The sequence below is a fragment of the Giraffa tippelskirchi genome, chromosome 1, assembly GCF_054371585.1.
Source record: "Giraffa tippelskirchi isolate mGirTip1 chromosome 1, T2T-mGirTip1v1.2.pri, whole genome shotgun sequence".
In the NCBI taxonomy this organism is placed as follows: domain Eukaryota; kingdom Metazoa; phylum Chordata; class Mammalia; order Artiodactyla; family Giraffidae; genus Giraffa; species Giraffa tippelskirchi.
In genome coordinates this window covers 74135918-75232696 of record NC_137275.1, presented here as the reverse complement: position 1 = coordinate 75232696, position 1096779 = coordinate 74135918, and the positions used below count along the sequence as shown (strand labels likewise).

Here is a 1096779-nt window from a genome sequence, read left to right as displayed (position 1 = left end):
CCCCAAAGACTCTCAGGATAAAACCTTGTTTTGAAAACGCTCCTTCACTTGGATCTATGACACACACACATTCAGGACATCATTTGTGATTCCTTAGGTTCACTCAACAAATGAAGTTGCAAAACAATTTTCATGGCAGACTCTTTGAACTTGCTCTTCTATTTGTTACCTGCATGACACACACAGTGTTGAAAGCTGTTTTTGTCCTTAATTTCTTTTAGTTATCTTTTGGTCCTTTTAAATGTATTTTAGTTATTAAAATAAATGGAGGAAATACTTTATTAAGTAAATCAGTATAAGATATTTTTTAAACCAGCAGCAAAAAAGAGATGACTTAGGCCATCCAAATGTTTAACATGTGAAGATGTGTACCCAGTGAAAATTTTTAATTTAAATACAAATTTTTCTATTTTATGACTACAAGAAAAATGTGACCACTTCAACTGTCATGTATCTATTTATCGTCAGTGTTTTTCTAATTATGTCTTTCTGGATTATTACCCTTGATGCCACAGACCAACTACTTTACATACACTGAAATCCTAATTAAGCTTTGTGTTTTGGATCAGTGGCACGCGTTAAGTGTTTTGTTAGGTCACAGTGGACCAGAAACCTGTTTTGTTTGCATCCAAAATGAAATATTTATAAAAAATATTACTGTGTTTTCCTACCTTGACAAGTCAGCTATATTGAATATAATTTGATTTTTGATGATCTTTAATCTTTAGAATGGTCTAATATTTATTATTTTGGACACCAGTGTTCTCCATGTTATAGGTTAAATATCATAACTGAAATAAATTGGACTGAATATGCATGTGTACCATATACCCTAGAGGTTGAATTTTGGAACCAAATTCTTAATAAGAGCTTGTCATCTTAAAGAAGAAAGCAGAAGAGGAAAACTGCTTTGGGTTGCATCTAAGAGTATTAAGGTTTTTATTGTTCTAGCTTATTCTGATAGTCTTCCTCTCATCTCTGGGAGTTTCTATCATTTGGGAAATATCTGTATATACCACATGAAGACTAGAATATGATGTGACTTTAAGATTTGTTTACAGAGGACCTATATGAGTAGGCTGTTAATGTAAATTGTTTGGCCTCTGTTGTATCCTCTTTGTTACTGTTTTGCTTCCAAAATGTGAGAAACTGTCTTTTCTTCCTCCTATATATTGTGCAAGTGTTTAACAATTTGTCCATTTCTAGTACCACATACTTGACCACAGCCCTTGTCTACTTTTTAAGAATCAGTATAAAGGAAAACCATACATTAGGATAAGGTTTGCATATATATGTGTGTGTGTTTTTACTGAATATCACAAATATCACTCATAGCCTTGTGTAGGCCTCTACGTGTCTGATTTACTAATCATCTACAATGCTGCCATGGAGATGACGCTGTTTACTTTCTCCAGCTTTGTCCTAAGCGGTATTTGAGAAATGGAGCCTGTGAACTTCCCTTTGTGATAATAATGCAGTGAACTCAGCAGTATCTTGGATAAATAAACTGACCATCTTGTCTCTATCCCCGTTCTGTCTACACAATGAACAAGAAGTCTTGCCCTCCTCTGCCTCAGTGCTTGCTATTTTATATTCCTATCTGAGCATTTTGTTTTCTGTTAGCAATGTTCTTGGTTCCATGTGTGGCCTTTTGGGTTGAATCTCCAAAGGTGGGTCAGCTGCTGCCACCTGGCAAATAACAGGTGACGTGCCAAATCTCCTGTCCAACTTTGTAACTTTATCTTTCTTAATGAAATTCTGCAGCCAGCTGAGTAATTATAAATGTCGTTGTGCAGACACATGGGCTGAAGGATATCTACAAAATTTTAGACATTTTTTTTGCAAAAGGGGAAAAAATTAGTCTTGTAAAGACTGAAACAGATTTCCATGAACTTCACCCTACTCTTGGAAAAAATGAATTCTCCTTGGCTACAGAAATAAAATAAACTTGATTTGCAATGACCAAGGACATAAATGAAGATGGATTGCAGTGGAAAAATTCTGTCTCACAAATCAGTGACATCTACCAGAGTTCATTACAGCTACTTTTAACTGTGAACATTCACCAGCTAACCTACTCACTTTGCCACAACCAAATAACCTCTCTCAAAGTAAATCCAGTACATTGGTATATATGTGTAGATAGAAACAAACAAAACAAAAAATCCCTGAAAAATTACTGTTGGCTCGTAGGTAAATCAAGGTGATAATCAAAAGAACATTTAAATAATGGCAAGCCTTGGTGCAATGACTGTGAAGGCCAGAATGGTGCAACAAGGTGTTATTCCCAAGTCTGGTGTGTTTTTCTAAGACCCAGATATCTCAGCTACTCATCCTGAGAATAAAGACTGTTGATAATGAAATTAAAGTCAAGCAATAATGTGCCAAAAAGAGGCAGTTATACCACCAAGTGCATCTATTATGGGCACACCATTACATAATTATGGTTTGCTCCATGAAGACTGACCATAACCCACGGGATAAAATAAGCAAAGGCATAATTTCTGCTTTCTTGCTGGAAAAACTTATGTAGGAGCTCCATGAAGAGGTACAGCACTAGTGAACATTAGATCTTATGGTTAACAGCTCTGTTTTAACATTAGTCAAGACCAAAGGAATCACCAAGAGTCTTGTTAGCTTAAAATTCAAGACAGCTTCAACCAGAAACATGGTTGAAATGGAAGATTAAATGTATAGTAATTACTCTCCCTAGACACTAGCCTATAGGAAAGCAATTCAGTTAACTCTGCCTGGAGGATTACCAGATTTAGCTATGAAGAAAATGTGTTCTCAAATGAGGAATAGCTAAAACGTGAATACTCATATCAAAAATGGCCTGAAATAATGCCTTACAGAAAATGGTGTTGTAGATAGGTGTTTCTAAATATTAATTCTTCACCAAGTATTCTTTTGGGTTCAAGCTTGAAATCAACTGGCTGGAATAAAGGTCACATATTTTACACTTTAGAAAAGGGTACTGATGATCAAACAGCATGGTGATAGTTGTGATGACAAATACCCTCACGTTTTAAGTGTGTTAAAGAGAATTGAGTGGGGGAGAAACACTAACTTCTTTCTCGATCTTTTAAGATATGAGAGGCCATCTGCTTATTTTAGAGTGAAAAGGATAGCTTGCTTTTTGATCCTGCTGCTAGCATTACTCTTTGTTCCTTTAAAAATTAAATTATTTTTAAGCAAAACTTTTGAGAAGTTAAACATTTTTTTATGGTTCATATTGTTTTTGTGTTATGTATAGAGCAAACTATGAAATGAGCAGAAGGGGCTTACCCATTTAGACATCTTACCATTTATTTAACCACGTCTTTGAGTAAATTATTTTGTAAAATGTTTTCCATCATTTCTGATGTTGGTAACTTGGGAGATTACAGTATTATTCTCACACTCCCCATTCCCTAGAGGGTTGGAGAGACTAAGTCTTGTTTTTAAGCGCATCTGGAAATACCTTTCCCAGGTATTTGAGAAAGGTCATCAGGGCCTGAAAACCCAAGAAGGAAATATACTAACAATTACTACACTTCTAAATGTATTTATCTCTGCTGTACTAACATGTAAACACTATGTTGTGCATTACCCTGTAGCTGGTTGTGGTACATCAGTACATTTTGTAAGTATGTACAGTCTGTGAGCAGTTGGTTTTCTATTTTTATGTGTAGAAAAAAAAAAAAAATAACACACTGCATCCCATTTTAAGGCCAAGTTCTGTCATTAGGTAGGCACGTGGCCCAAAGTGAATAAAACCAACAAAAGTGTGCATGTGTGTTAAGAGACAGAATTTGTCCTCTCGCTTTTGAAGGTCAGAAAGGGCTGTTGTTTTCTTCTTTTAATCATCTCCCAGAGTAGATAACATAATTGTCACAAACGCTGAATGCAGTCATCAGTACATTGGCCTGTTACCAAATATGCCGGGGCTAATTCCCCACGCCATTAGTCACAGGTAAGGTCAGTTCTTTGACCACTGGGTTGATTTACATTCCTCACACATCTTCTCTGTGTTGTGTGATTAGGATGTACATACTATGGGTGTGATTGTGTACATACCTTGTATGAATTATCTAAATTCTCAAAACAGTGGAAAGCAGGAAGAAGAAACAGTTGTTCAAAAGCCTCAAAAGGGCTAATCAATGTGTATTTTCATTTTCTACACATAAAAATGTATACATAACATAACTGTAAATAGCTTACCCACATTTATATGCACACATAAATGCATTTTATTCATACGGGTACATTTAGATCAATCACAAATTAAAACAACTAATTGAAAACTACATCTTTTCATGACTATTTGGTTTCACGTGGATTAATATCAGATTAGATGCTCCCCATTTAATGGTGTCGGAGAAGGCAATGGCACCCCACTCCAGTACTCTTGCCTGGAAAATCCCATGGATGGAGGAGCCTGGTAGGCTGCAGTCCATGGGGTTGCTAAGAGTCAGACATGACTGAGCGACTTCACTTTCACTTTTCCCTTTCATGCACTGGAAAAGGAAATGGCAACCCACTCCAGTGTTCTTGCCTGGAGAATCCCAGGGACGGCGGAGCCTGGTGGGCTGCCGTCTATGGGGTCGCACAGAGTCGGACACGACTGAAGTAACTTAGCAGTAGCAGCATTCAATGGTGTTACTCCCTCGTAGCACATTTGATGCTTAGCAGAGCCCAGCCCCACTGAGTCACGAAAATCTAGGTGATATTTTACTGAGACACAGACAGGTACTTGAGCAGCCTCAAAAATTTAGTGCTGTTCTTTAAGTACCTAATTTTATATCTGGAAATGACAAACACTGGGGAAAACCAATTATGCTTCATAGACTCGATTTGTGCGTTTAGTGGCATGTTTATTTGCACAGGCTCATAAAAGCTCTCCGTTGTAGAGCTGTATCCCTAGATTTCAAAAGAGTATATAATCACTCGAGGTGAAACATGATTGCAGGCATTCTTCTCTTGAGATTGGCAAAACAATGTTTAGCAACACCAAAGAAAAGTCAAAGAGTAAAGATTTTATTTTTAAAAGTTACAAATGATACTGGTAGAATAACAGGATGTTAGCAATTGGGATTTCCTTAAAATGGACTCAAATAAATGACTGTTATTGACGATAGGTGACACTGTGTGGACTAGATAACAAGATTAGAGTCATTAGCCAGCAAATGTCCATACTGGACAACAGTAGTCAATTTATCACAACTCCAGTCAGTGAATCAATGTTGTTTTAGTTTCCCTCATTTCTTCGAAAAGGAAGTACTCTATTAGACATCGAAAAGTCTGATCTGGTCCTTAAAACCTAGTATGATTTGGTCCTAATATTTTGACACTAATCATTATGTTGGCTGGATATTAGGTTGAAGTTATGAAAAGAAATACCAGAATTGCCATCAACAGAAAATTCTGTGTGGCAACGTACAAATATAACCACTTCTCAACAGAAAGTCAATAATACCATTTAACTGGTACTCATATTTTAAAGACTGAATGTGCCATCTTTATATCTTAGATTAAAAAAGGTTAAACACCATAAAAACACTACAATTACAACTATACCTAGCTGTGTTTTTTAACTACTAACAATGGATGTTATAAAAGCATACATGAAGTCTTGATGTCAATATTTACTGTTGCTTAAAAATACATTTAAATTTATGTAAGTATTTTGGAAGTCGTGTATTAAGTGCCAACCAGAAAAATTATAGTTATCAATATAAGAATCATTTATGTGTGTACTCAATGGAGAAAGACCAAAAGTGTAGTATGATGTTAAATCACTGAAGAAACAGTAATAAAGTGAAATTCCATTTATGAATCTAAAGTTATGTCTTTTCATGATGCCTATAGACAAAGGTCATTAAATTGCTTATTTAAGAAAGTCCTCATCCTCTGTAAATTGACCTATCAATAAAATTTCATTACCTAGGAATAAAGATGTAATGTTATGATTTACATGAGGATAGATCAAGATTTTGAAATTACCTACACATCCACCCTCATTTTGGATTTGAGTTTTGAATGGATGAATGAATGAAATTCAACTGATGACTTAGTTTTATCCTAAAAAAATGTCAAATATGATTTTGTTGCTTTTTTTCACTTTCCATAATAAACGTAATATAGATTAAGAGACACAGCCTTTATTTTTTGTTATTATTGCTTCTGCCATTGCTGACAAAGTTGTTCCTTAGCCCTAGGATGTTTAGAATCAATTGATTTTCAGTGTGACATACTTCTTCAGTGAAGCTGAAAGTATTTACACTGTAAGTATCAATTCCTTTAATTAAAATAGAATTCCCATGCCTGCAGCTCATTCAAGACAGTGGTTTTTCCTGCTCTGCATGGCACAGTGGTATGTGTATATGTGCCCGTGTGGCTGTCCATGTATGAACTTTTGCTCAGTGAGAGGTGATGAGAGGTTGATGTTCATGGAAATATAGGAGGTGCGGTGCAGGGTACATCTACTTTTATGGAAGCATAGAAACCTATATTCAAGCTTATATTGTCTCATGCCTCTGCCCATGGCCACCCAGGTGTGTTGCTGTGGGGTTTCAGCTTTTCTGCCCGCTCCTTGTTAAATAAATCAGCATCCTGCAGTTTACGTTCCCAGAAGGAGACAGAAAACCCAGCCATGGCCTTAAATCCAGTTTAACCATTAGTAAAACTAACACTATAGTTAGGTCCCTTTTTGCCTCCTTGAATCTGTGTTCAATTCATTGAAGAACTGGTGAGTTGGCTAGATATAACATTTATGAGCTCCAAGGCTCAGATGGGAAAGAACCTGCCTGCAATGTGGGAGACCCAGGTTTGATCCCTGGGTTAGGAAGATCCCCTGGAGAAGGGAGTGGCAACCACTCCAGTATTCTTGCCTGGAGAATCCCATGGACAGAGGAGCCTGGCGGGCCACAGTCCACGGAGTCACAAAGTGTCGGACACGACTAGCACTTTCACTTTCTTTCAATCTTAAAAAATGATTTAGTGAACTTTCCATGAACCTTAAACAGTGATTGTTTCAAAACTTCCAAGGGCCTTGCTCTCTGTGCAATGACTATATGTATAAATACACACTATTCCAGCCTAAAATGATGTCCTGGGCTTCCATTATCTAACTCTTGAACACTGAGACATTCATTTTGGCAAATTAAACTTCATACACTTCCAAAGATATAAATGCTATTTTTGGAGAAGTTAGATGATGCAAGGATCCTCAGGAGGGCTGAGATGTTTTATCTTATGCCTGTAGCTGTTTATGTGCCACCAGCAGGCATTCCTATCATTAGGTGCCATTTACAGCCAACTGTTCTCACACACCCACATCTTTAATGTTAAGTAGTAAATACAAAACAGCCTTACATAATCTGGCTTCACTAGACTGACTGTGAATTCAAAATACTTATTTCTTGTAAAGAGTATACCTTTTGTAAACCATACAGGAACTCTTTAAGTCTAACATATATTCTTAATGAACTCATGAATACCAATATTGTTTAATTTCCCTCAACACCATACTAGACTATCAGTAAGCTAAGTTACAGAGTTCTAAATTCTTTAGACTCTTTGAGTCATCTTAATGTCCTATAGGCAGTTTTTCTAAAAATATCATACAGGACTAACATATTAGAAATTCATATTATCAGGATGGAAGCCGCAAGTGCTCAAAGAAATTTCTGGTGGGAGTACTGGCTTCCCAGGGATGATATTTTCCTACGCCTTTTTTTTTTTATTCCCACTTGACACCTCTCAATCAAACTACAGAAGAACCTTGGCCTGTCATTCAAAAAAAAAAAAAAACCTAAGCAGAATGTCACTGTCAAAGATATTTTAAGTGTTTAGAAGCAAGATAAGACTTCTTAAAAGGCTGAAAGTATTTGCTTATTATCTGTGTTCTTTTTTACCTAAAGTCAATACAAAGAGTAATGATCAAGGGCTAAATATTCTGCTGGGCACTTCTACATATATCTCCACCTTGGGAAGTATTCTATAAAATTGCACATTTTTTCAAGGTCGGATACTTGAAATGGATGTTCAAAAAATGGATGTTCAAAAAGATATCATGGTAATTACCCAGGCTTAGAACCAAAGAATCCTGGGTTCAAATTTCAGCTTTAAAACTAAATTTCTTGGCCCAGTCACTTAATCATTTTGAGCTTCAGTGAGTTCACCTGTGAAATGGAGATAACAATACTTACTTTGCAAAATTATGAGGGTTAAATGACACAGGGAGGACAAATGTTAGTTCCTTTTGTTACTCCTTTGAGTTTTGTATTCTTTGCTTGAACTTTACCATTAGATTATAAAAAGGCTGGCATTTTGCCACTTTCTTCTATTTAGTAAACTTTTTAATAAATCTAGAAAAGCACTAAGACTTGTTTAAATATGACTATGACATACCTAAATTGTCACTTTAAACATATTTCCCTTTTTGTTCAAAACATAAGGGTAACACTATTCCAATGTTTAGAGTTATCAGATCCTTAAGAACTAGTAAAAGATTTTGATTAGTTTAACTTTGTCACATCAAATATGATTTTTAAAATATAAAGTCAAATGCTAATTAAAATATTACCAATTCAAAAAAGGAGCAAAAGGGGGAAACAATTGGTAACTTTACATGAATATTTGAAACTTAGATATGATAAAAAAGATTCCATATGCAAATTAAGAGAGGTGATATAACTGACAAAATATTGGAATCTAGAAAAATAGGAAGAACACCTACAAACCAGTTACGGAAAGATGAATACAACAGAGAGATTCGTCAAACTGCACAAGCAAGCATCACGAACGTATGAAAATATGCTCGACTCCACTAACATATCTCTACCCCTCACAGCTGAATGCTGTTGGAGGAGACCTTCCAGATTTACAAGGTCTGAGTTAGGAGCTTTACATGCAAGAATAGGAAGAGAGTACTTCACCTGTATTAAAAAAAAAAAAAAAGATCTGCAAGTTGGAGAACCCTGGAGATGTGTGCATGAGAGGGAGGGAGAGAGAATCAGTGTGTGTGTGTGCATGCACCCAGAAACAGCACGTGTTTGCATGTAAGGGATGCGGGGGCACAGGGAGAACTCTTAAAAGAATCCGCAGAATGCCCACAAGCGTAGGTTCAAATAAGCCCTTGCCAGAGAGTGCAATACTCAGCAAAGTATGAACCTTCCAGATCCCCTCCGTTCCCACCTCTCCCTGGTCTTCATCCAGATTATCTGGCAGAAATAGAATCTTTAAGGGGTATAGAAACAAAAAGCCAAATCACAACCCCCTTCTTCGTGTGGGCCTGTGAGGCTAAGGAGGGAACTTCCTGTTGTAAACAGAGTAATGATTATTCCATGAGACTGGGCATTTAAAATTTGCGTTGAGACTGCATTTGCAGTTTGAACTGTGCCTGCTGAATCAGGGAGGGTCCCCAAAGCTGAAACGGATGATGTCACTAATGATGACCTTGCCACCTGATGGAAAGCTTTGTGTGGACAGAAAATACTGGAAGTTCATGTGACTGAGCTCTGCTACCTGCTTGGTCCCTGAAAACAACTGCATTTGCAACTGCCACTAGTCCAGAGGCTCCAAAGCTACCCCAGATTTTAGGAATCAGCGACATCGGACTTTGCATGGGCCATGGAGGCAGCGTCCCAGGTGATTCCTCTTCCATTTATCCAGACCCACTGAGATAGGCAGAATTCTAAGAGGGCCCTGGAGATTCCCTGCCTCTGATAAGCACATACCTTCCCTCAGTTATTCAGTCAAGCACAGCTGTGAGGGTTATTTTGTAATTAAGGCCCCAGATCAGCTGACCTTAAAATAGATTATCTGCATGGGCCAGACCTAATCACCTGAGCCCTTTAAAAGATAGCGTTTTTTCCATCTGGTACCAGAAGTCAAGGAGACACATTCTGTCTCGCCTGGGGGAAAGCAAGCATCCCATTTGGCTGGCAGAGAGGAGGCCAAGTGGCAAGGAACTGAGGCACCTTCGAGGGGCTGGGAGTCTCCTCACCAGCTGCCTAGGAGAAGTAAAAACAGCAACTCAGCCCTACAGCCACAAAGAAATGAATTCTGCCAACAGCCAGTGAGCTTGGCAGAGGACTCCTAAACTCAGGTGAGAATTGCAGCCCGGACCAACACCTTGATTTCAGGCAGGACCTGAAAGAGAGTCCAGACATGCTGGACCTGTACTTCTGATGGTGGCACAGTGGTAAAGAATCCACCTGCCAATGTAAGAGAGGCAAGATATGCTGGTTTGATCCCTGGGTCAGGAAGATCCCCTGGAGGAAGAAATGGCACCCCACTCAAGAATTCTTGCCTGAAAAATTCCATGGGTGGAAGAGCCTGGTGGGCTACAGTCCTGTAGGGTTGCAAAGAATCAGACAGGAATGAGCGACCAAGCACTGCACAACAGCAGAAATTAAGATAACAAGTGTATACTGTTTTAAGTTGCTGAGTCTCTGGTAACTTGTTACATAGCAATGGAAGACTGATACAACCCTCAATTAAGGATTTGAAATTGCCAAAGACCGGTTGGGAAGTCAAGAACTTGTTTCTATCTTTGCCACCCAAATCAAGACACAGAAAGCCTTCCATTCTGGAGTATCCATTTCCCTGAAACATCTGATGGGAGCTTTAATGGGTAAGTTACCTGAGTCACTTTAACAATGAAGCCATCCTGGATGTCTTTAGTTGTGCTGGTTATCTCCCCTGTGCTCTTCACCCTGACTTATCCTGCTCTGTGCACTTGAAGGCTGACTGGACAGACGGGTACCCCAGCCCCTGTGCCATGCTGCTACCCACTGCTGTCAGCCTGTCCACGTGCTGGCTGCAGATGGGTGGCAGGGAGAAGAGAGAGCAAGGCTGGGACATTTATTTCCCAGGTCGGCCCCATGCGTTGTGTCTGTCATGCTTGACCAAGCCAGAAGCCCTGCCTACAGACCTCTCCATTGGGTGACTCCTGGTTACTTCTCCTGCCCTTCACTTCTCAGGCCTAGGACTCATGTGCTGGGGACCCCCACCCGGTCACTAGACCCCTGGTCCTCCACTACTATTCTGTGACTGCCCTAAAACCTACCTATATTTGCATAAATCTCTTCATAGAGTTCTCCTCAGCTATGCTATTTTAAAATGCCAACTGTTTCTTAACAGAATTTGACTGTTAGAGTAGTCAAAATGTTCATTTTTAAATGATAAAATGTGGGACTTAAGATACATTTCTGTATCTTTTGGCTGGCTGTGTCCAGCTGTGCCCCTTGACCTTCAAGTATTATTAACTTATTATTCTCAGCTCCGTGTTAGAAAGAATACCGCATAAAATTGGAAAACCATTTGTTGGTGTAAATAATGTAGATCATGTGCATACAAGATTTTCTTTATGATGTGTGTGCTTTGTCACTCAGTTGTGTCCGACTCTTTGTGACCCTGGCCTGTAGCCCCCCAGGCTCCTGTGTCCTTGGGGATTCTCCAGGCAAGAAGACTGGAGTGGGTTGCCATGCCCTCCTCCAAGGGCTCTTCCCAACCCAGGTCTTCCATATTGCAGGTGGATTCTTTATAGTCTGAGCCACCAGGGAATGTCATTTTCAGTAAAGGAGAACCCTCCTGGTGTGAAATGGGTACCAGGGTGTTACAAGATGCCTCAGAAACCAGTGCTTGGCAGGGCTCTTAAGATAAACGCTTAATGAAATGATGTGCCTCATCATCCCCATTTGCAAAACGGGACAATTTGTCCCCTCCTCACAATTAAATTTCATATATAAATGATTATACTTTAGTAATTTTTTTCATATTGTTGCTATTAATAATAATAACTAAGGTGTATTGATGGTTGACTACATACTTAATTCTAAGTTTCTTAGATACATTTCCTGTTCAGTCAGTTCAGTCGCTCAGTCGTGTCCGACTCTTTGCGACCCCATGGACTGCAGCACGCCAGGCCTCCCTGTCCATCACCAACTCCCGGAGTCTACCAAACCTATGTCCATTGAATCAGTGATGCTATCCAACCACCTCATCCACTGTCGTCCGCTTCTCCTCCTGCCTTCAATCTTTCCCAGCACTAGGGTCTTTTCAAATGAGTCAGCTCTTCGTATCAGGTGGTCAAAGTATTGAAGTTTCAGCTTCAGCATCAGTGCTTCCAATGAATATTCAGGACTGATTTCCTTTAGGATGGACTGGTTGGATCTCCTTGCAGTCCAAGGGACTCTCAAGAGTCTTCTCCAACACAACAGTTCAAAAGCATCAATTCTTCGGTGCTCAGCTTTCTTTATAGTCCAACTCTCACATCCATACTTAACTACTGGAAAACCCATAGCTTTGACTAGACTGACCTTTGTTGGCAAAGTAATGTCTCTGCTTTTTAATATGCTGTCTAGGTTGGTCATAACTTTTCTTCCAAGGAGCAAGCATCTTTTAATTTCATGGCTGCAATCACCATCTGCAGTGATTTTGGAGCCCAATAAAATAAAGTCTGCCACTGTTTCCACTGTTTCCCCACCCATTTGCCATGAAGTGATGGGACCAGATGCCATGATCTTAGTTTTCTGAATGTTGAGTTTTAAGCCAACTTTTTCACTCTCCTGCTTCCCTTTCATCAAGAGGCTCTTTAGTTCTTCTTTGCTTTCTGCCATAAGGGTGGTGTCATCTGCATATCTGAGGTTATTGATATTTCTCTCGGCAATCTTGATTCCAGCTTGTGCTTCATCCAGCCTAGCATTTCTCATGATGTACTCTGCATATAAGTTAGCAGGGTGACAATATACAGGCGTGACATACTCCTTTCCTTATTTGGAATCATTCTGTTCCATGTCCAGTTCTAACTGTTGCTTCCTGACCAGCATACAGATTTCTCAAGAGGCAGGTCAGGTGGTCTGGTATTCCTATCTCTTGAAGAATTTTCCAGAGTTTGCTGTGGTCCACACAATCAAAGGCTTTGGCATAGTCAATAAAGCAGAAGTAGACATTTCCTATTACTCTTCACAATAACTCTGATGGAAATATTATTATAGTCCTGCCCATTGTACATATGAATGATAAAATGCAATTTGTAGATGAAATGCAAAGAGATTCAGTGCATATAGCTAGTGGATGGTGACACCAAGATTCAAACCTACTCAAGCCTGGTGTTATTGACTTACATCTCACGAGTTCACTAAGGCTGCTTAACTGTACACAAAATGCTGATGACCAAAAAAAAATAGGGGACATTATCAACAAAATCTAAGGGTTTTCTCATGACCTATTGGACCTTACATAGTTGTATTAACTCAGGCTTCTAAAGTGTTATGTGATGCCTCAATCAAAGGAACAAATCTTCTCTAACCAGGGGAGGAGTATTAAGAAAAGGGAACAATTACTTCTAGGAGAAAATGAAGTTCTCAAATATATTTCCTCTAAATAGTGTGGAAATGGGAGGGAATTAAAATAAAAACATGTTTAGGTATCAAAATATCCATTCATACTCTATGCGAATCTCATATTCACAATCACAACAAGTAACTTTATGCTAAGACTGCAAAAACACAGGAGAATGCTTACTGAAACTGTATAAAATTACATGCCCTTTTCTGGGAAAAGAAAAAAAATAGATCCAGGTGTATGAGGGCATTATTTTATGTGCAATCTGAAGTACAGTTAACACAAATTGATTGCAAGTTATTTCTTGTCTGATAGCAAATAAGATTGCTTTCTACCCTCAGAAGTGTTTTAATAATTAATTATTAAGTTAAATTTTTATGAACTTTAGAAATGTAACTCAAAATATATGAACAAGCCTTGAGCATATTTTAAAATAGTTAATACAGTTATTGCAGGTATAAATTTTTAATTATAGCCGCCTTTGTGAAGGAACCAAGGCCCAGTACAATCTCATTTTTCCCTTGAAGGTGAAATGCTCATTTAAAGATACCAATTCTAATAACATTGGCCAAATGTACGGACTGAGACATTTAAAGTAATTATGAATTTGTAAGTGATGTAATAATTTCATTTTGAGAAGATTTTTGACTTAATCTCCTAAGGCCTGTGAACTTCCCTGGTGGCTTAGCCAGTAAAGCGTCTGCCTACAATACAGGAGACCCAGGTTCGATCCCTGGGTCGGGAAGATCCTCTGGAGAAGGAAATGGCAACCCACTCCAGTACTCTTGCCTGGAAAATCCCATGGGTGGAGGAACCTGGTAGGCTACAGCCCATGGGGTCACAAAGAGTCGGACATGACTGAGCAACTTCACTTTCTTTTTTTCCAAGGCATTGGATGACTTGGAAGAAATATTCTCAATTTTAAAAAGGTGAAAACAGATCATTTCTCCTTCTGAGAACTTTCCAGGTCGTTATAACCAGTTTTGCCTTTAACTGGGGGAATTTTTCTACACTAGGTCAAATGTCAACCAGAATCTTAATCCAAGAACCTGTTATAGACTTAAACAAAATAACATCAAAAGAGCCATTCTTTTATTCAGTAAACATAAATTAGACACCTCCACCAAGCATGTATGTGACATTGACAAAGAGGTGTGTTGAAAATGTGAATTACCCACACTCTAACCTTTAATAGCTTCCCAGATATGTAAACCACAAAGCACAGCAATATCAAAAAGGCCACAGTGGAACTATTATCAGTTACTATAGGAGCCCAGTTCATCAGGCACTCTGTCTATCGGATCTAGTCCCTTAAATCTATTTGTCACTTCCACTGTATAACCATAAGGGATTTGATTTCGGTCTTACCCGAATGGCCTAGTGATTTTCCCTACTTTCTTCAATTTAAGTCTGAATTTGGCAATAAGGAGATCATGATCTGAGCCACAGTCTGCTCCCAGTCTTGTTTTTGCTGACTGTATAGAGAGTCTCCATATTTGGCTGCAAAGAATATAATCAATCTGATTTTGGTATTGACCATCTGGTGATGTCCATGTGTAGAGTCTTGTCTTGTGTTGTTGGAAGAGGGTGTTTGCTATGACTAGTGCATTCTCTTGGCAAAACTCTGTTAAGCTTTGCCCTGTTTCATTCTGTACTCCAAGGCCAAATTTGCCTGTTATGCCAGGTGTTTCCTGACTTTTACAAATAGCTGGGAAAAGAAGAGAAGTGAAAAGCAAAGGAGAAAAGGAAAGATATTCCCATCTGAATGCAGAGTTCCAAAGAATAGCAAGGAGAGATAAGAAAGCCTTCCTCGGTGACCAATGCAAAGAAATAAAGGAAAACAACATATTGGGAAATTCTAGAGATCTCTTCAAGAAAATTAGGGATACCAAGGGAACATTTCAGGCAAAGATGGGCTCGATAAAGGACAGAAATGGTATGGACCTAACAGAAGCAGAAGATATTAAGAAGAGGTGGCAAGAATACACAGAAGAACTGTACAAAAAAGATCTTCACGACCCAGATCATCACGATGGTGTGATCACTCACCTAGAGCCAGATATCCTGGAATGTGAAGTCAAGTGGGCCTTAGAAAGCATCACTACGAACAAAGCTAGTGGAGGTGATGGAATTCCAGTTGAGCTATTTCAAATCCTGAAAGATGATGCTGTGAAAGTGCTGCACTCGATATGCCAGCAAATCTGGAAAACTCAGCAATGGCCACAGGACTGGAAAAGGTCAGTTTTCATCCCAATCCCAAAGAAAGGCAATGCCAAAGAATGTTCAAACTACTGCACAACTGCACTCATCTCACATGCTAGTAAAGTAATGCTCAAAATTCTCCAAGCCAGGCTTCAGCAATATGTGAACCGTGAACTTCAAGATGTTCAAGCTGGTTTTAGAAAAGGCAGAGGAACCAGAGATCAAATTGCCAACATCTGCTGGATCATTGAAAAAGCAAGAGAGTTCCAGAAAAACATCAATTTCTGCTTTATTGAGTATGCCAAAGCCTTTGACTGTGTGGATCACAATAAACTGTGGAGAATTCTGAAAGAGATGGGAATACCAGACCATCTGACCTGTCTCTTGAGAAACCTGTATGCAGGTCAGGAAGCAACAGTTAGAACTGGACATGGAACAACAGACTGGTTCCAAATAGGAAAAGGAGTACGTCAAGGCTGTATGTTGTCACCCTGCTTATTTAACTTATATGCAGAGAACATCATGAGAAATGCTGGGCTGGAAGAAGCACAAGCTGGAATCAAGATTGCTGGGAGAAATATCAATAACCTCAGATATGCAGATGACACCACACTTAAGGCAGAAAGTGAAGAAGAACTAAAGAGCCTCTTGATGAAGGTGAAGGAGGAGAGTGAAAAAGTTGGCTTAAAGCTCAACGTTCAGAAAACTAAGATCATGGCATCTTGTCCCATCATTTCCTGGGAAATAGATGGGGAAACAGTGGAAACAGTGTCAGACTTTATTTTTTTGGGCTCCAAAGTCACCGTTGATGGTGATTGCAGCCATGAAATTAAAAGATGCTTACTCCTTGGAAGGAAGGTTATGACCAACCTCGATAGCATATTTTAAAACAGAGACATTACTTTGCCAACAAAGGTCCGTCTAGTCAAGGCTATGGTTTTTCCAGTGGTCATGTATGGATGTGAGAGTTGGAAGGTGAAGAAGGTTGAGTGCCAAAGAATTGATGCTTTTGAACTGTGGTGTTGGAGAAGACTCTTGAGAGTCCCTTGGACTGCAAAGAGATCCAACCAGTCCATCCTAAAGGAGATCAGTCCTGGGTGTTCATTGGAAGGACTAATGTTGAAGCTTAAACTCCAATACTTTGGCCACCTCATGTGAAGAGCTGACTCATTGGAAAAGACCTTAATGCTGGGAAAGATTGGGGGCAGGAGGAGAAGGGGACGACAGAGGATGAGATGGTTGGATGGCATCACTGACTCAATGGACATGGGTTTGGGTAAACTCCAAGGGTTGGTGATGGACAGGGAGGCCTGGCGTGCGGCGATTCACGGGGTCGCAAAGAGTCAGACACGACTGAGCGACTGAACTGAACTGATAGGAGCCCAGAAGATGAAGCTCTGACTCTCTCTCGAGAATTCAAGCTAGAAGTTAGAGGATGGAAACAGGAGAACACAGTACATTGAATGTCACACTGTACATTTGCACTCCTGTGTAGTTATAATAACTTGTATTGAAAGTGAAAGTGAAGTCGCTCAGTTGTGTCTGACTCTTTGTGATCCCATGTGCATGGGATTCTCCAGGCAAGAATACTGGAGTGAGTTGCCATTTCCTTCTCCAGAGGATCTTCCCAACACAGGGATTGAACACAGGTCTCCCACACTTCAGGCAGGCTCTTTACTCTCTGAGCCACCATCAGCTTCCCTTGTGGTTCAGCTGGTGTAGAATCCACCTGCAATGCGGGAGACCTGGGTTCAATCCCTGGGTTGGGAAGATCCCGCAGAGAAGGGAAAGGCTACTCATTCCAGTATTCTGGCCTGGAGAAATCCATGGACTGTATAGTCCATGGGGATGCAAAGAGTCAGACATGACTGAACTTGTATTATAATGTCACAAATTGTTTGTCAGTGGACATATTATATCATAATATTGGTAAGATTGAATGTACGTTCTCACACATTCACACATTTATCGGTGAGCTGTGATCATTTTAAGTGGGTAGTACCATGAAAAATAATTGAGTGAATGAACACTTAAAAATAGTATATTTACTATATAAAACATATATTAGTAAGATATGAGGTGATATATGGTGAGGTATGATATGTAGAAATGAGCCCTCTTTATCCAAAACCCCTAAATCATGTTTGGAACCAGCAGTTGAGGGCAGTCCATCACGACCTAATATAATGTTTTAGAGAATACTTTCTTATAGAAAAAAAATGTGAGGCCATTGTTTCCTTTCACTTTGACACTATTGAGGTCCTGATCTCTGAAACATGAGCATGACAAAGAATGTCATATGTCAGGGTAAGATTAAAAAGGTCTACTGGTGTTCAGTGTTTATTAACACAAAACAGTAAGTCACATGACATTCTTGAGTGGAAATGACATGTGGGTCAAAACAGGTGTGAAACTGGAATGTCAGTTGCTCATTGTATTCACCTTGGGCCTCTGATAAAGTCCACCCTGAGGTGCTCAGACTGCCCCCTAGGACTTACAGTGTTGGGGGGGTGTGCCTCACACAGCCATCAGGGTTCGGTGTGTAAGGGTTTGAGGTGGAAGCGGTGTAATGGCTGTGCACCTGTGGTAAGACGGCACTGGTGCCTCATAGAAGTTGGTTCAGACCACAGGTCTCCTCACTGTCCACATCTTGCCTATTGTGATGAACCTCAAAATGAAATTCCAAGAAGCAACAGAAGTAAATCAGAAATTATGCCATTAATCAAAAACTCTCTATCATGTCCTTCCGTGTTAAAAGAAACAGTTATTTTCCAGTCTGGAACTAAAGGGTTAGAGGTTGCCAAGTTCTACCGCATGATGCTTATCTCATGTGTGAAGCATGTCTTCACCACAGAGAAAGGCAGGTTAGGGTGGCCTGGGTTTTCTTTCTGTCTCTACTTCCACTCTAGGGATATTGCAGAGTCTTCAAAATGAAAATTCTCTCAGTTTAATGTAAAAGGGTCAGAGAGAAGCAAACCTCCTCTTTTCACTACTGACTATTCAGTCTACAGATTTCAGTTTCTGCTCCCGTAGTATGAATAGGATTCAAATCTGAGTCCTCTGAGCCCACATCATTGCCTTTAGTAGAAGATGGCATCTCAAAAATGTTAGTTTGTAGCTATTAGCCCTACTCCTTCCTCAATGCCCCTCCATCTGGACACACAATCCTATATTCCTTCAGGATGAGAGGGAGAGGCAGAAACTCCATCCTTTTTATGATTTAGCATTGGATATCTCATACCATTGCTTCTGAGATAATCATTAGTCAAGGCCCAGATTCTAGGGAGAGAGGGAGCAAGAGAACATAAATCTCACCAAGAGGAGTGTCAATCACCTTGTAACAAAAGCATGTGAGACTGAATAAACATACTGATGCAATCATCTTTAGAGCATATAATCTTCAATCTGTCACACCCTGTCTCCAAGTAAGAAGGGCCCAGTCCTTAGATAATGGCTGTTCTCTTCTTCTTCTCAGGGTTGGGAAAATAATTTTATTTATTCTCTTATAAGAATGGGTAAAATGTTTCCTCTTAAATGAAAATTGCATTGAATATATTCATATCCAATTGGAAGTATATAAACTTGCTTCTGCCAAATGAATCCATCAGTGGAAATCATTAAACCAAGGTTTGTATAAGAATTGGCAGATTTAGGAGGGAGCCTATGGACTCAAATTTCTGATTAGGTTGCTGTAGTCTGTAAGAAGTAAATATTTTATCTTCATCCTGTTTCTGGCACAGAGCTAACACTGTTGGAATTTCCTAAGTGATGAGAGCTTTAAAGGTGTCTTTTGTTCTGTTATTTAGGTGGGTTTTGGACCAAAACCTAAGGATGGGGGCTGGTTGCCAGGGGAACTAAACATGTGATTAGAGGTTCACTCAGAGAAGAATTCTTGCCTGGAGAATCCCATGGACAGAGAAGACTGCCAGGCTACAGTCCATGGGGTAGCCAAGAGTCATACATGACTGAAGTGACGACTTAGCATGCACATACAGAGAAGGAAAGGCTTCCCATGAGAGTCCCTTGGACAGCAAGGAAATCAAACCAGTCAATCCTAAAGGAAATCAACCCTGAATATTCATTGGAAGGACTGCTGCTGAAGCTGAAGCTCCAATACTTTGACCACCTGATGCGAATAGCCAACTCGTTGGAAAAGACCCTGATGCTGGGAAAGATTGAGGGCAGGAGGAGAAGGGGGTGACAGAGGATAAAGATGGTTGGATAGCAAAACCAACTCGATGGATATGAGTTTAAGCAAAGAGATAGTGAAGCCTAGCATGCTGCAGTCCATGGGGTTGCAAAGAGTCAGACATGACTTAGCAAATGAACAACAGAGCAGGAAGAGGGACTGGAAGCTGGTTCAATCACCAGTGGCCAGTGGTTTAATCATGTCTATGTAATGAAGCCTCCAGAAAAACCCGAAAAGATGGGAACCAGAGAGCTTCCAGGTTGGTAACATATGAAGTTTCAAGGAGATTGGTGAACTTGGAATGCACATGGGAGCTTTGTGCCCTTCCCCATTACCTTGCCTTATGCGTCTCTTCCATTTGGCTATTCCTGAATTGTATCTTTTTATGATAAGCCAGTAATCTAGTAAGTAAAATGTTTCTCTGAGTTCTGTGAGCTGCTCTAGCAAATTAATCAAACTCAAGGAGGAGGTCATTGGACCTCTGACCTATAGCTGGTTGGTCAGAAAGACAGGTGGCAGCCTGGACTTGGACTGTATCCAGGTAGAGAGTGTCAGAACTGAGTTGAATTGTAGGTCACCAGAATTGTTTGGTAATTTGAGGAAACATTACCCCACCCCCGATACACACACACACACACAGACACACACACACAGACACACACACACACACACACACACACACACACACACACACACACACACACACACACACACACACACACACACACACACTAGAATTGGATGATGAATCTTTGAGAACAATTTAGAACCAAAGAGTACTTTACTTGTTATAATATCAGTAACTAGTAACTTTATATCCATAATGAAAATATGTCCGAAAAGTACACAATAAAGAATGCTGTAGGTAACACAACATTGTAAATCAACTATACTTAAATTTACAAAAAGAATGTAGTAGGTAAAACTTTATTAGAAAAAATACTCAGCAGTTTATTGGGAGGTTAAGTCTCTTGAAACAACTTCCCTGTAGGGACAGGAAAATAGTGTGGATAATTTGGCAAAACACCCTTTGAATCCCAAACTCAAAGAGAAAGAAACAGCAATTAATTTAAAACATTTATACCACATAATGATCTAAGACTTGGTTATTAGTAAGAATGGAATAGTATTTCATTTTCCTATTATTAAATACAGAGTATAGAGTAAATTAACAAAAGAGTTGTAGACTATGGACTTGAGTAAATTTTTCTAAGGGAGGAAAAAGAATTTTTCCACTATCTGTCTTAGTTCTTAGCTGAGACCTCTTTAGTAAAACATAGATTAACAAGAAAAAAGCAAGCAGGTTATTAGCGTGTATACTTCATGAATACATGGGAGAAACCCAGGAAAAAAAAGTGCATCTCTCTGAGGTAGGTTAGAATTTGAGCTTACATATCATCATAGGGAAAAGGGAAAGGGAACATGGACCTTTCAGGGCAGGGTGAATGATTTTTAGGAAAAGTGAATGGTCCCTTAGAAGAACAGATTGAAGGTATGACAGTTAGTGACAAAGTTTGTTTGGGTGTCTCCTGTAATGAAACTCCTCAAAAGAGGATTTATGACAATTTAGTTTCTTTTGGAGGATCTGTCTTTAGGCTTATAAGAGTAGTTCAGAGATAGCGTGTCTGTACAGTTACTGTTTCCCAAGTATCTACAGCTCAAAATAATCAGTATACTAAAGGGCACATTCTGAGGTGGTGTATTCTGCTACCCTTTATTATCAAGAATTTCTGGTAAAATAATTGATACAAGTACCTGCCTTCTAGGTGTTTGAAGTCCCTTAAGTAGGTGGTTTTTTTTCCTTATACATTTCTGAAATCTGTTAAATACTTTAGGTTTTCTACATTTAATCATCTATATTTCCTCTCTCTTGCAGGAAATTTTCAGTTAAGCAATAATTTCAGTCAAACCTTTGTCTAACATACTGCATTTTGAACAGACATGGTCTAAAGAGGGAACTGGTCAAACTTGAGAGCAGGGAAGCAAAAAGAAAACCTTTGTGGATGGATCCCCAGTTCTATGCCCTGAGAGAGAAGATGTAGCTAGGTTTCCAAGGTCCTCTCTGGAATTTGAGACCTTGATAAAAAGCCTTTTCCCTCTCTATGGATTGGGGGAGACTCCTCCTGCAGGGGAGAGAGAGCTGCCCTACCCCGTGCTTGAGACCCCAGAGTTAGCTCAGACCAAGGTGTGAAAGCTTGGAGTGCCTGAGGAAAACCAAGCTGTGACTGCCCTCTGCTGGACAGGCCTAGATGACCAACCTCTCTGAGACTCCATAGGACCAGAGGCCAGTTCCCCTTCACTCTCCCTCCTGCCTGCTAAGCTTATCAATACTCTCGCTAGACTACTTGCTACAGCCTCTATGCCACCATGCTGGCTCTTTCTTCTCCTGAGATGTGTACTGTGGCTTCTTAGGTAGTGCTAAGTAGGCATTGTATTTTTACTTTCCCCAATTTTTAAGCAAGGTGACATTCTGCCGCAAGTCTGAGATACCATTCTCTCCTCAGTTCCACCCAAAACTCCAATGTACTTTATCTCTAGGATGTAATGGACTACCAGCAAATGTGACTACTTTGCAAATCACTAATTGCTCTTTACATTTGCTGAGTTCCCTTCTATGTAACAGATGGCTATGGGCTAGTGATCTTAAAATTGACTGAGAGGAACAGAGAATAAGAGTAGAAAACCACTGAGCTAGAAAAAGAGAGCTGAGTTCCAATACTAGCTTTATCACTCCAGGACTCATTTATCCCTGTCTGCATGGAAAAAGATGAACTGTATCACTATTCCCAATTTAAGGTCCGTAGGCCCCTAGAGAGTTTAAAATGTAATCACAAAGATCTGGGAAATATAAACGGCCTATGTATATGTTAGCCAAAATATCACATTTCTAAAGATATAATTATATAATTATTAGTAAAAATATATAATTTAATAATTATTACTTTCAGTTCAGTCCCTCAGTCATGTCCGACTCTGCAACCCCACGGACTACAGCATGCCAAGCTTCCCTGTCCATCACCAACTCCCGGAGCTTGCTCAAACTCATGTCCATCAAGTCAGTGATGCCATCCAACCATCTCATCCTCTGTTGTTCCCTTCTCCTGCCTTCAATCTTTCCCAGCATCAGGGTCTTTTTCAAATGAGTCAGTTGTTCGCATCAGGTGGCCAAAGTATTGGTTTCAGCTTCAGCATCAGTCTTTCCAATGAATATTCAGGACTGATTTCCTTAGGATTGACTGGTTTGATCTCCTTGCAGTCCAAAGGACCCTCAAGACTCTTCTCCAACACCACAGTTCAAAAGCATCAATTCTTCTGCACTCAGCTTTCTTAATAGTCCAACTCTCACATCCATACATGGCTACTGGAAAAACCATAGCTTTGACTAGATGGACCTTTGTCAGCAAAGTAATGTCTCTGCTTTTTAATGTGCTGTCTAGGTTGGTCATAGCTTTTCTTCCAAGGAGCAAGCATCTTTTAATTTCATGGCTGCAGTCACCATCTACAGAGATCTTGGAGCCCTGAAAAATAAAGTCTGTCGCTGTTTCCATTGTTTCCCCATCTATTTCCCATGAAGTGATGGGACCAGATTCCATGATCTTAGTTTTCTGAATGTTGAGTTTTAAGCCAACTTTTTTACTCTCCTGTTTCCCTTTCATCAAGAGGCTCTGTAGTTCTTCAACAGAACCAGTCGTTCTTCCATGTCCAGTTCTAACTGTTGCTTATTGACCTGCATACAGATTTCTTAGGAGGCAGGTAAGGTGGTCTGGTGTTTTTATTATTATTTTTACTTTGGCCCTAGACTTATTATTACTTTGGCTCTAGACTAATACATTTGGTTATTTTTGCTTTAATTTGTAACTTCTCTACATAATACAAAAATCTTGGGACCACATCCTTCTGTGGATTTAAATGACTTTATCATTTAATCCAAAATTTATCTGACACATCATCCTCATCTGTATAACTATCAGGTACCTCCTTAATCATTTCGCCCATAGTTACTTCTGAGAATACTTGGAGAGTTATACAAATACCCACAAAACAGTGAACTCCTGTTTGCCCTCCTATCAACTAGATGTTAACTCCCCTCTGCAAATCCGAGATCGTAAGCCCTACCACCTTGGTTGCAGACACTGTCTAGGGAGGTCCGCCAGGCCCATGAGGTTGTCTGCTTGACTTTCAGTGCTACAGGACCCTTGAGTTGCTGATAAGCTTGTATACCCTGTAGTTTTTGTTACACTTAGGTGAAGCCAGATTCAGCACAGAATGAAGGAGAATGGCTTCTCCCCATAAAGCCCAGATAAAGCCATGACCCTAGCCAAGTTGAAAGCTAGAGAACACATGCTGTCGACCACTGTCTTACAATCTCTGAAGCCCCACCCAACCCTTCTTCATTCTCCTGGACAGGAAAAAGAGGGGAAAGCATTCTCCTCTCTAGACTCTGTTCCCCCACACATGAGTTAATTCACTGGGACATCAGAGCTGTTGGTGAAACACATTAATTTAAGGGAGTCAGTGGAGGAAAAAGTAGTAAGAGAAAATCTTAGTGGTGATAAAATTTGAGAACTCTGAGCTGGATGACGCCTAAGCCCCCATTCAGTACTCTCTCAATGGTATAGCCCTTCTGGCATCACCTTGTCTCACCAGGAATGTGGGAGTTTTGTTTATTGGCTTTCTTGGACTACTTCATCCCTGTTGTTGTTGTTGTTCAGTCAGTAGGTCGTGTCCAACTCTGTGACCCCATGGACTGCAGCATGCCAGGCTTCCCTGGCCGTCACTATCTCTTCGAGTTTGCTCAGACTTATGTCCATTGAGTCAGTGATGCCATTTCTACTGCTCTGACCTGCCACCAGTTCCACACTTGTTCTTCATTCTCTTTTGTCCTAACATGCATTACATATCTCGATTAAGCAGTACAATTTCTATTGCTTGTAATGATTTTATTTTTCCTACTTAGATGTCACCAGAGAATAATTTGATATTAATGAGCTTCTTTATATATTATAAAAAAGACAATATCCACAAATTTGAGTGCTTAGAGATAGATGCTTTAGAGATATCACCTTATTTTGTGATATCATGTAATATATGTGATAGATCATTCTAACGCCATTTAGAGAACAAAGAATATGGACTATTTTATTTGTTGCCAATAAAATGGCAAAACAAAGATTTAAAACCAGTTCAGTCTTCAAATCCATTTTCTTAAATCTCTGCTCAGAAAAGCTAAGAAAAAAGGAAGCAAAAAAGGCCTTTGCAATCAAAATAAATTTCACATAATCCATGCACTAAAGCTTATTAACTCATATCTAAGGGAACCTCTCAGACTCTGAATCAGAGCCTAAAATATTCACTCTAATCCCAATCCCATTTCTAAATTATCTGTTTCTATTTCTAAATTATCTGTTTTCTAAATCTACGTCAGATAGAAAACAGCCTGTTGACAGCTGTGAAAGGAATAAATGAGGTTTATCAGATTCAGAGAAAAGAAGAGACAGGAAAGTTATAAAAATTAGTCTCACAAACTAAAAAATTCCCAGAAGGGTAGGACTGCTTAGAGGCACATATCGGTACATTCTAATATCAGATGAATGCAATAGTTGGTGTTCATAAATTCTGAGGGCATTTTGTCACCCTCATATCCTACTTACAATAACTCCATTAAATTTTCCAAAAAACATGAATCAGCAGCTGCAAGTTCTCGTTTATACACTTTTTTTTAAAGATAACTTTCTGTGTTGAGTATTCTAGCACTACTGTTGGAAAACAATTGATTTTATCCAACAAGAAAGTTGAATTTTTAAGAGTATATTAATCCGTTTTTGTAAAGCTCAAGAAGAAGCAAAGTAAAACACTGTCTTGTTTAGAAATATGTGATAAAATAATTTTTTAAGCCATACATTATAAAAACAAAACTTTTATACACAAAGGAATAATGGTCCTAAAATTTGAAATAGTGCTTTCCTCCAGGAGAAGACAGGGAGATGAAATAAGCAAGTAATCCAATTCAAAAATGGACAAAGGATTTGAATACACATTTATCCAAAGAAACTATCAATAAACTAATAAGGACATGAACAGATTCTCAACATCATTCTGTACTCATTAGGAAAATGTGTATGAAAACCACGAGACACCATTTCTCACCCACTATGGTGGGTATATAAAAAAGACAAACAGTAGCAAATGTTGCCAAAGATGTGCAGAAACTGGCACTCACACGTGGCTGGTGAGAATGTAAAATGACAATTATATTGGAAAACGGATTAGCATTTCCTAAAAAATGTTAAACAAACTTACCATGCGACCTTGCAATTCCAGTCTTTCATATCTACCTAAAAGAAATGGGTAAATTCTATGATACATAAAATATCTCAATAAAACTTTTTTTAAAAAGCACAACAGATTTCAACTTTTTCCTCTAACATTTTAGTAGACTACTCACATTATTCAAAGCCCCTGTGAAATTGTTCTTAATTGAAGCAACACATGACTGTGCTGTTCATCTCTTTCTAGTTTGCGTAACTGACAGGTGGAAAGGAGAGGCTTAATTACCCGCAAATTACTCTCATTATCATTCCTTCCAATTTAAACAGCCAAAGTGCAGTTGTGAGTAATGTCACTAAAAATGTGCCAGTTTGCAGTCCTAACAACAACAGGAAAAATACTGATGACTGGTGACCTTTGAGTCATTGGCCACGGTAACATGGGTACAGTCAGCTTGTAGATTTGCCTCTGCCTTGGATCAGCCAGAATGTGTCACATGTTTTACCTTAAAGTCAAAAGGAGTTGATAGTAACTCTTTTATTTAAAAGAAAATGATCAACTTTTCTTGATTCACCTTTAAAATTATGTATGTAGATGATTATCTACAGGGCAAAATAGAAAAGTAGATGAACATGAACATGGCTGAAATGCATCAAATCCAAAAAGAAGAAAGAAGATTCACTTGGAGACATATCTGCTGTTCCTCTGAGAAAGTATTCTTTTGGTTCTTCACATAGAACTTGACAAAGTTCAACATGTCCTCTCATTTGTATTTCCCTGGAGACTCAGGTGAATGTTTGTGTGAGGGTTGTTTTGAATGGAGACATACTCTTTAAATTTATGGCTAGTATATTATTGCTCTGTGGAGTTTATGGTGGTGGTTTTTTCAATATGACTGTTCTGAAAGCCTTTTAGAAGAAGCCCTAGGATGAACTTGATGGCTTTGTTTATGCTGTTTTGGAGAGCAGGTTCTTTCCGCCCTGCAAAATGAAAAAAGTTATTTGGGGAAACACAACATAGACTGGCATATTTTTTCTCAGATCTGTGGTAATGTTACCATGAGGCTAGAGCTGTCAGACCAAGACAGGAACGCCATTGAGAGTGCCATTAGCACTGAAATGCACACAGCCTAATTTTCTATTACTGGTGATGCAAAAGGAAAATACAGCAGAGCAACAAGAGAATAGCATGAAGTATTTCCCTTTTTATTTATCACTTTATACTCAACCAGACAGAAAGGTAAAGAGCAATAGAGAGTTCTCCATTTGCTAACAAAGCAATTTAGATTCATTAAACATCATTGGTTACCTTAGAAGAAGTATCCTGGACTTAGACATTGTTCAAGGACTTCCCTTTTTTATGGAATATCTTCCTCTTTAATCTTCTCCTGATAAAATTCATTACTTGAGTTTGGAACGGAGAAAGGACATTAGTGGGAAAAATGGGGAAAATCTGAGTAAAATCTGTCATTTAGTGAATAGTATTGTATCAGTGTTAATTTACTAATTTTGCTTATTGTGCCAACAGTATGTAAGATGTTCACCTGAAGAACAGCTGGGTAAAGGATACAAAGGAATACTCCTTTGCAACTGTTCTGTAAACCCAAATATATTTCATAACAAAACCACTAGAGAATACAACCTAAAGAGAGTTACTAACCGTAGAACAACAAAATTCTACTCTTCCTGTAAGAACTGGATCAGATACCTTCCCCATGATGTCTGTTTTTATCAGCTACCACTGAGAAGTGAAACTATGTTACATACTCTGATGGCCTTTTGTTTGTTTACAGCATATATCACATTCTAACATTTACAATTGGTGTCCATGTTTAATCTCCCCTGTTAAGAAAGCAGAAAGGGTTAGGACCAAAAAAAATGTGAGTTTAAATCCTAGTTTTATCAACCTTGGTTGAATGACTTAGCCTCCCTAAGTCTCAGTTTCTTCAAAAAAGTGAGATTAACCAGTTAACTATAGATTAGATGATCTTACATGCATAAAGGTCTTTGGGAAAAGCCTGGCACCTCATAGAAGCTCAAAATATGTATTTATGTATTGATCCCATTACCCTTATTATTAGACTATGTTTCTTGGTATCAGGGACATTTTCATCACAGTTCACAGTGACTTGAAATATGGATGCTCAGAAATGGGTTAGTGAATCGAAGTGATTCCAGAATATGTTTTTTCAGGTTGATGTGTATGTCAAACATTCTCATTTAACTCTCTATTCCAGTAATTTATTTCTCTAAATTACTATTTCACTTTTTACAGTATTCTCAATTTTCAAAAGGAGAAGACAATGGCACCCCACCCCAGTCCTCTTGCCTGGAAAATCCCATGGACGGAGGAGTCTGGTGAGCTACACTCCATGGGGTCGCGGAGAATTGGACACGACTGAGTGACTTCACTTTCACTTTTCACTTCCTTGCATTGGAGAAGGAAATGGCAACCCACTCCAGTGTTCTTGCCTGGAGAATCCCAGGGACAGCGGAGCCTGGTGAGCTGCCGTCTATGGGGTCGCACGGAGTCGGACACGACGGAAGCGACTTAGCAGCAGCAGCAGCAATTCTCAAAAGTACACATGTATACTCAATTATATCTAGCCCAAACCATTGAAATTTCTCATGAAACTACAATAGGAGAAAAGGGGTTTTTTTCATATAAAGTTATTGAGTAAACCTTATATGTTCCCCTTTTCTATTTCTCTCTCTGAAGCAAGAATTAACCTCTCACTACAACTCAGTAACCTGTGTCACATTCTTGGGCTTGTCAGTGCCTATTTCAGGGGACCCTGCTCAAAATCTGCAGTGCTTGCTCTGGTTTGTTAATATCTTCATTTCCAGTCACAAAGCAGAATCTAGGTATTCTAACCCTGCTCATACCTGTATGTTTTGGGACTTATCAAAACTGAAGAGAGCTGGAGTAAAATAGGATGACATTTTCACTTACATTTTGTATGAATATTCTGAAAACATTTATTAGCATAAGTCTAATTGTTTTCTCATTCATTCATCCATTCTCTTTGACAAAGGGTGATTGATTGTTTAGTACCTACCAGCCACTAAGCAAAATACTGAAAATATGAAAAAAACCAGTTCCTACCCTAAATTAAGTTCGTGTCCTCTAGACAGACAAACTTGTAAACAGCTCATTAAAATGCAATGTGGACTGTGCAATAAAAGGATGTTATGGAACATTATGGGATCATAAAAGAGCATTTCAGTCTGGGGAGAAGAAGCACATCAGGACTCCAAAGCATAGTTCTCAGCCGGAACTGCCATGGAAATTATCTGGGCAGCTTTATTTTTTTTTTTTTTTATTTTTTTTTTTTTATAAATTTATTTATTTTAGTTGGGGGCTAATTACTTTACAATATTGTAATAGTTTTTGCCATACATTGACATGAATCAGCCATGGGTTTACATGTGTTCCCCTTCCCGGACCCCCCACCCACCTCCCTCCCCATCCCATCCTTCTGGATCATCCCGTTGCCCTGGCCCTGAGCCCTTGTCACATGCATCGAACATGGAATGGTGCTCTGTTTCACATATGACAATACACATGTCTCAATGCCATTCTCTCAGAACGTCCCACCCTCACCTTCTCCCTCAGAGTCCATAAAATTGTTCCATGCATCTGTGTCTCTTATTCTGTCTCGCATATAGGGTTATCGTTACCATCTTTCAAATTCCATATATATGCATTAGTATACTGTATTGTTGTTTTTCTTTCTGGCTTACTTCACTCTGTATAATGGGCTCCAGTTTCATCCATCTCAGTAGACCGATTCAAATGTATTTTTTTTAATGGCTGAGTAATATTCCATTGTGTATATGTACCACAGCTTCCTTATCCATTCGTCTGCTGATGGACATCTAGGTTGCTTCCATGTCCTGGCTATTGTAAACAGTGCTGCGATGAACATTGGGGTACACGCGTCTCTTTCAATTCTGGTTTCCTCGGTGTATATGCCCAGCAGTGGGATTGCTGGGTCATATGGCAGTTCTATTCCCAGTTTTTTAAGGCATCTCCACACTGTTCTCCATAGTGGCTGTACTAGTTTGCATTCCCACCAACAGTGTAAGAGGGTTCCCTTTTCTCCACACCCTCTCCAGCATTTATTGCTTGTAGACTTTTGGATAGCAGCCATTCTGACTGGTGTGAAATGATACCTCATTGTGGTTTTGATTTGCATTTCTCTAATAATGAGTGATGTTGAGCATCTTTTCATGTGTTTGTTAGCCATCTGTATGTCTTCTTTGGAGAAATGTCTGTTTAGTTCTTTGGCCCATTTTTTGATCGGGTCGATTATTTTTCGGGAATACAGCTGCAGGAGTTGCTTGTATATTTTTGAGATTAATTGTTTGTCTGTTGCTTCATTTGCTATTATTTTCTCCCATTCTGAAGGCTGTCTTTTCACCTTGTTTATAGTTTCCTTTGTTGTGCAAAAGCTTTTAATTTTAATTAGGTCCCATTTGTTTATTTTTGCTTTTATTTCCAATATTCTGGGAGGTGGGTCATGGAGGATCCTGCTGTGATTTATGTCGGAGAGTGTTTTGCCTATGTTTTCCTCTAGGAGTTTTATTGTTTCTGGTCTTACGTTTAGATCTTTAATCCATTTTGAGTTTATTTTTGTGTACGGTGTTAGGAAGTGTTCTAGTTTCATTCTTTTACAAGTGGTTGACCAGTTTTCCCAGCACCACTTGTTAAAGAGATTGTCTTTTCTCCATTGTATATTCTTGCCTCCTTTGTCGAAGATAATGTGTCCATATGTGCGTGGGTTTATCTCTGGGCTTTCTATTTTGTTCCATTGATCTATATTTCTATCTTTGTGCCAATACCATACTGTCTTGATGACTGTGGCTTTGTAGTAGAGCCTGAAGTCAGGCAGGTTGATTCCTCCAGTTCCATTCTTCTTCCTCAAGATTGCTTTGGCTATTCGAGGTTTCTTATATTTCCATACAAATTGTGAGATGATTTGTTCTAGTTCTGTGAAAAATACCATTGGTAGCTTGATAGGGATTGCATTGAATCTGTAGATTGCTTTGGGTAGAATACTCATTTTCACTATATTAATTCTTCCAATCCATGAACACGGTATATTTCTCCATCTGTTTGTGTCCTCTTTGATTTCTTTCATCAGTGTTTTATAGTTTTCTATATATAAGTCTTTTGTTTCTTTAGGTAGATATATTCCTAAGTATTTTATTCTTTTTGATGCAGTGGTGAATGGTATTGTTTCCTTAATTTCTCTTTCTGTTTTCTCAATATTGGAGTATAGGAATGCAAGGGATTTCTGTGTGTTAATTTTATATCCTGCAACTTTACTATATTCATTGATCAACTCTAGTAATTTTCTAGTAGAGTCTTTAGGGTTTTCTATGTAGAGGATCATGTCATCTGCAAACAGTGAGAGTTTTACTTCTTCTTTTCCTATCTGTATTCCTTTTATTTCTTTTTCAGCTCTGATTGCTGTGGCCAAAACTTCCAAAACTATGTTGAATAGTAGTGGTGAAAGTGGGCATCCTTGCCTTGTTCCTGACTTTAGGGGAAATGCTTTCAATTTTTCACCATTGAGGATAATGTTTGCTGTGGGTTTGTCATATATAGCTTTTATTATGTTGAGATATGTTCCTTCTATTCCTGCTTTCTGGAGGGTTTTAATCATAAATGGATGCTGAATTTTGTCAAAGGCTTTTTCTGCATCTATTGAGATAACCATATGGTTTTTTTCTTTCAATTTGTTAATGTGGTGTATTACATTGATTGATTTGCGGATGTTAAAAAAACCTTGCATTCCTGGGATAAAGCCCACTTGGTCATGATGTATGATCTTTTTAATATGATGTTGGATTCTGTTTGCTAGAATTTTATTAAGGATTTTTGCATCTATGTTCATCAGTGATATTGGCCTGTAGTTTTCCTTTTTTGTGACATCTTTGTCTGGTTTTGGAATTAGGGTGATGGTGGCCTCATAGAATGAGTTTGGAAGTTTACCATCTTCTGCAATTTTCTGGAAGAGTTTGAGTAGGATAGGTGTTAGTTCTTCTCTAAATTTTTGGTAGAATTCCGCTGTGAAGCCGTCTGGTCCTGGGCTTTTGTTTGCTGGAAGATTTCTGATTAGTTTCGATTTCCGTGCTTGTGATGGGTCTGTTAAGATCTTCTATTTCTTCCTGGTTCAGTTTTGGAAAGTTATACTTTTCTAAGAATTTGTCCATTTCTTCCAAGTTGTCCATTTTATTGGCATATAGCTGTTGGTAGTAGTCTCTTATGATCCTTTGTATTTCTGTGGAGTCTGTTGTGATCTCTCCATTTTCATTTCTAATTTTGTTAATCTGATTCTTCTCCCTTTGTTTCTTGATGAGTCTGGCTAATGGCTTATCAATTTTGTTTATCTTCTCGAAAAACCAGCTTTTAGTTTTGTTGATTTTTGCTATGGTCTCTTTTGTTTCTTTTGCATTTATTTCTGCCCTAATTTTTAAGATTTCTTTCCTTCTACTGACCCTGGGGTTTTTCATTTCTTCCTTCTCTAGTTGCTTTAGGTGTAGAGTTAGTTGATTTATTTGATTTTTTTCTTGTTTCTTGAGGTACGCCTGTATTGCTATGAACCTTCCCCTTAGTATTGCTTTTACAGTGTCCCATAGGTTTTGGGTTGTTGTGCTTTCATTTTCATTCGTTTCTATGCATAATTTTATTTCTTTTTTGATTTCTTCTGTGATTTGTTCGTTATTCAGAAGCGTGTTGTTTAGCCTCCATATGTTGGAACTTTTAATAGTTTTTTTCCTGTAATTGAGGTCTAATCTTACTGCATTGTGGTCAGAGAAGATGGCTGGGATGATTTCAATTTTTTTGAATTTACCAAGGCTAGATTTATGGCCCAGGATGTGATCTATCCTGGAGAAAGTTCCATGTGCACTTGAGAAAAAGGTAAAATTGATTGTTTTGGGGTGGAAACTCCTGTAAATATCAATTAAATCTAATTTGTCTATTGTATCATTTAAAGTTTGTGTTTCCTTGTTAATTTTCTGTTTAGTTGATCTATCCATATGCGTGAGTGGAGTATTAAAGTCTCCCACTATTATTGTGTTATTGTTAATTTCCCCTTTCATACTTGTTAGTATTTGCCTTATATATTGTGGTGCTCCTATGTTGGGTGCATATATATTTATGATTGTTACGTCTTCTTCTTGAATTGATCCTTTGATCTTTATGTAGTGTCCTTCTTTGTCCCTTTTCACATCCTTTATTTTAAAGTCTATTTTATCTGAAATGAGTATTGCGACTCCTGCTTTCTTTTGGTCTCCGTTTGCATGGAATATGTTTTTCCATCCTTTCACTTTCAGCCTGTGTGTGTCCCTAGTTTTGAGGTGGGTCTCTTGTAGACAGCATATATAGGGGTCTTGTTTTTGTATCCATTCAGCAACCCTTTGTCTTTTGGTTGGGGCATTCAACCCATTTACATTTAAGGTAATTATTGATAAGTATGATCCCGTTGCCATTTACTTTGTTGTTTTGAGTTCGTGTTGAAACATCCTTTCTGTGTTTCCTGTTTAGAGAAGATCCTTTAGCATTTGCTGGAGAGCTGGTTTGGTGGTGCTGAATTCCCTCAGCTCTTGCTTGTCTGTAAAGCTTTTGAATTCTCCTTCATATCTGAATGAGATCCTTGCTGGGTACAGTAATCTGGGTTGTAGATTATTCTCTTTCATTACTTTAAGTATGTCCTGCCATTCCCTTCTAGCCTGAAGGGTTTCTATTGAAAGATCAGCTGTTATCCTTATGGGGATCCCCTTGTGTGTTATTTGTTGTTTTTCCCTTGCTGCTTTTAATATTTGTTCTTTGTGTTTGATCTTTGTTAATTTGATTAATATGTGTCTTGGGGTGTTTCGCCTTGGGTTTATCCTGTTTGGAACTCTCTGGGTTTCTTGGACTTCTGTGACTATTTCTTTCCTCAATTTAGGGAAATTCTCAACTATTATCTCCTCGAGTATTTTTTCATGGCCTTTCCTTTTATCTTCTTCTTCTGGGACTCCTATGATTCGAATGTTGGGGCGTTTCATATTGTCCCAGAGGTCCCGGAGGTTTTCCTCATTTCTTTTGATTCTTTTTTCTTTTTTCCTCTCTGCTTCGTTTATTTCCATCATTCTATCTTCTACCTCACTTATCCTATCTTCTGCCTCCGTTATTCTACTGTTGGTTCCCTCCAGAGTGTCTTTTATCTCCTTTATTTCATTATTCATTCTATATTGATTCCTTTTTATTTCTTCTAAGTCCTTGATAAACATTTCTTGCATCTTCTCAATCTTTGTCTCCAGGCTATTTATCTGTAACTCCATTTTGCTTTCAAGATTTTGGATCATTTTTATTATCCTTATTCTAAATTCTTTTTCAGATAGATTCCCTATCTCCTCCTCTTTTGTTTGGCTTTGTGGGCATTGCTCATTTTCCTTTACTTGCTGAGTATTTCTCTGCCTTTTCATCTTGTTTAGATTGCTGTTAGGCGTGGCCCTTCTGTATTCTGGTAGTATGAAGTTCCTCTTTGTTGTGGAGGTTCCTCACTGCGGTTGGGGTTGGACAGGTGGCTTGTCAAGGTTTCCTGGTTGGAGGAGCTTGTGTCGGTGTTCTGGTGGGTGGAGCTGGATTTCTGCTCTCTAGAGTGTAATGGAGTGACCAGTATTAATTTTTGAGATGTCTATGGATTTGGTGTGCCTCTGGGCAGCCTGTATATTGATGCTCAGGTCTATGTTCCTGCGTTGCTGGAGAATTTGTGTGGTATGTCTTGCTCTGGAACTTATTGTCTCTTGGGTGGAGCTTGGTTTCAGTGAATTTATGGAAGCTATTGGATGGTCTCTTATTAATTAATGTTTCCCCTGGCTTTCAGTCTTATTCTTGCAGTAGCCTCAAGACTTCTCCTTCCATACAGCCTCAATAATAAAACTTTTAGGTTAATGGTGAAAAGATTCTCCGCAGTGAGGGATACCCAGAAAGGTTCACTGAGTTACATGGAGAGATGAGGTGGGGGGGGTGGGTTGAGGTGACCAGGAGGGGAAGAGGGGAATTCAAATGTGGAGAGAGCAATCTAGCCAGTAAGCACTTCCCTCTGTGCTTTCCACAGTTTGGAACCCTCAGAGTGATTCACAGAGATACATAGAGAGGGGGGAGGAAGGTAATAGAGGTGAGCATGAGTAGAAAGGGAGGAATTAAGAGGGGAGAGAGAGATCTGGGCAGTATCCTGTTCCTGAAGTGTTCTCCGGTACCCAGAACACCCTCAGAGATTCACAGAATTGGGTTGAGAAGAGAAGGAGGAGGGTGGGAGATAGAGGTTCCCTGGGGGAAAAGAAAGAGCATCAATAGGGGGAGAGAGTGATCAGGCCAGTGATCACACTCCTGAGTAAAAATGGGTCCTAAAGATTGGGTTCTTAAATGTACAAAGTTGATATCAAATATGTAAAACAAAGATTAAAAATCTAGAGTAGAGGTTAGACTCTTATAAAACTTACAATCTAAAAAAAAAGAAAAAAGGAAACAGTGTAAAAAGAAAAAAAACAGTAAAACAGTAAAAAAAGAAACAGTAAAAAAATGTAGAACAGGAAAAAAAACATTAAAAAAAAGAAAACACAAAAGGTATAAGATATATGTATGTAGTTTGCTTCAAAAATAGGGTTTTTTTTTTTTGCAAGTTAATAGTGGGTTATGAAAATGAAAGTTAAAGGTGTAATAGAGGACTTGAAGAAAAAGGAAAGAAGAGAAAAAAAATTTTTTTTAATTAAAAAAAAAATTAAAAAAAAAAAAAATAATAAAAAAAAATAATAATAATAGTAAAAAATATATATATCCCGGACTTTCTCTGAAGCTGTTGTGAGCAGTGTGGGATCTGCTCAGTTTTAGATAGATCCTTATTCCTGCTTATACTTTTCAAGATCTATAGGTCCTTTTTAATGCAGTCGGTATTAACTACAGGGATCTTAATCTGTTGGCCTGTCCCTTCCAAAGCGCTTCCCTCTGTTTATTTGGCTTCTGTTTGGAGATCTCTTCAGTATCTAATTTCCGCCCTGCAACAAAGCGGTGGAGGTGATCTCTTTAGGTTCGCTTGTTCAATCGTGCTGTGGGGAGGAAGGAACACTGCAATTCTGGCGTGTGTGTGGTAAGCTCGCAGTGTCTCGGCCGCACTGGGTTCGCCCCCGCTCACGGCGTGTGTGCTTTCCCCGTCTACCCTGCTCAGGCTTCAGGTTACTCGGCCGGGGAGCGGGCCCTGAGCTGCGTGCACTTCCCAGGTCTAAGCCGCTCAGGTTCAGGCTCCCGGTTACTCCACAAAGGCGCAGACTCGGTTTCGCCCGCGGCTTGTGCCGTTCCCGGTCGGAGCTGCCCAGGCGGCCAGAAGTTTGGCGAGGGCGCTGTCCCCTGTTGGGGCGGTGCGGCTTATCACCACCCTGGTCCCCGCCTCGGTTTACGGGCGCGCCCGGCTCCGGTGTGCTTTGTGTCGGTTCTGGGGAGCTGGTCTCTGGCTGCGACCCTCCCGGCGGCTGTCGACCCTCCGGGATCTCAGGCAGTCTTTGCTTAGAAACTGGGAGCCTGTTTGCAGTTTGGTAGGGGGTGCCCTCTCTGGAGCCGAGTTTGCCCCTTTCCGGCTCTGGCGGGCCCTGCCTGCCCGCTGTGTCCGGAGGGGGATGGGGCGGTCCGCAGCCGGCTAGCTCTCCTCTGGTATCGCTCAGTCCTTTGTTCTGTGAGCGGGCCGGCAGTGCCTTAGAGTTGGGCTTTTCGCGGGATAGTTCTCTCTCTCTCTCGCTGTCCCACAGTTTAGGTTACTATCTCACGTTAGCTCCCTCAGATCGCCCTCGGGGCACTCGGGCCCGGTCCTTACCCTAGGCAATGCCGCCCGCTCCTCTCCGTTCAGCCCCCACTTGCTGGTGGCGGATGATGCGAGCGTCTGGGGTTCTTTGCTGGGAGTTGCTTTAGGCACGTAATCTGTGGATTTTATTTATTTTTTCCTCCCAGTTACGTTGCCCTCCGAGATAAAAAATCCTCCCCCACACCCGCCGGTGAGAGGGTTTCCTGGTGCTTGGAAATTCCTCCTCTTTTACGACTCCCTCCCCGGACGGGTCTCCGTCCCTAACTCTTTTGTCTCTGTTTTTATCTTTTATAATTTCTCCTACCTCTTTTGAAGATAATGCGCAGTTTTTGTGAAAGCCTGACGTCCTCAGCCAGCCTTCAGAAGTAGTTTTGTGAAGTTTGGTCAGCGTTCAGATGTTCTTTCGATAAATTTGTAGAGGAGAGAGTGGTCTCTCCGTCCTATTCCTCCGCCATCTTAGCCCCGCCCTGGGCAGCTTTAAAAAATACAAATTCCTGGGAGCCACTTACATACATTCGATTATGATTGGCCTGGGGTGTTTTTTTAGGGAATAGGATCTTTTCACACTCTACTGTCCTAAAGAATGAGAAGAAACTAGCCAGGCTGAGGACTGGGAAAGTGAGGAAGGGCATGGAGAAAGGGTATTTCAAACAGACAGCAGCTGAGCAAAGCCATCGAGGCAAGGAAGAGGAAATGGGCAAGCATTCCAGTTTTGTGAAAGGGCAGTGTTATAAGTAGGCTTTCGATGTTCTGAGAGCAGAGGTGGGAAGTGAGACGAGAGGTGAGCAAGGAAGTGAGACGAGAGGTGAGCAAGGAAGCCACGTGCTGCTTCAGGATAACAGATTTGGGGCAAAGAAATGCCATGGTCAGATTTACATTGTAGATAGCTTCCTCTGCTAGCCAAGTAGAGGGGGGGATTTTATTGGGTTGGCCAAAATATTCACTCAGGTTTTTCTGTACGATGTTACGGAAAAACTGAAACAAACTTCTTGGCCAGCCCAATAGATAGCCATGACTGGAGGCAGGGAGAATGAATCAGGATGTCCAAGTGAGACACGAAGGCCAGAGTCTTGCAACGGCATTAGGCAGAGATTCCTAAAAACTGTTTGGAAAGTCATATTAGCTGGCCTTAGATATTGTTGGGGTGTGGTGAAAGAGGTGAAAGGAGAAATCTGGTGAACGGGTGAATAGACATTACTTCCTACTGAGAAAAGATGGTGATGGCAGTAGGTTTAAGAGGAAATGTGATCTGCTCAGCTTGGAACACAGTGCATTTGAGACGCCTGTGGAGGTTTGAGATGGAGATATTGTACTAGGCCACCTGGTCCAGGTTTCAGAATGAATGAGAACATGGATTTGGACTCATTCAAGGTTACTTTTGCTTTGCCTGGATCCTGAAGCAGCAAATAAGCAATGCAAAGATAGGGATGTGACAGGCTGACATAGTTCCTCAATGTCTCTCTTTTATCTTAAGGAGACACATTGCATATGCAGTGTCTTGGCTGTGTATGTGAACAATTTTTCCACTGAGACAAAAGAATTACAGATCTATGGGCTTTCCTGACTTTTATACCCTCAGCCATGTCAGCACCCAGCAACTTATGGTAACATTTGAAGCTCCAATTCTGCTGTTCCACAGACCACATTACACAAGCCTACTATCTGGGTTCTGAGGCTTAAAGTTCTTGCTTTGTTAGTACCAGAAAAGATGCCTTATCTACCCAAGTCAGTCTGGTCACATATATCTCATAGGTTCTTTTAGTTATATCTCAATAGGCAATGATATTTGGAGGAGTATGGATAAGGGCTAAGCCTCCCCATGACTTCAATACCAGGTTATAAAGAAAGCAAGTTGCAGGCCAAATCCTGCCATAAACACAGATATTTTTTAGTGTTCTGCTCTCCATTCTCATAACAAACCACCCTAAAACTTAATAGACTATGTCAATAAAAAATTGATCAGTCCATCTAAGAAAGAAATGGAAAATTTTCCTCAGGCCAAATTTGAGGATTATAACTCAGGATGAGTACCTCAGGGAGCTCTGAGAACTCTTCTACCCTTTAGAAGTCAAGGCACAGTTATATAACTTTTTTGAGACAGAGAGCTGTACATTAGGTGACGTATGATTGACAGTTTACATAATCCAGATCTAGGTGCCACGTGACCCCTTATGAGATGAAGAAGGAATGGCATCTTTAAGGAATTGCCTTGTTGATGCTAGATGAATGTTGCTCCTTATGGTTGAGCAGGTATTTCTGCTGTTGGGGAAGGATACACAATGCAGAGTGTGGGGAGAGGGAAGGCCAAAGGGCAGAGAAAATTTTTGTTTTAATTTTTTTTGTGTTGCCATAAAACAAAAATTTTGTTTCAAAGCTGAAATAACAATCTTACTATTAATATCTCACAGTTCTGAGGTATAACTGATCTCAGCTGGGTGATTTTTTTTCCCTTGTGATCTCTCGGTTATGTCTGCTAGGATTCTGGAGCACAGACAGATTGAACATCCATGATGGCTACTCACATGGCTGGTTTGAAAGCTGGCTTTGGTTGGGAGCTCAGTTGGGGCCACAACACCTGTGCATGTCCTCTTTTTTGTGGCCTGGCTTCTTCCCACCACCCGACATCTGAAAGCAGGGCAGTTAAGGGCTGTACCCAGAAATGGCGGAGTCATTTCTGCTGTACTCTATCACCAGGCATTCCAGCAGCCACACGGATAGTCCATATTCAATGGAATGAAGAAGCAAGCGCCTATAGCTTGATAGGACAGTGACAAGGTCACATCGCAGAAGATCAGTCTGTGAAAAGAGCAAACTGGCACAATGCAGTTGTGCAACCCATTCTTTAAGAAAGATGAAGCTTCAGCTTTTCATCCTTTTTGTTGCTCCAAAAATATTTTTCATAAAAAGCTTCACCTGAGGCAAGTGTAATACCATTCCAGAAATAGGGTTTGGCTGACTGGGTTTTGTGGTGGTGGTGGTGGTGGTGGTGGTGGTGGTGGTATATATATGGCATCAAAGAATATGGACTCCTTGAGGCACCTCAGGGATTAAGCTCAGGCCACTGTCCCAAAGTTAACAGGAATTATTAAACTTATGTACTCTGTGTATTCAAGCTTGGTGAATGTCTAAAATATTCAGCACATGTATTCCCAGGTGGGTCAGTGGTAAAGAAGCCACCTGCCAGTGCAGGAGATGCAGGAGACATGGGCTCAATCCTTGGGTCAGGAAGATCCCCTAGAGCAGGAACTGCCAACCCATTCCCATATTCTTGCCTGGAAAATTCCATGGACAGAAGAGCCTGGCAGGCTACAGTCCATGGGGTTGCAAAGAGTCAGACACAATTGAATGACCTTGCACACATATACTTCCACACTATCAGTGAGATTGTGAGATCAATGAGTATTTTTAGGTAATATGTGGAATCATCATCAGGCACTGGGGATCTGCTGCATTTGTCTACACAGGAGTTTCTGGGAATAGGTTTTTTCCTCACCCAGCACAGATGCCCAGAGACCATTGGATATGAAAGTCTGAGCCTTTGCAGAGACCTCAGGGTTGGAGATTTTAATTTAGAAAGCATCAGATATAAAATTTTAAGCCATTTTTAAACTATTAAAAAAAATGAGGCTGGATGAAATCCCCCAGGAAGGGTGAGTACAATGAGGAAAGCAGTGATTCTTGGTCAGTCTCTGTGTCTTCTTAAATTTCTTTCATCAATGTCTTATAGTTTTCAGTGTAGAAGACTTTCATCTCCTTGGTTAAATTTATTACTGTTTTATTCTTTTTGTTGCAATTGTAAACGGGATTGTTTCCTTAATTTTCTTCCTGATGCTCTGTTATTAGTGTATCAAATCACAACAGGTTTTTGTGTATTGGTTCTACAATTCACTGAATTTGTTTATTCTAACATCTTGAGTGGGACTTTTTTAGATTTTCAATACATACTTTCATGTCCTCTCTAAATAGTAACACTTCTTCCTTTCAAATTTGGATGCCTTTTTTTCTTTTTTTCCTAATTGCTCCAACTAGGACTTCTATACTCTGTTGAATAAAAGTACAAGAGTAGGCATCCTTGTTTTGTCCCTAATCTCAAAGGGAATGGTTTCAGCTTTTCACCATTGAGTACGAAGTTAGCTGTGGACTTGTCTTCTATGGTCTTTATTATGTTAAGATATGTTCCCTATTTACCACTTTGTTGAGAGTTTCATCATAATTGAATGTTGAATCTTGTAAAATGATTCTTCTGCATCTATTAATATGATTCAATGATTTCTGTCCTTCATTTTGTTAATGTGATGTGTCATCATTATTGATTTGCATATGCTAAATCATCTTTGCATTCCTGAAATAAATTCCATTTGAACATGGTATGTAATTGTTTTAATGTATTTTTGAATTTGGTTTGCTAATATTTTGTTGAGGATTTTTGCATTTATGTTCATCAGGGATATTGGCCTGTAGTTTTCTGTTCTTGGGGTGTCCTTGTCTGGTGTTGGTATCAGGGTAATATTGGCCTCATAAATGAGTTTGGAGGTGTTTCTTCCTCTTCTTCTTTTGGAAGCATTTGAGAAGGATTGCTACTAAATCTTTTTTAAATGTTTAGTCAAATTCAATGATGAAGTCATCTGGTCCTAGACTTCAGTTTGTTGGGAAGTTTTTTGATTACTGATTCAAGCTCCTTATTAGTACTCAATCTATTCAGATTTTCTGTTTCCTCATGATTCAATCTTGGTTGATTGTATGTTGTTGGAAATTTTTGCACTTCTTATGGATTGTTTTGAGGATAGACAGCCCTCAAGTTTTTATGTTTAAGAGCTGAAAGTCACTGAGGGAGTTGTGCTCAGTCATCCCTTTGGGGAGTGGGATGAGACTTGAATAACTTTAAGAGAAGAAACCAAAAGAGTCATAGAAGAAAGGACATGGAAATCTTCAAGTAGGAAGGCATAGCCCTGGAGGAGGGCATGGCAAGCCACTCCAGTATTCTTGCCTGGGGAATCCCCATGGACAGAGGGGCCTGGTGGGCTACAGTCCATGGGGTCACAAAGAGTCGGACACGACTGAGCGACCAAGCACAGCACAGCACAGGAAGGCACAGAAATTTCAACATGTCCTGGGAGAAGCAGAGAGTAGTGTCACCTGTCTCTGAAATCATCTTAAGACATAGCCAAACTCAAAGAGGAATTAGATATGGGCCATACAGGAATGGTGGATACCAGGCAGAGTGGCACCCCACCTCAGAGAGAACTAGCAGAAAATAGGCACAAAATAGTAGAGCTGCCAGGCTTTGGGTGGGCCCACAGGTTTGGACACTGAAATATCAACATTATATAAGAGTAGACAGTCTCATGGTCAGGGCTCTGGGGGAGTGGCATTGTAATGCTGGTATCCATTTGGAAAACAGACACGATGGAGCCAAATGAAATTAACCATGCTTTAGCCAGTTATCTTCTGAGATAAGGCCTATACCTGTTTAAAAATTACACATTATTATTATAGCACTCTTTTTCTCTCATTGCCTTGACTAGAGTTTGGTTCTCCACAAGTTCTGCAGGAACTTGTTCTCCCAGCTCTCATGTATTGAAGGGTCACATGTAGGGCTGTCATGGCATTCTCTGGCAGTTCATTGCTTCCAGACCTTGGGAATCCTACCTTTGTAAAGCTTAGGTATCTAGCTAGAGCCTTCAAAATGCCTTTTCTGTCAATGACCTGATCTTCTCACCTCTTTCCCTTGTTTATTCAATGTCTTGGGTGCTCACTGACCCATCCACCCTGCACTCATACCACTGTCAGTTTCAAGGAATATGTAGACTGTTGTATAACCAGCTTGTGGACATGTGGCCTATGCTTTCACACAGAGCTGCACACTGGAAAGGGCTCAGCACTTAAATGTTCTACTTCTGCCATCTTAAAGTTCTCAGAATTTTTTTCTTTTTGTCCATGCCAAACCACTCTCGTCCAAAAGACCTGTCGTTAATTTTTCTTAATGAAAAGGGACTTCATCTTAATTTCAAGGTTGTATTGAAGATGGCAGGTTTTTCAGTGTAGGGGAGATTTTGAAGATAAGTGTTCTATCAGCTCCTGCTGATATGCTTGTGCCTGTCTCATTTGTTGTTTACTCCTTAAGAAATGTACAGTATATTGAAACTGCAGCTTCCAAGGACTGCTGTTAAGCTAATTATGAAAACTGTATAATACTAGAGTGTTGCCTCTCTGTGTATCTTTCATTTAAATTACAGAGTTGGTAATTTCTTGAATACCTTTGTGTGGCCTGGACCACCAGTGTCTTGTGAGGAAGATTAGGTGAGCAGTAAGCATGATTTTCCATCATTTTGGAGATGAAACAAGATGAACAGCAACTAAATGACTTGTCCAAGGACAATAATGATGAAAACTGCTGCAGTGTTCAGAATCTCAAATTTATAATTCTTTAAACCAGTGGTCACAGTGTCTGCTTGGCAAGCTTTTCCATTTCTTCTCTGCCAGAGGGGAGGGCAAACAATTGACCTTATTTTTTCCACAAGTAAAGATCTGTTTGCTAAATATGCTATCTAAAATTCATGCAGTTTTTCCATTTGATGATATGGACAACATTCATAAAATTTGTACACAGCAGCATATGAGTGCCTATAGAATGAGCCCTTGCTAAGCCTGGGGTTAATTTAATTTTTACATTTGGGACAAACTGACATATCTGCCCTTCAGAGGATGCTCTAAGGTTGCAATGTCAGTTAGGTAATATTTCTGTAAAAATGATTGCAATGGACTGAATGTGACCCCAAAAATTCATATGTTGAAATCCTAACCTCAATGTGATGGTATTTGGAGGTGGGACCTTTGAGTGGTGATTAGCTCATGAACAGGGCTCCCCAGCCTCCGGGATCTAATGCCTGATGATCTGAGGTAGAACTGATGTAATAATAATAGAGGTAAGGTGCAAAATAAATGTAATGTGCTTGAATCATCTTGAAACCATCCCCCTACCCCAATCTGTGGAAAAATTGTCATCCACAAAAACTGTCCATGGTGCAAAAAGATTGGGGACCACTGGTGATGAGGACTGAGTCCTCACAAATGGAAACAGGCCCTGAGAGGTCCCTTGTCCCTGTCCATTCTGCCTCGTGAGAACACAGCAAGAGAACAGTTATGAGGTCCTCATCAGAGTCAAATCTGCTGGCATCTTATTCTTGGGCTTGCAGCCTCCAGAACTATGAGAAATAAATCTTTCACTTAGAAGCCACCCAGTCTGTAGTATTTTGTTATAGCTGCCCTTATCCAATGGCATTATGCAACCTTAAAAATGAAAGAAATTCTGTCACATGTAACAACATGCATACCCCTCAAAGACTTTATGCTAAGCATAACAATCCAATCACAAGGGACAAATACTGTATAATTCCATTCATCATGTATTTAAGAAGTCAAAATCATGGAATGAAAGTCGAAAGGTACTGAGGATAGAGTTTTTTTTGTAAGAAGATAAAGTTCTAGACAGCTTGTCTGCTTCTTTCTGTGTCTGTTGTTACAACAATAACAATATACTTTACACTGCTGAATTGTGTACTTAAAAATGGTTACAATGGTAACCAAAAACCATGAGAGAGACACAAAAAAATAAGAATATCAGAGGGTAATAAGTGCTACAGAGGAAAATAACGCAAGTAGAAAGAGCCAGGAAGCACCTTTTGGGAGGTGGAGAGAAGTCCATGGTCCAGAGGATGGGTGCTGAGGAAAAGACTTGCTAGATTCAAGGCATCAGGGAAGTCCTTGCTGACATTTGAGGACATGTCACCCATGTGGATAAAGGAGGGAAGAGTGGTGCAAACAGGGAACTGCAAATGGAAGGCCCTGAGGTACATGATGTCTGATATGTTCTAGAAACATCAAGAAAGTCACTGTGGCTGGAACAAAACAAAGGCTAGGGTGGGGGTTAGTGATGAGATAGAAGAGGGCTGAAGTGAGAGAAAGCCACAGATAATATAAGACCTGGAAGCCATTTTGAGAAGTTGACTTTATCAGAGTGACACGGGAAACCATGAGTAAAGGCAGACACAGGCAGAACAATCCAGAGCTATTAAAATAATCCAGGAGGGAAGATGGATTTAAGATGTATTTTGAAAGAAGGACCACAGAATCATCCTGACAGATTAAATATAAAGGGAAAGTGGGGAATGAAGGATGATGCCATGATCTACCCTCACATGGTTATTCCTGTCTGGTCTCAAGTGGCCTGTGCTCCATTCACTATCTCATTTTGGGGGTGATTTGCTCAGATCTGTCCTCAAAAATTTACTACATCTCATCTTATTTATTACCCTACTTGAAAAATAAAACCCCTTCAACATAAGTCATAACTACAACCCCAAGCCTTAGTCACAAGTATAATCCAAAAGCAACAGTGATAAAATCTAAGGAGTCATATCAGTCAGCTCACCAGATAAGTGTATTTGGGTGAGCTGCCACTGCTAGAAGGAGCAGGCCCAGACCCCTGGAAATGACTCATTCACATAAAACACATGAAAGGAAATAGGAAGTTTATTCTGAGATCAAACTCCGAGATGTATACAGTAGAATTCAAAAATCTTCTTTCTTCTCCAACTTTTATATCATTTCTTCAGAAAACATGTCTTATTCCTGGTAGGAAAAAAGATTAAGTTGCTCCAAAGCCATTTATTTGAAATGTCTAACTAATAAATAATTCTCAGATGATGACTGTTTTGGCACATTTGAAGGACTTCCTGGATCATTTAAAAGAATACGTCTTAGTCTGAGCAATTACTGGGTAAGTCAAAATAGACTAATTTCTATGACTAACGTAGCTCCAAAATCTCAGTGGCGTAACACAAGGAGAGGTATTTCTTACATGCACACAGGGTCCTGAGGTAGATGCTCCTGGTTATCTTGCTTTTCCAGGAGGATCCATTCCACATGGTGACTCAGAGAGTCAGAGCCACACGGGCAGTGAGGGAATCACCTTCAATATTCTTTTTTGTTTTTCTTCCGCCATCTCATAGGCCTTCATTTCCAGAAAAATGGACAGGGAAAGACAGAGTAGAGGATGAGACAAGCATTTGATATCAGGTGTACAAGTGGCAACTTGCATTTACTTTGCTGTATCCAGAACTCAGTCACATGCTCTCAAGTTGTACCAGGAAAGGTGTAGCTGGAGCCTTCCTGTGTGCACAAAAAGCAGACAAAATGATGGATGGTGAACAAATAGTGTCGTCTCTGCAATAATTTCCTATTTGTATCTTTATTAAAAAAATTTTTTTTAATTATTTGTTTTTTAATTGAAAGACAATTGTTTTACAGAATTTTTTTATTTTCTGTCAAACATTTTTATTTAACTTCTCACCTAACCCCAAAGCACATGACTTAACAATTCTGGCCTTATTTTTAAGGATCATGAAGACAAGCAGCTCAACATAAAATCTCTAACTTTCTGTTTTGGGAATTTGACAGGAAATCAGAAAGACATGTATATATGTATCATGTATTTGATCCCTTCAAATCAATATTCTGTTTTTTTCAAATCCACTTATGTTGAAATGTGTCACAAACCAAAAATCATAGAGAGTAATGTAATGTCGGCTGTGTGTTCTAAGATGATTGGACTTTTAACATTTTGATGATGTGATGACTGTGGAACAATTTCTCTATGGTTTTAGTTGGCATTTCTCTGATGACTAGTGAAGTGGAGCATCTTTTCATGTTTATGTGCTATTTGGGTTCCCTGTGATCTGCCAGTTCACTATCCTTTCTCCATAATTCTATCGTTTGTATATGGCAGTGGTGATTTCATCCCTAAATTGTGCTCAACTTTTGCAACCCCATCTATCCATGGGATTCTCCAGGTAAGAATACTGGAGTGGGTTGCCATTTCCTTCTCCAAGGGATCTTCCCAACTCAGGGGTCAAACTCACATCTCCTGCATTGCAGACAGATTCTTTACGCTGAGCCACAAGGGAAGCCCTGTATTGTATATATATTTTTTCATATTGATATGATATGAATTGATTGATTCATATCAATATGATATGATTGATATGATAGTCATAGTGAAGTGGTACTAAATGCTACATAAGAGCAGATGGTGATACACTACTGCTGCAGTCTGACCTTCTCTTATTACCTGTAGCTATTCCATTTGGCCCCAGACTAACATACCCGACTCAGCACAAAATAAAATCCTGCATGCCACCAGTACCACCCTTCTGAAAGACAGCCTGGGAACTACAACTATGCGTTACTCCTGAAGAGTTGCAATAGTAGAGTCCCAGGAAGAATTCTGATCCATATCATGAAAATCATTCTCTCAATTTCATTGTATTTCTGAGGAGATTCTATTACATCAGGGGTATTTCAGTGCCCATTATAAGCAGGCATCTAGTCAGAACCTTAATCCCAATTTGAATTAAAAAGTCAAAATTTATATGAGGAAGCACAAAAAAGGACAAGAAACAAGAAAATGAGTGAACAAAGAAAGGATGCCATCAGCTGCAATTTTCTGGTGATCTTGCTGAGCTACGTGGAAAGTTTGTTGCATGTGAGGATCTACTGTTTGCAAAAGTGTCAGCAAAACCTAAATGGAAATATCTCCTTGCTCCAAATGTGCTTAAAGCAAATATGCATAAGTACCTATATTTCATTATAAGCAAACATGCGTCAGGAACTTATATTTTACTAACACCACTGGAAGCTATAATAACCTAGATTTCTGCATCTGAAAATGCAAAACAGGTAGGAGGCACAGAATGCTTGATAAAGCAGTTGCCTTGTCAGAGGCCCCATTTATTCTCTTTTCTTATGCACTGACACCCATTTTATATTTGCTTTTCAGCATGAGCAGATAATACTGTAACATATTTGCCTTCCGGCCAAATAACTTGTTTAATGAGACCAACATCTACTGGCAGATCACTGAAGGTCACACCAGCTTAACTATATTGTAAGACTCCTGTTTTTACAAAGACAAGCTTCACTCTTAATAGAAAAAGATTTAAACAAATGCATAGCAGGGTCAGAAGAAAATACATTTTTCCTATGGGTACTGCTCTGACTTAGTTACCTAAAAACTAAAACACACCCTCTCTTCCTAAGTCCATCTGCCTTTGATGGTGTCTTTGGAAAGAAGGGAGGAACTCTTACTGGTCATTTCTATGCAGCAGTGTTTCTTGGTAAGGGTAGGATTTGAGGAAGCTGTCTCTCTTGGAGGAGTTTCAAGTCCAAAAAGCTTTACCAAGGTATAAGGAAGGAACATTTTCCTTGACCCTCCTTAGGGTCTCTGGCTGCATCTGAAAATTAAAAGGACAAAAACAGATTAACAGGAGAAAAGTATACACATTTATTTATTATAAGTTTTAAGTGATTTGGGAGCCTTCATGAGGAAATGAAGACTCAAAGAAATAGTTCGACCTGAGTATTTGATGCTAGCTTTGATGAAGGGTGAATAGTCATGGAGCAGTATGATCGGTTAAGGATTATGGGTAAGTATAGCAAACTGGGAACACTTACAAGTCCTTTCCATTCAGATTCTTTTTGGCATCCTTTGTATTCAAAGGTAAAGATGCTTCTTTCCTCCAGATATAGGGAAGACACCTCTCACTTGAGGGATTTATGATCTGTTTTAGGAAAGAGGGTGGGGACAAAATTAGAGTGATCTTCTTGCTTCTGCTGTTTTCTCCAACTCCCTCAGCTTAAAATATTTAATATGTCAAGGTATCGTATTTTAGAGTAGCCTGTCTTGAATCCCACCAAAGGGAACCCTGCAGTATAAACTGACATGGGCAAGACACCAAGCCGCTGATCTTCCTCTAGTCTCATACAGATCTTCATAAGATTGAGTTTCCTTCTACAAAGTACCACATCCTCAGCATCCTCATTCTGCTGAGAGAAGACTGCCTCAGCACACTGAGGTGGAGCCCTGGAAACCCTGACCTGGAGCCACAGTCACGGCCTCATCAGGGCTCATGTTGACTCTTTCATGGTGATGTAATTGGCCCCTCCCTCCCCATGACACCATTCGGTGCTAGACCAACTCCAGCTTTACAACAGCAGTCAACAAGAAAATGAAATTTCATTGGGGGGAAAGGAATATGGAGTCAAATGTGGTTTCATATCACTTCTTTTTTAGAGTCTTACGTTTTCTCACTTTTATCTCAGATAGGTATACACGTGCTTCTTTAGTTTGCTTGGGTGATCATAACAAAGTACTTCAAACTGGGTGGCTTAAACAGCAGAAATTTATTTTCTCATAGTCCAGAAGTCTGGAAGTCCAAGGTCAATGTGTTGACTAGGTTGGTTTCTTCTGAGGTCTCTCTGAACTTGTCTTGTAGTTGGCCATCTTCTGTCTGTATCTTCACATATCTTCCCTCTTTGTGTGTCTATATTCATGTCCCCTCTTCTTAGAAGGACACTAGTAATATTGGATTAGGGCCTAATTGAACGGCTTCATTTTATCTTAATTACCTCTTTAAAAGCCCTGTCTCCAGATACATTTCTGATACTAGATACGAATCCAGATACCATTCTGAGGTCCTGGGCCTTCAACATGAATTTATGAGGACTAGTTTCAGCCCATAACAATTTTCAACACATGATTTCCAAAATACTTTCTTACATTTTAAAGGAATGAGTTTAGATGTCCTTTTTGTTATTATACTCCCCCTCTTCTATTTGCTTTCCTCTTCAAAATTTTTTTGCTTATTCCATCAACTAAAGTTGAACTGATACTGTTACACCAAGAGATCATAATATCACCATCCCATCATACTAAGGGGCTTCCCAGGTGGCTCAGTGGTAAAGAATCCGATTTCCAATGCAGGAGATGCAAGAGACATAAGTTCGACCCCTGAGTTGGAAAGATACCCTGGAGGAGGAAATGGCAACCCACTCCAATATACTTGCCTGGAAAATTTCATGAACAGAAGAGCCCAGCAGGCTATAGTCCTTGAGGTCACAAAGAGATGGACATGACTGAGCAGAGTACAGCATAGCACATCATTCTAAGAGGAAACCATATACACTTCCTTATGTTTCTAACTGAAATGAATCCTGTTTAAATGATGACTGTGAGTCTTTTAGCACCAACTTTAGTAAATGCATATCCATCAATCACAATACCATAAAAGGTCTGTTCTTTGGCATGAAGACACTGGCTTATCAAAGTTTTCAGTAAACTAACTGAAGTTGACTCTTCCAGATTATTTTTTAAATTTGTTTTTCTCCCAGAGTTTATGAGTAAATAAAAGGACAGCTATTAATCAAAAATTCAGAAACATATCCATGTGTCTGGAAATTTTCAACTTTTTGAGAAGTTGAGCTCTAAGTATTCCTTAACTTAATCTGCTCTTCACCCTCTCATTCCTTCTTCCCCCAAGGGAAAGTAAACAACAGTCATCTGGCCATTTCCTGTAACTGAATTCAATGGCCTGAATGTTTATGTTCCCCCAGATTTGCATGTTGAAATGTGAACCCCCAAAGTGATTGTATTAGAAGGTGAAGCTTTTGGAGATGACTAGGAGATTGGGATTAGTGTCCTTATAAAAGAGGTCCCATGGATTCCCCCAGCCCCTTCCACCATGTTACACCACAAGGGACGGATGGCCACCTGTGAGCCCAGAGGAGGGCTCTCACCAGAAGCAAAACCTGCCATGTAGACACCCTCATCTTGAACTTCCAACCTCCAGAACTGTGACAAATAAATTTCTGTTGTTTATAGGCCACCTAGGCTGTGGTACTTTGCTATGACAGCCTGAATGTATTAAAATATTTAATAATCTGACAGCTGTAATGCAACTGGTCTAACTAACTCAGATTACTAAACAAAGCTTAGAATTAGAATGGACCATCAGAAAAATGGAAAATGTAGAAAACTCTTAAAGAGATGGAAATACCAGGCCATCTTACCTGTCTCCTGAGAAACCTGTATGCAGGTCAAGAAGTGACATTTAGAACACTGTACAGAACAACTGATTGGCTCAAGATTGAGAAAGGAGTATGACAGGGCTGTCTGCTGTCACCCTGTTTGTTTAATCTATAGGCTGAGCAAATCATGAGAAATGCTGGGGTGGATGAGTTACAAGCTGGAATCAAGATAGGTGTGAGAAAGATCAGCAACCTCAGATATGCAGATAATACTACTCTAATGGCAGAAAGTGAAGAGGAACTAAAGAGGCTTTTGATGAGAGTGAAGGAGGAGTGTGTAAGAGCTTGCTTAAAACTAAATATTAAAAAAGCTAGGATCACAGCATCCAACCCCATTACTTCCTGGCAAATAGAAGGGGGAAATGTGGAAGTAGTGACAGATTTCCTTTTCTTGGGCTCTAAAAGCACTGTGGTTGGTAACTGCAGCCATGAAATCAAAAGATGAAGGCTATGACAAACCTAGATAGTACATTGAAAAGCAGAGACATTACTCTGCTGACAAAGTCCGTATTGTCTAGGCTGTAGTCTTCCCAGTGGTCACATATGGTTGTGAGAGCTGGACCATAAGGAAGACGGAGCATCGAAGAATTGATGCCTTTGAACTGTGGTGCTGGAGAAGATTCCTGAAAGTCCCTTGGACAGCAAGATCAAACCAGTCAATTTTAAGGGAAATCAACCCTGAATACTCGTTAGAAGGACAGATGCTGAAGCTCCAGTATTTTGGTCATTTGATGCAAACAGCTGACTCACTGGGAAAGTCCCTGATGCTGGGAAAGATGGAAGGCAGAAGAAGAAGAGAACATCAGAGGATGAGATGACTGGATGGCATCACCAAAGCAATGGACGTGAACTTGGGCAAACTCCAGGAGATGGTGAGGGATAGGGTGACCTGCCATGTTGCAGTCCATGGGGTTGCAAAGAGACAGACATGACTGGATGACTGACCAACAACAAAATCAGAAAAATACAACAACAGGAGGTGGCTTGGAAAGTGCTGGCTAGCTTAGCCTTTATTATGCCAAGGTAACAGACCATTTACCTGATAGAATGACCAATTTCAGCATAAAGCAACAATTAAGAGGGTTAGAAGATGTCCATGAAATTTTTATGTCTCCAAGCCAATACTATACTTTGTTTCCATTTTCTTGGTAAAACATGATTCTTTTTGGAATAAAGCAGTTTTCACTATGTTTGTTGTTCTGTAAGTTAAAGATTTAATAAACTCAACTATTTAAAATTTCTGGGTGTTTGGTTTTAAAGGCTTATCCAAGTGCTTACCTCAGGAAATTGGCCCCCAAATAGTTATATTCATAACTAGTCAGTACACAGAAGATGTATGTAGCTCAAAGTTTGTAAACCAGATTTCCTTTTTCACTTACAACTTTAGAATTCTTTTCTTTCCTTTTACTTCTGATTGATCAAAAATTGACCCAAAATATACAGTCAGTCATTTAAATCACTTTATCTAAAGCCATTTGGTTAAGAGGTTTATGATTTGTTACATGTTAAAATGACCTACAGGAAATTTCTTACTTTAAAATAAAATTCTTAAGTCACATGGTATATTAAAAGACTAATATATCATATCAATGTTGGGTTCATTCCAGTAAAGTGATGATAATTAAAGACTATAAAATATGTTAATATTACTTACTAAACCTTTCAAAATACATAAAGATTCAGCAGATGAACAACTGTGGTAAAAAGCTGAAAAGTGATTTTTAACCACAGCCTCCAGACTGCTAGAGTCCCTAGGATGGGAGTGGGGTTGGAAGGGAACATGATATTGTTTGAAAAAATATATATACAGTCTATTGTTTTCATATTTTTTTTAAAAAACACCAATGATAAAGGAAGGGAAAAAAAGAAAGGAAGGAAATTACAAAGGCAATTAATAAGTATTTTTATAACCTAAAAGAGTAGTTAAATATGTGTCCAAAGACTGGTAGATATTAACTTTAAAAATTTTTTAAGTAACAAAAAACATATTTTTAACCTTCAAAATATATAACCAATGTAAAAGATAAAGAAAAAACTGAAGGAAGTGTTCAAAACAAGTATATATCAAAGGTTTAACATTCTAAGAACTTTACATAATTTCTGAAGGTATAACAATGGGCAAAGGACACCAATAAGAAACTTAGAAAAGTGGGACACAAGTAACAGTCAAACAGGTGCATAAGACAGTGGTTGAGTACACAGCTCTGGAGACAGAACTTGCCTCTACTAAACCAGATAACTTTAAGCAAGTTACTTACCTTTCTGTGCATCTATTTTCCTACCTGTTTGTTCAGTTCAGATTTTTTCATGCTAGGTTTTTTAAGTTAAGGAGCAGTTCCATGGAAGAAAAAAGAGATTTTACTTTAACATGAAGCTTTTTCAGTGTTCATCTCAAAACACTTGCTAATTTTGAAACATTTGGTAAAATGACATTTCTTGGTATACTTTAATCAGGTCCAATAAAGAGATTAAAAGATATTCAAAAAGAGTAACTTGAACGGTAATGGGGATAGAGGTCTTAACATTTTTCTCTTTGAGAATTTGGATGTTTGAACTATTAGTGATTCTATGTTAGCAGGGATTTCTCTTCTGTGATTCTCTGTTTCTTAAATCCCTGGGTGAGGGTGATAGAGGAGTGCTGACAGTTCAATTCTCAGAAATTGTCAGAAGCTAATGTTAACCGAGGTCAGGTCTGGCTGCTCAAAATTCCGTACGAGAGACAAGTGTTGGTAGAAATGGAAAAAGTTGTTTTAATCAGAAGGCCAGCAATCGTGAGAGAGGGTGGACTTGTGTCACAAATGTGTAGGCTTGTTGACCCTTGTCATCTTTCTTTGGATGCTGTCTTGTTCATAGTTCATGAGAGTACTAAAGGGGAAGCTGAGGAAAAGATGTGCTCATCTTTTAATTACTTATTTTTCATTTCTGTTTCTTTGATCTAAGGAAAGAACCAACAGGTTAGGCAAAGTGCTGTGTGATCAAAAGATTTGAAAGGTGTGCTTAGGCTGGCGGTTAGTTAAAATATAGCTTTGCCAAAGTGATAAGACAAAAGAGGCCTCCTGCAGAGAGCTCCTTCCTGCAAAGAGCTCTTTTCCTGCAAAAAGCTACTTACACTAATGCAAAAATGTGCAAGGTAAGTGAGGTTTCCTGCAGCTAGGTTAGACTTGAACTTGGTTAGAACCTTTGTGGGTTTATTCCATTCCCTCCATATAATGACTTCTGTTCCAGCATCGAGCCTCCAAGCTCAACTGTATGGCCGGAGAGATTGAAGAAACACATTTCATAACTGCTTTGCCCTGAAATTTTCAGATGGACTCTATCTCACTCATATCAGCACATGAACAGAGATCTTAGCTGACAAAGAGGTGATGGCTCCAGATATTTGACAATTCCCAATCCATATCTTAATATACATTCCTGCTGTGCTGCAGTCTGGATATTAAATCCATTCTACAATACATCAAAGCACATGAACTACTCAGATACTGGTGGTTAATGTAGCACGCAAAACCTAGCAGTCTTTCCAAACAGCTAATACTTTACAAGGACTAAAGAAACAAGAATGTTTTCTATAGTGGTTAAAAATGCCATGATAGTAGGTATCACTAATTACATGCTTACTATTTGCCAGACACTGTGTTGAACCTGATTTTAAAAAGTTGTATATCTTTATAGTCTTTAAATCAAATTAAATTATATACCAAACCCAATCCTGCCAAACTCACTAGAAAATCTGTTTTATTCTTTGCTGGGATCACCCAAAAGCATGTGAGTTCTATGTGCTTTCCAGAAAATGGGGAACAGCCTCTGTGTTCTTTGGTCCCCTTTTATGCAGCTATTATAAACTTCATAAAAATGGCCAGGCAGGCAGTCTTAGCATTTCTGTGCCAAGCCTGGTTGTGGGGATGTTTCAAGGCTGGGAGTCTGGGTGCTTGGGTCCCAACTATGAGGAGTACTACGGAAGTGCCTATCAAGGCTATGCCACCTCCAGCCAGGGCAGTAGATGTGGGCTCAGGCTCCCGCTCCTCTTAGGATCCACGGATCTCTGGATTCATCCCAGCCTGGAAAAAGTCTCTCTCCTCCTCCTTGCTACCTCTGCTTTCCTTTCCTCTGGTATATTTCCAGCAATGAGCTTAAGTTTACACACATACAAAAAAAACAAAAATTTTTTTTCCCAACCCTTTTAGGGTCTCTCTTGCTTCCCTGATAGCTCAGTTGGTAAAGAATCCAGCTGCAATGCAGGAGACCCCAGTTTGATTCCTCAGTCGGGAAGATCCACTGGCAAAGGAATAGGCAACGCTTACTCCTTGAAAGGAAAGTTATAACCAACCTAGACAGCATATTAAAAAGCAGAGACATTACTTTGCCAACAAAGGTCGGTCTAGTCAAGGCTATGGTTTTTCCAGTAGTCATGTATGGATGTGAGAGTTGGACTATAAAGAAATCTGAGCGCCAAAGAATCGATGCTTTTGAACTGTGGTGTTGGAGAAGACTCTTGAGAGTCCCTTGGACTGCAAGGAGATCCAACCAGTCCATCCTAAAGGAGATCAGTCCTGGGTGTTCATTGAAGCTGAAACTCCAATACTTTGGCCACCTGATGCGAAGAGCTGACTCATTGGAAAAGACCCTGATGCTGGGAAAGATTGAGGGCAGGAGGAGAAGGGGACGACAGAGGATGAGATGGTTGGATGGCATCATCGACTCGATGGACATGGGTTTGGGTGGACTCAGGGAGTTGGTGATGGACAGGGAGGCCTAACGTGCTGCAGTTCATGGGGTCACAAAGAGTCGGACACTACCGAACGATTGAACTGAACTGAACTGAACTCACTCCAATATTCTTGGGCTTCCCTTGTGGCTCAGCTGGTAAAGAATCTGCCTGCAATGCAGGAGACCTGGGTCCAATCCCTGGGTTGGGAAGATCCCCTGGAGGAGAACAGGGCAACCCACTCCAGTATTCTGGCCTGGAGAATTCTATAGACTGTATGGGGTCACAAAGAGTCGGACATGACTGAGCGACTTTCACTTTCAGGGTCTGTCTTATGCTGGGTCTGAAAATTAAACTGATGAAGACAGATTAATAAGAGAATAGCTTACAGTTTTATTTAATATTAGAAGTTTTACCTGACACAGGAGACTTCATAAGGAAATGAAGATCCAAACAAGGAGTTAGACCTGAGTATTGCATGCCAGGTTTGAGGAAGGGTAGATAGTCCTGGAGGAGTGGGCTAAGTTGAGGAGGTCATTGTAGTAACTGAGGGAAACTCAGCATGGCCTAGTGTTCAGAGTCTTCCTTGGCATCCCTCTGTCTTCAGAGACAAGGATGTGCCTTTTCTCCAGGTACAGGAAAGGCACCTCTCACATGAGGGTTTTCTGAACTGTCAGAGAGGGGTTGGGGAGAGTTCAGACTGACCTGCCATTTTCTCTAACACCTTCCACTTAAAATATTTACTCTGCCAAAATGTAAATGGAGCATGGATGAGAGCATGGCAGCCCACTCCAGTATTCTTGCCAGAAAAATTCCATGGACAGAGGAGCCTGATGTGCTGCGGTCCATGGAGTCACAAAGAGTTGGACACAACTGAAGCGACTGAGCATACAAGCATGCACATCAAGATGGGAATGGGGTAGTTTGTTCTGTAAAAGAAAAGGAAATTGGAAAAAGGAAGGAAAAGGAAAAGGAAATCTCCGTAAAAGGAAATTGTCCTTATGCTGCATCCCACCCTTGCCACAGAAATAGAGGGATTCAGGCTACCTCAGAGATGAAGAGGAAAGGGGAAGGGGAGGGTGATGGAGGGGCAAAAAGGGAGAAAGGAAGGAAATAAAACAGTAATAGTTCATTCCTGCTGATTTCTATACCATAAGGAAAATAGCTATAAATTAGTATGTTTATGCCATGTATCTCATTTAAGATTCACAAAAACCCTATGAGACCAGTGCAGTTATAATGTTCACTCTACAAATGAGCCAGCTGAGGCTTACACAGTCTGTGTCCCGCTCTAGGTTGTACAATTAGTAAAGGATGAAGCCTGAATTACAAACCAGATCCACCTGATTCTAGATAATATTCTATTAACCACAAGAATTACACCTCTTTAGCACAAACATCATATCATTCTGTGAATACAGCAGTGTATCTAACAACACGTCCAGCTCCTAGAAGGGACACAGTAAGCATTTACCAACTGAGTAACACGTAGGCTGTAGTTTCTTAACACAATTTCATTTTCCTAAAATGTATTTGCCCTCAATATGATTTACAAAAAGAGCTTACCCAAAGTAATATTTTGTCAGAGAACACACCTTTTCCTAAAATTTGAGTACTTTTATAACTATAAACTAAGGGTCAAAAGATTGTCCTGTATACTCTTTTTATCTGCTAAAAGGGGCACCAAAAAAGTAGTCATTTGCCAGAGGTCACTGCAAAGTTGGCCAGAATGAAAGCAGAATTGAGTTCAAAGCCATATTTACCTGTGCACTATGCAATGAAGTGAGGATTTTGTTTATTCAAAAAGAGAGAATGGTTCCTCTCTGTGAGAGCTGTGATACAGTTTCATAGCTATGGATATGGAATGGTTCCAGGCTTATGGTAGCTAATTCCTTTATTCCTTGTTTAATAGGGCTAAAAGGAAACTTGATAATTTTATGTATTACAAAAGGTAAGGACTGAAAGGAAAAGCAGACCCTTGCTGTTTGAATTTTCTGTTAATTTGTATTATCTTGGGAGAAAGTAAGTAACATAAATTTATGCTGTTCATTGGTTGTTACTCCTCTCTATGAATTGAGTGCCTGTCCAAGCAGGAAAATTCCTTCTCCCTTGGCTCTACTGAGACCACTAAAGTCCAGGTGGCACTGGGGACAGTCGGTCATCATTTCAGCGGCCACTCCTAATGTGTGAGCAAAGACTGAAATTGTTAAATGTAGGTAATTTACTAGGCATAGCCTACAAATTTCTCAGAAATTCTCAGTACATATTCGAAGAGTTGCTGTGTCAAACACATTCAGAGGATCACATCTGGTCCTGCCAATACTGTGCAGCACTTAAACCAAAGTGCCTAGCACCTTCTGTAGCACTTTTTAAATTTCAGTCTTGCTTTTAGCAAGAGATGGAAACCAAGTACAAAATGTTAATAAGAGCTCACTAGTTTCAAGACAACTCTTGGGCTTAAGCCTAAATTTATGCAAGAAGGGAATTAGCAATAATCTACCCCTTGAGAAAAGAGTTTAGGGATTTTGTTGTGTTGGATATCTCGATTGAGAGAATTCACTCCAATTTTTTAAAATTAATACTTAAATAATTAACACACCAACAGTAATACAGATTATAGTGCTGCCATATTCAGTTAGCTCCAGCCAGAGCTAAAATTTATCCTTAATTAACCTGATATTCTTTAACTTAATTTACTATTAAAAAATTAGGGTGACTGTTAGTTAAGAATTACTGAATTGACCATGATCTTTATGCAATTTATTATTACATTAATTTTGAATATGTTTTAGGGTATATACTATAAAGCACTAAGAAAGCAGTGTAATTCTGGTATTAATTTCCAATCTTGTGTCATAAGGATGGTGGAGAAATCCTTTGAGACCAAGTTTAGGAGATTTATGTCTATATCTGATTCATGTATTCATCCATGTAGTCATGGCTGCTGATATAGATCCAGATCCAGATATAGAGACATAGTTGTTGGTGATGTTTTTTGTTTTACTGTCCTATGGTATTTTACTGATCTTCTCGTGACTCTTGTTCATAGAACCTGATGACTATTTTGGGGTTATTATTTCTTTTCATCTCTCTGATTGCAGTTTCTCAACGTTCACTTTATCAAACTTACCTCCAAAAGTGCTTGATTTCCTTTTCTGATATAGTCTGGTTACTACTGTTACCCAGGAATTCTCACTCTATCTCAGCTGTGATGAAGTTATAAGTGGCCTATATGGGAAAATAGAGTAATTGTCCACTCAAGAATTATGCCTACTACTCAAAATCAATTGAGTCTAACTTACACTATTAAAAAGTTAGATTGGTTGAAGATCCTGGGTTTTTAATTGCTTAACTGTTTCATATTACTTTTGTAGGTTGTATGTGTTAACATATATTAATCGTTGTTATTTAAGATAAAAAAACAAAATTAAGAATTACTCTATTTCCTTCTATGCATACTAGGACTCCACTATTGACAATTTTTCTTCTAGTTCTGTGAAAATTGTAAAATTGGGGATTCATGGAATATGGTTTATATACAGTTTTAAAGAAACAAGGAAAAGAAATATGACAGTGGTTTGTTTTCACTCCAGTGATGAAAATCCCATTGCCAGAATTCTCAGAGCTCTTTCTAAACATATCTTACTAAGCAATTCAATTTCAATTCTCCAAATATTGTACCAAGCACAGTACCAGGGGCTTGGAAAAGAAAAATGAATAAGACTCAGTTCTTCTCTTCAAGGAGATGAGAATCTAACAAAAGAGAAAACACATAAATAATAAAAGATCATTTGTCTCAGAAAAATTAATGTGTAAGGGAGTATTTCTAGCAAGAGTTGTATTTTACTATGTATGATCATATTTATAAAATAAAAATGACTTATTTTCAATTTCTTCAAAGCTTTGCTCACATGAGGCCTACATTGGTCCATCTATTTAAGAATAGCATCTACCTCACGCTTGATGCTGCCCTAATTTTTCTGCTGTCCAATAGCACTTGTTACCTTCTGCCATATGATGTAATTTGGTCCTTTATTTTGCTTGTTTATCATCTCCATTTACTAAAATACAAGCTCCATTAGACAAGGTTTTTTATTTGTTCATTGATGCATCCCAAGAACCTAGATACTACCTGTGTTTTATAGTGTTCAATAAGTGTTTATTGAATGATTGAATAAGCTTGTGATTTGGATTACACAACGTATTTATAGTAGAGAAGGAAATGGCAACCCACTCCAGTATTCTTGCCTGGAGAATCCCATGGACAGAGGAGCCTAGAGGGCTACAGTCCATGGGGTCGCAAAGAGTCGGACACAACTGAAGCGACTTAACATGAATGCATGCATGTATTTATATAAATGACTAGTGTATATATGAGTATATATGACTAGTTTATGATTTGGATTATATAATTCATCTGTTATATATTAATTGCCTAGCATTCATCATAAATTCTTATATGATTTTATATTATAAAACTAGTTTGTTTCCTGGTTCAGATTTTCTCAGGAATTAAAAAACTGAGGAAAGTTCTATCAGAAGGACAAAAATGAAATGGATGTATTTTCAGGCAACTAAAGACTCAATTTTTCATGTATTAAATAGAATCATGATATTATGTTCAAATTATTGCTACTTTGAATTAGGTAACAAAATTAATTTTAATGTGAATAGAGCTAGGTATCCATTGCTGCTGATAGTAGTAATAATCTTATGAAGTAATTAATCATTTGTTAGTTGTGACTCTTCAGGAAGAGTTTAAGATTTCCACTAAAATATTGTATCTTTAAGTTTCTTTTTTTAATAAGAAATTTGGATTATTGAATTTTAGAGTTACTGCATAACCTGGATTATTTATAATTTGGCTAAATTGTTCAGAAGTCAAGTGTCTAAATTTTATATCACATTACTCTTTATATATATCACCAATCTGAAGAAGCTTTATGTTTTCCTGAATCATCCTGTTTTTGTTTTATTTTGTTTTTATTAGAATGAGACAAGGAAATGTATTTTTAGGAACTTTTGGAACATGTTAGTAGATGCAGCCTATATAAATAAATAGTTTAACAAATTTGGCAATTGAAAGAAATATAAAAAGCATATTGGTCTATGTGAGATATCATATATGGTGTAAGAAAAAAACTAGAAAATAATGAAAATCTTCCACCTTTAAAGATAGTGTAATAAGCAAAGACTTTAAAAATAGCTATTCATACTGAGAAAATAATTTTTGAGATAATATAAAAGTGTTCTAAGTGCATGAAGATAGGATGTTAAATTGAAAATTTAACATTTGAACTGTTCCTTTTTATATAGTGTTTTGATATGTCTATACATTGCAAAATGATCACCATGGTAAATCTGGTTACCATCTGTCACCATACAAAGATTTTACAATATAATTGGCTGTACATTTCATCCTCATGACTCATTTATTTTGTAACTAGAGGTTTGTACGTCTTCATCTCCCTTGCCCATTTCACACATCTCCTCTCCCCACCCCTCCCCCACTCCCCCTGCCAGCAACCACCTATTTGTTCTCTGTAGTTATGTTTGTCCATTTGTTTTGTTTTTTTAGATTACACATATAAGTGAAATTCTATGGTATTTATCTTTGGCTTTGTCATCTTTGAATTAAGATTCTATGTAGAAGATAGTAGGTTGTTTGGTTTTGATCAAGGTGGGGTGTTGTGGGTTTGTTTTTTAACTTTGGTCAACTTGTTTTCCTTTTTTAAAAAGAAAATTATTTTAAAATAACTCTTGATACGAGAGTTAGAATGACCAAATATAGAATTACTATGAGGATTGTCAAATGTTAATGTGCCTAAGAATCTGCTATGGAGCTTGTTTCAAATGCAGACCCTAAGCAGGCATTGCTAAGGATGTATGAAATGAGGCCTAACAGGTTCCCCAAATGAGTCAGAGGATATGCTGAGAAATATGCGTTCAGGTAAAAAATAATCATAAGCCTGAGACCAATGACATGAACTTATATCGATTTTGTCTAGTTTAAGTGATATAACCCAAATTCTCAATATTTAGTATACATACTAAATATATATATAATTTATCACTAAATAGGCCTATATTTATGTTGATTGGCATATTTCATTTATTAAATGGTTATTTAATTATTTTTATATCTGAAGTAGTAGATAGAGCATAGGAGTCTGAGAGAGCTTGGTTCAAATCCTGGTTTCGTTGCTTAATTAAGTAAATAATTTTGGGAAAATTACTTAATCTCTCTGATCCTTTTCTATTTTGTATGATAATAGTGCCTAAATCCTTGATGAGAATAAAAGAATAAGTGGATGGAAAGTAATTAACTTAGTATCCGAAGCAGTAAAATCCTGGAAGACATTCAACTGGGCTATGATAATCCTGCTTTATGAAGTGTTTTATTGAATACCCCTACTCCAGCTGAGTAATTAAGCCTTTTTTTTTTTTCATTTTTGAGAGCTATTTTGTATTTTTTTAGCTTTATTGAGATATAATTGACAAATATATAGTAAGATTTTTAAAGTACACACTGTGAGCAATTTGATATACATATATATTTTTAAAAGATCCCCCCATCTAGTTAATTAAGACAGCCTTCACCTCACATATTTATCTATTTTTGTGTGTGTGAGAACATTTAAGTTCCACATTCTTAGAAAATTTCAACTTTATAATGTTATCAGCTATTGTCACCATGTTTTACCTTAGGTCCTCAGATCTTATTTATCTTACAGCTGGCAGTTCGTATTATTTACCAGCCTCTCCCTGGTGGCTCAGATGGTAAAGAATTCGCCTGCAATGCAGGAGACCTGGATTGGATCCCTGGGTTGGGAAGATCCCCTGGAGAAGGGAACGGCTACCCATTTCAGTATTCTTGCCTGGAAAAATCCCATGGACAGAGGAGCCTGGCAGGCTACAGTCCATGGGGTCACAAAGAGTCATACATGTCTGAGCAACTCACTGTCACTTTCCTTATTTCCCCACTGTACCATAGGATCCAGCAATCCCACTTCTGGATGTTTATCACCAAAGGGAATGGAAACAGGATATCAAAGAGATATCTGTACTCCCACATTCATTGCAAAGTTATTCACAGTAGCCAAGATATAGAAAGAAATAAGTATTCTGATAATGGATAAATGGATAAAGAAGATATGGTGTATTTTTCAGCCATGGAAAAGAAGGAAATCTTGCCATTTGCAACAAATGAATGGGCTTTGAAGGCATTATGTTAAGTGAAATAAGCCAGATAGATAAAGACAAAAAAAAAACTGCAAGATATCACTTGTATATGGAATCTGGAAGAAAGAAAAAGTTTCATATTCATAGAAACAGAATATATTATGTGTTTCAGCTGAGAAACTGCTTTGTGCCATGACTTTGCCAGTCATATCTATTTGCTCTCAGATCTGTTTGTCTTCCCTCCCAAGCTCTGTTCTGCACAAAGGGAATTAACCCTCGCAAACTGTTTCCCAGAACCCCCTGCCACCTGGCTTCTTCAGACTGAGAGAGACACTAAGGGCAGATTGAAAGATGAGAGAGGGGAGAAAGGGAGGTGACAATTCTTGCAGGATCTCCTCTGGGTGCCAGCTACTGAGACTGCTGGTCTGGGTTCTGGTAGAACACCTCTTCCCAGTCTCCTAACCCCTGGGTTAATAACAGCTTCCTACAGGCTGCCTCACCTTTCCCTGTGTACTCTTTCCACTTTAACAGACTTTAGTGTTTCTAGTATAAATTATTCTGGTTTGGGGACTCAGAAGTACATTTTAATTTTTAAAGTAACTTTTTAATAGTAATTAAGTTTTCAACATATAATGTTTTGTCCTATTAACAATTTCAAAAACAAATCACTCTTTAGGGCAAAGAAAGTCTATATAGAGACTAAGAATTGAGGAAATTTTAGTTTCTTCTTTTCCTCTAAAAGAAAAAAAAAAAAATTGGCACAGTCACTCCAATCCCTAAAATCAAACTTTGGTTTTCCATCACATGAGATGGTATATTCTTTGTTTTAATGTAGAAATAAAATACTAGATAAAGAATTTTCTAACTTCATATACTATAATGTTTTAAGCATATGTTGGGGGAAGTTTGAAAAGATACAAATTTGAATAGATACATCTTGTGTGCTCACTCACTCAGTTGTTTGACTCTTTGCATTCCCATGAACTGTGGCCCACCAGGCTTCTCCATCCCTGGGATTTTTCAGGCAAGAATACTAGAGTGGATTGCCAATTCCTACCTCAGGGGATCTTCCTGACTCAGGGATCAAATCCATGTCTCTTATGTCTCCTACAATGGCAGGTGGATTCTTTACCACCGAGCTACCTGGGAAGCCCAGATAGATATATCATCATAATGTTAATTATATTATGCTGATTTTTCAAACGTGTACACTCTGTACAATCTTGGAAGCTTTATATCACTTTCTGGCTGCCAGACTTAGCTTATGGATTGTGTATTGAACTGCAGCCAAGACTGTTATCTACTGAGTTGTCTTACATTGTGGCATCCAGACATTCACAGTTTGATCTTTGCATTGTTGTTGTTTAGTCACTATATCGTGTCTGACTCTTTGCCACCCCATGGACTGCAACATACCAGCCTTCCTTGTCCTTCACTAACTCCTGGAGTTTGCTCAAACTCATGTCCGTTGAGTCAGTGATGCCATCCAAACATCTTATCCTCTGCTGTCCCCTTCTCCTGTCCTCAATATTTCCCAGCATCAGAGTCTTTTCCAGTGAGTTGGCTCTTTGTATGAGGTGGCCAAAGTATTGGAGCTTTAGCTTTAGCATCAGTCCTTCCAATGACTATTCAGGATTGACTTGCTTTAGGATTGACTGGTTTGATCTCCTTGCTGTCCAAGGGACTCTCAAGAGTATTCTCCAGCACCACAGTTTGAAAGCATCAATTCTTCAGCACTCAGCCATTGTGGTCCAATTTGCATTAGCCCAGTTTTAACTGAAATTGCTACTATCCAGATTTGAGATGAAATTTCCAATATTTTAGAACATTTGAAAAGTAACCCAACACATTCAAGAAGGAAAGTAAACATACTTCCCATAAACTTGTCTTACAAAAAGCAATATAGTTTCCAAACCAAGACTTCTGATGAATTTTTCATAAATTTTCATAATTTTGTAGTTAACTAATATTAAGACAAAAATAAAATAAGCATTTATACTACCCCAAGAATTTGAAAACCTATGAACTTCTATAATTTCATAAAGTAGGTATTCTTATTCATATTTTTAAATGAAGAAATAGTTTAGAGAATTTAATCAACTTGGTTGTCACACTATTTGTAAAAGGAGTAAAGATATAAACTCAGATCTCTGAAGGAATTCTTGCTTTTTATCACTATATGGTTTCTAGGTATAGTAAATTCCCTTAAGAAAATACTTGAGCATTGCCTAAGTCAAGATCATCCACCGAGGTCCTGGTGTCACCAGGGTTTTCACTGAAGGCTCTAATAGGTTAGGTTTTCTCTGAGTTCAGACCTCTTGTCACTGCTTCCACTTTTTCCCCTTCTATTTGCTGTGAAGTGATAGGACCGGATACCATGATCTTAGTTTTTTTAATATTGAGTTTCAAGCCAGCTTTTTCACTCTCCTCTTTCACCCTTATCAAGAGCCTCTTTAGTTCCTCACAACTTTCTGCCATCCGCATATCTGAGAATGTTGATATTTCTCCCAGTAATCTTGATTCCTTCTTGTGATTTATCCAGCATGGCATTACACATGATGTACTTTGCATATAAGTTAAATAAGCAAGGTGACAATATACAGCTTTGTCGTACTCCTTTCTCAATTTTGAACCAGTCTGTGTTCCATGTCAGATTCTAACTGTTGCTTCTTGACCCACATACAGGTTTCTCAGCGTATAGGTAAGGGAGTCCGGTACTCTTATATCTTTAAGACTTTTCCACAGTCTGTTGTGAGCCAGAGTCAAACGTTTTAGCGTAGTCAATAAAACAGAAGTAGATGTTTTTCTGGAATTCTCTTGCTTTTTCTATGATCAAAATGATGATGGCAATTTAATCTCTGGTTCCTCTGCCTCTTTGAAACACAGCTGATACATCTGAAAGTTCTTGGTTCACATACTGCTGAGGCCTAGCCTGAAGGATTTCCCACATAACCATGCTAACATGTGAAATGAGTGCAAACGTACAGTAGTTTGATTGTTCTTTGGCATTGCCCTTTTTGGGGATTGGAATGAAAACTGACCTTTTCCAGTCCTGGGGCCACTGCTGAGTTTTCCAAATTTGCTGGTATATTGAGTGCAGCACTTTAACAGCATCATCTTTTAGGATTTGAAATAGCTCAGCTAGAATTCAATCACCTCCACTAGCTTTGTTCATAGTAATGTTTCCTAAGGCCCACTTGACTTCACACTCCAGGATGTCTGGCTTTAGGTGAGTGAACACACACCATCATGGTTATCTGGGTCATTAAGACCTTTTTTGTACAGTTCTTCTGTGTATTCTTGCCACCTCTTCTTAATCTCTTGTGCTTTCTGTTAGGTCTTTGTCGTTTCTATCCTTTATCGTGCCCATCCTTACATGAAATGTTCCCTTGCTGTCTCCAGTTTTCTTGAAGAGATGTCTAGTCTTTCCCATTCTATTGTTTTCTTGTATTTCTTTGCATTGTTCATTTAATAAAGTGTTCTTTTCCTCCTTGCTATTCTCTGGAACTCTACATTCAGTTGAGTATATATTTCCCTTTCTCCCTTGCCTTTTGCTTCTCTTCTTTCCTCAGCTATTTGTAAAGCCTCTTCAGACAACCACTTTGCTTCCTTGCATTTCTTTTTCTTTGGGATGGTTTTGGTCACTGCCTCCTATACAATGTTGTGAACCTCCATTCATAGTTCTTCAGGCACCCTGTCTACCAGATCTAATCCCATGAATCTGTTCATCACCTTCACTGTATAATCGTGAGGGATTTGATTTAGGTCATACCTTAATGGCCTAGTGGTTTTCCCTCCTTTCTTCAATTTAAGCCTGAAATTTGCAATAAGGAGCTCATGATCTGAACCACAACTAGCTCCAGGTCTTGTTTTTACTGACTATATAGAACTTCTCCATCTTTAGCTGCAAAGAACATGATGAATCTGAATTTGGTATTGACCATCTGGTGATGTCCATGTGTAGAACCATCTCTTGGGTTGTTGGAAAAGGGTATTTGCTATGACCAGCATGTTCTCTTTATAAAACTCTGTTAGCCTTTGCCCTGCTTCATTTTGTACTCTAAGGCTAAACTTGCCTGTTATTCCAGGTATCTCTTGACCTCCTACTTTTGCATTCCAGTCTTCTATGATGACAAGGACATCTTTTTTTCAGTGTTAGTTCTAGAAGGTGTTATAGAACAACACTTGAGAGAGCAACAGTAATTCAAAACTAACTACATCAAATGCCAGCAAGACTGTAGAGCAACAGGAACTCTCCATTCATTGCCGGAATAAATGTAAAATGGTACAGCCACTTTGGAAGACAATATGTCAGATTCTTACAAAACTAATATTTAACTTTACAAAACTAACATATAATCCAGGAATCCCACTCCTTGATATTTACCCAATGAATTAAATTTTTACCTCCACAAAAAAACTTGTGCATGGGTGTTTATAGCAGTTTTGTTCATAACTGTCAAAACTTGGAAGCAACCAAGACACCCTTAAATGCATATCAATAAGTGAAAGAGGCAAATCTGAAAAGACTACATACTATATGATTGCAGCTATATGGCATTCTGATGGCAAAACTGTGGAGACAGTAAAAAGGTCATTGGTTGCTAGAGGAAGTTGGGGAAAGTATAAATAGGTGAAGCACAAAGGATTTTTAGGGCAGCAGAATTACTCTGTATGATATTATAATTGTGACTTCCTGTGAAAACCTAGAAAACGGACAACTCCAAGAGTAAACCTTGGTGTAAAATATAGATTCTGGATGATAATGACATGTCAATTTAGGTTCATTGATTAAAACAAATGCACCACTCTGGTGCGATATCGATAGTGGGAGAGATGTGCCTGTATGGCAACAGTGGGTATATGGAGACTCGATACTTTCTGCTCAGTTTTGCTGTGAACCTCAAACTACTCTAAAAACTAAATTTGGTTGAGATACATATATTTTTTTTATATATATATATATATAATATATATATGTATGTATAACTGTGCTGTGCTAAGTCACTTCAGTCATGCCCGACTCTTTGTGACCCCATGGACTGTAGCCCACCAGTCTCCTCTGTCCATGGGATTCTCCAGGCAAGAATACTGGAGTGGGTTGCCATTTCCTTCTCCAGGGGATATTCCCAACCCAGGGATAGAACCCGTGTCTCTTATATCTGCTGCATTGGCAGACAGGTTCTTTACCACTAGTGCCACCTGGGAAGATATATGTGTGTGTATATATATACACACACACACACAAACATGCTAGAGAGGCCAAATCAAATGAAAGGAAATATTTGAAGCTCTTATTTTGAAATAGGAAAACAGACCAAATTTATGTTGCATAAGAAGAGAAGGAAATTAACCCTTAGGAAAATCTGCTTACATAATAAGTCTCTGTACTATTTTTACAACCTTTCTGTACATATAATATTCAGTTCAGTTGCTCAGTCATGTCCAACTCTTTGCAATCCCATGGACTGCAGCATGCCAGGCTTCCCTGTCCACCACCAACTCCCAAAACTCGCTCAAACTCATGTCCATTGATTCGGTGATGCCATCCAACTATCTCATCCTGTTTCGTCCCCTTCTCCTCCTGCCTTCAATCTTTCCCAGCATCAGGGTCTTCTCACATGAGTCAGTTCTTCGCATCAGGTGCCCAAAGTATTGAAGTTTCAGCTTCAGCATCAGTCCTTTCAATGAATATTCAGGACTGATTTCCTTTAGGATGGACTGGTTGGATCTCCTTGCAGGCCATGGGACTCTCAAGAGTCTTCTCCAACACTGCAGTTCAAAAGCATCAATTCTTTGGCACTCAGCTTTCTTTATAGCCTGACTCTCGCATCCATACATGACTACTGGAAAAACCATAGCTTTGACTAGATGGACCTTTGTTGGCAAAGTAATGTCTATGCTGTCTAGATTGGTCATAGCTTTTCTTCCAAGGAGCAAGCGTCTTTTAATTTCATGGCTGTGGTTACCATCTGCAGTGATTTTGGAGCCCAAGAAATAAAGTCTGTCACTGTGTCCATTGTTTTCCCATCTATTTGCCATGAAGTGATGAGACTGGATGCCATGATCTTTGTTTTTCAATGTTGAATTTTAAGCCAGCTTTTTCACTTTCTTCTTTCACTTTCATCAAGATACTCTTTAGTTCCTCTTCGCTTTCTGCAATAAGGATGGTGTCATCTGCATATCTGAGGTTACTGATATTTCTCCCAGTAGTCTTGATTCCAGTCTAATATTAGTTCAAAATAAAAAGTTTTCAAAAATCTGCATGCTAGGTAATGCATGTAATAAGTCTATGGTATAAATATTTTTCCCATTTACAAAGAGAGTCATGGAGGCCCAGCTGGTTGCTTAACACACCTGAGGTCTGTTGGAAAATGGCTGGGCCAGAACTGTAGTTATGATGTCTGCTGCTGAAGCCCCTGTTCTCTCCCCTAGACTACACCGTGTTCTTAGAGCAGCATCATAGACACCACACTGAAAACTGTGGGAGCCTGGGAAAGAGGTATTGGAGTTTCTATTTTCATATTTACCTCTCTTTTTTTTTTCCCATTCAGTTAGCTGATCAATAGAAAATGTTCTCAAAGTGTTCACAGAACTTCATGCTCTGTTGAGCAGACATCTTGAAAATATGGGCCCAGTACCTTGAATCCCAGAAAGCTGCATATCATGGGCATTTTATGTGAGTGGGAATCAAGTTTTTCTCTAAAGATAAAACTTCCCTGGTGGCTCAATCGGTAAAAAAACTGCCTGCAATGCAGGAGTCTTGGGTTTAATCCCTGGGTCAGGAAGATCCCCTGGAGAAGGGAATGGCAACACAATCCAGTATTCTTGCCTGGAGAATTCCATGGACAGGGGAGCCTGGCGGGCTACAGTCCATACTGTCATAAAACATCAGACACGACTGAGCAACTAACACTTTCACTTTCTAAAGATAAAACAGATTTATGTATCTTTTCAGAAACATTGAGCCCAAAGATATATATGTAAAAGATATGAATATGAAAATCTTCCATTTATTTTATCTGTAAAGCAAAAATATCTACTTTCATCTTCAACATTTCTTAGCCTACTTATGCAGAATTAGAGTATACATTAATCACATCCTCTTTATTAATATGTGTCCAATTTGAAGTGTCTTTTATGACAACCATTAACTGTGAATACTCCTTTCGTATCTCAAATGTTACCTTTGACTTAATCCAGTAACTTTTTCCCTATTATCCCTAAACTAAATCTGTCAAACTTTAACAAATTCATTCAAATACTATTCTGTGAACCTTACTGAGGGCCAAGTAACCACCAAGCTACTTCCTGTATCTAACAGTTTGAATGATACCAAGCCCTCTCCAAATTTTTAGATGGTTGATAATAAAGTAGATACAAGAAAAGGATTCAACAGAATAGGCTCTTCCAAGATGGTAGTTGAGTATTTCAAGACATCTTCATTTCGGTAGAAAATCCGTAGTTGAAGAATTATGTATCTCTGAAGGCACAATGAGTTACCCGAAGAATGCTCCAGTGATTGAAGAGTATGCTTGCTTGTGTGGAGGAAGGTCCCTGGGGAAATTCTGGAGCCTATTTCAACATTTGGTATAAAAGCCAACAGTGCCTTCCATGATGTGGGTGTTCAATAATCAGAGTCAGAATCTTACAGATAAAAAGGACCTTTGAGATCAAAGTAACTAATTATGATTGACATTATTCCCTCCTGAAAACACCCTGAGAGCATATATTAGCAAACTGAGTTTTCACACATTTTTACTATCAGAGTAAAATCTGTTTTGGGGCACAGAGCAGTGGTTTTCAGGATATTCTTGTAATTCAAAAAAATAAAGCCTCATCATTTCATGGTCCATTAACTGGAATCTATTTTGCACAAGTCTAGCATTACTTTCTACAACTTTAGGTAATGCATACAGATAAGTTATATCACAGAAGATACTTGACTTTTTAATCTGTACTACTAATCTCCATCTCTCTGAAATCACTGTTAAAATCTTTTATTTCACTAATCAGAGATAATTGAAATTAATGTTCTTCACCAAAAGACTTATATTGTACCGAAATAGACCTAACATATTGTTCTAACTCAACCATAAAACAAGATCAGATAATGAAGTATAGATCTCTGCTGGCTTCTGTGAGTCACATATTTTCCAGTAAATGGAAAATCAAGAGCATTTCTGAAGAGATGCAGACGGGAAAGGGCAGAACTTCATTATAAAAGCCCTGAGCTCAAAGACTATATGTGAAATGTCACAAAATTCATTTGCTATAATATTTCAGTTATTATTTTAGTAGCACAAAGGCAGCTAATTTCATCTCACAGTTTCATGTCATGCTGGAAAGAATGCATACTAATCAGAGATAAAATTCACCAGCCAGGAGTTTAGAGCCAGTTATCACTGACTCCTTAGAGGATGTAGTGTCTAAGGAGACACCATTGCCCCCACCCACAAATGGATGACATCTGAGTGCCTGTAAACAACAAATACTTGTGTGAACGAGTTTAAACAGAAGGTGTTTAAAGTAATTACACTTTAGGCTGCTAATTTAAAAAAAAATTTTTTTTGCTTAAATATGTTCTGGGCTCCAGCTTCCAATTAGCAGTTGATCTGAATATTTTATTTAGCATCTCCTTCGAACTGGATATTGTTTTAAGTGTTTTTAATGTTAACTCATTTACACCTCCCTAGGATCCCCCTAAGAATGGCTAAGAAATGACAGAGAAGAATTTGAACCCAAGAAGTCTTGCTCTGGAGTTCATGCACTTACCCGTTATGTTATGCCAACTCTTTCAAACACTTTGCCTGTTGTAGATGCAACTATAGAATGCCTTGGAGAAGGAAATGGCAACCCACTCCAGTATTCTTGCCTGGAGAATCCCACGTACAGAGGAGCCTGGCGGGATACAGTCCATGGGGTCACAAGAGTCAGATACGACTTAGTGACTAAACCGCCACCACCTTAAGTGGGCTTCCCTGGTGGCTCAGACTGCAAAGAATCTGCCTGCAATGTGGGAGACCCAGGTTCAATCCCTGGGTCAGGAAGATCCGCTGGAGAAGGGAATGGCAATACAATCCAGTATTCTTGCCTGGATAATCCCCATGGACAGAGGAACCTGGTGGGCTACAGTCCATGGGGTTGCAAAGAATCAGACACAACTGAGTGACTAACACACATAAAATGCCTATTAATCAGAGATAAAATTCACCAGCCAGGAGTTTAGACCCAGTTACCACTGAGTTAAGGAGCTCCACTGACTCATTAGTGGATGAACTGTCTAAGTGACATCCCAGTGCCTGTAGAAGACAAATGTTTGTGTGAAAGGGTTGATATAGTTTATAAAGTTTATAATAATTTATACGGTTTATAACGTATCACTTCTGTACTCACTGAGTGTCAGGTGCTGTGCTGAGCTCTTTATGTGATGAATAACTTTTTATTCCCCTATCAACCCTATGGGATAAGACTACATTTAACTGATGAGGAAGTGAGCCCAGAGAGGCATGGTCCTTTGTTGATCATCACACTGCCAGGGAGTGACAGAAATGAGACCAACCCCAGGTCTGGCTGTGGGCAAAGTCCACAGTGTAACTAACAAGTTCTGCTGATCACCTTTAAGAAAGGGGCCAAGGAATCCCGTGAGGAAATATGGATAGGAAAAATGCCAAAATTTTAGGCTAATTGTGCTTTTACAATACTTTCTGTATAAATCTTGACAATGAAGTAATTCTAGAGCAGGAAGGACTTTGACAACATCTAAGCCCCAGCCCCCTCCTTTTATTGATGAGGGCCTGAGACTCAAGAACTCCCACAAAGTCACAGAGATACAAAGCCAGAACCACTGTCAACTTAAGTTTTGTTCCAGAACTCCATGACACCTTTTGGTAGCAGTGCATCCCAAGTCATATAGCAATTTGGATTATAAGTGGAAACATTGATATCTAATTCCAAACTATTACTTCTGTTATCTGTGTGGAGCTCAATAAACCTTCCTTTGCTGAAATTATTCTTTGGGGCTGTATTACGATAGCTTAAAGGTCACTTATTCATGCTTGCTGAAACATTTTCAATGACTGGACGAAAATATTTATGTTTACACTGTTTTCTGATTTTTAATGTATCCTTTGGATTTAAAAAAATTCACTTCTCATCCTGTTTGTCTTTAAAGATACTGTTTTACTGAAGAGGAAAAAAAAGATGTACTTCTTAAAAGCCTATAAATCTTCCATGCTTTTAGTTGTGATTATTACTGTAACCAAAGAAAGACAAGAGCTTTTAACCTGGGACAATTACCGTTTTTTCATTGTATGACCCAAGTCCATTTCTGTGCCAATTCCCTGCATACCTCTGAAGTCTTTACTTCCTGCTTATATCCTTTGTGAGTCTGAGGTTGTTGCCTCCTTGTTCCCAGTCATTTCTGGGCCATCTGCCATGTTCTTCCTTACCTTGACCCGGTGTTCTTGCCTAGGTGGAGAGAGTGGATATGGGGAGCAGCCTGCTCCTTTTCTCAGCATGGAGATTTCTCAAGCCCTTCAGCAGTAAACAAAGATAGAGACAGCAATGATGGAAGTGCTATGGCTGCTGTAAAAAGAGACAGAATTCTCCCAGGTCAACTGCCTGACCACTTAGCTGATTTTCTTAAGATTTAAGAATATAGACCAGTGCTCCCTTCGTGGAAATTTGGTTTATTATGAGTGAAACAATGGAGTTTATGTTTCTAGATTGAAGAAGTTATAGTCTGAGCCCAGATGGTATATCACCATTTAAACCCCCCAGATGTCAAAATGACACATAACTGGAGGTGGGTGGGACGGTGAGGTTGGGAAAAGGGGTCAGTGGATAAACAGGAACAATTTCCTCAGGGCAAAGGACTCAGTTATTAAGACCTCCAGAAGTTTTCTAGACAGATAGTGGTAGATAGAAAAGAGAGAAAAGGAAGGCGACATTGCTCAAGAGGAAGGAGGTGGGGTGAGGGTAGAGGGCACATCACTTTGCTTGGTCACTTAGTCATGTCCTACTCTTTGTGACCCCATGGACTATAACCCACCAGGCTCCTCTGTCCATGGAATTTTCCAGGCTAGAATACTGGAGTGGGTTGCCATCTCCTCCTCCAGGGAATTCTTCTGTCCCAGGGTTCGAACCTGCATCTCTTGCATCTCCTGCATTGACAGGTGGGTTCTTTACCACTGCACCACCTAGGAAGCCTCTTGAGCATCACTACTCAAGGCTAATGTGGTCTTATCTGCTTCTGTGCTTGGAGTGTACCTGGGGAGCTCACTGGTCCCCCTCAGTGTCTCCCATCAGTGGCCAGTCTCAGTGAGAGGGTGCTTCTTTTCTGGGCTCCTTACAGCACCAGTGAAAAAGGAGTTGGAGGGCATGGGAGGTTCTGTTCCCTTTGTTATTTCATAAGTGAACATGGATTTGGATGACACTGTCTTCAGTACATCTCTGACTGCCTAAAGTGGGATAGGCGGGGCAATCAGTCAGATGGCATTTGTCATTGTCACCAGTTACCAGCACAGTGCCTCAGAAGAGGAGCCTCCTGTTCCCTCTGGAGAGGTGTCCCCGTTTAGGAAATGTGAACTGAAGTAACCTTGCATGATAAAGTTCTCACATAAAACAGATATTTGACCCTTTTTTCCTTTTGAAAACTTCAGGGAATCTTTTTTTTCTCCTTCTTCACATCTTCTTATCTATTACTAAGTAAATGAGACTTTTGAAATGTCATTGTCAACATTTTCAGGCTATGATTTTCCTGTCTGATTAACAAAGGCCTCTTGTACTTTCTCTCCCTGCTTTCAGAAAGGTGAGTGCACTTGATTTATTCTTGATGTTCACATGGAGCTTGCAATCTCAGCCTCCTACTGCTGACTTTCTGAACTTGACCTTGGGATGGTCCAGAAATTACATGTATCTGTTTAGATAATGTAGTGATAAGTACCTTTATGTTGTGTTGGTCTTATTGAGCACATTCATATACAAGCTGGATAATTTCTCCTACATTCTTAATTTTATTTTATTTTAAAAGCAACTCTCCTTCACCCTTCAGAATTGACGTATATTGACATTCACCAAATGGTTTTCTTGCTTTAGTTTGGAGCTAAAACACTGGCAAGGAATAGCCAGCAACTAAAAATTTCAACTAGAGCTAATGTATGAAATACTTATGGAAAAGGAAATGGCAACCTTCTCCAGTATTCTTGCCTGGAGAATTCCATGGAAGAGGAGCCTGGCAGGCTTCAGTCCATGCGGTCACATAGAGTCAGACACGACTGAGTGACTAACACACACATAGAATACTTTACAATAATAACAACTCACTCCCTTGAGTACTTACTATTCAAAGTCAATGAAATAACATTTTACGTATATTATCCCAGTTAATCCTCACAACACCATGAGGTGGGTAGCCCATTTTACAGGTGAAACACTGAAGCTTTGGGGCTATTTTTGGTTCATCATAGTCTCACAAGTAATATGTGAAGGAATAAGATTCAAATTTAAAACTGATCCCAAAGCTTTTTACTGTCAAACACTTAATTCTACCTCAAGTAGAATGTAGTTAAATAATATTTTTGGATTATAAAAAGGCAATTCAGTAGTTAAATGTGTCCTTTCTTCACACAGCAGTACTTCCTTTCAGAGGAGAAAAATTAAAATGCAAATTGGCAACATTTCCCGATTTGTTGAATATGAGTCTCCGATTAGAGAACTATATAAAATCATGTTGAAAGTTCAGTCTCTTCTTGGTATTATGTAGATATTCCAGAGCAGCATCAAGAGCCACGGGAACTAAAGACTTTTCCATCAACAAAATACTTCCTCTTTCTGTCCAGCTTGATTTAGCCTGTGTAGAAAATGCCAAAGCTGAAGGAAAGGCACTTGCCCCTGTTAGACCCACTTTTTTCTTTGCTTTTTTCCCCCTTGACTTCTAAGAAACACCTATGTGTGTGTCTCGTGAGAGTGAGTGTGGGTGTACCACTGGAATGGGATGAGAGAGGGCAAGCAGGGTTCATCAGCATCTACCTTGTACTGAGCACTGTGTTTCTCATGCGTGCATGCTAAGTTGTTTCAGTTGTGTTTGACTCTTTGTGACCTAATGGACTGTAGCCCACGAGGCTCCTCTGTCACTGGGATTCTCCAGGCAAGTATAGTGGAGTAGGTTACCATGCCCTCCTCCAGGGGATCTTCGCAGCCCAGGGATCAAACCTCCATTTCTTATGTGTCCGGCGCTGGCAGGCAGTTTCTTTACCACTAGTGCCACCTGGAAAGCCCTACATTTTCTCAGTTAAACTCTGCATCAACCCCATGAGCTAAGTGATATTGTTCCTATTTTATAGCTGAAGAAACCCAGGCTCAGAGAAGCCTAATAGCTTCTAAGTGTCAGCACTGGAAATCTAAACCTAGGGTTAATCTGATGCTGATCAAATAAATAAGTAAATACAAAATGTGGTTTATGACATATAATTTTAGATCAGTAATTACACAAGATTTTCAGAATGCAGGATCTATAATATCAGGCAAGATGTCATAGACTTTTATTATCTGACATAAGGAGGCCATAATTATTTTTTTTTACAATTCATTACCTGGTTTTCTAATATAATGCTTTACTATTAAGGCTCTGGAGACCCTTGTTTAAGCTTTAATTAAGCCGTTTACTTGAAATACGAGTATAAGACTTTAAGCTTGGCACAGAATATTACAAATTGAAATACCACTCAGTATGTCATTATAAATCAGGCTGTTTGTTTTGGGGTGATGTTAATATTTAAACCACTTGCTGATAAAAAGAAACACTGTTTTATGTGACAACATTGAAATATGTGCAATTGAGATTTCTACTCTTACTGTCTATTTCCAGTAAACGAAAGGCTCTGTTCATTCATACAGGGCTTGATAGTTGTGGAAAAAATCATTCCCATCCAAGTCTCAAGCACACAGCGACAGAATAATTGCCAGTTTCAAGAACAAAAGAGCAGTTTGAAACCATCTGTTTGAGAGTGGACTTGCTATATCAAATATTTCCTACTGGACAAATTTCTAAACAAGACAAAGCCTCCAGAAGGAGATAGAAAGTATATATTTAGTGTTACTGCATCACTCCAAAATTTGTCATTTAGGCCTTTAAAAGTAACAAAAGCTGATTTTTCTATCGCTGTTTTTTTGTCATATCTGTCTGTTATAATAGGAAGCAATTTTGCTATTTCTGGGGTTATTTCTTTTGAGTTCTCCTTAGCTATGTTATACACAAATATGAAAATAAATGTTGCAAGACAGAAAGGCTCAGGCCTGAAGGTACAAAGACAGTTATAATCCTAGATTTTTGTGAAATTTCAGATGTAAGACATTCTGTTTCCTTAGGTATCAACTCAAACTTCCTCCTTCCCCAGAGTTTCAAGTAAAGAAGAAACCAAAAAAAGTGTTTTCATAGATAGAAAGAAAAGTTAGGTATTATTTACTCTTTTTTTTTCAAACATATTAAATGATCTGTCTGTAGTCCTAGAGTTATGAAAGAGTTAAAGAAAAAATTTACCTGATTTCAATATCCTTACATTTTTCTCCATTAAATTATCCTCCCTCTCTTAAGATTTTAGTATATGAGAGGTTTAAATCATGCCTCTTTTTAGCCATGGACTAGATTTGTTGTAAATGATAGAAATTTTAGAGCTGGGATAATTTGTGTTGTAAATTTGAGCTGGAAAGAAACCAGTGAAGCTGGGTTAGATCTTGGATACTCATTTCTACATCAAGGACAGAACTGAAAAAACATTAACACTGAAACTTTGCTTCTTCAATAATTGGGCAAAGGTACTTGTGGTATATCCACATTTGTTTTTCCAACCTAATTTGAGTTTCTTCCATTCTGTAACTAGAAAGTTTGGCTGGTTAGTTTGACTACTCACTGCAAAGCAAAGAAATGGTCTTTGGGAATTACACAAGACTAGGCCCAAGACTAGGTGTGATAGGAGCAACCACCCTAATCTGTTTGAGAGATGTTAATACCTACTTCATAGTTGTTGAGAGAGATTAATACTTACTTCATATTTGTTACATTCAGTGATGTAATACTTGTCAAAAATCTAGCATAGGGTTCTGGCACATTCTAGGCACATCTGTTACTAACTCCCTTCCTTTTTTCTCCTGAGTATGAAACAGATCTAGCATTTAATCTGTTTGCATTTGTTTACCTCTGTCTTTGTTCTTGAGGCTTCTCTTACATGTGAGTGTTTTATATCTCAGCTCACTGGGAGCTCCCAGTCTTTAAGGGCAGGAACCATGACTCTCTCATTGAGCTATAAGGTCTCTGGATATGAGGGTTGTTTTTTCCTGAAAGAAAGGGTGGGGCTTGTAGTAATATCAGGTGGTAACTATCTGAATGTTCCTGTTTTGTCCTGCGAAAAACTCTTTTTTGATAGTACCTGCTATAAGGGCTGTATTAAGAAGTATTCTGAAGTCATCGGAAAGACTCTCTGGTCCACTGTTGCCATTGGCACAAAGGGTAAAGGCAAAGATGGCGCTCTTGTCATGAATGAGTCATCCTTGTTATGAACCCATGGGGGAAGGCAGTTGGGCTAAGTTAGTCTTTGAAGTCCTGTCCCTGCACCAATAGCTAATGGAGGCCTTCATATCCAGTAGATCTTCAATCTGTATTTCTTCAATTCATGTGTAAATAAGGTACAAAGCAAACAGTATATGCCTGAAAGTGATGAATCAATAAGAAAAATCTAGACAAAAGTGAATATAGATGCTTTAAAGCCATTATCTGTCAAGTGGATCAGCAAAATTCAAGGGTTTAAAGAGAAAGGAATATCTGTGAGATTTTCTTTAAAATGTGTTGGACTGGGAACTCCCTCTTCTAGTAACACAGGAACACAATGTTAAATCATGCATTGCATAAAATGCCCTTTATGTGTGGCATTAATTCCTCCCACTATGATGCAGATCACTTCCATTTACTGTGTCCAAGTTGAAATATTAACTCTGAGCATACTTTCTCTATAGTAATCCTTCCAGGATACTCCCAACTACATCTCCTGGTACTGCTTTAGTGATGGGATAATGTGTGGGGATGTAATAGGACCACGTAAAATTTAATAACTCTCTAGAAGTGTTCTCCTAAATGAGCTATTCAGATCAGCCAATTAAGGAAAATTGGGTGGATATTTGTTATTGAAAAGACCCTGTACGTAAATAGGGAGAAAGGAAATTGGGGGAGGTATCAGAAAAATTTCTTTGTTTTGTTCTTGAATAGAATTTTGGTGTGTCACAATATGGATTTTCTGCAACCTGAGATTAATGCAGTGTAAAGGGTCTTTTTTTTTAAGTTGTCTCAGTGGGTGGCATATATGAGTAGATTAGAATCCATGTGGAAAATCTTCACATGATGTTCTCTGCCTTTTCACTTTGGCACAGCCAAGAACAATGGTATGCTGTTTGTGTGCCTGGGGACTTAACTCTCTGATATAACTGTTTTTGGCCAGAGTTTCAAAACTGAGCTTCTATACATATATTGAGTAACACAAAAGTGCCACCTATAGATTGATAATAAATTACATGAATACCTGTGATTCTTATTCTTTCAGGATCACACATTTAAGGAATCTATAGTCCAATTAATATCAGCAAGGAAAACTTGGTTATTGCAATCACTTATCAGAGGTAGTTAGTGGCAAAGAAGGACTGGAATCCACATATCCTAACACCTGACAAAACTCAATTTAGACCGTCTCTCTGCCTATTATTCTGTGTGAACTTACTCAAAGCTTTTCTGAACCTGTTTCTTTATATGTGTCATTATGAATGATAAAAACATTGATCTAATATTTCAAGATGCTACATAATTAAGAAATGTTATGTTAAGTACTTATTTTTGTGCCTAGCACAAATTAGGCACTCAACAAATAATGGTAGCCATTGTGATTTTATCATTATTATTATTCTTTCTCAGTCTAGTAGGAACAAAATGTTAATAGTTGTATAGGATTTTTCTTTCAGGTTTGTATTTTGAAGCAATAATTCATACTTTTCAAAGTTAGGTAAGAGTCATTTAAAAATGTTATGGTAGCCAGCCTCCAGAATGGTCCCCAATGATCCCAACCTGCTGATATTCACATGCATAAGTAATCTCTCCTCCTGCATTGTACCAGGGTTAGTCTGTGTGGCCACTATAATATAGCAAAAGTGATGGTATGTATGGTAGGCAGACTGCTGGCTCCTGAAATATATCTACACCCTAATTACCACATCCCAAACCTATGACCATATTGAATAAATTACCTTACATGGAAAAAGGGACTTTGCAGAGGTGATTAATTCAAAGAAATTTGAGATGAGATTATCCTGGATTATCTGGGTGGGTCCAATATAATGAAAAAGATTCTTATAAGATAAAAGAGAGAGTCAGAGATTTGAGGATGCTATGCTGAGGACTTTGAAGACAGAGAAAGGGCTGTGAGCTAAGGAATGCAGATGGCCTCTAGAAGCTGCAACAAGGCAAGGCCAAGAAGTGGATTCTCCTCTGAAAGGAACACAGACCTTGTCAACACCTTGATTTTCACTTGAAGAAACTCATTTTGGGCTTCTGGTCTACAGAACTGTAACATCATAAATTTTCATGTTGTTTAAGCCACTGAGTTTGCGATAATTTGTCACAGCCACAATAGGAAACTAATACAGTATGTCACTTCCAAGATTAGGTCATAAGAGACCGTGGCTTTTGTCTTGGGTTCCATCTGTCTGTCTTTTGCATGGCTCACTTTGGGGGAAACCAGTACAGTGTCATAAGGACACCTAGGTAGCCTCAGGAGAGGCCCACATGCAAGGAACTGAAACCTACCCATGAACAAGGGAGCTCAGAAGCAGATTATTCAGTCGAACCTCAGATGACTGCAGCCCCAGCAGACAGCTTCATGAGAGACTCTGAGTCAGAACCACCCAGTTCAACCACTCCTATATTCCTAATCTGTAGAAACTATGAATAATAAATGCTTACTGCTTTAAACTGACAATTTTCAGGGTAATTTTTAGTACTGCAACAGATAATTAATATAATATCCTATGTAGTTGCCTCCCACACACAATCAGATTGCCTTGTGTGACCAGTAGACTACTGCAGAAGTGATGGTGTGAGACTTCTGAAGAAAAGCTTCTAAAAACTAGTGCAACTTCTTTAAACCTATGGAGAGTCGACTCTGGGAAAAGACAGATGCTATGTCATGAGGATACTCATGCCGCCCATGGAGGAACCAGCTCTCCCATACCACCTTGCCACCATGTGAGAGCCAACTTGAAAGTATATCCTCCAGCTTTCAAAGATTCCAGCCCTTCTGCCTTTAAGTCTTTGATCTGAGGCCTCAGACATTGCTGAGCAGAGATCAGACATACCAGCTGTGCCCTTACTGAATTCTGGACCACAGAAACTATGAGATAGGGAATGTTGTTTTAACCCACTTAGTTTGGAGTGCTTTGATATGTAGCAATGGATACCTAGTACACTTGTATTAAATATTTAATATTTCCCACTGCATTTTGGGCTTCCCTTGTGGCTCAGCTGGTAAAGAATCCACCTGCAATGTGGGAGACCTGGGTTCAATCCCTGGGTTGGGAAGATCCTCTGGAGAAGGGAAAGGCTACCTACTCCAGTGTTCTGGCCTGGAGAATTTCATGGACTGTATAGTCCATGGGGTCTCAAAGAGTCAGACATGACTGAGCAACTTTTACCTCACCTCACTGCATTTTGGGATTCCCTCGCGGCTCAGACGGTAAAGAATCTGCCTGCAATGCTGAAGACCCGAGTTCAATTCCTGGGTCAGGAAGATCCCTTGGGGAAAGAAATGGCTACCCACTCCAGTACTGTTGTCTGGAGCCTGGACAGAGGAGCTACATGGACAGAGAAGCCTGGTGGGCTACATTCATGGGGTTACAAACAGTCAGACATGACTGAGCAACTAACACTTTCACTTTTTCACTGCATTTTAGAAAAATACTTTATCACTGCATTTTAGAAAAATACTTTTTCATGTCTGTAATGAAATGGCAAATTAGATGTGCAGACTATTCTCACACTCCTTTTCCTATGATCAGAATCTCTATTGATATTGTGTAAGGTGGATATCAGAACTGATAACATGTAGCAGACTCGATTCTTGCTGTATGTTTTGGACATATAACAGCTTTATTTTTATAGCCACAATTCATGAAGGCAGAAATCTTCATAGCTGAGTTCACTTTGCTCACATATTCCTTATTTCAAGTAGTTTGGATGTGTGGAAGGGATGCAAGATATGAGGCGTATTGACAGTAGCTAATTAAAAACAATGTTTAAGCGTAAGTCCTGCTCTCTTAGGAATTCAGTTGATCTTTTTAAACAACAAACTTCATTTCTGGACAGCAGCCCTCTTACATGTTTTCCCTTTCTCTCATTCTCCCAAGAAGAGGGGCTGGATGGACCCTTTCCCTCAATCTCCCAAGTAAGGGGAAGAAGCTTACTTAATGTCTTAAAATGGGGCTGAGGAGACCCTTCTGATCTGTGCATTGGCCTCTTGTCTTTACTCATCTTCTCTAAGCTACAGTTCGTCCAGCCTCACCTTGGGATGTTCTCTGTTCTCATTTCACTGGCTGCTGAAGCTTCTGAGGCTAATGTAACTAGAAGAATCTGTTCTCTTCCACAGGCAGTTCATGGTCTTCCCACTTTGCACGTTGTCCCCACCTTGCTCTTGCCCTTGACTTACATTAGTGCTGCTGATCCACTGAAACTTTGCCATATTATCAAGTCACCTTGGAACCTCACAAACAGCATCCACTCTCTCCCCAGAATAGAGACCCTCAAGCAGGCACAGTGGCTCTCAATTCTCAGAACCTCCTCACGCATCACAGTGAGTATGGGAATTGACTTACTTCCCTTCTATATGCTCTGGGACTGAGGGGCCCTGGGGGGATGGGGACTAATTTTCTCAGTGAGCCTAGCTTCTCCAGCTGGTCTGTCAGAGTGCTACAGAATTTTATAATACCTTCTTACTTACATGAAGATGGGAACAACTCTTTATCTATCTGGCCGAGAGGCAGCCTGGGAAATTGTTTTGTTTTGTTTTGTTTTGATATTTTACATGCTCTATGTAACCAATTAAGTATGGGAGACCTAATCATCAACAAGTTAATCTTCTAACTTTTAGGTAGAATTAACAAGAGTGATTTGTAAATTCATTGTATATGTATTCAACACGGAGCAATGCTAGATAAATGCATTTAAAGACCTTCTTATTCATGCCTACATGTGTGCATAGAATTTTGCTTTATTATAGTAGACATGTCTATTCATACCTTCAACAAAACAGCATGCTGTATGTGGCAGCATGTCATGTACCAGACCACACAGCATTTATCATCAAGTCTAGCAAGACTGACATGATCCTGTTTCAACCCAAGGGCAGCTTTTAGGGTTAGGGGCCAAGGAGTCCTAAAAAAATTTAGCCATTTAGTCTATGAAAACAATGGAAGAAGAGAATAGAGACCATAATTAAAAGTCCTGTGTGGATCTCTGTAAACAAGGTCTCACACTGGGCTGGGCCTCCATGGACACCCAGCCTTGAGGTGTATCTCTCAGGGGTAAACTCTCAGTCAGGAAAAGCCTGGGAGACAAGAGTTTCTGACCTCTAGCACTGAGCTCATCCTATAAACCACTTTCTCTTTCCTCTTTCTTTCCGTGCCTTCACTTGCCACAGCTTATGCCTTCTTAGTTGTATAAAGAATGATAACGATTAAGAGCACAGCTTCTAGAGACAGACATCTTGATTCCAGTTCCAGCTTGACTGCTTATTAGCTGTGAGAACTGGTCGTGTTACTTAGCTTTTCTTTGTGTTACTTTTCTGATCTGTGAATAAAATGAGGATGCTAGTATCCACCCAATTGGGCTGTTGTGGGAGACTAAATAAAATCTATATGTTAAGTCCTTATGCTGGGAAACAATAATTATTACTTACCACTATTTTCCCTCTATTTTGCCTTCGCACTCTCTATTAGTTAGCCCAGCTACCATAACAAAATACCACACACTTGGTGGCTTAAACAGTAGACATTTACTTCTCACAGTTCTGGAGGCTGGAAGTCTAAGATCATGGTGTCAGCAGGGTAGGTTTCATTCTGAAGCATTTTCTCTTGTCTTGTCAGCAGCTGGTCTTGTGTGTTTTCCCATGACCTCTTCATTGTGTGCACACTGGGTCAAGAGAGAAAGTGATTGATCCCTGATATTTCTCCTTACAAAGACGGTCCTATGAGAGCACCACCCTTATGACCGCATTTAACCTTAATTGGTTCCTGAGAGGCCTTATCTCCAAGTACAGACACACTGGGGTTAGGGTGTCAACATATGGATTTGAGGGGCACACAAACATTCATATATAGCAATTTCACACTCAATTTCACACACTCAATTTCTTCGTTTACCCCCACTTCCTATACCTAAAGTCAAAACTAATTTACTAAATGGCTAGAAACTCTTGGAAAAAGTCACACAGGCCAAAATGTCTGACGCAATAGAATGCTAGGTATTTCACAGTTTCTACCTTTTGTTAAAAGATGTCCTCTGGGTTGGTCATGAGCTTGTGTCTAGTTAGTAATGAAGAATAGTTTGCAAGGCTTACCTATTTTGCAGACAATGCTGCCTAAAACACTATCCCAAAACTCAATGGCTACAAATAATTAGTGTGTCTTGTTCATACAACTGGAATCAGGTACAGCTCAGAGACTTAGTCTATGTGATTTTCCTGGCCTCAACTGGCCTCTCTTGTCTGCCTGGGAGTAGATTGCCTCTTGGCTGGGGTGTCTTTCCGGGCTTCATCTGATTGGAGCAACTCATCTCTCCAGGTCTCATTTTCCATGTCTCTCACATCCTTCGAGCTGGTTTCCCCAGACGTGTTCTTCCCTGAGGTGCAGCAGTAAGCACATCTGCAGTCCTGGAAACAGACAACAGAAGGAAACACTTGAGGTGTCATGGGAAGAATGAGGCATTATAGCCATTTTGCAACCTACCCCACCAAAGAGCGTTTTACTACCTCTACCTCTCTGCTTCTTTTTTTCACTTTAAAAATTCATAAGTGCTTTTACATTAGAGAGGGTATGTGATTACACATCATGTGTGTTGGTGGAAAAAGTTTTATGTAATTCACCAATTACCTTTTGAGCACATAGACCATATTTTTGTAAATGAGACCATGGTGCCAATAAGAAAAAAAGTCTTTCTTCATAAGGGTAGTGTGTATTTTGGTTCTTTGAGTTTGGGTTGGTTTTTTTGTTAGGAAACATATTTAGAGAAAGCTCTGAGAATAATTTAACTTCATTTTTTACTGTTTCTCAAACTGAGAAACTTTTTTTCTGTGTGCTATATATTTCACAGAAAAGAGTATACGAATATACATTATATGGCTGAAAAGTATCAAAAGCTCTTTTTAATATATTATTAATACGTTCTAATTATCTTCTAGTTTAACTCAGTATCCTGTTGTGGCTGAGAGTGAGGGAATTTGATTTGGGGAAATTAAACTGTGATGTGCTGCCACCTTGTGTACTGTGCCTGTAAGCATCATTACTTTCCATCCTCATCTCTAGAATACTAACCGGAAAAAAAAAAACAAAACTGCAATGGAGACATATTGTCCTTTTAAAAGGAGGGGTTTCTTAATCTTTTTTGTGCTCATGGGACTCTTCAGGAATCTATGGACCTCTTTTTAGATTAATGTTTTTAAATTATGAAATAAAATAATAGTTAGAAACTCTAAATTTAGTAACCAGAAGATTAAAATGAAAAATGTGTAATAAACTAGCATGTATACTTCGTCATTAATGGGGCTCCCCGGTGGCTCAGACAGTAAAGAATCTGCCAGCAATGCTGGAGACCAGGGTTTGATCCCTGGGTCAGGAAGATCATAGTTACCAAAAGATTTAAAATGACAAATGTACCATAAACCAGCACGTACACTTTTTCATTAATATATTAAGTAAATCTAGTGCCCAGTCTACTAACTACTGTGATCTCAAATAAGTAAATAGTGTAAACATATTTGAGATATTGACAACATGTAATGTGATTTGAAAATGTGTGTTACAGGCTAATGCTATTACGGTTTGTTGCTTGTATTCATACTTGAAGGAAATGCTAAAGTACAGTTAAAAATTACTAGAAAAATATTGTTATTTTTTCCTAAGTTGACAGACCACTTGAGTTCAAGCCATGGGCCATTTGGGATATAGAGACCCCAAATTAATCATTCCTAACTCTTAATATAGTTAATATTTGATCACTAGGGAAATATTAGACATCAAAACTTCCAAAAACAAATTTTCATTAAGAACCTACAAGTCTATAGAAGTCTTCTTTGAATAAGGTATTTTTACAGAACACAGCATTATTTTTCTCTCATAAATATTATTTTTCTACATCATACTATAATAAACATTTATATGATATAGGATATTTCTAATACTTTTATGCATGCATGAGTGCGTACACAGTTGTGTCTGATTCTTTGCGGCCCTCTGGACTGTAACCTGCCAGGTTCCCCTGTCCATGGGATTTTTCAGGCAGGAATACTAGAGTCGGATGCCATTTCCTCCTCCAGGGGATCTTCCCGACACAGGAATCGAACCTGCGTCTCCTGCTTCTCCTGAATTACAGGTGGATTCTTTACCTATAGGTCTACAAAAGAGATGATAGGTTTTATTTGATTTCTTAAGAAACTGACTACCTGGATTCTGATCTAAGACTTGTCTTTAATTGATTCAATGACCTTGTACATTTCTCTCCTTTGCCTCCCTCTTTCCTTCCTCCATTCCTCTCTTTCTTGTTCTGTGCTACCTTCCTTCCTTCCTTTTTTATTCCCTCTTTACTTTTCCCTGCTTCTTTGCTTCTCTCTTCCTCCTCCCTCTTCCTCTTTCTTTCTCTCTCCTCTTTATTTTGCCTTCAACAAACTTTTAATAAGAGACAAACAGGTGATGAGAACTGTGCTAAGCAGTGTGTGATGATCTAAGGGACTTCACAGTTAATCATAAGAAAGCATGATCCAGAGGCACATTGACCACACACCTTAAGCAGCTTAAGCTTCTGTGTACAGCCACTCTCCTCTATATCTGCAAGGTCTGCGTCTGTAGATTTAACTCAGAGCAGATTGAAAATATTCAGGAGAAAAATTTTTTCAGAAAGTTCCAAAAAGCACAACTTGAATTTGCCATACTCTGCCAACTAATTATATAGTATTTGCATTCTATTTACAAGTATTTACATGGTATTTATGTTTCATTAGGTATTATAAGTAATACGGAGATGATTTAAAGTATACCAGAGGATGTCTGCAGATTGCAAATGCTACACCATTTTATATAAGGAACTTGACTGTCTGTGGATTTTGGCATCTGTCAGGGGTTCTATAATTTGTCCCCCTCAGACACAGAACAATGGCCGTCCTTACTTTCATGGTTCCAAGGAGACTTGGCAGTGATTTTACATGTTTCTATAGTTTTATAAAATTTATAAAATGAGAAATTTAAACCATGATCAGTTAAAACCACTGTCTCTTTGAATTTCTACTTCTGCTCACGTTCATTGCTTTTAGAGTGCCTAGGCATTTTGAGATCCTGTTAAGCAGAAGCTGAGCAAGGGATACACTTAGATTGAGTTTAGTGAGACACACTTATGTGGTTCATATTCATTTTTATGTACAGGGAAGATTCCCAAGGGTACTGTCAGTAAATACCTAAGAATTTTATCTAGTCAGTTTCTTCTGTTTAGTTAGTTTTTGCATACTTATGCGAAGTCTACATATAATTTGTCATTTTAACCCTCAAGAAGGAGGTAGCCAAGTCTGTGTGGCTATGAAGGTTAACATTACAAAGGCCTTTCCTCACCAAGATGAAGAGACACTTGATCTGTTTTTGCCCACTTGAAACACTAGGCTCAAGTAGAATAGTTAGAATCTATTCCATTTAGTGTCTCTCTATAAATACCTAAGACAGTTTTTGGTTGTTTTAACACATGGTTCCATGAAGTTAACCAACGATTGTTGCCTATGACCAAAACACCATTTCCTAAGGAGACTGCTGCTTTTGCAATGTGCCAGCTTGGCTGGGCTGAACTCTGTTTCCTAGAACTCTCTTTCCTCTGTTTCTCTGGTTCAGCCCTCAGGAGATTCTTATGTGAGATTTGAAGGATGGAGGTGAAGCCACAGCCATTTTTATAACTCACACACATTGTCATTTATCTGCTTCCTTACCTCGTTGGTGGAAAGCAGCTGCTCCATCTTTCCCAGGACCCTCTTCACTACTTCCAGCTCCTAGGCCTGGAGTGTTTTTATAATAGCTGCACGATGAAGGCTCCTAGCTTCTGCAAGACTCCCATCCCCTCAATGTCAGACATGAAACACAGGTTTCAGTCTCTCCTCCTGAACTCCAGCTCTTGCTCGTGGGTCCAGCTTGTTCTTTTGTTCCCCCACCTATCATTCATCTTCTCCTGACCACCTGCCCCATGGACTTGAAACTCCATCAACAAGAATGATAGCTTTACAGAGACTGTTTTACCAGCTCCCACAATTGCATAAAATCCAATCCCTATCATAAATGACTGATTGTCACAGATGTATTTCCTAATGGTTCTGCTTCTCTGAATGAACCTTGACTGATACAAAGACATACACATATTTACATAAATATACTGTGGTGGCTAATTAGCTCCCAGTCTTTCTCATTGAAGGAGCTGATGACTGTGCTTAACCAGCATAGCTCAAGGATAGTCTCTGTTCTGATTCTGTCTGGACCTCTCAGTCCACTCCAGGATTCCCATGTTCCCTACTGCTCCAATCCTACAGTGTCCATGCTGGAAGGCCATCAGAGACAGTGATGCTCAGTGCTCTCAGCCTTAGGCCACCACTCTTTTATTCTCCTGGTCCACATTCTCTGGGGTGTTATCCACATTCTCTCAAGCAGTAATGTTGGGAGGGTCACTTAAAAGCCTAGAAGAGTCACACTGAGAATGGAGCCACCCACTCTGCAGCCTTGGACCCTCTCTGTATGTGTTATACCATTCATCACGGCCTGGCAGCAGGAGCTTGGAAATGTGTAGGCTTTACTATTTAATCACTTCATGTCCATCATCCCGTGAGTTATAGTAGTGCTAGTTGTTAGCTTAGCATTTCCTCCAAAAAACCATACATTAGGCCAACTTGGGCTTCCTTGGCAGCGCAGTGTTAAAGAATCCACCTACAATGTAGCAGATGTGGGTTCGATTCTTGCATTGGAAAGATCCACTGGAGAAGGAAATAGCAACCTGCTCCAGTATTTTTGCCTGGGAAATACTGTGGATACAGGAGCATGGTGGGCTACAGTCCATGGTGTGGCAAAGAGCCGGACACAACTGAGCAACTAAACAACAACAACACAGACAGGTTACATCCCTAAAATTCAGTGTATGGCTCTAGAATAGTATTCAGTGGACATAGCTTCTCAAGGGGGTGGCTATCGAGTGTTGGGTTGCCTCAGAGTCATTCCCAAATTTACTTATACAGACATCAAAAGAGATTAAGCCTTTTAGTTCATATTTTGCACATCCTTTAAAAATAACTTTTTAATGTAATAGCTCAACTATCAACTTTTATTTGAGGTCTTCCTCAATTCCTCTCAGTTCGGTTGCTCGGTCGTGTCCGACTCTTTGCGACCCCATGAATCGCAGCATGCCAGGCCTCCCTGTCCATCACCAACTCCCGGAGTTTACCCAAACCCATGTCCATCGAGTCGGTGATGCCATCCAACCATCTCATCCTCTGTCGTCCCCTTCTCCTCCTGCCCCCAATCCTACCCAGCATTAGGGTCTTTTCCAATGAGTCAACTCTTCGTATGAGGTGGCCAAAGTATTGGAGTTTCAGCTTCAACATCAGTCCTTCCAATGAACACCCAGGACTGATCTCCTTTAGGATGGACTGGTTGGATCTCCTTGCAGTCCAAGGGACTCTCAAGAGTCTCCTCCAACACCACAGTTCAAAAGCATCAATTCTTCTGCGCTCAGCTTTCTTCACCGTCCAACTCTCACATCCATACATGACCACTGGAAAAACCATAGCCTTGACTAGACGGACCTTTGTTGGCAAAGTAATATCTCTGCTTTTAAATATGCTATCTAGGTTGGTCATAACCTTCCTTCCAAGGAGTAAGCGTCTTTTAATTTCATGGCTGCAATCATCAATTCCTCTAGACAGAGCTAATATCTTCTTTGTATGATTATAGCAAAACTCACATTGTATAGTGATTGGATACTTGTCCAACTTATCCACAAGACCACAGTCATTTAAGGTTAAAAAAAAATCACACTTTTTTCACCTTTGCCTAACTAGTGCCTAGCATATTAATGAATTTTATTAAAATTTTGATAAATGAATATTTAAGTTTTTGTCATCTCTAAATTTAGTCTTCTCTATATTAGGAAAAATAACTCTTAATTACTTTTATATTTTACCAAATATTTGGATGTATCAATATATTAATAAGCTATCTAAAAATTAAAATATTACTACTATTTACGACCCTCTGCAGCAGTGTTATCCAGTAGAACTTTCTGCAATGGTGGCAGAAATTTCCTTCTGCAATTATGAACTTGAAATGTGGCCAGCACAGCTCTGGATATTTGACAATATGTAGGCATTTCTACAAAGATGACCTATATTATAACTTTGAGTCTTTTAAAAATGCTACAGACAAAGTTTTATTGGTTTCCTCCCTCTGAGAGTCAATTTTTTGAACTTGAAATCACTGTAGATATAAAGGGGAAATATATCATGTGAGAACAAATATTGATAAGATAATCTTTTTCTCCCAAAATGGTCTTTCAGTTGAGTAACATCTTTGATTTTTAGCTGTTATTAATAACTTTCAAAATGTTTCCCATTCACTCATTATATTTTCTGTTCAATTTTTTAAAGATTTTTTTTTTTAATTCTTAAAGAATCTAACAGGATAAAAGGTAAGCCTGTCAGACCAATGTCATCTATGTCATGAGCTCATAGTAGTTTTTCAAGAAAATTTATGACTATGAGTAGTGAGCCATTTGGGGCTTCTCTCATACCTTAGTAGTAAAGCATCTGCCTGCCAGTATAGGAGACATGGATTGGGTCGAGACAACTCCGTGGAGAAGGAAATGACAAGCTACTCCAATATTCTTGCCTGGAAAATCCCATAGACAGAGGAGCCTGGTGGGCTACAGTCTGTGGTGTAACAAAGAGTGGGACACGACTTAACAACCAAACAGCTGAGACTCATTTTATGCAGTATATATTTTTACTGTAAAATGAATATACTATTGTTGGCCAATAATCTTCACTTTAATCTCTGATTAAAAAAACTTTTTCCTGAGATTATAGAACCATTCTCTCAAAATAACTATGCATAGTTTACTAAACATTTTTATATAGAGCTGTCTATTAAACATAAGTATTGAGTTCAGAAGTTTTGATTTGGGGTTGGAGAGGGGCATTTTTGCTCTTTACTTCAAAAAGAGACAACAGAAAAAAACAAATCTACAGAAATTATTAATTCGTTCAGTATTCTTGGGTTAAATACATACAAAAAACACTCAACAGCAGTAAATAGTTTTCAACTGGTAAAGTTTATAAGAGAGGACTGTAAAATTGATGATATATGTGAAGTTTTATCATATATATGTAATGTATTTGTATTTATCAAGGAATCCAAAAAATAAATGGCATGTGTACATTTTTTTTAAATGGCTTATATTCAGAGTTTGTATTAATTTAAACCAAGGATCTCAAAAGAATTAGCTAACCAACTAGACTCACAATGGCTAAATTAAAAAAATTCACATTTACAAAGCATTTCATCTATTATTTAACTGTAGAATTTTTTAAAGTAAAATGAGATCCACTTTTCAAAAGCACCAAGTGATGCTGCAAGTGTGAAAGCCATTTAAGATTCAAAGGAATTGCAGGATAAGAAATACAGAAAATGAAATCTGTTCTTTATATAATATTCAAGATTTGTATTTACATACTACATTTTTGAGAATCTATGCATTTGTTTATACAGACCTGGGTTTAGATATAGGCTCATCACTTAGTATTCTTGAACAGATTCTGTGCTTCAGTTTCTCCATCAGGAAACTGTAGATAATCATCATCATGACTTTATATAAGAAGCATTTAGAACATTAAGTATTAATGTTCTAATCAATAAATATTAGTCTCAAAAAAGGCAAAGTTGGCTAATAGGAGTGCTTTTTCTGAAATTCCACATATTCAGGTCTCTCATCTTTAGTTTATTTCTTAAAATGTAAATTTTCATAATATAATTTTCAATAATGCTTTTTATTATCTTTCAAGTATAAGATAAATCAGGGCAGTTGTAAGCCTGCAGAAAGAGCAAAGGTTAAGAATTTGCAGTTGAGTCAACCTAAAATTCTACTTACTGCCTTTTTAGTGTCTAAGACCATATGCAAAAATAATTATGAATAGTAAATTTAACAGCAGCAGCAAAAGTAACCTTTTGCAAGTGAATCACAGAAGCAGTTGTTAATATCATTACAACTTGAAGTTGCTAGTGGCATTCTCATGAAAAATTTGAATCTTTTTGAAAAAATCAGAAGCAACAGAGAGAAAAATAAACAATCTTTATTCTATTCCAGAATTCTAGTACGAGATGAATCACAAGAGGGTGAATCAGTAATGACAGCTGGGAAAAAAAGAAAAGTAAGCAGATCAAATCCCTAGGGCCTGAAAGAAGAAAGGATTATACTGCAAATTGACCTCAGATGAAGAGATGACCCAGTGCTTAACCAGCAGGAAGGCCCATATGCTACCTAACAGCAGGGAGAAGGGAAAGATGCCCAGTCAGGGATTCTATCAAGCCTCTGATTAGATAATGAATGGAAATGTCATTGGAGTTAGATCTAAGTCTAAATCTTGGCTCAGTTGTTTGCTAGCGATGTACCGTTAGGCAAGTTGTTTAAACTCTCTAAGCTTCATTTTCATTCCTTGTTTGCTAGCGATGTACCGTTAGGCAAGTTGTTTAAACTCTCTAAGCTTCATTTTCATTCCTGTAAGATAAGGATAATATTTGTAGTTTCTTACAGTTTTGTTGCATTAAAAAACACAACATCTGTGAAGTAATTAGCATGATTTCTGGCAGAAAGTAACTTTGATAATATTATTTGAAGATGAAGCAAGATCCCTAAGTAACTGTAGATTACTAGATACTAAGCTATTAACCACCAGCTTGAGTCTTTGAGCTATGAATTGACTGATCGCTCTAAACTAAGTTTTTTATTAAAGATGTTACGTCTTTTTTCTTTTTTTGATTTTGGGAGTTTTTCTTAGGTTCTCTTATGTTTTGGTTTGTTGATCTTTCTCATGACCTCCTAACCCAGTGCTTCCAAAGTCAGCTATAATGGGATATGAGGTCAGACCAAAAATATCTCTATGCTTCTGAAAGTCAGGACCAGTCTTGATATATCATTTAGAAATATTCCTACTGAATTAACCACCCTAAGGAAGGCTTCTGCGCTTAGAAAACAGTGTAGACTTCACGTGCACTGGCTTCAAGATGTTACACCTATCACAAAGACAGGGAAGGCGTATATAAGCAGGCTTTATACAACTGTTGGTGTGTTGAGTTAGTTATTTTGAAATATAAAAAATATCGTTGAGGTAAAACAATTCTATTAGCTGGAATTTAACTTTTATCTCAGATGTAAGTTTATTCAGATGTTTATTTCAGATGTAACAGCAATGTTAAAATCAACAAGTTTAATCTTAACTGCACCAAATAAACAGCTACTTAAGTTATTTTTAAAATTATTCCCTCTAAAAAGCTTTTCTTTCCACCCAACATACCACAGTTTCCCAATAGTTCTATTTTTGAAGGACTTTCAATTGATGAGTAAACTGCTTTGGGGATATTTTAAAACCTCTTTCCTCAAGTGAACAGCAATCTGGACAAATTATATATTGCATAGATTTCCATGCAGATTCTTTTCTTTAGAACCTAAATGTAATTACCATACAATATAATTTTTACCTATTTGCCCTACAGAAAATAAACTGAATGCCCTAAAATATATGATGGATATATCCTGTGATCTTCCAGCTACCAGAATTGTTGACAATGAAGTCACAAAGTTTTCTGGACATCAAGGTAAGAATTTTTCTCAAAATATATCTGGATTCAGAATCACACTAATTTAATAGTGCTATTTCCTAGACTGAAACTTAAAGGAGTTATTAGAACTACTTTTTAAGTGTCCAGTTTTATCTCAACTTTATAATGCCTTAGATTTATCCATACTAATGAAAACCATTTTGCACACTGGCAATCTACTCTAAAACTACTTATCTAAAAATGTTAGGGACTTCCCTGACAGTCCATTGGTTAAGACTTCACCTTCCAGTGCAGGGGTTGCGGGTTCAATCCCTTGTCAGGTAGCTAAGATTCCACGTGTCTTGGGGCCAAAAACCTAAAGCATAAAACAGAAGTCATACTGTAACAAATTCAATAAACACTTGAAAAAATGGTCCACATCAAAAAAAATCTTAAAAATGCTAAATCTGCCAATGATGATCATAGTATTACTAATTTTCTCACTTAATAATAGCCTTTCCTCCCTTCTTCCATATCTGGTCCAACATTACTTTAAGATTTATGTTTTCAGACTATATTTGCTATCAGATATAGAAAAATGAAAGACCCCAAGCCTCAAGTGATATTCAGACCAGCTGTCATGTGTAATGAACACATTTTTATAAGCTGGCCTTTATATATATTTCTGGCTGACAGAAAACTGTTTTATGAACAAAAATATCAATAATTTAAAAATAGCTTAATCTACATGAAGGCTTGCATAATAATCCTATAATGTGATTACCTCACACTGTTAACATTAATGAAACAGGATGATTTTTCCTGAAATAAAATAGCACTTTTTTGGGAATCAAGTAATAAAGGTATTTTACTCAGGAAATCACTAACTGGCTTAACTGGGTATGTATTAATATACAATGACCAGTTTCATTACGTAATACTTTTTTGACACATCTACATGTTTTAATAAGTCAGAAATATAATAATAAGTTAATGATAATGAGCTATTGAAAAAATCTGCAGAGTGCACTGTGAAGTATATCCTTCAGAGTATAATTCAGAAAGCACTTGTGGACTTAAAATATTGCCTCTCTAAAAGTATTTCTCATCATGCACATTCAGTTAGAAAAAAATATTATGACTGGTTTGGCGATTTTGACACTTTACAGTTCCTAAAAGTGGTATCTGCCAGTAATATCCTGGTGCCTTCAAGGACAAGGGCCATCGAAGATTTCTCTCTTCACCTACAGCATCGCTGTTGCATGTAAAATTTAACTATCATCCACTTGTGGATATTACTTTTTACACATGAATTATCATTGCTTATAAAACATATATAGAAAAAATTCCATTAAAGTGAGAAGTTATATACCACTTACCGTAGAATAAACAATGAAATTAAAAGATTAGTACAATTAAATTTAATCTAAGTAGGTCTTAAAATACAGCAGTTTGCAAAGCAGTGTGGTAATTCATTGCCTTTGGAACTCTCAGTTCTAGACTCAGATACAACCTTTAAACATATGGGCTAAAAATTGACCCTAACATCATAAGTCCTAAAGCTTTCTATATCTTAACATGTTTTTGTTCAGTTTTAAAATAAGGGCCCAACTGTAAACAAACAAGCTCAACAGAGTTGTGACCAAAATTTTAAGATTTGATAACTATTTAAAGTATTGACATTAAAATGACACATCCATTTTTTTAAAGGCCACTTAAAAGAAACATTTAAATCAACAAATAGTGATGTTTATCTGTAGTTGTGCCTATATGCTAAAAGTATATAAATATTTTAAAATAATTAAAAACTTTTTATTGAGAGGATATTGGTCTATAACATTATATATATTTCATGTGTACAACACTGTATATTTTAACTTTGGTATACACCACAGTATATGCCACATTTCACCACTAAAAGTTTAGTTTTCATCTGTGACCGTACAGTTACCTATTTGGTCTTCTCATTCCCTTCCTTCCCCTCTGGTAATTACTACTCTTTTCTCTGCAACTATGTGTTTGGTTTGGTTTGTTCACATCTTATTTACTTATTTTCCATATATGAGTGAAATCAGATGGTATTTGTCTTTCTCCACGTTGTCTTTATTCATTCATCTGTAGATGGACATTTAGCAAGGACAATAGCCAGGATATCCATATCCTGGCTATTGTAAATAATACTGAGGTGAACATAAGGGTACATATAATTTTTTTAAATTTAATGTTTTTAAATAACTACCTGGAAGTGGAATAGCTGGATCACATGGCAGTTCTATTCCGAACTTTTTGAGGCATCTGTATACTGTTCTTGTCATGTATGTTTGTGAGAGTTGAACTATAAAGAAAGCTGAGTGCCAAAGAATTGATGCTTCTGAACTGTGGTGTTAGAGAAGATTCTTGAGAGTCCCTTGGACTGCAAGGAGATCCAACCAGTCCATCCTAAAGGAGATCAGTCTTGAATATTCATTGGAAGGACTGATGGCTGAAGTTGAAACTCCAATACTTTGACCACCTGATGCAAAGAACTGACTCACTGGAACAGACCCTGATGCTGGGAATGATTGAAGGCAGGAGGAGAAGAGGACAACAGAGGATGAGATGGTTGGATGGCATCACCAATTCAAGGTACATGAGTTTGAGTGGGCTCTGGGAGCTGGTAATGGAGAGGGAAGCTGGGAGGGCTGCAGTCCATGGAGTTGCAAAGAGTCAGACATGACTCAGTGACTGAACTGAACTGAACTGAGTGACTTAGTAGCTTCACAGCAAGGTACTTGGGCCTAAATTTTTCTTCATTTTATACTGATATACTTTCCAATGGATATCTTTGTTAATAAGTATTTTTAAAATATTACCACTGCTATCTTCTAAATTGATCTACTTTTATATTCTGGAGACACATGTAGCTATTAAATAAACTGTCTTTAGCTCTTCAAGCGCCCATCACAGTCAGAATCACAATGTGGTTGATTTAGCAGGGAATTAGATCAGGTAGTTGAACTGCTTTATCTCTCAGAGGTGGAAACTGACGTCAAGTGTGGTTAAGTAAATCAGACTTCTGATGCACAGTCTAAAGGTTGTATTACAACCTTTTCTTCTGCTTCACATCACTACTCAATTTAAATCACATTTAAAAGGTCAGATTTTTCTGGATCAGTTTATATCCTCTTCATAACCTATAGCATTCATGGCCTACTAAGGAGGAAGTTGTTGTTGTTCAGTCATTAAGTCATGTCCAACTCTTTGAGATCCCATGGACTGCACCATGCCAGGCTTCCCTGTCCTTCACTATCTTCTGGAGTTTGCTCAAATTCATCCTCATTGAGTTGGTGATGGTATCTCACCATATCATCCTCTGCCACCCTCTTTTCCTTTTTGCCTTCAATCTTTCCCAGCATCAGAGTCTTTTCCAATGAGTCAGCTGTTCACATCAGGTGGCCAAAGTACTGGAGCTTCAGCTTCAGCATCAGCCCTTCCAATGAATATTCAGGGTTGATTTCCTTTAGGATTGACTGGTTTGTTCTTGCCATCCAAGGGACTCTCAACAGTCTTCTCCAGCACCACAATTCAAAAGTATCAACTCTTTGGCACTCAGACTTCTTTATGGTTCAACTCTCACATCCATACAAGTGCTGTTTATTAGGGCAAATGCTTATTTGCCAATTATCTTGAATCTGTAAACAAACTTGCTATTTTTTTTTTTAACCAGAACATCACATGTAACAGCAGACTTTTTTTCTCCCCTAAATCTGTAAAGTCTCGTCCTATAATGCCCTTGAATATAAATTTTGTCTTAATAACCTTGTAAAATTTTGTAATCCCTCTAGGACTCAACTCTAGCCTTTTACCTCTGCAGTACAGCTAGACTTCAGCATAGTCTTTATAAATCACATGAAGGGAGAGGAAATAGGAAATGGCATTTAGGATGGCTTCTGTGTTGGCAAGAATTGGACTCAGCTACTTTGAGCTGCAAAGTGGGAGCAAAGTATTTCAGCTTCAACACAAAATACAACACCAAGAGGATCCAGGAATAAAATGAAGTTGAGTTGAAGCCTGTCAGAAATAGGCTAGAGTACTCATTTTTAATTTGTTTACCTCAGAGGAATTCTTGAAATAATTTTCAAGTCTCAAGGAATTCCCACATAAATACTCTTATACCTACAAATCACAGAATGTTAATGTGATCACAAAATTATAGAATTTGTTGTTTAGTTGCTAAGTCATGTCTGGACTCTTTTGTGACCCCATGGACTGTAGCCCACCAGGCTCTTCTGTTCATGGGTTTCCCAGGCAAGATTACTGATGTCAGTTGCCATTTCCTTCTCCAGGGTATCTTCCCAACCCAGGGATCGAACCCACATCTCCTGTATTGGCAGGCGGATTCTTTACCACTGAGCCACACCAGGGAAGTCCTAATTTTTAGATATGGTCATCCAAAAATGATTGTCAATCATTTGACTACTGGGGATATTTATCAGCTAAAGTGTGTTTCTCTCTCCCCACAAAAGACACCAACTCTAATGTAAGTTGGTAGTGTAGGCAGAGAAAATTTAGCTTCCTTTTTATTTTTATTTCATTCCTGATTTTTAAACCATATCCAGTGTATTAGTGCAAGTTCTCCAAGACACCAAGACAGGATTAAATATGCAAGGATTTTATGAGAGAAATACCTTTGAGAGAAAGAGCCTGAGAAGACTAGGAGAGCCATCAGGCCATGAAAGAACACATGAGCTAGCGTGAAGGAGAGAGGAAGGAAGATTAGGTGGAAATGGTCTCAGTGGCTGTGAAGTCCAAGGAAGGGTCTGTAATGCTCTCAGCGAGTCTATGAAGCAGAGTCAGCCATCAGAACAGTCTGATGCTATCAAGGTATAGGCCTGCCTCTGTGCTCCTGTCTGGGAACAGTTCGGAGCAAGTGTGACCTTAGCACCAACACAGCCATGGAGCTCAGATCCCAGCTGCTGGGGTCTTGGTCAATTAGGTTCCCTGTAGCTGGAGGTCTGCAAAGCACATTCTCATGGCCATCACACCTAAGATGGTCAAAATCTTTATCATAAATGTCCACTCTACAAGTAGCTAATGAGATTTAGACTATGTGATTTCCTCCTCTATTTAAAACTAAAATGACTTCTTACCCAAACTTTCTTGAAAAAGAAGTTACAGTTAGCTTACTTTTCCTGAAATTAACACCTTTCTTTCCTTTTCATGATTTTTTATAGTAGGTCCTTGTTGGTTACCTATTTTAAATATAGCAGTATATGCATGTCAAGAAGCCATATAAAACAAACATAAGAAATTTCTGTTAAATAGTCGGCTTATATAAAAAAGTGTGATTTACTTCTCTTAAGATAGACTTAGTTAATTTAAATTTATATATTAATTTAGCCAATGTTATTTACAACTTGAAAATTATTGACAGTACAATCAGTATATCTAATAAACCATAAGACAAGCGAATATGAATAAAAGTATCTCTTAAGATACTTTTTTATCCAAAACTTTGAAACAATTATTTTTTTCCTGAGTAACACTTCTCAGGCACCTAGGCCTCAGTTCAGTAGCTCAGTCGTGTCCGACTCTTTGGGAACCCAGAATCGCAGCATGCCAGGCCTCCCTGTCCATCACCAACTCCCAGAGTTTACCCAAACTCATGTCCATTGAGTCGGTGATGCCATCCAGCCATCTCATCCTCTGTTGTCCCCTTCTCCTCCTGCCCCCAATCCTTCCCAGCATCAGGGTCTTTTCCAGTGAGTCAACTCTTTGCATGAGGTGGCCAAAGTATTGGAGTTTCAGCTTCAACATCAGTCCTTCCAATGAACACCCAGGACTGATCTCCTTTAGGATGGACTGGTTGGATCTCCTTGCAGTCCAAGGGACTCTCAAGAGTCTTCTCAACACCACAGTTCAAAAGCATCAATTCTTTGGTGTTCAGCTTTCTTTATAGTCCAACACTCACATCCATACGTGACTACTGGAAAAACCATAGCAGTGACTAGACAGGCCTTTGTTGGCAAAGTAATGTCTCTGCTTTTTAATATGCTATCTAGGTTGGTCATAACTTTCCTTCCAAGGAGTAAGCATCTTTTAATTTCATGGCTGCAATCACCATCTGCAGTGATTTTGGAGCCCAAAAAGATAAAGTCTGCCACTGTTTCCACTGTTTCCCCATCTATTTCCCATGAAGTGATGGGACCGGATGCCATGATCTTAGTTTTCTGAACGTTGAGCTTTAAGCCAACTTTTTCACTCTCCTCTTTCACTTTCATCAAGAGGCTTTTTAGTTCCTCTTCACTTTCTGCCATAAGGGTGGTGTCATCTGCATATTTGGGTTATTGATATTTCTCCCAGCAATCTTGATTCCAGCTTGTGCTTCTTCCAGCCCAGCGTTTCTCATGATGTACTCTGCATATAAGTTAAATAAGCAGGGTGACAATATACGGCCTTGACGTACTCCTCTTCCTATTCGGAACCAGTCTGTTGTTCCATGTCCAGTTCTAACTGTTGCCTCCTGACCTGCATACAGGTTTCTCAGGAGGCAGGTCAGGTGGTCTGGTATTCCCATTTCTTTCAGAATTTTCCACCATTTATTGTGATCCACACAGTCAAAGGCTTTGGCATAGTCAATAAAGCAGAAATAGATGTTTTTCTGGAACTCTCTTGCTTTTGCGATGATCCAGCAGATATTGGCAATTTGATCTCTGGTTCCTCTGCCTTTTCTAAAACCAGCTTGAACATCTGGATGTTCATGGTTCACATATTGCTGAAGCCTGGCTTGGAGAATTTTGACCATTACCTACTAGCGTGTGAGATGAGTGCAACTGTGTGGTAGTTTGAGCATTCTTTGGCATTGCCTTTCTTAGGGATTGGAATGAAAACTGACCTTTTCCAGTCCTGTGGCCACTGCTGAGTTTTCCAAATTTGCTGCCATATTGAGTGCAGCACTTTCACAGCATCATCTTTTAGGATTTGAAATAGCTCAACTGGAATTCCATCACCTCCACTAGCTTTGTTTGTAGTGATGCTTTCTAAGGCACACTTGACTTCACATTTCAGGATGTCTGGCTCTAAGTGAGTGATCACACCATTGTGATTATCTGGGTCATGAAGGTCTTTTATGTAAAGTTCTTCTGTGTATTCTTGCCACTTCTTAATATCTTCTGCTTCTGCTAGGTCCATACCATTTTTGTCCTTTATTGTGCCCATCTTTGCATGAAATGTTCCCTTGGTATCTCTAATTTTCTTGAAGAGATCTCTAGTCTTTCTCATTCTGTTGTTTTCCTCTATTTCTTTGTATTGATCACAGAGGAAGGCTTTCTTATCTCTCCTTGCTATTCTTTGGAACCCTGCATTCAAATGGGAATATATTTCCTTTTCTCCTTTGCTTTTCACTTCTCTTCTTTTCACAGCTATTTGTAAGGCCTCCTCAGACAGCCATTTTGCTTTTTTGCATTTCTTTTCCATGGGGATTGTCTTGATCCCTGTCTCCTGTACAATGTCACGAACCTCTGTCCATAGTTCATCAGGCACTCTATCAGATCTAGTCCCTTAAATCTATTTCTCACTTCCACTGTATAACCATAAGGGATTTGATTTAGGTCATACCTGGATGGTCTAGTGGTTTTCCCTACTTTCTTTAATTTAAGTGTGAATTTGGCAATAAGGAGTTCATGATATGAGTCACAGTCTGCTCCAGTCTTGTTTTTGCTGACTATATAGAGCTTCTCCATCTTTGGCTGCAAAGAATATAATCAATTTCATTTTGGTGTTGACCATCTGGTGATGTCCATGTGTAGAATTTTATGTTGTGCTGTTGGAAGGGGGTGTTTGCCATGACCAGTGTGTTCTCTTGGCAAAACTCTATTAGCCTTTGCCCTGCTTCATTCTGTACTCCAAGGCCAAATTTGCCTGTTACTCCAGGTGTTTCTTGACTTCCTACTTTTGCATTCCAGTCCCCTATAATGAAAAGGACATCTTTTTTGGGTGTTAGTTCTAAAAGGTCTTGTAGGTCTAGCAGTTATGAAATTATTATACATACTTGTTAGCTTTTAAAAATCTTTTATATACCTACTTATGCATAAAATTGTCATTTTTGAAACTAGGAATATACAATAAAATATGAGAAACTTCTACTTGTTTTTCTAATGCACAATTACTCACTTCTGGAGTTAACGAGGAAAACACATGTGCATTTAATTTTCAACTAAAATGAGATGATTTTAATCCCTGGTCATAATGATTGTTACACAATTCAAAGCTTGCTCACATGTAATGAGTAGAAAACTGCAACAAAATGTTCTCTGCCTTCCTATGAATGACAGAATACTCTTCTTTCCCAGAAATTCAGAACTTGTCTAGGGGAAGATCAGTAGGCCTCATCTTGACAGCAAGATCAGACCACAGCTCACCAAGCTCTTAGACTTCTCTCAAAGTCAAGTTCTCAAGCTGAGCAAAAGACTCAAAGAAAGAGTCTCTCAACCCTGTTGGAAGAAAGAGATAATACTGTCCCATTTTGTTCTGTGGTTCTTCCGTGCTAAGTCGCTTCAGTTATGTCCACCTCTGTGTGACCCAAAGGACTTGGCCCACCAGGCTCCTCTGTCCATGGGATTCTCCAGGCAGGAATACTGGAGTGGGTAGCCATTTCCTTCTCCAGGGGATCTTCCTGACCCAGGGATCTAACCCATATCTCTTATGTCACTTTCATTGGCAAGCGGATTCTTTATAACTAGCGTCACTTGGGAAGCCCCATGGATCTTTGGGTTATTTCAGTGGCTCATACGGTAAAGAGTCTGCCTTGCAGTGCAGGAGACCCAGGTTCAACCCCTGGGTCGGGAAGATCCCCTGGAGAAGGAAATGGCAACTCACCCCAGTATCCTTGCCTGGAAAATCCCATGGACGGAGGAGCCTAGCAGGCTACAGTCCATGGGGTTGCAAATAGTCAGACACAACTGAGTGACTTCACTTTCACTTAAAGTCTGGCTAATAATCTCTACTCTCAAACCCCAGCAGCAGTGAGAGAATTTCAAAATTTCCTATTGCACTATAATTTTTCCAGAGATTCAGATTGTTAAAAATCAAAGAATCTTGTTACTTGAAATAAAAATTTCTTTAGGGCCTTGTGGATACTTTTGTTCAGCAGGTTCATGTGACGAAAAATGCCTGCTAAGTAGCTAGTTGCTGTAACCTTCCTTCATCAAAACACCCCACAAAATCTGGCCTACTGTTTCTTGAAAATCCTTCTATAATTCACATTTTAGCTAAAACACACATTGCAAACTCTTCCTCTGCTTAGTCACATATTTTTATATATAATAGGAGGTTTATGTGATCCTCTTAGAAATGATAACACAATTTTAAGACATTCTGGAATGAGCTGATGTTTAATAAAATTAATCATTTTGTACCATCATTTAGAAACTTTTTCATTTCATATATAAGAGTTTTTTGACATTAGTACCTCTCTCTGAAGAAAGCCCTGTGTTGTAATAACTTCAGATCCAAGAAACTCAGCAAACCCAAGCATAAGAACTAAGAAGAAAATTATGTCAAGGTACATCAGACTTCTCCAAATTGGTGGTAAAGAAAAGATCCTAGCAACTAGAGAAAAGCCTTGTTAGATACAGAGAAACAAAGGTAAAGATGACATTAGATTTCTCATCAGAAACTGTACAAGTGAGAAGTGAGTAGAGTAAAATCTTTAAAGTAGTGAAAGAAAAAGCTGTCAGAATACTATAGCTCCCAAAATATCTTTTAAAAATGAAGACAAAACACTTTTCAGATGTACAAAAACCAACCAATTTCATCAGCAACGGGACCACATTACAAGAAATGGTAAAGGAAGTTCTTTGGTCAGAAGGAAAATGATACCAGACAGACATATGAATCTATACAAAGAAATAGAGTATTAGAAAAGGTAACTCCATGGTTAAACATATAAGAATTTTTTCTTTTAATTTAATGTTCTTATTGTTAAAATCTGTATTTAAAACTAGTTAGAGTAACATGTGGTTTATAACATTTGTGAAAGTAAAGTATATTACAACAATAAGTGCAAAGGTAGAGAAGGGAGAAATGGAAGTAAACTATTGAAATGTTCTTAAATACTACACATGAGGTGGTATAATATCATTTGAAGATATACTGTGATAAATTAAAAATATGTATGTACACCCTAAAGCAACAACTAAACTAAGATAAGAGTTATAGCTTAAAAGCAACCAATGAAATAAAATAAAATCAGAAAATGTCTAATCTAAGAAAAGTCAGGAAAAGCAGAAAAGGTAAAAAAAAAAAAAGGTTCTTGTTGGAAAACAAATAGCAAAATTATATATTTAAACTTAACCATGTTAATAAACACATTAAATGAAAATGATCTCAATACCCCAATTAAAAAACAGAGACATATTGATTTTGAAAATACTATCCAATTATATGCTACTTGCAAGAAGTCTACTTCAAATATAAAGACACAAACAGGTTAAAGGTAAAAGTAAAGAAAAAGATATACTGTGCTAACACTAATCAAAAGAAAGTTAGTATCAGAAAACAAATTTAGCGGCAGAGAATAATACTAGAGATAAAAAGGTCACTTCCTATGGATAATGGGGTCAATTCATCAAGATCACATAGCAATCATAACTGTTTTTGTATATAATAACAGAACTTTAATTACATGGAGCAAAGCTTGACAGAATTGAACAGATAAATCAACAAATCCAGAGTTATTATGAAAGATTTCAGTATGTCTTTTTGAATTATTGATAGACCAAGTAGATAGAAAATCAGTAAAGATATAGAAAATGTGAACAACTTGACATTTATAAAACACTCTATCCAACAGCAAAATATTATTTTCAAGTGCACACAGAACATCTACCAAGACAGACCATATTCTGGGCTAGAAAACAAATTTCAGTAAGGTTTATTATTTAGTCACAAAGTCATGTCCAACTCTTTTGTGACCCCCATGGACTACAGGCCGCCACGCTCCTCTGTCCATGGGCAAGAATACTGGAGTGAGTTGCCATTTCCTTCTCTAGGGTATCTCCCTGACCCAAGGATTGAAACCACATCTCCTGCATTGGCAGGCCAGTTCTTTACCACTGAGCCATAGGATGAATCAATTCATACAAAGAAAATTTTTTGAACAAAATAGAATTAAATTAGAAATCAATGGCAGACAAATCTCTGCAAAATCACCAAGTATTTGGAAATTAAGTAATATACTCCAAGATAACTCATGGATCAAGGATAAAAATTCAGAATAAAGTTAGAAAGTAGTTTAAATGAAATGAAAATTGAAAACATCAAAATTTCTGGGATGCCACCAAAGTGGTGCCTAGGGGAAACACTTACAGTGCTAAATGCTTATATTAGAAAAGGAGCTCTCAAATCAATAACCTCAGCTTCCACATTAAGAAAACAGAAAAAGAAAAGCAAATGAAGCCCCAAGTAAGTAGAAGAAAGGGAATAATAAAGATCAAGGTGGAAGTCAATGAAGTAGAAAAACAATAGAAAAAAAAATCCATAAGACTAAAAGCTAGTTTTTTGAGAAGATCAATAAAGTTGATAAACCTCTAATCAGACTGATAAGAACAGAAAGTAACCACAAACCGGCAGTTACAGGAATGAGAGGAGTGACATTATTAGGGATTTTACAGATATTTAAAGGAAAATGAGAGAATATTATTGACAACTTTATGCCAGTAAGTTTAACACATTAGAAAAAACACCTTGCAAGACATTAGTTACAAGGCTCAGTCAAAAAGTAATAGATTAGGTGAAAGGCCATATATCTACTTTTTAAATTAAATTTCTAGTTAAAAACCTTCCCACAAAGAAAATCCCAGGCCCAGATGGCTTCTGGAATGAATTCTACCAAATGTTTAGGGAAGAAATAATATCAAGTCTACACATATTCTTCCAGAAATTGAAAAATAGGGACTATTTCCCAACTCATTCTATGAAGCCAGCATTGATCTGAGATAAAAACTAGACAAAGACATTAGGAGAAAACAAAACTATGGCCTAATGGTCCTCTTGAACATAGGTCCAGAAATTCTAAACAAACTTTAAGTAAACCAAATACAAAATATATAAAGGATAATACGTAATGACCAAATGGAGTTTATCTCATTCTCTAGGATGCTTTTTCCACCTGAGACTATATTCTCAACGTCACATGCAGGTGATCTGGTTGACAGACCATCTGAGCACGTAGCCAAAGGGCAACATTAACTGTCAGCCAAGGGAGTGAACTATTTTAGACTCTAGCCCAAATGAGCCACATTATAACCACAATTCCAACTGATATCTAACTGCAAATACATGAGATACCCCATTTGGAAACTACCCAACTGAGCTTATCCTGAATTCTTGACTACAAAAGTGCTAAACAAAATTATCATTTTAACCCACAAAACTTTAGGGTAACTTATTATGAAGCAACAGGAACAGAAATAGGGAGCTTTCAGTGAAACAGCTTTTTGCCCAAAGAATTCTATGGACAGAGGACCCTGGTGGGCTACAGTCCATGGAATCACAAAGAGCTGGATATGACTGAGTGACTAACTTTCACTTTCACTACCCTAAACAAGTAAAGTTCTCCTAGGGATAAACCTACTCATTTAGATAATGCTTCCTCAGAGATTTTTAGGATTTCACTCTTAAATATAAATGGCTAGCCAAAGATAATAAAACAATAAAATGAGGAAAACAAAGCAGAAAAGAGAACCCCCTATATTCAGAGACAATGTGCAGAAAAATAGGTAAGTTAATTTATATTAAAAAAAATCTTCAGAGATGAGAGGATACTTGACACATTATTAAAAAAAAAAAAAGTTCTATGAAAAAAAAAAATAACAGGATGTATTAGTTTCCTATTGCTGCTATGACAAATTATCACACTCTTAGTGGTTTAAAACAATGCAAATATATGAGCTCATAGTTCTGGAAGTCAGAAGTCCAAAATCAGTCTGACTGGGCTGAAGTCAAGGTGTCAGAAGGGCTGGATCTTCCAGGAGGCTCTGTGGAGAGAATCCATTTCCTTGCCTTTTTCACCATGTAAAACACACTACATTCTTTGGCTCACGACCCCTTCCTTGCATCACTCCAACCTCTTGCTTCTGTCATTGTATTTCCTACTACTGACTCTGATCCCCCTACCTACCTTTTATAAGGCCCCTTTTGATTATATCACTAGACCCATTCAGGTAACACAGGACAATCTTCCCATCTGAGGAACCTAACCTTAGAATCTAGAAGTCCCTTTTACCATGTAAGGTCACATGTTCACAAGTTGCAGGAATCAGGTTGTGGATATCTTTGAATGTGGAGACAATATTTGAAACCACATAAAAAATGTTAAAAATAATTATTGGGTCTGGGGATAGAGACCTAGGGATAGGAAAGGGATTTGCTGTTACTAATCTTATAGTATTCTTTGACTTTAAAACTATGCCCATTTTTTCTTTGCATCAGTATATATTAATTTAATTCATTTCATGAGTAAAAATTTTTAAGTATTAAATATATATATACCAAAATGTTAACTATGGTTTTCTTTACATACTTTTAATTTTACCTTCATTATTATCCAATGTTTTATAATAAGCACACAATCATTTTATAATGGGAAAAGTCAACCATTTAAAATTTATATAATTTTTAACTTTTCAAAGTAAATTAAGTTCATGATATAAATGAATAGCCACATGTTCATATCTGCCATATAAAAGGTACTTTAAAAGCTGAGGTAGCTATGACTACTAGACTATGTTTTTCTTTTTTAATTTTTTCTTTTTTTTGACCTTGCTACAAAGCGTGTGGGATCTGAGGTCCTCTGAGTGGAAGCATGGTATATTTTTTATATTTCTTGAGAGAAGATTAAAAAAAAATTTTTAGTCTTTCCAGTGAAGGATATGACTGATGGTATCAATCGTTAGAAATAACTATTGATCAAGACATAAGCAATTATTAGAAGTTAGAGTTTTATAAGATTTGTGAAGAGACACTTTATTCCAATAAAAAGTAATTTATTTTCCTACAAAGTAAGCAAAACAAATGAATAACCCTTTCATGAATTCTTTTCTCTCTCTTATGGAAAGTGCATGCTTAATAGTACCATGGAGTAAAAAGATCACTGGATGATGAAGAAATGATTTTAGTTATTTTGATTAATTTGCCACAAACACTTTGTTGTTGTAGTAGGTCCAATCAGGAACTCAGAAATTTAGAGAATTTTTAAAAAAATTTATTTTGGGTCAGAATTAGCCAATTGTCCTTCAGGAATGGCTTATTTTTTTGCAATGTGGGAGACCTATGTTCGATCCCTGGGTTGGGAAGATCCCCTGGAGGAGGTGATGGCAACTCATTCCAGTATTCTTGCCTGGAGAATCCCATGGACAGAGGATCCTGACAGGCTACACTCCATGCGGTCTCAAAGAGTCAGACACACCTGACCGACCAAGCACTGCATGGCACAGCAATGGCTTTTATAGGGTTTATTCTGGGTCACAAAATGAAACCGCAAAGCTAGGACAGATTAGTAAATCTGTTAGAATGGATTGAGTGTCTGTGCGCAGAGCACTTATGGCACCTCTCAACTAAAAGTGGGTAAAATATTTTCTCAAGGAACTGGTCTCAGAAGAGTTTACCAAGCCCATTTTCACACAGAAGCTTGCATAATGACAACCAATTTCTTTTAAGAGGAAAAATATTATGTGGAAACCTTTTCATCCTTTGTTATTGTTCAGTTTCTCAGTCAATACTGACTCTTTGCGACCCCATGGACTGCAGCACGCCAGGCTTCTCTGTCTTTCACCATCTCCTGGAGCTTGCTCAAACTCCTGGCCATTGAGTCACTGATGCCATCCAACCATCTCATCCTCTGTCATCGCCTTCTCCTTCTGCCTTCAATCTTTGCCAGCATCAGGGTCTTTTCCAATGAGTCAGTTCTTCGCATCAGGTGGCCAAAGTATTGGAGTTTCAGCTTCAGCATCAGTCCTCCCAGTGAATATTCAGGACTGATTTCCTTTGGGATTGACTGGTTTGATCTCCTTGCAGTCCAAGGGACTTTTAAGAGTCTTCTCCAGCACCACCAGAGTAGGCAATGGCACCCCACTCCAGTACTCTTGCCTGGAGAATCCCATGGACAGAGGAGCCTGGTGGGCTGCAGTCCATGGGGTCACCAAGAGTCGGACACGACTGAGCGACTTCACTTTCACTTTCCAACACCACAGCTCAAAAACATCAATTCTTCAGCGGTCAGCCTTCTTTATGGTCCAACTTTCACATCCATACTTGACTACTGGAAAAAACCATAGCTTTGACTAGACAGACCTTTGTCAGCATAGAAATGTCTCTGCTTTTTAATATGCTATCTAGGTTGGTCATAGCTTTTCTTCCAAGGAGCAAGCATCTTTTAATTGTGTGGCTGCATTCACCATTTGCAGTGATTTGGAGCCCAAGAAAATAAAGTCTGTCATTGTTTCCCTGTCTGTTTGCCATGAAGTGGTGGGACTGGATGCCATGATCTTAGTTTGTTTTTTTTTAAATTTTTTTTTATGATCTTAGTTTTTTGAATGTTGAGCTTTAAGCCAGCTTTTTCACTCTTCTATTTCACCTTCATCAAGAGGCTCTTTAGTTCCTCTTTGCTTTCTGCCATAAGGGTGGTATCATCTGCCTATCTGAGGTTATTGATATTTCTCCTGGAAATCTTGATTCTAGCTTGGGCTTCATCAAGCCAAGCATTTCGCATGATATACTCTGCATGTAAGTTAAATAAGCAGGGTGACAATATACAGCTTTGACATACTCCTTTCCCAATTTGGAACCAGTCCGTTGTTCCATGTGTGGTTCTAACTGTTGCTTCTTCACCTGCATACAGGTTTCTCAGGAGGCAGATAAGGTGACCTAGTATTCCCATTTCTTGAAGAATTTTCCACAGTTTGTTGTGAGCCACACTGTCAAAGGTTTTAGCATAGTCAATGAAGCAGAAATAAATGTTTTTCTGGAATTCTCTTGCTTTTTCTATGATCCAACAGATGTTGGCAATTTGATTTCTGGTTCCTCTGCCTTTTCTTAATCAAGATTGAACATCTGGAAATTCTTAGATCATATACTGTTGAAGCCTAGCTTGGAGAATTTTGAGTATTACTTTGCTAGCATGTGAGGGTGAAGGTGAAGTCGCTCAGTCGTGTCCGACTCTTTGCGACCCCATGGTCTGTAGCCTACCAGGCTCCTCAGTCCATGGAATTGCTAGCATGTGAGATAAGTGCAACTGTGCAGTAATTTGAATGTTGTTTGGCATTGCCCTTCTTTGGGACTGGAATGAAAACTGACCTTTTCCAGTCCTGTGGCCAATGCTGAGTATTTCATATTTGCTGGCATACTGAGTGCAGCACTTTCATAGCATCATCTTTTAGGATCTGAAATAGCTCAGCTGGAATTCCAGCACATCCACTAGCTTTGTTTGTAGTGATGCTTCCTAAGGCCCACTTGACTTTGCACTCCAAGAAGTATGGCTCTAGGTGAGTGATCACACCATCACGGTTATCTGGGTGATTAAGATTTTTTTGTATGTTTCTTCTGTGTATTCCTGCCACCTCTTCTTAATATCTTCTTCTTCGGTTAGGTCCATACCATTTGTGTCCTTTATTGTGCCCATCTTTGCATGAAATGTTCCCTTGGTATCTCTAATTTTCTGGAAGAGATCTCTAGTCTTTCCCATTCTATTGTTTTCTTCTATTTCTTTGGATTGTTTACTTAGGAAGGCTTTCTTATCTCTCCTTGCTATTCTTTGGAACTCTGCAGATGGGTATATCTTTCCTTTTCTCCTTTGCTTTTCACTTCTCTTCTTTTTTCAGCTATTTGTAAGGCCTCCTCAGACAGCCTTTTTGCATTTCTTCTTCTTGAGGATGGTCTTGATCACTGCTTCCTGTACAATGTTATGAACCTCTGTCCATAGTTCTTCAGGCACTCTATCAGATCTCATCCCTTCAATCTGTCACTTCCACTGTATAATCATAAGGGATTTGATTTAGGTCATACCTGAATGGTCTAGTGGTTTTCCCTACTTTCTTCCAATCTGATTTCGGTATTAACCATCTGGTAATTTTGTCCACGTGTAGAGTTGTGTGTCCATGTGTAGAGTTGTCCACATGTATCATACCTTGGGTTGTTGGAAGAGGGTGTTTGCTATGACCAGTGTGTCCTCTTGGCAAAGCTCTGTTAGCCTTTGCCCTTCTTCATTTTGTATTCTAAGGCCAAACTTGCCTGTTAACTCCAAGTATCTTTTGACTTCCTACTTTTGCATGCCAGTCTCCTATGATGAAAACGACATGTTTTTTGGTGTCCTTTCATCCTTGGGCTTTAGCAAAGCAAAAGCAGAGTATATTGTATTAGATTTCTTTCTTATTACCTAACATCAATTTTTAATAAATGTTCACTTTATACAGAATTAGAATTAACCTGGTTACACAATAAAATATGTAGTTATGTAATAAGAACTTTGAGTGGTCACAATGTAAATGTATTTAAAGGATATGCTCTACATCAGGTAACCCTTTATTAGAAGTTTCAGATTTAACATAATAACTTTGGGTGAGTTATAGTTATTATTATGTTGAAGATACAAAATTAAAATTGATCAACTCTAAATATGTTCAGAATTTGGTGATAACTTTTCTTTATAAAGGAGATCATTATCTTTGCTTGTTAAAAAGCCCTTTCTTATCATGTGCATTATTTATTTATGAAAAGGAGAAATATAATATTAATTAAAACTATTTTTGGAATCAGCTTTCTGTTTTGGTCTTGCATAGGAACATATTGAAATATAATACAAGATCTGTCAAATTAGAGAATAGTTATATTTTTGCATTAAATATTGAATTAAAATTTGTTAAACTTTTTTACTCCAGTGAAAATTAAATATTTTTGTTAAAGACTTCTTGGAATATTTAAAGGCCAATATTTGCATACAGTGTAGCTTCAGATGAATTGACATCATGTCACCCTGTTACTGGGAGAGGATATTATTAAAATGTAAAGTTATTGCTAAACAAGAAGACAAAGTAATCATCTTTAGATTTTAAAGAAATAGTGGTGACTTCCATTATTATACTTACAAGAGGATGAAATTCAGAGTGATTCCAGGACTTCCACAAGGTCATGTACCTAGTTGTGGGTTAAAGCAGGTCTATGATGTATGTCTCCTATTTACAGGCCAGACTTGTTTCTCTTACAGCATTCTTTGTGAGCATGAATGCAGGAAGATCAGGTACTACTGGCATTTTGAGCATTTCAGTTTGTAATCTGCAGGACCCTCTCACACTTTGCAATATATCTAGCATTCCAATGCCAAGCCCATTAAATGCTAGTAGCACCTCCACGTTCCCCTCAGCTTTACAGAGATGTAATTGATAGATAACACTATGTCAAGTTTATAGTACCTGTGCTGTGCTAAGTCACTTCAGTCATATCTCTTTGAGACCCCATGGACAGTAGCCTGCCAGGCTCCTCTGTCCTCTGTCCATGGGATTCTCCAGGCAAGAATACTGGAGTGGGTTGCCATTTCCTACTGCATTATTTCCAACTCCATTATAGTATTGCACATTCTTAAGTGCTTCTCCTAAAACAGTCCTGCCCTGGTTAAGAAATACTGCATATATCAAAAGCTCGTGTATTAGGAGGAAATGATGAATAATAAGACTCCCAGATGTCTCATGAAATTCTTTTACTTTCACTCTGTAATTCCCTAAGTGTGCAATGGCTCTTCTTGAAGCCTAGTGGAAGAGCTTCTGATCTTTATACTTCCATTGCCAATGTGTGTTCAGAAATGAACAATGAACACCACTAGGAAGCTGTAACTAGAAGTGAGACCTTTTTACACCTCTTTGGTTTTTACTTGTGGATTTTTATACCCCTTGTGGATTTTTATACCCATTGTCGATTTGTTGAGAAACGCACACAAAGATGACATTATTTATACCTATTAAATATATACGGACATGAATTTCACCAAACTCTAGGAGACAGTGGAGGACAGAGGAGCCTGGTGTGCTGCAGTCCATAAGGTTGCAAAAAGTGGGACACAACTTAGCGACTGAACAACAATGACCATTAAATGGTTCTGATAAGAGATCTTAAGTGGAAGAGTTGGAAAATTCATTTGTATGTTAGATATCCAGACTTATCTTTTAACAGTCCTTGGTGAATAAGCTAAGTCAAGTAAGAAAATGTTTCTTTATAGTTATATAAGGGTATTGTAAAGTCATAATCCCAGTTTGCTTACACAAAATGTGAGAAATTACTATATATGTGAGTGTGTTTGTTTAACCAAATATGTACCACCTTCTATGTGCCAGGCATTGTTCTAAGCACTTTACACATATTTATTCAGTTAATCCTCACAGCATCCTAAGGTAGATCTAGTCCCCAAATAAGGGAGAGTAAATCACACAGCCAGCATACAGCAGAGTAAGAATTCCCACCCAGGCAGGCAGGACTCATAGTCATTTTCTTTACCACCTCACTATTCTGCTTCTCTACAATACAGAGATTACATGGAAACAGAACATTGTGAAAACCAAGTTTAGGATTTTGGCCAACCAGAAGAAAACCCAAAGTTGCCACTTGCAAATCAGATATTGTTCTGCTGCGTCTGAAACAACAAGGCTTCTAGACATCTTTTTGTAGGAATTTCATGAAAATCTCATTTTCCCAGGCCCTGGTTTTATAACCTCAAATATCCAAGAGAAAAAAATATATTAGTCAAAAGAGCTATATATTTGCCTTCTTGTTTTTATTAATATAAGATGGTCTCAGATATGTGAATTTTAATTTTTAACAGTTAAGCTTAAACAATAAGTAATAGCAAAGTTAGAATGTTTTTTCTTTAAACAAACCTGTTCCACATTTTAGGAAAACTCTGTTTAGATGCTCCATATCCTTTTATCAACTAGTGGTTTGAGCAGCTCCACTAGGAATAAAGAATGGTGATGGAGAAGACTTTGAACACCATTCTAGTCCCAAACAGAAAAATTTTCCTTTCAGATTGAGATTTTATGTGTCTAAATAAAATTAGTTCCTTCTTCTGGAAGCCAGAATATTACCCTTGCTATACTGGAAATGATAACAATTTTATTTTCATACATATGATTCCTCTTTCCTTATAATCCATCAAAACAAAATTACTTTTATTGTGGGTATATGACTGGGATTCCACTATGAGTGATATAATAAAGCATTTAATCTTGTATTCCCATCTCCTAAAAGAGTACCTGGAATATATGAAGTACTTGATTTATGTGCTGAATAAATAAATTATAGGAAAATGGCAAAACAAAAGGAAAATATGTCTTGATCAAAATATACAAGTAAAATATGCTTGGATACTTATTATATTTATCATTTAAACTGGTTTATATAAAAATAAAATTCTTGTTGGTGACATTAGATTTCAAATGTCTATTTTCTATTTGGGGGGATAGGAATGAGCATGAAAAGATCATCCAAATTTATAACTGATAAATAATTAAATAATAATAATTTGTTCTCTAACACTTTATATTGAGTAACATTTTACTTAAGTCAGAATTATTCTATATAGACTTTACATTTAAGAAATACTTTCCTCTTCTAAAATTTCAGGATCAATACAAACTGGTATGTCAGAGTGAGAACCCACTCCTTGGTGTTTATTTTTTATTGACTGACTATATATTCGCCACTGTAGGTTGATGCCAAATATATATGAACAGTGAGCCTTGCTTTAGAAAGCAAGGGTCTTGCTATGCAAGAGTAAAGTAATAATTGAACATGGAGGGGAAGGGTGTGAATGTGGACGATCTCAAAATGAGAGAAAATATCAAATTTTACTTTTTAAGTATTTTTTTCAGAGCAAACTTTAGCATCCATTCCTCCTCCTAAAATATCAAGTAATTGTCATCCCAGTTTTATTTGAAAACCACCTCTCTCCCACACTTAGCAATGCTGTTTAGAAGGGACAGTCCCTGCCCTAAGCTTGAGAGATGTGGGCACTGATTGGGTTAAGCCAGACAGTGGGACCCTTCTGCTGGCCACAGTTCAGGCTTAAGCACACACATAAGCTATCAGAGATAATTAGGGATGAGGAGACATTTGCTGGAGGTGGATTTGATGCTATGAGAGCATGGGTCTTGGAGCTCAACAATAGGTTTCTGTGATGAGAGAAGCTATCACAGAAATGGGGGTGAAGCTGATTTATAGGATGCTGATCACAAAGACAGACACTATGAACATGGGTAGAGTCCTTAATCAAGCCACATCTAAAGCCAAGCTCCCCCCTGGACTTTCAAATATAGTACCTAATAACCTATTGCACCCCTCCTTTTAAACCAGTATGGGTTGAATCATGACACCTGCATTATGAAGAGTCATAATGAATATAACAACACAAATCAGGCTACTTTTCAGGCAGAAGCACAATATGGAGAAAATGTGATGGTCATTCTAAAGTACTTTGTAAAATAAACTGGGAGAATGATCATCCAAATTGAGAAATATTGCTTCTAATTATAGTTATATTGTTATTTTTTTATTTGAAAAATGCTTTGACTCACTGTTTTGTAAAGAACTGAAATGGACATATCTGTTTGATTTGACTAAAAATTGTTGTGCTTTTTCAATATGTTGTTTAGTTGTTAAGTCATGTCCAATCCTTTGCGACACCATGGATTGTAGCCTGCCAGGCTCTTCTGTCCATGGGATTTTCCAAGCAAGAATACTGGAGTGGGTTGCCATTTCCCTCTCCAGGGGATCTTCCTGACCCAGGGATCAAATTTGTGTCTTCTGCTTAGTAGGCAGATTCTTTACCACTGAGCCACCAGGGAAGCCCTGTATCAATATTACCTGACTTTAAACTACATTCAAAGTAGTTGGAGAGAATAAATGTTTAATCCTTTGCCCTACAAAATCAAGAAGATGAATTGTTTCTATAGATCTATGAACTCTTAACAGTGGGCTTCCTCTCTTTCCCCTCACCCTAGGCCCGCCTCTGAGAGGCACAAATTGTGGTGTTTTAAAACAAAAAAAAAAAAGGAAAAGTAATTTATGTTGACAACTGAATGTCCTACTTTACGCTTTTTAAGAGGTAGGGATGTTTCAAGGTTTGCAGAGTGGAGCTTGTCGGTTTCAGTTAGGTTCAAATCCAGCATAGTAGGCTGAAAGGAAATTTAGATTAGCATTAATATTTTTAAGAGAAATTTATGATTTACAGTGGAAAAAATTGTCTTAATGTTAATTTTCAAGGAAGTTGCTTTAGAATGTGCTTCACATGTTCCTCATTTCTCTTCCACAACTCTGGAGACACTGGAGACATTGTCACGAAGTTCAGCACAGGGCCAAGGAGCTCACTCAGTGTGGCCACATGGGTCTCCCCTCCCTGCATATACCCCCTCAATTCCCCTTTGTTTTCATTCCTACTCTTTTTCCTCTTTCCCTCATCTTTTTGCTCTTCCTCCCTTTTGACCAACTCCCATTTTCCTTTAGTTAAAGAGAAGCAAATAGACTTGGTATCTGGGAGTAATGAGATATACTGATGGAGGAAGAGAGTCCCCTCCTCATCACCATCACTGTTCTGCCACCACTGAAAAATACTAGAATTAGTTTGTATTTACCATTCTAATTTTTCTCCTCTCATTATCATGTTTAATATTTTTAAATTGTAAAATATCACACACACACATAGAAAATCACGTGTGTGTATGTTTGCTCAGTCATTTCCAACTGTTTGCCACTCCATAGACGGTAGCCCACCAGGCTCCTCTGTCCATGGGATTCTCCAGGCAAGAATACTGCAGTGGGTTGCCATTTTCATCACTAGTGTATCTTCCTGACCCAGGGATTGAACTCTCTTCTCCTCCACCTCCTGCATTGATTGGCAGGTGGATTCTTTACCACTGAGCTACTTGGAAGCCCCACATAACACATTTACTGTCATTACCTCTTCAATTGATTGTTCCTGGATTCTGCCTCCATCCCTCAATGACCCTGCTCTGCTAAGGGTCATTGTGACTTACCTGTAAATATTATATTGATAACTGTATTTTAGTTTTCAAAGTTCTCTTTAGTTCCTTTTCAAATCTGCTTGATCTTTAAGTCTCCTATTTCTTGCTCATAGTTTAAAGCCTCTTTGTATAAGCTAAAGTTTGCTTGTTTGGATTCTATGGCAATTGCCGTAAGTAGAGTCTCAGTGAGTCTACTGCTGCCCTTGGTTGTTTTTGCTGGCTCTTACTTAAAGTGCCTTGTGAGATCTTGTTCTTTGGAACTTTATCCGTGGAAATATTTTGAGGATGGTGTTAAAGTTGTATCCCTTCAGAGAGGATTTACGTTCATTCCTAACAACATTCTGCAACCCATACTTCCTAAATTAAATTGTCAGCTGGATGGTCTGGGGATAGACAGAGTAAATTCATATTGGAAACCTCTACAAAGTCAGGCTCATGTTTACAGATTCTCAGGAAAGATATTTCTGTTCCTCTCACTCAGTAACAGGGTCAATACAGGAGAGTCTTCTTGTTGCTCCTCCTGTGCCACAAAGTGAAAAGTGAAAGTGAAAGTCACTCAGTCGTGTCCAACTCTTTTGCGACCCCCACGGACTATACAATCCATGAAATTCCCCAGGCCAGAATACTGGGTAGCCTTTCCCTTCTCCAGGGGATCTTCCCAACCTAGGGATTGAACCTGGCTCCCACATTGCAGGTAGATTCTTTACCAGCTGAGCCACAATGGAAGCCCACTGTGCCACAAGTTTATTTCTAATTTATTTTCACTGAAGATGTAAGTCTTTTGTGGTCCCAACTTAATGGGACCTTTTCTCCTCTCTCTCTGGCTTTTATTAAATAATTCTTTACTGTAGTTATTTGAGTGGATGATACTGCCCCATGCCTTTATTGTGAAATGCTGGATAACAGAACTTTTATCTTAATCATAAATATAGTGCTCTGTATGGTACTGATTCATTCTTTCAGCCAATTGTTATTGAACACTTTCGTGCCAGGACTATTTTGTATTCTGGATAGACAAAAATTATCAAGGCTTTCAAAGTCCTTGCTGTCCTGGAGCTTAAAGTTGTTAGGTTTCATTGGAGGTGTTACAAAGAAAGCACTAGTGAAACAAATTATCCAGCGATGAATAGTAAGAGGAAAGAAGATATAACTGTCAGCCACAAAAGAGGGTAAGGTTACACTTACAGAAACAGCAGCAAAAAGGACCAAGAGAGTTAAAATCAGCTACCTAAGGAGGCATTCTAGAACCAAATCTGGATTCAGAGTGTCAGATGGGGCTCAAAAGGAGAATAAACTGGCTTAACTGGAACAGAAAAGTCTAGAAGTAGAAAGCTAAGCAATAGCCCAACAACACTTGTAGTGTTCTTGAATATCTTGCTTTTTACACAGGTCTGCCATGTGTACATCATTTCAGAGCACTTGCAAATAAGATGATGACAACGGCTCTGCGGGGCACTTCCTTCCTTCTCCAAGCTTCTCCCTCAACAGATGGGGACATGCTCATCTCTGCCTGCACTTCAGTCCCCTATTTTTAGTCTTACTCCTTCAAACACTTACACTTGCTTCTCTACTTCTGTGTGTCTTCTCATTCTCTATTTTTCCTCTATTCTTTTAAATTTCCTGAGTAACAAGAGTGGTAATTATTCTAAAGAGATGACTCTTCGGGGGCCCCTAGATAGTTTCAGGGGTGGGGGTTGCTTTTATTAGAAGCTTGGGATTTTCAGACCCATCTCCCAACCCTGGGGTAAAGGAAGGCACTGGAGATTAAGTTAATCATCAGTGGCCATTGATTTAACCAGCCATGCCTGCTTACAGGATTAAACCTCCGTTAAAAGCCCCTAAGCAACTGGGTTCAGGAAGCTTTCAACCCGGGAAACACATCCATGTACCAGGAGGGTGGCCCACCCACCTCCACAGGGACAGAGGCTTCTATTCTTAGGACGCTTCTGGACCGTACCCTACATGTCACTACATCTGACTGTTCATTTGTATCCTTTATAATAAAGTGTAATAGAACTTGGGGGGTTGTGGGAACCCCCAGCTTTGTAGTCAAGTCAGACAGAAGTGAGAGTAACCTGGGGTCTTGATACTTGCCACTAACATCATAAGTGAGGGCAGTCTTGTGGAGCTGAGCCCTTAAACCTGTGGGTCTGGCTCCAACTAGTTAAGTGTCAGAACTGCAGGACATCTAGTTAGTGGCAGTTGGAGAAGTTGTGTTGGAGAAAACACTGTGTATTTTGGTGTCAGGAGGGGAAAATACCCTCCAGGCCCCTACCACACTTGATACCAATACTGTAATCACACCTTTAATAAACGTCATGTTGGAATCATATTCGTTTGTTACTAGGAGGTAATCTGCATTCCGCTTATTTATTCCCCCGATCCCACTGAAGACTCAACTAACTGCTTCAATGGCAAGAAGCCTTCCCAATCCTCAACAAAATTTATCTTTCTCTCATATTTTATTTCTCTATAATGTATCTTTAATCAGACACTTTCACCATCTGCTTTGTGTTAGAATAGGCAAGGAAAGCACAAAGAACAACAAATTATGGTATAGATAGAGGGTATAGGGACAGCGTACAACATACCTGATCACTACTCCTCAAAACTGTCAATGTCATCAAAACAAGTACATTCTGAGAAACTGTTATAGCCGAGAGGAGCCTAGAGAGATATGAAAACTAAATGTAATGTGATGAGATCCAGGAATAGAAAACAATATTATGTTAAAACTAAGGAAATATGAATCAGTTACAGAAAAACAGAAACCTATTATGTTAAGTTACATGGATAGAACATGTAAACAAACAAAATGTGTCATTCTTAAATAATGTATAAATTTAACAATTAATTCACATATAAATTAATTTTTAAAATGATTTTTTACATAATTTCTTTTTTATATAATAAATGTTAATAATTTAATTTTTTAATGATTAATTCACATATAAATCATTAGAAGTTTGACCAGCAAAAATCACTATTTGGCTACACTTTGATAGCTCTACAATTTACTTAAATGAAATAAATGAAATAAAGTAGTATGCATTTAAAAAACATGCAACAGTTAAAAGGATTACCCTATCTTTACTCCTAAATTAGTAAAACACAAGTCTATGCAAGAGAAATAAATAGCATTATGAAAAAACATTTCTGAAGTTAGATTACCTTTTAAATATCTAACTTTTGTATGTTCATATAATTATGCTTTTATAAAAACCTATCTATTAAATGCAGTTTTTATGTACACCATTACCTCTAGTTCTAGTTTCAAGAAAAAGGCAAGTTTTACAAAAAATTTATATTTCATACAGCCTAAAAGATATAATTATTTTACATACCACTAAGACAGACAAATGCTGTCAACTAACTGTAAGACATGATTGATTGTAAGAAGTATCCCAGTTTTGCAGGTATTAAAATGTTCATCTTTAGAATCAGTGAAATACAGTAATTTTTCTCATGGTGGAAACATTTTTATTACACATTGTGCCAATTTAATTGTTGAGTATAGTTTATGGTACTGAATATTTGTGTAGTGCAGGAGAAAACCCTTCATTCTCTAGTTTTTATGTTAAAGTAATTTAGGTATTTCATATGGTAAGGTAAAATATCTTACTAATGCAATGAGGGGAGACACAAACTCGCCTAAACACTAAAATAAATTAGCAAATGCCCCCCAAAATCTGATTTTTTTGGGAAACAAAAATAAAAAAATGGAAATACTGTTCCCTATAAATTGCCCAACAATAACAATAATTTTAAAAAATACAACCAAACTTTGTGAGTCAGCTTTGTGTTACGATTGTTATGTTGAAATAGCTTACAATATGTTAGTTTGGATTAGATCCCATAGATTATCAAGACTCCTATTGAATTCATCTTTTAAGTTACATTTTTAAAGCCAAAAAAGTAATTTTAAAAATCTGGGTTCTCTGTCAAAATAAATTAACACAGCAAGTTTATGTGCATTTCTCATTTAGAAAAAAATAGTTATATTTAATATTTTATTCTGTTATATGACTTAAAAAGAAAACCAATTGCTTCAATGGATTGAAAAAAAGAACTGTTTTCCTTAGGCTTTCTTTTCTTAGGTTCAAAGGTAATTGTGTTTTCTTGGTAAGTAAGTTCCAGATGATCAACATCTTCTGAAATGTAGGAAAGAATTGGTTATCTGTTGGTCTTAGAAGAAATTACACATGATTTGGTTTTAAGTTCCGCTATTAAGGTTTCTCTTGAGAATAAAAGCACTCTTTATAGTTACTTCACACATTAATGAGGCTGAGTCTTACAGGCAATTTTTTCTCTTCTAACTTAAGAAAAAAGTTAAATGTTCCAAAATCTCACTGATTTCTTTAATATGGAATCAATAAAGTCTAATATATCATATACCCCAGTGATTTAATTAGCTACAGTGATATTAGCCATTCATTACAGAGTCACTATGGACATACAAAAACCCAAAGGTCTATGTTTGAAGTTCTAGGGATATTCATAAATTACACCTAAAATTCCATAAAGGAACTATACTAAGTATGTTCATATCCACCTTTAGGTTAACCAAAAAATGTGGAAGACAGCATGCCTTACACATTTCATTATGCATTTATAGCACCTTTTGTTTCTGACTTTCTAAATATACTAAACAAGTACTCTCTCGACATGGGTACACAAGCCAGACAAGTTTGGGGCAACCTAGACCACGAGGAAGAGTGGAGTCAGAAACAAGGATGGGCTCCAGTGGCCCCCCACCCCCAGTGATTTCCATGTAGAAAGGATGTTGGCCACCCTGGTAACCAGAGGAGGGAGGCATGGTTGGATCTACTTCTTCCCCCAGATCTGATCTTTTGATCAGAAGAAAATTTAAAAGATGCCCTCATGATGACTGTACCTCTCAGTAGCATGGAGCTACATTAAAGGATTTTTCTGAGCCTGATTGATTTACAGTGATATGCAGCTGCCTGGGGAATGATGCTGGTGGATGCATTCTCTGGAATGACACACACTCAGCTAAAGGTGGTTTTAAGGCAGACCTTGGCAGAGAGCCTCATAGATTCCTGCAGCCTGGATGTCCAAGGGGGTGGGGGTGGGGTGTAAAGAGGACCTCCGCTTCCTGCAAGTGCTGTGATCTCTGTCCTTGTCTCAGATAGCAGTGTTTGGTTGGGTCTCTGCCAGCTTCCTTTGGGAACTCCCTCTGAAAGGGATATTATACATCCCCAAATTGGTATTGAGGATTACACATGCCTGGTACATAGCAGACATTCAGGACATGAACTGGGAACACTCCTTGTCCTCCAGGAGACAGAATCTCAGTAAGGGTCCTCCCACCTGTATGAAGCAAGCAGGTGCTGGGCTGGACTCCAGCATGGAGTGGGATTGGGATTGCAATCCAGCCCTTGGAGGTGCAGTCTGGAGGAAGCCCCTACTCTTGGCCCCTAGGCCACACTGTCGGAGCTGAGAGAAGCAGCTTCTACTTCCTACTTGGCCGCCTAGTGGCTGTGTGACCTGGGGCAGATGAAAACCCCTTCTCAGGGTCTTGGTAGGGAAACTATCTAATTTCTCTTCTAAGCTGGGACATTTGAGAGTAAAAAGGGCATTGTAACACACCAGACAACCACATAAACCAGGGATGCTGCTGAGCAAACCAGGCCCAGTGAACCTGGACTCATCATTACATGGGGGACTGTGCTGATAGTGCTGCTTCCTGACTGGGTGCCAGTCTGCTCCTCCAGTTTCCCCTGTTTACACAAGCAGTTTGCATTTCTGCCTTTAGCATACAAGCTCATCATCTCACAAGGATGCCTTCAGCTGCTTGGAAGAACCCATTTCTCTGTGAGCCCTGTTACCCCAGACCACTGCTAAAGCAGTGACTTCCCCCCACCCCCACCCCCATGTTTTGACTGCTGGATGAGACCTTATGGTGACTGATGGCACACACTGGATTTTTAAGGGTCTGAGGAATTCAGCACTGCCCTCTCACTTGTGCAGGCACCCCAGCGAACATTCCCAGTGATAAGGCAGTGCCCTAGACCTCAACAAGGATGCTCAGGCCTCCTTGAGGTCTGCACAGAGCCACCATGAGAGAAGGGCTGTAACTCATTCTCCAGGCCAAGCCTAGAGACCAGGGGTTGTCAATGAACAGCCATAGGTGCCTAATAGTGGTGTTTATGAATGCTTGGAGTGTGCCCATTTAGCCTGCAACCCTTTTACATATGAGGAAACTTGGGGTTCAGAGAGGTCTGGAAAGTTGTCAAGGTTATCTAAGGAGAAGACAGAGAAGCTGGTATTTGGACAGAGGACCCTGGTGGGCTACACAGTCCATGGGGTCACAAAGTGTCAGACACAACTTAGCTACTGTATAACAAAAATCACCCTCATTCTGCTTGGCCAGAGTTTCACAAAGTGTTGTTTCTCAGTCGCTAAGTCATATCTAACTCTTTGCAACCCATGGACTGTAGCCCGCCAGGATTCTCTGTCCATAGGATTTCCCAGGCAAGAATACTGGAGTAGGTTGCCATTTCCTTCTCCAGGGGATCTTCCTGGATCAGGGATGGAACCTGCATCTCCTTCAGTGGCAGGAAGATTCGTTACCACTGAGCCACCAGGGAAGCTCTTCACAAAGTGTGCCAATGATATATATAAGATAATTTTGGGTTACAGATGGTTATTTTTTTTAAAAGTTTATATTTATCTGAACTAGAAAGAAACTGCAACTGGCACATAAGACCTATGATTTTGCTTAGGATAGAGCTAAAGCATATGTTTAAATGAGAAAAGGTCAACTTTGAAAGTATTAGTAAGTAGACTAGTACTCCTGAAGGAAGGCTAAATTTGGAATGCAGGTCCTAGCTTTGATTTGTAGTATGTTGTGTGGCTCTGGCCACAGCACTGGAGGCAGAGGGTCTCTGAGATCGTGACCTAAATAGCTGTGACCTGCTTCATGTCCGCTGTGCCACTTAATCCATGATCTTACCTAAGTCGGGAAAATGCATAATGAAGTGACCAGAGAGCTCAGTCCGAAGCTAAATTGAAAACAAAAAAGAATCCCAGAACAAGAGTGCCATTATAATCCTATAATTCTGCTTGAATTGACTGTGGCATGGATCTGGGCCTTGCCAACTCTATTATATTTACCGAGCACTCAAAGGTTTCCAGTCAACTCCTGTATTATTCTCTGAAATCGAATTATGAAATAGTAAATATTCCCACTACACAGTTTTTTTTAAAGTATACTCATAGTTGCCAAACACTTCCCATTTGGTCTGAGTTCTGTTAGTCTTACAAATCCTCTAAAAAAAAAAGCACTTTTATAAATGGAAAATTTATCAACTTCCATTTATAAATTTATTTAAAAATAAATTTGTGGATACTTTTCTTTACAGTGCACAAAGTCAAATGAGAGCACATTGTTTCTGGGCTTCTTAAACTAGGATACATATTAGAAGCATGGGGTTAATCAAGATAACACAATGTGTTGTCCTAGAGAATATAATAGCAATATCCGCTAAAGGAAAAACTTTTTTGCATTACAATTAATTATGGAATTAGAATGCACCATTTATATCATTGTTATGATAAAACAGAATTAAACCATTTCAACGTCATGACTGAACGAAGTTTGAGAAGTTTTTGTTAGCAAAAAAGCTCTGTGTGTGAAAAATGCAAAGCAGTACTCAAACATGTCATTTCCAGGTTTCAGAATCCCTTTGCCTCCACGAAGCCAAACAGCTTCAGGGCTTATCTGCATAAAGTTTCATTTCTTCAGGCCTTTTTAGAAGACGAAATATGTACTAATAATAATGTATGAATTCTCTCAAAGAAAATATATTCTTAGAGGTTGTCTGAAAAGGCCTCTCTCGAACTTAAAATTTCTGCTTTGTCAAAAAGCAGAATTCTGAGCTCTAACAGTCCTCATGAAGGACTGTCAGAGCTTCTAAAATCTCAAATCAATCACAACAAACCTCCCTATATATGGCTGAACCTAATTACTATAAAGTCTCCTGTGACATTTCTTTTGCTCTGATTTTCTACTGATCTGTGTTAGTTTAGTTTGATATTTCAAGTCTTCTGCTAACTGGTATTTTATCTGCTTTAGAGATATTTTATTACTTCAGTGAATGAGGCCAATATTAGTAACAGATTCTATGAACAAAGCCACTATGTATGTTATTTTATTAGCAGGCCTGGAGCAAAGAAACTACAAATTCCACTCCCATGTCCTTTTATAATTCAAACTAAGATGTCTTAAATATGCCTGCATACCCCGTTGTGCCTAGCAGTAGATGGTCAGGAAATGACTTCTAAATTGGATTAACCTTCCAGTTTTCACTGAAATACATTATGATTGTATTTCAGCTGAATCTAGTCACTTGCATCTCTTTTAACTCACCTCCCTTTAAAATGTAGCTACATGAAGGATCTGCTGAGCACACTTCTGAAACTCATTATTCCTGCAACTCAGTAACAGTAGCTAACACTCAGAGAACTTATTCTGAGCCAGGTCCTTTTCTAAGTCTCTATGACTTTAAAATCTATTTAACTCATGTACTCCTCACAAAAACTCCTACAGGCAGGTATTATTCCTATTTTACAGATGGGTTAAGCAACTTGCCCATGGTCCCTCAGCAGTGTAGGCTGTTTCTCAGGTTTGATTTAATGTCAATCCATTGTTCATGTGATGGTCCCACAAATGCGATGTTTGCTTATATTCCCAGTATTAGTTCTTACAGAAAAATCTGCTATATGAAAGCAAATGAAGTACTGGGAAGCTTTAAAGTGTTATATCAAATAGCTTATTAAAAACTACTGACATATCTCTACTAATAAAGGATAAAAATGACAGATAATACAATTTAACCCTCACCCTCTTCTAACAGCAATGATTTGGAAAATGAAATCTATTTTTCTGGAAGAGTCATGGCATTCTTTCCACAACTATGAAGGAACTCTCCCTACTGTCACATGAAATAAAAGTGAAGCGCAAGCCCTTTCCTTGAGGACATTTTAACCTGATTTTCTTCTTCCCTCATTACACTCAGAGACAGCTAATCTGAACTGCTGGTTGTCCAAATACTGTCAGTATAGAATGCCATATTTCAGGCTTTAAACTATTTTCCTTAAGTTCTCTGCTTTCACAGTGAAATACATGTACTTCAAGTATAATCTTTGCTGAGTTCTACAATTTTCAGCAGGTAGAAAAAATCATAGAAATGGAAACTTACCCACCCCCCCCCAAAGTATTTCAGTTTGGAAACTGAAGTTCAGAGAAAGTCATAAAAATTCAATTTAAGAAAGATTTATTGATTGCCTATAGGGTGCGTGGTCCTCTATTAGACAATGACATTCAGGCACAAAACAGACACAGGCGCCCTGGCCTCAGGTACCTTATGATCTAAATTAGTACAATACAGATTAGGAACAGTAGACAGACAAGGTACATGTCAACTTCCTAGAATCAACATTCAAGTGCAGTAATTTACGTAATCCAAAATGGCATCTAATTCTAAAGTCATTTATAAAATGCATTTAGCTTTGAAATCCACAGCACTTCAAATAAGAAATTAAGTTCCACTGCAGATAAAGTCACAAAGATGCAAACACAATGAAACTCGTTAGAGCATTATTAATGACTTTTGTTATTCTGGATCTTCTGTTTTCTTCTTATTATCGTTCGAAGTCTTCGTAATACCAGTTTATCAGACAGAAGCATGTCATCTTGTTGTTCTAGATAATCCAATAAATTTTCGGTCCATTCAAGTGCAGCTCTATGGCTAATATGCTTCTCTGGATTCAGTTCTGTTTTTCTAGTCTTACTGGAAGGCTTGTTCTCAGCAGGCCTGGCCTGGTCCTCCACACCTTCACTGTCAGTTAGGACCTGACAGCTTGAATCATTACTCCGAGAGTCAAACCACTGATCAATATTCTCAAGGTCAACATGTTCACAGTCTTCTGTGTTCTGTAAAACTGTTGCTAAGTTAGCTGCTAAAATGGCTCCTTCATCAATGTTCATGCCTGAATTCTCTTCAGTGCCAGGGAAAAGTTTTTTCCATGCTTTGGTTATGGTACTTGACTTTACCATGCTCCAAGCTCTTGACACTTCATAAATTGCATCTAACACTGTCAAGTTCTTCCAGAACATTCTAGGGTCAATTCCTTCATCCATGTATTTCTGGAGAAGTCCTGCTCGGTAGTATCTTTTTACTGTGGCTAGAACTCCTTGGCTCATAGGTTGAATGAGACTTGTGACATTTGGTGGTAAATATTTCACAATTATTCTGCCGTCATCTGAACTCAACAATTCTTCATTTGGATGTGCTGGAGGAAAGTCCAAAAGGAGTACTGCTTTTTCTAGAAGCCCCTTGGATTTCAAATGCTTCTGTACCTGTGGCACAAAGTATTTTTCAAACCACTGTCTGAAAACAGAATGTTCTATCCATGCACTTTTTTGACTGAAATAAGTTACAGGAAGGTTTGAAAGGTCAGCTCCTTTGAATGCACGAGGTTTTTTTGCTTTTCCCACAACACAAAGATTAAGTTTGTGTAAACCAGTGGCATTTGCACAACACATAATAATGATTCTCTCTCTGCTTGACCTATAACCAGAAGAACTCTGCTCAGTTTCAAGAGCTAATGTCCTTGATGGTAGGCATTTCCAGAACAATCCAGTTTGATCAGCACCATAAATTTGTTCTGGTTGTAGATTCTCTCTCTCAACGAATTCCTGAAAGTTACCACAAAACTCACTGGCAGCAGTTTCATCTCCTTTTAATTTTGTTCCTTTACCAGCAGCCTTTGGAATACCGTGGCGCTGCTTGAATCGAGTCAGCCAGCCAGAGGATGCATTAAAATCACCTTCCATCCCCAGAGCATCAAAAAAGAACTTGGCTTGTTTTGCACAAATCGTTCCCGACACTGGAATTCCATCTGTTTTCTGTTGGTTAAACCACTCTATCATAACTCTGTCAAGTTCTTCATATGTGGACGACTTCATAGATTTACGTTTGGATACCCCACTTGTAGGATCTGAACTGTTAGCATAGTTTATTATCCTTTCTTTGTTCTTTTTAATATCACGAACTGTGGATTCACCAATTCCATATACCACAGAAAGTTTTTTGAAAGAGATGCCCTCCTCCAGTTTCTTAATAATGTCAAGCTTGTCCTTAATTGTCAACACCACACGCTTTCGTTTCCCCAACATTGTATCTAATATTTTAGAGGATTACTACAACAAGATCTTTAACAAGTTAGATTTGGACACAATGAGATTTAAAAAAATGGTGATTTAAGATCCCTTTCCTGCCCCACTAGGACCTAGATGGACAGTGTGTTGGCCAATTTCCAGGCCAAGCCTATGTGACTGTCTTTACTTTGCTCTTTTAAAATTTACAAACTTAAAACAACAAAGACTAGCTCCAATTAATCCTATCTTCTATCTTGCTTCTCTTAAGTTTAACATCTTTTCATGAACTGTGAGCTCAATGGTGATGACAACCCATACTGTATTAGCAAGGTCTCTAAAACAGTCCTTATTGTGTACTTAATTGATTTTGCCATCCTCTGGGTGAGGCTCTATGTTAAAGGAACTAAGACACTGGTGGACGTATTTGGAGAAATGTGCTAGGGAACAAAGCTTTTAAGACAGGACTTGCAAACTTAATAGGAAATTATAATGGGAAAACTCACCCCCTGACTGCTGTCCTTGTCAGGCAGTGCACTGTATGGAATGCTGCCTCCCCAGGGAAGGACTGCTACAGGTTACGCAAGAGAGTGATTATGGAAATCATAGGCAAGCAGGAGAAGGCAAGCTGAACAGAAGTGAGCAGTGCAAACAAGGGTGAGAGTGGACAAGCAAGAAACTTTGTACTTTAACACGACACAAACTTCTACCTAATGTGTTTGGCAACTGAAAAGGAAAAAGGCTGACCAGAAGTGGTGTCACATGATTAAAGAAAGCATCAAAAAAAAAAAAAAAAACTTCACTGGCAGAAATCAGGACTCATGGTAGAGAGTATGGGGTGGAAGGCTCAGTGAAGATGTTACGATAATCCTGGTGAAAGATGATCCTCGATGGGCCAACAGAAGCAGTTCCTGTCGGGGGCTGTATAGGCACTCCAAGCCTCCGAAAACCTAAGGAAAATACCAAAAACATGTTTTGTTCAATATCAGGGTCTGTGGCATTACCCACACCTATCCTGCAACTGTGTTGAGAAAATTAACGCTTCCTATGAATGTGATGGCGAAATACAACAAACACTGCTTTGGGGCATTACATACACAGTGTCAAGGAACGGGACCTGAATGGCCTACCTCCTGAAATTAAGAGGTCAGAGAGCAGCCGTATTAGCGAGGGCCTTTCCCCGCAGAAACGCGGGACGTCTTTGCTCACGGAGAAGGAGCCCGGATTCCTCCGTGGACGCCAGCAACCAGGATGTCACTACCGAAGCCAGCCAGCGAGGGAGCGGGCGCTTGGCCCGGGGGACACCAGTCCGCGGGCCGGGGGCATCGCTCTCCGCCTGACTTCGCGGCGACCAGACCAATCTGAGAGCAAATGGAGTCTCCCGAGGGAGGCTGACACCGGCGGCGCGGCGGCGGCAAGCAGCGAGCGTCGCCGCCGGAGCCGGAAGGCGGGGGATTAGGGGGCACGCGCGCGCCCCCGCAGGAACGTTGTGTCGGCGAGGGGGCGGGGCCTGCGCGGGCGAGCGCGCGCGGCCCGGGGGCGGGGTCTCGGGCGAGCGGGCAGGAGGAGGCGGGCCCGGCTTCCTTGGAGTCTCTGGGCGCCGCGTGGGTTCTGCTAAGGCCCCGGCTGCTCCAACTTGCAGACTGCTTCGCTCGCCAGCAGGGAGCGGTGCAAGCTCACCTTGTCTTAACCCTTTCTCCAGTGTCCCGGCTCTGTGGGCGAGGCTTCCCCCCACTCTCACGGGGAATAAAAATCGCACCCTCGGAGGGCTTGCAGGAAAGCTGCGCCGCCTCGGGTGCCTTGAGCGGGATGCGAATGGGGCAGGGAGAGCGCACGTGGAGCGTGTTTACAAATAGCGGCCCGGGCGTCCGCGCCTCGCAGCGCAGACTCCCGGGAGTCCCCAGCCCGCCTGCCAGGACCGGACGAGCCGGAGCAAGAATCCCCAGTCAAGGTATGAGCGGGCGGACGCGGCTGCTGGCCGAAGGCAAGGAGGCTGGCTCCCCGTGGAGAAAGGGGTCAGGCGAGGACGTAGGGCTGAGCTCTGCAACATTCATCCGAGCGAGCCCCGGAGAGGTGGGGGCGCCGCCGAGGGCGGTAAAACTGAGTATCGGGTCTCCTTCCTGCTGGGTTGCTCGTGGGTGAAGTCTCAGTCTCTGTAGAAGCGACCCTGTGCGAAGCTGACGGAACCCGGGAGACGCGAGAGACTGTGGGAAGCTCCCTTGTGAATTTCATGCCGCTCCCTTCACTCTCTCTGCTTCTAGGTAGTAGTAAGGGAGTTGCAATTTAACAAAGACTCCTTTGGTTAGTTTGGATCCGAGATACAGTACGTTTCTATTTGGGCGTTTTGAATGGAGCAATTGCCGGCACCTGTGCCCTTATAACAGCTGCGAGGGACCGTGCCTTGCCGGCGTTGCCCGACTCGCTTCCCCGCAGGGCCTGAAGCCTTCCCTAGAGAAGCGAGCAGCTACGCCGTCCTGCGGCACCTGTTTACCCGGGCACGCCTGTAGTCTGTCCTTTATTACTCTTTTTTTGTACAATTTGAAAAAAAATGCAGGAGTCTTTTAGTTAAGCCTCTAGAATTTCTGAACATGAATGTCTAACCCTTTTCGTTAACATAAAGTAGCATAGTAATTTGTCATTTATTTGCAAAGGGCACTTTGCTGCTGCTACTGCTGCTAAGTCGCTTCAGTCGTGTCCGACTCTGTGCGACCCCATAGACGGCAGCCCACCAGGCTCCGCCGTCCCTGGGATTCTCCAGGCAAGAATACTGGAGTGGGTTGCCATTTCCTTCTCCAGTGCATGAAAGGGAAAAGTGAAAGGGAAGTCGCTCAGTAGTGTCCGACTCTTAGCGACCCCATGGACTGTAGCCTACCAGGCTCCTCCATCCATGGGATTTTCCAGGCAAGAGTACTGGAGTGGGGTGCCATTGCTGCTAGAATGTTTCAAAAGGGAACTGACCTGAGCAGTCTTACTGCGGAGATAATTTTAAGGCTTCTAACTGTCTGACTTCCTCGCCCAAACTGCTCATTTTCCTTCCTCAAAATCACAGCTTTGCCCCATCTGACGTGTTGGAGAATCTTTGATCTCCTAGTTACATTGAAGTTGTAAGTGGTTTTTGACAAATGTCTGCTTTTCCTCCCCCTCCCCACTTCAACCAGTCAGTCTTGGTCCACTACATTGGATAAAGTGAAACTTCGTGCTAATTTTGTATCATTTTTACAAGTATGCCTCTTTTCTGTGATAGTTGTGGTAGTGGTGTTTTAGTCGCTAAGTTGTGTCCAATTCTTGCAACCCCATGGACTAGACTGTAGCCTGCCAGGCTTCTCTGTCCATGGGATTCTCCAGGGAAGAATACTGGAGTGGGTTGCCATTTCCTTCTCCAGTGATAGTTATAAAAAGCGTGAAAACAGGTGTATCTGAGGTATGAAACGTTATTCGTTCCTCAGAAGGGAAGGGAGCTGACGTTACATGTAGCCAGAAGTTAGCCTAGTTTTCCCCCCTCACAGCCTACTGGTCCCATAATATTTAAATAAAATGAACTTTGTGTCTTACCTCTATCCCCCTCTGTTTCTGGGGTTTCATGTCCTTCCAGACACCGCTTCGATCTTCTCTGTTTCTGCTGAATTCTCCAGCTTGCTGGTGTTTTATATCTTATAGCTGTTCCCTTTTCATCAAATTTGGAACATAGCACACATTTCTTGTTTTCCTCAAAACACTGCTTCGTAGGAGACCGTTGTCTGCCCAAGACAGCTTTAGACAAGATTTTTTTCATCTAACAGACTTGTTCCTTTTTGTTGAGGGGAGGAGGGTCACTAATTGCAGCAGATACATCAGTACATTAGAGTACAAGATTAGGGAGACCTTAAAATAGAATGCATGTTAGCCTTGTTTTATTGAGACACTGGCTGGCCACAGGGAACTTCTTACTGACGGTTCTTTCCGTTGGGTGTCACAGCCTTCCTCTGTCTTGCTGTGTCGTCCTTCCCTTTTCTCTCCAGCGTCTTTCTGTCTCAGGGTCCCTTCTGTCCTTCTCTCTCAGCCACCTGTGAAATCTCACAATTCTTCTTCCTTTATTACACAGAGCAATTTTATATTCTGTATCTGTTTTCCAGTTGTCCCTTGCCCTAATCAAAAGACACTTCACTCTTTGTGGAATTTTGCCACCAGTATTTCTTTCCTTCTGCATATATGCAGTCTCTCTTAAATCCTTCTAATAGTAAAGCTTGTGTTACCTCTGTTTTATGTACAAGGATGCAAAGCCTAAAGAAGTGTACGACTGTATCAATTTTAAGTTGTTGAATAGAGATTAATCTGACTTTGAAGCGTGTTCTGCCCACACTATCACAATTGAAGTATTAACTCAAACACATGAAAAGAGGAAAGTATACTTGTGGGGTTTTTTTTTTGAAAAATTAAAGTCTCAGTTTATTAAAATGAAACTTTTGACAATAACCTACCAAAAAGGCATTCTTGCTTGCGAGTACTTCTAAGTCTGCAACTGAGTTCATCAGACACAGTATTTGGTTTATGGAATGTGGGTTTTCTTAAAACTACTCCAAATCACCTGAAAGTGGCTTATGTTTCTGACCATTTACAAGCCCTAAATTTATTCTTTATGCATAATAGTATTGCAGTAGAATAGGAAACCTCTAGAGTAAATTCTTGATTTTATAGGAACTGCATTTTAGGTTTCCATTTAGTTCATCACTAACCTTATATGCTTGGAAGTTTTTGTTTGATACCTGAAATTAACTACTCCAGTAAGCTTAGGACGAGGACATGTTAACATCATTCCATATGTACTAAACTTATTTAATATCAAGTAGTATTTCTCTGTTAATTGAAAATTTTACTGCCAATGGGAAATGTATCACTTTCCAAAAAAATGTACTGTTACCTATTTTAAGGGACATAAAACATTAAGGGGAATTTTCAGCTAAAAATTAATTTGGGGCTGTGTTTTAGTGCTAAGTTGCTGTGAAACAAGCTCAAGCTGGGAGTCAGGTGGAACTTATTATAGGATTTGGGTAAGGTGATTTTTAGAGAGGTTTAAAGAAAGTGAAGGGTTTGTTCTTGTTTGGGTGCTGTTAGAAAGCAGAGGCAATTGGGCTATTAGGCATCTTCATTTTTACCCTAGAAGCCAGAGGAACAGGCTAGAGTCCTCACTGGAGAAGGAACAGTCATCAATAAAATGAAACTTTGTACTTTGAAGTCTCTTTTAGCTGTAAAGTTATTTTACTGTATATTGTAGACAAAAGCTTATTCATTTTTATTATAAAAGTTTTATTTTAAATAGTTAAAGGTGGGAACACTTTCCCACTTAAATTTCTTGACACAAGTGTGAGGTCAGATTGCTCATTGGAAAGTCCTTTTCCTTAAAAAAAAGAAAAGGTTATGATATTGAAAGGTGACTTATACTCTTGTGTTATATAGATGCTCAGTAGGCTTTTGGGGCTTCCCTTGTGACTCAGCTGGTAAAGAATCCGCCTGCAATGTGGGACACCTGAGTTCGATCCCTGGGTTGGCAAGATCTCTTGGAGAAAGGAAAGGCTACCCACTCCAGTATTCTGGCCTAGAGAATTCCATAGACTGTATAGGCCATGGGGTCACAAAGAGTTGGACATGACTGAGCGGCTTTCACTTTCAAGGGGCTTTTAACTTAATTTTGTTTTCCATGTTTCTTTGTTGGCTGGCAGTAGATTTTTCAGCTGATTGGCAGTATAGGCACAGATAAGAAAATGAGTTCCTGGGAGGGTAGAAAAGATTTAATAGGGTCAGAAGAGGGAAAATTGCTGGTGGAAATGTTAAAAGTTAGGAAAATGTGTGGATATAAATTGAAGAACCAGTGAATTGCTGATTGATGTCAACAATGTGGGTGGGGAATTTGAGTGAAATTACATACTGCCCACCTTCTGTTCCAAACTTGCCCAGTGTCCAGCTGTTCTCTAAAGGAGCCCACAGTTCTGTCAGGTGGATCAAATCAGGTTTATTGAGAGCCTCCGGTGCCTCCCTGTCCCTCTCCATGGCAAACAAAGCTTCATGGTTTCAGGCTCCTCATTCTTCTTCTTTAGCCTCCAAAGTCTTCTCCTTCTTCTGTTAATCTGTACATCTTTCAAGTTCTAGTTTGTCCCCAAAGCTGAGTTTTTCAAGGTTCCTCAGACCTTATGGATGAGAGTCACCTGGAGTGTGGCTTATAGATTCTGGCGCCCACTCCGAGGATGAAGCTCAGGAATCCTTATTTTCAGTGAGCATCACAAGTGATTGTAATAGGCTAAAGATTGAAAGCCTTATTATGCATTGACAACCATTGTGAATGAGATTCCTCTCTTAAAACATATTCTTTTGGGAGAGTTTTTCTTTTCTCTTCCCGTCCTGCCTTCTTAAATTATATGCAATATTTGAAGGAAAATATAAAATACAGGAAAACAAAAAGGGAAACGGTCATACCAATATTCAGAAATAACTACACTTAATATTTTGGTGTGTATCCATCCTCTTTCATCAATGTAATTATTATACATGTAATGTGTGTATGTATATGCACATTTCAGTAAGAATTTGAAGTTATAACGTACATAAAATTGTATACATGTGTTTATTAACACATTATAAGTATTTGAGATATTGTTGGTTCTAATCAACCAGATACCATCAGAAACACATCTTTGTGCAGTTGGGCTTACTACTGCTCAGAGAGTCTCAGAAAAGAGGGAGTCAGTTAGAGCTTATTATAGGATTTGGGTAAGGTGATTTTTAGAGAGGTTTAAAGGAAGTGCAGTGTCTGTTCTTGGAAGGATGCTGTTAGAAAGCAGAGACAATTTGGCTATTAGGCATCTTAATTTTTACTCCAGAACCCAGAGGAACTGGCTAGAGTCCTTGGAGAAGAAGCAATAGTCACTCTTGCTAACCTGGGGAGGAGGGTATTTGGTCATTTTTGTGGTAACATTGCTTTCCTCTTCTTTCCTGGTTAGATTTCCTGTTCAGGCAGGATTAAAGAGTGATCTTGTTTTTGTCTTGTTTGACTGCAGTCATGGAGAATTCTTCTCTAATGTCTATGAAATTAATTACATTCCTCAGGGTAACACCATACTTACCTTGTTCAAAGCTTTCAACACATACTGAAAGGCTCCAAGATTCAAAAAAGTTTAAATAATAATTATTAATTTGTTCAACCGTGAAGCTATCCGCGAAGCAACTGGGTAGTCATTGTAGTTCAACCTTATGAGACTCCCTTATGCTTGAAGATGATAGTTATTAATGCCTCGTGATGGTGTTCATGAAACTCAGTTTTGATCAATTCTAGAAGTTTTTATCACCCAAAAAGAATACCCCCTTTCCCTCCATCCCTCTGTCCTCTTCCTCAGCCCTTGGCAACCACTCGTCTTTATGGATTTGCCTATTCTAGGTATTTCATATAAATGGAATCATACAGTATGTGTCCTTTGTGACTGGCTTCTTTTCATTTAACCAAATGTTTGCAAGTTTAATCCTGTTGTAGCATGCATCACTACATCAATTTATTACTAAATAATTGTTATACGGATATACTATGTTTCATCTATCTATCAGTTGATGGGCATTTCGGTTGTTTCCACTGTTTGACTATTATGAATAATGCTGTTGTGAACATCCAAGTACAAGTTTTTGTGTGCACATATGTATTCATTCCTCTGAGGTGTACCACAGATTGGAGTTGCTAGTTCATGTGGTAACTTTATGTATAACCCTTTGAGGAGCTATTTTCTAAAGCAATTCACCATCTTATAGTATGTGAGGACTCAATCTTATTCAGACTGCTATAACAAAATACCACAGATCAGGTAGCTTATACACAACAGAAAGTTATTTCTCACAGTTCTGGAGGCTGAGAGGTCTCGAACCATGGTGCCAGCAGATTTGGCCTGATGGCTGGTTAGGACCGACTTTCTGGTTGATAGATCCCTTCTTGTCATGTCACCACTTGGTGGAAGGGGTGGGGGATCTCTGTGGGTCTCTTCTATTAGAACCTCTTAATGAAGGCTCCACCCTCACAACCTAAGCACACCCCAAAGGTCTTGCCACCTCAGGCTGTCATATTGGGCATTAGGATTTCAGTGTAGGAATTTTGAAGGGACGTGGACAGTCAGACCACAGCAGGCTCTGGTGTCTCCACGTTTCACCAACACTTGTTACTGTCTTTTCTGTTCACAGCATTCCAGCAGGTGTAAAGTGGTATCTGGTTGTGGTTTTGCCTTGTATTTCCCTGATGGCTCATTGGAGCATCACTTGATGGGCTTATTTACCAGTTGCGTATCTTTTTTTGCAGCGCCGTCTATTCAGATCCTTAGTTCAGGTTTTAGTTAAATCATAATAGAGTTACAATAATAAGTTTAAAGTATTACAATTTACTGTTCTTCCACTGGCTTTCCTGGCTTTTCTTAGTCCCTCAGTAATGTCTGACTCTTTGTGAGTCCATGGACTATAGCCCACCATGCTCCTCTGTCAATGGGATCCTCCAGGCAAGAATACTGGAGTGGGTTGCCATGCCCTTCTCTGGGGGATCTTCCCAACCCAGGAATCAAACCCAGGTCTCCAGCATTGCAGGTGGATTCTTTACCATCTGAGCCCCCAGGGAAGCCCATGAATACTGGAGTGGGTAGCCTATCCCTTCTCCAGGGGATCTTCCTGACCTAAGAATCAAACCTTAATCTCCTGCATTGCAGGTGGATTCTTTACTAGCTGAGCTACCAAGGAAGCCTGGCTTTCCTAGAGGGGAGACATAGAGAACTTGCTGAGGAACGTCTCTGTATTTAGCCCAACTGATGTGGACAATACTTCTCATGATATGCAGTCACTTAAGGATTCTTGTGATAAATTCTGGCCATCTAGTCAGAAGAAAAAATTGTGACTTCTGGATGAAATCAGGATTCCTTTTATCTGACACAAGAACTAGATAGGTCCATTTCAGCATTGACTTGAACAAATCTCTGAGCTTTGGTTTGTGCTAAATTGCTATAGCTAACTCCTTTTGAATTTCTGGTATTTTTCTTTCTCTTATTCATTCGTTGTGTTCTTTTTAGTTTTAATGTTTTAGTGGTAACTCTTTTTCTATATTACAGTTATCTCAAACATTGTTTTCAGTTCAGTTCAGTCGCTCAGTCGTGTCCAACTCTTTGCAACCCCGTGAATTGCAGCACGCCAGGCCTCCCTGTCCATCACCAACTCTCGGAGTTTACCCAAACCCACGTCCATCAAGACAGTGATGGCATCCAACCATCTCATCCTTTGTCGTCCCCTTCTCCTCCTGCCCCCAATCCTACCCAGCATTAGGGTCTTTTCCAGTGAGTCAACTCTTCGCATGAGGTGGCCAAAGTATTGGAGTTTCAGCTTCAACATCAGTCCTTCCAATGAACACCCAGGATTGATCATCTCCTTTAGGATGGATTGATTGGATCTCCTTGTAGTCCAAGGGACTCTCAAGAGTCTTCTCCAACACCACAGTTCAAAAGCATCAATTATGCGGTGCTCAGCTTTCTTCACCATCCAACTCTCACATCCATACATGACCACTGGAAAAACCATAGCTTTGACTAGACGGACTTTTGTCGGCAAAGTAATGTCTCTGCTTTTAAATATGCTATCTAGGTTGGCCGTAACCTTCCTTCCAAGGAGTAAGCGTCTTTTAATTTCATGGCTGCAATCACCATCAGCAGTGATTTTGGAGCCCCCAAAAATAAAGTCTGACACTATTTCCACTGTTTCCCCATCTATTTCCCATGAAGTGATGGGACCAGATGCCATGATCTTAGTTTTCTGAACGTTGAGCTTTAAGCCAACTTTTTCACTCTCCTCTTTCGCTTTCATCAAGAGGCTCTTTAGTTCTTCTACACTTTGTTTTAGAAGCATGTAAACAATAAAGTTAAGAGATCAGAAAGACAGTACATCTTAGTGGTAAACCTTATGTGTTCTGGAAACAGTTTCTGGTCTGCCACCTACCAGTCCTGGAATCTCCAGCTGCTGCTGCTGCTAAGTCGCTTCAGTAGTGTCTGACTCTGTGCGACCCCATAGACAGCAGCCCACCAGGCTCCCCTGTCCCTGGGACTCTCCAGGCAAGAACACTGGAGTGGGTTGCCATTTCCTTCTCCAATGCATGAAAGTGAAAAGTGAAAGTGAAGTCGCTCAGTCATGTCCGACCCTTAGCGACTCCATGGCTTGCAGCCTACCAGGCTCTTCCATCCATGGGATTTTCCAGGCAAGAGTACTGGAGTGGGGTGCCATTGCCTTCTCTGATATGTTCTTTCACATATGGAAAATAAGACTAAAAATCATACTGACTTTGGTTTTGTTGTAAGGATGAACTGAAATAGAAATTGCAAAGTATCATTCTCTGCACTAAAGCACTAAGTATAAATACTAGCTGTGATTTTATTATTTCTTAAATCATTTGACTAGAAGGTAATACTTGCACTCTCTCAACTTCTTAAGAAAAGAGACTTTGAAAGAAACTAAAAGACAGCAACAGTGCAAAAGGCCAAATTAATTCATACACATATAATGATATTGTAAAATATCTGCAAGAGTGGATTGTATATCTATGGTTGTCATTATAAGGGGATTCGCAATACTACTATTCATGAAAATTCTCATTTCATGAATCTAAACAGTTGCACATTTCCTTTCTTTGATTTAATCCTATTGAATAAATCAGAGCATATACTATGTTTTGGGCAGATTTTTAGCCTGATATCTGAAGGGTATGGTAAACATATATTAATAAGATGTGGGTATGGTGCAATTGACAGTCTTCAAAGAGTCATCCTTTTGGAAATATGTTTGAAATATACTTTATTATTATCTTTTTCTCCTTTGTAAAATAGTGGTGGAGTCTAACTGTGCCCTTCCTGTTTGTATTTATTTTATCTCTCAACTTAAACCCTGACACTAAAATTCTGAAAGGTGGTGGTAGGTGATAAATATCTCTTTTCCTTGGCTTTTCACATTTTTCCTTTTTTGCTTTGTTTCATAGGGGTGTGTATTCACATATATCAATTTATATATATATGTGTGTCTATATATATGTATATATTTTTCCCTACCCTTTTCTCTTTATAATGATGCTTGTAGATCTCACAAATTTCTCTTTCCCCCTTTTTCTTTATCTTCTACATTGTGTTCTTTGCCTTTGGGGATGTAATAGTGGAACTAGCTAACAATCTGGAAAGCCCCTGTCAACAGTGTGCTGAATTGATGTGCAATTACATGATTGCTTCTTTTAGAAAAAAATTATGGATTTATTAAATCTATCATCATAATGCTGACTGGACTTTTAAAGTTTCTCACTTCAGTTGGGAGTTTGTTTCCAGTCATGTTAAAAAGAAACTGGCTGATAAATTTAACAATAATCTCTGTTACCATAACACAGGCATTATTTTGCACTGACCTTGTTCTGAAGTTGTTGGAATTTTTTTTTTTTTTTGTAACCAGTAGATGACTGTAATTTATTATTGCTACAGTCCCTAAAGAGCAAGTTTTTAGGTAGTTTTTTCTGACGTAACTTTCATATGCAGGATTGAGACTTCAACTAACCAACTTTCTTTCCAGCCTCCCTCCCTTCCTTCCTTACACTTTTTATCTTTTTACTTTTGAGTTGAAGGATTCTTTCCCTTTTGCATATTTTGAGAGTCTTTGCACATGACTATGAAATTGATTTTTCTCAGTTCAGTTCAGTTGCTCAGTCATGTCCAACTCTTTGCAACCCCATGGACTGCAGCACGCCAGGCTCCCCTGTCCATCACCAACTCCCAGAGCTTACTCAAACTCATGTCCATCTAGGTGGTGATGCCATCCAACCATCTCATCCTCTGTCATTCCCTTCTTGTCCTGCCTTCAATCTTTCCCAGCATCAGGGTCTTTTCCAATGAGTCAGCTCTTCGCATCAGGTGGCCAAAGTATTGGAGTTTCATCTTCAACATCAGTCCTTCCAATGAATATTCAGGACTCATCTCCCTTAGGATGGACTGGTTTGATCTCCTTGCAGTCCAAGAGACTCTCAAGTCTTCTCCAACACCACAGTTTAAAAGCATCAATTCTTTGGCACGCAGCTTTCTTTATAGTCCAACTCTCACATCCATACATGACTACTGGAAAAACCATAGCTTTGACTAGATGGACCTTTGTTGGAAGTAATGTCTCTGCTTTTTAATATGCTGTCTAGGTTGGTCATAACTTTCCTTCCAGGGAGCAAGCATCTTTTAATTTCATGGCTGCAGTCACCATCTGCAGTGATTTATCTCAGGCTACAGCAGTTAATTGCTTGACCACTAGGCATTTTGTGCTCAGTCACTAAATTGTGTCCAACTCTTTGTGACCCCATGGACTATAGCCCGCCAGGCTCTTTTGTCCATGGGATTCTCCAGGCAAGAATACTGGAGTGAGTTGCCATTTCCTCCTCCAGGGGATCTTCCCAACCCAGGGATTTACCCACATCTCTTAAGTCTTCTGCATTGGCAGGTGTTTTTTTTTTTTTTTTTTTTATCACTAGTGCCACCTGGGAAGTCCACTGGGCATTTTACCATATTCCAGTGAACGGGAACACACACTGTTATATATAAAGTGGTGATTTAATAGCAGTTTGTATCTGTAAATAGTGATTAAATTCTTTGTTGTGGTTATTTTAGTCACTAAGTTGTGTCTCACTATTCTGCGTCGACTGTAACCCGCCGGGCTCCTCTGTCCATGGGATTTCCCAGGCAAAAATACCAGAGTGGGTTGCCATTTCCTTCTCCAAAGGATCTTCTCAACCCAGGGATCGAACCAGCATCTCCTGCATTGGCAGATAGATTCTTTACCTCTAAACCACCCAGGAAGCCAAAACAAACAAATAGAGCTATAGTAATGTGAGATATTCCTACTGAACAGTTAGCTGCCACATGAATGTGCAATAATCTTATAGTAATGCTCTTTCCATCTTTCCTAACAGTCCATAATAGTCTAGCATATTCATGCATTTTAATGCTTTACAATTATAAATTATATCCATAAAAAGTCCACTGTTTGCAATGATGTTTTCTTAGTAATTACTTTATTGTTAAATAAATAAGTGACATTTTGAGTTTCGATTCTGTTTGTACATCTTTCCAGCAGTGGTTGGGCAAGTAATTTGATTTCTGAGTTTCAAATATTTTTTAATTATAAAATAGGAATGATGGCATTTGCATCCTATGCTTTTTTTTATGTTGATTGAATGAGATAATACAGGTAAATGTGCTTAGTAATTTCTTTTAAATCTCTTTTGCTTTAGTATTTCTCAGTTGGAATATTGGTTTACTGTTTATTCCTTGAAATTAGCAATGATGTTCATAATACACCTTTACTCTCAGTCTTGTCACAGCTGGAAATCAGATGTGTTCTAAAAAGGGATTTACTGATTGTAATTTATTGCATTTGTGAGAACACTAATCTCAGAGAAGTCTGGTTTTGAAACGTAGCTTTGTCCATTGTTGGCTGTGTAAGTCTGAACCTTTGTTGATCTTCAGTCTCTCATTTGATAAACATGAATATTACCTGTATTTTGGAATTGTTGCAGTAACTAAATGAGAGCATATGTGAAAGACTTTGGCAATAAACAAACATTAGTGATTGTTTCCTATACCCCCTCACAAGTTAAAACAACTTTTAATTCTAGTTCTGGGAATTATTATTCAGTTAATATTTTCTTATTAGCTCATGATTTATTTTTTTGCTTTTCTGGATTTTTAAAAATATTTGTTTAAACCATATTATTTATTACAGTCTCACAATGAATTAGGTACTGGGCTGGCTACAGGTCATATATTTTAAAACATTTTTAATAAAAAATGTCGGAGAAGGCAATGGCACCCCACTCTGGTACTCTTGCCTGGAAAATCCCAGGGATGGGGGAGCCTAGTGGGCTGTCGTCTGTGGGGTCGCACAGAGTTGAACACGACTGAAGTGACTTAGTGGTAGTAGTGGGTAACTAAATTCTTATTTTTAAAAAATCAGAAGCAACTGCTTTAAGGATTTTAACTTGAGGGTTAAGAGTTGAAAAATTCAGTGGAATCTTCTTGATCAAGATTGAAGATGAGGAACTCAGTTATTAAAGGCCACAAACATATTTTCCATAAGCACTGTACTCCTTGTTTCTTCTGTTGGAGATTTTATATGCTTGCAGATATAATTATAGAATATAATTTTATGTTCTAATTTCTTATAAAAATATAAGTACTATTTTTCCAGTGGTCTTGAAATATAAATGATGTAAACATTGTGTAAGTTTAAAGCACACAGCTTGATGACTTGATATAGGGGTATATTGTCAAATGATCACCACAGTAAGTTGAGTTACATCATTACCTCACATAGTTGCATTTTTTTTTTCTTGTGATGAGGACTTTTAAGATCTACTCTCTAGAAGCTTTCAAATATACAACAATATTATTAACTAAAGTTGTCATGCTATATATTACATCCCTAGGACTTACTTATCTCACAACTGGAAGTTTGTACCTTTTAACTACCTGTTTACTTCATCACATATTTATTATTCTTGACTCTTTTTTCCTCCTTCTGATCTCTGAACTTTTTTCTCTGAAATCCCTTAGAAGCTGTATTCATGTTCACACTTTTTAGTTCTTTGTCTGATGACTCTCATGTAATCCCTATTTCTTTTAACTTTTAAATGATACCAGAGCACTTGCAGGGGCAACCCAAGATTTCACTACATTTTAATACATTAATTGTGCAAATAAATATTTGTGTTATGAAACTTACCAGGAAATTGAATAAGATAATGCCCTATCCCTCAAGGAGTTCTCAATCTAGAAAAATAGGTTTGCAAACAAGAGCAATGCCATGTGTAAATATTATACTAGTGGTTTAAATCAGACATAGATCCACCAAAGGGATAACTTTCATCAGGAATGCTGATGACACTGGTGCCAGACACTGAAGTGTGTTTCTTCCCCAAGTGGAAAGAAGAGACAAGGACATTCTGCTGAATACAGGATCTGGTGAACAAAGGTTCTGAAGTAGGAAAATATAAGCCTTACTTAATTCCTGGGCAACAGTGTATTTGCTTCCTATTGCTGCTATGACAAATTACCACTAGTTTAGTGACTTAACAATTTTATTTACTGTTCAAAAGGTCAGAGGTCTGCAGTCAGTTTCACACGGTTAAAATCAAGGTCACTCCTGTCCCTCTAGAGGCCACCTTCCTTCATTGGCTATGGCCTCTTCCTCTCTCTATAAGCCAGTACCTTCAAGTCTGAGTACAGTTCCTCCAGCTCTGACCCTCCTGTCGTCTTATAATGACTCATGTTATTAGAGGTGTCACAGTAGTAAAGAATCTGCCCATAGTGTGGGAGACTCAGGTACAATCCCTGGGTGGGGATCCTCTGGAGAAGGGCATGGCAACCCACTCCACTATTCTGGCCTGGAGAATTCCACAGACAGAGGAGCCTGGTGGGCTACAGTCCATGGGGTTGCAAAGAGTTGGACACGACTGAGTGACTAACACTACTACTACTACCTTGAGATTAGGTGATGCAGGATAATCTTCCCCATCTCAAGATCCTTAATTTAATTACATCTGCAAAATCCTTTTGCCATGCAAGTTTACATATTCACAATGGGTATTAGGATGTGAACATGTTTGGGTGGTTATTATCCAGCCTACCATGATCAGTAGTCTAGAGTTTAAGGTATATAATAGCAATAGCGAGTTAAAAAAGAAAAATGGCAATTGAAAAAAAAGGAAATGGCAATCCACTCCAGTATTCTTGCCTGGAGAATTCCATGGACAGAGGAGACTGGCAAGGCTATAGTCCATGGGGTCACAAAGAGTTGGAAATGACTGAGAATTTAATTTTGAAAAACCTTGAAGTTGTGTTAAGGAGTTTGGAATTTCATCTGTGGGCCTGCATTTTTTATTCTTATAAAAGTTAAAAATATTGGATGCTCACTTCGCTGTGCACACACTCAGAATCCAAATACAATTAGATGGATGGGCACAGAACCCTTGAACCCCATCTGTGGAGTGCTTAGGCCTAAAAAGAAGAACCAGGAAAGGAACACAGTCAAACCTGTTTCAGAAATATAGGGATGTAGTTGTACCAGAGAGATACTGATGAGATCCACATTTAAAATATTTAAATTTTTAAAATGATCATGGGAACAGAGAGGAAATTGATTTGAAAAACTTTTAAGAGGTAGAATAAATAGGCTGTGGAGATTTTCTTTGGAGGGATTAAAAGAAGCCAGAGGAGGCTGAAGCAACCTTTGACATGTTTATGAAAATGATCCTACTGTACATTTCCTACTGAAATTTTTTCCTGCTTCGTGCTGACTTCTGGAGTATATCTGAAATCAAATGCAACTTTCTGTTCAAACATGTTGTTTGCCAGCTAATTAATATCTCCTCTTAGTAGGGTCACTGTATGACAAATAGTCCCAACTAGGCCAATGATTTTTAGGACCATTTTTAAAATATTAAGTCAAATTTACTTTAAAACACCAAGCTAAAATTTTTATTTCTTTAAATCTTCTGAGGCCAAAGGTATAATCGCTTCACTAATACAGTTACTTAAACCAAAGGTGAGAAAGAATTCAAAATTACTTTTGAAGAGAGACAGAAAGCCTCAAGTTTCTTGTGGTTCTGGATTTATACTGCCAATTTGAAGATTGAATCAACACTGGCAGTGACTCACATTATTTTCAGTGCATGGGGATGATGAAAGAAAATTCAGCACATGAGAGGAAGAAAAGAAAACCCCCTTCATGGACAGACAGTTTTTTCTTATTGCTACTTAAGACTGTAGTAGTCCAGAAAGTCCCCCGGTAGATAGAGTGTGCTGGGGTGGTCAACAAAGCCCTCTTTAATTCCCATTTCATGAACTGGCCCATAGGACCTTGCCCTGGTGTTAGTGCAGAGGGGAGTGAAAAGATCTTTTCCAGTGCAAGACAGACTTTGGTGAGTCTGGGTTCTTAGGACCCTCCGGGAGAGGATCCTTCTGGTACCCTGGCGGTAGCCTTTGCTGGTACCTCCGTTAGCCTCAGCTTTCCCAGAGCACTTTTAAGAGTAAAAGGGGACCCTATTAATAATTACATTAAGTCAACAAACGTAAATTGAAACTCTCCCAGGCAAACTGGAGTACCCACGTTATTGGGCACTGCTCCAGTGTCCTGGAAAACAAAACTTTAAAATCATTTTTCATGCCTCTCTTGACTAGGATGATATCTTTTTTGCCTCTTAAGTCAATTATCCATCTTAAGAATTCTTTCTACAAAATTCACGTGACTTATCCTTTACTACATGAATTCAAGACCTGTTCATCTCAGCTGGATTATTATTATTAAAAGTCCATTTATCTGTAAGGAGTCTCCTTCCTATCCTAGCACCTTCTCATCAGATTTGCAGGTGAGTACGACACTAGTTGGGCTTCCCTGGTGGCTCTGATGGTAAAGAATCCACCTGCAGGAGATCTGGGTTCGATCCCTGGATTGGGAAGATCCCCTGAAGGAGGACATGGCAACCCACTCCGGTATTCTTGCCTGGAGAATCCCCATGGACAGAGGAGCCTGGTGGGCTACAGTCCGTGGGGTCACAGAGAGTCTGACATGACTGAGCAGCTAAGCACAGCACCACAGCATGGCACCAGTTTACTCAAGCTGTTCATTCTACTTAAGAACTCAGAGTAGTTTCTCATTGTTTGAGGTCAAGCCAATGTTTCTTTGCTATTTAAGACCCCTTGCTTTTCCGGTTAGTGTCAGTTTCCCCGCTCGTCACACAGACCCACGTTAGATGCCCTCTCTTTCCCCTTCCGTCCTAGTCGGTGACCTCTGTATAAGTCAGCTCAGCACCTGCCTTCTTGATGGTCTAGCTCCAGTCACTTTCGTCCATCCCGTCTTTTTCTGTCTTCCGATTTTAGACTTTTCTCAAAGACTAAGTGCTCACATTTCAAATTTGATTATACAATTTAGTGTATTATATTTGGTAATTGAAGGATTAAGACTCAAGTGCCTTCAGGGCCCGTGAGATAGTTGTAAACTGAAGCTGGCAGAATGACAAACAGTAGGTATTGAGTGCCTGGATAATCCTATGGGTGGAGCAGCCTGGCGAACTACAGTCCGTGGGGTCGCAGAGAGTTGGACACAACTGAGCAACTGAGCGCTCACACACATGGTGATTGCTAGTAATAGTAGTGCTCACCCATGTACAGGTCCATGGCCTTTCAAATCGCTATGGAAGTGATACAAAATGGTCAAGCAGAATACCTTCACAAACTGTGCAATTGACGCCCTAAATACTTTTACATATACTTCATAGTTCAAGTAATACACCATTTCCTGTACATCTTCTTAGCCATAATTCCTAGACTATTAATAAGGTACACATCGTGCATTGTATATAAGTGCTTGTGAAATTGAAAAGTTATGGCTTTAACAAATTTATTGGGAAAGTAAAACTTTTCCAAAAAGTTGAGTATTAAATAAGCTATGAGGATATATTGTACAACGCAGGAAATATAGCTGATATTTCATAGTAACTATAAATGGAGTATAACCTTTAGAGTTGTGAATCATTTTGTTGTACACTTGAAACATATAATGTTGTAAATCATCTATTCCTCAATTAAAATAAATAAATAAAATGTGACTATTCTCTTGCTTCCCAGGCCTGAGGCTTGGAGGATTACCATAGATATCTAGTGCTTCCTGTTCCCAAATCAGCCCTCTTGTCAACTTCATAGTGGGCTGGGCCCTGATTTTCTCCTGCTGTGGAGATTGGTGTGGTGGATCTGCTTTGGCTTCCAGGCAAGAAGGAAATGATGTCAAGCTGTCTAGCCTCAGCCAAGAGGCATGCTGAGAGTTGAAACAGAGCTATAAATAGGACTAGAAGAAGGGGCAGTAGGAAGCTATAGAGGAAGTACTAGAAATGCAGATCATACAATGCAGCTGAAAGAATGACCCACAAACAAATGGGACCTAATTAAAATTAAAAGCTTCTGCACAACAAAGGGAACTATAAGCAAGGTGAAAAGACAGCTTTCAGAATGGGAGAAAATCATAGCAAACGAAGCAACGGACAAAGAATTAATCTCAAAAATATACAAGCAACTCCTGCAGCTCAATTCCAGAAAAATAAATGACCCAATCAAAAAGTGGGCCAAAGAACTAAACAGACACTTCTCCAAAGAAGACATACAGATGGCTAACAAACACATGAAAAGATGCTCAACTTCACTCATTATCAGAGAAATGCAAATCAAAACCACAATGAGGTACCGTTTCACGCCCGTCAGAATGGCTGCTATCCAAAAGTCTACAAGCAATAAATGCTGGAGAGGGTGTGGAGAAAAGGAAACCCTCTTACACTGTTGGTGGGAACGCAAACTAGTACAGCCACTATGGAGAACAGTGTGGAGATTCCTCAAAAAACTGGGAATAGAACTGCCATATGACCCAGCAATCCCACTGCTGGGCATACACACCGAGGAAACCAGAATTGAAAGAGACATGTGTACCCCAGTGTTCATCGCAGCACTGTTTATAATAGCCAGGACATGGAAGCAACCTAGATGTCCATCAGCAGATGAATGGATAAGGAAGCTGTGGTACATATACACAATGGAATATTACTCAGCCATTAAAAAGAATACATTCAAATCAGTTCTAATGAGGTGAATGAAACTGGAGCCTATTATACAGAGTGAAGTAAGCCAGAAAGAAAAACACCAATACAGTATACTAACACATATATATGGTATTTAGTTAATCGGTAAAGATAACCCTGTATGTGAGATTTTCCAGGCAAGAGTACTGGAGTGGGGTGCCATTGCCTTTTCCAGACATCAAAAGAGACACAGATCAATAGAACAGTATTATGGACTCTATGGGAGAGGGCGAGGGCAGGATGATATGGGAGAATGGCATTGAAGCATGTAAATTATCATATGTGAAACGAATTGCCAGTCCAGGTTCGATGCATGATACAGGGTACTCGGGGCTGGTGCACCGGGATGACCCGGAGGGACGGGATGGGGAGGGAGGTGGGAGGGGGGTTCTGGAAGGGGAAAACATGTACACCCATGGTGGATTCATGTCAGTGTATGGCAAAACAAATACAATATTTTAAAGTTAAAAAATAGATAAACTAATTTAAAATTAAAAAAAAATAAAGAAGTGTGGAAATAGAATTGGTGCAGTTTTGCGGTGTGTTGGCATCATCTGAAGGAGAGTGGTTATTCCAATAAGGTGTTTATTGATTGGTTGGCCCTCAGAGGCATGTTTATTAGAACTTTCTTTGTTGGCCAGAAGTGATGGATTGGCTTAAAGAACCAGTCAGTTTACTGAAGCAGGTTACCAGTTGAACAGATTTAGATTAGTTATTTTGGTTATTGGTTTCCCTGGCTACAAAGTGATCAATCTTGTCCTTGGACCATGGTAATTTTTTTTCTCCTGAAGTGGAATGGGAATGCATCCAAATTTAGAACAGAGAGAAGATCATCAGCTTTAAACTGGTCCTTTTTCAGGGAAACCTTTCAGAAAATACATAGGAGAAGGTTCAATTGGTCTGATCCCACATAATGTAGCTGTTGTCACAAAGCAGATTAACACACTCAATAAAGACTTCATTCCTACTGTTTCTAAGGAACCAGAGTCCATAGACTAGTCTTTCAATAGGTATATGAGTACTCTAATGCCCAGTAATGAGCAAGGGTCAGTGAACTTTATAAAGGGTCATATGTAAATATTTTAGATTTTGGGTCATGTGTTCTGTCTGTGTTGCAGCTACTCAGTTCTGCTATGGTACTGCTACTGCCAGAGTATCCATATGCATATGTAAACAGATGCATGTGACCAGATTTGGTCTACAGTAGCTGCATTTGGCAGGGTTTCCCTGGTGGCTCAGTGGTAAAGAATCCACCTCCAGTGCAGCAGACTCAGGAGACACAGGTTCAATCACCTGAAGAAGGAAATGGCAACCCACTCCAGTATTCTTGCCTGGGAAATCCCATGGATAGGAGCTGGGCAGGGGTCACAAGAGAGTTGGACACAATTTAGCAACTAAACAACAACAACAACGCAACTGTATTTGGCACCGAGGCTAGTTTGCTGACCCTGATATAGAACAAGTACATCCACTGTGAGGGATCCAAACACCAAAATATCTGAGCCCTTCTGTCTGACAGAGAGTATATAAATACTAAATAGCTGCTGACTGGCTGACTTCTGATATCCTGTCTAGCTGAATGTCATTGATTCTCGGCCAGGTTGGGCATCTCATTGAGAAATAGTTGGGATAGGGCAGGGGCTGGAGTAAAGACTCCAGCTTGGAGTCTTTTTGGGCCCCAAAAGCCTCCACTGTCCCATTTCTAATGGGCCACCGGTGCTTCATGCTACAGTTGCCACCTACCACCACACGCTGCCCTGATATTTGCTGGTCCCTGCTACACAGCTAATGGTGCTGTGTCTACAGGCTACTGCTCTTCTTCTGGCATCTGTTATATCTACTCCCGGTAAAGAGATTGTGCCCTTTGATATCTGTTAGCTCTGCCATCTGACGTTACAGCGATTGGCTTCAAATCATTTTTTTAGGTTTTTTGGAGGCTGGAGGATGACCTTGTCCTTTTAACTTCCTCCATGAATCTTCCCAGGTCAAAGGGTGACTTAAATGACAGTGTCCATGGGGCCTGACCATCCATTGTGAAATAACCTTGACATCTTTCTCCAGGGTACCCAGAGATCTTCTTGAAAATAGGACATCTTTTGTCCTGGCCATGCCTTTTCAGCATTTTTGGAAGTAGTCATGGAGTTAGCCAACCAGAGCAGACTCTTCAGTAAAGCACTTTAAAAAATCCCTCTATCCTTTTCTAGGGAGAATCAGTAATTCATATAAGCAAATCTCTTGACTGTGGCTTGTGTATCTTAAGTTCTTTATAAATCAACAATCAGGAATATACATATATGACAGCTCACAGAGCTTTCTGGAATTAATTGAACTCTACTATTGCTTTCATTCATTTGAGGGTCAGGAAAATAGTAATATTTCAGGCTATAATAACAGATATAGTCCACGAAGAAACAAACTTTGTAGTCAAGAGAGTCTTCTGGTGCTTTTTGTTAAATGGCCTATTCAGGGTTTCTTTTAACAAATGATATCTAGTCAGCGCAGAAAAATAAGGATAAAAATTTGTTATCACAGTACTAATTTAACTTTATAATCGTAATTAAGAAGTTATGGAAATTAGGACTAAATTTTTTTCCCTCCTTACATCATCCTTCTATAGTATTATCCAAAAATAGAAAAAAGATAAACATATACTTATTAGAAACAATAACAGAAAGTATAATTTTTGATTCTCGAATTTGATCTGATATTACAGAATGCTTTTGAAATTCATCATTAAAAGTTGGAAGAAGAGCAGTAATTGTGAAAGAGATGGAGAATGAAAAAATGTTATTTTTGTTTGATATTTAAATCAATTATAAAGTTAAATTATTCAAATATTATAAAAGTGATATAGAACTAGGATAAAAAAACTAGATATACTAGCCTGAAAAATATACCCTAGTATGTGCATGTATATGTGTGTGTATATTTATGAATTTAATATACAGTATACATAGTATCACAAGCGAGAAATGAAAAATTTGCCCAATAAATGGGGCTGAGTACTTTTGTTGAGTATATGAGTTAGGCTAAAGACAAACTTGTTTTATATACGTACATGTATAGTCTATGGGGTCACACAGAGTCGGACACGACTGAAGTGACTTAGCAGCAGCAGCATAGTCACATATAGGAACTTCAAATATAGTATCTTACCGGGAGTCTTATTTCATCCCCATATAAATTTTATTTGGTCTAGTCTTATAAGAACGTTGTACTCCTCAATGTCATTCAGAGGTCTAGGGTTTGTTTCATCAAGTTACTCTGTCATATTCTGGGACATTGTCCGTCTTCTCAATGGTTGAAGCTAGGTTTCTGGTGCATCTTCATCCCAGCTTGTGATGAAGGGGAGGGGATTTGTGATGAAGGGGAGGGTATTTGTGATGAATGGGAGGGAGAGTAAATGTGAGGCAAGGGATATCCTATTAAGCACAGGACACAGAAGGTGCACATAATCTATTCGTACACGTTCTGTTAATGCAGATCTGATCACTTGGCCCTGTCTACTTGTGTGAATGGTTAGGAAATGTAGTCTCCAGCTGGGTAACTGTGGGCTCAGCCACAACTCAGGGGGAGAAAGAGCTCCAATATTATCAGAAAGAGAGATTATATACTGGAGAGAGTTAACAGTCTGGGCCATAGTAGTTATATGAAAATAAAACATCAATCTAGATCCTCATCTTTTACCATGCCGCTGCTGCTGCCAAGTCGCTTCAGTCGTGTCTGACTCTGTGCGACCCCATAGATGGCAGCCTACCAGGCTCCCCTGTCCCTGGGATTCTCCAGGCAAGAACACTGGAGTGGGTTGCCATTTCCTTTTCCAATGCATGAAAGTGAAAAGTGAAAGTGAAGTCGCTCAGTCGTGTCCGACTCTTCGCGACCCCATGGACTGCAGCCTACCAGGCTCCTCAATCCATGGGATTTTCCAGGCAAGAGGACTAGAGTGGGGTGCCATTGCGTACTCCACATCTTTTACCATACTTTGAAATAATTCCAAGTCGATATATATAGTCAAACCATATGATAAGCGTCCAAAATTGTTAGCATAGCATAGCACCTGGCAAATTTGGTAAACAAAATAGATCAAAGACAGTTCACAGAATAAAAAGTACAAATGACTAATAAGGATTTCTCATATCTTTAATGTTATGATAAAAAAGAAATGTAAGTTTGAAAGTGAGAAATCATTTTCACTAAATTAGGAAATACTTTATAAAATATTCAGACCTTGGCTAGGGTAAGTTGAAGAATATAAACTGCCAGAGCCAGTGTGCGTCAGGAGCCTTGATACATGTTCATATTCTCTGTGATCCAGAAATTTCATTTTCAGGAGCCTTTCTAGAAAGAAAAATCAGATTGAGAACAAAGCATTATTTAAAATCATACACACATAAAATTGGAAACCATATAAATGTCTAAAAACATTTTGGGGAAAGTGACTAAATGGTTATATATACAGAATGTAGTATTATGCATGATTAAAATAGTTTATAGTGTTAACAATATGGGATCTGATGAGATGTTAAGTAAAAATATTAGGATTTAAAATGATCAGGAATTGAATTTAAATAACATTTTTAAAAAAGCATAGGAAAGATCCTGGAAGTAAATATGTTAAATGTTTCTGGGTGTCCTCTGTTATTCTTTTGCTACATCTTGGCTTCTTTATTAGCATCTCTACATTTATTAATCAAAAAGTTTCTTTACTTACTCCTCCCTCCTCCCATTGGATGATCTAGGAGAAAAGGTACATACCTGTCGGTAAGGTATATAGCGCCTGGCCCAGTGTAGGTAATGCATATTGATTGGGTAACATTGGATGATGGGCCTTGAGATGACCTAATTTTATTTTTCACCATGGACCAGCAATATTTATATAATCAGAAAAAGAAGACAAATTTTGTGTTAGAAAAAGTTTATGTTAGCGATTTTCTTTAGTAATCAGCCTAGTTTTCTAATGGTTGAATGGGAAGCAGAGTGATTAAAATCTAGATTAATGTAGAAGTGAAAAAAAATGTATTCTTTGTAATAGAGAGGATTCTGTCCATTTTCCCACTGCCATTCCCTTGTATGGCCTTGTGATTGTGTTTTTCTACCTTGTGAAAGTAGAATCTGTGCAGTGTTACATGTGCACCTATGGAAATAAAACATATTCGGTCAAGTCGTGCGGATTGCTTAATACGATTTGCTATCTTGGCTCCTCTGCAGGTACTCTTGGTTGGCTGCAGTTAAACAAAGAATACTATATTTGGAGAAAAGTATTGTAATGGGACCTGATTTCATTTTTCCCTTTTCCTCCCACCTCCTCCCCTTAAGATTAAATATTAATATGTATTGTAGTTGGGGGCAATTTAAGTCTTTTAAAGTTGGGTCAGCTGAAACTTCCCATGTAATATTTGTTACCATTCTCTTAAATGTGCCAGTTAAAAAGATTTGACAGAAAAGCAGTAACTCAAAAAAAAGTACCGTTTCCTTTTGGCTTGTGTGAAATGGATATTTTACCTATCTGCTCAAATATTTGGAAATTGTCAAATGAGGTTTTCTAATGACGTGGCATATGGGGTAGAAAATTCTGGAAAAGTCAGCTAGAGGCTAATTTTCCAGACCGTAAATCATATATGTTGAATTGTGGATGTCTAGAAACACATTGTCTCTGTTTATCACCAGTGTATGTAAGATAATCTGAAACTAGAAGCAGTATGTAACATAAATAAAGTAGAGCGTTTTCATTTGGAACAATGCTGACAGAATAAAGGTGGAAGGAAGAAAATTTTGATAAAATTTAACTGATTCTGCCTTAGAAAAGTGAGGAATATGCCTTCAGATTTAAACCTGAGTGTAAATAGGTGCATTTTTCTTAGAGATGAGTATCGATGGAAGCAAATGTACCTTTGCTTTCTGCACTTAGTTAAGTCCGTTAATAAATGAACACCACCTGTTAAGGTAATTGGTGTTTTCTGAACTGAAGAAGCCTGTGTGTGGCATCTAACAAGTCAGGTTTAAGAAAAAGATGTCAGCGACTTAAGACCTAGGTCACGTGACTTCGTCAGTTCACCAGTCCTAGAAGCTGCGGATCAGATTTCAACTCCAGGCAGTCCTCTCAGCCATGTGGATTTAGCCAAATCAGAAGCAAACCCACACTTCAGAAAATGTTAGGAGCTGCCCTCGGCTCTCCGTGGGACCTCTGGATCTGGAGCTGTGTTTTACATCAGAGCATATCGACCAAATGGAATTTTAGTGTTTTGTTGTTGTTTTGATCGTTTCATCCAGACTTCGTCAGATTTGCCAGGCGAGATGGGGGCTGGAGCTCTCGCCATCTGTGTGAGTACAGGCCGCCTCTGTCTCGGTGGACGCTGCCAGGGCCCAGGAGAGGCCTCTGCCCTCCTGGTTTGGAGGAGATGTCTGTGTGACTTTGTTTTTCCTTGTTAGGAGGTGTGGGGAGATTTGTTAAGTTAAATTCCTAACTATTCACGTGGACATTCAGGAGTATTTGGGGGTGGTATCTGTATTTTTGTCCACTTTCCTTATCCACATGAAGGAAGATGTGTGCTGAGTTTACTCAGTTAAGTAAACTTACATACTGTATGTAGATCACTCTTCAGTGTTTTAGACTTTTTTGTTCTGAGTTAAGTATGAGTTAAATTGTAGTTATTGGAAATATCTTGTGCCTAGATTGAGAGCAAATTAAAAGAATTAAAATAACCGTCAATTTCTTTGCTTCCAAGACTGTATGTAACATTTTTCTATTTCACATTTTTGTTTTCATTTAGTAATTCTAGAATTTTTGTTTTAGCATGGTTGCTAAAAGTGATGGTAAAAGATCTAAGTTGATAAACGTATGTAAATCCTTAACCAACCATATAAACTTCTGGTTATAATACAGTAGCAGTAATAAGTAACACTGATATAAAATCCGTGGAGAAAGGTGTGTATTTCTAGGGCTGAAATTCATGAATTTTCAAAAAAAGCAGTTCTCTCGGTGCTTACGTGTAACCTTTTGCAATAACCCAATATATCTACAATTACATAAATCACAGAATGCTGTAATTAAATCTTTTTAATTAATACACAGAAAATACATCAATCTCAAATTGGTACTGTATTCCAAGGGGCATTTTATTTGTCCTGGAGGTTTACTAAATGAGAAATATCTTACTCTGTATTGTCATCTTTAACTGCTCTGTAGTGTTCCATCACATTTCGATCAGCTCCTGTGAAGTGTCAGAATGAACTGTATTTTTGTTGTAGTTCTGGTGGCATCCTAAAATACCTAGAAACATCTGGGAAATTTTTGACACGTAGGCCCAGAATGGCCACCAGATGGTGCACTAGCCCCACGGATTGAATTTGCTTAGTAAAACTGTAGGATAACTTCCTGGTTTTCAGCTCAGAACTTCTCAGCATCCTGTGTTCCTGTCTTCCTAACTCTTTTCCTTTCAGCCCCAATGCTTGGATGCCTGTAGCATCTAGGTGTGCAGCTGGTAATCTTTTTATCACTCCAAAGAGTTTCCTTCAAGATCGTATTTTTCTTTGTGGAAAATACTGAGCTTATATTTGACTACAGACACAGGTCTGCATTTTTCCACCTTATGAAAGAAAGACTTTAAAGCTGGAAATGGGTAGAGTGAAGCAGCAGGTTGACCTATTAGTCCTGACATTTGCAGACATCTGATTGTTTGATTGGATCTTTGCTACTTGCTCCTAGTCTGCATATATTGGTCTCTACCTTGACTGAAATGCAGACTAACCCATGTATGAAATTTCATATTTTTCCTTAATTTATATCCAAAACATATACAAAATTTCATTTAAGGTTAATATAGAAGTCATACAATTTAAGAGATTATTCGCTCCCAGGAGAAATAATTGTTAATCATTCCTACTTTTTAACTTTAGCTTGGTCTTTGTGCTGTGTCCCAATTTTACTATAGGAGGAAGCACATTTTTAGGAATGGAAGCATAATATTTATGGAAAAAAGGCTATTGAAGATCAAAACACTTATTTATGTTTGTGACAGAAAAGTGAGAACTTTAAGTAAACATAAATGAATGCATGTGGGCTCATAAACTTAATAGTTTGGAACTTTGCTACTTAGACATATGTGTAGTAACTGCTCAGTATCCTGTTACTGAAGACAGTTGTTCTTCAGACAAAATAATTGAGTACCAAATGTTTGTAAAGTGTGTGTATGGGTGTGTGTGCATGAATTCTTGAAGTAGGAAGACAGGTTTAAAGATTTTAAATTCCTAGTTCTATTGACTTTCTCGTCCTCATTTCCTTTGATTTTTTTCTGTTTCCCAAATTGCTAGTGCTGTTAGTAAAACTGTAATGGACTCACAAACTTACTTAAATTACATAGACGAGGTTGATTCTTTACTTTAACGTACTTACTTACTTTTCCTCAATAATCACTCCCAGGCAGAACAGGTAACGTACTTGCCAACTGGTGTTATCTTCAGTTCAGTTCAGTCGCTCAGTCGTGTCCAACTCTTTGCGACCCCATGAACCGCTGCATGCCAGGCCTCCCTATCCATCACCGACTCCCTGAGTCCACCCAAACCCATGTCCATCGAGTCGGTGATACCATCCAACCATCTCATCCTCTGTTGTCCCCTTCTCCTCCTGCCCTCAATCTTTTCCAGCATCAGGGTCTTTTCAAATGAGTCAGCTCTTGGCATCAGATGGCCAAGGTATTGGAGTTTCAGCTTCAGCATCAGTCCTTCCAATGAATATCCAGGACTGATTTCCTTTAGGATGGACTGGCTGGATCTCCTTGCAGTCCAAGGGACTCTCAAGAGTCTTCTCTAACACCACAGTTCAAAAGCATCAGTGCTCAGTGCTCAGCTTTCTTTATAGTCCAACTCTCACATCCATCCATAACCACTGGAAAAACCATAGGCTTGACTAGACGGACCTTTGTTGACAAAGTAATGTCTCCGCTTTTCAATATGCTGTCTCGGTTGGTCATAACTTTCCTTCCAAGGAGTAAGCGTCTTTTAATTTCATGGCTGCAGTCACCATCTGCAGTGATTTTGGAGCCCAAAAAAATAAAGTTTGACACTGTTTCCACAGTTTCCCTATCTATTTGCCATGAGCTGATGGGACCGGATGCTATGATCTTAGTTTCCTGAATGTTGAGCTTTAAGCCAACGTTTTCGCTCTCCTCTTTCACTTTCATCAAGAGGCTCTTTAGTTCCTCTTCACTTTCTGCCATAAGGGTGGTGTCATCTGCATATCTGAGGTTATTGATATTTCTCCCAGCAATCTTGATTCCAGCTTGTGCTTCTTCCAGCCCAGTGTTTCTCATGATGTACTCTGCATATAAGTTAAATAAGCAGGGTGACAATATACAGCCTTGGCGTATTCCTTTTCCTATTTGGAACCAGTCTGTTGTTCCATGTCCAGTTCTGACTATTGCTTCCTGACCTGCATACAGATTTCTCAAGAGGCAGGTTAGGTGGTCTGGTATTCCCATCTCTTTCAGAATTTTCCACAGTTTATTGTGATCCACACAGTCAAAGGCTTTGGCATAGTCAATAAAGCAAAAGTAGATGTTTTTCTGGAACTCTCTTGCTTTTTCGATGATCCAGCAGATGTTGGCAATTTGATCTCTGGTTCCTCTGCCTTTTCTAAAACCAGCTTGAACATCTGGAAGTTCACGGTTCACGTATTGCTGAAGCCTGGCTTGGAGAATTTTGAGCATTGCTTTACTAGCGTGTGAGATGACTGCAATTGTGCGGTAGTTTGAGCATTCTTTGGCACTGCCTTTCTTTGGGATTGGAATGAAAACTGACCTTTTCCAGTCCTATGGCCACTGCTGAGTTTTCCAAATTTGCTGCATATTGAGTGCAGCACTTTCACATCTTTCAGGATTTGAAATAGTGTGTTATCTTAGTTTCTTCTAGTTTTTAATACACTTTTGGATGACTCAAGCCTTCTCAGGTGAATCCTGAGTCTTTCAGATTTCCTGCCCTTCCAGTTGTTCTGTCCAAGGTGCCATGTGGTCATTTTGAGGATAGGTGGGCTGAGACTGGGGAGTGGATGTTCTAGTGGATGAATAAAGGAGGGGGCTTGAGTGCCTATGTGTAGGTTCTTATACTCTTGACTATTCTGCTATGTGAGTGAGTTTAGGGACCAAGTCAGTGACTGGTGAATTTGGGTCTCAGTTCTCTTAGTATTGTCAGGCCCCAGCTATCATTCTGTCCTGACTTTGCCCCAACTCTTGGTGGTGCTGGCTACAATTTGAGAGGTATCCCAGGCTTTATAGCCTTTGGCCGTAATGTGGGCACATCCACTCCTGTAGCTTCACCATCTGGTGCTATCAGCTACCTTATTAGACACATAACGCAGACAGACCACAGTACAAAAAGGCTCATGGACCAAATCAGGATACTCTTGTTGTAGATTTTTTGCACCAACCTAAGACACAGCACAAAGCAAGGGGGAAATGATGAGGTAGGTTTACCTACTTGTAATGGGTTTATATGGGACCAAAAGACCACACTCCCCAAATCCTGTGTTACATAATGTTCATCTTTCCTATCTTTCTTGCCTTCTTGGCCATATCAACCTTCTTTGACCGTGGTACATTTTTGAAGACCAGTATTGAGTGTGAGCCGGCTCAGCAGATGGAGTGTATCTGGAGCCAGCACAACTTTCTCTGTCATCAGGGCAGGTGTGCCTGGGTATAATTGTAACTTGCTAAGACACCACTGCTCAGCTATGAATTTTTATGTGCATATCTCAGGCAGAAAGCACATGAGGCCAGAATGGGTAAAATCAATGGGCAACTTAGTAAAGACATAAATATTTGGTGTCTCATAAATGTCAGGTGCTTAACTTGATTCTTTCGTCTCTTCTTAATCATCTTCATCTTTTATCTATGTAGAATATATCTACCAAGCTATCCTATATCCTTATGTACTGTCAACACTTAGTTCTATATGTTCTCCTTACTGTTTCTCTTGTTCTCAATTTAGCTGAACCAAATCTTCCTAAATAATTCAGCAAATAAGTATTATATAAGAGCAGTGTTTCAAGACCATCAGAGATATCCTCTTGGTAGTTTCTAGTTTGATTATGTGGTACCAGTTTCCTCCCATGTGGACTACATTTAGGTTTCTTAAATGCCATAATGAATTTCTTAATTTTTTTAAGCTTTATTTGAGATTTTTGAAAAGCATGGGCTTTGTTTGGAGCCTGGCATACCTGAGTTGAAATATTGGTTATGTTACTCTATTCTGATCTCAGACATTATTGAGCAGTATGCTACCTTGATAGTAGATTTTGGGGACTATTTGACCATCTGTTTAACTTCTTAGCATAATTTCTGTCATCTAGTAGGCAATCCTGGTGGCTCAGATGGTAAAGAATCCACCTGCAATGCTGGAGACCTGGGTTTGATCCCTGGGTTGGGAAAATCACCTGGAGGAGGGCATAGCAACCCATTCCAGTATTCTTACCTGGAGAATCTTCACAAACAGAGGAACCTGGCGGGCTACAGTCCGTGGGGTCTCAAAGAGTTGGACACAACTGAGCAACTAAGCACAGCACAACAGCACAGTAGGCAACAGTTTGGACAGAAGCGATCATGTCTTATTTGCATTACTTGCTTTTTGCTCAGGACTGGGCAGTAGTAGTTGTTCAACAAACATTTGCACAGGACAGATAAGTCATGGCCTAGGTTTTGCAGTTTCTTGGATATATTTTATTTTTGAAGACCTTTAAGAATTTGAGAGTGTATCTGCAAAGGTGTCTGTCTTCTTGGTGGTATTTTTTTGTGTGTAAATGCAGTTTTCTATTAATAAGAATTAGCAAGACAATTATAAATGTTTTGTACTTTTAACTGTTTGAGTCTCCAATTGAATATTTTAGGAATTCTTACTGTGAAGTTACGTGTAGTCAGAAGATCCCACACATCCATTCCATCTCAGATGATGTTCTGTCTGGTGAGTGCATAGCTTTCCCTCAGGTGGGCATGTAATCTGCTTCGATCAAGGTAATTAGCACTGCATGTTCCAGTAGATAAACCTTGAAATCTCAGTAGCTTGGGGCATGAAAATTAATTTGTAGATTACTCAGAGTCTCATGCAAGTTATCAGAATCTCTCTCCCATCTGGTGTCTCTGGTATATAGGCTTCCTCCATTCTGTGATCTGTTTATTATCTTAGCATATTAGCATGTGTCCCCTAAGTTATATTAGGGAAAGAAATGGAGGAGGCACACATGCTTTTTATCTGCCTTACTCTGGAAGTGACTCATTATTCTTCTCATGATTCATTGCTTTGAACTAGTCACATGTTCCCACCTAAATGCAAAGATAGTTGGGACATGTGTAAACAAACAGTCTCCCTGGCTGTAACCTAAATTGCTCAAACCAAACAAAGAGAAGGACATATGTTCCATGATTAGGGTAGCAGTCTTTCTCCCACTTCCTACTGAATGTGATCAATGAATTAAGTACACCAAGTACTGCTGGCAGATATGAAGAGAGAAAGCAGCCTAAAGATCTGCTTTTAGTTAATTGATCAATAAATGGCAAGTAGTGGTGACATTCACGAACCATTGCATCTACCAAGTTAGGCTTCCATTCCTTTCAACTCCTTAGTGGTATTTTAATGTGTTAGTAAATGTCATTATTATTTTAGCTAGTTCAAGCTGGAATTTCAGTTGCTTGCATCAGAAGCAACTAATACACCTCGTCATTTGGTGGCTTACTGTTCTGTGGTTTGGGGCAGCTCATCATGCATTGGAATGAGGCAGGATTTGAAAGGCGGGAGACATGGCTTTGACTCTTGGCTCAGCCACTTCCTGGCTTGCCCAACATGACCCTGAGCAAGATGTTTAACCTCTCACTTTCCATCTGTCACAAGGGGGTACTAGTAGTTGAACTGGATTGTTGTGAGAAACCAAACAAACACTAATGTGAAAATACATTGTGAACAGTACAGCATCATAAAATATTATCTTTGTTACATGGCTATCTGCTTGCCTTAAGGTAGTTTCCTTAATAGTATCATTATCTGTTTTAAATAATATAAAAGGAACTCTATAATCTGAAGGGATTATTTGTATTATTGGATTTAGATCAAATTTCAAACAGGATTAAACATTTAACTGTTTTTTTAAGCAATAAGCCAAATACTGAAGAAGACTAGATTTATAATCAAACAAAGATGTGTCTGTCTTCACATTTGAATTGTGTTGCAAGGAGAATTTTCATCTTTGCCCTTCAGAATCAGAAGTCAAACAAAATAGGTCAATAACAGAGTGATAGATAAATGTATCTACTCAGTGTGGATAAAGTCAGTAGTATCTAGGTTATTTCAGGGTTTGTTTTTTTGAAGAATGGTTGGCTGTGTGGATGGGTTTAATTTGTTAATACCTGTGCAGAAGATTTGGGGGAAATTTTAGTTTCAGTGGTGGAAAGTGCAAACTAGCATGAAAGAATTAGGCCTTATTAAGTAGGGAAGACTATTCTATAATGCTAACTTTGATTAATTCTGTTTCATATCTTAAAGCTGACTTAGGGAAACTAAATTTCAGAGAAGAAGCTCGTGTCCAGTAGTTTCTGAAATAGAGATCATAAGAAAGCATATTTGAGTTGTTCTCTGTAACGATGAATTGACAATAGTTGATGAACAGGTAGTACAGCAAGTCATAGCATGATTGTTTGTGTGTCATATAATTAAATATAAGTTTATATAGGTAACAGGCAGTTTGGAGATTTTTGTTTAAATTTATCATTCAAAATGAATGTTTTATGGAAAGATATTCTATATTATTTTATTTTATGACAGTTCTGAATTGTTACAGTTACTCCTTTAAGACTAAGTTGGGAGAGTTTAGCATATCAGATATTAAAATAACAAGTGTCAGGATACATTTAACAGGAGGCTTCCTGTGTGCTGTTTTCAGTCTTGCATGAATTCTGTGTTCCTTAACAGCACCTGAATACAGGTGCCAGAGAGCTGGCAAGCCGGCTTTCGGGGATAATAGAAATTCATGTATCTCATTCGTATGGAAATTCCATACGGTGAACAGCAGCCATTTACAAGTCTCCTCCTTTCTGATATGTAAATTTACTTTTACAACCCCCTTCTCGAGAATAATTCTAGCCTCGGCTTTCTAGATGACTTGTTAGATCTTTGATCCCTATCTCTGCTAAAAAGGGCTATCTGGTAAGAGAGTATATATATGCCCACAATATGTTGAATAAATGCCTTGGTTCCACCAGAGCACTGATCACCGTGTCTTTCCTCATTTTCTCTCACTCTCTCCCTCTCTCCGTTTCAGGCTGCTTCTACGGAGCACAGGTGTCCACCGTGTCTACTTACTTGCCCGGGCTTTCAAGACCTCTTCGAGAGGGCGCCCTGAGCCTACGTAGACGGTGCTAGCTCTTTGTCCTAGAGTTATATTGGCATACTGTGTAAACCAGGGAATATCAGCCTCTTTTCTTCCTTTTCTTATCGGTCGACTCTGTACCCCCAAGTTCTGGTCCATTAAAGGACCACAACAAACAAGAATTAAAACAGTTTAATAATGACTAGCTACTTGAAGAAAGATAATTGCTGTATTTCTTCCTCTTTCAACTAGAGATGGATCAAAGATATAAATATCGAAGTAAAATCATAAAAATACTAGAATAACACATGTGTGAATTTAAAGGTTAATTTTGGATCAAGGAATGTGTTTCAAAGGAAACCCAAGCTATAAGCCCTGAAGAAAAAGATGGGTAAAGTTTTCTGCCAAATAACCAAAATGTCTGTGAACACAAATATCATAAGTTAAATCCCAGAAGGAAACAGAACAGATATTTACAACACACGTGACTAAAACAAGATTAATTATTTTAATATACAAAAAAATTCCTACAAATCAGTAGGAAAAAGAAAACTACCCAATTAAAACTAGGCAGAGCTTATGACTAGGAGGTTCACAAACAAGAAACATAAATGCAAATTCACAAAGAAAATTGCTCAATCTCACTCATAGTTAATTCATGAAATGTTTTAATACTCATGGTTGTTAAAATGGGAAGCAGGCACTCATATGCTATGAATCAAGCTGTAAACCATGAAAGCATTTTTGTAGGGCAATGTGGCAATACTTATTAAAATTTATGATTTATACAGTAATTTAAGTTAAAGGGAAATTTATTTTGCTTTCATATAATCTAGTAGCAAAAAGCTCCTCTTTTAACTTTTGGAGGTACTATAAAAAAATTACAGCTTTATAAGTCTGTCCATCTAGCAATTGTGCCTCTAAAGAATTTATCTTATAGGTATTTGTACAGTTATGTAGAAATATTTGCATGATTGCTTATTGCTGAAATATTTGTAATATCAAGAACTGTAAACAACCTAAACATCAGTAAATAAGATTGGTTAAGTCAGTTATAGTGTCTTTATAGTGTAATATTAGCAAATATATGTGCTAGTCTGGAAAGACCTCCAAAATTAGAAGCAAAAGCAAAGTAAATATACAAATAGTATAGTTACATTTGCCTTTATATATGTGTGTGTGTACACACACCTCACGTTTTGTTTATTCATCTTTTGATAAGCTTTTGAATTGTAATCTCTACTTTTTGACTGTTGTGAATAATGCTACTATGAACATTAGTCTACAGGTACCTATTTTAGTTCCTGATTTTAGGTTATATACTTGAAGTGTAACTGATAGATCATACAGTAATTCTATATTTAACTTTTTGAGGAACCTCTATTTGCCATAGTGCTATATCATTTTACGTCATCACCAGCAATGCATAAGGGTTCCAATTTTTCTACATCCTACCCAGCTCTTTATTTTCTGATTTTTTTGATAGTAACTATCTTAATGAGGGGACAGCCTGGTGGCTCAGGCAGTAAAGGATCTGTCCACAATGCAGGAGACCCAGGTTTAATCCCAGGTTCAGGAGGGTCCCCTGGAGAAGAGAATGAATGGAGTTGCAAAGACTGGACTGAGTGACTAACACTTTCACTTCCACTTTTCATCTTGATGGATGTGAAGTATATCTAATTGTGGTTCTGATTTGCATACGGTTAATGAGTAGTGAAATCGAGCATTTTTTTGTGCTTATTAGCCACTTGTCTATCACTTTTGGAGAAGTGTTTATTCATTTTTGAAATGGGTTTTGTGTTGAGCTGTATATGTTCTTGGATATTAAACTTGTATCAGATATATGATTTGCTAAGACTTTTTCCTATTCTGTGGATTGTCTTTTCACTCAGCTGATAGTATCTTTAATGCACAAAAGTTTATCATTTTAATGAAATACAGTTTCTTTGTTGCATGTGCTTTTTGGTATCCTTATTAACTTTGGTTTTTTTGTTAGGTTACAGTTATCATTTGTTTCTTGGCAATATTTTTCTAATGAGTTATTTAAAAAAATTGTGATGTTCCTTTATTCTTTTAAAAATACTGTCTGTTTAGTTGCTGACTATGTTCCTTTTTCCTTACACGCATTTCAATGAGATGGATTTTTGTAATTCAGTATCAAGAGGGTCCTGTGGGGTATAGCGATAAGAGGCCAAGGTAGCTTTTCACGTTTTCAACCCTGAGACTCCCTCCTGTATTACTACCAAAGGACTGTTTTCTTGAATGTGACCCTTCTGTTTGCCCATTGCTCTGCCTTCTCTCAGAAGCTCACCTGGTCAGGAGAGCTTTACTGCCTTTTCTTCATAAACCTGCTCTCCAAAGTCATGAACTAATCAGCAGTGAATTTTCCTGGTGCTTCCTGATAACTGCCTCTTGGGGTCCCTGTAGATATTTTCTGTACCTTTTTCCTCTACTCAGTGGAGCCCTGTTCAGCTCCCAGAGTGTGTTCTCTCTTTAAAGTAATACATATTTGTAGGAGATTTTAAAGAAAGTCCACTGCTGGGCTCTTATTGGTCCTCCCCAGACTCCTTCTAGAGCTGGTGTGATGTCTCCGATAAGTTTCCTGCCCCCATCTTTGCGTTTAACAGCAATAATACACAAATTGGACTTTATAGCTTTTCTGTCTTCTGTTGATTTACTTTTCTGCTTAATCTGCTTTGTATGTCTCTGAAAATATAGCTGTTTTGTTTCATAGTATTTTTTTAAAAAACAGTATTTATCTTTTTAAAAGTATTACCCTAAATTAGATTATCAATTAAAAATGATAAATCAAGTATTCCTTTATTGCTTTGATTATATATAAGCTTGCTCTGTAGTAGGGGTCTATATTGAGTAAACAGCTTAATTTGCAATCAGTTCAAAATGTGTGAGGTTAATTACATGTCTCATCCTTGAAAATATTGAGCCGTAATGCCAAGATTGCCTGTTTACACTATCTGTTAATAGATGCAACATACTGACTGTACTTGAGTAAAAGATAGAATAAAGAACAGGACTGTTGGCAGAAAGAATATTAATTTAGGTTTTAAACATATAGACAGGATTTCTGAGAAAACTTTGAATTTCTAATAAAAATTTTTAATAAATTTTGATACTGATGTGCAAAATGATTGTATCTTTCAAAAGTCATACCTGTATATTTTAAGAAATTGAGATAATTGGAGAATAATTAGATCATTAGACTATCTGCCAACCACAGGCCTTGACCATGGTGCCTTTTTCAACCACAGTCTTTAGTTCACACAAACATTTGAGTACAGAAGTGGTTAAGGATCCCTGAATTGTTTTCAGAAGAAATCAGAGTAATTTCCTGGAAGAAGGATGATAATGATGATAATTGTAACAATTGGTACTTACTAAGTGTGCCAGATACTCTTCTCATTCTTACATGTGTATGACCTCCTTCTAACCTCATTTATTCCTATATTCCGGAAACTCCTGGTATCCCCATTTCGTAAATGGGGAAACTGAGTGTGACTTGTCCAGGTTTGCGCGGCTAATGATATTGGAATGGGATTCAAAACAGAGTCTGGTTCCACAGTCCATGCTCTAAACCAGTATGCTATGTTGTGTCTGTATGAAAATGATAAAATTTGTATGATCTGACCTCATTGTCAGCTGCTACATTTAAGACTGCTTTCAAAGTTTCATTATTACAGGTTACTTTTTGGTTGCTTATTCACCAGCTAGACCTGGTTGACTGAATTTTTCCATATGTTCTTTTGAAAGATACTTACAGGTTTTTAAACTCACATCAAAATAGTAGTGGTTACAGATTTGACTTAATAACTTCCTTGGTAACAGAAGTGACAGTTCTTGCCCATACTACTCTGTAGTAGCTAACACTATGCCTTATTTAGAATATTACTAGATACTAAATCTATGCTACAACTTTATTGTTGTTGTTCAGTCGCTCAGTCGTGTTCGACTTTTTGTGACCCCATGAACGGCAGCATGCCAGGCTTCCCAGTCCTTCGCTATCTCCTGGAGTTCTCCTGGAGTTCGCTCAAACTCATATATAACTTTATACATTTGCTGAATTTTACTAGGGAAATCTGGCTTTCAAATATGACCTCTTAAAAGATGTCCATGAAAGTTGGTGTGATTCTATAGATTGTATGGTTCAAAATCACATTGAAACTACAGAAATCCTACTAAAAATCACAATTGTAGAATTTTCTTTGTGTAGCTGTCATGTGTCACGTAGTAGTTATCATAGTTTGTTACTATAATTATATACAGACTACTTTAACGTTAATATAAATTTAAATTAAGGAGAGGAACATGGAGTATGGTGAAACTCTTACCAGCTCCATGACATTTACCAAATTACTTCTTAACTCTTTGATCTTTGTTTCCTCATCTCTATGATGGAGATAGTGTTTCTCTTTTTAGATTGTAAGATCTACATGAACCTGCATTTACAATATTGACATTTCGGTTAGTTTCATTCATTCTCAAAAGGGTATATTTCCCCTAATCTGCTTCCTCTGTCCTCAAATAAATTTTTTAGCTTTTTGCCATCTTTTTAGTGTTTAGAGTTACAGATCCATACATTTACATAGGACACATGCTTTATTAAAAAAAACCTCTCACTTAATTATGTTAAACCATATTAAAATTTATCTTTTAAATTACTTCCTGGGGGATAATTTTTTTTATTAAAAGGAAGAAACAAACCTCTATGATGTTTTCACTGTGATAACTTGAATGAACTGTAAATTGCATTTTTATTTATAACATGTACAGTCTTGTTGAAATTGCTTAAGTTGTGATTACCTGAAACTTTGTTATTTCAGAGATTATAGCATTTTGAATGTCAAAGAGAATTGAGTTGATTTTATGTGCCAATATATCAGCGAGATATTCAGATATAATCAAATCAGAGATATAAGTGTTCTTCTACATATTTATATATTCTAGTCCTTCAAATTAAAGCTACCTTAAGATGACAACTAGATAAATTTTCATTTTCAGTAACATCTTACTGTTACAGGATCTGCATGGGATTTCAGTGTTCTGACAAATGTTTATATTTTCCTGTTAACCAGGTACTCATGAGTCACACCCCCGGTTACTGTAGTAATCTATCTTAGATACTGCAGTGTATTGCTCCCTCTCTTAGTTACGGTTAAGTTGTGGCTTTAGGTTTCTCATTATCTTTCACTTCTTTTAATCATTATATCCATGTACGCCATTCCTAACACTGAGCAGCATGTGAGAGTTGTTAGGGATTTGGTTTGAGTTGTCATAAAAATAAGTGAAGACAGCCTCCAAGACTTACTCTTTAACTCAGGTGATTGTGTAGTAACCATGCAGCCTCCTGTGGTAAATATAACTGACTGCTCTTTTTTCTCACGCTATTTTAAGCAAAGTAAAACAGCGGTTCGGCTGAAAGAAGACATGAAAAAGATAGTGGCAGTGCCACTACACGAGCAGAGGAATCCCACCTATACCAAGTTGTTTGGAGTCAGTCTCCAGGACCTTCACCAGCAGGGGCTGACCGAGAACGGTGTTCCAGCTATCGTGGGGAGCATTGTGGAGTACTTGACCATGCACGGTAAGTCCAGTCGTGTTGTGTAACTCTGCTGTTTTTACCAAAGAATGTTTCAGTGTGAATTCATTATGCATTATTAGAATATTCCCTAAAACACCTAAATCAGAATATTGAATTATGGCATAATATACCCAGCCCTTATAAAAGGATGTTAAGAGCATTATGACTGTTTAACATTATTTGGAAAATACTTAATTCAGCTTACCATGGAGAAGTCACTTTAGTTATTGAAGTTTCTAGTTTGGAATGATTCCTAGTGTTAAGTACTAAAAGACACTGTTTTAATATTAATGCTGAGTTCTCTTGACTCATTCCCTCTGAGAGTCAATACTGTTTAATGTAACAGAATACTTTGAGTATCTCTTTTGGTTTGAGGTCAGTCATGAACTTATGGAATATGTTGATTGCTTTCAAAACTCAGCAGAAATACCTAAAGAAAGTATTATGTATAACCTACTATGGTGTTGGGAAGGGGCATTAACTTTTGGAATGATAAAATTGGGTAAAATAATTGCAGACTGCCATAGAACATTGCATGATAAAAAGAAAATCATATCTTCTCTTTGCTAGTGAGAGCTAGAATGTTTTACAGCTTTTTAAATTATTTTATTTAAGATAGGACTTAAAAACCTGGATGACTTGAGAGAATGTTGTTCAGTCGCTCAGTCCTATCCAAATTTTTGTGACCCCTTGGACTGTAGCGGAGAAGGTGATGGCACCCCACTCCACTACTCTTGCCTGGAAAATCCCATGGACGGAGGAGCCTGTTGGGCTGCCGTCCATGGGGTCGTGAAGAGTCGGACATGACTGAGCGACTGCACTTCCACTTTTCCCTTTCATGCACTGGAGAAGGAGATGGCAACCCACTCCAGTGTTCTTGCCTGGAGAATCCCAGGGACGGTGGAGCCTGGTGGGCTGCCGTCTATGGGGTCGCACAGAGTCGGACACGACTGAAGCTACTTAGCAGCAGCAGCATGGACTGTAGCACACCAGGGTTCCCTTCCTGCCTGTTTCCCAGAGCTTGCTCAAACTCGTGTCCATTAAGTCAGTGACGCCATCCAACCATCTCATCCTCTGTCGTCCCCTTCTTCTCCTGCCTTCAATCTTTCCTAGCATCAGGATCTTTTCCAGGGAGTCAGCTGTTCACATCAGGTGGCCAGAATACTGGAGCTTCAGCTTCAGCATCAGTCCTTCCAGTGAATATTCAGGGTTGATTTCCTTTAGGATTGACTGGTTTGACCTCCTTGCTCTGCAAGGGACCCTCAAGAGTTTGAGAGAATGATGCTTATCAAATGAGGGCAGGGTGATGGGAGAACTCCAAACTGTATAATAAATATCAATAAACTTTAAGAGATTTGGAAAGAAGCTGTTCTGAGAGAAGAGCTTCTAATCTTCATTTTCTGTGCTGAAACAAACATTTGTATACTAAAACAAGACTCTTTGCAGAGTAGAATATAAAACTTGTGGGTATTTTTAAAGGTAAAACTTGAGATTTGGAAGAAATTCTGTACTTTGTGCATTTTGCTTCCCCTGACTCTTGGCGTGATTCCAAGTCACTTGCCCCTGCTGAGGAGGAGGCTGCAGGGTAATGTTCCACCTTTCCTCTGTAGGAATGTGTATGTGCTGTGACAGGGACTGAATGGCAGACAGTTCAGGCCTCAGAAGGCTGTCAGGTGTTTTGTGTAAACTGAGAAACAGCCATTTGCTCAGGTTATTTGGTATGTAGATGAGAAAATATTATAGTATTTTACTTTGAAACCTGAAGAGCCAGGGACTCATTGCCTTCTTACCTCCTAGGTGTTAGTGTTTTGGGAGGAAGATAGCTGCAGGAGGGTGAGATTCTTAGAGAACAGTTCTGGGTTTGTTCAAACACTTTAAGCAGGTTAAACACAAAGGTGTTATATGCAGTATGGCAGGAAGATGGCCCCTTGGCCTACACAATTTTGAAGCCAGGTGTTACAGAGCTGGAGCTTTGACAGGACTTAGTTACACACTCACTATTGAGTAAAACTGTAACCTCTGACTTAGATACAAGATGATCACTAGATAATTCATTTAATATCTTAAATAGGGCTGTTTGGTATTACTCATTTGGATGCCAAACTGTGACCACTTAAGATAATATTTTCATTATGGCATCACCAGTATTCTGACCTTGTACCCAACAATGATTAAATAATAGCCTTTTGAGGGTACTCTTATGTAAAATTGGGCTTCCCTGGTGGCTCAGACCGTAAAGAATCTGCCTGCAATGAGGGAGACCTGGGTTTGATCCCTGGGTCAGGAAGATCCCCTGGAGAAGGGAATGTCATCTCACAACAGTATTCTTGCCTGGAGAATTCTATGAACAGAGAAGCCTGACTGGCTACAGTCCATGGGGTCACAAAGAGTTGGACACAACTGAGCGATTAACACTTTATGTGAAATCATTTTTATTTTTAATCTTTTAAAACAATATTGATTAACTAATGAATTTATGTGGTTTGAAATTCAGAAAGGTATACAGTGAAAAGTCGCTCCCTCCAAACCCTGTCCCCTGACCATTCATCTCCCCCTCCCCAAAACAATACTACTATACTATTTTTTGCTATGTTCTTGCAAAGATGTTTGAATATCTAAGAAAATTTGTGTATTTTCTTTTTCCCTTTTAACATTGGCACATCATGCACACTGTTTATGAATCTTCTTTAAAAATAAATCACTCAATGGTATATTTTGGAGACTGTTCCATTTTGCATAAAGCGCTTTCTTCATTTAATTCTTTATTCCTCTGTAGACAACCAGAAGCTGCTTTCTGTATTTGAAACTATTACGTTAGTAAACCATAGGGCCCATGTAAGTTTGAAGTGTGGTATGGAGTTTGAGGAGCTTCCCTGGTGGCTCGTGGTAAAGAATTCCATCTGCCAATGCAGGAGACTGAGGTTCAATCCCTGGGTCAAGAAGATCTTCTGGAGAAGCAAATGGCAACCCAGTCCAGTATTCTTGCCTGGGAAATCCCACTGATAGAGGAGCCTGGTGGGCTACAGTCCATGGGGTCACAAAAGCATTGAACAGGACTTAGTGACTAAACAACAAAAACAAAATGGAGTTTGAGGGCAAGATATTTCAGTTAGTTTTGTTTAGCTGTGTTATAGCTTAAGTCAACAAGTATTTCTTATGCACCTGTGAGACAGTAGGCACTCTGTCAGATATGAGATTAGGGATGATTAGTTGTATAATTAAACATATTTAGATATTGTGGTCATACTTTGTTGTTTAATGTAAATGTAAATATCTAACAGCTTGCCGTGAGGGAAACCTTTTACTATTGTAAAGGAATTTTAGAACAGAAAATGTTTATCAAGCACTCTATTCAGTTCAGTTCAGTCGCTCAGTCATGTCCGACTCTTTGCGACCACATGAATCACAGCACGCCAGGCCTCCCTGTCCATCACCAACTCCCAGAGTTTACCCAAACCCATGTCCATCGAGACAGTGATGGCATCCAACCATCTCATCCTCTGTCGTCCCCTTCTCCTCCTGCCCCCAATCCTACCCAGCATTAGGGTCTTTTCCAATGAGTCAACTCTTTGCATCAGGTGGCCAAAGTATTGGAGTTTCAGCTTCAGCATCAGTCCTTCCAGTGAACACCCAGGATTGATCATCTCCTTTAGGATGGATTGACTGGATCTCCTTGCAGTCCAAGGGACTCTCAAGAGTCTTCTCCAACACCACAGTTCAAAAACATCAATTCTGCGGTGCTCAGCTTTCTTCACCGTCCAACTCTCACATCCATACATGACCACTGGAAAAACCATAGCCGTGACTAGACGGACCTTTGCTGGCAAAGTAATGTCTCTGCTTTTAAATATGCTATCTAGGTTGGTCATAACCTTCCTTCCAAGGAGTAAGCGTCTTTTAATTTCATGGCTGCAATCACCATCAGCAGTGATTTTGGAGCCCCCAAAAATAAAGTCTGACACTGTTTCCCCATCTATTTGCCATGAAGTGATGGGACCAGATGCCATGATCTTAGTTTTCTGAATGTTGAGCTTTAAGCCAACTTTTTCACTCTCCTCTTTCACTTTCATCAAGAGGCTCTTTAGTGCTTCACTTTCTGCCATAAGGGTGGTGTCATCTGCATATCTGAGGTTATTGATATTTCTCCCAGCAATCTTGATTCCAGTTTGTGTTTCTTCCAGCCCAGCATTTCTCATGATGTACTCTGCATAGAAGTTAAATAAGCAGGGTGACAATATACAGCCTTGATGTATTCCTTTTCCTATTTGGAACCAGTCTGTTGTTCCATGTCCAGTTCTGACTATTGCTACCTGACCTGCCTCCTCTTTCAGAATTTTCCACAGTTTATTGTGATCCACACAGTCAAAGGCTTTGGCATAGTCAATAAAGCAGAAATAGATGTTTTTCTGGAACTCTCTTGCTTTTTTGATGATCTAGCAGACGTTGGCAATTTGATCTGTGGTTCCTCTGCCTTTTCTAAAACCAGCTTGAACATCTACAAGTTCACAGTTCATATATTGCTGAAGCCTGGCTTGGAGAATGTTGACCATTACTTTACTAGCATGTGAGATGAGTGCAATTGTGCGGTAGTTTGAGCATTCTTTGGCATTGCCTTTCTTTGGGATTGAAACGAAAACTGACCTTTTCCAGTCCTGTGGACACTGCTAAGTTTTCCAGATTTGCTGGCATATTGAGTGCAGGACTTTCACAGGATCATCTTTGAGGATTTGAAGTAGCTCAACTGGAATTCCATCACCTCCACTAGCTTTGTTTGTAGTGATGCTTTCTAAGGCCCACTTGACTTCACATTCCAGGATGTCTGGCTCTAGGTGAGTGATCACACCATCGTGATTATCTGGGTCGTGAAGATCTTTTTTGTACAGTTCTTCTGTGTATCCTTGCCACCTCTTCTTAATATCTTCTGCTTCTGTTAGGTCCATACCATTTCTGTCCTTTATCGAGCCCATCTTTGCATGAAATGTTCCCTTGGTATCTCTAATTTTCTTGAAGAGATCTCTAGTCTTTCCCAATCTGTTGTTTTCCTCTATTTCTTTGCATTGATCGCTGAGGAAGGCTTTCTTATCAAGCACTCTATCAAGATCTTTTAAATAGACTTTTTTTTGGCAACGGATTGGAAAAGACCCTGATGCTGGGAAAGATTGAGGGCAAGAGAAGGGGGCAACAGAGGATGAGATAGTTGGATGGCATCAGCGACTCAATGGATATGAGTTTGAGCAAACTTCTGAAGACAGTGAAGGACAGGGAAGCCTGGCGTGCTGCAGTCTCTGGGGTCGCAGAGTCAGACACAACTGAGCAGCTGAACAACAAAAATAGACTTTGGGTTTAAAAAAAAAAAAAATACAAAATGTACATGTATTTTTCCATTCAAAGGAAAATCTTGTAAGTTATGAGTCATATCATGTTTATGCTGATTAGTTATTTTAAAATAACTAATCTTGTTGACTGTGTTACTGGATTGCTTCTACTTTAACATGAAGATGCTGTGGGATATTTAAATAGTGTAGGGTTCTCTACTTACCACCAGATGTCAGAATATGCATACATATTGTCATATGACTGTCTGGGCCAGTGTGCTAATAAGATAAATTCTGACTTCTGGCATGTTAAGTTTCTGTTGATGCAGTCATAGGTTCATACATGTATTCATTAGATTTTTAAATAAATACTTCAATTGTAGCTGTCAGTGCTGTATATGTTATTTTTTGACATTGCTAATCCATTAAATTGATGTTTCATTATGATTAATCTACATCTCATGAAATCAAATGTGACAGAATCTCAAGTGTATGAAAGTAACTCCATAAAGCTTTCTACACATCTCCTCCCTCTGAACGTTTCTGTTGTAATCATTTCCTAAAAATTTATAACAGGAAACATTAGAGACTGTATAGTCTGGTAAGCTTCATATGGGTATTGTATATATTATAAATCCATAAGGGACTTTAAAAAACTATATGGATTCTTTTTGCCAGAGTGTAAAATAGCCATGTCCTGATTGAAAAGTCACTAAGTATCCTTCGATTGTTTGGGTGAGAGAAGTTCCTGAGGGAATAGAGTTCTGCAAATAAGTGAAATCAGGGCAGAAAAAATGGTTGAGAAGCATTGACTTTGATGACTTCTATTTGTAGCTTCTCTTTCCTTTATTAAGGTCCACAGGGATCAGGAACGTTTAAGACTAAAGCCAGTTCTTGGAGCTGGCTAGTTATTTTTGAATAACTGAAAGTACATTTATTTGAGGGAAGGGTCAGAAAACCTTGTTGGAAGAGGGAACCTCAGGTCAAAGCTAGAAAATTACTATGAAATCAGATCCAGGTGCATTTGCTGGGCCAAAAGCAGGCTCTGGAGCTGGGTAGATAGAGGACTATGTTGTCAAATTATGTATCTTCAGAATTTGGGCCTTGACCAGGAATGGGATTCTCTTTTATTGGGTGCTATCTGCTTGATGCCAGAATATGTTTCTGAAGTTATGAATGAAGCTTTGTAGAGGAAACAGACCTTGAAAGCTTTAAAAATGACTAAGCTGAAGTCTCCCAGTAGTAACTGATACTCTGCAGTATTAAAGCAAATGGCATATCACATGAGTTATCTGTTGGTGCAAAACAGATGACCCCAAGGCATAGTAGATTAAAACTGTTTTTTATCCCACAGTTCCTATGGGTTAGGAATTTGGGCACAGCTTAGTTATGTCTTCTGTTTTAGGGTCTCTTTTAAGGCTGCAATCATGGTGTTGGCTGAGGCTATCATTCATATCAGGACTTGACTGGACAAAGGTTCACTTCCCAGCTCATTCGCGTGGTTGTTCGCAGGATCCAGTTCCTTGTGGCCTGTTGACCTAAGGGTCTGGGTTACTCACTGACTGTTGTCCAGAAACTGCCTTCAGTTCCTTGCCACGTGGACCTTTTTGTAAGGGAGCTCACAGAACAACAGCTGATTCATCATAGTGAGCAAACAAGAACAGTCAGAGAGAGAACGCAAGCAAGCAATGTAGACATCACAGTCTTATCACCTAATCTCAGAAGTGAGATTGGAACCTCATCACATTCTCTTGTTTAGAAGCAAGTCACTAGGTCTAGACCACACTCGAGGAGGAGGGGGGATTCCACATGGCATGAAGATCAGTCACTAGGGCGTCAAGAAGCTGCCTAGCTCACAAACTGCCTGCTCTCTCCTCTGTTACATGGTGGTCTAGCCATACCAATTGTGAAATATTTTTAATATCATCTCTGGTTTCACAAATTTTTGTCAAAATTGAGCTAAAATTCATACCAATTTTTGATACTTATATTCTTCATAACCCAATAATATGTGTATATGTAGAAGTACAAAAACATCTTACCAGATGACAAATTCTGTAAGGATCCTGGTGATGTTTGAAGTTTTTTTCTCATAGTTGATGTTTTTGTTTTAGTAACATGCTGCAGGGTACTGTGCTGAATTAAAGGATTCATAAATGTCTTATTGAATTACAAAGTAAAATGAAATTAACTTTCTTTTTCTTTAGAAAGAGAAATACAGTTAGAGGAAAGAGAGAGAAACCAAGGCTGATAGGAACAAACACCTGCCATCTAAATAATTCAGATAGGCTTCAATGCTTAGGTTGTTGGCTGAAATTCACCACTGGACTCTCAAAAAGAGAGTGGCGAGTTGAGTCCATGGGTTACTCTTTTCTTAGATTGTTTCTCACACCTTCAACATTCCTCCACCATCTGACTCACTTGGCTTCATGGTACTTTGTCTCCTTGAACCCAGCACACTGAGCTGGAAATCATTGTCCTCTACCTCAAACCAGCTGCCACCCTTCCACCCCCCCCCCACCTCATTCTTTACAGTACATTTTCCTGAATTCCTAGTTTTCAAATATTAAAGTTACTTTTCAGTCTTCCCCACTTCTCTGTTTTCTTTGTATGTACCAAGTTCCCAAATCATCTTTATTCTTTCCTTTTCACTCCCTTCCCACCATAGTCTCTGTCTTACTGCCTAACATAGACTGTAGTCACCCTAAGGCAAGCTCTCTGCCCTCTGCATTCTCTACTGAGCTAGCTAGGTCTTCTTTCAGCCTTGTTTATGTTGTCTCCCACAGTCAAACACATTTTATGCTCCATTGATAAATTATGATAAAGTCTCTGCCCTTTGTCTTGACATGCATTACCCTATACTTACCATTTCTTCCATTTTATTAACCCATGACTCTTTGACTTAAACATTCCATATTTTCACCTGCCTACCTTTCTCTCTGTTCTCCTCTCTCACTTCTCAATTCATATATTGGTTTCCCTTTGTCAGGGATCAGTCAAGTTTTTTTGGATTGTGATGCTTAATCCTTTTGTGGCCCTCTTTAAGAGAAAGAATACAGAATTAAGAGTACAGAAACAGGGATAGAGCACTGGAGAGGGCCCCAGTAAATGAGCGGCTTCTCCAGGAACCCTTCTCTGCAGACCCCAACTAACACTGATAATCACAGATCAATAGGCTAAAGGCCAAGATCTTTTCTTAACTACTTTACAGTCTCTTAAGTCTTACAGTTTCTATTTATTGATTCCTAAAGAAGTAATAGTTCTTTATCAAATAATTGCAAAGTTAATCACATATAGTTAAGTTTCTTACATACATGTTATTCTTTTTTAAATAGTTGTTCTCAAAATGATAAGTTGTTTTTGGAGCCCAGAGTGAATTTCTGTTGTATACTGTAGAAGATTATATGAATGACATTTCTTTGTAGAGTAGTGTGTGTTCTGTGTTTGTTGTGTCCTGACCTTATTTTTAGAGGTCAGCTTTCACAACAATCATATATGATGTTTTGGGTTGATATATAGTAAATGGGAAAGCTTATTATTCTAAGAAAACATTTTTATAAAATGTGAAAATCTTCCAGTGCTTGATAATTATTCAGGAAATTTTAGACTGAGGTTTATTTGTTACTGTTCTTTAGAGTTTGTATCTGTGAGAGACCTCTGTTTATCTTCTGTGTGTCATCTTGGCTGTTTCAGGACTCACCCAGGAAGGCCTTTTCCGGGTGAATGGCAACGTCAAGGTGGTGGAACAGCTTCGATGGAAGTTTGAGAGCGGGGTGCCCGTGGAGCTAGGGCGAGACGGGGACGTGTGTGCGGCGGCCAGCCTGTTAAAGCTCTTCCTGAGGGAGCTGCCCGAGAGTGTGATCACCTCCACGCTGCAGCCTCGCTTCCTTCAGCTCTTTCAGGGTCAGTATACCGAATCCTTCTAGGAATTAAAGCAATTTTATTTTTCTCCTAACAGATTTTTAAATATTTACAATTTCTCCATTACTGTCGCCTTGCTATCTTGTTCTAGATCCTTACCTTCTACCCTAAAATAATACTAAACTGATTATGAAATGCTACTACTAAATATAATTTCTAAGACTATTGGTATATGAATATATAAATAACATAATATTTAAAAGCCCTGATGCTTTTGGGCCAAAGAAATTCTTTTCTGACTAGTTAGTGACTGCCATTGAAGTACTCAGACGGAGGCATGAAATTCTGTGTAGAAAATATTAATTAAATTGTGTTTGCTTAGTGTCCTTTGAGACTGAAAAGTCACTAGTGTGCTTTATCATAAGCAATATTGAGTCCTAAAATTATATTTGTTTTATATAGTTGAAGTTAAAATTGATTGTTTAGAGGTTCTTAAGCATCTGTTTTTCTTTGAGATAGAGTTCATTTGCAATATTATATTAGTTTCAGGTGTACAACATAGTGATTCAAAATGTTTATATGTTATACTTCATTTAAAGTTATTATAAAATACTGGCTATATCCCCTGTGCTGTCCAATATATCCTTGTGCCTTATTTATTTTATATGTAATAGTTTGTGCCTCTTAATCCCCTACCCCTACCTGTCTTGCCCCTTCTCTCTTCCTTCTTCTCACTGGTAGCTACTGGGATGTCCTCTATTTCTCCAAGTCTGTTTCTGTTCTGTTCTGTGTATTCATTTGCTTTATGTTTTTGATTACACATTTAAGTGGTAAGACAATATTTGTCTTTCTCTGACTTATTTCACTAAGCATAATATAATGCAGGTTCATCCACATTGTTGCAAATGTCAAAATTTCATTTTTATTTTATGGCTGAGGTATGTGTGTGTATATATATACACACACACATATATATATGTATCTACATATTTATCTATTGAAGGACACTTAGTTGGCTTATATATTTTGGCTACAGTAAATAGTGCCACTGTGAACTTTGGGCTACATGTGTCTTTTCAAATTAGTGTTTACATTTTTTTGGATGTATATATATCTAGAAGTGAAATTGCTGGATCATAATGGTAATTCTATTTGTAGTTTTTTGAGAAAACTCTGTGCTTGTTTTCATAGTGGCTGCACCAGCTCCCACCAACATGGCACAAGGCTCCCCTTTTCTCCACATCCTCAGCAACGTTTGTTGTTTGTGTCCTTTTTCATGATAGCCGTTCTAACAAGCACAGGGTGGTAGCATATTGTGATTTTGATTTGCACTTCTCTAATGATGAGTGATGTTGAACATCTTTTCATATTCCTGTTAGCCATGTGTATGTCTTGGGAAAAATGTCTATTCAGGTCTTTTTGCCCTTTTGTTAACTGCTTTGGTTTTTATTGGTATTGAATTGTGTAGCTATTTATATATTTTGGATATTAACCCCTTACAGGTCATATCTTTTACAGATATTTTAACCCGTTTAATAGGTTGTCTTTTCATTTTTTCAATGGCTTCCTTTGCTATGCTGACGCTTTTAAGTTTAATTAGATCCCATTTGTTTATTTTTGCTTTTGTTTCCTTTGCTTTAGGAGATAGATCCAAAACAGTACTGCTGCAGTTTGTGTCTTGCCTATGTTTTCTCCTAGGAGTTTTATGGTTTTGGTCTTAGATTTAGGTCTTTAATCAGTTTGAGTTTATTTTTTATATGGTATGAGAAAATGATCTGATTTTATTTTTCTAGATATAACTGTCTAGATTTCCCAGCACCAGTTATTGAAGCAACTGTTTTTTCCCATTACATAGTCTTGTGTCTTTTGTCATAGATTAGTTGATAAGTGTGTGAGTTTATTTCTGGGCTCTCTGTTCTGTTACATTGATCTATGTGTTTGTTTTTGTGCTGATACCATACTGTTTTAATGACTGTAGCTTTGTTATAAAGTCAGGGAGCCTGATTTCTCCAGCTCCATTTTTGTTTTTCAAGATTGCTGTGGCTATTGGGGCCTTTTGTTTATCCATACAGGTTTTAAGACTTTTTTGTTCTAGTTCTGTGAAAAATGCCATAGAAATTTGATAAGATTGCATTGAATCTGAAGAGGGTCTTGGAGCCTCACCTTTATGACCTTGTGTAACCTTAATTACCCCTGTAAAGGTTCTGCTTCCATATATTGGAGTTTAGGTCACACTGGAGTTTAGCGCTTTAACTTGTGACTTTGTAAGGACAAAATTCAGTCCATAGCACTGCTTTAAAAAAAAAAATTTATCACAATTTGGTGTATGTATTATTAAAAATTAATTAGCAAAATGCCTACAGAGGATGCTAATTAGATACTGTCTAGAATAGAAATCATTAATTACTACAGAACTGATTTTTTTTCTTAGAAATCTTTAATGACTAGCAGAGATAGGAATAAGGAATGAGTTTAAAATTAATGATAAGCTGTCTAAAAAATACTACTGGGCATTGTTTTTTGTATAATTTTCTGTAAATTGTCTGTATTTTAATATTGATTCTCTGTAAAAATTTATTCCTTCTAGTGATAATAGGTGCTAGTTAGTGACTACTCACTGCGTAATACCTAGAAGATACTTTATTTATATAATCTCTTTTGATTCCGGCATCAACTCTAATGAGATACAGAGAAAATAAGATTCATTTTGAAGGAGGAAATTACAGCCTGTGGTTTAGAGAATAGGCTCTGGGTCCATTCTGACTAGTTTGCCTGCTGCCAGCTGCATTAGTATGGACAGTTCCTTAACCTTTCAGGACTGCAGTTATCTGAAGGCTTGACTGGAGCTGGGAGATCTCCTTCCAGGGTGGTTTGTTCACATGGCTGACAGTGTAGTGCTGGCTCTTGGTGAGACGCCTCAGTTCCTTTCTCTGTGAGCATCTCCTGATGGCTACTTGAGTGTTCTCATAACATGTAGCTGGCTTCCCCCAGAGTGTGAGCACATCAGGAGAGATGGAAGCTATCCTTTCAGTGACCTGGCCCCAGAAATCAAATAGCATCATTTGTACCACATTATATTCATTAGGAGCATATTCAAGAGGAGAGGAATTAGGCACCATCTTTTGAAGGAAGAAGTGTCAGACTTTGTGGACACTGTAAAACCACCACACATAGTTTTACTACTGCAGAGTGCATAGGCGTGTGCACTTCCTGAGCTTGTTGTAGATACTGGGTTTATCCATTGAAGCAGTTAGAACAGTGTTGGTCGTGTACTATATTTTAATAAATGTTAAGTTGTGCTTCTCAATTGTGGCAGCCCATAAGAATTGTCTGGGAAGCTTTGAAAAATCCCAGAGATCACTACATCCTAGCCAAATTAAATCATCATCTCTAGAGATGAGACACAGGCATCCATAGTTTTAATGCAACCTTCCATCCCCATGCTTATATACCAGATTATCCTCAGCCCTTGCTCCCACCCTTTGGTTTCTTGGTTATATGAAGATGAACCATTTAGTGTGATTTCCTTCAAGTTTTTAACTTTTAACCTTAAAATTAGTCCCTTTATCCTAATGTCCCTGTTTCCCAAATAAAAAATTACAAAAGTTACGGAAGAATGAATGCACCTACCTGCCTAATGATTAAGGAGGAGGAAGGAAAGGGGGAAAAGTGAGTTCCAGTTTGGAGTTGAATGAAGACTTCAAAATTCTTGCCCAAATTAATTGAAACTGCTTGAACTTTTGGTTGTCGTTTCCCCTGGTAAATCACACAAAATAGACCAAATATTCCAAAAATTCATCGGGAATATTTTTGGAATGGCTATCAATTATCAATTTTTATATTTTGAAATGTTTTATATAATTTAATGAAAGTGTGAGCCTGCAAATGTTGCATATTACATATAGTACAGGACTCTTTTATATGAAATCAGTGATTAAAATTTTTTTAATTATAAATTGAGGTAAAGGCATTGTTGTTTCCCAGTTGGCTCAGTGGTAAAGAATCTGCCTGCTAATGCAGGAGCTGCAGGAGACATGGGTTTGATCCCTGGATCAGGAAGATTCCCTGGAGGAGGAAATGGCAACCCACTCTACTACTCTTGCCTGGAAAATCTCATGAACAAGAGGAGCCTGGCAGGCTACAGTCCATGGGGTCTCAAAGAGTCGAACATGACTGAGCGACTGAGCATACACACACGCAAAGGCATTGTTTGGTATTTTATTGCTCACATAGGAAAGTAGGATACTGTCTTGCGAACAGTGAGCTTACAGGTTTATTAGGGGAATAGAACAGGTACACAGAAAGCCAGGATATACAAAACAAAGTGAGTTTGAGGAGAGGAATCCTTACTAAATCATATGATAAGAAGGGTTTATGAAAGAAGGAAGTGATACTTGAACCGGGACTTTTGGTGAACTGTAGAATTACCACAGGTGGTGTGTGCTTTGGGAAGAAAGGATTACAAAAACAAAGGTGTTTGGAAAACAGAGGTACATGATTGCAACAGTGAGCATAGTGTGTATTAAGGAAAGGGGTGGGGAATGAGTGGTTAATACAATGGGTGTGGTGGTTTGTCAGTAACATTTTTAATCAAATACTGAAGTGACACGTTCTTAAGTAATTTTATTACTTGATAAAATTCATCATCTTATTGCTTTTAACATTTTCCTTTATTTAAAGAAATATTTTTGTCAAACTAATACATGCATATGGTTTTATTAAGAAATTATATAAAGTGGAAAGATTTACATAGTAAACCCCTAAACATGCTTTGGCCGCCCTTAATTTTCTTTCCCAGAGGAAGTCAGTTTTCACTTGTCTAGCTGTTCTTTTGATATTTCTTTCCATTTGATAATATAATGTTTTATCTTGATTGCTTACTTCCAGATATTATCTCATTGTTTCTGCTTAAGAAATGTGCAGAATTAGCTCTGTTACACTATTACTTACTCTAGTATCATTCTACCACAATTTTAGCTGATAATTTTTGTATATTTAATTAAGGTATGCCTTGTTAGGACTATGTAAGTGTGTGTACTTGTGTGAAGTGTATTGCCTGATGTTAATATCCCTTACATTGATAGGGAATTATGTGAATGAAAATAATCTGCATTTTTTAGATTGCTCCGACGCATCCACCATTGCCTGTTTTTTTCAAAATGTCAAATAATTTGTCAATTCTTTTTTTCTGGGGAGATTGCTCTTGGACGCTTTTTCTTCTTCTCTCATCTGAACCCAGGTAGTAGGTGTCACCCTGAGCCTCCTTCCCCAATCTTCTCAGACCTGCCCTTCGTGGCAGTCTTTTCTCTCTATTGTGTTGGACACTCAACAGATCCCTTCAGCCTGGAAAATATTGTCTTTTGGTGTTGGAAAGGTACCTGTATTATCTTTTATTGTTCCTTTAGAGGTTTGATTATCATCTTTAAATTGTTTTCTGTGAAATTTAATCAATTTTATTTTCTAACCTTATTTTAAAATTTTAGCCTTTGGCTTTAATATCAAACATATTCATGCTCTATTTCTTTTTCAAATTATTTTGTTTTATTGCACTCTGTTCTTTCTGAGATACAAATAAGGCTTTGGGGGATGTTTGTTTATGTGGTTTTGGTTTGGTTTTCTTCCCCCCTGTATTTCTGTTTGTGGAATTTCTTTTTCTCTCTGTACTCAAACATGAGGATCTTTGGCTGTCGTGATTTACGAATAGCATTTTGTACATGGACCAGTGGGCTTGTCTGCTGGAGTTCTTTACTTCAGGAGGATTAGATGGTGGGGATAGAGGAAAATCTAGCTGTTTCATTGGGGCACCACAAATGTCAATATGTGGGCATGTTTTTCTCTTCAGCTATTGAGTTCCTTGAGCAGGAGTGGGAGGGAGATGGGAAGTATGCTAGTAGGCCTGTTATTTATTAGCACATTTTCACTCATGTTCACGTTTTCAGCTGTTTCCTCACTGTAGACCTTAGCTATTTCAGATGTCCAAGAATCCACTGATGTTATGCAGAGCCTTAGCCTCAGCACTCTTGCCTGCTGGCTCACTTGCCTGGGTGCTGGGGTGGTGGAGGCTGCCTGAAGTTTGACAGGCTTTCATGCAGTCTGTCTGTTTTCAGTCACTTGCATTCACTTCCAAATGGCTTTGAAATCTTTTCTCCTTCTGTCTTCTCTGCTGTTCTTTTTTTGCCTATGGGTGCTTACACTTTTTAAGCATCATTTTACTGTCATTTAAGTAGGGTTTTGGGAAGAATATGTGATCAGTTTGTCTCTTTAAATGGACATTCTCCTTTACCTTTCACCCATCCCATGCTTGATTTTAAATGGGGAGAATTTTATAATAGCAGCTGTGTAAACAATGTGTGAGAGTTAAGTGCCTCTGAATTTTAGCTTATGAGCTTTGGTAATTTAGATTGCATCTGTTTTTCATGAGAAAACCACCCTAGTAACACTGTCTTAATCAACACAATGCTTGATTGTAAAGAAAGCTTATTTCATTTGCTGACTTGGTGCTTGAGCCTTGCACTATTTTTTTTTTTTTTTCATCACGTGAGGAATTCACTAGGTAAGTTTGAGTTAAGGCTGACTTTTGTCTATTCTATATCATAGTGTCACTGGCATTGTTTGATGTGAGCTGAATGGTTTTGGCTTTGCAGATTATAAGGTACTAGTTAGTAAGTCAATACCCCTTGGGTAGTAAGAGCACCATAGGAAAAATGAAATATTTCCTTCCCTAGGTTCATTCCTTCTTACTGAGAAGTTCCTTTCCTTTCAAAATTATTAAACTCTCACACATTTATTTCTATGAAAAACAATCATTATATTAAACTCCAAGTCTAAGCCCTTTCCATTTTCAGTGTGTGCCTTTTAGGTTTTCTATAAGCAATGCTAAATATATAAATTATGCATTTTGTTCTGGGTAAAGACCTAAACACAGAGCAGAATTAAAGCATTGCCATCTGCCCAAGCTGCCAGTCACTCAGATGTGTGAAACCTCGACTGGAATAAATTGAAAATGTGGTGCCAGAAAACGCAGGTTTCCACACTTGACTTTATACATTTTTATGATATTCCAATTAGTTCTGCTTCCATCCAGATCCACGTGACAGAAAAAAAAAGCCTTATTTATAATTCCCTATGATCTCTAAGGTTGTAGATCCTAATAACTAGATGATCTTTGGTTTTCTGAGTACATATAAATATTTTCCTCTTAATGGCCTTTGACACTGTGAGATAGTGTTAAGTAGTGTGTGGGATTATGCAAATTTGGAAAGGTCAGGACTGAGCAAAATTATTCTGCATTAGAACAACTGGTCTTGAGGTATGTATGTGTTGTGAATGTGCGTGTATATAAATTTGCTGAAATCCTTTATTTACTCTTGTCTTTTCAGCTGTGTTCTCTTTATCCTTGATGACTTATACCTTAAAAAGTTCCTGTCATCTTAGTAAGATATGAAGAGGAAAAGTAGATAAACTCATCTTAAATGCGAAGTTCTCTTCTTCTGACTTTTTCCTACACTGGATTTTAAAGCCAACAAAATTGCCTTATTCTTTCTTGAGATACAATGTACATACCATAAAACTGACCTTTTTAAAGTGTACAATTTAAAGTGGTATTTAATGTATTCAGAGAGGGCAATCATTACTACTCTCTGGTTTTAAAATACTTTTATCATTCCCAAAAGAAACTCCAAGCCTATTAGCATATACTCCCCATTCCTTCCCAACTTCCCCCCTCCTCTCCTACTAGTCGCAGGCAAACACTAATCTACTTTTCATCTATATAGATTTGTCTATTATGGCCATTTCTTCTAGGTGGAATCACACAATATATTATCTTTTGTGACTGTCCTCTTTCACTTAGCATAAATTTCGAAATTCATCCATCTTGGTACATAAATCAGTGTGTTGTTCTTTTATGGCTAGGGAGTATTCTATTGAATGACTATACTACACTGTATTTATTCATTCATCAATTGATGGGCATTTGGATTGTTTTCTCCTGTTGGCTCATAGGAATAATGCTGCTGTGAAAATTTATGTACTAGTTCTTATATGGACATATGTGTTAATTTCTCTTGACTGTCTACCTAGGAGTGAAACTACTGAGCCAAATGGTGACTTTAACATTTTAAGAAACAATTTTCCAGAGTAGCTGTACTATTTTGCATTCTTATCAGCAATTAATGGAAGTTTCAATTTCTTTACATCATCAATAATGCCTGTTATTGTCTGTGTTTTTCATTTTCGTTATCCTCATAGTACAGGCAGTAGAGTTTTGTAATAACATGAAAATTATAGTCTTGAAGGGAAAAAAGATCCAGAAGCTCCAGGGCCATTAAAATAATGTCTGTTGGGGATTTTTGGAATGAACTATTACAAACTGAGTGAAGTCTTCAGTAAATTCTGCACTCTTCATGAATGCTTTCATGAAGAAGTCTTATTTAGATTGAGCTGGAAGAGGAAAAGAGAAAACAGCCAACAAGTGACTTATTAAAAAAAAAAGTAAAATAACCTATATCAATAGAATCAATTCATAAAATACTGGAAATTTGTTTAAATGGTATCAGTTTGAAGGGTTGCCAAGTGACCAGCTTGCTAGCCACCTGCAGCTCTACCTGAATCATATTAAGTTCTGTCCTGAACCCCTGCTTTGCTGAGCCCATGAGCATAGTCAACTTTTACACTGAGTCCATAAACAACTTGAAGACTTCAGGGGAAGAAGGGGACATCCAAAACAACTTTAAATAACTCTGGGCGATGGTTTAAGTCACAGGACATCAAATCAGTCCAATCCACTTACAGCTGAGCAATAGTGTCAGCTGGGTCAGTAGTCAGGGTTGGGTAGAATAGTAGTAATACGATTTGCACTGAAACTACATACTTACTGTACTTTGCCCACTTACTATAGCACTAGCTTTATGGAGAAAGCCAAGTTTTATTGGCAGCAATATTGCCAGTAGTTTTGAAGATTAGCGTCATTGTGGGAGGCTGCCCCTCCTATATTGGAATGATAGCTTTTCCCATTCTCTAGTGTACAGACGTTCCTACATTATAAACAAAATCTTCAGCTGTTACACCCTTGTGTCTCACGTTTAGCCTAGATGTGAGCTCCCAGTTTTGTTATATGGATAGATTATTTAAATGCTTGCTTTGTTTTTAATCGATGTCTTCGTTCCCACTGACAGGCATTCAGTGAATGTCTGCAGCACAGATTTGCTGATGTACTATTTGGTGTCACTGAGCGTGAGTTTTTGGTTATAGGACTGAAATGTAAAGCATCATCTAGTTCTTTGTTCTTCCTGCACCCTTTGCCTTTGCTTTCACATGCAGGTCCATTCTGGGAGTGGCAGTGGCAGTCTAGGTACAGGCTAATTTGGCAGTAAACATAACTCTACATCTTGCAAGAGCTAATCAGAATGATAAGATTTGTAGTTTTATTAATAACGTCTAAAATAGGTTGTCATTTATTAGTTTTTATTAGTTACTTTATCATTCTGCCCTTTGAGAAATTTGTGTGAGGCTTTGAGAACTTTGTCATGGGCAAGGGTTGCAAGAGAGCTGTAAAAATATAACCTCTCCTTTCACATGGAAAAATACCAATTCCATTAATCATAAGATAGAATTATGTATATAAACTTCTCATCACTCTAAAAAGACATGGTTCCACTCACGAGAAATGAAATGCAGAAGTAAAACCCAGTCTAATCCAGGATAGCTGGCATTTTACGATTATTTTTCCCATTCTTCTGCATGTTTAGAAGGAAACAGAATTTGTGTTTTGTTTATTCTTAGTTGTTATATGAAGCATTTTGTGCCCCGAAATTCTTAAGAGTCTTTTATTAAAATGCTGTTCCCCACATATACCCCAGGATCTAAGATGTTATATTTGATTGTAAATGAATGGAAATTCCTACTCCCAGTAGTAGTTTCCTACTACTCCTCACCAGTTCTGCTTATTTATTTGTTGATTCAAGAAACATTTCATAAATATTGACATGTTTGAGACAGTGTGCTAGATGCTGTGTGATGATAGTGATACTCATAAGTGAGCTTTGTAGGCATGAACTGGTCAGAGCATGTGCTCTGAGGTCACACTGCCAGGATTTGAGTTGCAGCTTGGCTACTTGGTAGTTGAGTGAACATGGAAAAGTTAATGAATGTCTGTCTCTGTTTCAGTCTAGTCATCTCTAGCTGGGGATGTGTGAGATTGCTACTGTTGCTGTGATACATTACCAGAAATATAGTGGCTTAAAACATCACAAACTTGCTATCTCATTGTTCTATGAGAACTGTGTAGGCTTAGCTGGTTTCTCTTCTCCAGGTCTCACAAGGTCAAAACCAAGGTGTCAGCCCACGTTCTTGCTTCCAGGCTCATTTGGGTTTTGGGGAGCTTTCAGTTCTAAGTGACTGTGATGCTGCAGTCCCTGTTTTCTTGCTGGCTTCTCTTTCTGGAGGCGGTCCACATTCTTGAGCTAGTGACCTTTCTCCAGCTTAAGAGTCAGCAGCAACTCACTCTTCTAATAGATTAGCAAATTTTCATAAACGCTTGTGTGAGAATTAACGAGGAAATAAAAAGCTACTTCAATAATCTGGCGCCATGAAGCTAAATATTTTGGTTCTTTTAATAGCTGACCTTCCCATGGCCCTGAGATGTATTGTAGTAGAGATTAGCATTTTGCCAATTGTTTTTTTTTTTTTCCTACTTGAGGCTAAGATTGTATGTACAGTATAACTTCCTGGCCATCAAAAAGGCAAAGCACGTGACATGCACTAGGATGAATGTCCAGATTAGAGTAGGGTGCCATCCCGTGATTAGGTCCATTATTGCTGATTATGATCGTAATCTCTTTTTAATGAGACCAAATACTTGTCACATGCTTCAGTGTTTGCTACCTAATCTGGAACAGAAGTTCTGGTTGTACAATTTTCTTCAACTGCTGAATCGTTTACCTCTATACCACACATACTGTGTGCTAGCTTTTTGTTCATGGTTTAGCTTAAGAAAAAAAACGGGTCACATTCAGCCAGCAATGAAAATCTTGTAAGAAACATGAATAATTTGAAATGGCACCTTTCACTAATAGAAAAAGTTAGTTCTTCTCCTAGGGAAAGATTGATATTAAGGAAAATGATGACTGTTTCAATTATTAACCATTATTCCATGTACAAAGTTTTCTTAAGCTCTTTGGATTCATAAATTATACACATCCTAATTTGTATTCCAATTTAGTTCTAGAAGTAACCACACTTTTCTAAAACAGTTAAAATATTTTAATATATCTGTGTTGTGCTGTGCTTAGTCTCTCAGTTGTGTCCCTGTTTCCTCAAATAGAATATGCTTAATGAGAGCATGATGTTTATTTTGTTTAGTGCTGTATCGCTGGTGTTAGAGACAGTCAGACACACAGAAAGCATGTGATCAACATCACACATAGTGTGAATAAGTATACATTAGGAATAAGTGTGCCCGAGATAGAAGCACTGCTTATTCTTATTTATGATGTGAGAGCTTGAGACATTGTCATAACCAATATAAATGTAAGAACATGAATGAATACAGTACTCTTTATTATATTTAGGTATCAGTGAATCAAAAAATAATGCAAACAATAATAAAGTAATTATTATGAACTTTGTTTCTAGAAAGCATCAGAAGGCATCTTCTTAGGCACATTTGCCCCATACTTGTCTACTCAGTGCTAGGCTGGACATTTTAAATGTGTGGAGCAGTTATTAATCTTATGTGGAGGAAGTCTCCACATAAGATAGCTGCAGGTGGGCAGTAAAGGTGATATTTACCCCAGATCTCTGGAAAAGCAGTATAAATTGCAGATTCTCAGTATTATTGTGGGTGCTAAGTTGCTTGAGTCATATCTGACTGTAACTTGCCAGGCTCCTCTGTCCATGGCATTCTCTAGGCAAGAATGTTAGAGTGGGCTGCCATGCCCTCCTCCAGGGGATCTTCCCAACCCAGGGATCTAACTCACGTCTCATGTAATTATTTGGTATGAAAAGAGATGAAAAGAAATGTCATGCTAATAAAGTAAAGTCTTTACTTCACTGCCGATATGTTTGAACAAAGATTCAGGAGGTAAATTATGAATATTAAGGTCCAAGTGTGGTGAATCTGTGAATCTGTCTTCCATCAGAGGAAGCGGGAATGCTTGTGGGTAGGAAGAGAGAGATATATTTTCCCCCTCATACTTATTTTTGCTTTTGGAGAGCATATTTAGTGATTTTTTTTCATTCATGCCATGAAGGATTTCATGGTATTTTGTTAAATTGGAGATACTCTGAATAGATGTCTCCCTTGCCATTTTTTTGTCAGTTTTATTTCGTGGGAAATTACTCATTGTATTTCAAAATAGTGGAAGTAAATCATCAAAGTACTGCTGCTTTTCAAAGATGTCATAAATTCCTAACTATTTTAAATATTTTTTTTTGATCTAGTGTCTTCACACATTGCCTGCCGTAGGGTTTGAAGTTTCATTTCAGAGCCAGAAAGAAGGCCAGATGTCCATTGTCAACACTGTTGGAAAGCTGTTGCTTATACCCTGAAATGCTGGGAATTAATCCACATTTTAGAAAGAGAGCACACACCCATGAAAACATCCAGACTCACTTTGCCTTAGTCACCATAAGGAAAAAAAGGCAAATAGGAGTACATTGTCTCTTAGTTCCTTTTCTTTTATTTTACGTATTTATTTTGACTGCACTGCATCTTCCTTGCTATGTGGGCTTTTCATTAGCTGCAACTAGCGGGGTCTACTCTCTAATTGTAGTGCACAGGCTTCTTAATGTGTTGGCTTCTTTGTGGAGCACAGGCTTTAGGGCGTGTGCGCTTCTGTAGTTGTGGCTCTCAAGCTCTAAGCCCAGGCTCAATAGTTGTGGTGCATGGGTTTGGTTGCTCCGTAGCATGTGGGATCTTTCCAGACCAGGAATCAAACCTGTGTCTCCTGCATTGGCAGGTGGATTCTTTACCCTAAGCCACCAGGGAAGCCCCTCTTAGTTCATATTTATCTTTATAATATAAAGGTATGAGAAATGGGTAGTTATCAATTTATTTTTAATCACTCCAAACTTAATTATTTCCATTTCTTACATATTCCTGCTAGGCAAGATCATAGTACAGTGGAAAATAACATGGTAATATGCAACATGCCACATCTTTATGGATTAGCAAAATATTTGGATATGATTTTAAAAAAAAAAAGTAGGATTTTCCCAGTGGTTCAGTATAAAGAATCTGCCTGCCAATGCAGGAGACACAGGTTCGATCCCTGGTCCGGGAAGATCCCACATGCCATTGAGCAACTAAGCCCCATGTGCCACAGCTATTGAGCCTATGCTCTGGAACCTGGGAGCCACAGCTGCTGAGCCCATGTGGAACAGCTATGGAAGCCCTCATGCCCTAGAGCCTGTGCTCTGCAACAAGAGAAGCCACTGCAGTGAGAAGCCTGCACATCCCAACTAGAAAGTAGCCTCTGCTCACTGCAACTAGAGAAAAAAACAGCCCACTCAGCCAAAAAAAAAAAAAATAATATGAATAACTTCTAGTATCAAGAGATCTATTTGCCCTGAAATTATAGTTTACTGGATCACATTGTTTGTGGTCAATAAGAAATGAAGTTATTCCAGTCATAAACAAAATGTTCTCCAATATGATTCTACCAAAGATTGGACATCTGTACATTTTCAGCATTGCTATTTTTGACAGCACCACTTATTCTAACATTCAAAAGGGTGAAATGGGTTCCTGTTGAAAGACATTTCACTGAAACCTCACTGCATTCATAAAACCAAGGTAATGAAGGTAAAGCAAAACATTACTTTGCTTATTTAACAAATACTTAACATAGCACTTAGTATGTGTCACCTACTTTGTTTTAAATACTCTGCAACTGTCAACTCATTAAATCCCCATCATAACCCTGTTAGATAGTTTATATTACCCTTAAAAATAAGGAAACAGTTCAGTGAAGAGTCGGAGGTCACAAAAGTAGTAGGTAGCTAAACCTGCTTCCTAGCCTGCATTCTTATCCTGTGCTCTTCAGCCACTGGCAGTGGCAATCTGTGACTTTCTGTGTTTTCACTTCCTGCCATTGTACATTACCTATGTATCTGTAACACTGACACTCTTCTTCCTTTGCATCTTACTTGCCTCACTTTTCTGTTTCTTACATTATTGACTGGCTAGAGCAGCTGGCCTATCTAAATTAAAGAATCCAATGTGTATTAAATATAATTGGCTCAAATTTTTATTCTCTTAGACATCTGTCTAAAGGATCAGTTCAGTTCAGTCGCTCAGTCGTGTCCTATTCTTTGTCACCCCATGGACTGCAGCACGCCAGGCGTCCGTGTCCATCACCAACTCCCAGAGTTTACTCAAACTCATGTCCATTGAGTTGGTAATACCATCCAACCATCTCATCCTCTGTCATCCCCTTCTCCTGCCTTCAATCTTTCCCAGCATCAGAGTCTTTCCCAATGAGTCAGTTCTTCACATCAGGTGGCCAGAGTATTGGAATTTCAGCTTTAGCATCAGGTCTTCCAATGAATATTCAGTACTGATTTCCTTTAGGATGGACTAGTTGGATCTCCTTGCTGTCCAACGGACTCTCAAGAGTCTTCTCCAACGCCACAGTTCAAAACCATCAATTCTTTGGCACTCAGCTTTCTTTATAGTCCAACTCTCATATCCATAAATGACTACTGGAAAAACCATAGCCTTTACTAGGCGGACCTTTGTCAGCAAAATAATGTTTCTGCTTTTTAATATGCTGTCTAGGTTGCTCATAACTTTTCTTCCAAGGAGTAAGCGTCTTTTAATTTCATGGCTGCAGTCACCATCTGCACTGATTTTGGAGCCCCCCAAAATAAAATCTCTCACTGTTTCCGTTGTTTCCCCATCTATTTGCCATGAAGTGATGGGACTGGATGCCATGATCTTAGTTTTCTGAATGTTGAGCTTTAAGCCAACTTTTTCACTGTCCTCTTTCACTTTGATCAAGAGGCTCTTTAGTTCTTCTTTGCTTTCTGCCATAAGGTTGGTGTCATTTGCGTTTCTGAGGTTATTGATATTTATCCCAGCAATCTTGATTCCAGCTTGTGCTTCTTCCAGCCCAGCGTTTCTCATGATGTATTCTGCATATAAGTTAAATAAGCAGGGTGGCAATATACAGCCTTGATGTACTCCTTTCCCTATTTGGAACCAGTCTGTTGTTCCATGTCCAGTTCTAACTGTTGCTTCCTAACCTGCATACAGATTTCTCAGAAGGCAGGTCAGATGGTATGGTATTCCCATCTCTTTCAAAATTTTCCACAGTTTATTGTGATCCACACAGTCAAAGGCTTTGGCGTAGTCAATAAAGCAGAAACTCTCTTGCTTTTTCGATGATCCAACAGATGTTGGCAATTTGATGTCTGATAGATTGTCATTATTCCTTGAAAGTATTTTCTGTAAAAGATTTATGTGTCCCTCTGATAGAAAGAGGTATACACGATTACTTAAGATAGAAACTTTGCTATTTAAATATCGACAAAACAAATCTCTGAGAATTGAGGGAAACTTTTCACATGTCTGCCTGTGAATTTTGGCACATTGTTGGATGTTTTTGGTTTCATACAAGGTTATTGGGGTTCCTCAGTGGCTCAGTGGGTAAAGAATCTGCCTGCAATGCAGGAGACACAGAAGACTAGGGTTTAATCACTGGGTTGGGAAGATGATCTGGAGGAGGAAATGGCAACCCACTCCAGTATTCTTGCCTAGAAAATCCTATAGATAGAGGATCCTGGCAGGCTACTGTCTGAAGGGTCGAAAAGAGTCAGATATGCTCAATCCAACTGAGCGACTAGGCACACACAAGGTTATTAGACTTTTGTATGAAGCACATATCAAATTCTAAACTCTGTGACATGTGGGTGATTAAAAAGCTGCTTAAAAATTTAAAGATTCTTTCCATTTTTCTCTATGCACAGACCCCTGATAATTGAGTTTGGTGTCACTCATGGTGATCTGGGTAGGTCTCTTACATCAAGTTTTTTTAACCAAGAGATTGTTGTTTTTAACAGACTTAAAGACAAAAATGAAATGAAAGATATGCTGTGGATAAAAGTCCAGCCGTTATCTTAATTTGTGGCAAGAAAACACAGAATTGAAATACCAACCTATTTTATTCACTGAATAAAAAGCTTGTGGTTTTCAGGATGTCTTGAATAAGTCAGTTATTCTTGAAAATTAAAATCAAATGCTTGAGGATCAAAGAAAAAGCAAAAATGCCTCTTTATAATGGCACATCTCAGTCCCTGGGAATGATTTTCTGAATTAAATGTTGGGATGTATTGTACTTGTGTATCATTTTTACTACTGTAAAATATACCTGAGAACAATTTTTGTTCTGTTTTTTTTTCCAGATGACAGAAATGATGCTCAGGAGAGTAACTTAAGAGCCTTAATAGAAGAGCTGCCAGATACCCACTACTGCCTCCTCAAGTACCTTTGCCAGTTTTTGACAAAAGTAGCCAAGCACCATGTGCAGAACCGCATGAATGTTCACAATCTTGCCACTGTATTTGGGCCAAATTGCTTTCAGTAAGTTGGTGAACTTTTGCTGTTAATTTCATCACATATCCCCTTTTCCTTTACAACTGCCTAAAATTACTGTGATGTAGAAGCATAATTAGGACTAAGAAGTCAACCAGTTTATATTGGAGAAATTCCGTCTTGGTATTGGGCATTTTAGCCTTTTTTTAATCCCAATTTTTGAGAAGGAAGCTATGCCTTTTTATGAAACCATAATTTGTAATGTTTCAAACAACTTCTTTAAAATTCTGGTAATTAGGATTACTTTCACTAAAAACAACATTGAAAAATCAGTTTAAAAAATTGATTAGAAAAAGAGGGAATGAGTTTGATATAGTATGTAATTTTTTATAAATCATTGCTAATGGGTGGAAAGTAACAAGTGGAATATGTCAGTGACAGAAAAATGTAACTCAGCTACATTTATTTTCTAGGAGTAGATTAGAAATAAACTAATCTCCTTGGTAGGTGCTATATCACTAGGCACAAGAACTTTTCATAAAGCTTTATATTTTCCCTGTTATTCCTTAAAGGTGTTTAATCGTTAATACATGAAATATGATCAATGGCACCCCACTCCAGTACTCTTACCTGGAGAATCCCATGGACGGAGGAGCCTGGTAGGCTGCAGTCCATGGGGTCGCTAAGAGTCAGACACGACTGAGCGACTTCTTTCACTTTTCACTTTCATGCATTGGAGAAGGAAATGGCAACCCATTCCAGTGTCTTGCCTGGAGAATCCCAGGGACGGGGGAGCCTGGTGGGTTGCCATCTATGGGGTCGCACAGAGTTGGGCACGACTGAAGCGACTTAGCATTAGCATATCTTGCAAACCAGAGACTTTGCTTTTAGCTTTCCTATTAATATCTCTGATATCAAATATGTTCCTTCCGCTTATAAGGAAAGAGAAAGAAAGAACATTCATAGTTTAAAGCTCTGAGAAATTCTCAAGTTTTTTTTTTAATAGTATATCTGCTTATCCACTCCATTAATTTACAGACTCATTCAACTGCCTGGAACTAGTAATAGTACAGTCTTCAGAATGACTCAAAATATAAACTCTAGCTTAGATCATGGTGACTATAGGGTTGCAAGATATTTACAGTCTTCTCTGGAGAAAAGTTCTACCTAGAACAACTATCTCCTTTGTAATGTTAGAGATTTACATTTTGAATAATGGGATTTCATAGGATATATTAGGGCCTTGTGAATGAATATCTCAAACATGAGCTCCACTCTTATTCAGGAGCTCTATGATAGTAAAAAGAATGTATTTGTTCTTTTTACACCTATCTGCAAAGTAAACCTTGAGTGACCTACACGTAAGAAATAAAAGTAAGTAGAAAACTCTTTTGAAACCCTAGATTTTAGAAGAGGTGAAAATGAAAATAGAATGCTTATTTAGTGATGTACAGATCATACCTCATTGCTGACTTGCTGGATTGGGCTTGATCTGGAGTTTCTAGTAACCTGCTTCAATTAGTCAAAATATCAAATAAAAAATGAGTTTTATTATATGCTCTTTTAATCAGTATAACTTTTCAAATTTTTTATTGTAAAATAAACATAATATGTAAAGTTTACCATTTTGCCATTTTAAATATGCAGTTCAATGGCATTAAGTTCATTCACATTGGTGTGGTCTTCTAATTGATGTGTTATTTCTAAATTTATGGTTATAGAAGTCACTACTATGTACTTTTCTTCTGAAATAAGATATAGTACTTACAGCACTTAGTGTCTATTGAGTGCTTACTAAGTGCTGTACTCATTTATCTGATTGAGTCCAAAGAGGCATAAGTGGTTTATTTTGAAGTTGCCATATTTAGGTTAAGAAAAAAGTAGTTAGTTCAGTTCCTATGACCACAGTTAGGTCACTGACTATAGTCCATAAATGTTAATAAAGATCATTCGTAGAAAGTCTGCCATTTAAGGACAATTCTCTCATCATGAAGCACTGAAAGACAAATGAAATACTTTTCTTAATAACTTAGGCGAATGCAATGTATACATTGTATGGTCAGTAGAATGAGATGGTCAGCAGATGAGGAGAATTTTTTTCCAAAGGGTGAAAATCCTCATTAAAGGCTGTAAATTTTAGATACAAGGTGATATTTTTAAGAAATCTACAATCATAAAGCTGGAAGAAAATACACTAATAATATATATGATTGGTGTTCTGGATACTAGACTTCTAGGTGACTCTTAATTACTATGTTTTCACATGTATTTCCAGTTACAGGTTATTAAATTTAGTTGAATGGGTAATATTATCATTGTAAAATATTCACAGTGTAGAGGCATATTGAATAAAAATATCCTCCAGTAGTGCCTCCCATTCCAACCTCTTCTCTCTAGAGAGAAAATGAGTAGCCAGTAGGTGTGTATCCTTTTTGAATGCAGCCATAAATCTATTTTAAAATATAAATGGGATCAAGTTGTGTATATGGTGAAGCTTGACTGTTTTTATGGTAGCACTAGAACTTTTAATGTCAAAAGATCTATATACCTCATTCTTTTAACTATTAGATAATGGGAATTTATTCTAACTTAGCGATACCTCAGTTGATGAGGGCTGAGGTTGCCAGTTTTTTTATATTAAAACAGAATTATAGTGTATATCCTGAGTGTGATTCTTTATGTACATCTCTCTTACTGCTTTGTGGGAGTTCTTTAAGTCTTCTAAAAAATAATCTTTTGTCTGTTGTAAACATTGCAAACATTTTCTCCTATTCTGTTGTTTATCATTTAGTTTTATTTATGGTGCTTTATCTCTAATTTTCTTGAAGAGATCTCTAGTCTTTCCCAAATCTGTTGGGATCAAGCCCAAATCTGTTGTTTTCCTCTATTTCTTTGCACTGATCGCTGAGGAAGGCTTTCTTATCTCTCCTTGCTATTCTTTGGAACTCTGCATTCAGATAGGAATATCTTTCCTTTTCTCCTTTGCTTTTTGCTTCTCTTCTCTTCCCAGCTATCTGTAAGGCCTCCTCAGACAGCCATTTTGCTTTTTTGCATTTCTTTTCCATGGGGATTTTCTTGATCCCTGTCTCCTGTACAATGTCACGAACCTCTGTCCATAGTTCATCAGGCACTCTGTCTATCAGGTCTAGTCCCTTAAATCTATTTGTCACTTCCACTGTATACTCATAAGGGATTTGATCTAGGTCATACCTGAATGGTCTAGTGGTTTTCCCTACTTTCTTCAATTTAAGTCTGAATTTGGCAATAAGCAGTTCATGATCCGAGCCACAGTCTGCTCCCGGTCTTGTTTTTGCTGACTGTATAGAGCTTCTCCATCTTTGGCTGCAAAGAATATAATCAATCTGATTTTGGTGTTGACCATCTGGTGATGTCCACGTGTAGAGTCTTCTCTTGTGTTGTTGGAATAGGGTGTTTGCTATTACCAGTGCGTTCTCGTGGCAAAACTCTATTAGCCTTTGCCCTGCTTCATTCTGTATTCCAAGGCCAAACTTGCCTGTTACGCCAGGTGTTTCTTGACTTCCTACTTTTGCATTCCAGTCCCCTATAATGAAAAGGACATCTTTTTTGGGTGTTAGTTCTAAAAGGTCTTGTAGGTCTTCATAGAATCGTTCAACTTCAGCTTCTTCGGCATTACTGGTTGGGGCATAGACTTGGATTACCGTGATATTGAATGGTTTGCCTTGGAAACGAACAGAGATCATTCTGTCGTTTTTGAGATTGCATCCAAGTACTGCATTTCGGACTCTTTTGTTGACCATGATGGCTACTCCATTTCTTCTGAGGGATTCTTGCCCACATGAAATTAAAAGATGCTTACTCCTTGGAAGGAAGGTTATGGCCAACCTAGGTAGCATATTTAAAAGCAGAGACATTACTTTGCCAACAAAAGTACGTCTAGTCAAGACTATGGTTTTTCCAGTGGTCATGTATGGATGTGAGAGTTGGACGGTGAAGAAAGCTGAGTGCCGCAGAATTGATGCTTTTGAACTGTGGTGTTGGAGAAGACTCTTGAGAGTCCCTTGGACTCCAAGGAGATCCAATCAATCCATCCTAAAAGAGATCAATCCTGGGTGTTCATTGGAAGTTCTGATGTTGAAGCTGAAACTCCAATACTTTGGGCACCTCATGCGAAGGGTTGACTCATTGGAAAAGGCCCTAATGCTGGGTAGGATTTGGGGCGGGAGGAGAAAGGGACGACAGAGGATGAGATGGTTGGATGGCATCACCGACTCGATGGACATGGGTGTGGGTGGACTCAGGGAGTTGGTGATGGATAGGGAGGCCTGGTGTGCTGCAATTCATGGGGTCGCAAAGAGTCAGACATGACTGAGCGACTGAACTGAACTGATGGTGCTTTATAAATTTTTTAAATTTTAATTTAATGTGTCAACTCTTCTTCTTTTTGCTTATCAGGATTTAGGTCTTAATAATATTTTTCAATAATATTAATTATGTTGTCTTGCTTAATAGTGATATATCATAAAAATATTACAACACACATTTTTCTTTTGTCATGTTTATAGGCTTTTTATGATTAGGTTTTTACTTTCTCTAGAATTATTTTTGTATGTATCGTATATGGATCCAGTTTGATTTTTCTTCAAATAGATAGCTAATTGTTACCAAATCATTCATTGAGTAGTACATCTCCTTGTTAATTTACAATACCAACTCAATCACATATTACTTTCCCATGTATATGAGTTTGTTTCTGGTGTTTGTACGGCTCCTTCCTGTTCTCCATATATATACATTTTCCTTTTCAGAGGAATTTTGGAGTCTCCATGGTAAGTGGTATCTCACTGTGGTTTTGATCTGCATTTCTCTGATGACTAATGACACTGAATATCTTATATGCTTTTTGACCATTTGTGTATCTTTGGAAAAATGTCTATTCAGATCCTCAGACCATTTTTAGTAGGATTTTTGTTTTTATGATTAAATTGTGAAAGTCCTTTATATATCTTAGATATTAGTCCCTTATCAGATGTGGGATATGCATATATTTTCTCCTATTCTATGAGTTGTGTTCTCATTTTCTTAATTGTATCCTTTCAAACAGAAAATGTTTACTTGTGATAAAGTCCAATGTATTTCATTTTTCTATTGTTACATATGCTTTTGGTGTTGTAGCTAAGGTTTTCTCTAACTTGTTAAGACTTTTTTAAAGAGCTTTATTGTTTTAACTCTTACACTTAAGTCTATGGGGTTAATTTGGAGTTAATTTTTGTGTAGTATAAGGAAGGAGTCCAATTCTATTGTTTTGCCTGTGGGTGTGCAATTGTCCTAGTACCATTTGTTGAAAATTGAATTGTCTTGGCACTCTTGTGTCAAGAAATTGGTTGAGTATATTGTTAGGGCTTATTTATGCACTTTCAGGTTTATTCCACTGATATATGTCTATCCTTATGTAGTTAACACACTGTCTTGATTCCTGTGACTTTTTAGTAAGTTTTGAATTCAAATAGTGTCCATCTTCCAACTTTGTTCTTTTTCAAGATTGCCCCTTTTGTTTCCATAATAATTGTAGGGTCATATTGTAAATTTCTGCAAAAAAATAAAGATAGCCAGCTGGTATTTTGATATGAATTCTGTTGAATATGTAGGTCAATTTGGGGAGTATTATTGGTAGGTTAAGAATATTAAATCGCCCAATCCATGAACATGGGATATCTTTCTATGTACTTATGTCTTCTTTAATTTTTCTCAACACGTTTTATTGTTTTCTGAGCACAAATTGCATACTTTTGTTAAATCTGTTTCTAAATGTGTATTCTTTCGCATGCTATTCTAAATATATTTTCTTAATTTTATTTTCAGATTGTTCATGGCTAGTGCAAACATAGTTTTAATTTGCATTTATTTTACTGTAAGTGAAGTGAAATATCTTTAAGGGCCACTTGTGTATCATTCTCTTGATTATTTGTTTGTGTTTTTGCCCATTTTCCTACCAAGTGTTCAGGGTTATTTTTTTTTCCACGTTAAACATTTATTTATTTTTGATCTCTTTTTGCCCCTAGTCAGTTCAGTTCAGCCATTCATTCATGTCCGACTCTTTGCAACCCCAGACTTCCCTGTCCATCACCAACTCCCGGAGCCTGCTCAAACTCATGTCCATCAGGTTGGTGATGCTATCCAACCATCTCATCCTCTGTTGTCCCCTTTTTTTCCTGCCTTCAATCTTTCCCAGCATCAGGGTGTTTTCCAATGAGTCAGTTCTCCACATCAGATGGCCAAAGTATTGGAGTTTCAGCTTCAGCATCAGTCCTTCCAATGATTATTCAGGACTGATTTCCTTTAGGATTGACTGGTTGGATCTCCTTGAAGTCCAAGGGACTCTCAAGAGTCTTCTCCAACACCACAGTTGAAAAGCATCAATTCTTTGGCCCCAGCTTTTTTTACAGTCCAACTCTCGCATTCATACATTAAGCCATGGCTTTGACTAGATGGACCATAGCTGGTAAAGTAATGTCTCTGCTTTTTAATATGCTGTCTATGTTTGTCATAGCTTTTCTTCCAGGGAGCAAGTGTCTTTTAATTTCATGGCTGCAGTCACCATCTGCAGTGATGCTGGAGCCCAAGAAAATAAACTTAGTCACTGTTTCCCCATCTATTTGCCATGAAGTGATGGGACTGGATGCCATGACCTTAGTTTTCTGAATGTTGAGTTTTAAGCCAACTTTTTCACTCTCCTCTTTCCTTTTCATCAAGAGGCTCTTTAGTTCTTTTTTGCTTTCTACCATAAGGTTGGTGTCATATATATCTGAGGTTATTAATATTTCTCCTGGCAATCTTGATTCCAGCTTGTGCTTCATCCAGCCCAGCGTTTCTTATGATGTACTCTGCATATAAGTTAAATAAGCAGGGTGACAATATACAGCCTTGACTTTCTCCTTTCCCTATTTGGAAGCAGTCTGTTGTTCCATGTCTAATTCTAAGTGTTGCTTCCTGACTTGCATACAGATTTCTCAGAAGGCAGGTCAGGTGGTCTGGTATTCCCATCTCTTTCAAAATTTTCCACGGTTTGTTGTGATCCATACAGTCAAAGGCTTTGGCTAGTCAATAAAGCAGAAATAGATGTTTTTCTGAAACTCTCTTGCTTTTTCGATGATCCAGCGGATGTTGGCAATTTGATCTCTGGTTCCTGTGCCTTTTCTAAATCCCGCTTGAACATCTGGAAGTTCATGGTTAACGTACTGTTGAAGCCTGGCTTGGAGAATTTTGAGCATTACTTTGCTAGTGTGTGAGATGGGTGCAATTGTGTGGTAGTTTGAACATTCTTTGGCATTGCCTTTCTTTGGGATTGGAATGAAAACTGACCTTTTCCAGTCCTGTGGCCACTGCTGAGTTTTCCCAATTTGCTGGTATATTAAGTGCAGCACTTTCACAGCATCATCTTTTAGGATTTGAAATAGCTCAACTGGAATTCCATCACCTCCATTAGCTTTGTTTGTAGTGATGCTTCCTAAGGCCCACTTCACTTCACATTCCAGTATGTCTGGCTCTATGCATGGCTCTACCATCGTAATTATCTGGGTCATGATCTTTTTTTGTATAGTTCTTCTCTATTCTTGCCACCTCTTCTTACTATCTTCTGCTTCTGTTCGGTCTGTATTATTTCTGTCCTTTATTGTGCCCAGCTTTGCATGAAATGTTCCTTTGGTATCTCTAATTTTCTTGAAAAGATCTCTAGTCTTTCCCATTCTATTGTTTTCTACTATTTCTTTGCACTGATCACTGAGGAAGGCTTTCTTATCTCTCCTTGCTATTCTTTGGAACTCTGCATTCAAATGGGTATATCTTTCCTTTTTTCCTTTGCTTTTTGCTCCTCTTCTTTTCACAGCTATTTGTAAGGCCTCCTCAAATAGCCATTTTGCTTTTTTGCATTTTTTGCTTTTTTGCTTTTTCTGGGGGATGGTCTTGATTCCTGTCTCCTGTACAATGTCATGAACCTCTGTCCATAGTTCTTAAGGCACTCTGTCTATCACATCTAATCCCTTGAATCTGTTTGTCACTTCCACTGTATAATCATAAGGGATTTGATTTAGGTCATACCTGAATGGTCTAGTGGTTTTCCCTACTTTCTTCAACTTAAGTCTGAATTTGGGAATAAGGAGTTCATGATCTGATCCACAGTCAGCTCCCAGTCTTGTTTTTGATGACTATATAGAGCTTCTCCATTTTTGGCTCCAAAGAATATAATCAATCTGATTTCGGTGTTGACCATCTGGTGATGTCCCTGTGTATAGTCTTCTCTTGTGTTGTTGGAAGAGGGTGTTTGCTATGACCAGTGCATTCTCTTGGCAAAACTCTGTTAGGCTTTGCCCTGCTTCATTCTGTACTCCAAGGCCAAATTTGCCTGTTACTCCATGTATCTCTTGACTTCCTACTTTTGCATTCCAGTCCCCTCTAATGAAAAGCACATCTTTTTTGGGTGTTAGTTCTAGAAGGTCTTCATAGAACTATTCAGCTTCAGCTTCTTCAGCATTGCTGGTCAGGGCATAGGCTTGGATTACTGTGATATTGAATGGTTTGCCTTGGAAATGAACAGAGATCATTCTGTCGTTATTGAGATTGCATCCAAGTACTGCATTTTGGACTCTTTTGTTGACTATGATGGCTACTCCATTTCTTCTAAGGGATTCTTGCCCACAGTGGTAGGTATAGTGGTCATCTGAGTTAAATTCACCCGTTACAGTCCATTTTAGTTCGCTGATTCCTAAAATGTTGGCATTCACTCTTGCCATCTCCTGTTTGACCACTTCCAATTTGTCGTGATTCATGGACCTAACATTCCAGGTTCCTATGCAATATTGCTCTTTACAGCATCGGACTTTGCTTCCATCACCAATCACATCCACAACTGGGTGTTGTTTTGGCTTGGGCCCTTCTCTTCATTCTTTCTGGAGTCATTTCTCCACTGATCTCTAGTAGCATACTGGGCGCCTACCAACCTGGGGAATTCATCTTTCAGTCTCCTGTCTTTTTGCCTTTTCATACTGTTCATGGGGTTCTCAAGGCAAGAATACTGAAGTGGTTTGCCATTCCCTTCTCTGGTGGAACACATTTTGTCAGACCTCTCCACCATGACCTGTCCGTCTTGGGTGGCTCTACAGGGCATGGCTCATAGTTTCACTGAATTACACAAGGCTGTGGTCCATATGATCAATTTGGTTAGTTTTTTGTGATTGTGGTTTTCATTCTCGCTGCCCTCTGATGAAGAAGGATAAGAGGCTTATTGAAGCTTCCTGATGGGAGACACTGACTTAGGGGGAAACTGGGTCTTGTTACAATGGGCGGGGCCATGCTCAGTAAATCTTTAATCCAACTTTCTGTTGGTGAATGGAGCTGTGTTCTCTCCCTGCTATTTACCTGGGGTCAAACTATGGTGGAGGTAATGAAGATAATGGCGACCTCCTTCAAAAGGTCCCATGCATGTATTGCTACACTCAGTACCCCCAGTCCTGCAGCAGGCCACCACCGACCCACACCTCCACCGAAGACTCCTAGACACTCCCAGGCAAATCTGGTTAAGTCTCTTGTGGGGTCACTGCTCCTTTCTCCTGGGTCCTGGTGCACATAAGGTTCTGTTTGTGCCCTCCAAGAGTCTATTTCCCAGTTCTGTGTAAGTTCTCACAGCTCTATAGTGGGGTTAATGGTGACCTCCTCCAATAGGGCTTATGCCATACCCAAGTCTGCTGCACCCAGAGCCCCTGCCTCTGTGGCGGCCCACTGCTGACCTGTACTTCCACAGGAGACACTCAAACACAGTTCTGTCCCACTCTCTGTGGGGTCTCTGGTCCTGGTGTGCACAGGTTTGTTTGATCCCTCTGAGAGTCTCTGGTGGAAATGGGGTTTGATTCTGAATGTGAATTCGCCCCTCTTACCGTCTTGCTGGGGCTTCTCCTTGACCTCTTTCAAATCTTTCAGAAAAATAATGTAGTGAGAAAAATAATGTAGTAAGAAAAATAATGTAGTAAGAAAAATAATGTACCAAGTCAATAACTCGTAACCTATGGTTACATGATGTGTGTGTGCATATGTGTGTAATTAGGTATTTGGATTTCATCAATTATTATTAGATGAGTTCAGCTAAATTTGTAGACATAGACAGATAAGCCTAACAATATTGCCATCATCCAGTTTTCTACTGCTACTAAGCAACTTTGTTTGGTTGGTGGCACAAATGTTACTTTTGCGAAATTGGTAATTCGGATTGAAAAATGTAGATAGTTGATCTTTTAAAAAATTAAGCCCAAGCCCTAGTCTCATATATTCATAGCCTATTAACATATCTATTTGTAAAATGCAAGGCATTCATATAATTTTAGCACAATTGTATATATTATCATCATCATCTATAAACATGTTTTTTAGCAATTAAAGAGTGAATGACTGGAGAATATAATCTTCCTCTGATGAAACCTGAACCTGCCCCTTCCCTGGTTATTTCATTGCCTCAACTTCTGCATTATCAATCCCTCATCACTTCTAATTGTGACAATTAACTTTCCAGTTGCCTTTTTTCAAAAATGAGTGTGTTCATTTTATATTATGAAGGTAACATATATTAATTAAAAAAAAAAACTTTTTTCATACCCAAAAGCCACAAAGTTCAGTTCAGTTCTGTTGCTCAGTCATGTCCGACTCTTTGCGACCCCATGAACCGCAGCACGCTAGGCCTCCCTATCCATCACCAACTCCCTGAGTCCACCCACACCCATGTCCATCGAGTCGGTGATACCATCCAGCCATCTCATCCTCTGTCGTCCCTTTCTCCTCCTGCCCTCAATCTTTCCCAGCATCAGGGTCTTTTCCACTGAGTCAGCTCTTCGCATCAGATGGCCAAAGTATTGGAGTTTCAGCTTCAACATCAGTCCTTCCAATGAACACCCAGGACTGATCTCCTTTAGAATGGACTGGTTGGATCTCCTTGCAGTCCAAGGGACTCTCAAGAGTCTTCTCCAACACCACAGTTCAGAAACATCAGTTCTTCGGTGGTCAGCTTTCTTCACCGTCCAACTCTCACATCCATACATGACCACTGGAAAAACCATAGCCTTGACTAGACGGACCTTTGTTAGCAAAGTAATGTCTCTGCTTTTTAATATGCTGTCTAGGTTGGTCATAACTTTCCTTCCAAGAGGTAAGCGTCTTTTAATTTCATGGCTGCAATCACCATCTTCAGTGATTTTGGAGCCACAATATAGGGATGAAAATGAAAATCATCCATAATTCTACACCCAGATTCAGTCACTGTTCATACTTTGGTTTACGTGCTTCCATATTCTTTTCTCTGCATGCTCACATATATATTTGTGTTTGTTTTGTTAAAGATGGGGTAGTATATTAATACTTTATAACCTTTATTTAAAAACTTAATGTCATCTATGGTGGCATTTTTCCATATTTGTAATTTCACCTCATCATTTCTAAGGACCGCATAGTGTTCTGATCTTTTGATCAATACGCTTTACTTAAGCCATCCCTATAAATGGCATTTCAGAATTTTTTTCTTAGCAATAATAATAATAGATAACATTTATTGAATGCTTACTAAGTTCCTGGCAATGTTCTGGGTGCTTTTTTTTGTTTGCCTGTTTTATTCTTAAAATGCTATGAGGCAGTTACTATTATTGTTTCTGCTCATGAAGAAACTGAAGCACAGAAAGTTTAACTTGCCGAAGATCACATGGGTTGGAAGAGGTTTGCATCAGAAGTCTAAATCCAGACAGTCTGGCTCCTCGATTCCAAGCTCTTAATCACCACTCAGTAACTCTTTCCCCTATAAACAGCATTGCAGAGACTATTCTTGAACATACCTTTTTCACACTTCACTGATTATTTTCTTTGGATGTACTTTTAGAAGTGGACTTGCCTAGTCAAAGAATATTTGTATCATCAAATTTTTTTTTTATTGAGAGGTTGTACCAGTTCATGCTTTAGCAGCCACCTCTGAATGTGTTCCCTTTCCCACACCTTCTCCAATACTGATGTTATTATTCTTTTTCATATTTGTCAATATAATAAGTGAATATTATTTCTCGTAAAGAATTTTATGTATTTATTGTGAGGTTTAACCTATTTAAGCTTGTTTCCCCATACAGTTTTTCATCTGTGAATTGCCTTTTTTTCAGTTTTTGTAAGCTAGTGGGAGATTTCTTCCAGGTAACTGATTTGTAAGTGTTCCTTTTGTAGTATTAGCTATTTTTTTTAATTAGTTTATTTTTTATTTTTTAACTTTACAATATTGTATTTTTGGAAATATTCACACCTTATAATTCACATTTGAACCTCATAATTCTCTTTGCCATAAAGAAGTTTAAAATTTTTATTAATCCCATATATCAATTTGTGTTGTTTGGGTTTGGTGTTATCCATAAAAGACCTTCAACATCAAAGTTATAACAATATTTACTTATATTGTCTCAATATTTTTGTAGTATCGTATTTTCATAATTAAATCTTGAATATATTTGGATATTAGAAATGGTATGATATGGGAATCTAGCTGTTAAATATTCTCCTGTATTTTATCTCAACATATTTATAATTTTTTAAATATTTAGATACTGAATTCTTGTGAAATTTACTTTAATAGTTAAAAGAATGAGTAATATAAACATTTATACTTTAAAAATGGTATTCTTCCACTTCCTTTTTCTTTTTCAGGATTTTCCTAGGTAACTATAAGCATATATTCTCCCATAATGTCAGGATATTTTCTAGATTAAGAAATTTCCATTGACTTTTAAGTTTAATCAGGTATAGTTGAGATATTTAATGTTGAGCCATTCATTCAGTAAAATGACATATCTCCCCATTTAGTCCAATTTTTACTTACATATTTTTCCCTAAAATTGTAGATGTTTGGAAAAAATATGTCAAGTTGTCAATTATATAGTGAAAAATCCAGTAATACTAGGTAGTACCAGAAATGCTAACTTTAAATGTTTTCACCTATTTTTCATACCTCTAAAAGAAAATTCAATTTATTAATGCCATGGCTGCTGTCTGTAAGATTTCAAGTAAAAACTAGTGCCATATGTCTTGCTTGAGCATAGTCTTAAAAATAACTATTGACCTTTTAAACTTTTGTCATCATCTTTCAGAAATGACAAGCGACAGATTTAGACACACATGCAAAAATATATAAATATCTGCATTGAGGCGTGTTTCCTAGCTGTTGACAAAATCCAGTGACAAATTTATATTCTCAGTGTTACATGTGGGCATGTGTATGTACACTTATATAATAATCTCCAGAATTATCTTACACCCCCATATCTACCTTCTGTATATGCAGGTTCTTTTTTTCCCTTCTAGTCATAGAGGAGCAGAATTCTATGAGTCCCTCTGTTATTAACTTAGCTTTGTCACTTGAAACAAGTCATTTAACTTTTCTCACCTTCTATATGCTGTTAGGTCATACATGAATTTCTTTTCAGCATTATGATTTTTTTGTGACTTTAGGTTTCTAGAATTTTTATGTATTTGGAAAATTTATTAATTTACCAAATATTTTTGCGTGCATACTATGTACTAGCAGATCGCGTGCCAGCTCTTGACAAAACAACATGGTTCAGACCCTCAGGTAGCTTGTACTCTCTGGGGAAACAGAGAGATTCCTTAAATAATTATTGAATTACAGTTGTGATAAGTGTTGCAGTGGGGTTTGTAATAGAGATCCCAATCATGCGAATATGAGTGTGTATGCCAGGGCAGTGGCTTGTGACTCATTCAAATTTAGCTGACTTAGAGTTCTCTCTCCCTTTTAGTGTTCTCAGCATCCCGCACGTTCTCTTCATTTCCTCTTTGACTGATTTTGATAATTTCTTAACTGGTTTTCCTTTTCTCTCTCACCCATACAGTCCAAATCCACACTGTTACTAAATTACCTATTTAAAATATAAATCAGATCCCCTGTCTTATTTCCAAGACTTTAATTCAAGGATATTTCTTTCCTCCACCATGACATTCAAAGTCTTTAAGTGATTTGGTCCATAGTTTCTTGCGCCCTCTCTTCTTCTCCTACTACTTCCCAAGAATTATCCATTAGGAATCAAGAGCTAAGCAGCTGTAATTAGATAAGAGTAAAATCTGGCTGAGCTGGAGTTTGGAAGTCATTCATTGTCTTCTTGAAGACAAACTGGACAGACTCTTCAAGAACAGTGGCATGCTGGGAAATGTCTATACTAAGTGATGAGAAAAAACATTTGGAGAGATAAGAGGAATATAAGCTAGTGAAGCATCACCAAAGCCACAGAAAATGGAATTTTAGGAAATAATGAACTATAGAAAGGGACCAAGGAGAAAGAGAACTGAGAAAAGTATCCTGGATATGCAGATATAGTGATCATTTGCATCATTCATTGTGTAAACATAATGACACTTCTTACTGTTTACAAAAGAACAATCTTCAGAATAACACTATTAAGAAAATATTATGAGAAGCATAATGTTACATGGGGAAAAAATAACTCTACCTCTGGAATGAAGGAAAAAACCCTGTTTGTAGAATGAGTAGTCATTTTAAGATGCATTAATATAAATTATGACCAGCTGAATTTTTCAACTTGGATTTTTAAACTTTAAATTTTTAAACTTCTCAGCTTTTTACCATCACTTACAGTCTGGTTAAATTTGTCATGCCTCTAAAGTTTCTATTAGATAACAAAAGTGGGGGAATGCAGGTAGGTATGTTGTCAAAGTAGAATGTAAATGATGGAGGACTTAGCTTTTAATGAGTTCTCTAGAATCTGTGATTGGATAACATGTTTGCTGTATAAACAGTTGACTGGAATATATTTGTTTCAGATTGAGCTCAGGTAGAATGTCACATCACTTTGGTTTTTAAAGATTTAACAGTTACAGTTGGAAAAAACAGAGACTCTGTTCATCATTAAACACAAACTGGTGATATGATATCTCATTCTTCTTAATGTAGCTAGTCAGCAAAAATTTGTCCCTTGGTAAGCCTAAAAAATTACCTTGATGGGTCATGGGAACTATTCTGTGGTAAATCAAGATGTAGTAAGACATGGTTCAAGTTTTATGTAATTTGTTATAGAAAGACAGTGTAAGGTGGGAGGAAGGTTCTAGAGAGAGGCGTATGTATACCTATGGCCAATTCATGTTGAATGAAGAAACCATCCCATGCAAAAACCATCACAATATTATAAAGTAATTAACCTCTAATTAGAAATTAAAAAAAGGTGACATAGCCACACTGTCTTGGTTTAAACTTTACTTCATTACTTTCTAAAAGTAGGATCTTGGACAAGTTATTTAACCTCTCATTTCTTCTGTTACAAACTAGAAATAATAGTATTAGCTATCTTATTTAGTGGTTGTTAGTATATGTGAATATATATGTATGTAAATGTATATATAGCTATATACGTATAATGCATATAAAGCTTAGAACAACTCCTGGAACCTATTGATATTATATGATTAAAGTTTAGTGATTTTCTAGAAAAGAAGATTCTCTTTAGTTTGTAAATTTCCCCATGATAGGGCTTCAAGTCAATTGACAGTATTGCAGCAGGAAATCTGCCCTAAAAGTAGGAAAAAAGTGTATATTTTGGAAGGAAGAAAACTGTCCAGGGACATATAAAAGGTTAGGCACTATTACTTCCTAAGTATAATTATGATATTAATTTCTAATATAAACCAATATGATTTCCTTGTGCATGGATTAATCTAGGGTATTAATCTTGCTTGTAGATGTACTTTTAAACACTTGTTAAAATATTGCTTACATTTATTCTAATATATTGCTTTTCTAGACCTTTTTAATTTTCAAAGAATTTCCTAGGTCTTTTAAACTCCTTTTTAACAGCCCCACACCCCATCACATCAAATATGTTAAAATGCACCGACAACCCATACCATTATACTTTAAAAATTGATTTCTGTTGAACTCTAATTGAATAATTCATATAATACTATAATCTGTTGAGTTTTCTTTTTGGATTTTGGAATCCTGAGATCTCACACATTTTCATTGTTTCATGAAAACTCATCATCCAGCTGTAGGCTATCTTCCTTTATCTAGTTAGTGGAAATAATGGCCCTATTTCAAATTTGTAAAGCCCACGGTGACTCAGTTAAATAGTAGTTCATCTTCAGCTCTCCCCTGAGTTCACTCTTCTTTATATTGTGTAATTATTTGGATACCTGTTCTAGTTCTGTCTATATAAAAACAACTTTTCCTGAAGGAAATCAAAGTCAGCAATAGTGCTTTTCTTATTAGAGTTCATGTGCACCCTGAGATGGGACAGGGTCACATTTAGTTACAAGAATATATTGATAGTCTTGGACATGCGAAGCCTGGTCTGCAGCATTTAGCTTGAGTTTTGCTTAGCTGCACCCTACCGTCTGAACAACAGGAACATTGGGCACACTGGGAGCTTCAGTTCAGTTCAGTCACTCAGTCATGTCCGACTATTTGTGACCCTGTGGACTGCAGCACACCAGGCTTCCCTGTCCATTACCAACTCCTGGAGCTTGCTCAAACTCATGTCCATCGAGTCGGTGATACCATCCAACCGTCTCATCCTCTGTTGTCCCCTTCTCCTTCTGCCTTCAGTCTTTCCCAGCATCAGGGTGTTTTCCAATTAGTCAATTCTTCACATCAGGTGGCCAAACTATTGGAGCTTCAGCATCAGTCCTTCAATGAACATTCAGGACTGATTTCCTTTAGAACTGATTGATTTGATCTCCTTGCAGTCCAAGGGACTCTCAAGAGTCTTCTGCAACACCACAGCTCAAAAGCATCAATTCTTCAGCTTTGGCGAGTTTAAACTGGAAGTTTAAAGACTGGCTTTTTTTTTTGAGATACATTGACTTCTTATTTAGTTCAGTTCAGTTCAGTCACTCAGTCATGTCCGACTCTTTGCGACCTCATGAATTGCAGCACGCCAGCCCTCTCTGTCCATCACCAACTCCTGGAGTCTACCCAAACCAATGTCCATCGAGTCAGTGATGCGCTCCAACCATCTCATCCTCTGTCGTCCCCTTCTCCTCCTGCCCCCAATCCTACCCAGCATTAGGGTCTTTTCCAATGAGTCAACTCTTCGCATGAGGTGGCCAAAGTATTGGAGTTTCAGCTTCAACATCAGTCCTTCCAATGAACACCCAGGATTGATCTCCTTTAGGATGGATTGATTGGATCTCCTTGCAGTCCAAGGGACTCTCAAGAGTCTTCTCCAACACCACAGTTCAAAAGCATCAATTCTGCGGCACTCAGCTTTCTTCACTGTCCAACTCTCACATCCATACATGACCACTGGAAAAACCATAGCCTTGACTAGACGGACTTTTGTTGGCAAAGTAATGTCTCTGCTTTTAAATATGCTGTCTAGGTTGGCCATAACCTTCCTTCCAAGGAGTAAGCGTTTTTTAATTTCATGGCTGCAATCACCATCTGCGGTGATTTTGGAGCCCCCAAAAATAAAGTCTGACACTGTTTCCACTGTTTCCCCATCTATTTCCCATGAAGTGATGGGACCAGATGTCATGATCTTAGTTTTCTGAACGTTGAGCTTTAAGCCAACTTTTTCACTCTTCTCTTTGACTTTCATCAAGAGGCTCTTTAGTTCTTCTTCACTTTCTGCCATAAGGGTGGTGTCATCTGCATATCTGAGGTGACTGATATTTCTCCTGGCAGTCTTGATTCCAGCTTGTGCTTCTTCCAGCCCAGCATTTCTCATGATGTACTCTGCATATAAGTTAACTAAACAGGGTGACAATATACAGCCTTGACGTACTCCTCTTCCTATTTGGATCCAGTCTGTCGTTCCATGTCCAGTTCTAACTGTTGCTTCCTGACCTGCATACAGGTTTCTCAAGAGATAGGTCAGATGGTCTGGTATTCCCATCTCTTTCAGAATTCTCCACAGTTCATTGCGATCCACACAATCAAAGGCTTTGGCATAGTCAATAAAGCAGAAATAGATGTTTTTCTGGAACTCTCTTTTTCGATGACCCAGTGGATGTTGGCAATTTGATGTCTGGTTCCTCTGCCTTTTCTAAAACCAGCTTGAACATCTGGAAGTTCACGGTTCACGTATTGCTGAAGCCTGGCTTGGAGAATTTTGAGCATTACTTTACTAGCATGTGAGATGAGTGCAATTGTGTGGTAGTTTGAGCATTCTTTGGCATTGCCTTTCTTTTGGATTGGAACAAAAACTGACCTTTTGCAGTCCTGTGGCCACTGCTGAGTTTTCCAAATTTGCTGGCATATCGAGTGCAGCACTTTCACAGCATCATCTTTTAGGATTTGAAGTAGCTCAACTGGAATTCCATCACCTCCACTAGCTTTGTTCGTTTTGATGCTTTCTAAGGTCCACTTGACTTCACATTCCAGAATGTCTGGCTCTAGGTGAGTGATCACACCATCGTGATTATCTGGGTCATGAAGATCTTTTTTGTACAGTTCTTCTGTGTATTCTTGCCACCTCTTCTTAATATCTTCTGCTTCTGTTAGGTCCATACCATTTCTGTCCTTTATCGAGCCTATGTTTGCATGAAATGTTCCTTTCGTATCTCTAATTTTCTTGAAGAGTGAAGAGCTGAAATTCTCACCTAGAAGTATGGTAGCCATTTATATGGCCAGAATTTTTAGAAATAATAAGATTATGAATTAGAGGATATAATTTTTATTATTTTAAATAAATCTTTGAACAAATATTCACCATTAATTCTCTTTTAAAAATATTTATTGGAGCATAATTAACAGTGCTGTATTAGTTTCTGCTATATTGCAAAGTGAATAAGTTATACATATGTCTACTCTTTTTCATTTCTATTCCCATATAGGTCATTACAGAATATTGAATAGAGTTACCTGTGCTATACAGTAGATTCTTATTAGTTACCTTTTTTATATATAGTGATGTATATATGTCTATCCCAATCTCTCAATTTATCCCTTCCCATCCCTTTCCCCCCTTGATAACTGTAAGTTTGTTTTCTACGTCTGTGACTCTATTTCTCTTTTGTAAACAGATTCTTTATATGCTTTTTTTTTTTAGGTTCCACATATAAGCAATATCATCTGATATTTATCTTTCTGTGTCTGACTTACTTCACTCAGTATGACAGTCTCTGGGTTCCTCCATGTTGCCTCAAATAGCACTATGTCATTCCTTTTTATGGCTGAGTAATACTTCATTGTATATATATACCGTATCTTTTTTATCCATTCCTTTGTCGTTGGACATTTAGGCTGCTTCCATGTCCTGGCTATTGTAAATAGTGCTGCAATGAACATTAGAGTATGTATATCTTTTCAAATTATGATTTTCTCTTGGTATATATACAGGAGTAGAAATTCTGGATTATATGGTGGTTCTGTTTTTAGTTTTTAAGGAAACTCCATACGGTTGTCTATAGTGACTATGCCAATTTGCATTCCCACCAACAGTATAGGAGTGTTCCTATTACTTCATACCCTTGCCAGCATTTATTGTTGTAGATTTTTTGATGATGGTGATATTGACTAGTATCAGGTGATATCTCATGGTAATTTTGATTTGCATTTCCCTAATATTAGAAATATTTAGCATCTTTTCATGTGCATTTTGGCCATCTGTATAAGAATGGCATTGTGTCTTTAACAGCTCTTCTCAGATATGAAAAAGGATGTTGAAATTATTATTTCAAAGGTGCTTTGCAACTCCAAAATTCTGATAATGGTAACAAACTTTTCTTAATCCTCATTCATTCAGCAAATATTTATTGATTGCCACACTGAGTGAATTCAGGTCCAAACTCTGCCATTTACAATTCAAACTATAGACCCTAGGACTGTTTCCTTAACTTTTCTGAGTCTCTGTTTCCCCATCTGTAAAATAGTTTTTTTTGGTGACTTATATATATATATATATATATATATACACACACACACACACACACACACACACATACACTTTTACATGTACACATATATATACATTTTACTTTTATTGAAGTATAGTTGGTTACAATGTTGTGTTAATTTCCACTGTACAGCAAAGTGATTCCATTTTACATATATATTATTAATATCATTTTCCATTATGGTTTATCGCAGGGTACTGGATATGTTTCCCTGTGCTATATGATAGGACCTTGTGCTTTATCCATCCTATATATAAGAGTTTGCATCTACTAACCCCAAACTTCAGTCCTTGCCTCCCCCACCTCTTCACACTTGGCATCCATAAGTCTTTTCTCTGTGTCTGTGGGTCTTTCTTTTTCGTAGGTTTGTTCATTTGTTTCCTCTTTTAGAGTCTATGTATAAGTGATTGCATATATTTGTCTTTCCCTCTCTGACCCACTTCACTGAATATGATAATTTCTAGGTCCATCCATGTTGCTGCAAATAGTATTATTTTGTTCTTTTTTATGGCTGAGTAGTTGAGTAGTATTCCATTATGTAAATTTACCACATCTTCTTTATCCATTTATCTATCAGTGGACATTTAGGTTGTTTCCATATCATGGCTATTGTGACTAGTGCTGCTGTGAATATTGAGGTGAATGTATCTTTTCAAATTATAGTTTTTTCAGGATATACGCCCAGATGTGGGGTTTCTGGCTCATATGACAACTCTGTAAAATGGATCTAATATCAATATTTACCTTACGTAGAGATAGGAGGATTAAGTGAGTTAAGATATGTATAGTACATGTACATAGCAAGGACTCAGGAAGTGTTATCTATTTTTTCCCCAGGTAAAGGAAACACCTAGTGCAAAGGGTCAAAGATGAGGATAAAGTTGGCATGGTCCAGAAATGGAGAGTAGTTCTCTGTTTCTGGAACACGGTAGGAGATGATGACATGAAGGGAAGCTGGGCCAAATTATGTAGAGCTTCCTCTACTAGAGTGAAGAGATTAGACTGAGTTCTCTGCACGATGGAAGGTAGTTGGGAGATTCTAAGCAGGGCATTGGGGGGCATGTGTATAGGACTGTAGACCGGCCATCGGAGTGGTTCCAGTGAGGGGGGGATGGTGGTGTGGCCTCGGGGGACGGTGGTGGAGCCAGAGTGCCCAGCAGATTTGAAAATGCTTTGAGCACTCAAAATCATGTGGAGGAGACCCCTGAGGGAGCAGGTGAACCAGGATCAAGAAAAGAAGGTCCAGGCCTAAATCTCCATCACTAGCCCTGCCCGCTCTGTTTCCTGTTCCATTACTGTGTGCCTGGTGGTCATTTTTACTTGTACAGAAATCTAATTTGCCCCCTCACCCTGCCTCCCAGCCTTCCATCAATTACTGTTTCTGCCTTTTTCTGTTCAGGCACTATATACCCCCTCCTTCCTTAGCAATCCTCATAATAAAAATCAGTTATAATACTGTTCCAATCCTGAACGCTACCATACTTAAGTTTTTCCTACCATCACCCTACCTCAGACTTGCATCATCTTTTCTGAACACTACCATACTTAGCAGTTGAAGTCTCTGCCTTAAGACTGTTCCCGCTCTCATTCTGCTTGTGTAGCACATTCTGATTTTAAAAGTGCTTTCATGTCTGCTATTCAATTTAAATCTATAAAAAAACTTTACATCCCCTCTTCTGATGCAGGAGTTGTGAGGAACTATGAGTGACTATGAGGGGCAGTGAGGGACTATGACTTTCAAATCATACAACTAGTAAGTGGTTAAACAGAGATCTGGCCCGGCCTTTGATTCTCTATGCTCCTTCTTCTATATTGCAGTCATTTCTGTTTTCTCCAACATCAATATTAATACACTCAGAATGCAGCCTTTGTCTTGTCATTTATTTGCTCAAAGCCTGATATTGCCTAGGAAAATATTCACCTCTCGTGGGCAAGACTTTCCCCAGTCAGGCTTGGCTTCTGCTACTGTGTCCCTCTGTTCTTGCCTTGAACCCTCAGCTCAATGTAAACTGTCCCACTGTGTTCCTACTTATATACATTGTTCACACCTTTCTTCCAGTCAGGGGTACTCTTCTTTTCCCATCCCTACCTTCCAGCTGAACCATCCCGTGAGTTTACTGGGGAGCCAGCTTGTTCCCTAGCATCCTCCAGGAAGCCTTTCCTGGCCACTCCTACCCATCCTGTTCTAGCGGTTTGGAGCCTGGAGTTAAGCCTGGGGTGGAGACCCATCTCTGCCACTTAAAAACTATGCCTTCTGGATGAGCCATGTAACCTTTCTAATCCACAATTCCCTACATTTAACATAGAAGTTATGAAAATTATTGCAGAGACTTGCCATAAGGATAAAATGTAATGAACTCATGTGAAAATGATGTGTCTTTAAATGTTACTACTGTCACTAATAACTTGTAGCATTCAATTATATGACCTCCTTGGAACATCTTTTATATTGATAACATTGTTATTTAATTTCCTCACAAATATTTCTTGTCTCCGTAGTTAAAATGCATGCCATGTTGATGGAGGAGGTTGGTTTTACTTCTTTGTGTGTGTTAGTCACTCAGTCATGTTCAACTCTTTGTGACTCATGAACTGTAGCCCACCAGGCTCCTCTATCCATGGAATTCTCCAGGCAAGAATACTGGAGTGGGTAGCCATTCCCTTCTCCAGAGGATCTTCCTGACCCAGAGATTGAAACTGGGTTTCCTGCATTGCAAGCAGATTCTTTACGATCTGAGCCATATGTAACCCCAAAGCCCTTAACAGTATTATATAGACTTCTGTTGAATAAATACAGTCTTGTGAAGATGCAGAGGTGAAGTAAATGCCACTGATTCTTTCAAAAAAAAAAATTAAGGCAATTACTTTACTGGCATTTAAATACTCATTATGCTGGATAAGGTAAAAAGGGCAAGAACAGGAAAAGAAATATGAGAAGAAAATGGGAAAAGGTGGGGACAGAATGCTGCTGCTGCTGCTAAGTCACTTCAGTCGTGTCCGACTCTGTGCGACCCCATAGACGGCAGCCCACCAGGCTCCGCCGTCCCTGGGATTCTCCAGGCAAGAACACTGGAGTGGGTTGCCATTTCCTTCTCCAGTGCATGAAAGGGAAAAGTGAAAGTGAAGTCGCTCAGTTGTGTCCGACTCTTAGCGACCCCATGGACTGTAGACTACCAGGCTCCTCCATCCATGGGATTTTCAAGGCAAGAGTACTGGAGTGGGGTGCCATTGCCTTCTCTGGGGACAGAATAAAAGCCTCTAAATACCTTTGGAAATTAAGTCAGTGATTAATCTGCTATTAAGAAAAGTACAGCATGTATCCTCTCCTGTATTTATGGCAGAAAAAGATTGAGAACAACTGTCAAGTGTTCTAAAGTCAAAATGTTTCATTGTGGAATAAGTAATTATTGTATCTTACTTCATCAGAGCTTGATTCCAGGTCAGGGCCAAGAGAAAATCCAAATTCTTTTTTTTTTTTCAAGAATCAAATTTACCTTGCTTCTGATCCTAGTATTTCTATACTTGATATGTTGGGAACAGTGATTATCCCCACTTCCCCATTATTTAGAACAGAAGTGGTGTGAAGTTGAAGCTTTAAAAAGGTGTGTCCTGCATGTGTGTTGTTATCAGGTAATGCAGATAATTCTTGTTATCCACCCTTCTTGGCCATTGGACCCAGACAGCCTCCCACCTTGAGTCAATAAACCTTCAGTCAGTAAGCACAGGCATAATGGCAGGTCCTCTGTGGAAAGAAATAAACAGGGAAAGTAAGTATGCAGTGGACTTAATTGTAGAAAACAGATATCTACACCACTGTGGGCTCTGTCACTCAGCCAGTCCCCTCCATGTGGCAGCCTAAAACTCCTAGTAACAACGAAGTATCAACTGATTTACCATCTCCAAGAGAATTTTCCTTCCTTCTTCCCCCATTACACACCCCCTGCCCACTGTAGAACTGACTGTTGATTGGAATTTGGTTTGCTTTTCCTAAAGTTATGTTGGCACAATGCTTGTCCCCCTGATTTTTCTTTCAATTGTTCTCTCCCACATCACAAGTCAGATGGAAATGTTTCTCATTTCTATAGTGAGGAAATAAAAGACACTCTACTTAGGCATCATCTCACACAGGGCTTGTACTATAAATTAAGATAAATATAAAGATGACAGTTTTTGTAGCTGTTCAGTTCAATTCAGTTGCTCAGTTGTGTCCAACTCTTTGCGACCCCATGAACCGCAGCACCCCAGGCCTCCCTGTCCATCACCAACTCCCAGAGTCCACCCAAACCCATGTCCATCGAGTCAGTGATGCCATCCAGCCATCTCATCCTCTGTCGTCCCCTTCTCCTCCTGCCCTCAATCTTTCCCAGCATCAGGGTCTTTTCCAGTGAGTCAACTCTTTGCATCAGGTGGCCAAAGTATTGGAGTTTCAGCTTCAACATCAGTCCTTCCAATGAACACCCAGGACTGATCTCCTTTAGAATGGACTGGTTGGATCTCCTTGCAGTCCAAGGGACTCTCAAGAGTCTTCTCCAGCACCACAGTTCAAAAGCATCAATTCTTTGGCACTCAGCTTTCTTTATAGTCCAACTCTCACATCCATACATGACCACTGGAAAAACCATAGCTTTGACTATTTGGACCTTTGTTGGCAAAGTAGTGTCTCTGCTTTTTAATATGCTGTCTAGGTTGGTCATAACTTTCCTTCCAAGGAGTAAGCATCTTTTAATTTCATGGCTGCAGTCACCATCTGCAGTGATTTTGGAGCCCCCAAAAATAAAATCTGTCACTGTTTCCACTGTTTCCCCATCTGTTTGCCATGAAGTGATGAGACCGGATGCCATGATCTTAGTTTTCTCAATGTTGAACTTTAAGTCAAATTTTTCACTCTCCTCTTTCACTTTCATCAAGAGGCTCTTTAGTTCTTCTTCACTTTCTGCCATAAGGATGGTGTCATAAGCATATATGAGGTTATTAATATTTCTCTCAGAAATCTTGATTCCAGCTTGTGCTTCCTCCAGCCCAGCATTTCTCATGATGTACTCTGCATATAAGTTAAATAAGCAGGGTGACAATATACGGCCTTGACGTACTCCTTTTCCTATTTGGAACCAGTCTGTTGTTCTATGTCCAGTTCTAACTGTTGCTTCCTGACCTGCATACAGGTTTCTCAAGAGGCAGGTCAGGTGGTCTGGTATTCCCATCTCTTTCAGAATTCTCCACAGTTTATTGTGATCCACACAATCAAAGGCTTTGGCATAGTCAATAAGCTTCTAGAATAGTTAAAATGTTAACATAGATTATACTAATAAAGTAATTTGGTACATTCCATCCAAACTGGAGATAATTGCATATGAAATACTGGTAGTATTGGAGAAAGTATCATTTAAAAACCACTTGATTATGGAAGGGAGAGTGAGATTATTCGTTCTTTCATGTTTATTGAACACATTCTCTGTCATGGGCACCATACTGTGTATCAGATACACAGTGGGTGAACTGGAGAGACATGCCTGCCACCCTTAGTGAGCTTATGTTCTTGTGGAAAGAGACAGACAAAACTACTTTACAAATAGATAATAATTATAATACAAATAAATAGTAATTACAATATAAAAATAATAATTACAGTAATAGTCACAGTTAGCAGTGTTTATTAGGTGTCAGGCACTGTTCTATCAAAATTGCATGTATTAATTCATTTAATCCTAACAACAACCCCATAAATTAGGTAATACTCTCCCAAATTTACAAATGAGAAAAGAGACATATTTAGGTTGCTTGCTGCTAAGTCGCTTCAGTCGTGTCCGGCTCTTTGCGACCCCATAGACGGCAGCCCACCAGGCTCCCTCGTCCCTGGGATTCTCCAGCTAGCTTTTATACAGTGTCATGGAGCTAGTAATATAAAGAACCAAAATTTAAACCTGAATACAAGGCTCAGAGTCTGAATTCTTGACTTCCAAACTGTAACTACAGAACACAAGGGCCCTAGAGTGAAAAACAAGATACTGACTTAGAGAATACTGAAGAGAAAGCATGATGATTTTCTAGTAGGTTAAAAGTTTAGATTCTACTGTAGTAATTGCAGTTTTTAGTTTTGCATATATTAAGAGATAACATCAGTGGTGCTTAATTCAATATAAAATTTCTGATTAACCTTATGAGCATTTTTTCTTTGTAATTCATTGGAAGAAGTACTAATGTGGTTCCTTTTAACATAAAATATCAGGAGTCAGGATGGACTGAAAGTAATGAATATTGTAACTGAATGTCAGAGAGTCAACTTTAGTTGAACCTATATCCTATAATTAAGTAGAAAATAAATTAGACGGAAAAATAAAATAGATTTTGTTGGACATATTAAGATATAACCCAGGTTCTAGGCAGATGGGTTATTCATGGTCCCCCTAATGCTGTAATTCTTTGACAATTACAGGAAAAAGGCCAGATGTGAGAGGGCACAGTGAAAATTTCACTTTTGTCTTGTTTGCCTAGTACACAATGCCCAGTGCCCAACATATAGTGAGTGCCCTCAGTATAAATTTTGTTTCTGATTCTATAGGTAAAGGAGCAGAGAAATGGAGCCCACCTGAGTTTAATTATTTGGGAAAAAGTAAGCACCCAGAATTAATCTGAATTGTACTAATAATCTATTTAATTCAAGTTTAATAAATAGGAGTCCAGTTTGCAAACCACTTGAATTGTCCAAAAGTATACACAGTTTTCAAACTATTCTTCAAAAAATTAAAAATAGAGTTATCATATGATCCAGTAATCCCACTTCTAGGTATTTATCTAAACGTTGAAAGCAAGATCTCAAAGAGATATTTGCAAATCCATGTTTATAGCATTATTCACAATAGCCAAGAAATAGAAACAACCCACATGTCTATTCATGGTATGTGGTGTATACATAAAAGGAATATTATCAACCTTAAAAAGGAAGGAAATACTGTTACAAGCTTCATTGTGGATGAACCTGTAGAACATCATACTAAGTGAAGTAAGTCACAGAAAGAATATAGTATATGATTCAACTTACATGAGGTATCTATTCATATTCATAGTAGCAAAAGATAGAAAGGTATTTGCCAGGAGCTGAGTGATGAGGGAAATGGAGTGCTATTGTTTAATGGCTATAGAATTTGTTTTGCAAGATGAAAATGCTCTGGAAATCTGCTCCACAGCAATGTGAATATACTTAACACTACTGAACACTACACTTAAAAATGGTTAAGATAGTCAATTTTATGTGACATGGGTTTTTTTTTAGCCACAATTTTTTTTATGACAGTCTTTATATTAGATAGTCTCTAGAAATGAACAACATTGTAAAGCAATTATATTCCAGTTTAAAAATAAGTAATGTGGAATATTTTAAAAAGATAGCTTTCCATATATTCATCTTCTTTTTTGGTGTTTTATGTAGCTGCATTTTTCCTTCATTCTTAATGTTCTAAGAGGATTGCTGTTTACTTTCCATTGTGCCTCAATAACTGATCTTTGTAGTGTAGAGAAAGACATTTTGTTTGAGAGAGAAATCTACTGTCTGTCTTTGATAGAGGAACGTTCTGAAGTTTGAAGCACTGTGTGTGCGCACAGGGGGCCAATTCAGAGTCCACTTTGGATCACCTTGTGGTTCATGAATAATCCGAGACATCTTTCCTCTTTAGATTTCTCCCTCAGTGAAAGGCACTGTTCTTCTCACTGAAGGTGAGGAATGACCTAGTGCTCACCTCGTAGAGGAACAAAAATGTTACAGCTGTTCCAGTGGTAGCAGGAATTATATAAGGCCAGGTCTAAAGCAAAGAGTCAGGCACGACTTAGCGACTGAGCACAGACACAGAGCACCCTTAGTGTTACTGGTTCAATTGTAAAATCAAGGCAGGTATAGAAGATGTCAGGTTGTACTGTGTTATTGTTTTGCCATTACGTTAGAGAAGGCAGTAAGAAAACTGATACCAATGTGTGAATACATCTTTGTGGGTATTCTGTAAACTATTTTGTTGAAAGCAGAGTGTGTGTTAGTTTTGTGGTTCACTATGCTTACTCGTTGGTGCTTTCTGTAAAAGAGATTCTGGAAGAATGTAGTTGTATTAACTGTGTTACCCAGACTTTTAGGTCTTGTTATCAAATGCTACCTCCCCTAGAAGACCTTTCCGAATAATACTTTTTAGCCTCTAGATAAACCAGTCCCCCAAATACATAATTCTTAACTCCTGTTTATACCTTAAGCCAGCTAGTACCAGTTTGTACATTTCTTATGGAAACATTCTATTAATTATGATAATTACATAATTTTCTTCTCCTTCATCCCATTATATAAGCTCCTTTAGGGCAGGGGCTGTCTTGCCTTTTATCTTGGTCTTGTCTGAAGCACTTCCCACCAACAAAGAAAACACTATAAGTGCTTAGTAAATATTTGTTGGATCGAACTGAGCTGACTGTTTACATATTCATTCAATTAACTGTTTTGGTAGTTCTTAGTCAGCTGAAAGATATGCAAGTCCAGTTCATCACTGCCTTCTGTTGCCTAACCTAGACAGATTGCAGCTACTTTCATTTCTTGACTATTCAGGAAGTTTTTGTTTGTGTTGAATGGAAGTCAAACCTTTTGAGTTTTCTGGTGAATGGAAACTTGTTTATAGCATCTCTTCTTCACTGATGCTGTTGTTCAATGGGACCTGCCCAGGAGTGTACTGTACACCAAACAGTTTACACCCAACACTCACTTATTAATTAGCTTGTCATCAGATTACTCATCTACTGATTGTCCCTATTAAGTAAATATGGTTGTCTCCATGCTTGAAATACCCTTCATGTCAGTACGGTCTGTTTCAAATAAGTAACCTACCATATTATTAATGGGCTTCCCAAGTGACGCTAGTGGTAAAGAGCCTGCCTACCGATGCAGGAGATATAAGAGAATGGGTTCAATCCCTAGGTCGGGAAGATCCCCTGGAGGAGGGCATGGCAACCCACTCTAATATTCTTGCCTGGAAAATCCCATGGAAAGAGGAGCCTGGTGGGCCCGTAGGGTCACAAAACTCAGACACAACTGGAGTGACTTAGTTCACTTCAGTCGCTCAGTCGTGTCTGATTCTTTGCAACCCTATGAATCACAGCACATCAGGCTTCCGTGTCCATCACCAACTCCTGGAGTTTACCCAAACTCATGTCCATCAAGTCGGTATTGCCATCCAGCCATCTCATCTTCTGTCGTCTCCTTTTCCTCCTGCCCCCAATTCCTCCCAGCATCAGGGTCTTTTCCAATGAGTCAACTCTTCGCATGCTGCTACTGCTACTGCTGCTAAGTCGCTTCAGTTGTGTCCGAATCTTTGCGACCCTATAGATGGCAGCCCACCAGGCTCCCCTGTCCCTGGGATTCTCCAGGCAAGAATACTGGAGTGGGTTGCCATTTCCTTCTCCAGTGCATGAAAGGGAAAAGTGAAAGTGAAGTCACTCAGTCGTGTCCGACTCCTAGTGATCCCATGGACTGCAGCCTATTAAGCTCCTCCATCCATGGGATTTTCCAGGCAAGAGTACTGGAGTGGGTTGCCATTGCCTTCTCCGAACTCTTCACGTGGGGTGGCCAAAGTATTGAAGTTTCAGCTTCAGCATCAGTCCTTCCAGTGAATACCCAGGACTGATCTCCTTTAGGATGGACTGGTTGGATCTCCTTGCAGTCTAAGGGACTCTCAAGAGTCTTCTCCAACACCACAGTTCAAAAGCATCAATTCTTTGGCTCTCAGCTTCCTTCACAGTCCAACTCTCACATCCATACATGACCACTGGAAAAACCATAGCCTTGACTAGACGGACCTTTGTTGGCAAAGTAATGTCTCTGCTTTTTAATATACTATCTAGCATATTAATCTTCCTTCCAAGGAGTAAGCGTCTTTTAATTTCATGGCTGCAGTCACCATCTGCAGTGATTTTGGAGCCCGCAAAAATAAAGTCTGACACTGTTTCCACTGTTTCCGCATCTATTTCCCATGAAGTGATGGGACCAGATGTCATGATCTTAGTTTTCTGAAAGTTGAGCTTTAAGCCAACTTTTTCACTCTCCTTTTTCACTTTCATCAAGAGGCTTTTTAGTTCCTCTTCACTTTCTGCCATAAGGGTGGTGTCATCAGCATATGTGAAGTTATTGATATTTCTCCCGGCAATCTTGATTCCAGTTTGTGCTTCTTCCAGCCCAGCATATCTCATGATGTACTCTGCATATAAGTTAAATAAGCAGCATATTATTCATACATTTTTAACATCAACTAACAAGACTGTCTGGTCCCTCAAACTTGTAACAAGGAGCCATGAAACAGAATTATTATTTAAAAAAAAAACTTTTGGAAAAAAACCCTGGTCATTGCCTTCTTGGTCTAGGAAAATTTATTATCACCTTATGGAGGTAGAAAGATTATAGTCACCCATCAACATTGCTTATTCAGTAGGGATATATTTTTTAAGGTTAAACATACTGTGTTATGAAACTCTGGTATGAAATTAATTTTCAGTACTATCAGGGAAGTGATTTTAATTTAATTGACCTAAGACTATGCCAGTTAAATATATTCCAAAAGAGTCACCTTTAGAATGCCATTTGTTACTCAAAGGTAGAAGAGGCTTTCTTATCTTTCATTAGTATGTTTTTGTTTACTTTTTTATAAAAATTACCTCTGTAAAGTATATAGTTTGATGTTTGGTAATGCCTTTTTACTAATGAAAATTGTTTTTGTAAATGTAATACTGAAGTGCAGTTATCTCATCTTCAAGGAAAAGGTTTCAGATGAAACTGTCTGGTATTAGTAATGTCTTTCTGGGTGGCCAAACTATTGCTGTAGAATAAGGGAACATCTTATTAAGTGTTGTTTGTTTGGTCTGGGTGAGGTAATGATACTTTTATCAGATTGCTAAGCTTCACAGAAACGTATACTCTCATCACTTTTAAATGTTTTTAATTAACATTATTCCATTATAATGATACTTGCTCCTTGTTAAGTAACTAAAATAATACCCAAAACGGCAAAAAGAAAAAGTAAAAATCACCAAGTGACCCACTGCTCTCCACATTTTTCTGAACATCCTTTTAGAAATCTCTACATAGAAATTTAAAGGCATTTTACATTAAAAGAGCTATTCATGTTTGCTATTCTGTTACTAACTTTATCATTTGGTTAACATGCCATGAATATCTGTATGTCAGCAAATATTAATCTATATACTAGTTGTAATAGCTAGTATAGTATTTCTTTATGCTGCATAATTTGCTGTATTCTCTCTTGATGAATATTGAAGTAGTTTTCAATTTTAGAATAATATCCACCCATGCTTCAGTTTGCTGAAAAGTCCAGAAAGGTTGTTTACTCTGAGTGACTGGTGCACATCCCATAAATATTTTACTCACTTCTAGCTGTGTCATAAGGTTAAAATCTAGTTTTTAGATAATTCTTTCGTGATTTGATACATATAGACATATATATGTATGTACAGTTCAGTTCAATTCAGTCGCTCAGTCGTGTCTGACTCCTTGCGACTCCATGAATCGCAGCACGCCAGGCCTCCCTGTCCATCACCAACTCCCAGAGTCCACCCAAACCCATGTCCGTTGAGTCGGTGATGCCATCCAACCATCTCATCCTCTGCCCTTCTCCTCCTGCCCTCAATCTTGAGAAAATCCTTCGTCTTACAAATGCCTGTTCCCAATCTTAATCTCTGTTATGCTTTCCTCCTCTCTTCTGACTTATCCAGTCACCTCCTTTCTCTGCTTCTCCTCTTCCACTTCTCCCTCCCATCTCTGTTCCTCTTTCCCTAACCTGTTCTTTTCCCCTTCCACTTTCCATGACGTGATAAAATATCTATTATGTGTAAAAGAATAAGATTCCATAAATTCTGAGGTGGAATTAAGCATCATTGAAGTAAAAAGCTATATTTACAGCCCTTCAAATGGACCAAATCCTGAAGTTTCCATTTAAATTAGTCCTTCAAGTACCCACATTTGAGACACATTCAATGCATCATGCATCATATATTCATCTATTCCTGTGTTCCCCACTGCCTCCTCCCCACACCACTAAAGTTCCACTAAGGCAATAATTTGTTTTTATATTTCTATTTTCTTCGCAGATGTAGGTACAGCTTGTTAAATGAAGGAGTGAGTTTTCTGTAAAACTTAACTTACACTCTTTCATTTTTAAAGTGGGTGTTTCGTTTTAAAGCTTTCATTCCAACTATGTTGTTTCTGTTTTTTGGTTTTTCTATTTCAAGTGTATAGTATTGTATTTCAAAACTTTCTTGGAGTATATTGGTTGCTTTAGGCTAACTTGGAAAATCACTGCTTGATCACTGTGTTTATCAGAGTTATCAGAATTCAGATAATGCTGATTATCAGAAAGTGTCTCCTGAATTCTAAAACTGGCTTAAGGTGAACTTTGGAATACAACTTAAGAGGGAGCCTCCTTAAAGAAGTATTAATAATTAGTACAGATGTACTTTTGAGCTACCTAATGAGATAGTTCATCCGTTTCCATAAGAAGTACAATTTTGTTCTAATTTGTTCATGAGTTTTCTTCTCATTAAATTTGTGTTTTTAAATTAGAAACTGTTCTTTGTGTTACAACTTGCACAAGCCTTCTGCATTACAATATAAATTGTTACATATGTGTTCCACCTATTATTTACAATAATCCTGTAAATTTTTTCAGGAAGCAGCTTTACAAGAGACAGTGCCTCCACTTAGAAAGAGACCCTACATTTGACTGTAGGCTGATAAGGGAATTTGGAAAGCCATGTTGGAAAAAAAAAAAATTCAGAAAATCAACAGTGACAGGATCAGAGATAGGTCTGGCCGGGCAACTGATTAAAGAATGTGATAAAATTCAAGATATATCGAGATGAGTATTCTGCTTTTAAGATGTTCTAGTAATCATGATAAAGAAAATGAATGGAGAACCTTTTTTGTGCGTTTTCCTACCTGCTGACTCCTTGAGAGTTCTCAGTTAGTCATCTTAGTACCTTTGTTGTTGTGGAAAAGAAGTTGTTAATTGTTTTACTCTTTTATGTATTTTCTCTTCCTTTAAAGCAGATGATATTCAAGGAGTAGAACCAAAGGATTGTTTCTGATCAGTTGGGCAAGCTAGCTTTTATCCCTCTGTTTTTCTCCACTGTTTTATTTTTGAACTTATCTTTTTTTTTTTTTTTTTTCAGTTTTGCTTCCACTCAGAACTAGTATAAAATTTTTTAAACTGGCTTTCTCACACAAAAATAAGCCTTGGGATGTTGAAAATTATGTTTTTATTTAAAAAAAAAAAGCAAAAAGAGAGAAGGAAGGACAGTAGCTGACAGTTTATTTTCCTGAAGGATTTCCTGCAGCATTTTCATTTATGTCCTGCAGAGAGGTGGGAGATAGCACTTGTCTTGTGTACACACTTCCATGCATTGTGAATTGCAACCACTTTGAATCTGAAATGACTAGCCCTAGAACTTTTGGCAGTGAGGTATGTTTTTTAAGATCCCGGAATCATTTCTCTGAATGTCCAGGGTATTTTGAGAAGACATTTTCAGAGCTGTCTTGGGGCCTTCTTGGTGTGGGCCTGCCTGCTTTTACTGTGCTCAGCCAGGGTAGGAATATGGTGCTCAAGCAAGAAGAGACTCAGATGCCTGAGTGTGGATTTGCTTTTAAATCTGCCAGAGAAGTGAGTGCAGTGGACAGAAGAACTGGCCCCCAAAGATGTCCAAATGCTAATCTGTGTTACTTTATATGGGGAAAGGAGAGGTCAATGTATGCAGGAAGAGGCCACCAGGTGAGGGACGCAAGTGACCTCTAGAAGCTCAAAGGTGAGGAAGTTGATTCTGCCCTGGAAGGAACGCGGCCCTGCGGACGCCTTGATTTTAATTCAGTGAGACCTATCTTGGATTCTGGCCTCCAGAACTGTAAGAAAATAAATTTGTGTTGTTTTAAACCACAAAATCTGTGGTGATTTGTTACAGCAATAGGAAACTAATATAGTAACCTTGGGAAAACTCCTTAAACTTTAAGCCTGTGTTTTTCCATCATTTTTTTCTATAAGAAAGCTTCTTTAAGGTATATTTTACATATCATAAAATTCCCCCTTTTCACATATACAATTTAATGATTCTTGGTCATTTTTCTGAGTGATATAACCATCATCAACTCAGATTTAGAACACGTTTTTACTCCTCCCATGAGACCTTTCATGCCCACTTTACAGTTAACCCAACCTCCAGGCAACCATTAATCTACTTTCTCTTTATAAGTCTTCCTTTTCTTGACATTCCGTATAAATAGAATCATACCATATGTGCTGTCCTGTGTTTTTTTCGCTGTGAATAATCCTTGATGTCTGACAGAGATTAGAGCAGTACCTTTCTTCCAGAATTGTTGTGAGGGTTAAATCAGATCGTGAATTCAAAGTGTTTTGCATAGTGTCCAGCATATAGTAAATGTTCAATAAATGTTCTTTTTCTGCTAATTATTCTGTTTGTTACTTTTCTCAGATTTCTGAAAAAATTCACAAAAGCATATTTTGACACACAGTGCTACTGTTGCTCTTCTAGTCTTATTTATGTTGTGAGTAGTGTGAATTTAATTTCTATTAAACTGATTTTGGGGAGTGGCCTAAGAACTTAAATACCACACTTACTTTTTCTTTCCTTTTGAGATTATGTCTGTATACTAGGTGACTGATTTACAGTGTGAATTTTTAGAGCAAAATTATTTACTACTTGGAAACTGCCTGTATTCAGATGGACTATATGAGTATTCTGAACCTACCTTGAAATTGAGAGGTCTTTTAGATGACACTCAGCTAGAAAGAGTAAACAGCATCCGATCTTAAGAAAATCTTTGTGAAAGTCACAAATCTTTGAGGGATATTAAAGAAGCACTTTGGAGTTTCTTGAATTTTGACTGGCAGACTGAGATCCTGATGGAATTTGAATCAAGAAAAGAAGAGTCAGAAAAGAAGAAAATGTTGGAGATGGGAAGAGCAAGTAACAGCCTCTGTTCCAGAGTTGTCATAGCCTGAGCAAGTTGTAAAGCCTGAGAAAACTAAAGCGGTAGAGAATTACCTTATACAGATGGCACCATATGGACAGCTAAGTGGGAAGGTATCAGAACAAGATTTAATAGAAATCCTCGAAAAAATAAGCCAACAAACAGAAAAGAAAACAACAGTTAAATTCAACAGAAGAAAAGTAATGGACTCTGAAGATGGCAATTATTGAATTTGTCTAGAGACTGGAACTTAATGAAATAACTCTAGGACAGATAATACTTGGCAGAAGTTAAGATCTGGTGATGTGTTTACTTTGTTTATTGTCTATATACCTTTAAAAAATAAACTTGTTATGCAAAATAGAAAAAAAAAGCAAGACTGCTTTTAAAAGCAGTTTGAAACTGCTTCTGTTTTGCATCCTATTTTGTTGGTTGTTTAAGCCTATTGACCTTTGCTTCTTCCTGACTCTTCACCCTGAGCCCACCTGTAAATGGCAGGAATCTGATTTGTCCATCTTGGAAGTGTCAGTGACTTGCCTAGCTTCCAATACTTTGATTGGTAATCAGATGAATGGTTGGCTTTATGGATGGATGTATAGCTGACATTGTAGTGCTTAGAAAAAGTAGTGTAGCTCTTCTTGGACAATAGCGTTCTCCTGTGTTCCTCTGGACCGCCCCTCCTCCCCAAAAAACAGATGAAGGGAATAAGTTCATGGTAGTGAAATCAGTTTTCATTTTTGCCACTGATAAAGTATCTACCTTTTCTGAAAATTGACAAAATGCTTTGGTTGAAGAATATAAAAATACATAGTACCTCAAAAGGTTTTATGTATTATACAAACTAAGTTGTCTTATTTTGGATTCTTTTAAGACCCACTTTGACTTAGCTGTAGGTAGATCAGTTAAATTCAAGAAGTCTAACATTTTATTCTTTTAATTTTTCAAAGAAGTAAATAGCCTCCCTAATTGTTCATGTCATTTGCAAACATTTTGGCTCATATTGGTTGGGTAAAGGCTGACTTCAGAATTTTTGCATCATTCTTGTTTTGTTCTTTCTTTCCTGCTATTTAAACCCTTGGATGCTGTTTAACACTTCCGTATAGAAAGAGGCAAGGTACAATAGCCAAGAGGTGGAAGCAACCCAGGTGTCCACTGATGGACGACTGGATAAGCAAAATGTGGTGTATACATGCATACAAGGGAATAATCAGCCTTAAAAAGGAAGGGTATTTTGTCATTTGTGACAACATGGATCAACTTAAAGGACATTACACCCATGTGAAATAAGCCCACAAAAGCACAAACACACATATGGTTACAGTTATATGAGGTATTTAAAATAGTCAAATTCATAGAAATAGAAAGTAGAGTGTTGGTTACTAGGGGCTGGAGGCACGCACAGGAAGAGAGGAGTTGTTTAATGGCTGTAGAGTTTAGTTTTGCAGGACGAAAGAGTTAGGGAGATCTGTTTCACTATAATGTGAATATACTTATACTCAACCTCTACACTTGAAAATTATTAATGTGGTAAATTTTACATTATCTGTTTTTACGACAATTTAAAAAAAGAAGAGGAAGCAAGGAGCTGAAATTTCAGTTAGGTTTGCTTCTTGAAGGAAGTTTTCTGGAGTACTCAGTGGGCTAAGGTTTAGAAGAAAGCACACGTATCTACACATACTGCAGGATAAAACAAGATGAGGGTGGTCATCATTTCCTTTACTTTTTACCATGCTTTAGCTAAAATTCATGAGACTTTTGGGGGCTTCCCTGGTGACTCATGGAGAAGGAAATGGCAGCACACTCTGGTACTCTTGCCTGGAAAATCCCATGGATGGAGAAGCTTGGTAGACGATAGTCCATGGGGTCGCAAAGAGTCAGACATGACCGAGTGACTTCACTTTCACTTTCTTTCTGGTGACTCAGATGGTGAAGACTCCGCCTGCAGTGCAGGAGACCTAGGTTTGATCCCTGGGTGGGGAAGATCCTCTGGAGAAGGAAATGGCTACCCACTTCAGTAGTCTTGCCTGAAAAACTCCATGGACAGAGGAGCCTGGCATGCTGAAACGGTCCATGGGGTCGCAGAGTCGGACACAGCTGAGTGACTAACACTTTCTTTTTCTTTCACTTTCATGAGACTTTTGCCAGTTTATAATTAGACAGATACCATGAAGCTCAGCATAAGATGGAAACAGTGTATTTAAAACTATTTTAAAGGTGATTTTGAGACTCTGAGAAGTTTTCTTACTCTTTTGATAATCAATATTGTGCATCCCTACTGGATTCAGAAAATGCCCTGATACTATAACAATGAAGGATTCAAGTTTCACTTTTCAGTAACATTACAGAATGAGCTCTTGGTAAATACCATGTGTTTCTTGGTATTTATTTCCCTGTAATCCTTGCCAATGTTTCTTTAGCTTATTTGGAAGCATTCCAGTTCCAGTCCAGGTGTTATCTAAGTCAAAGATGGCTACTTTTGCCTATGAGTTGCTGATTTGAGGAATATCTCTTGCCATTGGAGATGAAATGTGTTCTGAATGCTATTTATTCTGATGCTAACAAGAACATTGGGTGTATTCTTTACACTATGTACTATACACTACAAGCATATGGTATATATATATATACACAAAGAAGAAAATTTTGTGATGCCATTAACACTTTATTTTTCTCAGTTATATTGAGATGTGCTGGCATATAATATTTGTAAATTTAAGACATACAATGTGTTGATTTGATATATTTAAATATTGTAAAATCATTACCACCATAACACTCATTAACGCCTCTATCATGTCACATAATTCCATTTTTTGTGATGAAAAAATTTAATCTACTCTGTCAGCAATATACGGTATATAGTATAGTATTTTTTAACAATAATCACCATGATATACCTTAGATGGAATTCCATTTGAGCTATTTCAAATCCTAAAAGATACTGCTGTGAAAGTGCTGCGCTCAATATGCCAGCAAATTTGGTAAACTCAGCAGTCTTGGCACAGGACTGGAAAAGGTCAGTTTTCATTCCAATCCCAAAGAAAGGCAATGCCAAAGAATGTTCAAGCTACCACACAATTACACTCATCTCACACACTAGCAAAGTAATGCTCAAAATTCTCCAAGCCAGGCTTCAACAGTACATGAACCGTGAACTTCGGGATGTTCAAGCTGGATTTAGAAAAGGCAGAGGAACCAGAGATCAAATTGCCAACATCTGTTGGATCATCAATAAAGCAAGAGAGTTCCAGAAAAATATTTACTTCTGCTTTATTGACTATGCCAAACCCATTGACTGTGTGGATCAACACAAACTGTGGGAAATTATTAAAGAGATGGGAATACCAGACCACCTGACCTGCCTCCTGAGAAATCTGTATGTAGATCAAGAAACAACAGTTAGAACTGGACATGGAACAACAGACTGATTCCAAATCAGGAAAGGAGTACATCAAGGCGGCATATTGTCACCCTGTTTATTTAACTTATATGCAGAGTAGATTATGCGAAATTCAGGCTGGATGAAGCCCAATCAAGATTGCCAGGAGAAATATCAATAACCTCAGATATGCAGATGACACCACCCTTATGGCAAAAAGTGAAGAAGAACATAAGAGCCTCTTGATGAAAGGGGAAAAGGAGAGTGAAAAAGTTGGCTTAAAGCTCAGCATTCAGAAAAATAAGATCATGGCATCTGATCCCATCGCTTTGTGGCAAATAGTTGGGGAAACAGTGGAAACAGTGAGAGACTTTATCTTTTGGGGCTACAAAATCACTGGTAATGTAAAAGACGCTTGCTCCTTGAAAGCAAAAGCTATGATCAACCTAGACAGCATCTTAAAAAGCATAGACATTACTTTGCCAGCAAAGGTCTGTCTAGTCAAAGCTATGGTTTTTCCAGTAGTCATGTATGGATGTAAGAGTTGGACTATAAAGCTGAGCACCAAAGAATTGATGCTTTTGAACTGTGATGTTGGAGAAGTCCCTTGGACTGCAAGGAGATCCAACCAGTCCATCCTAAAGGCGAGGCGATCAGTCCTGAATATTCATTGGAAGGACTGATGCTGAAGCTGAAACTCCAATACTTTGGCCGCCTGATGCGAAGAAGTGACTCATTTGAAAAGACCCTGATGCTGGGAAAGATTGAAGGCAGGAGGAGAAGGGGACGACAGAGGATGAGATGGTTGGATGGCATCACTGACTCAATGGACATGAGTTTGAGTAGGCTCCAGGAGTTGGTGATGGACTGGGAAGTCTGTCGTGCTACAGTCTGTGGGGTCGCAAAGAGTCAGACATGACTGAGTGACTAAACTGAACTTATATATTAGATTTCTGGAACTTACTTTCCACTTTCAGTTATAAGATGAGTAACTTTTAATGAGATTGAAAGTGAACTATAAAGATCAGTTCTACTTCTTGGAGTATATCAGAAGCCATGTGTAGTAGTAGCCTCTGTTGGAAATTTAAGATGATTTAGATAACTGTCCACCCTTAAGATATTAATACTTACAGCCTAGTGTAGAGAAATACCTTCATAGCAAATTGAGATACAAAACAGACACTTTTAAGTGCTATAATAGAAGATTAAATGAATTCCTTGAAAATAAGGAAGAAGCGGCTAATTTTGATGGAGGTAGAGGTACAGCTTAGTTGAAACTTGGAAGATAAGTAGATTTTACTAGGTGAAGATGGAGAAGAAAGACTCTCCCAGGGAAAAAATGTATCTATACCATGAGTAGAAGCTTGAGATGGAAAATGTGTATTTATGTCATAGGACTCTAAGGAGCAGGGGAGAAAATTATGAAAAATGACTAAAAGTGACATGAAGTATTCAAACTAACATTCTGATCCTGATCACTTGGTTGGTATAAAGTTTAATACCAAGCCGAGAACTTAGAGTGATATTCTCTGCTAACAATGAGAAGTTTCTTAGGTAAGGCACTGAAGTTAATCCTTTAAATAAAAAATGAGGTTTCCCCCCTTCTGCTCTAAAATGAGAACTTGTTGTAAAGTTGAGTTTCTACAAAATCCCCATGTTTTGTTAATGTTGGTAGAACTCCTGTGCATACCTGCCCTTCTGTTCCATCACTGGCATTCTAAAGCCATCAGGAGTTTACACTCACCTCACCTCACGTCACCAGGGTACTTCTTCAGAAAAGTAGAATTACAGAAATGGAAAGGATCCAAATACCATTAGGACAAAACTCAGTTTCAGAGTGAGGAGGTTTCCAGAGTGGTTCAGTACCCAGGTGACAAGTGTAAAATGGCAGTAGCAGCCCAGGACCACAGTAGCTCTGACTCTGAACCAAGGGCTCTTCCCAGCCTCCAGCACAGCAGAGGGGCCAGCAGACGGCTTCCACCACTGTGCGTGGGCCCCACTTACCTCCCTGTTCCTTGATGTGTTTTAGCTCTTCTGTCTAAAGCTGGTCATCTGAAATGCAGTAGATACCCTGACTGCTTCTGTTAACAATTTAACAAGAGCTGAATGGAGTTACTAACCCATCACTCTTAATCTGATGCTTTAACATCAGCCACATCCTTGTATAAAAATGAGAGTCATGGAAGATTTCCCTCAGATTTTAGATTGGGGCCCCCCTCAAATCTGGGCCCCCCTCTTCACCCAAGATCTATTAGATTCTTTCTGATTGTGAACCTTTCAGGCAGTGTCTTTGAGACACCAGCACTTAGTCTCTCTTAATTCTGGTAGTGGTTTGGAAAACCTCATCTACCCCTTTGTCTTTACCTCAGTTTTCTCTTAATTCTGGTAGTGGTTTGGAAAACCTCATCTACCCCTTTGTCTTTACCTCAGTTTTCTCTTAATTCTGGTAGTGGTTTGGAAAACCTCATCTACCCCTTTGTCTTTACCTCAGTTTTCTCTTAATTCTGGTAGTGGTTTGGAAAACCTCATCTACCCCTTTGTCTTTACCTCAGTTTTCTCTTAATTCTGGTAGTGGTTTGGAAAACCTCATCTACCCCTTTGTCTTTACCTCAGTTTTCTCTTAATTCTGGTAGTGGTTTGGAAAACCTCATCTACCCCTTTGTCTTTACCTCAGTTTTCTCTTAATTCTGGTAGTGGTTTGGAAAACCTCATCTACCCCTTTGTCTTTACCTCAGTTTTCTCCTTGTGTCCCTACTATAAACAGATTTTCTATAAAATAGTTAAGGAGATATTTTGTTTCAGTATAACATGGCAAATTTTTGAGAACTCTTGGAAGTGACAATAACAATACCCCAGTCTTCATATTTAAGTATATCAATTCCTATCTGATTTTTTCATTGTAAATTTAATAATAACTATCTTTAATAACAGTCACTTATTACTTTTTCACTATTTTAGTTGAAACCATGTATATAAAATAGATTGAAACATACCTAGTTATCTAGTACAAATTTTTTTAAAAATTACTTATTCACTTTAATGATTGGTAACTGGATGTTGAACATCTGGATATTTTAAAACATCTAAATAATTCATGTAAAATTTTCTAATTGCTAAAACATTGATTAAATATTATGTAGACTTGATTGTGTACTTGTTGATACAGTAGTCTAGAATTTTCATTTAGGAAGTTTTATATTCAACTAGTGCTTTTAAGTAGAAAAGATTAACTTATCAATCGGACGAACAGTAAATGATACTGTTTATAAAATCTGCAATATGAAAGGAAAAAAACGGAAGCTGAGGTGCATAATACAAATTGAATACCTAGAAACATGAACATCTTAGTTCTTAAGAAGGGAAGCATTGCAGGGGGTGGGTGGAGAAGTTCAGGTACAAAAACAATTCTGGAAAGTTTTGTTTCCATTGCCTCACTTCAATTCCAAGAGCAATAGTCAAATGAAAGTGAAAGTCGCTCAGTCGTGTCTGACTCTTTGTGTCCCTATGGACTATACAGTCCGTGGAATTCTCCAGGCTAGAATACTGGAGTGGGTAGCAGGTCCCTTCTCCAGGGATCTTCCCAAGAAGCATTAGGAGCTTTATTATTGAATGTGATCTTTTAAAACAATCTATCAGCTCTTCGTTTATACTAACATTTTATTTGTAGCATGTAAATATAGTACAATCACAATAGTCATTAATAGGACAATATACATGGTTATTAGACCTGACCTCCAGTGATTGCTTTCAATAATAGATTTTTTTTTATAGAAAGCAAATTAAGAGGAATGTCCCAGCATATCAGCATGTTTTATTGAAAAACAATTAGTTGAGGATGTAATAATTGCATGTAATGTATGTGGACAAGATTGGGTGATATCTGATGATAATATGATTAGGTACATTCAGCCCTCAGTGAACATCATATTCTAAGGTTATTCATGAATCAAATGATAACAGTCCAGAGAGAGTTTACAAATGAAGCCTCTCATCACTCACTGCCTCCTTATGCCTTTTGTTAATGACTTAGATTAAGATATAGAAGACTTTATGCATATGAAAGTAGTCAATGAAACAAAACCAAGAAAGATAACTAATTTGTTGACTAGCAAGGCTAGAAATAAAGGACTGAAGACCATTACCAAAATGTTAGATGTTTCTTTCTATCTTATCATAAATGGAAAAAATGGACTTAGTAGATTGATATTTAAATTTCTAGTCTTGAACTCTGACTCTCAAATCAGAACTAGAAAGACCTAGTTTAATAGCAATTCCTATGAAAAAGACTAAAGAATTTTAGGCAATTGCAAGTTCAGTGTAGACCAACAGTGTTACTTTGAAAGCTAGAGTCTTACTCTGCATAATATAAAGCACTGGTATGGTTATTTATAGTTTGCAAGGCACTTAAACATTTTTTGGATTATTGATATACAATTTATGTAGTGTAAAATATCCATTGTGGTATAGTGTTCTGAGTTTCAACAAAGTCATACAGTGATATCACCACCCCCGCAATTAAGATATGGACAATTTCCTTCACTGCAGACAGTTCCCTCATGTCCCTTGTAACCCACCTTTCCCTTTGCTCAAGCATCTAGTAACCACTAGTTATTTTCTGACCCCATAGGTTTGCAAAGCATTTTTCACATCACTTTTTAAAGTTCTCATAATGTCCCTACAGCATTTAATATTATCGATATGTCTATTGTAAAAATGAAGTAACTAGGGTTCAGTCAAGTGATTTTCTGAAAGCTGCACTACATAAATAGTGGACCCAGGACCTGAACCTTCATTTTCTAACTCAGAATCCTAAACACTCCTTTGATTCTTCCACCTAGCCCTTTGCTCCAAGAATCCCACCCTTCTTTACATTGTTCAGTTACCTCTGTGTTGTGCTGTGCTTAGTCGCTCAGTCGTGTCCAACTCTTTGTGATCCCATGGACTGTATCCCGCCAGGCTCCTCTGTCCATGGGAAATCTCCAGGCAAGAATACTGAAGTGGGTTGCCATGCCCTCCTCTAGGGGATCTTCCCAACCCAGGGATCAAACCCAGGTCTTTCCCACTGCAGGCAGATACTTTACCATCTGAGCCACCAGGGAAGTCCTCAGTTACCTCTAGGTGGCTCCTACATTAGGAGCCAAGATGTAACATTCACAGTAATGAGCAGTGTTTCTCAATCTTTTTTTCATTATCATTCCCATAAAGAGTCTTTTTAGAATTTTTTTCCTAATCACATGCCCTCCCCAATTAATTTTTAACATCTTAGATATGCTGTGTATCTATGTGTATACTGAAAATGTCTCGGCTTTCTGTGTGTATTAGTTGCTCAGTTGTGTCCAACTCTCTGTGACTCCATGACTGTAGCCCACCAGGCTCTTCTGTCCATAGAATTCTCCAGGCAGGAATACTGGAGTGGGTAGCCATTCTCTTCTCTAGGGAATTGCAGGCAGATTCTTGACTGTCTGAGCCACAAGATTTGTTTTCACCCATCCCCCAAGAACCAGTGTGCCTCACTGGGGACAATATAGCCCCCACTGAGAACGCTTAGACTAAAACTAGACTAGAATGATCTTCAACCACTGTCCCATGTCCCATTGTCCCATACATGGCACATGACCCTTGAGTGAATATGAGACACATTCACAGTCACATTCAAATTTTCATAACACTGAAGATTTAGAAAATAGCAGAGCAGACTTTTGGCAGGATGTTCATGAAAGCACCTTAAGAACTTGTCAGTAAGTAAAATCAGCCATTAGACATAGTCTTCAAATATTATTTAATAGAAAAAGTTAAAATATGGCTAAGCTAATTTTTAAAAATAAGTCTTTAAAAGTTAGCTTTTATCTTAGATCCAGACTTCAGCATATAATGTGAAAAAAGTAGTTCTACTGAAGAGTAAATATTGATCTTATTTTTATTAAGTGCCCCAATGGATATAATGTATAGCTTTAACATATTGCTAATGTGAATACAATTATTGCAAAATATATCTTGTGTCATCACTTTATCTGCCTTTCATCATGCATAGCTGAAGAGGACTCTTAGAGGAAAAGCCTTCAGTTTTTCACCACTGAGTATGATGTTTGCTGTTGGTTTTTCATATGTGGCTTTTATTGTGTTGAGGTAACTACCTTCCATTTCTAGTTTTTGAGTGGGTCATGAAAGGGTGTTGAATTTTGTCGAATTCTTTTTCTGCATCAATTAAGATGATCATGTGGTTTTATCCCCCCTTCATTCTGTTGATGTGGCATATTACATTGATCAATTTTTCTGTGTTGAAACATCCGTACAAGAATGAATCCTACTTGGTCATTACATAACCCTTTTAATAGGCTGATGATTTCTGTACACTAATAATCTGATGAGAATTTTTGCATCAGTGTTCATAAGGGATTTAGGTCTATAGTTTAGGGGGATGTTTGTTTGCTTTGCAATCTGAAGTTTTATTGTAGTCTCTGTCTGGCTTTGGTATCGTTGAAATGCTCCTCTCATACAATGAGTTACAAACTGTTCTCTGTTCAATTTTTTTTAAATGTTTGAAAAAACAATATTTCTAATTTTTCTCTAAATGTATGATAGAATTCATCAGTGAAGCCATCAGGTTCAGGGCTTTTCTTTGTTAGATAATTTTGATTATTGATTTGTCTTCTTACTAGTTTTAGGTTTATGAAGATTGTCTATTTCTTCACGATTTAGTATTTATAGGTTTTCTGTTCTTAAGAATTTGTCCATTTCAGCTGCTATCCAAAAGTCTACAAACAATAAATGCTGGAGAGGGTGTGAAGAAAAGGGAACTCTCTTACATTGTTGGTGGGAGTGCAAACTAGTACAGCCACTGTGGAGAACAGTGTGGAGATTCCTAAAAAAACTGGAAATAGAACTGCCATACGACCCAGCAATCCCACTGCTGGGCATACACAACGAGGAAACCAGAATTGAAAGAGACACATGCACCCGAATCTTCATCGCAGCACTGTTTATAATAACCAGGACATGGAAGCAACCTAGATGTCCATAGGCAGATGAATGGATAACGAAGCTGTGGTACATATACACAATGGAATATTACTCAGCCATTAAAAAAAATACATTTGAATCAGTTCTAATGAGGTGGGTGAAACTGGAGCCTATTATACAGAGTGAAGTAAGCCAGAAAGAAAAATACCAACACAGTATACTAACGCATATATATGATATTTAGAAAGATGGTAACGATAAACCTATATGCGAGACAGCAAAAGAGACACAGATGTAAAAAGCAGACTTTTGGACTCTGGGAGAAGGTGAGGGTGGGATGATTTGAGAGAATAGCATTGAAACTTGTATATTATCATATGTGAAACAGATCGCCAGTCCAGGTTCGATGCATGAGACAGGGTGCCCAGGGCTGGTGCACTGGGATGACCCAGAGGGATGGGATGGGGAGGGAGGTGGGAGGGGGATTCAGGATGGGGAACACATGTACACCCACGGCTGATTCATGTCAATGTATGGCAAAACCACTACAATATTGTAAAGTAATTAGCCTCCAGTTAAAATAAATTTAAAAAAAAGAATTTGTCCATTTCATCTAGGTTATTCAGTCTGTTGCTGTTTAAATATTCTTAATATACTCACCCTTTTTATTTCTCTAGAATTGATATTAATATCCCCATTCTCATTTCTGACTGTAATCATTTGAACCTCTTCTTATTTTTCTTAATCCATCTAGCTGAATATTTGTTAATTTTGTTGATCATTTCAAATAACCGTCTTTTGGTTTCATTAATTTTCTTTTTTGTTTTTCTATTCTGTAGTTCATTTCTTTGCTGTAAGCTTTATTATTTCCTTCCTTCTGCTAGCTTTGGATTTTTTTTTTTAAATTTTGGACTGCAAGGAGATCCAACCATTCCATCCTAAAGGAGATCAGTCCTGGGTGTTCATTGGAAGGACTGATGTTGAAACTGAAACTGAAACTCCAATACTTTGGCCACCTCATGCAAAGAGCTGACTCATTTGAAAAGACCCTGATGCTGGGAAAGATTGAGGGCAGGAGGAGAAGGGGACGACAGAGGATGAGATGGTTGGATGGTATCACCGACTCAATGGATATGAGTTTGGGTAGGCTCTGGGAGTTGGTAATGGACAGAGAGGCCTGGTATGCTGCAGTTCATGAGGTCGCAAAGAGTCGGACACGACTGAGCAACTGAACTGAACTGAGTTCCTTAAATTGTAAAGTTAGGTTTTGGATTTGAGATCTTTTTTGTTTTTTAATGTGTTTATAGTTAGTTATAGTTACAAGCTCCCTCCCTAGCTCCACTTTGCTGCATCCCATAAATTTCGGCTTGTTGTGATTTGTTTTCATTCATCTCTAAGTATTTTCTAATTTTCTTTGACAGTTTTTCTTTGATCCATTGACTGCTTAAGTATGTGTTTTGTAATCCCACAATTTTGTGAGTTTTCCAATTTTCCTTATGTTACTGATTTCTAACTTTATCTCGTTATGGTCAGAGAAGGAACATTGTATGATTTCTATCTTTTAAAATGTGTATGGACTTAATTTGTGGCCTAACACATAGTCTGTCCTGAAAAATGTCACATGTACACTTGAGAAAAGTGGGCATTCTGTTGTTGGGTAGAATATTCTATATATGTCAATAGATCTATTTTATTTGTTGTTTTTTGAGTCCTCTATTTCCTCACGTCTCTGTGGTTATTCTCTGTGGTTCTACATGGGGGATCAACCTCTTTCCAGCTACTATTGAATGATCTATTTCTCTCTTCAGTTCTGTCCACTTGTCCTTCATATACATTGATGGTCTGTCATTAGAAACATAAATATTTGTAATTATATCTTCTTGCTGAATCAAAGTCTTCATTACTATATGATGACCTTCTTTGTTTCTTGAAACCTCTTTTGATTTAAAGTCTATTATATCAGATATTTTGCTTATTACTGTATGCATGGAATATCTTTTCCATCCTTTTTATTTCTAACCTGTTTGCGTCTTTAGATCTCAAGTCTCTAGTAGACAACATATGGTTGGATCATGTGTTTTTATCCATTCTACCAGTCTCTATCTTTTGATTGGAGGGTTCAATCCATTTATATTTAATTACTAATAAGGAGGGACTTTCTTTCACTGTGGTGTTTGTTTGCTATCATCCTTATAGTTTTTTTCTTCCAGTGTTACTGAGATGTAATTGACATATAGTGCTGCATAAATTTAAAGTAGACAGCATAATGGTTTGACTTATATACTATATACATTATGATTACCATAGTAAGTTTAATAACATTCATCATCTCATACAGATACAAAATAAAAGAAAAATAATTTTTCCTTGAGATAAGAACTCTTAGGATTTATTATTAAAATATTTTTATATAAAACACAGCGGTGTTAATTGTATTTAACATGTTGTACATTGGGCTTCCCTTGTGGCTCAGACAGAAAAAAATCTGCCTGCAATGCCAGAGACCTGAGTTCAATCCCTGCATCAGGAAGATCCCCTGGAGAAAGAAATGGCAACCCACACCAGTATTCTTGCCTGGAGAATCCCATGGACTGAGGAAGCGGGAGGGCTACAGTCCATGGGGTCGCAAAGAATCAGACATGGCAAAGTGACTAACAATTGCATTTTTTGTTGTATATTATATCCCAAGTACTTACATATCTTAGACATGGAAGCTTTTTTTTAGTTCATTTCCTGCATTAGTATTCTCTTTTGTGTTAAGTTGTTGTGTTGTTTTCTTTCTACTGAAATGTTTCAGTTCCTTTCTTGCTGCCTTTTTTTGAACATCCTATGGCTCTTTTCCTTGTGGTTACCATAGGAATTACATTTACTGTCCCAAAGTTTTAATACTCTAATTTGAATAAATACCAGCTTTACTCCAGTAACATACAAAAGTTTGCTCCTTTACAGCTCCAGTTTTGGTGGAGTCTTTAGGATTTTCTCTATATGATATCATGTCATCTGCAAAGAGGGACAGTTTTACTTCTTCTCTTCGGTTTCGGTGTCTTTTATTTCTTTTTCTTGACTAATTGCTCTGGTTAAGACTTCTAATACTATGTTGAATAAAAGTGGTGAGAGTGGGCATCCTTGTCTTGATCCTCATCTTAGAGGAAAAATCTTTCTGCTTTTGCCCATTGAGTATGTTAACTGCATGCTTAGCATGTATGGCCTTTCTTATTTTGTGGTACCTTCGCTCTGTGCCCACTTTATTGTGAATTTTTATTATAAATGAATGTTGAATTTTGTCAAATGCTTTTTCTGCATCTGTTGAAATGATCGTTGTTTTTGTCTTTCATTCTGTTAGCATGGTGTTTCTCATTGATTTGCAGGTGTTGCACTATCTTTCAATGTCTGGAATAAATCTCATAGTATGATGCTTTTAATGTATTGTTGAATTCAGCTTACAAATACTTTGTTAATGATTTTTACATTTATGTTAATCAAGGGTATTGGCCTGTAGTTTTCTTTTCTTGTGTCCTTGTTTTGGTATTGGGGTTACTGATAATTCTTTTGAATCATTAGTCTCTTAGGTTTGGAGTTACAAGCTAAAGTTACAGTACTAGCTTTTAAATTAATATTTTTTGTACTCTAAGTGTATTAGTCTCTTAAATTAGAAAACAGAAAGTGTCATTCCAGATCATTGTAACAGTAACACAAGCTCTTAAAATTGCCCATGTATTTAACTTTATTGAAATATTTATTTCTCCATATAGCTCTATTTACTGCCTTATGTCCTTTCATTTCACTTTGCAGGATTTCCTTGAGCATTTTTTGCAGGGCAGGTTTGTTGGTCACTGACACTCTTAGCTTTTGTTTATCTGGGAATGTCTTAATTTCTCTGTCACTTTTGAAGGACATTTTTGTTACATATAGGTTTACTAGTTGACAGTGTCTGTCTTTAGCATTTTGAATATATCAGTCTCTGGCCTCCAAAGTTTCTGATGCGAAATCTACTGATACATACAATTTGTATTTTATGTGTATTGTATGTGATGATTCACTTCTGTCTCATCGCTTTCTAGATTCTGTCTTTGCCTTTTCAAAGCTTGAGTATAATGTGTCTCTGTAGGTCTTTGAGTCCTTAGAGCTTCTTAGATATTCATATTCATTTCTTTCATCTTGGAATTTTCAGTCATTATTTCTTCAAATATTTTCCCTCTTTTCTTCTCCTGAGACTCCTGGGTTGTGCATATTGACTCACTTACTGGTGTCCCATAGGTTCATTAGGTTCTGTTTGCTTTTCTTAGGTCTTTTTTTTCCCTTCCTATTCTTCAGATTGAGTAGTTTTCATTGTCCTATCCTCATGTTCACTGATTCTTTCTTCTGCCTAGTGAAATCTGCCTTTGAATCCTTTCAGTGAATTTCTCATTGCAGTTATTGTACTTTTCATCCCTAGAATTTCTTTTGGTCTCCTTTTTAGGTTTTCTTTCTCTTTATTGATACTTCCATTTTGTTCACACATTATTTTCTTGACATTTTTGACATCTTCCTTTGGTTTTGTGATCCTCTTTAAGACAGTTGTTTTAAAATCTTTATCTAGTATATCTTCCATCAGTTCTTTTCCTAGCACATTATCTGTTGACTTATTTTTTCCTTGAATGATCCATATTTTCCTGTCTCTGTATGCCTTGTGATATTTTTGTTGAACAGAGGTCCTTTAAATCAAATAATGTAGTGACTTTGGAATTCAGATTCTCTTCCTTTCCCAGGGTATGCTGTTTCTGAAGTTCTTGTTGACTGGTTTTTGTTTTTATTGTTTTAGACTGTCTTTGTACCAAGATCAACCTTACGTGTGACCTTAAGGTCTTTTCAGGTCTGTTTTGAACCTTTCCCTGGGCATGCAGCATCACTTTCTGATTTTCCCCATGTATAGAGATGTTTTTGAATGTCCTGATTTTTAATATCTGAATCCCGAAAGTGGAAAAAGGAAAAAAAAAATCTTAAGTGGCAGAAAAAAGGGTGCCAGCCCTTTAAATCTCCTAGAAGTCACTTCAGCTGAGAGGGAGGGCTTTTCAACAAGGGAGAAAGATGCAACAGCAATGACTGCCCACGTTTTTGCACCTCAGATGCAATAGTCAACATTCAGAGCACAGATCCCCAGTATTTGGAAGACAAAATCCTTTTTGCTTATCCTGGCTCCTGCAAGCTATATGCAGGCTGCTCAAGGAATATGAGAATATCTTCCTGCCACATGAACGGGGTGGGGGAGAATGGCTACTCTGCTAAGAGCTAAAATTGACCAGAATTAACTGTAGTTTACTGTCTGCATCTTCCCCAGATGTTGTAAAACTTCAGTTCCAGAATATCTTGAGTTTCAAAATATTTCATCAGACAAATTTTGCTGGTGTAATTGTTGGTTAGGTAGTGAGACAGATTTCTGGTGCCTTCTACTCCACTATCTTTCCAGAATCCTCTCCTTAACATTTTTTTTCTCATTTGCTTTTGCCTGGGTTATTTAAAGAGTGGTAAGTGTAAAATTCATAAGCTTTCATCAATGGAAATAATCATATGGCAGAAAGTTATAATTGCCAAAACTATTTCCAACAGACTGCTGCATCATTGGGGCAGAAGGTCTTAAGGAATGCATGTATCCTGTTACTTAACTGAAGCTTTAGCCTTACATCTGATTAAAGAAACATATTGCAATAAATGCTTGAGAATAAGTGTATCATATAGAATACCTTGAACCTAATTTCAGAATAAGACAAAATGTGGAAAAGTTTCTATTTTGTTACAACTGATGATTTTCCACTGCTGCTGCTCCTGCTGCTAAGTCGCTTCAGTCGTGTCCGACTCTGTGCGACCCCACAGACAGTAGCATACCAGGTTCCCCCATCCCTGGGATTCTCCAGGCAAGAATACTGGAGTGGGTTGCCATTTCCTTCTCCAATGCATGAAAGTGAAACGTGAAAGGGAAGTCACTCAGTCGTGTCCAACTCTTCGCGACCCCATGGACTGCAGCCCACCAGGCCCCTCCGTCCATGGGATTCTCCAGGCAAGAATACTGGAGTGGGTTGCCATTTCCTTCCGGCACATCTCAAAACTGGCTCTGACTTTCTGGTTGAGAAAGGCATCCTGAGAGGATCAAATTCAAGAGAGGTCATTTGCCCCAACATGCTTAACATATAATGATGGAACAAACACAGGAGAATAACAATAGATGTTCTGGTTCAAAAAGGATAAAATTCAAGATTAAAAATTTAAAAAGTCACTGGCTAATGACATTTCTGACATCTAGCCCAGCCAATATTGGGAATCTATTGACTAAGTTTCAAAGCCTGGGAATACTTCTCCATGGTTTTCAATCTCACCCTCTTAGTTCTTGGTTCTGTCTTCTGAGACATCATTTGTTTTTGATGAAAGGCAGCACATGTTTGTAGCTGAGTAACTCATCAGCCTGCTTCCTGCCAATTGAATTTTGGAAATCTAATGGCCTCTTTTCATTTTACACTCGTTTTGTCTCTTTCATTCCAAGTTGACTGTGTTTTTGCTGAAATAGGTTTCTCAAAAACTTAGAAGTCTTTTGTGAATTTCATTGGGATTCACTCCATTGGAAAAAAGACGTATCCTCAGATCTTTCCAAGATAACACTTTCTCTATTTAAGGCTCATGCTAAAATGACTTGACAGGCAATGCCTTTAAATTCCTGGAGGCCCTCTGGTTTAATTGAAAGGATGGGTGAGACGCACCCTCACTTACCTTTGTCTAATGGAAAAATCTGAACTTTTCATGTTTCTGAGGTTTTAACAAAGGTTCTCGTCATCACACACTCAGCCTTCTCCATTGAGCTTACTTTCCTGGCAGTGAATCACTTAATTTCAGTGTCTTTTGCCATCTGTGTGGCTTCCCTGGTGGCTCAGATGGTAAAAAATCTACCTGCAATGCAGGAGACCCAGGTTTGATCCCTGGATTGGGAAGATACCTTGGAGAAGGGAATGACAACCCACCTCAGTATTCTTGCCTGAAGAATTAGTTCCATGGACAGAGGAGCCTGGCAGGCTACAGTCCATGGAGTAACAAAGAGTTGGACATAACTGAGCGACTAACACTTTCACTTTCTTTGCCATCTGTAGAGTTGATTTTTAAATCAAGCCTTATTTTCTTTTTGGGTTTCTCTTGTGGCTCAGCTGCTAAAGACTCCACCTGCAATGTGGGAGACCTGGGTTCAATCCCTGAGCTGGAAAGATCCCCTGGAGAAGGGAAAGGCTACCCACTCCAGTAATCTGGCCTGGAGAATTCCATGGACTGTATACTCCATGGGGCCACAAACAGTTGGACATGACTGAACAACTTTCACTTCACTTCACTTATTTTCTTTTTACTTGGCAGTTTTCACCTCAGTTTCCCTCCTCTCCCCTGACCCCTTCTTCCCCTCACCTCTGATTTTACCATAAGTGGCAAAGAGAAATCAGGTGATGCTTTTACAGCATTGCTTGGAAATTTCTTACACTGTATATACAACCTTGTTTCTTAAAAATGTGCTTCCCACATAACTGCAGAATACAGTTAATTGCACTTTGCTTTCTGCCAGCAAGGTGAGGATCTACCTTCCTCCAGTTTCCAATAGCATGTTTCTTATTGTCTTCTGTTACTGGACACAGTGGGTCAGTCCATCATCCCTTGAAGTGCTTAGGAAATGAATACACCAAGTATTTTTGATTAAAACAGAAGTATTTATTATTTGTGGCAAGTTAAGAGACAGGGCTGTCTCTTATGGAGACTGTCTGAGGAGGCCTTACAAATAGCTGTGAAAAGAAGAGAAGTGAAAAGCAAAGGAGAAAAAGGGAAGATATTCCCATCTGAATGCAGAGTTCCAAAGAATAGCAAGGAGAGATAAGAAAGCCTTCCTCAGCGATCAATGCAAAGAAATAGAGGAAAACAACAGAATGGGAAAGAAGAGATCTCTTCAAGAAAATTAGAGCTACCAAGGGAATATTTCATGCAAAAATGGGCTCAATAAAGGACAGAAATGGTATGGACCTAACAGAAGCAGAAGATATTAAGAAGAGGTGGCAAGAATACACAGAAGAACTGTACAAAAAAGATCTTCACGACCCAGATAATCACGATGGTGTAATCATGCACCTAGAGCCAGACATCCTGGAATGTGAAGTCAAGTGGGCCTTAGAAAGCATCACTATGAACAAAGCTAGTGGAGGTGATGGAATGCCAGTTGAGCTATTTCAAATCCTGAAAGATGATGCTGTGAAAGTGCTACACTCAATATGCCAGCAAATCTGGAAAACTCAGCAGTGGCCACAGGACTGGAAAAGGTCAATTTTCATTCCAATCCCAAAGAAAGGCAATGCCAAAGAATGCTTGAACTACCGCACAATTGCACTCACCTCACACGCTAGTAAAGTAATGCTCAAAATTCTCCAAGCCAGGCTTCAGCAATACGTGAGCCGTGAACTTCCAGATGTTCAAGCTGGTTTTCGAAAAGGCAGAGGAACCAGACATCAAATTGCCAACATCCACTGGATCATCGAAAAAGCAAGAGAGTTCCAGAAAAACATCTATTTCTGCTTTATTGACTATGCCAAAGCCTTTGACTGTGTGGATCACAATAAACTGTGGAAAATTCTGAAAGAGATGGGAATACCAGACCGTCTGACCTGTCTCTTGAAAAACCTGTATGCAGGTCAGGAAGCAACAGAACTGGACATGGAACAAAGACTGGTTCCAAATAGGAAAAGGAGTACTTCAAGGCTGTATATTGTCACCCTGCTTATTTAACTTCTATGCAGAGTACATCATGAGAAACGCTGGGCTGGAGGAAGCAGAAGCTGGAATGAAGATTGCTGGGAGAAATATCAGTCACCTCAGATATGCAGATGACACCACCCTTATGACAGAAAGCAAAGAACTAAAGAGCCTCTTGATGAAAGTGAAAGGAGAGAGTGAAAAAGTTGGCTTAAAACTCAACATTCAGAAAACTAAGATCATGGCATCTGGTCCCATCACTTCATGGCAAATAGATGGGAAAACAGTGGAAACAGTGTCAGACTTTATTTTTTTGGGCTCCAAAATCACCACAGATGGTGATTGCAGCCATGAAATTAAAAGACTCTTTCCTCTTGGAAGGGAGGTTATGACCAACCTAGATAGAATATTTAAAAGCAGAGACATTATTTTGCCAACAAAGGTCCGTCTAGTCAAGGCTATGGTTTTTCCAGTAGTCATGTATGAATGTGAGAGTTGGACTGTGAAGAAAGCTGAGCGCCAAAAAATTGATGCTTTTGAACTGTGGTGTTGGAGAAGACTCTTGAGAGTCCCTTGGACTGCAAGGAGATTCAACCAGTCCATCCTAAAGGAGATCAGTTCTTGGTGTTCATTGGAAGGACTGATGTTGAAGCTGAAACTCCAATACTTTGGCCACCTCATGCGAAGAGTTGACTCATTGGAAAAGACCCTAATGCTGGGAGGGGTTGGGAGCAGGAGGAGAAGGGGACGACAGAGGATGAGATGGCTGGATGGCATCACTGACTCGATGGACATGGGTTTGTATAGACTCTTGGAGTTGGTGATGGACAGGGAGGCCTGGCGTGCTGTGATTCATGGGGTCGTAAAGAGTCGGACACGACTGAGCGACTGAACTGTACTGACTGAGGAGACAGGGAGATGGCTCGCAAAACACTGTCTCCCAAAACAGGAAGATGAGTGAAGTTTTCAGCTGTGAGTGTATATATTTTCATGACAGGATGAGGATAACCTTCTGTTTATAGGTGGAGTTCTAGATGGGTTTGCACAATGTGGCAACATGCTCAAACATAGTCGCACATTCAAAAATGGTAGCAATCCCAGCCCTTGGGGTAGAGATGTTAACATTAAAATGAGGCAAAAATCACTCTAGGTGACAAAATTCAGGTACCTAGTTGAGTGAGGTCATGAGGGTCAGCAGAGGTCACCAGCATCATTCCTTAGGCTCCAGTTAATCTGGTGGCTCAGTGCTCGAGGGGATTTGGATCCTACAAAACAACTCAAGAATGTGCTTCTGGCTGATCTGTACCTTTGGAATAGAAATGGTAGTCTTTATGACTAATTTATTATCTTTCCTGTGGTTACTTCTCCTCCTTAATAACTGTCATTTGTTCCTGCCTTCTTTGTTGTACTAGAAAATCATTATTTACCAAGACCTAGCCTTTGTTTCCATATGAAGCCCCAGGAGGCCATAGTTCATCTTTTTCCCAGTCATCAGTAAACAGAACACAGATGGGTTCTAAAATCCATGCTCCAGTTCTCAACCTAAGTTTGTCTAGTATATGTTGCAGCTTCTTTCATTGCCTGTTATTTGACCTCACCCCTTCCTTATTACTGTCTGGCTAGCACCTCTGAACTCTCACCCGCAGTGTCTGTAAAGTCCAGATTTCAGTGAAAACTCTGTTGAAGGCATTTAGGCTTTCTCTGTCATGCCAGTCAAATTCTTACAGTCTCCTCTCGCTATCCAGTTCCAAAGACATTCCACATTTTAGATATTTGTTACAGCAGCAACCCACTTCCAGGTTTCAAACTCTGTATTAGTTTTCAATTGTTGTACAACGAATCACCACAAATGTGGTGCCTTAGAATAACAAAAATTTGCTATCTCATGCTTTCCATGGCTCAGGTGTCCAGGCACAACCTAGCTGGGTCCTCCACTTTTGGTCTCACAAGGCTGAAATCAAGGTAACAGTTGGGCTGCATTTTTATAAGGAGACTTGAGTTTAGGTAGCTTCCCTGGTGACTCAGATGGTAAAGCATCTGCCTACAATGCGGGAGACCCAAGTTCGATGCCTGGGTTGGGAGGATCCCCTGGAGAAGGAAATGGCAACCCACGCTAGTACTCTTGCCTGGAAAATCCCATGGACAGAGGATCCTCCTAGGCTACAGTCCATGGGGTCACAAAGAGTCGGACACAACTGAGCGACTTCACTTTTCACTGAGTTTAGGAAATAACTTGCTTTCAAGCTCATGAGAGTTGTTCGTAGACTCATTTTCTTGCAGCTGTACAAAGACCCCAACTTCTTACTGGCTGTGAGCTAGTCCACATTAGTCCCCTGGTGTGTGGCACTATCACAGGACCTCTCTGAACGTGCAGCTTATTTCTTCAAGAGCAGAGAAGAATCCTCACTCCAGTCTGCTAAGATTGAATCTTAAATAATGTAACGTAATCATGGGAGTGACATTATATGACTTTTGCCAGATTCTCTTGATCAGAGGCAAATCACAGGTACTGCCTACACCTGAGAGGAATACAAGAGTGTGATTCATTGGGAGTCACCTTAGGGTATGTACCCCAAAGGTGGTATAGGAGGCTGAACAATGTCTCCCCAAGATAGCAAGTTTAGAAGCCTTGGAAACTGAATGTTCCTTTATTGGGGGTATAAGAGGGAATTTGCAGTTATAATTGAGATAGAGACCTTCGTAGTGTGTGCTCAGTTAGTCATGTCTGATTCTTGGCAACTCCGTGGACTGTAGCCCACCAGGATCCTCTGCTCATGGAATTTCCCAGGCAAGAATACTGGAGTTGGTTGCCATGCCCTCCTCCAGGGAATCTTTCTGACCCAGGGATCAAACCAGAATCTCCTGCATCTTCTGCATTGGCAGGCAGATTCTTTACTTCCTGTCACCTCAGAGATCTTCAGATAGAGATTATCCTGGATTATTTGCGTGGGCAATAAGAGTCAGACATCACTGAAGTGTCTTCGCCCCAGCCTAAATGCAATCTCATGTATTCTTACAAGAAGGGGCAGAAGGAGATTGGACATGTACTCAGACGAGAAGGTCATGTGAAGGTGGAGTAAAGAGAAATTTGAAGATGTTGGCCTTGATTGAAGATTAAAGTGATGTGGCCACAGCCAAGTAATGCTGCCAGCCATATTCTCTCCCTGGAGCCTCTGTGGAGTGTATGATTTCTTTCCAGTAATACTGATGTTACTCTTCTGGCCTCCAGAACTGTGACAGAATAAATTTCTCTTTCAAGCCACCCAATTGGTCATAGCTTTGTTGTGGCAGCTGTAGGAGATTAATACAGATGGATATTAATTGATACATCTTTGTTGCTTTTTGATGCATTTCACTGGTTATGCAATCAGGTTAAGTATCTTAAGATTCTTGACTGTCCACGTGTTTTCTTCTAGATGAGTTTTTCAGTTTATCTTTTCTCTTTTTTAAAAATAATTATTCATTTTCTTATTGATTAGTAGAATTCTTTAGATAGTATAATTACTAAATCCTGTACCCATTACCCATGTTACTAAAGAGATATTTCTTTCAATCTATAGCTTGTCTCCCCCCCCCATTATGTATATATATATGTGTGTGTGTGTATATAGTGTCTTCTGCATTCCGATTTGCATACTTTTTTAAAAATTATGGAAAAATTTAACATACCCCAAAGAGGAGGCAAATAGTAATAATACATCTTCCATGTGCATTATCTTCAACAACTACCAGTATTTTTCCCAGAAGTATCTTATCTTTTCCTTTAAGTTCTGTGCCTTTTGTGAATTATTTAAGAAATCCTTAAATAAAGATCGTATTGCTATTATCTGTGTAACTGAGTGTTTCTAACATGATAACACACTCATTCTTTTTGTAGTTCTAGCTGTTGCTTTTTTTTAAAAATAAATGTTACTTTATGTGTAACAATTTCTAATATATACAAAGCATTATTGATTGCCCCCATGTTAACCTATACCTTCTTCCTGAACAGCATGTACTTTTATTACTCAGCACAAGCTATTAATTCAGATCTTGGGAGCTTGCCAGTTGTCCCAACAATACCTGTGTGTCACCATAGAGCTTATTGAAAATCCCATGTGTCCTTTTAAGAAGGCTAATCAATCATTCAGGAAATATAAAAGTATAAGCATGAGTCAGCTGTGCTGGTATTGTGCTATTACAAAGTAATTGCTTTCAATTTTTTCCCCTTATTTCTAGTGTGCCACCTGGGCTTGAAGGTGTGAAAGAACAAGATCTCTGCAACAAGATAATGGCTAAAATACTAGAAAATTATAATACCCTGTTTGAAGTAGAATATATGGAAAATGATAACCGGAGATGTGAAAACCTGGCAAGGCTTATCATAGTAAAAGTAAGTTAACTTTGATATTTAATTTTTAGTATTGCTAATTTTGAATGGAAGATATTTAATCATTCTGTCATAAAAAATTCTTTATGAACATACCTTCAGATGATTATTCCTATGTTTGTTGAGTCCTTTTTATGAAATCTGTTCTTTGTGTTGTTTGTTAAACTGATATATATTCTTCCAAGACTGAAGAATAATTGTGGATTGACGTTTCCTTTCTGCTGTAAAATCATCTCAAAAGCACTTACGTGAGCCCAGTACTGTGGTCAGTTGTGTGCACCACATTTTTATGGAAGCTGGTGTTACAGCAGGAATACGTGCTTAAGCCTGTGTCCACCAGTGTGTTAGATTACTGAGTAAGCTGCAGATTCCTGAAGACAGTATTATTCTGTCTTTTTGTCTCTCTTGTGCCTGGCACACTTCCAAGTTCAACTTGAGATGGAAAGTCCCATATATAAGGTCCTTGGTAACTATCACCAGTACCGAGAGTAGTTTTAAAACTGATAAAGGAATCTTGACAATAGTCTCTAAATCTTTTTCTATGTTGGCTGACAATTTATAACATATCTTTTTCACATGAGGTAAATGCATGTAAGTCTCTACAGATTTACTATTGAGAGTCAGAGGATAATCATACAAGCCAAGTTCTTTAGGTAGGGACTAGAGGGAGGGCATCTTGTTTCTTTCTCATTCATATTGAGGTAAATCTTGATGGAACTGATAGGAGAGGTTCCTCAGGAGGTGTTCTGAGACTTACCACATTACAGACCACACTGTATTCTTATTGATTCATATGGCCTTCAGTGGTAAAACTGGAGGCATTTGGGTTGGGCACTGAAGGGGTATTTTCATCTCTTCTTCCAGTTGAGGTATGACTTTGAAGGAGAAATGAAAAAACAAGGGGTATCATGTGGCACTCAACCAAAACAGCTAAAAGAAGGCCAAAGTGAGCTTTTCTTAACTAGGGCTTATGTGTGAATACAACAGACTCCCTGTAAGAAATGGAGTACATATAAGAGGAATGCATTTGATGGGAATCTTGCCAACCTGATAAAGAGAACTTGAAACTGAAATTTGTGGGAAGGGAAAAACAGTGCCCAGATACAAGGAGCTGCTTTGGAGAACATCAAGTGAAGCCTAAGATGAAAGTAACATGGTAGCTGAGAAAATATCAAGGATTCACAAGAGAATATTTAAAAAAAAATAAAAATTTGTATCAATTTTGCTATGAAAAATGAAAATTAATTTTAAATAGAAAAAAATATGCCTTAAATATGTTTCTCTAATTCCAGTAATGCTTTCTAGAGGGTCTCTTTTTAAAATATTAAATAATTATTGACTTTGTTTCAGCTATATCTCTGATAAACACTTTTTAACACACATGTTTTAACTACGGCTGATAAGATAATATAGTAAACCTAAAATAGAATGAAAATAGGTTAGTATGATTTCGTAGGCAAGACAAACTTGCTGAGATACCAATAATCACTAGAATATGCCAACAGGAGCTTAAATGTTGTGTAAATAAAATAGCATCTGTTAAGATCTTTGGAAGAGTGCCCTGTTTGGAAATCCTGGAGCTGCTAGGTTTAAATATGAGCATACAAGAAAGATAAACTAATAATACTGAATGAACCAAATACGGATATCTCAGGTATATGAATATGACTGCTACTCTCCTAATGCAAGTTTCACATCTGGCCTAGAAGCAGATAAGTGTCATCATTGGAAACTCCATGTCTGTATGTTAAAGCATCATTCTGTTAAAGCAGAATATTTAATGTGTTTTTTTGCTGATCTTGCTAATAGTCTTATCTCTCACATGGTAAATAAAACAACAAGGGAGTGTGGTTTTCTGGACTTAATTATAGCCAATAAAGATGTAGTGGAAGTTATGGAAACTAGTTTAATGGGATGGACCAGGGCCATTTTAAAATCCATAACAATAAAGAATACACTAACTATGGTTAGATATGTATATACCTGGACATTGTTTAGAAAGCAGATTTTTCTGAAATTCCTAAGATCATAGAAACATCGGGAAAAAGCCAAAAGGAAGCTGGATTGAGAAGGGATTGGGAGGTTCAGAGTGGTATCATTAACATACTGGAAAATGGAAGAGCAACGAAGAAAAACAAGGTTTCATTCTCATGAGCTCAATTTTTAGAGGGATGTAGCCAAAAAGAGGAAACGGGCACAGAACAAGTGATAAATACACTGAAGTGAATGAGACATGAAACATCTGAGCTGAGAATAAACTGAGGCTCATGAAATGTACTGAGACAGAGAAAAGGGTTTTTAAGGAGGAAAAGTACTAAACATACCCACTGACACACCTCTGTGTGCCCCAGGGTAGGACACAAAGTGTTAGATGATGTTCTCATGTCCCTTGTGGGCTAAATGAAAATTGGGGCCCAGACAGATATAAATTTGGATTCATTTGGACCTGGATGAAGAACTTTTTCTGAGTGTGGGAATGTAGATTGCTGTTTTGTTCAGGGGTGGTCTCTATAATTGTTTGTGTCATTCTCAGTATTTTAATAATTGGATTGAACAAGCACATACTTAGCCCTTTTGAGAGTGAGATAAAGCTGGAAGAATAGGTCAGACACTGGATGGCTGGATATGTAGACCAAGAAAATGCGTGTGCGTGTGTACAGCCCTTGCCGTATTCTTCCTTGCTTAACAGGAAAAAAATCACCTGCTTTATTTGATCCTGCAGTAGTGTGCTGAGGTCAGACAGGCCCCTCCCTCAGCCCCAACAGTTGGATAAATCATAAATGGTCCATAATACTATCCTCTTTAGTCAGTGATTGACTAAATTGTGTCGACTGTGACACAGTTCAGGCCAAAGAGATGAAAGGGAAAGTGTGCTGGGGGCAGATGGCTTCTAGGAAATATTTTCATCCCTGATTACAGGAAAGAGAATGATTTGAGAGATCAGATTTGGGGCTGCCTCTGGGTGGAGTTATCCTGCTTTCAGATGTTCTCACGGGAAGGCAGAATGCAGGGGGCCGGTGCCACCACCTTTTGTCCCTGATAAATGTGCTGCTGATTCACTGAGGTTGGCGGCTAAAAGAGAAAAAAGCCTCAGTTCCTCATCATTGTTCATCTGCTGAGCCAACCCTCGATACACATACCTCTGAACTTTCAGTTACACAAGGGAAGTAAATGCCCATATAAGATGAACTACTTTTAGTTTAGTTGTCTGTGTCTTGCAGCAAAAGCATCATGTCTCATGGAATCAGTACAGTTGGAAAGTCCTATGCTTAGTTTCATAGCCAAAAGGAGACCAAAATTTGTTATTAATAGTTCAATTAAAAACCATACATGGATTTTACCTAACGTCTAACACAGTATGAGATGTCAGTACGACATGGTTGCCAAAATTTAAAAAACAAAAAAACCCACAGACTGATTTACTGTGTGTACCAATAGTACTTAAAATAAAGAATGTAGGTATCCTTGAGCTTGGTATAGGTCAGGCAGTACCTGTAGTATTAATTTTGTTTTGAATACTGCATTCACACTGTTCTGACAATCACCACTGGCCATCATTTATCCTCACTAAATATGTATTTGCCATGGTGACTGTTGTTTACTTTACTTATCATCCTACTGATGACTTCGAAATCGTAACTAGCCCCAACCTATCAGAAGAACAATAGAGCCATGCTTCTCATTACCCGTGAAACACCATACGGTGCCTGAAATTGCTCACACCCACAACATCATGTCTAAAACTTTGTCTACATTCTGCCCTCTCCAGCCTTAGATTCTCAGCCTGTGGCCTGCTGAGCTAGAAACCTTAGTTTGCCCTTACTTCCTTTTCCTTTACCATTCCCGCAGCGACTAACATTCTGCCTTAGACATTTCCTTTGAAATGGGTGACTTGTGTCCACCCCCAACCACTGTTTTAGATGAGGCCCCTTTCTTTTGGTTTTTTTGTGAGTCGCTCAGTTGTGTCTGACTCTTTGCAATCCATGGACTGTAGCCTGCCAGACTCCTCTGTTCTCATGGGATTCTCCAGGCAAGAATACTGGAGTGGGTTGCCATTTCCTCCTCCAGGGGATCTTCCTGGCCCAAGGATCGAACCCAGGTCTCCTGCATTGCAGGCAGGCTCTTAAATGTCTGAGCCACCAGGGAAACCCCTTGTTACTGCCACACAATTTCAAACTGTTCTGCCACTTCTAGACTCACCCTCTCCCCATCTCCTTTCTACCAGTGACAGAATGATGTTCCCTCAAAACAAATTGATTATGTCATAGTCTTGACTTAAGTAAATAAACCCTTTGCCATTATTGTTTTGCCCTCCCCCGCTTTTGCTGACAATAGACCATCAAGATTTCTTTACATGGAATTTAGACCCTTTATACTTTGTCCCCACTCCAAACTTTCCCTATTAAATGCTTGAGTGAATTTTGAATTTTACTTGTCTTCTTCCTATTTCTCTGACCTCTCTTCCATCTCCTTTGAGAATTCTTCCTTCTCTTAGTCAGAATTAAACATTATTTCCTAAATTCATTCTTAGGTCTTCAATCTAGAGCACTCCCTGGCACACCATACATCTATATCTACCTACCTAGTGCTCACCTGTGCTTGCATGCCCCATGGATTGTCTCATCATTTTCCTTGCCTTTGAAGGTCTGAATGCTCAATTTGATGGGCATAATGAATGGCCCATCCATCCACATAATCACCCAGGTTGATGTCCATCAGTCGCTAAAACGTGTTTATTCTATTGCTTAAGTAGCTCATAAATCTCTCCCACCCTCACTGGTGCTTCCTTATTGCCTCTCATCCAGCCAGGAGAATTCTACACCTGGCCCATTAGCACATTCACCTGGTGACCCAGATTGAGTCAGAAAACTCATGGCAGGCCTCCAAAATCTGTATTTTAAAAGGCTTCCTTGCCAACAAAGGTCCATCTAGTCAAGGCTATGGTTTTTCCAGTGGTCATGTATGGATGTGAGAGCTGGACTATAAAGAAAGCTGAGCGCCGAAGAATTGATGCTTTTGAACTGTGGTGTTGGAGAAGACTCTTGAGAGTCCCTTCGACTGCAAGGAGATCCAACCAGTCCATCCTAAAGGAGATCAGTCCTGGGTGTTCATTGGAAGGACTGATGTTGAAGCTGAAACTCCAACACTTTGGCCACCTGATGTGAAGAGCTGACTCATTGGAAAAGACCCTGGTGCTGGGAAGGATTGGGGGCAGGAGGAAAAGGGGACGACAGAGGATGAGATGGCTGGATGGCATCACTGACTCGATGGACATGGGTTTGGGTGGACTCCGGGAGTTGATGATGGACAGGGAAGCCTGGCATGCTGTGGTTCATGGGGTCTCAAAGAGTCGGACATGACTGAGCAACTGAACTGAACTGAACTGACAATTTTAATACTCAGCCAGATTTGGGAACTGATTGATTCTCAGGAGTCTGCTGCAATAGCCTTCTTGCTGGTTTTCCTGACTCTACTCTGCCCCTTGACACGGTCTTCTCTCTTCTGCTGCCTAAGGCACTTCCTGTCATGCAAATATGACCATACTGCTTCCCATATCAAGATTCTTCAGTGGATCCTCTTCAGCTATCCCTATACTATACTTATCAATCTTAGTATAACAAAAAAAGTTTTCCTTGATTTGAACCCACCCTACCTCTCCCCACTGTTTTCCCACCACTCTCACCCATACATTTGATGTGCCATGGTCATTGGTAGCTGAGAGTGTAGAAACCATGTCATTTCAGGCCTTGGGCTTGTGAAACTGGTGAGCACAGTGCTGACATTGAAAATTCCTTGATCAATGACTGGACTCATTATATTACTGAAAATAATGTCTATGATCAACATAATATGAAAGTAATAACAGTGACTATCTTCAAATCTGAATGAAACTGGCCGACATGACAGTTCACTGAATACTTCATTACTTCCATATCTAAGAAAAGATCTCAGATACTTCTAAAGTCTTTAGCTGTTCTGGAAGGAGCACTGATATTAGGTTAAGAAAGCATATATCTGTATCCTGGCTACGTAGGAGTGTGACTGGGTGATTTATAGTATCTCTGTACCTCTTTCCTCTATATAAAATGGTGAAAGTCTTGAAGATTTGCTGTGTAATTTAAACTGTTAATGCTTGTCAAAGTATTTTCAAAGCCAGTTGGGTATAATAGGACTGAAAAGTATTGCCCTTTTTTATTTTTGGCTGGAATCAGAGAGGCGGTGGCTTGGGTGAAGTATTACAGACAGGGTGTAGTATTACAGATGAAACCATTGGCTTATTTTGCAATGATTTGTGCTGAGATACTTCAGTAAATATATTCATAAGTTCAGGATACAGAGGTAAGTAAGAATTCTAGTTCTGAAATCACGTTGACTTAGAACTTACAGTTGGTGTGACTCTGGGAAAATTATTTAATCTCTCCTTTAGCATTGGTTTCCTCATCTGTAAAATATGAAAAATATCTGTAACTAATTTAGCTGTTGTTTGCTATGATTAAATTAGATAATGATGACAAGGTTTTAATAAATTTTTGCTTTAAAATAAATAAATTATTAGAGTCACATCACCTTACTGCCCTTTACATTAAAGGAATCAGGCTTGATCATAGAAGGAAAACAAAGAAAAGCAGAAAAATAAAGTTGCCAATCAGATGTGTTACTCATGACAGAGCACTTGCTACTTCTAGACATTTCTTGCTCTTCAGTATTTCTAGTTTTCTCTATATGCTTAAATTAGTCTTTAGGAAGCAAGAATCTACTTGCATCCTCAGTGGACAGTTCAGTTCAGTCGCCCGGTTGTGTCTGACTCTTTGCAACCCCATGGACTGCAACATGCCAGGCCTCCCTGTCCATCACCAACTCCCAGAGTTTACCCAAACTCATGTCCATTGAGTCCGGGATGCCATCCAACCACCTCATCCTCTGTCGTCCCCTTCTCCTCCTGCCCTCAATCTTTCCCAGCATCAGAGTCTTTTCCAGTGAGTCAGCTCTTCACATCAGGTGGCCAAAGTATTGGAGTTTTAGCTTCAACATCAGTCCTTCCAATGAACACCCAGGACTGATCTCCTTTAGAATGGACTGGTTAGATCTCCTTGCAGTCCAAGGGACTCTCAAGAGTCTTCTCCAACACCACAGTTCAAAAGCATCAATTCTTTGGTGCTCAGCTTTCTTCACAGTCCAACTCTCACATCTATACATGACTACTGGAAAAACCATAGCCTTGACTAGATGGACCTTTGTTGGCAAAGTAAAGTCCCTGCTTTTTAATATGCTGTCTAGGTTGGTCATAACTTTCCTTCCAAGGAGTAAGCATTTTTTAATTTCATGGCTGCAGTCACCATCTGCAGTGATTTTGGAGCCCCCAGAAATAAAGTCTGTCACTGTTTCCACTATTTCTCCATCTGTTTCCCATGAAGTGATGGGACCAGGTGCCATGATCTTAGTTTTCTGAATGTTGTGCATTTTTTTTGCACTCTCCTCTTTCACTTTCATCAAGAGGCTCTTTAGTTCTTTTTCACTTTCTGCCGTAAGAGTGGTGTCATCTGCATATCTTGAGGTTATTGATATTTCTCCCGGCAATCTTGATTCCAGCTTGTGCTTCATCCAGCCTAGTGTTTCTCATGATGTTCTCTGCATATAAGTTAAATAAGCAGGGTGACAATATACAGCTTTGACCTACTCCTTTTCCTATTTGGAACCAGTCTGTTGTTCCATGTCCAGTTCTAACTGTTGCTTCCTGACCTGCATACAGATTTCTCAAGAGGCAGGTCAGGTGGTCTGGTATTCCCATCTCTTCCAGAATTTTCCACAGTTTATTGTGATCCACACAGTCAAAGGCTTTAGATAGTCAATAAAGCAGAAATAGATGTTTTTCTGGAACTCTCTTGCTTTTTCGATGATCCAGCGGATGTTGGCAATTTGATCTCTGGTTCCTCTGCCTTTGCTAAATCCAGCTTGAACATTTGTAAGTTCACAGTTCACGTACAGTTGAAGTCTGGCTTGGAGAATTTTGAGCATTACTTTGCTAGCGTGTGAGATGAGTGCAATTTTGTGGTAGTTTGAGCATTCTTTGGCATTACCTTTCTTTGGGATTGGAATGAAAACTGACTTTTTCCAATCCCATGGCCACTGCTGAGTCTTCCAAATTTGCTGGCATTTTGAGTGCAGCACTTTCACAGCATTATCTTTTAGGATTTGAAATAGCTCAGTTGGAATTCCATCACTTCCACTAGCTTTGTAGTGATGCTTCCTAAGGCCCACTTGATTTCACATTCCAGGATGTCTGGCTCTAGGTGAGTGATCTTAGTGTTTAAGGTATATTTCCAGATATGCTTTTTACAAATGATTTATTTCATAAACTATAAAACTATTTTAAGTGGAAGTTTTTTGGATGATTGGGTTATTAAGTGGCTCTGTGAAAAACGACAAGGAATTTCAACAAGTTAGCGGGGGGAGGAAGCAAGGTGGGGAACAGAAACCCTTCTAGGTAGAAGAGTATGCTTTAGGATTTGAAATTTCATGTGGTGACTGGACATTTCAGGCTGGACCATAGGAAGTAGCAGGAGAAAGCTAGAGACTAGTGTTAAATTAGGATAGAGTTCAGCTAAGTAGTTAAAACTTGTAGGAGTCGGAGAATGATGAAAGATTTTAAGAACAGGATGGATTTGATCTAAGCTGTACTTTAGATTTTTACTTTATCCCTTTGACATGAGTAGGAAGTTGACGTGACTTGGTAAAGCATTTTTGTAACAGGCTGTCATTGCAGTCGCCTAATACCTATTTTTGCTCAGCTGACTCTGGTCAAAGCTACAAAACTGATTATGGCTTCTGCAATGCTTTCATCAGCCTCACTTCCAGACAGGCTTCCTCTACCAGGAAGCCAAAGCAAAGATGAGGACAAAGGTTTACCTGCATGCTTCCTCCTTCAACTCCCTTTTCCCTGCCATTCTCTGGAAGTGAACCTCGGGCCCTTTAGGGTTTTTCTAGATTTGTTTTTCTTTTAATGGTTTGGCCATGCCCACCAGATCCAGTTACTTCAGTCAAAGGCATTTTGGATAGACCTCTTAGGACTGTGATATTTGGAAGAATCTGTAGTCCACTGGAGGTCTGAAAGTGTATATGTTGGCTGTTGGCCTTTTGGTCCACATTTTGTTGAATTTGATAAGTAGTATTCATGATAGGCTACCTATAGTTATGGCCATTTCTTACTCAAGGTGGAGCTTTCTTTCCTTCTTCATTATTTTTATTGTACTTTCTAAAGAAGAGCCTAAATGGAATGGAAGTGCCTTTTTTTTTTTTTTTTGTCTGCTTTATTAGTCAATAAATGCCAAAGCCTTTGACTGTGTGGACCACAACAAACTGGAAAATTCTGGAAGAGATGGGAATACCAGACCACTTCACCTGCCTCTTGAGAAACCTGTATGCAGGTCAGGAAGCAACAGTTAGAACTGGACATGGAACAACAGACTGGTTCCAAATAGGAAAAGGAGTACATCAAAGCTGTATATTGTCAACCTGCTTATTTAACTTATATGCAGAGAACATCATGAGAAACACTGGGCTGGATGAAGCACAAGCTGGAATCAAGATTGCCGGGAGAAATATCAGTCACCTCAGATATGCAGATGACACCACCCTTATGGCAGAAAGTGAAGAAGAACTAAAGAGCCTCTTGATGAAAGTGAAAGAGGAGAGGACAAAAAAAATGCTCAACATTCAGAAAACTAAGATCATGGCACCTGGTCCCATCACTTCATGGGAAACAGATGGAGAAATAGTGGAAACAGTGACAGACTTTATTTCTGGGGGCTCCAAAATCACTGCAGATGGTGACTGCAGCCATGAAATTAAAAAATGCTTACTCCTTGGAAGGAAAGTTATGACCAACCTAGACAGCATATTAAAAAGCAGAGACATTACTTTGCCAACAAAGATCCATCTAGTCAAGGCTATGGTTTTTCCAGTAGTCATGTATGAATGTGAGAGTTGGACTGTGAAGAAAGCTGAGTGACGAAGAATTGATGCTTTTGAATTGTGGTGTTGGAGAAGACTCTTGAGAGTCTTTTGGACTGCACGGAGATCCAACCAGTCCATCCTAACGTAGATTGGTCCTGGGTGTTCACTGGAAGGACTGATGTTGAAGTTGAAACTCCAATACTTTGGCCACCTGATGCGAAGAACTGCCTCATTGGAAAATACCCTGATGCTGGAAAAGATTGAAGGTGGGAGCAGAAGGGGACGACAGAGGATGAGATGGTTGAATAGCATCACCAACTCAATGGACATGAGTTTGAGTAGGCTCCGGGAGTTGGCAATATACAGGGAAGCCTGGTGTGTTGCAGTCTATGGGATCACAAAGAGTCGGAGATGACTTAGCGACTGAACTGAACTGAACTGGAAGGTCAAAGCTGTATTTCTGAATAACTGGGTTAAGAGAATAACATCTTTCAAGTTGGCATCTAATAGCCATAGTTTATAAGGGCTTTCCTGGTGGCTCAGTGGTAAAGAACCCGCCTGCCAGTGCAGAAGACACGGGTTCAATCTCTGGTTTAATTTCTCTAGCTTCCGTGTAATTTTGGAATTCTCTCATAAGATGATTTAAATCCCAATTTGAATGAAACTTTTTCTTTACTGTCTTCAAGAATTAACTTAATCACCTAGACATTTATATACACAAAATTTGTTGGCAAAAAATATGGTTGAAATAATGGACCACGAAATATAAGCAGCATTCATCAAATAATCATCAGGTGCCTACCATGTGCAAAGCATTGTTCTAGGAATAGGGACTACATCAGTGAGTGAGAGACAAAAGTCTCTGCCCTTATGAATCGTATATTTTAATGAGAATATAGTAAACAACGGGCAATACAAAAAATTAAGGAAATGTAGTTTGTCAGATGGTAATATGTCCGTAGGAAAAAAGAAAGGAAAGGGTGTAGTGCTGGTGAGGTAGGGGAGTGTCATTTGCTCGTTGAAACAGGCTAGTCAAAATGTTTCATTGACGAGGAACATTTGGGCAAAAACTTGAAGGAGGTGAAGGAGTAGACCGTGAAGACCCTTGAGATAAGAGTTTCGCCTGCAAGAAGAGCAGTACAGTGTGCCTGTACTATGTGCCGAGTAGAGTTGAGAAGGCTGTTGTTGGATTACAGTTAGCAAAGGGAAAGTGAAAAGAAATGAGGTCACATAGACAACAACGGACCAGATCATGTGTGCTTTTACAGGTCATTATTAGGACTTTGATCTTTATTCTAACAATGTTTTATTAGATAGTACGGAGCAGAAGAGTTCCCCAACAGGACTTATCTGTTCCAAGGATTGCCCTAACTGCTCGTCCAAGAATAGACTCAATAGACTCTTAAGGACAGGCAGAAGCAGGGAGATCCGTTGGGAGTTTATCACAATAGACATGTTAACTAACTATGGTAGCTTAGACCTGGGTAGTAGCAGTGAAGGTGGAGAAAGGAGCTGAAAGGTAAGTTAGGATATAAAAGAGCAATACCATAGTAGGCCCTGGAGACTCCAATTAGGCTGAAGAATGTTTAAGATGAGAGTAGATAAGCAAGCAAGCTAGACAAGTAGGGGATTGTGAACAGTGTAGGATGTTTGTGTTAGTCATTTTGAAGGTGGAGTGATCTGGAGGGATGGTAAGGTTTAAGTTGTGTTTATGAGAATGAGTGACTGACATGGAGGAAAGAGACCATTGGGAAAGAGATTGGGTAGGGATGATGAAGCTGATAGTTTTTCATTGTATTTACCCAGGAGGGTGGCCGATACTGAAGTGGACAGGAAAGCTGTGACTTTGGTCTAGCTAGTATAGCCATATTATTTGTATATTTTGTGCATATATAAGTATATATATTTAACAGGGTTAACGTAGAGCCTCATATATATACATTCACAAAATAATGTGATTAAAGTGTTACTAAACATCTCTCTAGAAGTAGTTAGATGAATCTCACTCTATTCCAAGTAAACATATTGTGAAACTGTCTTTACTAGACAGTGTTGCTATTACTCAGTATATCTTTGGGAATTTATTTTAAAATTGTCTTCAAATATGTGTCATTCATGTGTCATGTTTCTCTATGTATTGTTAGGCTGAGAAATCTTTGTACTTTAATGTTTATCTGCTTATAGTTAACAGTCAGTAGTCCTTTCAAGTTATAGCAGATCACTAAGTTTGGGAGTAGTGATTAAATAACTACTTTTGGTTTTAAAACTGAAATCTGGCTATAAAATATTATGCTCATTTTCCCTTGTGATTCATATGCAAACTCTCAAAGCAGTTATTTAAAATGTCATGAGCAGAAGGAAAATCTTAGAACAGCCTTCCAAGATTATTAGTTCAAGGGACTTGCTCACTTATCAATATATGTTTTGGCAGTTTGATTACAAAGTTTATTCCTATAGAATGATTTCTCATATAAACTCTCATATTTCTCAAATAAACATCATATAAACTTCCTAGAATATTTCTCATGTCTTTTCCATGCTCAAAAACATTGCATGTCTCCATTTTTCATTTAGAGCTATAATCTAAAATTAGCTTCAATACATGTTTGTTCACTTTTAAAAAAATTTAATGCCTACTGTGTGTAAAGATCAGGACTATGTGCTGGGCCTCTTCAGAAAATAAATAAGGTATATCTCTGTCGCTAAGGGAATTTACAATCTACAACACACAAATAAAATCAGTGCAGAAACAGAGGGATGAAAAGAAGGGGGACTTCATGGCAGACCCTGTGCTGAGTTCTTCTGTACATACGATCTCACTTACTTCTCAAAGTAATCCTGAAAAGTAAGTGATCTTAATCCTGTTTTGCAGATGAGGAAATCTAAAGAGTAAATTATTCAAGGTGAGTAGCAGTAAATAACAGCTGGATTTTGAATTCAAAGTACTGATCATAAGCAAAGTATAGAAAGAATCAAAATTACAGTTTTTAATTGGAATATCAATACCATGAACATTTATACTTTATTCATTCTATACCTATTACAGCAATTTTTTGTCAAGGGAGGACTTGAATTCTGTTCTTCTGACTCCAGTTCTACCTGTTTTTACTACTCCTAGCCTTTTCTATAGCCCTTCAAGAATACTCCAAATGGGTAGCAGTCAAGTCATAATAGGAAAAAAAAAAAAAGTTTTGGTTTTTATGTTATCATTTGATATTTTGTGTTTAGCTGTGTTGTCTCTTTGTGTAAGTGGACTTACATAGTGAAGATGACCTACTAAAATCTGTAGGTTATCATTGTGAGCAGCAGGAAACTCAGAGGTAGCACTAAATTCATTTGCTCATTTCATCAAATCAAACCTTTCTTTGTATCGTGAGCTATGCCTTTTAGATTGGTTCCAAGTTTGAAGGTTAAAAAATATTCAAGGATGGTTAATAAAAGCAGAGATAATAGAGCATGACAGAATGTTGTTTGCTTGCATGACTCAAATGGGCACTTTCCAGGAGTGGAAACTGATTAGATTATCAATAAGCATAAAGCATTAAGTAATAAAAGCCGTTTTAAAAGTTATTATTTAGCTTGGCATACTTTTATGGCTACAGTTTTTAGATCACAGTCACATATTTACAATTCAGCTTACTATGAATTTCTTCTCCCCAGATGTTTTGTTTTATGGAACTCTTACGGAGAAACATTAGAAGGTCATGTCTGCTCAGGAATCATTGGAATAGATTAGATATATATGTGCCAGGTGTTAAATTCCTTCTTTCCTATTATGAGGAATGTTTAACAGAAGATAGACTAAGTTGCTTTTGCCTATGAAAACATTATTATACCGGGTAATCTTTAAGCTACTTACAGTGAGACAGCAATACTTTGGCACCGACACCTCAGAAGTTGCCTACTTTAAATCACTATATTGTGTGTATTTGGCAAATAGAGGCACTCAATAAATAGCAAGAGAGTATTTGAAGATTTTCAAAGATTACTTGTATTTGCTTTAGAAATGAATTTCTCATTTTCTTCAGTTGGCTTCCTAGGGATAGAAGCTATTCTTCTGTGGACCAGAAGTGCTTAGAAAGTAATATCCCTCTAGGAGCAACCCTTAACCAATGACTGAGAAATATGGGGGTATAAATTCCCAACTATTTACTCCTTGGTTGGAATAATTCTGGGATGTGTATTTTACACAGTGTTCTACAGCTTCTCCCCAGCTTGCAGCTACAGAACCACTGAAAAAGCTCTAGTAGCTTGATAACTGCACCTCTTGTTGACTCGAGTCTCCTTCATTCATTGTCCCATTGCCCTGCTGGACTACCCACATCAACCAGCTGCTCTCAATACTTCTTGCAGAGTCTACTTTTGCTTGGGTGAGTGGAGGTCCAACTAAGACATCTCAAATTCTCCTTCTTCTAGGAAACCCTCTCTCATTCTCCAGGTACATTTAATCCCCATCTCCTCTGTTGTCTTAGGGTACTCTCTCTCTCCGTCTGTGAGAACACATCTTACATTCTGGATGGAATACATTACTAACTGCCTGGAACAGTTAGTTTTTTCTCTTATATTGCATTGTAGCTTAAGAAAATAGCTCATATTTACCTGTACATTGGGTTTTCTCTAAAAGTTGTGGAGTAACTCATATATTCCTGTGTCTTCCAGAGCACTTATTCTAGTCCCTTATATTTAATCAGCAATATCCATTGAATTGTACCATCTATGTATAAATAAAAGCTGACTCATTTATTTCGGGAAAGTCACAGATAGACAACATAATCTGGAAAACAGTACATGAACAAAATGAGAAATTCATCAGCAATAGGAGTTATAAAATAAAAGAACCACATTGAAATTCTGGAGCTGAAGGATACAAGAAATGAAATTTTTAAAAAATGCAATAGGGAGCAACTGCAGACTCAGTCAAATGGAAGAATCATATAACTCATACATAGGTTATTTGAAATGATCCAATCAAAAGAGAAAAAATAATGAAAGCCTATAGAATTTTATGATGTCAACTGAACCATATTTGCATTATGGGAGTCCTAGGAGAAGAGAGAGAAAGGGGCAGAAAACTTTTTTTTTTTAAAAAAAGTAGTGACTGAAAACTCCAAATCTAATGAGGGAAATGGACATCCAGATTTATGAATGTTCTTCAATACGAGCAAACCAAAGAACACTACAGCAAGACACATAATCAAATGGTCAAAAGTCGAAGACAAAGACAAAATTTTGAAAGTAGGAAGAGGAAAATAACTTACCATATATATGTCCCACACTCCCACCTCTCAGTAAGACTGAGTGGATTTCTCAACAGAAATCTTGTAGGTCAGGAGACAGTGGAATGCCATATTTCAAAATGTCAAAGGAAAAAAAAGTAAAAGAAAAAGAAATCTATGAATCAAGAACATTTTACCTGAAAAAATATTTTTTTAAGAATAAAGGAGGGAAAAATAAACTGAGAGACAAACAAAAGTAGGCAAGAAAACAAAAATGAAGGGAGTTTGTCACCACTACCCCTGCTTTGCAAAAAAAGTGCTTAAGGGAGTTCTTCAAATCAAAATAAAAAATATGGTAAACTGCAAGGCAGAAATGTATGAATCCATATATCTTACTAGTAAAGGAAAAATAGACACAAGCACAGAATAATGTTACACTTGTAATAGTAATATGTGAATCACTTTTCACCCTAATATAAAAGTGAAAGGTAAATTGTTAATGGATACACAATTTTAAAAGAAGCAAATTCTGACTACAGAAACACACAGTTTTGGGGTTGGTGAAAAAAAAAAGTGTAGTTATTGTTTGTGATGGAAGTTGTTATCAACTTCATTGATTATAACTACAAAATATTTTATGCTCAAGGTAACCACAAAGAAAAAAACTTATAATCAATATACAAAAGATAAAGAGATCCAAAGCAGTTCACTTCCAAAATTATCAAATAATAGAAAGAGCATGAGAGAAAGATGGGAACAAATAATGCAAAACAAACATAACAATGAAAAAAATAGCAATGTTAAGTAAATCTTTACCTATCAATACTTTAAATGTAAATGGATTGAACTCTCCAATTAAAAAGGCATAGTATGGCAAATAGGTTAAAAAACAAAATCCAGCTGTATGCTGTCTACAAAGGATTCACATTAGATATAAGGATTCACATTAGATATATATTCAAATAGATATATATAAGACTTATATTATATATAAGTCTTCACTTTCACCAGAAAGTGAAGTGGGGGTAGAAAAATGTAGTCCATGAACATGGTGACCAAAAAATGGTCCAAGAAAGCAAGTATGGCTATGCTTATATCAGGAAAAAAAAAAGTAAACTAAGTCAAAAACTATCTCTAAGACAAAGAACATTATAATGATAAAATGGTCAATCCAATGGGAAGGTTTAACAGTTATATATGTACCCAACATCAGAGAACTTAAATATATCAAGCAAATATTTACACGTGTGAAGGGGAAAAGTGACAACAGCACAATAGTTTTAAGTAGTAGATAGAACACCCAGACAGAAAATAAACAGCTACCTGGAAGAACACTATATACCAAATGGGCCTAATAGGCTTATTCAGGACTTTGAACCCATTCTTAACTGCACACACAACATTCCCCAGAATAGATCACATCTTAGGTCACAAAGCAATCTTAACAATTCAAGATTGAAACCATCTCAAGTATCTTTTTTTACCTCAGTTGAATGAAACTAGAAATCAGTAGCAGTAAGAAAATGGGAAAATTCACAAGTGCATGGAAACTGGTATGTGTAAACTAAACAACTTATTCTTGAAGATCCATTGAGCCAAAAAGAAAATAGAAAAGGAGTTTAGAAGGCATCTCAAGAGAAACAAACAAACAAAAACAACAGCATACCAAGACTTATGGGATACTACAAAACCAATATTAAGAGAAAAGTTTATAGGGACAAATGCCTGCATTACAAAAGAAATAAGAATTTCTCAAACAACCTTACTTTACAACTCAAGGAACAAGAAAAAGAAGAACACATTAAGCCCAAAGTTAACAGAAGGAAAAGAAGTAATAAAGATTAGAACAGAAATAAATCAAGCACAAAACAGAAAAAAAAATTTTTTTAATCACTGAAAGTTTTTTGAGATTTTTTCTTTTTTAAAAAAATTATTTATTTTTAATTGAAGGATAATTGCTTTATAGTATTGCATTGGTTTTTACCAAACGTCAGCATAAATCAGCTGAGAAGTTTTTAAAATCAACAGGACCTTAACCAGATTTACTAACAAAAAAGAAAACTCAATATCAGAAGTAAAGATGAGACATTACAGTGGATAGCTTAAAAATAAATTGATCATAAGGGATTATTATGACCACCTGTGTGTCAAAAAATTGGATAAGCTGGAAGAAATTAATAAATTTCTAGAAACATACAGCCTACCAAAACTGAATCAAGAAGCAATAGAAAATCAGAGCAGACACATAAATAAGTAGGTTGAATCAGTAATCAAATACCTTCCAGCAACAAAAAAACAGGTACATGAGAAGGTGCTCAGCATCACTAATCATCAGAGAAATGCAAATCAAAACTAAGATAAGTGGGACATTGACAAATATTGTATAATCTCACTTACATATGGAATCTAAAAAAGGTGAACTCATGAATGCAGAGAGTAATCAGTGGTTGGCAGAAACTGGCAACAGAGGGAATGAAGAGATGTTATTCAAGGGGTACAAAGTTTCAATTTTGTAAAATAAGTTCTGGAAAGCTAATGTATAGCACTATAACTGTAGTTTAAAATATGTATTGTATACTTGAAATTTTTTAGGAGTATACATCTGAAGTGTTCTTATCACACACAGAAAAAAGGAAAAAGTAATTATGTGAGGAATGGATATGTTAATTAGCTTGATTTAATGCTCATTTCACAATGAATATGTATTTCAGAACATTAAATTGCCTACCTTTAAATATATGCAATTTTCATTTGTCAATTATACCTCATTAAAGCTGGAAAATAAAATAAGCAGAGACGACAACTAGACTTCCCATAGAACATTAATCTAGGCACTCTGCAGTGTAAGAGCAGGACAGTCTGTTCACAGAGCTGCCATTGGGATAAATTAGCTTCAGCTGTTCTCAGTTCTTGAGTCTTTGCATTCCTGGTATGACAAGAAATGAATATCTCATTGATAGTTGAAAATATCTTGGAAGACATGCCCATTTGTTGGTCAGAGAGACACTTTGATTGGAACACGGAGGCCAATTGGAAAAGGATAGTTTCCTGAAACTCTTTGCCTAAAGAAAGGAGAATGGATACTGGACATGCCAAAACATCAGTTGTCTACCCTGGTGCTATTGAGACAGAAAAGATTGAAACACTCGTTATATTTTTAGAGCCTGGGATGGGAAATGAGACACGTAAGTAACTAGCACAAGCAACAAATGATCCAGGTTATATTGTGCATGGGAAGTAAATAGACAGGAAGATGGGTTGAAGGGCTTTGGATGGCAGGATAAGTGAAAATTTAATCTGTCATTGGAGACAATTAAGACTTTTTAGGAAAGGAGTGACTCAGTCATAAATTAGAAGAATTAATGTGACATTAGTATGAAGGTAAATTGAAGGAGAAGAGATTTCAAAAGTTTATTTTTTAAAATCAGTCTTTTTGATCACTGAACTACCATTGATTTCTTTTTTAAATTTTATTGAAGTATAGTTGATACACAACGCTGTTTTAATTTCTGCTATATAGCAAAATGATTTACATTATTTTCCATTATGCTATATCACAAATTATTGAATATGGTTCCCTGTGCCATGCAATACGACCTTGTTGTTCATCCATCTTATATGGATAAACACCCTACACTCCTTCCCCCTTGGCAACCACAAGTCTGTTCTCTTTATCTGTGAGTCTGTTTCTATTTCATAGATAAGTTCATTTGTGCCATATTTTAGATTTTACATGTAAGTGATATTATGTGGTATTTTTCTCTTTCTGACTTATTTTGCTTAGTATGGTAATCTCTAGATCCATCCACGCTGCTGCTAATGACATTATTTCATATTTTTATAGCTGAGTAATATTCCACTGGGCTTTTCTGATGTCTCAGTGGTAAAGAATCTGCCTGCCAATGCAGGAGACATGGGTTCATTCTCTGGATCAGGAGGATCCCCTGGAGAAGAAAATGGCAACCCATTCCAGTATTCTTGCTTGGGAAATCCCATGGACAGAGGAGCCTTGTGGGCTATGGTTCATGGGGTTGCAAAGAGTTGGACTTGACTTAGTTACTAAACACCAACAAATATTCCCATTGTACATATAAATATACACTACATCTTCTTTATCCATTCATATGTCAGTGGACATTTAGGTTGTTTCCATGTTTTGGCTATTATAAGTAGTGGTGCTATGGACATAGAGTTGTATGTATCTTTCTGAATTACAGTTTTATTTGGATATATGCCCAGGAGTGGGATTGCTGGAATCTATAGCAATTCTATTTTAGTTTTTTGAGGAACTTCCAAACTGTTTTCCATAATAGCTGCACCAACACACATTCCCACATTCCCCCAACAGTGTAGTAGGGTTCCCTTTTCTCCACATCCCATCCAGTGTTTGTTATTTGTAGACTTTGTAATTATGGACATTCTGACCAGTGTGAGATTCTACCTCACTGTAGTTTTCATTTGCATTTCTCTAATAATTAACGATATTGAGCATTTTTTCATATGCCTATTGGTCATCTGTATTTCTTCTTTGGAGACATGTCTATTTAGGTCTTCTGCCAATTTTTTTGATTGAGTTGTTAGGTTTTTCTGTTCTGTCGGTCTTCCCCAGGGACTCAGCAGTAAAGAACCTGCCTGAAATGCAAGAGAAGCAGGAGACGCAGGTTCAATCTCTGGGTTGGGAAGATCCCCTGGAGGAGGGCATGGCAACCCATGGCAATATACTTGCCAGGAAAATCCCATGGACAGAGGAGGCTGACGGGCTACAGTCCATAGGGTGGCAAAGAGATGGGCATGACTGAAATGACTGAGCAGGACCACAACACAGAGGTGGATGAACTGTTTGCATATTTTGAAAATTAACCACTTGTCAGTCGCATTAGTTGCAAATATCTACTCCCAGTCTGTAGGTTGTCTTTTTTTGTTGTTTATGGTTTCTTTTGCTGTGCAAAAGCTTAAAAATTTGATTCAGTTCAGTTCAGTTGCTCAGTCGCGTCCGACTCTTTGCGACCCCATGAATTGCAGCACGCCAGGCCTCTCTGTCCATCACCAACTCCCGGAGTCTACCCAAACCCATGTCCGTCGAGTTGGTGATGCCATCCAACCATCTCATCCTGTGTCGTCCCCTTCTCCTCCCGCCCCCAATCTTACCCAGCATTAGGGTCTTTTCCAATGAGTCAACCCTTCTCATGAGGTGCCCAAAGTATTGGAGTTTCAGCTTCAACATCAGACCTTCCAATGAACACCCAGGATTGATCTCTTTTAGGATGGATTGATTGGATCTCCTTGCAGTCCAAGGGACTCTCAAGAGTCTTCTCCAACACCACAGTTCAAAAGCATCAATTCTTCGGCACTCAGCTTTCTTCACCGTCCAACTCTCACATCCATACATGACTACTGGAAAAACCATAGCCTTGACTAGACAGACTTTTGTTGGCAAAGTAATGTCTCTGCTTTTAAATATGCTATCTAGGTTGGCCATAACCTTCCTTCCAAGGAGTAAGCATCTTTTAATTTCATGGCTGCAGTCACCATCAGCAGTGATTCTGGAGCCCAGAAAAATAAAGTCTGACACTGTTTCCACTGTTTCCCCATCTATTTCCCATGAAGTGATGGGACCAGATGCCATGATCTTAGTTTTCTGAAGGTTGAGCTTTAAGCCAACTTTTTCACTGTACTCTTTCACCTTCATCAAGAGGCTCTTTAGTTCTTCTTCACTTTCTGCCATAAGGGTGGTGTCATCTGCATATCTGAGGTTGTTAATATTTCTCCCAGCAGTCTTGATTCCAGCTTGTGTTTCTTCCAGCCCAGCATTTCTCATGATGTACTCTGCATATAAGTTAAATAAGCAGGGTGACAATATACAGCCTTGACGTACTCCTTTTCCTATTTGGAACCAGTCTGTTCCATGTCCAGTTCTAACTGTTGCTTCCTGACCTGCATACAGGTTTCTCAAGAGACAGGTCAGATGGTCTGGTATTCCCATCTCTTTCAGAATTTTCCACAGTTTATTGTGATCCACACAGTCAAAGGCTTTGGCATAGTCAGTAAGGCAGAAATAGATGTTTTTCTGGAACTCTCTTGCTTTTACGATGATCCAGCGGATATTGGCAATTTGATCTCTTGTTCCTCTGCCTTTTCTAAAACCAGCTTGAACATCTGGAAGTTCACGGTTCACGTATTGCTGAAGCCTGGCTTGGAGAATGTTGACCATTACTTTACTAGCGTGTGAGATGAGTGCAATTGTGCGGTAGTTTGAGCATTCTTTGGCATTGCCTTTCTTTGGGATTGGAACGAAAACTGACCTTTTGCAGTCCTATGGCCACTGCTGAGTTTTCCAAATTTGCTGGCATATCGAGTGCAGCACTTTCACAGCATCATCTTTCAGGATTTGAAATAGCTCAACTGGAATTCCATCACCTCCACTAGCTTTGTTCGTAGTGATGCTTTCTAAGGCCTACTTGACTTCACATTCCAGGGTGTCTGGCTCTAGGTGAGTGATCACACCATTGTGATTATCTGGGTCGTGAAGATCTTTTTTGTACAGTTCTTCTATGTATTCTTGCTACCTCTTCCTATTTGATTAGGTCCCACTTATTTTTGCTTTTATTTCTGTTGTCTTGGAATACTGACCATGGAAAATACTGGTGCAGTTTATGTCCAATAATGTTTTGCCTGTGTTCTCTTTTGGGAGTTTTATGGTGTCATGCCTTATATTTAAGTCTTTAAGCCATTTTGAATTGATTTTTATGTATTCTGTAAGGGTGTGTTCTAACTTCATTAATTTGCATGTGGCTAACTTTCCCAACACCATTTGTTGAAGAGACTGTCTTTTTCCCATTGTATATTGTTGTCTCAGAGGGTAAAGCACCTGCTTGCAATGCAGGAGACCTGGGTTCAATACCTGGGTCAGGAAGATCCCCTGGAGAAGGAAATGGCAACCCACTCCAGTACTCTTGCTTGGAAAATCCCATGGACAGAGAAGCCTGGTAGACTACAGTCCCTGGGATCGCAGAGTCAGACACGACTGAGCAACTTCACTTTCTTTCACTTTGTCAAATTTCAGTTAACCATAGATGTGTGGGTTTACTTCTGGGCTCTCTGTTCTGTTCTGTTCATCCATATGTCTATCTTTGTGCCAATGCCATGCTGAGTTGATTACTGTAGTTTTGTAGTATTATCTGAAGTCTTGGGGCATTATACCTCTCACTCTGTCATTTTTCCTCAGGATTGCTTTGGCAGTTCTGAGTCTTTCATGGTGCCATATAAATTTTAAGGTTATTTGTTCTAGTTCTGTGAAAAAATATCATGGATAATTTAATAGGGATCACATTAAATCTGTAGATTGCTTTGGGTAGCATGGCCATTTAAACAGTTTTAACTCTTTCAGTCCAAGTCCATGGGACATCTTTCCATTTGTTTGAATTATCTTCAGTTTCCTTTATTGCTGTTTTGTAGTTCTCAGCATATAAGTCTTTTACCTTTTTGATGAGATTTATTCCTAAGAATTTTTTTTTGATGCAATATTAAAAGAATTTCTAATTCAAAAAAATTTTGATGCAAAATTAAAAGAATTTTTTTTTTTTTAAAGAATTTTTTGATGCAATTAAAATTGATGTTTATTTATATTCCTTTTCTGATATTTCATTGTTAGTGTAAAGAAATGCAGCTAATTTCTTTGTTAATCTTGTACCTGCTACCTTGCTAAATTCTTTATCAGTTCTAGTTGGTTTTGTACGGAGTCTTTATGTTATATATATGTAGTATTATACCATCTGCATATCATGACAATTTTATCTCTTCCCTACCAATTTGAATACCTTTTATTTCTTCTTGTTTGGTTGCTATAGCTAGGACTTCGAGTACTACGTTGAATAGAACTTAAGAGAGTGAGCATCCTTGTCTTGTTCCAAATTTTAGTGGGAAGGCTTTCAGCTTTTCACCATTGAGTTCTATATTGACCATGAATTTGTCATAAATAGCTTTTATTCTGTTGAGGTATATTCCCTCTATACCAACTTTCTGAAGGGTTTTTATCATGAATGAATATTGAGTTTTATCAAATTTTTTTTTCTGCATCTGTTGAGATGATCGTATGGTTTTTGTTTTTTTGTTGTTGTTGATGGAGTGTATCACGTTGATGGATTTGTGTATGTTGAATGATCCTTGTGACTCTGGGATGAATCCAGTTAACAGTGCTGTGTATGATCTTTTTATGTGTTGTTAGATTCCATTTGCTAATATTTTTGGAGAATTTTTGCATATATAGTCATCAAAGAGATTGGCCTTTAATTTTCCTTTTTGGTGGTATCTTTGTCTGGTTTTGGCATCAGGGTGATAATGTCTTCATAGAATGTCTCTGGGAGTGTTCCTTCCCCTTAAATATTTTGGAAGAGTTTGAGAAGGATCAGGTTTTTCTTTGTATGTTTGGTCAAATTTGCCTGCAAAGCCATGTGATCCTGGGCTTCTTTTGTAGGGAGTTTTTAAATTACAGATTCTATTTCACTACCAGTGATTGGTTTGTTCAGGTTATCTATTTCTTCTTGATTCAGTTTTGGTATATTTCTAGAAAATTGTCCATTTTTCCTAGGCTGTGTATTTTTTTGGCATATAGTTGTTGATAGTATTCTGTATGTTTGGGGGAGGGGGGATTGGTTGGTTGTATTTCTGCAGTAGCAGTTGTGAATTCCCTTCTTTTCATTTCTCATTTTATTCACTTGGGCCTTTGCTCTTTACTTCTTGGTGAGCCTGGCCAGACGTTTGTCAATTTTGTTTGCTGTTTCAAAGAACCAACTTTTGGTTTTATTGATTTTTGATTTTTCTGTTTTTTAATCTCTATTCTATTAACATTTATTCCCTCTTGATCTTTATTATTTCCTCCCTTCTGCTGACTTTAAGTTTTCTTTGTTTGTCTTTTTCTAATTTTTTTAGGTGGTGGATTATGTTGGATTAGTTGCTTATTTGAGATTTTTCTTGTTTCTTAAAGGCCTGTATTGCCATGAACTTCCCTCTAAGAATTTCTTTTGCTGTATCCATAGATTTTTTTTATGGTTATGTTTTCATTGTCATTTGCCTCAAGATATTTTTTAATTTCTTCTTTCATGTCATCATTGATCCATTGGGTATTTTCTTTTTTTTTTTTTTTTAGTTTGCTGTTTAGTGTCTATGTAATCATTTTTCCTCATTTCTTTTTCTGTGGTAAATTTCTAGTTTCATGCCATTGTGATCAGAAAAGATGCTTGAAGTAATTTCTGTCTCTTAAATTTGTTGAGTCTTGTTTTGTGCCCTAGTATGTGATCAATCCTAGATAATATTCCATGTGCACTTGAAAAAAGTCTGTCTTCTGAAAATATCAATTAAGTCTAATTTGAACTACCATTTATTAAACATATACTATGTTATAGGCAGTATTCTGTGAACTAGAGCTGTAGATTTAATTAAAAAAAAAAAAATCTCTGCCCTCATAGAGTTTTCCTCTTTAGTAAGGGGACACAAACAGTAAACAATTAATGAAATAATATGGTATTTGATGATATAGTCTGTGAAGAAAATTAAACCATGATAAGGACTTGAGATTAATGGTGTATGAGAGGAGAGACGGAAGGTGAAGTCACTATTTTCTATAGAGAATTGAGGGAGACTTCTTTGAGGTGAGTGGAGGTCACAGTGATTTGGTGGAGTAAGTCATGTATATAGACATGAGGAAGAAGAGCATCCCAGGCAGAGGGACCAGCAAATAAAAAAGGCTTGAGTCTGGCCTTTGCTTGGTCACTTATGACAACAGATTCAAACCCCTGTGCAAATCAGTAAAAAAGTTAGAGCCTCTTCAAATCAAGACTGTGAAACAAGAAAACATGGTGGACTAACTTAACAAAGAAATGCACAGATATTGAGAATAGATCTGAAATCTCCAGCACGGTATATGGGCACACAAGCCAATCTTAAACCATGAGGCACTGTGACAGAAATAAAGCAAGTTGTGAGTAACTGGGGAGAGCTGTTTTTGATGAGATTATTACAAAAAGCTTCTCTATAAGAGGTAACAGAGAAAACTATAATGGATTGTAATAATAGAATCACAAGTATAGATTCTAATGTTTAGAAGAAAGAAAGCATTAGTCACTCAGTAGTGTCTGACTCTTTGTGAACCCATGGACTATATCCCGCCAGGCTCCTCTGTCCATGAGATTTTCCAGGCAAGAATACTGGAGTCGGTTGCCATTTCGTTCTCCAGGGGATCTTCCCCATCAAGGGATTGAACTCGGGTCTCCTGCATTGCAGCCAGATTCTTTACTGTGTGAGCCACCAGGGAAGTCCAGATTCTAATGTTTAGTGATGTTTCATTCTTTAATTTAACCATCCCTTGCTATATTCATTCTCATTTCTTTTTCTTTAGTTAGAAATGACTGGCTGCCATTCTCTGTAAAGCAATTTTCAAGAGACTTAAAAGACAGTTAAGGTTGTACCTGTGAATATTATAGTTGCAGTTTATAAAGTAATGAATTCAAAATATATCTGAAACTTTATTACTTCTCATCTCCTCCATTTATATTTCCCCGGTCTAAGCCCAAGAACTACAGATTTCTTCCCAAAAATTTATATAATGAAAATCTGTTAAACGCTATTTTAATTCAATTTGTTCCATTTATTTATGTAAAGATAACATCGTACTGCTTTTGAGTTTTAATAAAACATCTTGGTCATTTGGTATAGTCAGTCAAATTAACATTCATTTTGCAGATACAGATGAATTAAAGAGGAGATGTTTATGGTATTGTAAGGAGTGGTCTGCAATCTGCCAGTGACATTTATTGCATTCTGGTTATGTGCAAAGTAGCAGTGTTCTTTGTAGCTCTTTCCTGTAGGAGGACTTAGGCTTTGGCTGTTATACCCACTTGTAATCATATCAGCATTGCTGTCTATCTTCTGATCGCCAGGTCACTAAATTCAACCAAATCACTTGTGGTTTGACCCCAGCCTACCATCTGCCACTCTCTGACAACTGCCTGTCATAATAGTAGCTTATTTGCCACCTGCTCTCACTCATCATCATATTATCCAAGTAATAAGAAAATGTATTATTATCTGATTCTCAATATCCTCGAGATTCATCACATTTCTTTAGTGGTTGGAAATTAATACTAAAGGGAAGGGAAATGAAGGAGTTGGCATTGTTCTCTTTATTCATTCAAAAAATATTTATAAAATACTAATGAATACTCAAGACCCCATGCCCTTCTCTAGGGGATCTTCCAACCCAGGGATCGAACCCAGGTCTCCGACATTGCAGGCAGATTCTTTACTGTATGAGCCACCAGGGAAGCCCTACTGAATACTGCTGCTGCTACTGCTAAGTTGCTTCAGTCATGCCTGACTCTGTGCGACCCCATAGACGGCAGCCCACCAGGCTCCCCCATCCCTGGGATTCTCCAGGCAAGAACACTGGCGTGGGTTGCCATTTCCTTTTCCAATGAAAGTGAAAAGTGAAAGTGAGGTCACTCAGTCGTGTCCAACTCTTAGCGACCCCATGGACTGCAGCCCGCCAGGCTCCTCCATCCATGGGATTTTCCAGGCAAGAGTACTATAGTGGGTTGCCATTGCCTTCTCCGACTGAATACTGGGGATACACTAAACAAATCTCTATCCACATGAAACTTTAGAGTCTACTGAAGTTAATATTAACCTGGTTTCCGTAGAGGTACTGGTGGTAAAGCACCTGCTTGCCAATGCAGGAGACATAAGAGACGTCGGTTCAATCCCTGGGTCAGGAAAATCCCCTGGAGAAGGGCATGGTAACCCGCTTTAGTATTCTTGCCTGGAAAATCTCGTGGACAGGGAAGCCTAGCGGGCTACAGTCCATAGCGTCACAAAGAGTTGGGCACAACTGAAGTGACTTAGCATACAAGAAATTAATGTACAATAAATAAATCAAAATGTAAAGTAAAATTGTGAATTACAAATTAGAATAAGCACCATGATTGAATTAAAGCAGATTAATAAGATTATTAAGAGTGTTGGGGCTTCCCTTATATTTCAGTTGGTAAAAGAATCCATCCGCCTATAATGCAGGAGACCCCGGTTTGATTCCTGGGTTGGGAAGATCCACCGGAGAGGGATAGACTACCCACTCCAGTATTTTTGGGCTTCCCTTGTGGCTCAGCTGGTAAAGAATCCGCCTGCAATGAGGGAGACCTGGGTTCGATCCCTGGGTTGGAAAGATCCCCTGGAGAAGGGAAAGGCTACCCACTCCAGTATTCTGGCCTGGAAAGTTCCATGGACTGTATAGTCCATGGGGTGGCAAAGAGTCAGACACCACTGGGCAACTTTCACTTTCAATAAAAGTGTAACCAGGGAAGCCACTTTAAATGAGGTTGTTAAAGCAGGCATCTCTGAGGGGATGACATAGGAGCTGAAGGATGAGAATACACCAGCCATGCTAAAGAAATGGTGGAGAGGCATTCCAGCGAGAGGGAACATGAGGGGCAAATGCCTGAAGGCATGAAAGGTCTTGGAGTATTTGAAGGTTGAAAAAGAAGGCCACTATGGCTGAGGCATAGTAGGGAAAGGGGCAAGTGGTGTGAGTGAGGTTAGAGAAGTATGGACAGGCTAGAACTTGCAGGGCTATGTAGATAACGATAAAAAGTTTGGTTTTTATTCCAGAAGTAATAAGACATTGCTTGTGGAGTGACCTCATTTGATTTATGTACATAAAGCTTGTAGAAGGCAGGATGATTAAAGTAATTTAGGTGAACAATGATGGCTATGACTGAGGTGGCCATGTACATAGAAGTGAATTAATCCCAGTTTACTTTGGAGAGTGCTGACTGGACTTGATGGTAGGGTTGATGGTGGGAGGTATGGGATAGGAAGACATCAAGGTCAATACCTAAGACCTTGGCTTAAGTCACAGGGTACCATTTGATAATCTGGCAAAGACACTCAGGACTGACATGATATGTTTTTGCTGATAAATCAAAAGCTCAGGTTTGGACATACTAAATTTAGGTGCTTATTAGACAGCAAGGTGCAGTTTCCAAGTAGACAGTTAGAAATAAGTAGCTTAGTAGAAATGTCAAAGATAGTGATACAAATTTAGGAGTCACTAGATATTGGGTGTATTTAAAAGCAGTTCAAGTGCTCTGAGATCATTGTATCATTTGAGAAAAGACTTTTCTGCATCAACACTTGAGTCACTTTAATTTCATTTAACTATTTCAACACATATTTATTGAGCTCCTGCTATATGAGGCACTTTCAGTGGCATGTAGTTTTAGTGATAAGTAAGAAAGACCCTAATAGGTAGCTCAGACAGTAAAGAATCTGCCTGCAATGTGGGAGACCCAGGTTTGATCCCTGGGTGGGGTAGATCCCCTGGAGAAGGGAATCGCAACCCACTCCAGTATTCTTGCCTGGAGAATTCCATGGACAGAGGTGCTTGGCAGGCTACAGTCCCTGGGTCACAAAGAATCAGACACAACTGAGGGACTGACACACACACACGAGAAAGACAAGTTATTTGCTTTCATAGAACTTCTATTTAGTAGAAGAATGACTCAGATGGTAAAGAATCTGCCTGCAATGCAGGAGACCCTGGTTCAATCACTGGGTTGGGACGATCACCTGGAGAAGGAAATGGCAACCCACTCCAGTCTTCTTGCCTGGAGAATTCCATGGACAGAGGAGCCTGGCAGGCTATAGTCCATCGGTCGCAAAGAGTTGAACACAACTGACTGACTAAAACACACACACAAAACAAACCAATAACTAGTAGATATGTAACTTTATTGTATAGAGGAGAAGCAGAATCCAAAGAAATCATGTGAAGTTAGTTAGTGAGTTAGGCAACTTTTTTCCCCTACCAGTGATGATGTGGCAGCTATTAGAATTAGTCACCTGGGTCACATGTTGCTAAAAACCTGAGTAAGATGGAGACCAAACTGAATGTTTTCAGTACTTTCTGTGGAGTAGTGACCACTTAAAAAATAAAAAAAACTTAAAAATTAAAAAAAAATAGAACAACAACAACAACAACAAAAAACAGATTTGGGAGCATCAAAGCTAAAGAAGTAGAGATCATGAAAACAGATATTTTGGAAGAGTGGGTTATAAAGGAAAGAAAAAAACTTGGGATAACCACTGATGGAAGAAGTAAGATTAAGGAAGTGAGTTTTGTTTGATTATTTAGGATAATAACAGAGCCTGCCTGTGACTATGGGAATTGTCTAATAGAGAGGGAGTGGGAGGGTAGAATTGGAAGAGTGATGCCCTTGAGAAGATGAAAGGAGATAGGATTGAGGGTGACGTTAAGGGAACGGTTGATTAGGACCAGAATCGTCTATTGTAACTGGAGGAATGGAGAATGGCTTGTAAATTTGACGGGGGGTGAGGGGGAAGGGTAATGAGAAGTTTCTCTGATGCTTCTCTTTTTCCAGTGAAGCAAAAATGGAAGGAAAGGGATTTGAGAAGAGAGGAAGAGACATGAAATATCATCTTGGAGAGTGGAAACCTTACTAAAGAAATATAGCAGGATTGCTGTGAAGATTTATGTTAATACATTTACATGACAGTCAACCAATTCTATAATTTTTTTCCCAGCCACTTTCAGTTGCTCCATTCTCAACACAGAGAAGGCATATCACTGGATTCTTCCTTTTATGAGATAAATGCAGTGATTAAAGACCAGAGGAAGGAAATGAAGGGCATTAGAAAAGGAATGAAAGGTCCCGAAGTGTAAGCTGATTAAGGAGGGAATTAAAAACAAGAGGAATGCATAAAGGATTGCAAAAAATTAGAAGGGTATATTGTTCATTGATTTGGTTTACTCATTCACTACAACAGTTGAGCTTCTGCTAGGTGCCAAACTCTGTACTGGGTCCTGTGAATATATTCATGAGTGATATGATGTAGGTCTTTTCATGGAGTAGGGTGAGATAGATAGTGAAGAATTGAAACCACTCAGTATTAAAGTCATATATTGCTGACCACAGTGAAGAAATTAGCATCAGCAGGTGGGGAGAGCAGTAGTGACATAGATGAGGTGTTCAGGCAGGGCGTCCTCTCTAGTAAAAACTGAACAGAGACCTGGATGAAGTGCAGGCACACACTGTGAATATCTGGGATCAGTGGGCTTGGCTGAGGGAACAGCAACAGTGTTTACATTTTTTAATGTCATTAGTAGGTGAATGGTAAGGCCAACAAAGCCGTGACAAACAAGGTATTTTTTTCTTTCCCTATTGTGTTTTAAAGTGGTGTTTTCATGATACCAAAGTGACACAGCAGGTTTAAACAATTGTTGCTCAGAGTCGTTAGAATGGGCAGTTCAGTCAGAAGTCTCATTCAAGCAGATGAAATGTTTAAAATAAATATAAATATACCCTGTGTAACACATTTGTGTCTAATTTATCATTCCTTCCTCCAGTGACCAGCATTGGAATGCCACACATAATAGGATTCAGTTAATATTTGAGAGAATTTCCATGCCCACATATAGTTTAATACTTACAAACACAAACACTCCCCCTTCAAACCTTTGCAAAGAAGTTCTTCTAAGGGGAGCATTTAAATACAAACCTGAGGTTCCTTCCCTTTGCCCTGAGAATTGGGGATTAGCTTTAAAAGCCTTGTTTTTTAAATGTGGATACAGTTTATGTACCATACGGTTCACTTGTTTACAGTATGCAGTTGATTGAGTTTTAACATGTTTACAAAGTTGTACAGCCATTACCATTAACTACCTAATTCCAGAACATTTTTGTCACTGCCGAGACCCTGACAGCCGCTAATCTACTTCCTGTTGCTATTTGCCTATTCTGGACATTTCATATATGTGGAATTACACAATATGTCTGTCCTTTTGTGTTTGGCTTCTTTCACTTGGCATATTGTTTTCTTGATGTTATTAGCAGATATTAGTACTTTATTCCTTTTTATAGCTGGACAATATTCCATTGTGTGAATACACCATTTTTTTTTTTTAATCTGATCATCAGCTGGTAGACATTTGGGTTATTTACATTTATGGACTATTATGAATAATGCTACTGTGAGCACTCATGTAAAAAGTTTTGTGTGGACATATGTTTTTAATTCTCAGGTATATGCCTACAAGTATAAGTGGCTTTTTAAAAGCACAACTTTAAAAAGGCTTAATCTTTAAACTGTTTCTCATAATGTATTACTGAGTTTCCACAACATATGTTTTAAAACAATAAATTAAGTTATTACCAGTTACTGATTTAAGCTACCAGTTGAATTACTTAATTTTTCTCTAGAAATCTGAGTAACACTACAGGGAATGTTGCCTGTGTTCTGTAGCTCACTGCCACTGCTTGGGTGCCCACACCTCTGCAGCATTCTGATGGCACTCTGGGAATGCATCTCTGAAGAGGACATGGCTTACCTTTTAGTCAATAAATACGGTTTCCTGGAAGAATCATGAAATCTTGAAATTTAAGACTAGATAGGATTCTTGGGGCAAATCTAATCAATCCCTTTGTTTTATAGATCTTTGAACTGAGGGAGAGATCCAAGAGGTTAAAATGCTTGCCTAGCTTCCGAGAGATGGTTAGTTCAAAAACTAGGCTGAGAAGGCAGATCTCTTGACTCTGCGTTTTGTGCTGTGACTACTAAACTTCACAATGACTCTATTGTCTGAATTTGAAGTCATAAAACAAAAAATTAAAGAATTTATGTAGGTGGCGTTTTCAGTTAAAAGTGTACAGAAAGCACTTTCAGAGTCTTTTAGGGAAAAGCTGACTCTTAGCTTTATGTTTATTAGTTCACAGGAGCAGGGAGGCAAAATAAGGGTGATACCATCACTTTTAAAGGGAATACCGTCACTTCTAGTTTATGCATGAGGAAGAAAGAATTATAGGCAATTATAAACCCAGACAGACATAAACAAAGGTCAGTTATTCCTATTAACTTCCCTTACCAGCCTTTTTTCTTCTCATTACATTCTAACATTTACGTTCTAGTAGTTTAAAAAGAGGTGTAAGATTATACCTAATTATATTATCCAAGTGTAGCCAAATTACACAACAGATTATGCAGTTAATAACTTGGACCTTTTAAATGTCATTCTGTATATAGTTTATTCCTCTTCACAGTGAGTCAGGAACGGGAATGGGTTCATTCACTATTTCCAGTAAACAGCTTCCCACCAGCAGGTGTTGTGACTGGTAGGAATGGGTAGGACTGGAAGGCACACTTATTTGGAAATCTCGGAAATGTACCCTTGATCCATACATAGGGCTGTGCACAAGGCCACAGGCAGCTGAGTGTGTTGGCAGCACTGCAGTGACACCCCCCACACCCCCACTCCAGCTCACAAGAGGCTCTGATCTCCTCTGAGTCTGAGAATACTGCTCCCTAGCACAGAGCAGAGAACAGGTGCCATATACAGACCTGTGGCCCAGGCCCTCTGTGTGATTTTGGTCACATCACCTCAGGATCCACATCTCTGACTTGTAAAATTGGGGGAGGGTAGCTGAGCACTGGTTCTTTTTTTTTTTTTTTTTAATTTTTTTTTAATTTTTTATTTTTTTATAAATTTATTTATTTTAGTTGGGGGCTAATTACTTTCTTTAAAAATTCTCTTGGCTTTAAAATGCTCTGGTTCTACAACCTACTCTTCTAGGATGTTGAGTATATTGGATGATAAGTAGTATCTATAGATAAGAACTCAGGCTTTAAAGTAATTCAAAACCATCTTTGAATCCTGTGTAACATTAGGCAATTTACTTAACTTCTGTACACTCTTATTGTGTAATGTTAATAGTTCAAAGGGGAATAATGATAATACAATGATAGTACTTAACTCATAGACTGTTGAGATGGAAATGGTATTATAAATGCAAAGTCTTGAGCACTGTGCCTGATATATCCTATAATTTAGTAATTATTTATTAGTAGTGAGTAGTAGTATTTCCTTTAGGGATCTTTTATACTAATAATATACTATTTTCTTTAGAAACAAAATAATTCCAGCAAATTTTAGTAACATTACAAGGTATGTAGACTGTAGTTTTGTTTAAAAGATGGTGATCTTAAAAAAGAATGATTAATTAACCATGAAATGAACTTGAAAAAAAACTCATTATTTAGGTGATTGAATGGTAGGCATGATGGGAAAAGAAATGAGATGCAGAAGTAAAGGTTATGGAACAAGTAGAAGAAATCAGACTTATTCTTAGCATTATGTCAACTATCATCTTCCTGTTACATATTTTTGTTCTATCTTAATCTGGAGATAGAATCATCTATGGAAAATTTACTAAACTTAATGGCTATTCAGAAGTGAATCCCTGTATTATTTTTTAAAGCAACAAAGTTATTCTTTTAATGTATTATATAGAAATAAATAGTAAATCTATCCAACCCCAAGGAAGCTGCCACCCGTAATCTCTGCTCTTATTTTTGCATGTACTATATTGGCGTGAACCAGGGACTTAGAAGCTTAATTATTTTGTAAATAGATACTCCGGTATTTTTCCTCAGGATATTGATATTGTCACTATTCAGTAGCAGTTTGCTGAATAATATGAAGGAATTTGTTTTATGATAAAATATTTATAGAATCAAAACCCATTTGTGAAATACTTGGAGAAAGTTGGAAACTCAAAGTTTGGTGTTAATGTCTTGGAAAATTACTCTTTAGTTCTCCAAAGGAGAGGTGAGCTGTCTGTGAATATGTAAGTGACATGTTATATCATCTTAGAATATATATGTCCTATAGGTGCCATACTGATTCTGTCGCTGTCTTACGTTACTTCACTGTTGTATGTGATGAAGAAAAGAAATGTTTTGGCTTCTCACTACAATCTCAGTAGCTTCTGGTGTGAACAACTCAATCCAGAAATGATTTTCACTATATTGTAATTTTTGATTAGGGTAGTGTTCTTCAGTCTAATGTTTCTTTCATACTTCTTTTATAGGAGGCCAATTGTAAGAACATCCTTCTAACAAAAGATTTCAAAAGAGACACACAAAAGCCATCTCCAAAAACCAAGGTAGGCTATCTCTGCTCTTTAGGCAGAAGCATTTAGGAAGACTCTCTATCTTCTTTGTGTTTCCATGTTCTGTTGCTTGCATTTCCCTCAGCACCACCGCCCCACCTTCTTTGGACCTAGTGGTCTTAAATATAACATGTACTTTATATGTTATATTTACTGTGTTTAATCCAGGGTTATAGTCATCCAAAAATGCTCAACACACTTATTATTTAACAGTGATATTTTTATTTTTGTATTACCCGCTATTTTTTTGTATTTTACATTGACGTATAGTTGATTTACAATGTTGTGTTAGTTTCAAATGTGCAGCAAAGTGATTCAGTTGTACCTATACATAAATCCATTACTTTTCAGATTCTTTTCCCATATAGATTATTACAAAGTACCGAGTAGAGTTCCCTGTACTATACAGTAGGTCCTTGTTGATTATCTATTGTATATATAGTAGTGTGTATATGTTAACCCCAACCTCCTTATTTATCCCTCACCCCTACCTTTCCCCTTTGGTAGCCATAAGTTTGTTGAGTCTGTGAGTCTGTTTGTTTTTTGTAAATAAATTCACTTGTATCATTTTTTAGATACCACACATAAGTGATATTATGTATTATTTGCCTTTCTCTTGTATGACTTCCTTGACTTAGTATGATAAGCTCCAAATCCATCCATGTGCTGCAAATGGCAATATTTCATTCTTTTTTATGACTAATATTCCGCTGTGTGTGTATGTGTATACATACACACACCACGTCTTCTTTATTCATTCCCCTGTCAATGGACATTTAGGTTGCTTCTGTGTCTTGGCTGTTGTAAATTGGGGTGCATGTATCTTTTTGAATTATGATTTTCTCCAGACATAGGCCCAGGAGTGGGATTGCTGAATCATATGATAGCTCTATTTTTAGTTTTTTGAGGAACCTCCATACTATTCTTTATAATGTCTGTACCAGTTTACATTCCCACCAACAGTGTAGGAGGATTCCATTTTCTCCATACCCTCTCCAGCATGTATTGTTTCAAGACTTTTTGATATGAACTATCATACATATGACAGAATAAAGGGTATAATGTGTAAAATTTTGTTTTCCTTATTAAGACAATTTCAAAATGCACATATTTGTTTTGCTACAGAGAAGAAAAACTCATTTAACTAAAAATATATCATGAGAATTTATTTGATACACCCACCAAAAGAGTGACTGCATTAATTTTAGAGCCTCTTTCCTAATCTTAAATCTTTTAAGCAGAACTTCTCCTATATACTGGGCTTCCCTGGTGGCTCAGAGGGTAAAGCATCTGCCTGCAATGTGGGAGACCCAGGTTTGATCCCTGGGTCAGGACGATCCCCTGGATAAGGAATGGAAACCCACTCCAGTATTCTTGCCTGGAGAATCCCATGGACAGAGCAGCTTAGTAGGCTACAGTCCACGGGGTCGCGAAGAGTCAGACACGACTGAGTGACTTCACTCACTCACTCACTCACTCTCCTATATACTAGGTGTATATGATATTCCTAACTGGCCACTGTATATTTTTAAATTTTATTTCTTTATTTTTGACTATTTTGGATCTCCTTTGCCATGCACAGGCTTTCTCTAGTTGTGGTGAGCAGAGGCTACTCTCTAGTTGTGGCCCACAGGCTTCTCACGGCAGTGGCTTCTCTTGTTTCAGCGCCCAGGCTCTAGAACACATGGGCTTCAGTAGCTACATACAGGTTCAGCGGCTGTGGTGCACGGGCTTAGTTACCCTGAGGCATGTGGAATCCTCCCAGACTAAGGATCAAACCTGTGTCTCCTGCATTGGCAGGAGAATTCTTAACCACTGGACCACCAAGGAGGTCCTGTCATATTTATAGAGCTACTTTTTGGTTTTCTCCAATTCTAAGACAAAATTTTCTCCAAATTTTCTTGAGTCCACTGTGGGAAAAATTTTAAAGGATTCTTGTCTTTAGTTTTAATTGCACATCATTATAAAAATAATTTTGGCTTCATTTTGAAAGGCAAATCAAGTTAAGTGTGAGTCATTACTTAGTATCTTACAGTAAGAGGCTACAGTTTTTTTTTTTTTAATTTTTAAAAATCTTTTTTATGAAACTTTTTCCACCTTTTTTGTCTGGAAAATTGTTTTAACTACTATGCTTTTCTTTCCAGATCAGACTATTTTTTTATCTTTTTCACTAAAATATTTTCTATACAAACTTACATAACTTCAGTTCTCTAGAAGAAATCGTGTTTACTGTTAAAAATTCAGTGTCACAAACATGCTCACCAAAACAAATGCATTGAAAAATACAGGATTCGAGAAACATTTTTAGGTAACATTTGCTCATTAACTTCATTTTTATTGTTATACCTACTTCCAGGTGAAGAGACCTTAGATGAATCACTTTGTAAATGTAAGATAATCTTGAAACCTGTCACAAAAATTGTTTGAAGGGATTCTCTTATTCTTATGAAATTAATCCAATTTGGGATATTTCAGGCATATAGAGAATCAGTAATTAATGTGCATTGATTACCCTCTGTGAGTCTCACTGTATTGTTCATGACCAAGCTAATTAAATAGAGAAATTGCTTCATTGGTTAATCTGCAGTTTATGACTTTAGCTTTTTTGTGATCTTACATGAGCAAGTTTAAATTTACATGAGCACGCTAATCTTTGCTTAGCTTTGCTTACTTTAGAGGTGATTAAAATCCTTGTAGTTTCAAATCCCCAGAAATGAGGCAGAGCATGTGAGCTACACAAGATTATAAAGCACTAACTCTTTCACCCAGATTGTATTAAAGATCTTTTTTTGAGCAGTTGATCTTTGAAAGCTGACGCTGAAAACACCTTCAAAATACAGTTGATATAAAAAACAAAATGTAGATGGTGTGTCCTTTCTAGAATGACTTAGGTAACTGAGAATGATGTGTATCCTTGGTACTAATATTACTTCATTTGGACTCCGTAGCAGTCTTTCTCAGACATCTCTAGTTACAGCTGTATGTGCCTTGGACAGCTAAGTATTTCTGATCCCTATATGGCTAGAGATGTAAAATGGTAATCCAGAAATGGCATGTGTCCCATTGGCTCTGGAGATGTCTCTCTAGTCTAAGCCATCTGTCCCCATCTGTGTTCCCTCTGCTAGCTGTTGTCTCTGCTCTTAGGCAATGGGGAGGATTATATTTCTCTCCCTTACATAGGAAAACTTTTTCTTGACCTGAGTCCGCTGGAAAAAATAAATGATACCTTCATTACACAGTGCCATGATACTTCCTGGATGAGCAATGATCATCAGCCATGTTAGTTCAAGGACATGCTCATATAACCATTTCATGCCCCATACTGGATAGACTACATATGCAAACAAGTAACTGGAATAGACGATATAGAAGGGAACATCAAACAGATTTTGAAAGAGGTGTAAAACATAGACATAGTTTCTTGTAACCTAGTATGATCATGATTTGAGGAGAAGAGACAAAATCTTCTTCTGCCTAATACAAATGCCAGTGACTCTAAATAAGCCTCATAGCTCATATTCATTGGTCGCAGTATAAACCCTGAAGGGGATCCAGGAACTGAGGGGAAAAAAACTATCTTTCTTCTCTCTCCCCTTGGCATATGACCTAGACTTCCCACTGAGCTTGCTATGTTCTTGTTGACCTTGGTTAAAAAAAGAGTTCAGGCCATTGTATAAGAAGGACTGTCCAATTAATTCAGCACTGGGTGAAGGTATAAAATACAAGATAATCTGTTTCCTTTCTGATTCCCTGATAGCTCAGTTGGTAAAATTAAAATTACAAGCACATAATAGTTTTAGTCACTGAATTCTCCTAGTGCTTTTATAGATGTTTCTTTTAGTAAACCAAGTCATATTAACTATAAAATGTGTGATAAAATTAGTGCAGTTATCAAGTAAACAGTTATGTAGTAGAAGCAACTGTTAAATTATTTTTATTTTCAGAGGTTAATGATTTCAGGAATCATGCATCATTTATGAAGGAGATTTTATTCAAAATGAAACCAGTTGTCACATTTGTAGTTTCTTAAATGATTTTTAAAATGCCTGTGCCTATTAGCAAAGTAAACTAGAAACTTAGACTAATGTAGAATTTTGAGAAATTTTAGTGACAGTATAATTAAATTTACAAATTAAGTCATTTAATAAACACTTAATTTTACCAAGATTCAAAGTTATTTTAAAGTCATTGTTAATGGATGTGAATGTATTTTGTGGTTGCTTTAATTTATAAAACATTAGTATTCTGCTTTTCCACTGAACGTTGTTTCAGTATGTGTTTCTATGCATCAGCTTAGTTTGTGTGCTTATTTAATAGAAGTAATAGTAGTAGTAGCAGTAATAGTGATGATTGCTAATACTGATCAAGTGCCAGACACTAAACTTAATATATATATATTATCTAATAATCATAACATTTCATATGTTGTCATACCATATTCAGCTATTTTGAAATTTTGAAACTGCTTCTAATTATCATTAATATAAAAAGCCTTACTTGATTAGTGTTAACCAGAGTAATTTTTAAACACTTTTATTTTCTTAGGTTTTATGACCTACAATAGAATTAAATGATACAAATTGTTTTATGATTGATATACCTTAACATACCATCTCTCCTCCCTGTTTTGAAATTGTTTACAATTTCAATACATGTTATTATAAATTAACTGAATGCCTGTATGTATATATAATAGATATCATAATTTTGTAGGTTTTACAATTGTGTATTAAAATGTACAGTCTATCACCTTCTGCAGTTTTCTTTTTCCTGTTCAATAAAATGAAAATGTGTCCTATCAGTATTCACTTTCAGTAAGAATATATAATACAGTTTACTTAGGTATTCTAGATTTTTCTAATATTTAGGTTTCCTCCAATATTTAGATGACTTTCAGTATTTTGCTGTTACAGATCCATTTTAAGTGAGTAATTTTAACATACACCTTTTGCATCTATAGAATTAGGATCATATGTAGGTACATCTTTGTCCATGTATTACAAATACTCTTAAAATGGGCCGGTTTACATGTTCAGCGGCTGTGTGTGACTGTTTCCATTTTTCACATTCTCTCAAATCCTTGGTAATATCAGAGTTCTTGTGGTTGTTTCCCCCAGTCTAATGAGTGTAGGAAACAATTTGCTATTGCCTTAGTTTGAATTTCTCTAATTTCTTGTCATCACAGAGGCATTTATTTTTCACTGAATATCCTGTGTTTCTCCATTTCCCAGCCCCATTGAAGGTAGGTGAGGCCAGCCAACTACTTTTGACAATAGGCTGTGAGCAGAAGTGACAACTCTCAAAGGCTTTCTCAGCCCTTTCTCATAGTACATTAACTAGACAGTGGAACATGCGTCTACGGAGCTGCCTGTCTACTTGCATTAGATCTGTGTCGTGACTTAAAAACAAACCTCTGGTTTGTTACACCACTGAGATTCCTGAGTTAATTTGTACCTTCACTGTAATATAGTCTACCACATGGGCAATGTGTTTTTCATGTGTTTATGTTTTCATATGTTTATTAAGCTTTGATCATATTTATGATTATTAATCTATGTGCTGTTTCTCCTATGATTGCAAAATTTGCTGTTTGGTTGTTTTCTTTTTTTCTTAATGATTTATGAGAGTTTGCTATCAATTGTCGGTTATATGTGTTCCAGATACTTCCACGCAATTTTCTGGGTTTTTTCATATTGAATATAGTGTCTTTTAATGTTTGAAAGTGGCAATGGCAACCCACTCCAGTACTCTCGCCTGGAAAATCCCATGAATGAAGAGCCTGGTGGGCTGCGGTCCATGGGGCCGCGGAGTTAGACACGACTGAGCGACTTCACTTTCAGTTTTCACTTTCATGCATTGGAGAAGGAAATGGCAACCCACTCCAGTGTTCTTGCCTGGAGAATCCCAGGGACGGCGGAGCCTGGCGGGCTGCCGTCTATGAGGTCGCACAGAATCAGACATGACTGAAGCGACTTAGCAGCAGCAGGAGCAGCAGATTCATCAGTTTTGGGGTTTTGTGCTTTTTTACATCTTGTTTAAGAAATCCTCACCTACTTTGAGATCAGTTCAAAAATCTTTTTTATTATTTTCCAAAAGTTTTAAAGTTTGCTTTGCATATATATAGATCTTAGTTCATTTGAAATTGAATTTTGTGTAAAGCATAAAGTGGGATCCTCATTTTATAGATGAAAATCAATCAACTCAGTGTATTTGTTCAATAATTCATCTTCCCTCCTCTTTTTGAAATAGTATTTCCATTATATGTCAGTGTTTTTATGTCTGTTTCTGTACTGTATTATTTGTTCCTTTTTCTATGTGTTTCTTTTACGTCATTACCCCAGTGTCTTAATTAGTGATATCTGGTAGTATATATTTCTTCAACTTTTTCTTCTTGAAAATTATCTTTGCCATTCTTGGTCCTTTGCTTTTGCAATTAAATATTGTCAAGTTTTATGAGAAATTTTACTTAGAATTTAAAGTGAATTAATTTCATGAACATGGTGTTCTGTCCATAACCATCATGTAACTTTCTGTTTACACAGATCCTCTTTAATGTCTTTGATTTTAAAAAATTATAATTTTCTTCTAAGTATTCCCCAAATTATAATTTTTATTCTAGATCTCCTTTTTGTAGGTATTATAAATGGAGTACTTATTATATCTTCAAACTTTGTTGCGGATGTTTAGTGTTGAAACTGACTTTATTGTTGACTTTATATCTGAAAATCTTGTCAAATTTTTATTAGTTCTGATATTTTGTTGAGCAATTCTCTTTGGCTTCCTTTGTAGACAATCATATCATCTGGAAATAATGAGAATTTATTATTTATTCCCTTTCAAGCCTTTTATCATTTAATTTCTTCTCTCTTGTGCTATGTTCCAGGACTGCTAGTATAAGGTTAAGTAGAAATGATGATAGCATGTCTTCTTTCATTGCTTCCTAATTTTAAGGGAAAGTTTCTACATTTGATTTTTATATATTATCATGGCATTTTTCTTTTCGTATTGGGGGTGTGAGGGACGGGGGTCATTCTTTCACAATACCGGGCACATAGCAACCTCTGATAAAATCTTGAAAATGAACATATAAATTATTTGCTTCTTGTTTTTTGTTTCATATGGAAGTAATTAGTATCCGTATGTTTTCATATATGTTTATCTTCATACATGAAGTCATTAGGTTTATGATGTTTGCTTTCAGTGCTTGGTAGATACGTTTTATAAACTTATATTTTGCTAAGAATTTTATTTTGAGTGAATGGTAAATTTTAGCAAATGTTCCTTCACATCTGTTACGATCATTGCCTGGTTTTTCTCCCATATTCGTTTCTTGTGGAGAGTTATATTCATAGATTTTCTAATCTTAAAGCAACAATGCCTCACTGGAATAAACCAGTTCTGAACCTGACCTTGGTCCATGTTTTTTAAATACCTTGAAAGTTTTGGATAACTGATATTTTATTTAGTATTTTTGCATCTAAGTTAATAAAATGTTTTGTTTAATCTATTTTTGATATAAAGGTTGTGCTAGCCTAATAAAATGAACTGAGGAGAATCTTTTCTACTCTGTGAAACAATTTAAGATGAGGGTTATCAATGCCTTCCTTATTTGATAGAATATATCTATAAACGTGTCTGGGTCTAGTGAGGTTTACTGATTTATGTCTTTTTAATTCTGTTTTGCTTTTTAAATTTGGCAAGTTGTTTTTTAACTGCTTATTCAATTTATTTTGGGCTTGTAGTCCTATTCATGTTTTTATTAATTAATTATTTTTTATTAAAATATAGTTGATTTCTAATATTATATTACTTCCAGGTACATAATATAGTAATTCAATAGTTGTATAGATTGTACTCCATCCATAAAGTTATTATAAAATGTTAGCTATATTCCCTGTGCTGAAAAATATGTCCTTGTAGTATATTTATTTCATATGTAGTAGTTTGTACCTCTTAATCCCCTACCCACAGCTTTCTTCTCTCCCTTTCCCTCTAGTAACCACTAGTTTGTTCTCCATATCTGTGAGTCTGTTTCCGTTTTGTTATATTTATTCATTTGTTTTATTTTTTAGATTCCACATACAAGTGATAAGAGAGTATTTGTCTTTCTCTGTATGATTTATTTCATTGAGCATAAGACTCTTTAGGTCCATCCATGTTGTTACAAATGGCAACATTTCATTCTTTATTATGGTTGAATAGTATTCCATTATAGGTACGTGTGTGTGTACACATACATCTCCGTTATCCGTCCATCTGCTGATGGACACTTAGGCTGTTTGCATGTCTTGGCTTTTGTAAATGATGCTGCTGTGAACATTAAGGTGCATGTATCTTTTCAAATTAGTGTTTTTATTTTCTTAGGGTGTATACCCAGCAGTGGAATTGCTGGATCATATAGTAGTTCTATTTTTAGTTTGTTGATGTTATATTTTCTAGAAAATAGTCTGTTTTAATTAATCAGCATAAAAAATTTTAATGTTTCCTCTTATTTTTAAAATCTTTATTGTAGTCTTTAAAAAACCTTTATCTGTTGTCTTTTTTTCATTTTTACTATTATCTTGGGGCATTCTCTTGTTTGTTTTTGATTAGGATTGCTAGAAATTTGTTTGTTTTCTTAGACTCTGCAGCTTTTAGTTTTGCTGATTCTCTATTGTATTTGCTTCCCCGATTCATCAACCTCTGTTACTATTTATTTTCTCTATATCTACTATTCTTGAGAGGTAGATCTTTTTTCTTAATGTTTATCACTTTTTCCTCCACAGACATATATTTTAAATACGTTTTCTGTGATGTGATACTGAAGGTTAATGACCAATTCTTTTAAATATATTTGCTTTGGTTATTAACAGCCTCTTCTGATGTGTCGAGTGTCTTTAATACAGTAGAGAGTTCTTTTAGAATCATGTCATTTTCTTCCTTCCTTTTATTTTGGTAATACTTTCACAATGCCAGCACATAGTGAATCCTTAATAAATACTTAAGAACAAATAAATCAGTCAATTTTTAAATTTTATATCATATAAAAGCAGTGCTGTGTGTGTGTGTGATTATAGAATTTGTTTTTGTAAAAATCTAGTAAAATTTAGTACATTTTTCCTGTGGAAAGAGTTCAGTGACCGCTAAACACAATTATTTCTGGAATTTAAGATTCTGGGCTTTGTTTTCTTTTCCTGATTTGTTCCTTTAGAGCTTTTCATCTAATAATTTCCCATCTGCTTTGTCTGCCCCCATATGTTTGTACATACAAATATATGTTTATTTCACCAAATAGAACTATTCTGTATTTTCCATCTTCCCTATGTAGGTGCTGGATGATAAAACTCTCTTTTGCCTCTTTCATTATCTCGGGAAATCACTTTGCAAACCTATCTCTTCAGTGCTAAGTAGTGTAAAATTTTGAAAAGTGAATACCTTTGTTCATTTATTACTAGTTATATCTATGACTAAATCTTTTATTTTTTGCAAGCATATTCTTTATTTAGTTTCATAAACCACCACTAATCTATTTGAAGAATTCCTAGAATCTCTTTAGAATTAATGACATGTAGATTCAGTTATTTAGATAGTATTCTCCTATGTTTTATGATATTTTAAAACATATGTATGCATGTATGGTAAGTCGCATACATATGTTATCAAGTAAAAATAATACAGAGTTAAATAGTTACTTTAAAACATAATACAAATATGGTATATCTGGGTGTACCTGCATAATCTCTTAATCTAATAACTTGGCTAATTTAACCTCTATACTTAGCCTCTTTCCAGATGCTATAACCTGCTGTGACCCCAGGCCAAGGAATGGAGGGACCTCTGTGAAATGTCTCTTGACTAGCACTGCTGTGGCACACAGAGCATAGCTGGCCTGGTCTTACTGGTCCTGAGAACCTAGCTTCCTAAATCTGGGTCTAGATGCTTGTTCACTGACTTTCTACAACCTAAATGATCTCCTCTTGCATATCTGTTCTACTTTGACAAACAGCCTGACGCTCATGCTCAGCTTGGACATTTCATCTCATCTCTTCTGCACTGTGTGCCTAGGATGCAAAGTTGAAAAGACTCTGGTTCTTACCTGAAGGAACTGGAGCCCAGACATATATACTAGCAACTAAATTAAGACATCACTATGCCGGACCGATTTTCTGATCTCAGATCTACCTTTGAGTTCACTGTCGTATTTGGCAAACAACCAAATCTTAACCTGATTGCCGTGATTGCTTATTAACCCTCAAGATCTCACTGACCTTTTTGTTCCAATTTCCCCTGGTTTGTCCTGTTCAGTAAGTATGACCAGTCCGATCACAGTCATTAGTGACACCTTTTGTAACAGCCCCATAATATTAATGACTTCATTTATAAAGCTTATTTCTCACTCCTGTCACAGTCCAATGCAGCTGCAGGAGGATTTATAGGTAGAAAATGTCCCAACAGTGGTTCAGGTCTCAGGCTGCTTCCGTCTTTCAACTGTGTCATCTAAAAGGTGGCTTCTAATACCAGGAGTGAAAAAGAAAAAAAGTGTGTGCAGAGTTCATAGATACTTAACCGCCTTAGCACAGAAGCAGCTCTTGTCCCTTCTGCTCACATTCCAGAACTCAGTAGCATTTGCAGGAGTCTGTAAATGTAGTTTTCCAGTGTACCCAGGAAAAGGAAGATGAACTAGGAATTGATGAGTACATAACATTGTTCTTGCTACAGCCTGCCCTTCTGTTTGCCAAATACATTTTTTTCCATTTCTCTTACCCTGCAGAAAACACACTCAGTCCTTCTGCATGGATGAAAATCCAAAGAACCAGCCAGTCATTACAACCAACTCAATCTCCAAAATATCTAGGAGACACATCAGTGCTCCATCAGGTCTAGACATGGTTCTCCTTGTTCTGAGATTCTTTGAAATTAAAGACAAATTGTCTGTCCCTCCACACACATCCATCCCATGTACAAACAGTACTGTTGTACTAAACAGTCCCACTCTCACTCCAGGACACACACATACACGTGCACAGAAGTCATGGAGGCACTTTCTGTGAGGAACTGCATTTCCTTTTTCTCTCTGACAGCTGCCTTCACCTTTTAGAATTTCCTCCTTGTCATTACTCCCCTGTTAGTGAGTGCAGTGATTGTATCTTCCTTAAACTACAGCTTGCCTCCTGTTCGTGGAAGTTTGGTGTCTCAGGAATTGTTTTACCTCTTGCACAGCGAAGACTTCTTTAGTTTGGCCTGATATTTTTTTGTGGTAATGGTAGTGGTTTGTTGATTCTTTTGCTGTGGTATGAGGCGAGGTTTATAGTAAACTCCCTCCAAATGTAAAAACATGGTTAACATCCAATCTGTTTGCTTTCAGTCATTTCCATGAGGCAGTTAAAATCTTCACAGTAAAAAAAAAAAAAAAAAAAAAAAAATCTTCAAAGTATGTTGTTTTCTCCTCTGCCTTCAAATCTCATGGGAATTCCTCCTTAGAAGAAATTAACCAGAATTCTAGTGGCAAGGGATTCTGGGAAATGCAGTTTCCTTGCTTTACACCCCGTTCCGTACACACCTGTCTTATAAAATCACATGAAATTATGTTTCAAATAAGTACTGTCTTTCAAATGGACTGCCTGTGCAATTAAATTGATTCCATTTGACTTTGTGGAAGAAATATAGGTTAAGTCAACTTTTTGTGTAACAAAAAGAGGATTTTAGAACAATAACAAAAAAGGCACATGTATGAACAAAAAGATAATAATTATTAGAGAGTTGGGGGTTTCTTTTGGCCGGATTTGATGACAAGAGGAGGGTGAGATGACTTTAAAAATAAACAGATCATTGGCTGTGCATGACAGAAGCAACTCTGTCACTCAACAGTAGTGTGTCCTGAGGGACATTACAGAAGATTTTGCAACCTCAGTATTCTAACTTATAAAAGATAATAACGTATAATAATCATCATATAGATGTCACTTTTTGAGTATTTACTGTTGGCTGTTGCTAAGTCACTTTAGTAGTGTCTGACTCTTTGTGACCCCATGGACTGTAGCCCACCAGGCTTCTTTGTCCATGGGGTTTTCCAGGCAAGAATACTGGAGTGGGTTGCCATTTCCTCCTCCAGGGGATCTTCCCAACCCAGGGATCGAACCAGCATCTCTTAGTTCTCCTGCATTGACAGGCAGGTTCTTTACCACTAGCGCCACCTGGGAACTATTTGCTAGACACTGTGAAAAATACTTCTGATACTACTTTATTAAACCTTCATGACACTATAAGATAGAAATTACCTTTATCAATCTATATTGCCTAGGTTACACTTCAGTAATAAAGCAATTCCATAATCCTAGTGGCTTAAAACTACATTTATTTCTTGCTCGTGCTACCTGTCCAATTTAGATTGACAAGTGGGCTCTGTTTATTCTGATTGCTTAAGGACCTTTTCTGACAGAGTAACCCATCTCAAATGTGGCCACTGTGGTGCCAGAGGGATAAAGAGTTCTGTGGGATCTTGCATTGACAATTAAATGCCTTGCGTGCATGCACACTAAGTCACTTTAGTTGTGTCTGACTCTTTGCCACCCCATGGACTGTAGCCTGCCAGTCTTTTGGGTCCTTGACCCAAAAATAATTTCTTCACTTCTGATTGTAACTCGTTTATCCGGAACTAATCATATTGCATCACCCACCCACAATGAAAACAGGAAATACAACTCTATTATGCTTGGAAGAAACTTTAACAGTACTTACCAATATCTTCAGTTTTCTTCTTTATAGATGAAGGACTTCCCTATAGCTCAGATGGCAAAAAAATCTGCCTGCAGTGCAGGAGACCTGAGTTTGATCCCTGGATCAGAAAAAACTTCTGGAGAAGGGAATGGCAATCTACTCCAGTATTCTTGCCTGGAGAATCCCATGGACAGAGGAGACTGGCGGGCTACAGTTGGTGGGGTCGGAAAGAGTCAGATACGACTAAGTGACCAACACTTCTACTACTACTTTAACAGTACTTACCAGTACCTTCATTTTTCTTCTTTCCTAATACATGAGAAAATGGAAGAAGCTAGTTAATTTTCCTAAGGTTGTATGGATAATAAGGGCCAGATATATTTGAACCTAGAGATCAAACTCTTTACCCTCATAGCGCCTCTCCCATTTCTACAGTCCTACATGGTGTATTGCATTATTCTGCCTCCATGGCAGAGAAGTTGTGAGAATTAAAGTTTACTAAGTAATTGATGTACTGCCTAGGACATGCAGTGAACATGCAGGGCCTTGTGGTTACTTTTTTTCTTCATTTTTTTTTTAACTTCTTTACTCATAACTTAGAGTCCTTCTTAAGTGCAAAAGCTCTGAACTGTTTTTGTAGTGACTTTAGTTTCTCCGTGATGACAGCAGCTCTTCTCAGTTATCCACACTGGACATGTCTTGTGTGTAAAGGTGTCCAGTTGCACATGACTTTATATTCTCATCAGCCATTCTGAAAACCATTCTATATGTCAACTAAACTTTTAGGATACAGGACTTTTTCAGGCTATCCTACAAAACTCTCAATGTAATAAGATAATTCTCAATGTAAAGATAGGCTTTAGAGGGGTATCCTAGGAATCCAACAACCTTACCAATACTGTGGATATTGCTATGGAAAATTATAGGTTAAGTTTCATATTAGGCCACAAAGTTCGGACTTTTTCCTCAATGTGATAAATATTTATTTACTGTTTCGCACTATCAGATGCAGATGTAAAATGTACTTGTTTGTTAAGGCCTCACATACCCAGAATTTATAGGCATTGAATAACTATAAATGCTAAAAAAGTTTCTTAAAACCATCACTAAATACTACCTCAGTTCTTATAATCCTTAGTCATTAGCTCTACCTAGTTATTATATTGAAAAATCAATATTGAGAGAATGTTTGTTTGCTTTGCCTCTTAAAATTTTAATGGAATTAATATTAAATAAGAGAACAAAATTCTAGATGCCGAATATAACTCGACTCCTTTAAACTGATTAATTGAAGCAACTTTACTTCCTATTTTGATATATATGGTACATTGGAAATAAAATGAATTACTCTTCTGTCCACAAAATAAAAAAATTACTGGTGTAGTGATAGTGATACTAGTATAGAGCTATTTCCAAACTAAAGAGGTTACTGGTTTCATAAACAATCTTTTTATGGGAATAGAACTTTTCTTAAAAGTTCCACATTGCATCACTTAAAATATATCTCCATCCCACAGAGAGTGGGTCAGGAAATGTTCAAAAAGAAAAAAAAAATGTCTACTCAACTAAGTAAACTTAAAATGGGTACCACTATTGGGCTCACTGGGAGGGAACATGTTAAGGGAGGGATGTAATTAGGGAGTAAGATTCAAGTGAAAGTAGAGGTGAATTGAAGAGGACCTTGAATAGGAGATGGTACTCATAAATTTAAACCTTATTAAACCAGTAGTGGGGAGCCATTGAAGATTTCTTTTGTTAATTTCATTATAAAAGGCAAATTACATTGAAAAAGACAGTAAAGGAAAATAGCAAAAATCTAGCTCCTCACTTATTACTTCTATTAATATAATCACTATTAGAATTTTAGTAAATAATTTCTGCCTCTTTTCCTACATATATGTGAATGGATTTGAAAAATATATAAACAATTTTATTTTCTACTGTTTTCCTTTACTATATTTTATAAGCATTTTCTTTGTTAGTACAGACTTCATAATAACTGTGATAATCGTTCTCACATTATTGTATTTCAGGTTTTTGGTGATTGTAAATACTGTGTGGTTAAACACTTTTCAGCATAAAGTTTATTTCTTAGCAAGAATTATGTCCTCAGGATAGATTGCTAAAAGTGGGTTTACCAGTTCAAAAGATAAAAATATTTTTATGGCCCTTAAAACCTATTGCTAAGTTAAATTTTTACTAAAGAGTTATAAAAATTTACACAGCCACTGGAAAATATGAGAGTGCCAATTGCATACATCCTCATCAGCATTAAGTATTATGATTTAATTTTTGTCTGTGAGCCAAAAGGACTAAAACTAAGACTTTGTTCTAAATTGCTTACTTCATATATTGCTAACAAAATTCCATGTATTTCTGGTTGTGTGCATGGAAAGTGGCTTCAGTCATGTATGACGGTTTGCCACCCTGTGGATTGTACCCTGACAGGTTCCTCTGTCCATGGGATTCTTCAGGCAAGAATACTGGAGTGGATTGCCATGGCCTCCTCCAGTGGATCTTCTTGACCCAGGAATCGAACCTGTGTCTCTTATGTCTCCTGCATTGGCAGATGGGTTCTTTACCACTAGTGCCACCTGGGAATCCTGTATTTCTGTATACAGGCTTACTATTGTTTACATTTCCTCTTTTGGTATCTTTCGTTTCAATGTATTTATCCATTTAGCTCTCAGTTGCAATCTTAGTGTCTTTCTTAAGAAGCTATGAGAATTAATTGTATATTAAAAATATTAGCAGTGAAGATTTGTGATAAAAGAAGTGAGGGGACCAGACATAAGTGTATATTAAGATTAATCTGCATATGGTCTACTGAATAGATTTTAGAACAAAGTCACCAGTGAGAAAAATTCTGTATTACGTTATTTTTTAAAATGATGCTGGTCTGGCACTAGGCAGAGTTGTTTTTTATTCTCCCATTTCATTCATATTACAGTATGATAATGCTGTACTTTTCAAACTATTTTCCCCTTTAAATTTTCATCATTATAGTAAATTTTCATGACATAAATATTACCTGTTCTTAGGGAAGAAAGAAGCACAGAGAAATAGTTTTCTTTAGATCACAAGCTCAGGATAGAAACATAAATTTATACTGCCAAAGTCTCAATTTAATCTTGAGTTCTGAAAACTGGCATAATCAGAAAGAATGTAAATACATGAATTATGCATATTATTGCAAGTAGTTCTATTTTATCTTGGCCCATAATGATTTTGCTTACGTATTCTGAATTTTGCTCACCTTCTGAGGTTAGTCCTTTTGGTCATTTCATGCTGAGTCATGTCTATTTTGATTATTGCTTCTCTTTGTCTTACCAGACATTTAGCCTCTATTGTTTCGGCTTGCATCATTTACTTATTTCTTCAAAATAATAATTGTCTACATTATGACAGGCACTGAACTAGAAGCTAAGCACTTAAATTTTAAACTTGGTAGTGGAGTTTCCAATCCAGTGAGGAACAGACAATAACTCTCAAATATTTAGTTGCAAATTAAATGAATTGCTAGGAAGGAAAATAGCATGCACTGACAGCCTGTAACAGTGGTACCTGATTTAAAGGGATGCATCCAGGGAAGAACTCTTAAAGGAGGTTACATTTCTTTTGAGACCAAATAGGAGTGAAAGGAAGGAATGGAGGTTGGGGGTAGAGAATTTTTAAACGTTGTAACAACATGTGGCAAGGACCTGGGGAGAGACAACTGAACTGGGGCTACTTGGGGGGAGGCTGAAGTCCACTGAGAACAGCAGAGAGCACCTTCACCTGAGGCTGAAGAAGGGTTTTGTAGGCTGTTGAGGATTGGGGCATTTTGCCAAGACAAAATGAGAAACCATTGCAGAGTGACAGTCACTCAGTCGTGTCTGACCCCATGAACTGTAGCCTGCCAGGCTCCTCTGTCCACAGATTTCTCCAAGCAAGAATGCTGGAGTGGGTTGCCGTTTCCTACTCCAGGGGATCATCCTGACCCAGGGATTGAACCTGGCTCTCCCACATTGCGGGCAGATTCTTTACTGTCTGACTCACAAGAGAAGCTTTAGATAAAGAAAACAGCAACAAAATTTATGTTTAGAAAATATAAATCTAGTTCCTATGTGGTGAATAAAGTCAGGAGAGAGCAAAAATGAAAGTAGGAAAACCAAATGGGCAGCAATTGCAGTTATGGAAGCCTGGAATGGATAGATGAGGAAGGTGGACTTACCTGGGATCTTTATTAATGACCTAACTAGAACTGGGTGATGGATTTGGTGTGAGAAGTGAAGGAAAGGCAGTTGGCAAAGATGGCTCTCAGGTCCCTGGTCTGAGAAACCAGCTGGCTGGAGACCATGTACCTGATGGTTTGAACCCCAGATCTGCTGCATGCTCTGCAAGCTTCCTGCTTTAGCATCACAAGCTTCCAAATAGATTGTCATTGGATATAGGTTTGGAGCTCAGGGGAGGTCTGAACAAAGGTACAAGATTAAGATTCATTAGCATATTTTTAGAATATGGTGCATACACGAAGTGTCAAAATATTCCCTCTATAATAATATGAAAACTAAGGAAAGCCTAGTGTAATAAATTTAAAAATTTATTCTTTGCTTAAAATGTCAACACTGCTCTGCCTGTGTTGAAGTCATCGAGAAATTGTGTATGTACCAAGTAACCAAGACAGAACCTGTATTGTAAGAGGGTGTGTTGCAGAGGGAACAGCACGTACAAAGAGAAGGAGAGGGCATGCATGTTTACAGTCTTGCAATTTAGAGGATATAGTATGTCTAGGGAAGTGGCAGGAGATGGACGTGCAGAAATAGTCTGCTGCAATTTATATGATGTCAAAGAGTTTGGATTATAAATTATAGGAAGCAGAAAGCCATAGAATAGTTTTTGTCAGGGAATAAGATCAGGTCAACAGAGAGAATGAATTAAAAAGGAGGAGACTCATGAGGAAGCTACAGTCCAAATGAGAACTGGGAAGGGCCTGACTAATGTGATAGGTAGGGAAGGAAAGTAAATAGATAAAAGCCTCAGGACTTGGTACAAGGTGAGGAAACAGAGGAAGGCCTTCCAGATGGACATTTTCTTCCAGATGGACATTTCAAATGGACATTTTTTGCCTTCATCAAGGTGAGAACTAAAAGGAAAGGAACTTAGTTGAGGGCTGGGAAGCTGATGAGTTTAGTTTGGGTCTTGTAGAGTTGTGGCTATTTGGGGAAAATGTAGAGGGGTTCTCTCATAAAATGCTCAGACTAACAAAAACATATTTTGACTGAACATTCATACAGGCTTTGACGGGGCAGATACAAGCATAACATCATGTTTATTGATTAGGCCTTAGCAAAAAATTAAAAGACTGCCTGTGAATCATTTTTTCAAGATCAGGAAATGGAGACAAGACAACCAGTTTGGTGTTGGCATTTTAACATCCCGGGCAAAATCTATCTTACCTTCTACGTTTGGAAATTTTGAAGTGATTCTTTGTACAATAAAATGTAATTATATTCCTTAAAGTTTCAAAAAGTTGGTTTTCAAGAAAATCTCCATTATGTGTTGTCCACTGAGACATCAGTTTTCTTTTTGGTTAACTGTTGTGGTTTGTTTTTCACCTATAGACCCATAATATTGATGGGTACAGATTAGTAGATAGCTTATTTTGTTTTTAACATTTTGTCACATCTACTTTCTCTCTCCTTTTTGAAAATAATTTTCAGACATCATGGTTTCAACATATATCTCATAAAAACCAAGGGCATCTAAATTCCATTATTACACTGAAGAAACATAACACTGATAAATATAGGATAATTTTTAGTCCTTATTCAAATTTCTTCAGTCATATGCCAAATGACTTTAAAGTCCACCACCTGATCAAGGATCAAGCATTGAGTTTATTGTCATATGTAGCATTAGATCCCTTTAATCTAGAATAGTCATCCTGCCTTTTTTTTGTTTTTCTTTCATGATATTGACATTTTTGAAATTTTTGAAAGACTCTTCAACAGTTGTCATGGGACAGAACAAAGGTGGACAAACCAGTTCTTTGGTCAAGACCCACCACTTGTTTTTGTAAATAAAGTTGGATTGAACACAGCCACACCAGTGCACACAACAGAAAGTTGCATAGCTGCAACAGAGACTTTATAGCCTGCAAAGCCTAAAATGTTTACTGTCTGGGCCTGTACAGAAAAAGTTTGCCAACATTTATTGTGGAATATCCCATAGTTTAGTTTTATCTCACTGTTTCTTCTCATAGATCGAGGGTAACCTTTTTGTTGTGTGCTCTCCATTGTGTACCAGAAGCATATAATGTCTGTTTCATTATTTGGTGCTGAGTTTGATCACTTGGTTGAGGTGGTGTCTTGCCAGATCTCAAGTTAATCTGCCAGTTTCATGGTTGCTACTAGGAGACATGAGACTCCTAAGTTTGAGATGAAGGACACCTTCTTATTCCCTGCAGTAGCAATGTTGTTATTGTTCAGTCACTAAGTCTTGTCCAACTCTTTGTGACCCCATATACTGCAGCACACTAGGCTTCCTTGTTTTTCACTATCTGCCAGAGTTTGCTCAAACTCATGTCCATTGAGTCTGATGATGCCATCCAACCATCTCATCCTCTGTCATCCTCTTCCCGTCTACCCTTAATCTTTCCCACCATCAGGGTCTTTTCCAATGAGAATAGCCAGCATTTTTTTATGCTGGTTACCCAAACTCCAATTCCTACACAGTGATATGAAGAGGTTCAGAGGGATGATACCTTAGCAGTCAACTGTGTTACCAGAGAGGTGTTCTGAATTTAGGGAACCTAACTCTTTTATAACAGGCAGTAAGCATGACTGCCCTTTACTCCAGAGGGAGCAGCTATCTCTGACTTCCACGGCTTTAAGGAAACCAGCTTTTGCTCCAGATGCAAAATCTATGTAATCTTCCAAGACTGTTCATTATACAAACATGTGAAAAGACAATTTAGAACAAAGGCAGTCAGTGCTTTTGTTTAAGGCATGCAGGAACATGAGAGATCTATAGAGAATTCTCTCCTTGCATTACTATGTTCACTGAAATGAGAGAGAACCTTTTGTCGTAGCATTCCCAGGAAAATTCCTGAGATTTACCTTCACCAATTACTGTGGCTGGAAAATAGGAATATACTAATTGATTCAGTCTATGTCACATGATTCACCCCAAGCCAGAAGAGGAGTCACCTTCTTGGGAACCCCATGGCACACCAATAGAAATTGGGGACATTGGCAGAGGAGAAGTGGGGATATGAGCATTGTGGAGGCAACCCAAAATTACTCATTCCCCATACTCTACTGAATATCACAGTTAAAATGTGAAAAAGATATGAATGTAATCTGGGGCATTTTATTATCAGCAAAGGTTAAGGTTAGTGTCTGAAGGAGTTTCAGCCCAAAACTGTTTATCACCCAAGTCTTTCTTCCACCACTGTAGCTGGAATAAGTATTATGAAATGCTTTTTTCAACAGTGTGTACTGAATAATAGTCAGACCCTTTAGCACAGTATGCATGCATGCCTTTAGCAGTGTGACTTCAACACAGTCCTTCAGCCACAGCTCTTGCCCCAACTTCTTTGTATGTGCTCCATGCTCAGGCATTTCAGGTTCCTTATTTTGTACCTTTGTTCTTGTTCCTATTACCCTGTGAAAGGCCTTCTCTCCTCACCACTATCTGCCTCAGGCAGAATTGATTGTGTGCCCTGTGTATATTCTCAAATAATATTGCATATATTATATATCCTTTATAGCTCAGTTGGTAAAAAATCCACGTGCAATGCAGGAGACCCTGGTTCGATTCATGGGTCAGAAAGATCCGCTGGAGAAGGGATAGGCTACCCACTCCAGTATTCTTGGGCTTCCCTTGTGGCTCAGCTGGTAAAGAATCTGCCTGCAATGCGGGAGACCTGGATTCGATCCCTGGGTTGGGAAGATCCCCTGGAGAAGGGAAAGGCTACCCACTCCAGTATGCTGGCCTGGAGAATTCCATGGACTGTCCCATGGGTTGCAAAGAGTCAGACACGACTGAGCGATTTTCACTTCACTTCACTTTACTTAACAGTTTTTTCTAACATTTATCATAGTTCATATGTATATATTCATGCAATTATGTGATTAGCATTTGTCTTTCCTACTATACCACAAGCTCCAGGGTGCAGAAGTAGGTCTGATTTATTTCCCTCATTTATTCCACCTCAACTTACAGGTGGTAAATTGCTAAGTAAATATCTGTTACTATTGTATGTATTTAAAAATATAAGAGGCAGGGTGGCATAATAGTTAAGATTGCTGGCTCCTTCGTGAGATTGCCAGAAATTCAAATCCTAGATTCGTTGCTTTGTTAGCAAGGTGACCTTGCTAATAAACCTTAGCAAGTTTAAGTTCTCTGTATCTTAGTTCTCACCTTGATAACATGAGAATAACAGTACCTAATTCATAAGGTTGTTTTTTAATTTAAAAAGGGGAACTATACATGCAGTGCTTAAATATTATGCCTCCTATTCAGTAAACATAGCAGTTAGCTCTTACTGCAACTATGCTCATTACTGGAGGTAGGAGTCTGTGTGTCTGTCTCCCTGCTAGATACTCCACTTCTTTAAGACAGCAGCCAGAATCACTAATGATGCCAGGACTTAGCCCGAGGCCCAGCATGTTGTGATTGTTCAATAAACACTCATTGAATTGCATTGTTGTCAAATTTGAAGAATGCTGTCTGAGGTTAAATCACGAGGTTAATTTGGTAATAGTGACATGTTGTCCCAAGTTCTGCAGTCCTTTATTGTATCTGTTAATTGTTAAAATTAATAGCTCTCACTTCTCTCATTTATTATGTGCTTATTCTGTTCTCAGCGCTAATGGAATGTGAATTATCTCATTTAATTTCCATCACATCTTATGAGGTGTAGGTTTTCGATTATACAGATGAGGCAGTGCAGCTTTGGAAAGTAGACTTGCCCCAAATCTTGCAGCCAGCAACTGGAAGAAATATGTAGAATTCAAAGCCAGTTTCTTTCCAGAAATGAATATGATGTAAAATAAAATACTTATATTTATGACAGTGAAAATGGTTTATAATATATTGAGAATAAGTATTTTACTAAAACCAAACAACCCAGTGACATCTTACAGTTTGTTGCATTGAGCTGGGCCGTAATGGAGACTTCTTCCAAAAGGAAAGAAACTCCACCGACTAGATCTTGTTATTCCCAGGTGGCTTTGCGGATTAGGGTTCATTAGTTTCAGAGTTTGGCAAAAGGAGTACAAAACATTCCATCAGCTTTCCTTGTTTATAGTAAGAACTCTGTTTAAAGAAAGCTTGGACTACAAAGAGCATTTTTTTTTATCCCTTTAATCATTTTTTGGCAGTCATGCTCACAACACACATTGACAAATACGTGCAGATAGAAGTTGCTGCCCTGCTCCCCAAAACAGCACCTTCAGAAAGAGCCTTAAATGCAACATTCTATTCCTTCACTGTTTTTGATGTGGGAGGTGCTTTCCCTCCCCTGAAAAATGTACCTTTAATTACGAATTTATCATAAAAGCACAAACAGATCGCTCGATAGTTACTGTTCACAGACATGGAAGAAAGAATTATACTAGAAGTTTCCAGAGGAAGAAACTCAACTGTTGCTGGACAGTATCAGAAGTCTTACAGCCAGGTATCCTGCAAATACGTATCTTTCCCTGAGGAGTTAGCTCTCATTTTTTTGGAGACACCTAGGCTGGATTGGGTAACATGCCCCCATATTTATGCTTAGAAGAATAAGATAATATTTTTTAACAACTCACCCATGACATTATCAGGAGACATTTTATGTTTGATTAGTATTTTGGTGAACTCATCTGATTAGCTTTCAGAAAAGGGACTACTTTTGCAAAGTACCTACTTTCTGAAAATGTTACTGTTTTCCATTTAAATATTAAGAACCTGTAGGGGAAAACTGTAGTCTTAAATAGTTTATAAGTAAATCTGTCTAACTAATTCATTGGCTGTGTTTTAGGGAGGGAGAATAATCAACAAAATAGTATAAAATGTTTTCAGAAAGAAAATACTATATTAAACATTTATTATTTATTATAATAATATATACATATACACTATATTATAAACATTAATATGTATTATATTAAACATTTATTAATCACCTATTGTATGTCAAATTTATAGGCAGAGGAGGCAATAGTGTGAAAGACATACACTCAGGTGTCACTAAAGTAATGAGACTGATAGCAGGTAAACAAGCACTTGCAACATGAGAATAAAGAAGCTAATATCTGCTTCCTTAAAATCTCAACCCTCTCTAAAGTCAGCGGGCTGCTCACTCCTTGCCTACCCCAGCAGCTGAACAGATCTAGAGAAACCCACAAAACTAAGCTGATACTTCACTTAATTTTTTTGTTGAGATTAGTTGACACATAACACTGTACTAGTTTTAGGTGTACAGCATAATGGTTTGAGCTATATGCTGTTTGACCCTGAACAGCACAGGATTGAGCTGCTCAGGTTCACTTGTCCATGGATTTTTTTTTTTCCAGTAAATACAAACAACAGTACTGCATGACCCATGGTGTGTCAAATAACTCATGCATTACTGCAGATACAGAGGGCATATGGTAAAGAAAAATTTGTATTTTCATCAGCATCTCTAATCCTCTGTGTTTGTTGTGTAAGAGTCAGCTGTATGTGTTATGAAATGATTACCACAATAAGTTTAATTAACATCCATCATCACACATAATTACAACTTTTTTTGTTTATTGTGATAAAAACTTTTAAAATCTACTTTTTTAGCAACAGTCAAACATACAGCACAGTATTATTAACTATTGTCAGCATGTTATACATAAAATCCTCAGGACTTACTTATCATATGCCTGGAAGTTTGTGTCTTTGACCACATTAATTAATTTTACCTATTTCACCCACCTGCTTCCCCATTTCTCTGGCAACCGACAGTCTATTCTCTGTTTCTTTGGGTTTCTTTTTTTTTTTCATTTAGATTCCACATGTAAATGAGATCATGTAGTATTTGTGTTTCTCTGTCTAATGTATTTCACATAGCATAATGCTCTCAAGTCCATCCAGTTTGGTGAAAATGGCAAGATTTCCCTTTTTTGGCTGAATAACATTTCATTGCGTGTGTCTTTATCACATTTTATTTATGTGTTTATTTGTCTATAGACATTTGCATTGTTTCCATATCTTAATTATTAATATTATAAGTACTGTTACAATGAACATGGTTTTGAAGGTATCTTTTTGAGATAGTGACTTCATTCTCTTTGGATACAGGCTCAGCATTGGAATTGTTAGGTCATATAGTAGTTCTGTTTTTTAGTTTCTTGAGGAACCTTCATATCGTTCTCCATAGTGGCTGTACCAATTTACATTCCCACTAAGAATACAGAGGGTTCCCTTTTATCCACATCCTTGAAACTTACTTCTTGTTTTTTTGATAATAGCCATTCTAACAGATGTGAGATGATATGTTACTTTTGATTTTGATTTGTATTTCCTTGATGATGATTGATATTGAACACCTTTTCATGTACCTGTTGTTGACCATCTGTCTTCTTTGGAAAAATGCAGATCCTCATTTTCTAAATGGATTTTTTTTTTCTATTGAGTTGAATGAGTTCTTTATATAATTTGAATATTAAAACCTCTTATCAGATACATGACCTGCAAATATTTTTCCTGTTCAGTAGGTTACTTTCTTATTTTGTTGGTATCCTGTGCTATGCAGAAGCATTTTAGGCTGATATACTCCTAGTTGTCTATTTTTGCTTTTGTTGCCTTTGCTTTTGATGTCAAATCCAAAAAACATTTTCAAGACTAATGTTAACATGCTTACCTCATGTTTTCTTCTAGGAGTTTTATGGTTTCGGATCTTACATTCAAGTCTTTTGATGTGTTTTGAATTTATTCTTGTGTATGGGGTGAGATAGTGGTCCAGTTTCTTTTCCATGTGGCTTCTCAGTTTTCCCAACACCACTTTCTAAAGATACAATTCTTTCCCCATTGTATATTCTTATCTCTCCTTTATCAAAGGTAATTTACCAGATATGCTTGAGTTTATTTCTGAGTTTTCTATTTTGTTCTATAGATCTGAGTCTGTTTTTTATGCCAATACCATATTCTTTTATTTACTATAGCTTTGTAATGTCATTTGAGATCAGGAAGTACAATGCCTCCAGCTTTTTATTCTTTCTCAAGATTGCTTTGGCTATTTTGGAGTCTGTGTGTTTTCATACATGTTTTAGGACTATTGATTCTATTTCTGTGAAAAATGAAAGTGGAATTTTTATAAGAATTTCATTGAATCTGTTTATTGTTTTGAGTATTATATACAACATTTTAACAATATTAATTCTTCCAACCCATGAGCGTGGAGTATCTTTTTATTTATTTGTTTCTTCAGTTTCTTTCATCACTGGCTTACAATGTTCATTGTACATGTCTTTCACTTCCTTGGCTAAATTTATACTAGATATTTTATTCTTTAGATACAGTTATACATGGAGTTATTTTCTTAATTTCACTTTCTGATAATTTATTATTAGTTACAGAAACACAACAGATTTTTGAATACTGATTTTAACTGAATCCATTTGTCCTAATAGTTATTTTGGTGGCATCTTTAGGGTTTCCTATACACAAGACCATGTCATTTGCAAGCAAAAGTTCTTCCTTTTTGATTTGTTAACTTTTATTAGCAATATGTTAACTTTTATTTTGCCTAATTGCTCTGGCTAGGACTTCCAACACTGTGTTGAATAAAAGTCACAGGAGTGGTGATCATTGTCTTTTTCCTGATCTCAGAGGAAAAGCTTTAAGTTTTTCTCTATTGAGTATCATGTTAACTGTGGCCTGATCATATATGACTTTTATTATGTTGAATTGCATCCTCTCTATACCCATTTTGTTGAGAGGCTTTTTTTTTTTTGTCTTGACTGTAGGTTGAATTTTTGACAAATGTTTTTTCTTTATTGAGAATATTATGATTTTTATCCTTCATTTTGTTAATACAGTGTTTCACATTTATTGATTTTCTGATGTTGAACCATCACTGCATCCCTGGATTCAATCCCATGTGATTATAGTATGTGATCCTTTTAATGTATTTTTTTAATTTAATGTATTGTTGCTAATATTTTGTTGAGAGTTTTTAAATGTGTGTTCATTAAGCTTCCCAGGTGGTGCAGTGGTAAAGAATCTGCGTGCAATGCAGGTGACTCTAGTTTGATCCCTGGGTCAAGAAGATGCCTCAGAGAAGGAAATGGCAAGCCTCTCCACTGTTCTTGCCTGGGAAATCCAATGGACAAAGGAGCCTGATGGGCTGCAGTCCATGGGATCACAAAAGAGTTGGACACAACTTAGCGACTAAACAACAACAATGTTCATTAAGGACTTGTTGTTCAGTCGCTCAGTCATGTCCAACTCGTTGCAACCCCATGGACTGCAGCACACCAGGCTTCCCTGTCCTTCACTGTTTCCTGGAGTTTGCTCAAACTCATGTCCACTGAACGGTGATGCCATCCAACCATTTCATGCTCTGTTGTCCCCTTCTCCTCCTGCCTTCAGTCTTTCCTAGCATCAGGGTCTTTTCCACTGAATCAGCTCTTCACATTAGATAGCCAATTATTGGAACTTCAGCTTCAGCATCAGTCCTTCCAATGAACATTCAGGATGGATTTCCTTTAGGATAGACTGGTTGGATCTCCCTGAAGTTCAAGGGACTCAAGAATCTTCTCCAACACCACAGCTCAAGAGCATCAATTCTTCGGCACTCAGCCTTCTTTATGGTCCAACTCTCACATCTGTACATGACTACTGGAAAAACCATAGCTTTGACTATACCGACCTTTGTCATTAAAGTGATATATCTGTCTAGGTTTGTCATAGCTTTTCTTCCAAGGAAAAGGCATCTTTTAATTTCATGGCTGCAGTCACCAGCCACAGTGATTTTGTAGCCCAAGAAAATAAAGTCTGTCACTGTTTCCATTGTTTCCCCATCTATTTGCCATGAAATGATGGGGCCAGATGCCATGAACTTCATTTTTTGGATGTTGAGTTTTAAACCAGCTTTTTCACTCTCCTCTTTCACCTTCAACAAGAGGGTCTTTAGTTCCTCTTTGTTTCCTACCGTTAGGGTTGTGTTTTCTGCATATCTGAGGTTTTTGATATTTCTCCCAGCAATCGTGTTTCCAGCTTGAGCTTCATCCAGCCTGGCATTTTGCATGATGTACTCTGCATATACAGTAAATTATAAATTATAATTATCATTAAGAATATTGGCCTGTAATTTTATTTTCTTCTAGTGTCCTTATCCAGTTGGTATCAGGGTTTACTGACCTATAAAATGAATCTGGAAGTGTTGGCTCCTCTTTTATTTTTTGTAAGAGTTTGAAATTTAGTATTAATTCTTTGAATGTTTAGTAGACTCCATCAGTGAAACCATCTGATTCTGGACTTTTGTTTGTTCAGAAGATTTTGATTACTGATTCAATCCCTTTACTAGTAACTGATCTGTTCAGAATTTGTTTCTTCATGATTCAGTCTTGGTAGATTATATGTTTCTAGGAATTTATCTGTTTCTTCTAGGTTATCCAATTTATTGGCATATAATTTTCCTAGTAATCTCTTATGATCATTTGTATTTCTGTAGTATCATTTGTAACACCTCCTCCTTCACTTCTGTTTATTTGAATCCTCTATCTTTTTTTTTTTCATTGTGAATCTAGCTAAAAGTTTCTCTCTTTTGATTATCTTTTCTAAAATCTAGTTCTTAGTTTCATTTTTAGTTGTCTTTTTAGTCTCTTGGAGAAGGAAATGGCACCCCACTCTAGTACTCTTGCCTGGAGAATCCCATGGATGGAGGAGCCTGGTGGGCTACATCCCATGGGGTCGCAAAGAGTCAGACACGACTGAGCGACTTCACTTTCACTTCACTTTTAGTCTCTGGTTTATTTAATTCTACCCTGATCTTTGTTGTTTCCTTTTGTTACTAATTCTGGGCCTGATGTCTCACTTTAAATGTGTGACTACCATCCTCCAATGGGCCTTCATTTTGCTGGCAGTCCAACTGCTCTCTCCAGTCCTTTCACTCTACTCTTTTTTAAACACTGTTGTATACCTTCTCCTTTGTCCTTCACCTACAACATCCCCCTTCTCATTGTTCACTCTCAGATGATGACCTTACTTCCATTTGAGAACATCAAAAGAGAATGCCCACCTGTGCTCACCTTCATCCGCTCTCTGCACCTGTGCCGTGTTCTCGCCTTCCTTCCACTCACAGGAGATGTGCTGTGTTTGCTTCTCTCCTAGAGCAGCCCTCTCCTGTGCATAAGATCCCATACCCTCTACCCCCTCCTTCTTTATGGGGTCATCAGTTTTTTTGTCTCTCAATCCCATTAGTGCAGAAATATGCTATATTTCCAAATTTAGTCAGGGGCGAGGGGGAACCTCTCCCTTTTAAGTTTCTCCGGTGGCTCAGATGGTAAAGAATCTGCCTGCAATGCAGGAGACTGAGGTTCTATCCCTGGGTCAGGAAGATCCCCTGGAGAAGGGAATGGCTGGCTGCCCACTGCAATATTCTTGCCTGGAGGATCCCATGGGCAGAGGAGCCCAGTGGGCTACAGTCCATGGAGTTGCAAAGAGTCGGACATGACTGAGTGACTAACACTTTCAACCTCTTCCTTGACTCCAACATGCTCCTCATCATTTAACCTTCACCCATTTTCTCTGCTATTTCTTACAACAGAAGTCCTCAATGAATTATGTAAGCTTGCTGTTTCGCTTCTTCTCTGTTCTCTTTGTAACCCACACTAATCAGTCCTGCTACAGAATGAAATGGTTTTGTCAAATGATGCCACTTTGCCAAAATCAGTGGCCAGTTCTTAATTTTCATCTTATTCACCCTGTCAGCAGCATTTGATACACTTGGTCATGCATTCCTTTTTAAAGATGTAATATTTTGATGTAAAATACAACTTTTTGAGATATAATTTGTGTACCATAATATGTGAAAGTGAAAGTCACTCAGTGGTGTCCGACTCTTTGTGACCCCATGGACTATACAGTCCATGGAATTCTCCAGACCAGAATACTGGAGTGGGTAGCCTTTCCCTTCTCCAGGGGATCTTCCCAACCCAGGGATCAAATCCAGGTCTTCCTCATTGCAGGCGGATTCTTTACCAGCTGAGCCACAAGGGAAGCCCAAGAATACTGGAGTGGGTAGCCTATCTTTTCTCCAGCAGATCTTCCTGACCCAGGAATCCAACCCAGGTCTCCTGCATTGCAGGCAGATTCTTTACCAACTGAGCTACTTATAAATTTGCAATTCAGTGATTTTTAATATATTTACATACTTACGCAATTCCCAGATATTTCATCACTTCAGAAAGTAACCCCATAGTCATTTGCAGTCACTTCCCATCACTCAGTCCCTTGTAGCTAGTGATTTACTTTTTGTCTCTCCAGATGTGTGTGTTCTGGACATTTTATATAAATGGAATAATCCAGTATATTTCCTTCGCATATGCCTTCTTTCACTGAATGTAATGTTTTCAAGATTCATCTCTGTTATAGCATATATTATTGTTTCATCCCTTTTTACTGCTGAATAATATACCATTATATGGATATACACATTTAGTAGTCCATTCATCTGGTGATGGACATTTGAGTTGTTTCCATTCTTTGATTATAGTGAGTAATGATGCTTTGAGCATCCACATACAAGTCTTTATGTGGACCAGTGTTTTCAAATTGCTGAATTATATGGTAACTGAATTTATTCCTTCCTTGTTGATACCTCTTTCCCTTGCCTTTCAGGACACTGTTGGTTTTCCCTCTACCTTACTGTCCACTCCTTAGTCTGTCTAACCTTAGAGTGCTGGAGGTCAGTTCTTAGTCTTCCCTTCTCTATCTAGATTCACTCTCTAGGTGATCTCTTCCAAATTACTTGGTTTTTAAATACCATCTATATACAGATAATTTCCAAACTTGTATTTGCAGTTCAAGCCTCTTAGTTCTTAACTCCTGTATCTAACTGCCTCCATGACATCTCCACTTGTCTATCTTATGTGCTTCTCAATTTTAGCATATCTAGAGCTATAACTCCTGATTTACCGACCAGAATCTGTACCTCCTGCTGTCTTTTCCAACTCCATGATGGCGGTTCCTTTTTTTCAATGCTCAGGCCAAAACCTTTGGAGTCATCCTTGAATCCTTCCTCCTGTCCATGACATCAGCAGATCCTGTTGACTCCACATTCAAAGCATGTCCAGAATCTGGTCTTTTCTCAACGTCTCCCTGATCCAATCCACAAACTTCTCAGTTACTTCCTAGCTGGTCTCCTTTAATCACTCTGACCAATCTTTTCTTGATGTAGCAGTAAGGATCCTTTTAAAATGAAAGACCTGTTTTTTCTCTGTTCAACACTTTATCAAAGTTTTTTCCCCCTCAAGGTGAAAAACAAAGTCTCAAAAGGTCTCCATGATCTGAGCCCTCTGCTGCTTCAGTGACTGCACCTCCTGGCACTTCTCTTCTCACTCATTAGTCTTCAGCCACAGTGGCCTCCTTGCTGTTCCTCAGACTTGCAAATCATGCTTCCTCCTCAGGATCTTTGCACTGCTCTGCACCTGAAATGCTCCTCCCCAGACATTCTTCTGAGACTTTCCTTTATTTCTTTAGGTCTGTGGTCAAGACTGCCAGGGGCCTCCCAAGATCTAATCTCCTTCTCTTTCTTGGCTGGGTTCACGGATGCACAACTATAAGACCACTTTTCCTAACTTCCCTGGCAGCTGTGTGTCACCATGAGAGTAAATTTTGGCCAATAAAAGTAAGCAGTGGGATTTCTCTTTAAGGTGGCGAGGCGGCAGGGGGCGCTTACCCTTCCTTCACTCTCCCTCTATCCCACAGTGTTTGCAACACAAACCAAAGTTTCTGCCCTCATGGAACTTACATCTGCTTGGGGGAAAAGACAAAAAATTAACAAAAGTAGATACACAATGTGTTTGATGGTACTGGATGCAGTGGAAATAAGTAAAGTTCATTTCAGTCACTCAGTTCTGTCTGACTCTTTGTGACCCCATGGACTGCAGCACACCAGGCTTCCCTGTCCATCACCAACTCCTGGAGCTTACTCAAACTCATGTCCATTGAGTTGGTGATACCATCCAACAATCTCATCCTCTGTTGTCCCCTTCTCTTCCCGCCTTCAACCTTTCCCAGCATCAGGGTCTTTTCAAATGAGTCAGTTCTTCACATCAGGTGGCCAAAGTATTGGAGTTTCAGCTTTGGCATCAGTCCTTCCAGTGAATATTCAGGGCTGATTTAGTAGGGTCATGTTAGTAGGGAGTGGGGCATTTTGCTGTTTATTCTGTACTGTCAGAGATAGCTCCACTGATAAGGCAGAATTTGAGGAAAATCTTACATCAGTTTGGATTAGGTGGTCTTTTTTGTTGTTGTTTGTTTTTTTGCATAAAAGACCTTGACGCTGGGAAAGGTTGAAAGCAGGAAGAGAAGAAGATGACAGAGGATGAGATGGTTGGATAGCATCACCAACTCAATGGACATAAGTTTGAGCAAGCTCTGGGAGTTGGTGATGGACAGGGAAGCCTGGCATGCTGCAATCCATGGAGTTGCAAAGAGTTGGATACGACTGAGTGACTGAACTGACTGACTGACTAAAAGAATCTGCCTGTAATGCGGGAGACCTGGGTTTGATCCCTGGGTTGGGAAGATCTCCTGGAGGAGGGCATGGCAACCCACTCCAATATTCTTGCTTGGAGAATCCCCATAAACAGAGGAGCCTGGTGGGTTACAGTCCATGGGGTCGCAAAGAGTTGGACACAACTGAGCGACTAAGCACACAAACCCCAAACAACATTGACTTTAACAAGATAGAAATGTATTTCAGGACTTCCCCGGCATTCCAATTGTTAAGGCTCTGCATTCCCAATACAGGGAGCATGGGTTCAATCCCTGGTCAGGGAACTAAGACCCTGCATGCCACACAGCACAGCCAAAAAAAAACCAGAGCTATAAAAATATATTTCCTTCAAATGAACAAAATCTGTAAGTCAGGCTAGGAAGGGTAATGAGGCAGTCAGAGGTCACTACAGAGCCAAGACCCTTTAGCTTACAGCCCCTCAAAGCTGCAGTGCAGGGCTCCCTGCCTAGGTGTTGCCATCTGCTTTCCCACCAGGCTACAGAAGGCATGTTGCCGCCCTGCACTTCCATTAATCGTTTAGTTTGCCCTGAATTTGACAGTTCATTTCTTCATTTCTCACCTTCATTTTGGTCAGGAGAAGGGGGTTTTAATAGTCAAATTTCCGATTCTCTATACAATCCTGGACAAATCATTTCAGTTCTATGAGCCCCTGGATGTCATTTCTGGGATGATGGTATTAGAACAGACCTCTCATCAGCTTTAAAACTAAGTGATTCTAAAATAATCATTTAATTTCTGACTATTCCACCTAATTTTTCTTGCATGAACATGAAACTTATGTGACCCACCATAATCAAGCAATTCAGTTATTTAATGTTAAGTTTATTTTTCCATTTTAACACTTACCTTCAAAACCTTGAAGAGAAATTGTTTACTTCTTGATAATGTTTTAAATTCTGAATCAACATACATTATTCTAAGGATTTTTTAAAAATTCACCTGCCCAGGATCTATTGGAGATGGGAATGGGAAATGAGGTGGTAAGATGAATTTTGGCAAGTGTACCACTTTTTTAAAATCTCCAAAGGAAGTTCTGTTGTGCGCCCCTGAGTAAGAAGCACTGCTTCCTGGCATTCCATCTAGTGTCAGTAGCATTCCTCTGGATCTCTGAGCATCCAGAGAACATTTTGTTTTAAGGCCCCATCACCCTGTGTAAACCTATCCTCTAAGTTCACAAGAACTTGAGGCCAAAGGATTGCATTTAGGGTTGGACGGTAAACATTCCCATTGATTGATCATTGATTTTGATTAGAGATAAATTATCAAAATTTTCAAAGCAGATTTTTATATTACTAATAGAATGAGAATTTGTAGAAATCTTACATTTAAATTCCTAAACTACTTAGTTTACACACCTGAATTTTTTCCTGATGAAAGACCTAAAGTCAGAAACTTAACAAATGACTTTGCAATAGCAGATGGAACTGTATTGATGCTAGTGAGAGGCCTCACCTTACTGCCATCTACAGATTTCTCTATGAGCAGCTCCTAAAAGATGAGACTTACTTGAGCCTAAGTCCCAGGCCAGATAGTTCTACTACAGGGCTGCTTAGTCCAAGTAAATGCAGTTTCCCACCCCTGGTGTTGCATTAATAATCCTCATGCTCTGTAAATTTAGATTCTACCCATTTCTTTACCATAGCTATTTTTTCAACTGACTTAACTTTGAAACTGAATATAGATGGAACTTTTAAAATAAGAATAATGCTTACATGGTGGAATTAACCTGCTTTATGGTATTAATATTTGTGAAAGAAAGGAAGATACTATCAGTTCATTCTGTTATTCATTTATTCATTATAGGAATATTTAACAGTCTTCTACTATTTACCTAGTGCAACTCTAGGATGCAAGGCAACAGCAATTAACAAAACAGACAAAAAATTCTGCTGTGATAGCTTTTACAGAGGAGAGAGGAGGTGTGAGAAGAGTTAACCAAGTCCTAAGAGGTTTGTTACTTGCTTGAGCTACACTGTGAAACCGTAATTAATCTGATCTATTACATTTCAAGATGAACTTTTTATATTGTGAATTTTTTGTTTTTTCACATGTGAGTAATTTTTCTAACCAACTTAGTTAAGATGATTTTATACCAAGTATGGATTCACTCTAAAATTTAGATCAAGATGAGATTTTAAGTAGTTAGAATTTTACCATTGACCTATTTATACCAAAAAAAAGAGAAAAAAAAAGATACGTGCAAGAAGCTACCTTGCAAATTTTCCTAAAGTATGTTAATAACTTACTTAAAAAAAAAAAAGAACCTGGGACATTAATTAGCTTGCACTGTCAGTTCAGTTCAGTCGCTCAGTCGTCTCCGACTCTTTGCAACCCCATGGACTGCAGCAAGCCAGGCTTCCCTATCCATCACTAACTCTCAGAGCTTGTTCAAACTCATGTTCATTGAGTCAGTGATGCCATCCAGACATCTCATCCTCTGTCGTCCTCTTCTCCTCCCGCCTTCAATCTTTCCCAGCATCAGGGTCTTTTCCAATGAGTCGGTTCTTTGCATCAGGTGGCCAGAGTATTGGAGCTTCAGCTTCAGCATCAGTCCTTCCAATGACTATTCAAGACGTATTTCCCTTAGGACTGATTAGTTTGATCTCCTTGCTGTCCAAGGGACTCTCAACAGTCTTCTCCAGCATCACAGTTCAAAAGCATCAATTCTTAGGTGCTCAGCTTTCTTTATGGTCCAACTCTCACATCCGTACATGACTACTGGAGAAACCATAGCTTTGACTAGATAGACCTTTCTCAGCAAAGGAATGACATGGTCTGACAAAACTTGGTCCGCTGGAGAAGGGAATGGCAAACCACTTCAGTATTCTTGCCTTGAGAACCCCATGAACAGTATGAAAAGGCTTGCACTGTAGCTGGCTCATAAAAGATTGATCAAATTATTTATCAGGAGAATTAATAGCTGCTGTTTAATAAATAAGTCTCACTTCTGAAAAGCAAAATTTAAATCATTTTTTTGAGCAAAATCAAAGGCTTTTTAAATTTTATTTCACTTTTTTCTAATTTAGAGGGTTTTAAAAAAATGTTTAAGCGAAAAATGCCTTTTATAAAAAAATTAGAGCAAAACATCTGTGTTTTGGTACTTATTTCACCATTTCTTCTGAAGGTGCTAAGTTTAATGAACATGAAGAAAAAGCAAGAGGGTTTGTCCTCTTTCACATAATGACAAGTGCAGGGCAGAAAAGGTCAAGGATATTGAGGAGGTCCAGTGAACTTTATTTAGAAAGTCTAAATGTTAAATATTAACTTTTCTGCTTTCATCCTGCTATCACAGTTTTCCTTCATCATTGAGCCTTGAGTGTAATTTTCTGCCCTGTTCTAATCTCCTCTTGAAGTACCTGATGATGGAAAGAATAGACTTTTACCATTTCAAAATGCAAGCACAGCACCTGACCAGTGCTTAGAGTGACTCCTAAGACCAAAACATTAAAGTTTGTTAGACTTAAACTTTTAAAAATTATGTATTAATAATGCAGTTTCATAATAGTTTACCAAATTGTTATAAATTTTTCTACAGTTGATTCACATGCCCATCCCTTTTCTAGGAAGAAGCATAATAATCAGGAAATATTCACCTATAAAAGGAAAGGGAGCCACAAGTTTCAGAGATTGGTCCCTGTCCACTAAACTGAGTCTCTCCTGTTTCTGAACTCACCTGCCATTGCTCAGTTTCAGTCCTGCAGAGCGGACGACTCCTACCCCACACCTGCGCATAGCACAGAGAGCACTGTTGTGCCCTCACGGTGACAGATTTTATATGGATAAACATCAAGACAAATGTTATTTCTTCATGTCTTTTCTTTTTAGTCACTTCAGTGTTTCAGGGTAAATCATATTGTGGCATCACAGACATGTTTTTCAGGTGCTGGATTCTTTGTTCAGTTTTTAAAGATTAGACCATGTTAAAACCTTTGTAGTACTGATTATGGCAGAATTTGGTTTTGGACCTTTGAAATTTATTCATGTATGTTTTATTTTTCGTTTGTTTTTAATTTTGTTATTCAGTTCAGTTCAGTCTCTCAGTCATGTCTGACTCTTTGTGACCCCATGAATCGCAACACGCCAGGCCTCCCTGTCCATCACCAACTCCCGGAGTTTACCCAAACGCATGTTCATCGAGTTAGTGATGCCAAGCAGCCATCTCATCCTCTGTCATTCCCTTCTCCTCCTGCCCCCAATCCTTCCAAGCATCAGGGTCTTTTCCAGTGAGTAAACTCTTCACATCAGGTGGCCAAAGTATTGGGAGTTTCAGCTTCAACATCAGTCCTTCCATTGAACACTGGTTGGATCTCCTTGCAGTCCAAGGGACTCTCAAGAGTCTTCTCCAACACCACAGTTCAAAAGCATCAATTCTTCAGTGCTCAGCTTTCTTCACCTTCCAACTCTCACATCCATACATGACCACTGGAAAAACCATAGCCTTGACTAGACGGACCTTTGTTGGCAAAATAATGTTTCTGCTTTTTAATATGCTATCTAGGTTGGCCATAACTTTCCTTCCAAGGAGTAAGCGTCTTTTAATTTCATGGCTGCAATCACCATCTGCAGTGATTTTGGAGCCCCCAAAAATAAAGTCTGGCACTGTTTCCACTGGTTCCCCATCTATTTCCCATTTTGTTATTACAGTACGGTTTATTTACAGCGTTGTGTTAGTTTCAGGTATACAGCAAAGTGATTCAGATATATAGATATATAGATACTCATTTTCAGTTTCTTTTGCCTTATAGGTTATTACAAAATATTGAGTAGAGTTCCCTGTGCTGTAGAGTAGATCCTTGTTATCTATTTTATATGTAGTAGTGTGTATATGTTAATTCCAAACTCCTAATTTATCCATCCCTCCACCATCCCTTTTGGTAACCATAAGTTTGTTTCATGTATATTTTAGATATAGTATACCTAAATAACACAAGTATTATTGGAGATATATACATACATATACATACATACATACATATATATATATATATATATATAAATATATGCTTGTGTTAAGTTGCCTCAGTCATGTCCGACTCTGCGACCCTATGGACTGTAGCTCACCAGACTTCTCTGTCCATAGGAATTCTCCAGGCAAGAATACTACTGGAGTGGGTTGCCATGCCCTCCTCCAGGGAATCTTCCTGACCCAGGGATCAAACTCGTGTCCTCGTGTCTTCTGTGGTTCATGCATTGGGGGCAGATTCTTTACCACTGAGCCACCGGGGAAGCCTATACATATGTGTGTATACACACACACACATTTACACACGTTTTTATTTGCTAACTCACACTTATATATCACAGCACACTGTATTATCTATCATAACAAAACTTTTTCACAGTCCCGTTAAACCTTTGTAGATATTTTAATGACTAAATATTCTTTCATCATATAAATGGGCCATAATTACCTATTATAGTAATTTGTCTATTTAGAATGATTTTATTTGGAGCATATTATAAATAAAAATATTATGAACACAGTTTCCAAATAATTTCCTCATATCTGATTTCTTTCCCCTAAGATCATATTGCTAGAATGGTTCAGTGGGTGCCACAGAGATAAATTTAAAGAAAGTTTTAAATACTATTGCCCCTAAAAAAAGAGAAAAATGGGTTGCATTATGGGATATAATGTGACTTGTATCCAAAAATACCTTTTTTTCTTGTAATTTAGCATTTAACTTATGACCAAATATACAGGGTAGTGGTAAGCAAGGCCCTGAGGCCTGGCTCTCTGGGTTATAACCGTGTCTCTGCCACTTCCTCACTGGACAAGACAACTCAAAGTATGCCTCAGTTTCCTCAGCTGTGAATCGGTAATAATAATAGCCCTGCCTCTTTGGGTTGTTGTAAGAATTAAATGGGTTAATTTATGTAAATCTCTTAGAACCATGCTAGCACAGTGTCACTAAATATAACAGTAACAGTGATAGCATCTAAGAATATTTCTTAATTTTACATTTTCAAAGGTTTTTCTTCTATTTCCCTGGCATCTCATATACTAATGTATTTCAAATTACTTCTTAGTTAGATTCTTCCATACCTGCAAGTACAAGCACAGAATGCGCCTTCCTAAAGATTCCTAGAATTGTTAGTGTTTAAATCACAGGGCATATGCCTAGATCCTTATCTCAAACAGCCAATGGCAGAATTCTTAGCAAAATGTTTTTCATATATGGTTGGAGGGCTTTAATAGTTTTCACCTTCAAGTACAAAAGTTATCACAAAGATCACTAAAATAAAGGAGCAAAATATGGTGTGAATTCATGGATATCTTCAATGGGAAAAGAAAGCTGTCTACCCTAGTAAGTATCCCAAACCCTTGGCCGTTTTTCTACTGCAGTCACGTGCTCTGAAACTGCAGGTGGCTCTCTTCAAAGACATTCACTCTATTTATTACAATAAGACATTTATTTTTATTGTAGTAAATCTGTGCCCCACAGGACTTGCCTGAACCTCATGGAAAGTGAAAGTGAAGATAACTTAGTCATGTCCAACTCTATGCAACCCCATGGACGATACAGTCCATGGAATTCTCCAGGCCAGAATACTGGAGTAGGTAGCCTTTCCCTTCTCCAGGGCATCTTCCCAACCCAGGGATCAAACCCAGGTCTCCCACGTTGCGGGCAGATTCTTTACCAGCTGAGCCAGAAGGGAAGTCCAGAACCTCATGGAGTCACTAGCAATTCTTGCATAGATAAGGCAGGCTTGTGTGGCCTCCTTGACCCATTCCTGCTAAGCTCCGAGCTGATCTTGGCCTGTTATATGTTAACATGCCAATGACAAAAAGTGAGGACACAACCAAAAGAAAAGCTTAGAGAAATGGCCTCCATATAGATTTCTTCTTCCTGTTCCCTCTGAAACAGGTTTCCTCAAAGTCAGCTGTACGGATGGTTTGGAACAGATAACTTTTTCATGGCATGCTGTCCTGTGTGCTCTAGAATGTTTAGTCATGTCTCTGGCCTCTACTCACTAGTTTGCAATGTCACACACCCTCGCCCCTATCATGCAGTTGCTGGCATCTGAATCCTAGTACTGCATTATAGAGTCTATCTTAATGTGAACTGGCAAGATGAAATAAGCTGCATATTACCATTTTGTACCTTAGAATATTTTTTTACATGAATTGTTGAATCAAATTTAGAACCCAAATTTTCACTGAACCTAAAATGTCATGTCCTTATTTTAACATCATGAAATACTGCCAAACAACTGCTCTTACATTCACTTCAATATTGAGAGAAAATACACTACTTTTTCAGTGTTTTTCAATTGATATTTCATGTTTATTCTTATGAAAAGTCACATGGAAAAGGAGCCCCTGTATGAAAAATATAATCACATGTATTTATATTTTTCATATTCTTTTGCTGTTTACCTGAGTAATACTACTGAGAAATACTACTGTTGGCTAATACAGCTATGAGCTATAGTTAGTTCATAATTTTTTTAGAATTTTTCCGTTGATTTTCATGAACTTACGAATGTTTTGCAGAGAAATGCAACTGAAGAGTTGATTGATAATCATCAGATTGGGGCAGATTTTACATAACAGCTATACTAGTAAAGCCTAGCTTTTATTTAGTGTTTATTTTGTGTTAAATGTAACTCTTTGCTAAATTATTTTCATGTAATCCTCATAGTGGTATGAATGTATTAAATATTTACGTTCATAATTGTCCCCATGTTATTTTTTTAAACATTAAGCCTAATATTCAGTTTTTTATTGGAGTATAATTGTTTTGCAATGTTGTGCTAGTTTCTGTTGTACAACAACGTGAATCAGCTATGTGTATACATATACTCCCTCCCACCCCCATCCCACCCCTCTAGGTCGTCACCTCTCTGAGCTGAACTCCCTGTGCTGTACCGCAGGTTCCCACTAGGTATCTGTTTTGCGCATGGGAGTGTGTATATATGTCAGTGCTACTCTCTTGTTACTCTTTTTAATTGTCCGTTATCCTATCCTCTTGTTCACTCAGTGTCTTGGGAATACCTTGTAGTTGAAGGTTTGTCTTACAAAAAGTGTTTATTAATGGGTTCAAAACTTTGCTAGACTTTTTGGTAAAAATGTTGTTTAGTCACTAAGTCATGTCCAAATCTTTTGTGACCCCGTGGACTGCCTGCCAGGCTCCTTTTTCCATGGGATTTCCTAGGTAAGAATACTAGAGTGGATTGCCATTTCCTTCTCCAGGGCATCGTCCCAAGCCAGGGATCGAACCTGTGTCTCCTGTGTTGGCAGGATTCTTTACCATTGAGCCATCAAGGAAGCCCAGTAAAAATGTTACAAATAATATAAAGAAGAAGAGAGATGAAGGGTTAGGAGGGGAAATCTGGTTGAGACCATGTGACCTGGAAACTTGAGATAACTAAGATTATGCTATTAGATGATGTGTAATGAAGTGTAGATTGTGTGGTGATGAGTTACAGGAATTCAGAATTGGGAAAGGTTATTTAGACCTGACAGTAGTTAGTGAAGCTCTGTGGTCAGTGGATTCTTATCTCAACTTCATAGGAAGTTAAGATTTGGTTTGGTTGGTGATTGGTCAGTGATCAGCAGATGACATTCTAGGTGAAAGGACAAGCAAGAGACAATCCTCAAGGTGAGAAAAAGCTTCCAGAGTAACAAATACAATTGATCCAAGTTTTTGAAAATTTCCTGCGATTCTGACATGATTTTTACACATTTTTAGGAATAGAATACTGATTGTATTCTCATTTTTTTCTGACCTAAAATAAGAGAATGTAAGAGTATTTCTGGGGTTGGAGAGACCTCAGGTATAAAAAGTCTGTACTCTGAGTATTCATTTGGCATTTGTGTTGTCCATGATTCCAGAGATAGAAGAAAAGTAAAAAGGTGGTGTTTTTCGTATTTATTTCCTTAATTCAAAATTTATTATGCCATGCTTTGCCCTACAAAAGATTACAGTGGAAATTTGCAAACTGGTGTGTATTTTGCTTGTTAGTAGTGAATACTTCTGGATAACTTTCCCACACTGGAATTCTTTATTTCACTGGTTCTCAGACTTATTTTCTTCTGCTTCTTTCTAGCTATTTATTCTCTTCTTCTAGGTTGCCGTCTTATATACTCTCATAATCTCTCATTACATAGAATAGTTATTCTAAGGAGGCGTTAGGCCTGGGGAAAATTGGTTTGAGAGTCCAGGAGAGGTGTGTGGATCATATATGGTTTGAAAGTTCCCCTCAGAAATATTGGTATCACCCCTTCACTATACCCTTTGCTATAAAAGAATTTTTAAACACATTTTTATTTCTATATCTCAGTTGATATTTTTTCTGAAGTATGATTAATATTATTAATGAAATCAAATAAACTATCTTCAGTATCTTAACTGGAAAGTTTTTTAAATTCCTTTCTCTCTCTTTTTTTAATTTTGTGTTTTAGATCCACAAATCCAGTAGTGAGGAATCTATCTGGACCCACAGGGTACCACACCCAGAGTTGTCTGAGGGCGTTCCTCAGGTCAGCCTGCAGCTAAGTCGGAGAAAATCCTGCTGGGATGACATGAGTTCAGCAGAGGATGCGAATGCCACCAAGTTGCTGTCCAGGTTAGTATGTTTCTTTTGTTTGCGTGTCATGTATTGTCATCATCTCTACTAATGTACAGGTCCTCATATGCAGGTGTGTTTACACATGTCCACCACTAGGGTCATCAGGATACAAATCAGTAACTGTTTAAAATTTACCATAACTTTTGAAAATGTTCTGACTAGTAGTTCTTATCACAGAAGCATTCCTGGTTTGTTATATTTTATTTTCTGAATTAAAACAAATTATTTAGTCAGCCATCCTATGCTAGCCTCACATTAAATGTTGGAAGAGTTATTTTTTGGATGCCTTTTCATAGTATGTTCAGTGGCCAATATTATCTGCAGTTAAAGGGGATTTCACAGTTGTTACTAGAACCAACTCTCACTAACACATTTTGAATATTGCCTTTTAAGCATTAGGTTGTATGTTAAACCTAAAAGCAAACTTCATTGATATACTTGAGGAAAAAGGCATATAATTATCTTAAAATAGGTAAAATGGGGTCTGAATCTTATTTACTCCTAACATATAGAATTTTTCCTTTTAAAACTTTTTCATCTTTTTTGTAACTTACAGCCTATTTCTATAATTTAAAAAAACATTACAATAAATTTCACTAAAAATAAAATTTAAATCCTTTCTATCTATGTCTTTGAAGTAACAGGATAGATAGTGTGCCAGTTTTTATTTCAAAAATGAACTTATGGAGCTGTTTTCATTTGCAGTTGCTTTCTAGAACAAGTTATTGTTTAGTTCATGAATTTGAACCAGGAAAAAATAGTGTGTATATGTGTTTTGTACACATACACAGTTTTCTCTAAATTTTTTCTTAGGGAAGTTTCCATTTTTCTCCTTAACAGTTTATTGGTTGCCTCAGTCTTAACCACAAAGTGTGGCAATGTGTATTAAGTATATTGTATGCCCTTATTCTCTAAATACAGTATTCATTTTGGTTTACCAACTTTTTTCCAAGGAATTGTCAAGAAGCATTTCATCAGAGCTTTTCATAGTATTGATTTATTTTTCAGTTGCTCCTACTAAAGGAAAAAAAAAGGGCAATTCAGCAAAAGCTATTTTTTGTTAGCCTTATCTGATAAGCTTGATTGACTTTACAAAGCAGTGAATAAAGTCATTCTGTTTGCACTTATTAAAATCATTGCAACATATTTATACATAACAGTTTGATTTTCAACAAAATTACAGTATCAGTTAATAACAAAGATAACACCAGGAGAGAACCTTTGGTACTTAAATGTCCAGAATGAGGAAGTGTCCTGTGATTTTTCAACAATAAATTTGATTTCTAGAGCTTTGAGATTTGGTTTTTGGCTAAAGGCATGTTCTTGATAACTTGAAATTTTTAGAGTTTAGACTTTGTTCAGTAGTTTTTCCCAGGTTGGCTGACTTTGATCATTTTTTCTTCTTAGTTTCAAATCTTAAACATAGCCCCATAGCTTCTTGAGATGTAACAGAAGTATGAATTTTTATCAGCAAGTGTTCATTATTTTTCTACTCTTCAGATAGTGGCAGTAAAAATAAAAGCATAAGGGAGTAACACACTTTAAAATGTGATGTTTTGAGAGTTCAGAGAGGAGTTCACTATCATTTATTGCTTATTGACTTACTTCTATCTTGAAAAATTATTATTTCTATGAATAACATTTTTCTTTATTTCTGTAATTGTCTAAAATTGGCTTTGAGGATGTTCAGTTCAGTTCAGTCACTCAGTCGTGTCCAACTCTTTGCAACCCCATGGACTGCAACACGCCAGACCTCCCTGTCCATCACCAATTCCCAGAGTTTACTCAAACTCACGTCCATTGGGTCGGTGATGCCATCCAACCATCTCATCCTCTGTCGACCCCTTCTCCTCCTGCCTTCAATCTTTCCCAGCATCAGGATCTTTTCAAATGAGTTAGCTCTTCGCATCAGGTGGCCTAAGTATTGGAGTTTCAGCTTCAGCATCAGTCCTTCCAATGAATATTAAGGAGTAATTTCCTTCAGGATGGACTGGTTGGATGTCCTTGCAGTCCAAGGGACTCTCAAGAGTCTTCTCCAACACCACAGTTCAAATCATATAAAAAACAATCATTTTTCTAGTCTTCATAGAATCTTTCATAATTAGAATGGCATGAGAAAAGCTTAGGAATAAACTATCTCTTGATTTTGTTAGAACTCAGTGGAGCTATTTTATACTGAATTCCTAGGCAAAGAGAGGTGCTTAGTGATAGGTTCATTTCATTCAGTAAAGACATTTAGCTAGTTCATTTATATCATCTAAAACTGACAGCAGCAATTCCTAAAATATTGTCAAGAATTCTTTTTTTTTTTTGTAATCCAAATGTTTGCATTACCAAAATTCACAGTAGTCTGAAAGGTATAACCTCTATTCTGACATGCCAACTTTGAAAGAATAAATGTCGTCATTCTCCACGTTGTAAGTACAGTGCCTAAGCTTGGCAGGTTAGAGGCACACACAGAAATAAGGATGTTGTTGGACAGGTAAATCCCTTAAGCAAGGCTGGAACATGCCAGTTCTTCTGCCTACATGGTAGTAATCTTATTTTGTTCCTTTTAAAAATATCAAGGACAGTACTTGTTTTGTCATTTACACGAGAACAAACTGTAAGTATTAACTTGTATGTTAGTAAACAGGCTATTTAACAATTCTCCTGGAAGAGAAAGTCACACATCCATCCTAAAAAGAGAAAGGAAAAATGCATAGTATATGTAAAGTTTAAGATGTTAAAATGATTTAACATTTCAGGGATAGCTATCTTATTATCTATTTCAACATGTGACATAGATAAATGATCATTTTTCATGTTTCTAACACTGTACTATATTATTTTCAGAATTTAATTTTAGAACTTAGGAGGATTAACATTTTTAGTCTTTTAGATGTTTAACAATATTTATTGTAATGTTTTATTTGAAAGGTTATGCATTTCCTTGAATGTGTGATTTTTCTTAAAGGCCAAAAAAATTTCTAGTTTTGTTCTGTAAAGTCAAAGTGTAGAGTCAAGAAACTATATATATATTGTGTGATTCCCTTTATATGAGATAGCCAGAAAAGGCAAATTTTTAGAAACAGAGGTAGATTTGTGATTGTCTAGGGGTTGGGAGCCAGGAGGGGACTGTGAATGTATAGGAGATTAGCTATACATGCCTGAGGGACCTTATTTAAGGCAGTGAAAATGTTCTGAAACTCTTTTATGGTGATAGCTATACCACTTAGTAAAATTACTAAAAATCATTGAACTGTGTACTTGAAAAGGTAGATTTTATGATATGTAAAATACACCGCGGTAACATTGTTTTGAAAAATACAAATACAGAAAAAAATTGGAGTGAGGAGAAGTGGATGTTTTAACAAGAAATGAAACACATGAAAAGATGCTCAGTGTTGCTCATTTTTAGAGAGAAATACAAAACAAAACTACGATGAGGTATCATTGCACACTGGTCAGAATGGCCATCATCAAAAAGTCTACAAACAATAAATGCTGAAGAGGCTGTGGAGAAAAGGGAACCCTCTAATACTGTTAGTCGGAATGCAAATTGATACAGCCACTATGGAGAACAGTATGGCAATTACTTAAAAAACTAGGAATAAAACTGCCATATGATCCAGCAATCCTACTACTGGGCATATACCCGAGGAAACCATAAATGAAATGACCTGGGTTTGATTCTGCTTCACTGAAATCCCAGAGGCAATTCTGTCAGCCCAGGAACCCAACAGAAGAATGTGTTTACCTGCCAAAACCAGTCTATAAAGACCAGAAGACATGTTTGCTCCTTCAAATGCACAGATACCAATACATGGCTACACAGATCTCGGAGAATCAGGCAAACATGATATCACAAATGGAAACTAGTAAAGCCCCAATAACCAAACCAAATAAATGGAAATAGACAAGTTTTCTAAAAAGAATTTTTAAAATTATGTTTTAAAAGCTTATTGAGATACAAGAGAACATTGATAGACAACTAAATAAAATTAAAAAAATAGTACTTAATAGATCAAGGAGTATAATAAAGAAATAGAAACCATGAAAGGAGTCAAACAGAAATCCTGGAGCTGAAGACGACAATAACAGAACTAAAAATTTGATAGAGAGCTTCAACAGTGCAGACTTGATTGTGAAGAATAAAGAATCAGCCAACTTGGAAATAGGTTATTTAGCTTTAGTTGTAGTAACAACAACAACAAAAAAGAATGCAAAAGAGTGACAAAATCATGCAAGACCTAGAGAACACCATTAAGCAAATGAATATACATGACTTAGAAGTCCAAACAGGAGAAAGAGAAAGAAAGAAAAAAACTTATTTTAAAAATAATGGCTGAAAATTTCCTGAATCTTAAAAAGGATATGGATATCCAGATGAAGCTAAAAGGACCCCGAACAAGGTTACTCTGGAACGTGTTATACAAATTGTCAAAAGTTAAAAGCCGAAAGAGACTCTTGAAAGGAGTATGACAGAAAACAACTCAACACATACAAAGCAACCCCATAAGGCTATAAGTGGATTTTTTGGCATGACCCTTATAGGCTGGGAGGGAATGGGATGATACATTCTTCTTGTGAAAGAAAAATTTGCCAACCAGGAATACTCTGTCTAACAAAACTGTCCTTCATAAAAAGGGTTAAAATATTCAGTTATAAGATTAGTAAGTTCTGGGCATCTAATGCTCTGCATGATGATAATAGTTAACAGTACTGTATTGTATACTTGAAATTTGCTAAGAGAGTCAATCTTAACTGGTCTCACCAGAAAAACTAAATTGTAGCCATGAGATGATGGATATGTTAATTTGCCTGTTTGCAGTAATCAGCTTACAATGTATACATATATCAAATCATCACACTTATATACCTTAAAGATATACAATTTGTATTTGTCAATTATACCTCAGTAATGTTAGAAAAAATTACATAGCATGCATGTAATATTTTGGTCTACGTTTCAGTTTTGTCAGGTGACCCTGTAAAAATATTTCAGATCTGAAAAGTAACCTTGGATGAAGAAACCATGATTCTGAAAAGGTGTTCGTTTAACAGATATTTATTGAGTTCTGTGAATTATTGAAGATCACCTAGTTAGTTGACAGGCTGAGATTAATATATGTCTTCTGATTGTTTTGCAGTTATTTCCCGCCTATCTTCTACCTTGATTTACTTCACCTTTCATGTCTTTATACTTCTCTCTTCAACCTGATTGTGACTTTCTGAATTAGAGGGACTGAGTCTTATTAGTTGTGTTGTTATTTTTTTTTTGTATTCATGATAGTACCTACTAGTCATACACTTAGCCAATCCTGCCATAGTCATTATTCTTGTAATATTATTACAGGTGCTCAATATGAATTTAAATTCTACTATATTTATCTTGACCGACTTAAACTTCTCTGAGATTGAGGTCTGATTCTAAAATGGCAGAATTTTATGTGTCAATTCCCTTTCTTGTGGTCCTTGGAAAGTGTTCCTTTGGAAAGGTTCCCAAGGGAACCCTGTACTGTCCACTCTTGAAGATGCCACAGAATCCCAGACAGCTGTCCTCTCTCATCATCTTCACTAACTCTCTGTGCCGTCTTCCTGTGGGATGGGTCTCTGGCCCTGATGTGGCATTTCTGTCAGTGATGGGCTGCTTATTTATGTAGAAGTTCATTGTTTTGTGAGGCTTGTTACCTCTGTGTGCAGCTCTCCGCCTTTGTGGCAGAAATTGTGTCTTGTGATGTTTGCTAAATGATTCTTCATATTTTAGTCCCATTACAATAGTAGATTTCATAAGATGCAGATGTCTAATGATTAATAATGAATCAGTATTCAACACTATTAGCTGTACCCATTGTCCTTCAAGATATCTAATCTATTAATTCTGGCAGTTAGCTATGACTTTCTTCATTTCGGAAGTCCAGCCAGTCCCAGAAAGCAGCCATAATTATCCTGTGTTTGTACTTCATAAAGGGCACTCCAGCTACTTCCTGAACGTCTATCTGTTCCCTGGAATGTTGCACTCTCTGCTACTTGGAAAAAATGCTTCAAAATTTTTAACTGACTAGTAAGACTAAAATAAAATTAGGATTCTTAGCTACAAGATTCATAACCATATCATGTACAGTGTAATTTGGAAAACTACCAAATATAAATGTGCTGCTGACGCTGCAAGGTTTCCCGCGATAAGTCCCGTATGAGGAAAGGGAAGTCTAGAAACCACTTTGTGAAAAGCATAGTGGTGAGCCTAACCACACAGTTCACTTACAGAGTTACTATTTTCTGAAGTATTCAGACTCCCTGGCCTTCATAACAAAGATTTATAGAAAAGTAGGTTTGAAATGTCAAAAAGGTCCCAAGCTGTATTAGAAACAAATATCTAACTCTATTTCTAAAGATAGTTTCCTATTCTTCACCGCCACTAGCTCCCATGATAAATATTCCAGGGTCATCTTAGATAAACGCTCTCATATACATTGAATAACTATTAAACATATTTCTAGTATTTTTAATCTCCTTTTTTCCTATAATTTAAAATGAAAGACTCTAATACTTCCCTAGTTAGTTTGATGATTAAAAAAAGCAATTGATCCATTCACCAAGTCTGCCACTCAATACAGTTGCTCTATTCAAATTTTTGCATTCACTAGAATGCAAATTTCAATTTGAATTTCTTTTTTTTATAAACTCTATTTATAGTACGAGTGGTTGGTGAAAGGGAAGGTAAGTAATGGTAAAGAAATTGATTATGATGTTTGCAGATCATTCCCAGGAACATGTAAATCATCAGAGTATATCAGGATTGCTGTGGTCTTAGTTGAAATTATTTTAGTAATTCAAAGTCAACAAACTCTTAGTGGGCACATTCTTTGTACTGCACATTTTGCACTGGGACCTAAGAAGTCAGAGAGAACTAGGGAACAGTCTCTAATCTTCAGGGGTCTCCTAGTCCATTAAGTGAGGCAAACTTATATGTGCTTAGAAGGCAATAGCACCCCACTCCAGTACTCTTGCCTGGGAAACCCCATGGATGGAGGAGCCTGGTAGGCTACAGCCCATGGGGTCGCGAAGAGTCAGACACGACTGAGCGACTTCACTTTCACTTTTCACTTTCATGCACTGGAGAAGGAAATGGTAACCCACTCCAATATTCTTGCCTGGAGAATCCCAAGGACGAAGGAGCCTGGTGAGCTGCCGTCTATGGGGTCCCACAGAGTCGGACACGACTAAAGCAACTTAACAGCAGCAGCAACAATGGTATGAAATGCAAAAGGTTTAAAACTGACATATAGATATGTTATAAAAGCAAAGAGGACTTATCATAGAATAAATGTCGTATCATTCAAGGCCTTTTAGAAATCTGGCTCATCCTATCTTCTTGACTTACTCTTTAACAGTTCTTTATTCTACTAAACCCAGGTTACATTCAGTTCAGTTCAGTTAAGAAGCGCAGTCGTGTCCGACTCTTTGCAACCCCATGAACTGCTGCATGCCAGGCCTCCCTGTCCATCACCAACTCCCGGAGTCCACCCAAAACCATGTCCATCGAGTCGGTGATGCCATCCAACCATCTCATCCTCTGTCGTCCCCTTCTCCTCCTGCCCCCAATCCTTCCCAGCATTAGGGTCTTTTCCAATGAGTCAACTCTTCGCATGAGGTGGCCAAAGTATTGGAGTTTCAGCTTCAACATCAGTCCTTCCAATGAACATCCAGGGCTGATTTCTTTTAGGATGGACTGGTTAGATCTCCTTGCAGTCCAAGGGACTCTCAAGAGTCTTGTCCAACACCACAATTCAAAAGCATCAATTCTTCTGTGCTCAGCTTTCTTTATAAACCAACTCTCACATCCATACATGACCACTGGAAAAACCATAGCCTTGACTAGATGGACCTTTGTTGGCAAAGTAATGTCTCTGCTTTTTAATATGCTGTCTAGGTTGGTCATAACTTTCTTTCCAAGGAGTAAGCGTCTTTTAATTTCATGGCTGCAATCACCATCTACAGTGATTTTGGAGCCCAAAAAAATAAAGTCAGCCACTGTTTCCCCATCTATCTGCCATAAAGTGATGGGACCGGATGCCATGATCTTAGTTTTCTGAATGTTGAGCTTTCAGCCAACTTTTTCACTCTCCTCTTTCACTTTCATCAAGAGGCTCTTTAGTTCTTCTTCACTTTCTGCCATAATGGTGATGCCATCTGCATATCTGAGGTTATTGATATTTCTCCCGGCAATCTTGATTCCAGCTTGTGCTTCCTCCAGCCCAGCATTTCTCATGATGTTCTCTGCATATAAGTTAAATAAGCAGGGTGACAATGTACAGCCTTGATGTACTCCTTTTCCTATTTGGAACCAGTCTATTGTTCCATGTCCAGTTCTAACTGTTGTTTCATACCTGCATACAGGATTCTCAAGAGGCAGGCCAGGTGGTCTGGTATTCCCATCTCCTTCAGAATTTTCCACAGTTTATTGTGATCCACACAGTCAAAGGCTTTGGCATAGTCAATAAAGCAGAAATAGATGTTTTTCTGGAACTCTCTTGCTTTTTCGATGATCCAGCAGATGTTTGTAATTTGATGTCTGGTTCCTCTGCCTTTTCTAAAACCAGCTTGAACATCTGGAAGTTCACGGTTCACATATTGCTGAAGCCTGGCTTGGAGAATTTTGAGCATTACTTTACTAGTGTGTGAGATGAGTGCAATTGTGCAGTAGTTTGAGCATTCTTTGGCATTGCCTTTCTTTGGGATTGGAATGAAAACTGACCTTTTCCAGTCCTGTGGCCACTGCTGAGTTTTCCAAATTTGCTGGCATATTGAGTGCAGCACTTTCACAGCATCATCTTTCAGGATTTGAAATAGCTCAACTGGAATTCCATCACCTCCACTAGCTTTGTTCATAGTGATGCTTCCTAAGGCCCACTTGACTTCGTATTCCAGGATGTCTGGCTCTAGGTGAGTGATCACACCATCGTGATTATCTGGGTCGTGAAGATCTTTTTTGTACAGTTCTTCTGTGTATTCCTGCCACCTCTTCTTAATATCTTCTGCTTCTGTTAGGTCCCTACCATTTCAGTCCTTTATTGAGCCCATCTTTGCATAAAATGTCCCCTTGATATCTCTAATTTTCTTGAAGAGATCTCTAGTCTTTCCCAATCTGTTGTTTTCCTCTATTTCTTTGCCTGATCGCTGAGGAAGGCTTTTTTATCTCTCCTTGCTATTCTTTGGAACTCTGTATTCAAATGGGTATATCTTTCCTTTTCTCCTTTACTTTTCACTTCCTTTCTTTTCACAGCTATTTGTAAGGCCTCCTCAGACAGCCATTTTGCTTTTTTGTGTTTTTTTCGATGGGGATGGTCTTGATCCCTGTCTCCTGTACAATGTCATGAACCTCCATCCATAGTTTATCAGGTATTCTGTCTATCAGATCTAGTGCCTTAAATCTATTTCTCCCTTCCACTGTATAGTCATAAGGGATTTGATTTAGGTCATACCTGAATGGTCTAGTGGTTTTCTCCACTTTCTTCAATTTCAGTCTGAATTTGGCAATAAGGAGTTCATGATCTGAGCCACAGTCTGCTCCTGGTCTTGTTTTTGCTGACTGTGTAGAGCGTCTCCATCTTTGGCTGCAAAGAATATAATCAATCTGATTTCAGTGTTGACCATCTGGTGATGTCCATGTGTAGAGTCTTCTCATGTGTTGTTGGAAGAGGGTGTTTGCTATGACCAGTGTGTTCTCTTGGCAGAACTCTATTAGCCTTTGCTCTGCTTCATTCTGTACTCCAAGGCCAAATTTGCTTGTTACTCCAGATGTTTCTTGATTCCCTACTTTTACATTCCAGTCCCCTTTAATGAAAAGGACAACTTTTGGGGTGTTAATTCTAGGAGGTCTTGTAGGTCTTCATAGAACTCTTCAACTTCAGCTTCTTCAGCATTACTGGTCGGGGCATAGACTTGGATTATTGTGATAGTGAATGGTTTGCCTTGGAAACAATCAGAGATCATTCTGTCGTTTTTGAGATTGCATCCAAGTACTCATTTCGGACTCTTTTGTTGACCGTGATGTCTTCTCCATTTCTTCTAAGGGATTCCTGCCCACAGTAGTAGATATAATGGTCATCTGAGTTAAATTCACCCATTCCAGTCCATCTTAGTTCACTGATTCCTAGAATGTCGACGTTCACTCTTGCCATCTCCTGTTTGACCACTTCCAATTTGCCTTGATTCATGGACCTATCCTCCCAGGTTCCTATGCAATATTGCTCTTAACAGCATCAAACCTTGCTTCTATCACCAGTCCCATCCACAACTGGGTGTTGTTTTTGTTTTGGCTCCATCCCTTCATTCTTTCTGGAGTTATTTCTCCACTGATCTCCAGTAGCATATTGGGCACCTACCAACCTGGGGACTTCATCTTTCAGTGTCCTATCTTTTTGCCTTTTCATATTGTTCATGGGGTTCTCAAAGCAAGAATACTGAAGTGGTTTGCCATTCCCTTCTCCAGTGGACCACATTGCAACCACATTATTCATATATCCCAGTGGTTCCACACATTTGTGTCTTTCTTAATTTGTTCTCTTTATCTGGAGTGTCCTTATTCCACTCTGTCAGTGGTCAATTTTCATCTCCTCTAGGAAGCTCCCATTAACTCTTGCCATTTCGTATAAGTAGAATCACAGAATACGTGCCCTTTTGGATCTACCTTCTTTCACTTATCATATGCTTTAGAGGTTCATTTATATGAATGAAGTATCAGTATGTCATTCCTTTTATGACTTGAATAATATCCCATTGTATTAATATGTGTACACCACATTTTTAATTCATCAGTTGATGAACATTTGGGTTGCTTTTACTTTGGGCCTATTACAAATAATGCTAGTGTAAATATTTGTGTGCAGCTCTTTCTCTGGACATATTTTCAGTTCTCTTGAGTATATGCCTAGGGATGGAATTTCTGGATCATATGGTAAGTCTGTTTGATTTCTTGAAGAACTGATAAGTTGTTTCTCAAAGTGACTGCTTCATTTGGCATTCCCATTGGCAATGTATGTTGTTTCCAGTTTCTTGCTATCCTTACGAACACCTGTAATTGTCTTTTTATTGTAATCATTCTGATGGGTGTGGAACAGTCTCTCATTGTGGTTTTGATTTGTGTTTCCCTAATGACTAATGATGTTGAGCACATTTTCATGTGTTTGTTAGCCATTTGTATATCTTCTTTGGAGAAATGTCCATTCAAATTCCTTGTCCATTTTTAAAAATTGGGTTATTTGTCATTTTATTGAGTTGGAAGAATTCTCTGTATGTTCTGAATACTATCCTTTATCAGATATATGATTTTCAAATATTTTCTCATTCTGTGGGTTGTATTTTCACTTTTTTGATAGTATCATTTGAAGGACAAAAGTTTTTTTTTGTTTTTATTGTCCAGTTAATCTGTTTTTTCTTTTGTTGTTTATGATTTTTATGTCCTATGCAAGAAACCTTTGCCTAATCCAAAAGCAAAGATTTACATCTATGATTTCTTCTAAGAGTTGTATAGTTTTGCTCTTATATTTAGGTATTTCATTCCTTTTGAGTTAATTGTTAGATACAGTGTGAAGCACAGGTCCAGTTTCATTATTTCGCATGTGGATATTAGTTTGCCCCACCACCGTTTGTTGAAAAGATTATTCCTTTCCCATTAAATTGTCTTTTTGGTTTCTTTGTCAAACATCTAAGTCTGATGTTAGAATAACAAAAACAAAGCTAAAGATAGTAGCTCTTCTCTCACCACATTTGTTTTCTGAAAACATGAACTTCGCTTTAGTAGAGAAATAAGCATGGCTTAGATTTATAAAATATTGTACACAATCCAAAGATTTTGTCCTATTTCACACAGCAATTAAGAAAGACTGTTACCTCCTGCCTCCCAAATCTACCAGTGTACCCATAGCTGTACCCTTACACTCTGCCTTCTCTTCTTTCTCAGTGGGTGAACTGAACTTGTACCTCTCTGGGGTCAACCTTTGTGCTGGTACTCTGAACCCCAATCTCTCTCACTCACTCAAGGACTAAGTTAGAATAATCACTTCCTTTCTCTATGACATCAATTTCACCTTTCCAGAGTTTTCCCATCAGCATAGAAGCATTTAATAATAGCTCTCAGTATTTTTTAATCCTCCCTAGAAACAATATCCCTCTTCATTTTTAGAGCTCTGGTAAAGGATTATATGTACTTGCTGTCTCCATAGCCTTTCCTCCCATTTCTTTCTTCAACCCACACACCACTGAAATTGTGCTTGTCAGGAACACCAGCAACCTCCATCTTGCCAAATCCAAAGGTCAGTCTACTGTTCTCATTTTACTCTCGTCTCTCAGCAGGATTTGACCGAACTAATGACTGTTTTGAAGCACTTTATTCACTTCGCTTCTGCAGTACTACACTGTCCTGATTTTCCTCTGATCTTATTAGACACCCTTTATTAGTCCTATTTGCAAAATCTGTGTTTTCCAGACCTCTCAAAGTTGGAACATGGAAAGGCTCAGTCCTATGACCTCTTCTCAAGCTGTGCTCATCGTGGGTACATTCATCCAGGTCCACAGTTTTGAATACCATCTTTAGGCCTATGACCTCCAAAATTATACTTCCAGCTCCAATCTCTCAATATAATTATATTCCAAATTATTATATCCAGTTGGTAGGACAAGCTACTTAGCCTTGGGGTACCCCCCAATGCAAAACGAAAATGTGGAACCCTTTGTTAAAAATTGAAAATTTTAAGATGGCAGCAGCAGAGCATAAAACCAGATATGGGGCTTTGTGCGCATGGTCCATGAGAAACTGCATATTTCATATGCCCATGAGGTCAGCCCTGCCTATTGGCTATCTGATAAATGTATTTGGATATTGAATGAGCATACCACACTCAATCTATATAAAGCAAAACTCCTCATTTACACTTCTGCCTAAAAAAAGACAATCTCATTTCTACCCAGGTTTTCCCCCATCTTAATAATTTGTACCATTCACCCAGTTGTGATCAGTCACTTCAGTCACGTCCAACTCTTTGCGATCCCATAACCTGTAGCCCACCAGGCTCCTCTGACCATGGGATTTTCCAGACAAGAATACTGGAGTGGATTGCCGTTTCTTTTTCCAGGGGATCTTCCCGACCCAGGGGTCAAACCTGTGTCTCTTTTGTCTCCTGCATTGGTAGGAAGGCTCTTTACCACTAGCGCCACCTGGGAAGCCCTGCTAAATGCATGGTAGACTTTAAAATTATTGTTTAATCGCTAAGTTGTATCCGACTCTTTGTGACCCTATGGACTATAGCCTGCTGGCTTCCTCTGTCCATGGGATTACCCAGGCAAGAACAGTGAAGTGGGTTGCCATTTATTTCCTTCTCCAATTCACCCAGTTACTGAGGCCAAAAATTTGTTACTCCTCTATTTTTTTCAACCAATTCATCAGCAAGTTCTGTTGGCTCTACCTTTGAGATACATGCTCAAACATCTGGCATCTAAATTTTCAGTCTCAAATCATCATCTCACAGATAATTTTTCATTACAAGGATAAAACATTCTTTTACAGTGGAAAAATCTAGCAATCACTACTTGAATCAAGTGATTAAACTTATCATTGTGGATAGAAATATAAGAAGCATAAAAATATTTTTGAGGAGTAGAAATATTATAGAAATATTTTACTGGTTATTAAGTGAAATGTAATGTTATAAAACAGTACATACTGCATAATCCTGTATCTTATTGTAAAATATGCGTAAAATTTACCATTTCATCCATTTTTACATATATAGTTTGCTCGCATTAAATACTTCACATTGTCCCATCTTTATGTAATTATAAAAATTATATCTAAATAGAGAAAAATGAAAGGACACAGAATCATATTAAATACTGGTTATGTAAGTAATGGGATTGTGTTTGACTTTTATATTCTTTTTTCTCTATTTTCTAAATTTTCTGTGTGAGTTTAGATTATATAATTTGCAATAAGAAATAATGTCTGTTATATTTTAAATAAAGGATGACAAATGTTTCAAGAGAGATACAGTAATTGTTAGATTTTCAGTTCAGTTCAGTCGCTCAGTTGTGTCCGACTCTTTGCGACCCCATGAATTGCAGCACGCCAGGCCTCTCTGTCCATCACCAACTCCCGGAGTCTACCCAAACCCATGTCCATCGAGTCAGTGATGCCATCCAACCATCTCATCCTGTGTCGTCCCCTTCTCCTCCCACCCCCAATCCTACCCAGCATTAGGGTCTTTTCCAATGAGTCAACTCTTTGCATGAGGTGGCCAAAGTTTTGGAGTTTCAGCTTCAGCTTCAGTCCTTCCACTGAACACCCAGGAATGATCTCCTTTAGGATGGACTGGTTGGATCTCCTTACATTCCAAGGGACTCTCAAGAGTCTTTTCCAACACCACAATTCAAACGCATCATTTCTTTGGCACTCAGCCTTCTTTATGGTCCAACTCTCACATCCATACATGACTACTGGAAAAACCACACCTTTGACTAGACAGACCTTTGTCGGCAAAGTAATGTCTCTGCTTTTTAATATGCAGTCTAGGTTGGTCATAGCTTTTCTTCCAAGGAGCAGCCATCTTTTAATTTCGTGGCTGCAGTCACCATCTGCAGTGATGTTGGAGCCCCAAGAAATAAAGTCTCTCACTGTTTTCATTGTTTCCCCCTCTATTTGCTGTGAAGTGATGGGACCAGATGCCATGATCTTCGTTTTTTGAATGTTGATTTTTAAGCCAGCTTTTTTATTCTCCTCTTTCACTTTCAGGACTTCCCTGGTGCCTCAGACAGTAAAGCATCTGCCTGCAACGTGGAGACCCAGGTTCAATCGCTGGGTCAGGAAGATCCCCTGGAGAAGGAAATGGCAACCCACTCCAATACTCTTGCTTGGAAAATTCCATGGATGGAGGAGCCTGGTAGGCTACAGTCCATGGGGTCGCAAAGAGTCGGACACAACTGAGTAACTTCACTTTCACTTTCACTTTCATCAAGAGGCTCTTCAATTCTTCTTTACTTTCTGCCATAAGGGTGGTGTCATCTGCGTATCTGAGGTTATTGATATTTCTCCTAGCAGTCTTGATTCCAGTTTGTGCTTCATCCAGTCCAGCATTTCGTGTGATGTACTCTGCATATAAGTTAAATAAGCAGGGTGACAATATACAGCCTTGACGTACTCCTTTCCCAATTTGGAACCAGTCCGTTGTTCCATGTCCAGTTCTAACTGTTGCTTCTTGACCTGCATACAGATTTATCAGGAGGCAGGTAAGGTCATCTGGTATTCCCATCTCTTGAAGAATTTTCCACAGTTCGTGTGTGTGAGTAGAATTTCAGTTTTACTTTGTTAAGCTATGAAAAGCAGTTAAAGCTTTTTGATATTACAGTAGTGTTTTGGGAAGATCAGTTCTGTATAATCTGTATTTATCGTGGAAAAGACCAAAATCCATAACTTACTGTGAAAGCTATCATCCAGAGGCCCTGTGTGTGTGTATGTGTGTTTAGGCAGTCAGTTGTGTCTGACTCTTTGCAGCCCCGTAGACTATAGCCTGCCAGGCTATAGTTCATGGGATTTTACAGGCAAGAATTTTGAAGCAAGTTGCCATTTCCTACTCCAGTGGATTTTCCCAACCCAAGGGATTGAACAGGATTGAACCTGTGTCTCTGGCATCTCCTGCACCGGCAGGCAGATTCTTTACTACTAGCACCACCTGGAAAGCCCTCATTCAGAAATTAAGTAATAAAAATTTTAACTATGGGGAGGGGTAAGGAGCATGGAAAAGAACAGGTGATGGTAGTGAACTCACCAAAAATGAGAGAGGCAATATTATCTCATTTGAGCTTCTCTTTGTAACAGAGTATCCATTCAGTTATCATTTGGTTTGGCCAAACTCTACCATTTATCTGTTTCATATAGAGTGATTTGAAGTCTAGGCTAATATTTCTAGAGGTGCTCATATTTGTCCAAACGTATTTTACTAGGTTGTTTCCAGACTTTTCAAATTGGATTATTTTACAATTTAGAGTTGTCTTCCTGAAGCAACATTTTGGAAACCTATTATGGAATTAGAACTCACTTTTCAATGCATTTTTTGTTTTTAAATAATGAATTAACTGCATTGCCTATTTGGAGGAGACCGTTGCTTTTATTAACTTTATGTATTTATTTATAGGTCCTAATTTATTTGAAGTTTCTTTGTCCGACTCTATATCTCCATACTAAAATTCAATGAGGAAAAAGTTTTTGGATTCATTAATGAATTCTAATAATGCTCTACACATGAATAGCACTAGAAAAAGAAGATATATATGCAATTATTTAATGCAGTGGGTCAGTTCTCTGAAGTGTTGAATTTAAAATAATTTTTTAAAATCAGATCCTTTAAAATGCTCTAGGGATGTTGACACTTTAGGGCACCACTACTGTGATTTTTTTTTTTTTTTTTTTTTATTGAGGTATGGTTGATTTACAGTGTTATACAGTTCAAGTGTACAATATACCAATTCACATCTTTATAGATTATTCTCCATTTAAAGTTATTGTAAAATAGTGGCTATATTCCCTGTGCTGTATAATGTTTCCTTATAACTTATTTTATACATAACAGTTTGTGCCTCTTAATCCCCTACTCCTATTTTGCCCTTCCCCCCTTTCGTCTCCCCACATGTAACCACTAATTTGTTCTCTGTATCTGTGAATCTGTTTCTCTTTTGTTATATTAATTTGCTTTATTTGTGTGATTTTTTTTTAATGTGACCTATTATTGGTAATACAAATGATCACTATTTCCTCTTATTTTCTTTCTTAATATATTTTCATTTATCCATTCATTAATTGCTTGAAAGCAAAGCATTCCACTTTATGATAAAAATAAATTAATTTTACCAGCTAATGTATTGCCATTGAGAGATTTTGTGCTCATGCTCAGTATTTTATGTCTCGGAAAGATGAAGAGTTTATGTCTGAGGAATACAGAATCAGCAGTGATTACCAATCAGTTACCATATCACAGTAAATAATTTTGGCATTTCTCAAAGAGAGCCCCACTGAAGTCTGCTTCTCCTCTGCAGGAAATACTGTTTAACAGGGTGAACGGTCACTGGGACAGTCTCAGGCAGCTGATCTCAGGTGTGGTAGCAGCTGTTGTGTGGGGCATGACTTATTTTGTGAGAACAGAAATGCTATTATCTGGGCTCCCGAGGGAGATTTGGAGAAAGTCATGCCCAGGGAGTCCCATTCCAGGAAAATGTGCTCAAGCACTTATTTATTGGCAGTGGTCACTAACTGAGACTCCATCTGGCAAAAATGTGGATTTTTCCCTGTCCCAGAAAGTTGGAGAACAATTATGTAAGTTGTTTCAAAGAATTTATTTTTAACCACTTTTTATGAAGAGATTGCAGTCTCTCTGTTAGAAGAAATTCGCTTTTTTAAAGAAGAAATAGAGCTTCTGTATGAATTTCTATATAACTGTGTATTTATGTACCATAGATTGCAATTGTCTTTTTTATTTTAATTTTTATACAATTTTAATGTTTGTACTCCATTTTCAGTTTTTATGCAATATTGGCTATATTCCCCATGAGTAGGTACTGTAATTACTTGTCTTTTGATTTGACATTCTTTCTGGTGAAAGTTTTGATGCTTGTATGGGGAATGCTGGAACCAGTTAGTGAAGTCAAAGTGTCAGTGGGGTGGAAAGGGGAACCCTGAGTGGTGCCTCTCCAGCTGTGGAGGCCTTTCAGCTTTGCCTCACTGTTTGCAGCCTTGTCCTCTACCCCCTATGGCAGCTCTACAGGAGTCTAAAACCCGAATAAGTGAACTGTGTGTGCCACTGTAGGCTCCACCAAGGCCAGTCAGGTGTGTTTTAATGAAATAACTCCATACACCATTTTAAAAGCAAGATCTATCATTAGAATTAAAAAGGTGTGTCTTTGGAAAAAGGGGCTTCCCCTATGGCTCTGTAGTAAAGAATCCATCTGCAGTGCAGGAGACCTAGGTTCGATTCTTGGGTCAGGAAGATCCCCTAGAAGAGGAAATGGTGACCCACTCCAGTATTCTTGCCTGGAGAATTCCATGGACAGAGGAGCCTGGCTGGCTATAGCCCATAGGGCTGCAAAGAGTCGGACACAACTGAAGCGACTTAGCATGCAACTTGTCTTTGAAAAAACAATTACATAATTTCTATCCCTGTGGGATTTTTTTCCAGCAATCTTTAATTATATACTAAACAATTCTAATAAGTAATGAAATATTTTAATTATGTTGATTTTATTAATTATGTTTATTTGGGCCTTAAGTAAAGCAAACATCTTTGTTTCTGCTGTAACTAAAGAAAATTAGTTTACCTAACTAGAAATTCCTTACTCCTATTAGCATGAACCTGTTTTAAATGTCACTGTTTTGCTTTCTAAAATAAATCTTTTATGAGGCTTTATAATCATTCTTTGAGTTAAGAAATGCTGTAGTTTTTTAACATAAAAACAATTGATAGCCTACCTGTCATTTCCATGTATTTATTTCTTAGAGGAATACAATTAAGAATACAATTTAAAACTTGATTTTCCATCTTTTCTGTTTCTTCCTCTTCCCTTCAACACCCCATGCCAACCACTTCCTTTACCTACTACAACACAGCTGTCCTCTACCATTACACAACACACACACACACACACACACACACACTCATACTCTGTTGACTCAGAGTAGCAAAAGAGGTTTGTTCTGGTCCACTGTCTGTCTTTGGTTCAGACAGCCATTATTAGACTATATGCTGTTGCTGCTTAGTCCGACTCTTTTGTGACCCCAGGTACTGTAGCCCTCCAGGCTCCTCTGTCCATGGGATTTCCCAGACAAAGATACTGGAGTAGGTTTCTATTTCCTTCTGCAAGGGATCTTCCCAACTCAGGGATTAAACCTGCATCTCCTGCATTGCACGAGGATTCTTTACCATCAGCCACCTGGGAAGCCCTTATTTAATACATTTGCACTCATCTAAATATAAAACTCAGACCAAAAGAAAGGATTCTTTCTTTCCTGTAATCAGTTGATAATGTGTGTTATTGATGAGTAAATATAATGCCTATTCATCTTTGAAAGCTTTCATATCATGGAAATGCTGTGGCATTCAGATGCCAGCTTCATGCCCGCCACTTACTATCTGCATGCTGAAGATAACTTCTTCATTTCCACATCTATTCGAATGAACACAGCATAACTTCTCAGTACATGCTGATTGCTTTCCATGTACCACCCCTTCAGTTTCTTCTCCCTCCTCACCTTTATTTTTGACATTGACTGTGGTTGATAATGATCCTATCTGCTGATGAGCCCTGGACTTCACTAGTCCAATTGCTGGAGAGCAAGTTTAGTCAGAATCCCGTGTAGTGGTACCAGGGTATCTAAATTACATGTGCCCTAAAAATCCTGGCTTCATAATTACAAAAACTCCTGTCAGATTTAGTCATTACCATTTATGAATACTATGTGAGCACCTTGTAGAAGGTTTTGCTCCTTAGTGCAATTTATAAAGATTGATAGAAATATGAGGAAGAAACCTTGCCTGCGAAGCACTTTCTTACCAAACCTGTAAGAAAGAAATTATTTCAACATATTTTTTCTCAGTAAACAAATCAATCTGATATTAAAACAACATATGAGAACAAAATAATGTGGCCAAGAAATGTTCTCAGTTCTTCAGTTGCTTCAAATTGATGTTGAAATTAAAACAAATGAAGCCACATCATTTTTGGAGCAGTTGTTGCTCTTGATATCACAAGTGCAAACAAACCTATTGCCAAACACTTGGAATCTGCTGAAGAAGTTATGTAAGAAAATTAGAAGTCTGCAAGCCAGCTGAAGTGTAGAAAAAGAAATAAGACAGCCTGGGAGAGGTTGGGTGATGTAAAGTGCTTAAAAGATTTTGAAAGTTTTGGATAGAATCTTACTTTACACATCTCTGCAATTGCACATCAGTGTATAACCCCAATAGTTTATTTCTTTAACTAGTTATTGGTTATCATTATCCTTCATTTGAATCTAAAAGAGGTGTCTACTTTATCTCTAACGTAAACCTGGAGAAGGGAATGGCTACCCACTCCAGTATTCTTGCCCAGAGAATTTCATGGACAGAGGAGCCTGGCAGGCTACAGTCCATGGGGTTTCAAAGAGTTGGACATGACTGAGTGACTTACAAAAAACAAACAAAAAACCTAAAATAGGAAATGTTTAAAAAGTAGTGGAAACACTGCTTGATAAGTGAAAATCTAATCAAAGGAGCTATGCTTAGACTCTGAAGAGAGATTGATATATCAGTTCATTCATTCAGCACTATTGGATGTCTGTTCTGTGTAATGGCTACAGGAAAAATACAATTCTTATCTTGGAGAACTTTCTTTCCAATAGAGAAAAAATATTTAAATTCAAATAATAATGAAACCTTGTGGTGGGCAAAAAGATAAATATCATAAGAGATGCAAAGGGCTGTCTGAGTTAAAATGAGTAAGAGATTTGTTTCATCTGGCCTAATTCTGCAAGTGTACAGAATTTTGCCAGGCGAAAATGGCATGGAAAAATAGTCTAGACAAAGGGTAAATGTTTGGCCTAGGTAAGTTCAGAGCAGATTTGAAAATGGTGTCCAGGTAAATCTGGATTGGGTTCCTTAGGCGATATAAGCACAGCTGATCTGGAGGAGAATATTGAGGTTAATCAGCAGTCTTAATCATCTTATTAAAAGAATTGGAGTTCATCTAAGAGGTAGCTGGGAGCTCCTAAAGCTTTTGAGAAGAGCAGTGAGTATCCAGTTTACAACCACAGTAGGAAAGTCACTTTAATAGTGAAATGTATTCACTGGAGATAGAATGAATGGAGGCAAAAAGATCATCTTGAAGGTTATCATGATACTGTAGATGACCAAGACCCACTGAGTAAAGAGGCATGACAGAACAATCACAGATTTGGTTAAGGAGAGGAAAGGGAGGAGTAAAGATGACTCATGCGTTGAGGCTGATTCATAGAGAGAATCATAACATCATTAACAAGAGGGGCCAGGAGGAGGAGAATTTGGGGAATCAGATAATATGAAGCTTTGAATGTGTTGATTAGGGTGATAATACTAATAATTATTGAGCACTTATTTGCCAGGAACTATTTTATGTGTTTTATATGCATGATCTCATTTATTCCTCAGAGCAACTTCAGAGCTTTTAAACAGCTTGCCCAAGTTTATGCTGCCTGTCTGTGGTAGAGCTGGAATCCAATCCCTAGGAGCGTAATTCCAGAGTGCAGTTTATTAAACTCTAATAGAGTGCCTGTATTGAAAGATGTGGGGCTGGAAGATGAGGCAGGAAGGGTGTAAGGGAGGAGGGAAGACAGATGAAATAAAAGGAGGATGGAATAATCAGGACGCTTGGAGAATGCCCAGGAAAGATCACAGAGAACCAAAGACTTTCAGAAAACTGAAGGTGGGTGTTTCTGTAAAAGTTAAGAGGAGGAAGAGATCTAAGGCAAGGCATTTAGATTTAGTGACCAAAAGAGCATTGGTGGCTTCAAAAGCAGTTTCAGAAATGTAGTGAAGTCTCAACTACATCGGTGTGAGGCAGAGGAGTAATTTCTGGGGAAGTGGGAGGAGCAGAACTAGTCTTTGGGGAGCCTGTCAGTGGGAAGGGGAGGGAAATGGCACTGCGTCACCAGAGGGTAGGAGTGCCGAGGAAAAGCTTCCAAGGCTGGGGGCACTTACTAGGGCGTCTGTCGGATTGGGGATAGACTTAAGATGGGGGAGAAGAGAAAATGATGAGATTCAATACATGGATAAGAAGTTTGAGTCCTGTGGGTGAGGATGTGTTCCCCTAGACTAGGAAGACAGAAAGAACCAAGCAAAGTGTGCGTGCGTGCATGGGTGTGTGTGTGTGTGTGTGGATGTGTTCCCCTAGACTAGGAAGAAGTCAAAAAGAACCAAGCAAGGGGTGTGTGTGTGTGTGTGTGAGAGAGAGAGAGAGAGAGAGAAATCAAAGACAGCTACAAGCTTGACACATAGTACTGAGGTTCAGGCCAAAATTAAATAGGACTTTTTAGTCTACCCAGTTGCCAGGGTTCTGTGACTTTCTTTTGCAATGTTTAGCAGCCTGGCAGTAGGTCACCCAGCTGGCAGGATGTATACAGGGTGAAGAAGCAGAGGATGTTAGTGAACCTGTTTTGGAAAAACTAAATGCTAAGGAAAGCCAGCAATGCATCTTTTTTTTAAAGCTGTGTTTGGGTGCAGGTTGTCCTCTGCAGATGTGGACAAACAGTTGGAGCTGAATAGAAAGCTCAGGAGGAGGAGGAGGAGGAATGGGGGAGGCAGCGATATGCTGGTTATGAGAGGTGCACCTTGTAGGGCTTGTGGAGGAAATGTGGTCTGGGAGTCCATGTTTGTGAAACTGGCACTGGCAGGGTTCAGAGAGTGGAGCTTCTGCTACTTGACAATGAAGAATTGACACAAGGATGTGGGACATGGAGTAATAAAGCTATTCCAGTGATCCAGGACTCTGGGTGTGGTTTGAGAGGAGGAGCTGCGGTCCAAGTATAAATTCAAAAATGATCATCTAGTCATGCCCTGAAAATCAGCCAAAAGTGAAAAAGGAGGAATTATTATAAATAAATAATAGAGACTTGAAAGGGCAGATAATTACTGAGTTATAGTGTTAGGTGATTTTCAGAAATGACCACTGACATCTCACTAGTAATATGGCATATTAGAGGGATGTTGACTGGAAGATTTAATTATCAGGAAATGTATGTGGAATCAGATGTTAAAATTTGAATGTTCCTATTCAGTATTTTACATCTAGTATGTATTGAATGTAAATTATTATATGATTTAACATAGTTTTTGTAATGCTGGGTCCTTTATTATTGGTCTCATGTCTCTTTTAGCCATACAGTATTGATGTGTTCATAAAATTAAAAGAGAAGATATTGTTTCTATCACTGGAATTTTAACTATTTCAAAAAATATGTTATCCTATGAAATATTTTAAAAACTCATGTAGAATGGATTAAGCACTGTGCTGTACAGCAGAAATCTGAAGCAGACCTGAGCAATCTTAAAACCAGTTTCTGTTCTGCCACTAACTTTGCATGTGAAGTTTCCAAATTGCTTCATTTTCTAGTACCAAGTTTACTCATCAGTGAAGTGATATCATGATATGTAATTGTGATTTCCTATCTCCTGAAATGAAGTGTTAAGCAAAATGTAGAGATCATTTTTGAAAGGTAAAAAACTTAAGAAATACATAAAACAAGGTTATTGTTACTGGAGAACGATTAGAATTTCTAAATCTAGAATCAAAACACTATACTGATACCTTCAATAAAAGTAAGTTCTGAATTTACTTTAAAACACTTAAAACTTCGATTGTTTTAAATGGCTGATTTTAGTTATTGATTCTCTCATAATATCTGAATATAAGTTTTAGGATGACTAATCCATTGTCATAAATATGATAGAGTATTTAGTCGGACAGTGAATATTTTTATTAGTAGGTATAGCAAAGGAGACTGGATGCTTACAGTAGGGCTTTGTGTTCTAAATTCAGAATTATGAGTGATCTGTAAGAAATCTGGGGAAAACTACAGGGGAGAAGGATACCTTTTTGGTCATACAAGCCCCTTCTGTTTCTGAAAGTTGTGGACTCTGGCCCTCTGCCCTTGTACTAAAAGTGATGCTCTGGGCTTTGTTGTAACTCTCAGCAAGTCCTATGCTGTGACGGAAAGCTTAATAAAATATATTTCTAGATTTGTTCTTGCAGTGTTTGAAACCCATGGATTAGTAGTTATGTTCCTAAAACAACACATTAGTATTCCCCACTGAAGAGGAAAATAAGGGAGTTAGGTAACTAACAGGCATTTAGCAGCCCTTATGAGAAATTGACGGAGAAGGCAATGGCATCCCACTCCAGTACTCTTGCCTGGAGAATCCCATGGATGGAGGAGCCTGGTGGGCTGCAGTCCATGGGGTCACTAGAAGTCAGAGATGACTGAGCGACTTCACTTTCACTTTTCACTTTCATGCATTGGAGAAGGAAATGGCAACCCACTCCAGTGTTCTTGCCTGGAGAATCCCAGGGACGGCGGAGCCTGGTGGGCTGCTGTCTATGGGGTCGCACAGAGTCGGACACGACTGAAGCGACTTAGCAGCAGCAGCATGAGAAATTGATTTGGTGTTACCTGTTAAAAAAAAAAAATAGATCAATAAATAACAAACCTACCCAAAATATGCTGGTGATATTCTTAGAGGAAAATGGGTATTTAAATAAACACATTCAATTTTATAAGGATAAAATGCAGAAATAATATGTTGAAATATTTCCATGGGAAATAGTCACACTGATCCCTTGAGACCCTGAGCAGTCAGTCTTAGGACGTGTGTTCTCCCCAGAAATGAGAGCTACGTGCCTTGGGAGATGTCACCAGTGACTAGTAGCCACCGCAATGTAAACATCAGCAGGAAATAAATATGGGTAGGGCAGGGGTCTAGAAGAGTGCCTGCGTGCCTTCTAGAAGAGTATCACGCCTTTCAGTGCTAGTGGTTTGATTTTTTTTTTTTTTTCTTTTTTAAGAAGAAAAGAGACAGGACACAGCTTATGCCTTCTGTCACAGAAACCTTCAGTTTCAGAGGCAGTGTCTTTCCTTGACAAATGGATTTCCTTGTTGGCAGTCTCCGTACTGAGCAGTCAAGGGACTCTGCTCTTGCCGCAGTTATTGGTTGTTTCCCCAGACTGACAAGCCCGTCTGTGGAAGGGCTCCGAGGAAAGTTTCGAGTTACCAGAATTAGGCTAGCCCGTTGAGGAGCCAGGGGAGGAGCAGCAGCCGCCGCAAAAGAAGCAGCGCCTTTAAGCCCTGCAGCAGCTGCTCCTCTGATTGGCTGGGTGGTTCAGCTGCTTCCCTGGAACAAAGGTCAAAGTGGACTGCAGTGGAAATGTAAGAGAGGCAGCAATCGAGTAGCACTGCTTGGAGAAGTTTGGAGGCAGAAAACAGCGGGACGCTGGCAGACTGCAGAGCGAGCTGCTTCTCCGGCGGTGAGGTGCAACCTCCCGCCCCCAGCCTGGCCCAGCCGCTGTGAGCAGCCGGTCCCTGTACAGACGCCCCCACTAGGCGCGGAAGAGACAGTTGTGAGGGTCCCTTGCCAATTTCCAGACAAGGATGGCTTGTGAAATCATGCCTCTGCAAAGGTAGTATTCTTTCCTATTTGGGTTTTTTCTTCCTTATTTTCTGAGTGGTGTAAAACTATATAACTTTGCCAATACTTGGCATCTTTCAGTAATCTGCTGCAAACTCAAGACCAGAAAAATGTAAACATATCGCTTCTTATGCTGACACTTATGCCCAACTTCTTATCTTCCTCACTGTTTGGTGAAGAAGAATGAAAATAAATATGAAACAATAGCTTTGACATCTGAAGAAAAACAGAAACTGAAGAATATATTGAGCAGGTTTAAAATAAAACTGAATTAGAAACTGAATCAGTTTCTAAGTGATGTTGTGAAGCTGCAGTGAGCTCTAATCTCATTTTGAAGGATGGCAACATGGGAAAGACCTTTTAAAAATGCATTTTAGGAGCCCTCTACGTTAAATTTTATATCTAGACAAGGATTTTCTATCAGTAAGTACTTTATAATACATGGACATAGATGCTAAGGATATTATTTCCCCATGAATAATTCTAGATAGATTTATTACACAGATGACACCTTTAAACAAACCAAACTGCTCTGTAAGAATGATTGAGCACAAGGCTCTGTTTTGTTCATTAATGATTGTAATATAGATGGGGGGGGGAGGTAGAGGAGTTATACTAAAGCAGAGAAAAGTAAGTTTAAACAAAGGGCATGTCAAAAAAGAACACTGCTGGTAAATTAAGTGAATAAGGTGTCCTGGAATGGTGAAGCTGGAAGTCACTTCCGAGGTGACGGAGTCCAGCCCTCCAGTTTTCACAACTGGAAAACGAGACTGAGAGTAAGTCCTCAGTTGCCCAAGGTCATGTTTTAGGATTTCTAGAATTTCTTTTGCCAATCATGTTATACTATTTCAGCTACAACTGCTGTACATGCAGTGGCATTTGATTCTATGCAAATGCTTCCTCTAAGAAAACTATAGAGAGTTTTATTAATGGAAGTGATTTTAAAAGTCAAATAGTAAATATGGTTTATCCGTAAGAGGAAAACCTAGACAAAAAATGAATTTCTTTTTTAAAAACCATTTTACCAGACGGTCATGTTGTAACATGAAAATAAGGTAAACCAAAATTGAGTGTTCATTTGAAAAATGGTTCCTGCAGATGTACCCTGTGAGATAAAACGATATAATTGTTTTTCTTTCACTGTAATGACAACTGCACTGTAATGGAACTTGATGTGGATGTCCCTGGAATTCCTTTTCTAAAATTAATAGCCCAAGGGAGCAGAAAGTGATCGATGGATAGATCTGAAATTTGTATATGTTAATTCAGTGGAAAGGGCCATGCATTTGAAACTTGCAAGAAGACTAAAAACTAACGTACACTTTTTGGACTCTTGATGTGGTTTCCAGCTTTAAAGTTGGGGGCTTATTTTTTCTTATAATGATGTCAGTTCTTGAGTGTCTTAAGCATGTCCTTTCTAGAACTTAACTCTGTAATAAGCTGGACAATGATATAATAACTGTTAAGAAAATAGATCTGTATTCTGCTAAAATATTGTTTAGGGAGTTAAGCTGATGAAAGCTAAAATAGAATCAGCGTAATTTCTTCCAAAATTATTAGTCCTTAGTCCTTATTAATAAACCTATGTAAGAGGAATAATGTGAATTTGCATTCAAGATTGCTGATCCCTGTATTCACTGTCTCCCTATGTCTGTGGATTTAATTTGGTTACCTTGCAATCCTCACTTCAGCCTGTGCCTGCCTGTGATCAAACACCTCTTGAAGGCAAGGAACAGGTAGGCTTGTGGGGTTCTCTTTGTTAAGGGAAGTTAAGCGGTTGTGCAGAAAACTTTCTGGTTCCTACACATAATTGCTTCTTCCAAGCCCAATACAGTGTCTTTGGCTAATGATTTCTGTGATCTCTAGTAGAGATCACCCCCAGTTATCCTGCCTGGAGCAGGAAAGTTGCAGAGTCTTACGTTGTGGGCTGAATGCATTGCTCCATTCTATTTAAGAACACTGAGGGGCTGGAAACTGAATTAACAGTGGATGAGGGAAAGAACAGCTTTAAATACCAGTTAAGAGAAACTCATGCTCACTCATGTTTGTAGTGAGCAGAGGGCCCAGTGCTTCTCATACTTTAGATGCATGAGAATTACCTGGGGAACTTATTTTAAAATCAGTGTCTTCCTGCTCCTCTCTTTCCCTAGACTTACTGAATCTGAATCTGGGTGTGACAGGGAAGTATCGACATTTTAACAAGCTTCCTGAAAGTAAATATGGTACAAATGGTCCACACACTCAGAGAAACACTGATCTAAACTCTAGTTAATGATTATAACTTATATAAAGCCATTGACAGCAGGTATATATAAGATACTAACACTACACTACTCAACATCCCCAAATAACATATTGAATATCAGGACCTTATGTGAAGTGTCTTTGTCTTAATTGATGTTTTCATTTGCTAGATGATCAGTGTTACCTATTAAAACAAAAGATACTTACAGTGTTTTTTAATGTTTTCTTTATGACCAAATACTACTCTGTATTGCCAGTGATACTAAAGGAATGAAGACACAGTTCTGCTTCAAAGAGCTCACATGCTAGTGAGGGCGCAGACACATTACCAGGCAATTACCATACATATGGTGAATTCGGTAATGGACATTATAATTAACATAATAATAGAGATGTACCTGCATGGATAATATTACCCTATGTTTTATTTAACCTCATATAAGTGTATGACCTTTTTAGAGGGCATATTTGTATCCCAATGTCTACTTAGCTTGTAATTCACATGAGTGACATTTTAGCCTTTCTTAGCATGTGTGAAAGTATATAGAAGGTAAATTTGTTACTGTTAATCAGTAACTAAGATGAGAATAACAGATTGAAGGCTAAGAATGAAGTAAAATACTTTGGTTCTCTTTAATGTATTTTACTCTCTGTTTATAACTTAACATAATTTGCAGACTTTCTCCAGGATGAAAGTGACTATGTTGAAACTCCCAATTTTTAGAAAAACTGCAAAGGCTGAATGTTTAAAAATTGATTCTCTGTAAAGAACTCAGTTCTTAAAGTTCACTTCAAAATGACTCAAACTATTGATAGATGTTATAATATATCTATTGAGATGGTTAAATTATTCTAGTTATTTTTAGAAATACTAAAATATTTGTGCTGTATAGCATTGTATGGATATTCTTGCCAGCTAAAAAAGTGCTTCCAAGGAAATAGAATCATAGCAGAATTAAGTAGAGAAACTATATAAAGAATTGAAACAAGTTTTTTCTCAGGTACTAAATTTACCTTCAGGGCTTACCTGGTGGCTCAGTGCTAAAGACGCTTACCTGGTAGGCTCAGTGGTAAAGAATTCGCCTGCCACTGCAGGAGATGCGGGTTCAGTTCCTTTGTTGGGAAGATCCCCTGGAGAAAGAAGTGGCAATCCACTTCAGTATTCTTGCCTGGAAAATCTTCTGGACAGAGGAGCCTAGAAGGCTACAGTCCATGGGGTGGCAAAAGAGTCAGACAAGACTTAGCGACTAAACAACAATACATTTACTTTCTATCACTAAAGAGATAGTTTATTGGACTCTAGACTTATACTTCAAGCTCCTTTTGTGATTCATATTCCATTGTATTTTTTTCCTTGGATGTTGTGGATCTGTAGGTAAGGATCTCCATTTTATATACAGTTTCAATAGGCTAAGAAATAGTCTTCACTCACTCTTATGTCCATGACAAAGCTCTCAGCTTCACAGCAGTATTTTGATTTGCTAGATTAACTTTCAGATAGTCACTAACTCATCTTATGGCCACAAAAACTAATGATGGAAGATGAAGTTAAGTGCACTAATGACTAACCTAGATTCCTTTGATTTTAATGCATTGTCATCTGCTTTCACATCCTTTTTTCTGCTTGATTTATTTATAAAAGTGGGAAACTGAGATGAATGATGTCAGTATTACTCTTTTTTCATTACTTCATCAAGCAAATTATGGTATTCAGTATACATTATTGAATATTTATTTCATGATGGTGAAATATACCGTAATTCAAAGTTGCAATGGCTCTTTAAGAAGATTTATAGCAACAGTATTAATTAACATATATTAGTGATCCAGCACGGGAAAATTTCACTGAACCTTCTTATCAAAAGAATTCATCTGGCCTTTCTAAGTATTGGTTTTTGGAATATTCTTTAGCAAACAAGTAAACATTGGTAACATGGGGGCGATGGGGGGCTTAACCAAGGAACAGCCTCGGCAATAATGGGCCAGCTTGTGAATCTCCTGTGTGATGTTAGAGAGCCCTCTACTGTTTGTGGTGGTGATGCCGTAGGTTAATTTATCTGAAAACTCATCCTATTCCAAACGCATTCGGACTTTGATAGCACTCAGCCTCCCCAACCTTCCCCTCTATGACCCACCTCAGTCTCAGAGGGAGTTAAAAGCTGCCTTACCTCAAGTCTGGGTTAACCCTTCCGGGGTTGAGTATCTGAACTTTGATTCCCTCCCCAGTGTGGCCTGTATTTGGTAGTGATGAGAGTGAGTGAGCGCGAGGAAGACCTCCATGGGCTCTGCCGTCACGTGATGGTTGCAGTAGCTCTGAAGTTTAAATATTTGCTATTTACTCCAAAAAAAGCAGCTAGTGTGAATTAAAGTGACGATTATTCTTAAATTTTACAGAGATCACCCTATCTAAACCACTGGGGAAAAAAGGAGAGGTATTAGAGTATCAGCAGAAAACAGTAGGGAAAGCAATGAAAAGATAGTAAACTTGCTGTCAAGAAACATATCCAGATATCCAGACACTGACAGTGAGTTAGCCATGTGAATTTGGGCAAGTCATTTTCTTTACCTATAGAGTGGGGGTGATAATGCCTAGCATACTCACTTAGAGGGGAAATTTTGTAGTTAAAGAATATTATAGTTCTTTGTAAATGATAAAAGTATTCAAATTCATATACTGGAGCTTTAGTCCCTAGTGTGATGGTATGTTGAGGTGAGACCTTTGGGAGTAATTAGGTTTGCATGAGCTCATGGAGGTGGGGCTCCCATGATAGGATTGGAGCACTTATGAGGAGATAAAGGTACCAGAGCACAATCTCCCCATCCACCAACCCCATCCAGGTGGAGGTACAGCAAGAAGATGGCGGTCTGCAAGCCAGAGAGAGCTCTCAGCAGAAACTGACCATGCTGGCACCCTGATCTCTGAAACTCTGAGAAGTCAGTGTTTCTGTTGTTGAAGCCACCCAATCTGTGGCACCTTGTTATAGCAAACCACTAAGAATGGTTGTAAAGTGAAAGTGTTAGTTGCTAAGTTGTGTCTGATACTTTGCAACCCCATGGGCTGTAGCTTGCCAGGCTCTTCTGTCCTTGGGATTCTCCAGGCAATAATACTAGAGTGGGTAGCCATTCCCTTCTCCAAGGGATCTTCCCAACCCAGGGATTGAACCCAGATCTCCTGCACTGTAGGCAGATTCTTTACCGTCTGAGTTACCAGGGTAATAATTGGGAGAAGTTATTAAAAAAAAAAAAAAAGTTTACTATTCTCTTTTGCAGGTATCACCTATTCCTTTGCTTTTGTTTCAGAGCCAAAGATTGGGAAATATTTCAGTGTATTTGCCAATGTTCTAAAAATATTCTCTTATCCATTAATATCAACCCACTCAAAAAAGAAATTTACTGTATGTTACATTCTAAATTGCTGCCTCCCGAAGGCGATCTTGCTATATCTATAATAATGATAAACATCACTTTGCTGAACAAGAATCTTAGAGACCAATGAAAGCTTCCAGCTGCCTTGAAAACAGTTTTGTGACTAAACCAAAAATTTCTTTAAGCTCCACACAAAGCTTTGGGTTTGCAATGAAGTAAAAAAATTTTCTTTTCCTGCTCTCAAGCCAGAACAAACAGATAGAGTATGTGGCAAGCCCGTATTCAAACATTGCCTTGCCCGAACATATCCTTTTCTGGGTTCACAGTACCCTACAGAAAGTACAGTGTTTACATTACTGGCACAATGGCAGCACTCCCACCTCTAACTGTGCAGTGGGAGAAAATAAATTCTCTAAATAAGGGTGGGAGAAAGCCCATGGCACAGTTGCAGTTCCATTAAGTTTGGAATAACAGGGAACAAGATAACTTAAAATAATCAACATACAGCTATCTGAGAGTGCATCCAGTTGGCAAACTTAATTTTACAAATTATAAATGGTGTATGTTTTCAAACTGCATAATCACATGGTCGTGTCAGCACTCAGCATGGTCTGAGTGATGCTGATTTTATTCCTCAGCCACTAACGGAACACCCAGAATGTTCTGGGTACCTTGCTAGGTGCTGGGGGGACAAAGATAAAGACCAGTTCAGGAGCTGAGGCTAGCTTCCAAACTCTGAAATTCTGGCATCGTGTGCTAGGCACTGGTTTATGGCTGTGGACAGAGTGTCTGGGAACCTGCACAGAGAAGTCGCTCCCCTCTCCAGGGTGATGGAGATGGCCTCCCAGATTAGATGACATTTGAGCTGAGAGATGAAGTATTTACCAGGCAGAGAGAGAAGTGCCGGAAGCATTCAAGACAGAGGGAACAGCACGTACAGACAGGGTTACGAAAGTGCAGTGCAAGGTTGATGGAAGCTTGCTGCCCTTGTGTGCCAGGTTCGGACATCTGGATTTCACCCCAAAGACAAAGAGGAAACAGGAGAGGCTTTCAGGTTAGGAAGATAAATCTGATGGGAGTATTAAGGATAAACTGGTCTGGGTGGCAGGGGAAAATGAGTATTGCCCCTGTGAAGGACTAAGGCAGTGGAAATGGAAAGGTCAGATTGAAGAGATTTGTCTCTTTTTGAGATAGAATCAGTGCAGTTTGGTGACCGACCATGAGAGGGGGTGAGGGATTTTTTTTTTTAAGTAAAACAGTTGGCTATTAATGCAACTGAAATATTATAACAGGAATGCGGACTCTGTCCGGTGACTTCTAAACACATCTCCAGCCAGGATCCCCTGTCAAGTGTGGTGTGAGACTCTCGGCTGTGTCAGCCTGTGCACAGGTAGTAATAGTTTCCTTTTGACTTTCTCACTGTAGGAGAAGATGCACAAGAGACAGAAGGTAAAGCAGCCCCACCCCTCCCTGCTTAAAAGCTTTACATCCTGTTGCTGACAGGCACACACCCTCACTAGTCCCCTCCAGTTCCCTAGAGATTGAACAGTGTTCATTAGAAGGGCATCCAGGGGTAGAACTAGCTGGATAGAGGGACGGAGAAATAGAATAAGATGTTCCCTAGTTCCTTCCAAGTATACTAGTTCTTTGAATCAAAGAGACAGCATATAGGTGATAAAGAATGCCACGGTCATTAGTAATCTCTAGAAGCTCTCAGTTGTGTCTGACTCTTTGCGACCGGCATGGACTGTAGACTGCCAGGCTCCTCTGCCCATGGGATTTTCTAGGCAAGAATACTGGAGTGGGTAGCCATTTCCTACCCCAGGGGATCTTTCCAACCAAGGAATTGAACTCACATCTCTTGTGTCTTCTGCATAGGCAGGTAGATTCTTTACCACTAGCGCAACCTGGGAAGCCCAGGTCAGTAAGGAAGGCGAAATCAAAAAAGCCCATGGGTCCCTGAGTCTCCTTCTTGACACCATGCTGTGGTATAAGCAAGAAAAGAATATTGAAGAAACCTGGAAATCCTCTATCAGCTCCCCCATGCTAACCTAGAATGACTTTCTCACATCCATATTACTAGGTGTATCTGGACCTGCTTTCTCTCTGATTTTCTCTGTGATCCAGGCTCAACAAAATCTGTCTTTTTTTGGCCCAGAGCTGATTCTGACAGTGGGGCAGAGAAGAAAAGAGTGTTTACTGTCTGTCCTATGAGAATGTAGATCTTAATTCAGCAGCATCCTTTGTGTATTAATGATGCCTTAAGCCAGGGAGATGTGTTTTTAGCACAGCATTTTTCAACTGTGGGTCATGACCTTTTGGTGGTCATAAAACCAATTTAGCAGACTGTGACCAGTGTTTTATGTAATTTTATGTAAGTGAAATATGACAAAATAGAAAATATGCAAAGTAAGAATAATACTATGAAATGTGTATCCGTTTTATGTGTCTGTGTACTGTCACAATGTAAAATGTGTTTCTAACTGGATCGTGGCCAACGTTTTTCAAAACACCCACTCTGGAGTGCTTATTGAGGATAATTTATTTGAATGAGAGGTTAATACAGGCCTGGAAGTCAAATCCCCATGTCAGTGTGGGAAACCAATTCTAGTCTTAGCATTCCTACAAATGAAATTCCAGAGTACAACCTATGTGGAAGATGGAGACACTTTTGTTAGGCAGGTTCTTAATTCTGGATTTGGGGGAAAAAATATTTTTAGTAGAATTGTTAGTTTCCTAGCACGGCTGTGACAAAATACCACAAACAGGGTAGCTGAAAATAACAGAAATTTATTGTCTCACTGTTCTAGAGACCAGAAATCCCAAATTAACGTGTTGGCAGGGCCGGGCTCCCTCAAAAGACACTGGGAAATGAGTTGTCCCTGGCCTCTCTGTTACTTCCAGGAGTTTTTGGTTGGTGGCTACACAATTCCAGTCTTCACATGGTGTGCTATCTGTGTGTGTATCCACCTCTGTCTGCTCTAAAAGGGTGCTGGTTATGTGAGTTAGAGCCCATTATGATCACTTTAACTTGATCACCTCTGTAAAGACTATTTTCAAACATGGTCATATCCTGAGTTTCTTGGGGTTAGGGGTTATTATTTTTGAGGAGATACTATTCAGCCCCAAACAATATATTTCAAATTTGTACTAAGCAATCAAGAAAAGAATTATTTCCCTATCTTATTGGGGGGAAAGTTGTAAATTTTTGGAAGGCTTTTGTTTGTTTTGCTTCCAAAGCATAATACCTCTTCGTGTTAGCTAAAATTTCTAGTCTTGTGAACATTAACATTCAGCTCTTTGCATTTACCCATTGGTCAGGAAAACCTATTTGCTCTTGAACTTAAGTGGTTTGTTTTTATTTCTCCTGGCGGCTAGGTGTTGTTTTCTTAGTTACAGCATACAAATAATAAAACTCATAATAAAAAAACATACAAATAATAAAAGTGAAGTTGCTTGGGTTTATAAAAAAGAAGTATACATATATCTACAAAAATGTCCCCCTGAACTTACAGGGGCAAACAGTTGGCCAGAAGTTGATCTGAAAACTCTTAACGTTTGTTTTCCAAAAGTAACAGGGAGAATGTTTTCTACTGTGTTCCTGAATGGAGCTGAACCAAAAATCTGAGCAGCAGAACACCAGCTGCTACATCACACCCCAAATGGAGGGTTATAAATGCTATAAATGGGGGGTTATAAATGTTAATGCCTGAGACTGTGGGTAAATCAAAAAGGCTCAAGTATGGCACTTTATTTTTTGCAGAAGAAGGAAGGAAAGAAGAAAATGTGCTAATTTTCACTCACCTCATTATCCTTGAAGAAATTTCATCTACGAAAATTCTTCCATTTAGCACATTTGTTGCAACGTGAGGGGAAAACCTGAATCCCAGAGAAAATGTTTACTTAATACTTTTAATTTTGTCCTTTCACTTGTCCCTCCCTTTTTCTCCTTCTTTGGCTCTTTGCGTTTTTTAAGCCCCATACTTTTTTTCTGGTTTTTCAATGAATGGAACTAATCCTTACCTATTTTGCTGTATTTTTCAATACCCAAGGAACACTTACAAACTGTTTCGTCTAGCTCAAATCACTTGAAAATGTAGTTAAAGTGTGCAGCTAAATATGCAGATTATGTTAATTTTGGGGGTAGCCAGCCACATTAACCAATTAGTAAGTTGGACTAATTGGAACATTTATCGTGACCGTTCAAAAGGGAATTGAATGGAATGATGGTTTGATCCAGTAATTGAGGGTCCATTCTGAATACCTCAGTCTGGGAATTCTCCCAACAGTACTTGGTTTTTCTTAGGCATAGAAAGCACCATGCTTTTCGAAGTTTCAGTTAGCTTGCTGTGTAATTACATCGATAGGCATTGCGCTCTGTGGCTTCAGTTTAGAAATGAGTGCAGCTCAGGAAGAGATCGTAAGTCTAGGTGTCATCCATTTATGTACATTTACCAGTGTTGAGTCACATCAAAAGGTAAGTTCGTATAGCACAGGAAACTCTACTCAATATTTTGTAATGATTTGTATGGGAAAGAATCTGAAAAAGAAAGGATATATGTAGATGTGTAAATGAATCACTTTACTGTACACCTGAAACTTACACAATATTGTAAGTCAATTATACTCCAAGATAAACTAAAAATTAAAGGTAAAAAAGGTAAGTTAGATAGGCCCCCACTAAAACCCTTCTATCTTTGTTATTGCCCTTCTCAGCTGTAGCTTCTTAGATTTGGACTGTTACTTGGATCTATTTTATAAATGTTCTTCCCACAGGCAGCTGTTGTGAGAGAATGTAACACCACATGTCTGAGGACATTAAGCACTCAATGGCCTGATGAACATGAGATGATTGTTCAAATCTCTCAATGTATTTGAATTTTTAAAAAAAGCAAAGCAATTGGCTGCTTAAACTTGGCTATTATTCAGAGTCAGCAAACAAGAAATAATTAAAATATGGCGTTTTTACGAGTAACCAAGGAAGAAATTGAATGAATTCCAAGTTGTTACAGTTTGTCATTCGCTTCATTTCATGACACGCACTCCCCTTTTCATTCATAGTACATGTGCTTATTTTTAAAAATTGAAAGTAAGTCTGAATTAATTCTCAATTTAAAATTTAGGCAAAAAATTACAACTCAACATCACTGGACATGCCTGAGATTGATGTAAAGCTAGGAACAGGCATAAATAACTCTATAAATAGGTGCTTGAAGGCATATAGTAATAGTCCAATATTCCTTTTACACAGAGGTAGAAATGGTGATCTTTTCAAATGTTTTACATTCCAATGTGTAAATTTTGTGGAAAAGTTTATTTTCTCTGTTCTATTTGGAAGAATTGTCCTTGGCCATTTTTCCTTGAACTTGCTTTTAAAGTCTGTGCATAAAATTGATTTTTAGAATTAATAGACTTTATCTGAAATCAGTGCTTTAGTGGTTTAAGAATTTATACTGTAGTCAAGGTTACATTACTTTTATGAAAGGGAAAATAGAAATAGGCTAATTAACTATCAAAATTAATTATTTTCCTCATTTTCTTTTCAAATTTGATTTTTATTCTTAGGTACTGTACATAGATTGCTGTCCCATTGACTGCTACTGACTAAGCAATCTAATACTGAGTTAATACTGAGTCTGGTTCGTTTCATTTAAATAACAGTGCTTACATTTTCTTTTTTGAAACATTTAACACTACTCAAAATTTAAGGACTTATCCAAATTAAGAATTTCTGATTTTGTCTTTCACTGACAAACTTACCTTGTGCAAATGCAGCCTGAAAAAATAAGTAGAGACATGGATGTAGGGAGCGTATGGATGGGGCGGGGGAGGGAAAAGGAGGATAAATTAGGAGATTGGTATTGATATATATACACCACTATGTATAAAATGGATAACTAATGAGAATCTAGTGTATAGAGCAGGGAACTGCACTCAGTGCTCTGTGGTGACCTAGGTAGGTTTAGTTACTCAGTCTTGCGAACCCATGGACTGTAGCCTGCTAGGCTCCTTTGTCCATTGAATTTTCCAAGCAAGAATACTGGAGTAGATTGCCATTTCTTTCTCCAGATCTTCCTGGCCCAGAGATCAAACTCGGGTCTCCTGCATTGCAGGCAGACACTTTTTACCAACTGAGCCACCAGGGAAGCACTGTGGTGACCTAAATGGGAAGGAAATACAAAGAGGGAATATATGTATACATGTAGCTGATTCACTTTTTTGTACAGCAGAAACTAATACAACATTGTAAAGCAATTATACTACAAAAAAATAATTAAAAACATATTTGCTCATGATTTAAAAACTCATGGTTCTGTCGAGGCATTCTTGACATAGTGCCAATACATTTTAATAAATTAATCACCTTGTACGTGCTATCAGGCATAAAGCATTATGAGTGGACTTTGACTAAGGTTGGTGTAGAGTTGCTATAATCAGAAACATGGCACAGAGCTTATAAAGTCCACAAGATGTGCCAGAATGAGGACATTCATCCCATCATATTTTGATAAGTTAAAATTGAAGGCAAGGCCGTGAACAACAGAAAGTATGTTTGTTGTTTGCACGTCACTAGCCGTGTGACCTGGATAAGTTATGTGCCTGCTCTGAGCCTGCTGTTCTCAAGAGAGGGGCAAGTACCAAGAGAGGAAGAGTTTTTGTGAGGATTTACATGAGATAATTAATGTTAAGCACAAGATAGTGCCTCACTGATGAATAGATGTGTGAAGGAGAGAAGATGTAAAGGAAGAAATTTGATTTTGACTTCCTATGTTGGCTACGAGGACATTTTCCTGCAGGCACACAAAATATTAGCCAAAGCACACGAACAGCTATGTTCAGAACTCTGCACCATTAAATTATCTCCCAAGGCAATTCTGAATTTTAAGAAAACCAACAATATTGCTAATTGAATGTTTACTAAAGAAACTTTGTTAATTTTCTTTAATATTTATTACATGTTAGATTTAAGGATCTGTTCTGGGTGAAAATGTGTTTAGTACACTGAAGGCAATGGCACCCCACTCCAGTACTCTTGCCTGGAAAATCCCGTGGATGGAGGAGCCTGGTAGGCTGCAGTCCATGGGGTCGCGAAGAGTCGGACACGACTGAGTGACTTCACTTTCACTTTTCCCTTTCATGCACTGGAGAAGGAAATGGCAACCCACTCCAGTGTTCTTGCTTGGAGAATCGCAGGGACGGCGGAGCCTGGTGGGCTGCCGTCTGTGGGGTCGCACAGAGTCGGACACAACTGAAGCGACTTAGCAGCAGCAGCGCATGTTCCTATTACAATAAAATCATTATAGGTTTTTGCAGCCTTTTGCATAGTGTCAGTTATACTTATTATTTTTGACACCAAACCCTTGGTTAGGAAACAAACCCAATTCTAACATGTTTATAATTTGTTAAGTGTTTTCAAGGACTGTTTTGATGTCAAATGTGTAAGCCCCTTGTGTCGGTCTGGCTTAAAGTAATCACTCCTGTAAAGCACGGCTCCAGGGGTTTCTTCCCAAGACACCTGGAGGCTTCCCAGATGTTAGTGTCTGTAACTCATCAAGTCTTGCCCTGGGCCCATCAGTATTAGAGTCAAGAATAAAGCTGATCTATCCATTACCTTTCACTTGAGAAGAACTGGCATGATCAATTACAAACAGTAAAATCTTTGACAAGATAAACACTAAGATTGCTAAGTGATATTGACATTGAAAACCAAAATCATGAGAGAGTGAAAAATAATGTCATTTTTTATATGTCATCTTGCAGCCAGACCTTTTCTACTTCCAGGGCAGGGTTGACGGGGGGTATGTGTGTGTGTACGTGTTACACTATAACTTGTAATAAGATTTGTGTGTGTGTGTCTCTCTGTTATACTACAACTTGTAATAAGATTTTTGGTGATTGCCAAGGTAATATTATAAAGAAAACTTTTCTGTTTTCATCAGTGATGCTTGTTGTGTACCACAAGGGTACAAGAAGATTAATTGTATTAGATTAACTTTATCTAATACATTTCTACTTTCTTCTGTTTAATGTTGAACGTATTTAACATAGATACCTAGTCATATATTCAGGGGAATAGCTACTTAAAAGCAAATTTTGCACAAGTGCATGATCAAAATATGCAAAGTTCAAAGACCACTCTAGTAGACCTGAAGGGGAGAGACTCATTCTTTGTTTTGAGGTCATTTATCAAAAGAGAAAAGCAGGTAAAAGAAAAAAAATATTTCACTGTAGTATACATTTTATATTTTTAATTAAATACTTTTAATTTCTGTGTTGTTTGAGAAACGTCAACTATTTTTATAGTGGTTTCATTTGTGTCCTTTCATGTTACTTACCTTCATTAATACCTTGTGTGTAGCTGCAGAAGGCATAGAGCAAGAGTGTTGTGTACTGGTGCTTGGGCATTGCTAGACATCATACACTTAGGAATATTTTGTTGATTCTTTCTTATTTTCATCATCATGTTAATGAGCTGTAATTAACTTTATTGAGATAATTGAGTATGTAATCATTTTAAGGGTTTATGTGTAATATCTGGGCTTGGGCTTTTAGAATAAGGTAGTTAAACACTTCCTCTTGAAAGTATGATGTGAATTACTTTTCCCTTAGGCTAATCTTGAAAGAAACCTCTCTTGATGCTCTCCCTTGAAGAAGTAATTGGTCTTGGCTGGGTCCAAAGTAGAGTGTACTCTGCTAACTTTACCCCATGTTGAGATTAAATGTGTCAAAACAAAATTTTTGATAGGGGGAATAGAGTTTTAGTAAAATTGAGATGTTATGATGTTAACAGAAATTAATTCAAATTTTATTTTCCTTTTAGTTCGCAGGAAGATGAAAGACCTATGTCACCTTTCTATTTGAGGTATTTATTTGATTTTTATTGGTCTGTTACAGGGAATTGGGGGAGGATTAAGAATTCTTGGGTTTTGTCTACACTAGTTCTTTTCAATAGAATATTCTGTCCTGTAGCCAGACTAAGCTTATTAGAATCCCTTACCATAATGTTCATGCTATATTTTTCTCTCTTTTGTTTAAGAAATCTTAAAAAAGTTTTAATATAGTTGAAAAGGCTAAAATAAGATATTTGGTTTTAAATTCAAAGATGTCAAAGTAGCCAGTTTAATTTTGAAGTCTGCCTAATAATCAGGCTGTAACCTAAATTTTAAAAACTCTGTTCTACACATATATGCAAGTAGGGAGGGCTCTGAGCCTAAGGCTCACTTGCTGAAGAAGTCTTGGGTGATGTCGGATCATTTTCTATATGATAGTAAAGTATGAAACTAATATTCAGCAAGTTCATGGAGTTCAGGATTATTTTCTAGAGTTTACGAAGTCAGAATGAAAACTCTTGAAATAGGTAAGTTTTCATCAAAGTAGATGTTAGATGAGATAACTTCCCTCCAGACTAAAAAGTTTTTGTATTGATGTGATTATCAGTGAACCACGTCATTTAGGTAATGACCTAGAGCCAGATTTTTCTTACTTTTGCATTTCTTTCCTCACTACCTACCTACTTCAAAGGCTTAGAAAATATATTTGAAAAAAAATATGACTGTATAAATTCAAGTTTAAATTGCTGAAGTTTTCTTTAACTTTTCCTCAATTTTGAATTCTATGTTAAAAAAGTGTGAGGATATGACATAATATTTTGTTTGTTTTTGAATCTGATTTGTTGCAATAGTCTTAGATTTAGATTTTAATTCAGCCATCATAGTTCTGAAATGTGTCATAGGACATCAGGCTTGGCCAAGTAACTGGTTTACAGTAGTGTTCTGCCCTTTAGAGATTTGAAGCTTGTTGCATAATCACTTTGTGGCAAGAGAGGGAACATTTGAGGTATCAGTCTGAGACAACATGGTGGTCCATTTGATTCATTCTGGTTTCCTGCCAACCAAATCAGCACATTCTGGTTTATAAGCTGTCTTGACTGTGCAATTACTGTAAACTCATGAGGATGTTGCTGGGTACACAGGGATGCTAGTATTCATTATGTAAATACACACGGTAATATCAAGCAAATGGTTATCGTATGTTAATGGAAATTAAGCTCTACACAGTACAGGAGACTGTAGCACCAGATCCTGATGACTAATGAGAACTATTCTCTGATTTGTCTTATTTTTACTACTCTGGGTAGCATCAATCTGTGTTTTGCATAGTATTGAATTTTATTTTTTACCACTCTTTTAAAAAGCAGGTGGGGAAAATGGGCTTATAAAAATCATAAGTCCTCAGATACATATTACTGTGTTTTATAGTGTAAGTTGTATAATTACCTAGAGTAATACTGTAGTCTTGAAAAAGAAATTCTGTACTGCCAAAATGAAAGCAAAAAATGTAAAGAAGGTTAACATATTTATTGAACTCATGATAGACCCTATTTGGCCTTTCAATATTAAGATTAATAAAAACTAAAATATGATGGAAGTGGTGGGGGGGACATGCATACTACCCACATTTCAGTCAGTTCAGTTCAGTCGCTCAGTCATGTCTGACTCTTTGTGACCCCATGAACCACAGCACGCCAGGCCTCCCTGTCGATTACCAACTCCTGGAGTTTACCCAAATTCATGTCCATAGAGTCGGTGATGCCATGCAGCCATCTCATCCTCTGTCATCCCCTTCTCCCCCTGCCCCCAGTCCTTCCCAGCATCAGGGTCTTTTCCAATGAGTCAACTTTCACATGAGGTGGCCAAAGTATTGGAGTTTCAGCTTCAACATCAGTCCTTCCAATGAACACTCAGGACTGATCTCCTTTAGGATGGACTGGTTGGATCTCCTTGCAGTCCAAGGGACTCTCAAGAGTCTTCTCCAACACCACAGTTCAAAAGCATCAATTCTTCGGCGCTCAGCTTTCTTCACAGTCGAACTCTCATATCCATACATGACTACTGGAAAAACCATAGCCTTGACTAGATGGGCCTTTGTTGACAAAGTAATGTCTCTGTTTTTTAATATGATATCTGGGTTGGTCATAACTTTCCTTCCAAGGAGTGAGCGTCTTTTAATTTCATGGCTGCAGTCACCATCTGCAGTGATTTTGGAGCCCAGAAAAATAAAGTCAGCCACTGTTTCCACTGTTTCCCCATCTATCTGCCATGAAGTGATGGGACTGTATGCCATGATCTTAGTTTTCTGAATGTTGAGCTTTAAGCCAACTTTTTCACTCTCCAGTTTGACTTTCATCAAGAGGCTGTTTAGTTCTTCTTCACTTTCTGCCATAAGGGTGGTGTTGTCTGCATATCTGAGGTTATTGATATTTCTCCCTGCAATCTTGATTCCAGCCTGTTCTTCTTCCAGCCCAGCATTTCTCATGATATACTCTGCACATAAGTTAAATAAGCAGGGTGACAATATACAACCTTGACATACTCCTTTTCCTATTTGGAACCAGTCTGTTGTTTCATGTCCAGTTCTAACTGTTGCTTTGCCTGTTGGTAACTTTTCCTTTTTCTGCAACTTTACTGTACAGCAGAGGTAGAGTTGCAGAAAAAGGAAAAGTTACCAACAGTCATTCTTTTCACATGAGAGGAATTTAAACTAAGTGGAGATACTTCATAAATGCAAAACTAGCAATTATTTGGCCCAAAATTAAAATTTTCAAATGTAGCTTCCTTTGCTGAAAAATATTAAATGGTAATCTTAGAAGTTATGTAAGAATTAGATTGGTCCAAGCCAATTTAGATTGTTTTTGCCTAGTTAACATGAAGCAGGGAGAATCTGTTGATAAAGCATGAATCTTTTTTTCCAAATCATTTTCATGGCTGGTTTGAGGTTGACTTTTCTTGGGTTATTCTAGCATGCAGAATTCAAGTAGGAAAAAAGGACACATGATTGTTAATTATGATTACGTTCTTCTAGATTTTTGGACTAGAACCATTAACATGTCCACTGATAATTTAATTTATAAATCAGTGCACTTTTTTTGTACTACCTCAAGTAAGAGCAAATGAATGCTTAAATGTTTAAAATATATTTAAATTAATTTTTCTAGTGTCCTGTCTTCCATTCCTTTCTCTCCCACTTTATTACAATTCCTTTGCTTCAGTGTTAGGAAAGGGGCATTATTGTATGACCAATGAATTTCATAAAGATTTGTTAACATGTTGAAAAACAAAATTGGCTCTTTTAAATCCAAAATAATTTTTTCTGTGCCTTTAAAAAGTAAAACATGATTGGTAGTTGCAAAATGGTGTCTTCCCTGGCTGGGGGTATTGAATACTAAATATTGTATATCAACAGTATTGATTGGTCAGAATTTTCAGAGGAGGAAAAGGCCAAATCAAGAGATGAGATACATCTAAGATGTGTATTCACCAAAAGTTGGTTCAACCGCAAGCAGCCCGGTAGTGGGGATGGGTATTTAATGGCAGGATATTCCATTTGGTGGTTTGTTCTGAAAGGTCTGACATGAAGTAGAACAGCAAATCTCAGTGGCTGCAAGTTTGGGAGTGGGCAGTCTTCAGGTAGACCAGGTCAAAACAGAGGGAAGATAAGGGCAAAGCAGGCCTCCCATTTCAGAGGAAGGAGAATAGATGATCCATAAAGGAACTCAGATACAAGAGATTAGATTGGCATCCAGCCATTGCAGTGGACACAGGGTGCATTATCTACAACAAGAGAGAATCTAGAGTAGAAATGAAGAGCAGATTGAGAGGCTGTAGTGCACTAGTGGAGGTTCCAGGACTTCCCTGTGGCTGGGGGAAGGTGGTGGAATACAGGGACAGAGAATGAGAGGGGCCATTTCATTTGTTACCTTGCTCTACCTTTCACCTTGTAGAACTGCAGTTTCTGCAATTGCTCTTCTAACAATCTTGGCTAAACCACTTGTTAATCTACTGGGCATTTCCATTGTCTTCAAGCCTTTCCGTAGTAAGGTAGGGCTGTTATAAATAGACATACACTCAGATATTCTCATTCTGGGTTAATAATTTTCTCTGATAAGAATTGTCTTCTCTAACTCCAGTACTTCTCCAACCTAACCTAACTCACCAAAGAACCATTTGTCCTTTTTTGCAAAAGAAAGAAATAGTAGCTACAAATCTACACCTGCCACTGTCCCATGCGGCAAGTTTATTGCAGCTTGTTGTTTTTCAGTCGCCAAGTCCTATCTGACTCTTTGCAACCCCATGGACTGCAGGACGCCAGGCTCCTCTGTCCTCCAGTGTCCCCTCGAGTTTGCTCAAATTCTTGTCCATTGAATTGATGCTATATAACCATCTCCTCCTCTGCTGCCCCCTTTTCCTTTTGCCTTCAATCTTTCCCAGCATCAGTGTCTTTTCCAATGAGTCAGCACTTGGCATCACGTGGCCAAAGTATTGGAGCTTCAGCATCAGTCCTTCCAATGAGTATTCAGGATTTATTTCCTCTAGGATTGACTGGTTTGATCTCCTTGCAGTCCAAGGGACTCTCAAGACTGTTCTCTAGCATCACAGTTTGAAAGCATCAGTTCTTCAACACTGAGCCTTCTTTATGGTCAAAGTCTCAAATCCATACGTGACTACCAGAAAAACCATAGTTTTTACTATATGGACCTTTGTTATCAGAATGATGTCTCTGCTTTTCAATATGCTGTCTAAGTTTGTCATAGCTTTCCTTTCAAGGAGCAAGAGTGTTTTAATTGCATGGCTGCAGTCACCATCTGCAGTGATTTTTTTTTTTTAATTGCAGCTACAGTAGCTCAAACAGTAAGTGTCATTGTTCCCCAGGTGCTTATTAGAGATTACCTGCCCTGTTGAAGTGATTAAGGAAATAAAAGAAAGGGATAGTCTATGCCAAACCCTTAGTGAGATTGCTGCAAAATAAACACAGACCTATACATTAAAGGTACAGAACATGCTTGGCAAAGATGCCCATACCCTGACCTCTTTCCTAGTCTAGGCTGTAATCCCAGAAAAGGAGCCCTTACCTCAACTGCTCAGATTAGTGTGAAAGCAACTTGGAGTAGGTGTTCTCTGGGCCACATGCAGCCTGTTGTTTGAATTCTTTTGGTAATGTCCAGTGAAATCTGATTGGGATCTGTTGGTAGTTCTGTTTATCGAAGTCTTCAGCGTCCACAAGCCCAGGTTTTGATTTCTCTGGTTATTTACATTAGGAGTAGAGTTCTTGATCTCCGCTTTCTATTCCTCCTCATCTGTACCTGCTCGCATCTCCCCTTCACTGCCTTCACCTTCCTTAAGGGCTATGGTCAGGTCCTGTCTTTATCCCATCCCATCCAACTTTGACCAATGAATTCCTTCTATTTTACAAATTCCTGGATTATGCACATACCTAGAACCCATCTTTGCCTGTGCCTTAGCAAAATCCTGACTATATGCTTCAGAGACTGCATACCTAGAACCACTCTTATGCAGTGGGATCTAAACAGCTCACCTGGCCTCTAAATGTTGGCTCCTTACTTACCTAACACTTGCTTTGTAGCATCTTGATCCTCCTCTGCTCTCCCCTTCTCATATTGTGCTTCACTGAAATCCTTAAATTAACAGTTATCAATTTCAGCCCTAGTTTTAATACTCATGGTGCAAATTGAAGCTAAATTACTATTCTAGCAGATTTGGAATTGCTTAGGGTCAGTTTCAGTATTTCAGATATTTTCTTGTTTTCCTGAATCAGAAACATCAGTTAGATTTATTTCTAAACTAGTTGTTTGGTACACAAACTCAATATTTAGGATTTAGTTTTTATTCCTAGATTCCAGGAAACATCAATTTTATGAAAGTCTTTTAACTGCAGAATTTATGTTGGAGAAAAAAATTTAGCTTTGGATAAATTCAGATTTAAATAGACACTGGATGAGATCTGGAAATTATATCACTCTTATCTTGATATGCAGAAAAATTCTTTCTAACTCACCTTTAATAGCTTCTGGGGGATTACTTTTCCAAACAACTCGTGCTATGCTAGAATTTCAGTGTTTGTGATTTGGGGGAGTAACATTTATTAAATTTTTAATCATTTACTTTTCTCCTTAAGCATAATACATGTTTTCTAAATTATCGTTTTAAGGTAAAAAGCTCTTATTATTGGGCTTCCTGGGTTGATCGCGATAATCTGCCTGCCACTGCAGGATACATGGGTTTGATCCCCGGGTCAAGATAAACCCCTGGAAAAGGAAATGGCAACCCACAGAGGAACCTGGTAGGATACAGTCCATGAGGTTGCAAAAAAAAAAGGATCAAACACAACTTAGTGACTAAACAACAACAGACAGCTTCAGGGGGTTTACTTTTCCAGACACCTTGTACTAAAATTTCTGTATTTGTGATTTGGGGGGGGTGGTGTATGTGGTAATATTTATTAAATTCATAATAGTTTATTTTTCTAAGCATAATATAATGCTTAAAATAATCATTTTAAGGTAAAAAGCTCTTATTAGCTGATGTGATAACTTGGAGAAGTGTATTACCAAACATTGAATTTGTTCATAAGCCTATTTCAGGTTACTAACTAAAAGGTAGACCAAATAAGCAGGCTGTTTATTTAATTATCTACTTGATGTTTTACCCAAGATGATAAAGTCAGCTAGGTATTTTGGGTGTCTTTAGACCCAGATAACTGTATACTCAAAATTGTTTTTTTCCTTGTCCTTTTTGACTAGAACAGTATCTCTAAATTGAGGTACATCACCTCTGCTCACGGAGCTTTTTCCTTTTTTTCTTGGTGGTAAAATATAAATAAAATCTGCCATTTTAACAGTTTAAAAGTTTTTAATTGTGGTAAAATACAAATAATATAAATTTTACCACCGTAAGCATTTTTAAGTACATTTCCACTAGTAATACACAACAGAACTATTTTTTCACATCCTTGTCCGCATTTGTTATTTTTCCATTCTTTGATAATACTATCTTTATAGTATGAAGTATGTGGAACTCATTAGAGATGCCAAGATCTCACTGGCCAAGACCCTGAGTCTCAAGGGTTTTTCATATTTTCAAAAAGTGCCCTAGAGTAGTCTTTTCAAAAAATAGTGCTGAGAAAACTGAATATCCACATACAAAAGCATCAAGTTGAACCCTTATCTAACACTATATACAAAAGTTAACTCAAAGTAGATCAAAGATCTACATGTAAGAGTTAAAACTATACAATTCTTAGAAGAAAACATTGGCCAAAAGCTACGTGACATTGAATTTGGCAATGATTTCTCAGATGTAACACCAAAGGCACAGGAAAAAGGAAAAAAATTGACAAATTGGACTTCTTTAAATTTTTTTTAATTTTGTGATTAAAAAAACCACACTGTCAACAGAATAAAAAGGCAACTCACAAATGGGAGGAAATATTTGCAAATCATGTATCTGATAAGGAATTAATATCTAGAACAGATAGAGAACTCTTAACTCAGCATCAAAAATAACCAAATTAGAAAATGGGTTAAAGACTTGAATAGGCATTTCTCCAAAGAACATACACAAATGGCCAATCATCACATGAAAAGTTGCTCCACAACATTAATCATCAGCAAAATAAAAGTGAAAGTCACTCAGTTGTGTCCGACTCTTTGCAACCCCGTGGACTATTGAGTCCATGGAATTTTCCAGGCCAGAATACTGGAGTGGGTAGCCTTTCCTTTCTCCAGGGGATCTTCCCAACCCAGGGATTGAACCCAGGTTTCCCTCATTGCAGGAAGATTCTTTACCAGCTGAGCCACACGTGAAGCCCAAGAATAGTGGAGTGGATGGCCTATCCCTTTTCCAGTGGATCTTCCCAACCCAGAATAGAACTGGGGTCTCCTGCATTGCAAGCAGATTCTTTACTGACTGAGCTATCAGGGAAGCCCCCAATCATCAGCAAAATACAGATCAAATCTACAGTGAGATATCACCTCATACCCATTAAGATGGCTACTATAAAAAAATAATAATAGCCAGTATTGGTGAAGACAAGAAATTGAAACACTTGTGCATTCCTGATTGAAATGTAAAATAGTACAGCCACTATTGAAATTAGTTATGGTGATTCCTCAGAAAATTGAACTTAGAATTACCATATGACCCAATAGTTCCATTTCTAGGTATATACTCAAAAGAATTGAAAGTAGGGTCCAAAAGTGATGTTTGTGCACTCATAGTCATAGTAGTAGTATTCACAATAGCCAAAAGGTGGAAGATAACCAAATGTTCATCAGTGAGTTAATGGATGAACAAAGTGCAGAATATCCTTACACTGGAGTATTGTTCAGCCTTTAAAAACGAAGGAACTTTTGACACATGCACAATATGGATTAACTTTGAGGACATTCATATTAGGATGGTGCAAATGTAATTGCAGTTTAAGACTGTGAATTTTAAATCATTATAACTAGGCTCAAGGATATCTTTATTAATCAAAATAGGAACCATTACTATCAACACATTTTTGCCAATGGGAAATAAGTTTGCTTATTCCTGTAGCATAAAAATCCATGATTCTGTGAACTCTTGGAAATCATTTTCTGCATCCTGCTGGTTGTGGAAGCATTTTCCCTGCAGAAAGTTGTCGAGATGCTTGAAGAAGTGGTAGTTGGTTGGCGACAGGTTAGGTGAATATGGTGGACGAGGTAAAACTCCATAGACCAATTTGTTCAACTTCTGAAGTGTTACTTGTGCAACTTGCAGTGGGGAGTTGTTGTGCAGAAGAATTGAGCCCTTTCTGTTGACCAGGGTCAGCTGCAGGCATTGCAGTTTTCAATGTATCTCATCGATATGCTGAGCATAATTCTCAGATGTAATGGTTTTGCTGGGATTCAGAAAGCTGTGGTGGATCAGAATGGCAGCAAACCACCAGACAGTGACCATGATCTTTTTTTGGTGCAAGTTTGGCTTTGGGAAGTGCTTTGGAGCTTCTTGGTCCAGCCACTGAGTTGGTCATTGCCAGTTGTCCTATAAAATCCACTTTTCATTACATGTCACAATCCAATCAAGAAATGGTTCGTTGTTGTTGCGTAGAATAAGAGAAGACAACACTTCAAAATGACAATTCTTTTGATTTTTGGTCAGCTCATAAGGCACCAACTTATCGAGCTTTTCCATCTTTCCAGTTTGCTTTAAATGCCGAATGACCATAGAATGGTCAACATTGAGTCCTTCGGCAACTTCTCATGTAATTGTAAGAGGCTCAGCTTCAGTGATGCTCTCAGTTGTTATTGTTCAGTCGCTCAGTCGTATCTGAATCTTTGAGACCCCATGGACTGCAGCACGCCAGGCTTTTCTGTCTCTCGCTATCCCCTGGAGTTTGCTCAAACTCATGTCCATTGAGTTGGTGATGCCATCCAACCATCTCATCCTCTGTCGTCCCCTTCTCCCCCTGCCTTCAATCTTTCCCAGCATCAGGGTCTTTTCTAGTGAGTTGGCTCTTCACTAGGTGGCCAGAGTATTGGAGCTTCAACATCAGTCCTTCCAATGAATATTCAGGGTTGATTTTCTTTAGGATTGACTAGTTAGATCTCCTTGCAGTCAAAGAGACTCTCAAGAGTCTTCTCTAACACCACAGTTCAAAAGCACCAATTCTTCAGTGCTCAGCCTTCTTTATGGTCCAACTCTCACATCCATACATGACTACTGGAAAAACCATAGCTTTGACTAGATAGACCTTTATTGGCAAAGTGATGTCTCTGCTTTTGAATATGCTGTCTAGGTTTGTCATAGCTTTTCTTCCAAGGAGCAACCATCTTTTAATTTCATGGCTGCAGTCACCATCCGCAGTGATATTGGAGCCCAAGGAAGTAAAGTGTGTCACTGTTTCCATTATCTTTCTGTCTGTTTGCCATGAAGTGAAAGAACAAGATGCCATGATCTTAATTTTTTGAATGCTGAGTTTTAAGCCAGCTTTTTCACTCTCCTCTTTAATCTTTATCAAGAGGCTGTTTAGTTCATCTTCATTTTTTGCCATTAGAGTGGTATCATCTGCATGTCTGAGGTTATTGATATTTCTCCTGGCAATCGTGATTCCTGCTTGTGATTGATCCAACCTGGCATTTCCCATGATGTACTCTGCATATAAGTTAAATAAGCAGGGTGATAATGTAAAGCCTTGACGTATTCCTTTCCCAATTTTCAACCAGTCCGTTGTTCCATGTCCGGTTCTAACTGCTGCTTCTTGACATGCATACAGGTTTCTCAGGTCAGGTATTCCCATCTCCTCAAGAATTTTCCACAGTTTGTTGTGATCCACACAGTCATAGGCTTTAGCATAGTCAATGAAGCAGAAGTAGATGTTTTTCTGGAATTCTCTTGCTTTTTCTATGATGCAATGGATATTGGCAGTTTGATTTCTGGTTCCTCTGCCTTTTCTAAATCTAGCTTATGCATCTAGAAGTTCTCAGTTCACATACTATTGAAACGTAGCTTGAAGGATTTTGAGCATTACCTTGCTACCAAGTGAAAAAAGTTCAATTGTGTGGTAGTTTGAACATTCTTTGACATTGCCCTTCTTTGGGATTGGAATGAAAACTGACCTTTTCCAGTCCTCTGGCCTCAAAACTAAATTTGAGTTTTCCAAATTTCCTGGCATATTGAGTGCAGCACTTTCACAGCATCATCTTTTAGTATCTGAAATAGCTCAGCTGGAATTCCATCGCTTCCATTAGCTTTGTTCATAGTGATGCTTCCTAGGACCCACTTGACTTCACGCTCCAGGATGTCTGGCTCTAGGTGAGTGATCACACCATCGTGGTTATCCAGGTCATAAGATCTTTTTTGCATAGTTCTTCTGTATATGCTCTCAGTTGGTCGTTGTCAACTTCTGATGACCAACCACTGCACTCCTCATCTTCAAGGTGTCTCATCTCCTTTGCAAAACTGCTTGAACCACCCCTGCATTATATGTTCAGTAGCAGTTCCTGGGCCAAATGTTGATGTTGTGAGTTGTCTCCTCTGCCTTTTGACCCATTTTGTACTCAAACAAGAAAATCGCTTGAATTTGCTTTTTGTCTAGCATCATTTCCTAGGCTAAAATAAATATAAAATAAACAGCAAGTAATAAGTCATAACAAATAATGTAAAGTGATAAATGCACATTAAAATGATGTATAACATAACCGCATTTAAGAATGCATTCCAATATCAAACAACAAAGTTCAACAGTGCAAAACCATGATTACTTTTGCACCAACCTAAATATGAAGACCAAAACTAGAGACAGTGTTACAACAATGATAAAGAAGAAAAACATTTGTCAAAGATCACACCATCAATGGGGATGGACTGAGAAACGTTCTTTGGCCTTGCAAGCTTCATATTGCACCATCTAAACAACACAGTGACCACAAAGAGAGAAGGAAGGCAAAAACACTGACTTGGATTCCTTCCAGTGTTTATTTACTGCTGACCAGAAAAGCAAGTGACATTTCCCCCAGCTGAACACAAACTTATTTCCTGAACCATCCAGATCTGACTTGTGTATTCTTTTTCATCTCCTATTTAGAGACTAGAACATTAAGTTCACAAAACAATAGAGAGGAGGGGGCATCCCCCTGAGGTGCTCAGTTACCTAACAAAGGCATTTGGGAAAGGGAGATTATTGGATTTAATGCATGCTTTCAAGTGTACAGTGCTCAAAGACAAAGTACAAATTTGTTTCTGATTCTCCAGCTTAATCATAAATGGGACCACAAGTCCAAACAGCAAGTCCACTCAAATATGCAATGTAGATTATCCAAGGGCAGACTCATATCCTGGCTTTTAAAGTCCACATCCAAGAGGAGGCATCTGCCCATAGCCAAGGGACAGTGAAGTAAACTCAGAACAATATGCCCAGCCAGGTTTTTGATAAGGGCTCTGCCTGAATTGATTGTTTCCCCTTATGAACCACTAAGCAGAAAGAACTATTTGGGACCTATTAAGAGAAATTACAAACTAAAGGAAAGAATGATTTGCTCTGAGGACTCAGAGTAGAAACAGATTTCAGAGAATTGCTTTTTGTATGATTCAGAGGAAAACTTGAGAAGTAGTATTTGCTACTACTATTCTCAAAAATGCTCAAGTATATAACCAACCTCTTTGAAACATGAGTAGGAACCTGTAAGGGGAGAATAAGCTTAGAATTAAAAGGCTAGACACACAGAAGGACAGCTGAAATGAGGGAAAGGGTAGCCTAGAAATGTATTTGCAGGTATTTTTAAAACTTTGAAAGCCAGTAAAGAGCAGAGAGTATTTGAAATAAATCAAGTTCATGATGAGAGAGAAACTTAAGAAGTTCTTCCAAAATGAAGAAAAGGACAAAGAAGAAAAAAGCTATGAGAGAAATGATGTTAGATATGACAATCAGAGATTGGAAAGACGACCTGAAAATTATGATTCTAAGAAAGAAACCATACTAATAAAAATAGAAGTTAATATATACTTCTGTTATTAGAAGTATATCTATGCAGGCTCAGCAATGTCCAGCTCTTTGCGACCCTCCAGGCTCCTCTGCCCATGGGATTTTCCAGGCAAGAATACTGGAATCGGTTGCCATTTACTTCTCCAGGGAATCTTCCCGAGCCAGGGATGGAACCAGTGAGAACTATGCATACTTCTATTAATAGAAGTGGAAATCAGTGTCAATATATACCTAGTTACCGGCTTCCCTGGTGGCTCAGCTAGTAAAGAATCTGCCTGCAATGCAGGAGACCCAGGTTCAATTCCTGGTTCGGGAAGATCCCCTGAAGAAGGGAATGGCAGTCCACTCCAGTATTCTTGCCTGGGAAATCCCATAAACAGAGGAGCCTGGCAGTCTATACAGTCCATGGGATTGCAAAGAGTCGGGCATGACTGAACAAGAGACATTTTGTTATTAATTGTATACCCAGATAAATGCGAAGTGAATCTAAAAAAAATATTTTTTAATTAAGAAGTAGAAACCTGGTTATAATCATTAGTGGAGAGACAAAGACAGTGATGAAATTCTCAATTTCTTGCATGGAAGGTCAGAGAGTAGAAACAGGAGTCAGGAGTTGTAGGGGGCTTTTCTGGTTGATCGTTGTTTGGGTTTCTGTTTCAGTTTTGATAGTTATAGATGTGTGGGTACAAGAGACAACAACTAGTAGAATTGTGCATAGGACCCCTGTATCCCCAGTCACCTCAGAAGAGCAGAGACAGAAATCAAAGGAAAAGAGTGCTCCAAAATTATAAAACATAAATCAAAATGCAAAGCTGGAACAAATATTTCAGTTACAACTGTGTAAGTGTATTAAATGCTTTGATAATAGCTAAAAATACTTTTTTTAAATGACTACTTGAACTATGTTTTGTTCAAAAGAGTTATACCTAAAACAAAATAGTGCAGGAAGATTAATAATGTAGGATTTATTTGATAAATATGAACAGAAAGAAAACAGATAGCAATATCAATATCAAAACAATTAGAGTTTAAAGCCAGATCCATTAAATAGGACAAACCTAGACTTACTTTATTGGGTAAAATTGATACTAAAAATATAAAGGTTATAAATAATAAGTATGTGTAAAATAACTTTGCATCATCATATAAGTTTTTTATTTTTTTAATTTATTTTAGTTGGAAACTAATTACTTTACAATATTGTAGTAAGTCATATAAATTTAAACTCAACAGAGATAAACATGCAAACACAATTGAAGTATCAAACTTATACATACCACTATATGTCTATAACAAACAAAATTTATAAAATAGTGCTGAGAATTCAATAAAATTAGCAAGATTTAAAATAAGGGAGCATCACCTTCACTAAACTTTGCAACCTACAAATAGGGCTTAGGCATTTCTGCTGCTTCCTAAGAAATTACTCAGCTATCTCTAAAGATTCTTGAAAAGTAGAAATACTAGCAGTCATATCTTCTAACCACAGTGTAATTAATAACAAAATGTTTCCAATCAACCCATGAAAACTCTCCTAAAGGGAGGAAGAATTTCCAGTAGGAAATAAAAATTTCAAGTACAAACTGTTTGGAAGAAAAAGGGGAAATATACATATCAAAGTCTGTGGAATGAGATCTAAGCTCTTTTTAAGAGGTACCTTCTTAAAAAGATTGAAAATAAATGAGCTACACCTTCAGAATCAGACGTTATAAAAAGGAAGAAAAGCAACCTCTTGGAAACCTGAAAGAATTTAATAATAATAAAACAAAAAAAGCAGAACTGAAACTTGAGTCCAGGAACTTGTTCTTTGAGAGTAAAAATGAAAAGAATAAAATAGAAAACCTCTGGTAAACATGGGAAAAAAAAAAGAACAATACTAGTAATCAGAAATGAAGTTTGCTGTGAGGGATATGGTAGTTTTTAAAAGATTGTAGAATACTTCATGCCATTTTATGCTAATAAACATGAAAATAGGTGAAATTAAAAGTTTTCTGGAATGCATAAATTTTGAGAAGAAAATTGCCACATGAATCCAAAAAGTACTTTTAGTAGTCTGTTTTAACTCTAAGAAAATAAATAGATGTGTAGTCAAAGATTTATGTGAATAGTAGCTTTATTTTAGACTAAGGATTATGTTCTTATTAAGGACTTGTCTAAAGTCCATTACATGAGATGGAATCAGACCTGTGTAAAGTTAAGTGAGATACTGAACCTCTTGGAATGTCAGTTTCCTCATCTGTAAATGGGTATAGAATATATAGTGACCTCTCTTTTCATTTCTTAATTTTGCTTTATAAAGACCTTAGTCTATAAACTAAAAAAAAGACTTTTAATTTCTTTTTATGCAAAACATTCTAAATATGTAAAATGGAAAACCCCAATAATTAGGGCCTGGAAGAAGCTATTCAAAAGGTATTTTGATTGGCTCCATTTAATATTAGAAAATACTTAGTAGAGGGTCAAAATTTAGAATTGAAGAATAATGTTTTCCTTCAAATCAGCCCTAAAATTTAAAGGAATAGGTTATGTGCGTTTCAATAAAAATATGTGAGAATAAATATTTTCCTTTTCCTGAGTCACATCCATGTAGTATGTTTTCAGCTTATGTTCTGTATTGTATGCACAGTATATAATTTAAAAGAAAAATGAGGCTTTTTAAAAATCCTATAACACAAAATAGTGATGTGATTTTTGTCAAATCTAAATATCAATAAATGCTCCTTTAAATTTCTGCATATGATAATCATAACTAAAAGTTAAAGCAAAGGGAATAAATATTGAGGATTGAGTGTGTTTGTTTTAATGTAAGACACTGTAGAAAATTGAATTAAAATCATGGAAATAATTTAGAAATCCATTATACAGTTACGAGGAAATAATGCTGTAATTATCTTATGATGTTGATACTGTGTATCAACTTTTAGTATTTTCAGATACTAAAAATACTGTACTCTGTTAAATAAGCAAATTAAAAGTTTCATTTTATTTTGATGACTAGTTACAGGATCTTCATCCTTAAGTCTAAACAGACATCACATAATTGTCTTTTAAATTCTTACTCATTAAAAAAATTGAGAGAATATAAGTATTATCTTCTAGAGGAAAAGGATAATTCTGTTAGACCTAATGGTTCCCATTAAGACAATATTTTATGGGCAGGGTTTTACACACCCTAGAAAAGAGAACATAGTGAAGTTAAAGGACAGATAGAAAAAGAGAACACGTGCTTGTTCAAGATGTCTGGTTTCAGTAGATTTGGAAGTTTTCTTTATTTCAAGTCAAGAGATCTAATTAAAGAATCACTTGTCAGCAAGCGTTCTGTGCAACTTATCACATGCAAATTTTATAGACTAATATTGCTGAGTATAATCATTTCTCAAGAATGTTTTGCTAATAGAAATAAAGAATAAATATATTTAACTATGTCATAGAATATATTTCAGAGTAGACTTGCTGTCTGTTTTGAATGACCATACCAGAAAAACATTGACTTGCATTATCACTTAAGTAGACTTGGGTAATGAAATTGACCATAATACTGGATTTGCACATCTGCTTATTTATTTAGTTTTGAATACTTCCTTTATCAACATTAGGAAATGAACTCTTCCATATTCAAGTGTTTATATTGCATAAGTAAAAGATATTTTATTAGCAAATCAGTCAAGGGCTCTGAAAAAAATGCATTATTCTTAGCTCTCTGGAGAGGATAAAAACAAGCTGCATGTAGATGGAAGTCTTTCACTTTAGCTTATTTGCTTATTGTCTTTTTGTTAGTGTCTTAAAATTACCTCCGTAGCCAATTATAACAATGGAAGCAGTCCCTATTTCTGACTTTAATATTCTTAGAAATCTTGCTCTTCATAACTTGTTAAGCATATCCCACAGAAACTGTAGATGTGATTGGATACCTGACCAAAGCCATTTTGGAACCTGATAAACCTTAACTATGACTGACACTATCATAAAACTAAATATGCAGTTATAACCTTTGTAATGTTTTAGACTTTGGGGCAATAAACTTGAAATTGAGATAGTCTTATTAACTTTTATAGCTTGAAGAAAATCACAGAGATCACTAGCCAAGGCTTTCATTTTCTGTATGAAGAAACCATCCCAAAGCAGCCAAGCTAACCAATAATCTGACTATGATTGCAGCTAATTAACTACAGATTCAGGACCGGAACCTCTCTTTTCTGATTCCCAGTGGAAAACATTCTCTTTTCAGAATACTCTCTTTAGAAAAATTCTGTTTTAAAAAAACCTGGAAGCATGGATACGTTCAGTTCAGTTCAGTTGCTCAGTCGTGTCTGACTCTTTGCGACCCCATGAATCGCAGCACGCCAGGCCTCCCTGTCCATCACCAACTCCTGGAGTTTACCCAAACTCATGTCCATCGAGTCGGTGATGCCATCCAGCCATCTCATCCTCTGTCGTCCCCTTCTCCCCCTGCCCCCAATCCTTCCCAGCATCAGGGTCTTTTCCAATGAGTCAACTCTTCGCATGAGGTGGCCAAAGTATTGGAGTTTCAACTTCAACATCAGTCCTTCCAATGAACACCCAGGACTGATCTCCTTTAGGATGGACTGGTTGGATCTCCTTGCAGTCCAAGGGACTCTCAAGAGTCTTCTCCAACACCACAGTTCAAAAGCATCAATTCTTCTGTGCTCAGCTTTCTTCACAGCCCAACTCTCACATCCATACATGACCACTGGAAAAACCATAGCCTTGACTAGACGGACCTTTGTTGGCAAAGTAACGTCTCTGCTTTTTAATATGCTATCTAGTTTGGTCATAACTTTCCTTCCACACGTTAAATAATATCAAAAATTCCAAAGGCCTATCACAGAAACACAAAAATAGAAATTTGTTATAAATTTGACCTAAGAGAAATGTATTAACAAAAATCAATATGATTTAATTACTAAGTCTTATTATTGATTTATTCATTTATTTTGTGTCCTGAGAAAGGCTCTTTAAGACTGATTAAGATGGCTCGGGTCATTTTTCTTTAAGCTCTGAGGAAAATTTTGATGTATGGCCTTTTATTAACAGAGTAAGTTTTCCAAATCGTATCTAAAGCACTTAGAATATTTAAAAATACATTACCATGTGTAAAATAGATAACCAATGGGAATTTGCTGTATGGCTCAGGAAACTCAAACAGGGGCGCTGTATCAACCTAGAGGGGTGGGTGGGATGGGGAGGGAGACGGGAGAGAGTTTCAAAAGCCTATATGTATACCTATGGCTGATTCATGTTGAGATTTGACAGAAAACAGCAAAATTCTGTAAAGCAATTATCCTTCAATAAAAAATAATTAATTAAAAAATTTTTTTAATTATAAAAATAATGGTTGTGATATCTAGATCATTTAAATTTTAATGAGTTTTAGTTGCAAGGATCTGGAACCTTGCTAATCAATGTCTTCCACAAATCAACAGCATCATGATCGCTGGGGAATTTGTTAAAAATGCAAAATCCCAACTTCCCTTCCCTCCACCTAGACTTACTAAATCAGAACCTGTGTGTGAACAGGATCCCAGGTGATTCTGATGCACGTTAGAGTTTGAAACGCACCTACTCAGAGAGTTACGAATCTCAGAACCTGGTCCCCTTTGTTGTCATTCCCTTCTCTCTTTGTTCCCTGCGATTTTTCATATTCTCCTTCCTGTTCACCAGAAAGGAATATAAAAATATCATTGCGTGCTTAAATAAGCAAAAAAGAAAATCAGATCAAAAGTGTGTAGAAGGAAGGAGAGGAAATCTATCTTCCTTCTGAGATGGCATAGCTGGCTGACTGGCTGACTGTACTTACATGTCTTTGTCATGTTTTTAGTATCTAGTAGATCTATATTCTTTTCCCTCCTCTAGGTTCTCCCAGAGTCATTATTCACATTGGCCACTGCTCCCAAAAGCAAGGTTGCATAACTGCATGAGAAGTGGAGTACAGGAGTAAATTATACAGTGTTTAATTTACAGAGGGTGAGCCACAAAGCATCAAAAGTCGGGACTGCCAGTTCCAGCTGAGGACAGAGAGCAGCAAAGGATTTATTATTGGTTATGTAACCTGGAAACCTCTATGAATAGCAGACATTGTGAGACAGAAATCATTGTAATTAAAAGCAAAGTTAAATACCTAAGTCCATGTCTCCATATACGAAGATGACTCTAGCGAGTGTTTCCTCTAGTGAGTGATGGATTGAAAGTCTAGTGTAGTGATTAGGAGCTTAGACTCTTAAGCTAAAACTCCTTTGATTCAAATTCCAGCTCATCTACTTCTGACTCTGTGACTGTGAGTGAGTTACTTAACCTCTCTAACCTCTTCATTTGAAAATAGGGAAAAGAAAACAACTGTACTTACCTACTTCATGGGCTTATTGTAAACAGTAAATGAGAAAAGCTGTGTAACCAATACCTAGCACAATGTCTGAAACATAGTGAGCACTCAGTAATCATTAGGGTATGTTTGTTTGTTCATGCATTCATTTATTAATGAAGATTCTTCTCATAAGTTTCTCATAACTACACAATAGCATTTTTTGTGCAGGTTTTCTGGGATTTGGCTGTGGTTTGTGGCCACGACAAAGAGCTACAGCTTTAGCTAAAGGGATTCTCTGAGGCTGAAGAGTGAGTGAGTGTTGATCACCTCTAGGATAATGACTACTGTATTGGGTATGGTGCTGGTGGTACGTAGTGTCATGAAAGAAAATGAGAAATATTATAGAATCCCTTGAGGCACTTAGATTCTAAATGGAAAGAGATGAGACGTACATGGAAGAAGCAACACATTCATATGCTGAAAATTCTGTAGTATAAATGAGAATGCCTGGAGTGATTGAAAGGCAGCCATGAATATTGATTGTGCTATTAGCAGTTTGTATTCTCTTCAGTTCAGTTCAGTTCAGACGCTCAGTCGTGTCCGGCTCTTTGCGACCCCATGAATTGCAGCATACCAGGCCTCCCTGTCCATCACCAACTCCTGGAGTTTACGAATTGAAAGTGGGAGAACTGTTAGATTTGTTAGGCAAAACGGTAGTTGGGCATGCACAAAAGATTTTTTTAAATCTGATACTTTTGAATCTTGATTTACAATGCAAGTAAGCACTATAGGGCAGAATGTGAGAAAGTACTGCCACTGGTGCAGTTAGAACAGCCAGCAGCCTGCGCCCTCACTGTGCTAAGGTACAAATCAGATGGTATTCTATCATTTCACCATTCCATTTTATATTGACTTTTTTTTTTTTTTTTACTACTTTTCAATACTTTCAAAGAATTCAGGATTTTGGAGAAAATGAGAAAATTGAGGAAGTTTATAAATGCTCGATAGAAGGGCTATAAATTAGGTGTTAAGATGAAATGTTTTAGAACTCGAGGTGTTTTTCCATCATGAGGAACTTAGGCAGACGAGTCTTAGGTAGGCTCAGGTAGAGTCCTGTAGAAAACAGTGTTTGTTCCCTGTTCTCTGCCCCCCAGCACCCCTGCCCAATGTTTAGAGCAGTTTTAAGAAGATGCTCCTGTCTGTAGGTCTGAAGGGAATGGGCAGGAGAAATGGACTTGGGCTGGGGGAGCTAGAAACAGAAAAGCAGTCAGCCGCAATTAACATTTAGGAAAATGAGAAGACCCTGGACTTAGGACCATGGCAGTAGTCTGAGAGGCAGAGATGGTTTTTCAGAGGTCACTTTTGAAATTATCTGTCGTGGACATCTTAAAATGGAGAAAAAATGCTGTTTGGAACGAACCACCCAGGGCCGTCTCTAATCTAGAGACAAGAGAAGCCGGCATCTGTCAGTGGGTGATAAAATGTCACATGAGGATCGCTCAGGGCCTGGATCGCCTCATATGTTTGGTTCACAGGCTCTGGTCCTCTGCTTAATCTGACGTCCTTTCTTTTGCTTCTTTTTCAGCAGTGCCCACGTATCCCAAGTCAGCAGTGTGTCAACAACTGGAGAGTAAGTGGTCTGCATTGGGCTTTTTTCCCCTCCTTTCACTTACTAAGCAGTAAAAAAAAGCTATTCTAATGGTGTGCTGCATTGGAAGATTAATACAGTACATAAAGCATGATGATTTTTTGACTACCCACAGAAGACAACTAAATAAGAAATGTTCCTATTTGAGTTTCTGTGTGGGCGTGGGACTGGAGAGAGCTTGGCCATGTGAACATCTGAGATTTTCTGTTTATTTCAGTCAAAATAATGTTAGTCAGTTAGTAGGTGCAAAGCAGTCTATGTGGTTTAGGAAGTATCTTGTCATTAAAGGTGAAGGTATGAGCATATATTTTACTTCTTCCTTCATTTGTTTTAATCAGCCTCCATTTATTGACTGACTGCAATACACTAAGCATAATGTTAGGTGTCTGATGTTAAATAAGCCTTGGGCACTGTGTTTGGGGACTTCCCAGTCTGATAGAACACAGAAAAGGAAGGAAGTCAGTGATGGCAACAAGTCCTTTTTCCTCTGGGCAGTGGCAGTGCTCTGCTATTAATAATTACGTCCATCACATGTCCTTTCCTTTTAATTCTACTAGTCACACTTAGACGAAAATCAGAATTCCAGTTGTCTACCCCCACCTACTACTCTGACCACACTGTTGATTGTGCTTCAGCTATGTGACACTGCTGGGGCCTGGGCGGGCCGTTCGGAGCATCTTCACCAGCAAAGATCAGGGGGAGGAGGAGTGGTATGATATCAGGTGGTGTGATGAGGAGGAAGAGAAAGGAATTAGAAGAAGCACTAATTAGTATGAATTTGGATCTAATAGGGCTTCCCTGGTGGCTCAGATGGTAAAGAATCTGCCCGCAGTGCAAGAGACCAGGGTTTGATCCCTGGGGTGGGAAGATCCCCTGAAGAAGGAAATAGTTATCCACTGCAGTGTTCTTGCCTGGATTTTTTTTCCAGGGATTTGGAAATTTGGAATTTGGAAATCCCTGATTTGGGATTTTTTTTCTCCTCCTTATTAGACAAGGAAGCAATCAGAGGGCAGATTTGATCTCTCTTATCTTTATGAATTTTAAAGAGATTCTAGAATTATGCCAAGACAAGACGTATTCTTGCCTGTTTGTTTCCTAACAACTTTTACTTCTTATGTGACCTGTATAGTGTTTGGAAAAGGTGTGGGTTTGCTATGTGTGTATATATTAATTTATTTAGATTCCTAGGTACCACTATTAGGTAATCTCAAATTGTTGGGATGTGGAGTTCAAGATGTTAAAGTTCTAATGCCCAAGTCAGACTACACTTGCTCATTGTCTTAAAATAGTTTTAATGAAATTACTATGAATCTATGATAAAACTACCTTTGGAAAATCTAAAAGTTCTTAAATTGTTAAATTTTCAAAACTCATTTAACTAAATGTATTTTTCAATCTGACCATTTAAAAAATATATTTTTATATTCTAACAGCTTTATTGAGGTGTATATACAAAAACTACACACATATTTAATGGACACAGAAAAGGAAGCAAATTAGTGATGGCAACAAGTCCAACTCAATAATTAGTTGAGTTTGGATGTGATTCTCTTTTCAAGTGAAGGAAAACACGCTTTGTCAGTTTAGAATTCTTCATGCCTGCTTATTCAGAATTAAATAATGAAGTGGTAAGAGTTTAGATACATTGAAAGACTATATAGCTTTAAAAATGATACCTTATCTGTCTTATTATCACTTTTGTCAGCCCCTGTGCTTAACTGTTTTCTTCAGGTTGAATAAAATAAATCTGTCCTTCTCTCTTCAGTAGTATATATTGGGATGTTTGCATGAATACGGTTTCAATCATTTATATCACAGTTTAACTGAATAGAGATTCAGAAAGTTTTACCCTTCTGTTATTAAGAGTAATTGCTCTGCTGAGTTGTTCTTTTTTAATAGCATTATTTTCTATGTCATTTTATCTTCAAGAGATTCAAATAGATAGTAGGGATCATAAAATCATTTGTGCCAATTTGCTTTGTAAATCATACTGTCTTCCCCTGAAGAACTGGTATGAAATCTGGAAGATAACTTGCCTTTGTAAGAATAGGTTCATTATTATTCCTTGAGGAAAAAAAATCTTTCCTCATTCTGCCTTGTATTAAATGATCCTTATTTCCTGAATGCCTCCTGTAATTGTTGCTGGATCTGGTGTGAGCATTTCAGTAATTCTGGACCCACAAAGATGTAAAACACAATTATCTGATTGGTGGAATACATTCCATTTAGTTTTGTTTCTCATACACAGTGCCAATATTGGAAGATTAATTCCTCATACTGTCTTTGCTCATGCAGTGGTAGTAGATACTCCATTGGAAATGCTGATATTTCCAATATTATGGGGACTTTTTATTGAAGAATAGTTGATTTACAATGTTGTGTTAATTTATGATTGTACAGGAAAGTGATTCGTTCTTTCTTAAATATTCTTTTCCACTATGGTTTATCATAGGATACTGAATATAGTGCTGTGTGCTATATAGTAGGACCTTGTTGTTTATCCATTCTGTACGTTAAAGCTTGTATCTGTTAACCCCAACCTCCCAGTCCATCCCTCCCCCAACCTCCTCCCTGCTTGGCAAGTACCAGTCTGTTTTCTATGTATGGGGACATATTTTTAAACACAGTTATTGATTTTTTTTTTTTTTAGGCTCTTAGAAAGAACCATCCGGTCAGCTGTAGAACAACATCTTTTTGATGTTAATAGCTCTGGAGGCCAAAGTTCAGAGGACTCGGAATCTGGGGCATCATCATCTTCCTCCACATCCACCAAACAGCGACGACGCCAGGCTAAGGAGCAGGATGAAATTCGACACAGCAGAGATGGGTGAGTTGGCATTGATACTCCTGTTTACATTTGCTCTATTCTTTTAAAAATATACAATACATGTCCAAATTCGTGACTGTTATAGTACGCTCATTTCAGTATTACACTCATTTCAGTATTCAGGTTAAAACTTGAAAAGTTTTCATTTTGACCCTTCTAAGCTTAGTTAATATTTGGAAATTCACAGGTGATTGAATAAATATTTCATTTTCATCTGGATGTTTCCTATGTGGTGGGAAGCTACCTCTGATTTAGTACATTTCGTGGCTTTCTCATCAATATCTTATTTAGAAGGATCCTGCGCCATTGGAGGAGAAAATTGCCAGATGCCTGTCTAGAGGTGGTTTTTTTCCTTGTTAGACAACACTCAGTTTGCTGTTAGATTTTCTTATGAGCCAGCAGATTTTCCTACTTATATTGACCTGATTAAATACCAGACCGTCACTAAAGTGCTCTGACAGTTGATTATGTTTTAGTATAAGAAAGGCTGAGCTCAAGTCTAACAAAAGAGGAAATGCTTGAGTTCTTTATTATCACAATGGCTCATTTTAAAGCATTCTCTTAGCATGAATTTCAAGAAGACGATTACAATAAACTCTTTTCCCCATTAAAAGATTGATAAAATACAAATGAATAATAACCACTCATGTTATTGAATAATCATGATTTAAATCATTAAGGAAAATAAATTTATATATAATAGACTATATTCTCACATTTTTCCTGAAAGTTTACCTACTGTAGCATTTAGTCTCTATAAAGTTATTATTTTGTACTTCTTATTAAATGTCAAAGACTAAACCAGACCCTAGTTCCCTACATTCTTTTTCACCTGGACTCATAATCTATGTCAAAATGCGTGGTGGTGCACGCCTTGTTCAGCCAGCCAAGATGGATGCCAGAGAGAAGGATTCTGGGAGGTGGTCAGACATATGGTGTCTCCTTTTGACCTTTCCTGAACTCTTCCAGTTGGTGGTGGCTCATTAGTTCCGTGTTCCTTACCAGGACCTCCTGTGGTAAAACAACTCATGCAAATAGTTACTACTATTTGCATGGCCAGGGTGGGTGGTTTCAGTCAGCGTGCTTCCCCTAACAATCTGAAGAGGTGCCCATGAAGCTCTAGCCTTTTCCTCCTCTGGAGTTTCTTCATCACTCATCCTCACTCATCGTGGTCAACTGTGTGTTGAGTGAGAGAATCTTGGCGTGCAAACTGTTTATGGCAGAAGAAACTTACAGTCTCACCTGATTCATTTCCTTAGTGTGTGGTCTGGGCGATCAGAAATCCCCTTCCCATGCTCCTTGTTAGCCTCATCCTCCTGGTCATAAGGCCCCTCCTAACCTGTCACCCTGGTCACTATCATGTCTTGAGAGTCCTTCTCCTTTAGCTTTCAGTCAGTACTGAATGGCTGCTCCTCTTCAGTATGTCCCAAGAGAGGCACTTACATAGTGTCAGATTTGAAAATGTTAAGAATCATTACTATAACCTATAGCAACTATGTTTTTCTCAGTGTTTGCTTGTACATAATTGATTTGTTATGTAAGATTTCTGTCAAGTTTTGCTTAAAAAATTAGGAAGAATTAAAGCTACACTTCACTATCTTCTATTCAAAACTATAAGCCCTATGGAATGGTTTTAAAATGTTTTGAAAAATCCATGATATGTTATTTTGCCTGCAACCATTTAGAAAAATATCCCCACATTTCAGGGTGAGATTGGAGAGTCAATAAAATCTGTACTAATACCATTATGACATTTTTTAAAATAAGCAATGCAGAAGACAGACTAGAAATACTTTAGTGTACCTGATTTCTTATTTGTCTCAGTTCATAAGGAAACATTATCAGGCTTATATTATTATTTATTACACTAAAAATATAAAAGTTTAAGGAATATATTCATTATGTGAGAGAGCTCAATGTAATTTTCATTTAAAAATTGACCATCTGCCAGGAGCATGAAAATATTGTTGAATTTTGGTGGTGGATATAAGGAAGTTCATGGTGATAGTCCCTGTATTTTTCTATGTTTGAAAGTTTCGTAATAAATATGTTTTTTAAAAAAGCAAAGCATGGCTATTGAAAATGATTTCAATCTTCCAAAACACAATGAACTAAAAAATTATACTTATTTTTATTATATAAATATGATATTAAATTCCTACTGCAAACTAAAAGAAAATCGTGCTACCTTAGAATATTAAAAAGTTCAGGATTGCCAGAACATTACGTGTGCATGCATGTAGGGGAAGGAGAAAACTCTGAAAAAAGAAAACCTGAAATGTGGAGAGTGAGAGTGAGAGGCCACCAGGATCTAAGTTCAGATTAAATCGTGGTGACATCAGGTGTGAGAGTCGGGATATTACTGGAAGGATCATGCTCCTGTGCTTCTCAGGGTCGCCCAGGCACTGACTCACACAAGAGCAAAGAGCATCCTGTGAGGACAGCAGGATTTCCACCTAAGCACAACTGCACAACTAGATTTGGGAATATTTATTTGAACGGGATTTATTCCAGTCATTCATTCACTATTCAAAAAGATTAGAAAATAAACTTGGTCCTTTAGTTTCTAAAAATAATTTTTAGCTTTTGTATTAATCTGCTCAAGCTGCCATAACAAAGTACCACAGACTTAAACAACAGGAATGCATTTTCTCACAGTTCAGAGAGATTGAAGTCCAAGATCAAGGTGCTGACAGGGTGGGTGTTTGTTGCGACCTCTCTGCCTTGCTGGCGGTGCCTGCTCAGTGAGTGTGTCCTCACACGGCCTTTCCTTGGTGTCTCTGGTATCTGCCTCTTCTTATAAGGATGCCAGTCCTCTTGGATTAAGTCCCCACCTTGATGACCTCATGCAACCTTAATTACCTCCTCAGAGGCCCTGTCACACTGGCAGGTAGGGCTTCATCATATGAATTGGGGAGAGGGGGGGCACCGTTTAGTCCTTCAGTTCGGTTCAGTACCTCAGTTGTGTCCAACTCTTTGTGACCCCATGGACTGCAGCACGCCAGGCTTCCCTGTCCATCACCAACTCCAACAGCTTTCAAACCTAAAAATTCCTCCATTAAAAAATTATAATTGGATCTATACCCCAGGAATTAAGAAAATACAAAGAAAGAGACATAGTTAAATATTATAGTAAAATCATTGTGAATTTGAGAGAGATTTAATAGTGTGGCCTGCAGGTTAGTCCCTAGCAACTTTTCCTCATGTATTCATTTATTTTATACTTGGAATATTTCTTATAAATGTAACATACATCTTTTATATAATTTTATAAATGTATGTATTTATACATTAAAAGTATAAAATAAGGCTAAATTAAATATGGAGTATTAAAAATCACCAAGATAGTGTAATAGTAAAAATATTATGATAATATTTAATTCATAATTTTGCCTCCATGATAGCCTAAGACAAGATATGAATTTAAATTACAGAATAAATATTTAATTTACTCTTTCATTTGGGGATATGATTGATAGTAAAATATGTTCATCTATTTTTATACTTTGGAGCTCACTTATTTCAAATATAGTTTTGGGTGGTTAAGAGTTATCTTTATATATTTTTAAAATTGAATTATAGTTGATTTACAGTGTATTAATTTCTGCTCTACAGCAAAATGATTCAGTTACACACATACATACATTTGCTTTTATATTCTTTTCCATTATGCTTTATCCCAGGATATCGAATGTAGTTGCCAGTGCTATACAGTGGGACCTTGTTGTTTATTCATTCTATAGGAGACAGTTTGTGTCTGCCAACCCCTAACTCCCACTCCATCCCTCCCTCCCATCCCCTTGGCAACCACCAATCTGTCTTCTATGTATGTCCGTGATTCTCTTTCTGTTTTGTAGTTAGGTTCATTTGTGCTATATTGTAGATTCCACATGTAAGTGATATCATGTGGTATCTGTCTTTCTCTTCTGACTTAACTTCATTTAGTATGGTAATCTCTAGTTGCAGGGAAGTACCTTTAAGATCACACCATGACGGAGAGTAAGTCTTATTGATTTATACCTGACCAAATGGTGCTGCACTGATGGTTTAATTTGTACTGTGATGTAGTAAAAGACAAACATTTCACTAAGTACTTTAATTTCGTGGAAAACCTCTTAAAAGAGAATGTTAAAATGCTTAAGGGAAGCATTTCAAGAGCATTAAATGAATTAAATTCTGTAATTAAAACTTCTAAAACTAAGTCATGAAGGAACACTAGTTATAAGCTCACATTCAGAAACTGGTACTGGGAAGTAACGGATCCATATTTCAGTTAAAATGCTTTGTATTCCATAATTCTTGTTATATCATTTTTACCAGGATCATCTAATATAGTCTGATTTAGGTATTAATGCATTTATACCATGATAAAATGTCTTTCTCAATTGGAGAAAATCAGTGTCCCATTCTGGAGAAAAAGATGTATTTCCTTTTCAGATTTTTCTTAATATATTAATTTATAAGATTCATGTATGTGTATGTATATAAAACCTATGAATAATGGAAAATGTCTTTGCAAGTTTGCACAATTCCCCTGGTTTTGAATACAGATTACTTTCGGTACAAATACAAAAGCTTTTCATTGGTAGAAACACAGCCCTCGCCAGTTTGCCTTTAGGAATAATTTCTCTTTTAATCTGATACATTTGGCACCAAGCGGTCTCAGGAGTAGCACTCGGCTCAAATTTTGATAAAAGATGAAACATGGAATTTCTAGGCACCTTCTTTCTGCATGATGCAGTGTCACTAAAACGTCCTTTTTGCCTTTTAAAGTAAAATGAAGCTAATTTTTTTTCAATTCAAGGGGACTTCTCAACAAAGAAAATATTCCTTCTGGCTTCAGCAATCTTGATGAATGTATGTTGAATGCTCATGAAGTGGAAAAATTATATGAAAATACTTCTGATTCTATTGAAGAAAGGGGTAAACCTAAACGTCAGAAATCCAGTTCCAAACTTTTTGAGCTCAATGAAAATCAAGATGGTCTTGTGGTAAGTGCATGATTCTATAAAATTTTTACTTGTAGCCAGTTCAGAAATACCACATCTCTTTTCATTGCTTTGTAAAAAGTAAAAACTAATGTCAAGCCGAGTTTCACAGAATTATAGGGCATGAGTTCTGAAAGAGACCTTAGAGGTACTAAGTATACACACTTTTATTTCTTTTTAATTACTATAAAAATCAAGTTCACGAAACACTGTATTTTGCCAAAGGAACCAGAAACAACACACACTTTGATTTCTGTGTTATTGAAATTGGTCTGACTTTTATCTCATTCTTCTGAGCATTTTTAAACTTTATTTTTGGAATAAAATTATCAAAGTGTTTTTTCTTATTTTCCTCCATTTTATCTGTTCTTATCTATATCAATAGAAAAAAATTAATGAGTTTAAAGTGAGGTAAAAGAAAAATACATATGGAAATAGGTTCAACTGTCTTTGTGTTCAGAAATCCCTTTGTGTTCAGAAATTTAATTTCAAAGCTATACTCTATAGTCTTTTTTCCCTATGTTAATCAGAAGCAAATTAATCTACACAGTTACCTCAGACCTAAATGCTGGTTCATGAATTTGATATATAAGTTATGCAAGTGAGTTTAGTCAATAACTCAATATTTATCCAGTTTAACTATAAATATACATCATTGTTTATTGTGTATGTTCAGTTTCTTTGAAAAGTGAGAACCGAAGTCTGTCTTCTGATTTCCTTTAGCTTTCAGAAATTTAACCCCCAAAAAAACTGAAGTTGAATTTGATAACATGAATTGGAGTCCCTAATAAAAATAGGTAATATCCACTCTCTCACTGGGTTTAAAGCCTCTGTTCTGGTTTATCTCAGCAGTTTTTACCTCCATGCTGGGTTCTCTATAAATTTAACAAAACTCATGGGCCACCTATTTTCCCATGGTCAGTTTCTGCCTGTGCTCAGAGAAAATTCCCAATTTTATTCCTTAAAGAAAATATGCATAAATGCAAATCTAGGGAAAGCATGTTTACTCCATTTTCCCCCAAATGTCTTGATACCCTGTTTCTGGAAACAAACTGATCAACTAGAGTAAACAGTCACCCACCTCAGACTGGTGTCTGACACAGTTCTACAAATACAGCTTCCCAGGTGGTGCTAGTGGTAAAGAGCCCATCTGCCAATGCAGGAGACATAAGAGACACAGGTTTGATCCCTGGGTCTGGAAGACCCCCAAGAGGAGGCTTTGGTAGCCCACTCCAGTATTCTTGCCTGGAGAATCCCATGGACAGAGGATCCTGGTGGGCTATAGTCCATGATATTGCAAAGAGTTGGACATGACTGAAGTGACTTAGCATGCATGCAAGCTTTGAAACCATTATATATTAAATGGTTTTTAACACGAACTTAATTCTTATTTTGAAACTCCAATACTTTGGCCACCTCATGCGAAGAATTGACTCATTGGAAAAGACCCTGATGCTGGGAAGGATTGGGGGCGGGAGAAGAAGGGGACGATGGAGGATGAGGTGGCTGGATGGCATCATCAACTCGATGGACATGAGTTTGGGTAAACTCCGTGAGCTGGTAATGGACAGGGGGGCCTGGTGTGCTGCGATTCATGGGGTCGCAAAGAGTCGGATACGACTGAGAGACTGAACTGAACTGAAGTTCTTATTTGAGGGAAAAGTAAAATTTTTAATAAACTAAATGATACTAACTCCGTTAGCTCTTTATTTGGCCCATGATGTGTTTTCATCAATATTTTTTCCACCAGGAATCTTAAATTAGCTAAGTGGTAGTAGCTAATGAAACTGGAGAAGTATATTTATTCCTTAGAATACATGTGTGGTTGCTAAAACTGTGGACATAGTTGATGTTTAAAAACATTTGGATGAGAGAGCTTAATTCCATTCTGTGTTTTGTTTTTTTTTTCTGTGAAAGGATTTGTCCCCACCTTAACTGCCAGTTTCCACATTCCAGGATTGTGCAGGTCACATGTTAACATAAGTGAGCTAAGTGGAACGTATCTTTGTTGCAATGAATAATTTAAGGCCCTGCCAACACAGCTCAGACAGAAGCAAAACTTTCTCATCTGTGAAGTGAGGGTATTCTCAAAGATATTTCCTGACTCTCATATTCCATTCATTTTAAATCTCGTCTTCGCAGGTAACCACAAAGCAAATAGCTAGGGAACATGACAGTGACTACCGTTTAGACCACATCCTGAAAGTGAAGTTGTGCTTCTTAACTTCCTACTTACTTTTAAACTTCTATTTTTACTTACCCCCACTCTCCTCCAAAACCTTCTCTTATTCCTTTTCAAGTTCTTTATACACTGACTAAACTTTTGTTTCTGGAAAACATATGTAATAGTATACCTTCTCTGTGCTAGGAAATATTTCAGAATCTGGGAATACATCTGTGAGACAAACAGGCAAAAATCACTGCCCTCATGGAGCTTACATTCTGGTGGGAAAAACAGACAAAATCAAGATAAAAAAGTCAACCATAAAATATATTACCTAGTGATAACTGTTAGTAAGAAAAATAAGGCAACAAATGAGGATAGAAATTATAAATGGGCAGGGGTTGCAATTTTAAATAGAGTTTTCAGAGATGGCCTTCCAAGAATTTGATATCTGAGTGTAAAGATCTAGAGGAAGTAAGGAAACAAACCATACTATCACAGCAGGTTTAGAGACCCCAAGAAAATCACTTATATGAAATGTTCAAGAAACTGCAAAGATACCATTATGGTTAGAAGAGAATGAGGAAAGTGAAAAAGATAATGGAAGGTGAGGAGAGAACAAATTAAGTAGGGCCTCATAGAACATTGTAAAAACTCTGCCTTTAATCTGGGTGAGATGAGAATCTGTGTGAGTGTTCTAAGTAAAGCGGTGATGTGACTTACTGAAATTTGGTTTGACCACTGTGTTGAGAACAGACAGGATGCAGCCAAGGGCAGAAGCAGAGAAACCAGTTAGGAAACTATTGCAGTAATCTAGGTGTGTGCTGATGATGGCATGAACTAAGGTGATCCTTAAGCCAGCACATATTGCCTTGCAGGTTGCACTGCTGTAGGGGACATTGTTCACATTGACTAAAATGTCCTCCTAGAGTACTGTATTGCAGTCGTCATGAGGTAATAGATGCTTTCTGGACATATTTTGAACATAGAATTGACAAGTTTTCCTGATATTACCTGTGTAGTATGAAAGATAACGCCATGGGTTTTGGCCTTGAGCGACTAGAAGGTTTGTGACACCAATTAACTGAGATGGAGAAGAGAGAAGTTTGGGAGATAGTATCATGGTTCAATGTTGGACATGTTTTTCGAGTTTGTTTGTTTGGCTATTCTCTGTCTTAGTTGCGGCATGCAAGATCTTTGATCTTCATTGCAGCGTTTGAACTCTTAGTTGTGGCATGTGGGATCTAGTTCCCTGACCAAGGATCGAGCCCAGAGTATTTAAAGTCAGTATACTAGATGAAGTAATCAAGGGTGTGAGTTTGAACGGAAAAGGAAAGTGACCTCAGGGACCATGAGCCCTGAGGCCTATGAACATGTAGAGGATGGGGAGATAACAGGGTACCAGTAGAGGAGACTTAAGGAGGAGACAACAGCAAAAAAAAGGAGAAAATGAGGTGTGTTTGATGTTTTGGAAGCCAAGTGAACCAGGTATCTCTAGCTGGAAAAAAGGTCAGATGGTTAACCAAAGAGAACAGTGAAAGTTTAGCCATTGGAGTTAGCAAGCTGGAGATCACTCAGTAAGAGCAGTTTTGATGGAGATAAGGGAGCAAACCATTTTCCGGAGAAAATGAGAGGAGAGGAACTGAAGAGTTTGAGTGATAATTTTACAGTGATCTCGCCAGCCCGTAACACAGCCAAAAAGACCTAAAAGAACATCTTGCAGATTAAGAATCTCTCTAGTGGGAACTGTCTGTGTACTTTGCCTTGTCCTTTTCCCTTGCGAGCTATCATGAGCAGCAGAGACCGAGAGACTGCAAATAGTTCTGAACTCAGAAATTAGTGGTAGTGAGTGGCATTGAGTGCTCGGCCTTATCTCTAGTGATTGCTGTGGTCAGAACCTTCTGCTGTCTTCTTACACTGCCAGCTCACACCTGTGCTCTTCAGCCTCTGTCTCATGGAAACCTTGTGCCTTAATTTGTCTTTGAACAGCTAAGACAGCAAGCTTGTGTTTCAGTGACTTCCCTCTTTCCTGCTTCAGAATTTCTCTAGATCTCTACCCATTTTCTTACCTGCTCAAATGATAAAGGTTTTTCTGAAATCTAAGATTAAGTATCCTTGAAAATTATGTTTTCTGCATCCATCTCTCCACCTCTTGTACGTGTGCAAACATATACACACTCACTCACTCACTCATGCACTTTTCAATGCTTTCTCACCACTAGCTCATTTCTGTTGGCCTAGAAAATGCCTCTATCTCAAAAACATTCTTTCTAGGGCACAATTTAACAGTTTGAATCAAAAGCCATAATTTAGGCATTTTATCTAATAATCCTACCTCTGCTATTCTGCTCTGGAGACAGCATCATACATATGGAAAGGACCAGAAGTACTGATTTGCTCACCGCATGGTTGTCTATAATCATGAAGAATTAGAAGCAATTTAAATATTCAAAAGTAGGAGACCAGATAAGTAACATTTGTATGTCAATTCAATAAGATATTATGTGTCAAATAAAAATGAGGGTTCTGAAGACTATGTAATAAAGTGAAAAATGTTTGGCAAAGTGTATTTTTAAGGGCTTTAAGTGCTTTGCATATATTATCAATTTTAATCCTCCAAATAACCCATAAAGTAGTAATTATTATTATTAATATTCTCATTCTGAACATGAGGAAAATGAAGCACAGGAGATAAACAGCTGACCAAGGTCACACGTAAGTGGTGGGGCTCAGGTTCCATGATACTCTCCCTCAAAAGTAGGTTGTGAAGCATTATATATAGTGCATGCATTTATGTGTTACTATATGTATATAAATATGTTCCTAGAAAAACACACAAAGGAAATATACCTAAAATGATTGAACAATAGTATTGTGGTGGTGGTGATGGTGGAAGTATTAGGGGCAATTTTTACTCTATCCAAAGAATATTTTCCAAATATGTGATTATACTAATGCCTTAATAAGCTTTACATTTTATGTATTTAAAAAAACATAGTCTAGTAGCCCTCTTATTCATAAACAGCATCTATTTAATCTCACATACACCCTCGGAAATCATAGGCAGGGTTCAAGGAAGCAGCTTAGGTCTTACACTCACACCTGAATTTCAGTTCCAACTTTTATCATTTAATAGCTATCGCAAGTGAGCAGTTACTCTGTAACATGTGAGTATTTCTATCTCTTTGTGGTTTTTTGTGAGATTTAAGTGCAATGAAATGTGCTAAATAATAGGAAAAACTGAAAACAGTACTTATATAAGTTCTTTCTGCTCCTTCTGTTCTGATGGTCAATCTTTGCCCTTCATTTTACCATCAAAAATTTTAAACAATCTGCATTTCCAGTTCTTTCCATACTTGCTAATCAACTCCTGTAATTCAGATTCTACCCCCACTTCTCTGAAGAGACTCCTTTCTCTGTGTCACTGGGTGAATGTGTGATATGTTAAGACCACTGTGCTGTTGTTGGCTTGGTCCTTGGCCTCCTGAAGTCCTTGTGGTTCTTGATCCTCTGTCCCTTTTTCTCAGAAATCTTTCTCCCTTGACCTCCAGGATGTTGATCTCTCTTTGTCCTCTTACCACAATGACCCTATTCCTCATTACTGTGTCCCTCACTGACTGGTTTTCCACAAGACAGGCTTAGATATAAATGTTACACAGATTATCGCCTCATCCCTTGTCCATCAGCACTGCACCTGAGAGCTTCTCTACTTCTGTGGTGTCAGATGTCACCTCTTTGGAAATGACTTCCAAAGCAACACTTCCATGATGCTCTGTGAAGCACACCTTAGACAGTACTTTCAGGTCAACATGTGAAAATCAAATGGATCATCTTTTCCTCCTTGGTCTCTTTTTCACTCAGTGTACCCATCTGATTTTACAGGTCATCATCTTCTTAGTCATTTTCTAAGGCCTTTCCTTTTCCTTACTCCCAATCCTTCTTCCAGTGTTTGTCATATGTCAAATCTAGTTGACTCTACTTTAAAAATATGCCCCCCCTTTTCCCTTTGTATTGCCATAGCCGAGGCACTTTTTATAACTAGTCTGGAATAGCAGGACAGCCACCTGGCACATCTTCATGCCTCCACTCTCTCCTCCACTCCCTCCAAGCCATTTTGTCTGTTTATAAGAACAGTCACTTACCTAATGTTGAAAAGCTCAACTCTTGGTTTTAATGCAGTATAACCCAGCAAGAACTCCTGTCAAAAACCACCTGACAGTGATTCTCTGAGTGGTGTCAATATAAGGTAAAAAAAAAAAAAAAACCCCACCGTTTGAACCGCAGATTGAAATATATTCATTCCTTCAAACATACAACAATTAACTGTATGACAGGCACTGTTTTAAGCACAAAAGACAAAATGGTGACCCAAACAGACACACTGTCTGCCATCTGGAAGTCTATATTCTCAAAAGATGAGACAGATGAGAAACAAACCAACATGTAGTCAGATGGCAGCAAATGCTGTGGAGAGAAGTGAAGTGGGGTGAATCAGATAGGGTGTGGGTGGGAAGCTGAGGATGGGCATTGAGCAGATTGAGTCTTCAGGTCCAGTGTCACTGAAAATGGCACTTATGCGGGGACCTGGACGAGGTGAGGGAGTGAGCCATTGGGCTATCTGAGGAGAGACTATACAGGCAGAGGGAGAACAGCCTTAGCCCTTGGAGGATGAGCAAAAGGCTCTCCTGGTCAGAGCAGAGTTGAGGGGGGAGTGTTGTAGGAGATGAGGTCAGAGGCAAAGCAGGGAGCCTGATCCCTTAAGGCTTTGTAGCCATTTTTAGATCTTTAGCATTTACCTTGAGTGAAATGAGAAGCCATTAGAGGATTGAAGAGAAGAAAGTAATTTTCTGAAGTACCTTTTGAAAGGATCACTCTGGCAACTGTATAGCCCAGGAATGGTGAGGGCTGTTCAGATAGAACCTGTTTTTAAAATTAAGATAGTATTAACAGTGTGACTACAGTTGGAGCAGTAACCAAATACAGAAGTGACGATGGCAAGGACCAGTGCCTGTCAGTTCACCATCCACCATTGTACCCCAGTGCCCAGCATAGCTCACCACTCACAAAAAATGTGTTTTAAGAAAAGTGAGCGAATGAATGGTTGCCATATCATTTAGTGTGGTAGCTCAGGTGATAAAGAATCTGCCTGCAGTGCAGGAGACCTGGCTTCCATCCCTGGGTTGGGAAGATCCCCGGGAGAAGGGAATGGCTATCCACTCTAGTATTCTTGCCTGAAGAATCCGATAAACAGAGGAGCCTGCTGGGCTACAGTCACAAAGAGTTGGACACAGCTGAGCAACTAACACTTACACTTTTTTTTTAGGGTAACTTGGGTAACAAAATGACCCAAAATTCAATGCCTTGAACACTGTCAAAGTGCTTTCTCCTGTGACAATCTAAAGCAGTTTAGGGCTCAGGAGAGGAGTTAGAAGATTTGCTCCACAGAGTGTTTTAGGGACTCAGGCCAACTGCTTCTAGCTTCAGCAACTAGCTTCCAGAGCGCTCGTGTTTTTCATCTGCGTTCCAGCTCACAAGAGGAGAGAATGAGTGAGTGGCAAGGCATGAACCTGGTGAGGCAGCTTGTTGGGCAGGCCTGGAAAACACACATACAGCTCCTCACATCCTACTGAAGAGAAGCTAGTCACATGGCCCTCTCTACCTGCCTGAGAGGCTTCAGATGTGCTCTCACTGGGCACGTGGCTCCTTCCTTCATCACTGTGCAAGAAAGGTGGAATGGATTTGGGTGGACAGCTAGCAAGCTCTTCCCTAGGTGTCCTCCTACAGTACCGGGCATTCTTTTTGAATATGGATTAATTTATACAGTTTTAAGCCATAAAACAGGAAATGTACAAAAGAATACAAAAAAATTCAAATTTGTCATGAATCCTTGGTTAATGAGAATATATCAAATACCTTCTCTTACAGCTCAAGGCTAGAGTAATGAACTTGTTTTGACTAGCAGTATTCCATGTAGCCTTCAAACTGAATTGTTTGTATATTGAGAGAAGGCATTTTCTTAGTGTCCTCTGTAAAGGCTTTGTCGTGCTTCTCTGGTGGCTCAGCGGTAAAGAATCTGCCTGCAATGCAGGAGACAGGGGTTCAATCCCTGGGTCAGGAAGAGCCCCTGGAGGAACACATGGTAACCCACTCCAGTATTCTTTGCCAGAAAAATCCCATGGGCAGAGGAGTAACTCAGACACAACTGAAGCGACTAAGCACAGCACACACACAGCATAAAGGCTTTGTCAGCATTTTATAGTTTTAGAAGCCAAATTTGTTTGTGCTCCAAGTGTTTTCAAGTATTTCAGTGATCAAACAGGTTTGAGCCTCGCTGTCAATGCCAAAACAGAGAGGAGGCCGGGGGGAGAACTGAAAATAAGCTCCACAGTCTAATTTTTGTAAACCTTTTGCTCTTTATAGATTTTCGGTCATTTTTATAATTGAGGAGAATGGTTCTTAAAGTTCAATTTCTTCTCGCACCCCCAAATCGTCCAAATAAATTATAGAAAATTTGTGTGTTTTCAAAAGTCTCTGGTAGGCCTTCTATGAGGCAGAACTAGATTTATCTATCTTTTTTAGTGCAATTCTGAAAGCAGTTTTATCAAATTATACTTAAAGACATAATCTGCCCTTTGCTGTTTCTTAAAATTATCTATTACCTTTAAAAGATACTAACTTTTGAAGACTAAAATTAAATTAATCCAATAAGATATGATGTTTTATAAGAGTTCTTTTACTTCAAATGAAAACATTAATGAACTACTCTTATACCACACCTGGAGAAGCATTTGGCACATAAAACAGTTAAAAACCTTCAGAGGTCATTGAGCCGCTATTTTCTCATAAGACCAGCACTGTTAACAACTACAGAGCATTTGAAAGTCCAGTAGCATACTTGTCTTACAATGAAAACTTTCTAAATTTCAGCCATTATTTTGACCTGTCCATTGCGTTTTCTCCTTTCCCCATCTCAGTGAAGTGGGGGAATGACTGATCTATTTCTTAATCTTCCCTCCCCAAACCCTTAGGCAAAGAATGGAAGTTAGAATCTATAAAGTGTTTTGCACCCACAGAAAATAGGTACTTTTGTTATGTACTCCTAGATCTTTACTACCCTTGTTAGTCTCATTCTTAAAAAAATTGCTGTAGGTTGCCAATTGTAACACATTCATCACATATTCCTATTTCCAGAAGATATAGGGGCAACCTAATTACTTTAGCAAAGGAACAGTGTGTACTCGCATGCTGCTTTGGTGAAAGCAGACTATGAATATTCAGTAGTTTCAGATGTGTGGAAGACAACATGAAAACTGGAATTATTACAAAGCTTTAGAGAGAATTACTGAACCATTTTGAAAGTCACCCTTTTTAAGTTACATCTGTAGAAACTCAGGTCCTTAGAGAGTTGTTAAACATACAGATCAAACATTTTTTAAAAAGTAAAGTAGGCGAGAGAGTTGAAGTTACAACTTGTCTTAACCCTGAAAATCAGCTCAACTTTCTCACATTTCACACCTGCTTTTTGCAAAGCTTTCTATTATAAAACATAACTATATGTTTTCTGTAATTCTCAAAGCCTATGTTGATTATCTTGGTTCTTTATGTTTTGGAAAAAAAATCCATCTTCTAACATTATGCTAACTGAAATATCTTTAAATTTATATTATGGTTTATTTTATGTTCTTTCTGAATATATCTTAGCCTCCCACCTGAAGATTTTTATTTTTTCTGAAATAGTTATTTGCATATAATTATGAAGGTATTTCATGTACAGTCTTTTAAAGTGATCTGAAGGTAGAGGGTTGTGCTTTCCCTAGGAATTCATCTTTCAGAGCTTCAGGGAAATTTAATACTATTGCACTAGATCTTACACCAAAGATTTTGATACTCTGTTGAAGATTGCCAGTGTGAACAAAGATTCTTTGTCAAAGATGGATCGCTCTTTATCAGGAAAATCACATTCCAGTAATAAGAGCAACTATGCTCTGGCTTAATGAGGGCCATTTTAGAGAAGCCTCTTCTAACTCAAACTTTAGAGGTATAAAAATGTACATATTATTGAATGTTTATATATATATATTTAAATTTCTCAGATCCATTCTAAAATTATCTGTGTAAATTATCTAAACATGTAAATGGGTATGCAGTAATGGCAGACACAAACACTGTCTTACCAGTTCCTGGGACATCATCTTAACTGTGGGCAAACAGCAGTAATATATTTCCTTGGAGATGTCACAGTTTTAGAAATCATAATAACACCACCAACAGCTAATATTCACTAAATGTATAAGACATTAGTTTAATACTTTACACATATTACCTCATTTAATCCTTACGACGGCCCTTTGTTAAGTATTGTTGCCACCCCCATTTTACAGCTGAGGAAACTGAGACTCAGTACAACCTTAATAGATCCTACAGTTAATAAATGACGGAGCTAAGATTCAAACCCAAACATTCTGACTGCAGAGCCACTGTTAATAACTCTTATGATATGTTGTCTCCCTTGTTTTTATACTTGATGGAACCTAGGGTTTTAAACTTTTAAGAATTGCAGACAAGTTGACCATACCACCATAAATGGAAAATAATTTATCTATCTACCAAGCCCAAGATTAGTTATCTACTCTATATGCTTGTTTTGTGGAGATTTTTGTGTATCTCAATTTCATAGGATCACTGTGAACCTTAATCACATGTATTTTGCAATGGGCTTTTCATAATGGAAGATTATAAATATGTAGATGAATGCATGTTGCTTCAATGTGTTCTTTATTTCGACAACATGGATTGTACTTAATAGTCTTTTAATGCAGAAATGAATCTTTGAGTTCAATGAAATTCAGGTCCAAATCTCCAAGGCAGCTCTGTGTTTGAGTCTACCAAATGCAAACGTGCTCTTGTTTGCATATTTGTAATCTTCCTGCTTAGGGACAGCTTACTTTGTGCTCAGTCACCTGAGTTGTATTTAGAAACTGTTGGCTGTTTTCACAGAGGCAGTCAAAAAATCTTACTAATATGCCTCCCGATAAGTGTTAAGCCCTCTCCGTCAGTCTGAAATACATGCTACTTGAAGTGAGTTTCCTGTTTATTTTTTTCCGTCTTGGCTCATATGAAGATTAACATTAAATATCACAGAAGAAAAGGCTCTTAAGTTAACTCCATGTCTTTGTGATGACTATTTTGCAGTTTAGATACAAGTTGCATATCACCTCAGATCATTTTGACAAGAAACACTGAAAAGCTGTTAAATAGGCAATGAATGTGACATTGGCTTCTGATTACATTAGAAGTCGGATTCCTCGGGTCTAGTTCTAATGCTGCCCTAATATTCTGAGAGTCTGGGTTTTGCTCTATTTAGCTATAAAATGTGGATAATACCTAACAGGAACACTATAGGCCATAATGATCATTTCTGTGCTGCTGCCAGATGTCTTTGTTAATGGAATGATGAAGTTCAATATACAATTTTATGCCAGCAGTGCATAATCAAGTGTCATAAGTTTACCAGTTTTAAGGAAGTTGGGAATCTGAGGACTAGAATTATAATATCTACTTATCTACTTATTATCTGATGTTTCTGTCTTAAAGAGGGGTCTGTTGTTACGTACTTCTTACCATTACTACTGGACAACAAGTGGTTTGTTTTGTTACAGAACATGGAAAATCTCAATCCCACACTATCTCATGAGAGGACTGAATCTGATCATGTTGAACTGATGTCCGATGGAAGGTAATTTTAAGAGTTTTCTCCTAACGCCGTTTATAAGAATGTGAATAAACTTTTTTTTTACTTAGTGCAGTGTGCATTAAAAGAACTAAAAAACATAAAATTAACAAACTCTATATTTACTGACAGCATTTTATAGCAAGGAAAATGCTTTAGGATGGGAAAATCTACTATGGTGCTATTAAAGACAGAGAACCATATTCATGTTTTGTGTTGTTTCTAGTTTTTCAATTTTTGTTTTGTTTTTGAATTTCATAGAATTTTGTTTAGAGCTACTGAACTTCTAAAACAAGTAAAATTATAATTTCAATGAATGAGAAGCATTATTATAAAACAGAATGACAGTTTATATTTTGTTTGTAGCAAAGAAAATGCAAAGGACGGCAGACAGACCCAGCATTTTGAGGTGAGTAGCCACCAAGTAAGATTGTGACTGTGACAGGACTGTTCTTATATTCTTGAGAGTCCCTGTGAAGATTTACTGGCTTATCAATAAGAGGTGAGGAGATCAAGTGACAGGACTATGATTGCTGAGAAAGGCAAATACTGAGACACAAAAATTCCTTGAGAAATTGTAAGAACTCTATTCTTTTGGGTTTTTTTGAATTCTTTTATTTGACTTGTGAAGATAAACATTAATACCAGGGAGATTTCTCCTTAGATTTTTTTTTCCATAAAATAAGACAAAATAAAAGCCAAAGCTACTGGTTTGATTTTCCATGAATTCAAGCATTTTTTAAGTGATTGAGACAGATAATAGTGAATCGTAGTAGATTTGTCGCAGAGATGATTTCATTAATTTTCAAATTAACATAAAATCATTTCAAGTTGTTAAATCCAATTCATTTCCTGAGTTTTGTATCTTGTTTTAAGTAAAGGACAGAGAAAATAATGTCTAACTCCCTTCTATTGTCTGTATCTTAAAGTTTCGGTGACTTTCCTAACTTCCCTGTTGTCCTCTGGTGACATTGCCTTCCTGACCCAAGTATTTGATTTCCTTTGCTCCCGATGCTGGCTTCCATTCAGTGTGCTGAGCTTCATTTTTCATTCATGCTTGTGTATATAATTCACTACTTCCAAATGCTTCCAGCTGCACCTTCAGTCTTATGATCCGCTTTCTTTTTGGCAAGAATTAAAGCCTTTTTCAACCTGTTCTTGGATTCTGACTCTTGCTATGTTAATTACGCATAGAATTCCCCCTCTAACCACTGATTCCTAATCTTTTTTGGGCAGTAACCTTACTCACTGATGGGTTGTTCAGTAATATATATTGAGTCCTACTATGTGCAGGTAATGTGCCAGGAGCTGGGATTTAATAACAGCTGCAGTTCCTACCTCCATAAAGTTTTCCAATCTAGAAAGTTGAGAATTCAAAAGCTATGGACCCCCTTCTTAGAAAAATGCACACCTATGATAAAGTTTACCACACACAAAAAAGAAAAACGCACACTTATGTTGAATTTGGTATAAAATTGCTGGAAATGAATGGCCACCTGACATAGCCACCCCCCAATTCTCTAGATTCCTCATATTTCTTCTTTGTCATCTGTCATGGGCACTTCTTCATTAACCCAGCCAGACAATAGGAGGGGAGGCTTCTCCCTGACTTCATAGCTTCCGAGCCACTGCTTTCATCTTTTATTTCCAACTCCTTTATGCTTCCTTCCTTGGGATCCAGGCAAAAAGCAGACCTTCTTTCTAGTCTCTAGTCACCGTTTTTCAGAGCACAGTGTCCCCAAGATACTCTTTTGGTTTCCTTCTGTTTCATCCTTTTTCTGCTCCCTTCCTCTGCTCACAACGAGCACCTACTCATCATTGAACGTTATTTTAAAGAAAATGGCTTTGCCAGCCTCCTGGAGAGGTATTCTCAGTTCTCCCCTTTTCTGCCTCTTATCTTTAGGAGACAAAAGGGTAGAGAGCAGCCTTTGGGATGAACTGAGTAACATCAACTCATAAATTCTAAGTGGCACCCAAACAAATGTGTGCTGAACTCCATTTGTCTTGGTGTTTTTGTGGACAGCTCTCACAGCAGATGCATCACAGGGAAAGAATCTCAAACATTTCTTCCATGGGCCAGGAACTATTCTTACATGTGTTGCCTATGTGCATTTGCCAATCAGCACCTAGCCCACCGTTGGCACTTCTGAAGCACTCACTATTAATAATCATTATCATCATGGTCGTTTCAGCGAGGAGATAAAATTAGGCAGTGAGTTAAAATCCAGACTAAGCTCTCCGTGTCATCCTTCTTTCACAACTGCACCAATGGAGGGGAAAAAGGCATCACTCCACGAGATGAGGATTCTGTTTCTACTCGTGACGGCATGTGTTTCCTTCACTGAAAGAAAGATACTTTATTATTGATGAAGGACTGTGAAAGATCTGACTTCCATTTTTAAACCTCTTTCCCTTGCTTACAATCGGTTATAATTTCCTACATTTTAATATGTGTAGCACTTTCTAAAACTTATGCAACTCAAATTGTCTGATTTTCTGATAATACTGCACTAATTCCTAAATTTCAGAAATGAAAAGCGAGTCTAGAGGTTGGTTACCCCTCCTAGAATTCTGTTTAGCTGGTTTTTGTTTTTTTTTTTCAATCTCCTATAACATCAGATTTACATGCCCACTATGAATGGAAATGGTAATGTTCCCAGCTTCATTTCCCATTAAGGCAGATTTTGTTCTCATTAATATTGCCCTTTTAATTTTTTCTTGTAAATGCTCAAGTTCATAGAAGATAACACAACAAATGACAGCTATTGGAGAAAGGTGATTCATCTTTCTTGTTTGACAACTATTTTCGTTAGAATGAGAAACGACAACCTTTAGCCTCAGAAATGCTCCTCAGAGGGATACACAGGCAGGGAAAGGCCATCTTAGAGTCTGCTACTCAAGGGCAAATGCAGGCACAACTGTGACTTTATTTTTTAAATAATCATTTTGAAACCTTAGGTATGTTTTTGTTTGAAGGCATGTATTGAAAAGTAAACAGGTCAGTCCTTTGTTCCATGTCTCGTTAATTTCTTTTACCTATACACCTAATCTTACCCAAAAGGAGAGTCTGCTGAGGTCTCAGGTGGTTAGTGATGAGAGTTATCTTTTTCTATTTCATCTGCATTTCTTAAAGTGGTTTGTATTAAAATTCGTTTAGTGACACATTGGCAGTGGGGGAAAAAAATGTTAGAGTCACTTCAGAGTGCTAACAATTTAATTATGATTTCTTCAGCTAAATTTTGGAAAGGTTGATGTTTTTATAAAATAGGATGACATGTGCTGGACTAAATAGGATGACACGTGCAAGAGCTGAAGCCCCCTGTTCCCTGAGCATGTGGAGTTCAAAGACTTTGTTCTCTTGTTTGTTTTTAAACTCATTTGACAAGTAGAAGTATCCGGGACAGAGGTCTTCCTTAAAAATAGCAATTTCTAGATTCTGAAAGATAACCCTGAAAGAACAGGTTTTCAGAGTTCTCTGGAGTTTATGCTTTATGTTTCAGCTTGATTGCTTCTGACAAGCTATTTTCTATTGTTGAAGGATTTCATGTTTCCATATAAAATCCAGAACAGAAAAACGATAACCTGTTATTTAATCCTTTTGTCAGAAAAGCAAAACATGTAAAAGTTTTTAATTATGTGGCAGAGTATGACATTATCTGGGAGAGGTCATTATAGTCAGAAGTTGAAGGTTAATAAAGTGTTAAATTCCTTCAAGATATTTTTACATTCTTTATGCTTTCTAAGCCTACTGCTTAGAAGAGCTTAGAAGCATACCTTTGATAACAAACAGGACATTCATAATAAACAAAAGACTATTTCCCTTTTTCTTATCCAGCTTCAAAAAAAAGGAAGAGAGAAGGAGAAAAGATAAGACTTTCTAATCAAGCATGAGAATTAACATTAGTTATCACAGGAGCTTAAATGAAGGCTTGTATTTGCATTGAGAAGGTTTGAGATAAATTCTGAAATATCCTCGTCAACAAGTATTTATGAAATGGATGACTCGGTGATTTCAGCCTCACTGTATTTCATGGAAGCTTTAGGATTTTGGAGAAGGGAATGGCAACCCACTCCAGTATTCTTGCCTGGAAAATTCCATGGACAGAGGAGCCTGGCGGGCTACAGTCCATGGGGTTGCAGTCAGACACGACTTAGTGACTGAGCACAAGTACTGGTTTTGAAACTAGAACCAGAAAGATTTGAAAAGCTCTGTTTGTTTAGATTCACTTCCAATTCCATCCAGTCTTGAAAGGCTACTGAAGCTTGGTAATTCACATGAGTTTGAGGAATTTGTTATGTTTATTTTCCTTTCTTGTCAGGCCAAACAGTAAATGTTTACACTTCATGTGGCTCTTCTGTTAACTTCTGTGGTTCCTTCCTGTGCACACTGCCTTGTGGAGGGCACTGATACTGTCCTGCCCATCTCTGGTGAGCTGTCCTGCCACTTCTTATCCAAATCCTGTGCAAGTAGGGAGACGGGCTGAAACAAACATTCACCAGTGATTTGAGGCCAGGAAAGGAGCGAAGGGCAGCAGAAGATGAGATGGTTAGATAGCATCACTGACTCAATGGACATGAATCTGAGCAAACTCTGGGAGATAGTGAAGGACAGGGAAGCCTGGCATGCTGCAAGAAGCCGTGGGGTTTCAAAGAGTCGAACGTGGTTGAGCGACTGAGCAACAAGAAGAAGGAGCAGAATGAGTGAAGTCCGCCCAGGCCCAGCCAGACGGGGACAAGTCTTAACAGGAGTCAGGTGGATAGGCTGGTAGTTAATGGCTCCTTGACGTGACCGTGGAATGTAAGCTGTGGCCCCAGGCTAGGTAAGCTCTCTCTTTTTGCTCACTAGCATCCTGTGCTTTTCTTCTATAACATGCATGGGACTTGGCACTTACAGGATCAGTGAATCCCTTCCACTCTGAATCCCCTGTCTTAATTCTTGTAATTCCAGTGCCTAGTACATAGTATGTGTTCAGTAAACACTTCCAAATGAATGAAGGGGAAAGGGAGGTAGTGTATAAATGGAATTAACATTTCTTCTACAGTTATGACAAGCAAGCTCTTTTTACACTACACGTTTTTCACTTTATCTTCCCAACTTTTTGAAGTTATGGTCCTGTATTAGAGAAAAAGAATCTCAATGCAAAGTTGACTCATAGAAGATCTTGCTGCTGGTCACCTGTGTTTGAACTCAGATCTCTAACTCTAAAACCCATATCTGCCATGCCATGTTGTCTCTCCTAAGAGCCAGTCACTCAGTTTATTTCATCACATGAATATTTAGCATGTTTTCATACGGTGCCACATTTTTGACAGGGTTTTGTGTGTGACAGCACAAGGATCTCTGAGTTGAAAATTATGAAATGAATGCATTTACCCTGATTTAGCTGAAGATACAATTTGTGTAAACAGTGAAAGTTGAAACCAAAAGATATGTTTGGTATTTCAGACTGTCCTTGATATTTGCACATTAATGATCTAATAGGAGAAACAGACAATCATGTAGACAGGCACGATGCTCCATGATAAGACTACCAGAGGGTGGGAACAACCTGGCAAGGTGCCTCATCAGACTAGACTGACAGATATTTGAAGTAAGAGGAGTTTTGGGCTCATGTGTTGCTACAAAGCAGTATCCTTACTCCATGTACATGTATACTTGGGTCCACACCATCAGCCCCCTCTGCAAACCCCAGCAAGGTGACCATGTCAGCAGAAATTGGGAATCAGGTCTTCAGATACAGCAGCAGATGAGAGAAAGAGCACCCTGGGGGACTGGTCAGAGCCCAGTAGCACAGGGCCATGCCTGTGAATACGCTGGTGAGTGAGCCCTGCCAAGTGTATCCACGGCTGTGTGAGCTCGTGTGGGTTTATGAAGGACACATCTCTCCGTTGCTGTGCAGAAAATCAGCCAGGGAGTCTGGAAGCTCATGTATGTCAAGCTCATGTATGTATAGGTCTGCAGTGTGAGTGACGCCCTGTTATTTATGGCCCAGTGCACATTCTTGACTCCAAATACAGGGACCTCTTTGCTGTTCCTAAACATATACAACATGACCATGCCTCAGGGCGTTTGCACTTGCTTTCCTTCTTCCTGGAATTCTCTTCCTTCAAAGAGCGTCCCCTTTGTGTCTCTGCTCACATGCCACCTTATTGGAAAGGCCTTCCCTGGCTACCCAATATGAAATAGCTGGCCATGGCCCCTACCTTCAGCATCCTCCTTACCCTGCTTTATTTTTCTCTGTAGTCTACGTCACTACTTGACTTTTTTTTCTTAATTAACTGTCCCCTTCCATAAAATTCATTAGGACAGAGATTCATTTGGGCCACTGAAGTTTCTCCAATGTCTAAAAAACCATCTAGCACGTGATAAGCCCTCAAAATGATTTCTTAGATGAATGACTAAATAAATTTTTTCTTTGTATCTCTAGCACCTGATGTATAATAGACAGCCCTATTACATGTATATAACATGTAATATATACTATTATAAATGAATGGTGGGAGTTTAGTCGCTAAGTCTTGTCCAACTCTTGAGACCCCATGGACTGTAGCCCACCAGGCTCCTCTGTCCATGGGATTGTAATTGAATAAACTAGTAAGGTTTAGACCTGATTCTCTTTGTTAGAATAATAGAGTCCTGTCAAGGCTGTCTATTCCAGTGTCCTACCTAGGGTGGTGCTCCCTCTCCTACATCCCTAACTTCCAGACTGTGTGTGAACACCATGAAGGGCAGCTCACCATTTCACGAGGTAGTCCGCTCTTGCCTTACACCAAAATCGAGTTTGCAGAGCTCCAGAGAGCACAGTTGAGTCTATTCCTCTAAATGTCAGCTCCTAAGTGCAGGGAGCTTGCACGTCTCACACAGAGCCCGGGACAGAGTAGGTTCACCAAACCGTGTTGTTGAAGGAGTGAATAAACCCAGACATTTTAGAGAAAACAGAAACTTAGGAAAAATATTCTAACTAATTAATTTCTAGTTAATTTTTTTTACTTTGAAATCGGTGCCAATTCAGATGTGGCAGTCATAAAAAGTACACGCTTTAAGTCAGCTTGTGTGTCTAGAATTTGGGGATTTCCCACATGTCATGTCAAGTATTGCAGACTCTCAAGTACTCTTAGGGGACACGGGGAACAAAGTCAGCAGCTGGTGTGAGCAGAGGACACAGGTTGCCTGTGAGCCCAGCTCTAGGCCTGCAGGTGTTTCCAGCAGCGTACATTCCCATGCCTAAGACATCAGCCAGGAAAACACACATTTCTCCGTTACTAGTCTTTTTGTTTTATTTAAGTATTTGTTTGTTTCACTGTGTGGCTTGTGGGATCTCGTTCCCTGACCAGAGATCTAACCCAGGCCCCCTACAATGCAAGCATGGCGTCTTAGCCACTGGACCACCAGGGAAGTCCCCTAGTCTGTTTTTTAAAATCCTTCAGTGGCTTTCCATTATCTACCACATGATAAAACCCAAACTTAGCCCAGCGTGCAAGGCCTCTGTCAGCCCAGACTCTGCTCATCCAGCATGCGTGTCATCTGTGCTGAAGACTAGAACCCTAGCCTCGTCTCTCCTGTACTTGGCATCCCCTGCTCCTGCCCCACTCTGTGCCCATGGCCCCTCCTCCTCCTCCCCTCTGTATGAGGTGCCCTCCTCCCCGACCCCTCTGACCCACACAGCCCAAACCACCTTTACTGTTGTTGATCAATGACAGGAACACGAGTGGCCCTTTTCTCTAATATTTTTTCCTAATGCATCTAAGATTCTGCCCTGCCCTCTGTTGTAGCATGTTTCTCCTTGATTTGCAAATTGTATAAGCCTCTAACTCCTCTCTTGAGCGTTTTGAGAGGTAGCAATATTTTACTCATTTTCCTATGGTGCCTAATAATAATAAGAGGGATGACTTCCATTTGTGTGTCTCTGGTCAGGGAACGAGATCCCACAAGCCACACAGTGAAACAAACAAACAAATACTTAAACAAAACAAAAAGACTAGTAACGGAGGAATGTGTGTTTTCCTGGCTGATGTCTTAGGCATGGGAATGTACGCTGCTGGAAACACCTGCAGGCCTAGAGCTGGGCTCACAGGCAACCTGTGTCCTCTGCTCACACCAGCTGCTGACTTTGTTCCCCGTGTCCCCTAAGAGTACTTGAGAGTCTGCAGTGCTTGACATGACACGTGGGAAATCCCCAAATTCTAGACACACAAGCTGACTTAAAGCGTGTACTTTTTATGACTGCCACATCTGAATTGGCACCGATTTCAAAGTAAAAAAAATTAACTAGAAATTAATTAGTTAGAATATTTTTCCTAAGTTTCTGTTTTCTCTAAAATGTCTGGGTTTATTCACTCCTTCAACAACACGGTGCTTAGAGGCCTTTTCTACCTCCTCTCAGATCTTCAGAGGAACCGTGCAAGATGGGTGTTATTAATGCCAGTTTATAGTTTAGGAAATGGAGGCTCAGAGAGGTGAAACGGCTCAGCCAGGGCACCGAGCTACTCAGTTGCTCTTCAATCCCAAGTCTGCCTGGAAGGAAAACTGCCGTCCGCTCCACTGCCTCACAGGGTCAGTGCTTCACAGATGTTCCTGGTGAAGAAAGTGCCATGCTTACACCATGGAATCACATTTTTTATATTCTTCCCTTTTTTCTGTCTCTAAGTATAACAGGTATTAGAGCTCTTTGTTGAGGAAATGTTTATTTGCTATATGAGGTTCTGACACACACACACGAATGGTTGGTGACTGATTGATCCTGTAACTTTTAAAAAGCTGAGTGCCAGATTGAGTCCTTCAACACTGGTCTCATTAGGATTCAGCTCAGGGAACAAATGATTTTTGTGGCATAAATACTTAATCTGTGTGTGTCCCCCCCCCCCCCCGCCGCCCCGTATAATAGACAAGCAGAATTTTTAAAATGTCTTAAAGCCCCAGATTTACTTAGCATTTCCATCTGACTTTCATGAACTGATTGGTGATATTTCATTTTATCCCAAATGTGAAGAAAATGCTTCATTTCATGGAAATACAGTAGTAAAAGCCCTGACTATTCCCCTGGTGATATCAAAGTAGGTTGAATAGCTATTAAAAGGAGCTGGAAGTCTTAGTAGTGCTTTATTTTAAGCATAAGAACATTTCTCATACATTAACAGAATCATTTATGATTTCCAGATGTTTGGGGTTTTTTTTTAATTTAATGATGATACATTTGCTAAAATAAATTTCCAGTTATTCTCAAAGAAAATCTTTCATACAGATCTGTGCTACTGGAGAAATGTTTTTGTGAGGCAGCGCTTTTGTTTATAATTTTGTGACAGGGTGAGTATGACAATGGTTGGGTTTACTGGATGCCAAAAGAACAAGGTAAAAAAGACTAAATTTCAGTGCATTTTTCAAAACATAAAATCGCTTAGTTAAGACAGCCTTGTGTTGAGGGGGAGTTTTCCCATCCCTCCGATGTCCTCCCCTGGTGAGGGTGCCACCAGTAAATAAAATCAAGGGTAGCTGAGTATTTAATATTCGGAGTAGATGAATAGTAGGAAAGTAAGTGACAGTTGCGTATTTGTAAGATATAAATTATGCTTGCTGACTTGCCAGGTTTTGGCTTTTTACTTTAAAAAATAAAAAAAGTCATGCTCCCTGTGTAATTTTGGCTCATTTCCAGAGTCCGTATTCCTTACTGCTAGCTGGTAGCTAGCAAACCACCGCCCCCGCCACCACCACCACCCATGCTGTTTGAATTTGCGCAACAATGCTTGAATACCCAGAGCTCCTCCATAAATAGTCTGTTCTCCCCACACTGTGGCGAAAACAGTCACAGGAAATCAGGGAATGTGCAGCTAGCCCTGCTTAATTGCTCTAAGCCTGCAGGGCCAGCAGGAGAGCACGCGTGTGCACAGCCTCTGCTCCTGGCCCTGCAGAACTGTTTACCTAAGGGGCAGAGAAGGCTGCATGAGAGAGACACCATGTTGCTGCTACAGCCTTAGCAACAGCGGTAGCTGAGTTTGGGGTTGTTGTTTACAGTCTGGAGAGCCATACTCCTTTAAGGAAACACAAACTCCTTTTCCCTCCTTCCTGGCCCCAGTCAGTTATCATCCAGTCTGTCAGCTACCAGCAGTTATCAGGAAGAACAGCCCTCGGAAATGATCTTGTCTTTCTCCCAGAAGAAAAGTTAAAGGCGCGCAGATGGACAGTTGCTTTTTGCATGCAAGTGACCAGCTAGCATCCAGGGGGCATCAGGCTATGATTTTGGTTTTCGTGCCGGGGACACCAGCAGCTGTGGCTTGGGAGGTTTTGTTCAGCAGGAGTGGAATTGCTGCAGACGTTTTTGGGTCTTGGTGAGCAGTAGAGATTTGAGGACGTTGTGCTGTTGTTGCAGAGCCCCACAATGAAGATCCAGGAGCATCCCAGCTTGCCTGACAGCAAGCTGCAGAGGACTCCGGATGCTGATGACCAGCAGGAGAGCTTTGTGTCTAAAGTGCCTGAGCTGGACCTGACTGCACTGTGTGACCAGAAGAGCTGGGAAGGTAAGGTCATCAGATGTTTGGATGATTTAATACTGGAGAATCATATGTAAATTAGCAGAAAGGAGAAGCATGTTGGGTGCGTGGGTGAGAGCGAGAGCTGTGTATGCAGAAGTAGCCACATTTCTAAATGACCGAAAATCCTTCCCCTGACATAGGAATGTGTCACGTTCAGTGTTGCCAAGAGTGATTGCAATCTAAGAAGGAAAATGTGCTTGCCCTTAATTCTAGTGTCACCTTGCAGCCCCTTTTTTTTCTTTTTTTCTGACTTACCAGGAGTGCTGAGATGTGAGTGCATTTTCCCTCTAGGAGTACCAAGCTGAGTAACACAGAACTGGTGTGCATTTTGGATTTGCTGTCAGTGTTACTGACCTTCCCCCTGCTACATGCCAACCCTCTACTTTCCTCATTAAATCTCCTCCCCATCTTTCAAGAAAAATACTTTGATTCGCTTTGCTTCTATGTCTGTATTTATGGATAAATTTTTAAAATCCAGGTTAACAAACATAAAGATTGGCTTATCAAAGAGAACACTGAATAAAAGTGCTTCATATTGAAAGCCTGTAATGTAGTTCTTGAGACTGGTTTTTTTCTAGAGATCTTTGACAGAAATGTTAGACATTTATCTCTGCAGAAGAAGAGGGCATCCTCATCTTGTCAAAACTGTATTTCAGGGAGGATATGCACTAGTTCTCTCAAGCTGCTGTTCTTCCATGATCCATATGTCTGCATCCAGATGTGTATCAGAGTGTCTCCATAATAAGTACCCATCTGCCTCTAGATGGTATGTGTGTCTGAAGGTACAGAGAGGGAAAAATTGTGCTCCTGAGTTCAGAACCGTGGCCTGAATTAACACAATGACTTAGAGAATCACAACTATTAAAATAAAAAGTGAGTCTTTTTCAAAAGCACCTAAGTTTCCTTGTCTTCTGCCCCCACCTCTTTTTTTTTTTTTAACCAAAATGTATTCATTACGTTAATGATCTTAAGATGATCTCAGAAGACCACAAGGTGAAAAATAGTAGCACCATGATACTTCTCGAATCCAGAGCTTCAGTGAAATGAAATCAAAATTCTTTTTATTCTGATTTTCCCTCTTCACAATCTAAGAAACACATTCCAATTTTTTGTTTCATGTAATTAGGTGGTGAATCTGAGACTTTTGTCAGATCTTCCCAGCTATCCACTAGGGGGAAAATTCAAGGTTTTTTGTTTTAAGTGATACATTCCAGGGTAGTATTTGTTGTTGTTCTTTTCTGTACTTTGAAATAATCAGGTGTGCTTTTAATTCATACATTAAAAACAGCCTACCTGCCAAGGTCCCATGGTAGCCACTGTTGCCCAAATTAAAAAAAAGCAGTAGCCAAAACAAATGCTCTGTTTGGGGATCAAGAATATGGTCTCCTCATATCATTAACATACAGCTCTAGATTAAAAGCTCTAGGATTTTCTGGTCAGAATTCAAATTGACCACATTATCTTGATGATTTATTTAGGAAACAGGCTAGTAGAGTCTCCTCCTATTGAAGCGGACTCAGGTGTTCGATTTGTTTTTTAATCATAAATTTATAGTCCCTTCCAACACACTTAAAGAGGCTAAAGATAAAGCAGAAAAATCTCTCCAGACTGGTTGAAAGCTAACTTATAGTTAGAACTATTTCATTAGTTTATATTAAGAACTTTCTGCCAGATAATAATATGAGGGCAATAACATTTTGTATTGGGAAACTAGGTGAAATTTTTAAAGCTTATGCCAAGAAAAAAATACATTTTATTAGGATTGTGTTATCCATATAATTTATAAAATGACTTGTTTTAACTTTTTTTTTTTTTGCCAGTTACTGCATTTGTCACTGAACTTGCATACCTCAAAAATCTACATGTTTTCATTTCAAGGTTGTTTTGATCGTTTGGTTGGTGCTTTCAGTATATTTATTTTTATTTATTTATTTTAAGTGTCCAAGTAACATTTTAGCAGTAATACAGCTGTAAGTATAGTCCAAATAAAGGAATATTTTGCATGAAGGATAGTTAAGCTGAGAGCAATCATTTAAGCCACTGAAATATCACCTTTTTCTATAGGTTTAGCGAAAAACAAAATGGTCACTCTCCAGTAAGGAATGAACTTTGTACTAGTTTAAACTCTGCAACCAGTGCAACAAAATATATAAACAAAAGTAATAGTTACCGAAACCATATGAACCAGTATCCATCTATAAGTCTTCATCAGTAGTCTCCAGACCCCCATGTGGTATAACCAGCTCTTTCTGATTTGTTTGCTTGTTCTCCATCCCCACACCACGGCTCATACTCTCTCATACATGTAGAATAATAGAGTATCAGGTGAGAGAGTACTTAATGAGCAGCCTGCGGGTACTGCTTTCACATGAAAATGATGTTCTGTGGCTTCTGAAGCATGTGGTATTGGGAAAACAAAAAGAAAAATGAAGCTGTAATAAGTTTCATAGACTACTCAGAGTGGAACCTTCTCAAAGTGAATGGAGGATCACAGTCCAGTCCCACTCATTGACACATAAATAATACATGCTTGACCTTTTTTTCTCTATGTGTAGCTGTGTATTAGGGCATATCTGATCTATCCACATGAAAGCATCATTATCATCACTATTACTAGGGTTTCCACTCTCCAAAATTAAATGAACACCCAAATCAAATGAACTTAGTTATTTAAAGCCCTTGAAAGTTGCATAATTAAAATGTCCATAATAAGCCAATTCATGTTGATTTAGGGACACCCTTGTGGAAGTACTGAGATGTAAACACTCAGCTACTCTATTAGATTTGTCCTGGTGAAATCAAGTTTTATAGAACATTTTTTAAAGGATATAAAGTACTTCAGATATCTTATTCATCACTTACTGCTTATCAAAAATAACCGTGGGCAGGAAATTCTGTTTAAAAAATATTAGAGAAGCAAGGAATCTTAAAGATCTTACAGCTGAACCCTCACATTATACTGCTAAGAAAGTTGAGGCCAAAAGAGGCAAAATGATGATTCAAGATCACAAAGTCTCCTGACTTCCACCTAAATGCGTCTTTTAAGCAATGCTAGTTCAGTACCGTAGCAGGCAGTGGACTATGATGGTTAAGAGGCAGACACGTGGAGAGTTCAAATTCTGTCTCTACCACTTAACTAGCTTTGTGATCAAGTTAGTCAGCAGGTCTCAATAGGAGACATAGTACATAATAACAAATAATAGGGGCTTCTTGGGTGGCTCCGTGGTAGAGAATCCTCCTGCCAATCCAGGAGTTGCAAGAGATGTGGATTCAATCCCTGAATCGGGAAGATCCCCTGGAGGAGGAAATGGCAACCCACTCCAGTATTCTTACTAGGATAATCCCATGGACAGGGGAGCCTGGTGGGCTACAGTACATAGGGTTGCAAAGAGTCAGACAGGACTGAAGCAACTGAGCACAGCACAGCATAGCTGTAGTAGTATCTTCTTAGTACGTTTGTTGCAGGGATTATATGAGCTAACATACACAGTGTGCTCAGCACAACCATGTGATCGACACTATGTGTTATTTTGGATTGATGAAGCTGGCTAATAAGGTTCTGATAGTTTGTGATGAGACTGTTAGAGCAAGTTAACAGAACAGTCCTTGTTCTCAGGTTACATTTTGGAATTCTAAGGAAAATTTTATGAGAGGATTTTCCCAGTAAAGACCCCCCCACCAATGGGGTTTCCATGTCCCTGTATCTGGGATGTAAATGTACCTCCAGCACTACTGAGTAGCCTCCTTGGAAGACTGTATGACATCACACCACGTAGGAGTGACTCTGAGCAACACATACGCAGTTAGAAATGAGACATGGAAAACATCAGCTCCCTTAATTCTGTGCCAATTTCTTAGAGAAAAATCATCTCAGTAGCTCGTTTTCTTTTGTGTAGTAAATGGATCCAGCCAGCTAATGCAGAGAGGAGCTTCCCGGTGATCGCATTAGCATCAGTCAGAGCTGCGTTCTCTCCTCCTGCAGTGAATCTCCTTTATTTCCATGTGTGCTATAGTGTCTGAACTGGAACTCCCCAGGGACCTATTCTTTTTTATTACTTAGGTAGCAAGCATACAGCTTTTATCTCTGTTATTTCTGACCTGCTGGGATGTCAGCTAACCTGGGCAGACTAATTTTTAATAGATGTGCCATACTTATGTCCAGAGTTTTTTTCGACCAGACACACAGCTAAAGCCAAAACCACCATATCCAGGGAATTCTGGTCCAAATAGGGAAACACTTTTGTTTTACGGAGTCCTCTAAGGTGAAAATCTAATTTGAATCCTCAAATCTTTTCTTTTGTCCCTTTGAATAATTATCTTGCAATATCCTTGTTTGTTTCATTGCTCTATAATTACTGGTTAAAATGTAAATTGTTTCCCAAGCCCACAATTGGGAATTGTCAGTGAACACATCCTCAAATTGGCTCTCTATGCAGGTGGGTAATGCATAGGACATATTATCATGGACTGTGTTGTTCTTCTCAGTTCAGTCTTGTTATTCTATTTGAGCTGCTGCTGCTGCTGCTAAGTCGCTTCAATCATGTCCGACTCTGTGCGACCCCATAGACGGCATCCCACCAAGCTCTGCCATCCCTGGGATTCTCCAGGCAAGAATACTGGAGTGGGTTGCCATTTCCTTCTCCAGTGCATGAAAGGGAAAAGTGAAAGTGAAGTTGCTCAGTCGTGTCCGACTCTTAGCGACCCCATGGACTATAGCCCACCAGGCTCCTCCGTCCATGGGATTTTCCAGGCAAGAGTACCGGAGTGGGGTGCCATTGTTTGAGCACCAACTATCAAAACATGAGATTAAAAAAAAAATGAGATAGACTTGTATTCTTAGAATATTTCAAAACAGAGGAGCAGTTGGTCTTACTGAATCTTTCATTATATTGAACTATGTATAATTATGTAACTCTTTTGAATAGGAGCCCTAAATTATAAGACTGTATAGAATTAAAGGAAAGAGACAAGAGAGAGAGAAATCATATAAGCATTTCCAGATGCATAGGTGAAAAACTTCAGTTCTATTCTACCTGCAGCTAATGATGAAATATTTATTTTTACTTTGTTAACATTGAAATTCTTAATACTATTATATTTCTTTTTTAAAGTCACGAATCTCTTAGAGATTATCATACTAAGAGAAACATCAGACAGAGAAAGACAAACCACTTATATGTGGAATCTGAAAAAATGATGCAAAAGAACTTGTTGATAAAATAGAAATAGGCTCACAAACAGAAAACAAACTTATGGTTATCAAAATGAAAAGGGGGTAGGGAGGAATAAATCAGTAGAAGTTTGGGATTAACAGATACAAATTACTGTATATAAAATAGACAAACAACCAGGATCTACTGTATAGCACAGGAAATTGTATTCAATATCTTGTAATAACCTATAATGGAAAAAGAAAAATATTACATATATATATATGTAGAAAACTAAGTTACCTTGCTATACACCTGAAATTAACGCAACATTCTAAATCAGCTATGCTTCCATTAAAAAATAAACTGAATCATACAGTAAAAATAAAAAAATGAATTCAAGAGACAGTGTCACTCATAAGCTAGAATTTCTTCAGCTGTGTACTTTATATATACCACTGGTGACACCAGGAACATGGCACATCTGGTCTTCTTGTCAGTGAAGTGATGGGTCAAGAATGGAGGCCCAGAAGATGGCTGCATTAACAAAAAGGCAATCTGACAGATGGCCCCATGTTAGTCACAAAGCATCCAACAAGCACAGTTCAGTTCCATGATTAGTATTTTGTAGTTAACTCAGGATCACAGTTTATTTTTTACTGGAGACATGCTTGGTTAATGGTCACAAACACGTACTGTGTTTTGCAGAAATGGTACATAGAGACCACATAGTTCAAAACTCAAAGACTAGTTGTACCATATTTTAAGAGCTATTCTGTTAGATTCAGACAGATTAATGTACTTCAGGACCTAAAATAACACCTTTCAAACTAAGGTTTGATGCGCAGAAATGTCAAACTAGCCAGCGCAGCAGCATGCCAGCATCAACATCAGACTTTGTTTTCCCTGTGCCCTTTGTCCCTGCAACCACCAAAGCCTCCCCCTGGATGTTATGCTCCTTTACCACCGCCTTCGGCTTGACTGTTCAAGCCATCTTAACCCTTTCCCTGTCCCGGCTTCATTGATTTTAGTCCTTATAGAAAGTTATTGCTGTCTGATGAAATAGATGTCATCTGGTCAGTTTAATAGTTCCATTTCCTGCAACTGCACACTACATTCTTATTATTTTTCTACGGATTACTTTCCACTCACCCTCAGCTTCCCTCATCTCCCCTCACTGCTCAATACTTGCACTTTTTCTTGTCGATAGTTCCAAGCTGCTCATATTGAAGCCCTGCCACTTAGGAGGAGCCAGCCAACCACATCATTACAGATGATGAAACAACTCCTGTTTGTCTCTTGCTGTGGCCAAGTCTATTCTCTGCCACTCTTTGAGGCTCAGTAGGCAGGACTCTGTCTTTAACATGCTTTCATTGTTTAAAGTATTTATATTATATTGTCATCTGTGTTATAAGATGACTTGGTTGTCTTTAAATTTTGAGAACCTGTGGACCTCATTCCACATGAGGTTAATTTTTTTTTAATTAATGCGCTTAAGTCTTACTACACTGTGGGATCTTAACATTTATAAGACTGTCATCCTTGTTCCTGAAGTGCCTGGCACATTCTAAATTGAAGCACTGTCCGGGAGGGCAGGAGACTTGAGTTTCTAGATCCAACTCTTATCACTGATTAGGTATTTGTTCTTGAATTCCTTGGGTTTCAGTTTCCTAATCTGTAATTGTTGAATCAAAGCAGTAGTTCTCAAAGCTGACTGAATTATGATCACTTGGGAAGCTTTTTAAAGACTATGTGTTTGCATGTGTTTGTGTCTCACATATCTGGACCCTCACCTACAAATTCTGTGTAATCGGGTGGTTTGAGACCTGTATGTTAGAAAAGAAAAAAGTGAAAGTCATTCAGTCATGTCCGACCCTCTGCGACCTCATGGATTGTACATATGAAGTCCATGGAATTCTCCAGGCCAGAATACTGGAGTGGCAGCTTTTCCCTTCTCCAGGGGAATCTTCCAACCCAGGGATTGAAGTCAGGTCTCCCACATCTCAGGCAGATTCTTTACCAGCTGAGCCACAAGGGAAGCCCAAGAATACTGGAGTGGGTAGCCTATCCCTTTTCCAGTGGATCATCCCGACCCAGGAATCAAACTAGGGTCTCCTGCATTGCAGGCGGATTCTTTACCACCTGAGCTATCAGGGAAGTATGTTAGGAGTTATTTATATTTTCCTCTGTGACCTTGATGTGCACCCAGAGTTGAAAAGACACTGGGTTATTTGTTGTATGAAGTTTCAACCAGCTTTAATGTTCTATGATTACAGTATGATTTTTTAAGTAAAATGCTGAGTATGCCCTTGTTTAAGATGATTTTGTGGATTTTAGAAATACTTTGATAGCTGAAGGAGTACTTGTTCCATGATTCAAACTGTGGGAATCCCAGAATTTAAGATGATGGCCAAATTCCAGCCTTGTGTAAATTACAATATCCGCAAAGGTATTTAAAACATAACCTTTTTTATAAATGAAGAAAGTATTACAAATGAAATACCATATATCATCTGAGATCTATCATTAAAATATGTTAGATATTTTTTTAATGAGGAAAGGAACACATGAAGGTAGGTCTTGCAGTAAAAATAAATGCCATCCTATTCCCTCACAAAGTGAAAAATCAGGGTTTTGTGCTAAGTCTGTGTTTTCTTTAAGATTGTCTAAAATAACTCATACTGATTTGTCCTTCGTAAGGCATTCTTTTTTATTTTTGGCTATTTTTGTGCATGTATCTTACTTTAACTATAGTCTTTGTTGTTGTTGTTCAGTCACTCAGTCATGTCTGTCTCTTTACAACCTCATGAACTGCAGCACGCCAGGCCTCCCTGTCCTTCACTGTCTCTCGGAGTTTGCTTTAACTCATGTCCATTGAGTTGATGATGCCATCCAACTTAAGTAGCCTCTAAAAGTTACAAATACAGAGCATGCATTTTAGACATGCTAAATCCCAACACACTAAAGCAAAAGCACACAAAACAGCTTATTGAATGACCTCAGCAGAGGCATAACCTGAGTCAGTGGACTCTCCCAAGATGAAAGTGATTCCTTAACCCAGTTCTCTAGTTGTATCAGTGAAGGATGTCCAGCCATGATGCCAAACCCCTTGCTCACAGACACGTAGGCGTTTCTGTTCCGTAACGCCCTCAGTTGGAGAAGTGCTCCTCAGTGATCTGCCAGGAAAGTTGGAAGCTCACTTTAGTGGCTTTTCCTCAGGGCAGCCCTAGCACAGTGACTTTTGAAAGCAAGTGAAGGTAGAGATAAGAAAGTAGATGATGGCTGTCAGATAGATTCGCTGATTCAGGTCAGGGCATAGTGTCTTGAGTCAGAACCTTCAATCTAAAATGTGAAACTGGGAATTCCCTGGTGGTCCAGTGGTGAGGACTCCATGCTTCCACTGCGGGGAGCACAGGTTCGTCCCCTTCGGGGAACTAAGAACCCACAAGCCACATGATGCGGCCAAACAAGTGAGCTAATAAATAAATAAAATGTGAGACCATCCAGTGCCTCCTCAATTCAGTGCCTCCTAATGCATTCAGAAATCTTGGGAAACAGGTGTGCTTTAAAGAACAATTTTGCCCTCTTACCCCCGTTCTTTTCCAGAGCCTATCCCTGCCTTCTCTTCGTGGCAACAGGAGAGCGTGGACGCTGACGAAGCTCGCCTCTCCCCGCAGGCCGGGCGCCTGATTCGGCAGCTCCTGGAGGAGGACAGCGACCCCATGCTGTCCCCCCGCTTCTACGCTTATGGGCAGAGCCGGCAGTACCTGGATGACACAGAAGTGCCTCCTTCTCCCCCCAATTCCCACCCTTTCATGAGGTGTGTTTCTTTGTGTTGCTGAGGCACAGAGGTTCCATCCGTGTAACTTTAAAAGGGAGAGCAATGTTACCCATGGCTAGTCATGGTTTTAACTAGGTTTTAAGTATATCTCCATCCTAGTGCACAGGTTCTGTTGTAACTTTACACATGCCCTGTGACCCGACTACAGCATCACCTCCTGAATCTCTGTTAGTATCTCCTTTCCAAAGCTCTCTCAAATTTAGCTGTGAAGTCCACTGTGCACATTTCAGTCCTAGCTTTGCCAGGTGTAAAGGTGAGCTGGAGAAGATTGGATGTGTTTAAAAGGCAGGACATACAGAGCTCAAGGTCGCAAAAGGGAATCGCAGTCAGCTTTCTTTTATTTGAGAGGATAAGCACCCCCCATACCACACCCGTCATCCCCCGAGGCCCTCCCAGGCAGGCAGTGACCACTCCTGGGAATCTGACCCACACTGTGCCCCTCACAGGCGTCGCAGCTCCTCTCTGGGCTCCTACGAAGATGAGCAGGAGGACCTGACACCTGCCCAGCTCACTCGAAGGATTCAAAGCCTTAAGAAGAAGATTCGCAAGTTTGAAGACAGATTTGAAGAAGAGCGGAAGTACAGAGTGAGTGCTCGCTGGCTTCTTTCTGGACCCTCCCCCCGACTCGGTGTGTCAGGGCGTCGACTACTCGGAGAGGTGGTGACAGCGCAGGGAGCTTTGTAGGGAATCAGGACAGGCAGGAAACCCTGATAAACTCCAGTGTCATGTGTCAGCATTTTCCTTGCACAATGTATCCTTACAAATGAACTGAAGGCTTTCACGTTTGTCTTTGTAAATTGATCAGGGATCGGGAATAGGGAAAATCATAAAGTGAAGTATTTTGTTTGGCTACAACTTAATTCAGAATTATCTTCTAAAATTTAACTAGTACTGACCTCATTCCTCTCTCAGCTCTATCCTTAGTATTTCCTACAGGAATAACAAAAAGACATTTTTCACAGTGGTTGTCGTGTAAAATATCATATACCTCACTGCTTTCTATCCTGTTAGGCTGACAGGTTGAACCCTACACATAATGGGAAAGAGGTCATAGACTTATGGAAGTCCATGACCCTAACGATCCAGCATTTTGTCTCTGAGGAATTATTTGAAAGCACCAAAAATAACCAGATATAAAGAAGGATAATGGAATTCCACCTGTGAAGTTGCTCTGATTAATCACAGTTCATTTATTATTCCAGTGGAACTCAGCTTTCCGTTGCTGTTTAAAACAAACTGATCATCAAACTCTTCTGTCTCCTGCCCCAATTCCAAAACATTTACTCTAGATTTCCTTTTTGCAGCCTTCCCACAGTGACAAAGCAGCCAATCCAGAGGTTCTGAAATGGACAAATGACCTTGCCAAATTCCGGAAACAACTTAAAGGTAGGGAAAGTTCTAGACCTATGTCATGGTCGTAAGAGAACAAGCCAAGTGCAGAAGCTGTGATCTCACTGCGTGCTGAGAGCCACTCACCACTAAAATGGTCCAGGAAAGACAGGTTCCTTGAAGCTGACTCCCATGGCCCTCGGCATTCAGGGCACACTTTCTCTGTATCTTCCCATGGCCTCCATCACAGGGAAACCCAGATCAGTTAAGATGCTGAAAATTCTGCAGGGGTTTTTTTTTCCCCCAAATAACTAATCTAAGGATGATGGTTTCAATTCAACACTTATTAAGAACCTATTTAACCCAAGATGTTATTTGCTATAGAGTTAGGAGAAGATATAGAGACACAAATGGCTATGAAAAGAATTTGGTCCCTGTCCCTCCCAGAGCTTGCTGTCTTTTAGGACACAGAATCATGTAAACAAAGGAATAGAATACAAAGTGAAAATAATTCCAAAATGACATATATACATCATATGGAAAAGGTTGGCCAACATTTGGGCACTAGACCTGCAGATACCTCTAAATGCTATGGGATTCAGTATGGGAAGACATCGGCCTCATTCTGAGAACAGCCCACAGGCTGGTGTGGCTAAAGCATGGATGTTAAAGAACTAAAACTTTCTCAGAAATTAGGGTTAGGAAACCATGCCAGATAATACAGGAAAACATTATCATTTTCTTAAGTTTAAGAAATAATAACCCAGGGATTTCAGCTAATAATATAATTAGATGCTTTCTGGGGGGAAAAAAGACAGGACTAAGCACTTGTTAACAGCAAGAAAAACAATCTGGGTTCAGCAGACGTCAATTCCCATACATCTCCACCCCCAAATCTTTTCTCCTAGAGTCCAAACTGAAGATTTCAGAGGAGGACCTACCCCCCAGGATGCGGCAGCGAAGCAACACACTCCCCAAGAGTTTCGGCTCCCAACTTGAAAAAGAAGATGAGAAGAAGCAGGAGCTGGTGGATAAAGCCATAAAGCCTAGTGTGGAGGCCACGCTGGAATCCATCCAGAGGAAGCTCCAGGAGAAGCGGGCAGAGACTAGCCGTCCTGAAGACATTAAGGTGTGATTCTGTGATGAGCCCGAGAAACTGCTAATCCCAAACCATTCCAGTCACTGTGGTAGGGTGGCTGGGCATGTCCCGGGGTCCCAGTGGGGAGGGTGACTAGTGACACCTTTTTGTATCTCCCTCACGCTCCCCTTCCACACGTTGAGACTCCAAAGAAGCAGATGAAACCAGCTCAGAGTGCTTTTTAACTATAGGTCCTTTGGTTTGGACTGCAAACAGAAAGCAGGAAATCCTGTTGTACAGGTTGCAGAATGGACTTGTTTCAGTTAAGAGACAGTTTGGTGACTCTCTGAGGTAGGAGGATTAGAGAGAAGCCTTTGGGAATGTGTATCCTGTAACTGTAGTCACCGCCGGAGCCATTAGGCTAAGCCCCGTGCACCTCGCAGCCTTGCTGATCTCAGTCCAGCATGCCTTTGCCACCTCATGGGAGAAAGGAGTACTCACAGGTGATGATTCTGCTGTGCCGTGTTTCTAGCTGCACATCAGGAACAGCTAATGCCTAGCTTTGGATGGAGCTAGGGAGAGCTGTTGTGTAAATATTCTTTTTAACCTTACTTTGGGAAACTTGTTTAACTGAATAAAGCAGTTGCGATATTCACAAATGTTTTCCCCTCTCTCATCTCTCTGTCCTTGTGTTTCTACAGGATATGACCAAAGACCAGATTGCTAATGAGAAAGTGGCCCTGCAGAAAGCTCTGTTATATTATGAAAGCATTCATGGACGGCCGGTACGTGAATACACTGAATTTTCTTTTTTTTTTAAGTTATTTTTTTATTGGAGTATAATTGCTTCACAGTGTTGTGTTAGCTTCTGCCATACAACATGAATCAGCTATCTGTACACATACATCCCGTCTCTTGAGCCTTCCTTCCACCTGCCCCCTCTTCCCACCCCTCTAGGTCATAACAGAACATCAAGCTGAGCTCCCTGGGTTATACAGCAGCTTCCCACTAGCCATCTATTTTACACATGGTAGTTTATATGCGTCAGTGCTACTCTGACGAATTGAGAGCTTCATATCACCCTCTCCTTCCCCGACTGGGTCCACAAGTTCATTCTCTACGTCTGCATCTCTGTTCCTGCCCTGCAAATAAGTTCATCAGTACTGAATTTTCTGACTGGGGTAAATTACCAGGCTTTGAAGTGGCTCTTCTATGTTCAGTATTTTGCAAATGAGATTACTATATATACTATATAATATAGTATATATTTTGCAAATGAGATTACTATATATTTTCACCAGAACTAAGCTTTTGGAAGCCTAAACCTATGATAAGAGTTCCACTATCTGGTAAGTCCTAAATTTAATTAAGTTCCAAAGAAAAATCAGTTTGCAACTAAAATGTAGTCTCTAGTGTCCTGTTTCAAGTAGAAAATAGTGGAAGGGGGTATAAATTGGAACACAGAAGCCTAGAGTGAAGAAACATGCCTGCCCCTGGGTCTGCCCCAGTAAGCTGTCATCACTAGCTCTAGGCATTCTTATCCATAAAAGGAAGGTGCTAAGCTAGAGTGATCTGCCCTAAAATTCAGTTTCTCTTTAGTGCAGTTTGCAACCCGTGTTTGCTGAGAAGTTTCAGCTGCCAAGCAGAACTAAAACTGAGAGGAATCTAAAATATGGCTTTAGAAGCATTTGAGACGATTTGTTATTCAGCAAGCACATTTATCGACTGCTTGCTGTTAGTCCTGGGGGAGACAGTAGTTCAAGGGAACTCGTAATCTGATCTCCTTGTCAGTGACTCTTAGTAACCTTCTGTTAAGAATGTTGTCAAGAACCCAACAACACAAGTTCTTAAGAGCAGGTGTAAAGAAGCAGGAAGTTTATATTCACAGATGGACTTTTATATCACCAAAATGCATAGACCTCTTTTCCAATATCAGTCATAACTATGTAATGGAGAGAGTCTTTGCATCACAAATATGCTATTTTAGATGAAGAAATTTCGAGAATAGAGCACTGGACTACAAGATCTGTGAGAGCAGGGATTCTGGGTTTTTTTGTTGTTTTTTTTTACCTAACGATAAACCTGGACCTCAGCATCTAGCATGAAACCTGATGCAGAACATGTGGCCAGTTATCTAATGAGCCTACCTGGTATTTTTTTATTCTGAATTTATTAGGTTTAAATTAAAAAAAAAGAAAAGCTAGAGTTGATGATTGATTTTGCTGGCCTGTCCCTACAATGGAAAAATACTGGCACTCTGGGATAATGGTCATGTTTCAAGCCAACTGTTGTTTTGGATTTTTTTTTAAAGGCATTGAACCAAACAGTAAATGCGCTGGAGCTCAGATATATTGTGAAACTTCGTCCTTCTCTTCCGGGATATTCAGAACTTGCGGAGATAGAACTAATCCTCTTCTAACAGAGAAGAGAAACTCCTTCTCCGCTAAAGACTCAGAGCCTTTAGGTGTCAATCTCCTCACAGCCCCCAGGCAGGCCTCCGTGAAGGAGGCGGGGCCTGTGTGTCTTCCTTATTTTCATTATATGGATTCAGGGTATGACAGTGATAGACTCCTTTAAAGACTGTCAGCTGTGTTCTAGTCTTCACCTTGCTGCTGGAGCGGGGGCCTGTGTGCCGTGGTACTTACTGCTCCGAGTTGAGCACAGTCTCTCCTCCTGCCTGGATTGTGGCAGTAAGCAGGCACTAGGCTCACAGTGTGTGTGGAGTCGCTGAGACGTGTCGGAATCTTTGCAACCCCATGGACTCTAGCCCGCCAGGCTGCTCTGTCCATGGAATTTTCCAGGCAAGAATACTGGAGTGGGTTGCCATGCCCTCCTCCAGGGGATCTTCCTGACCCAGGGATTGAACCCAACTCTCTTGCATCTCCTGCACTGGAAGGCTGATATTTTTACCATGGGCCACCTGGGAAGCCCTAGATTCAAACCCAGCTCTACTGAGACTGGCTCTGTGTCTCTGGGCTGCTTAGGTAACTCCCTGAGCCTCAGTGATTTGTCTGGATAATAGATGTCTGTTACAATAGGTTGTCATGGAGGCTAAGTGACATTACACACACACATATACCTGTAGGCTGTCTGGCACTGACTGAGGAAGCAGGGCAGAGTGGCTTTGTGGGGAGTTAGGTGGGATTCCTCCATAAATGACAGGTTTCTCTTCTGGTACGGTTATAGGTTCTGCCCTCTGCTGTCTGCTTCTTATTAAATAATTGAATCAGGAGAAATGTACAATTTTTAGCTCTCTTACCAATAGGAATTTGAACCATTAATCCTTGGCCCTTTCGTTTATCATTCTTGCAGATGAAGGGAGAACATTTCTGGGCCTAGATTCTAGCATCTCACAGGTCAGGGGACACATGCTCCAGGAATTTTGAGGGTCATTTATTCCTGATCCCAGGTCAGGCTCTCTGCCTCTCTCTGGAACCTGATACTCCATCCTCCTCAGGAGAAACAGAGTTCACTTGATATCTTGCCAGTCTGAAAATCAAAGAGTGAACTTTTTATTCTTTCATCTGTGATGTTGCCATGGACCCTGGACTTACGAATAATATTTGGGCAACACTCTTCTTAAAAGAAAAATACAAGTACTCCCAGAGCTATACTGTCATTCCAAACCTTTGCTTTTTAGAAAAGCAGGTGCTTAGAGCCTGGTGGTTTTTTGCTGAGTCCGCAGATTCTGGTATAAACGAACACCAACAGTCAAAATCACCGGCCAAAACAGTTAACTGCTGCTTCTGTACATTGTTTAACAAGGTTGTTTGCTTTAACGGGACACCCACATGTATGAAAAACAAAAACATAGGCGTCTACACACCAGCACGTAATTCCCTGTGAATTATTATTAAAATGTGTCCTTTTCAACATGAATGGGTCTCATCTGAAGACCACATCCCAGAAGTACAGCACATAGCTGCAGCCCCCCCCATGACCTTTGTGCAGACCCAGATGATGGTGTAGAGGGGAGAGCGCGGGTGGGTCCACAGAGCTTCTGGGTTCTCATTGATATATTTCACTCTTGTCTTTTAGAACCTGGGGAACTAAGCGGACACTAAGCATATCATGTTCAAATTTAAGTACAGATTCTAAAGCCACATGTAAATGGTATCATTTGTTTACCTTTTGGTTGGGACGATCTGATCTTTGCCCACTGTTGTTGCCTGATAATAAAGGAGGGACAGTCACCATTTTCTGAATCAATGGCACAAAAATGCAGCAGGTAGAAAAATCCATCTCTTTTTACCTTCTCCCACTGGCAGTTTTATGATTCAGAGGTACCACCTCCACACACAGATTCGGAATATTTTTTGTTTTACTAAGGAGATTCTGGGGCAGTATAGTTTCCTGACTACTGTAATTTCTTGCTGCTGCTCAGAACAAGAAATCTCTGTGAACTCAATATGGGCAGAACTCTCAGGTTGGAGGCAGAATTCTTTATCTCAGGATGAAAACAAGATTTTTTATCTTAAGATGTCATCTGTATCTTAAGATGACAATTCTTTATCTTAAGATAATCTTGGCCAAACTCTGTTAGGGGAAAATGCTATACTATGACATCTTTGGTATGTCTTGTGGTTAATGTGTTAAGATCCTCCTTCGTGTCTTGCTTATTTGTTAATGGAGAGAAAACTGGACTGGGAGTCAGTCCACCTGGGTTCTTGAACCAGCTCAGTTGCCTTGGGCAGATCATTCCTGAGAGCTCTCCAGTGCTTAGTTTTATCATATTAGAAAGTAAGACTCTTCTAACTTTAATATTCCATGGTTATAATGTTATATCTTTCTTCAAGTTAGAAACTTCATTCTTTTTATCTTTCACCTTTGTTATACCATTCCGCTAACAGCAACCAAATCAGTATTTCTGTAGAGGAGCTTTATATGAGGCTAAGACAAATACCATCACAAAGATAAATGTGTTCATCTAATCAGGCTTTTGTGATTTCTGTCTGAGACTTGCCCTTACTTAAACATGGATATAATATTGGCTGGTGTTCCTGTTGTACTTTGATGTATTATCTGAGACTTATACAGCAACCAATTAGGATAGTAAGAGAACAGGAGACGAGGATTTCTTTGCATCAGAAAACAAAGATTTAGTGGAAGGTGCTGCTTTCAAATCCATTAGATCTACATATCTAGATTTTTATGTTGTCTTGACTCGTGTACAAAAATACATTTTAGCCTTAACCCTATTTCTACACATTGAAAGCCATTCAGAAGTACCACTTAAATGAAAAATTAAATAATGACTTGAAGCAGAAAGAGTGAAATCACGTTGAAAAGACAGTATACTGTATGCTTGGCCTAAGGTCATTTTCGAACAATTATGGATCATAAAGATTTTCTAATCTGAATTCTACACTTTGCCTATCAAGAAACTGAGGCTCTGAGAAGAACTTCACTGGCTTCTTCTAAGGCCTGTTACTGGTTTTAGTGGAATCCCTGAGCAGCTGATGACTGGAGAATAAGAGATGTCAACTTCTGAGCAGTTTCCCCATGGTCCACTTAATATCAGGACCCCTTTTTTAACAGTTCAACCAAGGCGCTGCTTTGTTTCTCTAACTGTTGGTTAGGTTTTGGCTCTGCTCTCAAACCCAGCACTGATAATTACATGAGACATGGCTTGATGGGTGAAAGTTGTATTGAGTTTCAGTATCACCATGCCTTTGGCTTCAGGCATTTATCATGAAAATAAGTCTAGTGTAAATCAAGTGGTATTCTTTCCAGACCTAAAGATCATTGATTTTTTGGTGTTTAGATAGATCTATCAAATGCCAACACTGACTGACAGTATCATGATGAGTTTTGACTCTTCATAGTCAAAAACTGGACTTTATCAGATCTCGCAGAGGTGATTAGTTCTAAACATCATTATTTTTTTTTATCTTTTATATTGGAGTGTAGCCAGTTAACAATGTTGTGATAGTTTCAGGTGGACAGGAAAGGGACTCCACTATACATATACATTTACATGTATCAGTTCTTCCCCAAACTCCCCTCCCATCCAGGCTACCATATAATATTGAGCAGAGTTCTGAGGGTCATTAATTTTTAAAAGGAACAGTTCATAGAAAATCTAAATATCAGTGTTATAAGCCAAATATGGGCTTCCCAGGTAGTGCTAGTGGTAAAGAGGCTGCCTGCCAATGCAGGAGATATAAGAGGCATAGGTTCGATCCCTGGGTCGGAAAGATCCCCTAGAGGAGGTCATGGCAACCCACTTCAGTAGTCTTTCCTGAAGAATCCCATGGATAGGGGAGCCTGGCAGGTTACAGTCCATGGGGTCACAAATAGTCAGACACAACTGAGTGACTAAGCAGCACCACAAGCCAAATATTAATGTAAGCCAGCTATCGTCTTCATCTACTCTAACTAGAAAATTTAGTTTTCAAACAAAGAATGCGAAAAATGATTCTATCAAATTTTCCATATCTGGCTAATTTAGCAGTAAGTCTCTTTCCAAAATCCAAAGTCTCCTTTCACAATCCAAAAATGTTTCTGTGAAGCAACTGCAATTGACCCTTGAAATAATGCAGGAGTTGGGAATTGTTCAACACTCGGCGTAGTTGAAAATCTGAGTATAACTTAGAGCCAGCCCTCTGTCTCCATGGTTTTGCCATATCCAACATTCTGAATCCATAGATGCAACCATGTGATAGATTGTGTAGTAATGCAGTATTTACTATTGAAAAAATCTGCATTTAAGTGAACCCATGCAATTCAAACCCATGTTGTTCTAGAGTCAGATAAAGTAATAGGATGCTAGTCCTCAGTGGGGAAATGCTGACTCATTATTTTTCATATGTCTTTTGATCACTAAATATCTGTTGTTTATCTTACACAGTGATATTTCACCACATGTCATATGTTGACAATTAGGATGTACTTTAATCTCATATGCAGTAGATTTATGGGGTACATCTTGTATTAAAAATAATTATTACATGTGTTCCAGTCCTAAATTTTGTCATTTTACATGTGAGATTATACAAGTCATTTATTTCTATTCCTCACACTTATTTGTGGCTATTGTTCAACTTCTCTTGAAGTATAAGTACAGAAAAGAGCCTAAATTTTAATTATATATCTTGGTAATTTCCACAAGGTAGACAAATCCATGTAATCAACATCCTGATCAAGAAATAAAAAATGGCCAACTCTCTGAAAGCCCTTATCATGTCCCCTTCTAGTCAATTCCTTGACCTTCCACCCCACCAACAAAAACTTGACTTCTAACCTTATAGATTTGATTTGCTTATTTTTGAACTTTATATAATTAGGACCTTACAGTGTCTGGCTTGTTTTGCTTGGCTTTATTTTTGTGAGATTAATGCTACATATAGCTGTATTCATTCATTTTCATGGCTGTGTAGTATTCAGTTTGGGCACCTTAAAATACTTATTCATTCTACCATTGTTGGGCATATGGATGGTTTCCAGTTTGGTGGTGCTGTAAATAGTGCTGCTCTGAACATTCTTATATGTGTCTTTTGGTAAATTTTAAGCCAGGTTTGTTTGGTGTGTACTTAAGAACGGAATTGATGAGTCATATGTTTAGCTTTAGGAGATACTGCCAAATAGTTTTCCAAAGTGTTCCAGCCTTGCCAGTACTGAGAAAGAATTCCGGGTGCCTAGCATTCTTTCTGACACTGGACACTGTCTTTCACATTAGCCATTTTGGTAGGTATGTCCTAGTAACACCTGTGGTTTGATCCTCACTCTTTTTTTTTTTTCCTGTATGAAATAGTTCTTATGTTCCCTTCCAGTTCTAACAGTTATCCTTTATGAAATACCAAAGTAAAACTCCTTTTACTATGACAGATAGTAAAAGCAAGAAAATGCCACCTCTTAATATTTTGGTAACAGAAAAAGATAGAAATAAGTTATTATTATTGCTTATGGCAGAAAATGAATCCACAAGATGACAGTAAATAAATACCACAAGATTGGCAGTATCCTGTCTTGGCTTGTGAGATTTATCCAAGGTTCACTTACTGTTGATCACTTTGAGAAAGGCAAATAAAAAAAGGCAGCAAAGGATGATCAGTTCATGCATTATCCAGATTTGTCTTCAAAATTGAAGGCCCATAAGAGAGATGTTGCCCTTCCTCACATCTGTAAGCCTTGCCTTATGTGTACAATGGAAATAAAATGCAAAAGAACAACAGCAAACTTGAAACAAAGATACGTCATCTCTCACTCCATTGTAGTAAACAAATGCATACTTATGAATTTGGCATACCTGTCTATATTTGAAATATCCTTTCACTCATTTTGCAGACATTTATGGGATATTTTTATCATATCAGGCACTGAAATAGTTACCAGAACAGTTTAGAGTTCTGGAGGCTGGAAGTCCAAGATTAAGGTGCTGGTGTCTAGTGAGGGCCCACTTCCCAGCTCGTAGCCAGCCATCCGTTCACTGTCCTCACGTGGCAGAAGGGGTGAGGGAGCTCTCTGCAGTCTCTTTTATAAGGGCACTAATCTTGTTCATGAGGGCACCATCTTCATGACCTCGTCACTTCCTGAAGACCTCACTTCCAAAACCCATCACATTGGGGATTCATTTTCAACTTATGAATTGGGAGTGGGGGCCTGGGGGGAGGTGAATTGAACATAAACATTCCATCCATAGCAAAGCATAAGTGAATTATAAGATACCCACAGGCTGTGTTAGGTGACTCAGAGGAGAGAATGAGCAGGTCTCCCAGAATGGGGCGTGTTGGAAGAAGGCTGTACGGGGAGGGAGGTGGCTCTTGATCTGGAATTTACCAAACCAAAGAGCAGAGAGGAGGCCACTCCAAGACAGAGGGAGCTAGACAAGGAGGTATGACACTACCTAGTTTCTTTCTGGAGCTTGAGTTATAATGGGGAGGAGGAGAAGCAGCAGGTGATGAGGGGCTTCAAATACTATGCCAGAGAGCTGGGCTTGATTTCTCCTCATTGTCTATTAGAGTCGGTCCTTAAACATTTTTGAACCCTGAGCCAGATTTTAGGGACAGAGAGACGAGTGAATCCACATATTCTATCAGCATATATTTCTTGAAAGCCTGTTTGCTTGCATTTGTCCTAAAAACACAACACAGTTCCATAGGGAAGAGAGACATTTTTGAAAAATGATCACAGAACTGCAAGGTAAGTAAGGTGAAGTCGCTCAGTCGTGTCTGACTCTTTGCAACCCCATGGACTGTAACCTACCAGGCTCCTCCATCCATGGGATTTTCCAGGCAAGAGTACTGGAGTGGGTTGCCATTTCCTTCTTGAGAGAATCTTCCCAACCCAGGGATCGAACCCAGGTCTCCCGCATTGTAGGCAGACACTTTACCGTCTGAGCCACCAGGGAAATCATAGAAATATTAACACATGCCTTCTTCTTCCCAGGACCTAGAAAAAGGTGAATCATCTGGAACTTTGAACCTTCCAGAATTTTAAATAGAAAACTAATAATTAATAAGGATCACAGTTTGAGGAAAAGTAATACTTCTGAGGGAGTGATTTCAAGTGATCTGCAGCCAAAGTAGATATTTTAAATTTTCATTGACTCATGGTATCTGTTTAAATAAATTTTACAAGAGTGGTGAGTCTTCAGTTGAATCACCTGTTCTTTCTCAGTCCACAGCATGGCCAATGGGAGCTGGTTTCTCAGCTCTCCTGTTCTTGCCTTTCAGGTGAACAAGAATGAGCGTCAGGTTATGAAGCCGCTGTACGACAGGTACCGCCTGGTCAAACAGATCCTATCCCGAGCTAGCACCATCCCTATCATTGTGAGTACCCCACACCCGGTTGTTGACTGCCTGGCTATATTATTAGGGCACTAACTTGCCTTCTCACGAAATAACAGTCTTTCATAGTTGAACCTGCCATTAATATCAGTGGCCCCTAAACTTGAGGGATGAAAAATTTATCAAAGACTTCTGAGGCGACGTTTGCCAAAAATGAGCAAATCTGAAGCTGACAGAATTTGTTCCTGTCTTAGGTGCACAAGCTTTGGCCGTATGCTTCCATCTGACATGTGCTGGGGCAGCTCCCCACGCTTTCCTTAGAGACAGAGCATCCGGGAAATGGCTGTGCTTCCCCCGGGGGCCACTCCACACAGAGTGCCTCTCTGGTCCTACGGGGCTCGGTTAGTGTTCTTCGCTCTGCCTCCAAGACGGAGGTCCGCCCTGCCGAAGTCATGCCCAGGGAGAAATCCTCTAAGGAACTCAAGAGAGGGAACCGCTTCTTTTTGGAGATGTAGGAAAGAGTGAGGTAAAGACAAGGGAGGGCAGCTAGCAGCTGTGAACCGTGCTCACTGGCCACCGTCCTTGGAGTTTACTGCTTTTGGCCTCTTAATTGGGATTTTGTCAAGAATAGGGAGCAGCGACTGGCCCTCAGTTCTGGGAAAAAGCCTTTCAGGCACTGGCCAGCTTGCCCCATCCCTGATGCCAGCCCAGTGGCGGGGGTAGTGGTCCTGCCCTGTCCATCTCGTGGGGGACCTCTGCCTCAGTTTCAGCGCTCTCATCTCCCTGGACCCTGAGGGCTTCCTCTGTTGGCCTTTAGACTTGCTAGCCAGCAGACACGGCCTCGCTTTTATGTTGTTGCTAAAATGCATATTCTTTTTAGCTGCTGCTTTTCTATTCCTGCTTTATATCTTCTTGTTTATTTCTAGGCCCAAAATGTGGTCCTTATATGTCTTTTAACAGTGTATTTGTCAGACAAACAGAAGAGGGTTCAGGGACCTCAGTCAGGTGTGTTTGGAGAAAGCTACTTTTCTAGAAATTTCCTGGATAATAAAATAGTAAACTAACCAACAAAAGGATTAAATTTAAGGAACCCTTTTCATTCTCCAGTCAGGAGCCCTTAGTGGCCTGAAATAGGGTGAATATACAGCCTGTGTCTGTAACCTTTTGCATCACTTGATGAGCATGCATTATTATTAGTTGTTCTGGAAGTTATGGTGACCAGGAGGAAAGAGGGAGGAAGCAGGAGTTTTTCTGTGTGTTTGGTTAACATACTCATATGCCATCCTTGCTCCTGTGTGGCCTCTGTGGTTGGTGGGGTGGGTGGGCAGGCTCTGAAGTAAAGCAGCCAGTTGGACGAGAACTTTGGTTTGTTTCTGGTGTTCTGCCATGTAACCTGCCTATTAACACCTGTCGCAGGGTTCCCCCTCCAGCAAGCGGAGAAGCCCTTTGCTGCAGCCAATTATCGAGGGCGAAACTGCTTCCTTCTTCAAGGAGATAAAGGTGAAGACCTCCAGCTGCTTAACCACGTGCTACACCTGCAGCAGTGTCTCCCCCACCTCCCTCCCGGGGAAGGAAAGGCGCTGTGATTGCGTCCCCTGGTGACGGCTTCCTGCAACCTCCCCAAAAACTCAGTAGCTGCTTCTAACCAACTTCAAACAATCCTCTTTAATTTATGTTGTAGGCCAGCTGAACTCCTTCGTTTCATTTCATTCCCCCCCTGTTTTGTACGTTGCTGTTTGTTGGCTTTTTACTTTGCTTGTGGGGGTCTGTCTTGTTTTACAATGGTTTTGGTTTTGTTCCCCTCGTTGGAGGATTGGATTTTCTGTACTCTGAAAGTTTGTCAAAATAACTCATTGGATAACTTCTTTAAAATAATCTCGTTTACTGAGTTTATAGAAAAACCAAAATTAACAGAGGCAATATATGTAGCATGTGATAAAAAATAATGATTTTACAGACAAAAAACTTAGTTTTCTTTGACAGATTTGCGGGTATACTTTTATCCGCTTCTCCTCCTTCCTCTTGCCTTCCCCCTGGCACATTTCATCCTTGGTGCTAATTTCATCATCTGTTCTTGATCTGTGAATGTAGGCCTGTGACAAGCAGTTGACTAGAACATACGCTCTAATCTTTTCCCCAGCAGTAATCATGGACTGTATACAGATAAACCTTGTCCTCAGCGGCTACTTTTTGCTAGAATGGGGGTACCCTCTGTGTCCAGAGAGTTGTGGAGATCTAACTGGCCTGGACTAGAATCAACCTCTTTCATATTTTTGTTTCTAGACAGTTGAACACACGGACTGCCATACACAGGGCTCTAGAGATGAAAAGACAAAAGATTTTTTAAAAATTGGTGATTGTTTTTTAGCAGTTAGGTCAGAAGGGGGAGTAAAACACCAAGCAGAAGTGAGTTTTAAGAGTTTCACTTTTGTCATATTTCTGTGGCAACCTCAATCCTGGGGTGTCATTTATTTAATGAACTTAGAAATAATTATTTCAAAATGTGGGGGCCTTGTTCCCATGAGAACCACTCCATTTTCTTGCCTGATTCTTCCACTGTATTTGAGGTAGGGAACCGGAAGCTACAAAGCCGTCTCTTCTCTTCACTCTGTTCCTTTTCTTACCTCTCAGGGGTCTTAACTACTCATAGCCCCCACTTTAAGATGTTAGACAATGATTGTGCTCCCTATCCATATTCTTTTTTAACAGAACTTGTTTATAAAAAATTCTGTAAATGTGAAATTTAGGCAAATTTGCTCCATTGTATCTTCAAAATTAGAGCCATTTTCTCACAATAAGACTTGATGTTAATGAAATAAGACAAATTTTGTCTAGCTGATCATTTCACACAAGAATTAAATCACCATAATTGAAGAAATGTAGGTGATGGTGTACATGAAAACCAGCATATTTCTCTTAGAAGCTTGAGCTAAACTGCTCCTAGATAAAAATGTATTCTTTAACACATCCAAAATATGACACTTAATAATTACCTCATGAAACAAATGGTAGATAAATGAATTAAGCTCTTTTTAAAAGAGGATGTCCTTCCAAATCTTATCCTTTAGCTTAGTTTATTTTTTTCACAACTATGTTTTGGCCATGGCTCTTCTACTGGCCCTCATGATGGTCAGAATTTCAGATAATTTTGCAATGATTACATTGCTCTTGAAAATAGTGTTGTCCTTTAGTTCATTTTGTCCCAGTTGGCCATGTTTATCAGCATGAATTTGGATTGTATTAATTCTCAACAGTTCTGATACATTTTAGAATTTGGTGTTTGTATATGCAGAGAAGGTTTATCTAAACTGTTTGAAAACTGTCCCTGGTTTTAAATGCTTATGGGAAGACACCAGCTGGGTGTGAAATAACTAAACACTTATTAGTTTTTATAACTTGCCAGTTTTAAAATGATCAAAAACAATATAGTAATTATACAATATGTAATTTTAGAATGTATAAGTTTAACAACTATAAAATATCATAATTAATGAAAATAATTAGTATTGTATGACTTTCTACTTAGGGGCCTAGTTTTACCTCCAGAGCAATGTGGCCTAAGCATACAGCTTCTTCCTTGAGAGCACTTCCATACTTACAGCCATCTGCCCTGCTCACTCGCACCCACGCCCTGTGAACACTCTTCCTGCAGGTTCTTACTCTTTCTCGTGTGATATGGGCTCCAGACCTTCCCACAGTCCTGTGGCTCTGCTCTCTACACACACACACACACACACACCAGTCTATCTATATCCCTCTTAAAAATTGACACCCAGAACTGAATATTATTCTAGTGGTTTAGCAGGACGGTGGACCAAGGACTACCTCTGACCTTGATCTAGATGACTAAGGCTCTTCAGTTCTCCAAGTCTCTGGCTACGTGACTGTCAGCATGCCATGAGTTCATCTTAGTCTTTCTAGGCAGGGTGTCCCAACCTCAGTACTGTAAACATTTGTCCCGGATAACTCTTGGTTGTGGGGGGTCTGGCCTCCGGCACCCCAGTATAGCAACCAAAAAATGCCTCCAGACTTTGCCAAAGATCCCATAGGGGGCAAACCTGCTCCCCATTGAAAACCATGGCCTGTGGCCCCATCTCAGTGTTGATTTATGTAATGCCCAGCTTCCTTTTCCAAGGATTACTTAGTGTCCATGTGTCCAGATTTTTTATTTTGTAATCTAATTATAGGACCTTGAATTTTTCCAATTTTTTACTTTTCATTCTTCTATCCCAGCATTATGAAATAGATTACATCTAGGTTTTATATTCTAACACACTTACCCACTGTGTCATCTACACATTTAGTGACTATCTCTGGTGCCATATCCAAGTGGTTGATAAATACTGAGAAGGCTGGGTCAGGTAAAGCCTCCCTGCTCAAGGCTTCCCTGCAGATTCACATCAGCATTACAGCAGCACTCTGCATAAATGTTCACAGTCAGCTTTCCTTTCACAGTCATCGTCCCTCATTCCTTACTGAGATCCAGATATCTCGCCAATCCTATCAAAAAAGGAAAAATGGCTAGCTTTCCTGATGTGTGTCCAAGAAACCAGTGTTAGTCACTGTTGATCATGGATTCTTTTTCAGTTGCTCATATGTTATCTAGATGTTGATACCTTCTAGAATCTACTCAGTATCCACAGCAACCTGATGGTCTTATGATGTGAAGATCCGTTTTGCTGTTTCTTTTTTCCTGTGTTTTCCACAGCTTACTGAGAATAGCTTTGTGTAGCTTTGTCTCCAGAAACATTGATTCTCTCTTCTGTGCAGAACATAGTTTCCCTTTGTTGAGTTCTCTCAGGACCTTGGGATCTGATTGTACCCCTGACTTCATTTCTTATCTGTCTCGGGCAATGCAGGAGACCAGGGTTCGATCCCTGGGTTGGGAAGTTCCTCTGGAGAAGGGAATGGCAATCCACTCCAGTATTCGTGCCTGGAGAATTCCATGGGCAGAGAAGCCTGGCGGGCTACAGTCTGTAACAGGGTTGCAAAGAGTCGGACACGACTGAGTGACTGACACATATAGTACACACACACACACACACACACACACACGGGCTTTTGTATACTCTTGGTTTAAAGACTTTTCTAATGTGCACCATTTTTAAAGTCTTTATTGAATTTGTTACAATATTGCTTCTGTTTGGGGTTTTTTGTTTTTGTTTTTGTTTTTGGTTTCTTGGCCACAAGGGATGTGAGACCTAGCTCTCTGACCAGGGATCGAACCCACACCCCCTGCACTGGAAGGCAAAATCTTAACCACTGGATTGCCAAGGAATTCCCTAATATACTCTTAATAGAAATTTGTATTTCTCTTTTAAAGCTGAATTACTGAAATAACCGGCATTTATTGAACACCTAATATAGGCAGACATTGGCCGAGTTCTGGGGATAGCAGTGAACGAAAAGACCCAGATCCCACCCGGTTTCCCTCCCTGCCAGGGAAGGGAGGGGAAAGAGGCTAATGGCACTGTCCACGTGCCAGGTGTACCTGGCCAGGTACCCTACAGGATTATCTCAATTGTTACAAAAACAATGTAGATGGGACCTGCCACTTTCTTACAAAAAAAGAGAAACTTTTCAACTATTAATGGAAAAGCCACTTTTACCCTGTCAATTTTAAAACGATTTTAATTTTTAGAAACTAATAATGAAGTTTTTACTTCCATGGATCAAGAAAAGAAACTGAAGATCCGAAGTGATGGCAGAAAGAATCTAGGAAGGCCACCTAGTTTTTGCCAACTTTACCTTCATGTCTTCATAACAGTAGTTTCATTGTAGCTGTAATAGTCCTTTTCTTTGGCCTGTTTGTTTATTCATTCACATGATTTCAGAGGCACCACCATAAACATACCAAACTCTATGGTAAGAGAATCAGCACACACAGTTTGAATCGTGTTCTTTGCCATGAGCAGTGGCTCCTCCTGACAGCCATTGGCTGCACTGGCCCTGGAGCCACTCAGCTTACCTAACAACTGATGTTATGATCCTGTTGTTCATGTAGCTAAATGCCTAACCAATTTTTTTAATTTCTCAAGATATTAAGATACTCTTTTCTGGTCTGACTACATTTTGACAGTGAATTATTTCCTGTAAGATCTTTCTTTCAGACTCTGACATCATTTCTTAGACTCACATAGCTTTAAATTGACACCAACATATTGTCATTTGATCTCATTATTTTTCTAACCACATTTTTATCAAGGTAGAGAATATCACATTTTTCTTGGATGCTGAAAAATATAGCTGTGGCCCTTAGAAATTCTTTGAAAAAAAAATGTTTCATGAGTCCAGTAATGGAAAGATTAATGTTTTGATCTTCTCAAAACTTTCCTAAAATTTTGTTTATCAAGCAACCACAAATATTTCATAACCTCACCTTTTATATAGAAAGGATGTATTGTTGAATTTTGGAATTCTTCATAGCTTAATAAAAATAATTCTGAGACACAAAAGTAGTGAAATCTTTAAAGCACTGATTTCTGGTGGTGAATTTTATTATGTATTGTCACAATGCTGAGAAGTTTTAGATTCATTTGCTTCATTTGATTTTGAGTATAAATTCTGATGATTATTTTCCTTCCTACCCTCGGCCTTGACGACTGTTAATTGTACCGTATACTAATTTTTTGATAGTTTTCTTTTCCCCTACTGAGTAGCTGTGTTTAGTGTTTGTCTTATTTTCTGTGTATATATAGATATTCAATAACATATCCATCATGTGCATATGTGTTGCTAAACATAGATATGTAGAAGAAACTGTATGGGGTCTGGATAATTAAATGACTATGAAATGATACTAGTAATGAAAGAGGGCCTAAAAAAGTAACCAGATTTTTATTAGGGTTGCTGTGTATCTCCAGGAAGAAGAGGAGGGTTCAGAAGACGATAACTACACAAAGCCAGACTTCATGGTCACCCTGAAAACCGAGTTCAGCGCACGTTGCTTTCTGGACCAATTTGAAGATGACGCTGATGGCTTTATTTCCCCAATGGATGATAAAATACCATCAAAATGCAGCCAGGACACTGGACTTTCAAATCTCCATGCTGCTTCAATGTATGTTGTTTTGGTGGTGGTATTAGAATGTTACGATGAAAATAATTTTCTGAAATACTATTTTACCCTTTGTACTTAATGGCAAAACATAAATGACTTGTCTAGGGTTTATCTCTGTGGATAAAACAGAGTTCGTTCATTTATTTAACTCCTGGCTCGGTGTTTTTAGAAGCTTCATCCCATGTTATCCAAGGGAGCATCGGAGATCTTGCTTAAACAATGGGAAGGTCTCTTATAAAGGCATTGTGTGCTTCTGTGTGTCACAGCTCACCATTTCATACACACTGAGCACAGATGGCACTTCTTTCTCTCAGAATAAAACATAACAGAGTACTCGCTCTGGGATTTCACAAGCCTGAAGAATTTATAAGTAGCAGAAGCTCCGGCATCCATTTCTGTGACCCGCAGCTCCCTCAACAGTTTCTGCATTTATATGCTTTTCTCATTCTCTACAACCCCTATCTAGTTGCACAATCACTACATTTATAGCAATTCAGATTTAACTCAATTTTCTTGAAATTTTCCTGCCCCTCTTAGACCAGAACTCTTGGAACACCTTCAGGAAATGAGAGAAGAAAAGAAAAGGATTCGAAAGAAACTTCGTGATTTTGAAGACAATTTTTTCAGACAAAATGGAAGGTCAGTGCATGTAGCTCCTCACATTTTTTCTCTGTCACATCTGTGCAAAGCCTCCCACCTGCGAACCGCCCTCCCTGCTTCCTATAACCTGGTCCTTGGCTGTGTGCCCAGGGCTCCTTCGAGGTTTACTGTGAGATGGTGAGGTGTGTGTGGTCCTTTAGGAGGAAATGCTCCTTGGATAATATCCAAGACTGATACAGATTCAGCTGACATTTCTAAAACTAACCTGTCACATCAAATTCTAATCTAAGAGGAGCAGCGTAAAGCTAAGTTTCTAGTGGACAGCACTGGTTTTGATTTCTGTTTTTGTTTTTTTGACCTTAATAAACTTGAAGGAGAAATAAGGAAAAGGGGTACTCTAGATCTTGCTGGTTTTTAAGCTAATTTTAAAAGCAAAGTTGTCAAGTCATGAGAAATATACCAGAAGCAGGAAGGCGGCCTAATTGATAGGGTACCAGTGAGTTTTAAGACGTAATGTTACCGTGGTCATAGAGCCTTATGCTGAGGGATAGTCTTCTGTGTTTGCAAGTGACCACACACAGAATGTCTTACTCAGGTCACAGCAGAAGACAGGGTAGAACAGAGAATTAGGTTTCCTTCTCTTACACTGGAGTTGAGTTTATCATTTTAAAACACTTTATTTTAATCCAAATCATTTAAACAGGATAAATACAGTTTCTCTTTAAGTCCCCTTTCATAATTCTCAAAAGAATTGGAAAATAAAAATGCCATAAAAATTGACTTTAACATTTAAAATTTACTATATTTCTGTTGATTTCAATTATTGTATAAATTTATTTTAGGATTTCTGACTTGGATCTGTCCTATAATGACTTTTCAATGAATCTTTATAACTAAATATCTGCTTTTCTTCTTCCATGATTTGTAGGATATTTTTAAAAACGTAGATTAAAATAATATTCAAAATAATAATACATGCATGCATGCCATGTTGCTCAGTCATTTTTTGAAATTTCACTCTTTGCAACTCCTCTCTGTCCATGGGATTTCCCAGTCAAGAATACTGGAGTGGGTTGCCATTTTCTTCTCCAGGGCATCATCCTGACCCAGGGATCAAACCTATGTCTCCTGTGTCTCCTGCATTGCAGGCAAATTCTTTATCCACTGAGCCATTGGGGAAGTCCCAAAATAATATTGTAACACCAAAGACAAACCAAAGGATTAACATTTTGATTTGTTTCATTCCAGTTTTCTTTCTAAGCATATTTTTGGTTTGTCTGTTTTATTTTTTCCCATGTAATTGTGTTATGCACAGACATCCTATAATTATGTATGCGCACGTTTTAAGAAAATAGAATTGATGGCAATCAATAACTATCATACAAGTTTAGAACCATCAGGGACTTCAGATTTCACAGGGTGTGATTCATATCTGACACAAATGAAGCCTCTCAAAGGGCATGTGTGGGGCCGGGGTCACACACTCCCTTCCCTTCCCTGCCCGCTTCTGGGAGCCATCCAGGATCCTTGCTTGAGCAGGCAGAACAGGAATAAAATCAGTTCACTGAGCAAAATTAAATGAACCCCAAGCTATCCTATGTCCCATTTTCACTCTTGAATAAGAAGGAAAGGCAGCCTGGTGTTTGAGTGTTTGACATGTACATTTCCAAGTGAGATGAGAAGCAGAGAAGCACCACGCAGTGGCTGAGGATGTGGGTAACGGCAGCACTTCTTCAGGTCCTCCTGCGGGTCGTATTAATGTTAGATCGCACCCTGTAATCAGCTCTCAATTATAGTCCTTGTGCATATAAAAGTATATATATAAAATTACTCAGTAAACTTTAAAGGCTTATTAGTATTCTCTGATCCAATTGCTGAATTCCAAGACTGATTTTTATAATAAGTAGGAGTATTAACTATTTTTTTTTAAACCCTGTAAATTGAGTATACCAATTAATTAGAAATTGAATGGTTCATTAGGTGAAGTATATAAAAATGAGAAAGCATTAAGTATAAATAAAGGCTTTCAGTGTATGGAGGCTCTTAGTGTGAATTTATATGTAGCCATAACAGAGAGAGTTTCTACGTTTCTTAGTCCATCTTGTCTTTCTTCAAGATACCAGAGTAACTCTAAACTCAGTTGCATGGTGCCATTTGGGGACACTGTCTTTCACTGCTTGTCTAAACCCAGCTCCAGTCTTGATACCAGTGATGCTTGGCCACGCTGATTCTGTGGGGCGGTAAACTGCAAATTTCCACGTGATGATAACTCACCTGATGAACAGTATCCTCTAGGAGAGACACCGCCTGATCATTAGCCCCTTTTCTCTTTGTTTCCATTAGAAATGTCCAGAAGGAAGACCGCACTCCAATGGCTGAAGAATACAATGAGTATAAGCACATTAAGGCAAAACTGAGGCTCTTGGAGGTGCTCATCAGCAAGAGAGACACTGATTCCAAGTCCATGTGAGGAGTCAGCCCCATCCGAGCAAGGAGGGGTGGGGGGAACACAGGAGGAATGTCCCCCCTCCCCCCCACCCCACCTCCCCTGGTAAATAGCAGCTGGGCAGAAACTGGAAGGCAGCCTTGGAGCTGGACCTGTGCCCTCCTGCACGCAGGCCCTGGGGATCAGCCCGTTTCCATTGCCTGACTTGGAAACCATCTAGGTGGAAGGAGGCCACCTACCCCCATGCCGAAATTTTGCAAGGGAAAGTCAAGATCTCTGCACTCCTGTGTGCACACAGACACACACACATACTGCAGTGGAAGCTTGCTGACATTGGCAGCGATGAATCACTACATGAAGACACACTCATCTACAGAGGATGTACACTGTTCTTCCCTGGATTACTGAGAAACAGCGTTCTCTGTCTAACTGTGACAATAACAAGCTCAGGACTTCACTCTGGAGAGCGAACTTGCTGTGCACATTCGTGTTCTCTTTGGATCCCATCCAGTGGGAACCTGCATCGGAGCCCTGTTTGCTGCCTCGGCCATTCTTGTGACCTTTCCACGGAGCCACGCCTTTCCCCACTTGTGTGAATTGCTTCTCCTTCAGCTCTCGGGTAGATGGAAGCTGCACCTGCCTGGGATAGCAGTGCAGTCCTCTATGTGATGTTGTTTCTTTGAGACGTCCTCAGATGACAGAGAACTGACCCCTGACCAGGGCTGGACCATCAGCAGAGGACAGATGGGATAGAGAAGTAGCTAATACCCGTGCTGATTTTTCAGTTAGGCGGTGGTGAGGAGAATTCTTTCCTGAACGTTAACTACACTTATCAGCTTCAGAATTTATCATCAAACACTTAAGCAAGGGGAAGGCCAACAGCCTATTTGGTTTGGTTTTGGCTCTAGCCGGACAAAAGGGTCTTGCTTAATTCTAAGCCTAGGTGTAGAGGATCGTGAGAGAGAAAGAGCCTGTATCTTAAGCCTTCTGTGTACTTACCAGAGTTTGATTTTTTTTAAGTAAACCTGCACTAAAAATCTTCTCTAACTGAAGGATAAGTGTAGCTCTCAGAGCACAGCCCAAGGCAGAACCTAAATCACACTGTTTTCAAGATCCTGTATAAAGAGAAAAGAATGGTGTGTGGCCAGTTACAATTATAGTTTCTTCAAAGATGGTGTCACAGAGCTACCTGTGTTAGACATTTTGGAAGGACCAGGGAATTTAAGACACCAAATCATCCATCACCTCAGTGTGCTGATGTTATCTGGTGATTGGTTGGCACTTTTTGACCTTCTGTGTCTTCACTAGGGAAAATGAGTTCTGGTTCTGCCTGTATATCCTAGCCCACCTCTGTGCTCTGGGAGGTTGAGCACCGGTGTCTGCCCACCAGCCACTGGTTGCCAAGAGGTGTTTCAGCAGGCTCTGCCTTTTGAAGATAATGGTGCAGGGTGAACAAGACAGCAAAGGGTACTATTTTGTTTTCTTTAATAATAATAACAACAGAGAAAAGTCTTCCTGATCAGTTGTCACTTTCCAAAGTGGGTTCTTGAGAAACTGGTCAGATTAGGTTTGTAGCAGCATTTTCCATTTTGAGGTAGTGGCTCTCTGTTGGTTAAAAATTGTTCAAGTTAGGAGTAGCGGGAAAATACCTTTAAGTTTGCTCTTTAATCATCTAGAAGCACGAGCTGTATGTTGAAAGCACCCTGATTTAATCCACACACTTAAAGATGGTACATAATCCTACAATATAGTTAGTTTGGTATTCTCTGCTCTACTGTTTACATTGCAGATTGCTATAATTTCAAGGAGTTATATTATAAATGAAATGATGCACTTTAGGATGTTTTCTATTTTTGAAATCTGAACATGAATCATTCACATGACCAAAAATTGTATTTTTTAAAAGAAATACATGTCTAGTTTGTCCTTTTTAAGTAATTACTCTCTCAAATAAGCTATAATATAAATCACATCATTACCAGTTAACTTTCAAAGCACATCTGTCTAAGTATTGTTTTGAAAATACTAATATGCTACAAAACTTTCAAGGAGAAAAGGCTATATAAATGAGAAGTTATGAAATGTTTTTGCAATCTGTTGTTTCTGCCAAAGGTAAATTAAGTAAAAGATTTATTCAGGAATCCCCTTTGAAATTTGTATGATTGAATAAAAGCAGACACCAAGTTGTAGTAAAATAAATTGTGTATGCAATGTCGTCTTTTCCTTTGTACTTTATAATACACTTCCTAGAATGGTTCCTAAATTACGGAAGGGGAGTCCTGTTTTTACTAGATTTTATCTGAAGATACGTTAGTCAGTATGTTCTGGCTCTGCCAGAAATGCTGGGGCAAATTTGTTTCCACAGCAACCGTTTCTGCAGCCTAGAGTCTCAAGGCCTTAGAGGCAGTGTCTTAATTGGCTTCATACAGAATACACTGGACTGCAGTTTTTCCTTTGCCCTCTCGGGAATGCATATGTGTATTTATTAACACACGCCAACAAAATAAATGTCAAGGGTTATTTAATAACAATGATAAGTAAAACTAAAGCATGAATAAACTTGATACTACGATTGTAAGAATTAGAGATAGCGGAGACTTATAATTTTCCAAGCATTTGCTTTTATTGTGTTTTAGTCTGGCGTAAGCCTTGAAACAAATGTTTATATGGGCTATGGTATCATTACTGCATTTCATCTTTGAAGCATTGAGGTTGATCTTACTTTTTAGACAGGTATGTGCAAGGTTTAGGATAATGGCCTGTTGTGAAGTGTTTCACAACAGGCAGAATTTGTCTCGTGCCAGTACAAGAAAGTCTGCACCATCTCACTAATCTCTAATTCAGGTCAAATTTCCCTGGAAGACCAAATCACATTTCAAACTGGAGAATTAATATTGTTTTAAGTTGCTAGCTGTAATTCATTGTGAGCTAATAATTAGATTTCTTTGCTTTGGTTGCCCGTCTGAAGTCCAGTGATTATTATTCAGTGGCAAGGCAGGGATGAGCAGTGCCTCTGTTTGTAACATCAGTGTGATTTGTGTTTTGTCTCATCCTGATGCAACACTTACATGTGGCAGAAGAGCCTGTGAGAGGGTGTGCCTGCTCCCAGGTGTGGCATTTGTAGCCCAGGACAAATGCTTCAGGGCTGTGCTTGTGTCAGAAACATGGACTTCGACCAACCATCTTGGAGCCCCCTGAGGGCTGGGGATCTATTAATGTGGTTGAGCTTAGAATTCCTCATAAGGTGACTATTAAGGTCTATTATCAGAATCGAAGGGCAGCCATAGTGCTAATTACATTGGTTCTTTTGGGAGCTGCCTAGTTCTCAGTAGACATAATTGGACCCTCTTTCCTGAACTGATCACAGGTTTACAAGGAAGATCAAAATTTAAAGTTTGTTGATTAATTCTTAAAGAGCTCTTAACCTGATGGTGAAGATACCATCTTTCCTAAGGGTATATTTTTTAAGCATTTCCACTTTATTACCTTTGGTGGTATATTTATAGCTGAATGCCATAAACACTTAACTGCTTTGTGAAAATCTGATTGTAGTCTAAATTGGCTTTGATCTCAAGACAAGTATTCCTGACACATTGCTTCCCGAGGATTTTTCTCTTGAGAAGAGAGGTGGTTTCTGCACTAAGACCAACACCTCTGTGATATTCTTTCATAGTATCCATTTGGTTAAACCAATAGAGTGGGACAAAACTGGACTAAAACGCTGGAAGTAGTGTTTCCTCGGAAACCCATGGGTTTAGCAGAAGCCAGAATGTGCTTTCTTTTCCTTTTATTAATTCCCTTTTTATTTTTTTCCCACATGACCCTCAAAATCTACTGAAGAGTACCTTTTGTCAAAGATAGGCTAAACATTTTTCAAATCTGTAGGTACTGAACTTGTGCATCCTGGCACTTCTTCACAGGGTGGCTGACTCGGCAAGCCCCAAAGATGGGTGTTCTACATGTCAGCCACTGCGCTGGGGCATTAGCGACTTAGTCCTGAGTAGAGGTCGCTGCCCTTGGGGGCATATACGCTCTTCTCCCATGATCCTTCATAACAGAAGTATGTGGATACGCTGGTGTCAATTAACAGGTCCACACGGATATGTATCAAAATGAAATGAGTACATCTACAACTTCGTATTGCTATGAAACTGCATTTATGTCTCTAGAGGATCTCATTTTGCCTGGAATCCAGCCAATCTGATCACATGAGCAGCTCAAGAAATTGGTTTGGCAGATCTGACTTTCAATCTGAAAACACCTATATGATCATGAAAATCTCCAAGAGTGGATACAATTGTAGTAAATAACATGGGCCCAGAACAATGTTTACATGACATGTAAGCAGAAAGTCTTTGAAATTACCGTTGTTCCTTTTTTAAAATGTAAACTGAATGAAAAGATGTTATGTACATTTTTAAAGTACATGACTGTATTTTGTATAAACGTAAATAAAATATTTTTAATTGTGAGTGTTCTGAATTTTTTGACAGCGAACCGTCCTGTGGGGTGTGACCTTTCCCTTCAGAAAGGAATCAAGCGGCTCCCTTGAGCGCCTCAGAAGCCCACTGAAGATTCAGGTTCGTTGTTCTGTCTCCAGGGGAGGCACCGGAAGGTGAAGCAAACAGCACAAGCAAGACATGCCCGTGATGGGCAGGAGGAAAACGGGTGCGTGCTCTGTGCTCAGCTGCCTTTCAGATCCATGGGAGGGGGCTGAGGAGATGCAGAAAGAAAAGCACTTAAAAAAAAAAAAATCATGTAAGTACATCTCCAAAGTCTAGGAGGCCATCACAGGCAAATACAGGAGCCGTTCACTACTCTGAAGCTAATGAGGCCAGGAAACCAGGACGCGGGAGACAAGGCATGTTGCAGTTGTGTGAGGTGAGTAGCTGGCGGTCAGTGGAGGTTAGGCCTGCAGGTATCCCTTAGGCTGCACGTGTTATAGACACTCTAAGTGGCTCAAGTACACATCCAAAACGTACTAAACCTGAATTTTTTTTTTATTTATTAAGACTTGGAGTAAGGACCTTGTCACAGTACTGACGCCAGGATTTGAACTGAGATCTTTCTGACTTTGGAGCACGAAAGGTGCAGCACTGCTGATGGTGCAATGACATGGCACTCTGCCACAATTAAACCTCACCCTGAGTAATTCACTTTTTGAAACTGAAGTGGCAGGCAGTATATAGCAACCATCCATTTTCTTAAATCCTATTTTGACGAGGCCCCTGTGAGGGCCCAGAAAGTGATGCTGGTCCAAGTACACCAGCTTCTGCAGCCTGTTATGAAACTGAGGCTCCTTCACTCTGCCTCGCCCAACTCCACGGGAAATGTTTTTGCTCGTGATCCTGTCCGTTTGTAGCACTGTGGGCAACCTGAATGAGAATGTCAGAACAGGGACCAACAAGGGTAGGTTGGGGAAGAGGGACAGTCCTTATCAGGCCTCTCAATGGCCTCATTATTACCTCCTCTAGAAATGGATTCTGAATTTTGTAAGACAAATAGGGTTATCCCTAAGCTGGGTCAGCTTATCAAGGCTATAAATACACAGCTGAGTTTCATATTCAGTAAAAGCCAAAAGTCAAAATTCCCAAACGTGTTTTTAGAATGCTGGCTGGCAGGCCGACAATTGTGATTTGGCAGGAACTGGGCTTGTTGACAACTTGCTTCTCACTTTTCCTCTCCATCAACAAGGCTTGTACCACAGGGTGGATCCTAGAGTTCAGCATCTTCTGGAGAATGTGGCCCAATGCAAAACACAGCAAGAACTGAGTCCAAGACCTAAGGACTTAACATGTCTCAGCTGGGCATTTGTGTGCATCTATTATTTGTTACTATGAATTCTGAAACTCATACCCTTCCACATGTTTGACTCTTTAATTTCTCAAAAACAATTTAAAGATGCTGAGAATTCCTTGTCATGCTTCTGGTTCTATAGCAGTATTTCTTGGTAAGATATTCTGAGATATTGTTATCTTTCTGTAACTACTACTTTTTTATTGAAGTATAGTTGATTTACAGTGTTTCAAGTGTACAGCAAAGTGATTCAGTTTTGTATCTACCATGTGCACACACACTTTTTCAGATTCTTTTCCATTATAGTTTATTACAAGATACGGAATGTGCTATATAGTAGGTCCTTGATTATTTTACCTTCAAAGAACTTAAAATTCCTGGACAAGGTTAGAGGAAGGGAGCGGGGGGGACGCAGAGTGAAGGGTATGTTTCTCTCTGGTAGCAGAGGGCAGGGCTTCTCAAATTGATCAGGGGTCTTTAGTACAGTAGCTCTGCGGGAGCTGGCAATCTTCATTTTTCTGACAAGCTTCCAGGTGCTGCAATGCTACTGGGCCAAAGACTGCGCATTAAGTAGAGAGTGCAGACTGCATCCTGGGTATTTGCAGGAATGAGCAGCTCTGATCAATTCAAAGTCCTGAGTTGACAGAGACAGCACACGACAGTCCCAATGGAGACCAAATGCCGCCTGATGTGTAAGGTCCAGACTGCAGACAGATGGCCCAGCTCTGCAACTTGGGCACCTTCCTTACCCTCCCTGTCTCTGTTTCTTTACCTTAAAAGAAAATGGGAATAATTGTAGTACCTCCTTATTGAGGTTATTATGGGAATTTACTTGGATGAACATAAAATGAGCACACAGTAAATCTTGAGTAAACGTGGTGGTGGGCAATTATCATCAACTTGAAGACAAAGATTCTTTGTGGGCTGAAGTCCAAACAGACATTTTGAATCACTACAAAAAAGGAATTGTATTGTCTCCCCGCTACCACCCTCCTCCTCACCCTCTGGTCCCATGTTTGTATTTCGTCAGCAACAGAGGGCACATGTCCAGCACTTTAAGCACAAGTTAGTACTAACCAGTGAGCAAGATTTTATGTGAGAACTGACCCATTCTCTTGGCAGGGAAAGTAAAATTCTGACTCTTCTCAAGCAATTTGCATCAAACCCTGCATACAGCTTTCTCCAAGAGACTTTTGCTTGCTAAATTCCTTCCCTCACAGAGCAGGGCAAACCCTTCTAAGTCTACTTCTCCCTAAGGCACTTTGGGAGGTCCATATCTGCTCAGACATGTCAAAAGAATTAACTGAGATGACAGTGCCTGTGTCCTGTGTAGGAAAGGGACAGAATAACCTTGGAAATAATTTCTAGGTCAGCTGGTGTCCTAAAATTTCTGTCTCAGGGTGTATTTTTAAACAACTAAAAACGAAGCATACCCCAGGAAGGAGAGTTGCTCCGATTTGGGCAAGCTCCTAACCAACATGAGTTTCACCAAGCCTGTGAGCAAGGCTGAGACTAGGAGAGGGCCTGGGGTCATCTTCCATTCCTTCATCAGCCCCAGGGTAGAAGGCTAGGGGTTGGGGGAGTGGTGGTACCCCAGCTCAAGCCAGCAACAGAGCAAGCTGTGGGTTCAAATGACCTTCCACTCTCACTGAATGAAGCCCTGCCCCCCATTAACTCAAATTCAGAAACTCCAGTCTCCTCTCTGAACAGACTGCCAGACTTGAACTTGAGAGCCCTTGAGCCTGCTATACCAGAATCTGAGCACGAGAGTACACAGGCACAAAAGGGTCAAGAGACCGGTTTTTAACAAGAAGCCTTTAGCAGTGGCAGACTGGTTCCTCTGGGACCACAAGCCAGTACCTAGTTGGCACTTGCTGTTGACCTTTGTTCTCAAGACCTCCGGCCTCTTATGACACCATAGGGACTGGGGTTGTTTCCGAATCTGCTTTAGTGTTTGCCTTTATCTGAGAAGTGTGTGTGTTTTAGATCTTATTTAATTTCTTAGGAAGTTCAACACCAATGGGAGCTGAATCAATAATTCCTAGAGATTGTATCCAGCTGCCCTAGGATTAGGCCCAGGAAAATCAGCTTTTAAAAGATCTGAAGATCGTGTGATTGTGCACCCTGCCAAGCATCTGGCCACTCTTGGAAGGAAAAAAAAAAGCTGACGTCTGAACTAATTTTCTCCATGCCACACATAACTCAGGGGTACACACTCCATTACTTTTAGAAGGAAATAAAGCACCAAAGCCTGGATGAGCTAATCCGTGGGAGAGACCGTTGTTAATACAGATGCAAAGAATCTTCCCACAGCGGGTGGACGTCTCCTCCAGCTCCTGTTCTGTTGCATATCCTGGTTTCTTGCTCCACGGGTGAGGTTGAGCAGTCTCTCTTGACCTGGGCTGTAAAGGCGTGGTAGCATCTATGTCACATCTAACTGGAGAATTCCCTTATCTCACCCACAGGAGAGTTTTCATCTTTTCTGAAGACATGAGGACCTGCTGTCTTCCTTACCACAAGCTCCTCCTCAGCTTTGTGAGATACCATTCCCCAAGGTAAGTCTGCAGGTGGAGACTGCCAATGGCTCCTACCAGTGCTCCAGAAAGGCATCTCTTAAAAATGAAGACATTCACAAACCAGAAGACTCATAACTCAAACTAAGTAGTACAAAGGCAACATGGGCATCATGTCCTTAGATATTCTAGACAACTGGTTTAAAATCTTCTTGGCTCCATTTTTAAGAGCCAAAGAAAACCGGAGACAGCAAACACTGACATTTCTTTTTGACAGGAAATGATAAAATTCTGCATGTCAACCTTAATTTTACTTGCTTTCTCTTCTATGCTTGACCCTAACACAAAACATTCCATTCATTGGGTTGTACCTCAAATCTGTTTTGATATTCTGTTGTGTGTCCTCCTCCATTCCACTTTTCTCTCCATCACCTGGTCAACTGTGATTTGGCTATTTTTCCCTTTATTTTTTCCAGTTTTATTGAGATATAATTGACACTGTATAAGTTTAAGGTGTACAACAGGTGGATTTGAAGAGCTAATTTATTGTAAAACAATCATCATCATAATAGCATTAGTTAACACCTCCATCATGTCACATAACTATCATTCTTCTTTGTAGTTAGAACATTCAAGATCTACTCTCTCAGCAACATGCAAGTATATAGTACACTATTATAAACTATAACCACCATGCTGTTCATTAGATTCCCAGAATGTATTTGTCTTATAACTGGAAGTTTGACCAACAAGTCCCCTTTTGCCCCACTCTCCAGCCCCTGGTAACTACCTTTCTATTCTGTTCCTATGAGTTAGGCTTTTTAGATTCTGCATATAAGTGAGATTTGGTCTTTCTCTGTCTGACTTATTTCACCGAGCATAATACTTTCAAGGTCCATCCATGTTGTTACAAACAGCAAGATTTTCTTCTTTCTTATAAATAATACTCCACTGTGTATATACACCACAATTTCTTTCTCCATTCATCCATTGACAGACCCATTGTTTCCATGTCTTAGCTGTGAATAATGCTGCAGTGAACACAAGAATGCAGATATATCTTCAAGATCCTGGTTATATTACCCTTTGGATATGTACCCCCAAGTGGGATTGCTGAATCACGTGATAGTTCTAGCTTTAATTTTTTAAGGAACCTTCATAATGTTTTCCATAGTGGCTATACCAGTTTACATTCCCACCAACAATGCTCAAGGCTTCTCTTTTTTCCACATCCTCACCAACACGTATCTCTACTCTTTTGGATAACAGCCACTTTAACAAGTCTGAGATGAATATCTCCTTATGGTTTTTATTTGCATTTCCCTAATGTTTAGCAATGTTGAGTACCTCTTTATGTACCTGTTGGCCATTTGTATGGCTTATTTGAAAATGTATTTGTTGAGTTCTGCCTATTTTTTAAATCAGATTATTTGGTTATTTTTACTATTGAGTCAGATGAGTTCTTTATGTATTTTGGACACTAACTCATCAGATATATGATTTGCAGATATTTTCTCCCATTCCACAGTTTGCATTTTTATTTGTTGTTTCTTTTGCTGGGAAGAAGCTGTTTAGTTTGATATAATCACAATTATCAAGTTTTGTTGCTATGAATTTGGTGTTATATCTCAAAATCATTACAAAAACCAATGTCAAGAAGCCTTTTCTGTGTGTTTTCTTCTAGGAGTTTTAGTTTCAGGTGTTGTGTTTAAGTCTTTATTAATTTTTGTGAATAATATAAGATAGGGGTTCAATTTCATTATGCATTTGGCCATCCAGTGCTACCAACATCTTTTGTTAAAGAGGCTAGTTTTTCCTCATTGAATATTCTTGGCTCCCTGTCAAATATTAGTTATCCATATATGAAAGGTTTATCCTTTTTTATGCCACTATGATGCTATGTAAATTACTATAGATTTGTAGGATAGCTTGAAATAGTTATTAGCTATAATCAGTTCAGTTCAGTCGCTCAGTCGTGTCCGACTCTTTGCGACCCCATGAATTGCAGCATGCCAGGCCTCTCTGTCCACCACCAACTCCCGGAGTCCACCCAAACCCATGTCCATCAAGTCGGTGATGCCATCCAACCATCTCATCCTCTGTCGTCCCCTTCTCCTCCTGCCCCCAATCCTACCCAGCATTAGGGTCTTTTCCAATGAGTCAACTCTTCGCATGAGGTGGCCAAAGTATTGGAGTTTCAGCTTCAACATCAGTCCTTCCAGTGAACACCCAGGACTGATCTCCTTTAGGATGGACTGGTTGGATCTTCTTGCAATCCAAGGGACTCTCAAGAGTCTTCTCCAGCACCCAAGTTCAAAAGCATCAATTCTGCAGTGCTCAGCTTTCTTCACCGTCCAACTCTCACATCCATACATGACCACTGGAAAAACCATAGCCTTGACTAGACGGACTTTTGTTGGCAAAGTAATGTCTCTGCTTTTAAATATGCTATCTAGGTTGGCCATAACCTTCCTTCCAAGGAGTAAGCGTCTTTTAATTTCATGGCTGCAATCACCATCAGCAGTGATCTTGGAGCCCAGAAAAATAAAGTCTGACACTGTTTCCACTGTTTCCCCATCTATTTCCCATGAAGTGATGGGACCAGATGCCATGATCTTAGTTTTCTGAACGTTGAGCTTTAAGCCAACTTTTTCACTCTCCTCTTTCACTTTCATCAAGAGGCTCTTTAGTTCTTCTTCACTTTCTGCCATAAGGGTGGTGTCATCTGCATATCTGAGGTTATTTATATTTCTCCCGGCAATCTCGATTCCAGCTTGTGCTTCTTCCAGCCCAATGTTTCTCATGATGTACTCTGCATATAAGTTAAATAAGCAGGGTGACAATATACAACCTTGACATACTCCTTTTCCTATTTGGAACCAGTCTGTTGTTCCATGTCCAGTTCTAACTGTTGCTTCCTGACCTGCATACAGGTTTCTCAAGAGACAGGTCAGATGGTCTGGTATTCCCATCTCATTCAGAATTTTCCACAGTTTATTGTGATCCACACAGTCAAAGCTTTGGCATAGTCAATAAAGCAGAAATAGATGTTTTTCTGGTACTCTCTTGCTTTTTCAATGATCCAGCAGATGTTGGCAATTTGATCTGTGGTTCCTCTGCCTTTTCTAAAACCAGCTTGAACATCTGGAAGTTCACGGTTCATGTATTGCTGAAGCCTGGCTTGGAGAATTTTGAGCATTACTTTACTAGCATGTGAGATGAGTGCAATTGTGCGGTAGTTTGAGCATTCTTTGGCATTGCCTTTCTTTGGGATTGGAACGAAAACTGACCTTTTCCAGATAGTATTATTTGAAACAAGAAGTGTGACCCCTCCAATGTATTCTTTTTTCTCTTGATAGCTTTGACTATTTGGGATCTTTTTTGGTTCCATACAAATTTTAGGATTGTTGTTTCTATTTCTGTGAAAAATGCCATTGGGACTTTGGGAGGGATCACATTGAATCTATAGATGGCTTTGGGTTATATGTACATTTTTAACAATATTAACTCTTCTGAATCATGAACATAGGATATCTTTCCATTTCTTTGTCTTTTTTTTTTTTTTTGGTCAAAGTTGTGTATCTCACAGTGTACATATCTTTCACCTCCTTGGTTAAGTTTATTCCTAAATATTTTATTGTTTTTGATGTTATGATGAAAGGGACTGTTTTCTTTTATCCTTTTTCAGATATTTCATTGTTAGTATATAGAAACTCACCTGATTTCTTTTTTTTCTCCTGCTATCCTAGTTTTTCAGTTTTTCAAACTTTAAATTTTTTGTTTTGTAATGGGGTAGAGCCAGTTAGCAATGTTGTGGTGAACAGTGAAGGGACTCAGCCATACAAATACATGTATCCATTCTCCCTCAACCCCCTGCCCCACCCCCACATCCAGGCTGGCACATAACATTGAGCAGAGTTCCATTTGCTATACAATAGGTCCTTAGTGGTTATCCACTTTGAATATGGCAGTGTGTACATGACCTTTCCAAACTCCCTAACTTTCCCTTCCCCCAGCAACCATAAGTTCATTTTCTAAGACCGTGAGTCTCTCTTTGCTTTGTAAGTTCATTTGTATCATTTCTTTTTAGAGTCCACATAGAAGAGATGTCATACGATATTTCTTCTTATCTGTCTGACTTACTTCACTCAGTATGACACTCTATTAGGTCCATCCACGTTGCTGCAAATGTCATTATTTCATTCTTCCTAATAGCTGAGTAATATTCCACTGTATATATGTACCACATCTTTATACATTCCTGTGTCAATGTACATTTAGGTTATTTCCATGTCTTGGCTCTGTCTCTTCATTCTTCCTGGAGTTATTTCTCCACTGATCTCCAGTAGCATATTGGGCACCTACTGACCTGGGGAGTTCATCTTTCAGTGTCCTATCTTTTTGTCTTTTCATACTGTTCATGGGATTCTCAAGGCAAGAATACTAAAGTGGTTGGATTCTCTTCTCCAGTGGACAATGTTTTGTCATAACTCTCCACTATGACCTGTCCATCTTGGGTGGCCCTACACAGCATGGCTCAGTTTTATTGAGTCAGACAAGGCTGTGGTCATGTGATCAGATTGGTTAGTTTTTGGTGATTGTGGTTTTCATTCTCTCTGCCCTCTGATTGAGAAGGATAAGAGGCTTTTAGAAGCTTCCTGATGGGAGAGACTGATTTGGGGGGAAACTGGTTCTTGTTCTCTTGGGTGGAGTCATGCTCAGTAAATCTTTAATCCAATTTTCTGTTGATGGATGTGGCTGTGTTCCGTCCTGTTATTTAACCTGAGGCCAACCTATGGTGGAGGTAATGAAAATAATGGCTACCTCCTTCAAAAGGTCCCATGCCACACTGCTGAACTCAGTGCCCCTGACCCTGAAGCAAGCCACTACCAACCCACGCCTCCGCTGGACACTCCTAGTCACTCACAGGCAAGTCTGGGTCAGTCTCTTCTGGGGTCACTGCTCCTTTCTCCTGGGTCCTGATGCACACAAGGTTTTGTTTGTGCCCTTCAAGAGTCTGTTTCCCCGTCCTGTGTAAGTTCTGGAGCCAAGGCAAAAACAACACCTAGTGGTGGATGTGACTGGTGATTGAAGTAAAGTCTGATGCTCAAAAGAGCAATATTGCATGGAACTTGGAATGTTAGGTGTAAGGTAGCAGTTAACAGAAGGCTTCCCGTATGCTGCTTTCGATCTTGCGTAAATCCTTTGTTCCTCATAGCACCTGAATACAGGCGCTGAACGAACCGCACGCAGTTCCCAGGATAATAGGAATTTATGCATCTCGTTCATATGGATAGTAGCTTCTCTATACGGTGAATAGCAGCCATTTACTACTCTTTTCTCTTCTGATATGGAAAGTAACTTTTACAATCCCCTCCCTTGAAAATGATTCTAGCCTTCAGCTTCCTTAACAACTTGTAAGATTTTTTTATCCCTGTCTCTGCTAAAAAGGGCTATCTTGTAAGAGAGTATACATATGCCCACAATATGTTGAATAAACACCTTTGTTCCACCAGAACTCTGGTCCCTGTGTCTTTCTTCATTTCTCTCTCTCTGTCCCCTTCAGGCTGCTCAGCCTCTTTTCTTCCTTCTTTTACTTTCTTATCGGTTGACTCTGTACCCCCAAGTTCCGGTCCATTAAAGGACCACAACAGTTAGGTCCATGAATCAAGACAAATTGGAAATGGTCAAACAGGAGATGGCAAGTGTGAACATTGAGATTTTAGGAATCAGAGAACAAAAGTGAACTGGAATGGGTGAATTTAACTCAGATGACCATTCTGTCTACTACTGTGGGCAAGAATCCCTTAGAAGAAATGGAGTAGCCATCATAGTCAACAAAAGAGTCCAAACTGCAGTACTTGGATGCAATCTCAAAAGCAACAGAATGACCTCTGTTCGTTTCCAAGGCAAACCATTCAATATCACAGTAATCCTATTCTGTGCCCCAACCAGTAATGCCGAAGAAGCGGAAGTTGAACGGTTCTATGAAGACCTACAAGACCTTCTAGAACTAACACCCAAAAACGATGTGCTTTTCACTATAAGGGACTGGAGTGCAAAAGTAGGAAGTCAAGAGATACCTGGAGTAACAGGCAGATTTGGCCTTTGAGAACAGAATGAAGAAGGGCAAAGCCTAACAGTTTTGCCAAGAGAACACACTGGTCATAGCAAACACCCTCTTCCAACAACACAAGAGAAGACTCTACACATGGACATCACCAGATGGTCAACACCAAAATCAGATTGATTATATTCTTTGCAGCCAAAGATGGAGAAGCTCTACACAGTCAGCAAAAACAAGACTGGGAGCAGACTGTGGCTCAGATCATGAACTCCTTATTGCCAAATTCAGACTTTAATTGAAGAAAGTAGGGAAAACCACTAGACCATTCAGGTGTGACCTAAATCAAATCCCTTACGATTATACAGTAGAAGTGACAAATAGATTGAAGGGATTAGATCTGATAGACAGAGTGCCTGAAGAAGTACAGATGGAGGTTTGTGACATTGTACAGGAGTTAGTGATCAAAACCATCCCCAAGAAAAGAAATGCAAAAAGACAAAATGGCTATTTGAGGAGGCCTTACAAATAGCTGTGAAGAGAAGAGAAAGGCAAAGGAGAAAAGGAAAGATATACCCATTTGAATGCAGAGTTCCAAAGAATAGCAAGGAGAGATAAGAAAGGCTTCCTCAGCGATCAGTGCAAAGAAATAGAGGAAAACAATAGAATGGGAAAGACTAGAGATCTCTTCAAGAAAATTAGAGATAGAAGGGAACATTTCAAACAAAAATGTGCACAATAAAGGACAGAGATGGTATGGACCTAACAGAAGCAGAATTAAGAAGAGGTGGCAAGTTAAACAGAAGAACGATACAAAAAAGATCGTCATGACCCAGATAACCGTGATGGTGTGATCACTCACCTAGAGCCAGACATCCTGGAACGTGAAGTCAAGTGGGCCTTAGGAAGCATCACTACGAATAAAGCTAGTGGAGGTGATGGAATTCCAGTTGAGCTATTTCAAATCCTAAAAGATGATTGCTGTGAAAGTGCTGCACTCAATATGCCAGCAAATTTGGAAAACTCAGCAATAGCCACAGAACTGGAAAAGGTCAGTTTTCATTCCAATCCCAAAGAAAGGCAATGCCAAAGAATGCTCAAACTACTGTACAATTGCACTCATCTCACACGCTAGCAAAGTAATACTCAAAATTCTCAAAGCCAGGCTTCAAGAGTACATGAACTGTGAACTTCCATATATTCAAGCTGGATTTAGAAAAGGCAGAGGAACCAGAGATCAAATTGCCAACATCTGCTAGATCATCAAAAAAGCAAGAGAGTTCCAGAAAAACATCTACTTCTGCTTTATTGACTATGCCAAAGCCTTTGACTGTGTGGATCACAATAAACTGTGGAAAATTCTTCAAGAGATGGGACTACCAGACCAGACCACCTGACCTGCCTCCTGAGAAATCTGTATGCAGGTCAAGAAGGAACAGTTAGAACTGGACACAGAACAGACTGGTTCCAAATCAGGAAAGGAGTACATCAAGGTTGTATATTGTCACCCTACTTATTTAACTTATATGCAGAGTACATCATGAGAAATGCTGGACTGGATGAAGCACAAGCTGGAATCAAGATTGCGGGGAGCAGTATCAATAACCTCAGATATGCAGATGAGACCACCCTTATGGCAGAAAGTGAAGAACTAAAGAGCCTCTTGATGAAAGTGAAAGAGGAGAGTGAAAAAGTTGGCTTAAAGCTCAACCTTCAGACAACTAAGATCATGGCATCTGATCCCATCACTTCATGGCAAATAGATGGGGAAACAATGGAAACCGTGACAGACTTTATTTTGGGGGGCCCCAAAATCACTGCAGATGGTGACTGCAGTCATGAAATTAAAAGACGCTTGCTCCTTGGAAGAAAAGCTATGACCAACCTAGACAGCATATTAAAAAGCAAAGACATTCCTTTGCCAACAAAGGTCCATCTAGTCAAAGCTATGGTTTTTCCAGTAGTCGTGTATGGATGTGAGAGTTGGAGTATAAAGAAACCTGAGCACCGAAGAACCGATGCTTTTGAACTGTGGTGTTAGATAAGATTCTTGAGAGCCCCTTGGACAGCAAGAAGATCCAACCAGTCCATCCTAAAGGAAATCAGTCCTGAATATTCATTGGAAGGACTGATGCTAAAGCTGAAACTCCCATACTTTGGCCACCTGATGTGAAGAATTGACTCATTGGAAAAGACCTTGATGCTGGGTAAGATTGAAGGTGGGAAGAGAAGGGGGTGACAGGGGATGAGATGTTTGGATGGCATCACCGATCCAATGGACATGAGTTTGAGTAAACTCCGGGAGTTGGTGCTGGACAGGGAGGCCTGGCATGCTGGAATCCATGGGGTCACAAAGAGTCAGACATGACTGAGCTACTGAAGTGAACTGAACTGAATCCCTTATCATTTGCAAATATTTAAGAATTTCTGCGTTTTTGTCAGGGATATCAGCCTGTAGTTTTCTTCCTTACAGCGTCCTTTTCTGGCTTTGGTACCACGTTATGCTAGCCTCATAAAATGAGTTTTGGAGTGTTCCTTCCACTTTCATCTTTTGGAACAATTTGAGAAGGACTGGCATTAATTCTTTTCTAAATGTTTGGTAGAATGTGCTTAGTCACTCAAGTTGTATCCAACTCTTTGTGACCCCATGGGCTGTAGTCTGTCAGGCTCCTCTGTCCACCGGGATTCTCCAGACAATACTGGAGTGGGTTGCCATGCCGTCCTCCAGGGTATCTTCCCAACCCAGGAATAGAACCCACGTGTCCTGTATTGCAGGGGGATTCTTTAACATCTGCGCCACCAGGGAAGCCCAGAATTTACAAGAGAAGCAATCTGGTCTATGGCTTTTCTTACTGGGAGGTTTTCAATTATTGATTCAATCTCCTTTCTCATAGTTCATTTGTTTGGATTTTCTTTTTTCATGATTCAGTCTTGTTAGTTTGTATGTTTCTAAGTCTTGTTTTTTTTAACTGATGGACATTTGAAGTTTTTTTTTCACACAAATCCTGAGCTTTATTGGGGAGCATGACTTTGTAAACGTACTTTTTATATAAGTAAGGTTATGAGAAAAACATGTTTTAAAGAACTTAGCTATTCTTATAAATTATATCATCTGCTCGCTTAATGACAAAGTTTCTCTAAATGATTCAGGTGATTTTTTTTTAAAGTTCTACCAGTTTATTGCTACCAACCCATCTCCTTCCACCCTCCTCGGGCATGCGTACTTCAGTCATGTAACCCCATGGACTGTAGCCCGCCAGGCTCCTCTGTCCCTGGACTTTTCCAGGCAAGAATACTGGAGTAGGTTGCCACTTCCTTCTTCACAAGTGGTTTGTTTTTAATACTTCTGACTTCTACATCTGATTTTTTTTATTGGCATATAATTGATTTGAAATGTTTAGTTTCAAATGTACAGCAAAGTGAGTAAGTTATATATATACACATATCTCCACTCTGTTAGATCTTTTCCCCATATAGACCATTTCTCTAGAGTATTGTGTCGAGTTCCCTGTGCTGTACGGCAGGTCTTATTAGTTACCGATTTTATATATAGTAGTCTGTCAATCCCAGTCTCCCAATTTACCCGTTTCTTGCCCCTTATCCCCTAGTAACTATAAGTTTGTTTTCTACATCTGTGACTCTAATTCTGTTTTGTAAATAGGCTCGTTCATACCCTTTTTTAAAGATTCCACATACAAGCAATATCACATGATGCTTGTCTTTCTCTGTATGATTTATGTCACTTGGTATGACGGTCTGTAGGTCCACCTATGTTGTGGCAAATGTAATCATTTCTTTTCTTAGCTGCGTAATATTCCATTGTATATATGTATCATATCCTCTTTATCCATTCCTCTGCTGATGAACAGGCAGATCGCTTCCACGTCCTGGCTATTGCAAATAGCGCTGCAATGAACAAAGTGTATGTCTCTTTAAAAAGTGTGGTTTCCTCCTGGTATATGCTTAGGAGTGGGATTGCTGGGTCATATGGTAGTTCTATTTTTAAGGAACCTCCATACTGTTCTCAATAGTGGCTGTGCCAATTTACATTCCCACCAATGGGGTGGGAGGGCTCCCTTTTCTCCACACCCTCTCTAGCATTTATTGTTTGTAGATTTTTTGATGATGGCCATTCTGACCAGTGTGAGATGATACCTCATTGTAGCTTTGATTTGCATTTGTCTAATAATTAGTGATGTTGAGCATCTTTTCATGTGCTTCTTGGCCACCTGTTATGTCTTCTTTGAAGAAATGTCTGTTTAGACGTTCTGCCCGTTTATTTTTTTTAATATTGAGCTGTATGAGTTGTTTGTAAATTTCAAAGATTAATCTTTTGTCAGTTGCTTAATTTGCAAATACTTTCTCCCATCCCGAGGATTGTCTTTTTGTTTTTTTATCGTTTCCTTTGCTGTGTAAATGCTTTTAAAAGTTGAGTTAGATCCTATTTTTGTTTTTGTTTTCATGACTAGGAGGTAGGTCAAAAAAAGGATCTTGCTCTGAATTATGTTGAAGAGTGTACACCTGTGTTTTTCTCAGAGAGTTCTGTAATGTCCTGTTTCTAAGCATTTATCCATTTCTTTTAGATTATCCAATTTGTAGGTATGTGATTGTTCCTAATAGTCTCTTAGGATCCTTTGTGTTTCTGTAGTATCCACTGTAATGTTTCCTCTTTTTCATTTAAAATATTTTGAGTCTTCTTTTATTAATCTAGTGAAAAGTTTGTCAATTTTATCTTTCAAAAAACCAGCTTTTAATTTCATTGATCGTTTCTGTATTTTTTTTCTGGTCTCTATGTATGTTATCCCCTTCCTTCTGCTAAATGTGGGCTTAGTTTCTTTTTCTAGTTCCTTAATGGATAAAGTTGGGCTGCTTGAGATCTTTCTTTTTAATGTAGACATTTATTGCTATAAACTTTTCTTAAAACTGCTCTTGCTGCATCCCATAGGTTTTGGTATGTTGTGTTTTAATTTGTGTTACATTCAAGGTGGGTTTTTAATTTTCTTTTTGGTTTCTTTTGTGACTCATGGTTTGTTTAGGAGTTTGTTGTTTGATTTCCACTTATTTGTGAAAATTTCAGCTTTATTCTTGTTATTGATTTCTAGTTTCATACCACTGTGGTTGGGAAAGATATGATTTCAATCTTAAATTTGCCACACCTTGTTTGCCAAGAGGTCATAAGACCTCTCATGTGACCTGTTGTGAAGAATGTTCTGTGTGCATTTAAGAAGAATGTGTGTTCAGTCTGTTGGATGGAATGTTCTATATGTATCTGTTTGATTAATTGGATCTGAAGTATGGTTCAAAAAAAACTGTTTCTTTGGTTTTCTGTCTAGATCTATCTTTTGTTAAAAGTGGAACATTGAAGTCCTCTAATATTACTGTATTGTTGTCTATTTCTCCCTTCAGATCTTTGTTAATATAGAAATCCCTGCTCTCTTGCGGTTTTCACTTGCATGAGTATCTTTTCCTACACCTTCACTTTGAGCCTGTGTATGTCCTTAAAGCTGAAGTGAGTCTCTTGTAGGAAGCATACAGTTGAGTCTTGTTTTTTTAATCTCACCAGCCAATCTTTGTTTTTATTTGAGAATTCAAAGATTCATATTTAAAGAAGTTATTGAGAGGTAAAGACTAACTAATGCCATCTTTTTTTTTCTGGCTGTTTTGAGGTCATTTGTTACTTTCTTCATCTATTGCTACATACCTTTGTGAGATGTGAAATGACTTTCCATAGTGATATGCTTTAATCTGGGCTTCCCTAGTGGCTCAGATGGTAAAGAATCCTCCTGCAATGCAGGAGACCCAGGTTCAATCCCTGGGTCAGGAAGATCCCCTAGAAGAGGAAGTGGCAACCCACTCCAGTATTCTTGCCTGGAAATTCCATGGACAGAGGAGCTTGGTGGGCTACAGTCCATGGGGTCGCAAAGAGTTGGACATGGCTGAGTGACTAACACAACAACAACAATGCTTTAATTTCCTTCTCTTTATGAATCTACTGTAGGCTTTTGCTTTGTTATTACCATGAGGCTTACATAAAGTAACTTAGTCTACTTTAGGCTGATAATTTGATTGAGTGCAAAACCCTTTTACTTTCCCTATGTTTTTACGTCAAAATTTACATATATCATGTATTCATTAACAAATTATTATAGCTGTAACTTTTTAAAAATACTTGCATCGTGTAGCTTTTATATTAGCATTAAATAACACACTACCATATTAGAGTATTCTGAATCTAACTATATACTTCTCTTGACTAGTATGTTGTGCATTTTTATGTTTTCAGGTTACTAGTTGGCATCCTTCATTTCAGCTTGAAAAATGCCTTTCAGCATTTTCTATAAGTAAAGTCTAGTGGTGGTGAACTTCCTCAGTTTTTCTTTGTTAGGCAAAGTATCTCACCTTCATTTCTGAAGGAAAAATTTTCATAGGTATTCTTGGTTGGCAGGTTTTCTTCTTCAGTACCTGAATATATTATCCTATTCTCTTCTGGCTTGTAAGGTCTCTACTGAGAAATCTGCTAATTTCCTGATGGGGGTTGCCTTTTATGAGACTTTTTTTTCTCTTGCTGCTCTAAAATTTTTATTTTAGACAATTTTTAATGTCTAAATCTTGGGAAGATCATTTTAGATTGAAATTTTGGCATAACCTATTAGTTTCAAGAAATTGGAAGTCCAAATTTCTCCCAGGTTTGAGAAATTCTCAGCCATTATTTCTTTAAGTAAATTTTCTACCTCTTTCTCCATGTCTTCTCCTTCTATAACTCCAGTGGTACATACATTGTTTCTCTTACTGGCGTCCCCAAGTCCTATAAGTGTTCTTCCGTCCTTTTCATTCTCTTTTCTTTCTGCTTCTCTGATTAGATAATTTCAATTGATTTGTCTCATTGATTCTTCGTCTTGTTAAGTCTGATGTTGAAGGTCTCTGTTGAATTTCTCAATTCAGTCATTGTATCCTTCAGCTCCAAAATTTTTTTTCAGATTTTCTATTTCTTTATGTACATCTTAATTGTTCTTATACTATTTTCCAGATACCATTCAATTGTTTGCTCTCTTATAGCTCTCCAAGCATCTTTAGACAATTATTTTATATTCTTTATCAAGAAATTCCTGGGTCTCCATTTCTTTAGGGCTGGTTACTTGAAATTTACTAGATTCCTTTGGTGGAGACGTATTTCCCTGATTCTTTGTGACCCCTGTAGTCTCTCCTAGGTGTCTTGTGCCTTTGACGAAGCAGTCACCTCCTCTTCCAGACATTATGGATTGATTTTGGTAAGTGAAGACTTTCACACCTGGAAGGGTTGGGGGAGAGCACAACACACTGTGACCCCAGGTCAGGGGTGCAGGGTAACAAGGTTATGTGATGGCAACGGATCCAGGAGCAGGGCAGGGTCATGGTGGTGATCTCTTTGGTTCAGGTTGCCAACATCAACAGCATCAACAACTGAGTGGTCTTTGATGAATGCTGCAGGGAGTCCACAAAGGCTGCAATGGCTGTTGGGGTCCTTAGCAGCACCCCTGGGTCCAAGGAGCAGGACCAGTGGTAGTGAGTGGAACCAGTGGTGTATACACACACAGCTATGGGGGTCAGCTACAGACACCTATGTAGTGGCAGGGGCCAGGTGTGTGTAGACACACACCTAGTACTGGGTGCCAGGGCAGGCAGGCAGGGCCAGGGCCCACTGTGAGCACCCCGGCAGCTGCAAGGGTCCCTGGATGTCTGCATGTTCTCCCATGGCTGCACAGTCTTCCCTGGGTGTGTATACGGCAAGGGAGGTGTCTCCAGTGACAGGAATCAAGCTGGCAGTGGACAAGTGCACAGCTGGAGGAGCTAGCCCCAAGTACACACATAGTGATGGGGCATCTAGGCTGCTGTCGTGTACTCACATAGAGGCCTGGCTGCTAGTGAGGTCCCTGGGCTCTAGCAGGGGCCAGAGTAGGGCAGGCTGGGGAGAAAATAGGTAGGGACTCAGGTGGCTGATGTCAGTGAATGCAAATGCCTGTGGAGTCCATGGTGGTTGTGCTCTTGGTTTCTTCAGTGGTGAAAGCTGCTGAAATATCTGTGGAGCAGGTGGCTAGGAACTCCAGTCGCTCCTGCCGTGTGCCTGTTTCTGGGAACCCCTGCTTTTCTTTCTTGTTCCTAGCCACATCTCTCAGTATCTCAGCTTTGCCAGTCTCTGAGTAACGTGAAACTGAAGTGGAACCTTCATGAAGTGACCCAAAAGGCTGGGGAAGCTGATCATTCACCCCACTCCCCCTTTCTTCTTTCTAGCTAGCAGCTCCCTCTTGGTGCTGAGTACCGCTGGTTTTGGGGGTGGGATGATGCAGAAAGAATGAAGCTGTCTTCTCCTTTCTGTGGGGTTATTCTCAGGTTTGATGTTCAACTGCATTGCTGAAGTTTAAGTGGACTCCAGAGCTGTTTATGTTCATGGATAGATGTCTACATGTTGATTTCTGTGGAAGAATGGTGACTAGGGATCCTGCACTGCATTTTGGTGGCCTCACCTCCAGTCCTGCAACTCAGGAACAGTCAGATAGAAGAGATACATAGCACAAGGTATGTGGGAATGGGCGTAGAGCTCAGTGCCCTCACCAGGCACACCACTCTCCTAGTACCTCTACATGTTTTATCAACTTGGAATCTACTATTTGACCATCATTCCAAACTATGGTCTGGGAGAAGTTAAATACTAGGTTGATCACTCAATGTCAACAGACACCAGCTCCAGTGGGACCCACTGCAGATGACATAGGAACGGCACACCCTATCAGTATTTTAATCCTATGATCATAGAAGTGCCTTACTGAACTACACAGCGGCAGGACAACAAAGCACAGGATATCTCTGCAGATAGATGCTCAGGAAAGTTACCTGCCCCATCATTATATCTCTAGCTAGCTATCTCTAGTTAAATTTTGCTTCCCACCTCTAACAGCTGGGCATAATACAGATCACAAGTCCACATCCGACCAGTTTAACAGAAAGCAAGTTATTTTCTCTAAACATTCATTTTTTTCATGTGAAATTAGAATGATAATTATACTTACTGAGAGCTTGTTATGTGCTAGGCACTGTTCTTTGTGCTTTCCATTAATTAATTAATTCTCATTGTAACTCCATGAGAAAGGCACCATTTTTATTCCCATTTTAAATAGGAAGAAAATGAGATACAGAGAGGTTAAGATATTTGCCCAAGGCCATATAGCTAGTAAGTGGTAGAGTCAGGAGGGCAGTGGTGGCAATTAAACTGAATAGTGCATAGATAATGCTTGCTGCAGGGTCTGGCACACAACCAATACATGATAGTTTTTATTACAGTAAAAACCTGGGTGTGTATTTTTTGGGTTAATCTTAGACAAAGCTTGATTTTACTTGTTCTCTCAATTCAACATCAACTATGACCAAGTTCCTGCTAAAACTTTAGTAAGTTATCCACAGTTTTATTGTGGTTCCTCCAAGTCTCACCTCAAAAGGTTGGGGCAAATCTTTTTCTGTAAAGGGCCAAGTATACATTAGGCTTTGTAGGCCAGTAATTGCTGTTACATATCCTTTTCGTCCCAACCCTTTTAAAATGTAGAACCCATTTTAGCTCGCAGCCTGTAGTTGGTTGGCTCTCTAGGATAATTAATAGAGAACCATTCTAGTCATCAAAAAAGGCTTCACATGGAGACAGACTAACAGAATTGGCTAAACTGCCTGGTTACACTGTCATCGAATCCCACCTACCAAAAGTTGCCTTGTTTTAATGAGATTTTTTTCATTAAATTGGTACATTCCTGAAAACAGTGAAGAAGCTTCCTAATGTTTTCAGAAAAAGTAGGTAGGTAGGTATATCTAGAAATGTCTTCCTAAAGAGTGTTCTAAAGCAATACCTGATAAAGAGGAAAAGAGGAAATTATGCCAGGAAAAAAAATTTTTTTTACAAAAGCAGCACAGAATTTCGTTCATGCAACAAATATTTAGAATTTACTGAGCATCTCTATATGCAGGCACTGCTCTTGGTAATGGAATTTCAGAGCTCGAAGGGACCTTAGAAATTATCTCGTCTAGTCTCATTTCATGGAAAATGAGAATTCTGAGGCCCCCAAATTTAAAATAATTTGGCTATCGCCATTCAAAATTAAATGTAATAGACTTTTCTGTCCCTCAAATTGAGCACTTATGTATGCTATTAAATGTTTGTTGAAAGCTATTATTCTCTACCACTTTTAAATTGTCTATTAAGCCTGGTAAAACAATACATGGTAATTGTTTTTAAAACTTATACACAGCAAAAAAACTTTTCTCTAAGTGGGCTAATTAGCATCAGCCATTAGATTAACAAGTCTTACATTCACCTTTAACTTCTCCTTTTCCCATAAGAAGCCCATCTCTCCTGTCCACACCCCCACTGCTCTCAGTTGCTGTCTTTCTCCTCTATCCTTCCCACTCCATTCCTCCACATGTACCCTCATTCACATTTTCTTTAAAACCAGGGTCAAGTCATATCACTCCTCCTCTCCCTACCCACAGGTTCTGAACATTTTCAAGGTCCAAGGCTTTGCCTGGACCCTCAGTGCCAAACTTACCTTCTTTCTCCCCAGTCTTATTTACCACTATTCTATTATTGCCTCTGATGCACCCTTCAAGTTGTTCCTGGCCCTTTCCTAAATATGCCACCATATTCAAGCTCTTTCTAAGGCATTCCCCTCCATGCAGAATGCTTTTTCACCCATCATAACCTTGAGAAATCTCATCCATCCTTAATGCCATCGGCTACCCCTACCCTGTTTTCATTTTCCCAGCAGTCAGCTCTACTCTATGGCAGGAACCACATTTGACCTTCTGTTAGATTATGTGGATAGATGATTTAATTCTTCTTCTACTGAAAGCAAGCTACTCATTCTGCAAGTACAAGAAGAAATAGTTCTGGTTACATTAAAACACCAAATTTATTGCATAATATTGAACTATATGCACACACATAGAAAATAAACATTTTGTATAACTGTATATCTTTTTTTAAATCTTGTATTATAAAGACTGAAAAACTACCAATTGGGATAAGTTTTAAAAACAAAAAGCAAAAGCAAAAATCTACAGTCCTTCATTGAGATTTGATGCTGTCTCATGGTTCATAAATACTTCATTTTATATAAATAAGTCTTTTCTCTAGTGACTAGGAATTTAAAGTTAGGCTGACATGGATTCTTTGCTCATATAGAATTTTCTTATCTCATGAAGAAGGTTCAGCATGTCGTGATTTTTTAAATACATATATTTGCTTCAAACACAATCCCTAAAATCCCATTGTAAACAAACATTTCAAATGCAATAAACAAAAGTCCCATAATAAAGAATGTCCTTAAGTCTTAGCAATTAGGGAAGGGGGGGGGGAATCTGAGTAGAAATATTTGCAATTTAAATAGAAATAAAAACTAAAATAGACTGCATGCATCCACTAGAAGGAAAGGAAGGGAGCATTAAGTTAGGTAACAGAATGTGATGAAAAGTAGCAGGTAGGGAGGAAAGACAAAGTGGTAGAGATGGAAAGTGATTGATAGTTATAGAAAAAGGCAAGAAATTTATTTTTTCTACTTTTCTAAGAGAAAATACTCCTTAAAAAAATTAATGCGACCTGCTCCAAAAGCAAAATGATGGAAGAGGGCGGGGACCTGTTACCTCATCTTTTTGTCAGAAGGGCTTGGTGGAGCAACCAGACAAAATTCGGCTCAGCTGCAAAGCTAAGCAGCTTTGCACAGCTTTGAGGAGGGCCGGGAACAGGCAGAGCCACAGGAAGACAGCTAGGCCAGCGAGAACTTTAAAAAAAAAAACAAGGCATGTTTGTTAAAGGCTCCCATAAATTCTCAAGAGTTCTGCCAAAGTCATAGACCCAGACTCAGCTTGTTGGGCTTGGGAATTTCTGAAGTAGTCCTTTCCTCCTTAGTCCTGAGGGTTGGGCTGCAACAAGCCAGGAACATTTCCAAGGCTGCAGAGAAAGGAGATGTTCTACATGTGCAGGAGAAAGGACAGGTCAGTCAAATCATTCTTGCAGAGGAATGAGAAGTCAGAAGGACAAGGAAGTGTTAGGAGGAAAGATTAGGGCTGAGAGAGAGATTTGGGAAATAGTTTAAAAATCTACTGCCATTTTATCCAGTAGAGTGCAACACAGTCACAAGTGCAAGGAACACTGGGGAATTTGGTTCAGGTTCGGGATTCAAAAGTTCCAACCTGCTATACAGTAAAAAAAATAGAACTCACTCCCTATGATTTTTCTGTATCGGCCTCACTGTGGCTATTGAGGAAGGAAGGGAAATCTGGGGCAAGCTGGGGTTCTCAGGCCAAACTGAACCCCTCGTAGTTGTCGAGGGCCTGAGTTAGCCGTGCCCGCAGGACCTCTTTGCTGCTGTACTTAGGGAGGTCAAGAAGGTTGTAGCAAGTGTGGGCCACAGGCAGGTACTCCTCTCCACTGGCTGTGGACTGGATGACGATCTGCAGGCTGGCCATGCCATAGATGGGAATGCGATCGCTGCCCGTCAGGAACACTGTGGAGAAAGAGAAGGGGAATTACCAGCTACGCAAATGTGCTCTCGGTGGCCCTGGGAAGTACCGAAGGGAAGGAGTGACACCCTGTGGCTCATATGAGAACTGCAACCACTTTTACGTGTGATTCACATTAATATTAAATATGCTCACTCTTACAGAGCAAGAGACTGACTTTCAAATTCTGTTCTTTTGGTTTCATATGGACTTAGAACTCTATACTTTTCACTGGCTAATTTCAGACCCTAATTATATGCTAACACAAAGAATACACCCAGTGAAAAAAAGCTCAAAAATGCCCTCACATAAAAAATGACCTCGGACCTAGTCTGTCATACAGAGTGAAGTATGTCAGAAGAGAAACAAATACCGTGTATTAACGCACATATGCAGTATCTAGAAAAATGGTAAAGACGAACTTAATTCCAAGGCAGGGATAGAGATGCAGAGAATGGACATGTGGATATGGGGGTAAGGGTGGGGGAAGGTGGGACAAACTGGGAGATTAGGATTGACACATTTACCATGTGTAAAATAGACAGCTAGTGGGAGCCTGCTGTACAGCACAGGGCGCTCAGCTCAGTGCTCTGCGAAGACCCAGAGGGGCGGGGTGCGGTGGAGTGGGAGGGAGGTACAAGAGAGGGGATACATGCATACATATATAGCTGGTTCACTTTGTTGTACAGCAGAAACTAATATACCCTTGTAAAGCGATATATGCCAATAAAAAGTTTTTAAAAATCATCCTTCCCTTAAAATGGCCTCCATCAAATGTGTGCTCTCGTAAATGTTATCAGCCTTCACAAAATCAAAGAGGAAGGGGATTGCTGCCAGAGGAAAAGAGCTGACCTCAGGGAAACCAGGAAGACGATAGTCTATGTGGCCTCAGGGTCTCCTCTCCCCTCAGGTGTCTGCTTCTACCCGACTTTGCTGGTGAATTTCCATTTGGGATCTGTTTGCTTGCCTTTCCCTTAAACCAGGAGATCTGACACCGGCAGTATATGAGACATTTCACTCTTGCGACACACTGTGACTTAGGAAAAGAGACCAACCCTTCTGTGTTTTCCAGCACCAGATAACCTTCTTTGTTGAACTGCTAGAAAATCTACAATGATATCATTAGTTAAGGAGCACTTTCAAATAACCTGCCACTACCCGAGGCTGTGATATATATAAACATTCTTGCCAAATCTATAGAGTCTAATAAAGACTATAATAAATATAGTCTAATAAAGTCTAATATTATTAGACTATAGAGTCTAATAATAGATTTATGAAAGACTAAAGGTCTCTCAACAGAAAAATGTCTTATTTAAAGGAAACCCCCAAACCAAGAGCAGGCTCTTCGTGATTGTCACAGCTCTACAAGCTCCACTGGCAAATCTTACCCTGTCACTTGACTCATATGCCACTGTTTCTCAAGAGCTCATGTAACTGGGCAGAGGGGAAGCAGGGATTTTTTAAGGAATTCTGTAAGATCTCCACTTCTTCTCATCTTTACTCCCTGTGAGGAGTAGAATCTGGGGGTAAACCTTACATTAATATTAATATATGCTTATTCTTATAAAGCAAAAGAGACTGCCTTTCAAATTCTGTTTTTAAATTTTATACTATTTACTGGCTAATTTATGACCCTGATTATAGAATGACACAAAGATTTCTACTATTTTTAAGAGGGTCGATTTGTTCATGTGAACTAGACTTCATTCTCCTTTCTGAATGTATTACCATTCTCAGATGTCATCCAGCCAGTCACAAAAGACCACTGATTGTATGATTTCATTTATATGAAATTTCCAGCACAGGGGAATCCGTAGAGACAGCAGATTAGTAAGGGGTGGGAAGCTCGGAGAAAATTGGGAATGATTGCTAATGAGTACACTGTTTCTTCTCAGGGTGAAACACATGTTCTGAAACTAATTGATAGTTTCACAACTGTGAGTATACTAAAAACCACTGAATTGTACACTTTAACTTATTTAGTATGTGTGTGTGAATTAAATCTCAATAAAGCTATTATAAATCACATCTGCCCAGTTACACTTAGAGTGGACACTCTAATATTTTTAAAAGGCTAGAGAGATAAGGGAGGTTAATCCAAACAATTTAATTTCATCAATGTAATACTTCAAGGAATCACTTACATATAAAATGCCTAGTATTTCTAGAGCAATAAAAAAAAAAAATCAGTGAAATGCTTTTCTTCCTTTCATTCAACCCATCCTATTAAGCAACAAATAAAGATTAACAACCACTACTGTGCCTGAGATATCACTAAGACAAAAAGTGTAAATATATTTCCTTACTTAGCCTTTCCCCGGAGAAGGAAATGGCAAGCCACTCCAGTATTCTTGCCTGGAACATCCCATGGACAGAGGAGCCTAGTAGACTATATAGCTCATGGGGTCACAAAGAGTCGGACACGACTAGTGACTGAGCACGCTTACCCTTTACCATTTAAAAGAGTTGAACTTCACCCACGTAGTATACCATCCTATACCAAATACAGAACCGAAATGTGGACAAATACCGTATGGACATTACTGATACTTACACAGAAACTTCTTCTTCTTTTCCAATGGGAACTCATGAAATGTTTCCCAGAATAGTTTCACGGTGGGATGTGTGGCTGAGTAATCACCCTTGTAGATGGCAGTCTGCCCAAAAAAGACAAAAAGAAAAAAAATTATCTTCCAGAAGCAGAATATTACAAGTGGACATCTGTATACCATTTGCACTGGAGAGTAAGAAATAAACACTGAGATGAAGGAGACCCCCAAATCCTACTTAATCACAGATCACTTAGAAAGGAACAAGGTCTGGGTATTCCTGCCCAGGCCACTGCTACTCACTCAGAAGTAAAAGACTGCATCTTTTAGGCTTACCTCTTCCAGTTCCTCCCAGTTGTAGCTGCTGTTCCCCACCATCATGGCCCTCAGTTCTGAAGGCTGGAAGAGCTCTAGCACTTTGCCACCACACACCTTTAGGAAGCCGCTGGAGAAAGCTGTGTACCACTCATGAACTGAGATTTGGAAGACATAATTCACATAAGCGTCCACAAATTCCTGCCTGCCAGGAGAACAAAGAAATAGAATACATTTAGCCCAAAGATCTGTAGAATTTATCAAGTTCCCCTTCTACACTGAGGTTGAGAGAGATGAAAAATCCTCACCAAATTTTCTCAGCAGGAGGCATTCTACAGCATCCTATAGGTTACCACCCAGCCCTAGGATTCCAACAATGACTCTCAGGTGATCTGGGGGTAGGGGAGACAGGAAGGAAGGGGAGGGCGGCAAGCAGGTGGAAGCATAATATTGACTTTATTTTTCCTGAGGTGCTCCAGGTTACATCTTGTTTATGGTCCTACATAATTTAGTTCAGAAGAGACTTTTTCTGCTTGAAAGTCTAAGATGATGGTTCTAGACTACTTTTCTTTTCTTTTCAGAAATTAACAGTTAAACCCATCTACATGGACCACAGCCTTGTCTAACTCATTGAAACTAAGCCATGCCGTGTGGGGCCACCCAAGACAGAGAGGTCATGGTGGAGAGGTCTGACAGAATGTGGTCCACTAGAGAAGGGAATGGCAAACCACTTCAGTATTCTTGCCTTGAGAACCCCATGAACAGTATGAAAAGGCAAAAAGATAGGACACTGAAAGATGAACTCTCCAGGTCGGTAGGTGGCTAATATGCTACAGGAGATCAGTAGAGAAATAACTACAGAAAGAATGAAGGGATGCAGCCAAAGCAAAAACAACAACCAGTTGTGAATGGGACTGATGATAGAAGCAAGATTCGATGCTGTAAAGAGCAATATTGCATAGGAACCTGGAATGTTAGGTCCATGAATCAGGGCAAATTGGAAGTGGTCAAACAGGAGATGACAAGAGTAAACATCGACATTCTAGGAATCAGTGAACTAAGATGGACTGGAATGGGTGAATTTAACTCAGATGACCATTATATCTACTACTGTGGGCAGGAATCCCTTAGAAGAAATGGAGTAGCCATCATAGTCAACAAAAGAGTCCGAAATGCAGTACATGGATGCAATCTCAAAAACGACAGAATGATCTCTGTTCATTTCCAAGGCAAACCATTCAATATCACGGTAATTCAAGTCTATGCCCCGACCAGTAACACCAAAGAAGCTGAAGTTGAACAGCTCTATGAAGACCTACAAGACCTTCTAGAACTAACACCCAAAAAAGATGTCCTTTTCATTATACGGGACTGGAATGCAAAAGTAGGAAGTCAAGAAACACCTGGAATAACAGGCAAATTTGGCATTAGAATACAGAACGAAGCAGGGCAAAGGCTAATAGAGTTCTGCAAAGAGAACACACTGGTCATAGCAAACACCCTCTTCCAATAACAAAAGAGGAGACTCTACACATGGACGTCACCAGATGGTCAACACCGAAATCAGATTGATTATATTCTTTGCAGCCAAAGTGGAGAAGCTCTATACAGTCAGCAAAAACAAGACTGGGAGCTGACTGTGGATCAGATCATGAACTCCTCATTGCCAAATTCAGACTTAAATTGAAGAAAGTGGAGAAAACCACTAGACCATTCAGGTATGACCTAAATCAAATCCCTTATGACTATACAGTAGAAGTGAGAAATAGATTTAGAGGACTAGATCTGATAGACAGAATACGTCATGAACTATGGATGGAGGTTTGTGACATTGTACAGGAGCCAGGAATCAAGACCATTCCCCAAAAAAAAGAAATGCAAAAAAGCAAAATGGCTGTCTGAGGAGGGCTTACAAATAGCTGTGAAAAGACGGGAAGCGAAAAGCAAAGGAGAAAAGGAAAGATATACCCATTTGAATGCAGAGTTCCAAAGAATAGCAAGGAGAGATAAGAAAGCCTTCCTCAGAAATCAATGCAAAGAAATAAGAGGAAAACAATAGAATGGGAAAGACTAGAGATCTTTTCAAGCAAATTAGAGATACCAAGGGAACATTTCATGCAAAGATGGGCTCAATAAAGGACAGAAATGGTATGGACCTAACAGAAGCAGAAGATATTAAGAAGAGGTGGCAAGAATACACAGAAGAATTGTACAAAAAAGTTTTTCATGACCCAGACAATCACGATGGTGTGATCACTCACCTAGAGCCAGACATCCTGGAATGTGAAGTCAAGTGGGCCTTAGGAAGCATCACTACGAACAAAGCTAGTGGAGGTGATGGAATTCCAGTTGAGCTATTTCAAATCCTGAAAGATGACGCTGTGAAAGTGCTGCCCTCAATATGCCAGCAAATATAGAAAACTCAGCAGTGGCCACAGGACTGGAAAAGGTCAGTTTTCATTCCAGTCCCAAAGAAAGGCAATGCCAAAGAATGCTCGAACTACCGCACAATTGCACTCATCTCACACACTAGTAATGTTCAAAATTCTCCAAGCCAGGCTTCAGCAATACATGAACCATGAACTTCCAGATGTTTAAGCTGATTTTAGAAAAGGCAGAAGAACCACAGATCAAATTGCCAACATCCTCTGGATCATCGAAAAAGCAAGAGAGTTCCAGAAAAACATCTATTTCTGCTTTATTGATATGCCAAAGCCTTTGACTGTGTGGATCACAATAAACTGTGGAAAATCCTGAAAGAGATGGGCATACCAGACCACCTGACCTGCCTCTTGAGAAACCTGCATGCAGGTCAGGAAGCAACAGTTAGAACTGGACATGAACAACAGACTGGTTCCAAGTAGGAAAAGGAGTACATCAAGGCTGTATATTGTCACCCTGCTTATTTAACTTATATGCAGAGTACATCATGAGAAACGCTGGGCTGGATGAAGCACAAGCTGGAATCAAGATTGCTGGGAGAAATATCAATAACCTCAGATATGCAGATGACACCACCCTTATGGCAGAAAGTGAAGAAGAACTAAAGAGCCTCTTGATGAAAGGGAAAGAGGAGAGTGAAAAAGTTGGCTTAAAACTCAACATTCAGAAAACTAAGATCACGGCATCTGGTCCCATCACTTCATGGCAGATAGATGGGGAAATAGTGGAAACAGTGGCTGACTTTATTTTTCTGGGCTCCAAAATCACTGCAGATGGTGACTGTAACCATGAAATTAAAAGACGCTTACTCCTTGGAAGGAAAGTTACGACCAACCTAGATAGAATATTAAAAAGCAGAGACATTACTTTGCCAACAAAGGTCTGTCTAGTCAAGGCTATGGTTTTTCCAGTGGTCATGTATGGATGTGAGAGTTGGACTATAAAGAAAGCTGAGTGCCGCAGAATTGATGCTTTTGAACTGTGGTGTTGGAGAAGACTCTAGAGAGTCCCTTGGACTGCAAGAAGATCCAACCAGTCCATCCTAAAGGAGATCAGTCCTGAGTGTTCACTGGAAGGACTGATGTTGAAGCTGAAACTCCAATACTTTGGCCACCTGATGAGAAGAGCTGACCTATTGGAAAAGACCCTGATGCTGGGAAAGATTGAGGGCAGGAGGAGAAGGGGATGACAGAGGATAAGATGGCTGGATGGCATCATCGACTCAATGGACATTGGTTTGGCTGGGCTCAGGGAGTTGGTGATGGACAGGGAGGCCTGGCGTGCTGCAGTTCATGGGGTCGCAAAGAGTCGCACACGACTGAGCAACTGAACCGAACTGAACTGAAACCCATCTACATTTGTATCCTTCCCTACTTTAAAGGTAATTTCCTAAAGCCTCACTCTAAATCCCTTAATCACCTCGGAAAGAACTGTCTTATACAATGGCTTCACTAAGGATCATTCAAATGCTAATTAAGACAATGCTGTGCTGTGCTTAGTCACTCAGTGTGTCCAACCCTTTGGGACTGTGACCCGCTAGGCTCCTCTGTCCATGGGGGTTCTCCAGGTAAGAATACTGGAGTGGGTTACCACGCCTTTCCCCAGGGTATCTTCCCAACCCAGGTTTCTCACATTGCAAGAGGATTCTTCTTACCATCTGAGCCACCAAGGAAGCTAGATAAGACAATAGCTTCCTGCAAGCCTGACTCACAGCAAGCTGGCTTCCTGGGTTGCTTATTGTAGGTAAGGAGTTAGTTTTCTGGGCAGGCTTCTGCAGGTTGCAGGTCAGAGTTCTGGTTCAGTTTGTTTTTTTGGCTGTTTGTGATTTTTTTTTAGCCATTTTTTTTTAAACTGAAATAGTTAATTTTGAATGTTTTGTTAGTTTCACGTGTACATAAAGATGTTACAGAAAAACTCAAAAGTTTTGGCCAACCCAATATATAGTGGTGTGTATGTTAATCCCAAATTCCTAATTTATCTTTCCCCCACCATCCCCTTTGGTAACCGTAAGTTTGTTTTCTATGCCTGTGAGTCTATTTCCTTTTTATAAATAAGTTCATTTATATCATTTCTTTAGACTCCACATACAAGTGATATCATATGATATTTGTCTTTCTCTGTCAGAGTTCTCATATTTTTATATATGGTCTGGCCATTGTCTGTATATATATTCCACCTCTGACTAGTGAGGATGTGAACTGTGAACTGAGGCATAAACACCTGGGAGAAAAAGTTGCCAATATCTTGAAAAGTTGAAAATGTTAACACCCTTTAACCCAGCTACCCTACTACCAGGTGGTGTCCCAGAGGGACTCTTCACATAACTGCACAAGACAAGTACAGGAGTGTTCATTGCAACATTTTCTTGTAATACAGAGAATTCGGAGAAACAAAACTAAATATCTAGTAATATGAGAATGAACAAAGAAAAAACGATAAAGTCATATGATGGAAGCCATAAAGCATAATAGCACTCTAATGGAATTGTGCGTGCATGCATGCTAAGTTGCTTCAGTGGTGTCCAACTCTTTGCAACCCCATGGACTGTAGCCCATCTGGTTCCTCTGTCCACAGGATTTCTCCAGGCAACAATACTGGAGTGGGTCACCATACCCTTCTCCAGGGGATCTTTCCAAGCCAGGGATCTTCCCAAGCCGCGTCTCTTACATCTCCTGCATTGGCAGGCGGGTTCTTTACCATTAGCGCCACCTGGGAAGCCAGGTTAATAGAATCAATTAAATCTATAATTATCCAAAGGAATAGAATCTCCAGAACAATGCTGAGTGAAAACCAAGTTTCTGAATGTTAACTACAATATAATAGCACTTAGCACTTCCGTAAGTTGTTTTTTAACACTTAAAACATATTTCTATCTATAGAGCCAGACAGTGGCTTTGCCACTTATGGCTGATGATCCTTGGGCAAGTTATTTAATCTCTCTGTGCCTCATTCTTTTCATCAGTAAAATGGGGAGAATAAGAGAAGGTAACTAATAGGGCTATTATAAAAATTAAATGAGTTAATAAATGTAAAGTTTTTAGAACTGGGGCTGCTTTGTAAATGTTAGTGATTATTATATTGTTTATGGCTAGGAGATTTTGTTTAGGAGTATGAAATTATATATAATGTATATGTAAAATGTGTTTAATAAAAGCATTAATGTAAAAAGATTTTTGTCTTAAAACACATATTATAAAAATATAAAAACATGAAAGAATATGCATAAAATTCGTAAGAGTTTTGTCTATATGGAAAAGGAGGGTGAGAAGAGGAGTAGGATTAAGAGGATGTACAGCAAGAATGTCAATGGTTTCAGGAATTCTTTTTTTAAAAAAATCTGAAGCATATACTATCTGTGTTTACTGTGGATCATAGATACAAAGATGTCTGTCATATTAGTTTTGTGCTTTTCTATATTTATGTCTTTTTCTAAAAATTAAAAAAACTGACACTATGAAGACAGATACTTGCCACGTCTCCTCTGTGACACTACACTTCACAGAACTACAATTTGAACATCTTGTGTTTCCTCCAGGCAGATCCAGTCACCAATAACTAAACAGTCTACACCAATAACTGTTGTATGAGCCCTAACAGTTGATTTTTATTCCCGTTTTGGAATGCAAGTGCTTTTACTGTGAAAGCATCAACTTCAAAGATAGCTAGAGAATAAACACATTGCCAGCCACACAACCAGAAAACATGAACGGCCAGGCTGCCTACCCCACTGAAGTTCCTTTGGTTCAAAGATTTTGGTTGATTTTGATAACTGACCATTTGGGCCACTCGCTTTTTTCTCCTCCCACATATTAAATTCCTCCTCTGATGTTTTAAATTTATAAATAAAGAATAAGCCCAGAAGGGACTTCAACGGTGATCTGATGGCTTGAACTCTTCACTCCCACTGCAGGGGGTGTGGGTTTGACCCCTGGTCAGGGAACTAGATCCCACATGTTGCAACTAAGAGTTTGCATGCCGCAACTAAAGGTCCCATGTGCCACAACTAACACCCAGCACAGCAAAATATATATTTTTTAAAATAATTTTTTAGAAGTATGAGCCCATGAAACCCTAGGCCCTCACTGTCAACCTCAATCAAAGTAGAACCCCAGACTCTCACTCACACTCTCACTTTCTCTGCACCAGCCCCAACCCAACCTTATTATGTGGCCCTGGTAGGCTATGCAATTTCCAGGTCTTGAAGTAATAAACTTTTTTTCCCCCAAAGTGTCCTGATAATTATTTGTGAAGAGCATTTTGCAGTCATAACCATAACCACAAGGGCTGGTTCAATCACAACATTGGTTATTGATAGGCCGAGACCAGCACAAAGCACTAACAATAGGAGGTATAATACAGTGGATGGTGGAGTAGACAGGGGTGCAAATCCAGGGTCTGCCATGTCCTTTATCTAGTTACTAAGCTGCTCTTTTTTCATCTTTAAAATGGGATAAATGTTCAGTTTTTAAAATAAAAGCCACTAATGTAAAAATGTTGTACATCTTAACTACAGATGCTGAAAGTTCTCACAATGCAGACAATGTACTGCTTTCCTGACAAGGACAAAGCCTGTAAAACGAAGAATGTTGCCTGCCTTCTAGTTCTACAACTATCAAGTCATTAGCCAATGCAGTCACTGAAAGGAATGAAAGAAAGTGAAAGTTGCTCAGTTGTGTCCAGCTCTTTGCAACCCCATGGACTATACAGTCAATGAAATTCTCTAGGCCAGAATACTGGAATGGGTAGCCCTTCCCTTCTCCAGGGGATCTTCCCAACCCAGGGATCGAACCCAGGTCTCCTGCATTGCAGTTGGATTCTTTACCAGCTGAGCCACAAGGGAAGCCCAAGAATACTGGAGTGGGTAGCCTATCCCTTCTCCAGGGGATCTTCCCAACCCAGGAATTGAGCCGGGGTCTCCTGCATTGCAGGCGGATTCTTTACCAACTGAGTTATCAGGGAAGCCCTATAATACAGGATAAAAAACAAGATTAAATATTCTGTGTTTTTTGGTCCCAAGATAGTTATGATACATGTCAGGAAGAATTTCAGTGACACCAGATTCTTGATTCTTCCTATACATAAATAAGCACTAAAATCACTTACTCGAGATATGTGTGTGATTAGAAATCTTTCACCAAGATGTATGTTTGACTATATGTATTTTCCAGTCCAAAAAAAAAAAAAAAAATACATATATTGGCTCTTTCTCTACCTCTCAGGAGCAGTTCCTCAGAACTATCTGAGAGGCTGTCTCACAGGCTATAGTACTAAGTAAGGCCCCTGAGGGACTTATAGTCAAAGCTATGGTTTTTCCAGTAGTCATGTATAGATGTGAGTGGACCATAAAGATGGTTGAGCATAAAGGTTGAGTGGACCATAAAGAGAACTGATGCTTTCAAATGTGGTTCTGGCAAAGACTCTTAAAGAGTCCCCTGAACAGCAAGGAGATCAAACCAGCCAATCCTAAAGGAAATCAACCTGGACTATTCATTGGAAGAACTGTTGCTAAAGCTGAAGCTCCAATACTTTGGCCACCTGACACAAAGAGCCTACTCATTGGAAAAGACCCTGATGCTGGGAAAGATTGAAGGCAAAAGGAGAAGGGGGTGGCAGAGGATAATAAGATGGTTAGATAGCATCACCAACTCAATGGACATGAATTTGAGCAATTCTGGGAGACAGTGGAGGACAGAGGAGCCTGGGGTGCTGCAGTCCACTGGGTCGCAAAGAGTTGGACACAATTTAGCCACTGAACAGCAAGAACAAAGGCCCCTGAATAAATTCAAAAATCATCTCTCTCATACTCTGCATTTTTTATTTCAGTCAGCAGTTGCAGAAACCATGAATGGACCTAGTGCAGACTTTTCTCCTTCACTGAACCCTCCAAGGCACCAGCAAGAGCCCTTGTGCCTATCTACCTTCCTGGTGAGTCTAGACGAATTTGGCTGAGTGTCTCTTGTCTTGGTTGACAATCTTGAGTTTTATTCAGTAGTAAGAAAGGTACCCTACTTTCCATTTGTAAGATATTGAGAAAGTACCCAGTGGTGATTAGGTAGGAGGTTGATCTGATGTCTTTCCTCAAATCATCTATCTTAACGGGATTTCTTGGGTAAAAGTGAAGACACCATATGAGAGCTTTCAGCTCCAAAGATAAGGGACACAACTCTTCCTGGCCAGTTACAACTTTCTTGGGCAACTGAGGAAATGAGTGTGGCAGAGGCAAGTCCTCATACTGTGCAGCAGTCCCTAGGGAAACCCACTCATTAATTTATCCAGAGACACATATATAAAAATCGGCCATTCAGTGCTCAGAGCACCCACAGCAGTTTCAGATTGCCAGTAGGAGAAAACAAGACACAGAGAACAGCAGAAATGACTCTAGGGTGACACTTAGAAGAATTAAGCCCATAAACCACATACTGGCCCACCACAGTTTTCAACAGTGATTTTATTCTGATAAACCAACTTTAAAATGAGAAAGAGCCTCCCAAACAGAAGAAAATGGGGTGTCAGATGACCCCTAACACCCCAAATAGGTTTACATATGTATAGAACTTATACTTGTAAGTACTTAATTAGGAACTAAGGAAATCCTCTCTGAAATGGCCAAGGTGCAGCTATTTCTGACATTCCAAAACCGGTTTCTGCATAAGCAGTTAGAGAAAGCCACCTTGATAAAACATCTTTTCAAAATTCTAAGGGCACAAACTCCTTCTAGGAGGCACTTGCATTTTTCTCCTTGCATCTTTGAGACGTACATGTTCTACCAGAACGCTCAAGAACTCTTGCCTTACTCTTATTTAAACCATCTCTAATTCCTGGGACTGAGGGGGATAGAGGGGAAAATAGGCCTTTAAAATGCAAGCAAGGGACTTCCCTGGTGGTCCACTGTAAGACTCTGCACTCTGAATGCAGGCGGCCTGGGTTTGATCCCTGGTCAGGGAACTAGATCCCACATGCCGCAACTAAGAGTTCCCATGCCACAAGTAAAGATTCTGCATGCCGAAACAAAGATTGAAGATCGTGTGTGCTGCAGCTTAGAACCGGCACAGACAAATAAATAAATAAATAGTCAACCCAAGCGAGTTAAACTTATTCCAACTGTTATTTATAAACTAGTGAGTTTTATATTGTAATACTTGATTCATGACTAAGTTTTAAAATGAAACTATGAGATCTCTGGTTGTATCTGTCTATATGTCTGTGTGTACATTATAGATAAATGTCTCTACTTCTGAATGGTATTGCCAAAATTAATTTGTAAAAGAGCTCTCTACTTAATTGACTTACAGGAAATTAAGCACCTATATAAAGTCTCAGAAATATAGGAGAAACTAATCCAAATGAATTTCAGGTCACATGATCTGGTAAACATTCAGTCTTAAGTTAATATTCAGTACTAAACTTAGTTTAAGTTTGCTAGTTTAATTAATACAGACTCTTTAAAGTCGTCAACATTAAAAGTCATCTAAGATCTCATTTCCATTATAAGATTTGTCAGCAAGAAAAATAACCTGGTGTTATGGAATTTTTATAAGTAAATTAACTGTAAATGAGATGACAGTTTTTAGGTTGGTTTAGGAATAATTATATTTTATGGTCTGTTGTTAGTTGCTAGGTCATGTCTGACTCTTTGCAACCCCATGGGCTATAGTCTGCCAGGCTCCTCTGTCCATGGGATTTTCAAGGCAAGAATACTAGAGTGAGTTGCCATTTCCTTCTCCAGGGGATCTTCCCAACCCAGGGATTAAACCCACATCTCCTGCATTGGCAGGTGGATTCTTTACTACTGAGCCACCAGGAAACCTTTGTTTTTTTATGGTATGTTTACTGAAAAATAGCTTCTCCAAATATTTGGTTACTTGAAACTTTAGAGTTTTGCTAAATTATGTTAAATGCTGAAAGTTTATTGAATATCTAAACCATTCCAAAATAAAATTAGATACTGAAACATTAATTACTAAACATAGATTTCCTTTTACAGAGACAATAAGGATATTCAGGACTATTAATAAATATACTTGGCACCACATGGAGACATTTTCTATAAGAAAGCACTTTTTTTTTTAAGAAATTACAAACAGTATTCATAAGTTTGTCAGTCTACAGAATGCTAAAATGAAAGTTTAAAATTGCTTATTTCTTAGTTTTCACTAGAAATTAAGTTTTTAAGAGTTGAGAACTCTAGTTAACATATGTAATTAAAACTAATAAAATTAATAAGAGAAACATCTTTGTATACAAGGAAAAAAACAAGCTATAAGGAACAGAAATGCATTCTGTTAAGGGAAAAGAGAGTAATTTGTCCTAAAGAGAGGTTACAAAGAGAGAAAGAGAAAAAGGAGTACGGAGGTTCTTTAAAAAAACAAAAATAGAGCTATCATATGATCCAGCAACCCCACTCCTGGGTATATATCAGAGAAAACCATAACTCACAAAGATACATGCACCGCAATGTTCAGCGCAGCACTACTTACAATAGTCAGGACATGGAAGCAACCTAAATGTCCACTGACAGAGAATAGATAAAAGATGTGAGATACACACACACGTGCGCGCGCACACACACACTGGAATATTACTTAGTCATCAAAAAGAATAAAATTATGCCATTTGCAGCAACATGGATGGACCCAAAGATGGTCATACTGAGTGAAGTAGTCAAAGAAAATATCATATGATATTGCTTATATGTGGAATCTAAAAACATGGCACAAATTAACTTATTTACAAAACAGAAATTGAGTCAGAGATACAGAAAACAAACTTATGGTTACCAGTGGGGAAGATAAATCGGGATATTGAGATCGACATGTATACACTACTATATATAAAATAGGTAACTATTAATAATAAGGACCTACTGTACGGCACAGGAAACTCTACTCAATACTCTGTAATGACCTACATGACAACAGAATCTAAAAAAGGTTGCATATATATATGTATAACTGACTCACTTTGCTGTACAGCAGAAACTAATACAACCTTGTAAATCAACTATGCTCCAATACCATTTCTCAAAGAAAAAGAGAGAGAGAAAGTATAGGAAGAAATCTAAAGGTAAAAAAGGAAGTCATAGAATGATGTAAAAAGAAACACTGAGAAAAGAGTTTTGTGCATGGTCTGGACTGGCTAAGATTAGAATAAACTTAGTTGAGTAAATGAATTACAATGTTAAAGGTAAGATGGTACAAAACTAGAATTTGGCTCCCTGTTAAGAGGACAAAGTTTTCTTGGAGTATTGGTATGATTTTGATAACAGATTTTGAAGTTTTTTTTACTTCTTAAGTAATCTGTTGTAACTTTCTATATGTGCCTTTGAATCTTTGTCACTTTGGTTAAGTGGTAAGTATTGTTTCACAAAGACCTATAATTCTATTTGACCAAGAGTTTTAAAAACTCTTGATATCTTTGACAAAATTCCTCATATTGATTTCTAAATGAAGTTCTTTTGACCTATAGATAACTGGGATGCTCCAGAGGGCCCCTGAAACATCTTTGAGAGAAATATTAAACTAATTGGGCTTATTTGATATGTTAAATTACATGGCTAGTATAATCAAATGAAAATAAATAAAATTTAATATTGTAATAGTGTGTAAAAATGCCCCAATTTCCTTGACAAATGCATTGTAATCAGGTCTTTAACTGCTTTTTGAAAGTCTTTTGTCATCAATATACAATTACTCTTTTACTCTGATGCTTTTACAAAAATGCTTTATCTCCAAGTAGACTTATAGAAAGGATTTTTTAACAATCATAGGTTTCTGGTAACTTTCAGATCATACTGCCCAACTAGGTAAGACATTAAATAACATGAATGGAAAACCTGATGGCTTCATAAAACTGTAAACAGAGGATCAAGAATTAGTAACATGGGACTGAATGAACTGATGAGGATGGCTATAACTTTCAAGTCTCGGAAAAACTATTGCTGATTCTTTTTAATGTTTTGTTTTCCCAGATTTGAGAAAACTTTTTCTCTTTCCTCTTAAGCTAATTATGATTTATAGCAGTTTGGTAAATTATACCTTTGTAAGCAGAATTGAAATATTTATCACTTCTCTGATTTCTCCAGAATTTGGAAAGTCTTGGTGAGTATTCTTATTTTCATGGCAATATAATTATTTGCACAATTTCAATAAGAATCTGTTCTCTTTATAACAGGAAATAATTGGAAACACTGGCTATATTACCATAACTTTGGATGGGATGTCATATTTGAGACTATACAAAAATCAGACATGGCCAGACAACTTCAAAGATCTGAGGTGGACTTAATGGAACCACAAAGCCCCTGTGAAAAACTACCTAGTACTTTTGCTTATAGGATTCCTAAAAGCCTTATCAGGTGAATAAGGGCGGCTACTTCCTGGCAGGTGCATGGATCTCAAGATTTTTTGTGGACCTGAAGAGGAGAGGAACATGCCCAAATCTGTAGATTTTGCAGGCAGAATCTGATGCCTAGTCCTTGACATGGCTTTTCTGGCCTGAGGGACCTTTTAAATGTTCCATCTGAGATTCCTTATGAAGAGATTCAGCAAAAGCAATTTCAAAGAGCCTACATGACCTTAATTTGGCCATAATTGGGAGAAATGAGGGTGATTTTAGAGAGAAAAATTTTATTTCAGTGAATATTAATTTCTAGTGTTGTTAACTGTTTTTGTGGTTTGTATTTACTGCCTAAGACTCAACTTCCTAGATGGCTCCTTGTTAATATGCTGTATTATTGTAAGATTTAATTGAATTATTAAAAGGACATTCTAAATTTATTTCTGAAGCTTACCACAGTAATCTATATTTGCATTAAGATAGATGCCCCATGACCTGCAACCAGGAGATTATATACTGGAAAGACATCATTCAAAGGACTCTCTCCAACCTAGATAAAAGGACCCCATCAGGTACTCATGACTAGCTTATACACAGTGAAACTAAAGAGAAATGATCCTTGGGTTCACATTTCCCACTGAAAAAGAGCCCTGCACCAGACTGGTCTATAGAGAGTGCTCCTGACCTCAAAATCCCCTTGAAACAACACTCAGAGGAGAAACTACATTCACACCAGCCTGAGAAGACAATATCAGGAGTAGACAGCTGTATTAAAATGCACGACCAGACCCATATGATCATTTATAGTGTTTTGTTGATTTCTTGGACCTTTGCATATGAATCAAATGTTTTTTCTTTTTAATCATGAACAATAATCCTATACAATTTAAAAAATCAATCCAATTTTCAGACTTGTGGTCACTTACCTACGTCCAGTACTTCTGGTTTACTTTGGTGGATTTCTTATCTCCAAGGCTCTAACTGGATGGCCCTTAGAAAAATTTATTTTAGAAGAAAGACATTATAGGGCCACTAATGATACTACTAGATGGGAATCCCTCACTTGGCTAATCAATCATACTTTTTCTGACCCTGACCATAACATGAATTCCCTTTTAAAGTTACTCAAGCTCAATCAGAACAATGAGCTAAATTTCAAAGAATGTAACTTCCCACTTATTAGAAAAGACCCTCCCTCAATTATGGGATGGATTTATATAGCTAACACTGGGCTACAGTCATTTAAAGGCCTGCCTATGTCGAGAACAATTAAATCATATTAAAGATAACTAGTCAAATAACAATAGAAAATTAAGCTGAGTGCCTTATGAACAATGCCAACATATTATTTCCCTTAAATACAGCAATTAATATGAAACAGACTGGGTCAAGTGACCAGAAATGCTGGCTTGCACCTAATGGAACTCAATGGTTTTGTGGCACTAATTTGTGGCCTTGGCTTCTGCCAGAATGGATAGGAAGATGTATCCTAGGATTCCCTTGGGCTCAAAACCACGTGTGTTCCAATTTAGATATGACTCCAACAAATTTACCACGTATACAAGCCTGATGGATCAAGAGATCTGTATTTCACTGGCCTGACCATTTAGCAGCTATTTCTGTGCCTTCAGTAGGACTAGAAGATGTAACCACCCAGATCAAAGCCTTCACAAAATTCCAACAAGCCTTAAATGACAGTAATCAGGCTATGAGCTTACTGAATTCTGAGATCTCTATGATGAAAAAAAAAGCAGTATTATAAAACACATGGCCCTCATTATCTTTACAGCATCTCAAAGAGGCAGGCACCTACAGGCCGTAATTCAAACTGAATGCTGCATCCTTATACCAGATGAATCCTCCAATATTACCCATTTAATGACTCACATGAAGAATCTGATTTCTGCCTTAACTGATCTACTTTCTAGTCTTGGTGGTCTACTAAGGAGCTGGTTTCGTTCTGGGAGCTCACGCACAAATCTCTACCGTGGTCTTATTAATGTTATTAGCTGTATTACTTACATCCTGTATAAAGTGGTTGTTTCTTGCATTACCTAGTGTGTCACAAGATCTTCCAGAAAACTACTGATGGCTCAACATCTTGAGGCAACTGATCATGTATATATTCCTATACAAGGGCTTCCCAGGTGGCTCAGTGGTAAAGAATCTATCTGCAATGCAGGAGATGCGGGCTTGACCCTTGAGTTAAGAAGATCCCCTGGAGAAGGAAATGGCAACCCACTCTAGCATTCTTGCCGAGGAAATTCCATGGACAAAAGAGCCTGGTGGGCTACAGTCCTTGGGGTTGCAAAAGCTGGCCACAACTCAGTGACTAACAACAATAGTCCTATACAAATTTAACTGTAATGGTGCAACTCTAGATACAGGGAAAGGAACATCCTCGCCTGACCTAGGAATGAACTTTCTTAGCACTGTGGGACAAACTGGTCATGAAATGTCTCCTAAACCTTGGTTCAACTTATGATCTAAAGGGAGGTAGTGGTAAAACAAAGAATATTGCCTGCCATCCAGTTCTACAAGGATCAAGTCATTTGCTATTGCAGTCACTGACCTACAGTACACACTGAAAGGAATTCAGGACAAAAAGCAGAATGTAGCGTTTTGTGTTTTGAATATATGGACCCAAGTTTCGATACATACTTGAGGAAGAATTTCAATGGCCCCAGATTCTTTCATCTTCCCATATAAAGAGAAGCGCTTCTTTGATTATGATTAGCAGTAAGCTTTTACTAAGATGTATGCCTGACTCCATGTATTTCCCAGCCAAAAAATTCATATATACTGCCTGCTCCCCTGCCCCTTTAGAGCAACTGCTCAGAGTTAGCTGACAAACTGTCTCCAGGGCTATAGTCCTCTGTAAGGTCCCTGAATAAAACCAGAACTTGCAGCTCTCATGTACTCCATTTTTAAATTCTGTCAACAGTTGGTAACATTTTTCTGGTACAACTGCCTAAGAAAAGCACCATCAGAATGATTTTGTATTATGGCCTGCGATGGTTAATTTTATGTATCAGTTTGGCTTAGCTATGGTGCCCAGCTGTTGATCAAACATCACTCAAGATGTTTCTGGGAAGGAATTTTTTGGATGTGATTCACTTTTAAGACTTTGAGTAAAGCAGATTAGTCTTCATTATGTGGATGGCCTCATCCTGTCAGTTGAAGGCTCTAAAAGACTAAAGTTCTCCAAAGAAGGAATCTGGCCTCCAAACTGCCTTCTGACTCAAGACTGTCACATCAACTCCTGCCAGAATTTTCAGCCTGCCCTCCTGCTCTGAAGGTTTCTTATTTGCCAGCCCCACAATCGCACACACAGATTCCTTAAAATCAATTTTTATCTTTATGTGTATGTATGTGTGTATGTTTGTATTATTAGTTCTCTTTGTCTGGAGAACCCCAAGACAGATTTAGGTACCAGGAAGTGGGGTACTACAATAGCACATACCTAAAAATGTAAAAGTGACTTTGGAATTGGGTAATAAGTAGAGGCTGGAGGGTTTTGAGGGCATGATAGAAAAAGCCTAGTTTGCCTTGAAGAAACTATTGATAGAAATAAGGACATTAAAGGAGATTCCAGTGAAGGCTCAGAAAGAAAAGAGGAGAGCTACAGTGAAAGCTTCTACTGTCTTAGAAAATATATATAAATCATAAAAAGAATATTGATAGAAATGTTAAAGCACTCTGGTAAAGTCCCAGACGGAGATGAAGAACACATTATTTTTGGGAAACTGGAAAAAGGCAATCTTGTTATAAAATGGCAGAGAACTTGGCCAAATCATGTTCTAATGTTTTATAGAAAGTAGGACTTATAAGTGATAAACTTGGTTACTTAGTGGAGGACATTTCTGTGCTAAATATTAAAGGTATGACCTAGTTTCTTCTTGCTGCTTATAGTAAAATGCAAGAGGAAAGAGATGAAGAGGGAATTGTTAAGCGAAAAAGAAATAGAACTGGAAAGTTTGGAAATCCTCAGCCTATCCAGATAGCATGCTCTGAAAACAAGGCCAAGGATGTGGCTGAACAACGGTCTGCTAAAGAGATCAGGCATGTGACCCAGGATCCAGTCAACCATCTCTGTAGAAGCCAGGGGTAAAGATGTGGCTATCCAAGAAAGATCTGTGGAGGACCCTCTTGTCTGATGGCATGGACCCCCATGAATTTCCTGGGAGGCCAATAAGTTTAATGAGAATTTTATATAAGGAGGACACTGCCAGCTTGCACTGAAGGGGCCGAGATGGTTTTTTAAAAAAAAAATGAAGACGGACTGCCAGAATTCCACAGGTGTGAAATGAGCCAATAGAATTAACTGGCTGCAAACAGCACAGGTGTTAGAGCACAGAACCAAAGAGAATTATTCTCCAAGTCTAGAATCCACTTGCCTCAACTAAAGATCCCACATGCCACAACTAAGACCTGGCTCAGTCAAATAAATGAATAAATATTTTAAAAAATCTAATGAACAACCTGATGCGAAGAACTGACTCAATGATAAGTACTTGGATACACACCATCTCAGTGATACTGAACACCACCCTTTGAGTAAATTTTATGGTATGAAAATTGTGGCCCAATAAAAACAAATACACAAAAACTCAAGAAAAAACAACATTTTGAAATTAATGCTATCATTACTCCAATTTAAGAACTGAATTCAAGACAAACAACTAGTAAATGGGCAGGGGCAGAAAGTGAAGCCAGATGTCTGAGTACAGACTTGTGCTCCAATCACTTCACCAAAGTGTCCTCCCATTACCCACCTTTCTTATTTTTCCCCCAATGCAACAGGTGTGTGAGAAATTACAATAAGCAGAGATAAAGACTTGACAGTATGACAGCTCATCTTGCTGTTTCCAACTATGTGTTACTGGCAGCCCCAGTAATACACCAGAGTCCATAAAGCCCACAAAATGAGACAACTCTTAATAACAAGAGTTAAAACTTTTAAACACATTAATTCTTAAAAAGCAGGTACTATATGCATTGCAAACTGTTTTCAGAGTCTGAATCCAAGCATTTTAAAATGCTTGTCAAACCAATTCTGAAATAAACATAGAAAGTCAAAGGAACTTGAAGAGCAAAATAATTTTGAAAAAGAACAGAGTTAACCAACTTGAAGTACCTAATTTCATGACTTACACAGTTACCAAGTGTGGTACTGGTGGAAGGACACATACATCAATGCAACAGAAAGTCCAGAAATGGATCAACATGTATATGGACAATTGTACTGTGCTATGCTGAGTGGCTCAGTCATGTCTGACTCTTGGTAACCCATGGACTGTAGCCTGCCAGGCTCCTCTGTCCATGGCGATTTCTCCAGGCAAGAATACTGGAGTGGATTGCCATGCCCTTCTCCAGGGGACCTTCCCAACCCCGGAATCAAACTGGTGTCTCCTGCACTGCAGGTGGATTCTTTATCAGCTGAGCTACAGGGCAGCCCTCACATGGACAATTACTTTTTGCCAAATTTGAATGAGCAATTCCGTGAATAAAGGATAGTATTTTCAAGAAATGGTACCATATCAACAGAAGATCAATATGCAAAAGGTATATATCCCTATAGTAGTAGTAATGTTAGTCACTCAGCCGTGTCCTACTCTTTACGATCCCGTAGACTGTAGCCCACCAGGCTCCTCTGTCCATGGAATTCTCCAGGCAAGAATACTGGAGTGGCTAGCCATTCCCTTCTCCAGGGGATCTTCCTGACCCAGGGATCGAACCCGAGTCTCTCAAATTGCAGGCAGATTCTTTACTGTCTGAGTCACCAGGGAAGCCCATATACCTCACACTTATTTAAAAATTAACTCAATATGGATCAGAGTCTAAGTGTGAAAATTTAAATTGTAAAACTTCTGGAAGAAAACATAAGACTAAACCTTTATGGCCTTGAATTTGGCAAAGATCTCTTAAATATGACACCAAAAGCACAATCTATTAAGAAAAGATTAATAAAATGGATTTATCAAAATTTTAAATATCTGCTTTTGGAAGACACTATTACAAAAATGAAAGACAAGTCACAGACCAAAGAGCATATTTAAAAAACACATATCTCACGTAAGACTTGTACCCAGAATATATAAAAAACATTAGCAAATTAGTAAGAGAACAAAAATTCAATTTAGAAAATGAGCAAAAGATCTAGACAGACATTTTATCAAAGAAGATATATGAATGACACGTAAGCACACTAGAAGATGATATCATTAATCATGATGGACTCGCATACAGCTCTTAGATTAGGGGACAAAACTCAACAATATGAAATGCTGGTGAGGATGTGGAGCAACTGCAACTCTCACACGTTGCCAGTGTAAAAGCAAAATAGTATAGCCACTGTGGAAAACATTGTGGAAGCTTCCTATAAAACTAAACCTACATTTACCATATGACCTAGCAATTCCACTTCTAGGTATTTACCCAAGAGAAATGAAAACCTTTGTTTACAAAGAAATCTGTTGATGAATGTTCACGGCAGCATTATTCATAATCACAAAGAACTGGAAATAACTCAAATGGGATACTAGTCAGTAAATAAAAAGGAACAGACTACTAATATACATTACCATCAATGAATCTCCAATTCACTATGCTGAGAGAAAAAGGCCAGACTCAAAAGGCTACACACTTATTCCATTTATATGACATTCTGGGGACTACAGAGACAGATCACAGACCAGTGGTTGCCAGGGTTGACAGTAAGGGAAAGAACATGAGGGTATTTGAAGAAGATGAGGTCACTGTTCTACAATTCCATTAATGTAATGTTTACATGACTCTACGTGTTTGTCAAAGTACCCTAAAAAGGGCAAAATTTGTTGTACATGAACTGTATCTCAATACAGGCTTTTTTTTTTTTAAAGAGTAGCGTTGAGACAGGTGGGACCTGGGACCCTTTGCTGCAGTGTTGTATTTGGACAAACCTCTCCTCCAACAACAAAATAGGAAGTAACAAGGGACTAAAAATAACTGCATGCACAGCCTCTCTGGGCAATTTATGAACAAGATACAAAAAGACCAAAAACCCAACTTCCGGGAGCCAGCTTGAGGAGCCGGGAGCAAAAGCAGGGTATTGCACACGCTTCCTGCACACAGTGCCACCAAGGGGGTGTCCAGACCATCTAAGCCACCCCTCTGGCCTGAACCCATCCCTACCCCTACCCTTACCCCATATAAGAAACCTGCTTCCCAGTGCCAGCCGCCCTATCCTCACAGGGAGTAAACAAGGAAGTTACTTGTTTTAGCTCCCTTCTGCTGGCAGCAAGAGTCCCAAAAAAGCCTTGCTTGAATTTATCATCTAGTTTCTTATCAATTTCCATTTATTAAGGAGTCCAAGAACTCTGGTCAGTAAAGCCTAGGTTAACACTAAGTTTAAAGATTTTTTAAAGATGGGAACATAAAAATCCTAAAAGATGGGTACATCCTGGTTGTTTCAAGTAATTCAAGTTAGTTAGATTGAGTCAAGTCTGGGTTTAGTTTTGTCTTTTTAAAGTGTGTCATAGCTTCTATATTACAGGAGTTTGAAGGCCTCGCTTCTGCCCCTGATTCTGCCAATCAGGTGATACGTATTGTAAAAGTGCATTTCATCTCCTTTTTCTTCACCTAAGTTCCTTATTGTTTAAAATGAGAAAACACATTCTTAACTTCATGGTAGCTGTACCTATCAAAAGATGGTATATGGAACATGTAGGTGATGTATTAAATATGTATAGCATCAGCCAACTAAATCTAGATACATTATTACACCAAATTCAGAGTTAGGATTGAAATTTCAACCTTAACCAAAAAAATCTCATCATTACGAATGGTAACAGGGAAGCAGAAAATAAATTATCTGAAACATAATTAAGAAAGTAAAATAAATAATAGGAATTAGAAGTACAAAAAAAAGATGTTTTCTACTGGGGATATATTGAACCTTTTGTAAAGTTTCTTTCAGGAAGGGCACAAAGATGTCCTTTTCTAAGAGGATATTATTGCAGGCTATCTTTGAGTAATAAATGCAATTTAACTATTTTGTAAACAAAATACCAAGTTCTTGCTGAGTGTCAGCACTAAATGCTTTGCATATTATTAACTAATATTTATAAGACCCAAAAAGACGCACCAAATGTACTTGGGCAGTTAATTTCCTTACGTTCATGTGTTTTATGTAAATACTTGGGCAAGTCCCAATATAATGGGGAAAAAAGCATTTGTATAAGTAATGCTTAATTTGAAAACATTCCTGAATAAGTCCTATAAGGACTTTTTGGCTTCCATACATAAAATAATGTGCTCTTATGCTTATTCAAGAAGCTGTCATTTTGAGTTAATAAATAGGAAACTGAAATGTCTACTAATTTGACTGTTAGAAAACAAGAGATTAGTATTCAATAGCTTTTTTTTTTTTTTATCGTTCTCATATACAAACCACCAGTTGGACCCTTGGAGCAGATACTGAACCATGTCTTGGGGACAACGCCTGTGTGTACGCGTGTGACCGTACATCCCTAGCAAACGGCACTGTTAAACACGCGCCTCAGCACCGATAAGGCAGGGGGCTCCTTACCCTGGGCCTCCAGCATTCTTAGGCTTTGCTTTCTTTGGCCCTCTTCCAGCTTTATTCCTCCCCACAGGACAAGGCTTCTGAGGAGCCTTCTAGAACATTCCAGGATACTCAGGGTTTCAGACATTTCCTTGTCAAATGGCTCCAAAACTGCTTCCAGGGTCCGCCTAACTCAAAGAAGACCGTGCTACCAGTATATATGCCACTAGGCTGAGAGGGGGTAAGAGGGGCTGCTGAGGGTGGGACGAGGGGAGAAAGGGCTGAAAACTGTGCAATTCCCCCACAGGTCCCTAACGGGGTGGAATGGAGACAGATCCCTCAGGCCTCTACTCTCTGGCAAGGACTTAAGTGAAATCTGAGGTGATCAAAGCCGAGTCCCTAAGAGTAAGCCCGAGATGCCAACGCCAGCTACAGAGAGATGGAGACAAATGCCAAGACGGATATACTAGCAGATGTATATAAGCACCTGCGTGAGCTAAAGGAGCCAAGTGGCAAAGGCTAAGCCCGTCCACACAGTTTGTGAAATATTGCCGCGGACCCCTGCCGCCAACCCCAGCTCCTCTCTACTGGGGGAGGGATTTGCACGGGCAGATGTAGGGGGGAAGCAGGGTAGCTAGGAAACGGGTCCTGACGTTGCCCGCAGTGCGGGGGAGAGCAGGGTAGCAACAGGAGGCTGCTGGTGCGGTTCGAGGGCCCCACCATCAGCTGATTATGGGGAGCCAGTCAAGGGCCCGCGAGGGGGGAAAGGGCGGGGCCGCACGACGTCACCGCCGCGGCCGACGTCAGCGCCTCTTGCCGCTTGCCGCAGCCGCAGGATCGCTGTGGTGCAGCTCGGGTGCAGGTCTCTGTGGGAGCCACCTAGACCTCTGCGCTGCTCCTCGAACATGGCCGACTCACAGAACCAGGGCTCTGCGGAGCCGAGCCAGGCAGCGGCGGCGGCAGCGGCGGCGGCAGCAGACGCGGCCGCAGCAGCGGAGGAGGTAATGGCGGAAGGCGGTGCGCAGGGGGGAGATTCTGACAGCGCGTCCGGCGACTCCGACGGTGCGGTCGGTCAGACGGCTGAGGAGCCCCAGACCCCTGCAGAGAATGCACCAAAGCCTAGAAATGACTTTATTGAGAGCCTGCCTAACTCGGTGAAATGCCGAGTCCTGGCCCTCAAAAAGCTGCAGAAGCGATGTGATAAGATAGAAGCCAAATTTGACAAGGAATTCCAGGCTCTGGAGAAAAAGTATAATGACATCTATAAGCCCTTACTTGCTAAGATCCAAGAGCTCACTGGTGAGATGGAGGGGTGTGCATGGACATTAGAGGGTGATGAGGAGGAAGATGATGATGAAGAGTACGAGGATGAGGAGGAGGGAGAAGAGGAGGAGGAGGAGGAAGACGAGCCTGCGGCAGAGGCTGCGGCGACCGCTGCCGGCAAAGATGAGGGTCCCCACTCTGCAGTGCCTGATGACGCCAAGAAATAAGCGGGGGCAGAGATTGCAGAGAATGACGACGCAGATTTAAAACCCCGATTATTATTATTTTGTACACATTGGTGGACTTGAACGGCTCAGGTTTTGGACCAAAGTACAGTAGGAATCAATTCTGACATTCCTAAAATACTATGAAATTGACGCAATCAGATTCTGCCCAGCGCGTCTCAAATTTGATTTCCAATTTGAACACAAATATACCAACAGGTGTTGAAAATGAGTTAAATTTAAAATGATTTTTCATGATCTCTTCTGTGAGGACTGCAGTTGAGACTTAACTAAGGGTGTCAAGTAGATGTGAATTAAAGAACGTCACTTTGAAAATCCTTTCATCACAGTATCATCGCACTAGGCACGGAACACCCAAGCCGAGATTGAACGGGTTCTCAATACCGAATTCTTCAATTTCTTTAGTTTTGCATTTTTCCAGCGCAGCAGCAGCAGAACTCAAGACAGATCTCATCTTTAAGACTGTTTTTGTAACGCAGACATCAGCTTTACACTTCAGAGAAGAGAGACGGGACAGAGGAAGCCGGTGCTGGAGATCATGACAATACTGTTAATGAGGCTCAGAAAACTGCCACTTCAGATTCTAAAGAATGTTTTGAATATTTGGTTCTGAGAAGGAGGGTGTATGACCTGTACAATATTGTCAACGTATGTGTTCATTATTTACGGTCTCGTGTTTATGTGGTTTCTTGGTAATGTCTATTTACAAAGGTGTAAAACAAATCCCCAATGTTTAAGTATTAAATCCCTTTATCTAGTATTTTAGAAGTATTAATTTAGTTGAAAAAATGTAGAATTCTAGTAAATTCTGTAAAGCATGTGTATCCACTGTTATGTACTTTGAATTGTGTGATGTCTTTTTGTCTTGTAGCTTTTAGAATGTAGCTGTGAAAATTATCAGAACTCTTCACTGAAGCTAATGTTTGGGAAAAAATATGTACTTGAAGAACCAATCCAACTGGGTGTCCCCATCCGCAGCTCAGAAGTAGAAAGGGTTTAAGTTTGCTTGTGTTAGCTGTGCCTTCATTATTTTGCTATGTAAATGTGACATATTAATATAAAATGGTGCATAATCAAATTTTACCGCTTGGGAACAGATTGACATACAGCAAAGGATTTTTAGGAGGACACATTTAATGTAAAGACTCTTGCTTCTTTGTGGGTTTTGAACTGTGTGATCTATAAAGAAATTTAAGCATAAAGTTGTTTACCACTGTGGTGTTAATAAAACAGTATTTTCAAAAAACAAAAGGACTCATTCTCTGACTGCCTGGAATGAAATCCCAGCTCTGCCTCTTATTGGCAATGAATCTTGAGCAATTCAGTTAATCTGTGTTCAGTTTCTCCTTATCTATAAAAGGGGATAGTAACAGTTCCTTCCTCACAGGTTATTATGGAGAACAAACTAGTTGATTTACATAAAGCTCATAGACTAGCATCTGACACTAAATGCTCAAAGTACTTCAGCTGTTATTAACATTGTTATTATTATATGAAAGATAAAAGGAAGATTTGAAATTCAGTCCTCTCATAAGTTACAAAAGGGGAGAAAATGCATATCATTATATTCTTAAGTTTATGATTTTATTAAGAATGTAGCCTTTCATTCGTAAACAAGTAAATTCAATAAAAGGTTTTCTTCCTCAATATAAAAATCAGATTTTGATTTCCTCCCAGAAAGAATAAAAGACACTATGTATATAAAGGCTATTTCAACTTTTTATCTGGGCATTCTAAATGAAGTATAAAATTAAAAGCGACTCCCCCCAAATTTTAAACACACAGATGTGTTTTCTTTCATTTCCCTTAAGGGTTAAAATTATTCAGAAGTAACATTAGACCGATTTACCTTAGGGAATGGAAGGAAGCTCTGACCTGTTGCTAATTGCAATAGTTGAGTAAAACCTTAATGTAACAATCTTCCTTAGGGTCAAGACAACAAAAAGAGAAAATCAAAATAATTTATTATAGAAGAAGTAAATGATTATCTTAATCATGCCTACCTGGAACAGAAGCAAAAAAAAAAAAAGAAAAACTAATAAAATTCAATATTCACTTCTTATCCCTAGGAATAAAAGACTTGTTTTTCTAGGTCCTACAAAAACAAAAAAGAGTGAAACAAATAAGATGTGTAATTAGTGGGGGGAAAAAAAATTTTGGAAGGGATGTGATTTTGTATAGAAAACCCAAGAGAATCAATTGAAAGCTAACACATTCAGTAAGTTTGAGGAACTTATCAGTTACCAGATAAATATATAAAAACCATCAATTATTTCTAGGCACTAATAATGGTAAAAATACATGCAAAAGGCTCTCATGGTATATGAAATAAAAATATTTATAAAAACCTCAATTAAAAATGTATGCAACCTATGAAAAGAAAAAAAAATATCACAAAGAAATGTAAAACAGGCCTTTGGAAGGTAACACTGAATATCACAAAAGTGTCAATTCTTCCCATATTAATATTTTATTTACTACACTTCAAATCAAAACCCAAACCATATAACTACCTTAATCTTCACCTAATTGTTTACTAATACGGAAACAATTAAGATTTTTATCTTAAACTATGGACTCAAAAAAATTTTTAATGGAAGAAAATATATTATTAAGAATTTATCAATTACTGGACAGGGAAAGGTTAAGTCTAGAGTGATTTAAGACCAAAAGAAATAATCAACAGACATGACAACACAAAAATTAAGAGGTTCTAAAAATTTTAAAAGACTTCATATTTTTAAAAGCAAGCAGCAAATGGAATAAAGTGTGCAATAAAATACAAAAAAAAAAGTTCATATAAATCATATGAAAATCATTTTGTCTGAATAGAGAAATACATAAAGGATGTCAGCAGACTACTTTAAAAAAGGGAAATACTGAAATCCTGTTCAGGGCAGCAAGACACATCCTGAAAAGACAGTACTAAGTGGTCCAGGCCTCCAGCAAGGTCTGGATCTTTCTTTCACTTATATATACAACTTCAGGTATGGGGTTTTCTGGCTACCATTCATACCACTGTTGGCCACTTTTCTCAGGATACAGGCACATACGTGATGCCTTTCATAATGTCAGGCAATTTCCACCATTTCCTAACTGGGTTGATCTTTCCCCTCTGTTTCCTGAATTGCTTATTTGATAGTTCCTCAGGCAGCCATAAAACTTGCATGTTAATATGTAGCAGAATACCCTCCCTTTAAGGCAGGTCAAACACTCTCACTCATAAACCACTTTTAATCCATTATAGACCCAAATTAGTAAGCAACACACAACGTAACTGGCAAAAAGAAAGGCAGCATGCATTACGCATTCAACTCAGTCTCTATGAGCATTATGCAGAAGACTGCAGCAGGCTGACACTCACAGCCCACACACAGGACAGCAGCTCTCCCGGACTCAGAGTTTACCATCAAGCATACACAGACACATTTGCACGTGCATACACATGGACACAAACATTTTTTTATTGACATGAAAGTCACAAACGTAATTAGCCATTTAAAATGAACAATTCAGTGGCATTTAATTCATTAAAATGTTGTGCAATGATCATTTCTACCTAATTCACTTTTTTTAAGAAAAATATTTTAAAGGTAAACATCAGAAAAATGGATCAATGCTATGTAGAATATGTAAAGTAGCTTATGTACGGGAGAAATACAAAATTTTACAAGTGAAGTCAAGTTTCTTATTAGACTAGATTTTAAAAAAAGGAACCCTCAGGATTTTTAAGGATTAGATGAAATAGAGTAGTACTCTGATACATTGATGATAATGTGTAAGTTGGTGTAATTCATAAGCAAAATCAATTTAGCAAAAATAGCCACAGATTCAAAATGATATACACTAATTCCATTTCACCCTTGGGACCTTATCATTAAAGAGCAATTTTAAAAACAAAGTTTTATACTTAAGATGTCTGATACAGTCTTATTAAAAATAAAGGAAGGGGAAGAGAAAGAAATAAAGGAAAGGAAAAAAAGAACACAGAAACAAGCCAGACACTCAAAAGGGAAAGCAGGGAAAGCACACATTCACATAACAGGCTGTGCAGTCATCAGTAAGACTGTCCATGAGAGCTTTACAATACATTTACAGATATAAGCATTATCTCAACCTAAGTTAAAAAATTCAGACATACAATTTTATACATATATAGTATGTCTTCAACAATGCCAACTTTGTTTTTAAAAAATTGCATAGTCTGTCTGAACTGAAAACAGCAAATTCTTCAAGTTATTTATCTTCAAGGGATGAAGGGACACAGGGACCCTGAAACCCTGGTCATGGCCTCTTAGTGGCAATGTGCTGAGAGCACAAGCTCTCACTCAAACCAAATGGCTTTCAATCTTGGCTCTGGTTTTTTTGGAACTCTGGACTTCTAACCCTGTAAACCTGAGCAAGTAACTTATACCTCTCTGTGCCTCAGTTTCTTCAACTATAAAGTAGAGAGGGATGTATGTGAAGAACTTAGAATAACGCCTGACACATGGGAAGAACTCGAGAAATGTTACTAGTATTTTAATTATCTGCTATTTCTGTAACAGCCTTGCACAAGTACCATGCAGATCTTAAAGATTACACCTTCCATAGACTGTATCAAGAGATCAAGTGATGTCTCAGCATTCCTAACTCCAGTTGATTTTAAGGAGCTAGAAGTGTTTGTCATGTGTGGGTTTTATTCTCACATTCTCTTTATAGAATCTAGATGCCCCTTGGAGCACTTACCTTAAGTTGTGCTATGTGCCAAGTCACATGTCTGACTCTTTGCAATACTACGAACTATAGCCCGCCAGGGTACTCCATCCATGGGATTCTTCAGGCAAGAATACTGGAGTGGGTTGCCATGCCCTTCTCCAGGGGATCTTCCGGACCCAAGGATCGAACTCACATCTCTTATGTCTCCTGCACTGGCAGACAGGTTCTTTACCATCAGCACCACCAGGAAAGACTGGCATCTCTTTTTCACTATTTCTTCTCCTCATCTTCTTTTTAGGGCTTCCCAGGTAGCACAGTAAAGAATGTGCATACCAATGCAGGAGACGCACTATATTTGGGTTTGATCCTTGGGTTGGGAAGATCCCCTGGAGTAGGAAATGGCAATCCACTCCAGTACTCTTGCCTGGAAAATTCCACTGACAGAGGAGCCTGGCAGGCTACAGTCCATGAGGTTGCAAAGAGGTGGACGTGACTGAGTACACACACGTCGTACAACCCTCTTTCTAATATGGAAGTAACTGGGGAAGATATTGATTGCATTTGATGTGGTTAACGTGAATTAAACTGGAAGCAATCTAGAATGACACGTGGGTTTTTTTTAAGTTGATGGTAATAACACCAGGTTACAGAGTGTGAGTGTGAGAAATACTTAAGTCATGTGGTACAGTATTATCCAGATGTGACTACCAGTTGTGGCAAGATTTAGCTAAGATGCCAGCGGTCACCAGCAATCACCCAAGGGTGTTCTTTTATCTGGATGCTTATAATTCCTTTGTCTGTCTGCAGCTCTTGTCCAAGGAAAGAAAGCAATTTTAAGACCAAATGGAATGTAATAAATTATGGATACAGAATTGGTATCCTTCTGTCATTTTCCTCCAGGGCAGTGGTGACAGCAAATATCTTACTGTTACCTCAATAAAAACAGCTTCAACGCCAGCAACATCTATATATACAACTGCTCAAGTGAAAAATACAGCAGGTGTTATTCTTTTGGTTCTTTCACTTCATTTTCTTAGACTAATTTATGAAAATACCCAGTGACAAGATTATGGCATGTAACAGCCAAAAGGAAATGATTACTCTTTCACCATTGTATACAACCTTTCTTTCCAGGATCTCAACATGCTTTGATGATAACACTTCTACTTTTCACAACATTAAGTGAAAGTTGCTCAGTTGGTGTCTGACTCTTTGCAACCCCATGGACTGTTACAGTCCATGGAATTCTCCAGGCCAGAATACTGGAGTAGGTAGCCTTTCCCTTCTCCAGGGGATCTTCCCTATCCAGGAATCGAACCGGGGTCTCCTGCATTGCAGGGGATTTCTTACCAACTGAGCTATGAGGGAAGCCCCTCACAACATTAAAGATAAAGGGGAAAAACAAACAAACATTAATTCACGTCTTTTTCTGTCTGTCCCTGACTATGACAGCAATATTAATAATGTGGCAGTAACCACACTAGGTTCTCAGAAGTCTGTCCAACAGGTTAACTGTGACAGCAAGGGGGTTGGCCTCCTGTCACCAAGTAGAGTCATGGACAATGGTGCCTAAAGCAGTGCGGATGACCTCACCGTGTGCTCAGTGAGTGCTAGCAACCCAGAAAAGTGAAAACCCAAACTTCCATCTAACACAGAAGCTACTCCCTATTCTAATTTCAAACACAGTGTCTTGGCAATAAAAATAGGAACCCCCCTCTGTCTGGCAATATTTAAAACAACAGCACATTTTACAACACAAAGATTTAAAAACTTTTTTAGAAAGAGAGAAGCTTTTTTTTTTTTTAAGAAAGTCATGGTAACCAAATAATGGAGTTTTGTAATATAAGTAAAAGAATTATGATGGTCCCCTTATTACTCCCTTGAAGTTATGTACTCTCTTTCTTTTCAGGAACCTTTATGTCATCAGAACATCCTTATGGAAAATGTTTTGTAGAAGCAGCCCTGAAGTCAATTAGGGGCAAACAACTGCAAAGAAAGAGAAAAGGAACCCATTGACTTTAAACAAAATCACGCTCTCTGCACTGATTCTGAGGCCCACTCATGGGATGAGCAATGTCCAGGAGAGAGTATATGTCAGTGTATGGTCGGGACACTCAAGATGGCTGTGCTGTTGCACTCTGTACAACCCCTGCTCAACTGTGCCTGCTTCACCCACACCCTACTCACATGACTGACCTTCCACATACTTGTCCCAGGTCAGAACATCTCCACTAAGATAGCTTATCAAAGGGGTGTTGAGGGGCATGTCCCCCGCTGCTGGTTTCCCTGATAACCAAGAGCCAATCTCACATCAATTCCCCTGATAACTGGAACCCCCCTCCCCATTTTCCCCAGTGGCAGAGACGGCTGCCACATCCCGCCTGCTATCTACCACACAAGGTGGTGTGTCACTCCAGGACCTTGCTTCACACATGTAAGAACCCCCATCCATTAAACCACTGACGTCTCTGTTGCTGACTCCGGGCTTTTTTCTTCATTCCTGAGATTGGGCAAGTACAGGGCTTTCAGGCCTGCAGGGTGCAGCCCAACCGTCAGCAAAAGATAAAAATGGTGGAAAAGGAAAAAAAGATGAAGAAAGAAAGTGTGCCATGGACCCACTTCTATCATGAGACTTCTTTGCTTGCAAACTTTACAGAGCATCTTTCCCTTTTTTATTATGTCCTCGTCTCTGTTTTCTAGTATCCAGATCTTAGCAGTCCTCCCAAGAGCTCTATCCATATCCATCCCGCCTCCCCCACCCCATGCCTCTGTCCATGTGGATTTCTCTGAATCCCTTTCGATTCAATTAATTAATTTTGTCTTCATATTTCATTTATGGTTGCAAATGAGAACAGCTTAATACCCTAAACAAACTGGGTTATATTTCAGTATTCCTGCACAGATTGTGTCTCGACTATTAAGTCAATTCAATTGCTGATTCAAAGAAAACCTACTGAACAAGGAGACAGAGTGAGAGTGAGAGAAAGCAAAGAGACAGAAAGAAAAAAACAGACCCACAAAGAGAAAGAGAACAAAACAGGCAGAGACAAAAAGTTTCTAGGAGAAACAATTTTATAAAGATACAAAAAAAGAGGGTTAAGTCCCAATACCTGCCTCCTCTGCAGACTATATCACAAATTGCCTATGCCCGCACAAGAACACTCTTTCACCACCGGGTGTATCCAACACACAGTGCATTAGGAAGATTCACTAGAAAGTGAAGAAATTCTGAATGTGTCCTTCCTCAGGTTGCTTGCCTAGCCTACTGTTAGCTCATAACAAATGATCCACACACTATATTGTCTGAAACCTGATGCAAAAGCTCAGACATCCTTTGAAAAGTCTAAAGGCTACAGATGTATTTACATATGTACATTCATACGTTATAAAGTGATCACCAAAACCAGGAAGGAAGAAGAATTGCTGCAGAGAAGAAGAACCAAGTCTGACTCCATGTTGGAACTGTTTCTTTGACTTGCTTTTTGTTGCTGTTATAATCATATATAGTGGCCTGCCTCAAAGGACCCTGCCACTCTGTTAAACTGTCTTTATTCAGTTCATAGAAAGATAATCTGACCCTGCCCACTTGCAAATGACTGCCAAAAGAAACAACAGGGAGTGAAAGAGAGAGAGAGAGAAGAGATTAACACACCCCTTCCAAAGGCTGGCCCTTCCCACAGATGTTTTGCAAGACTGAAGACCCTTTTTACTTTACTTCCTCACTGCCTCTCCCACTCTATATTCTGCCTTTTGACTTTAGTTCCTTATTGCTTCTCTCTCTGGTTCCATAAAAGAACCCGAGATCCAGACCCCAACAAGACAGTTATTTTGAGACATAGTCTGCCATCTTCTCTGTCAGCCAGCTTTCCAAATAAAGTTGTATTCCTTGTCTTCAACATCTCATCTCTCGGATTCACTGGCTTGTTGTTCAGTGAGCAGAGTACTTGAACTCAGTAACAAAATCACCTGGACCCAAAAGCCACTTTATCAGTTCAGTTCAGTTGCTCAGTCATGCCTGATCCTTTGTGACCCCATGGAATGCAGCACGCCAGGCTTCCCTGTCCTTCACCAACTCCCAGAGCTTGCTCAAACTCAACTCCATCGAGTCAGTGATGCCATCCAACCACCTCATCCTCTGTCATCCCCTTCTCCTGCCTTCAATCTTTCCCAGCATCAAGGTCTTTTCCAATGAGTCAGTTCTTCGCGTTAGATGGCCAAAGTTTGGAGCTTCAGCTTCAGCATCAGTCCTTCCAATGAATATTCAGGACTGATTTCCTTTAGGATTGACTGGTTTGATCTCCTTACTGTCCAAGGAACTCTCAAGAGTCTTCTCCAACACCACAGTTCAGAAGCATCAATTCTTCCATGCTCAGCTTTTTTTATGGTCCAACTCTCATATCCATACATGACTACTGGAAAAAATCATAGCTTTGTCGGCAAAGTAATGTCTCTGCTTTTTAATATGCTGTCTAGGTTTGTCATAGCTTTTCTTCCAAGGAGAAAGCATCTTTTAATATCATGGCTGCAGTCTGTGGGGTCGCACAGAGTCGGACACGACTGAAGCGACTTAGCAGCAGCAGCAGCAGCAGCAGCAGTCACCATCTGCAGTGATTTTTGGAGCCCAAGAAAATAAAGACTGCCACTGTTACTCTCCCTTTTATTCTGCCCTTTAGCCACTTTATGATCTGCCATAAATTTCTCAATTTTAAAAATATTATCAGATTCTATGGAATAATACTATTTTTATTAAACAAATCATTAGCAGTTAATAAAAGTACCAACGTTATACAGATAAAGAAGGGACAGTGCTTTTAGCTTTGAAACATTCGAAACATTCTTATCAAGTAAGAGTTTCTAATGAAACACCTGCTGCAGAGAAGAAATAATTCTGACTCCATGCTGGGACTGTTTCTTTGAGTTGCCTTTCCTTGCAGTTATTATAATCATATTTAAGGCCTGTCTCAAAGAACCCTGCTACTCTGACTGTTAAGTGCCTTTGTTCAGCTCATAAAGAGATAATCTGACCCTGCCCATCTGTGAATGACTACAAAAAAGAAGAGACCAACACATTCCATTGATGCTTCTGAACTGTGGTTCTGGAGAAGACTCTTGAGAGTCCCTTGGACAGCAAGATCAAACCAGTCAATCCTAAAGAAAGTAAGTCCTGAATATTCACTGGAAGGAGTGATGCTGAAGCTGTAGCTCCAATACTTTGGCCACCTGATGCCAAGGGGTGACTCATTAGAAAAGACCCTGATGCTAGGAAAGATTGAAGGCAGGAGGAGAAGGGGACGACAGAGGATGAGATGGTTGGATGGCATCACTGACTCAATGAACATGAGTTTGAGCAAACTCCAGGAGATGGTGAAGGACCGGGAAGCCTGGTGTGCCGCAATCCATGGGGTCACAAAGAGTTGGACAGGATGAGAGATTGAACTGAACACACCCCTTCCAAAGGCTGGCCCTTCCCAGAGATGTTTTGCAAAGCTGAAGACCCTTTTTTACTTTACTTCCTCACTGCCTCTGCCTCTCGATTCTGCCTTTTGACTTTAGTTCCTCATTGCTTCTCCCTTTGGTTCTATAAAGGAACCTGACATTCAGGCCCTGACAAGATGGTTATTTTGAGACATCAGTCTGCAATCTTCTCTGTCAGCCAGCTTTCCAAATAAAGTCATATTCCTTGCCTCAGCAGCTTGTCTCTAAGATTCAATGGCCTTGCATGCAGTGAACAGAGTGAGCTCGAACTTGGTAACACACCTTCTTGAGACAAGACTAGCCTCTATACTAGATTCCCAGAGTCAAGATTACCTGAAGCCGTTTTTGTTGGGTCCTTGGAAACTTCTGCATTATTTCAGTTAATTCTGGTATTATAGCTCACACTTTCCCCAAAGTTGACACTTCCTGGGTAGTGTGGAAGGTTTACATAACAAAAAAGATTACTGAATGCTACATTAGATCACCCTGGCTTCTAGCTATCTTTTAAAATGTAAAAGAATGGAAGAGGAGGCCTGTCAGTTTTTCTGTCATTCCTACTTTCAAAAGGGAAGATTTATGGGAGGAAGCCAATATACATCACTTATATAGGATTTCTGTCTGCATCTTTGCAACTATGTACAGTAAGAAGCCAATTAAAATCCAAAGCTTTCCTTTCCCAACATACCCAAAACAGCATCCAACTTCTCTACATCTGTAACCTTTTTCCACAGCATCAATGAACCCTTGCTTCCAGGCTTCCCTCACTCACAACCCTCCTAAGTGGAGACCACCATTCCCTCACCTTTCTGCAGGAAGATGAGAGACACCTACCTCATTTTTCTGCACCTCCATCACTTTTTCAAGTCAAGAAGTTTTGTCTGTACCCATTGTGTTAATGGTCTCTAAGTCCTCATCACAAGAGTCTCCCTTCTGTTCTAATATATATAACTCCTCTAAAAACATGTATTTTCCCCCATCCTTGCTTTTTCTATTTCACCATGTTTTTCTTTGTGTAGGCAACCTCAAATTCACTGGTGGTTAAGGCTGGCATAAGTAACTACACAAACTACTAACAATAAGACTTCTAATACAACAGATCAGTGAATAAAACAAAAAAAGCAGCAGACTCACAGATGCAGAGAACAAATTAGTGGTTACCAGTGAGGGTAGGGAGGGTGAACAACACAGGAGTTGGGGAGTGGGAGGTACAAACTACTGGGTGTAAGGTAGGCTCAAGGATGTGTTGTACAATATGAGGGCTGTAGCCAATATTTTGTAATAACTGCAAACGCAAAGTAACCTTTAAAAATTGTATTAAAATTTGAAATGCAAAAAAGAAAAAGGGAATATCCTACCTAGAAACTATGACTTGATTTAAAAAAAAAAGATTTCTCAAGACATACATAAATCTTCAGCTCTAAACAAAATCACCTAGGTATCCCACAGACATGTCAAAATCAACATTTATAAACTGGAACTCTTAAAAAAAAAAAGGAACTTTTTCCTCTCCACCCTGCTGTACAGATTCTGTTTTCCGTTGTCCAAATTGGAAGCCTCAATACATGCCTCTCTAGTAGGATCCATATATAATCAGGCACTAGCTCCTGTTCATTACATAACCAACACATAGCTGACTCTGCATCCCTGCTGCCTTCATTTTGGCCCTCACCACCTAACACCTGAGTTACCTCAGTAGTCTCCTATGGGTCCCCCCACACACGGTCCGTTTCCATATGGCCACCAGTTATCATTCTAAAACAGATCAATCATGTCCTACTTCAAAACCACTTAAGGTCTTGACAAGTTTCACCCCAATACTATTGCACCCACCCTTAATCCACACACTAGCCCCCATCCAAGAAGTACTCACCATTCTCTACCATGTGTTAAATTTGAGAGTCTGACTCACATTCCCTGGCCTGAAATATTTTTCCCATTTGCACTCTTCGATGTTCAGTGCAAGTGTTGTGGCTTCTCCCTCTGGTTCCATGGCACTTGTTCTATCATTTCCTACCACACGCACCATAATCTACAGCAATTATTCATTATGCTGTCCCTTCCCACTTAGTACTGAGGATAAAAGTTACTTATTTCCTAAATCCAGCAACAGATTTGGCACACAGCAGGCACTCAGTGTTTGCAAACTGAATTAATTAACATGCAGATGGCCAACAACCGCACTCTAATTCAAAAGCAAACAAAATTGAATTTTTTTTCTCCTTCAAAGAGATAACACAGAAAATCATACTAAAAAATCAGATGTACTTGAATTAATTTTCATGAGGCACAAAGAATTTAATTTAAAATCTATATTACAAATTCTTCATCAATGAAACCACCACCAATAACAGTAAGCATTTTTATAACATTCGGTTATTCAACACATATTTTTTGGAGTATTTTTGTGCCAGTCACTCTGGTGGATACTGGAAACCTTTTATAGATGCTGGTAGCTCATTCATTCCAAAATGTCAAAATATTCTCCTATAAATTATCTCACTTAGTTTCCCACGAGGGAGGCAGAACGGTTATTTTAACCCCCAATTGACAGGATAAGAAACTGAGATCAGGTAGTTTATGTGGTTTGACCAGGGTCAAAGCCAGTAAGACAGAGATGCAGAACAAACACAGTTACCTTCTAAACCCAGGTTCACTGCTTCCTCCACATTAAATTTGTAAACTTGCCCTAACACTCTTATTCTCTCTGAAGAAGGGATGAAAAGTTAACTTTAGTCTTGGTCTTAAAAGTAAAAGTGTAGAGAAATGAAGTTACATGTGCACAGTCAAGGGTTAAAACTAACCTGTTCTCCTTGCACACGGTCACTTTGTCTCCTTCTGGTATCAGCTTCTTCTGTTCTATCACACCATAGCTTTCTCGACAAATCTATATTTAAGGAGGAATAAAGAAATGTTTCAATTTTGTTGAGTGCTTATCTTTCTAGACCCCAAATGACTGAGAAGCCGTAGGAACAACTGTATCTTAATTACTATTTACATTACCACAGAAGATTCTTGGGAGGAGAAAGAATCAGAGAACATCAGCACTTTATAGGATAGTTTTAAGATACGGAGTTGCCAATAAATGCAATCAAAGAGAAAATATGAACTCTAGAAAATAAATTATATGTATAGGAGTAAAGGGGCTTCCCTGGTGGCTCAGTGGTTAAGAATCCACTTGCCAGTGCAGGAGACATGGGTTCAATCCCTGGGTTAGGAAGATCTCCTGGAGAAGGAAATGGCAACCCACTCCAGCATTCTTGCCTGGGAAATCCCGTGGACAGAGAAGCCTGGAGGGCACAGTCCACGGGGTCGCAAAGAGTTGGACATGACTTAGCGACTAAACAGCAGCAGCAAACAACAACATAGGAGTAAACAGGAATAATGCTTCAATAATTTTCTTAAGTGTCTAGATTAATCATTCATTCATTTATTTATTCAACACATTTACTGAGCTCCAGTAATATTGAGGACACTTTGACTATCATATGATCCACCAATTCCATTTCTGAGTATATATCTAAAAAGAACAAAAATACTAATTCAAAAAGATACATGCACCCCAATGTTCAAAGCAACACTATTTACAACAGCCAAGGTATGGACACAATCTAAGTGTCCATCAACAGATGAATGGATAAAGATGAATGGCTTATGTACACAATGGAATACTACTCAGTCATAAAAAAGAAGGAAACTGTGCCATTTGCAGCAACATGGATGGACTTGAAGGGTATTATGCTAAGTGAAATAAGTCAGACCAAGAAAGACAAGTACTGTATGATGTCACTTATAGGTAGACTCTAAAAGATACAACAAACTAGTGAATATAACAAAAAAGAAGCAGACTCACAGATTTAGAGAATAAACTAGTGGTTACCACTGGGGAAAGGGAAGAAGGGAGGAACAATATAGGGATAGAGGATTAAGACACAAGCTATTAGGTATAAAATAAGCTATAAAAATATATTGTACCACACAGGAAATATAGAAAATATTTTATAATAACTATAAATGGAGTTAAACCTTTAAAAATTGTGAATCACTGTACTGTACACTTGTAACTAATATTCTACAACAACTATACATTGATGAAAAAAAGATACTATGACTAAAATAGTTTGGTTCAGAGTAGTCTCTGAATTTGTTCTTTGATTTTGAGAAAAATTATGCTAATTATGATTTGTAAACATGATAAAAGAGACAGCTACAGTCGTAAGTAAAGAAATCCTTACCGTGAAGTTGAGACAGAAAGTCTCCTCAATATCTTCCCCAGGGTAATCTAACAGTTCTTGAAGACTCCTAATCAGTGTGACAGAGAAAAGAAAAGAGGTAAATCACACATGGCAATAGTGTTTCTATCCCAGTCACATGTCCAGATTATTTGCAAGGAACGCTACAAAAGAAGATTTTTGAATGAACATAAATCTAGACTGAAAGTCATGTTAACCATATTTTGAAAAAAATGTCTTACAAGCAGTTGACTTGTAAGATGCTCATTAATTGTTCTCTGTTCCTTCTGACAAATCTTACTGAATTTATGAAGAAAATCAGACAGCTTTGTATCTGACATGCTTGTGTTAACCCTAGTATACTTTGGAAGTACATAAGTGAGGAGATGATCCTGCAGTGGTCCTACAGATTGGCTTTATCCATATGCATTAGAAGGATAATCCTCCCATCATAAAAAACAAGCTTCAAAGTCACTGTGTCCACTTAGGAATCTAGTCTTACTTGTTAATGCAAGGGGTTCTGTGTGCAAAGAACGCTATTACCAGCCACATTAAAGAACACTGAAACCTGTTTATGCCAACAATGGTCATATCACCACTGTCACGAGAATACATTGTTATAACTAGACTTCATTCACACTTCTTCAGTGAGCTCAGAGTCTGGCAATTCCGTAACGAGTTGCCCAGAAAGAAAATTTTTCATGCAGAATTTAAATCTTTTTTCACTTAACCAGCCAAGATCATTACTTGAAATATATCATTCTCAGCCAGGTTGGCAAAGAAAACAGCACACATTTCTGTCACTTTCAGTTACCAAAAAAGTAACCCTGCCTGGTCTCCTCTGCCATTTTTTAATATTTCTTCTAAATTTTCTTTACCTCTCTCTGTGCCTCGCTCCCCTGCCCCACGTCCTCTGTGATTTCTCTGTATTGGTGTCCTATACTGGTGGTGTGACCATCTCATTTCCAGAGAGCACCTCAGAGACTACCCTTTCTCTATCTCCATCTTAAAATCAGTATTCTTTCTCTATAAAAAAAAAAGTGATGTTACCTCCTGCTGAAGTCAAAAGAACTGTACTGTTTACACAAAGCCAAGGATATGGTATCTTTTTATATATTAAATTTCACCTTATGCTACCTACAATCAATACACAGAAACTCAGAATAAAAGGAGTTTTTTAGAGATAGAAAGAAAATGACTAAAAACATGTCTCATGGAAAATAGTATGGGGGTTCCTCAAAAGGCTAAACATAGAGTTACCATTTGACCTAGCAATTCTACTCCTAGGTACATACTCAAGAGAAATGAAAACTTATGTCTACACAAAAAGTATGTAAAAATATCCATAACAGCACTATTGGTAACAGTCAAAATGTAGAAACAAGCCAAATGCCCATCAGCTGATGAATGGATAGACAAAATGTGGTATATCCATACAACGAAATATGATTTGACAATAAAAAGAAATGAAACACTGATACAAGTTACAACTCAGATGAACCTTGAAAACATGCTGTGTGAAAGAAGCCAGACACCAAAACCCACATATTGTATGATTCCATTTATGTGAAATATCCAGAAGAGGCATGTCTACAGAGACAAAAAGTAGATTAATGGTTGCCTAGGGCTTCAGTGGCACCCCACTCCAGTACTCTTGCCTGGAGAATCCCATGGACGGAGGAGCCTGGTAGGCTACAGTCCATGCGGTCGCTAGGAGTCGGACACGACTGAGTGACTTCACTTTCACTTTTCCCATTCATGTACTGGGCAAGGAAATGGCAACCCACTCCAGTATTCTTGCCTGGAGAATCCCAGGGATGGCGGAGCCTGGTGGGCTGCTGTCTATGGGGTCGCATAGAGTCGGACACGACTGAAGCGACTTAGCAGCAGCAGGGCTTGGGGGATGAAGAAGTTGGGAATGTCAACTAAAGAATACCAGGTTTCTTTTCCAGGTGATGAAAACATCCTAAAATTGATGGAGTAAAAGCTGCACAACTCTGTGGATGCACTAAGTCACTGAATTATATACTCTAACTGGGTGAATTGTGCGGAATGCAAATTATATCCCAATTAAACTACTTTCTAAAAAAGGCTCCATGAGATAACAGAAAAAATACACTGGTCTCTGCCCCCAGTTCCTTAGCACAGAGCTCCCCAAATCCTTGTAAATTCCTCTGGGATGAGGGCACTAGAAACCCTTAACCTGTGGGATCCAACTCTATCTCCAGGTAGACGGTGTCAGAACTGAGATAAGTTGTAGGACGCCCAGCTGGCATCATGCAGAATTACTTGGCCATGTGAGCAAGAACCTCACACACATTTGGTGATCAGAAGTGCAGCACATGCAGTCATAATGTGAAAGTCAAGGAGACACAGAAAAGAGAAATACAAAAGGATGGGGAATCCTGTAACTTTTTTTAAAAAAATACAGGCTCTCTTTCCAACACTTTCTCCCCTGTTATTTATGGACCATGACAAATCTCAAAGTCCTTATATTTTGTTCAAGATAAGAAAAGCAGAGATTGTTTGGATTCCTGGGCAGCTATGACTTCCCTTGTACTTTTTCTCCTTCTGTCCCTAGAGTGACCCAGGCATTGTTTCAAGCCAGCAGCTGTGGACCCCCATCTTAAGACAAAGCATACACAGCACAATCGAATGAGAAACTCTAACTTATACACATGGTGTTTTCAACCTTTAATCTCAGTGCCAAGAGCAGTTTTCCACGCCAGGCTCCCGTCTTTCAGCTCTGTACCTTCCTTCCGTGGGTGACAACTCTTTCAAGTCTTCCAGGCCGGGCTTCACGTTCAGTAGCTTCTTATAGAGAGCCAGCGGGAAGTGCAGGTCCACCACAGTGGAGTTGTAGATGGCGAGTCCGCAGGTTATGCCAATCAAGTGAAACCAGTTGTGCTCTACGAAACACTTTCAGCACATGCCCAAATATGTTAAAAAGAAAAGCAGTGTTTGCACCCTCAAAACCATCTGTGATTTACCTTAAAATATTTTCAGAATGAAAGAATAAAGATCTATAATATTGTTACCTTCTGAAACAGAGAAATATCCCTAACAAAAGTTCAACTGTGTATGTTTGTGAATGATATAAAAGAAGTAAAAAAAAAAAAAAGATGCCCCTAGAAATTACTAGAATACTGTTACAATATTAATATATGCCCATTGTTTAACATAAACACAAGCACAAATACCGAGTAATGATCTGTTTTATAATAGTGATTTTTATCAGAGGTGGATGAGAACTGCAATATTTAGAATGAAGTATTTAAAAAAAAAGTTCAACTGTCCCCCAAAGATGCAATGTAGACAAAGTTACGCATTTACAGCTCACCTACAATACAGAGAACAGCTTATCTTCATTTAGAGCACTGCTGTCCAATAGAACTTCCTGCAGTGATGGAAACATTCTATTCTGTTCTGTCCCAGATGTCAGCCACTATGTGTGTCTACTGAGCACCTGAATGGTGGTTAGTACAACTGAGGGAATGTGAAATGCTCCAGGCAAGAATACTGGAGTAGGTTGCCATTCCCTTCTCCTGGGGATCTTCCCAACCCAGGAATCGAACCCAGGTCTCCTGCATTGCAGGTGGATTCTTTACCATCTGAGACACCAGGGAAGTGCAAGTATTATTTAATTTTAACTAAATAAAATTGAAATTTAAATAGCCACAAGAGGCTAATGGCTACTTTTCAGGACAATGCAGATATAGGGAGAGAAGTCTGGTAGAAAAAGAAATAAACTATAGTCTGCTTGAAATGAGAATGCCTTTTAAAACTTAGCTCTCGTACTGCATTTTCAAAAATAAAGTGTATGTGTATATCTGTATGGGTATCCATACACATACTATCGCTGTTATTAAAATAAGATATATTTGACAATTACTTTTTATATGTCATAAAACCAATTTCTTTATCATACTCTTTTTACCCTTCGAGGATTTACAAAGCTTGAGCTTACCTACTAGAAATGGAAATGGGACTGATGGGCAACAAAACGCAACTATGAGGTCTTGGCCACAGGCAAAACATAGACTGCATCCACTCTTTATACACATTAAATGATTATCTTTGTTATAGCCCCCCTTTGCAAATGTCAGAAGGCTAGGGACTGGTCTGACAACAAAAAGGAAGTTTAGTTCAATCTAACTGTTGAATGATAACATTACTAACTTACCGTATCTGAAAACCACAAGAGATTTGAATCCTGGTAGTAGGTAAACATTCCATAGATGGGATTCAACAATTCTTTTAACAGTAAAAGAAAGAACTCCTTTGTGACGCCACCTGCATCCACTGCTTCTTCACCATCAAAAATGACCTTAAAATAATGAAAGTAGAATTAGTACTTCAGGGAAATCATTGTCATTTTACGGTTTTGGGATTTTTTTGCAAATTCTTTCTAAAGTCAGGACAAAGAAAGGAAGATGTAACAGAATACACTGCTGCAATGAAACTGCAAAGTGTATCTGTTGATTATTAACAAGACACTTACAATCACACAAAATTTTACTGGGTACTTCAAGGGATATAGACAAAATCAGAAGTTTACCAGATGTCCACAGAAAGTTTACCATTAATTTGGGGCAGAGAGGCAAATGTTAAAAAAAAAAAAAAAACAATTCAAGAATATATTTTCAAAGAGTCAGATACACTGAGAGGCAAATGTTCTGGCACACAGAGAAAAGCAATGACTAACCTGAGTAAAGACAGAAATCTCTCTCAGTAGGGGTCTTAAACTAACTGATGAATATGAAAGGGAAGAGAGTAGTTCAAGCAGACACATCTGTGAGGGGCTATAAAGAGACCTATCACAGATCTGTATGGAGCACGCTAGACCCAACCACAGTAACAACTACAGCAAACCAAAGGACGAGATTTATTAAGAGTTTTCTACATGCCAGCCACTTAAATTCTATTAACCTAATCCTCAGAATAGTCTTACACACAGAAATTACTATTATCATCCCCACTTTACTGGAAGGGCTCAGGCACAGAGCTAAAAATAAAAAGCACTTAAAAAAAGCTTATCCTGGCAAATTCCTTGGTGGTCCAGTGGTTAAGACTCTGCACTTCCACTGCAGGGGGCACAGGTTTGATCCCAGATCAGGGAACTAAGATCCCACATGCCACATAGTGCGGCTAAAAAAAAAAAGAAAGAAAGAAAAATTATCCTGAATACTGTGCTCAAGATTGCCTAGAGCAGGAGGAGAGTAAAGGGCTCCGATTATATGGATGCCAGCAGAAGACTTAACTCAGACATGCTACCAAGCAAAAAGAGTCTCATCTGAATTAGTGATTGAAAACAGGGGGCAAAGAGAGCACCTTCTGTTTGCAATATCAAAAATCTATCCCAGTAGTTCTAGGGAGAACTCCCAGGCAGACTGATGGGACTGATGCTACCCACTGAAATTCTGAAAAGGATGACAGTATCATGGATACCATCAGTTTCTTGTCTATCACATCTCAGAAATGGAGTTTACAACAGGATTGGAAACAGTTAGGAAAGTCTTCTGAAGGGAAAGGTAAATGATCTAAAACTTCAATAATTCACTAAGTATTTACTGACCAGCTGCTGTGTTCCAAGCATTGTGCTAAGCCCCAAGAATAGAGTAAGTGGTAACACAAACATGCATAGTTTATGAGGAAAGACAATTTTTTAATCATTTCAGAGTACTAAAAAGGGCCTATCAGAACAGACGACCAGCTGCCCAGAAAATTTCACTACTTTTCTGTTTTCTTTTTTACCTTCTTTCTCTTAAATTTTTGACATCCAAAGACTTCCTAGATGCTGGCTTGGTAGTTTTACCTAATTGAAGCTTTAGCAGTGCTACTGTTTGCGTGGTTTTGGTAGAGTGGGAACAGGTACACGGAAAAGAGCGGACAAAGAAGGCCCTATAGTCCCTCAAATAATCCACTGGCATTTTTATCTGATGTCATGTTGAGATGGTCTGTTTGGTGACTGGACAGAAGGAGGTGAGTAAATTCTTGTAAAATGAATGAAAGAAATAATGAATGGCTGTACTCCATGATTTTAATAAGATCTTTGCTGCTTCATCTGATGCTGTTTAAAGAAACCCAGGAAGGTTATTTAGATAAATATACTGAAGGGCTCACTTTGAGAGGCTTTTTCAAATCAATATCAGAATGAATGCTCAGCTCTCTTAGGGCATCTCCAACAAGGTTGCTCCTGCGAACATGAAGGACCAGGAAGGGGCTTCTGGCCAGCAGAGGCTCCAAGGTGAGCAGCATGAAGACGTTCTGCAGATTGGCCCCATTGACCGCCACCTGGAACAGCACACCCAAGAACACAGTTATCACCTGAGAGCGCATCTGTGAGTGGAGATGGCTGTCAGCCGTGCCTTTGGACCAGGGGTGGGTACAGGGAAGGGCAGACAGGCTGTATCTCCACCTTGTTCTTTATTTTCCTCCTAACTCTTCCAATAGATTTTCTCAGTCATGTTTACAAAACACACAAATCTTTCTAATATGAACCCAAAGAGATTAACTGAAACACTTTATGAACCATATGATCCATAACTCATTCCAGGAAAATGATTTGGACTAAGCGGATTAAGACTGAAATAATATCTTAGTAGAAGAAAGTGACGATGGAGAGTGGGTAGAAATGGTGACTTTCGAAGTAGCAGGTAAAGAAACCCAATAACCACTTGCTAAACAGCTTTAGTTCTTTGAAAAATGTCCATTTTCTCTGGAAAAGCTTTAAATTGTCAATATGATGGATATATCACTGTGAAAACAGATATATATAGAGAGATTAATAAGAGCTAGAGACAGAGTCAGAAAGATGGGGAGGGGGAGAGAGATGAATGAAGTTACATATCCACCAGCAGTAGGAATGGAAAGGTTTGGATTGCTAGTTCACAAACATCTTTGCAGGCTTGCCAAAACCAATTATATTTTACAATAAAAACATGTGTTTAAATTAAACAAATCTCTATAATTTAAGTTTTGGCTCAATAAAGACTTGCCAAGCTCCTTTTAATAATGTATCAAGGGTCAGCAAACAATGGCCCACTGACTGAATCCAGCCTGCTGCCTGTTTTTATACAGCTCTTGAGCTACCAATAGTTTTAACATTTTTAAATGGTTAAACAAAAATCAAAAAAAGAATATATTTCACACATGTGAAAAGTATGCAAAATTCAAATTTTGTGCTACAGCAGTTTTATACTTGAGACCATATGGCCCACAAAGGTAAATATTTATTATACAACATTTTATGAAGACACCTGTCAACCCTCAGTTTATGAAATGTCCCTTCACTTGTATTTGCTTTATTCAATAGAGAATTGCTGACAATTTTTCTATAGGTTCTAAAAGTTATACTACAACTTTACCCAAATGAACTTTATCCTATTAGGAAAAAGTTACAACTTAATGTATAAGATGAAAGAAACCCATAACAGGAAAAAATAATTTTTAAAATAAGTTACCTGCATCTGCAGTTCAGCATCAGTTTGTAACATTTTGGTCTTGGCTTGGGCATCAAAGATAAAAGGGTAGGAACAAAGCGTTACAGCATCCTAGAATGAAACCCATTATCGGCAATATTATAGCATTCCACAGAGAATACTGCTGGAAAAATACATTAATAAATTTTAAAGTATCATTTACCTGCATTATAGATGGCCGAGCCTTCTGTGTAAAGAAAAATAAAGTCTCTTAGTTGAAGTACAAAACTTGAACTTTTTATCCCCTACAAAATAACATAACAAATAACAAAATAGATAACCTATCTATTTGGCCATGGAACTAACACCATATTTAAACAGCTGACTGGAGTTATGATGGCATAGACCAGTTGTTTTGATAAATACAGACTGAGAAAAACATTAAAAACAACTTTAAAAAAATTTAAAGGAACTTTACAAAAACACCATTTCACTAACTCCATAATTTACAGCATTAATAGAATTTTCGTTTATAAAGAATCTAATACCGAAACAGGAGCTTTACAACCATGACTTCAGGGGTTAATCTTGTTAGGTAAAGTGGATAATGCATAATGCAAACTTCATTTGTCAGCATGTTAAGTCTACCTCTTACACACATACACACAGTTATTCTTGGGAGAAATCAAATATTTAGAAAGTTGTCCCTGGCTTGGCCTACAGAAGATATTCCATCAATATGTAAATGAAATCTGAATAAACTTTTAAGGAAGGGGTAACAGATAAGCATACTGCATTTTATTGCTCTTCACTTTATTGCATTCCACAGATACTCTTTTTTTTTTTTTTTAATAAACTGAAGTTCTGTGGCAACGCTTAGTCTTATACCACTATCAGCACCATTTTCCCAGCAGCATTTCCTCCCCTTATGTCTCTGTGTCACATTTTGGTAATTCTCACAATATTTCATACTTTCTTATATCATTTGTTATGATGATCTGATTGGTGACCTTTGACACTACTACTGCAGAAAGATTACAACTTGCTGAAGGCCCAGATGATGGCTAGCATTCTTGTTTAGCAATACAGTATTTTTTAGTTAAGGTTTGTACATTGTTTTTCTAAACATAATACTATTGCACATTTAACAGAATACAGTATAAACATAACTTTTATATGCACTGGTTAACAAAAAAAATTGTGTGACTTGTTTTATTGCAATATTTGCTTTATTGTGGTGGTCTGGAACCAAACCCACAATATCCCCAAAGTATGCCTGCAAATAAAAACAACCACAAATATATCTAATAGGTAGGTTACAAACATATCTAAGAGGTACGTTAGTTTCACTTATCAAGAGAAAAAAGGAAATCTCTGCTCAAAGATTAAGCTAATGAATACTGTTTGCTACATAACCCAACAGAAGCAATCAAACAAAAAATCAACAGTAAGGATCACGTTGACCTGGAGCAATATTTCACAAACAGAAAACCATGGATTTATTCCCAGAAATCTGTGAGTGGTCTATGCATTTTTTAAATTGTGTTTTTTCTAAAAAAAGAAAAGAATGATATCCTAAACAAAATAAAAACACATTCTGAATGAACTCCTTATAATGATGTGTTGCCATATAATCTGCATTTATTTTAATGATTGCACTGGTGCCACAGTATACTGAATTGTCCAAGGAAAGGGAAAAAAGCAGTCTTCCTTTGTAAGTGATGCATTTGTGCCCAAGAAAAGGCCACAGCAGTCCTGACTCGCTGCATGTATGAAGGTTTAATAGCAGGTGAAAGGGCAAAAGAGAGTTGAGTCACCCCTGGGTGCACAGGACAAGCCACAGAACTCAAGTCCCCAGGCCTGGCAGCCTGAAGTCCTAATCACAACGCAAGAGGGGTCTCACTTCAGAAAGGCATTCTTGCTTATCACATTAAATCCATGAGGCTAATTTGTGTTTTATTGATTTTAGAGTTTTATTAGTATTTAATCTGTAAATCTGCTTTGGTTTTCTAATGTTTAAATGCTTTATAAATAATAAGGGTATATACACTTCCTTTTGTATTCATGTATATTTCAATGAAAGCACTGAAAAGAAATTAAAAAAAAAAAAAATCATCCTGTTTATCCTTTGAACAGGTTCCTTCTCTAGACTGAGAAACACTAATTAGAGAAAAGAGTCCAGTCCAGGGAGACAAGGTGTGGAGTCTTACATATAGAACCCAGGCTGACTTGATTCATTCTCATGCTGGCTTCTCTAATTACTCTGACTTTTGGAATTGAAACAACTAAAACACACACACCATAAAACAGCACTCTACAAAGTTATCCTGTACTCTAGATACCTACAAAAGGTACAAATATCCTGGAGAAGTGTGTGCCCATATTTAAAATGTTCTATCCTTCTCAGAAGAGATTTTATTCTAGGCATTATTCGTCTGTTCTCAAGACAAAAGAAAGATCTTTATCATGTGTGTTGTTCTATAAAGCAAAATAAAGTTTTGAACACTTCAAATAGATTTAATAGTGACCATAAAAACAGTTGTTGACTTTACAGCCTCCGAGTATACAGTGGGCCCTCCTTATCCACATGTCCCACGTCTGCAGATTATACCTAGCTCAGATGGAAAATGCTTGGGGAAGAATGACAATTCCAGAAGGTTCCAGCAAGCACAACCTGAATTTCTCACACACTGGCAACTATTTACATAGTATTCACACTGTATCAGGTATTATAAGTAATCGAGAGATGATTTAAAGTGCTTGGGAGGATGTGCTTAGGTTATATGCAACTAATGTATCATTTTATATGAGGGACTTGAGCATGGAGAGTTTTGATACGGGGGTGGGGACTCCTGGAACCAATCCCCCATGGATACGGAGGGACAACTGTACCTAGTAAATACTAGTATTTTTGTTGGTACAACGTAGTTATTTCAGACATCAATCAGCAGCTCTGTCTGTATTTCTTAGCTCTCTCCCACTCCAGTTCTCCAATTCTTTCCTACCATCTTCTCCCTGCAACCCCCATCACAAACCCTGAAAAAGCCCAGTTTTGGAGGTTAGGCTGATCTCCCTTCTGGAGGGCAGGGTTATCATGCTTTCAGCAGGGTACAATGGCTGGAAAGAAATTACTGTTGGGAACCAGAGACAAGGCAAGAGAGTTGGTGGTCCAGAAGACCCCCACTGCAGGGGAGGACTGAGGTGCTGGCTCTGTGGAAGGTGAACTAAGGGAAGGGTGTTCAGTCAAAAGCAGCAGCAGGCCTATATGAAAGTCTGTTTATGTGTCTACAATTTTATTTTTTTACAAGTCTGAGATTTTGTATTTAAAATAAAACTGTTTAATTTCACTGATTTTTATTTTGTAGATGCTGAATATTTTAGAAATGGTATTAGTACTGGCATTTCCAGATTACATGAACTAAATACTGAAACAGCAATATTATGATTCTGCTTCCTGACTGCTCTCCCTAACCTGGAAAGATGTATATGAACTGGTAAGATACGTGACCCTCTCCTGAGAGGCTACTTGGCCTGGGCCATTCATTCCCCAAAAAGTGAGTCTCCCAAACCTAAAACTAGCAAAGTACTACTGGTGGATCACATTTCAAGTGTTCCTGCTTGAAATGGGGTTGCACTGTTACCTTAAATCATTTTTCTTAAGTATATGAAATAGAAGCAATAAATAAATACATGATACAGAACTGGAGAGTTGGGGAACTGGGAATATCTGTTTATATTCCAAGTCAGTATTTCCTAAATGTGGCTGTGACTGGGGACACGGGTCACTGCATAAACACCTGTAGTGCCAGGGAGGGAACACGGGAGCCTCTGCCTTAGCGCCTGCCTGCCACCAGGTGTTCCTGTACCCTCAGTGGGCACGCCTGGCTCCCAGTACCACTGACGTGGAGGCAAATACAGCTGTGCACAATCCTGGTACCTGGAACCAAAACACGGCCCCATACAACACATACAGCCAATGTCATGTAGACTCTAGTCTTTATTTCTGAAGCATTTTCTTTGTATCACTGACTTTCTCACTTGTACTGCCCCACGGGAGCCCACAGCATCACTCATTCTGTGCTCTGTTTATTTGGTTTCCAAGTGTAGATGATGGCAGTTTATTAATTGACATAAATAAGCCACTACCATCTCTTCTTTAAAATAAACAAGTCAGTCACTTTAGAATGTTTCTTTTGTACACCACAGTTCTTTGCACACACATGTTGTGTCCCTCTGTAATTCCTTTTTCACTACACTAAGCACGTCACAGAGGCAGCCAGCATGTCCCATAGGTATCGCCATTCCCAGTGACTAGCAGGCATGGGATATACATTAGGTGCCCAAGACTGCTTACTGAGAAATAGCTACTAGGGCTTATGACCGGGCTTCCCTGGTAGCTCAGCTGGTAAAGAATCTGCCTGCAATTCAGGAGACCTAGGTTTGATCCCTGGGTTGGGAAGATCCCCTGGAGGAAGGCATGGCAACCCACTCCAGTATTCTTGCCTGGAGAATCCCCATGGACAGAGGAGCCTGGCAGGCTACAGTCTATGGAGTTGCACAGAGCTGACACGACTGAGCGACTAACACTTCACTTCAGGACTTTTGATGTGCCAGGCACTAAGTACTCAGCAAAGTAAGGCCTTTCCATGCTTTTTCCCATTTAATTCTCATACTATTGTTAGAATTCACATTTCTAAATGAGGATGCTAGGCTTACAGAAATTAAGGAACTTGTATAAGGTCACATAGGTAGTAGGCCTGAGCTGAGACTGAAAGCAGTTCTTTTTGACTACAGTAAAGCACATGCTCTGAACTGTAAACTATACTGCCTTGGCTACTACACCAAGCTAAAAAGTTTGACACATAAAAACTCATGTAGTGTGAGATGCACACACAGACACACAAACATGTACACACACAAGGTGAAATATTATTCAGTCATAAAAAAAGAAGGCAATCCTGCCATTTACAAAAATATGGGTGAAACTAAAGGACATTATGCTAACTGAAATAAGCCAGACAGAGAAAGATAAATACTGTATGGTATCATTTATATGTGGTATCTAAAAAAAAAAAAAAAAACCAATCTCATAGAAATAGAAGAAAAATGATGGTTGCTAGACGATGTGGGGAGAGAGGTGGGTGGGGGAGGAGATGGGGAAATGTAGGTCAAAGGGTACAATCATTTCAGTTACAACTAAGCTCTAAGGAACTAAAGTACGGCATAGCGACTACAGTTACACGGTATTATATACTGGAAACCTGACGAGAATACATCTTAAGCCTTCTTAAGACACACAGGAAAAAAGTTAACTCTGTGAGGTAATGGATGTGATAATTAACTTGATCTTTGTAATCATTTCACAATGTATATGTGCATCAAATCATCACACTGTACACTTCAAATATTTACAATTTTGTCTGTTAAGTATACCTCAATAAGGCTGGAGAAAATCCACTTATTGTTCATTACTATCATTTAAAAGTGTTTAAGCTCATAAATAAGCCTGTGAATATATGGTCAATCAAAAGGAGGCAAGATCACACAATGGGAAAAGGACAGTCTCTTCAATAAATGGTGTTAAGAAAACTGGATAGGCACGTACAAATGAACAAAAAGATCACTATCTTACTTACTTACTAATCATAAAAATTAGCTGAAAATGGATCAAAGTCTAGAATGTAAGAAACTCATAGATGAAAACATAGGTAGTAAGCAACTTGACATCAGTCTTGGCAGTGATGTTTTGGATCTGAATTCAAAAATCAAAGACAAAAAAAGCAAAAATAAATAAGGGAATTAGATCAAACTAAAAAGCTTCTGTACAGCAAAGGAAACCATCAACAAAGTGAAAAGGTAGCCTATAGAATGGGAGAGGTATTGGCAAACAATATGTCTTATAAGGTGTTAATGAAATATACAAAGAATTCATACAACTCAATACAAAAAAAAAAAAAAAACAATTAAACAATGGGCAGAGAACCTTAACATTTTTCCAAAGTTGACACACAGATGGCCAAGAGGCACATGCAAAGATACTCAACCTCATTAATGATCAGGAAAATGCAAATTAAAACCATACTGAGATATCACCTCACATCTGTCCAAATTGCTATTAACAAAAAATACTAGTTTGGGCAAGGATGTAGAGAAATGAGACTCCTCATGCATTGCTGACAGGAATTTAAACTAAAACTGGTACAGCCACTATGGAAAATTGTATGAAGGTTCCTCAAAAAATTAAAAATACAATTACCATATGATCCAGCTGTTCTACTTCTGGGTATTTATCCAAAGAATACCAAAAACACTAATTCAAAAAGATATATGTACCCCCATATTTAGAGCAGCCTTATTTACATTAGCCAAGATATGGAAACAACCTAAGTGTCCATAGATATATGGATGGAGAAAGAAGATGAGGTATACACGGTGGAATATTACTCATGTAACCAAGCATGATGTTATGGGGCCTTTCTAGAACAGACCCCTTCCACCATCCTCTGTTTTAGCTCCTTTCTGAAGTACGTAGATATCAGTACCTGGAGCACATTTCCTGAGCTGTGCAGCAGATACTAAAATCCCCACCAAATGCAAGAAATTACTACCTGACGCCCATGAGCACACAGCCCCCAGACGTTCTGGAGTCCGAGGATTGACAGTGACACTGCCCTCTTACCTCACCACCGACCAGGTTTGTACAGGGGCTGATTACATACCCTGCAACCCCCTTTCCTCCTGTGGCCATTAAAATGCTTTCCTGAAGCCCACTGGGGAGTTCAGGTGTTTTGAACACTAGCTGCCCTGGGTTCCTCGCTTGGCACTCTGCAATAAATGCTATATTTTCCTTCCCACAACCTGGTGTCAGAAATTGGCTTTACTGAGCGCACTAACAGTAACACTCAGACACAAAGAATGAATCTTGCCATTTCCAACAACTTGGATGGACCTTGAAGTGAGTCAGACAAGTGCCATACAATTTCACTTATATTTGGAAGTGAATATATTCCAAGATCTGCTTGGAATCTAAACAAGCAAAACCACAACAAACTCATAGATAAGAGACAGGTTAGGTGACTGCCAGAGGGAAGAAGGGATGGAGGGCGGGCAAAACGGGTGAAGAGGGTCAAAGGTACAGACTTTCAGTCATAAAACAAGTCACAGTAATATAATGTACAGCATGGTGACTGCAGATAGTAAAACAATACTGCTTATTTTAGTTGCTCAAGTTGCTAAGAGAGTAATTCTTAAAAGTTATCTAAGAAAAAAATTTGCAACTATATGTGGTGACAGACAGTAACTAGACTTACAGTGATCATCTCAGTGGGTATAAATATAAAGTCATTATGGTATACACTTGAAATAATATAATGTGACATGTCAATTATACCTCAAAAAATTAAAAAAACATAAATACATGAAAAAGCTTTAGCATTTTAGGTTAAAATCCAAGATATCAAGAAATTTAAACTTTAATTTCTAATAGTATTATATAACAGAAAAAATTCCACGGAAATCACAAAAGGTCAAGTTATTTTACCCAATTTTGTATCTTTCTGTAATAACCTTAATTACTGAAGAGGAGATGAGTAGCTGGTATTTAAGGCTTCTATTTGTTTATCAAATATTAAGAGAAAGGAACAATAAAAGAAAGTTATAAAAGTTGCTCACTTAAGTACTCCATTCAGAGACCACAGTCATGATAACCTATATTTTTAACACCAACAACTTCTTTTTTAGGGTGAAAGTAAATTAGAGCCCATTAGAATTCAGTAGCAAGTCACAGAAAGAGTAGATTGGAAGTCAGAACAATTGGCATTTAAGTTAACTGAGTTAATGGAAAAACTGTTTAGCTTCTCTGAGACTCCAATTTCTCACCTAGAAACAAAGCAGCTGGCTAAATAATTCATAAGACTTACTTCAGCTCTTAACATTTTATGAGTCAGTGAATATTTATTCATGAATTCATAAAACAGAGAAGTTTGTCTTCTTACAACTTCTAAATTAGCAGATGAAAACAGAGTTCATTGCTAGCTTCCATGTTAAATTTCCTACGTAAACCCATTTAGAAGATTTATCCACTTTTTTGAAAAGTATTTTGGCTTTTTAAGGTAATCAAAACCCTTATTAAAAAACTCAATAGTCTCCAGCATTGATTATCTGGTATTTGACAAAGAAATAAATAAAGAAACCTATTTAAATGACTTGCTTTTGGAAACCACTGCTGCTAAGTCGCTTCAGTCGTGTCCAACTCTGCGCGACCCCACAGACTGCAGCCCACCAGGCTCCACCGTCCCTGGGATTCTCCAGACAAGAATACTGGAGTGGGTTGCCATTTCCTTCTCCAGTGCATGAAAGTGAAAAGTGAAAGCAAAGTCGCTCAGTCGTGTCTGACTCTTAGTGACCCCATGGAATGCAGCCTACCAGGCTCCTCCATCCATGGGATTTTCCAGGCAAGAGTACTGGAGTGGGGTGCCATTGCCTTCTCACTACTGACCTCTAAAGGACTTCCCTGGTAGTTCAGTGGTAAGAATCCACCTGCCAATGTAGGAGACTCCGGTTCAATCCCTGGGTTAGGGAAGATCCCCCTGGTAAGGAAATGCAACCCACTCTAGTATTTTTGCCTGGGAAATCCCATGGACAGAGGAGCCTGGTGGGCTACAGTCCATGGGGTCAAAAAAAAAGAGTTGGACACAATTTAGTGACTAAACAACGACAACAACTGACCTCCAAAATCCCTGCAGGGTATAGGAAAATATTGCCTAAATGTCAGTGACGAAACTGTTAAATTGGCAAGGACACATCTCAAACGTGTCTGCTCTGCACAGCTTCACTAAATAACCATATTATCACTTTGTTTTCTGACATCACTCAAATTTATACATAATCCACAGATGGGTGATCCTAAAAAGCCTTGCATATATCCCAAGCCAGTCTACAAATAAACTGTAGAACCAACTCAAGTGTGGCAGGCAAACCCACAGTTGCAATGTAAGCGAGAACTAGGTCAGGGATATGTGACATTTTCACACACATAATCCCAAATCAGGCAGCCTATAGGGTTCAGGCAGCTGACATAAGATGATTCAAGCTGACTAGCTGTTAGATGAAGATAATAGCAAATGATCCTTTCCTCAATGTCAAAATCAAACTGCACTGGGGACTCTGGCATGTATAAGCCACATCTAAAGAGCCCCTATTGAACTCCAGCCAGATGGCACCATCTGGGAGACAGGTCATGCTGCCATGTCTTCCAGGTCTCAAGCAAGGCCAGAAATTCATTTTATGTTCCTTGACTTTTTAAATTGTGGTAAAAGACACAAAGTTTACCATCTTTACCGTGTTAGATTCATTAGTCTCAAATACATTTCCATTATTGTGCAATGAATCTCCAGAATTTTTTCATCCTGCAAAACTGAAAGTCCTAGAGATTATTATACTAAGTAAGCCACACAGAAAAAGACAAATATCACATGACTTCACTTACATGTGGAATCTAAAAATTGATACAAATGAACATATTTATAACACACACTCACAGACTTAGAAAACAAATTCATGGTTACCAAAGGGGGATGGTGGGGGAAGGATAAATTAGGAGTTTGAGATTAACATGTATACACCACTATATACAAAACAGACAACAAGGACCTACTGTAATAGCACAGGGAACTATACTCAATATTTTGTAATGCCCTATAAGGGAAAAGAATCTGAAAAGGAACATAAAGTTATAGATATAGAAAGATGAATCACTTTGCTGTGTACCTGAAACTAACACAATATTGTGAATCAACTATACTTCATTTTCTTAAAAAAAGTCTAAACTCATTAAAAAAAAAAACTCTCCAATTTCTCCTCACTAGACCCTGGCAACCACTTTTCTACTTTTTGTTTCTATAAGCTTGACTACTTTAGATATCTTGATTTTTTTTTAATGTTGGCAACTAATTAAAATTATGCCATTCGGGTGACTACCTATTTGTGACTGATTATGAGTACCTATGATTACTCAAAGTACGTCAGTGTTTTAAGAATGCAAAAGGCAGTCAATAAAGCACAGATGTGACATTAATATCAAAGTCAAGGACAAATTATAGAGCTCAGATGTTTTTTCTTGTCCTTGTGCTCTGAGAAAAAGAGTAAAGCTTTCAGATACACTTCACATTAATTCTTACCATGCCTGCTTGATGCAAGAACCACATGAGGTAGTCTTCCTGAATGTCCACAAGACTGGAAATCTCAGGAATGTAAAATGTATCATATTCCACATGTTTCACTTTAAGATTTACCTGACGAAGAACAAAACAAGGACAGCTTTGACCCAGGTGCCTGGAAAATGGCTTCCCACTGAACATGCAGGTAGATCATTTTATCCTACTATCTCTCCACCCCTTTCCCCTCTGGGTCTTCTCTATGCTTACCTTGTATAACTTCTCCAAGAGCTTGAGAGCTGCTGTAATATAATTGTTAAACAGTACAGGGATTAAAAATGTCTTTCTTCCTCTCAGCAGATAAACGACTGCACCTTTATAGAGGTTTACCAGTTTCGTGAAGTATTTCGGGCATACCTGAGACCACCAGTTATCTTTAGAAAAGAAAAGAAAGATATATTTCAACATGTGATCTTGATCAAGGATTTATGTCTTCTGTCTACTAACTAAAAACTGCTCCAGCTAGAAGATAAGCATTAGTCTAAAACACAGTTTCCCAAAACTGACTTTAAAAAGAATCCATTAAAGCATTTCTGGAGAGAGTGGTGGCTGCAGGAGAACCCTGGAGCGTTTTTATAAAGCTTCATCTGTTTTCCTCAAAGACTCAATCAGAAGGCTAATTTAAAACTTCAGTCTCAAGGACACATGTGGTCAAGATGCTCAGGCATATACTTTGGGCAGAAGCATCCACATATCCTTGTCCTTTCAGCCCCCTTCTCAGCCACCACCTAAGTCCTGTACCAGGGATGCAGAGGACCACACACCCCAGATGCAGCACCAATATGGCAATCAGTCCTTCCTTTCAAGTGGCATCATTAGTTGAAAAACTATATATTTCTGTTTCTTAACAAACAATACTTTCTCATGACCAGACAAGACTATACCACTGGTTTTTACTTTGTCAGAAACAAACTCAGTCACATTGACATACTTATAGGATGAAGTAATATAATGTCCAAGATTTTTCAAATGTATTCCAGAAAATATTAAAAGGTAGTGGTAGGGAGAATGGAGAAAACTAAAAGGGCAAAATATTGAATTTGTGTGATGGTTACTTGCAGTGTTCTCTCTTCTTTGAAGTATTCAATTTCTATGATTAGAATTTAAAAACAAATTAAATGCAAAACTGAAGTATTCTGATCGTTTTGTGCTATTCTCTCTGGGAAAATTAAAATAATAAATAATAATAAAATAATTTTTTTAAAAACTTAAAAGTCAGGTAATATTCCTTCAGAGATTGCCATCTCTATCTCACAGTCTACTAGAATACCTGAGAAAATATACCCCAAAGAGCTTGTGAGCTTAAAAAAAAATTAAGGACTAACATATTCATGATTATTTCTGTGTTTACATCTTCTACAAAGATGGGAGCAATACGGAAAAGACAGTATTCCATCCTGAGCGATACAGGTCTCTACTCGTGGGGAGACCACACTCAAGTAACAGCCTAGTCCATATGGAACACAGAAGTTACTGAGCTGCAGTGAACACCTAAAAAAAATTACCAGGAAAAAAAAAATAAATGAAAAGAAAAAGCCAGGTGATAGATTTTCTGCATTTGATTAATAAAAACATCTCAGGTGCTACTCCCATGAGAGACACTCTCCAATTCACTGAGGAACGGAAGGTTCTTATCTCAGCAAAGTGTCCGTAGCCTGCAAAAATCAGTGTGGACTCAACTGTCCTAAAAAAGAAAAACAAAACAAACATTTGGTAAGTCTCCACTAGGTCATTTTCTTCCTCTCCTTTTCTGGAGACCTGTGTATCACAACACAATGCTCATTTCACTCCCACCCCCTAAATTAATTATAAGAAAAAGAACAGATGGACACTAATATTTGAGACACTATTAACCACTAGCAAGCATAGGAGGGAAAAAAAATAAAGTCAAATAATCTAACTTTGTGAATATTTAAAAATCAAGTTAAGTCTGGCGTAAATTGTTTCAAATAACCTAAATAATGGTTCAATTTATTTAAACTGCAAATATGGCTTGAAATTAGAAATTAACAGCAAAGAAAGAAAAGTTTAAGTGTTAAGCACATTAAATGATAACAAATCTTGGATCTCAATCCAACAGGAGCCAATGGTCACACCAATAAAACATAAAGCAGAAACTTCCGGTACTGAGGGCAGCAAATTCACCTAAGACTTTGCTGGGGTTCGTATCCAGCCGCAGAATGGCCATAGCCAGGGGGATAGTCAATGTTATGTAATACTTGGAATCCTGGAGCAGGGGAAACTCTGGGAGTATTAAGTAGATTCTCATTGCTTCAACATCTGGTGGTGAACTCGATAACTGAGGAATCAGGCAACTTTCAAAGCTATTTAAGATCTGTATGAGAGAAAAGAGTAATGAGAAATTCAATCTAGTTACCTGATCTCTAAACTCATAAATTACTTGAGAGACTCTCAACTCTTATTCACTCAGTATGCACCAAGGACCATCTATGAGCCAGGTACCAGTCTAGGCAATCAGGATACATCAGTGAAAAGAAAAGCCAAAGGTCCCTGCCCTTGCCAACCTTATACTCTGGGAGGTGGGGATTTCCTTAGAAAAATTTAAGCTTAAATAGAAAAGTTAAAGTTAGGACAAAAAATTCCTAATGTGAGTATTTTACAGAGTTAACATTTATACAAGACTTTTGCCTTTTCATCTTACTCTTTTTTTTCCTCCTGAAAGTTGAATTATTTCAATGCAAAAATGCATTTTAAGCATGTACTTTATAGAAGTAAAAAAATACCTGTTCTAGAATCATGGAATGCTGCGAGTTCATCAGCTTCTCAAATAACACTCTAGTTGAGTTCAGATCAATTCCAGGGATTTTGGGACTTGTTTTAAAATGCTCATCAATTCTAATCAAAAAGAAAAAAAAAAAAAACATGTAATAAAAGAAAAACATAAAATAAAAAAATAAAATAAAAAAAAGAATGGCTGATTCATGTCGATGTATGGCAGAAGCTATTACAGTATTGTGAAGTAATTAGCCCCCAACTAAAATAAATAAATTTATAAAAATAAATAAATAAAATAAATAAATAAAAGAAAAACAAAGCAAACACTCTGATAGGGATGAATTATAAAGAGGTCAACATATAGTTTGCACATATTATCCAATTTAAATTTCACCTGGCAGACAAGATGAAAGAAAACATTAATTTGGGGAAACCCAACAGAATAAATCTCTCTGAATCCCTTTTTCAAGATGATCTTACAATTTAAGTCATTAAAGTATAAGGATCATCATCTTACTGTGAGACTCTCTTGAAATTTATAGGCAGAATGTTATTTTTCCTGATTAACTCTTGTATTTTTTCCTCTTTCTGTCACTGTGGTACATTGAACCAAAGGTAGATGCTGTGCCGAGGTGCAAAAAACATCCCTTGTGCAAAGTGGCCCACTCATCAACAAATACCAAGTTTAAAGAAAGTTTTTTTTTTTTTAATCGGATCTATAATAAATGCAAAGTTAGTGTATTGCTCAGTTAACATAAGGGATACAAGTACATTCACTCCAGGACAATTTTATCCTGAATATTCCTTGGACTGATGCTGAAGCTCCAATACTTTGGCCACCTGATGAGAACAGCCAACTCATCGAGAAAGACCCTGATGCTGGGAAAGACTGATGGAGGGAGGAGAAGGGGACGACAGAGGACAAGATGGTTGGATGGCATCACCAATTCAATGGACATGAGTTTGAGCAAGTTCTGGGAGATGGTGAAGGACAGGGCAGCCTGCCATACTGCAGGCCATGGGGTCGCAAAAAGTCAAACACGACTGAACAACTGTTTTTAACTTCCTAACAACTAATCATTTTTCTAAGTTTTAAATAAACTCTCAGCCTTTTAGAGACTTAAAGAATGTCTCTTAAATTTCCACTCTTAAACATACCACATCTACTAATTACAAAAGAAGTATTTGCAAAACAAACTTCCGCTTATGTGTAACAAACATATTCAGATAGTTTTAATATCATCTGATGGCAATATTACAATTTATAAAAACATAAGCAGAGTTCCTAATGTGAAAAAATTTTAATTATATAATTATATGCATTAGAACCTAAATGGTCAATCAAGAGGAGTTACTTGGGCTTTCTCTGTTGACTCTTTTGCACTGTTGTTCTAAAAATAAATTTGCCCAAAACATAGAAATTGTTTCTGATATCCCATATGCAGCCTTCCACATGCTTAGAAGTACCTTCTGCTATGCTGCTAAGAAAAATCAAAAGGCTTTATCTACATGTATTTATGCTTTGTTAAACTGGTCTTTGGGAATCCCCAGGTGGCTCAGTGGTAAAGAATCTGCCCGCCAATTCAGGAGACACAGGAGATGTGGGTTCGATCCCTGGGTGGGGAAGATGCCCTGGAGGAGGAAATGGCAACCCAGCAATCCACTCCAGTATGATTGCCTGGAAAATCTCATGGACAGAGGAGCCTGGCAGGCTACAGTCCATGGGGTCACAGAGTCAGACATGATACCACTCAGCGACTAACAAATTAAGGCTGGATAACCTAACAAACCTAACAAGAGCCATTCCCAACTTTCATAAAAATTGTCCTTCTTGAATAAGGTTTCTCAACCTTGGGATCGCTGACTTTTGGGGTTGTCAGATAATTCTTTGTTGGGTAGGTGGGACTGTGAGATGCTTAGCAGCACCCCTGGCCTTTGCCATCTAGATGCCAGTAGTATACTCTCCACCACAAAAACAACCAAAACATGTCAAGAGACATTGCTGAATGTCCCCTGGGAAACAAATCAGCCTGGTTGAGAATCACTGTTCTAAAAGACCAACATCAACACAAAATTTTTTCCCTGGAGGAAAAGGCTAAGTATTGATTCTGAAATTAGTTGGATGAGCTCATTTCAGTTGCCTTAATAATACCAATGACTTTGCAATCTTTAACTGTAACTGAACAGAGTTCCTGAAGCAACCTCTTACAACCCAGTTAGGGACAGAACTGGGGGTGGGGTGGGGGCTGCAACTGACACACAGAACTGAAGTCTAAGTCTTCGTGGGATTTCAGTAGCGTCACCACTGACAGAAAAAGGATGGAGAGAAGGTCGGGACTTGGGATCACCAAAGATCAAAACCCATGACAAGACCCTTCTGCAGCCACAATATCTGCAGATGGAGTAAGGCCTAGCAAGCAAACACTATTTACAACCTGGGAGTTTAGGCCAAATGCAATTTTCTGGTGGGCTGGGCTGGCCCTGAGTCCAAGGAGTTCCTGGAGCCTTCTTGGAACTTTTCCTAAATTCATTCTTTTTGAGAAAAGAAAAAAATCATGGGAAAGAAGTCAAACAAGGAGATTATTTAAAGAAATAAGAATTTAAGAACAGGATTGTCCACTTCCAGTTCAAGATGGCAGAGTAGAAGGACGTGTGCTCATCTCCTCCTGTGAGATCACCAAAATTTCAACTAGCTGTTGAACAACCATCAACAGGAGGATGCTGGAACCCACCAAAAAAAGATACCCCATGTCCAAAGACAAAGAAGAAGCCACAGCAAGATGGCAGGTGGGGATGCAATCATGATAAAATCAAATCTCATACCTGCCAGGTGGTGACCCACAGACTGGAGAACAATAAAAAAGAAGGTCTCACACTAATGTGAAGGTTCTGAATCCCACATTAGGCTTCCCAGCCTGGAGATCCAACAAAGGGACTAGGAATCCCCATGGAATATGGCCTTAAGAGCCAGTGAGATTTGATTATAGGCCTTCCAGAGGGCTGGGAGAAACAGACTCTGGTCTTGGTGGGCACAAGCAAAATTTTGTGCCCAGCAAGACCCAGAGGAGAGGAGCAGTGACCCTACCAGAGACTGAACCAAAACTTCCTGCTAGTTCTGTGGAGGTGTGGGTCAGCAGGGGCTCACCACAGGGACTGGAAGGTCCCCCTTGGTGTAAATCCTCTTGGAGTTCACCATTAACCCTACCATACAGCCCTTCCAGATGTTCAAGCTGGTTTTAGAAAAGGCAAAAGAACCAGAGATCAAATTGCCAACATCTGATTGATCATTGAAAAAGCAAGAGAGTACCAGAAAAACATCTATTTCTGCTTTATTGACTATGCCAAAGCCTTTGACCGTGTGGATCACAATAAACTGTGGATAATTCTGAAAGAGATAGGAATACCAGACCACCTGACCTGCCTCTTAAGAAACCTGTATGCAGATTAGGAAGCAACAGTTAGAATTGGACATGGAACAACAGACTGGTTCCAAATAGGAAAAGGAGTACATGAAGGCTGTATATTGTCACCCTGCTTATTTAACTTATATGCAGAGTACATCATGAGAAACGCTGGGCTGGATGAAGCACAAGCTGGAATCAAGAGTGCCGAGAGAAATAACAATAACCTCAGATATGCAGATGACACCACCCTTATGGCAGAAAGTGAAGAAGAACTAAACAGCCTCTTGATGAAAGTCAAACTGGAGAGTGAAAAAGTTGGCTTAAAGCTCAACATTCAGAAAACTAAGATCATGGCATCCGGTCCCATCACTTCATGGCAGATAGATGGGGAAACAGTGGAAACAGTGGCTGACTTTATTTTTCTGGGCTCCAAAATCACTGCAGATGGTGACTGCAGCCATGAAATTAAAAGACGCTCACTCCTTGGAAGGAAAGTTATGACCAACCTAGATAGCATATTAAAAAGCAGAGACATTACTTTGCCAACAAAGGTCCATAGAGTCAAGGCTATGGTTTTTCCAGTGGTCATGTACAGATGTGAGAGTTGGACTGTGAAGAAAGCAGAGCGCTGAAGAATTGATGCTTTTGAACTGTGGTGTTGGAGAAGACTCTTGAGAGCCCCCTGGACTGCAAGGAGATCCAACCAGACCATCCTAAAGGAGATCAGTCCTGGGTGTTCATTGGAAGGACTGATGCTGAAGCTGAAACTCCAATACTTTGGCCACCTGATGTGAAGAGCTGACTCATTGGAAAAGACCCTGATGTTGGGAAAGATTGAGGGCAGGAGGAGAAGGGGATGACAGAGAATGAGATGGCTGGATGGCATCACCGACTCGATGGACATGAGTTTGGGTGCACTCCAGGAGTTGGTGATGGACAGGGAGGCCTGGCGTGCTGCGGTTCATGGGGTCGCAATGAGTCGGACATGACTGAGAGACTGAACTGAACTGAACAGCCCTTAGACCCTGGAATAAGTTGCCTCATGCCAAAAAACTACAAGGATGGGAGTGTAACCTGACCCATCAGCAGATAATTGGATTAAAGCTTTACTGAGCAAGGTCCTGCCCACAGAGCAAGACCCAGGTTTTCCTACCACAAGTCCCTACCATCAAGAAGCTTACACAAGCCTCTTAGCCTCATCCATCAGAGGGCAGACAGAAGAAGCACAGTCTCACAGCAGCTAAAACAAAAACCATGAATGTTAGTCACCATGAAAGAGCAGAAAGTTATATCCCAGATGAAGGGACGAAGTATAATCTCAGAAAAACAACTAAATGAAGTGGAGATAGGCAATCTTCCAGAAAAAGAATTCAAAATAATGATAGTGAATATAATCCAGGATCTTGGGAAAAGAATGGAGGCAAAGATTGAGAAGATGCAAGAAATGTTTACCAAAGACCTACAAGAACTAAAGAACAAAGAAACAGAGATGAATAATACACTAGAAGGAATCAATAGCAGAATAGTGAGGCAGAATAATAAATGACCTGGAGGACAGAATGGTGGAAATCACTGCCACAGAACAGAATACAGAAAAAAGAATGAAAATAAATAAAGACAGCCTAAGAGACCTCTGGGACAACATTAAATGCACGAACATTTGTATTTTAGGGGTCCCAGAAGGAAATAGAGAAAGAAAGGACCTGAGAAAATATTTGAAGAGATAATAGCTGAAAAATTCCCTAACATGGGAAAGGAAATAGTCAACCAAGTCCAGGAAGCACAGAGAGCCTCAGGCAGGATAAAACTAAGGAGGAGCACACCCAGACACATAGCAATCAAACTGACAAAAATTAAAGACAGAGATAAAATATTAAAAGCAACAAGGGAAAAATGACAAATAACACACAAGGGAACTCCCATCAGGCTATCTGCTGATTTGAAACTCTACAAGCCAGAAGGGAATGGCATGATATATTTAAAGTGATAAAAGGGAGGGACTTCAACCAAGAATACTCGACCCAGAAAGACTCTCCTTCAGATTTGATAGAGAAATCAAAAGCTTTCAGACAAGCAAAAGTTAAGAGAATTCAGCATCAGCAAACCAGCTTTACAACAAATGCTAAAGGAACTTCTCCAGGCAGCAAACACAAGAGAAGGAAAAGACCTACAGAAAATAAATCCAAAATAATTAAGAAAATGGTAATAGGATCATACATATCAATAACTACCTTAAATGTAAACAGATTAAAAGCACCAACTAAAAGACATACACTAGCTGGGTGGATGAAAACAAGTGCATGTATGCACTTTCACCTACCACATCATTCTGCTTGATACCCCCCTCAAACTCTAATTATTTATATTGTTAAGTTAATCATGCTCCCATTATGGCTTGCAATTGTAATTATCTTTTATTTTTGTTTGGCTACTAATTGTGAAAACTGATAAACATTCTTTTGCTATTGTGATTATGTAACTATCACTCACTTAGTACCACTGTATCATGACTGGTCAATAGAAAAATAATAGAACTCTATATCAGCAAAACTAGGATCTAACAGAAAAACCTGTAATCACTTTTTAAAATCCAGAGGCACATCAGAATTAGCTTGAAATTTTTTGAAAACTACAAATGCTCGGGTATTGCTTTTTTCTCCAGAGCTCCAGATATTTCTAATGAGCAGTCATGTTTATAAACAACTGGACTATAGGATGATCTTTTTACTTTTATCTATTTGTTTCACTTTTTCTATTACATATGCAGTGCTCCCATTTCATTTAGTTTATGTTCTCCAACTTCTCCATCTCTTCTTTTTTTTTTGATGTTCTTTCTCAAGCCCTTATTTAGTAGAAAAGATTTTGTATACATATACATATAAATATGTATAATATATATTTTAGAAAAGTTATGAATTTTTGCCTAAAAAAATTTTGACATTTTGATTTGACTTGTTGACTTAGTATGAACAGAATGTTAGATTTCTAATTAAAAAATAGATATGCGATAAGCAAGAAAGGTCTACTGTATACCATAGGGAACTATAGTCAATATCTTTTGATAACCTATGCTGGAAAATAATTTCAAAAATAATATATGTGTATCTGTATAACTGAATCACCTTGCTGTGTACCTGTAACATTGCAAAGTCAACTATAAAATAAAATATTAAAAAAAAAAAGAATTTAAGAACAAATATTATTAATGTTTTGGAATAGCCCGAAAAACCTTACTTTTGATTACACCAATCCTTTCTGAGATCCTGCCTCCCTCTTGGTAATCTGCTTCTCTGCCAACCAGGCATGAATCAGCACTGCCCTTCCTGGTGTCCTCTCACTCATCATCGTTAGGCACTTTCATTTCTGTGCAAATGATAAGCTTACCCACTGAGTTAAGGCCAACCACCATCAAAGAGAACACAAGTCTTTCTCAGCCTTTGCTGAGTAAGCACTTGCATCACATGTGGGTATTTTAAGACTAAGTCACTTACTTTTTCTCAAGAAAACTTCCATTCCAACAGGCTGCAGAAGATAATATCTGAACAACACCACTGCTCAGAAAGAAAAACGGGAAAGAAGTCTTTAATAATTATAAATAAATGGTTATTTAAGCATCAGCAATAGATTACTCCTCTATTCCAGAGTTTCCTTAATAGCTGCTCCTTCTTACCCAGGTTAAGCCTTGGAAAACACTGTGTCCTGTCTCAAAACGGGAAGAACTTCTGTTATCCATAAATCATGTTAAAATAAAGAGTATCAAAGCTGCCAAAAGAAAACTCTCGGGCCTAATAATAATGACCTTGGACTTTCCTCCCACCAACCATCCAAGACACTCCCTCCCTCACCTCCAAACACGAACTCAAAATAAAACCAAAAAAGATAAGCTGAGCTGTTATTTACCAACACAGAAAGTATCTCTGCAAATTAATAACTGAACAAATACTTCCTTCTGTTTTGTTGCCTATCTTAGAAAGAAACTACAAATGATTGAAGTAAGTTTTTATTCCTATTACCTAGATTTTCTGGAGGGAAATTGCTAGTTTCTGAGGACCCAGAGTGATACTACACGTCAGGAAGCTTGAACCCTCTTATTTAGCATAAAGGAAAGGGAAGGAACAAAACCAATATACAGTCAAGGAGGGGATCACAGTAACTTCTGTTAATCACAGGATCCAGGTCAGGAAGGATCTTTGGAGATCATTGCTTATATCCTATCGCTTGTAAATAAGAAAACTGAGAACTAGTAAAGTGTCAAAGTCCCAGCCAAGGGAGTCTCAGTGCCCCCACCCCCCTACCCTCCCAGTGAGTCTATTCCCCCAGCTTGTTCCCTGCCCGTTCCAGACCGAATTCCCTGGCAGAGTCACCAAGGTTAGAGGGCTTCTGAGGACTGTCACAGAGGTGCTCTAAGGCATTCCCAAAGATCCCCCACTCAAAAAGCTGGTGTGTCCAAAGGGCTCAGAGAATTTGCCCCTCTACAATCTATATCATAAAGTAAAATGCTTTATACACATATCTGGGAACAACTATCACCTAGTACACAATCTGACTCATTCATTCCCAAGAATCAGATTCTGTCAAAAAATGGAAAAACTGAGGAAAGCCAATACAATGTGTAAAAATATAAAAATAAAAACTTTAAGAATGAAATACACTTGCCTTTTTCAGACTCAATCCTTTAACGTTACTTTTTTCTGTTTCAACTAATCATTTTGAATATGAAAATGCTAAATTATTCTGATTAGGTAAAATAAACTTAGATTGGAATGCTTTGGAATAAGCATATGAAGAAAACTCTTGGAGTTAAACAACAATAACACTGAGCTTTCTTAGCAGAAAGGCCAACTCAGGTCTTCATCAGTTAGGATTTTCAAGGTCCAAACAATGCAGGTTGAGGAATACCCTTTGTGAGAAAATAGGGAACAACTTACTATGTTATTTCAGGGTAAGGGCACCAGATTTGTGACCAAAAAATGACCCCTCAAATGCAAAACCCTATTTATATTCACAACCTCAAGATGGTAAGTAGGGAAGAATCACTAAGTTGGAAATTCCAATACACTCTGAAAAAAACTGAAAACAAGCAACCACATACTTGATTGTATTTGCATTGTTGTGTTCTGAGAGCTTTTGTCTCCAAACCGCTATGGTTTCATCATTTATTAAACTGGTGTAATGTGCTTGGTTCATCGTCCTGAAGTCAACAGCAGGAGAAGAATTCTGAAGGATTAAATACGACAGCAAAAAAAAAAAAAAATTAAGGAACAGCAGGGATTTTTTCTCATCTCCCTTTCTCCATATATTTCCCACTTTGTGTTTCACTTATATACAGGAGCAGGGGTGCGCTACCCAGATTCTCTCTCCCTTCAGAACAGATCATTCACCCCGCCAGATGCCTCAGTGTAAGCTCTGGACTGCCCCCAGCTGCACTGACCTCCAGGAACTGCCCTGGGCGCTGGCCTCACTCCCTTCCTGTCAGTGGCAGGTGGCGATGTGGTGCCAGGCCCCAGCCCCCCTGCCTACAGAAAGATTTAAATCTGGGAAACAGACTCTGAACCTGAGATTTATGTTTAAAGTCTGGGGTTGGGGGGAGTTCTAGAACAACATTTCCTCAGGATGAAGGAGGCAGGATTGGGCAGAAGGGGAAGCTGGACTGCAGCTCAGTGCCTCAGCCGATCCCATGGGGTGCTCTGGAGCCGGAATGGCCCTTCAGCACGCTCCCCAGAGAAACCAAACCAAGAGGACTGCTTCAGACTTCTTTCTCCCTCTGCTTTGAATCGCCATAACATCAAGGTTTTTAAATTACTAATCATTTGCCTTAACTATTTACCAAACTCGAACAATATGCATTATAAAAAGTCTATACAATCTACATTGTAAATAATCTATGAAAATGTAATGCCTCTTAATGTCTTGCTCAAAGTATACAGCTATAAATTTATAAGAAAGATAACAAAAAAGACATATCAATAATGGCCTTTAAAATCCCAAATGCTGCACAGTGCTGTATAATAATATAAGCACTTTTCCTAAAATTGCTATTTTTCAACTTATTTTCCCCAAATCTAATCATGATCTAGAACTAGAGAAAAATTTAAAGTGCTTTATGTCTCCTGTACTTGTCACTAGAAGAGAGGGGAAAAAGCAATATTAAAACATTAACCAGATGATCATAAAAACACAACTTTCATAGTAAATTTTCTTGGTTATTTTCTCAGAGTGATAAGATAAGACAGCATCATAAGGGGAAAGGAAGAGGGCATGTAACAGACTAGAGACGTTTGCCAAAGTTTATGATCATCTGGTTTTTGATAAGTATTTTAACAAAAATAACCACAGAAATCTGTTAAGAGAACAAAAGCCATCTTGAATTGCATAGAGAAAAACTGTAAGACAAAATAGACACTTGAGAACACACAAACAAGACTGTCTCTCCACCATGGTCTTAAAACCAGTCATTATGTAAATTTTAATTACTTCCCCCATTCAAAGGAGCAGCTGAACACAGACATAAACACATACTTAAAATAAAATATAAACATGTTACTATTTTCTCATTCTTCACCCCAAGTCCAATAAACCACCGATGCCTTGGATGAAGTACAGTCTCAGAATCAAACATAAAGACCCAAGAAAAAGCATTGATTTTCCGTGCCTTAGAATTATGTACAGCCTCAAAAGAAAAAAATGGTGTAGGTCAGTGTTTCCAACTTTGACTGCACTTTGGATCACCAGGGCTTTCAAAAATCCTGACGGCCAAGTTACACTCTAAACAAGTTAAATCAGAATCTCTGGAGATACTTGTGTCTTTTTAAGACTCCTAGGTCTTAGTCATTTAATCATGTAGTGTATTTGCGTGGTGATGGATGGTAGCTAGACTCATTGCGGTGATCATTTCAAAATTATAGAAATATAAATCACTAAGTTGTGTACCAGGAACTAAAACAGTGCTGTAAGTTAATATACTTAAAAATCAAACAAAAAAGCTCATAGAAAAAGGGATCAGATTTGTGATTACCAGAGGCAGGGGGTGGGGGGATGGGGGATTGGCAATAGGCAGTCAGAAAGTACATACTTCAACTTATAAGACAAATAAATACTAGATGTGTAATATAAAACATGATAAATATAATTAACACTCAATTCACTCGTTCAGTCATGTCCAACTCTTCACAACCCCAATAATTAACACAATAATTAACAAAAGAGTCCAAAAGGCAGTACTTGGATACAAACTCAAAAACGACAGAATAATCTCTGTTCATTTCCAAGGAAAACCATTCAATATCACAGTAATCCAAGTCTATGCCCCAATCAGTAATGCTGAAGAAACTGAAGTTGAATGGTTCCATGAAGACCTACAGGACCTACCTTCTAGAATTAACACCCAAAAACGATGATCTCTTCATTATAGGGGACTGGAATGCAAAAGTAGAAAGTCAAGAGATACCTGGAGTAACAGGCAAATTTGGCCTTGGAGTGAAATATGAAGCAGGGCAAAGGCTAAGTTTTCCCAAGAGAACACACTGGTCATAGCAAACACCCTCTTCTAACACACAAGAGAAGACTCTACACATGGACAACACCAAATGATCAATACCAAAATCAGACTGATTATATTCTTTGCAGCCAAATATGGAAAAGCTCTATACAGTCAGCAAAAACAAGACCTGGAGCTGACTGTGGCTCAGATCATGAACTCCTTATTGCCAAATTCAGACTTAAATTGAAGAAAGTAGGGAAAACCACTAGACCATTCAGGTATGACCTAAATCAAATCCCTTACAATTATACAGTGGAAGTGACAAATAGATTCAAGAGATTAGATCTGATAGACAGAGTGCCTGAAGAACTATTGACCAAGGTTCGTGACACAGTACAGGAGGCAGGGATCAAGACCATCCCCAAGAAAAAGAAGTGTAAAAAGGCAAAATGGTTGTCTGACGAGGCCTTACAAATAGCTGTGAAGAGAAGAGACATGAAAGGCAAAGGAGAAAAGGAAAAATATACCCATCTGAATGCAGAGTTCCAAAGAATAGCAAGGAGAGATAAGAAAGCCTTCCTCAGTGATCAATGCAAAGAAATAGAGGAAAATAATAGAATGAGAAAGACTCGAGATCTCTTCAAGCAAATTAGAGATACCAAGGGAACATTTCATGCAAGGATAGGCACAATAAAGGACAGAAATGGTATGGACTTAACAGAAGCAGAAAAGATTAAAAAGAGGTGGCAAGAATACACAGAAGAGCTATACAAAACAGATGTTCATGACCCAGATAACCACGATGGTGTGGTCACTCACCTAGAGCCAGATATCCTGGAATGCGAAGTCAAGTGGGCCTTAGAAAACATCACTACGAACAAAGCTAGTAGAGGTGATGGATTTCCAGTTGAACTATCTCAAATCCTAAAAGATGATGCTGTGAAAGTGCTGCACTCGATATGCCAGCAAATCTGGAAAACTCAGCAGTGACCACAGGACTGGAAAAAGTCAGTTTTCATTACAATCTCAAAGAAAAGCAATGCCAAAGAGGTGGGAGAGGGTGTTCAGGATAGGGGGACACGTGTGCACCCATTGCTGATTCAAAGGCAATGCCAAAGAATGCTCAAACTACCACACAATTGCACTCATTTCACATGCTAGGAAAGTAATGCTTAAAATTCTCCAAGCCAGGCTCCAGCAATACGTGAACCGTGAACTTCCAGATGTTCAAGCTGGTTTTAGAAAAGGCAGAGGAACCAGAGATCAAATTGTCAACATCCGCTGGATCATCGAAAAAGCAAGAGAGTTCCAGAAAAACATCAATTTCTGCTTTATTGACTATGCCAAAGCCTTTGACTGTGTGGATCACAATAAACTGTGGAAAATTCTGGAAGAGATGGGAATACCAGACCACCTGACCTGTCTCTTGAGAAACCTATATGCAGGTCAGGAAGCAACAGTTAGTACTGGACATGGAACAACAGACTAGTTCCAACTTAGGAAAGGAGTATGTCAAGGCTATATGTTGTCAAGCTGCTTATTTAACTTATATGCAGAGTACATCATGAGAAATGCTGGGCTGGATAAAGCACAAGCTGGAATCAGGATTTCTGGGAGAAATATCAATAACCTCAGATATGCAGATGACACCACCCTTATGGCAGAAAGCAAAGAAGAACTAAAGAGCCTCTTGATGAAAGGGAAAGAGGAGAGTGAAAAAGTTGGCTTAAAACTAAACATTCAGAAAACTAAGGTCAAGGCATCCGGTCCAATCACTTCATGGCAAATAGATGGGGAAACAGTGACAGACTTTTTCTTTTTGGGGGCTCCAAAATCACTGCAGATAGTGACTGCAGCCATGAAATTAAAAGATGCCTGCTCCTTCTAAGAAAAGCTATGACCAACCTAGACAGCTTATTAAAAAGCAGAGACATTACTTTACCAACTAAGGTCTGTCTAGTCAAAGCTATGGTTTTCCCAGTAGTCATGTACAGATGTGAGAGTTGGACTATAAAGAAAGCTGAGAGCCAAAGAACTGATGCTTTTGAACTGTGGTGTTGGAGAAGACTCTTGAGAGTCCCATGGACTGCAAGGAGATCAAACCAGTCAATCCTAAAGGAAATCAGTCCTGAATATTCACTGGAAGGACTGATGCTGAACCTGAAACTCCAATATTTTGGCCACCTGATGTGAAGAACCAATTCATTGAAAAATACCCTTATGCTGGGAAATATTGAAGGTGGGAGGAGAAGGGGACGACAGAGGATGAGATGGTTGGATAGCATCACTGACACAATGAACATGAGTTTGATAGGCTCTGGGAGTTGGTGATGGACGGGAGGCCTGGCATGCTGCAGTCCACGGGGTCGCAAAGAGTTGGACATGACTGACGACTAAACTGAACTGAATTGAAGTAAATCTTAAAAGAGTGTCTTATAAAAATGGAGTACATCACTACACAGATGCTTTTCCTTGGGTCATTAAGAGATTCTTCATGTGTCATGGTATTAGAGTAAACACATATTTTGACCAATCTCTGTATCTAAACAAATACCTAGGCTTAATAGCTCAAATAAAAGTGTACCAGTTTCAGTGTTTATAAGAAAGAGCAATACCTTTCTAAGTCATATTCTATTTTCAGTTGCTTTTTTATCTTACATTTTTAATCCATACCACTCTTCCAGTTGTTTAAACTTTAACCTGCCCTGTTTCTACAACAATATGCTTCTTTCACTTCCTTCTCATCAATGTTTTGTTCCTCAGTTCCAACAATGTTAATTACAGTAAATTTAAAATTCAACTACATGTATCAGATATCATATTTACAAAAGGAATGAAACTAAGTTTTATGCTGAATTTCACAGGAAAATTAAAGTTGGTTAATCAAACCACTTTCTTAGAGAAAAGAATACTTCAGACTGTACTACTTGTGGACACAAAGTAATTATCCTACAGAGATTTAGGGCTTTTCATATTTTGCCTTATTGGCACATTAAAGAAACAAAGAATAGTTTCAGCTTTTCTCAAAGTTTCTCTGTGAAGCACTGAAGCTGGGCCTAAAATAGGTCTGAAGCAACAGCTCCAACTCAGCCCAGATGGCTGCACTCAACAGAACCTTCTGCAGCATCCTGACCTGGATAATATCTAACGTCAGTATCAGCTATCCAACCTGCAGCCTCAGGCTCCACCACAATCTTTTCTATCAAAGTCAGAGAATGATACTGACTAGAAGGCAAGAATATCGTGTGTTGAGAGATGGCACAGTATCAGAGTAATGGGGAGAGTTTCCAGCGCCAACAGGGCCCCTTGTGTCCACAGAACTTCCATTTTCTTCCCCACCTATTCTGATTCCTTTGTCATCACCACCAGCCCTTCCCTGCTCCTCCAGGGGAGGATGAGGATCAATGCACTACATATGGCTGATCCTCCCCAAGCGCTGACTGAATAAAAGAAGGGTCAGGGGAAGGGAAGGAAGGGAGAGAGGAGAGGAGCATAAGAGCAGCAGGGTGTAGAGGACAGAAAACAAACCTGTGGCGCTCACTGCACAATGATTTTTCTCATCCAGAAAGAGGGGAATGAATTAAAGCCCTGTCACGGATAGCATCACCGACTCAACGGACATGAGTCTGAGCAAACTTCAGGAGTTACTGAAGGACAGGGGAGCCTGGTGCTGAGGTCCACTTGGTCACAAAGAGTCGGACATAACTTAGCAACTGAACAACAACACAGATACTTAGCCCACGTTCTCTTCCACCTCCAACCCTAAGAGAATGTCATTCTCCCACCACAGGGATGCAGGAGACAAGCTAAGGGAAATTTTAGTGTGGTTTTATAAGCAGATGATAAATAGTAAAGGATATCTGAATGACACCTCTTATATTCAGTATATACTCAATCACATCAAACAAGCCCAGTGAGTTCTCAAATACCTAGCATTCGTTGCTACTTAACAGGGAAGGAAACAATAGAAAGTCAAATAAGCCCCAAGTGAGTATGAATTCTCTGAGGCCTCCTTAAATCATTTTTGGGGCAAATCCAGATATAAATAAATAATTTTCAATTATAAAGTAGAACTCTCTGATTAAATACCAAGAAAATTATTGGCACTTCAAGGAAACACAATGGGAGATTACTTCAAAGTTTAGTCAGCTTATTTTAATAATATAAAGTTGGTAGAAACAAAGAATAATGCTGCTCTCCTGCAATTATTATTTATTAAAATAAATATTGGTTCACCATTATTCCACCCCCAAGATAATAGTCAAAAGAAAATTTTACCTCATATTTGGAGCAAAGTACAAAAGTCTGGTCTCCTCCAGAGAAGATCTGCTTAACAATATGATATTTAAAGCGATCTGTCAAAAAATTTTCAAGAGCATGTTTTTCAACAATTAAACTTTTTCCTTGATCCCCTTTTCTAACATTCCAAAATACGTTTCCGAGTGGTTTCCTATCCATTTCATTATGTCAGAGAAGTAAGAAACCTTCTCCTGGCTCTCTTCCCAGGACTGTTTCTACTTCAGTTAAAACTAAACATATAAAACTGTATCTTCCACTCTAACCCCCTCTTCCTCCTGCCAACTGCCGGCTAGTCCTGACCTCGTTTCTATTTTTTCATTCTAACTCTGTCACGCCACTGAAGTTTAAAACAGTCACTACTATAAACCATAACATCAGCTAAGACACCACTTAGCATCTGAGTGTGGAGGTCTGCAGCCACTTCCGGATGACGCTCGCCACAGACAGATGGACCTCCATGTCCTGCTTCCGCTTTGCGTCCCATCACACCGTGCCCACAGCGACACTCGCACACCACCGTCTCACTCAATTCTAACATGCCTCACTACTTCATACCTCCATGCTCCTCCCCTCTACCACCCCCAGGGCACACTGTGCTCTCCAGGAATGGCGCCCCCTAGAGCGTGATGGAAAGCTGCTCCTGGAATCGCGCAGTTCCACGGCACTCACCACAGCCTACCCCTGCATGGTCCTCTACCTGGCTAACTCCAAACCATCCTTTAAGACACAGCTCAAACTTCCTCTCTCAGGAACACTGTGCTCCCAAATTACCACGAAGGTTCCTAAAACCAGCATTTATATAACAAATTGAAATTCACCTACTTACATTGTAAGTTTTATCCTGTAATTAAACTTTGAAAACTTTGTGGTTTAAAATTAACCTATGCACTAGAGTTTTTAAAAATTGGTGTATTTCTTAAATATATGCTTCCCTAACATGAGTACAATGCCTTAGAGAAAAAGAAATTTATAAATGATAGATAAGAGGACACCTGGCCATTTTTCCACTTTGGGGAACATGATCAAAACAAAATCTTGTTTATTTTACATTTCAAGTTCCACTACATTCTTAGATGCTCATATATTCATTCGATGAATATTTATTGAGTGAAAAGTTTGTGCCAGACCCTGTGCTATATGCCAGGTTTCCAAATAAGAAATGACTCTGAACCAGGGTCTCCTGCATTGCAGGTGGATTCTTGACCAACTGAGTTATCAGGGAGGCCCTCCCTGTACTTAAGTTTCTCATAATCCAGTAGGGTATTTATGGTTGTTATTGTTAAAATTCTGATTAAGCCATAACTGTGCCACTTCATAGTCCTCAAAATCGAAATCAGTTATTAAATCACACTTCTTTGTAATGACTCTCCATCTCCATTTAAACTTCTGGATTTATTGCTTCAAGTCACTCTTACTGAACGACTGCCTTATTTTGATTTCCAGTGAAATGAACACTGTGTTATTTAGCTATTTTTTAAGAGAAGAAATAGAAATGGCATGAAAAATCATGTCATATTGTGACCAAAATAGCAATCATAAAGGGAAGGTAACAAGAATTCAAGCATTAAAAGCACTGGCTTTAAAGTTCACAGACAACAACCTAGTGGTTACCAGTGGCGGGCAGTGGGGGGAGGTGCAATACAGAGTTGGCGGGGGTAGGTAGGTACAATCTACTGAGTGTGAGATAGCCTACAAGGATGTTTTGTACAGCACAGGAAATATAGCCAATATTTTGTGATACCTGTAAATGGAGTGCAACTTTTTTAAACTGTAAAATTTTTAAAAATTAAAAAGAACACAGGTTTTAGAAAGAGGCAGGCCTGGGTTTAAATTCTGCTCCCAGAATCTACATCATTTTGGGCAAGCTACTTAACCTCCGTAAGATTCAGTTTCTTCATCTCCAACATGGGGATAATAACTACTAGTTCTTAAGGTTGTTTTCAGTGTTTAGCATGGTAATGGAACTTGGTTAAGCCTTCAATAAATATGAACTTTCATTATCAGCAACAATAGTAAATAAAATGTATACACCACTATCAAAATCCTTATGGCCAAAATAGAATTTTTGCTTTATTCTCTAGGATCTCAACTGTAGACAGTTAAGTGCTCAAATATTTGTTGACTGACATTAGAATATCTTGTATTTATTCCCTCCAAAAGACCTGAAGGTTAAAAAAAAATACATGTTCTATAACAAGTGTTTTTAGCACTTAAAATACCTTAACCTCCAATAAATATCACTCTTACCAGCTCTGGCTGAAAGCTGGCCACTGTGGGCGGCCCAGTAACCTTTCACAGGAGAAGGGCACTTGACGTTACAAGTGTGTCCAGTTCCTAATTGACCTCTGGCTCCACAACCAAATGCATAGATGAGTCCAGAAGAAGGCACAAAAGCTAGGGTGTGTTGTCTAGGGGAAAATAATGTAAATTAACCCAACAGCATTGTTTCTACTGATAATGAATGAATACACACACTGACTTTTAACAACCATATGTGAGCACAGCAATTCCTGCAGGTGACCCCAGAAACCTACCCCCTCGTGTTTACATGTGCTTGTTTTTGCAATGCTGGATCTTCATAATACCGTCCTTCACTGATACCCTAGGTCACTGGGACCGTGGCAAGACTTGGAAAGAGTTTAAGGGCCTGCTGCATTTGGGATGAACAGAAAGAGGTGGGGAGAATCAGCAAAATTTCCAAGATTTCTTTGAGGCTCTCTCACTTTCCTTTCTACATGTCTCCCTCACGTCATGCTATTCTTTATCTCCAAATAACTATACTGGCCCCATGTAGCTCTGCTTCTCTAAAACCCTTCCTTGCCACACCCTGCTCAGACTGAACTCTCTCCAAATTTTCACCATAGGTGTGCATGCAGTTGATTTCTTAAAACAACGCTGGTTAGGAGTAGCCATATCACTACAAAGACAAGATCCATTTCTGAGTCTTAATAGATCTGAGGAAGTTCTTAGGAGCACTCACCTGCCACAAGCAATTTGAGTGACTTCACTGCCCATTAGCTCCAGAACTCTTCTTGGATTGACCTCATCATTCATGGAATCATGTCCAAGTTGCCCACAGGAACCAGCACCAAAGGTAAACACACCTCCACTCTAACAAGGAGCAAACACCACATAAGTGCACTGTATCTCTGAGTTTGGGTACACTCCTCTAACTTCTGTATACAAAATTCATATCACAACAGTCTGTACAAGAACACTATGCCCACTTGACTCTTAGACAAATCACTTCTTTGGAATGTTCTCTAAACAGAAAAGAGAATTTTAAAAAAGAATTTAAGACTACATCTTTATGGAACAAAGACAGTACTGCTCAAGGGAATGTGTGCCATCTATATATAAATTTTAAAAATAGTTTAAAAGCACAACAATGTTAATAAACAGGAATACAAAAGGAGAAAAAGGTAGGTGAAATGAGATGAACTTTACATGACCATTCATATGTAAGAAATTAAATGCTCCACAGATTCCTTAGCAAGATTTTTTTTTAGCAGCTATACTTGAACAAACACTAAAGCATTTTATCTATAACAGTTTGTTCAACACAAAAATACTTTTTCATTCTCTCTAGGTGTGACTGTCTTAGAAGCAAAAGAAATAGGTTGAATAATTTTAAAACATTAATTACACTGCTCTTTTTTTTTCGTCATTCAGTTGTTCAGTCATGTCCAACTCTTTGTGCCCCATGGACTACAGCCCTCCAGGCTTCCTTATCCTTCACCATCTCTCAGGGTTTGCTCAAACTCATGTTCATTGAGTCAGTGATGCCATGCAACCATCTCACTCTGCCTTCAATTGTTCCCAGCATCAAGATCTTTTCCAATGATTCGGCTCTTCGCATCAGGTGGCCAAAGTATTGGAACTGCAGCATCAGCATCAGTCCTTTCAGTGAATATTCAGGGTTGATTTCCTTTAGGATTGACTGGTTTGATCTCCTTGCAGTCCACGGGACTCCCACGAGTCTTCTCCAGTACCACAATTCAAAAGCATCAATTCTTCGGTGCCCAGCTTTATTTATGGTCCAACTCTCACATCCATACATGACTACTGGAAAAACCATAGCTTTGACTAGACGGATCTTTGTTGGCAAAGTAGTATCTCTGCTTTTTAATATGCTGTCTAAGTTTGTCGTTGCTTTTCTATCAAGGAGCAAGCGTCTTTTAATTTCATGGCTGCAGTCACCATCCACAGTGGTTTTGGAGCCCAAAAAAATAAAATCCCTCACTGTTTTCATTGTATCCCCATCTATTTACCATGAAGTGATGGGACTAGACGCCATGATCTTCATTTTTTGAATGTTGAGTTTTAAGTCAGTTTTTTCACTCTCCTCTTTCACCTTCATCAAGAGGCTCTTTAATTCCTCTTCACTTTCTGCCATAAGGGTAATATCATCTGCACATCTGAGGTTATTGGTATTTCTGCCTGCAATGTTGATTCCAGCTTAGGAACATCAATATCACTGTATGTATTTCAAGGTTATATATATTGAACTATTTTTATACACTATTCCTACTCTCTCTAAAAGACTCTATCAAAAATAATCAAGCAAGGATAATCATTCTTATTATAACAGTACCACAGAACAAACCAGAATACTAAAGTCCCTTACTTTTGTAAGAACTGCTGTATGTTCTTCTCCACAACTGATATAGACGACTTTCTGTGTTCGCAGGAGCTTCACGTGGCAAGGAGACTCTCGATCTAGAAAAAGAGAAATATCAGAAAGTCAGTATCGTCTGTCTTTGAGATGAAATATGCACAGTTCTCTTAGCCTCAATTTTGGGTCCGCCTTGACTCCTGATTCTCCTCTTCAGCTTGCTGCCTGAACCCCCACTTGGATGTCTAATAGACATCTCATTTTTAATATATTTAAAGCCTAATTCCCCATACTCCCTGACTCTGCCCATCTTCCTCCCTACTTCCCCATACAGTTTTCCTCATTTCATAAATGCAGCTTTACCCTTCCACTTTCTCCTCTCTTTATTTCAAAGTACATCCAACAATGAGGAAAACCAACTGGCCCCGCCTTCATAATATATTCAAAATCCATCTTTATTCCCACTGCCTCCAAAGTGGTCTTCTAGCTTCCCCATGGACCGATTCTAGGCAAAGTCAAATCAGATTACTCTTCTCCTCAAAATCCTCATGTCTTCCCCTTTCACTGAGAGAAGCCAAAATCCTTACCCTGTCCTTCACGGCCCTACACTGCAGGGCCTCCCTTCCTCTCAGAGCTCCAACTCTGCTACTCCTCTCCCTGCTCATCTCACCCCCAAGCCCACCATGATTCCTCCCACATCAGAGCCTCTGCACTCCCTGTTCCCCCTGACTGGAACAGTTTTCACCCAGCTCCTCTAAACACCTCCTCTTCTACTGGACTTCCTACAGGGCTCTGCTAAACATCTTATTCAAGAGGCCCTCCCTGGGTACCTTACATAAAATAGGAAACTTTGCTCTCAAAGCCTCTGACATACTGCATACATTTGTTGCTGTTGTTCAGTCGCTCAGTCCTATCTGACTCCTTGAGACCCCATGGACTGCAGCATGCCAGGCTTCCCTGTCCTTCACCATCTCCTGGAGCTTGGTCAAACTCATGTCCATTGAGTCAGTGATGCCATCCAACCATATCATCCTCTGTCACCCCTTTTTCCCCCTGCCTTCAATCTTTCCCAGCATCAGGGTCTTTTCCAATGAGTCAGTTCTTCACATCAGGTGGCCAAGTATTGGAGCTTCAGCATCAGTCCTTCCAATGAATATTCAGGGTTTATTTCCTTTACAATTGACTGGTTTGATCTCTTTGCTGTCAAAGAGAGTCTCAAGAGTCTTCTCCAACACCACAGTTCAAAAGCATCAGTTCTTCGGTGCTCAGGTTTCTTTATACTCCAACTCTCACATCTATACATGACTACTGGAAAAACCATAGCTTTGACTATATGGACCTTTGTCGGCAAAGTAATGTCTCTGTTTTTTAATATGCTGTCTAGGTTTGTCATAGCTTTTCTTCCAAAGAGCAAGCGTCTTTTAAGTTCATGGCTGCAGTCACCATCCACAGTGATTTTGGAGCCCAAGAAAACAAAATCTGTCACTGTTTCCACTGTACACATACTGGTTTGTTGTCTGTGTCTGCCCACTAGCATGCAGTCTCCACTAAGTCAAGGCTATTATCTGTTTTGGTCCTTGCTGCACCCTTAGTGCCTGACACAGGGCGAGCACACAGAAGCTCCTCAGGAAGCATGTCCTAAACAAATGAAGTTAAGAGGCCACGTGAAGCCTTCACCCACCTTTCTCATCACTGAGCCCAAGCTGCCCTGCATTATTCATCCCCCAGCCAAATACAGCTCCTGAGAGCGACAGGGCAAAGCTGTGGGCCCCTCCTGCAGCCACCTGCGCCAGCGGGATCCCCTCCAGGGACCTCACCCTCTGTGGACTGGCTTGGGAAGGGAACTCCTTCCCCAGACCCAACTGCCCATGGCTGTTTCTCCCCCACGTGAAGAACTGGCCATCTGAAATCAGAAGATGATAACCGGTATTACCAGAAAGATACAAGTGCCATTCACAAATATAAACTTATTAGAACAATGGAGTTCCCCCAGGGCTCATTTGTTAAGTTGCCCCCCCCCCAACACACACCCAAAAGCAAGGAAGCAGACACACTTCATGGTGTAAGACTCTCACAATCAGAACTCCCACTGTCATGACAACACAGAGGATCAACACCCATCCAAGGCTATTAATATTTATGCAAAGAAAAAACTAAATGTTTACATCAGTTCAGTGTCGAATAGGCCAATTATCAGGCTTAGATCCACTAAGCAAAGGGAACTAGTTCTGACCATACCAGGACTACAGGAGACCCAGGACTTCACAGGGTCCAGCTATGACCTGGACAACACCATGTGTTAATGCTGACTTCCCCACAAATTTATCCTAACAGAATATAGCAGTATATGTTGGCTTAGGTTTTCCTAACTTCATCTTCTTCATTTATTTGGGTGCTTTATGGTAGAATAGCCATATGAGTTGTAGCTAAGAAAAACCAATCCTCTGTTCAAGTACACTGATGAACAGTCTTGCCTCCTGCTGACTTTCCCTGAGAGAGGTGGAACAGCAGTGATAACCATCTTCTTCATCATCCACACCCTGAGAAAAGTATGAGCTACACAAGGGCTGTCTGAGAACTGTCGCTGTCCAACAGGAATGCATAGAACCTAACTAGTCAGTTAAATGTATCCCATTACATAACATCACATAAAAATACGAAGAGAAATGGTTCCCAAATTAACACAACACTAGCATAGATTTTAACGTTACATTACCAGTTGCAAGAGCCAAGCAATGCCAGTTGCCACAGGAAACTTGTAATATTGTCTGCTGGTTCAGCTTTTGTATTAACCTAAAACAGAAAAGACTTTCCCTTTAAGAAGGGCATTCACAATGATAGGAAATATTCCCAACTAAATAAAATAGCTGTAATAAGTAACACCTTTTACAAAACACTTTTTAAAATCAAATATATGATCTTACATGATAAAGTTCTATTAAGTCTTTCACTAACGTCCCGAATCTTTGCTGGTTACCATTTAAAAGAAAGAAACCCTGCTCTGCACTTAAACCCATTACCACAACCCTGTGTTAATTTCTACCTTGTCATCTCCAATTCAGAGACAAAAGGAGTAAGCTGCCAAAGACATACCCTAAGTACATGGCTGGTATCTAAATGGCTTTCGAATGCAAGCAATGGTGTGATGTCATAATCTCACTTCCAGGTACACAACCAAATGAACTGAAAGCAGTGACCCAAAGAGATATTTGTACACCCACATTCATAGCAGCATTATTCACAAAGGCTATAAGGTAGAAGCAACCCAAGTGTCCATCAACCAATGACCAGAAAAACAAATGTGGTATATACATTTGGAATATGTATACAATGGAATATTCACCACTCTTTAAGAATGGAAATTCTGACACATGCTACAACATGGATGAAACCTGGAATTATGCCTAGTGGAAGAAGCCAGTAACAAAAAGACAAATAGTCTACAGTTCTATTTACGTGACATATCTAGACTAGCCAAATTCATACAAATCAAAAGTCTAATGGTGCCTGCCAGGGGCTAGACGAGGAGAAATGAGTTTTCATTTAGTGAGTGTAGAGTTCTATTTCTACAAGAAAAAAAGTTCTGGAGATTGGTCACACAACAGTGTGAATATACGTAACACTATTGAACTGTACACTTCAAATGGTTAGGATGGTAAATTCTTTTAATTTTTTATATATGTATTTTTGGCTGTGTTGGGTCTTTGTTGCTGTGAGAGCTCTTCTCTAGTTGCAGTGAACAGGGGTTACTCTTCATAGCCTTGCATAGGCTTCTCATTATAGTGGCTTCTCTTATTGCAGAGCATGGGCTCTAGATGCATAGACTTCAGCAATTACAGTGCATGGGCTCAGCAGTTGCAGTTCCTGGGCTCTAAAGCACAGGCTCAGTAGTTGTGGCCCATGGGCTTAGCTGCTCCATGGCATGTAGATTCTTCCATTGGCAGGTGGATTTCTTACCACTGAGCCACCAAGGAAGCCCAAGATGGTAAATTTTATGTTATGTGTATTTTGCCACAATTTTTAAAAATTACTAAGGGCAATGCTTCCAAAACTCTTGATTCCCTAGGATGGTAAAGAGGAAGATCATATGATCACTTTTTAAAACTCGATCCCCTGCTTGCTTATGTGAAAGAGATAAGAACAGTACCTATTCACAGGGTTGTGATAAGAATTAAGTGAAAAAAAAGTTTGGCACTGCCCAGTGGAGTATGACAGCCTGAGAAATATCTCCTGCTTCCTATTTTAGTAATTCATAGGTTGCCATGTTTCTTTTCATTAAGTGTATGCCATGGGAACAAAAGACTCAGAGGGGCATTTTACAAGATAGATGCCTAACAGGGAAGTTGGGGGTTACTTAGAGTAACAGGTAAATGTTGCTTTGACAGTTTATTTTCTCGGATATAAAAAAAGTTTATAAAATAGAGTTCACATATGCATTTAGTACCAAATAGAACCCAACTATTTTTTATGGAGATAATTATAAATTCACATGCAGTTGTAAGAAATAATACAGAGATCCCCTATAGGCTTTATCCAGTCTCCCCCAGCGATGACATTTTGCAAAACTATAGAAAAAAAAAATCATAACAGGGATACTGACAAAAATACAAACTACCAATCTCACTTCTTTGTCCCCAGTTTTATTTGTACTCATTTCTGTGTTTGCAGTATTTTTGTCACCTATGTAGGCTCATGCATCCACCACCATATTCAACATTTCCAATACAAGGATTCCTCGTGTTTACAACCACTCCTCCCCTCCTCCATCATAGCCCCCGGCAATCATTAATCTACCTACCCTCCATTTCCAAAATATTGTCACTTCAAGAATGTTATGTAAATGGAATCATACAGTAGGTAGCCTTTTAGGATTGGCTTCTTTTTCGCTCAGAATAATTCCCTGGACATGATATATTTGCAGCAATTTTTTCGCTGCATATATCAATTGCTTGTAGAATCCCGCTATTTTTAAAAAACATTTATTTTATTTATGGCTGTGCTGGGTCTTCATTGCTATGCAGGCTCTTCTCTAGTTGGGGCCAGCAGGGGCTACTCTCCAGTTGCAGTGTGTAGGCTACTTACTGCGGTGGTTTCTCCTGTCACGGAGCACAGGCTCTAGGACATGCATGGGTTTAGCAGATGTGACTCCCAGGCTCTAGAGCACAGGCTTAATAGTAGTGGCACAGGGACTTAGTTGCTCTGCAGATGTGGGATCTTCCCAGACCAGGGGTCAAATCCTTGTCTCCTGTACCAGCAGGCAGGTTCTTTACCATTGAGCCACCAGGGAAGCCCAGAAACCCACTATTTTTTAAAACTGAAAAAAGTCATCCTGTCTTAGGGACCAATGTTTCAGAACTTTATGCAACAAGAGTCCTTTTCCTGGCCAGTTTCCACTCAAATTCCCCACACTTCTCCCTTTATGGGTCACCATTACCCTTACGACAACCTTCACAATCACAGTTACAATAAAAAAAAAAAGGCAGGTCAAAAGAAAGAAGACAATAAGAAATTGTACCATAAGATGGAGAAAAGGGGATAGATATGCACAAGCAAACACTGTGTTTTACCTACTCATCTTACTCCATCCTCCCAACAACTTGGTAAAGGTACACAATACTACATATCTTCACTTTTAAGTTAGGAAACTGAGGCTCAGATAAGTTAAGCAATTTGCCCAAAGCAAATCACCTAATATGGAATAGAGCCAGTACTGGAATCTGAGGCTGTCTGACGTCAAAGCTATATTACTTTCCGTAATACTAAGATAGGAATTGATGAATTTATCTTAATTAACTTATAAAATTATATACAAACTAAAGCCTCAGAAGTCATCCATAGTTTAGGCATAACTAATAAAAATAATAATACATTGCTACTCCAACACACACTACTTCATTTTTTGAAATGAAATGTCACTAATGACTTTACTTGAGTATTTGTTCATCAACAGATGAAATATTTTTGTCATGAACGTTATAAATCTTTTTCTTAATATTACATGCAATTTCACTAAAATAAGCCATCCCTTTTTTAAAATTTCCACTCACCCTCTTCTCCCAAAATTAAATTAATTTTTGAAAGTAATGAACCCAAGACATTACCTATTCTAACTCAGGAAATGAATTAAATTGCTCTTACTTCCGTGTTCCTCTTTTCCCTAAAACAGCTTTTGATTAAAGAGACAAAAATCTAAGAAGGGCAAAACGGAGGAGGAGGAAGAATGTATTGTACTTTAAAAGGGACAATAATTGGGCAGGGGAGGAGAGGCCATTTATTAACCAGACCTATACTGAGCAATGCACGTGCTAGAGCGTCCTTAGCAATGGTGATGTTAAAATAAATAATCCAGTTCTCCTGGCATCAAGAGCTCACAGCTTTGTACTAAAATTAGTTATTAAATTAAAAATTGCAATGAATGTGACCAGTACTGCAACAGGAGAACGTTGTATATTTGAAGTACAAAGGAACAGGAACTAAATGAAGGATATAAACCAGTGGCTTCTTTGATCATTGAGAACCCTCAACAAACAGAGATGCAACCCCCAAAATGTCCACTTGAGAGTAACTTCAATACTACAGACATTTTCTTAGTGGTGAAGCATCTGTTAGATACCCAAGTCATCTAAGATTTTGCTGTTGTTTAGTCACTAAGTGGTGTCTGACTCTTTTGTGACCCCATGGACTGTAGCCCGCCAGGCTCCTCTGTCCATGGGATTCTCCAGGCAAGAATACTGGAGTGGGTTGCCACTTCCTTTTCCAGGGGATCTTCCTGACCCAGGGATCAAACCTGAGTGTCCTGCATTGGCAGATGGATTCTTTACCACTGAGCCACCCGTGAAGCCCTTCATCTAAGATTTAGAATTAAGTAAACACTTAAGGGACTAAAAATCATTGTATGAGTACTTCTGTGTTAAAGAACTTATGTACATTTGGTATATTAACTGTTGATAATGCTGAAGGTAATTTGGCCTATTATTAAAGAGTAACAGGTCAGCTTTTTGACTGAATTTTAAAGTGTCTAACTGAACAATTGATTTAGGCTTGCAGTTTTAAGTTAAAGGTTAGTAAGTGTAGCATGTGAAAAGAGATTTTTTAATTCACAATTTAATGAGCTCCAAACACTACCAGCAACAGGCTATTGGAATAAACGAAGTATAGTTCCTGAACAACTCACATTTTTTAACTGGAGATAAACACTTCTATCGGGCTTCCCTTGTGGCTCAGCTGGTAAAGAATCCACCTGCAACGCAGGAGACCTGGGTTCGATCCCTGGGTTGGGAAGATCCCCTGGTGAAGGGAAAGGCTACCCAGTCCAGTATTCTTGCCTGGAGAATTCCATGGACTGTGTAGTCCATGGGCTCACAGAGTCAGACACAACTAAGCGACTTTCACTTTCAAACACTTCTACAATTACAATTCTGGGGACAAGTGTTATACCAGTATAAGGCATGACAGTGACTCAAAGGAAACAACAATTATTAATAGAAGAAGAAAGCAGAACCCAAACCAAGGAGTCTAACAAAGAAACTAGCAGGAAATAACCTTTACAGTAACTGACATTCTTACCTGGGTACTGTCACAGAATCCTCAGTAGTCATGAGTCCCAGCTGACCATCACTACCTGCACCCCAGGAAAACAGCTGGCCCTGGTCACTGAGGGCCAGACTGTGGGACTCGCCACATGCCACATGGACAATGTGCTGATCTGCCAAAGCTCCAATTTGCTCTGAAAAAAAAAAAAAAGAAAAAAATCAGAGGAGGAAAATGTAAAGCCCAGAAACAGGAATTACACAGAATTAGCATCCTAGGCAGCTGCGTTTTTCAAAGAGAACCACTACATCTGTATAGAGAATATAAACTTTCTATGTTTCTGACAGTTATCAATTTGGACCCCAGTTATACTGGGCAGCACACAGACCTGGAGCAGTGCACACACTCCAGTTGTTCTCTTCTGTGTCTGGGGCTTCTCCCTAGAAATATGCCTCAAAGGTTCAGTATTTGCAGGTGTGGGACCAGAGAGGACTCAGTGTAAACAGGAGTGAGGCTTGTTACTAAAAGCAGTGGGACTGAGGGAGAGTCTGCCTGGGAGCAATGAGCCCTTCCCCCTCCACAAAAACACCCTTCTCTCCTCAGTTCTATTATACAAATCTGTCTATATATCTAGCCAGGAGGATTTCTCTGAGAAAACTGGCCCAAAAGAAAAGACTCACAGCTACTGGCAATCCTGGGTCCCTAGGAAATGTCCAGCTTCCCACTAGTTAACGAAACTTGCCCATACACCGTTCTGCTTACATTTTAGTACCTCACTTTTAAAAATAAAAGGCTGGACAAGCACAATCACGTATGTGAAGACAATTTAACATAAAAGTTAAACAGCAAAGAAAACAGAAGGAAGGAAACTCTGAAGAAAATAAGGAACAAAAAAAATCTTTAGATCATTAGCAATATAAGACAAAGAAGATTCCAACCTTCAGAAAACAAACAAAATTACCTTGGAAAATGAAAACATAACAGCATAAATTTAAAGGAAAAAGCTTCAGAAGCAGGATGGGGAATAATAACTGAAATTTTCTAAGAAACAGAACAAGAAGTCAAAGAGCAAAACAGGCGGAAAAAGAAGATAGAAATGAGACTATTTCAAGAAACTCAACAATGGAAAAATAAGAATCCCCAAAACAGAATGGAAAAAAACAAAGTAGAAATTTTCAAAGACAGGATTGCTCATAACTGCAAGACATGAGTTTCACATTGAAAAGATTGATTTAAAACCTCAGAATAAAGAGAATAAGGACTGAATTTTAAAAAGAAGAACTACTTCAGAACACTACAGCTTGAAATTTCACAGCACCAAAAAAGATTCTAAAATTTTCTAGAAAGGATAGTTTACATACAATTGAACAGGGATAAGAATGGCATTGTATTTCTCAGCAGCAATAATGAAAGCTAGAAAGACACTAGAGCAATGCCTTCATAATTCTGAAAGAAAATGACTTCTAACAGAGAACTTCATATCTAGCCAACCAAAAGGGCTTCCCTGGTGGCTCAGTGGTAAAGAATCCGCCCGGCAATGCAGGAGACAAGGGTTCGATCCCTGGCTCGGGCAGATCCCATAGAAAAAGAAATGGGAACCCACTCCAGTATTCTTGTCTAGGAAATCCCATGGATGGAGGAGCCTTATGGGCTGCAGTTAATGGGACAGCAAAAGAACTGGACATGACTTACTGACTAAACAAGAACAACAGCAGCCAACCAAAAATCTGAGAGGAGAAGGGAAAGAAGAACAATTTTCAGGGATGTAAGGTTCTCAAAATATTTTACCTCCCATGCCTATCTCGGTTACATAATATGATGCCTCCTGAACAACAACAACAACAAAAAGATTTTGGATTCAGGAAAGGGTGAAAACCATTTCCATGACAGCTATGTAGCAGCCAACAAAGGAAAATTGGAAGGAATGTCTCCAAAGTGAAAAATGACATACAATCGGATGAATTTATATTACTATGAGTTTTACAGTTCTGTCAGAGAATAAAGATTACATGCAAATGAAAAAAATGAAATAATTCACTCCAGGAAACACTAAACGCTTTACTAGAAATAAGAACAATCATGGTACACAAAGTCATAATAACCAAATAAATATAATTTATTAATTTACATAGTTAAATCTGTCAATCAATTTAAAAAATCAACTACATGGGAAAATATGAGCATCTAGGAGTAAGAAAGAGGAAGGTGGGCGGAGAATATAAAAGCAGAGTAATCTTCCCCAGTATGAAGCCTCTAGATCATGTCCAATGTTGAAAAAAATCAAGAAATAGCATTGTAAGCGTGTTATTTATAAATATAAAGGCAAACTCCCCCAAAAAAGTTTCAAGAATTGAAAGTGATGGCCTCTGCAAGTGAGACTCAAGGGGACAGGAGAGGTAAGGAGGTGTTATTTGACCTAAACAGAGGTCAAATAACATACAAATTTTCTTTTTATTTAAGCAGCTGAAAACATGCTCATGTCAGAGAAATCTCCTGAATTATCTCAACTCCTTTCATTCCCATGACCATCGCCTTTACCCTCTCCTCGCCATTAGGCCCTAACTCCCAACTCAGCCTTGTCCCCCACACTAAGAACAGTCCTGTATTTACTTTGGGAAAACTAAGAAACTCCTACCAAAGTAGCTCAGGTGAATCAGATTCTTTCTTCCTTCACCAAATTTCCACATTGTACCGTAGTTCTAGGACTTCAGCAGCTTTTATGTTCTCTTGTGCCTGAGTGCCAGGCCTGATACCTCAGCCAGAACCAAGACCTGCGCCCCCAATACCTGACCTCCTATGCCAACCACTAGCCTTTCCTGCCTGGATGTTAGTGTACAGCGTCATTATGGTTGTTGTTCAGTCGCCAAATCACGTCTGACTATTTGCAACCCCATGGACTGCAGCTGTTGCTGCTGCTAAGTCGCTTCAGTCGTGGCCGACTGTGTGTGACCCCATAGACAGAAGCCCACCAGCTCCTCCGTCCCTGGGATTCTCCAGGCAAGAACACTGGAATGGGACTGCAGCACACCAGCCCTTTCCTGTCCTTCACCATCTCCCAGAATTTGCTCAAACTCATGTCCATTGAATTGGTGATGCCATACAATCATCTCATCCTCTACTGTTCCCTTCTCCTCCTGCCCTCAATCTTTCCCAGCATCAGGGTCTTTTCCAATGAGTTAGACTTCGAAACTATTGGAGCTTCAGCTTCAGCATCAGTCCCTCAGATGAATATTCAGGGTTTCATTCCTTTAGGATTGATTGGCTTGATCTCTTTGCTATCCAGGGCACTCTCGAGTCTTCAATTACCTGCCAATCCTGATGAAACTGGAAACTTTACTGATGTAGTAAGCAAGCAAAGTCAAATCAAGGGACAACAAGCTCATCTTTAAACTTGGAAAGGAGCAATTGTGTCAGCCTTCTTTCTGGTCCACCTCTCACACCCGTGCATGACTACTGGGAAAACCATAGCTTTGACTACACTGACCTTTGCTGGCAAAGTGATGTCTCTGCTTTTTAATATGCTGTCTAGGTTTGTCACAGCTTTTCTTCCATGGAGCAAGCCCTAGGCGAACCAATTCCTGTCTCATCACACATCAGCCACCAAAACAGACACGGAACCCCTATTTCACCACAACACAACTTGCAGCCCCAAAGGCAGAGGTACCGTTTAGTAACCCAAAGATTTGTAGAGAATTAAATCCTAGTTGTATCAAGTCCAATTTATTTCATTTCTCCTAGCCAGAAAACTAAGCTCATCTGATTCATACTAGGAATCTGTTACAGTGAAATTTTAATTGCTCTTCTAGAATTTACTCCCTGGGTCAACTGGGAATGCTTCGTTCACAGCTCTCACTGAATACACCCCTGCCCCAGCTGGGAACACCCAGGCTGCAGTGCACATGTTCACACGTAATCTCTTCTGATTCATTCTGTCAAGACTGTATGCTATATTTTGCAGATCATGACAGAAACTCAACCCACACATTTAAATAATTAAACATACTAAGGAAATATTTGGCATTTTTTTGACAATAAAAGTATATTTTATTTCTGATCCTTTCACAAGAAGAAATTTAAGATCTTTAGAAGTCTTCAGCAAGGTTAGCGACTTCTGAATCAGCCAAGGTAATAGGGCAGAATAGCAGAAAATGTGGAATGATGCTTAGGGCAAGGCGGCAGTTTAACTGCACTCAGGTTTTTAGGATTACTGCTAGTTGGCTTTTGAGCCCGTCATAATTTTTTAATGTGTTTTCAAATTAATAGTAAGTTGGGCAGTGAACCATCATAGGGTGGTCATAAAGAAGGATGTTATGTGCCTGGAGGGTAGATGGATGCTGCTCATGTGAACTTAATCCTTGCAACAATCCTGTAAGGTTCCACCTCTCTAATAACCCCTGCTGAGAAAAAGTGTGTTATCTGGTCAGAGTACACAACTAAATGAGTGGTGGAGCTAGGAATGGATCCCAGGTCTTCCTGACTTCCAAGCCCATTATACCCACCAGTCTGTATCATCTTCCCTCACGGAAAAGAACTAGGTGATTTTAAATCAGTAACAGTCACTACTCTTTTGTCTGTTCCAATGAGAAATGTTATCGTGTAAACAGTATGAGCAGTTTGGGTGAAAGGTATACAGAATATATAAAATTAGTAATCAATATTTGGTACTCAATTTTTCATAAAACTTAAAGTCAAGGAAGTTATATGTCAGCAGTTAGCATGACAAAAGGGATTAAACTTTCATCACTTAGATGTCTCCTGAGTTGCCCCAAACTATCTACACTTTCTATTTAGCAGTAGTCAACAAAGACAGAACCACACTGTAGGAAACCCACACTCTGAGCTGCCATTCTGTGGATTCCATGTCCTCACATTTCCCACTAACTCTCACTCTAGTTCACATCTTGCGTTCTGCTGTTGTACTCTGCTCTCCCTGGACAGTTTTTCTCCACAGTACTATCAACCTAGTCTGAGGGGTACAGCAGGCTTTTACTCAAAGTTTGGGATAATGGAAATGAACTCAGCAAACCATTCAGAATATAACCAAGTTCCCTGCACATCCCAACAAAGAGAATTTCCTAGTGCCCATCTTTCCTCCTAGGGGCCCCTGGCTTCCTACAGCTTAGCAAGATTCTCCCTTATTTTCTTTGCTTCTGTGTCTGAAAGGTCTTATTTCCAAGCCATATTCCAACTACTTTCTAATTTTCATCTAAACATTTTTGGGCAATCTGGGCTATGCTTAGTGGGATCTCAATGCTAATGCAACTCACTTTCAAGTGACCACTCCCTCCCATAAGAGTGTTATTACCATAGAAGAAATTCTACCTTGTTTCTGAGCCAAAGCACTCAAACTAGAGTCAATTTTTTAAAAACCTTTTTACATTGTCATACAGTAAAATGGACCTCTTTTAGTGTACAATTCTATGAATTTAAGCACATGTAATCAGTGCCACAATCAAGATACAGAATGGTACCATCACCCAGAAAAGTCCCTTAGAGTGTTATCTCTAAAGGACAAAGAATTTTATCCCTTAGTCATTCTCTCCTCATCTCTAACTCCTGGTGACTACTGATCTACTTTCGATCACTACAGCTTTATATTTTCAATATAATAGAAGCACAGAATTCACATAATAGAATCTTACAGTATCTAACTTTTTGAAATTATTTCTTTCACTCAATATGACAACTCTGAGATCCATCCAAGTTGTCATATGGATCAACAGTTTTGTTCCTTTTTATTAATATCAGTCAGTAGTATTCCATTGTATTATGATGTACCACAAAAGACTTTTTTCCATTTTAAGCAATTATAGAGATGCAACTAACATTTGTGTATAGGTTATTGTATGAAAATAAGTTTTCATTTCTCTGGAGTAAATCCTCAGGAGTGGGTATTTTTTTAACTTTCCTGTACAGTGCTGGGTTATTTTAAAAATCGAATATGATGATTTCTGTACCCATTGCTTTGCTTAGACTATTTAGATTTAAAATAATTATTGATATGTTTGATTTTCTGACCTTTTTTAATTTGCTGGTCTTCCCTGTTTTTCACTGCCCTTTTACTTCATTTCTCCTTCTTTTTGTATTACACATTTTCTAGTGTTCCATTTTTATTCATTGTGTTTTTATTATATCTCTTTGATTAGTTACTTGTTATTGCTCTAGAGATTACAATATAAGTATTTAGCTTTTCAAAGTGTAATTAGAATCAATCATTTACCATTTAAAGTGGAATTGAGAAACTTTACCACAACATAGTTCTCTTTACTCTATTTAAGTTCGGTTCAGTCACTCAGTCGTGTCCGACTCTTTGCGACCCCATGAATCGCAGCTCACCAGGCCTCCCTGTCCATCACCAACTCCCAGAGTTTACCCAAGCTCATGTCCATCGAGTTGGTGATGCCATCCAGCCATCTCATCCTCTGTTGTCCCCTTCTCCTCCTGTCCCCAATCCTTCCCAGCGTCAGGGTCTTTTCCAACTCTTTAAGTTACAGTAATCTTAAATATTACATCTGTATATACTGAAATCTCTGTAACAATTTTATAATTTTTTAATCATCAAGACATTTTTAAAGAATTCAAGAATAGTCTATTATATTTATTGAGATATCTACTATTTCTGTTGCTCTTCCTTCATTCAGCTCAGTTCAGTCGCTCAGTCATGTCCAACTCTTTGCAACCCCATGGACTGCAGCATGCCAGGCTTCCTTGTCCATCACCAACTCCCGGAGCTTGCTCAAACTCATGTCCATTGAATCAGTGATGCCATCCAACCATCTCATCCTCTGTCACCCCCTTCTCCTGCCTTCAATCTTTCCCAGCGAGTCAGTTCTTGGCATCAGGTGGCCAAAGTATTGGAGCTTCAGCATCAGTCCTTCCAATGAATATTCAGGACTGATTTCCTTTAGGATTGACTGGGTTTGACGCCCTTGCTGTCCAAGGGACTCTCAAGACTCTTCTCCAACACCACAGTTCAAAAGCATCAATTCTTCCAGCTCTCCCACAAATGCTCCAACTACAATTGTGGTTAACCTAAAAGCTTGATTCCCAGTGGCAGGCAGTATCTTTGAGCAGTTGACACTTCCATTATCTGAGCATATCAAACACTTATTTGCATAATCTTATGTTTGCCCAAGTTTAAACAATCATTCAACCAAATATTTTCAACTAAAGAATTAGAGAAAAGATTAATTACAATAGACTTTGGAGCAGTAGGTCTCAGTTCAGGACCAGATGACTTTAATATTGGGCTTTAATGCTCACATACAAAGCCTGAAAACACTTATACACTATGAAACATGTTTGAGAATAGTTTCTTTTTAAAGCCATAAATCTAAGTTTACCATGTATGTTTTTAGATGCAATAAGCCAAAATCACTGACTAAGTCAATTAAAACATATGGAGAAAAATAAATAAAACATATGGAGGCCTGTCACAGACCATGGGAGGGGACAAGACTGTGTCTGAGTCATTAGCACTTTACTAGTCTGAATAATATCAGCTGCAGTGACTCAATATTAACTGAGTCAGTGACTCAGTTATTTTCAGGAACTCAGAATTGCCAACTATGGCATAATCTAATGCTATAAAACGATTTTAAGAGAGAAAGATTATAAATTAGGAAACTACCTGACAGCTCTGATAAGAGGAAATCCTAAAAGCAGAAGGGACCACTGAAATGATGAGACAATATATATAACATTGTGTAGTTAAATGCCTAAGTCCTCCAGGTGATAATTTAAGATCACTCCAAGAAGACTGAAATCTTAATCCTCAATTCAAAATATTAATGGTCTCTCTCTCAAAGTTCAGCTCACAGCTTACTATGTATGTTTTCTCTCTCACAAAGCATTTTGGCACCAGAGCATTTGTTTGGGTACCTACAAGAATTAGAACGTAAGCTCCAAGAAGTCTGTCTCTCATTAAAGAAATGCTAGGGAACACCTGCTGAATATGTAAAGTCTCAGGTAGCAAAAAGCAAAGTCAGGCTTTAAGATGTCTCAAATGACCGAAAAAAAAAATTTACAAATTCTGGGCTATAGTTCCTATTAAAGGAGAGGAAAACAAACTAGTTATTTCAAATTACTAGAGGAATTTGCTTGCTCCTTGGAAGAAAAGTTATGTCAAAACTAGACAATGTATTAACAGCAGAGACATCACTTTCCCAACAAAGGTTCATACAGTCAAAGCTATAGTTTTTCCAGTAGTCATGTATGGATATGAGAGTCGAACCATAAAGAAGGCTGAGCGCCAAAGAATTAATGCTTTCGAACTTTTGTGCTGGAGAAGACTCCTGAGAGTCCCTTGGGCAGCAAGGAGAGCAAACCAGTCAATTCTAAAGGAGATCAACCTTGAATATTCACTGGAAGGACTGATGCTGAAGGTCCAATACTTTGGCCACCTGATGCGAAGAGCCAACTCACTGGAAAAGACCCTGATGCTGGGAAAGATTGAAGGCAGGAGGAGAAGGGGACGACAGAGGATGAGATGGTTGGATGGCATCACCGACTCGATGGACATGAGTTTGAGCAAGCTCCGGGAGTTGGTGATGGACAAGGAAGCCTGGTGTGCTGCAGCCCATGGGGTTGCAAAGAGTCGGACACAACTGAGCAACTGAACAACAAGGGGAGTAAGGGATATCATCATCATCACCCTTTATGGGGGAATGGAGAAAATAAAATATTTTCAAAAGATACATGAATCAGAAAAGTGACAGAACCATGACAGATCCATTCAGAAAAAATAAATTAATCTGCACCAGATTCACTAAACAGAAGATTGTTAAGAAAACCCAGCACCACCCCTGCTCCGGGTCCACTGCCCTCCCCCAAACCTGTTCTGTATGTCTTCTTTACTACATGAGGCTTCCGCACATAGGTGTGATCAATTATGACCTCCATTTCCAGCCCCTCTCCCCTCTGGAGAATATGGGGTGGGCTAAAAATTCTAAGCCTCTAATCATCTCTGGGTCATTCTGGTGACCCATCCCGGCCCAGAAGCCCAACCAAAGTCACTGCAAAAAGATGTGAGTTCCCTGGTATCCTATTGGTTAGGATTCTGGGGGGCCCAGGTTCAATCCCTTGTCAGGGAACTGAGATCCTTCAAGCCCCCCAGCATGCCCCCTCCCCCACCAAAAAAGATGCTCCTAGTATCCTAGTACTCTATTATCACTTAGAAATTTACAAGGGTTTTAGAAGCCCTGTGCCAAGGAACAGGGATATATATTAAAAACATTCTTACATATATATTTCCTATTATCTCACAAATATATTCTCATCCTCCCAATTTTCACCACATACTACACTTAACACTAGCTATTTTACTCCTTAGAGCTCAAATATTTTAACTTCCTGCAAGGCAGCCAAAACCCATGGATGATCCAAAAAAGAATTAAAAAACCCTCTATAGGAAATCACAAAATACACTGAGAAGCTGACATGTTTTACCGTGCAACCACAACAAAATACTTTGCACTCCCTTTCTTTTCCAAGAGGCTTTGTTAAAAGTCTCTCTTTTTTACTCACCATTTAAACTGTGGTAGATGTAAAAAAAAAACTGTCTTTGATTAAACCAAAATAATAGAAATAAGCTGATCAGCTTTTAGGGAAAAAAATGAAGGACCAGAAAATCAAATTTATGATACAAATCCAATTTATATCTCCCAAAAAAGTACACTGTGGACACCTATGTTAGTATGGGCTTCCCAGGTGGCACTAGTGGTAAAGAACCTGCGTGCCAATGCAAGGGGACATAAGAGACACAGGTTTGGACCCCTGGGTCGGGAAGATCCCCTGGAGGAGGGCATGGCAACCCACTTCAATATTCTTGCCTGGAAAATCCCATGGACAGAGAAGCCTGGCGGGCTACAGACCATGGGGTCGCAAAGAACTGGACATGACTGAACGACTAACACTAATAAACTACCAATCAGTATAAACTTTAAGGCAAGCATTTTGCAATACTCCAGAAGCTTTAGAATTTTGCATGTTCCTTGATCCAACAGTCAAATTTCTAAATGTATTCTAAAGAAATACCATACACTGCATTGCTACTAACAAAAAATATAGAAATCAATTGAGATTATACACTATAAATTGATATATGCAGCCATTAAAAAGAGTGATATAGATCAGTATGAACATCCAACATGGAAAAATATTCATGACATATTAAGTGGAAAAGAAAGTTACAAAGAAGTATTACAAAGTGACTTCATTTGAAAATTATATTGATGTTTAAAAAATATTGGAAAGGTATATTTCAAAGTAATGTTTTATCGTTCAGAGTGATAGAATTAAAGAGTAAAACACTCTTATTCACTTCTCCTTGCTTACGGGTAAACTGTGAGCAATATACATGTGTTATTTTTGTAATATGGAAAATTTTTAAGCTTTTATAAAAGGACTTTTTACCACTTCCTTTTCTTATTCACATCTTTTTTCAACAATTCAAATCTTTTTCATTCAATGTGATATAGCAACAGGAGACCATTTCCAAGACTGCCATTGCTTACTGTTTTAGACTATATGCCACCTTATAAACAGTGTCACTGTGTAATCACAACACAAGATGAGCTGCTTCTGCAGAGGCTTCATAAACACACTTAATCCCACTTGCTTTTATAGATTGAGTAAAGTTTTATCACAGCAGGCAAAATATCCCTGCACTGAGATCAATCTATGGAACTATAGCCCTCTGTCCATTTTCTCTTAAAAACATACATGTGTATAAACTCACAAACCAGAATATAGAGATAGATTGATTGCAAGACTCAACTCTACGTAGTCTTTAAAAAAAAAAAAAGAAAAAACCTCTAAATATAAACACATAGAAAAATAAATAACTAAACAGATGGAGAAAAGATATACCACGCTAACACCAATCAAAAGAAAGCTCAAGCTGCTATATTCATACCAGGCAAGGTGGAAAACAATGAATATCATCAGGGATAAAGTATGATATTTCATGATGTTGAAGGGAACAATTCCTCAAGAAGATCTGACGACCTTAATTGTGTACACACCTACTAACAAAGCTTTAAAACACATATAGCAAAATTCAAACAGTCAGAAGAAATAAGCAAATCAGCAATGATAGTTAAAGATTTCACCTCTATTCTCTCAGTAAATTATAACAAGTAAACACAAAATCAATAAATATACAGATCTTAACACCATCACTCAACTTGATCTAATTGACATTATAAAACTTTATCCATCAACAAACATACACATTTTTTTCAAATGTACATAGAGTATTTTACCAAGATAGACCATATTCTGGGCCATAAAACAAATCTGAATAAATTTAAGAGGCCTGAAATCATACAAAGTATGTACTCTGATCACAGAATATTCAACTAGAAATCATTAACTGAGAAATATCAGTAAAATCCCTATATATTTGGATGTTAAACTACCCACTTCTAAATAACCCATAGGTCAAGTAAGAGAAATTATTACAAAATATTTTGAACTGAATAAAATTAAAAACATCCAATAAAAATTTGTGAAATACACCTGAAGTAATGTTTAAAGGAAAAATTTTAGCATGAAATGCTTATTAAAATAGAAATGGCACATCATTGATTTAAATTTCTACTAGAAACTAGAAAAATACAGCTAATTAAGCACAAAGTAAACAAAGGAAATATTAATAATATAAAAGCACAAATCAATGAAACAGAGAAAACCAAGAAAGATTAAAAATAATCACTGAAATAAAAAAAAACCTTTTTCTTTGAAAATATTAATAAAACAGATTAACCTTTAGCCAGTCTAATCAAGAAACAGAGAAGCCACAAATTACCGTATCAGAAAAGCAATCTTACAGGCATGAAAAGGATAGTAAGGGAACATTTTGAACTATTTTTTGCCAATAAATTTGACAACTTAGGTGAAGCGGACAAATTCCTTAAAAGACCTAAACTATGAAAACTCACCTAAGATGAAACAGATAATCTAACTAGTCCTACATCTTTTTTAAAAATTGAAATTGTAACTAAAAAATGTCCACACAAGAAAACTGTAGCCTCAGATGCTTTTACTAGTGATTCTACCAATCATTTAAGTAAAAGATAATAACCTATAATAAACCTATATATAATATAGACAAATTCTTCCAGAAAACAGAAGAGGGAACACTTTCCAACTCATTTTATAAGGCTACCAGGACCCACAAAACAAAACCAAAGGCACTACAAGAAAAGCAAACAATAATCCTTATGAACACAAATCCTTCTCAAATTTTTAGAAATCAAAAGCAGCCAAGTGGGATTTAGTCCATGAGTCTGAGGTTGGTTTAATGCTCAAAAATAATCAATATAATTTAACACTTAAAAGTCTAAAAATGAAAAGAGAAAAAAGAAAAATAATACAATCACCTCGATAGATTCAATATGGCATTTAACAAAATTCAACAGTCACTTTTTTTTTAATAGGAAATCATTATATTTAATGGTAAAAACTAATGCTCTCCCTCTAAAATAAGGAACAAGGTAAGGATGTCCTTTTTTATAACCTCTATTTATCACTGACTAGAGTTCATTCAGTAAAATAAGGCAAGAAAGTAAAAGACATACAGACTGGGAAGAAAGAAATAAAACTGATTTGATTTACAGACATTATCATTTATGGAGAAATTTCTAAGGAGCTTACAGAAAACGTAGCCAGGACTATTAAGAGAATTTAGCAAGGTGATTCAAGACCAATACACAAACAATTAACCATATTTCTATACACTACAAAAAAATTAGAAACTATTTCAAAATACTATGTATAATAACATCAAAATGTTATAAATTTAGGAACAAACTATGTGCAAAAGCTGTATAGAGAAGTACAAAACATCGCCAAGAAAAATTAAAGACCCCAAAATGGAAAATATACCATGTTCATAAATCACAACAGTCAATATCATTAAGACGTCAAATCTCCCCCCAAATTGAGCTATAGATTCAATGTAACCCTAATGAAAATTCCAGAAGGCTTTTTGATAGAAATTAGAAAGCTGATTCTCAAGTTTATATGCAAAAGCCAAGGATCTAGCATGGCTAAAACAGTTCAGAAGAAGAAAAATAAAGTTAGAAGATTCATATTATTGCACTACATACTCTGGATTTACCAAAAAGCTACAGTAATCAACATAGTGTAGAACTAAGGATAGACATGTATATAGAAAGAATAAAATGTCTCAAGATAGACTACCACACATACGGCCAATTGGTTTTCAAAGGTGCCACAGTAATTCAGAGTAGGATCCAGTCTTTTCAACAGTGGTCCTGAAAACTGGATATCCATAAGCAAAAACTGAACACTGACCATATTAAAATGGATCACAGGCCTACATGTAAGAGCTAAACTATAAAATCTGAATTAGAAAACTTAGAAGAAAAATCACTATAATCCTGAGTTAGGCAAAAGTCTTAGATCACAGAAAGCATAAATCATAAAAGCTAAAACTAATAACTGAGATTTCATCAAAATAAAATTTTTGCTCTTCAAAAGACACTGTTGAGAAAATGAAAAGGAAAACCACTGACTGAAAGAAAATATTTGCAAAATATCTCTCTGATAGAAGACTTGTATACTGAATAAAGGATGATTACAGCTCAAAAGTAAGACAAGCAATTTGATTTTTCTGTGCTGCTGCTAAGTCGCTTCAGTCGTGTCCGACTCTGCGCGACCCCACGGACGGCAGCCCACCAGGCTCCACCATCCCTGGGATTCTCCAGGCAAGAATACTGGAGTGGGTTGCCATTTCCTTCTCCAGTGCATGAAAGTGAAAAGTGAAAGCAAAGTCGCTCAGTCGTGTCCGACTCTTAGCGACCCCATGGAATGCAGCCTACCAGGCTCCTCCATCCATGGGATTTTCCAGGCAAGAGTACTGGAGTGGGGTGCCATTGCCTTCTCACTACTGACCTCTAAAGGACTTCCCTGGTAGTTCAGTGGTAAGAATCCACCTGCCAATGTAGGAGACTCGGGTTCAATCCCTGGGTTAGGGAAGATCCCCCTGGTAGTGAATATTAAATGAATTTATTCAAGTAAAACTCTTAAAAAGAATGCCTGGTAGGTAGAAAATGCAATGTGAGTCCTTATTACTCTCCCCCACTGGCAATTTGATATTTTTTAAACAGGCAAAATATCTGAACAAATACTTTGCCAAAAATAAGACATACAAATGGCTAAAAACAGGCTCATGAGAAGTTGCTCAGGATTGTTACTCATTATTAGCAAAATGCATATTAAAACCACAAGATTTCATTACATATCAGTTTGAATGGCTGAAATTAAAAAGACTGATGGCACCAAGTAATGGGGAGAAATCGCAGCAACTGAAACTCTTATAAACTGTGAGGATAAATGAAAATCACAGTCACTGGAAATCTGACAGTTTTTTATAAAGTCAAACATATACCTACTATATGAACCAGCAATCCCAGTTCTAGGAAATTGCTCAAGAAAAATGAAAACACATGTCTACACAAAGACTTGTACTCAAATGTTCATAGCAATTTTACTTAAAAGAGCCCAAACCTGGGAAAAAACCCAAATGTCCATCAACTGGTTAATGTCATATGTCCATAACAAAGAATAATATTCAGCAAACAAAAACAAACCACTGAATCAACAATGTAGAAAGAATCTCAAAAGCATTATTCTAACAAGCCAGACACCAAGCCTACTGCATGATTTCATTTACATAAAATTCTCAAAGTGTCAAAACTATGGGGACAAAAAACAGATACAGGGAAAGTAGTTGGTGTGGAAATGGAATAGACTACTAAGGGCATAAGAGAAGTTTTGGTGGATGAAAAAACGTGTATGATGACCACAGCGGTGGTTATTTGATTCTCATGACTTCAAAACTCATTAAATTGCACACTTAAAATGAGTTAATCCTACTGTATGTAAATTGTAGCTTTACAGCTGTTAAAAATAAAGTACACCAGAAAAAGTACAAGTTTTTCAAAGTTTTTTTAGATATCAAGGATCAGAAAATAAACAAGATTGGTTCTGCACTTAAGCTCACTCTGACTAGAGGCAAACAAGGTCTGTGAATTGATGTTACAGCACAGTGTGATGAAAGACACACACACAGACGGCTAAAAGCAGCCCACGTGAGAGGCATCTAATCCAGCTTCAGTGCAGGAGAGTCAGGAAAGGCCCATTGGAAGAGGTAACATCCAAGATGTGCCCTGAGTAATACAGAGCTAGTTCCTTATTCATTCACCTACCCATTCCAAGTGACCCAAAGTCCGTAACAGTAGATGTAAAGATTACACTGTAGTGTGTGAGCCCAGAGACAAAAATGTGTAAAGCACGTGAGGAGAGGACCAAGGATGAGGAACAAAATCAGCCTGAGAGGGCCTAGGGAAAGCTTTTTGGAGTAAGCAGTCGGAGTCGAGTCTCTAAAGCAGTGACTCACAACAGAAAATGAGCAGCAGAAGCCCTCAGGAAGTTTCAGTATATGTTTCTAAATACATATACCTGCATCGACCCCAGCCTCCAGAATCAGAAAATTTAGGGAAGAAGAACAGATATCTGTTGTTGTTGTTGTTTTTCTTTTTTACATTGCCCATGTGATTCTGACATTAAGAAACAATGCCCAGAAAATTGCAGAAGATGGTAAACTTCCAAACTCATTTTATGAGGCCACCATCACCCTAATTCCAAAACCAGACAAAGATGTCACAAAAAAAGAAAACTACAGGCCAATATCACTGATGAACATAGATGCAAAAATCCTTAATAAAATTCTAGCAAACAGAATCCAACATCATATTAAAAAGATCATACATCATGACCAAGTGGGCTTTATCCCAGGAATGCAAGGTTTTTTTTAACATCCGCAAATCAATCAATGTAATACACCACATTAACAAATTGAAAGATAAAAACCATATGGTTATCTCAATAGATGCAGAAAAAGCCTTTGACAAAATTCAGCATCCATTTATGATAAAAACCCTCCAGAAAGCAGGAATAGAAGGAACATACCTCAACATAATAAAAGCTATATATGACAAACCCACAGCAAACATTATCCTCAATGGTGAAAAATTGAAAGCATTTCCCCTAAAGTCAGGAACAAGGCAAGGATGCCCACTTTCACCACTACTATTCAACATAGTTTTGGAAGTTTTGGCCACAGCAATCAGAGCAGAAAAAGAAATAAAAGGAACACAGATAGGAAAAGAAGTAAAACTCTCACTGTTTGCAGATGACATGATCCTCTACATAGAAAACCCTAAAGACTCTACTAGAAAATTACTAGAGCTAATCAATGAATATAGTAAAGTTGCAGGATATAAAATTAACACACAGAAATCCCTTGCATTCCTATACTCCAATAATGAGAAAACAGAAAGAGAAATTAAGGAAACAATACCATTCACCATTGCAACAAAAAGAATAAAATACTTAGGAATGTATCTACCTAAAGAAACAAAAGACTTATATATAGAAAACTATAAAACACTGATGAAAGAAATCAAAGAGGACACAAACAGATGGAGAAATATACCGTGATCATGGATTGGAAGAATTAATATAGTGAAAATGAGTATACTACCCAAAGCAATCTATAGATTCAATGCAATCCCTATCAAGCTACCAATGGTATTTTTCACAGAACTAGAACAAATCATCTCACAATTTGTATGGAAATATAAGAAACCTCGAATAGCCAAAGCAATCTTGAGGAAGAAGAATGGAACTGGAGGAATCAACCTGCCTGACTTCAGGCTCTACTACAAAGCCACAGTCATCAAGACAGTATGGTACTGGCACAAAGATAGAAATATAGATCAATGGAACAAAATAGAAAGCCCAGAGATAAACCCACGCACCTATGGACACCTTATCTTCGACAAAGGAGGCAAGAATATACAATGGAGAAAAGACAATCTCTTTAACAAGTGGTGCTGGGAAAACTGGTCAGTCACTTGTAAAAGAATGAAACTAGAACACTTCCTAACACCATACACAAAAATAAATTCAAAATGGATTAAAGATCTAAACGTAAGACCAGAAACTATAAAACTTCTAGAGGAAAACATAGGCAAAACACTCTCCGACATAAATCACAGCAGGATCCTCCATGACCCACCTCCCAGAATATTGGAAATAAAAGCAAAAATAAACAAATGGGACCTAATTAAAATTAAAAGCTTTTGCACAACAAAGGAAACTATAAGCAAGGTGAAAAGACAGCCTTCAGAATGGGAGAAAATAATAGCAAACGAAGCAACAGACAAACAATTAACCTCAAAAATATATAAGCAACTTCTGCAGCTGAATTCCAGAAAAATAAACGACCCAATCAAAAAATGGGCCAAAGAACTAAACAGACATTTCTCCAAAGAAGACATACAGATGGCTAACAAACACATGAAAAGATGCTCAACATCACTCATTATTAGAGAAATGCAAATCAAAACCACAATAAGGTATCATTTCACACCAGTCAGAATGGCTGCTATCCAAAAGTCTACAAGCAATAAATGCTGGAGAGGGTGTGGAGAAAAGGGAACCCTCTTACACTGTTGGTGGGAATGCAAACTAGTACAGCCACTATGGAGAACAGTGTGGAGATTCCTTAAAAAACTGGGAATAGAACTGTCATATGACCCAGCAATCCCACTGCTGGGCATACACACTGAGGAAACCAGAATTGAAAGAGACACGTGTACCCCAATGTTCATCGCAGCACTGTTTACAATAGCCAGGACATGGAAGCAACCTAGATGTCCATCAGAAGACAAATGGATAAGGAAGCTGTGGTACATATACACAATGGAGTATTACTCAGCCATTAAAAAAAATACATTTGAATCGGTTCTACTGAGATGGATGAAACTGGAGCCCATTAAACAGAGTGAAGTAAGCCAGAAAGAAAAACACCAATACAGTATACTAATGCATATATATGGAATTTGAAAGATGGTAACGATAACCCTATATGTGAGACAGAATAAGAGACACAGATGCATAGAACAATCTTATGGACTCTGAGGGAGAAGGTGAGGGTGGGACGTTCTGGGAGAGTAGCATTGAAACATGTATATTGTCATATGTGAAACAGAACACCATTCCATGTTCGATGCATGAGACAAATGCTCAGGGCCGGGGCAATGGGATGACCCAGAGGGATGGGATGGGGAGGGAGGTGGGTGGGGGGTCCAGGAAGGGGAACACATGTAAACCCATGGCTGATTCATGTCAAGGTATGGCAAAAACTATTACAATATTGTAAAGTAATTAGCCCCCAACTAAAATAAATAAATTTATTAAAAAAAAAAAAAAAGAAAAGAAAAAAAAGAAACAATGCACTGAAAAGCTTCACAACACCAGGTTTGACAACAAAACAGGAAAAAGAGACAAATTTAAATATTTTGTGCATCAAAAGATACTATCAACAGAGTCAAAAAGAAACCCACAAAATGAGAGAAAATTTTCCAACTGACATATTTAATGAGGGAATAATATCCAAAATATATACAGAACTTCTAAAATTCAACAAAAAACAGCCCAATTCAAAAATTGGCAAAGGACTTAGACATTGCTCCAAAGAACATATACAAATGGCAGTGAGCATATGAAAAGATTCTCAATATCTCTAATCATTGCATGTGTGCTAAGCTGCTAAATCGTGTGTGACTCTGAAACCTGCAGACCTGTAGTCCACCAGGCTTCTCTGCCCATGGGATTTTTCAAGCAAGAATACTGGAGTGGGTTGTCATTTCCTCCTCCAGGGGATCTGCCTGACCCAGGGATCGAACCCATGACTCCTGCACTGGCAGGCAGACTCGTTGCCACTGAGCCACCCGGGAAGCTCTCACTAGTCATCAGGAAAATATAAATCAAAAGTACAATGAGATACCACCTCACATTCATTAGGACGGCTGTCAGAAAAACACAAAATAACAAGTGTTGGTAAGGAAATGGAGCAATTGGAATCCTTGCACAGTATGGTGAGAATGTAAAATGGGACAGCCCCTACAGAAAACAGTATGGCAGCCCCCATCAAAATTAAATATCTAGCAATTCCACTTGCAGGTATATACTAAAGAGAAATGAAAGCAAGGTCTCCAAGAGATTGGTATATCCATGCTCTTGGAGGTATTACAATAGCTAAAAAGAGAAAGCAACCTGAATGTCCATTGATGGATGTATGGATAAAAAAAATGCAGTATATCATAGACTGACTATTTTTCAGCTTTAAGGAACTTCTGACACATGCTACAACATAGATCATATGAAGTATATAGTTACTGTATTCAAATTCATAGAGACAGAAATAGAAAATAGAGTGGTGGTTGGGGGTGGGTGGCTTGGGAAGGAAATGAGGAGCTACTGTTTGAGTTTTACAAAATGAAGAGTTTTGGAGATAGTGGTGATAATAGAACAACATTATGAATGTATTTAATACCACCAAACTGTATACTTAAAAATGGCTAAGATGGTAAAATTTATGTTATGTATATTTTACAATAAAAAAAAGGAATCATTGCATTGATTCTGAACTTGTTATATACATGGAGTACCCACTGTATCAGTAACAGTAAAATAGCCAGCACTTACCGCTTCCTATGTGCCAGGAACTGTTTTAAGTGCTTTATATGTTTTATCTCCACAACAATCCTATTAGGCAGGCACTCTTAGGAACAGATTTGCATTTTAAAAAACTCTCAAACCCTCATACACTCCTAGCAAGGATGTAGAATGGTTCAACCACCACTGTGGACAATATAGATAATTGGCAGTTCCTCAAAAGGTTAAACATCGAGTTACCTTATAATTCAACAATTTCACTCCAAAGTATGTGTCTAAGAGAAATGAAAACATATAATAACACAAAAACTTGTGCACAAATGTCCATAACGTCAACCAACTGATGAAACAAAATGTGGTGTATTTATACAATGGAATATTACTTGGCAATAAAAAAGGAACAGAGTACAGATACATGCTAAAGCATTGATGAACCTTGTTAACATTATGCTAAAAGAAACCAATGATTAAAGACCACATACAGAATGATTCCATTGTATTTACATGAAAAGTCCAGAACAGGAAAATCTAGAGAGACAGCAAAGTAAATTAGTGGTTGCCTAGGGCTAAGGGTTGGGGGAAAAGAGCTGTGTGATTGCTAATGAGTATGGGATTTCTTTATGGAGTGATGAAAATGTTCTAAACTTGACTGTACAACTCTGTAAACATAATTAGAAAAAAACCGACTGAACTGTATGCTTTAAGTAGGTAAACTGTTTAATATGTGAATCATATCTCAATAAAGCTATTAAAGAACAAAAATACCTCAGGGTGGGGAATGGTTCCAAACTTTAGTCAGCAGGCTGTCAAACAATTATCTACTACCGATGTAATCATATGGGCTTCTCATTCTGGAATACCTACAGTTGTAGGGTTATGAAAGAAGCTTCAGACATACTTGGGTAAAGGAATTAACACACTGCAGCATATCCATGCTCAATATATTTACATCCCTAGCATAGCACCAACAATGTATTTGCAACTGACTCACAAACACTGCAGACCCCAAAAGCAAACCCAATGAATCTGATGTGGGAGAGCAGGCCGGATTTCTAGGGAAGACCTTTCCGTCTCAGGTCCTTCACATGTGAAGACAAGCAGATCATCACAGCCACCAAGCAAAGGTCTGATAGCTGCAGCTGTCTACAAATGAATCCCACATACCAGCCATGGGAAGGAGAAACGAGAGGTATACAGTTCATTAAAACAAAGTTTGGGCTTGATTTTATTTATACATAAAAGAGATTCTAACTTCTTTCTTATCACAGTGCAGTCATTTATTCAAAAAATAATTAGTAAAGATTGCATTTATTATGTGCAATATATTTTATATATTTATATATTTATTATATTTAATATACTATAATATATATTTAATATATTTATTATGATGTATTTAATATATTTATTATAATGTATTTAATATAATATATATTTAATATAAAAATATACTATATTTATTATGTGCAATTATTCTAGATAATGGGGATATAAACAAAGTCATGACCCTCATGGACCCTAAACAAATATGAGGGGGGATATAAACGAATTCTGAATATCATATGTCAGATAGGGATAAACTATGAAGCAAAACAAAGCAGGGAATACAGATAAGAAGTGCTGGGGGCAGGCGGTAGGTGTAAGAAATACACAGGGTAGTGAGAGGAAAGGAGGAAGGAGCAGAGAATTAAAGATGACTTTCAAGTTTTTCGCCTCGAGAATGGAACTGCCATTTACAAACAGAAAAATAAGGTGAGGAAGAGGTTTATGGGAAAAAAAAATCAGTTTGGTTTGGATATTAAATTTAAGATGCCAATTATACATCTAAGTGAAGATTTTAAGTGGGCATAAAGCTTGAAATTCAGTAAAGTTGAGGCTGGAAATAATTAGTGAGTCAACAGTATAAAGACAGTATTTATAGCTTTATCTTGTGACTATCCATAATTCAAACTATTCCCTAGAAGATGAGTAAGCTGATACTGTATTTTGACATTAAAAACACTGCTGCAATAAGCATCCTAGAAATATTTCCTTATGCTATATATTGACATTTTTGAGTAAGGAAGCCTCCTAAAAATGGAACTGCTGATACAAAAGGTATGACCATGTTAAATTTTATTAAAAACAGCCAGTTGATTTACAAAAGGATTATAGAAGCCCATACTTCCTCAACCAGGACACAACTGCCCCTTTTCCAAGACCAGTGAGCAGTGGATATTACTCTTAAATTTTTGGCCAACCAAATGGCTAAAAAAAAATGGTATCTTGTTTTAATTTCTCTGAACATATCTGCATATATTCGTTGGCTATCTGTAAGTGCTGCTCTGTAAAATGTTCATTTTATTACAGGGTGGCTTCTCTTTTCAATTTGAAGATGCCCTGATATATCAGAAATATCCAATCTTTATCTAGTAGTTTGTGGTAATTGTCTCTCCCAGTCTATCACTTGCCATTTTGTTTACAAATGCCTTACAGAAAAAATTTTATGTTCATACAAATCTGCCAATCATTTACTTTATGGCTTCTGAACCACCTGTCTCACTTTAGAAGTCCCAAAATCTAAATGCATTCCCCTATTATTTTTGTACTTTTACTTTTTACATTTATGTCTTTCATACATCTGGAAGTTATTTTTGATTGCAGAGTGAGCTAAGGCGCCTAGGTGTGTTTGGAGGTGAACTGCCAATTCGATCGACAACATCTATTAAGGAAATCATCATCCGTTCATTCCCACATAGTAAGTGCCTGATCATAGGGCTGACTTGCCTGCGTAGCCACGCAATCTCGACCAGAAAAAAATTGTGCATAAAAGCGTAAGGGAAGTCAAAGCGCCCCAGTACTTTATATAAATATGCAAATTACACAGAGCAGTGGCATAAAATTCAGAGTCAAGAATGAAGTAAGGGAAGGAGAACAACAGCGAAAGCGAAAGATGACAGAGCACAGCTTCTTCTTGTCTTGTTGGCTCTGGCCTCACGGTGATGATCCAACCACAGGAAGGGACGGAAGACAGGCAATTAAACTAAAAACAGAAAAAAAGACTGCCTCTATCTTGAAGTCTTTGACTTCTTCCAGTCTCCCCTGTCAAAATGTTTTCACTGGTCGGTTTCACCCACAGGCACTAAAGCCTGAAGCCCTCCTCAGCTAGACACGTGTGGATGAGTTCTAAGAAAGCTCCAGACAGCACTGTTTGGCTGCAACGTGTGTCTTCTCAACATCGCCAAAGCTAACTGCTCCTTTAAATTGTGGACAAACTTGAAATAGAGGTTTTTTCTGACACAAAATGTCTAAATCAGGTCAGTTAAATGGTATTCATAACATGACTCAACAAAGAGACAGCAGTGAGGAGATGAAATAAGAGTTTGGTTTTTCTTGAGCTCATGAAATAAAGAAGAGAAAACTCTGTAGGTCAGGGGTCCTGCCCAACACTGGGTGAAATGAACTGGCACTCTCCCCTCCATTCAACCTATGTCTGGTAATTGTGTGTGTGTGTGTGTGTGAGAGAGAGAGAGAGAGAGACAGAGAAGGAGAGAGAGGAAGAGAGAGACAAAAGGGAAAGAGAGAGAAGAGGGAAAAAGAGACAGAGGGGGAGGGGAAGAAAGAAAAAGAAGGCAGAGGGAAAGAGAAATATCGCTCATTGCTCTGGTCTACCTCTTCCCACTCCTTATCACATTTTGTCAATTTAGATATATAAAAAGCAGCTATTGGGAATTCCCTGGCAGTGCAGTGGTTAGGAGTCTGTGCTTTCACTACTGAAGGCCCAAGTTCAATCCTTGTTCTGGGAACTAAGATCCTAAAAGTCATGCAGCATGGGGAAGAAAAAAAAATAACAGCTATTTACAAAACATGTATAAAACCTAAAGATGAATTCCCCTCCATCTGAAATGCTTTATAATGAATCAGAATAGTCAAGAAGAAAGAAGACAGGTACCTAGCCAGTCTGAGTGATACCCTCAGTGACCAATGGGAAAGCATGAAACAGAATGACGAGATACTGTTCATCACGAAAGTCTCTGCATTGCATACACTAAAGGCATTCACCAAAGCACTTCTGTTACTTTCAGGGAAGAATGAACAATAGAAGGGTAGGTAAAACATTAAAGTCACTCTTCTATCCTTCTTCCTTGAAATTCAGGGAATTTCTTTAAACACAAATCACTCTAATCTTTGTTGACCTAACCCTAGCAATCTCCCAGAGCTCACACAGAGCATGGTAAAGTAACTAAATAATAAAACCCATGAAGCATTGCATATATTTAATAAATTATCTACACTATGTGCCTATCATATGATGCTTAGCACTAAAATACATAGGTGAATAAGATACTAATTCTTCAGAAATACACAATTTCGCATCATATATCATATAATAAATACTACAGAGAAAGCCCTGCCTCGTGATAGTAGCCATTTTTGTTCTAAAAGCAGATGTGAAGGTGTTGAGTTCATAAAAGGAACTATAGATCATAACAGGGAGCAAAACATAGACTTAATGGTTCAAAGAAACAAGTGTGCAGGCAATATGAAATCAGACACTATGTACTGCTTACTTGTCAGCCACTGTCCCCCTCTTCCTTGCACCAGAACCCTCACGGCCGCCAGGCCCCTCCCCAGGCCTAGGAGATGAGCCCTAAACCAATCAAATGATTCTTATTTCACTTATCAGGCCTGGCCAATGAGACTAAAGAAGATGTATGCTGGGGGTTCCTGAGATTTCCGCCATTGTGAAAGGTGACACAAGCAACTCCCCTCCCTGTCTGTCTCTGAACACAGCTGTGTGGGGATGTGATACCTAGAGCTGTGGCAGTCACCTTGTGACCATGAGGGGACAACCCAAGTATGATTAACACAGTCAATGAAGATGGCAGAACAGCAAGGTGGGAAGCACCTTGATGCTTGGGTGGCTTGATGGTGTCAGTGTGCCCTTGCTCTAACCAATCCTGAATCTCTCTGTAGACTTTTTGGGATTGAGATCAGAAATTTTACTCATTGTTTAGCCATATTTAGTTTAGTATTCCGGAGAAGGCAATGGCACCCCACTCCAGTACTCTTGCCTGGAAAATCCCATGGACGGAGGAGCCTGGTAGGCTATAGTCCATGGGGTCGCTAAGAGTCGGACACGACTGAGAGACTTCACTTTAACTTTTCCCTTTCATGCACTGGAGAAGGAAATGGCCACCCACTCCAGTATTCTTGCCTGGAGAATCCTAGGGACGGCGGAGCCTGGTGGGCTGCCATCTATAGGGTCGCACAGAGTCGGACACGACTGAAGCGACTTAGCAGCAGCAGCAGCAGCAGCAGTTTAGTATTCTGCTACTTGCATAAAAAAGCATCCTGACAGAGGCCCATTAAAAAAATAAATAAAACAAGGATCAGATAAATTCAGACTCCAGGGTGATTGCTTCTCAGGCAACTGTAGAATGCAGAAAGAAAACCACTTACCTTCCTTCAGGTCATGTATATTCTTGTCCAAAGATTCACCTCCATCAAAGCTAACTGGAAGCCTAAAGTAACAGCCCACAAAATTCAACTGGGCTCAGTATCAATGGCTTGCAGTCTATTTTCTGAAACTGTGGTAAGATCTTATCACCTGTCCACATGTTGGCAAACCACTTCAAGTCCTCTAGGAGCACCACTACGTATCCCTGGTGTGCCACAATGTTCACAGTGGCCTCATTTGTTTGCCTCATCTTTGCAATTCTGAACCAGAATGCTGGAGGCAATGTAAACCATGGTATAGAGATAAGATACATGTATGTATCTCCACATGTGGAAAAGCAGCTTTTACAGAGATCCCGAATGTATCTAAGGTACTTTTCTTGGGACCAGTAAGGTAAAAGACCCTTCCCAAAAAATGAAAAATAAAACAGACTTTCCTTTAAAACTCAAAATAAGTCTCTCTTAACATCCCTAATCTACATCACCTACATCACCTCCCTCCCCTGGATATATGTAGCATTTATTAGATCCTACAGAGTTAAGAGAGCCTATAAAAATGACTAACAGTTATTTATATATGTATAAATGCCAAAGACTGTTCAAACTACAGGACAACTGCACTCATCTCACATGTTGGCAAAGTAATGCTCAAAATTCTCCAAGTTAGGCTTCAACAGTACATGAAGTGAGAAATTCCAGATGTTCAAGCTGGATTTAGAAAAGGCAAAGGAACCAGAGATCAAACTGCCAACATCCATTGGATCATTGTAAAAGCAAGAGAGTTCCAGAAAAACATCTACTACTACTTCACTGACTACACGAAAGCCTTTGACTGTGTGGATCACAACAAACTGTCAAACATTCTTTAAGAGATGGGAATACCAGACCACCTGACCTGCCTCTTGAGAAACCTGTATGCAGGTCAAGAAGCAACAGTTGGGACCAGACATGAAACAATGGACTGGTTCCAAATGGGGAAAGGAGTACATCAAGGCTGTATGTTGTCACCCTGATTATTTAACTTATATGCAGAGTACATCATGAGAAACGCTGGGCTGGATGAAGTACAAGCTGGAATCAAGATTGCTGGGAGAAATATCAATAACCTCAGATATGCAGATGACACCACCCTTATGCCAGAAAGCAAAGAGGAACTAAAGAGCCTCTTGATAAAAGTGAAAGAGGAAGAGTGAAAAAGCTGGCTTAAAGCTCAACATCCAAAAAACGAAGATCATGGCATCCGGTCCCATCACTTCATGGCAAATAGATGGGGAAACAATGGAAAAAGCGACAGAACTTAATTTTCTTGGGTTCCAAAATCACTGCAGTTGATGACTGCAGCCATGAAATTAAAAGACGCTTGCTTCTTGGAAGAAAAGCTATGACCAACCTAGACAGCATATTAAAAAGCAGAGATATTACTTTGCCAACAAAGGTCCATCTAGTCAAAGCTATGGTTTTTCCAGTATCCATGTATGGAAGTGAGAATTGGACTATAAAGAAAGCTGAGCGTCAAAGAATTGATGCTTTTGAACTGTAGTGCTGAAGAATACTCTTGAGAGTCCCTTGGACTGCAAGGAGATCAAATCAGTCAATCCTAAAGAAAACCTGAATATTCACTGAAAGGACTGATGCTGAAGAATAAGCTCCAATATTTTGGCCACCTGATGGGAAGAACAGACCCATGAGAAAAGACCCTGATGCTGGGAAAGACTGAAGACAGGAGGAGAAGGGGATGACAGAGAACGAGATGGTTGGATGCCATCACCGACTCAATGGACGTGAGTTTGAGCAAGCTCAGGGAGTTGGTGATGGACAGGGAAGCCTGGCGTGCTGCAGTCCATGGGGTCATAAAAAGTAGGACACAACTTAGCAACTGAACTGAACTGAACATATATGTAATTAATTTATGAATTTGTTTATATTCTGAAATAGCAGAATCAAAAAAAATTTGTAATAGAAAGTGTTAAGACAAATTACTACTGCCAGCAGTAATAATGTTGTTGTTGTTTAGTCACTAAGTCATGTCCAACTTTTGCAAGCCCATGGACAGAGAAGCCTGGTGGGCTACAGTCCATGGGATTTCCCAGGTAAGAATACTCAAGTGGGTTGCCATTTTCTTCTCCAAGGGATCTTCCTGGCCCAGGGATCGAACCCATGTCTCTTGTGTCTCCTACACTGGCAGGCAAATTCTTTACCACTGAGTCACCTGGGAGGCCTAGCAGTAATAATAGCTAGGATTAATTCAATGCTTACTTTCAGCCAGACATTATTCCAAACACCTGACTGACATACAGCTTACTAAATCCTTACAACGGTCCTAATAGGTAGATGTTATTAACTTTATCCACACTTTACAACTAAGAACACCGAGACACAAAGAGGTTAAGTAACTTTCTCAGAGTCACGCAGCCAGCAAGTTGATTCCAACCCATAAATCGCTCCAGGGTCCATGCTCTTATTCATTATATTGTCTGCATAGTCAGCTAACACTCTAAAATCACTCACATAATGACTTCAATTGCTCTGAGTTAGTTAATAATTATATATAATAGAAATTGAAAATATATCTGAATAATTAGAGAAAAATTATTTTAAATCTATAAGGATATGAGACCATATCCATTGCAGAGTTGCCACAGATTTCAACATTACATGCCATCAAAGGGCATTTACTCAAAGAGTTCAGTAGCTCCTAAATCACTGAAATATCAGCTGACTAGATATACCCCATCCAGACTGATAAATTTAGAACCATTTACCTAACCATGATCAGTCCAGATCACAGATCACCAAGCCAGACAAGAGTTCATCAACACTGCCAGACAAGGAAGTCATTATTACAACATAAACATTCAAGGGTGGACTTACTAAAATCACGAAACATCCCTGGAGCACTGACACCATTACCAAAGGTGCCCTGTCTCTGGACTTGTAAAGCTCACTCCTCCTGCAAGCTCACAAATCTGCAGTAAACTTGAACTTTATATGTGTGTTGGTGGAAAAAAATTCTTAGAAATCAGAATTCAGCCCTGTTGGTGACCTGACTTAGACCTCTCCACCACAACTCTAAATTTGACACACTTGGGACCTTGATCACTCCCTTGGCACAACGTGAACTGCATTGTGAAGCCTTTACAGGTACACACTTTATTCCCACCTGGCCTATAAATTGCCAAAAGGCAGCTGTGCACTGAACATGTTGTGTCCTGGTAGTGTCTAGAACAAACGTGGGACCCAGTAGTCTAACCACTCGGTAAATATCTGCTAACTCAATGACTTCATGAGAAGTAAGTAATTCAAGGAAATAAAGGAACAAAGAACAAGAGGTAAATTTCAAGGCAAAAATGTATCCTCCTGAGACATGAATTATCATGTGTTCTATTTCCCCAGATTATGATACCCAAAAGAGCACAAAAGCTTTTTTGTCAGCTGACAGTCATCTAATGATTTTAAAGATGAAAAGGAACTGCTTCTCCACACCTTTAATCAAAACACCTTGATCAGATGTGGTATTCAACCTGTAAATTAAAGATACAAGCTTCTTGGTGGCCAACTTATCTTTTTGTTTCTTTTTAAAAGGACTAAGTGGAAATTAAACATAAACAAGAAAGACACCTTGGAAATAAAATTCTATTGGGCCTTCCCAAACAGCCTGAGGTTAAAAAGATGTCCGTGAACAAAATTCTAGGATTATTAAAACCAAACTGTTGGCACCTGACCATGACTCACACTCAACTCTCTTTCCTCTTCTTTACATACACCTGAGATAATAATACTGACCTACTTTACAGGACTATCATGAGAATTATCAGCTTAAAAATACTCAGCATGTTGAGATGAAGAGAGCTTGTAATATGTATACTTAACCAGTTTTAAAACTGACATGAACTGAGACTTATGTCATGATGCAAACCACTGTGTTAATTACTTGAAAGTAAACTGCAAATATTTAGAACACAAACAGTATCTCACATTGAAGAACATGCTCATTAATAAGTATATATTTTCTAAAACATTCAAATGTCTTTAAAGAAAGTAGGCAGAGTACTTTAGACAGAAAAAAAGTGACTTTTCATTAACCACACCAGGAAATAAAAGCATTAATTGACATTTGCTCCTGATCCCTAGGCCTCTGGACCAGAAAGCTGTCCACTCAGCTATGAAAGCAGTCAACAAGTCAACACACCCTACGGGGGTTGATGACTACCCTTCTCCTCCTCATCACAGAGGGCTGTGCAGCCCCACTCCCAGCCCCAACCACCTGCAATTCCTAATGAGGCAGAGATGGGCCCCTAACAAGGGCAGTGTTGAGATCTGAATATTTGCTATGGCACCTTCTGCTTTTTATATCAGAGTTATGCCCACGGAAACACATGTTTCAATATTACAAAGTCACTATAGGATTTCTTCTATTTCCTTTCAGCTCAGTTAGTTTGTTTTTTGGCAAAAGCTGATTAACATGACAGAGTTATTGCGTCCTTCAGATGCCCTAGAGCAACCTGATAAGCTGGTTCAAAGTGCTACTTCTCCAGGGTTAGCAGCAACTACAGCTCTGGGAATTGAGGCTTTTGAGACGCTCTGCTTTATAAACCTCATTTATCAAACAGCGGGAGAGCTGTTACATATGGTGATGGGCATTATGGAAATACTCTGATTGAATACAAAATGTGAACTGGATTAAATTACCTACAAGGAGGAGAGAAACTAAGGAGGCGGTAAAAGGAACCAGTCACAAGTATGAATCAAATACCGCTGCACAGAAATGTTAGTCTGTTTATAATTAGTTACCCTTTGGGTTTGCTATGGAAAGGTTTCCTGGGATATCTATGCAGACTTTTTTAAATTTAACATAGGTTAAACTAAATAATTACATCTACCACAGTTTTTGCCTACTCAAGACAGGAAGAAAGGTTAGAGGAGGTTTACATAAATTCAGACATCCCTGATAACACAAGGATTTGCTTATGGTAAAAATCCCAGCATGGGAAATCAGAGTATGTGTGGGAAAAGAACTGTCCCTTTAGCAGAAGAGAAGTGCTGACAACGTGGATGGGTGGGAATAAGAGAAGCACAGTAAACTGAGGCAAAATTTTTGAACATTTTTCTGTGGGCAACTAGTTTCTACTTTAATTTAGTAAAACACTTCAAGATTTGTTTAATGTTCAGTTACAGATTAATCACTTAAAAAATCATTTAGAAGAAAACTCATGTTCTGTTTGCTTTATTTAAAAAAACAAGGAGGCACACACATCTTCCCATAACATAGCTCTAAGTCTTGGGATGACTTCATGGACAAAAACATGAGGAAATGAGTAATCATCCTACGCTGTCCTAAACACTGAAACACCTTGATTTTGGGGAGGAGACAGGCTGATACCACAATGTGAAGGAGAGAATAAAGGAGAAAAAAGTCCTATGGGAGAGGAGTACGCACCACAGTAATAAGCCTAACACTTATTTTAAAAAGTCGGACATTGAGTTTAGATGGGGCTTTGAGAGCCTGACAATAAAAAATGCTTCTGGGAACCGCAGGCCTCTACCTTTGGCCGAAGAACAAATGAGTGAATCATGGACACACCTGAGCTAGAACCCCAGGCTGCCTGACACATTGGGAAGACATCTGGGCCTGCATAACCTGGAGTTCCAGTATCTGAGGTGGCCTGGAAACACCCTCCCTGCGCCAGGCACAGAGACATAACTGACAGGTCACACAAGGGCAGCATCAAGGAGGAAAGAAATCCGAGTACAAAGAAAGCACAGTAGCCTCAGAAGCAGCAAAAGCAACAGGAAACAATCAGATGTTCTCAAGGAGGGGAAAAAAAAAAAACACACTTTCAAATTGCTGTGGAGGGCATTATACCACTGCTCTGGTGACAAGTACAGAATTCCTCCTCCCCCTCAAAAGTGAATTCAGGTACCTTGCAACTTTGTCAGCTAGAGACAAATTGTAGAAACTGGTATTTCACGACTGTCAGGACAGACTCACGGCACAGGTTCACATGGAAGGGTTCTGTCCTTGTACATCCCCAACAGCACCACCTTCTCCCACCTTTCCTTCCCCTCGCTCTTTCTAACCCTTCCTACTGCTAAACCCTTTGAACTGGGCACTGATGCTGACCTGAAATCACAGACGTGCCCATTGTCACCAGCAGCAGACTCTCTGGGGAGGTGGCCTTCTCACAAGCTCCCTCCCGAAGATCACAGGGGTGACTCGGGGACGGTATTCCCATGGGCCTGGCCAGCCCAGGCTTCCCAAAACAGGGCCCCTCTGTCACTGACGCCCCTTCCGTGCCTAGCAGCACCCCAGGTCACGGTTCTCAATAAACACATATAGAAAACAAGCTCATTCTCTTTTTCCCACTCCTTAAAAATAAACCCAATGGCACCCAGATTTAGAGCACACCTACCAAAGAAAAAATTAAAGAAAAGGAGGTGCCCACCCACAGAATCTTTCCATTCAAAGAGGCAGTATTCTGCAGCTGCCTAAGAGTTTTATAATTAACAGGCAAGCTTAACCAGCAACAGAAATTTCTGGAGTCCATTGTAATTTACACTAGAACCTGGCTTACTCCAAATCTGGATTACAAGCAGAGGCTGGATTCCATGATTTAATCCGAAAGCTTTCTTGGCACACCTCTAGCTCAAGTCTCTCGCCACCACTCAGCCTAGCCTCCAGGGAGTGGGTGCAGGCCAAGCCAAGTGCAGGAGGACGCAGGCTGATCGCTCCCAGGTCGCCCACCGGCTCCCAGAGGCAGCCCCAGGGGCTCTGGCCGGAGAGTTGGCTACAAGAATAGCAGATGGCACCCAGGTGTATTCACCAGGGTGCCATCTGCAGATCTTGCTATCGCTGGCCTACAAGGGTTTCATTTCCTTTTTCAGCTGCCACCGCAGGTCCAATCCTCCAGCTCCTAGGACCCAGGTGTGCAGAGGCACCCCTGAGTGCCGGTGGCCTGACAGAAGGCAGTCACAGAACAGACAGACAAGAGCGGGGTAGGGGGAGAGGGAGGGGATGGCAACCCTCACAGGCTAAAGTGGCTTTGGGGAGACTTCTTTATCATTAGAATCTACTTCATCAAGAGCCACAGAATGGTAGGAAGTCTCCTTTTAAAGGAAAAGAGCCTGGGCTCAGAAACAGAGAGCGGTAATGCCTCCTCCACGAGGTGTGTCTGACTCCAGGGTTCACACTCACCATGGTGTCTCTGCAGGAGTTACTGAAAGATCTCCTCCTGGTCCCAAAACACGCCCTTCACAGGCTGGCCAGGGTGAGCACAAGTCCGTCCAGGTTCATTGGTACAAAGGGAGCCTCACGTAACTTTTAATGTGTATGTGTGCTCAGCCATGCCCAACTCTTTGCAGCCCCATGGACTGTAGCCCACCAGGCTTCTCTGCCCATGGAATTTTCCAGGCAAGAATATTGGAGTGGTCTTGACATTCTCCTCCTCCAGGGGATCTCCCCAACCCAGAGATAAGGTGGGTCTTAAATGCAGACATTCCCCCAGGAAGGAGCACGCCTTTGGGTTGGCACCGCCCATCAACCCCTCTGCAGGTGTTAGCTGTTAGATACTGGCTCTCACCTGGGAACAAGGTAAGCGGAGAAGCTTCATGTAAAACACAAGTGAGTTATTACAGGAGGATGGGGGAAAAAAGACCTCTGTTTTTTTCCAATATGAGAAGTGTTTTTAAAAATCAAAAACCTTGCTACCACCATAATAGCTATATATTATGATTTTGTATTATATAAATTGGTTAAACACATAATGATCAGGATTCACTAATTCAAATAATGAACTGGTAGCACTGTTAATTGAATTATTTCAGTGAACAACAGGATTTACTTCCACTTGAAAATATGTAGTATCAAGTGAGTTGTACACATAAAGGTGTACATACGTATGGTCCATACTACAAACCCCTTTCCTGAACTCCCCAGAGTCCAGGGCCCACTGGTTAGGAACCCCTGGCCAGAACACTGGGTGCTGCTCCAGGTGGGCAGGCCTAGGGGCTGGGAGGATAGTTCTCAGGGAGGTTCTAATGAGGGAGCCTGGAGGCAAAGAATGGAGAAAGAGCCCACAAACCATGCTTCACATACTTCATAATTTACCCTTAAGACCAGCCTTGCAGCCCTTTATCCAAGGGTCAACAAAAAAATTAACAAATGTAAATTAATACTGACACTTGAACAGGGGAATTATAGAACATAGCCACTTTGCCATGGAAGGGAATAAATATGAGAAAAGAGGGAAGCAGTCACAGAAAGAAAAAAAAAAAAAGCTCACCCTGATGCCAAACTGATTTTCCTGAGAGAACACAAAAGAGAAAAAGCATCTAGACTAAAAACAGCAAGGCTCTTCTTTCATGAAGCTTTGGAATCTTGATTTGGATTGAATAAAAAAAGATAGCAAGTAAGAAAACGGCACATGCTATTGTGAAAAATACTACCAAGCCACAATTTAAGACCATCCCTCACCATTTCTCACCAAAAGGAGAGCCTCTCTAAAAGGTCAACACTCAGTAAGAAAATCTTCAACCAGCTTCTCAGGTGCTCAGCCTGACTCGCCAGTCATCGAGGCCGACGCGGGCCACTTACCCGGCTTGTTTCCTTCCCTCTCGTGGCCCAGCTGCCCCTTGGTGTTCACACCGCAGGTGTAAACTTCGCCATCCTCCAGCAGGAACACGGAGTGGTTTCCTCCACAGGCCACTTCCTTGACGCTTCTGTCGGATATAAATCCACACACCTGTGGCTCAGCCACAATGCCCTGCAGGTTAGGGCTGATCCCAGGTTGGCCCAGAGACCAATATCCCCAACATAACATTGTTCTTGTCGTTCAGGAAGTCATGTAGCCTAGAAGAGAGCTTTAAAAAAAAAAGGGATGGAGGGTCAGAAAAAGGTCACTTTAAGGAATAAATGTCATCAATTTTAAAAAGCTTTCCCCTTAATAGTCTTCACATACCTTGCATCTCAAAATAAAACGTATTAATATTGCTTCAGTAGTTTTAATAATAATGCTATTTTGTGTTTTTGTAAGAGTTTTTAAAATTTCTAAATAAATTTTGTTTTCTGTCAAGGAACAGTGAACACAGAATGTGGTTTTTGGATCACTGATGAAGAACTGAGTACAGGTGACTTGCTGAAACAATCTTTGCAAAGCATGATGGCAATACCTATTTTGAAATTACCCTCATGACTTCACCTTGCCCTTTCCTGTTGTACCTTTCCTTTGAGTTTTCTGGCAGGGGGTGGGGGAGGGTCTCTTTTTTTTTAATTAAGTTTGAACTAATTCCTTTATGTAGCCAATTGTTAGCTTGTAATAATTCACCACTCAAACATGAGCAATGAGAAAAAAAAATGTTATCTTCTCTGCCATTCCCTCTCACACATCCTTCATGATGTGGGTCAAGCTTCACTTCCTACCTGAGAGCCTCTGGGGACCATTCCAGCCACAGGCAGCTTGCATCCCTCTGACACATTTATTATACTGCCTTGATGGAATCTTTATCTTTTACAACTTAACTCCTCAGCCAGATTTTAACTGCCTCAGGCACAGACCACAGCACAACATATACCTCTCTGATTTAGCAGGTATTCAACCTTTGGCTGATTATAGCTGACTACACCAAAGTTTTACTGCTATTTAAAAATTCATGTTTCCCTTCTATACAAGCAAAAACAAAAGCTCATATCTCTCTCTCTACCAGTTTGCACCCACTAGGAGGGCTACAGGGCTTCTCTGGTGACTCTGGTAAAGAATCTACCTGCAATGCAGGAGACTCGGATTCGATTCTTAGGTAGAGAAGATCCCCTGGAGAAGGAAATGGCAACCCACTCCAGTATTCTTGCCTGAGAAACCCCATGGACAGAGGAGACTGGCAGGCTACAGTCCATGCAGTCATAAAAGAGTCAGACATGACTAGCTTCTAAACAAACAGGAGGGCTATAATCAAAAAAGAACAGATAATAACAAGTGTTGGTGAAGATGTGGATAAATTAGAACCCTCCTACATTGCTGGTGGGAATGTAAATGGAAAATAGTCTCGAAGTTCCTCAAAAGGCTAAACACGGTTACCTTAGGATCCAATAATTTCACTCCAAGATATGTATACAAGAGAATTATAAACATATTTCCACAAAAAAATTGGTACATGAATGCTCACAGCAGCACTGCTCATAGCACCAGAAGGTGAAAATAACAAAAATTTCCATCGATTGATGAAGTGTGGGGTTTCCAAAGAATGGAATGTTATCTGACTACCTATATAACACTATATGACTGTTTGAACTCTTCAGGCTTTCCAGAAAGGCATAAAAAGGCCCAGAATAAAATATAAAACTCTATCTTAATTTACTGTCTTAATCAGGAAGCTCTGCTTTTGTTTTTTATTTCTGTGTAGAGACTAAAACTAAAATAAAATCTTAAATATAATTCTTTGAGTTAAATGCAGTGATGGGAAAGATGGAAGGAGAGATAAAATGCAAACTAGAGAGGGAATGGGGGTGGGGTGGAGGTAGGATAGACATTTTAAAAGAGAAGCAAGATCATATAATCTAGTCATTAATTTTCCCAGTCTGCTCAGCTGCTGTATTTATACTAATTTCTTTCTTCATTTTTAATGTTTCATGAGTTCATCTTATCTCTCCTACCAATAATTATATAAACAATCATAGTGCTGCCTATACCACAGTCACTGTGCTAATAAGCCTTTTATATCATTATCTCTTTTCATCTTAACAACTCTGCCCTAAGCACTATTTTTAGCTTCATTTTCAGATAAAGCAAGGCTCAGAGAGATTAAGAAGCATTCCCAAGGTCACAGAGCTGGAAGGAACAGAACCAGGCTATGAATCTAGGCCTGATGCTAATGTGCACAATCTTACCCACTGGGTTACACTGCTACCCAAGCAGATTTATACGTCCCCTAAAGAAGCAAGAACACGCACAGAAACATATGGAATGATGCAGTCAGTATACAACACACGGTGTCTTAGAAACTTGAAAATAAAATTGCCCTCTGAGAGTGAAAGTACTCCCCACTGAGAGACATGGACGAGATTAGGCAGTTGTAGCATTAACCCATCCCCTTAACCAGCCAAGTACATATGTCTAGAAATATGGTATCAAGAAGCATGACTGTATGTCTACATACGAGAAGATCTATAAACAATGCTCACAGCAGCTTTAGTCATATGAAACTAAAACAGCAACAACCCACATATTCATCAACAGACACTACTCATCAATAAAATACAAAGGAACATTATTCATCAAATAAAAAGGGGATAGAGGCCATGACTGAAAAGCAAATGTAAGAGAAAGCTGTAACCCAAGATGGTGCAACCTTTCTGAAGAAGGAAGCTTGGTTCAAAATAAATTCCTCAAAGGTGTTGTCGACTGCCCTTTTGTCTAATCTCAGTCTCTCTTTGAGAACCCCATGAACAGTATGACAAGGCAAAAAGAGAGGACACTGAAAGATGAACTCCCCAGGTCGGTAGGTACCCATTGTGCTACTAGAGAACAGTGGAGAAATAACTCCAGAAAGAATGAAGAGACGGAGTAAAAGCAAAAACAACACCCAGTTGTGGATTTGACTGGTGCTGGAAGTCAAGTCTGATGCTGTAAAGAACAATATTGCATAGGAACCTGGAATGTTAGGTCCATAAATCAAGGTAAATTGGAAGTGATCAAACAGGAGAGGGCAAGAGTGAACATCGCTATTTTAGGAATCAGTGAACTAAAATGGACTGGAATGGGTGATTTACCTCAGGTGACCATTGTATCTACTACTGTGGGCAAGAATCCCTTAAAAGAAATGGAGTAGCTGTAGTAGTCAACAAAAGATTCCAAAATGCAGTACTTGGATGCAATCTCAAAAACAGCAGAATGATCTCTGTTCATTTCCAAGGCAAATCATTCAATATGACAGTAATCCAAACCTTGCTCTGACCAGTAATGCTGAAGAAGCTGAAGTTGAACGGTTCTATGAAGACCTACAAGACCTTCTAGGACTAACACCCAAAAAAGATGTCCTTTTCATTATAGGGGACTGGGATGCAAAAGTAGGAAGTCAAGAGATACCTGGAGTAACAGGCAGATTCGGCCTTGGAGTACAGAATGAAGCAGGGCAAAGGCTAATAGAGTTTTGCCAAGAGAATGCACTGGTCATAGCAAACACCCTCTTGCAACAATGAAAGAGAAGACTCTACACATGGACATCACCAGATGGTCAATACTGAATTCAGATTGATTATATTCGTTGCAGCCAAGATGGAGAAGCTACATACAGTCAACAAAAACAAGACCAGGAGCTGACTGTGGCTCAGATTGTGAACTCCTTATTGCCAAATTCAGACTTAAATTGAAGAGAGCAGGGAAAACCACTAGGCCATTCAGATATGGCCTAAATCAAATCCCTTCCGATTATACAGTGGAAGTGACAAATAGATTCAAGGGATTATATCTGATAGAGTGCCTGAAGAACTATGGACGGATGTTCATGACATTGTACAGGAGAAAGGAATCAAGACCATCCCCAAGAAAAAGAAATGCTAAACAGCAAAATGGCTGCCTGGGGAGCCCTTACAAATAGCTGTGAAAAGAAGAGAAGCAAAAAGCAAAGGAGAAAAGGAAAGAGACACCCATTTGAACGCAGAGTTCTAAAGAATAGCAAGGAGAGATAAGAAAGCCTTCCTCAGCGATCAGTGCAAAGAAATAAAGGAAAACAATAGAATGGGAAAGACTAGAGATCGCTTCAAGAAAATTAGAGATACCAAGGGAACATCTCATGCAAGGATAGGCACAATAAAGGACAGAAATCGTATGGACCTAACAGAAGCAGAAGATATTAAGAAGCAGTGGCAACAATACACAGAAGAACTATACAAAAAAGATCTTCACGATCCAGATAACCACTATGGTGTGATCACTCACCTAGAGCCAGACATCCTGGAATGCGAAGTCAAGAGGGCCTTAGGAAGCATCACTACAAAAAAGCTAGTGGAGGTAATGGAATTCCAGTTGAGCTATTTCAAATCCTAAAAGATGATGCTGTGAAAGTGCTGCACTCAATATGCCAGCAAATGTGAAAAACTCAGCAGTGGCCACAGGACTGGAAAAGGTCAGTTTCATTCCAATGTCAAAGTAAGGCAATGCCAAAGAATGTTCAAACTACCGCACAATTGCATTCATCTCACAAGCTAGCAAAGTAATCCTCAAAATTCTCCAAGCCAGGCTTCAACAATATGTGAAACGTGAACTTCCAGATGTTCAAGCTGTATTTAGAAAAGGCAGAGGAATCAGAGATCAAATTGCCAACATCCATTGGATCATCAAAAAAGCAAGAGAGTTCCAGGCAAACATCTACTTCTCCTTTACTGACTATGCCAAAGCCTTTGACTGTGTGGATCACCACAAACTGTGGAAAATTCTTAAAAGAGATGGGAATACCAGACCACCTGACCTGCCTCCTAAGAAATCTGTATGCAGGTCAAGAAGCAACAGTTAGAACTGGACGTGGAACAACAGACTGGTTCCAAATCGGGAAAGGAGTACATCGAGGCTGTATATTGTCACCCTGCTTATTTAACTTATATGCAGAGTACATCATGCAAAACACCAGGCTGGATGAAGCACCAGCTGGAATCAAGATTGCTGGGAGAAATATCAATAACCTCAGGTATGCAGATGACACCACCCTTATGGCAGAAAGCAAAGAAAAACTAAAGAGCCTCTTGATGAAAGTGAAAGAGGAGAGTGAAAAAGTTGGCTTAAAGCTCAACGTTCAGAAAACTAAGATCATGGCATCTGGTCCCATCACTTCATGGCAAATAGATGGGAAAACAATGGAAACAGTGAGAGACTTTATTTTGGGGGCTCCAAAATCACTGCAGATGGTGACTGCAGTCATGAAATTAAAAGATGTTTGCTCCTTGGAAGAAAAGCTATGACAAACTTAGACAGCATATTAAAAAGCAGATACATTATTTTGCCAACAAAGGTCCGTCCTATCAATGCTATGGTTTTTCCAGTAGTCATGTATGGATGTGAGAATTGGACTATAAAGAAAGCTGAGCATTGAAGAATTGATGCTTTTGAACTGTGGTGTTGGAGAAGACTCTTGCGAGTCCCTTGGACTGAAGGAGTTCAAATCAGTCCATCCCAAAGGAAATCAGTCCTGAATATTCATTGGAAGGACTGATGTTAAAGCTGAAATTCCAGTATTTTGGCCACCTGATGCAAAGAAATGACTCAATGGTAAAGACCCTGATGCTGGGAAATATTGAAGGCTGGAGGAGAAGGGGAAGACAGAGGATGAGATAGTTGGAAGACATCGCCGACTGGATGTGATGAGTAGTTTCCAGGAATTGGTGATGGACAGGGTAGCCTGGCGTGCTGCAGTCCATGGGGTCGCAAAGAGTCAGGCACAACTAAGCAACTGAACTGAACTGAACTATCTTTCTTTATCTGATAACAACCCTACGTCCTCCTGCACAGAGGTGAGCATGACCCTGGCCAAAACACTCAGAGAAGGCCAAAGAAAATATATGTGATAGATGAGCTCTGGTCATGCATGAGTTTCAGTGCTGCTGCCTGCAAGTCCAGGGCTAATTTAAAAAAAAAAAAAAGAGGAAATTCACTGATCTGTACATGTGACCCTTTAGGAAAGTGCTAAAGTAACATCTATAGTGCATAATGAAGCCACAGAAGTAATAGAAAAGCAACTGAATCTGTAGATTCATGAGATGATGCCTGATCATAGAGTGTATTAGACAGCAGTGTTGCAAGGCTGAAACCCAAAGAAATTTACCCAGCGTTCAAGAAAACGTTTTTAAAAAAAGAAACAAAAAAAACCTCTTCCTGACTAGTGTTTGAGTATAAAGAAATATTGTATAGAGTTAATCATTTGTAAGAAATATTCATCGAATAAGATATCTAAACAGAAACACACACCCCCACCCCGCCATTGGCCATACCAAGAGACTGTGGGATCTTAGTTCCCCAACCAGGGATTAAACCTGGGCAGTGAAACCACATAGTCCTAACCACTGGATTGCTAGGGAATTCTCCCCAGAAACACACTTAAATACACAAAATACAAAGTTATGTATTGATCTCTGACATAGAGGCTCTCAGAAGGAAACTAACTAACCCTGTATCCCCCTGGGAGCAAAATGGCTCAGTCTTCACTAATTTGGTCTTTGCAGCAACTTCATAGAAGTTAACTACTATGAGAATCAACTCTATACAGTTTAATGAGACCCTTCTTTGTTTGCTTAAGTTTGTTTGAATTGGATCTCTGTCCCTTGAGGGAAAAAAAAACAACTCCTGACTGATAGTAGAAAAATTATACTTTAATAATAGCAGATAAGACTTCATCTGAGCTAATGCTGAGTCCAGCACTTTTCTACATGATTCACAGGTATTAAATCATTTAATCTTCTATGAGGTAGGTACTACCATTATCAACTCAAATTTGTAGATGAAGAAAGTGAAGACAAAAAAAGAATAAAGAAAAAGAAAGTGAGACAGAAAGTACTGAAGTGACTTGCCTAAATCACAAAACAAGGTAGTGGCAGAACTAGGATTTAAGTCCGAGAATATGCTCTTGACTAGTATACTGAAGCCTAGAAAAAGGACAGCCAGACATTCAGAACTCCCCAATATCTCTGGACTGTCCAGGGAGAAAGGGTACCATATTCAGTCAAGCTGACTGATCTGCTAAGTAATTACTGCCCAGTAGTGGAGATGGGTAGATCAGACTCCGTAACACTCATCAATAAATTTACTCAGCCACTTGCCCTGCACAGATTCCATGATTAATAAGCAAGCTTAAGTAACTGATTTCCAAAGCAGATCCTAGTATGGGAAAAGAATACCATGAGTAGCTAACCAAAGCATCCCAGCCTTCCTGGGGTTTCTACTTTTCACTATTAATTTGGCATCCTGGATCCATCAGTTTCTTACAAGTTTGTTTAGAAGTGTGAAAGTAATAGTGTTAGTCACTCAGTCATGTCCAACTCTTTGAGACCCCACAGACTATAGCCCACCAGGCTACTCCTCTTGTCCACAGGAGTCTCCAGGCAAGAATATTGGAGTGTATAGCCCTTCTCGTCTCCAGGGGATCTTCCTGACCCAGGGATCGAACCAGGTCTCCTGCACTGCAGGTGGATTCTTTACCATCTGACCCACCAGGGATTCAGTCCTTGAGAGTCAGCTGAACTCTCGGTGCTCTGGACAACTGCAAGCCTTGGTAAGGAGCCTGAGGTATGGCCTCATCCCTTAATGACTAGTAGAAACCATTTATGGAAAAAGATGAATAGGGCTATTGTTAAAATTCTTCCCACCTGAGTTATAATAATGCAATCTTCAAGTAGTCAAATGAAAACTGCTAATTCAGGAGTAACTAAATAGCAACCACAGATAAGACATATTTCTATGAATGAATTATTAACCTTCATTGGAGATACAGTCCAGCTCACCACAATGCTCTGCCAAAAGTAGATCAGGAGGTACTAAAATCATCTAGCTGTCAGGAGAGAAATTCACTGTGTCCAAGAGAAGCCAGACATTAACATAGCTTTCACTTAAAGTACACTCCGGCGGAACCTCCATATCTAGTAGCTACTGGTGTCCAAGAATTTAAAGGTCTACCTTTGGCAATGTTCTTCATAAATTGGCATTTTGATCTCCTGTGTCCTTCCTCCCATTTTTCCTCACTCATTGTCTCTCCCTTGCTTCTAGAGGAGTAGAATCTTTTACTTCCCCTCAAAACACACCATTACAAAAGGTGCTGCTGGAAAAACAAAAGGGTGGGGTGGGGTGCAGGGGTGTTCCCTGGCTGTCCAGTGGTTAAGACTCTGTACTTTCACTTCTACGGACACAGGTTTGATCCCTGGTTAGGAATCTAAGATCCTGCATGCCACTCAGTCCAAAAAAAAAAAAAAGGTGCTGCAGAAGAATACAGGACTACACGCTAGCTCAGCACCCAAACCAGCCACCTCAGCCGTCCTGTGCCACTTCAGCCTGGCCTCCCTGTTTCCCGCCTCTTACCTCTCTATCACAAAACAAAAGGAAGAAAGATGAACCTTCTGTTCCCTCCACATCACACCTCCTACTTTTCCCAGTGCCTCTCCTCATCTATTCTTGGTTAAGGTGGCTCAGACAGTCAAGAATCCGCCTGCAATGCGGGAGACCTGGGTTTGATTCCTGGGTTTGGAAGATCCCCTAAAGAAAGGAAAGGCTACCCACTCCAGTATTCTGGCCTGGAGAATTCCATGGACTATATATCCATGGGGTCGCAAAGAGTCAGATACAACTGAGCAACTTTCACAAGGGTCAAAAGGACTAAAGTTCAAGTCCTGAATTAACCACGTGCTAGCTGTGAAACTTTGGGGAAGATGTTTAAACACTCTAAGCCCATTTCCTGTCCCTAAAATGGCAAAAAGAGAAACGGGGCTGTAGCAAGTGCTGAGCCTGGCGCTCAGCACTCAGGGTAACTGTCAGAGGCTGCAGGCACTGTGACTCCTACTCCGGGTGCTCTTCGGAGGCCTCAGAACACAGGGCAGCTCCCCAACAGGCTGGGGTTGTGACTGCCTTCTTCCTGTGGTTAGCATCTGCTGTTCCGCCAGGGCTGCACGATCGCTGGCAGGCAGAACTTTCAAATGGGAAATCTGAGGTTGCAAGAACAAGATTTTTACAAGTATTTTCTCTGAGCTTCCACTGCAAAGGGCTCAACGTAGGTACATAAATCTCCTTTTATCAATCTTAGAGTTGAACACTAAAAGACAAGCTGCAACTCCTAAACTCTGTCTTACTAATCAGACTATGCAAACATCAACCTAACAACCGATTCTTGGTTCTTTGAAAATCACTAAAATCTAAATACAAATAACACTCAGGCAGGACTTCTAATCTCATTTATGAGAGGGATAAGCTTCGTTTCAAATAAACTCAGGAGCCCTGTCCTGAATGATGTGTGGGAAAGGGAGGGTCTTTTCCAATAGCAGGAAAAGGCAATGTCCCAGTCTCCAGTGCTCTGCAGGCACTCCCCAGATCCAAGCTTTAAATAAATCTGGAGCCAAAACTCAAATGCAGAATTAACTCCAGTAAAAAAGACGATTTATTCTAATGACATACTTTACTGTCAGAAAGTTTACTACCATAGGCAGAAACAGCCCAGAAGGCAGAGAGAAGTTTTCAACAATGTGAAGCCACTCCTTGCTTGTTTCCGACTTCAACTGGACTTTGGTCTTCTGACCCTTTTAGCCGACACAGGAAACATTCCTACCCCTCCCCTGATGACTCTGCCCCAGGTGGCACCTTCTTTACCACCTGGTGCTGGGCTTGGTACTAGAAGGATGATCTTTCCATTGTGTGCATAAGCCACAAGCTGCCTTCAGAAAAAGACACTTGACCAGACAGGCAAGCACTAAAAAGTCTAACAGTGACAAGTCAAGGACACAAAGCAACCAGGACTCTGACCCACAGCTGGTCAAAGTATAAGTTGGCAGAACCACTTTGGAAAACAAGTGTACATTATTACCTAGTGAAGATGAAGATGTAAATACCCCATGGCACAGTAATTAAAGTCCTAGATATATGACCAGGAGAAGGCAATGGCACCCCACTCCAGTACTCTTGCCTGGAAAATCCCATGGACGGAGGAGCCTGGTAGGCTGCAGTCCATGGGGTCGCAAAGTCGGACACGACTGAGCGACTTCACTTTCACTTTTCACTCTCGTGCATTGGAGAAGGAAACGGCAACCCACTCCATTATTCTTGCCTGGAGAATCCCAGGGACGGGGGAGCCTGATGGGCTGCCGTCTATGGGGTCGCACAGAGTCGGACACGACTGAAGCGACTTAGCAGCAGCAGCAGCAGATATATGACCAGCACTCTCCAACTTACCAAGGACCTACGGTGTCCCTTCACAATGCTGAGAACTGGAAATCAAAAATGGGGTAAAACCTGGAAACTGAGAATTTTGTGATGGAAATGTTATGTATCTGTCCTGTCCAATATGAGAGCCACCAGCCATATGTGACTACTGAGCACTTGAAATGTGGCTAATGATGAGTTGAAATTTTAATTTCATTTAATTTTAATAATTTTAATATAAGTAGTTTCACATGGTTAGTGGCTATCCTACTGTATAATGCAGCAAGAAACTCAAAATATATGCCCTAAGATATATGCACAAGAATGCTCATTTCAGGATTGTTTGAAATACATAGAACAGAGACAACCCAGATGTCCACCTATAAGAAAATGGATAAGCTGCAGCACATGCATAAGATAGAATACTGCACAGCAGTGAAAAAGAAATTGATTCCATCTACAAGCATCAGTTCTGCTACATCTTAAAAATGGTGCTGAGGCAGGGAAAAAGTCATAAAAGAATTCAGAATGCAGAATGTGATGCATTTTTATAAGGTCCAAACATAAGTGTAACAAGTATTTGAAGAAAAACATTAGTGGTGCTAAAGTTAAAAAAATTTAAAAAACAGTCACTATTAATACAAAGACCAAGAGAGATTTTTGTATTAATATATGTAGCAATGAAGGGTACCATCTGGAAGGAGCTTAGAGGGAGCTTCAGTGACGTGGCTAATGTTCTGCTTCTGCCCTTTTATTGTTGTCTGTAGCACATATATTATACATATTGCTTTGTGCTTTCAGATACGTCACAATATAATAAGAAGAAAAGTACTATTAAGGTATAATCACTGCTTCCTGCATCTCACCCACCAATTCCCCATCCATGTGCAGACTGAGAGCTACTCCATGAAGGGAACCAGGTTTTACTCATCTGTGCATCTCCAGTACTCAGCGTAACAAAGGAGCACAGGAGATACTACTTCAGTGCCTAGAGAACAGAACTCAAATCTGAGAAAACCAGAATTCCCACAATCTAAAGTTGCTAAGTTTTGTCTGCCAGGTAATATCAGATACACATTCCCTAAGCTGTAACCAAAAAAATGTATTTCCTCCATTCTAAATGTGCTTTCCCTCACAGATCTGAAAGCAGAATGCCTTTTACAATCCAAGCTGTCTTTAAAAAGTGGTGTTTCTCAATGCTAAAGCTGAGGAATGGAAGCTCCATTAAGGAAGGACTGAGCCTCTTTGTTCATTTCTCTACCCCTAGAGGCTAGAATAGTGTTTGGCAAACAGGAAGAGCTTGATAAGTAGCTGTTGAATGAAGAAAAAGCAAGTTACCACTACTGCAAGCCTACTGTGTGTCTGAGTCTGTGCTAAAAACTTCACATAGATTATTTAATTTGTCCTTTACAATAACTTCAACACTTAGCAAGGTTAACTCACTTGCCCAGGAACATATAGACAAGTACTAGCTATGGTAAATAAGTACTAGCTGTGGTGGCAACTTACTTAAAATGGCAAAGGCAGGATTCAACTATCATCTCCCAGACTCCAAAGCCCATGCTCTTATTAAAAACAATGCTATATCACCACTCAAATAAAACAAAGTCAAGCTATCTTCCTTCTCCAATTTTAAAAACCAAACGTTAAAAGAAGATGTTGCACACAGTAAGTGAGCTCATATTAGGTGACTCATATTAGCTGACGGTGATGTTTACAGGCAACTTGAATTAGAACTTGTGTCAGCCAGAGACAGAGGAGATGAGCGAGGCCATCTCAAAAGAGTTAGCCAGGCTTCTCTCCATGTCCACCCCAACCTCATAATAATACTAGTTCACTTACTGGCTCATACACATAAACACACGCCCTTGACACCAGCAAGTACTATTTCTAAATGTTGTAAATGTCTAAAGGGAACAGAGTTATCCCATCAAAGGGATCATCTTATTATAGAGAACTTAAAAGTCCATTTGATCCAACCTCTAGGCAAGAAACTGACATTTTAACCTCATTTTAATGGCAGCTGAAGTTAACTTTGGTCCTCTGAGAAGTAACTGGTTGAAGCTGAGACCAGAAACTAGGTCTCCTACTTCCTGGGCTCACCTTGTTCTTTTCTCTCGATCACAGTGGAAGAAGCCAGTAAGGATTTGTTAAGGTCCCTCTCTAGGCAGCTATATTAATCTAAGTCCTTTACGTAGATTATCCTGTTTAATTCTCTTACCCGTTCTGGGAGTTAGATATTATCCCCAAGTATGAAACTGAGGGTAACACATTTGACATCAGTTACTTAAGCCAGACTGCTTCCACCTCACCCTGCAGATCTGCAAAGTAAAGAAAAAAAACAATGAACATCAATATATTAACAGAATGCTACAAAGCACTTTCAAGTTACTGAAAACGAAAGGAAATGTAAACTTCTGAAAAGAATATATCTTTAAATTATGCAAGCTTGAATATGCCCCAAATATTTTAACTCAGGACGGGAGTTTGGTTAAATGCTAATAACATAACCACAAACCAACTATGAAGATGTCACCTCTAAAAGTGAACTTACAGTTAACTGGACTGTTAGCTCAGTTGGTTAGAGCATGATGCTAAAAGTGAACCTAGAGACACAGACAGCACCTTTAAAAATTCCTAGCATTTGTAAGTAGATGTAAAAGTAAAAATAGAGTTATTTTAAAATCTCCCATTTAGGTTTAAAAAGATAATTTTTGAAAAATAATTCAATTTTTTCCTCCATTTTTCCATGTACCACACATATTATAGAATATTTTGCCACAACTGTTTTGAAGCCTTCCTTATTTTTCCTTCCTTCTCATCACCACATCCTCTTTCATGCAAAACAAGATGGGACTATCTGAGAGGCACCTTAGTTTCTCAAAAAAAAAAAGTTCTGTATGATTTTAAGATACTGTAATCATAACTTTATTTCTACATAATGCAAGAAACTGCCATGAAATTTGGAGAATATTACTTTTATTTCTGAAACGGAAACAAAACTATCTTGTATCTCTAATAGTGGTGCAACTCTCATTATGTAGGGGGAAAAAAGCTTTTATTACAGAGATGTTAAGAAATTTAAGCTGTTACTCAGAACGAAATGCTATAACCAATGGCTCCAACCACACCACTTGGAACGTTCTGAAATCTGTTTCTTTTTTCAAAAATAAAATCCCAACTACTTACCGAAAAAGTAAAACTGCCTGCTAACCAACTGTGTTTCTTTCTTTCATGCCAGAGGAGTTCTGTCAAAGAGGTTTCTAGTCTTCCTCTTTGATTTCTGCATCCTTTCTCCAGAAGGTTCCTAGCCTCCATGCGGTCAGACAATGATGTGTAATTTTTCTATTTTGCTTTAAAAGGGGGTTAAATATATTACTCCCCTTTTCTAACATACAATGCCGCCCACCAACCCCGTAAAAGAAAGCAGGAAAAGAGACAGCTTCACAGTAATCTCCTACTAAAACAAGACAGCATCTCTCTTCAGAGCCACTGCATTTTAAAAGGGTGCTAATTCTCATTTTATTTCGCTTTTCTTTCTCCTCAGTCTGGAGTTTAAAAAGCAGCCCACTTGATGTTATCAAATCATCAGATGAAAGGTTCTAGAAATAGCTTCCTATTTGTGGAAAGAGTCAGGAGACACAAAAAGGGAAAAGAGTGCTTGAATCGTCTTTCCTAAAGCATTTCGTGAGTAATGAATGCAAGCAAAATCCTGGAAGGCTTAGCTCTGAATTTAAGATACTTCCAAATGGGGCTGACTTAAAAGCTAAAGTAAAGTGCAATCAGAAAACAACCAGAAACACTGAGACACCAAAAGCAAAGTTCAAAAACACATTTTCCCGGTGCCACGGAGCACACCCCGAATCAAACCACAGCTGCTTTAGGTGCGGTCTCTACAGCAGCTCCGGGTTGGTCTGTTTCAGGTTACACATGCCCTTCTCTGTCAGTTGTCCCGGTGTGCCCACTTCACACATTCATAAATGACTCAAAGTGCCACCTGCCCCCGAACGTCCCAGTTCCTGACACCCCCGCGACCGTCCGCGCACTTACGTGTCCGCGTGCGCACATACACACACACGCGTGTCCACACACACCCTCGCCCCAGCTCCGCCCAGGAGGCGGACTCCGACCAGGCGAACCCAGCACGGTCTCGGCAAAGTGGGTGGTGCCGGGAACCGCGGCCGCCGAGCCCCTAGACCCCAGAGTAAACTCCTCGCGGCAGCCGGAGTCCCTCAAACCGCAGAGGCCTCGCCGGCTCCCATTTCGCGGGGAAGCTTCCGGGCCCTTCACCGCAACGGTGTCACCCGAGCCCCGGAATTTAAATAGGGGCAGGAGAGGAGGAAGGGGAGGATCCTCTTTTTGACTTTCTGCGTCGCAATTCCTCCCAGTTTGCTGACAGCCTAGTCGGGGTGGGGGGCGCTCCCGTCTTTAAAGCGGTTTCCGGCCTCTCCGGGCGCCTGGGTTCTGCAGGTCAGAAGGAGAGCTCCGAGAACGCCTGGAAGGTGTACACAAGGCGGAGGGGCACCCTGCCCGCCCGGCCCCGGCGCAGCCCCGCCGCCCGCGTCCCGCAGGCACTGAAGGCGCCGCGCCCCGACCTCCCCGCGCGCCCGGCTCCGGGTCGCCGCGGAAAGCGCCCCGCAGCCGCAGCCGCCCCTCCGGGAGCCAAGCGCTGACAGCGGAGCGGCGCCGAACGCGGCAGGCGCGCGGCTGCAGCTCCGCGGTGCCCTCCTTCCTAGAACCCCAGCCCCCGCCCCGCGCACCTCGGCGGCAGCCGAACCGCCGCTCGGGATTCCGGCTGTGACAGCTCCACCGACCCGGCTCAGGGTTTCTCCGATTTCGGCGTCACAATAATAAGGAAGTTTCCCCGCAAGCCTGCGGGCGGCGGAATGCGCTGGGTAAAGGACGGCCCGGACGGCCAATGGGCTTCCTTCTGGGGCGGACCTGCACCAATGGTGGCCGCGGCGGAGCCGGAGGCGGGGCGGCGAGATCCGCGGGCTGGAGGCCGGGAGAGGCCCAGGCCCTGGAGGGAGGCGGGGGCCGCCCACAGTGACAAGACCACCGCGGGCTCCGCGAAGGAACAGCGGCGTCGGTTTGTGTCGGTGAAGATCCGGCTGCAAGATACAGAGCATTAGCGCTGGAACTGGATTGCTTTTCACTGGGAAGGACACTAATCAGCGGTTGGTTTTTCAGGTTCTGAGCTCTGAGTCTCATTATTTGTGCAAGGTGGTCAAAAGCCTTGGGCATAGGGGGAAAAGCTAGAGGTGACAACTGAGAGTGCGTTGTAAGCATCGTATTCCATCCACGATGGAGGAGTCTTGTTTCACTCGCCTTCGGAGGACTGGAGGAAGCGCCAAGCTGAAAGCCGGGCTGCGCGATGGGACAGGCGGGAAGGAGGTCGGCGCTTTCCTGGGAACCTCGCAGACAGCTGGGGTGGAAGAGAAAAGCGGCGCAGCAGCAGCAGCAACGGGAGCTTGGGGAAGACTAGGGGGGTTGCTGAGAAGCATGAAAAGAAATCAGTGAGCGGCAGATATGAGAGACACTAAGTGGCCAAAAACCCAGTAATAGATAAAGAAGTTTGTCTCCCCTACTTTCCCTGGCGCTGAATCTCAGAGCTTCCGTCTCCTCCCCAAGGTCAGAGTGCTTTCCGAGTTACCCTGATCCTTGTCTGATCCACAGATAATCTTGTGAAGAAAACATTCTCACAGAAGTGACTTCAGGAGTCTACCGCACCACCTCCCATACCCCTAAATTTGCAACACAGAACAGAAATACTGGGGAAGTACTATATTAACTCAAAGGAATGACTTAACTCGTGGAAGAATTTCTGTAACCTGCCATTTGAACTGGGAAGGTCCTGTGAGGCCAGATTCTTCCCAAGGACATTCAAATCAGGTCAGGTCTGCAGTTATCTTTGAGAATTAACTAGATTCACCAAGCAGAAAAGAAGTTTTGGGGAGTAATACATCCTGGGGATGGGGCACTGTTGCCTGGCATATAGGCTGTCACTGACATATGCAAGTTGTCATACGCTCCTGTGACAAGGCAAGAAAGCAAGATCGCAGTTACCAGGTAGCTAACTGTCATCTATGAAAATGATTCCCACCTTTGAAGTTTGAATCACACTGGATACCTTTAGAAATGCCGGGGACAAGATTAACACAATTCCCTTATGCTCCAGAGGTGTGGTGGTTTCACAAAAGTCCAGGTCTCTTACCAAGACATAATCCCAATTCAGAGTTGGTATCACCAAAAAGAATTGGAGGAATGGCAAAAAAGAAATCACTGTGGGAAGGAGGTTTCCCCATGGTCGAGAAGGAAAGAATAAGAGTCTATTTTCATGTCCCGTATATGAGGTTGTAGTCAGTTAGCATTTAGGTCAATATCTCTGGCTCATAGTTTTTCATATGAAATTTTATCTTGAAAAAAAAGTTAGTTACCTGAGACTAAAGTATGGAGTTGAGATAGGAGTCAGAATTACAAACTGAAGTACTCTAAAGGTCCTTACCAAATAAACATCCAGAACCCTGGGAACTTACTCTTCTAGAATAATCAGTGACGGTACACACTCCACTTCATTTTAATTTCTTAACTGAACCAACGTAAAATTGCAGTTTCCTCAATAAGCATGTCCTGCTCCATTTACCAAAATGGCTTTAAATGACCCCAGCAACAGCAATAGTCCTAATAGCAGATATTTAAACTGGCTTGAAGAGGTACCATGGTTTACTTTTTCTTTCTATTTCTGTAGCTCTGTCTTCCATCCATTTTTTTCTGACTTCCACATGTTCTCTACCAGATACACTCTACACTGAGCATCAAAACGGAACAGTCCCTATAGCCTTGGAGGGGGAGACAAACATTAGCCAAATAGCCATAATAAGAACTAGACAGTCACTAATCATGAGAAATTTTCCAAAAGAAAAGCATTCATGTTAAAAATATTTAACCCCAACAAGAACTGTAAACAGAATGGAGCTCCAGTTAATGCTATGTATGCTGAAGTATTTAGGAGGAAATATCTGATGTTCGCAACTTATTCTGAAAATGTTATTTTAAAAGATGGACTGACAGATGAATGAAGGGATGGATAGATATGTGATAAATCACGTACAGCAAAAATGTTAAGTATAGATTAACATGGTAGGTAGATGGTGAATAACCATGCATTACTGCCAACTTTTTTGTATGTTTCAGTTCAGTTCAGTCACTCAGTTGTGTCCGACTCTTTGCGACCCAAGGAACCGCAGCACACCAGGCCTCCCTGTCCATTACCAACTCCCAGAGTCCACCCAAACCCATATCCATTGAGTCGGTGATGCCATCCAGCCATCTCATCCTCTGTTGTCCCCTTCTCCTCCTGCCCTCAATCCTTCCCAGCATCAGGGTCTTTTCAAATGAGTCAGCTCTTCGCATCAGGTGGCCAAAGTATTGGAGTTTCAGCTTCAACATCAGTCCTACCAGTGAACACTCAGGACTGATCTCCTTTAGGATGGACTGGTTGGATCTCCTTGCAGTCCAAGGGACTCTCAAGAGTCTTCTCCAACACCACAGTTCAAAAGCATCAATTCTTCAGCGCTCAGCTTTCTTTATAGTCCAACTCTCACATTTGGAAAGTTTATATTAAAAATTGTTGTGAGTGCAGTGAAAATTGCTCAGTCGTGTCTGAGTCTTTGACCCCATGGACTGTACAGTCCATGGAATTCTCCAAGCCAGAATACTGGAGTGAGTAGCCTTTCCCTTCTCCAAGGGATCTTCCCAACCCAGGGATCGAACCGAGGTCTCCCGCATTGCAGACAGATTCTTTACCAGTTGAGTCACAAGGGAAGCCCCCCCAAAAATTGTTGGAACACCAAAAATAAATAATCAAACAAATAAATAAATAGTGGGATAAAGGCAGAAGGGATCACATGGTCCAGCTGAAGCACTGAGCATCACATAAGGGATCTCCAATAGCAGGGGCCAATTCCCAAGCTTGCTGCACCTCCACCTGAACAGACATCAATTTGTTCCGTTCTTCACAACTTCTTGAATGCATATGTCTATTTTTGAATTGAAAGAAATTTTAGTGCAGTAGGAATACTGTTTAATAATTATTGTTCTCTGTGTTTACTTACACTGCGGACAAACTTCCACTTGATAAAATTTTGACAGAGACAAACTTCTGGTAAGTCAGATTAAGCATGTGGGGAAACAGGGAGTTTCCTGGCGGTCCAGAGGTTAAGCCTGGGCAGCTTTCACTGTGGTGACCCAGGTTCTATCCCTGGTCAGGAAACAAAGATCCCACAAGCCGCACTATGTGGCCAAAACCAAAAAAATGTGGAGGGAAAAAAACAGGCCAGCCACAACATTCTGTCCTACAGGCATATTTTTGAGGAACAAGTGTCTCCATCTCTAGGAAGGGACAGCAATGATTATTTAGCAGGTAATGGGTATGCACCCTGGAAAAGTACACGATCACAACAGTGTTTCTTGGTACCACAGAGACCCCCAAAATTACACATTTTGTCAGTCAAGTCAATACTCAATGGAAAAATTGGTTGTAAAACAGTTCTCACATTTTTTTTGGTTGTTTAACAGAGTTTATCAAGGAGGCCTATCTATTCCCAGGATGGTTGTCTGAGGAGCCCTTACAAATAGCTAAGAAAAGAAGAGGAGCAAAAGGCAAAGGAGAAAAGGAAAGATATACGCATTTGAATGCAGAGTTCCAAAGAATAGCAAGGAGAGATAAGAAAGCCTTCCTCAGTGATCAATACAAAGAAGTAGGGGAAAACAATAGCATAGGAAAGACTAGAGATCTCTTCAAGAAAATTAGAGATACCAAAAGAACATTTCATGCAAAGATGGGCTCAATAAAGGACAGAAATGGTAAGGACCTAACAGAAGCAGGAGATATTAAGAAGAGGTGGCAAGAATACACAGAAGAACTATGCAAAAAAAGATACTTATGACCCAGATAACCACAATGGTGTGATCACTTACCTAGAGCCAGACATCCTAGAATGTGAAGTCAAGTGAGCCTTAGGAAGCATCACTACAAAAAAGCTAGTGGAGGTGATGGAATTACAGCTGAACTAGTTCAAATCCTAAATGATAATGCTGTGAAAGTGCTGCACTCAGTACACCAGCAAATTTGGAAAATTCAGCAGTGGCCACAGGACTGGAAAAGGTCAGTTTTCATTCCAATCCCGAAGAAAGGCAATGCCAAAGAATGCTCAAACTACCACACAATTGCACTCATCACACACGCTAGCAAAGTAATGCTCAAAATTCTCCAAGTTAGGCTTCAACAGTTCATGAACCTAGAACTTCCAGATGTACAGACTGTATTTAGAAAAGGCAGAAGAACCAGAGATCAAATTGCCAACATCTGTTGGATCACTGAAAAACAAAGAGAATTCCAGAAAAACATCTACTTCTGCTTTACTGACTATGCCAAAGCCTTTGACTGTGTGGATCACAACAAATTGTGAAAAATTCTTAAAAGAGATGGGGATACCAGACCACCTTACCCACCTCCTGAGAAACCTGTATGCAGATCAAGAAGCAACAGTTAGAACCAGACATGGAACAATGGACTGATTCAAAATTGGGAAAGGAGTACGTCAAGGCTGTTCTTTGTCACCTGCTTATTTAACTTATATGCAAAGTACATCATGTGAAATGCCAGGCTGGATGAAGCACAAGCTGGAATTAAGATTGCCAGGAGAAATATCAATAACCTCAGATATGCAGATGATACCACCCTTATGGGAGAAAGTGAAAAGGAACTAAAGAGCCTCTTGATGAAAGTGAGAGAGGAGAGTGAAAAAGTTGGCTTAAAACTCAACATTCAGAAAACTAAGATCATGGCATCCACTCCCATCACTTCATGGCAAATAGATGGAGAAACAATGAAAAGAGTGACAGACTTTATTTTCTTGGACTTCAAAATCACTGCAGATGGTGAATGCAGCCATGAAATTAAAAGACGCTTGCTTCTTTGAAGAAAAGCTATGACAAACCTAGACAGCCCATTAAAAAACAGAGTCATTACTTCGCCGACAAATGTCCATCTAGTCAAAGCTATAGTTTTTCCAGTAGTCACATATGGATGTGAGAGTTGGAACATAAAGAAAGCTGAGCGCTGAGGAATTGATGCTTTTGAACTGTGGTGTTGGAGAAGACTCTTGAGAGTCCCTTGAACTGCAAAGCGATCAAACCAGTCCTGAATATTCATCGGAAGGACTGATGCTGAAGCCGACGCTCCAATACTTTAGCCACCTGATGCGAAGAACTGACTCACTCGAAAAGACCCTGATGCTGGGAAAGGTTGAAGGCAGGAGGAAAAGGGGATGACAGAGGATGAGCTGGTTGGATGACATCACCGACTCAATGGACATGAGTTTAAGCAAACTCCAGGAGGTGGTGATGGACAGGGAAGCCTGGTGTGCTGCAGTCCATGGGGTCACAAAGAGTCAGACATAACTGAGTGACTGAACTGAACTGAAATTATCTAGGCTTATTGAAAACTGTCCTGTAATACATCACATTAATTTATTAATGTGAAAAAATAACTTGGAAGAAAGATATGGAAAATCAATATTGCCATCAATAAAATAATCATTAAGTATTTATTGAAAGTCTTCTATATGTAGAGGACAAGAAGCATCTTTCCTGACTACAAAGATCCTACAGTCATTATGACTAATCCTTTGTTTTTCTTGAAACTATTCATAATTTAAGTTTGTATTTGTTCTTATCAAGCCATTTGGATGAGACACAAGCACCTTAGATATAAAAAACTCACTACTGTCATATAGGTGGAAATTAATTAACATTAACAAGATTTGATGGTTGAGCATTTCCTAAGAAAGTCTTTAGGGTGACCTTTGGTTTGTCCCTGAAGATTGCATAAATAGAACCTTGGAGCAATTGCATAGTTCATGTTGCAATGAGTGTGATTCATTAATACAATACTTTTCTTAATCCTAGCAGAGGCATCTGCAGTGTGTTGCCTGATTTCTCCCTCTCATTTTTACTAAATAAACCTATACTTTTAGCATACTCCAGAAGAAATAAGTAATCAAGGCAGTTATATCTGTAAAGTTGATATATACTATAACATAATGTAATTTTAAGTCTGTAAAAAAAATAAAAGAGTATTGTTTGTGTTTCCAAACCTTATGGCTATCCCCTTATATAAAGGGGAATGTATTAACTGGTGTATAACTTTCTATTTGCCTTTGGCATTTTGTTTTCATCCTATATGTATACACCATGCTTTCTGAATTTGTGTACCATTAGACACAACCAAGCATGCAGTGAAAGGTGTTAGTCACTCAGTCACGTCTAACTCTTTGCGACGCTATGGACTGTAGCCCACCAGGCTCCTCTGTCCATGGGATTCTCCAAGCAAAAATACCGGAGAAGGTGCCATTTCTTTCTCCAAAGCATCTTCCAGACACAGGGATGGAACCTGCATTTCTGGTGTCTTCTGCACTGGCCGGCAGATTCTTTACCACCATACCAACTGGGAAGCCTTTTCTGGATTTAACAATTTATTAAACATCTTCAATAGATTTAAATACTATTCTACATCATTTTAAACAATGCAAATAGCCACAAAATATATTATAAGTTAATCAGTTTCCTACTTGTTGCATGTTTAAATTATTTTCAATCCTTTGCCATTATAAACAATAGTGCAACATAACTACACATGATGAACACAGCAAAATATTTGCCCTCAGTCTTGATTATTTCCTTAAGATAAATTCCTAAAAGTGCAATTGCTAAGTTAGGCAGAACACAGTCTCTTTAAATTCTTTTTTTTTTTTTATGATTGCATTTTTTATTAAGAATAGTTTGATATTTTTGAAAAAAATCATTTTTCCCCCTGATACTGGTATCCATAGCTGATATGCTGATATAATTAAGATACATAGCTCTGTTACAACTAGTCCTCTCCGTTAAATTTCATCTAGTTATACAGTTCCCACTGAAGCCACTGTTGTTTGTTAACCCTTCCTTTTCACTGAAATGTGTTCTTGTTTATAAGGAATATTTGCAGTTGTTCTAAAACAACTTACTAATTTTTTTTTGAATTTTTCCTAAGTAACAGGAGTTAATTTATATCTTGACTACTACTACTACTACTAAGTCGCTTCAGTCGTGTCCGACTCTGTGCGACCCCATAGACAGCAGCCCACCAGGCTCTTTAAATTCTTGTAATGTATTGCCAATATATCTCAAACAAAGGATAACACCAGCTAAGTACCTACATAGTATCTAAGTGGCCTCTGTCCACTTACCAGTAATGAAGTTGTTTTGTTTTGGTTTGGTTTGGTTTTCATTTTTCTTTATGGTACTAATTTTGTAAGCCACCTTAAGTCTCAACTAGAACAAAAAAAAATCTTCTAGTAAAGTAAAAAACCATGTGGTACACATCTAAAAAATCAGCTTAGCTATTTCTAAATACACATATCAAAAATTACCTACACGCATAAAAAGTTATGATTGAAGTGGTTGGTCTTTTGCTGAAATTCTGTCTGAGGTCATATGATTCCACCAATCCTTCCATATATCTGCCAAAAATAAGATTCCAGAAAGGAAGTTCTGTACAAATTCAAACTGTTGTTAATCATTTTCATGTTCAGTGCACATGCACAAGCTAGGAACAATGGGTTGATGGTTCACCGAGTTTCATAGCAAACTAAAAAGCAAAGTGTCAGAATTTGTGTTATCCAGCAATAGAACGGTAGCTGGAGAAGGTATTTATTGTCCATTTCAAAAAAAAGGAAACCTTAGTGTAATGATTTCTAACATCCATTATGGTCCAATCACATTTGCCATCAACCACCTTGTTACATGTACGAGCGTGCCCCACATGTTATCGAAGAAAGTGTTCTCACTTACCAACCATCAGGTAGGCATTCACTTTCGTAGCCTTTAGGGGGTAGATTTGTACCATTCCATTCAAGTCCTTGCCTTTTTAATTACTTGGATACAATTTCAAGGTAAATATATAACTGTCAGGCTAGAACGAACTAAACTGACCTGTCCAGTACCTGAAATGAAACGTATACCCTGGGCCTTATTAGCACTATGTTCTGATGAAATATACTGATACCTCTGAGGGTAAATGGGTTGGAGGGTGTCATGGATTAAATATTTCCCTCCAAAATTCATGTCTACATAAAAACTTCAGAATGTGAACATATTTGGAATAGGGTCCATTAAGATGAGGTCATACTGGATTAGGAAGGCCCTAAATCCAACAACTGGTATCCTTATAAGAAGGCCATGTGAACACACAGAAAGACACAGGTAAAGCATCATGTGAAGATGGAGATAGAAACTGGAGTGACCAAGTCAAGGAATGCCAAGCAACCACCAAAAGTGAGGGAAAAGGCACAGAGAAAAAATTCTCCATCACAGCTTCCAGGAGAAACCAACTGCAAACACCTTGATTTTGAGTTTCAGCATCCAAAATCATGAGATAATACATTTCTGTTGTTTTAAGCCATCCACCTTGTGCTACAAAAGTAATACATACATACATATATATATATATATATATATATATATTATTTTTTAGATTCTTTTCCCTTCAGTTCAGCTCAGTCGCTCAGTCATGTCCAACTTTTTGCAACCCCGTGGACTGCAGCACACCAGGCTTCCCTGTCCATCACCAACTCCCAGAGCCTGCTTGAACTCATGTCCACTGAGTCAGTGATGCCATCCAACCAGCTCATCCTGTGTCATTCCCTTCTGCTCCTGCCTTCAGTCTTTCCCAGCATCAGGGTCTTTTCCAGTGAGTCAGTTCTTTGCATCAGGTGGCTAAAGTATTGGAGCGTTGGCTTCAGCATCAGTCCTTCCAATGAATATTCAGGACTGATTTCCTTTAGGATTGACTGGTTTGATCGCTTTGCAGTTCAAGGGACTCTCAAGAGTCTTCTCCAACACCACAGTTCAAAAGCATCAATTCCTCAGCGCTCAGCTTTCTTTATATTCCAACTTTCACATCCATACATGACCACTGGAAAAACCATAGCTTTGACTAGACGTACCTTTGTCAGCAAAGGTCTTTTCCCTTATAGGGTATTATAAGATATTGAGTATTGTTCCCTGTGCTATACAGTAGATCCTTGTTTATCTGTTTAATCCCAAACTCCTAATTTATCTCTCACTGCCCCTGTTATCTTTGGTACCCATAAGTTTTTTATTTTTAATTGGAGTATAATTGCTTTACAATATTGTGTCAGTTTCTGCCCTATATCTATGTTAATCAGGCATAGGTATACATTTGTCCCCTCCCTCTTGAACCTCCCTCCCACCTCCCAGCCCATCCCACCCCTCTATTTTGTCAGAGATCACCAGGTTGAGCTCCCTGCATCATACAGCAAATTCCCACTGGCTATCTATTTTACATGCGGTAATGTATATGTTTCAATGTTACTCTTTCAATTTGTCCCTCCATCTCCTTCCCTCAATGTGTTCACAAGCCTGTTCTTTATGTCTGCGTCTCCACTGCTGCCCTGAAAATAGGTTTTTCAGGACCATCTTTCTAGATTCCATATATATGTGTTAATATATGATATTTGTTTTTCTCTGACTTATTTCATTCTGTATAATAGGCTCTAGTTTCATCTACCTCATCAGAACTGACTCAAATGCTTTCCTCTCTACAGATGAGTAATATTTCATTGTATGCATGTACCACAACTTCTTTACCCATTCATCTGTCAATGGACATCTAGGTTGCTTCCATGTCCTAGCTATTGTAATTAATGCTGCAATGAACACTGGGGTATATGTGTCTCTTTCAGTTACGGTTTTCTCAAGGTATATGCCCAGAATTGGGATTGTTGGATCATATAGTAGTTTTATTCTTAGTTTTTTAAGGAATTTCCATACTTTTCTCCATAGTGGCTGTATCAATTTACATTCCCACCAACAATGCAAGAGGGTTCCCTTTTCTCCACACTCTCTCCAGAATTTATTGTTTGTAGATTTTTTGATGATGGCCATTCCGACCAGTCTAAGGTGATACCTGATTGTAGTTTTGATTTGCATTTCTCTAATAACGAGTGATATTGAACATCTTTTCATGTACTTACTAGCCATCTGTATGTCTTCTTCGGAGAAATGTGTTTTCAGGTCTTCTGCCACTATTTCATAGAGGTGTTTATTGTTCTGGTGTTGAGCTGCATAAGCTGCTTGTATAATTTGGAAATTGATCCTTTGTTAGTTGTTTCATTGGTTATTGTTTTCTCTCATTCTGAGGGTTGTCTTTCACCTTGTTTATAATTTCTTTGCCGTGTGAAAGCTTTTAATTAAGTCCCATTTATTTTTTCTTTTTCTGGTGTTGTTGTTGGCTTTATTTCCATTATTCTAGGAGGTAGGTCATAGAGAATTATGTCAAGGAGTGTGCTATCTATGTTTTCCTCTAGGAGCTTTTTGATTTCTGGCCTTACATTTAAGTCTTTAATCCATTTTGAGTTTATTTTTATGTGTGGTGTTAGGAGGTGTTCTAGTTTCATTCTTTTACATGTAACTGCCCAGTTTTCCCAGCACCACTTATTGAAGAGGCTGTCTTTTCTCCAATGTATATTTTTGCTTCCTTTTCAAAGATAAGGTGTGTGGGTTTATCTCTGGGCTTTCTATTTTGTTTCATTGACTAGTAGTATAGTAGTGCCAGTAGTATACTGTCTTGATGACTGTAGCTTTGCAGTATAGTCTGAGGTCAGAAAAGTTGATTCTTCCAGCTCCATTTTTCTTTATCAAGATTGCTTTGGCTATATAAGGAATTTAGAAAAATGGTACTGAAGAATTTATTTACAGGGCAGCAATGGAGAAACAGACAGAGAATAGACTTATGGACATGGGGAGAGGGGAGGAGAGGGTGAGATGTGGAAACTTACATTACCACATGTAAAATAGATAGCCAACAGGAATTTGCTGTATGTCTCAGGAAACTCAAACGGGCTCTGTATCAATCTAGAGGGGTGGGATGTGGAGGGAAATGGGAGGGAGGTTCAAAAGGGAGGGGATCTATGTATACCTATGGCTGATTCATGTTGAGGTTTGACAGAAAACAACAAAATTCTGTAAAGCAATTATCCTTCAATTAAAAAATAAATTAATTTTTTAAAAAATATTGCTTTGGCTATTCAGGGTCTTTTGTGTTTGGTAACCATAATTTTTTTTTTCAGTGTCTGTGAGTCTGATATGTTGCCCTTTCTGTTTCCTCTTGCTCTTTGTCTGTCCCCTTCTGTCCTCTTATACCCCATACCATTAATGCATGATTCTCAATTTTCTTTTTTGATCTTCTATCCTTTTGAGAATCTGATGAAACTTATATGCTGTCCCCACAAAATTGGTGCATATACTCACATAAGATTTAATAATAACTCACAAAAGATTTCTAAGAACATCTAGGCATTCCAAGAGTGTTCATGGATTCTTTACCTCAACCATTTATCAAATCTAAGAATCTTCTAAGCTCATTCATACTAACATGTAATAATACATGCAATATGTACTAATATTTGGCCATTCTCTCCCAGAAGGGAATTTTAAATGAAGTGAATTCATCTCTAACTAATATAACAGATCTAAAGGATATAAGCATCATTGGGCAATGTGGGGGCTGCATTTTCCTCCTAAGGGCCCCTTCCTGAAGCCCCCAAATCAAACCCTCATATAAGGTAAGCTTAATTTTACATACCCTCCCTGGAAAACAGGCAAAAAATATATAATTGACTCATGTTTACCCCCAGAAATTAATGCCACCATAATCTAGATTCAGAATCTTGGAATCACTTTGATTCTCAGAACTTTTCATCTAGTCATTCAACAGAAACCATTTTTCTTTATAATGTCTTTCATATCCATCTCTTCCTCCATGTATTAATTTCCTATTGCTTCTGTAACAAATTGCCAGCTATTTAGTGACTTAAAACAACATAAATTTATTCTCTTATACAGGGATAAAATCAAGGTTTTGGCAAGGCTGATTCCTTCTAGAAGCTCCAGAGGAGAATGTGTTTCTAACCTCTTGCAGTTTCTAGAAGCTGCTCACATTCCTGAGCTTGTGTCCACATTACTCCAATCTCTATTTCCATTGTAACATAAAGGTCTCCTAACATTGACCATCCTGCCTCTCTCTTATAAACACCTTTGTCATTACACTAGAAATATCCAGATAGTCTAGGGTAATTTCCCATTTCAAGATTCTTAATCACCTCTGTGGGGCTTCTCAGGTGGCAGAAGTGGTAAAGAACCTGCCTGTCAAGGCAGGAGATATGAAAGACACAGGTTCAATCCGTAGGCTGGGAGTATACCCTGGAGGAGGAAATAGCAACCCACTCCAGTATTCTTTCCTGGGAAATCCCATGGACAGAGGAGCCTGGCAGGCTACAGTCCATGGCATCGCAAAGAGTTGGACACAACTGAAGTGACTTAGCATGCATGCATGCAATCACATCTGCAAAGTCCCTTTTGCCATGTAAGAGAGCATATTCACAGGTTCTGGGCATTACGACATGGACATCTTTGGGGAACAATATTCTACATCACTTCTTCCTCAGCCCCAGTTTAGGTCCTTATCTATACTCCTGGACTACTTCAACATTTTCCTAATTGGCTTTCCTGACCTCTGCCTCTCTCCCAATTCCTTTGGTCATTCTCGATGTGGTAAATATTCAGCAAAAATTAGTTCTTCATCCTGTTCTTCACCCACTCCAAGACCCTGACGTTAGTTTACTTTGGCCCAATATTGTTCACTCCAATTAAACTGATGTCTACACTCTTCCCCTACACAAACACACACACAAACATTAATGGAGAGACCTATCCAGCATTTTCAGGGAATTCCTCCCTGAAGAGAAAACCTATAAGGTTAAATTTTAAGGATGTAAAGAGATGCCAAATAGGGTAAGAGCATCCCTGGCAGAGGGAAGAGCATCCCTGGCAGAGGGAAGAGGATATGTGAAAGTTGTGCGGCTGAGAAGAGCTTGGCATTGTTATGCAATGAAAGGATTGCCACATTGCCAATGTGACTGGGGCAGAGTGAGCAGAGAGGGGAGGGAGAAGAGACCACTGCGGAGAAAAAGGCAGGGACATATCATGCCGAGCTTTATAGGGGTTTTAATTTTATTACAAGTGCAATGAGAAGCCCCTGGAAGGTTTTGAATAGATCACTAGTTCCTGGAGAGATGGCAAAGAATGGAAGGGGAACAACAGTAGAACTAGAAAGACCAGTTAGGGTGTTATTGAGATGATTATAGGAATCCAGACTAGAAATAGCAGTGGCTTGGGTTCAGATAATGGCAGCTGAGTTAAGAGAAGTCGATGTAGCCAAGATCTATTTTGGAGAAGGGATCTGGAGGGTTGAGAGAGGAAAACCAAAGAGAAGTCCTAGATTTTTGGCTTCAGCAGCTGGTTAGATAGCAGTGATGCACTTTACTAAGGTAAAGAAGGTTGAGAGACAAACAGGTTTTAGAATGTAAACACTGTCCTCTAAAAGTGTAAGATCCTTATAGGAGTGGCTATGTTTAAACTTTGCTCACCAGTATATACCAGCACCTAGAACACTGCCTGAGGAGCTTCCCAGGTGGCTCAGTGGTAAAAAATCCACCTGCCAATGCAGAAGACACAGGTTCGATCCCTGGGTTGGGAAGATTCCCTGGAGAAGGAAATGGCAATCCACTCCAGTATTCTTGTCTGGGAAATCCCATGGACAGAGGAGCCTGTATTCTTGTCTCAGAAATACCATGGATAGAGGAGCCTGATGGACTACAGTCCATGGGGTTGCAAAAGAGTCAGATATGACTTAGCAATAAACAACAACCATAGCACACTGTATGACATGGTGAACATTAACTGAACTAAGGTTGTTGACAGTCCTGTAACATCCTGATGATTTACTGCTTATAAAAGGGGATACAATACATTTAAGTGAAATATTAAACTGACATGGAATATAGTTAAAAGATTTATATTTCAAAGGTATGAAGCGACAATAGCTTATGTCTTTCACATATATAAGTCTGATGTAAAGCAATTTCACAGAATGTCTGATGTAAAGAAAGTCTGATGCTATAAACTGATATTTTAGAAAGGAAAAAGTCATAAGAACTCTACTGTAGATGAAGGTTCCTTGTTATTACCTGAGTACTTAAATTATGTTGTTTTGGAGAATTGACTCTTAATGACATGGCATCAGCCTTGCACTACTAGCTTTTAGTAGTCAGGGGAGAAAACAAGAGAGATAGTGACAGCTGTTGATGTTTGTCAGATTTGACAGAGTAAGGAGGAGCTGACACTGAGACTAAATCAGTATTCATCTTTTAAACTCCAAGGGCAACATGATGTTTAGCATAGTCACATTGACATGCTATTTGCATGGCCCAACACTACTAGAATATGGACTATTCATTGTGAGGAAAGGAGAAATCCTATACAAAAAGATACAAAAATATATATCTTCATTGGTGTTTTACCAGTAGGTATCTAGAATCTTTAATACTTTTCAATACATAACTGGCATCTGGTGCTCTTACTATTCCAAGACAGGCTTTTCAAAAATTGGCACTAGCCATCATCAAATATCAGATTTGATAAGGGATATTACAAACTCAGCTAAATGTATCCAGACCTGAAATTTTATACCTTGTCTGCTCCTGCTGCTAAGTTGCTTCAGTCGTGTCCGACTCTGTGCGACCCCACAGACGGCAGCCCACCAGGCTCCTCTGTCCCTGGGATTCTCCAGGCAAGAACACTGGAGTGGGTTGCCATTTCCTTCCCCAATGCATGAAAGTGAAAAGTGAAAGTGAAGCTGCTTAGTCATGTCCGACTCTTCGAGACCCCACAGACTGCAGCCCACCAGGCTCCTCCGTCCATGGGATTCTCCAGGCAAGAGTACTGGAGTGGGTCGCCATTGCCTTCTCCAATACCTTGTCTAAGTGAGATCTAAAACAAAACAAACAAGCAAACAAAAATGCTCTCGGAGAGCCAAGCAATACATTTTTAAAAAACATTCTGAAGGGATTAAAAATAATTTTAATTTCTCACAATCCAGCAATTCCACTTCTGGGTATATACCCAAAATAATTGAAAGTAAGGTCTCAAAAAGATATTTGTACACCCACATTCATAGCAGTACTATTTTCAATGGCAAAAAGCTAGAAGTAACTCACCCAAGTGTCTATCAACAAAAGGATGGATAAACAAAATGTAGTATGTATGTACAATGGAGCATTATACAGCCTTAAAAATGAAGGGAATTCACACATGCTGTAACATAGATGAAGTATGAACACAGTACGTTAGATGAAACAAGCCAGTCACACGCAAAAAAATCAACTATTTTATGATTACACTTCTATGAGCTACTTAAAGTAGTTAAATTCATGGCGACAAAGTAGAATGGTCACTGTGAGAGGCCAGGGGGAAAGGGAAAGGGAAGTTAGTTTAACGGACACAGAGCTTCAATTTGGGACAATGTAAAAGTTCTGGGGCTGTATGGCAGCGATGGTCATCGAATAAAATGAATATATTTAATGCTGCCCAACTGTACATTTAAAAATTGTTTAAATGGTAGAGTTTACCTTCTGTGTATTTTACCTCAATCAAAAATAATAATTAAGTTGTAAGTGATCAGTCACATGAGCAATATTATCATAATCTGACAGGATAAGACAAGTTAAGAGTGGGATCTTAGTCTCTGCACTACCTTCAGAGCACCTGGCACCATGGGTTTCAGTTAATAGTAAGGCAAGTTTGAAACAATAATGGATGAATGTGGTCTGCAAAAAGCAAAATAGTTTTAATGCCATGTAGAATTATTTTATCTAGAATGAGAAAATGATAGTTTCACGTCTCTTCAGACCAGTCCACATCACATGCTTTTCAGCTACAGGGAAACTCTTTCAGAGAATCATAAACAAACTCAAATGGGTTCAGGGAGGAGTAATCAGGAGGAAAAGGGGATCTGAGAAGTCCTTTATGAGAAACAACTGAAGGATGACACACTAGCAATGATGAAAAAAAAAAAAAAAGTTTGTTTCCTCATGACTGAGAAGAATAGAATTAAGACCAAATTTTGGAAGCTACATAGTAAGAGAGTTTTCAGATCAGTAGAAGGAAGAAACTCTCCAACAGTTTCCACAGCACTTTATCAGTACCCCTCGGATAGAACTTTCCACTCTCTATCTGTAACTAAAGTTGCTCCCAGAAATTACTTCAGTATCCACGTAACATCTGATGATGCACATATTAGGCCCTGAAATACTTGTTTGATGAATTAAAGAATGTGAGAATGATTAAACAAATGACTGTCAGATCTACCCAAAGGTGAAACTGAGCTGTCCTGTGAGGGAAGGCATTCAAACAGAGGCTAGTTAACACTTGGCAGGGATGTTATGGAGGAGATCCAAGTTTCGTTTACTTGGTTGGATTAGATGACTTTTAAAGGCCTTTCAAGCCCTAAAGATCTATGGTTTCATGGCCTGGGTTTAAGCACTGGCCTCACCACTTCAATAGCGCTGTGGTATTAGGTAAAGTCATTGCGCTGCTATGCTCAAATGGGATCAAAAGATATACCCTGCATGCTATATAAATTATTTGGAAGAGCAAAATAACTTTTAACAAAAACAAACAACAAAAACCAAAAATGAAGGCTAACTACCTCCCTACCTTGACTGGTGAGAGGTCAAGTGTGAATTTTTAGAGGGCTCCCTAGGGAGGCCAGTGGAAGCCTGGGGTGAGTGGGACCAGACCAGAGGAACTGGCTGTATGACAGGGTTTGTCCCTGAGGGTAAGGCAGTATTAACCCTAAATACTGTCGACCAAGGGGCACAACCATTTCAGGTTTGATGAAGGTCAGTGTCCATCTTTGGCAAGTCAGTCCAACCAGGGGAGCAATGCCTCAAGAGTACATCTCATATACTGCTGGGTGGGGCACAGAAATAGAAAACAACAGGTGATTCCAGATTGACCAAGATCTCAGCCAAGTGGATGGGATTCAGGTTATCTAAAACACTTAAAAAGAAAATAATACAGGAGCCAGGGGGACAGGCCAATATGGAAGAAAGTGGAGGAAGGCTGTGGTTCAACTCAGACATTCCAGAGCCTAAGTAAAAGCACTGAGATGAATGCCAGGCCCCAGCTGATGGGTCTGGTGCTACAACTGTACTGCTGCCTTGGTCAAAACAGACTCTTAAACTGCCTGAGGTTAAACCAGTAGGAAGAAACCATTATGGAATACAGGTGAATCAGGGAGAGAGGCAGGATTAAACTGGGAAAGTGCCCCACAATTTACAAAGGACTGTACAGACATATATGATTATAGCTTAGTGATTAGAAAGCTGCCTCTGGAGTCAGACTATCTGGGACTGAATCAGATTTGACTCAGTTTGACTTGAGAGTGGGCCCATGCCTTACCTTTCTGTGTCTCCATTTCTTCTGTAGCAAAATGGAGATGATAACAGTACCTACCTCATAGCATGGTCTGGGGATAAATGAAATAACATGGCAACATGCTTAGAACCATTTCCTTCTCCAGATGCTTAGAACAGCACCTGGCATACAATGTGTTCACAGTAAATATCAGGAGTTAAAGATCTTTATCTAGAGCTCAGTGATCTGTTCTGATCTACATATCTCGGTCATTTTTTCTTGCTGAATAACCTATTCTTAAATTATGTCTTTGGTTGTCTTCTTCCAATGGTTCTCAACCAGGAGTGATTTTGCTCTGAGGGACACTTAACATAATCTGGAGACAGTGTTGGACATCTCTTCACAGGGTGGAGCGGGGTGTCGGGGTGGGGATGGTTACTGGCATCGAGGTCTGCCCAGCCCCAAATGTCAATAGAAAAGAGGTTGAGAAATCCTGGCTTAGGCCCATTTCTAGTAGCAAAATGTCATTTAATGCAGCTCTGAAGGAAAAAGCAGCATCTTCTCTTTCCTTCACTTTCCAGAGCTCTAAATCCTCTGAAAGCATGGGAGTGAAGGGAAGCTCTGCACTCTTCGAGTCACCATCTTTTCATCCTATCCCAGAATTGCCCAGAATTCCAAAAGTCAGAGTGAACGCATGGTCCATGGTTCGTGGGTCTTTCGTGAAGCTGCCTTGTAGCAATGTGAATAAATGATTATATTGTACAAATTTCTAACTCTGAGTATAAAATATTCAACTAAAAATGTCATCTAATCAAGAGATTAAGTGTTCTAAGAATTGAAAGTGGCTGGATTATAAACCTGATGAGCTTTATGTTCCATGTGCACATAAAGAATGTTTTGTAATGACTGATGAGCAAGCTAACTTTTCATTTCTTCTCCAAATGGCTAGATTTTCTTTTTCTCAGTGAACACTGATCTTAAATACACACAAATGCTAAAACCCAGCTGTTCATCTTTGTGAGCAAAGAGCAATCTTAAATTAGTTTTTATAACTTATACATTCCTTTCACTCTAGGAAAGTGCAACTCTCAACAAATAATGTTTTAATTAAAATCCAGTAAATGCTTTTCCTGTTCTTTTTCTCCCTAGTCTTACACCATACTTTTTTGCATCTTATGTCCAAGAAGTACTACCAAAATATAATTTTTCAAAAAACAGTATCAAATCACCAACTTTATTTTGATTGTAGAGCTTATGATTAAAATGTTTCCATGTATGTAACCTTAATTACAGGCTTCATGAAGGAGAAGACTGCAATTTTACCATTTTTACCTATTGATAAATCAGTTTTTTTGGTTAGAAGATGGCTTAAAGCCACGTACACTTCATTAACTGCCACCAACTGAACAGTGACCATAACCCTGGATTTCTGAGCACTTAATCCTTGGTACAGTAAAACTGATGCTATCAGGAAAACTACATTGTCAAAATCAATTATTTTGGAGGATTTCCTCTTTGCTGCGGTCCTCTATTCAATCTAACTTGAATGTGCTGCATCGGAGACACAAATCATTCAGCACATACTTGGAAACCAACTGTAGTTTTGCTAGGGCTGCCATAACAAAGTACTGTACCACAGACGGAGTGGCTTAAACAACAAAAACTTGTTTTCTCACAATTCTGGAGGTTAGAAGTCTGAGACCAAGGTGTTGGCAGGCTTGGTTTCTTCTGAGGTCTCTTTCCTGAGCTTCTATGTGGCTGTCTTGTCCCTGTGTCTTTACATGGTCTTCCTTCTGTGTGTGTCTCTGTCCCAATTTCCTCTTCTTATGAGGACACCAGTCAGATTGGATTAGAGCCCACCCGACTCATTTTAACTTGACTGCCTCTTTAAAGATCCTACCTCCAAATAGAGTCACATTCAGAGTTACTAGGAGTTAAGGCTTCGATATATAAGTCTCGGAAGGACACTGTCAAAAATCCAGAAATAGCAAAATTAAAACCACAAGATCAGTAAGTAGTATTTAGTAAGAATTTATTGGGCTTCCCTGGTGGCTCAGAGGGTAAAGCGTCTGCCTGCAATGTGGGAGACCTGGGTTCGATCCCTGGGTCAGGAAGCTCCCCTGGAGAAGGAAATGGCAACACACTCCAGTACTCTGGTCTGGAAAATCCCATGGACAGAGAAGCCTGGTGGGCTACAGTCCATGGCGTCGCAAAGAGTCGGACATGACTGAGTGACTTCATACTTTATTGTGCATATAAGAAAATTTGAGAACTGGGAACTTTCAAATGTAAAACTGACGTGAAGCTCAAGGACATGATGTTACAGGATGGCTAATAAAGTGAAAATGAGGAAGTTAACTTTTACAGTGATTGGTTATTTTCAGTGGGAGTTTCCAGATGGTAGGGAGTTGATTAAAAGTGATTTTATATCATATTTAGGAAGATAAATTTTTTTATGATTATCCAGGGCATTTACAAGAGATAACCTAAGTTAATTTTTACTTGTGTTCACGAAGTACTTTTGATTTAGTTTTGCTTATGTGTCTTAAACAGTTTTGTCTGCCAGGGAATTTTCAAGTCTTGTCTCCATTTGTATTTAATTTTAACAATATCAATTCACAGACTGTCCATATTTTTGATTTGGTTAAGGTGGAAAAAAGTAGTCCCAGATGATCATTTCTACACAGAAAAATTAAATCTAAGTTATATTCGAACAGGAATCAGATTATAGCATAAGCTATAGGTTGTTGGAGATTCCTAAATGTTATTGTTAAAAACGGCAAATATTTGGACCAACAAATCTCAGAAGGCTGAGGATATGAAAGGCCTATCAGAAACAATGAGGTCCCAGGTATAATGGAAATTAAACATTTGCATGTGTAAAAGCTTTGTTTGATATATCTGAGACTTTGTACCTGAGACCTCCTGTTTGCATACCAAGTTCACCTTCTTCTTTATCTTGTTTAGTTGCTAAGTCATGTCCAACTCTTTGCGACCCCATGGACTGTAGCCCGCCAGGCTCCTCAGTCCATGGGATTTTTCAGGCAAGAATACTGGAGTGCGTTGCCATTTCCTTCTCCAGGGGATCTTCCCAACCCAAGGATTATGGCCGGTGGATTCTTTACTTCTGAGCCACCAGGGAAGCCCAATGAGGGGAAAAAAATAAAAGAGTGAATGAGAGTTCAGAAGAAAACTTTGGAAAATATTTTCAAACCAAGGTAGTTTCCTTCTGCTACTTAGTCTAGATCCAAGAACATTCAAAGTCCATAGAGGCTACCATTTCTCTAAAGGAAAAAGAAAGAAGCCTTAATGGTTTGCAAACACCTGCTCAGGCCTTGACTTTGCCTCCTTCCCCACTGCCTGTCTGCCATTCTGGAAAGGTGTGATGTGGAGATGATAAAGTTTAAAAAACAAAATAGGGAAAAGTGGGCACTACACTAGACAGAGATGTGTTCCCACCCATTCAAAATTAAATTAGGGGAGCAGAAGATAACTGACAGGGGAAGCAGGGGAGAGCTGACGTTCTACAGTTCCTCACTGCCTCATCACAACACTGTCCTAGACACACACTATGTCTGGATAAGCACCATCTTCTAATAGAGACTGGCAACTTCTAGTAAAGAAAACTTCCTTTTGAATTTGATAAGGAAATTATGTAAGCATTATTAAGAAATTTTAAAAAGGAAGAAAACAACGTATTACTGAGTAGAAACAAGAGATTAGGAATTAAAGCACAGAAACGGTCACTGACTTACCATCATACTGGCAGGAAGGATCAAAAGGCAGTAACCGGAGGTCATTCCTTTGCTAATATCATTTAATATTTTTGTGCTTGAACTGAGATAGAGCAATAACGAGTGCATGCTTATGTGGTTTGTAAACACTAGGTTGAAAGGGTTGCTAATGTTTTAAACAAAGTAAATTCAGAGTGACTCTAAGTAGTAGATGATCAGAGGAAGTTTAATAGGAATAATTTCAAGACTGTACAGATAAGGAAAATGATATCAGCTTTAGCAATATAATGTATTAGCTGGCACACAGCTAGTATCCAAAAAATGTTTCTTGGAATGAATATGAATATGACACTTCTGTTCTGTGCCTGTTGGTTAACTGAGAGCCTAAAACCCACTGAGAGTAGATCAGCAAAGTCTTTTAAAGCAATTGACCCTAGAGATGAAGAAGTAAATAAAGTTGCATTTAAATATATCTAGTTGTATCAAATATGTCCTTCATTTACTTGTCTAACAAATCTTTATTGATCACATTGGACAAATGAACAGGACAGAATCCCTGGCATTACAGAGTTGTACAGGAGAAAGTCTGGGAGGACAACTGTTACAGTACAGTGCTGGGGACAGGGGAGACTGGGTGCAGCAGTAAGAACTTCTAAAAGGATGTATCTCATAAAGGATGACTGCTGCTGCTGCTGCTGCTAAGTCGCTTCAGTCGTGTCCGACTCTGTGTGACCCCATAGACAGCAGCCCACCAGGCTCCACCATCCCTGGGATTCTCCAGGCAAGAATACTGGAGTGGGTTGCCATTTCCTTCTCCAGTGCATGAAAGTGAAAAGTGAAAGTGAAGTCGCTCAGTCGTGTCCGACTCTTAGCGACCCCGTGGACTGTAGCCTACCAGGCTCCTCCGTCCGACAAGGAGTTAGCAATTGTGGGGTGGGAGAAGAAAGCATAAGCAGAGTTAACCAAGTGTGCAAAGAGACAGAGGCTAGAAAATAAGGCATGTTTGGAGTACAGCACATGACTGGGTTGAGGAGTCAGAGTAGATGATGAGACTAGAGAAGGACGTAAGAATTTATCCCGAACGCCTTGGGATGGTTTGCTGAAGAGCTGGACTTTATTCTTCTCTTCCCCCAACTTTATCAAAATATAACTGACATATGTTGTTCATGCACCCAGTCATGTCCGACTATTTGCGACCCCTGGAGTGTAACATGCCAGGCCTACCTGCCCCTCACCATCTCCCGGAGTTTGCCCAAGTTCATGTCCATTGCGTCAGTGATGCCACCCAGCCATCTCATCCTCTGACGCCCTCTTCTGCCCTCAATCTTTCCAAGCATCAGGGACTTTTACAATGACTCGGCTCTTCACATCAGTTGACCAAACTACCAGAGCTTCAGCTTCAGCATCAGTCCTTCCAATAAGTATTCAGGGTTGATTTCCTTTAGGATTGACTGGTTTGATTTCCTTGCTATCCAAGGGACTCTCAGGAGTCTTCTCCAGCACCACAGTTCAAAAGCATCAGTTCTCTAGAGCTCTGCCTTCTTTACAATCCAGTTCTTACAACTGACATATAACATTGTGTAAATTTAAGGTGTGACATGTTGTTTTTATACACTCATAAATTGCAAATCGATTACCACCAGAGTATTAATTAACACCTCCATGACGTCACATAATTGCCATTCCCTTTTTGTAGTGAGAATATTTAAGATTCACGTTCTTAGCAACTTTCAAGTATATAGTACAGCACTGTTATGTATAATCACAATGCTGTACATCAGATTCCTAGAACTTTTTCATCTCCCAACTGGAAGTTTCTTCTCTTTGATCAACATGGCCCCATTTTACCTACCCCTCAACCTCATTCTACTCTTTGTTTCTGTAAGTTTGGCTTTTTTAGACTTTATTCTTAAATATAATCAGGAGACACAGATAATTTTAAGTCATTCAATAAAATGATCAGTTCTATGTATTCAAAATATTATGTTAGTAGTGACAGTATGAAGAATTACTTGGCACTGGTAAGGACTAAAGACAGTGGTGATAAAGGTTGTTTTAGAATCTAGATAAGCAACACTGACCTGAGTTAAGACAATGGTGGCAGAAATGAAGATGAGGAGAGATCTATGAGAGATATTAGGTAGACTTGATTGCACATATGACCAGTTAATGAGCCCATGATATGAGCCAGGCACTGTGCCAACTGCTAAGGAAATGGAAAGGAAAGAAATATGTCTTGTGTCTTAGTAACTTCTAGTCCAGTGATAAAGGGCTTCCCTGGTGGCTCAGCAGGTAAAGAATCCCCCTGCAATGCGGGAGACCCAGGTTTGATCCCTGGGTTGGCAAGATCCCCCGGAAAAGGGAACAGCTACTCACTCCAGTATTCTGGCCCGAGAATTCCATGGACTATATAGTCCATGGGGCTGCAAAGAGTCAGACATGACGGAGCAACTTTCACTCAGTCTAGTGATAAATGTAAACAGTTAAACCAATTATGAGTCAATATGAAAAGTATTAAAATAGTGGTATGAGCAAGTGCTATGGCTGTCCTGAGAAGATGTGATTAACTTAGACTGAGAAAAGAAAGAAAAAGGACCGAAAGGATGAAGATGGGTGAGGAAAGAAAAGGTGGGCACTTCCAGATAAAATGAATCTGGAGAGGATACATAGAGGAAAGGGAGAGGTATAAGATCAGTTTGCAAAACTGCAAATAGTTTGCTGTGTGTGAGGTATACTATAAGGTATAGGGGAGCAAGTGTTGAGAAAAAGGCTGGAGAACTAAGTTGAGAATAAGTAGGGCTTGTGCCATGGAAAGGAGTTGGAAATTAATCCTGGAGGTTGCAGGGCACAATTGAAGAAATTTAGGCAGGCAGGCTCCATGACATAATTAGTGTTTTAGAAAGATAGCTGTGGTGGCAGGATGGAGAATGGACTGTAGAAGGATAAGCAAGCAAGATCAGTAACAAAATGGCACTGAGTGCAAGTGAGAGTCTAGATCCAGGCTAGGATAAAGAGGCAGAATTTATAGGATTTGTGATTAATCTGATGGAGAGGTTTCAGAAAAGGAAATATTTGAAGAATGTCTGTTCTATAACTCTTGTGTGTGTGCACACTGAATCACTTCAGTTGTGCCCGACTCTTTTTGACCATATGGACTGTAGCCTGCTAGGCTCCTCTGTTCATGGGATTCTCCAGGCAAGAATACTGGAGTGGGTTGCCATGACCTGCTGCAGGGGATTTTTCCGACCCAGGGATCAAACCCAGGTTTCCTGCATTGCAGGTGGATTCTTTACCACTAAGCCACCAGAGAAGCCTCTAACAAATAATAGCAGCAACATTAAGCAACATACGTTTTATCCTTCACTACTCCCCACATAATTTCCATTCACTTTTCCCATTAAGAGTTCTCTTTAGAGTTCTTGTTCTTTAGAGTTCTGGACACTTGAGGAAAACAATTATTGTCAAATGTAGCAAGTTTATGCTGAATATTTTTAGTTATTTCTTTTATCTACAAGCAACAAAGACCCTTTCAAATTAGTTCATGTGGAAGAAAAAGGAAATTAGGATTTCATGGAAATTCAAAAACTGAAGCAGGAAATTGGTTTTGGATTCAAGCTCATTCTAGAAACCTTAGATGCAGAAATTCAAGAATTTTTCCTTTACTACTCTGCTGTTAATATTAGTTCTATTCTGTTTATCTACTTCTTTCTATCTTGCTTTAATAACTGCTTCTGCTTTTTATAACTTCTGATTCTCCATAATTTTAGCTTATATGCGGTACATTATAGCCTCCCAAGTCCTGATTCTGTATCATAAATATTCAACTAAAGCTTCCACCAGTAACTGAAAATTTCTTTCTTTGCTTCTTAAGTCCGTTCATGAGAAAGAGAGTTCAATTGGCAAGATTAAGTTTTTTGAATCTTGCCTTAGAGGGTGAAGATTACTGTATCACCTAAGGATTAGTTTTCTTGGGTCAGAGGGTTATTTCAGTCCAAAAGTGGGGTGAAGGATGGAGAAAGGGGGGCGATATCACCATACCATATATGACTCCTGAGACAGCAGGGTCCAACAGTGGGTCAGTTTCCTTGGTGGAGGTTATTAACAAAACAAGCACAAAAAAATGAAGCTGGCTAGTAGTTACAGATCATACAAGATGTAACCCTATTCCTCACTTGATATTTATCTCAATCTTGTTAAATTCTATTATGCTATTGCATTTAGGAAGTGCAGCTGTGTCAGAAAAATGTAAGAATTATAAATACTTTTAAAGGTCATTACAGCGCCTACAAAATAACCCATATAACATAATACTTAATGATGAAAGACTGAATATTTTCCTCCAAAGATCAGGAAGAAGGCAAGGATGTCTGCTCTTGTCACTTCTATCTGACATCATACCAGACATTCTAGAAGGGCAATTAGGCAACAAAAATAAAAAGCATCTAGATTGTAAATGAAGAACTAAAACTATCTCTATTACAGATGTTATGATGTTGTATATAGAAAATCCTAAAAGAATGTAGTAAATAAACAAGGCACATGAAAAAATGCTCAACACTGCTAGTCATCAGAGAAATGCAATTAAAACCACAATGTGATATCATCTCACAACTGTCAGAATGGCTATCATCAAAAAGAACACAAATAAGAAATGTTGGTGAGGATGTGTGATAAAAATCAATTTAATAATTTTAAATATAAATGGATTAAATTCTCTTATGAAAAGATACAGAGTGGCTGAATGGATTAAGAAAAAAAAAAAAAGCAAGACCCAACTATATGCTGCCTACCTGAGACTCACTGTAGCTTTAAGACACACACAAGCTAAAAGTAAAAGGAAGGGAAAAGATATCCCATGTAAATAGAAAACAAAAGACAGAGGGGCGGCTCTACTTATATATAAAAAAAGGTCAAAACCTGTCATAAGAGACAAAGAAGTTCATTATATAACAATAAAGAGGTCAACTCATAAAGAGGATGCACCTGAGCTTCCCTGATGGTCTAGCGGTTAAAAATCCACCTGCCAATGCAGGGACCAAGATTCAATCCCTGGTCAGAGAAGATTCCACATGCTGCAGAGCAACTAAGCCCATGCACCATAACTAGTAAGCCCGTGTTCTAGAGCCCATAAGCCGCAACTACTGAAGCCCATGTGCCTAGAGCCCATACTCCACAACAAGAGAAGCCATTACAATGAGAAGCCCATTCATCACAATGAAGAGTAGCCCCTACTCACCACAACTAGGGAAAGCCTGTGCACAGAAACAAAGACCGAGAACAGCCCCCCAAAAAGTAAATAAATAAATCTTAAAAAAAGAGAAGAGGATGCATCCAACAATGGAGCACCTAGAGATGTAAAGCAAATATTAACAGAACTGAAGAGATAATGACAGCAATACAGGAATGGTAGGGGACTACAATGCCCACTTTCCTCAACTGATATATCATCCAGACAGAAAAGAAAGAAACAGCAGGCTTGAACAACACTATACACCAAATAGACCCAACAAATATATACAGACCATTCCATTCAATGGTGGCAGAATACACATTCTTTTTAAGTACATGTAAAACATTCTCTGGGATAAATCATATGTTAGGCTATGATACAAGTCAACAAATTTAAGAAGACTGAAATCATACCAAGTATCTTTTCTGACTACCATGTTATGAAACTAGCAAAAGGATCAATAGCAGAAGGTTTATTAGAAATTCACAAATATGTGGAAATAAAACACACTCCTGAACAAACAGTGAGTCAAAGAAAAAATCAAATTTATCTAGACAAATGAAAATGAGAACACAATATACCAAAACTTATCAGATGCAGCAAAAGTCGGTCTGAGAGAAATTTATAGTAATAAATGCCTATGTTAAAAAAAAAACTCAAGTAAACTATCTAACTTTACACCTCAAGTCTACAAAAATAAGAAAAAAAAACTAAGCCTACCATTACAAAACAAGAAATTAATACAGATCAAAGCAAAAATAAATGAAATAAAGACTATAAAATAACAATAGAAATGATCAATGAAATCAGGAGTTGGTTTTTCAAAAAGATATACAAAACTGAGAGTTTTAGTTAGACTAAGGAAAAACAGAAGATTTAAATAAATAAAATTATAAATGAAAAAGGAAACATTTTAACTGATACCACAGAAATGCAAAGGATCATAAGGCTGCTAGGAACAATTATATGCTGATAGATTAGATAACCCACAAGAAGTGAATAAATTCCTACAAATATATAACTTACTGAGACTGGGGCTTCCCTGGTGGCTCAGTGGGTAAAGTCTGCCTACAGTGCAGGAGAACCGTGTTTGATCACTGGCTTGGGAAGATCCCCTGGAGAAGGAAACAACAATCTACTCCAGTATTCTTGCCTGGAGAATTCCATGGGCAGAGGATCCTGGTGGGCTACAGTGCATGGGGTCACAAAGAGTTGGACACGGCTGAGTGACTAACACTTTCCTTCACTTCACTTTACTGAGACTGAATTATGAAGATATAAAAAAATTACAAATAGACCAGTAACAACAACAAAGGAGACTGCATCAATAATCAAATCTCTCCAACAAAGTCCTAGACCTTATGGTTTTACTGGTGAATACTACAAATATTTAAAGAACAAATGTCAATCATTCTCAAACCCTTCCAAAAAACTGAAGAGATGGGAACACTTCTAAACTCATTTTATGAGACCAGCATTACTCTGACATCAAACCCGAATAAGGATACGGCAAGAAAAGAAAATTACAGGCTAATATCCCCAATGTAAAAGATTTCAACAAAATACTAGCAAACCCAACTCAGCAGCATGTTGTTAAAAGGATCATACACCATGATCAAGTGAGACTTATCCCTTAGATACAAAGATGATTCAACATATACAAATCAATAAATGTGATACAGTAATAGAATGAAGGATAAAAATCATACGATCATCTCAGTAGATTAAAGAAAAGGCATTTGACAAAATTCAACATCGTTTCATGATTAAAAAAAAATACCTCAGCTAATTTGGTACAAAAGAAATGTACTTCAACATAATAAGGCCATATATGACAAGTCCATAGCTAACATCATACTCAGTGGTGAAAAGCTGAAAGCTTTTCCTCTAAGATCAGGATCAAGACAAAGATACCTACTTTCACCAATTTTATTCAATATACACACACACACACACACACACACACACACACACACACACATACATATATATATATATATACATATATATATATATATATAGGTCCTATATACCACTGGAAATAGTAGTTTAAAAACATTCCCTTTATTGTGGTAGATTTACAACTCTGGAAAAAAGAGTAAACTTGGGTCAAATTACCTGTACAGTTTCAGCATAGTTCTGTCTTAAAAAATACGTGAGTTAAACAAAGAGACTGAAAGTTAGGACTCATCACTTTAACATCAATATAAATCTGTTCTTTTGACTGTAAAGTATGACTAATAGCCTAGGATATTATCTTCCTGTCAGAGGTTTTTGAACAGTGATCCAACAGTGAGCCAAATGCATTCAGCATTACAGAAACGACAGTCCTGTTGCTATTCAAACTTCATCTCCTTGAGGAGCTGCTGAATGCAGAACTCTGGTTTACCTACGGCTTTTAATATTCAGCCCTGTAGAAATAAGAGCTACGGCTTTTAATATTCAGCCCTGTAGAAATAAGAGCTACATCTTGTTTCCATAAAAAATTCTGCAACTAAAGCACTGAAAGTGTCAGAAGACTGCAATTTTTAAACAGTTTTCTAGCTTTTACATGTAATCTCTAAGAAGGTCAAATAACAGGGAAATAACTTAGGGAAATTTGTGCTCTCTCTTTTATTTAGCCTTAAATATAATCTCATCCCCATACAATATTTATTAATTACATAGAGAAAAAGTTACTTACAGCAGAGATAACTTGCAGGCACCACCTTAATATAATGTTAAGAGCTAGCATCATTGGTAACGCTTCTTGGTTAATGCGCTGAGACAGACAAAGCCTCTCTCTGTGGTATTCTTGGCAACATGTATAACCTACATCTAATCATGAGGAAATATCAGACAAGTCAGTTCAAGGAATGAACCTGCTGTGAATTAACTGGCCTGAAAGCTTCATAATGTAAAGATCATGAAACACAAAAAAGAAGAAACAACTATTTCAAATTAAAACAGACAAATGAAAAAAAGAGAGAGACAAATGAAACATGACAGCTAGATGCAGTGTTTGATCCTGGATTGGATCCTAGACTAGAATGTTTTTTTCTAGTAATATTTTCACTACAATGAGACAACTGGCAAAAATGGTATGAAATCTATACGTTATACAGTAATATATCAACACCAATTTCCTGATTTTGAGTATCAAACTATGGTGACATAAGTTAATGTCTTTTGTTTTGTTTTAAAGTGTTTAAGCCTTAGGTCTGCAAGTTACTTTTAGTTTTTTTTAAATCTAGCTATTGAAACCTATTAATTTAGGAAATCTAAATGAGAGTATTCTTTGTTCTATTTTTATAACTTTTATAAAAGTCTGAAATAAGAAGAAAGATGTCATACAATACTCCTTCTAGTACCACCAAAAAAAACCCCAAAACACAGTATAATTAACTTTTCTTTTTCTGTTTAGAGAAATTCTAAACACATAAAATTCTTTTATCTTGTTGTAATTTTTAGCAACATAAATCAGGGTGGTGGTACTAGACATGAAGCTATAGAACAGTCTCGAGTATTAGTGAGACAGCAAATAATCCAGAATGGCTGAATCCAAGATGGGGAGTGGCCACACTGAGAAAAGAAGCTAAAGAGAGGCAGAGGCCAGTACCTTGAAAGCCTCATAAGCCACTGTGCCAGAAAACTTTGCACAATCCTATGGAAGTGTGGTTGTGAGTTCTGGCACTTGTCTGCATCTGTGAATATCTAACTTGTTAAACTATCACATAAAAGCAAGGTACATTGAAGTAGGTCATTCCATTCCCATAAGATGATTTTGTTAATTATTAATATAACAAGGGAATGGAACAGAGAATGGGATGTTCTGCTATTTTTTATCTTACACTCTTATTTTAAATTTATTTATTTATTCTAAATGAAACAAAGATGAATATTTTTAATGATAAAAGGTACAATTCACAAAAAAGATAGACATTATAAACTATTAGATACCTTAACAACAAAGAAACAAAGATATACAAAGCAAAAATCAGAAGAAATATAAGGGAAAAGAAAAACAATATAATCATAGTAAGACATATTAACATTTCTGAGACTATTTTATCAAATGCAGAAAAAATAACAGGAGCATTGTGAATGATGTCATTAATAATTTAAATATAATAGATCTATAATTAATTTATAGTCATATCTTACACAAATACATTTTAAATTTTGTATCTCACACGTTATTAGATGTCCATAAGACATTTAGAAAAACTGGCAAAAAGATAAACATTACTAAATTTCAAAAAGTAGAATTCCTTTCTGTGTTTGTGATGCAGTTATACATATACACATATGTTATTTTGAAATTAGTTTTCATTATAGGTTATTGCAAGATATTGACTATAGTTCCCCGTGCTATGCAGTAAACTTTTGTTGCTTGTTGCATATCTATTTTTTAAATTAGAAACCTAGCATTCTATTCATGTTAAGTCAAACAAGTGGAATCAAAATGTCATAAATTTTTTAGTTAGGCAAAAATTCTTAAATATTCTTAAAAATATATATTATGCATATTATTTATATGTATGTATATAAAAGCTTTTCTACAACACTTGATAAAGGCTTGAGAAAGAACATCAAAAAAAAAAAGAGATGAAGAAATTGGAAAACATAAAACTAAATGAAATGGGAGCACTGAATATGAAATAGAAAACAAACTAGATAGAAGTAAAAGATTCTCATATAGTCCAGTTATTTTTAAACATGGCTGCTCATTAGAAACATATCTGAACCTCTGGCCAAAAAAAAAAAGCAATACCTGGACATTTGTACTTTTCAAAAAATTTCAAGCTAATTCTGATATACATCTGGATTTTAAAAAGTGATTATAAGATTTTCTATTAAATGGTAGTTTTGGTGATATAGAATTCTACAATTTTTCTGTTGACCAGTAATTATACAATGGTATTAAGTGAGTAATAATTACATAATCACAACAGTAAAAGATGTTTATCAGTTTGCACAATCAATAGCCAGATAAAAAATTAAAGATAATTACAATTGCAAGCCATAATGGAAGCATGATTAACCTAACAATGTAAAATAATTAGATACATTTTGGGGGATCAGGCAGAGTGATATCCTAAGTGGAAATGCATACACACACGTTTGCATCTGCTCAGCCAGTCTATGTCTTTGGTGCATTTAATCCATTTATATTTAGGGTAATCATTGATATGTATGATCCTTTCACCATTTTCTTAATTGTTGGGGGTTTACTTCCTGTAGGTGGGGCTTTTCCTTCTCCTCTTTTCTGCCTAGAGAAGTTCTTTAAGCATTTGTTGTAAAGCTGGTTTGGCAGTGCTGAATTCCTTTAACTTTTGTTCCCCTGGAAAGCTTTTGATTTCTCCATCAAATCTGAAGGGGAGTCTTGTTGGGTAGAATATTCTTGTTTGTAGGTTCTTTCCTTTCATCATTTTAAATATATCATGCCATTCCCTTCTGGCTTGTAGAGCTTCTATTGATAAATCAGCAGATAGCCTGATGGGAGTTCCCTTGTATGTTATTTGTTGTTTTTCCCTTGTTGCTTTTAATATTTTATCTCTGTTTTTAATTTTTATCAGTTTGATTACTATGTGTCTTGATGCGCTCCTCCCTGGGTTTATCCTGCCTGGGACTCTCTGTGTTTCCTGGACTTGGTTGACTATTTCCTTTCCCATGTTAGGGAAGTTTTCAGCTATTATCTCTTCAAATATCTTCTCAGGTCCTTTCTTTCTCTATTTTCCTTCTGGGACCTATAAAATGCAAATGTTCATGCATTTAATGTTGTCCCAGAGGTCTCTTAGGCTGTCTTTATTTCTTTACATTCTTTTTTCTATATTCTGTTCTGTGGCAGTGATTTCCACCATTCTGTCCTCCAGGTCATTTATTCGTTCTTCTGCCTCAGTTATTCTGCTATGAATTCCTTCTAGTGTATTATTCATCTCGGTTTGTTCTTTAATTCTTGTAGGTCTTTGGTAAACATTTCTTGCATCTTCTCAATCTTTGCCTCCATTCTTTTTCTGAGATACTGAAGCAAATTCACTATCATTATTCTGAATTCTTTTTTTGGAAGGTTGCCTATCTCCATTTCATTTAGTTCTTTTTCTGGGGTTTTATCTTGTCCCTTCATCTGGGATATAACTTTCTGCTTTTTCATGCTGATTAACTTTCTGTAATGTGGCTTTGTTTAGTTGATGTGGGATTGTGGTTCTTCTTGCTTCTTCTGTCTGCCCTCTGATGGATGAGGCTAAGCTGCTTGTGTAAGCTTCTTGATGGGAGGGACTGGTGGTGGGAAAAACTGGGTCTTGCTCTGGTGGGCAGGGCCTTGCTCAATAAAGCTTTAACCCAATTATCTGGTGGGGTTTCAATCCCTACCTGGTAGCTTTTTGGCCTGAGGTGACCCAGTTCTCTAAGGTCAGGTTAATGGCAACCTCCAGGAGGATTTTCATCAAAGGGGAGCTTCGCAGACAGCTGCTGCCAGTCCCCCCTACCCCCTATCCCTGTGGTGAGTCTCTGCCAACCCCCACCCCCATAGGAGATCCTCCAACACTATCAGGTAGTTTTTGTTCAGTTTCCTGTTGAGTCACTGCTCCTTTCCTCTGAGTACTGGTGTGCACAAGGTTTTGTTTGTGTCCTCCAAGGCTGGAGTCTCTTGTTTCCCCCATTCCTGTGGGAGTCTCATAATCAAATCCTGCTGGTCTTCAAGGTCAGATTTCCTGGGGATTCCCAGGCTCTTTCTTGGGTCCCCAGGCTGGGAAGCCTGATGTGGGGTTCCAAACCTTCACAATATTCGGAGAACTTCTTTGTTATTATTGTTCTCCAATTTGTGGGTCACCCACTTGGCAAGTATGAGATTTGATTTTATCATGGTAGTGCCCGTCCTACCATCTCATTGCAACTTCTTCTTTGTCTTTGGATGTGGGGTATCTTTTTTGGTAGGTTTCAGTGTCCTTCTGTTGATGGTTGTTCAACAGCTAGTCATGTTTTTGGTGCTCTTGCAGAAGGAGATGAGTACATATCCTCCTACTCTACCATCTTGAACCTATACCTTACACTCTAACATTAGAAAGACTTGCATTCTTTCTAGTTTGCAGTATCACTGTAAGAGATTGGAGAGGATTCACTCTCAATGTGCCAAATGAGAAAGTTTAAGCTGTAATTGAAGGTCATGACTTCAACTATCTTGACAGAAAAATAGTGGCTCAGCCAAGACAACAGCGCTTGACCTTGGGTGCATCTCTTTTTTGTTTACTTCTCCTAAATCAGGTGACAAATGGCCAAAAATCTCTGTTCATATCTTTGAAAGGGTTTAACAATGAGGGAGAAAATTAGGGAATGAGTGCAGAAAATAGATGTTGGATACCAAAGAATATTTTGAGTAAAAATAAAAGGTCTTTAAGGGAAAAAAATACTTCTAATTTATACCTGTCTCAGGATTCTGAACTTTCATTTACTCTCATATACAAAAAATACATATGAAAAGAATGAGCAGATGAGCCACAGGCTGGGAGGAAATATTTACAAAAGACATATTCGATAGGGGACTGTTATCTAAAATTTTTAAAGAATTCTGAGAGCCCAACAAGAAAATGAACAACTCAATTTAAAAATGAGCAAAAGATCCCAACAGATATCTCATCAAAGGTGATAGATAGATGGCAAAAAACATGAAAAGATGCTCAACTTCATATATCATTCAGTTCAGTTCAGTCACTCAGTCGTGTCCGACTCTTTGCAACCCCATGAATTGCAGCACGCCAGGCCTCTCTGTCCATCACCAACTCCCGGAGTCTACCCAAACCCATGTCCATCGAGTCGGTGATGCCATCCAACCATCTCATCCTCTGTCGTCCCCTTCTCCTCCTGCCCCCAATCCTACCCAGCATTAGGGTCTTTTCCAATGAGTCAACCCTTCGCATGAGGTGGCCAAAGTATTGGAGTTTCAGCTTCAACATCAGACCTTCCAATGAACACCCAGGATTGATCTCTTTTAGGATGGATTGATTGGATCTCCTTGCAGTCCAAGGGACTCTCAAGAGTCTTCTCCAACACCAGAGGTCAAAAGCATCAATTCTGCGGCGCTCAGCTTTCTTCACCGTCCAACTCTCACATGCATACATGACCACTGGAAAAACCATAACCTTGACTAGACGTACTTTTGTTGGCAAAGTAATGTCTCTGCTTTTAAATATGCTATCTAGGTTGGCCATAACCTTCCTTCCAAGGAGTAAGCGTCTTTTAATTTCATGGCTGCAATCACCATCAGCAGTGATTTTGGAGCCCAAAAAAATAAAGTCTGACACTGTTTCCACTGTTTCCCCATCTATTTCCCATGAAGTGATGGGACCAGATGCCATGATCCTAGTTTTCTGAACGTTGAGCTTTAAGCCAACTTTTTCACTCTCCTCTTTCACCTTCATCAAGAGGCTCTAGTTCTTCTTCACTTTCTGCCATAAGGCATTAGGGAATTGCAAATTAAAGTAATGAGATACTACTACATACCTCCTAGAATAGCAAAAATAAAAAACATTGACAACACCAGATACTGATGAGGATGTAAAGTAATGAGAACTCTCATTCACTGTTCGTGGGAATGCAAAATGACACAGTCACTTTAGAAGACAGTTTGGCAATCTCTTACAAAACTAAATATACTCTTACCATATGATCCAGCAATCACATTCCTTGGTATTTACTCAAATGAGTTAAAAACTTATGTCCACAAAAAAACTTGCACAAGAATGTTTACAGAAGCTCTATTCATAATTGCCAAAACTTGGAAGCTACCAAGATGACCTTCAGTAAGTGAATGGATAAACAAACCATGGTACATCCAGAAAATAAAATATTTTCAATATTTTATTGAAAAATATTGTAAAAAGAAATGAGTTATCAGTGCATAAAAATGAAACCTTAAATGCATACTGCTAAGTAAAAGAAGTCAATCTGAAAAGGCTACATACTGTATGATTCCAACTATATGACATTCAAGAAAAGGCAAAACTATAGACACGTTAAAAAAATCAGTGGTTGCCAGGGGCTTTGGGGAAGGATTAGCAAGTAAAGCACAGGTGATTTTCAGGGCAGTGAAAATACTTTGTGTGATACTATTAATATAATGGTAGATACTTGTCATTACACATTTGTCCAAATGACTCGGTCACGACTGAGCAACTAAGCACACACACATAAAATGTACAACACCAACAGTGAATCCTATTAAAAACTGTGGATTTGGAGTGATAATAATGTGTCAATGTAGGTTCATTGATTCCAATAAATGCGCTACTCTGGGAGGGGATGGTGATAGTGGAGGAGGCTGTGTATGTTTTTTGCGGAAGGGATATATAGGAATTCTCTGTACTTATCACTCAATTTTGCTGTGAACTTAAAATTACTCTAAAAATTAATCTCTTAATTAAATATATATACTAACTGTATAATTTATATATATATGTTATATATATAAAAATGCAGAGACCACTAGAAGGATTAAAGCCAAAATTTCCCCTAAAGCAAATACATTCAGGAGTTTGGAAGTTACATTTTAAGCATTTACTTAAGTTTTGTGATTTTTACATTAAAAGAATATTTTGGCAACACTGAATTGAAAAAAGAAAAGACTGGAGGCAGGACCTGTTAAAGACTATTGTTGAAAAATAGGACAGAAGTCATGAGGACCTAGATTAAGGGATGCAAATGATAGGAACTGGTGAATGATTGCATGTGGAAGGTAAGAGGAGGGAAGAAGTACAGGATGACTTCAGTTCTGGGGCCCAGGTGATGCAGGGGATGTTGGTATCACTTACTCAGTTTAGCAAATAGGAGGGAGAGTTGTGGGGGGAGTCAGATATTAACTTTAAGAGGATCATTCTGTCTGATTTAATCACCTTATATAACATTTTTCAGTTTATGAATTTTATTAATATAAGTTGGTGAGTAAATGTTTCGATGAGACCATTACATTAAAAGAAAATATCCTCAGAGACAATTCTAAACACTGTCTTAAAATGTGGTATTATTTTCCTTTGGAAAGAAAGCAAGAAGAAACCAGAGCAGAATGAATCCCAAGGCTGAGTGTGCCCCAGGTGCTGGCAGGCCACATAGTAAGTGTCTGGTAGGAAATTCAAAGTTGGGCTATGAGTCATCCAGAGATGCCTGACAGGCTGAGAAAACCAGGAAAAGCAGGCTTTCAAAAACTTGGAATTGTGACCATAGTTTACAGAAAAATACTTTTATTTTTACTTTCATTTAATCACAATTCTAGTAAAAACGTCGTATTTTTCATAGGCAATAAGTCTTTTGTGTGGGCTGTGCTGCTGGAGAGTCAAATAATTCCCAAATCTCTTCAACCATGGAAAACATAGCTTCCTACAGTCAGAGTGAAGATTCCTAGAGCTAGTTCCCCTCTTGCTCATCTCAATGCAGGAAAAGGCTTCTTTTAAGGTTCATTTCTATTTACATCATTGACTATTTGATTGATACAATCTGAAGATTCTCAGGAAACATACACAGCGTAAAACATCTATTGGTTATCGTTTTAAGAGTCACTTTAGCTGTTTTCTAAGACTCCAAAAAGCACCAATAAATATGGATAACACAAAAGCCATATAAGGTTACACATTTCAAGCTTATAAAGTTGCTGCCTTAATTTTTCTTCATCCTTTTCTAGGATTACAGGGCTTTTTAAATCGTGTTAATACCATGAAAAACTCTATTCATAATTTTCACTTAATAAATTGGAAGAGCAAAAATGATGCTGTTAAAGTGCTGCCCTCAATACACCAGCAAATTTGGAAAACTCAGCAGTGGCCACTGGACTGGAAAAGGCCAGTTTTCATTCCAGTCCCAAAGAAAGGCAATGCCAAAGAATACTCAGGCTTCCATACAATTCTGCTAATTTCACATGCTAGCAAGGTAATGCTCAAAATCCTTCAAGATAGGCTTCAGCAGTACATAAACCGAGAACTTCCAGATGTTCAAGCTGGATTTAGAAAAGGCAGAGGAACAGAGATCAAACTGCCAACATCCTTTGGATCACAGAGAAAGCAAGGGAATTCCAGAAAAACATCTATTTCTGCTTCATTGACTACACTAAAGCCTTTGACTGTGTGAATCACAACAAACTGGCAAATTCTTAAACAGATGGGAATACCAAATCACCTTACCTGTCTCCTGAGAAACCTAAATGCAGGTCAAGAAGCAACAGTTAGAACCTTAGATGAAACAATGAACTGGTTCAAAATCGGGAAAGGAATATGTCAAGGCTATATATTGTCATCCTATTTATTTAACTTATATTCAGAGTACCTCATGAGAAATGCCAGGCTGGATAAATCACAAGCTGGAATTAAGATTGCTAGGAGAAATATCAACAACCTCAGATATGCTTATGATACCACCCTAACAGCAAATAGCAAAGAGGAACTAAACAACCTCTTGATGAGGGTGAAAGAGGAGAGTGAAAAAGCTGGCTTAAAACTCAACATTCAAAAAACTAAGATGATGGCATGCAGTCCCATCACTTCATGTTAAATAGATGGGTAAAAGGTAGAAACAGTGACAGATTTTATTTTCTTTGGCTTCAAAATCACTGAGAATAGTGACTGCAGCCACAAAATTAAAAGACACTTGCTCCTTGGAAGAAAAGCTATGACAAACCTAGACAGCATATTAAAAAGCAGAGACATCACTTTGCTGACAAAAGTCCATATAGTTAAAGCTATAGCTTTTCCAGTAGTCATGTAAAGATGTGAGAGTTGGACCATAAAGAAGGCTGAGTGCCAAAGAATTGATACTTTTGAATTGTAGTGCTGGAGATTTTTGAGAGTCACTTGGACAGCAAGGAGTTCAAACAACTCAGTCCTAAAGGAAATCAACCCTGAATACTCACTGGAAGAACTGATGCTGAAGCTCCAATACTGTGGCCACTTGATGTGAAGAGTCGACTCACTGGAAAAGACTCTGATGCTGGGAAAGACTGCGGGCAGGAGAAGCAGGAGGTGACAGCGGATGAGATGGTTGAATGGCACCACTGACTCAATGGACATGAGTTTGAGCCAACTCCAGGAGATGGTGAAGGACAGGGAAGCCCGGCGTTCATGGGGTTGCAAAGAGTCTGACACGACTTAGGGACTGAACAACAACATTGCCTAAGGGCTAGGGGACTTTTAAAAGAAAAAAATTCTTCTTGATATTATGTAAAAAACCCTTTTAGGAGCTGGCTTAGAAGAGGGAACCTATAAGGCCTCACTGGGAGCAACCTGGAAAGCTTTTTCCTACCAACTAACCCCAGCACCACCTCCAAAAAATAACTCTCAAGAAAACCTGCTAAGAGTCATAGAAGATATACATTGGGTATTTACAGTGTTGAAGATCATTCTAGAGTAGGGTTCTCGGCCTTAGCACTATTGACCTTTAGGTTGAGATAATTCTTGGTTGTGAGGGACTATCTTGTGCATAAGATGGAAGATGTTTACCAGCATTCCTGGCTTCTACCCAGTAGCACCACCTCAGTTGTAACAAAGATGTCACCACAACAATGCCAAGTGTCCTCTGGAGGCCAAAATCATCCCAGTTTGAGAAGCAGTGTTCTAAATTTTTGCTACTGAAAGTGTGATCTGAAAGTCAGTAGCATCATCTGGAAGCTTTTAAGACATGAGGATTTCAAACCTCCTGTTCAGCATGATCTCAGTCATACTGAATCAGAACTTGCATTTTAACAAGATACCCAGGTGACTCATATGCACATTCAAGTTTGAAAAGTGCTGTCAGATGATATGGATCATATTTATCCAGCAGCAGGAAGGAAATGGGGAAGAAAGGAGTGGGAGGAGGGGGAGGAGGTATACAGAAAGAGGGAGAAAAGGAGTAAAGAAAAGAGATAAATGCTAAGACACATCGTTAAAATTGAAAACACTACAGAACTTTAAAATCAAACATAAAAGTAGGTGGAACAATGAGGAATTTTAGGGCAGTGAAAAAACTCTGTACGATCCCACAGTGGTGTGAACATGCCATCATGTGTGTCTGTGTGCTCGGTTGCTCAGTGTTATTCAACTCTTCGTGACCCCATGGACTGTATTCCGCCAGGCTCCTCTGTCCACAGGATGTTTTTGGCAAGAATACTGGAATGGGCTGCCATTTCCTTCTCCAGGGGATCTTCCCAATCCAGGGATCAAACCCACATCTCCTACATTTCCTGCATTGGCAGGCGGATTCTTTACCACTGAGCCACCTGGGAAGCGTACATGCCGCTATACATTTGCCCAGATCCACAGACTGTACAACACCAAGAGTGAATCCTAAGGTAAACTATGGACTTTGGGTGATAATGATGTGTTAATGAATCTTTTGAAAAGTAATGAATCAAGCAAAAATAATTTTTCTTTCTGTGAAAATTTTAACACAGTTGCCAATGAGAAAGAAAAGGAGAAAATTTCTAAACTGGAATTTTCAAGGAGAAAAATTTAAAAACAAAGAATTTAGGACTATATTCAGTTAACCACACTTCTAAAATACCTGAGGCATGGATTTGAACAGTGACTATGAAGATCAAAGTGAGTGAATGCCAGAAAATTTATGAACAAACAAACTGTAAGAACTAGGGACCAGTTGGGTATGAAAGAAGTTAACACAGACTTTTGGTTGGGTTGCATGATCCAGAAGCAAACCTTAGGAAATGGCTAGGGTCCATACTATGAATGCTACCAAATTACTAGCTGAGGCCTCAGGTGACATCAGTTTTGCCTCCTTTGAGCCCTCCAATTTTTATCTATAAAATCAGAATTTTGCATGTACAGTATCCTCCCCACTCCTTAATGTTCTACTTTGAACCTTTGCAGAAAGAAAACTTCCCAAACTATTTTTCCTAACTATGACAACTCTTGTCAAGAGGATGACAGTTTTCACGAATGTTTCCTAGTCCTAGTATTCCTCATTCTTTTTGAGAGCTCTGATCAGGGGTAAGCAAATATTTTCTGTAAAGGGCCAGATAGTCAATACTTTAGGCTTTGTGGTTGATTGTTTCTGTTGGAACTGTGACCTTGAAGAATGAAAGCAGCCACAGACAACATGTAAACAAATGATATTAGCTGTGTTCTAGTAAAACTTCTTTATTTATGAAAATAGTTGTGGGCTCGATTTGGCCCTCAAGCCACAGTTTTCAACCTCTGACCTACATTGTTCTTTGCATTTCAAACTCATTCCCTGATAAAAATTTTAATAACTACCATATATTGAGTACAAAGTGTCAGGTACTATTCTAAGTGATTTATATATATTATTACATTCTTACATCAACACTCTGCCATAGTTTATTACTCAGGATTCAGGATGGGAACAATAAATTATTCTAGGTATTTCCAATATAAAGGAATTTAATATAGTGAAGTACATGCTTATAAATTCATTTGAAGAGCAGGAAGAGCAGAAATAGGGAGCTTGCTCTGAGGTTTGGCATTAAGGTCACACCCTCATAGTTGTGATCCAGAGGGCAGAAAACTCTGCTGCTACCACTGCTATTGCTGCCTCAGCTGTCTCATATTTGAGATCTGTTCAGAGAGAAACATGGAGTCAGCCCATGCAAAGCCCATGCAACCCACGTGTCAGCACTCCCTGCTGCAGGCAGCTTGCTCTGTCTCTGTTTCAAATCTCACGTGTGTACACATCCACAAGCCTCACTGCAAGAGTCTGGAAAGTATACTTTCATTTTTTTGGAAAATGTAGCTTTAGCTTTCCAACTTCTCCAACTAGAAGGAGGCTGAAATGGAAGTAGAGAGGGCCCAAGTACCCAGCACAGATGGCCACTGCCACTATTCCTATTTAAAGCCAAGTTGGAACTTCCTGCCACTTTTCCTTGACTTCCTTTATTCTAAGTAGATAAATTATTATGAGGAATTGCTTATCTGGTCACTTTGATGCACTTGTTTTAATGACCTCTTATTTTTTAACTATTTCAAAATATGTATAAAAAGGATATTTTAAAGAACAAAATAGGGCTGATGAGTCTTTAAAAAATACTATTCTGCTTTTCATATGTTCGCATTCCTACTTATGCTGAACTTTTAAGCTGAAGATCAAATCTGGACATTTTTGTAATCAGCTTTGAAATCTGATGCTTATATATAGAAGCTATTAAAAATGTATTTTAACATGTAGCCCTTAACATGAGCCACCAATATCCCTGGTGGCTCAGATGGTATAGTCTGCCTGCAGTGCAGGAGACCAGGGTTTAATCCCTGGCAGGGGAAAATCCCCTGGAGAAGGAAATGGCAACCCACTCCAATATCCTTGCCTGGAAAATCCCATGGACAGAGGAGCCTGGCAGGCTACAGTCCATGGGGTCTCAAAGAGTCAGACACGACTGAGCGACTTCACTTCCTTCAATATCTATTCAAATTCATATTATTCATTTTTATCTGAGCTGCTATATAGTCTTGATGATTGTTGTTGTTGTTTGTTGTTGTTCAGTTGTAAGTTGTATCCAACTCTTGAGACCCCATGAACTATAGCCCACCAGGGTCCTCTGTCCAGGGAATTTCCCAGGCAAGAATACTAGAGTAGATTGTCATGCCCTCCTCCAGGGGATCTTTCCAACCCAGGAATCAAACTCACATCTGCTGCATTGGCAGGTGGATTCTTTACCACTGAGCCAACATGGAAGCTGATCATACTCATCTCTGCCAGCAACCGTCTATATCCTCACTACAAAATTAAAATTTGTTTTCATGGATTAAGAGAGATTATAAAAGGGGCTAAAATGGGTGTCTCCTGAGACTCAAGTATGTCTTTTTTTTTTTTTTTTTATTTGATAGTCTACAAGACCCATACTTTACTGATATTCCCTCAGCCCTTCCATCAGGCACAGATATCACTCCTTCCTTTGTGTACCTGATGCACAATATAAACTCAACAAATGCTGAATAAATACACAAAAATGCATCATGTATAAACCAGGTTTTTTAGTTAACTTTATCCTACGCTATATACTGCGCTTAAGATTATGAACTTTTTAAGTCCATAATTTGGATCATATCTTTCACATTTTTATGCCTCTTCTTTTTACCTATTATAATACTGAGAATACAGGAAGCGCTTAATAAATATTCATTGACTGAATCAATAGTTTTGAAATAAGATACACATCTATCAATGATTAACCTCAAATATTAACTGGTAATATAGTTTAAAACTACTTTATTAAAGAAACAATCTAAAAGAGAAAAACAATGAAAGAACAATTCAGTAATATCCCAACAACCTAAAGACAACCAATAATTGATTTTTATTCTTTTTTTCTATCCCTAAACTCTTGGTTAAAAAAAATAATTGTACTAACAGAAAGAGACTCACAGACTTAGAAAACAAATTCATGGTTGCCGGGGTGGGGGTGCTTTGGGAAGGTCATGTATACACTGCTATATTTAAAATAGATAACCAACAAAAACCTACTGCATAACACATGAACTCTGCTCAATGGTATGTACCAGCCTGGATGGGAGCAGGGTTTGTGGGAGAACGGATACATGGATATGTATTGCTGAGTCCCTTCACTGTTCACCTGAAACTATCACAATATTGTTAATCAGCTATACCCCAATACATAATGTTTCTGGTGTTAAAAATAAATAAATAAAAAATAATTGTACTCACGAATAAAATTAGTATCCTTCTTTTTTCACTTATACTTAATAATCATTTTGGTATTGTGATGAGTTTTTATTTTTAAGAACTGTATAACAGTGTATGCAGAGGATAGCTCCAGCCTCTAGGGCAGTGTGATATTAACTTTTTGTGTCAACTTGACTGGGCCAAGGGCTGCCCAGGTTAGACATTATTTCTGGGTATGTCTGTGAGGTACAGGTGAGATTAGCATTTGAATCAGTAGACTCAGTAAAATAGACAGCTCACTGCAATGTGAATGGGCATCATTCAATCCACTGAAGGTCTGAATAGAACAAAAAGGAGAAGGAAGGAGTATTTCCTGCCTTTTGCTTCCTACCTGGCTGCTTGAACTCGAACATCTGTCTTCTCCTGCCCTTGGACTAGGATTTACACCATCCATTCCTCTGGCCCTCAAGCCTTCAGTGATTCAGACTGGATTTCACCACAGGCATTCCTGGGTCTCTCAGTTTCCATAATCATGTGAGCCAATTCCTCATAATAAACTCTTCCCTGTATACACACACACATACACACACATATACACACACAGAATCAATTTCTGTTTCTCTGGAGAACTCTGACAGTATCTGCCACATAGTGGGCACTCAATAAATTAATAAATGAATGGCAAATATTAATTACATTTCTAAAATATTTATAATTTTATAGGTGAGAAACGGAAACTTCTTTGATGTTTGAAACTTACATTACTACTGAGGATGAATAATTATGTGTTTATTGATCAACTGTATTTTCTCAATTGTGATTTTTTTCATACTTTTTGTGCATTTATCTGTCAGACCCTTGATTTTAATGAACTCATTACAATTGTAACTTACTAATAAAATTTTTGTGACTTTTGTTCCTAAAATTTTTGTTGTTGTTCAGTCACTCAGTCATGTCTGACCCTTTATTCCTAAATAGATGTCTTCAAATTTAGGAAACAACTGGCAAAATAAAGACAAATTTGTAATCACAGAAAGAAAAGTATAAGCAGGAGCAAATGTTAGTTCAAATATTGGTTGATGCCATCTAGTGGAAAAGTGATTTTAACTTCTCTCTCTCTCTGAATCAGAGATTCCCAAATATCAATGCCCCAAATTTGGCATTTATGGGACTTTACTAAAATATATACTCTAGCCTCTCCTCTGCCTGTGTTTTCTAACTCCCTTAATGTATATGACAACCCAAGAGTTGTGTTTCAATATTATCCATATTGTAAAGTATGAATTCGGATTCCCAGTGGTACACTATACTTTCCTTTTTCATCAGAATTTTCTCCAGCTTCCTCACAATAAGGGATTATGCTGCTCTGATAACAGTCTTTAAATGTGTACTCTGGGGCTTCTCTGGTAGCCCAGTGGTAAAGAATCTATCTGCCCATGGGTTTGATCCCTGACCCAGGAAGATCCCCCATGCTGCGGAGCAACTAAGCCCATGCACCACATCTGCTAAGCCTGGGCTCTAGAGCCCGGGAGCTGCAACTACTGAGCCCATGTGCTGCAACTACTGAAGCCCACATGCCCTAGCGCCCGTGTTCCACAAGTGAAGCCACCGCAATGAGAAACCTGAGTACCCCAACTAGAGAGTAGCCCCCACTTGCCACAACTAGAGAAAAGCTCACACAGCAACGAAGACACAACACAGCCAAAAACAAACAAATAAATAAATATTTTTAAAATATGTACCCCGTGCTAGCCCCTATGCTAACTGCTTTCCATGTATTAATATTGCTCTATTTAATCCCCTCACAACTCTAATAAGGTAAGTAGTAGTATTATACTATTTTACAGAGGATAAGATTGAGGCAGGGAATTTCCAAAGGTCACATAGCTAATATGGTACCTGAGTCCAGATCTCTGTGACAGGAACGATCATAGCCACACTAGCAGTAAAAAGCATCAATGACTTTACAATTCTATACTGTCACCGGTTTTCAGCTTAGTATACTACATGCAGAAATGAGTTAGATTCCTTAATTATCAAGGGCTGTTTAGAGAAATTTTACAACTTAATATTTACATGGTTTGGACTAATGCTTTACACCGTCAGATGTTGCTTAAATACTGGATGTTGATTTGGGGCGTTCCAAATTTGAAGACATTTTCAATATTTTGCTGTCACTCTCCATTTCCCCCTAATACTAATATAAATTAAACTGATCTGCTTTAAACCTTCTATGTGGATGAAAACTGAAACTAACTTATTTATAACTGGTTAGACAACCCAGTTGATCAGAATCTATCAGCCACGCGAGGTGCATTGAAGCTAATGAAGCTTGTTGTAAGCGTGGGTGCCTGGCCCTAGTCCACAGGGGTCAAGATTCTGGCCTGCACAGCCTGGCCTGAGCTCAGTCAATGCTGGCAGAAGTCAACCTCTGTGTCCCCATATCTCGCTGAAAGTTATCTTTCCTACAGTTCACTCCTTCCCTAGGTATCAACTAACTACACCTGAAAAATTAATTCCTACTACTGCCCTAGTAGGAAATAATGGGAAGGTAACATAGGGACTTTACAATAGCCCCTCTTAAGGCTACATACCTGACAACTGCCTAGGTTGAAATCTTTTGAGCATTAGTGAACAAAGAGTATCAAATAATGTAAAGAATTTTCAAAAATAGAGTGAAAAAACAAAATAAAAGTTTTTCTACTTTTACATTGCTGAGTGGAAGAGAAATCTGAAAATATAATCTTGCATTTGTGTCTCTATATTCCTCACTCCCACCTCTACCTCCGAGGAATTCCAAGTGTGAATTGGTAAAGCCCAATGACATGAGAAAAGGTTAAATATTTACCAAAAAAGAGTGAAAAGAATGATGAGTTAACAAAGAATCTCCTAGTACACTGCACTAGGAAGAATAGAGAAAAATAAAAATAATTGTAGATAACATTAATCGAGCATTAATTTGTCCCAGGCAAAAATTAATTTTCTAAATGCTCTCTGCATGCATTTGCACATAGGGATTAAATTAGGTTAAGTGAGGTAGGTACAATTATTAATCTTGTTATACAAATAAGGAAGCAGGACTTAGGGCATTTGCTGGAGTCATACAACTAGTAAACTATGAACCCCAGAGCCCAAGAACTTATCTACTACACTGTAAGAAACAGATCATATCTGCGTCATTTCCTTGGAGACTAGGAGGCAAACATGAGGTGAAAAATCCATTGAATGGTTCATCCATTTAACTAACAGACGCTGTTATGTAGACTTCTGGAAGTTTCCAAGCTCATTTATAGAAGCAGATTAGTTGTGCTACTGTTATGCCACTGAGTTCAGGGTGAGTCCCCCAGGGTAAGAATCTGGACATCTCAGAGGTTAAAAGGACTAAGCCAATCTTTTCAGATTCTTTTTTTTTTAATGAAAGAATTAAAAAAAAAAAAAACCAACCGAGGTTACAGGAAACTTGGTAAAGATTTACATAAAAACAAAGTAATGTTTTTAACACCCAATATGACAGTGTGCTTGAAACCTCATTTTGGTGATAACCGCGTAGGTCCAAGAGTAACACTGTGTGACTTTGAGGTCCGGCCACTTGCTTCTTGGCCACCCTGTAACAGGCCTCGGTGAAAACTCAAGTCAACCCCACTTAAGCACTGGTTTTCTTTGTAATTTGCAAACGCACAGGAACAGCTCCAAGAGTCTCCGGCGCCTCTCAACTACTAAGCGGTGTAGTGGGAAAAGCAGTCGCAGCCTCGGAACGCCCTCGGAACCAAAGCGCTGGTCTCCACCTGTCGGGGACAGCGTTTCCAGAGCACCGGAGGGCGGGGCCAGGCCGGTGGGGCTGGATTCACTGGAAACGATTAGAGCTGCCCGGGTGGCCGACGGCGCGCAGAGGCTGGGTCGCGGGCTCTCGGTCGCGGGCTGCCAGACCATGCTGAGCGGAGTGTGCGGTCGGCTCGCGTCAGCGCTGCGAGGGACACGTGCGCCGCCGTCCGCGGTCGCCCTGAGGTGTCTGCACGCGTCCAGCTCGCGGCCGTCCGCAGATAAGAGCGAGAGGACGGAGAAACCGCCCCGCGCCTTCGACCAGGCCTTGCTGGAGTTCCTGGTGTGTCCGCTCTCCAAGAAGCCGCTCAGGTGAGATTCGCCCGCTGCGGGTTTTCCTTCGTGGCCTTAGTCTAGGGGAGTGGACAGGTAGACCGCATGGCCGTTTACAGCCGTTGAGGAGTCTTTTAGGTCACTCTGGGTATTTCTCGCCGCCATTTTTTGGATCTGGGCCCGCCAGCTCCCAACTCGTCCCTCTGCAGGGGGAAGGGAGACAGGAGACCAGAGGGGAACCGAGGCCTCCAAAGCCAAACAGCCGACTCGCAGGCTTGGATCGATGCGCATATAGGTTAGTCACTGGCTGCGCATTAGAATCGCCAGTTGCTGCTGCTGTGTTCAGTCGTGTCCGACTCTGCGACCCTTTGGACTGTAGCCCACCACGGTCCTCTGCCTACGGAATTTTCCAGTGAAGAATAGTGGTGTGGGTTACCATTTCCTCCTCCAGGGGATCTTCCCCACCGAGGGCTCGAACCCGTGTGTCCTGTGTGTCATGTCTCTCCTGCGTTGCAGGCAGATTTCCAGGCACCACCCAGGGCGGGATGAATCGGAAGGCCTGGAGGCGGGGCCTGAGCAATTGTGTATTTTCTTAATAGGACCGCAAGTGTTTCTCGCGTTGAGCCAAGTTTATGAACTAGTGGAAACCCAAGGCATTCAGATTTTTAAGCCAAGATGATGAAAAATGTAGTAGTCTCCAGTTTGTTGGGAAAATGCCGTGTACGATCTTAAGCATGTAAACTACGTGTGCTGCCCTTTGGCTTTTAGTTCTCAACTAGCTGCGGTTTTTTTTGTTTTTTGTTTTTTTTTTTAAGGCCTTCTTAACCTTTAACCCAGAGTCTTGAGGATAAACAGCTCTACTGTCTCAGGCTACTAAAACTGAAACCTTCACAACACTAGTAAACACCGAAATGTTATCAATAGTAGTCTTTGGGTGGTAGATTGCTAGTAATGTTTATTTTAATTTCTCTTTCTGAATTTTTTTCATAATGAACATATTGCTCATTCAGTTTACTTAAACCTTGAAATTACCACTTGATCTGCTTTTTGGCTGATTGTGTAAATAGCACACTCACAGGGTAACATTGTGAAGTTTCCTCTTTTTTGCCCTCTCTTTCTCAGACTTGTGTATTTTGATTTTTCAGTGGTTTCCCTTTTAATGGATCAATAAGGCTGCTCTATTAAACATGTATTCTAAAACGAAGAAGTTGAAATTTCCTCTAGTGTCTGTTCCACTAGTAAATTAATGGGGATTGTTTGGGGTTGAAGAGTAATGAAGGAATATTTGGATGAAAAGGGTAAGATCTTTTCTGACTGGTATTTTTAAAAATTAAGGCATAGCTTGAGGGTAAAGTGAAAGAAGAAAATGAGAGAAACTGACTAAAATGGGAACAATTAAGAGATTTATTTTCTAAGAGAAATAGTTCGATTGGCTATTACTGCTTTTAAAATGAAAAGCAGTCTAATTCTGCTTTTCTTGGATTAACTCCATGTTTAGAATTGGATAAATGTTACTGCTTATTGAACAACAAGCTCTTCCAAGCATTTTGTTTTCCATGATTCATTTTGGTCTTTTTTCCCCCCTCAGATATGAAGCATCGACAAATGAATTGATTAATGAAGAGTTAGGAATAGCCTATCCAATTATTGATGGGATTCCTAATATGATACCACAGGCAGCTAGGATGACACATCAAAATAAGAAGCAAGAAGAAGTGGAGCAGCATTAGATCATACTTAAAAACAACACACAACTAAATATTGTAAATACCACCTACCTTTTAAAAAGTCAGAGTGGCGAGTAATAAGTGGAGGAGAAGAATGTTTCTATCTCTTCCTACGCTGACTGTCCTGATTCCACTGGTATCTTTAGCGGGACTGTTTTACTCAGCCTCTGTGGAAGAAGACTTCCCTCAGGGTTGCACTAGCACCACCAGTCTGTGCTTTTACAGTCTGCTCTTGCCAATTACCATACCTGTTTATGTGTTCTTCCACCTTTGGACTTGGATGGGTATTAAACTCTTCAGGCATAATTAACGCAGCCAGAGCCAAGATGGTATATCCTAATAATATGCATAGTGCCTGTCTCTGAAAGCTCGTCTACATGGAAATACTGGAAACCCTCTTAATTTGCAGGAAAGATGCTTTGCCTAGCTTTCTGTCGGGTTTAGGTCTATGGGAGGCTTACGCTGCAGAGGCTTCTTCATTGTACTTTGGTTCTGACAATGAAGGTTGTCATTTATACCTGGGGTATCAGAAGGAACATTTCAACAAAGTGGCTTGCTGGAAATTAACAGCCCCAACCATCACTTGATGGCTTATCCCATTCATAATTAAAAGTTACTATTTTGAAATTTTATGTTTATTTTAGAGTCAAAGTCTTTGGTAATGTCACATGTTAACTATGACTGAAATAATTCCAAAGGAGCTATGTTGGAGTAGTTGTAGAGAAATGCATTTGAACTAATGTGATATAAAACTATAATAAAATGGAAATTTCATGGACTTGCCAAAATTCTGAGTTTTTAAAATCACCATTTCTTTGGCATCAAATGCTTACATTAATTTTAATAAAATAATAAATAAAAAGATATTGACACTTGCCATAAAGCAATTTGCAGTTTTGGTTTTCTCCCCCTCCTTTGGTCACAAGAGTGTGATTCTAAGAAAGGAGAAATGTAAAATATTCTGAATTTCAAACTGTAGGCTATGTTTAGAGAGACACTTAACTACCCAAAGTTGAAAAATTTCCCAGGAAAGTATGTGCTTCTGGGGGTAGAGGTGGGGTTGAAAGACTTGAAAATATGCCTCACATTTCAGTTCATTTTCCTGCCATAGACCTATTTAGCAATACTAAAAGCATGAGCATTTGACATATCAGTAGTTCCTGACTTTCCAGAACTTTCAACAAGGCTGATTAGTAACTGTTTTAGAGGTGCAACATGTTTCAGTAGTTACCCCAAAGAAACCTAAGAACTGAATATGACTTTAACTGATTCTTAATAGAATCTTAAAGCAGTTTAACAGAAACTTTAGATAGTGATTCTTCTCCTTCAAAAGAATGACTTTAGATGTGTTTTCTATTGCATAAGTTCAATGTATATACTCTAGTACAAGTCTTGTTTTAAAAATTACTCTCACAGCAATATACAAATAACACAGAAGACTGAATGAGGGACCCATCATTTCTGGAAATGGTATTACTCTTTATTTAATTTGCTCTAAATTTCACTGTGGTCAGTGTAAATGAAACAATTCTGATAAAACAAGCACTGTATTCTAAAAAGTCAATTTTAGCTTTTTCAAGCTAAGCATTTTACCATATTAGAGGAAACTGAGTAGCAAAGCCCTGGGGGACTACAGTATGAACTCCATCCTTTCACTAGTATTTATTTAGCAATCATTTGTGTAGTACAAACTATACACTAGCTACAATTCTAAACATATTACACAAAATCTCATAATCTAAGGGGTGGGGTGGGTAATATAACAATTTTACAGATGAGGAAACTAAAGCACACAGATTAAATGGTTTGCCCAGAGTAACGGACAATAACTGAAGTTGAAACCACTTGGGAATGCAGTTTTGGTCTGTCTTCTGAATCACTGTAACAGTACTGCTTTATTTGGAGCAAACTCATCCTATTTTCAGGAAAAATAGAATGAGGTATCAAAATGCTTGGACTCTTAATTCTTAGTCAAGCCTGATGACCTTTGTGTTTTCCTAAGTATATTGTTGCACTGTAAACCCATCATGGAAATACTGCCTGATTCTTTCACTAATTGGAACTCTTCCCCCCTCATTCCCACCCACATCCCCAATAATTAGCTGACTTCACAATGGCAGGGACCTCTTGCCTCCTCAGAGCCTCTTAGCAAGACTATGTTCCCTACTGTCCTCACTGCATCACTGACAGAAATCATCTTAACACCTATGAATAAGCTCCTTGCCACCAACTTTTGTAAGTGGGGATTTTCCACCCTGAGGTAGCAAGAAAGGACTTGTCATGACCTACTTTACCTTTTCATTTTCTTCCATTCTTGCAGAGTGGGCTTTTAAGGAAGCCTCCCTGAATTTCACATCGTGTCCATCTGTGACATGGAAATGATACCAACTTTCAGGCCTGGTAGGAGTTTTAAATGAGGCAGGAAATACAAAATTACCTGTTACAGCCAAAAGCCATAGTAGATTCTCATTACTATGTGTAGTTATGGAGGCAAAGGCCTGTCCCCTTTTCTAAGTTTTGCCCAGCTCACTGAAATTCTCCATTTGGAAGTGACTGCTGTTTTCTGCACAAGCCACTAGGTGGCACTCTCAGCCAACTCACTGGCAGGTAAGCTCTCAGGACACTGAAAGACGAGTTGGGACATTGAGCTAGATAGCCATATCCCACAAACTTAATTCACTCTCATGGCATGTACTGGGCAACCCTGATAGCTGTAGTGAATCCTGACAAATGATGGAACAACGCATGCAGAGAGGGAGGAGAACTGAAGACAGGAGGTGAGGAAGCAGCAGGGGTAGGGGTGGGATGAGACAAGGGTTTCAAGCAGAAGAAAAACCATGTGTGAAAACATAGGACTGTGGCCTGTTGAGGAAACTGAGCTAGTCATAAATGACTAGAACATGGTACACTGGATTTTCGAACTAGAATAACCGTGTTAATGAAACGACGTTATTGCTTGATTTTAAAATGGTTTTGCTGTATGCAGCTGATAAACACTTCTTAGAAAAAAGCACATGCAAATTTGCAGGGGTTTTGTGTGTTACGGACCCCTAATGTGGCAAGTGCTCACATTTGCACTAATACAGTAGCCACCAGTCATATGTGGACACAGCACTTCAAATGTGGCTAGTATGACTAAGGAATTTTAAGTAGCTACAAATTACTGGGCAGCATAGCTCAACACTGTTTTTCCTATTACTACCAGTGAAAGTTTTGTCTCTTCACAATTCAACAACTAAACCTTATCTACAGCAGGGAGTCCATCTTCAACAGTACAGATCTACTTAGGTTTCTGCGTGCATGCTAAGTGGCTTCAGCTGTGTCTTTGCGACCCTATGGATTGTAGCCTGCCAGGCTCCTCCATCCATAGGGTTCTCCAGGCAAAAATACTGGAGTGGGTTGCCATGCCCTCTTCTAGAGCATCTTCCCGACCCAGCGATCAAACCCGTGTCTCCTTAGTCTTCTGCACTGGCAGGCAGGTTCTTTACCACTAGCGCCACCTGGGAAGCCCATCTAGGTTTCTAGTCTTACAGAAAGTTCTACTGGACAGTGTTGGTCTAGATACAAGGAGACCAGCTGAGAGGATTGTGGTGATGGGACAGGAGATGATAAGAGCCTGAACTAAAGCACTGGTAGTGGGCTTAGAGGAAGATGAAGAACAAGAATAGTCAAAACCTGCTTTTTTAAAATGTGGGGGTGAATAAGAGGGAGGAAGGGAAGATGGTTGAAGGAGGTGTTAGTGGTACCATTTTAAGCTGCAGAATACAGGAAAAATGATCATTCTTAAAACATGTTGAGATGAAGGAGCTGAGAAGTATGCAGGTAGACACAGGCTACGTAGGAAAAATGGCTGTGGTGCTGTATTGTCAGCTGCTGTCAGACAGAGAGATCTGGGTATCATCAGCATGGAAATAATAACTGATGCCACAGCAACAAGAAGGAATATATGTAGAGTGAGAAAAGATGACTAGATGAGCACTTAAGGTCAAGAAGTATAAGAGAAGCATGCAAAAGAAATGGGAAAGCAGCCACGAAAAAGAAAGCCAAGCAGTTCATTAAGAGTTTTGAGAAAGGAGTCAAGTTTCAAATGCGATAAATATATTTAAGATAGAAATGCACAAGTTTCCATTGAAATTTGCAACAAGAAAGTCATCTAGGTAACTAGAGCAGTTTGAGAGGGAGAAGAACCACTTAAGCCCTGGACAAACTTACCCAGACATTTATGAGAAAAAAAACCCTTCTGTCTCAATGCACTGTGTTTCTGAATGCACTTGTTTTAACAGCCTAATCTATATCATTGCCAATGTATTTTACAAGCAAAAATAGGAATTCTAAAAAAGCAGGTAAACTCAGTGAACAGCCAGCAAGATTTTTATGTTAATTTTTAAGTTAATTTTATTTTTGAAAATATTTCCCAAAAGGGGTAAAGAGGTAGGTCAGCCAAATCCTCTGTTGTTGTTGATGGCTGCTTGGAGTGCTTCTTCTACTCTTTCCATTGTAGAATATTTAGGGAGGTAGAGGACACTAAAACATGTCTGTGCTCTTAAGGGATCTTTTTCATTCAAATTTTCAGGACAGCGAAATGTTATTTTCATGTTCTTTAAACCTTTTACTTGAATTCTGTCAGTTCCTGTAAGAAACACTAAAAAAAAAGAAGAAAAATGAGTGCTATCTGCTTCACAGAAACCAAAATTTATATAGAGAAAATGTGTTTATTCAGAAACACTAACTGAGGGCCCATGTGCTTTGGACTGCATTGGGGACCACTGTTAGGACAAAGTCTGACACAGTCACTGCCCTCAAGCAGCTTACAGTCTGGTTGGGAATATTAAATTCTTGGGCAGGAAAAGACAGAAAAAAATAAAAAGGGTGTAAGACAGCCCCACAAGACGCCATGAAATTAGTCCCTCATGAGTGTAAATGCTGTGGCAGAGCAGGGAGAGAATCAGGCTGGGATAACCAGGAGGACTTCCAGAGAGTTTGGAATAAAACTGAACCTTGAAGGAGGGAAAGGTTTAGAGACGTTTAGAGAGGCAACAAGGAGGCAGGTGAAAGTTCAAGGCACGAAAGGAGAAAGCTGGAAATGGGAGGCACAAGGTAAGCTCTGGAACACATAGTCAAGGGAACTGTTTGGCTGGAACAAAGATTTCCTATAAAGCATTTAAGTCTGGAAAGGTAGGTTGGGTTTCTGGAGAAGTCTGAATATCTTTCAACTTCCATGTTATCCAAAGAAAAAAGGAGATAAATGTTTCTCAAAAATAAGTAAGGGAATTGAGTAAGAAAATTAGAGAGGCAGTCATTAAACAAGTCTCAGGAAAAGCACTCAGTTCAGTTCAGTCACTCAGTCATGTCCGACTCTTTGTGACCCCATGGCCTGTAGCACGCCAGGCTTCTCTGTCCATCACCAACTCCCAGAGCTTACTCAAACTCATGTCCATAGAGTCAGTGATGCCATCCAACCATCTCCTGTCGTCCCCTTCTCTTCCCACCTTCAATCTTTCCCAGCATCAGGGTCTTTTCAAATGAATCAGTTCTTCCCATCAGGTGGCTGATGTATTGGGAGTTTCAGCTTCAGCATCAGTCCTTCCAATGAATATTCAAGACTGATTTCCTTTAGGATGGACTGGTTGGATCTCCTTGCAGTCCAAGGGACTCTCAAAAATCTCCAACACCACAGTTCAAAAGCATTAATTCTTCAGCACTCAGCTTTCTTTAAAGTCCAACTCGCACATCCATACGTGACTAATGGAAAAACCAAAGCTTCGACTAGACAGACCTTTGTTGGCAAAGTAATGTCTCTGCTTTTTAATAAGTTGACTAGGTTGGTCATAACTTTTCTTCCAAGGAGCAAGCATCTTAATTTCATGGCTGCAGCCACCATCTGCAGTGATTTTGGAGACCCCAAAAATAAAGTCTCTCACTGTTTCTCCATCTATTTGCCATAAAGTGATGGGACCAGATGCCATGATCTTAGTTTTCAGAATGCTGAGTTTTAAGCCAACTTTTTCACTCTCCTTCACTTTCAAGAGGCTCTTTAGTTCTCCACTTTCTGCCATAAGTGTGCTGTCATCTGAATATCTGAGGTTATTGATATTTCTCCTGGAAGTCTTGATTCCAGCTTGTGCTTCATCCAGTCCAGCATTTTTCATGATGTACTCTGCATATAAGTTAAATAAGCAGGGTGACAGTATACAGCCTCGACGTACTCCTTTCCCTATTTGGAACCAGTCTGTTGTTCCATGTCCAGTTATAAACTGCTGCTTCTTGATCTGCATATAGATTTCTCAGGAGGCAGGTCAGGTGGTCTGGTATTCCCATCTCTTTTAAGAATTTTCCACAGTTTGTGGTGATCCACATAGTTAAAAGCTTTAGCATAGTCAATAAAGCAAAAGTAGATGTTTTTCTAGAACTCTCTTGCTTTTTCGATGATCCAATGAATGTTGGCAATTTGATCTCTGATTCCTCTGCCTTTTCTAAATACAGCTTGAACATCTGGAAGTTCTAAATTCACATACTGTTGAAGCCTGGCTTGGAGAATTTTGAGCATTACTTGGCTAGCGTGTGAAATGAGTGCAATTGTGCAGTAATTTGAGCATTCTTTGGCATTGCCTTTCTTTGGGATTGGAATGAAAACTGACCTTTTCCAGTCCTGCGGCCACTGCTGAGTTTTCCAAATTTGCTGGCATATTGCGTGCCGCACTTTCACAGCATTATCTTTTAGGATTTGAAATAGCTCAGCTGGAATTCCATCATCTCCACTAGCTTTGTTCATAGCGATGCTTCCTAAGGCCCACTGGACTTTGCATTGCTCGATGTCTGGCTCTAGGTGAGTGATCACACCATTGTGATTATCTGGGTCGTGAAGATCTTTTTTGTATAGTTCTTCTGTGTATTGTTGCCACCTCTTCTTAATATCTTCTGCTTCTGTTAGGTCCCTACCATTTCTGTCCTTTATTGTGCCTATCCTTGCATGAAATGTTCCCTTGGTATCTCTAATATTCTTGAAGAGATCACTAGTCTTTCCCATTCTATTGTTTTCCTCTATTTCTTTGCAATGATCACTTAGGAAGGCTTTCTTATCTCTCGTTGCTATTCTTTGGAACTCTGCATTCAAATGGGTATATCTTTCCTCTTCTCGTTTGCCTTTCACGTCTCTTCACAGCTATTTGTAAGGCCTCCTCAGACAACCATTTTGCCTTTTTGCATTCTTTTTCTTGGGGATGGTCTTGAACACTGCCTCATATACAGTGTCACAAACCTCCGTCCATAATTCTTCAGGCACTCTATCAGGTCTAATCCCTTGAATCTATTTGGTCACTTCCACTGTATAATCGTAATGGATTTGATTAGGTCATACCTGAATGGTCGAATGGTTTTCCCTACTTTCTTCAATTTAGTAAGTCTGAGTTTGGCAATAAGGAGTTCATGATCTGAAAAGCTCTAAGTAGGCATAAAACAGATCGAAGTCTGAAGGTGAGTTAAAGCCATGGAGACAAGTAATAGTGTACAGCTTGGCTCATCCCACAGGGCCTGGGTAACTGAATGATGATACAACTACAGAAGTCTCAATATTTAGCTCAAAGAAGCCAAATTTACAATAGGCAGAATTGAAAATGACAGTAAAAAGATCTATATTAACATTTTTTTTTATATATTGGGACAATCTGGAATAAAGGACATTCCACTGGACTATGAATGACTCTGACTTCACAGGCAAGTGATGCCCATGAAGAACAAGATTTCCTTATCCCACAAAAAGGACACAAGAGTACAGATTTCTTCCTGATGTAACACTCACCAAGGAACTTTTTCTTTTCCTCCAAAGTCAATTTGTGTAAAGCTTTCCAAAACATCACTATGGTGGGATGTGAACTGTCATATCCATGTTCATAATGTGCGTTCTATAGAAAAATGCAAAAAAAAATATTCAAGAAACAAACAAAATTTTAATTTAAACCATTTGGCCTTTATCATGTACCTTTTCAAATGTTTCCCAGTCGTAATCTGTATTTCCGATAATCACATCCTTGAGTTGTTCGGGATGGAAAAATTCAATAATCTCCTTGTCACACACTTTGTAAAATCCTCTTTGAAACTCCTCATAAACTGCCTTTACAGAGATGTTGAAGATGTAATTGACATACTTAGAAACATAGTCTCTCCTTTAATGAAACAAAGAATGATTTCAGATTACAGCAATACTCCAAACAAAACTGGGGGAAGGGGTGAAAAGAATGATATAAATAAAGGAAGAGATGGTGGCCTTGAGGTCTGCCTGGTGGCTGCTGCAGAACCTTCTCCAAATAAGAAGGTGGTCGCCTGCACCATCTCCACACAGCTGCTGGTGTGCAGGGCCCTTATTCTCGAAGAAGGGTCCACAGTGCCACAAGGGGTTTAAGATCCACCAGTGTACTATTATTGGATAAAGCACAAGAGCTTTGGGAGCCCGGAAGGGCAGTGCCCCTTCACAGACTCCGGGCTGGCCTGGCTAGGAACTCTCCTCTGGGAGAAGAACGCTGTGATGGTTGGGGTGCCCAGGTAGTAGTTCCTGTCACCTCAACAGGCTGTCAAGAAGCAGAGAGCATCATGCCTTCCACCTGGGTACTGTGAATTTTGGTGACACAAACGAAGTCCTCTATCTGGTGTTGAACAGATCCTAGGAACTTTACATCTTTCCTGCATTAACCCTTGTGAGCAGCTGTCAACCTCCAGGAGTGGGAAGGAGGGGACTGTCTAGAAATTTGAGGCCAAAATTAATTAGATGGGCTTCACTTGGTCTTACTAAAAGGATTCTAATAAAATATTTCAAAGCAAAATAATACTACTAATAAAGTGCTAGTTGTTGGTCATTGTTTAGTCACTAAATCGTGTTTCTTTGTGACGCTATGGACTGCAGCATGCCAGGCTTCCCTGTCCTTCATTATCTCCTGGAGTTTGCCCAAATTCATACCCATTGAGTTGGTGATGCTATCTAACCATCTCATCCTCTGTGGCCCCCCACCCCTTTCTCCTTTTTGCCTTCAATATTCCCCAGCATCCAGAGAGCTAGAACACCTAAAATTGGGTGCTTACCATGTGCAACCAACTGTTAGAGCTGTGGTGTTTTGTTTTTTTTTTAATAGATTATCTAATTTAATCTTCATAAAACTGTGAGGCAGGTTCTTATGCATTTTGGTAAAGAGGAAACTGAGACAAAAGTGCAGGTATGAGATTGCTCAAAGCCACATGGTTAAGAGAACTGATAGACTAGAAGAGAAAAAATCTGGAAGAATAAACTGTTCCTGCTATCTCTGGGGAATGGGCTTGGGAGACAGGAGAAACTTCCTATTTTATACTCTTGTATTGTCTGAATTGGTCAGAGTGAGTAATTATTTGTGGTTAAATACAAAAAGGACATTTATATGTCTAGCTATGATGAAGTAGCTTGTAGCAAAGGTTCCCAGGGATAAACTAGAAAAAAGCCAGGTAACAAATACAAAAGCTCCAGGCTTTCAAATCGAAGCCAATATTCAAACAGGCCTCCCGACCAAGAGAGCACGGAGGCTCCCTGGGGTGAGCCCAGCACTTCACTTGAAGTTTCTGCCTTTGGGCACACTTGCCAATTCTTTCAGGGGAAGGGGCCAGGCAATCAATAATTCTATGGACAAAATTGAGGTATATTAATTAAATATACCACGGAGCTAGAGATGTTCCATTTCTTGATCTGCATGCTTACAATTTTGAACTTTTCTATATAACTCAAAATTTTTTTAAACAAAGATTTTAAAAATTAAAGAAAAACATTGGGCTTTAGGCCAGAATGCTCACTGGATATTTCTTTGCCACTCTGACCAACTAGCAGGGGAATAGTCTATGATCCCAAACTCTACGGCTTTAAATGGCATCCCATAAGGTAATGGGAAGTCAAGATACCACAGTAAGATCTAATAATATTAACAAAACTAAGTGCCTGCTATGGACTGGGCACCACTGTGAACTAGGTACTGGACAAACAACAGTGAGCAAAACAGACCATCCTCTTGGCATCACACAGCTCCTAAGAGCTGGGGGAAACACCGGCAAGTAAAAATAAAGGCAGATAATGTGTGACATGAAAAGAAAAAGTAAAGCCGGGTAAGGGGATAGAGAGGTCAGAGGTATGATCCTAGACAGGAAGATAAGAGAAGGCCTCTGCAAGAAAGCCATTTCCATCCCTGCCAGCAGCAAACTTGGAGACACACACATGTACACAACATGCACTGATCCTCTGCGTTACTGGAAAATGGTTAAGGAAGGAAAATTATAATGACAAGGAATTTTAAGAGCCCAGTGAAATAAACACTGTGCAAAAAGTCAGACACGATTAAGCGAGTAACACTTTCACTTTTCAGACAAAACAATTATTTCTTTATACTTACTTGTTAGTTTGGTCAACAATCACGTGACTTCCATCAGGAATTAAGTCTACATCATTTTTGTCCCAATGCACCTGTAATCACAAATGAACTCAATAATCTCCAAGAGAATCCCCAACAATCTACTGTCAACAAAAACACTTTTGAGCATACCTCTTTTCCTCAAGAATTTGTGAAAATGTATATTTTTGTTATAAAACCCAGCAAGGTGGTAAAAAAAAAATTTACCACATTTATCACAGAGAATGAAAAATAAACTTTTTAAAAACCTGAACTATCTATTTTAAAATAAACTTTTTAAAAACCTGAACTATCTATTTTAACTGATCATACTGAATAAACTACTGGGAAAATTGCCACATCTCAGTATTCACTTCACACAATACAGACCCAGCGCAATAGATTTGCAAAACTGGTCAAAAATTCCTCCCATCCTGGTATTTATGCCATGTGACTTTGCAACAGCTCCCATCAAGAGGGGGGCTCTATTTCTTAAGCTCATGAATCTGACTGCAGCAGCGTGAAGTATTTTGACCAGTGGGACCTGACAGGAGCAAACACTTGAAAAGAAGCTGCGTGTTGGGGCTTACCATCTCCTCCTACTTTCTGTAACTCTTCACTCCATGAAGAAGCCTCAGCTAGTCACTAGGATTCCAGCTGCACCCCCTCAACCAACCAGCTTGCCAACAAACAGGTGTGGGAGCAAGGCCACTGTGGTCCACCCAGAACAGTCAAGTCAGGCCAGTCCAGAAAGCCCTAGAATCGTGTCTGCTATTTTACACCACTAAGTTTAGGTGTTATCTGTTACTTAGTAAAATCTAACTGATAATACTCCCAGCTCATGGAAAACGAGGAAAAAATACCTTTTGTACTACCTTAATTTATAGTTTGGTTTTTTATTAAAAGTATATAAATAGTTAACCCGATTATAAAGTCTATAAATTCATAAAGTATACAAATTTATAAAGCATATATATTTATAAGTTATATAAGTAGTAAAATCAGATTAAATATGAGCTATAATTTTATTTTTACTGTTACTTACATTAAAATGGATGTGAAATACTTCTTCTAAGTCATCACCGTCATCATCCAGAAGTGTCTGCAAACTCCTATAGAACAGTCTTATTGTCAATAATCATGATGGCTAGATACATCATCTAAATAAAATGTCAAGGGCATGCCTGTTCTCAAGGTGGGAGGTCAGGTTTAGTTCATGTCACTTGTTTCTGTATATTGATAGTCTAACTAGGGCCAGACTGCAGCCAAAAGTGTGAGGTTTGGCGGTTTATTCGTAATTCTGCAGGCTCCCCACCCAATTCCCAGCTCTCTTCCCTCCACCCTAACTACAGTGGTGTCGGATAAGTACCACTAGAAACAACATAACTGGTACAGGTACAACATGGGAGAGCTTAGTTAACTCTTTCTAAAGGGATGCCTGTCATTGGGTAAGGCCTCTGGGAGAAGGTGGAATCAGCTGATTTTTCCCCTGCTGGATTTTTTTACTACTAAATTTTGCTAAAATCTGGATCTTTTTTTTTGGCCACACCATGCAGCTTGTGGCATTTCAGTTCCCCAACCAGGGATTGAACACAGGCCATGGCTGTAAAAGTTCCAAGTCCTAACTACTGGACCGCCAAGGAATTCTCTAAAATGTTGGATCTTTTAAATAGTATCATGTTAAAAACCGACCATGTTTTACTGTGTTTTTGGGGGGCTGAGACAGACTAATGGGAACTCAGCTGACAAAACTGGATTCATCATAGATTTGGTTCATGATGTTTTGTCACTGTAAGTGCATGGATGGCTTATTTGCTTATTTATGGGTGTGTTTATGAAGAACACTTCCCCAAACAAGAACTAAAACACTGCCAGTGTCTTATATCTACGTGTAAAGGGTACATTTCTTATCTCACTTTTCTACCACCCCCAATGTGTTATACACATATATACAGTTTGAAGAATACCTTTTCTCTTTGCTAAGGTATCTCTTGAACAAAGAATTTCATCTTACTGCAGTTAAATATATCAATCTTTCCTGTAATGTTGGTATTTTTATGTCTTGCTTGAGAAATTGCAATAGTGTGAAATAACTACCCACGTTTCCTTCATTTTACGTTCAATATTTAAGTCCTTAATCCACAGAGTTGGTTTTGGTCCATGGCCTAAGCTATCTGCTCTCATTTTTTTCCCCAGATGAAGAGTACTTCTTCTTGAAGTACTTGAAGAGCACTTCTGTTCCCACTGATCTAATAAACTACCCCTAACAAAGTGTCATGTGTATATGGGTCAGGTTCCACACTCTCTGTCCCATTGGAAAGCCAGCACCAAAATTATACTGCCCTAATTAATACAGCTTTCTAATGATTCTTGATACCTGGTAGGCCAAGTTCCCCATCCTTATTCACCTTACAAATGATCCCTGGCTGTTCTTGGCCCCTTGTTCATCCATATGAACTTTAAATCAGCTGGGTCTTTTTTTTTTTTTTTAAGCCTTCTAGGATTAAAATAGCAGTTTTACTGAGTACAGAGATCAGGGATTCTCAAAGTGTAAACTACAACTTCTGGGAATCCCTGAGGCCTTTACTGGGTGGGTGGGGTAGGGTCTGCAAGGTCAAAACAAATATCATAATAATACTAAGATGTTACTTGCCTCCTCACATTCTGTCATGAGTACAGAACAGTTTTCCAGTGGTGATATAATAGCTAGTAATGTGTATTCCTATATTTTAAACTCTTTACTTTTAATTTCTAATATCATAAATACTGACAAGTTTACTTAATATAAGCAAAAGCTCTTCAAGGTCCTCTTATTAACTTTTGAGAATCTTAAGACCTAAAAGTTTGAGAAATGCTAATATGGATTTAATGTTCTTTACTTGGTTCATCTATATGAAGTTATTTAGTTTAATAAGGGAGAAGGCAATGGCACCCCAATCCAGTACTCTTGCCTGGAAAATCCCATGGACGGAGGAGCCTGGTGGGCTCCAGTCCATGGGGTCGCTAAGAGTCGGACACGACTGAGCAACTTCACTTTCACTTTTCCCTTTCATGCACTGGAGAAGGAAATGGCAACCCACTCCAGTATTCTTGCCTGGAGAATCCTAGGGACGGCGGAGCCTGGTGAGCTGCCGTCTGTGGGGTCGCACAGAGTCGGACACGACTGAAGCGACTTAGCAGCAGCAGCAGTTTAATGTCTTTTTAGACATAAGCAGGATTTAAGTCATTTTCAATGTTTTCAGTAAAAAATAATGACAAATTTACCTCTTTGCCAAATCTGGTGCTTTCAGTATTTTCTCCTTATTAGTATATAAATATAATGATTAATAGTTGGAATTCTCAAGCTAGATTGCATTCCACTTATGGTTCTGTCACTACGGGGTCTGAGGCAAATTACCTAACTTTTCTGTTTCCTCATCTGTAAAATAGGGATAATAACAGAATCATACTACTGTTCTCATTCTTTTAAAAATCTCCATAGTATTCCACTGCATAAATATACGAAAAATATTAATTCCCAGAAGAAGGGAATGGCAATCTACTCCAGTGTTCGTGCCTGGAGAATCCCATGGACAGTGGAACCTGGCAGGCTACAATCCATGGGGTTGCAGAGTTGGATACGACTGAGCAACAAACACTTTCACTTTCTTCACTTTACTAAAGAACATTTTATAAACTAATACAATGTGCACTAGCAGGCATACATCTTTGCATGATTGTGTATTTCTGAATGTGAAATGTCTAGAGGTACAATTGCTAGGTCAAAGTAGTCTCCCTTTATCCATGGTTTTGCTTTTTACAGTTTCAGTTATCTGTGGTCTACTGCAATTGGAAAATGTTAAATGGAAAATTCCAAAATTAAATAATTCATCAGTTTTAAATTGTAGGCCGTTCTGAGTGGCATGATGCAGTCTCATGCTATCCTAGGATATGTGAATCATACCTTTGTCCAGCATATCCCAGCTGTTAGTCATTTAGTAGCTGCCTTGTGACCACTGTGTATCACACCCCTTACATCCACATAACTCTTATTTAACTTAATAATGGCCTCAAAGAGCAACAGTAGTGATGCTGGCAATTCGGATGTGCCAAAGAGAAGCTGTAAAGCGTTATCTTTTAAGTGAAAAGTTGAAAGTTCTCAATTTAATGAGGAGAGAATAAAATCATATCCTGAGGTTGCTACAACCTACGGTAAGAAAGAATCTTCTATCTGGGAAATTGTGAAGAAGGACAAAGGAACTCATACTGGTTTTGCTGTTGTACCTCAAACTGCAGAGTTCTGGCCACAGTGCATGATAAAGCTAGTTAGGATGGAAAAGGCATGAGATTTGCACATAAGATATTTTGAAAGATAGGAAGACTGCATTCCACATTCATATAACTTTTATTACAGTTGTTGTTGTTCACTTGCTAAGTCATGTGTGACTCTTTGCGACCCTATGGACTGCAGCACACCAGGCTTCCCTGTCCTTTACTGTCTCCCAGAGTTTGCTTAAATTCATGTCCATTGAGTTCATGATGCTATCTAACCATCTCATCCTCTGCTGCCACCTTCTCCTTTTGCCTTCAATCTTTCCCAACATCAAGGTCTTTTCCAATGAGTCAGTTCTTCGCATCAGGTGGCCAAAGTATTGGAGTTTCAGCTTCAGCAACAGTCCTTTCAATGAATATACAGGGTTGATTTCCTTTAAGACTGACTGGTTTGATCTCTTTGCAGTCCAAGGGACATTCAAGAGTCTCCTCTAGCACCACAATTCAAAAGCATCAGTTCTTCGGTGTTTAGCCTTCTTTATGATCCAACTCTCACATTCATACATGACTACTGAAAAAAAACATGGCTTTGACTATACAGACCTTTGTAAGCAAAGTGATGTCTCTGCTTTTTAATATACTGTTGAAGTCTGTTATAGCTTTTCTTCCAAGGAGCAAGTGTCTTTTAATTTCATGGCTGCAGTCACCATCTACAGTGATTTTGGAGCCCAAGAAAATGAAATCTGTCACTGCTTCCACTTTTCCCCCTTTTATTTGCCATGAAGTGATGGGACCAGATACCATGATTTTCATTTTTGAATGTTGAGTTTTAAGTCAGCTTTTTCATCCCATCAAGAGCTTCTCTAGTTCCTTTTCACTTTCTGCTTAAAATTAGAGTGGTATCATACGTATATCTGAGGTTGTTGATATTTATCCTGACAATCACCTGTAATTCATCCAGCCTGGCATTTCCCATGAGGTACTCTGCATATAAGTTAAATAAACAGAGTGACAATATACAGCCTTGTCATATTCCTTTCCTAATTTTGAACCAGTTAGTTGTTCTATGTCCGATTCTAACTGTTGCTTCTTAGCCTACATACAGGTTTTTTGGGAGACAGGTAAGGTGGTCTGGTATTCCCATCTCTTTAAGGGCTTCCCACAGTTTGCTATGATCCACAAAGTCGAAGGCTTCAGCATAGTCAATGAAACGGAGATAGACTTTTCTCTGGAATTCCCTTGCTTTCTCTATGATCCAATGAATGTTGGCAATTTGATCTCTGGTTCCTCTGCTTTTTCTAAACCCAGCTTGTACATCTGGAAGTTCTCAATTCACAGAGTGCTAAAGCCTAGCTTGAATGATTTTGAGCATAACTTTACTAGCATGTGAAATGAGCACAACTGTACAGTAGTTTGAACATTCTTTGGTATCGCCCTTCTTTGGGATTGAAATTAAAACCGATCTTTTCCAGTCCTGTGGCCACTGCTGAGTTCAAAATTTACTGACATATTGAGTGTAGCACTATAACAGCATCATCTTTTAGGATGTGAAATAGCTCAGCTGGGATTCTATCACCTCCGCTAGCTTTGTTCATAGTAATGCTTCCTAAGGACCACTTGACTTCACACTCCAGAATGTCTGGCTCTAGGTAAGTGACCACACCATCATTGTTATCCAGGTCATTAAGACCTTTTTTGTACAGTTCTTTGTGTATTCTTGCCACCTCTTCTTAATCTCTTCTGCTTCTGTGAGCTCCTTACCATTTCTGTCCTTTATTGGGCCCATCCTTGCATGAAATATTCCTCGGTATCTCCAATTTTCTTGAAGAGCTCTCTCGTCTTTCCCATAATATTGTTTTCCTCTACTTTTTTTTTTTAAAAGGTCTTCTTATCTCTCCTTACTATTCTCTGGAACTCTGCATTCAGTTGAGTATATTTTCCCTTTCTCCCTTGCTTTTCATTTCTCTTCTTTCCTCAGCTATTTCTAAATCTTCCTCAGACAACCATTCTGCCTTTTTGCAATTCTATTTCTTTGGAATGGTTTTGGTCACTGCCGCTTGTACAATGTTACAAGAGGTTCTTTCCATGGTTCTTCAGGTACTCTGTCTACCAGATTTAATCCCTTCAATCTATTCATCACCTCCACTGTATAATCTTAAGGGATTTGATTTAGGTCATACCTGAATGGCCTAGTGGTTTTCCCTACTTTCTTCAATTTAAGCCTGAATTTTTTGTAATCATGACCTGATGATCTGAGCTACAGTCAGCTCTAGGTCTTGTTTTTGCTGACTGTATATAAGAGCTTTTCCATCTTCAGCTGCAAAGAATATAATCAATCTGATTTCAATATTGACTATCTGGTGATATCAATGTGTAAACTCATCTCTTACGCTGTTGGAAAAGAGTGTTTGCTATGACCAGGGTGTTCTCCTAACAAAACTGTTAGCCTTTGCCCTGCATCATTTTGTACTCCAAGGTCAAACTTGCCTGTTATTCCAGGTCTCTCTTGACTTCCTATCTTTGCATTCCAATCCTCTATGATAAAATGGACACTTTTTCGTGTTAGTTCTAGAAGGTCTTGTAGGTCTTCATAGAACTGGTCAACTTTAAATTTCTCAGCATAAGCAGTTAGGGCATAGACTTGGAATACTGTGATGCTGAATGGTTTGCTTTGGAAAAGAATCGAGATCATTCTGTCATTTTTGAGACTGCACCCAAGTACAGCATTTTAGACTCTTGTTGACTATGAGGGCCACTTCATTTCTTCTAAGGGATTCTTCCCCACAGTAGCAGATATAATGGTCATCTAAAATAAACTCACCCATTCCCATCCATTTAGTTCACTGATTCCTAAGATGCTGATGTTCACTCTTGCCATCTCCTGCTTGACCACGTCCCATTTACACTGATTCATGGACCTAACATTCCAAGTTCCTGTGCAATACTGTTCCTTACAGCATTAGACTTTAATTTCACCGCCAGACACATTCACAACTGAGAGTCATTTCTGCTTTGGCTCAGCCTCTTCATTCTTTCTGCAGCTATTAGTAATTGCCCTCCATTCTTCTCCAGTAGCATACTGGACACCTTCCAATCTGAGGGGCTCATCTTCCAGTGTCGTATCTTTTGCCTTTTCATACTATTCATGGGGGTTCTCACAGCAAGAATGCTGGAGTGGTTTGCCATTCCCTCCTCCAGTGGACCACATTTTGTCAGAACTCTCCACTATGACCCATCCATCTTGGGTGGCCCTGCATGGCATGGCTCATAGCTTCACTAAGTTATACAAGCCTCTTTGCCACAAGGCTGTGATCCATGAAGGGATATTGTTACAATTGTCCTATTTTATTATTTGTTATTGCTGCTATCATAGTATGACAAATTTACAAATTTTTTTATCATAAGTAAAAGGTATATGAAAAAACATGTATGTATAGGAAAAAACATGGGGTGTGTGTGTGTGTGTGTGTGTATCTACATGTATATGTGTGTACACTATCCATGGTTGCAGGCATCCACTTGGGGGCATGGAACGCATCTCCTGCAGACAAACGGGGACTACTGTACTGCCACAGTATTCTCTGAAAAGGAGTTACCACTTTACACTTCCACTAACAATTCCCAAAATCAGAGTGAACCTTTTTCCAAATCCTTGCTGATACTATATAGCATCAGTATTTCCAAACTCTGCCAATGTGAAATCACATTAGCCTCTCATTTTAATATGTATTCTATGGTCACTCAGGAGACTGATCATATTTTTTAAAAAAATTTTTGGACATGCCACACAGCATGTGGGATCTTAGTTCTTGGACCAGGGATCAAACCAGCACCCCTCTGCATTGGAAGCGTGGAGTCTTAACCATTACACCACCAGTGAAGTCTGAAACCAATCACCTCAATTTATGAGCCATTTCTATTGCTTCATTTGTAGGTTACTTTCTTATATACTCTATCAGCTTTTCTAATGGATATACAGGAACACTACACAGCAGGGATATTAACTCTTTCTATTATATGTTACCAATATGTTTTGTGAGGTAATGGCTCACCTTTTAACTTAGAACTAAATTTTCCTTTTAAAGTAATGACATGAAACAACTATTAAAATAAACATCACTTGCAGGTTTTACACCAAGGTGTACTTGTGCTCTGTCATGACTGTTTCTGTACAAATAAAGTCTAAAGGTTAATACAAGCAGTAAGGGCTAACTATGGGCACTTCCCAAGTGGTGCTAGTGGTAAAGTATCCACCTGCCAATGCAGGAGACATAACAGACTCGGGTCCATCCCTAGGTCAAGAAGAGCCCCTGGAGGAGAAAATGGCACCTCACTCCAGTATTCTTGCCTGGAGAAACCCATGGACAGAGGAGCCTGGCAGACTTCAGTCATGGAGCTGCAAAGAGTAGGACACGACTGAGCGACTGATCATCTGAGCACAGCACAGCAAGAACTAACTATACAAAAATCAACTTTTCTTAATTGTTTAGAAAGTTAAATTATTACCTAACAATTCTTGCCTAAGTTAGAATCAGTTTAAAGTACCTAGAATGCCACTATTGAACATAAAAATACTACTGGAATGTGTATATGTTTAAATATTTATCTAAATATAATTACGAGATGAGATAGAGGTGCTAATTATCTCTACAATGGCAATCATTAGTTCAGTTCAGTTAGTTCAGTCGCTCAGTCGTGTCCGATTCTTTGCGACCCCATGAACCGCAGCACGCCAGGCCTCCCTGTCCATCACCAACTCCCAGAGTTTACCCAAACTCATGTCCATTGAGTCGGTGATGCCATCCAACCAGCTCATCCTCTGTCGTCCCCTTCTCTTCCTGCCCTCAATCTTTCCCAGCATCAGGGTCTTTTCAAATGAATCAGTTCTTCCCATCAGGTGGCCAATGTACTGGAGTTTCAGCTGCAGCATCAGTCCTTCCAATGAATATTCAGGACTGATCTCCTTTAGGATGGACTGGTTGGATCTCCTTGCAGTCCAATCATACTATAATATAAATATATTTAAGGTACATAAATATATCTGAAAAAAGAACTATGTTAACTTACTGTCCCAAAACAGGACTGAGTTCTTTCAAGTCTTCTAGTGATGGCGTTTGGTCCAAAAGTTTCTTAAACAGAGCCAGTGGAAAAGGGATGTCGGCAACATTACAATTGAATAGAGAAAGTCCACATAGAAGCCCAAAGAAGAAATAACTCTTCTTTTCAAATTTAGGCTGAAAGGAGAAAAAAAAACTTAATGTATTATAAATTTTTACCAGTACAATGGAATATTTACATTGAGTGAACCTTTTTTCCCCTTTTAAAATCAAAATCAAATCACAAATTAAAACCAAAAATCTTGAGATAAGAATATTTAGGTTTTATACTCAATCACCAAGTCAATTTAAATCTCTGCCACCGTTTTGGTTACTAAAAGCTTTAACAGGATGAGGGTGAGGGGATAGGAGAGATGTTGTTTAAGGGGAGAAACTGCAATGAGTAGCAAATAAATCCTAGAGGTCAAATGTAAGTATAGTGAGTATGGATAACAATACTGTGCTGTTTAGTCACTAAGTCATGTCCAATTCTTTGTGACCCCATCCAGGGACTGTATAGCCCGCCAGGCTCCTCTGTCCATAGGATTTCCCAGGCAAGAATACTGGAGTGGGTTGTCATTTCCTTCTCCAGGGGATCTTCCCTACCCAGGGATCGAACCCGGTGTCCTGCATTGCAGGCAGATTCTTTATCATCTGAGCCACTAGGTACCTGCAACAATACTGCATTATAATCATCAAATTTGCTAAGGTGGTAGGATCTTATTTGGTGGTGGTGGTGGTTTAATCTCAAAGTCATGTCCAACTCTTATCTGATCCCTGCCAGGCTCTTCTGTCCATGGGATTTCCTAGGCAAGAATATTGGAGTGGTTTGCCATTTCCTTCTTCAGGAGATCTTCCCAACCCAGGGATTGAACCCGAGTCTTCTGCATGGCAGGCAGATTCTTTACCACTAGCCACCAGGGAAGCCCAGATCTTAACTGCATGTGTGTGTGCTCAGTCAGTTGTGTCTGACTCTTTGCAACCCCCTGGACTGTGGCCTGCCAAGCTTCTCTGTCCATGGAAGGCAAGAATATTGGAGTGGGCTGTCATTTCCTACTCATAGAGGTGCTAATGGGATTCCCTGGTGGTTCAGATGATAAAGAGTCTGTCTGCAATGCGGGAGACCTGAGTTGGATCCCTGGGTCAGGAATATCCCCTGATGGCAACCCACTCCAATATTCATAGCCTTTAAATTCATTGAAGAGAAAGAACTAAAAGAATGAATGCCTAAGAAAGGAAGGGCTCATTTTTACCTATACAGTCTATAAATGGTCAAAAACATATATTGCTGAAGTTCTCCTGCGTGGACTTGAGAATCTGGGGAAAGAGGACCCCAGTTTAAAGAAGAAAATATCACCTTTTAGAATTAAAATTTATCTCCATAATTATACCAATAATTCTTCTCCTAAAATAAAACCGTCTAGACAACCTAATTTTATATGGTATATCCCCACACCTTTTCTCTCAAGAAATACCTATGCCAAGAAAAGAAGACTTACCCTGACAGGAAACCACATGTAGGAAGCCTCTTCAGGATAAGTGAACATTCCATATTCTGGCCGGGTCATTTCTTGAAAGAGACAGTAGAAAAACTCTGCCCTGACTCCTCCAAAATCATATCCAATTTCTCCACTAAATGAAACCTAAAAATACAGAGGAAATAATGCATCATTTCCAGAGTTCTCTATTGCTATGTATTAAATCTCATTTAATAATTATTTGTAGACCCAAGTATTTGGAGATTAATGTACAACAACTTCTAAAAATGTTTCTCTACTTAAGCGCTTCTCTCCAAGAGGCTTAAGAACCCATGAATTCCCAATTCTAAAGACTTGAGTTTCTTCTGTCTCATCTTGAGACATTTTACACTTCTGAATCACCTCCTCTTTCTTCACACTTTTTTTCCCCTTGCTTTCTCTTATGAAGCACTATTTAAGTTTTTAGTTCTCTCTTCTTTTTATGTTGCTTTAATACCGAAGATTCCTGCAGCGCTATGCTGGCACCTCTATTCTTTCTCTTACCCTGCCCCTTTATATGGGCAAGCTCCTTAATCTCACAAAGCCTATTTTCCCACAAGATCATCAGAAAGATTAAATGGGATAACACAAGTAAAATCCCTCACAGAGTCTGGAAAATAGCAGCTACTTATCAAATGTTACCTAAATTTTAAAAATGGATGAATGAAAATTAAAATAACTGAGTGGACTGGCTGGCTGACACAGGTTAGAATCATATAATGAATTTACCAAGTTTTTAAAGTTATCTATGTGCAAAAATATTTAGAAATGCCAGCTCTAACTGCAAACTCCATACTTTTAAAATAGTATCTTGAGCTTTGGTCAAGTCAATCATTCTTTAATCTGAGTAGGACAAGTGATAAATTAACATCTCCCATCAAACCATTCTAATAAATATTATCAGGAAAATCTTTACTTGTTTTGAATAAGTGGAAAGTCTAGAGCCTGATGTGTGTTTGTGTGTGTTAGTCTCTCAATCTTGTCTGACTCTTTGAGACCCCATGGACTGTAGCCTCCGTCCATGGAATTCTCTAGGCGAGAATACTGGAGTGGGTAGCCATTCTCTTCTCCAGGAGATCTTCCCGACCCAGGGATCAAACCCAGGTCTCCTGCATTGCAGGCAGATTCTTTACCATCTGAGTCAACAAGGAAGCCCCTAGAACCTGATGGTTGGGCTCAAATCCTGGCTCTGATACTTATCAGTTGTTTCACTCTGGGATAAGTTATCTAATAGTTTATACCTCACTTTTCCCATCTGTAACAGGAAGAAAAAACAGAACCTTTTACACAGTATGGTTGAAAGGGTTACACAAGTAGGTGTAAAGCTTTTATAATAGTTCCTGGCATAAGAAAAACATTCATTAGATCTTCTAGTCATTATTATTCTATGTCAAGTATCTATTAGTAAGACAAGTTACACAGTAATTAAACCAAGGATCATTAATGAATGTTCAGGACATGGTGATACCTACAATTATACCCTCAGTAAACTATGTAGTCAATAAAGAGAATGTTCTCTCTTCAACAAAGCAATCTGGGTTCTTGCAGGAGAGCAGAAACAAACTCTCAATTCTCTTCTGTGTCAACCCCATCTCACTGGAACCTTTAAAAGGTGATGACTGGCCAGGCTTGGTCAGGCCTCAAAAGGGAACTGAATATATTAGGGCTAGTACTAGAGAGGAGAACCATTTCACCTGCTTCCCCTTAGCCAGAGCACAATGGCAGCTTCTCACCTGGAATTCACAGGTAACTGAGGAAAATTAGGGGAACTCCAACACAGACAACTCCAGTGTAAAAGGGAGGTAATTCCCTCTCTGTAAGGCCCATTGTTACATTCTTTTACGTTTTCCTTCTCTCAGCAGCAAAAATATTAAGTAAGAATTATACTTTACCATTAACTCCCTCCTCAGATCTTCATTTTCAGATTGATTTAGCTGATTAAAAACATCCTCAATCAAGTGACTCCTTCTGACTATCAGATTAAAGGTGGGCAGTAAAGATAATGAAGACCCTTCTTGGCCCACAATGCCAGCCAACCTCATACAAGCTCGAAATTTCTTCTCCTGGGAAAAGAAAAACATTTCATTTCATTTCACCATTGACTCTAAGTAGAAATTTTCAAAGTGGAATAAACCAACTCAGTTTATTATAAGCACACGTCACAAACACTTAGGATAAGAGCTCTATATACTCCACTGACTGTATATACCACGTGACTATACAGTCCATGGAATTCTCCAGGCCAGAATACTGGAGTGAGTAGCCTTTCCCTTTTCCAGGGCATCTTCCCAACTCAGGGATTGAAGCCAGGTCTACCACATTGCAGGCGGATTCTTTACCAGCTGAGCCACAAGGGAAGCCCAAGAATTCTGGAGTTGGTAGACTATCCCTTCTCCAGTAGATCTTCCTGACCCAGAAACTGAACAAGGTCTCCTGCATTGCAGGCAGATTCTTTACCAACTGAGCTATCAGGGAAGCCTATATACCACTGAAGACAGGCTATATGTTCAGCATTTACCCCTGAGAGCAAAAGATACATGAGCCATAGGAAATGAAAAGCTTTGTGGGGTCAACTTGAGTGAGCAGGAACGTGACCAAATGCAGGCTCCTCTGGACCACTGTACCATGTAAACCAGTGGTCCTTAACCTTTCTGGTACCATGAACCAGTTTCATGGAAGACAATTTTTCCACAGACCGGGGGTGGGGGTGATGGCTCAGGCAGTAATGTGAGCGAGGGGAAATGCCAGGTAAAGCTTTCCTTGCTTGCTGGCTGCTCACCTGCTGTGCTGTGCAGCCCCATTCCTAACAGACCACAAGCCAGTATCTGCAGCCCGGGGGCTGAGGACCCCTGCTGTAAACACAAATATGAACACTTCAGTGACCAAGCTAAAGACCATCAGTCTTTAGCCTGCCTAAGGAGCTTGAAGCAGTAAGCTGAAATCTAATACTGTCATCAGGATGAGAAGTTCAGACGTTTAGAAGAGAAGCCAGCTGGAGGATGAGAGACCTCTCTAAAGATATCCTTTTCTAGGGGGAAAATTCAGACTGATTTTAGGGGACAGATAATCTAGGAAGTTAACATGGGAGAGACAGACAGACTCATAGACTGACATACAGACTGTCCATTTGGAACCAAATGACACTTTGGGATAACCTCTATGTCTTTTTGCAAAACAGAGAGAAAGCAAATGCCAGTTCTGTAAAATAATTACTGGAAACTTGTTTAAAACCAAGAGAGAAGAGAGTTGAATTAAAATAAAGTTCTTATATCTTTTTTCCTTCCAATATTCTTTTTTTAAATATTTCATCAATGATCTTACTTGGAACTCTTACATCAATTTCCTATTTTGTTTTATTACGGTAACTGTATTATGTAAAAGTATCTAGTTTTATGATACATATTTGAATATTATTCATGCATATACATATACAGGCGCATATACATATACAGATGCATATACAAGGGTAAAAGTTACACTTTTGAGCACTTTGCGCAAGGCATTGTTCTAAATGCTTTACCTATATTAACAAATTTAGCCCTTATAAAAAATGCAATGAGGTACATTTTCTGAGGCTTTCTCAATTGTTCAATTTTAAGTTCAAAACCACTTTGCTGGATATGCTGACAAAAAGAACCAAGTCAGTTGATGACAGTAAGTATGTGAAAAGGAAACACTTTTTACAAAAGTTTATTATGGCACAATCACAGAGTACTAGCCATTTATTTGTTGTGTCCGACTGTGGCTCAGTGGTAAAGAACCCGCCTGCCAATGCAAGAGACGTCAAAGATGCAGGTTCAATCCCTGGGTTGGGAAGATCCCCTGGAGTAGGAAATGGTGACTCACTCTAGTATTCTTGCCTGGAGAATCCCATGGACAGAGGAGCCTGGTAGGTTACAATCCATAGGGTCACAAAGAGTCAGACATGACTGAAATGACTTAGCATACACAGTCATTTATTTGCGTCTGAATTTCAAGACTCCTCCATCACTTCTATTCCCACTACTATGTTTTCCCATTAGATTGGACCTTCCTACATATATTGCTAATCCCAATCAAGTCCACATCTGATCTGCCTCTCTGAGCACCATTCAGAAGACTACTGGCGCTTTTCTCAAGATACAAGCCCTATAACTAGGCCCAAGCTCTATCCTTTACTACTGAGGCCCTAATATGCCTCAAGGCCAACCCAACCTAAATTATGACAGTCTCTCTTGCCTTCTTTATTATAGTATAAGCTCCGTGAATGCTATGAACAATACTGGTTTCACTACTGGGTGGTTCCCTTATCACCCAGCTATTGTGCACTGAAAAAGATACTCATCATTTGATTTGCTAACAAAGACAAAGAAATAAGCATGCATACCTGCATTTTTAAATGTGAGTCTGCATACAGCAGTTTTATTTTTGACAGAATATTAAAGATAAATGGAAAATGACTGAATATGACAGGATCCTGGACATCTACTGCAATGTCCTAAAAATGGAAATGACAACAATTTTGATAAATGAAAAGACAGAGAAATCTTACACCTTACTTCTTAGCTTTAAACCCCTGATGGTTTCAGGTCTCAGTACTTACAGCCAGAGCAATCCAAAATGTTGGCCAGTGGTGCTAGGATATATAAAATTCTACGAAAATGTTTTATGTATCAATGAAAGGTACATAAACCTAGTATTTTCAGTGCTCATTTAATTTCACCATTAATTATGAACTCCAGACACTTTCCCAACAAGTCTGTTCTGCTCCTACCTTTACTCCTGAAATGTGAATTAGTTCACATGTATTTAGTAAATAGGGGAGTGATATAATATAGAAAACTGGTTAGCTCAGACCTGATTTTTGCCAGGCAAAGGATGATGTGCTAGTAGAATGAGACTCTTCAGAGAAAAGGAGAAAAAATAGATTAGCTGCTGAACTGGCAGCCAGAGCTCTTTAGCTTTATTTTAATAAAAAAGGAGTACTAACACCCGGGGAACCCTCACCAAAGTTACAGCCTTATCCTGTTGGCCCCTGGTGAGTCACCTGCCTCCTATGCCCACCTTAAGAGCAAAGCTCCACTCCCATCTGTTATCTCAGTACCACTGGTCCTCTAATTAGCCTATGGATAGATTTCTAACCTTAGGTTTTTATGCATTTTTTATCTTCTCATGGCACTCTCCATATGACCTGAGCTATCTCCCCAGGTAGCAGGCACTTTTCTGTCATACTTCTGGCTACAAAATTGCATAGGTTTTGAGGGGCCTGCCTTGTTTTTCCCATAAGCCCTGCTATTTCTATTGGGCAATTTTGCAGAGTGTAAGAATTTTTGGAAATTCGTACAAAGTTATAGCACAAGTGCCTATATTAACTTACCAATGATCAATACCCTCTTTAAATATGCCATACTTACTGAGTTCACTTTCCAGGAGGACCTTCTATATGCATCTACACAAAAATCAAGCCACTGTGTGAGTTCATTTATTTCAAAGATATTTTCAGGCAGTTGACATTTAGCCTGGTTTACCTTAAATAAAATATGACTTGTGAGAAAGTTTTATACATAAAGACAATTTTGCTTAATGGCTATAAATTAGATTACCAGAATAAATAGCAAGTTAAAGATACTTTAATGACCAGAATTTAGTTCTTTTTTTTTTAATAAATTTATTTATTTTAGTTGGGGGCTAATTACTTTACAATATTGTAATAGTTTTTGCCATACATTGACATGAATCCAATTACCCCATTGCCAAAGCCCTAAACTTTCAGGAGCATAAAGAATACCTATGATTTAATAGCAGAAATTGATGGTATGATGATAAACTTTTACTTACTTTTAATCCCTGGTTTGGGAATTAGATACCACGTGTTGTAACTAACCGTTCACATGCTGCAACTAAGATCCGATGCCACCAAATAAATAAATATTTAAAAATAAATAAATGAATGAAATTTATATAGAAGAGCCAAATGCCAAAAGTAGCCAAGATTCACTTTAAGAACAAGGTAGGAGTATTTCTCTTAAAAAAATATAAACAACACAGAACCACATAAAATGACTAACAGTGCAGAAGAGAGCCTGGAAATGAATCTCACACACAGAAACTTGTTTTATGAGAGTTCACATCACCTATCAGTGTAAAAAGGACAGGTTTCAGTTAAGTGGTGCTAGGTAATTGTTTTCATATGGAAAATAATGAAAATAAATTTTCAATTGGTTTAAACAGCAAACTGTGAAAGGCAAAGCTAACTGCAATACTCCCTTCAGATCTGGACAAGACTGACCTCTGCCCTGGGTCTCTTGATTTAAAGGTCTTTGCTCTGGCCTTTACAGCCAATCCCCTTCCCACAAGGGGTATGCTGGGTCAAGGGCTGTGTCTATGCAGCCCACACATTTCCATCTACACTGAGCTTGAGAACCCAAGATCTTCAGTTCTTTCCCAAATGGCTACAAGAGCCCCAGGACCTACACAGGCCTCTTCCTCCACTTGCTCTCTGGCGAGTGGAAGTCACAAGTGAGCACACCTCAACGCTCCAGCGCACCAGGGCTGCTGCACAAGGTGGGGACAGAACAGAGACAGGAGGTGAGAGGTGCACACATGGCCATGGGACACCCCTGGTGTGGGATAAAGCCAAGGTAGGAAAAGCAGGGCAGAGGCCCTGGGATGGGCCAGGGGGAGGGTTCATCGCCACCTCTGCTTTCAGTGCAGAACTCTGCAAGGAGCTGATATTTCTAAATTCAAATCTGGCCTCCCCTGACATTGTGCTTAGTCCCTTCAATTATGTCTGACTCTTTGCGACCCCATGGACTGCGGCCCACCAGGGTCCTCTGTCCATGGGGATTCTCTAGGCAAGAATACTGGAGTGGGTTGCCTGCCTTCCTCCAGGGGATCTTTCCAATCCAGGGATCGAAACCAGGTCTCCCACACTGCAGGCCGATTCTTTACCATCTGAGTCACCAGGGAAGCCCTCCCGTGTCATCAGGAAGGTTTATTTGTCAAGATGGGAGGATAGACTATACTTCATTTCATTCAACAGATTGTTAGCTAGCTTTCTAACCTTTTATACATTAGACATATGGTACAGGAGCCTCTGTTTGTATTCTCCCTCTGATCTCAGGTATCATCTCTGTTAGAAGACTATCTGGAGCAGCTCTCAGGGCTAAATTAGGCCCTCTGCTTACTTTGTAAAATCTCACAAATGCCTAAAATAATTACCATCTGGTCCCTTCCAAAAAGAAGCCCTGCTGATCCTTGATTAAGGTGGATAGTTTAAAACCCTGAAGTGAAAGAAAAGTTTAAAACAAAACAGATGGAGTAAAGATTATAAAGGAATGGATTGACAGCATCATCTACATTAAAATTAAGATTGTGGGTTCATCAAAAACCACCAAGACAAGCTGCAAACTGGGACTTGATATTTGCAACACATGTAACTGACAAAGGACTAGTATCCAAAATAAAAAGTACTTCTATAATCAATAGGAAAAAGTTGAACATGTTTAAATTGAGCAAAAGGACAAACATTTTACAGAAGAGGAAACAAGTACTGCAATTATAAAGATGAAAATATGCTCTAATGCATTAGAACCAGGGAAAAACAATTAAAATCATAATTTTCCATCATTTCAATGTGACTAAAAATATTTTCCAAATTTTAAAGTCAGACATGGGGCAACAGAATTCTGATTGTCTCCTGGAGAAGATTTAAACTGGTCCAACCACTTTAGAAGACTGTCACTACCAATAAAGAACAACATGGTTCAATTCTATCAATTCCAGAATTAGGGATGGAAACTAAAAACTAACACTTGGTACACAATACATATCTTTTACTGTACATATCTCTTAGTGGTGAACACTAAGAGATATGTACAAAAATGTTGACAGTAGTGTGTTTTCTCACAGAGAAACCACCTCCCCCTGCAAATAAAATTGCAAACAGTACATACTCCATAACAATCAATACTGGAATGGGAGGGGAATATGTATACCTATGGCTGATTCAAGTTGATGTTTGGCACAAACCAACACAATTCTGTAAAGCAATTATCCTTCAATTAAAAAATAAATAAATTTAAAATTAAAAAAAACAAAACAAAAATATGTTCTATCTTTAGAATATAAAATCCAACATGTCTTAGTTACATTAGAGTCTGACAGTATTTTGGGGTTTTATGACATGGAATTTTGTTTTATTATTATTTACTATACTCTCTACAGTGTTTTATCTTTTTCTGTTCGTATGTTTTGCTTGACAAATGCGAAGAAACACTCTTTTTTCTATTTGTTACACTAAAAGTTGAAAAGTATTTTAAAGTTTTCCTAGTAATTAAAATTTAAATTGGCTTTACTCTTTGTATACTTTTAGCTTTATGTTTTGAAGCTGATGCTCTTGTTTTGAAGTGTTTGGTTTCACAAAAGATAAATATTCATGGTAGTTCATAATTTAGCAATAAAACTAAAGTACATATAATTTTTGTCTGGATAAAAAAATATACTGGAATGGGTATTTATGGTAGAGACAGACTATAAACTCAGAAGTGAAAATAAGTGAAATACAGACAGATGTATTAATCTGGATGAATCTATAAAATGAAATACTATGTAAGCAGTGTATTCTATTCATATTAAAATTTGAAAACAGCAAAGTTAAACAGCCTAGTGTCTAAAGTTACATATAGCTATAAAACAATAAAGAAGTGTTAAGGGAACAAGTAACTGAAAATCCAGGATCCTGGTTGCCTTCAGGAGGTAAGAAAGTACAATCTGTGAGAGACACAGAGGCATTCCTAAAGTACTAGAAATGTTTTCTTTTTTAACATGGATGGTAGTTACACTGATGTCTGCTTTACTACTTGTCTTTAAACTGTACATAGATACTATACACACTCCTTTATATGCATGACTTCACAAAAAAACATTTTAAAAATAGCAGTATCAACTTCATGCTTTGTAAGAGTCTGCTTAAGATTCAAGCCAGGTGAAATCAAGGAAATTCTTATTGCAAAATAAAGATATATGGGTTTCTAAATCAGCACTTACCCTATACAGCTTTTTCAACATTTCTAGGAGAGCTTTAATGTGATAGTTATTCTCAGAACTTTCAGTCCAATAATGCAGTTGAGCAATGATGGCTCTTTTAAACATCTGGACCAGACTGATGAAAGCAGATTCTTTCAGAGATGCCCAGTATTCCTCTGAGGGATACAAAGGTAGAGAAATGTTACCATGTAATGTTTTTTGGATTCTTAACGGTAAAAAGTAGTCAATATTTTCTAAAGTAGTCAAAAAATTATTTTCTAAAAGTAGTCAATATTTTCTAAAACAGAGTATTTTCATATATATCATAGGTATCAATATAAAAACATATTTGTAATAAACTTCTCAGTAAATACAATTGCACTTGAAAGTTTAGATGTCCTCAAAGAAGTGAGTTTAAATGAAAGTTTAATGTCCTCAAAAAAAAAGTGCCTTAACAGTAACAAAACCACAAACTTGATCTAATTAATTTGTGTGTGTGGGGGGGAAGCTAGACAAAATCAATTAGTCTCATTTTTTGCCCCAGTGAAATAGCATACAGTATGAAAAACCAGATAAAGAACTATTCGTAATGATGACTCTTTTTTCACTCATAGCATGAGTTTTTAACTCTTAAAATCCATCCTTCAGCATTGTGAAAAAGAAAAATGCTTTAAACAACCGCTTCATCAATTACAATGTGACTTAAACACAAGAAAGGGCTTCCCTGAGCTGAATATGCTAATTGTTGTCGAAGACCTCAACAAAGTTTAACCAAGCCCTAGACCTAACTTCCAGTGTACTAGAAAACACAGGGAAAAGAGTAAACAATCAGACAAATCTAGATGTGAAACACTGTACAGAAAAACTGACCCAGGCTCTTCTTAAAAAAAAAATTCTGCAAAATACTTTCTGAGACAAGCACAGAAATCTAAACATGGCCTAGATATTATGTAATACGGTGGAATCATATCTAATCTTATTAGGTGTGATAACAAAGTCGTAGTAATACAGGATTCCATATCCTTACGAGATGTGCATGCAAATATTATGGGGAAATGTCTCCAATTTACATTCATATAGTTCAACAAAAATGAAACGTAATCTGTACATCAAGAGGGAGATGCTTACACAACATAACTGCTATTGACTCTCAGAGAGTATCTTGGATTCACTGTACTAGTCTTTCAATGTCTGGGTATGAAGTTTTTCTTAATGAAAAGTAGGGGGCAAAGGACATCATGACCAAGTCACACATGTATCATTAAAGATCACTAAAAAGTGACTAGAACAATCCATTTTGGATGACCACAGTAATGATTCTAGCATGTTTATATGCTAAGAATATAAACTAAAAAACACGAATATGTTTACAGTTATCCACCTAACTTTTGCTGTAACTTTGCTAGGCATATGTTTCCATTGAGAAGATTGTCATGTATTTTCAAGTGTAAACCATCAATCTTACCCAGAACCCCTGACATCTGGTCATTCATTTTACAAACAGCCTCTGCAAATGGAACCACCAGGCTCTCCCAGTTGTTACTATCATGCATCACAGGACATTCCGGGAGAAGGAAGAAAACTTCTAAAGCTTCTTTGTGTGGAGAATGAAATGGAAGATTTTTGAGCAGATTATCCTTGAGACATGAGGTTATCTGTGGTCAAAAAGGATCCAGGAAAAGACAAGTCAAACACAGCAGGAACTGGGTGCAGTTACTGTAATAAAATAAAGTGTGGAACCTGGATTTCATTCCACCATGAAATTAGAATGATCACTTCATCTTTCTAAAACCCATGTTTACAACTCATCTCATCTACCCTCCCAAATACCTAGGAGTTAAGTATTGGACAAGTATTTTCCCTATCCAGTTGTTGGCGTTTATGAAGGAGATCAAGAAGAAATCACCTGTACTAAATGCACAATGGACTGAGAATTAAAAGGCAGCCCCCTAATAATAAGTTCCATAGTCTTCCCTCCAGCTCCACTATCACACCTCATTTATTAAAGAAGAAGAATATGTCAGAATCTCCCAAAGTATAACAAAAATTAAAAAACAGAAACAAAAAGGAACTACAATGAAAATCAACATGGTTTCCTGTTATCTTCTCACAGAATCACCTGTCTCATTAAACTCTCTCCACCAAACTCTAGTTTCTCTCTCCCAATATTCTTACAATTTCCCCAATTCAGAATTCAAGTTGAAGAAAAATCTGAAGAAATTTGAAGAAAAAAATTGAAGAAAAATTCAAATGGAATTGTGAATTTTTATGTGTCATGTGGGCTGAGATAACAGTAATAATTTGCCTAACAGCCCACAAAGAAAATAAGCTAGTGTTTACAAGGTTCTTATTATTTGCCAGATATTATGCTAATTCACACATATAAAGTCATCTATTCTTATCATTTCTCTGTAAAATTGATATTATTATCCCCGATTTATAAATGAGAACTCTTCATGTCAGAGAAATTAACTTGCTCAGGGTCACAGAGCTAAGTGAGAATCTCTCCTGGTTCTTTCTGACTCCAAAGCTCAATCACTGAATTAGGTGATACTAGCAAACGGTATCTCTAGATGTACAAATTCTTATAACTATCTATTGCAAACATTATATTGGGCTCCCACTACTAGGTTCAGTCTTCAGAGTCATGCACACCTGATTACTACACTGTAACCCATTTCCATGCCTCCCTCTTCCTCTGTGCTCTTTATCATCCACACCCCCAAGCCTCCCAGCCCTTTAGAACCACTGCAAAACTCTAGAGCCAGTTACAGAGTTTCACATCTTAGGCCTTGGTGCACACCATCCTGAATGCCTGCTATGTCTTCCCCCTATAGAAACCCGGTACAGTCCCCCGCCCCCCTGGGCACCTTGTTTTGAGCACTCTAAATAGAACCAACCATTCACAGCCCTAAGTAATGACTGAATTCATTCACCCAAAAATGTTTATTATACACCCACTATGTCCTAAGCTAAGCAGTAGGGAAGACAGTGGAGTGTAAAACACATCCAGCCTTCACACTGACATCTGCAAAAAGGTATCTGTTCTCCCTTCGTGAACTAAGAGCCTCTAAGAATGGGGAGCATGTCTCTCTCATTCTGCATTAGGAATCTCACCACAGTGCCCCACTCATGGCAGTATTCAAATGTTTGTTGAATAAATGAAGGAAAGCCAAGTCTGTGAGTTCATATCACAGAAATGATAATCTCAAAATAGAAACATTATAGGTCTTTTGATCCAACTATCCTGTCTGAAACAACGGGAGGCTGCTCTGTGATTACGTTGCTTGCATTGTATGTGATACTGTTCTGGCACAACCAAGGTATATTAGCCTTAGTGATGAACTGGTCCAACCTCTTCCCTTCACAAACGCAGAAATGGTTTTCTATTTTTGGTGATCTTTCTACTAAGTGCTGCAGAATCCTGGATAAAGGTGCTTATTAAGGTATCCATTTTACCTCAGACTCCTAATTGGGCTGTGGTTCTGCCAAAGTTAACATAATTAAATTTCCCATCTTCCCTTGAGAGAGAAGAGTGTGTATGAGAGAGAACTTGCAGCTAAGATACAGAATGCGGGCTGTGACAAAACAAAGCAAGAGAGCAGGTGAGGGAGCTGAGCAGGAAGAGGATGAGCGGATATGGAAAGGGAAAGAGAATGAGAGCCACAGAAGCAGAAGGAAAGACCAAATTGGGGAAGGAGGGAAAAGCAAAGAGAGAAGTGAAGGGGATGGATGGAGAGAAAAGAACCAGAGACCTAGGAAGAAACAGATTGAGAGAAGAACACAGACAATACCACCCCTAGATCAATCAGTATAGTAGAACAGGGAAATAAATTAATAAAAGCTATATATTTGGAAAGGCTATATTAAAAAAGCAAGTATATTTGAAGCATCTCCAAGTGGGAAGCCTAAAGATAGTAATAACAGTGCTGAATCAAAGAAGCAACAATCCCAGAAGGAATAAGAACATGCTAGAATCTCTAGAAAAGGAAGAGCAATGTAACAAAACACAGAAGAAGAACCCACACAGCCCTTTGTGAGGGGGATAGTCACATTAGAAAAGGTGTTTTCATTTCTATACTTAAGTGTAAAATAATTGCAAATAATATGCTGCTCTTATTCTAGTGTAACAGTCTCAGCAAATATTTTAATCATTTTCCTAAAGCCAGAGTTGAAAACATTCCCTCTAGTGGAGTGTCTGTGCATATACGTGTAAACATGTGTGCATACAGATAAACTGTTTTGACTATCAGTAACCTATGTTCCTACTATATCATCTATTTCACCCTATGTGGGGAATCTCCTGAACACTATCGGAGTTTAACTTAATTTATATGAGCCACAGGGCTTCAGAAAATATATGAAAACAAGATATTTCTTCTGAAATTTTGAGTTCTTATAAAAATGTTTCAGTGTATTTTCTTTTTCCAAGTAACAATCTGAAGAATACCACCGTGTTAGTAATCCAGTCCTTTTGGGTTAATTCCTTAAAGGTGCTCCTTGCTGTATTTAGGTCCAAATGAATGGATATCATTTCTCCATCTATTCTGTAGAAGGAAGATAAATGAAAGATAGATGAGTAAGTAAATGAAAAAAGGTGCTTCAAAATTAAGTATTTTATTATTTATCCAGATGAAAAGTTTATTCTAAAGCTTGCTTCATTTTAATAAAATTATTTTTTCTCACCTTTACAATAACATATGATTGTTTCTAAAATGCCAAAAAATATCAAGTCTGCACTAACAATATATATGCTATCAGACTTTACATCAGATACTGCCTTACCTTAAATGAGTACTCAATAAATATTTATTTTCCAGTAGAGAAAAAAAAAAACAGCCAAAGATAAAAGGTAAAAGTTTTTCTTGTTTCCCAGTTTCATGAACCAGAAACAGGAACAAAAATAGGGGTTTCCAGGCAGTAAATTTGTAGTAATCCAATAGAAAATTACTAATGAAATGACTATCTTAACCCAAGAATTATACTAGACTGAATATATTATCCAAAAACAGACACATTCTTTGTGAAATAATATATTTAGTGTCTGAAAATAGACAAATTCTTTTAAATAAATATTATACCAATATTTAGGAAAAGAAGTACAAAATCTTTCTTTCATATACTTAAAAATTCAAAGAAAGCTAAGTATCCAGAAATAAAGAAACAAATAAATTAAGGTATGTCCTTTCCATGGAATACCTTGCAACCATTAAAATGATGTTATGGAAAAATATTGACTATTATAAAAATTGAATAAAACAGAAAGTGGATAAAACATTAAGTATAAAGAAATATAAAATACCATTTTTTGTAAAAGAACACATTTGCATAGAAAAAGTTATTCATACAAACTCTAGCTATTATGCATAAGTGCCGAATTTTCGCTGATTTTCATTTTTGTTGTTGTTTCGTGTCTTTTTTTTTTTTTACATTTTCTACAGCAAACATATATGTGCTTTTGTAGGGAAAAAGGTAATTTTTTAAATGAGATATTATTTTACCCTCAAACCATTTTCTTTATAATCTTTCACAGTTTTTTAAACGAGTCATAATTGACACATAACATTATACTCGTTTCAAGTGTGTGCAACATAATGCATTGATATATGTAGAGCATATATTGTGAAACAATCACTACACAGTTACAAATTTTTCCTTGTGATGAGAACTTTTAAGATCTATTCTCTTAAGTAAGTCAGTAAGGAAAGTCGCTCAGTCGTGTCCGACTCTTTGCGACCCCATGGACTATACAGTCCATGGAATTCTCCAGGCCAGAATCCTCTTCTCCAGGGGATCTTCCCAACCCAGGATCGAACCCAGGTCTCCCGCATTGCAGGTGGATTCTTTACTAGCTGAGCCACAATTCTCTTAGCCAACTTTCAAATATACAATATAGTATTATTAATATTAATCATAGTCACCACGCTATCTTTACAGAATGTTTTTAACAAAATTTTAAATGTATTATAATATATATTACCTTTCCCTTAAAAAACTTCCAGTCAGACACGCAGGAGATGAAAATATCTCTCTAATTTCCCTATATTAGGAATAAGATCGTGGTTAAAACAAATCAGAATATGTCTCCTTATAGCAAGAGGCATAATAATTGTCCTTCAAACTCCTCCTGCTATCTCTGAGTTATTTGAATACTGCCATGTGCATCTGAAAGTCTATTTCATTTGTGAAATCTCAAAATTTCAGAGGCAAACATGGAAATAAAAGATACATCCTCAGAGAAGCAATAGGGGAAGAAAAGAAGGCTTGACCAAGGGTCAGTATTTTCTTAAGACAAAAAAAACACTCCCAACATACCCAGCTTCCCAAGCCCTATTTATTTCTATTCTACTGAAGTGGAAACAAAACAGAGGGTGGGGGGTATGCTCAGTTCCATCTTAGAAGTAACTGCACAAACAGTTCTTGACCATTTGTGCTCTACAAGTCAAGATGCAGCTATTTGGTGTAACGACTTTCCAGAATTACAATGCCATACCCAAAGTGTCTCTAAAAGGAAATGCTTGTAAAAATGAGTACAATCTTTAACCAAAGTAGGAGTTCTATTATTTACAGCAAGGTTGCCTAACATGTTCAGCTGTAAGAGTTCAACAAACAAGAGACTCCAAAGTCAAGCAGGGTTGGGAAACTATAGACTATATTTCCTGCTCAGAGTCACAATGACACAAACATATCAAAGGCCGAGAGAAGTCCTGCAGTAAAGAGAGCTGCCCTCATGGAGCTTAAGTGCTAGTTGTGATGGTTAATTGTATGTATCAACTTGGCCACAGAATTGGTCAAACACCAATCTAGATGTTGCTGTAAAGGTATTTTTTTAGACAACATTAACATTCAAATCAGCAGAGTTTGAGTAAAGCAGATTACCCTCTAGAATGGGGGTGGGCCTTATCCAATCCGTTGTAAAGGTCTTAAGAGGAAGTGTTAAGGTCTCTTAAGGAAGAGGAAATTCTGCCTTCAGACTGCCTTGGGACTCTAGCTGTAATATCAATTCTTCCCTAGGTCTCCAGCCTGCAGTCTTGCCTCACAGATTTTGCACTTGCCACCCCCTACAACTGAGCGTGTGTGTGCTCAGTCACTCAGTCGTGTCTAACTCTTTGTGACCTCCCGGGCTATAGCCTGCCAGGCTCCTTGGTCCATACGATTTCCCAGGCAAGAATACTGGAATGGGTTACTCCTTAAAATCTCTCTCTACACACACACACCCTCTACTGGTCCTGTTTCTCTGAAGATCACCAAGTAGTAGACCACTGGGTGATGATTTAGTCACTAAGTCATGTCCAACTTTTGTGATCCCACGGACTGCAGTCCACCAGGTTCCACTGTCCATGGGATTTCCCCGGCAAGAACACTGGAGTGAGTTGCCACTTCCTTTTCCAAGGGATCTTACTGACCCAAGGATCAAACTCTCGTCTCCTAAATTGCAAGATCCTTTACTGCTGAGCCACTAGGGAAGCCAAACAGACCACTAATGGACCACAAAATCTTACATCTTTGTATTGTGCAAAATCAATTGGGAAAACACTGATTTAAAGAGCTATATGAGCAGACAGACACTTAGGTTGTACCTTTTTGTATTTTGCCATTGTTTAGTCCCCACATCAGCAATCCATCTCTTTACAGTGCCTTCATTCAAGGTAGGAATTTTCCTCCTTAGATTCACATAGGAATTCTGTAAACAAAATAGTAGAACACAGTAATTTAGATACAACAGAAATAGGTATTCAACTTTTAGGCACTTTCTAAGGATAGAGCATAATACTAAGTATGGATAATATCACTCTGGAAAGTCATAAAGATTCTACCAAGGAACAATTATTCATTTGTCTGGTTGCCAGTTTCTTGACCAAGGATGCCTAGATCCAAAGTAAACTTCTCTGAATGCCCCAACACTGAATGCTTTGTATGGGTATGATCAGATTAAACTGAACATCAGAGAGTTTGGGGAGATCCTGAAAGGACCAGGTACAGAAGTGGCAAGAACTCAATTTGCCTTGGTGAAGTAGGACGTGGAGATTATGGACTGATTATTCATAAGACTATGAACCTCGGGTCTTTATTAATACTGGCTGGCAAAGTCACTTCAAAATGTTAACCCATTAGCTTCTTAAAACCCTGACCAAAATACCATTTGCAAGGAGCCTCCTGAAGGGTAAGTAGAATCTAAGGAAATCACACTTATCTGACATACAGTATGGGAAAATCTGCCGATTCTTGTTGAGTAAAGATGCATGCAGTTTCGATAATAAAGGATCAATAACGTCTAGCCATTCCCCAACGTGAGCCTAGGAACCTGATGATTTTAGAATTCACCAAATCTAGATTCTGGAAATTTTTGTTTTACTTAAAATACTAAGTTATAAAACTTCTAGTCTCTAGTCTCCCAAGGCAATACAAATAACAACAAAAATAAACAAACTGTACCTAATCAGACTTACAAGCTTTTACACAGCAAAGGGAATCATAAAAATGGAAAAGACAACCTATGGAATGGGAGAAAATATCTGCAGGCAACGTGACTGACATGGGCTTAACCTCCAAAGTATACAAAGAGCTCAGTAACTCAACAATGAAAAAACAAACAACCAAATGGAAAAATGGGCTGAAGACCTTGATAGAAATTTCTCTAGTGAAGACATACAGATGGCCAGTAAGCACATGAAGACACTCCACATCACACATATTAGAGAAACACAAATCAAAACTACAATGAGGTACCACTTCACACTGGTCAGAATGGTCCCATTATTAAAAAGTCTACAAATAACAAATGCTGGAGAGGATGTGGAGAAAAGGGAACTGTCCTATACTACTGATAGGAAAGTAAGTTGGTGCAGCCACGATGGAAAACAGAATGGAGGACCCTCAGAAAACTAAAACTAGAATTACTATATGATCTGGCAATCCCACTGCTAGGGATATACCCACAAAAAACTGTAATTCAAAAAGATACATGTACCCCCATGTTCACAGTAGCATTTTTCACAATAGCTAGAACAAAGAAACAACCTAAACATCTGTCAACAGCAGAATGGATAAAAAAGATGTGACACATATATACAATGGAATATTACTCAGCCATAAAAACAACAAAAATAATGCCATTTGTAGCAACATGGAAGGCAACTAGAGATTATCATACTAAGTGAAGTAAATCAGGAAGAGTAAGTATCATATGATACCACTTATATGTGAAATCTAAAATATGGCAAAAATGAACCTACCTACAAAACAGAAACAGATTCACAGACATAGAAAATAGACTTGAGGTTGCTAAGGAGGAGGCCAAGAGAGAAAGAGGGATGGACTGGGAATCTGGGGTTAGTAAGACTCTTGAGGGTCCCTTGGACTGCAAGGAGATCTAACCAGTCCATCCTAAAGGAGATCAGTCCTGGGTGTTCACTGGAAGGACTGGTGTTGAAGCTGAAACTCCAATACTTTGGCCACCTCATGCGAAGAGCTGACTCATTGGAAAAGATCCTGATGCTGGGAAGGATTGGGGGCAGGAGGAGAAGGGGAAGACAGAGGATGAGATGGCTGGATGGCATCACCGACCCAATGGACATGAGTTTGGGTAAACTCCGGGAGTTGGTGATGGACAGGGAGGCCTGGCGTGCTGTGATTCATGGGGTCACAAAGAGTCGGACACGACTGAGCGATTGAACTGAACTGATACTGACCACATTTAACATGGATAAAAAACAAGGTCCTACTATATAACACAGGCAACTATATCCAATCTCCTGGGATAAACCACCATGGAAAAGAATATTAAAAGAATGTATATACATGTGAAACTGAAGTCACTCTGCTGTACAGCAGAGATTGGCACAATATTATAAATCAACTATACTTCAATTAAAAAAAAAAACTTCTAGAGATCTTTTTTACCTCTTTTTCCATCCACATCAAAATGCTTTGATTCCCTCCAGCAACCATTATTAACTCCTTTATTGAGGCGCCGCTTTCTGAAAGGAATTTACAAAAAATAAGAGCTTAGAAACTCATGTGATACAAACATATACACTCAAGTAACTTTAGATCCTTCTTAAACAGAGTCCTTTTATCTTTCTGACAGACAAAGACTCAGTACACTTCCCACTCACAAAGCAAAAATACGTATCTACTTCAAGGTGAAGTCTAGTTGGCAAACAGGTAATTCAGAAGGTTGACAACATGATATCAGTTTAATGTACATGGTTAATATAAATATTTTTGGTTTATAGTAGCATTTATGATTACTGTAAATGCTTATACATTCAACACAGTCAAACAAATACTTGATTAGTTAACTGTTCCCTGGTTTAATTTAGCACCTATTACTAAAAACCACATTCTAGGAACTTCCCTGGAAGTCCAGTCATTAGGACTCCATGATTCCACTGCAAGGAGCACGGGTTCTGAAGAATGTTAATAGTACTTCAAAGGTCTATGTAAGTGGTTATAAGAAATTAGATGTAAGATACAAACTGCTTAAGGAAATAACCCTATTGTTTATTTCCCCAGAAGAACTGAAAGAACTTTAGTACTTTAGGTCACCACTAAGCTTTGAGAAACACGTAACCCAAATGCTCCAAGGCACTTCTATAGTGAAACCCTTCAGAGTTAAGCCTCTGAAGTTACACAGTGCACACACAGTTCAAGTCCAGCCAAAACCGCTTATGGGCTAACCCCTCACTTTCCAAGTCTCTGTACCCTCCGGTAAAATAGGACTGAAAGTTCACATCTCCTGAAGCTGTTTAAGGACAGGTGAGATGACACAAGTTAAGTTTTAAGCACAGTTACACTGCCTGGCATATGTCAGCTGCTCATCATTCTGAGGGTTTTTTATGATCAGGAGTCAGTTTAGTCAGGTAAGAAAGCCAATCATCATGGGAATAATAGGTCCCTTGAAGACTGGAATCAGATGCTGCAAAGGCCTCTGAACCCATATAGTTTTTTTTAAGTTCTATCATTCTAAGTCCACATTAATCTTAACCTGAAGGGCTTAGAGAAAACTAATGGCTATTCTGACTTGATAAATTAGATAGGGTATGTTAAGTTATTTACACGCAAACATGAAATCAGTACAACCCCATTCACAGTCATACAGTTTTCTTGCTACATTACACACAGGAAAATCAGGTTTTCAATGAAGGCATTTATGCCAAATCCTGTGCTCCTACAGAATTTACCAGATTTGAGTTCTTCACTTGATGGCAATTTCATGGGACGTGGTATCAGCTGATTACATGTTTCACCGTTTCCCAGTTGTCCTTCTTTTCCAGAACCAAAAGAAAAGACCTTTCCAATATCAGAAACATAGGCAAGTGTGTGCTGCCTATTAAATAAAAGCACATACAGTCAATTCTTAATTCTCCACAATAATCAGAGTATGCAGCAATCTGGTAAAACTGCATTATATGCTACCCAGTGAGTGAAACTAGTTAACCAACTCCCAGTAGAAGAAATTAGCCATGTGGAAACTAAGAAATCACTAATGTGTAGCTGAGGTGATTTTGGAACCCCAAAGTCCACTGAAAGCCATGATGCTGCATCCTGGCAAAGGATGTTCCCTTGGTCAGAACAAGCACCACCTCTAGCATTCTACTCCTTTTTTTTAGGCCTTGGCTTGAGTCACCACCTCCTGGAAGCCATTTCTGAGCTCCTCCCCTCCCCATCCTAGAAGATGGAGTCAGGTGATCCTGAGCTCCAACTCTACTTCCCAAAGACCTTTAATTATGCTGATTTTCTTACCAATCTGATTAATGGCCTCTCCTATTATACATGTATAAGGAAAGAATTTGGCCTTGCTCAGAGCTCTGGCCTTTATTCTCACCTCTAGGGAGGCCATGTCTAACCTCTTAGAATTTCCCAAGTGATAGGAGTGTCTCTGTTATTCACGGCAGGCCCCTTGACCACACCTAATAGTTTATCAAAGTGGCTCATAGAGGCCCCTTCAGCTGTAGGTTAGCTGAACCTCTGGGCACATAGAGGCTGGAGTCTGAGTTCAATCACATGGGCAATAATTCAATCAGTCATGACTAAGCAATGAAAGTCTGGACTTCGGTGAGCTTCTCTGGTTGACAATATTCTTCAGTCATGTATCAGGCTGGGAGGAGGTAACACTATCCATGGCTCCAAGGGGAGTGGACATTAGAAGCTCCTCATTTGGACCTGTTCTAGACTCTGTCCTATGCAGCTCTTCCTTTAACTCTTTCTATTGATCATTTGTATCCTCCTCTTAAAATTGACCATCAGTATAATAGCTTTCAGTGAGCCTTGTGTCTTTCCAGTAAACTCTCCTGTGTTAGTAGCGGTGCTGCTCTGGTTTGCATTAAGACATGTCTAAGGTGACGATTCCTCCTGTAACACGTTACTCAGAGGAGTGTGTTATGAAAAATCCACAGTGGTGACAAAGTTTCTTTGGTTAATGCAGACAGAGTGAGGATATCAATGAATAATCCTTTCTAACTCATGTTTGTTCATTTTTTCCAAATAAATAATTTTTTAAAAGATAAAGTGCATTTGAATATTTACGAAGGTATTTCACTGAAGGACCAACAGAAAATAAGTATATTTACACATTTAAAAAATCAAATAAAATAAATATGTATACTAAAGATTTATTATGATTGTCTAACAATGTGAATTAAGCATTTTCACCTGTCTGAAAATGTTTGATAGTTTTATCTCAATCAAAGAAACTGAAGAGAAATTTTATTAAACTACCTATCTAAATTTATTATATTTATCTTATCAATTTTCACTGATACTTTACAACTTACCTTCCACATGCTATCTGGGTCACTCTATTTGCAACAAGCCCAGTTACCAAACAGGGTCTTAACTCATTCTGTGTTGAATTGTGACCGAGTTGCCCATACTTTCCATCACCAAAAGTAAACACCAGTCCACTCTAAAGAAAAGGAATTTCTTATCAGAACTTAGAGAAATATGACACAGAAGTAACACTCACTTCTGTGAAGTGTTAGTGAAGGCATCCGTGAAAAATCAATAAAATCACCATCAGAGCAAAGCCCCCCAATGATCAGGACAGTCATGCAAGGGGAAGCGGTCACCTTTCTTCCCCAGGAAACACCAGCTGCCCATATCTCCATGTTCTAGAGCTCTCTCCAATACAAAGTGCTCTTCTGGAACTGCAGTCAAAGAGACAAGGGTACACTAACCTTCATGAGCAGGACAGTGTGAGAGCCACCACAAGCAAGAAATTCAACTTTCTGATCATCCAGTGCTTCAATACAGGAAGGAGAATCTTTATCTACACAAGGAAAAGAAGAGTTCAAGTAACCAAAAGGAAACACTGAATTTCACACTGGAGTTCCATGCTACTGATAAAACACCCAGATTACTTCCTCTAGGCCCATCACAATAGCTTCCAACACACTCTGACAAGAAAGGCTCTGTGTTGGTAGATTTAGGTCTGAAAACAGAACAGGGGTGGTGGTCTAAGGGCCACACTTGGAGGTACTCACCTGTGAAGTGTCACTTTCACTTCCCAGAGCCCTTTCTTCTCTTTTTAAACCTGACTTGATTAGCTTTCGTTGCAGCATATCTGGTATTTCCAATTCCAGTCTAGCATTACCCTTCTAATGAACCTAAAGCTTCTTATTTTTCTTTCAAATTCTCTAGTGGAGAGAATTGCCTTACACTACCTCTTCTCTCTATCACGATCACTTCCTTGTCCCAGAGAGATTCAGCAAAAGTAAGTTCCATGGTCCTTTATTCCTTTTTCTCCTTTGAAATGACTTATGGGTTCTCATGAGTAACTAGCACGGGGACACGTGAGGCAGAAATGCAGTATCTGACCAGTAATCCCAGGTGGAATGTGTTTATTACCACAACTGATAAAGCATCAGAGTTTGCCACACCTGAAATCTCTAACTAGGGTTTTGGGGTCATCAGAAATATTGCCTTTTTCTCTGGGGAGGTAGCTCAGTTATTGCGAATTACATGTTTATGTGTGTGTACACGTATGTAATTAAACCCTTAAAGAACAAGATCAGAATAGGTGTTTCTAACTAGAATTTTACTATCCCTTTGCCACAACTGTATTAATAGATATTTAAGTGCACAGGTACCTTAAAGGTCACTTCATCCAAACTCATCACTTTACATAAAAAGAAAATGAGACACAGAGAAAAATGAAGGGACTTGGGTAGGCAAAATTACTTAACGTGGAAGTGGGAATCACAGCCCAGATATTCCGATCCCTAGTCCAATGCTCCTTCCCTTTTTCCCACTTGACCCGGACACCCATCTCAATTACAGCCGTGACCTGCACGCTGTATAGGTTGTTTAGATCGATTCTACACTGAACACAGAGAGATAACCAGGCAAATCAGTGCTAATGAAAGCAAAAATCTGAACCATTTTTGGTTCAGATTACATTCAGATTATATCCATCTCTTATATGTCAAATATATTTGTTTATAATATGAATTTGAAAATATATTTCCATACTGTAGGTGTGGCCCAGGCCCAGCTGTCCACAATCATTTCTTCCCCAAGAGTAAACATTTCCGGACATGGATAAGGCCATGCTGTGGGCTTCTCCTGCAGAAATCTGAACCAAGGGGACTCCTGAGAGGTTCTCCACAATCTCTGGTGTGGAAGTTGAGGCAAATGTTCTTCCAACTCCAAGCTGGCCATCTAAGTTCTGTCCCCAAGCAAAAAGCTCACCACCTTGACATAAACAGAGAAAATGCTGTCTTAGTTAAGTTTAAAATGCAGCAGACATCACCCTAGGACATTATACTCTATCCATACTACACCATTACAATCTCGTCCATTCAAACTGACAGGACTGCTCAGATCTCAAGACTCAGTCAGAAAAACTAGAAGAAACTTCTCTTCAGCAGTAAGAGTTACAGTTCCTTATCTCCTACCTCAAAGGGTAGTATTAAGAACTGGATGTCTGTGTTTGCCCAAAACTCCTATGCTGAAATCCTAACCTTCAGTGTGATGGTATTAGGAAGTGGCCTTTGGGGTGGTGACTAAAACTGGATGAGATCATGATAGGGGGAGCACTCATGAATGGGATTAATGCCCTTATAAAAGGGTCCCCAGAGAGCTCTCTTGTCCTTTCCACTTGTAAAAAGACTGGCCCTCACTAGACACCAAATCTGCTAAAAACCCTGAAGTGGACTTCAAATTTCTGCTGTTTAAATCACCTACTCTATTTTTATTACAGCAGCCCAAATAGACAAAGAATAAAGCTATTGGAATATATTATAATCAAATTCAAGAAATACTTATTTTTAAAAACTCACAGGATAGGCCTATGAAAGACAGAAATACTCTACTTTTGAAAAAACCTCAAACTACCTTTCTTTCTCTCCCTCTTCCACGTGCCCAAAGATGCTAAATAAATAATGTAAACATATATTTGAAATTGCAGCACAGTATCGTGAAAGAGTGAGCATCTTCTTCCATGAATTAAATATATGGAACACATTTTTATTTTATTTATCTATTTTAAAATATTTTATTGGAGTATAGTTGATTCACAATGTTTTATCAGTTTCAGTTGTACAGCAAAGTGAATACACATATTGGAACATATTTTTAAAGAAAAGTTCTTAGATGTTATCTAATAGAGATGACAGTACCTAATAGAGGCTGAAAAATATATCAGAAATTTAAATTTTAGTGAGTACTACTTTGCAAGATACTATGCAGGAACAGGTGAGAGGTAGAGATTTTCCTTCAAACCTAATTACCAAGTGCCTATCAGTCGGCAGGAAATACCAAAATGAGAAAGATGAGTAGTTCCCTTTCTTCCTTTCCCAACTTTCATTCTTCCTACATTGTATTGTGACTTACCAATAATAAACCCTGAACAATCTCCCCCCCCCAACATCCATACATCCTAGGCTTCTTGAAGGCACATATATCTGTTTCATCTTCACAACCTGAACATGTAGATACTCAAAATGAAAGTGTTGTTCATAAATGGATGAAGTCAAACAATCAGCTTTTCCAATACAAATTAACACTTAACCTTAACAGAGCCTTCAGTATAAGTCAAATACATGATCACTTACTTCTCTTGAATTCCAGCTTTCATTCTAAAAGTTTATATCTGTCCTATGTATTTAAAAAATTTCCTTGATCCTGAATTCTACTACTCCTTATCATCTGTCAGTCTTAATTAGGTCAAGTGGCTTCAGGAAATAATTCATATTCACTACTTCCCTTCCCTACCATTATGGCATCTGATAAGAAATAGTAAGTAATAAAGGGTTGGGGAGAATCCCTGAATTCAAAACGTAATGTTAAAACATGTCAGAGGCCAGCAAACTGGCCATAAAAGCAGACCCAAGGGATTCTGAGCTCCTATCATCGTAGCTGGAAGAACCCTAGGAAAAGAGAAGAAAGTTCTGGAAAAGGGTGGACCATTCCTAGTCCTGCTTTCAGAGAGGATGATTTTAATTATTTAGAATATTTTCATTGTTTCATATTTGAAAAACAGAAAACAGAACTGCAGAAATAAATCTCTAGGCCCAAGATGGCACCCAGGTGCCATGTCACCAAACCGAACTTTCACACTCTGAATGCTCAGCCTGACCAGAAACACAGTATATCCAGGCAGCCAATCCCCAAACACCAAGTTTACTCTGGGCTCTATACTTATTTCCTTGATCAGATACGCAACCACAGTCAATCATGCCCTGTTTCCATATTGAAGCTTCTGACACTCTACAAAACTGGCCCTTGCTCAAAATCCCTTGGGAAGAGTGTTCCATTGCTTATGAGATCCTATATGCTTTCAATCCATGGACTCTTTACCCTTAAATAAAGAACGTCAAACTCATTACCAAAATGCTTTAGTTTTTTCATTTGAGAGAATAAAATGTAGGAAAAGTAATTATGAAAACCGGAAGATTTTAAAGGTCCAAGAATTCTGATTTTGTATCTCCTTTAGTAGTGTTCTAGACCATACCACATTCAAAATATTTCAGTCCTATTACCAAGTGAAGCACATACATTCTCTTAGTTCTATATACACACACATCTACTCCCTCTTAAAAAAAACAATATTTAGAAAAGTACCTTTTGAGAGTGCAAGAGAATGATAATCTCCACATGTGATCTGAATTATATTTTTTTCTTGTAAAATGCACTGAAACCTGATGAAAGGAAATATATTTTATGTTGATCACAAATAAGTCACAACATTTAAGAATTATTAACCATATTTAATTAGGATTGAAGCTCAAAAAAGTTAACTTCACATTCAGCACATCTAAAATTATTATAATATTAACATGCTTTAATTAGTGGTTTAAAAGGAAAATAATGTTCATTCTAAAATTGTGGTAAGATGATTCTAAGACTCTTTTACAAACAATGATTTTATGATGCAGGAATAATACAAGATGAAAATAAGTTCTAATTCACAAGATCTACTAGGAAAAAGTCTCATAAATCATTCCATGATAATTCATTTTTCTCTGAGGTTGAAAACTACTTTTGGGTTAAATGAGTTAATGAGTATGTAAGTCCAGTTTGGGGATACGTGGACTAATCAATCATTTCCTTTAAGTGCCAAATCAACACATGTACATGCCCTGGGAGATACAAATTGATTTACAGTTCACTAGTCAGTTCAGAATTCATCATTTACTTAAGATACCACTATTTAAAGCAAGGATCATATAAAGTAACATTTTCCTACAAAAATTATGATTGCTTTTTGAGTGAAATTTAAATCATTTTTAATAAAAGGAAAAAAAACTTGCCTACCTTGCATTTTCTATGCTATACTTGTACTCAAATGGTTTTCCATCTGAGGATAGAACCAGCATGTGCTCTTCTCCTTGGTCCATGGAATGTATCTTCATTTTTTTTCCTAACTTAATGCACTCTGCAGAGCAAATCCAACACGAACTATCACTCTCACTGTGACCCACTACTATTATTCACTTAATTATAATGCACTTAAAACATCTGGAAAAAAATGTCAATTACACAACAGGACTTAACATGAACTTCTCTTCAAAGAAAATTCAAATACAGCAAGCAGACAAAATAGCAATGACTAGTGTCTTGACAGCAGATTTTTTTTTTTAATTTGGGAAACCATTGATTTATACTGTTTTAAATTGAATATATCATTTCAATTAAAATATCTAAGTAAATATTTGCTTTTAGATTCCCGTTTAATAAGTTCAAGGAGAGAAACTAAATTTGAAGTGCTAGGAATGAAAATGTCTGTAAGAAACTATAATTTAATTTTTGGAGAACATACTTCATTTTAAGAGTAAATGAGGAATTGGGTTTGGGGGACAATTTTTTAAAAGGATGCTATTAAAAGAAATGGTACTGTCAGTGCATATTTAGCACTTTCTCAAAGTTATAGATTTAAAACTGTCCACTAAACCCTTTACTTTTATCTCATTTAATTTGTTCACAAAAAGTAGGTAGATTTGGGACCTTGTTTCAGTTTTCAGTTCTAGTGAAATAAAATCTATTTATGCAAAAGATCAAAGCACAAACCACTTCATAATACAAATTCTAAAGAGAACCAAACCAGTCTGGTAATAAAGAATGGCCCAATAGACTAAAGCTTTTTCAGAGACTCAGCATTTCAAATCAGGTGAAAAAAGGAGGGTTTATTCAAAAATGGTGGGTTTATTCAAAAAAAGGTATTGGGACTCGGCTATTTTTTTTGGAGAAAAAAAAAAAATCAATCCTTATCCCCCCACCTCACTCCTTAAGTCAAAATAATTTCTAAGTGTATTAAAAATGTTAGGTTTAAAAGCAAAATCTTAAAATTAGTAAAAAGACGAGCACATTAAAAAAATTTTGGATGGAGAACAGCTTTCTAACATAACACAAAATTCGTAAGTCTCCTTAAATGAAAAGACTGATGAAGTACACTATAAAATAACATTAGCTAAACGGCAAGTCGGGTAAAATTTTACAACGTATATGACCGACAAACGGCTACTCTTACTCAATATACAAAAGCTCTTCCAAATAAACACAAAAAAGATAAACAACTCATCTTTTTTTTAAAAGCGAGGCAAAGATATCAATGAACTGGCAGTTCACACACCCAAAAACCTCAAATAATCTATAGAAAAAAGGTTCTCGACTTCGCTCAAGTTAAAAGCAAAACTAACAAAAGTAAAATATCATTTTCTTCACGCAACAGATGGGCAAACTTTTCAAAATTAAATGTGTGGTCCTTTACGCCCCCCCCCACCTGTAAAATCCGCAGTCAGGGTCACTAGAGCTAATCTCTACAGACATTACCGAAGTGCAACTGAAAGCCCTCTTTAAATTGCTTGCGCACGTGAAACATTATCACTGAGAACAAGAAAACCAAACAAGGTTCTCCAAAGACTCAAAATCGGAGCAGGTATGTTCTAAAAAGGATAAGTGAAAAACACACTTTGAATAGAAACCAAAGATAGAGGCGGACTGGCTGAGAGGCTGCCGGGAGACTCCCTCCATGAGGCGGCGGGCGGAGCGGACCTTGTGTTTCTCGCCACCGTCCGGCCCAAACCTCGAGCTCGGGAGGAACAAGGCTGGAGAACTCGGGGTTGCCAAACGCGAAAGCACCCCCGGCCAGGCGCGTTTCTACGGCCCCCGCGGACCGCTGCGCCGTCGGGTCCCCTCTCTGAGTCTCTCGCGGTTAAAGAAGGACCGCACACCCACAAGTCGGGCCGCTCTAGAGAGAAGCGCCCGTGCGGGCCCCGGCCCGGCCGCCCACCGCACTCACACCCCCAGTCCGCGGAGGGAAGGGCCGAGCGGGCGCTATGCGGCCTCACTCACTCGGCTTCCTGGCGCCGTCGCTCCCCGCCGGCAGCTGGTGGACTTCGACGCCCGCCCCGCCGCGCTCCAGCACCGCCAGGCGCCGGCGCGTGCAGCACATCTGGCGTGTCGCCTCGGGCCTCAGGGATAGCGCGCTGCGGAGCCCGGCGGCGCTGGGGAAAAGCCAGAGCTTCGCTCCCCAAGACTCCGCGGGCAGTGTCGCGGAGGGCCGGGACGCGGGGGGTCGGGACGCGGGGACCCGCTCGGGCACCGGGCGTGCGCCGCCCCGCGACCTCCTCCGTGGCCTCCCCTCCATCACCAATTTCTCGAGCTCCTCAGCCGCGTCTCAGCTGTCCGAACTTTCGAAGGATACAGAGCTGAGGCGAGGAAAAGAGACAGAGACGGCCAAAGCCTGAAAGCGCCCACTGCCCCCGGGCGTCGTGGTGCGGGGCGGCAACTAGCCGAACACACATCGACGTCTAGGAACGGCAGCCCCCCTACCCCGCCCCTGCCCAGACGCTGGGCTCCCGACGTGCTGTTTGGGGGCGGAGCCGGCAGTTTCTGAGAGAAACGAAACTGATTGTTGTTGTGTTTTTTTTTTTAAGGGAGCGGAATTCGAAAGAGAAAGGGAAACTCGATGATTTAAGACTGGCTTGGACGGTGGCCAGAGTAAACAAGGCGCTAGTCTGTGAAGAGGTGGGAGGCAGGGCTGAGAAGATATCTTCAGGCGGGCAGTGGCCACGTGAACTGGACCAGGTGGCCTTCGAAGAAATACTGCAAATTCCACTAGGAGGAGCCTTGACACAGGCGGACTTGCAGAATTTCCAGAAACTATTATAACAAGGAAAGCTGAAGTTTGCTAGGCATTCTGCTCCAGGCTTTGCCACAGCATCATGGTAAAGCTGAAGAGAGCTATCCTGTCCCACGGCCTACACAACGGTGACTGCAACCACTAATCTGCTGTTAATATATTTTTGCCTTTTCTAGAGTTTCTTACGAATGGAATCAGACTTGTGCAGTCTTTTGTGCCTGACTTTTTTCACTTAGCATAAGGTTTTAAGATTAAGCCTGTGGTGTTTCATCAGTAGTTCCCCCTTTGTTATTGTTGAATGGTATTATATGGATATACTACAATTTCTTTATCCATTTACCTACAGGCAGGCATTTTAATCCTTTCTGGCTTGCGGCTGCGATGAATAGAAGTGCTATGAATACTGTGAACAAGGCTTTGGATAAATGTGGATAAGTGTTTTCGTTTCTTTGGAATAAATAACTGAAAATGAAATTGCTGTGTCTTATGGCAGGTACATGAATATCGTTTGAAGAAACTACCATACTTTTCTAAAATGCTATACTATTTAGCATTTCCTCCAGCAGTTTGAGAAGTCCAGTCCCTCTGTATCCTTCCCAACATTTAGTACTGTCAGTCTTCTTAATGTTAGCAATTGCGGTAGTCTAAAATACCATCTTATTGCAGTTTTAATTTCCATTAAAACTTCCCTGGTGGCTCAGTGGTAGAGAAGCCGGCTGCCATTTCAGGAGACACCAGCTTGATCCCTTGACTGGGAAGATCCCCTGGAGAAGAAAATGGCAATCCACTCCAGTATTCTTACCTGGGAAATCCCATGGACAGAGGAGCCTGGTAGGTTAGAGTCCATGAGGTCACAAAAGAGTTGGACAGGACTGAGCAACTAAACAACAACGATTAATGATGGGAATTTTTTCAAGTGCTTATTAGTGCTGATCTCTGTCTCCTCTTTGGTGAAGTGTCTGCATCTTTTGCCTATTTACTGATTCCATTGCTTATCATCTAAGGTTTTTTTTTTTTTTTTTAATGTATAAGAGTTCTCTGTTACATATAAAGTTCTTTACCCGATATATGTTTTGAAATATTTTCTACCAGTCTGTGGCTTGCCTTTTAATTTTATTAAAAATGTCATTTTAACTAACATAATATTGTACATCAACTATACTTCAATAAAAGGAGGAAAGTTATGATAAAACTAAAACAAAAAATTAATAAAATTACATGAAAAATGTCATCTGAAGAGCTAAAGTTTTAATTTTGATGCAATTTATTCATTTTTTCTTTATCCATTCTTTTTGTTTTACCAACATTATTCATGCTTTTTTTTTTGGTCTTAAAAAATCTTTGCCTAACCCAAAATAGCAAAGATTTTCTCATACATTATCTTCTAGAAGTTTTACAGCTTCAGGTCTTTGATATACTTCAAATGAATTATTCTTTATGGTGTGAAATAAGGAAAGAGGTTCATTTTTTTTTCTTACCCGTTTCCACCTGTTCCAGTTTGCCTTTACTCATTGAATTGCCTCAGTGTCTCTGTCGAAACCGTTGACTATATGTGATTGGACTTATCTCTGGACTTTTTATTGTGTTCCATTGTGTATTTCTGTTTTTTACTCCAGTACCACACTGTGTTAATTACTATAGATGCTAACTGACTCAAAATCAGTTCACCTAAGTGTTTGACCATTGTCCTTCTTCAGTTGTTTAGTCTATTTTAAGTTCTTTGCATTTCCATAAATATTTTAGAATCACCTTACCAATTTCTACAAAACAGACTGCAAGGATTTAGCAATTACTCTAAATTAGATCAGTTTAGGAAGAACTGACCTGATGATAATATTGATTTTTCTGTCCATGAGCATCTCTCGGCATTAACTTAAAGCTTCTTAAACTGTTGCAACAATATTTTCAAGTTTTTGGTGAGCAGTCAAACATATTTTGTTAACTTTATCCTTATATATTTATTTTTTGATATTACAAGTTGTACTTAAAAAAAATTTCAGCGTTTTATTGTGAGTATATATGTGAAATACAAGTTGCTCAGTCGTGTCTGACTCTTTGCGACCCCATGGGCTATGCAGTCCATGGAATTCTCCAGACCAGAATACTGGAGTGGGTAGCCTTTCTCTTCTCCAGGGGATCTCCCCAACCCAGGAATTGAACCCAGGTCTCCCACGTTACAGGTAAATTCTTTACCAGCTGAGCCACAAGGGAAGCCCGTGAGTATATATAAATACATTTAACTTTTATATATTGCCTTGAACCATGACACCTTTCTATATTTACTTAATAAATAGTTCTAGTAGATTTTTTGTGTGGATGCCTTTGAATATCCTACAGATAACTATGTAATTGATAAATAAGATAGTTTTACTCTTTTCGAATCATTATGACTTTTCTTTTTTAAGTTTGGCCTGATGTATGGACTAGTACATCTAGTACAATGTTGAACAGAAGTGATGAGAGACATCTTGGACTTCTTCTCAATTTTAGTAGGAAAGCATTTCTTTCACCATTAATTATGAAGTAATCAGGTTGAGTAAGTTCCTAGTTTACCAAGAGTACTCATCTTGCATGAGTGAGTACTGAATTTGTCAACTTTTTTCTACCTTTACTGAGGTAATTACAAGATTTTTGTCTAATATGGTGAAAATAATGGATTTTCAAATGAATTTCTGAAGTAAGTCCAAATTGGTCACAATATTATATTTTACGTTTATTTTATGTTTTATGTGTTTAAACTTTGTAAAAGATTTTTGTATCTGTGATCATATGAGAGATACATGTAGGTTTCTTTTCCTGTAATGTCTTTATCTGGTTTTGGTATTAGAATAATGCTGGCAGAAGAGAATTAATTGGGAAGTGTTCCCTCTTCCTTTATTTTCTGAAAGAATATATAAAGAACTGGTACTATCTGTTCTTAAAATCTTTAGTACAGCTCACTCATTTGCATAGACAAAGTAATGTTGGAGTAGAAAGTCTTGAATAACAAAATCCAAAAGTCAGGTACTTAAGGATCTCTTCTGTACAATGTCACGAACCTCTGTCCATATTTCTTCAGGCACTCTGTCTATCAGGTCTAGTCCCTTAAATCTATTTCTCACTTCCACTGTATAATCGTAAGGGATTTGACTTAGGTCATACCTGGATGGTCTAGTGGTTTTCCCTACTTTCTTCAATTTAAGTCTGAATTTGGCAATAAGGAGTTCATGATCTGAGCCACAGCCAGCTCCTGGTCTTATTTTTGCTGACTGTATAGAGCATCTCCATCTTTGGCTGCAAAGAATATAATCAATCTGATTTTGGTATTGTGATGTCCATGTGTAAAGTTGTCTCTTGTGTTGTTGGAAGATGGTGTTTGCTGTGATGGTGCGATCTCTTGGCAAAACTCTATTAGCCTTTGCCCTGCTTCATTTTGTACTCCAAGGCCAAATTTGCCTGTTACTCCAGGTATCTCTTGATTTCCTACTTCTGCATTCCAGTCCCCTGTGAAGAAAAACACATCTTTTTTTGCTGTTAGTTCTAGAAGGTCTTGTAGGTCTTCACAGAACCGTTCAGCTTCCTCAGCATTAGTGGTTGGGGCATAGACTTGGATTACTGTGATGCTGAATGTTTTGCCTTGGAAATGAACAGAGATCATTCTGTCATTTTTGAGATTGCATCCAAGTAATGTATTTTGGACTCTTTTGTTGACTGTGATGGCTCCTCCATTTCTTCTAAGGGATTCTTGCCCACAGTAATAGATATAATGGTCATCGGAATTAAATTCATCCATTCCAGTCCATTTTAGTTCACTGATTCCTAAAATGTCGATGTTAACTCTTGCCATCTCCTGTTTGACCACTTCCAATTTACCATGATTCATGGACCTAACATTCCAGGTTCTTATGCAATATTGTTTTTTACAGCATCGTAATTTATTTCTATCACCAGTCACATCCACAAAAGGCATTGTTTTCACTTTGACTCCATCTCTTCATTCTTTCTGAAGTTATTTCTCCACACTTCTCTGGTAGCATATTGGGTACCTACCAACCTGGGGAGTTCATCTTTCAGTGTCATATCTTTTTGCCTCTTCATACTGTTCATGGGGTTCTCAAGGCAAGAATACTGAAGTGGTTTGCCATTGTACAGGAGGCAGTGATCAAGATTATCCCCAAGAAAAAGAAATGCAAAAAGGCAGAATGGTTGTCTGAGGAGGGCTTACAAATAGCTGAGAAAAGAAGAGAAGCAAAAGGCACAGGAGAAAAGGAACGATACACATTTGAATGCAGAGTTCCAAGGAACAGCAAGGAGAGATAAGAAAGCCTTCCTCACTGATCAGTGCAAAGAAATAAAGGAAAACAATAGAATGGGAAAGACTAGAGATCTCTTCAAGAAAATTAGAGATACCAAGGGAATATTTCATGCAAAGATGGGCACAATAAAGGACAGAAATGGTATGGACCTAACAGAAGCAGAAGATATTAAGAAGAAGTGGCAACAATACACAGAAGAACTGTACAAAAAAGATCTTCAAGACCCAGATAATCACCATGGTGTGATCACTCACTGAAAGCCAGACATCATGGACTGCGAAGTCAAGTCAGCCTTAGGAAGCATCACTACTAACAGAGCTAGTGGAGGTGATGGAATTCCAGTTGAGCTATTTCAAATCCTAAAAGATCATGCTGTGAAAGTGCTTCACTCAGTATGCCAGCAAATGTGGAAAACTCAGCAGTGGCCACAGGACTGGAAAAGGTCAGTTTTCATTCTAATCCCAAAGAAAGGCAATGCCAAAGAATATTCAAACTACAGCACAATTGCTCTCATCTCACATGCTAGCAAAGTAATGCTCAAAATTCTCCAAGTGAAGCTTCAACAGTACGTGAATCAAGTGCCTCCAGATGTTCAAGCTGCATATAGAAAAGTCAGAGGAACCAGAGTTTAAATTGCCAACATCCGCAAAAAAGCAAGAGAGTTCCAGAAGGACATCTGCTTTATTGACTATGCCAAAGCCTTTGATTGTGTGGATCACAACAAACTGTGGAAAATTGTTAAAGAGATGGGAATACCAGACCACTTTACCTGCCTCCTGAGAAATCTGTATGCACGTCAAGAAGCAACAGTTAGAACCAGACATGGAACAACAGACTAGTTCCAAATTGGGAAATAGTATGTCAAGGCTGTATACTGTCACCCTGCTTATTTAACTTATATGCAGAGTACATCATGTGAAATGCTGGGCTGGATGAAGCACAAGCTGGAATCAAGATTGCTGGAAGAAATAACAATAACCTCAGATATGCAGATGACACCACCCTTATGGCAGAAAGCGAAGAACTAAAGAGCCTCTTGATGAAAGTGAAAGAGGAGAGTGAAAAAGGTGGCTTAAAACTCAACATTCAGAAAACTAACATCATGGTACCTAGTCCCATCACTTTATGGTAAATGGATGGGGAAACAATGGAAACAGCGACAGACTTTCGTTTTGGGAGGCTCCAAAATCACTGCAGATGGTGACTGCAGCCATGAAATTAAAAGATGCTTGCTCTTTGGAAGAAAAGCTATGACCAACCTAGACAGCATGTTAAAAAGCAGAGACATTACTTTGCTGACAAAAGTCCATCTAGTCTAAGCTATGGTTTTTCCGGTAGTCATGTATGGATGTGAGAGTTGGACCATAAAGAAAGCTGAGCGCCAAAGAATTGATGCTTTTGAAGTGTGGTGTTGGAGGACTCTTGAGAGCCCCCTGGACTGCAAGGAAATCAAACCAGTCAATCTTAAAGGAAATCAGTCCTGAATATTCATTGGAAGGACTGATGCTGATGCTGAAACTCCAATACTTGGGCCACCTGATGTGAAGAACAGACTCATTGGAAAAGACCCTGATGCTGGGAAAGATTGAAGGCAAGAGGAGAAGGAAACAACAGAGAATGAGGTGGTTAGATGGCATCACCAACTCAGTGGACATGAGTTTGAGCAAGCTCCAGGAGTTGGTAATGGACAGGGAAGCCCGGCGTGCTGCAGTCCATGGGGTCGCAAAGAGTCAGACACGACTAAGCAACTGAACTGAACTACGGATCTCTAAGATTTAGAAGTTACTTTTTCCCTTAAAATTCCGATAGTATACATCTGGGCCTTCATTCCATTTATTGTAGAAACCAGATATATCCAAAATAACTATGAGGATTTGCTGGGGCCTTACATTTCTACTAACTACCTCACAATCTAGGGTGTTTGGTTAAATCTCTGTGTCTGCTCTGTCTGTCCTCAGATTTCGGACCTCCTTCCACATCAGCACCTATTGTGGACGTCACCCCATAGTTTCCTTCTCCACAGTACCACTGACACAAGGCTTCTGTGTATGGTTTGGGATGACCATAGGCATTTATAGAATAGCTTACAGTTTTAAACTTAATATGAGATAGAAATGGCTCACAAAATTCATTTCCAACATGCTTATATCTCTCCTTTAATTCATTCTATAGCTATGATGCTGAAACATATTTCATGTTCTTCATTTTTTTCCAACTGTAATTAGACAGGAGTTCCTGGTTGGGCTCAGCCTTTAACCAAAATAATGTTATTTTCAATTAGAATGATTCTTAGGACACAGCACTGAACACAAGCCATTATTCAGTAAATTAACATTTACATTAACATTTAGATTTTTCAAAAAGATTATTTGGCTAAAATCAAAACTCTGGAGACATTCCAGAATAGGAAAAAATAAATATATCCATATATATGCATGCCTCAAAACATGGTGAATCCAATTACAGCTTTATTTTTTCAAACTTCTTATTTGCAGATTGTTTATTAGATGTACAATATTTTTAGAGTATCTTTTAGCTTTTAATATTCAGTATATTTTAAAATGATTATTATTCAGGAAAAAGTTCAGTAAAAGGCAATCATTCTCATAGCAAATTAAAGGAACAGGAAATAAATTCTGGTTTATCAACAATATTATCCTTGACTCATCATGTCATTGTTTATCCCAGCATTTGTCAACTAATTCTATCTAAAATCCATCAACCTTTGTACTAATCAGACCTAAAGAAGAAACTGTACTTCTCTACTAAAGAACAGAAGGATCATAGGGTGAGAGGACCCTATGAGATGTGAGCCTCTCAGAGGTCACTATCACGCTGTGACTGTGGATGAGATAAATCCTTTGTTGCTGTTTATGGCTATTTGAAGCGCTTCCTTCATTTTTTCCATTGTAGAATATTTAGGGAGGTCCAGAATATTATGACATGTCAGTGATCTTGGGAAATCTCTTTCACTGGATGTCTCAGGACAGCGAAACCGGATTCCTGTTTTCTGTATGCCTTTTACATGCAGTCTATCATTTCCTGTAAGAAACACTAAAAAGAAATAAACTTCAGTTAAGATAGTTCACAGAAAGAACAAAACTTAAAATGGAAAGGAAGAAATTAAACACTTCATTCAAAAATATTTATCGGGTCCCCTTGTGCAAAGAGAACTACATGGGACCATGTGGGGTTAAGAAAAATCATGACATTTGGTCTTTGTCTTTGGTGAGTTCACGATCTAGTTCGGGGGAAATTACATATGTGAAAAGATAACAGCAAGATACAAGGAGTTTAGTTTAGCTCAACTAAGAAGTATGATGTAAAGAGATAATGAAGGCACTGAGCCTCAAGGCAGGGAGAGAGGCGCCACGTTAGGGTGACAGGGAAGCTTCAGGTAGAAAGAAAAAAACCAGAGATAGAAGATATATGTGAACTCACTGAATGTACAGCCAACAGAATCCCTGGACTGAAGCAAAAGTTTCCCATTAAGAAAGAAGATTGGAAAGGTAGTTTGGGATTGTAGAGAAGTAGTTAAGTTTGTGGAAAAGTTGTCCTCAAACATCCTCAGTAGCAACAAAAATAGCAAGAAAGATGTGTTCGCATCTCAAGAAGAACTAAGAAATGGGATGAAAAATAAGAGAATAAGGCATTAAGTCTGACCTATGGAAAGCCAGGGTTCCCACCAAGAGAGGTTCTTATATCTTGGTGGGCTTGAACATGGGCTTTGAATTAGCCTGCTGGGTTCAAATTCTCATTCTGAAACTAACCAACTGTCTGAACATAGGCAAGCTACTAAATGATGCAAGCCTCTTTTTCCTCATATCTGAAGTGGGGGAAAATAAAAGTACCTGCTTTGTAAGGCTGCTATTAGGATAAAGGGAAGTAATAGTTATAAAGTAATCAGGACAGTGCCTGGTATAGAGTAAGTACAATGTAATAACACAACACAATATAAATGTTGTTATTATTATCATCATCAGTGGTCACTGGTACTAATAATCATTAATAGTATTTGAGACAGTTGACATTGCCCTAATTCCATAGGACTTTAGATAATGCTGCCATTGTGGCTCAGATGGTAAAGCATCTGCCTACAATGCAGGAGACCTGGGTTCAATCCCTGGGTTCAATCCCTGGGTCGGGAAGATCTCCTGGAGAAGGAAATGGCAACCCACTCCAGTATTCTTGCTTGGAAAATCCCATGGACGGAGAAGCCTGGTAGGCTACAGTCCATGGGGTCACAAAGAGTCGGACACGACTGAACGACTTCCCTTTCACTTTCACTTTAGATAGTTAAATAAATGTAGGAATGTGAGATAAAAGGCTCAATTAGGAGCCAACTAAAGTGAAGAGAGGAGACACAAACTGGGTCAGTGTAGACAAGGTAGTAAAATAACAATATCTTTATTACTATCATTTTTTAAAAATGGAAAACAGGCTTAAGTAAGAAAAAGAACACTGGTCTAGAAGGTAGGGGACCTACATTCTAACCCTTGCTTTGCCATTAACATTTGCGATACACTATTAATGACTTTATCTCAAATAAGTTATTTTAAAAGATATGTAATTATAGATTTATCTATTTCTGCAATACTTACAGAGGAATTTTCTCTTTTCATCCAAAGTTAATTTATGGAACGCTTTCCAAAACATCAGTATAGTAGGATGTGACTCATGGTATCCTTGCTCATAAACAGAATTCTTGAAAAAAAAGGAGAAATTGGGTTTTTAGGGGTAATTTTTGTTTGGAAGAATTGGGGGCACTTTAGTTATTACCTACCTTTTCAAATTGTTTCCAGTCATAGTCAGTAGTTCCAATTATTGCTGTCATTAGTTCTTCAGGCTTGAAATGTTTAAGTATCTCTTTGTCAAAAAGTTTATAAAATCCTCTCTGAAATTCCTCATAAACTGCCTTTACAGAGGTGTTGAAAATATAATCAACACACTTAGAAACATAGTCTTTCCTGAAGGAAGCAAAAAAAAAAAGGCCAATAATATACTTAACCAGTGACTAAACTATTCTCTACTTTGCCTTTTCATCATTTCTATTAAGAAAGAAAAGTTACATCTGCAGAGCACACAACGCTATATGACACAGGGCTATGAAAATATCTTGTCAGCTAGAAGAAGAAAATGTGGAGAATATGCAGAAGGATGAAGGCTTTGTTTTGCTCCCATTGCCCCAGCTACATTCAGGATGATATTTTAAAAACACCAATCTGAATATGTCATTCTCCTGCTTAAAATCTTTAAAAGACTTCTCATTGCCTTTAGCGTAAATTTCAAACCTCTTTAGCAGGATTAAAAAGGCCTCCATGGGTGAAGGGGGTCAAAAACAATGGCCTCCATGATGTGACCCTTGCCTGACTCAGCAGCCTCTTCCCACTGCTGTTTGAACCTCTGGCCGTGCTGACCTTCAGCTCACTGGCCTCACTGTCTCCCTTACAGTTAGGCCACAGCAGGCAGGGCTTCCTTTTCACTTGGCAACTTCCGTCACTCATCAGAATTCAAAATGAACATGACTTTCTCAGGGTTGGTCCTCTGTTCCTCTCTCTCTCCCCTCTCACAACACATCACTGTGTGTAAATTATGTCTGCAGAGATTGTCTTCTCCAATTTGTGATGAATTTCCTGAGAGCAGGTGTGCTACTGGAGATATTTCCACTAGCTATCACCCTAAAACATGCTAATCTCCTACCCTTTGAGCATCCCTCAAGGACCATCATGTCTGAATCAACCTCCTCTGTCCTCCCTTGTAACCAGTGGTGTGCTGGTAAATGTTCTACAACCAGCTTTCTTAAAAGGAGAGGGTAAAAGATGGAACCCTCATTTGCAGCATTTGCCAATTTCTGTGGTTTAACTATTTCCACCATGGCTGATTTCAAGCTACAAATGTTTTTAATGCTTTTGATAATAAACCTTCAACATTTTTGAAAATTTAACAATCAGCTCTCACAAGCTCCAGCATACCATTACCTGTCACACTCTAGTTTCTTGATTGGTTTTCATTTTCTTCAGAGTGTTCATCCTTATCTGACTTTCTATTACATAATAATTTATTGACTTTCTGCTCCACTGTAATTTCTGATCCAGATTTTGCATCTTTTTTTACTGCCATATCTCTGACACCTAGAACAGGGTCTAGTATAGAGTAGGGGCTCAAAAAATAATTGTTAAATGAATAGTGAAAAGTGTTGCAAAGTAAATATTTAATCTTGACTCCTTTCATCCCTTCTTTCCCCTGTAACCTTTTATCTTTTGAAAAAGATCAGAAGCTAAAATGATCATCTGGAAAGCCTGGGTAGCTCAGACGGTAAAGAATCTGCCTGAAATGCAGGAGACCTGGGTTCAGTCCCTGGGTTGGGAAGATCACTTGGAGGAAGGTATGGCAACCCACTCCAGTATTCTTGCTTGAAGAGTCCCCCTGGACAGAGGAGACTAGTGGGCTACAGTCCATGGGATCGCAAAGAGTCAGACACAACTGAGCGACTGAGCACAGCAAAAGACAAAATATATTTATAAAGCATAGTGATATAAACATTTTATGTGTATTCAAAACAGATGTGTGAGGTCTCAAAACTTACTTGTTGCTTTGGTCTACAAATACAGAAATCCCATTTGGAATTAAATCAACATCATTTTGGTCCCAGGATATCTGTAACCAAAATACATTCAGGTACCAAACATGAAAGAAAGTCTGAATAATCAACCACAAGACCATTATTGCTAGTACATTCTTCCCTATAAAACTTTAAATAACTAGGCATTAAATAATTATTTAAATAGTTCAATCATCTAAATATATATATAAATAAAAACATACCCTAGTATATGCTATATATTGCTTTATGCATATATCATTCCATTTAATTTTTTACAGTGTTCACATTGAATAATCACTATCTTTTCACTTTGAGAGTATATAGACATAAAGCTATATGGAGAAGGAAATGGCAACCCACTCTAGTACTCTTGCCTGGAGAATCCCAGGGACGGGGGAGCCTGGTGGGCTGCCGTCTATGGGGTCGCACAGAGTCGGACACGACTGACGCGACTTAGCAGACATAAAGCATCAAATGAGGGGCAAGTGGGGGAAAAGTCTTACAGTACAGAAGTATAATGCCCTTCAAAATACACATCCAATATATAAGATATATAATAAAAAATATTTTTAAAAATATTAAATATAAACTATAATCTGATTTTCATTAGTACTCACAGAAAAACGTATGCCAAGTTCTTCTTTAATGTCATTAGCATCATCATTTAGAACTTCTTGCAAACACCTAATGAAAATTTTGGTTTAAAATATATGTATTATTCTTGTACAACTTCAAAAGAAATAAATGGTCAATGGAAAAAATGTGAACAATATAAAAATTTATAAAGTGTATTAAAAGTCATGTAAATTGTCTTCTTCTCCACCTTCCCATTCCCTCTTCCTAGAGTTAACCTTTATAAGTTTGATTGGTCAGATTACTGCCTAACATGTAGACACTGCTGAATCTTGGTGGAAATTATAAGAAGGAGCCCCTTCCTCTAAACCAGCCCTTCCCCTGAACCAGGCCTTATTTTGTCTCCCAGGGGACATTTGGAAAAATCTGGAGACATCTTTGGTTGTCACAATTAAAGGGAGTGTTATGATTAAAGGGGGTCCCTTGGACTGCAAGATCAAACCAGTCAATCCTAAAGGAAATCAGTCCTAAATATTAATTGGAAGAATTGATGCTGAAGCTGAAACTCCAATACTTTGGCCATCTGATGCAAAGAACTGACTCACTGGAAAAGATCCTGATGCTGGGAAAGATTGAAGGCAGGAAGAGAAGGGGACGACAGAGGATGAGCTGGCTGGATGGCATTACTGACTCGATGGACATGAGTTTGAGCAAGCTTCCCTGATAATTCAGTTGGTAAAGAGTCTGCCTGCAATGCAGGAGACCCTGATTTGATTCCTGGGTTAGGAAGATCCGCTGGAGAAGAGATAGGCTACCCACTCCAGTATTCTTGGGTTTCCCTTGTGGCTCAGCTGGTGAAAAGAATCCACCTGCAATGCAGGAGACCTGGATTCGATCCCTGGGTTGAGAAGATCCCCTGGAGAAGAGAAAGGCTACCCACTCCAGTATTCTGGCCTGGAGAATTCCATGGACTGTAAAATCCTTGGGGTCGCAAAGAGTCTGACACGACGGAACGACTTTCACTTAGTACTGGCATCTAGTGGGTAGCAGCCCCGTATGCTGCTAGGCATCTCTACAATGTCCAGGTCAGTCTTCCACAACAAAGAATCATCTAGCCCAAAATGTCTGTACTGCCAAGGTCGAAAACCCTGCTCTATACTGTCAGAGTATATGGTATAAATCTAGCCAGTGTTTTCTTTCACTAACAGTACACAAGAAGAGACTCTTTTTCTTCCATCTGTTGCCAACTCTATGTTGTATGAAAAACTTTTTAACAGTTGTCAATCTGTAAGCAGAAAAATTATATCTCATTTTCATCTGCATTTTCCCGATTACTAGTAAGGTTGAGCATATTTTTTGAGTTTATATATATATCTATATAGTCATATTAATATTATACAAAGATATTAATCCATTGTCTATCATGTGTTGCCAGTTTTTTCCTTACAGAATATAGTTGGCCTTTTAACCCAGAACAAGTATTTTTCGATCCTTAAAAAATAAAGCCCATGGGCTTCCCTGCTGGCTCAGTGGTAAAGAATCTGCCTACAAATGCAGGAGACACAGGTTCAATCCCTGATCCGGGAAGATCCCACATGCTGCAGAGCAACTATGCCCGTGCGCCACAACTATTGAGCCTGTGCTCTAGAGTCTGGGAGCCGCAACTGCTGACGCATGTGCTGCAGCTACTGAAGCCTACATGCCCTAGAGCCTGTGCTCTGCAACAAGAGAAGCCACCACAATGAGAAGCTCAAGTACCACAACTAGAATAGCCCCCGATTCGCTGCATCTAGAGAAAGCCTGCCCAGCAATGAAGACCTAGCATAGCCAAAAAATAAATAAATAAATAAAAATTAAAAACCAAAGTTTGTGACATGCTGATTTATTGAAATAAGTGAAATATGACTAAATAGGGTTTATTTAAAATCAATATAGCATGCATGATTCTCATTACAAATATCATGTACTATCCAAAGCAACTATTTCCATCTGTATAAATTCAAGAGACTAGGTCACAGCTGTGTTTATTGTGCCATTGCTAATTAGAGGAGCATTTGGCTTTTTTCCACTTCTGAAGGTTTACTTGATTATAAGTCATACTAAAATTCAAATTCATCTAAAGAGCATGCACATTTATTGAAACTAAAGACCTTATCTGTGTGTCTCTGTGTGTATCTATGTGTCTGTAACATTATTTGTGTCTAAACAACTGAGACTGACTAGATACACAATCCTAAAAAAAAATTATATTTACTTACTTTCCAAAAGAAGGACTGAGTTCTTTTAAATCTTCCAATGATGGCTGCTGGTCCATAAGTTTCTTAAACAGAGCCAGTGGGAAAGGGAGGTAGACAACATTAAAATTATATAGGGAGAGTCCACACAGCATCCCAAAGAGGAAATATGTCTTCTTCTCAAACTTAGGCTAGAGAAGAAAAAAAAATCCTTTATGTATTATAAATAATCAATAATCCAAAAAGATAATTAGATTATGTATTATAAATAATCAATAATCCAAAAAGATAATTAGATTAGTAAAAAAAAGTTTGGTTCCTTTTCCTAAGAGTCAGAAACTAGAAACAAAATGAGATTCAGGAAAATAAAAATTTGATGTTCCTACCTAGGTTATAATACAATATAAAATTCTTCTGTAAGTTAAAATATAAATTTTAACAGTTCAGAATATTAAACAAATGAATTTGCTTTTTGTTACTGATAGCATATCTGGAATATGAAAAAACATGCTCAGTGAACCTTAAAAACAAAGGTTTCACTATTGAATTTTACAGTCTTTGTCTTCAAATTCACGTAGAAAAATGACACCAGGAAGGAAGGGTGTACTTTATCTATGCCTGCAGCAGGCATTACATGCCAGGAGTGTGTCAGAGGAGTGCTGGTCCCTTCAGCAATGCAGCCCTCAACCCAGGAGTGCTTACAGGGACAAGCATATGGGTCAGGGAAGGTGACTGATGCTGTTGACTATGAAGGTCTGTGGAAGGAAGGAGAGAGTCCTGATGAAATTGGCTTCACTCTTCTCTGCACTGTGTGGTCCTGGATGAAGTAAACACTGGCTACATCTGGCCAGGTCATCACTGCAGCCCAACTGACAGGTCACTATTCCAAGACATCAACTCCAGTGCCAGCTTTGCTGTTAGCTGATCACTGACTTTAGGCCTCCCATATAATAATCTGTGCTTTAATCTACTTGCTCTATTTACCTCCTAGTGTAATTGCCTGGGATAAATGTTAAAAATGCATTTGAATTTTGAAAATGAGTTAAAAGTTCAATACAAGTACTCTCCAAAGGTGACCTCTTCTAATCTAATCAGTCTTATTTCCTGTATTTGTAGAGAGTCCCCTGATTCTAGTGGATTTTGTCTCTTTGTTTTCTATCCAGCAGTATAGTATTCAGTAATGCTTAAGGGTAAGCACTGGGGGCTTTGGGATCAGAGTCTTAAATTTGTATCCTCACTTGGTCACTTGCAAGTTGAATATCCATTCAGTTCGCTTCAATTCAGTTGCTCAGTCGTGTCTGACTCTTTGCGACCCCATGGACTGCAGCATGTAAAGACACCCTGTCTATCACTAACTCCCGGAGTTCACTCAAACTCATGTCCATTGAGTTGATGATCCCATCCAACCATCTCATCCTCTATCGTCCCCTTCCCCTCCTGCCTTCACTCTTTCCCAACATCAGGGTCTTTTCAAATGAGACAGTTTTTCATATCAGGTGGCCAAAGTATTGGAGTTTCAGCTTCAATATCAGTCATTCCAATGAATATTCAGGACTGATTTCCTTTAGGATGGACTGGTTGGATCTCCTTGCAGTCCGAGAGACTGTCAAGAGTCTTTTCCAGCACCACAGTTCAAAAGCATCAATTCCTTAGTGCTCAGCTTTCATTATAGTCCAACTCTCACATCCATACATGACTACTGGAAAAACCATAGCCTTGACTAGATGGACCTTTGTTGGAAAAGTAATGTGTCTGCATTTTAAGATGCTGTCTAGATTGGTCATTAATTTCCTTCCAAGGAGCAAGTGTCTTTTAATTCCATGGCTGCAGTCACCATCTGCAGTGATTTTGAAGCCCAAAAAAATAAAACTTGTCACTGTTTCCCCATCTATTTGCCATGAAGTGATGGGACCAGATGCCATGATCTTAGTTTTCTGAATGTTGAGTTTTAAGCCATCTTTTTCACTCTCCTCTCTCACTTTCATCAAGAGGCTCTTTAGTTCTTCTTTACTTTCTGCCATAAGGGTGGTGTTATCTGCATATCTGAGGTTATTGATATTTCTCACAGCAATCTTGATTCCAGCTTGTGCTTCCTCCAGCCCAGCGTTTCTCATGATATACTCTGCATATAAGTTAAATAAGCAGGGTGACAATATACAGCCTTGATGTACTCCTTTCTTTATTTGGAACCCGTCTGTTGTTCCATGTCCAGTTCTAACTGTTGCTTCCTGACCTGCATACAGATTTCTCAAGAGGCAGGTAAGCTGGTCTGGTATTCCCATCTCTTTCAGAATTTTCCACAGTTTGTTGTGATCCACACAGTCAAAGGCTTTGGCATAGTCAATAAAGCAGAAGTAGATGTTTTTCTGGAACTCTCTTGCTTTTTCAGTTATCCGGCGGATGTTGGCAATTTGATCTCTGGTTCCTTTGCCTTTTCTAAATCCAGCTTGTACGTCTGGAAGTTCGTGGTTCACATACTGTTGAAGCCTGGCTTGGAGAATTTTGAGCATTACTTTACTAGCATGTGAGATAAGTGCAATTGTGCGGTAGTTTGAGCATTCTTTGGCATTGCCTTTCTTTGGGATCAGAATGAAAACTGACCTTTCCCAGTCCTGTGGCCACTGTGGAGTTTTCCAAATTTTCTGGCATATTGAGTGCAGCACTTTCACAGGATCATCTTTTAGGATTTGAAATAGCTCAACTGGAATTCCATCACCTCTACTAGCTTTGTTCATAGTAATGCTTTCTAAGGCCCACTTGACTTCGCATTCCAGGATGTCTGGCTCTAGGTGAGTGATCACACCATCATGATTATCTGGGTTGTGAAGATCTTTTTTGTATAGTTCTTCTATGTATTCTTGCCACCTCTTCTTAATATTTTCTGCTTCTGTGAGGTCCATATGATTTCTCTCCTTTATTGTGCCTATCCTTGCATGAAATGTTCCCTTTGTATTTCTAATTTGCTTGAAAAGATCTCTAGTCTTTCCCATTCTATTGTTTTCCTCTATTTCTTTGCACTGATCACTGAGGAAGGCTTTCTTATCTCTTTGCTAGTCTTTGGAACTGTGCATTCAAATGAGTATATCTTTCCTTTTCTCCTTTGCTTTTTGCTTCTCTTCTTTTCACAGCTATTTGTAAGGCCTCCTCAGACAGTCATTTTGCATTTGTGCATTTCTTTTTCTTGGGGATGGTCTTGATTCTTTTCTCCTATACAATGTCATGAACCTCCATCCATAGTTCTTCAGGCATTCTGTCTATCAGATATAATCCCTTGAATCTATTTGTCACTTCCACTGTATAATAGTAAGGGATTTGATTTAGGTCATATCTGAATGACCTAGTGGTTTCCCCTACTTTCTTCAATTAAAGTCTGAATTTGGCAATAAAGAGTTCATGATCTGAGCCACAGTCAGCTCCCGGTCTTGTTTGTGCTGACTGTATGTAGCTTCTCCATCTTTGGCTGCAAAGAATATAATCAATCTGAATTCAGTATTGATCATCTGGTGATGTCCACGTGTAGAGTCTTCTCTTGTGTTGTTGGAAGAGGGTGTTTGCTATGACCAGTGCGTTCTCTTGGCAAAACTCTGTTAGACTTTGCCCTGCTTCATTCTGTACTCCAAGGCCAAATCTGCCTATTACTCCAGGTATCTCATTACTTCCTACTTTTGCATTCCAGTCTCCTATCATGAAAAGCACATCTTTTTTGGGTGTTAGCTCTAGAAGGTCTTGTAGGTCTTCATAGAACCATTCAACTTCAGTTTCTTCAGCATTACTGGTTGGAGCATAGACTTGGATTACTGTGATATTGAATGGTTTGCCTTGGAAATGAACAGAGATCATTCTGCCGTTTTTGAGATTGCATCCAAGTACTGCATTTCAGACTCTTTTGTTGACTATGACGGCTACTCCATTTCTTTTAAGGGATTCTTGCCTACAGTAGTAGATATAGTGGGCATCTTATTTAAATTCACCCATCCAGTCCATCTTAGTTCAATGATTCCTAGAATGTCGATGTTTACTCTTGCCATCTCCTGTTTGACCACTTCTAATTTGGACCTAACATTCCAGGTTCCTATGCAATATTGCTCTTTACAGCATCAGCATCAGACTTTGCTTCTATCACCAGTCACACCCACCACAGGGTGTTGTTTTTGCTTTGGCTCCGTCTCTTCATTCTTTCAGGAGTTATTTTCCACTGATCTCTAATAGCATATTGGGTACCTACCGACCTGGGGAATTCATCTTTCAGTGTTCTAATTTTTTGCCTTTTCATACTGTTCACAGGGTTCTCAAGGCAAGAATACCAAAGTGGTTTGCCATTCTCTTCTCCAGTGGGCCTCATTTTGTCAGAACTCTCTACCATGACCTTTCCTTCTTGGGTGGCCCTACAAGGCATGGTCATAGTTTCACTGAGTTAGACAAGCCTGTGGTCCATGTGATCAGATTGATTAGTTTTCTGTGATTGTGGTTTTCAGTCTGTCTGACTTCTGATGGAGAAGGATAAGAGGCTTATGGAAGCTTCCTGATGGGAAAGACTGACTCAGGGGGAAATTGGGTCTTGTTCTGATGGGCAGGGCCATGCTCAGTAAATCTTTAATCCAATTTTCTGTTAATGGGTGGAGCTGTGTTCCCTCCCTGTTATTTACCTGGCGCCAAACTATGGTGGAAGTAATGAATATCTGTAGACAGTTTATTTAATCTCTCTGAGCCTCAGTTTCTTCATCTGTCAAATGGGGCAAACCACCTATCTCATAGAGTTGATATGAGGTTTATTTTCTTCTTTTCCATTCCCTACTTGCATTGTTTTGATATATTTAGTCCCTATCCTTCGTCATTAACCTCAGGGCTCCATTTTCCAATGACACTCTTTCCAATCACTTCAGTCCCCCTTGATTTCTTCAGTCCTAAGAAAGAATCCCTTAAATTTGTATAGTGACCTAAAGTTTTCATGGAGCTTCACATTTTGACATACCTTTTATCTTGTTTTAATCTCACAATAGCTCTATAAAGCAGGCAGAATAGAAACTAGTTTTGCTAGTACTCAGGCATTTTTACAGTTGAGGAAACTGAAAACTCAGAGAGGTTAAATTACACACCCATCATCACTCAAGACTAGATCTCTGGGCTTCTGATCTCACAAGAGTGCTTCCTTCCCTATCCTACTTATTTCCCAACAACTTACAACAGACCCTGATGCCGGGAAAGATCAAAGGCAGGAAGAGAAGGGGACAACAGAGGATGAGATGGTTGGATGGCATCACCGCCTTGAGGTACATGAGTATGAGCAAGCTCCAGGAGTTGGTGATGGACAGGGAAGCCTGGCGTGCTGCAGTCCGTGGGGTTGCAAAGAGTCAGAGACGACTGAGCAACTGAACTGAACTGAACTGATTACAACACAAAGTCAGCAGTACAAAATGTCAAAAAATTGCTAAAATTTCTGGTATTTTAGTCTTATTGCTCTATCTACATATATAAAATGTTTTCAAAGGAAAGAGATTGTGTTATCCACTAATCTGAATCTTCCATAGTATTTAATACAATGTGGGAACTTCAAGCAACAGCCGGTAAATACTTGCTGGTTGACCCCACCAATGGCACACCTTAGCCACTCCTATCTTTTAGTGATTCATTCGTTCTCAAAAAGATGTTTAGTGGCTAAACAACATCTAGTCACTAAATTGTGTCCAGTTCTTTCAGGACTCCCTGGACTGTAGCCTGCCAGGCTCCTCTGTCCATGGATTTTTCCAGGCAAAAATATTGGAGTGGATGGCTTCTCCAGGGTATCTTTCCACCCAAGGATCGAATCCACATCTCCTGCATTAGCAAGCAGATTCTTTACCACTGAGCCACCTGGGAAGCCCTTCTAATAAGATACAAAACACCTTTTAGTACTTTTTCACTCCCATTCATGTTCTCTTTCTGCACCATTTTCTTTCTGGGTTCCAAACTCCACCATATCATTTGAAAGAGTATTTGGAAGTTTATGGGAAAAGAGATCAATAAATTGAAGTTCAACATGTGATTCTTTCTTGTTAGAATTATTTGCTCTCTGTTACTAATAGAGAAGGCTTCCCTTGTGGCTCAGCTGGTAGAGAGTCCGCCTGCAATTCCGGAGACCCGGGTTCAATCCCTGCATCAGGAAGATCCCCTGGAGGAAGGCATGGCAATCCACTCCAGTATTCTTGCCTGGAGAACCCCATGGACAGAGAACTTTGGTGGGCTACAGTCCACACAGTCACATAGAGTCGGACATGACTTAATGACTAACACACACACACACACTAATAGAGAAATGAAGTTTTTACTACTTTAAGAAAATGTTTACATATAGAGAATCTTTGTAAAAATATAATCACTGCAGAAATGAATCATCTTATTAGAATTAGCAATTATCCTAGGATTCTGTTAACAATTTCTCTCCTAGTTTGAAACTCTAGATTACTGCCTCTAAAAATTTAGGAAACCACCCAATATTCAACAAAGTGTAATACATCTAAACAACGGAATACTACTCAGCAATAGAAAGGAATGAACTATGATAGATACAACAACACACATGATTCTCAATATCATTATGCCGAATGAAAGGACAGACACAAACACTACTTATGATTCCATTTATGTAAAATTCTAGGAAATTCAAATCATAGTGACAGAAATCGAATCAGTGGTTCCACAGGCATGGGGCAGGGAATAGAAGCAGGGAGAAGCAGGATCAGAAAGGAACCTGAGGAAACTCTAGGGGATGATGGATGTGTTCACTGTCTTTTGTTTTCATTTTCTTGAATTTCATGGGCATAGACATACATCAAAATGTATCAAAGTAGACATTTTATGTACCATTTATCATATCTCAAATATACCTTATTCAAGCTGTTTAAAAATTTAATGTTCATACGAATCATCTGGGGATCTTATAAAAATATATATTCTGATCTGGGCCTGAGATTCTGCTTTTCTAACAGTTCCAGGTAATGTTGGAACTTCCACTCTGTGGACCACATTTTGAGTAGCAAGGCTTTATGTGACCTAATTTTACATTAGCAGGTATTGTGTTCATTTACAGCATATGGTATACTTTTTCTGTTCTGAAAAACCATAAGAGAACAAATAAAAGACTTACGTTGACAGGAAACCACATGTAGGAACCCTCTTCAGGATATATGAACATTCCATATTCTTTCTTGGTCATAGATTCAAATATACAGTGAAAAAACTCAGACTTCACCCCTTCCCCCACAGAACGAATTTCTTTAATAAATTCAACCTGAGAAAAGAGAACATTGTCAGGTCCAGATTTAAAATATAATGCCTTGACCTTTACAGAAAAGTTTTAAGCCTCCTGCCATCACCAGAATTCCCAGAATCCACTCTCCTTATCTAACTGTACTGTGTTGTCCCTCACTTTGCTTCTGATCCGTGGGTGCCATGAACCTGTTTACTGTCAGATTACTGTATAGTGTACATAGGTTCCTCCCATGGCCACATGAGCCAAGTGAAGTGAGATTCTGGCAACACTCAACATTCACCAATTATGTTGACCAGCATCTTGAACCAAATTTTGATGTGCTTCAAACCCCTGAGCCACTAAATTCCTCAATTTTTCTCTCTCGTCTAGCTTCCTCTCATCAGTCAGGCTTTACAACTTAGGCTGCAGTCAACAAATATTTGGTTTCTCCTGCCTCTCCCCTCATTAGGACTTCAGATAAACAGCTCTCTCTGTCAGCCTGGACATGGCACCTTTGTTGGAAATTTCAGAGCTGACTGCCCAGAGCCCTCATGTGAGCATCAATAAGAACTGGTCCCTCTTTTCTAAAGTCTACCTCTGGGATTTGTAGTGTGAGTACTATCTTAGATTTCCTCCTATCTCTCTAACTACTCTTTGTTGTAAATGTTTATGTATTTATTTGGCTGTGTCAGGTCTTAATTGTGGTATGTGGTATCTTTAGTTGGGACATGCAAGATCTTTAGTTGCAGCATATGAACTCTTAGTTGTGGCATGCATAATCTAGTTACCTGACCAGGGATCGAACCCAGGCCTCCTGCATTGGGAGTGTAGAGTCTTATCCACTGGACCACTGGGGAAGTCCCACTAACTACTCCTTCTATACTTCCCTTCCTGTCTGTTTCTTTTTATCTTTTTAATGTAAGCATCACCGAGCTTCACCAAGAGTTCTCTTTCACGTCTCTTTACCTAGATTTAGCTTCTTGGCCTTGTCCATCATCACCAAGGGCCTGCCTCACATTCCATTAAGATACACCAATAATAAATTAAGCTTGCTTCTGATTTTCTTACTTCCACTCATTTATCCTAGCAAGATTGTCTTTGCTATGGTCAGGACGTGCTCATAAAGAGCCTTGTTGAGAGTCTATATTTTGATTGGATTTCTCTTGAAGTTTACCTTCTTACCTGTTTCTCATTTCCTGTAGGCCGAATCACTTTCTATTGATTTCCTCATAATCAAGATTTAGAGGAAAATAGGTACACAGGGAGACAAAAACTAGAAAGCCTAGCTTATAAAATCCTTTCCTCGTTTTCCATCAGAGTCCTGTGCTGGGGAACATATTTTTGCTCTCTGAGGCCCAACTCTCAGAGTCTGACTTCCTCTCTGAGAATCTAAGTTTTCCCTTCTTGGCTGATATCAGGAAAATGCCCTCCCTTCTGGACAGATGCCAGCTCTCACCTGCAAAGTTAATCTTTATTCTGTGGGCAAAGGATCTGAGGTACCACACAGTAAAAACCCTATAGATGCCCCCAAGGATGAAGTGAAGGGTGGCTAGGAAATGGAACCAACACAGTGGAAAGTCTGTGACTAAAACTAGAGCCAAAATGCAGTAAAAGTATCCATTCTAACCGCCGCTTGCTGAATGCATTCATTGCCCCAATTCTTCACTCCTCCTTGGCCCAGGTCTTTCGCATGTGGCTTTACAGTTCCTCTCATTAAAAAGGCTGAGCATATTTTGCCAGCCCTTGACTTGAATTCAGCCATGTGACTTGCTTTGACTAAAACAATGTTTGTTGTGTAACTGCGCTTGCTATCTTTTTTTTTTTTGGCAGTGGCTTGGCAGGGTGGGTGTGGAGGGGCCTTGCTATCTTGTACCTCTGACACTGATATGAAAACATGTTTGTGGGTCCTAAGAAGAAGATGGAAAACATAGGAGTCAGGGCCAGACTGCCTGAGCCAGGCCAATCCTAAGTAACCAATCCCTAGCCAACTCTCAAACATGTAAACAGGTACAGACAAACTCTGAAAAGCCACCCAGATGAGTTCAACTTAGAGAGTAGACTCTCTGCTGCACTGCAGATCTGTAAAATTACTATTTTAAGTCACTATGCTTTGGGATGGTTCATTATGAAGCATTTCTGTAGCCAAAGGTAACTAACTAGTAGTCAACCCATAGCTCCAATGGTCAATTAAACATCCTGTAGGTTTTCTCTGAAGGGTAAGCAAGGAATTCTGGAAACCATTAGGCTGATAACTATAGTTGCAAATACAGGTTCTCCTTGTACCACATTATATAAATGTTTTCCCCACACACATTAGTAAAAATATTATGGGGGTTTTTAGCATACCACTAATATTTTCTGGAGGTCAGTGTCTTCAGCTTGGCTTAACTGACACAGAGCATCCGCAACTAAGTGACTTCGTCTGACTCTAAGTGTAAATTGAGGGGATTCATCCCTTCTTTGCAGAATTTTTCCCCCCAAATCCATGTAGTTGGTCATTTCAGAATCCTAGAAAAAGAAATATTTTAGGAATCCTCATAGGAATACTAGGAATTGTTTAATATTTCAAATAAACATTTTCTATAGCATACATTTAAACCAACCATTGCTATATATACTCATATTGTAATTATTTAAGTAAAAGAGCATTGTATCTATAATTTGGAAGACAAAGAGATCATAAGATCTATGGCACCAAGGAATTGTGCAAAATAATGGAATACTGCTGCTGCTGCTGCTAAGTCGCTTTAGTCGTGTCCGACTCTGTGCGACCCCATAGACGGCAGCCCATCAGGCTCCCCCGTCCCTGGGATTCTCCAGGCAAGAATACTGGAGTGGGTTGCCATTTCCTTCTCCAGTGCATGAAAGGGAAAAGTGAAAGTGAAGTCGCTCAGTCGTGTCCAACTCTTAGCGACCCCATGGACTGTAGCCTACCAGGCTCCTCCGTCCATGGGATTTTCCAGGCAAGAGTACTGGAGTGGGGTGCCATTGCCTTCTCCGAATGGAATACTACACAGCCATAAAAAAAACCTAACAAAATTTTGCCTTTTGCAGCAACATGGACGGACTTGGAGGGCATTTTGCTAAGTGAAGTACAGCATATGGAAAAGGACAAATTCTGTATGATATCATTTACATGTGGAATCTAAAAACTACAACAAACTGGTGAATAAAACAAAAAAGAAGCAGACTTGCAGATACAGAGAAAAACTAGTGTTTACCAGTGGGGAGAGGGAAGCTGGGAGGGGCAATATAGGGATAGAGGGGAAGGGGTACAAATCATTAGATAGAAAATAAGCTACAAGTATATATTGTCCAACACAGGGAATATAGCCAATATTTTATAATAGCTATAAATGAAATATAACCTTTAAAAATTGTGAATCACTATATTGTATGTCTGTAATTTATATAATATTGTACACCAACTATGATTTACTTTTTTTTTTTTTAAAAAAAAGATTGATGGGAAATGTTGCAGTGGAAGAATGTGGTCACCATCTGAACCCACTGATGAATCTCAGCATGAACAAAAGTGAAACCACCAGAAATAATGTACTGAAATATGGAGAGGTGAAAAGAAATTGGGCCTGGAATTTGCTTTAAAATACTTAATAAAAATATGGGAATTCCCTAGTGGCCCAGAGGTTAGGACTTCGAGCTTTCACTGCTGAGGGTGAGGGATCAATCCCTGTCGGGAACTAAGATCCTACAAGCTGCATGCCACACCCAAAAAAAGAAACTTTGGAAAAATAATAACAACTAAAAATTTAAAAAATGAAGTATGGCAAAATGTTGATGACTGTTGAAAATTTGTGCTGGGGTTTAATACACCATTATCTTGTATATATTTGAAAATTTTACGTAATAAAAAATAAGACATACATACCAGCATTCTTATATGGGAATCAGCTTGCAATAATTTAATTTTGGATACCAAATTAAAGACAAATGGAAAATCACTGAAAATAATAGGACTGAAGTTTTCTGTAGGTGTCTAAAAATTAAAAAGAGAGAATAATTTTGATAATCAAAAGAAAAGGAAACCTTCATTCCTTTACCTCACTACCTTAAATTATTTACCTCCATACTTTATAGAATCTATTTTTAAGAATCTAAATTATCTAGAAACAAATTTCTAGGAAAATGCATTTGCTTTGTGGCTGAAAGATGTTTTAAATTATCCAAGAGCATCTACTTTAGCAAATTGAGCATTACAATGAGGACATTTTCAGATCTTAACTTACAAAGGAGCTACATAGCTATTAATGTGTTTCCTTTTTAAAGTACAAAGAATATTTAAAAAGTAAAATATTATTCTTACCTGGTTTTTTTCCCTATTGATCACTCTTATTCTGTCTTCATAAAAGTTCAACAAACAGGAGAATTCATTTATGTGGAACATATCCTCTGGTAATCGACAGTTAGTTTTGTTTACCTAAAAGAAAATACAACCTGTGATATTTATTTTCTATCAATCTATTTTTCTATATGCCTCAGTTCAGTTCAGTCACTCAGTTGTGTCCAGCTTTTTGCGATCCCATGGACCACAGCACGCCAAGCCTCCCTGTCCATCACTAACTCCTGGAGTTTACCCAAACCCATGTCCATCGAGGCGGTGATGCCATCCAACAATCTCATCCTCTATCATCCCCCTATTCTCCTGCCTTCAATCTTTCCCAGCATCAGGGTCTTTTCAAATGAGTCAGCTCTTCACATCAGGTGGCCAAAGTATTAGAGTTTCAGCTTCAATATCAGTCCTTCCAATAAACACTCAGGACTGATCTCCTTTACGATGGACTGGTTGGATATCCTTGCAGTCTAAGGGACTCTCAAGAGTCTTCTCCAACACCACAGTTCAAAAGCATCAATTCTTCAGCACTCAGCTTTCTTTATAGTCCAACTCTCACATCCATACATGACTACTGGAAAAACCATAGACTTGACTAGACGGACCTTTGTTGGCAAGGTAATGTCTCTGCTTTTTAATAAGCTGCCTAGGCTGGTCATAACTTTCCTTGCAAGGAGTAAGCATCTTTTAATTTCATGGCTGCAGTCACCATCTGCACTGATTTTGGAGCCACCGAAAATAAAGTCTGTCACTGTTTCCACTGTTTCCCTATCTATTTGCCATGAAGTGATGGGACCAGATGCCATGATCTTAGTTTTCTGAATGTTGAGCTTTAAGCTTTAACTTTTTCACTCTCCTCTTTCACTTTCATCAAGAGGCTCTTTAGTTCTTCTCCACTTTCTTCCATAAGGATGATGTCATCTGCATATCTGAGGTTATTGATATTTCTCACAGCAATCTTGATTCCAGCTGGTGCTTCATCCAGCCCAATGTTTCTCATGATGTAATCTGCATATAAGTTAAATAAGCAGGGTGACAATATACAGCCTTGACGTACTCCTTTCCCGATTTGAAACCAGTCTGTTGTTCCATGTCCAGTTCTAATGGTTGCTTCCTGACCTGCATACAGGTTTCTCAACAGGCAGGTCAGGTGGTCTGGTATTCCCATCTCTTTCAGGATTTTCCACAGTTTATTGTTATCCACACAGTCAAAGGCTTTGGCATAGTCAATAAAGCAGAAATAGATGTTTTTCTGGAACTCTCTTGCTTTTTCGATGATCCAATGGATGTCGGCAATTTGATCTCTGGTTCCTCTGCCTTTTCTAAAACCAGCTTGAACATCTGGAAGTTGATGGTTCACATATTGCTGAAGCCTGGCTTGGAGAATTTTTAGCATTACTTTACTAGCGTGTGCTGCTGCTGCTGCTGCTGCTGCTGCTAAGTCACTTCAGTCGTGTCCGACTCTGTGTGACCCCATAGATGGCAGCCCACCACGCTCCGCTATCCCTGGGATTCTCCAGGCAAGAACACTGGAGTGGGTAGTGTGTGAGATGAATGCAATTGTGCGGTAATTTGAGCATTCTCTGGCATTGCCTTTCTTTGGGACCAGAATGAAAACTGACCTTTTCCAGTCCTGTGGCCACTGCTGAATTTTCCAAATTTGGTGGCATATTGAGTGCAGCACTTTCACAGCATCATCTTTTAAGATCTGAAATAGCTCAACTGGAATTCCATCACTTCCACTAGCATGGTTCATAGTGATGTTTTCTAAGGCCCACTTGACTTCACATTCCAGGATGTCTGGCTCTAGGTGAATGATCACACCATCGTGATTATCTGGGTGGTGAAGATCTTTTTTGTATAGTTCTTCTGTGTATTCTTGCCAACTCTTCTTAATATCTTCTGCTTCTGTTAGGTCCATACCATTTCTGTCCTTTATTGAGCCCATCTTTGCATGAAGTGTTCCCTTGGTATCTCTAATTTTCTTGAAGAGATCTCTAGTCTTTCCCATTCTATTGTTTTCCTCTATTTCTTTGCACTGATCACTGAGGAAGGCTCTCTTATCTCTCGTTGCTATTCTTTGGAACTCTGCATTCAAATGGGTATATTTTTCCTTTTTTCCTTTGCTTTTTGCTTCTCTTCTTTTCACAGCTATTTGTAAGGCCTTCTCAGACAGCCATTTTGCCTTTTTGCATTTCTTTTTTGGGGGATGGTCTTGATTCCTGTCTCCTATACAATGTCATGAACCTCTGTCCATAGATCATCAGGCACTCTATCAGATCTAGTCCCTTCAATCTATTTCTCACTTCCATTGTATAATCATAAGGGATTTGATTTAGGTCATACCTGAATGGTTAGTGGTTTTCCCTACTTTCTTCAATTTCAGTCTGAATTTAGCAATAAGGAGTTCATGATCTGAGCCACAGTCAGCTCCTGATCTTGTTTATATTAATTGTATGGCACTTCCCCAACTTTGGCTACTATATATGCCTAGTGTATAGATAATTAGAATAGAGGTCTATAATCCCAATGCATTTGTCAACGATGAAGCAGAATTCTATAAAACTTTCATTTTTTTATCCATATTTTCTCCAAGTTTCATAAATATTATAAAAGATACAAAATATTGGCAGTAGAGATTAGTAAACCAATTCTTAGGGCACAGGTTCATTGGAAACAGTTTCTAGATCTTGAGGATAAAAGCACACAAAAAAATCTAATATACTTTTGAAAAATTCATTCCTTTCTCTATGAATACAGGAACAGTAATTTAGCACACACCATTTGTCAGGCATAAGGCAAAACGTAACGTAAAACTTGTCCTGGCTTACAAATCACTCACTGTCTAGTAGAGTAGGCAGCAAACTCTTTCTTAAATCCAGATAGTAAATATTTTGAGCATGAGATCATATAGTTCCTGGTGCAACTATTCAACCCTGCCATTTTGAAGCACAAAACACCATTAGACAATAAGTAAAGAGTGTGGATGTGTCCCAGTAAAACTTTATTTATTAAAAACAAAGGGGCCTTCCCTGGGGGCTTAGCGGTAAAAAATCCACCTGCCAATCCAGGAGATACCTTTTTGATCCCTGGGCCAGGAAGATCCCACATGCTCTGGAAAAACTGAGCCTGTGGACCACAACAAATGAACCTGTGCTCTAGAGTTCAGGAGCTGCAACCACTCTGCTGATGCACTGCAGCTTCTGAAGCCTGCACACCCTGGAGCCCATGCTCAGGAATAAGGAGAACCACTACGAACAGAAGCTCATATACTGCAACTGGAGAGTAGACTTTATTGGCCACAATTAGAGAAAAGAAAAGCCTGCCCAGAAAGGAAGACCCAGTACAGCCATAAATAAATAAATAAGTAAATTATCTCACATGCCAGCAAAGTATGCTCAAAATTTTCCGAGCCAGGCTTCAATAGTCCGTGAACCATGAAATTCCAAATGCTCAAGCTGGATTGAGAAAAGTTAGAGGAACCAGAGATTAAATTGCCAACATCCATTGGATCATTGAAAAAGCAAGAGAGTTTCAGAAAAACATCTACTTCTGCTTTATTGACTATGCCAAAGCCTTTGATTGTGTGGATCACAACAAACTGTGGAAAATTCTTAAAGAGATGGGAATACCTGACCACCTGACCTGCCTCCTAAGAATTCTGTATGCAGGTCAGGAAGCAACAGTTAGAACTGGACACGGAACAACAGACTGGTTCCAAATAGGGAAAAGAGTATGTCAAGGCTGCATATTGTCATCTTGCTTATTTAACTTATAGGCAGAGTACATCATGAGAATTGCTGGGCTGGATGAAGCACAAGCTGGAATCGAGATTGCTGGGAGAAATATCAACACCTCAGATATGCAGATGATACCACCCTTATGGCAGAAAGTGAAGAAGAACTAAAGAGCCTCTTGATAAAAGTGAAAGAAGAGAGCGAAAAAGCTGGCTTAAAATTCAACATTCAGAAAACTAAGATCATGGCATCTGGTCCCATCACTTCATGGCAAATAGATGGGGAAACAGTGACAGACTTTATTTTGGGGGGCTTCAAAATCACTGCAGATCGTAACTGCAGCCATGAAATTAAAAGACGCTTGTTCCTTAGAAGAACAGTTATGACCAACCTAGACAGCATATTAAAAAGGAGAAACATTACTTTGCCAACAAAGGTCTGTCTAGTCAAAGCTATGGTTTTTCCAGTAGTCATGTACGGATGTGAGAGTTGGACTATAAAGAAAGCTGAGTGCCGAAGAATTGATGCTTTTGAACTGTGGTGTTGGAGAAGACTTTTGAGAATCCCTTAGACTGCAAGGATATCTAACCAGTCCATCCTAAAGGAAATCAGTCCTGGATATTTATTGGAAGGACTGATGCTGAAGCTGAAGCTCCAATACTTTGGCCACCTGATACGAAAAACTGCCTCTTTGGAAAAGATCCTGATGCTGGGAAAGATTGAAGGCAGGAGGAGAAGTGGGTGACAGAGGATGAGATGGTTGGATGGCATCACTGACTCGATGGACGTGAGTTTGAGCAAGCTCCAGGAGTTGGTGAAGGACAGGGAAGTCCATGGGGCTGCAAAGAATTGGACATGACTGAGTGAGTGAACTGAACTGAACTATATATAAAAAAAAATACAGGAGGCTGCTGTTGAGCACAGGTTGTCAACCCGTGATCTAGTAAGAAAAAACAACAGTCAGGCACCTTTTGTTGTTGTTCAGTCGCTAAGTTATGTCTGACTCTTTGCGACTCCATGGACTGCAGCATGCCAGACTTCCCTGTCCTTCACTAGCTCCTGGAATTTGCTCAACCTCATGTCTATTGCGTTCGTGATGCCATCCAACCATCTCATCTTCTGTTGCCAACTTTGCCTATTGCCTTCAATATTCCCCGCAGCATCAGGGTCTTTTCACATGAGTTGGCTCTTTGCATCATGTGGCCAGAGTATTGGAGCTTCAGCTTCAGCATCAGTCCTTCCAATGAATATTCAGGACTGATTTCCTTTAGGATTGTTGGTTTGATCTTCTTGCTGCCCAAGGGACTCTCAAGAGTCTTCTCCAACACCACAGTTCAAAAGCATCAATTCTTTGGCATTCAGCCTTCTTTATGGTCCAACTCTCACATCTGTATATGACTACTGGAAAAACTGTAGCTTTGACTGTATGGACCTTTGTCGGCAAAGTAATGTCTCTGCTTTTTAATATGCTGCCTACGTGTGTCATAGTTTTTCTTCCAAGGAACAAGCGTCTTTTAATTACATGTCTACAGTCACCATCCACGGTGATAATCAAAACATCTGATTAACAAAAATGGGCAGACCAACTGAACAGATTTTTTTCAAAGACTTACAGATGGCCACAAGTACAAGCAAATGTGCTCAACATCATTAATCATTAGGGAAATGCAAATCAGAACCATAGTTCAATATTACCTTATGCCTCTTAGAATGGTTAGCATCAAAAAGACAAGAGAGAAGTGTTGGTGAGGATGCAAAGAAAAAGAAACTTTTGTACACCATTAGTGGGAATGTCAATTGGTGTGGGCAGTATGGAAAACAGTATGAAGGCTTCCTCACAAAATTAAAAATAGAACTACCACATGATCCAGCAATCCCACTTTTGGGTATAGAGCCAAAGGAAATGAAATCACCTGCTCAAAGAGATATCTACAGCCCCATGTTCATTTCAGCATTATTTAGAATAGCCAAGATAAAGAAACAAGCTAAGTGTCCATGGACAGACGAATGGATAAAGAAGATATGGTGTGTATATATGTGTACACATATACACTGATACATACATATATACACAATGGAATTTTATTCAGCCATGAGAAACAAGGAAATCCTGCCATTTGCAACAACATGGATGGATGGTGAGGACATTATGCTAAACAAAATACTTCGGAGAAAGACAAATTATAGTAAGATATCACTCATACATGAACTCTAAAAAAACCTAAACTCAGAAACAGAGTGGAGTGGTGGTTTATAGAGTTGGGGGTGGGAGAAAAGGAGAGATGTTGGTTGGTCAAACGGTACAAACTTCCAGTTATAAGATAAAGAAGTTCTGGGGATCTAATGCACAGCATGGTGATCATAGTTAACCATATTGTACTATATAGTTGAAAGTTGCTAAGACAGTAGATCTTAATGTTCTTACCACACTAAATAAACAGTAACTAGAAGTGTTTTGTAATATATATGTGTCTAGAAAGGGAAAAAGGGGAAGCAGTAACAGATTTTATTTTTTGGGGCTCCAAAATCACTGAGGATGGTGACTGTAGTCATGAAATTAAAAGAGGCTTGCTCATTGGAAGGAAAGTTATGACAAATCTAGACAGCATATTAAAAAACAGAGATACCACTTTGTTGACAAAGATCCATATAGTCAAAAGTATGGTTTTTCCAGTAATCATATACAGATGTGAGAGTTGGACCATAAAGAAGACTGAGCACCAAAGAATTGCTGCTTTCAAAATGTGGTGCTGGAGAAGACTCTTGAGAGTCCCTTGAACAGTGAGGAGATCAAACTAGTCAATCCTAAAGGAAATCAATCCTGAATATTCACTGGAAGGACTGATGCTGAAGCTGAAGCTCCAATACTTTGACCATCTGATGCGAAGAACCGACTCGTGAAAAGACACTGATGCTGGTGACTATTGAAGGCAAAATGAGAAGTGGGCAACAGAGGATGAGATGGAGGATGAGCATCACCAACTCAACAGACATGAAGTTGAGCAAACTCCAGGAGATAGTGAAGGACAGGGAAGACTGGTGTGCTGCAGTCCATAAGGTCACAAAGAGTCAGATAAGACTTAGCGACTGAACAACAACAACAACAAATTAAATTAACACACTGTACACCTTAAACTTACACAATGTTCTATTTCAGTTATATCTTAATAAAGATAGAGGAAATACACTACTTTAGAAAGATCAGTGCATTATTACTTCTGAAAAGTACTAACTTTTGCACATAATACTTTCTCCTATTGAGACTGATATTTTGTGGTGAAATAGTTCTCTTGCCTGGAAAATCCCATGGATGGAGGAACCTGGTAGGCTATAGTTCATGGGGTGGCAAAGATTTGGACATGACTGAGTGACTTCACTTTCACTTTCTTTTTGTTTTGATTACCGATTGAGCAATTTATATTTATAAAAGCATCTATTTTAGCTAATTATTTTTCAATTGAACAATACTAATTTAATTCTGCTCTTTTATTTAAAATGCTCGGCTCCTTCCTGTCCTCCAATAATTATTAGATTTATTAGTAGCCTAATCTTAGGTTACTTCTGGATTATGTTGTATATACTAATGAAAATGCTGAATCACTGTCATATCTGAGTATTTGTGCCTGTAATATATTATATATACTACATACATATTATATATACTATGTAGTATATTCCACCAGAGTCTATCCCGTTAGCAAAACAAGCAAAATCTTAATTATTAAGGTCTGAATCAAATATTTTCATTCTTGCTGTGGAAAATAAAATAAGACTTCAACTGGCTAAGAACTAAGGAAACTTGATTTAGTAAAATGGTGTATACATTCCTTTAAATGAACCCTTACCTTATACACGTCTTTCATCACTTCCAGAAGAGTTTTAACATTGTGGTTACTCTGAACAGTTTCAATCCAGCAAAATATTTGAGCAATGATGGCAGTTTTCAGCATCTGGACAAGTGAGTTGAGAGAAGATTCTTGCAAAGATGTCCAACACTGCTCTGAGGGGTGTAAAATCAGCCATGATAAATATACACCTCCAAAAAAATTCTCTCAGTTTTCTAAGTTCTTTAATGTAAGAAGTAGATCATATTTTCCATCTCTGATGGCATAACCCATAAATCATGAGATAACCTTTTTGAAGGATAACATCCTGGACAATATTTATTACTCACAGATGTGGAAAAAATTTTTGCTCCCCGATTAAGTATCTTTGGAATTAAAAGCTCAAATTCAGGTTTCTGAAAAAATGTGTTGATAGTTCATATTTATGCTTGATTACTTGATTGATTTCATGATTTTCAAACTGAAAATTCCATAGGGTATTTATAAGGTCTGAAAATATACACAGGTGAAAACACAGAATGCATATGCACACACACACACATATACACACAAGACACAAAATGTGATCAAGGACAATTTTAATCTGAAAAAAAAATTATCTGTTTTCAGACTTTATGAGCACCTATGATAGATGGATATATTTTTAAATTAGCTCAGTAACAATATTTTAGTACCACTGAGTTACAAACTGAATTTCTATACTTTTAAAAGAAAATTCTCTGAAAACAAACAAGTCAAACGTTAAAATGTATTTTCAAGTTAATGTAATTAAAATAGTATGACCCAGATGCATGAAAGGCAGACAATGTAGCAGACTTCACAAATGGAATCAAATATACCTGAGACATTGGTATATGATGAAAGAGGCATTGTGTGTTATTAGGGAATGAAACAGACCACTTAATAAATGTGTGACAAATGGAAACTGATCCAAAAAAATGAAGTGTAATCAAGATAAACTCCATATATTCAAAGATTTAAACATAAAAATGAAACAATGGGGGGATGGATATATTGGGAGATTGGATTGATATAAACACATTACTATATATAAAATAGATAACTGATAAGAACCTACTGTATAGCACAGGGAACTACTCAATACTCAGTAATGGCCTATATGGGAAAGGAATCTAAAAAAGAGTCGATTTTTATACATTACAACTGATTCACTTTGCTGCACAACAGAAACTAATACAACATTTTAAATCAACTATATTCCAATAAAATTAATTAAAAGAATGAAACAATAAATATTCTAATAGGAGCATGGGAAATCTTTAAATTTCATCATGAGATAAACTTTTTGAGAAAAGATCAGAAGCCATAAAAGAAAATGTTAATACAGTAGGCTGCATAAAAGTGTTTAAAAATAATTATGCATGGGAAAAATACCAAAATGTAAAAAAATTTCAGTAACCTAAAGAAAAAAAATTGCAACTCATATTATGGATAAAGAATTAATTGTTGGGACTTCCCTGGTGGCCCAGTAGTTAAGAATCCACCTGCCAATGCAGGGGATACAGATTTGATCTTTGGTCCGGGAAGATCCCAAATGCCAAGGAACAACTGAGCCTGAGAGACACAACTACTGAAACCCTCATGCCTAGAGCCCATACTCCACAACAAGAAGCCACCACAATGAGAAGTCCCTGCATTGCAACAAAGAGCAGCCCCCGCTTGCCTCAACTGGAGAAAGCCTGCACACAGCAACAAAGACTCAGTGCAGCCAAAAATAAATAAATCAAAAAAATTTTTAAAAAGAACTGTCTTAGTAGTTTAAAAAACTTCAAGTAGAAAAGAAAGATACTAACAACAAATGGAAAAATAGGTAAGAGGAGAGAACTGATGGTTTCTAGAATATGATATACAAATGTAACTGAATATAGGAAAACCAGCATAACTTCACTCACAATGAGACAATTTAAATTAAGATATTCTTAAAAATTCCCTGGAAGTCCAGTAGTTAGGACTTCACCTTCCCACTGCATGGGGCATGGGTTCCACAAGCAAGCCACGTGGCAGGGCCAAAAAAGAAAAAAAATAGATTCTTCTTTTCAGAGTGGTATAGATCAAAGTTTGGTTTACACTGTGGATAAATGTGTGGGCTGATGCTTTCATATTAACTGATGAAGTATAAACTGGTACATCTTCTGTCAGAGCTGCCATGTTGCCCAATTCCAAGGGTGATAATGTGAATGGTGACCACCTAAGTTGGGCAACATGGTGGCCCTGACTTCTGTGGAGGCTCATTTGCCAAAATCTCTCAAGATTTAAAATGCACATATAATCTGATTCAGTAATTTTGCTTTCTGAAAATTTCCCTCCTTGTGTATATATATATTTATATATATATTTATTTATATAAATATATTCATATATTTATATAAAATATATATTACATTATTATATTATATATTAAATATATATAATTATAATATAAGCAGGGAAATTCCAGAAAGCAAAATTATTGCATCTATATATATATACAAAGAAATGTATGTTAGAACTGTTATAAGAGCAAAAATTTAGAAACAACTATTCATGTACATGAATAGAATACTATTCAGCCATTAAATTGGAATAAAGCATTCATATAAGTCAGGTAATACAATGATTTCCATAATACAGTGCTTTGTGGAAAAAAGCAAGTTGCTGAAGAATGTATGCTACCATTTGAAAAAAAAGAATACATTTCTATATGTTTTTATAGAGTATCTTTCAAAGGTTATGTAAGAAACTCTACTCTGTAATTGTTTTGTGGGAGGGAAATTAGGTGGCTATTTCACCGTATATATCATCTTTGTATCTGTTAAGCTTTGGACCTTGAACATTAGCTCAAAGTCAAAAAAGGATATCCCAAAGCACTGAATAAAATAAAAAATAAGAACACAAAGATAAACATTTTTCCCCTCGTGTCTGATCAAATAACCTAAAGTTTTAAAACACCATAAACAAAAAATTTTTAAGTATGGTTTTATCTTGACTGGATTCTCTATGGTTGTGAAATTCTGAGGTCGAGTCCATGACCAAGTCTAGGAATTACACGTTTTGTAATAATAAGAGTAATGATTATCTACTCAATCGTGTCCGACTCTTTGAGACCCCGTGGACTGTAGCCCGCCAGGCTCCTCTGCCCATGGGATTTTCGAGGCAAGAGTACCGCAATGGGTTGCCATTTCCTTCTCCAGGGGATCTTCTCGACTCAGGATTTGAACCCATGTCTCTTGTGTCTCCTGCATTGCAGGAGGATTCACTGAGCCACAAAGGAAGCCCAATATAATAGTTTCGAAATCAAGCAGGATCCTGTGGGGCCCTCCTTAGTACAAGGGCCTTCCTGTGTCTCCTTTCTGTGTCTTCCCTGCTTCTTGTTTGCAGGGAAAAGGCTTCAGCCTCCTAGACCTTCCCTGAATTTCAAAGGGCAGATTCAAACTGTTACTCATTAGGAAAGTGAGGGAATGCAGAAACGAAGGAAAAGCAGTCAAGAAACAATAGTGGAGGGATGGGGCAGCGTCCTGGTTCCTCCTCAAAGGATATATAAGACAGTTTGACATATATCTCTGAGTTCTACAGGAACTAAGACTCTCACTCAGGTGGAGGATGGTAACTTCAGGCTGAGCACAAGCACTTGAACCCCAGACTGTTTACAACCAGAAGGCTGAAGATTGAGATTCCTGGAGCACCACCCTGTTACCTCACCACCAACCAATCAGAAGAATGTCACACACTCAGCAGCCCTCCCTGAAAATTTTTCTTTAAAAACTCTTTCCTGGAACCCATCAGGGGGTTTAGGTCTTTTGAGCACAAACTGCCCATTCTCCTTGCTTGGCACTTGAAATAGACCTATCTCTGCCCCAAACCCCAGTGCTTCTGTTTGTTTGGCCTCAATGCGTATCAGGCACACAAACTTGAATTTGACAATAGCTTTAGGTTAATCTTTTCAATGATACACATACCACATACTCAAACATTTGTATAGTATTTTCAAATCTATCTAAAATTTGTTACAAATTCTATTTCAGACAGTATTCTACTGAAAATACAGATAAAGTGACATAAAAGTAATCAAACTTACTCAGGACTTTTGAAGATTGATCGGTCATTTTATGAATAGCCTCTGCAAATGGAACCACCAGAGTTATCCAGTTCCTGGCATCAAGCATGACAGGACACTCTGGGAGCAGAAGGAAGACTGATAAAGCTTCTTGGTGTGGAGAATGACATGGAAGAGCCCCAAGCAGATTATCCTTGAGACATGTGGTTATCTGTGGTTGCAAAACAATCAGGGAAAGGCCCAGGATATATTAGACACAGTATCATAAGAAACAAGATATAAGAAGAGAGGTTTCACATCTACTATGCTCCTGGAATAATAATTTAGTTTTCCTAAAACCTACTATTCAAACTCCATCACTCTTTGATATCCCTGCTGCTGCTGCTAAGTCGCTTCAGTTGTGTCCGACCCTGTGCAACCCCATAGACGGGGGCCCACCAGGCTCCCCTGTCCCTGGGATTCTCCTGGCAAGAACACTAGAGTGGGTTGCCATTTCCTTCTCCAATGCATGACAGTGAAAAGTGAAAATGAAGTCGCTCAGTCGTGTCCAACTCTTAGCGACCCCATGGACTGCAGCCTACCAGGCTCCTCTGTCCATGGGATTTTCCAGGCAAGAATACTGGAGTGGGTTGTCATTGCCTTCTCCTCTTGATATCCCAAATTCCCCTAAAGTAGTAAATGAGAACCATCCTCCCTATTTTATGTTGGAGTCAATTAAAGAAATAAAAGTGAAATCACATGCCTGGACCTACTGAACAAACTGTGAAGATTGCTCAATTAGAAGGGATCCATACCTAAATCTATCTGACCGAAAATATACCATAGCAGAGAAAATGGCATATGTTCACCTCACCAATCCTGTTTCATCTTCCTTCAGGGCTCACAGGAAGATGGCATTGCCCGGCCTCCCTGCAGTTATGTGGAGCCATGTGACCAGGTTCCAACTAATGGAATGTGAGGGAAGGTGATATATGATACTTCCAGGCTTGACCTCTAAAGCCTTTCTGTGACCTTTCATACCCTTTTTCCTCATCTGCCAATCAACATGAAAGATCTACCAGAGAATTTTATGGCCCTAGGGCCTAGAATGCCACAGAGAAGGAGCCTGAGTCACCCCTGAATGAGCCTGGGCAGAGGGGGGGGAGAGTAACAGAATCTGCCATGCCCAAGTATGCCACTCTGACATGACAATTATTTTAAGCTGAAGGCAAGTGAGAAAAAGTGGACACAGAATGAGCTCTGTGGCCTCCCTCATCTTCCTAAAAACAGAACATAAATTCCCCTCATCAAGGTGTCCTCCTGTCCACAACTTCCTGTATCAGGAAGGGCATAACAGTCTCACTAGCAAAGCTGAGCTGGCCCTGACAAAGACGCCACACAGCAAACCTTACTACCTAGCCCTTATCTACCATTACTTTCTTCATATATCTGCCTTCCCACCATTTGCCATCCAAGAAGCTCTAAGTTCTTTTTCTTTGGCTTTTCACTACTCTACAAAATTATTGTTCTTCATTTGCTAAGTTGCTATAGAAGCCCCAATTCTAACCACTCCTTAAAGTTACTCATCACTGAGTATTTCCAAGTATATGCAGGATGCACATTGTTAATAAACTTGCTTTTCTCTTTTTTGCCTGTCTTTTCTCAGTGTAATTTGCAAGGTCCCAGCCAATGAAACTAAAATAAGGAGAGAAAAAATATTTTTTTCCTTCCCTACAGGTGCCTCCTACCTCAACACTCTTTGGACTTTGGTGTGAGAAAAAAATCTTTACTGTGTGAATAAGCCATTGAGATTTCGAAGTTGTTTGGAGGAGCTTATGTTTGGAAGAGGTAATCAAGACGATGTTGCCCCTTGAACTGGACCTGGGCAATCAAAGCTTCCTCACCCACTCCCACGTGTTTGGAATGTATGCTCTGCCCACTGTTCCCACAGTGGGTGTGTTCCAAAGACCCTGCCTTCAGAGAGAAAGGTATTCTGAGACCATCTGGATGGTATATGTGACTGAACCCAGCAGTTAATGCCTCTTATGAACTTGAAGATTCCAGCGGTTGGGTGTAGAGACCTACTCATCTTGGTGTCACCCAAGACAAACCTTGTAAGTTCCCTGGCTTATTAAACCTGCCACCTTCCAATCTGGAGTGGCTGCCTCTTGCTTCAGTCTTTCCTGGTCCTCTGATCACAGGAGCCAGTTTCTGAACCAATAGTTTATTTATTCTAACAGATCTTAGATACTCTTTAACTATAAATGTCTGCCTCTACATGTCATAAGGATTAAGTAAGATGATACATGATACAATAAACTGTGAAGTACTGTATAGTATTGTTATTATTACATTAATGTTCTTGCAATTTGTTTTTTCATATGTTCAGAAAAACATGACTTCTGTTGAATGCTATTAGGTATACATGGGAAAAGTGTACAAAGTCAAATAACATCAAAATAGGGTCAAAAAAGCTAGATTTCTTTTGGCGTATAACATCATAGAGTCTTTGATTTACTTGTGTGCATCATGACACCATAACAGTATGCAGTGTTCCCAAAGTTGCTTCACTAAGAGCCCCTTTTCATAGAGTGTTCTGCAAAACTAATGTTTCTTAGTACTTATATTGGGAATAGCACACCAAGTAATCTCCCACATCACCCAAATATTTAATTTAAAAACATACTTGATCACATTTACTATTCTTACGTTTTCACTTTGAAAATGAAAATAGTTTCTACCACATAGTAAGAAACACTCTCCTCCTTTTCCCTTCAAAATGTAGAGACCCACAACAGTATAAAGATTATTTTAAACTGAAGACGTCAGAGATACAGCTAACAGAAGAATGAACGGAAAGAGGCTTTCAGAGCTTTCCTCATCTGACTAAAGGCAGAGGCTTCAAGAATGAAGCAGCCATAAATCTCCTCCTGACTGGGCAGGCAAGTGAGCTACACTGCCAGGGAAAAGACCCTGCACTTGTGCTTGGATGAGAAACTGCATAAACAACATTATTGCAAGCTATCCTGTCTTCCATGTATCCCCCTAAAAGCCCCTCTGTTTCCCTCAAAAGTTTGTTTGCTTTCTCACAGAAGCCCTTTCTCCCCTTTCCCTAAAATTGGTTGTATAAACCCTTATTCCTAGCTGTTCTGTACAAGAGCAAAACTTTTCTTTTCTGTCAGTCCCTCTATTGTTAATTGGTAGGTCCCCAACCATATGAATTCCATAATGCTCTTTTCATAAGTTGTATTTCTTAAACATTGTTTTTCTCATATTGAAAATAAAAATACTGTATCTACTGTACATTTAAGCATTCAGTACCAAAGGTGCTTTGTTACAGCTATGGTTTTTCCAGTAGTCATGTGTGGATGTGAGAGTTGGACTATAAAGAAAGCTGAGTGCTGAAGAATTGATGCTTTTGAACTGTGGTGTTGGAGAAGACTCTTGAGAGTCACTTGGACTGCAAGGAGATCCAATCAGTCCATCCTAAAGGAAATCAGTTCTCAATATTCATTGGAAGGACTGATGCTGAAGCTGAAACTCCAATACTTTGGCCACCTGATGCAAAGAACTGACTCATTGGAAAAGACCCTTATGCTGGGAAAAATTGAAGGTGGGAGGAGGAGACAACAGAGGATGAGATGGTTAGATGGCATCACTGACTCAATGGACATGAGTTTGAGTAAACTCCAGGAGTGATGATGGACAGGGAGGTCTGATGTGCTGCAGTCCATGGGGTTGCAAAGAGTCAGACATGACTGAGCGACTGAACTGAACTGAAGAAAATACTGGAGTGGGTTGCCATTTCCTCCTCCAGGGGATCTCCCTGATCTCCCTAGGGATTGAACTGGCATCTCTTGTGTCTCCTGCATTGGCAGGTGGATTCTTTACCACTAGTGCCACCCGGGAAGCCCTAGAAAATAAAATGCCAGCACCTAAATCAGTAGTATTTCTCCTTGTGGCTCAGATGGTAAAGAACCTGCCTGCCATGTGGAAGACCTGGGTTTGATCCCTGGATTGGGAAGGTCCCCTGGAGAAGGAAATGGCAACATATTCCAGTATTAGTGCCTGGAGAATTCCATGGACAGAGGAGCCTGGTGGGCTACAGCCCATGGGGTCTCAAAGAGTCGAACACAACTGAGCGACTAACACACACACACAATACAGTAACTGCATAATAAACACTAGCCCCTCCTCTATAACACTTCTATCTCACTCAACTCCTACGAAAATTAACTGTAATCATATTGGTTCCTGTAAAGAAATTCTATTGCTCTATTTCTAAAGTGAATATTGGTTATTACCGTCGAAGAAATCCATTCTTTTTCTGTTAACTTCTTGAAGGTATCTCTTGCCATTTCTAAGTCCACATCAATGGACATCATTTCTCCAGATTCTCTTTGGATGCAAGATATGCAAAAATAAATAAACAGATTAAAAGTATATTTCTAACTTCATATATCATTATGTGTAATTTTATTTTTCCTACATATTAGATATAATCTTTTTTACTTAAAGTTTGCATTCTTTTGAAATCATTGATTTACTTGGCACCAAAAATTTTTTTATAAAATTTATGTTTTCCTAAAAGAAAATAGGTAACAATTTATTATCTCAAGTTTGGACAGTTAACAATAGCAAAAGTTTACATGCTGTGTCTGAGAACTGAAATCATTTACCCTTACACTCAGCCTGCACACTGGGAATTGAAACTCCCTAACCCCACCTATCTTACCATCTGTATTTACATTACTTTGGGATTCCACTGTTTCATTAGCATGACTTTACTATTCCAAGACACTCCTGCCCAGGCAAATGGCTTGACTGTCCACTTTAGGAACTTCCTGAAAAGACCCATTAACTCCTCTATGGAACACAATCAACAGTTTACGCCCTAAAATTCTTTGCATCTCTTGTCTCAAAATCCTTGCCTTGATGTTTCCATCTGTCCTGGATTGTGGTACCTTCCCTCAATCCTCATCAAATCTCCAACCCTCCCCTCCCACATCAAAAAGACCTGAGTTATTTCAAACTGCTAATTTTTAAAAATCCAAACCTGGCCATGCCCCTCAGAAATACTACCAAGGCTTTGTCTAGGTGTGGCATTTCCCTGTGTTGTGTTGATAATATTTGAGGAGCCTGCATTCTATATAACAATTTGTCTTTATAGTGTATTATTTTAAAATGTTTCATGTTTACTGGATTAACCAATCAATTGTAATACTAGGGCTAAAACATTAATGCAAGTACTAAAACAAAGTACTGTAAATTTCCCTTTAAAATAAATCTTCCTTTGCAAGCTTTGGCCTCTTAAGATCAAGCCTTGAGGTTTCTCACTCCTGGGAAGGGAGCACGGAAATTTTAGAAAGATAATATTCTTAGTGTAGAAAAGATTATTCTCTATATAGTGAGAACTAGCTTAAGGCTACAGTGGGGAAGAAAGAGAATGAGTTGCAAGGTAGAATCCCCTCCTTTGCTGCCTGGAAGGACGGAAAGAAGAGGAAGGCAAATGGGAGAGAAAGCGAGCAGAGAGAAGCTCTTAATTTCTCATCTCCTGCCTTTGGCTAAATATGTGGAGACAAACAGGGATGCCTTGTGGGACTCTCAAATGATAACTGCCTCATGAGCTGTGGAGGTTAGAAGAGGGGGTGAAGGAAGCCATGACATTCAGCTTCCCTGGGCTTCTCTGGTTCCCAGGTGAAGCCTCTGGATCCAGCAGTTCCTCCAGTCTCCCTGAGGAGTGGCTGAGAATGCAGCTGGGTTAAGAACCAAAGCTGAGAAATACTTGCAATAGGGATTAAGTGAATACAGAGTTCCGCCTAGTGGCAGTTGTGTACAGGTATCTTCTGAACCTGTGAGCCAATCTGAGGCCAAGTCAACAAGGGAGGGACAGGACATGACCTAGCAAAGGAGGACTGGGAGGAGTTTCCACCAGCTGCAAGCAGACCTGCAGGCATCAGCCTCCAGAGAGGACAGAGGGCAGCCTAATGTTAGTCGCTCAGTCATGTCTGACTCTGCGACCCCATGGACTATAGCCTTCCAGGCTCCTCCATCCATGGAATGTTCCAGGCAAGAATACTGGAGCGGGTTGCCATTTCCTTCTCCAGGGGATCTTCCCAACCCAGGAATCAAACCTGGGTCTCCCACATTGCAGGCAGACTTTTTACTGTCTGAGCCACCAGGTAACCCCGAGGGCAGCCTAAGGGCCCCTTTATGCTGCTACCGACCCCACTCCCTTGGTGTTGCTAAATTAATTATACAAGTAGGCCACCACACTGCAGTGGATCTCAGGCCACGGTGTCCTATAAAAGCAACCCAGAATCTAAGCCTGTAAATTCCTCAAAGTTATGAAATCAAAGCCTAAGGACAACCAATCAAAAAACAAACAAACAAAGCCAACTAGGCTTTAAGCTATAGCTAATCAAATACTTCCCTTTCTTTCTTCCTGTGCCTTCTCTGTATGTCTCTCCCTGAGCTCTTGCCACTGGAGCTGTCAACCAATTCCAAATTGGTGCTGTGTGATTCAAATCGATGTTCACTCTAATAAACTCTTTCAATTTTTAATCTGCCTCACTTTATCTTTCAGTCATTCCCAGGTATATTATTGGAGATCAAACAGGGAGGGGAAGGAACAGTAGACCAAGTGTTCAGCATTTAACAGAGGAAATATTTAAACTACTAAGATCAAGTGTCAAACCAAGTAGCAGAGAACTTGGACTCTCCTCTTTGGTAGTAAGACTGTTAAAGATAAAATAAATAGGATCTGTTTTCCTTACTGGGCTCACAATAAGACCTTCAAAGTGCAGCCCTGGCCCCGCAGTACAAAAGTGAAATTAGAATGAATCGATCACTCCTAGATACAAAGATTCTGACAAAAAACACCATTCCTGCCAATCAGATAACACAGGAGGGCAGGGCAGAGGAAAGAACAATGTAAATTAGAGAAGACAACTTGTGGTAGTCCAATGGGAAATTCCTTTATAAAACGGAAGAATTCTGTAACAATCCAAGGAGCTTTCTATGTTGGATTTTTGGTTCATAGATAACAAAATTCTCAAATTAAAATGACTGAGTCTAAATATTTCATTTAAAATATTCTCCAGTGTTTTAAATAAAGGTAAGTTTCATATAAATATTACCTCTTCTTTAAAAAACTTGCAGTCAGACAAGCAGGAGATGAAAATATCACTCTAATTTCACTGCAAACATAATAAAATAAGGTTAAGTCACAACATACTACAAGCATGTTCCTTTTATCTTACTGAGTATATAACTGGTGATATGGAATCATTAAAAATGATAATAACTGCTCTCTTAAGAGTCTTCCAAATTCCTGGTATACTTTGTGCACGGACTATTAGATCTCACCAAAATCCATCATAGCTGATTTGATCAAGTCATCTAGATTTAAATAAAATCCACCCTTTAGAAAACAGAAATTTGTGGAGCTGCAGAGAATAAACTATGAAGCTATAAAAAGAGTCAGTCTTTGGGAAGGCTTTGTGGAACAGACAAACCATTTTTGATTCACTCCTGCATTTCCCTCACATATCAGTGTACCTGGCACATTGTACATCTTCAACATAGCCCTGTTAAATGAAGAATCAGTGAATATGTCAATGACTTCTTCAAACTAAAGATGGTTTATATCAAGATTAAAATGCAAATAATTTCATGACAAAGCCAAACCCTCTCTCTTATGTCTAGGGTAAAAATGAACCAAGGCTTCAGAACCAAGTAAAAGTGGTTTCTACTTTATCAGACAGAGCCACCTCTTAGCCACTTCATCTTCTATACTTCCTCTTGCCACTGCTATCCATTTTTCTGTCAGAGCCTGGTTAATTCGGCTTATTTCTGGCAGGGTTTTCCTGGAAACACTGGTGGAACTAGTATCCTTCTAGGAAGAAAAAAAAAAAAGAATGATCAGGAAAATACACAAACACCAAGTAGGAAGTAAGACATGGGAGGGAGACAGATTGAACCTGCTCAGGCAGTGGGATTTGGTGGGAGGAGCCTTGGCATCAGACTGGCTGGCTCTTTCATTTCCCAGACTGGGCCCTTTGCTAGGTCTGAGCCTTAGTTTTACCATTTTAAAAATGAGATAACACAAAAGAAATGAAAACAGGGACTCAAACAGATATGTGTATGACAATGTTCATTGCAACATTATTTACAATAGCCAAAAAGATGGAAACAACCCATGTCCAGCAACAGCATCAATGGATTAATATGGAATATTGTGTACTCAGTTGCTCAGTCATGTCTGACTCTTTTGAGACCCCATAGACTACAGCCCACCAGGCTTCTCTGTCCATGGAATTCTCCAGGCAAGAACACTGGACGAGGTTGCCATTTTTCTCCTCCAGGGAACCTTCCCAACTCGGGGATTGAACTGGTATCTCTTACATCTCCTGTGTTGGCAAGCAGATTCTTTACCACTAGTGTCACCTGGGAAGCCCATATGGAATATGACTTAGCCACAAAAGGAAGGACATTCTGATACATACTGCAACATGGAAGAACTTTGAAAACATTATGCTACATGAAATAAGCCCAATATAAAAACATGATTCCACTTATATGAAACAGGCTAATTGATAGAAAGGATATTAGAAAGAACCTGGGGTTAGGGGTAGGGGAGAACTCAGAGTTATTATTTAATGGTTAAGAATTTCTGCTTGAGGGGGAACAAAGAATTTCTGCTTGGGGTGATGAAAAGTTTTAGAGATGGTTAGTGGCCATGGCTGGGCTTCTCAGGTGGCGCAGTGGTAAAGAATCTGCCTGCCAATGCAGGAGATGCAGGAGACACAGGTTCAATCCCTGGGTCAGGAAGATTCCCTGGAATAGGAAGTGGAAACCAGCTCCAATATTCTTGCCTAGAAAATTCCATGGACAGGGGAACCTGGTGGGCTAGAGTCCATGGGGTCACAAAGAGTCAGACATGACTAAGCGACTGAGCACAACAGTGCTGATGACCGCACAACGCTGTGAGTACAATTAATACCACTGAATTGTACATTTTAAAATGGTTAAAATAACAGATTTCATGTTATGTATGTTTTACCACAAATAAAAAATGAGTTAACAATAACCACCTCTCTGGGCTCCTATTAAGACTAAAATACATTAGGTATACAAAGCCTTTCAATTATAGGAAGTACTCAATAAAGACTAGCTTCTTTCTGCCCTTTAATCATCCACAGAGTTTTGCTTTTGTATCAGGGGTTTTCAAACTTATAACAGAATCATCTGGTGATCTTGTTAAAGCAGGGCCCATCCCCCCAGTTTCTGATTCAATGGTCAAGAGTGGAGCTCAAGAATTTATATAGAGCAAATTCCTGGGTGATGCTAATGCTGCCAATTTGGGAGCCACACTTTGAGAACTGTGGTGCTCTACAATATTTGTAGCCAAATGGTTCAGCCAGAGGTGTCAGAGAAATCACTGTCTGGAAAAAAAAATCTGTCCTTAACATATTATTTGAAAGACATCAGCGCTATGACTCCATATTATACCTCTGCTTTTGCTAAATTTATAAGAAATCAGAGAATTCTGCATCATTTTTGTTTAATGCTTAACTAAAGACCTCTTGAGAAAGATATATAACCATAACTCCCTTCACTTTCTTGATCTGAGTCCTGGATGTCCCCTGGAGTTCAGTCATAAGGAAGCTTTTTTCGTCCAACATCCTAGGAACCTCAGGAAAATGAGGTGCTCACAGTCCATTTCTTCTACTTGCTTCTTCAAAATCTCAGCTCTTCGTAAGTACATGACATCAGACTATATCACCTGCCTCCCTTTCTTCTATGATAATCACCTGCCAAAGTCCTAGGCACTACTTCTCAATAATTGAAAACTTTAGCATCTTCTTGACTGTCTTCCTCAGCACAACCATGCCTGTCACCATTCTTTCTGTCATTCTTGGCAACTTCAGAATTAATGAACACAATTTATTTCCCTCCATGATGTCTCAATTCTTGATCTTATCTGCACTTTTTTCCTCTGCTCCATCTTAGCTGCCCAGGCCCTGGATCAGGGTTTCTAAACTGACACAGGTGACATTTTGCATCAGATAACCCTTTTTGTGGCAACTGTCTTGTGCATTGTAGGATGTCTAGCAGCATCCCTGGCCTCTACCCATTAGACAGTAGTAGCAGCCAACCCAACACACATTGCCCTCCCTCAGTTAGGACAACCTAAACTGACGATAGACATTTCCAAATGTTTCCAGGGGTGCAAAATCACTCCTAGTGGATTGCCCCAGATACAGGTGATATTCTGTTCTTTGTAATTATCAATAATTGTTCTACCTTCTAAGTATCTATTGGAAACATACTCCTCTCTGATCATCATACACCGTTCTTCTACTTCACTGACTTCACAGTGGTACTCTCAGTCTAACATTCTTTGATACGGAAATGAGTTAAGACTTTCTGGCTGTTGGGTGGAAATGAATGTATTCTGCATGTAGAAAGGACATGAATTGACTGAGGGCAGTGGCAGAACGTTATAGACTGAGCGTTTCCCCCCTAAGTTCATATACTGGAATCCTAACCCCCAATGTGATGGTATTAGGAGGTAGGGCCTTTGGAAGGTGATTGGGTCATGATGGGGGAGCCCTCAAGAATGGGGCTTGTGTCCTTATGAATACCCCAGAGAGCTCTTTTGCCCTTGCCCCTTTTGCCATGTGAGGATACACAGAGAAGACAGTCATCTATAAACTGGAGGCAGGCCCTCACCAGACATCGAATATGCTGTCATCTTTTTTAAGTTGTACTGAATGGCTTGTGGGATGTTAGTTCCCTGACCAGGGATCAAACCTGAGCCACAGCAAGAAAAGCATGAAGTCCTAGCCACTGCACTGCTAGGGAATTCCCAGATGTACCATTATCTTAATCCTGGGCTTCCCAGCCTCCAAAACTGTGAGAAATAAATTTTTGCTTATAAATAGGCATTCAATCTATGGTGTTTTGTTAATAGCAGCTGGAACAGACTGAGACACTTACTTTAACAGTGGAATCCATTCCAACATTTTCTGAGACCATTGGGCACTTCACTCTGTCAACTCTATTGTTTGTTCATTATCCATCACCCTCCTCATGTCTTTCTTACCCAGCTTAGATTCTATGGTCAGCACTATAATCAGTCCTTTACAAATACCTCTAAGTCTTCTTTCTTCAGTCACCTAGGAAAAGTCCACCTGTAGTTAATCTCAACTTTGAATCACTCCAAAGGAATCCAAGCAGCTTAACATCAGTGGAAAAAAATAAACTGTGCTGAATGACTTCACCATAAGCCTATGACCACAGATTTCAAATGGACACTCTATACTGTCTAGTAATCTCCCACATGTTCACTTTCTCACTCTGAGACATGATTGCACACATTCCTTTGATTCCTAAACCTGTAGCAATCATCCTCTGCTTCTCGAAGTTTTAGATAAGGATTGTACATCACTAACACCCAAAAAAGATATTCTTTTCATTACCGCTACTGCTACTGCTAAGTCACCTCAGTAGTGTCCGACTCTGTGTGACCCCATAGATGGCAGCCCAGCAGGCTCTGCCGTCCCTGGGATTCTCCAGGCAAGAAAACTGGAGTGGGTTGCCATTTCCTTCTCCAATGCATGAAAGTGAAAAGTGAAAGTGAAGTCGCTCAGTCATGTCCAACTCTTAGCGACCCCATGGACTGCAGCCTACCAGGCTCCTCCGTCCATGGGATTTTCCAGGCAAGAGTACTAGAGTGGGGTGCCATTGCCTTCTCCGCTTTTCATTATAGGTGACTGGAATGCAACAGTAGGAAGTCAAGACATACCTGGAATAACAAGCAAATTTGGCCTTGGAGTAAAAAAAGAAGCAGGTCAAAGGCTAACAGAGTTTTGCCAAGAGAACACACTGGTCATAGCAAACACCCTCTTCCAACAACACAAGAGAAGACGTTATACATGGATATCACCAGATGGTCAATACCGAAATCGGATTGATTATATTCTTTGCAGCTGAAGATGGAGAAGCTGTATACAGTTGGCATAAACAAGACCGGGAGCTGACTGTGGCTCAGATCATGAACTCCTTATTGCCAAATTCAGACTGAAATTGAAGAAAGAATGGAAAACCACTAGGCCATTCAGGTATGACCTAAATCAAATCCCTTATGATTACCACTAGACAATTCAGGTATGATCTAAATCAAACACTTATGATTATACAGTGGAAGCGAAAAATAGATTCAAGGGATTTGATCTGATAGACAGAGTGCCTGAAGAACTATGGATGGAGGTTCATGACACTACAGGAGGCAGTGATCAAGACCATTCCCAGGAAAAAGAAATGCAAAAAGGCAAAATGGTTGTCTGAGGAGGCCTTATAAATAGTTGTGAAAAGAAGAGAAGCAAAAGGCAAAGAGGAAAAGGAAAGATATACCCATTCGAATGCAGAGTTCCAAAGAATAGCAACAAGAGATAAGAAAGCCTTCCTAAGTGATTGATGCAAAGAAATAGAGGAAAACAATAGAATGGGAAAGACTAGAGATCTCTTCAAGAAAATTAGACATAACAAGGGAACTTTTCATGCAAAGATGGGCTCAATAAAGGACAGAAATTGTATGGACCTAACAGAAGCAGAAGATATTAAGAAGAGGTGGCAAGAATAAATAGAAGAACTACACAAAAAAGATCTTAATGACCCAGATAACCATGATGGTGTGATCACTCAGCTAGAGCCCAGACATCATGGAATGCAAAGTCAAGTGGGCCTTAGGAAGCATCACCACAACAAAGCTAGTGGAAGTGATGGAATTCCAGTTGAGTTATTTCAAATCCTAAAAGATGATGCTGTGAAAGTGCTGCACTCAATATGACAGCAAATCTGGAAAATTCAGCAGTGGCCACACGACTGGAAAAAGTCAGTTTTCATTCCAATCCCAAAGAAAGGTAATGCCAAAGAATGCTCAAACTACTGCACAATTGCACTCATCTCACACGCTAGTAAAGTGATGCTCAAAATTCTCCAAGTCAGGCTTTAACAGTAGGTGAGCCATGAACTTCCAAATGTTCAAGCTGGATTTAGAAAAGGCAGAGGAACCAGATATCAAATTGCCAACATCCACTGGTTCATCGAACAAGATCCAAAGAGAGTTTCACAAAAACATATACTTCTGCTTTATTAACTACACCAAAGCCTTTGACTGTGTGGATCACAACAAACTGTGGAACATTCTTAAAGACATGGGAATACCAGACCACCTGACCTGCCTCCTGAGAAATCTGTATGCAGGTCAAGAAGAAACAGTTAGAACTGGACATGGAACAACAGACTGGTTCCAAATTGGGAAAGGAGTACATCAAGGCTGTATATTGTCACTCTGTTTATTTAACTTATATGCAGAGCACTTCATGCGAAATGCCAGGCTGGATGAAGCACAAGCTGGAATCAAGATTGCCAGGAGAAATAACAACACCCTCAGATATGCAGATGACACCACCCTTATGGCAGACAGCAAAGAAGAACTAAAGAGCCTCTTGATGAAAGTGAAAGAGGAGAGTGAAAAAGTTGGCTTAAAACTCAACATTCAGAAAACTAAGATCATGGCATCTAGTCCCATCACTTCATGGCAAACAAATGGGGAAACAATGGAAACAGTGACAGACTCTACTTTTGGGGCTCCAAAATCACTGCAGATGGTGATTGCAGCCGTAAAATTAAAAGACGTTTGCTCCTTAGAAGAAAAGCTATGACCAACCTAGACAGCATTTTATAAAGCAGAGACATCATTTTGCCAACAAAAGTCCATCTAGTCAAAGCTATGGTTTTACCAGTAGTCATGTATGGATGTGAGAATTGGACTATAAAGAAAGATGAGCGCTGAAGAATTGATGCTTTTGAATTGTGGTGTTGGAGAAGACTCTTGACAGTCCCTTGGACTGCAAGGAGATCCACCCAGTCCATCCTAAAGGAAATCAGTCCTGAATATTCACTGGAAGGACTGATGTTGAAGTTGAAGCCACAATACTTTGGCCACCTGATGCGAAGAACTGACTCATTTGAAAAGACCCTTATGCTGGGAAAGATTGAAGGTGGGAGAAGGGGACAATAGAGGATGAGATGGTTGGATGGCATCACTGATGCAATGGACATGAGTTTGAGTAAGCTCTGGGAGTTGGTGATGGACAGGAAGCCTGGCATCCTGCAGTCCATGGGGTCACAAAGTGTTGGACATGACTGAGCAACTGAACTGAACTGTACATCACTGAGAAAATGGAAACAGGCAAGAACTAACCTTGCCTTCCTACCTGCAGCCTACCTCACCTCTACTGTTCCTCATCAGAACAGAATAAAAATTTCTGCCCAAAGCCCTATATTCTACATTGGACCCTGGACCCCGCTTCCTCGCACCTATTCTAGGACATTAGCTCTGCAATTATTCTCTTTCTCAGGAATTATCACTTTTTCCTCCTGAACTGGATTATTCTCATTAGCACACAGACATACCTTAACATCACCACTCCTAACAACAATAAAAACCTTCCAAGATCCTCTACTCCCTTTCACAACAAAACTTCTCAGAACTGTCACAGTCATTGCCTCCACTTATTCCCCTCTATTCTCTGTCCATCCCACTCAGTCAGGTTTCACCTCTGTCCCCTGAGACGACTCAGTCTTGACAAAACAAAAACGAACTCTGTGCTCATCTTACTTGACCTCTCAGCAGTATGGGTCAGGTTTGTCCACCTCCTCCTTCCGGAAAGACTTTCTTCTCTTGTCTGATGAGCCACCCTCTTCTGGTTCTCTCCACCTCAGAAACTGGTCCTTCTCAGTCCTTCTGGCCCTGCCTCACTGCCTGACCTCCTCATGGAGAAGTCCCTCAAGGCTGGATTCTGTCCCCTGCTCTTCTCATTTCTACTCTCACTCCAGGTAACTTTTCATCCAAGCCTCTGGCTTAATAACTATCTGTAGTTTAACAACTATCATGTTTATTTTCCAGTGCTAGCATCCTCCTTGAGATCCAGAGTTGAACATGCAATTAAGACTTTAGATCTCCTCTCCAAGGACATTTCAAATGAACCTCATCTCCCATAACTGAGCCCATTTCCATAGGGCTCCAGCTCATATAACTCTTCACACTTTCCTACTATACTCTGTCTGACTGGTTTCCTTTTTGTCCCTCACACATGCTAAACTTATTCTTGCCCCAGGGCCTTTCTATGTACAGGTCCCTCTTTCTGGAACGCTCCTCGTGTGGATTTAAGCATGGCTAAGATCTCTGCTCAAATGTTACAGCCTCTGGGAGGCCTTTCCTGTCTGACATTTCTAAAGAAGCCCATCTCATCTCATCAGTCTCAAATGGCCCATTTTATTTTTTTTCAGAGCAATTGTCACTCTCTAACACAATTGTATTTATATGTTTCTTGTCTGTACTTCCTGGTAGAATTCAAATGCCATGAATGAGGACATACTTGTGTGTATTAATCACTGTACCCCAAGGACACTGAGCAGAGCCTGAGACAGGAGCCTGATCGAATGGCTATAACAAAGCAACCAAGCACAATCTCCTGACTATCCCCAGCAGCACAGACTTTTGCCTCTTAACAGTTTTCCGTCCCAGAGAATACAGTAAAAGTCTATATGAGTGTTGTTTAAAACAGCCCTAATAACAGAAAAAAAGTACAAATTATTAAAATAACTATGTATACCTTTTCTCTCTACAACATTTCAGAACTCGTTTAGAAATATAATAATATAAACCTCTCTGTTAATAATTAGGAGGGCGCTAGAGCAGGGTGGGTAATGGTGGGGCTGGATTGCTTGGGTTTGAATCCAGCTCTGTCAGTTCTTAGTAGCATAACTTTGGGCAAGTCCATGTCTCTGAGACTCAGTTTTTTCATCTGTAAAATGGGAGTAATGATAACAACCAGAGTTGATTTGAGGATTAAATGTGTTGATCTATTTACACTATTTTGGTTGCTAACTCATGGGTGACAATTAGTATTAGTCATTGTCATCACCATTGGTATCTGTTGGGAGTCCAAATGAGGAAGTGAGAATTACATAATATTTTTAAAGAAGCATTCTAACAGAGGATCTTACTAGTTTAGTAAAAAACTTTAATATACACAAATGACACAATGGTTCAAATACCACCATGAAATCCAGAAGAAAAGATTTTTAAAAGTAACAGAAATTGTAATAGATACCTTGTAAGTTGTCACAAAGTTGGCATATGTTCCAGCAAAAATATGTTTGACTTGAACATCCGCAAGGTCTAGAAGAAAGTCATAAATCCATGCTTATTGTTTTTTAGATGTAAAAAGTATAAATCTTTTGTTATAAACCTAAAACTGCTTTTAAAAAGTCTTTTAAAAAAACTAATGTATTACCAAGCTAAATTTCCTTATTCATTGGCTTCTAAATAGATTTTGACTACAAACAGCATAAAAGATTAATATTGATCAGATTACACATTATATATTTCCTTATCTTAAAATTTAATTTTTCATGCATTTGCATAATGAAACCAGGCTGGTGTGCTTTAGTAGAGGTTTGATTAAATATATAAAAGTGTGCTGTTCTGTTGAGGTTTGACAGAAAACAACAAAATTCTGTAAAGCAATTATCCTTCAATTAAAAAATAAAATAAAATAAAAGTGTGTTATTCTAAAGCCTAAATAACTGATTCTTTTGTATTGCCTTAATCTTTAGAAAAAATTACCTAATATTCCAGGAAGCATTGCATAATAAAATACATATTCTACAAATCAAAGATAACAGTACCAAAAGAACCACAGTTCTATGCACTCTTTGAAAGGAAACTGAATAATATTTCTCCTTCAGTGACATCAATTAAAACAAAATCACAAATCACGGGACCACTCATACCATTAGCAGAAATCAGGCAGCTAATGTCAGAGCTCTCTGCCAGAGCCCCCAGATGTGGTGAGCTGCTTGTACAACCTGGTCCACGACCAAAAGACACCACCTGACCAGTGGTATAGACATATGCAAGGGTGTGATAACTGCAGAAGACAACATATTATGAAGACTTATTATAATGAGTCGTGCTTTTTGAGAAAGATGATGTCTCAACACAAAATAACAGATTTATCTTATACTAAGTACCCAGACCCCATTATCACAATGTCAGAGTTAGAGTACCAAGTCATATGGCTAAACAAATGGTGGGTGAATAGTGACTTATTACCAACCCTAAAGGCAGAATATTATTGATGAGTCTTTACTATGGTTTCTATCATTTGTGTTTTAAATGTAAGTTCTTTCTGTCTTTTGCTCTTTTTGCTAATTGGGTGGATAATAGCCAAAGTGTCCTCATAGGGAGGGATAAATTAGGAGATTGGGATTGATACATACACACTACTATATATAAAATAGATAGCTAAGGACTTACTGTATAGCACAGGAAATTCTACTCAATACTCTGTAATAACCTATATGGGAAAAGAATCTAAAAAAGAATGATATATGTATAACCAATTCACTTTGCTGTACAGCAGAAACTAACACATTTTAAATCAACTATACTCCAGTAAAAAAATTTTTTAAGTTCTCATAATTAGGTTATGCAAAACTCAGAATGCACATGCAAATATACATCATCTTCTACTTGCATGAGGTTAGTTTTGTCTAATGAACTCAAGAAGACAAGCACCACTATTTTTGTTATAACCCAACTCTCCTCACCCTAGAACCTAGTAAGGTGGTCTATGCCCAGTGCATTTCCAACAAATTCTTATGAAATAAAAGAAATGCCTAGAATAAAGAAGAAAAACAGAAAAATTAAACCATATTTGAAAGAAGTAAATTTTCAGAAAAGAAAATGATCTATAAAAAGAGTAATCACATATTTTAGGGTTTTAATGTTTCAAAACATTTCATATAAGTTATTTCTAAGTAATAAAATACACCACTTTCTACTCACACTTGAAAAAACCTATTACCTTCCACAATCTATCTGTGAAACGAGGCCTTCAATTCTTTCCACAAGTTGTGGACCCCTCTTCTCAGCAGTGGGATCGTGTCCCAGCTGTCCATAGCTGTTGTCTCCAAATGTGAACACTTTCCCATCCTGTTTAAAAAAGGAAGGATCAGACTAATTTCGGGCTAAAAGTGTCATTAAAAATTAAAAGGTTAAGTGCCATAAGAGAGTTTTTATGAGAGCACTACAGTAAATATAAGCTTTATATGAAGAAGAGTCTTATATTTATTATTTCTACTAGTGAATAAAGAGTTAACATATTAAACTTGAGAAATCACTGGCATTCCCTTCAGAACTAGGCACTTACTATGTGTTTGTAGAAAGAATTGATGGAGAAATTAACTGGTTCAAGAGTAACACTAACACTTAAATATAAGGTTGCTTTATTTATTTGAGCATTTCTCTGAAAATAAATCTCTTTTCAAAAGATGATTCTGGATTAAAACAATTCTAGCTCTCTCCTGCCAACTGATAATATAATCCAAGCATATTTTTAAAACAAACAAAATATAAATTATTTTAGATATTTTGCTTTAAATAAACTTTTCAACCACACAAATAGTCTTCAAGTCTATTCATTACAGCTATGGAGAGAATCCATCTTGTTGGAATGTATGGCATGGCCAGTATAAGAAGAGGAGGGAGATATTCAGGATACTGATTCATAATTGTGCCAAGTAAGAAATGGAACATAGCATGTTCTAGTCTGTAATGTAGGCCACTGAAACCTATAAAAATTACTTTGTTGCTTCTACAATATTTTTAATACTTAGAGCTACATTATGACAGAATAATTGCTAAAGGGATTAGCTCCTAATCTATAGGAGATTTTAAAATATTTCCTGAAGCTGAAATTAGCTTTTGTTATAGGATCTTAAAAATTCCATGGCTTGGCTAATTTCTCCTCGTTAGAGATTTGTGCACTGAATGGGTATCTTCAGATATTGATACACATATTGTTTTCCACAATAATTAGTACATGTACCTTATGGTAACATTTCTCTGGGGTTTGAAAAATAGCAAAATGGGAATTCCCTGATGGTCCAGTGGTTGGGACTCAGTGTTTTCATTGCCAGGGGCTCAGGTTTGATCCCTGATTGAGGAGTTAAGATCCCACAAGCCACAAGGTATGGCCAAAAAAAATATATCAAGATGTTTTGGTTTACCTGGGTAAGCACTGCAGTGTGCTCGTAACCACAGCTGATAAAAACCACACCAAGAGTCTTCAGTGCACCAACTGATACAGGCTTATACTTCTGAACTGTGGAAAGAAAGCAGAATCTCTTGAGTATAAGGAATACTCATATATCATGAGTTTTTATATATTTTAATATTTTTGTTATCTTATAGTTCATCAACATAATTTAAAATGTGAACAATCAGAAGTATTATAAAACAGAAAGAAAGTCCTGCACTGGAAAAGAAAAGCAGTCCTTTAGCATTTATTTTTGGAAAATATTTAATTTTCTGGAATGACTAAGGCTATTGGCCAAGAAAGCTAAGCTTTAAGACCCCACTTCCCAATAATATTTCCATTATGTTGCATTCATTTTTGTCACATTATAGGTGTTCTGCAAATATGCAATAATAATTGAGAAAATAAGAGGACCCACTTCATGTTGATGAAGTTAAATGAAATGAGATGTAAGAGATCAGCATGGTACAGGTACGGTGTCATCTAGTTGCTAAGTTGAGTCCAACTCTTTGCTGCCCCATGGACTGCAGCCTGCCAGGCTCCTCTGTCCATGTGATTTCCCTGGTAAGAATACTGGAGTGGGTTGCCATTTCCTTCTCCAGGAGATCTTCCCGACACAGGGATCGAACCAGCTTCTCCTGCATTGGCAGGTGGATTCTTTACCGCTGAGCTACCAGGGAAGCCCTGGTACTGGAATGTAACAGGAGCTAAATATACATGAGCTGCATGTAAAGAGTTGAACAGAGGGGCTCATCAGGAAGACATCACAGTGAGTTTTGTTGAAAGATTTTCAGAGGAACTTGTTGTTTCCCCTACTGCTAGCAATTGTCTGAAAAGAATTCCCAAACTTTGTTGTGCAAGGGCACTACCTGTGTGGTCTTTGGTAATGACTGATGCCTGGCTTTCCTCCCCAGACATTCTGATTTAATGGTCTGGGGTCCAACCTGAGCATTGGGATTTTTAAACATTCTTAGAGTAACAGAATAATGGCCTTCCAAAGATGTACAAGTGGTAAAGAGCTCAGTGGTAAAGAATCCATCTGCAATACAGGAGACACAGGAGACTCGGATTCCATCCCTGTGTCAGGAAGATCCTATGGAAGAGGAAATGGCAATCCGCTTCAGTATTCATGCTAGGATAATCCCACAGACAGAGGAGCCTGGTGGGCTACAGTCCATGGAGTCACAAAAAGAGTTGAACACGACTGAGCATGCAGAGGTGAATGTGTTAGAGGACGTGGCAAAGAGGAGTTAAGAAAGCATGTGAATTTAAGGTTTTGCTAATCAGTTGACCTTAAAATAGGAAGGTTAGCTTGGATTATCTAGCTGTGCCCAATACAGTTACAAGGGTCCTTTAACTGAGGTGGAGGGGGTCAGAAAAGTCAATGTCAGAGTGATGTGACTTGAAGAAGACTTCATCAGCCATTGCTGGCTTTGAAGAAGAAAGGGGGCTATAAGTCAAGAGTGTAGGTGCCTCTAGAAGCTGGAAAAGGCAAGAAAATGGTCTGTCTTCCTCCAGGAAGTCCCTGATGACACTTTCATTTTAGCCCAGTGAGACCTGCATCAGAACCACAAGATAATAAATTTATGTTGTTTGAAGCCACTAGATTTGTGGTGATTTGTTATAGCAGGAATCAAGAAAAAGTTAGTAGACCTACCTAAGTGATTCTAATGTGTCCCAAAGTTTGGGAACCACTGTTCTAACCTTTGAGAGTGCCTTTTGCAGAACTGGTCTTCCAAGTAGAAAGAAAGAAGGACTTACTACAAGATTAGCTCATTACCTGGGGCATTATTCCCGCTGAGGGCCAGCTGCCCTGCGTTGTTGCTTCCCCAGCCAAATGAAGTCCCAGAGAGTGACAGGGCAAAGCTGTGGGCCCCTCCTGCAGCCACCTGTGCCAGCGGGATCCCCTCCAGGGACCTCACCTTCTGTGGGCTGGCTTGGGAGGGGAAATTCTTCCCCAGGCCAAGCTGTCCATGGCTGTTCTTCCCCCATGAAAACACTTGGCCATCTGCAAAAGCAAAGAGGAGAAATTCAGAATTGCAAACATACTGTAATACTAAATTCAAGGAGAAACTACCACCTTAATTCTAAAAATCTTTAGAGAATAAAACAGGAGTAAAGGAGGTTAAAGTACCTTTACTAAAGGCAAAGTGAATGGTCAAGGTCACATTTAAAAATCTCTTCCAACAACCTCCACTCTTCTTTTCCCTCCCAGTTAAGAATAACCAAGATCTTTCTGCTGCTCAGGTTAAAAACCTTGGAGTCATCCTTGACTTCTCTTTTTCTACAGCCTTCAACCCAGCAAATACTAAAATCTCTGCTTCAAAATCTATCGAGGATCCAACTGCTTCTTACCACTTTACTGTTACCCCCTTAGCTGTCAAGTCAACATCACTTCTCTCCTGGAAAATGGCAACAGCATCTCACTGCACTCCCACATTGTATCCTTGCCCCCAGCAGTTCCTTCTCTACAGAGCAGCCAGAGTGTGCTTTTAAAAATATGTCTGACAAAACCCTTCAGGAGCTTGCTTTCTCACCCAATAAAAGGTCAGTTCTTACCACATCACCAGGATTCCCACAACTACTTCTTAGACTCCATCTCCCCTGGCTCCCTTTTCTCCCTCTCCAGATCTTCTGCTGCTCCTGAGCACCCTGCTGGTCACGGTCTTGTATCTGGATCATTCCATGGCCTTAGCATCATCTCTCTCTCTCCTTTCTTTTTGGTCTTCGTTCACATCTCACCTTATGAAGATAGCTTCCCTGATCTCCTTTATAAAGTAGAAAGACCCCTTCCCTCCACCTACCCCCTCGCTTTCTGTCCCCTCATGCTGACTCACTTCTCTCCACATCCTTATCCCTATTACACCACACAACTATTCATCTGTGTGTTTAAGGCTCACTTCCCCTGCATCTCCCCAGAATACAAGTTTCATGAAAGCAGTCTTGGGTTTGTTCACTGCTATATCCTCTTTGCTGGAAATACTGTAGGCACTCAATAAATATTTGTGGAATGACTGGTGGGGGCGGGGGTAAACAACATTTTATGTTGAATTTGACTAGAGATAGATCATTTACAAAGAAGGCAATGGCACCCCACTCCAGCACTCTTGCCTGGAAAATCCCATGGACAGAGGAGCCTGGTAGGCTGCAGTCCATGGGGTCGCTAAGAGTCGGACACGACTGAGCGACTTCACTTTCACTTTTCACTTTCATGCATTGGAGAAGGAAATGGCAACCCACTCCAGTGTTCTTGCCTGGAGAATCCCAGGGACGGGGGAGCCTGGTGGGCTGCCATCTATGGGGTCACACAGAGTCGGACACGAATGAAGCGATTTAGCAGCAGCAGCAGCAGCAGCAGCAGCAGATCATTCACAAGAGGTAAAAAATCAAGCTCTCCTAATGTTTAATTATCTACCCAAAGAAATGTTAACACATTTCAGATTTCTACAAGTTATTATATCTAAGTTTTCTTTTTAATTTTAAATGCATTAAAATGAACCCCAATGCATTAAAACTTAACAGGTATCATTTGTATTCAAAAAATTACTTCCTGATGACACTTACGAGATCCAAGAAGAGTTTTTTACCTTCTGATAGTGCCAGGGAGTGGTACTGTCCACAGGCAACTTGTATAATTTTTATACCAGCCAGAGTTTTTATCTTCCTATAATAATAATGATACAAAATTCATTAATCCTTCTTCAAATTGGGTCACCAAGTGGACTACAGATATTTAAAATTACTTTCTTGCATTTCTGTAATACATTTATCCCAAAGCCCTCAAACTGTTTTCAACATGACATCAACATGTATAAAGGTACAGGGCAGAAACCAAAATAATATATAAGGCAAAAGTTATTTTTATTGGGCTTTTAATGCATTGTATAAAGTTCTAACCTTTATACTATACTTACCAACCTAAAAGAAAAATAAATTTCTTCATTCACATATAGTATAGGGCTTTAGAATTTATGGAGCACTGTCACCTACACCACCTTAAGCCCTGTGAGATAAAGATATCATTAGGTTGATTCTTATTAAATTGCCATTTTTGTAGATTAGAACATAACTATTAGCAATTTTATATGGTTGAACCTAGGAGAACTCAAAGAAGTCAACTGGTATCAAGTTACAGAACAGATTCAAACCTTGGGCTTTTCTTCCCAAGTTCAATGCTCATTCCTCCTAGCCACAGCCATCTCTTATACAATTTAATGACCAGAGAAGGTAACAAGAGGTAACTTCCTAGCATTAAAAAACATGTTTTTGAAAATTCTCAGTGTATATAATTCATGAACACACAGTTCTGACTGCTTATCATATTATTTGGCCTAGGAAGCTGTGTGTGAGGATATGATTTTTCTCCAATCTTCCTAAGTAAAATATTAAGATCCAAGGGCTTATGCCAAGACAAAAGATTATGTTGGGAGTAACACCTTTCCTCTTTCAACTTGTGTTCTCTGCTTGGGGAATCTGCAAATTAACTGTCGATAGTTTAACAGGGAAAAAGACAAAAAGTTTATATGTGCAGACAGGAGCTCCCAAGTAATGGAAAATTTGTACAATAACCTGAGTAGAGGTTTATATATGTTAACTTAGCAAAAGGGTGAGCTTTTTTTAGGGCTTCAGTGGTACAGTATGGAAGGTTCTATTGGGTTTTTTGATGCTAACTGGGCATTTTATTTTCAAGACAGCTGAATTCATAGGAAACTCCCTCAAAGGAGGGTTAATGGCAGCTATATTTTCAGGAGGCCCTGTTTTAGTCAGATAAGATATCTCTGTGAATCTTCTGGAGCTCAAATATTTTCACTTTAACATAATCATTATAGTAGTTCTGGAGGTCCAAGTGTTATTCCCGTACATAAAATTAAGATCAAAGCATCACAGGTTCTCACATCATGCGGCCCTTCTCTTTCACAGACTCTAATTAAGTAATAACTGGTGTCATGTGCTATTTTCCCTGCGTCCTTTCCTCACAACACTGTAACCCTTCAGATTAGGTAGTGTGTTTTATAGTCATCTTTGGACCCTGGCAATCTTGCATGGTGTCTGGCACATGAAACTCAAAAACACTAAATGAATAAATGAACTAAAATTCGTACTTAGGTATAAAAGTTGTTTCCTTAAATTCTCCAATTCCCAGCTGTCCTTCAGAATCAGCTCCCCATGCAAAGACCCTTCCTTTGTGACAGACAGCCACGGAATGCTCCTTTCCACAGCTCACCAGAGCAACGTGCAGAGTTTCCAACGCCGGAATTCGTTCTTTAGGAACAAAAACAAAACAACCCACACCAAGATTGCTAATTTAAAACCAAGTTTAAGAAAGTACTTTTCTTCAAAAGGAAGAGTCACTGGGATGTCTCATCTCTTCCAGTGACTTTTAAATCAAGGCCTAAAGTCCACTTTAAAGGAGAGAAGAAAATAGGCTCATCGTGTGGCATGTCTTTATGGGAATATCACTACTATTTAAAAAGATGGGCATGTGGAGGAGCGGAACCTGTAAGCACTTGATGCTTGGCCTAACACTTCTCTGTGATGGTAGAGTAAAAAAGCTCAGCCAGATAAAGGGAGCCAGAGAAAGGATGGGCTCACCCCTACTCTACTCTCTGATTTCCCAGCCCTGAACAGTTAGAACAGTGAATCCTCTGCTCAGGAAGAGATGGGCAGGGAGCCTGCCTGAGTATGAGAGGCAGATGCCAGATGCCCTCACAAAGAAACTCTGGGCAAGTTACTTAATATGCCTCTGGATGGGTCAAATATGCCCACAATTGAAACCCTGAGCATTTTTCCTTACAAGACAATCTAAACTGTTTTCCCAAAGTGTTAATCTCTGAATTATTAGAGGTTTGGAGTTAAGCACATCACTACCAGTCAAGTTTTTGTTAATGCTTAAGTTTTCTTTTTTAGTCTTGTGATCTTATTCTTTTCAGTGATTTACTTTTCAAACTGTGCAACAATAAGGAAAATTTCCAAAGATGCATACACTCATAGAAGTAGAACCTGGTACCTCATTGCTGGAGAAGAATTTGGCTTTAAGGATCACATTGTCCCTTACTTCCACTTGAAGGGGATCAGGATATACCACCCCAAAGCATGCCACTTTGGCATAAGGATGATTTTGAGCTGAAGGCAACTAAGAATCAACAGATGCAGGAAGAGTTCTCTGCCTTTCCCTATCAACTGAAAAACATAATAAATGTGGCATGAATTTCTCCTGTGAAGGTGTATCCGCCTCCCCTTTTCATACCAGGAAGAGAAAAGTGACTCATCACCCGAGTTGGTACTGAGATAAGATTGCATAAACAGCCTTAAGTAAAATAACCCTTAAATTTCATTAGTTTCCCCCATATATTTCAAAATCATTTCTCCACAATTGATCATTCCTCAAAACCCAACCCCCTCCACTCTTTGTTAAATGGCATATAAGCTCCTAAGTCTAACCACTTCTTTTCTGTGAACTCCTGTGCACATATTAATAAAACTGTAAGGGTGTTTTCCTCCTTAATCTGCCTTTGTCAATTTAGTTCACAGGTCCTCATGACAGAGGCAGAGAAGGCAGTGGCACCCCACTCCAGTACTCTTGCCTGGAAAATCCCATGGACGGAGGAGCCTGGTAGGCTACAGCCCATGGGGTCGCTAAGAGTTGGACGTGACTGAGCGACTTCACTTTCACTTTTCCCTTTCATGCACTGGAGAAGGAAATGGCAACCCACTCCAGTATTCTTGCCTGGAGAATCCCAGGGACGGGGGAGCCTGGTGGGCTGCCATCTATGGGGTCGCACAGAGTCGTACACGACTGAAGCGACTTAGCTGCAGCAGCAGCATGACAGAACTAAAAGGGCAGAGGAAGAGTTTTTCCTCCCAGACATAATTCTTGGAATTTAAGTAAATAATCAGAAATGTGACATTACTTACAATAATGTCAATCATAGTATTATTTACAAAAGCCCCTGATGAGAAAAAACCAAATTTCCCCAAAAGGAGAATAGTTATAGTCAGAACCTAGAACATTATGCAACAATTCAAAATTTATTTAGAAAAATATATAATAAAAGGGCAATGTTTGTGATATTATGCTTGATGAAGAACACAACCTACAAAGTTATATAAATCTGCATATACAAAACTTATAAAGACATAATTTTATAAATATTAAATATGTAATAGGAAAAAAAGGCAAAAAAGAAATGCATCAAAATGTAAGGAGTTGTCTTTGGGTGTTAGACTAATAAGCGATTTCTTTTCCTGTGTTTCTACAATAATCAATAATAGCAAAATGCTAGTATACATTATTTTAAGGATACGTCGGAAGGAGTTACAGTGTTCAAACCACAAACCACGTTTGGAAGGTCACTCTGTTCCAGATAAGTTCGCATAGGTAAGGACTGGTCTCAAAAGGCATCTCTGTTCAGAGGAACGCGGTCCAGTTTAGTTCTGCTCTCAGTTTCCTTTTGAAGATAAAACTACTGGAAACCGAAACAAAACTGAGGCGCGAGGAGGAAACGAAAATGATGGACCTGCGCTCCGGCAGCGCGGAACCCCGTTCTCCTGTCGCCTGTGGTCCACGGCTCCAGCACCGCCACCCGCCTGACGCCTTGCCCCGCATCTGAGTCCAGGAGCTCACCTGGCTGCTCCCCGCGCGGCGTGCCTTTCCGGCCCAGCTGGCCTCGGCTGTTGTCCCCGCACGACCGGACAGTGCCGTCGCTCAGCAGCAGTAGCGAGTGCTGCTCCCCACTGGCCGCCTGCAATAGCGTGTTGCCGCCAGCACCCACCCGCCGCTCTCGCAGCGGCCTCCCGCGGCCACCAGCGCGCCAGCAGAAGTACATCGCGTTCCCGCGCCCCGGCCCCCTGCCTGAATCTGTGAGCTCTGCTAGCCCAGCACCCAAAGGCTAATGACGAGGGCGCGCTGATATTAAGAAAACAGGACGCTGGGTGAGCCGCGCCTTCGCTGTTATCTCCCTGCGGTCCCTCCCTCTTCCTCCCTCCCCCAGTCCTCCCCCTCCCTCCCGCCTTTCCTTCCTCCCACCAGCACTGACCTGACGTCTTCCTCGCTTCTGGCGAATGGCTTTCAAGAATTACACTTGAACGCCAAATTCAGAGGAGCAGATGAATGAAGCCTAAATTTGCATCCTAGCTAAACCACTTAAACGCTGTGTGACTCTGGGCAAGTTACTTAACTAATCTGCGTCTCAGCTATCACGTCTATGAAATGTAGACAATAATACAGCAGGTCTAATGTGTTAGGATAACGTAACAGATAACACAGCGTGTTAAAGTAATGTCTAGAATATCTTCGTGTCAATCCTCATCGAAACTGCTTTTGGCATTGGAAATGCAAAGTCCTCATGGTGCTTACATTCTTTTGTTTATAAACACAAATATTTTGTATAAAGTCAAGTGGCAACATGAAAAATAAAACAGGAATAGAGGGTGAGGACAGAAAGCACTAGCATTTTTTAAAATATCAGGGAAGACCTCTCTGATGAAGTGACATTTGAGCAGAATCAGGGGGATCTGGGAAATGAGGGCATGCTGCTGCTGCTGCTAAGTCACTTCAGTCGTGTCCGACTCTGTGCAGCCCCATAGATGGCAGCCCACCAGGCTCTGCCGTCCCTGGGATTCTCCAGGCAAGAACACTGGAGTGGGTTGCCATTTCCTTCTCCAGTGCATGAGAGGGAAAAGTGAAAGTGAAGTCGCTCATGAGTCATGCTTATATCTAAGGGTGGAGGGTGAAGTGGAGCATCTGGAGGCTTCTGAACAGAGAAATGATATGATCTGACTTTAGTATCAAAAGAATTATTCTGGCTACCATGTAGAAAATAATAGAACAGAAATGGGAACAGAAAAGCCAGCTGGGGGGGCGCGGCTACTGTCAGAGTCCACGATAGAAGGATGACGCTGAGTCCAAGACTAAGGTGACATCCAAGGGGGGAAAAAGAAGAAATGATCATATTCAAAATGGTTTAAAAGTCAGAGTCTACAGATTGGCTGATGAATTGGAAGAGGAAAGAAGAAAAGGGATTAGGATTACTTGAAGGTAGGCCTGAGCAACTGAGGTGAAAGGTTGTACGCTTTACTAGAGTGGGAATATCGAGAAAGGCACCAATTTGGGACTGATGGATCAGGAGTCCCGTCTGGTAATAACTGTGAGATACTTGTTATACAAGGAGGCAATAAGATCAATCATTCTGGAGTTGTGGAGAGAAGTTGAGGTGGTCATAAAACGGGGAGTCATCAGTGTACAAGTGACAGTTAAAGTCAGAAGACTGAATGAGATCACCCCGGGGAATCACAAGCAAGTGAAGAATCAGGGAATGATTAACTCTGTCAGTTGCTTTTTGAGCAAGGTTAAGTGTTGATCTTTAGATTTGGCAAAATGGAAGTCATTGGTGACCATCAGCATTAGCCATCATCTGCATTATTTTATTTTTATTACAGCGTCCATTTTATACTCTCAGCTCACATCTCTTTACTACTACATTTTAAGTTCTCTAAAGATGACAATAAATGTTATTTGTTTTTCTACCTCAATAATGTCTAGCTCATATTAAAGGCTAGTACATATGTATTAGACAAATGGATCAATGAGTGGTGATTTCATACTTTTGGTTCCATTTTATTGCATGCCATATACAACCTTTCTCTGAATAGTGATTTCCTAAATGTTTATCACTTTCCTCAGGCACAAGACACAAAGTCCTCATGTTATTTCTTTTTTAAAAAAAGAAATCTACTGGAGAACTAAACTGTAAATGTATCATTTTATGTCCCTACTACCTAGCACAGTGTGTGTCACTTAAAAAGAACTCAATAAATGTTAGTGAGATCGTGAATAAATTAACGAAATTGAGAACATTTGAGAAAGATATAATTCTCAATTAGTCTGTGTTTATGGACTTGAAAATAGTATTTAGCGCCTATTTACTGAATGTTTACCATGTGTTGGCTACTTTAAATAAAATATCTAATTTAACTCTTTCACCAGCTTTTCTCAGTTAAGGTTCTTCTGGCTGTAAGTGACAGAAAATATGACCTAAGCTTGCTTAAGCAAAAGGAAAATTTACTGGTAAATTGCATTGTTATTCAAAAACATTTGCTGTCCCTCTGGACACTATGGCATCAAGCTTGAGTATGTGAATTTGTTCTGGCCAATGACATGTAAGCAGGAAACATATGCCAGGCAGATGGTTTAAAAGCCAGTACTTATTTTCCCTACTCTCTTTTCCCTCTATTACAACAACTGGTGATTTTTCAAATAGAGATTCCTCCATCATCCTGAGTCCCAGATCAAAAATAATCTAGCAGAGTTGCAGCCATTCTATGGAGCATAAGTGAGAAATAAATCTTTGTTGTTTTAAGCCCCTAAGCTTTTTTTTGGGGGGGGGGAGCAGTGTTTATTATTGCACAGAGTACATAACTTAGCCTCTTCTGAAGTTCACATAATTGAAAAGTCCATCAGCATGCCTGATTTGGGGAAGTACTGTCAACAAGGGCTTATACAACGTTCAAGTGATTCCATTTCTCTGTATCTCTTGCTATGAAGGCTTCATCTTCGGGCTCCAAGCACTGTACTGCACAGTTCCAGAATCTCCTCTGAGGTGGCAAGAGGGTTATAGAAGCTCTAAACTTTGTATCAAACTCTCAGCTTCACAGCCTGTGGAGAATCTGCTCACAAACAAAAGCCTCGAAGTTTAGCCATAATACTCTCAATGGACCGATTTGGGTCACATGTCCATCCCTGAGCTGGTCAGATCTGCCTGTTAGAAGCTCATGCGTGCTCACAGTCTGAGAGTGAAGAGTAGGTGGATTCCAAAAGGAAAGCTGGGTGTGTTGCTGGAAGAAGTGGAGGATGAATGCCAAGGAGATTAAGCAACAGGGATTCTCTACATCAATCATGTAAACTAAGTAGTATTATTATTCCCATTTTTTAGGTAAGGAATCAAGTCTCAGAGAGTTTTGGTAACTTGTTTGTTGATAACATGCATATAAATGGCAGGATTTTAACACTGGCCAATTTGACTAGAAAGCCTATTTAATTTCTACTATAACATACTTGTTGCTGGTTTGCTGGTTTAGACGCTAAGTCATGTCCAACTCTTGCGACTTCATAGACTATAGCCCACCAGGCTCCTCTGTCCATGGGATTCTCCAGGCAAGAATACTGGAGTGGGTTGCCCTTTCCTTCTCCAGAGGATCTTCCCTACCCAGGGATCGAACCTGGGTCTCCTACATTGCAGGCAGATTCCTTACCAACTTAGCTATGAGGGAAGCCCATAACAACATACTTGTTGGCCTTTAACAAATCTACTGCCATATATTTCTCCAGCAAAGGTGGATTTGTTTGGAATCAGTGAAGAATTGCAATTCAGGGTCTGCAATCATGGTGCATCATGTGCAAATCCCTCCATGGCAAGAGAAGAACAGTTCCATTGGGGGGAAAAGGAAATTGGGAGGACTATATAGTCAGCTGGACTTCCCTGGTGGCTCAGAGGTTAAAGCGTCTGCCTCCAATGCGGGAGACCTGGGTTCGATCCCTGGGTCGGGAAGATCCCCTGGAGAAAGAAATGGCAAACCACTCCAGTATTCTTGCCTGGAGAATCCCATGGACGGAGGAGCCTGGTAGACTACAGTCCACGGGGTCGCAAAGAGTCGGACACGACTGAGCGACTTCCCTTCCCTTATATAGTCAGCTAAGAGCCCATGGCTTTTCATTGGCTGAATCCTTTTTCTTCCTGCTGGCCTCTGCTATGGTCCAGGGCCTGAGAGCTCCCCCTTCTGGTGTCCAAAGTCCATTTAATTGAGGTTTCTATTTATTAATTTTTACACTTTTGAGTCCCTGATCTTTGGGCTCTCTCCGGGCTGATGGCACATCCTCACAATCCTTCTATCTAGGTAATTTCAATTCATAGTATATTCTTTCTTCATTGCAAACTCCTCCCCTAATTAATAGTTGCTGAAGGATGTAGGCTTATATTAGCAACATCTCATTTCTATACACTTTGTATCTCCAGGATCCCACTCTAGTTCAGTTATTTTGCATATTTTGCGATAATATCTCACATTATGTTTTCCTAAGAGTTACATGCAAAAAACACATTTCTGATCATGCCATTTAACTGTTTTAATGGTTAGTGGCCTATTGCTCCAAAGATGTGCTTAGTTGCTCAGTCGTGTCAGACTTTCTGTGACCCCATGGACTGTAGCCCACCAGGCTTCTCTGTCCATGGGGATTCTCCAGGCAAGAATACTAGAGTGGGTTGCCATGCCCTCCTCCAGGGGATCTTCCTGACCTAAGAATTGAACCCAGGTTTCCCTCACTGCAAGCGGATTCTTTACCATCTAATCACCAGGGACACAAAATTCTTTGTGTATAATTTAAGGCCCTCCAAGATCTGCTTGTAACGGATATTTCCAGCTGCATTTTATCAGCAATTAAAGGTGTATCTCATTCTCTTTCTCACTTGTGTGTGCACACACACACATACACACACTCTCTCAGTCTGCTGTTTCAACAAACAACTTGCCTCTTTCTCCCAGATTTTTCCAAATCCATGTCTTTGTTCATTCTAAGAAGATGAGTTTTATTTTCTCCATTTCTGTTTATGAAAATATGTATGTCTTAAATGCCTCATCTCTGTAAAGTACTTCTTGGACTCAACAACATCAGTTACTCCCTTCTAGGCTCCTACCACAAATGATGACCTCGGTACACACACACTCTCCAACATGATACTGTTGCAGTGAAAAGGAGAAAAAAGAGGAATGACTTTTTTCCTTTCCCTTTCCTGAGAACAAAGATGAACAAAAATGGTAAAGAGAACAGTGAGCAGACCTGAACATCCCTAGTTCTTTTACTTTAACTCTGCATATCTGTAACTAAGTTTGCTTTTCTGCCCCCTAACTCTGCAGGAGCTACACGTCACACTTTTGTGTGATTTTCCTTTGACGCTATGCTAAATATATTCTCTGTTTGGTGTTTACCCTTACAATACCCTTCCCTTTGTAGTTACATATGAGAAAGAAGACCACAGAACCACTGAACTGCCAGACTGAATTACTGGGTTACTGATGTCAACCTATGACTGTCTTTGAAGCAAAGAAAGGAAAAGAAATCAAGATCCTAACACTTTTATTCCTCATCACTGACTCCTGACTGCGAACTTATATAAGTTATAAGTTATATAAGCCACTAGACACCTCAAGGTGGGGGGGGGCACAGCTCTTGAGGCATGAGCCTACTCTGTTCCCATCTCCGTCAGCTGAGAATTAAAGCCACCTTTCTATCTCCTCCAAACTCTGTCTTCATATTTTTCATTTGGCTTTGGTGGGCAGTCAAGTGGGCCTTAGAAAGCATCACTATGAACAAAGCTAGTGGAGGTGATGGAATTCCAGTTGAGCTATTTCAGAATCTAAAAAATGATGCTGTGAAAGTGCTGCACTCAATATGCCAGCAAATTTGGAAAACTCAGCAGTAGCCACAGGACTGGAAAAGGTCAGTTTTCATTCCAATCCCAAAGAAAGGTAATGCCAAAGAATGCTCAAACTACCACAATTGCACTCATCTCACATGCTAGTAAAGTAATGTTCAAAATTCTCCAAGCCAGGCTTCAACAGTACGTGAACGGTGAATTTCCAGATGTTCAAGCTGGAATCAGAAAAGGCAGAGATCAAACTGCCAACATCCGTTGGATTATCGAAAAAGCAAGAGAGTTCCAGAAAAACATCTATTTCTGCTTTATTGACTATGCCAAAGCCTTTGACTGTGTGAATCACTACAAACTGTGGAAAATTCTGAAAGAGATGGGACTACCAGACCACCTGGTCTGCCTCTTGAGAAATCTGTATGCAGGTCAGGAAGCAACAGTTAGAACTGGACATGGAACAACAGACTGGTTCCAAATAGGAAAAGGAATACATCAAGGCTGTATATTGTCACCCTGCTTATTTCACTTATATGCAGATTACATCACAAGAAACACTGGGTTGGATGAAGCACAAGCTGGAATCAAGATTGCCGGGAGAAATATCAATAACCTCAGATATGCAGATGACACCACCCTTATGGCAGAAAGTGAAGAAGAACTAAAGAGCCTCTTGATGAAAGTGAAAGAGGAGAGTGAAAAAGTTGGCTTAAAGCTTCAGAAAACTAAGATCATGGCATCCATTCCCATCACTTCATGGCAAATAGATGAGGAAACAGTGGAAACTGTGGCAGACTTTATTTCGGGGGGCTTGAAAATCACTACAGATGGTGACTGCAGCCATGAAATTAAAAGATGCTTACTCCTTGGAAGAAAAGTTATGACCAACCTAGACAGCATACTAAAAAGAAGAGACCTTTGCCAACAAAGGTCCATCTAACCAAGGCTATGGTTTTCCCAATAGTCATGTATGGATGTGAGAGTTGGGCTGTAAAGGTGAGCACCAAAGAATTGATGCTTTTGAACTGTGGTGTTGGAGAAGACTCTTGAGAGTCCCTTGGACAGCAAGGAGATCCAACCAGTCCATCCTAAAGGAAATCAGTCCTGAATATTCATTGGAAGGACTGATATTGAAGCTGAAACTACAATACTTTGGCCACCTGATTCGAAAAACTGACTCATTGGAAAAGACTCTTATGCTGGGAAAGATTGAAGTTGGGAGGAGAAACGGACGACAGAGGATAAGATGGTAGGATGGCATCACTGACTCAATGGACATGAGTTTGAGTAAGCTCTGGGTGTTGGTGATGGACAGAGAGGCCTGGCGTGCTACAGTCCATGAGGTCACAAAGAGTCAGACACGACTGAACGACTGAATTGAACTGAACTGAACTCGGCGGGCAGAAAAGGCCAAGATTTTGGCCAGCAACAATACTAATTTCACTCTGTATTGCTACATTATTTCACCGTTGCCCAACAGACCCCAGGGGGGACCTTAATCATCTTTGTGATCTCACCAAATCCTAGCAAAGTGCCTATTACACAATGCATGCTAAATATAGTGCCTAGCATTTAATAAGTTTTCAATGACTACTAGGTGAATTAATTAGGTAAAATTCATGGTTAATATTTTTCTAATAGTTACTGAATGCCCACTATGGGTATAACAAAGAGGAAACAAAATATAATAATTACTGTTTACATCAGCATTTACTATTTACATTAGTGTTGACGTTAGACTTTACAAAATCCCTCCAGCTATTTTACCTACTGTGTCCTCATAAGCACTGAGTAAGCAGGCATGAGAGGGAACGTTATCCCTGCTTCACAGGTGAAGAACTTAGGCTCAGAGAGGTCAAAGTGATTGGTCACAAATTACAGATCAGTAAGTGGAATAGCCCATGGTTTTCCCTTCCACTTTATGACCATGTCTGATGAACTTCCCTTTCTCAGAGAACACACAGGTTAAAAATACAGAAAAGTAATAGACACTGATTGTCATTGTATCTTTAAAATCACACTTTGAAGATAATTTATACCTAATACCTTATACCAACAGCCTATTTTTCTTTTTTACTAATTTTTCCTGACAGTGACTTATGGAGGACAAGAGAATGAGAAAAGGGAAAGAAAATAAAATTTCTTAACTACTCACCACATGTCAGTTTCTCTCACAATATATTTCCCCATTTTAGTTTGGTATCCAAACCGTAAGGTCCATGTACTGTACCCCCTGAGTGAGTGAGTGAGGTTGCTCAGTCGTGTCCGACTCATTGCGACCCTATGGGCTGTAGTCTGCCAGGCTCCTCCATGGGATTTTCCAGGCAAGAATAGTGGAGTGGGTTGTCATTTCCTTCCCCAGGGGATCTTCCGGACCCAGGGATCAAACTCAGGTTTCCTGCATTGCGGGCAGATTCTTTACCATCTGAGCCACCAGTGAATCCCACTCTACCCCATACAGATATGATTAACTGGAGTCTCAGGAAATTATAAGTGACTTGCTTGAGATAAATAGTAAGATAAATGGGGGACCAGATTCAAACCATGCCTTCTTCTCTACTGTCTTTCCAGCAAACAGCGCTGACCAAGGTGAGATGAGAAGGAGGTTAGAAAGGGGATAAGAGAGAGGAAGAGCTTACAAAAGGTCATCATGAAGCACATGAGGTTCAGGAAAGCAGAATAAACCAGGCAGAAGGAGGGGAAATGGGCCTGAGGTTAGTCCTTGAGGATCAGCTGGAAGGACATTCGAGAAGAGGTTGGGAGTTTGCACTTTCATTGCTTTCCCCTGTCATCCTCTTCCAAGATCTACTTCTGCTTAATCCTCATGCTTCTGAGTTCAAAGCGCACCTCCGTGCTCCTCAGCCAGGACAGCCCTTAGACAGGAATAATGGGAAATGTATGCACTCCATGTATCATTTAGCTTGATTTATGATCACAGCCCAGCTGCTACCCCAGCTACCTCCAGGATGCTCCCTGGAAAATGTTATCTTGTGACTCTTCATAAATGGGCAAGACAATTAGGATAGCTAGCACTAACTAGTCAGCGGGAGAAGAAACCACCTGCTCAAACCCCAGCATTTCAGGGTCCTTAGAGATAAGCAGGTTGTGCTAGTGGTAAAGAACCCCCAAGCCAATGAAGGAGACATAAGAGTTGCGGGTTTGACCCCTGGGTGGGGAAGGTCCCCTGGTGGAGGGTGTGGCAACCCACTTCAGTATTCCTGGCTGGAGAATCCCATGAACAGAGAATCCCAGGGGGGCTCCAGTCCAAGCATGCAGATAAGAAATGGTAGTTTTGAATCTTAACTCTAGGTGGCAGTATTAGTCAACCTGATTTCTTTACTCTTAGGCAACAACTTGGGCTTCCCCGATGCCGCAATGGTAAAGAATCCGCCTGCCAATGCAGGAGACACAAGCAATGTGGGTTCAATCCTTGGGTTGGGAAGATCCCTTGGAATACGAAATGGCAATTACTGCTCCAGCATTCTTCCCTGGAAAATTCTATGGACAGAGGAGTCTAGTGTGCCTGGTGCGCTAAAGTCCGTGGGGTTGCAGAGTTGGAGGCGACTGAGCACACACACAGATGTAACAACTTGATCTTTTTATGGTTGACATCGCTTTTCTATAGGTAATCTTATAATTATCAACAAGGATGTTTATGATTTTCTTTCCTATGCTCATTGTAAGATTGGTATTCAAATTATTAAATTCCCTTCTCCAGGGGATCTTCCCAACTGAGGGATCAAACCCAGGTCTCCCACATTGTAGGCGGATTCTTTACCAGCTGAGCCACAAGGGAAGCCCAAGAATACTGGAGTGGGTATCCTATCCCTTCTCCAGCAGATCTTCCCGACCCAGGAATCAAACCAGGGTCTCCTGCCTTGCAGGCAGATTCTTTACCAACTGAGCTATCAGGAACGCTCTAAATTATTAAATACCAATATTGGTATTTAAATTACTTAGAAAAATTACAAAATTCTACTCTCACATTATTAATTACTTTATCATTGCCATAATGCATTACTTCTATAACACTGTATTTAACTGGAGTCTATCTGCAATCTCAGAGCTCCAGAACAGAGGCCTGAACTGGGAAGAAAGAGGAAAAGTTCTTCTTGATCCTAGAAATGGGTGCCACTCAAGCTAGGGTATTCTAAATGTGTTACCCAGTAACAAATTGAGGACTGCCTGAAGTTTGTCTTTAAAACATTGCTTAAATTAATTTGTTAACCTATGTGAACTAGTGAATCTGTCCCTGTAAGTTGGACTTAATTTCATGTGCATATAATTAAAGCATCAAATAATAGTGATTAACAAGATACAAGTTTTTCTCTTACACATAAAAAGTCTTGCGGTGAGCAACCAAGGGCTCATGTGGCAGCTCCGTGGTCTTTTAGAGAATAAGACACCTTCTATGTATTTGGTTTGAGAACTTAACTTCCATCTTCAAGGTTGCCTCATATTCAAAGGTGACTGCTGAACTTATAGTTCTCATTCTACTCCAAGCAGCTGGAAAGGAGGTATGATGCTGCTGTTTCCTAAATCCCAGGCAATACTTCTGAATACATCTGGTTAACCAAATTTGTTCATAAGTAGCTGCATAAGACGGAGAAGGAAATGGCACCCCACTCCAGTACTCTTGCCTGGAAAATCCCATGGACAGAGGAGCCTGGTAGGCTGCAGTCCATGGGGTCGCGAAGAGTCGGACACGACTGAGCGACTTCACTTTCACTTTTCATTTTCATGCATTGGAGAAGGAAATGGCAACCCACTCCAGTGTTCTTGCCTGGAGAATCCCAGGGACGGTGGAGCCTAGTGGGCTGCCATCTACGGGGTCGCACAGAGTCGGACACGACTGAAGCGACTTAGCAGCAGCAGCAGCAGCAGCTGCATAAGATGTTAGAAAATGTCATTTTTAGCTGAGCATCTTGTATGTGTGCTTGCTCACTGAGTCATGTCCAACTCTTGGTGACCCCATGGACTGTAACCCACGAGGCTCCTCTGTCCATGGAATTTTCCAGGCAAGAATACTGGAGTGGGTTGGCTTTTCCTACTCCAGGGGAAAGGCAAAGGAGGAAAGGAAAGATATACCCATTTGAATGTAGAGTTCCAAAGAATAGCAAGGAGAGATAAGAAAGCCTTCTTCAGTGATCAGTGCAAAGAAATAGAGGAAAACAATAGAATGGGAAAGACTAGAGATCTCTTCAAGAAAATTAGAGATACCAAGGGAACTTTTCATGCAAAGATGGGCACAATAAAGGACAAAATAGTGTGGACCTAACAGAAGAAGACGATATTAAGAAGAGGTGGCAAGAATACACAGAAGAACTGTACAAAAAAGATCTTCATGACCCATATAATCACCATGGTGTGATCACTCACCTAGAGGCAGACATCCTGAAATGTGAAGTCAAGTGGGCTTTAGGAAGGAAGCATCACTACAAACAAAGCTATTGGAGATGATGGAATTCCAGTTGAGCTATTTCAGATCCTGAAAGATGATGCTGTGAAAGTGCTGCACTCAGTATGTCAGCAAATTTGGAGAATTCAGCAGTGGCCACAGGACTGGAAAAGTTCAGCTTTCATTCCAATCCCAAAGAAAGGCAATGGCAAAGAATGCTCAAACTACCACAATTGCACTCATCTCAAACACTAGTAAAGTAATACTCAAAATTCTCCAAGCCAGGCTTCAACTGTACGTGAACCGTGAACTTCCAGATGTTCAAGCTGGTTTTAGAAAAGGCAGAGGAACCAGAGATCAAATTGCCAACATCCACTGGATCATCAAAAAAGCAAGAGAGTTCCAAAAACACATCTATTTCTGCTTTATTGACAATGCCAAAGCCTTTGATTGTGTGGATCACAATAAACTGGAAAATTTTTAAAGAGATAGGAATACCAGACCTCCTTACCTGCCTCTTGAGAAATCTGTATGCAGGTCAGGAAGCAACAGTTAGAACTGGACATGGAACAACAGACTGGTTCCAAATAGGAAAAGGAGTACGTCAAGGCTGTATATTGTCACCCTGCTTATTTAACTTATATGCAGAGTACATCATGAGAAATGCTGGGCTGGATGAAGCACAAGCTGGAATCAAGATTGTGGGAGAAATATCAATAACCTTGGATATGCAGATGACACCACCCTTATGGGAGAAAGTGAAGAAGAACTAAAGAGCCTCTTGATGAAAGTGAAAGAGGAGAGTAAAAATGTTGGCTTAAAGATCAACATTCAGAAAACTAAGATCATGGCATCTGGTCACATCATTTCATGGCAAATAGATGGGGAAACAGTGGAAACAGTGGCAGACTTTATTTTTTTTGGCTCCAAATCACTACAGATGGTGACTGCAGCCATGAAATTAAAAGACGCTTACTCCTTGGAAGAAAAGTTATGACCAACCTAGACAGCTTAGTAAAAAGCAGACATTACTTTGCCAACAAAGGTCCATCTAGTCAAGGCTGTGGTTTTTCCAGTAGTCATGTATGGATGTGAGAGTTGGACTATAAAGAAAGGTGAGCACAGAAGAATTGATGCTTTTTGAACTGTGGTGTTAGAGAAGACTCTTGAGAATCCCTTGGACAGCAAGAAGATCCATTCAGTCCATCCTAAAGGAAATCAGTCCTGAATATTCATCGGAAGGACTGACATTGTAGCTGAAACTCCAATACTTTGGCCACCTGATGCAAAGAGCTGACTCTTTGGAAAAGACCCTGTTGCTGGGAAAGGTTGAAGGTGGGAGGAGAAGGGGACGACAGAGGATGAGATGGTTGGATGGCATCACTGACTCAATGGACATGAGTTTGAGTAAACTCTGGGAGTTGGTGATGGACAGGGAGACTTGGCATGCTGCAGTCCATGGTGTTGTAAAGAGTCAGAGACGACTGAGTGATTGAACTGAAATGAACTCCAATGGATCTTCTTGACCCAGGGATGGGACCTGTGTCTCTTGCATCTTCCTCACTGGCTGGCAGATTCTTACCACTAAGCCACCTGGGAAGCCCTGAGCATCTCAAAACTCCAAATAAAATTTGCATTCTGTTACCAAGGAGGAAGAAGAGGATTATTAGGTCACAATGAGCAGTCTTTCCACAACCAGCAAGAAATTTAAGATGTTTGGTTCAAGCATATACAGCAGATAAAGCAGCTTTATGGGTGTGTGACGAGTGTAGTCAGTTGCATGAGGTTCTGCTCTCAGAAGGCCCTGCACTTAGTTTAATGTCCCATCTTGAAATTCTTAATAACTTTATCTTTGAACTTGTGTTTTGTAAGTGAGGTCAGATTTAAAACTGGAGTATACATGTGAGCAGGGGAGATACATGCAATATGTATGCTATTTCTTGACACCCTATTCACATATAGTGTTTAAGATGCCCCATCAGCACAAAATCCCATTGGGTCCATAATTTTGATGATTTTTGCATACAAATTAAATGCTTATGTTTGCATTTAAAACTGGTATGCGCAATGTAAAGATGAATGGCAAAATTTATGCTAATAATTTATATATATATATGGAGAAGGAAATGGCAACCCACTGCAGTTTTCTTGCCTGGAGAATCCCATGGACAGAGGAGCTTTGGCAGGCTATAGTCCATTGGGGTTGCAAAGTGTCAGACATGACTTAGCTACTAAACAACAACAACTATATAGATATATACACACACATATATATATATATATTTACTTAGAATAACATTAGTAAATTAAAAAAACACAACAAATTGAAAAAGAGATTGTGGAAGATCACCTTACTGACACCAAAGAAACATCCAAGCAATAAAATGAGAAACTAATCACCAAAATGTGACTGTTACAATGTTTATTATTATTCTTTACATGACCAAAAATAAAATAAAAATAAAAGGATTACACACCTTGATCACATGGGATTTATTGTAGGGTACAACGATGGTTCAGTATCTGCTTATCACTCAATGTGATAACAAACTGAAGAATAAAAACCATATGATCATCTCCATAGATGGAGAAAAAACTTTTGACAAGCTTCAACATTCATTTATGATAAAAACTCTCACTCAAGTGGGTATAGAGCCATATATGATAAGCCCACAGCTAGCCTGGACTGCTGGAGTAGGAAATGGCAACCCACTGTAGTATTCTTACCTGGAAACTTCTGTGGACAGAGGAGCCTGGTGGGTTACAGTCCATGCAGTTGCAAAGTCAGACATGACTGAACACAATACAACATATTCAACAGTGAAAAGCTGAAAGTATTTCCTAAAGATCAGCAATCAGAGAAGAAAAAGAAGTAAAGACATCCAAAATGAAAAGAAAGAAGTAAAACTGTCACTGCTTGCAGATGATATGATTCTATAAATAGAAAATCCTAATGATACCACCAAAAAACTACTAGAGCTCATCAATGAATCTGGTAAAGTTGCAGGATATAAAATTAATATACAGAAATCTGTTCCATTTCTATACACTAACAATGAACTACAAGAAAGAGAAATTAAGAAATTAATCTCATTTACCACTGCATCAAAACAAGTAAAATACCTAAGAATAAATCTAACTAAAGAGACAAAAGACCTATTCTTATGAAACTATATGACACTGATGAAAGAAATTGAAGACATCACAAACAAGTGGAAAGATATACTGTGTATATGGATTGGAAGAGTTAATATTGCTAAAATTACATGAATCAGCCATGGGTTTACATGTGTTCCCCTTCCTGGACCCCCCACCCACCTCCCTCCCCATCCCATCCCTCTGGGTCATCCCATTGCCCCGGCCCTGAGCCCTTGTCTCACGCATCAAACAAGGAATGGTGTTCTGTTTCACATATGATAATATACATGTTTCAATGCTATTCTCCCAGAACGTCCCACCCTCACCTTCTCCCTCAGAGTCCATAAAATTGTTCTATGCATCTGTGTCTCTTATTCTGTCTCGCATATAGGGTTATCGTTACCATCTTTCAAATTCCATATATATGCATTAGTATACTGTATTGTTGTTTTTCTTTCTGGCTTACTTCACTCTGTATAATGGGCTCCAGTTTCATCCATCTCAGTAGAAAAGCTTTTGCACAGCAAAGGAAACCATAAGCAAACAAAAAGACAATCTACTGAATGGAAGAAGATATTTGCAAATGATATATATGATAGATTTGTAAATGAAAATCTGATAATATTCAATATATACTCAACATCAAAAAAACCCAAACAACCCATTAAGAAATGGGCAGAGTATCTGAAAAGGTATTTTTTCCAAGGAAGATATAGAGATGGCTAACATACACAAAAAATGCACAAAATCCCAAATCATCAAGGAAGTGCATATCAAAACCACAATAAAATATCAACTCACACTTGCCAGAATGACTATTTTCCAAAAGACAACAAATAGCAAGTTTTGCCAAAAATGTGAAGAAAAGAGATGTCTTGTGCACTGTTGGTGGGAATGTAAATTGGTATAGCCACTATGGAAAACAGTATGGAGATACGTCAAGAAATTAAAAGTAAAACTACCATATGATCCAACAATTCCACTCCTGGGTATTTAACCAAACAAAACAAAACCACTAATTTGAAAAAATGTATGTACCCCTATGTTCACTGTGGGCTTCCCTGGAGACTCAGTGGTGAAGACTCCACCTGCCAATGCAGTAGCTATAGATTTAAAACCTTGGTTAGGAAGACCCCTTGGAGAAGGAAATGGCAACCCACTCCAGTATTCTTGCCTGGGAAATCTCATGGACAGAGGAGCCTGGTGGGCTACAGTCTATGGGATCACAAAAGAGTTGGACATGATTTAGTGACTAAGCAACACAAACGTTCACTGCAACAATATTTATAATAGCCAAAATATGGAATCATCCAAAGTGCCCATCAATAGAGGAAAGGATGAAGAGGATGTGGAACACTGGAATACAGTGGAATATTACTCAACCATAAGAAAGAATGAAATATTGCCATTTGTGACAAAATGAATAGACCTGGAGAGTATTGTACTATGTGAAATAAGACAGAGAAAGAAAAATGCTGTATGATTTCATTTATATGTGGAATCTAACAAAACAAAACAAATGCACAAACACAACAAAGCAGAAAAAGAGTTACCAATACAAAGAACAAACAGGTGGTTACTAGAGGGGAAGCTGGTTGGCGGAAGCAAAAATAGGTAAGGGAGATTAAGACGTAAAAACTTCTAGCTGCAAAATAAATGAGACATGGGTATGGAATGTGCAAGGGACTACAGTCAATAACTATGTAATATCTTAGTACAGAGACATATTCTAACTAATCTTATTGTGGTGATGAGGCTGAAATGTGTAGAAACATTGAATCACTGTGCTGTATAACAGTTACTAACATAATAGTGAAGTCAACTGTATTTCAAAAACAAACAAGGACTTCCCTGGCAGTCCAGGGGTTAAGACTTAACCTCCCAATGTTGTGGGTGCAGGTTTGATCCCTAGTCGAGGTGCTAAGGATGCACATACCTCCCGGCCAAAGCCAAAAAAAACATACAGAAGAAAAAAGGAAGCAATGCTGTAACAAATTCAACAAAGATTTTTAAAAAAATGGTCCACATTAAAAAAAAAAAAAAAAAACTTAAAAAATAAAACCACCCAAAAAAATAAACTCATAGTAAAAGAGATCATATTTGTGGTTACCAGAGTCAGGAAGTGGGCAGGAAAAATTGGATGAAGACAGTCAAAAGGTATGAATTTCCAGGTATAAGACAAATAAGTATTAGGCTTGTACTTACTTACCACATGTACAACTTGATAAATATACTTAACATTGCTGTATGTTATATATGAAAATCCTTAAGAGAAAAGAGTTCCTAGCACAAGAAAAACAATTTTTTAATTAAAAATTTTTTGTTTGTTTAATTTGTATCTATATGAGATAATGGATGTTCTCTAAACTTACTTGGATAATCATTTCATGATTTATGTAAATCGAATCATTATGCTGTACACCTTAAAGGTATGCAACACTGTATGTCAACTATATCTCAATAAAACTGGAAGAAAAAATGAATACATACATTTTTTCAAAGAAGTATGAACCCATCGTTGTCCACCTTGTAACCAGAGCTGTTTATTTAAAATATTTTTCTCCATGCCCTTGTCATCAGAAGTAGGTTTATATCTCCCTAGGTTGCTACATCAGAAGTTGAGGATTATTTCTTCAAAGATCCACAGGTTTGAAGCAGGAACCTCATTATTATTTATTCATCACTTTCTTCTCCTTTAGGAGTAGTGCTATAAATTAAAATATTCTCATGGTGTGTGAGCTGACAATACATAAACTTTGCTTTCTTATTGTAACACTTCCAATAATTAACATGTTGACACTTTTTCTCATTTTCTGAACTCAAGTAGAACTTTAAACTATTTCCTTCCAGGGACTTCCCTGGTGACGCAGTGTATAAGCATCCATCTGTCAACGTCAATGCAAGGGGCACTGGTTCAATCTTTGGTCCGGGAAGATCCCACATGCTGCGTGGCAGGTCAGTCCAGGCACAACTGCTGAGCCCACGCCTAGAGCCTGTGCTCCACAACAGGAGAAGTCACAGCAGTGAGAAGCCTGTACACCACAGTGAAGGGTAGCCCCCACTCACAACTAAGGAAAGTCTGAGCAAAGCAACAAAGACCCAGCACAGCCAAAAAAAGAAATGGAAGAAAAAAAATCTTTTTTTTAATTTCTTTTCAAATTTCACACTTCATCAAAAGAAACTGTTTCCTAGCCGATGGGGGGAAATACATCCACTCTCTAGTTAAGGAAGTGTTCATTATAAGGGGTCGATAGAGTAGTTTAAAGTCCTTTCCCTAAAAGGGGAGGAGACTGTGCGTCGTTTCTGTGGTCAGTTTCCATTTATTCAATTTCCATTTACTGAATACTCCACTTATACAAGGCACCATGTGAGAAATTTCATGGAATTTGTGCAAGATGATTAAATCTCACAGACCAGATGAGACATGTACATTAGTAATTATAGTAAAGAGTATATACAAAGAATATCATGGTTGGGAGCAAACAAAAAGGTATAGGCATTCAGAGGGAGAAAGGAGGTCAGTGTAAGTTTCATGGAGGATGTTGTCACTGAAAAAAACCATAAAGAATGTGGAGGGACTCCCTGGCAGTACAGTGGTTAATGTTTTGCAGTGCAGCCAAAAAAGAAAGAAAGAAAAAGAAAGAAAAGACATGGAGAATTTTAACTTATAGATATGGATGTAAAGGAATTTGAAATGGAGAATTGGCATAAGCAAAGAAACATAGGTGAGATACATAGTGCGGTTTCCTAAATAACAGTCAAAATTTAAAGTCAAAATGCCAAAGATCTTTAAACCCTTCTGTCTGAGGAGGCTGACTAGGCCCATTTGCCTGGGGCCTGAAATGGATATGGAAGGATCGATAACCAGGTGGAAAGAGAGGAGGCCACCGTAGGGCTTGGGAGGCCAGGCATTCAAAATAAATTCTATTATGCAACGGGGAATGATTGAAAGGGATGGAACACAGAAGCACCAAGATTTCAGCCAAATGTGAAACCTGATTATTTTGTATTTAAATCTAGAACAAATTTTCAAATGTCAATTTAGCTCAACGAGCAATTGCAGAGTACCGAGCACAAATACCAGTACCTAGGTTACATGCTCTAGACTCATACATTTAAATATTTACCTTTCTGACTCCCTACCTTAATGTAATTTGATAAATCATAATATGAATTACAATGTAGGCATAGATATAAAATAACCATTCAATTTTAAAGTGGTCTGCAGAGGTTGGGGGATAGAAATAGAAGAGATTTAAGAGAAAGAAAACAGGACACCTTTGGAGTGAGTGTCATGTGTCAGACTCTGCTATGAACTTTATCCATTATCTCATCAATGAATATTAGACAGTTGAGTAGCAGTGAGAGTGGGAAGGTGAGATACAGAGATGAGGCAAATAGAGATAAACCTGATGCCTCAGTCTTATCAGTGAAGTTAAACTTCCATACATTCCTTTACAGTTACCTCCTGTGTGTTTAATTTCATTTCCATCACTTAGGTTCACATGAGTTAGTGAACTTTTCTGAACCTCAGTCCTCTGATTTGACAACTAAGAAGAACATTCCTATCTTTTGTAAAATCCCTAGTACATGCTTGCTACCTCAGGAGGTGTTTAATCAGTGACTATTTCTTTTTCCTCTTCTATTAATTCAAAGCAGTCAAACACGTCTCTGTTTAAGCTCAGGGTTTCTTTTAGTAAACTGGTGAATCAGCAGCAAGTACGGGGTGTGACAGAAGTACATCTGAAGGCAATGGGATAACAATCTTAGCAATCACATGGAACAAAATTGTAGCTAATCACAGGGTAAAGGAGGCAAGAGAGCATAGATAATCTGTACATTGCATCTAAACAATCACCTCCCTCAGATTCAGAGGGGATGTCCTAAGAATGTCATCAGTCCCATGTGATTCTTTTAAGAGAAGACATCCTCATACTAGATAGAGTCAGTCAATTCCTGAGTGTCAAGCTTCCATCATATTCTCAGCTCTGGACTAGGCACTTGGAAGGATTTACAGAAGATAAGGAATCTCATCTGGAACAGAATACTTACACATACAAAACAGAGAAAAACAAAGAGAAGCTAGAATTAAAAACTAAAAGGGGTATTAGTGACACCTATGGTAGGAATTTCTGTGTATTCTTGCCACCTCTAGAATTTTCATTCCAATCCCAAAGAAAGGCAATGCCAAAGAATGTTCAAGTGAGTGAGTGAACTCGCTCAGTCGTGTCCGACTTTTTGCGATGACCCCATGAACTGTAGCCTACCAGGCTCCTCCGTCCATGGGATTTTCCAGGCAAGAAGACTGGAGTGGGTTGCCATTTCCTTCTCAAACTACTACACAGTTGCACTCATCTCACATGCTAGCAAAGTAATGCTCAAAATTCTCCAAGCCAGGCTTCAACAGTACGTGAACCTAGAAATTCCAGATGTTCAAGCTGGATTTAGAAAAGGCAGAGGAACCAAAGATCAAATTGCCAACATCCTACCCTTATGGCAGAAAGAGAAGAGGAACTAAAGAGCCTCTTGATGAAAGTGAGGAGAGTGAAAAAGCTGGCTTAAAACTCAACATTCAAATATCTAAGATCATGGTATCCAGTCCCAGATAGATGGGGAAACAATGGAAACAGTGACAGACTTTATTTTGGGGGGCTCCAAAATCATGGCAGATGGTGACTTCAGCCATGAAATTAAAAGATGCTTGCCCCTTGGAAGAAAAGCTATGACCAACCTAGACAGCATATTAAAAAGTAGAGTCATTACTTTGCCAACAAAGGTCTGTCTAGTTAAAGTTATGGTTTTTCCAGTAGTCATGTATGGATGTGAGAGTTGGACCATAAAGGAGGCTGAGTGCTGAAGAATTGATGCTTTTGAACTGTGGTGTTGAAGATTGTTGAGAGTCCTTTGGACTGCAAGGAGATCCAACCAGTCCATACTAAAGGAAATCAGTCCTGAATATTCATTGGAAGGACTGATGCTGAAGCTGGAGCTCCAATATTTTGGCCATTTGATGCAAAGAATGGACTCTTTGGAAAAGACTCTGATGCTGGGAAAGATTGAAGGCAGGAGAAGAAGGGGACGGCAGAGGGTGAGATGGTTGGATGACATCACCGACTTGATAGACATGAGTTTAAGCAAGTTGCAGAATTTGGTGATGGACAGGGAAGCCTGGCGTGCTGCAGTCCATGGGGTTGCAAAGAGTTGGACATGACTGAGCAACTGAACTGAACTGATGGTAGGAATTCAGAGGAAATGAAGAGGCCATGCCTGCTTGGTGGAGTTAGGAAACAAGAGTGACTTTGCAGGGATGCTGGAGAGAGACGGGAGAGTGGATTCCAGACAGAAAAAGAAACAAGGTCACAAGCAGGTAGCTAGTAATGAACCTGCTTTATTTAGGGTACTGTGAGTCTGTGCATATTTTTCGGGGGAGGGAAGAAAACCAAGTTTCAGTAGAAAGCAGAGCCTAACACAGAGGCCCTGAAAGTCTGCACTGACTGTAGTAAACTGGAGGTGTCTGAGCACCCACGAGAGGTAAGCAAACAGTACCATTAAAAGAGCCTCCTCAGGGCATCAACCCTTCAGTTCAAGGCTTTCCAGCCTGGTCTGCCAGCTGTTTTTGTATGGGGTATGAGCTGAGAATGATTTTTACATTTTTAAAATGACTGGGGGAAAATCTAAGGTAGAATAATATTTCACGACATATGAAAATTACATGAAAGTAAGTCAACTATATTTCAATTTAAACTTTTTGAAAATGGAAATTAAAAATAAAAAATAAGTAAAATAATAATTATAACTTAAGAAAATTTAACCTAAATCTGATCAAGCTTCTAGATTAAATAAAAATAAAAGGAAAATTAAATGAAATTCCAATTTCAGCATCTATTAATAAAGTTTTATCAGAACTCTCTCACTCTCACTTGTCTGCTGTCTTTAGTTGCTCTTGTGTTCCAGTGTGACAGAGATTGTATAGCTTGAAATAGCTGTCTGGCCATTACAGAAACTGTCTGCAAACCCCTGGTTTAGACTGTTGCTGTGGAAACAAGGGGAAGAGAGAGCCTCAGCTTGGGAACTGGGATGTGGTGATTTAGGCACTTCCTTTGGGCACAACATTTTAGGGGAAGGGGGTACCAAAAATGGTCAACCAAATAATATTTTAGTGTAGTATTTTAAAAAAATCAAAAACAATGTCAAAACCACAGGACGAACTGAAAAAACAAAATTTACATAAAGATAGGATCAGTAACAGTGCTGCCTTATCCCATATCAGAGAGTGAGGCAGAGGGAAAACCAGTGACTCCTGAGAGTGTTGGTGCCCCCTTAAACTTTACATGGGAGGCAAATGCTTCTCTCAACACTAAATCTTGGCCCTGGTGTTATGGTGATCTTCTGGAGCGGGTGGGAATGATTAAAGACAAAACAGAAGGTACGGAGATTTAGGAGAGGATTTCAGATCTTAGATCTCAGACCTCCCTTTAAAAAAGAGAATTTCACTCATTTCATCCACAGTAAAAGGCAAGGCCCACGAGACTCTACAATCTAGCCACCTGCCCCTCAACTCTCCAGCATTCCTAAATGCTTCCTTGCTTGCTTCCTTGAAACCATCAGGGTTCCTTACAGTCACTTCACAATGCCAAGCACATATCATCTCAAATACCCTTGCACCCTCGGGCCCTCTTCCTGAAGACTCACCCCTGACATGCTCAGGGCTCATGTTTCACTTGCTTCAAGTCTTTGTGTAAGTGTCACTTTCTTAGAGTGGCCTCTCCTGACCACATTTGTTTTAATGCTAGACCCACCCCTTCACAATTATCCTGCCCCTGCTTTATTTTTTTCATTGAGTCTCTCAGCTTCTAAATATTATAGAATATACTTGTTTACTGGGTTTAGGGTGTCCCTTTATGCCCAGTTGTATGCTCCATGAAGGCAAGACTTCTGTCTGCCTTGCTACTGAGGATGCTGAGTTCCTAGCTGAGAACGGCCCTCCACCCTTGCCTAAAGGCTGACTGAACAGACCCAGCAGAAAGCGTGGTGCAAAGGGGGATTGTTTTCCTTCAGGATCTACGGCATTATGGCTGCTAACAGTGAGCAATGAAGCTTCTCAATGAAACAAAAATGACATTGTCCAAAAGCTGAAAATTTTCACAGCTGCCCCCTTTGGCCTGTTGACTGGTCTTCCTGTACACTTAGTTTTCCTTCCTCTTGAAATTCTTAATTTCCTGGAAAATCCTAAGTTAATTGTTTTCTTTTCTCAAGGGTAACTTTAATCATAATGGCCAACTCTAGAGACACATCTACAGAAAAGGCAAATCAGTTATTTTTCTGTTGTGTAGCTGCAAAAGATATCTTTTTTTTTTTCCCTTGACATTTTCCTTGGCTCTATTATCACGCACATCTTTCTGTTCAGGGCTGAGACAATACATCTGCAATCCAGTATGCTCCTGCTGATTCTGCCAAGAATTTGTCATAAGTCAGTCAGCCTGTTCATTTACACTTGTTAACCTGTCTTCTCTCACTGATTCCCTGCTTATTTTAGCCTGGTGTGCAAAGTAGCAGCTGGTTGCCTGGCAATCACCAGGCAGCTGAAGGCGTTGTGCGTAGGGGAGACATGAAGAAGGAAGGAGTAAACTGAACTGAACTCCAAGGTTTCCGTTCCTTAGTCTTAAAGAAACAAGTCTTTTTTCCTAACTGCAACCTATTAAAAGAACCTATCTTCTCATCACACCACATATTATACTTATGCTAATAATTATTAAAAGTTGAGCATCAAATTTATTCTTATACAGAGGTAAAAATCAGTATATATACTTTTCTAATATGGCCTTAAATACACCACCAAATTTCTTGGCTATTGATTTTTTTTTTTCCTCTCCTACCCTAAAATATATGTATTTTCTAACAGTTAACCATCCATTTAATAGCAATAAGAAAAGTACATCAATTGCCTAGGTCAGGTGTCACTAAAAATCAGTTGTGTACTGATGGGACAGATATAGGGCCAGACAGTAGACGTTTTAGGCTTTGCAGGCCATACGGAGATTCTATGATGAAAGGAAATATGGTACCTTTGAGAAAAAACATTAAAGAGCCTGAAGAGAGCTAAAATGTGCTAATGAGAGCTAACATTTGTGGAGTACCTACTATTAAGATCTAAGCACTTTACAATGGTCCTCACAACCATTATGTGGAAGACACTACTATTATTCCCAATTTACAGACAAAAAAAATGAGGCACAGAGAAGTAACCAATCCACGATTATAGAGTTAGTAAGTGGTAGAGCAGAAATACGGAGAAGGCAATGGCACCCCACTCCAGTACTCTTGCCTGGAAAATCTCATGGACGGAGGAGCCTGGTGGGCTACAGTCCATGAGGTCGCTAAGAGTCGGACACGACTGAGCGACTTCACTTTCACTTTTCCCTTTCATGCACTGGAGAAGGAAATGGCAACCCACTCCAGTATTCTTGCCTGGAGAATCCCTGGGACGACGGAGCCTGGTGGGCTGCCGTCTATGGGGTCGCACAGAGTCGGACACGACTGAAGCGACTTAGCAGCAGCAGCAGTAGCAGAGCAGAAATAAGATTAGTTTGGAGAAGTAGGATAGGACCAGGACATGCAGTGATGCATAGGCCTTGATTTTTTATTTTCATGATGAGAAAAAGGAAGTCACTGAAGTGTTAAAGAAGAAGGAAAGCTCTGTGTGTGTATAGCATGAATATATTTGCACTTCAAAACAATCATGTGAGCTGTAGCATGAGAACTAGTTGAAAGGATGGGAAGAAGGGATACTGAGAAACCCAGTTAGGATGTAACCGCTGTTGTCTGGGCAGGAGCAAGAGGTGATGGAAAAGGACAAAGTAGATATGAATGAGATACATTCTGGAGAGAAAATGGGTGAGAAGTGGAGATAAGGAGAGTGAGGTATCAAGGATGATCCCTAGATGTCTGACTTGTGTAACTAGGTGGATAATGTTGTCATTCTCTGACATAGAGAACACAGGAAGAGGAGAACTCTTGGGCATGGAAAAGAAGGTCATGCATTTGAGACATCTCCACTTGGCGACATTCAAGAAGACAGTTGCATTTGTGGATCTGAAGTTCAGATAGGTCTCTGCTTGGGATTTGAATTTGGGAACCATCTGTGAAAAGTAATTAGAATCATAGAAATGGATGGGATTGAGTAAGGAATGTGAGGAGTGAGACTGCCCAACATGTAGTGAGGAAACCCAAGTTTTCCTTGGCCTTCATTCAATCCTTCACACCTTTTCCCCCTTTTTTCACTTCTTGATCCACACCTCCTCTTTTGTGAGCACAAAACAAGTTCAACTGGTAATCAGAAGAAACATTGTTGAATATGAGAGGGTAGCCGGATCAGTATTTCTGGACTGTTCAACCAGCAGTATCAACAGAGCAAATCATTGTAACTCTAGCTTTATGATAATCTGGTTGCGTCTATTAAGAGTGTATATAGAGTGAGTCAGACACATTCCAGCAGGAAACAGGAAACAGATGGCTTACTCAAATTAGGATAGTCCAAATAGGTTGATTAAAGGGACTCTTTAACAAAAGTGTGGGAAATATAGAGCAAAGTGTTGAGGACAGTGCAGTATCCTGAGGCCTGAAGGGATGTGTGAGAGAATGGTTAACAAAACCCAGCAAGAGGAACTCAAAGAAGTACTTTGGAGAAGGTCACCTTGAAAGGATCTCTGATCTTTGATGGAAGGACACAGTCAGCTTTAAGCTATCCTGCAAGGAGGAAAGCAGTAAAGTAAGTACCCTGAATGCTCTATCCTTGCTGGGTGCCCCATCAGCCAAGAGCTGATTCAGGCCACTCCTGGGTCAGAAGCAACGTGGAGAAGGGTAGGGGTGGGGAGTGATTGAAGAGAGAACAAAAGATAACAGTACAAAGAGGAAAACTGGCAAATAAATAGCTAAAATCAGTGGATAGAAATTATAGAGGTAGGGATGGAAGAGGGTGATGGTGGAAATGGTTTCATATAAAGGAAGTCCAAGAGACTAGTTCAAAATATCACATACTAGTTTTATGTGTCCATAATAATATGGCAATAGCAATTCTAAAACCAGTGAAAGTGATCAGACAAAAGGCAGATGACTATCTCTTGGAAATTTTATAGAAATTAGGCAGAACCAAATTACTTCTAAGGTTCTTTTTGGAATTGTACACTGTGATTCTATATTTGTTGAATAGAAAGTCAAGTAAAGTTAACATCATGGCAGAGGTACTAAAAGAAAGATGTGTGTTTTCTTTGTTTTTAGTGAAATGGATATTTGAAAACCCGTTACTAAACTGAAAAATTCCTACACACAAAAATATTCGTCACAGCAAAGAGCAAAATGCCACTTGTTGTTGTTCAGTTATTAAGTCCTGTCTGACTCTTTGTGACCCATGGACTGCAGTACTCCAGGCTCCTCTGTCCTCTACTCCTCCTGGAGTTTGCTCAAATTCATGTCCATTGAGTCACTGATGCTAATTAACCATATAATCCTCTGCTGCCCCCTTCTCCTTTTGCTTTCAACCTTTCCCAGCATCAGGGTCTTTTCCAATGAGTCAGCTCTTTGCATCAGGTGACCAAAGTACTGGAGCTTCAGCTTCAGCATCAGTCCTTCCAATGTTCCAATGAGTCAGCTCTTTGCATCAGGTGACCAAAGTACTGGAGCTTCAGCTTCAGCATCAGTCCTTCCAATGAATATTCAGGATTGATTTCCTTTAGGATTTACTGGCTTGAACTCCTTGCAATCCAAGGGACTCTCATGAGTCTTCTCCAATACCACAGTTTGAAAGCATCAGTTCTTCGGTGTTCAGCCTTCTTTATCGTTCAGCTTTCACATCCATACATGACTGCTGGAAAAACCATAGCTTTGACTAGATGGGCCTTTGTTGGCAAAGTGATCTCTCTGCTTTTTAATATGCTGTTAGGTTAAAAAAAAAATCAGGATTTGAGCAAGTGCTCTCTGGTCCCTCAGATGTCTCTTTTCAACAATGTTTGGATGGAACAGACTCAGAGATGCCCCTTGCTCTAGCCTCTGACCACCCTCCAACCTTTTTCCAGTCACAACCTTTGGAATCAGCCACTCAGCTATCCTCAGTCACCGGGATCAGCATCGCCCTTTTTTGACCTTAATGCCCTATTACTGATCAGCCATGAGCTCCCAGATTCATCAGAATTATTCAATCCAGGTGGAGGCCTCTGTCCACTGTCTGGTCAACCTGCATCGGCAGGCCTCGGATGTCCACCTCTCTCTGAGCTTCTATTTTGACCGGGAAAGATGTGACCTTGGAGGCCATCTGCCACTTTTTCCATGAATCAGCAGAAGAGAAGCAGGAGGATGCCCATCATCTCCTGGAGATACAAAACCCGTTTGGAGCCTGTGCCCTTTTCCAGGACATGAATGAGCCATCTCAAAATGAGTTGGGTAAAACCCAGGATGCTGTGGAAGCCGCCATTTCATGGAGAAGAACCTGAACCCTTTTGGATTTGCATGCCTGGGGTTCTGCCTGCACAGACTCTCACCTCTGTGACTTCCTGGAGAGCAGCTTCCTGGAAGAGCTGGTGAAAGTCCTCAAGAAGATGAGAACCCAACTAACTCCCACAGGCTGGCTGGTCCCCAGGCTGGACTGGGTGAGTATCAAAAGATTTACCTTCAAGCATGACTAGGAGCCTCTGGAGCCAAGAGAACTTTGACGAGCCCCCTAATGTCAGGGCTTCTAACTGAAGCCCCACTCTGCAGCCACTAGGCAGCTTTTTAACCACCTGTGAGCCCTCTGCCAAGCCTTGGACCAAATCGAAACTGCTAGCTAGTTAGAATAGGAAAAAGGGGTCCAGGATGGCGGTGGCTAAAAGACAAGGAAGGGAAAAGGACGCGAAAATAGAACAAAGGAAGGTCTGAGGACCGGAGTGAGGACCTCGGGTAGAACAAACAGCACTCCTGCCTAGCCCGGTTTACATAGGGCAGGAGCAGGGGGAGGGGGAAAACATATAAAAAGAGGAGCCAAAGGGCTGGGGGGTCTCTCTCCTGTGCGCTCTCTCTCTCTCTTGTCTCTTTGTGTCTTTTGTGTCGGCATGCCCTCACGCCTCGAGGATGTATTTTCCTTTATTTTCTAAATAAAACTGATCTGTCTGAGAGCTATAACACGGACTGTCTGAGAGCTGTGATGCACTGAGGGCTTTAACGTCTGTTGCTTCAAATTTTTTTTGTGACGAGACAGAACCAAGGAAACTACACACTCCCCAGACATCTATGGTGCCATGACTCAGATTTAACCTGGCTGAAACAACCTCGGCCCGGCCTCCACAAGGAGGAAGCCAAGCACAGCAGGAGCCCAACTTGGCAAAAGCTCCTGCCGTAGAAGTGGAATGCGAAGAAAACCCAGGGCAGGGGAAGTAACAGGAAGCCCAGAGGGCTGGAAACCAGGACAGCGAATAGTGAACTCAGCAGAAAACTCATGCGGCTCAGTCTCAGATTCGAGAAGATCTCTGGTTAAGGTAGGAGGTCCTCGCTACTATGGCTGGAAGGACATATGCCTAACAAAACCTTAATTCCTTTACAATCTTTTGTTTCTTGTTTCCTCGAACCCTCCTCAACCCCCACCCCCCCACCCTCCCACGAACAGGCGAGCGGTAGTGGGTGCAGTTGAGGGACTCTGGAGAGGCTACTCCTTGGTATGTCCCAAAGGCACTATCTGCTTAGCCCCAGTAGCTGTTACCCAAGCCGGTGGGGGTTCTTCTGTCCTTAATATTCTTTGTGCCAAGGATCAGGCCAATGAAAACTGTAAGCACAGGTCAGGTATTTAACAGATTTTCCGGCAGGCTATGAAGGGGAATCCTTGGCACGTTTTTCCCACTGCTTTTTCCTCCCGTTCTTCAGCTCCTCTTTCCTGGGACTCGAGCCCGGCCAAAACCCATGATGCCTGGCTTCAGGACCTAATGAAGCTCAGGCTCTGATGTCTCATTGAAAAAATTCAGTGAGAGACACAGCGATAGGTAAGAGGTAGATTTGTTAGGATTCAGAGAGAAGCACACTCTGCAGGGTGTGGGCCATTGCAGAGGGAAAGGGCTTAGGCTATGGAATGTGGTCTGGTTAGTTTTTGCTGGGTGAATTCAGAGGCTAATGATTGGGAGGATCATCCCAACCATTGGGGAACCACCCACTCCTCCATCTTTTGACATTGCCTTGGAGCCGTCCTGCCACGTCTGGGTGTGTCATTTAGCTTACAGATTGGGGATTAAGGTTTACTTGAATTTCACTTGTCATCTTGGACCCAATTGATTTTAATTGATTTAATTTATGTTATGCCCTTGTGCTATGTCATTCTTTCAAAAGTTGTGCCCTGCCCCCTTCTCTCCTGTTCCATGGTTTTTCCCTGAGCCCCATCCAGGCCCACAATGTGGCCTCTACAATCTTTTGGAGGGACAACTAGAAAATAGCTGGCCCTTGGGAAGGAAATACTGTATAATATCCAATCCCTCTAGATATCGAGGCCTTCATCTTCCATGTTTCCTAAAACATGTGCAACATCAGCATCTCTCAGTGAACCTGCTAGGGCGGGCGACAGGCACACAATGCCTGCTAGAAGTCCATCTGTTGGCATCCCTTCAAAGGCAATTGGGCCTCCAGGGATAATGTTTGCCACTTTGGGAGTTGGCTCTGCAGGCCGTTTGGGCCCAAACCTTTACCACCCTTCTCCTAAAGCTACAAACATACCCCTGGATCAAATCTCCACTCCACTTTTATATAATATCTGGTCTGTTGTCTCTTACCAATTTGTTCTTAAGCCAATTACTAACTTCTACAACCACGACCCTGCCCCCTTCTAGGCAACATTGCTCCACCTAGCCTATTATTAAAACACTTTAATGCCCCTAACAGGGCCAGATAACCCACTCCTTTGTCATTATTTCTGTTATTACCTAAAGTGAGTCTATGACAACGAAATATTTACCATTGAAGACACCTTAACCTATTCTTATGGAGGACTAGGGGAGGAAATCAGTGACTTACAATCCCTTAGAGCAGTAAGAGGATAAAGCTTATGACTATTTCACCAGATTCTCAGTCTCAGGGCACAGGCTTGGATTGTTTTACATCATGATATCTATTCCCATCTGTGGTGAACCAACTGGCAATGAGTTAAAATTACAACCCCTTTATCCTATATAGCACTGATCACGCTGGAGATCTTGGGAATGCCCAACTCCAGTCCGGGGGTCCCAGGAGGTCAACTTGCCTTGACCTGCCTAGGGATCTGGTCCACGAAACGTTGTCACGCCTCAACCTGCTCGGGGATCTGCCAGTCCAGGGGTCCCAGGAGGTCATCACGCCTCAACCTGCCCAGGGACCCAATTCTCGGGAGGCCGACCTTCCTTGACCTGCCTGGGGATTCAGTCTCCAGGAGGCTGTCATGCTTCAGCCTGCCTGGGGATCTGCAACCTGACCCAGGAACACCTGGCTCTCAGGTTGCAACAGTACTGGGTAGGATAAGCTTCAGAAAGACTCAACCCTAAGGAAGTCCACCCATGGAAATAGAAGGAAGCCTATTACTTGTGGGACTGTGCCCAGTCTCAGCAATAACTCAGGAGCCCAGCGAGAACCCCATTGCCTTCTGGAAAGGCTTAAAGAGGCCCTCCAGAAGTTTACCAATCTGTACTTAGACTCTTACAAGGGATAGGTGATTTTAAAGGACAAATTTCCTGTCTCAGTGTACATCAGATATCAGAATAAAGTTACAACAACCACAGCATCAGGACCCTGCTTCCTCTTTAGATGAGATGGTCCAGACCAGATGGTTTCTTTTATAACAGAGAACAGAAGGAGGCCAAGGCCCAGGAGAGGGAGAAAAGGAAAGAGACAAGGCATGCCCAGATGCTGGCCGCCCTCTAGGGAAGCCCTATGGAAAACTCCGAGTCCTTGAAGGACAAGGCATGAGGCAAATGCCTAATCTGTAGACAGGTGGGGTATTGGGCCAAAGAATATCCAAACCACGACAAGTCTCCTAAAAAGGCTTGCTATAAATGCCATCAACTGGGAGATTTGGCAACACTCTGCCCTGGGGACCCAAGAGCCTCAAGGTCAAGCACCAAGCCTTCCCTCACGATGGTTCAACAGGACTGAAGCAGCCCGCTCCAGCCAGCCCGCCTGTCACAGATCACCATCACAGAGCTGGAGCCAAGGGTGCAACTGGGTGTGGCAGGTAGGCCTGAGAATTTCTTGGCTGACACAGGGGCTACCTACTCTGTCCTGACCTCCTACTCCAGAGCCTTCTCCTCCCAAACCTGTACCATTTTGGGTGCTACAGGAAAAACAGTTACAAAAAGATTCACCTGAGCACTTTGTTGCTGGGATGGACAAATATTTCCCCACCAGTTTCTAGTGGTCCCTGACTGTCCTCCTCCTTTATTGGGAAGAAATCTCTCTCTGCCTTTGAAACCTTGCAGCTATTGCAGTCCTGATAGAAGATGCTTTAAAACTCTCTTTTGGGGGCAAACTAACTATTTTTACAAGCCACCAAGTGAAACAACTAAATGGGAGAGGCCATCTATGGATGTCTGATCAAAGAATCCTCAGATATCAAGTAGTACTGATGGAACATCCAGGCCTCACTATATCCCCTTGTGAGGTTCTTAACCCAGCCACCTTCCTGCCTACTCCTGAGGGCTCTCTCCCCTTTCACTCTTGCCTAGAAACCTTGGACCACTGGACAAAGCCCCGAGAGGGATTGTTGGAAGATCTTCTGACCAATCCTGAGGAAATCTGGTACACTGATGGAAGCAGCTTTGTCTTGGATAGAAAAAGAAGAGCTGGATATGCAGTAGTCTCCAATTTTGAGACCATAGAGGCTAAGCCTTTGCCACCAGGTTCTTCAGCCCAGTTAGCTGAGCTCATAGCCCTGACTCGAGCTTTAGAGCTGGGAAAAGGAAAAAGAGTAGCCATTTACACTGACTCCAAGTATGCCTTTCTGGTGCTACCTGCACATGCTGTTATTTGGAAAGAAAGAGGCCACTTGACCACCTGAGGGTTCCCAATCAAATATGGTGATCAAATTCTTAGAATCTTGGAGGCAGTCCATCTGCCCACTGAGGTTTCAGTCTCCCACTGTAAAGGACACCATAAAGGGAGCACGGAAGTGGCACAAGGGAACCAAGCAGCTGATCAGGCAGCTAAGAGAGCAGCATTACAGAACAATGACTTAATAGGAGTTGCCACCTGAGTTCCACAGACTAATTTGCCAGAAATTTCTTCATATACTGAAGGTGAGACTCTTAAAGCTAAGAGTAAGGGCTTTCAAGAACGTCATATGGGGTGGTTCCAAAAGGAGGAACTCCTTTATCTGCCTGGGAACCTCAGTGGAAGTTGGTTAACTCCTTACATGCCTCCACTCATTTAGGGGAAAAGGCCCTCCAAAGATGATCTTGTCCCATTTGCCAATTAAACAACCCCCAAGGAGCTAGAAGACCCCAGCTGGCCCAGCCTGTCCAACGATGTGGGACTTACCCAAGAGAGGACTGGCAGATGGACTTCCCTCAGATGCCAGTTTCTCAAGGGTATAAATACCTATCAGTCATGATAGATACATTCACAGGATGGATTGAAGGCTTTCCCACCCAGACTGAGAAGGCTGAGGAGGTGGTAAAAAACTGCTCCATGAAATCATTCCGAGATTTGGTCTGCCTAGATCATTACAAAGTGACAATGGGACATCATTTACTTCTAAGGTTATCCAAGGGGTCTCTAAAGCATTGGGCATTACTTATTATCTTCATTGTGCCTGGAGGCCTCAGTCTTCAGGAAAAGTAGAAAGAGACAACCAATTCTTAAAATCAGCAATTGAAAAAGATAACCCAGGAGACCTCCCTGGGATGGAAGGAGGCTTTACCAGTAGCTCTCCTCCACACTTGTATTGCCCCTAAGGAACAGGTTGGTCTTAGTCCTTATGAGATGCTATATGGGAGACCTTTTGTTTATGTCAATGACCTCTTCCTAGATCCAGAGGCTCAGATCCTCCAGTCTTATACCATGGCCATTGGGCAATTCCAACAGGATACACGCTTATGGGGTGTGAACCAGGAATCAAAAGAGTCACCACTATGTGCTCCAGGGACTCAAGTCCTAATTAAAGTCTGGAAAGATGGGTCTCCAAAGGCTCAACTCCAACCCACATGGAAGGGCCCCTACCCTGTAATACTTTCTACTCCCACAGCAGTCAAGGTACTAGGACATGACTCCTGCACTCACTACTCACAAGTCAAGCCATGGAAGAAAACAGAAGAGGACACTCAATACACTTGTGAGCCCCTGGGAGATCTCAGATACCTATTCAGAACCACAAATGAGTGCCATTCTAATGAACACCCCCAAAATCTAGTTTCTGGGGATAAGGTCAAATTTTGTCAGAAGTGGTGCTGGGAAAACAAGACAACTAAATTTTACAAATGAAACTAGAACATTCTCTAATACCATAAACAAAAATAAACTAAAAATGTATTAAAGACTTAAATGATACCACAAAACTCTTAGAGGGAAACAGGTAGAACACTCTTTGACATAAATCTCAGCAATACCTTCTTGGATCCACCTCCTATAGTAATTAAAATAAAAACAAAAACAAATAAATAAGACCTAATTAAACTTAAAAGCTTTTGCACAGCAAAGGAAACCATAAACAAAGTGAAAAAACAATCCACAGAATGGGAGAAAATATTTATAAATGAAGTGACTACAAGGGATTAATCTTCAAAATATATAAACAGCTCAAGCAGCTCAATATTAAAAAAAAAAACTGATAAAAAAATGGTCAGAAGATCTAAACAGATATTTCTCCAAAGACATACAGTTGGCCAAAAAGCATATGAAAAAATGCTCAACATCACTAATTATTAAACATATGCAAATCAAAACTACGATAAGGTATCACTTCACACCAGTCAGAATGGCCATCATCAAAAAGTCTACAAACAATAAATGCTGGAGTGGGTTTGGAGAAATGGGAACCCTCCTACATTGTTGGTGGGAATGAACATTGGTATAGTCACTATGGAAAAAAATATGGAGGTTCTTTAACAAACTAAAAATACCATATGATCAAGAAATTCCACTCCTAGGCAGGTATCTGGAGAACACCATAATTTGAAAAGATACATGTGCCCTAGAGTTCATTGCAGCAGTATTTACAAGAGCCAAGATATAGAAGCAACCTAAAGGTCCATCAACAGAGGAATGGATAAGGATGATGTGGTACACACATACAATGGAATATTACTCAGCCACAAAAAGAATGAAATAATACCATTTGTTGCAACATGGACAGACCTAGAGATTATTATACTAAGTAAATCAGAGAAAAACAAAGATCATATCACTTACATGTGGAATCTTAAAAGATGGTACAAATAAGCTTATTTATAAAACAGAAACAGACTCACAGACTTTGAAAACAGACTTGTGGTTGCCAAAGGGGAAAGGTGGGGGGATGGATAAATTAGGAGTTTAGAATTAACATACATTCACTACTATATAGGGCTTCTCAGGTGGCGCTAGTGGTAAAGCACCCGCCTGCCAACACAGGAGATGCAGGAGATGCAGGTTCAATCCCTGGGTTGGGAAGATCCCCTGGAGAGGAAAATGGCAACCCACTCAAGTATTCTTGCCTGGAGAATCCCATGGACAGAGGAGCCTGGCAGGTTGTGGCCCATAGGGTCACAAAGAGTCAGACACTACTGAAGCGACTTAGTAAACACAGAGACTCGGGTTCCACCCCTGGGTGGGGAAGATCCCTTGGAGGAGGAATTGGCAACTCACTCCAATACTCTTGACTGGGAAATCCCATGGACGGAGGAGCCTGGTGGGCTACAGTCCTTGTGGTCACAAGAGTCAGACACAACTTAGCGACTAAACCACCATCACCACCACCACCACTACTGTATATAAAATAATCAACAAGGACCTATTGTATAGCACAGGGAGCCCTAATCAACATTCTGTAATAATCTATATGGCAAAATAATCTGAAAAAGAATGGATATATGCACATGTATAACTGAATTACTTTGCAGCACACCTGAAAATAACATAACATTGTAAATCAACTATATTCTAATATAAAGTAAAAATTAAATTTAAAAAGTATTTGTTAGAAATCAGCAATCAGAGACAGAGTTAGACTGTGAGAGTTTTTCAAACACAGTCCTGAGATTCAGATGTGCTAGCTATGCTGTGCTCTTTTTTTTTAATTTATTTTTGGTTGTACTGGGTCTCCGTTGCTGCACCAGGGTTCCTCTAGTTGCAGTGAGCATGGGCTTCTCTTGGTTGTAGCGCACAGGCTTCTCATGGCAGTGGCTTCTCTTGTTGAGCACAGACTTCAGTAGTTGCAGCACAAGTGCTCATTAGTTATGGCTTGAGGACCCTAGAACACGAAGGCTCCAGTAGTTGTGGCACATGAGGCATATGGAATTTCCAAGACCAGGGATCAAACACGTGTCCCCTGCATTGGCAGGCAGATTCTTACCCACTGAGCCACCAGAGAAATCCCTATTCTGTGCTTCTTTGAAGGGCCAGGTCTCAAGACTATCAGTCTTCTCAATGGAAGTTGTCTTTTTATCAAAGTTGATGTCCATGTAAATGTAAATGTTTGAATTATTACCAGAAAGAGTATGTCTAATAATTCAGATTGTGGATAGCAATCACCCCTAAAACCACCTGACTGGAGATATTTCCTGATGAACGGGGATATTCTAATCAAACAAAATGTAAACTTCAGAATCGTTTTCATGTATAGCTTAGCTTACTCTCTATGACCTGAAACAGTGCCCATTTGGAGATGTCAGCATAAAATGAGAAGTGCTACATAACTTTCTACGGTACTTTTGGCTTGGTTTCCAGTGTAGGCATAAGACTTTTTCACTATGAGCTTGTAAAATAAGTCACTTACTTTCCCATGCTTCTCATTCTTCATGACTATCACATAAGATATTTGAAAATATTAATAATATTTGAAGACTTTAAATGTCAAGTGCCAAGTTTTTCCCCTTTCATTTTTTCCCAGCTTTACTGAGATATTATTGACATATAATATAAGTTTAAGATATATAACATGAAGATTTGATATCTGTGTAAATTGCAAAATGATTATCGCAATAAGATTAGCTAACACACACCCTTCCGTGTGTGTGTGTGCTCAGTCATTTCAGTTGTGTCTGACTCTTTGCCACCCCATGGACTGTAGCTACCAGCTCCTCTGACCATGGGATTTCCCAGTTAAGAATACTGGAGTGGGTTGCCATTTTCTTCTCCAGGGGATCTTCCTGACCCGGGAATAGAACCCATGTCTCCTGTATTGGCAGGTGGGTTTTTTACCCACCGAGCCACCTGGGAAGCCCCTAATACTTCCATGCTGCTGCTGCTAAGTCGCTTCAGTCGTGTCCGACTCTGTGCGATCCCATAGACGGCAGCCTACCAGGCTCCGCTGTCCCTGGGATTCTCCAGGCAAGAACACTGGAGTGGGTTGCCATTTCCTTCTCCAGTGCATGAAAGGGAAAAGTGAAAGTGAAGTCGCTCAGTCGTGTCCGACTCTTAGCAACCCCGTGGACTGCAGCCTACCAGGCTCCTCCGCCCATGGCATTTTTCAGGCAAGAGTACTGGAGTGGGGTGCCATTGCCTTCTCCAATATCCTTCCATAATTACCATTTTTGGTGTATAATCCCTGATTTTCTGTTTTTTTTTTTTAATTATTATTTTTAATTTAATTAATTAATTAATTTATTTTTTGCTAGCAGGGTTGCATTCCTTTTAGGAGGCTCTAGAGAAGAATCTGTTACTTTGTCTTCTCAGCTTCAGAAAAGAGCTTACCAGAATCAAGTGCTAGGATTGACTCCCCTGTCTCAGCCTGGGTTGTATGCATACCTCTGAACCAATCATTGTAGTGTAGCCAGGAGAATCTGTTACTCTTCAAAGGTTGGCCTGGCTAACATTCTGACTTCTGGGGCCAGTGAGTAGCTTTAACTCCATCTGAACTATACAATTCTTGGAGGGAGGAGTTCTCTAGAGCAAATAAGGAAAATAAGGTGCTTTTAGCAGTAGTAGGATTAAACACTGCTCATGCAAAAACTAGCAAAAACAAAAACCAGCTGTTGGACTCACAGAGATTAAGAGAAAATACCTTCACATTTTTGCTATACAGGCAGCCAGGCTGCTCAATGCAAGGGTTACTGAGTAGTGAGCACTTAGTGCTGCAAAAGATGCAAAGATAATAAGCAAGACAAACCCCTACTCTCTAGGAGCAATTGTTCAAAACTTTGGTTTCAAACTTTAGTGCATATAAATTTTCTTAGGGAACTTGTTTAAAAGAAAGACTCTGGGCCCTTTTCCAGACTTATTAAACAAATATTTGGCCCTGAGGTCTGAGAATCATCATTATTTTAAAGCAGGTGATTCTAATACAGGTGATCTCTGAGCAATACTTTGAAAAACACGTGTGCAGAAGGTGTTAGCACATAAGTATACACAGAAAAAAATCATGATGCAAGAGAGAAGTGAAAATACTCGACAATTTCAAATTGTGTGCTCCAAGAGTAGAGCAAGCAGGGCTTAGTCTCAGCTGTGACAGGTGAATGAAGATTTGGTGGCCATAAATGTATATATTTCAGTTTTTAACAGGCAGGTGAAAGAACAAAGCATTCTAAGTGAAGGAAGCGGTGTGAGCCAAAGCACAGAGCCCTAGGACCCTCAGGAATCCCTTTTAGAGTATGGTCTGAAGAGGATAAAAATTGCATTCTTGGCAATAAGGCTATAAAAAATAACTTAATTCCACTGAATTGTATACTTAAAAATGGTTACATGGTAAATTTTGTTATGTACATTCTATACATTTTTTTAAAGTAAGTTAAGACCTATTGGTAGAGCGATTCTATGTATACCGTAGAAATTTGGTTTGCATCTGGAAACCTTGATAGCTGGACTTCTCTCAACACCTAAAAATGGCAAATGATCCGAGTCACGGTCTTTATCAGAAGGAATGTTGTGCAAATATTTTCTCCTTGCTTAGGCACAGCCATCAGAAAGGATGTGGGGGGGGGCGGTCCTGGGGCAGGACTCTGAAGGGCAGGACTCCTGCTGTGCCAGCTGAGACCTTCTGGCAGAGGTCCTAGGGGAGGGACAGGACATCTAGGGCGGTAAAAAGGCACTTGGGGGTTCCTGGCAGCAATGCTTTACCAACTGAAATGGAAAAGTTTCAGTATTTTCAGAGCTGGTCTGCCTGTATCAGTGTAAACTGGATGAACATCAATAACATTCCTGGGTGTTCGGGGCATTGTGTTCTATTCCTGGCACCTATTTAGCTGCAGGAAAAAGCTTATAAAGAAGGCTGGATTTGTCTTTTCCTAGCATATCCTACAGAAATGCATCTTCTCCTCCACAGTATCACTTTTCCTTTCTCCAAACTTCCTACCTGCCAACAATCCCCAAACACACAACCCTAGATGCCCACTTTCCACAAGTATACCTCAACACCAACACCTGCCTGTGTTCCATGTTCTTCCCAACTCCCCAGATCAGTCCTTCAACATCTCCCTTAGACACCTACCCAAGCTTTTCCCTTATATCAACTTGCCTGGGAACCCACCGAAGAAACAGACCTGATAAATCAAGATGACGATTTGTACTTCTAACGAAGACATGTGAAGTCCTCTGTTACCCAGAGTGATAAACATATCCCTGTTCCTAAAATTTTCAGGAAAATGATTGGTGGGGTTAGGAGCTATTTTTGAAAAAAGAGTCATGTGTGACATTGCTCATCTTTTATATCACACCATAAGGATTTCCATTCTTGGATGACATTTGGTACAGCCATCCCTCAAATATTTTTGCCCAAAGGAGAAAGGATGACTAAGTAAAATAACGTTCACCAAGAATCCCAAAACTCCAGTGACCTGCTAACATGATCATCACATGTGTACATGTTCTGTCTCTACCCTCCTTCCCTTCTCACAATCTCTGTTAGGCAATGAAATAGGGAATTAAAAAAGTGAAGTAACTAGATATAATCAGGTATCCTGAACTGGAACCTGGAAGAGAAAAAGAGTATTAGTGGAAAAACTGATAAAATCCAAATAGAGTCTGCAGTTAAAAGTATTGTACCAATGTTAATTTCTTAGCTTTAACATAGCATGTTATATAAGATACTGACATTAAGGGGAAACTGGGTGGTATACATAGGAACTCTCTGTACAATCTTTGTAACTTTTTTGTCAGTCTAAAATTATTCCAAAATAAGATGTTTATTTTTAAGAAAGGTCAAGAAAGAAGAGAACCTAGTCCATAATTAGAAGCTATTCAAAGAATGACTGCATTCCAATGATACCACTAACACCCTCAGTGTAAAATCTTCCCTTCAGATCATTCAAAGCAAGGCAAACTGTCATCCTGGTGTTTTAGCAACTTTTCACAATTCATAATTGCTAAAAACATTGCACAAAAAAGCAGTCTGAAAAACCATTAAAAAAAAAAAACACTTTAAAGAAAATATGTTTATACTGATTTAGGTTATAACTATGAAGAGGAAAATTAAGCCCAATAATTACTTTATTTTTGGAAATTCTTGTGGACTTCATCAAACTGATGCTTGAAGTACCTCCAGGAATGAGACCAGGGAAAGGAGAAGAAATGTATGTTTCACTCTATATCCTTTTACATTGCATGACTTTTAATTTTAATTTTTTTACAATGAAAATGTAATATTTTTTATAGTTATTTAAACAAAAAAATATTTTTTCAGTAGCAGGTTTTGTACTATATGGAAGAGATGGCTATGTTTGAAATGAAACACCAGCAACAATTATAACTATAAAATGAAAGAAATGCAGTAATCAAAAAGAAAGGAAAAGAAGGGAGGAAGCTTGCTAGAGAACACATCCAAAATGTTCATGGTGCTTACTATATAGAAGATGAATTTTTTCACTTACTTCTTATTTTATGTTTTGTACATGTCTTAGCGACTAAACAACAACAATGATCAACATTGGTTTTTCATAATTAATGAAAATTTTCAAATTAAACTTATAACTTATATATACTTGTATTTATCAAATTTTGGATAGATATATAATGGTGCATGCTTCTATGTGGGTCTTTACACTTGAGTACATGGCAAATTTCAGAATATGGATCATAAACTAGTTCCAGAAAAAAATCTTACATATATAAAAAAAATAGGCCTCAACATATTGGTCACTGATGTCTAATTGGTTTAGTTTCCTTTCCAAAGTTATTTAGAAAAAAATATTTAGCTGTGTACAAGATCTGCTTTCCAAAATTCTAGAAGTAATGACCAGGGAGATACTGTTTGAATATTCCTGTGAAGTATCTGAAACCAAACATTGGGTCAGTATTTTCAAAAGAAGACTTCAAACTTCTGGTTTCCTCTCCTCTTGAGTATCCATGAGACACCACAAGCAAAACAAGCCCCAATCAAATCTAAACCCTTAGCTCCTTCCCATTCCCAGAATCCTCCTCCTTCTCCTACCTTGCCCTGCAATTAAAACAGGGCTTGATTTTCTCCAAAAATAACAGATCCAGAGGGGATTTTACTTGTCCTATGAAGGCACTGGAGCAAGAGGGTCACATTCTCAGAGGTAAGTGGCACATACACGCCAGGTGGTGCAGCAGCAATAGCCCCTAGAGCAGAGGAGAGAGAGATTGGCAGCTGGAGTGAGCGTAAACTTGGGGAGGATTTTTTTTCCCCTTGGCACTCTGGTATTTAACCTTTTTTTCTTTTTTTAAAAAAATTAATTAACTTAAATTGGAGGATAATTACAATATTGTGTTGGTTTTTGCCATTAGTTGAGTTCAGTTCAGTTGCTCAGTCATGACTGACTCTTTGCGATGTTATGAACTGCAGCAAGCCAGGCCTCCCTGTCCATCACCAACTCCCGGAGTCCACCCAAACCCATGTCCATCGAGTCGGTGATGCCATCCAACCATCTCATCCTCTATCACCCCCTTCTCCTCCTGCCCTCAATCTTTCCCAGCATCAGGGTCTTTTCAAATGAGTCAGCTCTTTGCATCAGGTGGCCAAAGTATTGGAGTCTCAGCTTCAGCATCAGTCCTTCCAATGAATATTCAGGACTGATCTCTTCTAGGATGGACTGGTTGGATCTCCTTGCAGTCCAAGGGACTCTCAAGAGTCTTCTCCAACACCACAATTCAAAAGCATCAATTCTTCAGCACTCAGCTTTCTTTATAGTCCAGCTCTCATATCCATACATGACTACTGGAAAAACCATAGCCTTGACTAGACCGACCTTCGTTGACAAAGTAATATCTCTGCTTTTCAATATTCTGTCTGGGTTGGTCATAACTTTCCTTCCAAGGAGTAAGCATCTTTTAATTTCATGGCTGCAATCACCATCTGCCGTGGTTTTGGAGCCCAGAAAAATAAAGTCAGCCACTGTTTCCCCATCTATTTGCCATGAAATGATGGGACCAGATGCCATGATCTTAGTTTTCTGAACGTTGAGCTTTAAGCCAACTTTTTCACTCTCCTCTTTCATCAAGAGGCTCTTTAGTTCTTCTTCACTTTCTGCCATAAGAGTGGTGTCATCTGCGTATCTGAGGTTATTGATATTTCTCCCGGCAATCTTGATTCCAACTTGTGCTTCTTCCAGCCCAGCGTTTCTCATGATGTACTCTGCATAGAAGTTAAATAACAGGGTGACAATATACAGCCTTGATGTACTCCTTTTCCTATTTGGAACCAGTCTGTTGTTCCATGTCCAGTTCTAACTGTTGCTTCCTGACCTGCATACAGGTTTCTCAAGAGGCAGGTCAAGTGGTCTGGTATTCCCATCTCTTTCAGAATTTTCCACAGTTTATTGTGATCCACACAGTCAAAGGCTTTGGCATAGTCAATAAAGCAGAAATTGATGTTTTTCTGGAACTCTCTTGCTTTTTAGATGATCCAGCGGATGTTGGCAATTTGATCTCTGGTTCCTCTGCCTTTTCTAAAACCAGCTTGAACATCTGGAAGTTCACGGTTCACGTATTGCTGGAGCCTGGCTTGGAGAATTTTAAGCATTACTTTCCTAGCATGTGAATTAAGTGCAATTGTGTGGTAGTTTGAGCATTCTTTGGCATTGCCTTTGAATCAGCAATGGGTGCACACGTGTCCCCCCATCCTGAACACCCTCTCCCACCTCCCTCCCCACCCCATCCCTCTGGGTTATCCCAGAGCCCCCGGCTTTGAGTGCCCTGCTTCATGCATCGAACTTGCACTGTTTATCTATTTTACATATGGTAATATACATGTTTCAATCCTATTCTCGCAAATCATCCCACCCTTGTCTTTCCCCCATAGCCCAAAAGTCTCTTCTTTACATCATGTCTCTTTTGCTGCTTTTCATATAGGATCATCATTACTGTCTTTGTAAATTCCATATATGTGTGTTAATATACTGTATTGGTGTTTCCCTTTTTGACTTAACTTCACTCTGTATAACAGGCTCCAGTTTCATCCACCTCATTAGAACTGACTCAAATGTATTCTGTTTTATAGCTGAGTAATATTCCACTGTGTATATGTACCACAACTTCCTTATCCATTTGTCTGTCAATGGACATCTAGGTTGTGTCCATGTCCTAGCTATTGTAAACAGTGCTACAGTGAACATTGGGGTATATGTGTCTCTTTCAGTTCTGGTTTCCTTGGTGTGTATGCCCAGCAGCAGGATTGCTGGGTTGTATGACAGTTTATTTCCAGGTTTTTAATGAATCTCCACACTGTTCTCCATAGTGACTGTACCAGTTTGTATTCCCACCAACAGTGTAAGAAGGTTCCCTTTTCTCCACACCCTCTCCAGCATTTATTGTTTGTGGAATTTTTGATGGCAGCCATTCTGATTTGCGTGAGATGATACCTCATTGTGGTTTTGATTTGTATTTCTCTAATAGTGAGTGATGTTGAGGATCTTTTCATGTGTTTATTAGCCATCTGTATATATTCTTCAGAGAAATGTCTGTTTAGTTCTTTGGCCCACTTTTTGAGTGGGTTTTTCATTTTTCTCGTATTGAGCTGCTTGTGTATTTTGGAGATGAATTCTTTGTCAGTTGTTTCATTTGCTATTATTTTCTCCCATTCTGAAGGCTGTCTTTTCACCTTGTTTATAGTTTCCCTCATTGTGCAAAAGCTTTTAAGTTTAATTAGGTCCCATTTGTTTATTTTTCTTTTTATTTCCATCACTCTGGGAGGTGGGTCATAGAGGATCTTGCTGTGATTTATGTCAGAGAGTGTTCTGCCTATATTTTCCTCTAAGAGCTTTACAGTTTCTGGTCTTACATTTAGATCTTTCATCCATTTTGAGCTTCTTTTTGTGTATGGTGTTAGAAAGTGTTCTAGTTTCATTCTTTTCCATTTGGTTGACCAGTTTTCCCAGCACCACTTGTTAAAGAGATTGTCTTTTCTCCATTGTATATTTTTGTCTCCTTTGTCAAAGATAAGATGTCCATAGGCACATGGATTTAATCTCTGGGCTTTCTATTTTGTTCCACTGATTTATATTTCTGTCTTTGTGCAGTACCATACTGTCTTGATGACTGTAGCTTTGTAGTATAGTCTGAAGTCAGGAGGAAGGTTGATTCCTCCAATTCCATTCTTCTTTCTCAAGATTGCTTTGGCTATTTGAGGTTTGTGTGTTTCCATACAAAATGTGAAATTATTTGTTCTAGTTCTTTGAAAAATATCACAGCATAGGGATTGCTTTGAATCTATAGATTGCTTTGGGTAGTTAAAGAAGATTTTTTTGGGAAATTTTGCCCTGTCATGTGCTGCATCCCCTAGACCCACCCCAGCAGATCACTCCACCCTCATTCCCAAAGTCTCTAAAACACCTGAGTCCTCCATTTATTGACTGTATGCCCTGGTCAAATCAGTGTACTTCTCTGTTTATTCATTTCCTCATCTGTAAAATGAGGCTATGACTGCACCTACTTTATAGGGGTTGTTGTTAAGATTAACTGAATTAATCCTCTTCTATAGCTCAAACAATGCCTGACTACATTGTAAGAGCTGCAAAGCAATGTATGAGTTAGCTACTGTTTTTCTGGGTCCTCATAGTTCAACTAAGCCTGATTTAAATGTACCCTGAGCAGACTGGCTAAAAAGTAACCCTGCAGAATTTGAACTACTATTTCCAGTTGGGTGATCACTGTCTACCCAGTTACCCAATCACTCCTTGCTCTGACCCTTAGGTGGTCACCCAGTTCTATTGTTTCATCTTTTGTTTGTTTTTTGGCTGTGGTGCATCTTTGTTATGGAGTGCCAGCTTTCTCTAATTGTGGAGACAGGCTCTAGAGCACAACGGTTCAATAGTTGCAGCACAGGTTTTGTTGCCCCACGGGATGTGGGATCTCAGTTCCCCATGCAGAGATTCAACCCACGTCCCATGCACTGGAAGGCATGTTCTTAACCGCTGGGTCACCAGGGAAGTCTCTGTTGCTCCATCTTTTAAAATGTCTCCATCCGCTCCTCTCCAATGCCTTAGCTGATTCACTGACTCTTGCTTAGATGGTTGCAATAGCTACTGACATATTCTTCCTTTCCTCAGGACCTTCTAGCCTGATGTCCTTCAAAGTAGTGCTAGAAGATTCTCTAAAATCCATACTTGTATGCTCACTCCTCTGAGTATATCAACAGTCACTGTTTTCAACACAACCTCTGATCCTTAAGTCCTGTTATTTTCCACTTATCTACATCGTTACTATCAGTAAACATTTTGCGCTAGCATGACCCCAGGCCTTTCCATGTTTTCTCTCCTACCTCTGGATTGATTTTTCTATTATTCTATAACTAATGAGTTGCTAATTACCTTTAAGACACTAATAAAAAATGTTCCTTCTGTGTACAACTCTAGGCAAAGTTTATCATTTCTTCCTCTTTGCTTCCATTTCACTTGTTACATAGCCCTGCCTTTGCACTTAACAGGTTAAGCTGGAATTATGGGTTCATGAGTCTTTCTCAGTAAACTATGATCCTCTCAATGACAAAGACTATAACTAATTCTTTGTTTACCAGAACCATGCCCACATGACTGGCACATCAAAGATGTTTAATAATAGTGTGATGAGTGGATAAATAACAGTGATGAGTAGATAAATGAATAAATGAGTGGATCTGAATAACACTCCAGGTGACATCTACATTGGAAGAAGAGTAAATACAGTTTTTTAAAAAGTAGCAAATAGTATACAGGATCCATCACCATAGTCTTGTGACTTGGCAAATTTCTTATTCTCAGTGTCTGTCTCCTCAACTATGAAATGGCAACAATAAACCCTTTAAATTCAGTAATAAATGTAAAATGCTTAGAAGAGTGTCTGCCATATAGTAAGCACTCTATGTGCATTAATTGTTATTGTTATTTATGGAGAGAAAGTCATTGTAAACTTTATGAGAGAGAGGGACTATGTCCTGACTTAGCATTTAATTTCTAACATCTGCTACAATGCTTCATATAGAAGAGGCACTCAATAAAGATTTTTGAATGAATATCAAAATAATAAAAATGAACAAAAGAGAAGGGAATGAAGTTGGGGGGAAAGTGGCAAATAGGAACACATTTGCCACAAAGTACAAGATGTCACTAAGTCACCTCAAGTCCTCACCACTGGGCTGGATGAAAAGTGTACTTTGAGTCCCAGAATCTTTCCTTTAACCCTCATTAGAACTTTGACTCTATCTACCTCAGTCAGAGTGGTGGTTTTTGTTTTTGTTTTTTTTAAAGACTGTGAGGGGTAAAGGGATGAGGCATACAGGAAGTGATTTAATGACAAGACATTAAGAGCCAGGACACCCTGTGAAATCATGACCTGCCAAAGCCACCTTTTCCAGTCTCAGCTTGATCTGTAAAAATCAAACTCTAAGTACTTGCATGCCTACCTGCAGCCAGATTGTATGATCATGACTTAAGAATCAACTGTCACCCACATTACAGGAACAGTCAAAATGAGATATTTAAGAGTGATGTTTATTTTACACTACTACACCAAATTGGGCTTCCCTAATGGCTCAGCAGTAAAGAAACTGCTTTCTAATGCAGAAAACACTGTGGGATTTCAGTTCCCCAACCAGAGATCCAAACCATGTACCCTGCATTGGAAGGCATGTTCTCAACCGCTGGGTCACCAGGGAAGTCTCTGTTGCTCCATCTTTTAAAATGTCTTCATCCGCTCCTATCCAATGCCTTAGCTGATTCACTGACTCTTGCTTGTTGCTGCTGCTAAGTCGCTTCAGTCGTGTCCGACTCTGTGTGACCCCATAGACGGCAGCTCACCAGGCTCCACCGTCCCTGGGATTCTCCAGGCAAGAACACTGGAGTGGGTTGCCATTTCCTTCTCCAGTGCAGAAAGGGAAAAGTGAAAGTGAAGTCGCTCAGTTGTGTCCGACTCTTCGTGACCCCATGGACTGTAGCCTACCAGGCTCCTCTGTCCATGGGATTTTCCAGGAAAGAGTACTGGAGTAGGGTGCCATCGCCTTCTCCACTGACTCTTGCTTAGATGGTTGCAATAGCTACTGACATGTTCTTCCCAGTGACTGAAGCGAGTTCAGTCCCTGGGTTGGGAAGTTCCCCAGCGGAGGGCATGGCAACTCACTCCAGTACTCTTGCAGGAAAATCCCATGGACAGAGGAGCCTGGTGGGTTACAGTCCCTGGGGTCGCAACGAGTCGGACACAACTGCAGTGACTGAGCATGCACACATACCAAATTACCATAGACTACCGTGGGTCATTTAACAACAGAGACTTATTTTTCACAGTTCTAGAGGCTAAAAGCCTGAGATGAGGCCAATGTGGTTAGGTTCTGATGAGAACCTTCTTCTGTTACAAATTGTTGACCTCTCAATGTATATTCATATGGCAGAAACAGAGGCGGTTCTCTGCCCTCTGCTTAAAAGGGCACTAATCTCATCAAAAGTGTTCCACTCTAATGAAGTAACTATGTCCCAAAGACCCCACTTCCAAATACTATCACACTGTGATTATGGTTTCAACTTATGAGTCTTTGGGGGTAGAGCAGGGGGAGGGGATACAAACATTCAGTGCATTGCCAGTGATTTGTTTCTTTATGTGTGAGGAAGAGGGGGCAAAACATATCTCCCCATCTTTGCTTTTTAGGTTTTCAGCTTGGGCTCTTTAACAAAAGATAGACTAATAAGAGAACAACAGTTTATTAATGTGTGTAGTGCACATCATGTGTGGAAAAACTTAAAATGAAGATTGATTCAAAGTGGTGGCTTAGAACTCTGGCCTATATAGCATATTCAACAAAGAACAATACATTTATAGGAAAGTCACAGGACAAAGGAAAATCGTTTTAGGCTTCCAAGTACAGCAAACTTTGGAAAGGTAAATATATGGGATGAAACCAATGAAGTAAGGTTTGTTTGTGGATTCTTCTGTTGCCATCTCTGGGCTCACACAGTTTATCTCCAGAAAAAGAAGAATTTATATCCTGCCTACAGGCAGAATAGGAGGCAAGTAGGGAAAGCCTCTCCTGTTCATTGCTTTTTAACTGCCATAAGCTCAAAATAATTTTTAGGTCAAAGAGGCATATTTTGTGGTGATGTATTTGGTCTCCTTCATTTACTATCCAAAAAGGCAAAGAGAAGAAGAAAAATGAATAGGAAGAATTGTTCTATCTCAGTCCACCAGTTTGAACCCCAAACTGGAAAAAGAAAGCAAAGAGAGAAAATATAACCGAATTTTAAACTCCATGAAGAGACTGTCAAGTATAAGTTTCAAAAAGTTAAAAATACCATTCTCATAAAAATATATAACAAGCACAAGTCAAAGATTTTATTCAACTAATTAATAGGGAGCCAACAAGGTGGTAAGACTGGTTCCTACTTAATGAAAGCTGTTAGAATAAGATAGCTACACTAGATATAAAACTGGTTAATGTTCTTCAAGGCAATTAACTGGCAATTAACCCCTTTGGGGTTTTCTTTTCTAATGGGCAATAATTATTTGCATCTTTATGGGAAAAAACCATGTAGCTTCACTATGATTTTGGCCTTTAATTAAGAGTAAAGTGTTTTGAACAGGGTATATTCCCCTAGATTATGACATATTCCTTGATTTGCCTGATAAACAATGCCCTCCCAATGACACTGAAAGTACACGCAACTCATGCTTTTGCTTTATTTCCAAGGTTTAAATAATGTTTCTTAATAGAAAGGATTTTATGCCATTTTCTTCACTGCTGTATTACTAGCACCTAGAAGTAATGCTTGAAACTAGAAAGCTAACAAAAACGAATGAAATAATGCCATTTGAAGCTATGCAGATAGACCTAGAAATTATCATACTAAGTGAAGTAAGTAAAAAAGAGAAAGACAAACATCAAATGATATCACTTACATGTGGAATCTAAAATATGACACAAATGAACTTATCTACAAAACAGGAACAGACTCACAACATAGAGAACAGATTTGTAGTTGCCAGGGGGGAGTGGGGGTGGGCGAAGGTTGGATCCTGAGTTCGGGACTAGCAGATACAAATTATTTTATATAGGATGAATAAACATCAAGGGCTTATTAGCACAGGAATTGTTTTCAATATCCTGTGATAAAACATAATGGAAAAGAATACAAAACATATGAAAAAGAATATATATACATATATAAAGGACTTCCTTGGTGGTGCAGATGGTAAACAATCCAACTGCAATGCAGGGGACTCAGGTTCGATCTCTGAGTTAGGAAGATCCCCTGGGGAAGAGAATGGCTACTCACTCCAATATTCTTGCCTGGAGAATTCCATGGACAGAAGAGCATAGCGGGCTACAGTCCATGGGGTTGCAAAGAATCAGACACAACTGAGTGACTAACACTTTTCACTTTCATACATATATAAAACTGAATTACTTTGCTGTTCACTGGAAACTAACACATCATTGTAAATCAACTATACTTCAATAAAAAACAAACAAAAAAGAAACTAGTAGGCTTTTGATAAATAGTTGTGGAATGAATGAAGTCATGTTCTAAGAAAGCCTTTGTTAGTTGATTGTTTATAACACAGAATGCGTTTTCCTCTAATATAATGTTAGAAGTTACGGTGGTTAGGTTTCTTGTCAGGCCACAAATCTTTCTATTGTCCAATGACACCAAGAGAGCCTAAAGTCAAGGGCAGGAATGTTTTCATGAGAAACACATTCATCTACTCAAAATGGAAAACCAGAGAGTTCTCTGGAGCTCCAGTGGTTAGGACTCCACACTTCCACTGCAGGGGGCACAGGTTGGATCCTTGGTTGGGGAACTAAGATCCACAAGCCATGCCACATGGCCAAAAAAAAAAAAAAGAAAAGAAGAAAAGCAGAACCAGGGCCACATCTCTGCCACCTCTGCACTTAACGTCTCCTCAACTCCACCTACCAACCTTTACCCCAGAGACATTTCTCCCTCAAGGTCTCTATAACTGGGCAGCAGTATCAGGAATTTCACCACAGCAATGCTGGCTGCTTTTTGTGTGGGCTGTAGTTGAAGGAAAAGAAGCAGGGAGCAGTTGGTCTTGCATTGAGGGTGAAGTGCTGGGGAGCCTAAAACTCTGATGTTATAACTCCAGTATTGCTCTCAGTCACAAGCTTTTAACTTTTATTTTCTTCTGTAGGTTCCAACATGGACTTGCCTGCTTCCCTTTTATTGTCACCATCTTAAGTTTAAACAGAGTCTGTCTCTACTGCAAACCACGGAAGGACAGAATGATGTCAGAAAGTGGGCCTGAAAGTTCCATCTCTCTAATCATGCCTTGGTCTTCATGGTGAACCACCCTCAACCTGAAGCCACCAAGAGTAGCCTCATTAGAACAAAAAGATGCTCCTATACTCAAGGGATTTAGAAGCTGTGTACCAGTAACCAAGGACAAAAGACAAGCATATATTTATCATACTCAGCTTCAACACACAAGAACTATTGCTTCACCTATACCTCTGCCCACTTTCCCCTAGCCCTCACCAGACTATTTTGAAGCAAACCACATTATAAAATTTAATTCATAACATTTCAACGTTTGTCTCTAGAAGAACTATAATAATAATACTATTCCACAAGATTTAAAAAGTCAAAAATAATCCAAAAGATCTGTGCAGTGTAACCATTGTTACATATTGCTAACTTGCCCTCTTAGAAGGGTACAAAGATTTACCCTTTCATCCCCAGTTTAGAGCAGCACCAGTCCCACAAATACATTATTCATCTCCACCAATCTATGTCTCTCAAAAATTATGCCTTTTTCTAAATCTCATTTCTTTGACTGTTAATAAGACTGAGCAACTTATCATTTTGTACTGTCCATTTTTATTTCTTCTTTTATAAAACGCCTCTTCATGTGCTCTGTTGATTTTTCTATGCATCAATCTTATATTTATTAAGGATTTTAACACACATTGCATCATCTATAGTGTATGTAGTAGAAAAATGTTTCAAACAAACTTTATTTTCAAATAATTACTTAAACTATTCATGGTGAGTCATATCATGGTACTCCATGAAGTCATTAAAAAATATATTTTTGTCAAAATCCATAGAAGTAACCCTAATGTAAGTCACGGACTTTGAGTGACAATGATGTGTCAAGTCGATTGTAGCAAATGTAACACTCTGGTGGGGGATGTTGATAGTGAAAGGGGCTGTACATATATGAGGGGGGAAGGGATACATGAGAACTTTTACTTCCCACTCAATGCTAAGAAACTGAAACTGCTCTGAAAAGTAAAGTCTGTTTTTTTAAAAGTATATATTGATATGGAGAGCTGTTATCTAAAATTTTCTATTAAATGTTCATATTGAGATCATTTCTTTCATTGAATACACTATTTAAATATGGAAATATTACATTGCAAATATAATCTAACATAGAACAATCCTAGATTCAACAACAATTATGATTTTATTTATTTATTTACCTATCTTTGACCACATCAAGTGGCATATTGGATCTTAGTTTTCTGACCATGGATCCAACCTGTGCTTCCTGCATTGGCAGCATAGAGTCTTAATCACTGGACTACCAGGGAATTAAATCATGAAATTCTATAAACATATTTTAAGTTTCTCAATCATATTTTTGAATCAACTATACATTTAAAAAAAATAAGCTATTATTAAAAGAAGATTTTGGTGCAGTACAAATTTCAGTGGAAGGTACAGAGATTTCCCTTTTACTCCATGCCCACAACATGCATGACAGTTATTATCTATTAATCTATCTATATTGGCATGGACAGCAATTCATTATGTGTGTGTGTTTAAATGGCAACCCACTCTAGTATTCTTGCCAGAAAAATCCTATGAACAGAGGAACCTGGTGGGCTACAGTCCAAAGGGTCACAAAGAGTGGGACATGACAGGGCAACTAAGCAATTTATATACAAGTAAAAACAAAATTAACAGAAGAAAATGCATAATGAATAGGACATAATTTGGGCTTTTCTCTCTATATTTGTATATACAGAAAACATTCAGAATAGCTGATATATTTTATTATCTCTGTTTAAAAATCCTAAAAGAAGATGCTGTTAAAGTGTTGCACTCAATACATTAGCAAATTTGGGAAACTCAGCAGTGGCCACAGGACTGGAAAAGGTCAGTTTTTATCCCAATCCCAAAGAAAAACAATGTCAAAGGAGAAGCCTCAATCTATCTTGGCTTCCTTTCTTTATTTTTCCTCTTTTTCCTCGTTTTGTCTCCTCCCCACTGAGCCTGCCCTATGGGCTAGCCAAGAAGGGGGTGTGTTTGTTTCACCTGAAATTCTCACTCCAGCCTGCGGATTTTCTTTTGTTCCATTTTCGCAGGCTTTTCCCTTTCTTTGTCTTTTAGCCACTGCCATTTTGGACTCCTTTTTCCTATTCTAACTATCTAACAATTGGAAGGACTGATGCTGAAGCTGAAACTCCAATACTTTGGCCACCTAATGTGAAGACTCAACTCACTGGAAAAGACCCTAATGCTGGGAAATATTAAGGGCAGGAGGAGAAGTGGATGACAGAGGAGAGGGTTGGATGGCGTCACTAACTCATTGGATATGATTTAAGCAAACTCCGGGAGACAGTAAAGGGCAGGGAAGCCTGGTGTACTACAGTTCATGGGGTCACAAAGAGTCGGACATGACTTAGACACTCAACAACAACAATGTAGAAAAACAGAGGCTCTGAGAAGTTAAATTCTGTTTTGGAGAAACCGCCTCTGGCTATTGACCTTTAAAACAGTGAAGAAATTAGGTCATTTCAGAACTGAAACATAATCTGGAAACTTCTCTTATCTTATTGATAGAATTGTTTTGGTTTATCTAGCTCTAGGCCATTTGATACATTTATTCAAGCCAGAAATCCCTCCTACAGACTTACTGATGAATATTTTTTCATCTTTACTAGCTCTATAAATTCAAACTTATTTTGGCTGCACCACAAGGCACACAGGATCTTAGTTCCCTGACCAGAGACTGAACCTCACCCCCTGAAGTGGAAGCACAGAATCCTAACCACTGAACCACCAGGGAATTCCCTGTATGCTCATTTTTAATGTATGAAAACAGTATTAAATATCTCCATCTGGTGTTTATATTCTTCCAATCAACAATATTTATTTAAGAATCATCCATGAAGCTTTGCCCACATGTAACCTGAGGTACGTGTTGTTAGAAGAGGGTGTTTGCCAAGACCAGTGTGTTCTCTTGACAAAACTCTGTTAGCCTTTGCCCTGTTTCATTTTGTACTCCAAGGGCAAACATGCCTGTTACTCCAAATATTTCTTAACTTCCTGATTTTGCATTCCAGACTCTATGACAAAAAGGACATATTTTTTTGGTGTAGTTGTAGAGGGGCTTATAAATCTTCATAGAACCATTCAACTTCAGCTTCTTTGGCATTAGTGGTTGGGATGTACACTTGGATTACTGTGATGTTGAACAGTTTGCCTTGGAAATGAACCAAGATCATTCTGTCAATATTAAAATTGCCCCCAAGTACTGCATTTTGGACTCTTTGGCTGCCAGTGAGGGCTACTGCATTTCTTCTAAGGGATTCTTGCCCACAGTAATAGATATTATGGTCATCTGAACTAAATTCACCCATTCCCATCCATTTTAGTTCACTGATTCCCAAAATGTCGATGTTCACTCTTGCCATCTCTTGCTTGACCACATCCATTTTTCCTTATTTCATGGACCTAACATTCCAGGTTGCTATGAAATATTATTCTTTACAGCGTCAGACTTTCATCACCAGACACATTCATAACTGCGTTTTGTTTCCACTTGGGCCCATCCACTTCAGTTAGCAAAAACAAGAGCTGGGGCTGACAGTGGCTCAGATCATGAGCTCCTTATTGCAAAATTCAGGCTTAAGTTGAAGGAAAGTAGGGGAAACCACTAGACCATTCAGGTATGACCTAAATCAAATCCCTTATGATTATACACTGGAGATGACGAAAAGATTCAAGGGGTTAGATCTGGTAGACAGAGGGCCTGAAGAACTATGGATAGAGGTTCGTAATGTTGTACAGGAGATAGTGACCAAAATCACCCTGAAGAAAAAGAAATGCAAGAAGGCCAAGTGGTTGTCTGAGCAGGTCTTACAAATAACTGAGAAAAGAAAAGAAGCGAAAGGAAAAGGAGAAAGGGAAAGATACACCCAACTGAATGCAGAGTTCCAGAGAATAGAAGAAATAAGAAAGCCTTCTTAAGTGAATAATGCAAAGAAATAGAGGAAAACAATAGAATAGGAAAAACTAGAGATCTCTTCAAGAAAATTGGAGATCCAAGGGAACACTTCATGCAAGGATGGGCACAATAAAAGACAGAAATGCCAAGGAACTAACAGAGGCAGAAGAGATTAAGAAAAGGTGGTAAGAATACAAAGAAGAACTATACAAAAAAGATCTTAATAATGCAGACAACCACAATGGTATGGTCACTCACCTAGAGCCAGACACCCTGGAGGTGAAGTCAAGTTCGCCTTAGGAAACATTACTATGAACAAAGCTAATGGAGGTGATGGGATTCCAGTTGAGCTATTTCAATTCCTAAAAGATGATGCTATGAAAGTGCTGCACACAATATGCCACAAATTTGGAAAACTCAGCATTGGTCACAATGGAAAAGGTCAATTTTCATTGCAATTTCAAAGACAAACAATGTCAAAGAATGTTCAAATTACCATAAAATTGAGCTCATTTCACAAGATAGCTAGGTAATGCTCAAAATGCTTCAAGCTAGGCTTCAGCAGTATGTGATCCGAGTTGTATACAAGCTGGCTTTAGAAAAGGCAGAGGAATGAGATCAAATTGCCAACATCTACTGGATCATAGAAAACCAAGGGAATTCCAGAAAAACATCTACTTCTCCTTTATTGACTATGCCTTTGACTGTATGGATTTCAACAAACTGTGGTAAATGCTTAAAGAGATGGGAATACCAGACCACCTAACCTGTCTCCTGAGAAATCTGTATGCGGGTCAAGAAGCAAGAGTTAGAACAACGGACTGGTTGAAAATTGAGAAAGGAGTACATCAAGGCTGTATATTGTCACCCTGCTGATTTAACTTCTATGCAGAGTGCATCATGTGAAATTCTGGGCTGGATGACTCACAAGGTGATTTAGATTACCAGGAGAAATATCAACAACGTCAGATATGCATGATATGCCCTCAGAAGGCAGACAGAATGAAAACCACAATCACAGAAAACTAATCAAACTGATCACATGGACCACAGCCTTGTCTAACTCAACGAAACCATGAGCCATGCCGTGTAGGGCCACCCAAGAAGGATGGGTCATGGTGGAGAGTTCTGACAAAACATGGTCCACTGGTGAAAGCAATGGCAAATCACTTCAGTATTCTTGCCTTGAGAACCCCATTAACAGTATGAAATGGCAAAAAGATAGAACACTGAAAGATGAACTCCCCAGGTCAGTAGGTGCCCAATATACTACTGGAGAAGAGTGGAGAAAGAATGAAGAGATGGAGCCAAAGTTAAAACAACATTCAGTTGTGGATGTGACTGGTGATGGAAGTAAAGTCCGATGCTGTAAAGAACAATATTGCATAGGAACCTGGAATGTTAGGTTCAAGAATCAAGGTAAATTTGAAGTGGTTAAACAGGAGATGGCAAGTGTGAACATCAACATTTTAGGAATCAGTGAACTAAAATGGACTGGAATGGGCAAATTTACCTCAGATCACTATTCTATCTACTACTGTGGGCAAGAACCCCTTAGAAGAAATGGAGTAGCCATCATAGTCAACAAAAGAGTCCAAAATGCAGTACTTGGGTGCAGTCTCAAAAACAACAGAATGATATCTGTTTGTTTCCAAGGTGAACTATTCAATATCACAGTAATCCAAATCTATGCCCCAATCAGTAACGTGGAAGAAGCTGAAGTTGAACATTTCTATGAAGACCTACAAGACCTTCTAGAACTAACACCACAAAAAGATGTCCTTTTCAATATAGGGGACTGGAATGCAAAAGTAGGAAGTCAAGAGATACCTGGAGTAACAGGCAAATTCGGACTTGGAGTACAAAATGAAGCAGGGCGAAGGCTAACAGTTTTGTCAAGAGAACACATTGATCATAGCAAACACCCTCTTCCAACAACACAAGAGAAGACTCTACACATGGATATCACCAGATGGTCAATACTGAAATCAGATTGATTATATTCTTTGCAGCCAAAGATGGAAAAGCTCTATACAGTTAGCAAAAATAAGACTGGTAGCTGACTGTGGCTCAGATCATGAACTCCTTATTGCCAATTTCAGACTTAAATTGAAGAAAGTAGGGAAAACCACTAGGCCATTCAGGTATGACCTAAATCAAATCCCTTATGATTGTACAGTGCAAGTGACAAATAGACTCAAGGGATTAGATCTGATAGAGTGCCTGAAGAACTATGAATGGATGTTGGTGACATTGTACAGGAGGCAGTGATCAAGACCATACCCAAGAAAAAGAAATGCAAAAAGGCAAAATGGTTGTCTGAGGAGACTTTACAAATAGCTGAGAAAAGAACAGAAGCCAAAGGCAAAGAAGAAAAGGAAAGATATACCTATTTGAATGCAGAGTTCCAAAGAATAGCAAGGAGAGATAATGCAAAGAAATCAATGCAATCAATGCGAAGACATAGAGGAAAACAATAAAATGGGAAAGACTAGAGATCTTTTCAAGAAAATTAGAGATATCAAGGGAACATTTCATGCAAAGATGGGCTCAATAAAGGACAGGAATAGTATGGACCTAACAGAAGAAGAAGATATTAAGAAGAAGTGGCAAGAATACACAGAAGAACTGTACAAAAAAGATCTTCACGACCCAGATAATCACGATGGTGTGATCACTTACCTAGAGCCAGACATCCTGGAATGTGAAGTCAAGTGGGCCTTAGGAAGCATTCCTATGAACAAAGCTAGTGGAGGTGATGGAATTCCAGTTGAGCTATTTCAAATCCTAAAATATGATCCTGTGAAAGTGCTTCACTCAATATGCCAGCAAATTTAGAAAACTCAAGCAGTGGCCACAGGACTGGAAAAGGTCAGCTTTCATTCCAATCCCAAAGAAAGGTGATGCCAAAGAATGTTTAAACTACTGCACAATTGCACTCATCTCACATACTAGCAAAGAAATGCCCAAAAATCTCCAAGTGAGGCTTCACCAGTATGTGAACTGTGAAATTCCAGGCTTTCAAGCTGGATTTAGAAAAGTCAGAGGAACCAGAGATCAAATTGCCAACAACTGTTAGATCATCTAAAAAGCAAGAGAGTTCCAGAAAAACATCTACTTCTGCTTTATTGACTACGCCAAAGCCTTTGATGGTGTGGATCACAACAAACTGTAGAAAATCCTGAAAGAGATGGGAATACCACACCACCTGACTTGCCTCCTGAGAAATCTGTATGCAGGTCAAGAAGAAACAGAACTGGACATGGAACAACAGACTGGTTCCAAATCAGGAAAGGAGTACATCAAGGCTGTATATTGTCACCCTGGCTTATCTAACTTACATGCAGAATACCTCATGGGAAATGCCAGGCTGGATGAAGTACAAGCTAGAAGCAAGATTGCCAGGAGAAATATCGATAACCTCAGATATGCAGATGACCCCACCCTTATGGCAGAAAGTGAAGAACTAAAGAGCCTCTTGATGAAAGTGAAAGAGAAGAGTGAAAAAGTTGGCTTAAAGGTCAACATTCAGAAAACTAAGATCATGGTACCTGATCCCATCACTTCATGGCAAATAGATGGAGAAACAATGGAAACTGTGAGCTCCAAAATCAGTGCAGATGGTGACTGCAGCCATGAAATTAAAAGATGCTTGCTCCTTGGAAGAAAACCTATGCCCAACCTAGACAGCATATTAAAAAGCAGAGACATTACTTTGCCGACAAAGGTCCATCTAGTCAAAGCTATGGTATTTCCAGTGGTCATGTATTGATGTGAGTTGGACTCTAAAGAAATATGAGCACCAAAGAATTGATGCTTTTGAACTGTGGTGTTGGAGGAGATTCTCAAAAGTCCCTTGGGCTGCAAGGAGATCCAAGCAGTCCATCCTAAAGGAAATCAGTTCTGAATATTCATTGAAGGACTGATGTTGCAGCTGAAACTCCAATACTCTAGCCATCTGATGTAAAGTACTGACTCACTGGAAAAGACTGATGCTGGGAAAGATTGAGGGCAAGAGGAAAAGTGGACGACAGAGGAATAAGATGGTTGGGTGGCATCACCGACTTGATGGACATGAGTTTGAGCAAGCTTCAGGAGTTGGTGATGGACAGGAAGCCTGGTGTGTTGCAGTTCATGGGGTCGCAAAGAGTCGGACACGACTGAGCAACTGAACTGAACAGATATGCATACGATACCAATCTAATGGCAAAATGTGAAGAGGAGCTAAAGAGCCTCTTGACAAGGCTGAAAGAGGATTGTGAAAAAGCAGGTGTAAAGCTCACCATTCAAAAAACAAACATCACAGCATCCAGTCTGATTACTTCATGGTGAATATAACGGGAAAAAATGGAAACAGTGACAGACTTTATTTTCTTGAGCTCCAAAATCATGGTGGAGGCATGAAATTAAAAGACACTCCTTGGAAGAAAACCTCTGACAAACGTAGACAGTGTATTAAAAAGTAGAGACATCACTTTGCTGACAAGGCCCATATAGTCAAAGCCCTGGTTTTTCCAGTAGCCATGTATGGATGTGAGAGGTGGACCATAAAGAAGGTTGGGTGTCGAAGTACTGTTGCTTTCATATTTTGGTGCTGGCGAAGACTGTTGAGAGTCCTGTGGACTGCAAGGAGATCAACCTAGTCAATCCTAAAGGAAATCAACCCTGAATATTCATTAGAAGGACTGATGCTGAAGATGAAGCTCCAATACTTTGGCCACTCTATGTGAAGAGCTGCCTTATTGGAAAAGACTCTGAAGCTGGGAAAGATTGAGGGCAAGAGGGGAAGGGGATGACAGAGATGAGAAGATTCGCTGGTGTCACCAACTCAATGGATATGAGTTTGAGCAAACTCTGGGAGACAGTGAAGGACAGGAAAGCCTAGTGTGCTGGAGTTCATGGGGCTGAAAGAGTCTGGCATGACATAGTCACTAGACAACAACAATGTGAGGCTACTCATGAAGCCATTAGATTCCTGCATGTGCATCATATATGACCTGTCTTCTCCCAGGATGAGCACTGAGATAGACTCCAACCCCTTTCACCTTGGGCTGTGATGCCATGAATATCTTTGAGCATGTTCCCACGTGTGTGTGTGTGTGTGTGTGTGTGTATGTGTGTGTGTGTTAGTTTCTCAGTCATGCTTGATTCTTTGTGACCCTATGGACGGTAGCCCTCCAGGCTCCTCTGTTGGTGATATTCTCCAGTCAAGAATACCGGAGTGAGTTGCCATTCTCTTCTCCAGGGATGTTTCAACATATACCCATGTAAAAATGTATTTGGAAAATATACCAGGAGTAGAATTACTAGATCATAGAAAATGTGCCTTCTTCATTAGACCAAGTTATGACAGATTATTTCTCCAGAATGGTTGCACCAGGTTAGATGCCCACTGGCAGTGGAGGAGAGTATGTTCCTCTTTTCCCACGTCTCTTTCAACCCTTGACAGGATCCACATTTATGATTTTTTGTCAGCCTTAAAGGTATGAAGTGATATCCTTGTGAATGTTTCACTTTGCATTTCTCTGAGTACTGTGATTCTTGCTTATATTAAGTGAATAATCCATGGTAAAGTCCATGAACTGAGAAGAGTCAGATTGAACCTGCCATTTTAGGCGCATTCCTTGCCCTGTTCCCTGAGAAGGCCGATACAACTTCTTAAACAGCCAGATGGATATATAATCCACAAACTATATAATTCACCCATTTAAAGTACACCGTTCAGCGGTTTTTAATGTATTCACAGAGTTGTGCAGCCATCACCACCATTACTTTAAGAATACTTTAATCACCACCCCCCAAAGAAACCCTTTATCCATCAACCCATCAGTATTCATTCTCCACTACTCCCCCAAACTCTGACACTCCTCAGTTTTCGGCAACCATGATGCTGCTTTCTGTCTCTATAGATTTGCCTATTCTGGACATTTCACATAAATGGAATCACACCATATGTGGTATTTTGAGACTGGCTTCTTTTACTTAGCATAATGTTTTCAAAATTCATCCATGTCATAGCATGTGTCAGTACTTCAATTCTTTTTATTCCTGAATAATACCCCACTGTATGGATGTACCACATTTTCTTTATCTACTCATCAGCTGATGGACACTTGGGTTATTTCTACTCTTTGGCTGTTATAAAGAATGCTGTTATGTACATGTATGTACATACTGTTGTGTGGATGTGTCTTAATTTCTCTTGAGTATACACTAGGAACTGCTGGGTCAAATGGTAACTCTATGCCCAACCTTAGCAATTGCCAAATTGTTTTCCATTGTAGTTGTACAATTTTATATTCTTACCAGCAATGTATGAAGGTTCAGATTCTTCCACATCCTTGTCTACACTTGCTATTGTCCATGTTTTTTATTATAACCATCCTAGCAGGTGGGAAGTGTTAGTTGCTCAGTCATGTCCGACTCTTTGCTACCCCATGGACTGTAGCCTGCCAGGTCCCTCTGTCCATGGGACTTTCCAGGGAAGGACACTAGAGTGGGTTGCCATTTCCTTCTCTAGCATGTGGGAAGTGGCATCTAATCCTGGCTTTAATTTGCATTTACCTAATGGTGTAAGAGGCAAATTTGGCCTTGGGGTACAGAATGAAGCAGGGCAAAGGCTAATAGTGTTTTGCCAAGAGAACGCACTGGTCATAGCAAACACCCTCTTCCAACAACACAAGACAAGACTCTACACATGGACATCACCAGATGGTCAACACCGAAATCAGACTGATTATATTTTTGCAGCCAAAGATGGAGAAGCTCTATACACTCAGCAAAAACAAGACTGGGAGCAGATTGTGGCTCAGATCATGAACTCTTTATTGTCAAATTCAGACTTAAATTGAAGAAAGTAGGGAAAACCACTAGACCATTCAGGTATGACCTAAATCAAATCCCTTATGATTATACAGTGGAAGTGACAAATAGATTTAAGGGACTAGACCTGATAGAGTGCCTGATGAACTATGGACAAAGGTTCATGACATTGTACAGAAGACAGGGATCAAGACCATCCCCATGGAAAAGAAATGGAAAAAAGCAAAATGGCTGTCTGAGGAGGCCTTACAGATAGCTGGGAAAAGAAGAGAAGCGAAAAGCAAAGGAGAAAAGGAAAGATATTCCCATCTGAATGCAGAGTTCCAGAGAATAGCAAGGAGAGATAAGAAAGCCTCCCTCAGCAATCAATGCAAAGAAATAGAGGAAAACAACAGAATGGGAAAGACTAGAGATCTCTTCAAGAAAATTAGAGATACCAAGGGAACATTTCATGCAAAGATGGGCTCGATAAAGGACAGAAATGGTATGGACTTAAACGAAGAAGAATATATTAAGAAGAGGTGGCTAGAATACACAGAAGAATTGTACAAAAAAGATCTTCAAGACCCAGATAATCACCATGGTGTGATCACTCACCTAGAGCCAGACATCCTGGAATGTGAAGTCAAGTGGGCCTTAGGAAGCATCACTACGAACAAAGCTAGTGGAGGTGATGGAATTCCAGTTGAGCTATTTCAAATACTGAAAGATGATGCTGTGAAAGTGCTGCACTCGATATGCCAGCAAATCTGGAAAACTCAGCAGTGGCCACAGGACTGGAAGAGGTCAGTTTTCATTCCAATCCCAAAGAAAGGCAATGCCAAAGAATACTCAAACTACCACACAATTGCACTCATCTCACACACTAGTAAAGTAATGCTCAAAATTCTCCAAGCCAAGCTTCAGCAATACGTGAACCGTGAACTTCCAGATGTTCAAGCTGGTTTTAGAAAAGGCAGAGGAACCAGAGATAAAATTGCCAATATCCACTGGATCATCAAAAAAGCAAGAGAGTTCCAGAAAAACATCTATTTCTGCTGTATTGACTACGACAAAGCCTTTGACTGTGTGGATCACAATAAACTGTGGAAAATCCTGAAAGAGATGGGAATACCAGACCACCTGACCTGCCTCTTGAGAAACCTGTATGCAGGTCAGGAAGCAACAGTTAGAACTGGACATGGAACAACAGACTGGTTCCAAATAGGAAAAGGAGTATGTGAAGGCTGTATATTGTCACCCTGCTTATTTAACTTATATGTAGAGTACATCATGAGAAATGCTGGGCTGGAAGAAACAGAAGCTGAAATCAAGATTGCCGGGAAAAATATCAATAACCTCAGATATGCAGATGACACCACCCTTATGGCAGAAAGTGAAGAAGAACTAAAGAGCCTCTTGATGAAAGTGAAAGAGGAGAGTGAAAAAGTTGGCTTAAAGGTCAACATTCAGAAAACTAAGATCATGGCATCTGGGCCCATCACTTCATGGCAAATAGATGGGGAAACAGTGGAAACAGTATCAGACTTTATTTTTTTGGGCTCCAAAATCACTGCTGATGGTGATTGCAGCCATGAAATTAAAAGATGCTTACTCCTTGGAATGAAGGTTATGACCAACCTAGATAGCATATTTAAAAGCAGAGACATTACTTTTTAACAAAGGTCCATCTAGTCAAGGCTATGGTTTTTCCAGTGGTCATGTATGGATGTGAGAGTTGGACGGTGAAGAAAGCTGAGCGCCGAAGAATTGATGCTGTTGAACTGTGGTGCTGGAGAAGACTCTTGAGAGTCCCTTAGACTACAAGGATATCCAACCAATCCATCCTAAAGGAGATCAATCCTGGGTGTTCATTGGAAGGACTGATGTTGAAGCTGAAACTCCAATACTTTGGCCACCTCATGTGAAGAGTTGACTCATTGGAAAAGACCCTAATGCTAGGAAGGATTGAGGGCAGGAGGAGAAGGGGACGACAGAGGATGAGATGGTTGGATGGCATCACCGACTCGATGGACATGGGTTTGTGTAAACTCCGGGAGTTGGTGATGGATAGGGAGGCCTGGCGTGCTGCGATTCATGGGGTCGCAAAGAGTCAGACACGACTGAGCGACTGAACTGAACTGAACTGAATGACTAATGATGTCGGGCATCTTTTCATGTGCTTTAATGGACTATTTGTATATCTTCTTTGGAGAAATATCTATTCAGATCTTTTGCCCATTTTAAATTTGCTTGTCTTTTTATTATTGAATTGCAACAATTCTTTATATACTCTGAATGCAAATAATCCAGCAGTTACTAGGTATATACCCAAGAGTTTTTTCTCACAACCCTCTGACACCAAATGTGAGGTGTTTTTTTTTCCAACACCAACCAGTTCTCCAACTCTCTGGATACCAAATAGGTGTGCCACAATTCAATTCTATTCTTATACTAATTACCTGGATTTAGTGCAGTCTCCCAAGTCTGCTCCCCATTTCAAGTTGTCACTTGTACTTCTAAACAACTTCTACCATACCTGGGAGAGTGGTTCCCATGATCCACCCACCCCCCGCCAGGTTTGGTAATTTGCTAGAATGGCTCATGGAACCCAGGAAAATTGTTTAGTTATTGTTATTGATTTTCAGGGTACAATCCAGGAATGCCCAAATAGAAGAGATGCATAGAGCTAGGCAAGGGACAAGGGCTGCAGAGCTACCATGCCCTCTCTGGGACCACCCTCCCAGCACCTCCATGTATTCACCAACGTAGAAGCTCCCAGAATCTCATCATTTAGGGGGGTTCATGGAGGTTTCATTATGCAAGTATGACTGATCAAATCATGAGCACTGGTGATGAGCTCAATCTCCGAACCCTCTCCCCTCCCTGGGGGTTGAAAGTTGTAAACTTCTAAGCAAGTCTTGCTCTTTTGGCAACTAGTCCCCATCCTGAAGCTATCTAGAGGCCAAGCAAGTGTCATCTCATTAGAACAGAAGATGTTCCTCTCACTCAGGAAATTCTAAGGAATTTAGGAGCTCTGTGTTGGGATCTGGGGACAAAGACCAAATATGTATTTATGATTGTATCACAGGTAGACATAGATTAGACTGAAGAGGAGTAGAGGAAAGAAAACAAATTTTAGGTTGGTTACCAATTCAGTTTAATTTCTCAAACCAGTGAATACTTCCTGTGTGTAAGCTATTCTAAGTCCGTAGAGAAACCTTAAGAAGCTTACAATTCTGACACAAATGAATGGAATGGAGACTGCTAAAACTGCAAAATATTAGAAGCAGGAATTGCTTGATTATTTTAGAGTCCCCAAGGCCTAGCAAGTATCCAGCATAGTAGTTACTCCACAAACATTTGCTCAATATAAGTGAACTGAGGTAAGGAAGTAATTAAAAGATGTGGCATAAAACATAAAGTGACACAAAAGTACGGGCCTCTCCTGCTACAGCTGTCTACACTTGTCCTTGAGTTTAGATAGGGCCAAAGATGGAAAAAGTGGAGGCGAATGTGAAAGAAATGACAAGAGATGAAAACAAGGCCTTTTAAAGACAGATAAGGATGCCAGTGTTATATAAAGAAAACACGGAAGAGAAAGCCAGGTAGATATTTGCCTTCTGATTTAGACTTTTGAAAGGACTCTTGTAGAAATAATCAGGCTGAGCTCTTTCTGAACCAATAATTAAGGCTTCTTCAGACCTGAGGCTTTTTAACCAGCCCTACTATTCTGTGCCACACAAGGTGTGAGGTAAAGAACAGCAAACACTGAAGGGTATAAAAAGCCAAAACTGCTAAAGAGGGAAGCAGCAGAAACCATGTCATGAAGTAAGAAGAGAAGTATTTAGGTTGCTTTTAAATTCCGTTTTCTTTTCTGCTTCCATGGCTCAGAGGTGAACTGACTAACGTCCTTTGGCATTTTCTGACAGTGGCCAACTTCACATGGTATTTGCTTGATGCAGTTACCCATAGTGTAATCTTCGATGCAGCAAAGGCTTTGCAAGGAAAAGAAGGACTCCTCATTCATTCATTCATTCATTCACCCATTCAGTTAATAAATACACTTGAGCATTTGGCTCTGTTCTAGGTTTGAGGGATATTACAGTTTAAACAAAACTTCACCTTCCACAGAACTAACAGTCTGGGGGAATGACAAACATAAATCAATGAGTGAGAAAACATCTGAGGTGCTGATAAATGCTCTGGAGATGGGGTCTGGCAAGGAGATAGATGGTGGGGGACAGCTATTTTAGGCTGGTGATCAGGGAACATCCCTCTAACATACTGCTGGGTGATCAGAGATCTGAGGGGAGATAGTGGTCCCTTGAGCTGTCTCATGTGGAGGGCAAGGGGGCAGAGCAGAGCTGCCCTAGAGATAGGGGAAGACAGGGTCAGATGAGGATCCAGGAATAAGCACATGACATCATTTATATTAATAGACATACTATGGCTTCCTGTCTTCCTTTCTGGTTTGTTTTATGGTTTATATGATTGGATGGAAATTTTTAATCATGTTATACTATGGTTATACTATGTTTTAATCATGTTATACTATTAATAATTCCTCCAACACACCATATTTTAAAGAATGTCTTGCATTTTTCAAGGAATTCTGACCCTCTAAATTCCATCACAGATTCAGATTTTTTTAAAAAAAAAATGTATTCTTTTAGGAAAAGAAATCAAATTTTGTGTGTAGCAGTTACCATATGACCTAGCAATTCCACTCATAGGGGTGTTCCTCAAAATAATGAAAATATGTATCCACACAAAAACCTGCAGGTGAATGTTCACAGCAGCATTATTCATAATCCCCCTGGCATGGCTATCACCTGGTGAGTGAAAAAACAAAATATGGTGTCCATCATCTGAAAAAACTGAATGCAAACTACAACCTTATAAAACATATGTGTAACTGATCATTTGTCTTCAACAAATATCAGAAACTTGGTTTCTCACAGCACCTTACCTCTGTGGTTGTATTTCTTACAAGGTGGCAGGCTTCCAAAAGGCAGGACATGGAAGCTTCCAGGCTTCTAAAAGGTTAGGAGTTGAGACAATGTTGCTTCCCTGTATTTTATTGCTTAAAGCAGTTTCAGGCCAGCCCAGGATGAAGGGTGTGCAGAAATAGACCCCACCTTATGATAGGGCAACAGTATGTGAGGACAGAAATGGAAGAACTGAAGATAAACTATCATGAAGATAGAATGGGCTGGGGAGTAAGAAAACAAATTTAAAATGTCCAAAGCCACTAACAACTAAAGATCAATCTATATTTAAAATAATCGGAAGTCAGATATCATACACTAGAGTGGCTTGATTTGTTGGTCTCAATTCTTTACCCCTCTCTGTATTCACACGCTTACCTGTTGCAGAGTATACGTCCCTGTGCCTTGACTCTGTTCTTAGATATATGTATTATTTATCTATTGCTGCACACCAAATCAGTGACTTAAAATAGCTCTGTAACAATCCTATGGTTTGAATGGGAATTCTTTTGCTGCTCTGACTTGGGCTCATTCATAAAGTTACATTTAGCTAGATAGAGAGCCTGGGGCCTGAGCTTGGACAGTTGAGATGGTCAGGCTTTTCTCCATATGAGCTTTCATCCATGAAGAGGCTCAACTGAGTTGGGTTTCCTCATCCTCATGTAGTGGTTGTAGCATCCCAAGAGGGTGAGGTTGGAAATACAAGTCCATTTTAAGCTAGGGCTCACTGAGGGACAAGACTTCACTTCCAGACTTCCCCAGTGGTCCAGTGGTTAAAGATCTGCCTGCCAATGCAAGGGACATGAGTCTCATCCCTGGTCCGGGAAGCTTCCACATGCCACAGGGCAACTAAACTTGTGTACCACAAGTATAGAGCCTGCGAGTCACAACTACTGAAGCCCATATGCTGTAGAACCCATGCTCTGCAACAAGCGAAGCCACCACAATGAGAAGCCCATGCACCGCAACTAGTAGCCCCCACTTGCCACAACTAGAGAAAGACCATACGCAGCAATGAAGACCCAGCACAGCCAAATATGTATATATATATAACAAACTTAACTTCTATCAAATTCTATTGGTCAAAGCAAGTCACAAGCCCATCTTCAAGAGGTAAAAAATATCTGTGTAAAATAAACTACCTCTTGATGGGAGGAGTCAAAAGTACCTGATGGTCATACTGAACCTACTAGGCCATGTGACTTGCTTTGGCCAATGGTACGTAGACAACAGAGACTATGCACGAGTTCCAAGTCTAGGCCTAAACAATCCTTGAGTGCTTCCTCTTTTTGTGCTCTTATCATTATCATGAGAAGAAGGGCCACTTGCCCGAGAAGGTGAGATACTCTGAAGAGAGCTGATCCAGCTAACCTGCAGACCTGTAGTGAGATGCAGAGCTACCCAGCTGAACCAAACCTAGGTCGGCTGAACTTCAGCCAAGCTGCAAAAACTAGAACATAATAATAAATGACTGTTGTTTTAAGCTGATGATTATTTGGGTTACTTGTCACATGCCAATAACTGATACTGAAGGCAATTTTTAAGAGCAAATATTTTGCAAAGATTTGTGAATAAAATCTACATCCCGTCTTGTATTCACTTCTATATATGTCACTTTTGGGTTTCCCTGGTGGCTCAGATGGTAAAGAATCAGCCTGCAATGTAGGAGACCTGGGTTCGATCCCTGGGTCAGGAAGATCCCCTTGAGGAGGGCAGGGCAACCCACTCCAATTTCTTACCTGGAGAATCTCATGGACAGAGGAGCCTGGCAGGCTACAGTCCATGGGGTCACACAGAGTCAGACATGACTGAAGTGACTTAGCATGCACGTGTCATTTAGAGGCTCATCTAAAGGCAACAGAAAAAAAAAAAAAACAACCTGCTACATTTGGGGAAATACCATTCAAGTCTCCACTAAAACAGCACTTTCAGAAGCAAAACCCCCATCACAAATGGTACAATTTGGTACTTATTCACCAAATATTTACTGAGTGATTATTGTGTGTAAAATACTATGCTAGAGACTGTGGCATCTGCAATGATAAATGTATGTGCTTGTTGTGATCAGATTTTGCAGCTCTGACAGAAAGGGTTGTTATGGTTACTCCATAGATCAGTTCACCAAAGATCCAACCTCCTATCTTACTGCTCTGCCATCTCTATCTTGTCATACTATTATCCAGAATGATTCTTAAGTTCCAGCCATCATGTCCATAGTCCAGAAAAGGAGAATGACAGAAAGACATACCTCCTTCGTGTTGTGGCTTTCTGAAGGTCCATGTGCTTCTACTTGCATCTTATGGCATGAATTTAATAGCTAGACCAAACTAATTATAAGAGTGGCTAGGAAATAATGTTTTCTTTTTGCCACCAGTATGCCCAGATAAAAATCAGGGAGGGGTCTGTTACTAAGGAGAATGGATACTGAATTGGGTGTCTAGCTGTCTGTGCCACAATACATGGTGGATTTTATTTCCTGGAAGCAATGAAATTAGTTTCTCGGTAATGACTACACTAGTAAATCTATTTACTTAGGCCTGATCTATCCATTTCTATTGTCAGCACTTTTGTTAATATTTTTGGTATTCATTATTTATATATACCCTATAATTTTTCATGCTCAGTCCCCATACACCTAGGATTTATAAATTCTATCTATCTATAGAACTCACTGTGGCTGCTTAATGGTGACTGAAGTCAATTATTAAGATAGTCCACCTTCCCTCATGTTCCTTCTTGTGGAAAATATATTAACAAAGAAGTTAGTAACACAAATTCTAGTCCAGTATTCTTTGTATAATATGTCTTGATCTTTCAAGATCAAGTGAGTCTCTACTTCATCTTGCTAGACTTCTGGTTGATGAATAACTCCCTTTTAGTACAGAGAAAGCAACAAGTCACTGCATATTGAGGACCCCATGGAGCACTGTCAGCCTTATACTTATATCAAATGGGGATGTCCTTAAATTATATTATTGAGGCTCTTTCCTTCAATATTCTCCCATTGTCCTATCAAATACCTCTAGAATTTGCCCATTAGGGATTCATTTATTTGTGTTAAGAAACATCTTTCTTCTCATTAAATGCATACAAGGTTACTTTTATATGCTATTCACCAATCATTCACATTTTAGGGTATATTGAAAAAAAAAAGGACACTCTTCTAGGTTTGTACAACGGCCAGTATCCCCAATCGATTGACTCTGCCAGCTTTTTAATTTCCATGGCACCACTCATGCTCTCTCCTCTGTTTATCCAGCTTGGATTCCATGGCCCATTGTTATAGTTTCTCAATTCCCCACTTTGTTATATTCACATAGGTAATTCTTACCTATGTAAATCTTATGGGCTTCCCTGGTAGCTCAGTTGGTAAAGAATTTGCCTGGAATGCAGGAGACCCAGGTTCAACCCCTGACTCAGGAAGATCACCTGGAGAACGGAATGGCTACCCACTCCAGTATTCTTGCCTGGAGAATTCCATGGACAGAGGAGCCTGGTGGGCTACAGTCCATGGGGTTGCAAAGAGTCCAACACAACTGAGCGACTAACACTAAATCTTCACCTAGTCAAATTTAACTCTTCATCTGATCTGCCTCTGTACCCAAGTAGCGGAATACAGCTGGAGGAGGACATTAATACACTAGTCTCACACCAAATTCATGAACCTAACCTCAAGTGGGTCCTGAGAGCTGTCCAGCTACCCTGCTAACTCTTCTGGGTCCTCCAACTCCTCCCCCATCCTAGATGACTAATTTGCTCCTTTCCTTCTTTCGTTTTTTTACAAGTCAATCTTTGACTTCCTTCAAAATTGTTCTCATCAGCATGCATATGTGCTATATGTGTATATGTGTAATATTTTACATTAAAAAAAATTCCCCTCTGTTACTGCCTCATTCCAATGTCCCATATTAAAATAAAACTCATCAAGTACTTTTAGATTGTTTGCTCCCTTTCTACTCATTCTCTCTTTAACTCATGCAATCAGGTTTATGTGCCCCCACTGCACTGACACCGCTCTTGTCTGGGTCTTCAACCTCTATCTATATTTGATACCACTGCTTACACTTTCCCTCTTGAAATTTTCTTTATTGCTTTTCTCTCACTTTTTAAAAAAAATGGTTTTCCTCCTACCTCATGGCTATTCCTTCTTAGCCTCCTTTGCCTGGATTTCTTCCTTTTACCAACCTCTAAATTCTACAAAATCCCATGGCTATGATATCCAGCATCCTCTCTTCTCCATCCATCTTACTCCCTAGGTGATCTCAGTTTCATGGCTTTAAATTCCATCTGCAGGGGCTTCCTTGGTGGCCAAGTGGTTAAGAGTATGCCTACCAATTCGGGGACACAGGTTTAACCCCTGGTCTGGGAAGATCCCACATGCCTCAGAGCAACTAAGCCCACATGCTACAACTACTGAGCCAGCACCCTAGAGCCTCTGAGCCACAACCACTAAAGCCCTCATGCCAAAAGTACTGAAGCCCATGCTTCATAACAAGAGAAGCCACTGCAATGAGAAGCCACAATGAAGAGTAGCCCCTGCTTGCCACAACTAGAGAAAGCCTGCGCAGAGCAATAAAGAGCCAGCATAGCCAAATATAAATAAATAAACAAATAAATAAATCTTAAAAAAAATTTCATTTGCACACTGATGACTCCTCAGTATATGTCTTTCGCCTTGATTTCTCCCTGGAACTGAAACAGGAGGGAAGGGGGCTGGGCATGATCTTTGAAAGAATAACATAGCCAAAAGACATGACAAAGGCTGGTTAAAACCAGCTAGGTCCAAGATGGCAGAAGATTCGACTTCCAATGGACCTTGAGCCTCATTATATGCTCATTGTAACACATTAGTATCTAAATGACACACACACCAGCACCATGACAGTTCTGAGGCTGAACATAGAAGGTCAAAAAGTGGGCGGTGATCCAATTCCTAAATCTCTGCCCTTTCTCCAAAATAGTTGGAATAATCCTACCAATCATTAGCCTATGCAATTATCCAACCCATAAAATCTAACCACCCCATATTTTCAGGCCTCCAGGCTTTCTGAGATGGCCCACACTCTGTAGAGTGTTTCTCCCAAGGCCATTCTTGCCTTTTGAGATTGGTCATATTCTTTCTATGGAACGTGAAGTGAAAGTGTTAAGCTCTCAGTCGTGTCCAACTCTTTGTGACCCCATGGACCGTAGCCCACCAGGCTCCTCTATACATGGACTTCTCCAGGCAAGAATACTGGAATGAGTTGCCGTGCCTCCCTCCAGAGGATCTTCCCAACCCAGGGATCGAACCCATATCTCTTGTGTCCACCTGCATTGGCAAGAGGGTTCTTTATCACTAGCACCACCTGGGTTAGTGGTAAAGTGAAAGTGAAAGTTGCTCAGTTGTGTCTGACTCTTTACAACCCCATGAAATATACAGTCCATGGAATTCTCTACATCAGGATACTAGAGTGGGTATTCTTTCCCTTTCCCTTCTCCAGGGGATGTTCCCAACCCAGGGTTCAAACCCAGGTCTCCTGCATTGCAAGCAGATTCTTTACCAGCTGAGCCACACTCATTAAATATGTTCCCATCCTGCAAGCTTCTTTGCCATTCTGCTGCAGGGCCTTTGCGCTTGCCCTTTCCTCTGCCTGGAATATTTTTCCTTCAAATGTATGTATGCATCTGTTCTCTCCCTTCATTATGGCTTTTGCCCCCCAGTGCCAGGCTTTCCCTCACTTCCTCACCTCAAAGAGCACATATTCCTTTCTCTAGCCCATTAGTCATCATTTCTTTTTTTTAAATAGACCATTCACTGTTATAAATATTAAAGAACATATTTATCTTTTTTGTTTTCTATTTCTTTCTCTAGAGTGTATGTTTCACAAGGACAGAATTTTGTCTGTTTCAGTTCAGTTCAGTTCAGTCGTTCAGTTGTGTCCAACTCTGTGTGCCCCCATGAACCACAAAATGCCAGGCCTCCCTGTCCATCACCAACTCCTGGAGTTTACCCAAACTCATGTCCATTGAGTCGGTGATGCCATCCAACCATCTCATCCTCTGTTGTCCCCTTCTATTCCTGCCCTCAATCTTTCCCAGCATCACGGTCTTTTCCAATGAGTCAGCTCTTCACATCAGGTGGCCAAAGTATTGGAGTTTCAGCTTCAGCATCAGTCCTTCCAATGAACACCTAGGACTGATCTCCTTTAGGATGGAATGGTTGGTCTCCTTGAAGTCCAAGGGACTCTCAAGAGTCTTCTCCAACACCACAGTTCAAAAGCATCAATTCTTCGGCGCTCAGCTTTCTTTATAGTCCAACTCTCATATCCGTACATGACTACTGGAAAAACCATAGCCTTGACTGATGGATCTTTGTTGACAAAGTAATGTCTCTGTTTTTTAATATGCTGTCTAGGTTGGTCATAACTTTCCTTCCAAGGAGTAAGCATCTTTTAATTTCATGGCTGCAGTCACCATCTGCAGTGATTTTGGAGCCACCCAAAATAAAGTCAGCCACTGTTCCCACTGTTTCCCCATCTATTTGCCATGAAGTGATGAGACCAGATGCCATGATCTTAGTTTTCTGAATGTTTAGCTTTAAGCCAACTTTTTCACTCTCTTCTTTCATTTTCATCAAGAGGCTCTTTAGTTCTTCTTCACTTTCTGCCATAAGGGTGGTGTCATCTGCATATCTGAGGTTATTGATATTTCTCCCAGCAATCTTGATTCCAGCTTGTGCTTCATCCAGCCCAGTGTTTCTCATGATGTACTCTGCATATAAGTTAAATAAGCAGGGTGACAATATACAGCCTTGATGTACTTCTTTCCCTATTTGGAACCAGTCTGTTGTTCCATGTTCAGTTCTAACTATTGCTAGACAAGGACAGAGAATAATAAAAATCCCTAACATTTCCTATGCTGTCTAAAGTAAAAAACTACTCTGACTACATATGGTGTGAAGAGGTAGGATTAGTATTTGCCTGGAATATAGAAATTTGGCCTAGAGTTCCCGTCTGTAGTTACCAGCTCTGTGATGTTGGGCAAATCTCTTCACCTCTCAGAGTTGGCATTTTTCTGAAAAATGAAGGAGAGAACAGGAGGAATATAGTTCACAGAAACCTCCTGTCTCTAAATTTCTTTGATCATATTGACTTCTGGACAAGTCAGAAAACTTCTGGGATCTTTCCTCTCCCAGGCTACAAATGTAGTCAGTGAGTTAAGAAGACAGAGGTGAAAGGTCCTTGGTAGCAAACATTACTACGTTATGATCCTTATCAACAGTAAACAATATGCTCTGCCTTCTCACAGGCACCACTGAGAAACCAAGACTCCTGGAATAAAAATTTCTACATCAGTCCCTTAACAACAACTGCTGCTGCTGCTGCTAAGTTGCTTCAGTCATGTCCGACAATGTGAGACCCCATAGACGGCAGCCCACCAGGCTCCTCTATCCCTGGAATTCTCCAGGCAAGAATACTGGAGTGGGTTGCCATTTCCTTCTCCCTTTAACAACAAAGTAAATTCATAATTCCAGTGTGGCAAACCACACTGCAAAATGGGCACTTTTTGTTGTATGTTTTTCTGCCCACTGAAGCTCTTGCCACCAGGCTAGTCTTAGGCAAGTTTACTTCTCAGGCTCAATCTGTATTCCTCTCTAACTGCTGCTTTTCTCTCATTTCAGAGCTTCAGAGTGATGTATTCAACCCTGCACTTTCTCTAAACACAGCAGGCCCCCAGTAGATGATACTATCTAATCCCTACTTGGTAAAACAGGAAATGCTCTCTCTTTGTTTCTTCTTTCCATTTAGCTACAATCTATGTTCTTTTCTGGTGCATGAAGTAGTCAGAAATATAGGCTTCTATGAAGGCTACCCAACTGAGCGACTTCACTTTCACTTTTCCCTTTCATGCACTGGAGAAAGAAATGGCAACCCACTGCAGTATTCTTGCCTGGAGAATCCTAGGGACGGCGGAGCCTGCTGAGCTGCCGTCTATGGGGTCGCACAGAGTCGGACACGACTGAAGCGACTTAGCATAGCATAGCATATGAAGGCTACCCACTCCAGTATTCTGGCCTGGAGATGTCCATGGCCTGTACAGTCCATGGGGTCACAAAGAGTTGGACACTACTGAGTAACTTTCACTATAAAAAGTTGATTTCTAACAGATGTTAATGGCAGGCAAAGATATTTATGGGGGCAGCAAGCAGAACATATAAGGTATCAGTGAGTTAAATTTAACTTTCTTGAGAGATAACTAGCACAGTAGAAGAGCATGGAGGGCTACAGTCCATAGGGTCGCAAAGAGTTGGACACCAGAGTGACTGAGCACGCAGTTAAGAACATAAAACTCTGGGGGCAGGCAGCAAAAATTCAAGTCCCAGCAAGACATAATTTATAAGCTATATAACTTCAGGCAATTACTTAATCTATCTGGTCCTCATCTTTAAAATGGGAAAGATAATAACAACCCTATCTCATAGGATTATTAGGGTTAAATGAGTTAATACATGTAAAGAATTTAGAACAGTGCCTGGATAGAGTAAGCATTTGCATGGTTAGTGTGATAGTTAATTTTATTTGCCAATTTGACTAGGTCAAGGTACCAGATGTTTCTCTGTGAAGGTATTTTTATTTTTATTTTTATTTTTTTATTTTTATTTTTTTTTGCAAATAATAACATCACTTTATTTTAACTGAAGTTAAGGACAAAAGCTGGCCACATTCAGAGTTTAACAGACCTCCTCCAGATGGTTAAAACCTTCTTCTCTTTCTTGGCTAATCTCCTAATTTCAGTCGATTCCCACAAGTTCTCTGGAATCACCTGAAACTGTCCTTTAAGGAGACCTGCCACACCACCCTGTGGCGAAGCTTGACCAAATGCACCGCTGGACAGAGCTCACTGGACATCATCATCGTCAAAGAGATCTTCAAAATCGTTAAAAAAGTCTGCGTGAACCGCCTTCTCATTGGCTGCCAAGTCCATCAGGAGCCCGGTGCTGCCTCCTGCCTCGTCCAGGTCCACATACGGCCCGGCGCCCTCAGGAAACATCTCATCCACCGCCGGCTTCATCTCCTCACGCAGTCCCGGCGCCCCGGCTCACTTGTGAAGGTATTTTTAGATAGAATTAACATTTAAATCATTAAGTTGAATAAAGCAGATTCTACCCCCATAATGTGGATGGGCCTCATCAAGTCAGTCAAAGGCCTTAAGAGAAAGACTGATATCTCCCAAGGAAGAAGACTATATGCTTCCAGACTGTCTTCAGACATGAGCTGCCCCATCATCTCTTCCCTGGGTCTCCAGCCTTCCACTCTGCTACAGGGCCTCTGTGCTTGCCCTTTCCTTTGAGAATATATACATGGTCTGTTCTCTCCATTCAGATTTGGACTCGCCAGATTCCACATCACAAGAGTCAATTCCTTAAATCTCAGTCTCTCTCTCCACACACACACCCACACATCCTATTGCTTGTTTCTCTGGAGAACTCTAATACAGTTAGCAATTATTATTTCTGTTTGCAGCATGAAGTGATACTCGATTCTGGTTCTTCTCTAACAGCACAAGCTGTCATTAATCACAAGCCAAACTTTTACTTTGATCCTTCCATTTCTGAAAGTTTAAGAAAACTAAGAGGAGAAAATTAAGGTTTGCCTTGAGCAGAGGCTAGGGAGCAAGCGAGCCAGAACCCTCACAGCAAGTGTAGGCAATGACCTGTTTGGGTGGAGTGAGTGTCTGTTTAGGGAAGTAGTGGGTCAGAAGCTTGCTGAAGGGTAGGAGCAGCCCATGGAAAACTGTGAATACCAGCTGTAGAAGCTTAGTGTTTCTTTTATAAATTTAACACTATTGGAAATAAGGTGCTACTGAAGCTTTGTGAAACACTGCTATACGATGCAAAATAGTATCAGTGGGTGTAGGATGAAACAGGAGGAGGCGGAAGCCAGAGAATGAGAAAACATTTAGAAAATATCATGTAAGCTTGCATTATGCAGTTACATACAGTTCAAAGAGCACTAAGCTTCTGTTTCCATACTGTTTTCATTGGGTCACATTTCAGGCCATATGACTGTTCCTCATGTGGGCAGACTGATATCCCTCTCTTGGTCCCCTCCCCTTTGTTCCTGTGCTATAACTCTGCCCTCTTCCCAGTTTTCTGCCTATTCCTTGTGGTCTATGTAAAGGTGGGATGAGGATCAGGAACCCTATTTCTGTTGTCCTTTCAGACCTGGAGTTATTTTTCCTGGTTTCAATCTGGGAAGATAATTGTCAATTCTTATTTTCTGTATATAAAAGTATGCTCAAGAAAACCAATCTCTCTCTCTTACTAACTTCTCATAGCATAATCATTGTGTGCTATTAATTTATCTGAATTTTCAAAAGCTTTTCTGGAGTATTTTTGTACATAAAAATATAGAACACCCAAAGTTAAAGTAACTTTTAAATGATAAATGCTAAAGGCTGGTTTTCAAGACTATATTTAACACTGCCAGGGAAAGAAACACAGTCTTTCCCAGAATATGCTAATTAAATGGGAGAAAAATACTTTCTGTTCTGCCATTGGAAAGGAAACTAACCAATAGAAAAGCAGTTCTGCACCTACACCCACTCTGTGCACCTAATAAGGAGATGTGTTTGTACATGCCAATAACTCATGCTTTAGTTTGCCTGACAACCAGTGACAAATGTGCCTTTCATCATCTCTTACAACATTACCTCGAGATGAGATTCTGAACTCTAATCTAAATGAGACTTAGAAAAGAGGAATGAGTTTAGAATGCTAGGTATTTCCAACAAGTTATAAGTGTACACACTTTTGAAATTACAGATCTCACAGACAATGGCAGTTTTTAATGTTGCATGCATTTTTCTTTTGTTTATCCACTTGTATAAAACTAGATATTTGTACATTCATTTCATTCTACTGACAAGAAAAGTATTGAATATTTCTTGTGAAGATTACAAGGAGGTTTTTGGCATGTTTCAACCATATCCTAATAGCACTACATTAGCAGATATTACTTGGCAATGAACACTGAGTTTAGATTGTTGAAAGTGTAATTCTACCGTGTCATTCTGTAAAATTTCCCACAGCTGGAAGAGTACAATTTTAATTTGTTTATCTGTTGCTTTACAGGCAGACCAAATCTTTTTTTTTTTTTTAAATTGGTTCTTTATAGCCTCATCCAATGCATTTCAAGTAAAATCTTCAAAGAATAATAACACTGTTTCTTTTTTATGGGACACTTAATTCTCTGCTTAATTTAATTATTGTAGTAATTATGAAAGTCTGGCCAGGGGAGGTTATATTTAGTGCTGTTTTATATCTGATCAGAGACACAGCTAAGATTGCTACTTGTCTGAGGCTGCCCACTGTTCAAAAGCAATGTTGGAATCAAGGTTCCAGACCAGGTAAGGTACATTTCTATGATTCCAAGATACTTCTCAAGAGTTAGAAACTTGTTTTTTTCTTTCTCATTCTTTTCTAGGTAGCCTTGCATAATATTCAGCAACTGAATAATCTCTAATTTAAAAGAGAGACAGAAAGGGGAAAAGGAACCACAGCACTCTAAGAATAATACTTAGTGAAAGTCATACTTTTCCAATTACAGCATTCATCATACTTAGATATATGCCTAATGTCTCCTTTGCCCCCTCCCAATTTTCATGAGAACAGAGACATTTATACTGTTCATTCATTGCTGTAAACCCCATAGGAACTTCATGAAAAGTTACTGAAAAATTAAATGAAAATTTCTTTTTGACTAAAATTGCCCCAAGAAAAACTCAACCAAATGACATTAAGTTGGAGCTACTTGTATGAGTCAGGATAGGCTAGGTTAAGTTGGTTCAAGATGCAGTAACAAACAATATCAGTGGTTCAAAATGATAGGGACAGAATGAAGGGACAAACCCCTTCAGGTGATTATTAATCTCACTAGGGGATTGTAAGTAGAAAAAGTATGAGAGACCTCTGTAAATTAATGATTACTCAAGAAAATAGGTTTGCTTAACCACAAAACCAAGCAGTCTAGCTTAGCAACAAAATCATGCAATAGAAACATGAGACATGCCCCAAAACAATGAAACAATGGTGGCATGAGACCCATATCCCGCTCAATGAGCTCAGTAAGTTAATGATCCCTAGGACGTGCTTTTATGTGTGCTTCTGCACACATAAAAAATAGTAATTTGTGGACCTAGCTTGACCATGTAGGGACAAGAAAACTCCCCTGCTCAACCTGGAGGAGGAACTGATGACGGAAGCATGATGTCTACTCAAGAAAGACAAAGAAATTCTTCTCCCCCACCCCCACCCTACTGTTCCTTTGATTGTAAAACTGTAGCCCAGTAAGTTCTCTGGGCATGGTACCCCCTTGCCTGCCTGCTTGTTAGCCTCACAAGCATCCTATTCTAGTAAATCACTTCTTATCTATCACTTTGCCTCTCGCTAAATTCTTTTCTATGAGGAGACCTAAAGGTCTGTGGTACTGGACCTCTTGGGGAGCACCCAAAATGACACCCAATGGTTTCAAAAACAACCAAGATTTGTTTCTTGCTCAGGCTATCTGGCTATGATGGGTTGGCGGCAGGATTCTGTTCTTCATAGTTACTCAGGAACCCAAATTCAAGATGCAGACACGATCTGGAACTTTGTTGGTTGTAATGGCAGAGGGAAATAAGCCTTGAAGGGTCTTGCAGAGGGAGATTAAATGCTGCAGCCCTGTCGCCTCCACTCACAACTCATTGACCTAAACTAGTCACAGGTACCCCGTCTTCCCATAGCATCACCCACAAAGGGAATAGAAATTGCCTGGGAAGTGAAGAGCAGGAAATATTTGCAAATGTTGTTAATGACTATCACATTTCATTTCCTTGATTTTGAGCTTTTGCAATTTAAGTAACAAAGTGCAATTTTGTTTATAACCTTTTCTACATTTATAAAACGCAGTTTTCCTCACAACAGTTCTATATGAGAGTGATGTATATTGAGATTAAATATTTGAATAAGGTCAAGTAGAACCCCTTATTCAAATATTTAATTGGATATTTGAATATTTGCCTGGAGAATTCCATGGACAGAGGCTACATACAGTCTATGGGGCCGCAAAAAGTCAGACACAACTGAGTGATTAACATGCTTTTGAAAGGTCAAATAGAAAAGTCAGAGGTAGAAATGGAAAGATAATTTAGATCTCTGTAACACTGGTACTGAGTGAAGCTTACTTTTTCCCTATTTGTGGAAAAAGAGCAACAATTATATTCTAAAATAAAATCACCACTACAAGTTTTAATAGGGTCCAAAGACAAGATGTAAAACTTCTTTGAGTCAGTGCTTTGACAGTTATTCTGGTGACACACAGAAGGGACAGCTGGGCTAGCATTTCTGGATAGAACTGCCTGAACTGTGGGAAAATACAGCCTAATATCCCATGCTTTAAGCATGAGGCCAAAAGTAGCACATATTCTTACTTGGAGAATTGCCAATTCTAACGCAGCAAAAGAAAAAAAATGTTTCCCTTTACCTTCTTAGGTTCTCTGCCTAGGGGCCATGGAAATTAAACTGACAAAAACAAATCAGCAAGAGAAAAACAGTTTTAATTATGAAAGTATGTGTGGAAATTTCATAAAGAAATAAGACTCTAGGAGACCAAATGACTGAGGTTTATGTACTATTTTAGGCAAAACAAAGGAAAAGGGGTTTCTGAGTGGAGAAGACAAGTTACAGGAATATGAGAGTAGGAATGTACAGTAAATAGGGTTGTCTTGTTATGCAGATGAGTCTCTCAGCTGATAGTAGTTATCTCTGAGACTGGCTCTCTTTCCATGCTTCAGAGAGTCAAAAAGCAGAAATATATAATTCAAAAGAAGTAAATTGCTGGCTTTATTCCTAAACAACTGTGGTAGGATAAAGAATGGTATCATTTTCAAATACAAGGCCAAGGACTGTATTAGTAGCAAACATTTGCACATTCTTCAGGACAGCCTAACTGACCTTGCTTGTCATATGACTGTGGTTTACAGTCCATTACAGTAAAAAGATGTAGCAAAATCATGATGTTCTCAAATCGTGGACATGTAGTTTGTGACTGCTTAAAAAGAAGGTCAAAATGGCAAACGTAATTCCGAATGTTTTAGACTTCCAAACTTAAAATTTCTCACATCAACAGTTCTTGTTGCCAAAAGTTTTCACATTTGTGAGAGCAAGTCCTTCATGATCTGGTGTTTATATATTTGAGATATTGAAATATATAGTACTACATTACTGATGAACAGATTCAAAAATAACTTAATCGTATTTAAAACTCAGCCACCAAAATGTTCCATCAAAAGAAAAGGCCAAAAGACATGTACTAGTATGTTTATAGTAACACTATCTATAATAGCTCCAAACTGAAACCTACCCTAACATCCTTCAGAAAGGTAAATTCAAAGGTACACTTATAGAATGAAATAACATCAATAATCGACAACTATATGGAAGGATCTCAAAAGTATAAAGTTGAGTAAAGAAGTCAAGCACAAAAGAATGCATACTTTATGATTCTATATATACTTAGTCCAAAAAGAGGCAAAACTAATCTATGGTGTTGGAAGTCAGGATAGGCAATGACTGGGAGGCAGTATGACAGAGTTCCTTGATGGAAATAATGTTTTGTTTCTTGATCTGGGTAGTGGATACACAGGTGTGTTCAGATTGTGAAAATTCACTGAGCTGTATACACTTAGAGACTTCTCAGCTGGCACTAGTGGTAAAGAACCCACCTACCAATGCAGGAGATGTAAGAGATGAGACTTCAATCCCTGGGTCAGGAAGAGCCCCTGGAGAAGGGCATGGCAATTTACTCCAGTATTCTTGCCTGGGAAATCCCATGGACAGAGGAGACTGGCGGCCTAGGGCTACTGTTCATGGGGTCACAAAGAGTCGGACACAACTGAGCGACTTAGCACACATATACTTTTAAGATATACGTATGGATATATGTATATACACATACAAACATGGTGGGAGAGGGGCTTTCCGTAAATAAGATTGCCTTCTCTGATGGAAATAAAAGGTTTTAAAAAAGAAAACTGCACATAGCCCATGAAAACAGAATCACTCTCTAAAGAGAATACTCAATGAACTGGATTCAAAACAGTTGTCCTGGGACCAGGCTACCCAATACATTAAAACAATGCGACTGTGGTTTACAGTCTATTACAGTAAAAAGATGTAGCAAATAATAATAATTTATCTTTAAAATCTTCAGTCTCTAAGCTTTTCTTTACCTCCAATGGAATCACCATAGTTTAAACCAGGTCATCTCTCTCCTTGAAGCTCCTCTGATTTAGTCTCTTAACCAGTTTCCCAATACCCTATTCTGCCTGTTCTCTGCACATTAACCAAAGCGATTTATAGTCTAAACCAGATTCTTTTGCTTCTTTGCCTAAAATGCCTCAATAGAGTCTCATTAAATTTAAAATGTAAAGGAAATTCCAAGTCTTAGTTACATCAGCAGGACTCCGTCTGCCTTCTCTCCTTCCGTCATGCTGCTCTCGCTCTCCCTCTAAACTAGAGCCACACTGGCCTTCTTTCCGTTCCCCCAAAATGTCAAGCTGTCTCACCTCAGGACATTTGCTCTGCGTCTTCTCTGCCCAGAACAGTCATCTCTTTCCAGGTTCCATGGCTGATTGATCTTCTCATTCTTCCTTTAAATGTAATAAAGTTCTTACATAAGAACCCTCCCTATCTAACTTCAACCTCCAATTATTCTCTATACTCACACCTTGTCTATTTCATTTCCTGTCATGATTTGTTATTATTTTATTGGCTTGTTTACCTATTTGTCTTCTCCGTCTTCCTCCTCAATTAGACTGGCAGCTTTATGAAGGCAACTATCATGTCTATTTGCTTCAAGATTATATCCCAGTGCCAGGTATTCAAAAGGTCCTCCCTAAACAAATATCAATGCTTACACTTGTCAAATGAAAGAATCAACATCCTCAATGAGAACTTCCTGGCTGTTCAGTGGTTTGGACTCTCGCTCCACTACAGGGGGCAGGGGTTCCATCCCTGGTCAGGGAACTAAGATCTCACAACCTGTGGGGCGCAGCCAAAAAAAAGTTAAAAAACCCAAAAAACATTCTCAAGGGATCACGAGATGCCTGCTCAGTCAGGAAGAACGATGTACTGTGAATGTTTCAAAGAATAGCAATGAAACCTGATGTCTTTCAATACCTTTGCCCAGCAAAGTGCTAAGTGCTGGCATTCCGTTCTCCCTCCTAGTTGTCACAACTACCGCTTCATGGCCCCAAGCGACGCAACACCACCTCTCTTCAGTCCTCTGGTGAGGTACCAAATTTCTCGTCCACCGCCGAGGCGTTCCCTCGTTGGTTTGCGCGCCATGGCCTTCGGGAGGGCGGACATCCCCATAAGCCACGACTGGCCCAAGTCGACGTCGGTCTGCTGTGAGCTGCTGAAAGTCAGCCAAGTCAAACTGATCTCGCGGGGAGGCACGGTCCTGTCGGAACCTGTGATTGGCTGCGACTAAGGGCGGGCCGCGGGCGCGCCGCCTCGTGAAGCGTGGGTTGGTTGGAGCTGCCGTCAGTCAGCGGGAACAGACTTCCCCTCTCTATCTGGCCCACTGCGGGCGAAAAATTCTCAAGTATTTCCAGCAGATTGAGCCAGTGGCTGTTCTAACTGCTTGCTTCAGAGATTGAAAACATCGGAGAAGGCAATCTTATTTACAGAAAACCCCTCTCCCGTCCTCCTAATTGAACATTTTCCAGGGATATTGCAGTCACGAGGTAAGAGCTTGGGGAGTGCACTTCATTTATCTGTTAACCGTTTACAATATTATTTACAGGAGGGGGCACGTCCCATTGCTCCCCATCCGCGGAATGGAGAGTAAACGGGTTCCTCAGGGAAAGGAGGGGAAATGTCGGTTTAATTTCTCCAGGCCCTTCAGTGCATGCCCAGCGGTCAGTGTCTGGGTTCGCTGTGCGCAGCTTTCTTCCCGTTTCGAGGTCTGGAGCAGCGTGTCGGGGCGGGGCCCACCTCGGCTGAGCCACCCGCTGCTGGCATTTTCTGCGGAGACTTGACGTTCCGCCTGAACTTGGCCAGAAGACTGGAGGCTCCTGCCGACGAGTGTGCTGGACCGGGATGGAAGGAGGGAATGGAACTTGGAAGGAACGATGGCTGGCGTGCTGCAGTCCATAGGGTCGCAAAGAGTCTGACACGACTGAGCGACTGAACTGAACTGATGGACGGGCGGAAGGGGCTCGCAGCCCGCGCTTCCCTTCCTCGAAGCCTCGAGTCCCCCACTCTCAGCCTGCCGGCCGCAGGATGCTGCGAGAGTCAGCGCCTCCTCGCCGCTGCAGCTGCGGTCGGGCTGAGGCAGACGTGGCGACACCCAGAATCTGTACGCAGGGAGGGTGATTGAGAGGCGGAGACAGGGCGGCGGAAAGTGCTGGAGGGAACTCAGCCATCTGCAGTGCCCGCGGGCTGCGCCGGCGGGAGGGTGTGCTTCCTGCCGTGTTTCGCCCTGGTCATTCATCTGTCACGACCAGCCAGCCAAGCCCAGGATCCCGAACTGTCCAAGGGTGAGCTTTTCAGGGGATCGGAGCAGAGAAAGATTCAGAGCCCTGGTTGGTGTCGATCTGAGGACGTGGGTTTTGCTTTGCCAAAACAGCACTGTAATCTCAAGGCCTTCTGGCCCTTGATGTCTTTTTTAGCAGCCACTGTCTGTAGATTAGAGATTTCACGGAAGGTGACAAGGACGAGACTCCGGGTGGCAATAGCCAGGGAATTTGGAGTCTCTAAAGCTCCACTGGCCTTTCTGAGCTTCAGATTGGAAATGTGCAGCAAGGCCTCTTCAGTCTTTTGCACCCCTTTCGCCTGTGCGGAGGAACGAATGAGGCTGTCGGCGGTTTCAGAATGAGTAACTAAGGTGACAGATTATAATGGTCTTGAAAGATAACAGTGGTGTCTTAGCCTAGGAAAAAAATACTCCACTGTGTAATAAAATATATCAGTTATAATTTTTCAAGATCTTTTTTTCTTGCAACCTTAGTCACTTTCTATTGACCACCAACACAAGCACCTAGTTGACTAGAGTCTTAAGAGGAAGAAAGAGGGGAAAGATGTTAGTGATGTAGCATAGAATGTAAAGGAAAATTCTCCTTTTTTAAAAAAAATATTTAAATTTACTGAAATTTAATGTATAGATGTCAACATTGTATTAGGTACTATAGAGGAAATGAAAAATACACACTTTATACTTAGTTGTTCTGGAAAATTCTTCTTAAATGAAGGTTTGGAACATGGTTCAGTGAGTTGTATCCATGTTAACTGAAATGTTTTAAAAAATATTTATGAAATTAGAATAATGAATACTTTTCATTGCTCCCTTGTTCTTTTCTCTGTTTGCACATCTAAACATAAGTTCAGGTCAAACATAAGGGGAGTCATTCGGGGTTTCTCTTGTTGGTTTTGTTTTTTCCTTCATTTAGACTGTACATTTTCTTTCCCTTCCTCCTAGCAGGGTACTGATAAAGAGGATACTGGGGTCCGAATTTCCTGAGATACATTCTGGAGTTTTCCATAATATTTGAATTTATTGGGATAAATTGGTTGTTTTTTTGTGGAGTCATTAAAGAAACATTTTAAGAATATTAAAATTACCTGTGTTTCCACTGTGGAAGTTATTGATAATGAAGATAACTGAGTGCCACTTTATAATGGGCAGATATGAATACTTCCTTAAACATTTTTGCTAGAAATATAAAGCTAAGCAGGTTTGAGCAGTACTGATCCTTAGAACTCCTGAGTAATTTTGGGATGTGCTTAACATGACGTCCATGAACTGCCCTTTTGACCTGCTTTCAGCAGTCAAGAGATGTTTAACTCAGATCCCAAGTGCACCCTCCTGCCAGGGACCGTGAGTGCCTCCCTCTTCCAAAAATACATTTGGCCAGCTCTGAGGTGTTTAAATCATTGCGGGATTACAAAATTGGAATAAGATGAAAGTATAAAATTGGCATAGCAGTCTTGTCACGGTATATGTGGCTGTTCTTCACCACTACTGCTATTATTTTTAAACCAAGTGTATACCTCAGAAGTTTACCAAATGCATTTTTTCCTTTTCCTGATGCTTTTCACCTGAGATTTCCTACTCTCAGGCTGTGACTTTTTACCAGCACTCTTTTGTGGAATCTCAGTGCCTACTCTTGTGGACTCTCAATTTATTTCATTTAACCCTCTTTTCTGAGAATCCCCCCGCTAGTCAATATTATTAAATCAGGAGTCAACTTTGCTCAATAGAGTTCTGTGTCAGAATCTGATACTTTAATCAGGTTAACCAAAGCATTGAGTTGGAGGAAGATAAAGCCCTGGTCACACAAATGAATGTGAAAAAGGAAAGTATTTTTGCTAGTAGAATATGGTGTGCCGTGTAATGTGTTCTCGGGCTCTTAGTTCATTTGAATTTTGCTTTGACATTTTGTGTCTTCAAACAGCTTTCAAGCAGAATTACTTGTGCCCTTTGACACTTTTGGGTTACTTTGACTTTCAAAGATTGAATAAAACTGTTAAAAGGAAAATAAGCTAGCCTTGATCTCTGATTGAGAGACTGACTTAAAGGGTTCCTGAATAACTATTTTTGGCTTGCAGAATGATAAACACATGCCAGTTTTTAATTCCTCAACTGACAATAAAAATATTTTTTAGGTATTTATCAATTTGTTCTCAGCTCTTTCTGTTATAAAGAACACTGATGATTTTTTTTTTTTTAAGGCTTTGGTTTTTTCCCCCACATTATAAATTCTACCTGCTAATCAGGGTTTAATCATTTCCATTGGTATCTGGAGAGCTAGGGGAGGGGAGTGGCAATAGAAGCTGGTTGGTAGTTTGAAGCTCTGAAGGAAGCTTCTTGATGTGTAAGTTTAATTAAGAGTTATTAGTTAGCTTGGGAACAAAGTCCTCTTTGAACTATTTCCTTGGCAACGTGGAGATTAGTATGATTTCGTTATACTGCATTTGGCAAAGGAGATGGAACCACTTCTTTAGACACTCCTTTGCTTGCATAAGTGATGCTGACCTAGTTTTGTAAACTGGTGAGCTGGGTTATGCTTCATATATGCCAATAGCTGATAATATGCCTTAAAGTAAATATTTTCCTGTGACTATTCTGCTTACTTTCTGAGGTGATTGTGCAGATAAGGAATGAGGAAGGAGGCCAGGTTGAAGACTGATTTTTGTTTATGTAGGCTTAAAGAAACTGCTCAACCTGCATTTTTCATTCTTAAGTAATGTTTACAGTAGATGCATATTGCCTGATGTGAATGCAGCTCTGTTCATTTGGAGGAGAGAGTAAGAAATGACAAGAGTATCCTAGAAGAGCTGCAGGGAAACTATTCAGTATTTATTAGTTTGTAATTCTAGAACTCTTGTTTAAAGTACATGTGTAACTGCAAAATGACCCAAGGCTGAGTATGGTATTCATGCTTTCAGATTGAAGCCAAAAGAAAAATAGTACTTTGCTAATTTCTGGTGTACTCTTTGAATGTGAATGTTTTCTGATAAACATGTTTCATTTTTCCTATAATGCAAAGCTGCTTTGTGAATTATCTCCATCAAGAATTAGTACTTAGTTCTCTTACTTGCAAGATGGTATTACACTTTGAAAGTTCTCTACAAGTTCACCTTTATTTGACACAGTTTTTGTTTTTGAATAAAAATACAACCTTCAAACAGAACCAAAGGAATAAACTTCTCTTTTTATTTTGTTAATGGAATGCATTGTTTCTCTTTGATACTTGATAAAGAGGTATTGTGTCTCCTCCGCCCCCAATAATGTAAAAGAAGCAAGTTTCAGACTTTAATACATGATGTTAGCTAAAAGGCCAAGAAGGAGCAGTCTCCTAAGTCTTTCATGACCTATTAATTATTTGGGAGGCCATCTTCGTTCTAAATTCTGAGAAGGCTGCGCTCATATGTCTTCCATTGCTTAGATATACAAGGGTGTTCTTTGGAACCTCATCCTTTCCTTCTGTTTACTTACTGAAAGGACTAATGGCTCTTCCTATACATAACTAGACTGATTTCCAAAAATTTATCTGAAAACGATTGTTTAAAATCTGTAATACATTTTCTTATAGATGCACTCAAGCTGGGCTTTTTTTGTGTGTATGACTGTGCCATTTGGGGAGATACATTTTTTTCAAATTCATTTTTTATAGAGAAATAATTCAAACATACAATTAAGAATAATATAACACCTGTATACCCTCCACTGGCATTATCAAATCTTGATATTATGCTATTTTTTCAAGTTGGTTTTAAAGTAGCAGAATGAAATACTTTGGAGATGAATTTCTCCTTAAACCTTATTTGTATGGCAAATTGCCAGCAACACAGTCCTTCCTGCAGGGGTATAGGAATTCCCCCAGCCAACAGCCAGGGGAGGCATTCTGATGAGCCGCAGATGTTAATGTAAATGCATAGATCAGTGGCTCATAAAAAGACTGCTTGTCATAAATGCAGTTTCCCCTAATCCCTGAGATCACACACATCAGAACTACGTTTTCTTTGTGCCTCTGGTGGGTGTTTGCGTGAGCCAGTTTATATTAACCAGAGTAGTAGAGTATGTAAAGTTCAATAATTTGAGAAACGTTAAAACAAACAGAACTGATATCCTAGATTGTATCCATGCTAAAACTTGGGCACTCTCTGAGTACAGAACTATCATAATGTTAGGTAGTTAGAATAGGAAAAAGGAGTCCAGATTGGTGTGACTAAAAGACAAAGAAGGGAAAAGCCCGGAAAGTAGAACAAAGGAAGTTCCGAGGACCGGAGTGAGGACCTCAAGTAGAACAAACAGCACTCCTGGTTAGCCCAGTTTACACAGGGCAGGCCTGGCAGGAGGAGAAAAAAAACATATGAAAAGTGGAACCTAAAGGGCTGGGGGTCTCTCTCTCTTCTCTTTGTGTCTTTTGGGTCGGCATGTATTTTCTTTTATTTTCTAAATAAAACTGAGCTGTAACACTGATCTGTCTGAGAGTTGAGACAGTCTGTCCAAGGGCTTTAACATCCGTCACTTCAAATTTTTGTTGTGATGAGACAGAACCAAGGAAATTACACACTCCCACAACAATAAATATTCTATTAACCAGTTTTTTTTTCTAATTTCCACTCTTGTAAGAGACTTTGTTATTGTTAATATTTGCTCCGCCTTTTCTTCAGAGCAATGAAGTTGATGAAGGGAAGACTATTTATTTACACCTGTTTTGTATATTCTCCCTAATCAAAAGTGTGGGCCTGCCGGACTGCAGTTCAGCATCACCAGGGAGGTGGTCTGAAATACGGCATCTTCAGCACCACCTAGCAGACTGAATCAGAATCTACATTTTAACAAGATCCCCAGGTGATTGTAGGTTAAAGCTGGAGAAGCACTTGTTCTATGTGATCTGTGCACACTGTCAAATTTTTATAGAATTTAAACACTGTGAGTGGGTGGGGTAGGTAAATCGATTCATTTTTGTACCACTATTCTCAGGAGTAGGCTGTTAAGTGCCACTTTCTCTACAGACTTCATTCTTGGTAATATCTAATGATATATCAGTTGTATTTGAAATTACTGATGGAGTGTCTCTGTCTCTCTTTCTACTCAGTTGCATCATTTTTCTGGAAGGCATCCCATTATTGTTCCATTGACCTTTCTCTCATTCCTGAGCTCTCTGGAGTTATGTCAACAGCTGCCTTACTTACTTTGGTAAGAAGTGGTGGGAACCAGGTGAGGAGGCGAGTGCTGCTCAGAGCCCGAGGGCTGCAGGATGACAGGTGGGTGACGCCCACGTGCTACAGCTCCACTTCAGAGCCGAGATGGTCTCGCTTTGATCCTGATGGTAGCGGCCGACCAGCCACCTGGGATAATTTTGGCATCTGGGATAACCGCCTGGAGGAGCCAATTCTGCTGCCGCCCAGCATTAAGTATGGCAAGCCAATTCCCAAAGTCAGCTTGCAGAACGTGGGCAGCGCATCGCAGATTGGCAAACGGAAAGAGAATGAAGATCGGTTTGGGTTTGCTCAGCTGACCAATGAGGTCCTGTACTTTGCGGTGTATGATGGCCACGGCGGACCTGCAGCGGCCGATTTTTGTCACACCCACATGGAGAAATGCATCCTGTACGTACAATGATACAATGACTTTCACCCTTTGCAGTTTGCCTTATCCTTCCTGTTTAAACTTTCACCTTTTGGCTGAGACAGCCACTGTTAAGGTAGTTATTTGACTGCTTTCATACTATTGTTTTATGAACAAGCAGTAGCTCAAGCATGCCATTAATTGCTGATGAGTATTACCATTTCAGAAATGTGTATGTTTTAACCACTCTCTTGGTGAGAGCATTGACCAGAATCTACAGCACTTGTGATCATTTCAAGGGAATTCACATAATAAAGTACATGATCTCATATACTATGAGAATCTATGAGAAGCACTTACTCCTCTCAGTGCATGGCACTTAGTGCTTGAATAAATAGTAATTATTCTTTCAAATGGTATGAATAGCTTTAAATACTTGTTGAAAATAGCTTTAGATGATTGGCAAAAACATGGAGAAAATGCTTTTAATGAGGGTGTTTTGGAGCTGTTTAAAAAGTTTATTTACTGCAGTCAATATTAACGTATTTTTGAGGATCACACTGCTTCTAGAATTAAAAGAGGGGAAGAACATGTAACAGTTACGACCATGTGACTGTTGTTCCCAAGCATAATTATTCATACTGTTCATCAATTGATTTATGTATATCTTGCCTTACTCCACGAAAGAACTCAGCAGCTTAATTTAATACAAAGGAACTCTTGACCTCTCAGGATTGTGATGGTGAGGATTAATATCTTTAGACTGGAGACTTAGGCTTTTATTTTATTGTTTTTAGAACTTATCTCTGGGCCTGATTATTTCTCAATTTGATTTATTAATATGTGGATCTTAAGCATCTGAAAGGCTTCCCAGGTGGCTCTAGTGGTAAAGAACCCACCTGCCAATGCAGCAGACTTAAGAGATGTGGGTTGGATCCCTGGGTCACGAAGATTCCCTGGAGGAGGAAATGGCAACCCACTCCAGTATTTTTACTTGGAGAATCGTATGGACAGAGGAGCCTGGTGGGCTTTGGTCTATATAGTTGCAAAGACTCTGACACCTAAGCATCTGAAAGGCAAACCTTGGAGGTCCATTGTATGGAATGACTCTGCTAGCTGGAGGGACAAAGAGGAAGGTGGGAAACGTATTGTAAAGTGATTGGCCTCTTTTTTTCTCTCCCTGAAGGGATTTGCTTCCTAAGGAGGAGAACTTGGAAACTGTGTTGACCTTGGCTTTTCTTGAAATAGATAAAACCTTTGCAAGGCACGCCCACCTATCTGCTGATGGTAAGTAAAACAATCTCATTCCTTAAAGTCCTGGGGAATTTGGGGTAAGAAGGAAACAATTTAAGCCTTTCAGGGGTGGGAATTTTAATGTTTATTGTAAGGATGCTTACATTGAAAATGGCTTTTTAAATAATCCAAACTAGGGGTAGTATCTCACATTTAAATGAAACATATTAGAGGTTGTTTCAGAAATTGAAGCTCCAAAATAGATCTGATGTTGAATTTTGATTTTAAAAAGACTAAACATTAAAAAAAAATCTATTTGATTGTTCATTTTATGAACAAGAGGCCTGTACTATGAGAGGGTTTATTGCTTTTGTTTTTTAGAGGAATTTGATGAACGACTACTGAAATTTGCTACAGGGTAATCTCAGAGAGTAGTTGTCCAGACAAGGAAATTACTAGTTGGTCCTCAAAAGGACAATGGTTAATATGTACTACTTTGTGAAATTAGAAGGAAGATATTTTTTCTTCCACTTCCTAAAAAAGCTTGATCTTGCAGCTTTCCTATGGTAACTAGTTGACATTTTTGTTTTTATTTGTTAAACACAAGGGTATGACAGCTGAATTTTAGAATTTGTGTACTGGATGTCCTTATATTTTGAAAGAAAAATGTCTCTGATTTTGAGTAAATTTATTAAAACCATTTCACAAAAATGTAGCTAATGTTTTCTAGTTAGCTGGCTCCCAAATTTATTGCTTATAATTTTTGAACGCTTCTACAGCAAACCATTAAAATGTGTGCATATAAACCTCATAACTGATTTTAAAATGAATCATGCAATAATATTCATCTGTCTTTTGTTCATCCTCTTGTTTAAAGGAGGTCAAAGCTCACCACAGCAATGTTAACTTTGTAATTTTCAGTTGGAGTGTGTAGGGCTGGAAATTCTCCCCAATTTACAGATAAGGAACTGAAACTCGGAGAGAGATAAAAGGTCAGTTGGAGAGTTAGGGCTGGGATTTTCCTGGCACTCACCGTGGCCTCTCTCATGGGCATATTTAATGATGAGTATTAGGATGACTCTAGCTAGGATGGCTTCATTTACCATCTTAAGACACTTTCCTCCTCTTTTTCAAGACCTTTATCACTGGCATACTTCTCCGAAAAGCTTTAGAGTCCACTCTCATTGTTCAAGGATTTATTTTCTCATTTGTAGATTACTTAGGTCCATTTTTTCTTTTTCATTCCTTTGGATGTTTTCCCCCTTCCAACTGGCTCCTGAGCTTGTGAAAATAAGAGTTGAGAGAGGGTAGATTTTAGCATAAGACTCTGTTCTTTTTCCTAGTGGGTAAAACATATGCAGGTGAAGAAGACATTAAAACACTTTCTTATAGTTTTCTTTTCATAACTCTGAATATTGGTATGCTCTTATTTCATTTATAAGCAGGTCGGCTGTATCTCACACCATGAAGTTTATCGGCCGTAGTGCAGGTGGTGTGCTCAGCTCTTGTGTAAACAGGTAGAGCTCATTGGGCAAGGTTTTCAGAAAGGAATGTTCAAGTATATCTTGTAAATGTGGCCAACAATAAAAAATCATTAACCTTTCATGGGTATAGTCAGCCCTTTTGTGCAGGATCTAATTGATAAAAATGCTTAAAACAGTGATAGATTTAGTTTAAAATGTGAGAGGACTCCTTTCATTTATGAAATAATAAATTACAGTTAAAGGGAATTTTGAATTTAGGGAGAGAATTGATCTAACTTGCTATCTGAAAAGAAATATTCTACAGGCACCTTTCTCACATCAGTTTAGCAAAGGAATGAATAAAATAGTTCTTCATTTCTAATAATTAAATGAAAATATGTTCATTTAAACTTAGTTCCTCTGTCATAATTTTTGAGTTAATGATCTCAGAACTTTCATAAGATATTCTAAAGTTTATTTTTCATTGAATGGCAATTTGCTTACAAGTATAATGGAGCATGACAGAATGATGGTTAGCATACTACTAAAAGAAAAAGAAAGGATCTATTATGACATTGTCCTTCTTGAATCTTATTTTGGATGTATTCTTATAGGTCAATTAGTCTCTGTGGTTTTTTTTTTTCTAAATAAGAATTTTGAGAACAATTTTGTAATTTATTCTTAATCAATTGCCAGGCTTTCAAAGATTTCAAAAATTGGCTTTTGATATTTGGGGCTTATTTTATCAAATATACTAAACTTTTCAATTTGTGGATTTAAAAAGAACATATACCACTTCAGATTTCAAAATCATTATTTAAATTAAAAATTTTTTTTTTCCTTTTTAGTAGAACTGAAGCAGTATCAGTATTATAAGAGTAGATAATATTCTTTTTGGCATTGCTGTGGGTAGGACCAGTGCTAGTTAAATAAAATTGTGAAGAAGTACAGTTTGCCCTCTCCAATTTCTTTCACCTTTTCTTTTAGCATCAGCTCCATTTGTCCTCACTGAACCCTTTCTGTGAGCTGCGTGAGGGTAGGGACCATGGCTTATTCATTTTTGAAAATTTCTAGTGTTCAGCATCCTGCATGGAGTCTGAAAAGTACTCAATAATTATCTGGACTAAACTGATCTCCATTGCTTACCCTTTATCACCAAAGTAATTATAACTTATAACTTGACTATCCTACAGCCAATTTAACTAAATTATTTAATGTATATATTTTAATGTGTTACCACTTCTGGGGGGATTTGAATTTTGAGTAAGGAAAGCTGAAAAGAGATTGGTTAAACCTCAGGAATGAATCACCAGTGGTGGAATTTCAGGTAGGGAGGAGTCCCCATGTCATGTCTCAAAAGAAAGTGAAAACAATAAGGCGAAAATAAAACATACTCATCTTTTTAAGACTCTCATCTAAAGCTGTCATATCTGCATAAAATACTTCAAGCTTTCTCAGTAGCATTTAAAATATTTATTATTTCAGTTTTAAATGAGGGTAGTTGGAGGAGAATAAAATCAGAATACCATTTATCAAGAAACAGCCCTTAAGAAATTGCTGGCTATCTTTATTGATTTGTTGTAGATGCATTTTGAATTTACCCTTATTTACAAATAGCTAATTTCATCATCATCTTTGAATATTTTGTATTCATTTTATACCAGTCATGTGTATTTTTATACTAATGAAATCAGCCAGTAAGTTCAAATGATGTCTGTCCCATTAGTTTATTGTTTAATGGACAAACTGTCACTTAAACCAGATGGTAGAAAACTTAGATGATATCCTATATATCCGATAAACTCTTTGAAGTGTTTCTAGATTACTTAAGATTTGAAAGCAACAAAGCTCCCCAAGAGACAAATGGATCAAAGAGAGAAGACGCTCTGACGTTCAGAGTGGGAGACGTTGGTGGCAGTATTGTGAGTCTTGTTGGAAACTTCCCTACTCTTCGTATTATTTGATCTCCTTATGGAAGAATTAAACTAAAAAATAACCAGTATGAGAAATGCAATGTGTTTGATTACCCTTGTTATGTTGGAGGCAGCCAAAAGCAAAAAAATAGGGACAGCATTGGAGAGATACTCTTATTGTGCTGTTACTGCTTCAACTCTTTCCTCTGATTTAGTGTTTATGATTCATACATATCTAGAACATCATTTTAGTAAATATTGAAACTGTATTTGTTTATCCATATTTTTGACACAGTTGAATATTTCTGGGTGGGGGAGGTTATACTTTGAAAAGTACAGCTTGATTCTTTATGTTGCCATTCAAATCTTGATCATTTTTTCTTTTGATACGTTGACCTGCAACACTAGGGGAAAGAGAGAGCTGCAGAAACTCCCATTTTATGAATTACATAAAATTGTAAACATTCTTCAGCACTCAAGAGCCTTACTAGCTTTTATTTAAACAATTAAATTGTTCATTCTATTCAGGAAATACTGTCTAGATCCTAAAATCCCTGCATTTACCATTAACAAATAAGCTACTCCTTGTATCTGGTATAGGAGGTGCTTTGATTCCTTTTGATCTATATTTTAATCCTAGCAATTTGGTAGTATACTGTAGTTTACATCCTCTCTAGTATGCTTGTCAGATATGAATTATTCAGTGCTCTACCCTTGAATTTCCCTTTTGTTACTGGGACAATTCTGATATTGATACCAAACAAATTTACAGTGTGTTTTTTTCAACTCAGTAAAGGTACTGATTGACTGTTCAAGACTAATTGGCTGAGTCTGTGTGTATGTCACCACATATGTGTCTTGGTACACATACATTTGTATATGGGTTTTCCTACCTTGGGAAGACACAAAACTAAGAAGTGTTCATCTGTGATGAAGAAAACAGACTCAACTACAAAATACCATCACCTTGGTCAAACTGAGTTTCAGAATCATTGACTTGGCATCTCCTGGAATATTATGTAGTTTGCTATTGAAAATTTTACCAAAATAAAACCCCTTCCCCTTATTTTGCAGCTCTTTCTCTACCCTCCCCTGTGTTGCAGGTTTGTAATGTTTGAGCACAATTCCTGGGTGAATTTCCTATTTGCCTCTGTGCGTGTTATTTGTGGCAGAGAACTGTGCCTGGTCAGCAGCTCTAGACCTGGAGCCCGTGGACACTATATGCTGGGCTTCAGTGGAAAGAGAGATCTGCTTAATTTTGTCCCAGGTGAAGGAGTCCAGCGGTTCCTAGCCTGGACTACTGGAAGGTTCCCACATCCTCTTTGTCCCATTAGTTGAGATGACTTGCAGTAGAAAATGTCCAGTGAGTGTTAAGAACTTATTGAAAGATGTCTTAGTTTTATAATTTTATTGTTAAGGAAGAAAGTGAGAATTTTTACTCCCATGTTAAATGTTAAATGAAACTAAATGCTGATTTAATATTTATATTCTTAGATGCTTAGCAAACCAGAATCAACTGTTTAGAAAACTTTCCCATAAATCCTGGGATTTTGGAACTGTGAAGTTGGGTTGGTTAAAAACTCAAACTCTTAAGTATCTAGGTGGCAGAGCCATGGATTATAATCCTAAATGGCTAAATCAGAAGTTTTTCATTTATAAAGTATTAACTCTTTTGAGGTAGCCAATTAAAAAACACTTGGGGAAAAAAAAAGCTGCCCCTTACATTTTAAACAAAGGAGAGGAACATTCAACTCCCTGGACAAGTAGCATCTGAGTAAATGCCTATGTTTCTTAACAGGCTCCTCTAATCGTTTGAAAAGATTACAGTGGTTCAACTGTAAAGATTCCCTTATATAATGTTTTATGAAACTCACAACTTAACATTTGTAATATAAACATCACTGATACTTACACTAAAACTTTTGTATTGTACAATGACAATATATAATCTACTTTAGTATTGCCACAATGATATTACTTTGGCACAGCAGTTCCAAAATCAAGAGATAAATGGGAAGATAGTGCAACTATAAATGCTACTTCTCAGTAAATTCAGCATGAATATAGGAGATTAAGCAGGGTTTATTCATTTTTTTCCCATTTTACTTTTCTGATTAAAGCAGGCATTTTAACACATTGTTTGGAAAATATATACATATATATATTTCCAAATGCGTTACTGTTGTTTTAAAAATTGTCTTAAAAAAATTGGAAAGACTGAGCCTCAGTCAATAGCATTTCATTTTTCTTAAATCTGCCTTTGAAGTCAAAATCATCTTTAGATGATCACCTGAATATTTTACTTAGATGCTTTAAAGAATTAACCATGTTACTGAAGATAATACCTGCTTTAATGGTTATCTTTTTAGATTTTTTCAATTTGCTTTACTTTTTAGTCTATTTTCACAGTATTCTCTCTTTGACAAGGCTCAATGCACCCTCAAAAATTTCAACAAGTAGTGAAGAACTTAGGTCAGACAATTTAGAATAAACTAAAGAAAGATGCAAAAATGCACTTTGAATTGGATGAAGGAAACAGCGATGACCTCAGGCCAAGCTACATATAATTTTGTTATTGGTCATGGGAAATTAACATTCTTGGAATGCTCTGGGCCCAGGCTGTGACCACAGGAGCAGCACTTGGCAGTACTTTCCTGCATTTGGGTATAGACTGATTGTTTCAGATCCTGCTGGAACCAAAAGTGTTAACTATACCAAGTTTATGGGAAACTAGAATGAATTTCATTCCCTGCCCTCCAGATTTTCTCCTAATATAATGATGGGGAGGACAAAGGTAATCAAGAAAAGAATGTGAACCTTTAACCATTTTAGGATTTCTTTTTTTTTTTTTTGGTGAACATTTGTAAAATTAAAGCAGGTACAGAAGGAAAGAATATAAAATTCGGTTCTTAAAGAGCCAATGAAACACTTGACATATCTTGCTTAGCCTATTAATTGATAATACTTTCATAGGATGGGGGTAAGAAATGGAAGAAAAAAGCTGAGTGCATAGATTACAGAAAAGTTGGCTTGCCTGAATGGGCTCTGTAGACCTGAATCACTCTCCCTTATTAGCCAATCTAATTAAAATGTAGTACTTTTAATCCTGACACCTGATGTACACACAAAGATGTCAGAATGATAAATTCAAGTGAGTTCTACTTTATATAAATAGAAGCCATTTGGAGATAGTGATGCATTTTTTACCAAATTAGGTTAGCAGCTTTTTCTGTTTGCATAGAGCCTTGTTACTGAATTAAATACTTCTTTTTCTGCATGTTCTTACTTCCATAGTTCATTTGCATTTTATTTGCATAGCTCTAGTTAAATTAGAATGATACATTTCAGCATTAGTTTAACATGCCTGTGTTTTATTTTGTAATAAACATTCCAGATCCAATCATTTGATTGTCACTGACTTGTACTCTTCTTCATCATTTGCAGCAACGCTTCTGACCTCTGGGACTACTGCAACGGTAGCCCTATTGAGAGATGGTATTGAACTGGTTATAGCTAGTGTTGGGGACAGCCGAGCTATTTTGTGTAGAAAAGGAAAACCCATTAAGCTGACCATTGACCACACTCCAGAAAGAAAAGACGAGAAAGAAAGGTACCACTTCCATTGATTGATCTATGAGGATGATATGTATATAGTTCAAAATAGAAATAAAACCTTGCATTTTAAACTGACTTCATGCTTAAGTTGAATCCTTGGTTTTCTGGATATCACATCATAGTCTTTTAACTTTTTTTGACCAGGATTAAGAAATGTGGGGGTTTTGTAGCTTGGAATAGTTTGGGACAGCCTCACGTGAACGGCAGGCTTGCAATGACAAGGAGTCTCGGAGATTTGGATCTTAAAACCAGTGGTGTGATAGCAGAACCTGAAACAAAGAGGATTAAGGTAAGAAACGACTTGCAAACGCTTGCTACACAGGCAAGGAATGAACCCAGGATTGTCTCCAGCTGCAGGCTTTCTTCGGAGAAGGCAATGGCACCCCACTCCAGTACTCTTGCCTGGAAAATCCCATGGACGGAGGAGCCTGGTAGGCTACAGTCTATGGGGTCGCTAAGAGTCGGACACGACTGAGCGACTTCACTTTCACTTTTCCCTTTCATGCACTGGAGAAGGAAATGGCAACCCACTCCAGTATTCTTGCCTGGAGAATCCCAGGGACGGCGGAGCCTGGTGGGCTGCCGTCTATGGGGTCACACAGAGTCGGACACGACTGAAGTGACTTAGCAGCAGCAGCAGGCTTTCTTGGAAGCCTTAATTGAAGCCTCTATGACTTCTAAAAAGAAGTGATTAATATTAGGAAGGAAAGATAAACTTTTCAGACTAAGTAAGCTACTACTTTCCTGGCCTTATGTATGATGAAATGTTGGTTTTGTTTCATCCTGCTATGGAATTTGCCTGGAAGCCTGGTTTTGCTGCTCTTCCTTACCTGCACCTCATCATTCAGCATCACCATCATTTGGAAGCTATCCTGACTTCCCTTCTCCACCAAGCCAGAGAATCACCCCACCTCTCTTTCAGGGACATCTTCTGCTTGCTACTAATCATTGTCCCCCTTACACTACACTTCCCCCAGCATACACCTAGTGGTGAACTGATACTTTATCTCTACAACTCCCAGCCTGCTCTAGTACCTCGCACATTATATATGGAGGTAGGCTCCCAATAATGGCAGCAAATGATTGTTAATTTATTGAACAGTTTTATGTCTTACAGATATCTCACTTATGTTCATTTCATCTAGCAAATACTTATATAGCAGTTCACAACGTCTTGGGCTCTGTTCAAAATAACCACTCCTACCCCCTTTTACAGAGAAAACAAATCTGGAGCATATACAGTTCAACTTACCTATGTTTTCCGAGCTGAAAAATAGAGGTGGGCTTCACACCCAGGAGGTCTGGCTTCAGAGACTCTTAGCCATTACATTAAGCTGCCTCTCAGCATTTAGCTATCTGGCTTCTTCCTCCATTGTGTTTCTAAGTAAATGTTAGGTTTGTCCTCCATGATTGATGCTAAATGTTGCTGTTTTTGCCCTAAATGCAGACCTGTTTTCACTCTGTTTGTCTAATAGTTCTGAAACACAGATGACTACTTTGTAAACAGATAAAATCACTGAATTATGAAGATTATTCTAAGGCCAAGTCTAGTTTGTAATTCTATATGTTTGGTTCTGATTGCAGCTACATCATGCTGATGACAGCTTCCTGGTCCTCACTACAGATGGAATTAACTTCATGGTGAACAGTCAAGAGATTTGTGACTTTGTCAATCAGTGCCATGATCCCAATGAAGCAGCCCATGCAGTGACTGAACAGGTAACACCGCAGAGCCTCTGCTAGAAAAAGCCCCAAGTGGGAAGGACAGGACAAAGCCAGGTGCAGGTCTTGGTGCAGCCAGGAGGGGGCGCCACTGTCTGGAGATTTCTTTGAAATCATGTGTTTTAGCTTTCAGTATTACAGTAAATTTTACACTTGACCCCATAGTATTAACAATTAAAAAATTTTTTTTGCCGGTTCTCCCAAGTAGTTAAGTAAAGTTAATCTATCAATTAAATGAGCTATGTTTATTTTTGGCTTTGTACCTATCTTGAAATGTTAGTAACATCAATAGTAAATTATAACAATAGCAAGTACTATGTGTCAAACACTTTTCTGTTCATATGTATTTAACTCATGTAATCATCACAGTAACCCTCTGAGGCTGGAGCTAGAACTAAGTCTTCTTTACAGAGGAGGAGAGCAGAGGCACTGTCACATTCCAGAACTGGGCTTCAGATAGCTGAGCTCTCAGTCCAACCACTAGATCATTTTATTTATTTATTTATTTATTTTTATTAATTTATTTATTTTAGTTGGAGGCTAATTACTTTACAATATTGTAGTGGCTTTTGCCATACATTGACATGAATCAGCCGTGGGTTTACATGTATTCCCCATCCTGAACCCCTCTCCCACCTCCCTTCCCATCCCATCCCTCTGGGTCATCCCATTACCCCAGCCCTGAGCATTTGTCTCATGCATTGAACCTGGAATGGTATTCTGTTTCACACATGATAATATACAAGTTTCAATGCTATTCTCTCAGAACATCCCACCCTCACCTTCTCCCTCAGAGTCCATAAGACTGTTCTTTGCATCTGTGTCTCTTTTTCTGTCTCGCATATAGGGTTATCGTTACCATCTTTCAAATTCCATATATATGCATTAGTATACTGTATTGGTGTTTTTCTTTCTGGCTTACTTCACTCTGTATAATGGGCTCCAGTTTCATCCATCTCAATAGAACTGATTCAAATGGCTGAGTAATATTCCATTGTGTATATGTACCACAGCTTCCTTATCCATTTGTCTGATGATGGACATCTAGGTTGCTTCCATGTCCTGGCTATTATAAACAGTGCTGCGATGAACACTGGGGTACATGTGTCTCTTTTAATTCTGATTTCCTTGGTGTGTATGCCCAGCAGTGGGATTGCTGGGTCATATGGCAGTTCTATTCCCAGTTTTTTAAGGAATCTCCACACTGTTCTCCATAGTGGCTGTACTAGTTTGCATTCCCACCACTAGATCGTTTTAAACTAGACTGCTCCATGTAAACATCCAATATGAAAATACGATGGTTAAAAAACATACACTGTGGCATAATCAACTTCTTGTTTTTAAAAATGGCTGCATGAAAACAAATACAAAAAGGTATATGGATGAGTGGTGTGTCAATGTGCCAATTAGAGCCAAAATTTGGAAGCTAGATAATATCCAGTGTAAAAAAAATGTAAAATTTCCATGTTTTAATATTCTATTTGGATAGATAGCTCTTCTAAGTTCTAGCCATCACTAATCATTAGAGGCACACTTTAACTCATACATACAGCTATTTTTGCATTCCCAATTTTTACATTTGCAATCGGGGAGCCAAATTTGGCCCAGACTTTTAAGTGCTAACATTTGGAATTAAGATATAAGATCTTACTTAAAAAGCATTATTTACTTGAAAATAGATGGATAAGCATGAGTTATTCACTTGGTAACTATATATGCTCATGAAATTAAGAAACAGCCCAATTCTTGTGTATGACCACTTCTTTCTTAATTTTAACCACTTGTCTTAGATATGTATTTTCTAACTTACCAGGGCATACTACCCCTCATCAGAGTACTATTATTTGTTTAATGCTTATCATAATCAACTAATTTAGTTTACATTTACTTTTCCATGTTTTAGAGGGAGCTCTGTAATAAACATTCTATATATATTTGTGCATATCTATTTCCTTCAGATATTACTTTCTTAGGTTAAATTCATCAAAGCAAAATTGTTAGGTAAAAGAATATACAGCATTCTGAAGCTTTTAATAAGCTTGTCAAATTTCCCTCCAGAAATACTATCCATGTTATACTTTTCACTAGCATGTTTTATAGTTTGTGTTTTTCCAAATTCTTATCATAGGTAATGTCTTGCCAATTTGATAGGTGGAAAAATCAAATTTTAGTGTTTTAAATTTGCACCTATTTTCTTTGTTAGTAAAGCTAGCCATTTGCACAGGTTTACTAGCCATTTGTATTTCTTGTCTGTGTATAGCTTTTTTCCCCATGATCTTATAGGCATGTTTGTGTTCATGGTTATTGTAAGAACTTCCTATATATTAAATATATTAGTACTTTGTCTAATATTGCAAATATATATTTTTTCATCTTCTAATTTGTTTGTAAAACTTAAAAAAAATTTTTAGAAGGTTTTTATATCACATATTTTTATCAGTCCTTTCCTTCTAGTTTTGACCTCAACCTGTGAGGTCTTTTGAAGTACATTTGCTGTTAAATATAATCCCAAGCACTCTTATCTTTTTTGATTATTTTTTTCTCTTTTTTGTTTTTTAAATTATAAAAGTGTGATAACACATTTACAGAAGACTTGGAAAATTCAGAACAAAGTTACATATATATATTATAATTATTTTCTCAATTAGATAAATTAAGATTTTTAGTTGGAGTTTCAGTATCAAAGTCTCAAAAAGTAATAGAATAAATAGACAGAAAAGTAGAAGGATATAACAGACCTGAAAAGCACCATGAACCAATTCAACATAATTAAGATTAATACAATTTTTACACAACAGCAGGATACAAATTCCATTCAAGTTCCCATAGGCCATAAACCAGGAGACACTGGATATATCCAGAGATGTAAAAACAAGGTGCAAAAATTTCATGGTCTAAAGGTATTAAAATCATATAGAGTCTGTTCTCTTATCACTGTGGAACTACAGACTATCATTTGCTGTTTGCATTTGTTCCTAAAGTTGACTTGTAATTCTACTGTAGGAAGTATAGTTTATGCCAATTTTCCATTTTGTATGGACCATAATAAACTATCTTATAGTTTTATATCTTTGTATACTTCCATTTCTTTTTAATTTTTAAAATTTGTTTATTTTTGGCTATATCGGGTCTTCATTGCTGCACACAGGCTTTCTCAGATTAAAAGTCTGATGCTCTACCGACTGAGCTATCCGGGCTCCCTTTACAGGCTTTCTCTAGTTGTGGTGAGCGGGGCCTATTTTTCATTGCGGTGCATGGGTTTCTCATTGGAGTGGCTTCTCTTGTTACCGAGCACAGACTCTAGGTATGCAGGCTTCAGTAGTTGCAGCATACAGGCTCAACAGTTGTGGCTCATGGGCTCTAGAACGTGAGCTTAGTAGTTGTGGCAGATGGACTTAGTTGCTCCGTGTTATGTGGAATCTTTCTGGACCAGGGATTGAACCCATGTTCCATGCACTGGCAGGTGAATTCTTATCCACTGTATCACCAGGGAAGTCATCCATTTCTTAGGTTATAATTTCTTTAAGCTAAGTTCCTAGAAGCAGAATTGCTAGGTAAGAGCTAACACTCTCTGAATCCTTAACCTTTCATTCAGTTCAGTTTAGTTCAGTCACTCAGTTGTATCCAACTCTTTGCAACCCCCTGGACTGCAGCATGCCATGCTTCCCTGTCCATCACCAACTCCCGGAGCTTGCTCAGACTCATGTCCACCGAGTCGGTGATGCCCTCCAACCATCTCATATGTGTGTAACCTTGCATTAGTCCCTATGCTAAATGCTTTATGTGTATTTTCTTCTTCAGGAGCTACATATCTCATACTTTATTAGTTCATTGGTACAATTTGCCAAAACTGCTACAATGGTATATACTTTGGGTCATTAGTTATCCTGTCACAATCTAAAAAACTGTGGGCATTGATACCTGGGGAAAGAATCACAAACCACTGTGAAATAACTTGTAACTGTGTGTTAAACCAGTTTGGCCTTCCAGGGAAAGGCTGATTTCTTTTTCTGTGGATCCTGATTTCCATTATTCATTTCTTCCTTCCTGCCATACCTTGCAGGCAATACAATATGGTACTGAAGATAACACTACTGCAGTAGTAGTGCCTTTTGGTGCCTGGGGAAAATACAAGAACTCTGAAATCACCTTCTCATTCAGCAGAAGCTTTGCCTCCAGTGGACGATGGGCCTGACTGCTTGCTGGGACTTGGAGTTTCTATGCAACAGTTTGTCACTGAGTGTATCAAGAAACTGATTGATTTAAAAAGTCAACTGTAAGTGGTGACCCTAGAACTCACTAGACCAGTACATAAATCAACATAAACTTAGTAACCATCTACATAGTAGTTTTTCGTGAGTACCTGTGATATTTATGTTCAGCTAACTGTATATATTCAGCATAAATATGTGGAATTCAGATACTGTGAGTGAGCCTCTGCATTGAGTGAGCAAATGATACATGGTTTTGGTACACTTGCTGAGTGATAAATTTCTAATTTTTAAAACTTTTAGGCAGCTGTGAGCTGCTTTTGATCATTTCTAATCTTTATTCATTTAACCAGGTTCTTGCCTTCAAGTTCTTCAAAACTAGTCAATATTTTGACGGCTACTCAATGTGTTATCTGCAAGTGTTTACTCTATTTTGTATCCTGCATCACTTACTGGTGAACTTAACAATACAAAAGAAATTAATTTGGCTAACATGACACTGTTAAACTGTATACATATGTACTACAGTGCACGTACATATTTCAGCTGTGTCACCACGTCTCTCCTATGTGTGGTGTACTAAGTTGCTTTAGTTATGTCTGACTCTTTGTGCCCCTGTGGACTGTAGCCCTCTAGTCTCCTCTGTCCATGGGATTCTCCAGGCAAGGATGCTTGAACACGTTGCGGTGCCCTCCTCCAGGGGATCTTCCCGACCTAGGGATCGAACCTGTGGCTCCTGCATTGCAGGCAGATTCTTTACCTCTGAGACACTGGGGAACCCCAGGTCTCTCTTGCCCCTACTCAATTCATTCCTGTTTTTCTGTTGTTAATATATAGCTGTGACTATTCATTCATATCAGAAAAGGATGTCCAATATAATAGTTCTTTGGTCAAAGCTATACAAAGTACATCTGATGGTATCAGATATTTTGTATGAAGTTTCTATTTGTTTAATCCTAAATTTTGTGTTTTGTATATAGCCTGTTTATATCACTTTTTGTATACAGTAAGCAAGTCGGATAATTTGTCCTTAAAGATAATCCCACATTGACTGATAATTGCTACAGACATAGCTTGAGGTTTATGTCTTCTTTTTCTAAGACTCATAAGAAAGAATAACTCTTAAAGCATCTATTTCAGCTTGCTATGTAATTTAGGGGTATAAAACTATATTTCCTTATATCTGTGTATAAGTTTACTGTTAAAATGTGAATCCCTACATACGTGTATGGAATTATATCAGCAGTTTATTTCTGCAGACAGTGTAAATTTGTTGTGTGTAGCTGTATGTACATATGTATATTTTGGACTAATGGAAAATGAAAGGGAACAATCTTTCATAGCTCCTTCACCAGTTAGCTGTAAATTACTGATACATTTATCTCTAAGAACTCTTGACAAACTGAGGGAAGTTTTGCAGTGGAGAACCAATGGTTACTGGCAGATAGGTTAAAAATTATTGCAGGAGATATTTTGTGGTAGGTAACTCACGTGGAAAAACCTAGGAACAGAACCAGCATGTTGAAGCTACATTGTTATATGGTAATTTGCATATAAAATAATAGGATGTGAGAAGAATGCTTAAATGTTAAGAAAGATGTGGAGTTTTGTTGTAGAAACAAAAGAAACACCAAAACTTTAAAGTTGATATAATTTAAACTCAGTTTTCCAGTTGATGTTTTTTTCTTCTTTAAGTGTTACTCAAGGCTTATTAGAAGGAAGAGGGCACAATATATTCACATCTTCTCACCTTTTGGGGAATGGAAGAAAATAAATCTTGAGCTTTCCTGTCTGTATTAGTTAGGAATTACCACTTTGGAAAAAAGTGGTATGGGAATATTTCAAGTTTTTTTTTTTTTTTCAAGGAAGTTTGGTAAAAGAAAGGAAAATATTACAAGAAAGAATATGGTCTTCTATCTGTTGCCTGGAAAGTGAGGAACCAAAGCGGTCTAAGAAAGCTGGAAAACTTTCTCGCTCTTTCTGTGTAGGGCCCTGGGACATAAACATGGAGGCTACATTTAGGAGTATGAAGGGTTTCCAAACTAGGAAGCTAACAGAAACTCTGAAGCACAAGATGACCTCCTAAAAATGTAGGTTTTATTTTTGTTTTGAATTCTTCATTTTGCTATTCCTCTCTTTTACTTTAAAAAAACAGAGATGGGAGTGATGTTGTCAAGTTCAGAGGTCTAAGAGTCACCCATCCATTGGGTGGATTGCCAACTGACAAAGAAGAATTTGTAGACTGCATAGGCCTTGGTCTGGGGTGGAGTTTGCTCTGATCCACCTGAAAAATTTTAAAACCTGAATCTAGTCAGCTTTGACTACAGCATAAAAACATACTGGTTTGTTTTTTAAGCCACAATGTTGAAATATAACTTTTAGATTATTACAACCCATAAAAGATAAGCATACATGTATTAGGCTTCTAAGTCTATTACTGAAAATTATGCAAATAATGGAACAAAAGGACTGTTCTAAATAGTTTTTTTAGTTATAACTGTGAATTTGCCATGTGGCTATTACCATGTGGTATAAATTATATTAATGTAATTAAACTTAAATCAATTGTATTTATGTTTGCCTTTCATTTATATGTAGTATATAAATCATCTTTCTAAAATGTGTTGCCAAACTTTATTTGCCATCATTGATTTGGCAAAATATTCTTAAAATCATTGTGATTTTTCACAAGTATAAATTAAGTACCTCATATATTCAAGTGTAAATGGAATCCTGTTTTCTATCAACCATTTGCTACAGACCCTTGGGTTAAGTGCTTCAAAGTTTTATACATTTTTTCTAGAGAAAAAAAGAGTTTCGGTGGAATCAGTTTTGAATTTCTATACTCTATGATGGGAACATTTCTCAAGTTCCATTTTAAAAATTACTTACTTTGAAGAATTGTTAGCATGTAATTTAAATAGAAATTATTTTTTCAAAGTTGAATTTTATTTTTTTAATGAATCTTGACAGAGAATGAGTAGGCCTATGTTAACTTTTCAGTATCAAACAGGACATTTAGTTTCCTTTCAAAGAATGGACAAGGATTAAATTTCATGGTAATATGATAGACAATAAGAAAATGCTTCAATGTGGGGTGGGGAAAAGGATAGTTAAAGTTCAGTATTGAACCCTTAAACACAAACACTTACTTGTATTTTCCTTTAGCACTTCAGTTGTTCATATACCTGCATCTGTGGAAAGTGACATAAAATCTTGGTTGGGTTACATTTTATTGTATTTATTAGGTTCACTTCTCTGGATGAGTTCAACAGAAATAAAAAGTCATCTCTTTAGAAGCCAAACTGTGATGGTCTGCCTGTTCCTTTTGGCATCTGGAATGAGACCGCCTGACTCTCTGGCAGCTCCCCTTGGTTGTTAGATTGTTGAAACGGCCCGCTGATGGTCCTATTGAGCGTTCCAGGCTGTGAAATCATCATGTTGTTCCATCTCCAAGAATGACTCATCCTTCACTGGATTCCTGTACAGAATTTAACAACTTGCTGTGTCCCAAGTTAAGTTCTGCCAAAGTGCTCTTGTGTACATTGGTTTTATAATTTACTAAAGTACTAATTGGGTGTATAGCACTTGTGTAGTGTGTTGATGTAATCGCTGCTTTGACCATTGTTTTGAAAGTATGAATTAGAGTGACTGTAAGCATACTAAAATCATATCACAGTGTTTAAAACATTTAAATAAAGTACATGCATTAAACACTTTCAAAATCCAACTGTGTTTGTTTGGCATCCACATCTCCAATATTTGTTATGTGGCCCTGTGAACACTGATATAAAGGAGTCAATGAATGACTGGAAATTTTTTAGCAGCCGAATTCTGCCTGTTTGCAAAATTAACATGAGAATCTTTGAAAATATTATATACACTTATATATTCAAATCTTTTTTATTTGATTTAAAATAAGATTTGTCTCTTGCATTTCCCTCATCCAAAATATTTGTTGGTACATCAGAAGAAAATGGCTGTGATGATTTCTACAGTATTTTGCCTGTGGTATATTTCACTGCAGCATCTCCATGTATTAAAAATGAGAAACAAATGTTCAGTGGAAATTCCACAAGTAAGCAAGTTTTAATGTCCTCATTGATTGAATAAAATGTCATGGTTGCAGTCTTTTGGCACAAGGATCTTTTCTAGAGTATCCTCTGAAGTTAACTTGGTAAACCCCATGATAGAGATCTATTTCATTTTGTTGAAACTCCTGACCAAGAACTTGTTATACTTTTAGCGATGAGGATAAAATGTTTGTTGAATCATTAATGTTTATTGAATAAGTGAATTCACTTCATTAATTAATGCATTGAATTACAGTTTCATTAATGGGGAAATGGGCATTAGCTATTTTAAATATTAAGCCATACATAGTATTTAATGGTGAAGGAATAGTATTTAACTACTTTCGTGTTTCCTTAGCCTGTGTCAGTTTTGCCTTGTAAAGGATGTTCGTATAAGTATGGTACAGAATTTTGTTCTGAACAAAACCTAGGGAGCAGTGCTGCATGGATGACTATAACCTTTCTTCTTTAAAAGGCTGAGAAAGGGAAATGATTATTAAGGATCTCTGTGCTATTTTCTTTTGCATATATTATCTCTCTTTTTTTATTTTCATTTTTTGCTGCAATGTGGTACATGCAGGATCTTAGTTCCCTGACCAGAGATTAAACCTGCACCCCTGCAGTGAAAGTGCAGAATCTTAACCTCTGGACTGCCAAGGAAATCCCTCTATTACCTCATTTAATCTTTTTTTTTTTTTGGTAGGGGGTGGAGTGGGGAGAATATATGTGAACAGTACAGTGTAGGTGTTAAGAATATGATCCCTAGAGTGAGAAAGACTTGGGTTTGATCATTTAATCTTAACAACTATTCAAGGAAGACTTTCTAATTATCATTTTTATAGATGAGGAAATGAAGCCTTTAAGTAGCTAGTAACAGCAAGATCTAATCCAGACACTTTGGACTTTGGAGTCTTTCTTCTATCTTACCATACCTCCCTAATAACAAAAGCAAAACTGATTCACTGCTATCAAACATATTAACATTCACCTGCAGAAGGCTTTCTGGTGGACGTGAAAAAGTCATCAGGACATGATCCAGAAACTGAAGTGGATGAATGAACATAATAGAGACAGTAACTGAGCATTTGTCACCTAAGAGTAGGGTAGAGAACTAAATTATGTCCAAGCCAAAGGAGTATAACTGGGGAGCAAATGAGTGAATGCACAGAATAATGCTTTAAACAGTGCAGGGTCTAGATGATCACTTATGGAAGTCCAATAAGTCGGTTTACCAATGACAAGCATTTTTTGAGAACCTACTACATGTGTCTGTAAATGACACTAGGGTAGTGTCACTAGCAGGGTTAGTGGTCGATCTCCCTAGAACTTGGTCAGGAGACCAGGAAGTGAGGAAAGTGTGTTATACTGTTGGGGCCAGTATGAGGAAAGCAGGAGAGACTCCATCTAGTGTCATCCACCTTAAAGACAGGATGTGAACCGGGCCTAAACCCTGCTCAAGAGTGAGGAAACAGTTGCTAATGAAAACCAGGTCTCCTGGAGATTTCCCTTCCTACAGGTGGCAAATGGAGATTGTAGTTGCGGTCAGGCTGCCCCTGTTAGATTAACCATGGAGACATCCCCCCTTGATGTATAATCATTGTTCCCCGCCTTTAACCTTAACTGTTTGTTCTCCTAGCACCTACTTGTTGTAAAACTCAATCATATACAACAAAGAGATTGTCAACATGTAACCAGTGGGGTGTGTGTGTGTGTGTGTGTGTGCTGATTCCCCTTGGACTTGGCTGGCATAATAAACCGTACTCCAGTCTTGAGTATCCCCTGAGGTGTGTTTTGCAACTCTGGATTCCACAACATTTCCAGGATATCAGTGTTCACCCAGACAGGTGAAGCAAAAATGTTTGGAGCCAAGAGAGATCTAACCAGTGAAGTCACTGAGCCTTGTTCACAAGTCAAGGGTAGATTCTTTCAAGGACCAAGTGACTTATGCCATAGGAGGCAAGCAACCAAAGGCAGGACTGGTTACATATTTCGTGACAAATGAAAATGCTAGGCCCTTAATCAAGACAGCAAGTGCAAAGCCCTAAAACGAGTATAGTGTTTATCGTGCTAGTCGCTCAGTCATGCCCGACTCTGTGCAACCCCATGGGCTGTAGCCTTCCATGCTCCTCTGACCAAGGGATTCTCCAAGCAAGAATACTGGAGTGGGTTGCCATGCCCTCCGCCAGGTAATCTTCCCCACCCAAAGACTGAACCTAGGTCTCTCACATTGTAGGCAGATTCTTTACCATCTGAGTCACCAGCTGGGTCCTATGCAGCTGTACAGGTCGTGCCCTCGTATCTGGAGGGGAAATACTCTCAAAGCAAACGCGACAAGTTAATGCAGAGCACGGGAAAAAGTAGGGCGCCCATTCACTGCACCCTTAAGGCCTTCCAGCACTGAACAGGCACCACTGTGGTGCTTGGCCCCAGGTGGTGACTAGGGCTGCTGCCTCGCATTCCCCAACCAGGTACACCCCAAGCAGCTCTCATCCTGGCTCCACAGGCAGAGACAAGAATAGCGGTGTGGGGCGCTCTCCTCACGCTCAGGAAGGGGGCGGAGGCTGCGTCCAGACCCTGTAACCCCCGCTCCGCGCCCCTCTACCCACCGCCCCGAACCCCTGTATCCCCCGCCTGCTCCACTGGTCTGGCGGCTGCGCCCCAGGAGGGCCTGGCGGAGACCCGGACGTGTGCCAGAAAACGGTCCGAACAGCTACTTGCCCTTCCGGTCCTCCTTTCCCGCGTTCTTTCTTCTTGGGCTCCATCCATCCTAAGTCCTTTTCTCTCCTCTCCCCGCCCCGCTGTGTCTGCGCCGGATTGACTTAGAACGTCGCCTAAATACCAAAGCTGAGAGAATCGCGCGCGGAGGCGCTCTCTGGTACCGCCTCCTGCCGGCTTTCTTTGCTCTGTGCGCCCCCGGTGGGCTTGGCGGAACTGGCCTCTACACCCCGACATCCTCCTGCGACTGCCCGGGAGCCGACTGTTTGGAAAGAGGATGGGACTGTTGGCGGGATCGACTTAGAACGTCGCCTAAATACCAAAGCTGAGAGAATCGCGCGCGGAGGCGCTCTCTGGTACCGCCTCCTGCCGGCTTTCTTTGCTCTGTGCGCCCCCGGTGGGCTTGGCGGAACTGGCCTCTACACCCCGACATCCTCCTGCGACTGCCCGGGAGCCGACTGTTTGGAAAGAGGATGGGACTGTTGGCGGCGGGGAGGAGCTCATCTGCCCGGGAAAATATCTAGAGAAGAGAGCGGGATGAGAGCTATCCCCCTGGCAGTGTCCCCGCAACCAGGGAGATCGTGTAGTCCCTCGGTCCTGGAGGTAGGTTCTGGGCAGCAAACACAGCAACTGCTATGTGTTAACTCCTCTTTGCAGATAATACTGAAGAGATGGAGGGACTTGTCTGAAGTTTAAAACCTCAGACAAATCCTCATCCCCAGGAACTGCCCTGTTCCTTGCTCTTGCTTAAATGGTGGGCCTGAGTGGCTGTGTGTGTCCCAGCTGACACATTTTTGCTGTTTGGATGGCAGGATCCTGAAGAGAGCCGTTCCTTAGCTAGTAAGCGACCAAAGTCAATACTAAAGGAAGGATCAGCTCTCTAGCTGTTTAATGGGAGGAGCTGGTTTTGAGAGATTGTGTCAGCTGGCATGGCCATTTCTAGATAATATACACAGTTTTGACTCTGGAGAGAGGAGATACTTCCCCAGAGAGCGACAGACAAATGCCTTCACCCTGTATATGTGTATGTGTGTGTGTGTGTGCGCGCGCGCACGTGTGTCCTCAGTTGTCTCTGACTCTACCACCCCATGGATTGTAGCCTGCCAGGCTTCTCTGTCCATGGAATTTTCCAGGCAAGAATACTGGAATGGGTTGCCATTTCCTTCTCCAGGAGATCTTCCAACCTAGGGATAGAACCCTCATCTCCTGTGTCTCCTGCACTGGCAGGTGGATTCTTTACCACTGCACCACCTGGGAAGCCCGCCTCCACCCTACCAGAGTCTCAGTTCCAACCCATGGCTAGTTTGATAGGACTTCTGTACAGGCCTAAACTCCTGCAGATAACAAAATACAAAAAGTTACTGCCTGAGGGTGTAGCTAGGGATTCAAACAAAGCCCTATTATTGCAAATTTTTCCACAACAGAAGTCAGGTAAGGTTAATAAGTACTTAAATATTAAAAATTAGGTAGAAAAAAATTTCAGAAGGAACTGAGAATGCTTCAGTTGTTCATTGAAAGCCAGGAGGAATAGAATAATCGGAAAATGTGTCAGGCTCCCTCTGTCCATTCTCCACATGCTGATCACCACACACTCATGTTTGCATTCTTTCGATCTCACCTCCCAGATAATTTAAAACACTTCAGCATTGCATTAAAATAAAAAGCCCTTCCTTCCTGGTCTATTCCCTGCCTCTACTCCCTTGTCATTTTTTTCTAACTTTCCTTCTTAAACTTTACCCCAGCCTATGTACATTTTTCTCTCTCCCTGTAACACAACCCCACTTCTTTCCCAGGTAAACTTCGAGTTCAGATGTCATTTCCCATGGGATGTTTTATTCTGCCATTCCTTCAGTCTAAATGTCCCTTCCATTTAGTCCTATGCCATCCAATATTTACTTCTATTCTAACACCTATTACCCTATATCAGAACTCTTTGTTTCCTTCCCTTTCTTCACCATTAGGCTGAATTCTCTGAGGGTAGGGGCTAGGGACTAGGTCTCTTTCCTAAATAATCCTAACAGCACAGTAGGCATTTGGTAAAGTTTGGAATGCATGAATGACATACTTAAAATAGAGAAGTTATTATCTCATTCCTGAACCTTATCTTAGTGCTTGAGTGTACACCCTTCCAAAATGATGAATCATGGAAGGAATAAAAATGCACTGTGTTACTAAGAGAAATGAAGCCTTCAGATTTCTAAAATTACAACCAAAGTGGGCAGGTGGGCCCAGCACCATTGTATGAAGATCTTATTCAGTCAGTTCTAGCAAGCTAGGATGGCACAGCCGAGAAAGTATGACAGTGGTACTTGAAGTAAGAAACAATGATAATGTAAGAATATCCAAGTCTAAGGGGTTTTGTAGGTCCTGCCAAGAATGTCTTTACACTGTGATAGTTCCCTGATGCTAAACATAGGAACTAAAGAGCCTCTTGATGAGGGTGAAAGAGAAGAGTGAAAAAGCTGGCCTAAAACTCAACATTCAGAAAACTAAGATCAAAAACAAACCAACAAAGATCTTAGAATCCGGTTCCATCACTTCATGGCAGATTGATGGGGAAAAAGTGGAAACAGCGGCAGATTTTATTTTCTTGGGCTCCAAAATCACTGCAAACGACGACTGCAGTCACGAAATTAAAAGACACTTGCTCCTTGGAAGGAAAGCAACGGCAAATCTAGACAGCATATTCAAAGGCAGAAACATCACTTTGATGGGGTAAGAGGAGAAGGGAGTGGCAGAGGATGAGATGGCTGGATGACATCGCTAACTCAATGGAGATGAGTTTGAGCAGACTCCGGGAGATAATGAAGGACAGAGAAGCCTGAAGTGCTGCAGTTAATGGGTCACAGAGTCAGACATGACTTAGCGACTGAATAACAACAAAACATAATGAGAAGCTTGTCTACTGCCAAAGCCTAAAACCAAGTTCATTGGAGAGAATCCCCGCCTCAAGGTTTCAATTTGGAAAGTCAGAGAATAGTAGAATTGGGTTTTCTAATAGTAAACCTTTTGTTTTCAAGGTCACACAGTTTATTAGGCGTTAATCTAGAAAATGTTCCAAGCTGTACCCCATGGGGCTTCCCCAGTGGCTCAGCGGGTAAAGAATCCTCCTGCAATGCAGGAGACACAAGAGAGCGGGGTTCGATCCCAGGGTTGGGAAGATCCCCTGGAGGAGGGCATGGCAACTCACTCCAGTATTCTTGCCTGGAGAATCCCATGGACAGAGGATCTTGGCGGGCTACGGTCCATATGGTCCCAAAAGAGTCAGACATGACTGAAGTGACTGAGCATATACCCCATAGGTCACTGTGCAGTTTTTGAGGACAGGGCCTAGGTGGTTTTACTCAGTCATGCACACACAGAGCACCTGTCACAATCCTGCCACAGTGGGCACTCGGCTTGCTGAATGAAGGGAGAAATGAATAAATGTGTTCTACCATAGAGGTGTAGATGAGAGGGAAAGGCACTGTCATTTCTACAAAGATGGAAAGCTTTAGAATCTGGGGGAAAATAAATATTTGCTTTGAAAATAAACTTATCAAAGTAAAGGCAAAAAGCTCTTTTAGATGTCACAAAGATCTATGTTAAGTTGCTGAATCAGTTGTTACTATTTCAGAGGATGATGGAAACTTATCTTCTGAAATGTTGGCTTGTCTGCGTAAGAGGGGTCAAAGCAAAATGGTCCAGTCTGGAGTTTCCTGAATCCTGGCCTCCTTACCTGAAAAACTGAGCAAGTTATTTGGCCCAGTTATTTAACAGATGACTCAGTTTTGTCATTTGTAAAATGGGGATGATTATACCACATGGGTTGTTGAGAGACATTAAATAGTTAATACACAATGTATGAAGTAATTTGTATTCCATTTTCTGCCACTATTTCCTATTTCTCTAGGTGTCATTTTGCCTTTTACTGTGGCATAAAGCATCTCTGTTTTTTCTCCATCTGCTTCTGTGCTTTTTTCCCTCTCACTACCTTTCTGCTTTTTTCTTTTTTTTATTATCTCTCTCCCTAAACAAATTCTTCTTATTCTTTTTTTTTTTTTTGCCCTATGTGGAATGTTAGTTCCCTGACCAGGGATGCATTCCTCTCCCTATACAGATGAAGCACGGGGTCTTAACCACCAGATGGCCAGGAAAGTGCCAATTTCTTCTTAACATTCTCATAGTTTTTCCTCACTCACCTAGAAAATGAATGATGGCTATGAACTTCAGTAAACTTACAGAATAAGAAAGTTAATAATGACTATTAAAACACTATTTTCTTTTCCCCAAACTAATTTCTCATCTCTGCTATGTTTGTGCATACTTTCTTTGTATTTGAAAATCAGTGAATACGTTCATGCTAATTTAGCTCTGATTTTCTTCACTTAATATAACTTTATACTGAAAGGGTCAGGATATGTCCTTCCCCAAAATGCCCCTTTGGCATGAGGATTCATTTGAGCTGAATGCAATTAAGAATCAACAGATGCAGAAAGAAGCCTTCTCAGCATTTCCCTTATCTGATTAAAAAGCAGAAACTTCTGAGAAATGAGGCTGTCATAAATTCCTTCAGGATGGGCTTCTTCCTAGAAGAGAGATAAAAGTAAATATACTGTAAATTTCTCTGGGAGTTTCATGGCCATGAAGACAGAAAAGACCACTTGCAGTTTTACAAACAAATTTTATATCAAACTTTGTCTTCAGTTTATTCTCCTAAAAATCCATTTGTCTTTCCTACAGAAACTTACTTGTTCTTTCCATAGAAGATTTTTCTGCATTTCCCTCCTTCCCCTACTAAGTTAGGTACATAAGCTTCTATCTTTAACCAGTTAGCTACTAGCTACTTCCTTTTTTTCTCCTTTTGTCTTTTGTCAGCTTAATTCAGAGGTCCCCAGGGACTAAACCTAAGAGGGCAGAGCAAACATTTTTCCTCCCATATGCCATGATCAGTTTAGACTGTACACTTATTAATTTTTATGACTATGGTTCATATACCACAGATTGTCACATTCCCCTCTCGTGGTGCACATTGATTGATTCTGATTTTTTACTCCTTAAATATATCCTTTCTTTATGACACTTTCCCTTGCCTTCTCTACTTCATAGATATATACAAACATACACATGTATAATTATGTAAATATATAAAATTTGCTGCATTTGTTGTCTAAATCTTCAATCTTTGAGTCATCAGGCAGTGCTTCCCTCTTGAGAGTCTCTCTTTATGAGGTGATCAAGACACCAGTCATAAACTATTGTACTGAGATTTCTTAAACTCTAAATTATTTATTAACGACCATACAAACATGGGAGGCAATAAAGAGAGGTGGGATTGGTTGGTACAGTAAAAATGATTGCTTTGATTTGGGTTTCCCTCTTCTCTCCTAGAGCTTCTTGTGCTTCCAGTTCAGTACATAAATAACATGTATGAAGAGTTTGCAAGAAAAATCTGTCAGGATTACTGCTTTTCTGCTGTGGTGTTTCGCTTTTAAAATTTAAAATTTTAAAAGCACCATGGAAGCAGATTTGGTGTTTCAAAGTTCTGTCACAAGAGTGATTTTAAGTAATGTTCATAGCCTCTGTTTATATTATCATATGGTTTATAATTATGATTATAAGTCTTGGTTAAATGATTACCATGTGAACAGCACCATACTATGGGACTCCTAAGAAGTGGCCTTTAACTCTGGAGGAGCTTATAATTGGCAAAGTGAGAAACACAAACTATGAGGTCTGAGGTACTTGTACATGGTCATTGAGAGTCTTGATAATAAAAGTATGCAGCAGATTGGTGATAGAAGCAAGGTCTGATGCTGTAAAGAGCAATATTGCATAGGAACCTGGAATGTTAGGCCCATGCATCAAGGCAAATTGGAAGTGGTCAAACAGGAGATGGCAAGAGTGAATGTCGACATTCTAGGAATCAGCGAACTAAGATGGACTGGAATGGGTGCATTTAAGTCAGATGACCATTATATCTACTACTGTGGGCAGGAATCCCTTAGAAGAAATGGAGTAGCCATCATGATCAACAAAAGAGTCTGAAATTCAGTACTTGGATGCCATCTGAAAAATGACAGAATGATCTCTGTTCGTTTCCAAGGCAAACCATTCAATATCACGGTAATCCAAGTCCATGCCCTGACCAGTAACACTGAAGAAGCTGAAGTTGGACGGTTCTATGAAGACCTACAAGACCTTTTAGAACTAACACCCAAAAAAAGATGTCCTTTTCATTATAGGGGACTGGAATGCAAAAGTAGGAAGTCAGGAAACACCTAGCGTAACAGGCAAATTTGGCCTTGGAGTACAGAATGAAGCAGGGCAAAGGCTAATAGAGTTTTGTCAAGAGAACGCCCTGGTCATAGCAAACACCCTCTTCCAACCACACAAGAGAAGACTCTACACATGAACATCACCAGATGGTCAACACTGAAATAAGATTGATTATATTCTTTGCAGCCAAAGATGGAGAAGCTCTATACAGTCAGCAAAAACAAGACCGGGAGCGGACTGTGGCTCAGACCATGAACTCCTTGTTGCCAACTTCAGACTTAAATTGAAGGAAGTAGGGAAAACCACTAGACCATTCAGGTATGACCTAAATCAAATCCCTTATGATTTTACAGTGGAAGTGACAAATAGATTTAAGGGACTAGATCTGATAGACAGAGTGCCTGATGAACTATGGACAGAGGTTTTGACATTGTACAGGAGACAGGAATCAAGACAATCCCCATGGAAAAGAAACACAAAAAAGCAAAATGGCTGTCTGAGGAGGCCTTACAAATAGCTGTGAAAAGAAGAGAAGTGAAAAGCAAAGGAGAAAAGGGAAGATATTCCCATCTGAATGCAGAGTTCCAAAGAATAGCAAGGAGAGATAAGAAAGCCTGCCTCAGTGATCAATGCAAAGAAATAGAGGAAAACAACAGAATGGGAAAGACTAGAGTCCTCTTCAAGAAAATTAGAGATACTAAGGGAACATTTCATGCAAAGATAGGCTCAATAAAGGACAGAAATGGTATGGACCTAACAGAAGCAGAAGATATTAAGAAGAGGTGGCAAAAATACACAGAAGAACTGTACAAAAGAGATCTTCATGACCCAGATAATCATGATGATGTGCTCACTCACCTAGAGCCAGACATCCTGGAAGGTGAAGTCCAGTGGGCCTTAGAAAGCATCACTATGAGCAAAGCTAATGGAGGTGATGGAATTCCAGTTGAGCTATTTCAAATCCTCAAATATGATATTGTGAAAGTGCTGCACTCAATATGCCAGCAAATTTGGAAAACTCAGCAGTGGCCACAGGACTGGAAAACGTCAGTTTTCATTCCAATCCCAAAGAAAGGCAATGCCAAAGAATGTTCAAACTACCGCACAATTGCACTCATCTCACACACTAGTAAAGTTATGCTCAAAATTCTCCAAGCCAGGCTTCAGCAATAAGTGAATGGTGAACTTCCAGATGTTCAAGCTGGTTTTAGAAAAGTCAGAGGAACCAGAGATCAAATTGCCAACATCTGCTGGATCATCGAAAAAGCAAGAGAGTTCCAGAAAAACATCTATTTCTGCTTTATTGACTATGCCAAAGCCTTTGACTGTGTGGATCACAATAATCTGTGGAACATTCTGAAAGAGATAGGAATACCAGACCATCTGACCTGTCTCTTGAGAAACCTGTACGCAGGTCAGGAAGCAACAGTTAGAACTGGACATGGAACAACAGACTGGTTCCAAATAGGAAAAGGAGTATGTCAAGGCTGTATATTGTCACCCTGCTTATTTAACTTATATGCATAGTACATCATGAGAAACACTGGGCTGGAGGAAGCACAAGCTGGAATCAAGATTGCTGGGAGAAATATCAATAACCTCAGATATGCAGATGACACCACCCTTATGGCAGAAGATGAAGAAGAACTAAAGAGCCTCTTGATGAAAGTGAAAGAGGAGAGTGAAAAAGTTGGCTTAAAGGTCAACATCAGAAAACTAAGATCATGGCATCTGGTCCCATCACTTCATGGCAAATAGATGGGGAAACAGTGTAAACAGTATCAGACTTTAATTTTTTGGGCTCCAAAATCACTACTGATGGTGCTTGCAGCCATGAAATTAAAAGATGCTTCCTCCTTGGAAGGAAGGTTATGACCAACCTAGATAGCATATTTAAAAGCAGAGATATTACTTTGCCAACAAAGGTCTGTCTAGTCAAAGCTTTCGTTTTTCCAGTGGTCATGTATGGATGTGAGAGTTGGACGGTGAAGAAAGCTGAGCACCGAAGAATTGATGCTTTTGAACTGTGGTGTTGGAGAAGACTCTTGAGAGTCCCTTGGACTGCAAGAAGATCCAACCATTCCATCCTAAAGGAGATCAGTCCTGGGTGTTCATTGGAAGGACTGATGTTGAAGCTGAAACTCCAATACTTTGGCCACCTCATGCGAAGAGTTGACTCATTGGAAAAGACCCTAATGCTGGGAAGGATTGGGGGCAGGAGGAGAAGAGGGGGACGACAGAGGAAGAGATGGCATCACCGACTCGATGGAGATGGGTTTGGGTATACTCCGGGAGTTGGTGTTGGACAGGGAGGCCTGGCGTGCTGTGATTCATGGGGTTGCAAAGAGTCGGACACGACTGAGCTACTGAACTGAACTGATAAACAATACTAGGTCTTGTGTTTGCTTCTAAACCTTAAAGAAAATTTGGAGCAACTTTTCCATACCCTGGAACATAGGAATGGATCATCATAAATTTGCATGGATACATTCTGGAGAATTCTGAAGACTCCATCATAAACCAATACAGGTTGGAAAACAAAACAAGTTTGGCATAATATCAAAGGTCCTTCCACCATTTTCAAATAACTGACCTAAGCACTGCTGTCTGTTACAGCCTCTTAGAGCACTGAGGAATGGTTAAAGTCAGGGGAAAAACAAAACTGGCAAAATATTTGCCTGGGGGCCATCTTGCCAACCTCCCCACCTTGATAATTTGGATTAGCTTCCTCCCTACTCCGTGCCATGGATTCTGATTTTAAAAAAGTCTTCTCTAACTGAAGGACTTCATTGTTCTTTGAGTTAGAGGATGAAGCTGGCTGTTTGAAACCTTTCTCACTTTCCCTTTTCGAAAGTGTTCAATATCTACTCAAACAAAATTGGGAATTAAACTGTGTGTACATTTAAGGGATATACATATTTTTGAAAGATAAAAGAGGCCTCCAAGAATTAGATATGATTTTTGCTACTACTCTTCACTTGGATGCAATGCTTCCTTTATAAGAAATAAGGGATCGTCACTGGTTCTTTGCCTTTGTAAAGCAATAGCTGGGGATTTCACAGAAGTTCCTAGGAATGATTAGCTTATTCCCAGTTGCTTGGAAAATAGGTGATCTGGGACAAGATAATATGCATTGTTAGACAGTGTGCCCAAGTCAATTGAAGGGGTTCCATTCAAAACGCTGCCTACCCATATATTTTATCTTATTTAATAACTTTAAACCAAAGGTGTTCAAATCTTACTTCACAGAACCCAGTGAATCCTTAAACATTTTGTTCTGACTTTGTGTTTGTGAGACTGGTGGATATCTTTGATTTTAAAAATACACAAATATATTTTTGTGACAATTTGTGAATTGAATAATATATTTTATCAAGTTCCTACTGGTATACTAGGTACAATCCTAGGGACTAAGGCTTTATCAATGAACAAAGCAAATAAAAATCCATACCCTCATAGAGCTTATATTCTAATGGATTCAGAAATACAGATATAATAAGTAAGGAAATTACATGATATGTTAGAAGGTAATAAGTGCCATTAACAAAAATAAGATATGGCAGATCAAGAATGCTAGTAGGAGGAACTGCAATTTTATTTGGTCAGGGTAGCTCATGAGAAGTTACCACTTGAGGAAAAACCTGAAGGAAGTGACAGAATGAGCTAAATAGATGACTAGGGGAAGGACTGCCCAGAGCAGCTAGGGCACTGGCCAGGAAGTGGGTTAGTGTGTGTATATTTGAGCTATAACAGAGAGATATGTCTCGCTATATTACAATTAGTAAAGGGGAACGTGAAGTCAGAGTAGGGGTGGAAGATACATATTGTAAAGGTGTTTGGCTTTTACTCTTAAGAAAAATAGGAAAATAGATGAATACATGGTAGGGAGTATTTAAACAATAGAGATATGTATTTTCGAAAGAGTATCCCCACTTCCTAATCCTGTACTTCCCAGACATTGCTGCCATTTGGGATCATATCTTTCTAAAGGTTTTTCTCCATGATTACATGCATAGATGGGTACAAATAGAAATACACAATTTTGTTTCGTGAGGGTATGTGTGTGTGTGTCTGTCTACATGTATGCATTTTAACATTAAAAAAAAAAGGTCACTCAGTTGTGTCTGACTCTTTGCAACCCCATGGAATTCCATAGTCCATGGAATTCTCTAGGCCAGAATACTGAAGGGGGTAGCCATTCCCTTCTCCAGGGGATCTTCCCAACCCAGGAACTGAACCCAGGTCTCCCACATTGCAGGCAGATTCTTTACCAGCTGAGCTGCCAGGGAAGCCCAGTGAACTTATATTCACTGGGGAGGTAGGAGACAGTGGACCCCCGGGTGGGACAGTTTCTCAGGTGGTGCAGTGGTAAAGAACCCACCTGCAGTGCAGGAGATGCAGGACATGTGGGTTCAATCCCTGGGTCAGGAAGATCTCCTGGAGAAGGAAATGGCAAATTCCAGTATTCTTGCCTAGGAAAGCCCATGGAAAGAGGAGCCTGGCAGGCTATAGTCCATGAGGTCAGAAAGAGTTAGCCACAACTGAGTGAGCACACACACATGGCTGGATGTCGGGTGTTTGTCAAGCAGAGTAAAATTCAAGCTTTGTTCTCACCCAGACACTCCAAGGACAAAGCTAGTGGCAAAAGCTGAGCTCTGCTAAAGTAAAGAGATAAGGTGCCCACTCCTGAGGTCAAGAAGGACTTCTCTGTCTACACATGCACAGGAAGGCTTCTTGGAGGTCTAAAAAGGGAGGGGTCCCCGCCCCATAAGTGTGGACATGCATCCATAGGCCTCTGCAGTGGGATCTATCTTAGAAAAATATTGTGCTTCCCAAGGACCCTCTTGGAGAGGGTCCTAGAACCAATCAGATGTGAAGAAAGAAGCAAGATGATTGGTCAAATATATACAAAGACCCAGAAGGACTGTCCTATATAAGGGATTTAAATCACCTTCTTACTGTGCTCCTCCTCACTCAGGATGCCTGCACACCCCTCCGGGTGTGTATCTCTGCCTAGTTTCTGATTTACTGCACTCCTCCTGAGAGCGGATGCCACACTCTTTCTCTCTAGATATGTATCTCTGCCCTGCTTTTGACATAAATTAACAAACAGTTTTTCAGTGTGCTCTCTCATACATTGTGTTGTATCTCTAATAATAAACTTTGTACGTGTTTTTACAGCTTTTGCCTTCTTGAAACATTCTTGCTTTCAAATCAGGGAAAACCAAAGGGCCATTTTGCTTCTAGCCTCCAGCCCCTGGCAGTCTAGTGGCTAGGATTCCTAATTTTCATCCAGGTTACTCAGGTTCAGTTCTTGGGCAGAGAACTAAGATTTCTTTTCAGGACCACTCACTGCTCTTCCTCCAAGGTCAATATTACTTGTGTTAATTAGCAGCTTGTTTTTTTATAATTGACGTGTCTTGGAGACCTTTCTTTGTTGTGATAGTACACATATTTCTATTTCATTCCTTTTTAACTATTACATAATATTCTGTTGTACACATATGCTACATTTTGTTTAACCATACCTTTATTGGTAAATGTGTGTGTGTGTGTGTGTATGCGCTCAGTTGCTTGGTCATGTCTGACTCTTCGTGACCTCATGGTCTGTGGCTCACCAGGCTCCTCTGTCCATGGCATTTTCCCAGCAAAAATTCTGAAATATTTAAGTTCTAATTTCCCTCGTTCCTTCTTTCCTTTCCATGTTGAATTACTATTGTCTTAATCTTACATTTAATAACATAAAATTAGTGTTGCATGAAACACGGGAGGAAACTTAAAAATTAAATTTGTGTTACCTTCTCTCTCAAAAAAGCCGTGTTTCCTAAATTAGAATCATTTAGACTTACCTTAATGGAAACAAAGGCTTCATTTACTTCTTCAGCAAGGACTTATGTAATGTATATTGTTCTGGAATAGATGGCAATTATGAGAGTTTGAGCCCAATTATTCTGAGCTTTGCCTCCCTGGTGGCTCAGGTGGTAAAGAATCCACCTACAATGTGGGAGACCCAGGTTCGATCCCTGGGTCAGGAAGATCCCCTGGAGAAGGGAATGGCAACCCACTGCAGTATCCTTGCCTAGGATATCCCATGGACAGAGGAGCCTGACAGGCTACAGTCCATGGGGTCGCAAAGAGTCGGACACAACTGAGCGACTAACACTTTGACACTTCGACTTGCTGTGAGTTCACTCAGTCACCTTAGCTAAGTCGACCATGGGTCTTTATCAGTAGGGAGTGAGGATCCATTATCCACAATCTGCATCTTCTTTGCTGGGCACTCTTTTTATTAACTACTTATGTGCAGCCTGCACCAGTATGATATTTAGCCAACTCTGTTGTTAGCTCATGTTGTGTAAGTCTCGATTACCCAGCCTTGATGTCAGCACCTGAAGGACAGGACCATATCTTACATTCATTCCCATGATGTTGAACTGATCTCTAGAATCATGGTTATTTAGTTTTAACATATGTTTTAATTATCCTTAAAATTATACTTACCAAGTAAGTTTTAATTGATTCAGAACAAATCTTGGGATAACATTTCTTCCATCTCTTTGGATGTGTTGGCATTTCTTTTAAGTTTATCGTGTCGCACTGGTCTGTTTTTTACCCCCAGACTTTGCTTATATACAGACAATTCCACTTGTTAGCATAATACACACATGCAGGATACAGGTACCTCTGCTTTGTCCATACTTAGGAAAAGTGTGAAAGTGTTAGGTGCTCAGCCGTGTCTGACTCTTTGCAAAACCATGGGCTGTAGCCCACCAGGCTCCTGTGTCCAGGGAATTCTCCAGGGAATGGGTTGCCATTCCCTTCTCCAGGAGATCTTCCCGACCCAGGAATTGAACCCAGGTCTTTTGCATTGCAGGCAGATTCTTTACCATCTGAGCCACCAGGGAAGCCCATGTTTACATCACAGCAAAAGGGTCAACTGTGCAATAACTAGAAAATTACCACATAGAATCACCATAATATCATATAAATAATTTTTCACATTTATGTTTATGATAAAGAATAGGATGAGAGTTGAATCCTCTCTGGTATGCAGTGGGTGTCAGTAAATGCTAGTTCCTTTCCTCTCCCTTCAACAGGAAATAATTAGCCTTATTTAAAAGGGAGAACACAGATAGAAGTTCAAATATATCCATATATGACAGAAATTTTATTCCAAGGTTTGTTCTAAACTTTTTACTTAGCTGGAATAAAGAGTAATCTCACACATATTTCACATGTGTGAAGATTTTGTGTGACTAAAATGCAAATAATTTAAAAGAGCTATCCGTGTTATTCTTGGTATTATGTATCTTCCATTGAGGGGAACTTAAAGTGCAACTACTACCACGAGGGAAGAGGGATCCCCTCATTAAAAAGGATCCTCATATTAAAGAAAAACCATGGAGGAGTTATTTCTTGATGATTAAAGTTTCTATTTGGGGTGATGACAAAGTTTCAGAAAGGGATAGTGGTGATAGTTACACAACACTGACAATGTAATTAATGCCACTATATCAAATACTTAAAAATGGCTAAAATGGCAAATTTTATGTTATATGTATTTAGCCACAATAAAAATGATAAAAAGAAATAGAATTTAACAATGTCCAGATTTCTTAAACTTTAATTTCATTTCAATAAATATTTATTGACTGCCTGACCTGTGCTTAGGTATGCACCGGAGAGAGGAAAATTAGAACTTGATTCCAAAGAGGACTTCTGGCAAGGCTGATTTAGTAATCAGCATTTCAGGTATCTCCTAATATTGTTATGTCAACTCCAAGGAAGGCATTATTGTTACTGCCAGTTTATGTTGAGAAGTCTTAGATAAAAAAAAAAAAAACTTGTCACGGCTGGTAAAGAATGGAGCCAGAAGCTCTTAGTATATATCATATTTTGTCACTTGACATGCTTCATGTTTTCAGAATATGAAATGCCTATTTAATACAGCCTTAACTTCCTATTAGACTTCTGGGTTAGGAAAGAGAACATTAGAAGGATGGCGTGTTCCAAATAAAACTCCTCTCTTCAAATCCCTCGTGGGCTTTTGCAATGAAACCTAACACTGTCTGTGCTTGGTTTCTTTCACTTCCTTTCCAAATTAGTGTTATGTTCCTGCTTGCACTCTTTTGCTAGAATACAGAGCTTGTAAAAGGAGACTGCATTATGTCAGACCTAGCAGAAGACAGGAAGTTTACACAGAGGGAAACTATTTGCTCAAATTGCTTTAGTCCTCAGTAAAGTGGCGTTAGTGTCGGAGATACTGTCGTCGGCATCCTATTGCACAAAACGAAGGATATCTCTGACACGTGAATTTTTCCTTTTCCCATCTCCTTGCCAGGAACACCAGAAAAGGATCCCAGGCTGGTTAGAAGCATTAGGTTTTCAGTTTGAATCCCAGTGATGGAGAAGGAACTGGTTAATAACCAGCTAACAGTGGAGAAAAAAAGAATTCAAGGAGATAAGAGAACTGGACATTTTCCCAAGACTAGCTTATTTGGAAAGCCTCAGTCTTTCTGGTAGTTGCGGGGGCTGATAAAGTTCCTCTCTGATACTTTCTCTTTCGTCTTGAGACCTGGCAGGAAGGGAAGCTCCTGGACTTTTAATACATGTGGCTCTTGCTTGAAGTTTCTATGAGAAGCCGACAAGAGTTGAAATCTTGGTATCCCCACTGCCTCTCTACCGAGGTTTGGGCTGTTTTCCTTTCAGCATCACAGATCATAACTGAGGTGAGTTGTCTGTTTTTGTTTTTGTTTTTCAAATGTTTGTACTGAGTGGAGAATCTTGCTTCTTTTTCGGTATGTGCTTTAACGAGTGTGTCATTTTAAACTGGTACTTCTCAAACTTGAATGTGCATATGAACCTGGAGACCTTGTTTAAAAGCAGCAGAATTCAGTGGATCTAGGGTGGCTTGAGATTCTGCATTTCTGAGAAGTGCCCAGATGACCTCAGTGCTGCTGGCCCATGAAACAGAGTAGTAACGGCTTAAAACCTTCTAGGTTTATTGCTTTGTGGGGCAAAGGGTTAGGAGATGTTGGCAGAATAAAGGTGTTTGGCTGAGCACATTATTTGTGTAGAGCGCCTGGAAGGAAAATCAGACACTGTCAGTGCCCATATTGACCTGCTTTGATGGACTAGCTCAGAGTTTTGGGGGTTGTGTTAAATAGTTCCTAGATGCGGTAAGCCATGTCACCCCAAGTGAGAGAGAATGTTGGCCTGTTCCTTAGATTGCATGGACCACTTTGAGCAGAGCCAGAAATATTTTTGCAGTTTGGGGAATAGTATTCATATCATGCCTTAACTGGGATAACTAGTGGTCACTTGAATATTTCAGCTTAGATTGAAAATTAAGCATCTAGAAAAATAACTGATGTCTTCCTCATCCCATTTGGAGGTTAAGGTTGTGAGGTATATGAATCTATGATATGATTTAAAGTCAATTTGAGTAAGGAATATAATGAATATGTTTTATCATCTTGTGAGAGTGTTCCTCTTTAAATTTAATAGCTTCCTGCCCTAAATGGTACATATTTATCTGAAAGTTGCTTTTAATCCAAAAGTGCCAAGCCAAGAGGGAAAAAAATAAATAACAAGAAGTGTGCCTTGCTGAGGGTAGAAAACAGTAATGGGAGAAAAACAGGGAAAGAAAGGAAAGTGATGGCCACGGAAGTCAAGTTTGCAAAATGAATAAAAGAAACCCCAGCCTGAAAATAGGATTCCTTTTCCCACATGCTTGGGAGTTTTTCTAGAGTGGTAGCTTGTGTCTTCCTCAGGTAGAGAAATGTGCTTAAGATAGAATAGGCAAATTAAAAATTGTGTTGTTTTAAAGTACATGCTGAAATGATCTGTCATCGAGTCAAGGATAGTCAGTGGAATCAAAGGTCAGTGGCATGAACAGACCTGGTGAGGCCCAGTATGAATCCATTTAAACCATCTCAGACAGAGGGGAATTGCTTCTGTTTGAAATAAGCTTCAAATAACTTTCCTTTCTATTATGGAGTATAACAGAGGTGTTACATAAAAGTTTAACAACCTATATGGCACAAACACTGACCAATCAGAACAGTAGCTATGGTAAATAGCCCATATAATGGCAAACCACTTGTAGGCAGTAAGAAGTACATGGGGTTGAACATCAGCCTAAGCTAGGTTTTCATGAGCTTTTATTGGGGGGAGAAATTGTAAAGCTACAAATGAGTTCAGAGACATATAACCTATAACATATATTCAGAGTTCAGAGACATATATTCCTACTAGCATCTGTCAGCACTTTAGCCCCATTCTCTCCGGTGAGGCCACTTCCCTGTCTTTCCAAGCCCAGAGCAACCTTTCATTCTGGCTGTGTATCTCCTGCAACCTTCACTAAAGAAAGTAGTGTTCTCTTAAGTCATTGTAGGTGACTCAAAAGTCCTATCCATTCCCCAAGTAGAGGGAAAATGCCTATACTCTTTTATAAAGAGATACTGCAGAAAATGAAATGATCAACACGCTATCCTCCCATACAAAGCATTGTCACATACTTTACCTTGCTTGAGTTTTCACAACTGTCATGGGGATATGTCATGTCAAGGGGATTTTTGTTTTTACCTGTCATGGGGGAAAATGAAGCCCTTGTTAAGCAATTTGTGAGGAGGCACACAGCTGGTTAGTGGGTGTATTGAAATTAAACTTACTTGTTTGCTCTAAGTTCAGATTTATCCTGTACTTTTGTTCATCTTCCCAAGCATCCTCTCAAGACCTATGACAGCCCTTATTGTTCTCTACTAGAGTTTGTTTGCTTTCCCTGTCAAAATTTGAAACCTTTGTGCATTAAAAAGAATCCTGTTTCTACTTGTTTTGTCAAAACTTTTAGTGTGTTTGTCACAACCTTTGTATCCATTAAAACCTTTAGTCCCCTGGGGTAAACATTTTAGAGGAGGGCCTCTAAATTTTATTTTGACTGAAAATTACCTGGGGAGTTTGCTAAAACTCAGATTTCTGGGTCCTAACTTGAGAGATCTGATTCAGTAGGTCAAGGACCAGGCCTAAGAATTCACATGCCTAATAGCTGCCAGGTGATTTTGATGCTACCATCCAGAGACCATGCTTTTAGACTACAGGCAGAGCTTTAGTCAGTATCTTAAAATAACATATTTATGATTTAGATTCCACATACGTGATATCATATGGTGTTTGTCTTTCTCTTTCTGACTTATTTCACTTAGTATAATAATCTCTAGGTTCATCTATGTAGCTGCAAATGACATTATTTCATTCTTTATTATGGTTGAGTAGTAGCCCCTTGTATATATGTACCACATCTTTATGTCTTCATCTGGACATTTAGGTTGTTTCCATGTCTTGGCTATTGCACATGTTTCTTTTTGGATTATAGTTTGTCTGGATATATGCCTAAGAGTGTCCAACTCTTTGTGACCCCATGAACTGTAGCCTGCCAGGATCTGCTCTCTATGGGATTTCCCAGACAAGAATACTGGAGTGGGTTACCATTTCCTTCTCCAGCAGATCTTCCTGACCCAGGGATCGAACCCTCACCTCTTACGTCTCTTGCATTGGCAAGCAGGTTCTTTCCCACTAGCGCCACCTGGGAAGCCCCAGTGGTGGGGGCTGTCAAAAAACATCAGATGATCAAGAGGCTATATTAGTAAATGTCAGGAAACCTCCTTCTCCAGGTATCCCATCAATGGGTCCATATACAAAGTAGCCATGGCAGCATAGAAGAAAGTGTGAGCTAATAATGAGGTTTTCACTTCCCTAAGTGGCTGCTGTTGTTGTTGTTCAGTTGCTAAGTTGTGTCCGTCTTTTTATGACCCCATGGACTGTAGCCCACCAGGCTTCTCTGTCCATGGGATTTTCCAGGCAAGAATACTGGAGTGGGTAGCCATTCCCTTCTCTAGGGATCTTCCCAACCTAGGGATCAAACCCAGTTCTTCCACATCGCAGGCAGATTCTTTACTGGCTGAGCCACCAGGGAAACCCACAGCATGGGTTACATGCCTTAAACCAGCAGCCAGTAGAGTATAGAGCCAGAATGTGTGGCTGTGAGCACCACTGAGAGGAATAATTCCTCCATCCACACTGGCTGCCAAGGTGCTTCTCTCACATGCTAGACATACCCCTGCCTCCATTTCCTTTGCGTAAATGCTTTCCTCTGCTCTATTTAAAATTGCAAAACCTTCCTTTGCCTTCTAGACTACCACTTCCTTTACCACATGCCTCTCTCCAGGACTTCTCACCTCTAACATACTATACTGTATAGATTGAGTTACTGTTTATTATCTGTCTTCTTCCAAGACCAGGGTTCTGTTTCATTCACTGTTCTATCCTCAGTATCTAAGATTGTGCCTGAAACATGTCGTTGTTGGTGTTTAGTTGCTAAGTCGTATCTGATTCTTTTGTGACTCCATGGACTATAGCCTGACAGGCTCCTCTGTCCATGGGATTTTGCAGGCAAGAATACTGGAGTGGATTACCAGTTCCTTCTCCAGGGGATCTTTCTGACCAGGGATTGAACCCTTGTCTCCTGCAATGGCAGGCAAATTCTTACCACTGAGCCAACTGGGAAGCCTGTGCCTGAAACATAGAGTAGGTGCTCAATACATATTTCTAGACCAACTACATGAATACCATTAACGTTCTTGGAGAAGAGTAACCAAATGTCTCTAGTGTCTCTAGAGAAGTTCAAGGTAGGCAGAGATCAGCATGCTGGAAAAATCACCCATGTGTATACTGAATTCACTGAGAGTTAAGATAGAAATACTGTTAGAGAGAGCAATAGTGTCTCAGTTACTGATAAATGGGAAAAGAGGTCAGAGTCCAAAGATAGCAGCAGCCATGGAAAGTAGCCAGTGATAAAGTCTGGTGACGTAAAACTCAAAGCTGAGATTTTGGAGAAGTGAGTAGCATCCACTCTGGGATGTTCACATTTTGCAGTGGTTTCTTCTCTCAAAATAAGCAAGATCAGAATGTGAAATTCCACATCGTAACCTCAAGGAAAGCACTTTTGCTTCTGTAATGACTTTTTATGCTTTAATCACAAGAGGGCACCAGAGTCTAGCAAAAGATCACTTTTTTTTTCTTCATCTAAAGCTGTGTGAGTGCTCTGTTGCTCAGTCTTGTCAGACACTTTGCAACCGCATGGACTGTAGCCCGCCAGGCTCCTGTCCATGGGGATTCTCCAGGCAAGAATACTGGAGTGGGCTGCCATTTCCTACTCCAGGGGATCTTCCCGATCCAGGGATAGAACCTGCATCTCCTGTGTCTCCTGCATTTGCAAGCGGATTCTTTACCACTGAGCCACCTGGGAATACCCTGCCTAAAGCTTTTTGTTGTTGTTCTGTTGCTAAGTCTGACTCTTTGCAACCCCACGGACTGCAGTAGGGCAGGCTCCTCCAACCTTCACTATCTTCTGGAGTTTGCTCGATTTCACGTCCATTGAGTTGGTGACGCTAACTATCTCAACCTCTGTCGCCGCCTTCTGCTTTTGCCTTTAGTCTTTCCCAGTATCAGGGTCTTTTTTAATGAAGTTGGCTCTTCACATTAGGTGGCCTTTAATGGAGCTTTAATTTCAGCATCAGTCCTTCCAATGAATATTCATTGAAGAAGGGGTGCAATTAATAATTACTTGGAGCCATATGTGTAAACAGGGACTTTTCCTATGCAAACTGGGACATAAGCCCTGCACAATATGAGCATGACCAATTTAATTATGAGCTAGCTCTACACTAAAGGCTCTAATTCCCAAAATCACTACAAATGCTTATGACACACTAATAGATTAGAAAGAAAAGTGACCAAACTTGCTTTTATCTTGAAGCAAAGATCAAGAAAGGCTTTCCGCTGTACCCTACTTCCCTAATTATCTTTATTGCCTATCCTATTTTTCTCCTTAGTGTGATCTTAGTTTGATTATACCCTCAAGTAAGAGAATTGTTTTATCCAAAATTATCTCGATCATTTGAAAGTGGTCTGAAGTTCTCACAGTTCTTTTCTGCATATCTCCTATACTATATATTAATTATTTATATACTTGTTTTATTTATTCTTTTGAACATGACTCACATGCTGATGATGTGAAAAAGTAGGTTTTGAAAATGGCTCTTTTTTTCCCATCTAGTTTTATTGAGATATAATTGGGGAACACATGTAAACCCATGGCTGATTCATGTCAATGTATGGCAAAAACTATTACAATATTGTAAAGTAATTAGCCCCCAACTAAAATAAATAAATTTATTAAAAAAAAAAAGAGATATAATTGATATAACTTAGCACTGTATAAGTTTGAAGTATACAGCATAATGATTTGGTTTACGTACATCATGAAGTGATTATCACAATAAGTTTAGCCAGTATCCATCATCTCACTTAAGTAGAAAATTAAAAGAGTCCTGTTATTAGCATAAATTCAAAGTATGGTTGAAAGGAGACTGTGGTGAATAACAAAAGATGCTCCTATGAGTCTTATCACTCAATAAATTACAAGAGTTTTAGGGGACTTCCCTGGTGGTGGTCCAGTGGTTAAGACTCAACACTTCTAATGCAGAGAACACTGGTCAGGGAATTAAGATCCCATGCCCCATGCAGTATAGCCAAAAACTTAAAAAAGTAAAGAGTTTTAGAAGTTGTGTTGGGAACCAAGGCAAAGACCAAATATGTATTTCTTATTGTATTTCTTATGTCGCTCTTGAAGACACACTGTCAGCTCCTACTAGGCAGCCACCAGAGAATTTGAGGATGGGGGTAGTTGCCTGAGAAACCAACCATGGGATTAGAGGGTTGAACTTTCAGCCTCAACCTCCAGGAGGATAGAAGGCTGAAAGTTGGGTTAATCAGTAACTGTTGACCATTGATTTAATCCATCATGCCTACGTAACAGAACTTCCCTAAAACTCCCTAATTTAAGGGAGAGTTCAGAGAGTTTCAGGGTTGGTGTATACATCGGGGTGCTGAGAGGTGGGGGTGCAGCCAGAGACTGCACGAAACTCTATGCTGTTTCTTCCATTTTGGCCCTGTGGATTTCTTCTATTTGGCTGTTCCTGAGTTGTATCCTTTATAATAAACCAGTAAGTAAACCGTTTTCCCAATTTCTGTGAGTTGTTCTAGCAAATTATCACGCTTGAGGGGGAATTGTGGGAACACCTGATTTGTAGCTGGAAACCTGGGACTTGCAACTGGTGAACTGGGGTAGTTTTGTAGGACTGATTCTTACTCTATATTCAGTTCAGTTCAATTCAGCTGCTCAGTCTTGTCCGACTCTTTGCAACCCCATGGACTGCAGCACACAGACCTCCCTGTCCATCACCAACTCCTGGAGTTTACTCATACTCATGTCCATTTAGTCAGTGATGCCATCCAACCATCTCATCCTCTGTCGTCCCCTTCTCCTCCCACCTTCAATCTTTTCCGGCATCGGGGTCTTTTCCAATGAGTCAGTTCTTCACATCAGGTGGCCAAAATATTGGAGCTTCAGCTTCAACATCAGTCCTTCTAATGAATATTCAGGACTGATCTCCTTTAGGATGGACTGGTTGGATCTCCTTACAGTCCAAGGGACTCTTACGAGTCTCCTCCAAAACCACAGTTCAAAAGCATCAATTGTTTGGCGCTCAGCTTTCTTTATAGTCCAACTCTCACGTCCATACATGACTACTGGAAAAACCAAAGCTTTGACTAGACAGATCTTTGTTGGCAAAGTAATGTCTCTGCTTTTTAATATGCTGTCTAGGTTGGTCATAACTTTCCTTCCAAGGAGTAAGCATCTTTTAATTTCATGGCTGCAGTCACCATCTGCAGTGATTTTCGAGCCCCCCAAAATAAAGTGTATTGTTTCATCTATCTGCCATGAAGTGATGGGACTGGATGCCATGACCTTAGTTTTTTGAATGTTGAGTTTTAGGCCAACCTTTTCCACTCTCCTCTTTCACTTTCATCAAGAGGCTCTTTAGTTCTTCTTCACTTTCTGCCATAAGGGTGGTGTCATCTGCATATCTGAGGTTATTGATATTTCTCCTGGCAATCTTGATTCCAGCTTATGCTTCATCCAGCTCAGTATTTCACTTGATGAACTCTGCATATAAGTTAAATAAGCCAGGGTGACAATATACAGCCTTGACGTACACCCTTACCAATTTGGAACCAGTCTGTTGTTCCATGCCCAGTTCTAACTGCTGCTTCCTGTCCTGCATACAGATTTCCCAGGAGGCAGGTGAGGTGATCTGGTATTCCCATCTCTTTAAGAATGTTCCACAGTTTATTGTGATCCATACAGTCAAAGGCTTTAGAATAGCCAATAAAGTAGAAGTAGATGTTTTTCTGGAACTGTCTTGATTTTTCTATGATCCAACAGATGTTGACAATTTTATCTCTGGTTCCTCTGCCTTTTCTAAATCCAGCTTGAACATCTGGAACTTCTCGGTTTATGTGCTGTTGAAGCCTGGCTTGGAGAATCTTGAGCATTACTGTGCTAGTGTATAAGATGAGTGCAATTGTGTGGTAGTTTGAGCATTCTTTGGCATTGCCTTTTTTTGGGATTGGAACGAAAACTGACCTTTTCCAGTCCTGTGGCCAATGCAGAGTTTCCCAAATTTGCTGGCATCTTGAGTGCAGCACTTTCACAGCATCAGCTTTTAGGATCTGAAATAGCTCAACTGGAATTCCATCACCCTCACTAGCTTTGTTCCTAGTGATGCTTCGTAAGGCCCACTTGACTTCACACTCCAGGATGTCTGGCTCTAGGTGAGTGATCACACCATCATGATTATCTGGGTCATGAAGATCTTTTTTGTACAGTTCTTCTGTGTATTTTTGCCACCTCTTCTTAATATCTTCTGCTTCTGTTAGGTCAATACCATTACTGTCCTTTATTTAGCCTATCTTTGCATGAAATATTCCCTTGGTATCTCTGATTTTCCTGAAGAGATCTGTAGTCTTACCCATTCTATTGTTTCCCTCGATTTCTTTGCATTGACTGCTTAGGAACGCTTTCTTATCTCTCCTTGCTACTCTTTGGAACTCTGCATTCAGATGAACATATCTTTCGTTTTCTCCTTTTCCTTTCACTTCTCTTCTTTTCACAGTGATTTGTAAGGCCTTGTCAGATTACCATTTTGCCTTTTTGCATTTGTTTTTCTTGGGGATAATCTTGATCACTGCCTCCTGTACAATGTCACAAACTCTGTCCATAGTTCTTCAGGCCTTCTGTCTACCAGATCTAATCCCTTGAATCTATTCGTCATCTCCACCGTATAATCATAAGGGATTTGATTTAGGTCATACCTGAATGGCCTAGTGGTTTTCCCTACTTTCTTCAATTTAAGTCTGAATTTTGCAATAAGTAGTTCATGACCTGAGCCACAGTCAGCTCCTGGTTTTTTTTGCTCACTGTATAGAGGTTCTCCATCTTCGGCTGCAAAGAATATGATCAGACTGATTTCGGTATTGACTGTCAGGTGATTTCCACGTGTAGAGTCATCTCTTGTGTTCTTGGAAGAGGGTGTTTACCATGACCAGTGCATTCTCTTGGGATTATTCATTCAAAATTGTACACAATATGGCCTCCATTTCAGGTATGCAGGGCTGGTTCAACATTTGAACTAAATTTTTGTAATCTGTAACATTGACAGGCCAAAGGAAAAAAAATATGTGATCATATCAAAAAATGATAAAAAAAATTGCTAAAATGCAGTATGGATTCATGATTAAGGACTCTTATAAAACCAGGAATAGAGGAGGACTCCCTCAACTTGGTAAAGAAATCTACAAAAAGCCTATAGTCAACTTCATACTTCTGGTAAGAAAAGAGCTTTCTCACCAAGATCAGGAACAAGGGAAGAATGATCTCTCTCAACACTTTCAAAATCACATTGGAAGTCCTAGCAATGCAATAAGACAAGAAATCATGGCATTTAAGAAGGGATAAAACTGTTTTGTGTGGCAAATCACATAATCGTCTATGTAGAAAATCCAAACAAATAACCAATAGCAACAACAACAACAACACAACAAAAATTCCTGGAACTAGTAAATGATATACCAAGGTTACAGGACAATGTTAATACCCAAAAGTCAACCACTTTCCTATATACTAGCAGTGAACATTAAAGACATAGTACCATTTACATTAGATCCCCAAAAGTGAAATTGTTGTTTTACTCTTAAAGTCATGTCCAACTCTTGCGACCCCTTGGACTGTAGCCCTCCAGGCTCCCCTGTCCATGGAATTTCCCAGGCAAGGATATTGAAGTAGGTTGCCATTTCCTTCTCCAGGGTACCTTCCTGACCCAGGGTTCGAGCCCACATCTCTTGCACCTCCTGCACTGGCAGGCAGATTCTTTACCATGGCACCACTTGGGAATCTTTATAGATTACCGAGAAATACTTTGTTTTTGCTCCAGAAAGCCATAAAGCAGCAGCTGGATCAAAAGTATTTCTGTTCCTGAAAACAGAATATAACTGAATAAAGATAATTACATATTTCCTTAATCACTTTGCAGAGCTTCTATTTTTCTATCGTTTTCTTCTCTTCAAGTAGGAAAGGATTGTTTGTTTCTGAAAGGGCCAACCTACTCTACCTAGAAAGAACTCAAGCAAGGCAGTCCCCTGCTGCAAGAATAACAGGCATTGATTATATTTTCTCAGTGTACCATTTGGGTGCAAAGGATGATTTTGCTATAGATGGTCAGTAATCAGCAGTGTGAGCATAAAGTTGTTCATCCACAGTTGCCACATGTATCATGCGTATGTAGTAGTTTTGTACATCTTCAGTACCTTTTAGGTTCTGGATCTGTTGGCCTCTTTGGCAGAACAAGAAAGTGACATTTTATTTTATTTGTTCTGTTGCCTACAAATAAAAGGGGTGATTGACAGTGTTTTGAAGGAATAGAGGACTTTGTTTGCTTTTGGTGAAAAATTTTTTATTCTCTCCATAATAGAATGAATAATTGCATGGTTTTAGAGGATTAGGATGCTGATAGGAATATTTGATTTCATAATTTTAAGAGTAGTTGGTTCTGCATGGAAATAAGCTTGAAATCCAGATCTTAAGCTGCTGTAATATTTGTCAGTCAAATACAGAATATGTTTGTGATTCCATGGAACAGGAAGGCCAGGCTGGCCTAAACAGTGCTACTCAGCTTCTTAAGAGTGCTGCCAGTTCTTTTTTTGGCTTTGTTTTCTTAAACCTGCTTCCTTCTTGGCCAGGGACTCTTCACCCTTTCCTGAAGCACGTCTACCATTGGGACACATTAGGAAATAGCCCCCACATCTATTTCCTTCAACTTGCATTGGCAGAGAACCAGACAGCCTGTCCTCTTTCCTGAAACACAATCACCAAAGTTGTTTGTGTCTTGGGCTCTTCTCTACAAAGTCTTGAAAAATCTTACCGAGACCTCAGCAGATTGCAATATACCAGTTTATCGCTGTGTGCATTATCCCTCTAGATATGAATTGCTTGACTCTCTCTGAGCTTTATTTGGTAAAAGCAAGATTCTAATATTAAAATACATAAACATTAAACCTTTTGGGCATGCATTCCAATTACATTTTGAGTTGCAAATGTTCTTTTCTCTCTTGGTAAAGTAGGGGTCTAAACATTTTTTTTCATACTACCTTCTGATATACATGCTAATTCCGGCTCATTTGGTGTAAAAAGAAAATATGAAAACATAAACAATGCACAGATACATACTTCATTCTGAAAATTTACTCTCCTCCTTCACTTTCACAAACATACTCTTATCTTTCCTTTGGATGTGGTAATCTATCCCATCACTTCTTCCTTTACAATGCTTAAGAAATATGACTTAGTTTAGCCCTTTATTACTTTATTTCTGGACTGTTTTCTAGCTACTGTATTCTCTGCTAACAATGCTCACTCCTTTAATCCAACCTAAACCCTCCTACACCTTATCCCTAGCATAATCTTTATTCTAGAGCTACCAAACTATTTCACCTATCATTACTGTTGAAAAACCATTCATTGTTCTCCCTATGGAAAGAATCAAGTCCAAATTTCTGAGCCTGAGAAATATGGCATCACAACCTGGGGCTTAGAGGCCATTCCCCACTCTTCTTTTTTTTAAATATTTATTTATTTGGCTGCAAGAGGTCTTAGTTGTGGCATGTGGGATTCAGTTCCCTGACCAGGGGTTGAACTCGAGCCACCTGCCTTGGGAGCATGGAGTCTTAGCCACTGGACCACCAGGGAAGTCCCTTCCCTCTCTTCTTTTTTAAAGAGCTGGGCTGCAATGCGACAGAGTTAACATGCATCTCACTATCATCTCTGTTATTTTCTCGCTTTCATCTTTTGGCACTCTCTTACTTCTCAGACCTTTCCCCATTCTTACATCTTCAAACCTAATGTATTTTTCAAGGCCAAGATTTTTTAAGACCAACTGCTTCTGTGAAGCTTTTCTGACCCCTGTAGCCTGCAGCCATCTCTTACTTTAAGATCTTAACGCTTAATCTCACTTCCATTAATTTGGCAACTTATCACTTACTTTCTCTTGTATGTCTTCAGAACCACTGTCTCATATTATCACTTCACTTTGGGATGCTTTTATCTTATCCCCTCAACTAAATCATTAGCTCCTTCATTCATTTATTAGTATTTACTGTGTTTACTGCTATGCTGTGCTTAGTCACTCAGTCGTGTCCGACTCTTTGCAACCCCATGGACTCTAGCAGTTTCAGACATGATACACTAGTGAAGACTCCTGCCACACTCTTCATCACCCAATGGGGAAATCTGTCAAAGGTTTTAAAGAATATTAAAAGAATAATTTTTATTAACTTATCCTGGGTCCTTAACACCATGGAGTTGCCAGCTATTACATGAGTCCAGTTGGACTCCCTACCTACTGATGCTTTTATAAAAGTTGTATTTTAATATCACCATTAGAAGGAGATTCTGTAAGTGAGGTGGTGTAATGTAGTTAACTATTAGGTGGCATAAACAAGGCTGGATCCTAGACTTATTTTTAACTGTAATCTAAGTGACATGAAACTGTGGTTGATTTGAACAAATGCCCTTCTTCCACTGAGACTAGGACAAGCAGCCTGCTATGGGCTGATGAGATATACTAAACATGAACTATTTTGATCCCCTCAAGGGACTTTTGAGGAGGCTGAAAGGCCTTTTCAAAAGTTTACTCAAGTTTTAGAAATTAATATTTGGTGATCTAAGTTGTAAATTTAAAGCTCTAGTTTCCCTTAAGTCTATAAATTCAGTTTACCAATGCTATTGCTCTATTTATAAGACTAGCATATTTTATTATTTACTTCTAATAGACCTTTCAATGGTGTTTGGTCTAATTTATAAACTTAGTTAATTTAACACTTCCAAACACTTTGTATGTGGAGGAAAAATATTCAATTTCTCTAGTGTGTTGGGAGACCCCTAGACTACCCTCACCTTCAGATTCACTGGAAAGATTTACAGAACTCAATGTAGAGGTCTACTCATAGCTAAGATTTATTACAGAAACATAGTAAAGATACACAGATAGTAAGGGAAATACAAAGGCAGAGTCTGGAGGATGCCATCTATAAGCTCTTTTATGCTTTTCCGCTCTCACAAGGGGTCACATAGTACATGCTGTTCCCCCAGCAATAGAAACTCTGCAACATGTGTGCAGTATTTTTTAAATGTTAATTTTATTTTGGAGTATAGTTAATTTACAATGTTTTGTTAGTTTTACGAGTATGGCAAAATGATTCAGTTATTCATATACATATAATCCATTCATTTTCAGATTTTTTCCCCAGGTAGATTATTTCAGAGTATTGAGTAGAGTTCCCCATGCTGTGCAGTAGTCCTTGTTCTTGTGTGCAGTATTCTGGCCCGGGGAAACCACTAGACCTAGAGCCCAAGGTTTTTATTGGGAGCTGAGTATGTAGGCATTCATGCTCTGCCTAGCATGCACCAGAATTCCAGACTCCCAGAAGGTGAGCAGGCATTCTGCATAAACCATATTGCTTGCACAAACAGTTTAGGCAAAGTGAACCATCCTTATCAGTTAACTGTTGCATGGGAATACTCTGTGACTTAACTTCCAAATCCCAACCAAGGGCCAATCTTGAGAGCAGGCATTTCTAGGGATAGCAGACTCTGGCCTGCTATGTTACTTCTATTTTCTACTTTAACAAACTAAGTTTTCCCAATTGCTCATATAATGCATATGGAGCAAATAACTGAAATTATAAATATGATAAACTGTAGTTCTTTTAAATATCTGATTATTTTCTACAGACTTAGTAGAATTTCAACTTTAAATCAGAAGCCTAAATTATTTATTTAATTACAACTTGAAATTGGACTGACAAGATTTATCTTATAGTCTAGCATAAGATTTACCTTATACTCTAATGGATCAGATTCTATTAAATAATGTAAATATATAACATTTCTTTTTTTAATGTATAAACAAGACATAAAAATTCTTTAATATCAAAGTATTAACATGGATCTGATTATCTTAAACATTTCTATGATTACTCCCAATCCTTCCTAGAATGAAAGATGCTTTAACACTAAGGAAACTGTGTCACCTTTAACACTAAGCTAGTAATGTAGCCTGACGTGAACTGGAGATTTCTGCAGAGGTTGACTTCTTGCCCTGACTATGAATTGTAGTTGATTAGATAACTTTAATATGAGTTATTATCGTGTCCCTGCATTTAGGTTACATATTAGCTAATTCTCCTGAGTGCTGACTGAAGTTGACAATTTACCTTAGGTTAAGCATTGACTGGAGAAGGCTTTTTTAAAAAAAAAAAAAATTGTGGGAGAGAGGGACCTTAATATAACTGTTATTTTGATCTAAAAGTAAAGCTTTTTGAACTTAATGGAATTCTTCATTCTTTCATATTGTTGCTATCTTTTAAGACCACACTTTTTTATAATATTTATTAGACTACTGAGAGAGTCAATTCCTAGGCAGGTTGATAAGAAGTCCAGGGTCCCTGAGGAGGAGAAAAGGGTCTGGGGCTCTCAAGGAGAAAAGGGCAAATGTTTTTTTCTATATGTCTTAGTCAGTATAACAATGTATCTTGCTCAAAGACATATTTCTCCTTAACAAGAACCTTCTGACTAATCTTGTTATCTTAAAATGTATATTATGGGAGTGGGTCTGGTAAGATCTTTCTATTGTTAATTCTAATCCTGTCATCCTAAAATGTAAATTGTGGGAGTGGGTCTAGTAAGATCTTTACAACCTTGAAACATTCTTTTGATTTATTGAAAAATTATATAACTCCCTTTTCTAAGACTAACGAGTGGGGCACACTCTGTCCCCCTTCTGATGTCTATGTCAGAAGCTTTCTTTGCCCTTTTCCACTTTAATAAAACTCTGCTACACAAACGCTCTTGAATGATCAAGCCCGGTCCCTGGTCCCGAAGCTAAATCTTCTTCTGAGATCATGAATCTGTCATCGTTCACCATAGCTATCAATACTGGATATGTGTTATGGTTTTACCTATGTGGTCACAACTTTCAAAGTAATTTTCCCCTAAGTTTTTAATACATTAAAAAAAAAAAAAAAACAATTGTAGATTCACAGCAGAATTGAATGGAAGATACACAGATTTTCCACATATCCTCTGCTCACTACCCCAAACACACTCTCCTCCATTATCAATATCCCCCACCAGAGTGGTGCATTTGTTCCAATCAGTGAACCTACGCTGACTCATCACCTCCCCAAGTCCCTCATTTACATTGGGGTTCACTCTTGGTGGTGTACATTTTATGTATCTGGGGACTCTGACAAATGCAGCCATCACTGTAGGGTCACACAGAAAGGTTGCCCTGCCCTAAAAATCCTCTGTGCTCCACATTCTTCCATGTCTCACCACCCCTGGCAACCACTGACTTTTTACTGTCTGCATACTTTTACCTTTCCCTGAATGTCATGTAGTTGGAATCATACAGTATGTAGCCTTTACATAGTGGCTTCTTTGACTTAGTAGTATACATTCAAGTTTCCTCCATGTCTTTTCATGGCTTGATAGCTCATTTCTTTTTGACACTCCAGTTTCATTGTCTGGTTGTACCACAATTTATTTATCCATTCACCAATTGAAGGATATCTTGGTTGCTTCCAGGTTTTGACAATTATGACTACAGCTGTTCTAATCATCTGTGTTCAAGTTTTGGTGAGGACTTAACTTTTCAGCTCATTTGGGTAAATACTGAGGAATGTGATTGCTAGATCTGGTGGTAAGGGTATGTTTAATTTTATAAGAAACTGTGACAGTCTTCCAAAGTGGCTGTATCAATTTGAATTTCCACCAGCAATGAATGAAAGTTCCTGTACAGCATTTGATATTGTCCATGTTTTAGAGTTTGACTTTTTTTTTTTTTTTTGGCCGCCTGATGTGGGCAGGATCTTAGTTCCCTGACCAGGGATTGAAACCAGCCCCTGGCAGTGAAAGAGCTGAGTCCCAACCACTGGACTGTTAAGAGAACGTGTTGGAGTTTGGCCTTTTTATTAGGTGTGTAGCGGTATCTCATTCTTGTTTTAATTTGCAATTCCATAATGACATGATGTGGAACATCTCTTCATATGTTTATTTGCTGCCTGTGTATATATCTTCTTTGGTGAGGTGTTTGTTCAGGTGTTTGGTCCATTTTTTTAATGTGGTTTGTTCTCTTTGTTGTTGTTTACTAGCTAAGTCATCTCTGACTCTTTTGCGACTCCATGGACTGAAGCCCGCCAGGCTCCTCTGTCCATGGGATTTCTCAGGCAAGAATACTGGAGTCGGTTGCCATGACCTTCTTCAGGGAATCTTCCTGACCCAGGGATCAAACCTACGTCTCCTGCATTACAAGTTTGTTCTTTTAGTACTGAGTTTTAAGAGTTCTTTAGTAAGATACTCTTTTCCTATGGCCTCTTCCAAGATTTTTTCTTTGTCTTTGATTTTCTGAAGTTTGAATATGACATGCCCAGGTGTAGTTTATTTGACATTTATTCTCCCTGGTGTTCTCTGAGCTTCTTGTGGTTTGTGATGTTACGGACTGAATGTTTTTATCTCTGCAAAATTCATATGTTGAAATCCTAACCCATTTGTGATAGTATTAACAGGTGGAGATTTTGAGAAGTAATTAGGTCATGAGGGTGGAGCCTTCATGAATAGGATTACTACTTTTATAAAAAGAACCATAAGCACTTGCTGTCACTCGCTTTACTGTCTGCCATGGGAGAATACAGCAAGAAATTGTCCACCTACAAACTAGGACACCAGGTCTCATTGGAACAGAATCTGCCAGCACCTTGATCTTATACTTCTTGGCCTCCAGAACTGTGAAAAATAAATGTTGTTTAAGTCATCCAGTCTGTAGTATCTTGTTATAGCAGCCCAGGCTGACTAAGATGTGTGGATTGGTTTCTGATCTTAATAGGGGGAAATTCTAAGTCTTTATTGCTTCAAATATTGCTTATTTTCCTTTCCCTCTTCTTTTGATATTCCCATTATGTGTATGTTACTATCTATAGTTCTGCTACAGTTCTTGGATATTCTACACCCTTAATTTTTTCAATCTTTTCTCTTTGCTTTAGTTTCTGTTTACATAGCCTCAGACTCAGAGATTCTTCTTCAGTTGTGTCAGTCTACTAATAAACCCATGAGAGGCACTCTTTATTTCTATTATAGTGTTTTTGTTTTCTAACACTTCTTTTTGACTCTGAGAATTTCTGTCTTTGTTTACATTGCACATTGGTTCTTGCATGTTGTCTACTATTTTTCTATTAGAGTCCTTAGCATATTAATCATAGTTGTTTTAAATTCATGGTCTAATAATTCCAACATCCCTGCCATATCTGAATCTGGTTCTGATGCCTTTTCTGTCTCTTAAACTTTTTTTTTTTTTTTTGCCTTTTTGTATGCCTTGAAATTTTTTGCTGAAAGCCAGGCATTTACTGGGTAACAGGAACTCTGATAAATAGGTCTTAAGTGACGTGGTGGTACAATAATGGAGAAGAGAAGCTTTCTGTAGTCCTATGATTAGGTCTCAGTTGTTTAGTGAACCTGTACCCTGGGCTATGAACTTTGTAAGTACTTCTCAGTCTCTCTCCATGCCCCCAAACATAGATAAGACACAATGGCTGGAGACGGCTAGATGAGGTTAGGTAGTTCCTTTTCCTCAGAGCAGTTAGACTTTGGTGAAATAATTTCTGTTGAGGGCAAGCTTTGTTAAGAACTGGATGCTCTGGTATATTTAAAAATGGTTACTTTTCCTGCAGGAAGCCCAGGGGGACTTTTCTCTGACCTTTTCTTTGGGAACCTGGGGGAACTCCAGGAGGTAAAACTCACAAGAGAAGGGACCCTTTGGAATTTTTAACTCACAGACTTGTCCTCTCTGAGTCTCTGACAATTCATCAGTTATGTTCAGGTTCTCCTACCCTAGCACTGCTTCTCACAGAGGTTTTGTTTGTGGATTTCTGCTCTAAGTTGTGATTTTCTCTATCCATCCAATTTTAGGGGAAACTTTGCCCCATGTACTCACTTCTCTGACAGATCTAAGAAAAATTAGTGATTTTTTAAATTTGTTGTTAGGAAAGAGTGATGTTTTCTAAGGTCCTTATGGATCTGAATGAAAATTGGGAGTCTGCTTGAATGGTTTTAAATGCCAATTTCTGTCCTCAACAGTGATGGCAAACACATTTTTTTGATGTGTTTCTATGTCTGAATTAGTTGCCAAATGATTAATTGATGCTCAAGCAGCAATAATTAGTACTTGGTAGTATTGAGGAAGGGGAAATTTCTTGAGTTCTTTTGACTGGTCTAATAACTGAATTGATATAAGACAGATTAACAAGAGAATAAAACAATTTAATTTGTGTGCATGAAGGTCTCTAGAAATGGGACCCCCTGAAGCAACTGAAGCAGCCTGTTGATATATCGTATTAAGACCAAGAAATAACTATTTGCAAAGATTTAACAAAACCATTGGGTTTATGCTTGGGGTATCAGATTAATGAAGAAGTAACAAAGTTTGCACAGCTTTCTTAGCCTCGAATTCCCTAACTCCCTTGACAAGACTGCTTTCTATTTTCCTGGTATAGGGAGGGAACTTTCATGGCTAAGATTCATTTCCCACTGAAGGGAGAAAGAAGAGGGTCTGAGGTTTTTTTAAATATTTTTTCCCACCAGCTGTTTTTCATGTAAGTTTAATTCAGAGTAATCATCATGCCATTGAAGCATATTCTGTGGTAGCCTGCCCTGGACCCCAATACTAAACTGTACTAAGGTAAGAACAACTTAGTTAAGATGCTGGCTTCACTTTGCAGGCTCAGAAATTGGATCTTTTCACTGTGTACTTGTGCTAGGTTAGAACTCATAGTTGCTGATTCATGACAGTTAAACTCAAGAAGCTGAGGTGATCAGCTTGAATCAGAATGATAACTAATTGATTTTCTTAAGGGACATTCCTTCCCATGACAGAATTACTCAGGTCACCTATGGGGTCACTTCTGGGTATGAGAGTAAAGATAAGTGTATACGCTTGAGAGATGTTTCATCCAAGTAATGGAAAATGCTTGCGTCAGCTGTCTCAACCTATGACAGAGGAAAACATCTTTAGGAACTGGGTGTTTCATGTTGCCTGGTCTAACGTTGAAAGTGTAGTTAAATATTCTCAAACTCTAATAATTGTGACTAGTAATGATAAAGATGTAGCTTATCATTTATCATAGAAGGTGATAAATCATAGAAGATGTGATTTATCATTTATCATAGAAGATGATTCTTCTATGCCAGAAAATTGGCTAAAAACTTCATCCTCACAAAATCTTCAGAGATAAAGATGATTACACTTTAGTAGATTAGGAAGGTTAAATGATTTATTCAAGCTCATCCACACAATTAATAAAATCCAGAGACAGGATTTGAACATAGTACTCTCTGAGCCCTCCATACACTATCTTAGACCAGTTCTAGTTTCTATTTATTAATAGAACAAACCCTTGTGTTAACACATTAGTTTTTCTGATAGGTTACTCTAAAACTAGTTATCAGTGGTTCCACTTTAGCTTGGGGAAGTTAATAAAGGTGACTGTGCGAAGCTTTCCATGAAATTGTATAACCTAGTATGAAAATTAATAAAGTGAAACTTCACTAAAATGAGGTTTTTCCAGTAGTCATGTATTGTTGCGAGAGTTGGACTATAAAGAAAGCTGAGCACTGAAGAACTGATGCTTTTGAACTGTGGTGTTGGAGGAGACTCTTGAGAGTCCCTTGGACTGCAAGGAGATCCAACCTGTCCATCCTAAAGGAAATAAATCCTGAATATTCATTGGAAGGGCTGATGCTGAAGCTGAAACTCCAATACTTTGGCCACCTGATGTGAAGAACTGACTCATTGGAAAAGACTCTGATGCTGGGAAAGAGTGAATGTGGGAGAAGAGGACGACATAGGATGAGATGGTTGGATGGCATCACCGACTCAATGGACATGAGTTTGAGTAAACTCCGGGAGTTGGTGATGGACAGGGAAGCCTGGCATGCTGCAGTCCATGGGGTTGCGAAGAGTCGGACATGACTGAGTGACTGAACTGACTGACACTAAAATGAAGCTGGGAGGCCAGAAGGGAGAATTTTCATGCAGGACAACTCCACATAAATTACAGGAAGAAATGCCAATGATAGAGCCCAAAAGAATCATCAACAAAGACTCAACATTTATAGTCTCCAAAAGGAAACAGTAGACATAGCATCTCCAGGAAAAGATGTGTATCATGCCTCCTAGAAGAAATCCACTTCCTAGCAACTCAGTCAGTGAGAAACCATCATCACTCTGAACTCTCACTTTTCTCCAAGGGACTTTGATTCAAAACAACCCCTCACAACATCCCCTCTTTTCTCCATAAAATAATGTTTCTTTTTTAAAATAATGTTTCTTTCCTTTGTTCATTGGGCTTGCCTATGGTTTCTGCCATGACTTGTTTGTCCAAAATTGTAATTTTCTGCTACTCCCAGATAAACCCCCCCTTTTTTTTTTTACCAGTAAAGTAGTTGACTTTTATTTTTAAAATCAGTACTAGAATATTTTAAACAAATAGAAATATAAAGTATATTGTAATCAATGGGCTTCCCTGGTGGTTCAGTGGTAAAGAATCCACCTGCAATGAAGGAGACAAGGAGGTGCTGGTTCAATCCCTGGGTTAGGAAGATCCCCTGGAGGAAGGCATGGCAACCCACTCCAGTATTCTCTCCTGGAGAATCCCACGGACAGAGGAGCCTGGTAGGCTGCAGTCCACAGGGTCACAAAGAGTCGGACACGACTGAAGTGACTGAGCACAGCACACATAAAAATATGAGCATATTGTAATAAATACTTATGTACCTACCATGAGGATTTTTATGCATTAACATCTGTCTATTTTCTACAAAGAAATTCTTTAAAAATATAAATCAATCAAGTCACTTTTCTTCTTGAAAACCCTCCACTGGTTTTCTACATTTAAATAAAAGCTCAAAGACCCAGTGAGCCACTAGGCCCTATGCCATCTGCCACCCCATCAGCCCTCACCCTGTCTCCTAACATTCTCCTTCCCATTACAGATACCCTGGCCAGTTTACCTTGCTGGTCCATGGAAATGCCAAGCACTTCCAATCTGAGAGCTTTGGGCCTACTGCTCCCTCTGTAGCACCATTCTGATCTCAGCGTGTTCTTTTGAGTTTAGTTGTATGACTGCGGTATAAAACAGTCATTATATTGTCTCATTCATCTTACAATTTTATGATTTTCTCTGTTTATGTAGATATTTATCTCTCATGTTCAAAAAATCCAGAGGTAAGCATTCCAGAGACAGTATAACAATTCCCTGGTTTCAAGAACTCACATTCCTTCTATCTTTTCGCTCTGCCATCTGTGGCTTCTATTCTGAGTCATCTCACTGTCCAAGATAGTGATAGCTATAGGAACACCAGTCCTGTTTGAATTCCAGCCCACAGGAAAGAGGAAGCAGGAAAGAGCATTCTAGTTTTCTAAGAAATGTTGGGTAAAGGAGGAAATGGAAACCTGAATTTTTAATTTTTTAATGTTTTTTGAAGTTAAAAATTTGATGTAAGAAAAAAAACCCCAAAACTTTGTTGTCTAAGTAAAATCCCATCTACCTTCATGGGAGCCTCAGAGGACAATAATAAAGTATTCTTTTAAACTGAACTTATTTCTAATCACCATACTAGTAAAAGTGTAGTTAAGCTTGATCTTTTTGTACCACCTGTGGCCCAGGAGAGTTTAGATCTTTTTTGTTTGTTTTAGCAATAGAAACATTTTTTAAAATTAAAAATAGATGTACAACTCCAATATTTTAAAAATGTATTTTTAAATGTTAAAATTTATATATTTACTTATTAGGAAGTTAGTAAAAGCAGTATTTTTGATAAGCACATAAATGTTGTGAAAAGTAATTTTTTTATAGTTGCAGAAAGTCTCTGAAATAAATTTGTTTCTAAATTTGGTTGTGTAGTATTGAGAAAAATCTGATTCAGAGACTAGTAGTCAGAGATAGCTTCAGGTTTTGAAGTTTTGTTCATCTTACAATTTTATGATTTTCTCTAATTAAACAGAGATGAAAAGAGAAGATTTATTCTGAGATACATATAAAAAGGACACAAGTTAACACATAGGCTTCCAGTGTGGTAGATAGTACATGAGAAGGCACAGGAAGTGTGTTTTTATACAATTTCTTAAATGTCTTAAATGAATAGATAAATACACATATATGCTTTCAAACTGTGGTGCTAGAGAAGACACTTGAGAGCCCCTTGGACTGCAAGGAGATCAAAACCAGTCCATCCTAAAGGAAATAAACCTTGAATATTCATTGGAAGGACTGATGCTGAAGCTGAAACTCCAGTACTTTGGCCATCTGATGCGAAGAGCTGACTCATTGGAAAAGACCCTGATGCTGAAAAGATTGAAGGCAGGAGGAAAAGGGGTGACAGAGGATGAGATGGTTAGATAGCATCACCAACCCAGTGGACATGAGTTTGAGCAAACTGTGGGAGATAGTGGAGGACAGAGGAGCTTAGGGTGCTGCGTCCATGGGGTCGCAGAGTCGGTGACTTAGTGACTGAAAAACAACATATATATATATATATATATATACACACACACACAAAAAATATATATATATAATATATATGTAATGTATATAATATACTATATATAAAAAATATATATATATATATAAAATGAACATATTGTTGTTGTTGACTGGCTTTAAACTGCTCTAAAACTGCTTTATTAAAATTTGGATACCACACATTTTAATTGTACAATTCAATGAATTTTCATAAATTTATAGAGTTGTGTAACCATTACTGATCTAATTTTAGAACTTTTCTATTACCTCAAGAAGCTCACAACAAACTTATGCTTACTGGTGCCAGTTGTACCCCCTCTGCTTCCTCCCCCTCTTTACCTGAGAGGAGTAGATGGTCTGAAAGCTGGTGTCTTAATGCCTGTGTAAAAATATCCATGATCTGTGTTCCTGTAAACAGTGTCTGAACATAACTGTAGAACTTGTAGTCAAAGATAAAAATTAAAAGTGATTTTGTCATTGAGAGGCCTGTGAGCTGATTCATTGTAAGTACTGTGTAATAATGCATAACTGGTACTGAATTGTGTTATATGTTGAACTGCAATGTTCATATGGTATCAGAGGACAATTCTTCTGATGTCCAAAGTTTTCACTACATAATGCTATGTTGTTGTTGTTGTTTTTTGGCTGTGTTGGGTCTTTATTGCTGCAAGGGCTTTTCTCAAGTTGTGGCAAGTAAGGGCTACTTTCTAGTTGCAGTGTGTGGGCTTCTCATTATGGTGGCTTTTCTTGTTGCAGAGCACAGGCTCTAGGCCCGCGGGCTTCAGTAGTTGTGGCACATGAGCTGTAGAGCACAAGCTCAGTAGCTGTGGTGCACGGACTTAGTTGCTCCGTGGCATGTGGGATCTTTTCGGACTAGGGATAGAACCTGTGTCTCCTGCATTGGCAGGCAGATTTTTTACCACGCCCAATGCTTTCCTGTTGACTGGCAAGTTGCAGATGACATTCTCTGTGGCTTTGGATGCGTGCCAGAAGAAGACTTAGAATTCCCAACAAAATTGAAGGCATACTTGCTAGATACGATACTTAACATTAAGTAAGTGGGTTCACTATACACAGTATGTAATCAAAGAACTGCTGTCTTTCACAAACTCTCATCTTTGCTTCTGAGAGAACACTTGCAGCTTCTACAAAACTGCTGTAAAAGTTGGCCTGTTTGTCTCTCAGTAAAAGTAGTAACACTGCACAGGACTTTCCCCCACCTGCTTTTGACAGATTGACTCCATGGGATTTAAAGCTTCTTTTTTTTCTGGAGTTGATAAGGTGACAATTCTCTTTTGAAACAGATACAGGTGAGATGTACCAGGTGGACTAAGCAGGTGTGAAACAGCCCCTGGGGTAGGGTAGCCGACCTTATTGATAAAGTGGTGACAAGGGACAGTCAGTTACATCATAATGTACTAAAGTATGTTACAGAAGGAAAGAAGTGATACAAAGGATGGGTTTGGGCAAAAGCCCACGAGACTATAGAGACTTCTTCCTTGACTAGCAAATGAAGTCACCCTGCCAGCTGCACGGGCAAGACAGGAGTGGAGCTCACACAGTTCTCTGGCTGACCCTGCTGCTGAAACAGCAACCTCAGAGGAACTAAGCCCACTCACCACAACTACTGAGCCTGTGCTCTAGACCCCAAGCGCCACAACTACTGCACCTAGAGAGTAGCCCCTTCTGTAGCACCAATCTGTGATGATCCTCTCAGTTGGTTGTTGTCAACTTCCAGTGGCTGGTCACTGTGCTCCTCATCTTCAAGCTCTCGTCTCCTTTACAAAACTTCTGAAACTACCCCTGCACTGTGCATTCCTTAGTAGTTTCTGGGCCAAATGCCTTGTTGGTGTTGCAAGTTGTCTTCGCTGCTTTACAACCCATTTTGAACTTGAATAAGAAAATTGCTTGAATTTACTTTTTGTCTAACATCTTTTCCCTAGTCCAAAATAAATATAAAATAAACAGCAAGTAATAAATCATTAGCAAAAAACATAAAGCGAGAAATGTGCATTAAAACAATGTATAACATAACCACATTTATTTAAGAATGTATTCCAATTTTAAACCGCAAATTTCAACAGTGGAAAACCACAGTTACTTTTGCACCAACCTAATGGTATTGAGTTGTAAGGATTCTTTATATATTTTGAATACAAGTTGTTCCTCTACTCCATACATTTTTTAAAAGGCACAGGTAATATTTATGTTTAATTTCATTTACAGAATAAATCAAAATGCATAAATATTATTTATGGTGCGAGGGGTGGGAATCATTGAGGATTAACAACCTCAATCATAGAGATTGTTATGAGATATACAGTTTGCAAATATTTTCTCTCAGTCTGTGATTCGTCTGTTCTTTATTTTTGTTTTGCTTTAATGGCTAAAATAGTTTAAAAACAATATTTAAATAAAAGGTTTGTGAAGTCCTGAGGCCTCTTCTTGGTATCCTAGGATTATTAGACCATAATTTGCAACCTACTGCTAGGAGGTGTTTGAGTGGCATTTAAACTCAGCAAACAGAGTATCTCATTTTTAGCAGAATCATGAACTGATGGAGTTGGAAAGGATCTAAAAATTAAGCAGAATTAACACTTCCAATTCTGTAAATAAACTCCTACATGTTTGAATGACTTAATTGCAATGCTGTATGAAAGGTTTTATGGAGCACTGGAGGCACAGCTGGTTTTGAGGACAAACAAAAACACCAGGAGTCGTAAGTTCAGTTAAGGCAGGAGTGCAAAAAAAATCAATGTTTCCTGATAAGACTAGGGATTTATTTGCTGGCTCATGATAAAAAACAATTTAAGCATCAAAGAAGAGCAAGGAAGAACTCTAAACTCTGTAGAAATCAGGCTTTAAAAATAGAAATCCACCTCAATGACTGTTGTAAATACTAACAAAGAAATAAAACTCATGCTGATAAGGGAATTGTATTGTGTTCAGTATTTTAAGGTTAACTTTGTACATTTACCTCAGACTACACCATGCCTCATTTGCATTTGTGATTTATGTATATTTCTTTTTGTCTACATCTTTAAACTTATTCATTCATATAACAATGAATTTATTGAGTACCTATTTAAAGCTAGAAACTAGCCTTAAAAATTAATTCTCACTTTTACAAAGAAAATACATAAGTAGCAGTTATAAAATTATGGAGTAAGTACTCTAACATATTTTATAAGTAGGTATATTTTTGAGTATAAAAATACTATGAAACAAAAAGTTGTTTTTTTGGAAAGATCAATAAAGCTTTAACTATATTGACTAAGGAAAAACAGAAATCACTAAAATCAGAAATGAAAATGGGGTCATTACTATAAATTTTATAGAACTAAAAATAATATGAGGATACTATGAAGATTTGTTTGTCAACAAATTGGGTAACCTAGGTAAGGTGGACACATTGCTAGAAAAATACAATCTGCCAAAACCAACTCATGAAGAAATAGAAAATCTGAATAGACCTATAACTAGGAAGGAGATTGAATCAGTAATTAAAAACCTCCCGAATAAAGAAAAGCAATGGACAAAATGGCTCGACAGGTAGATTCTACCAAATATTTAAATAACTAACTCTTCCCAAAATATTGAATCTTCCTAATTCATCTGTGAGATCAACAGCTCCCTGATACTAAAGCCACACAGAGACACTCTAAAGAAAACTAAACCACTATCCCTTGTGAATATAGATGCAAAAGTTCTCAATATAATACTCACAAATTGAATTGAGCACCATATTAAATGGATTATATGCCATGACCAGGTGGGATTTAACCCTGGAATATGAGGATGGTTCAACATAGGAAAATCAATGTAATACACCATATTAACATGTTATGGCCCTTTAAATGGGCCAGAACTTGGGGGTACAGAGTCGACTGATAAGAAAGTGAAAGAAGGAAGAAAAGAGGCTAATATTCCCTGGTTTACACAGTATGCCAATATAACTCTAGGACACAGAGCTAGCACCGTCTACATAGGCTCAGAGCGCCCTCTCGAAGAGGTCTTGAAAGCCCAGGCAAGTAAGTAGACACGGCGGACACCTGTGCCCTGTGGAAACAGCCTGAAAGGGAGAGGGGGGGAGAGAGGGAGAGAGAGAGAGAGAGAACGAAATGAGGAAAGACATGGGGACCAGAGTTCTGGTGGAACTAAGGCGTTTATTTAACATATTGTGGGCATATATATACTCTCTTACAAGATAGCCCTTTTTACAGAGACAGGGATCAAAAATGTAACAAGTCATCCAGAAAGCCAGAGGCTAGAATCATTCTCAAGAGAGGGGGTTGTAAAAGTTACTTTACATATCAGGAGGGAATAGAGTTGTAAATGGCTGCTGTTCACCGTATGGAATTTCCATACAAATGAGATACATGAATTTCTATTATCCCCGAAAGCTGGCTTGCCAGCTCTCTGGCACCTGTATTCAGGTGCTGTTGAGGAACATAGAATTCATGCAAGACTGAAAACAGCACACAGGAAGCCTCCTATTAAATGTATCCTGACATTAACATAATGAAGGGAAGAAATTACATGATCATTTTAATTGATGCAGAAAAAGCATTTGACAAAATTCAGTACCTTTCATGTTTAACAAAAAAAGAAATCTCAAACTTAGAAGTAGAAGGATACTTCCTTAACCTAAGGGCCATATATGAAAAACTCATAGCTAACATCTTACTCAGTGGTGAAAGACAAAGCCTTTTCCCTAAAATTAGGAATGAGACAAAGATGCCTGCTTTTGTCACTTCTATTCAACAAAGGCTTCCCAGGTGGCTCAATGATAAAGAATCTGCCTGCCAAGCAGGAGACGTGGGTTCAATCCCTGGGTCGGGAAGATCCCCCAGAGAAGGAAATGCAACCCGCTCCAGTCTTTTTGCCTGGGAAATCCCATGAACACATGCGAATTTTCATTTTTCACTCGTTTTTTAAAACTTCTGAACTGTTTGAATCAATTGAAACGTGATGCATAATTCTTATATTAAAAAAGAATTTTTAAATAAATGAAGTTCCCAAAGGGTCAGTTAGCCAGTTTAAATTTCTCTGTTAAGGATAGTTGTCAAAAAAGATACCCCACACTAGATGAAGTTTTCTCTCCCAACTCTGAAAATATGCTATTATCATCACACAAATCTTTTTTTCAGTCTTGCAGTGGTCTCAAGTGAGAGCAGTACATCCCCCCGCCCCTCTCTCAGACGATATTTAGAAATGTCTGGTACCCTTTTTGGTGGTCATAATGTCTGAGGGCTGCTATTGGCATGTAGTGGTCATAGGCCAAGGAGGGAAAGCATACTGTAAAGTAAGCAATAGTGTCATGTAGAAGAAATCATTGCCAAATCTATTCTTAGAATGATTTTCTCCTATGCTTCTTTCTAAAGTTTTATAGTTTTAGTTCTCAGGTTTAGTTTTTTATCCATCTTATTAGTTTTCTGTCTGTGGTATAAAGAAAGTTTCCATATTCATTCTTTTGCACATAGATTTAGCTTTCCCAACACTATTTTTTAAAATTGAAATATAATTGGTATACAGTATTATTTAGTTTTAGGTGTACTATATAGTGACTTGACATTTGCATATATTATGAAATGATTGCCATGATTAGTCTAATAACCATCTCTCATTCAAAATTATTACAATATTGTTAACCGTATATACTGTATATTACATCCCCATGGCTTATTTATTTTATAACCTGAGATTTGTACCTCTTAATCTCCTCCGTCTATTTCTTCCCCCACCCTCCATTCTGGCAACCACACTTTGTTCTCTGAGTCTATAAGTCTGTTTTCATTTTTGTGTTTGTTGTTTAGATTACACATATACATGAGAGCATACAGTATTTGTCTTTCTCCGTCAGATTTATTTCACTTAGCATAACACCCTATAGATCCACTCATGTTGTTACAAATGGCAAGATTATTTGTATGACTGTGTAGTTTTCCACTGAATAGGTATACCACATGTTCTTTATCCATTCATCTTTTGATGGACACTTAGGTTGCTTCCATATCTTGGCAATTGTAAGTATTGCTGCTGTGAACATTGAAGTTCATGTATTTTTTTGAATTAATGTTTGTGGTTTTATTGGGGGGGGGGAGTATATACCCAGGAGTGGAATTACTGGGTCATAAAATAGTTCTATTTTTAGTTTTTTGATAAATGTTTGTACTGTTTTCCACAGAAGCTGCACCAATTTACATTCCCACTAACAGTGTGCAAAGCAAAGCTTCCTTTTCTCCACATTAGGTGATATTTTTATCTTTCAATATTTTAGATACATCACTCCACCTTCTCTGGCTCTACCGAATTTCTGCTGAGAAATCTGCTGATAGCTTAATGGGGGTATCTTTGTAGGTTACTGTCTTTTGTCCCCTGTGTGTGTGTTAGTCACTCTGTCATGTCTGATTCTGCAACCCCATGGACAGTAGCCACCAGGTTCCTCTGTCCATGGAATTCTCTAGGCAAGAATACTGGAGTGGGTTGCCATTCACATTTCCAGAGGATCTTCCTGACTCCAGGGATTGAATCCAGGTCTCCTGCATTGCAGGCAGATTCTTCACCAACTGAGCCACCAGGGACTAGCTATCTTTAAAATTCTTTCTTTATTATTAACTTTTGACCGTTTTAATATAATCTGTCTTGGAAAAGATCCTTTTGCATCAAGATAGTTAATTAGGTATTCTGTTAACTTGGTAGAGTTGTATATCCAGTTCCTTCATCAGCTTTGGGACATTCTCAGCTACTTTTTCTTTAAATAAACTTTCTGCTCCATTTTCTCTCCCTTCTCCTGGGATACCCATTTTCTTTATGTTGCCTTCTCTAATGGAGTTAGATAGAGTTTCCTCAATTTCTTAAGATCTTGGTTCTTTCTCCTCTCCTGCCTTAATCACTTCTAGATTTCTATCTTTGAGCTCACTAATTTTCTCTTCTTTGTGAGAAAAGGGAATTTCTCGATACTTCTAATGCATTCTCCATCTCATCTATTGAGTTCTTTAGCTCCGCAGTTCCTTTGGTCCTTTTTTAAAGTTTCAATCTCTTTGGTAAAGTATTGGTCCCTTCGTTACTTTTATTCCTAGACTCACTAAACTGCCTTCTGAGCTTTCTCATGCCCCTTGTGTTTTTTCATGATGGCTATTTTTAATTCTCTATCATTTAGATCACAATCTTCCTTGACTTCAAGTTTGGTCATTTTCTTTTTGTGATACTGTGTGACTGTGGGTTTTTTCACAGTGTTTCATGAGTTATTTCTCTGCTGGTGCATTTGAAGTAGCAAATCCCTTTCTAATTTAGGTAAAGTTTTGTTTACTTAGATTCTAACAATTCAAGATTGGTAATTAGAGGTCTTTCTTCTGTTTGTTAGTAGATGGTGCTATAGCATAAGTTTTCGGTTTTTCTTGCTGAGTGGCCTCTGGCAAAATTTGAGAATTGGCACTTTCCACCCTTCACTGCCTTTGCCAGAGGTGTCACAGTGCCCTCTGTGGTCCCTGCTGTGCCTCTGGGCTCATTGGTGCCCTGCTGATATTGGTGCCATTGCTGTCACTGTCCTTGCTGCCAGGCACACTGGGATGATGGGTGCCCCACTGTGTCTGGGGTCACTTGGTTAGCCTCAGCAGGAGGGGTGGGTGGAAGAAGCTGGGGTCAGACAGGTGCCTCCACCACACCTGGGGTTGTCAGGTTTGTAGGCACCACCATGGGCAGGGGCATGAGGGTCACGGGCACCACCATAGCTTGAGGGACCGGAGTTGTGGGCCCTCCCACTACTGCTGCCTGGTTCTACCATGGCCAGGAAGCCATATGCACTGCCTCCACAGCTGCTACCTGGTTCTCTGGGACTGCAGGCTTAGCCATTTCAGAAGAGGAGCTGGGGTTGCAGGCACTGCCTCCACTGTTACCCTAGTTCCACCTCCTCTATGTATTCTAAACCACCCACCTTCAGATATACAGATGTGTGGATCTCTCCAGCATCCTGGTAGTTTGGGTAGAGGCAAGTTATGGATGTCTAACTAGTTGGAGATTGAGGGGAGAAATAAAGCATCTTACACTGCCATGATGCTGATGTTACTCTCCAGCAATTTTTGAAATCAGAAAGTGTGAGAACTCCACTTTGTTCTTCATTTTCAAGATTACTTTGGGTATTTGGGGTCCCTTGAGATTCAAGTGAATTTTAGGATGGGTTTTTCTATTTCTGCAAAAACACATTGGGATTTAGAGAGTAATAGGATTCAATCTGTGGATCATTTTGGGTAGTATTGTCATCTTAACAATCTTAAATCTCCAATCCATAAATACATGATGTCTTTCCATTCATTTATGTTTTCTTTAATTTATTATGGCAGTGTCTTATAGTTTACAGTGTACAAGTCTTTCACTTTGTTGGTTAAATTTATTTTATTCTTTTTGAAGCTATTATAAATGAAATTGTTTTCTTAATTTCCTTTTCATATTGTTCATTGCTAGAGTATAGAAAATCAACTGATTTTTATGTTTTGACATTGTATGCTGAAGCTTTGATGAATTTATTAGCTCTAACAGTTTTTTTGTGAAATTTTAGCATTTTCTTCATAAAAAATAATGTCACCTATTAACAGAAATCATTTTACTTCCTTCAAGTCTGGTTGCCTGTCTTTTCTTGCCTAATTTGCTTTAGCTACAACTTCCAATACCATGTTGAATAGTGTTGTTGTACTCGCTAAGTTTTTTCCAACTCTTTTGCAACCCCATGGACTATAGCCTGTCAGGATCAATTGGCAGCCCACCTGCCAATGCAGGGGACATGGGTTTGATCCCTGATCTGGGAAGATCCCACATGCCACAGAGCAACTAAGCCTATGCAGCACAACTATTGAGCCTGTGCTCTAGAGCCCGGGAGCTGCAACTACTGAGCTCAGGTGCTTCAGTTATAGAAGCCCATGTGCCATAGAGCCTGTGCTCTGTGACAAGAGAAGCTGCTGCAATGAGAAGTCCACATACTGCAGCTAGAGAGTAGCCCCTACTTGCTACAACTAGAGAAAAAGACCAGGCATCAACGAAGGCCCAGCACAGCCAAAAATAAATAAATACACAAATAAAATTATTTTTTAAAAAGTTGGTGAAAGATGAATATTTGAGATAAAATGAAAATTACTAAGATTCACATCTTCAGACATGAAAGAAAATATTAATGAAATAAAATTATTTGTTGTCTGAAATTTGTTTCAAAATAATCTGTGGGAAAGGGGAAGAAAAGAGGAGTATCAGTGAAATGAAAATTGACTACCAGTTGAGATCAGCACATAGTCATTCATCATACTGTTCTTTCTACTTGTGAAATGCTTGGAAATTTCCGTGTGTGTGTGTGTGTTAGTCGTTTCAGTCATGTCCTACTGTTTGAGACTGCAAACTGCCAGGCTTCTCTGTCCGTGGAATTCTCCAGGCAAGAATACCAGAATTGGTAGCCATTCCGTTCTGCAGGGGATCTTCCCGACACAGGGATTGAACCTGGGTCTCCGACATTGCAGGCAGATTCTTTACTGTCTGAGCCACCACAGTGGTAAGAAAAAGTGAAAAAGATGACAGATACATTTGAGAATTTCTAGTTTCAGCAATATTGCAGAGTTAAGAGGCCCTGAAACTACTCAGCTACATAATACCTAAAAATGCTTGATAAAATATTAAAACCACTCTTTTTTTTTAACTTAAACTTTTTATTTTCCATTGAGGTATAGCCAGTTAACAATATTGTGACAGCTTCAGGTGAACAGTGAAAGGACTCAGCCATATATATACATGTATCCATTCTCCCCCAAACTCCCCTCCCATCCAGGCTGCCACATAACACTGAGCAGAGTTCCATGTGCTATATAGTAGGTCCTTGTTGAAAATATTGAAACCACTCTTAATTGATTGGATGATTCCCACTAAGATCAGAATGGAGCACAGACTAGGCAGGTAAACTAAACTTCAGAGCCTTGGATACTCTGAGGCCTACAGTCGTCTTTATTAACACTCTGAACTGCATTGCACAGAGGGGACAGAATCAAAGCCTGAACTCACGTAGAACGGAAGCATAATACCTAGATCCAAGAGAGGTATACCCTCAGAAAGGGCGAACTAAAGGTGAACCACAAGAACACGTTTCTGTCTTGGACTAGGCTATGAATTAAAGTTAAAATTAAAAAACCAAAACCAACATTTTCTTTGGGAACTTTTCCCACTGGCCAGATGTCACATAGTTTGGGACTCAGTCCACATATTTTGCCTGATCCAAAAACAGAAGCCTATAATTTAAAGAGTATCGGGTTAGGTACTATCCCCAGGTACCTGAGAGAAGTAAAAACAGACTTTTCCAGATGAGCATACCCTCAAGCAGGCCTCAAAGAATTCCTGGAGACAGTCAACAAAAAGCTCATAGTAAAAAGTATAAGACAAAAATCAAGCAAGCCATAGATAGCAAACCCAGAACCACTGAGAGTTCAACTTTCATAATTAATTATCAGAATTAAACTAAAAAAATCAGTCTGCTTGCAATGCTTTTAGATTAAAAAAGGACATTGAAAACATGAGTGAAAATAGGAGACTAATGATTAGGTCAATTTGAAGAAGAAAAAAATATTACTTTTAGAAATTAAAAAAAAAATTACTGAAATTAAGGATTCAAATGGATAGACAGTTAAAAGAAAGATTAATGGAAAAAAAGAGCAACCCACCCCAGTATTCTTGCCTGGGAAAGCCCATGGACAGAGGAGCCTGGTGGGCTACAGTCCATGGGGTCTCAAAGAGTCGGACATGACTTAGCAACTGAACAACAACAAATAGAGAATTAGTGACTGGGAGGATATGTCTGCGGAAGTTATCCAAGGTATAGCCACAGGGAGGTAAGACGTAGAAATATGAAAGGGGGATTAAAAACAAGGAGGAGTAGGAAGAAGGCCTATCAGACTGTTGTGTGTCTTCCTGTTCCTACAATGGAGCAGCCCATTAGCTACACCCCTAGCCAGAGCCTAGCTGTACTTTTTTTTTTTAATTTTGGTATTAACATGATTTATTTCATTATCAGTCTTACAAATTACTGAGGTTGGGTAAGGGCTGGATTGTAGCTTGAATTTCACACTTTTGTTGAGGAACAGTCTGTTAGTGAATAGAAGGCCGTGGAGGCACCACAGTTCATCCAGCAGTGTTAGAGACCTTCTCAGAGGCAACAGGTGAGGCCAGGCACATCACAGTCAGAGGTCCACTCCAGTGGCTGTCAGTGTTCAGTGCCTCCGCCCACCCCACCCTGCTTTATGGAGGCACAAAGGCCCCTAGAGGCACCAGGGAGGCACAATGGGCTGAGGGGCTTCACCACCAGGTGCTGTGTCTGTGTCTCTCCATCCTCACCACGCATCCACAGGCACTTTCTCCCACTATCTACACTCTTTTATTTATTTTATTTTTTAAAATAATATATTTTTATTTATTTGGCTGCGACGGTCCTAGTTGCAGCACATGGGATCTTCATTCTTCATTGAGGCATGCCGGATCTTTAGTGGTGGCATGTGGGATCTAGTTCCCCAATCAGGGATCAAACCCGGACCCCCTGCATTGGGAGTGAGGAGTTTTTGCACCACCAGGGAAGTCCCACTCCACCCTTTTATAAGTAGGCAGCCTCATCCCTGCTTGGGCTTCAAGCAGAGAGCCTGGTTCTGGTCTCCAACTTTGTGTCAGCAGAGTTCCCTTTATTTAGTCTAACTCCTTACCACCATTACCTGTTTCTGGACTCAAGACCTTCAACCCACAATCTTGGTAGTTCTCACCACTTTGGGTTTTTTTTTCATGGTGATATTCATCTTGGTTTTGCAACTGCCTGAATTTTCTTGTTTTTCTTCTTTTATTTTGATCCATTGTGACTGATCGGGATTTTGAAGGGTGAACGAATTTATTTTACATTCTCTCTCCAAAGAAATCTTTTAGCAGTTTTTGCATAATCCCACTATGCTTCAGTTTCATCTTCAAGATAAAAATTTTAACAGAGCCCACCTAAGGGCATTGTTGTGAAGATTAAATGAGATTTAGAAAAAACTGCACAAAACCTAAAGGCACTTAGAACACTGCCTGGCGAGTACCAAGTACTCAATAAACATTAGCTACTATTATTGGTATTGGGGAAAGATTGAGGCTACCTTATGTTTTCCAAATATACATTATTTTATTGTCTTTATTCAACCTTGTGACATAGGTATTATCACCCTTAATTTGAGGTAAAGAAATTGAGGCACCCAAGGGTCAAATAGCAAAAGCTGTAGAGGTGAGATGAACCTTGGGTACATCTAGACTGGCTGTTGGCTTTGTTATAAAATAGAATAATTAATGCATATTTCTTGGTCTAATATGGGTGATGACATGGAGAAGACTAAAATCTCATTCTGGATGAGGTTATAAGCTTTGGCTCTGTTGACATCATCTGTTATAATAGATGGCATGACAACCAGAAGTGAAAAAAGTCTAAGCCATTATATAATGAATGATGTGTCATTTAATGCTCATTACACTTTAACTTCAGTTGTTCCCACGAATGAATTCTTATCTCTACAGGCAATAAAATGTTATAGTAGTCAGTAAGGAATCATATGAAAAAGGTCAGTCTCAATAAACCCTTCTCCACTTTTACAACATTCAGGTCAGGATGGATAAGCCCCTGAATTACATAAGATAAACTCACTTTTATTATTCAGTCAATAAATATTTATCAAGTATCTGTTGTGTTCAAGGCTCTGAGCAAGGCAACATTTACGAAATACACTGAGGTGGGAGACATACTTTCTACTCTCCTAATTCCCTTTAATGACCCACAAGACGTTCCAGCTTCTTTGTCTCTTCACATTCAATGTTTTATCCATTATCAGGACTGTAAATTCTTCCTTTATGATATTTCTTTCCTCACAAATATTTTTCCACCGTAAAACTCTAGTTCAGTCAATTGTTTTCATTTCCAGACTGATTACTGCTTTCCCACATCCACCATCCATCCTGTACGTAAACAGATTACTCTTCCTAAACACCACTTTGACAGTGTCATCCCTCTACACTAAAATTTCAATGGTTTCTCACTCTGAAGATAAATCTGCACTCTTGGTTTGGTCTTAGGGCCTCCACATTTGGCCTCAGAAGATTCTCTTACATTTCTGTTAGTATGTTTCTGAGAATACACCCATTGAGCTACTTTTTGGTGAAGAGCTTCCATGAACAAATGCTGTATACATGTTCTGCAATGATGAAACCTACTTAATCAACTTGTTTTAATCTAGCATCTCATCTTTCTTTTCCCCATATCACGTGTTCATAAAGTCTTTTGTTTAAGTAAACTTTTAAATTGCAGTATAACATACATACAGAAAAAGCAAAGAAAATCTTAAGTAAACAATTTGATGTATATTTAAAAAGTGAACATACCTGTATATCTGCCACCCTAACCTCTTTCTCTCTCTCTCTGTCTATATATATATGTATACATATTTTTATATTTATTATCAATATCCCAGAAGTTTCCATTATGTTCTACCCTAGTCATTGTCCCTTCCAAAGATAACTACTCATCTCACTTTTATCACTACACATGAGTTTTGTCTATTTGGGTTTGGGGGTTTTTTTGGCTTGTTTATTTTTATTGAAATATAATTGACATATAACAAATACACATACAAATATATATACGCATATATTTGATCTGAGTAACAGATATACAAGTATGTTTACTTTGTAAAGATACATCAAGCTGTTTACTTAGATTTTCTGTACATTTTCTATATGTGTATTATACTTCAATTAAAAAGTTTAAAGACTTTATACATATGTGAAATTTAGTTTGGTGAACTCTCAATGTTTAAACTTTCAGTCTATTTTTCAAGGACAAATGTTACATCTTCTGCCCCACTTTCTAACTCTGCAGGTTAATTATCTATACCTAATTACATACATTTTTCCCTCTACTATGCTTATTTTTTAGGGCTTGACTACCTCTGTGAACTTTACAACCAAATGAATTATTTGGTCTCTTGTCTGCTACATAAAGAAAATTATTAGAATCAAGGTGATCTGGCTTCACATCTGACCTCAACACCTCCACCACACCCTGCTTCCTCACCACTCCCCCCGCCACATTATGCTCTCTCTGTATTAATGCCATCTTCTTTTCTCCATACCCATAAAAGACATTGATAATCGGTTTTTGGTATTTCTCTTCTTTCCAAAATGGTCACTACCTTGGCAGAGTCTGTGTTTATTTAGATGACCAGTCCATCATCCTAGCTTTTGTGTTCTTTGATCTCAACTTAACCTTCAGTGTAGGCAGAATTCTAAAGATCCCCTTCTCCCCCCAGTGTCCAAGTTTCCACTGGTCACTTAACCAAGCATTAATCTAGGAACTGCTCTGAGGAATTCTGAAGTTGCGACTGAAGTTCCAACCGAGTTCATTCCAAAATAGTGAGATTATCTCGATGGGCCTGATGTAATCACATAGCCCTTTGAAAGAGGGAGATGAAATCTGAGAGAAGTTTGAGGACATGCTTTGAGATGGAGAGGAGTCACATGAGAAGAAACGTGGGCAGCCTGAAGAAGATGGTTTACTGTCAGCAAGGAAACAGGGTCCTCAATCCTAAAACTACAAAGAAATGGATTCTGCCAACAATTGGTCCTTAGCATATTCTTCAGATGGAAGTCTTCAGATAAGAATCCAGCTGACCGATACTTTGATTTGGATGCATGATAGCCTAAGTGGAGCCCAGCCTAGCCCACCTAGATTCCTGACCTTCAGAATTGTAAAATAATAAATGAGTATTGCTTTAAGATGCTAAACTGATGCCAAGTTCTTACTCAGCACTAGAAGACAGATATACCTTTCTTCCATTTCCGTAATTCTACTGTCATGTTCAAACCAAGGGACCTTGTCAAGCCTGGATTGCTAATATTATATGCCAGTTTCCTAGTCAGTGACTTCACCCTCTGGTTTCAGCTCTTCAGCCTCCAAGTGACCCTAATTTAGGTCCCCTTACCACCTCTCTCTTCCTGCCTTCACTTTTCTGTGATGAATCACTTAACCTGCTCAAACTCTTGCTCCATTTTTCTATTGCCTTACCCACCCAGAAAAACCACATCCTCAAATTTATTCAGCCTTCTAACCTGCTCTAGCTTTACTTCTCTGTGATTGGGAAAGCCATGTCCATTTGTAACTCTGATGTCACCACATTTATAGAATCCAGTCTTAGGGGTCTTGGTGCTCAGCAATCTCTCTTTAGGTCCCTTGGAAGAAAAACTTTTCGTCTACCAATTTAGGTCTAGTGGTGGTGGGGGAGGAGCTGAAAGTTAAATAACAACAGATTAAAGGAAAAAAGATAAAGTCCTGGGGTTTATAGACCAGTTTAATAGGGGAAAGTGGGGTCGGGAGAAAGGGATTCTTATTCCTTGGAAGGAAAGTTATGACCAACCTAGACAGCATATTAAAAAGCAGAGACATTGCTTTGCCAACAAAGGTCTGTCTAGTCAAGGCTATGGTTTTTACAGTAGTCATGTATGGATGTGAGAGTTGGACTATAAAGAAAGCTGAGTGCTGAAGAATTGATGCTTTTGAACTGTGGTGTTGGAGAAGACTCTTGAGAGTCCCTTGGACTTCAAGGAGATCCAACCAGTCCATCCTAAAGGAAATCAGTCCTGAGTGTTCACTGGAAGGACTGATGTTGAAGCTGAAACTCCAATACTTTGGCCACCTGATGCAAAGAACTGACTCATTGGAAAAGACCCTGATGCTGGGAAAGATTGAAGGTGGGAGGAGAAGGGGACAACAGAGGATGAGATGGTTGGATGGCATCACCAACTCAATGGACATGAATTTGAGTAAATTCCAGGAGTTGGTGGTAGACAGGGAGGCCTGGTGTGCTGCAGTCCATGGGGTCGCAAAGAGTCAGACACGACTGAGCGACTGAACTGAACTGACACGTGAATTTGCTAAGGGGGAACTGTGTTCACCACTTGGAGAATACACTAAGGAATGGACCAAGTCCTTACCACTTCCTTGCAATTGGTAGCCAGGCAAGCAGATAGAGAGAGCTCAAGGGGGCTGGGAGAGGTTTGGAGGATATTAAGAATTCTATGAGAAGGATGAAGAGAGCTTCTCATAGGTCCATATAAGAGCTTTGATAATAGGGTTGTCTGATTGATGGTGTTATAGGCCCAGGAAGCTTGTTCCTTTAATGAGAAGACTGTTTTTGATTTTTAGTTTCATTGCCATTCTGTATAATAAATCATACCCTTTATACTTTATCAACATTAAGTTAATTTGTGACCATCTGTTGCTGACATTCCATCAAGCACTGATACCCCTGTGAAAGCCTTACAAGCAAACACCCTTCACTGGTGTGATGTTTGGAAAGGAGTATTAGACTCCCTCCCTGCCCCCACTGCAAAATCTCCCGGTTATTTTTAGAGTTTTCAAAAGGGCGACTCAAGTGATTTTATGAATAAGACTATTGGCTTCCTTCCTGAAGGCATTTTGTCTGTATCATCTAGTTATGCCTATGTGCACTGCCTACAAAAACGCATGGTGACACCTTGGCCCCTCTAGTGCTCATTTAAGATCACCAATGATAACCACTCTAATGGCCAAAAGCAAAGAGGAATTAAAGAGCCTCTTGATGAGGGTGAAAGAGGAGAGTGAAAAATCTGGCTTAAAATTTAACATTCAAAAAACTAAGATCACGGTATCCAGTACCATCACTTCGTGGCAAATAGATCGGGAAAAAAATGTAAACAGTGACAGATTTTATTTTCTTGTGCTCCAAAATCATTGTGAATGGTGACTGCAGCCATGAAATTAAAAGGAGTGTGCTCCTTAGAAGAAAAGCTATGACAAACCTAGACAGCATATTAAAAAGCAGAGATATCACTTTGTGAACAAAGGTCCGTATAGTCAAAGCTATGGTTTTTCCAATAGTCTGATGCTGGGAAAGATTGAGGGCAGGAGGAGAAGGGGGAGACAGAGGATGAGATGGCTGGATGGCACCACTGACTGAGACATGAGTTTGGGCAAACTCTAGGAGATGGTGAAAGACTGGGAAGCCTGATGTGCTGTAGTTCATAGGGATGCAAGGAGTCAGATAACAGCTTAGCTACTGAACAACAACAATGATATGTGTGTCAAAGGTGTGGACTCCAGTTGGCCTCAGAGCTTTCAGTTGGGAAATCCTGACTTTGATAAGTCTATGATTTGACTGTAAGGCATGTAAAACATGACTGTGACTTCAAGGGAAGAGTCAAATGGGACTGAGCACAAAGCAATCTTAAATTGTTGGGAGATTGAATTAGGCACCAGCTTTTTGTGGGAAATTTAGCTATATGTATTAAAAACTTTTAAATGAGCATACCTTTTGCCTCAGCAATTCCCCATCTGGAAGTTACCTGAGTGTATAATGACAGAGCTTATAAAGATATTTTGTGAATAATAGGAAGATTGGTTAAAGTATGTAACAAACACTGAATACCATGTGCCCATTAAATATAAAGTTGTAGAAAGATTTTGAATGACAGGGAACCATGTTGCAAAATAGCAGTTTTACAAAATATTAACAGTAATAGCTACCATCTAGTGTGTGTGTGTGCGCTCAGTTGTGTCTGACTCTCCACAAAGCCCACCAGGCTTCTCTGTTCATAGAATTTTCCAGGCAATAGTACTGCCATGAGTTGCTGTTTCCTACTCCAGGGGAGCTTCCTGACCCAGGGATTGAACCTTGGTCTCTTGCCTCTCCTGCATTCAGTTCAGTTCCGTCGCTCAGTCATGTCTGACTCTTTGTGACGCCATGGACTGCAGCATACCAGGCCTCCCTGTCCATCACCAACTCCTGGAGTTTACTCAAACTCATGTCCATTGAGTTGGTGATGCCATCCAACCATCTCATCCTCTGTCGTCCCCTTTTCCTCCCACCTTCAATCTTACCCAGCATCAGGGTCTTTCCAAATGAGTCAGTTCTTTGCATCAGGTGGCCAAAGTATTGGAGTTTCAGCTTCAACATCAGTCCTTCCAGTGAACACTCAGGACTGATTTCCTTTAGGATGGACTCCTGCATTGGCCAGCGGATTCTTTATCACTGCGCTACCTAGGAAGCCCCAGCATCTATTGAGTGCTATTTAATGACATTACATACATTATCAGTGCTTTACACACATTATCTCATTTAATGTGACTATCCTGAGAGATCCTTTCCCCTGATTACCAATAACTACTTAAAGACTAAGGAACTAGTTCAAGTCTCCAGGGTTTGGGAGAGCCAGAATTCAGACACAGACTATCTGACTCCAGAGATGATGATGTTCATCCCTGTACTTTGTATACAACCCCATTTTTGTTTTTTAAGAAAATATGTATGCAGAGAAAAAGACTAAAAGCAGATGGTATATGGCTGATGGGTACAGATGATTTTCATCTATTTCTTGATATGTAATAAGAGAGGGACAAAAAGCTTAGTTAAATGGAAAGGAAAAAGAGATTAAGAACACATCTAGGGACTTCCCTGATGGTCTAGTGCTTAAGACTCCATGCTTCCACTGCAGGAAGCATTGGTTTGATCCCTGCCCGGAACTAAGATCTTCATTGGCTGAAACAGTGGGTGCTGTGGGGTCAAAAAAAAGAGAACACATGCAGTAGTTGTCCCAATAACCAAGCACTATAAATACTGGCCGGTTATTCTGTTCAGAGAGGGTGAGCAGAGCGCAGTGGTCTGCGAAACTGAGTCACCCATTTACCCTCCTAACTTTTGACCTTGTGCAAAATGGCCTCATTTGGGCCAGTTGGGTAGTCTTTAGGTTCCTCCCCCCCTAATATTCTGTTACCTAAAATACCCAAACACTAAATGAGAAAACAGGGTATTTGAAAATAGTTGGTTTTGTTCAGTCACTAAGTTGTGTCTGACTCTTTCTGACTCCATGGACTGTAGCCGGCCAGGCTCCTCTGTCCATGGGATTCTCCAGCAAGAAGACTGAGTGGGTTGCCATTTCCTTCTCCAGGGGCTCTTCCTGACCCAGGGATCAAATCTGTGTCTCCTGCTTGGCAGGTGGCTTCTTTACCACTAAGTAGGCAAATTGTTTACCACTGAGCCACCTGTGAAGCTTAGCCCAAAGTAAAATGTTAACTTAAAACGACTCATTTCTTTGCAATGCAATGCAATTATGAAATGCTGGCTTCAATCTGAAATTTTCGAACAGAATTTGATGGCCATGACCCGCTTGAGAAAGCGTTAGGAAGAGGTTATGAACCCTTTTCCTGACTCTGCACACTCTCGCAGCTTTTCTACACGATCGGAGTATTGAACAGATGCATGTATTACAGGATTGTGAGGAACACATGTAAACTATTTATTGTAATATTTTCATTCAAAAAGTTTTGTTTCCCCCTCCCGACACCCTTAGATTCAGTTCCTGATTTTATTGCCCCTGGGACTCAGGCACTTCATTTCTCAGAAGCTCATTCATTAGAGACCGCCTACTTGCCCCGGGGGTGGACAATGTGTGTGACAGGAAAAAACCTCGGTGCCAGGGTCCCCTGGTACTTAAGGGTGTGGGATACTGGCAGTGGCCAAATTCGCCCAGGTCAGACCAGGTACTGACCCGCCCGGGTAGCATTTTGTGGTCTCCAGGGGTACTCCCCACTGTCTATTTCATACCAGCCCCGGAAGCAGGAGTTGTAGTGTAGCTTTGTCCCCGCAAGCCCAGGGATAGTCATCTCCCTGACCCCTTCCCCGCGGCCGGGTGACGGTCAGGTCCAGTACCTGGCTGGGTCCACTAATGACACTTGCGTGCTCTCAGCCCAGACGCCGGGCGCTTATCGCAGCCAGGCAGCGCCACGCCTTTTACGGGCCCTCGGGCATCGACCTCGAGGGAGCTAGGGCGCGAGGGAGGGGCCGCAGCCGGGCGCTGTCCCGGTCAGCAGTCTAAAGCTTGCGAAGTGAAGCTGCAGTCGGTGCCGCCTGCGCTCGCTCGTCAGCCCCCGACCGCCGGGTCGCCGCCCGCTCTCTCCGACGTGACGGTAACCCGGGGCTAGTGCCTTCCCAGGTCAGCCGCTGCGCCGGTGAGTGCGGGGCGCTAGGGGGGCTCGCGGGCGCAGAGGGTGGGCTGCCGCCGGGGTCGTGGGCGTCGGTCGGGGAAAGTCGCCCCCGGCCGGGCTTTGCCGCCAGCGCGGCCTGTGTCCTGAATCCCGCCCCGTTACCGGGCGAGTCCCGAGCGCGCGAGACGCTAGAGGGAGTCCCCGGCGGTCAGACAGGGACTGGGGAGACGCTGGAAGGAGGAAAGGAGCCAGAGAGTTTTTCTAAAAGCTTTTCACCATTTAGGAAGCACTGTACGGATGCCTGATATCATTGTTAAGTAGGAGCTGCTTCCGTAGGGTATGTTTGGAAGGTCCGGCTGACTCAGCGTTTTATATAAATGATTGTTAGTACTCTGCCTCTGAGCACAACCGCTCCTGAGATTGAAGCCTTCGGTTAAAACTGAACCGCTAACTGAGTGAGTCAATTGTGAAAACCATTTGGAATATGTGGCATGAAAGGTCCGTGGCTATTGCGTGTGCATTTGGTAGGCAATAGAAAACGGTACAATTGAAATGACTGGGTTTTAATCATTCCCTCTCCCTTTCATTTCAAAGTGAGTATGAAACAGACTGAAAATTTAGACTCCCTCCCACCCCCCCGACCCCCCACCAGAAAACGCTCCTTGGTGCAACCGATTCCATGTCTGGTAGTGTGTGTTCGCCAGTTGGTAAAACTCTTACCTTTCCCCAAATGTATGATATTGGATAGATAAAAAGTTATTGAGTATGGAGGTAGCAGAGAAATTTGTTAATATTGGTAACTTTAAAGGGATTAACCGATATATTCTATGCCTATTTCTTCTCCCTAGGACATAAAGTTTGTCCCCAACTTTGGTTGGTGTGCTAAAGCATTATTGAGCTGCCTTTTGTAATTTTTCTGTGGATAGTTGACTCAATGATTAACTTCAAAAAATGAACCAACTTATTAAAAGTACTTATTAAAAATGCTACTGAAGTTAGAATACAGAAAAATACATAACCAAAAAAGTTAGATTGTAAATCTAGCAAACAGTTTAAAAAAATACCCATAATGTTGCTTCATTTCATTTTTTCACTCAGTGGTAGAAATATAAAAGCTCATACCACTTTCAGGAAAAAAAAAAGATTTATAGTAATGAATGTTTATTGGTCATCTTTGTTCTGGACCCTGGACGTTTAGCTAGAGCTCCCTTAGGTACTGTTGCATCAAAATGATATTCCCTGGTGGCTCAGAGGTTAAAGCGTCTACCTCCAGTGCGGGAGACCTGGGTTTGATCCCTGGGTCGGGAAGATCCCCTGGAGAAGGAAATGGCAAACCACTCCAGTATTCTTGCCTGGAGAATCCCATGGACGGAGGAGCCTGGTAGGCTACAGTCCGCGGGGTCGCAAAGAGTCGGACACGACTGAGCGACTTCCCTTTCCCTTTCCCTTACAGCCAAAATCAATTTCTACATTTATTTGTGTTAAGCGTTCATGAGCTTTTGAGGCAAGCCTAAGTATTACAAATGGAAAGTGAAATGCACCAAGAAAAGAGTCACTGTGGGGGGAGTACATTTGAATGTATGTGGACAGCGAATTAAAGTTACATCTTGGAAGCTAGAATATAAATGGACCAATCGGTCACACAATTCAGTGAGGACAAAGGCAGGAAATATACACAAGCTCCTTAGAGAAGCTTTTCCTGACATCTACTTCTGAGGGAAATGTCTTATATCACAGAAGGCTGCAGAGGAGACTGAAGTATAGTGGTGGAAGAGTCTCCTGAGTGCCCACCCATAGTTCATGCAATCGTGCATTTTCTAGGACTGTTTGCTGTAGTTGTCATTCTCCTTACCATAAGTATTATGAGAAACACTCGTAGGATGCTAACCCTCTATGGTCCCACATGCTCTGGTTTGATAGTTTGGGAATCAATCTGGATTTTATAGAGGGGTAGGTAGACCTCATGTCTTCAGATATTCTGTTTCTCTCAGGCATTTCTGACAGAAGTTTGGTATCAGTTGAAGTTATATAAAGTGAGAAGTTTTATTCTATGTTGCTTACTGGGGTTAGAGGTTAAGATTGAGCTCTTTTAGTGAAACTTAAAGAACCTGAATGACCATCCTTGATACAGGATATATAGGTCTGTGCTATGCTATGCGTAGTCGCTCAGTCGTGTCTGACTCTTTGTGACCTCATTGTAGCCTGCCAGGCTCTTCGGTCCTTGGGGATTCTTCAGGCAAGGATACTAGAGTGGGTTTCCATGCCCTCCTCCAGGGGGTCTTCCCAACCCAGGGATAGAACCCATGTCTCCCTCATTGCAGGCAGATTCTTTACCATCTAAACCACCAGGGAAGCGCAAGAATACTGGAGTGGGTATCCTATCCCTTCTCCGGGAACCCTATTCAGACTCAGGAATCAACCAGGGTCTCCTGCATTGCAGGTGGATTCTTTACCAGCTAAGCTACCAGGGAAGCACATATAGATCTACAGTAAGCTAAAGTTTATCCTTTTAAAAAATCAGTTCTGAGTTCAGGATGTGAACCAATAATGATGGAGTATGTAGATGAATTTGGCTTCATAGTTTTTTTTTCCCAACAGCAGTTTTATGAAATCTAATTCACATATCATACAGTTCATACCTATTTAAAGTGTACAGTCTCTGCAGTCTTCACATTTTCATCATTCTCTCCCCTAAAAATCTGTTAACACTCACTCCTTCTCACCATAATCCCCTTAACCCCTGTAGTTTTTTGGAAACCAGTGTTCTGCTTCACAAGGAGACTATTAGAAAGTGGACATCTAATTTTTGAGCCACATACTTACCTTGTTTATAGAAATAAGTAAAATATTCAGAGAATCGTAGCATTGAAATTTAGTGGTGTTCTGTTGTTTAAAATGAGGTGGGTGGGTGTGGGTGAAGCAGAAGTGCTGCCTGCATCCCAATTCCAGTGAAGAAGTTTTGTTTTTGGCAAGAAAGGGGGAATGAAATCTTAAAACTCCATTGAAAATGCTGATTACTATCTCAGTCCCTTTGCAACTGAAAAGACCTGTTACTCTTTAGAGCAATGGTTGGCTGGAAATTACTGCTTAGATGCAGGTAGCAGTAGGTAGTTCTCTGTCATTTCACAGTATTTAAGTTCTTACCTGGAAGCATAAAAACAGAAGTCTCTAGAAAGCAGCAAGCCCGGTTCGCTCCCTCTGAAGATACTTGAGCTGAGTGTCTTACAAGGAAAAGAGGAAAGATTGCCTGAGGGGTACCCAAACTTCAGATGTTTTGCACAGGAGACTTGTCTCTTCTCTTCTTGTCCTGCTGAGTGGGCAGTTCTACGCTGACCACACCCTGACTTCACCCTAGAGGAGTGAAAAGAAGGGATGCAAAAGGTAGAGGGACCACAGAATCCTTAGAAAGGGAGAATAAAGTATTTCATTTTACAATTTTTCCTCCACCATCCCTTATTAGTTTGGAATGCCATGTGAAAGTTCACCATAAAGAAGGCTGAGCCCTGAAGCGCTGATGCTTTCAAAACTCTTGAGAGTCCCTTGGACTGCAAGGAGATCAAATCAGTCAATCCTAAAGAAAATCAGCCCTGCATATTCATTGGAAGAACTGATGCTGAAGCTGAAGTTCCAATTCTTTGGCCACCTGATGTGAAGAGCTGACTCACTGGAAAAGACCCTGATGCTGGGAAAGATTGAAGGCATCAGGAGAAGGGGATGACAGAGGATGAGATGATGGTTGGATGGCATCACCATCTCGATGGACATGAGTTTGAGCAAGCTCTGGGAGTTGGTGATGGACAGGAAAGCCTGGTGTGCTGCAGTCCATTGGATCACAAAGAGTCAGACACGACTGAGCAACTGAACAGAACTGAAATTAAAAAAAATTTTGAGAAGTTGAAGCAGTGGCTATATTTCCCATCCACATTTTTTCCAATACTTTGGCCACATGATGGGAAGAACCAACTCACTGGAAAAGACCCTGATGCTGGGAAAGATTGAGGGCAGGAGGAGAAGGGGGCGACAGAAGATGAGATGGCTGGATGGCATCATTGATTCAATGAATGTGAGTTTGAGCAAATTCTGGGAGATAGTGAAGGACAGGGAAGCCTGGAGGGTTGCAGTCCATGGGGTTGCAAAGACTTGGATATGACTGTGACTGAGAGCTGGTGATGGACAGACAGGCCTGGCGTGCTGCAATTCATGGGGTCGCACAGAGTCAGACATGACTGAGCGACTGAACTGAACTGAACTGAACAGCAACAACAAAGATAAGATTACCAGGTCTTCAGAATTAATAAAAGGAAATGACCATTAATTGGTGAATGCTTGCTGTCTGCAGGTGGTTTTTATATTCATTCTCATTTTTTGGTCACACCAAGCCTTTCACGGAGGTATTGGAGTTTCATACTTACAGAGGAGGAGGCAGAGAATTCACAGGGTTATTTATTGCTGGGACAAAGTACTTTATTAAATTTCACCAACTCTTTTTTTTTTTTTAAACTTAGCCTGGTCATTTGTTTCACATCTTCTTTTCATGTTCACAGAGCAGCTGAGTTCATTGTAAAGGCATGCAGGGACAGTGAAAAGAGCCTGTGAGAACAGGGAGGCCCAGACCTACCTAACTTGGGTCTAGTCACTGTGTCATGAAATCTCTTCATCTCTCTGGACCAGTTTCTTCATGGGACTAGAGAATATAGGAATTAGAGCAAGAGAGTTCTGATTTTATTTAAGGAGACCAGAAGTGGAATATGAATTAGTAGAAATTGCCAGAATAGTAGTAAGTGTTAGGTATGCTGAGAATTCTTAGTATTCTTATCTGATCCGACAATAAAGGATTCTGCAAACCATCTACTTTGATTTAGAATCTTTCTGATCCATTTCTCCTTTTCATAACATAGGGAGACTGTTATATGTCTTTCTAGGATATCTCATATGATATTAATAGTTACCCCAAATAAACATATTTACTTCAGAAACCTAAAGTAGTAGGCTAACTGTAGTTAAAAACCTAATAGTATCATTTCAGTTATTGCTTCAATCTAATAGTACTGTTATTATCATGCCAAACCATTCACTGCTTCCACCTGGAATCTAAGCTATGAGTATAATCCATTTGACATGTGCAATATTGTTTTATACCCAGCTATTTCTAGCAACCTAGGGCCAGGTGACTCATTACGTTTGCTACAGTGTACACTAATATGTGCTATTTAGCTCTTTCCTGGGTCTACAAGCTATTCCTTGTGTTCTGATTTCATACTTAGATATATACCTTCCCTCTCCCCCAGTGAGATATGTTCTATCTAGCCTCCTAGAAGGTCACCCCTACCAGAAGTAAATTCAAGTGGTTTGAATTTTTCAACAAAAATAAAATTGTTATTCTCTCCCTCTGTAATATTAAAAACTAGGAAAAGAGATCTTTGGTGCATTATTCTTTATAAAACAATGCTTTTCCAAATATGTGCAGCTGTGGCTGGGTTGCAGAGGTCTTGATGAGGAAGTTTTAAAGAACAAAGATGGCAGTTAAGTCTAATATTACACTAGCTTATAAACATTGAAAAATATTGGGGTTATTATTTTTTTTAATTTTTAATTTTGAAATCATTTTTAGACTTACTTGGGCCACAGGACTGGAAAAGGTCAGTTTTCATTCCAATCACAAAGAAAGGCAATGCCAAAGAATGCTCAAACTACTGCACAATTGCACTCATCTCACACATTAGAAAAGTAATGCTTTAAGCATTGGAGAATTTTAATTCTCCAAGCCAGGCTTCAGCAATACATGAACCGTGAACTTCCAGATGTTCAAGCTGGTTTTAGAAAAGGCAGACGAGCCAGAGATCAAATTGCCAACATCGGCTGAATCATCGAAAAAGCAAGAGGGTTCCAGAAAAACATCTATTTCTGCTTTATTGACTATGCCAAAGCCTTTGACTGTGTGGATCACAATAAACTGTGGAAAATTCTGAAAGAGACGGGAATACCAAACCATCTCACCTGTCTCTTGAGAAACCTGTATGCAGGTCAGGAAGCAACAGTTAGAACTGGACATGGAACAACAGACTGGTTCCAAATAGGAAAAGGAGTACGTCAAGCCTGTATATTGTCACCCTGCTTATTTAACTTATATGCAGAGTACATCATGAGAAACACTGGGCTGGAGGAAGCACAAGCTAAAATCAAGATTGCTGGGAGAAATATCAATAACCTCAGATATGCAGATGACACCACCCTTATGGCAGAAAGTGAAGAAAAACTAAAGAGCCTCTTGATGAAAGTGAAAGAGGAGAGTGAAAAAGCTGGCTTAAAATTCAACATTCAGAAAACTAAGATCATGGCATCTGGTCCCATCACTTCATGGCAAATAGATGGACAGTGGAACAGTGGCAGACTTTATTTTTTGGCGCTCCAAAATCACTGCAGATGGTGACTGCAGCCATGAAATTAAAAGACACTTACTCCTTGGAAGAAAAGTTATGACCAACCTATTGGTCAGCATATTAAAAAGCAGAGACATTGCTTTGCCAACAAAGGTCCATCTAGTCAAGGCTATGGTTTTTCCAGTAGTCATGTATGGATGTGAGAGTTGGACTATAAAGAAAGCTGAGTGCAGAAGAATTGATGCTTTTGAACTGTATTGTTGGAGAAGACTCTTGAGAGTCCCATGGACAACACGGAGATCCAACCAGTCCATCCTAAAAGAGATCAGTCCTGAATGTTCATTGGAAGGACTGATGTTGAAGCTGAAACTCCAATACTTTGGCCACCTGATGCAAAGAACTGACTCATTGGAAAAGACCCTGATGCTGGGAAAGATTGAGGGCAGAAGGGGACAACAGAGGATGAGATGGTTGGATGGCATCACCGACTCGATGGAACTGAAATGTTGTAGAAAATGGTACAGAGAGTTCCTATAACATCTTATGTAACTATAGTACCATTGTTGAAACTAAACTATAAATTTATTTGGATTTCATCAGCTTTTCACTATCTTTTTTCTATTCAAGATCCAGCCTCACAGCTCACATTGCATTTGATTGTTGTATATCCTTAATTTCCTTCAAACTATGACAACTCCTCAACCTTATATTGTTTTTCCTGACCTTGACACTTACAATGAGTACTGTTCAGTTATTTTGTAGAATGTCTTGCAATTAATACTGGATATTTTCTCATGATTAGATTGAAGTTATGCATTTTAGGAAGAAAGTGGAGAAGGAAATGGCAACTCACTCTGGTATTCTTGCCTGGAAAATCCCACAGATGGAGAAGCCTGGCAAGCTATTGTCCATGGGGTGGCAAAGAGTCGGACATGACTGAGCAACTTCACTAGAAGTAATCCCAGTGCATCATATCAGGGTACATGATGTCTTATTACTGATGTAAACTTTGGCTAAGTGCTGTCTGTCAGGTCCCTGATGGTTATCATTTTCCCCTTTGTATTTAATATATATCATGGGAGAGAAACTTGGGCCTTGCAAATATCCTGTTTCTCCTTAAGTCTTTATTCACTAGTTTTAGTCCGTTGGTGGAACTGGATGTACATGGTTACATGTACAGTTCTAACAGTGTTGTTCTAACAGTGATTTACAGATTGTTTTTCTCATTACTTCCCTTTATTAATGAGAATTTTATAAGGAAGAGCTGTTCCTTCATTTATTTATTCACTGTATAAATATAGACCAATTGTATAGGTTATAGTTCAATACAGTCATTATTTAATTGCTGATCAAATGGTTCCACCATTGGCCACTGGGAGCTCTTCTTTCAGGTTGGCCCCTGTGCCCTTTTGACATACCACCTCCCCATCATGAAATGCTCCAGGCTCATTTTTCTATTTTCCATGCTCCGACCCTGTCATCAACCATTTTTCCAAGGCACTCTGGTTCCTTGTTTTGGAGGCTGTTATTATAAGAAACCAAGATCTGGTGTGTTACTGAGGTTGCTTTGAACTTTTTAAGTTTCATAGATTTGTGACTTAGCAAATGCATCTCTACAGGAGGAGTAATGCCTTAAATTTCAAAGACTCTAGAGACCATAGTTGCCAATTTGCATTCAGTCTCTTATGGGAAAGAAATAAAATTGGAAGGGCTAGAATTTTAAAATTCCCAGTTTTTCTCAGATGAAGACCTGTAAGTGTTTATAAAACAAATAGAATAAACACATTAATTTTTATTTACTCAGGCTCTGATAAGAAAGTAGCTTGTTATTTAAACTATGTCCTGACTAATGGCTGAATGTATGTGAAGGGGAGATATGCATAGATCATATCTTTCAGAAATGCAAAATGTCTTTAAATGAATTTTGAGATCCTGGCCCTCATTTCCCCACATGACAGACTTCCGGGTAAGTCTTTGAGCCTACTTACTCATTCTGAAAAGAAAGATTTTAGGCAAGATTTTCATTTCTCTTGTCTCTTAGTGGGCTCAGAGGACCCCTTAATATCCAGAAATTTTGGACCCTTTCTCTATATTTTAGTTATAATTTTAGTGTGTGTTTATTGGTTCACTGGTTTAAAAGATTCAGTTTAATTTCAGATCCGATTTATGTTAATCATGCCAGCTTACTTTTGATATTGAAATTTACTTGGTTAAACTTTATTTTAATCTAAGCCAGTCCGGACCATGTACAGAAGTCTTTTCTAAGGGTTCCATTTCCACAAACCTTCTTTTACTTTCTTTCTACTGTTAGGTTTTGTCCTATGCTTTTCCTTTCTCTCTCTCTAGGATAAAATTACTTTATTTTCCCTCAACAATTGTATTTTCATTTCTTACACCTTTTTTTCTTTCATACAAAGATGTTTTCCTTACCAATTTTAGTTGTCTCAATTATATGCATTAACCAGAATTCTAACTTTTTAAAAACCTTAATTTCTAGTGAAAACTAAGAAGTATGCAATTATAAACTGTTTTTCATATTATTATTCTGTAGATGGGCAAAATCACAAATACTGTTTATGATTTCTAAAAAATATGTGGTTTTTTAATAGAAAATTTTTCAATGTGATATTTTTATTAATAGACCTAAATATCTTCTCTGTAAAAAGGCAGCCTATGTTGAGTAATTAATGTTTCAGTATCTTATTTTATTTGGGAATGATCTATATATTTGGGAATGATCTAGATATTTAAATGGAGAAGGAAGAATATGGCAATCCACTCCAGTATTCTTGCCTAGAGAATCCCATGGACAGAGGAGCCTGGTGGGCTGCTGTCCATGGGGTTGCACAGAGTCGGACACAACCGAAGTAACTTAGCATGCATGAATGCATTGGAGAAGGAAATGGCAACCCACTCCAGTATTCTTGCCTGGAGAATCCCAGGGATGGAGGAGCCTGGTGGGCTGCTGTCTGTGGGGTCGCACAGAGTAGGACACGACTGAAGCGACTTGGCAGCAGCAGCAGCAGATATTTAATAATTTCCATCATTTCACTTAATTTAGCAAAACTATAAATATTAAGTCACCAAAAATCTGGAGAAACTGTCTTTAAGTAGACAAACCATAAAACATAATTATTCTTATAGAATTTACCTAAAAATTGTTACTCCATTTATATCTGTTGAATTATAGTTATATTTAGATTACTCATGAAAACTGAGACATTACACAAAATGAGCCATCATTTCAAGATATTTTTCTTGAGAATTTTATAAAAGAGATAGTATGACCTATTTAATTTTTGGTAAACCTAGGTGCAATAAAAGTAAGAACGATCTATATTCATTAAACCAACAAATTTAAACTTTAAAACTGATTATTAGTATAATATTGACTATTTCCCAGATCACAGGAACTTGAAATTTATTTGGGTTGGCTTTTTTTAAAGTAACTTAATTTAAAAAAAAAATTTTTTTTTAAGATTTTTTATTTTTAATTTTTTGGCCAAGGCCTGCAGCATGTGGAATCTTAGTTCAGTGACCAGGGATCATTCCCAGGCCCCTCGGCAGTGAGCATGCAGAGTCCTAACCACTGGACTGCCAGGGAATTTGCAGGCTAGTTTTTTATTATATTTAAAAAATATCAATTTGTAAGTGATTACTTTGTCAACAAAGGTCCATCTAGTCAAGGCTATGGTTTTTCCAGTAGTCATTAATGGATGTGAGAGTTAGACTATAAAGAAAGCTGATTGCAGAAGAATTGATGCTTTTGAACTGTGGTGTTGGAGAAGACTCTTGAGAGTCCCTTGGACTGCAAGCAGATCCAACCAGTCCATCCTAAAGGAGATTAGTCCTGGGTGTTCATTGGAAGGACTGATGTTGAAGCTGAAACTGGCCACCTGATGCGAAGAGCTGACTCATTGGAAAAGACCCGACTCATTGGAAAAGACCCTGATGCTGGGAAAGATTGAAGGTGGGAGGAGAAGGGGATGACAGAGGATGAGATGGTTGGATGGCATCACCGACTCAATGGACATGAGCTTGGGTTAATTCTGGGGGTTGGTGATGGACAGGGAGGCCTGGCGTGCTGCGGTCCATGGGGTCGCAAATAGTTGGACGCGACTGAGCGAGCGAATGAACTGAACTTTTACATCAATTAAATATAGCTTTTTTATATGTTTAATTTTGATAATATTATCTGGAGTTAGGAACATATCATATGTGTAATGTACACATAGAAATATAAAAAGGCATAACTAGAGACTTCATAGCTTCATTTGAAAACTTAGTCATGTATCAGTTATTGCATTATAAATTTACTAGTTTATAAATAACAATTTGAATAAGTTAAATATATTTGCTCGGATGACTAAAGCTTTTCAATATTTGTGGAGAATATTTTAAGGTTTGTATTTGTCCTTGATAAATCCTGAAGGAGGCTGTGAATTAGATTTGGTGAGGGAGGCTTTCCAGCAGTTTGAGTTCAGCAAAGCCTGTTTTTTTCTCTCTCCCTCTCGTTTTTTTTTTTGGTTCAGGTTCTACCAGATTGAGCTCAGTCTCAGGTCCCTGTAGGCTGTACTTACGTTTCTGATATGTAGAGATTTGTAAGACAAGACAGTTGCTTTTAATTCCTGAGAGAACTGGTCTGCCACCTATATGGTACTGAAAGATTGATTTGCCCAACTACATTTTCTTTATTTGCTTCTTTAGATCAGTAAAAAGATTTCCAACTACAGTGAAAATCAAGAGTTATATGTTCTAGAACTTTAGGGTTCAGTTTATTCTGCTTTCCAAGTTTTGCACAAGCCATTCAATAAAGGCCCTCTTTTTGAGTATACAAATTAAACCCAGAGCAGTTTACCCTAGGGACTAAAAATCTTCATTCTTTTTATTAATTCCTGAATATTAGCCCCCAGTTTTATTTCATATTGTGTGGGCTCAGGTAACCCTATTGATTTTCCTTTGTGAGTTTAATCAATGTTGCCTGAGGGGCAGATTTATAAGCCCTATCTTACACCAGGCAAGGGAGACCTAAGTTTATCCCATAATATAATTGGCAGAAGAGATTTAACCATCTTATATAAAGCCCGTTTAAACATACCAACTTTTATAAACTTTCATCTCAATTCTCTCAGCTCTTATATCTGTAATTTTAACCTCCATTAAGTCCCCATCAACCAGTCTTGGTCTTACACAGAGTCCCAGAAACGTTTCTTTTTATCTCCCTGACCACATTATCCATTTTTATATAAAATGCTTTGGGTTTCCCAGCTCAGGGGTTGAGCCAAGGGACTCAGGACCTTTCGCTGATATTTTAACTTGATTAATTGGCTTAACTGTTGCCCCAAGCAATTGAATTTTCTAGCAGCCTTTTAAATATGTATATGTTTTGCTGTGCTTAATAGCTCAGTGTGTCTGACTTTTTGCGACCCCATGGAGGAGCCTGGTAGTCCACCAGGCTCCTGTGGACATGGGGGATTCTCCAGGCCAGACTACTGGAGTGGGTTGCCAGGCCCTCCTCCAGGAGATCTTCCTAACCCAAGGATCGAACCCAAGTCTTCTGCATTGTAGGCAGATTCTTTACTGTCTGAGCCACCAGGGAAGCCCAAAATGGGGTAAACAGAGTGGACTTGTTTGGGGTTCTTTAATGATGGGGACCAATAGGGAGTCCCTTTGGCCATCCAACCTTAGCGTTGTATCAAAATGTTTGTCTTGATACATTTATTTATTGTTTTATTTATCCCATTTCTTAACCATCTAAAGATTTTTATTGTTTTGGAACAAGTCCCTTTAAAATTTCTACCTTGTTGGGAAGATGTCTCTAGACTTTCTCTGCAGTTTTTTCTTATTCCTGTTAATCAACCTAGTTAACAATCTAATGCTTTTATTAGCATCTGTAAGACCCGTTGAGGGGAAATTGACCATAGATTCAGCTTCCCAAACTTTTTTTGTTGTTGCTATTTGTTTGCCTTAAACTAAGGGAGTTAAGGTTAGCCATTATATTTTTTTGTATCCACTTTCTACTTTGGTCTTTTCATAGGTGCCAATAATACAGCTGTTAACAGTGAGAGTTCTTTAAAAATTTACCAGTTTAGAAGTTTCTTCAATTTTAATCTCCATTGTCTGGCCATTGTCAGAGCTCTCATAACACAGGGAGGAAAAAAAAGTCTTAAGAAGATCAGGTAAAACGTTTATATCTCAAAGACACAGGGGGAGAAATGCTAGTTCCTCCTTTGAAAAGTTTTTTGTTCTTTTAAGATCAGAATTCCGAGAAGATGTTTTATCAAGCTGGCTTTTTCTAGCTGCACACATGCACACAAAAATTAACTTCAGAGTGCTAAAAGAACCCATATTTTGTCCTTTTTAAGGTGAGATTTCCTTTAATTCCAAACAAAGCAGGTACTTGCAGGAATAAATTCTGTACATACATAATAAAGTCTTCTCAGAGTCTCTCAACGGTGGTAATCCAGTTTTCTTTTTCTTTTTAATTAGTTTATTTATCTATTTTTTAACTTTACAATATTATATTTGTTTTGCCATACATTGACATGAACCTACCATGGGTGTACATGTGTTCCCCTTCCAGAACCCCCCTCCCACCTCCCTCCCCACCCCATCCCTCCGGGTCATCCCAGTGCACCAGCCCCGAGCACCCTGTATCATGCATCAAACCTGGGCTGGTGATTCGTTTCACGTATGATAATTTACATGCTTCCATGCCATTCTCCCATATCATCCCTCCCTCGCCCTCTCCCACAGAGTCCATAATACTGTTCTATATATCTGTGTCTCTTTTGCTGTCTCACATACAGGGTTATCTTTACTGATTTACTAATTCAATATATATGTGTTAATATACTGTATTGATGTTTTTCTTTCTGGCTTACTTCACTCTGTATAATAGGCTCCAGTTTCATCCACCTCATTAGAACTGATTCGAACGTATTCTTTTTAATGGCTGAGTAATATTCCATTGTGTACATGTACCACAGCTTCCTTATCCATTCGTCTGCTGATGGACATCTAGGCTGCTTCCATGTCCTGGCTGTTATAAACAGTGCTGCAATGAACATTGGGGTACATGTGTCTCTTTCCATTCTGGTTTCCTCAGTGTGTATGCCCAGCAGTAGGATTGCTGGGTCATATGGTGGTTCTATTTCCAGTTTTTTTCAGGAATCTCCACACTGTTCTCTATAGTGGCTGTACTAGTTTGCATTCCCACTAACAGTGTAAGAGGGTTCCCTTTTCTCCACACCCTCTCCAGCATTTATTGCTTGTAGGCTTTTGGATAGCAGCCATTCTGACTGGTGTGAAATGGTACCTCATTGTGGTTTTGATTTGCATTTCTCTAATAATGAGTGATGTTGAGCATCTTTTCATGTGTTTGTTAGCCATCTGTATGTCTTCTTTGGAGAAATGTCTGTTTATTTCTTTGGCCCACTTTTTGATTGGGTCATTTATTTTTCTGGAATTGAGCTGCAGGAGTTGCTTGTATATTTTTGAGATTAATTGTTTGTCTGTTGCTTCGTTTGCTATTATTTTCTCCCATTCTGAAGGCTGTCTTTTCACCTTGCTTATAGTTTCCTTTGTTGTGCAAAAGCTTTTAATTTTAATTAGGTCCCATTTGTTTATTTTTGCTTTTATTTCCAATATTCTGGGAGGTGGGTTATGGAGGATCCTGCTGTGATTTATGTCAGAGAGTGTTTTGCCTATGTTTTCCTCTAGGAGTTTTATAGTTTCTGGTCTTACGTTTAGATCTTTAATCCATTTTGAGTTTATTTTTGTGTATGGTGTTAGAAAGTGTTCTAGTTTCATTCTTTTACAAGTGACTGACCAGTTTTCCCAGCACCACTTGTTAAAGAGATTGTCTTTTCTCCATTGTATATTCTTGCCTCCTTTGTCGAAGATAAGGTGTCCATAGATGCATGGATTTATCTCTGGGCTTTCTATTTTGTTCCATTGATCTATATTTCTATCTTTGTGCCAGTACCATACTGTCTTGATGACTGTGGCTTTGTAGTAGAGCCTGAAGTCAGGCAGGTTGAATCCTCCAGTTCCATTCTTCTTTCTCAAGATTGCTTTGGTTATTTGTATTTCCATACAAATTGTGAAATTATTTGTTCTAGTTCTCTGAAAAATACTGTTGGTAGCTTGATGAGGATTGCATTGAATCTATAGATTGCTTTGGGTATTATACTCATTTTCACTATATTGATTCTTCCAATCCATGAACACGGTATATTTCTCCATCTATTTGTGTCCTCTTTGATTTCTTTCACCAGTATTTTATAGTTTTCTGTATATAGGTCTTTTGTTTCTTTAGGTAGATATATTCCGAAGTATTTTATTCTTTTTGTTGTGATGGTGAATGGAATTGTTTCCTTAATTTCTCTGTTTTCTCCTTGTTAGTGTATAGGTATGCAAGGGATTTCTGTGTGTTAATTTTATATCCTGCAACTTTACTATATTCATTGATTAGCTCTAGTAATTTTCTGGTGGAGTCTTTAGGGTTTTCTATGTAGAGGATCATGTCATCTGCAAACAGTGAGAGTTTTACTTCTTCTTTTCCAATCTGGATTCCTTTTATTTCTTTTTCTGCTCTGATTGCTGTGGCCAAAACTTCCAAAACTATTTTGAATAGTAGTAGTGAGAGTAGGCACCCTTGTCTTGTTCCTGATTTTAGGGGAAATGCTTTCAGTTTTTCACCATTGGGGAAGCTTGTATCGGTGTTCTGGTGGTTGGAGCTGGATTTCTTCTCTCTGGAGTGCAATGAAGTGTCCAGTAATGAGTTTTGAGACGTCAGTGAGTTTGGTGTGACTTTGGGCAGCCTGTTTATTGAAGCTCAGGGCTATGTTCCTGTGTTGCTTGAGAATTTACATGGTATATCTTACTCTGGAACTTGTTGGCCATTGGGTGGTGCTTGGTTTCAGTGTAGGTATGGAGGCGTTTGATGAGCTCCTATCTTTTAATGCTTCCTGGATTCAGGAGTTCTCTGGTGTTTTCAGGATTTGGACTTAACTCTCCTGTCTCTCTGCATATAAGTTAAATAAGCAGGGTGACAATCTACAGCCTTGACGTACTCCTTTTCCTATTTGGAACCAGTCTGTTGTTCCATGTCCAGTTCTAACTGTTGCTTCCTGACCTGCATACAGGTTTATCAAGAGACAGGTCAGATGGTCTGGTATTCCCATCTCTTTCAGAATGTTCCACAGTTTATTGTGATCCACACAGTCAAAGGCTTTGGCATAGTCAACAAAGCAGAAATAGATGTTTTTCTGGAAGCTTCTTGCTTTTTTGATGATTCAGTGGATGTTGGCAATTTGATTTCTGGTTCCTCTGCCTTTTCTAAAACCAGCTTGAACATCTGGAAGTTCACGGTTCATGTATTGCTGAAGCCTGGCTTGGAGAATTTTGAGCATTACTTTACTGGCATGTGACATGAGTGCAATTGTGCAGTAGTTTGAGCATTCTTTGGCATTGCCTTTCTTTGGGATTGGAATGAAAACTGACCTTTTCCAGTCCTGTGGCCACTGCTGAGTCCTCCAAATTTGCTGGCATATCGAGTGCAGCATTTTCACAGCATCACCTTTGAGGATTTGAAATAGCGCGATTGGAATTCCATCACCTCCACTAGTTTTGTTCGTAGTGATGCTTCCTAAGGCCCACTTGACTTCACATTCCAGGATGTCTGGCTCTAGGTGAGTGATCACACCATCGTGATTATCTGGGTCGTGAAGATCTTTTTTGTACAGTTCTTCTGTGTATTCTTGCCATCTCTTCTTAATATCTTCTGATTCTGTTAGGTCCATACCATTTCTGTCCTTTATTGAGCCCATCTTTGCATGAAATGTTCCCTTGGTATCTCTAATTTTCTTGAAGAGAACTGTAGTCTTTCCCAATCTGTTGTTTTCCTCTATTTCTTTACAGTGATTACTGAGGAAGGCTTTCTTATCTCTCCTTGCTATTCTTTGGAACTCTGCATTCAGATGGGAATATCTTCCCTTTTCTCCTTTGCTTTTCGCTTCTCTTCTTTTCCTAGCTATTTGTAAGGTCTCCTCAGACAGCCATTTTTCTTTTTTGCATTTCTTTTCCACGGGGATGGTCTTGATCCCTGTCTCCTGTACAGTGTCATGAACCTCTGTCCATAGTTCCTCAGGCACTCTATCAGGTCTAGTCCCTTAAATCTATTTGTCACTTCCACTGTATACTCATAAGGGATTTGATCTAGGTCATATATGAATGGTCTAGTGGTTTTCCCTACTTTCTTCAATTTAAGTCTGAAGTTGGCAATAAGCAGTTCATGATCTGAGCCACAGTCTGCTCTCGGTCTTGTTTTTGCTGACTGTATAGAGCTTCTCCATCTTTGGCTGCAAAGAATGTAATCAATCTGATTTCGGTGTTGACCATCTGGTGATGTTCATGTGTAGAGTCTTCTCTTGTGTTGATGGAAGAGGGTGTTTGCTATGACCAGTGCATTCTCTTGGCAAAACTCTATTAGCCTTTGCCCTGCTTCATTCTGTACTCCAAGGCCAAATTTGCCTGTTATGCCAGGTGTTTCCTAACTTCCTACTTTTGCATTCCAGGTCCCCTATAATGAAAAGGACATCTTTTTTGGGTGATAGTTCTAAAAGGTCTTGTAGGTCTTCATAGAACCGTTCAACTTCAGCTTCTTCAGCGTTACTGGTCAGGGCATAGACCTGGATTACCATGATATTGAATGGTTTGTCTTGGAAATGAACAGAGATCATTCCGCTGTTTTTGAGATTGCATCCAAGTACTGCATTTTGGACTCTTTTGTTGACCATGATGGCTTCTCCATTTCTTCTAAGGGATTCCTGCCCACAGTAGTAGATATAATGGTCATCTGAGTTAAATTCACCCATTCCAGTCCATCTTAGTTCACTGATTCCTAGAATGTCGACGTTCACTCTTGCCATCTCCTGTTTGACCACTTCCAGTTTGCCTTGATTCATGGACCTAACATTCCAGGTTCCTATGCAGTATTGCTCTTACAGCATCGGACTTTGCTTCTATCACCAGTCACATCCACAGCTGGGTATAGTTTTTGCTTTGGCTCCATCCCATCATTCTTTCTGGAGTTATTTCTCCACTGATCTCCAGTAGCATATTGGGCACCTACCGACCTGCAAGTTTGGCCTTGGAGTACAGAATGAAGCAGGGCAAAGGCTAATAGAGTTTTGCCACGAGAACACATTGGTTATAGCAAACACCCTATTCCAACAACACAAGAGAAGACTCTACACATGGACATCATCAGACGGTCAACACTGAAATCAGATTGACTATACTCTTTGCAGCCAAAGATGGAGAAGCTGTATACAGTCAGCAAAAACAAGACCAGGAGCAGACTGTGGCTCAGATCATGAACTCCTTATTGCCAAATTCAGACTTAAATTGAAGAAAGTAGGGAAAACCACTAGTCCATTCAGGTATGACCTAGATCAAATCCCTTTGAGTATACAGTGGAAGTGACAAATAAATTTAAGGGACTAGACCTGATAGAGTGCCTGATGAACTATGGACGGAGGTTCGTGACACTGTACAGAAGACAGAGAGCAAGACCAACCCGAAGAAAAAGAAATGCAAAAAAGCAAAATGGCTGTCTGAGGAGGCCTTACAAATAGCTGTGAAAAGAAGAGAAGCGAAGAGAAAAGGAGAAAAGGAAAGATATACCCATTTGAATGCAGAGTTCCAAAGACTAGCAAGGAGAGATAAGAAAGCCTTCCTCAGCGATCAGTGCAAAGAAATAGAGGAAAACAATAGAATGAGAAAGACTAGAGATCTCTTCAAGAAAATTAGAGATACCAAAGGAACATTTCATGCAAAGATAGGCTCGATAAAGGTCAGAAATGGTATGGACCTAACAGAAGCAGAAGATATTAAGAAGAGGTGGCAAGAATACACAGAAGAACTGTACAAAAAAGATCTTCACGACCCAGATAATCACGATGGTGTGATCACTCACCTAGAGCCAGACATCCTGGAATGTGAAGTCAAGTGGGCCTTAGAAAGCATCACTACAAACAAAGCTAGTGGAGGTGATGGAATTCCAGTTGAGCTATGTCAAATCCTCAAAGGTGATGCTGTGAAAATGCTGCACTTGATATGCCAGCAAATTTGGAGGACTCAGCCTTGGCCAGAGGACTGGAAAAGGTCAATTTTCATTCCAATCCCAAAGAAAGGCATTGCCAAAGAATGCTCAGACTACCGCACAATTGCACTCATCTCACATGCTAGTAAAGTAATGCTCAAAATTCTCCAAACCAGGCTTCAGCAATACGTGAACCGTGAACTTCCAGATGTTCAAGCTGGTTTTAGTAAAGGCAGAGGAACCAAAGATCAAATTGCCAATATCCGCTGGATCATCGAAAAAGCAAGAAAGTTCCAGAAAATCATCTATTTCTGCTTTATTGACTATGCCAAAGCCTTTGATTGTGTGGATCACAGTAAACTGTGGAAAATTCTGAAAGAGATGGGAATACCAGACCATCTAACCTGTCTCTTGATAAACCTGTATGCAGGTCAGGAAGCAGCAGTATACAACTGGACATGGAACAACAGACTGGTTCCAAATAGGAAAAGGAGTCCGTCAAGGCTGTATATTGTCACCCTGCTTATTTAACTTATACGCAGAGTACATCATGAGAAACGCTGGGCTGGAGGAAGCACAAGCTGGAATCCAGATTGCCGGGAGAAATATCAATAACCTCAGATATGCGGATGACACCACCCTTTTGGCAGAAAGTGAAGAAGAACTAAAGAGCCTCTTGATGAAGGTGAAGGAGGAGAGTGAAAAAGTTGGCTTAAAGCTCAACGTTCAGAAAACTAAGATCATGGCATCTGGTCCCATCACTTCATGGCAAATAGATGGGGAAATAGTGGAAAGTGTATCAGACTTTATTTTGGGGGGCTCCAGAATCACTGCTGATGGTGACTGCAGCCATGAAATTAAAAGACGCTTACTCCTTGGAAGGAAGGTTATGGCCAACCTAGATAGCATATTTAAAAGCAGAGACATTACTTTGCCAACAAAAGTCCGTCTAGTCAAGGCTATGGTTTTTCCAGTGGTCATGTATGGATGTGAGAGTTGGACGGTGAAGAAAGCTGAGCACCTCAGAATTGATGCTTTTGAACTGTGGTGTTGGAGAAGACTCTTGAGAGTCCCTTGGACTGCAAGGAGATCCAATCAATCCATCCTAAAAGAGATTAATCCTGGGTGTTCATTGGAAGGACTGATGTTGAAGCTGAAACTCCAATTCTTTAGCCACCTCATGCGAAGGGTTCACTCATTAGAAAAGCCCCTGATGCTGGGTAGGATTGGGGGTGGGAGGAGAAGGGGATGACAGAGGATGAGATGGTTGGATGGCATCACCGACTCGATGGACATGGGTTTGGGTAGACTCCAGGAGTTGATGATGGACAGAGAGGCCTGGCGTGCTGCAGTTCATGGGGTCGCAAAGAGTCGGACACGACTGAGCAACTGAACTGAACTGAACTGAACTGAATAGACCTAGGGTGTTCATCTTTCAATGTCCTATCTTTTCACCTTTTCACACTGTTCATGGAGTTCTCAAGGCAAGAATACTGAAGTGATTTGCCATGCCCTTCTCCAGTGGACCACATTCTGTCAGACCTCTCCACCATGACCCATCGTCTTGGGTGGCCCCACACGACATGGCTTAGTTTCATTGAGATAGACAAGGCTGTGGTCTGTGTGATCAGATTAGCTAGTTTTCTGTAGTTATAGTTTCAGTGTGTCTGTCCTCTGATGCTGTCTCGCAACACCTACCATCTTACTTGGGTTTCTCTTACCTTGGACGTGGGGTATCTCTTCACAGCTGCTCCAGCAAAGTGCAGCCATTGCTCCTTAACTTGGACAAGGGGTATCTACTCACGACAGCCCCTCCTGACCTGAATGTGGAGTAACTCCTCTTGGCCCTCCTGTGCCCATGCAGCCGCCACTCCTTGGACCTGGGGTAACTCCTCTCGGCCGCCACCTCTGGCCTCATGCTCAGGGTAGCTCCTCTCGGCCGCCACCCCCAGCCTCCGGACCAGGCTAGCTCCTCTCAGCCACGCTTCTGCGCGGACCGTCGCAGCCGCCTCTCTTCTGCACAGACCATCACAGCTGCCTCACTTCTGCATGGACCGATGCAGCCGCGTCACTTCTGTGCAGACTGTCGCAGCCCCCTGGGTGTTCATTGGAAGGACTGATGTTGAAGCTGAAACTCCAGTACTCTGGCCACCTCATGCAAAGAGTTGACTCATTGGAAAAGACCCTAATGCTGGGAATGATTGGGGGTAGGATGAGAAGGGGACGACAGAGGATGAGATGGTTGGATGGCATCACTGACTCAATGGACATGGGTTTGGGTAAACTCCGGGAGTTGGTGATGGACAGGGAGGCCTGGCGTGCTGCAATTCATGAGGTCACAAAGAGTCGGACATGACTGAGCGACTGAACTGAACTGAACTGAACTCCTGTCTCTAGTTTTCAGTCTTATTCTTACAGTAGCCTCAAGACTTCTCCATCTATACAGCACCGATGATAAGACATCTAGGTTAATGATGAAAAGTTTATCCACAGTGAGGGACATCCGGAGAGGTTCACAGAGTTACATGGAGAAGAGAAAAGGGAGAAGGGAGATAGAGGTGACCAGGAGGAGAAGAGGGGAATCAAAAGGGGAGAGAGCAAGCTACCCAGTAATCACTTCCCTATGTGCTGTCCGCCGTCTAGATCTCTCAGAGATGTTTACGGAGTTACACAGGGAAGAGAAGAGGGAGGAAGGGGACAGAGGTGGCCAGGAGGAGAAAAGGGCGAATCAAAAGGGGAGAGACAGATCCAGCCAGTAATCAGTTCTCTAAGTGTTCTCCTCAGGCTGGAACACACAAAGAGAGTCACAAAGTTGGGTTGAGAAGAAGAGGGGGAGTGGGGAGATGGAGGCGACCTGGTGCAGAAAAAGGAGAGTTAAAAGGGGGAGAGAGCAATCAAGCCAGTGATCTCCCTCCCATGGAAAAAATGGGTACTGAAGATTGGGTTCTTGAAGATACAAAGTTGATAACAAATACTAAAAAGCAAAGATTAAAAATCTAGAGTAGAGGTTAGATTCTCAAAAATACAATATTAAAAAAGAGAAGAGAAAAAAAAAAGGAAAGAAAAGAAAAGAAAAAAGAAAATAAAAAACCCCACCAGAGTCCTCAAAATTATAAAATAACATATATGAAGTTTGCTTTAAAAAATAGGGTCTTTTTTTTTTGCAAGTTAATAGTAGGTTATAAAAATGAAAATTGAAGGAGTAATAGAGGGACTTAAAAATAAAAAATAAAATAGAAAATAAAATTTAAAAAAATTTAAAAATTAATAAAAAAAGTTTTAAAAATTAAAAAAATGATAATAGTAAAAATATATCTAGGACTTTCTCTGTAGCTGTTATGGACAGTGTGGGGTCAGTTCATTTTCAGATAGTTCCTTTGTCCAGCTTGTACTTCTCAAGGTCTATAGGCCCCTTCCTATGTGGTTGGTGCTATCTACAGGGTTTTAATCTATTGCACCTGTCAGTTCCAACGCGGTTCCCTCTGTTTCTTTTAGCTTCTTCTGTTTGCTGGTCTCTTCAGTGTCTAATTTCCACCCTGACACAAGGGGGGCGGTGGTGGTCACTTTTTTTTAGTCTCACTTGTTCAGTCGTGCTGTGGGGAGGGAGGAACACTGCAAACAAATCTCACTGGCGTGTGCTCACAATGATTCAGCCACACTGGGTTTGCCCCGCTCACGGTGTGTGTGCTTTCCCAGTCTACACTGCTCAGCCGCTAGGTTACACTGCCGGGGACTGTCTGAAGCAGGCCCCTGGGATTGCCTGTACTTCCCAGGTTTAAGCCGCTCAAGTTCAGGTTCCTGGGTAATTCACAAAGGCGCAGACTTGGTTGAGCCTGGGTTTTGTGCCCTTCCTAGGTCCCAGCAGCTCAGGTGACCAGGTTTTTGGCTAATGTGGTCAGGGGCTGAGACTTTTTCCCTTCCCCCATCCCAGCCGCTCAGTTTTCTGGGTGTACAATGGGCCCAGCTTCCCAGGTGTGCCGTGTGTCTCCCCTGGGGAGCTGATCTCTGGCTGTGACCCTTTCGGCGGGTGTCGACCCTCCAGAGTCCCAAGAAGTCCTGGTTAGCAACAAGGCCTGCTTGCAGTTCGGTATAGGATGCCTCTCTTGGGTCACGATTCCGCCCTTCCGGCTCTGGCTGCCCTAGCCTGCCCGTCTCCGGCGGGGGATGGGCCAGTCTGCAGCCGGCTTGCTTTGCTCAGTCCTTTGTTCTGTGAGCGGGCCTGGCGGTGTCTTAGGTTAAGGCTTTTCATGAGAAAGCTATCCTGCCATCTAGGTTGCTGTCTCAGGCTAGTTCCCTCAGATTGCCCTCGGGGCATTCAGGCCCAGTCCTTACCCAAAGCAGTGCAGCCAGCCCCTCCCTGCCCAGCCCCCGCTTGCTAGTTGGGGATGCGTGTGTCTGTGCTGCCGCTCTGCTGGGAGTTACTGTTAGGTACGTAAACCACGGGTTTTAATTATTTATTTATTTTTCTTCCCAGTTATTTTGCCTTCTGAGAGTCCAAGGCTCGCCACAGACCTGCCGGAGAGAGTGTTTCCTGGTATTTGGAAACTTCTCTCTTTTTTAAGACTCCCTTCCCGGGAGGGTCTCTGTCCCTACCTCTTTTGTCTCTCTTTTTATCTTTTATATTTTGTCCTACCTGGTATTGAAGACTATGGGCTGTCTTTCTGGATGCCTGATGTCCTCTGCCAGCATTCAGAAGTTGTTCTGTGGAATTTGCTCAGCGTCTAAATGTTCTTTTGGTGAATTTGTGGGGGAGAAAGTCGCCTCCCCATCCTATTCCTCCGCCATTTTAGGACCGCCTCCGCGTAATCCAGTTTTCAACTGAGCAAAATCTTTCCATTGTCAGTTCATCTGGGCTAACCCAGGTACCTCTTCTTGAAATTAAGTTCAAGGAAAATCTGCTCCTCCAGCGAGGATTTTATTCACCACCAAATAAAACTAAGGATAATCAGCCAGTAGTGGAGATCCAGGACCCAGAAGAGACTTACCTAAATTCATCTGGACTCTGAGGAGGTGGCCAGGCACAAGAGGTCTTTGCTGGTGCCAAGGCTCCAGATTCTTGTAGAGTTCAGGTGAGGGGAGAGAAATCTGCTCTGGGTCCCTTTGTCGCTAACTAAAGCAGTCAACTGAAGAAAAACGCACAACCTAAAAGTTGCAAGTTAAGTTTTATTTGAGGACCTTACTGAGGACTGTGGTTCAGGAGACAGCCTCCAGATCACTCTGAGGAACTGCTCCAAAGACATAAGAATAAGGGTGTAGCCAGGATATTTAGGAGATTTTGCTGAAACAAAAAACAACAACAGAAAAAACCAAACCATGTAGTCAAACATCAAAGATAACTGATAGTCACAAAAAATAGACATTACTAGTTAGTGATTTTAGTGCTTTTCTGTATGAGGAGATATAAGACTCTGGGCTCATTGTAATTATTCCTTATATATGCATCTTAACTATCTAGGGCCAGTGCCCAGAACACATAATGCTTCCTCTTTTCTCTATCCTAATTTCTCCTCAGCTGTAGCAGGAGGGTTTGGGGAATGTGGCTGCAGTGGCTAATGGCTTGATCCTTGTTTACCAGAGTAAGAGGCAACATTTTTTGTTTACTAGAATGGCAGGCAACATTCCTTGTCCACTCCTGTCAGTTTCCTCTTAAATGTAAATGAGTGTGAATGTAAATGTAAAATGAATATAAAGTGTAAATGAGTTTCCATGGACCTGAAGCTGGACCATTATCATACTTGCCCTTGTTTTTCCTTAATTGGGCAGTTTTGGGGAGGTAGAGAGTGGGGTTGCTTTGGAATGAGGCAAACAGTAGAGAGTCATTATGAAACTCCCATTGGCTGTGACCTTGCTGTGGGAATAGGTGCCTTTTGCTTGTTGGAATGCTGGATCTTCCTTGCTCTCCCAGCCCCACTCTCTCGTGTATAAAGGCTGCACACCAGGGGTACTTCTGGCATCCTAAGATATATATCTGAATACACTCTTCCTTAGAAACCAGATAATGTTTTTACATAACAGTTTCAGAGTGCTTGTTTTGTGTCTGGTATTGTATTTAAGAGGCTTCCCTGGTGGCTCAGATGGTAAAGAATGGGCCTGCAGTGCAGGACCTAGCTGTCACAGGCAGGACAGTGTCCCCATCTTGGCTCTTGAATGACTACAGTAACCTCTATGTGGTCTCCTTGCTCTGCTCCTCTCTCCAGCACCCCCACCTCCCACCACCCCCCAAGTCAGAGTGATCTTTTTAAACATAATTAGATTATGTTATTCCTCCACCCAGAAGCCAAAGCAAAGTTCTTACAGTGGCCTGAGGTATGGACACTGCCAGAGTTGACCTGAACCTCTGACTTCATATCCTACACTCTCCCTCCCTCTGCTTCAGTCCCACTGGCCGTGCTATTCCTTAGGCTAGCACTTGATCTTGGCATCACACCTCCAGAGAGCCACCCTCAGGTTTCTGCTCAAAGGCCTCATTGGGAAGGCCTTCCCTGACTTTGTTTCCTCCTTCACTTTTATTTTTTTCTCTTTAGCACTGCTGACTCTGACATTTTTCATAAAGAGGAAAAAGGAACCCTGTATGCGAGACATCAAAAGAGACACAGATAAATACAACAGTATTATGGACTCTATGGGAGAGGGCGAGGGCGGGATGATATGGGAGAATGGCATGGAAGCATGTAAATTATCATATGTGAAATGAATCGCCAGTCCAGGTTCAATGCATGATACAGGGTGCTCGGGGCTGGTGCACCGGGATGACCCGGAGGGATGGGATGGGGAGGGACATGGAAGGGGGGTTCTGGAAGGGGAAAACATGTACACCCATGGTGGATTTATGTCAATGTATAGCAAAACAAATACAATATTGTAAAGTTAAAAAATAGAAAATAAACTAATTTTAAAAAAAAGAGAGAAAGGAATAGGGGTTAAGGACACACCCCATACAGTCAAAAATCCATTATGACTTTTGACTCCTCCAAAACTTAACACATATTTTGTATGTTATATGCATATCTACATATATTTTATCATTCATGACATATCTAACTTTCTTGACTTTTTTCAGTATTTCAGGTTTTTTCAAATTGTTGCAATTCTTGAAAAAAAAAATCTTCCAATATATTTATTGAAAAGAAATCCACAATATAGGTGGACCTGCACAGTTCAAGGAAATGGCAACCCACTCCAGTGTTCTTGCCTGGAGAATCCCAGGGACAGGGGAGCCTGGTGGGCTGCCATCTATGGGGTCGCACAGAGTCGGACACGACTGAAGCGACTTAGCAGCAGCAGCACAGTTCAAATCTGTTTGTTCAAGGTATGGCCAAACGCAAGTTCATATGCTTGACACACAGTGAGGCCAAACTGAAACATTGGAGTTTGGAACAAAGAAAGGTTTATTGCAAAGACCAAGAAAGGAGAATGGGTGGCTGTACTCAAAAGATGTGAACTCTCTGATGGTTTTCAGGGAAGTGTTTTTATAGGCAAAATTTGGGGTCAGGGCTGCAGGGTGTGTGACTTCTGATTGGTTGGTGATGAGTTAACATGGTGGTGTTTCAGGGATCTTGTGCTCAGCCTGAAGTTACCATTGTCCATCTCGGTGGGGGCCTTAGTTCCTATAGAAAAACTCAATTATTGTAATGTATATCCCTTGAGGAGGGACCCTGCTCCGTGGCTGTCCTATTGTTGCTTGACTGCCTTTCCTTGGTTTCTGCATTCCTTCACTCTTCTAATTAGCAACCGTTTGAATCTGCCCTTTGAAACTCAGGGAAGGTCTGAGAAGCTGAAATTTTTTCCCTACAAACAAGAAACAGGGGATACAGAAAGACTTTTGTATGCAGGAAGGCCACACAGGGTCCTGCCAGGTTTCAAGGGTCAGTTTGTAGTTCCATTATGTACACTTTTATCTATTTAAAGAGAGGATTGGGATTAAATTGAGGAACTTCCCTAGTGGTCAAGTGATTAAAACTCTGCCTTCTAATGCAACGGGTGTGAGTTCAATCCCGGGTCAGGGAACTAAGAACCCAGATGTCTCAGGGTGTGGCCAAAAAGTAAAAAAATAGTAATAATAAAAAAAAATTTTTTTAAGTTTAAGTTAAAAAAGGGACAGGAAACAGATCTATGGTTGTCATGGGCTAGGGTGGGAGAGGGAATTTCTTTGGGGTGATAGAAACGGTCTCTGTCCTACTTTTCATAGCTACATGTCTGTATACATCTTCAAAGTCCAAAAACTGTACTTAAAGAGGATGTTTGACTGTCTACAACACTGTTTACTGTTGACATGTTTTGAATAAACATGACAAAAACCAAAGATTAGGCTGAACCATGAGTAGAGTTGGTGTTATGTTGGAAGGAATGTTATATGTACCAAAACATTCCCCCTCTTGTTTATCTATTCCTTTTTCCTTTGTGTGGTGTGCATTGTGTTTGTGTTAGTCACTCAGTTGTGCCTGACTCTTTGTGACCCCATGTACTGTAGCCCACCAGGCTCCTCTGTCCGTGGGATTCTCCAGGCAAGAATATCAGAGTGGGTTGTTGTTTCCTTCACTAGGGGATCTTCCTTACCCAGGGATCAAACCCGGATCTTTACCATCTGAGCCATAAGTCACCAATTTTCCGTGGATCCTTCACTGGCCTTACTGTGTATCTCCTCAGTGCAGGAAGGACAGGGAGCTGTAGAATGAGTGAGAAGATGGCTGAGGGGACCTGTGGAGCTTCCACAGTGAAGTCTTAGCTCCCTGCAGGGCATATGTCACCCTTTGATGGCCTTTGCTGCCTCTCCAGTCTAATTTTCTTACTGCCCTTTCCCCAAAGCTGAACTTTAATATAATGAACTTATCAAGTAAAAAAAAGTCACAATCTAAAAGTTGAGGGTTATGTATTTGGAGGGGATTTTTAGGACTTCAGGCCGAGGAGGCAGCATTTCAAGTAGCCTTGAGAGAACTGCTCTGAGGAGGCAGGGTGGAGGAGTCAGGTTATATAGACATTTGCAACAAAGGACAGGTAGTGTGAACATCAAAAGTATTTTTGTGAATTAAAGAAAACCAGCTATCTCAAGTTAAGGAATTTAGCACTTTTCTGTATATGGCAAGATGCAAGCCTCTGAGCTCACTGAATTCTTTCCTTATGTAAGTATCTCAGCTATCTGGGGCCACTCACTGTCTTGTGGTTTTTCACATCCTGAGTTCTTCTGTGCTCCCCATATGGAGTGGCTGCAGCCTGAGAGCTGCCAGATCTTGCTGGTGTTCTTCTTCCTGGATGCGCTGGAGAGCTGGGATCACTGGTGATTGTGACCTCATTGTTTACTGATATGGCAGGAAGTACTCCATTTCTCAAACTGCATGCATTTCCCAAAGCAATCTCTTTTCAGTTTAATGATTTTGCTTTCCTTTACTAGGACAACTTTCTTTTCTCTTCTCTCCTTTCCATATAACTGGTTAGTCTTCTTTAGGAGGCCACTTCTAGCCACAGTGACCACCCCACCCCACCCCGCCCCCGCCCCAAGCCATGTATTCCCTGAGAGATGAAACTGGTCTTAATCCCTCAAGTAATTTTGAAGCTCTAGGCAAAGGGGTAGGGAAGGACATTCCTGGCTGGAAATTCTGCTTTGAAACAGGATAATTATATTTTCTCTCAACTCCACCTGGATTAATATAGTGAGTTTTTACGGGGTATTCATTAAGTTTTGTCCTTAGCTTTCATAAACTCCAGGTGAAATATTTGGTGGTATTTGTGTCCTTTCTAATTTGTACATGTAGTTTGCTAACCCTGGCAGAATTTAACTTCTCTAGCTGAGAAGTTAAATTTAACCACCTCTAAACAGGGTGGTTAGTGACTTTTTCTTATTTGTGCTCAGAATATCTTTATGAAGCTACTTTGCTTAATACAGGGGTGTGGCATATTGTAATTTAGTCTTTCATTCAGTGGGAATAATTGAGAACATGATATAAGTGACTCCAAAGGATACAAAACTAATGGATATTAGGTCCCTGCTTTTACAACAGACATGTGGGCAAATTTTTAGTTTGCAAATGCATATATGGCGTTCTGAAATGGCAGGTTTGCAATCAAGTCCAAAGGAGATAACTTTAAAATATCATTATTTTACTTATAATTTGGGAGATGGCTGAAGGCCAAAAGGGCATGAGAAGAATGTTCCTGCACTGTGAGCTAGGGCTAGAAAAAACATTTTAATACTAATTTGCTTGATGAGCTGTGATCCAAATACTGGTCATACATTGTTAGAGAGAGCTTTGTGACTATTAATGGAAAGCTTTGGAGGGTGGCTGGAAGGTTTATAGTTTATTTAAATTAATTATTTTTCTTTCATCAGCCCACCTTCAGTATTTGAAATTCAGAATATAGTAATCTGAAATTTACCATGAAAATGCTATGAAATTTATGTTATTGTTAGGGAACTATTAACTGCCCACTTTGGCCAGGCATGATGATAATTGCTTGCCTGAGTTGTCTCACAATAGGAGGTCCTGGTAAACAAGGAGATACTTCCTCCAAAAAGTAACAGGAAAGAGTTCAGGAGGGGCCAAAAGGAGAAGGGAGGCGTCAATTTGTCCTACCAACCTCCCAGAATCCTTCTCGCTGAAATCCATCTTGGCCGAGAGATGCATGCACCCCCAAGGAGGACCCTGAGTCAGAATGATTGGCCAGAGACAACCTGGAAACCAACCCCATTACCATAAACGTGAAGACTGTGAGCCACATGGCGGAGCAGTTCTCCTGGGTTCCCATCCCTGCTGCTCTCCACTGGGGCACCCTTCTCTAATAAAGTCTTTTGCTTTGTCAGTTCGTGTATCTCCTTGGACCATTCATTTCTGAGCATTAGACAAGAGCTCACTCTTGGGCCCTGTAAGGGGGTCCCCTTCCTGCACTCAGTAGTCAAAAATGTTTTGGTAAAATGTGAATTCTGTTTGGGGATCAGACTTAATTGTTCAGGGATTCATCTCATTTGTTTTACTTGAGGAAAGTGATTTAATTCAATTTAGCTATTGTTCAAAAGACAGTTCTAAAATAATGAAAGCATTGCCTTTTTTCAGCCATTGTATATATGATCATTTTATAGGTTTGTTATTCTGAACCTAAAATATATAGCACTGTCCTATTTTTGAAATAAATATAGTATAGTTTTATGATATTTTGAAATCTGAGAATGAATTTGATAATAGCATATAGCAAGTATCTTTTTTTTTTTGATGCAGGATGAATATGGGAGTGCTTGGGGTGGCCTCATAGTGTTCAAGTATATGTGTCTTTTATGGGGTTATAAAATTGATTGTTTATAAAGTAACCCAAGAACGAGGAAATACATTTTTAAAAAGTAAGCGCTTTAGACCTGTGTTTCCTATATGTTAAGTATTAGCCACATGTGGCTATTTAAATATAAGTGAGTAAGTTAAATAACATAAAACATTCACCAGCTGTATTTCAAGTGTTGAGTAGTAGCCATATGTGTCTGGTGGACAGCACTATTTTATTATCCCTATGCATATTAATAAAGAACATGGAAAGAAGCACAAGCACTTTTCCATCTGACCTCCAATTATCTTGAACTCAAGAGAATCACTTCTTGGGCCTTATTTACAGCCTTTTTACACATAAGAAACCAGATTATGATCTATAAGATCAGTGGTTGTGTAATTTGTGAGAATGAAGGGAATTGGTAATTTTTTTGAGGGGGGGAGTGTGCTGTTAAGCATGTGGGATCTTAATTCCCCAACCAGGGATTGAATTCATGCCTCTTGCAGTGGAAGTGCAAAGTCCTAACCACTGTACCATCAGGGAATTCCAGGGAGTTGCTAATTTTTATCTTGTCAAGTTATATATCTCTTAGCTGGTGCTTCCTAATCTCCACTATTTTAAGCATATCCTCAGCATTCAGTCCTTGATAAATCCTTCTCTTAGCTACAGAGGAGGGGAGGAAAAAGTTTTCATTACCAGGCCCATTCCTTTGTCCTAGCATGTCTCACTGGTTTTCTGCAGTAGCCTCCTGACTGGCCCTTGCTTCCACACTTGTCTCACAGCAGCAGCTAGAGTGATTTTTAAAAAACACAGTTAAGATCATGAGCCTTTCCTGCTTGAAAGGCCTCAGTGGCTTCTCTTGGACAATACAGACCTTCCACAATGGTATTTCTTCCTGTCTGTCTGGCTGACCTCATTCTTTGTGCCGCCCTTCCCAGATCACTCTGCTGCAGTGCTGTGGGGGCCTTGAGTGCCAGATAGTTCCCTTGACCTGAAGACATCAGCCCTTTGACTCCAACTCTACAGCGCTGGTGTCAACACCGGATATTTGCTTCAGGGTGGAACTGTCAGATCAGAGACAATGTGAAAACCCATTGATGGATAGAGGACTCTTTAAATTTCAGGGATTAATTATGGAAGTTACAATTCAGATTCCGAGTTCCTTTTCTAACAATGTTCAAAACTATCCTGCTTCTATTTCTGTTTGTTCATAAGTTTTGTAGCGGTCACCTGACAGTGACCCACAAAGCCTAATTCCTCGTCAGGGTAGCGAGGTCTTGGCATCACAGTAAATAGCTGAAGAAGGTTTGCTTACCCAGCATGTCCTCTTGGCTATGAGGAAGAGTGTCACTTTTGCTATTATTATCCCTAGGGGAAAAAAAAGTAAGAAGAAGGCCTGAACTCTTGACCTGAGGCTGCTCTGGCTTCTACCAGCAGGTGCAATATTTACAGCTATGGACAGGTGTCTGGCTGAGGACTTTAGAATTGAACTCTGTACTTTTATTACCTGTGTTCAGTTTTTATTAACTTACGCACTCTGTTTATAGTAGACTGTCTGATTAAGAGTATGGTAAAGAGTAAGATAGAGAAAAGTGGTATTTTTTTTTTTTTTGAAAAGTGAGTTATATATTTGAAATAGGGAACAGAATTATATATGGTTGAGTGTGTGGGCTTCAGGGAGAAGGCAATGGCACCCCACTCCAGTACTCTTGCCTGGAAAATCCCATGGATGGAGGAGCCTGGTAGGCTTCAGTCCATGGGGTCGCTAAGAGTCGGACACGACTGAACGACTTCACTTTCACTTTTCACTAGCATTGGAGAAGGAAATGGCAACCCACTCCAGTGTTCTTGCCTGGAGAACCCCAGGGACAGCAGAGCCTGGTAGGCTGCCATCTATGCTGTCGCACAGAGTCGGACACGACTGAGGTGACTTAGCAGTAGCAGTAGTGGGCTTCAGAGGCAGCAGGCCTATTTTGGCTTCTTTTTTTCCCCCAATTAACTAATTTATTTTACTTGGAGTATAATTGCTTTATAGTATTACGATGGCTTTTTTCATATATCAACATGAATCAGCCATAGGTATATGTGTCCCCCCCAATCCTGAACCCTCCTCCCACCTCCTTCCCCATCCCCTCCCTCTGGGTTGTCCCAGAGCACTGGCTTTGGGTGCCTTGCTTCATGCATTGAACTACACTGGTCATCTGTTTTACGTATGGTAATGTACTTGTTTCAGTGCTGTTCTCTCAAATCATCCCACTCTTGCCTTCTCCCACTGAGTCCAAAAGGCCGTTCAAAAGTGGTATTTTTAATGCAGGTTATCATTCTTATAATAGATATACCAGTGTCTATGGAAGAAGACTTTTCAAAAAAGTAAAAATGTACCTCATTAGTTAGAAAACAAGAAGAAGAGAGGAAAGGTGACAAAGGTAGACATAAGTAGAAAAGAAACAGCTCGAAAGGGGGAAAGAATCTCATTATTCAAAGCCCCTCAGTCATGTATGGAAGGACTGTTCCAGCTGGTGAAAGATAATCAGGTCAGTTAACAGAGCAGGCTGGTTCAGGCGAGTTATATGAAGCCATTTGGATGCTTCTTTTATTTTTAAAGTCTTTGAAGTGGGTCTCAGATTCAGAAAGCGATTTAGCACATGCTCTGGAAGCAAGGAAGCAGCAACAAGGTGGGAAGTTGATTTTTGTCATAGGGAAATCTAGGTGTGGTTTCATACGTATATGTATGTATATATATATATATATATTTTTTTTTTTTTTTTTACATAAAGAGAAAATAATTCTAATCTGTAGGGAAAGATTAATGTCTACTTAGAGACAGTTACTTTCAGTGATTCCTCTAAAAACCCAGGATACTGGGATAAACCCAGTATCTGGATAAACCTGGCATACCATATATAGTATACCCAGGATACTGTATAAACTGGAGACTTGAGTACTTTGAGGTTAATATGGTGCTGAGATGTGTGTTTTTAAAATTTTGTAATCATTCCTATAAGTTTTTTGCTTCATCTTAGAGTAATATATTGTTTCATATTGGTGTTAGAAATAAGTTTGGTTTTTGGTATAATGTGCTTCAGCTGGATGGTGTACCTCAGTTATGCTTGCTAATCTCTTGATTTGTGACACATGAATTACTAAGACCCTGCTGTCTCTGAGGAAGGTTATTATTAATAAGATCCTAGTGAGGAATCCAGCACCTCCTAGCAATGTGAATTACTAACTTAATCCTATCACAGTAAAGACGAACTCAGTATGCACACACTTCTAAAATTGTGATTGTATCTATCAGTTCTCTATCTTGAATGGGTGGATGGGTATGGATGATCTTTCTTGGGTACTATAGTTCCAGTTGGTGCCTTTTATTAACAGAAAATCTCACAAAGATTTTGTACTAATGTCTATCTTGAGCCAATGGCCTATTTAAATTCAAGTGGGATGTTATTTGATTCTCTTAATGAGCCTTGTGGAGTAGGAAATGGCAACCCACTCTGGTATTCTTGACTGGAAAATTCCATGGGCAGAGGAGCCTGGCAGGCTACATTCCATGGGTCGCAAAGAGTTGTACAGACTGACCACACACACACACACACACACACACGCACACGCACACACGCACACTGAGCCTTGGGAGAGTGTTAGAAAGTGTCTTCGGTGCCTGAACAGCAAATGGGGAATGGCAAGAGAAGCAATTGTTCATGTCAGGCTAGTATAGTTTGGCTTTTGAAGACATGAGGGATGGCTTAAGTTTATAAAGTCAAGATGCAAGGTCTCTATAGTTATTTGTACCTTGAGCTTTCTCTTTCACTGCTTTCAGAGAGTAGGACTTTAGCTAATTATTACTATTCATTGTGCTCACAGATTAAAACTAAGCTCTTTTAATTTCCTGGGTGCCAGTCTAGAAGTGGTTTCCTACTTTTGCAGTTTCCAAAATGGAATATGTTTTTAATGTGATAACAGTAGAGCAGTTTCTGGCTATAGGAACAATTACAGATTATTTTGGTTTGGGGGAAGTTCTACCACGATATGCTCAGGTGTGTGTGGTTTTCTTATACATATCCTGTCTTGGTGTTCCTAGAGCTTCTTCAGTCTGTGGCTTGATACCTTCAGTTTTGGAAAATGCTTGGCCAATATTTCTTCAAATACTGATTCTGCTACATTTTTTTTTTTCTCTTTTTCAGGTCTCCAGTTACATGTATGCCAGATCTTTTTCATCACATCTCATATGTTTCTTAGCTCTTTTATGTAGTTAAAAAAAAGGCTACTTCTTCTTTCTCCTCAGTTTGAAGTTTTTTGTTTCTTTTCCATGGTGATAATTTTCATACACTCTTCAATCTGGATGCTTTCTACATGGCAGTCTATCAGTTCACTAATTCTTTCCCAGTCTGTATCTAAACTGCTATTAAACTCATCTATTGATTTTTAAAAAAATATTGATTAGTTCTTTGGTGATAGTCTATCTTTTCATTTATTTTCTTAGACATATTACTCAGTTATTTTAACGCAGATGTCTGATGACTCCAATCTACAATACTTATGGATCTACTTCTATTTTCTTGTTTTGGAACATTAGATCTTATTTTCTGGCATGTTTGGTAATTTTTGATTGAAAATTTGGCTGATGATGACTTTGGAATAGATTTAAATTTCTTTTAGCAAAATATGAGTGGATCACATTGCTTGAGTAAAGGCTGGTATAGGTTGCTCATATTTCCAGGTCAGAGCCCTATTGGTACGATCTCAAAAACTTGGAGTTTTCAACTGGTAGACTCACAGCTCCAAACTTTGTCTCCCTGTTAATGAGAGGCTACTTAAATATATTCATTCAGCTTTTGAGCAGCTTCTTTCTGCCTGGTTTTTCTGGGTTTTGCCCCATATATGTGTAATTTGCCTCAAGAATGCTGGGCATGGAATGCTTCATCTTTCCTCTTTTCCAGTGCTTTGGTTGCACCCATCAGAAAGCATTCTTCAAAGAGTTGCATCTTATATTTTGTCTACTTCTACAGTTGCCCTTAGGAGGATGATTGGTTTGGACCAGCTACTCTACCGTAGCCAGAGAGAAAGTTCTTCATTGATTACTTTGATTTTTAAAAATTAAAACTAAGTTTATGGAAGTTTCATTTTTCAAAGCTATTGCACAAGCTGTTAAGTTCACCTTAAGATCCTGCTCTAAATCCTTATAAAAGGGCCTTTTTTAACTTGTTAAATTAAATATTTTAAACTTCACTTGTAAATTTAATACTTACTTGTTTTAAATTCTTTAACTGCTTAACTATTGGTTTGATCTTCTCGATCATTTTTATACATAATTGTAAACCTCCCTAGAATTTAAATATGTTTGCCCATTAAGAAAATGAGCTTATCATTCCAAACAATTTTTGAATTTGTCTTCTTAGTTGATTAAAGGAACATAGCAATCGGAGATGTAAAGTCAGGAGCTTTAAATTCAAAGAAATCTCTCTTGTTCTTGACTGCTTGTCAAGCCCCCTTTTTGTAATATCTGTGTCAGACTCAAATAAGAATGGAGTGATGGTGATCATGTAGCCTGTCCCTGATCTTGAGTCATATTATATTTTTTAAGTCAGCTCTAACTCCCAGTCATCTTTTGCTGCTTCATGAGTTTTGAGTAATTTTCATACTCCCCCTGTTTACTTGTTAGATGTTTAATTGACATCTAATTGAAGTTTGTGTATTCAGAGTTGTGTCTGCCTCCCTAATGTAGGTTCCAAGCTGATTATTATTGTTGTGATATGGCCTGTTCATTGGAAATGGAGCTATTTATTGCATTGAAGTTTAAAATGGACTTGTTTTAAAATTTTAAAAATACAATTAATTGTACTGAATATAGCCAAAATATTTTTACTTAAACACGTTATCAATATAAAATGACCAATAAGGCATTTTACATTAAACTTTTTTTGATCTATAAAATTTTTAACAAATTGAGATAATTGACATAATAACATTAGTTTCAGGTGTACAACATAATGACATAATATTTGTATATATTGTGAAGTGATCACCAAAATAAAACTAATTATTATCCATCATACACAAAAATCACACATTTTCTTCTTCTTATGGTCAGGACTTTTAAGATCTCTCTTGGCAACTTTCAAATATACAACACAGTATTATTACCTATAGTCACCATGCCACACATTATATCCTCAGGTCTTATTTTATAACTGGAAGTTTATACCAAAGCAGTTTTGTTTTAAGTGTACTGTTAACTACTGTTTACAGTCTCGTTTACCTGGACTATCAACTTATTGTTGCTTTTCCCTCCACAGGAAGGCGGAAATGCTCAAAATGTCTTCCAATAGTTACAACGTTTCTATCCCAATGTCAAAAAAAACCAACGGCATTCCAGAGACAACCTCTAAGGACCTGCAGACATTGACTGAAGGAGCTGTGTTAAGTTTTCATAACATCTGCTATCGAGTAAAAGTGAAGACTGGATTTCTACTTTGTCGGAAAACAATTGAGAAAGAAATACTAGCAAATATCAAGTATGTGCTTGAACTTTTATTTAAGTAGGTTCATTGACATGCAGGTTTTGGCAGGTTTTGCTTATTGCACGTAAAGGTGTGCAAGTCTATACAGATATATAGACACATGCTTTCATTTCCTTTGACTAAACTAGCAGTGAAAGGGTTGGATCACATGTTAAATATATATAAATATAAGACAACTATAGCTTAGCTTAGGTTATGCAGTTGAAGTCCAAAGTGATAAGAAAATTTAGGATCCAAATTAATATTTAATTATATTTTAGAATCCAGGTCAATACAAAACTATGATTCTTCATTCTCTTCATCCAGCAACTAATGCATTAAATGGTGGTGAAGTGGGCAATAGAGTAGGGAGAAAATGAGCACTCAGTATCTACTGGATCCCAAGATATCTTTTTCATATATTATAGCCTTTAGGGTTTTACTATTTTTCTGAATTCTAGAAAATTGAGCTGGATTCTTCCTCTCTGTGGAGTGGGAAGTGCATCTGGGTTTGCTTAGATAGCACAGCCTATGTGTTTTGTTAATTTTTTTGTTTAATAGGGGAATAATTATTCCTAGATAAAGCAAACATCTTTTTCTGACTTTCCAAGACTGGGAAGGAAGGAAGGAAAGTCGCTCAGTCGTGTCCGACTCTTTGCGACCCCGTGGACTGTAGCCTGTCAGGCTCCTCCGTCCATGGGATTCTCCAGGCAAGAACACTGGAGTGGTTTGCCATTTCCTTCTCCAGGGGATCTTCCCGACCCAGGGATCGAACCCAGGTCTCCCGCATTGGAGGCAGACGCTTTAACCTCTGAGCCACCAGGGAAGTCCCATAACTGGAGGAATGGTTTATTAAGAAACCTTTGGCCAGGTACGGCTACAAACCTATATGGAATCAGATGCTTCTCACATTTTCTTAGTGCGTTATATGCGACCGTGGTCTTTTCTATTACTGGCAGCCAACTACTTCCAGAGGGCTAGGAGATGACTAATAGGGGAGAGAATTTTGGGATGTGGGTTGGGAAAAAACATCAAGGATCTAAAATTGATTAGGTTGCCAGAAGGCCAGGAGCAGTGTAGAATTAAATAAATTTTTCTCCATGCAATAACACAGATTGTACTACCTTCTTACGTTGAGAAACCCTGTATATCAGGAGAGGAATAGTTGATGAAAAGCTTTTATCTTTTGCTCCATATCTAGACTAGCATTGATGGACCTTTCTGTAAAGCTTACTTTTTTTTTTTTTTTTGGTGGAGCATAATAATCAAGAAAAATGCTGGTCACTTCAGATTTTGTGCTGATAAGTGGAAGGTAACAAATGATTTGAATATGTACAGGTTGGATAAATTTAAAATATGCACTGCTCTGGGGTACATTTACCTTGCTTATGCTTTAAAGGTAGTAAATTAGTAACTTGATACACTAAAAGCATCATCTGCTCAAGGCTTCATAATGTTTTTATGGTTCAGTGGTGTGCATTTTAGCAACAGATGAGTTCATCCTTACATGCATTCCTAGGTTCATAAAAACTCAGTCAAATCTTGTAATCATTTCAAGTTTTACAGTTAAAAGGATACAAGGTTTTGTTTTTCCCTTGCTTGCTCACACTACTGGTTTAGGCAGTAGTGTTTTTTATGTTCCCCCTATCTGCTGGCTTCAACTAAGTAGAGTTTCTGGGATGGGGAAAAGGGTGCTCTCATTTATCTCATTTTTGATTCGTGTTTGATAGCACCATCAGCATTCAAAGTAGTAACTGTGTTCCAGAAAAGCTGATGAGGATCTTGATTTTTTGTTTTTCCTTTGGACATTTTATAATCTCACCTGTAGAATCAGTGTAGACTCTCATTTCCCTCTGGGGGACAAGATGCTAAAATAAAATCTGACTATACGAATTCAAAAAGGTGAGATTTTACTTCCTTATAAAAGTCTTCCTGCTTAGTTTTTCTCCATACCCAGCAGCTGAACTTTTTTCTCACCAAAGCTGAAGATTTCTAGAAAAAGTGATCCATTGCAGTGGCTATGTGGCTATCATATCATCTTCAAGGAAATCCATTACACTATTTGGGAATTTTTTAAATTAATAATTTATTGTGAGATAATTTCAAGTTTAAACCTTGTGGGAATATAACTCTCTCACCCAGATTCCCATCTGTGAATATTTCACTGCATTTGTTCATCACTTTGTTTCTTTATCTACCCATTGTCATTAATATTTTCCTAAACCACTCTAGAGCAAGTGGTCTGTATGATGCTCCAGTATTCCTAACTCCTCCAGTGTATATTTTCTAGAAACAGTGACCCTCTCTTAGATAAACACAGGTCATTGTCTGGAATAAGCTCAGGGGAAGTGTAGCTTCATAATGAACGCAATGGTGGGTCTTATGGCTCCTTGGTCAACCATGCTCTTCACATGGTTGACTGACCACCACATCATGTCTCTTCAGCCTCATCCAAGCTGGTTTATTCCTGTCCTGCCCCTTAATCTTGGTCATATGGTCATGTTAATGTCTCCCAGCCTTCTTTACCATATGTCACCATTTTCCCCTTTGTAATTGACAGATTTTACGAGAGAGGTACTGTGACGTTATTCCAAAATTCTATTTCTCATTAAACGTCAACCCGCCAGCTCTACCCCCCATTGATGACCCCTGCCTGAATCAGCAGGAACAATCTGCTTTGGTAGTTAATTATTCTATATTTACCAAAATGTGACTTTCTGTTTTCATCCATCTCTTCTATATGTATTAGTTTGCATTCTAGTAAAAGGAAGGACTTAATTCACCATCTCTTATATTTGTATTTGTATAAATATAGACCCATAGATTTGTATTTTATTCAATAGCATTCAATAGTAGTGCATTATTGTCATTATTTGTCTTGATACTCTTATTGTCACTTATTTGGTCAGTGAGAAACTTTCATGGTAGGTTCTGTATTTTTTTTTGACTCATTCTTTTGACATATTCTCATTCTTTGAATGTTTTGTTGGTACAGCAAGAGGTTTCAGACTCATTGTGTGCTTAACCTGTGTCAGACCTGGAATCAGCTGATGTTCCTTTTTGTGGAGGATGGAAATAATTACAAACCAAGATCTGGGTGCTTGGGATGTTTATTGTTATTAGGGTATTATAGCTTTTAGACTTCTTAGTGGACAGACCTAGGGAACATATGTATGTTTCAGTATATGCACATGTGTACTTATACATATATCTAAAACTTTCTATATCTGTGTATGTAGATTAAAACCCATGACTTCTCATTATTACATTCTCCAATTTTTGTCTAATAGTCCAACATTCTTTCCACATATCCATGTTTGTGAAACATCATTTCAGAATGTGACATGCCTGGTTCTCATTGTCTTTGAGTTACCTATTGGTTTACTCAATCAATATTCTTATTCTTCAGTATAAGGAGACTCCTGCCCCTTCACCTATTGCCTCTCTTCCTCCCACCTCCTTTTGCAGCCTATGTTCTTGGATACTGGCATTGCTGTGCTTCTACCCACTTTCATCACCTTCCTACTGAGAAGGGAAGCGGAAGTCTAATAGAAATGATTGACATATTTGAACATCAAATAACAAATAGGGAATATAACTAAGTTTTTTCCCAATCAGACTATACCTATTTTTCATAAACTTTTCCTACTTGTTCTTTTTTAAAAAATATTTATTTATTTGACAGTATTGGGTCTTAGTTGTGTCATGCAGGATCTTTCATTGTAATGTGCAGGCTTCTGTAGTTGTGTGTGGGCTTAGTTGCTCTGCGGCATGTGGGATCTTAGTTCCTCTACCAGGGATTGAACCCACATCCCTTTCATTGCGAAGCAGATTCTTAACCACTGGACCATCAGGGAAGTCCCTTTCCTACTTCTTGACATTAGTTTTTATTGAAAATATTTCTTTTGATTTTCCTATAAGTAATTGTCATTTATGGAAATGTGGAGACTCATTTATTCAACAAATGTCCAATATCTACTAGGTACTTGACATTGTGCAAGATGCTAATGACAGATGTGTCCTCTCTCCTCAGAAACCTTCTATTCTGATGGGGGACTCAGACAACTAGCGTACCTCACTGTGTCATTCTACCGTAATAGAAGGGATAGAAGACACTGTGGATGTCGCTAACCCTAAATCAGAGGTTTGGAGGTGTGGGGAGAGAAAAGGTGAAGACTGTATATGTGCACACTTATGTGTGAGTGTGTGTGTGTGTGTGTGTGTGTGTGTGGGTAGAGGGTGGAGAAAGGTCATGTTCTAGGCAGTGGGAATGGCATTGACTACAATGCAAGACCAAAGCATTAACCCATTATCCACTAAAAAGTAATACATGTGATGTGAATCTTTTAGCTAGGTTTCATTTCATGTATTCAGTATTCAGGTGGTCTACCCATTGTAAACCACTGTGCTACATGCTTTGGGGGTGACAAGATGACATAATTCTTGTTGGCAAAGTTTTACAGTATAGAGAGGGGAGCTTTCCTGCATGTAAATACTGCAAAGCAGTACTTAAGGGTGGGGAATCAGTTTTGAGAAATGACAGTAGGGCAGAGGGTAGGGTGGGGAAACAAGGGAATTATAGACCATAGACTACTTTATGGGCCATCCATCTGTGTTGCAACTACTCATCTCTGTTGTAGCATGAAAGCAGCCGTAGATAATACGTACATGAATGAGTGTAACTCTGTTCCAGTAACACTTCATTTATGGAAGCAGAAGACAAGTGACCAGCTGTACTAGAATGTAAATTCCACTTGGGCTAGGACATTTATTCTCAGCTCTGTCCCGTGTCCTAGAAGAGTATCTTGTTATACACAGTAGACACTGGATAACTGTGTTGAGTGAATGAAGGGAGAATTAGCCACCGCTCCACACTGGAACTGTTGCAGTTGTGATTGTATGCTATTGTTTCCTGTAATTCTAGGGCTTAGTACCAAAGTAAGCCCAACTCAGGAACCTGTAAAATTCTCTCTTAGAATGTTTATATTCAGTTCAGAATTAATTATTTCAGATTGCTTGATCTTAATTTGAGGAGATATTTTTAAAACCCGGAAAGATTTTCTGACAATGAAACCTTTTTTTTTTAATTTATTTATTTGGCTTCACTGATCTTAGTTGCAGCATGTGGGATCTAGTTCCCTGATCAGGGATTGAACTGGCCCCTTGCATTGAGAGCACAGTCTTAGCCACTGGACCACCAGGGAAGTCCTAACAATGATGTCTTAATGAATAACAAGCTTATATCGGGTACATTAAGAGCTGTTGATAAATGCATCTTGAAAGTTCACCCAACCATTAGCATGTCTTTTTACATCTGTGGGGAAAGGTCACTGAAAAAATAAGAGATTTTTCTGTTTTACAGTTTGTTCCTGGTTTACCTAACTCATTTATTTGCCAGTGTTTCAGCTCATGAGCAAGGTGAAACATACATGTCATCCTAGTACCAGCCATTACACAGTTTTGACGATGCAAGCTCAAAAGTCAATAAATGCTGAGGTCCTCTTGATTGGAAGCACTGAAGCACATTGTAAAGTTTATTGGTCACAACACTTGTGTAATCAAAGAATTGGTTTCTGTGAAAATATCTTGGAGTGAAATACCCTTTGGTTTTGGACCTTCCACTTGGAATAGATGCCATTTTCTCTGTGGAATATATTTTGCCTTGCCTACCAGTTTCAAAGAGAGATTGGCCTTAGTCATCAGAGTTGTGAAAGGGCTTCACAGGCCTCTTATTTCATCATGCCTTTATAACTGTGGAGGCCTTGCCCTTAATTCTTCTTTCTCTCATTCATCCTCTTTAACCATTCTAATGGCTACCTATAGGATAAAATCCAAAATATTTCCCCTCTTCTTGTGACTCAGAACAGTCAACACTACTTTCATTTTTTCTTCCCTCCTGCTTTCTGTCTGAATATTGACTACCCTCAAACATCTGCCTGGTCTGTTTGGAACATGCTGTGTGTACACCACGTCTGTTTATCCTTAAAGGTTATCTACTATAGGAAGTGGCATCCACCATTTTTTAAAATTGGAGGATAGTTGCTTTACAATATTGTGGTGGTCTCTGCCATATATCAACACAAATCAGTATAGCACATACACATGCTGTGCTTAGCCACTCAGTTATGTCTGACTCTTTGCAACCCCATGGACTGTAGCTGCCATGCTACAGTGGGGCGTGGGGATGGGGGTTCTCCAGGCAAGAATACTGGAATGGGTTGCCATGCCCTCCTCCAGGGGATCTTGCCACTCCAGGGATCAAACCCAGATCTCCCACATTGCAGGCAGATTCTCTATCATCTGAGCCACCAGGAAAGCCCAAGAATACTAGAGTGGGTAGCCTATACCTTCTCCAGGGGATCTTCCCAACCCAGGGATCGAATCCAGGTCTCCTGCATTGCAGGCAGATTCTTTACCATTTGAGCCACCAAAGAATATATATATGTATCCCCTCCTACCACTTCTAAACTGAGAAATAAGTATAAATTTCTACTTACACTTTACAAGAAAGAAAATGATGTATCTTGAGGGTATATATTTTACTTTTCTAATTTGATTAAGAATTTTGTGAGGGTTTAGAACTGGTGCTATTTTCTTTTTAACCCCCTTGAGGTGCTTTATTCCAGCCACTGAATTTTCATTGCAGGTTTACTGCTTCTTTGTCTGACTGGATTTGAGCAATGAGAACACTACTACTGATGATTCTAGAAATCCACTGACATTAATTGTGTAGAACTTGACAAGGTAGCGAGTCACATGATGTGAAGATAATAATTGTCAAGCATCACTCAAGACTTATTAGGCACTTTATTTTACACTGTGAAAGGAGAGTAAGTGTAACAGAGATGCTTTACCAACATCTGTTACGTCAGGGAACTTTGAAAGTTCTTGTGTCCTTTTCTAAAAAAATTTAAATGGTGTAAAGAATAAGTGAAAGGAGTTTAGAGAAACCCAAGTCACTTTTATTCTAAGTCCTAACTAGTGACTAACATTCTTTGTAGTATGCTAGATTTTTATTACACAACAATTCAGTTTCTTTTTCCTTTAAGAGTTGATTAGTGCTTTTTTTCTCCTATCATTTTATCAACCTTCATTGAGTGTATTAAATACAAACCCTAAATTATAGAACTGGTTTTAAACTGAGTCAGTAACTGGATATATTTCTGCATTTACAGTGGAGTCATGAAACCTGGCCTCAATGCCATTCTGGGACCCACAGGTGGAGGCAAATCTTCGTGAGTATAACAGTATAAGTAAGATTTTTCTTTGTAGTTTTCAGGTGTGGTTTTTAAAAAACTGAATTATAGTCAACATAAATATTATGTTAGTTTCAGGTGTACTACATAGTGATTTGACATTTGCATTCATCAAATGATCACCATGATAAGTGATGCCATCTGTCCCTGTATAAAGTTATTACAGTATTATTGACCCTATTCCTTATACTGTGTGTTACATCCCTGTGGCTTATTTATTTTATGACTGGAGGTTTGTACCTCTCAAATCTCCTTCACCTATTCCCTACTCCTAGTTTTAAGGTGCTTTTAAAGAACACTTTCATATGAGTAGACGTTTGTTTGTTGAACATTTTCTACATGTCTAGTTTGGTACTGGTTGCTATGCATAAGGTGTAGTTGTGCTAGCTTGTGATTGTGTCCTGAGGAAGTCTTATTAGGTCAGCTTTACTAATAGAACACTAACAGGACCTGATGAGATGATTGGCATATGAAAAGGAAGGGGATAAAATTGAAAGTGGGGAGAGGAACCAACAGCATAGTGAAGGCTTATATCTTAAGCAAAGGAGCACATTGCCTGCCTGGAGACCCCCAGGGTCAGACACCCTAGGGGGAAGTTTGAGTGGTCTGTGCTGGATCAGGAAAGAGAGCTTTATTTTCATATTTTTGGGCTTTATTATAGCATATAATTTTTAAAAAGAAGGTAAGATTTAAAATATATGTATATAATTTTAGTTAAGCCATATAATTTCTTGATCTGTTAATTTGGATTCAAATTAGCTAAGAGGTAAAGCCTGATTTGGAGGGGAAAAGAAAAACAATAACGTATGTCTTTTATAGGTTGTTAGATGTCTTAGCTGCAAGGAAGGATCCACATGGATTATCTGGAGATGTTTTGATCAATGGAGCACCTCGACCTGCCAATTTTAAATGTAACTCAGGTTATGTGGTACAAGTAAGTATTTCTGACTTTACCTATTAGATTTCTTCTGATTTTTTGTATGGGCAAGTGCCTTGGCTGATAGTTGAGTGTGCTTCCAATTGACTACGTGACATAATCATAGAAACAACTTTTCTTTAAACCAGCTTTTCATAATCTGCTATAAGATTCAGAATAGTATTAAATGAAAAGAAAGTCTGGAATATGACCCTTGTAAGGGCAATAGTATCAACTCTTATTATCATATCATTTCTAAAACACATTACTAGTTTACTTTTTTTGCCTTACCCTCACCTCTCTCCTTCCCCTAGCTTAGAACAGTGTTATAGAATCCTTGTGTAAAGCATTCTATAAATGTCTGCCAGTAGTAATCATAATTACCTGTGTTCTCTCTGGGTATACAGGTTAGAAATGAAGATTAATTCATCAGGCTATGCAGCTGCCTGGACATGGAGTTATTGTAATTTGTTTAATTGCAAGTTCATTATTGGGGCGGGCTTCCCAGGTGGCACAGTGGTAAGCAATCCACCTGCCAATGCAGGAGATGCAAGAGATGTGGGTTCCATTCCTGGGTCAGGAAGATTCCCTGGAGAGGAGAATGGCAACCCACTCCAGTATTTTTGCCTGGAGTATCCCACGGACAGAGGACCCTGGCAGGCTACAGTCCATAGAATTGCCAAGAGTGGGCCATGACTGAGCACACAACACACACAAGTTCATTATTAGCTAGAACTTGGGTATCTTATTTTTGTGGATAAGTTACATATACTACAGAGTGATGGTATCAGAAAAGACCTGATATATCTTGTTAAAATGGCATTTTTCTTTAAGGATGATGTTGTGATGGGAACTCTGACAGTGAGAGAAAACTTACAGTTCTCAGCAGCCCTTCGGCTTCCAACAACTATGACAAATCACGAGAAAAATGAACGGATTAACATGGTTATTCAAGAGTTAGGTCTGGATAAAGTGGCAGATTCCAAGGTAATGTGGAAAAAAACTGATAATATCATAGTCAGCAAATAGGACCTTAGCTGTGTGGATAGTATAACTTACTCAGAGATTTTCTATAATATGTATGGTCAAGAGTGGCTGCTCTCTGAAGCCGTGAGAAAAGTGACTGGTTACCTAACATGAAGATGGAAGTTAACCAGGTTAAAAAAAACTAAAAGTGATTAACTCTTGGGAAGGAAGTGTGGCAATGTGTTCTAGTACATGGAAGTGTTCTTTGCTATGAACAGGTGACCCTTTCTGTGATTACAGCTCTTGATCCTCTCACACCTCTGGTTAGTTGGTTGTCGCGTCTCATTCAGTGTCTTCACGCTAACTTTCCTTCTTCCTGTTTTCTTTTCCCCTTGTAGTTGTTCTTCTTCTGTTCTTCCACGAGGCTTTCTTCCATTGCTTTTGAGAATTATATTTCTGGAATTCATAAATGATGAAAATTCAAGGATTCAGTATGTTTCACTTTGCTGTCAGTTGGCTTCCAAAATTACATTCAGTCAAACCAGGGGTTTATTTGTAGTTTGTGTAGCTTCCAACTTGTTTTTCTGAAGCCTTTCTTTTGACATTTTTGTCTCCCATCCCTCCCTCCCTCACTTCCCCTCTCCCTTTCTTCTACCAGTATCTGCTTACAGACTGTTACATGCTAGTCTATTTTAGGCTTTAGAGATAACAGTTGTAGGCAGGAGAGTAAAGTACCTCCTTTTGTGAGTTATGCAAGTTTAGAAAGAAAAATTGAGATAAATGAGTGACTTTTTCGGTTGATGACTAGGTATAAAAAGATTTTCTAGAAAACATCTGTATCTTTTGGTGAAGATGAGCTTTTCAGCTTGTGATGGCTCTAGTTTAGTCCCCTTGTGGTAGAGGTAACAAAGAATGGGGATATTTTGCTGGCTGCTGTTTCAGATAATACTTTCTGACATTATTTAATGTAAAGTATATTTTGCTATATTTTGTTTGGAAATATAACTCTGAGATACCACCAATTCCACTAAATTCATTTTGGGAGTAATTGGGTTTCCTTTGTATTAGCTCTATTTATTTGATATTGTCTTTCCAATAAGGTATTTACCATTCTTTACCTTTAAGTAAAAGTTCTCTACCAATAGGCAGTCATTACCCATTCCTTGCATGGATTTCCAGGGAAAATAAGCTGAAACAGTTTGTTGACTTAGAATTTATTTATCTAATTAATTGAAATACTTCACTTAATGTTTTTAGTTTTTATGAAATTTTAAGCATAACAAATGTAGAGAGAATAGTCTGATTACTTAGTTGTTACTGAGTCCAGGTTTGTACAGCTCACCATGTGACAGACCAGTAAATTGAGAGATGAATGTTGGGGCAAAGAAAAGTGACTTTATTTGAAAAGTCAGCAGACTGAGAAGATGGTGGATGAATGTCCCAAAGAGCTATCTTGCCCAAATTTTAATTAGACTTATTTTATACTAAAAGAGGAAGAGGGTATGATTGGTTGTTGCAAACTTCTTGATGTCAGAATCTGTTGTTCTTGCAGCTGTTCATGTGGATCTGGTCACAATGTTCCTATAAACCTCTAACAAGACAAATGTTATTCTCTGTTATGCAACTTTCTATCTCTGTATGAATGGAAAAGTCTAATCATTCTGACCTTTAAAGGTCAGACCCTTGAGAATGGGCTATCCTGTATGGACTATAAGCCATATTCATTCACATTTCCTCATTTGTCTCCAAAATGTCTGTTACAGGTCAGTTGTTAGAGGATCCAATCACGGGCATGAGTAGCACTTGATTATCTTTTTGAAGACTCATCATATAAGAATTGAAGTGATAATATGATTGAACCTGACTTCATATTGAATCTATTCCTTTGGATCTAACCTGTATACTCTGTTGCCTGTTTTTAGTCATGCTGGCTCTACATCTTTTACAAAAGGATATTGATAACTATTAATATAAGAATTATTTCCTACTTCCTTTCTCCCCCAAAACCTTCCTGGTCTCCCATCACACAGTAATGCTGACTGGTTGAAAAGACCCAGCCAGTTGCCTTGTAGAATAGTCTACCTTCCTATGTAGAATAGCCCTATAGAATAGTCTACTCATCCAGTTGCCCTGTAGAATGAGTCAGGACTTCTTTAGTAAGTTAAGGTACAGGAGGGCTCAATTTGGGAAGCCTTATGATGATTTAAGAGGTGCTAATGTGGTATAATAGAAGGTGAACTTTGCTAGCTACCAAGCCACACTGATGACTTTGTTGGGGATGGGGTGGGGGGGATCAGAAGGCTATAAGACTAACAATTATAGATGCTTTCAACTTCTCCGCTCCTATCTTCATCTCCCTTTTTGGTCTGTAATTTCAGACCAAATCTTTTAGTGTTCTAGCTTAGCTGTCTTAAAACTAAACGTTTGGGTTGATAAGAAACGTATAAAGCATAGATTTCATATCTTACCAGTTCTGACCTGAACCTCAGTTTACTCTTCAAGTTAAAGATAAGCCTACCTCTTCTTCCATATAGTCATTTATTTGCTATTCCGAATAAACAAGGATGATGTGATGAAGTACCTCTTATAGGGCTGGAACATTTTAGGAGCTCAACAAATGATAGTGACAGAGGATGTTATTTGTAATTATGATATTTGTGTTTTAGGTTGGAACTCAGTTTATCCGTGGTGTGTCTGGAGGAGAAAGAAAAAGGACTAGTATTGCAATGGAGCTTATTACTGATCCATCCATCTTGTTCCTGGATGAGCCCACAACTGGCTTAGATTCAAGCACAGCAAATGCTGTCCTTTTGCTCCTGAAGAGGTAAATGCCATGAGAACATTCTTTCACTCATCCACCATGTGGTCACCTGCTACGTACCAGGTATTATTCTTGGTGCAAGGGATTCATCAGTAAGCACAACAGACAGAAATGTCTTCCTTGGTTGTAGGGAAAGTCAGTTAACAAATGTAAGTGTTTCATGAAAAATGAGGCGGGCTGAGAGCATAGCAAAATATGACTATGGTGGAATAGAGATGCTGTGTTATATATAGAATGATCAGGGAAGACCTCAAAGAGGTCTTGAGCTGGGAGCAAGTGAACAAGACCTGGATATATAGGAGTAGAGAGTTCTAGTGGAAGGGACAGCCAGTGGCCCTGAGGCAGAGTGTGCCTCCTGTGTTTGGAACCCAGTAAGCTATGGAGGGAGATGGGTGTTACTTATTGATTACTTTGCTCAGGGTGCCTTAGTGTAGTATAACAGACTGGATGGCTTAATGCAGAAATTTAGTTCCTTATGTTTTTGGAGTCTAGATGTCCAAGATCAGGCATTCAGCAGAACTGTTTCTTCTGAGGTCCCTTTCCTCACCTTGTAGATAGCTGTCTTCTCTCTGTGTTTTTACTTCATCTTCCCTCTGTGTATCCATGTCCTAATCTCCTCTTCTTATAAGGACACTGGTCCTGATTGAATGATGACACTCACATGACCTTATTTATCATAATTGCTTGTTTATAGTAAAGAGCCTCTCTCCAAATACAGTTATATTCTGAGGTGCTAGGGGTCAGGACCTCAACATGAATTTGGAGGACACACAATTCAGTTCATAACAGTTAGACAAGGACATGAGATGGGATTGAGTGGTTGGCAGATTATATAGACTGTAGGCCACTCTAAGAACTATGGCTTTTAATGTCTGGATGATGTGGGAAGCTTTCAGATAGTTGTAGAACCGAGGACCGGCAGTTATGTAGAGAAAAGGCTGTATAATTGGTCAGGGGTGAGTGGGAGGAATCCAGTCAGGAGGCTGTTTGTATTAGCGCAGTTGAGGTATGATGCCACCTTTGACTAGGATGGTAGTGGTAAGAGGGGGAGAAGTGGGTGGGTTCTATCTGTTTTGCAAATAGAATCAACAGGATTAGCTTAGAACTGGATGTAGGGTGTGATTATTGAGAGAATAACTTCTGAGATTTGGGGCCTGAAAAATGGAAGAATGGAGTAAAGAATGTAATTTACAGAGGGAGAAGGAAGGAGAGGGTGGGATGTAGGAAGAGAATAACATGGAAACATATACCCTGCCATGTGTAAACTAGGTAGACAATGGGAATTTGCTATATGATTCAGGGAACTCAAACTGGGGCTCTGTAACAATCTAGAGGGGTGTGATGGGGAGGGAGGTTTAAAGGGAGGGGACATAGGTATACCTATGACTGATTCATGTTGATGTTTGGTAGAAACCAACACAATATTGTAAAGCAATTATACTTCAAGTAAAAATAAATTCATTAAAAAAAAAAAAGAATGTCATTTTCTTTTACAAAGATGATGGGAGGAGAATCATGGTTATAGGAGAAATTTCAAAAGTTTTGGACATCTTTTTTAAAATTAATTTTTAAAAAGTTTCAACCTCACAGAACAGTTACAAGAGTAGTACCAAGTACTATGTTATCACCTTACACACCTCCCAGCCACAGAGTCAACAGCACTGATGCTATTGTCACCATCAAGTCCATGAACTCCAGTCAGACTTCCCCAACTGGCCCAGAAGTGTCTTTTTTTTCCCTTTCTGGCTCAGGCTTATCTCAAGTAACCACCCCCCCCTTTTTTTTTGGTCTTTTCTAATCCTGAACAGTTCTTTTTTCTTTCCCTGCCTCTCACGTCCTCACACATATTCGAGAGTACAATTCATAGGGCGACCCTCAAGTTGTATCCATCCAGTGTTTCCTCATGACCAGACTCATGCCATGAATTCTTGGCAGGGATGCTGCAGAAATGATGCTGTATTCTCAGTGATAACATCAGGCTGTGTGATTTTGACTTCTCCCATCATGAATGATGTTAACCTTCATCAGCTGGTCATGTTGGTATCTTCTGGCTTTATCTGCTATGAAATAACTATTTTCCCTTTGTAATTGATTAGTATTTTAGGGGACATAATCAGATATTAGGCCAGTATCCTTCCTGTTCCTCATCAAATCTTCCATGCACCAGTTTTAGCCTATCTTCACAACTGCCTCTATCAGCTATGAGTATGAGGGTAACCAAGTGGTGATTTTCTTTTTACATCATTCATTCAACATGTATTCATTGGTCTTTTATTGTAAAGAAACTTTCTTCCTTCTCTGTTCATATGTTTACTCATTTTCTCCTTTTATTAAGTGGGTTATAATCTGTTATTCTTACTTATTTTCATGACAAAATTCACCCTGATTTGGCAAGTCTGCCTTTTGTGTCCTTTTACGTGTCCCTGTCATTCTTTAAACATTGCTTTACCTTATGGTCAGCAAGATGTTCCAGGCTCATCTTGTACTTTTCCTGTATCAGATGTTTCTTCATGGAGTACTGCTTCCTCCCAGTTTAGCTATGATTTAAAAACCAAGATCTGATTACGTGGTGTGCTCACTGCTATGGGAGTGTCATTGCTTCTAGACCCACTTAGCAGACAGACTTAGGAAATGTGTATGTGTATGTATGTGTATATAACATAGAAATACATATGTATATTTTATTTGGAAATATATTTACTGTAAATATGTTATATGTATGTGTGTAATAGTTTGAATAGGACTTACATGTATAAGCATATTTGTAACTATTGCACTATTAGTGTGTACATATTTTTTTAAAAAAGTGAATTTATATTATTTCCAATCCTGATCTAACACTTGAGTGCTCTTTTTAGCCTTCCGCCTTTCCGTGTTTTTAAATGACTTTTCAGACAGTGAGAAACTTGGCTCCCATTATCTCAGTATGTTTCCTTTCTTCCTCAGTAAACTAACTTAATTGTTCAATTTAATCAGTTTCCCAGTCACTTTGGCGGTTCCCTATGCTTACCACCTCTGGGACAATTAACGCTACTCCCCATTTTTAAAAAGCTGTTTTTTTAAAAGTTTTCTTTCTTTATTTTATATATATATATATATATATATATATATGTATATGTATATGTATATTTTGGTGGGGGCATGTTGGCCCTTTGTTCCTGTACATGGGGAACTTCTCTAGTTGCAGCAAGTGGTGGCTACTCTTTGTTGCAGTACACAGGCTTCTCACTGAGGTGGCTTCTCATTGTGGAGTATGGGCTCTAGAGCACCAGTTCAGTAATTATGGCACATGGGCTTAGGTGCCCCTCGGCATGTGGGGTCTTTCTGGAGCAGGGATCGAACTCAATGTCCCGTGCTTTGGCATGTGGATTCTTAACCACTGGACTACCAGGGAAAACCCTACCTTGCTTCTTCGGATGTCCATGCCCTTGTAAGCAAGCCCCTATGCGAGAATAAGAAAAAATGGGAAGATGGAAATGTCTAAGATTTTAGACGTTTTAAGTTTGAGATATCAATTGCACATGTAAGTGAAGATGTCAAGTAACAGGTCTGGGATTTAGGTTCAGTTAGAGAATATATCCATGATATTTTTATTATCTGTAATTAATTATGTTAACATTGTTCATTAGAGAATGATGACTTCAGTTCAGTTCAGTTGCTCAGTTGTGTCCAACTGTTTGCGACCTCATGGACTGCAGCTCGCCAGGCCTCCCTGTCCATCACCAACTCCTGGAGTTTACTCAAACTCATTCCCATTGAGTTGGTGATACCATCGACCATCTCATCCTCTGTCATCCCCTTCTCCTCCTGACCTCAATCTTTCCCAGCATCAGGGTCTTTTCAAATGAGTCAGCTCTTTGCATCAGGTGGCCAAAGTATTGGAGTTTCAGCTTCAACATCAGTCCTTCCAATGAACATTCAGGGCTGATTTCCTTTAGGATGGACTAGTTGGATCTCCTTGCAGTCCAAGGGACTCTCAACACTCTTCTCCAACACCACAATTCAAAAGCACCAATTCTTTGGCGCTCAGCTTTCTTCACCGTCCAACTCTCACATCCATACATGACTACTGGAAAAACCATAGCCTTGACTAGATGGACCTTTGTTGGCAAGGTAATGTCTCTGCTTTTTAATATGCTGACCAATAGGTTGGTCATAACTTTTCTTCCAAGGAGTAAGTATCTTAATTTCATGGCTGCAGTCACCATCTGAAGTGATTTTGGAGCCCCCCAAAATAAAGTCTTCCACTGTTTCCACTGTTTGTCCATCTGTTTTCCATGAAGTGATGGGACTGGATGCCATGATCTTAAGTTTTCTGAATGTTGAGTTTTAAGCCAACTTTTTCACTCTCCTCTTTCACTTTCATCAAGAGGCTCTTTAGTTCTTCTTCACTTTCTGCCATAAGGGTGGTGTCATCTGCCTATCTGAGATTATTGATATTTCTCCCAGCAATCTTGATTCCAGCTTGTGCTTCCTCCAGCCCAGCGTTTCTCATGATGTACTCTGCACATAAGTTAAATAAGCAGAGTGACAATATACAGCCTTGATGTACTCCTTTTCCTATTTGGAACCAGTCTGTTGTTCCATGTCCAGTTCTAACTGTTGATTCCTGACCTGCATACAGATTTCTCAGGAGCCAGGTCAGGTGGTCTAGTATACCATCTCTTTCAGAATTTTCCACAGTTTATTGTGATCCACACAGTCAAAGGCTTTGGCATAGTCAATAAAGCAGAAATAGATGTTTTTCTGGAACTCTCTTGCTTTTTTGATGATCCAGCGGACGTTGGCAATTTGATCTCTGGTTCCTCTGCCTTTTCTAAAACCAGATTGAACATCTGGAAGTTCATGTTTCAAGTATTGTTGAAGCCTGGCTTGGAGAATTTTGAGCATTACTTTGCTAGCGTGTAGATGAGTGCAATTGTGTGTGAGTTTGAGCATTCTTTGGCATTGCCTTTCTTTGTGATTGGAATGAAAACTGACCTTTTCCAGTCCTGTGGCCACTGCTGAGTTTTCCAAATTTGCTGGCATCTTGAGTGTAGCACTTTCACAGCATCATCTTTTAGGATTTGAAATAGCTCAACTGGAATTCCATCACCTCCACTAGCTTTGTTTGTAGTGATGCTTCCTAAGGCCAACTTGACTTCACATTCCAAGATGTCTGGCTCTAGGTGAGTGATCACACCATCATGTTTATCTGGGTCATGAAGATCTTTTTTGTACAGTTCTTCTGTGTATTCTTGCCACCTCTTCTTAATATCTTCTGCTTCTGTTAGGTCTATACTGTTTCTGTCCTTTATTAAGCCCATCTTTGCATGAAATGTTCCCTTGATATCTCTAATTTTCTTGAAGAGATCTCTAGTCTTTCCCATTCTATTGTTTTCCTCTATATCTTTGTGACCTTTCCTGATCACTGAGGAAGGCTTTCTTATCTCTCCTTGCTGTTCTTTGGAACTCTGCATTCAAATGGATATATCTTTCCTTTTCTCCTTTGCTTTTTCCTTCTCTTTTTTCACAGCTATTTGTAAGGCCTCCTCGACAGCCATTTTGCTTTTTTTTTTCCACAATGGTGACTTGACATAGAATATCATACCGTGTTATGCTTCATTATGTTTTGGACTAGTTAGCTCACAAGCATCTTTCCTCACATTGGAGAGCTTTAACCTAATTTGTCTAGAGTTCCACTGTGTATTCTGATCACTTGGGGTCTTATTAAAATGCAGATTCTTATTCTAGATCTCTGAATGGGAGGCCTAGGTTCTCCATTTCTAATAGGGGATACTGATACTGATACCTCAGTGGTCCTCAGACCACACATGGAGAACAGAGTTCTCACACCAGCCCACCTCCCTGCTGCCAGTCCTTTACTGGCTCCTTACTGTCTACTGAATAATGAGCCAACTCTGAGTGACAGGATTCATTATGGGCCTGTTGTTTGTTGCCGTCTGTTTTGCAGTCTGCAGCTCCTGCCTCTACACATATACCTCAGCTCTGCAATGACACTGAACTACTTGCAGTTTTTGGAGTAGATCTTGTTATGGAACATTTTGTTTGCTGTCTTCCTCCACCTTCTCTCCCTGTCAGTCCCTCTGATACACACTTACATCATCTTCAGATGGGTTATAGGCTTACAAGGCACCTTCAGCTACTTTTATTCCTCCTTGTATCAAAATGATTGGTCTTTTTGAGGTAGAACAAACTTGTATCCATGGCTAGCATATAGTACTGAGAAAATGTTTAAATTGATGTGATTCTTCTCATACTACTACTAATAATAGTAGTTTATTGTTTTCAATAATAGTTTTTGAGTGGTGATTTTGGCTTTTCTTCCTTCTATCTATAAGTAGTAGCTCCTGTATGAAGATAGGAGTTACTATCTTTTGGCCATGGTATTAGATCAGGGATCAAATCCCAGCCCTGCCCCTTCTAACTGTGATGCTTTGAGCCGTTGCTTAGTTCTCTGAGCCTTATCTGTTATATAGAGGTAAAATTATTGGTACTGTTTTGTAACAATATTGTGAGAATTTAGATGAGGTCATCTATAAAAACAAGGATATAGTCAGTACCCAGTAATGTTAATTCTATTATTAAGGCAGAGAATTGAAAACTAGTTCTGAAAGAGCCAGAAGACTTAAATAAATGATCAATAAGGATGGGGCATATGACCATTGTTTTAAGATTTAGTTCATAATAAGTTTTCAAACTTGAGTGTACTTACAAATTACCTGGGTGCTTGTTAAAATACGCTTCCCTGGACCCAGCAGGTCTGAGTAGACTGTCCAGGAATATACATTTTAAATTAATATTCTGATTGATTCTAGATTGCCCATGGAAAACACTTTAGAAACCCTAGTTTCATGAAAACATTGAGTTTAGGTTCCCTAAGTATCAGATAGATTATATGACATGAGAAGTTAGTAACAGAAAATCAAGTTGAATAAGGAATAAATGCTCTAAAGGCAGGGGTAATAAAGTATGTTACCAAGAAGTGTAAGTTTCAGATGTTTAATGACTCATTGTTGTCTTCTCATTATTAATTTAGGATGTCTAAACAAGGACGGACAATCATCTTCTCCATTCATCAGCCTCGTTATTCCATCTTCAAGTTGTTCGATAGCCTCACCTTGTTGGCCTCAGGAAGACTAATGTTCCATGGACCTGCTCAGGAGGCCTTGCATTACTTTGAATCCATTGGTATGGTTGCCTTTTTTGTGCTGTAAGATCCTTCATTAATACTATCCTAAAAGAAAACAAAGGGGTCACTTGGAGTGCTGTTTGATCTTTGAGTAGATATACATATATCACAGTTTCCACTGCTCCGAAACATCTTCAGTTAGTTTGGGGCTAGAGTTTTTCTTTACTTTGCAGTGCCCGTTTGTTATTTATGTCTCTTTTTTGTCCTATTTGAGTACATGCACATGCACACATGTGTTTTGTGTGTGTGTGTGTGTGTGTGTGTATTTCTAATGGGGCTATATCTGTTGTCCTCGGTTCTGGTGACCTTTCCCTAACAGTTCAGTAAATATATTGACCTCATGGCCAGTTATCTGTCAGATGGATATTTTTGGAAAGATCTAATGTCCCTAAGTTATTTGTCTTCTTAGCTAATACAGATTAAGGTTTATCATGTTCTTCCCTTACATGGGATATTGGTTTCCCTTGGTGAGGGTTCATGGAGATGCTATTATATTTAATTTTCTAGTGATATTAGGTTGTGGATTTAGCATGTATGCAACTTACCTGTCAATACAATGGCTAGTCATAAGTCTGACTTCAATGGGCCAACATGTCTGATGGTTCTGGACTGCCTGATTCTATTTAAAATGGAAATATATAATTTTTAAATGACTCATGCAGTCTACTTTGTTTTAGAGGTACTTGAATATGATTATAGGTGATGCTCCATGACCTCAAATATAGTTTAAAATATTTGCCAGCCATATTTTAAAATGTATTTGTTTAATCTCTATCATTTAAAATTAAGCCTACATGGGTCAAGAGTTCTGGGGAGATGAACCTAAGGGTCAGACTACAGGCAAAGCTGAGTTTAGATGATCATGTTGTTACTGAGTCTAAGCTCATGCTGCTTGCTGCACAACAGGCCAATAAATCAAGAGATAATTTGCTGGGTCAAGGATTAGCGACTTTATTTGGAAAGCTAGCAGATCAAGATGATGGGCTAGCATCCCAAAGAACCATCTTACCCATGTTATAAATCAGGCTTCTTTTATACTAAAAGGAAAGGGGGTGTGGTTGATTGCTGCAAACTTGTTGGTGTTGGAATCCTTTGTTCTTGCATCTGCCTGTGTGGGTCTGGTCATGATGTTCCTATAAACCTCCAGCAAGACAAATGTTATTCTTTGTTCTGCAACTTTTTATCTCTATATGAATGGAAAAGTGTTACACCTTTAGAGATCAGACCCTGGAGAATGAGCTATCCCATATATTTCAGGCTACAGGCAACATTCGTAACTTGTAGCAAAAGCAATAGAATAGGTTAAAGTAAATTATGGAATAGGTTAAAGTAAAAGAAACAGATCCAGTATGGGTCAGATTTGTTCTTCCCTGTTACAGTGCCACAAGAGGTCGAGGTGATCATTCAACTGTGCTGTGCCAGCTACATTCTCTTGAGAATGCTGTTCTGGTGATTTGTTCTCTATATTAGAATTATAATAGCATAATAAAGAACCATTTGGACCTAAATTTAGTATGAGCAGAAATAATCATTGCTGAAGTGGGTACTAGCATTCTAGAAGTCTCTTAGGGAACTTGAAGAGCAGAACATGCCCCAGGCCTCTCCCGAACACAGTCCTTCTGTGTCTTAGCTGGCTTTGCTTGTTGCCTTGCTTTAAAAAGCATTAGTCTTTCTATGGCTTTTTATTTCGATGTGTTTTTTTTTTTCTTAGACCCATGTCTAGATTTTTGAAGAAGTTCTGATAAGCACCAGAACATATTGCTAGCTATTTCAGCTCTCATGAATTATGATGGGTTAGGACCAAGCTCTAATGTAAGACATTCTAATAGTTTGGAGTATGTTGTTTTGTGAAGAGTCAGAAAATTGTTGAAATATTGTATGATTAAATATATAAAAGGAAAATGTAAATTAATGAGGGGAGAAGAGAGAAGGAAAACGAGGGTGAAATTATTAGATTCTGTCTTCCCTAGCAGCACCTCCCTCACCTCTAAAACAGTCTTTAGTTACCAGGACTATCAATTTTGTGTACCTGAGTTACCTTCTTTTGCAGGTTTCCACTGTGAGCCCTATAATAACCCTGCAGACTTCTTTCTGGACGTCATTAATGGAGACTCTTCTGCTGTGGTGTTAAATAGAGAAGACACAGGTGATGAAGGTAAGCAAATCTGTTGATAATCACAGATTATTTTCTAATTGAGTTGGCCGAAGTTTAGCAATGTGGTAGCTTATTAAACCATGGCTGTGTGAATTTATATTAGTGCTATCCTCTGATACTGGTTGTACTAGTTTGTTTGGCTGCTGCAACAAAAATACCATAGACCAAATGGTTTAAACAATAGACATTTTCTCCTTTCAATTCTGGAGACAGCAAGTCCAGGATCAAGGTGTCAGCAGATTCAGTGTCTGCTGAGGACCTACTTCCTGGTTCATAGATGGGAGACCATATTATAGCTTCTTCAGGTGGTGGGAGTAGGGAGGGAGCTCTCTGGGGCCTGTTGCATAAGGGCACTAATCCCACCTCTTGAGGGCTCCAGCCTCATGACCTAATCATCCCTCAAAGTCATTCCATTCAAATACCATCACACTGGGGATTGGGTTTCAGCATATGAATTTTGGGGACACACAAACGGTCAATCTAGTAGCAGCAGTCAACACAGATTTTTTTCATCTGTGAGAGTGCTATTTATTTAATCTGTAAATAAGCATTGATAGGACAATGTCAGTTCTAACAAGAGTTCCCATTTTAAAAGAAGTGCCCATTGTTTACAGATTGGTCCCTTGGTTTCCATGGAGGATTGGTTTCAGAACCCCCTCCCCCTGTGCCCTGTAGACACCAGAATCCAAGGATGCTCAAGTCCCTTACAATAGGCCCTCTGTATCCCTGGGTTCCATGTCTGCGGATTCAGAGGGCCAACTGTATAGTGTTTTGAAATAAGAAACTTGGCAATTTATGCATTTATTCATTGTAAAAAGCAAGGACCAGGTGTTTTGTTTTATTTTGTTTTGTTTAGGAATTATAACTTCGAATTGTGAGAAGTCTATTTTGAAAGATTTAGGGTCCAAATATTATAATTAGGAAAAGGTTAGTGAATTTGCTGTATCCGTAAGTTTATGGAGGGAGGCCAATTTCATCTGATTTCTTACCTTGTAAAGCAGTGACAGAACCTATAATTTTTTTATACTCAAGCTTTAGAATGAAGGTGCTAGAGTAGAATCTAAGAAAGGTGTTATAGAAAAATGGATTAAATCTGTTGTTATTTTTTTAATAATGTTTCCTTTTTATCTGCTTTTATTCCACAGCCAAAGAGACTGAAGAGCCTTCTAAGAAAGATACTCCGCTCGTAGAAAAATTAGCTGAGTTTTATGTCAACTCCTCCTTCTTCAAGGAAGCAAAAGTTGAATTAGATAAATTCTCAGAGGATCAGAAAAGGAAGAAGCTTTCATCCTACAAGGAGATCACTTATGCCACCTCCTTCTGTCATCAGCTCAAATGGATTTCCAGGCGTTCATTCAAAAATTTACTGGGTAATCCCCAGGCTTCTATAGCTCAGGTAACCTACCGGAGTCTTCTAATTATGCTGTAAAATACTCATTTGGGGGACAATATGCTTATCTTCTGCCCATGCTGTATTTATTTATCCCCATTCCATTTAGGGTATAGAAACAAGCAAAACCTAATTAGGTTTTTACTTTTAGAAAGATTTCTTTTTTAGTGGTTTTTTTTTTTTTTTGGATCATCCACTCAGAATTTTTTTGGTTCAAACAAGCTGTAATGGATAATCTTTGTAGAAAAAAAAATTTTTTTTCCAAAAATTGTGAAGTAAAAAAAATGTTTGACCACATTTGTGGTTTTCTGATGGCTGCACATGTTCGTTTCCTGATGCATTTAATAAGTTCTTATTGATTATGTGTTGCATTTTGGAGCTTGTATATAGCCATGAACAAAAATAAAATCACTGCTCTTGGGGAGCTTTCTTATGAGGAGAGACAGATGATAAATTCATATAGAAATAAATAGCATCTCAGATGGTAAAAGGGTCTGGGAAGAGAGTTTAAGGAGAGAAATGGAGAAAGGAAATGAGAAAGGAAAGGAAGAAGGGAAGAGGGAAAGAAAGGAAAGAGTTTGGTTGGTTTGCATCTTACATCAGGTGACCAGGGACACCTTCAGCTTGGTGTCACTGAATGCCCCCGAAAGCAGTAGTGCCGTTCACTGTTTTCTCAAAGAGCCTGTTTACAGATGCTGTCCCTTCTAATCAACCTTCCTCATTTAGGGGTTCTGATCTTAGGAGAGCACTAGATACCTAAAACAGTGTGCAGTTAACACAAAGGTAGTAAGCAGACTGGAATTCTGTTCAATAAGTCTCTTCACTATCAGACTGCTACTGCTGCTGCTGCTGCTGAGTCGCTTCAGTCGTGTCTGACTCTGTGCGACCCCATAGACGGCAGCCCACCAGGCTCCCCCGTCCCTGGGATTCTCCAGGCAAGAATACTGGAGTGGGTTGCCATTTCCTTCTCCAATGCATGAAAGGGAAAAGTGAAAGTGAAGTCGCTCAGTTGTGTCCGACTCTTAGCGACCCCATGGACTGCAGCCTACCAGGCTCCTCCGTCCATGGGGTTTTCCAGGCAAGAGTACTGGAGTGGGTTGCCAGTGCCTTCTCCACACTATCAGACTGACCTTCTCTTAATTAAGTTGAATTAATGTTCTTTTTTCTCTTTTGCCCAACTTCATTGATAGTTGCTGATGATTACTCCTTTATGATTTTTCTGTTATTCTTAAGCCCTCTGTCATCCAAAACCCTCATTTTTTCATCCTTTCTAAGGAAGTCAATTTAACCAGTCATTTTGGCAGTAGCTGATTTTATTTTCATTGAATTTCTACTGAGTACTGAAAGATGGCATATTGTTGGCTCTAATGAAATATCACTGATTGCTTACTATACATGCCATCATTTTCATACTGTGGTACTGTTGCCTTTTAAGTATTAATTTCAAGAGCCTATATCCATCGAGACATACTGTTCATTAATCCAGACACTTTTTACTTGTTATTTGGCGTTTGTCAGAACATGAACAGTTTTATGTACTTTCAGTCAAGGATACTTTTAAATTCTCTTAGTAGATTTGATGTCATTTGGGAACAACTTCTGTAAATAAAGTCAACCTCATTATCCATTGTTCAACAGTAAAATGATATAAGAGTGTTGATTCTTTAGTGTGATTTATGCATTAGATTTTTTTATTTGGAAAAGAAATTTCTCTTGCTTCTGAAAGTGGTTTCTAAATATCTTGTCCAAGTCACATATGATCAGCCCTCAGTATCCACAAGTTCTGCACCCACTGAGGTTGGAGGAGTTCACAGATGTGGAGGGCTGACTGTATGACTCCATTTTCTATAAGGGGCTTGAACATCTGTAGATTTTGATATCCAAAGGAATCCCCCTGCTAATACCAGGGAATGACTCTATGTGGTAGTTCTGGGCAGGGGTGATTAGAATGTGGGGCTGTTTTTAATAGTACACCAGGTTTCTGCATCTTTTGGTGCTAGGTTTTCTTCAGATTCCAGCTCCAGACAGGCCTAGTGTCTCCAGGTTGCATGTTCAGCCTACTTTCCTCCTCAGTGAACTCAACTCCGCCAAAGGAATCCCAACAATGTTCACAGCAGTGATAATCTCACAGAACAAGGACAGAATCTTGCATCTGCCTGTGGGGGGAAACTCTTCTTCAGATGAGTCAGTACTGGAAAGTTAGCTAAGCCAGAAGTAGGCAAACCTTTTTTGTAAAGGGTCAAAGAGTAAATACTGTAAGATTTGTGGGTCACATGGTCTTTGTCTCAGGTAGTCAACCCTGCCATTTTAGCAAGGAAGTAGCCATAAATGCATTTAAAAAATAAACATGACTGTGTTCCAATAAAGCTTTATTCATGGACACTGAAATATTAATTGTATATGAATTTCACATTACAAGAAATATTATTCTCTTTTTTTTTGGCCATTAAAAAAATGGTCAAAAAAACCCACAAACCTTTTTGAGCTCATGGGAACAGAAATAAGCCTAGGGGCCATAGCTTGCTGACTTCTGTTTAGGGTTTTTTAATCTTGAGAGTCTGTCTTTTGCTTCTCTAAGTGTTTGAAAGTGGAGCTATTAAAATGTTTTATGGCTTCCTGTTGATAAATCTTGTGTGGACAGTCTTATAGCCATAGTTAGTTTTGAACTAGTCATTTACATGAGCTAGACTTTGCTTTTGGTAATGCATTTAACCAAAGGTTGTCTTTGGAAGATCTTGGAATGAATGGATTTTCTATATAAGATTTAATATTCATTTAATGTCCCAAAGTTTTCCTGGTCAAATCAATTTGGAAAATACTATCATGTCTCTAGGAGAGTCATAGTTTCTATTAGCACATTTAACATTTGACTATGGATTAATTTTTTCAGCAACAGCCATAAACATCCCTTAGAATTCACCTTGAAAAATGTTGGTAAACACAATTGAACAAAATTAGAATTACATATTTAGGAAATGTCCTTTTTTTTCCCCTTCTTTCAAAAGACTCCAGCTGCACAGTACTCATAGGATAGAGTCTCTTTGCTCCAATGAGAAAAGTTTAGTCTTCCTGTTTGTTTTCTTTTCCTTAATGGAAAAAGGAATAATATAGACACACCTTGTAAAAGCATGCTAAAATTATGAGATTAATCACTTTGTCAGTGTTTGAAAACTTTCCTTGAAAATACTTTTAGCACTTTGAAACCTTTAGGAAACATCTTAATGATAAAACTGACAGTCTGTTAATATGTTATTAAGTTTGAATGCAAAAGAAGCAAAGCATGTAGAGTGTCCGCTTTTAAAAGTCTGAATATTCTTGGAGTTTTACAGTGTGAAAGTATAGATTTGTATACATGTGCATGCACACATGCTAATGGGGTCATCATTATTTATTTTGGGAGTTGGTCTGTTGACATGAAGTATAGTACATTTTGAAGTAATTAAGATAAGCCAGGGTAGTAAATTATTTTTTTTTCAAATTTCTGACTGTGTTTTTTTAGCAAGGCAATTTTTAAGTACATCTTAAATCATATTCTTTCCAGACTCTGGTCTTCACAAGCTAGTCTTCACAGATCATGATCTTGTTTTCCAATTTTGTTTGTCTCATGTCAAAAGTGTCTTGACAAGTTACCACAAGCCTTGATACCATTGCACTGTTGTAGTGCAGAGGTGTTTTTTTTTTAACTCTGAAGGTTCCAAGGTACATGGTAGGATATTTTGTTTTCTTTGGATGATCATATCTTATATCTTTATACATTTAATAAAATTTAATTAAAAGTATAATAAATATAATTTCCTTATATGTTATAACATAACCGTAAATCTTTGTTTATAAAAGTGTCTTTAAGAGACATTTTATCAACCTTAAAAATCTTAAAAACGAAATTGAGGTTTATCCAGTCTTCTTAGGAGTCATCAAACACTCTTAGGAGTCAGCAAAGGTGGGTAAGAATGGCACAGAATTGGCAGCTTAGTCCACCTGTTGGTGGTAGACCCTCTGGGCTGAGGTTGCTGGAGAAGCAGTGACAGGAGGGTGGGTAATGGAGGCACTTGGGTGCCCTCAGAGAGAGCTGGCCCGATGCTTTGGTGACGGTGACAGTGCACTTTTCCATTGCAGGCGTAGACTCCCCAGGTTGGATAGATGACCTCAGCTTACCCCTACTTCCTTATTCTTCCTTATTGTGTAAAGTTTCATAGTTGGAATTTTTTTAAGTGTACTTTAAATTTTCTATTTGTTTTTATTTGTTTTTTCATGTTAAGAGTAAGGATATCCTGTTTTTATTGGAACCTCTTGAAATATCACACTATGCATGTTCATTAGCACAAAGGTTGAGAGTTTAGGCCAAAACTCTTAGCCAGTTGGGCTTTATTTTGCCCCCCAAACTACTTTTCTGGGTGCTTGCATTGTTGTGCGTCACTGTATGTCATTCCCAGGCCCCATAGCCTGAACTGGACCGTGAACTGGCAGTGCCTGCTAAAACACTGGGAATCTTAGCTTTTCTACTTTGTCTTCCTGTCAGTCTCCTGAACACACGGATAAATTATTTTTACTTTAACTTAAAAAGCAGTCTAGTAACATGTACATTTTATATTTTCCTGAGGACTGTGTTCAAGCCATTTAAAATATCTGTATCAGGTGGAGAGGTTTGATTATGTAGCCAGATATATTTTAATAATGAAGGGTGTATTAAATTTTTACCTTTAATTGAAATTCTTTTTTCTTTTTGAAAAGTTAATTGTGACAGTCATCCTGGGACTGGTTATAGGTGCCATTTTCTATGATCTAAAAAATGATCCTTCAGGAATTCAGAACAGGTGAGTAAATCTGGGTCTTAATTTTGAGAGCGTGTGGTTACTTTTCTTTCAAGTTGATGAAATTACATTAAGAATTTGAATTTGAAACAAGCACAGGGTAAACTGAGGAGTAGGACAAGTCAGTGAATTGAAAGCTGAATGAGAGTTTTCATATTCATAAATAACATATATATATATATATATCGTGCTAAACTAGGCAGAACATAAAATTTACCCTGTTAACCAATTTTAAGTGTACGCTTCAGTGGCATTAATTACATTATTGTGCAACCATCCCCATCATCCAATGCTAGAACTTTTTCATTTTCCCAAACTGAATCTCTGTACTCATTGAACAACAACCCCCCACTCCCTATTTTTCCCCAGCCCCTGGAAACCACTGTTATACATTTTAGCATTCTAGGTACCTCATGTAATTGGAATCTTAGAGTATTTTCCCTTTGGTGACTGGCTTATTGTCTTTAGCATAGTATCTTCAAGGTTCATCCATGTTGTGGCATGTGTCAGAATTTCTTTCTAAAGACTGAATAATATCCATTGTATGGATATACCATATTTTGTGTGTTGATGTATCTGACCATGGGTACTGGTTGTTTCTGCCTTTTGGCTGTTGTGATTAATGCTGTTATGAATGTGGATATACAGGTAAATATCTGTTTGAGTCTCTGCTTTAAATTCTTTTGGATATACACCCAGAAGTGAAATTATTGGATCATTTGGTAATTCCATTAATTTTTTGAGGAGCTGCCATCCTCTCTTCTATAGTAGCTGTACCATTTTGCATTTCTACCAGTAGTGCACAGGCTTGTAGTTTTTTCTCAACCTCACCAACACTTATTTCTTTGTTTTGTTTTCATTAGTGGGAAATGGTATTTCATTGTGGTTTTGATTTGCATTTCCCTAATGATTATTGTATTGTTGAGCATCTTTTCACATGTGCCTTGACCATCTATGTATCCTCTTTGGAAGAATGTCTGTTGAAGTTCTTTTTTAAAATTGTGTTTATTTATTTATTTTTGGCTTTTCTGAGTCTTCGTTGCTGCACGAGTTTTCCTCTAGTTGCGGCAAGTGGGGGTTACTCTAGTTGCAATGTATGAGTTTCTTGGTGCAGTGGCTTCTCTTACTGTGGAGCATGGGCTTTAGGGCACTCGGGCTTCAGCAGTTGTGGCTCCTGGGCTCGAGAGCACAGATTCAGTAGTTGTGGTGCATGGGCTTAGTTGTTCCACAGCATGTTGGATCTTCCCAGACCAGGGATAGAACCTGTTTCTCCTGCATTAGCAGACCGATTCTTGACCACTGAGCCACCAGGGAAGCCCTATTGAAGTTCTTTAACCATCTTTTTAATTGAGCTTTTAAAAAATTGTTGAGCTGTGAAATTCTTTGTATATACTAGATATGAACCATTAACAGATATAAATTTGCACATATTTTCTGCCATTCTGTGGGTTGTCTTTTCTTTCAGTTGGTGTGTCCTTTGATGCACAAAAGTTTAAAATTTGACATAGTCCAGTTTATCTGTTTTTTTTTTTTTCTTTTGTTTCATGTGAGTTAATTTCTTTTTGATTTTTGATTTTTTTGACATGGGGTGGTGGTTGGGACTCAAATTTTTTCTGTTGTAGGGTTAATACTACCTTACCTGGTTTTGGTTACAGCATGCTGTTAAAGCTATATTTCCTGATGAAACTTTGTAATGGACTGCAGTATAGCCTGAATAAAGGAGCTGAGCAGAGTGGAAGACTGTTGAGTTCTCCTTGGCTTTGTGTTTTGAGAGCTGTTCTGGGCCAGGCACTGTACTCTGGGCTTTGCATCTGGGACCCTCAGGTTGCTCTTCCAGCCAGAAGGTTGGATGGTTTTATCCCCATTTCACTATTGGGCAAAGTTGCAGTAGCTTAAGTTGAATCTGTTTTGAAATCTGGAAAAGGGTGACTGTTAAGAAAGAACAAGCATAAAAGTCAGTGCCTCAGGTAAAGTAAAATATCTCCTATGTGGCAGCAGATCATGAGATAATTATTGGAGTTTCTTTTTCTTTTTTTCAGAGTTATTTCATGGCTCTTTTTTTCCAAGAGTTAAATCACTGTTTTTCTTTTTATCTTTCCTGAAGGATGTGCTCTTCTCTGACCTGTTTGGAAACTTGTTAGTAATAGGCAGTGTGTACCCTTTGTAGATGCTGTGTTTTTGTGAAGCACAGAGCACAGATTCCTGTAATCACAGGAATCTAGAGCCTGTGGGGCTTTTGTGTTGTGTAGCAGGAAGCATTTGGAAAAAAAATATTGGGAAACCTGTCCTCTAGTGGAATTTAAGAAATCTGGTTATTAAAGCTCTTGGTAAAAGGATCCAGAGAAATATAGAAGATCCTTAATTGTTTCTTCAAATGTTTTCTGGAAAAATAGAGCATTGGAGCTATTTTAATTTGTATTTTTGACCTAAGCTTACTGCCACTTTTTATCATTTGGAGTTGCCCTGGAGGCCACTGTGGTTTGGTTCTCCTTTTGGGGAGTGAATTATTCCAGAAAAATGCTCTCTGTGTTCTTTTTCTTAACCTGTATAATGATGTATAGAATGAGCTCTGTGACCTAACCACTACCTTACAGAGTTGTGGAGATAGCTAAACAAATCATAATTAATTAAGGGAAAAGTTACTTTAAGAATATTTGAATCAATAGATAGATATTACAGACATGAATTACCACCTTGGAAAGAACTGGAATACATTAAATTCTTTAACAATAAAATCTACTTAGTATAAAATAAATTTTCCTATGATTTAGAAGAAATTATGTGCTAGTTCAAAATCATTGTGAACATTATTGTACTATTAGATGTGACACTTAACAAATGAGCTGAACATTACCATGTCCGACTTTCTGAAATCAGCTTTCATGTTGATGTTAGGCTTATTTGTGTATAGCAAGTAGCATAGTTGCTTGTGTTGTAGGCCTGGCTATTTCCCATTTCTTTATTGTATAAACATTTACTTTTAAAACAACCTATTCCCTAAGTTCTTTATTTTGGGAGGAGGAAGTGTTAAAAACAATTACTGACTGTCTATGGACTGTTTTTTTAAGAAGGTTATATACTTGGGTTTACCTTTTTAAAAATTCTCTTGTATTATTTAAATGATGTGCCACCGCATCTCTTTTAGTTTCAACTCACATTCTCAATGTCAATTAAATCATTTGGTTAGGAAGGAAAGCTCAGCAATGTTTCAGGAGTATTGGCATGCTTTCATAAAATTCATATATCTATCCAAGCGTGGATTAACTGAATACTTTCTTTTTTAAACTTTGATTATTTTACTGAGAGAGAAGCATAGTCTTCTTTTTCTCACAGGTACACAAATTAATTTTTTCTTTATGAGCATTCTTTTTTGTTTTCTGTTTTGAGCTCATTAGAAAGAGACCCCATTAGCAGGGGGTGGTCAAGGAGAGTATCAAGGCTGTGTTGGTGGTTATGCAATGGTTGTATATGATCAGGTGTTGGTTAGTGTTTCCCTCTACTGGCTTTCACTTTGCCTTGTCTTAGATTTTTCTTTACTTGACTTTCAAAAAAGTGGCTGATAGAGGTTTTTAACCTTTGCAGGCTTTATTTGGCTCACTGTTTCTCTGTTCATACTTTAAGAACTATAATTGGCGTTTTGTTAGTTAAAATCCAAGATGATAGTATTTTTGTGGAATACGTAATCGTCAGCTCAACTGCCACAGACTGTGTGTTCTTGCTAAGTTGCTTGAGTTGTGTTTGATTCTGTGCAACCCTATGGACTCTAGTTGCCAGGCTCCTCTGTCCCAGGGATTCTCCAGGCATGAATACTGAAGTGGGTTGCCATGCCCTCCTCCAGGGTATCTTCCCAACCCAGGGATCAAACCTGTGTCTCTTATGTCTCCTGCGTTGGCAGGCAGGTTCTTTACCAATACCACCAGCTGGGAAGCCCTGGTGCAAAGACCCACAGACCCGATGGCTTAAACCATGGAAATTCATTTCTCGCAGTTCTGGAGATAAGGTTGCCAGTATGGTCGGGTTCTGAAGAGGATACTCTTCTTATTTGCTGCCTTCTTGCTGTGTTCCTGCATGGCAGAGGAGGAGAGCTCTGATGTCTCTCCCTTTTCTTCTAAGGGCACTAATCCATAACGAGGGCCCTACCCTCATGACCTCATCTAAACCTGACCAGCTCCCAGTGTCACCATCTGTAAATGCCATCACATTGAGGATTCCAGCTTCAGCACAGGAACTGGGGAGGATGCAGTTCAATCGACAGCAAACTTGGTCATGAATTTCAGACTGTGCTATGTGGAGTCCCAAGGGTACCACTGTGGAGACGCAGGGCTATGGGACGTGATCTGATGGGGCTCTTGCTTCCCTCTCTGTTTTAAATAGAACGGTTGTGTGTTTAATGTGTTAAGATATCATTCAAGGGAAGAATTTTGCAGGAAGAAAAACGACCTGAGAACGTTTAATTGACTGCAGTGCTTTGGCTCTTGTTCCCTTTCTCATATCACAGAGCCGGCGTGCTCTTCTTCCTGACAACCAACCAGTGTTTCACCAGCGTGTCAGCCGTGGAGCTCCTGGTGGTGGAGAAGAAGCTCTTCATGTGAGTAGGTCTCTGTTTCAGGAAGGGGGCTGCTGGCCAGACTGGTCACATCCAGAACTGGGTCATTGCTTGGTTCCTGGGGGTTACCAGTGTTGACTGAGAAAGAGCAGCCAGAGGCTGGGAGGAAAACCATGAGCACTTGGGGCCTGTTACAAAAGGGAGAAAAGAGTTTCAAGATTAGGGCGCTGTCCACAAATCTACATGCTGCAGAGAAAGCAAGCAATAAGAGGCTGAAAAGGATCTTTTGTTTTTAGCAAATAAGAAGTTGTGATGACTGTCACAAGAAAAGTTTGAGGGACTTGGTAGAGAGAAGGTAGTATGTTGAACAGTATATTCAAGGTGAGGAGGTAAAGATGACCAAGAATACAGACCAAGTCTTCAGTGGGAGGGGGAGTGAAGGAGCCAGAGAGCAGCCTTAAAAAATGTAAGCTGTTCTGTTTCTTCTGTTTTTCATAGTTGGAAGAGATTTGTGTATTTACATGTTGAGGAAAGGAATCATTAGAGAGGGAAAAAATGAAGATCTTGGTGGAATAGTGTGGAATTACAGGAGGAAGATCTCAGGAAAAGGAGGGATCTAGAACCTAAGAGGGGTGAAAAGAGAATTTAATCACTGACAGGGGTGTGTGGTTGGCAGGCATGATCATGGAAAGAAGTGCCATTTTCTCTTTTTATCATTAGGGTGGAAGAAGTAAAAGATATGAGTGACCCAAAGCTGCATTTGAGGCTTGGAGAACAACAATGGCACCTTCTTCATAGTTAGAAGCAAGGAGAAAGGAACCACTGAAATAAGCTCCTGACAGACTGGCCTTGAAAGAGAGCCAGTGTCAGGAGAAAGGGAGGCGATGTAGGACCTGTTCCCCCAGAGTGGGTGTTCAGAGCCAAACTGATCAGCATTTGGAGGGAGTTCTGCAATGACAAGAGGGGTCATTGCACAGAGCCCTGGGGGATGATATCCCAGGGGAGGCACACACGTGAGACGTGCCTGATGCTGACCGGGAAGAAGGGTGGTGGGCTAACCTTGATGATGGGGATACGGTAGTTGTTAGACCTCTGGTAGCAGTGGAAATATGTATGAAAGTGAAAGCCGCTCAGTCGTGTACGACTCTTTGCGACCCCATGGACTATACAGACCATGGAATTCTCCAGGCCAGAATACTGGAGTAGGTAGCCTTTCCCTTCTCCAGGGGATCTTCCCTACACTGGGATAGAACCCAGGTCTCCCGCATTGCAGGCAGATTCTTTACCAGCTGAGCCATAAGGGAAGCCTGAGAATACTGGAATGCACAGCCTATCCCTTCTCCAGCGGATCTTCCCGACCCAGGAATTGGACCTGGCCTCCTGCATTGCAGGCGGATTCTTTACCAATCCCATCTGTATAGCAGGGAGGACATCTGTATAGCAAATGGTTTAATCTCCTGGTCCTAAACTAATGTAGGATGTATGATGTGAATTTTTGTTTCTAGACATGAATATATCAGTGGATACTATAGAGTGTCATCTTACTTCTTTGGAAAACTGTTATCTGATTTACTCCCCATGAGGATGTTACCAAGTATTATATTTACTTGTATAACATACTTCATGTTAGGTAAGCAATAAGACAAAAGATGTGTGTCTTTAGTCTTGGATGGGAGGGGACTTTCTGTAAACATGCTTTGGTTCTCAAAACTATAAATCAAGTCCTGAGATTAGGAAGCATCTGTTCATTATGCATGCTCTGAAATAACTGTTCTCCAAGGAGATTTTTGTCAAGGCTTTCTCCAAAGTAACTTTTAAAACTGTTTATAAAACTATATATATAGACATACTGTGTGTTATATTCAAACATGGAAATAATTCCTAAAACTACTTTATACTATGTAGGAGGAGCTGGAGCTAGGATATTTATTACTTATCTATTTGTATTTTTATTTTTATGTATGAATATATAAAGATAATGAAGATAGTGACTTCTGGGGCTTACTGGTAATAAAATATTTGTTTGATAGATATAGAAAGATTGACTTGTGCATTTTGTTTAGACTATGCCCCAGGCTCATTGTATCAGAATTCTCTTTTATTTCTCACATACACAGATGCCCACACACACAGACATATATACATACTCCAGAAATATTTCTTTTTTGATAAGGCACTACTGATTGAGTTTAAACTTCCGTTTTACAAATAAGAGGGTGTGTCATAAAGAATCAGGCATAGAACCTAGATTCTTAAATTCCTATCTTATTCCTGTTCTTATGGCTGTTCTGAAGTCTTCAGATTCTTGTTTGACCCATACTATTAGCCCGTTTTAGTTTATAAAGCGGTTTTATGAAGCTTATTTAACCCCATCCTCAATCCCAGAGTTATAGGGTGATTTGTTTTGGGAGACTTGGATTGTGGACCCACTCCCCCAGATTTTAAAACCACTGAGTGGTCGTATAATCCTGACTTACCAGTTATCTTCACTAATGCTTTTATAGCAAAGAGTGAGTAATGTGATGTCTAGGTAAAATGAATGTGCTCTTGGCAAGTTTCCTTCTTAGAAGAGAAAGCAGTAGAATTCTGGCTAGTTGTCTACAGCTCTCCATCTCAGGCATTCAGAAATTGTTAATAATTACAAATCAAGAAGTAAAAGCATTACATGGAAAAGTGCTTATACAGTGAGCATAAAAAAGAAAACTGCATGTAACTTTGTACGGTTATATTGGGTGGTTGGATAAAGGATGAATTTTTTCACTGTGATAGTAGTTTCTCAAAGTATTACAATGTTTTTTGCATAATAAACAATCCCTGATACACAGTGTTAGATTAACCCCCTCTTTGTTCCCTAAGGACTGAAACCAAAGGTGGAGGCCTTCTTCATTATGATGTTTACCCTGATGATGGTGGCTTATTCAGCTAGTTCGATGGCACTGGCTATAGCAGCAGGTCAGAGTGTGGTATCCATAGCAACTCTGCTCATGACCATCTCTTTTGTGTTTATGATGGTAAGTACAAACTGTGCTTCCCTGAGGCATTATGATTTCCCCTTATTCCTCCCCCCAAACTTGCCTATCCTGTAAGATCTGCTTGAGGATTCTGTACATCAGGCTCTTTGCTTCAAGGAGGCTGTATATTGAAATACAGCTTATATTATTAGAGAATGTACCAGCTAGTCTTGCTACTGTTATAATACAGTTACTAGAACCTTAGTCAATGTATTGTTACTGATGAGCTTTAAAAAGAGGCCTCTTTGTGACATACCATGAAAGCTCAATAAATTGGAACTTTGAAAACCAGAAAAATTTTTATTTTTAAAATTTTAAAAAACTATTAAAATGACAGGTCCATTGTCTGACTTTCCTGCTGATGGGAGAGAACTGCTGGCTTGTTTAAGCAGCAGCTGAGATGGTTTGGTTGGATCTACTACTCTCTAAGAGAAAACCTAAGTTCCATGAAAATAGAGCAATATGTTCATGAGTCTGTCTTGGGCCCCTCCTATATTTTGAAAAGGAGTGTTTTAAAAATACTGAAAAATTCCAGTACTAGGACCTCTCCTTTCTGGGTTCCTGACATTTCTTTATATCAATATATTTCTCTTTACCTTTAAAAAATATTTACTTAATCCAAACCTTACATGGCCCTACATTTTGCACACACAAAGATGAATCAGTAGGTGAAGGGAACCAGTTATTACTTCCCCCCACAAACATCAACGTGTAGCCTTTTTACTTCATACACATGCCATTTCTGCTAAAGTAGCAGTACATGTCTTTAAAAGGTAGGTATTAGCACAAACTCTTGCCAAAGTTTAATTCTTCCATTACTGAGTTTGAAAACTACCAATCTAAACATTATTGAGAAAATGGCCAACGTTATTTATGTTTTCTATAGGGTCATATAATAAATAAGGTGTTCTTCAAAATTAAAATGTTTTATTTGATATATTAGATATTTTGATTTGTTATTATTTAAGGATTTGTATTATATATAAAACTTTGGAAACTAGTCATAAGACCGTATTTTACTCAGATATTGTGTGTTATGCATTAAGCACTTGGTTAGGTCAAGTTTAAAGCTATGTGTTCACACCAGGAACATTGTCATTGTTATGTCCATCCTAGCATACCTTGTGCCAGTTAGGAAGTGTTTTATGAGAACATTTTCTCATGTACCCATCTCTTGCTGGAGCGGTAATTTCTGGAATCTTCATTGAAATGGTCCTTTTTGCAGCTTTAAATGAAGGAATTGACCATATTTTATGCTGTGCCTTTACCACATTATGCTGTGTACCAGTTCCAGTCTTTGGGTTATTTTAAGCTTGCAAACTGAACCCCATATTATTCCTAAAGTCATACAGAGATAGAATGTAAACCCTTGTAAATAACAAATATTACTGTGTTACAGAAATCGGGGCGTGAGGTGCTCAGGATACATTTGGGTGTGTTTATTGGTGGGAATATATAGTTGGTTGTATCATTGCAAATCAGTACTAGTTACCTTCCATTGTGTGCAGTTACAGAGAAAGTAAAAGCCTCAACAATTAGAAATCTCCCAATTAAATAAAATGTATATTATAAGTATATTTAGATCCCTAAACAGCCTCAGCTCCAGAGAGATATACACATACAAAGAGGATAGGGTAAGTCTTCAGAGTAGTGGAAAGAATTTTAAAGAAGAGTTGGCCTTAGCAGAAGTATTCACGAGACTGTCAGGGACTTAAAGAGGGTATTTGCTAGAATTCTTCATGAAATCACGGCACCAGATCTGATTCTTGGTATTTGTGTTTTGTAGATATTTTCAGGGCTGTTGGTAAATCTCAAAACCGTTGTGTCTTGGTTGTCATGGCTTCAATACTTGAGCATTCCTCGATACGGCTATGCGGTACGTTCTCCTTGTCTGTCACTGTGTTGGTTCATTGTCCCCATGCTGGAAACAACCAGAATAAAGCCTCTCATGTCCCTGGCTATGAGCTTTGCAAGTTTTAGGACAATGAAGGAGAGTTTCCTATTAAGCCTTGGGTCAACTTGATCATTACCTGCGATTTCTCCAGTCACCTTGCTGTCTGAGGGAGCTGAAGGATTGGGAGATAACTCATAGTTAAGGACAAAGATGGAATAATGGATATAAAAAAATTTAGTGTTTCAGTTCATCAAAGAAATTAATGAGAAGATGAGGGCCTAGAATACATATTTTAAATTGAAAGGGAAATTAGAAGAAAACCATATCATACTCACAGCTACTATTGACTTTAGAAAGCTAATCAACTCCATAGAAAAATGTGCCTTAATGTAGTAAAATTAAATTTCTAACTTTTAAGAATTATAACTGACTTTGATGAGAACAAACAAGAAAAATACAAAGATTGTTACTATAAATTAACAATAGTCATTGAGTATCACTGTATCATTTTAATTATAGTACTATGGGGTTATAAAAATGGGGAGAGAAGAAGGAAAGAGCTATGGGATAATATAGCCAGAGATCTCTCTTCTTGGTTTTTGTGTTAGAGCCAAAGATCCCAACCCTAGGCCTCTTGATCGCCAGGAAAAGTAACTTTAATTGCTTTGATGTGACAAAGACTGTGAATGTGAAACTTTGTTTTTAGAGATAACAACAGAGATTAAACTTAGTGGACATAATTGTAATAATTCTTTGGAAACCTTTTGAAATTTAAAACTATTTTCTTTATCCTTCTCTCACTTATGTTATAGGCTTTGCAGCATAATGAATTTTTGGGACAAAACTTCTGCCCAGGACTCAATGTAACAACAAACGATACCTGTAGCTATGCAACGTAAGTTTGCTTTCAGTGTCATAATGGGTTTGCTTACTGTTGTGGTATGATACAGAAATACCACTGGGCTGAGGAGTCCTTCACAGACACTGACTTCTCTGCGTCTGAATATTCTCATTTATAAAGTGAGTTATACACTAATGCATGTGAAAGTGCTCTACAACTCCTGGGTATTCTGTTTAGGTCAAAATTGTATTTTACTTGGAGAACCATTTCTTATGTGTTACTTATTTGTTTGGGGTCTTTTAAAAGATCCTTTTGCAGTTTGGATTGTGGGTTTGGATTTCTATTTTTCAGAACATTTGAGTTTGAAATGAGAGCTGCTTTGGTATTTTTATCAAGGCTTAATAGTACTGGAACTGTATGGATTATATGAAGTGTATGGACCCATGAATTTAGGATTCCTGTGAGCTCAAGCCACGACCAGGGTGAAAGTGGTAATCGCTCAGTCGTTTCCGACTCTTTGCGATCCCATGGACTGTAGTCCGCCAGGTTTCTCTGTCCGTGGAATTCTCTAGGCAAGAATACTGGAGTGGGTAGCCATTCTCTTCTCCAGAGGATCTTTCTGACCCAGAGATCAAACCCGGGTTTCCTGCATTGCATGTGGATTCTTTACCATCTGAGCTACCAGGGAAGCCCAACCCATGGCTAGTATTAAGAGCTAAAAGGGCATTAGGAACGGGAGGGAACATTTTCCTGCCCCAGTCTGGCTCTTGCCTCTTCCTCCTGCATCCAGGAGACAACATGAAATCAAAGTCTGTACAACCTTTTTTTTTTCTGACTGACTTGGAATACTCCCTACTGAAGGATGTTTCCTCTAAAGAAAGGAACATGTATTTCAGTAAGCTTGAGAAGGAAATCGCATTTTTTTTTGGTATAATAAGCAAAAATAGATTTTAATAGAAATAAAGATATTGTTGTAAAGTTAAGTAACATTTCCTTTTTGATGATTGTTGTTAACGGTTTGATTTTGATATGTTAATTAATGAGAGAAAAGAGAATGCTGGTATCCTAAATCTCATGAATATTCAAATGGATTAGAAGTAATTCTTAATAATAGGACAAATTGCTATTTAGAAGTATTGCCAGAAAACCTCTATGAAGAGAAGCTTTCCTTATCCTGCGTACTCCCTTTCTTTTGATCTGAGTATGACATTTTTTTTTTTTCCAATCTGCTAAGTTCCAAGAGTAGCAGAAAAATGGAATCAGGTAATAATTATGGTTGTGCCAGATATTTTTAATATCAGGTGCTTTTCTAATCAGGGCTACTCCATCCTATTCTGCTCTGTTCCAGTTCCCACTAAGGCATACCTGATAATTTGACCTACTGGTAATGTCTTAGAGCCGAGCATCTATGATGCTCATTCCAGTCTTGACAGAGTGCCACCCTGGTAGGAAACCTCTATTCACCTATTGCCCTAGTTTTAGAACTCTCAGTCTGTGTTTTTTCTTTTTTTTTTTGCTATGGTTGATTTGTGAGTAATGAGCCCTATAAACAGCTTTGATCATCTTTGTAAGTGCCTTCAATATCATCTGCTAAAGCTGGGACTTTCCCCATCAGGCGTAAGTGAAAAATTACTTGATAAATGTTTCTGTTCTTCGAAGAGAGGCAGCATCATAGACTTGGAAACCAACCTATTTGGGGAGACTAGCAACTTGATTCAAAGTGTGAATCTGTGAAGTTGACCAAGTTCTTTAAGCTTTAGTCTCCTCATCTTTTAAATTTGGATTGTTTTAGGGATTAACTAAACTATTATATCGGAGCTTCCCAGGTGGCACAGTGGTAAAGAATTCGCCTGCCAATGCAGGAGACACAAGAGATGCGAGTTTTATCCTTGGGTCAGGAAGATCCCCTGGAGAAAGAAATGGCAACTCACTCCAGTATTCTTGCCTGGGAAGTCCCATGGATAGAGAAGCCTGGCAGGCTACAGTCCATGGGGTTGCAAAGAGTCAGACATGACTTAGCAACTAAACGCATACACACACAAACTATTATATGCAGGTTGCTTCATAGTATCTAACATAATTATTAGCACTCAATGACTGTTTTTTGTATGTTTTTATGATGCATATGACTGACCTATGAACCCCTGTCATATCCCAATAAAATAGAATGATAAAGCTAAAACCACATATACACATATACATACACACACTCACACCACAAAAACCCTGTAAAACTGTTTTCTATTATAAATGAAGGGATGGTTATTTAAGACTTGGTAACCTGTAGGCTTCTTTAAGGAACAGTGACTATATTGAGTAAAATTTGACAGATGCTAAAAATGAAGTCATGTTCTTTTTCTATTGAATTTCAGATGTACTGGCGAAGAATTTCTGACAAACCAGGGCATCGATGTTTCACCTTGGGGCCTGTGGAAGAATCACGTAGCCTTGGGATGCATGATTGTTATCTTCCTTACAATTGCCTACCTGAAATTGTTATTCCTTAAAAAGTTTTCTTAAATTCCTCGTTAATTTCAATGATTTACCCCCCATTAAAAGGGGACATCTTGATTTTTGTATCCAGTGAAGTTTTTTGGTTGTTTTCATCTTTTTATTTATTTATTTATATTATGCCAATGTGTTTTATTATTTTTGGTTGTCTTCTTTTCACTTGCCTCATACTGTTGTTCAGCAAGAATTATTTTCAACAGAAACATTTATAGAAATCACAATGAACTAAATTATACTTGAAAGAACCCAAGTCATTAAACTAGTGATATTATGTACTACATATTAGTTTATCTTGTCAGATGGTAACCACAGGGAGGAAATCTAGTTTAATTTATTGCCCTGAAAAAGAAATGAGTTCTAAAAACTTGTGTCAAGTTACTAATATATCTGGTATTGGTATCCTTCCCTTTAAAATGAATAGGCAGGTTAGTTGCCCTCCAGTTTCAATATTATATAAACCTATGTCCTCCATTATTTTATAAATAATAAATAACAAATATATTGATGCTGTAGTAGAAATATGAAATCCAAACCAAGCTGGAAACACACGGTGTCAAATATGGATAAAAAAGCCATTATAATAGAAAGCACTTTGATAAGCTTTTTAAAGTTATTAGAATTTACTGAGATTTCCTTCTAGTGGAATTAGAGTATCTCAAGAGACTTAGCTGGGTTTTGGACCCCAGGTGTAGAGGGCCAGGATTCTGGCAACTTACCCTTCTTGAGTAGTTCAGTAGTCTGTAATCCTGGTGTGCATCATACTCTCTTGAGGAATTTTGCTCCAACACAGATTTCTGGGCATTTTGAGCCCTACTGCATTGTAATCGCCAGGATTACCTGTGTAAAGAACTGTCCACGGCAGGATTTGGTAATTCCCATGATTTTTCCCAGCTCTGAAAATTTTAGACTTATGATACAAGAACTGTTATAACTGGCTCTATACAGGTTTTTTACTTTCCTACATATACACCTCATGTATTTACACAGCTTCTCTTTATTCTAACATTTACCAGTAACAGAGGAGTGTTTTTAAACATTTTTTTTTCTGAAAGGTAATATAAGGAAAGGTACTGTCCAGTGAATTATAAAAGGAGCACTCCTGTGCAACCATTAATCCATATCAAGAAATAGGACATTATCAGTGCACAGAAGCCCCCCTTGGGCTTCTCTCCCAAGACTACGTCTCCTTTCTCTCTGGATTATTTTTGAAATGACACTTGTGCACTCCCGTCTGTTGCTACTATCAGAATATCACTACAGCTCAGTTTTGTGTTTCTATGTATATAAATATATCCTTAATTAAGCCCCCCACTTCCTTTAATATAAGCTATTCATTTGTAATTATTTTAGTTTTATAGAAAAGTTGCAAAAATCATGCATAAATTTCCTGTATATACTTTGCCCCACTTCCTTTAATGTTAACATTTTGTGTACCATGATACATGTCAAAACTAAGAAATTAACATTGATACATTACTGTTAAACTATACACTTTATTCAGATTTCACTACTTTTCCATCAATATTTAATTGTTCTAGGATCAGTTCAGGATATTCTGTTTAATTTATTCCCTTTTTAAAGTAAATACTTTTCGGTATTATAGGAAGTGAGTGAAGCTGAGGAAACAGTGTGTAGACCTGCTATGACCGGTCATCTTGGAATATCATTTCGTGTCACTGGGTGCCCTGCCATGTTGTTGCAATATCAATCCAAGGACATAGCATTATAGTTTCATCTTTGGACTTTAAGGAACTTTTTTTCTTGTTTTATGACATTGGATTAATACATCATCTTGTAATACATCATCACACCCCCTTTTTGCCTGATTATTGTGTGACTATAGGACCACTGACAAAGATTCGTCTAGTCAAAGCCGTGGTTTTTCCAGTAGTCATATATAGATGTGAGTTGGACTATAAAAAAAAGTGCAGTGCCGAAGAATTGATGCTTTTGAACTGTGATGTTGGAGAATGTGGAGAGTCCCTTGGAGTGCAAGGAGATCAAACCAATCAATCCTAAAGAAAATCAGTCCTGAATATTCATTGGAAGGACTGATGCTGAAGCTGAAGCTCCAATACTCTGGCCACCTGATATGAAGAACTGACTCATTGGAAAAGACCCTGATGCTGGGAAAGATTGAAGTCAGGAAAAGAAAGGGACAACAGACATTGAGATGGTTGGATGGCATCACTGATGCCCTGGATATGAGTTTGAGCAAGCTCTGGGAGTTGGTGATGGACAGGGAAGCCTGGCGTGCTGCAGTCCATGGGGTCACAAAAGAGTCGGACACAACTGAGTGCCTGAACTGAACCGATAGGGTTAGTGAGTTTTTTCCTCTTCTTGGTATAATTCTTTTTGTATAACCCTGGCTTACTCACAGTTCTCTATACACACTCTTCCTTACACAGGAAGAAAATTACACAGTTCACTGTGTACAGACAGAAATACATATTTATACCTTATATATAAAATGTACTTAACAAAAGAGATAGTAAAGCCAAAATATTAATACCTACTTCTAAAAGTAGTAAGAATTTAAATAGATCTTGTCCTACTTACCCTCCCTTTGTATCACAATTATCTTTTTTCTTTTTTAAATTATTATGGTAAGAAACATATAAAATTTACCATCTTAACCATTTTTAAGTTGAGGAACATTTTTGAAAGTATAGGATCTCCCTGGTAGACCAGTGAGTAAGAATCCACCTTCCAATGAAGGGGACGTGGGTTCAACCCCTTGTCAGGGAACTAATATCCCACATACCCACAAGCTGCACACCATTAAAATCCCTCAGGCTGCAACTAAGACCCAATGCAGTCAAATAAATTCTTTTAAAAAATGTAAGTGAAAGGGTAAGTCTTATAAAGTAGAAAATAAAACTTTTTAAAGAGATTTATTTCAGACTATGTCTATATTCTTTTGAATTTTGATTTTATTTTCTTGCATGTCAGAAGAACTAGTTGATAATGAAAAGGATAAATAAATTACTTTCATTTAAAATAAAAGCCACCAGGCTGTTAAACCCATGAATAGCCTCCTTCCTTCCATCCTTTTTTATAACAACATCCAAGATGCCACAAAACCTTCCAGAGCAAGTCATCTTGCACTCTTCTTTGAAAGCTCCACAGAGCAACTGAAGGAGTTAAAAATAATAGCCAACATTCATTTATTCCTGAGGATTTAAGACTAACAACAACAAAAAAAGACTAATTGAAAGGGTATCTAGTCCATTCATAGGAATTCGTTAAGCTAACCTGAATAGTTGCAACAGCTTCCCTGGGAGCTCAGCTGGTAAAGAATCTGCCTGCAATGCAGGAGACCCCGATTTGATTCCTGGGTTGGGAAGATCTGCTGGAGAAGGAATAGGCTACCCAATCCAATATTCTTGGGCTTCCCTGGTGGCTCAGCTGGTAAAGAATCCACCTGCAATGTGGGAGACCAGGGTTCGATCCCTGGGTTGGGAAGATCTCCTGGAGAAGGGAACAGCTACCCACTCCAGTATTCTGTCCTGGAGAATTCCACGGACTGTACAGTCTATGGTATCGCAAAGAATCGGACACAACTGAGCATCTTTAAAAAAAAAAAAAAACAGTGCAGGAGAAAATCAGTATCCTCACCTCACTCTCAAAGGTATGTGTTTATCCTGAATGGACTAAACAGCCCAAAGGAAAAATACCTGGAACTCCGCCAAATGTGACTACCAACTTAATGTACCTCTTGGCCTTCTGTCTCTATATACACATTTTTGTAAAAGTGATTGACTCACATGGTGATTGTAACCTTTTGTCACCACTGAGCAATATGAACATAAAATACTTATGTTCTAAATCAAAGTAACTCATTTTCTAGACATTTTCTCCACTTTTTTTTTTTTGCTGTTACTTAGGGTAGGGTTCTCCAGTATTCTTGCCTAGAGAATCCTGTGGACAGAGGAGTCTGGTGGGCTGCCGTGTATGGGGTTGCACTGAGTCGGACACAACTGAAGCGACTTTGCAGGAGCAGCAGCAGGGTGGGGTTTCCCAAGCTTGCTGGATAAGAATCAAGATCATCTGAGATGCTTATGTAAGAAAGGAAAAAAGGAAGAACTATTGTTTTTTTCCCCTGTTGACTTAGAATCTCTGAGGAGTGGACCTGGAAATTCCAGGTGATTCTTTGGGAAATACTAAGGGTTATAATAAGGAGTTAAGACCATTTAACCTACATTTGTGAAGATTTGATCTTGATGCAAGAATCACTGTGTAATGTCTGTGTTCTAAGCCATCTATCTTGTATCCACCAAAGTATCAGAATCACATTTAGAACTAAGTGAGCTCACTACCATCACTGGATCTTGAAACCTTTTTAACCTGCAAAATCATTCTTTTATCTGGCAACCCCACAGAACAGCAGGCATGGGTTTCTGATCATGAGAGCTGAAAGGAGTGCTGCTCTGGTCCAGTGAGGATGTGGCCTCTCGGTTTGCCCCCCTTTCCAAGCAGTAAAGCTGAGGCATCATCTCAATGATTAAAGGGAATGATTAAGACTTTGGGCTTGGCCATACACTGTTTAGAAAATCTCAAGCTGTTCTGTCTTCATTGTGCAGATGAGGAAACTTGAGTTTCAGAAACTGTGACTAGTCCAATAATTTGTGACAGATGAGTAATATTTCCTTGCTGAGATTTGGAACATACTACAATAGTACCAGCATGCAATCTGTGGGGCGGAGTGTCACTTTTGCAAACACGTGCAGAAGCCAAACATGTGCAAAACTGTTTATCTTTACAGTTACTTATGCAACATTTTCTACCACTTCCCCTTTTGTCCTTTCTCCATTTATCAGGTCTGTGGACTTGATTAATTTAACTTAGTCTTTATCTTTCTTTTTTTTTATTTTTTTATTTTTTTTTTTTATTTTTTTTTTTTAGTCTTTATCTTTCTTATCCATGAAATAGGGATCCTCATAGCATCTACCTCCATAGAGGTGTGAAGATTAAATAAATATATGTAATGTGACTAGAAGTACCTGGCACATAGGATGTGCTCGATACATTTTAGTGATTACTATTATATTCCACAGGACATCACAGTGGTTATTGGCATCATGCTAGTGCCATATCATGCCTGACCTCTGTGGCAGGGACTGAAGCACTGCCATCCACCAGGATGTGTTCTGTGCATCAAATCAGGGCCAAATCCAGCCCATTGCCTATTTTTTGTAAATAAAATTTTACTGGAACATAGCTCTGCTCATTCATGTTTGTATTGTTTGTGATCACTTTCACACCATGACGGCAAAGCAGTTGTAATGGAGAGAACATTATGGCCTATAAAACCTAAAATGTTTATTATGTGGCCCTTTAAGAAAAGTTTGCAGACCCCTGCATTCAACTAAGAGTGCCTCAACTGTTCAACAAGTATGCTATATAAAAGATTAATTTGTAAAAAAGTAGCAATTTTCCTTTATCTCGTCAATAACAAACTTGAAAATTCAATGGAAAATAAGATACTGTTCACGGTAGCAATAACATCATTAAAGAATGCATAAAATCTTTAAGAAATTTAAAGAAACACTTAAAGGGTATTCAGGAAGTTCTGGATAAATGAAGAGTTACATCAGAGCTTGCCTGGTGGTCCAGTGGCTAAGACTCTGTGCTCCCATGCAGGGGACCCAAGCTCTATCCCTGGTCAGGGAACTAGATCCCACATGCTGCAAATGAGAGTTCACATGCCACATCTCAGACTTGGAACAGCCAAATAAATAAAAACAAAGAGTTATGTTTCTGATGCTATAAAGAGGCCAGTTCTCCCCAAACTAATCAATAAGTTCAATGCAATTCCAATTAAATTTAAGCAGGACTTTTTTCCCTCTCTTTCCTCCTCCCCCACTCACATGCCCAGAAAGCCATCAAACTTTGTCTAACATTTACATGGAAAAATAACTGTTAATGAAAATAGCCTAGTTGATAAAATGAGGGCCAAAGAGGAGACTATATATGAAAACCTTAGCACATATGAAGGAAGACACACTACAAACTCAATAATAAAAATTACTGTACAGGAGCATTCATAAATCAGTTTAAAGGATTAAAAAATAGACACATGTATATTAACATGACCTGAAATACATCAGTGATGCCATGAAATAATGAGGAAAATGACTTATTTAATAGAGTGTTGACAAATTGGCTCAATTATATGGTAAAAATTCCTATGGACCTTATGCAGTTACTCAAGATTTATTAAATGTGAAAATAAAACTATAAGTTTAATAAGTTTGTGACCTTACAAAGGTCTCTTTAAAATCCCCAAACACAATAAAGCAAAAAAAAATTTTTTTTGATGGATATCACTACATGTAGTGATAAGTAACTTCTCTGGTGGCTCAGAGGGTAAAGAATCTGCCTGCAGTGCAGGAGACCTGGGTTTGATCCCTGGGTTGGGAAGATCCCCTGGAGAAGGGGATCCCCACTCCAGTATTCTTCCCTGGAGAATTCCATGGACATAGGAGCCTGGTGGGCTACAGTCTATGGGAATACAAAGAGTTGGACACAACTGAGCAACTAACAATAAGTAACAAGTATCACTACATGAAAACTAAGGAAACCTCGAAACAATTATCTGTCAGATGAGACATATTAAGAGTCCAAAACCAATAAAGGATTAATAATTAAGCCACATGAGGACTTACTAATCAACAAAAAAGATCATGACTCAGTGGAAAAATGGGCACTGAACAAAAACACACCTGTTTCCTGTAAATCAAAGTGTACTATTTTAAAGATTTGAACAGGCAATTTACAAAAAGGGAAATCCAAATGTTGAACAACTATATAAGGCAGTGTTCAGTCTTACTAAGAATCAGAGAAATGCCAAATAGAATAAGACCTTATTTCAAAACCATTCCATTACAAAGACTTTGGGAAGCTGGATGGTATCAATGCTGGTAAGAGTGTGGGTAGAACTGGTACTTTCATGCATGTAGTGAAATTGTAGACTGCTGCAGTTATTCTGGAGAGCAATCTGACAGTCCTGGGTAAAATTAAATATGTGCCGGGGACTCAAAATTCCAACTCTTTTCATGTACCCACTGAGGAAAGAATGAAGTCAGCAAGGGAATTATGAACAAAGATTTTGAAATAGCAGAAATATTGGAGCCAATCGGAATGGTTAAGTACAATGTGGTGGCTGTACACTAGGAAATATTATGTAATCATTAGAATAATTTACAAGAGGTACATCCTACAGAAAAAGTAATGTGTCCATTGTTGTTTTTGAACATAAAAAGATACCTCTTTCAAAGTTTAAGCTTTTACTATTAGTCTCATGAGAGAAGATAAATTACCCAACTGCTTCTACTTAAGAAACAGACCAACTCTTATATCTGCTATTATATCAAGTCTTTATTAAGAAGTAAAGTGCTCAGTATTACAAATTAATGAAATTCCCAATTATTGAGACTTACATATGTAACAATTTCTTAATGGTACCAATATAAAGAGGAAGATGATAGGGGAGGGACGAGGTGGGAATTCTTCATGACTAAAGAAGAAAAAAATGTAACTTATGGGTAAAAAGAAAGAACTTTGCAAATTTTTACAGGTGAAATGAAAAAACAGAATAATAATAAGTATCATAAAAAGACTTTCTAGTGACCATAATTGGTATATGGCACATGGTCAATACACATGGATACCACATAATAGCTGCACTTCAAATTGAAGCTTGTTTACATGTAACAACATGGTACACATACATAAATACGTACACTCAATATCCCTGGAATGCAAATTTTAGTACCTAATAATAAAGAACTTTATTCAAAAAAAATATTCAAAAGAAAGCAAAGATGGAGATGAGCCATAAGAAATAACTGTTAAAGAAACGCAACCTGTATCACTTCTGTAGAAGACAGCTTAAAAAGGTTTTTTTGCTCATGTTTTCTTTGAAAATTTGACTGACAAAGTCTACCAGGTAAATAAGCAACTATGTGAATTTAAGCTATAGTATGAGAAACAGGTCTCTCTGCTATTCTCCAAGTGAGAATTATTCACCAGTGCATTCTCTCTTGCTTGTCTCATTAGCTCTCAAAAGGTCAGCTTACATAACAGTTTTGAAAAATAAGATTTTTAGTTTTTGTTAATAAATAGATTTCTTCCCCATAAATTTGATGAGCCCCTCTCCTAATGAAAAAAAGAAGGAAAAAAAACCCCTGCAAGTCAAACTTTGGCTGATACCTTCTGATGATGGTTGAACTTTCAATAACCAAAACTCCTTTTCATTAAAATGAATCCCACTTAGGTTATAAATTCTAATTTTGAAATGGAGGATCAAGAGTATTTGAGTTCTGTATTCTTAAATCAGTCTAAAACTCAAGTCTTCATATTTTATATGAATTTCAAAATTTCTTAATATTTTGTTTAAAATCAACATATTTGCTGAATCAAAACTTTTGATACATCCTAAAAATTTTAGTAAGTTGATCTTCCTAGATTAATTGCAAATAAGTTCAGCCACATGAGCAAAAGACTATACAGATAAATCTTTATACTAAGCTAATAATTAGGAAAACATCAAATTTAGTGATTTGGCTCCTTCCAATTCTATGTTATTGTCAGAAACGACACTTAACTCACAACTGATCTTTGATGGTTTCATGCAGCTCATTTCAAATGAGAGTGAAAACAGTGTAAAAATTAAGTGAAATGGTTAGTCCCACAGGTATTAGATATGATAAAATAACAAAAAAGCATAGTGTTCAACATTTATCATAAACCATTCATACAAATTCTAGCATAATGACTACATACCCATTCTATAGTTTGGGGTTCTTTTCCAATTTATCTTTTAGAAAAGTATACCCCAGGAAGGTAGTTAAAATAGAAGCCTCCTTTCTTAAAAGGAAGTTATGCATTAAGCCTATGAGCTAAGCCTGAGTGGAAAGGAATGCCCCTATTTTCCCTTCACACACTTAGCAAAAATGACAATACTGATTTTCGTGATTGGAAATAAAACTCAGAAGCCTTTGGACAGTTCTCTTCTAGCTTTAAAAGGCTACTTCATTGTCAACTGAGGGGACTCAGTCATGGTAACAAGTGGACACACCACTCAATATACTTTACAAAGAAATTTTTTTCCGTACTCAATATTTACACCTGGATTTCTTATATGAGAAAAAGAAACATCTTCTTTGATCATGGGCAAAGTTTATCTAAAATAAATTAAAGTGCAGAAGAATTAATGATTGGTCACAAAGACCAGCATCATATGGTGGTCAGGGCATATAAATAGTGTACTTGTTATGGCAACTCAGGACAGGCACCTTCTCACCTATTAAGAACACATGTCCTACACATGAATATTGGCACTCCCGTTTCCACCTCCACCTTCCATTCCTTCTGTAGACTGGGAGGAAGAAGGGCGAGAGCTCCTGGGGCGTGGCTGACCATTTAGTCCTAAGGGTGTGCCTAAACCATGACTTATTTGGGAAGCTGCATCGTCGGATTCCCAGCGTTCCAACTCTTCTCGCACAAGCCGTTCCATCTGTTCCCTGTGGATTTCATTGTCACGACCCAGCCTTTCATCCTAATGAAGGAAAAAGAAAACAAGATGTTGAGGTGGACTGATGTATACTCTTGAATTTAGGAATTGCCTTCGGAAATCTGGGGCTCCAATAATCCCACTTAGGTAAGGCTAGAACAACACCAGTCTTAACAGCAATTCTCAGAATCACTGAAGCAATTTTTTTTTTTGAGGGGGAGGGTCCAGTGAGGGCAGTATCATCAGTGTGAAGAGTATTAGGAAAGCAACACCTCTGGATTATCATTTTATCTGCACTGATTTGCACATATGGAGAAAAACATCCTCTTAGATTAAGGGTTACTTAAACTATGACCTTGATATTTTCTGGAATCAGGGTGTTTCTGTTTCAGATGACCACTAACCTCAGCCACTCCATCCAGCAGCCTTCCCAGCACCTCCCTTCTCTTCAGTTTGGCACGCTCCATGATCTCAAGCTTCACTATCACAGCATCAATCTTGGACACAATGCTGCCGATGGAGTGCTCCATTCGGTCCACTCGTCTCACTAGGCTGCAGGAAACCACAGTTGAGAGGGACAAAAATATCTTGTGTTGTTGACTTCTCAGCCCAGTTGGCTTATCAAATGGAAATGCTAAGATTTTTTCCTTAAACAATATTATAATCTAAAACGCTTTCTAAATAGTCTAGAACTTTAGAGATTTTTCATACACTGCTGGTAGGAATGCCAATTGGCACAGTTCTTTCGCATGTCAAGATTTTATCAGAAGTATGTCTACCATAAAAGGTATGCCTATCCTTTCTTTCAGATATTCCATTTTTTTTTTGAAAAGTTTTTTTTTTTTTTAACTTTTTATTTTATATTGGGGGAATTGCCAATGCTGGAGAAAAGGGTTTGATCCCTGGGTCGGGAAGATCCCCTGGAGAAGGAAATGGCAACCCACTTCAGTATTCTTGCCTGGGAAATCCCACCAGGAGCCTGGTGGGTTATATAGTCCATGGGATCACAAAGTAAGTCCAATACGACTTAGCAACTAAACAATAGGCAATTAACAATGTTGTGATAGTTTCAGGTGAACAGTGAAGGGATTCAGCCATATATATACATGTATCTATTCTCCCTGAAACTCTCTTCCCATCCAGGCTGTCCTTTGAGAAGTTTTAAAGGAAATAAGTATATGTGTAATTTTTGACTACAAGGATATTCTCTAGGGTTCTGCTTATTAATAGTAGGTCATTAAAATGGTTAATAATTAATAGAAGATTGCTTAAATATATTGTTTCTTTACACAATAAAATTCAAAGACACCAGAAATTATATTGTGACAGAATGTTTCATGCAATAGAATGATGTTCACATTCTAATCATGAAATAGAATGACATTATTTATAATGTAAATAAAGCAGTTAGAAAATAGTATGCTCACTTATGATCCCATTTTTTTGAATAAACACCACGTTATATAAATACTTTTTAAAAAGGAGACAAAACTTTTGGAATGGTAGCATGAGGGCCCTGGAGGACCTCTCCCCATTGAAACAACTATAACTGTTGAAAATTACTAATTTTTAAAAAATCCTGGAAATTTTCTTAAGGGCATACAATAAGAAGCTTTTTTTTTTTTGAGTAATATTTGACCTACAATCGGCTCTCTCTCCTGCTCCCTGGTTCAGTGTGACAGAGCTCCTCTAGGGGCGTATGCATGCTCACTCAGTCGTGTCCAACTCTTTGGGACCCCCTGGACTGTAACCCACCAGGCTCCTCTGTCCATGGGATTCTCCAGGCAAGAATACTGGAGTGGGTTGCCATGCTCTCCTCCAGGGGATTTTCCTGACTCAGGGACTGAACTTGTGTCTTCTGCATCTCCTGAATCAGCAAGGAGATTCTTTACCACCTCCAGGGGTGGGTCAGCAAAGAACACCCAGCCCTCTCCTGGCAGCTCCTACTGGAGGGCTACATTCATTTCCCAGGAAGGGTCAGGCTGTCAGTGTTTCTCATCCCTGTACCTCCACCTTCAAATCCACACTGCAGAGACTCTAATTCAGACAAGAATGGCTGAAGAGATGGGATTCTTTTCTTCCACTCAACTTCCAGCTGGAGGGTAGATTTTTTCCATGCTGGAAAAGGCAAGCTGAGAACACCAAAGGCTCATGCCTTATTCATGAAGCAGGGGTGTCATTGTGAGAGAAATGGCCCACTAGCTCTGGAGCAGTGACACCAAGGTTTTGCCTGGAAGGAGAGTCAGGTCACAGAACAGAGCCCCAAAGCTTCCCCAAGTGAACTGGCTTTATTTGGAACAAACTTTGGGGAAATTCAAGCCTAAGAGTGCTCTTAAAAACAATGGAGACTGTGGTAATAAGCAGTTAAGAGGAGGCTGGTCACTTCATGAGATCATCAAGTTAAACCATTTACCAGCTAGTTTATCAGAAAGAACCAGGAAAGAGAAGTCAGCCAAAGACTGGCTTCAAAAACTCCCCCTGAGAAGGCACCTGAATTTCACTGGATCAGACTGTGGAGCAATTTGTATCCCAAGGCACTGATGAAAATCACAGACCAATCAGCCAACAATTATGAGAACTGAAGAGGCAGACGTAGTATCAACAGAGGCAGAAAGCTTAACAGAGAGACCAGGGGAAGACCTGTAAGTCCTGTCTCCCCAGGATAACTGTGTGCGTGGTCCGGGCTGTGACCTCTGAGAAGTGACACTTGGAGGTTCACAATGTAGGGGAAATAGATGTCACCAAAAAACAAATATACAAATGACAACAAAAACAAGCTCTGAGGGGAAGGGGAATTTATAAGTATTTATAATATTATTTAACATCTCCAGTTTTCAAAAAAAATTATGAGACACACAAAGAAACTTAAAAATGTCACCGAAAGACAGGGGGGGAAAAAAGCAGGCAACAGAAACTGCCTTTGAGAGGGCCCTGATAGACTCAGTAGACAAAGCAGCCCACATAGCTATTATAAATATATCCAAAGAACTAAACTAAGTCAGGTAGAAAAATAAAAAATAAAGGGCAGTGTGATGACACAGTCTCATCAAACAGAAAATATCAATAAAGGAAGAGAAATTGTTAAAAAGAACTAAATAGAAATTCTGGAGTTGAAAAGAATAAGAAATGAAATGAAAAATTCCTATAATAAACAAACTACTTTCATAAAGAGAAAAGAACACCAATAATATTTATTAAAAAGAACTGACAATTAGTCATGGAAAAGACAAAATGAGAGAGGTGGGAGAAGCTAGTTAGTGTCATTTTGACTCGTCAACTCAAGTGAATGAGTGAGTGAAAGTCGATCAGTTGTGTCTGACTCTTTGCGACCCCACAGACTATACAGTCCATGGGATTCTCCAGGCCAGAACACTGGAGTGAGTAGCCATGCCCTCCTCCAGAGCATCTTCCCAACCCAGGGATCGAACCCAGGTATCCCACATTGCAGGCGGGTTCTTTACCAGCTGAGCCACACGGGAAGCCTCTTGTCAACTCGAACTATCGTTTCCTCAATACTTACACTTGAAACTCTTCATAAGAAACCCCACTGGAGACGCTGCCCCTCCTTCTGGAGCTATGCCCGCTGTCGTCGTCATCCTCCTCCTCAGAGTCATCCAGGCTTCGAGGGAAACTTCGGCTGCTCATGGGACGTGGTAAAGAGCTGTGATCCAAGTCCAGGTCCTCCTGAAGAAAACAGGATCACTGAGTGACGGGCAGGAACCCCTCAGCCCCACAGAAGCTTCATGGAGGACTGGGGCAAACGGGAAATGGGTGTGTGCCATTTACGTAGGATTCCTGTGAGGTTAACACCAGACTGTGATCCTCACACTTTTCAATTTCACGTATTGGCAAATGTTCAAAATAGATTTTAATGACCAGCAAGAAGTTGGTAACTCCTTGTCTGGACAAGAAAGAACAGTAAAAATACAGAAAAGCAAAGAAAAAAGTAAATGAAGAAATATGTTTTCACCTTTTCATAAAAGTGAACACATGAAATAGCTATGAAGTAAGGAAGGATACCATCTCAGAGTAAGAATTTTGACTAAATACAGCCATGTGAAAATATTATTCATTGTCTTCTTGCTCATATTTCACTATGACTGGTGAAGTTTTCCCACTTACGGGCATTGTTTTGTGGAGCAGCATTTCGAAACCACTGTTCTATACTGTCTCCTCATAGGAACTCACTTTCGTGTAACATTCATTTGTATTCTCTGTATTTCAATTAGCATGGATTTTCTGGGGTTTGTTTAACCATTTATTTTTAAAGTTAATGTTAAAACTCTAAATTATTTTTTCTGATTATAAAAGCTCATGTAAGCTTATTTTCAACAGTTTCATAGTAAGTATTCAAATGGAAGGCAATGGTTAGTTTTATTTTATTATACATGATAATTTAAAGGACAACTAAATTTATCTCTTCCGAGAAATCTTTTTTCCCCATTCTCACACACACTGTCAAGTATGTAACTACTCAGTTTTCCTCAAGTGGGTTACTAGAAAGCTTAGGGCTAAATCTGCTGCTCAATCTTATTAGGCATGACAGGGAGCTCAACCTGGTGCTCTGTGACAGCCTAGAGGGGTGGGATGTGGATAGCAGGAGTGAGGTTAAGGAGGGAGGGGGGTATAGTTATACTTATGGCTGATTCATGTTTCTGTACAGCAGAAACCAATACAACATTATAAAGTAATTATCATCCAATTAGAAATAAATTAAAAAATAAAAATAAAAAAAGTATTTTTTTTGTAAAGTGCATTTTTTAGTTTCATTCAGGTTTGCTTTTATATCTCAGTTTTGTTCTGCTTCAATCTTTTTTTCTGCATTTATGCTAACTGAATGCATTTCAATATATTATGGTGTTATATGTCCTTTTTGGAGTAGACAGGGTACTACTACATCAATGGAGAGAGAGAGAGAAAGAGAGAGGGAAAGAGAGAGACACACACATATGCTCTCAATAACTCACTACTTAATAAGCTGTTTGAAATATTGCAGGTGCTGAACCAATCATGTTCTCCTAAACCAGACCCACCCTCTCTTTTTCCAAGTCGTCTCGCATCTGCTGGTGCTCATGTTCAGTCAGTTCCTGGTCTCCATCCTGGTCATATTTTGTGAATATTGCCTCAATCTCTGCATCAGTATGGCCCTTCCTGAAATTAGTGAGAGGTTACAGATGAACTCATCCATGCACACGATCCATGCCAAACACAGACACACTGACATGCAGCAGGAAAGGAGAAACTGCTGAGTCAGGCCCAGTCCTCCCCTTACAATACATTCCAGAAAGACAGCCACCTCTGAAACAAACGTGTCTCTATGAGCACCTGGGCTAGAAGGAGACTTAAAACTAAGGATTTATCTTTACATAAGGACTTTCCTAGCACTGGAAAATTGAGATTCTTACCCTTTGAGATCTTGCCGAAGTTCATCGAAGTTTAACTTGCCTCCCCCTTGCCGCAGACTCTCTGAAATGTCATCCACAGTATTTTTCTTCAGTTTTAGTTTGATCAAGGCTTTATGGTAACCCTGCCGGAAAGAAAGACTGTTTTAGTTTATCCTTTTTCATTTGTTTTGCCTTTCAATTACAGTGGTAACTACTGTAAACGCAGTGACCAGAAATGGACCACAAAACAGGTGTGGGTTGGATAAATGACAAACGCATCCTGAGTTTTCCATGAAGCTCATGTGGAAGAGTTATGTGGGACGAGTCAGGTCTTTCAGGAAATGAAGAAGAACTAGGGATCTTTTGGTTTGTATTCAAGTTTAGTGTACAGGATGAAAGTCAGTACATTTCACAGCTGTCTGCTTCAGAGTATATAGGAATGTGCAATATTTCTTAAGAAATCTAAGAAACCTGAGTCATACATTAATTATTTCCTATATTATCTTACAGTTGATAATTTCCTTTCATAAGTCATGTGACAAGGAGATGAGGATTTTTCACTAATACACTGCAGTCAGTCCTTGCTATACATGGCAGCACGGGGCTGTACAAAAGACAGTGCAACTGTATGAAGCAATGTTAATTAATCAATGGGAAAAATTATGACTGTTCTGTGACCTTTGAAACTTTTAAAACATTAAAAACTCCCTCAGTGTAGGCTACACATTTATGGGGAAATTTAAAAAAGAGTAAAATGATTATTTTAGTACACTGACATTTTAAACAGTAGAAACATTGAAAATTGAAGTTTTATTTCTTGGTAAAAAACTTATTCAGACTACTCCGAACAATAATTGCCTTCTTCTTGTTACTGTATAACATACACTATTAAGTGAGCATCTTTTCTACGTCTTGATGAGTTATAATCCTTAACCTGGATCACCTTCCAATATTTTATCCCTTGCACTTCCGAAGTTGTGAAGTATCTGCGAGTCCCTCTAATGTGAAAGTAGTTGCCAGCATCAAGACATCTTCATCGTATTTGCCACAATCTCTTTCCTCATTTATGGTGATAAACATGCCTTCACTAGTCCTTCTGGCTGCTCTCTCAAGCTCTTGAGAGGTAGCAATGTCAACACTCCCATGGCCGGCTACGTATTTCTTCTAAAAATCCAGTTTGTTTTTAATTTCACTTCCAGTGTTATCATTCTTTGTTTCTTTGCTATACTTTCTTCTTTGCTGGCCTATTCTCTCCTTTAATTATGCATATTTATAAAATGTCACATGGGTTTATCACTGGGAGATAAGGAGGCAATATGACTATAAATTTTGTGCATAAACTGAATAGCAGATGCTCAGGGACCAACCCTTGACTCTGAAAGAAGTGACATTATGAGTCACTGATGATGATGCACATTTGTAATTTATGTAATGACTTACAGAGCTGGTAGTGAAGTTTGTCCTTCCTGCTATTATTCACAGTTAATATGCTATGATAACTGAAACATACTGTTATAAATGAAAGTGAAGTTTGTACTGTATGCTAACTACTCAGTCAGTATACTGCAATAACTGAAATTTGAACTGTGTTGAAAGGCTGGTGTTATTTTACTGAAATCACTGAAACTGGGCACATCAGACCCAAAAAGCAAAGTAAAGACTGCTTGTAATTACTCTGGGGATTTGCTGGAATATAATCAACTGTTATGTAAAGTTCAGGATAACACAAATGTTAGGTCTTATCCAAGGGTCTTTGTTTTACAAAGCGGAAGTTCTCTGTTTCAACACGATTCACAGACAACATTGTCCTGTGGTTTGAACCAAACAGAAAAATATTATGGTCAAGGAGCCACTGTATCCAGCAGAATGATGACAGGCAACAAGCTGTGTACTTCAGATGTAGTTATTTGTTATTGCTGAAGTTTTACACTTTAAATCAAGTAAAGAAGTCACACGGAGAAGAACAAAGTTCCCCAGCTTTCCTGTCCTGCCCCTCCATTTAACAATTCAACACTTCCTGAGAAGGTGCGTAAGTGAAAGTTCTCAGGACCTTAGGCTGTGGAGTTGCTCCAAGGACTTCTTCCTTTGACTATTTTAAAACCTCCCCGGAAGGTCAAGGGTAAAGTGTGAACAACAAAATATTTGCCTCTAAAACTTCTTTTCTTTTTTTAAAAATCAAAGTTAAGATCGAAGAAGGGAAGATGTCTTTATATAATCTTCTCTTCCCGTTTATTCTGAACTCTGGATCTCAAAGTGAGAACTGACTAGAGAAGGTGTCAAAATAAATAAGGATGAACCCAGCAGCTAAGCTCTTAAGAGGCAAGAGATTATTGAGAATTCAATTCTAGGGCATTAAAGGATTCCCAGAATTTAAGTCCAAGATAGCAGTGTATCTATCTCTATTTCCAACGTAGAGAACATTTAACTTATTCCTGGAACATAGCAATCTATTCTTTATTTTAAATGGTGTCAGTGGATCATGTGGATCTGGCAATCTGGTTGAAACAATGTTTATTTCATGCAGAAAATAAAATGATTCTGAGAATTAGGGCTTGTCATACCTTTCTGATAAGATCCGAGAGTTCCATCTCAGCTTTCTGCTGGGCCAAATCAGATTTAACTTCAGAGTAAGTATCATTGATGATGGCCAAAAACATATTCTGTTTGTAAATCAAAGAAATGTAGAGATTAAAGAAGAAACCTAAATATATTTTGTAAACATCAATCTAAAATTTGACACATTTGGCCTTTTTTAAAAACAATCTGAGTGTTTCAAGAAGTCATCAATTAATAGTTTTGCTACCAAATTCTTTGGGAGAATTAGTTTTTCCTTTGTTATGGCAAATATAAATGCAATATATATTCTTACTTACAAATGCAATATTTTGCAAAAAGAGACAAGAATGAAATACAACAAAATATTAATGCATTTACCTAGGAATGATGGGGTTATTTTATTACTTTTGCTTATCTATGTTCTGTACATTTTTCACTTGACATAAGTTATTAGAGATGTAGAACTCTAAATAGGTTCTCAAATTTCAGTAGTCAAGCCAGACAAGTAGAGTCTATGCTTATTTCAAATACTGTTATAATAGTTGAAGTTCACAGAACATATTTTAAGTAGTTAAAAAGACCTCCACAAACAGAAACATGGTAGGCCTAGCAGAAAAGATAGTCAAGAAAAGCTCAGTGGAAAAGACATAGACTTTGAAGTTAAGCAAACTTGGGTTTCGGTTTCTACCTTGGCACTGCCAAGACTATATTCATTCTTCTAGTCTTGATTCTAAAATTTATTTGTTTTTGCATTTATAAAATTGGAGAAATAGTAGTATCTCCACTACAGATTTGTGGTAAGGATTAATGAGTTCATCTGTGTAAAGTACTTAGGACAGAATCTAACAGATGGCAGTGCTACATTATTTATAGCTATTATTATCCTTCAGTAGTGGTTAGTCCATTTTCCTGACTTTTCCCTCCCCCACTATAATGATTTGCATTTCCAATGCCTGTATCCAATGGATTTTCTCAAAGTATCACACCTAATTGATAAGGTCCTTCTTTAACATGCTCTTCCTTTGGTTTTCCTTTTTAGCATGTGACTATGGTTTGTTAACAGTTGTGTATCATGTCTGTTTTCTGTACAAGTCCACAGAATCTTCATGAGAAGAGAGTTGGTATCTATTTTCCTTACTACTTGAATTCCCAGTACACAGTATATTGCCTGAAATGTGGCAGCTCCATAAATATTTATTGATGACTGATGAATAAACAAATCAGAGCTCCATTATTTTAATGAGCTACTAAATCTCTATGAATTAAGGAGGAATATCATTTAGGATTCTGTATCAGAAATGAGAACAGAATATAAAATACACAGAAGTTTGTGGCTTAATGCTCAATAATAAGGGCAGACAGCTGCAGTCAGTGGACTGTAACCCACCTTCGTTCTTCCCACACAGGCATCTAATGTTTTATGTCTCTTTTCCAAATGATCAATAACTAATGCCTGCAAATGTCAGTTGAAATGGATTACAGTGTGTGTCCTCTGAAGAGATTTCAAAAAATGGAAAGTGGCTAGAATGGTTCTTGAAGGTGTGGGGAGAGGAAGTTCACGGCCTCTCCATTCTGTGTCATTTGATTGAGGGGCGGACTCTGAACAGGAGGTCTTTCCCTGTTGATGGAGGGGCTTTTGCTCCTGGCTAAGCCAAGCCAGTTCACACCTCTGTGGTTTCTTAAGTGGGGTCAATAGATTAACACTTGGCAGTCATCTCAGAACAGTGGCCAGCCCTGCCCTTGGCTTGCTATTTACAAGGAATAAAAAAAAAAAAAAGATTTGTATTGACAGTAGCCTCCCCTCTCTCTGGAGGGTACAGGGAGAACAATTCCTTTTTGTGAAGTAGTACAAATAAATATTTCAGTATAAAGACAAAAACTAAGAGCTTTTCATGTTCCAGCCACTGATCTGATAAAATGACTGAACAATTTAGGAGGCACTGCCTGTTAGAAGCCAACATTCAAATATGTCCTTGTTTGAGCATTTCCAATTGCCACGATCATGTCTCTCTCTGGCAGATTGATGTACAGAGAAAACTTAGCGGCCTGAAGTCAACTAATGGGTCTGCCGCAGAACTCTCAATTCCTGATTTCTGTTCTCTTAGTAAAGACTTTGGGATTCAGATGCTTCAGAATTCAAAATATTACTAATGTAAGAGAGTGACAAAGGCTTACTCTTCTATTTTTTTCTTTAATATATGACAAGAAACAGAAACTTTTAAGAGGCTTAAGTTTAAAACTAATCATGATGCATACAGACAGCAAGATATAAACGCTATTTCTGATTTTTTCAGTCCAATTAAAGTACATCTAATTCTCAATCAGTAAATACCATATACTTGACCACTAAATACCTGGACCAACTCTGGAGCTCCTACAACTGAATTAATGAACTTTATACAAAGGATCTTTACAAAATCAATTAAAAATGGAAACAACACTGGTTTTTCTTAAGATGTAGTTAATACAAGGAAAATCTTAAGTGACAGTGTTTAAAATGAAAAATACCCACTGCCCAGGTTAAGCTAACTTAATACTTAGTGGAGTGGACAAATAAATGTATGAATACTAAGATGAAGAACAAAATGCCTTTCAAAAAAACTTAAAGGCCAAAATGCTAAAAACCTGAATTTGTACCAAACCAAGAGAATAAGAGGAATATTTTTGAAAATAAAACTTAAAACAACTCCCATTCATTGTGATATTTCATTTTAAATTAAAATTTGAAATATTCTTTGCATGCAGTCTTTAGATATATGAAATATGAATAAGTTGAAACAACCTATCTTGACCTCGACAAGCAACAATTCACTCAAAGGTCACTCCTGGTACCCTGCATCTGGCTTGCTCTGTCATTTTCTATTTTTAAAAAAGAAAAGAAGAAGGAGAGAAATGAAAAGTCATGCAAGCAAGTGACCATGAAAGTGCTGACATTTGTGTTAAAAAAAAAAAGCGTGCAAGCATATTCTACTTCTTAGGCAAAGCACTACTTTAGGTAACTATAAATCTGCATTTGATTTACTTTTTTTTAATTGAGTACATATATATAGATGAAGATCACAGAAAAGATATTTGGTGAAGACTTAAAACTGTGAATGAATGAGAAATAAAACAAAACATGTTTTCTAATATCTACTTTTTCCTAATTCCCAGGTCTTTAAAAAACTGATAAAGAATAAAGTGTGAGAGAAAAGAAAAGATGATGATTTATGAAGTTTAAATCATCTCAATATAAACAAAAGTGTACATACCAAAAGAATGAAGAACATAAAGAACACAAATGTTGTGAAATAAATTGGTCCCAAAACTCGATTAGCTTCCTCAATCTCTGCGAAGTTGATATCACCCAAAATGATACGGAATTGAGTGAAGCTATAAAAACAAAACAAAACACAACACCACAATACAAAAACAAAGAGTGTCTAGCATTCTTTTGACATAACATTTCTCAAAAGATAATTTCGTACTTTTGGACCTTTTTTAAAGATCAATGTGGAAAGCTGCCAAATAACAGAAAATTGTCAAACCCTTGGGAAAACTCTTGCTACTTATATGAGCAATTAAAAGCCTTCTAGAATAAAAATAATATGCTTTCATACAAAATGTTATTTTCATTTCGTTAAAAAGAAAACATAATAATTATTATTAGATTACTTATAAAGCAATTGACTATAAGAATTTAATACATAATCTGGGTAAAAGATGATAACTATAAACCTTCACAACGGTCACCCTGCATATGAATTTAAAATCTCTTAAGAAAAAAAGATTTTTGAAGGATAGCCAAAATTGTACGTGTTTGAAGATCCAATATTCTCAATGCACTTAATGTGGGGTCAGAACTGCTGTGTGTTGCCAGATGCTGGGTCTTAATCAGTAAAATTATTTCCATTCCCAACTTTCATGAAACAGTAATATTATTTAGGCTTTCTTGTACACAAAGCCCTATTAACTTCTATTATCATGACCACCATCTTTCCTAACTAACTCCTTTCTACAGGCCATGGAAGTCTGATACTGGCTACTTTACCTGCTTCTAACATTATATTTATGAATTTTAGGATAAAACCTGAAAATTCCTGCATTGGTTTGTGCTTCTCCTCGAATATTAAAAATAGCTTTTTTTTTTTCCTTAGAAAATAAGCTGAAGTTTAAATGTATGGCAAAAATATTTGATAGGAATAAAAATAGAGGCAAATTGTGTCTTAAATGCTACCATCTGCATTTGGTGCTGAGAAGACCTCATTCTTTGGGACAGAGCTGGTTTATGATAACTGTTATTCTATATCTTACTATTGTACTGTTAGGCTCTATTTTAAACATCAGCATTTCAGAAATTATTGTCATAATCGCATTGGTGGGTTAATGTTTTTGGAAAGAGAATTAATTCTCATTTTAAACCACTACTTTTAAATATTTGGTAGTTACACAGCCACCATGAAGGTTTCTTTAACCTTGAGAAGGCAGTGTTTTCTCTGATTAAATTTGTCTTCTTAATTTCATATATACTTACATACACTCTTGGAAAGTACTGAAGTCATCAACTTGAGTGCCAAAGACAAGGTATGCCAACTGAGCATACGCTAAGAAAATAATGAAGAACATAATTGCAAAGCCAAAGAGGTCTTTGGCACACCGAGACATGGTTGTAGAGAGCTGACTCATGGTCCTGTTAAAGCTGATAAATTTGAAGAGCTGCAAAAGAGAGGGAAAATACACACAGATGAATGGGTAAACAAAACGTGGTATATACATACAATGGATCATTATTCGGCCCTAAAAAGGAATAAAATTTTGATGCATGCTACAACATGAATGAACTTTGAAAACACTGTGCTAAGTGAAATAAGCCAGACACAAAAAGACAAATATTGCATGATTCTACTTATATGAGGCACCTAGAGTAGGGAAATTCATAGAGACAAACAGGAGAATAGAGGTTACCAGGAGCTGCAGAAAGTGAGAAACAGGGAGTTAGTGTTGAGTGGATAGAGAGAAATGGGGAGTTAGTACTGAGTGGATAAAAAGGTTGCAGTGCGGATGATGAAAACGTTCTGGAGATGCAGAGTGGTGATGGTTCACAACACTGTGAAGGTATTTAATACCACTGAATTATACACTTAAAAGTAGTTAAAGTGGTAAACTTTTTACATATATTTTACAACAAAAAAGAGAGAGATATAAAAGATGTTTGGTTTTTTTTTTTTCAAATCCAGCAACTTATATTATCTCATTCACGAAGTATTTGTTGAGGGACTACCATATACCAGGCATTGTTCTTGGAGCTGGGAATACACCAGTGAACAGAGCAAAGCCCCTGCCCTCATGTCACTTATATTTCACACGTTGGTTAAAACACGGAGAAAACAAGTTTAATTATAATTAAAATGATCATTGATATTTTTCCCCTAGAAAGATGAAAATAAAAGAGAAAAAACACACAAATGAAAACTAGCTAGGTAAGGCACAGGGAGCGATACTCAGTATTTTGCAATGACCTACAATGGAAAAGTGGAAGTTGCTTGGTTGTGTCCGACTCTTTGCAACCTCATGGACTGAAGCCTGCAAGGCTTCTCTGCCCATTGAATTCTCCAGGCCAGAATACTGGAGTGGGTAGCTGTTCCCTTCTCTAGGAATAATGGAAAAGAATCTGAAAGTATATATATATATATAAAACTGAATCACTTTGCTACACACTTGAAACACAACATTGTAAATTAACTACAGTCCAACAAAAACAAAAAGAGTTAACCTAAAAAAACACTAGTTAAAAAAACTCCAGAAAATACTTATTGAATATTATTAATATTATTTACTGTGCATCAACTGTGTGCCACGCATTGGCCAGGGCTCAGAGTGAGGATCTGCACCAGGCTCTAACTGCACAGTGACATCATGCATTTTTGTAGACAAGGCATTGAGGATGCTGCCCAAATTGGGCAGCTCCAGCCCAGAGGGCATGAATCCCACACAGTTCTAGCTAGGAGCCCTGGTGGAAGGACGTGGAGAGATCCATCAGAAATAGAGTTCTGATCCCTGCCTTAAAGAACTTAATGTTTTCCATGGTCTTGGGAGTAAGATATTTACAGGTGAAGCACTAAATTAAACACTCAGCCTGAGGCACACACTGAAAGAAAATATCTAGCATTTTACTTCAAGACCTCTTATAAACTGTTTCTTGCCATAACAAGACACTTTTGATGGTTGTTGTGACATTACTTAATATAGCTTCCAGTACTATTTCTATGAGATCGTGATTATTATTACAGTTTGTGATAATGGTTTGGTATGTTAGTGATGGTTTCTCTTGAACAAATACGTAAATGAAAACATGGCATGAGAGACTCAGGACAAGGTGTAAACCCTCTGATATATCTCAGGCCTTCCAGCTATGAATACCATTCAGAAAAATAAGTAACTGTTGGAAAGTACCTTCTATAAAGGTGTTCTTCAATAGAACTTAAAAATTTAAATTAAAATCTAGTCACTTATGACTAATGGCAGCTACTATCTGGATGGTACAATCACAGAACTTAACTGGTGACAGTCTGGCAGCTGTCTCAGAACTAAAATTTCGTGCATCTCCAGAATTGAGGCTTATTGTATATGACCAGACTCACACTTTCACATACAAGGAAATGTACATGATGCTTTAGGAGAAGAAGGAAATGAGTCCTGAAGGCACTACTTGGAAGAGGTGTCTGTCCAATCTCAATTCTAGGTAAAGCTTCCCTAAGGCCTCTACCTGGAGAGGAGGCAATGTTTCCAGAGACCATTTCCAATGCAGTCTCTCTCCCTTCCATTTCCCCACCCTTCCCTCTTCTTAGTTCCTTTTCCTTCACCTGGTCACCCCACATCAGGTAAAATTCAAACCCATCTTTGTCTCCGTATAGCCAGGGGCCCTAGGCCAGCAGACACATTGAAAAGGGCTCTTAATGCATTTATTAAACAAAACCTACAAAAACAGTTCTTGCAAGAGTGCAAGCAACCAGGAGCCTCATTCAACAGTGTGATAAAAGATCATGAGAGTCTTGCTCGTTTGTTTTAGTCATAATACATGGAGCAGCTTTGGCTACTTCAATTTGGCCACAGAAGCAAATTCAGGGCCTTCAACATTTTCTGTGACTCACACTAACAAAAAGAAGTAAATTAAAAATCTGAACGTGAAATTAATAAATTACCTTAATCCAGACAAAAAACACTATAACAGCAGCTATGTTGTTGAACTGTATTTGCCAGTATGCCAGATTCTCAAAGTTAGGGAAAGTATTTTGATCTTCTAGAAACTGTAGCAGAACTTCCACATTTGATGTTATATATATGTTAATTCCTATAGCGACCACTGATAGCTGGAAAACAAAAGATTAAATAAAGATATTATTACCGTGTTCTAGAAATCTATAGCTCACCTTAAAATGACTAGTTTATTTTCCTTCACCAGTGTATTAGTTCTAGAGCTCACCACTCTGTTCACCCAATGGCATTCATAAAAGTCATTCATACACTCAGAGAGAAAACCTTAAGCACTGCCATAAAAAGTGAAACAATACACTGTTTGCACTTCCTTAGTTAGAAACAGAAATTCAGTGAGAGCATGTGTGTGTGCACACACCCGAGATGTCACTTTGTAACAAATCACACAGGAACGCCTTCTGTTTTTCCTGCCACCTTCCTTTAAATCACTTAACTCTTCTGCTTTCTCAGGCCTCATCTCACTCTCTGTTTTCATTTGGGGGGCTATTTCTTCACTCTAGCCATCCATCCTTTCCTTTATTCAACAAATACATAGATATCTGCACATACAGCACTGTAGTAGGGATCAAGAGGAACAAATGGAAGTAGGAAGTACAAACCTTGTCCTTGAGAAACTTATACTCTGGTTCAAGAGTAAATAAACATACAAAGACAAACAGTACACAAACCTTCGAAGAAGCTGACATCACACAACACAGGTGAAGGGTGAAACAAGACGTATTAAAGGAGTGCTCATGGAAGAAAGGAGGAGCTTGGTCTTAGATGGTGGGAATGATGGGCACAGAGGGCTTGAGAAGGCTTGCAGTGGGAAGATGTAGCCCAGAGGTCCCCCTTGCCTGTTTCTGTCCTTTAACTCACGACCATACAACTCTTCATATCCGCTTTGGTTCTGGGCTATAAAACCAGGTTTGAGGGGAATACTAGGCCCTACTTGCATCCATCACCACTGGATGAACGTGTATGTGTGGTAAGAGCTAAGGGTCAACCATAAATGTCTGGCCCTCACGTAGATCCTGAATCCATGGCAGCTGGGCTGTGGCAGGTGCCGTGACCTTTGCTGTTCATTCTCTTTCTCTTCTCATGATCACAGACCACTTCATCAGCCCTTCCTGGGATGGCTGTCCTGGTGATTATCAGAGTCAAGACCTGACTGGCTGCCAACCACAGATGAAAAAGACTACCTCACCACCTTCCTTTTCTTCTCTGTAAAGGAGTCCCAGTCTTAACCTAGTATTTTTGCACTGGTAGTAGGAATATTTCCTTTGAGCTTTTTGGAATACACTGATAAGTGTTTTCTGCATAGACTTAGCTGAAAGAAAATGGCTGACTGACTGAATCTAAAAATAACTTTTACCAACTCTCACTAGGTACCCTTTGTTTTAGCTCTGCCCAGGACAAATGTTTATAAAAACATGGAAGTAAAGTGAAGTGAAAGTCGCTAGTCATGTCCGACTCTTTGCGACCCCATGGACTATACAGTCCATGGAATTCTCCAGGCCAGAATACCGGAGTGGGTAGCCATTCCCTTCTCCAGGGGATCTTCCCAACCCAGGGATCGAACCCAGGTCTCCTGCATTGCAGGCAGATTATTAGCTGAGTTACCAGGGAAGCCCATCAATATCATATCATAGAAAGACATTGAACTTCCTTGAGACTCTTCCTTCAAAATAGAGAATGAGAGAGAAAAGAGAGGAAAGAGAATTTATGAGAGTTTGGGTCATTATGCAGCACTGAGAAATTGAGATTTTCATCTCTATCTACAGAAGAATTTTCTTTTTCTGATATAAGCTTCACAGAAAGCATGCCCTATTTCTACAGGGTCAGAAAAGGTTTCAAAGGAGAAGTAGGGTTCCAGTATCTGTTTCCTATTCTTATAAAAGCACACTGTCTGAATTGTTGTCTTGTCAGTACTAAGAGTTAAAAAAAATAACAACAATAGCATAGGGAAGCAAGTTTCCAAGGAAATACTTGCAAAATTCTGTGGCTGCTGAGCCAAAAAACTAGCCTCAACTTCCATGATATGAACAAGAAAGAAAATATTAAAACTTTTATGCAAAAGATAAGAAAGTGTTAGAATTCTGTTTGTATTTATTTTTATCCAGACATTTAAAATTCTATGATGTGTATGATTTTGCAAATGCACCTATTACACCACTACCAAAACAGAATAAACAAAACCTTGTTTTCTTTCCCACATCTCGTATGGCATGCCAAAACCAAATATGAATTTCTAAGCTATTCTTATTATTAGTGTGGCCAAACGACAGCCTATTGTAAATGCCTCTCCACTTCATATGCAGAAGGGTTTCTCATGCAAAATGAGACAATTAGGAACACTGAAGCTGTTATCACAGAGGATAACTTTAGATTCTCCTTCAGGAAGATAAAGACCCACAATAGTGAGAACAGCAAAGACTCAAACATGTTTCTATAACAGAGAGGAGATTTGGTGTTGTTCTCCAACCTACCACGATGATCACAACATCCAGACAATTCCAGAAACTCCTGAAATAGTGTAGCTTGTGAATGCGAATTTCCAATATCTCTTCCACCACATAGTAAAGGATAAAGAAACAAAAGATAATCTCACAGGCTGCCAGGAAGAAATCAAAAGTTGTAACATAGCGGATCAGCTTTACAGGCTGAAATTGCCAAGATGGAATCACACCTCCTGTTGCTGGGAATTCAATCAGTAACCTGCATTGTAATAAGAACAGTTAAAACAATAACATCAACAACACATGGATGCAGTCAGGGAAGAACATCATCTACTCTGTCCCTGCACTAGAAGGTAATAAAACTGCAACCACAAGTCACCCCAATTGTGTGTGTGTGCTCAATCGTGTCTCTTTGCAACCCCATGGACTGTTCCCCGCCAGGCTCCTTTGTCCATGGGATTTTCCAGGCAAGAACACTGGTGTGGGTTGCCATTTCCTACTCCAAGGGATCTTCCCAACCCAGGGATCAAACCTGCAACTCTTGCATCTCCTGGATAGGCAGGTGGGATCTCTACTACTAGCATCACCTGGGAAGCCCTAGTCACCTGGGAAGCCCTAGTCATCCTAGTTTGGGATGACCACCACAAGTCACTCCAAGCAAGTGACAAAATGTTCTTATAACAGCCAGTAACCCCCTCCTTGTAGAATTTTGTGTCACAAGAAGAACAAATCTTGTCTTCCCAAATCCTCCCAGACCAAAGAGATTATTTCTCTTCAGTCTCCCATTTACTTTTCTGGTATTCATACTACTCAAAATGCTGTATAATCGTTTTTTAAATGCAGAAATTAATCAAACAAGCCTTTTTCAGACTTCTATTAAATGTAAATCATTTGCAATGAAGAACATAAGAAGTTTATGTCATCTTTCAAAACACCTATGGCCCAGCTGAGAAGTAGGATGTCTATTTCATATACAGATAAAGATAGGGCCTGCGTTTCTCATTCATGCATTTGGTGAATCAGCATTGAATATTTGCCTAGGGAAACATTTCTGCTATTGGAACTTCCTAGAACCAATTCCTTATAGAGAATTGGTGCTTAGTAAATGTCTGATTGTCTGAAACTGTAACATATGTTTTTACATTCACACTGAAGGCACTGGTCTTTAGTGCTTTATCATAATTGAAATGAAGATGCTTCTTGCCAAATTCAGCTTTACAGGTGTCACAGTGAGAAGGTTAAATGATTCACTTAATGGTATAATTTCCCTTCACACTAGAAATAGACTCTCTAGTCTAGATCCTTTAAGATTTTTTAAAAGACCTCCAGTCAGCTATTAGGCATAACTATCTCTCCCATTACAAGATGGACAGGGCAGGACCTCTAGAACCTGAGTATCTAAGGCTCAAGCATGAGCAACACTCAAGTACACGCAGGGACTATAGCAAATCAGAATTAGTCAAAGAGACGTGAAACATTTCCCTTCCTTCAGAGTATCAGTATCCTGTTTCCTTCCTATTTGATATGCTAGAGAGTAGGAGTGAGAACCACAAACCAGAGAGCAATACTGAAATGCAGAGCCTTGTGACAGCCTCAGTATAAACTCCCAAGGGCAGGAAGTGGCCTCTGTGTGCTGAGTCACCACGCTCTGCCCATTCTGATTCTGCATGGTCAACCCCTCCACATACTGAGGCAACAATGCAAAGAAATGAAGCAACTGCCTTGACAATATTCACTCTTGAAGTATGGGGAGGAAGTGAGACATACTCATTTATACCTTCTATATATAATGTTACTTCCTTAAATGTCAGTCAGAGTTGCTTGCTTATGTTTATCCTCTTTCCGTTCGCACTAGAATCATTAAGAGATGTTCAATAATAATTGCAGCAAATTTTCATTCATTTCTAGTAATATCTATTACTTGATTTAATGTAAATCACAATGTGATTTAATGTGATAAAAGTTGTTAGATAAATAGACTGGGAAAATCCACTTGGCTATATAATGTAGAGTTTGAGTTTAGTCTCAAAAATAAAGCTACTACAACAATTTATCCTTATTATTTGGTGGGTAAACATGTGCAGGGCTTCCCAGATGGTGCAGTGGTAAAGAATCTGCCTCCCAAGGCAGGAGACTCGAGATGTGGGTCGATCGCTGGGTTGGGAAGATCTCCTGAAGTAGGAAATGGCAACCTGCTCCAGTATTCTTGCCTGGAAAATTCCAAGGACAGAGGAGCCTGGTGGGGTCGCAAGAGTTGGGCACAACTGAGCGATTTGAGCACACAACACAGACAACACAAACGTATGTGCAAGTAATTCATGTTGGCAGTGTTTGGATGTTGCCACCATATTCACAAGGAAGATTAAAGTGGGTGGAGGCCGAATCTCCAGAGTTCTGCTTTTTTATAGCACACTACCTTCGAACATGCTATTTGTTTCTTTTGTTTATTGTTTATCATTTATTATCTCCTCCTGATTGAATGTGAGTATTCTGTTCACTGATACATGCCAAAAGACTTGAACAGTGCCTGGCATATACTAAGTGTCTAATTAAGGTTTGTTGAATGAATGGATGAATGAGAGGCCCAAACAAGCCAGTGGGATTTTTTGTTAGTTTCCTCACTATCAGCAGAATGGTCATGATGGTAACGTCACAGAATCGGTAGAAGGAACCTTATGTGTCTTTTTAAGTGTGAGCAGATACCTAGGTGTCCTGCTCAACCCAGGCATAGCCCCTGACTGTGCTTGTGTTCTGGTAACAGGGGCATCGTGTGAGAGTGGGAAACTCAGGAAGGTGAGACAAGATTTGATGCCAGGGCTCCTTGGTAACAGAGCATCTTCATAATGGGAAAGGATAAATGCTAGCAAAACACAGTGCTTTATCTGAGCAAGTTCCAGCTTTGGGATGAACTTGGAGTAGAGTTAAGGTTCTTCTTAACTTGCAATATTCAGAGAACCTAACTCCTTTCCCCTAAATGTCCCCATCCCAATAAGCTTTTGGTTTTCATCCCTCCTTCTTATCAGTTCTGATCCTTGACACTCTCATGCAGACAACTGCAGGCAATGGTTTTCTGGCTTAAAATCCAGACTAGGATGTATTTACAAATATACAGAAGCGGAAGCAATGAGTGCCCTTCATACACACCTGATCACGCAGAACAGGTTAATGTTGGCGTTGTACACTGAAAAATCAATAAAAATCACCCTGGTTCCTCGGTCCAGCCAGACATTTTTCTTGAGGTTAGCAACCTGAGCGGCTGTTTCCTCTCTCGTTCTTGACAAATCCAGGTAATAACCAGCTCCACTATAAGTTGCAATCATTCCCCAGTGGCTACTCCCATTCAAGTCTTTTTCACTTGTGTAGATCCAACTAATTAACAAAACAAAATAAACAGGTAAAATCAATGGAACACTTGGAGCAGTTACAGAGACAACTGGTTCCTGGTAAGATAGAATAGGTATTGATAAAAAATAAATGCAAGTCTCATCAAGCTGGGTAATGTGCTTTCCACGGCGCTTTGTGTTTTCTTACATAATTCTCATATAGCTATTATCCTCCTTCTAGGAATAAGGGCCTTGAGACTTAGTGAGGTCAACTCTGTCTCAAATCTTTTTACAGTAAAGTCAGAAACCTACCCCAGAATTGTCTGTATTCAGAGGTCTATTCTATTAGTTCTCAGCTGATATGGTTGCCTTCCAGGGTAACTTTGGGACTAGATGATTTGAGGCCTCCCAAAAATTGCAGCCAAAACAGGTACAAATTCATCAAGTGCCACTGGCAGCAACTGAACTAAGTAAGACTCCGCAGAGCATTGGGAATTTAATCCACAGACATTTACAGAAGCTCTCAGGAGGCAGATGATCCTTTGGCATTAATGAGGATAGAAAGACGAACCAAGATTCTTTCTCTCCCAAATTTATAGTAAGCAGGGAGAGAAAAGTTGTAATTAAACCATGAAAATACAAGGTAGCAGATAATAAGAACCGAAGAAGCAGCATAGAGAGATTGCTTGGACCAATCTGAGGGAAGCTAGCCTTCTTTGAAGCTTCAGTGATGAAGAGAAATGTGAATCAGAGAAGGATTTGGGAGGAAAACATGTTGAACATAGGCTGTGGAAGGTAAGCAGGATTCAGACTTACCCAGGGAGATGGGGAGGATGTTTTTAAGCCCGAGCGTGGCAGAGTCAGGGAAGTACAAGGTATCTGCCAGTAGTTTGGTTTGGCTCCCATATGATGAAGAAGAGAAGGCTGAAAGATAGACTGTGGTCAGGTAGTGAGGGGCAGGCCTCACAGGGTCACCGAAGACAAGGTTTCTGGGAGGCATAGAACAGGGTTACTCTGGTGACTGCAGACAAGCCTGAAGTGGTGAGGAACAGAGAATTCATGGGCAGAAAAGAGTCAACATAGTGGGTCTTGGACCACCTTTTCTTAAAAAGCCCTGCTTGCAAGGTTGGTCCTCAGTTGGTATATGGAATTTAGGTGATAAACAGCTCCTTACACTGATAAAAAACTTTCTCTGACCAGAAACAGTGGCTTGAGGTACCTAGGCTTCTATACAAACAAGGTGGCTTATGCTGCATGCCTGCTTTCCTTCTGGGAGTCTGGGATTTGAGGATGTGCCAGGCAGAGCCTGCCTATGTGACCAGTACCCAGTAAAACAGGGCAGGCAGCAAGTCTCTGATGAGCATCTTGAACAGACAACGTTTTCTATGAGTTGTCACAGTGTGTTACTGGAGGAAGGAAGCTCCGCTGGGAGAGGACCTTCGCAAATTGCCCCTGGTTTCCTCCAGACTCTGCCCCATGCACCTGTCCCTTTCTCTGCTTTTGCATATCCTTTCACTGCAATAAACCTCAGCTGTGAATATATGCTGAATCCAGGGAGCTCTTCGAGCAACTTGTTGAACCTGGGAGTGGTTCCTGGGACCCCAACACAGCTGAGTTAGCTGTCCCTACAAGAACCAAGAGGTGACGAGGCCTGAACTAGGGCAGTGAGGTGGGAAGGAAAAGGGAGAGCTGATACCGGGCCATGGCAGTGACTGTCAGCAGAACCTGGCACTGATTTGGAAGTTGGGGCAAGTGAGAGGAGACCTCTGAAAAATGACTTGAGTCTCTTTTTGGGCAATTCAAAGATGGTGGTGCCATGTACAGGAGGGAGTTCAGATCCAACAAGAAAGTGATGAGTTCAGTTTGGGGCATTTTGAATTACGGGAGCTACAGATAGCATGCAGACTCATCTTCTATCACTTGAATATCAGCAGTGCCAAGACAGGGGTGTGCTTCTGTTCTGTTTACTGCTGCTTTTTCACTCCAGCCAGATGAGAATTCACTGGGAATATGCCTGGCACATGTTAACACTCAGTATATTTGTTGAAGGAACAATGAATCATCAAACAGAGAGGAGAATGGGAGCCATCTGAATATCAAAGGAGAGAGTATAAAGAAAGAAAAGATAGAGATCTGAATATAGAACCTGGAAATAAGAGAGAGGAAGGGGGTTGTAGAATTAAGAGAGACTCAATTTCACTATCACTCACCAAAGTCAGAACAAGCAATCAACAAGACCGTATCCCGCAGAGGTGTTGATGGGGATTATGCTGGTAATGGATCAGTGGATCAGCAAATGGAACAAACCCACTAGTAGCTTCTAAGAGAAATGTCAAAAGCAAAGGCTTAAGCTTTAAGATGTGAATCAATGGTAATGAAAAGGAGGAAGCAGTGAAGACTCTTCTTTCAAGAAGTATGGTGATGAAGGGAAGGAGAAATGGGAATAACTCAAATTCTGGCAGGACCAGGGATGGTTTAGAAATACACACAGGAAGGACCCCTTCATTAGCCCACCCTTCATGGAAAATCACTAATTCACTGTGTATCCAACAGGCATTTACTGAACATTTTGGATGTTCTAGGTACTGTTCAAAGCTTTGGAAATATACTGGTTGAACAAAACAGAGTCCCTGCTATCAAGAAGCTTGAATTCTGCTAGGAAGCTTAGGGCAACAAGCAGCCACCAGAGTAACATAATTAATATGGAAGAAGCAATGTGGTATCACAGAAGAAACATGGGCTTTGGAGTCAAGCTGGTTAAATCCTAGCATGGTTCCATTTACTAGCAGAAACGCTTTGGGTAAGTGAGCCTCGATCTTTTCATCTATAAAGTGGAGCTGACACCTATTTCAAAGTTGTTTTCTGTGAAAAGTAGAGGAGGTAATGCATGAATTCACTTTTTAAATAGCATCTGGCATGGACTAGAGGCTGCATACATCTCTCTTATCAATGACATGAAATAAAATACGAGATAAGAAAATAAATAAATAAATATGAGTTAAGGAGCCACAGTTAAACACATGCTTATGCTTTGCGGGGACTAGAAAATGGAGCATTAGAGAACAAAATCATTTGTCACAACCTGGAAAAATTGTGTTTTGAGGATTCAGTCCCTTTACTCTAAATCTGATGTGTATTAAGTTTGTTTCTTACAGGACGGGGCATTAAAGAGGGTGTGCACTGGATGACAAAGAACCTGGTTATCGAAAAGGTGTTTACTGTCATGAGTGTTAACTAGTATGGATTCTGGTGTCTTAGTTCCCAACAAAGGGATCTAGATAAACTGAAAGAGTTTAATAAAGCTTAGAAGAAAATTCTAACCATAGTGACTTACCCAGGGCCCATGACCCAAGAGATCCACCTTGGGACAGCCTGAGAGCTCTTCTCACTTTTTATAATAATTCTAGAAATAATGACTGCCCTCCCTTAATACACACAATGTTTTAAGTATGGTTATCAAAGAGCACTAAAAAATCCCTGCAAATACACACAAGGTAGACATGTACTCAAAATCATAAACACACATTTGAGGATAGGTTTTAAACCAGACAGAAAAACTGCCTCAAAAACTTACTATACACTTCAAATAATTGTACTCTTAACACAAATTTATTTCTAACAGCTAATAAAAAAGAATTTCTGTATCAAAACAATTTCCTAGTAACAACCTAGTGAACCATGGCACTGGATCTACAAACATAGGATCCAGGCATCTTAAAAGAAACCTCTGAAGGCCCAGGTAGCTTTGGGCCTGTGCGGATGTGGTCAATATTTAAGCCTTTTGAAAAATATATAAGTGGAAGCTGAAGCATGTAAAAAGTAGAGAAAACTTGAGAAGCCAGAGTTTGGCCACGGCCTTAAATATAAGCATTAAAGGCATATTCTCCTTGGTGATGGGGTCAGAGAATGACGGAATGAATGTCCATGAGAAGCCAGGGCCCAGGTCCACAAGCCAGACACTTACGCAGTTCCATTTCTAGGACCGAATGGAGCCCGGTCTTCACTGCTGATGGAGTAGACATCATAGCACTCTTTAATCTCATCTCTCAAGTCCAGGGGGATGGAACAGGATCCATTTCTGACTCTGAGTTGCCGTATACGTGGTACCCCTAACAGGAGGTTCTCATAGTAGATGAAGCTTCGGTTGTCGGCTTCCGTTCTGTTGCTGGCCTGCGTCTTCCAGTAGAGCCCATCCAACAAGGCGCCTTCTGCGAACTGAAAGAAAAGGCAACATTTTCAAAAAGCTCCAAGCTCAGAGGCTGCCTTGTTTCTTCCTGGAATGCTTGTGTGACCCACAGTTTGACAACTCTGTGAACAGGGTAGAGTGACAAGGGTGGGTCTTGCTATCAGAGAAACTGGATCTTGCTCCAATCATGTTCCACCATTTAATTGCTAGCTGCGAGGACTTGAGCGTCTGTAATATCTATCTTTTTTTTTTATTTTTTGGCCACATCACGTGGCATGTGGGATCTTAGTTCCTTGACCAGGGATCAGACTTGCGCACTCTGTAGTGGAAGTGTGGAGTCCCAACCACTGGACTACCAGGAAAGCCCCTGTAATATCTATCTTTTGTGTGGTTGCTATACCTGGCACAGAGTGGGCACTTCATAAACAGTAACTTGGATTTTTACCCTAGTTCTAAAGGCTGGGGGGGATGGTGCTATTTGCATAAATCCATAACCATGATCAATTTCACTTTCCCTTATTAAAATAGCATCCCACATAGTAATCATGGTTCGTTATCACTGCAGAGAAGAAAGACTATCACTTTGATTACCAGTCTGCTATCTGGTGGATCTTTAAATTGTCTGGAGTTTTCTGTCATATTGTGAACTCTCTAACCCCCCACTCCCTCTTCCTCCTCTCTGTTTTTAGAGTTTGGCATTCATCATCACAGAACTGTGTATGTGTGAGACATCTCTTACTAGCTTGCCTCTAGGGATGACAAACTCAGTTGTTTCTCAGTGTCTTATCTTTATCAGATGGTAAACTGAGAGGGAATGCTTTGCTTTCTTGAGATGGAGAAGATTTATATATGTGGTTTTTGATTCCAAGAATTTTTAGGCATTATTTAGTACACTCTGCTTCTCGTGATCCACTTCCTCTATCTTTAAAATCAACAGCTGTGATGCCAGAGTTTAAGAAGAATGTTAGAAAGTATTTCCCCAGGAGGAAACAAGCATTTTCTCTCCAAATTCCCTCCCCATATTCTTAGATTCTGTATACATCTTTGAGATCAGTTTAATATTTCTCCTGACATTGCTTAATGCTTATCCTCTAATGTTAATGTTGGAATTTGTGACAATTTGGGGAGGGGCTGGGTTGAATTTTACATTAGAAATCTTTGAAAGAACATGCCTGCCTTGTAGTAGGCACATGAATCCCTATTCTGGGGTACATGCCACCATCAACAAAAGAGACAAAAACAGAAGTAAAACAAGACAAAACAATCAAATTCTGCCCTCATGGGCCTTATATCCTAGGAGATACTCAACAGGTATTTACTGCATCATGAATGACTGAATGAATGACAACTCAGGGTGAGGCAGTCTCTGTCACACTATAGAGAAGTCCCTTCTTCTTACTTCTTAGCCACATGTAAGCACTCTGCATGTTAGTTTCTTCATTTACAACCTGGGACATGATTTTTGTACTTACGTTATTAGGTTACAATGGGGGTTAAATAAGGTAAGGTATGAGACAAGGTACATGCAAGGTTCTCAATGGAAGTGCTAACAACTCACCATAACTTATAGCATCTCACCCAGTGTTCAGTGCATAGCAGGATCTGTAGACGCCACTGAACTGAATTTATGAAGCCAAATGAACAATTTTCAATGATAAAGAGGTCATTTGCAAATACCTTCCAGAAGTCTTCCATCGAAGAAAGAGTTTTAAAGTTAGTTTTCTCCATTTTGGACACTGGGGTGTCCAGGAAGAGTTGTGACATGATCCGGGTATAGTAGTACACACTGGAGCTCATCATCCCATAGGTCACTGGAAGACAGAACGAGCCAAATGAACTGTGCAAAGGACCCAGCACACTCGCTCACACCGTCCCGGGGGACATGCAGATAGCCATCCTGCTATTCCTTCCCTTCATCATTCTTCCAAGGTTCCTCCCCAGTTCTCTGGCTTATAAAAGAAATAAATTAACACTGGCTTATGTGAAACAGAATTGGCTTACTACTGAACATCAGATTAAGATCAGGCATCTCTGATCTTGACGCTTGGGACTTCCAACGTGCCCTTCAACTTCACTTCCCACCACCTCCCAGAACACTCTCCACACCAGTGAGCCTGATGCCCCCAGCAGAGGCCACCTGGAGCTTCTCCTCCTCCTGCTGTGGGCTGCTGCTCACTCTCCCCACAATAGGATGGGCAGGCCATTCTCACTTTGTTCTCAGATCAATTTTCCATTCTTCTCTGCTCTACTCTGCGCCTCATGGCTGACCCCTACAGACCACACCACTGGGCTCCCCTGCATTCAGTCAACAGGAGGCAGGACAGGAGATCTGGGGGCCCAAGAGTCGGGTTTCCCCCTCCGCCCTCTCCCTCACTACCTGGATGCAGTTTGGCAGGACCCTCTAACTGGCCACAGCTGCTGGGGGCATCTGTTCTCCAGTCACACTGGCCTCACACCATGCCATTACCTCTCCTGTCCCTTCAGGCCTGGAGATAGGAATCCTTCCCGGCACCTCACGTCCCCTTGCTGACTCCTGTAAACTTGTCACACCTCTGTAAACAGCCCCTCTGTTAAACTTTCTTTAATTACCACTTGAGTCTCCCATATTTTTCCTTCTGGGATGCTAACACAGACACATCTGCCTCTCACCCACCCACCAGATCTTGTATGGCACACTCTAAATGCAAGCCACAGCCCTGCCGTGAAAACTTGCCAATCTTACCAGCCCATTCTGAATGGTCCTGGAGAAAGGTGGGGAGATCATACATAGTCTGAGTAGGTCACAGGAGATTAGGATTTGAATCTGATCTGTACAAATCAGGTCTGTGACCTGTACAAGTTGCTTGTGACCTGTACAAGTAGCTTAAACTTTCTAAGCCTCAGTTTCCTCTTCTATAAGATGGAGATAATGAGTTATCTCTTGGGAGTTTTTGGTACTTAAAAATTACTAAAATTTATCCAGTATAGCGGTTGACACCTAAATGTCTAATAATGGTGGCTCCTCCTCCCTAACCAAACCACTACAACAAATCTATTAAAAATCTCAACACTTTAATGGGTGCTGTCTTGTGCTGAACTCTAATGACTACAGGTATAATATGCTATAATAGCTAAGTATGCCTATATACTTCAAGAAGGAAGAAATTACTTCTTCTTATGTTTCTTTTGATCATAGAGGTTTTATACATCTTTTGGCCACAGTTCTCAACACTCAGGAAGTGATGAATACTAGTTGATTCTATAATAATCTTCAGGATAGCATAAAATGCATTTTAAAACCTCATAGTAAGTGATTTGGGGTTTAAATGGTATTTAGTAAAATCCTTCCCTCACCTAGTCCCCTTTCCCACCCAAGCATAACAGAGAATTAAAAAAGGAGTGGATAATAGTGATCCAAACATGTATGTGTCTGCAAGTCCAACTCGAGCAGTCAGTGGAGCAATAAACACACACAACCACATGGCTTGTGTGGTAGATCTAGAAGGGTAGGGACATCTTCCAGTCCCTTCCCTTAGTCTCCCTCTGTGTCATCCTATGACCCACTAATTAGGACAAGAATACTCCTCTTTCAGTGTTACATGGCTTGCCACCTCTTAAAACCACATTGGACCAGAGTTACGGGTTTGGACTTTTAATCCACTCACATTGATGGGACAAGATGTTGTACATGAAGATGAGCAACATGTGATCTCTGTCCTCAAGAAGAGGAGCTCACAGTGTCCCCAAGGGACGCGCTGCCTGCCAGCCCCCACACAGGGGTGGACAAAGTACAACGTACTCTACAAAGGCCTTCAGATCCAAAGCAGACACCACACTCAAGAGGAGGTGTGAAGGCTCCGCAAAGTCAACTAAACAATTATTAAACTGATTTTTTTCAGTTAACTTGAAATCACAATTTGCTTTGGATTGGCTGGTTAACATAGATCATGCTTAAATTTTTTACTTGTGGGTGTTTTGGGTTGTTGAAAAAGAATTACGACAAACTATTTAAATGTTTTTATTTATAAATATCGTGTGTGGATAAATATATGTGTGTGTATATAGATATGTATATATTTTAGCCATTGATTTTTAAATGTATCTCCTTTATTGGCCTCTATTTTTAATAGACTGCTTTTGAAATTCTCAGAAACTGTACGGAATCTAAAGGGAAGTGATACAGCCTCTTGGCTACGCAGCGCCACCTGCTGGACATCCAGAGGAACAAGGCCACTCAGCACTGAAGTGGATGATTATTCTAACACATTGAACTCAGTCCCTCCCTTGTGCCAGGCAGTGGGCTGGTCCCAGGGATATCCTCAAGTGACAGCTCCACACACTCCAGGGGTCAGCTGCACCAGAAGTCTACCTAGGCTGTAGCTAAAGGACATTTAGGATTTGGAGTTAGAATGATTTGGGTTTGACTTTCAGATTTGCTTCACCCTTAAGTCAGCCTCTATGTTCTTAATTGTGGGTTTCAGTATCTTGGGATCTTGGACAAGTATTAAACTTTACTGAGCTTGAGTTTTATTATCTAGAAAATAGGAATAATAACATCTAGGGCTTTTTGTGTAGTTTACCTGGAATAATGCATGTTAACACACATTTTGCATACTGTTAAATATAACAGAAATGTAAGACTGTTACATCATTTCTCCCTTCAATCTCTGATAGGGAAAGCCCACTTGGAAGGTAACATATGCTCTTGAAGTGAACTGAATTGTAAAGAAAAAGAGTTATAGCATGAAACAACCATAAATGAAGCTCAGAAGAGAGAGGAAAATACTTTAAAATATAAGGTAAAGAACACATATATACCCCATGTGTATGCATCTTTTTCTGCCATTTAGTCCTTAACTCTCAAATTCAATTTCTAAGAAATAAGCCAGAATAAAAAATACTATCACAATATCACCAAATAATCAGCATGTAAACTAACTGAAGCTCTCTTAAAACATGGCCGCATTTCAAAATAGGCTATAAATACCATTTTATTCTTAATATGGTTGAAACAATATTGGCTCAAATACTAAAAACTATATAAAGGGGACTGCACTGTATAAACTCCAAATCAGTGGAGAGAAAGCAAAGAGAAAATTTCCAATGTAACAACAACAACAAGAAAAGAAAATGAAAGGTAACAGGAAAGCATAAAAAGAGAGGAAAAAATAGGATGGCAGAAATATTGGACAAAAGCATGAAATGTGAAGAGGTTAAACTTACTAGATGACAAAGTCTTAAATATTAATTAAAAATTTAAAATATATCTTTAGAATTTTTATGAGACTCATTCAAAATGAATTAAAAAATAAAAGAGTGAGAAAATATACATTATATATACAAAAGGTGTGAAGTTGTACAATAATCTGATAAGGAGATTATAAGGTGAGTACTGAGTTAAAGTGAAAGATTATTTTATGTTGATAATTGATACTTTAGACAATAATTTAACTATAGTGAACTTTTATGTACTGAATAACAATATCAAGATACATAAGATACAACATCAAGATACACAGAAGGGAATTACCAAAACCACAATAGCAGTTGGAAACTTAAATTTATCTCTCTCAAACTTTGACGGAGAAAAAAAAGATAAAAATGATCGAGGGATAGTAGGGGTTTTAATAGAATAGATGACCTAATGTATGGGCTTCCCTGGAGCTCAGATGGTTAAAAATCCAGCTGCAATGTAGCCGAGACCTGGGTTTGATCCCTGGATTGGGCAGATCCCCTGGAGAAGGGAACGGCTACCCACTCCAGTATTCTTGCCTGCAGAATTCCGAATGTATGTATATCAAACTTAATACTGTGTCAAAGGAGATCACTCACGTCCTTTTTTGAATCTCCATGGAACATTTAAGAATAGTCTAGGCCACAAAGAAAACACCTGCAAATCCTTAAAATTAAAGATCAACCAGGCAGGTATCCTTATAAGGAGATGGCCATGTGAACAAAGAGGGACCAGGGAGAAGGCCTGTGAAGATGGAGGATTAGAATGATACGGCTATACGCCACAAATACCAGAGACTGCAGGCAAACCACCATAAGTGAGGAAGGGGCAAGGAAAACTCCCTGGAGGTTTCAGAGGGAGCATGGTTCTGCAGGCACCTTGATTTCAGACTTCTATCCTCCAGAGTGTTTTTTGTTGTTTAAAGCCAAAAAACTCAAAGCAAACAAAAATCTCTAAAATAAACAACCTCTACAAAAGAAACCTCCCCAAACCAATCAAACAATAGTTTTTAGACCATAAATGCAGAAATTTATTTTTAAAGGATGAACAAAGATACAGATAAAATCAAACCATGTAGAAATTAAAATGTTTTCTCTTAATAATTCTTGGGCCAACCAGAGAGGAAATAAAAAACTGTCACACAAATATAAATATACCAGATGTAAAGGCAATAGGACCAATGTGCCTAAGTCTCAGTATTCCAGATCATCTACCACAGAGGGAGTAATGCCACCACGATTAACAGAAAACGTGACTTCTCTGCTACCTCTGGTTGCACTGTATCCTCACAGGGATGTGGCGGAAATTAAACAGCAGCAGCTATTGGAAGGGACTCTACAAACTAAAAAGTGCTTACAAATGCAAAGTACCACACAGAAATCAAAGAAAGTTTAGGCTTGCACAGTTTCAGTTGTCATATTAGGAAAAGCTCTGTATTAGTAAAGGAAAGAGGCTTCGCAGGTGGCACTAGTGGTACAGAATCTGCCTGCCAATGCAGGAGACGTAAGAGATGTGGGTTTGATCTCTGGGTTGGGAAGATTCCCTGGAGTAGGAAATGGCAACCCGCTCCAGTATTCTTGCCTGAAGAATCCCAAGGACAAAGGAGCCTAGTGGGCTACAGTCCATGGGGTTGCAAAGTGTCAGACACGACTGAAGCGACTTAGCAGGCAGTGAAGGAAGAGAAATACTAATGAATGTGAGAGAAAATGAAAATGGGCAAAGTCATCCACACTGAATGGGAACATTGATGTGCCATCTCTGAGACGCACCTTCCCGCTGCCTTGCTGCCTCCTGGCAATGAGGGAGAGGTGTGTGAACTAGTCTGATAATCCAGCCTGAGGGGCACACACTTGGGGGAGGGGGCTGGTTGATAAAGGCTTCTCCAGAGATCTGGCTCTCAAGCTGATCCTGAAGGATGAAGAGGAACTAAACAGACCGACAGGAAGGGGACAGCAAGACCCTTTTGAGACTCGCAAGTAGTTTGATGTAGTTAAAGTACCAGAGAACCCCCACCTACCCACATCCAAGGTCAGGAGTAGGGGCTGTGCTTCGCTGGAATGGCCCTGTGGAGATACCCCATGTCCAAGGTCAGAAAAACCCCAGTAAGACCAGAGGCACTGGAACGTCTATGAGGAGATACCCCACGCCCAAGGGCAAAGGAGAAGCCCCAGCAAGATGGTAGGAGGGGCGAATTCGCGTTTAGAATCAAACCCCATTCCTGCCAGAGATGCCCAGAGGGCTCAAACAAACCTTGTGCACACCAAGACCCAGGGACCCTACAGAGACTGAGACAGAATTGTGTTTGAGCGTCTCCTGTGGAGGTACGGGTCAGCAGTGGTCTGCTGCAGGGACAGGGGCTCTGGGTGTGGGTATGGCATAAGCCAGCTTGGAGGAGGTCGCCATTAACCCCACTATAGAGCTGCCAGAACTTAAATAGGACTGGGAAATAGACTCTTGGAGGGCACAACAGAACCTTGTGCAGGAGAAAGGAACAGTGACCCCACAGGAGACTTAAGCTTGTGGGTGTCTGGGAGTCTCCGGCGAAGGCATGGGTCAGTGGTGGTCTGCTGCAGGGTTGGGGGCACAGACTGTAGCAGTATATGCCTGGGATCTTTTGAGGGAGGTCACCATTATCTTCATTACCTCCACCATAGTTTGGCCCCAGGTAAATAGCAGGGAGGGAACACGGCCCCACACATCAACAGAAAATTGGATTAAAGATTTACTGAGCATGGATGGCCCTGCCCATCAGAACAAGACCCAGTATCCCCCTCAGTCAGTCTATCCCATCTGGAAGCTTCCATAAGACTCTTATCCTTCTCCATCAGAGGGCAGACAGACTGAAAACAACAATCACAAAAAACTAACCAATCTAATCAGATGGACCACAGCCTTGTCTAACTCAATGAAACTATAAGCCATGCTGTGTAGGGCCACCCAAGATGGACAGGTCATGGTGGAGAGTTCTGACAAAATGTGGTCCGATGGAGAAGGGAATGGCAAACCACTTCAGTATTCCTGCCTTGAGAACTCCATGAACAGTATGAAAAGGCAAAAAGACACGACACTGAAAGATGAACCCCCTAGGTCGGGAGGTGCCCAATATGCTACTGGAGATCAGTAGAGAAATAACTCCAGAAAGAATGAAGGGATGGGCCAAAGCAAAAACAACACCCAGCTGTGGATGTGACTGGTGATGAAAGCAACGTCCGATGCTGTAAAGAGCAATATTGCATAGGAACCTGGAATGTTAGGTCCATGAATCAAGGCAAATTGGAAGTGATCACACAGGAGATGGCAAGACTGAACGTCGACATTTTAGGAATCAGCAAACTAAAATGGACTGGAATGGGTGAATTTAACTCAGATGACCATTATATCTACTACTGTGGGCAAGAATCTCTTAGAAGAAATGGAGGAGCTATCATAGCCAACAAAAGAGTCTGAAATGCAGTACTTGGATGCAGTCTCAAAAATGACAGAATGATCTTTGTTCATTTCCAAGGCAAACCATTCAATATCACAGTAATCCAAGTCTATGCCCCGACCAGTAATGCTGAAGAAGCTTAAGTCAAATGGTTCTATAAAGACCTATAAGACCTTCTAGAATTAACACCCAAAAAAGATGTCCTTTTCATTATAGGGGACTAGAATGCAAAAGTAGGAACTCAAGAAACATCTGGAGTACAAGGAAATTTGGCCTTGGAGTACAGAATGAAGCAGGGCAAAGGCTAATAAGAGTTTTGCCAAGAGAACGCACGGGTCATGGCAAACACCCTCTTCCAACAACACAAGAGAAGACTCTACACATGGACATCACCAGATGGTCAACACCGAAATCAGACTGATTATATTCTTTGCAGCAAAAGATGGAGAAGCTCTATATACTCAGCAAAAAAAAGACCAGGAGCTGACTGTGGCTCAGATTATGAACTCCTTATTGCCAACTTCAGACTTAAATTGAAGAAAGTAGGGAAAACCACTAGACCATTCAGGTATGACCTAAATCAAATCCATAACGACTATACAGTGGAAGTGAGAAATAGATTTAAGGGACTAGACCTGATAGAGTGCCTGATGAACTAGGGACGGAGGTTCGTGACACTGTACAGAAGACAGAGAGCAAGACCAACCCGAAGAAAAAGAAACGCAAAAAAGCAAAATGGCTGTCTGAGGAGGCCTTACAAATAGCTGTGAAAAGAAGAGAAGCGAAGAGAAAAGGAAAAAAGGAAAGATATACCCATTTGAATGCAGAGTTCCAAAGACTAGCAAGGAGAGATAAGAAAGCCTTCCTCAGTGATCAGTGCAAAGAAATAGAGGAAAACAATAGAATGAGAAAGACTAGAGATCTCTTCAAGAAAATTAGAGATATCAAGGGAACATTTCATGCAAAGATGGGCTCAATAAAGGACAGAAATGGTATGGACCTAACAGAAGCAGAAGATATTAAGAAGAGGTGGCAAGAATACACAGAAGAACTGTACAAAACAGATCTTCACGACCCAGATAATCACAATGATGTGATCACTCACTTAGAGCCAGACATCCTAGAATGTGAAGTCAAGTGGGCCTTAGGAAACATCACTATGAACAAAGCTAGTGGACGTGATGGAATTCCAGTTGAGCTATTTCAAATCCTGAAAGATGATGCTGTGAAAGTGCTGCACTCAATATGCCAGCAAATTTGGAAAACTCAACAGTGGCCACAGGACTGGGAAAGGTCAGCTTTCATTCCAATCCCAAAGAAAGGCAATGCCAAAGAATGCTCAAACTACTGCACAATTGTGCTCATCTCACACGCTAGCAAAGTAATGCTCAAAATTCTCCAAGCCAGGCTTCAACAATACGTGAACCATGAACTTCTAGATGTTCAAGCTGGATTTAGAAAAGGCAGAAGAACCAGAATCAAACTGTCAACATCTGCTGGATCATCAAAAAGGCAAGAGAGTTCCAGATAAACATCTATTTCTGCTTTACTGACTATGCCAAAGCCTTTGACTGTGTGGATCACAATAAACTGTGGGAAATCCTTCAAGAGATGGGAATACCAGACCACCTCACCTGCCTCTTGCGAAATCTGTATGTAGGTCAGGAAGCAACAGTTAGAACTGGACATGGACAACAGACTGGTTTCAACAGGAAAAGGAGTACGTCAAGGCTGTATATTGTCACCCTGCTTATTTAACTTACATGCAGAGTACATCATGAGAAATGCTGGGCTGGATAAAGCACAAGTTGGAATCAAGATTACTGGAAAAAATAACAATAACCTCAGATATGCAGATGACACCACCCTTATGGCAGAAAGATTAGAACTAAAGAGCCTCTTGATGAAAGCAAAAGTGGAGAGTGAAAAAGTTGACTTAAAGTTCAACATTCAGAAAACAAAGATCTTGGCATCTGGTCCCATCACTTCACGGCAAACAGATGGAGAAATAGTGGAAACAGTGTCAGACTTTATTTTTGGGGGCTCAAAAATCACTGTAGATGGTGACTGCAGCCATGAAATTAAAAGACGCTTACTCCTTAGAAGAAAAGTTATGACCAACTTAGACAGCATATTAAAAAGCAGAGACATTACCTTGCCAACAAAGGTCCATCTAGTCAAGGCTATGGTTTCTCCAGTAGTCATGTATGGATGTGAGAGTTGGACTTTTTAGAAAGCTGAGTGCTGAAGAAATGATGCTTTTGAACTGTGGTGTTGGAGAAGACTCTTGAGAGTCCCTTGGACTGCAAGGAGATCCAAGCAATCCATCCTAAAGAAGATCAGTCCTGAATGTTCATTGGAAGGACTGATGTTGAAGCTGAAACTCCAATACTTCGGCCACTTGATGTGAAGAGGTCACTCATTTGAAAAGACGCTGATGTTGGGAAAGATTGAAGGCAGGAGGAGAAGGGGATGACAGAGGATGAGATGGTTGGATGGCATCACCGACTCAATGGACATGAGTTTGGGTAAACTCCAGGAGTTGGTGATGGACAGTGAGGCCTGGTGTGCTGCGGTTCATGGGGTCACCAAGAGTCAAACACGACTGAGCGACTGAACTGAACCGAAAGTACCAGATATTCAAAAGGAATAGAAGGTTGGAAGAAATAAGCAAAGATCATACAGTGAAATCTATTACATAAAGATTTCAGACTTGATCTGGAAGGTGAGGTGATTATAGCATGTTTCAGGGAAGAATGATCTGGTTTAATCTCGGTCAGAGACAGCAGTCTGGAGGCACACCTGGGAGTTGAAAGTCCAGACATGGGGTGCTGTCCAGCCTGTGGTCCAATGGCGTTCAAGGCCATCTTCTTAAAATTAAATTATATCTTATCAGCCCCCTACTCAAAACCCTGGCTTCCCCTTACCAAATCCCACTGGACCCACAGAGCCTGATCTTTGACCACCTTTCCATCCTTATCTGATGGCACTCTCTCCAGTCACTGCACTCAGCTTCCAGAATGTTCTGGACCCTATCCTGCCTCATACTATTCACTCTTGCAGTCCCTTCTTCAACTGACCGGCTCCCATTCTTGCTTCAGGTCTGAGAGGCTTCCCTCTAGGGAAACGCTCTTCCCCAAATGTCTTTCTTATCACTTGCTACCACATCTAAAGCTAGGGCTATATATGTTTTTAATTAAATTACTAAACAGCCCATTGAATCAATAAATGAAAAAGCAAGGAAAGAGATGATTAAGGTTAAAAAGGATAACAGCAATGTATGAAAGAAGACAGATTTGAGACGCGACATAGAGGAAGAATTATGTGGAACAATCTCACGAGAAGAGTGAGGGAAAGCATCTAGGATGATGCCCATGTTTGGGCATTATTAATCCAATTAGATTAATATTAAGTAATCTAATGAAGCATGTTTGGAAGGGCAGGATGATGAGTCCAGGTTGAGGAATGTTAAGGATGAGATGCCTGTGAGATGCAGCAGGGGAGGGTCCAGTAAAAGTCGGCATGAGGTCTGTAGTTCACGAGAGAGGTTGAAAGGGACTTGGGAGCAGCAGCACACAGGACCAGCTGAAGCTGTGGAAAAGATCCCGTAAAGAGAAAGCCAAAGACTCAGTCACAGAAAATCCTCTGTCTAGACACATTCTGGAAAGAAAAAATTAAGAAAATGAATAGAGCAAGGAGGAACACAGAAAGAGAGGGAGTCACAGAAGCCAAAGAGGGAAGTTTCTAGAGTACCAAATACCACGAGACCAGATGTGAGAGAAAGGCTAAAAGCAGCCCATAAAGTTTGGCAATTAAGAGGTCCCTGGTGACCTGGGTGAGGGTCTTTCAGGAGGCAGAGTGAGGCTGTAGAAAAAGTTAGTAAAATGTAGTCACTAAAAAGTTAGTGAATTTAAGTTAGTAAAACTCCCAAATATTTTAATCCAGTTTTGATTAACATTCAAAGGAACTTGTACATAACAAGTTGTGATGGAAATCTCTGAGGGATGGAGGTTGTCAGTGCAAGTGCTTTACTGAATGCCTGTATTAAGTAGGGTAACTTTTAAAAAACAAACAAGAGAGAAGGATATGTAATATTTACAAAGAAGTTACCACGAAGAAATAAAGAGAAAGCTATGCATGCAAAGGCCATGCTTAAAGTAATATTTATACATGGATATACATTTCTTGCTGTTGTAGTTTTTATCTAGTTTACCAAAAAGGACAAACAGCTGTCCAGCCACAGTGGGTCTTAAGTAGTTACTTCCCACAGACTGGAGCCTGCGAACTTAAAACTGCACATGTTTGCTGTGGGGATCTCCATGGGGAGCTGAATGTTTGTCACCAGAAATGGAATTAGCTCCCGCCAGTGTGATGATTAACCCACTGACTTCCACTTCACTGACCTGGTTGTCAACAATTAATCTGCATGGGTTCTCTTACGAATTAAGAAACTTATCTGTGTACTATCATGCTTACAAGATTTTTACAAGTAAAATAAAATATCCGTTCCCTTTTTAATTGACACAATTAACAAATACTATAGTGTAAGTTTAAGGTATACAATGTGTGAATTTGATACTATTTATTTCTCTTTTTAGAATAAAAGGCAGTCTCCTTCTTTCAAAGATAAAGAAATGGAGGTTCCTAGGTTTCTTCTTAAAAGGGCCCTTCTTGTCCTAGGACATGTGTGTGTGCATGTTGTGGCTTCAGTTGAGTCCAAAGGTTCCTAGGTTTCTTCTTAAAAGGGCCCTTCTTGTCCTAGGACATGTGTGTGTGCATGTTGTGGCTTCAGTTGAGTCCAAAGGTTCCTAGGTTTCTTCTTAAAAGGGCCCTTCTTGTCCTAGGACATGTGTGTGTGCATGTTGTGGCTTCAGTTGAGTCCAACTCTTTGCGACCCTATGGACTGTAGCCAGCCAGGCTCCTCTGTCCATGGGGATTTTTCAGGCAAGAATACTGGAGTGGATTGCCATGTCATCCTCCAGGGGATCTTCCCAACCAAGGGATCAAACCGTGGCTCTTATGTTTCCTGCATTGGCAGGCAGCTTCTTTACCACTAGCGCCACCTGGGAAGCCCGTCCTAGGACATAGCATACTGGATTATGATTATGTTGTTTCTCTCTCCATTTTCATTACTTCTTTAGCTACTAGAGAGTTAAGATTAAAGACTTTCCCACACTAATTGTTTATACTTTCTACTCTGTGAAATAGGCTTTATTTTCTATTCTGTAAAATAGTGTAATCTTAGTGTTTTTCTCAGTGATTGATGGATAGTAAACATGTTAAAATGTTAACCTTTTGTCATATTTCTTGTAAGTATTCTCTACAACTGTTTTCTGCCTTTTAATTCTGTCTGTTCCTTTGATGTATAGAAATTATTAATTTCTATGATGTTGACTCAACTTATTGTGTGATTTCTATTATTATGTTTAAACATAGGAGATTTGAACAATTGGAAGGACTGATGCTAAAGTGAAGCTCCAATTCTTGGCCACCTTATGCAAAGACCAACTCTTGGAAAAGACCCTGATGATGGGAAAGATTGAAGGCAAAAGGAGAAGGCGGAGGCAGAGGATGAGGTGATTAGATTGTATCATTGACTGAGTGGACATGAGCTTGAGTAAACTCTGGGAAATAATGAAAGACAGGGAAGCCTGGCAGGCTGCAATCCATTGGGTCACAAAGAGTCAGACACAACTTAGGGACTGAACAACAGCATATATATAAGTAAGTACTTTGATGATCAATTCATAGGAGTCTTAGGTTTCAAGTAAGAATAAAATCTAAATTACAGGGAAAGTGGGATTACTTGGTTTCCATGGTACTCCTATCCTCTTGGTTAATCAGACTGATTTTAAAGCCATAGAGGCTAGAACCAACACTGCTAAGGTGGAAAATAAGCTCTTTATGGGCATTTAACTGTTCCAAATGAATGTTCAATCCATTAGAACCTACACTTCTATCGAACCTACTGATGAGAGAAGTCAGCCATTGTCAACAATCTTTGGGACAAATTTCGCTCTTATCTACTATTATTAATATAATAAATGACAGCATCCTAGATCTTTTTGTGTACTACTCCTAATTGCCACTTTTAAAATAAGAATCTTTCAAAATAAGTACTCTACAGATGAAAAACAAAGGCTCAGAAAGGTTAAATAACTTGCTCAGGTTTACCTAGTGTGTAAGTGGTGGGATTTGAACCTAGATCTCTGTGATGCCAAAGAATCACATTTCCTACTATTTAGGCTGCCTTCTCGAACCCTATCTACTTCATATAAAGGGTCACTAATATGCAAGGCACAAGGATAAGTACTTATCGTATTTACCCACAGAGTAATGAGATGGATATTATTATTAGTCTTTTGATATTGATATTGCTGGTAAGATTTTAAAACTGGTAATTAAAAAGATGATTTTGAACAAAAGGGAAAGGACTCAATCACCAGGAACCAGTAAGGCTCTGCTTGGAGTAAATCATGCCTACTTATCCTCACTTCCTTTTTAATTTGGTCAACAGCTGACAGACTAGCTGATTGATCAGAAGAATGGTGGAGTTACTCAGGTAAGCGTTTGAAAAAATCTTCCTTATCTTATTTCATGAGCAGTCTGAGCTAGAAGATAATATAATTCAGTGAACTCCACCCAAAGAGCTTTGACTAATGGACTGATATCCTTAGACAAAACCTTTTTGACTTATTAATTTACTAGGATAAGGACTTGGATAATACCAACTCTGCTGATGCTGTAAAGCTGAGAGGGCTAACTGATACATGAGATGGATGAATCTAGATCCAAGATAATTTCAACAGATTGGAATGAGCAGATTCCTAATGAGTTGAAATTGAACAGAGCTGAAAGGGAAGGCCTTCATTACATTCCAGGAAAAATACTCAAATACTAGCTGGGGGACAGAGTGCTTTATAGTTTGTGGTGAAGAGACTAAGGAATGATGTATCCGAGTCAGGCAATGGTAGGATGCACAGATCGCAGTGTAGTATCTGGATGAGAATGCCCATGGCCCTACGTCTCCACTCTTTCATGGTGAGGCTCCTGTTGTACATTCAAAGACTATGATAAACTGGAGGGAATTTCTATCACGTGGGTTGTTTAAAAGCATGTCTCCAATCACATGATCAATAGTTAACTGAACTGGAAAGGTTTAACTTAGAGCAGACTTGGAAGAGATCAAATGTCTGTCTCTAAACTTCTGATGGGCTGGAGGAGAGAAAAGGAAAAAGTCCTTGGTATTAAGTGGGCTTGGAGAGTAGAACCAAGAGGAGAAGTTAGATGAGGATGGACTTTGGCTTTGCATAAGGAAGAACTTTCCAACACAGCCATAGAAAAATGAAATGAACTATTTCAAAGGGGTCAATTCCTTAATCTGGAACTCTTGCTCAGTCAGAGGCAAGACAACTGACCTTCTGGGAAAGATGTTGCCAGGCAGAGGAGGGAATTTTACCATTCAGAGAAGGTTTGATCCATGACTGCCAAAATTCCCTCTTACCCAAAGATTCTACAATATAATGAAAATAAAACTTTGATGTAAAAAAAAGGTAGCTGATATAAGGAAAAAAAATGTGATGAGTATGAAAAAGAACAAAAACCATAAAAATTCTAAAATAAATAAGAAATGACAAGTTAGTTATACAACAAGCTTGTTTCCTAAAACTCTAGCTAGCTATTTCGTTTATTTATCTGGCCTAGTTCCCAAACCTTGTCAGTGTATCTGAAAACTTATTTCTCTGAGCCACAACTGAAAGGCTTTGACTTAGCAGATCTGGGTATGCTATAATTATAAAAAAAATTCTCTCAGTGATTCTGATGTTTGGGCAATTCTGGGGAACACTGAAATTTTAGACTTACTTATACAAATTTTTGAATTTTGCATAATATATGTGTATGAATATGTGTCATGCTTGAAAAAAATAGTAATAATAATGATTCTAATCTACCTGTTGAAATTTAAGGCCACTATAGTTTAGTATTTGGAATGCAACAGTAGGAAGTCAAGAGATACCTAAAGTAATGGACAAGTTTAGCCTTGGAGTACAAAATGAAGCAGGGTAAAGGCTAACAGAGTTTTGCCAAGAGAATGTACTGGTCACAGCAAATATCCACTTCCAACAACACAAGAGATGACTCTACACATGGACATCACCACACAGTCAATATCAAAATCAGATTGATTATATTCTTTGTAGCTGAAGATGGAGAAGCTCTACACAGTCAGCAAAAACAAGACCGGGGGAGCTGACTGTGGCTCAGACATGAACTACTTATTGCAAAATTCAGACTGAAATGAAGAAAGTAGGGAAAACCATTAGGCCATTTAGGTATGAGCTAATGCAAATCCCTTACGATTATACAGTGGAAGTGACACATAGATTCAAGGGATTAGATCTGATAGACAGAGTGCCTGAAGAAATATGGACGGAGGTTCATGACATTGTACAGGAGGTGGTGGTCAAAACCCCAAGGAAAAGAAATGCAAAAAGGCAAAATAGTTGCCTGAGGAGCCCTTACAAACAGCTGAGAAAAGAAGAGAAGCGAAAGGCAAAGGAGAAAAGGAAAGATATATCCATGTGAATGCAGAGTTCCAAAGACTAGCAAGAAGAGATAAGAAAGCCTTCCTTCCTCAGTGATCAGTGCAAAGAAACAGAGGAAAACAACAGAGTGGGAAAGAATAGAGATCCCTTCAAGAAAATTAGAGATACCAAGGGAACACTTCATGCAAAGATGGGCACAATAAAGGACAGAAATGGTATGGACCTAACAGATGCAGAAGTTATTAAGAAGAGGTGGCAAGAATACACAGAAGAATTATACAAAAAAGATCTTCACAACCCAGATAACCATGAACTGGGATCATTTACCTAGAGCCAGATATCTTGGAAGGCAAGGTCAAGTGGGCCTTAGGAAGCATCATGACGAACAAAGCTAGTGGAGATGAATTCCAGCTGAGCTATTTCAAATCTTAAAAGATGACGCTGTTGAAGTGCTGCACTCAATATGCCAACAAATTTGGAAAACTCAGCAGTGGCCACGGGACTGGAAAAGGTCTGTTTTCATTTCAATCCCAAAAAAGGGCAATGCCAAAGAATGTTCAAACTACCTCACAATTGCACTCATTTCACATGCTAGCAAAGTAATGCTCAAAATTATCCAAGCTAGGCTTCAACAGTACATGAACTGAGAACTCCCAGATGTTCAAGCTGGATTTTGAAAAGGCAGAGGAACCAGACATCAAACTGCCAATATATGTTGGATCATAGAAAAAAACAAGAGAATTCCAGAAAAACATCTACTTCTGCTTTATTGACTATGCTAAAGCCTTTGACGGTGTGGATCATAATAACTGTGGAAAACTCTTCAAGAGATGGGAATACCAGACCACCTGACCTGCCTCCGGAGAAACCTGTATGTAGGTCAAGAAGCAATAGTTAGAACCAGACATGAAACAACAGACTGGTTCAAAATTGGGAAAGGAGTACATCAAGGCTGTATATTGTCACTCTGCTTATTTAACTTATATGTAGAGTATATCATGCGAAATGCTGGGCTGGATGAAGCACAAGCTGGAATCAAGATTGCTGGGAGAAATATCAATAACCTCAGATATGCAGATGACACCATCCTAATGGCAGAAAGTGAAGAAGAACTAAAGAGCCTCTTGATGAAGGTGAAAGAGGAGAGTGAAAAGGCTGGCTTAAAACTCAACATTCAAAAAATGAAGATCATGGCATCCAGTCCCATCACTTCATGGCAAATAGATGGGGAAACAATGAAAACAGTGAGAGACTTTATTTTCTTGGGCTTCAAAATTACTGCAGATGGTGACTACAGCCATAAAATTAAAAGACACTTGCTCCTTGGGAGAAAAGTTATGACAGACCTAGACAGAATATTAAAAAGCAGAGACATTACTTTGTCAACAAAGGTCTGTCTAGCCAAAGCTATAGTTTTTCCAGTAGCAAGGTACGGATGTGAGAGTTGGACCATAAAGAAAGCTGAGCACCAAAGAATTAATGCCATTGAACTGTGGTATTGGAGAAGACTCTTGAGACTGCAAGATCAAACCAGTCAATCCTAAAGGAATCAGTCCTGAATATTCATTGGAAGGACTGATGCTGAAGCTGAAGCTCCAACACTTTGGCCACCTTATGCAAAGAGCCAGTACATTAGAAAAGACCTTGATGTTGGGAAAGGTTGAAGGCAGGAGGAGAAGGGGACAATAGAGGACAAGATGGTTGGATGGCATCACCGACTCAATGGACTTGAGTTTGAGCAAGCTCTGGGAGATGGTGAAGGACGGACAAGCCTGGCATGCTGCAACCCATGGGATTGCAAAGAGTTGGACATGACTAAGTGACTGGACAAAAACAACATAGTTTAATATTTAAGCACCATTTCTACAGTGGAAGCAAACTTGACTTTAGTATTTATTCTAAGTTCTAACAGCATAGAACATAAAAGTTCAAAATATCCCATCTCTTGCTTTATAACCTTTAAAGAACTGAATAGATCATTTCTAGATTTTCAGCACTGCCTAGATAACATGTTTTTAAAAGTAATGAAATATTTTTTCCTAAACAAATAACAGAAATTTTCAGATAATTAGGTAGAAAAAAGCAAGAAAATGGATGTTGTTCATACATGTATGCTGTTGTTTAGTTGCTAAGTTCTTGTGACCCCATGGACTATAGCCCACCAGACTCCTCTGTCCATGGGATATCCCAGGTGGGAATACTGGAGTGGGTTGCCATTTCCTTATCCAGGGGATCTTCTCGACCCAGGGATCAAACTTGTGTCTCCTGCATTTCAGGTGGATTCTTTACTACCTAACCACCAGGGAAGCCCCTCATACATGTACACTTTTTAGCTTAACTAACTTTTTTCCCCCCTTAAGTTCCCATTAGGATAGGCAAAGCGTATCTCAGAAAGTGTAAGAAGAAGTCATTAAAAGCTTACTAGTATTAATAAAAATCAGTGTGGGGATGTTAAATAAATCAATATTTAATTTCTTAAAATTAAAAATATCAAAACTTAAATGTTTCCTTAATCTTTTATGTTCAACTTACACATCTTTTTATAAATTTGGTAAAAACATTTTTAGGGAAGCTTTTAGCACTCAGTTAAATTCAAGGTGGTCAATTTTAATATAAGAATGGCATTATTAAAGTATTGATTAAATCCTAACTCTCTCCACTTACAAAGAAGGGCACACTTTCCAAGGGTGGTGTTGGTTTTTAAGCATTTCTTAGTGGACACTGTAAGAACAAACTCCTTTCCCAGAGGAATATGGTAAGAGGGCCTGTTGGGCATAAACTTGTTTCCTCTCTTTCTCATAAAGGGCTTTAGATGGAACAGGACAGCACGCTATCATCCAACATCCTTTGATTCAGAGGTAATCCACTGCCTGTGACTTTCTGGATTTTGAGGCACACGGTTTCAAAGACATGTTTCTAGCTAAGGCATCCCTCCCAGTTCTCAGAGGCTGCGGGTATGTATTGAAAGAAGAAGGAGATGAGTCTGCAGTAAGTTTCCTGTAGAGTGAAAATCCACAATTACTGAAGATTTGGAAGAAATAATGAGAACGAAGGCATTCACACAACACATCCAAATCCAGAAAAAGGGGACTTTTAAATATATAGAGCCATAAAAGCAATATTAGGTGAGACTATATGTATTTTCTGAAAGTTAAACTGCGTACTCTACATAATTCCTATATAGACTTTTCACTAATTGATGTAATGATACTGACACTATAAATTATGGCTAAAACATCTAATACAAAAGTCCTTTTACTTGGTTTCTTGATGTCTGGGAGTCTTGGTGTCTGCTCCGTGCATGTCATAGTGAAAATGGTCACAACTGATAATAAGGTGGCCAATCAGATAATGCCAAATTTTGATCAACGTTTATCTGAGGAGAGATGAGAACTTTACCAAATTCTAAACTAGAATTAATAACAGAGAAGAGAACTTCTGAAGTAACTGTTTAGGTGCATCCATAGTTTCTTTTAGTCATGATTTTGACAGGTCAAATATTTTCTAAACTTTTCCTCTATTGGAAGGAAATGTTCTACTTACAGATGCACAAGACTATGAGAAAAAGGAGGTATGTGGCCAGTTCCCGTAAAACACTTTTAAGGTATTTCTCTCGGTCAGTGCTGCTTTCCTCCATGAGTCTTGTTCCCCAGAGACCTTTAAAATAATAATAAAAGATGTCATTTTATTTTTCAAAAATCTCATGAATGGTGAAAGAAAAAAACACATAAAAAATAGTATACTTTAAGGGAAGTTCTCCTGGTTTTTTTTTTTTTTTAGCATGCTCTAAAAACAACTGAGAAATGGTTTTAGTAGAAGTACCTTTAATTTGGGAATACATCAGTCTCCACTGTCTCACCCCCACAAGATGTGCAAAACATAAGGCAACAATCTGATCACTGTCTCAGCTCTCAACCTCATTAGAAAATCTCTTAGTAAAAAATTAGAAAGAGAAGAGGAAATTTGGGCAGCCTACAAGAGGAGGTTAAATAATTGTGCATACATATCAGCTCTTCCTATATGCAGGAGGAATTATTGTACTACTAAATTAATCATCCTCTTAAGTAACTACATTGTAAATGATACCTTTTAGGTCACCTCTGATAAAAAGAAGTCCTGGTTGGAGCATCACTTCATTGTGGAAACATCTATCAATATTCCAACACACTGGTGTAAAATCTCTGCTCTGTACCCATTTTGCCTTTTAAGAAATTCAACGCTGACTAATTACACTAAACATGCTTAGCCGAGCAGATTTTTAAAATTTCAATTAGCATATGACTTTTAAATTAAAAGCAACAACTCATCTGCCTTCTCTCTCTCTTTGGAGAATGAGTAAAATCAGCAACCATGCTCCATATTTTAGCAGATGGAAAAAGTGTTGGGCCGGCTGAGCAAAGATGACATAAGCCTTGGTGAGCTGGCTGGAGAGAGATCCCACAATTTTGGACGCGGCCAGCAGACAGACATGGTGGCCGTCCAAACCCCCGCTAGTGAACAGTGTGGTCAAGTCACATTACTGGTTACTTGGAAGAGCCTTAGCATTTTCCAAAAAAGACAAACCTCTCAATCCTTTCTGTTAGATTAACTGGGCTGTTAATGGCAAATTGCCTCACACTTGATTCCACAGACTTTAACCCCTTCCTCATGGAAACTCACGCAGCCACTGACGCCACAATCAAGCCACAGAGAACGGGGGGAAATGGTATATGGTCTTGCATTTGGAAGAAATGACTTCATCTCTAGTGTTTATGTACTTTTTAAGTCTTATAATCATACATTAGTTCTACTCCTAAATTGGGGTATTTTATTTCCTTTTCTTTCTCTCTCCCAAATTTCTTTTGGAAAAATCAGCATCTGCCTTCAAAGACACTGTGTTACGCGTCCTAGGTTTCACCACGCCGAAAGTGGAGCATAACTTATGACCAGGTTTGCTTCTGCCAAGATCTGGTAGTTGTCAGGGAATTACTCACTCAGAAGAAATGCAGCAACTAGAATGTTTGTTCGCTGAAACTCTATCATATTAAAGAATTATTACAAATTTAGATGACATGGAAAATTACAACTCAGAATAACACAGAGGCAGCCAAATATTAGGCTCAGTAGCCCTGGACACAACCACACCATTTCTTTGGGTGTATTTCTTTTGGAGGCCAGGCCTAAAATATACACATGAACGGAAATTGCTAGTCCCTTGACCGTCGGGAGAGATGGCTGCCTTGCTTCACTTGGTCAGTGACTTCACTCTTTTCCATGGTTTATAAACAATTATGCACTAAGGAAAAGTCATAGTTCTTAATATTTACAAATGGTTTTGCTTGACCTATAAATAGAAAAAACAAACTCCTATCAAATTTTCATTAAGCTAAATTTGCAGTGGTCGATGGTAATTTAATTCTAGCCCTTGAAGGAGACATTTCAAACAAAAAGAAACAAGCCCTTTTATTTATATTTTATAAAAATGTATTTCTAGGCATTTACTTTTTCTAAATTACTCTAGCTACCTCCTCAAATATGTATTGCTATAAAAATTTCATACAGTTTCCCCACTGGGTGTATATGTAGGGTCAGTCTTTAGATACAGGGACCCCCCTCACATTCTGATGGGTGAGAAATGGCTGCAACTACAAATGGAAAAAATAGTTGTCCTATAGCCAACTACTTCTCATGTTTAGCAGGAATGATACAATAGGAATGGTTAAGGGTAGAGTTCAAGTCCAAAATGGCAGCATTCTTCAAAAGTAACTCTTGTCTTTTTCCACCATTGTCCCAGCTGTGGAGGGAGTACCTCCAGGCACTCACGTTCTGTAGATAACGTGTCTCCATCTGTTAGGAGAATGTGATCTGAGAGGACATGGGACAATATGCAATTTCCTTCCTGTGTAAGCAGGTGCTTAGTCAATGCCAGAGCCCAAAGTCAGAGCCCATTACCTAAATAGTGTTCCTTATTAATATGCAGATGGGGGAATTCTGAGATGGATAATCCAAAACACCAAAAATGTCTCCAACATAACTGACTTTGATGGGGCTTCCCTGGTGGTCCAGTGGTTGGGACTTTGCCTTTCAATGCAGGGGATGTGGGTTCGATCCCTGGTCGGGGAGCTATGATCCCACCTGCCTTGCAGTTAAAAAACATAAAACAGAAGCAATATTGTAACAAATTCAATAAAAAGACTTAAAAAAAACAAAAGGTCTACAAAAAAATCTTAAAAAAAACCAAACAAAACTACAGGCTTCCAATGCAAGGGTCATGGATTCGATCCCTGGTTGGAGAACTAAGATCCCAAAGGCTGTGTGGCACAGCCAAAAAAAAAAGATTTTGAAAAAAATGCCATTTTGCAACTTTTTATCCAAACACTTCTAAGTGAAAGTTGCTCAGTCGTATCCAACTCTTTGCGACCCCATGGACCGTACAGTCCATGGAATTCTCCAGGTCAGAATACTGGAGTGGGTAGCCTTTCCCTTTTCTAGGGGATCTTCCCAACCCAGGGGTCAAACCCAGGCCTTCCGCATTGCAGGTGGATTCTTTACAAGCTGAGCCCTAAGGGAAGCCCAAGAATACTGGAGAGGGTAGCCTGTCCCTTCTCCAGAGGATCTTCCTGACCCAGGAATCGAACCAGGGTCTCCTGCATTGCAGGCGGATTCTTTATCAACTGAACTATCAGGAAGCCCAAATGCTTCTAAGCCCTTTTTATTTTGCAATTCATAAAACTTATCACAGAGAGAACAATATAATGAACTCTCATGTATCCCTCACCCAGCTTTAACAACTACCATCAACTCAACACCAACCTTGATTCTTCAAAACCCTCACCGACTCCGCAATTTTTTTTTGCTTCTTTGCATTTTTTTTTTTTTTGGTCATGTCACAAGGCATGTGGGCTCTTAGTTCCCCGACTAGGGATTGAACCCATGCCCCTTTCATTGGAAGCACTGAGCCTTAACCACTGGGCTGCCAAGGAAGTCCTCCTCAATTATTTTGAAACTGGCTGCAGTGATCATATCATCTCATCTTGTTAACAGAATATCTCAGTTCTATGGCAAAAAGATTCAGTGTGGACCTTTTGCCTCCTCACATTAACCCTGCCTCATCTGAAATGCATTAACCCCTCAGGACTCCTTGATCATGACAAGGTGTAGTGGGGGGTCTGGAGTCTGAGCTGTGTTTAAATGAAGCATCAGCCCTTAGGAGCTATGAGACCTTACCTCAAACCATGAGCCTTCACTTCCTCATTTGGAAACGGGATAAGAGTACTTCTCTGTGAGGTTGCTCTGGGAATAAGAAATTTTATATATGTACAGCATTTAGAGTGGTTGGAAGAGGCCCATTTGTGGCTTCAGAAATAGGTTCAAATTTGTGAGACACCATACTTCTGATGCTAAGTTGGTGTGAAGACCCAAATCCATACAGACTTTGAAGTCACTGTGAATACCCCAACTGAATTCTCATTGGATTCATGTCATAAAAGAATCCTGTTTTTGTGCTTGGACACATGTAGACATTGCTTAGAAAGATGAATACAATCCTTCCTAATAGTCATTTAAATTGCTTGGACACCTTCAGAAAGGGAAGTGTCTTTTTATTATTGGTCCATTTTCTATAGAACAGTCAGTGCTACTTTAAATGATACTGACTTTTGAGTCTCAAATTCTTAGGCAGCCCCCTCCTGAAGTGAAGACAGGAATGTGTCACAGATTACATGCATATTCCACAGACAACTCACACGCACATGCCCCAAACTGAGATTTCTCTCTTTTTTCCTTTGTCTAGAAAACTGTTTTCCCTGTGGCTAAATAGGTGGGTTAACGGTACCAAGTCAGAAACATGGGTTTCTTTCTACAATAGACCCTTTTCAGAACCCTCACATGGGGCTAGTCCACAATTCTGATGGTTTCTGCCTCTCTTTAATCTAGCTTTCTTCCATCCCAGCTCACAATCCTTGGCTGCAGCCTTTGTCACTTTTTCCTAACCTGTTCTCCATCTCACCCCATTCTCTACATCCTTGCTAGAATCATCTTCAGATTGGCACGTGACTGTATCAGCCCCCTGCTTGAAGCCCTCACTGTCTCTGTCTATAGGAAAAAGTATTAATACCAATGAGGTACCAGCCATCTTGGTCTTACTTCTGCTATTCTTCCCTCCCACAACCTCCCCCACTGAATTCTTCAAAATGTAACTCAAGTTTTACTTCTAACCTCCCCAGATAGAACTGGTCCTCTCTTCTTTAGGTACCTGCCATATCTGGCACCTGGCACTGCAATTATTTACTTATACCTATGATCCCCCTACTAAACTCTAAACTCCTTGCGAGTTGGGATCTTATATTATTCATCTCTGTATCCCTAGTACCTACCACAAAGGAGATGCTCCATAAATGTTTGTTGCCTGCCAAATTCTGTTACTAGCAGAGTCTTATCATACCCCACAGAGGAACAGCCCTCCCTCAAACAAAATCCCCTCACAAGGAAAATACAAAGTCTCATTTGTTCACAATTATAGTGCAAATAAAAAGGGAAAAAGGAAGAAATTATGGAGTGAGGGTTGGATTAAAAATACAGGGAAAGTCGTAATAGCCAAAAGGTAGAAACAACCCAAATGTTCATCAACTGATGAATGGATAAACAAAATGTGTTATATACATACAAGAGGATACTATTCAGTTAGCAAAACAAATGAAGTTCAGATACATGCTACAACATTGGTAAACGTGAAAAACATGCTAAGTGAAATAAGCCAGATGTGAAAGGACAAATACTGCATGATTCCACTAATATGAGGTACCTAGAACAGGAAAATTCATCAAGACAGAGAGGCTGCAGGGCAGGGAAGAGGAGGGGATCTGGGAGTTAGTATTTAATGGGCAGACTTGTTTGGTATGATGAGAAAGTTTTGGACATGGACAGTGATGACATATGTCTGAAACAGTAAACAGAAAACGACTTTAATAAATTGATACATCCATAAAACACATTTGACTTTGGAAATCCAGAAAATCTGATAACTAGAGTCTCAAATTTTATCTCTGCATTAAAAAGTGTTTGCTAAGAAAAAAGTAAACAAGACCATTGGGTTGGAGATGTTTTTAAGCTTGGAGCAGTCTTTCAATCTTTTACCCTTCTTTTTTTGCCTCTGGTCCAGGTCTTCATCTCCCCTTCACTGGCTGCCCCCTACCTGGTCCTCCTGCCTCCCTATCTCCCTCTGTAAGCTCTCTTGCACAGCACAAGGCCTGATTCATATTCCCTTTCGGCATGTTCTGCTCCTGCTCAAAAACTTTCAACTGCTTCCTAATATTTAGGGATAATTTCTTAATTCCTTGGTTAGACACAATGCTTTCTATAATCAGGCCTCAAACTTCTTTGCCATCTTACTCCTGCTAAGAGAATAGATCTATTCAGTGTCCAAGGAGAAATGACCATTTGTTTTCCAACTCAGATTCGTGTCGTTAAACAACATGCTGAAGCTAGAAGGAACCTTGAAGATTAGGTTCAACTCTTCCATTTTATAAATGACAAACAAAGGCTAGGAAGTCTGATGTGAGACCTCCAGGGAAGCGCCTGAAAACACCAAACTTGAGTTTGGCTCCTATCTTTAGAAATTCCAAGTCACTCTCTCTTCTGACCCTGGGCACTACTTATATAATGCACTAAAGATTTCTGTCATTATATCCCAAGATGGGGGGTTTGATCCCTGATAGCTCAGTGGTAAAGAATCTGCCTGCCAATGCAAGAGACTCAGGTTTGATCCCTGGGTCGGGAAGATCCCCTGGAGAAGGAAATGACAACCCACTCTTGTATTCTTGCCTGGGAAAACCCATGGACAGAGGAGCCTGGCAGGCTAGTCCATGGGGTCACAAGAGTCAGACATGACTTAGCAACTAAACAACAATAACAATATCCCATGAGGGAAAAAAATATCACAATTCATTCACGGTTACTCATTTCACATTTCTGGGTTTCTGTCCATATGTAAATGGTGATGTGGTATTTTAGGTCTTTCTTTTTTTTTGGTGGCAACTAACAGTCTATTTTCACAGTAGGTGCTACTAATTATCAAACAAAGGTTATATAATAAGTGACAAGGATATCAATCATATTTCTTCACAAAGTAATAAAATTTATTTCTAAAATTTTCTATAAAAAAGATTCTCATGATTCTACTCTCCTAATTAATTAGGTTAGGAGATCTTACCAACCATTAATAAGGTTGGACCAGAAGTTTTAGTATTACTTTATTCACTGTAAATTTTCTGAAACTTTTCTTTAAAAGAAATAAACTTACATATGCACTCACATATTTCACTTAATTTTATTCCATTATTGAGCTTTTTCAGACAATACGAAATGTGTTATTAAATACTTAAGCTGAGTTAAAAGGATCATGACTTTCCATTACTTATTAACTTATAAGAAACCTCTCATTTCAGTGAATATTTTAAAAAGCACAATTAATACAAAGTAGAATAATATAAACTTTGAATACAATTTGGAACCTTAAAAAAAAAAAGTATTAATGAGTTTTTTTACTAATCTTCTCACACAGGTGAATAAAAAGGATCTTTTGACCCCCACCATGCTCTGAATCAATTAAACTAGCATAATCACTATGTAAGAGCACCAAAATGTACACTTTTAGAATCCATGATTTAATCTCTACTTATGAAGCACTCATGACATGGCAGACTTGCTACATATTTTACTCTCATCTCTTGTAATTCTCCCATGTCAAGAGCTAAGTATTATGATTATCTCTTTTTTAAAACAAAATTCAAAAATTGGAGATCAGAGCGGTTAAGGAGTTTGCTAGAGGTCATTCAGTCAAGGTGTGGTAGAACTGGGGTTCGGCTATAAGCCTGACTTGGTGTTAATCATGTTGCTGTGAAAATACCTGAATAGTTTTTTGTGCAAGATTTTCAAAACTGACAGGAAGGGAAGGGAGAATTTCAAAAGACTGAGAATGGAAAAACTCTTAAAAGCAGAGATTAAAATCATTTGGATGGTAAGAGCAAATGCAACTCTTTTCCAAGGATGCCTCTGACAAAACTTTGCAAAAACAGGATTCCATCTGCTCCTGGAAAATTTGTGTCCTCTTAAAAGGCACTGGCAATTTTTGAAAATTCCTTTCCTGCCTTTTGGAGAGCTGGGTGCACCGAACTCTGACATATTTCCACACAGCTGGTATCTGATGACTTCACTGTTTCATTGGAATGTCAAAGAACACTAATTTAGTTATTTTAAAACATACTTTCAAGTTTTTCAAACAATGTTAACATTTACTTTGCAACTGTTTAGGGGGAAAAAATGCCTAGAATTAGAAATGGCCAAATAACTGCTTTCCTAAGCATTTTACTCTATTCGTAGTGTTCTCAACAGCTCCCTCTCCCCTAAACAACCACAGACATCACCAAAACAACATCAGTGACTACCCAACGACACTCCTCCCACAACTGGGACACTGTGTTGCTTACCCTTTCCAGAACGGGATAAGGGGCAACAGGGCATCCAGGCCAGTGGAAGGCCATGGGTGCTAGCACAGAATTTTCGTTTTTATTTAGTGAAATTAGCAAATATACAGTTGCAACCACCATTAGCTGTCTTAGAATATTTTCCCCCCACAAGATAAAAAAAAAACTTCAGATGTACCCACTTCACTCTAATACGACTTTCACTTATCTCCAAAGGCAAACATAAGTTGACAGATTTTCTTTTAGAAGGAGGTATCCAATAAATTTGCACCAGCAAGGGCGCCGTGGAATTCCGCGCTAGGTACCGGAAATAGAGCAGAATTAGCAGAGGTGGGGAAGACGCTTCCAAGGGAGGCGGGGACGCAAAGGGGATCCGAGCCGGAGCCCGGGAGAGCTGCCCTCAGCGGGGATGGCTCCGACAGCGCCCGCAGTTCTGGTTTGTGCATCAGCCGCTGAGGGTCGCGCCCTTACCTCGCAGTCCGCGAACGAGTCTCTCGGCCCAGGCCACTCGGGGATGCTGCCCGTCCAGGGGGAGGTGGCGATGCAGTGGGTCCCCGCCGCCGGCCGGGCTGGGACTCGGCGGGCCCTGGTCCTCTCGCTGACGCCGCCTCCCGCTCGGATGGCCCGCACCGTGGTAGACCCCTAGCCCCCGGCCCCGGGCGCCCGCGGAGCTCACGGCCGAGGAGGAGGCCGACCGCCTGCTGCCGGGGCGCCACTCTACGTCCATCTCCACCACCATTCCCCCTTCTTCTCCCTCCACCTCCTCTTCCTCCTCTTCCTCCTCGGCCTCGAAGCCCGGGTTGTCGCGGCTCCACGCCTGCCGCGAGCACGACGAGAGCGGAGGAGAGGGGGAGGCCGAGGCTCCGGCCGGGGGGTCCCGCGCGGCCGCCTGCCGGATACGCTCCATCTCGATCTCCAGGCCCCTCTGCTCGCGGAGGCCGCTCGGGGCAGTCGCGCCGCCCGCCATCAGCCGCCCGGGGCCCGGCGCTCGAGGGGCCGGCGACCGCTTTGCGTCCCCGGGCTGCTGCGGCTGCACGCGGCTCGAGTTCACCATCACCGTCACTGGTGCCCGGGGCGCCCTCGCCGCGCGCCGTGCTCGGCGCCGCCTGCCGCAGGAGCCATGTTCCTTTCTTCCCCGGGCCCGCCGCCTCCTGCTCCCCGCCCCCGACCTCCCCGCAGTCCCGCGTTCCTCTCCCGCCCCCTCGGCCCGCCTCCCCTAGCCTCGCCTTGCCTCGCCTCGCCCAGCGGCCGCGGCGCGCTGCAGGGGGAGGCGCGAGGAAGCCGCCCCCGCAGCCGGCAAGCTCGGGGAGCGGCGTCCGGGCCGGAGTTCTAAGTGCAGCCGGAGCCCGGGCGCGGGCGCCCACATTCCATTCGGATGGAAGGGCGCGGGCGGGGTGGGAGTCGCGGACCCGCCCGCTCGCCTGCCCGCGGGGAAAGGGCTTCAGGAGCTGTCACTGCCTGCGTGACTTGAGATAATGCTTGGGTCCCGTTTCCCGCCAGCCACTTCTACCTCGATTGACCAGAGTGCGGGGAGAGAGGTAAACCAGCTTATGGGATAGTGAGAAAAAAAGAGATCCAGCCTGAACTGATGTCTGCAGCAGGGGCAAAATCTTTCCTTCATCTGAAAACTATCAATACCGACAAACTTCTAGCGCTGACTTCCTTGGCCTTTGGAGGGCGGCCCTCCTTGCCCCGATTCTGCTGCTTTTTGGATGGTCTCTTTGGTTGGCTTCTCTCTCCACACATTGTGGGGATCCCAAGGATATGGTCTTGGGGCTCCTGAATGGCTGGTGCTCCGTGTGAGGTCCGCCGACCCCTTCCCACCACCCCACCACCCGTGACTGGTGGAATCCTGCACATCCAGCTCGACGCTCTGCAGTTGTCTCAAACTTCATTCATCCCAAACGACATTTATTATCTTTTCACCTCTTTAAGCCTGCTTCACCTTCTGTATCCCCGGTTGAGATCTGAGTCATCCCTCAACTCCCCAAACTACACTTCTTCATGTTATCCTCATCTACCTACTCTTCTCCTACACTTCATTTTCCCCAAACTGTCTCACAAATATCTCTCTGATAGGACCTCTGATACTCATTCCCATTGTCAATGAGTTTTGTCCAGGGCCCTTAGAGCTTGTTTTATTCCTCATTGGAACAATGAATCTGCCAACTCCACCTTCCTTCTCCACTTCCTGATAGCCACTGTTTCCAAATCGTATTCTGGAACCAAACCTATTCATGTCAGATTGATTCTTAGACCTCTGTGGAGGCTTCTGACAGCTTAAAGGATAGCATTTAATTTCTGCAGTTTGACTTAGTAAATTTTCACGATCTGCTCGTATATTTTTTGCTAGGGTTGTCATAACAAAGTACCACAGACTGGGTGTCTCAAACAGCAGACATTTATTTTCTCACAATTCTAGAGGCTGGAAGTCTCAGATCAGGGTGTTGACAAGGTTGGTTTCTTCTGAGGCCTCTCTCCTTGGCTTGTAGGTGGCTATCTTCTCCCTGCATCTTCACATGCCCTTACCTCTGTGTGCATCTCTGTCCTAATTTCCTCTTCTTATGAGGATACCAGTCAGATTCCTGGATGAGGGCCCATTCTTATGATCTCATTTTTTACTTAATTACCTTTTCAAAAGACCCAGTTTCCAATACAGTCCCATTCTGAGGTGCTCTGGTGGGGGAGGGGAGGGTGTTTGACTTCAACATAGGAATTTCTGAGGGGGACGCAATTCAGCCCATTAAAGTTCCCAATCTGCTCTTCTAGCATGGTTTCCCATCCCATACAGCCACCTGTGCAGCACCTTTTGCTGCCCTCATCAAATGCTACTTGTATTTAGGTAATCACAGCCATTTTATCATCTAATTCTGCAGTTTATCTGCAGGTATCTGTATCCCTCACTTAACTATGATGTTCTCAAGGGCAGGGCTGGTGGATGTGAATCACTGGCCTGACTCATGCCACCTATCAATTCCTTTAGAAGACATTTCTTGCTGAATTAGGAGCTACCATGTAAAGCAGAGTATGACACAGCCCCTGCCCTCAAGAAAAGTGTGTTAGTCACTTAATTATGTCTGACTCTTTGTGACCCCATGGACTGTAGCCCACCAGGATCCTCTGTCCATGGAATTATTCAGGCAAGAATACTGGAGTGGGTAGCCATTACCTTCTCCAGGGGATCTTTCCTGACCTAGGCATTGAACCTGGGTCTCCTGCATTGCAGGCAGATTCTTCACCATCTGAGCCACGTCAAGAGAAGATAGATAAATAAACCAGAAATAATTGTCTTGGGTAAGGGTTGTGATGCCTGTCATCTGAGGAGCTTCTAAAGATGTCAGTGCCCCCAGCAGAGCATTATCAGATCAAGTAGTCAAAGAAATCCCAACAGACACCTGGCCAGAGAAGAGCTAGGCCTGAAAAAAGAGTGCAGCATCTCAACCAAAGGGTTCTACTGTAGAATAGGTCTTGTTGTTGAACCGCTAAATCATGTCCGAATAGGTCTAGTCTAGTATTTTTTAAAATATGATTATCAACATTGGTGTGATGCTTTGTTAAAAATACAGATTCTACGTCCCCACTGCAACCTTATTGATTCAGAAGCTCCAGAATTTCAGGCCTAAAATTCTGTATCTTCTTGAAGAATTCTGGAGCACCTCACATTTGAGAAGTCCCAATATGTTCCAAATGGATAGGGTTTCATGAAACATTTCCCCGGTATTTCTAGTGCTTTGTTATCACCAGTGGTATCATTATCTGAAATCCAGGTCTAGAAGAAACCTTCTTAAATGGTCCTGAAGTCTGACTAACTCTTTGTGCCTACAGTGTGCTAATTATGAACCCTGCTTCAGTTCCTGCTCTGCTGCATCCTAGCTGTGACCTTGGGCATGTGGCTTAACCTTATTGTGTCTGTGAATATGGAAATAATAATAATAATAATAATAATAATAATAGTATTCACCTCATAGGGTTGTTGCGAAGATTAGGTGAATTTATACAGGTAAGGGCATATGGAACACCGCCTGGCACACAGTAAATGCTCAAGTGTAAGCATTGTGCACTCTTATAGCTTATTCATGATACATATTTTCATCTGTGATAATTGCATATTTGGAAATCTTTGTCCTAACCAGACAGTGAACTTCTTGAGGATGGCCACTCCATGACCAGGACAGAGGATTCCATAACAAATACTAAGTGAGCACCTGCTAGGTGCCAGGCACAACACCAGGAGAGAGTGCAAGCAATGACACCAGTGAAAAGCCCCACCCTTAAAGAGCTTGTATTCCCTGCAGATTGGTTGGGGGAATGAATGAATCTAGTCAGATACAATCATTTAAACCACACAGCTAGACTGCTGACTCTGACAGGGAGTTCCTAATTCTCATGTAGATCTCTTTTTAACTTTTGCAGACCACCTTTTCTCCTCTGGGCTCCAAGGGCTCTTGGAATAGCTTATGCCCACGTGAAGCTATCATATTCCCAGCTCAAAATGCTGTTTTCAGTTTTGTGATCTTTTTTCCCCAAGGATATTTTGGTTTTCCAGAGTTCAAGGTTTAGAAGACAGTAAGTTTCTCCCTATTCATTTTTTTGTTTGTTCTTCCTGTTAATATTTTATGCTAGCAGGCCTAGAGTCCAGAGACATAAGGAAGAGAATATTTGTGGGTTCAAATTCTGTGCGTTAACTATACCTAGTAAGTAACATTATTATTTTAGTTAGAATATACGAAACAAAATATTATTTGGGCAGATCCTTCAGGGAGCTATAATCTCATTAGAGAGATATACACACCGAGTCTAAATAACAATAGACAAGAGAATATAATTTAGTATCAGGTCAGTAGTGAAGATTTTCAACATGGGAGGAATGAGAGGAGAAACTACTCAGGCTCTCATGGGAGGGACAGGTAGGCAAGCTGAATCATGGGAAGCCTTAGACACATGATAAGGAGTACAGACTTCTGTAATAAATAATAATAACATACACCCCCTTTTACAGTGTCAGTTATTTAAAACATAATCTGAAATATTCTAAGATGATACCCCTGTCCTCTAAAGAATGTAGATGGATTGAAAATGTGTCCACACATACATGATTCAAACTTAGATAGGTGTTTACTTGAAACTTGAAACACAAGTCATTGAAAAAAATGTGATTATTTAAAATGTACAGCAATATTTGTGTAATGTAACTTGGATAGTATTTGATCCATAGCATCTTTAAATCTTACATTCCAGGAATTTCAGTACTAATTTCTATCTTAGTCTTTATAAACCCTTCCCCAGCTGTCGAATACGTTTCCTGCTCAAATATTTATTCATTCTTTCCAGCTTACCAATATTCTCTTTCTGCTTTTACCTTGACATGTTTTGCCCCTTCAGAGCTCCCTAGCTTTTGCTCAAGCAGGCCTTGAGGTTGTAAATTTCTTTTCTCACAGAATTTCTTCCTTTAGTACCCACTGTAAAACTCTGTTTTTCTAAGAAGTTATCCCTTATTAAATTAAATGAGATGCACAACTCATATTTTTCTTCATCTGGTTGCTATCTTCTATTGCCATTTTACAAATTTCAGGCATCTATAGGACCTAAAACACTGTGTGGGATAGATAATATAGCCTGAGTGCAGTTTAATTTTATTTCATCTGTGTGGTTGATTCTTCTGGGGACACACTTATAAAACCTCACCTATTAATGTTAGTGCCACTGAGGACACTCAGAAGCCATTTGAAAGGCAACTTTCAAAATAGTCTAGCTTAATTTAATGCTTAGTAGTCTCCACACCTCTGACTTCAGTACTATTAGAATTGCTTGTTTGTTTCCTGTTTTGCTTTAATTTTCCAGTACGAACCAATGAAGCAGATGCAAGCCAAAGTACCATAGGTCCCACAGATTCCACCTTCAGAAGGAAATCCAAAAGGAGTCTCTGACATGTGTGGGGTTGCTTAGCAACTCACCCAAACAAACATATTTCCCTCTCAATTTTTTTCTCAGTCCTTATTTATTCAAGAACATTTTAAAATAAGTTTTTATCACTTGACATCGGAAATCATTAGAAGAAAATTTGGTGTTTGGGGCTTTATAAGAACTTCCAAGCATACTAAAATGTTTACTTTATTTAATTTCTCACTTTACTGCTCTGTTAATGCAAGGCTGGGATTTGTGGTATTCTTCTTCATGTCTGGAGTTTGGTTTGGATATGTCCCTGCCTCTGTAGGGGATTACCATGGAACCATTGTTGGTTGGCACTGTGATTTTGATGATCTAATCTCTCCCTCTATTTCTGACTTTGAATAATAAGATTAAATATCAACCTTACAGATTACTGCAGAGTTTTTGTTGAAGACATAATGAGGGAATGTTAATAAATTCATCAAACACAGACTAGTCGTAAGGCACCATGTGGAATTCTGGGGAGGCAAAGATAAGATATGATTCCTGCCTTCAAGGGGATCAAGTCTTCTCAGTCAAGGATGCCATTTATACCTGACACTAATATAATATTGTAAATCAACAATACCTCAATAAAAAGACAAACATTAAAAAATTGTTATTTTATTTTTAATTAGAGGATAATTACAAAATTGTGATGGTTTCTGCCATACATCATCATGAATCAGCCATAGGTATACATAAGTCCCCTCCCTCCTGAACCTCCCTCCTACCTCTCTCCCCCCCAAAACAAACATCTTTACATCATTCCCAAGCCCTCTTCTAACCTGGTAAAGACTTAAGAATCTAGAGTCAGGCATCATCTCCTTTTGGAAATTTCTTTAGCCACAATCCTGGCCTTGCTGTTTGAATTTACTTGTCCCTCTACCTTGCAAACCTGTATCACAACACTTACCACCTTATATTGAAACTCTCTGTTAACCCAGTAGTTTTTCTGAGTAGTAATGTAACCCCTGGGGAACAGAGATCCTGGCTCATTTGTAGTTTAGCAGCCCAACAGCCAGTTTCCTTTCTTATTATAGCAGTAATCAGATTTCCCTGGGGAGCCACCCTCTCTCCCATTCTGAGTCCACGAGCTCCTCAGATGTGGCTGACACCATCACTAAGCTCCCAAGTGGTGGGTGTGGGTCTCAGGCTTGGCCAACCAGACTATATCATCCCCTTGACACCTGTGAATGGTATTTAAGAACAGGCATGGGAGATGGTTCTGTCCAATGGAAATCAGGACATCATAATTTTTTTCCGAGCTCTTGGAAAAGAAAAGCTTTCCTTCCCACTAGATTTGGAGTTGTAAGGATGTAAGTCTAGACTAGTTGGCAGCCAAAATGTTTATGCCAGGGGAAAAATAGAAGCCAACAATATATATACATAAAAATATGTATAATGTGAAGACTGGAAGAATACCAAAATTGAACTGGTGATAATGTTTGGGTGGCCATGCTATTCAAGAACTTTGTAAAATGCATTTTTATAATTTACTATATTCCAGTTTTGTCAGATGCAGATATATATATATATATGACTTTATCTACAGTCAAAAGAATTTTGAATAATATAGGATCAATAATAGAGCTCTTTGGAATATTATGTGAAGCTTTTCTCTTTACCAGTTTAAACTTCTTCACTATTACAATTTGGGTGTAGTTGTTCAAAAATTTTGAATACAGCTCTGTTTTCACTAGTTTGATTTCCAAAAGGATGTCAGAATTTTTTCCAGAGCCTTTTGATGCCAACATGGATGATGTTTACAGCTTTCCCAGATTTATCAGACTTGCCAGAATATATGCTTTATATCCATCTAGCATAATTTTATATATCATTAGAGTGCGAAAGAAGTTGTCCTTGCCTACAACACTTGTAATTAGCTTGCAAGGACAAGCTATACACAGATAAAGCAATTATTCAGTGAGTGCTATATGGAAGGTTTTTGCTGTTATTGATGTTGTTTTTATTCTGGTTGCTATTTAAGCGTCTGGAGTCTAGCTCCTAGGGATTCTGATTGGTTGTGTGTTGGGTGGGTCCTAGGAGATGGAGAATTACCAGGTTCTCATGACATCTTTTGAGCCCCTGAAACCAGCACTGAAATTAGATCTATTCCTGGGCTTTAATAACCAATACTTTCTTTTTCGATTATTTTTAGTTGTAGAGTTTCTGTTCCTTGTACTTGAAATAGTACTAGTTAATAGATTTGAATAGAAGTAGATCATACAGACTGGTAAGAGTTGTGGTAATGATATACATAAGATGCTATATGAACAATTGATAATCTGAGCAAAGTCGGCTAAGTAGGGCATACAGGATGGCTAGTAGGCTAGGCCACTCTGCAAGGGTTAAGTGGTTAGAGATTTGAACGAATGCTGAACCCTACTTTTCTTTTTTAATATCTTTGAAATCTTTGCTGTAACTTCCAAAGGGCCTTTTAAAAATATCTTTCATTCTTACAGTATTTTTAATAGCATCGCTTCATAATTTTGTTAAAGTCCAGTTTATGACTTTTTTCTATGGATTGTGAAACTTTGATATTATATTTAAAAAATCTTTGCTTCACTTAAGGCCATGAACATTTTCTCCTATATTTTCAACTAGAAGTTTTATAATTTCATGTTTTACATTTCAGCATACGATCCATTTTGAGATAATTTTTGTATATGATGTAAGGTATGGAGGGTGGGTTTGTTTCTGTTTTTTGCATATGGATATCCAGTTGTTCCAGCACTGTTAGCAAAAAGACTATCCTTTCTCTATTAAATCACCTTTGCACCATTACTGAAAATCAGTGGGCTACATATGCGTGAGTTTATTTCTAGGTGATCTGTTCTGTTCCTTTGACTCAGTTGTTTAACCTTTCCTAATTCCTTCCTGGTTTGGTTATGGTAGCTACCCTCGCATTCTCCCTCACTGGCTATATAAGATCTTTTAAAGTTGTAAATTTTAATAGTTTAATTTTACTGAATGACACTCTCAGTCCCTACTTTGGTCTAACCCATAAAGGGCTGCTGCTCATCAGTTTATCACAGAGCATTAGTGATCTATGTTGGGTTTCTGTCTAAATGATATTTTAAAATTATTTATAAATTCTTGATGTCAATCACCTTTTTTAATGAAGCAAGCAATTATTTTTTAATTCATCAATTTTTCAGTAAGCTTTGACTAGCAAATGTATACTCTCCACAAACAAACACTTTTTAAAATGAATAGTAACTTTTATGTAGCCAGTCTATAAGCTTTCATTTTTTCCTTAAATAATAAATATAATATCTATTTTTTATATTTAGATATGCTCAGTACTCATTGCCAGTACTTTTAAAACATGAGTTACCCCTTTTTGGGTTACTTCTCTTAGTATTTAGTCCTTTAGGGATAGATTTTTTATTAAGTAGTTTCTTTTCTTTCTTTCTTTTTTTGTTTTTAAAAGAACTCATTAATGCTTCTTTGTTCCCAGAATCTGTACAAAATTGAGACTGCTTTTCTGTTGCCATAAACATAAAACAAATGGGCTGGGCACAATATTTTTGGCTCAATCTTTTTTTTTCTTGTTTTCAGGATTCTGGAAACATTCCTCCACCTTCCTCTGTCATTAAATGTTGCTATGGAGAAGTAGGAGGTCCGATTAAACCCACATTTTTCTGTTTCAACTCAACTTTCATACGAGTTGATTTTTCTGTCCAAAAGTTACCTGCTTAGTGAGTTTTTAAAATAATTCTGCTCCAAGAATATATATATGGGTTGATCATTCTGCATAATTGTTTTTCTGGAAAATACCGTACAATTTAATCAGTAAATCAAGATTTTCATGTAATTTAGAAAGGCTTTCTACTTTTATACTTTTGAAATATTCTGTTTCATTTCTTTTGTTCCATTAATCCAGGAATACCAGTTATGCATATGTTGAAACTATTATTTAATTTACATATTATCCTCTTTCCAATGGTTTCTCCTTTTGTCATTTTCTGGTTTTGTTTTCAATAGGATTCTTACATGTCCTGTTCCTCATTTTACTCTACCTTTCACATTTTTGTAGTTTTAAATGTTACTTAGCGATTTATTTTAAATCTTTAATTCTCTTCATGAATTATGCCAGCTCACTTTTCATTTCTTCATGGCCATATATTTTATTTGATCTTTTTTATTTCTTTTTAAGTTAATATTATTTTTAAAGGATTCTTGTTCCTGGACCTCATGGAGCAACAGAAGCATATTTACCCACTTCCCTTAAATAAGTAAATAACCAATTAAAACTTATGAAAAATGGTTTCAAACACTGGACAATAGACAGTGATGAACAGTAATCCTTGAAAGAAGAAAAACAAACAACATGAGTCCTACAGTTTCCCCAGTAATTCCCTAAAGCATGATCCTAGGCTACAGTACAGTCTTCCTTAGTTGAAAAGGCAGAGTAAGTTGAGAATCTGGGGAAGCCAAGGTTTATGGAAGTCACAGACAGAGTACCAGAGAGGAGGGAGCTGCACAAAGAGCTCCGGAGATGTCCAAGGTGTTGCCTTTGAGTCTTCAAAGCATTTGAAGAATCTGCCTGAGGAAAAAGGAAGAATTACCAGGATTTCCCTGGTGGTCCAGTGGTTAAGACTCCATGCTTACAATGCAGGGGATGCAGGTTTGATCCCTGGTCAGGGAACTAATATGCTACGTGGCCAAAAATATAAATTTAAAAATAAATAAAAATTTTGGGCTTCCCTTGTAGCTCAGTTGGTAGAGAATCTACCTACAATGCAGGAGACCAGGGTTTGATTCCTGGGTTGGGAAGATCCCCTGGAGAAGGACATGGCAACCCACTCCAATATTCTTGCCTGGAGAATCCGATGGACTGTAGCCTGCCAGGCTCCTCTATCCATGGAGTCACAAGAGTTGGACACAACTTAGTGACTAGACCACCAGCAGATAGAAAAATTCTCAGTGCTTTCATGGAATGGGGAAGTTTTTAAATTCTTCAAACGTCCAGAGTAGAGAAACTTGGTAATACGTGGGTGTTGAGTAGAAGCCTCACAGGGGTCATGCCTCAGTAATGGGGCTGGATTCATCGTTGTTCAGTCGCTCAGTCCTGTCTGACTCTTTGCAACCCTATGGACAGCAGCACACCAGTCTTTCCTGTCTTTCACCATCTCCCAGAACTTGCCCAAACTCATTAACGTACAAACTCATTAGCCTAGAATAAAAACTAGATTAGCCTATAGTAAAAGCTGATCTGTTCTATATAGCATCTAGTCAAAATATGTACTAGTCAACATCTAGTCTGTTGAGTTTGTCATCTGTTTTCTGAGTGAATCTAAGTGATACATTAAATTTTTTTTACTACTATTATGTTCTTTCCCTGTATTTAACAACTTTGTATTATTTAAGTCAGTGTAGTTTCACACAAAGTTGAGAAGAAAATACAGAGTTCCCATCTAACCCTTGCCTCCACATTTGCCTAGCTTTCCCAATTATAAACATACTGATCAGAATGATGCATGAATTAACAATTAATGAACGTATATTGGCACAATATTATCACTAGAAATCTAGAGTTTATATTAGGGTTCACTTTTGGTGTTGTACATTCTATGGTTTTGGGCAACTGTATAATAACATATGGACTTCCCTGGTAGCTCAGCTGGTAAAGAATCCACCTGCAATGCAGGAGACCTTGGTTCAATTCCTGGGTCAGGAAGACCCCCTGGAGAAGGGACAGGTTCTCATTCCAGTGTTCTTGGGCTTCCCTGTTGTCTCAGACAGTAAAGAATCCGCTTGCAATAAAGGAGACCTGGGTTCAATTCCTGGGTTGGGAAGATCCCCTGGAGAGGGCATGGCAACCCACTCCAGTGTTCTTGCCTGGAGAATCCCCACGGACAGAGGAGCCTGGTGGGCTACAGTCCATGGGGTCGCAAAGAGTCAGACACGATTTGGCAACTAAGCACAGCATAGCCCAGCACATAATGACATATATTATATCCCTTATTTTAGCATATATGGAATAGTTTCTCTGCTGTAAAAATCTTCGGAGCGGTACCTGTTCATCCTTTTTTACTGATCTTTTTACTGTGTCCATAGTTTTATCTTTTTAAGAATGTCATCTAGTTGAGTCATAAACTTTTCAGATTGACTTCTTCCACTTAGTACTATGCATTAAATTTTTCTCCATGTCTTTTAATGGCTTTAATAGCACATTCCTTTTCAGTGCTGAAAAAGTACAGTTTATTTAGCCATTCACTTACTGATTGATATTTTGGTTGTTTCCAAGTTTTGGCAGTTATGAATAAAGTTGCTATAAACATCCATGTGCAGGTTTTGTGGTTATGTTTTCAATTCATTTGGGTAAATACTGAAAAGTGCTATTGCTGTATCCTGGGGTAAGAACTGGGACTTCCCAGGTGGTGCAGTGGTAAAAGAATCCATCTGCCAATGCAGGAGATGCAGGAGATGTGGATTTGATCCCTGGGTCGGGAAGATACCCTGGAATAGGAAATGGCAACCCATTCCAAAATTCTTCCCTGAAAAATCCCAATGGACAGAGGATCCTGGTGGGCTGCAGTCCATGAGGTTGCAAAGAGTTGGACATGACTGAGCACAAACGCAGGTGGTAAGAGTATGTTTAGTTTTGTAAGAGACTACCAAACTGTCTTTCAAGGTAGCTGTACCATTCTGCAATCCTATCAACAGTGATCCTTGCCAGCATTTGATGTCATCTGTGTTCTGGATTTTGGCCATTCTAATAGATGTGTGGTGGTATCTCATTGTTTTAACTTGCATTTTCCTGATGGTGTTGGGGAAGACTCTTGAGAGTCTCTTGGATAGCAAGGAGATCAAACCAGTCAATCCTAAAGAAAATCAGTCCTGAATGTTCATTGGAAGGACTGATGCTGAAGCTGAAGCTCCAACACTTTGGCCACCTGATGCAAAGAACTGACTCCTTGGAAAAGAACCTGATTCTGGGAAAGATTGAAGGCAGGAGGAGAAGGGAAAGACAGAGGATGAGATAATGGATAGAATCACCAACTCAATGGACATGAGTTTGAGCAAGCTCCAGGAGTTGGTGATGGACAGGGAAGCCTGGCGTGCTGCGGTCCATGGGGTCACAAAGAGTCGGACATGACTGAGTGACTGAACTGAGCTCATGACATATGATATGGAGGTTTTTTATATTCTTATTTGGTAAGATGTCTGTTAAGGTCTTTGGTCCATATTTTAATCGTGTTGTTTATTTTCTTATTGTTGAGTTTCAAGAGTTCTTTTTATATGTTGGATAACAGTCTTCTGTCAAATGTGTCTTTTAAAAATATTTTCTCCTGATCTGTAGCTTGTCTTCTTATTCTTTTAACTTTATCATTTGCAGAGCAGAACTTCTAAGTTTTAATAAAGTCCAACTTACAAATCCTTTCTCTCATGGATCACACCTTTGGTATCTTATCTAAAAAATCATCATCATACCCAAGGTCATCTAGATTTTCCTATTATTATGTTTTCATCAATTATTTACTGTGATGGTAATAGTTTTTATTATATAACATTTTGTCTTTGTTATTTGGTGTGTAATGGTTCATAATAGTTTTATTTTTATTGGACCTTTAATAATACAGAATAAACTTATAGCTGCATTGCATGTTATTTGCTTTTTAATTCTACTTATTTTACAGTAATGTTGCAATCATTTTTAAAAAATGATTCTGTTTATAAGGAAAACACATAAAATGAAGAGAAACAAAAATGATGTAGCATTTTTTATGATTATTACTTTTTTCTCATTATATTGATCTGTCTTTGAACATAGGGGCTTCATCTATTAACATTTATTTTTTCTAGCATTATTGTGATTTGATTTAATTAAAAGTTGTATATAATTAGGTTGTATGATGTGATTTTTTTAAAGCTGTACAATATGATGATTTAATATACCTATTTATTGTGAAATTATTACTATAATCAAGTTAATTAGCAAACCCATTAGCTCACATAGTTACTTTGTGGGTAGGTGTGGGTGCCATGGTGAGAATACTAAAGATCTACTCTCTTAGCAAATTTCAACTAAATACAGTATTATTAATTATAATCACCTTGCCGTGCATCAAATTTCCAGAACTTATTCACCTTGTGACTGCAAGTTTGTACCACTGACCAACATCTCCTCATTTCAGTCAGACCTCAGCCCTGGCAATGTCTGGTTCTGTGAGTCTGGAGTTTTTAGATTCCATGTATAGGTGAGATCATATAGTATGTGTCTTTCTGTGTCTTGTCTTATTTCACTTAGCATAATGTCTTCTAGGTTCATCTGCATGCATACATGTGTGTTAAGTCACTTCAGTCGTGTCTGACTCTTTGCAACCCTATGGACTATAGCCTGCCAGGCTCCTCTGTCCATGGGATTCTCCAGGCAAGAATACTGGAGTGGGTTGCTATGCCCTCCTCCAGCTAGGTTCATCTGTGTTGTTGCAAACAGCAAGATTGCCTTGTTTTTTTTTTTTAATGACTGAATAATATTCCACTGTATATTTTTTCTTTATCCATTCATCTGTCAATAGACATGTTGTTTCCGTATCTTGGCAATTGTGAATAGTGCTGCTGTGAACCTGGAAATGCAGGTATCTCTCCGAGATCCTGATCTCATTTCCTTTCGATATGTATCCAGAAGTGGTATTGTTAGTTCATACAGCTCATTGTTAGTTCATTCTATTTTGAACTTTTTAGGAACCTCCTTTTTTTTTTCATAAGGGCTATGCCAATTTACATTTCCACCAGCACTATAATGCACTATATGATTTATTTTGAGTTAATTTTTGTGTTTGGTATAAGAATCTGATTTCATTCTTTTGCATGTGGACATCCAGCTTTCTTAGCATTGTTTTCTGAAGAGATTATCCTTTTCCCTTTGAGTATTCTTGGTGCCTTTGTCAAAGATTAGTTGACCATATATTTATTTCTCAGCTCCTAGTTCTGTTCCATTGGTCTGTGTCTTTTTATGCCAGTACCATAAAATAGTTTGAAATCAGGAAATGATGCCTCCAGCTTTGCTTTTTTTCCTCAAGATTGCTTTGAGAGGTTTTCCTAGATCTACCCCTAAATATTTCATTGTATATCTTTTAAGAATAAAGCCTGAACCACTTTCAAAAACATAATACAATGATCATACCTAAGAAAATTATTAATAATTCCACAAATCACCTAACATACTGTGTATATTCAAATTGCCGTAATTGTTCCTCAAATGTGCTTTGTAGATTTATTTCTTTTTTAATCCAAGAGTCAATCAAAATTCCTGTTTTGCCCTTGGCTATGCCTGTTTAAACTTTTAATCTAGTATCCTCTCTCATCTTCTCCCTCCTTTTTCTTTCATCACATTGACTTTTTTTTTTTGGTAGGATTGAAAGGTTCTACTGAGATGGATGAAACTGGAGC

At 39.1% G+C, this 1096779-nt stretch overlaps 12 protein-coding genes and 5 long non-coding RNA genes across 84 annotated transcripts; 10 read left to right on the top strand and 7 right to left on the bottom strand.

Moving 5' to 3' along the window:
• Nucleotides 1-126101: 126101 nt before the first annotated feature.
• TIGD2 (tigger transposable element derived 2) lies at nt 126102-129431 on the bottom strand. The gene is made up of 2 exons (XM_081594489.1): nt 129132-129431; nt 126102-128951 (listed from the first exon to the last, which is right to left on the bottom strand). The coding sequence occupies exon 2, from the start codon at nt 128020-128022 to the stop codon at nt 126445-126447; it is 1578 nt and encodes a 525-aa protein (XP_081450615.1). The 5' UTR covers nt 128023-128951; nt 129132-129431; the 3' UTR covers nt 126102-126444.
• An 84-nt stretch (nt 129432-129515) lies between these two features.
• On the top strand, nt 129516-450649 carry FAM13A (family with sequence similarity 13 member A). 13 transcript variants are annotated; one of them, XM_081594197.1, is made up of 25 exons: nt 129557-129952; nt 159546-159619; nt 167424-167613; nt 176619-176828; nt 193191-193368; nt 251538-251691; nt 285791-285865; nt 326722-326885; nt 366531-366572; nt 386920-386964; nt 389633-389809; nt 394614-394800; nt 406621-406697; nt 407058-407100; nt 417056-417203; nt 425975-426188; nt 426656-426794; nt 427514-427595; nt 428447-428667; nt 429318-429401; nt 438291-438386; nt 439761-439844; nt 445208-445404; nt 445942-446043; nt 448348-450649. In XM_081594197.1, exons 1-25 carry the CDS (start codon nt 129811-129813, stop codon nt 448472-448474), a joined length of 3252 nt encoding a protein of 1083 aa, XP_081450323.1. In that variant the 5' UTR covers nt 129557-129810; the 3' UTR covers nt 448475-450649. The 13 variants fall into 13 exon arrangements, with proteins under 13 accessions (XP_081450361.1, XP_081450390.1, XP_081450323.1 ...); XM_081594235.1 differs by lacking the exon at nt 159546-159619 and having other exon boundaries at nt 129516-129952; XM_081594207.1 differs by lacking the exon at nt 439761-439844.
• Nucleotides 418808-422761, top strand: LOC145546738 (uncharacterized). Its single transcript, XR_014083174.1, has 3 exons — nt 418808-420382; nt 420619-421799; nt 421943-422761. It is a non-coding gene; the product is annotated as an uncharacterized LOC145546738 (long non-coding RNA).
• A 2577-nt stretch (nt 450650-453226) lies between the features above and the next one.
• LOC145546731 (uncharacterized) lies at nt 453227-491421 on the top strand. Its single transcript, XR_014083172.1, has 7 exons — nt 453227-454400; nt 456252-456618; nt 456712-456801; nt 470022-470091; nt 471191-471376; nt 486472-486573; nt 490819-491421. It is a non-coding gene; the product is annotated as an uncharacterized LOC145546731 (long non-coding RNA).
• HERC3 (HECT and RLD domain containing E3 ubiquitin protein ligase 3) lies at nt 473733-611846 on the bottom strand. 12 transcript variants are annotated; one of them, XM_081594362.1, is made up of 27 exons: nt 611763-611846; nt 610192-611466; nt 609224-609323; nt 596721-596986; nt 563174-563333; nt 558324-558400; nt 557289-557510; nt 555620-555711; nt 553973-554103; nt 553240-553400; nt 550972-551048; nt 544306-544430; nt 542705-542764; nt 535818-535929; nt 535219-535408; nt 533284-533447; nt 533038-533151; nt 523083-523106; nt 522902-522991; nt 521562-521732; nt 519622-519765; nt 518191-518357; nt 515442-515508; nt 514011-514093; nt 478228-478411; nt 477897-477999; nt 473733-475344 (listed from the first exon to the last, which is right to left on the bottom strand). In XM_081594362.1, the coding sequence occupies exons 4-27, from the start codon at nt 596944-596946 to the stop codon at nt 475136-475138; spliced, it is 3153 nt and encodes a 1050-aa protein (XP_081450488.1). In that variant the 5' UTR covers nt 596947-596986; nt 609224-609323; nt 610192-611466; nt 611763-611846; the 3' UTR covers nt 473733-475135. The 12 variants fall into 12 exon arrangements, with proteins under 12 accessions (XP_081450488.1, XP_081450466.1, XP_081450477.1 ...); XM_081594340.1 differs by having other exon boundaries at nt 610192-610355; XM_081594351.1 differs by lacking the exon at nt 611763-611846 and having other exon boundaries at nt 610192-610355; nt 611053-611302.
• On the top strand, nt 497510-502287 carry NAP1L5 (nucleosome assembly protein 1 like 5). Its single transcript, XM_081594452.1, has one exon. It carries the CDS (start codon nt 500434-500436, stop codon nt 501016-501018), a length of 585 nt encoding a protein of 194 aa, XP_081450578.1. The 5' UTR covers nt 497510-500433; the 3' UTR covers nt 501019-502287.
• Nucleotides 611784-615825, top strand: LOC145546740 (uncharacterized). Its single transcript, XR_014083175.1, has 2 exons — nt 611784-613071; nt 615580-615825. It is a non-coding gene; the product is annotated as an uncharacterized LOC145546740 (long non-coding RNA).
• Nucleotides 615826-658773: 42948 nt separating this feature from the next.
• PYURF (PIGY upstream open reading frame) lies at nt 658774-661540 on the top strand. Its single transcript, XM_081594150.1, has 2 exons — nt 658774-659064; nt 660614-661540. The coding sequence occupies exons 1-2, from the start codon at nt 658862-658864 to the stop codon at nt 660753-660755; spliced, it is 345 nt and encodes a 114-aa protein (XP_081450276.1). The 5' UTR covers nt 658774-658861; the 3' UTR covers nt 660756-661540.
• On the top strand, nt 660847-661540 carry PIGY (phosphatidylinositol glycan anchor biosynthesis class Y). Its single transcript, XM_081594157.1, has one exon. It carries the CDS (start codon nt 660847-660849, stop codon nt 661060-661062), a length of 216 nt encoding a protein of 71 aa, XP_081450283.1. The 3' UTR covers nt 661063-661540.
• Nucleotides 661541-665121: 3581 nt separating this feature from the next.
• HERC5 (HECT and RLD domain containing E3 ubiquitin protein ligase 5) lies at nt 665122-711296 on the bottom strand. Of its 16 annotated transcripts, none has more exons than XM_081593790.1 (23): nt 710810-711296; nt 708777-708897; nt 708084-708160; nt 705492-705713; nt 704198-704289; nt 703796-703926; nt 702203-702348; nt 700920-700996; nt 698597-698700; nt 696997-697056; nt 695470-695563; nt 692482-692671; nt 691038-691192; nt 687404-687517; nt 686377-686487; nt 683903-684073; nt 681993-682136; nt 680465-680631; nt 672192-672270; nt 671150-671220; nt 668731-668914; nt 668551-668653; nt 665122-665394 (listed from the first exon to the last, which is right to left on the bottom strand). In XM_081593790.1, the coding sequence occupies exons 2-23, from the start codon at nt 708872-708874 to the stop codon at nt 665189-665191; spliced, it is 2796 nt and encodes a 931-aa protein (XP_081449916.1). In that variant the 5' UTR covers nt 708875-708897; nt 710810-711296; the 3' UTR covers nt 665122-665188. The 16 variants fall into 16 exon arrangements, with proteins under 16 accessions (XP_081449916.1, XP_081449935.1, XP_081449869.1 ...); XM_081593809.1 differs by having other exon boundaries at nt 672192-672258; XM_081593743.1 differs by having other exon boundaries at nt 710814-711296.
• A 7050-nt stretch (nt 711297-718346) lies between these two features.
• HERC6 (HECT and RLD domain containing E3 ubiquitin protein ligase family member 6) lies at nt 718347-856576 on the bottom strand. 9 transcript variants are annotated; one of them, XM_081593931.1, is made up of 23 exons: nt 856350-856576; nt 772787-772946; nt 771272-771348; nt 769465-769692; nt 767656-767750; nt 766452-766579; nt 765376-765512; nt 764694-764761; nt 756276-756400; nt 755643-755702; nt 752808-752901; nt 748546-748735; nt 744471-744625; nt 736862-736975; nt 736427-736534; nt 734884-735045; nt 732433-732576; nt 725334-725500; nt 723120-723186; nt 722485-722555; nt 720682-720865; nt 720500-720602; nt 718347-718952 (listed from the first exon to the last, which is right to left on the bottom strand). In XM_081593931.1, the coding sequence occupies exons 1-23, from the start codon at nt 856378-856380 to the stop codon at nt 718729-718731; spliced, it is 2892 nt and encodes a 963-aa protein (XP_081450057.1). In that variant the 5' UTR covers nt 856381-856576; the 3' UTR covers nt 718347-718728. The 9 variants fall into 9 exon arrangements, with proteins under 9 accessions (XP_081450057.1, XP_081450066.1, XP_081450023.1 ...); XM_081593940.1 differs by having other exon boundaries at nt 756276-756397; XM_081593897.1 differs by lacking the exon at nt 856350-856576 and adding an exon at nt 775309-775568.
• On the top strand, nt 740667-753802 carry LOC145546677 (uncharacterized). Its single transcript, XR_014083144.1, has 4 exons — nt 740667-741488; nt 749402-749488; nt 750241-750617; nt 751289-753802. It is a non-coding gene; the product is annotated as an uncharacterized LOC145546677 (long non-coding RNA).
• On the bottom strand, nt 848688-849229 carry LOC145546669 (COP9 signalosome complex subunit 9). Its single transcript, XM_081594167.1, has one exon. The coding sequence runs from the start codon at nt 849200-849202 to the stop codon at nt 849029-849031; it is 174 nt and encodes a 57-aa protein (XP_081450293.1). The 5' UTR covers nt 849203-849229; the 3' UTR covers nt 848688-849028.
• A 138-nt stretch (nt 856577-856714) lies between the features above and the next one.
• PPM1K (protein phosphatase, Mg2+/Mn2+ dependent 1K) lies at nt 856715-881135 on the top strand. Of its 7 annotated transcripts, none has more exons than XR_014083120.1 (9): nt 856715-856918; nt 862781-863294; nt 864440-864540; nt 871307-871472; nt 871622-871766; nt 873062-873196; nt 877263-877475; nt 879399-879500; nt 880659-881135. XR_014083120.1 is itself a non-coding variant. In XM_081594116.1 (7 exons), the coding sequence occupies exons 2-7, from the start codon at nt 862855-862857 to the stop codon at nt 877392-877394; spliced, it is 1119 nt and encodes a 372-aa protein (XP_081450242.1). In that variant the 5' UTR covers nt 856715-856918; nt 862781-862854; the 3' UTR covers nt 877395-881135. The 7 variants fall into 7 exon arrangements, 2 of the variants coding, with proteins under 2 accessions (XP_081450242.1, XP_081450251.1); XR_014083119.1 differs by lacking the exon at nt 856715-856918 and adding an exon at nt 857602-857713; XR_014083121.1 differs by lacking the exon at nt 879399-879500.
• Nucleotides 881136-884087: 2952 nt separating this feature from the next.
• ABCG2 (ATP binding cassette subfamily G member 2 (JR blood group)) lies at nt 884088-1018201 on the top strand. Of its 14 annotated transcripts, XM_081594027.1 has the most exons (17): nt 884308-884801; nt 899030-899185; nt 977628-977846; nt 985007-985066; nt 985907-986021; nt 986838-986990; nt 989636-989793; nt 996830-996981; nt 999033-999137; nt 1000283-1000533; nt 1005259-1005341; nt 1009837-1009926; nt 1011390-1011514; nt 1012741-1012895; nt 1014682-1014771; nt 1015602-1015684; nt 1018003-1018201. In XM_081594027.1, exons 3-17 carry the CDS (start codon nt 977638-977640, stop codon nt 1018148-1018150), a joined length of 1977 nt encoding a protein of 658 aa, XP_081450153.1. In that variant the 5' UTR covers nt 884308-884801; nt 899030-899185; nt 977628-977637; the 3' UTR covers nt 1018151-1018201. The 14 variants fall into 14 exon arrangements, 11 of the variants coding, with proteins under 11 accessions (XP_081450174.1, XP_081450153.1, XP_081450131.1 ...); XM_081594048.1 differs by lacking the exon at nt 899030-899185 and having other exon boundaries at nt 884088-884801; XM_081594005.1 differs by lacking the exon at nt 884308-884801 and having other exon boundaries at nt 898591-899185.
• On the bottom strand, nt 965227-969320 carry LOC145546682 (uncharacterized). Its single transcript, XR_014083146.1, has 2 exons — nt 969232-969320; nt 965227-965359 (listed from the first exon to the last, which is right to left on the bottom strand). It is a non-coding gene; the product is annotated as an uncharacterized LOC145546682 (long non-coding RNA).
• Nucleotides 1018202-1025503: 7302 nt separating the features above from the next.
• Nucleotides 1025504-1082583, bottom strand: PKD2 (polycystin 2, transient receptor potential cation channel). 3 transcript variants are annotated; one of them, XM_081593637.1, is made up of 15 exons: nt 1081918-1082583; nt 1073528-1073641; nt 1054477-1054610; nt 1052578-1052828; nt 1048435-1048659; nt 1045321-1045549; nt 1042780-1042947; nt 1040112-1040293; nt 1038850-1038970; nt 1035604-1035702; nt 1033064-1033185; nt 1032692-1032809; nt 1031179-1031342; nt 1028063-1028210; nt 1025504-1027703 (listed from the first exon to the last, which is right to left on the bottom strand). In XM_081593637.1, exons 1-15 carry the CDS (start codon nt 1082498-1082500, stop codon nt 1027467-1027469), a joined length of 2895 nt encoding a protein of 964 aa, XP_081449763.1. In that variant the 5' UTR covers nt 1082501-1082583; the 3' UTR covers nt 1025504-1027466. The 3 variants fall into 3 exon arrangements, with proteins under 3 accessions (XP_081449763.1, XP_081449774.1, XP_081449783.1); XM_081593648.1 differs by having other exon boundaries at nt 1031179-1031339; XM_081593657.1 differs by lacking the exon at nt 1048435-1048659.
• Nucleotides 1082584-1096779: the final 14196 nt, after the last annotated feature.

Bases quoted from the DNA above. Each gene is read 5' to 3' on its own strand.
- TIGD2 (XM_081594489.1), bottom strand. From the start codon at position 128,022: ATGTTGGGGAAACGAAAGCGTGTGGTGTTGACAATTAAGGACAAGCTT.
- FAM13A (XM_081594197.1), top strand. From the start codon at position 129,811: ATGCGAATGGGGCAGGGAGAGCGCACGTGGAGCGTGTTTACAAATAGC. The intron at 285,866-326,721 runs GTAGGCTATCTC...TTTGTGTTTTAG, and splicing joins AGCCATCTCCAAAAACCAAG to ATCCACAAATCCAGTAGTGA. The intron at 445,405-445,941 runs GTATGTTGTTTT...TGCCCCTCTTAG, and splicing joins AATCTCCATGCTGCTTCAAT to ACCAGAACTCTTGGAACACC.
- NAP1L5 (XM_081594452.1), top strand. From the start codon at position 500,434: ATGGCCGACTCACAGAACCAGGGCTCTGCGGAGCCGAGCCAGGCAGCG.
- HERC3 (XM_081594362.1), bottom strand. From the start codon at position 596,946: ATGTTATGTTGGGGATATTGGTCTCTGGGCCAACCTGGGATCAGCCCT. The intron at 557,511-558,323 runs GTAATGTAACGT...TTCTGATTTCAG, and splicing joins TTGCTTGGCTCTTGCAACTG to ATGGCCAGTTCTTCACGTGG. The intron at 478,000-478,227 runs GTAAGCCTAAAA...TTTTTTGGGCAG, and splicing joins ACTGGGAGGAACTGGAAGAG to ACTGCCATCTACAAGGGTGA.
- PYURF (XM_081594150.1), top strand. From the start codon at position 658,862: ATGCTGAGCGGAGTGTGCGGTCGGCTCGCGTCAGCGCTGCGAGGGACA. The intron at 659,065-660,613 runs GTGAGATTCGCC...TTCCCCCCTCAG, and splicing joins CTCTCCAAGAAGCCGCTCAG to ATATGAAGCATCGACAAATG.
- PIGY (XM_081594157.1), top strand. From the start codon at position 660,847: ATGTTTCTATCTCTTCCTACGCTGACTGTCCTGATTCCACTGGTATCT.
- HERC5 (XM_081593743.1), bottom strand. From the start codon at position 711,108: ATGGAGGGGAGGCCACGGAGGAGGTCGCGGGGCGGCGCACGCCCGGTG. The intron at 702,349-703,795 runs GTAAGTTGTAAA...TTTATTTAATAG, and splicing joins ACCCAGATAGCATGTGGAAG to GCAGCACACACTTGCCTATG. The intron at 680,632-681,992 runs GTAAGTCTTCTT...TTCTCCTTTCAG, and splicing joins ACATGTGGTTTCCTGTCAGG to CCTAAATTTGAAAAGAAGAG.
- HERC6 (XM_081593897.1), bottom strand. From the start codon at position 775,510: ATGTACTTCTGCTGGCGCGCTGGTGGCCGCGGGAGGCCGCTGCGAGAG. The intron at 767,751-769,464 runs GTAATGAGCTAA...TTCTTTCCACAG, and splicing joins CAGCGGGAATAATGCCCCAG to TTCAGAAGTATAAGCCTGTA. The intron at 735,046-736,426 runs GTATGTATGTCT...TTCTTTTTCTAG, and splicing joins ATTCCCATATAAGAATGCTG to GATTCTGAAATGACCAACTA.
- LOC145546669 (XM_081594167.1), bottom strand. From the start codon at position 849,202: ATGAAGCCGGCGGTGGATGAGATGTTTCCTGAGGGCGCCGGGCCGTAT.
- PPM1K (XM_081594116.1), top strand. From the start codon at position 862,855: ATGTCAACAGCTGCCTTACTTACTTTGGTAAGAAGTGGTGGGAACCAG. The intron at 863,295-864,439 runs GTACGTACAATG...CTCTCCCTGAAG, and splicing joins CACATGGAGAAATGCATCCT to GGATTTGCTTCCTAAGGAGG. The intron at 871,767-873,061 runs GTAAGAAACGAC...TTCTGATTGCAG, and splicing joins CTGAAACAAAGAGGATTAAG to CTACATCATGCTGATGACAG.
- ABCG2 (XM_081593982.1), top strand. From the start codon at position 969,157: ATGGCAAGATGCAAGCCTCTGAGCTCACTGAATTCTTTCCTTAT. The intron at 1,011,515-1,012,740 runs GTAAGCAATAAG...TTGTTCCCTAAG, and splicing joins TATAACATACTTCATGTTAG to GACTGAAACCAAAGGTGGAG. The intron at 1,015,685-1,018,002 runs GTAAGTTTGCTT...ATTGAATTTCAG, and splicing joins GATACCTGTAGCTATGCAAC to ATGTACTGGCGAAGAATTTC.
- PKD2 (XM_081593637.1), bottom strand. From the start codon at position 1,082,500: ATGGTGAACTCGAGCCGCGTGCAGCCGCAGCAGCCCGGGGACGCAAAG. The intron at 1,038,971-1,040,111 runs GTAAGTATATAT...TTGTTTTTATAG, and splicing joins AGTACTTTCCAAGAGTGTAT to CTTCACTCAATTCCGTATCA. The intron at 1,028,211-1,031,178 runs GTAAGTATTGAG...GGTTTCCTGCAG, and splicing joins TCTTATGAAGAGTTTCAAGT to CCTAGTGAGACGAGTGGACC.